An 819331-nucleotide genomic window follows, 5' to 3' on the forward strand; every position below is an offset into this window, starting at 1 on the left:
CCATTGTTTATAAGTTTGTAAGGTATTTTATTATAACATCCCAAAGAGACTAAGACAATATACTTTAGAACAGAAAAGGAAATATAAAATTTAAGGAAACATAGTATCTAAGAGTGACACAAAATTTGGGATTTTCATTAAAATACTCCTGCAAAATAAAGGTAGTAGAGAGAATATATCAGATAAGATAAACAAAATGTTGGCAAATGTTCAAGCAGGGTAATAAACATTTATTACAATTCTTTCCATATTTGCGTGCATTTGAAATTTTTTCATAATAAAAAGTTTTGTGGCCAGGCGTAGTGGCTCACGCCTATAATTCCAGCACTTTGGGAGGCCAAGGTGGGCAGATCACTTGAGGTCAGGAGTTTGAGAACACCCTGGCCAACATGGTGAAACCCCATCTCTACTATAAATACAAAAATCAGCTGGGCATGGTGGTGTGCACCTGTAGTCCCAGCTACTCTGGAGGCTGAGGCGGAAGAATCACTTGAACCAGGGAGGTGGAGGCTTCAGTGAACCAAGATCACACCACTGAACTCCAGCCTTGGCAATAAAGTGAGACCCTGTCTCACTTTCTATAATAAATATATATATACATAAAATATATAAAAATATGTCATATATTTATATATTTTAACTAATTATATATAATTATTTTATATATAACATATTTGCCACTAATAAAACAACACGAAGGAAAAGTGACCTCCTCAGGCATATTTACATAATATCTATTGTACAGAAAATGTATATATAATACAGATATAATATATACCTGGTATATATTATATAATACAGATATAATATATAGCTGGTATATATTATATAATACAGATATAATATATACCTGGTATATATTATATAATACAGATATAATATATTCCTTGTATATATTATATAATACAGATATAATATATACCTGGTATATATTATATAATACAGATATAATATATACCAGGTATATATTATATAATACAGATATAATATATACCTGGTATATATTATATAATACAGATATAATATATACCTTGTATATATTATATAATACAGATATAATATATACCTTGTATATATTATATAATACAGATATAATATATACCTTGTATATATTATATAATACAGATATAATATATACCTTGTATATATTATATAATACAGATATAATATATACCTTGTATATATTATATAATACAGATATAATATATACCTTGTATATACTATATAATACAGATATAATATATACATTGTACATATTATATAATACAGATATAATATATACATTGTATATATTATATAATACAGATATAATATATACATTGTATATATTATATGTAGTATATATTATGTATAACATATAATACATATATTATAATACATAATACATATATACATTTTATATATTGTACAGAAAATGTATATATAATACATATATAATATACACTTTGTATATATTATATATTATGTATGTATTACATATATGTATAATATATACATTGTATATATTATGTATATGTATAATATATACATTGTATATATTATATATTATGTATATATTATATATGTATTATATATACATTTTCTGTACAATATATAAAATGTATATATGAAATACATATACATATATAAAATATATACATATATAAAATGACTACATACAGTATAGTCATAGTGCTTAAATGAGAGGTAAGAAAGAACATATGAATACTTCGTCCTGCTAAGGGCATTTGTTGAAACAAGGAAGAGGCTATATGTTCCAAGAACTTATAATGCAACTATCCTATGGTCTTACCATATTATTAATAACTGCAGTTTGTATCACCTATAGGTTCCAGGATGCTAACAAGATAACCCATTGTCTCTAGAAAAGAAAAATCCCCATAATCTCACATTTAGCATTGCCATGTAATATTTAAGTGGGATATACTTATATTTTTAAAGTATTCATTTTCCAAAATTTAAATTTAATTGGGTGTTCTGTATTTTTGTTTGCTAAATCTGGCACCCCTACCTATATTCTATTATCCAACCAAAATTTGACATCATGGTCACAGGTTAATCCAAGTATATTTTCTGACTCAATTCATGTTGCTTCCTAGCTTCTCTCTCTCTCTCCTCTTCCTTCCCAATATATTTTCACTTTCCTTTTCTTTCCTGGTGTCTGTATCTTGTTAATTTCCTCCATACTAAATCTACTTAACTCACACAAATCAATGGAATATTTTCTCAAAATGATACCAGTTGGTAACAAACCTAGATTTAACACAAATAAGTAAAGTTGACAGCTCACTGATGTTGGCATTTTCTGAATAACTGCATATCTTTCCAGTACCAGAAACCCAAAAGTCAAGAATTTAGAAAGATTGAGGAAGAAAAGTAAATGAACAGAAAAGAGAGACCCAGTCCAGCCCTAAATCTTCTCACCTCTTGTCAGAGAGAGAAATATTTTTAGTTTAGCTGTTTACACCTTGAGAAGGGAATCTAGATAGTCATTTTTTAAAAAACAATTTTTATTTTGTAAAAGGGACATTAAAAAGAAGTCAGGAGAATCAAGAGTAAGAGATATTAATGTACAGAGCCCTTTTGCTAACATTTTATGAAAACAAAAGATTTCACAAGTGTTCTTAATTAGTCCTCAACCTCTGTAGGTGGTGGGTGGCATAACTTATTATCAGAGATTTACAAAGAGAGGAACATGCTCAGCAGGGTGAAGGGACTAAATGGAATTCTGATATTAAGGTTTAGAGTGTAGGAAAACTGAGCTTTGGTGCTAAGCATAGGACTCGGGCCTTATTGGACCTCTGTAATTACTGGAGCAGCTTGGTGTCAGGATGCATCAGCTGGGGATCTTTTGTTTGCAAGTCACGGAAACCATGAAAAACAAGGAATTTACTGGGTCTCACAATTGAAAAGTCCAGGAGTGACTTGCTCTAGGGGCTGAAACCATGTCACCAGGTCTTGGGTATTTTTCTCTCTGTCTCTCATCTGTAACATCCTCTGCACTGGCAGCTCTACCTACAGAACAGACTGCCTTTATGGTTTTCAGTTGATTACAAAAGCTCCAGCTTTGCATGCTTTCAAGTTCAAGGCCTGCAGGAAGTAAACAGACAAAAGAAAAGATCCCTTTCCCAAAAAAATCAGGTAAAGCCTCTTTGAGAAGCATTGGCTGCGCTTGAATTGTCACTCTGTTTCCTAATCAATTACTGAAGAAAGAGAAATGCAGTTGTCTGATTGGCTTAGCGCCCTGATCCAAGTATGAACCATCCCAAAGCATATGGCCTGAAACAGGGTAAACTCAAGTGACTCCTCAAACTCCTCTAGTGCACTTGCTTTGTAATCAAACTTTTGAGTTTTGAGAAGTGGCACAACCAACTGGAATTTCTTAGAGCACCAGAGTTCTAAGCTTCCTTCTAGCCTTTTCTTAGGTAGATCAACCTACCTCCTATATATGAGGAGAAAAATACTCTTTGGACTCCCTTCAGAAGAGTGAGTACCTGTGATATCAGTTCCCAGTCCTCAGAAAAATACTCAGAAATAAGCCAGCGTAAGAAGGCTAAAGGAAAGACTGGTGATATCAAGAAATAACACATCCAAAGTATACCATGAGCATTCTTCAAACCCAGGCTGCAATGTACTGCTGGGAGCCCTGACTGAGGACTCAGTTTCCTCTCTGCAATTCTGCTCTATAATGACTAGTTACACCAATGTGTGAATCCAATGATTGTATAGAAAATACAATTTTTTTAATCCATCCATGATCTGTGTCCCTCTTCTTCTGATTAAAAAAAAAATCCAACCTTTCCTTAGATAACTACCAACTCCCAATCTTAGTGGTTTGAATGAGGTAGGACCAACTCTCCTAGTCCAGAAATATGCAAAGACTGAAGGTCCAGCTAAATAGAGAATTTCATGGTCAATGCTACAATGACTGGTTCAGAAATAGGCCAGTGAGACTTCATCACAGGACTTTTGCTGGAACTATCCAGAAGAAAAACTTCCTTTTGTCCTAGGATTGCCAAGAGGACAGTGAGTAAACTTGACCAACTTGCCACCACATGTAGGGAATCTTCCTGAAAACAATCTTAACATAGAGAAAACAGATCCAAGAGGAGAGAAACAGATTCCTGATAACATGACTTGGGATAGATGGATCCAGCCATGTTTAAAGCCAATACAAAGCCTAGGTTTGTCAGTTAAGTTACTTTTTTTCTAAAACCAGTTTGAGTTGGGTTTCTCTCATGTGCGACGGAAAAAGACACAACCAGGGCCACTGTTAGCCTATTCACACCTACAAAAGAATTAGAAGAAGAAAAAAAAAGTCCTAGTCGGGTACAGCCCTGTGGGTTTAAGGCTCAGCAAATTGATGGAACATTTGTGCTATCAACCTGAAATAATCAAAAGGATCAGAATCCATTTTTAAAGAGTTTATTCAAGTGAAAAGCTGGTAATGGTCATCTGGTAAACACAGACTCTGGAGAAATGAGGTCAGTGCTCTGCAGTTAAAAGTTAGGGTTTTGCTTACACAGGAACAAAACAAAGAAATTTAACAGGGTTACATTTCTTATATGAGGCTGGTTTATGAGTTGCAACCATTGAATTAGTGACAGTTTGTTTTCTTTTCCATACAGCTTGTTTGTATTTCCTTTTCAATAAAATAAAAAAGTATACTTAACATTTTGTCTTAGACAATGTGATAACCATGAAGTATTTGTATGAGAGGTAAGAGGAAAGCTAATCTGTAATGAAGATCAACAGTTAGAGGGAAGGGGTCTGCCCTGGTGCCCTGTAGCTAGTCACAACATTTTACAAAACAAGATAGTTAAGGAAGAAGGCTAATCTATAATCGGAGAAACAAAGGTTAAAGCTGCCTGGGTTACAGCTGCCTATCATGTGACTCAGGCCCCATAATCACATTTCTCTAAGACTCAAAATAATTTAAAGTTCCAACAGTTTCGATTTTTATTTATTTTCACAGTCCTCATTAGAAAAACTTCCCTTTCCTCTAGGCACATGCAACCCCAACCAGGGTGTTCTATGGCTTACAGAGTGGGAGCTGGATTTTAGCCACTACTGACCCTCAGCTGGACAGCTTTGTGTAATGCTCTAACTGGATACATTTATGTGGCAGCTGGAGACTTGTTAGCATACAAAAAACTCAAACTTATTAACTCAAATTATTATCTTATTGACAAAGGCATTTGTTGTTAGGACATGTCACATTCACCAAGTTAAAAACAGGCAATAAGGGAATGACCAAATGTACCTGTTGTCAATCCCTACAGTAAGTACTCAATAAATGGCTGAATTTTATAATTAATATAAGTTCCTTTCAATATCAATTCAACCTAGATTAAGTACTGAAAAAGATTAAAAGGGCTATTTGTCTGGTGTAGAGTACAGAATACCTGGACAAAGACAAAGGTCAGCCTCTAGAATTTGCCAGAAATGGGCCAGCAAAGTGCAGCATCTTAATAACTGAGTGATACTGGCAGGAAGATTTCTCCAAAGACTAACTATGGTGTTTTGAAAATACGCCTGTAAATTATTTGACACTCATCCCTTCAAAAGGTGGGGACTAATTTCTGTCCCTTTGAGTGTAGACTACCCTTAATGACTTGATTCTAACAAATAAATTGTGACAGAAATCATGGTTTATGATTTCAGGGACTACATCCTAAAAAGCATGTCTTACTCTCTCTTCAATCACTCACTGTAGGGGAAGCTAGATGCCATGTCATGAGGACACTCAGGCAGTCCTATGGGGACATATCGATGGCAAAGAGCTGGGTCTTATTGACAATAGCCAGCATTAGCTTTTCAACCACATGAGTGAGCCACCCTGGAGGCAGTACATCCATCCCCAGCCATGTCTTCATCCCTTCGATAGCTTGACTGCAACCTCATGAGAGACCTCAAGCCACAATCACCTAGCAAAGCTGTTCCTGAATGTCAGATTCTCTGAAACTGTGAGATAATAAGTGTTTATTGCTGCTTTAAGCCAGTAAGTTTGGGGAGTAATTTTAATGCAGAAATACATCATTAATATACTGACTAAAGAGCAAGAGTCCAGCTACTAAGAGTAATGAAAGAGCCAGGCAGAACTCCAGCTCCAGAAGAAATGGGGCACTGAGCTAGGAATGAAGGCAGGAACTCCAGATAGAAATTGGGGTAAAGTCAAAGCAAGAACTACGCATTTGACTGAGTCCTAGAAGCAGAGGTTCTTCTATTTCTCCCATGCTGTAGAGCCCAGGGCAGTACTGAGCGTGAAAGTTGGGCTGGTAATGGGCAAATCCTGCTGCAGGAGTTGGAACTCAGTAGAAATATTGGCCTCCTGGTCCAGCTCCAGAAAGACTGAAGTCCCAGGAGATAAACTGCACCAAAATAAATTGGAGCAAGCACGCAGATACCAAGGAGCAAGCCAAAATCACATTATATGTCAGAACCAACATCTTAGAATGAAGCTAAAGATGAGCTATCAAAATCAGAGCTGGAGAGCAATGCATAGTTGAGACAAAACAAATAGTAAGAGCTCAGAATGAAAGCTAGAAGAGGGGGGAATCTGAATTAGGCAGGACTCCAGGAGCTGGCTATGCGAGGAGTGACTGGGTAGGTCTGGTTAAAGTTTCAAGATAGATCAGCGTTTCTCAAACTTTAATGTGCATCCAGTATCACCTGGAGGGCTTTTAAAAACACATCTTACTGGGCACCACGCCCAGAGTTTCTATTCAGCAGCTCTTGAGCAGAAACTGATCATTAGTATTTCTAACCGGTTCCAAGGTGATGCTGATTCTGCTAATCCACTTTGAGAAGTACTGAGCTAGATTATAGTAGGATTTGGGTAGAAAGGCTGGGATCATTCAGGGGTATGGGACCAAGTTTGTCACAACAGGAAGAATGTGTAAAGGAGGTATCTTTGAGCAGAGAACCATTCATGTCCCCTGAATCTAACTAGACATCTGTGTGTCTTGTCCCTACACCCCCCTTAATATTTCTTAGGCCCCACTCTCTGCTACTCCTTTCACCATTGAAAAAGACGTCACTGTAAAATAAGAATTGTTATCACTTACAAGGCAATTACTATGTGCCATGTACTCTATTGACATGTTATTTAGTAAAGGGAATATTATTATCCCCAATGTACAAATAAGAAGAATGCAAAGCTCAGTAAAGTTACTTAGCTGACCTCAGATCATTTCAGGGAGCTGGAATAAAACTGTAAAGACTTCCTAATTGTGTTACAGTGAAAGAAGTACAGTCCTTTGTAAGCAAAAGTCCAATTTGCCCCAGAATAAAACAATCCATAAGGTAGCAAAGTACCACATACTGAGCTTTAGTAGTCATTTATTTTCAAAGAGAGATGAGACAGAGATAGTAACTTGTTTAATGAAAGTTTGGATGCAATTCATTTTCTTTTAAAGTAGAATATTATCGAGAATCCTTTGATTTTTCTCTAAGGACCCATTCTACACCGCAATCTTCAAAAAACATTAAATAGAAGTCAGGGGAAATTTCCATATGGAGTATTTCTTTTCCATCATGTGTACAAATGATCCATCTGTGGCTTATTAATTTGTAATTCTGACCCATGGGACAAAGCTCAACTAGCTCTGTTTAGTGCTGGATCAATTACAGTTGGATAAAAAAGTTGGAAACAGTGGAAATATCCAATATGTTAATTTCATAAATTTTGTTAATTCATGATAAATATCATGTAGCATTTAAACCATATAGTTTAGAAAATTTTCAGAATATCTAATGTCATGAATAGGATATACTATTACATTTTAAAAGTCAGTTTATAACTCTTTTAAAAAAAATTATGTCTTTTGGCCCAGCATGGTAGCTCACACTTGTAATCTCAGCACTTTGGGAGGCCAAGGCAGGAAGATCACTCGAGCCCAGGAGTTCAAGACCAGCCTAGGCAACATGGCAAAACCTCGTCTCTACAAAACATACAAAAATTAGCCGGGTGTGGTGGCACACACCTGTGGTCCCAGCTACTCAGAGGCTGAGATGGGTGGATCACCTGAGCCTGGGGAGGTCAAGGCTGCACTATAAGCCATGATCATGCCACTGCACTCCAGCCTGGGTGACAGAGTGAGACTCTGTCTCAAAAAAAAAAAAAAAGAAGAAGAAGAAGGAGAAGGAGAAGGAGAAGAAAAATTTTATCTTAGATCTTAGGCTGATGTCTTGGTTTGGGTTCCCATAGATCCAAACCCCAAGTCAATAATTCAAGTGCAACTTTATTTGGGAGGTGACCCCAGAATATACTGGTAGAGAAAGTAAAATGGAAAGCAACCCATCAAGCTTGCATTATTATGCAAATTATACTGTGGGAAACCAGACTTAATTCCACTGAGGAACTCCAGGGCCCATCTAGAAGGTATCACAGCTCAGAGTTATCCCACAAAGGGTGTAAGGAATCTGGGTATTTAAACAACAATTTCTGTCAGTCATTGTTGGAGGTATGCTCCCACAGGCCATTAATTCTCTGGCACATTCAGCTTGCCATGAATGAGTGCAGAATAGGCTCTGGCTGCCAGAAAAACCCTTGGGAAAAGAGATGCAGAAACTGGCAGTTGGAATCCCGCCAGCGTGAAGTATTGTGGTAAATGCTAAGAGGAAAATTGGCAGAGCATCCACAGTGTCTGCTACACCTGAGTACCCCCAGAACCTAGAGCTTGAAGCTGAAGCTTATGTGCTATATTTTTTCAGAGAGTGCAATCCCTGGGAGCAGGAGTTAGGTAAAAGAAGGTGCAGCCAAAAAACAGGGTTAAGTTAGCTCAAGGTTGTATTTCCAAGCTGGCCATCACGTGATAACAAGCGCAACTGATTGCTTAATCTCATAAAGCTCCCTCTCAAGAGAGTGTATGATATACTGCATCCCGGGACAATCTGTCCCAAGGAGAAGAATTTACCCCTCAATGTTTGTATCTCATTGGTGAAAGGTTTTCCCCATGGTGCATTAACTCCTCAACCTTTCCAGATTCCGCATGTGGGACACCAAGTGGGTCTCATGGATTCACACACCTCAAATGCAAGAGGGAAGCCAAGAGTGGGAGGTGAGTGGCATCCAGTGCGGGCAGGAGGTAAAGGACAGTAGGGATTTTTGTCTGTGTGCAGTTTGTAGAGCCCACACATTTGGTTACTCACTGACAGCCAGGGAAGAATTGGTGGCCAAAGGCCTTAGAAATAGTCAAGGCCAAAAAGATTTGACATGCTGCTTAAGATAAGCCTGATACATATGTATTCCAATTTTTGTTAAATATTTACACACAAAAACAACCCACTCACATTCACGTGCCTGAACACAACTACAAATAAAAAAGACAACAGTTAAAATAAAAACAGTGATTTAGATCCAGTCAAATTGTATTTTTTCTACCTATATTCTTTGATGTATGTTTAAAGTTTTATACAATAAAGGTATTTTGATTTTATAGTGGGAAAAGATCACAAAATCACATGGACAGGTTTAGAAAGGAAGACAGAGCAGTAAACACTTTTTTTCAAAGTAAAAAAAAATGGTTAAAAAATGATTCTGTGTTTTACTTCATAGGCATAGACAAGGTAGTCTTCATTTCAAGGTTGAATCTTTCAAAAAATTGTTTAGAAAAACAAAAATAAGTTGCTTTTTAAATATGAGATGCCCAATTCTTGTCTCATAATAAATTACCATAGTTTCTAAATAATTTGAAATATATTTGTTTATACAGTCACATGCCACATAACAAAGTTTCCATCAACAACAGATTGCATGTATGTCAGTGGTCCCATACGATTATAATGGAATGAAAAATTCCTATTGCCTAGCGAAGTCATAGCCGTCATATCATTGTAGGGCAATGTATTACTTACACATGTGTGGAGATACTGGGATAAACAAACCTACTTTACTGCCAGTTATATAAAAGCACAGCACATACAATTATGTACAGTCCATAATACTTGATAATGACAAAGCGCTATGTTACTGGTGTACGTATTAACTATATTATACTTTTTATTGTTATTTTACTTATTTATTTATTTATTTTGAGACAGAGTCTCGCTCTCTCCCAGGCTGGAGAGCAGTGGCGTGATCTCGGCTCACTGCAAGCTCCGCCTCCCGGGTTCACGCCATTCTCCTGCCTCAGCCTCCGGAGTAGCTGGGACTAAAGGCGCCCGCCACCACGCCCGGCTAATTTTTTGTATTTTTAGTAGAGACGGGGTTTCACCGTGTTAGCCAGGATGGTCTTGATCTCCTGACCTCGTCATCCGCTCGCTTCAGCCTCCCAAAGTGCTGGGATTACAGGTGTGAGCCACCGCACCCGGCCTTTTTATTGTTATTTTAGAGTGTACTCCTACTTATATTAAAAGAAAAAAAAGTTTACTGTAAAATAGCCTCAGGCAGGTCCTTCAGGAGGAATTCCAGAAGAAGGCATTGTTATCACAAGAGATGACAGCTCCGTGCATGTTATTGCTCCTGAAGACTTTCCAGTGGGACAAGATGTGGAGGTAGAAAACAGTGATGTTGACAATCCTGACCCTGTGTAGGCCTAGGCTAATGTGCATGTTTGTATCTTAGTAACCAAAAAGTTTAAAATGTTAAAAAACAAACAAACAAATTGACTCTGTGTGGTGGCTCACACCTGTAATCCCAGCGCTTTGTGAGGCCAAGGCAGAAGGATCCCTTGAGCCAGTTCAAGACCAGCCTGGGCAACATAGTGAGACTCAGTCTCTATTTCTTTAAAATAAAAAAAATAAAAATTTAAAAATTGTAAAAATTTTTAAAAGCTTACAGGATAAGGATATAAAGAAAGAAAATATTTTCTACATCTGTACAATGTATTTGTGTTTTAGGCTAAGTATTATTACACAAGAGCCAAAAAGTTTAAAAAAAATTTTTAAAGTTTACAAAGTAAAAAAGTTACAGTAGCTAAAGTTAATTTATTATTAAAAAAATAAATTGTTAAAAATAAGTTTACTGTAGCCTAAGTATATAGTGTTTATAAAGTCTACAGTAGTGTACAGTAATGGCGTGGGCCTTCATATTCACTTACCACTCACTCAGTGACTTACCCAGAACAACTTCCAGTTCTGCAAACTCCATTCATGGTAAGTGCCCTATACAACAGTAGTATTTTAATCTTTTATATGGCATTTTTACTGTGTCTTTCCTATCTTAGGTATGCTTAGATACATGAATATTTACCATTGTGTTATAATTGCCTACAATGTTCAGTACAGTAACATGCTGTACAGGCTTGTAACCTAGGAGCAATAGGCTATCCCGTAGAACCTAGGTGTGTAGTAGGTTTGTGTAAGTACATTGCTATGATGTTTGCACAATGAATAAGTCACCTAACAACACATTTCTTAGAACCTAGCCCTGCCGTTAAGTGATGCATGACTGTATATCTTGTGAAAGAAAAATGAACTCTCAGGGACTCCAAACTCACTATGCCAAAGGGAAAAGTTAAGCTTGGGAACTGAGTCATGCAAAACTGTCTCCCATTTTGTTTCTAAATAGATAGCTCCAAAGACAGAAGTTCACATACCACCCTAGGAGGCCTCCCTTACAATTTGCTCAGAAGGAAATTCCTTGTGGGTCCCAAGATCTTTACCTTAAAACAGTGTTCTATGGAATTTTACCCTGACAATATAAATCAGTGTTGTCTGTATTTTCACAGGTACAGGACAAAGATAGGACTAGAAGTCATCCCTCTGCTCACCTGAGACAAATGCATATTTGACTGCTTCCTCCACTCTATCTTTACTTCATCTTATGTAAAAATTCATATTCACAGAGCAAGAGATGAATGCATAGTTGACTATTTCTCTACCCCCTCTTTTCACATGTAAAATGTGAATTCAGTGAACCCTGCACAAAGCCTCAGAGGAGTGCAAGCACTTGCCTCTTACCTACTCTCCTTCCCTTTTTCTGTCCTCCTTCCCCTACTGCCTGCTCTTTCCCCTTTAAATACTGAAGTCCCTAAATCCTCTTTGAAAACAGCACAGATCACAGATGTTACTGTGATTTTGTGTTCCTTTTGCCCAGGCACATCCTCAACCTTGGTGAAATAAACCTCTAAATTGATTGAGACTCACCTCAGTCATTTTCTATCCTCAGCAATTTTCAAGTATACAATACATTTTTATTAACTATAACCACGATGTTGTAGAATAGACCTGTTGAATTTTTCCTCCAGTCTAAGTGAAATTTTGTATGCTTTGACCAACATCTCCACAACCTACCCCACCAAACTGCTCTCAGCTTCTAGACACACACATTTTCTTTTTTTATTTTTTAACTTAATTTTTTGTTGTTGTTGTTGTTGTTTTTTGAGACAGAATCTTACTCTGTTGCCCAGGCTGGAGTGCAGTGGCATGATCTCAGCTCACTGCAACCTCTGCTTCGCCATGTTGGCCAGGCTGGTCTCAAACTCCTGAGCTCAAGTGATTGGCCCGCCTTGGCCTCCCAAAGTGCTGGGATTACAGGCATGAGCCACCGCACCCAGCCCTTAATTTTATTTTATTTTAAGTTCCAGGATACCTATGCAGGACATGCAGGTTTCTTACATACGTAAATGTGTGCCATCATTGTTTGCTGCAACTATCAACCCATCACCTGGGTATTAAGCCCCGTGTGCATTAGCTATTTATCTTGATGCTCTTCCTCCCCCTCGCCCTGACAGGCCCCATTGTGTGTTGTTCCCTTCCCTGCGACCATGTGTTCTCATTGTTCAGCTCCCACTTATGAGTGAGAACATGCAGTGCTTGGTTTTCTGTTCTTGTGTTAGTTTACAGAGGATAACAACTTCCAGCTCCCTCCATTCCCTGCAAAGGACATGATCTCATTCCTTTTTATGACTGCATACACTTTCAATACTAAGTCATAACACTCAAATGGAAGACCAGATTTCACTATAGTCTACTCTTACTGCAGACCCTTTTCTTGGTCTGGGATCCACTAAAACCTGACAGTCTTATGGGTTATTGTTATCTGGTAAATATACCAGAGAAGCACATCAAAATACATTGCCACCAAAATCCAAAGTGTCCCACCAAGCAATGGGCCTTGTTCTGTGTGGTGAGCAGTGTAAGGCATAGCTACATCTTTCACTTTAGAAGGCATATGCCGATATGCCCCAGATGCTGGACTCCTAAAAGTTTTTTCTGTTTGTTTGTTTTTTGTTTTGTTTTATTTGAGACAGAGTCTTGCTCTTGTCTCCCAGGCTGGAGTGCAGTGGCACCATCTCAGCTCACTGCAACCTCCGCCTCCCTGGTTCAAGCAATTCTCCTGCCTCAGCCTCCTGAGTAGCTGTAATTACAGGCGCCAGCCACCACGCCTGGCTAATTTTTGTACTTTTGGTAGAGACGGGGTTTCACATGTTGGCCAGGCTGGTCTCGAACTCCTGACCTCAGGTGATCTGCCCGCCTAGGCCTCCCAGAGTGCTGGGATTACAGGCGTGAGCCACCACACCCGGCCCTAAAAGTTTTACCAGTGTAGCAGAACCTTAAATCGTTGCAGCCTTATCTTCCACCCCTGATGTGATATGAAAAAAAATGGCACATTATCCTTGTGACAGCTTTTCTAAAAATTCACAACCCCAGTCTAATCATGACAAATCCAAAGTGAGGACATTCTGCAAAATATTTAACCAGGATTTTTTATAAATGTCAAGGTTAAAAGAAAAATGACAAAAACAAGAAAAGACTGAGAAACTGTCACAGTCTGAAGAAGACTGAGACATTACAAAGATAGCAACTAAATGCAACATGGTATCCTGGATTGAATCCTGGAGCAGAGAAAAAAAATAGCAGAAAAAATAAACTGGAGAAATCTGAATAGTCTGTCATTTGGTTAACAGTGTTGCACCATTGCATGCCTGTATCAAAATATCTCATGTAACCCATAAATATATACATCTAGTCTATACTGACACAAAGTAAAAATAAAACTAAATGGTGTTGGACCAGCATGTCTGTTTTATTTTATTATTACCTTTAATGGACATATAATAATTGTGATACAGTGTGATATCTTGATAAATGTATCCAGTGTATAATGATCATATTGGGGGTAATTAGCATATCCATCACCTCAAACATTTCATTTCATAGTTTTGATAAATATACCATGATTATGTAACATGTTAACATGTTACAAGGTAGGTAAAGGGTATACAAAACCTCTCTATTGCTATCTTAACAATTCTTCTGTAAATCTAAAATTTACAGAATTTATAAACTCTTCCATGAAATCTAAAATAAATTTTAAAACTTGAAGAAAGGGAGAGGAAAAAGTGCCTGGTTAATAAGATTGAATATACAGGAAAGAAGAGATAAAGACACATGTAAGAAAGCACACGTGTGTGTGTATGTGTCATGGTTTATGACTGGGTTTGTGTGTGCATATTAGAGGCAGGGTGAGTTTATGTGAGATGGTAGCTCTGCTATAAGGGAACTAGTGAGCCAAGGCACTTGCATGAACCTGAGAGTAAGTATCTGCTTAAATTTTGAGCCTTACGCACCTTGCTTGCCTTACCCTAGTCCAGGATTTTTAATGAAGCTGCCAAGAGGAGCAAAAGTATGTCATAGGGGGCACCTGGATTTGAACCAGGGACCTCTTGATCTGCAGTCAAATGCTCTACCACTGAGCTACACCCCCTTGATGCCAATAACCTTCAAAAAACCATTTATTCCATTTTTATGACCTGCAAAACACCTCATAAATACCTTTGGTGTCTAACATTCCTTTCGAATTTAAACTCATCCCCAGTTTCCTCCTAGCCGTACCATCTTTTGTTTTTCCCAGAGCATTTATACTCATTCTCTTCCCAGCACCTGAAGCTCAATGCTGTATCCTCAGTCTAATATTCCAGCTTTAAAAAAATACACCACCAGCTGCCCATAGATCTCTGGGCACGTCAATGAATGTTTTGAGCATTAGGGGCTACCAACAAGTATTGGACATGGAGGAGATCTGAAGTGGGAATCCACAAATTGACTTCAGATGTTCATGTTCAATTCTGAAATTATAGGCAAATATTATGTATTTGCACATATTGTATATTGTGCATATTTTTATCAGATTTTCAACAGGGACCTCATCCAGGACCAACTATCTCACTTCAGTGTAAAAAAAAAAAAAAAAAAACACCAAAAAGAAAAACAAAGCACCCTGAATGTTCCAAAGCCCAAAACTCAATTTTGAACACCTCTGATTCCTATTCCTTTGAGTTCCAATCTAAGAACTCAACCTCGTGCATCTCCAAGATTGAGCAAAAGATCAAGGAAATTTTTGTCATTGCAACAAATTTTCCCTGATGAGGTCTGTCAGCTGCCATGGGGCCAGGGAACAAGCAGCAGCCAGAGCTCCAGCTCACAAGCTGTCTGAGGGCCCCAGACACCCACTCCCAGCACCCGCCCAATCTGATGCCCAACAGGAGCCTCAGATTTCAAATCCAGTATACCCAAACCTAAGCTTATCATCTTCTTGTCCAAACCTGCCTCTCCATCTATTTTGCTTTGTTGTAATAATAATAGCTCACATATGTTGGGCATTTTCGATATGCCAGGCATGGTACTAAAAGTTCTACCAACAACCTCCATGTAATTGTTACAAAAATCCTATAAAATAGGCATGAGTAGTAGTATACAGGATGGAAACTGAGTCACAGATTGATTGGAATATCTAGCCCTAGGTCACACAGCTAGCAGGTGGTAGGGCCAGGATTCCAGCGTAGGCTCAGACTGTGTGAAGAGCCCAGCTGCTTAACCAGCTGAGCAGTCTCCTTCCTATCTTGGTTGGAGATGCCACCATCCTGTACTCGGTCATCTAGACCAAAACACTTAAGGCAACTCTAGGCTCCTCCCACCCTCTCCTCCCCAGTTCCAGTGAATCAGAAGACACTATTGATTTTATCTTTGACATTGCTCAAATCCATCTCCACCCCTGCACTGTCAGTGCCACCACCTCCTAAATACCCTCCCGGCCTCCACCCCCACATCCACCCTGTACTGCTTCCAGAGCAGCCTGTTGGAAAACTAAGTCCATCTAGATCACTGCCCTTTAAACGCCATCACAATAAACTTCAAGTCTCTTAGCACAACATGCAGTTCTTCTCTCTGATTTTTACCTGCCTCCTCAGCTTCAGCGTTATCTTTTGGCACTCTCCATATCACATTTTGTGCTCCAGCTGCCTCCATCTGCATCTACCTGGCTTCAGCTTCTGCTGCACTGTTTCCTCTGCCTGGAATTGCAACCATCCCTCTCCACAACCCCACCTCCATTCCACCCTCCATCTGTAAGATATTATTCATCTTTGAAACCCTGACTGGCCATCAGCTCCTCCAGACGCTTACCTTCACCTCCCCTCCTCTGAACAGATGTAATCGCTGCCTCTTCTGTGTTACTGCACCTATCGCAGCTAGGTACAGCTCATACACTCTATTTTCTTATTCTATATGCCTACACCCTGAATGAGGGCAGGGGCTAATGTCTTATTCACCACTGGGCTCACACTTTGCATGGTTCTGGTACATAGTAGGTGCCCAGTGTATGTTGTTCAGACTGATCTAAAAACAGAGCATTGCCTGTATTGTGGGTGGGAGTTACACCTGACTTCTGGCTCCATGCCTGGGTCCTGAATGAAGTTACCCAATGTGGGGGTATTTGGCTGTAGGAAATGAACAGGGGATGGAAGGTAATAGAAATCCTTAAGCTTTAAAGCAGAAAAATGCAGTTCCTTAAACTTCAGACCAGTTCTTGTTCACCTCCCTGAAAATGTTCTGTGGATAAAACCCTATTCCTTCGCTTTCCCCAGGGCAGTGCAAAGTATGGGCACAGTCACTAAGTCCCTGGTTTTCCTTGTGGCCAACAGGTTCTAAAACTCTATAGGCAATCACAGGACCGTGGGAACATTGCCTAGTAGGAGTTTGTCACAAAGATTTTAACATTAGGAGAGCAGTATGTGTAGTATACTTAAGTCAGTGAGAGTGTGTGCTCTGAGTTCAAATCCTGAATCTGCCCTTTATAGCTTTTTGACCTTGAGTGAATTACTAAGTATCTCCAAGTCTCAGCCTCCTCATGTAAAATGGAAATACAAGCAAACAAGTATGTGTCTTGTAAAACTGTGGTCAGAAATAGAGGAGAACCAATGTAAAGGGCCTAGACTTGCATGTACTAAGAATGCAAGCCAGGGACATTAGTTATTATTCAATCAGCCATGAGCCATAGAAGATAAGAAGTCAAAGTCAATCCATGTTCTTCTGAAACAAAAACACAAATGCACAGGGGGCACCTGGATTTGAACCAGGGACCTCTTGATCTGCAGTCAAATGCTCTACCCCTGAGCTATACCCCCATGCTGGTAAGCTTGCTTTTATAGTCTATCTCTCTCTCTCTCTCTCAACATTCTGGTTCTAAAAACCTCCAGTGACTCAGGGGAGCTATAATTAGAATGTTGTCTGAAGGAAGTCTGGGCATTACAAGCTTTAGAAGAGGTTTATTATGAAAAAAGACAGGACTCCTGAAAACTAAGTTCTCAGGAGCCAAGAAACTCTTCTTAGACTGGCCAGTACCCAGAGCCTTATTCCTGTCCACCATATCTCACAGAAGGCAAACCTCAATTCCAAGTAAAAATAATCAGATTCTCCACAAATGGCAACATCAATATAATGTGGATGACTGGATTCCTGTTGAGCTTCTCTTAGCTAAGGCTCCTAGCAACTGAGATTCTTATTCCTCTTCATGACTTCACAGAATTGAGCTCATAACTAGCACTCCAGATATTTGTTGCATTAAATTGACTCTGGAAAAATATATATATAAATAACAATTTGTGTGAGATAGCTTTTCCAAGCCACAACTGTAAGATGGTTTTAGTCACACAAAAACAGATGGTCAGTGAGTTACACTCTTGTGTAACATAACGTCCCTGAAATTTGGAATATTGCCAACTTTGAAAGGTTATTTGATGAAGAGAAACAACACTCTAGATGAGAGTCTCTTAATCAACCAAGTAAATAATTTATCCTGGTCCAGCCACCAAAGATTCATTTTCAACTTCTAAACACAACCACAGTTACAGCAACCTATATTTCCTGACCTCATAAACATCTCCTCTCACCCTAATAAATTGTGCAGGTGCTTCTTATGTAAATCTTACATGTTTGAGCCTATTGAGAAGTGTCTCTTCTGCCAATTTCCTAGGCCGCATACATTATTCAGGCATTTCCAAGGGATCCTACATTTGGGATGATCATTTTGTGTCAGAGTTTTGGTTGGTTGGGAGCATAGAAGAGGCTCCTCTACCTCAGGCTGGAACTGAGAGCTAAGAAAATAATTACAATGCATGCTTTGCTCATTGTTCTTTTCTCATGCTGGCCATCAGTGGGAGTTGAGATTTTAACAGTAGCAGACGTACTCTGTGCTTCATATCAAAGAACTCCAGTGCTGGAAGGGTTTTAGAGATCATTATTTCAACCACTTCTTTTGTACACTAAGAAACACAGGTTGAGAGAAGCCAAAGAGCCTTGCTTAAAATCACAAGCATGTCAGTGGCAGGATATGGACTGGGGTCCACTCTACTTAGAGCACATTAGAGGCAGGGTCCTTTGAAGGCTCCCACTGCCTGGAACAACACAAGTGTTCAAAAAATGCTTGTGGGATAAATATCAGGCTGTAGTTGTATACAGGGTGCCCAACCATCCTGGTTTACTGGAGAGTTACCCAGTTTTAGTACTAAATGTTCTACATCTCAGGAAAGCTTTCAGTTCCAGGAAATTCCTCAGAAAATTGGGTATTTTCTAAATGTTATCACCTACTTTTTCCATTGTCACAGTTTTTATCATTTCCACATACCTCCTATAGTAGTATTTACTTACTATTTGTCTTGAAATCAACTTACTGTTTTTTTTACTTAGCCTCATCCTGACCAAAAATATCCTTGAAATCATGCTAGTTGTATTTCTTTTTACTGTACATCAAAATACATAGACAACTATTAAAATATGTTAAAATCATATATAACATGTTCCATTTACAACTTGCCATTCATGCTTCTAAACATTTTACAAATACTAATTTATTTAATCTTCAAGACAATCCAATGAGGGAGGAAATATTATCATCTTTACCTTACAAATGAGAAAACTGAAGCACAGTGAAGTTAAATAACTTGCCCAAGGTCACACAGCTAGCCAACTTGTCCATATATCCCCAAAGTCATACTGGAAACCCTCAGTGGTCACCATAGTGTACTTATTAATTTAATATTTTAACCTGACTGGGCCACAGGGTGTCCAGATATTTGGTTAAACGTTATTCTGGGTATCTGTGAAGGTATTTCTGGATGAGATTAACATTTGAATTAGTAGACTGAGTAATGCAGATTGCCCTCCCTAATGTAGTTGGGCTTCCTCCAATCAAGTTGAGATCCAAATAGAGGAAAAATGCTGAGTGAGAGGGGACTTCTCTTGCCTGACTGCTTTGAGCTGGGACATCAGTCTTTTCCAGCCTCTGGACTCAAAATGAAACATCAGCTCTTCTTGGGTCTTGAGCCTGCTGGCTTTCAGCCTGAAACTATACCATCAGCAATCCTGGGTCTCCAGCTTGCTAACTAGAGATCTTGGGATTTCTCAGCCTCTATAATCATATGAGCCAATTCCTCGTAATAAATCTCTTTCCATATGTATATGTGTGTATGTGTGTGTGCAAGCATATACATATATGTATGTATGTGTGTATGTGTGTGTGTGTATATATATATCTGTGTGTGTGTGCATATATATATATCTGTGTGTGTGTGTGCGTATTTGGTTCTTTTTCTCTAGAGAACCCTGACTAATACACACAGGATACTCTGGGAAGAATAGTCAGGCCTGCACTAGTTTTGAGGATCCTGTCCGTATTTGTTGAGATTGTTTAAACCCCATAAGGCCCAGAACAGCACCTGCCGCAAGATAGGAGCTGAACTGATCTGCTCTTATATTCCTAACCTTCTGCTATCATGAGATCACATATATGAATTTGCTCTCAGTGCTCTCAAAACATAAGTAAAAGTAAAAGTTAATGTTTGTTTTAATTATAAGGTATATAAGCCAAATAATCTGGTCTGATTCCAAAGCGTAGCACTCAACGATTTTCATCAGAGCCACAAAAAAGGAGGGGATTTACAAAACAAAACATCTTGCAGAGATCTCAGAAAAATTGTGGCAATTATTCAAAATATGTTCAACCACAGGTTTCAGAAACTGAAACTTCCTAATATTTCTAGATTCCATAAAACTAATAATGGAAACTAGAATTTAAGTTTTTCAAAGCTTCTGCACAGCAAAGGAGACAATTAAAACATGAAAAGGCAACTTACAGAATGGGATAAAATATTTCCAAACCACGTATCTGACAAGGGGTTAATATCCAAAATATGTAAGAACTCATACAATTTAATAGAAAAAAAAACTAAATAGTCCAATTAAAAAGTGGGCAAAGGACATAAATAGACATTTTCTCAAAAATGACATACAAACAGTCATCAATTACATAAAAAAAGCTCTCAACATCATTAATCATCATAGAAATGCAAATCAAAATGAAATATCACTTCACACCTGTGATATACATATATATATGTATATATATACACATATGTATACACTTGGATTTTATTGGAAATGTGTGTATATATATATATATATAAGTATATATGTGTATGTGTGTATATATATGCATAATATATATACACATACATATATAAGTATATATGTGTATATATACACATATATACACACATACTTATATATACATATATAATATATATACACATACATATATACACACATATATACATATATACACATACACATATATATACACACATATACACAAACACAATGGAATATTATTCAGCTATAAAAAAGAAGGAAATCTTGTCATTTGTGATAACATGGGTGCAACTTGAGGGCATCATGCTAAGTGAAAAAGTTGGACAGAGAAAGAGAAATACTATATGATCTCACTTATGTGAGGAATCTAAAAAACAATCGAACTTGTAGTTGTGGAGTAGGATGGTGGTTGCTGGGTGCTTAGTGGTGGGAGAAATAGGGTGATGTTGGTCAAATGGTTAAAAACTTTCCATTATAACATGAATAAGTTCTTTGGATCTAATGTACAGCATTGTGTCTATAGGTAATAATAAATGCTGTATTGTATACTTGAAATTTGCTTAGAAAGTAAACCTTAAAGGTTCTCACCATTTTTAAAAATGGTAACTATGTAAGGTAATGGAAGTGTTAACTAACTTGATTGTAATAATCATTTCACAATGTATATGTATATAAAATTATAACATTGTATATCTTAAATATATACAATTTTATTTGTCAATTATACCTCAATGAAGCCAGGAAAAAAATTAAAATTCTCAGTAATCAGAAGGATTTTCCCCTTATATCAAGATATTGCTCTCAATTGAATTTTTTTCACTTTTTAATCCAAAGTTTACTCAACTGTAAAATGTGGATGTTACAATTAGAAGATCTACTAAATTATTTCTAATCCTGACAATTAATGACTCACAAATTCAGATGTTACCTTCTCATGGAGGACCGAGTCAGAAAGTACAAGGATGGCCAAATAATGGCAGAACAAAATGATTAAACTGTGTGAGAGTTTTCAAATACAATCCCACATTAAAAAGAAAATATGTTCTTACCATGGCCACAAGATTCACCCTCAACCTTACTACCTTAATTTTTCCCCATATTATTTTGCACAAAATATTTGTTCTTATAAATGCCTTTGTCCTATGAAAATATGATCAACATCCCTAATTATAAGTAAATGCAAATTGAAACCACAATGAGACATCACCTCACACCCGTTAGAATAACCACTATCAAAAGAACAAAATAACAAAGATTGTTAAGGATGTGGAGAAATTGAAACTCCTGTGTACTGTTGGTGAGAATGTGCAGTTATTATGGAAGATAACATGGAGGTTTCTCAAAAAATTAAAAATAAAATTACCATATGATCCAACAATTCCACTTGTAGGTATCATCCAAAGGAATTCAAAGCAGGATCTTTAGAGGTAGTTGCATATCTATGTTCATCGCAGCATTATTCACAGAGCCAAGAGGTGGAAGCCACCCAAATGTTCATCAACAGATTAATGAGTAAAGAAAATGTGGAGTATATTCACAATGGAATATTACTCAGCCTTTAAAAATAAGGAAATTCTATCCCATGCCTCATCATGGGTGAACTTCAAGTTATGCCAAGTGAAATAAGCCAGTTGCAGAAGGATAAATATTGTAGGAGTCTAACCATATGAAGTATCTTAAGCGTCAAAACCATAGAAACAGAAAGTAGAAATGTGGTTGCCAAGGGCTAGGGGGTTGGAGAGGCAAAAATTAATGTTTAGTTGGTATAGAGTTTCAGTTTTGCAAGACAAAAAGTTCTAGAACTGTGTTGCACAATGATGTGAATGTACTTAATGCTATTGAACTATATACTTAAAAATGGCTAATATGGTAAATTTAATGCTATATAATGTTTTACCACAATAAAGAAAAACCTATGGTCTAATATTAGAAAGAAATTGTGTAATGAAGTAAACCATCTCAAGAAAGCAGCTGCATGCCTATTGTGGAAATGACAAGCACAGGCACATGTTATCTCACTTGAGGGTAAGATACTCTGCAACCTCTAACTTAGTGAACAGATTGCGCCTGATTCACAGACCGAGACAAATTCTTCCTTTAACTCAATAGCAAACTCAAATGCCTCCCTCTGCCTGCAACAGGGCATACCACCACCTGGCATTCTTTGTTTCCCAGATAGTCATGGTGTCCTTTAGCCCTTTTCATTATTCACTTAACATCAAAACAAAATGCAGCTAATAATATTAGTCTATTTTTCTGGTCTTGGAGAAGTAGCATCTGAATTTAGGCCCTGTGCCCAGATTTCCCACTCTGTTGGCACTGTAGTCTAGGGAAGTCTTTCAAGTTTTTGTTAAGCCTTCAGCCAGGTGAGAGGTACATGTTAGTTTTATTTTATTTTTTTTAAAGGGAAAAAAAAAACAGAACGTCCCAGTCAAAGGGCACCAAACTAAATTGTCATGGGAAAATTGGCCAAATGATATATTTAGTCAATGCTTTGCAGTTTACCTCTCATAAGCCTTCAGGGGCTTTTATATATGCTTTATATATATGCTTTATATACACTCTATTATAGCCTGGAGGTCATACAATGTGCTATGTTTTACTCTAAAATTCACTCTCAAACTCATTCTCTCTCTCTTCTCTCTTCCACTTCCTCTTTCTTTCTCTCTCTCAACTTGATCCAGATTTTCCCAGGGTTCAAGTTATTTTCTAAATGAAACAAAAGCCCTTTTACAAGGTACATTCAAGCTGCTCAGATTACTTTGTTCTAGTCCAGCAGTTACAATTTCAGGTAGAGATGTGCCTTGTTTTATGAGAAAGATTTGTTCCTTAAAAGTTACTGTGTGACCACCATATCAGTGAGATCAGTGTGTCCCTCCATGAATGCTTCTGCTAATTTGTTTCATGAAATGTCTTTTTTTCTCATGTACTCTCCCTCTCTAAGCTTTCCTAAGAATTAAAAAAATAGCAAGCTTACCAACCCTTTGGCTAGTGCACTGAATATAAGATTATTGGGAGAATAAGGAGAGTAATTTAATTCATGGATGTGGTGGCTTATATGAAATCAACTTAGCTAAGCTGGAAATACATCTCCCGAAATTCCCTTCTCTGCATGGTTGTCTATCAGAGTTGCCCACAAGAAAATGTGCACATGTGAAGGTGGAAGTGAAGCAGCAGCATGTTTAAAATGAGATGGAGGTGTAGAAGCAGGTGCTGTTGCATTCTGCCCATAGTCACTGATCTTGTGGCTCACTTTGTCCATCAGGGCAGCTGCAAGCACGTAGTTCCTCCACCTCCTACTGGATCTTCTCTTTAGCTTCTCTGAATCCTGGGCCAAGTTTGTGAACAGCTTTGGGGTGAAATGAGTCAGCCATTCTGCAAATCCCAACATTGTTGGAGTTGGAGGGTTTGGAGGCATTGAGAGACTGATGTGGGTTCCAATTTATCCTTTCTCTCCCCCACTTCATATTGATCTTCCTTTCCAGACTGCTGGCCTTGCTGACTTCAGGCCCAGCACTAGACACAGGAGCAACAGACTTACCTATACACTCACCAAGGTCCCACAATTGCGTGAGATCTCATCCCTATAATAAATATTTTATATCACTTATATGGTTCTGCTTCTCTGATTGAATTCTAACTCCTTGGAAGTCAGAAAATGACATGCAAGACTGAAATTCTTTGATTTGACCAAATCCTACTTGTAATGGCTTTCACTTCACTGTATGGCTGAAGAGGAGAGTAGTGGCATCCAGACTTGACTTCTCACCTTCTCTGGAGCCTCACTGTGAGCAGAGACCAGGAGGACAACTTCTGGCCTCCCTCAGGGGTCTCTCTTCACAGTCTTACCCTTAACCCTGTCTCTACTCTGCTGTCTCCCTGTATTTACCACTGTCCAGCCATGAGCCTGCTGGTTCATGTGTGTTTAGAGCCACTTCATATCTAAAATCAGATCTGTGTATATCAAATCATATTTTTTTATTGCAAACATATAGTTTTTCCTTTCTCATTAAATTATTAATTAACAGTGGACTCTGAAAACTTCAGCTCTAAGAATTGCTCCTTTATGGGCTGGGCACGGTGGCTCACACCTATAATACCAGCACTTTGGGAGGCCGAAGTGGGCGGATCACCTGAGGTCGGGAGTTCAAGACCAGCCTGGCCAACATGGAGAAACACAATCTCTAGTAAAAATACAAAATTAGCCAGGTGTGGTGGTGCATGCCTGTAGTCCCAGCTACTTGGGAGGCTGAGGCAAGAGAATTGCTTGAACCCAGGAGGCGGAGGTTGCGGTGAGCCGAGATTGCACCATTGCACTCCAGCCCGGGCAACAAGAGTGAAACTCTGTCTCAAAAAAAAAAAAAAAAAGAATTGCTCCTTTATGGTGCAGAGGAAAGAACACTGGGCTATGAAGTCAACTTCAACTCTGATCAATCAGTATGACCTTTGGGCAAGCCCCTGAATCTCTCTGGATCCTCCAGCCTTCAGCTGCAGAGAGAAGAAGCTGGAGTTGATGATCTCTAAAGACTCCTCCAACTTCAAACATTCCATTCTAAATAAATGAGATGCTTTATCTTTAAAGAAGTTGGAAGTAAATATTTCCAGAAGCAAATACTTAGACTCTTATGCATATTCAAAGACATACCAAACATAGACACAGCTGTATGAAAGTATGTTCTGGAATGAAGCTTAGAGCACATTTAATATTCAGTCATTGTTACTAAATTAACCCTAAGTCTTAGCACACTTATTTATATAGTTTCTGATCCTTTATTTTTGTTTTGATAATCTTTTTAGATGTATACTGCCTCAATCCCACTTGGAAGTAAGCGAAATATATACCATAAGGAAATAATTAAAATATTCTAGCAGCTCTGCAGGAAAACTACCTCAATTTAAAACTCCTTCATGATATCACCTAGGAATAGCAAATTAATGTATTATATTAATGTTGCTGAAAGCAATTCAGCTCTCAAAGGGCCCGGATTTACTTCTAGGAAGTGAATTTGGCTCCAGAAAAAAAAAAACTAAGCATATTTTTTGTCAATTTGACCAAGCTCCCATGGACTGAAATAGTTTTAATCTTTTCCTTATAGGAAAACTCCCTTATTTATCTGGGTCCTCTACCCTACCTGAGCTAAAGAATACCTAAGCCCAGTCCCTCATTTTGTGTAAGGGGCCTGAGACATTAATGTCTGTCTACTCCCTACTATAAGAACCAGGTCCGTATGTTTCATTATCACCAGTCTCTATGCCCAGGGACTGCCAGATCCCTGCTCCAGAACCAAATCCAGGATCCAGAGCTCTGCTTCCTATGAACAAGTGAGCCAGGTACTAGCTTCCTCTCTTCTCAAATCTCCTAGCATTACCTATGGGTCCATTTCTCAAGGACAAGGAAGAGTAACTCAGAGCCTAGAGGGCAGAGATAAGAACCATGGGAGATCATTCTCAGATAATAAGTATAAGAGCAAAGTAAGCCCTAATAAAGGAATTAGCCACATGTGCCTTGGAGATTTCAGAATTGCTGTGAACCAGTGGCTGCTGTGTGCCTCCTACTTTCTCACTTTCTGAATGGGAGTATCTACTGCAGTTATCCTATTCCTGTTCCACCACTGTAGGACAGATCATCAGTCTCTTTAATTTACAGGTTTTCAGATTGAGAAGGATGGTACTCAGGAAGATGGACTTGAGGAACCACACTGCAGGAGCCTCAATTGCATGTGGACCTCGAGTCTGAGCCTGATTTAATAATGGAATGAGATTGTTCTAGAATCTTTGGTGGAGTGAATATATGTTGCATTTGGGAGGAAAGTAAACAATTGTGGTCATAGGACAGATTGTGTTTTAACATATGGCCCCAAATTTCTTTAATGTTTTTCTCATTGAAAAGTAATGTCCATGTTTCCTCCATTTGATTCTGGCCAGCGGCTTAGGACTTCTACACCAACAGGCTATGGCAAAAGTAATGCTGTGTGACTTCTGAGGCTAGGTCTGAAAAGGACGTGCAGCTTCTACCTCCTTCTCCTGGGATCCTAGCTCTTGGATCCCAGCCACCATGCTATGAGGAAGTCCAAGCTGCCACATGGAAAATCTGAACACCTGAGGCTGATGTCCCACTATCACCAGTCTCTATGTAGGTATTCAGACCAACAGCCCCAACTAAGGTCCAACAAGATGTGTGAGTGAACAAGTCTTTAGATCTTTCCAGCCCTAGCTGGAACTATCTGCCTGTATTTACCATCATTGCTGTACCTGTTGGGGGATTCTCCCATCTCATGCCTCAACCAGGATGAGAGATTGCAGTGCCCTTGGGTCCTGTTCCTTTTCTGTCTTGCTGACTATGCCTCACCACCATCAAACACACTAGGCTACACCCAAACCCTGTCCTTCCTCTCACCTGCTTTGATTTGCTATGATAAACTGCACTGCCTTATAGCTGAATCTCAAAATAGTACAAACACAGTGGTGCACAACATGACTATAATTAGGCAGTAAATAAGGAGAATGAAGTCATAGTCTAATACTTGACACTTGGCAATATAATCTGTTGAGATGAGCCTGAGACGTCTGATTTTTTTTTTTTTTTTGGCACCTAAATCTAAGCAAATTGCACTATGTCTCCATCTCCACATTGGTATAGTACAAGGACCAACGATCAATAGATGACAAGCTTTTACAAATCTCCAGCTTCACTTGGTAGAACCCCAAACCAGATACAATTGCCTCAGACCCCTCTGTAGGCAATCCAGGATTCCCTATCAGGAGGGAAGTGCAGCCAGCAACAACTTCCTGGTCAGTAGCTACCACTCCTCCCACACACTCAGTCTCCTTTGGACCTGAGATCTCAAGCCTTCAAAGAAGTGAGATGTTCTCCTTCTCCCAAAATGCCATCTGGCACACAGCCCCTAAGCCTCTGCTCTCTACTTCCTTCTGCCAGGCAATGCCATCAACGCTTTTCTTACTGAAAGGCCATGTGTTACACAGTACTACAATAATCCTCAAGATACTGAAAGTAATGCCAAGTGAAAGACCAAGGGGGTGGGTGGAGGGCTAATGGGCTGGACGAAATAGCCACTTGATTGCTAGTTCATACAAGATGTGGCAGCAACTCCTTTTCTGGCTGGAGATCTTGGATGTCACATCTTAGAATCAGGTGGCAAAGCATCTGTGAAGGGCAATGTGGCATCCCAGACAGTGGGTGGTGAGATCAGGAAGAAAAAATGGAAATCAACAGATGGTGGATCCTACAGCTGAGAACTGATTCTTCAATTTGACATGGTTGGCATAAACATTTTAAATGGAGCTTGGTAAAGATCAGGTTATTTTACCATTGACCAAGCTCTTGGCTTCTAAAAGGTCCTAAATTTTTGTTTCCTTTGCTTTCACGAGTGTTTATTTGCTTTCCAGGAACTTCAGGGAAAAAGGTTAAGTAATGGAGGGAGGAAAGAGGGAGGGGTTGGCAGATCAAACACAGGACTTAAAAGTCCTAGATCTAAACCTTGAAATCCCCAGATATTTTATGTTATAAAAAGATGTCCCACTTTCAGAATCCAGTTCTGTAAATAGTTTTCAGAAGTCGGGGGACTTGCAAAGATTTAATTTGCCTGACAAAAATTTTCATTGGCATTTTCTATATTTCCTAGCGCCACCCTCTATGATTTTTAATCCCTAAACATCTAAATTAATGTGGACATCTGCTTCTAGCAAATATAGTCAGAGCTGCCCTGCCACTGCCAATTTGCAATCATAAAACCATAGGAATAAAGGAAGAAGAAGTTAAACAGAACAACTCAGCCCAGCTTCCCGGAACTGGGGCCCTTTGTAACTTGCTCCCCTCCTCCTACCCCGTATCCTGCCCCCTCTCACCATGTCCCAATCTAATGTCATAATTCAACTGCCAAATATGCATAATAGGAAACATAAACCACAATCCTATTTGTTCTGTAATCATTCAAACATCACCAAGTTTTTGTCAGGACAGAAAATGAAAACTATGTGAATAAATACTGCATTCAAAGAACCTGTACACCGCCAGCCATTTAAGCCACAAGCTTATAATGAGGAGAATCTCACACTTTCTCGAAAGGGTGGCACTTTGCTCCTGGCCTGATGGTCATTATGTCTCCCGGACTTGGCTCCAGCTCCAGGCCAGCACTGTCCAGTGGAAATGGAATGTGGACTATGAATGCAAGCTACCTATGCCATTTTAAATTTCCTAGTAGCCACAGTCAAAGAGGAAAAAGAAACAGACTACATTAATCTTAATAATACTTTTTGGTTTTTTGTTTTTTTCAATTTGAGAGCAGGTACTGTTTATTAACTGGCTAGATTACAAAAAATAATTGTGGTAGGCATGTTTATTCTTCTAATAAGCCTGTTGATCTGGTCTTCCCTGTTGTCAGCATCTCCACCTTCTACAAAATTGGTGGTCTTTTTCTTCATTCTAACTTGTCGAGAGGATAATTTGAAGGGCCACAGGAAGTTATTTGCTTCTTTAAGCATTTTCCAACAGTATAGATCTCATGAATCAGATCCTCCATGCAGATGAGGCCATATTTACCAAGAGATCGAGCAATCAAAGTATTATCTGTTGGAGCAAGTAGCTTCTTATTCATTTTGCTATAACCACATTTGTAGATTAGTTTATTTACTGACTTCAGATTTGGGTATGCCCATGCAATATATGGTTCTACAAACCTCAGCACATTATTGAAGCCCTGCTGAGCTTCACAAAGTTTCTATTGAAGATTTGATGAAGGCAAAGAAGTTGCAACACCTTTCAGACCTTTGGGCTCACCCAATTGATAACCTCCGATCCTGATGACAAACGCCAATTTGGGTTCTGCAGATACATAGAAGTTGCCAGCTTTTCTTGCCATCCTCGATATTTGAATTTCAGTTCTGTACATCTGCATATATTCCTTGTGATAGTGCTTTGCTTTTTCATAGATAAGCTTCCTCCTTGCCTTTAGAAGCATCTTTTGGGCAAACTTATTTCTCAGGCGCTTGATCTTCAGCTCTGTGAAATTCCTTCACTTTTTCTTAAGGGTTTCTGGCACAGCAGGAACCTTCTTCTTCTCTTCAACACCCTCCATGGTTCCAGCCGGAAAAGAGAGTTAACAATACTTTTTAACCCGGTACATCCAAAATCATTTCAGCATATAACCTATTTGTAAAAAAACATCGAGACATCTTATAGTCTCTTTCACACAAATTCTTCAAAACCCAGTATTTACACAATTCAGACTAGTCCCATTTTAGGTCCTCAGTAGGTGGCTAGTGACTAGCTTAATAGATAGCACAGGTGTATGCAGATAAGGCTGTCCTTATTTATATGGAAAAGTATATTCCTTTCTAAAAGAAAATGCCCCTCCTGAGTTAGGCAACTGGAAATGGTAATTCCTTTTCCTTAAAGTAAGCTTACCAGATAAAACACAAAACACCTACTTGAATTTGAATTTCAGATAAATAACAAATTATTTTTAGTATGACTATGTCCTAGTATTGCATGGAACATACTTATGCTATAAAAATTACTCAATGTTTATCTGAAATTCAAATATAACTGGGCTTCCTGTATTTTTATTTGGTAAATCTAGCAACCTCACCTGAATTCAACTCAAGTAAGAAATGGAGGGGGAGGAATAAAATATGGCAGCTGCTGAAGGCAGCAGCAGATGATGGTGCACCAGGAAGTCAGAGGCAGGCCTGCCACGAGAGCCACTGTAAGAACCACCATCATTAAGGTTGAGTAATGGAAGCACCTGCCAGGAAGGCACACAGGCTGAGCAGCAGGTGTCACTGCCTCTCTGGAGCCTCTGCCTGTGCGCCTTGTTTTCTCTTTCTCTTTCCATGAATTTTACAAAGATATCTGCACATCCTGTAAGTATACACATTTTGCAAGACCTTGGTGTTAACATGGCATCTGCAGCTTTACAATTTGCTATGGATTTTCCATGCTAATAAAAATAAAATTTTTTAGGGGCCGGGCGCGGTGGCTCACGCCTGTAATCCCAGCACTTTGGGAGGCCAAGGTGGGCAGATCATGAGGTCAGGAGTTTGAGACCAGCCTGGCCAACATGGTCAAACCCCATCTCTACTAAAAAATTACAAAAATTAGCCAGGTGTGGTGGCACATGCCTGTAATCCCAGCTACTCGGGAGGCTGAAGCAGGCGAATTGCTTGAACCCAGGAGGCGGAGGTTGCAGTGAGCCAAGATGGCACCACTGCACTCCAGCCTGGGCAACAGAGCGAGACTCTGTCTCAAAAAAAAAAAAAGAAAAGAAAAGGAAAAAACATATATATTAATAAGAGCTCATGCCATGGGTGAAGAGATAGAAGTATTGAGTTTTGTCTATGCACTAGGTATTCTTTTGTGTGCTCCAAGTGAGAGGCGGGAGGCATGCCCAAAACATTTTCCTCAAATTCCTAAAAATTCCAAAACAGTAACCTGGTTAGAGCTAAGGGGCATAAGGATTACAGAACTTTTGAGAAAATGTTTTCTTCAGATGGCTAATGCTCTTGGCTAAGATCCAGACAGTCTGATGCAGTAGGTCAGGGGTGGGGCCTGAGAATTTGCCAATTTTAACAGTTTCCCAGGTGATGTTAATACTGCCGGTCCAGGAAACACGCTTTGAAAACCACTGTTTTAGATTATGAGAGTGTTTCCATGGGAATATAAATAGCACTTGTTGAGACTTTTTGTTTTGTTCTATAGTTAGATTTTCCTCAAACTGAAAACTCAGAGAAGATAAACTGCTTCAGCAGTGATCCTGTGGGCCAGTGGCTTCCTTCTCATCAGCCCTGAATTTCCCCAGTCTATCCATCTGCCTCAGCCTCCAGCCAATCCTATGCTGGGTCATGGGAGGGTGACCCTAGCCAAACCTCAAGGCTACCATCACCCAGAAAGTTTTTTGTCTAGCCAGCTCAGTGGTAGTTAGGAGACCCACTTGGTAGCAAGGTCTTTGGGTCCCCAGAATGACTAGGTAGTTACTTTCCTGTCCAGGAGGAGGGAGCTCAGACATATTGGTCCCAGGCAAATGAGGAAGATGGAACTTTGTATCAGGGCAATAACAATAAGCCGCCACGAGATTTTCAGCATTTACCAAAGGCACTCTTCTGTTTAACATTTTCTGACTCAATACCTTATCTCTAGGCACCTTCCATCAGCCTTCCTTTCCAGCAGGCTTCTGGGAGGGCACATTGTTCTCCTCCCTCTTTTATGGATTTCCTTCCTTAGAGTTCTCTCCAAGACTTCCCGTTCCCCAGGCCCCCCTTGCCTATGCCATCCATCCAATAAGGACCAAACACTACCCATTTAAGGACTTTATGACTAAATTAGAGTTATAAAGAATGCCCACATCAAACATAAGGAAGCCCTAGAGGTTCAAAACACCTTACCACATTCTCCTAGACTTTGTCTCTCTTCTACTCCAAGAAGCCCAGTTACCCTTTCTCCTCTCTTTTATCCCCAAGGATACAGAACATCAACCACATCAGCCATCTTGTGCCCTGCGTGCTGAGAGGAGCTTTTCTTCCATGAAGATCCCTTGATGCAGAGCCCTTCATTTTGGTAAGAAAGAAAGTTTAGGGCAGATCAATAATGGTGACCTAGGAGGATATTGAGCTTCCCCTTTATCTCGAGTGAGAAACATTCCTCAGAGGAACTTAAAAAGGATCTTTGAGAACTAATAGAGAGGCAGCATGCTGGCTACAACAAAGACCTGATTTTCACTAAGTGTCTGCTTAGAATTTCACCCAGAGCTGTGGCTAGACAAACCCTAGCCTTGTCCCCAATTTATAGAAATAAACAAATTATTGTTAATAAACCTATGTTGCAAATTAAATAAATCTTAAAGTGCAAGCAATTATTTCCCTCTTACTATTCTTAATGGGGTCAGCTCATTTCCACGTGTAATAGCCAATGTCTGGAATCCATTTACCATTTGCTTTAGATGAAAATTTCTCTGGAAATCAAAACTAATATTCACTTTGTATATTCCTTCTCTTCTTTTGGAAGGGAAGTGACCAGGAAGTCTTCATGTGTCCTGACTTCTTCTTTCCCATTTCATTGTTCTAATAAACTAGTATTTCTCCTACTGTGGTCAGTGGGGCCACTTTCATAAGAAATACCTGGGATGGTTGTTAAAAATGCAAATTATTGGCCTCATCCCAAACATACTCGAGTGGAGTGGGGACTTGCCCAGAAAATCTCTTCTAACAGCTCCTTAGGTAATTCTTATGTTCACTAAATTTTGAGAGCCACTGCAATAAGTACTGTTTATATTTACCCTACAAGTGTTTTAAAGGCACCAATGTCCCTAGAAGCCAGGGGTTTGACAAAACTACCCCCACTCTGGAGCTCCAGTTACTCTGCTGCTTTAATTATGGCCAAAAGCACAAATGTTATTCTAGGTGGGACTCAACATTGGGTCAAATAATGCTTCTTTGTTTTTTCCTGCTATACTTTGCCCTTTATTATTTCTTCCCTACTTCCCTGTCTTAGCATGCCATTATCCCCAATTCATTTCATACTTATTATTCATAATTCAATCTTCATACAATGACTTCTATGATTCTATGACACTGTGATTCTATGACATTAACTCAGCTGACATTTCTAATCCTGACAACCTAACTCATCCTCCAGGTTAACAACATCAGTGCTTGCAGTAAAGCTCACCCCTTTTCCTTAAGCCTGGAAACCACCTTGTTTATTCCTTTTTACAGTAGGCTGAGCTAAATTGATCCTTGTGAGTAAATCACCCTAGGTCTTCATTTCTCCAATTACATTGCCATATTGCCCTTTCCCACACAAACTTGAAATACCAAGTTCCACCTTCAAGGTAGAGATAGCTTATTAAGCCCTCCTTTGTACTGGCCACATACTATAAACACATTTCAATTATTATAACTATCTCACTGCAATGTAATATTTGTTTACCTCTTTGTTTCCCCTACTAGATCTAAACTACTCCTAGGCAGGCATTCAATTAATTACTCTGCTGTCTCCAATATTTAGCCTAGTATCTGGCACAAAGTGGGCATTTAATATTAACATTGAGCTATACTACTCTCAAACTTTTATGGGCAAAGATGCTATGTCATTTAATGCTGCCCCATAAAATGCTGACTTCTTATGCCACTATTTATTCTCATAAATATTATGACTATATATATGTAATACATGCAATAATGTTTACTATATACAGTGCATCTGAGCAATGAATTTAATATATGTTTTTCTTATGGCCAGACTGCTGGTAGTCTAAAGCAACACTGTCTCCTAGAGTTCTCATTAATGATGGTAATATTCTATGTCTACACTGTCCAGTATGGTAGCCACTACTTACATAGAGCTAATGAGCTCTTAAAATGTGTCTGAGGAAGTGAATTTTTAATATTATTTTATTTTGATTGATATCACTGTAAACAGCCACATGTGGCTATAATATTTTAATGCTGTCATCCAGAAAGTACTAATGAACTCAACTGTGCTTCCTTCACTGTGGACAGAGCCTGGAAATCTAGTGTTTGCTCAGCAGTGGTATTCCCGGAGAGGCAGCAGATGGGAACAGTCAGCTGAGGTACAGAGAAGAATTTTATCACTGACATCATTTAGAATTGCTGGTGCTCAGTGATAACAAAGCAGACAAATTTTTTGTCTTATTACTGTTTTTAAGCTGTTTACAATGTGCCCACTCATTGCCTGCACCCACAGGGGACTGCTCCCACCAATACCACCCTTGTTACACCACTATCTTTGGTCACTTTGTCTCTTCCTGCCCTCATGCCATGTTCCACTGAAGGTTTTTGACTCATGATGGATAACAAAAAGTTTGCAAGTAATTGTGCTGAAAGTGATTCAAAAGTGGCGAGGAAGATTATCACACTGAGTATTAAAACACAACTTTTAAAGCAGCTCAAGATGCCTTCAAAGAAACGGCAGGGAAAACAGGGTGCCTGTCAAAAGTAGTCAGGGCATTACCACTGCAGCTTGGGAAGAATGACCAAAATTGAGGGAATCATAGCCTAAAAAACTTTGGCCTGAGGCATCTCCTAACATTAGGAGATTTTAAAAGAATTCAAGGGCCAGACGTGGTGGCTCACACCTGTAATCCTAGCACTTTGGGAGGCCAAGGCAGGCAGATCACAAGGTCAGGAGTTCAAGACCAGCCTGGCCAAGATGGTGAAAACCTGTCTCTACTAAAAATACAAAAAAATTAGCTGGACATGGTGGCACATGCCTGTAATCCCAGCTACTCAGCAGGCTGAGGTAGGAGAATTGCTTGAACCCGGGAGGCGGAGGTTGCAGTGAGCCAACTCCAACTCCAGCCTGGGCAACAGAGTGAGACTCCATCTCAAAAAAAAAAAAAAGAAGAATTCAGGGTAGTTACAAGATCAATTACAGAAAAGCGCCTTCAGAGAGGTTATGTTCTGCTAACACCACCTCTTGCTCATTTTGCTCATTTGGTTGGTCTCCCAGTTCCAGGAAATCATCCCATGCCTAAACAAGGAATGCCTATACTTCTCTATCAACCAGCTACCTAAACCCTGAACACCGATCTGGAAATGATAAACTATAATAAATCCAATGTATAGAAGCAATGGATATTGCCGGCTGGGTGGAAATTCAGTAGTAATATGGGTCTCATCTTCTATAGCAGCCTGTGTGCTTACAAATTGGCCTAGAACATAAGGCACTTTTTAATGTATAAGTCTATTTGTTCCCATGCAAATAAATTCATTATATATTTAAGGGAGAAAAGCTTACAATATATCATGTGCAATATAATCCTGATGTGTATGTGTGTATGTATGTGTGGTAGCCACTAACTACATAGTGTATCTGTATATGTGGTACACATGGCACGTGTGTGAATATGTACTGTCTATACATAATCAGTGAACAAGATACAGAGGGTGGTAGAGAATGTAACCAAAAAGTAGCAGTCAGTATGTCCATATAGTAAAATAACAAGTAGTTTGTTCCCAAATTCTATAATAAATGCAATCAAATAAGAAATGTTCTTGAAAAGCATAGAGCAAATAAGAAAAATTGTTATTTTTAAATGTCAGTATATTCAAATCTGTTCGTTATCAAATATATCTTGTAGGTTACCACCTTATCTGACAGCTCTCAAATTCTCAGATTTAGGTACTAGTGTTTTGTTTGTCTGGCGTGATTTGGTTTCATTTGTAGAATTCACTCATATCTATCTGCCATGTACAGCTAAAAGTTGTTTGCCTTGGCCAGTATAAGGATTTATGCTCACTTTTATCCTAAACAGCTTTTGGTCAATAATCGTTTGCCTAATCATGTCAGTAAAGCCGTGGATTGGGTGCATTTCCTCTTTACACAACTGCTCAGGAATATTGCATTTTATTTAGGATGATCTGAAACCATGGTTCTCAAACCTTTTTGAATTCAAGGACAAGACAAACTCTCCATAGACACCTGCCTCATCTATTTCTGCTCATCACTTTTAGAAACTGGACACTTGGCATTGCTTTCAGGTAGACACCAATAAGGTAAAAAGTTTTAAGAAACCATGTATCAAATTGCATTATAATTTTATCCACCAAACCAAAACATAGATACTGTCATAATACTAAATGCGATAGAGAGCTGCCTAAGATGGCCAGCTCAATGAATCTTGGGCATCACCCACACACCACTGAAAATTCTGCTACTCTGGAGAGGGCCTGTGTTACAGGAGGGATGGATGGTAAGACCAGATACAGCCTATGCAGTAAATTGAGATCTAATGCAAACAAAAACAGACCTTTGAATTTTAAATTAGATATAAAGTTGTTTCACCATATGAGCAATTCTAAGGCAATTAGAAACGGAGGCTGCCTGGTCGGATGGTTGGACTCGCAGAACAAAATAACCTCGACAAACTAGAGCACTGAATGAGATAATCCTGGACATCTGGGTTGCGCTGCCAGCTCCTCCACTGATTGGCTGTTTGCTTTGGGCAAGCTAGTCTCTGTCTGCGCCTTCGCTTCCTTAGCTAAAATGTAGCCATTACTGCCTAACTTTCAGATTTGTTGTGAATATCAAATGAGTGTACGTGAAAGTAGATATATAAGTTATTATGTTCAATGTTTATATTTCTTCGTTCATTCTCACAGAATTTGGGAAGGGAGGACAATTGAACAGGTATGCTCTGTCAGCCATCTTGAACAGGCAGATTCATTGTTAATATTATTATCGACAGGTAAGAAAAAATTTTGTGAAAAATGAGAGCTACCTATTCAGGCTTTTCCCAAGATGTAAATTATAGCTTGAGAGTCTTTTGAATCACCTACTGATTTGCCACTGCTGATCTGCTCTAAGTGAGCCTTCTAAACGCAGTAAGGAATTGACTCTAGACATCTTCCTAAAGGAAGAGATCAGGGGAAGATGGGGTGATGGACAAATGGAGCAAATGAAGGGAGGGGGAAACTGAGGAACAGCTTATCTGCAGGATAAAAGTAGAAGATAACAAGGCTCGGGGCTCCTGAAGAGCCAGCCAAGAAGGGCAACCCAGACAACAGAGAAGGAAATCAGGACAAAAATGTCTTACTACTTTAGTATTTGGGTTAGCCCTTGTCTATTTCCCTGGAGAAATGAGCAGTACAAACCTTCAGTTTCTACTGAAATAAATATAACTGAATTTAAATGTTTAGGTTTAAAACCTTAATTTACTACTAAAATAAAAGCAATGACAAAAATCTTTGTTCTCAAAGCAGCAGAGACCTGAGGGGTGCTGTTCAGCTCCACCAAGAGGAAGTCAGAGACAAGAAGTGTCTCCTGGCATGCAGAAAGGGGTAAACAGGACACCAGCATGCAGTGTGGGAGAGAAAAGAGTGTGAGAGTAATCCAGATTCAAATCCAGACCGTGCCACTTCCACATTATGAGATCTGGGGGTAGATACTGAAATAATCCAAGTCTTCACTCTATCACTGGCAAAAAAAAAAAAAAAAAGCGGGGGGTGGGTAACGATGATAACACTGTTATGGGCTGAATTGTGTCCCCCCAAAAGTTCTTGTATTAAGGCCCTAACCCTCAGTACCTCTGAATGTGGCCTTTAAAGAGGTAATTAAGATGAAATGAGATCACTGAGGTGGGCCCTAATCTAATAGGACTGGTGTCCTTATAAGAAAAAGAGATTAGAACACAGAAACACATAGAGGGAAGACCATGTGAAGACAGATGGGGAAAATGGCCATTTACAAGCCATGGAGAAAGGACTTCAGAAGAAACCAATCCCGCCGATAGCTTGATCTTGAACTTCCAGCCTCCAGAACTGTGAAGAAATAAATTTCTGTTGCCAAAGCCACCCAGTCTGTGGTACTTTGTTATGGCAGACCCAGCACTTTAATATCAATACCAATGTTACAGAGTGTTTGTGAGGATTAAATGAGAAAATATTAAAAAGCAAGAGAAAATAGACACTAAGTGGTTATCTTTCCATCCCTTTCCTGGTTAAAATGGTGCTCAATCTGCAAGTTGGCTATTTGGCCAGAAGAGGGTCAAATCAACAAGGGACCATGAGACAACAAAAGTTCAACCCATGAGGCTCTGAACTCTAAAATCTATCATTGTTACAGATTCTGAGTAACCTAAGAAACACATTAGTGCAGAAACGATTTCATAAAAATATTATTTCCTACTTTCAGAAGTTATAATAGAATTTTTGTGACCCTCCAAACTGCTGGTTTTCTAAGGTCTCTCAAAAAAAAAGCTTATATATGCTATTTGTTTCTATAGATGACTACCTGACTGAGACATAAAAAAGTTCATATTTCTTTTTTTTTTTTTGAGACAAAGTCTTGCTCTGTTGCCCAGGCTGGAGTACAGTGGCGCGATCTCAGCTCACTGCAACCTCTGCCTCCCAGGTTCAAGTGATTCTCCTGCCTCAGCCTCCTGAGTAGCTGGGATTACAGACACACACCACCACACCTGGCTAATTTTTGTATTTTTAGTAGAGACAGGGTTTCACCATGTTGGGCAGGCTGGTCTCGAACTCCTGACCTCATGATCTGCCCCCACCTCGGCCTCCCAAAGTGCTGGGATTACAGGCGTGAGCCACCACACCTGGCTGAAAAGTTCATATTTCATACCTATACCCAACTCTGTGACTCCAAAAGTAGAAGCAAGCCCATCAACTGCCCACTGTTTGGTCCTTCGAAGTAACTGAGTAGCCAAGAGTCTCACTTCTTAGTTACTGTGCATCGTACTTAACGATTCAGCAGGTTTTCCTCTCCTAAAGGCCAGTTCCCATAGACGTCCAATAGATGGCACTAGGTGGCTACAAGAAATAAAGTTTCTTTAAGGAAAAAAAAGAAACAAAAAACAAAAACTTTGTACTATAGAAATTTTCATACAAATAACAAAACTAGAGAGAATATAATGAACTTCCATGTACCCATCAGCCAGTATCAGCAGTTATCAACAAGTGGCCAATCATGTTTACTTATCCTGCCCACTAGATTATTTTGAATCAAATCTCAGACATCTTAATGTCATCTATACATAATTTTTAATAATTTGATAAAAAGTAAGGGCAAGATGAGCACCTTGATCAGGCTATAATCTGTCAAAATTTTTATTTGTTTTTTTAAGTCTTGAAAGTTTAATTCACAAATAATTTTTTTAATGAGCAATTTATAGTGCTTCATTTCAGTGGCTCTTAAAGTACTGCAATTCATTATTTTTTCTTCCTCACCAAACACCCCCTTTTAACTCCCAGCCCTTGTTTCTTCCACCTCTACCATTTTCATATCCTCAGGCTCCTTAAGCGATCATAAAATAAAAACTTTACTTTTTTTTTTAACTGATTTTGTTTAGGCAACTTACAGTTTTGTCAAAGTTTTATTACATATAGTTTTCCTGTTGTTTATAATGAGGAGCGTTAAGAAACAGGTCAGTGAAACAATTATATTTCCAACTAAACTATAGATTTTGTTCATGGGAAGTTTTTAGGTGAGTCTTGTGTTTAAAAACAACAATAATGATAATTTTTCATCCTAAGGGCATTATGATGTACTCTCCATAATTAACTGGGTTCTGACTCAATTTCACATTCACCACAAACCCTGACCACACATTCAGGCTAGAGAAGCAGGGGCTATAAAACAGCAGACCTCAAAGAGCAGCATGGGGTGGGAAGAAACTGGACTTGGAGAAGATATGACTTGGGCCCTTGATCTGACCACCTATCACTACAGGACCTGGGACAAGTCACTTAGCCTCTCTATGCCTCAGTTTCCTCTTCTGCACTAAGGGAATAATAATACCTACTCAACTTATCTAACACAGTTATAGTAGAGATGGAGGGAGATGATTGTGAAAGCGCATTTCCATTCATAACATGCTGCACGCCCTCATGAAGTTAGGCAACATGGTGATGCAGAGCAGGGGTTCAGGTGTCAGACAGATCTGGATGTGAATCCTAGTGATGCGTGATCTTGGACATGTGGCTTTACCTTTATGAACCTGTTTCAAAACCTATAAAATAAGTATAATTACAGAACACGTGTCATGGAGTTATTTTACAGATTAAAAAACACCTGTAGGTAAAGCACTTAGCAGAGGGCTTGATGTATTTCTAGGATAAAGAACCTCAGAATTACAGAAGCCAAATGGACTTTGGAGAATGTTTCTTAAGAGAACCCTTTAGGGCTGCTCATTCAAGCTTATCTCTGTTTCCTGGCATCAAACTCACCCCCGAGCTTCCTTAAACTTAACTGGCTCCTTGGCCCAATGTGGCCTTCCTGGGGTCCTTTAGACCAGGCCTCACCTCCTTGATGGAGGTTTTAATTAGAGCTGTACTTCTGGAGCTAAAACAAAGACAAACTGAGCTCCTGGGATGAAGGTCAGGGAATTCATGTTCTTTCCTCAGCCTTCTTGTTATCCCATGGGTAACTTCATGCAGTCACGTCCAGATGTTGCTTAAGGAAAATGGCTATTGCTGCTGTGCCACAGACAGTGGTGAGTTATGATGCCAAAATGCAGTGACTCACTTGCTTCCTAATACCATTCACCTACATGCTGCTTTATCCATCTCTAGAGAGGCTACAGCTGCGTGACTAGGGGTTTCCCCAAGCAATTTGCCTCCTCAGTCTCAAGTGGGAGGAACGTGGGAAGAAGCAGATGCCTTAGAATAAGTCTGGTCTCCATTCTCACAAAAGTCTGTGGGATTCGCAGTAAGGGAATTAACATCAATCTGATCTTATTATCTCATCTGCCATTTTAAAATCAGCTTCCCACTCAAGTGTGATATTTTATACTGTTGATTCTCTTAAAATTGGGATCTTAACAAAGAAAAGCTTGCAACAGATGCATGACTACTGCTCAAATCATCGCTGAGGCACTTAGAGACCCAGAAAAGATCTTATGTTTGGCTTGCAGTGTTTCTAAGAGCAGTGGAATGAGGGAGGGTTTCTTTGCATATTTCCTGTGTAAACAAACTTACACCAGTAAACACAGCCACCTTCTCATCTTCTGTGACAGCAGCCAAAACTATTAGCCACAGCCAGGGCTTTTGATATTCATACAAAACCTAAATGTGACATGTAAACAGGAAGAGAGAGATATAGAGAGGTAATTACCCTCTTATAAGGAGAGGAAAGATGGAAAGGTGGTCACCAGGGATAGCATCTCTCTCCCACTCACAGAAGAAACCCTAGCATTTCCCAAACCTATCTGACCAAATGATTCAGTAAGTTAATAAATTACATAATAAATGACAAATGATACAGCATGTTAACACCGAGAGGGGACTCCTTGGTAAAAATAAATAAATAAATTCAAGAAATATTGGATTAAAGAAGTCACTTTACTGCAAGATTTATCAGAGTCTCTAGTATATGTGCCTTATAACACTCTAAGAAAGCCAAGTGTGTCTGAAGCATTTCCTAAATATATTTTACCATGAAACCCTTTACGTATAGATTATGTAAGAAATGGGGAAAAGTTCCCTAGACCTATATGGTTTGAAATCCTGTATGTTCAAAGGGTTGCATTATCCCACAGTAGGTAAAGATCCAAACATGGAAATAAGCAAACCTGTTTTAGGTGAAAGAGTTTGCATTCTGGATCTACTAATTGCTAGCTAAGTGCCTCTTGGCGCTTGTTCCTTTGAAACACACACTGTCATGAACTTGCCATCCCTCTCAGCCTCAAACTCCAGTTGCCATTAAAGGCAGTAGTCTATAACCATCTGTTATGGGTTGAATTGTGTCCCTCTAAATTCATGTGTAGAAGTACTAACCTTCAGTACCTAAGAATGTGACACTATTTGGAGACAGGGCCTTTACAGAGGAAATCAAGTAAAAATATAATTAGGGTGGGGTCTAAACCAATATGACTCTCCTCCTCATAAAAAAGGAAAATTTGAATACAGAGACATGCTTAGAGGAAAGACAATGTGAATTGAAAAAGAGAAGACGGCCATCTACAAGCCAAGGAGAGAGTTCCGGAACAGATCCTTCCCTCACAGTTCTCAGAAGGAACCAAACCTGTCGATAACTTGATCTTGGACTTCCAGCCTCCAGAATTGTGAAGACAATAAATTTCTGTTATTTAAGCCACCCAATGTGTGGCACTTTGTTACTGCAGCTCTAGCAAACTAATGTAGCATCTTTACAATCAGCTTTCACTGCATCTATTTATTCATCAAATACTTATTGAAAGCTTGCTAATTCCCAAGACTGTTCTGGGTGCTAGAAACACAATGGTGAACAACTACAGGCATCTTCCCTGCCATTATGGATCTTACAGTCTAACAAGGAACACAGATGTAAAATCAAATAATCACTTACGAATGTAAAATTACTAATAGTAAAAGAAAATAACTAAAAAGAGACAATGAGGATGCTAAATCATTCACATAAGCAGGTGCCTGACCTCATCTGGGGTGTCAAGAAAACTTCCTTGTGTCAATGACACATGAGCTGAGACTTGAAAGATTAGCAGGAATTGGTAAAGTGAAAGGAGGATGTGAAAAGTGTTCCCAGCAGAGGGAGCAGCACATTCAGGGATAAGAGGGGAAGCTGAAGTGGGTGAAAGGAAGGCAGGGGGATTGAAGTCATCAAGGCCACAGATCACCTCTCAAGCAAGTCCTTGCAATCCAATTTTAGAATGTAGAAATTTATCTTAAGACACCCTTTTATGACCTCAGATGAGTGAGCAATTCCATGTCTAAGTACATACCCAAGAGAATTGAAGACATAGGTTGGCATAAAAACATGTTTACAAATGTTCATAGCAACATTATTCATAAAAGACAAAAAGTAGAAAAAACCCAAATGTCCATCAACTGAGGAATGGATACACAAAATGTGGTGTCTCCATACAATGGATATTATCCAGCCATTAAAATGGATGGATTAATGATATATGCTACAACACGGATGAACTGTGAAAACATGATGTTAAATAAAAGAAGCCAGTGACAAAAGACCAACGTATTGTGTGGTTCCACTAATATTAAATGTCCAGAATAGACAAATCTATAAAAACAGAAAGTAAACTAGTGGTTACCAAGAACTGGGGGAAGGGGAAATAGAGAGTGATTGCTAACAAGTACAGTTTCTTCTGGTGATGATAAACTGTTTTCCATTCAGATAATGGTGATGTTTACGTAACTTTGTGCATACACTAAAAAGCACTGGATCGCATACTTTAAAACAGTCAATGTGGCTGGGTGCGGTGGCTCACGCCTGTAATCCCAGCACTTTGGGAAGCTGAGGCAGGTGGGTTACAAGGTCAGGAGTTCAAGACCAGCCTGGCCAACATAGTGAAACCCCCATCTCTACTAAAAATAACAAAAATTAGCCAGGCATGGTGGTGCGCACCTGTAGTCCCAGCTACTCGGGAGGCTGAGGCAGAAGAATCGCTTGGACCCGGAAGGCAGAGGTTGCAGTGAGCCGAGATTGCACCACTGCACTCCAGCCTGGGTGACAGAGCGAGACTCCATCTCAAAATAAATAAATAAATAAATAAATAAATAAATAAATAAATAAATGAGTGAATGTTATGCTGTGTGGAATATACCTCAATTTTAAAATGTATGAGAAGAAAGGACAAAGAGAAGCACTTCTTTTTTTGGCAGTATGGCAGACTGCATCCATTACCACTCCCACTGAAAACTAAATGATGCCACTAAAATATTCAAAATATCTTTTAAGTATATTGATAAGCTTGCAAGAAACCAAGGAATAGTTAGAGGCCAAAATAAAAACGAGAAGAAGTAAACTGAATATTAAAGTTGGCTCTTACCTTGAAGTCATTTGCCTGGTCAAGTTACTGATTTTCTGTTTCCATGGCCTCATAGAATATGGAGGACAGGTGACAAAACCCACAGCCCAAACAACATGGATGATCTTATAGCAAACACCTCTATCTAAAGCTAGGATTTCCCAAAGGTATCCAATTTGAGCATAAGGGTAGACAATTAAGGTTAAGCCATAAGAAATTGCCAATATTTGATTATTTTTGACTTATGAAAAACAATTTTCCATGGTTCAACCTACACTTAGCCCTCAGTGATCCCCCTATCCAAACTCCCAGAAATTGCAAGGAAAATTGCACTTTAAAACTTGGAAATGAGTAAAGAGGAAAATAATTCCCTTGAGGAATAAATGTTCACTCAGAATTACATGTTAAAGAAAGACATTTTTGAAAAACAGGAACAAGTAAAGACATTTTCAAATGCCTAACAGATGGACCAACAGATTCTCACTAAAGAAATTTGTAATGAATGTTCATCCTACAGAAGAAAAGTGATTCCAGATGAAAGAGCCAAGATGAAAAGAAATGTCACTATTATATTAACCAAAATAAAGCTAGTAGAGCTACATTATTGTCCATCAAGATAGACTTTTAGACAGAAAGAAAAACAAAAGATAAGATGGTCGGCACATATTTTAAAGAGATGCATTCTCCAGGAAGAAATACTGACTAAATTCTTTCTAATAAAATATTTTTCAAATGTATTAGCAAAGGTTGACAGAAAACAAGAGAAATGAAAAAATATATCATAATGACAGTTTTCAATACACCTATCTCTGTAATTGACAGATCAAGACAAAAATCAGTAAAGACATAGAAAATCTGAATAAATCATAAGAAGCTTGATCTATTGAGGACTAACTGACATACACAGAATACTACAACCAAAACACCCAATCTTTTCAAACACAGAGAGAATCGTTATGTACTGGACTGGAAATAAAGTCTCAAAAACTTCCCAGGAATTAGTGTCAGACACACTAGCTCAGATCACAATGTGGTTAAGTTAGAAATAAATACCAAACACACAAAACCGCTTATGTATGGAAATAAACATACATCTAAATACTTCATGGGTTATAGAAGAAATCTTAATAGGACTTACAATATATTCGGCAATGAATAATAATGGACTACCTCATTTTATAATTTATGAAATGCAGCTAAAATAGTACTTAAAAGGAAATATATAACCTTAAATATACCAATGAGAGGACGGGAGAGATTGAAATCAATAGCTAAGTCTCTCTGCTGATCACTTTCAGGGCACCCCTGTAGATCTATTAGTTGCCCTTCTGTCCATTGTTCTGTGCTTCCAAAAGGCTTACCTGTAAAGACTGCATCATCCCAGCTACTTTCCTGCTGACTTCCACTTGGGTTTACTCAATGGGTGACACTCACAGGACATAAGAGATTAGAAAGAGGGATAAGGATTTTTATATATCTGCTCCCTCCTTACTTAAAGCCATGGTTTTAGCAGAGGCCCAAGGTCGTGGCTTTTTTGAGCAGCCCCTTTATCAAAGGTCTGGAAAGAGTCTACCTTCCCCCTCACAACTGAGTAATGAGGCTTACTACTGTTGCTAGTTCTGGGTAACTCATCTCTTATTGGTTTCTTTAACCCTGACACATTTATGTAAATACTCTCCTCCTTACACTCTCTTAAGTCTTCCTTTGACTATGCCATCTATTTCTTGCCAGGACCTTGGCAGACAGAGCATCCCACTTAAGAAGTTAAGAAAAGAGAAACAGAATAAACCCAGCAAAAGTAGATGGAAGAAAAAATAAAGATAAGTAGAAATTAATGCAATATAAAGCACATATACAGTAGAGAGGACCAACAAAGACAAAAGTTGACAAACTATTTGCATGATTGAGCAAGGAAAAAAAATAATATTAAAAATGTAAAGGACATAGCTAAATATAATGTCGAGATTTAAAAGATACCGAGAGAATAGTATAATTTTATGCCAATAAATTTGAAAACAAAGAAATGAATAAATTTGTAGAAAAATATAATGCAATTTCAATTAAAAATCCAGAAGATACAACCCTATCAATGGGTGTCATGCATCCATCTCAGACAGGAATCCAGGAGTCAATTATTAAGTCAATTATTAAAGAATTTTGTGAGCTGATTGTTAAACTGTTGGTAGCTTGATGTTGGCCAGGGTGGGAGTATTCACACTACAAAAATAAGTGAACACTACAACAATTATAGAATTTGAGTCATTAGTTAAAAATCTGCCCACAAAAACTTCGGGCTTCAAGGGTTTAACCAGCAAGCTCTACGAAACATTCATTAAACAAGTAATTCTAGTCTTCTATAAACTCTTTCAGGTAAACAGAGAATCATTTGATGAGTTTAGCATAACTTTGATGTCCAATATGATGAAGTATGAATGAGAAAAGTCACAGGACACTCTTATTACTAACTAAGCAAAAAATGCTAAACACAAAGTAAAGCAAATCCAGTGATGTGTATAAAATATAACATGAATAAAATGGATTTTCCCAGAAATACTTTCATTAGAAGGCATAACACTAGAAAATCTTTTTTTATTTTTTATTTTTTTATTTATTTTTATTTTTATTTATTTTTTTTTTTTGAGACAGAGTCTTGCTCTGTCACCCAGGCTGGAGTGCAGTGGCATGATCTCGGCTCTGCCTCCGGGTTCATGCCATTCTCCTGCCTCAGCCTCCCGAGTAGCTGGGACCACAGGCGCCCACCACCACGCCCAGCTAATTTTTTGTATTTTTAGTAGAGACGGGGTTTCACCATGTTAGCCAGGATGGTCTTGATCTCCTGACCTCGTGATCTGCCCACCTCAGCCTCCCAAAGTGCTGGGATTACAGGCGTGAGCCACCGCGCCCAGTCTAGAAAATCTTTTAATTCTCCACTTAATACATTTATGAACTTATGTCATCATCTCAATAGATTAAAAAGAACCTCAATAATACTCATCATTTTAAAAAAGAAGAAAAACTCCTAACATATCGAGAATAGGGGAGAATTTCTTTAACCTAATAAAGAGTAACCCCCACAAATTCCCACCCCCAGCAAAAGAAAAAGAAAAAAATGTGGTAACACATTGAATGCATTTTTTGTAAAGTCAGAAACAACTCATGGGCACCCAATGACTTTCGCTACTTCTATGTAACATTGTCCTAAGGGTTTTAGCTGGCATTTTAAGGCATGGAAAAGAAATAACCTGTACAAAATAACAAGGCTTATTGCAAAATATAGCGTGGGAGAAGGTAGCTGTCACCATTCTCAAGGAGGAAGTTTAAACCCAATAACTATACCACAACAAAACTTGAAGGCAAAGAGAAAAGATTTATAGAGAAAGACCCAAGAAGCTAGAAAAAGTTTCCCTCCTTCTTCTTCCATAATGATTTTTCTGACAGGTGAAGCCACCGCCACCACCACCACCACCACCACCACCAGGGAATCATTAAGAGCCCTTAGATCTCACCAGGTACTATAGAATCTGGAAACACAGTGAGCAAGAAATCTCATTCCATCAGGCCCATTCTAGCCACCAGTAGCCATCCCAAGGTAAAGCAATTGCTCCTGCCCCCCTGGAATGATGAATCCCCTATTCTCTGCCCTCCTTGAATGGCTGGTGGTTTCAGCTATGAGTGTGGTGTACTGATGCTCAAAGTGTAGTCCAAGGACTGTTGTAGGTCTACTCTTTGTTACTGGTCGCTAACAAGAAAAGTGCAGAAATGAAGAGTAAGCAAACAGAACCTGTATAGCAACTTGACACAGTCATTTCACATCTGTTGAATCTAACGATAATTTTTTTAAATTCTGGCTTATATTTGCAAGTCTTTTTTCTCAATTTTATTTTTCTATTAATTTATTTTTAGTGTATTTTTTAAAATCATGAAGGGATTGAAAAATTTAAAACAAACAAAACAACCAAACAAAAAAAAAAACTGATCCCTCACCTGGGGCACTTTTAAAATTCTTAGTGCCCCGCCTAAACCCTACACCTACACCTATTGCATCAGAATATCTAGGGTGGCACCAGACATCAATATTTCTTTATAATCCAGGCTATTGTAGTTTGCAAACAGGGTGAAGCCTTCCTCTCCAAAGCATGCCTGTGGAGCAACAGCATTGGCATCACCCGGAGCTCATTAGAACTACAGAGACTCAGACCCCACCCAGACCTATGGAACCATAATTGCATTTCAACAAGAAGATTGTATGCCCACTCAAGTCTGAAAAGGTTAAATTTAGAGAATGATATCAGAGGTATTGGTCTGCTTTTCAAGGCCCCAAGAGCACAGAGATTTTTCTGGAGAGGGAGTGCGAAGTGGGTCATCACCAGCACTAATATTACCACAGGGACTTCCTAATTGACTATCCTTCCCACAGCTGGCAAGGTGACCTTTCCTAAACAAACCTGTTACTGCTCTCCTGGGGCCTACAAGATCAAGTCCAAACCCCTGACAGCACAGGATACTCACCACCCCTCACCCCATCCCCAACATTTTGTCCCCTTCTTATCTGCTCAACCTCCTTCACACACACTCACACACCACACTTTACATACACATCATACCCACTCACACACACCACACACACGCCATGCAAACACTCCATCCATACCACATATACTCTACATACACATCATATACACACATACCATACACACTGTCACACACACCGCATACACCACACACACCCACACATACCACACACACATATACATCACAGACACCATACCCACTCACACACAGAAACATATACCCCACACATACCACACACATGCTCATACATACACACCACACACACACTGCACATACACACCCCACACACTCCACATACATATCACACACCCTCACACTCACACACACACACACACACACTCTGGACACAACTCCATTCCTCTGCTAATTCCCCTATCTCTGCCTAAAATTCTACCCCCTCTCAATCCTCAATTAATGTCACCCTCTTGCCTACCTAAAGAACTCCTTCCCCTGGTGGCTCACAACTGTAATTCTAGCATTTGAGGAGGCAGACACATGAGAATCACTGGATCCCAAGTCTGAGACCAGCCTGGACAACATAGAAACTCCTCATCTCTGAAAAAAAAGAAAAATTAGGTGTTGTCCACCTGTAGTCTCAGATACTTGGGAGGCAGAGACAGGAGGATGGCGTGAGCCCAGGAGTTTGAGGCTGCAGTGAGCCATGATTGTGCCACTGCACTCTAATCTGGGCAACAGAGCGAGACCCTGTCTCAAATAAATAAATAAATAAAATGACTTTCCATACTTCAAGACACAAGTCAAATATCTCCTTCTCCATGAAACCTCCTAGAAAAGGCAGGCATTTCCTCCTCCAATTTCCCACAGCTTCTCCTACAACCATTCAAATATAGCTATGATTATAGAGTGGGAATTGTTTACATGTCTGTCTTGCTCATGGCTTTGTGCTCTCCCTACTACTTTCTCTCTATGGCACCTCACATCCACTTTGTAGCAAAAGGAATCAGAATTTTGTAAGAATCACCAGTCAAGGATCTAACTAGATCCCAATCTCTCCTCACAACTACATCACTGGTTCGTGGAATTTCCCCTTGAAGATGCACAATCAATTAACCATACTCGGGAAATATTTAATAAATGCTGCCTTGGGAATCCAAAGATGAAGACATTCACGCAGAGAATATCCTTCTGCAACATTTGACTATTCCATTCTCCATTCCCGCCCAGTAAGTACTTTAAAACAGTCACAATCCAATGAAAAGGTGAGATGACGGCACTCTTCACATTTTTTCACAAAGCTTTCAAGAGTAAAGATTAAAATACGTATAAACCACACCCATAAGATGATATTTTAAATACAGTTAATTCTCATTATTCATGGTAGTTATGTACTATAAATTCACCTGGAACTCTCATTTAGCAAATACTCAACCACTGCTCCTAAGGAAATACTAGGTAGGTTCCTGCAAGCCTTTGGTCACAACATCTTAATCACTGGGGGGAGTGGAGGGGCTACTTTTTATTAGGTTAAAGCGATTCCCATCTATTCTTGATGCGTTAGTTTTTCTTCTTTTTAAAAATGATGAATATTATTGGAGTTCTTTTTATCTATTGAGATCATGGCATAAGTTTCTTAAGGTGGAGAATTACACTAAAAGATTTTCTAATATTAAGCCATCCTTGCATTTCTGGGAAAAATCCATTTTGTTTATGTGACATTTTGTACACATCATTGAATTTCCTGATTTTTTGCGTAGCATTTTTGCTTCCATGTTAACAAGCAAGATTCTGCTATGATTTTTGTATTCATACTTTATCAGATTGGACATCAAAATTATGCTAAATTCATTAAATGAGTCTCTGTTTACATAAAATGGTGTCTAAGACTGGAATTACTTGTTTTACAAATGTTTGATAGAGCTTACTGGCTAAACCCTTGGAGCCTGTGACCACACTTGTTGGACAACTCAAGTTTTTACCCACTCTGAACATGTCCACAAATGACTGTGAAAGCATCACAACTGTTGATTTGGGAGTTACAAATAAATTTGTATCAAGTAAGTATATTCACAAATATGGAATCTGCAAATAGTAAAGATTGACTCTATCTAACAAGTGGTAGGGTAAGAGCATTAACAAACCAGAAGAGTTGCAAATCACATTATTTAAGATCCTAGGGACTCCTGATGTGCCAGGCAAGAATACCTTGATTGCAGACTGCTGAGTCATGTGGAGCTCTAGGGAGAGTCCAAAGGAAGAGCTGGGCAGCTGGGGTGGCATAGGGACAGCAGCTATTTACCAATCCATTAGGGAAGAATTGCAATATCTTGTATTCATCACTTTAACTAAACTGGCCCTTCCTGATACCAAAGTAATACCAGGCTGAGAAATTCCAAATTTCTCCTATTACTCATTATTTTGTAAATCTGTTTGACCCACTTACATTGGAAACTGTATTATCCCTCCTCCAGACAGAAAACCTAATTATATCTTAAGAAAGGGGAAATCTGACACTGAAATGATTTTAATAGCAATCTGTTGGTACTAGCAAACTGATTATATTTCATATGGTACCTCTCCCAGTCTTCATGGACAGGAGCAGAGTCTTCTCTGTAGAAACTGCAATGTTGTCCAAATTTGCAAAATGCCAATTCTAGATAATGACACTCAAGTGCTGAGGGAAGTGGAAGGAACAGCCTGTTACCTTCTACTTCAGTGCTTTGATGGCTGAAATGGGAGGAGTCATAGACTGGCTCTGGCTCAATGCCCTTCAAGGGATAATCTAGTCTAGAGCAGTGCTTTGCAAAATACAATGTGCTTACAAATCGCATGAGAATCTTGGTAAAGTGCAAATACTGATTTAGTAGGTTTGGACTGGGGCCTGAGACTTTACATTTCTAACAAGCTCCGAGCGACTGCTGCTGGTCCAGGGACCACACTATGCATATCAAGGGTCAAGACTGGAGTAGTGGTTCTCAGTCACACTTGGGCATGCATCAGAATTACAGAGAGAAAGCCTGTTAAAGCATAGATTGCTGCCCCAGAGTTTCAGATTCAGTAGCTCTGACTTGGGCCTAATAATTTGCCTTTTTAACAAATTCCCAATTGACAATAATGCTGGAAGTTTGGGGATGGCATGTTGAGAATTACTGATCTAGACTAGAAAGGCAAACCCTTAGAACCATGTTTCCTCCAGCATTTCCATAGACATAAAAATGCTAGCCTTTCATCATGTTGACAAAGAACTTATATTTCCATAAAAGATATAACTCTAATGATGAAGTTCCCAAGGACAGGGGCCACATCTTGTATTCATTTGATACAATATAAATATAGTAAGAGCAATTAATACAGTCTAGATTTATGGCAATTAAATAATGAATTTTACTATCTGATGTAACATTTTACCCTTTTAGTGCTGTCTCAACTGGTGCAAAGCTGATCACTAGCTGCCAACTCTTGCTCTTAATTCATTTTTACAAATTTCAAAGTCTCCCTCTTCTCTCTCCTTTTTTCCAAATGAAAAGCCCTAGAAAGAAAGCAACTGGGAGTCAGGGGGTTATGGCTCCTTTACTTTTTATCTCTTATGCCTAAAAAAGACCTGTCAAGTCAGGCACAGTGGCTCACGCCTGTAATCCCAGCACTTTGGGAGGCCAAAGCAGACAGATCACCTGAGGTCAGGAGTTCAAGACCAGCCTGACCAACGTGGAGAAACCCCGTTTCTATTAAAAATACAAAATTAGCCGGGCACGGTGGCACATGCCTTTAATCCCAGCTACTCGGGAGGCTGAGGCAGCAGAATTGCTTGAACCCAGGAGGCAGAGGTTGCAGTGAGCTGAAATCACACCATTGCACTCCAGCCTGGGCAACAAGAGTGAAACTCTGTCTCAAAAAAAAAAAAAAAAAAACTTGTCAAAGTGTAAGTGCTCAATAAATATCTGAGGAAAAGGAAGGAAGGAAAGAGTGAAAGAAGGAAGGGAGGGAGGAAAAAAGGGAGAGAGAGAAGAGAGAGAAAGAAAGAAGGGAAAAAAAGAGGGAGGAAACATAATACCCTTAGTTAAATTTGTAGTTTGCCATTGGCATGTCTTCAAAATGATTAAGCTGAATAGCTTTCTAAAGGCAGAATTTTGATTCATTTTAGTTGGGCCTCTATTCCAGATGAAGTCCTTCCAGCAATAAAAATTGAAATGATTTCTTAATAATAATGATAATAAGTTTTCTAATCCAAAGTGTTATGATACTGTTAGCTTATACAATGCAGTTGGCAACTAGGTCACCATGTATAAGCATTATCTATAACATTGTCTTCTAACTGATATATCAGCAGATTGATTTCTCCTGTAAAAAAAGATAGCAACTACCAACCAGAGACAATCACAGTCTATTTAACCAGCTAAATAATTAAAGGCCAGATGTTTGCCCACAGCAAGTCAACTGTCCCTTAACTAACATCTTCCAAGAACCAGTGAGGCTTGGCTGCCTGTCCTGGTGATGAGACCAAGGTCTACTTACGAGCATTTACAGGTGCCTACTACATGCTGGTGATTTCTGGGAGTCAGGAGGAAGATTAAAGGAGAATCAGGTGCAGCCTATAGCTGTAGTAGTTGGCAGTTTATCTAGAGAGATGATCAGGTAAATAAGTAACTGTATTATAAGAGAGGTAAGTACAAAGGCTATGGGATGGCAGAGATAGTGTCAAAATAACTCCTTGGGAGAGTCAGGAAAGACTTGGGAAAGGGTGACATTTATGCTGGCTGTAAAAGAAGATATAAAAGTGAACTTAGAGCTGAGAGTCAAGACACAGTGTTCTCTAAGCAGAGAACGGATATGCAGACATATTGCAAATACATTCTTAGAGAAAAACAAACATCATTAAACCAGTGAGGACAGGGAGTTATCCTGTATCTCAGCATTGAGCATCTGTCACCTGTGTTCACCCAGGCCGATACTTGTAGGTACAGTTTAATTCAGGGCTTGAGGACAACAGCAAACAATTCATTAAGAGTGACTATGGGGCCAGGCACAGTGGCTCACGCCTATAATCCCAGCACTTTGGGAGGTCAAAGTGGGCAAATCGCTTTCTATCTAAAAAAAAAAAAAAAAAAAAGAACAAAACAACAACAACAAAAAGAATGACTATGGCATGAGAACCATGTAGAGTTTACTGCACAGCTCCAGTAGCAGGCACACAGTTCCATATCTACTGAGATTGGTTTGGCATTAATTTCCATTTTCTCATCACCAAGGAACTGGTAAAAGTCTTAGCCACTGGAACTGTTACACCAGATTTCAAATCTTCTTTCACTGTTTATGATCTGCTGATCCACTCTTCTGAGTCTTATGCTGTTTTCATCCCAGTACAACCTGCCCTGTTTTCTTGGACCAGAACCTGTACTTTTAATACCTGTTTCAATGTATATTCCAGGGACACTTTCATAACGGAGACTTTGCCAATAGTTTTGCCATGAAGAATTCTCCTGCTTACTATGTGAATTGTTGGCCAGCAAATGGCTTCTCTTGCGGGGGTCCATCCTACAGACACTGACCCAATGACAGATGAATAACGTACACTGACACATATATTCTGCTTGTCAGTCTGGCTAAGGGTCCGGGCCCCTCACAGATACCAAGGAAGGTGCTGTAAAGAGTAGCAGCCGTGGCCCCGTTCAGCCAACAAAGCTCACATTTATTCAGTATGGATTAAATGACAAAGGTCTTGAGTAAACACTGTTAGAGGGTAATTGACCTGGTTGCCGATCCACCAGTAGACAGAAATTATGCACCCGTGGTTGATTAAAGGTTGGTCTTAGGACCACATGAGTAAACAAGCTATTTAGATAAACTACTCTATATTCCTATGTATCTACACCCTACGCTTTTAAGGGAGTTCAGCTGTCTTCAGCCAAACACTTTACACAAACCCCCAGGCCTTCTAAGAGGGTTTGTGTTTAATTCCTATAATTTCATCTTAAAATTTTTCCCACCAGCCTGACTGAACTCCCACATTCTCTCTTTGGTGACAAACCCTGCAGCTTTCTCTCCCTCTTTCTTATTTAAACATTTACTTTCCAGAGCAGCTGCCTGTTTGTTCTTAGTGATTAGCAGTCTCCTGTGGTGGAACAAGGAGAAAAGCATGGTATATCTTGAGGCTTTTTGGTGAAAGAAATACCTTCTTGAATGGATTTGAGCTGCAAATGGGTCCCCCTTGTGGTGAAGTTTCCCACTGGGAGAAAAAGAAACACATGGCCAGCCAGGCGCAGTGGCTCATACCTGTAATACCAGCACTTTGGGAGACTGAAGCAGGTGGATCACAAGGTCAGGAGTTCGAGACCAGCCTGGCCAACATGTTGAAACCCCCATCTCTACTAAAAATACAAAAATTAGCCAGGTGCAGTGGCAGGCACCTGTAATCCCAGATATTTGGCAGGCTGAGGCAGGAGAATCGCTTGAACCCAGGAGGTGGAGGTTGCAGTGAGCCAAGATCGTGCCACTGCACCCTAGCCTGAGCGACAGAACGAGACTCCATCTCAAACAAACAAACAAACAAACAAAAAACACACGGATTCACTCATTCAACAATATTTATGAAGCATCTGCTTATATGCCTGGCATTATCCCAGGTGTTAGGATATGGTGGTAAGCAAAACAGATTAAAAATTCCTTGCCTATCTGAACTATGTGATGCCTCTTTGTAATTTCATAGGAGCTCAAGCTTGCACCTTTAAACAATTCTGAGATGACCATCATGTAGGCTATACAAAGACATGAAGAAATATAAGAGCAGAATCATTCAACGAGCTGTGGAAAACCATGCCTGTTATTTCTGTGCTTCTCCCATCTAACACAAGTGCCTGGTGTAATTTTTATTTTATTCAATAAACATTTATTGAGTGCCTACAATTTATCAGGCAGTTATATTTCAGAACAATATTTTTCAAACTTTAACGGACATGTGAATCACTTGGAGATCTTGTTAAAAAGCAAATTTTGATTCATTTGATGCAAAAGTGGGGTTGGGGGTGGGGTGCAGGGGCTTAGATTTTGCATTTCTAACAACCTTCCAAGTGACGCCAATGTTGCTGGTTCATGCACCATACTTTGACACAATCACTTACATTCTGGTGGAAGACAGGTAAGTCAACAATTAGAGAATAGTAAGTTGAGGCCGGGTGTGGTGGCTCACGCCCGTAATCCCAACACTTCGGGAGGCCGAGGTGGGCTGATCACTTGAGGTCAGAATGTTTGAGACTCTGTCTCTACAAAAATACAAAATAAGCTGGGCGCAGTGGAGTGCGCCTGTAGTCCCAGCTACTCGGGAGGCTGAGGCAGAATTGCTTGAACCAGGAGGCAGAGGCAGAGGTTGCAGTGAGCTGAGATAGCACCACTGCACTCCAGCCTGGGCAACAGAGTGAGACTGTGTCTCAGAAAAAAAAAAAAAAAAAAAACAGAGAGAGAGGCCCGGCACGGTGGTTCACTCCTGTAATCCCAGAACTTTGGGAGGCCAAGGCGGGTGGTGGGGCATGAAGTCAGGAGATCGAGCCATGCTGGCTAATACAGTGAAACCCTGTCTCTACTAAAAATACAAAAAATTAGCCAGGCGTGATGGTGCATGCCTGTAATCCCAGCTACTCAGGAGGCTGAGGCAGGAGAATCACTTGAACCAGGGAGGCAAAGGTTGCAGTGAGCTGAGATTGCACCACTGCCCTCCAGCCTGGGGGACAGAGTGAGACTCCATCACAAAAAAAGAGAAAAAAAAAAGAAAGAGAGCGAGAATGGTAAACTGATATATAGAAAACACAGTGTAGCGGGAGAACAGAGGAGGACACAGAGTAAGAACTAAAGATGGGGACAATAGGATGAAACCGGTCTCCTGAAATACAACTCTGAGTCCAGTATGAAGGGTAAAGAGGGAGAGACTGAAGACATAAGCTAATACTCACACCAATAAGGATAACATTTATTATTTACATCATGCTAAGCATTGTGCAAAGTGCTTTATAGCCTAAAACTCATTGAATCCTCTCAATAGCCCTATGAGATAGGTAGCTATGGTAGACAGAATAATGTCCCCAAAGATGCTCATGTCCTAATCCCTGGAAACTGTCAATATGCAAAAGGAGAATTAAGGTTGTGTAGGAAATGAAGTTTACTTGTCATTTGATTTTAAACTAGGGAGAGTATCCCGGATTACCCAGATGGGCCCAGTGAAACCATAAGGCTCCTTACAGTGAAAGAGGGAAGCCGAAGAAGAGTCTGTGTTCGAGTGATGCCATGTGAGAAAGTTTCAACCAGCCACTGCTAGCTTTAAGGACAGAAAGGGGCCATGAACCAAGGAATACAGGCAGCCTCTAGAAATGGAAAAGCAAGCAAATGGCAGTTTCACCTAGAACCTCTAGAAGGAATGCAGCCCTACCAACACCTTAATTTTAGCCCAGTGAGACCTATTTTCGGCTCCTGACCTCTAGAACCATGAGATAATAAATTTGTGGGTTTTTTAATTTTTGATTTTTATAGGTACATAGTGGGTATGTATATTTATGGGATACATGAGACCAATACAGGCATACAATGTGTAATCATCACATCAGGGTAAATGGGGTATCCATCACCTCAAGCATTTATCATTTCTTTGTGTTACAAACATACCAATTACACTCTTTTAGTTTTGTTTTTTGTTTGTTTGTTTGTTTGTTTTTGAGATGGAGTCTTGCTCTGTTGCCCAGGCTGGAGTGCAGTGGTACGATCTCGGTTCACTGCAAGCTCTGCCTCTTGCCTCAGCCTCCTGAGTAGCTGTAATTACAGGTGTGCACCACCATGCCCGGCTAATTTTTGTATTTTTAGTAGAGATGGGGTCTCACGACATTGGCCAAGCTGGTCTCGAACTCCTGACCTCAGGTGATCCGCCCGCCTTGGACTCCCAAAGTGCTGGGATTACAGGTGTAAGCCACCATGCCCAGCTCTTTTAGTTATTTTTAAATGTACAATAAATTATTGTTGCCTGTAGTCACCCTTTTGTGCTCTCAAATACTAGATGTTATTCATTGAATTTGTATTGTTTTAAGCCACCAGAGTTGGGGTAATTTCTTATAACAGTCATTGGAAACTAATACAGTATTATTTAAAGATAAGGAAATGGATGCACAAAAGTTCATTAACTTACTAGTAAGTAGCTAGTTTGGGGTCTGAACTCTGGATTCATGTTAACTACACCTTAGTAGATTCTGGATCTAAGAAATAGGACTTGACAGGATTTGGTAACTATCTAATATGCAAGGATTCAGGAGATGAAGAAATCTAGAACACCACCAAGGTTTCTAGTTCAAACCACTGTTGGGGAAATGACACCACTCATTGATGAAAATATAAGAAATGAACGAGCAATTAGTAATTACGGGAGATGCTTAAAACATATTTGTATTTGAATTGCACACTCAAATCCAGATTCTGCCGGTAGTCAAGCTAAACTGTGGTAATTCTCTTAAGACATAATATCCTCAATCTGATCTTCTCTCTGGCTCCTCATTCAAGTTCAATAGATGCAGAGTTGGGATGAGGAGATGCAAAAAACACATGTGAGAGATATTGTCAAACAGGGTCAGCCTTTATCTTTCAAAAGAGGACATCTCTGTAGTGTGAGAATTATTATTCAATTGGCACTTCCCTTCAAAGTTATGAACTTACCTCAAGATCAACTTAGAAAATAGCTGCCTATCAAACATTCCTAATTCCCTCTGCTTCAACCCACAATACAATACAAAGATTTGAGGAACCTCCTTTGAGAGACACTTTTTAACTTTAAGTTCAGAGGGAAATGTCCGACCAGCTAATTTAGCTAAAACTCCCTGCCGGAGAAAGGCTCTGTTGTGTAAGCAGGCTTTGAAGTTTCAATGACTTGGGTTTCAATGTTGGTTCTGCTGCTTACTATCTGTGTGATCTTGGACAAGTTACTTAACCTCTCTGAGCCTTCTTTCCTCATTATTGTGAGGATTAAATGAGACACATATGTAAAATGCCTGGTACATGAAAGGCACTTAATCAACATTTTCTTTAAATTTTAAATCAGAAAAATATATGGTAAAACAGAAAGGAAAAAAATCTTAATGTATCATTACCTATTATGGGAAGTCACTTTAACACAGTACATTTTTATCACCTCTAAAATGTCCCTCAGTCTTCGCAGCTACTTAACAAGTAAAATGGAGATCTCTGACATCTACCATATAACTCAGCTGATTTATTACCCAGGTTCAAATTCCGAGCTTCCACGCTCTGCAGGGCCTGCTGGAATGACAACTTCACTTAATACACGAAGACCTGGGATCAAATTTCCCCCGCTCTTCTAGGGTCACTCAACCCAGTCAGCTCATCACGTGTAACCCATGTAAAAGCAGGCCCCCATGAAGTCCAGTCTCAAACCACAGTTGTACCAAAGAAACAAAGAACACCAGGAACACAAAATAGCAGAATCAAATATTTTCCTCTTTTCTAGATTATCTCCCCTCCACAAATACTCACAGCTATACTCTTCTCTCAGAAAGCCACACTTTACTCCCTTACTTTATTCAGGTCTCTGCTTAAGTGTCACCTGTTCAAAGACACCTCCCTGATATCTCTAAGCATCTTTTGTTTCTGTCCCTTTATCCTGTTTAATGTTTCTTCATAGAACTTGTTACTATCTAAAACTATATCATAGATTTATGTTTGAGTATTGTCTACTTCTTCCACTCTCATATAAGCTCTAGGAAGACAAGATCTTTTTCTGTTTTGTTATGATTCTTATCATCATGATTCACTGCTGTATACCCAGCACTTAAAACTGATCTAGGCACATAACACATGCCCAGTAAATTTTTGTTAGCTGAATATCAAAAGATCAGTGTTCTTATATTATGGATATGTAACTCAAGTAAAGGAACAAAGAACAAAGATGCTCCAGAAAGGACAGTGTTCTTTTAACTTGACTAGTGGAGCCAACATAGATTGACCTTATAAGGGTCTATTTGGGAACATGAGAAACACCCTCTCCAAATAACCTGCTTTGTTCTTTTCCAAAAGGCATACAACACAGATTATTGCTCAGAACAGTGAGTTCATACCAAGAGCAGAGGGAGTAGAGAGCAAACAATAGTTTATATGAAGGTAAGAAGTAAGTGGCTGGAACGAAGGTTGGTACAAAAGCTTATGGTCACGTGAGGAAAGTAATCTCAAGTTCTGGGGTAGCTTCACTTAAGAGGGACATAGTTTTTCAGAGAACAAGGGAAGAAGGCCTATGAAGCTCAGGGCAAGATGTACACACAGAACTAATTTCTCTCTTTTCTGCACACTCTGGGCACACACAAGTTAGGTAATTATTAGTTTATCTGATTTAAGTTGCCTCACTCAGAAATATTTCCCAAGAGTGAATGTGCTTTGTTTTTCTCTATATCACCAGCTTCTACTTCAGTGCCTAGTATTGTTGAGGCTCAGAAAACAAATGAAGGCCTCAGAATCAAAAGTTTTTTCTCTGATCTTCTCCTGACCTCCTGTCTCCCAGACCCATTCTGCCCGAAAGTGGGCCATAGAAATTATTTTTTCTTATTTTATTATTATTATACTTTAAGTTTTAGGGTACAGGTGCACAACGTGCAGGTTTGTCACATATGTATACATGTGCCATGTTGGTGTGCTGCACCCATTAAGTCATCATTTAGCATTAGATATATCCCCTAATGCTATCCCTCCCCCCTCCCCCCACCCCACAACAGGCCCCAGTGTGTGATGTTCCCCTTCCTGTGTCCATGTGTTCTCATTGTTCAGTTCCCACCTATGAGTGAGAACATGTGGTGTTTGATTTTTTGTCCTTGCGATAGTTTGCTGAGAATGATGGTTTCCAGCTTCATCCATGTCCCTACAAACGACATGAACTCATCATTTTTTATGGCTGCATAGTATTCCATGGTGTATATGTGCCACATTTTCTTAATCCAGTCTATCATTGATGGACATTTGGGTTGGTTCCAAGTCTTTGCTATTGTGAGTAGTGCCACAATAAATATACGTGTGCATGTGTCTTTATAGCAGCATGATTTATAATCCTTTGGGTATATACTCAGTAATGGAATGGCTGGGTCAAATGGTATTTCTAGTTCTAGATCCCTGAGGAATCACCACACTGACTTCCACAATGGTTGAACTAGCTTACAGTCCCACCAACAGTGTAAAAGTGTTCCTATTTCTCCACATCCTCTCCAGCACCTGTTGTTTCCTGACTTTTTAATGATTGACATTCTAACTGGTGTGAGATGGTATCTCACTGTGGTTTTTATTTGCATTTCTCTGATGGCCAGTGATGATGAGCATTTTCTCATGTGTTTTTTGACTGCATAAATGTCTTCTTTTGAGAAGTGTCTGTTCATATCCTTTGCCCACTTTTTGATGGGGTTGTTTGTTTTCTTCTTGTAAATTTGTTTGAGTTCATTGTAGATTCTGGTTATTAGCCCTTTGTTAGATAAGTAGGTTGCAAGAATTTTCTCCCATTCTGTAGGTTGCCTGTTCACTCTGATGGTAGTTTCTTTTGCTGTGCAGAAGCTCTTTAGTTTAACTAGATCCCATTTGTCAATTTTGGCTTTTGTTGACATTGCTTTTGATGTTTTAGACATGAAGTCCTTGCCCATGCCTATGTCCTGAATGGTAATGCCTAGGTTTTCTTCTAGGGTTTTTATGGTTTTAGGTCTAATGTTTAAGTCTTTAATCCATCTTGAATTAATGTTTGTATAAGGTGTAAGGAAGGGATCCAGTTTCAGCTTTCTACATATGGCTAGCCAGTTTTCCCAGCACCATTTATTAAATAGGGAATCCTTTCCCCATTGCTTGTTTTTCTCAGGTTTGTCAAAGATCAGATAGTTGTAGATATGCGGTGTTATTTCTGAGGGCTCTGTTCTGTTCCATTGGTCTATATCTCTGTTTTGGTACCAGTACCATGCTGTTTTAGTTACTGTAGCCTTGTAGTATAGTTTGAAGTCAGGTAGTGTGATGCATCCAGCTTTGTTCTTTTGGCTTAGGATTGGATTTACTTGGCAATGCAGGCTCTTTTTTGGTTCCATATGAACTTTAAAGTGGGCCATAGAAATTATTATCCCTCTTCCCCAAGGCGGTTCATAGAAACCAGAACCCCTTTTCCGCAATGCCAGCCATAAAACCTAAAAATATTACTCTAATTTTCTCTCTGTTTTTCTGTGTAAAAATTGGCCACATAGCCAGTCATGGTGGCATGCACCTGTAGTCCCAGCTACTCGGGAGGCTGAGGCAGGGGAATCATTTGAACCCGGAAGGTGGAGGTTGCAGTGAGCCAAGATCACACCACTGCACTCCAGCCTGGTGACAGAGCAAGGCTCCACCTAAAAAAAAAAAAAAAAACCCCGTCCATAGAGAAATTATCTGACTTGCCTTGTTTGACTACAGGTCATGTAACTGCCCAATGTGTTCACCTTGCCTGCTGCCTAGACAGAGCCCATTTATCAAGATTGGAATTACAGTGGAGAAAGAGTAATTCACACAGAGCCAGCTGTGCAGGAGACTGGAGTTTTATGATTATTCAAATAGGTCTCCCTGAGCATTCAGTGGATCAGAGTTTTTAAAGATAATTTGGTCGGCAGGGGGTTGCAAAGTGGGGAGTGCTGATTGGTCAGGTTGGAGATGGAATCCTAGAGGGTTGAAGTGAGTTTTTCTTGCTGTTTTCTGTTACTGGGTGGGATGGCAGAACTGGTTGAGCCAGGTCTGAGTGGTGTCAGCTGATCCAGCCAGTGCAGGGTCTGCAAAATATCTCCAGCATTGATCTTAGGTTTCACAATAGTGATGTTACCCCCAGGAGCAATTTGGGGAGGTTCAGACTCTTGGAGCCAGGTTGCATGACCGCTAAGTCAAACCATGAACTGAATTCCTTCCCAAAGTCAGTTCGGCCTATCCCCAGGAGTGAACAAGGACAGCTTAAAGGTTAGAAGCAAGATGGAGTCGGTTAGGTCTGATTTCTTTCTGTTGTAGAAAGTAAAAAGTTTCCTCTTCAAAGTTCCCCATCTTGTTAAAGAATAAATCATAAGTGTTAGAAATGGCAGTTTCTTGTAAAGACTAACTTTCTTCAAGCCTCCTTGCTTTGTGCTAATAACTCTTTGTTAAGCCCTATCCTATGTAACTGTTGGACATGCTCACAAGCATGTTCCAGCTCACAGTCTATGCCCCTTCCTTATTTGGAAATGTTATTGCTTCCTTAAACCTTTTGTAAGCAACTTCTTTGTTCTTCCTTGCACTTACCTATTTAGGAAAGTTTTAGGCTATTAGCAAATCGGGTATCAGTTTAAGATTGTGAGGTTCGGCCGGGCGCGGTGGCTCACGCCTGTAATCCCAGCACTTTGGGAGGCCGAGGCGGGTGGATCATGAGGTCAGGAGATCGAGACCATCCTGGCTAACAAGGTGAAACCCCGTCTCTACTAAAAATACAAAAAATTAGCCAGGCGCGGTGGCGGGCGCCTGTAGTCCCAGCTACTCGGGAGGCTGAGGCAGGAGAATGGCGTGAACCCGGGAAGCGGAGCTTGCAGTGAGCCGAGATTGCGCCACTGCAGTCCGCAGTCCGGCCTGGGCGACAGAGCGAGACTCCGTCTCAAAAAAAAAAAAAAAAAAAAAAAAAAAAAAAAAAAAAAAAGATTGTGAGGTTCAGCTCCAGCCAATGGATGCCGGACACAGCAGTAAGGACGATCCAAATGTACAAGGGATAAATATGTCCGCTTTTCCTTTGTTCAGGTGTGCTCTCACCATTGTTCCATCTGCGATTGAGCACCCTTTCTGCAGAAAGTAAAGATTGCCTTGCTGGGAGATCTTTTGTCTCTGTGCTGACTTTTCTTTGCCACACCAATTATTTCTAACAATTTTGGTATTTCTAACAACTGTCATAATTCCCTCAGTTATAATTTTGCATAGGTGGTTTTAGTCATAAGACCCCCATTGCAGAGAGGGGCCAGCCCCATAGCCAGAAGAAAGGACTGAATGCTCAGAGAGGCCAAGAAGAATCTAGGCAGACTTTGCTTGGTTTCCCACTCAGTCCATTAGCAGGAGATCTTACCCTTTTTGTCCAATCATAGCTCTACACAGCTGTCCATACTTTGTTGAACCTAAGCATAAAAATGGGCAATTTCCCCTTTATCTTTGGGTCTTCATTCTGTAGGCTCTTTTGTATAACGTTAAATAAATTTGTATGACCTTTCTCTGATTATCTGCCTTATTGTGAGTTGATTTTTCAATGAACTATCAGAGGGCCAAGCTCTTGATCCCGACAGTATATTTCAGATTTCATTAAATACTTGTTAAATAAATACATGATAGACAACAATGTTATTTGTCGATAATTAAAATACCAAGATATAAAATTGCCATTTCTTTAAACTTTTGGCTCACACATACCTTTTAGCAGAGATATAGCAGGATGGTTTAAAAAAAAGAAAGAAAGAAAAGAAAGAAATACCAGCTTTATATTCAGGAAATTCTGGCTTTTAATACTCTATATTAAAACCAAGATTCTGTTATGTAAGCCACCCGGTTTGTGTTACTTTGTTAGCGAAGCCCCAGGAAACTAATATAAAGGGCAAAATAGGGGAAGAGGGAGGGAGAGAAGAAAGACAGCAACATCAGCCTAGTAAATTGAGTCTCTCTGGAAGAAAAAAGAAAAAAGACAAACATTCACCTAAAGCTAATTTGTTATGGGTTTTTTTGTTTTTTGTTTTTGGTGTGGTGTTTTTTTTTGGATGGAGTTTCACTCTTGTTGCCCAGGCTGGAGTGCAACAGCGCAATCTCGGCTCACTGCAACCTCCGCCTCCCAGGTTCAAGCAATTCTCCTGTCTCAGCCTCCTTAGTAGCTGGGATTACAGGTGCCCACCACTACGCCCAGCTAATTTTTGGTATTTGTAGTAGAGACGGGGTTTCATCATGTTGGCCAGGCTGGTCTCAAACCCCTGACCTCAGGTGATCCACCTGTCTCGGCCTCCCAAAATGCTGGGATTACTGGCATGAGCCACTGTGCCAGGCCAATTTCTTATGTTAACATAGCCTCAAGTTTCCCAAAAAATAGTTAATACGTGTTCCTGATGTTTAAGTGTTTCTTTCCTGAGGAGGTAATAGATGAGAAACCTTTCCCTACAGTAGTGTTTAAGGGGGTCAGCATGGGTCTTCAGCAACATCACTTGTAGTACTTGCTTGAAATTCCCATTTCTGCTTCCACTGAACCTTCCAAATCTTGAGATTCCAGGAGCATGAATTTCTTACCAGCTCCCCAGGGGATTCTTTAAGAAAACCTCTAGCTAGCAGCCTTCTGCTCCCTCTGTTGTCCAAGTTATACGTTTGTAAGTTTTATTGGTTGGTTTTATGAGGAATATGTTCCTCCACATTCTACATTTTCCTTTGTGCTAAGAAAGGATCTAAAAACATCTGAAACTCTAACATTGTAATTGAAGCTGTGGATCAAACTGTAGAAATTATAAATTCATCTGGTTGTTTATTACATCTTAGTTCATTTTGTGTTGCTTAGAATACCTGAAACTGTGTATTTTATAAAGAAAAGGAATTTATTTTCTACAGATCAGGAGGCTAAGTCCAAGGTCGAGGGGTTGCATCTAGTGACAGCCTTCTTGCTGGGGACTTCTTTACAGAGTCCCGAGGCAGCACGGGATATCACATGGCAAAGGTGCTGAGCATGAGCTCAGGTCTCTCTTTCTCTTCTTATAAAGCCACCAGTTCCCCTCCCATGATAACATAATAATCCATTAACCCATTAGTCCATGGATGGATTATTCCATTCTTGAGGGAGAGTCCTCATGCAATCATGTCTTTTTTTGTTTTCTCTGAGACAGAGTTTTGCTCTTGTTGCCTAGGCTGGAGTGCAATGGTGCGATCTCGGCTCGGTGCAATCTCGGCTCACTGCAACCTCTGCTTCCCAGGTTCAAACGATTCTCCTGCCTCAGCCTCCCGAGTAGCTGAGATTACAGGCATGAACCATCTTACCCAGCTAATTTTGTATTTTTAGTAGAGATGGGGTTTCACCCTGTTGGTCAGGCTGGTCTTGAACTCCTGACCTCAGGTGATCCTCCCACCTCAGCCCCCCAAGGTGCTGGGATTACAGGTGTGAGCCACCACACCCAGAATTCAATCATGTCTTAAAGACCCCACCTCTCAATACTGTCACACTGGGGATTAAGTTTCAATGTGAGTTTTAAAGGGTACATTTAAACCATACCACTATGGGATGTAGGTTGTTTTGATGAGGGACAGTCTCAAAATGGGAGGAAGATTAGAATATATATATATATATATAATAATACAAAGAAAAGGCTTATCTATGTGTTAACCGGGGAAAGTTTGCCACTTTGGTAGGAGAAAAAAAATTATAAAAATGGTCACTATATCAAGATAAATGCCCCTGTCTACAATGAAGATTTAATTATTGTAAATTTTTATGCAGCATCTAAATCCATAAGTCAACAACTTCTAAAAATGTAATGAGAAATAGGTAAAAATTTAATTACAGTAAGACTGTAGCTTATCTTTGAAAATTAATAAAAATAAAAAAAGTGTCCTACAGCCAAAAAACTTTAAAACTCTCTCTGAATTTGTTTCAGAAAAAATTCAAATCAAGTAAAGTAAATAGATCCTTTTGTAGTTCATAACAGTGATTACTGGGTTTTCACGTTCATGTGTGAGATGTGCCTTTCTTTTTTTTTGTTTTTGTTTGTTTGTTTTTTGAGACAGAGTCTCGCTCCGTCTCCCAGGCTGGAGTGCAGTGGCGTGATCTCGGCTCTCTGCAACCTCCGCCTCCCGAGTTCAAGCATTTCTCTGCCTCAGCCTCCCAAGTAGCTGGGATTACAGGCACCCGCCACCATGCCTGGCTAATTTTTTGTATTTTTAGTAGAGACGGGGTTTCACCATCTTGGTCAGGCTGGTCTTGAACCCTTGACCTCGTGATCCACCCGCCCCGGCCTCTCAAAGTGCTGGGATTACAGGCGTGAGCCACCGTGCCCGGCAGCCTTTTTTAAACCTTTTTACCACATCCGCACATTACCCATCTGACATGGAAAAAGAAAAGAATTGTAAATAATTTAGAAAATAACAATAAAATCACAATGCATGAGAAACTATGGGAAACCTCAAAAACCATGAGAAAAAATTCATAACTTTAAACATTTTTAATATTAACCAATAAAGAGTTGAGGACTAAACTGATTTTTTTATCTTGCCCAAATTCCCATCTAAAGAGTCTGAGGAGTCATGCCCTATAAACCATAAGTTCTCATCAGATGGGTTTTATTTAACCCTATATATCGTGGCTTTCCAACCTGACTCTAGCATAACATTATGAGACAAGGAAGAAAATTGAAATATTTCACCCCAAAACATGTTTATTTGCCATATCTTGAAATGGCCCTGCAAAGCTGTCCTTTGTGGGGGAAAATTTGTGTCTGTAAAGAATCTCTGTTAACGTAACTAGATCTTTTTCTTCCAGGCCCTCCCAATCCTAGAGATTAACTAAAAGTTTAGCACCTTTTAAAGATCTGAATATGAAATATTTGCCATCTATTATCTCTAAGGGCAGCCACAATAAGACTTCAAAGGAACCTTGGCCTCCATAATCTTTTATCTTAACCCAAATATTTCCTTTCTGTCAGTCTCAGATCTTTAGACAAACTCAGCCAATTGTCAACCAGAAAATGTTTAAATTTACCTATAGCCTGGAATCCCACACCCCTGACTTTGAGTTGTATCATTTTTCTGGATCAAACCAATGTATTTCTAACATGTATTTGATTGATGTCTCATGCCCGCCTAAAATGTATAAAACCAAGCTGCACCCCAACCTTCTGAGGGCTGAGGGCTGTGTCACAGGTCATGATCACTCATATTTGGCTCAGAATAAATCTCTTCAAATATTTTATAGAGTTTGACTCTTTTTGTTGACAAAGCTTTTAAATTAAGCTTTTAAATCAAAACATTTTAGAAGAAGAAAGCTAAAGTAAACCAAAAGAAACATGAAAGATGAAAGTAAAAAACCATGAATTACAGAAAAAAAACAGAGAGACAGGACTAATAAATACATCTAAGAACTGAATCTTAGAAAAACAATGAAATAGGTAGCTTAACTGGCTAATATAATTTTTAAAAGGCAATACAAAATGAACACATTTAGAAGTGAGAAAAATATACATGCACATAAAGGGAATTTTAAAAGATTATAAAAACTGGATGAAATAGATTATTTTAATATAAATTACAAGTTTATACTAAATGTAAGTTAATTTACCAAAAATGACAGCAAAAGAGATGGACAAAACCAAGGACACAAAATACTACAAAGAAACTGAGAAAGTGATCAAATGGTTACCCTTTTAAAAACACTAAATTCAGACAATTTCACAGAGGGCTTCAATCAACTTCGGTCAAATCTACAAGGAACAAAGCTTGCCAGTGTTATTAAAATAGTTCCAAAGCATAAGGGAAAAAGGCTATTCAATCAGTATTTACAAAACCAGTATAACTTTGACACCAAAATCTGAAAATAATAACACAGAAAACTATAGACCAATATTTTATGAACACTATTTAAAAATCCAAAATAAAATAATGGAAAAAGAAAACATCTATTAAAAAAAATGCAAAATGATCAAGGATTCAATGAAGAAATTTAAAAATTCAACATATTAAAAGATCAAAGGAATGTCAACCTAAAGGAAAAAATTGAGGCCAACTTAACGTAAGTAGAGATTTTATTTGGACCAAGTTTGAAGACTGCAACTTGTGAACATAGATTTAAGTTGCCCTGAATATATGCTCTGATTAGCTACAGTTACAAGTAGGTTTCTAAAGAAAAAGAAGAAGCAGTTCCTAAGTTGCTTACCAAGTATTTTATATTAAAATCACATAAGCTACTGATAGGCTATACATTGTTCTTCATATCAAAAATTCCAGGAACATGAAAGTAATGGGTGAGGCAGGTAGTCAGGAACAAAATGCCTTCCTTTTTTTTTTTTTTCCCCCACTTTTTAAAAGGCAAGGTCTTGCTATATTGCCCAGGCTGGTCTCCAACTCCTGGGCTCAAGTGATCCTCTTCTGCCTCAGTCTCCAGAGTAGCTGAGACTATAGGCATACACCACCATGCTTGGCTAATTTAAAAAAAAAAAAATTTAGGAACAGGGTCTTGCTATGTTGCCCAGGCTGGCCTCCAAATCTTGGGCTCAATCAATCCTCCTGGCTTGACCTACCAAAGCGCCAGTATTATGGGCATGAGCTGATGTGCCCACCTCTGTACTCTTTATTTATCATCATACAAAATTAATACTTGAATACACACACAACTTCAAATCTCCTCCATCCCCCTCCCAGTTTTCAGCTCCCTTTCTTAGCTAATTTTTCCCAAAGAGTTCTTGGTGGTTACTACTTTTACATCTTCAGCTCCCACTCCTTTTTCAATCAGTTGTGATTGTACTTCCATCTCCACCACTCCACAGGCACTGTTCCCATCAGACTCAACACGACCTCATCTTGCCAAATCCAGTGGTCACTTCTCTGTCTCTGTCTTTCTTCAGCAAACACTCAGGGCTTTCAAAAAAGCTGACCACTTCCTCATTGAAATACTCTCTCCACCAAGCTTCTGCAACACTACACTCTCCTGTTTCCCTTCTAAGTTCTGCCTTCATGTTTTCAGGCCCCTCCTCCTCTGTTTCAGCTCTAAATACCAGAGGACCAGAGAGCTGTGTTCCTGTTCCTTTTCTTTGTAATTTTTAAGTCATGTTACCAAACCAAACCAGGGTCTGCTCACTCAGTGCAGTAAAGCCAAACATCTACACCAAGGTTTTGCAGCAGGGGGGAAAAGAAGGCATTTATCTGCAGGGCACCAAGCAAGGAGAATCAGGCAGCTCACACTGTAAGAGCCAACCTTCGCAATAGCTTACAAGCAAGAGTTTTTAAAAGCAGGGATAAATTTCAGGGAAGTAGAAGTTACAGGCAGAATTTTAAGGCATATGTGGAGGTTATATATTGATTTGGCCTAAAAAGACAGTATATATTGAAGCAGGAACTTACAGGTCATTGGTGGATTCGAGGATTTTCTGATTCGCAATTGGTTAAGGAAGGGAAACTTTGTCTAAAAACTTGGGATCAGCAGAAAGGAATGTTAGGTCTGGCCCATGGGTATGACGTCCTTTAGGCTCCTAAGGAAGAAGTTTAGAAAAAAGAACGGCAGTCAGAGTTCAGTTCTCAATCGCCCCTTATCTGAGGTCTACATGCCAGTGGATCCATTTGGCTGGGGTCTGTGTTTCTGAAAAGTAGCTCAGGGACATATGTTGAGATGTTGTCTTTAGTTTCTATAGGGAACCAAACATCTCAGGACTCTAACTACCTTGGCTATTGTTTTCAGCTACTATTATCTTCTTGCTTATCAAGTTGCTTATTTACTTCTCAGGGCTAGTGAGGCGGCTAGTTCACTGCCTAGAATTTCCCCGGAAGGAACTCAATATTTTCCTCTATTTCCATGCTTGGCAAGGGGGGGAGGGGGGCCCTAAGAGGGATCCCTGCTCCGTTTCTGTCATGTGACCTTAGACGAGCAACTTAATCTTTCTGAGCCTTAATTTCCTCAACTATAAAATGAGAGTTAATAATAGTACCTTTCTCATATAATTATATCAAAGTCAAAATAAACATGTAGAGATGAATCCATAAATTTAATATTTTATTTGGGAAGAAAGAATTGCAATTTGGGCCATACATACAGACCTGGTGGTCTTCGGGTATGTCCGAATAGCAAAGAACGGCTTAGCAGTTTTGAAACGAGAAAAGTTCCCTTATTCCCCTCGCAGGGCGTGTGACGGGGGTGTGGCGCGCTTCTTCAGTGCCCCGCTGCTCACACCTCTAGGGGGAGCATACAGACAGACGGTCGGGTTGTGAGGCTCCGACCCCATAGCAGTGTCTAGGGGTTAATGTTTACAGCTGAAGCCCCAGTGGGCCTGTGTTACAGGGTGCTCTTTCAGTTTAGCCGTCCGTAGGCGGCTTGTGCTAGTCAGCTCAATCAGACACCCTGCCTTATCGCAGGGACAGAGGGCTTTCTGTATCATGGGGTTTCTTGCCCTGGTGTACCAGAAGAATCAGATCACACGTAGGCTTGGAGAATGAGTGCAAGGTTTATTGAGTGGAAGTAGCTCTCAGTAGATGGGGGAGCCAGAAGGGAGATGGAATGGAAGGTTGCTTTCCCCTGGAGCCAGGCCGCCCAGCAGCGGGGCTTACCTTATACCGCCCTGGCCAAAGTCCGTGTCCTTCCGCGGGTTGATGGCCTGCCGCCCTGCTGGCCTACCGGCGTCTGTCAGTATGTTCTTAGGCCAGTGCGTTCCTCTCAACGGCTAGGTGCTTGTGTCTTTTTCCACTGCTGTGATCCTCTCAATGTCCAGCCGCTGGTGTGTCTGCCCACTAGGGTCTCAGGGTTTTTATAGGCACAGGATGGGGGGATGGGGGCATGGTGGGCCAGGGTGGTCTTGGGAAATGTAACATTTGGACCTGAAAACAAATGCCTGTCCTCACCTAGGTCCGTGGGCACAGGCCTGGGGGTGGAGCCCTCGCCAGGGACCCGCCCTTCTCCGCCCAGCACTTCCCTGCCCTATTCCGATATCAGTTTTATAAAAAAGGAGAAATGTTATGTATTCTTCTTTGAGAAAGTTCATTGGCATAAGAAAGAATTTAGGGAGTCAGAAAGCTTCAACTGGTGAATGGTGGCTGTGGGCACAATTAGTGCTAGCCTTTGCAGCACGTTATCTCAGAAGATGAGATAAAACTGGTTTCAGGTTACAACAAGCAGTTTGGGCTTGCAGAGAATTACATTCTTTCAGCAATGTTGTACCCTGCGTGCTTGTTCCCCCTGGCTTCTCAACTCTGTTTTAGTTGTGAGTGACAAGAATGACCCAATTCTTATGATCAACTTTCATGATTGTTATGAGAATTAAACGAATTAACACCTGTAAAGCATTTGAAACAGAACCAGCCAGGTAATGAGTCAGTGCTTCTCAAATTTTAAGGCATATTAGAATCACTTGTGGCTTTTAAAAATCTTGATATCCAGCCCATATACCATAGCAATTAAATTAAAATCTCCAAAAAATTCTCTAATAACTAATTAGGCACAGGGTTTTATTGTTGTTATTTTGTTTTGAGACAGGCTCTTGCCCTATCAGCCAGGCTGGAGTGCAGTGGCATTGTCAGAGGCCTTTGAACCAGAGCAACTCCATCTTGAAAAGGGGCTGGGTAAAATAAGGCTGAGACCTACTGGGCTGCGTTCCCAGGAGATTAGGCATTCTAAGTCACAGGATCAGATAAAAGGTTGGCACAAAGTACAGGTCACAAAGACATGTACATTAATTATATGCACTAACTATAATGCATTATCATGCTAAAAGATATGCCCAGCAGTGCCATGACAGTCTATAAATGCCATGGCAATTTCAAGAAGTTACCCTATATGGTCTAAAAAGGGGAGGAATTGTCAGTTCTAGGAATTGCCCACCCCTTTTCTGGAAAACTCATGAATAATTCGCCCCTCGTTTAGCATATAATCAATAAACATAAAAATCGGCAACCAGCAGCCCTTGGGGCTGCTGTGCCTATGGAGTAGCCATTCTTTTGCTTCTTTACTTTCTCAATAAACTTGTTTTCACTTTATGGATATGCCTCAAATTCTTGCGTGAGATCCAAGAACAGCACAATCATGGCTCACTGCAGCCATCTTGGGTTCAAGCCATCCTCCCACCTCAGCCTCCTGAGTAGCTGGGACTATAGATAGGGGAAAGTCACCACACCCAGCTACCTTTGTTTATTTTTTGTAGAGATGGGGCTTCCACCATGTTGCCCAGGCTGATCTTGAACTTCTGGGCTGAAGCTATCCTCACACCTCAGCCTTCCTAAGTGCTAACATTACAGGCATGAGCTACTGCACGCAGCCTATTTTTTTAATTCTAAGGTAACTTCAGTGTGAGGCTAAGGTTGAGAACCAGGATAGTAAGAGATATAAAAGTATGTCTTAAATGAATAAGATAAACCTGTGTCTCTCTGAAGCTTCATCATCTGTGTCTGACACTTTTGTTGCCATTCACCCAATTTCTGAAGCCCAATGCCTAGGAGTGCCCCTTGATTCTCCCGTTAGCCTTAAATAATGAGGACCAGAAAAATTAAGTATAGAGTTTATAGGAGTCCAAAGCTTGAGGATGGCCACATGGGGGCATAGATTCAAGTTGCCATAAATATACACCCTGATTAGTAGCAGTTACTAGTTGAAGTTTTAAGGAGTAAAAGAAGAGGCAGTTCCTAAGTTGTTTACCAAGAATTTACATTAAAATAACATAAGCTAATGATTGGCTATATATTGTTCTTTGTATCACAAAAACAGGAAGAAAATGGATGTAGCAGCTAGTCAAGAACAAAATACCTTTAAACAATTGTCCCAGACATAGCGGAGAAGGTGACTGAAGTCCCATACTCATGTTTCTCTGAGCCTGATAAATTCTGCATATCTCACATAGCTCAGACTGCTCTGAGCTATTTTCCTTTTTTCCTTTTCTCACCCTTCTCCCTCACATCTCATATCCAATACTAGTATGTATTTTTCTCGTCCATTCACTTCTTTTGACTTCCCCAAATCCACCCTGATCCAAGCTACAATCATCTGTTTCCTGGGCCACTACAGTAGCCTCCTGGCTGTTCTCATTCCCTTTTTTGCTTCTCCATAATTCATTCTTCACAAGCAGCCACAGAATTTTTAATGCATATCACTCCCCTGATTAGAACTCCCCATTTGGCTTCCCATTGCATTTTGAATAAATCCAAACTCCTCACCATGGCCTCAACAAGATCCTGGGTGATTCAACACCTTCCTACCTCTCTGACCTTGTCTGCTCCTGCCCTTTCCCATTTTTACAATTCTTCAGTCACTCTGGCCTTTTTTCTTTCCTCTGAGACCACAATCTCACTCCCTGCCTCAGGGTTTTTACACTTCCTGGGATGCTCTGATGGCTCTCCCCTTTCCTGCATTCAAGTCTCACCTCAAATGTCACCTCATAGAAACCCTCTCTGACCACTCATCTAAAGTATCCCCCACCTCAAGTCACTCACAGTCATGTCACCTTATTTTATTGTCTTCACTGTAGTTCTCACTGTTACAGGACCAATGGGTTTGTATGTCCGCTGTGCAGTATCAGACTGATAGGCTGAGACAACAGGGTTTGCAGCAGAGAAAGAGTTTAATGATTGCAGAGTGGTCAAGTGAAAAGATAGGAGGAGACTCAAATCCATCTCCCCAAGATGTTCTGCGCTGGGGTTTTTAAGGGGATCATGGAGGGCAAGGGCCTAGAAAATTGAGGTCATTAATTGGTCAGGTAAGCGTAATGAAATAATCAGGATGTGGAAATTGCATTCTTTGTTAAGTCAGCTTTTCATGGGGCCTCAGTGAGGTCCCTCAGACCAGTTGACATCAATAGTTTCACTGGTATGCAGGACCTGAAAGAATATCTCAAATGGAAAACAACATTTCACAATGTTTAAGTTGTTATCTACAGAACAGTTAAGTGGTGACAGGTCTGTGTGATTCTGGGGTAACAGGCAGTGAATAACTCTTAGTAGGCAGGTCAGAGAGTAAGCTGACCTCATGATTAATGGTGAATGTGCTGCGATCTTGCTTTATTTTTATTTCTCCCCCTCTTTTCTACTCTGATTAACTTTCTGAAGTCTATAGGGATGGTTTCATCATTATCTGAAATTATCCTGTTTATTTATTTGGTTACTCGTTTACTATCTCTCTCTGCTAAAATATATTTCATTTTAAAAAGAAACTTGTCTATTTTGTTCACTTCAGCATTGTAAGAACCTTGAACAGTGCCCGACACATATAGGCACTCCATAAATATTTTTTTGGATGAATGAATATGAGGCAATAGGCATGGAAATAAAAACCAGGTTTTTTCAACTGAAATTGAAGGAGAAGAGCTCTTTCTTCTTAGGTGAAGCTTAGAGCAGCCTTGGCCCTAGCTTCAATTGGAAAGATACATAGTTTACAAAATTGAAGCCAAACAGGGAGCAAAGAAGAATGGAATAGATGAACGTCAGTGGCAGTTTTATTCCAAGTTCCCACTGATCTTTTCCCTTTCTTTTGTTCAGTAACATGAAGCAAAAAATTATTTTCCTTGCCTAAAATGAATCAGATTAGATTAGATTTCTGTTACTTGCCTCCAAAGGAATCCTGAATACTATAGTGGACAACAGGCTTCAAAGAAAGTTCCAACATTGGAGGCTGAGAAGGGGACTCTGGTCAGGAGCCCATTACCTAGACTGAGACCCCACTGTTCCTCCCATCAATGCCAAGCCAAGAATATAAAAAATGCCCTTCACAGAAACAACCAGGGAGGTGTGATCCTCAGATATGCTTTCAAAAACAAACTTGCCCATAAATTCCAAGGAGAGCAGTTAGCTGACATCCTCCAGCTGCAGTGCCTTTGGGATCTACTCTAGTGTTTGACCTGAGGCCACATTCTTTTCTGGTAGCTCCAGATGACTAAGCATGGCAGGGGTACCAGGCCTGAACATTTTTTGCCCCACTCAAGATTCCTCTATTGCACTGGAGCCCCCATTTTGCAGGCTGTCTTTCTCTGGGTTGCACTAATCTGAGGCTCTCCGGACCCAATCCTCCTTCTTCCCACTCTCCTTTCCCAGTTATTGGACCTGCATTATAGTCTGAAGGCTTTCCCTCCCTACTCCTTTATCAGCCATTACTCCTACTAAATTGAGTGCCCTTCTAACTGTCTTGGCATTTGCTTTCTGGAGGAGCCAACCAGCACACTAACCAAGTGCAGGGCAAGGCCAACAGCTCTCATGCTGTCTAGGGGCTGGTGTGAGGAAGAAAGCATGAGATGCAGGTACAATGGAAGGAGGGGAGACTTCTGGAAGATCAATAATTTATGGGTCCACAGCAATAACTTGTTTGTGTCTATTGAAGGGAAAACAGAGAGAAGAAGCTGAAGAAGACCATTAATAGCAGCTATGATTGAAATAAAGCAGAGAGAAGAAACATCTCCCTGGGAACTTTCCTCCTCCTTTCTTGTTGGAATTTTGTATAGACCACCATAAATCAGATGTTTATGGCTCTGAATTCAAGCGCTTTACTTATAACATATTCCTTTAACTATGGCATTGATCCCTGTGATGCTGAAGGTACGTTCACATAGCTCTTCGCATTTCCTGAAAAAGGAGAGGGGAATTCTCTTTCATTATAACAGGATGTCCTCTCTGTCGATGGCCATAGACATTCCTTGTAGGAAGCTGTTTCAGAATGCTGAAGATTGACTTGTCCAGCAGTTACCTTCCCAGGTCCAATACATTGTGATCTTGTGCTGTTGGTGACATCCCCCAGCCTCCATATTTGTCTCCTTGGCTTCTGCTTCTAGATACCACTATTCCACTCTCTTGTAAACTTTCTAGCTTTGTTTGATAACATCAAAGGAATAAGGATTTTGGCTGGGTGCGGTGGTTCACACCTGTAATCCCAGCACTTTGGGAGGCCGAGGTGGGTGGATCACCTGAGGTCAGCAGTTCAAGAACAGCCTGGCCAACATGGTGAAAACCCATCTCTACTAAAAATACAAAAATTAGCCAGGCATGATGGTGGGTGCCTGTAATCCCAGCTACTCAGGAGGCTGAGACGGGAGAATCACTTGAACCCGGGAGGCAGAGGTTGCAGTGAGCCAAGATCATGCCATTGCACTCCAGCCTGGGTGACAGAGCGGAACTCCGTCTCAAAAATAAATAAATAAATAATAATAACGGTTTTGGAGTTAGCCAGACCTGAGTTTGTCTTCTTACACAGTGCTACTTAGCTATCTGCCTTTCAAGTATGTTATGAGGATTAGATGAAATACAACGTGCCATGAGACTGGCACATGCACAACATACAGTAGGCACTCCATAAATAGTGTCCTCTCTTCCTCTCTTTCTCTTCTAAGGCGAAACATCTGGTGTTCACTCTCTGACCTTGCCTTCATAATTGCCATTCCTTACCCTTTTGCTGAAGCTCTTGCACAACTTCCTCTGCCACCCACATCATCTCACAACCACACCCACAACTGGAGTTTTACAATTACCCATCTGTCTCTCAGTTAGGATGTCCCATATTCCTCCTCCTCCAAAACGAGGAAACTGTAGTAACAGCATAATTAACAATGTATTACTAATGTTATAGTAGATCCAGTGGTGGGCTGGAGCCAGTTTGTACTGGTTTACAATAACCAATTGTTAAACTTTCAGTAATTTTGCCAACTGGTTGTTAAATGCAGCCATTACTAAAAATTAAATGTTAAAATAAATTATATTTAAAATGAAGGTAAGAATACTCAAAACTCATCACTTACAAATTATTTTACTGCATTTTATTATTTATGCTCTTGAAGTTATTTTCACTTGTGTCTGCATAATGGGAATATTGTATAATGGTGTGCCCGTCTCTTTCCACCTCCATGTAAAGTCACATCATGTTGGTAGCTTCAAATCAGCCATAGTAGGAGTATTTTCACCATGGAAATTGAAAAATGCTGCAAATTATAGAAAATTATAACTTTTTTTCAGAGCCAGTTGTTAAACATTTACAACATAGCACTCAGTGGATCCTTTTGAATATGATCCAATAATAATAACAGCAACAGCAAAATAACCAATAATAGCTAAAGAAATGAGCTATTTTTTAAAGAAATTAATTACCATCAAGATATCCCCATCAAACCATTTGCAATTCCCTAGACACATCATGCTCCCTCATGCCTTCATGTCTTTTTCATTGATCTAAGTACCAGGTTAATAAATGATTAAATGAATGTTTCTCTTCTGAGCAACCGTATATTCTGTGCTTGTTTTGTTGGATTTATCTCATAATTGTTTATCTTTTCCTACAACATAGTATTCTCCTTGAGGCAGGGACTTTGTCTTTCAACCTTGGCATTCCCAAGGACTGCTCATAGTAGAAAATCAACAAATGTTTGTTGAATGAATAAAACATTTGAATCATTAGCTTATCTATAGCAATAGTTCTCAAACATTTAGTCTCAGGACCCCCTTATACCCTTAAAAATTATTGAGGATCCTTAACAGCTTTAGTTAATATGGGTTGTGTCTACTGATACTTACAATATTCAAAATTAAAACTGAAAAAATTTTAAAACACAAGAATACATAAGCACACATTCAATTTGTCATGAGAGTAATGATGTCATCACATCACATAGCTTCTGGGAAACTCCAGTGAATCTTCATGAGAGAATGAGAATAAAAAAGAAAATAATATTTTAGTGTTGGTGTGAAACGTTTTTTGTTTTGTTTTGTTTTGTTTTGTTTTTGAGATGGAGTCTCGCTCTGACGCCCAGGCTGGAGTGCAGTGGCACAATCTCGGCTCACCACCACCTCTGCCTCCCGGGCTCAAGTGACTCTTCTGCCTCAGCCTCCCCAGCAGCTGGGTCCACCGGCATGTGCCACTATGCCAAGCTAATTTTTGTATTTTTAACAGAGACAGGGTTTCACCATGTTGGTCAGGCTGGTGTCAAACTCCTGACTTCATGATCCACCTGCCTCAGCCTCCCAAAGTGCTGGGATTACAGGCATGAGCCACCACGCCTGGCCGGTGTGAAAATACTTTGACCCCACAAGCCCCCTGACTAGATCTCAGGAATTCCCTGAAGGAGTCTCAGGGGCCCTCTGAAGGGTCTCAGGACCCCCAAGCAACACATTGAAAATCACTGCCTTATAGTAATTCTTCAACTAAATAAACTAACTCAGAAAAAAACATTCCACAGAGTTAGGTACAATGGATTTGATGATTTAGGATTAAGCACAGTAACTCTGTCCCAGAGGGAACTTGGAGAAAGGTGGACTGGTAGTCATTTGATGTGAGTCATTGTTTTGTGGATTAAATAATTTTGTAAAGTGAAAACGTGGTACTAAGCACATTAATCAATTACATATTTTTGATAGACTTTCTATAGGCTGAGGTATTTTTTAAATCAAGTAATTGGCATATTTTAGCAACCGATATTTTGGGGTATATTTTATGACTCTTGACCTTACGCTGGAAGCAGCACTAACTTTAAAACTCTCCAGCTACAGAACCCTAGTCTCCTATCAGGCTTTCTGAGACTGAGAAGAAGTGGTCAATAAATAGTGATTCCTGTGGTTTCCTTTTGAATTAAAGACTTTTCTGATTGAAACATTCATGCAGCTTTATAATCTGGTGTGATTAGTCCATTCTCACACTGCTATAAATACCTGAAACTGGGTAATTTATAAAGAAAAGAGGTTTAATTGACTTACAGCTCCACAAGCTGTACAGGAAGTATGGCTGAGGATGTCTCAGGAAATTTGCAATCATGGCAGAAGGCAAAGAGGAAGCAGGCACATCTTACATGGTGGGAGTAGGAGAAAGAGAGTGAGGGGGAAGGTGCTACACACTTTTAAAACACCAGATCTCATGAGAACTCACTCATTATCATGAGAACAGCAACAGGGAAGTCCACCCTCAGTATCCAATCACCTCCCACCAGGCCCCTTCTCCAACATTGGTGATTACAATTCAGACATGAGATTTGAGCAGGGAAACAAGTAGAAACCATATCACTGGTCAAATCCACTAATGTCTGTACATTACCACAATAATTATTATTTAATTGTTTAATTTTAAACAGATGAGAAAAGAAAGCCACTACTTCATTTTCCAAAATAGGGAGTATAAAAATCTTTTTCTTTCCTGTATCTATATAATATCCAAAATTATGTTACAGAAGTATTTTTGCTTTTCTCATGCTAAGAATACCAGTTCTTTCTTCAACATTATTTCTAATAAGCAGTTTCAGATAAAGAGTATGAATGTCAGGTTGCTCAGTTTCCACTCTTGTCAACTCTATTAAGTTTATTATGTAAAAAAGAAGAATGAAATGAGATAAAATGGATATATTTAGGATGTTTCGGGATGCCAAAACATTACTACTTTTACTATGACATAACAGAGGATGCCTTAATGCCTTATCACAAAGCTTTTCCCATTAAGCATCACAAAGGGTTCTATTTTTTCTTACAGTAATTCCCCTTTGAGGATAATATATTGCCATACTTCCTAAAGGAGGGTATATTTATCTTAGATGATGTATTCAGCAAAGTGTGTGTGTGTGTGTGTGTGTGTGTGTGTGTGTGTGTGTTAGAGAGGTGGGGGTAACATAATCATGGAGTATGTACCCCATGATAAGTAATTTAAAATTTTATTTTTATTAAAATAAACACAGATATATCAAATAAAATGAAGACATTATGTTAATTTTCAGATCAAATATGGAATTAAAAAATGTCTCTCCTTCAGCAGATTAATTCTCCCAGAACACACACCAATTGACAGAAAACAGCAGGGAGTCTAGACTCAGCAGCCTTACTGAAGAAGACTTAGAAAATCACAAAGCTTTGAAAGTCACAGAACCAAGAGATAAAGATTGGCATGACTATTTATCCAAAGCAAGTCATCCAAGTGGGTAAAAGTGCCCATCCTTCTGGTAACAGGATAAACAGATAAACAGTATAGAGATATTACAAGGAAATCTCAAAACACATTGGGATATATATATCATAAAATTTTTTTATGTATACAATATATGTATATATATGTGTATATACATATATGCATATTTTGTTTGTTTTGTTCTGTTTTGTTGTAAATAAAGGAGTTGATAAGTAAGGATGCTCATACTAAAAATTTATTCATTCATTCAACAAATATTTATTGAGCCCCTACTACGTGCCAGGTATTTTTCTATGCAATGAGGACATAGCAGTAAATAAAACAAGTCCCTGCTTTCATGGAGTTTGCATTCTTATGGGGGAGACAATAAACAAGCAAACAATAAATATATAACATAATGTCTGATATTTAAAACATTATAACAAAAATAAAACAGGATGGTATTAAGGGAGGAGACCACCCCTCACGTTGTCTTATGCCCAATTTCTGCCTCGAAAGAAACAAGAAGTAAAAACTAAAAGGCAGAAATGAAATCCACAGGCAGAAAGCCCAGTGCCACACCCTGGGCCTGGTAGTTAAAGATTGACCCCAACCTAATTGATTATGTTATCTATAGATTACAGACATTGTATAGAGAAGCACTGTGAAAATCCCTATCCTGTTTTGTTCTGTTCTAATTACTGGTTCATGCAGCCCCCAGTCACGTACCCCCTGCTTGCTCAATCGATCCAGACCCTCTCACGTGGACCCCTTTAGAGTTGTGAGCCCTTAAAAGGGACAGGAATTGCTCACTTGGGGAGCTCAGTTGTTGAAGACGTGAGTCTTGCTGAAGCTCCCGGCCAAATAAAACCCTTTCTTCTTTATCTTGGTGTCTGAGGGGTTTTGTCTGCAGCTTGTCCTGCTACATTTCTTGGTTCCCTGACTGGGAAGCGAGGTGATTAACAGACAATCGAGGCAGCCCTTAGGCAGCTTAGGCCCGCCCTGTGGAGCATCCCTGCGGGGGACTCCGGCCAGCTTGAGCGACACGGATCCTGAGAGCACTCCCATGTAGGCAATTGCCCCAGTGGAATGCCTCGCCAGAGCAGTGCATGGCAGGCCCTTGTGGAGGATCAACACAGCGGCTGAACACCAGGAAGGACATGGCACTTGGAGTCTGGACATCTGAAACTTGGTAAGACTGGCCTTTGGAACTTGCCTGCTCCATTTGAGTAGAAGCGTGGCCTGATCACCCACGGCGTGCCTGTACCGGCACTTTGGTTTTTGTTTTTGACTTGACTTGGATTGCTTGATACTTTGGTTTTGGTTTTGACCTGGCTTGGATTTCTTGATACTCTGATTGTGGTTTTGATTCTGGTTTGGTGTAAACTGTAAAATTATGTTTGTGCGCTTTTTACCTGTTCTTTGTTTTGTGGTGTGCTTGTGGTATGAGCCTGGTGTTTTGTCTTGAAGAAGCATGGGTCAGGCACAAAGTAAGCCCACCCCACTAGGAACTATGTTGAAAATTTTCAAAAAAGGATTTAAGGGAGATTACGGTGTTACCATTGTAGCAGGACAAGCCGCAGACAAAACTCCTCAGACACTGAGTTAAAGAAGGAAGAGGCTTATTTGGCCGGGAGCATTGGCAAGACTCCTGTCTCAAGAGCTGAGCTCCCCAAGTGAGCAATTCCTGTCCCTTTTAAGGGCTCACAACTCTAAGGGGGTACATGTGAGAGGGTTGTGATCAATTCAGCAAGCAGGGGGTATGTGACTGGGGGCTTCATGCACCAGTAATCAGAACGAAACAGAATAGGACAGGGATTTTTACAATGCTCTTCCATACAATGTCTGGAATCTATAGATAACATAACCGGTTAGGTCAGGGGTCGATCTTTAACTACCAGGACCAGGGCGTGGTGCTGGGCTGTCTGCCTGTGGATTTCATTTCTGCCTTTTAGTTTTTACTTCTTCTTTCTTTGGAGGCAGAAATTGGGCATAAGACAATATGAGGGGTGGTCTCCTCCTTATTCCCCTGCTTTGAGACTCTCACTCATTTTATTAGTGGGAGTTCTCACTTTCATTTTTACTACCTATGCCTTCCTGCATGACAGATTGATAGTGATTTATGTAGCACACTTGTGCTGAAGCATTCTGGTGAACTAGAGTAGCGATGAAACCTTTTGCCATTTGAATGAGTACAGGTAGTAAACAAGGGATCAGTAAGCAGGTTCCTATTAGTACTATAATTTTTATTATAAGAGTTTTAAATCCTCCTAGTGCTGGGAATCATTTTTAAACATGGCCTCAGGGTCAAATCCGTGCCACACTTGTACAGGCACATGTGCCAGTTTAGTCATGTCTTTAACTATATCTTCAACTACTTGACCCTGATCATCTATGTGCAGGCAGCAATTGGTAAGGTTAAATTTTCTACAGACTTTCAGCTGCTAGCAAGTAGTTGGGAGTCCATCTATTTTGATAGATAGCATTTCTCATCTGAGTTTCTTGCTGGGCCAGAACAGTCAAGGTTTTACCGGTTTTATCAGTAATGATCTCCAAGACAGCTTGCAACTGTATGATTCGGTTGAGCATGTAAATGGGGGTCTGGTATCACCACGAGCCATCTTATGCCCAAGTGGTAGGCCCATAGTATTGTATAATTTTTTCAGGAGGCCGTTTATCATCTTTTTAATTATCTATGGCTATGCTTCACTTTTTGCTGGAAGCATAGAAAGGGAAGCCCAGGAGTTCGCCTGTTTTTACCGGCAGTAGGAAGGAAGATGGTTTAATAGTGCCAATAACACAACTACCTGTCCACTGGTCAGGCAGCTTAGCGTAGGCTCTATGTCCACATATCCAGTATAGCCCAGTGGGGGCTGTCCAGTCCCAGTGGGATTCTGGGTGGGCCTAAATGGTCTGCAACTTTGGAAATTTACTGAATGGATTTTTCTCTGGGTGGTTTGAACTCCACCACATAGTCTTCCTACAGGAAGGGTGAAGTCCTTCCCCACTCTTGCTATACAGTATTGTCTAATGATTGAGGCTTTTAGGACCTAGAAGTGATCAGGGTAATTATTTTGGGCCAGGAATTCATCAGGAACTGGGTCTGTAGGTACTAATTCTCGGGCTTCCTACGGCCATTGATCTCCTGTTACAGTTTCTCCACATACATAACATGAAGTGAGAGTGAGAAACTGGGCTACATGCTCAGCTAACTGCAAAAACAAATTTCTTATTTTTCCTGGAATTTCTGGTACTGGCACATTTAGTTTATCATAGAAGGTTTGAAATACTGGCTCAGGAGGGTGTTTATAAACTTTTTCTCAAACCACAATATTTACTTGAAGATCCAGTCCAGCTCCATCAATTTTTAGGGTTCCCCTTTTTTCTAGCGAGGATTAAGGGGGTTGGTTATTACTAGATCTAAGTGGTTACACTGACCGCTGGTACAGGAAGGGCCACTTTTCCCTTTCTGAAGGTGGACAGGATTTTTTTTATTTTTTTTATTCAAGTAGCCTAAATGACACAAGAGCAGTATCTACATTTATTTTCACACAGAACTAATTCATGATAAATGTACTTATTTTCTGCCATATAGCCTCTTTTCTAATTAACAGAACCACATCTTATTTTATTTTTTTTTTTTGTATTTTTAGTAGAGACAGGGTTTCACCGTGTTTTCATATCATTTTTTACTTATTATTATTAATGACAGCACAGGCATCAAACTTCAAGGTGATTTGTTTGGGCACCTCTTTTTTTTTCTGTTTTGGCTAACACTTTACTTGTATCATTTATGAGCCCCCACCAGTCTTCAGTTCTTAATCTTATTTTAAAAACTGTGGTCATCGGAGGCTCAGATGGGTCATAACACACATCAGGTTGGTCATTTCCCGGGCTACATACCTTGTATAGAATAACATTATACAAACAAGTTCTTTTTAGATTTCCAGCACACTTATAATAACCGTAAAATAATAGGACTGTAGCAACATTTTGTCCTATCTCAGTGACTTGATGTATACACTGGGAACAGCCCTCAGTCTGCAGAAGGTCAGTTGAAGTCCTTACTGTACAAGTCCAACTTTTAAGGAAAATGAGTCCCACAATGAGTTTTCTCATGCTTCGGCTGTGCGTGGACCAGTCAGCTTCCGGGTGTGACTGGAGCAGGGCTTGTCGTCTTCTTCAGAGTCACTTTGCAGGGGTTGGCGAAGCTACTGCCATCCATATACGGCTCCCAGTCTACTGATGTTTAAGGATGGTCTCAGAGGCTGGGCCCACTAGAATAAACTGAGTCCAATACCTCTACATAGTTATGTTCAACTGGGCTCTCTGATACCGGGAGCAAGGTGGCGAGGTTTAGGGTGTTGCAAACTTCAATGGTTATGTGGGGATTTTCACAGAGCAAGCTTTGGTATCTGTTAGTCTAGCATTCGTTAGCTAATGATGTCCTTTGGTATTTATTAAAGTCACCACAGCATGGGGGTACTTTATGTTTAGGTTTTGCTCAAGAGTTAGCTTATCTGCTTCTTGAGCTAACAGGGCCATTGTTGCCAGGGCCCTTAGACATGGGGGCCAGACTTTGGAAACCCCATCTAGTTGTTTTGAGAGATAGGCCACTGGCCTTGGCCAGGGCCCTACAGTCTAGGTTAAAACTCCAACTGCCATTTTTCTTTTTCTGACACATAGGGTATAAAGTGTTTTGTCAGGTCAGGTAGCCCCAGGGCTAGGGCTGACATGAGTTTTTCTTTTAACTCATGAAAAGCTTGTTGCTGTTGGTTTTAATAGATGTAGTTTGTCTAATCTACGTTTTTATTAACTGTCACCCACTAAAATATAGACTTAAATCCTGTAGCTATTTGATCTCAAGCTTTAAATTGATCTGGTATTCCTTGTGGGGCTCCAATTGCGTCTAAATAGATGTGAGAGTTGAAAGACCCATAAAGGGCTTCTCTTGCTTTAAGGTGTCTTATTTTTTCTCCCTCTGGTTGATAAAATGCCAGGGCAAAAGGGATAGCCAAATGGACTAAAGCACAAGTGCCACTCCAGTTATTCGGCAGAGTGCCCAGTAAAGGTCCACCACAATACCACCACACATCTGCTCAGGGCTGACTGATTGATAAGTTCTTGAAAATTCTTAAGCTCATCGCATCCCTTCAGGTTTCCAAGGAATGCTAAGTTTCCTCCCTGTCGTGAGAGACACGAAGTGAACTTAGTGTTGGGAGACGGAAGCTGGATGGCCCTTGGGGGCTGACCCGCAGGGTGCTGGACTTCGGGATATAGCAGAGAGAGCTTGGCATGACTTATTACTCCAGGCTATAGCATCCTGGAAAAGAGCTGCTGTGCAGCCTACGCCTGGTCGACTGGAGGACCACCTTAGTGGAAGGGGGACAATTTGGGCCTCTGGCCTGCCATGTGCACAAGCATAACAATTGCTTTTTGTTTAACATGCAGATGGAATATTTGATCCATTTTAACCAGGCATTTGCATCTTGGTATCCTATCTTTATTGCTAAAGTTTGTTTTAAGTCTTTAACTTCTATGATCCTCTAGTAAAATGAATGTATGATTTTAGGAAATTACAAAAACCAGTTGGGGCAGTCCATCCTTGCTCTTTAGTGGCCCACAGAACATTGGACCAACTATGGCATGAAAGCTCTACATCGGGGGGCAAGACTCCTGGTTGGCATTGGGGTCTTTATCGAAATCTCCCTGGAATAAATGGTCCTAGTTTACTAATGTCGAGTCTGAGGAGAGTCGGGATGGAAAGAAGTACTTTTGTGAAGTAGAAAACTGTCTTTGACTTGGCAAGTCTCCACAGGGTATAACAAGGCAAGCATTAAATGCAATAGTTGGAGGCAAAATTGACTTGGTTATATTAATAACCAGATGGTCAGCAATAGGACGAGGAATGAAGAAAGAGTAACAGAATAGACGAAAAGAGTTAAATTTTTTTAGCTTTAGTTTAGTAGGGTTTTCCCCTGGGACTATGGCCCACGACTCTGGAGGAGGTGGTGCTTTCTTGACTCGGGTGTGATGAGTCCATCCTTTTTTGCTGTACGAGCAGCAGTCTTGGTGGTTAGCAGCACAAGGTAGCGTCCTTCCTAGGCTGGCTCGAGTTTTTCTTCTTTCCACCCTTTGATGAGAACGTGATCTTCAGGCTGGTGCTGGTTTACTGGAAATTCTAGGGGCGGTACCTGTGCTAAAAGACTTTTAGTTTTGAGGGAAAGGAAAGTGGAAGATAAACCAAGTATATAATTTTTAAGAAATTGACCTTTTGTTTTAAATGTGGGGACCTTGGCAGTGGACTTTAAAGTCTTTGGTGCCTTTTTACTGAGAAATTTCTTTTAGCCCCTATTTTTATTAGTTTTTAAACCAAAGAAAGCCAAATACCATTTTACATTTAACAATGCTTTATGTATGATTTTTATACCAGATAAGCTAAATTTTACCGTTATATTAGTGTGTTATTAATGTTAAACCTAATTTTAATAAAACCTTGTAGACATATTTATCCAATTTTTAATGTTTGACCATAAGGTAAGATTTTATAGCCTCTTTTTAACCTTTTATAATTTTTGCTAAAGCGCAGGTTGGTGCTTTAAGAAAAACCTGCTATGCTTTTATTTTAATGTCCCGTTTACAGAAAAACTGGATAATACCTCTTTAACTTTAGCCAATGTTTACACACAGAATTTTCTTTCCATTAACATTTTAAAACTTGATTAAACCTTTAAAACAAAATATACATATTTTAACCTTTTAATGTCGGTAAAAATTTGTATTCTTATAATTATTTTACCAAAGGTATATTTCACTTTTCTTATACACCTTGCACATAAACTGTTATTTTTTTTTTTTTTTTTTTTAGTTTTACATTCAGGAGGCCTAGTTACTTTTACATTATACAACATTTCCTGCATAAATTCTTTTTTTATAACATTTTTCTCTTTCACAACTTTCGCAGACAATTCTCCAACATGCTTTAACTTTCAGACTTATTACAAATATTTCTTTCTTTAAACAACCAGTTAATTTATTTCAGGAGAAGACTTTACAATATAATACTCTTTTTATATAAATTCTGCCCCCCTTTTTTTTCCTTCTTTTTTTTTCTAACAGAACAGCCCCATACTTTAAGATTTTTGAGTTAGTAAGCTCCTTTTTCTTTTTTGATTTAGGATAGTTCTGAACTGAACTAATAAGGTGTGCTCACAATGAGGTTTCCTCTAAAAGTTATTTATTTATTTATTTATTTTTACTTTTTTTCTGTTAGCAAAGCAGTTGCTGCTACAGATTGAATGCATTTGGGCCATCCGCAGGTTACTGGGTTAAGAATTTTTGATAGGAAGGCCTCAGTGCTTTCGGGATATGCCCTTGTTTACACAGACAACAAAGTGGTATTGGAGCATTATAGGATTACAGAGAATACCTTCAATTATCAATTACAGGTTTTAAATTTACCTTGGCTTTTAAAGGAATAGGGTACACTGTTTTTTTTTCTTAACTACCTGTATATATCTCTCTTTCTCTCTCTCTTTGACTTTATCTCTCTCTCTTTGACTTTTCTTTGCCTCTGTCTCTTCCTCTCTCTCTTTTCTGTCTCTCTCTCTCTGCCTCGCTTATGCTGCAGTTCTCTCAACCACTGTGGAGAGATCCAAAACCAGCTGTAACCAAGCATCTATGTATGGGAACTGGTCTGGGTGCCCTGGCTTTACAGGTTACCTTGTGCCATACCTTTGAAACAAGGGACCTGTCCAGGCTTCCTTCTGATGGCCAACCCACCTCTAATGCTGGCCAGTCTATTTTACACAAAGTTTTAAGTTTTCCTGGTGTCATAGTACCCCATAGTCTCCCTTAAATCCTTTCTTGAAATTTTTCAACATAGTTCCTAGTAAGCTGGGCTTATTTGTGCCTGACCCATGCTTCTTTGAGACAAAACGCTACACTCACACCACACGCACACCACAAAACAAAGAACAGGTAAAAAGGGCACACACACAGTTTTGCAGTTTACACCAAATTAAAATCAAAACCAAAATCAGAGTATCCAGAAATCCAAGCCAGGTCACAACCAAAACCAAAGCATCAAGCAATCCAAGTCAAGTCAAAAACAAAAACCAAAGTGTCGGTACGGGCACACCATGGGTGATCAGGCCATGCTTCCACTCAAATGGAGTAGGCAAATTCCAAAGACCAATCCTGTCAAGCAATTCAAACCAAGTCAAAACCAAAACCAAAGTGCCGATAAAGGCATGCCATGCGTGATCAGGCCACACTTCCACTTAAATGGAGTGGGCAAGTTCCCAAGACCGGTCCTGTCAAGCAATTCAAACCAAGTCAAAACCAAAACCAAAATCAAACCGAAGTGCCGATAAAGGCACACCTTGGGTGATCAGGCCATGCTTCCACTCAAATGGAGTGGGCAAGTTCTCAAGACTAGTCTTACCAAATTTCAGATGTCCAGATTCCAAGTGCCCGTTCCATCCCGGTGTTCAGCCACTGCATTGATCCTCCATGGGGGTCTGCCGCGCGCTGCTCTGGCAAGACTTCCCACTGGGGCAAATGCCTATCTGGGAGTGCTCTCAGGATCTGCATCACTCGGGCTGATCGGAGTCCCCCATAGCGATGTTCCACAGGGCAGGCTTAAGCTGCCTAAGGAGCTGCCTCGACCATCCGCCAATCACCTCGCTTCCCGGTCAGAGAACCAAGAAATGTAGCAGGACGAGCTGCAGACAAAACTCCTCAGACACCGAGTTAAAGAAGGAAGAGGTTTATTTGGCTGGGAGCATCAGCAAGACTCCTGCCTCAAGAGCCAAGCTCCCCAAGTGAGCAATTCCTGTCCCTTTTAAGGGCTCACAACTCTAAGGGGGTCCACATGAGAGGGTCGTGATCAATTGAGCAAGCAGGGGTTACGTGACTGGGGGCTGCATGCACCAGTAACCAGAATGAAACAGAACAGGACAGGGACTTTTACAATGCTCTTCCATACAATGTCTGGAATCTATAGATAACATAACCGGTTAGGTCAGGGGTTGATCTTTAACTACCAGGCCCAGGGCGTGACACTGGGCTCTCTGCCTGTGGATTTCATTTCTGCCTTTTAGTTTTTACTTCTTCTTTCTTTGGAGGCAGAAATTGGGCATAAGGCAATATGAGGGGTGGTCTCCTCCCTTACTATGACACCAGGAAAACTTAGAACTTTGTGTGAAATAGACTGGCCAGCATTAGAGGTGGATTGGCCATCAGAAAGAAGGCTGGACAGGTCCCTTGTTTCAAAGGCGTGGCACAAGGTAACCTGTAAGCCAGGGCACCCAGACCAGTTCCCATACATAGACGCTTGGTTACAGCTGGTTTTAGACCAACCCCCTGCCACAGTGGTCTAACAGCAGCATAAGTGGCTGGCAGAGGCAAGGAAAGACCAGCAGAGAGAGAAAGAGGAAGAGACAGAGAGACAAAGAGGGAATCAAGGAAAGAGAGAAAGAGAGAGAGAAAGAGAGAGGCAGAGAGAGAGAGAAAGAGAGAGGCAGAGAGAGACAGAGAAAGAGAGAGGCAGAGAGAGAGAAAGAGACAGAGGCAAAAGGAAAGTCAAAGAGAAAAAGAGATAGAAAATCAAAGAAAGAAAGAAAGAGAGAGATATACAAGTAGTTAAGAAAAAAAAACAGTGTACCCTATTCCTTTAAAAGCCAAGGTAAATTTAAAACCTATAATTGATAATTAAAGGAATTCTCTGTAACCCTGTAACACTCCAATACCACTTTGTTGTCAGTGTAAACAAGGGTGTATCCCGAAAGCGCTGAGGCCTTCCTATCAAAAATCCTTAACCCAGTAACCCTTGGATGGCCCAAATGCATTCAATCTGTAGCAGCAACTGCTTTGCTAACAGAAAAAAGTAAAAAAAATAACTTTTAGAGGAAACCTCATTGTTAGCACACCTCACCAACTCAGAAGTATCCTAAGAAAAAAAAAAACGAGGATGACTTAACATTAACCACTGAAAATTCCCTTAACCCAGCAGGTTTCCTAACAGGGGATCTAAATCTTAATTACAACACAAAGGTCGGACCAGACCTAGGAGGAACTCCCTTCAGGACAGGATGATTGATGGTTCCTCCCAGGTAATTGAAGATTAAAAAAAAAAAAGCCACCTATATAAATTCTAAGTTAATTTGGACAAAACAAGGTCTTATTAATAGCAAAGGATAATTAAAACCCAAACTTACAAGGTTTTCAACAAAGGTAAAGTTTGCTAAAAGTTAACAGTGTACCATGTATTATAGTAACTTCTAATCTTGTGGCCTTAGACAATCTAGTCCACAGACATAAAAGAAATTTACTTTGGAAAACAATGGTTATCATCTTCAAAAAAAAAATGGGGAAAAAAAAGTAGGGGGGCAGAACTTATGTAAAAAGGATGTTATATGGTAAAATCTTGTCCTGAAATAAATTAATTGGTTGTTTAAAGAAAGAAATGTTTGTAATAAGTCAGAAAATTGAGGCATGTCAAAGAATTGTCTGTGAAAGTCATGAAAGAGAAAAAAACTTATAAAAAAAAATTTATGCAAGAAATGTTGTATAATTTAAAAGTAACTAGGCCTCCTGAATGTAAAACTGTTGAAAAAACAGTTTATGTGCAAGGTGTATAAGGAAAGCAAAATATACCTTTGGTAAAAGGATTATAAGGAAGCATAAGAATATAAATTTTTACCTACATTAAAAGGGTAAAAAAAATTTTGTTTTGAAGATTTAAGCAAGTTTTAAAACTTTAATTTTATATATATAAAAAAATTCTGTGTGTAAACATATTAGCTAAAGTTAAAGGGGTATCATCCAGTTTTTCTGTGAACTGGACATTAAAGTAAAAACACAACAGGTTTTTCTTAAAGCACTAACCTGCTCTTTAACAAAGATTATAAAAGGTTAAAAAGAGTCTATAAAAATCTTACCTCATGGTCCAACATTAAAAATTGAATAAATATGTACACAAAGTTTTATTAAAACTAAGTTTAACATTAATAGCACACCAATATAAAGGTGAAATTTAGCTTATCTGGTATAAAAATCATACAAGAAGCACTATTAAATATAAAATGGTGTTTGGCTTTCCTTGGTCTAAAAACTAATAAAAAATAGATGCTAAAGGAAATTTCTCAGCAGAAAGGCACCAAGGACTATCAAATCCATTGCTAATGTCCCCACATTTAAAACAAAAGGTCAGTTTCTTAGAAATTATATACTTGGTTTATCTTCCACTTTCCTTTCCCTCAAAACTAAAAGTCTTTTAGCACAGGTACCGCCCCTAGAATTTCCAGTAAACCAGCACCAGCCTGAAGATCACATTCTCATCAAAGGGAGGAAAGAAGAAAAACTCGAGCCAGCCTAGGAAGGAACCTACTTTGTGCTGCTAACTACCGAGACTGCTGTTCGTACAGCGGAAAAGGGATGAACTCATCACACCCGAGTCAAAGTGCCACCCCCTCCAGAGTCGTGGGCCATAGTCCCAGGGGAAAACCCTACCAAACTAAAGCTAAGAAAAATTTAACTCTTTCATCTCTTCTATTACTCTTCTTTCCTTGCTCTATTGTTGACCATCTGGTTATTAACATAACCAAGTCAATTTTGCCTCCAACTATTGCATTTAATGCTTGCCTTGTTATATCCTGTGGGGACTTGCCAAGTCAAAGACAGATCTCTACTTCAGAAAAGTACCTCTGTCCCTCCTGACTCTCCTCAGACTGGGCATTAGTAAATTAGGACGTTTTAATCTAGGGAAATTTTGATAAAGACTCCAGTGTCAACCAGGAGTTTGCTCCTCAACATAGAGCTTTTATGCCATAGTTGGTCCAACATTCTGTGGACCACTAAAGAGCAAGGATGGACTGCCCAAACCGGCTTTTGTAATTTCCCAAAATACATTCATTTTACTAGAGGATCATAGAAGTTAAAGACTTAAAACAAACTTTGGCAATTAAAACAGGATACCAAGATGCAAATGCCTGGTTGGAATGGATCAAATATTTCATCTGCACGTTAAACAAAAGCAATTGTTATGCTTGTGCGCGTGGCAGGCCAGAGGCCCAGATTGTCCCCTTTCCACTAAGGTGGTCCTCCAGTCAACCAGGCATGGGCTGCATAGTAGCTCTTTTCCAGGATTCTACAGCCTGGAGTAATAAGTCGTGCCAAGCTCTCTCTGCTATGTCCCAAAATCTGGCACCCTGTGGGTCAGCCGCTGAGGGCCATCCAGCCTCCGTCTCCCAACACTACGTTCATTTCGTGTCTCTCATGACAGGGAGGAAACTTAGCATTCCTTGGAGACCTGAAGGGATGCAGTGAGCTTAAAAAGTTTCAAGAGCTTATCAGTCAGTCAGCCCTTGTTCATCCCCGAGCGGATGTGTGGTGGTATTGTGGTGGACCTTTCCTGGGCACACTCTGCTGAATAACTGGAGTGGCACTTATACTTTAGTCCAATTGGCTATCCCTTTCACCCTGGCATTTCAAAAACCAGAGGGAGGAAAAATAAGACATCGTAAAGCGAGAGAGAAGCCCTTTATGGATCTTTTGACTCTCACGTCTATTTAGATGCAACTGGAGTCCCTCAGGGAATACCATATCAATTTAAAGCTTGAAATCAAATAGCTGCAGGATTTGAGTCAATATTTTGGTAGGTGACAGTTAATAAAAATGTAGATTGAATAAACTACATCTATTACAACCAACAGCAACAAGCTTTTCACAAGTTAAAAGAAAACCTCATGTCAGCCCCAGCCCTGGGGCTACCTTACCTGACAAAACACTTTACACTCTATGTGTCAAAAAGAGAAAAAAAATGGCAGTTAGAGTTTTAACCCAGACTATGGGGCCCTGGCCAAGGCCAGCGGCCTATCTCTCAAAACAACTAGACGGGGTTTCCAAAGGCTAGCCCCCATGTCTAAGGGCCCTGGCAGCAACGGCCTGTTAGCACAAGAAGCAAATAAACTAACCCTTAGGAAAACCTGAATATAAAGGCCCCCCATGCTGTAGTAACTTTAATGACTACCAAAGGACACCATTGGTTAACAAATGCTAGATTAACCAACTACCAAAGCTTGCTATGTGAAAATCCCCGCATAACCATTGAAGTTTGCAACACCCTAAACCTCGCCACCTTGCTCCTGGTATCAGAGAGCCCAGTTGAACATAACTGTCTAGAGGTGTTGGACTCAGTTTATTCTAGCAGGCCCAACCTCCGACACCATTCTTAAACATCAGTAGACTGTGAGCAGTACGTGGACGGGAGCAGCTTTGCCAACCCCTGCAAAGTGACTCTGAAGAAGATGACAAGCCCTGCTCCAGTCACACCCGGAAGCTGACTGGTCCACACATGGCCGAAGCATGAAAAAACTCATCGCGGGACTCATTTTCCTTAAAATTTGGACTTTTACAATAAGGACTTCAACTGACCTTCCTCAGACTGAGGACTGTTCCCAGTGTATACATCAAGTCACTGAGGTCGGACAAAAAAATTGCTACAGTCCTATTATTTTATGATTATTATAAGTGTACCAGGACTCTAAAAAAAAAAAAGAAACTTGTTTGTATAATGCTATTCTATGCAAGGTATGTAGCCCAGGAAATGACCAACCTGATGTGTGTTATGACCCATCTGAGCCTCCCATGACCACAGTTTTTGAAACAAGATTAAGGACTAAGAACTGGTGGGGGCTCATAAACGATACGAGTAAAGAGTTAGCCAAAACAAAAGAAAAAGGGGTGCCCAAACAAGTCACCTTGAAGTTTGATGCCTGTGCTGTCATTAATAGTAATAAGTTAGGAATAGGATGTGGTTCTCTTAATTAGGAAAGAGGCTATATGGCAGAAAATAAGTACATATGTCATGAATTAGAACTGTGTGGAAATGAATGTGGATACTGGTCTTGTGTCATTTAGGCTACTTGGATAAAAAATAAAAAGGATCCTGTCCACCTTCAGAAAGGGAAAAGTGGCCCTTCCTGTACCAGTGGTCAGTGTAACCCCTTAGAACTAGTAATAACCAACCCCCTTAATCCTCGCTGGAAAAAAGGGGAGCATGTAACCCTAGGAATCAATGGGGCTGGACTGGATCCTCAAGCAAATATTGTGGTTTGAGGAGAAGTTTATAAACACTCTCCAGAGCCAGTATTTCAAACCTTCTATGATAAACTAAATGTGCCAGTACCAGAAATTCCAGGAAAAACAAGAAATTTGTTTTTGCAATTAGCTAAGCACATAGCCCAGTCTCTCAATGTCACTTCATGTTATGTATGTAGAGGAACTGTAATGGGAGATCAATGGCCATGGGAAGCCCGAGAATTAGTACCTACAGACCCAGTCCCTGATGAATTCCCGGCCAAAAAGAATCACCCTGATAACTTCTAGGTCCTAAAAGCTTTAATCATTAGACAATACTGTATAGCAAGAGTAAGGAAGGACTTCACAATTCCTGTGGGAAGACTCAGCTGCTTTGGACAAAAACTGTATTATAATAATACTACAAAAATAGCCACCTAGTGGAGCTCAAACCACACTAAGAAAAATCCATTTAGTAAATTCCCAAAGTTGAAAACTGTGTGGACCCACCCGTTAGACAGCCCCCACTGGATTATACTGGATATGTGGGCATAGACCTTATGCCAAATTGCCCAACCAGTGGGCAGGTAGTTGTGTTATTGGCACTATTAAGCCATTTTTCTTCCTACTACACATAAAGACAGATGAACTCCTGGGCTTCCCTGTCTGTGTTTCCCTCAAAAAAGAAGCATAGCTATAAAAAATTAAAAAGATGATGAATGGCCTCCTGAGAGAATCATACAATATTATTGGCCTGGTACTTGGGCACAAGATGGCTCATGAACCCATATTTACATGCTCAACTGAATGATACGGTTACAAGCTGTCTTAGAAATAATCACTAATAAGACCGGCAGAGCCTTGACTATTCTGGCCTGGCAAGAAACTCAGATAAGAAATGCTATCTATCAAAATAAATTGGCTCTCAACTACTTGCTAGCAGCTGAAGGAAGGGTCTGCAGAAAATTTAACCTTACTAATTCCTGTCTACACATAGATGATTAAGGGCAAGTAGTTGAAGACATAGTTAGAAATATGACAAAACTGACACATGTGCCCATGCAAGTGTGGCATAGATTTGATCCTAGGGCCATGTTTGGAAAATGATTCCCAGCGCTAAAGAGATTTAAAACTCTTATAATAGGAGTTATAATAGTAATAGAAACCTTCTTACTGCTCCCTTGTTTGCTACATGCATTTCTTCAAATGAAAAAAAGCTTCATCACTACCTTAGTTCACCAAAGTGCTTCAGCACAAGTGTACTATATGAATCACTGTCATTCTGTCTTGCAAGAAGACACAGGTAGCAAAAATGAAAGTGAGAACTCCCACTATTGAGTGAGAGTTTCAAAGTGGGGGGAGTAAGGGAGGAGACCACCCCTCACATTGTCTTATACCCAATTTCTGCCTCCAAAGAAAGAAGAAGTAAAAACTAAAAGGCAGAAATGAAATCCACAGGCAGACATCCCGGCGCCAGGCCCTGGGCCTGGTAATTAAAGATTGACCCCTGACCTAACCGGTTATCTTATCTATAGATTATAGACATTGTATAGAAAAGCACTGTGAAAATCCCTGTCCTGTTCTGTTCCATTGTAATTACCAGTGCATGCAGCCCCCAGCCACATACCCCCTGCTTGCTCAATCGATCATGACCCTCTCACGCGGACCTTCTTAGAGTTGTGAGCCCTTAAAAGGGACAGGAATTGCTCACTCGGGGATCTCGGTTGTTGGAGACGTGAGTCTTGCCGAAGCTCCCAGCTGAATAAAGCCCTTTCTTCTTTAACTCGGTGTCTGAGGGGTTTTGTGTGCAGCTTGTCCTGCTGCAGTATGATAGAGATTGCTGGGGAAGCTGCTCTTTTAACTGGGGTGCTCAAGGAAAGCCATCCAAAGAGGTGAAGTGAGAGAATCAGCCCATCTGATGGAAGAGTGTTCCCTCAGAGGGAACAGTCAATGCAAAGTGCATCAAGTGGAAGCACATGTGGCTCGTTTGAGACATAAGGGATCAGTGTGGCTAGAATGGAGTAAGCAAAAGAAGCCTGATGGGAGGTGAGTTGAAGAGGTCATAGGAGCCAAATATAAGCAGAGCTTATATACCATGGAGGGCTTTGGATTTTATTCTAAGTGTGGTGGAATATGTTTAATAGGCCATTGACCTGGTTTGATTTAAGAAGTTCTTAAGGACAAACAGGACTTTCTAAATAGTTATTGTGTTTTCTTGTACTTTCATGCTACTACAAGAAGTTATCTGTTTAATATAAGACATATCAAACAAAAGCGGAGAGGGACAGGGTCAGAAACTGGAGCAGAAGATAGAAAAAGTTCTCTCTTCAATGGCTTAGAAGTTGGCCCATGTGAAGACAGGTGAACAGTGTTATGAAGCGAATTGCTTTCTAGGCCTACCTTCTATAACTCTGATACTCACTCAAATGAGAATTATCATGAAGTTAATGCTAGATATTTTACAATTTGTTTTCTGATTTTAATTAAAATATCTATTCATTATAAGACATTTGGAAAGTAGAGAAAAGTAGAAGAAAGAAAATGAAAACACATATAATCCCATCAACCCCCCAAAAAAATCACCATTAAAAATATTGGCCCATCTCTATTCTGTCTTTTCTTTGATACACATTTATACAAAATGAGATTACATCATATTTTTGTAAGTTCATTCTGTAAGCCTGTATTAAAGGTGAAATAGTAATAGGCCAATGTTTGCCTCCTGACTGTGAGAAAAGCAGCTTTGTTACACACATGAAGCATGAGGGGGCTAGCTCTATGCAAGTAATGACAGTCCGAGGAGTAGCTAGAGGTCAGCTCTGTTCAGTCTAAAAGACAAAAAGTCCTGAGTCCCATTCAGTCCTGAGTGCCTCAGTACAGTCAGCCAAAGCTGGATTCACCTCACCCAAGCCTGCATTTCCTCGTAGAGAGAATCAGAGAAAGTTAGATCATTTCATCTCAAAAGGAAAAAGTATGTTATCTCCAGCTTCCAATTCTTAGAGTCACGGCTGGGAATTAGTGTGAGGTGAGTGAGGCATTCTCCTTGGGCTCAACACTTAAGGTGTACCAAAAACCTATAATCAAAAGAAGGAATATTTTAATGCAAAATTTTGAAAAATAAAAATTAATGTTAAACAATCCATAATAAACAACATATCAAAATTTTATGTAATGACAGGATTGGTTTAATGATTTTTGCCTTTTGCCTTAGGCACCATTAAGTATTAGTGGGACATCATTCCTCATCTTACCTGAACCCACTGAATCAGAATTTCCAGGAGTGAGGCCCAGGAGAAGTCTGTTTTTTATTAAACTCTTTGGGTAATCCTTACACATGATAAATTTTATGAAGTCCTGGAAAGATGATCTCTGAAGTTTCTCTGTTGCCTTAGTTTGCATGTTCTGATGACTCAAACAGCCCTCTTGGAGGGGCCCAAGTAGCAAGGAATTGAAGGCAGCTTCTACGCAGCAGCCAGCAATTTAGGAACTGGGGCCCCCAAACAGCTTGCAAGGAACTGATTCCTGCCAACAACCACAGGAGCTGGGACAGGATCCCAGGCCTGGCTAACACCTTGATTGGAGCCTTGTGAAAAATCCTGAGCAAAAAGGCCTTTTACGTTATACTTAGACTCCTGATTCAGGAAAAAGGTAAGATAAGAAATGTGTGTTGTTTTAAGCCACTAAGTTTGTGTTCATTTGTTTCACAGCAATAGATAATTTTAATACTCTAAGTTTATATATATATATAAATTATATTTTATAATTAATATTAATTTTATTCAGTAATGTTTAAACTGGTTCAACCATGGACTCCATCAGTATTACAAGTAATAGATATGTGTTCATTTATTAAGGATATACTTCTATTGCCATGCTTATATTAAATATTGGAATATTTATTTTGTGGTAAATTATTTAGATAACAGCTTTATTGAAATATAATTCAGATGTCATAAAATTCATTCATTTAAAGTGTACAATTCAATAGTTTTTAGTATAGTCAGAGTTGTGCAAGTATCATTACAATCAATTTTAGACTATTTTTAGCAGCCCAAAAAGAGACCACATACCCCTCAGCCATCATCACCCTCCGCCTCCTTTCTCCGTGTCCTAAGCAATCTTTAAAAAATCTTAGGCTGTTTCCTAAGATCTTTCTATTCTGAACATTTAATACAAGTGGAATCATACAAATATGTGTTCTATTTTAGAAGGAATATCAACCTAATATTTTAAAGGTTCATCCATGTTGTAGCAGGTATCAGTACTTGGATCTTTTTTTAATGGCCAAATAATAGCCCATTTTAAAACAGTCCATTGTGAATAAATTTCCATTGTAAATCTTTTTTTTCTTTCTTAGGTAAAAAAATAAACAGAAATAAAAGTTTTAACACTTTCTTTACTTTTTAAAGTGTTAGACCATTGCATGAATCCCCTAGGTACACACACCTTAGTTGATGACATTCTTATGATACAGTCTTTGGTTTTATGGGGGATGTTTGTCTAAATACTAAACAATAAAATAGTTATTTTATGCCGAGGGCAAAAAGGCCCTCCACAAAATGATGGTTTGAGAAGAGGAGAACATTTATTCTAAAGCCATCTTATTAAATTTTGCCTCAAAGCAATTCACATTGTAACAGGGCTCTGATGCAGTCATTTGCATTTATATTGACAGTTGGTCAATCAGTATTATTGAGTACCCAATAGTTCATAAGGCCCTGAGAGTCAAATAATACAATTATGAAGGCCATAAGAAGCCAGACAGGTTAAACACAGTCTTCCTTGTGATGCTGGTGAACAGCCATATACTTACTGATGGATCTCACCTCCCAACTCAGACTCTTATGGTCAGAGGCATATTTAGTGCTTTCATAGGCTGTGATCTACTAAGGATCACAATTTTTTTCCTATAAGTGTTCATCATCATAGATTCTGTGTTACACTGCCCAAGGATTCATTGCTCCTAGCTCTTGGAAATTTGTTTGACATCACTCAGCTAGCAACCCCTTTGGGAATTATTTTGGCAGAAGAGAGTCACCTTTGCCTTATCCATGGTCATACTCCCTACCAGGGGCAGACTACGTCCAATGACTGGCTAATAAAAAAGGCCTGGCTCCTCACCTCAATTCAAGACAACCCTGAAAGGCCCTCCTATCTTCAGAACTTGTAACAGGGTCAGCTGACATCTTCAACAATATTGCATTACAAATCAACTTCTCCCTCTGCCCAACCTTGGTTATTTCTCTACCCACCACTGGAGTTAATCCTGAGTGCACTCCTTAATAAACTTCCTACATGCAAATATCTATCTGGGAGTCTGATTTTCAAAAATCCTAACCTGCTCCACTTATGGAACTTTCTAACTGTTCATTAGAACAGTTCATTTGAGGTTGAGCACTTGACATATAGAGAAAGAAGTACAACAAGAGAACACAAGTGATTCAGTCAGTAAGTCCTACTAATCATGGAAAATTATTGACACCCTAAACTCTTACATAAAGACTTCCCAGTGTTTTTTCAAATCTCACTTTTGATGTTACTATGATATGATTTGGCAGTGTCCCCACAAAAATCTCATCTTGAATTGTAACTCCCATAATCCCCACATGTCATGAAAGGTACCTGGTGGGAAGTAATTGAATCGTGGAGGAGGGCTTTTCCCATGCTATTCTTGTGACAGTGATTAAGTCTCATGAAATCTGATGGTTTTATAAAGGGCAGTTTCCCTGCACACACTCTCTTGCCTGCTGCCATGTAAGATGTGCCTTTGCTTCTCCTTCACCTTCCATCATGATTGTGAGGCCTCCCCAGCCATGTGGAACTTTGAGTCCATTAAATTTATTTTTCTTTATAAATTACCCAGTCTTAGGTATTTCTTCAAAGCAGTATGAACGTGGACTAATACATACTATATCCATATATTTATCCCAGATGACCCTTATGTCTTTGCAAAGACCTTATTGAGTTCAAAGTTCAAGGTGCCACAGAACATTCTAAAACAGGTTTCATCTGAGTTGAGGATCTTTTACACTCCATTTCATGGTGTTCAGGTTTTTCAAGACTCTACATTTATGACTTTGAATACTTCTTCTCCCCTTATAACTGAATGATCAAAGTGGAAGTGAGGATGATGATTGAGATAGAAGTATAAACCATTTAATTCAACTTGGATTAAGTTTGAGTTGAGATGTATTCAATTCAAGCAGGCTTTTTCTGGTTTTCAAAGAAAACTTTGTTGTTGTTGCCCTTCTCACTTGAAGAGCTAAAAGGACCCCACAGGCGGTACCACAGAAAAAATTAGGGTCTAGGTCAGAAAGAGGGTTTATCCAACCAGTGCAACATGGTATAGGTAGATTATAAAATCAGTCTTCATTATCAGGAAGGTCTAAGGCTATTGCTGAAATAGTTCCAAGCACCAGTCCAAGGGTGAGACAAGGAAGGAGATAGAACAAGGACCCAGGCAGATAGCTGAGAAAATAAGGCATTCAATAGAAGCAGACATCTGGCACAATTTAAGAAATGTGGTTCAGAAATTTGCCTGTGAATGGTACATAGGTGCTGGAGCTTCCTTTCTCAGATTGCCTGGTGCACACAGCAGGGATTAATGTATCAACTTCATGTATGCCCTGGACTGGAAAACCTCCCAATTTTTATTTCCTTTTTCTTGCACCCATTTCCTCAAAATCTTACTCATTAAAATTGACAGTGTAGACTGGCAGGTCGAGAATGTGATGGCAAAGAGAAAGTTGCAAGTTCCCTTGAATGGTTAATCCTAATCACACATGCATTTATTATTTGCACATTTTTTTTTTTTTTTGGAGGGGGGACAGAGTCTCACTCTATTGCCCAGGCTAGAGTGCAGTGGTGTGATCTCAGCTCACTGCAACCTCAGCCTCCCGGATTCAAGTGATTCTCCTGCCCCAGCCTCCCAGGTAGCTGGGATTACAGGCTCCCACCACCACACCTGGCTAATTTTTGTATTTTTAGTAGATATGGGGTTTCACCACATTGACCAGGCTGGTCTCGAACTCCTGATCTCAAGTGATCTGCCCACCTCAGCCTCCCAAAGTGGTGGGATTACAGGCGTGAGCCACCATGCCCAGCCTATTTGCGCATGTTTCCTACTGCCGGAAGAAGGAACAGTTCTCCCATATACCACATTCCAGGGCATCCTATGATCACATAAGAACACAATCCTCCTGCCACAGGTAAGCGCAATGTACCAGGAAACAGGTTGCGGGTAAACCATTGTTCTCCCTCTGCCATTATGATAGAAATATCATGACAGGCAGCTCTGCCCCCAAATCTTGCAAAATCTCAATGTGCACCTCAAGTTTGTATTGTTTTAGCCTATGATGGAACTGACAGGTTGGGGAAAATGGAAAGCAAAGTTCCATCAGTCTGGATCGCCTTTTGTAGTGTCCCCAGTGAGATCATAGCTGGAGAGGCAAGGATGTAACTCACTCAAAATTTAAGGCTTATGGCCAAAGTTGATGACTAATAATATAGAATTGTAGGTTTGGGCTTTTTGCTTTCTTAAAAAACTCTGTCAGGTTTGGAAAGGGACCTCCAATCTAATTTTGAGATACCACAGGTAATGTCCAATTGTCTTAAGGTGTGACTAAAATTTTTCTTTTGTTTGTTTTTTGTTGTTGTTTGTTTGTTTTGCTGTGTTTTGAGATGGAGTCTTGCTCTGTCACTCAGGCTGGAGTGCAGTGGCACAATCTCGGCTCACTGCAACCTCCACCTCCTGGGTTCAAGTGACTCTCCTGCCTCGCCTCCCAGGTAGCTGGGACTATAGGCATGTGCCACCACGCCAGGCTAATTTTTTTTTTTTGTATTTTTAGTAGAGATGGGGTTTCACCATGCTGGCCAGGCTGGTCTTAACTCCTGACCTCAAGTGATCTGCCCACCTCGGCCTCCCAAAGTGCTGGGATTACAGACATGAGCCACCACGCCCAGCCTAAAATTTTTCAAAATAAACTTGCTGTTACTTTTCTTCTTTAATTTAAAAATACCTCTATAGGCTACATGAGAGTTTTTGAAAAAGTAGCCATGTTTGGCATGGAAATAGGCCCCAAATATGTCAACACCTGTATTTCCTTCCAGATTTCAGTCCTATAACTTTGGACTCCCAACAGATTAAGAATCACTGGTCTAAGGTTTCTAAAGTCAGGGTAGATCCCTTTCCCAAGTGACAGCCACAAATCCAACGCTGTATCATACCCTATCTAAAGAAAAGATAAAAGTAAACTGGCTTGGCACAGTGGCTCATGCCTGTAATCTCAGCACTTTGGGAGGCCAAGGCAGGCGGATCATGCGGTTAGGAGTTGGAGACCAGCCTAACCAACATGGTGAAACCCCGTCTCTACTAAAAATACAAAAATTCGCCGGGTGTGGTGGTGCACGCCTGTAATCCCAGCTACTCAGGAAGACTGAAGCAGGAGAATTGCTTGAACCTGGGAGGCGGAGTTTGCAGTGAGCTGAGATTGTGCCACTGTGCTCCAGCCTGGATGACAGAGCAAGACTCTGTCTCAAAAAAAAAAAAACAAAAAACAAAGATAAAAGTAAACTGAAAACAAGGATAGAAATGTCTGCTAACATGCTCTGTGACCTTGATCAACAGCTTTCCCCGCTCTTGGCCTTGGTGTCCTAACTTAAATGGGGAAACTGTGATCTCTCTCAGCTCAAAATTTACATGACATTATTTACATACCAAACCTGCCCTACGCTTCCTGGAAACTTTACTACTTATGAGTGTGGCTCCTCCTTCCCTTTCAATCCCTTAATTAAATAGCTTCCCCTCTACAGGCTTTTGAAGTGGTAGCAGTTCCTCCTAACTCCTGCCAGAAACAGCTCTCCTCAACATGAGAGCTGCACCCCTCCTCCTGGCCAGGGCAGCAAGCCTTAGCCTTGGCTTCTTGTTTCTGCTTTTTTTCTGGCTAGACCGAAGTGTACTAGCCAAGGAGTTGAAGTTTGTGACTTTGGTAAGTAGACTTTTCTCATTGCTTTTTCCTTAAAACTGTGTTCCCAGCAAAGTCTGATAAGGCAAGCGTCAGGTTTCATCTTATCCTTGGATTGTTTCCCAGAGACCAGGCTCTGTTCAAACTCAGAAAGTGAATAATCAAGTTTTGCAAGTTCCTCTTAATGAAGACCTAACGTGTCCTAACAAAAATATTTTTTGGTCGCTGTTTTTTTAGGGGTTGCTTTTTATTTGCTTTTGCTGATGTTATTTATTTACTTACTTTACAACTGCCTTGAATTCAGATTCCTTTTGACAGCCACACCAGTCCAGAAGAAACCACAGCTGGCGCTGTTTATGTACCAAGAGCTGGCTTCATTCAATTTAATCATTATTTGTTTGCAAGCCAAAAAACAGTCATTTTCTGAATTAAGTAGTCCTTTCACCTTTGTTTATCAGGAAATTAGAACAACTATTTGTAAACAACCTTGAAGCATAAAAGTGAATCTAAATTTGGAATTTTAGGATGATTTTCTGATATATAGATTTAGTTGACGATTAAAATCATTGGCACATGTGACCAGTTATGAAAAAAGGTGGGGGGTGGCTGATGCATAATATCAAGAAAAGAAAATATACTGTTGACATTGTTTGAAAATAGATGGAAAGAGGGTTTGCAAAGTGAAGGGGATTCATCATGTTACCTAAGAGTCTGATTTTCTGTTTCTGTATCTTTTTTTCCTTCTGTTTCACTCTTTCTCTGCCTCTAAGCCTCTAAGCTGCTTCTTGCCTTTCCTCTCTCGTTTTCTTTCTCTTCCCTACATTTTTTTATTTGAGATAGTGAAAGTGGGCTGATAAGTAGGTAAATTTTCTTTCTGTCAAGAATACTCAAAAATTATTTTTATAATTTGAAGGAAAGTCACTGTTTCCTTAAAAATTAAAGTTCAGGCTTTTTTTTTTTTCAGCATGGGATATTCAAAGCTCTTTACTTTCTACAGAAAATATGATACCCATGTGCTTATTTGAATCATTATTCTTATAGTCCAGTAAATCCTTACTAGGTCATGAGTCAACAATGACAGAAAACCCAGTGAAACAAACTATCAATTTATTTACAAATGATTCACCAGCTGTCAGACTTCTGTGCAGAAAAAAAATATATAATACTGTGTGCCTTCTTTAGGGAAACCCATGTGAGCTAGGCTTGTACTTCTATCAGTAGTTTTCTTGCTAACATGTGCATGAGGCAAGTTTAGGGACTGTAGAAATTGTACTGCATCTGCCGTGCTTGTAATACTGTAAACCTGTGACAAGCTGGTTGAGTGGCAGTCCTCTGAGAAATCCAAGTTACTCCAAGCTCACTGTACATGATGTATTCCCTCCTCCATGTTTTACCCAAGTTAGCCCAGGCTAACTTCCTTTGACTACCAAATTGTTGTGGGTTTCCTATATTCAGGGACTGCAAGTTAATTCTTTCCTGAGGAAAGCCAAAATACAAAGCTAGCTCTCTTAGAACTAAAAAAATTAACAAATATTGCACAAAGCCAGTGTTAACTATTTTTTCCTACCATGATTTCCTTCCATTAATGGTAGATGAAGGGCCATTTAATACATCTTTCTTGGCCCTTATAAAACAACGTCCATCTAAGTACTTAAGCCAATAAACATCAGTTTCTTATTTTTATTGACTAAAGAGAATATTTGACTATAAGTGGTTAATTTATACAAATGAGATAACTCTTAGAAAATTATTAGGAGAACCAGAATTGTTTTAAAAGATGCCCATAACTAAAGTGGTAATATTAATGATAATAACCAATAGTCAATTGAGTGCTTACTGCAAGTACTTACTGCAATTGAGTGCTTACAAGGCACTGTTCTGAGTGTTCAATATGAATTGTATCACATAAGCCTGTCAACAATCCTCTAAAATAAGGTCGTTAAATAAAATATGGGATGACCATTTGAATTTGAACTTCAGATAAATAGCAAATAATTTTTTAGTCCCATGCAATATTTGGGCATCCTGTATGTTTATTTGCCAAATCTGGCAACCATTCTATAAAGTTTTGTAAAACTTATTATTCCTATTTTATAGATGAAGAAATTGAGGCACAAAAAGGTTAAGCATCTTGCCCATGGTCACACAGATGGAATGGTGGAGACAGAATTTGAACCCAGGCTCTCTGACCCCGGATGCCTTTCCCTTTATCACTAGACATGGTCTTTTCCTGCTGTGTGTATATAACCCAGCACATGGAGCTAGTCTGAGATCCCCCTGTAAGGTTTGCTGGATTAGCTTGACTCTGAATCAGCAGGTGGTTCCCTTGCTTTTCCTCTGTGATCCGAGAAAAATAAATCCTCCCCAATTCTGAAAAGCTGTTCTCAGCAGAAAGAGGAGGAAACTGTCCTTGGTTCTTGTTCTCGGACTAACTGAAGTGCCTGTGACCCATGAAATGCTAGTTTGACAAGTTGTTAACAGGTGTACATGGGGAAAAAATCAGTTTCAATAGTCAAGTTAGCTTTGGGAATAGAACTGGGTTAAACTGTGTTTAAAAGGTCTCTTTAATGCAGTAATCCTAAGTCTTTAACATGCTAATACGCACTGTGGCTTTCAAGGAAAGGATCTAGTGTTTTCCAAACTCTGTTTTCAAAATTTTGATTACAGCATTCACCTCCCTCTTTTTTTCCCCAATGTCCTGTAGAAAACACTGAGAGAACTGACATTTTTAACTTTATATGGAAAGAATCGTAAATATGGTGAATCTGGATGTCCTCATCAACCAGCTTCAAAGACTATCACCCATGCAATCTTGTTTCATCTGCATAGCCACTCATTTCCCACACACACCCACTTGAGTTTTTTAAGTTATTTCATGCACCATATCATCCAGAAATAGAAAAATGTCATTTTAAAGCATCCTGTCTCCCCTAACCCAGAGAAAACCCACAAGTTCAGCTGATCCAAGACAGAAAAATTCCATCTCATTTCACCGGTGTTAAGAAAGGAATGATGACTTACAAGGTATACACTCTTCTCATTCTTCATGGTTGACTTTCTTCATGCAGAATTCTTAATCAAGTAATATAATATTCTTGGGTTTTTTTTTTTTTTTTGAGACAGAGTCTTACTCTGTCGCCCAGGCTGGAGTGCAATGGCGTGATCTTGGCTCACTGCAACCTCCGTCTCCCAGGTTCAAGTGATTCTCCAGTCTCAGCCTCCCAAGTAGCTGGGATTACAGGCGTGTGCCACCATGCCTGGCTAGTTTTTGTATTTTTAATAGAGACTGGGTTTCACCACGTTGGCCAGGCTGGTCTTGAACTCTTGACCTCAGGTGATCCACCAGCCTTGGCCTCCCAAAGGGCTGAGATTACAGGCGTGAGCCACTGCGCCTGGCATAATATGATATTCTTGATGGAAGCAGCCTCCAAATTCTCAGCACATAATCTATATACTGGAATGGGTAACTTCCACATTATGGACATGAAGGACCTCCTAGCTACTAGGGAAGGTGGAGCTAGAGGATCACTTGAGCACAGCAGTGTGAGGCCACATTGAGCTAGGATCACACCATTGCACTCCAGCCTGGACAACAGGGAAAAACCCTGTCGCTTGGGTTGGCTTATAAAAAGAGGTACCAGAGGCTGGGTGCAGCAACTCACACCTGTAATCCCAGCACTTTGGAAAGCCGAAACAGAAGGATTGCTTGAGGCCAGGAGTGCAAGACTCCAGGCTGGTTAACATAGTAAGACCTCATCTCTGCAAAAAAGAAAAAAAAAAAAGATGGACCAGATAAAATTCCACTGAAAAGCAAAAATCAGGTCTCCTGCCTCAGTTCACAAACAACCTTACATACAATCTCTCTCCCTTGCTGTATGGCTCCTAATCACTGTATCCAAGGAACAGCCAAGCTGTCTGGAGACCACAGGTTTTTCAAAGACATTTGCCGGAAACAGCACCGTGCGCTGAGAGTTGGTACTGAGCCAGGCTCAGTTCAGTTTGCTTACATGAGCTTCTCCCCAGATTTATGCCAATGCATTTCACAAATTTTCAGGGTGCATTTGGCCAAGACATTTCAGCCAACCAGGTTATTCCTGTGGGTGCTTCTCAGTATCCTAAATGCAAAGGAATAATTAATTATTCCTCTCAGCCAAGGAAATAAAAGTAGGGAGAGATGATTAGAAATTAACAGAGGTATGTCTCGAAGGAGAGTGCTGTTTCCCATTGCTCAATAGGTAGTGCTCATTTGCCCTATATGCTGCAAATTATTGTCAGCAGGAAAGGAAGTATATATGTTAGCTAAGCTAAATGTCTGAATAATATAACAACAAAAATAATTATAACAAATATAATAATAAATCCCACATATCAAATGCATCCGGTGTGCTCGGTATTATACTGATGGCTTTACATATATTACACATTTAATTTTCATGATGCTCCTGGATGAGAAATAATGCTTTTGTGTTTTACACGAAAGGAAATTGAGGAAAGGAAAGGGAAATTGAGGCATGCAGAATGTTAAGTTAAATCATTTTCCCAAGGTCACCCAGCAGGACCTTGACAAAGCAGGAGTTTGAACCCAGGTCTAACCAACTGAAAACCCAGACCTTTTCTGATATATCACACATCTTCTACACAACATAATACACAGTTTTTACAGCTTCCCTTATTTGCAGGCCTCTGTGTTCGTCCCAGTCTCTGGATCAAAGTCTTATTAGACTTGTCCTGATTGCTTCACGGGGAGTACAGAACATATTCTCATGCTGATTCCTTTCAAGGTCAGCCAGCTTTCCTTCTAACCTCTGAAATGACACTCATTTACATTACTCAATTATTTCTGCCCAAACTATTTTATTTTTAATTTTCTTTACCAATGGATTTATTTCTTAGGTCCTAAAAGAAGAAAATAAAATAGACTTCTACTCATAGTTATCTTTGTGCATCACGAGATTTTCACAACTTAGAGTATACCCTAATAAAATAATAAGAAGAATTTAATGTCAGGAGATAAGGTTCCTTTTAGGACTTCCAGAATCACCCCAAAGTTTTATGATGTGTCTCCAATTCCAAACCTGAAAGGAGAACATGATGGTTTATGAGACTTCAATCCAGTCTGGAAGCAGACTCACTGTTCTAGAAGCAAAGGCACAAATGAATAGGATAGAGACTGCTACAATTTGAATGTTTGTCCCCTCCAAAACTCATGTTGAAACTTAATCCCAATGTAACAGCCTTAAGAGGTGGGGCCTTTAAGAGGTGATTGGGCCATGGGGGCTCTACTCTCCTGATGGATTAATGGATTAACAGATTAATGGATTAATAGGTTATCACAGAAGTGGGTGAGTTATCATGTCAGTGAGTCTATCATAAAAACCATTTTGGCTCTCAGTGTGCCCCTTCTTGTCCTGTCATGCCTTCTGCCATGTTATGACACAGCACAAGGCCCTCACCAGAAGCTGACTAGATGCAGCTGCCTGATCTTGGACTTCCTAACCTCTAGAATTGTGAGCAAAATAAACCTCTTTCCTTTATAAATTTCCCAGTCTCAGGTATTCTGTTAAAGCAACAGAAAATGGGCTAAGACAGAGGGGAAAGACAAGAAGATGAAAGAAAGGAAAAAAAAAAAGCACACATAGCACACCTTGCTGATAAATAAGGATGATGATCAAAAACCCTCATGAAATGAGAAGATTGGAAAGAAATCCATAATGTACCTGGAAGTACTAGACCCAATCCGAGATTCACCTGTTCATCAGAACAGGCCTTTTTTGCATATTACTATGTTCCAGGCACTGTTTTGGGGTTATAGCAGTGCTTGTGACAGCAAGGCTTCTGCTTTCAAGGAGTTTCTAGGGACAGGGAGGGAGCCAGATTTTTTTTAATTTTAGTAAAAACAAAAAATAAGAAAACATCAGGAATATTTATTTGAAATAAAACAGTGAGATAAGATAGAGATTGAGCAAGAATTATAATGATGGTCAAGGGATGTCTCTCTGTAAAGGTCAAATTTTCAGGACAGACCTCAAATTGATGAGTGGTGTGTATGCTGAGAGAAGACGCAGACTTGAGACATTCAAAGCAGACAGGACATCAAGAGCAAAGGCCCTGAGGCTTCAGCAAATTTAGTATATTGGATGTAACAGCAGGAGGGCCCATGTGGGTAAGCTGAGGACATCAAGGTGAGAATATCAAGGTGGGTAGGGACCAGATCAGGTAAGATCTTGTGAGCCCTTGTAAGGACCTTTAATTTATGCAAAGAGCAATAGAACATGATATAATATCTAAGAGTGATGAGGATATAAAAGAAACAAGACTAGCCACATACAAGTTGATAATTGTTGGAGACAGTGGTGGGCTCATGATAAAAATCTCCACTTTTAGGCTGGGCACAGTGGCTCACGCCTGTAATCCCAACACTTTGGGAGGCCAAGGCGAGTGGATCACCTGAGGTCGGGAGTTCGAGACCAGCCTGGCCAACATGGCGAAACCCCGTCTCTACTAAAAATACAAAAATTAGCCAGGCGTGGTGGCAGGTGCTTGTAATCCCAGCTACTTGGGAGGGTGAGGCAGGAAAATCACTTGAACCTGGGAGGCAGAGGTTGCAGTGAGCCAAGATCATGCCATTGCACTCCAGCCTGGGCAACAAGAGCAGGACTCCATCTCAAAAAAAAAAAAAAAAAAACTCCACTTTTGTATATCTTTACATTTTCCACTGGATATAGCCTCGACTGTACTCACCAGGTTCTCCACACCCTAAGCCACATGCCAGATTTGTTTAGCAGATTCAGTGGAGCAGGTTCATTCATGGGGGCACCAAACCAAAAGTCCTTTTAAAAACAGTTACCTATGATTTAAAAGTGTGAAGTGATTGTAGTATGATGGGGAAACAGTGGGCCAACTATCATGAGAATTAGGAGATCTGGACAGCTACATGATCTCTTTGATCATATAGTTTTCTTACTTGCTCAGTGCAGCAGTAGTGCCAACCTGTCCTCAGACGGGGATGTAATAATTAAAAGAGGTAGCAGGGGAAAATTCTACAAACCATGGAGGGTTGTGCAAATGTAAGGAATTATTATTTTTTTTTATTTTTATTTATTTATTTTGAGACGGAGTCTCACTCTGTCACCAGGCTGAAGTGCAGTGGCACGATCTCGGCTTACTGCAACCTCTGCCTCCCAGGTTCAAGTGATTCTCCTGCCTCAGTCTCCCGAGTAGCTGGGACTACAGGCATGCGCCACCACACCCAGCTAATTTTTGTATTTTTAGTAGAGATGGGGTTTCACCATGTTGGCCAGGATAGTCTTGATCTCCTGACCTCATGATCCGCCTGCCTCAGCCTCCCAAAGTGCTGGGATTATAGGCATGAGCCACTGTGCCTGGCCAGGAATTGTTATTATCTTGGATGTCTTTCTATTACAATTACCACTACTACTGCAAAAATCCTAATTGCTAATAAAGTATTTTTAGGTTTTTAAAGGATTTCATAGAGTATGATTGCTGGACTGAGCACAGAGGTAATAATTGGTAGAGCAGCAGTTAAGAAGATTGCTCTACCACAGAATTAAAAGAATGTCTTCGCATAGTCCAAGAACTCCAGCTGAATTTTGAAACTCCAAAAGCTCAAGGAACACCAGCTTCACATTTGCCTGCGGGAGGGGTGTGTGCACACATTTTGATTTCCAGCCCTGGAAGTGGAGAATGGTTTATTAAGTGTTTCTCCAGGACATCCCTTCCAAAGGGTTGACAGCATGTTTGAGCAACTACCTTGGAAACACTTAAAACCTACTGAAATGTAGGGGAGTACAATTATTTCTGAACTATGGGCCAGAGTGAGAAAGTTTGCCCAAGTCTCATGATTATGTTCCAGTTCTCTGCTCTTCAAAACACTCTGCTAAGGTGACCACACTTGTTTTTCTCTCTCAGGCCATTCTGTCATTTAGTTGCATAACCTCAGTTCTATTCTTTCAATAATATACATAGTTCACAGTGCCTTCGGGGTAGTTTCCGTATCAAGGTTTTGGTTTCTTCTGATACAAAACACACACACACACACACACACACCCCTTCCAATCCTAGAGGAAAAGAGTATACTAAGTAGAGTTAATAAAGAAGCGTTAGATCCCAGACCATTCAGATTTAGCTGGTGGGACTGTGAGGAGTGTGATCATACAGAAATGAACCTCTCACAGGTGGTTAAGTATGCTGGAGTTGGAGGCACAGCCTGTGTTTGAATATCAGCTCTACCACTTCTTACATGCTGTGTGAGTTTAGACAGGTCACTTAATTAAGCTAAACTTCCTCATTTGTGAAATGGAAATAATAATAGTAACTGCTTTGTGGAACTGATGAGAAGATTACATCTATGAGAAGCACTTAGCACAGTTTCCAGGACAAAGTGAGTGTTCAAAAAATGTTAAGGAGTTACCGTTGTGGTTATAGGTTGGTGGGAAGCAATGTAAATTATTTTATTACAATGTCTCTCACCTGACTTCTCTTTGGCTAACTCAGTGGCTCTCAACTTGGGGTGATTTTCTGCCCCTATGGCAGAAAATGTGCCTTTTTCAGTTGTCACAGCTGGGGAATGTTACTGGCATCCGGTGGGTAAAGGCTAGGGATGCTGCTAGACATTCTACAATGCACAGGACAACCCCCACAACAAAGAATTATCTAGCCCAAAATGTCAACAATGCTGAGGTTGAGAAGCCCTAGAAACTAAAACAGTGTGGGGTTTGTAATTTATTGAAACCATGTAACAACTTTAGTTATTCAAAGACACATTTACCTGGGATATAAAAACTCTAAAATGTACTTCAATTGTGGAAAGAGGCATCAATGATTAACCATAATCATTTCTGATCATGACCAAGTCACCCCTGAGACTAGTAACTGCAGGTGCTCACAAAAAAATATGCAGCTGTCCTTCCTGCCTTCAGGGGATCATTCATGAAAGTAATTTCTCACCTGACCAAAATGATCGCTTAACATTTATTGCATCATTGCCCCTGTTTCTGTAGACTACTCTACCGAAGTTTTAATTTGTCACTAGTTTAAAGGGCCAAAAGATCTGTTTTCTTCAGATATTAGAGACACAAACCAAGCATCTCCCACTTTCTTGGAATTCCTTCTCAAAAATGACTAAAGTCTGAGACTGTTTTCTTATTTAATGTCTATTGAATTCTGTTTTACAGAATTTCAAAAGAGCAGGTTCTTAGCTTACTTTTCAATGGAACATTTTAGCCAGGTAGTATAAGTACAGGTGCGGGTAACCTCAGATAAATCAAGGTGTTATGCAGCTGTCTCTATATTAAAAATATTTGCTGACATCAGTGTAGACTTCATCTTGTAGTTCTTCAGTGTTTTCTTTCCTTATCTTTTGCTCATAAGATGGCTTTGTGTTTGGTTTGATATTATACTGAGAAAGCATATTAGAATCAAAGCACCAAGATTTCAAAAGTCCAGACTACTCTTCCCAAAGAGAAATGTGCAATCACAATAGCATGACATGGGTACAAATATAGAAGTATGTTATTAAAGTATTGAGAATTAGCTTTCCTAACCTCCCCACCTGCAATCTTTTACTCCTAATCTCCAAAAAATGAACAAATCATTGGCTCAAAATGGTCACAAATTGTATGTGGTGTTAAAAATCTATTATTTTTATTGTATATAAAATGTTGCCAGGTGTGGTGGCTCATGCCTGTAATCCCAGCACTTTGGGAGGCCAAGGCAGGTGGATCACTAGGTCAGGAGTTCAAGACCAGCCTGGCCAACATGGTGAAACCCCATCTCTACTAAAAATACAAAGATTAGCTGGGTGTGGTGGCGTGTGCCTGTAATCCCAGCTTCTCGGGAGGCTGAGGCATGAGAATCACTTGAACCTGGGAGGCAGAGGCTACAGCGAGCCAAGATGGTGCCATTGCACTCCAGCCTAGATGACAGAGCAAGACTCAGTCTCGAAAAAAAAAAAAAAGTTATACTAGTTGGGCACGGTGGCTCACACCTGTAATCCCAGCACTTTGGAAGGCCGAGGCAAGTGGACCACCTGAGGTCAGGAGTTCAAGACCAGCCTGGCCAACATGGTGAAACTCCATCTCTACTAAAAATAAAAAAATTAGCTGGGCGTGGTGGCAAGCGCCTGTAGTCCCAGCTACTCAGGCGGCTGAGGCAGGAGAATTGCTTGAACCTGGGATTCGCCACTGCACTCCAGCCTGGGCAACAGAGCAAGACACTGTTTCAAAAAAAAAAAAGTTATACCACTATTACTGTAATCATTAAGGGAAGAATACTTCTCATCAGAGTTTGTCTGCAGTAAAGTACTCTTGTCAGCTTTGTGTTCCTTTCTGTCCTATCTTATGTACAAACCGATCTCCATTATGTGTCACCTGCCTTCTAATGGCTGATCATCTTGATTCTTACATTACCTGAAACACAGTGAAAGTGTTAGTGAACTTAGAATAGTGGTTCTTAACTAGAGATTTACCCAGGGAGATTTTTTAAATCCTGATGTCCTGGCCACATCCCAGACTAATTAAATAAAAATCACTAAGGTTGAAAGCCAGTCCTCAGAATCTTTTAAAACTCCTTACGTGATTACAATGGGAAGCCAAAGTTAAAACCAATGAGTTAGAAAAAAAAAAACTATTATAATGAGCAGAAGCAAAACACCCAAGTGACGTTTGTAACATCACTCTCTCACATCTACTTTCAGGTGTTTCGGCATGGAGACCGAAGTCCCATTGACACCTTTCCCACTGACCCCATAAAGGAATCCTCATGGCCACAAGGATTTGGCCAACTCACCCAGGTTGGTTGGACTTTTAGCTAAAGATTGTTGATGAAGCTGGGTGTGGTGGCTCACGCCTGTAATCCCAGCACTTTGGGAGGCCGAGGCAGGCGGATCAACTGAGGTCAGGAGTTCGAGACCAGCCTGGCCAACGTGGTGAAACCCTCTCTCTACTAAAAATACAAAAATTAGCCAGGATTGGTGGTGGGCACCTGTAATCCCAGCTACTCGGGAGTCTGAGGTAGGAGAATCGCTTGAACCTGGGAAGTGGAGGTTGCAGTGAGCCAAGATCGCACCATTGCACTCCAGCCTGGGCAACAAGAGTAAAACTCTATCTCAAAAAAAAAAAAAAAAAAAAAAAGATTCTTGATGAGTCTCAAGGGGAAATGTATATAGAATTGTCTGTTTTGATATTTTTTGCCCTTCTGGCTTTATTTAAATGTAAGAGATGTACATGAACAAAGACTATATGAGCTTAGAAATGCTGAAGAGAGCCAAGTGGTAATCATAAGCCAGGATTTGAATTTCTTAGGCTTCACATGAGAAAGTGAAAAATAGTCTTGTAATCAATAAGCTGAATCAACAGCATTGGGAAACATGATTCCCCAAAGTGCTGATATCAGAATATGATTTCTTGTCAGCTGGATATATTGGGATTTGACCTTCCTTATAAGTGGTCAGTTAAACACAGGGAGCCCTACTTTCTGAAGAGCATCTAAGGAGAAGGTGAACTGGGGAGCAAAGCCATCTTTAGTCACTGTTCCAAAGCCCTATTCCCTTTGCTTGTAAGATTGGATGACTCTTCTGTTTGGAGCCACAAGGCCAGGTGAATTGCTTCTGTCCTGATCTGTTTAAATATATTAATTAAGAAAATGTCACAGAATCTTTAGAGTAGAATGTCTCAAAAACTAATGGGTCTTAATCCTGCCAAAACATTGGGATTATCTGGAGAGGTTTAAAAAATATATTGATGTCTGCCTGGGAGGTTCTTATTTAATTGGTCTAGTATGTGTCCTGGGCATTGGGATTTTTAGAAGCTCCTTGGTGATCAGTTCACTCTAATGTGTAGCCGAGGCTGAGAATTTCTGCCCTGACTATATTTCATAGAGGAGAAAACTCAGGCAGGCTATTTGAGACCAGCATCTTCTGTCTCCCAGGTCAAAGCTCTTCTCACCATAGCCTACCCATCTTCTGTCCCTTTGAATGAAAGAGAGGCTACAAAAATTCAGATTTGCTTGTTAATACCTATGGCTCTGTATAGACTCCTGTTCTGTTGCTATGTTTTCCCATTAAGACCAAAAGATTCTTCTAGGCTGCAGGATCTGAGTTCTTCTTCTGAAGAACCTTGATTACCCATCAGATTCTATTAGGGCAGTATTTCTCAAGCTTCCATGTGCAAATGAATCACTTGGGAATCTTGTCAAAATGTAGATTCTAATTCAGCAGGTCTGATGTGGGACCTGCGATTCTGCATGTCTAACATACTCCCAAGGATGACAATGGCACTGGTACATGGACCACATTTGAAGTGACAAGGTTCTAGGGCTCAGATTCCTACCCTTGTCTAGGTACTTTTTTTTTTTTTTTTTTTTTTGAGATGGAGTCTCACTCTGTCCCCGCAGGCTGGAGTGCAGTGGCTCGATCTCAGCTCACTGCAGCCTCTGCCTCCCAGATTCAAGCAATTCTCGTGCCTCAGCCTCCCAAGTAGCTGGAACTACAGGAGAGCACCACCACGCCTGGCTAATTTTTTATATTTTTAGTAGAGATGGGGTTTCGCCATGTTGCCAAGGCTGGTCTCAAACTCCTGAGCTCAGGCAATCCACCCGCCTTGGCCTCCCAAAGTGCTAGAATTTCAGGCCTGAGCCACCACACCCAGCCTTGTCTAGGTACTTTAAATCTACATAATCATAAGATGATGGCTGTCTAGATCAGTGTCTAGGTACTTTTAATCTGCCTTGTCTAGGTATTTTTAATCTGCATAATCATAAGATGATGGCTGTCTAGATCAGTGGTTTTTAAAGTGTGGTCCCTGGACCAGCAGCATCACCATCACGTGGGAACTTCTCAGTAATGTAAATTCTTCACGCAATACCCAGTGAACCATAAACTTTGGAATTAAAGCCCAGAAGTCTGTGTTTTATTGAGTCCTCCAGGTGATTCTGTGCATGCTAAAGTGTGAAAATCACTGCTTCATACAGACGACTATTTAAAAAGTCAGCTGTAAGAACACAATTAGACCTAAAGTACCTGCTTCTCCGCTACTCAGGTCACGGTATATTATTCCTTTCCCACCTTGTCCCTATCGTAGATGGGAAGTGATTATAGTGGTGGTCAAGCAAATGACAAGTGTGACAAGCAAATGACAAGTGGGACCAAGCAGCAGCCACCGTAACAACCTCCTCTCTGGCTCCCAAAGCTCTAGTAAGGCTCTGGATTAAAGACAAACTTGAATGCTGCATTTCCAAAGCATGGTGCTCTACTACATGCATCTGAATCACTTGGGAGACTTGTTAAAATGCAGATGTCAGGGCCCCACTCAGGAACTAATGAGCTGGAATCTCTGATGGAGATGCTGAGGAATCTGCATTTCAACATGCACCGCTGGATAATTTTGTTTCTGATGCACGGTAATGGTTGTGGACCACTGAGCTAATGCAGTGCATCTCAGTGATTACTGTCCATCAGAAGCTTGTTAAAAAATATTCTTGAGCACCACCCCCAAAGGTTCTGGTTCAGTAGGTCAAGGGTGGGGCCCAAGAATTTGATTTCTATAATGCTTTTAAGTGAAGCCAATACAGACCACACTTAGAGTAACATGTTCTAATTTTTTTATGAACCAGGAATTAATAAACTGGGCAGATAGTAAAGCATTGCCCACAGAGGTTGAAAGAGACTTTCAGATTCATCGAGTCTAATCTCATCAGATGGTTGAGCTTCTTCCACAAAATCCCCACCAAGTGGGTCTCTTTGAATGCTCTACCAACAAGGATCCCACTACATCAGAGATGAACCATTTACTTAAATCAGATCAATCACCCAACTATCAACTAAGCACTTACTATGTGCAAGTCTCTATGTTAAGTGCTAATGAAGATAAATGAGTTTTCTCAGGGAGTCAGGGAACTGTAACTAAAGAGTACAGCTCTTTTGTTTTCACTTAAATATGTGTCATTATTGTGGAACTATTAAACCACACCATTGTTCATTCTACACACATAATGAAAAAAAAAATCAACAAATTTTTATGATAGTGTGATTCATAGAACTTACTTTCATTAATTTTTGCTTTTATTTTTTTCCCATAGCTGGGCATGGAGCAGCATTATGAACTTGGAGAGTATATAAGAAAGAGATATAGAAAATTCTTGAATGAGTCCTATAAACATGAACAGGCAAGTTGGGGAGCCAAGAGTGGGAACTTTGATCTTTGAAATAATTAAAATAATTCTGCATATATAAAAGTGCTTTGCCTGTTTTCCAAGGAACTTATACAAGTCAGAGGTCTTGTTTACAAATATATTCCTCTTTATGCAAATTTTTGTTCCAAAAAGTTTGTGAATATGAGTAATTTCAAGATTTTATGAACACCTGAATAAATACTTTGGCTTGACAAGTAGCCACTGCTTAATTGATCTCATTTGTCAATTCAACTATTGGCCAACCAGGTTGCTTTGTACCATGATCATAATATTGCTCATTCCTTAACAAGTATTATGATTCTGATGTTAGCACAATGTCTGTAATATTTCACTGTGGGTGTCCTTTCCTTTCTCTAATACCTTGGCAGCTCTGTAGAAAAAAACCTCATGCTCCCTTTACGTTCGCTTCTGCTTTGATTTTCCTACTCTAGGTTTATATTCGAAGCACAGACGTTGACCGGACTTTGATGAGTGCTATGACAAACCTGGCAGCCCTGTTTCCCCCAGAAGGTGTCAGCATCTGGAATCCTATCCTACTCTGGCAGCCCATCCCGGTGCACACAGTTCCTCTTTCTGAAGATCAGGTCAGTATACTGGGAAAACCAGGAGATTTCAGATGGACCTAGAATGAGGAAGGCAGGCTACTCAACAGTTGTGGATTTGGGAGTCTGGACACTCCTTGAGCTGTGCAGTTTTAATTCTTTCTTAAATAAAGATACAAAGGACAATTTAGGACATGGAAAACCCTAGCTAAGAGAGAGTAGGAACCAAATTTCTCTTTGGATCTGTATGATCCACTTTGTTTTGCCACTCTTGCAACTCTTGGCAATTTGCCCCCTCATCGTCATACACAGAGAGAGAGAGAGAGGGAGAGGGAGATAGACAAGTCCCCCAGTGTTCTGCCTTAATTCCCAGGCTTTTGGTGCCCCAAACAGGTTTCTCCACTCTCCAGATTATCCAAAGATATTTATACCACCAAACACTCCTCCACTCATGAAAATCCACATTCCTAGGTAGAGAAAAAAAGATTTGAGTGCATAATCATTGCCTAACATTTTATGTGAATCATTGTGTTACCTTTCATAACAACTCTGAATGGACAATATTCTTGCTCTCCTTTTATAGTGAGGGAAATAAGTGCTTGGAGAGGTTAAATAACAAACAAATTGGTCCAAAGCAACACTGCTGGCAAGCATCACTCTGGGATTAAAACTAGGCCTATTTCATTCCAGAGCAATTTTCTTCCCTATAAAATCATGATTCTCAGACTTAGCTGCATATTAGGATCACGTGGTTTTTTAAAAAAAATCCTGATGCCCAGGGCACTCTCCGTAAGAAATCGGAATGTCTGAGGGTGGACCCAGGCATCAGTGTTTGAAAAATAATCTCCCTCGATGATTCCAGTGGGGAGGCAAGTTTGAGAACCAGTACTATAAACTAAGCTGCCTGAATGGGGCTGTTTGAGAGAAACTCTCAAACGTGTTTACACAGGTTGGGACCGACCAAGCTTTCTTTAATCTTTTCAGAGGAATGGGTATTTTTAAAGTAGCAATAGATAAATCTAACTAATCTTCCAGGTGTGAAACTTAAGGCTATATGAAAGAAATAGTTTGGGACAAAGAATCCCTTCCTAATTTCCCTGCAGTCCCATCATAGGCATGACCATCGCATCTCTTTATGGCTGAAGCTTAGCCTGACTGCTGGACCCAGACTTTTGCCCAGTGACCTCTGGGGTAGGTTACTATCCTCTTTGTCCTGCCAGTACCCCTAGAAATTTGACTTAATTGCTGCATCTAGGGACTTAGGGATTTTTCCCAAATGCTGTGTAGAAAGTCACTGGAGTTAAATCTACTCCAACCATTTTTCTGCTGTTTCTTGAAAAGACAGGATGATTCATTTACATCTCTTTTCCTTCACAGAATCATGAGGGAAGTATTGTGATTACCAGTGTTAAGCATTTGTGAATATTTTATTCCAAAAAGAAAAAAAATCACTTTACCAGCCTTTTCTGCAGAGATAAAGACTGGAGGTCAGGTGCGGTGGCTCATGCCTGTAATCCCAGCACTTTGGAAGGCTGAGGCGGGCAGATCACCTGAGGTCAGGAGTTCGAGACCAGCCTGGCTAACATGGTGAAACCCCATTTCTACTAAAAATACAAATATTAGCTGGGCATGGTGGTGCACGCCTGTAATCCCAGCTACTCAGGAGGCTGAGGCAGGAGAATCACTTAAACCTGGGAGGTGGAGGTTGCAGTGAGCCAAGATCGCACCGTTGCACTCCAGCTTGGGCAACAAGAGCGAAATTCCGTCTCAAAAATAAATAAAAAACAAAACAAAACAAAGACTGGATAGCAGCACCAAAATTTAGCAAAATGTAGACCACAACAGCTATTTAACAATTAATCCTGAATGATAGTAATTAAGTTACACAGAAAGAGAATGCAGGTGCTAGTAGAAGAGGAGGAAAGAAACAGGGAGAGTGAGGGAGAGAAAGAGAGAAGCAAGGAACATTATCTACCTATGGCTTCCATCTATCTGATTCACTAAGGTCAAAAAAATTCTCTCATATCAACTAAGAAATCTAATGAAACCAATCAACACTAGCTTATTCCTAGCATTTAGCTGTGCTGAATGCTGTAGAGAAATAGGAGGCGAAGTTTTTCTAATTTATAGTTTGATGAAAGCAAATTAGCATGTGTGAAATGTGTAGAAGACATTATAAGATGGCGGGCAATAATTTCAAGTACAAGCCACATATGCTGGGTGAAGTCAGAGAATGAGACTTACGTGCAGTTACCACAGGGCCGTCGTTCAGGTCTTCATAAAGAGAGTGAGAACTTGAACCAGACCTCAGAGGAGAGGGAGGAAGGAGAGGAAGGCAGCACAAAAACACGACCATGAGTGAATATGTAGAATGCCAGTTCTTCTGTGCCCAGAGTTCATATTTAGAAAGAGAATGAAAATAAAATTGATTATATTGGACACAGATTAGATAATCCAAATTTAATAGCCAGGAGGAATCTTGAGTTGAAAGAAAGGCAGTGTGATGTTAGAAGGAGGGCTGAATTTGAAGTTGGAAAACCTACATCCAACTACCACTTCAGATATATGACCTTGAGTAACCTCCGTAAACCTCAGTTTCCTTTCTGTAACATGGGAAAATAGCACCCACCTAACTTCTTCTTAGGGATTTGTGAAAGTCAAGTTAGTTAAAAAATGGAAAACACCATAAACTGCAAAATTCTGGACAGATGTCTCGGTGATTATTCTGTTTATTTTCAGCCTGACTCAATTTGTGGATGAAAAAACTAACATCCAGAAAGTAATTAATTAAATTCCAGGCCTTTTAATGAACAGTCTTCTGCTTTTTCTCTTAACAATATAATTTCTCCTATGGAACAATTTGAAAGCCATGCATGCAAATTTAGACTAAAAGCAATGGACACAAAAGAAACCTGTATACATTCTTCGGTATTACGCACATGTGATGAGTGGTGCTTTTGGGCACTTGCCTGACAGTAGCTTGGACAGAAAAGACACTGGAGCCTCAGAGAATAACTATTGAAGCAATTCTGGAATTAAGAAATAAGGCCTGAAATGAGATGGTAAAAGATGTTAGAGGAAGAGAAGCAAGGTAAGACAAGGTGACACACAGAATCAGAAATGATGAACAGGAAGCAACTTTTAAAATAAATGTTTTCTGAGTAGCTACTAATATGCCAAGCCCTGTGCTGGGCATTGACATTGCAGCAGTGAACAAAACAGACACGATCCTGGCTCTCGTCAAGTTTATATTTTATAGGAAATAGATGATAAAGAAGTAAAATAAAATAATGTCAGATGGCGATGAGTTCCTGGAAAGAAATGAAACAGGTTAATATGATAGAGACTGGCCCAGGATGGCTAGAAGAGGGGTAGAAGTCAATGGGGGAGTGTTCAAGGCAGGAAACAGTTTTAGGCAGAGCTCCTAAGCCAGTGCCTTCCGGGACAGCAAGAAGGCCCAAAGTGTTGCTGGAGAGGAGTGACAAGGGACAGTAATAGGAAAAGAGGGCAGTGCAGTTCCTAGAGGCCAACTCATGCAAACTCTTGATGTAGTCTGTGTGGTGGTGAGTTTTGATTTTATTTTAGGTAAAATGGAAAGCCAATGAAGGTCATGAACCACAAAATGACATGATCTGATCGATACTTTAAAAAGATTCATGCTTAAAAAATAATAATAGGCCGGGCGCGGTGGCTCACGCCTGTAATCCCAGCACTTTGGGAGGCCAAGGCAGGTGGATCACGAGGTCAGGAGATCGAGACCATCCTGGCTAACACAGTGAAACCCCGTCTCTACTAAAAGTACAAAAAATTAGCCAGGCGTGGTGGCAGGCGCCTGTAGTCCCAGCTACTCAGGAGAGTGAGGAAGGAGAATGGCGTGAACCTGGGAAGCAGAGCTTGCAATGAGCCGAGATCGCGCCACTGCACTCCAGCCTGGGTGACAGAGCAAGACTCTGTCTCAAAACATAATAATAATAATAAAAGGTATTAGTGTAACTGCTGTGTGGAGAATGAATTAGGATGGCTGAAAGAGTGAACACTGATTTACCAAATAGGAAGTTCTCACAGTAGTTGAAACACAAGTTATGGTGGCTAGGACTGGGAGGGGACTATGAAGATAAAAAAAAGCGGTCTATTTTGAAATAGAAGGGGATATGTTTTGAAAATAGAGAAACAAAAGTGACTATGAAGTAGGTTGATAAATTCTGCCACTAGCAAAAGCAGAGAAAATTACAAAGAGGGAATGGTTAAAAATGAAGTTGAATTCATTTTAATATGATAGAGGCTGGGGAAGGATGGCTAGAAGAGAAGTAGAAGTCAGTTGGGGAGTGTTCAAGGCAGGGAACAGTTTTATGCAGAGATCCTAAGCCTATGCCTTCAGGGACAGCAAGAAGGCCCTTGTAACATGTACAAGTTTAGCCTTGTACATGTTAAATTTGAGGGAAAAAAAATGCAAATTAGTTATTTCTACCAAGGGCTAGAAATACAGGACTAGTCACAGATGGAAAGTAAGGGCAACAAAATAAACTTGAGAGCCACAAACCTGTGGGTTACAGTTAAAATTATAAAACACTGTCAAAATTTAATTAATTTTAGGAAGTTCACTTTGTCCTCACAACAGGTTTTTGAAGTATATTTTTCTAAGTATTTAATACGTACTCTTAACAGTCTGCAAATTTGCAAAACCTGAAGTTAATGAGTGGTTAATTGACTTAAGATTTTTTCCAGAATCAAATTCCTTTCTCCATACATACATGCGTTGGGGTGTGTGTGTGTGTGTGTGTGTGTGTGTGTGTGTGTACAGGTGTGCACCTACTGCAAGAAATGAAAGTGATTGGGAAGGAAGCAAGATAACAGTTATTCACGTGGAAGATCGAGAAGTGTAAATATTTACCACCAACAGCTCAGTTATATTATGGCAAGTTTATGAATGAAAAAAAAGGATTTTCAATTCTGAATACATATCCTACTATTTTAAGACCTATAGATCATTTGATTCTTTCTCCCCAATTTTGGAATTTCCACTCAGCTCAAAACACATTTGAATCTTTTATTAAGGTTGCTTTGAACCTAATGAGGCTTAAAATATTGCTGCAGCATATTTAGCAAAGTTTTTCTGACTCATAACAGTTTTATGATTTTTCTCTTATCCTCAGTTGCTATACCTGCCTTTCAGGAACTGCCCTCGTTTTCAAGAACTTGAGAGTGAGACTTTGAAATCAGAGGAATTCCAGAAGAGGCTGCACCCTTATAAGGTTAAAAGCTAGTTTTGTTTAGTGGTACTTGTTAGTTTGTTAGTGGTACTTGAGTGTGAGGGCCAAGACACAAGATGAAGCTTTGGCTTCTTAAAAAGATGGGACGAATGCATCTGTCAGTGGCTGGTTACAGCAATGGGTTAGAATATTTAATGAGGGAGGTCATCACTCCTGCTTCCCTTCCCCATACAGGGGTCACAAGCCAATAGACAAGCCAGTCCTTTTGAATCCTTTACTCATGGCCTTGAGAGGAACCAGGTGTGAGTAAATGGCTGGATGAGAATAAATATAAGTCTAAAATCACCTGCCTTATTCAGGCTAAGGGGCTGGGATTATTGTCTTCATATACAAAGGATAGTCTTTTTTTTTTGTTTCTATTTTGCAAAGTACCCATTTTCAGCACAATACAAAAGGTAGATATAATGCTGTGTACTTTTTAAAATAATCTTTTGAATATTATACATTCATACTGTCCAAAAATTAGAAAATATAAAAAGGAATACAGTGGAAGCCTCCATGACCCCACAGGTAACCACTAGCATTATTTTCTAGTAGTCTTTTATGTGTTTATTTTATGCAGTCTTTTATGTATTTTATGTAGTATTTTATGCAGTCTTCCAATTTCCTTATGCATATACAAACATAAAAATATATTCTGATAGTTTCTTCTTTTGTTACACGAAAATGGTATACTATTCATAGGGTTGGGCACCTTGGTTTTGTTTTGTTTTTTTTTTTCCATTTAAGAAAATATATTGGAAATATTTCTATATCTGTATGTAAAGAGTTTCCTCCTTTTCTTTCTTTTCCTTTTTTTTAACAAATGTGTAATATTTATATTTATGCCATAATTTATTTAACCAGCCCCTATTGATAGGAATATGGGTCATTTTTCAATCTTTCATTTTTACAAACAGCATGTATGAATAACTTGTGCATCTAAATAGTTTCACAAGAATACCTGTGGGATAATATCCTAGAAGTAGACATTCTGGGTTAATCTGAAATATTATTAATTTACCCTCCAAAGAGGTTTTACTACTTTCTACTTCTATCAGCACTGCATGCAAATGCCCATTTCTCCACAACTTTGCCAACAGTATGTGGACCACTCTGGGGATATTTGCCAATCTGGTAAGTGGAAAATAATATCACTAGAAGCATCCATCTCCTCTAAAATTAGGAATAAGACAAGGAAGCTCACTATTATAACTACTGTACAACATCGTGCTATAGTACTTTTCTTCTTGTGATGAGTGAGTTTGGGTATCTTCATCTAGTTAAATACCATTTTTTGGTTTGTTTTTTGATATTGTATTTCTTTTTTAACTTTTATTTTAAGTTCAGGGGTACAAATGCAGGTTTGTTATATAGGTAAACATGTGTCATGGGGGTTTGTTGTACAGATTATTTCATCACCCAGGTATAAAGCCTAGTACTCATTGGTTATTTTTCCTGACCCTTTGCCTCCTCCCACCCTTCACCTTCCAAGAGGCCCCAGTGTGTCTTCTTCCCCTCTATGTGTCCGTGTATTCTCATCAGTTAAATGCCATTTATATTTCCTTTTATATCAATATCCCTTGACTATTTTTCTTTTGGATGATTGATTTTCCTTTTGCTATAAGTTTTTAGAAGCTTTTTTCTATGTATTTTAACATTTCTGTCTGTGATATTTTGTGTGTGAAAAAAAACACACTCAATGTGTTTTTTCCTATTTTTCTCACTTGAAAACACCAATCAACACAGACAGAAGACTTCTGTGACCAAATATGGGGGATCTCTCTGCAAGAAAAGGCAGCCCGTTCTGCAGTAGACACCAGCTGGGTGGCCTCCAATTCAGTTTTGACACCATCTATTTGGAGATAGCATCAGATCCTACAGGTTGAGGGCTCAGGCCCCAAAACTGGCCACCCCCAACCCGCCACCTCAGACACAGATGAAAGTCCAGACCTCCAAACTTCTGACAGGCTGGCTTTAAGTTGGGGTTCCCACAACTTCCTCTTTGGGTTCGATCAGTTTGCAGGGGCAGCTCACAGAACTCAGGGAAACACAGTTATTGGTTATTACAAAGGATATTACAAAAGATATAAGGAAAAGGTCAAGGAGCTTGCCTGCCTTCTTCAGGACCACCACATTCCAGGAACCTCTAAGTGTTCAGCTCTCTGAAGGCTCTCTGAACCCTCTCCCTTTGGGCTTTTTATGGAGATTTCATTGCATAGGCATGATTGATTAAGCCACAGGCTATTGGCTATCAACTTAAATTTTAACTCCCTCCCCTCCCCAGAGGTTCTGAAGTAGGGCTGAAAGTCCCAACGCTCTAATCCCGGCCTTGGCTTTCTGGTGACCAACCCCCATCCTGAAGCTGGCCAGGGACTGCCAGCCATCAATCAATCATTAGCATGCAAAAAGACATACTTTGGAGACTCCAAGGATTTTAGGAATTCTATGGCAGAAAATGGAGATGAACACCAAATAGAAGGCCGGGCACAGTGGCTCACGCTTGTAATCCCAACACTTTGGGAGACCAAGGTGGGTGATCACCTGAGGTCAGGAGTTTGAGACCAGCCTGGCCAACTTAGTGAAACCCTGTCTCTACTAGAAACACAAAAAATTAGCCAGGCGTGGTGGCAGGCGCCTGTAATCCCAGCTACTCAGGAGGCTGAGGCAAGAGAATCACTTGAACCCAGGAGGCGGAGGTTGCAGTGAGCCGAGATGGCGCCACTGCATTCCAGCCTGGGCAACAAGAACGAAATTCCGTCTCAAAAAAAAAAAAAAAAGACCAAATATATATTTCACAATATCATAGATAATGAATGGCATTTTTAAAAAAAAGTTTGTCTATTAACTGCTTACCGTGTTCTTGCCATGTAGGTTCTGTATCAATGTATTCTTATATGGCTTCTATATTTTGAGTCATGTTTAGAAAAGCTTTCCCCACTCCTAGGTTATAAAGGAAGTCTGCAATGCTTTCTTCTAATTCCACTCTAGCTTCATTTCTCATTTATATATTGAATTCATTTACAGTTCATACTGGTAGAAGGTATCCTGTTTAAGTTTTTTCCTGGAAGATTATCTAATTGCTCCATCATTGTTTATTGAATAGTTCATTTTTTTCCTACTTATTGAAGCTATTATATATTAAAATTCCCATAGGTGTGGGGTCTATTTATGTAATTTTTATTCTGTTTAATTTTTTATTAGCCAAAACTTGGGTTTTAACTATTAAGACTTTATAATATGCTTTAATATCTAAAGGGCTAGTCATCCCTCATTGCTTTTTCTGAGTTTCCATGGCTATGTTTTAATTTTCTTTGTGAACTTCAGAGTCAGCTTGTCTAGTTCCAAAAGTATTTTTTAATTTTTAGTATTTTCATTAGGATCATATTAAATTTATTTAACTTAGGGAGAATTTGCAACTTTTCACTGTCAAATCTTCCTAAGAATATGGTACATGTTCCTACTTGTTTTATCTTAAAGATTATTTTAGGGTTTTCTTCATATATGTCTTTACATTTTTTGTTAAGTTTGTTTCAGGTTTACAGTATCTCCAGTTTTCAAAAATGTGTATCTCTGATTTCTTCCTTTTGCCTATTTGCACTGGCCACTACTTACAGTATAATGTTATGGGCAGTGTTGGTAGCGGGTATTCTTGTCTTATTTCTGATTTTAGAGGAGTTTTCCTAATAAGCATACAGGCTTTTGAACCAAAATAGACATATTTTTATGAAATTAAGGAAATATCCACCTTTCTTATTTTCTTGAGTGTATTTTTTTAAATCAATATTAGTTGTTTAATCTCCTGAATGATTGTTTTAACATTTTTTAATACAATCAAATTATTTTTCTCCTTGGATTAATTACAATGATTGATTACATTCATAGATTTACCAATGTTGAACAATCTTTATATTTCTCAAATCAAACCCATTTCCTTTTATGTGACATTGAATTACTTCCTGTTATTTTACTTACACCTTTTGCATTGATATTTACAAGTGGCATTGAACTAATAGTTTTATTTTGGGGGCAATCTTTGTCAGTATCAGTGTTACACTTAATTCATAAGAAGTTTTTGAAAGTTTTCTTTCATCTTCTATGCTCCAGAACAGTTAAAATAGCATTAGAATAATTTACTCTTGAAAAGCTTGGTAGAATTCCTCTATGACAGTCATCTGGCCCTGGAGCTTTTATGTTTGAGAAGATGGCAGTAGGAGCTCTTTAACAATAATTTCTATTATTTTATGAAAATCTATTGAGGTTAATATTGGCAAATTGTAGTTCCCTAGAAATTTCATCCATCAGACAGACAATATCTTCCAAAAAGGCTTCCCAGAAATGGCTGCCAATTTCAGCAGTCAGATAGCTGAACATTGGGTCTCATTATTGCGACATTCCAAGAAACATACAGAACCTAGCGAAAGATTTGCATTCCATCCAAGTTTTATATGTATAGCCAAAGACCAAGCCCTATTTGTGTTGCATGTTCCAGGATGCTTTGGCCTGAAATATGCTTTCCTTTCTCACCTGGGACATATTTACACATGAGTTATACTTTACCCACTTCTAAAAAGAATCTGAGGCAGTACACTTCAATCCAATTCCAGCACGAACCAGGAACATGTGGCAGTCAGCCAGCATCTATCTACATTTTAAATGTAATAATAAGGAATAATCAATTCGTGTTTGTAAAATTCTTTGGAATGACATTATCGTAACCAATATTACTGGTGCATTTTTCTGTGAAGAACAGCGGTTCTCAACAGGGGCGCATTTGCCTCACAAGGAACATTTGGCAATGTCGGGAGATATTCTGGGTTATACAAGTGGGAGATTAGGAATGCTACTGGCATCTAGTGGGCAGAGGCCAGGATACTGTGAAACATCCTATAATGCACAGGAGAGCTCCCTACAACAAACAATTGTCTGGCCCAAAATATCAATAATGCTGAAGCTGAGAAACCTGTGTAGGAATTTTTCTTTCTCTGTTTGTGTTTCAGGATTTTATAGCTACCTTGGGAAAACTTTCAGGATTACATGGCCAGGACCTTTTTGGAATTTGGAGTAAAGTCTACGACCCTTTATATTGTGAGGTAAAAGAAAAAAAAATCACAGGTTAACTTGCAATCTGATTTTATGATTTATGCTTATTTTGAAATAGATGAATATCTTTTCTTTCACTTCTTTATGAATGTATTACTTATACTTCTTTTGACATTGAAACGTAATTCACAACTTCCTTATATTAACTTGAAAATGCTGACTTCTCTTTTCTCTCTATTATTATTTATGTTTTCACCCTTTAGAAAATTACAAGCAAAATTGCTTTTCTTCTATGAGTTTCCACTTTAGTTTTTTCCCCCCTTGGATTCAGTAGGAGCTTATTTATTTTGCAGCCACTCAAAAATGCTGGGTTCCTGTCCTTGGTCTTAATGAAAAAACAATGTTGTTATAAAGAAAGAGGGGAAAATTACCTGATTTCCGAATGTAGAAATAAACAAGCAAAATATAAGCCAGGCTATTTATATTTGCTTAACAAGAAAGAACTTCTTTCTTGCTTTGCGATGCATTTGAAATACCGTTTGTGGCCAGATAAATTACGATTGCTTTTCAAGGTTACATGGTGTTTCTCACTCACCATGCTCCACCTTCTGGCCAAAAGGAGTACTCTCTGTTCCTGTTTTCCCAACTAGCTCACTAAATATGGGGCAAGATTCTGACCACCCACCTAATTCATATTGACTTCTAACTTTGAGGTCATCGTGAGAGTCTGGGGGGCAGCAATTACTTCCGTAGTTCTATCTTAATAACAGATGACACAGTTTGCCTCCATCCATCCTAAAGTTAATTGACCCAATCACATGCTACTTTCCCAGTATTTTCACTTAATCATCAGCAACTATTTCAGTGAAAATTCATTAGCATTGTAAAAGACTCTTCAGTGAAAACAAGAGCCCCCATTTTTGTTCCAGTCATAATTTTTTTTTCTTCCTTACTACAGTTTGATCTGAGCTATTCCAAAATGTGGTCATGTCATGTGATATTTTTTCCAAATCTCTCTCACTTATTTCCTCTGTAGGTCACTCCACTTTGGTCTCCTCTTTCACGAACTCACTTTCTCTCACTCTTAATCCTGCCTTTGAAACTGGGGGACTCCTAATCAACTCTTCCTAACGGGTAATAAATATTGGCACAAGGTCTCACCTGCCCTGCTTGTACTTAACCATTCATTTAACGCATATTTACCAAGTATCCACTGTGTGCAAGGTGCAGGCTTTCCTCAAGAGTCAGTGAACTACAGCCAGGTATGGTGGCTCCTGCCTGTAATCCCAGCACTTCTGGGAGGCTGAGATGGGAGGATCATTTGAGGCTAGAAGTTCAGGATGAGCCTGGGCAGCATAATGAGGCCCTACCTCTACAAAACACTTTTAAAAATTAGCCACGTGTGGCCAGGTGTAGTGGCTCATGCCTATAATCCCAGCACTTTGGGCTAAGGTGGGCGGATTGCCTGAGCTCAGGAGTTCGAGACCAGCCTGGCCAACATGGCGAAATTTCATCTCTACTAAAAATACAAAAATTAGGCGGGTGTGGTGGCGCATGCCTGTAATCCCAGCTACTCGGGAGGCTGAGGCAAGAGAATCGCTTGAACCCAGGAAGTGGAGGTTGCAGTGAGCTGAAATCGTGCCACTGCACTCCAGGCTGGATGACAGAGCAAGATTCTGTCTCAAAAAAAAAAAAAAAAAAAAGTGCCACGTGTGGTGGCATGCACCTATAGTCCCAACTACTCAGGAGGCTGAGGTAGGAGGATTGCTTGAGTCCTGGAGTTTGAGGTTACAGTGAGCTGTGATGGCCACTGCATTCCAGCCTTGGTGACAGAGCAAGACAATGTCTCTGAAAAAAAAAAAAGAAAAAAAAAGTCAGCAAACTAGACCTTGATGGGGGTAGGGGAGAATATATTACTGAAGGCTCCAGAAATATATTGCCTTTCCTAACTGGCCTCTCAGGCAGCCCATTCAGCTTTTAAGGAAATATCATTTAACTCTGTCAGGTTCATAGAAAGATTTCTAACCCTTTCATAAAGGAATGAGGTATTATTTCCCTACTGCACCCTTACTCTGCAAAATATGAGCCACCCACTGATCCAGAGTTAAACCAAAAGCTATGGACTGGGTAGGAATGGGTAAATTCATTTATATAAGCTTTTCTTCTGAAAGTCAATACCACTACTTATCACAATATGAAGTTCTTTTAGAAAGAAATGGCAGGACAAGAAAGTCTGGCCCTACTAGTTCTTGTGAGGTGAAAAAGGATAAGTCAACAAAGAGGACAGTCATATAAATACACATACATTTTTCTTCCTTTTTCTTTGCTACAGAGTGTTCACAATTTCACTTTACCCTCCTGGGCCACTGAGGACACCATGACTAAGTTGAGAGAATTGTCAGAATTGTCCCTCCTGTCCCTCTATGGAATTCACAAGCAGAAAGAGAAATCTAGGCTCCAAGGGGGTAAGTATTAAAAAATGAGAGGAGCATATTGGATTTGTGGTTGAATGATCCAGGTCTGAGTCATTCCCTCCACTAATCAACTGTGTGATCTCAGACAGTTCACTTAATCACTCTTGCACCAGCTTCCATTCTGCAAAATGGGGATATTAATGATACCTACTTCATAGACAGTGAGTATTAAAATGAATGTATGTATTCAAATGGCTTAGAGCAAACAGTACCTGGTACATAATACACTGTCAATAAATGTCATATGTTAGTATAATCATAACTATTACTCACTCAAGCCCTTAGTTTTCTATCTGGAAAATGAAAGCTAAAGCTAAATGATCCTTTCCATCCCCTCCAGATCAAAAATCAAGGATCTGTGTCTGAGCCACATGAAAATCAATTGTGTCTTGTGGCCTATATGATGAATTTTTCAAGTGGGAGGTATGACAAAAGTGGCCTGTTTTCCTGAAACCCTGAGTGGTAGTCATTGTGAAAGCCGATAAAATATATTTTTCAGGCTAATTGTTATATTTTTCAGACCAATTATGTGCTGTTAAAATATGTTGCAATTGACAAGTTTATAACACAGCTTGAAATTTTTCATTGACATTGAAAGCTGTTGAGATTTATTTATCAGTGATGCCTCTTCTTGGTTAGAACTGGCTCTTCGTAGCACAGGACACCCTGTCATATGAAGGCAGACCCAGGCAAGAGGATGCTGGATTCTTGTAATCAGGATAAGTGGATGGAAGAAAAAAGTCAGGACCAGCAAAGACAAGGACAGATGTTGGGGCTTATGAGAGAAACTGGATGGGCAGGCCAAGATACCAAATGAGGTGTCAGACTTAGATGTGGTTATCATAGGTATTAAAACTAGGGATAAAGAAGAAGAGAAAGTTCATCATGTCAGGTTGACGTAATGAGGAAAGTCCAAGCCACAGGAGATGGTCCAAGTCAGGCTGACACACATATTCAAGGCATTTTGAGATTAATACAATCACATCATGATTCCAGCCATTGACAGACACTATTCACCACAGCATCAGGACAAGTCCATCAAAATCCCAAGAGAATGCATAGAGGCAAAGCATATTAGGGCTGGACCAGACTGGGAGGTTGTTCACTGAGGCTACTTAACTAGGGAAAAAATTCAAATCACTGACCAGAAAAGGAATCAATTATAGCTAGAAAAGCAGGGCTGCACACCAGGTATAAAGAGTGAGGCAAGCTGTAACCAGGGGAATGAGGTATGAAACCAGGATGGTCAGGAGCAAATTCATGTGAGATGAATAAAGTAGGTTGGGGCAAAAAATTTAGGACAGTGGCCATTAACGACATGAGGTTGTTGTAGATCTGCTATTACAAAAATCCTGATTGCATGGCACAGAGACAGACTTGATAGAAATGTGCAAGTCCTTACTTCACATTAAACACATGAGCAACAAGATCCAGCCTTGAGGAAGGGAGAGTCTCCAGAGAGGAGTCTTAGATGGAAGCTGGAGTGTTGGAAAAAATTACCAGGCGGGATACAGACTGTGTCTATGGGCAGAACCCAGGAAGAAGCTCAATCTTAAGTGCTTAACAACAAAAGATGTAGAGGGTGCCTTGGAAGCCACATAAGCACTCAGCCTCATTTCTGGCCCACCAGGTGCCAGCAGTGTGACTCAGTTGCAAGCCCCATCAAATGGTGGAAGCGGGACTCTTGATTTATTTCCCCCAACCTAGTTATGGTGGATTCAGGCACCTAGTCCCTCACAACTCAAAGTGCAGTCTACTTTTCAGCATCGGCATCAACTACCACCTGGCTAGAAACACAGGCCCCACTCCCAAACGAGTTGAATCAGGATCTGCATTTGAATAAAATCCCAACATGCTTTATACCAGACAGGAGTTGACAGTAGTCTAATAGTAGATGTAGGGATGTGTATGTATGAATAAGAAATGGAGTTGCTCCACTTTCCTCATGTTTCCTCTTTTATTTCCCTTGCCTACTAGAAGATTACATTTGGGAGAAGCCACTTCCCCTCTCTGGATCTCTGTTTCACTACCTATGAGGAGATTAAACTAGACTGTCTATAAGAGTCCTTCTCTGAGTTGTTCTCTGATCTTGGATTCTAAAGGCTGGCACTTGTATGAAACCAGCTGTCCTGCTTTCTGGAAAAAGTCCAGCGCCATTGTTAAGCAGGAAAATTTCTCCTGTGTGGTTCTGCCAAAACAAAAGCTCAGACTATTATTCAGATCTGGCTGGGCAAGAGAGATTTGTCAACTACATGTTTATTGAATGATGAAACAGCTGCACACATTCCTGCACAGAAAACACACATTGTCTAGGTGACAAAGAGTAATGTGGACACATCAGGGCCATCTTCTGACCTTTGCTAGTTTTTTTGTTAGTTTGTTTTGTTTTTGTTTCTTTGTATTTTTTGTTTGTTTTTGTGTCTGTTTTTGAGACAGGGTCTCATTCTGTCCTCCAGGCTGGAGTGCAGCAGCATGATCACGGCTCACTGTAGCCTTGACCTCCCAGGCTCAAGCGATCCTCCCACCTCAGACTCCCAAGTAGCTGGGACTACAGTCATGCACCACCATGCCCAGCTAAATTTTTTTTAAATTTTTTGCAAAGACAGGGTCTCCTTATGTTGCCCAGGCTAGTCTTGAACTCCTGGGCTCAAGCGATCCTCCACCTTGGCCTCCCAAAGTTCTGGGATTATAGGCATGAACTACTGTGCCCAGTCTAGAATTTTTATTTCATCATTTAACTTCAGGGGTGACACTGTTCAGTAAGACACACACACATACACACACACACACACACACACACACACCAAAAAAATCCCTGGGGCAAATTTAGGATCATATGGCTGGTCATATCAGTGAAAAGAGAGCTCTTCTTGCTCTAGGCCAGAGGTTGGCAAACTACTGCCTGTATGCCTAATCCAGCCCACTACCTGGTTTTGTAAATAAAGTTTTATTGAAATACAGCCACACTCATTCATTTATGCATTGTCTATTGCTGCTTTCATGCTACCACCGCAGAGCTGAGTAGTTGCAACAGATTTTTTAACCCACAAAGCCTAAGACATTTACTCTCTGGACTTTTACAGAAAAGTTTGCCAACCTCTGCTGTAGACTAGAAATGAAGGAAGCAAAGTTTATGTCTTCAGGTCAATGATATTTTTGTCTAGTTTACGAAGATTTAATAAAGGATACAACAGATAACTTTGAAGCTAGCTTTCCACGATAGCATGTTCTAATGATTACAAATAAAGGTTTTGACACAGGACATGCTAGATTTAAAGCCCTCCTTCTCTGCTTGCAAGTTGTATAATCTAATCAAGTTTCTGAGCCTCTCCAAGCCTCAGTTTCCCCTATAAAACAGAATATTGATATGCCAGAGCCTGAGGATAATCATGATAGTCACCCCTAATCACTCCTGGGATAAGGGTGTAATCATACCAGAACCAAGAACTGATATATTCATGACCAAAACTGCAGCCTGACTAAAAGGCACTTGTTGACAAAGGGCAACTTGCTGATTTCAGGTGGCTGTCATGGCTCCCAAAAGCTTGGCCACAGAGTTTAGCACCAACATGGCATGTGAATCAAGCTAAAGTCCCTAATGCATTCCACAGGGCAACCCTCTCTGAGATGGAGGGATTTAGACCTGTTAGACATGTACATTCAGATTATCCTATTCATCCTCAAGGAATTTCCAGTATCTTATAGAAAGAGCAGATACCTACCTCCTTAATTAACCCTTTTTTATACTTACTGGTGTACAGACCTGTCTCTTCTTACTATTTTATGAGTTTTTGGAGGGCAGGGACCAGGTCTGATTCTCCTAGCACAGTATCTGGCGCATCATAGCTGCTCAGTGTGTGTTTGTTGAGTGGACTACAGAACCTGAGATTATAGTCAATCTGTTAATATCAATGCCCTGCTCATTACAACTCACACACACACACACCCTAACACACCCTACTGGTCATTCTCAGCCAAGAGAGCACATGATGCAGGGTAAAGAGACCAACAGAGACACCAGATAGTTACAGACATCTCTGAAGCAACATGTCCTTAAAACAGGATCTGTTTTGGCACCACAAGGTACCCCACAGCCCTCAGTGCCTAGAAATAGGATAAATACTGTAAGCTCTATATCTGTCTTTCACCACCTCAGGAGCAACAGCAGTTAGGTGTTCAGATGTGAAGTGTGAAGAGCAAAAGTTTCCTCTACTGAAGACAGACAGAAACTCAAATGAAAGCTAAAGATGCTGGCTGTCCCCCCAATAGTGACACCTAGGGTAACCTGGAGAAATGGTCCACAGAGAATAGTCCATGATCTGTACAAACATCCAGAGAGCTGCTTTCTCCCATGGCCTCCCACAGGTCTGACTGCCAGAGAGTAGAAGCAAGAGGGGTGAAAATAGAGGAGTACCTGCTGTGCTGTCATTTCAGGTCTGCTCTGGAGAAGAACATGGGCTAAGAATTATCTTTTATGATCTGAAAAAGCTGTCTGAAGTTCCTTCCAAGCTTATCAGCCTCCTAACCTGAGCTTTAACAAAACCCGGTATGGTAGAGTCCTAGTGTGCCAATCCAGCTTTCCTTACCTGGCTGTGTGAGTCACTTAATATCTTTGGACTTAAGATTCCTTACCTAAAAATGAGGGTTGAGACGTAGGATTCAGTTTAAAAAAAAAAAAGTATGTAAATCACATTACCTAGCACAGAGCAGATGCTCAATAAAATTAGATCTTTGCCCCTCTTCTTAAGTCATGGCAGGGAGAGTCCGCAACTATGAAGTGACAAAAAGCTAATGAACTAAAATAGAAGCTTATGTTTGGTTCAGTTTGGTTATTGATTCATCTTCTTTAAGGTGTCCTGGTCAATGAAATCCTCAATCACATGAAGAGAGCAACTCAGATACCAAGCTACAAAAAACTCATCATGTATTCTGCGGTAAGTATTTTCATCTTCATTTAACATATGTTTGTTCAAGTGTGTGATCTCTTGAAGCACAGGACCTCATCTTTTTTTAATCTTCATTTCCCCATCTCCTTGTACGTGGTAGGCACTTGCACAAAGCTTTTAGAATTAAATGCATCATTCTGTCCTTTAAGGGATTTATAATCTAAACTAACAAGAAGACAAACATAAACACTATACAAAATGGGATGGAAATACCATGCAGGCAAGTGCTATGGCACCTCAGAAAATCTAGCCATCCCTTCTGTTCCAAGAGGGTGGAGAAGAGAAGCAGAAAGGCTTCCTAGACAAGGCAGCACATCCAACACATCAAAATGAAAGGGGTTAGTAAGTGCTCCTCACTAGTGTGTAGGACAAATAAAGTAAATTATTAGGACAGAAGTGGAAGGCCAGGAATGTTGTGTCCAAAAAGTGGTACCAAATTAGTGGATGTTAACTGTGCTGCTCAATATGGAACCTAGTAGCCAGAAGTAGCTACTTACATTTAAATTAATTATGATTAAGTAGAATGAAAAATTAAGTCCCTCGGTTGTATTAGCCACATTTCAGGTGTTCAATAGCCATATATAGCCAGTGGCTACTGAATTGGAGAGCACAGATATACAACATCTCCATCATCATGGAAGGTTTTTTAGATAGCCCTGATATGGAGTGTCAGAAGTTTATGCTGGATGGCAGCTGAAGGGCCATGTTGTCCTGCTGCTTCTTTGTTTAATTGTAGAAAGAAGCAAGGAAGCAAGGGAGAACCCCCCTGTCAGTGTTTGCTCAGGGAAGGCAGGGCAGGAGTGACAGGATAGGAGCAGCATTTTGGAAATTAATTATTTTATAGAATAACTGGATGTTGGGAACAGGATATGGTGTAGAAAGCTTTTGTGATAGTCTAGAAAAATGGGGATATGGCCTAAAATTAGGGCAGCGGCAGGAGAGGAAAAGAAGTGAGCCAGGTTACAAGAAAAGCTGAGTGTGCATTCTCAGTGATGAATTGGAAGTGGGTGGAAGACAATGATGTGGAAGGTGAAGCCCCAGATGAAGTCAAGATTTCAGTTTTCAGTGGCAGGAAGGAGGTGGTCTTGGGCCAGGCAAATGTACTGATTAGGCAATGGGTTTGAAATGCCACAGGGGCATCCCAGCAGAAAACTTCAGATGGCAAAGAGAATAGAAGGAGGAAAGGGAAGAAGGACTGCAACTCAAAGTTGGAGCTACATTTGGGAGTAGAAAGAAAAGAGAGCAAGAGATCTTAGAAAAGGCTTTCATCTTGGAGAAGCCAGGGAGAGAAGAGTCTGAGACGCCAAGGAGAGACACAGTGTTTGGGGAAAATTCTGCAATTGTATTATACATTCAAATAGCTGCCCATGGAGTCTGGGATGAGCAGGGAAACAGGACATAGCATGCTGACTCCTTTCACTCACATCTCCATGACAAAAGGTTTCTCAGCTGTGGCTGGAGAAAGAAAGTCATGTTTTCATTCATGCAAGAAGGTGAAAGAGGTGACTGAAGATGCCAGGAAGTTTGTTTATTATCAGGAGCCCTAAATGGTATAGACTAGGGAAATAGGCCTGGGCAGGAGCAGAGTGCTTCCTGGAGAGAGATAGGCCTGAAATTAGTCATTTCTGCCAATTTTCGTAGTGTCTAATCTGATTTCTAGTTTTAACTTGTGGTGTGACTTCCAGCATGTCATATCCGTAGCTCCTTTTTTTTTTTCTCTATTAGATTACTTCTAACGCCTTTTGAATATGTGCACGCTGCCATACAGTTTAGGCAGCCAAATGTTATCCCAATTTTGCAGATATGGAAGTTGAGGACTGCCTAAGATTAGATAGCTAATCAGTGGCAGAAAGGGGGTTGAAAACCACTCCCCTATACCTTCCAGCCACTCTGGGGTAAACATTTAGCTTTACAATTATTTTAAATTGCATCCTATACTTCCTTGTATTTTATCTTCCCTAAACATTTAAACCTCATATATTCTTCCACAACTTTAAATCACAGATGATGCTAATCTATAGAAAAATATAATCTAGCATTAATGTGTTTCAAAATATTTCAAAAAGGCACAGCACTTAAGGAGGCTTGATTCAAATTTACTTTCTTCCATTTGGGGTTATATGACATTAAGCAAGTTGCTTAATTTCCCTGGGTCTCAATTTCTTCATCTTTTATTATTATTTTTAAAATTATTTTATTTTATCGAGATGGAGTCCCGCTCTGTCACCTTCTGAGTGCAGTGGCACGATCTTGGCTCACTGCAACCTCTGCCTCCCGGGTTCAAGCGATTCTCCTGCCTCAGCCTCCCAAGTAGCTGGATTTACAGGCCCATGCCACCACACCCAGCTTTTTTTTTTTTTTTTAGTAGGGATGGGGTTTCACCATGTTGGTCATGCTGGTCTCGAACTCCTGACCTCAAGTGATCCACCTGCCTCGGGCTCCCAAAGTGCTGGGATTACAGGCATGAGCTACCACGCCCAGCCAATTTCTTCATCTTTTAAATGAAAATAATGATACATATCTAAATCATACTGCCTAGCACACCGCTAATGCTCAACCAAAATCTTTCCTTCTCTACTTATTAAGTCATTGTGGGCGTATGGGAAATTTAATTGAATCAGAAGCCATCATGGTGCTGTACAAGTGCTTCATACCTATTGAATGTGAATCTGAACAGGCGATAAAATTGATTTCAATCTCTGTAGCATGACACTACTGTGAGTGGCCTACAGATGGCGCTAGATGTTTACAACGGACTCCTTCCTCCCTATGCTTCTTGCCACTTGACGGAATTGTACTTTGAGAAGGGGTAAGTGACTAAGTGCTTTTCAAAATCAGTATCACTGGACCTTGGGTTTCATTATTATTATTTTGGGTTAAGGGTTGTGTGCCTGTTTGTCTTTGATTTGGTTTTATATTCAGAGGGAAGAATGGTGGTAACAAGATCTTTGCTAGTCATGTCTCTTTTTTCTTTTTCATGAAGACTTTTACTGGAAAATAATATACACAGTAGATGAAAAAATTGGGAAATAGCCTATGTAACAGAAATTACATTTTTAAAAAAATTAAGGTATTCTAAGAAGTAGGCATGTATTGTATATATACTTGGCAAGAGAAAAATTTCTTGATGGTTATATAATAATATTTTTTCAATTAAAGAATTCAAACATATTCATTCAGCTTCTGATGATTCATATCCACAAGTCAAGATTCTTAAAGTACAATTTCTAACTGGTGTCTACCTCTGTGTGACCTGGTGTGGCCCTCCCCAGATGACCACAGCTTAGCTTGAACCCATTAGAAGGGTCAAAGTTAGCGTAGCCAAATGTCCCAGTTCACCAGAATTGACCCATGAAATCTGGTGTTCTCAGAACATGTGAATTTCATTGTTAAAACCAGAAATGTCCTGGAAAAACTGGGGAAGAATTGATTATCACACCAAGGTCATACCAAAAATATTTATCTGCTGTGACAACGACATTCTCATTGGGAGGAGAAGAAGGAGGTATTTGGAACAAGTCACCAGACTTCATGGGATATTATTAGTGAAATAAGAGCAAGGAAAGGGCTGAGTTAAGGCAGTGACCCCAGAGTTTGTTTTGGGATTAGTCAGGGAGATCTATTTTGCCCTTCCCTCAAGGCATTCACAATAGCTGCACACCAACCTGACTGTGCAGTTACATGGGGACCTGGCTCAAAAGAGCCCATGCTTGTTTTAATGATCTGCTGTGGCCATCTTTAAATTGTAATAATGTTTAAACAATGGGCCCTGTATTTCATCTTGCAAATTTTGTAGTCTTGGATGTAGCTTTCTGGCCCCTGAATTTGTAGAGTAAGAAAGTAACAGCACAGAGACTTCATTCTCAACCAATATCTTCACTGCTTACAAAGAAGTGAGTTCTGCACAGTTAGGGACAGGTAGATACATTCTTTATTGAACCTCTAACTGAGTGTCAGGCACAATGAACTAGAACTAAAATGTGGTCTTAGTTAACCTTGCTCTCAAATATCTAGAGTCAGCATGGAGAGGTAAGACCCACAAAATGGAGACTGGCCAAATAGAACAGAAAATGGGAATGAAACGACTAGAGACATAAAACCCTCTCTTAATAACAAGCCCGGCACAAGTCTGCCCATCAGAAGGCCAGCTCTGGGCACAGAGTTAATAAATCCAACCAAATTCCAGGATCAGCTTCAGGAGCAGGCACCATCTCCTTTGGGATAAGACAAGAGAAGCTACTGACTCTACTCGTACCTCCCTGTTCTCTGGTTTCTGGACCCCAGTGGTCCAGAGCTTGCTTTCTCAGTGCACAGAAGCATTTTCTCCCACTGAATTGCCTTGTTTTACGACCCTGAGTTAAATCTATATTACAAATCAAGTGTGGAGTATTTTTTCAACTGAAAGGCAGTGACATACAGAAAAAATTAACCAAGGGCCACGTAAAGGTCAAGTCCAATTTGTTGTTGTATTAGGATTTTTTTTATTGGCACTCCAGGGAAATATCAAAGGTGAAACGTGATTGCTTTTAAATTAGGATCAAGGAGGCTTCGAGTTAACGAATTCTGTCTAAGCCTGCTTATTAGGTGATCCTGACTGTGAAGTGATCTCACATTTTCTTATGAGAAGATACGGAGAGAGACAGAAAGAGAGAGTATTTTAGATTTTCAACCATCTTAAATACGTAAACTTTTCAGGTTGTAGAAAAGGTAGCTAAAAATATTCTTAAAAGATTTAATTTTGGGTTAGATACAGAGATTTAAAATCATAGACTATATAAAATAATTCATTAAGTTAATATTGCTTTGTTTCACTTTTACATTTTATAAAATGATTTTATCTAAACTCTTTGTACTCATCTTTGGCTTGTGTCTTCACCACTAAAGCCAATTTTGAGTCTTTTAAAATTGTTTCCCAGATATATTCACTAATAAAAGATAATTTTGTCTTCTATATAGATGAACCTCAGATTTTTGAAGTCTTAACCCAATGAAAATTAATTTCACACTTATCTAACAGTACAATGCAGGTGTACATTAATAGATGTGATTCACACGTGGTGATTCAGGCACCCAGGGTTCCCTCTTTGGACCTACGGTTTCAAGAGTGCTGTGCTCACTTGCAGGCAGCTTGTAGAAAGGAATGAAAGGGTGGAGGCAGCAACCCGCTTATCAACCACGTCAGCCTTTTAAAGGGGACACATATCATTTCTGCTCACTTTCTACTGGCTAAATTAGTGACTTGGTCCTACCTAGGTACAACGTAGTCTTGGCAATGTGGTCACTTCTGAGCCATAATTCAATTCTATGGAAAGAGAATAACAGAGTTTGATGGAGTATTGGTCATCTAGGCCATATCATCTTAAGACAGAAGATGCTGTTACTGAAAAAGTTATTCCAAGATATAAGTACCCATTCATAATACATATTAGGGAGGTTTTTGTAAGTTTTATAGACATCTTATTTTATTTTATCTTATTTTATTTTATTTTATTTTATTTTTATTTTATTTTATTTTATTTTTGAGATGGAGTCTCGCTCTGTTGCCCAGGCTAGAGTGTAGTGGCGTGATCTCGGCTAACTGCAACCTCCACCTCCCAGGTTCAAGTGATTCTCCCGCCCCAGCCTCCCAAATAGCTGGGACTATAGGCATGTGCCACCACACCCAGCTAATTTTTGTATTTTTAGTAGAGACGGGGTTTCACCGTGTTAGCCAGGATGGTCTCGATCTCCTGACCTCGTGATCCACCCGCCTCGACCTCCCAAAGTGCTGGGATTACAGGCGTGAGCCACTGCGCCCAGCCTTATAGACATAAGTGAATATTTGCTGTTACTATGTTTATATGGCTTTTTAAAGTGATGTTTTAAAAGGCTTGTTTATAATGACAACCAAAAGTAGCCATTGTAAGGTTACACCAAAAGAAGGATCTCTAAATCCTTCTTGAGTTCCCCTCCTGACTCCTTGATTAGCAAATGGCTTCCATAAGCAACTCACGCTGGTTTAACTCAGGTTAGTTTACACCATTGGACCTTCCCAAATAGTACATTGTTTTTTTGAGATAAAGCATTGAGAGAGCTCTCCTTAACGTGACACAATGGAAGGACTGGAACACATACCCACATCTTTGTTCTGAGGGATAATTTTCTGATAAAGTCTTGCTGTATATTCAAGCACATATGTTATATATTATTCAGTTCCATGTTTATAGCCTAGTTAAGGAGAGGGGAGATACATTCAGAAAGAGGACTGAAAGAAATACTCAAGTAGGAAAACAGAAAAAGAAAAAAAGGAGCAAATGAGAAGCCTAAAAAGAAGGGAGGAGGAGAAGGAAAACCCAACACCCCCACCTGCCTCCCACTTCTTATCCAAAGGCTCAAAGTCCCACCCAGCTCCCTGCAACCATCACTTCTCACCACCTCCTCTGATTTAGCATCCTGGTGCCTACCTCCTATGTCCCTGTTCATCTAACAAACCAGCCCTCCCATTTCCACCCTGCAAATCTCTCCCGCCTGCCCCAGTCTCCCCATTTACACACCTAAATTGGCTAAAATCTCCCCATAAGTTTTTCCATTAGTCCCTCAACTGGCATGTAATAGTCCAAGTGGAAAGAAATTCAGTGGCAGTTCAACAACACAGAACTAACAGAGCTCTCTCCTCTGCCTTTGTCTGCCAGGGAGTACTTTGTGGAGATGTACTATCGGAATGAGACGCAGCACGAGCCGTATCCCCTCATGCTACCTGGCTGCAGCCCCAGCTGTCCTCTGGAGAGGTTTGCTGAGCTGGTTGGCCCTGTGATCCCTCAAGACTGGTCCACGGAGTGTATGACCACAAACAGCCATCAAGGTACTGAAGACAGTACAGATTAGTGTGCACAGAGATCTCTGTAGAAGGAGTAGCTGCCCTTTCTCAGGGCAGATGATGCTTTGAGAACATACTTTGGCCATTACCCCCAGCTTTGAGGAAAATGGGCTTTGGATGATTATTTTATGTTTTAGGGACCCCCAACCTCAGGCAATTCCTACCTCTTCACCTGACCCTGCCCCCACTTGCCATAAAACTTAGCTAAGTTTTGTTTTGTTTTTCAGCGTTAATGTAAAGGGGCAGCAGTGCCAAAATATAATCAGAGATAAAGCTTAGGTCAAAGTTCATAGAGTTCCCATGAACTATATGACTGGCCACACAGGATCTTTTGTATTTAAGGATTCTGAGATTTTGCTTGAGCAGGATTAGATAAGGCTGTTCTTTAAATGTCTGAAATGGAACAGATTTCAAAAAAAAACCCCACAATCTAGGATGGGAACAAGGAAGGAAAGATGTGAATAGGCTGATGGGCAAAAAACCAATTTACCCATCAGTTCCAGCCTTCTCTCAAGGAGAGGCAAAGAAAGGAGATACAGTGGAGACATCTGGAAAGTTTTCTCCACTGGAAAACTGCTACTATCTGTTTTTATATTTCTGTTAAAATATATGAGGCTACAGAACTAAAAATTAAAACCTCTTTGTGTCCCTTGGTCCTGGAACATTTATGTTCCTTTTAAAGAAACAAAAATCAAACTTTACAGAAAGATTTGATGTATGTAATACATATAGCAGCTCTTGAAGTATATATATCATAGCAAATAAGTCATCTGATGAGAACAAGCTATTTGGGCACAACACATCAGGAAAGAGAGCACCACGTGATGGAGTTTCTCTAGAAGCTCCAGTGATAAGAGATGTTGACTCTAAAGTTGATTTAAGGCCAGGCATGGTGGTTTACGCCTATAATCCCAGCATTTTGGGAGTCCGAGGTGGGCAGATCACTTGAGCTCAGGAGGTCAAGATCAGCCTGGGCAACATGGTGAAACCTGGTCTCTACATAAAATACAAAAACTTAGATGGGCATGGTGGTGTGTGCCTATAGTCCCACTACTTGTGGGGCTAAGGCAGGAGGATCACTTGAGCCCCGGAGGTCGAGGCTACAGTGAGCCAAGAGTGCACTACTGTACTCCAGCCAGGGCAAGAGAGCGAGACCCTGTCTCAATAAATAAATAAATAAATAAATAAATAAATAAATAAATAAATAAAAACAAAGTTGATTAAGAAAGGAAGTATAGGCCAGGCACAGTGGCTCACACCTGTAATCCTTGCATTTTGGAAGGCTGAGGCAGGAGGATCACTTTAGGCCTGGTGTGTTCAAGACCAGCCTGGTCAACATAGTGAGACACTGTCTCTACCAAAAAAAGGAAGGAAGGGACACATATCAAACTGAAACAAAATTAGAAATGTAATTATGTTCTAAGTGCCTCCAAGTTCAAAACTTATTGGAATGTTGAGAGTGTGGTTACGAAATACGTTAGGAGGACAAAAGGAATGTGTAAGTCTTTAATGCCGATATCTTCAGAAAACCTAAGCAAACTTACAGGTCCTGCTGAAACTGCCCACTCTGCAAGAAGAAATCATGATATAGCTTTGCCATGTGGCAGATCTACATGTCTAGAGAACACTGTGCTCTATTACCATTATGGATAAAGATGAGATGGTTTCTAGAGATGGTTTCTACTGGCTGCCAGAATCTAGAGCAAAGCCATCCCCGCTCCTGGTTGGTCACAGAATGACTGACAAAGACATCGATTGATATGCTTCTTTGTGTTATTTCCCTCCCAAGTAAATGTTTGTCCTTGGGTCCATTTTCTATGCTTGTAACTGTCTTCTAGCAGTGAGCCAAATGTAAAATAGTGAATAAAGTCATTATTAGGAAGTTCAAAAGCATTGCTTTTATAATGAACTTAGAAAAACGTATGTGTGTGTGTTTAATTAGAATAAAATTCCTCTAGGCAGATTTCAGGAGCTCCCTTTGTGTTTGGGGTTTTTGTTTTAGTATAACAAGATGGAAAATATTAATATAAAGTAAAATGATTTGACTGGCTTAAATGAACATTTTACATTGAAAATATAGTTTGGACTTTACCACTTCAGATAAAGGTGAAGCTGTGGATGGCTCTGCCTCATCTATTTAAGATGGAATTTGCTAAGGAAACACCCTCAGGAAGTGCACAATATACTAGGGAAGTAAAGAGATACATACTGTACAACATGGAAAAACCAGGGCTATGTCTTATGACTACACAGATTACTGTGGGAACAAGAGTTATCCAGATTTGGAGTAGGGGAAGTAAGGAAGGTCAGGAAAGGCTTTCTGCAGAAGGTAGCAACTGTACCACGTAAAATCAGTTTGAGGCCAGGCGAGGTGGCTCAGGCCTGTAATCCCAGCACTTTGGGAGGCCAAGGTGGGCGGATCACAAGGTCAGGAGATTGAGACCATCCTGGCTAACACGGTGAAACCCCATCTCTACTAAAAATACAAAAAGCCGGGCATGGTGGCGGGCACCTGTAGTCCCAGCTACTCGGGAGGCTGAGGCAGGAGAATGGCGTGAACCCGGGAAGCGGAACTTGCAGTGAGCCGAGATCGCGCCACTGCACTCCAGCCTGGGCAACAGAGCGAGACTCTGTCTAAATAAATAAATAAATAAATAAATAAATTTGTTACCTTTTCCCCTGACCCTACTCTTGTCTATCTTGATGAGCAGCAATACCTGGTAACTTAGGAGTTATTTTTTACCCTACCCTCTCCTTCATTCTCCATAGTCTCTCACCTCCTCTTGTAAATCTACCTGTGGTATGTTTGCAGAATTCTTTCCCTCAAAACACAAATAACAATATGCAGGTAGAGTGAAATATGATTAAGCAGCAAAAAATGTTAATAGAAAGAAAAATGTAAGGGTTGATGTGCTGCAGCCCGCTCATACAGATCTCAAGAGTGGAATGTGTCCATCAGTTCCCAACTCTCAGTTCAACCACTTCACCTGGGCAGCTCCAATGTGGCAGGAGTATTTTCACCAAAGAAATTAAATGCTACAAATCCTACCACCACACCACTGGTTTGGGCTCATAGAAAGTTTGTTAAGAGTCTGTGACATGAGGTGGCCTCTAATACAGTGAGTTCAATATTTGAACTTCTGTAAAGAAAAGGATTAGATTTATTCAGTATGATCTTAAAGAGGGATGCTAGGGGCAGCAGGTAAAAATTTCAGGGAGACAGATTTTCGTTCAGTGTTGGGAAACTCCTGAGGTAAGAAGTGCCCATTAGGCTGGGTGGCCACTCACCTTAGAAGAGAGATACTACAGAGAAGGCTGAAACATGGAAGATTGTAGGGGTTGAGTGGCTCATTAGTTTGGCCACCAAATCTAGCAAATAAAAGTACAGGATGCCGAGATAAATTTGACAAAAGGCTGTAACTGCCAAGTTTTTGTAATTCATTGGAAAAAAAAAAAAAAACAATACAGGACACTTAGGATGTTCTGAAAAAGCCGATACAGGAAGCAGGACAAAATCATTAAATATAGGATATGTCCTATATATGCAAGATACTTTGCAACCCTACTCCTTAGAGTAGGGGTTTCCACCCATTAAATTCTATCCATAACTATAAGCAGTGTTTTTAGCTAGTGCCAGTAGGCTCACTTAACCAGATTCCAGATCGTATCAATTAAATTCACCAGAGTCTTTGCTGGAAAATTCACAAGTCTAAGGCCATAGCACATTGCTTGAAAATAATAAAATTTGTCAAACTGCTTCTTTAATTCCAACATTTTACTAACACATTCAGACTTTCTTCACTAGTGCTCTCCCACCCCCATCTCAATGTCCAACTCTAATTATTTCACAAGAAGGAGACTTACTAGTGAGAAGTCCCAGTTTTCTCTCATTATCTTTCTAAAGCTGAGAATCTACAGCACAAATACACATGCCCAAGATTCAACCTTGAGCTTCTTAAAGGCAGGATCCATACATGTTTCCTCTTTGAGTGTTCAGCCAGTAGACAACGCCTAGAACCTTGTGCCTTCAATCAATATTTGCTAACTGAATACATGTCCAGCCCTGCATACCTAGCATGGCTTCCTTGTGGCTGAGCTCAGAAGTCAGAAGCCTGGAACTCAGTTTATTTATAAATAAGAGAGAGAAGCTATGAATGAGCCTCAAAAGTGATTATACTGTAGAGACCCAATCATTGGCCATAAACACATTTCTATGTGCCAACATGTCTGTAGTATTTGACTTCTGTTTTCAGCATAGTTGTTTTGGCATTCTCATGTTCCTCCATTGCTATTAAAAGCCCTTGTTCAATGATATCCCTTGTTCAGTGATATCCCTTGTTCAATGATATCCCTTGTTCAATGATATCCAGCACCGCTCCTCCCTCAAAGATGAGGCCATCTGATTAAAATAACTGTTTCCTCATTCTTGTTGCCATTATCTTCAGTTTCTTGGAATATATCTCACCATTTGCTAAAGACATTGGCAACTTGCTTTGGTATGCTCCGATTCACTCCTCACTCCACTCCTGCCCTAAACCTAGGCAATTCTGACAGCTATAACGCTGACCTGTCCCATACACTGCTCACCATGCCAATACCTAAGCCTCTAGATCAAGTCAGTCACATGGTTTTTTCATTCTGATCTGTGAGTAGAGCTGAAGCAAGCAAAAGTCCAAGCCTATTGTCACCATTTCAAACGATGAATGTAGACATTTTATTCCATCCTCAACTGAGTCTCTCAGTGTTTCTTGGTAAATGTATTCACCCCTACTGAACACTTTTCCTACTCCCTGCAGGAAGGCCTGTTTGTCCCAAAAGTCTGACTCCATTTTGTTTTCTTTATTCTTATAAGCAAGATAATCTATTGATAAGTCCTTTAAGTTCTACTCTCACAATCTCAAAAATATCTCAGTAGCTTTAACCTTCCTTTGCTGCTGTCCCTCAGGAAACCACATTCCTCCCTGCATGGGCTGACCTCATTGTGAGTGTGAACCCATCTCCGCAGTCTCCTCAGGACCCCAGGGAATCTCTTGGCTAACTTCACTTTCTTCCTCTGCCCTGGCTCCTTCCCTTATACTACGAAAATGCCCAAATATCCTCTCATCAAAACACCATCAAGTGCTTATTCCACCTCACTCTCTTCAATCTCAATTTTCTTGAACTAATGATTCACATGTTCTTGTACTATTTTCTCACATCCATCTTATGCTTTAACTATTCTGTAAAATTATGTCCACCCTTCTGTCATCTCTTTTTTTTTTAACTTCTCTTTTGAAAGCCATCAGTGTCTAATTCAGTGGCCTTTCTTTCATTGTGAAGCAGCTATTAGTATCCCCAATTTACAGAGAAGAAAACTGAACCTCAGAGGATAACATGCCACAAGTAATAGGATCAGGATTCAAGCCTAACACTTTCCAACATCCTATTTCTACCATATCATACTCACTTTTCATTCCACTGTGTCTTGTGGACTACTTTCTTAGACCAATTTCCAAAAATAGGATTGGTGGGTCAAGATAAATGATTATTTAATAAGCAATAGATTTACTGAGTACCTCTTATGTACTCAATATTTTCCTATGTATCAAGCATTAAGCTTGCTGAGTAAACAGCAGCAGACAAGAAGACTGTCCCCATATGGCTTGCAGACCTTATGGAGAGGAGGGGTGGACGAGGAAATGAATAATTAAATCAGCCCTAACAGCAAAGTATGGTGAATTCTGCGATGAAGGGCATAAGGAGAAAACACAGCAGAGGCAATTAGCCTAATGGGTCAGAGAAGGCTTCTTGGAGGAGTGATGTTCAAACTGAAACCTGAAGGAGAAATGGTACTAAGCAGGTGAATGAAGGTGAGGAGAGAGGAGGATGTTACAGACAAAAGAGGAGAATGCATAAAGGCCAAGAGGCCAAAGGCAGCATAGAGCACTTTGGGAACTGGAAAAAGTCTAGTGAATGTGTGGAGAGCTGAGGCTGCAGAGGCAAGCACTAAGTGCTCCATAGGTCAAGTTGAGCTGTTGTGCTCATGGAAAGGTTTTAGGCAGAGGACAGATGCTGTAACTGGCTTCTTGTTTTAGGAAGACCCTTTTCAGTCATTACCTGTACGAGATCTCTTTGTATTAAGATACAATTAATCATGCTCTCTTTTCTCAGTGTCTAGGACAATGCTCTGGCAAACTCCTGAAATATTTTACAGTACAAAGGAGCATATCATTTAAAAATAAATAAATAAATAAATAAATAAATATCACAGGGAGAGAAAGCATACGCGCTCACCTGAGTCTTTTCTTTGTTTTCAGGTTCCTCATTCCACATTCAGTATTAGCCAGTATACCCAGGCCTCTGTCTTCTATGTCTACAATCCTTATTTCTACATCTAACTGTAGAATTCTTGACCTGTTTTGTCAAGCTGCCTACTGATAGTCTCTATCAGGATAATAACCTGTCTCAATCCCACACTGGAGACAAAATAAATTATCTTCTCTACTCCAAACCAATTCTTTTTTGTGGTCCCAATCTCAATTTATCTTCTCAATCACCCAAACAAGAAGCCATGAGATTGCCTTGACCACAGCTCCTCCCTTACCAGTATATGTAGCCTGTTACTAAAGCCTGTTAATTCTACTGCATCTCTTGAATTCCCTCCTCTTCGTTCCCAGGGCCACAATTGCGGTTCTAAGCCCTGAGTGTCATATTAAAGGTATTTTCAATAGTTCTCTATCAAGCCTAATGTATCTCCACCATCCTATCTTTTCCACAGTTTTTGTTTTTCTTAAACACAGAGTGGTTGGCCAGGCACGGTGGCTCATGCCTATAATCACAGCACTTTGGGAGGCCGAGGGGGTGAATCACCTGAGGTCAGGAGTTCGAGACCAGCCTGACCAACAAGGTGAAACCCCATCTCTATTAAAATACAAAAATTGGCCGGGCATGGTGGCAGGCACCTGTAGTCCCAGCCACTCAGGAGGCTGAGACAGGAGAATTGCTTGAACCCGGGAGGCGGAGGTTGCAGTGAACCGAGATCGTGCCACTGCACTCTAGCCTAGGCAATGAAGTGAAACTCCATCTCAAAAAATAAATAAATAAATAAAAATAAAATAAACACAGAGTGGGCTGTATCACTTCCATATGTAATAATTGCTGATGACTTCCATTTGCCCCACGTCAAACCAAGCACTCTAAAAACTGGCCCCTGGCCAGGCACAGTGGCTCATGCCTGTAATCCCAGCACCTTGAGAGTCCGAGGTGGGATAATCGCTTGAGCCCAAGAGTTTAGGACCTGCCTGGGTAACATAGTGAGGCTCTATCTCTACAAAAAATACAAAAAAATTAGCTGAGCATGGTGGCATGCATCTGTGGTCCCAGCTTCCCCCGGGAGGCTGAGGTGGGAGGATCACCCGGGCTTAGGAGGTTGAGGCTGCAGTGAGCAGTGATTGCACCACTGCACTCCAGCCTGAGCAATGCAGTGAGACCCTATCTCAAAAAACAAAAACAAAAACAAAAACAAACTGGCCCCCCATTTACACATGTGGTTTCACCTCCCTGAAGCCTGTATTCCAGTCATGTGTAACTCCTCATTATGTCCTAAACATGCCCTTGTGAAACTCTTTCTGTTTCATGGCAAAGTCTTACTCACCTTGCAGGTCAGCTCAATTCTTAGAAGACTTTCCAAACTCTTTCTCTTTCAAATAGAATACACTCTGCTGACTGCAACTTTCTCTTTGTTTCAATAGCATTTCTTTTGCACCTCCATTTTAGTAGTTATCACAGTATCTTGTAATTACCTTTCTGGTTCTCCTGCTAGACATTGAGCTCCTCGAGGGCAGAGATTATGGAACCTCAGCATCCAGTACAGCCTACCTGGTACATGTGTGCTCACCACATGTCTAGAAAGGAAAGAAGGAAGGATAAAGAGCAGAAAAGCATGTTCCATCAGACTGCTATGACAACACAGCCCATAAAAATAACTGAAAATAAATTTCTAAATACAGAGTCAGCCATGAAAATAGATTTTTAAGGATCACTACTATCTGCCTTCCTCATTTCCACTGAGTCCTTTCTTTCCCTCTTCAATTTCATTTAGTTGCCTTAAACTTATATTAAATCTATCTGCAGTTCTAATGAGACTGTCTCTCAGGGTATAACTTAAAACCACCTTTTCGTGATGCTAAGAAGCATCCTGGCATCATCAGAAAATACTGGACTAAGAGTTGGGAACTTATAAGTTCTAAGTCATTAAGTTTTTTCTACAAACATTTATTAGTACTCGTTATGTGCCAGATACTGTTCTCAGTGCTTGAGATACATTCATGAACAAAAAAGACAAAAGTTCCTGCCTTTGCAAAGCTTGTGTTCTACTAGAGGGAGAGAGGGATAGATAACAAATAATAAGCATAATAAGTGTTTTGGAAGATGAGGATCACAATGGCCAATTTGGGGTGAAGTGAAGGAGGATATACAAGATGCACTTTTAAATGGGAAGGTCTCATGGAGATGAGATTTAGGCAAAGAAAGCAAGGGATGTGTGGGAGAGCATTCAGGCCATGATAACAGGTATAGCAAAGTCACTAAGGCAGGACTGCTTGGCATGTTTGAAGAACAGCATAAGGATTATGAGGCCAGAAGTGAGTGAGTGAAGGGAGGGTGATAGGAGAGGAAATGTGAGGGGACTCATAGGAGACAGATGATGTGGATCCTCATAAACTATCATCATTAGAACTGTAGCTTTTATTCTGATTGAGATGAGCATTCATTGCAGACTTTGTTTTAAGGAGAGAAGTGGCATGATTTGACTTTAAGTCATTTGACTGCTGTGTTAAAAATGGATTGTGGTCCAGGCACGGTGGCTTATGACTGTAATCCCAGCACTTTGGGAGGTGCAGGTGGTGGTGGGTGGATCACCTGAAGTCAGGAGTTCATGGTCAGCCTGGTCAACATGGTGAAACCCTGTCTCTACTAAAAATACAAAAAAAAATTAGCCAGGCATTGTAGCGGGCACCTGTAATCCCAGCTACTGGGAGGCTGAGGCAGGAGAATCCCTTGAACCTGGAAGGCAGAGGTTGCAGTGAGCCGAGATGGTGCCACTGCACTCCAGCTTGGGCAACACAGCAAGACTCCATCTCCCAAAAAAAAAAAAGGATTGTGGCCTTGTGGCCAGGTGTGGTGGCTCACGTCTGTAATCCCAGGACTTTAGGAGGCTGAGGCAGATGGATCATTTGAGCTTAAGAGTTCAAGACCAGCCCGGGCAACATGACAAAACCCCATCTCTACAAATAATACAAAAATTAGCTAGGCATGGAGGTGCATGCCTGTATTCCCAGTTACTAGGGAGGGTGAGGTGAGAGGATCACTTGAGCCTGGGCAGTCGAGGCTGCATGAGCCAAGATCATGCCACTGCACTCCAGCTTGGGTGACAGAGTGAAACTCTGTCTCAAAAAAAAAAAAAAAATTACAAAGGAGAAAGGATAGATAGAAACAAGGGAACAAATAAGAGGCCATTATAGTGATCCTGGCAAAAGACGATGGTGGTTCAAAGCAGGGTGGTGGCAGAGAAGAAAAGAAGTCAGTGTTGGGATATATTTTTCAGTAAGACCAATAGGATTTCCTGATAGTGTAAGCTGTGAGAAAAATAAAGGAGTTAAAGAAGACTCCAAGAGTTTTATCCTAAGCCAACAGAAGAAGGGAGTTTCCATCAACTGAGAAGAGGGAAGGCTCTGGGAAGAGCAAATTTGGTGTGGGGAATGAGGATGGGGAGATCAAGAGTTCAGTTTTGGACTTGAGATTGAAATGCCTATTAGATATCTAAAGAAACATATCAAGTATACAATTGGATAAATGAGTCTTGCGCTTAAGATAGATGTCAGAGCTGGAGATTTATATTTGGAAGTAATTACTGAATAGATGGTTTTTAAAATCATGAGACTGATAAGATCCCAACCCCAATACAATTATCTGCTTAACCATAACCAGATTATCTAATTGCTCTGCTTCTTATTTTCCTCATTCTCTTAATGATAATGTCAGGTGAAATCAGTGATTTTCACCTGTCTTCTATGCTGCACTAGGGTTCTGTAGAAAGAGCTGATGGGATCAGAGGGATGTTTGCTCTCCTATTGCCTAAGCCAACAAGAAACCCTATATTTTTACAATGAAAAGACATACATTTAGAGATGGTACAAACTGGTATTTATGATGTGTATACTATAGTGGACTAGGGTGCGTGTATAGGAGAGTAACTTTCCAGATGAAATAATGAATTAGCATCTCATTACGAAATGGCCCCAAATATCTGCTTTTACTGGTCAGCTATCAAAAGAATATGTGTAAATAAAGGTACATATTAGAAATAGTACACAGTTATGCTAGAAATGTTTGCCATAGAGACAAAATGTGCACAAGATCTCCTCTTCAACAAATATTTACCTAAAAATCAAATTTAAAAATCGAAGGATTTCATTTCTTTTAGATCCAATTGATTGCAGTTGAGCATTCAGAATTTCCTTTGACCCTGAGACCATGGACAATTGGTAATATAACTGTAAAAAATGCATAAAGTTAGTGCTATAAGAGGACTTAGAAATACTTCAGCTAATTACCCTCCCTTTTCAGTGGGGAGCTGAATCTCAAGGGTCAAAGTTTATGCTGGAACTGGAACCTAGGTCATCTCCTGACTCCTAGTCCTGTGCTCTTCTTAGCACACACATAATGCTGATTTCAAGGCCTCTTTAGCAACTCCTCTGAAATTTGCAATTAAGGCAGAAAGCAACACTCACATGTGATCTTCCTATTTTCCTAATGCATTAATTTTACATTAATACTTTTCCTATTTTCCCACAGTTCTAAAGGTCATCTTTGCTGTTGCCTTTTGCCTGATATCTGCTGTCCTAATGGTACTACTGTTTATCCACATTCGCCGTGGACTCTGCTGGCAGAGAGAATCCTATGGGAACATCTGAACAGACAGCTGGATAAGCCAGGCCAACCTCCTGTGACACAGCATCTCTCAGTGGTGCCGCATCTAAAGGACAGGCTTTTGCCATGTGGGCATTGCCATCCTCACACCCTGCCTTTTGAATCTGCCCAGAGCAGGGTCTGAACTCACAGTGACCCACAGGCTGCTGCTGGATGAACACTCAGGCTACCTAGGTCTTCTCATAATGGAGTGGTAGTGCAGGCTGCTTGTTCAGCTAGAAAGAGGCTGTTATGCATAGGATGGTTGTATTCTCTGCCACAGTTGTCCGGAGAGAAATAAGAAGCCAAACTCCAATCAGCCTTTTACCTGCAAAGAGTGAAGGGTGAGAAGGTGGACAAAGACATAGATTAGAAAAATACTGGATATTGGGGGAAGTTAGACTAGAAGTATTATTATACAGGGTGATTCTTACGAAAGAAGACCCAATCATAAATTATAAATAAACTTTTTATTTAGCTATTAAGTAGGTTTAATACACATACATACACACATGCACATGCAAGCACACACACACACAACTGAAAAGAAATTTCTGCCCAGTGTTTGATAGCGGAAAGATTTCTGTTTGTGTGTCTGTATATTAACACACATACATACACATATCCATATTTAAAATGCCTACAGAAGAGGTATTTAATTCTCGAACTGTAATATCACCCACTTTATGTATGACTCAGGTCATCTGTTTACAATTTCTATAGTGGGGATTAACTGGAAAATACACATAGCCACTATCAGATACCTCCACTATCAGATCTGGATATTTTTAAAGTTTCCATTTTTATTGCATTTAAAATTGTAAGATCTTACTTTCGTAAGGGCTAGTCATAGCTCAACTGAGGGTTGACAGCCCACTGTCTCAGCCCTGCACTGGCTTTGGGCTCATGACTTAGAACAAGTTTTTTTTATATCTTTTTTTTTCCAGACACATTGTCTCACTCCGTCACCCAGGCTTGAGTATAGTGGCATGATCATAGCTCACTGCAACCTCTAACTCCTGGACTCAAGCAATCCTCCCACCTCAATCTCCCAAGTAGCTAGGACAACAGGTGCACACCATCACACCCAGCTAATTTTTTTATTTTTTGTAGAGACAGGATCTCGCTATGTTGCTCAGGATGGTCTTGAACTCCTAGCTTCAAGCAATCCTCCTACCTTGGCCTTCCAAAACACTGAGATTACAGGCATGAGCCATCACACCTGGCCTAGTTCTTTTATATCTTTTACCTTGGTCTCCTAACCTAAAAATGAAGAATCTGAATTAGATGAACATAGAAGTCACAGCTAGCTCTCATATACTGTGAATCATTTTTCATTTTATGCTCTAGATGAGTCATTGACCAAGCAAGCACTGTCAAGGATGGTAGTATTGTGGCAAGCTGAAAATTTATGCTAAACAATTTTAATCTGCCCTGAACCCCCAGCCATCCAGTTGGTGGGATATTCAATCTCACTCCTCAGTAGGGTTCTCTACCTCCTCAGGTCCCAGAGAATAGCTGGTGGGAGGAGTTGGAGAAGAGTCCTCTAGACCTCTGTCCATGCTGGTCTCTGTTAAGTTCACCATCCCTGCCCACATGGTCTTCTGACGGTAGGCAGGGGATATCTGTGCCATTGCTCCCAGGACTATATTCTTGGAGTCCACCAGCCTGAGACTGTGCAATCCTGGGGTGATACTTTTGCTCAGCACAGAATCACCCCCACCGCCTCCCAGAACCCGACTCCATCTGTTAGTCTCAGGAATCTTCCTCTCCCCTTGGGTCCCACAGCTTCTACCTGTTAAGTTTCATGCACTTACTTTCTACATAACTCTCACTGAGCCAAGGTTATTGCAAACAAAAGGCTAAGAAGGAGTTGTCTTCTCTTGCTTGGCAATGTCTGCTTCCTGATGGAATACAAAAACCACCTAGGTAAAAACAAAAACAAAAAACACAAGACGTGGCTACCTTCTTAGCTTGGGAAAGGGAAAAATATCTACAGCAGCAAGAATAAAGGACAAATTACTGCCTTGATAAAGTAGCCAGCCATATCAGTACATAAGCCATAATATCTTATGCTAATTCAACAAACATGGATGAGAAAACTATTACTTGCTAATCACTGACCTAGATGCTAAATTGTCCACCCCAATTGTGATTATTAATTGCTTGACTCTGACACCGACCTTATACAGGGTTGGTAGAATGTAAAAGTAAGAGCTTTCACAACACTTTTTCCATATCATCTTTTTTTTTTTTTTTTTTTTTTTTTTTGAGAGAAAGAGTCTTGCTCTGTCGCCCAGGCTGGAGTGCAGTGGCGTGATCTCAGCTCACTGCAACCTCTGGCTCCTGGGTTCAAGCAATTCTCCTGCCTCAGCCTCCTGAATAGCTGGGATCACAGGCCCGTGTCACTATGCCCAGCAAATTTTTGTATTTGTATCACAAGGGTTTGTGATAAAGGATTGATTTATTAATTACTATATTTTGCAAGAATTAACATTATTATCTTTAAAGCAAAATTAGAAATGCCTTTGATCTGGACACTCCCAAGTCTGGGTCTCTTCAGTAAACATTATTAATTTGTTCCTTTAACCATAAACATCTAGAGGCTAGGAATACCAAACTTTCTAGAAACACAGCCCAGCAAGTCCCAGCTTCATTTTGCTAGCCCTCACTCAAAATGGAGTTGCTCTGGTTCACACGTCTCTGACAGCAGGATTAAAAGATAATATGGGCCAGGTGTGGTGGCTTATGCCTGTAATCCCAACACTTTGGAGGCTGAGGTGGGCAGATCACCTGAGGCCAGGAGTTGGAGACCAGGCTGGCCAACATGGTGAAACCTCGTCTCTACTAAAAATACAAAAATTATCCAGGCATGGTGGCGCCCGCCTATAATGCCAGCTACTCAGGAGGTTGAAGCATGAGAATTGCTTGAATCCAGGAGGCAGAGGTTGCAGTGAGCCAAAGCTGTGCGGCTGCACTCCAGCCTGGGTGACAGAGTGAGATTCTGCCTCAAAAAAAAAAAGAAGACTGCAAGTAATCTGTATTCAAAACAAAAATAAATGCAGATAATACAATAATACAGAAGAGTATAAAATGCAAAGTGAAAGGTCTTCCTAACCAGTTTCAATCACTAGTGGCAATCCTGTCAACAATACCTGGTTTTATTTCTTCAAAGGAGAGGCATTAATTTTATAAAACATACTTTTATTTTCTGAAATTTTCACATCTTTCCCTTCTTTTACAACCCATGGTGTCCTCTTTCTTGTATTCTTTTTTTATTTCCCTGAAGCAATTTTTTTAAAAGATGCATGAACAGTAAGCATTCTGATCCTAACATCTAAACATGTCTACAGTGTGCCCTCACACTTACCTATTAGTTGGCTGGGTATATTCAGGTTGAAAATCTTTTTTTTTCTTTTTTTTTTTTATTATACTTTAAGTTTTAGGGTACATGTGCACACTGTGCAGGTTAGTTACATATGTATACATGTGCCATGCTGGTGCGCTGCACCCACTAACTCATCATCTAGCATTAGGTATATCTCCCAATGCTATCCCTCCCCGCTCCCCCCACCCCACAACAGTCCCCAGAGTGTGATATTCCCCTTCCTGTGTCCGTGTGATCTCATTGTTCAATTCCCACCTATGAGTGAGAATATGCGGTGCTTGGTTTTTTGTTCTTGCGATAGCTTACTGAGAATGATGCTTTCTAATTTCATCCCTGTCCCTACAAAGGACATGAACTCATCATTTTTTATGGCTGCATAGTATTCCATGGTGTATATGTGCCACATTTTCTTAATCCAATCTACCATTGTTGGGCATTTGGGTTGGTTCCAAGTCTTTGCTATTGTGAATAATGCCGCAATAAACATACAAGTGCATCTGTCTTTATAGCAGCATGATTTAGAGTTCTTTGGGTATATACCCAGTAATGGGATGGCTGGGTCAAATGGTATTTCTAGTTCTAGATCCCTGAAGAATCACCACACTGACTTCCACAATGGTTGAACTAGCTTACAGTCCCACCAACAGTGTAAAAGTGTTCCTATTTCTCCACATCCTCTCCAGCACCTGTTGTTTCCTGACTTTTTAATGATTGCCATTCTAACTGGTGTGAGATGGTATCTCATTGTGGTTTTGATTTGCATTTCTCTGATGGCCAGTGATGATGAGCATTTTTTCATGTGTTTTTTGGCTGCATAAATGTCTTCTTTTGAAAAGTGTCTGTTCATGTCCTTCACCCACTTTTTGATGGGGTTGTTTGTTTTTTTCTTGTAAAGCTGTTTGAGTTCATTGTAGATTCTGGATATTAGCCCTTTGTCAGATGAGTAGGTTGCGAAAATTTTCTCCCATTTTGTCGGTTGCCTGTTCACTCTGATGGTAGTTTCTTTTGCTGTGCAGAAGCTCTTTAGTTTAATTAGATCCCATTTGTCAATTTTGCCTTTTGTTGCCATTGCTTTTGGTGTTTTAGACATGAAGTCCTTGCCTGTGCCTATGTCCTGAATGGTAATGCCTAGGTTTTCTTCTAGGGTTTTTATGGTTTTAGGTCTAATGTTTAAGTCTTTAATCCATCTTGAATTGATTTTTGTATAAGGTGTAAGGAAGGGATCCAGTTTCAGCTTTCTACATATGGCTAGTCAGTTTTCCCAGCACCATTTATTAAATAGGGAATCCTTTCCCCATTGCTTGTTTTTGTCAGGTTTGTCAAAGATCAGATAGTTGTAGATATGCGGCTTTATTTCTGAGGGCTCTGTTCTGTTCCATTGATCTATATCTCTGTTTTGGTACCAGTACCATGCTGTTTTGGTTACTGTAGCCTTGTAGTATAGTTTGAAGTCAGGTAGTGTGATGCCTCCAGCTTTGTTCTTTTGGCTTAGGATTGACTTGGTGATGCGGGCTCTTTTTTGGTTCCATATGAACTTTAAAGTAGTTTTTTCCAATTCTGTGAAAAAAGGCATTGGTAGCTTGATGGGGATGGCATTGAATCTGTAAATTACCTTGGGCAGTATGGCCTTTTTCACGATATTGATTCTTCCTACCCATGAGCGTGGAATGTTCTTCCATTTGTTTGTATCCTCTTTTATTTCCTTGAGCAGTGGTTTGTAGTTCTCCCTGAAGAGGTCCTTCACATCCCTTGTAAGTTGGATTCCTAGGTATTTTATTCTCTTTGAAGCAATTGTGAATGGGAGTTCACTCATGATTTGGCTCTCTGTTTGTCTGTTGTTGGTGTATAAGAATGCTTGTGATTTTTGTACATTGGTTTTGTATCCTGAGACTTTGCTGAAGTTATTTATCAGCTTAAGGAGATTTTGGGCTGAGACAATGGGGTTTTCTAGATATACAATCATGTCATCTGCAAACAGGGACAATTTGACTTCCTCTTTTCCTAATTGAATACCCTTTATTTCCTTCTCCTACCTAATTGCCCTGGCCAGAACTTCCAACACTATGTTGAATAGGAGTGGTGAGAGAGGACATCCCTGTCTTGTGCCAGTTTTCAAAGGGAATGCTTCCAGTTTTTGCCCATTCAGTATGATATTGGCTGTGGGTTTGTCATAGATAGCTCTTATTACTTTGAAATACTTCCCATCAATACCTAATTTATTGAGAGTTTTTAGCATGAAGGGTTGTTGAATTTTGTCAAAGGCTTTTTCTGCATCTATTGAGATAATCATGTGGTTTTTGTCTTTGGCTCTGTTTATATGCTGGATTACATTTATTGATTTGCGTATATTGAACCAGCCTTGCATCCCAGGGATGAAGCCCACTTGATCATGGTGGATAAGCTTTTTGATGTGCTGCTGGATTCGTTTTGCCAGTATTTTATTGAGGATTTTTGGATCGATGTTCATCAAGGATATTGGTCTAAAATTCTCTTTTTTGGTTGTATCTCTGCCCGGCTTTGGTATCAGAATGATGCTGGCCTCATAAAATGAGTTAGGGAGGACTCCCTCTTTTTCTATTGATTGGAATAGTTTCAGAAGGAATGGTACCAGTTCCTCCTTGTACCTCTGGTAAAATTCGGCTGTGAATCCATCTGGCCTGGACTCTTTTTGGTTGGTAAACAATTGATTATTGCCACAATTTCAGATCCTGTTATTGGTCTATTCAGAGAGTCAACTTCTTCCTGGTTTAGTCTTGGGAGAGTGTATGTGTCAAGGAATTTATCCATTTCTGCTAGATTTTCTAGTTTATTTGCGTAGAGGTGTTTGCAGTATTCTCTGATGGTAGTTTGTATTTCTGTGGGATCGGTGGTGATATCCCCTTTATCATTTTTTATTGTGTCTATTTGATTCTTCTCTCTTTTCTTCTTTATTAGTCTTGCTAGTGGTCTATCAATTTTGTTGATCCTTTCAAAAAACCAGCTCCTGGATTCATTGATTTTTTGAAGGGTTTTTTGTGTCTCTATTTCCTTCAGTTCTGCTCTGATTTTAGTTATTTCTTGCCTTCTGCTAGCTTTTGAATGTGTTTGCTCTTGCTTTTCTAGTTCTTTTAATTGTGATGTTAGGGTGTCAATTTTGGATCTTTCCTGCTTTCTCTTGTGGGCATTTAGTGCTATAAATTTCCCTCTACACACTGCTTTGAATGCATCCCAGAGATTCTGGTATGTTGTGTCTTTGTTCTCGTTGGTTTCAAAGAACAACTTTATTTCTGCCTTTATTTCGTTATGTACCCAGTAGTCATTCAGGAGCAGGTTGTTCAGTTTCCATGTAGTTAAGTGGTTTGGAGTGAGTTTCTTAATCCTGAGGTCTAGTTTGATTGCACTGTGGTCTGAGAGACAGTTTGTTATAATTTCTGTTCTTTTACGTTTGCTTAGGAGTGCTTTACTTCCAACTATGTGGTCAATTTTGGAATAGGTGTGGTGTGGTGCTGAAAAAAATATATATTCTGTTGATTTGGGGTGGAGAGTTCTGTAGATGTCTATTAGGTCCACTTGGTGCAGAGCTGAGTTCAATTCCTGGGTATCCTTGTTGACTTTCTGTCTCGTTGATCTGTCTAATGTTGACAGTGGGGTGTTAAAGTCTCCCATTATTAATGTGTGGGAGTCTAAGTCTCTTTGTAGGTCACTCAGGACTTGCTTTATGAATCTGGGTGCTCCTGTATTGGGTGCATATATATTTAGGATAGTTAGCTCTTGTTGTTGAATTGATCCCTTTACCATTATGTAATGGCCTTCTTGGTCTCTTTTGATCTTTGTTGGTTTAAAGTCTGTTTTATCAGAGACTAGGATTGCAACCCCTGCCTTTTTTTGTTTTCCATTTGCTTGGTAGATCTTCCTCCATCCTTTTATTTTGAGCCTATGTGTGTCTCTGCACGTGAGATGGATTTCCTGAACACAGCACACTGATGGGTCTTGACTCTTTATCCAATTTGCCAGTCTGTGTCTTTTAATTGGAGCATTTAGTCCATTTACATTTAAAGTTAATATTGTTATGTGTGAATCTGATCCTGTCATTATGATGTTAGCTGGTGATTTTGCTCGTTAGTTGATGCAGTTTCTTCCTAGTCTCGATGGTCTTTACATTTTGGCATGATTTTGCAGCGGCTGGTACCGGTTGTTCCTTTCCATGTTTAGCACTTCCTTCAGGAGCTCTTTTAGGGCAGGCCTGGTGGTGACAAAATCTCTCAGCATTTGCTTGTCTGTAAAGTATTTTATTTCTCCTTCACTTATGAAGCTTAGTTTGGCTGGATATGAAATTCTGGGTTGAAAATTCTTTTCTTTAAGAATGTTGAATATTGGCCCCCACTCTCTTCTGGCTTGTAGGGTTTCTGCCGAGAGATCCGCTGTTAGTCTGATGGGCTTCCCTTTGAGGGTAACCCGACCTTTCTCTCTGGCTGCCCTTAACATTTTTTCCTTCATTTCAACTTTGGTGAATCTGACAATTATGTGTCTTGGAGTTGCTCTTCTCGAGGAGTATCTTTGTGGCGTTCTCTGTATTTCCTGAATCTGAATGTTGGCCTGCCTTGCTAGATTGGGGAAGTTCTCCTGGATAATATCCTGCAGAGTGTTTTCCAACTTGGTTCCATTCTCCCCATCACTTGCAGGTACACCAGTCAGACGTAGATTTGGTCTTTTCACATAGTCCCATATTTCTTGGAGTCTTTGCTCATTTCTTTTTATTCTTTTTTCTCTAAACTTCCCTTCTCACTTCATTTCATTCATTTCATCTTCCATTGCTGATACCCTTTCTTCCAGTTGATCGCATCAGCTCCTGAGGCTTCTGCATTCTTCACGTAGTTCTCGAGCCTTGGTTTTCAGCTCCATCAGCTCCTTTAAGCACTTCTCTGTATTGGTTATTCTAGTTATACATTCTTCTAAATTTTTTTCAAAGTTTTCAACTTCTTTGCCTTTGGTCTGAATGTCCTTCCGTAGCTCAGGGTAATTTGATCTTCTGAAGCCTTCTTCTCTCAGCTCGTCAAAGTCATTCTCCATCCAGCTTTGTTCCGTTGCTGGTGAGGAACTGCGTTCCTTTGGAGGAGGAGAGCCGCTCTGCTTTTTAGAGTTTCCAGTTTTTCTGTTCTGTTTTTTCCCCATCTTTGTGGTTTTATCTACTTTTGGTCTTTGATGATGGTGATGTACAGATGGGTTTTTGGTGTGGATGTCCTTTCTGTTTGTTAGTTTTCCTTCTAACAGACAGGACCCTCAGCTGCAGGTCTGTTGGAATACCCTGCCGTGTGAGGTGTCAGTGTGTCCCTGCTGGGGGGTGCCTCCCAGTTAGGCTGCTTGGGGGTCAGGGGTCAGGGACCCACTTGAGGAGGCAGTCTGCCCGTTCTCAGATCTCCAGCTGCGTGCTGGGAGAACCACTGCTCTCTTCAAAGCTGTCAGACAGGGACATTTAAGTCTGCAGAGGTTACTGCTGTCTTTTTGTTTGTCTGTGCCCTGGCCCCAGAGGTGGAGCCTACAGAGGCAGGCAGGCCTCCTTGAGCTGTGGTGGGCTCCACCCAGTTCGAGCTTCCCTGCTGCTTTGTTTACCTAAGCAAGCCTGGGCAATGGCGGGCGCCCCTCCCCCAGCCTCGCTGCCGCCTTGCAGTTTGATCTTAGACTGCTGTGCTAGCAATCAGCGAGACTCCGTGGGCGGGCGTAGGACCCTCCGAGCCAGGTGCGGGTTATAATCTCGTGGTGCGCCGTGTTTTAAGCCTGTCGGAAAAGCGCAGTATTCGGGTGGGAGTGACCCAATTTTCCAGGTGCGTCCGTCACCCCTTTCTTTGACTAGGAAAGGGAACTCCCTGACCCCTTGCGCTTCCCGAGTGAGGCCCTCGCCCTGCTTCGGTTCGCGCACGGTGCGCGCACCCACTGGCCTGCGCCCACTGTCTGGCACTCCCTAGGAGATGAACCCGGTACCTCAGATGGAAATGCAGAAATCACCCGTATTCTGCGTCGCTCACGCTGGGAGCTGTAGACGGGAGCTGTTCCTATTCGGCCATCTTGGCTCCTCCCCCTGAAAATCATTTTCTACCAAAACTTTGAAGGCGGTATTCTGCTGTCTTCCAGCATACAGGATTGCTGATGAGAAGTCTATCAGTCTGATTCTCATTCCAATGTAAGTAATCTGTTTTGCTTTTTCTAATTCTTTTAAGATATTCTCTTTAGCTTAGAGTTCTGAAATTTCACCAGGTTGTGTTTAGGCATGGGTATTTTGGGTTTTTGTTTGTTTTCTGTCTAATTCTGTATGGCTGATATGATTTTTTTCCATCTAAAGACACTTGTCTTTCTCCAACTAAGAAAAATTGTGTTCTGGAACTTGAATTTCTTGGGTCTATCCTCCATGCCTTGAGTTTTCTCTCATATTTTCCACCATTTATTTTATTTCTCTACATTCCAGTAAATTTCGTTTTCCAGAACATCAACTTGGTCGTCAGCAAATCCATTATTCCTGTTTTACTTACGAGTATTCTTTTCTTTGGTATTTACTGACTGTTCTTTTTTTCACCGTAGCTGTTTTTTGTTTGTCTGTTTTCAGAAATGGGGTCTCACTCTGTTGCCCCAGCTGGAGTGCAATGGCAGTATCACAGCTCACTGCAGCCTCAAACTCCTAGGCTCAAGGGATCCTCCTGCCTCAGCCTCCCAAACAGCTGAGATTACAGGCACATGCCACCACACCTGGCAGCCTCATTATTTTATCAGTGCAATCTCCTCTTGAAAATCTTTAAGGATACTAATAATTTTTTCAAGTTCTCCTCTGCTCCCTAAATTATCTGTTTTCTCTGGGCTCAGTTTTTTGGGTTTATTAATCTTGGACCTTGTGTTTAATGCTATGGTTTTTTTCTCAAATTCTTGTAAATCATAATCCACAAATGAAGAGCTTGGAGGATTAATAGAGATGGTTAGTGTTGGTTTTCGTTTTAGCCATGTATGTGTTTCCCCAAGAAAAGTTCTTCTTGAATAGCTGCTTTAAAATTCTCACATGCTAATTGCAATATCTTAGTCATTTCAAGACCAGTCTTTGTTGTCCTTTCCTATATGGGTTCTGTTTTTCTGTTTCCTTTTATGTAGACCAATTTTGGATTTTGTCTTAGACATTGGAATAATATATTGTAAAGACTCTGGATGCTATTCTATTATGTTCCTCTAAAAACTTTTTTTTAAAGCAGGCAGTTAAATTGGCTGAAAAACTGTAATGAGCAGTAACTCAAATCTCAGTCCAATTCTTTTAGTCTTCATTTAGGCTGCTTGGAATCTTCCCTGTGTATGGTTAGTTCAAAGTGTGGAGGTCAGCCACAGCATTTGGGCAGAATTTATATGCACAGTATGGGGTTCCCCTTCTTTGGCTTTCAATTTTGGGGAATTTCCTTCTCACTTTTCAGAGGTGATGAATGCCCCCAAACTCTGTCCTCTGGTATTTCAAGCCAGCAAGACGATGGATTTTTTTTTTACCTGGGTTTTTAGCCATCCACCCCCACCCTTTACCCCTGCATGACACAGATGAGCCTGCCCTCAGGCCAAAAGCCTTAAAAAAATAACAATAAACAAAAAAATTAAAAAAACTCACCTAGCGCCATTCCCTTTTTTCAAATGTTGACTCCTTGCCCCTTCTTTCAATTGCTTTCAACTACTTTCAACTAGCTGTATTCTATATTTTGCCCAAAGTGTACAGTTATCTGTGGAAGTGTTAGTCTAAAGGAGGCACAAGACCATTGTCTGAAGTGGATACTCTCACTTGATTGGAAAGAGCAGGTTTGAGGTTCCATATAAGGGCAGGAGTTACAGCAGCAGGTGCCCTGTAGCGTTTGTGAGCAGGGAAGTGGTATGGCAGCTGGGAACATATCAAAAAATAAAAGGAATTTACTCATGGCTGAGGTGAGTGTTTCTGTGTAAATATCTCCTGGGCAGAGTGATTGTAACCTTTTAAAATTTCCCTTCCACGTCTGTGATATGAGTCCCACAATGTCTGCTCTGCTTCCCCTTCAAGGCACAGCAGCCATACTAGGAGGCCTCCCCCTAAAACCGCACCCCCTTTCCACAGAGAGCACTCCTCCAGATTTTATCTTGAAGGAGGCCACCCTGTGTCTATGGAGGAAGGTGGGGGATGACCAGCTGATAGGGAATGCACCCTTTAATGCGTTACCCTGACAAGTATTCCATAGTTCCCTAATGTTGTATGGATGAGCCAAGTTCCTAGCTTCCCTACGGCTCCCTTGGGAAGAACCACATTCATCTCTAGTGACTTCAATTCCTCTGTTTTCACTTCTTCATTGGTTTGATCACATCTGCTTATCTTTGAAGAATTTCTCAAAATATCTGACCTGCTGATGTTCTCTCTAGCACTGTTATGATTTAATTCTTATTTTAACATCTTTTCTATTAATTCAGTAAAAGATTGGGAGAAAGGGAAGTTCAGTACAATAGGTCTTTTTACCCTAAATACGTGTTGTGCCAAACCCCTATTTACTCCAGTGGGGATGGCACCAGATTCAGGTAGAGACCCAGGATCGGCAAATGAGTCATGGAATTTTACTGGGGAAATTACATACAGGGGAGAGAGTTCAGTGGTGTTCGGCTGATCAGGAGAACTGCAACCATTTGCAAAAGGCATGCAGTTATATTTATATAGCATTTTCACTTAACCACCTCCCCCTAACAAGCCTTACCTGGCAAACCTCATTTAACCCAAAACAACAGGCCTTGATCCCCTGTATGGCCCACAATCCACAGGACGGGCTATGGGTTTAGATGTTTCTCATACATAAGGAATGAATCTCCATGTTGGCCACTCCCATATTCCTTAGCTCCAAACTCCAAGCACGCATTCAGGTGGGTCTGCCATACAGGGTCATTCTCAGGATATGCTTAAGTTAAGTTACTGCTATCAGGTACATCTACCATAAAACAGGAAACCTGAACTTGTTTTTCTAGCAAATGGGTCTATACTTGTGTCAAAGTTAAGAACACTAGCCAAGACATTCAGTGAAGGGAAGAAACCAGGCATAACACTATGTAAACAATTTAATTTAATCTCACAAACATGTATTAAGTACCTATTTTTAGCCTTCAGTAGGGTCCATAGTTTCCATCATATTTTTAAAAGGGAATCTTAAGAAAAATGCCATCGTTTGGTACAGGGAGTGCAGCACTGAATCACTTATAGCCTCTGCCCTTATGAGTGTCACAGCTAAGTAATTTAACTGAGGTTTTCGCTTTTCACTAGTTTATATTATTTTTCTTTCAGAGTTTGAGGATTTGGCCCTTCCTTTTAATAGTTACCCCCAAATTTTGCCCCTTAACCCCATATTTCTGGTTTTAAACCACAAGGTCTCCCCTCTTTCCAGTTAACTTTGCACAATATTCTTAAGACTTGTTTCTGGCCATTGTTCAAAAATACACATTGGGCAGATTCAATTTAGGCCCTCTATAATTACTTGTTTATTATCATAACTAATAAAATGGTTGGTGCTAACATAACAGCATTGCTCAGTTTAAAGCCAGAGTATTTTTCTTGTGAAGCCCCAATTTAAATTCATCGGTTACAGAAACTCTCCCAAAAGTATAACTAAAACAGCAATTCTCAAATTTGAGTGTGCATATGAATCTCCTAGGATGTGTGTTCAAGATTCAGATTCCCAGGTCTCAATCCCAGAAATTTTGATTCGGCATGCCTACAGTGGGTCCAGCAATCTGCCTTTTTACTAGGTATTACACATGATTCCATTGCAGGCAGTTCCTGACCTTGCTTTAACAAACCCTGCTTCAAGCTATGCAATAAATCTCCAGCTGCTTCCACAGTGGCTGAACTAAATTACATTCCCACCAATAGTGTATAAGCATTCCATTTTCCTTGCAGCCTCGCCAACATCTGTTATTTTCTGACTTTTTAATAATAGCCATTCTGACTGGTGTGGGAGGGTGTCTCATTATGGTTTTGATTTGCATTTCTCTGAGGATTAGTGAAATAACTAAAAATAGAACTACCATGCAACCCAGCAATCCCATGACTGGGTATACACCCAAAGGAAAAAAGCCATTCTACCAAAAGATACATGCACTCTCATGTTCATCATAGCACTATTCACAATAGGAAAGACATGGAATCTACCTAGTGTTACAGGATCCTTGGGGTGTTGTTTTTCTGGCTGGAAACCTCTGTGGCCAGTGGCACCTTCATCTGAGTTTTGCCTGGGCCCACTGGGCTCATTTTGCCCACTCGGCCTGGCAGGCTGTACTCAGCTCATGCTACCAGCCTGGGTCCCACACCTGTCAAGGGTGAGTCAGACGTGGAACGGTGAGGGCTGTGTGAGCACGCATGGGGTCTGGCCACTGCGCACAATCAGACATGCTGGATGCCGTAGCAGGGCGGGCAGCTCCAGGTGCCGGGACAGATGCTGGCTATCTGTGAGGCTACAGCAGGACCAGAAACACCGCAAGCAGCTTCTATGGCCGGCAATGGGGAACACAGTGGTGCCCAGAAGTTTGGAGACACCAGGAACTGCAGGACTCCCTCTTTGGGAGTCACAGCCCTGGCTCGGGGAACTCCCAGGTCTGGGATCCCCGAAGGGCCACAGCTCTTCTTTCCTTCTCTTTGCCTGCAACGTGGCGAGCAAGGGGCATGTCTCAGCCCTGTTTGTGTTACAGCTCTTTTAGCCTTACTATTCATGAGTCCTGAGACCAGGAAGAATGAGGTATGCAGACAAGTGGAGGGTGAGCAAGATGAAGAGGAGCTTTATTGAGCGATAGAACAGTTCAGGGGAGACTGCAGGGGGCAGCTCCTTTCCACAGGCAGTATGTCCCAGTGAAATGGCTCCATTGTCTGGGGTATGTACCCTGGTTCTTTGTCACAGTCAAGAAAGAATTCAGGACACAGACACACACGGGGAGTGGGCTCAGGAGTGGAAAGTTTAATAGAAAAAGAAGAGAAAGAGAAAAGGCTTCCTCATGCTGAGAAAGCAGGTTGCCCAAGAAAGGTTCTCTGATTTGGGGCGGAATGCAATCGATTTTGTACAGAAGCTTGAGGAAGCAGTGATTGATTTATGTAGGGCTTAGAGGATAGATTTGACCAGGTGTGCCATTTACATAGCCCATGAAAAAACTGACCCTCCCACCCTAGTCTTTTATTATGCAAATAGGGCCTCTACCTGGTGGTGGCCATCATGCCTGTACACGTGGTTTTACCTGGAAGTTGTCATGACACTGGCACACGTGGTGACAAGGAAAAGAGGGTGGGAGATGCCATATCGAATGTATCTGGCTTCCAGGTACAGCTGCCAGCATTTACATATAAAAGCTCCTAATTTGCATATCTATGCCTGACTCTTCAGGCTGCTTTCTGTTAGAGAAGAAACGGTTTGGGGCTGCTTTTTATTAAAGGAAAATTCCACTGAGAACTCTTTTACCCTTTCTAGCTGCCTAAAAACAATTTCTTAATAATTCCTGTGTTACCAATGAGTGTTCAGCTTCTAGGAAAGAGGGTAGCTCCTCTCTGCTAGGCAAGTTGTCCCAACAAGTATTCAGCTATCAGCAGAGGGTAGCTCCTTTCTGCAGCTGGTCACCCCAATGTCTGCTCAGGTCTGGCTGAGCCTGGGGCTTTTATGGGTCTCAGAAGGCAGGAAGTGCATGCTGATTGATCCATAGGTAGCCATGAGCAGGCCTGCAAAAGGTGCCATAAGTTCCCACTCCTGTCCATGGGATTGGCAGCCCAACCCCCAGCCTTCAGGCCCTCCCTAGCCTGAAGGTGGGGCCTCACTGGGGATCCACCCCATTCAGCCCAGGAACCTGTCTGCCTCCTGCTGCCATTCATGGTGCTCAGGCTGTAGCTGTCAAGGGGTGCCCATAGGCCAGTTCTGAGCTGCCCTCAGCACCCCATTGGCTTTCCTCCTATGCTCATCAGAGTCCAAAGTCCAGAGGGGGCCAAAGCAGCAGGGGCTGGCATGTCAGCACTGCTCCAAGTGTTTATACTCCCAGCCGGGCTGCAATAGCGCCCAGGCTTGGCCCCAACTTTGCTCCAAGATAGGAGCAGGTGCTGACAGCAGGGAGAAGCCAGGCAGCAGGAGCAAGCACTTCTGAGCCTGTGAGGATGGTGGGGGCTTCCTGGGCCCCCAGGAATTCAGGATGCCTGGGTCCACAGCTGTGGTTTGGATGGCTGCAGCTGCACAATTAGTGGAGGGGGGCATTCTGCCTGCTCCAGGGAGCAGGAGGCCCAGGTCTGCAGCCACGGTTTGAGCGGCTGTGGCCATGCTCAGGAGAATGGGTCTCCTGCCTCTTGCCTGCTCTGTGGAGCAGGAGGCTCAGTTCCACAGCCACAGCTTGGGTGGCTGCAGCTGTGCCTGGGAAGGTGGGGCCCCTGCCTGCTCACAGGCTGCGAGAGCACAGGGATGCTCAGATCTGCAGCCATGGCTTGGGCGTTTGCAGAGGCACCCAAGGAGCTCTCACCCCAACTCAGAAGGGGCAGGGCTCCCACTTGTCCCCAGCTCCCACCGGCTCCATGGAGCATGCAGCCTCAGCCACACCTTCCTCCTGCAGCTGGCATTATGGCAGCAGCCACTCCAGATGGCCTCCCACTACCATCACTAGGTGTCCATCAGTGGTGAATTGGATAAAGAAAATGCGGTATATATATATACCACAGAATACTATGCAGCCATAAAAAAGAATGAAATCATGTCTTTTGCAGCAACATGGATGCAGCTGGAAGCCATTAGCCTAAGCAAGTTAATGCAGGAACAGAAAACCAAATACCACATATTCTCACTTATAGTGGGAGCTAAGCATTGGATACACATGGACATAAAGATGGGAACAATAGACACTGAAGACTACTAGTTGGCAGTGGGAAAGCAGGGTGAGGGTTGAAAAACTACCTATTGGGTACTATGCTGACTACCTGGGTGATGGGATCATTTGTACCTCAAACCTCAGCATCCCAAACTATATCCATGTAACAAATGGATATAGACAGATATCCCATGAATCTAAATAAAAGTTGAAATTAAAAAAAAAAAACTATGCAATAACCCCTAGGGTGAGTAGAACATGCAGGTTTGTCCACTTAATCAAGATTCTGTGAAGTAACTCAGAGGTCTAAAACTACCTTAATTATGTAGGCATTAGGGTGTGCGTGTGTATGTGTGTGTGTGTTTTAGAAAAAGGAATAGTTAGAATGGCGATCATTAAAAAGTCAGGAAACAACAGGTGCTGGAGAGGATGTGGAGAAATAGGAACAGTTTTACACTGTTGGCAGGACTGTAAACTAGTTCAACCATTGTGGAAGTCAGTGTGGTGATTCCTCAGGGATCTAGAACTAGAAATCCCATTTGACCCAGCCATCCCATTACTGGGTATATACCCAAAGGATTATAAATCATGCTGCTATAAAGACACATGCACATGTATGTTTATTGCGGCACTATTCACAATAGCAAAGACCTGGAACCAACCCAAATGTCCAACAATGATAGACTGGATTAAGAAAATGTGGCACATATACACCATGGAATACTATGCAGCCATAAAAAGGATGAGCTCGTGTCCTTTGTAGGGACATGGATGAAGCTGGAAACCATCATTCTCAGCAAACTATCGCAAGGACAAAAAACCAAACACCGCATGTTCTCACTCACAGGTGGGAACTGAACAATGAGAACACATGGACACAGGAAGGGGAACATCGCACACTGGGGCCTGTTGTGGGGTGGGGGGAGGGAGGAGGGAGAGCATTAGGAGATATACCTAATGTTAAATGACGAGTTAATGGGTGCAGCAGCTCACCAACATGGCATATGTATACATATGTAACTAACCTGCACGTTGTGCACATGTACCCTAAAACTTAAAGTATAATAAAAAAAAAAGAAAAAGGAATAATAGAAGTTGGAAATGAGCTCAGATTTTTAAATGTAATCTTAATAAGTGTCACCTGAAGAGCCAAGGCACTCAAAGAATTAGGCGTGTTTTAAAATGGTGGTTTTGAGAACAAAGAGTGATGGCTACTCAAGAAGATCAACCATTACAATTATTGTTCCCAAAACTCATTTTATTATTAAATGAATAGTAGTATGGTTATTGTGATCATATTTGCCAAGCCCAAGCACGGAAAAATAAACTTTAAAAATCTATAGCAAATATAACAAATAGAAGCTTATGGCATACCATGGAAAATTTAAAGCCAAATTTTAATATGTGACCCTTTGTTGTTATAACATCTAAAGTTACTTGCCATCACCACTTCTCTCCTCCATCCCTCTTACAAAGGCTATACAAAGTAAATCATACTTGAAGTAAAGAAAATGAACGAGGGAAAATAAAACTTCTATACCACTCCTTCAATCTTTAAAAATGGATTTTTGTTTCTTTTTTTTCTTACCTTTTTTTGGTAGTATCTTTTCACATATATGTCTGATCCACCTATAATTAAATTTTAAAATTTTATAAAAGAGGGCTAAGTCTTTTAAATCAACTTTTTACCAAGTACCTTTATGTTAGAAGTAACTATTCTAGTGAAGTGACTAAAGGGGACACATACATAGAAAAGAGAAGAGGATAAACTAGTGGAGCCAAACAGCGTGAGTTCAAATCCCAGCTCTGCCACTTACTAGCCATATGATCCCAGGCAAGTTACTTAACTTCTCTATACTTCAGTTTCCTCATCTATCAAATGTGGATAATAATAGTACTTACCTCAAAAAATTGTGATGGAGGTCAGGAGATCGAGACCATCCTGGCCAACATGGTGAAACCCCGTCTCTACTAAAAATACAAAAAAAATTAGCTGGGCGTGGTGGCAGGTGCCTGTAATCCCAGCTACTTGGGAGGCTGAGGCAGGAGAATTGTTTGAACCCGGGAGTCGGAGGTTGCAGTGAGACAAGATCGCCACTGCACTCCAGCCTGGCGACAGAAGAGACCCCATCTCAAAAAAAAAAAAAAGAAAAAAAAATTGTGATGAAGAATAAAGGAGTTAATACTTAACAAATACCACGTAGGTGTTTGTTAAATGAAATAATGAATGAACAAAGGGAGAAATCTATCATTTCCAGCCAAAAACATCATTATTGTGAATTTTACGAAGTTAAAAGAAGCAAACATGAGACATCATTTTTCATTACCTCTCTGCCTACTCTTAAAAGTGTGGGGTTGTATTAGTCTGTTCTCACACTGCTATGAAGAAATACCTGAGGTTGAATGTGGCCGTGCATGGTCAGCATGCTGCGGTGCAGAGTGGGCCGGGAAAAGCGACACTGACGCTCTGGAACTTCTGCCCAGCGCGCTTTGTAAAATGAATGAAAATAAACCTGGTGACTCACAGAACCTTGAACAAGGTCCATTTTAACCCCTCTTGGACCAGTAATCTGGACCAGGAACATGGGCCACCCCAAGACCACTGCCCAGCTGGGCAGTGGGGAATAGTAGGTGGCTTGTGTTTTCTGTCGAAAAAAGGATGAGTGTCCTAATAAATATGGAGAAAAGAAAACTAAGGAGAAATGGAATCTCACCGTACATTATTATTCTTTGTTGATGTCAAGTGGAATTTGGCAGAGAGGTAAAGAAGGAGTTTGTGGTTTTCTATTAGAAGATACCAGGAAGGAAGTGAATAGAGTTTCTAAACTGAAATGCTGTCTTTGCAAGAAAAATGGTGCTTCAGTTGGATGTGTTGCACCCTAATGTAAACGAAGTTATTTCCCATGTGGACTTCAGAGAGAATGTATTTTCCAGTTTACTGGCAATTTCACATCATTTTGTTGGAACCATCGACCTGTTCAAATAATTACATCTAATAATTATAGAGACTCCTTACCATGCACCATTTGCTCAGAATTTATTGAGCCTATTCTAAGTTATAACATATTACAAAGTGCTTGTTGTAAGAACGCTTGGTTTCATAGAGACTGTTTACAGGTTCAAGCAATAAATGCAGGAGTGTTTTTCTTTAGGTGTACAATATGCAATAATAGTGACATCTTTCAGAAAGAGATGTTGAGAATGGGAATTCATATTCCTGAAAAAGATGCATCCTGAGAATTAGAGGAAAATGCTTATCAAGAGCTTCTGCAGCACTATGAGCATTGTGATGTTCAAAGATGTCATTGCAAAGAAGGGTGAGACTATAATGTACCTGATAGCAAATGGGAAATAAAGCGCTGTCAGTGTTGTGGTTCCAGTGACACACACTTAGCCTGCTCTTCACTACGGTCATGGGAACAAAATTGGGAGTTTTTGGAATGTAGGGGTATTATCTACAGTTCAGGAGTGTTCCAAAAAGCCAAAAACATGTATTATCCAACTCTAATAATGTGGGGATTACAGATTGTTGGAAGAGTCATCACCTAAATTACCCAGACAGTCACCTGTATTCCAGAGTAAAGATCTACTGAGGAAAGGCAGCAAATTTAGAAGGAATGTATCAACACTATTAATGAGTTAGGATTCCAAATTTAAAAAAAAACTACAAGATTATGTATCAACAAAGCCAATATCTGGAATCGTGCCTTAGATGGATTCAGAAATCAAAACTTTAATCCTTCATATGCAATTGAAGTAGCATACGTTATTGAAAATGATAATTTTGGAAGTGGACATCCTGGATCAAAGCAAGAATTTCTGAGTGTCTTAATGCAACATCTTGAGAACTCATCGTTGTTTGAAGGGTCCTTGTCAAAGAACTTATCTCTAAATTCTCAAGCTCTGAAAGGGAATCTTTACTATGAAGCTGGCAAAATGCTTGCCATTTATTTAGTTCATGGTGGTCCTTCACCTGGTTTCTTTTCTAAAACCTTGTTTAACTGCCTTGTTTATGGACCAAAAAATACCCAGCCAATTTTAGATGATGTTTCAGACTTTGTTGTGGCACAGATTATAATCAGGATAAATACTGCAACAACAAAACAATCAGGACAAATTACTGACTTAAAGTCAGTAATAAATGAATGCTATAACTACCCTGAGTTAATTGGATATCTCAGATTTATAACGACATTAAGTGATAAATATATGGTGGTAAAAGACATACTTGTCTACCATGTAATTCAGAGTCTAAGCACCCTTTGAAAGTTTTAAGTAGGGTCTGAAAACCTGGTGTTTTGGAGAAAATTCAGGCTTAACCAGAAGCATTTTGTAGCATCCTGTGTCGTAAACCTGAGAGTCTTTCTGCAAAAATCCTTAGTGATCTTTTTACAGTACACACATTACCTGATGTAAAAGCTTTGGGGTTTTGGAACAGTTACTCATAGGCTGTTGAAGATGGTAAATCTACAACAACAATGGAAGATATTATTATTTTTTTTTTTGAGATGGAGTCTCGCTCTGTCACCCAGGCTGAAGTGCAGTGGCAGGATCTCGGCTCACTGCAAGCTCTGCCTCCCAGGTTCACGCCATTCTCCTGCCTCAGCCTCCCGAGTAGCTGCGACTACAGGTGCCTGCCACCACGCCCGGCTAATTTTTTGTATTTTAGTAGAGACGGGGTTTCACCGTGTTAGCCAGGATGGTCTCGATCTCCTGACCTCGTGATCTGCCTGCCTCGGCCTCCCAAAGTGCTGGGATTACAGGCGTGAGCCACCGTGCCTGGCCAATATTCTTATTTTTGCGACTGGTTGCAGTTCCATTCCTCCAGCTGGATTTAAACCCACTCCTTCAATTGAGTGTTTGCATGTGGATTTTCCTGTTGGAAACAAGTGTGATAACTGTTTAGCAATTCCAATCACCAATACATATAAAGAGTTTCAAGAAAATATGGACTTTACCATAAGAAACACTCTAAGACTAGAAAAGGAAGAAAGTTCTCATTACATTGGACATTAAAATGTTTCCTTGAACAAAGAGAAGCTTCTTTAAAAGCTGCTATTGATAACTGTCTTTTGTTTCCCTAACCTTTTCATCATTACTTTGAACAAACTAGTTAGCTTCTTGGCCTAATAAAATTTATGATATGAACATAAAGGAATTTTACGGCCATTTAGGGTAAGAAAAATTTTTTTTTGTTAAAGCATACTAGTCAAAATAGGTGATAGTTTCTCATTTTCTTGATATACATACTTCATAAACCACAATATAAATACTCTCAAAATGGTTGTATGGATTTTATTTAGGTATGGTAGCATGGTATATAAAAGTAAAACCTGTTTTACCCACAATTTTTGTAAATTAGGATTACATATGGAATGCTACAATTTTTCTAGGTTTATTCAATTTTCAAATTATTCCTCATTTTATTTTAAAGCATTAAATAGAAAAGCTAATTGGTTAAATTTTGTAATGTAAATCAGAGGCATATATTCTGGGGTTTGTGTTACTATGCATGCTTTTCTAGGATGGCACCAAATTAGTTGTTTAAAATGTTTTTAGATTACTGATTTATATTAAGATGACCCACACTGCAGTTAGATTATGCCTAGTGGGAAGTATTATATGAAAAGCAGAATTAAGCTGGGCACAGTGGTATGTGCCTGTAATCCCAGTTATAAGGGAGGCTGAGGTGGGAGAATCGAGATGTTCAGCCAGCCTGGGCAATATAGCAAGACCTCATCTCAGAAAAAAAAAGCAGAATTGCACAAATTTTCTGGAATCTATGGACATTCCATGGGCTTAAACACTTTTGAGGTGGATAACATTTAGTTGAAAATACCTAAGAAAGTGTGTCTTCTTTAAAGCCTTGGCTTCAGTCATGGGAAATTTTTGTTGTTGTTGTTGTTGTTGTTTTTTCTGTATCCTATATTTGGTATTTTGTATGTCTGATCCATAATCATTTTAGGTATTTAAGTGATCTCTGTGGATTCGTAGGTTTGGCCATTTGACCATTATTTATTATCAAGATGGTTGTATGCTAAGGTAAGTTAGCACCATAGCATTACATAGCTATCTTCATTGCTCTTGAATGATATTTGTTATATAAACAATGTATAAAGTAAAAAGGATAGAATGAAAAACCTATTCCAATGTCTCCACTCAGAGATAAGTACTGTGTTTCTATGTATCCTTCTATAAACTCTTTACTTCTGTTTCCTTTATTTTTTAACTTTAATAATGCTACTAAAAGACAATACCTAAAAGTAACTGTATTAACTATGCACTAACAATGTGAAAATATATAGTCCCATAGTCATGTCCCCATATTTATACTCCCATAAAAGAAAAAATTGGAAAACAAAGTCTGATGTCCTTAATCCATTATCAGATTTAAATGATGTAATGGTTCAGTTTTCCAGGAAAGTAAATCATTATGATAGGTAAATCATTATGGGAAGTAAAATGTTTTAACCATATTTTTCTTAATATACAAAGCAGGTGTCAGCTGTTGTCATATTCTCACTCTTCTTAAGAAATATCATTAAATTACTGATAATTTTTTTTTTTTAGATGGAGTCTCGCTCTGTCATGCTGGAGTGTGGTGGCGCAATCTCGGTTCACTGCAAGCTCCGCCTCCTGGGTTCACGCCATTCTCCTGCCTCAGCCTCCCAAGTAGCTGGAACTACAGGCACCCGCCACCACGCCCAGCTAATTTTTTGTATTTTTAGTAGAGACGGGGTTTCACCATGTTAGCCAGGATGGTCTCAATCTCCTGACCTCGTGATCCACCCGCCTTGGCCTCCCAAAGTGCTGGGAGTACAGGCATGAGCCACCGCACCTGGCCAAATTATTGATATTTTTTAAGAAAAGTAACAGAATAGATTTGATAGAGATACTGTTTCTCTTAATACCAAAGGAAAACTAAAATAATAATCCCAGTGTACTTTTCTTTGTTCCCTCATGTTTTTTTCAATCTATACACTAACATACCTAGCAGCAAATTAAAGTTTTACTTCAACTCGAAATATTTAAGAGGCATTAAACAAGGCATTTCTTTGTCTTTGGTTGAATTCTTTTGGATTACCAATAGTAATTGAAGGATCAATTATCAAAGAGTTTGAATAGCTAATGTAAACCGCAAACTCACCATACAGTTTTTATTCCAAATGTGTTGATAAAAAGATACTTTGTTTCTTTATCCACTTTGTTTTTATAACACTTAAAAACCAATACAAATCAAAAAACCTAGTTAAAGCTATTTTCTGGTTTGTAGTTTTAATTAATTTCCCCTAGGGTAGAAATTAAAGCTGATAAGTCACACACACACACTTTGTTGGGGTGGGGGTGGCAGGTGGAGAGCACTGTACTTGGGTTAGCTACAATTAAAAACAGTATTTCAATTCCTCATTTTACTTATTTTATATGTAGACAGGGCCTTAGTGATAAGATGGTATAAATAATTTAGGATATTCGTGTTTTAAAGTGAAGCATAAATATTTTGCAAAATGTTTTCTAGTTTGAAGGATGTTCCATTATTAGGATTTTCAGATTAATCTGTATGGTCAAGGAATACCAGTGAAACCTGTAGGTTATTTATTTTCTGTAGTGTCATTTTGTCAATGGTTGGTATTATAATTGTTCTTTTCTTTCTTTTTTTTCTTTTTCTTTTTATTTTGAGATGGAGCGTCGCTGTGTTGCCAGACTGGAGTGCAGTGGCATGACCTTGGCTCACTGCAACCTCCACCTCCTGGGTTCAAGTGATTCTCCTGCCTCAGCCTCCCGAGTAGCTGGGACTACAGGTGTGCACCACCACATCCAGCTGATTTTTGTATTTTTTTTTTAGTAGAGACGGGGTTTCACCATGTTGGTCAGGATGGTCTCAATCTCTTGACCTTGTGATCTGCCTACCTCAGCCTCCCAAAGTGCTGGGATTACAGGCGTGAGCCACCATGCCTGGCCCCCTCTTTTCTTATTCATTTTATCACCAGTGCATAATTCTTACTGACATTAGATTTTAAAAAAGAATTATGCTGTAAATCTTTATAAATTGTATATATATTTCTTAAATATTGCAATTGTCTAAACGTTGTATATTTTAAGGCTGTTTTCTCTTGCTCTCAATGTTGAGGAAAACTATAAATTGACCTATAATGCATCTACTGCTAATGGTTTTGGTTAGTTTGATATTCATTGTTTTTAAACAGTTTCCAATATGGAAATTTTAACACCTTTTATACAGTTCTCTACTATTCAAGATAAAGATTCTTTAAAATATCTCACCAGAAACTTATAATTTTATACTTTGTAATATTTAGTTTCTATAATTTGAGGAAGGGACTTTTTCATTTGGATTAAGTAAAAAGCCTTTATTTGATTGCCAGCATGAGAATTCACCTTGGTTTCTATTTTATGCATTTGTAAATTTTTTCCCTAATTACATGGAAGCTATTGGAACTTTTGTATTCAATGCTAAATACTAAGTCAAAGGGAGTATAATAGGTAAGTTTTTTCAGTTACTGTGTCTTTAGCATTCAGTCATTATAAGAAAATGATCATAAGAAAATCATTATATTATAAACATGTAATTATTTCATATAATGATTATCATGTACTGCAATGTTACTTTTAAAATAAGCTATTAAACTAGTTTTTATGTTTCAACTAATGCAAAAAAAAATAAAGAAATATCTGAGACTGGCTAATTTATAAAGAAAAGAGGTTTAATTGACTCACAGTCCCACATGGCTGGGGAGGCCTCAGGAAACTTACAACCATGGCAGAATGCACCTCTTCATAGGGTGGTAGGAGAGAGAACGAGAGCTGAGTGAAGGGGGAAACCCCTTACAAAACCATCAGATCTTGTGAGAACTCACTCACTATCATGAGAACAGCATGAGGGGAACCTGCTGTTTGGATGGGGACACAGAGTCAAATCATATCAGGGGTTTTCTTCAATCTTCTTACACACATCTTGAAATGACAACTATTGTTAAAGTGATGGAAATTTCATTTGGTAGAACAACAGGCAGATATGTGATCTTATTAAAACTGTTACTATGATTGAGGATTTCTTTCTAAGGGAATACAACATTCTCAGCATTCTCCCCCAACAAAACAAAAGAAACAGATTTCAAAACAAGGTCAAATGTAATAGAGCGCTTAAAAAATAAAAACCATTAAAATTGTAAAGACAGATTCTACAGGAGAGCCAGATTAAGTTATTACCAATTTAATCTGAAAGTAGATATTGTAGAAAGAAAGAAACAAGGAAAGGGTTTGTTTTACAAAGATTTGTTATCTTATTAATAACAAAATAGAATAATGTCAAACAGAAAAAAATATTGAATGTAGGTGGCAGATATCTTTCCAACTCTCTTTAGTCTCTTGCTACATCTTAACTTCCTTATTATAAAAGTAAATTGCGTCTCCTCTGGGCCCAGTTTCAATGACCTCAATGAAGCTGACATGCAACATCTACAAAATTACACAGGTACATGGATGCCCTTTAGTAACTGGTTGACTTCAAGCAGGTCTGGCCATGAAGTCAGACTATGAAGCAAGTTTCCCAGGATGGAAAAACATGCATTCTCCCTCCCACAAGCCAAAAGAAAATAATGAATGGCCCCTTCTGAAAGGACACAAATCCTGGGTACAGTGGGCTAGAAATTTTTCCAAGTTACTTGAAGTCACTTAGTTTATCTCCTTTCTCCTTCCTACACAGATAATCTTCCTGGCCTCTTGAGAGCACCATTCAGTCCAGGGTATTCTTAATGCACAAAATTACCACTTTTGGTCTTCTGAAAGACTGACAGGGACAGACTGAGATGAGAAAAAAATGTATTTCCTGCTTAGGATGAAGTTCAAGACATTAAACATATATACACATAAAACAATTAGAGAAACCATACATAATGGTACAATCTAACGTTGAATGTTGTGGCACAGGCTTTAAGCATTATAGGATTTCTTCTTCCTGATGGTACAATTCAATTCAACATGCAGTTTTTTTGAATAATGTTTACCACTTGTATACATGAGTGTAACCATGACCACAAGATGAATTTTTTTTTTAAAAAAAGACCCAAACGCAGAACATTTTCAAGAAATTTCAGAACACTTTGGGCATGGAGAGCATTGTGAAAGATTCTAGAGGGGGACCACTATGTCCTACAAAGAAAAAAGAATGTAATTTCTTATTAGAATACCTAGATGCTATAACTTCAACTTTCTGAGAAAAATAATTATGGACCTAACATTCCACACTCAGTAAAAATATCAATCAAGTGAGAAAGTGAGAGGGAAAAATTGAGGTCACTTTCCAGCATGTAAAAATTCATCAAGTTGATTTATCATGCACCCTTTCAAGAAAATTACTTGAAGATGTTCTCCAGCCAGAACAAGAATTAAGTCCAAGAAACGTAAAAACTTGAGATCCCAGAACACTGACTCCAACCCAGGACTTGGGTGGAAAAAAACTCAGGATGACAGCTTGGCATCCAGCCCAGAGAGCAGCTGGTTCAGATTGTAATAAGAAGTCAGATGGTTCTGGGAAATCCGTCTTCAACAATTATATTACATCACTTATCAAAGATGGAATATGTTTAAGGCAGATACATCATCTTAGTGTTTGATGAAGGCATACAATAAAAAATAAAATAAGACACTTTGAAATCATAGGATAGTAAACAATGTTAACACAATCACAATAGAAATACTGTGCATTGATATTTTTGATTTTAGATTCAACCAATGAATAAAGCATGCAAGGATTAATTATGATTACAGAAGAGATGACCAAAGCTAACAAAAGTTGTTAGGATGGGAGAACAGTGCATACAGAAGAGTAGGGAAAGAAGTAGAGGGAAGGATAGGAGTCCTAATTTACTCATCTTACTAATAACAGCTAACATTGGGTACTTAACATTGTGCTCATTCAGAGATAAGCATGAATTAATTCAGCTAATCTCCCAAAATGAGAAAACTGAGGTGTATTAGTCAGGGTTCTCTTAGACGAACAGAACTAACAGGATATATATAAAGGGGAGTTTATTAAGTATTAGTTTACATGATTACAAGGTCCAACAATAGGCTATCTGCAATCTGAGGAGCAAGGAGAGACAGTCTCAAAAAAAAAAAAAACCACAAAAAACTCAGGTGAGCACTCACAGTACCTGGTTTTAACTTCATATCGCTGAAAGAGGCACTGAAGAGATAGAAAAATCAGGCCTGAGTCACTGAGGCCACCCCTCCCCCATCCTGGCAGTGGTAGGGAGTGGTGCAGAGAGCATCTCTGGGAATTTGGAGTGGAAGAACACAGCCACTGGGTGCTGTCCTGTTAGAGCAGAAAGGAAAACCAGACTAAACTCAGCTGACCCCTGCCTATAGAGGGAGCATTTAAACTAGCCCTAGCCAGAGAGGAATCATGGATCCCAGGGGTTTAAACTTGAGTTCCCATAAATTTTGCCACTGGGGGTTATAGTGCTGTCTGTCTCCAAGAAAACTTAAAAGGAAGTCTAGGCCATAAGGACTGCAACACTTAAGCAAGTCCTTGTGCTGAACTAGGCCCAGAGACAGTGGTCTGGGGGCATCATACCAACTGGGGCAGCCAATGGAGTGCTGGAATCACCTTTCCCCTAACCCCAAGCTGCACAGCTTGTGGCTCCCTTCCTTCCACTTGACTAGAGAAGAGGAAATAGTTGGGGAGACTTTATCTTGGGTCTTGGATACCAGCTCAACCACAGCAAGATAGGGCACTGGTTCTGGCCTTAGCTCCCAGATGACATTTCTAGATACACCTTGGGCCAAAAGGGAACCCACAATATTGAAGGAAAGGACCCAGTGCTGGCGGCATTCATCACCTGCTGACGGAAGAGCCCTTGGGCCCCAAATAACCAGCAGCAATACTCAGGTACTACATTGAGTGCCTTGGATGAACCTGTGAGAATTGCTGGCTTAAAAAAGGAAGAGGCGGACATTAAGAAAGTCAAATGAATAGTTGTGAATTTCAAGCTGGGCAAGGAGAAAAGAGGTGGAAAGGATGTGGAGCTGACACAAAGGGGAAGATGGACAGAACAGGCAGATCAGAGGTTTTTATGAGATTAAATGGAGTAAGAGCCAGAAGGACGAAAGGTTTGGTCAGTTACTGGAACTTTAGACTTCGATTTCTAAGATGGTTCAAACTCCCAATTACAAAGTGTAATGCAATGAATGGGTAACTGAATTGTGACAGGTGACAACATGCTAATAGCCCTCGCTCCCTCTCAGCGCCTCCTTGGCCTGGGCGTCTGCTCTGGCCACGCTGGAGGAGCCCTTCAGCCCACCGCTGCGCTGCAGAGGCCCCTCTATGGGGCTGGCCGAGGCCAGAGCCGGCTCCCTCTGCTTGCAGGGAGGTGTGGAGGGAGAGGCGTGGGCAGGAGCCGGGGCTGTGCGAGGCGCTCGCGGACTGGTGCAGGTTCTGGGTGGGCGCCAGCTAGGCAGGCCCCGCACTGGGCGCAGCCGGCCAGCGCCTGCTGGGCTTCATCCAGGGATGAGCTCCCTCTGGGCTGCCAGAGTGCTCCCGCTAGATGCGGCAAAGTCCCGCTGCAAGTGCCAGTGAAAGGTGAAGCCGGCTGGGCTTCTGGCACGGGTGGGTACTTGGAGAACTTTTCCATCTAGCTAAAGGATTGTAAATGCACCAATCAGCACTCTGTGTCTAGCTAAAGGTTTGTAAACGCACCAATCAGCACTCTGTGTCTAGCTAAAGGTTTGTAAATGCACCAATCAGTGCTCTGTGTCTAGCTAACCTGGTGGGGACTTGGAGAACTTTTCTGTCTAGCTAAAGGATTGTAAATGCACCAATCAGCGCTCTGTGTCTAGCTAAAGGTTTGTTAACACACCAATCAGCACTCTGTCAAAACGGACCAATCAGCACTCTGCAAAACGGACCAATCAGCTCTCTGTAAAATGGACCAATCCGTTCTCTGTAAAATGGACCAATCAGCAGGATGTGGGTGGGGCCAAATAGGGGAAGAAAAGCAGGCTACCCGGGCCAGCAGTGGAAACCGGCTTGGGTCTTCTACTATGTGGGAGGTTAGTTGTTTTGCTCTTTGCAATACGTCTTGCTGGTGCTCACTTCTTGGGTCCACACTACCGTTATGAGCTGTAACACTCACTGTGAAGGTCTGCAGCTTCACTCCTGAAGCCAGCGAGACCACAAACCCATCAGAAGGAAGAAACTCTGGACACATCTGAACATCTGAAGGAACAGACTCCGGACACCCTATCTTTAAGAACTGTAACACTCACAGGGTCCACAGCTTCATTCTTGAAGTCAGCGAGACCAAGAACCCACCAATTCTGGACACAATTGGAGTGAAAATAAAGTGATTGGAGGTGAATTCAAGCAATAATAACATCTTGGATGGAACAACTATTAGACCATTAAAAGTCTACAGGGTAATGGTAGCAACTGAGGAGCTTAAAGAACTAAGACCCAACAGCTGACATCATCAGAGAGGTCAGCAGATGACACAGTGAAGGCATTTCTAGCAAGGAAGACTTGTTTGGAGCAGAGTAGAAGTAAGGATCCTGAGCTTTGCAAGGTCATGACATCCAGGATTCAGAGCTGGAATTAAACTTCAAAATTTCAAATTTCTGGTAGTTAACAGATCTACTTACAACATCTATTTCATAAGGGTCTGTGACAATCCAGTTAGATGACATATATAAATAACCTAGTGCAGTGGTAGTTAGTATTATAATTAGTATAATTCACCTTGTTATGAACTCCTGTGAGTAGAGAGGAAACACATGTCGCTAATCACATCCCACATTTTCATTTGGGAGATAGGCTGTTGGAAAACAGACTAAGGGACCCACTGGATCACGCCACCATTCTGTGATTGGTCTGGATTCTAAAACCGGTTCCTTATTCCCAACACTGAATTTAATTCATTCTGAACAAGACAAGTTGCATTTGTTTTAAAAACTCCCTGAATGCATTTAGGTAAAGAGAAATAAATCTGCCTTGAGCTTCACATTGGCAAGAGAACATACCATTTTAAGAAATGAAACAAATAAAAGTGAATCTTTAAGTTTTAGGAAATATAGTATACTGCTATAAGATCGGAATATATAACTCAAAATTGTTTTATTGGTTAGTTTTACCACCTTAATACAAAATGTACTACTAGAAGCTTAAAAAGAGCATGTCTTTTGAATTTTAATGAATTTTAGTGAAATTTAATTACAGATTAAAGTTAGATAAATGGGTTGGTGGAATACAGGTCTAAATATTCATTATGTGTCCATTAATTAAACTGCTTATTATTAAATTAACTTGTTAATTTAATTTTTTGACGAATTACAATTAAAATTTTTTCATTTTGTGAAAGACCTAGTTCATGGTCCCAGCTGTATATGATACAAGTGAATACTAATTCATAGCTGAACAACTATCATTTACTCTTTAAAGCATAAGTGTATATTATTCAATGATGTATCTATGGAAGACTTTTATCTTAGACTCACTCAATAGCTATATTTTTGATGGAATAAGGCAGAGACCTGAGCAAAATTTGGTAACTGTGATTGAGGGAGTGGAGAATTTGGGCTCCTTTTCTTCATGAGCATTTTTTCTTCAACCTCTTGCTTTTCTTCAATGGCTTTTTGAAGGGAAAAGTCATTATTACTAGGAAAATCTCTTTTATATTACTCTTTAATTTTATTTTGAGTAAATTTGTGTGTGTGTATGAGTGTACATTCTCTAAATTTTAACACGTGTAGATTCCTGTTATCTACCACCATAATCAGGATGTAAAACAGTTCCATCACCCCCCAAAATATCCCTTGTGCTATTTCTTTTTGGTCACCACCTCCCCCTGCCCATAACTCCTGACAACCACTAATCTGTTCTCCATCTTTATAATTTTGTCTTTTCGAGGCAGTCATAAAAATAGAATCATGCAGTAGACTTTTCTAAGACCAAACCAAACAGAATCCCTAGGCTAGCAAATGGCTGATGTCACAAAATCATGCAATTTATAAAGATGCCATTTTTGGAAGTTTTACCGCCTTTTCTTACTATACTGCTTGAGTGCACCAGATACTGTTTTTCAATCTAGAAAGTACTAAGAACTCCAAAGACCCCCCACTCCACCCGCTTTCTCTCAACAGTCTTAATCACAGACAATTGTCAGTATCTGTAAGTACTACTTACATGTTAGCTTTCATCCTATAGGGCTGAGTCTGGGATGTTTTAGTCACTAAAACAGTATTTCTCAGAGCAGGGCCTCTCAAATGTCTCGTTACCATGAGGGGGTAACTTCAGTGGTATCAGTATACAGAACCTTCCCACTGTTCCAACATTTGTAAATATCCTTGTTATAGATCTTTTGCATGGTATAATCATTGTGACACAAGAAGCTGGGGCCCATAGTCTTTCCCAAATGTTTCTGAGGTTGCTCAGAGGGTTCAACCACTAGTTTGTGGGTATAGTCTGCCATCTACAGTCCACAGGTGGTCTTTGCATGCTTGCTTTCATGGCAGTTTAAAAATGTGATTTAAATGCAAATAATATGTTTTGGTGTCTTCTGTGAAAGAATGGAATAGTGCATCTGGATTTCTTATCAACAATCTGATGATCTGACTCCCTCCTTCAAAACATTATACCTAGCTAAAACTCTGTCCAAATTCCCTTAATATTGGGCCAGAATTTGGGTATCACTGATCTGAAGAAAAAAATATTGGGGAGTGAGTTATATCAGTCTAATTCTGGGGTAGCTTACATGGTTTGAGGTTCGTATGTTTAGTTTACACACTTCGAGTTTCAATTAAGGTTCCCAGCTGTTGGGGGAAAAAAACACTTTTCCTCATGCAGATTTAAATTCTGTGGTCAGAAATGCAGAAGGAAAGGTAGAACAAAAAGTAGTTCAAGTCTTTGCAATTTTATTTCTCTTTTCCTGAAACCTTCTGCCACCCATTTCTTCACCAGATTCTTTTATTATCAAGATTCAGGCCTCAACTCAAATGTCACCTTCTAGAGAGGCTTTCTCTGACCAAGTGAGTAAAGCGGCTACTCTGTCCTTCTCATCCCCATTACTTTCTAGCCCATTACCCTGATTTTATTTCTTCATATCACTTAGCACTAACTTAAACTGTCTGATTCAGTCATATTTCTATATATTTATTGTCTTTATCTCTTCCCCCTCACCCACTAGAGCAAGGGCCTTTTCTTGTTCACTACTACATCCCCAATACTTAGAACAGAGCCTGACCCATAATAAATGCTTTAAAAACATTGGTTGAAAAAAAATAAATAGATACAATAATTTGGTGACACTAGCCATCTAGTGATTTGGTTTGGTCTGGTTAGAAAAGTCTACAACATCATGAATGCTCACCTCAAGCAACTCCGAACTATGGGGAACTCCTGAAACCATAGCAGTGTACTGGGAAGAGTTTTCTGAGCAGCCCATCCTGGGAGTTTTGGAGAGCACTGTTTTAATTGCTGGAGGAAAATAGCTTTTAAAAGCAAATTTGAGATTGTGATTTGATAAAAAAAAATGTTCATGTAAGATTAAAAAACTTGGACTCTGATCCCTAGATTTAAGGGGAGCTCTAACAATAATTATCCCCAGAGTTCCAGTTTCACGTAAGAAGGAGTAAGCATGCTTCACACCTTTTCTCACACTGAATATAATTACAAACCCTGGACAGAAGGCAAGAACAAGTATTTGAAGACTCTGAAAAGTAAATAACAGCAGCCAAATTTTGTAGTACCATTAATCTAAATCCATACATATCAATCATAACATGAATGTAAATGATCCAAACATACTAATTTAAAAATAGGAATTTTCCCTAAGCTCATCAAGCAGTATACATTTTATATATACAAGTTATATGTAAAAACTTCTTTTATATGTCGGACCTCAAAAAAGTGAGATTTTTTTTTAAAAAAGAAATTGTCAAAATGGATTTTTAAAAACCGTGACTCAACTCTATGCTATTTACAAGAAACACAATTCAAATATAATACACATTGATTAAAAGTATGGGTGTGTGCCTGTAGTCCCAGCTACTCGAGAGCCTGAGGCAGGAGGATCACTTGAGTCCAGGAGTTCGAGGGTGCAGTAGGCTATGATCACACTACTATACTCCAGCTTGGACAACAGGGAGAAATTCCATCTCTTAAAAATAAATAAATAAGACTGAGACACGAGGATCTGGTGTTCCAACCCAGCAGGAAAATGCGGCCTTTGACTGAAGAGGAGACCCATGTCATGTTTGAGAAGATTGTGAAGTACATCAGGGAGAATCTTCAGCTGCTGCTGGACCGGCCTGACCGCACCTACTGTTTCTGGCTGCACAACGACCGGGTGGACTATGTGAGTGAGAAGATTGTGAAGCTGGATGCCAATATCTCCGGGGACAAGCTGGTGTCACTGGGGACCTGCTTCGGAAAAGTCACTAAGACCCACAAGTTTCGGTTCACGTCACAGCCCTGAATTACCTTGCACCTTATGCCGAGTATAAAGTGTGGATAAAGCGTGGTGCAGAGCAGTCCTTCCTCTATGGAAACCATGTGTTGAAATATAGTCTGGGTCGAATCACCGAAAATAGTTCTCAGTACCAGGGGAGTGGTGGTGTACTCCATGGCAGACATCCCTTTGGGTTTTGGGGTGGCAGCAAAATCTACACAAGACTGCAGAAAAGTAGACCCCATGGCGATTGTGGTACTTCATCAAGCAGACATTGGGGAATATGCACAGCATGAAGAGACGTTGACTTAAAACGAAGTCATTGCAAGGACAGCTGTGTGGAAGGGCCGAGTTTTGTTTCCTGTGTTTGTGTAGACTCCACCATCATGTTGAATTTTGTCAACACTATGGCCTCTTCAGGGACATCTTAGTTTACTGTACTCTCTATCACTGACAGATGCAGGCTGGATTCTTATTATATACAGAGATGGCTCAAAAATGGGGTTTCAGATCTTTGTGTTTGTGATGAAACAGAATACTCCGTTTCAAAAAAATTTAAATAAATAAATAAAGGATGGGAAAATACACATATTCTCAGTAGGAAAGCAAACATGTCTTCCATATGAAACAAGTATTACACCATTCATTTGTGTATTCATTCATCAAATATTTATTGAAAATATACTAGGTTCAAGACATGATGCTGAACATTTTTATCTAACTCATAATCTTAAAAGCCATATTTAAGAGTGAATTATGTCAGTCAGGGACCAGATGATAGTACCTGAATCACAGTAGATAGGTAGAAATTGTAAAAATAAATAAAGTAAACAAAAAAACCTATAGTCCAATACTTGAGATAGCTTTTGATCTATAAAGGCAAAATTTCCACATGTGCATCAAGATTGTCAGGCAAATTCATTAAGTGGAAATAAAATGGAGAGAGCAAAATCAGTTGAATAAAAGAAATAATTATATTCTTTATTGAGTTATACATCTTTCTTTTAAATAAGCATGTTTAACAAAATTGAGGTAGCAAATACAGTAATCAGTCCACCACTGTCACATGGAAAATAGTATTACAATTAGAAGAGAAGTTAAGATGAGGTTAGGAATCCTCATTGATAGGGAGTATTATGTGGATCTTCTATTCTGTTTTTGGTTAAATAGATATACTTTTCTTTAAAGTAGGGGTTTTGTTTGTTTGTTTGTTTGTTTTTTCCATTTCTACCCCTCCCAGTCTGATCCAGTTACCATCATCTGGGCTTCTGACTAATGCACTCTTAAATATGTCTTTTAAGATTATGAGTTACTATCTAAAAATGTGAAGAACTTATCATTATACCTTAAACTTAGTAGATTTTCAATAAATATTTGATGAACGAATGCATAAATGACATGATACTTGTTTGATATGAGATACATGTTTGCTTTCCTATTGGGACTTAGAGATTCCAGAAACATTAAGTTGGATATTCCTACAGTCCTAGGAGAATAATGGGAAACTTTCAAAGCACTTAGCATGTGTCAGAGACTATTCTAAGTGCTTCATAAATATTTACTGCTCTAGTCTTAACAAACATTTAAAAGCTATTATTCCTAGCCCTATTTTTAGATGAGGAAACTGAGGCACAAAGGGTTTTAATAACTTGCTTAAATTCTGCTTTCTTAAAGAACTACTAGTAAATGATAGACATGGGATTCAATGTCATGTAGTCTGGTTCCAAAGTTCCCACTCTAAACTGCTACTGAATTTGTATTCCAGTAGGTCTGCAAGTTGAATGTGCATCAGAATCACAATCAATCACATTCAACTTGTTAAAACAGATTTCTGGGCCCTATCCACAGAGACTCTGATTCAGTTGGTCCAGGGTAAATTCTGAGAATTTGCTGATCTAACAAGTTCCCAGGTGATGCTGATTCTTTTGGTCCAAGGTGCAGAAGTATACTTGAGAAGAAATCAAATTGCTACTGTGGACATTTCTTCTGTCTAATCCACTCTGGCTGAAAATAGAGGTTTCTGATCCTGACTGGACAGTACTCAAACTTCATATGCACACTGAGATGTGAGAGCCTAGTACATCTGGCTCTCAAACTAAAGTATGATTCCATATTCTTTCTCCCTACTGTTTGATCTTACAAGGTATTTTCTTTTTTGTGATAACAAAGTCATGCCTAGATTCTGATCGTTACCCCCAAATAAAATGATACTATTGATATGGTTTGGCTGTGTCCCCACCCAAACTCTCATGTTGAATTGTAATACCCATAATCTCCATAATCCCCACATGTCAAGGGAGTGACCAGGTAGAGGTAATTGAATTATGGGGACGGTTTCCTCCATGCTGTTCTCATGATAGTGAGTGAGCTGTCATGAGATCTGATGGTTTTATAAGTGTTTGGTAGCTCCTTCTGTGTTTATTCTCCTTCCTGCTGCCTTGTGAAGAAGGTGCCTTGCTTCCCCTTCACCTTCTGCCATGATTGTAAGTTTCCTGAGGCCAGCCATGCTAAACTGTGAATCAATTAAACCACTTTCCTTTTTAAATTACCCAGTTTTGGGCAGTTCTTTATAGCAGTGTGAAAATGGACTAATACAACTATGAAATGACCACTGAGACTTTCTGTTGATTTATTACTCACCCATTCAATTTTACCTAAGCTATGCAGCAACTAGAAAATGGTAAGATTCTGAAAAATATTTCTTACTGTTTTATTTTGTTCGAGATCAAAAATTTGGGTACTATAGAAAAGCACAGTGAAATTAAGAAACATTTTTTTGTAATGCCACCACAAAATGTTAATTGTGGTAGATTCCAATATAGTGCTTCTCATCAGTTTTTGATTCATGCTTTTTTGTAAAAAAAAAAAAATTAGACAAGTTATATTAAAGGACCTCAGCAAATAGTGTTTGAAAAGACTCACTGGAGATAAGGGTGAGCTTGCCTGAAGCCTCCCTGTGTTAGACTAAGACCCCTTTACAAATTGCGTCATTCAGGATATGACTGCGCCAAGAGGCCTGTTTCCAGAAGACACTGATCAACAAAAGCCCAAGCCTCCTTAATGTGACATTATTAATTTGCTGCTTGTTAGGGAGATAAGAATTATGCTGATCGTAATGAGTTATGCTTTCAGCCATGAAAAACTTCTCCTCTTCTCAGTGCTCAGATTATCTATCATTAGTCTGATCAAAAATTTTGGAGATATGCAGGTTCATACTAAGATGTGTCTAATGCCTGGATTGTTTTATTAATATAGGCACCCGAAGTGGGCTCTTGCTTTGCCTAATTTAGGATCTATAGTGATTAACTTTATCATCAAAATTCCATTTTGTGCAGTGACAAGTAGAAAGTACTGTACAAATTCTTCTGACATGCTGGTCAATATCAGCTTTGAACTATAAACCAGGACACTGCTCATGGCAGCATGAAGGTTACAAAGCAGTGAATCTTTTCCTTTCTAAATAGCCTGCTTTATAAAGAGAATAATTGTACTGAGCAGATAGCAATGTAGAACAGAGTAGGAAGAGAAGAGGGTCATCAGTGTAGGAAGTGAAGGGCTGGGAGGAAGACAATTATCTACTTTACTTTTTTATGTATTTTTATGAATTTTGGTTTTAAACCTTTACTATCAGAGAATTAACCAGTTCTCATTCTGGCTACTTAAGACTTTCTCATGCCAGAAAAGTGTGGAATAGGGAGAAACCCCCTCCTTCTTTTGTTTAGAAATATAAATGTCATATTGGTTTGTTTTCTTTATTCTTTTTATCAGCAGAGCCAGTGTGCTGCTATTGTTTGCTGGCCTAACAAAAATGAAATCAAGGCTTTCACTGAACAGTCTGCCAAATGTTGAATCAACAGCCCAGCTTCTGCAACAGCTTGCTTTAATGACCCTAGACAGCTTCTATTTGAATCATATACTGGGTCACAAGGAGGAAATAGGTATAACAGAAAGCAGGATGGGACAGAAACTAAATTAGAGCTTTAAAGGCTATTTGGGCTGCTGTCAAATCAGTTCCTCAGGGAAGCAGAATTATTTATTAGCTTCCTACTACATGCGTTTTGTAGTTATTTCATGTGCTATGGTAAAAATGGATGTTTTGTAAAAACTCCATCCTTCTAATAAAACAGTATATTCAACTAGTCTAAACAAATCCTTTTATGATCTTCAAAATTTATCTGGGAATTTTGATTTATTGATTCTTAAAACTGTGATGACCCTAACTGACTAGTGCAGTCAGAGTTTTTATGCAAATCAGATAAGCAGCTTCTCTTCAGAGGTTTGTTTGAGTCTCGGGAATTACATGGTTCACTCTGGCCCCTCAACAGGCAGAACTGAAATTTACCACTCACAGTCTGAGTTGCTAGAGACCTGAGTAAGATCTCAGGACTATGAGTTAATGGGAATGATCTGTAATAATGATTGTGGTATTCCTAGCTGGCCACTGGTGAACCAAGCAGAGGCAGTCAGACTTTCTTTTGGACAGCCAACTCACTACCCCATTCCACCTGCTTTGCCGCACTGGATTCACCATTTCCAGGAAACCTTCAGTGGAAGAAATATTCAAGAGCATATCCTGAAGGGAGGGCAACAAGGAATGTTTGGTTCCCCTTCTCAATGAGAACCACTCTAATAACCTAAAATTGTGTAATCGAAATGCCACTGAAGTTAGCAGACTCTTAAGAATGACATTAATTGGGTTGTTGTTGTAATAAATGTTGGCTGAGAGATGGCCTGACTACGTAGAAGGCCTCTTTAACTGTTGATGGCTGAATGCCTTTGGTTATTTTCTATACAAAAGTCTGCTTGAGTAAAGTTGGGTAGGGTGATAAAAGTGAAGCAAAATGAAAAAAAAATTAAAGCTGAAGAGGAAAATAAAGACAAGTATATTAAACATTTTTGGAGATAAAACTAGAAATCCCTTCCCATATTTTGTATAGGTCATCACCACTGCTAACTGCCCAGGTAGTAATAAATCCACCTGTTCCCTTCTTAAAATATTGAGAGAGTGTTCCCATTGTTGAGCTAGGTTTTTCCTTTTCTTAAGACATCTTTTACCAAATGGAAGAGGAAGTATGTGAGTTAAGGGGTAAAGCTAAGGGAAACAAAGGAAAGAGCCAATGGCTTCCAGGACCTGATTTCTTAATCTACCTGCTGTCATGTAGACTTGGACCTTGTGTTCATGTCAACTGGTTATGTAATAAGTTAACTCAAACACTAAGATACAGCCATTTTACTTAAAAAAAAAAACTATGAAAATCCCCTCTTTAATCCACCAACTTCAATGCTACACAGTTTAATTTTAGTTCATTTTAGATTATTTTGCAGTTTTACTTCCCCTTTGTCATTTATTTGCTTTCACTAGAAATAGACTATTTTATTTCCATTTCTTTTACTCCTAATTTAGCCTACAGATGAGCTAGAACTGAGGAAGGCTACAGATGTGGGCAAGTCATATTTTCTGTTATTTAAAATTTTGTACTCCTAGACGCGATGTTTTTGAGGAGATAGTTTATCTGTAGGACAGATTTTAATAAAAAGATAATATAGTATTATAAAAGTATATTTATAAGAATAAAACACAAGTTGTAAGCCATGTTATTCTGAGAAAATGCTCTATGAACCAAGTGTGAAAGAGTTGCACTGTCTTTCCTTCATTTGAAAATCTCTAATATAAGTTTTTAGTAGAATGATAACCAGAAGTGACTCCTGAATGACTAAGGAAAGAGGAAGTCATGGCTACTAGAGCGTACGTACTAAATGAAATGTAGTGATTTGCAGCATGGACTTTGAAATCCAACAGACCTGGTTTGAAAAGCACTACTGCTTTCTAGTGATATGACATGGGGAAAACTCAACAACCTCTCTAAAGTATTGGGTTTGTCATCTGTAAAATGGGGATAATAACAGTGTTTTCCTGTCTGTTATGAAAATAAAATGAGTTGATGCATTAAAGTCCTTAGTAGAGGGCCCAGCACAAAGTAGCTGTTCAATAAATGATATATATGAGATAGGATGATATATGACATATGACATTTCTTTAAAAATTTGCCCCAAATTAACCAGAACTTTGGATTAACTAGGATATCTTTTCCTTGGTTATATGAGATAGTATAGAAAACCTTAATAAGAAATAGTGTATTTTCTTGGAAAGTGTTCAATAAAAAGAATTTTCCACTTTCACTTGTTTCAGAGCTAAGGCACCGTGAAACCATTGTCTATTTGAATTTCTCACTGTGTGTCAAGGACATTTTTGCTAAACCTGGGTTTATGTTTTAGAATCAATTTGGTTGCTGACAGAGATTTAAATTCAAAAATAAATGCTATTTCATTTTCATATTTGGAAACAATCTTAAATTATATGTTTAACATATATAAATACAGAAATATCTTATGGCAAACATAGTTTTCTAATAGTTACATATTGCTATAGTCTGAGTGTTTGCAACCCCCCAAAATTTGTATGTTGAAATACTACCCTGCAAGGTGATAGTATTAGGAGGTTGGGCCTTTGGGAAGATTAATGCCTTTGTAAAAGAGGCCTGAGAGAAATCCCTTACCCCTTCCATGATATGAGGACACTGCTATACACCATCTACCAACCAGAAAGAGAGTTCACACCAAACACCAAATCTGCTAGCACCTTGGACTTCCCAGGCTCCAGAACTGGGAGAAATACATTCTGGGCTTTATTATTATTGTTGTTATTATTATTGAGACAGGGTCTCACTCTGTCACTCAGACTGGAGTGCAGTGGCACAGTCACAGCCCACTGCAGTGTCAATATCCCGGGCTCAAGTGATCCTCCTATCTCAGCTTCCTGAGTAGCTGGAACCACAGGGTTTTGTTTTGTTTTTTTTCCATGCCCAGCTTTTTTTTTTTTTTTTTTTTTGGTAGAGACAGGGTCTCACTATGTTGCCCAGGCTGGTCTCAAATTCCTTGACTCAAGTGATCTACTTGCCTCAGCCTCCCAAAGTGTTGGGATAACAGACATGAGCCACCGCACCCAATCGCCCGCAAATTCTGTTGTTTATAAGTTGTAAGTTTATGGTATTTTGTTATAGCAGCCCAAGTGAACTAACACATGGTTTTCCAGTAATCAATATTTACACACTGACATATAGGTTAAAGAAATACATATTAAAGAAAGTATATGTCTTCTCCGATTATACAGAAAAAAAAGGATAAGAAGGCAATTACATTTAATGATCTGGTATATTTTTAAAGAGTTCCTTAATCCAATCTATTCATATAATTTTTGAAAGACTCTGCTTTCAGATCATAAAGGGGAAGCTGATATAACTAAGCCTATAAATAAGACTACATGTTGGAAAATCCTTAGAGTGGAAATGATAATGAATCTCAGGAAAAATATAACTACAACATTTCTAAATAACTATTAACATATACATTTTTTCTCCAGTGGAAATTCTATTTATCACCTTTGTAATCCCCCTAAGACTATCTGTGACCTCCATATGTACGTATCTTTTCCCCCACCTACTGACAGTAATATAATAACCACTACACAGTTTATGTTCTAGTCATGACATAAAATCTTAAAATTCCCAGAGGAAGGACCAAAAGAAGATTTCAGTCAGTTTATTCCATTTACTCACAGCGTACCATTTGACTTAGAAATAAAAACAGCAGTCAGTGATTGCTCTTAGAGAATGCTGGGCCATGGAACCAACTGGATTTGGGTTCAAATTCTAACTCTGGCACTTACTTGACTTTGAGGCTTTGGACAAATCCCATTAGCTCTCTGAACGTTGGGGAGCATCTTCAACTGTACAGATGGGGTTAGCAACAGGTAGCAACAGGCTGTTCTAACAGAGCAGGGTGCGTGGTAAACTTTCAATGTCCAGCAAAGCCTTCTCTTATAACTCTCCTTTGATCTCTCAGGCCTATCTTCATTTCCTGTTATCATCATAGTTATATAAAGCCTCTTGTTCCATATTTTCACAGATTTTTTTTTAAATCTCTCCAATTCAGAGCTGGTTTTATATCGCTAGAGGTTCTCAATTCTATACTCATGAAATTAGTGAAGGAAACATAACAAAGTTCTAATTTCTCCACTGTGATTATTATTTTGATGCCTTTTATAAAACATTAGTTAGCAAATCCTTTTCAAGTTTATTTCATCTTGATGGTCCTTGCTTTCCTGGTGCCCTAAACGCTTACTTAATACAGTACTACTCCAAATATTGCATTATCTGCTTCTAGAATTACGGAGGAAGAAAACAAAGGGTATATAAGGAAGGGAGAAAGTTAACACTTACGGAGAATGAGTGGTGCTTACTAAATGATCCATAAACGTTATTTTCCTTCTGCCCTTCATTCTTGGTTTTTAAAATCTGGGAAAGTATTAATTCACTCCCTATTATTAAATAAAGAATTGGCACATTTAGACTATCTCCCTCTCCCTTATCCCATTTTTTAGAGTTTATGACTTTTATTTTTCTATTATATACATTTATAATATTAAATAATATTGGTTCATCAATATTAGATAGCATAGCATATCTTGATTCTTATATAATATCAAAACAACTGTTGTTGACATGAATTATTACCTTCATCTCATTGATAAAGAAATTGAGGCTCAAAAGTTAAGTGGCTAATAATGTAGAACTGGGATTTGAACATTTGTAAGGTAGAGAAAAAAATATATCCCCTAGTAAGTAAATACATTGTCAGAAGACAGTTATAAACCAGAAAAAAAATAATACCTTACTTGCTGTAACTAAACCTCTGTTTCTTTCTAGTATAGTATACTATTTTCTTTTTGCTCTACTTTACTTATTATTTAGGTAGTATTTAGAGATTCCAGTTGTGCTGTACTCTGGTGAAGAGATTCAAAGGAATACCAAACAAAATTGCACTTTGTTCTGTGAAGCTCATTAATGTGGCTATTTTTATTGGTAGCCTCTTACTATATTGTGCTGAAATAGTAATACTCTATTAATTTCTTTTTATTTGCATGAATAACACAGTGACACTCAATAGCCCAGCCCTTAAAAAATGTAACATCATTGAGTAATGAATTCAGAAATGAAGCAGATGCCCACAGACAAGCAGCTCTAGCCATCACAACTATGCTCTGGGCACAAAAAAAACGTAAAGGGTGGGGGAAAAAGGACACCTACTAGCTGAATCTGATAGCCCACACCAACAATATCTGCTTATGTTTCATCGGCCAGACTTATGTCATCTCTGATATGGTCAGCCGATCTGAGAGGAGGTTGACGATGTAGTACTTGTAGGTGGCACATTGCCACCTTCAACTTGTAGGGAAGAAGAGGAAAATGATATTGGGTAGGCAATAGTATTTACTCTGGAAATATACAGGGTTTCTAAAACTTAACATGTTCAAACCATACTTTTTTTAAAATTTTACTTTAAGTTCTGGGATACATGCGCTGATGGTTATAGACTTTTTTTAAAAAAACCTTTTTTAAACAAAATTTTAGTTTAAGTTCTGGGATACATGTGCTGAACGTGCAGGTTTGTTGCATAGGTATACATGTGCCATGGTGATTTGCTGCACCTATCAACCTGTCATCTAAGTTTTAAGCTCCGCATGTATTAGGTATTTGTCCTAATGCTCTCTCTCTCCTTTCCCCCGACCCCACAACAGGCCCCAGTGGGTGATGTTCCCCTCCGTGTCTATGTGTTCTCATTTTTCAACTCACACTTATGAGTGTGAACATGCGGTGTTTGGTTTTCTGTTCCTGTGTTAGTTTTCTGAGGATGATGGTTTCCAGCTTCATCCATGTCCCTGCAAAGGACATGAACTCATTCTTTGTTGTGGCTGCATAGTATTCCATGGTATATATGTGCCACATTTTCTTTATCCAGTCTATCATTGATGGGCATTTGGGTTGGTTCCAGGTCTTTCCTATTGTAAATAGTGCTGCAATAAACATATGTGAGCATGTGTCTCTATAGTAGTATGATGTATAATCCTTCAACTCTCAAAGTTTGTCTGACAGGCAGATTAGGAATAGACCCAAAGTAACTTTAACATTTGCAGTGACTAGTATATGTGAGTTTCTTCTATATTAGTAAGATTTTTTTCAAATTGGCTTTGTTAGTATGTGCTTTTTATTTTGGTTTACATTGATTTACTTTTTTTTTTCTCAGACTTCACTGTATAGATTTGAGAACCAATAACTTTACAAGCTAATTAGTTGAGCTTGAAATACTACTTCTTTTATGTTTTATTTTCCTTTACGCTAAGTAGGTGGCTGCCACCTCATTTACTGTTGCTCACAAAAAGAAAAAAAAATCATCTTTTCATTGACAAAATTAAGTTTTACATGGAAATAACAGTCATATCATCTTTATATGCTCAAAGCCAGCAATAATTTGGGTAATGAAGTTTTATGTTCTCAGATAGGCATAATATGAATAAGTTATTATCCAAGATTAATGAATAGATATCCTTTCCTTCTATGTGGTTGCAATGATCTTTAACAAAATTAGTGGGAAAAAAAAGCTTTTGTTGCACCTGATTAACTCACCTTGATTTAGGCGTGAATGAGTCATTGTCATTCTAAGAACTTCCTCATGGTCAAGTTTTGGATCACCATTTTTAAAATATATTGTGACTGTCGAAATTCCATGCATGTAAGACTTTTTTGCATTGTTAACATTCACAGATGAATTGAACAAGTCAACTCTGTGTTCTCCATAATAAATAAAATGAACTATTTAATGATGTCTCATGATAGGAGTATTCAAATATGGTTGTCAAGAATGAACACTTGAACTTTCCCCATTCTGCTAATAATACAGAATATCTGCTTATCTGACATTCTGTATTATTAGCATCTGGTTAGTCCTCTGATGATAACTACAGCAAACCTGTTTCATTTAAAAACGCAAGGACAAGGATTACATAAAGAAGCTGGAGACCCTGATATTAACTATAGTGTGTGCTCAGTAATGAACTGCTCTATATAAGTTATTATCTGTATTATCTTCATCTGGTTAGTCCTCTGATGATAAGAACTACAGCAAACCTGTTTCATTTAAAAACTCAAAGACAAGGATTACATAAACAAGCTGGAGACCCTGATATTAACTATAGTGTGTGCTCAGTAATGAAGTGCTCTACATAAGTTATGTAACTCCTGCAAATGTCTCTCAAGGTAGGTATCAATATCTGAAGTTTACAGAAGAGGGAACTAAGACTCAAAGAGGATAACGAACTTGCCTGTGAGTTTTTTAAACTACATTATATTTCCTTCAAGTGCTGATGACTAAAAATGTCTGAATATAATAATTTCATAGCAGATTGGAAATCTTGTTCACTTCAAAACCCTTTATGGAAAAAACCACATAAGGTTCTTGAGTTTTCTCAAATCTGATAATACAAGAAGTATTTGAATTAATTAGTAAGAACACCTGAATTAGAAAACCCTCAGCAGTGTATATATTGTAAAAGAGCAGTTGTGGTAAAATTTAATAAGGAAAAAGAACACAGGCCTTTTTCTTAACCAGTTAAAATTTCAATAATAGTTTAAAATTGTTAGACCACAGAATAAGTTATTTTCTTTTCCCTCCTCATCCATCTTTGAAAATATAATCAAATCTAGATAATTTCCTGTAATTAAATGAAAGCATGTTTTTGTTAATAAAATATTATAAATTCAAAATCCTTTATATATGAACATCATTATACTATTTAAAAAGATATTTTAATTCACATTAATAATAAAACTAGACTTCCTGGGGTAGGATTAAGTGAGCTGGGGAAGCCAGGCTATCAGTTACAAAAAAAAAAAATTGTGGATCCTATATATATATACAGATACATATGTATATATGTCAAGAAATTCTCATGTCATAATTTGTCATATGTTGTAAATAATTTCAATTATTTGAATTACAGTATAGAGAAACACAGAAAACTAAATACGTGTGGCCAGATAAATCTTGAGAAAAACCACTAAAGACAAACAACCAACCAATCACATAACAAATTAAAATGAAGTCCAGTAGAAGATTCTGTGGAAGCTTCAAGCTCACCAACTCGACGTAGTTGTTTTCTGACACTTACTGTTTGCTTGCACAAGATTTTCTAATAGCAGTATTGTCCAAGAGAAATACAATGGGAGCCATATATTTAATTTTACATTTACTAGTAGCTACATTCCTTAAAAGAAACAAGTGAAATTAATTTTAATAACATTTTATTTAACCAAATATACAGCCATAATATTATCATTTCCACATGTGACAAAGAGTCTTTGCTCAGCCAAATTTTAATCAGGCTTCTGAACCTTTCCTTAGGCCCCTCTGTGTGCTTCCTTGAAAAGTCTAGTCTGCAAAAGAACCTGGCTAAGTCAGTTTAGCCAAAATTCCCTCGATATGTGATCAGATTCCTCATCTTTCACCTTCCCCCAGAAGATGTCTAATCACTCTGGCCTGTCTTTAGCAAGAATCCTGTTACGTAGGTTTAGCCAGGATCCCCGCTCACCCCTGATGTTTTCTCTTAGTAATTTTCCATCCACTGACCCCCACACACTGTTCCTTGGAGATAAATGCATACTTGCCCGTGTCGTTTTCCGACCTGAGCCCCGTCTCTCTCCCTTACTGCAAGCCCCTGTTGCAGTGGCTCCTGTACCTATTGTAATGATCGTAAATAAACTGAATAAAATCTTTTTTGTGGGGAGCAGGGGGTACAGGGTCTTTCTCTGCTGCCCAGGCAGGAGTGCAGTGGCACAATTATAGCTCACTGTAACCTCGAACTCCTGGGCTCAAGAGATCCTCTCACCTCAGCCTCCTGAGTAACTAGCACTACAGGGGCATGCCCCCATGCCCAGATAATGCTTTTATTTTTATTATTTTGTAGCAATGGGGTCCCACTACATTGCATAGGCTGGTCTCAAACTCCTGGCCTCAAGTGATCCTCCTGACTTGGCCTCCCAAAGCCTTGGGATTACAGGTGTCAGCCATCATGCTCAGCCTATTACCAAGCTTTAACAAGTATCATTAAATAATACTTTTTTTTTTTTTGAGAGTTTCACTCTTGTTGCCCAGGCTGGAGTGCAGTGGCACCATCTCGGCTCACTGCAACCTCCCCCTCCCAGGTTCAAGTGATTCTCCTGCCTCAGCATCCCGAATAGCTGGGATTACAGGTATGCACCACCAGGCCCGCCTAATTTTTTTATATTTAGTAGAGACGGGGTTTCATCATGTTGGCCAAGCTGGTCTCAAACTCCTGACCTCAGGTGATCCACCCGCCTCAGCCTCCCAAAGTGCTGGGACTACAGGCGTGAGCCACCGTGCCCGGCCTAAATATTTTTTTCTTTTAACACGTGTAATCAATATAAAAATTGCTAATGCAACATTTTACATTTTTTTGTAACAATTTTAATTTTTATTCTGTGTTCAGTAGCCACATAGGGCTAGTGGCTACTGTACTGAAAACATAGTTCAAGCATTGTTGAGTGGTATGAGTTCTTAAGGATTTACTTTGGATCTGGGCATTGATATAATTAGGAAGGTCAATTTAGCAGCAATGGGAATTAGATAAGCAAGTGTTTGACATTCTTGTGGGCTCTCTAAAGTCTTAGATCACTCCAGCCTTGTATGCTAACTTTGGAGACTGATAAAGGCTATTGGTGCCTAAAAGGCTGTGAAATGTATTTTTTAAAAAGCTGTGAAATATTTTAAGTGTACATCACATAATTTAGATTGTAAATTTGATACATCTGCACTATGAAAGTGTCAGAAACGCTAGTGCAAACTTTAATTATGAATAAAAAGACAAATCCAGAAAAAGAAGTGTGCATTTGTCACTCTTAAAAAAGAGTTGGGTGGGGAAAGGATCCAACTGATTTAACCTAATAGGGAAAGAAGAGACAAGTCCTACTCTCCCTGACTCTTGTATTTTGTTGTGGCATTTTAAGAAGGATCCAATTGTATGGATCCAATTAAAAGCAACCAGTGGTTGTGAAAAGGCTTGAAACTACATCTTGTGAACAATGGTTGAAAGTACTTTGAATATGGTTTCTTAAAATGAGTATCTGTAGCAGGGGTAGTTAGAAGGATATGCACGGGAGAGGGAGTGGGAAAGGGTGATAAGCTGTACTGATAAGTGCTTAAATGAATGTCACATACAAGAAGAAAAGAGCAAGAAACAAAGACAAAATAACTACTCATAGAAGAGAGTGCAAGTTGGCTGAATACAAGGAAAATGGCTTATAAAAATGCAATGGAAAAAGATGTCTTGTGAGGCAATTTTGCACTACAGAGGATGGGGACAATTCATGATGCCTAAGGCTCCTCTCAACACGAGAATTGATTTTATTGGTCTCAAATATTGAACAGAGAGGCAGTGTGGAGGTTGAACAGTTCACTGGCCTTGATGTTACAGGCAGGCCCTGTGTCTTAATCTTGGCTCAACCTTTAGGAGTTAGGTCACCTTTAGCAAGTCTCCTGGACTCTCTGGGTCTGCTGCTTCTCTAAAATCGAAATAATATACCCCACATTTACTTTTGGGATTACTGGAAGGCTTTGTAACCACATAAACACGTTTCTGTTTCCATGGGATAAGCCAATAAGGCCCCTTAACACAGCCCTCCTGTTTCTTTTTCCTCCTCCTCCCTTCCTACTCTATTTCGGGTTCTGTCTTCCCACACCCAGCTATTCCTAGTACCTTCCCTTACATGCACCTTATCTTACTGCTGCATTACAGAAAAGTCTAAGGATAAACACAAATAGTCTTTTTCCGCCCTAAGGTAGGGCAAAGGGTTAATAGAATCAAGAGGTAAAGTCTGTAAAAACCATTTTTCCACATTTTTTCATCCTGCAATCGCTGTCTATAAAATGAGCCAACTTGCTGAAGGGGACGCCAAGAAATCACAATTTCAGGACTGCCATGAAGAATGAGTATTCAACTCCTTATCAGAGACCTTTAACCCTTATACAATAATGTATCCATGCAGGTCACCCTACACTGCCTCTACTCTGAAGTCTGCAGCAGAATCACTATTTTTTTTTTAATCACTAATTTTTAAACTGTGGTCTTTACGGCTCAGATCTGGGAGTGGACATTGACCTTTCTTATTTAAACCATTGCCCACAGATAACACATAATTTCTAGCCGAATCCTTTAGTCCCAATATCCCCTCTTTTCACTGCCCTGACTTCCCTCTCAGGTGAGGTTCAGGAAGATGGTTATCTAGAGGGCACAGGTTCTGGGTTCAAATTACTTGGGTGCAAACATGAAATCCACTACTCTGAGGCTGGGCCTCAACTTATCTGCAAAACGAGGATGATTCGTATCTCAGAGAGTTGAAGATTAAGCAGCTTTAAGTAAACTTCTAAACACTTGATCCGGACACAATAAATGGGGCTACCAGAACTATCTTTCCAGCATTCCCACCTGCAAATGCCTTAGGCGTCTCTGAGAATTTGGTCTCTGAGACCTTCCAGAGCATCCATAACTTAAACCCTGCTCTGCTGTCGTTCAGGACGTCTCAATAGTAAATGAACCTGCTGGCTCCCAATCCAGCCAAACCAGGAGATAGGCTGAGGCTTCAGACTGCCTCGCAGATGCTCCATGGCACTTGACGGCAAGAGCTAAAAAGAGGTGATTTAAAACAAGATTTCCTCGGACTTAAAGCTTAAGTACCGGGTTGCGACCCTACTCTCCGCAGGACATAAGCGGAGGGGCGCGGCCCTAAGGCACACGCCGGAGGGGCGTGGTCATGGGCACCCGCCGGAGGGGCGTGGTCATGGGCACCCGCGCGCGCCCAGGGGCGTGTCCTTTTCAGCACCCACCGAGGCGCCAGCCCCCTGACGCGCTGCGTGGAATCCAAATCCCACGGCCGGTGTCGTTACTCTGCGCATGTGTAGCTGCTGGGGGCTGGCCGGAGGAAAGCAGAATTTCAGGGAAAGAACGATCGGGACGGGGAGGACGGGGAGGGCGGGGCAGAAGACGGAAGAGTTGAAATCAGCTGACTGGGTCTCGTGACAGCCTGGGCGGTGGCGACGCAGGCGTATTAGAGCGCGCTCGCTCAAAGCCTGAGCGAAGATGGCGGCCTCCAGAGTGAAACTCTGAGAGGCAGAGGGAGGAGGCGGAGGGGGCGGGGAGGCAGCGCCGCGGCGGCACCAGGAACCCGCGGCAGCGGAGCTGCAGGGCCCCGGCGGGGGAAAGGGGAAGTGGTGAGGGTGAGGAGGCCGGAGGGCGCCTCATCCCACTCTGGAAGCTGAGCCGGCGGCGGGAGGAGCTAGGGCTGGAGCCTCTCCAGCCTCCCGCGAAGGTAAAGCCGACTCCGGGCACTGGGCTCTGGGGCTCTGCCTTACTCCCTTCCCACGCCGTGGGGACTTTGTGGGGCTCAGGGCAGGGAAAACGGGGTGGTCTTGGCTGCTGCAGCCTGCAGCTGCTAAGGAAGCAGATTACCCTTCCCCCAGGCTGCTGGTCTGGTTCCTTTCGTTGGACGCCCCCCCGGCTTTGAGTGACATTAGCTCAGGGCGCTGCCCTGTCCAGCCCCACCCCTTTTTTTTGCTTGTTTTATACCTAGTACGCTCCTCCACTCGCCTTAACATATCCTTACCCCACAGGCTCTTCATTCCCTTGTGGGTTCCGCCCTCGGGATTCCCTTCCAGTCTCCTAGTCTGAGCACCCTTCCTGCTGGATGCCGGCAACTCTTGTTTCCTTGGGTCAGCGACCCTCCTTCCGAACAAGTCCTGCAGACTGACTTTCTTTGCTTTGTTTCGTTTTGTTAGGAAATGAGCATCCGCGTCGTCTGTTCTCCAGTACTTTTTCTAAAATCATTTTCTCCCCTAAGGCTTTTCCTTCCTGCAAGGCAGCTTATTCACGTGGCCTTTCCTCCGCTGCTGTGATTTTATCTTTGAATGTGGCCTTTGGAGTGGGTAAAGTAGGACTTAGACGCTCAGTGAAGTGGCTGTTAATCACTTGATACTTAACTATGTTTAAGAGTGCCTTCCCTTAAATTTTCTCCTTTTGTAGCGTGTTCCGTTAACCACGTTTGTCTTAAGATTGTTTCCTGTGTCCGTTGCTTAGAGGGGGGAAAAAAGTAAAGATTTCACCCTAATGTGGCGGTGGTCTCCCAAAGTAATTATTTCTCATTTTCCCTCTGCTTTTCCCTTTTACGTTATTCTGATTTCCCTCAAAAAGGAGGTTCTGTACCTGATGCTGTTGCGTCCTCTATGAAGGGCTTTATAGTGTACAGTTATGTTGAGCCTTTTGTAATACAGTGTCTTGGGGAAAAAAGTAGAAGTTCAGAACCTGCCCCCAGTAATTCTTTCTTACTATATTTTCTTTCTCAGTTTATGGACTTGATAGGTTTCTAGGTTTGAAACTACTGCCTGCAGGGAAAATTACAGTGATAAGGTTTTATAATATATTACCAGTACTTTGAGTTTATGGGAGTATGAAACAGAATTTGCCTTAAAAAAATAAATTTATAGAAACCACTTGTCAGAAATTCGGTATCCAGAACACAGTTCTTTGATTTTTGGAAAGTACTTTATTGGCTTATCTATCATATAACGTAAAACCTTGTTCACATTTTGTGTAATGTGAAACGCTTTTTAAGCTACTATATCTCAGACTTGGCTTGTGCTGTTAGTATCACAATGCATTCAGGCAACACACGTCCTTGTGTAGAAATTATTACATTATACTCCTTGTTTGAAAACAGGAAGTAGAACATATTAAGGGAGGAAAAGAGGAGTCAGAGGATTATTAAGAAATAAGAATGTAAAGAACCTTAAGGCTAGAGTTCAGTTCATGGAAAATATCAGCATTTGTATTCCACTGAGAGGCAATGAATATTCCTCTTTTTCTAAAGTGGTAGTAATAAATAGTCTAAAATATATTAATGTTATATATTGTTAACAAGCTTAGTTGTAAACAAAATACTTAAGCTAAAAAATAAAATATTAATAAGTGAATGAATTGTTTGGAATAATTTAACTTTATCCACAAATAAATAGAAGATGGTTGCCTTGCCCAGGTGGACTGTAACAATACTGGCTTTATTAAATTTGTTAAAAGGTTGATAGTGGAGTCCGGTTCTCAATAGGTCCCAAATTAGGGTTGAAATTGAAAAGATGTGTTTTAACTAATTTGGCTTCATTCCTCAACCAGTTCTGTTTACACAGGTGAATATGAGGTTTCTGCTACACATACCTTTCCCCTGCTTCTGATTGAGGTACTTTAAATTAGTAATTGAAACAAGGCTGTGCAGATAAACTGCAGCACAAATTTGGTTGCTACAAATAGGTTTTGGCCTAAATGTTCACTGTAAAACATGGCAGTAGTTAAAGGGGAGTTATTAATATTTTGAAAGAGTTCCTTGAGTCAGTGTTTCTCAACTTTATTAGACCCAATAAAGGCTCCCTTTTTATAAAAAATAATTAGTAACACCTTCTTTGCTATCTTTAGTTTATAAATAATGTAACTACCTCTGGCTTTGGCCCTGAGACAAAAAAAGAAGCTTTGCTCTCACTTCTGCAACAAAAAAAGACCTACACTACAAATTCATGACTTTTTTGAAATCTATTAAAGAGCTGAGTCCACAGAGCAAAACCACTGGCTGAAAATTTGAGAGACAGTGCTTACAGAGAGTAGATGTCAATTTCTGTTTACCGTCTTCAGACACAACTGGACAAAAAGCATGATGAAAGCTGAATGCACAATCTTGCAAACTCTTATCCACAAACCTCCCTGGGTCTACTAGAAAAGACTGGAAAGAACCCTGGGTGAGTCTGCTGTGCAGATTGAGAGGGAGAGGAACAGCAACAGAACTTTTAAGAGGGTCAAGAAACTGCTGTGATTCTTCCCCTCTGCCTCTTCTATGGAAAAAAGCTTTAATCTCTGGGGAGAAGGGTATCTCTGTTGGCCCCATTGGTGAACATTCAGGGGGTAGATGAGAAGTGGGAGAGAATCTTATGCCTGGAGGAGGGGCCCTGAGCCCAAAACTGCAGTCGGGAGTGGTCAACAGAACCGAGAGTGCTGCCCTCCTGAGATTCAGGAACACAGTGTTTGACTTAGACTTAATCAGAACATCAGACTGTATCCCCCACCCCCAACCCCCTGCCACCAAGCTAAGAAGCTTTCAGTAACAAGTAACCCACAAAATACTACTAGGAAAGGAACAAGATTATGCAAAGAGGCACAACACAAAGAATCAAACAGGCATTGCTCTAGTAAACCATCGCCCACCAGAGAGACAAACTGTTCTGCAGATTCATGAAGGCTGTAATACACTGAGGATAACTATGGCAAAAACAAATCATAAACTAAGTCCAACTCCTAACCAGATTAACACAAACCCTTCACCAAAGGCCTCACAAAGAACAGGCGTGCTCATTTCCAGTCATAAAAATTACCTCAATCTCTACTCCTACACAACATGTCCAGCTTTTAACCAAAAATTATGAGGCCCATGAAAAAAACTCCCAAGAGAAAGAGCAGTCATCATTATACATTTTTTAAAAAGATAGGAGCTTAAAAAGAACTGTTTTGTACATGTTAAATACTATAATAATGACATTTTGCCTTGAAAAAGTTTGAGCAAACAATGCAGTGAGCATTGGATGGAGTTATAGTTTCTGAATTACTGTGAAGTAGTAGAAGGAAAAAAAGTTATAAGATGGAGTGGAAAATTAGTAACATATATGTGAATGTATGTGGTTCATTGACCACCTGAAGTGTGTGTGTGTATTTTGTGAATTCCTGCATGACTCAGTTGGGTACAATTTTCTGCGTTCACTTAGTGTTGGGACAGAATCACTATAAGCAAATGTGACATTTTCATTATGCTCAAATTGTTCAGTAATACACCAATCCTGTTAAAATTCACATGATCAAGAAAGCATTATAGCAGAATTGACTATATGCATTTCAATATGTAAATAGTTAAGTATGATTATACCAAAATACACAAAGGACGTGTCAGAGGCTTGTATCTTTACATGGAATCATTTTGAGATTTTTTTTGTGTGTGTGAGAGACAATCTTGCTCTGTCACCCAGGCTGGAGTGCAGTGGCACGATCTTGGCTCACTGCAACCTCTGCCTCAGCCTCCTGAGTAGCTGGGACTACAGGCGCTTGCCACCATGCTGGGCTGATTTTTTTTTTTTTCTGTATTTTTAGGAGACAGAGTTTCACCATGTTGCCCAGGCTGGTCTCGAACTCCTGACCTCAAGTGATCCACCCACCCAGGCCTCCCAAAGTGCTGGGATTACAGGTGTGAGCCACCATGCCTGGCCCATTTTGATTTTTGACAGAAATGTTGATGTCTACAGATTTGTCACATTGGTGACTCAAATACCACAATTGAGATTATTAGCATTGTCAGAAAAGAACAGGGTTAATAAAGTATAATCTCTTAATTTACATTGCAGCCACATTCCTGGAAAAATCTCTGTATATTAAACCCTGCAAAATGTACTTGGTGAGTTATATATAAAACAATTAGAGTCTGGGATTCATTCATTATAAATAGGTTTTTGCCTACATGACTAACCAACTAAGCATTTGGACTTCTGGACTTTTTTCTTTTTCCTTTTTTTTTTTCTTTTTTCAGACCTCACTCTGTTGCCCAGGCTGGAATGCAGTGACACGATCATAGCTCACTGTAGCCCTGATCTCCTGGGCTCAAGCGATCCTCCCACCTTAGCCTCCTTAGTATCTGGAGCCATAGGCACGCCATGCCCAGCTAACTTTTTTTTATTATTATTATTTTTAGTAGAGACGAGGTCTCACTATGTTGCCCAGGCTAGTCTCAAACTCCTGAGCTCAAGCAATCCTCCCACCTCAGCCTCTCAGAATGCTGGGATTACAGGTGTGAGCCACCATACCTGGCTCACTTGGACACTTGAAAGTCGTATGGTGTGGATGGTACTTATCTTTGGGACTGTAATGTATGTTGAATATCTAGTCTCATCCACTAAATGCTAGTAGTGCTCCCAGTCATAGTGCCTCAGATGGGATGGCATCCTAGCCCAACCATTACTTTAGTTCAAAATTTTAATCAGTGGTTTTCAACATATTTTTTCTGTTTCAGCAGTGTTCACATACCCAGCATATGCCAATTTATAACACTTCTTGTTATGTGGAGTGATTCTTAATCATAGGAACTCCTTTGAGAGTAACTGAGTTAGATTTCTTTGTAACAAATAGTTTAAACCAACATGGTTATGATCATCTTTGCTAATTTAAGATAGTTACCTGTGCAAAGGTACATTTAGGTGTGGTTCAGTCAATAAAACCATATAGCTTGCTAGTAATTCTTTTCAGATGCTCTTTATTCAATAGTCGACATATGGGAGTTTTACTTGTACTTTCATGGACTACTTGTGAAAAAGAGTGAGCTTTAAAGTCAGTGGAATTTTACAGTTTAAGCACTCAAGTTGCCCTTAGAAGAACACTGCCTAGTCACATATTTAGCACATGCCCAGTGGTAATATCTCTTTGCAATGGATTAATAAGAGTTTGATATTTTGATTATCAGATAGAAAACAAAACCCCTAAAGCAATCCAGAATTATTTTAGCTGGGTGCACAATAATCACACGTGTAATCCCAGCACTTGGAAGGCTGAGGCGGGAGGATCACTCGAGGCCAGGAGCTCCAACCTAGCTTGAGCAACCCCGTCTCATCAAAAAATGAAATAACTAGCTGGCTGTGGTGACGTGTGCTCGGGAGGCTGAGGCAGGAGGATTGCTTGAACCCAGGAGACTGAGATTACAGTGAGCTATGATTGTGTTGCTGCGTTTCAGTCTGGGTGACAAAGGAAGACCCTGTCTCTTAAAAAAAATTATTTCGACGCTTTGATTTTTGCCAGCTCTAGTTGCCACAACTTAATGGAAGGGTTGGTGAGGTTATGAATGGAGGAGATGTTCTCTAATATTTCATGTATTCTGTAATACATTTAAACGCTTATACATGGTGTTCTCACTTTTATTGTATTCCTTAGTCATCTAAGGCTATGGGGTTTCTCTCCTCAAACTTCTAGTCAAGCTACAGAATGTATTTTGAATGTTTATCAAATCTTAGAGCAGATAAGCCATTTTCCCCCCAAATCTTAGCACTAATGGGCTTAATTTTAAAAGTGAAACTTTGCTTTTTTAAGATAATTTGGTAGTGTTCTATAAACTGTAAAGCGCCACAGAAGAGGTAGGAATAATAGGGATATTTCAGAACTAAACTAGAAATGTATGTTTTTGCTATTTTGTATTGAGTGAAGGGGAAATTGTAGCAAATTAAACTTTTGTCTTTTAATAGTATAAAAAGAACAGTGTTTGGGTTTTCAGGATGCTTTCTGTAAAACTGTCTTCAAGTTGTATGTGTTAAAAGCTTAGGAAATTTAGTCCCGCATTATGCATTTACTGTAATGATAGGAAAAACAGCAACAAGTTAAAATATGGCTGCTAAAAATTTCTTTTGCCCATTTCAGGGCCTGTTTACCATAGTAGAGCATGATTATTAAGTGCCTTAATAAGCTGATAAGCTTAATAAGTTGATAAGCTGAAGACCTTACAGAAATAGTATAGTTTGTTCTTGCATAAGCCAGGTTATGCTTCAAAGATAAAATGAAATAGAAATTAGGTCTATAAAGTTACAATAATGTGTATAAACTAAAAATATGTAAATGATCAATAGCAATGATTTCAAAGCATTGCTTAAGTGAACATGTTTCTGGAAAGAAAGCTTTCAGGTGAGTATTTTAAGGCATTTTTAAGCTTTGGAAAGGGAAGGGTCATAGTAATACATCTTTCACAGAAAATTTGAATTTTTTTAACAACAGATAAACTTCTGTTTTGTCAGAAATACAAATTATTCCCCTCAGATGAAATGAGCATACATGTGATAGAAATAGAAGAGACAGGTCTCTTTTCAATACTTGATTTATACTGTTGAATAGAAGAGGTCAAAAAAAGTAACTGCTATGGTAAGTATGCTTGTCCCCTCCTCCCATTAAGTGTTTCTTCAGATTTAGGGGTTGCTTTTGAATTTTTCTTGCCCTGTATTTCATTAATATATACTCAGTTTGTAATAGAAAGGAATCAAGTTTTTAAAAACAATGGTGGAGATCTCATATTATTTCAGCTACCCTATGGTAGTGAAACTAGTTAAAAGTTGATTATGATGTGACAGTACAATCACTTCACTTTAAAATATCTGGGCAATTATTTGAAGATATGATTATCAGATGAAATTTGATATTACCGCTGGCTTTTTTTATTCTTCAACGACATCTATCTCTGGAGGTATCGGGTTCTTCAGTAAGTTAAGGAAGGCTAAGATGGTAGGTACTAAAATCTTTGTGATGTATTTATGGTTTGTTTTAAGATTCCTGTTGGTATCATACATATTACACATACTGATTTGTTGTTCATTTAGAAGAAAATGCTTTTACCTGTACTTGAGTCATATATTAAAATGAAGCTAAAATTTAAAAATAGGGTTAAAGTTCATATGGCAGTTTCCCCCATACACAGCACATTCTATCTAAACAGTTTAGTTGTAGCTATTTAATCTGGGTAAAAATGAACATTCTGTTAGCCATTCATATTTTTTACCATTTGTTTGAAACCAAACTAATCTAGTGCTATGATTTACTCAGATTTTGAATCCAGTTACAAACAAACCTAGATCCTCAAGAAGCCAATATAAGATATTCTATCTATTACTCTTATTAGTTATTTTTTCAAAGGGTTAGTCTTTCCATGGTTCTCCTTACTACCCCTCCCTTTTTGGTAAGATATAGCTGTAGGAAGTATTACGTTCATAAATTAGTTCCTATGATGTGAATGTCTGCTACATTTTAAGTGTGGTTTTGGAATGTAGCATTGTTTCTGTTGTAGGAGAGTTTGATCAGAAAAGGCAAACTCCACAATTTTCACCCAACATATTGTAAACATTTTCACCTACAGCCAGGTTGAAAGAACTTTACATTAGATACCCACATGCCCACCTAAAGGTTTTTACATTAACATTTTACTGTACTTGCTTTATCACAGATCTGTCCATCTTTCCATCAATCCATCTTATTTTTTATGCATTTCAAAACAAATTCACATTTTTAGTTATTGAGGGCAGAGCTAATGAAAGTAAGTTCCGTTCTTGCATTTTACAGACTCAAAATGGGAAAATCAGTAGCTTACCTGTTCTCTGCAAGTTGTCATATTTGTGTAAAAATTACTTCCAGTTGATGATGCTAAATACGTGCTTTAAACAGGTGACTAGCCTGATTAATGCCAATCCTTCTTTCACTAGTGTATTTTTTTCTAAGTGTATTCATTCATCCCTAGTTAAATGAGTGTTCTGCTTGTGTTTTTGCTTAACACAAGCCATGTGTATATACTTAATTTTGCTGTGTGTGTAAATTTTTTTGCTTATAGCTTGACCGTAATTGGCTTGAGTGTCTGTGGTGTTGAGTCCCTTCATCTTGCTTTTGTTCTTAGTGTCAACTTGATGTAGGCTTCTTCTCACTGGACTCCCAAATCCTGTGGTTTTCTGTCAAAATTATGTGTCTTCTAAAAGATCATTCTCATTTTAACCATAAATGATCTTAAATGGTTTGCCAGTATTACTGCCAGTAATAAATTAGAGAATGCAAGAATATTGTGTTGTTCGAAAGCATGATGCAGTAGTATTCATTGAGAGAGGTGAATCTAGCCAAAATGCCTGTGTTGCCCTGAATTTGACTTTTTAACCCATAGGACAGTTCTATAAAAAGAACAAACAGAAGTTTCTTTGGTGGTGTAATTTAGGATATAGCATGAAAACAAGTGAAGCTGACTCGCAAAAATTGGAGATGCTTTCAATGCAATTTAATTACAAAAGGCATGTAAATTTGATTTTTCCTCATCAGAAAGAATCATGGGTCTTTGAGAATTTGAAATATGGAACACAATTGCAGGAATGAAGGAGATGAAATTTAAGTGACGTTAGTTTGAGCAGATAAATTCCTGCTATTTCGAATAGCCTCTAAACAACTGGCAGAATGGCAAATGCTAGTGATACAGCTGCTACCAAGATCTCATTCAAGATCCCATTTAACTGTTTACATTTTTTAGTTGGACAGTTTGTGGTTGTTGATAGCATGTGCTTATATTTGACTGTTACTGATATTACCTGCTTGATACTTGAGCTTCTGATACTAGAAATTTTACAGATTTTTTTCATCATAAATAGTGGAAATCAATGGTTGCTTAAGAGTTTTTGCCTATAAGTGATGATTTTTTTGAATCACTTTTAGAGCTTATTAATGTACAGAGGAAATATTGACTGCAGATTAAATTTATTTTGTGAAGTTTTTTTTTTCTTGAAAGTTTCTCAAGCCATAGTTAATTTGTAGCCATCAAACATAAATTTAAAAATATTAGGTTGGATACATGTAAGGAAACAGTTCTAACAACTGAAATTTCAAATACCTAAGTGGGGAATATTAAAAATGTAGTAAATAAGATTGACTTGTAATAGTATTTTGTAGGAATAAAGTTGAAATAAAAGACAAGCTTAAGTGTTGGGTTATAGTTGACAAGATGATTTTTAAAAATTTCATCTATCCTGATTATCTTGGTGTTTATATATACATATGTGTGTGTGTGTGTGTGTGTGTGTGTGCACGTGTGTGTGTGTGTATATATATATATATTTTTTTTTTTTTTTTGAGACAGGGTCTGACTCTGTCTCCCAGGCTCGAGTGCAGTGGCAAGATGAGGGCTCGCTCACTGCAGCCTCAGCCTCCCAGGCTCAAGTGGTCCTCTGACCTCAGCCCCCCAAGTAGCTGGGACTATAGGCCTGTGCCATGACACCCAGCTAATTTTTTGTATTTTTAGTAGAGACAGGGTTTTGCCATGTTGCCTGGGCTGGTCTTGAACTCCTGGACTCAAGCGATCTGCCTGCATTGGCCTCCCAAAGTGCTGGGACTACAGGCGTGAGCCATCGCACCCGGCAATATTTTTTTCTTTTTAAAAACGTTTTATGGGAAACATAAATTGTAACAATAAAATAATAATGACAGTAACAATAATAAATGGCATCCTCATGTACATCATTCAGTTTAAGAAATATATATTGTTATAGTTATTTTTGAATGGTTAAGTAAAAGTGAATGCTGATTAAATCAATAGAACACTGTACTTTTGAAGGTGAACATTCTAGGTGATATCTATTGCATACTAGAGGGATTGAAATTAATAAAAGATTTAGAGAAAATCAAGTAATTTAATAGAATTTCCCCCCAAAATGCTGTATTAGGTACAAGAGCTGGTAAGTTCTTGAAAATAAGATATAGTAGAATTACCCAAAATAACTTCTTTTTTTGGGTTATCTCATTTAGTCCTCACCATAGCCCTTCGGGACAGTTATTCCTATTTTATAGACGTACTATAATTCAGATAAATTCAGAAACTTTTGTTCAAAGTCACGCAGCCAGTAAATGGCAGTTATAAAAATTCTCCAGCTTTATCTTGGTAATAAATAGATTATTAACATCATTTTAATGGAATGTTAATGTAGCCTGTTGTGCTAGTCTCTAGTTAACGTATAGCATGTGGAATGGCAGCTCTGTGATCAGTGCCCTAGGGAGGTATTCCAGGGTCTTCCCAGATTGAATGATTCCTGACTACTGTACTTGGAGGACCTCTAGACTTGTCTTCACTCATTTGCCAATTATTATCTTGAAATTATTCTACCTCTCACTTTGAATGATACATAGTTGGTACATTTTCTGATCTTTGTGCATTGCCATTACCTTCATTAGCGAGTTACGTGCGTGTCTAAAAGTATCTTCGTGGTCTAAAAGAGTTAATGCAGTTTCCAGACCACTTGCCATTCATTGGCTGAAATGACTTTATCAAACAATAGTTAAGATTTTACTGAGAATGTAAAATAGATTTACCTGAAAATGTGGATAGGCTAATATTACACTGCCGGGAAATAGATCTCAGCCTCAGATCTCATTTATCTGGTTATCTTATCTTTTTTTCATCTAAAATTTATATTTAAATAGAGATGGGGGTCTTGCCATGTTGCCCAGGCTGGTCTCAAACTTCTGGACTCAAGTGATCCTCCCACAGTAGCCTCCCAAAGTGCTAGGATTACAGGCATGAGACATGGTGCCTAGCCAATCTGGTTATTTTAAAAGCTCGATGTTGGTTAGAGTAATTGAACTCTCTTTAAAGAGTATCCTGAGATCATATATTGGTAACAAATTTTTGTCATTGTATGTTTGTTTTGAACACTTTGTCAAGAAATGTCCTACCTCCCCCCAGACGGAGTCCTGCTCTGTCAGCCCGGATGGAGCGCAGTGGTGCCATCTCGGCTCACTGCAACCTCTGCCTCCTGGATTCAAACAATTCTCCTGCCTCAGCCTCCCAAGTAGCTGGGATTACAGGCATTCTCCACCACGCCTGGCTAATTTTTGTATTTTTAGTAGAGACGGGGTTTCACCATGTTAGCCAGGCTGGTCTCAAACTCCTGACTTTGTAATTTGTCCACCTCGGCCTCCCAAAGTGCCAGGATTACAGGCGTGAGCTACGGCGCCCAGCCAAAAAATGTTTTTTAAGCTTATATAAAGAAGGAAATATTTTGAAAGTTTATTTATAGATGATAGAATATTTCAGCTTTGGAGACTTATTTTTATTTCTTTTGTCCTATGTTGAATATGGTAATTTGTTTTACTGCTTAAAATTGTAGATTTCAAAGTTATTTCTAACAAGTATCATCTGTCCAGATGAAGATAATAACCGAAACTAGTTCTGAATTATTCCAGGAATTTGCAGTCAAATGATACATCTGTAATTACATGGTCAGGGTGAAGTTTTTTTTTTTCCTTAAAGTTGAGGGAAGGTATTAAAGTTTAGGTTAAGAACCTAGGGTGTAGAAGTTAAGGAGGTTAGTCCAAAGTCTGGCCCAATCGCTTACCAGCTGTGTTACCTTAGAAAAGTGATTTATCAGTTTTCTTGTCAATAAAATGAGAGTCATACCTGTACTGCAGTGTTGTTATGGGGACAAAATGAAATAAATGCATGGTAAATGCATAGGCTGAACACCAACATGTGATGAGTATTCAATATAAGTTGTTTAATAATTTCAGGACATGTCATAAATTTTCAGATTAGAGTCACCTTGCTTCCCTACCTTTATTAAAGGCAGTCTTCAATGGAGTTTTAAAATGGAAAAGCATTATCCTGATTTCCATTTTGAGGTTAGGCAGATGGTAATATAGCATTGAATTATTCCACTATTTCTGGGGTTGACTTGGCTAGTTAGTGGGGTGTCTCTTCCCTCCCTTACCTCTCAGATATACCCTTACATAAATATAATGTAGTTGAAGACAGGCTTTTCAAATAGAGGAGCAATTTTCTTCCATAAAAAGCCCATTTTACTAGCCTTTTATTGGATGCAGAGTAAAACATCACTTGTTGCTTTCTTAAATATTAGAGACAGAAAATTATCAGGTGTGCAAATATTGGACATAGGAACTTGTACTGATGATATGAACTTCTGGAGAACTGAAGTACTACTACTTTCCTCCTACACTAGTTTTCTGTCAGCATTCTCATCTGCATCAGGAATACAATATTTATTCTAATAGGCCAGGTCATTGGTAGTTTACTTTTATCTTAATGTGTTATATCTTCTCATACTCCTTTTATCTGTCCTAAGGACTCTCTGGAGTCTGGTGCTTTCATCATCTTCAGGTTTATAGACCTTCAAAAGCCTTCTTGATGTAAAGTTATTTAATTCATGTCCCAAAAGGTCTGTTGGAGTTCTATAACCCCAAATCAGTGGTACCTATGAGGTCATTCTTTAGGTGTTTATTTTTTAAATTATTTAAAAAATTTATTTAATAATTCTTATATTTCTTTTGTTATTATGAGATTATTTTGTTCTTATTCCCCCCTATGGGTTTATTAGGGATCTTTATTCCTTCTGGGTCATGCCCCGTGTTTTTTATGGTTGTCGTTTTAAAATCTTTATTTTTCTCTGCCTTTCATTTTAATTTTTAGATCCTTAATTTTATCAACCAGTCTCCACTCAACACATTTTCTTGTTTCTCAGTTTTCCCAAGATAGGCCCTTGGTACAGAGTCAGTTATTCCAATATCTTAAGTTTAGACTAGGAATACAAACCCCATTCTTCAGTATCAGCCATTCACCTTTTCTATCTGCCTTTCTCTTCCCATTGTTCCACTCTTCAGTTATATAGGGGAAAAATATCCGTACACCTATATATCTCTCTCTCTCCCTTTTTTGGTGAGTCTTCAGAGATACTGCCCAGGTTTCTTTTCAGCAATATCATTTACTGCAAAAGATTCAGAAGGCAGGGATAATTCTTACTGGGTTTAATAAATCTTAGTTGGGTGCTTTGGTCATCCCAGGTATGAAATCCAGAAACAGACAAACAAAACACCATACCAACTGTCAGGACTACATTTAGCTGTCCCTATACTCACTAGCAGGAAGATGTTAGTTGACTGTAAGAAATTTCTTCTTTCTGGTAACAATAAAAGCTTCTTTAAACTTGGTGTTACTTGTGGTTCCTTTTGTTATTTTTCAAAGCATGAATTGCTGATGCCTTTCCAGAAGGTTTGACAAAACCCTATTTGGGAGTCCCTGTTAGAGCATCAGGTTTGAAGTAGATATCAGAATTGCCCATGTATTTGCTGAATTTTATTCCTTAACTCAAATACTTATTTTTGAGCACCTGTTTTGTATCAGGCACTCTTGTGGCCTCTGTAGAAACAATAGTGAGCTGAACAGACAAAACTACCTCTCTCTGGATATTCCAGTAGAATTAGGTGAATAATAAATTGCACATTAGAATGTGGAAAGTGCTATGGGGGAAAAACAAGAGTAAGAGGGAATAGGGTAGAATGAGGAGGAGGGTGGTTACAATTTAAGTAGAATGAGGAGAGGGTGGTTACAATTTAAAACAAGATGTTTAGGGTCGGCATCATTGGAAAGGTGACATTTGAACACAGATTTGAAGGAGATAGAGGTATAAGCCATATAAATATCCAGGGGGTGAGCGTTCTATGTATAGTACAAAGGCTCTCGATAATTGGTAATAACACAAAAACAAGCAGGACGAATGAAGACAGCAATTTCAAAATAAGGGTATCTTTTAAAAAATGTTTTTACCACTCAGGTATATACCTAAGAGAAATGAGTATGTATGTTCACACAAAAACTCATATATGCTTGTTCATAGTTGTATTATTCATAATAGCCAAAAGGTAGAAACAACACCCGTGTCCATCAATTGACGAATGGATAAAATAGGTATATCCATATACCAGAATATTACTTGGCAGTATGGACCAGCATAAGCAAACCCACAGTGACAAAGTAGATTAGTGGCTGCTAGGTGCTGAGGCTGAGGTATAATGGGGGGTGACCGCTAACAGAGTTTCTTACTGGGGTGATGCAAGTGTTCCGAAAATAGTGGTGATGGTTGCAGAACTCTAAATACACTAAAAATCACCAAATTGTATACTTTTTAAAAGAGTGAATTTGTGGTATGTGAATTATGTCTCAAGCCGTTATAAAAATTTTTTTTCTGAAAAGTTTTTTCTAATTATGTAAAAAATACTTGCTGACTTAGTATTCACAGTATAAAAAGATATAAAGCAAGCTTAAAGAATTCCAACTATTCAGTTTGTATTAGCACTTTGGTGTATTTTCTACAAATTTTTTTGTTTTTGTTTTGTTTTGTTTTTGTTTTTTTGGGGGGGGACAGAGTCTTGCTCTGTTACCCAGGCTGGAGTGCGGTGGTGCGATCTCGGCTCACTGCAACCTCCACCTCCCGGGTTCAAGAGATTCCCCTGCCTCAGCCTCCCGGGTAGCTGGGATTACAGGCGTCTGCCACCACGCCCGGCTGATTTTTTAGTATTTTTAGTAGAGATGGGGTTTCACCATGTTGGCCAGGCTGGTCTCTAACTCCTGACCTCAGGTGATCCACCTATGTCAGCCTCCCAAAATGCTAGGATTACAGGCATGAGCCACCGCTCCCGGCCTCTACAATATTTTTTAGAGTGCATTTCTAACTATTAAGGCAAGGGAGAAATAGCTAAGTCACAAAAGAAATAACCATATTTAACTTTTATTCAAAATGAAGTAAGTGATACAGTATTTTCAAAACCTATCAGTCTTTCATTAGCAGCCAGTTCCAACAATTTATCCTGTAAAATTAGCTAAGTTTACCTTTTTTAGATGAAATAAATGGATTCTGGATTTTATATACTAAGTTACAGTCAATGAATATTGTACATAATGTGGTTTCATTGCATGTGACTGTTAGGAGGCTGATTCCACGAGTGAGTCATCACACAGATTCAACAATCTTGATCTGTTCTATATCCTGTTCAACCAGAGGAGTGCATTAATCAAACCGCCATAGAAGTTTCTAAACACTTAATCTCAATTTCTTTACTTTCCTTGATGTGGCTTGGAAACAAACCATTTGCAACTATGCTTTGAGTGGCACTGTTCTGGAATATTCATAAAGTGGAATACCATATAGCCTTAAAAATAATTTTCTTATAGAATAATTACATGGGGAAAGGTTAACATTCTTTGCAAACAGGTTAAGCAGTACAAATGGCAATCTTGTTTAAATAAGGATTTTTCTAAATATAAAAAGGAAGGCTAAAATGATTATCTTCAGATACAAGGACGAATGATGATTTGCTTTCTGAACATTTTAGATTTCTTACTGTGGACCTATATCACTTTTATAATGAGGAAATTGTTCTATTTTTAGAAACAGAATCTCACTCTATCACTCAGGCTGGAGTACAGTGGCACAATCATAGCTCAGTGTAGCCTCATACTCCTGGGTTTAAGTGATCCTCCCACCTCAGCCTCAGAATAATACCACACTACTCAATAGTGTTATTCAGCCCTTCTCTTCTGAAAAGTAGCTAGGAGTGTAGGCATATGCTACCATGCCCTGTTAACTTTTATTTTTTGAGAGAGAACGTCTCACTATGTTGTCTAGGCTGGTCTCAAACTCCTGGTCTCAAGCGATCCTCCCACCTCAGCCTCAGAATGGCTGGGGTTATAGGCATGAGCCACTGTGCCAGCGAGAAAATTATTTTTAAATTGCCTTATTTATAGTAGGTCCCCTTTGAAGTGGTAGTGTCAGCAAAATGGCCAGCACTTAGTAGCTCACCAAAAAACTTTTGGAACTGGTTTGACTCTTGGAAAATGTGTTTAGGTATCCATTGTGTGCCATGGCATTATTTGGCAATGTCAGATTTAAAGCTTTATTTATTTGACATTTTAAAAATTCTGTACACTGGGGATGTTGATAGAGGTCATTTCTGGTCCTCAAGAAACACAGTCCAGTGTGGGAGAGAGTTGGACAATCACAATATGGTGCTAAAGGTTATGATAAAGAGTTGAATAGACCAGTCCCCGTCTTTAAAAACCTTATGGTCTTGACCGGGCGCTGTGGCTCACGCCTGTAATCCCAGCACTTTGGGAGGCCAAGGCGGGAGGATCATGAGGTCAGGAGATCGAGACCATCCTCGCTACGGTGAAATCCCGTCTCTACTAAAAATACAAAAAATTAGCTGGGCGTGGTGGCAGGCGTCTGTAGTCCCAGCTACTCTGGAGGCTGAGGAAGGAGAATGGCGTGAACGCGGGAGGCGGAGCTTGCAGTGAGCCGAGATCTCGCCACTGCACTCCAGCCTGGGCGACAGTGCGAGACTCCATCTCAAAAAAAAAAAACAAAAAACAAAAAAATTAGCCGGGCGTGGTGGCAGGAACCTGTAGTCCCAGCTACTTGGGAGGCTGACGCAGGAGAATGGCCTGAACCCAGGAGGCGGAGCTTGCAGTGAGCAAAGATCGTGCCACTGCACTCCAGCCTGGGCGACAGAGCGAGACTCATCTCAAAAAAAAAAAAAACAAAACCTTATGGTCTTGTAAAGGATATACGGCAGGCTGTGAAAGTGAGAGAGCGATCTTGCTACCTTTCTTAGGGGAATCTTGGAAAGATTAAAGATATATAACATGTACTAAGTGCCCTCATATTTTTATCTTCCAGGTTTGAGCACAAAATGAACATAATTAGGGAAAATAAGGATCTGGCATGTTTCTACACAACAAAACATTCATGGAGGGGGAAGTAAGTATTCTTGTTGGGTTTTTTTTTCTGTGCTTCTATAAAATATTTTAAACATTACTGTGTTTCATAATCTTGAATAATACTGCACAACTCAGGCTATACAGCCCTTCTCTTCTGAAAAACGTGCATATTATAAATGTAAATGCTACATGTATTTTTTTTTCTTTTGACATTTCCAGTTTTCAGTATCTTTCTTGGGAAGGAGTTTGGTAAGAATTAAAAGTGACAGTTAAAAGGAAAGTAAACCAGTTAATCCACGCTCTTGTATGCTATCAATTAATGATGAGGTTATATAGTAGTAGCAGAGTGTTAACCCTACATCTTTGTTACCCAGTGACTAACCTGTCTGTAGCCAACATTTTCATATCCGTTTGACTGTCGGAGAAAATATGCCATTCTAGTGAAGTCTAACCTTTTTTTAGGCCTGTAATGAAATTTAAAAATTGGGTTTAATATATTTTCTTTGGGAGGGAGTGATGGCATTTTTTAGTAGCTTCCTAGTCAGACCAAAATGTAAGTGCTTCTGTTTCCTGTCTGTAAGATGGTTGGTAATTCCTACCCTTCAGATTTTTGTAAGGATTAAATGAAGTGATATGGCATGTATGAAAGTTTTAAAATTATGCCTCAAATATATTGAGTATTCAGTGAATGGCATCTGTTGACCATTACAAAAGTTTAGTCTCTGGTCCCTTTGATCAGTAATAAGTAAAATGAGTGTGTCACACTTTTACAAATCAGTGACCACATTATTCTGAATCGTGCCACAAGGTAAAATGTGACACATGCACAAAGCCAGTAAGTGTTTCTTCTCTCAACTTTTCATTTTTTAGTCACTGGAGTGGTAACTTCTTAGGATGTGGTATACATCTGAGCTGTCTAGTATTTCTGGTTTGCATTAGCAAACTGCCTATAATTTTGGAAGATTTGAATATTTGATTTTGTTGTCTAATAGCTCAATTGTATGAACTCCTAAATTAGAATAGTTGTTACCCTTTAGAATACTTGTCTCTCATTTTTTTTCCCCCTAGTTAGTTTCAATGAGTGAAGTTAGGGAGAAAAGTGGCATATCCAGGGTAGTATGAGTCATTTTAGTTCTTTGAATCAACCTTAGAAAAGTATATCTTTAAATAATCCTTATTTTTTCCTCAAGTGGTAGATTACTTTGGTCATCATAATATGACTTCCGTTTTTAATATGATTATAACATACTGATACATTCTAAAGAACAAACTTACTGCAATGCTTTTCGATTTGTGAGCTTGTAAGTAACTGTGATCATCAAAATTTTTGGTAATGTTCTTAGAGTAGTGACTAAGACTTAACTATCCTCTTTTTTCCTCGTAATAATTCAGAGTACAACTGTTTGTGTGCTCTTAGCGTAATTCTTTTAGGCCTTGAGACTTGGTTTTGTTTTTATAACAGCTTTAAGGCATAACTTATATACCATAAAATTCACCCTTCTAAAGTATACAATTCAGCGGATTTTAGTGTATTCATAAAGTTGTAAACCATCATCACTGTTTTGAGAACACTTTCATCACCTCGCCTTCCCTGCAAAAAACTTCCTCTAAACACTGCGTTACAAATCAGCAGTTAACTCCCTTTTTCCCCCTCTTTTGGCAGGCGTTAATCTACTTCCTGTCTCTGGATTTGTCTATTTGGAACATCTTATATAAATAGAATGATACAAAATGCTGTATTTTCTGACTGACTTCTTCCATTAAGCATAATGTTTTCAAGGTCGTCTATATTATAGCATGTCAGTACTTCATTTCATTAATGTCATATAATCTGTTGTATGGATATACTACATTTTGTTTATCCATTCATCAACTGACAGACATTTGTGTTGTTCTTACTCTTTTACTATTATGAATAATGCCACTGTGAATGTTTCCATATTTCCAGTTGTTTTGTGTATATACCTAAGAGTGGAATTGGTGGGTTATGTGGTAACTCTGTTTAACTTTTTGATGAACAGCCAAACTGTTTTCCAAAGTAGCTGCAGCATTTTACATTTCCACCTTCAATGTCTGAGTCCCAAATGCTCCATATCCTTATCAACACTTATTGTCTTTTTTATTTTAGCCATCCTAGTGTAGGTACGAAGTAGCTTCTCATTGTAGTTTTGATTTCATTTCCCTAGTGATTCATGATGTTGGGTATCTTTTCTTGTGTTTGTAGGTCATTTGTGTATCTTCTTTGATGAAATAATCTATTGAAATCATTTATTCACTGTAACTAAAAAAATTTTTTTTATTTTACTTTTTTTTTTTTTTCTTTTTGAGACAGAGTCTCACTCTGTTGCCCAGGCTGGAGTGCTGATCTCGGCTCACTGCAACCTCTGCCTCATGGGTTCAAGCAATTCTCCTGCCTCAGTCTCCCGAGTAGCTGGGATTACAGGCACATGCCACCATGCCTAGCTAATTTTTGTATTTTTAGTAGAGACAGGGTTTCACCATGTTGGCCAGGCTGGTCTCAAACTCCTGACCTCAAGTAATCCGCCCGCCTCAGCCTCCCAAAGTACAGGGATTGCAGGTGTGAGCCACTGCGCTCAGCCAAGTCATTTATTCACTTTTAAATTAGGTTGTCTTATTACTGAATTGTGAGAGTTCTTTATATATTCTGAATAAAAGTTCCGTGTATATGATTTGCAAATATTTTCTCCAATTCTTCAGATTTTTTTACTTTCTTGATGGTATTGTTTGGAGCACAAAGCTTTTAATTTGATGAAATCCAATTTATCAATTGTTTCTTTTGCCATTTGTGCTTTTGGTAATCTAAAAAGCCATTACCTAACCCAAGCTAACAAAGATTTACTTCTTTGTTTTCTTCTAAGAGCTGTATAGCTTTAATTGCGTTAATTTTTGTATTTGGTGTGAAGTAGGGTTCTAAATTCATTCCTTTGCATGTGAATATCCAGTTGTGCCAGCATCATTTGTTGAAAAAACTGTTCTTTCCACTTGAATTGTTTCGACACCCTTGTCAAAAATCAGTTTACCATGACTGTTTAGTTTTTTCCTGGACTCATAATTCTGTTCTGTTGATCCTGTATGCCTAACCTTATGCCAGTACCATATTGTCTTGATTATTATAGCTTTGTGCTGTTTTGAAACTTAGAAATACGAGTCTCTGAATTTTATTTTTCAGTATTATTTTGGGTATTCCTGGTCTCTTGCATTTCCATATGAATTTTAGAGTCAGTTGTTAATTTTTTTTTAAAAGACAGCTGCCCGGCCTGACCAGCATGATGAAATCCTGTCTCTACCAAAAAGTACAAAAATTAGTTGGGCATGGCGGCGCTCCCCTTTAGTCCTACCTACTTGGGAAGCTGCAGTGGGAGAATTGCTTGAACCCTGGAGGCGGAGACTGCAGTGAACAGAGATCATGCCACTGTACTCCAGCCTGGGCGACAGAGTAAGACCGTGTCTCAAAAAAAAAAAAAAAAAAGGCAGCTGACAGTTTGGTAGGCATTACATTGAATCTGTAGATCCATTAGTGGAGTATTGCCATCTTAACAGCATTGTCTTCTGATTCATGAACATGTGTTTTCATTTATTTACATCTTTTAAAATTTCTTTCAACAGTGTTCTGTTGATTTCAGTGTATACACCTTGAATCTTAACTTCTCCCTGAAAGAGTTTACATTTTCCAGATGGTGATAGTTATCATTTCATTGGGTTATATACATTATTAAATGGCACTGAGACTTTTTATTATACTTACCTATTTTATATGGCCAATTCTAATCTAGGTTTAAAGTACTCATCAGCAGTGTTAATGTAAAAAATAAATGGCCAACATTAAAATTTTCTGTTGTTTCAGAATAGTTAATTGAACCTTGTCTCTAGAAACATGTCTACGTACAACAAATTTTTTGTGATTTTTGGGATTTAGGGCCTCAGTTTTAAGAGACTCCATGCCTATTTCCGTGTTGCTAACCTAGCCCCAGCATTTCAGAAAGATTTTATTGATTGTGGAAGTAAAGATGTATAAATATTTTTTCTTCTCTTCATATGTCAAAATTAAGATAACCTGTCCAGGTATTCCCCTTGAAGATATTTGTGTGACCCATTTCTGTTACCTTTGTAGTAGTTTTCATTATTACCTCACTTTATAGCTGCTGAATGCCTTTATTTAGGGTCTGTTGATCATCGGTATGGATGCCTTAGCTGGCAAAGTAGCTTCTTCTGCGCTTTTCATTTTTCCAACTTGTATAGACATAATTTAATTATATGTTTATTCTGGGAGGAGCAAGAAAAGGAGAGTAGATTCAGGGGGGAAAAGGCACTTTTCTTTCATGAAGGAGAAAAATTTCTGTTTTGGCCTAAGTAAGCCATTTCAGAGAGGAAGGAAAGTTCAGATGTTTCAGTTAAAGCAGAAGTGCAGATTCACTGTGGAAAAACTTCAGAGTGATATTCAAGGTACAGGTTCTCAATTTTTTCTGGATAAAAATTTATAAGTAAAATCTACCTGTGGATCACCTTAATATTGCATACATTAATTGTAGGAAATGCTGTGAATTTAGAGTATCATTTTGGTATCTAAACAGGATTTTCACCTCAATGCATTAGGATATGTAATGATCAGTCTATGAAATTTAATAACAGAAGCTCACTACATTCATAGTTTCTGTAATAACTGGATACAGGAAATTGAGAGAAGTGCTGAGACAAAGGGAAGCTAGTGAATTTCTAATACCTTTCTTATATGTAGGAATGGAGTTCTACAAGAGAAAAGATATCTTTTTCTTTTGCTGCCTGGCATTTACACACCTCACCCATCCTCATAACCTCCAGGAATACTGAGGGGTTTTTTTTGTTTTTTTTTTTTTCCCCTCGCTCTTGACCCTGCCAGTCTTTAAAACTCAGATGAGCTGTCCTTAATTCTTTTGTGTTTTCTTTGTCTAATTTTTTGTGACTATCATCAGGCAACCTGGGACTTGAACATCTCTTACCTAGAATTGCAAATTGGATCACATCTCCTTTATCGGAATCTTATGTTTTTCACAAAATGTTGTGTTGAAAGCTAGCTCCATCCGAGCTGGAAAAGATACAGACATTGCATCATGGAATTTAAGGCCTTAAAATATTACATTTCATGGGATGCCCTTTTATTTCTTCTAAAGCTCTTACTGAGCTTTTAGGACAGATATTTGCAGAGTATGTCCTATCCATTTCTTCTTTTTCTTTTCTGAGGAGTACAACTTTTTATCTGAATGAGCCCTCCTTGGTGAAACTGATGTTTCAAGTCAAGTTTCCACTACAGAGTATCCTGGCAATACAACCAGATGAACGATCAGTTTGCCCATTAATTTTGTTCTTTGTTTTGAATATGAATACACTAGAGCAGTCATGGGCTGGACGCAGTGGCTCACGACTATAATCCGAGCACTTTGGGAGGCCAAGGCTGGAGGATCACTTGAGGTCAGGAGTTCAAAATCAGCCTGGCCAACATTGTGAAATCCCATCTCTACTAAAAACACAAAAATTATCTGGTGTGGTGGCGCAGGCCTGTAGTTCCAGCTACTCAGGAGGCTGAGATGGGAGAATTGCTTGAACCCAGGAGGCGGAGGTTGCAGTGAGCTGAGATTACGCCGCTACACTCCATCTTGGGCAATGGAGCTAGATTCCATCTCAAAAAAAGCAGTTATGGCTACTTTAAAACATAAATGTACTAATTATAATTTGTTCAGTTATTCTACTGGAGTTTTGGGATTCCCCACTCTCCGTTAGTCAACTAGTGGAATAATAGCAATAGGAATAGCTAACATTTATTGACTGTTATACTCATTAGCCAGGCACATAAGTGCCAAGTACTTTACATGGATTATTTCTTTTCTCACATTGTGAAGTAGATATACAGTCATGTACTACATAACATTTCCATCAATGATGGACTGCATATATGATGATCCCATATGTTTAGATACACAGATATTTACCATTGTGTTACAGCTGCTTACAGTATTAGGTACAGTAACGTTGTACACTAGGAGCAATAAGCTATACCTTGTAGCCTAGGAGTGTAGTAGGCTATACTATCTAGGTTTGTGTAAGTACAAAACTAGTAATTTACATACAGAATTTTGGGAAGAAATCTGTGATAGTCACATAATGATGAAGTCACCTAATGACAGATTCTCAGAATTGATTCCCATTGTTAAGCAACGCATGACTGTATGTATTATCCATATCTTTCAGTCGAGGAAACCAAAGCTTAGAGAAGTTAAGGAAGTTATCAGAGAAAACACAGCTAGTGAGTAGTCCAGGCAATGTGGCTCGAGTTGGTGTGCTTAACCATTAAGCTGTAGTGCCTCCTTTACCAATGCTGACCATTAATCTCCTAAGAAATGTTGTAGGTCAGTTATCCTTAATTTCATTATTAGATGGACTCAAATTTTAGTTCAAGTTACTGGATTCTCAAGCTTTTAATGATAAAAGGAAAAATCCTGGGTTCCATGAGTATCCTAAAGGCTTCAAGAAATTGGTGGCCAAAACTTGTTTTAAAATGGCCAAGGGAACTAGGATATTCAGCCTAGGAAAAAGAATTCGAATGGAAGGTCTGACTGGCAGAAGAATTAGGTATGCTCTGTGTGCAGCTGAAAGACAGAACTTGGGCCAGCAGGTAAAATTTGTGGGGAAGTAGATGTTGGCTTACTTCTAGGGAACAGTTGTCAATATCTACAATACCGGGACATGAATAGAATTGCTTTCAGTTAAGATATGTTAGTTTCCTTGCATCAGCCAGTAGTGAACAATTATAACTAGACAACCTTGCCTACAGTATTATAAAGGTTTATGCTGTGTGTTATGAGATCTAGAGTGTGTAACATAAAAGCTGTCTTCTAACTTTGATTAGCTCTGTTTGGCTTCTTTGAAGCCTGTTGGCGTAGATTCTCCACTGAAGGGATTGAGGATCTTGAACTTTAAAAGTAATACAGGTACACAGAAATTTTCCGACGTCAAGAATTTGAGAACCATTATTTTATAGTAAACGTAAACTTTCTCAGTTTACAAAAATGTTGAATTTTCTCTATTATAATACTGAATTACATGGATTTTCTGTGCAGAAGAATATAATAGATGTTATGATGGCGACCAGTATTTTTGTAGTATCTCTGTTGACACTATTTTACATGCCTGATTGATAGAAGCTAGTTAAATATTCGAGTCAGAAATTAACTTTGAGACAGTGACAAGAATCTTAGCTCTTATTACTTTGAAGTTTATTTCAGATGTTTGAATTAGATAACTAGTAAAATGTTGGGAGGAAACTGAGTCTTTAAAGGACTCCTATTCACTGTCATATTATTGAACCCAGCACAGTGTCAGATACTCATTTAATCCATTATAGTACCTAATAGAGTATCTGACCTAACACATTGGTTTTTTTTTTTATTTTGCCTAAACATGTAAAAAAATCTTGTTATAAAATACCTTATGTAAAAAAAAATCATGCTATAAAATACCATATGTAAAAAAAAATCATGCTATAAAATGCCATATGTTAAAAAAAAAAAAAACATGTTTTAAAAAATTGTTGGTTTTTTTGTGTGTGTGTCTTTTTCAACATGGGGTCTGCCATCTTGCCCAGGCTGGTCTTGGGGCTCAAGTGATCCTCCCGCCTCGGCCTCTCGATGTGCTGAGATTACAGGCGTGAGCCACTGCACCCGGCCACAAAAATTGTTTAAAAGAGGAAAGCAGTATTCATAAGAACTAGAAAACTTAAGAATGCTGTAACATTTTTATTTTCAGGAATTAAAATAATTTAGAAGTGTTTTGATGTAAATTAATATGTTTAATCTGTCTGTTAAAAAATATAAGCATCACCTTATCAAATCCAAAACTTGATTACATCCCCAGCTTTTGCCTCAGTGGTTTTCCTGTTCAGATGATCTTATCTCCACCAATACTATCATCAGCACAACATTTTTTTTTCTTTTTCTTTGTCACCAATTGCAGGGGAGTAAAATGCCCCACAGATAAAGCAGTCGCCTCAAACACTTGTATTTCTTTAAGCAGCATTTGTTTCCTGATTCTAAATAACATTATACCTAATGGTAACATAAGTTATGTTTCTTAATAAGCTGTTGTATTACAATAAGCTTGTGAGTTGTGATAACTTAAGAAATGCCTACTTCTTGTAGGCATTTAATGATGTAAGTTTAGTGCCTGAATAAAAAGAAAACAGGTGCAGTAGGTAAAGTCAATATGAATATTAATTTTTCAGTTAGGGGGCAAAGGTCTTTTTTCTGATGTTATACTATGAATTTAAAAATTGGTGTAAAATTACTTGCTGTCTGACATTCTGCTTTAAAGGCAAGAGCAGGCTAATAGGTCATAGATTTGTATGTTGACATATTTTTGGATAGATTGTTTTATCTAGCTATTAAGCATTTATTGGGGTATCTACTGTAGTCAATGCTGGGTACTGTGGTAGGAGTTAGCCTCAAAGAAGAAGACTTGTGCCTCCCTGAATCCGTGGAGTCTTTGTCTCTTCTTTGACTTGGGACACTGTTGACTTAGTAAAAGATAAAAATCTTTTTTTTATTTTTTTTGAGACGGAGTCTCATCTAGGCTGGAATACAGTGGTATGATCTTGGCTCACTGCAGCCTCTGCCTCCTGGGTTCAAGCAATTCTCCTGCCTCAGCCTCCTGAGTAGCCGGGATTACAGGCACCCACCATCATGCCTGGCTAATTTTTGTATTTTTAGTAGAGATGGGTTTTTGCCATGTTGGCCAGGCTGGTCTCAAATTCCTGACCTCAAGTGATCCTCCTGCCTCGGCCTCCCAAAGTGCTGGGATTACAGGTGTGAGTCATTGTGCTTTGCTGGTAAAAATCTTTTAGCTGTAAATGTTGTGACTAATATTCTATACATGCGAGACATTTTAGATATTTTCATCTCTAAATCTGTTATCTAAGGGGGCTTTTTAGAAAATCATTGAAAGTTTAGCTTTGTTATCCAGGGAGGCTTTTTTGGTAATCTTTGGAAGTTCAAGCTTGCTTAAAAAGATGTCTTAAATGACATAGAAATATTTGCCCCATCCTTAAGCGGAAGTTCAACAGCCACTCTAAAAAGAGGAGCGGCATGGGGAGTACTTAAGGAAGGGAGTGCGGAGGGGAAGGGAGTTCTCTTAGGAATTTTCTTTTTTTAATAGCTTTCTTAGGATGGCTTAAAGATAGCTCCGTGTTTACTAGTTATGACAGTACTCTGCTGGGTCTAGCATGCATACAACTCCAGGATCCTTTTGCTGAGGGATCCAGAATGTGATCTCTCCAGTATGGTAGCCGCTAACTACATGTGGCTATTTATTTAACTTTAAATAAAATGTAAAATTCAGTTGCCTTAGCCACATTTCAAGTGCTCAATAGGTACACTTTGCTCATTGCTACCTTATTGCAGGGGCCCCCAAGCCCAGGTTTTTGGCCTCTTAAGAACTGGGCCCCACAGCAGGAGGTAGGCGGTGGGCAAGCGAGCCAGCATTACCGCCTGAGCTCCATCCACCTCCTGCACATGAGAGGGATCTAGGTTGTGTGCTCCTTATGAGAATCTAACTCATGCCTGACGATCTGAGGTGGAACAGTTTTATCCTGAAACCATCCCCCTGCCCTGTCCATGGAAAAATTGTCTTCCACAAAGCCAGTCCCTGGTGCTAAAAAGGTTGGGGACTAGTTCCTTATTGGACAGTGGAAATTTTGCCATGTCAGAAAGTCTTTCTTATTGGACAATGTAGGTCTAAAATATTGTCATCTCAAAGTTCTTTTGACAGTATGATCTAGATGACAGAATTATATGAGAAAGATATTAGAAGAGGCTTAGGTGTGGTGGTGAAGATTGGTGTAGGATTGAAAAGGATATTTTCTTAGCCAGTCTTCTAAGACTGTACATGGCACCAGCAGTTACATTTGGAACATTTCAGGCATTCTTTCACTTTTTGCTCACAGAATAAAATAAACAAATTCTGTAGTTTTATTTCAGGATTGTAAGGAGTTTCATGTTTGACTTTCAGGGTGATTTTGAAAAATAGTTTGTGAATTCACATCTCTTATCACACATTTGATTTCACTGTGCAGCTTTTAAGTCAAAGACTGAGCAAAATCTTATTTCTTTGTTTTAGTTCCTATTAATTGATTAAGCCTTTGAAGTTTTGAAACTTTTAAGCTCTTTAGATAGCTTGTTTACTTCACCAGTCCCCTAACCCTCACTCCACTTTAAAAAGAAGCAAATGACTGCTTTTTTGTTAGAGGGAAGTGCTATAATTCTTTAGTTTCTCACTCCACTTTAGACATGTAGAGTTAGGAAAAAAAACACAATGTAGCAATACTTTTGTATATGGATATGTGGTAAAGATTAATAAAATCTTATCATTTCCTTTTTACCTAAATGGAAATACTTTCTCATTTTTATAATATACTGATTTTAAAAAATAGACAAGAGAAAAATGAAAATGTGAAAGATCTCTCTTGATCTTAATGGGAATACTTTTATTGTATTACCTTTGAGTCTGATCATGGCTGTTTGTTTAAGTTATTAATGCCTTTTTAGCATACTAATAGTTCAAAGGAAGAAAACATGATTCTCTCCGTAGATGTCAAAAAGACATTTGATTTAACTTAAGCATTTTTGATAATTAAAAAAATCTCGTATTAAAATACAACTAGATATTTCAATAAATATAACAAATTATGTTAATAGATTTTTCTAATATTGAAGTGTTTACCTAATTGGTCACGGTGTATTACTATTTTAAAATGCGACTTGATTGTTACTGCTAATATTAGCTTTGAAAATAGATTGGTGGGTTTTTTTCTTATTGTATTGTCTTTTCAGATTTTAGTAGTATTAAAAAAATTGAGAAGCTGTTTTTACTCAGTTTTCGGCAACAATTTAAGGAGCATGGGAGTTACTTGGTCCTCAGGTTTCTTCTGTCTTGAAATCATTTGAGCCTGGTGCTTTTGGAGGATGTAATTCTTTGCAGCTTTCTTAAATTCTTCAATATAAGGGTTGATTTATTCTTATATTGAAGGGTTGATTTTCAAATTTGTCAGCATAGAGTTATATGCAGCATTTTAAAAAACTTTTGGTTGTGTGAAGTCTTTGTTTTCCTTAATTTTGTTTTATATATACTAATGTTTTATCCATTTTAATATTTTATTTCCAAAGAACTAATTATTTTGCTTTAAATAAGTTTTTCTAATTCAATTTCCTTTTATGATTATGAATTCCTTTCTCTTTTGAAGGATTACTGATACCCAAATGTTTTTTCTCCTTCAAATATGTTACTTGAAAGGAAATGAAGTGAGAAGTGAAAACTGCTTGTTTGTGGTGTAGGCTTCCTACTTCTATAAAATTGCAACACTGAGATGTAATAGGTAGTTGCTTAAGTAGAAACTATTAAGATTCCAGGATATGGCTGTGACTGACCAGTTGCCCCAGGCCATAGCTTTTCCTTCCTTTCCATATGGCTTTGTTGTAAGGGTATTTTGAAAGCATTGGTATGCAGTGTTTTTTTTTTTTAATAAAACTTTCCCATTTAGGATCTTTCAGCATCCTCAGCTGATGCTTTGCCAACTTAATTTATACTAACATCACACAAGATTGCTTGCATATAAATCATACTTTTCTACTTAGATATCTTAATAGTTCACAGTAAAATGAGTGGGTGGGTTTTAATAAAAATAACATTTTAGAATGTTTAAAAAGGTGAGAATATATAACTAAGCTATATTTAGTCACCATTAATCAACTAACACATTTCTATGTATTGAACTGTTTGTTTTGTGTTATATATATTTTCTTATAAAATATCTTTTTGTTTAAAACTAAATTTAAGCACTTGTTTTCCTTTGTAGGTATAAGCGTGTCTTTTCAGTTGGAACTCATGCGATTACTACATATAATCCCAATACCTTAGAAGTAACAAATCAGGTAATCCTGTTAGAAGCTGTTAGGTGTTTGTATGAACTCCCTTTGAATTTTAAAAGCCAGGCTGTGACCATTACCCTCCCTTAAATCAGTACTTGAAGATAGAAATGTCAAATCAGAAAGAGATTGATGTGCTTACATAATACTCTGATTTGGGGACCAAAAATAAATAATAAATAAACAGGAGGGGGAGAATATGCTTATTTCTAGGGCTCTCAAGGGTATAACTTGATGTTACTATTAGTTGTGGCCACCTCCTTTATGTAAAATTAGTAATTTAGTTCTCTATAATTTATAAAGGCTTATACTTTTTACTGTAACAAAAGCATATATAAGTCATGAGTCCAGTTAGTGTAAAATACTCGTCATGGGAGTAGGATTATGGGTTTATAAAGGCAAGAGTAACCTGAACATTTATAAGTAAACATATTCAAAGATATTCTGGCCTATTTTAATTCCAAATTAGGCATGTTTCACAAACTTTTTAACAAATTTTTAAGTAGTCATAAAATTTCACTTCCCAGTTCTTATCACTTTTTAATTTTAATTTCTTTGGATTAATGTCATCATTAAAATAGGAATACATATTGGATTTTTCTGACTAAAAACCTTTAAAAGAATTTTTTACAGAATTACTGTAAGACACAATTTCTAGACTCTATTTTATAAAATTTTGCTGATTTAATCAGTGATTATGAAATTAAAGTGACAAAAATAAGCATTACATTTTACTGTATTATAGTAGCACCAGTCAAAATTTTTTTTTTTTTAAGTGGCCTTATGGAGACATTTGCAGCATCAGCCCTGTTGGAAAAGGACAAGGAACGGAGTTCAACCTCACATTTCGTAAAGGCAGTGGAAAAAAGTCAGAAACTTTAAAATTTTCTACAGAGCACAGAACAGAACTTCTTACAGAAGCATTGGTAAGAAGATTCCATGTTCATAAATAAAATTTCTTTCTTCTCTTTTTAAAATGAAGTAGTTACATAGAAGTAGAGAAATTAATGTTCTCTGCCCCTGTACCCACTATGATTATTTTTTTCTTACTGACCTTTAACTTGACCCTGTGAAACGTTCACTTTTCTCTAACAGGCTGGAAAATCTTTTATATTTGCAAGTTTATTAGTTTTTTTTAATTGCATATGCAGGAGAAAGCATTGTATGTTTATCTTGTTCTTCAATAAGGTTTCATACTCTTTTTATTGAATATTCTTAAACTATAACTTGAATAACAGTTTTTAGTGTCCAGGTTACCAAGTCAGGATTTTACTTGCTTTGAGTAGAAGGGAGTGAGCCAAGTTTTCCTTACCAGTCTGTTGTCATAAACTGTGGTTATGTTTTCTCTTTCAGAGATTTAGAACTGATTTTTCAGAGGGAAAAATCACAGGAAGGGTAAATATTTAACATTTATTATGTATTTTTATTTGTTCAAATGTTGCCCTTTATTGTAGAAATCATTTCATAATCTGTGTGTTCCATTTGTAGCAAAGCTAAAGGGAAAAGAAACAAAATTGTAATGTCTCCTGATATCATGTTATGTAGTTTAACAGGAAACTCAAATATGAACAGTTAGATTTAAGAATGTTGATACTGGTAGATGGGGGGAAAAAAAGGCAAAAAAACCTTTGGAGCATTAAAAGCAACACTATAAGCATTCAGGTAGTCCTTATGCAGTATCCCAAACAGTAATACCAGAGAACGTCATACTGCTGATAGTGCATGTTGGAACATTCATTCATTGTTTGGTGTAGGAGTTTCTTATTTCAGAAATATTCAAGTTTTAAGATTTGAGCATACTGAAACTGTCTTCTTACATGTTCTTGGACTGGATCTGGCCTGTACTGAAGCTTGGCATGGTGCACTGACAGCTTTGGAGGAAGCTGTGGTGGCATATCAGAGTCGTCTTAACTTTCCCAGGCCTTTTCCAGTAATGTAACAGCAGCATTTAAACTAAATCAGAGACTTCTGGGAAAGAGGAACAGGAGTGTAACCTTTTTTCACTCTCTTGAGATATTAAATTTCTTCCCATTAGCAAGTATTACTTTTATAATGGAGAAAAATAATGCTTAAATTTATAGCACTGTTCAGAACCCTAGCTTCTGGCAAAAGGCAGGAACTGAATTCTGATATGCGGGCAGCACCATTCTCCTGTCTGTCTTAAGCCCTCATTCATAGAATATTTCTATGAATATTCTGCTACTTTTTTTAGCATCCCAGAAACCTCACTAATTTCAACTCTAGCAATTGGCTGGTTGCCCAGCAGCGTTTAAAAATAGTTTAATGGCAACTGGCGAGCTGCTTATTTCTTGTTCCTGATGAGCCATGGTCAAATTTTTATAAATCATAACTTGGTGTGCTTATTTTAATTATTCTATATTGTCAGGTGACGTACCTCATCTGTTTGGGAAACAACTGCTTTCAAAAGCATACTTAGAATTTTTATATAAGCTGTCTTTTGTACCAGTTAACTTCAGCCATTTAATACTTTTCAAAATCTTGTGGTAGAAACAGTACCTCTAGAAGATTGCCCAAAGGATAGTTTACCTGATTTTACATCAGGAGTAAGGGGCTCAAAGTGACACCTGTATTGTCCTAATAACAAGTTTAGATTCCACCCCAAATACTGTGCTGGCTAAACGGCACTCTTCTTGCCTAAGTTGAATTTGGCTCTAAGACCTCCATTTGCCCTAGATATACTTCTAAATCAGGGTTTCTCAAAAGTCCTTCTTGGTTGGCCCCTGCAATCCTGAGGGATAATGATGCTTCCATCAGCACATCTCATTAATGGCAGTTGTTTATGAGCTGGGAGGAATGGAGAATATCCTATATAGTGGTCTTGAGGCATGTAAACAAGTATAGTTTGGAAAGCTCCACAATTTTTGTGCCCTGCCTTCTCCCATTCCTGCAGCAGAGGTGTGGCATTGACTGATCTTTTGGTTCAGAATCAAGGTTCTGTATTCTTGGATTAGTGCAGGCCCCTTTGTCTGTCTGCATAATTACTTTTATGGAACTATGTGTGTGTTCGATGCATAGATCAGTAATGTTGAGGAGACTTGATGTCCTGTGAAAGTCATTGCTGACTTCAGTGTTGGGATATTAGTGGAGGTGTTCATTACTTAGTGCTTCACTCTCTTTTCTGAAAACCTAGAAGATAATTTCTTATTTCAGTATCAGAAATAGTTGTACTCCAGAGCAACCAATTGATTTTTACATTAAAAATTGTAATTGACCATGTATCCCACTTTATATTGATGGGTAGAAAACTGCGGTGTTTGGGTGGGGGAGAGGATACTCATTTCACATCTGAAACTTTGTTATCCTTATTTTCTCTTTGCTTCAGTTTTCTATTATTTTAAATTTATTTTCTTCTTCCGTATCGCATCATTTTGCTTAGCAGCCTTGATTAAACCTTTTTTCTTTTTAAAGACTGAAACTGGATAGTAAATGGATATTGACTATTCTAATAATTTCTGACACTCAGCTACTTTAATTTGTGAAGGAATATTATCTAAATGGAATTTTACTTGCTAATATGATCAAACATCTTGAAGATAACTTTCCAGTTGTGTGATTAGAAAAGCCTAAGGTCAAATACAGGCCTCAGCTTTTTTTTTTTGTATGTGGAAATAAAATATACATTAATATACTGAGGCGGTTCAGGTTGTTTAAATTGAATATTACAACTTCCCTGAAATGTGACTTAGCTCTTTTCATTATTGAACTTGGATTAAAAGAATCCATCAAAGAAAGTAGATCTTTTTTCCAGTAAAACTCTTTCAGAATACATTTCTATGTAGGATTTCCTCTTTTTTCTTTTTATAAATTTACATAGAGTGGCTTAAAATAGCTTCATAAAATATTGTAACCCAAACCCTTTGCTAATTAAAAAAGAATGTACTGTCTTCAGTTAGTGTGAACATTCTTAAACACCTCCAAATAGTTAAAATTAATCATAGTTTTAACAATTTGGATAGTAGCTCTAAATATTTACGATGACAGTTAGATTTTTGGTCGTTTCAATAGTGACTGTGATACATTAAATTTTATTTTATATGATTTTATTTTATGAACCTAAAAGTAATACTGATTCTGTCTTTAGAGATACAACTGCTATAAGCATCACTGGAGTGACTCAAGAAAACCTGTAATTTTGGAAGTAACTCCAGGAGGCTTTGACCAAATTAATCCTGCAACCAACAGAGTACTCTGTTCCTATGACTATAGAAATATTGAAGGATTTGTAGATCTCTCAGATTATCAAGGAGGATTTTGTATACTTTATGGAGGATTTAGTAGATTGGTAAGTACTATTTTAAAAAAAAAAAACACTTTAAAAGGGTCATGACCATTTGAAGGAAAGCAAAGCTTTTTATACTTCATTTTGAAATTTCACGTGAGTCCTCTGGAAGGAAGTATAATAGTCCAGGTTTTGGTATCAAAGATACCTGAGCTTGAATCCCAGTTTGCTGCTTTCCAAAATGAGGAGAGTGAGGATCTGGTGAGATAATTTATGTAAAATGCTTTACACACAATGGATGGCTTAGTACGGTAAACAGTGACTACAGTTGTTATTTTCATTGGTATTACTGTCTTACCAAAAAGTTTCTAAGCTTTCTTTGAAAAAGTAATTTAAGCCTGGCATGGCAGCTCACACCTATAATCCCAGCACTTAGGGAGGCAGAGTTAGGAGGATAGCTTGAGCCCAGGAGTTTGAGACCTGCCTGGCAACATAGTGAGACCTTGTTCTGCACAAAAAGGAAAAAAAAATGAAAAAAGTAATTTAAAATCACTTACTTTTTGAGAATCTTTCATCCTTTGCCTGGCTGTTTATAATCTGAAATCTGAGTATGCATTGAAACTTCAATCTGGAATTCATTGCGTGTTTTTGTTCTGAAATTCAGAATTATATATAAGTAAATTATGGGGTATAACAGAAGCTACTTAAGGTGCTGAGAACCCTGTTAATCAGTAATAGAAGCTGAAGTATATATAACTATTTTTTTTTAAGATACATCCTGCCTTTCTGTCTCAAAGATGTGCGGTAGAGAAAGTCTCCAAATGGAGAGACTCATTTGAACTTAATTGCAAAATTCCTTTCTCTTGAAAATTTTAATTCTTGTAGCTACCTTAGTGTTCCGGGAATGCTCCTTCAATTTTTAGTGTTTTGTAGATAAAATATCGTTCTGTTGGTAGCAGAGCCAAAGCAAGCGTTGAACTTTTACATATATAAGATAGTAGATGTTAGCAAAAGGGAAATAAACAATGATGGGGGCTAGATAATCTGATGTAGAAATATAGTTGGTTCTTCAGAGTTACAGGCCTTTTTCCATCTTAGATTTTACTCTTTCCCCACTTGATGGGTACCATCCTAGTTTCCCTCATCTAGGAACATACAGGTAAACCTCTGTGTGTTACCTCTGAGGCTTGACCCAAAAGATGAAGGCCCTTCTCCCAGCCCAAAGCCTGCTGTCTTAGTGCTATCCATAGACTGTCTCTTCCCTGGTCAGTGGTAATTTGGAATGTTTAACATCTTGTTGGTAAAGATACCTGATTACAAGAATATGGCCTGTCAGGCCTTAATAGGATAACTGTATCACAGTAATTCAACCAAGCCATAAAATGGAATAATAAGGTAAACGTTAAGGATGAAAATTGTTTCATACTCTTCTTATTGCCAACATTTTGTATTACTTGGGGGCAGCAAGAAGTTTTCATTTGAATTAATCCACTTTCTCACTGTAAGACACTAGCTAAAATGAATCAATTCACTATAAATATGGTACTATACCAGATTTATTCAACAAACCTTTATCTAATACCTTTTGCATCTATGGTGACTATAAAAAGCTGCTAGGAATAAAACCAGGTTCTTAAACACGATGTGATCCAGTGTTTCTCAGCAGGGGAGCTGTTGACATTCTGAGGAGGACAATTCTTTCTTGTGTGGGACACTCCTACTCTGCCCTTTACAGGACATTGAGCATTTCTGGCCTCTAGACACCAAATGCAAGTTCAGGTTGAGCATACCAAATCTGGAAGTTCAAAATGTTCCAAAATCGGAAACTTTTTGAGTGCCAACATGATGCTTAAAGGAAATGCTTGTTGGGGCATTTCAGATTTGGGATTTTCAGATTTGGGATGCTCAACTGGTAAGTGTAATGAAAATATTCCAAATGCTGAAAAACTCTGAAGTCTGAAATAGTTCTGATCCCAAGCATTTCAAATAACAGATACTCATCCTGTAGCCTGTTCCCTTACCTTTGTAAATAGAGCCCAGAAAGTTGGTTTGTAACATCGGTAGGCCAATGACTTGTAAACATTTAAACATTCTTCAGCATCATCTTGCAAAGAAGCCTACTGTGTAAAACAGATTAAATCAGAGCTGCGTTGTTTGAAACTGGGAATCCTGCCCACACAGTACCCATCACCCCCAGTGGCTTGGCTGGGGTTCCTTGGAGGCCCTTCTTGGAAGACCCAGCATGCTGTTTTGCACAAGGTGATGAGAACCAGAACCTGAGAAATTTTGAGATAATTGCCGTTCAGTGAGTTAGTTGCAAAGCTCTGTATCCCAGACTTTATTATTTTAATTTAGTAATAGTCTTTTCATTGAAACAACTGCTTATTTGCCTCTAATACCTACCTCTTTTTTCTCTAGAATTGCTACTTTAATACCTTTCCTATGAGTTGATTAGCTACAGACACATTTCAGTTGTTTCAACTCTGACTTTTTAAATTTCTAAATTTGTGCAGCATTTATTTGCGTCAGAGCAAAGAGAAGAGATTATTAAAAGTGCAATAGACCATGCTGGTAACTACATAGGTATTTCATTGCGGATCAGGAAAGAGCCTTTAGAATTCGAGCAATATTTGAATCTTCGCTTTGGAAAATACAGCACTGATGAATCCATCACATCTTTAGCAGAGTTTGTAGTCCAAAAAATATCACCTAGACATTCGGTAAGACCCATATGTTAAAAATGAAAATTTGTTCACCTGATTTTGACGTTTTAAAAAATAACTTCTTAATATGTCTCAATTTTATTTTTTGAAGGAGCCTGTTAAAAGAGTTCTAGCACTTACAGAAACATGTTTAGTAGAACGTGATCCGGCAACCTATAATATTGCAACATTGAAGCCTTTAGGAGAAGTAAGTTTCAGCATTGTTAGCTTAAATGAGATTTCTTTCTATTGATAAATTAGGATAATTTTCTTTCTATTTTAATGTTTACTCATGGCTAAAGAATATGGAATGGACAGAATCTGTATTTAACTCTTAACATATTTATATTAATTGATCATAGAACAATGATTATTACAAAAGTTATTTTCCAAGTATATAAAGAATGGAACTTATTACTCAACTGAAAATTTGAGATTTTAAAGTTTTAAACTCTTATATTGTAAACAAGTCACATCTTAAAATACTGACTTTTGTAAGCTAAGTGATGCATTTTATAATGAAATACTATAAAACTATAAACTTTTTTTTGTTGAAGCTATTTTTTGTTTTTTCATTAGGTATTTGCGTTGGTCTGTGACTCAGAAAATCCACAACTTTTTACCATTGAATTTATAAAAGGGCAAGTACGGAAATATTCTTCAACAGAGAGGTATTTTTTTTTTTTTAAGTTTTTGAAATCCTAGTTGTGCAAGGCAAAGTGCTTGGTCAACAAGGAAAACCAAAGATATGTAGTCTAGAAATTTAAAATCATTTAATTTGGGAAAAGACATTTTCTTGCATATTTAAAATGACCCTCCCATTTTCAATTTTTTTTTTTTTTTTTTTTTTTTTGAGACAGAGTCTCACTGTGTCACTCAGGCTGGAGTGCTATGGCGTGATCTTGGCTCACTGCAACCTCCATCTCCCGGGTTCAAGCAATTCTCCTGCCGCAGCCTCACAAGTAGCTGGGATTACAGGTGTGCGCCACCACGCCCAGCTAATTTTTTTCTTTTTTTCTTTTTTTGTATTTTTAGTAGAGATGGGGTTTCGCCGTCTTGGCCAGGCTGGTCTCGAACTCCTGACCTCAAGTGATCCGCCTGCCTTGACCTCCCAAAGTGCTGGGATTATAGGCATGAGCCACCACACCTGGCCTATAACTAGTGTTTTTATAGTATTTCCAGTAGTATAGTATGACCAATAGCTGTTTCTTGCCTTACAAAGCTTTCAGTCTAAGGTCAACAAGACTGAAATGTTAAGCAATGGTTATGTTTTTTTCCTGTCCTGAATTCAATGGAAAAGAACACCTTAAAAAAAAAAAGTATGGATGTTCTAATCAGAGGAAGGATCTTAACACTCTGTTTGTGAGATGCTTTATGTACGTTATCTTGCTTTGTCCTGACAGTAGCCGTAGGAAGAAGGTCCTCTTATTCCCAATAACACTTACATGCAGAAAGTAAAGCAACTTCTTTGTGACTTGGGGTTAAGAAAAGATTTCCCAGATGTAATACCAAAAACAATCTAGAAAAGAAGAAAAAAAGGTTGTTAGTTAGACTTCATTAAAATTTAGAACTTTGACACCATTTAGAAAAAGAAAAGACAGATCGCAGGGAGAAAATCTTTGCAAAGCATATAGCTAATAAAGGTTTTCTATCCAGAATATATACAGAACTCTTACAACTCAATACTGAAAAAAACCAAGCGACCCAATAGTAAATGGGCAAAAGATTGAAATAGACACCTCACTGGAAAAATATGAATGTTAATACATGAAAAGATCATGAATCTTTAGGAAATGAAAATGCAAACTACTACATATTCACTAACATGACTAACATCAAAAAGACTGCCAGTGGCAGGTGTTGGCGAGGATATGGAGAAAAGAACTCTCATACATTGCTGGTAAGAAGGTAAAATGATAAAACCAGTTTGAAAAACAGTTTGATAATTTCTTAAAAGATTAAACACATACTTATATGGTCTAGCAGTTCCACTTTTAGGTATCTATCCAAGAGAGATGAAAAGATGCCCACAGAGAGACTTGCACATGAATGTTCGTAATATCATTACTCATAGCCAAAAACAGAAGCAATCCATATCTAGATCAGCCAGTGAATAAACAGACAAAATGTTGCCTGTTCATACAATGGAATACTACTCAGCAATAAAAAAGGACTGACCTAATACATGCAACAACTTGGATGAATCTCAAAAGCCTATGTATGATAAGTAAAATAAGCAAGACACCTAAGACTACATATTCTATAATTCTGTTTTTATGAAGTTTCTTTAAAAAGCAAAACTATAGAGATAGATCAGTGGTTTCCTGGGGCTGGGGAGTGTTCTTTTGCAAATGGGCACAAGGAAATTTTTTGGAGTGATGAAAATATATCAGAACTGATGATGATTATACAGTTGTATAAATTTATTAAAAATTATCAAACTGTACGTTTTAATTGGATGACTTGTGATTTGTCAATTAGAACCGAGTAAAGCTGTTAAAAATAATTTTAAAGGGAGAGAAAGAGAAATTAAAATTAGTGTTTAAGTAACTTGTACAAGGTCATGTAGCAGCACGGTGAAGAGCTAGTATTAGAGCTCTTCCTAAAGCCCCACTGTTTGTGTTTCCCATTGTAACTGTAGTGTGTCCCTGAGCAGATTACCTGCTAAAGGGCCTATGCTTCATGCTAGATCAAAATTCCCCTTAATCATCAATGCTAAAACCTTTTTTTACTTTTAATCTTACTTAGAGATTCCTTATTAGCAAGTTTGCTGGATGGAGTAAGAGCCTCTGGTAATAGAGATGTTTGTGTAAAAATGACACCAACCCATAAAGGTCAGCGATGGGGGTTACTCAGCATGCCTGTTGATGAGGAAGTAGAGAGCCTTCACCTCAGGTTCTTAGCTACGCCTCCAAGTAAGTATTGATTTAAATGTAATTACATTTCCACTCATCTACTTAATTTAAGAATTAGGAATTCGTATCTTCTTTTTGAACCTCTTAATCTCTTTACAGATGGCAACTTTGCAGATGCTGTATTCAGGTTCAATGCTAATATTTCATACAGTGGAGTCCTACATGCAGTAACACAAGATGTAAGCTAAGTTTTATCATAATTGTTCATTGTTACTAACTTTTGGTATGGAAACTTTTTTGAAATACTCTTTCTTCACCTAGGGTCTCTTCTCAGAAAACAAAGAAAAACTGATCAATAATGCCATAACAGCATTACTGTCCCAAGAAGGGGATGTCGTTGCTTCAAATGCGGAACTTGAGAGTCAGTTCCAGGCTGTGAGGAGGCTTGTGGCATCCAAAGCTGGTTTCCTGGCTTTCACTCAGCTTCCAAAGTAAGTTGTCTTCTGAAACTTAACTTCTCTTAGAGAATTTGAACTACTCAAAATGGCAAATAATGAACGATTCACCTCCTTTTCCTTGACTAAACCAGATACCTTTTATAGGGTGATATGGTACTTTATTCATGAGAAATGAAAAAGGAAGGTGAGGGCAGCAGAAGCGGAATATTGGTCCCATACTCACCAGTAATATAACTGACTCTTGAATTTGAATGGGAAATTACATGCCTTTTAGTTTTAGTTAACCCTAAAAAATATTTTCCCTCTCAAAGAAAAAACTATTATGAAGACTGATAAATTTCAGAGGTGGAATTTAAAATACGTCATTGTTCCAGTAGTGCAATGGAAAGTTAATATGATCTATTTCAATAATATAACAATTTAAAATGTTCTGGTATTGCTAGTATATGCTTGTTTTTTGTTCCAAAAGGTTTCGCGAGCGTCTAGGGGTGAAGGTAGTAAAAGCACTCAAAAGAAGCAACAACGGAATAATCCATGCAGCAGTTGATATGCTTTGTGCCCTTATGTGTGTAAGTAGTAGTTTTCTTAAGGAAACTGGTTTTTCTTAAGTTGACTGGTGGTTTTGATTTCCACAGTCCCAGATTTTCATTGTACCAATAAGTTCTTGTTTCTGTTTCATAAATTGTTCTCATAGTTACTCAAACCTTTGTTTAGCATATCCTAAATACCAGGCAATGTGCTGTGTGCCAGAAATTCAAAGATCTTAAGACAGAAGTTCTTTTCTTCCTCACTTTGTTGACAGTCTGGTAAGGTAGGCATATCTGTACAAGGTAAGGTAGTAGGGGCCATAGGATCTTGAAAAGCAGCACTTTATTTTTGTTTGGTGATGAGGGGAAGATGAAAGATTCTCACCCAGTCTTTCTGGAAGATGTTACATTTGATCTGAATCTTGAAGGACAGGCAGGAATTTTCTAGCTCTGGAAAGGCCTTCCTGGGTGGGGAATAGCATATAAAAAGGCATGTTTGGAAAGCAACAAATAATTAAATATGGTTGGGTTATAAGGTATGGATGGGGGGTAATTAGGAGTTGCAGCTAGAGATGTATGCAGACAGTAATAAAAAACCTTCTGTATCAGGAGGGAGGAGCTAGATTTTTATCTTTTTGTAAGGAACACCTGAAGGATTTTTTTTAGCAAGAGAGCAGTAATGTGATCAGGTTTGAGTTTTTAAAAACCCACACTGGTAGTATGTGGAGAATAGAAGTAAAATTAGAGGCAGGTAGACCAAATTGTCACGTAAGAAATGAGTTGCTGAGCTAGGGTAGTCACAGGGCTAAAGAAGCAGCACACCTGAAAGCTGTTTGCGCAGTAAAGATCTAACTTAGTGGCAGCTTGTACAGAGGGAGAAACAATTGTTTAGTACAGTTTTGAAGTTTCTGATTATCTCAGTTTTGTGTGTAGTACCTGGGACTTTTCCTTATATAAAGTGTTTTAGGCAAGCTTAGTCGTACATAAACATAAGTAAATACTTCTGTAAAACCTTGCATTCCCAAAAGCAAATTAATTTTATTTACTGTTCCAAACAAGTAGTGAGATAACTAGAACTTAACAATGATATGGAGAGTTGCTTTATTCGAACAAAAGATGTTCCTATTACCCAGGAAATTCTAATGGTAGAGAGCTTTGTGTCAGGCTCCCCTATCAGGAAATTGCAAAGTTCTTAGGAGCTCTGTGTCAGGAACCAGGGTAAAAGACTGTTGCAACAAAAGATTCTGCTAGTGCCCCTGTCTGCAAGGGTTTTAGGTGCTCTATGTCAGGAGCCAAGGATGGAGACCAATGTATATATTTTTTAATATTTCATGTATTCTCCCTGCTCAGAATTCTTTCCCTGCTTATTCATTAAGAGCTCAAGTCAGCTTTTAAATGAAGCTTACCAAATATACACACCTACTATGTACCCACAACAATTAAAATAAAATTTTAAAAATAAATGGAGCTTTCTTATTCCTGAAGGTGGTAGTGATGTATCCCTCCCTGAAGTGAGATTACCCTTCATAAATATTACACTTGTCTTTCTTAGCAATTTCTTCTTTGAATTATTGCTATTTCTAAACATGATGTATTTTTCTCAATCTGTCAGCTTCCTGAGGATAATATTCATGTTTAATTTTAATTTTTATCCTTAACAGGCCTTGTCAAGCTGTTTAATAAATAATGATTAATTTTTTTCTGTGTTTCAGGTACTATTCTATGAATTTTTCATATATTATTCAGTCTTCCAATGAACTTTAGAAGTTATTACTGTTATATCTATTTTGTAGAGAAGGACTTAAGGCCCAAGTAACTTGTTCAAGGTCATGTAGCTAGTAAATGGCAGAGGAGGCTTCAAGCCCACTTTCTGGCTCCAAAGTTTATACAATTAACCATAGTAACATACAGTATTTGCTAAATGAGCAGAAACAAAAAGGAAGGAAATTCTGACACGTTTTGCAACATGGATGAACCTTGAGAACATGATGCTAGTGAAAGAAGTCAGTCACAAAAGGATAAATATTGTATGATTTTAATTATATGAGGTCAAATTCACAGAAAGTAGAATGGTGGTTGCCAGGGGCTTGGGAGGAAGGCAGAATGGGGAATTATTGTTTAATGATTACAGAGTTTCAGTTTGGGAAAATGAAAAAAGTTCTAGCGATGGGTGGTGGTGATGGTTGCCCAACAATGTGAATGCTTAATGCCACTGAACAGTGTAATTTAAAATGGTTAAGATGGTAACTTTTGTTATATGTAGTTTACCACAATAAAAAAAAGTAAGAAACAATGCTATGAAACAAACATTGAGCCCTCATTACATATTAGGTGTTGGCTTTGTATCTTACATGAATTATCTCATCTAAGCATCATAGTAATGTTACATAAATACTATTACTCCTACTTTACAGCTGAGGAAAATGAAACTTAGAGACTTATGTAAAGTAACTTACCTTGCGTAACGTCTCCCAGTTATTGTCAGTAGTAAAATTAGGATTGGAGCTCTACTCCTAACCATCACGCTGGAATGTTTTATACACTCAAAAGAAAATCACCCTGAGACAAGTATTTGTTGTTAATTTTAGTACATTTAAATGCTAAGTTTTATTTCAAATTTTAGTTATAAAATTCTGGGTGGGCAAATGTTTGCCTTTTAATAAGATCTGTGACTTTTGAGAGAGTACCTTTTGTATATGTTGAGTTAATTGTTGGGCAAATTATCTGTGAAGTCTGATCAAAATCATGGTAAATCGTCACTTCTGCCTGCTTATCACGAGTTTCCTTTTTGCCTTACACTTTAAAGGCAATGGTTTTTAATTCTTTCAATGTGTAATGAATACTGTTTATAAATGACTTTTGCGTGATGCTAGCACATGGGACTGCTTATGAATTATCACTGTTTTTTTTTTTTCATCAATAGCCCATGCATGATGACTATGACTTAAGACAAGAACAGTTGAACAAAGCTTCTCTTCTCTCGTCAAAGAAGTTTCTGGAAAACTTACTGGAGAAATTTAATTCCCATGTGGTAAGTTATAATTAAATTTGTCTTCATGGTAGATACCATACCATTATTGAAAGATATTCTAGAAGTGCCACGTGGATGATTTTTTTTTTTTTTATTGTAGCCCCCAGCTTTGGTCAGTATTGGTCACAGTTCAGCTTGGTCACTGATAATAAAATATTTTGTCTTAGGACTATATCCATTCACCTGGGAAGGATAGATGTCAAAGCCTTTAGATTTTCACAGGGATACTCCAAATTTTTGTTTTTTCTTTCTTTAAAAATATCATTAGGAAATAAACTGCTCTAAAAAAAATTAAGCCAAATCTTTGTTCCTCAGTCCCTGATAACAATTTTGGAGATGGGCATTCTATAGCATCTTGAAGGAACATAAGCAGATTGCCAGAGTTTTGCAAATATTGTCAAATATTATTTTTTGCAAATATTAACCTTTGTTATACACATTTGAGAAGTCTTGGTTATACTCTTGAAATTTGAATTTTAATTGTTCCTTTTGAGGTATGATGGATAATGGATTCACTATATGAGCAAAAGCAAGTACTAAAGAGTCATCCAACTTTGAACCTCATGTTGAGAAATTAAAGTCAATGTTGATGTCTGACATATAGAATAACAGAAAGGAACACATTATTGTTAAAATTTAACTGAAGGTCCCCATCTCTTAAGTCTTTAAGAGAATCTGTTGCATTGTTTCAGGATCATGGGACTGGTGCCCTAGTTATTAGTTCGCTCTTGGACTTCCTTACCTTTGCCCTCTGTGCTCCATATAGTGAGACAACTGAAGGGCAGCAGTTTGATATGCTCTTGGAGATGGTAGCATCCAATGGAAGAACCCTTTTTAAACTTTTTCAGGTGAGAGCTTGTATTTTTCTTGTCAGATAACAGTGAATTTAAGGGAACCGCTTTTAGGATCACTGTTTCTAAGATAACATTTGCATACTTCTATAGCAGAGGTGTCCAGTCGTTTGGCTTTCCTGGGCCACACTGAAAGAAGAGTTGTCTTGGGCCACACATAAAATACACTAACACTAACAATATCTGATGACCTAAAAGAAAAAAAAATTGCAAAAATGTTTTTAAGAAAGTTTAAGATTTGTGTTGGGCTACACTCAAAGCCATCCTGGGTTAGCTTTGAATAAATATAAGCATCCATGTAGGCTGCGGGTTGGACAAGCTTGATCTATAATATTGACGAATAAATGCACCTAGTACATTATCATATTGGTACATTTTGAGTGTACAGATTTCTTGGTGTTTCATGTAGAGTCCCATTGATGGGTGTTCACTGCTGTTTTGACACTCTGCCCATTTTCTATATCTTGCTTTTTTATTTTATTTTATTTTATTTATTTTTTGAGGTGAAGGTCTTGTTCTGTTGCCCAGACTGGAGTGCGGTGATGCAATCACAGCTCACTGCAGCCTCAGCCTCCCAGGCTCAAGTAATCTTCCCACCTCAGTTGCTGAGTAGCTGGGACCACAGGCACATGCTACCAAACCCGGCTAATTTATTTATTTGTTTTGTAGAGACGGGGTCTCCCTTTGTTGCCCAGGCTGTTCTCATGCCCCTGAGCTTAAGCGATCCTCCTGCCTCAGCCTCCCAAAGTGCTGGGATTACAAACATGACCCACCACACCTGGCCTCCATTTTAGTAGTGAAAAACTCATTTTTCTGTGGTAGGCCCAAAGTTCCCTTTTCTTTACAAATTCCCAAATGATAAAATGAGCTTTAGCAGGGCTCTTCATAAACACTGGAAAACATTTGTTATTTTATACAGTACTATAGTACTTATTAGATACATGTATGTATATATGATGTTTATATTTTTATTATTTTAGTATCATTGATATGTATCATTCAAATAATTATAATTATTCAAATAGATGCCTTCTGTTTCCTACTAATGTAAATTCTTTGTTTATGTGTCTGTATCTCTAAGGCTATATTGTAAAAATACCTAAAATATTTAACCAAACTGACTTTGAGATGTATCCTTTACTAATTTTGTGGCTTATACCTTGTGTAAAAATGTATACCCTTCTTAAGAGTAACAGCTAAATGTGTTGGAATAAAATTCTTTTTTATTTTTTGATACTTTTTCCCCCTCACTTTAAAGCATCCTTCCATGGCAATAATAAAAGGAGCTGGGTTGGTTATGAAGGCAATAATAGAGGTGAGAGAACAATTTTGAAATTTTAACCTTACTTGAATGTTGATAGGCTGTTTTAATTGAAGTTGACAATATTGCCTTTCAGTCTTTTTGGGAAATAAACATTTCTCTGGGTAAGAAAAGTAATTTTAAATCTTTATTATAAATTAGTTTTAAACTTGTTACAGAAATAATCCTCAATAATAAAAGTTTTAATTTCATAGTGAAGTTGTAGAGCAAATAAATCTGTTACTGCATTATTTGTTTATTTTACTTACTTAAAAGTTAGCATTCTATCTGTTGCTCTTTTTTGGAAGGATAATGTTGACAGTGTTGAAGTCTTGAGATACTGAGCTTGTATAGAAATCTATTGATGGAGTTAGTTCATACCAAAATGATACCAAGTAAGAAAGGCAACAAAAAGTTCTTGATAAAGCATATTTGTAATTGAGCTCTAGAGATTGGAGCATGATCTTGTCGAAGATACTGCTTCTTTAAGATAGTTGCTTTATGCTTCTATATTTTTTAAAAGGTTGTAGCTATGAATGTCTGTTGCATACTATGATGATTACAATGACATCAGTCTAAATGGCTTTTGAATTCTTGTATTTTGTTGTCATAGAAGCAATTTGAATACAATTGAAGAAAGTCTCCTTTTACCAAAAAATTCATTTATTGTGCATAAGTATAGCACACAATTAATCACAGAATTAGTATGCCCTTAAGTAGCTGTAAATATATATAGGCATTGAACTGAATGGAACATCAAAGTTTATTTGCATTTTTAGTGTGCATATACAGCCAAAGGCTAATTTTCTCCCTTTAGCTAATGGGTTCTTTGCTCAATGTTAGCTTCCAAAGTGCCCATCTTTTACAGAGCTTGCGATAGCCAAGCCTCTCCTTTTTGTTGGCAGCTATACACAGAGGGAGTGAACCTAGTTTTAATATTAAGTTTAGCAAAGCATAGTTTATGAGGTAAATTTGTCTGGAAACATCTCAACCTTATTCCAAAGGTTTAAAAATTACCTGTGCTACTACTCACCTATTTTTTTTTGGGTGATTAGAAGATGCATTTTAAAAACTTCTATTACATACTGAATGTTTTTTTCATTTAAATATGTAAAATTAGTTTTTTAAAGTTTGGATAGCTTGTCCTGGATTGCCACCTTAGGGATCATCTTACCCTTTTTCCAAAGGAAGGTGATAAAGAAATTGCTACAAAAATGCAGGAGCTTGCCCTAAGTGAAGGTGCCTTACCTCGACACTTGCATACTGCGATGTTTACAATAAGCTCAGATCAAAGGATGCTTACAAATAGGTAGGTGATTTAATTCAATTTGCTGCAATTTAACTTCCTGTCTAGAGAATTGATTCAGATGTTACATAAAACTAAATGTGTTTGTATTACACAAATAATACATTTTCTTTTGATCCACCTAGTTCTTTTCCTTTCCTTACAGAAGGATTTTGCCCAAGTGATCACTGTCCCTGCCTATGGAAAACCTGGAGGGAAACACTGTTTACTTTTTTTCCCCGACCTATTATCAGGCCCTGACACCATAGTCATGGGACCAATATGGAAAAGGGTACTTAAAAGCTTATGGAACTAGAACCACATGCTCAGGTCTTTTCTCCTTATATCCCTGTGACCATCTTGCATGCACATGACCCCATGGGAAAACCTCACATAGTTGATTTTTAAATATCTTTGGTCAAATACTCTACTTTAAAAACCACAGAAAACCTTACATATCCAGCCTAAGCTAGACTTAACCTAAATCTCTTGTAATTAAATGATTCCCTTTTTCCTGATAGTCATTCAAATATAAACACATAAATTTATTCACTTATTCCACACTACATGAATTCCAGCCCTTTTTAACCCTCTTTGTGGTTTCTAACATGTGACCCTTTCAGCTATCTTAAGCATACTATATTATGACTCATATTAGTAAAAACAGTATCATAAATAGTTTTAATTTTATTTTTTGACTTTTTAAATAATAGCATAAGTTGCTGAGTTAAACGTTTAGTTTGTTACAATACTGTACATTTTCTTTGTCATCTATGTGCAGTTATTATACATCATGGTATGCTGCCTTGCCAGGGATTTTTTTTTTACTGTTTATACTATTAGAAGAAACTACCTCCCTCACTTGTGTTAAGAACAAAACTAGTCTTAGAGGATAAAGATAATAAGGATGTTTTCCTAGTATTGTCTTATTAGCAGTGCTAGACACCATCTTTCATTAGAGACTATTGATAGCTTATTCCATTAACCCCTCCCCATGTTAAATGCTTGCTTGTTGTGTTTCTCTTCAGTATAGTTAACCAGTTAAATTCCCTACTGTGATCAATTAGTGTATTAGGGAAGCATTTTAATTTGGAGAAAATTCCAAAAGGTTAGTAATATTTGAATTACACTGTTAAAGATCTGTCAATGTATAATAGAAATATCACTCTATTTGCATTGCTTTATCTTTTACAAATTGCTGTTATAAAATGTTATCTCTTTTGTCCCTAACTAAAGCCTTTTTAGGAGTCACTGATATGATAACCTACCAAATGCCAGTGAAGGAAATTACAAGTTTAATTACTTCAATATGTTAGCTTTCAAATTGGCACAGGAATGAACAGTTTTAGTGGCGTTCACTTTCTGGTGACAAAGTATATTTTGGGTTTTGCAGTTAAATTTTGTTCTTCAGTAATGTAACATATATAAAACATATGTTTGTGGGTGGTTATTTGGATATTTCCCTCATAGGTTTCATGACCATTCTTATAGCTATGGTAATTGAATCCCCACCAAAGCACAGAAGGGTCACTGGTGGGTAAAATAGGGTTTCTACTTATGAGGAGCTTTCAGTTAAGGTGACAGGTGTTGAATGGGGATTAAAATTAGTAAATGACTAAACCATAGATTGAACTTGGATCTTAGATTTTTACTTTGAATTAAAATATACTTTTATAGCTTTTAAGTGAGATGAGTTGAATAATTTGCTATAAGTGGTTTAGGTCTTTGCCCAAACTCTAGAAGTGAAAATAATTTTCTCTCTGATCTTGCCAAAACGGTTATATTAGAACAGTTGTTGACTTCTGCTTGTTCAGAATTCCAAAAAATGCCAGGATGCCATTGTCACTATATTAGTAGGACTGGTTAAACAAATTAATTGTGTCATCAAATCTAATTGTTTTTGTTGTTTTTTTTCTTCCTTTAAGTGGGATAAAAACCTACTTTTTTCCTGTTCGGGTTTATTGAAAATGAGTGTATGTTTATTAGGAAAACATTTTAATTTTTAGAAAATTCCAAAATATTAGTAATATTTGAATTATAACTCTCCACATTAAATTTTTTAATAACTATTTTTAACATCGGAATGATTTTTTTACTGTAGCCGTATTTTTTATAATTATGTGATATTTTGTTCTTAAAAATTCCTTTCTGTTCTAGCTGAGATAAAGCAGCAAACCTTTCTCAACGTCTGCTTTTTTCAGACAGCTAAGTAGACATTTAGTGGGACTCTGGACAGCTGATAATGCAACTGCAACAAACTTGTTGAAACGCATTTTGGTAAGTCAGTTGAGAAATTAGGTTATATACTGCCTAATAAAATTTAATTGAACAAGTTATCTGTACTGTTAAAAGGGGATGGTTTGTTTTTTATTGAAAAGTTATTTATCATAGGAGTTACCGTAAAGTTTTACCCTCAATAGCTAAGCCACAGTATTAATTTATTTGGGTTTTTAAGGCTAAATTTTCTTTTTCACATTGTTTTGAAAATGGATTTTGTGTTTTTAGCCGCCAGGCTTGCTGGCATACTTGGAAAGCTCAGATCTCGTACCTGAGAAGGATGCTGATCGGATGCATGTTAGAGACAATGTGAAAATAGCAATGGTAAATATGACTGTCCCAAGTGTGCCTTTTTTAGGAGTAAGGGTACTGTTATATATATGTCTTTTTTTGAAACACGTTAAAAATTTTAGAAACAAAGAATTCATTGCATTGAATAGTATACTTAACTATTGATATCTTTATTGAGGTAAAATTTACATCCCATAATATTCATCTTTTTAAGGTATACAATTAAATAATTTGTGGTATATTTACAGAGTTGTGCAGCTATCACCACAAATTAATGTTATGAATAGTGGTCATTTTATTCTGTGTTTTGTTTCTCTAATTCAACTTATTGGTACGTTCTGGAGTACCAGTAAGTGTGTAAATATGGTATTTTGCACATATGAGATTGATAAATGTTGTTGGTAAAAACGGCCAACCATGAAAAAAGTTATAGGTAGGGTTTTTTTCCTTACAAGATCTATGTTAATTATAAGGTTGGGCCATCCATGGAAAAATTAAACATCTTTATGATACACTACTATAATAATTTCTTACGTGTATTCTTTTTCTGTCATCACTCCTTCTCTGTCTGCACCCAGCTCCCACTTGCATCTTGCCACCCCTCATAAAAGAATCATCTTGAAACCTAAGTAGAAAAGTTAGTTTCTTGGATAAAAAGTATAATTGTAGAAGTTTTCAGTTTGTTTCTTCACTGAACCATAACATCCAGCATTAACCTTATAAAATAGATAGAATGACTCAGCTTTACATAGAGTTTTAAAATAAATTTGCAAACAGGCATGTAATGGATTCCAACATTATTTTACAGGATCAGTATGGAAAATTTAATAAAGTTCCAGAGTGGCAAAGACTAGCTGGAAAAGCTGCTAAAGAAGTTGAAAAATTTGCCAAAGAAAAAGTGGATCTTGTATTGATGCACTGGAGGGATAGGATGGGCATTGCTCAAAAAGAGGTAAAAATAAAATTTGCTTCCAAATTCCTGGCACTTCTGTGTGTCCTAGTCTACTTTAGTTCCTGCTGTTCACAGAGATGGTATCGATACATTTCTTGCTGAATACCTGAAGCTTAAAAATGAATGGTACCTAATTTCTTTCTTTTTTATTTTATTTATTTATTTATTTTGAGACAGAGCCTTGCTCTGTTGCACAGGCTGGAGTGCAGTGGAGCGATCTCGTCTCACTGCAAGCTCCGCCTCCTGGGTTCACGCCATTCTCCTGCCTCAGCCTCCCGAGTAGCTGGGACTACAGGCACCCGCCACCACGCCCGGCTAATTTTTTGTATTTTTAGTAGAGATGGGGTTTCACCGTGTTAGCCAGGATGGTCTCAATCTCCTGACCTCGTGATCCGCCTGCCTCAGCCTCCCAAAGTGCTGGGATTACAGGCGTGAGCCACCGCACCCGGCCGAATGGTACCTAATTTCTAATTCATATTTTTGTATACATTTTCCTTAGTTCATAGTTTTATGAGTTGATGATTAGGTTTTTATTTTGGTATTTAATATAGAATTCCACTCTTAATTTTTCTTCCATTCCAGTTTTTGTTCTTTTTTATTCATATGTATTTATTTTCTTCCCTTCTTCTCTGGACTTTGTTTTGCACCTATAAAAATAAAGGTGCTCTTCCTGTTAGCCTTTTTATTCAGAACTAGCCAGACAAGTGTTTTGGAGATTAAGATTCACATTTTAAATTCAATTTATTGTGCGTACTTAAATTTTGTAATATTTGTTTCTCAAATCAAAGTTAGATCTAAAACAGTTTTAGTCTCATTCTTCAGCATGCAGTGTGTTCTACAGAACCTGATTCAGTAATGCATTCTTCTATCTATAATGGGTTTGGCAGTGGTTGAGTATGAATTGAGATGTCCTGTAGAAGCAATCTTGATCTCAGTTTTTGTTGATCACACATACATTGTTTCTCCTTAATCTTCTCCTTACTTATGGTAGCTATTGCCATATTCAAGGAAAATAACTTTAATATCTTTCTAAAACAAGTGGGTTTCTTATGGATTACCAGAATACGTAAGCATAGCAGAACAAATATTATAGTCTTGTGTATCTATCTGAAATTGGGATCAATGTTCAATTCTTTAGAGCTCCAGAATAATAGATTACTGCTAATTTATATAAGTGATATATTCAATATAAAGAATCATTAGGCTTTCAAGTGACTATGTAGTATAGTAAAGAGAATACTGAACTTTGAGTTGGTTAACTTCTGAGCCTAGTTTCATCACTTGTTAATCCAAGTTACGGTTTTTAGAACCTTACTTTCCTCTTTCATAAATCGGAATAACAATACCTCCCTTCTCTATCTTATAGGGTTTTTTTGATATACAAGCAAAATAATAGTAAAGGCACTATATACATATATGGTCAGGATAATACTGGTATAGCATTTGAACAGTTGAAAAATCTACAGATATGAATGATTTTCACAGTTATTAAAAATTACAAGCTCCTGGCTTCAGGTAGTTAAACCGATTTCTAAAATAACAGTTCTTTCAAGCTGTTGAATATAATTATCATACTGTAGATAAGTTTTTGGCATCAGACTTCATATGTAACATTTATCCAGCATAAGCATGAACACAAAGCTCTAGTCTTAGCTAAAACTATGGATAAAAATCTGCTATTTTAAAACAATTGAGAGGGAAAAGGATATTTTTAATATAAAAGTTTTACTGGTTTGTTGGTATCATTTACATGGGGTATTACTAAAGTTTTGAGCAAATAATGATGCCAGATAAATGTTGGTCAAGAAGATCTTTTGGTTAGCATCAATGGCTTATCCCCTTTCTGCGTGGGTACTATTTTTAACAGTAATTTCTTTAGGGAACAGCAAATAATCTTTGTGACTATTTTATTAATAGAAACACTAACATCAAAGTTTGGAATGATCTTATGCTGTAGTTAGAGTCTGAAAACTAATCATTGTCAAGATTAACTGGCGATTCTTGAAACAATCTGCATTTCTTATATAGTCAATGTTTATGAAGTCAGTTCCATTTGCAGCTGATGCTCTGTGCTGGATTAGTAGTAACCTTTGGCTAATGTATAAGGTTGCTTTTTCTTTGTTATTTTCAGTTAAGGGATTTGTTTAGCTAGTTAGAGCTGTTAGCCTGAGTCTCCAATTCAGTCACTTAGTTTATGGAGAGCTTTTTGTCCTTTTTCTGTATAGCATTTACATTTTTATTACTCTGGACTGCCAGCCTTTTGTCCTGGCGGGGAGGAGGGATTGAAGAAAGTACTTCTTAATTAGAAAGTTTAGGAAAAGATTTGTCATTAAACCAAATTTTGAATTATTTATATATTTTATTCAAGCCACTTTGCATTAGTTTTCATGATAGTGCACAGAATTAAAATTTGTAGGAAACATTTTCTTATATAACTTTTAGGGTTTATATTTGAAATAATATCTTTTAAAATTTATTTTACCTTTTTTCTTTCTATGTCGTCTAGTCTGGGGTTTTTTTGCACTTTAATGAAATTACAGACTTCCGTGTTTTAATCTATACCACTTTCTACTTTTTGTTTCTATCACAATGAGGATTAGAGTTTTCATATCTGATGTATATACATGGGTTTCATTTGGAGCAGAGATTCTTTTTTTTTTTTTTTTTTTTTTTTTTTTTAATTTATTTTTTTATTGATAATTCTTGGGTGTTTCTCACAGAGGGGGATTTGGCAGGGTCATGGGACAATAGTGGAGGGAAGGTCAGCAGATAAACAAGTGAACAAAGGTCTCTGGTTTTCCTAGGCAGAGGACCCTGCGGCCTTCCGCAGTGTTTGTGTCCCTGATTACTTGAGATTAGGGATTGGTGATGACTCTTAACGAGCATGCTGTCTTCAAGCATCTGTTTAACAAAGCACATCTTGCACCGCCCTTAATCCATTTAACCCTGAGTGGACACAGCACATGTTTCAGAGAGCACAGGGTTGGGGGTAAGGTCACAGATCAACAGGATCCCAAGGCAGAGGAATTTTTCTTAGTGCAGAACAAAATGAAAAGTCTCCCATGTCTACTTCTTTCTACACAGACACGGCAACCATCCGATTTCTCAATCTTTTCCCCACCTTTCCTGCCTTTCTATTCCACAAAGCCGCCATTGTCATCCTGGCCCGTTCTCAATGAGCTGTTGGGCACACCTCCCAGACGGGGTGGTGGCCGGGCAGAGGGGCTCCTCACTTCCCAGTAGGGGCGGCCGGGCAGAGGCGCCCCTCACCTCCCGGACGGGGCGGCTGGCCGGGCGGGGGGGCTGACCCCCCCACCTCCCTCCCGGACGGGGCGGCTGGCCGGGCGGGGGGCCGACACCCCCACCTCCCTCCCGGACGGGGCGGCTGGCCGGGCAGAGGGGCTCCTCACTTCCCAGTAGGGGCGGCCGGGCAGAGGCGCCCCTCACCTCCCAGACGGGGCGGCTGGCCGGGCGGAGGGCTGACCCCCCCACCTCCCTCCTGGACAGGGCGGCTGGCCAGGCGGGGGGCTGATCCCCCCACCTCCCTCCCGGACAGGGCGGCCGGCCGGGCGGGGGGCTGACCCCCCCACCTCCCTCCCGGACGGGGCGGCTGGCCGGGCAGAGGGGCTCCTCACTTCCCAGTAGGGGCGGCCGGGCAGAGGCGCCCCTCACCTCCCGGACGGGGCGGCTGGCCGGGCGGAGGGCTGACCCCCCCACCTCCCTCCCGGACGGGGCGGCTGGCCAGGCGGGGGGCTTACCCCCCCACCTCCCTCCCGGACGGGGCGGCTGGCCGGGTGGGGGGGCTGACCCCCCCATCTCCCTCCTGGACGGGGTGGCTGGCCCGGCTGAGGGGCTCCTCACTTCCCAGTAGGGGCGGCCGGGCAGAGGCACCCCTCACCTCCCGGACGGGGCGGCTGGCCGGGCGGGGGGCTGACCCCCCCACCTCCCTCCCGGATGGCACGGCTGGCCGGTCGGGGGGGCTGACCCCCCACCTCCCTCCCGGACGGGGCGGCTGGCCGGGCGGGGGGTTGACCCCCCCCCACCTCCCTCCCGGACGGGGTGGCTGCCGGGCGGAGATGCTCCTCACTTCCCAGATGGGGTGGCTGCCGGGCGGAGAGGCTCCTCACTTCTCAGACGGGGCAGCTGCCAGGCGGAGGGGCTCCTCACTTCTCAGACGGGGTGGTTGCCAGGCAGAGGGTCTCCTCACTTCTCAGACGGGGCGGCCGGGCAGAGACGCTCCTCACCTCCCAGATGGGGTCTCGGCCGGGCAGAGGCACTCCTCACATCCCAGATGGGGCGGCAGGGCAGAGGCGCTCCCCACATCTCAGACGATGGGCGGCCGGGCAGAGACGCTCCTCACTTCCTAGATGTGATGGCGGCTGGGAAGAGGCGCTCCTCACTTCCTAGATGGGATGGCGGCCGGGCGGAGACGCTCCTCACTTTCCAGACTGGGCAGCCAGGCAGAGGGGCTCCTCACATCCCAGACGATGGGCGGCCAGGCAGAGACGGTCATCACTTCCCAGACGGGGTGGCGGCCGGGCAGAGGCTGCAATCTCGGCACTTTGGGAGGCCAAGGCAGGCGGCTGGGAGGTGTAGGTTGTAGTGAGCCGAGATCACGCCACTGCACTCCAGCCTGGGCACCATTGAGCACTGAGTGAACGAGACTCCGTCTGCAATCCCGGCACCTCGGGAGGCTGAGGTTGGCGGGATCACTCGCGGTTAGGGGCTGGAGACCGGCCCGGCCAACACAGCGAAACCCCGTCTCCACCAAAACCAGTCAGGCGTGGCGGCGCGTGCCTGCAATGGCAGGCACTCGGCAGGCTGAGGCAGGAGAATCAGGCAGGGAGGTTGCAGTGAGCCGAGATGGCAGCAGTACAGTCCAGCTTCGGCTCCGCATGAGAGGGAGACCGTGGGGAGAGGGAGACAGAGGGAGAGGGCTGGAGCAGAGATTCTTAACCTCTGGTCCATGTACAGACTTTAAGAATTCTTGAAATCTTCTCTTCCAGTTGCAGCCTTAAGTATGTGCCTATCTCTGAAACAGGGGCCATAGCTTTCTTTGAATTCTCAAAGGGTTTATGACTGCCTAAAATTTGAGTCACAGGCTTAGAGAAGCAGGTGCACCTATTTTAGTCTTAAAGTAAAGATAATTTTGTATTGATGTGTAATAGATATAATTTAGCAGATCTAGGCTCATTCTCTTTTTATTTTCTTTAACTTTTTTTCCTTTTTACGATTAAATTCAGGACAAAAACAATATGGTGAGTGTAAGTTCCTGCTACGTGTGTGAAATGCATTAAGCTGCCTGGCATGTGGAGTCATCTTTGATATTCTCTGTTTAATAAATTCAAGTCTTAACTTCACATGTGTTTGAATGTAGACACATTTCTTCTCCATTAGCTATTTCAATTTGTACTTGCTCCTCTTGGCTTTGGTAGCACTTTAACAACCTGTAATCTTTTGCATTTATTGTTGTCCCAAGGCTTTTGTGTTAACTGCATGTAAATGTTTGAAACAAGTCACTGTTTTTGACTATTTTAAATTTTATTAATCACTGTAAACTTTAACAAAATTTGGTGTTGAAACAGCTTTAGGCTACATGGAAAATACTTGAGTAACTATAGAAATATATGCTGTCAAATTATTATATGTGATATAATTTAATATCCTGTATTTATATTCATGTTTTATAGATTTTATTTATTCCGTTAATTTTTGTTTCTGTCAAAATTTGATGAAAGAAATGTTTCTCATCACGTATAAATTGATGATCTTCTGACTAAGCCTATTTGGTAGCCCCAGATTGAGCACTATGAAGTTTTTTTCTGTTCCAGAATATAAATCAGAAGCCAGTGGTTCTTCGAAAGAGAAGACAAAGAATAAAAATAGAAGCAAATTGGGATCTCTTCTATTATAGGTAAACTTTAGGTCTCTTTTCCAATAAAGATTAAATTTAGTATTGCCATGAGAGGCATCATGACACGTTCTTCTTCCCTGAAACTGTTGCTTTATGCCACATGTATTTTTATGCCATCAAGTTCAGGAACTATAACTGTTAAGATTGGGGTGACTAGAGATGCTCCTAAAATTAAGGCTTTTCATAGAGTGATAGTCTGAGGAACTAAAATTACATTAAAGACTTTATTAAGGCTTAGAGATGCTTATTTTAAAAATACTTCATTACAGGCTTAGAAATAATTGCATACTTCCTAGATGGAAATGGAGTCTTAAAAGAGGCAGATGATAACATAAGACTTGTGAGAAGTGAGTGTCCAAGTTAGCTGATAGGAGGACCTTCCCTCCTATCAAATGTGGTAACCTCTTCCCTCTTTTTATCTACCAATCTCACCCTTACCCTGCACCCCCTTCCTGGACACACACATACACACACACAGGACAGGGAAACAGTCATTTTGGGGAGTTTGCAAAGCTTCTTTAAGATAACTCACAGTACTCACTCTGGAAACTGACATTTCAATTATACCTTGGCCAATAAAGAAAAATATGTCCTTTGAAAACTCCCCCACACTACTTTTAAAGTATACAGTATGTACATAGTATATCCTTAAGTATATGCCTTGGATTTCTCTCTCAGTTGTGTTGCGCCCCATAGAACTTCCTTGGAACTCTGAAATGAGACTTTCTAGGAGGATTGCAGACTTGAAAGTAAGCATATGTGAAACCCATTCATCCCCAGTTAGACTTGTGCCCAAATGTTTTACAATAATTACTCCAAGCATATGAGGAAGATACTTTGAAAATGCTCAGTCATAGCTTGGCAGTTTGCAGTATTCTTTCTTGGGTAGTCTGTAAAGTCCTAACATATATAGATTGTTGCTGATTCCATATGCTTTACCCAGAAGTCCAGCAGTTCTTATCTCCCCAACCTAAAGTTTTGTATCTGACAAGAGAATTGTGGTGTTTTTTTTTGTTTGTTTTTTGTTTTTTGAGATGGAGTCTCACCCTGTCGCCCAGGCTGGAGTGCAATGGCGTGATTTTGGCTCACTGCAACCTCTGCCTCCCGAGTTCAAGCGACTCTCCAGCCTCAGCCTCACAAGTAGCTTGGATTATAGGCATGTGCCACCATACCCAGCTAATTTTTTGTATTTTTAGTAGAGATGGGGTTTCACCATGTTGGCCAGGGTGATCTCGAACGCCTGACCTCATGATCCTCCTGCCTCGGCCTCCCAAAGTGCTGAGATTACAGGTGGGAGCCACTGCGCCTGGCCAGTAGAATTGTTTTCTGACTGAAATTTGTATTAGCAATAAACATTGAAGTTGAAATATCAGGTGTTTTTTTTTTTAATTCACACAGATTTGTTTCATAGTTTAGGTTCCTTTTTTTCCTCAACTTTTTATTATGAAAACTTTCAAACATACAAAAGGTAAAAGAATTTTGCAGTGAATATCTGTATACCTACCACCAAGATTCTGTCATTAATGTTTTACTCTACTTCCTTTACACAGATTTTATTTTCTTTACTTACATTTGCTAAAATCTATTCCCCCCCCCCCCTTTTTTTTTTTTTTTTTTGCTTATTATAAGGTCAGTAAGGGATATTTATAGATTTTTTAAAATGCTTAGTGCATCCTGCTATTTCCTCATTATATGTATGTCTAGGTTTGGTCAAGACCATGCCAGGTCAAACCTTATTTGGAATTTCAAAACACGAGAAGAACTGAAAGATACTCTTGAATCTGAAATGAGAGCATTTAATATTGACAGAGAACTTGGAAGTGCAAATGTGATCTCCTGGAACCACCATGAGTTTGAGGTAAAGTTTGATTTTTCCAGTATATTAATCTTAAAAAATAAAGCATGTACTATTTGGGGAGTGATTTTTTTTAAAAAAATTTGTAATTACATATCTGGTCTTTACCTTTCCCCCTTTAATGTTATGTAGGAAATACTGGAAAACTTTAATCTGTGTGTCAGACAAAAATAAAAAAATTTTGTTTAGTAACTTAGCTTTGTACCTGAGAATCATGTAAGAATTTTAATAAATTTGATTCTGTGCATTCCAAATCTATTCTTTCCTTTTTTCTTTTTTTTTCCATTTCTGGGACCTTTGAGTTCTTTTTTCATTGAAACATACCCTGTTTGCCTTGTTCCTTGTAACTTGTTTGATTTTTTTTTGTGTTAATTGATTCTGAATGTGACCATATTTTGCTGTTCTATTAAAATATTGATGTGAAGAGCAGGAGAAACAAGAAAGATGGTGGTAGTAGGTAATTTTATACGTGTGGGTGTATATATAGTTGAAGTATATTATAAACATATACAATTTAAACTATTATAGCTTTAAATTTGAACATGTGAGTGATCCTGCGGGCTTTGATCTTTAACCCAGTTGCATTTCCATATTCCATTTGGATATGCTCATTCTTTTCTTAGCAAAATGAAAAACTTGTCTTTACTTTGTTTTGGGAGTCCGTATTCTGCTAGATTTTCTCCTTTTTCACTGTCTACCACTTCTCAAGTCATCTTTACTCATTTTGCTTCATCTCGCTGACCACTAAATGTTGGCTGGCTCCAAAGTTTCAGTTCTTTGACCTCGTTCATTTTTATTCATTGCCTCAATGAAATCATTAAGTTTCATGGCTTTAAATATTTTTATTTTATTTTATTTTTTATTTTTCTGAGACACGACCTTGCTTTATTGCATAGGCTAGACTGCAGTGGTGCCATCTTTGCTCACTGCAGCCTCTGCCTCATTGGCTCAAGCAATCCTTCCACCTTCGCCTCCCCAGTAGGTGGGACCAGAGGCTTGCACCACCATGCCTAGCTAATTTTTGTATTTTTTATGGAGACGAGGTTTCACCATGTTGCCCAGTCTGGCTTTTTATTTGCTGATAGCTTCCAGATTTTTATCTCTTGCTTCGACTTTTAGCCCTAGACTTCATACTTCTATCTCATAATTGGATATCTGATAAGTATCTAGAACTTTTCTCCAAAATTGTGCTCTTGTTCTTCCCGAGCCTACTTCTCTTACAGTCTTTATGATCTTAGATAATGACTACTCCTTATTTTCTAGTGAAAACCCTTGACATTACCTTTTATATCAAGTTTTTTAGCAAATTCCATACAGTGCACCTTCAAAATTTATTTAGACCTTCTTGCTTTTAGATTGCAACAATGTCACTGCTTCTACTCTTGCCTCCCTGGAATCTGTTATCAACATTGGAGGGTTACCTTGTTAAATAGCAAGCACATCATTTCTGTGCTCAAACCCTTGGTGCTCTTGTGGTTTCCCATCTCAGTTAAAATCTGAGTCCTTAAAATGACTTAAAACCAGCATCTGTGTAACCCCCAATGCTAAGCATTGTTTCTTTTATCTCATATCCTACTCCTCCCTCTCTCACACTCTGTTCCAGCCAAATAGGCTTCTTAGAAAACACCAAATTCACATTCTTGCCTCAAGGTCGTCTTCTTTGGTGTTTCCTCTGCTTAGAATAAGGGTTTTCCACAGATAGCCTCATAACCTGTTTTCTCATCTTCAGATCTTTTGAATGTCGTTATCTGGGTGGGCCTTCCCTGGATACCTTGTTTAAAAATGCAGCCCCTTTTATACATACACACATATTTACATACACATTCTCTCTGCCTATCCCCATTTCCTGCTTTATTTTACTCTGTAGTACTTACTGTCACCCAACTATCAAATATATTTCACTTTTTTACAGGCTTCACCTGTGAGCCTAGAAACCTTTGTTTGTTCAACTGCTGCGTCTCCAGTGCCTGGAATAGTACATGGCACACAGTGTATGCTTAATAGAAATTGAATGAATTGAATGCTTAGACTTTATATAGAAAATGAAATGAAGATATATATTTGGTTTTATATAATTTATATTTTTAGAAATCTATTATTTTAGACTTCGGAAAAAGAATTCTGATCTGGGAATTCCTTTTTATAATTGCCTGAAATCTTTCCTTGAGACACACAGCCTGAGTGCAAGCATAGTGGTGGTGCCCCAACTCCTGATCTTTGACTTTGCCCTCATTTATCACCTCAATGTAGTAACATGGGGTGATTTGACATAGAAGGAATTCTTTACGAAAATGTAAAAGGTAGTTGATGTGTTGGTTTTAAGTCTGGCACATCACCAGGGATAGAGCTGTGGGATAGAGGGAAGACCTGAAGTAGTGTATGTGTGTTGAGCAAATCATGTGTGATGCAGGACCATCTACTCCTTGCTTTTTTACGGCAAACCCAGTAGGGAATAAAGCAGATTTTATTCCTCCTTTTTTAATTGACACCAGATAGTGCTGTGACAATTTTTATCAGCAGGTCTTACATTTATAAAATTGGTATGTAATTCTCAGCATTTAGCTAAAATAGTCATGTTAACAATATTGAATTAACAGGTATTTTAAGAAATAAGTTTTGAACAGAAAGAACTATAAGAAACAATTATTAGAAATTGCCAAAATCTATTGTAAACTAAAATAGTGTAATTTGCTTTTGTTTATGAAGGTTAAATATGAGTGCCTGGCAGAGGAAATTAAAATAGGAGACTATTACCTGAGATTACTATTGGAGGAAGATGAGAATGAAGAAAGTGGATCAATTAAGAGATCGTGAGCTACTCTGTATATCCTGTCGCATTTGTTTTCACTGTTGGTTTCATGGCTATTTCTATTGTGAACTTTTTTTTTTAAAATCTAGGTATGAATTTTTCAATGAGCTTTATCATCGCTTCTTGCTCACCCCAAAAGTAAACATGAAGTGTTTATGTTTACAAGCCCTTGCTATTGTTTATGGCAGATGTCACGAAGAAATAGGACCTTTTACAGATACCAGATATATCATTGGAATGTTAGAGAGGGTAAGGATATCATTTAAGGAAATTACTATTTGATAGTGTCACTAGGGTATGTGTTAAATTTTAAAAACTAAATTTAAATTCTGTTTGATCACATTATTACTGTAACTTTCTGCATTCATTTTTCTGTAATTTATACTTATTTAAATCTGAGTTAGATGAATAGGAAAATGAATAATGGGTTAGAATTTGTCCATGTCACTTTATGTGTTTCAGTTACTGTTTTCAAATGACTTTAGTTGACCTACTTGTCAGTCTTTAAGTATGGATGAGTTGGACAGGTGTATAAAAGAAATGGTGACTTGTAGAGTTGTATGTACCTTTGATTTTCCATTTTGGAAAAATCTTAATTGATGCTACCATACTAAATTTAGAAGTGTGAAGATAGTAAAAACCTTTTAAAACTACAATGCTACCCTTCCAAAAAAGAAACCTTGAGTTAGCACTCTACAAAAAATTTTATACAGTTTGTCAAATAAAAAAATTAGTGGACGTGGTGGCATGTACCTGGTGGTTCACCTGGAAGTGGGAGGATCACTTGAACCCAGGAGGTTGAGGCTGCAGTGAGCTGTGATCACACTCCAGCCTGGATGACAGAGCAAGACCTTGTCTCAAAAAAAATTTTTTTATTTTAAGAATTTGTCATTTAACATTTGAACATGGTGGAGGGGACAAATTAATCAATTCATCATGCAGCTCATTTGATTGCTGCCTGTTTGTTGCAGTGTATATGTTTTATACTTTCTTTTGTGTTTACATCCTTTTACTTCAAGTATCATTTGGACCAATTATTTCACTTACATTATTTCACTTACTTCAATTTTTACTTATCTCCTTAAAGCTATATATTAATCTGATGACTTTAAAATGTCTGCCTTTCTAGGGAGATTAGACAAGTTATATAAAGAATGTAATTTTCAGGATTCATTAAGGAATTGCAATAATTGACAGATTTCTATGATTTTTCTCCTTAATGTTTATAAAATGGCATTACTTCTTATGGGCTGTTGGTTTATTTTGTCTAGTAATAGTAATACCTTAATTTTTATTTCTATTCACTTCTGACCAGATTCTCATTTATTTCAATAGTGCACAGATAAACTTGAACGAGATAGGTTGATTCTCTTCCTTAACAAGTTGATCCTTAATAAGGTACAGTAGTTTCGCATACATACATTGTTATTTCCAAGTCATATAAGTATGTAAGATAAACTCACAGTTTGAGTTGATTATCCAGGGAGTGTTCTTTTCTGTCTTCTCCTTTTTAGACAGAAAGTTCTGTGTGCTCTAATCTCCTGGAGGGAGAGGTTTTTGTCAGTATTCCCTGTATAGTCTGTCTTAATATTGTGGGTGCAGAATGAATTAATGATAATAAAATTCTGAATGACGAATAATGGATGACTTTTAATACATTAAAATGATTTTTAATAATAAAAATTAGCTTATTTTTCTTTAGGGACTCTTTAGGGTTAAATTTTAAGTAAAATATATGCTTGACATAAAATGGAAAGTCTTTATCAGTGTACATTTTGTTGATAAAAAGTAATTGGAAGTTATAAGATTAGTCATTTTACTCTGTATTTTCTTTTTAAAGACATTTTAATAGGTTCATGCTCATTTCAAACAAGAGGAATTCACAGTTGTAATATATAACATTAATTCACAATTTATGTTGAAGTGTAAGCGGATTTTCATTTCTTAAAACTTTGATACTAATACCAATTTGCATAGTTTTATTCTTAAGTAATGCAAATGTTTTAAACTGAAGTGTAATTATAAGTACAAAGAAATTTTAATTGAAATTATAGTCTCTTAACTTCTAAGAAATTACCAGTTAAGTTTATGAAAACAAACTGGAACATTAAAAGATTTTTTAATATAGCAGACTTTATTTCTGATATAGAATAATCTGTTTATTAAAAAGACCTTGACAGAATAATTGTAAAACCAGAGGTTGTTTTTTCCTCAGAATATATTTAAGTAAAAATTCTTAAGTGATCTCTTTGTAATATAGTTTTGCCCTTTTAATCAATTGGAATTCAGGTTCCTTGAACACAAAATGCTGAAAAGACCAAGTAATACCAGTCGTATCACTTATTTCCAAGGACTCCAAACATTCTTTTCTTCGAGGACCTTGTAGGTGGTAGTACCTATTGGGAAAGGTACTATTGGGATAGGTTTTAGGTTATGAAAAATGTTTAGATTACGAAAAAAATGTTTTCCTCTTCCAGAAAAATGTTAAGGATCTCATGGATTCAAATGGAATAAGAATCCTTGTGGACTTGCTTACCCTTGCACATCTCCATGTAAGCCGAGCTACAGTACCACTGCAAGTACGTATCCTTGTTTACGTTTTACAAATTTAACGTTCTTTGAGTATAATTTTAGAGGCAAAAGAATCATAGAAATCTGAAAAGATGTGGTCACACACTTATTTTTCCAGTAATTACAGTAGTACTAGTTCTGAGATTTCACACAGAAGATGTGAAACCACTGTAAGAACGATCCAAAATGGACAGTAACGATTGAGTTTTATTTTGTCAATTAAAGTAACTGTATCTCTAATATGGCTTATCTTGAGGCAATGTGACTTTTAGGATATAAATTGAATTCATTAGATATGTAAATAGTACTTTTAACATTGGCAAGCAGTAAGAATATGCTTTGCCTTAAAGGAGTCTGGACACCTTCTTGATACCAGCCAAGAGGACTGATACTTAACTTATAGAAGAATCTATCCTTAGCTCATTTGATGTTTTTGGTGTTTTAATTTCCTGATGTAAGGAGATGTGTCATGTTAGATTTCGTGTGAATTGTGACCGAAAGTGCTATTTGAGTATTTAGTATATGATGTATTCTGTTATATACCATTACAACAGGTACTGTTCTGGTACACATACAATACATTAACTTTTTGAATCCCCCAACAGCCCTTGGAGGTGGTTACTATCCACATTTTATAGATGAGGAAACTAAGGAACACAGAGGCTATCTTGCCCAAGGTCACCTGATAAGTGGCAGAGCTAGAGTTAAGACCCAGAAGTCTATATGCTCATAACAACTTTGCTGTACCTCTCTATATGAGTCTAACTGAAAGCTGATAATTATGGCAGTATTTAAAAACATGTTATTTCATTCTCAAGGAAGGTGATTGTAAGAAAAAGAACAGGCCAGGCACAGTGGCTCACACTGGTAATCCCAGCACTTTGGGGGGCTGAGGCGGGAGGATCACTTGAACTCAGGAGTTCAAGACCAGCCTAAGCAAATTGGCAAAACCTGTCTTGACAAAAACAAAAAGCCAGATGTGGTGGCACACACCTGTAGTCCCAGCTACTTGAGGGGCTAAGGCAGGAGGATTGCATGAGCCTGGGAAGTCAAGGCTGCAGTGAGGCATTTTTGTGCCATTGCACTCCAGGCTAGGTAACAAAGTAAGACCCTGTCTCAAAAAAGAAAGACAAAGAACATAACCATGTTGTGATAAAATAACCCGACTACATAAAAATTTTAACCTAGATTCTTGTAAAACATTGATAGAGAACATTGTAAGAATTATTTGTAGTAAGGGTAATAGGTATTAAATTGAGACTATATAAAACCACTGAAAACTAACTTTGCTGTTAGCATTTTAATGCTTTGATCTCAGATACTTATTGGAACTCTTAGTTGGAGTGAGTTTTTCCCCCAAAATAACTTTAATATTTTGAGCATTGTTGCTTAAGATTAATGATACGTATCTATTTACATAACTATTTGCAATATTCTTTGCTACTAAAATCTTAGTGTCCTCGGTATTTATTAATGACCATGGGGAATGTAGATGTCACTGAATTTAGCTTAGATTGCTGAGTGTGAACTTAAGAAACCATTTACTTCAAATGTATATTAATAAGGAAATAGTTTTTTTGGACTGTTAGGTTAGGCATTTTGTCCTAAACTCTTAAATCTTAAAATAAGGTCACTTAAACTTTCAGGTTAACTTTTAAAGGGATATAAACCCCTCCAAAGTACTGCTGTGCAACTTTGTTTTACGACATCTGGTCTTTTAGATTTCTGCCTTGGAAAATAATTTAAATCTTTTTTAAACTTAGAGCAATGTAATTGAAGCTGCTCCAGATATGAAAAGAGAGAGTGAAAAGGAATGGTATTTTGGCAACGCAGACAAAGAAAGGAGTGGCCCGTATGGATTTCATGAGGTATGTATCTTGGAGATACTTTTGGTGAAGGTCTCAGCATTTCTTATGCCCTCCTGCTTAGCACTTACAGAGGCGTGGAATGTTTTAAAGCTGTCATTTAAATTCCTGTTATTAGCTCCAAGGGCCCTGCAACTCAGTTTCCACATGAAAAATGGAGAACCAAACATACATATAAAATTATGCCTTCAAACCTTGTTTAAAAGCTGTTGTTATGGAGATAGCACTCAGGTTTTTAGTGATTTTTATGTAATAATTTCTGGCTGGGTGTAGTGGCTTACACCTGTAATTCCGGCACTGTGGGAGGATCGCTTGAAGCCAGGAGTTCAAGACCAGCCTGGGCAACATAGCAAGAGACTATCTTTGTTAAAATAAAAAATAATTAGCTAAGCATGGTGGTGCATGCCTATAGTGTCAGCTACTTGAGAGGCTGAGGTGGGAGGATCGCTTGAGTCCAGGAGGTTGAGACTGCAGTAAGCCATGATCACACCACTGCAATCCAGCCTGGGCAATGAATAGCGAGACCCTATCTCCAAAAAAGAAAAAAAAAAAGCTATCTTAGTACTTACGTCAAACTATAATGTTTCTATATGGTATGAATAAGTAAGTTTTAATATGCAGTCTAAAATTCATTGAAAATTATTCAGTCCAAGAGCTAAGGACAGTTTTCCTCTTTATCTTGATACTTGATCCTGCCTCTGATCTTCAGCCTCCCAGGCTCATTTCGAATTGGGCAAAGATAGTTTTATGGAGGACCAACCATTCTGCTCTAGTATAATTTGATTATTTAGCACCCCACCTGTCATTTTTACTCTTTCCAGTATTCTTTATGCTCTGCAGGCTGGCCAGGTGGTGGGTTTTTTGGTTTTTTTTTGTATTAACCAAATTTGGGTTCCTAAAGGCCTGTCAACAAAACTTATTTTTTCTGAAATAGTGTACTTACATGTTTGTTTCATAATTTAGTATGTATTTACTATAAAGTAGAAAACACTAGTGAGGTTTTTCATTTTATTTTGTCTGTTTGTAATAATGCCTTCCATCCATTAGATGCAAGAATTGTGGACCAAAGGAATGTTAAATGCAAAAACCAGATGCTGGGCTCAAGGCATGGATGGATGGCGACCACTTCAGTCCATACCCCAGCTTAAGTGGTGTCTCTTAGCCAGTGGACAGGCTGTCCTGAATGAAACTGACCTTGCTACCCTTATATTGAACATGTTGATCACAATGTGTGGATATTTTCCAAGCAGGTAAAATGTAATTGAATGTTTCCATGGTTAATTGATATGCTTCCTTAGTAACAGCATAGAATCGGTCTGGTGTTTTAAAACAAAGATGTCCTATTTATGGCCTTGGAGGAATGCTGTTTTGACCTTTGGAATTTTTTGAAACAGATATAAAGAATTTGCAAATTATATTAATAAAGTTGCTAAAAAAGCAACTTTTTCTGGGAGATTTCAAATAATGTTACAAAACTGAGACTTACAATAGTAACAATTTTATAATTTATGTGAATTGGTGTTAATGTTTTGAATTACATACTGCAGTCCATAGACAGTGGTGAATGCCAGCTGTTGATCTGACACGCTAGCTATTTCTGCTATAGAAGGCAAGTGTAGGCCCACGTCTTGCCCCACTTGACCAGTGAAGGTGAGAATTTGTTCTCCAAGTCATAAGGATAACACTTGCATGTAACTTTTTAATCTTTATGAAATAATTACATATAAATCATTTTGATTCATTACTGTACTAAAGATATCTTGTGATGGAAATTACTGAGAAACTGTAACATTTTAAAACACTTGAAGTTTTCATGGTTCCAGTTGGACTCAAAATTATACAGTTAGTATTTAGAAATAAGGTAGCATTAAAATTAAAGCTATACTTGGAAAATACCAAACATAGTTAAATCAAGGTTTAAATTTATGTAACAAAGTTTGATAAGCCCTTTGGGGGAAAATACCCACTGACAGTGTGTTGAACAACACCAAGTTTAATCAATTAAATAATAAATAAGAGTCTTTGGCTCTTCTAGGGTACTGTTTTTCAAGGAAATCTTATGGAAGGAAATGAAGTCATATTAAGCAGCCAAATAGATTTAAACCAAAATACCTAATCATGTTCCCAGCTGTATGAGAGCTTAGTCTTCATTAACAAAAAAGTAAGGTAACCTGCTTCATGCCTAGTAGAATGTCGTATGCTCTGAACATACAAATTTTAACAAATATATTAAATGTTGACGTGAGAAAATGTTTTCTAGGGATCAAGACAATGCCATCATTCGGCCTCTACCCAAAGTGAAAAGACTGCTGTCAGATAGCACTTGCCTTCCCCATATTATTCAGGTGAGTTATGTAATCAAACTAGGAGCAATTTTAAGAATCATTTTCTCTGAATTTTATTATCAGTACCAGTCTTTGTTTTGTTGCAGTCTATTCCATTTTCAAAAAGCCTAAATAGGCCAGGTGTGGAGTCTCACACCTCCAATCCCAGCACTTTGGGAGGCTGAGGCGGGAGGGTTGCTTGAGTCAAGGAGTTCGAGACCACTTTGGTCAACATAGGAAGACCCCATCTCTACAAAAAATAAATAAATAAATAAAGTAAATGGCCGCCAGGCATGATGGCACATGTCTGTAGTCCCTGCCCCTTGGGAGGCTGAGGTGGGAGGATTGTTTGATCCCAGGAGTTTGAGGCTGCAGTGAGCTGTGATCATGCCACCGCACTCCAGCCTGGGCAACAGAGCAAGACCTTGTCTCAAAAAGAAAAGGAAAAGGCCTGTACTTTGAATTACATTCATTTCACTTAATTTTTTATTTTTTTTTATTTTTTTGAGACAGTCTTGCTCTGTTGCCCAGGCTGAAGTGCAGTGGCAGGATCTTGACCCAATCCAACCTTCGCCTCCCATGTTCAGATGATTCTCTTGGCTCAGCCTCCCGAGTAGCTGGGATTACAGGCATGTGCCACCACACCCAGCTACTTTGTTTGTATTTTTAGTAGAGCAGGGGTTTTGCCATGTTGACCAGGCTGTTCTCAAACTCCTGGCCTCAAATGATCCATCCACCTTGGCCTCCTAAAGTGCTGGGATTACAGGCATGAGCCACTGCACCCAGCTATTTCACTTACTCTTGAGTTGCTGAATATGCTGTGGAAGATTGAGCCTAAACATGAGAAGTTTCTAGATTCCAGAATTGTGCTAAGAGAGTTTTATTTATTACCTATTTTTAAAATCACACCACTTTAATATCTGAAAAGTGATTTATTCCAGTTTGTGGTGTATGTTGATGTTGTTAAGACTACTGGGAGGTACACCAGCAGGCCACAGGGGTGGACTTGGTGGTTCATATCTTAAGAAGTAATCACAGCAGTCTTACTAACTTCTGCCGTAGATTTTGACTATTCTTAGTTATGTTTTCATTGATACCAATGATTCAAAGCATTGAGTTGGTATTAATCTAGGATACACCAAAATATCTTTTTCTTTTGCATTATTCTGCTTTTTTGGAATTAAGCTATTTAAACTTCAGATTAACATTAAACCCAAATAAGTCAGGTCCTAGACATTTCAGGCAAATGTTTCTATTAAGTTGTATGCCAGTGACTTGTGCCATTTGTACCTTTCAGTTGTACATTGGTCTGCAGTGGGAAAGAAGAGTTAACTCAGTTTATATATTTTTACATTCACTTATTTACTACCTAAATGCTTATGTAAGTCATTGATGCTGAAAAAGACTTCTAAATACAGTAATGCCCTATCCTTTTTTTTTTTTTTTTTTTTTTTTTTTGCCAATTTCTGTTATTTAAGCATACTCACATTTTAACATTTCTTTGCTTTTCTTTTGTGGACATTTCCATTCGTATCCTTCAGTGAAAAAGCACTGCAATTATTGAGGGCTCTAAACTATTACCACATCCCCTTTCCTGTGGGGCCATGTGGCTGCATATGTGAGGTGATGCAAAGAGAGGAATTTTTTCTCCCTGATAGACCCTCTCAACATGTGGATAAAACACCACACCCAAAAGATCAACCGCTCCCATTTTTCTAAGTCTTACGAAACTGAAAGGAAAAAGTAAATACAAATGGCATTAAATTTCAGTCTAGGAAGGGATGATTAAAAAACTTTTAAGAAATGTGCTCAGCATAACATGAAGCTTGGGGGAGGGAGGCTTTCTTTTAATTAACCAAAAATTTTCAGTAATATCTGAACAAAGTGATTAAAGATACTTATATTGATAAATCTAGCTTCGAACAGTGTGTGACTCCTATTTTTTTATATTGAGTTCAAAAATTATTTTTAAGAAGTTATTTTTGTTTTTCTTTTAATTTTTTCTATTCTGGGAGACCTGAATCATGCCAAAGCACAGTTAGGTGGCTATAGTAGTTTCTGGGAATGTTATCTTCATCGGTTGGAAAGGGATATCTGTACTTCATTTGACTTTAAGAGCAGTCATCATTTTTACCATCTGATAGAGCTTCAGAATTTTTAGAGTAATCCAAAATACAGTGAGTAAACGTTCTAGGTTTTCTAGTATAGTGATAGTTTGAAATACTCTAGGTGTGTGTCTGTGTGTGTGCTGAATAAATGTTATAGGTTTTCTAGTATAGTGACAAATTGAAATACGGTGGGTAGTTGGGTGTGTGTGCGTGCTTGTGTGGGTGTTTGCCACTAATTTCCGTAATGTCAAGTCTTGAACTACTGCCATTAACACTAGGGAAAATTCTATATGACTGTATGTTTCCTTTTTAAAATATGTAATAGTATGAAACGCTTAATCTAAATTCCTTGTGGAATAGATAAGACACCAAAGCATAGAGAAATTTAAGTTATTTACTTAAAAGACCCATAGCTGTTTAGTCTCACATATGAGTATAGAACTTTGGCCTCCTAATCTGAGCTACTTACTCTCTTTATTGTAAATTAATTAATTAATTTTATTTATTTATTTTTTGAGATGGAGTTTTACTCTGTCGCCCAGGTTGGAGTGCAGTGGCTCAATCTCTGCTCACTGCAACCTCCGCCTCCCGGGTTTAAGCAATTCTCCTGCCTCAGCCTCCCGAGTAGCTGGGATTACAGGCACCTGCCACCATGCCCGGCTAATTTTTTGTACTTTTAGTAGAGACGGGGTTTCACCATGTTGGCCAGGCTGGTCTTGAACTCCTGACCTTGTGATCCGCCCACCTCAGGCCCCCAAAGTGCTGGGATTACAGGCGTGAGCCACCATGCCTGGCTGTAATTTTTTTTTTTTTTTTTTTTACTGGGAGCATTTGACCCCGAATTGAGGATTCATTGGAAGCAAGTGTTTTATAGAAAATTGGAACGACACCTTTATTAAGCTTCGTAGATAAAACTTATTAAATGTTTATCAAAAGTTTATTCATAGCAATTCTGTATGGTTTTTAATTAGCCCAGATTTATTAGAGTAATTCCAGAAATTCCCTTCAGTATTTCTAGCTCAAATTTCTAGAGGCCACATCTTTTGGTACTTCCTGGTAGCAGATGTACTACCTGATACTTGTTTACCCTCTTGCCTGTTACCTGCACTTCTGGATCTACCTTTTAGGCTGTTTTATTGATCATTATTTTCTGCTCTGCTCCTTGAGTTCTCAAGAAGCCTTCAGGGGATTCTTGTGTCAGCTCAGCTGAGTTGAAACAAACCGAGAAGTCTTTTTAGGAAGATTCTTGCACAAGAAGCAATGTTACCTGTAACATTATGACAAAACTAGCTTCAGGCATGTTTGGGCTTTTCTGAATACATTTTGATCAATTCTCAATTGATGTTCTGCATTAAATGTTGTAGAATGAATCATTTTTCAAATCTGTTGTGGGTCTGGTAGATGAGCTTACTGACTCCCATGGGTTTTTATTTTATAATTTACATAAGGAGCTATAACCTCAGCATATGAAATAAAAAACCTAAAGTGATGATGCAGGTTTTTTACAACCCAATAAAAACATTTTAATTTTTTTTCAGCTACTGCTGACCTTTGACCCTATCCTTGTTGAGAAGGTTGCTATTTTGTTATACCATATCATGCAAGATAACCCACAGTTACCCCGCCTTTATCTGAGTGGAGTATTTTTCTTTATCATGATGTACACAGGTTCCAATGTGCTTCCTGTTGCTCGGTAAGAACTTTAAGGGTAATCTATTTAAAAGTATTATTTGAATTTTATATGGACTGATTTAATTGAATTATTTGTGAGTACCTTATTGCTTTTATTAAAATTATAATTGTAAAGGCTATTTAAGTACATGTCTAAAGAGTTGGAAAGCAGAAGAATGGGGGAAAATTACTCAGAATTGTACCACTATTCCACATCTAGCATAAGAATGTATTATCTAGTATTTAAGTATGTATTTAATATAACTATATTCATATTGTACATGCAGTTTCACATTTTGCTTTCTTAAAGTTTAATAATTTTTTTATATTGTCACATAGCTTTAATATGACTACACTTTAAAAATCTTTCTAGTTCATTTAAGTTCTTGCCTTATTCAGAAATTAAATAATTTGGGAATATGGATTTATGTGAGTTGCCATTTGTGAGTTTTATTTAGCTATAAAAGATCTAGTCTTTAGAAAACTAAGGTTACAAAAACTAAATCGGTTTCTATATCTGATAGATAATTCATTTTTCTTTCTAGATTTTTGAAATACACACATACCAAACAGGCTTTCAAGTCAGAAGAGGTAAGCCAGGTTAATCCTCTGAATACTTAACCCTGGGTAAGCTGTTTTGGCACTATAAAGTTTCCTGAGCTGTGTATTATGTTTACTAGATTATAAGTACTTGAGGGTAGGTATTGTTTTATTCTGTTCTTACATTGTTTGTGGTACCTTGCACATATAAAGTCTAAGCTAATATTTTTAAAGGAAAATAAATGTTGCTGACTCATTAGACTTAATATTGAAATTGCAGCTATGAACTATAGCCTGACACCTCCATGAATATAAGTTGTTCTCTTTGTATAAAGTTTAGATTAGTGATTTTTGTAAATAATTCATTATGTACCTGAGTCTTACATCGTCAGCTAAGATTCAGGAAGACTTCAGCCTTTTTGTTCAGATCCCAAAGTGGCAGAAGTGCTAGGTTTCTTTTTTGAAGCTGCTCCATGTTTCATATGCTTTCATTTTACTGTGGGGTTAAGCTGGGAATTAAAAAAAAAAAAACTTATTTAGGTAGTTTTGACAATCTAAACTTAATGCCTACATTTTACAAAGAGATATTTATTGTTAAAATGAAACTGAAGGGTGTTTTGAAATATGTTCAGCTTTTCATGGAGCATGGATTTTTTTTTGGATCATATCAAGCAGAATAAGAAACCAAAACCAGACCACTGTTGAGAAGACTAACCAAGGAATGTTGCACCACCTTGACAATAGACACTAAATTATATGTTTTATAGAGCAGCCAATGAAGCCCTAGAAAGTAACCCATTTGTCTAATATTAAAGATGCCCATGGCAGCATAATTTCCACAGCTTTTTACAAATAGAAAATGAGAATATAAACAAGTTAAAAAAGTCTCTAATGATAGTACCTTCATGTAGTATTAGACATTTGGGCATTCTTTTTCTTCCTTTATTTCTGTGCCATTATGCATATTGTAATTTTTTCCAAATTTATTAGAAATGATTTGTATCATTTCAGCTAACAGTATTTTGAATAATTATAGCAAAACAGTGTTTATAGCACAAGTCTGGATGTATGAATTACCAAATAATAGTATTGAAGAATACAACTAGCAATTCTTTACCCAAAAGTTTAACAGATAGTGAATTTGTTACTCTTATTAGCAGAAAGCCTGAAAATATTCATCTTCTAATTTGTCTTTGCACCACATGATAAAACAATGTTTGGGTTTTTTCCCTCGTCTCTTTGTTTTATCCTAGAGAAGTAAAATGTCTTTAAATTTGCCTAGAAGGAAATAAGAAAAGCATTTATTTGTATAAATCCTAGCTAGCCCTTGGGATTTTATTTCCATTGAGTAAAGAAATGAGTTTAAAATTTAGTATGATCATTATCCTAACTCCATTTGGCCTGCCAGAGGATATGGACTTCGCAAAGCAGTTAATTATAATTACTTTAAGTAGAAATTCTCCATCTAAATCCTAGCTACATTTCATGAGGACAGGCTCTTAATGATCTTCTGAACTTATTTTTGAAAACAGAAGCAAGTACAGGTGGGACCTACAGCCAACAATATAATGCAGGATAATTGATGTAAATCTTCTTGGGATATTCCTTCTGTTATCCATTACTGTTACACATGGTCAAAGGCCAGTCGTCCTAAATAATATTGGCAGCTTGTGACACTTAAAGCTAAGACTGCTGCAGGGCCAGAGGCTGTTGGTTCTGCCTTAGAGCTCATGCCAAGCCAGTTTGTACCAGATACCTTCCAGTTCACATTTTGCTGTGTTTCCATCTACATTCCCAAAGCATAAAAGCAATTTGTTCCAATTGTGTTCTTTTCTTAAAGTGTTCTCTAACCATAAATCATTTATTAGAAAATTGAAAGTTAACTTTAGTGTTTTTGACTACCTTTTGTTTTGTTTTGTTTTGAAGACAAAAGGACAAGATATTTTTCAGAGAAGTATACTTGGGCACATTCTACCTGAAGCAATGGTTTGTTACTTAGAAAATTATGAACCTGAAAAGTTTTCTGAGATTTTTCTAGGAGAATTTGATACTCCAGAAGCAATCTGGAGCAGTGAAATGAGGTAAATAACCAGTTGACTGATTGATTTGTATTTTATAATTAAGTCTTTGCTGCTCGCCATCTGCTTTGACTTCTGTTAAAAGAAATGTTTTCACTAGGTTTATAATCTAAAATGACAGTAATCATTGATGCCAAATCAAATGATGGATTTTGATAAGGCCTTAAGGTTTTCTCTATTCTAATAAGATTTGACAAAATTGCTATTACCTTAATAGAGCTTTATATAATGGTAGGGCCTACCAACTGCTGGTACTTCTTAAATCAGTTTATAGAACTCGTAAGGTTTTAGGTAATGAACTGATAATATATATATAGGGAATTGGGGTAAAATCAAGACATACCTCTGGGTATCTGGAAGTAGGACTATACTCCCACTAATTAAAAGCTATGCCCACATAATTTGGATCGATGAATCAGAACAGAGATACCCGAAATTATTCTAGAATGTGGGCTCCCTTACCAACACCTTTTGTCCTTAATCTGGAGGTTAGCATTCCTAAGGTATGTCTTTGTTGGGGGGGAATGCCATAGGAGAAACCTGTGGAAACACAGAAAAAGGAAAGGCTCAGAAGCAGATAACAGTGCCCAGCCAGTTTCTGTTCAGAAAAGACTTGATACTTCATATTTCCAGTGTCAAGGCTATCTCTTTTTGGAGAACCCCTCAATTCCCTTAGCTAGATAGCATTAGATCTTCTATGTCAATTACTGACCCTCGTCAGACTGCACACACTCCATGCCACCTGCTTGTTATCATTTGACTTCTTGACCTATGGGCTTGGCATGTGTTAGCCAGCAATTTGAATATATTCTGTATGGCAGTCATATTTTTCATTGGGAAAAAATATATAAGAATATTAATAAATTAGCAACACAGTTCTTCTGTGTAATATTTTTCTCCTGAGATTGGCAAATATAAGGCCCCATCTAAAAGACGAATTGCTCTATGTGCTGATAAGTTTCTGCTTAGCTGAGGCCAGATCCTAGACTACAGTAAGTTAATTGAAATAAATACCATCTAGCGAGCTTCTTTGGATAATAGCCAGTTTCAGTTTCCTAGCTACACCCTCATGCATTCAGATGCTATACCATTTGCCCTTCTAATGGCTGATTTTTTAATAGGAAGGACTGGGATTATCAGCCCTTTTCTCTATGATCTTCTTTACAGATGAGTATCATAGATAAGTTTTTTCCATGTTTGTACAATAAAATGCCCAAAGTACCATATTTAAAAGCTCTCATTTTAGGATAATCATTGAGTTATTCTATAGATGATTCATGTAACTATCTTACATGATTATGTATCTCAACCTTCTCTTTAAAATAATACCTCATAAAGCTTGAATGGAGGTTTTTATGATTGTAGGCGCCTGATGATAGAGAAGATTGCTGCCCATCTCGCGGATTTCACACCTCGTCTTCAGAGTAACACAAGAGCACTTTATCAGTATTGCCCCATTCCTATAATCAACTATCCACAACTCGAAAATGAACTATTTTGTAATATTTATTACCTCAAACAACTGTGTGATACACTCCGGTTTCCAGATTGGCCAATTAAAGACCCGGTAAGTCAGCAGTTTAATTTGTGCCACCTTAAGCCATAAAAATAGCCTCTAAACACTTCTGGGTATTTTGTCCTCCTGCAGTAAGATGGTTAATAGCTTTCTTAAGTATTCCTTCTTAAGCACTAAGCACTGTGTGACTCTGAGTATAGTTTATTATATTTGGGTAGATCTCACACTGAAAGATAATTTTTTAAGGGAGTATTAAGAGTATTGCAATCTTGATCTTTTGTGGCAAAGACAAAACAAATTTCATGCAGATAACATAATTATATATATATAGTATTATATACTATAATACCTTGGTGGAAGCTTGTCTTTATAGCAGGTTGATTAAGCTCACAGATGTTGGAGTTAGCCAGTCTGGGATTGAGTTTCAGCTGGGCCATTAATATTTAATAACTCTTTAATATTCAGTACATTGCTTGATTTGTCTAAACTTCAGTTCTCATCTCTAAAATATTGGTAATAATAGCAGCTATCTGGTGGTGTTTATGAAGATTATTAAGAATTCACATAAGCATAATTCCTGGCACGCGTAAGAGGCAATGAGTGCGACCTGCTCATTGTAAAACAGTATATACACTGTTGGCCTGTCCAGAGTGCCCTTGGGACCCCCCTAACCTGAGTCTTTGTGTATCTGTGGGCACCTGTGCCCATGTTGTTCTGTTACTGTGGTGGAACTTATACCATTATTACCATCTAAAAGATTTCAGAATAATTGCCATTTATACTGCAAGTCACTGCCTCTTTACAATGCAGTGACCAAAAAAAGGCAGGTAGACTCTGGTACTTATTCAGGATTCAACATGAGATACTAGATACAGGCTTTTTAGTCAGACCTAGGTTTTAATCCAGCTCTACCACTAAACTGGGAAACATGCAGCTAGCTCTTAGAATCTCAGTGTTTTTATTTATTGATCAAATTTTAGACAAGAATTAAATTTGATAGTCTGTAAAGTACCTAGCTCCTTGGCACATAGGCAGGCAATAAATATTAGAGCTTTTTTTTTCCCATTTGCTAACCAGATTCCCTTGTGTTCTATCCGTTACATTTGTTTGAATGCTAGCATACCCATAATTATGTTAGATCACCTTGAGAAGCACACCACAATATACTGCTTGCTTTCTTACTACAGTGTATCATCTAATTTTGACGTTTTTCATGGTTTCTGGACACTTTAAAAATTAAAACTTTTAGGTTTTATCTTTCACCCGTAAAGATAACATGTAAAAAAAAATAAATCTTAATTCTTCCTGGGTTTAATTTGAAGCCTAATACATAACACAGATTGGCAGAGGATTTAAAAAATTTTTTAAATAGAGGAATATTGCCTTGTAACAAATACCTTGCTCTGCCCAACTATACAGCAGTGCTCAGGTGATTTTGGTTATTTGTATTTCAGAAAGCTGTTAATTGGACAGCTAAAAGTATCCATTTAAATAAATACAGCACAATAATTCTATAACTTAAAAATTATACTCTGAAATAGTTTTACTTTGATATAAATTTTAATCTTTTGTCTTTAAGGTTAAGCTTCTAAAAGATACCCTTGATGCCTGGAAGAAAGAAGTAGAAAAGAAGCCACCTATGATGTCAATAGATGATGCTTATGAAGTGCTTAATCTGCCTCAAGGACAGGGACCGTGAGTTGTTTTCAGTACAATAGCAAATGTCTGTCCCACCTTAAAGTACCAGTATCAAAGACTAAGTTATATTTAAATCAATCATTTTAAAATCTTTTGCCTATACTTTGATATATACACCTTGGGAATAACCATATGGAACTATATCTGTGTGACTTTCATTTATTGCAAACTTATTAGCCAAATTGTATCCTCCTCTTCTTGCTGGTACATTCATTTCTCTATTAATTGGAAAAATGTATGCAGAGTATCTGGCACCATATCTGACACATGGTAGCCATTCACATGTTCATTTTTCCTCTTCCTTTTGTAATTTGTATTATGCATGTGGAAGAGATTTGATAGCAATATGCCTAGGACACCAAATGACAGATTATGAAAGAATGCAGATTTATCTTGTTTATCAGTGAAGTTTTATAGTAGACTATGTTATGGAAAAATGGTTTGAAAACTTAAGTATAGACTAAAACTGTATATTTTGGCAAGACTGATATAATAACTTAGAATTATAGAATTTGAAATTGTCATTTTGGACATTTTGACAAGTTAGTGGATTTTTAAAAATATATTTTGTAGTTCTTCCAACTCAAATATAATTTTATAATTTGAAGTGAATGGGTAGGGAACTTTTAGGTTTTATCTTTCACCCATAAAAGTAACATGTTAAAAAAAAAAAATCTTAATTCTTTCTGGGTTTAATTTGAAGCCTAATATATAATCATATACAATTCTTGATATTAGATTCTTAAAATATCATTTTAGATGGTTTTGTAAATTATTTTTTCTTGTGCCTTACTATACTCATAAAACAATTTTCCTGTTTAACAGGCATGATGAGAGCAAGATTAGGAAAGCTTACTTCAGACTTGCACAAAAGTACCACCCTGATAAGAATCCAGAAGGGAGGGTATGTACTGCTGTTGGAATTCAGGCATTGGGCTTCCTCTTGCTCTATTATTATGTAGTTGGAGAAAAGTATATTACCTTCTGTGCCAGTATCTGCCTCATAATATATACTCAGTGTATGTTTAATAAACTTCTGGCCACATGCCCATAGTTTCTGCATGGATGATGCTCCCTCAGTTTACCAGACGAGTGGCCTTTATGACTAGCAACTTACAGGTTTTATTGTGTCTCCTTATCCATGTCTGTTTGAGAATTAACTCTAATGGGCAATCATAAGAATAATTGAAAATAAGGAATTCAGGGGAGCTTAATTCATTTGTAGGTTTTAGGTGATACCATTGCTATTCAGATTGCTTTGGGCAATTTATGTAATTTTTTCCAATGACATCCAATTTCATATCACTGTAACTGAAGAAACAGAAAATTTAGTTCAGATTTTAAATCATCATTCCCTGATGCCACCTCATCCAATGATGTTTCATAAACGATGAAATCACGTAAGAACCACCTAAACCAGGACTGATAGTCTATTGCTAGAAACTTGGAATAATTTCCACTGATTTCTGTTTTCACTGGAAACAGAACAGAGACAGTATTCCTGAATGAGAAGACATGACATTGAAAAGATCTGACTTTCATATGTTTAAGGTATTTTTAATAAAAACCCTAGGGGTTTTTTTGAGAACCTGATACTAATTCAAATTCATCTAGGAGAAAAAATAAGAATGGAAGAAATTTTGAAATCTTTTAAATTGCTAGACTTATCAGATATTAAAACACTTCATAAAGCTACAATAGTAAAACAATATGATACTGACACAAGAATCTACATATAGATAACTGAACATACAGTGTAACAGTTTAAGAGCATGGAGTTAGGAGTACCTCTTAGCTCTGCCACCAGTTGATTTTGTGTCCTTAACCAGGTTACTATCTCTAAGTTGCAGCATCCTCATGTAAAAAATGAGGATGATAATGGTACACACTTTACATGGCTGTTTGAGGATTAAGTGAGATTATGGCATTTAGCACAGTGCTTAATAAACAGTAGCTCATAATTTTTGTTATATAGACGCAAACTCTCTCTAGTATGTATGAGTTTAACATGATGTATTTAAGGATACATTTAATATTCTTATTTGAAGAATTTTCAGTAAATGGTATTGAGATCATTAGACAACTATTTGAAAAAAAAATTTCACCTTAACAGTATACCAGCTAGATTACAGTTGGAATGAATACCTTAATATAAACAATAAAATAATAGCTAAAGTTACTGATAAAATGCAAACCATATGTCTTGTTTAAGTTGAATTTTGCGACATTCCAAATTAACGTTAAATTATCTTCTGTTACATACAGGACATGTTTGAAAAAGTAAATAAAGCATATGAATTTTTATGTACCAAATCAGCAAAAATAGTGGATGGGCCAGATCCAGAGAATATAATTTTAATTCTAAAAACACAGAGCATCCTCTTCAACCGTCATAAAGAAGGTAAGATGTCTGTTCTCAGATTTTAATTTATCCTCCAGCTAACCTTATCACAGCTAACCCTATACCATATTACCTGTTTCTACAGCATATTTAATAGATTTAGAATTATTGTTTAAAAGATTCTTGGAATTATGTTTTAAATAAAGGAAAATGTAGTTTTCTAAAGAAGGGCCCAAATATTTGTTTTATATCTTTCCCTTCATAACTATGTTTTTCAGTATTTTGCATTTCTGACATCTTCGCTCTGTGGAGTTACTTGGTTAGTTTTTGTGTTTAGCCATTTAGTAGCAACGTGTTAAATGAGACAGAATGGAATCTGGAATTTAAAGATCATTTCATGTTTTCTTAAATGGCATATGAAAGCCTATCATAACTTTAAAAGCCTCTGAAGGTTAAAAACACCAAGAGCATTCAGATTTTTTAAAAGCAGTAGAAACTTTTCAAATGATGATATACTTCTCATACGTTCTATTTCCTATTGTAGCTCTCAGGACCCTCTAGTCCTGTGGGACAGTTTGAAGAACACTGGTATAGATGAAATAGGTGTAATTTCAGATTACAGGATTATCCAGTGTTTGTGGGGCCATTTGCAGTAGCCCTAACAGTAGCAGTCAGAAAGCCAGGAGTATGTTCAAAACATCCCCCTTTGTTGGGGATGAGGGGTTAGGTTCAATATGGCAGATGCCCAATGGCTTGGGAACTGAACTTGACTTACAGCACAAAGTGGGAGAGCCATTTGCTATGGTATGTTGGGAGAGAAGGAAGAGGACTTTCAGGATTTGAGATAAGCATGGAGAGTGTTGGGTAACTAAAGACAAGAGATGGTGTTGCAGTTTAAGTATTGGAGGGGACAACCTGAGGATCTAGCAGTTGGATTATTAAAGAGAGCAGTGATTAGTTGATTTACTTTTACATGAGTTTAACAGAATACGTTTATAATACATTTTAGATATATGGCTTTTACTAATCAGAATGAGTTTGGAAACCTTTTTCAAAACCCTTGGTTGTCTTTTAATGCTGATAACTAAATTATTAGCCACAAGATACAGTTATGGCCCATCCTGGTTTCTCTGTTATCAAGGTCATCTTTAACTTTTCCCAAGAGGGGTTTATACCCAAGAAGCTCTGAGGTGGAGGTCCTGATCTGACAGGACTTAGTTATTCACTGTTCTTTCTTATTACGTATGTGTCACTTTTTTTTTTTTTAAAGGAAAATTAGGACCTGTTCCAGGGGGCCTTTTTTTTAAAAGCCAGTTTAGAAATGAGTTTTAAGGCAGATTATTGGTCAGCCTCAAAAGTCAAAAAGATTTATGCTGATTTCAATTGGAATTATAGAGATACTTTTAAAGTCACAGCCAATTAATTTGCATCTCTTTGCCTAATAGGTTAGATTGAAAAAAGAAGATGGAAAGAACAGAGTAATTAGGCATGTAGGTTTACTAGCTTTCACTTTTAAATTTGGTTATTAAAACATGGAATTAACTAAATGTAGTTTAAAAGTTAACTTTCTGTTTTGTACTTCTAGTAAGAAATTGTATTATTTTCAAATTTAAGAAAATACTGGTAAAACTTTAAGATAACTGGTAAAATAGATACCAGTTATCTTTAAGATAACTGGTAAAATAGATACTGGTAAAATAGATAAACAAGGGCACTTGTTATCCAGAAAACTTAATATAAAATATTCAGTGTCATGTAAATGTCTTCTCAGTCTTTTTTCTTTATAAAGATGTGCATATAATTGATATTAATAGAATTTCTGGTGCATTTGCTGTACCTTGCGTTCTGTGATGAGGTGAAAAGTTACAAAGATCAGCATAGAAAGTAGGTATTCTGCAAAGGATCAAAACTATACACCAAGTGCAGTTAATTTACCAGAAAATGTTATTTTTCTAGTGGAAACATTTTAGAAAAATCAACCAAGTTTACTAGAAAGGAAGGATCCAAGGGATTTTATAGTAGGTTTAATTTCTTTTTTTATCAACTGGCATTAGGAGGCATTTAAGATGTTAAGATAAAATATTTTATCTTTTTTTTTACGTTTTATTTTATTTTATTTTTATTTTTTTTGAGACGGAGGCTTGCCCTGTCGCCCAGGCTGGAGTGCAGTGGTGCCATCTCCACTCACTGCAAGCTCCACCTCCCGGGTTCACACCTTTCTCCTGCCTCAGCCTCCCGAGTAGCTGGGACTACAGGTGCCTGCCACCACACCCGGCTAACTTTTTTGTGTTTTTAGTAGAGAAAGGGTTTCACTGTGTTAGCCAGGATGGTCTCAATCTCCTGACCTCGTGATCCACCCACCTTGGCCTCCCAAAGTGCTGGGATTACAGGCATGAGCCACCATGCCTGGCCCCATTTTTATTTTTTTAAGGCAACATATTCTTGAACATGGTATCAAAATTGAAACCACAACATAATCAATTTTGTTTTGTTTTTCTAACACTAACCATTGGTTATTTCAGATTTACAGCCTTATAAATATGCAGGATACCCCATGCTTATTCGGACTATAACAATGGAAACTTCAGATGACCTCCTTTTCTCAAAAGAATCACCATTGTTGCCTGCGGCTACAGAGCTAGCTTTCCATACTGTCAACTGTTCAGCCCTCAATGCTGAAGAGCTCAGAAGAGAGAATGGACTAGAGGTAATACGGAGTGACCTTTGTGCTTTTTAAGCCAGTTTACACACATTATATGACTCTTGGCAGTGAAGAATTCAGCAAGTACAAATGCAGATTCTTTAATTTATTTCAGCAGATAACACAATATTTTCCATATTCTTATACCAAATTAAAGGTAGAAATGGAGCTTTATTTCACAATGTGAGTTGGAAAGTATTGGGTTCAAAACCGATAATGGTAATATTGTTTACAAAGTAGCTTATTAGAAATGCTTAAAAGGAAACTTTTAGGAGTCCTTTGTTTACTATTTATTAACAAATGTTGATCAAACATTTATGTATCAAATATTTAACATTAAAGGGTTATTTATATTTTATTACTGCTAGAAAAGGCCTTTCAGACTTGAAGTCAAAATGGAGAGTTAATAGCTGACTTCTTCCTCTGCAGGTGTTACAAGAGGCATTTAGTCGCTGTGTGGCTGTCTTGACTCGTGCTAGTAAACCAAGTGACATGTCAGTACAGGTGAGGCTAAAACCTGTGGTTCCAAGAAAATTGCACTAGTTCAATGGTTCAGACTTTAACATATCTGAGAATCAACTGGAGGGCTCATTAAACTGTAGGTTGCTGAGCTCCACCCCACCCCAAGTTTCTGATTCAGTGAGTCTGGGGTGGTGGCCTGAGAGTATGTTTTTATAACAAGTTTCCAAGTGTCATTGATGCTGCTGGTCTGTGTATCACACTGTAAGAAACTGTACTAAAGCACTTGTGATCTGTTGGCTTACGTTTTCTTTCTTAGAGAATAGTTTATTGAACCCATATGTTTCCATTACCCAGCTTAATGCCATTCTTGTTTCACATATCTTCCATCCCTCACTCTCCTATCTCTAGTATTTTAATTGGCTTAACATTTAAGGTTGTAAGATAGGAAATTCATCAGGAGTTCATTAAGAGCTTTGTAGAGCGTGTCTTTCTATTTGACCTTTTGCTTATGCCAGCAAAATTCAGAATATAAAACGAGTACTGGCTGTTGAGTTCCATCCTCTATTTTGAAGTCCGTTGTGTAAACAGAATTGTGATATTCTGCTATGTTAATAAACTATACAAAATTACCTTAATCCAGAGGCCAGCAAACTTCTAAAATAAAGGTCCAGGGAGTAAATATATGAGTCTTTCAGGCTTCATACAGTCTCTGTTACATTTTCTTTTGTGACTTTTTTACAGCCCTTTAAAAATCTAAAAACCATTCTTAGCTCTTTGGCAGTACAAAGACCATGGTCAGTTTGGCCCATGGGTTGTAGTAGCTGTGGTTTGCCAACTACCCCAGCATTTATAGGAAATCTTAATGAGAAAGACTAGTGATCTAGTAAAGACATTCTGTTTAATTTTGGAACATTGTATATACCATTAAGCATTATTCACAAATTTCTGCTGGTTTGATTTCTATGTGTTAAATAAGGAATGCCTATGTGACTCTACTGGTTTTTTTGCTCTGTTGTGTTGTCTGCAGGTGTGTGGATACATAAGTAAATGCTACAGTGTGGCTGCTCAGTTTGAGGAATGCCGAGAGAAGATCACGGAAATGCCTAGCATCATCAAGGATCTCTGTCGGGTACTATATTTTGGCAAGGTAGGGTTAATCTTTAATGCTTTCTAGATACAGACAGCAAAGTGTCTTTTTGTCAACTAGCCAGTTCCTAATGTATAAGCACATTGTTTTCCCAAAGTTATTTGTAAGTAAAATTATTTGGATTTCTAAAAGCATTTTTCACAGAAGCCTTGCTGTAAATGGAGGCTTTGCTTCTAGGCTGGCCTACAAAGAAAAAGACTAAAGTGATACATCTAAAGGGAAGTGGGTTCCATCTGAACATTAGAATGAGTGGCAGGGAGAAAAGAGAAGCCTGTAATAAATAAGTCTTTTAAAAGCAAAAGGCCAGCCCGGTGTGGTGGCTCACGTCTGTAATCCTAGCACTTTGGCAAGCCGAGGTTGGCAGATCACTTGAGGTCAGGAGTTCAAGACCAGCCTGGCCAACACTGCAGAACCCTGTCTACAAAAAAATACAAAAATTAGCTGGGTATGATGGCATGCGCCTGTAATCCTAGGTATTCGGGAGGCTGAGTATTTGGCTGAAGAACAAGCAACTCCAGAAAATTCAACCATAAGGAAAAGTTTAGCTGGCATGCTGACACCCTATGTTTCTGTGGCTAGTGTGACTGAGATATATGCTTCAGAGGTAGCCTGTGCCACTACACTCCAGACTGGGCAAGAGAGTGAGACTCTGTCTCAAAAAAAAAAAAGAAAAAAAAACAGGGCCATGTAAAACCTGAAAACTAGAGAGTTCGGCACTGCTTGGTGGGAAAGGCTTTAGAGATCTGAGAACTTACTATTTCCTCCCAATCCAGACCTGCTGAGGAAGGTTGACTGTGGGTAGATGAGATAGATGACTGGGAGGGAGAGAGAAATGTCTTAAATAACTGGGCAGAGTGAGAATTGTCTTGAATAAAACAGGATCGAGATGCTGATCTAGTACTAAAGTATCAAGAAGTGAGGGAATTGATGAAAATATCTCCTCTACTATATCTACTTAATGTCCTTAGAAGTATTTGATTACAGAATAAAAAACTGACATAAATAAATCTTTTAACAACTGCACAAAATATGTCGTTACATTTAAGATCACTAGCGTGTAAGTTGCTATTGATGCCATGTCACTATTTTTAAAAATTAAAAATACAAGAAGTGAAACAGGAAACTATTCCCAAGTCTTCTGACATTAGCCTTAAAGGTAGTAATTCTGGTATCTCGTCATGAGGTCACTTTTAATTTTAGGCTTTAAAGGATGTAGGATTCAGATTTAAATTGGAATTGAAAATGTAAGAAGAGGTAAACATTTTACAAAATAACGTGGTTGGCTTGACATACATGCACAACCAGTTCCTCTTGGGAGCTTTTTTTTTTTTTTTTAACTCTGTAACAACTAATGCTCTCATTTTTATTCTCTCAGAGTATTCCCCGCGTAGCTGCTCTTGGGGTAGAATGTGTCAGTTCTTTTGCTGTGGATTTCTGGCTACAGACACACCTATTTCAGGCTGGAATTTTGTGGTATCTCCTTGGTTTTCTGTTTAATTATGACTACACACTAGAAGAGAGTGGCATTCAGAAAAGTGAAGAAACAAACCAGCAGGTAACTTTAACATTGCTTTAATATTGAATTTGAACCCAAACCTTAGGTTGGTGTTAAACTAATCCAAACCAAAGCTGCTATCCAGAGTCCCCAGAGATAAATTGTTTTTCAGGAAAATTAGGTTTTTTGCTTTTTAAACCTAATCACTTACTTACAAAACTTTTAGTTGTAATTGCTTATGCTTAAAGGATTCCAGGCAAGGGAATTTGCAATAGCATATACTGGACATAATTTAATAATTTCTTAATTACTCAGAGTCAACTTTATGATGGCAAAATTATGGTTGTGTAACACAGGACAATATAATGTTACCATCAGGCAGTTGAGGCTAGCTCCCCTAAACACTTGAGTACTTGTCTGATTTTTATAGATATTTTTCTGTCTCTTCTATGTGCTCTCATTTATTGCTCATATTGTAAATGTGTGCTTCTAGCAGGCAGGGCTGCCTACCTATCCCCTACTCCCCACATTACCACCAAATGTGCTTCTTCCAGTTGTCTGTGAGATATACTGCATTGGGTATAAGTTAGTACATAGATTCTCCTGGTCCTTCTTATAAATAAAAAACAAGCCCCAACACATAAACTTTCTGATGTTTACCTCAGTGGTAGGTACTCTTGTACCCTTTTGTTGGTTGACTTTTTACTCCTTAAATATGTTCCATATAGTGTGATTCTGTAAAATTATAGTATTACCTATGTAAGATAACAGATCTACTTTAACAACTTAATTTTTTTTATAACAGGAGGTAGCAAACAGCCTTGCCAAACTGAGTGTCCATGCTCTGAGTCGCCTTGGAGGGTATTTGGCTGAAGAACAAGCAACTCCAGAAAATCCAACCATAAGGAAAAGCTTAGCTGGCATGCTGACACCCTATGTTGCTAGAAAACTTGCTGTGGCTAGTGTGACTGAGGTATGTGCTTCACAGGTAGCCTGGGTTTTAATCAATAGTGCAAGATCCTTTAAGCAGTAAAGTAGTACAATAATATTGATCTAGGGAACCTAAAAATTAAGAACGTTCACATGTTTGTTCTCTCAAGCAAGAAATTCACTTTATAATGGATTGATGCTAATGATGTCAGTTCTACAAGTCCAGTTTTTGCAAGGGCAAATTAACTTTGTTTCTCAGCTGTGGAGCCTATCATAATTCTTACCAACCTTGAGTCACAAAGGGACAGGACGAGAGAGTGAAGTTGGAATGGTGTTTCACAATGGCAGACTACTGGGAGACAGGAGACCCAGAGTCTATTTCAAGCTATTTATTGTAAGCCATAGCTTATTCAGACACAGGGTTAAAATCCTGAAAGTAAATACATACATGCACATATACATGTATATGTATCTATGTACATACATAGATGCATTACAAAAATCAGTATGACATGATAGATCTCCCAACCTCTTTAACTTCTTTTGCAAGGATTATTGAGAAATAATCTGAGAATGTAGCACTAAAGAATTTGATAAACTATAGAAATCAGTTAAACAGGTTACTATTATCCTTTAATTATAAAAAAAAAAAGAGTACTAAAAGACATTAAAATAAATGAAGACACTAGATCCTATTTTTGGTATAACAAAATAAATGGATTGATAGATTTGTACCCATATGTTAACTGTAATTATTCCTGAATGGCATAATTATAGGCAGTTTTTCTTTTGTTTTCGCTAAGGATGAACTGTGACTTTTGTAAGTGAAAAAATCCTCAGGTTTCCAAAGTATTTTTACAACTTTTAAACAGGTTATTTGTTTTTAATCCAATGTGATTGAGTCCAATTTTCAGTGCTTGCCATGCTTTTCAGTTCCCATGTGTGAAAGGCAGGAGCTCTAGATGCTACTGGTTTTTTTTTTTTTTTTTAATTTTGTTTTTGTTTTTACTATTTTTCCTAAAACACTAGACGACCAGGGACCACTCCTGATGTTAGTTATTTTCCTGGACTTTTTGCTCACCAATGTGATACATTTTGCTGACTGAAAGCATTCTCTTCAGAAATGCCAACAAGTTTGGGATTAACCTTTATAGCCACCCCCACTAAAAATTTTTTATAGCATTTCAAAATTAAATGTTGGCATGAGCTCCAACTGGATTCAATAAAATGCTTAACTAGAAGTTAGCCTTTTGAAAACAAGGCTTGCATGTCTTTGTATAAGATGGAGGTCATAGTCCTCTGTTTTCCTATTAGCAGTAGACCTCTGTAAAAATAAAAGATTTTTATTCAGACATTTAAGGAATTGTGAAATATCTGTGTTTACATTTAAAATTGAGGAGAGCTCAACAATAGGAAAGCACACCAGATGCCTAAGCAGTCATAATCTATGCCTGCAGAAGGACTACACAGCCTTCAATATCAGGGTGTGGTCAGGAAAATCTGACTTTCTCCCCATAAATTTTATTTTCCTTCATACAGGTATGCTTCTTAAAGACTTAGGTTTTGTTTTCAAATACATGTACATAAAGGTATTATGTTGTGATTCTTTTCAAGCTTATAGTCACAGTGTGTTTATTAAGTACTTTCAAAATATTGAATTTCACCATGGCACAGCAGATTTTGAGAATGTTGAAGTCAGACTCAATTTCAAATCCTAGTTTCACCAGTTACCAGTTGTAAGATCTGGGACAAATAATTTAATGATTTGCAGTCTTAGTTTTTCTCAGCTGTAAAATGGATTATATCAATAAACTTGTTAGAATTATTGAGATACTTATTATTGAGGTCCATTATACTATAGGCAACTATTATAGTGTTTGGCCTATAATAGACATTTTTAATAAGTGATAATGTCAATAAGTTTTTTCACTAAATGTTATAAAACGGTAATATTGTCTCCTAGATTTTGAAGATGCTTAACAGCAACACAGAAAGTCCATATTTGATATGGAACAATTCTACAAGAGCAGAATTACTTGAATTTCTTGAATCCCAACAAGAAAACATGATTAAAAAAGTATGTTATTGTTTTATAAATTTCTTGGGTAATTTATTCTGATGGAATCTCTGGAAGTACAGCAGTATTGATTAGAACAGAAATCCACTACTTCTCACTTTAGTGTCAGTCAGTATGGCTTTCTGCCACCTAATATTTGGCCCATTTAAGAAGAGCATTGTGTTGTATGTAGTAATACATTAGGAATTTTTATTGTTGTTACCACTTATATACAGCTGTCTTCTATTTTAACCAGTTTTTGAACCCAGAAACCTTATTTTAGTTGTTCACTTCAGCCTCTTTTCGCTAGTAAGTGAAAGGTGCTTTCCAGTATCAAGACTGAACATTTTTTCTACCCTGCCACCTTTTAGTGGAGAAGCTATTACTGAGCCGTGAAAAAAAAACAAAAGGCAGTAGGATGGGCAATAAGGAGAAGACCTGGATAATCCATACACTAGATGGTTGAGTCTTGATGATTTTGAAGATAATTATGTGTGTGGCTTTGGAAATTAGAGTAACTATTACTGTAACATCTCAGTTATTTAGCGTTTTTGAGCTCATTCCATGTTAGTCATCTAGAACTCTTTATAGATAAAATTTTTGAGAATTGCAGAGCTAGGGAGAACGGGTCTTACATGTCTGTACATTATCTTTTTTTTTTTTTTTTTTTTTTTGAGATGGAATTTTGCTCTTGTTGGCTCAGGCTGGAGTGCAATGGCATGATCTCGGCTCGTCGCAACCTCCACCTCCTGGGTTCAAGTGATTCTCCTGCCTCAGCTTCTCGAGTAGCTGGGATTACAGGCATGCACCACCATGCCTGGCTAATTTTGTATTTTTAGTAGAGATGGGGTTTCTCCATGTTGGTCAGGCTGGTCTCGAACTCCTGACCTCAGGTGATCCGCCCGCCTCAGCCTCCCACAGTTCTGGGATTACAGGCCTGAGTCACCGCGCCCGGCCTTCTGTACATTATCTTTTACCAGAATAGACATAATAACATCTCTTTGTTTAGCATTTTATAATTTATTCTATACTTTTACATGTTATTTTAGTCCAATCTAAATTCGTTTTGGTTTCAGTCTTAATCTTCATGGGACTGTTTTTCTCCCATTCCTCCTCTATTTTTTAGCACTTTTGTTCAGTGTATTACTTTTTTTTTTTTTTTTTTTTTTTTTTTTTGAGATTGAGTCTCACTCTGTTGCCAGGCTGGAATGCAGTGGCATGATCTCGGCCCACTGCAGCCTCTGCCTCCCAGGTTCAAGTGATTCTCCTGCCTCAGCCTCCCAAGTAGCTGGGACTACAGGCATGTATCACCACGCCCAGCCACTTTTTGTATTTTTAGTAGAAACAGGGTTTCACCATGTTGGCCAAGATGGTCTCGATCTCTTGACCTCATGATCCACCCGCCTCGGCCTCCCTAAGTGCTGGGATTACAGGCATGAGCCACCGTGCCCGGCCTAGTGTATTACTTTTTAAAACCCAGTCCAAATATGCTCATTTCTCAGCTCTGTCATCCTACGTCTTACTAGGTCTGATGTCTGCTGAGTTGATTGAGAAGAATAAAGCGTCATACTTGCTTTATAAACTCTGGCTCTAAGACCTTTGTTAGCTGACCTCTGATCCTTTGAAATTTTAAAATGAGTTAATAATAGTAATATTTGGGATAAAAAATTATAATGTAATTGTATGCCTATTCCAAAGTCTTTTTAAGTGCTGTGACATGTATCACACCACATTTTTTCTCTAGAATATGCATAGATCTCTCAAGTTATTTATCTGTTAAGTTATTAAACTGAACATGGATAGATTTACATCTAACAGTCTATTTTTTCATCTTTTAAAAAGGGTGATTGTGACAAAACTTATGGATCAGAATTTGTCTACAGTGATCATGCCAAAGAACTTATTGTAGGGGAGATTTTTGTTAGGGTGTATAATGAAGTTCCTACTTTCCAACTGGAGGTAAGCTCTCTGCTTTTAATTTTACCTGATACCTTTGATCATTTGTTACTGAAAGTTACTAGTTTATTCACACTTTATAGAGGCACACTTCATTTTATTGCACTTTCTTTACTGTGCTGCTTTTTTTTTTTTAACAAATCAAAGGTTTTTGGCAACCCTGTGCCAAGCAAGCCTATTGGCACCATTTTTCCAATAGCATGTGTTCACTTCATGTCTCTGTGTCACATTTTGGTAATTCTCTCAATATTTCACACTTTTTCATTATCACATTATGGTGATCTGTGATCAGTGATGTTGCTCTTGCTAATTGTTTACATAAGATCGTGAAGTTCATCAATAGTGAACTTCATCAATAAATGTATGTGTTCTGATTGTTCCACCAACCAGTCATTCCTTGGTCTCCCTCTCCTCTGGCCTCCCTATTCCCTGAGTCAACAATATTGGAATTAGGCCAGTTAATAACCCTGCAACGGCCTCTAGGTGTTCAAGCGAAAGGAAGAGTCACAGGTCTCTCACTTTAAATTAAAAGCTAGAAATGATTAACCTTGATGAGGAAGGCTTGTCAGAAGGTTAAATAGGCCGAAAGCTATGCCTCTTGTGCCACACAGCCAAGTTGTGAGTGCAAAGGAAAAGTTCTTGAAGGAAATTAAAAGTGCTCCTCCAATGAATACATGAATGACAAGAAATTGAAACAGCCTTATTGCTGATATATGGAAAGTTTTAATGATTTGGATAGAAGATCAGACCAGCCACAACATTCCCATAAGACAAAGGCTAATTGAGAGCAAGGCTGTAACTCTCTTCAATTCTGTGAAGGCTGAGATAGAGGGTAAGGAAGCTGCAGAAGAAAAGTTTGAAGCTAGGGGGGATTGGCTCATGAGGTTTAAGGAAAAAAACTGTCTCCATAACCTAAAAGTGCAAGGTGAAGCAGCAAGTGCTGATGGAGAAGCTGCAGCAAATTACCCAGAAACTTAGCTAAGATAATTGAAGGTCACTACACTAAACAAGTTTCTAATGCCTTCTATTGGGAGAGCTTGCCATCTAGGATTTAGCTAGAGAGGAGCAATGTCTGGCTTCAAAGCTTCGAAGGACAAGTTGACTGTCTTGGTAGAGGCTTATGCAGCTGCTGACTTTTAAGTTGAAGCCAGTGCTCATTTACCCTTCTGAAAATCCTAGGAACTTTGAGAATGATAAATCTGTTCTCACTTATAGGTAGAGGCTAAACAGTGGGTACTTATGGACATAAAAGTGGCTATAATAGACACTGGAGACTACTAGAGGGAAGACGGGGGTGGTCAAGGTTGAAAAACTATTGGGTACTGTACTCAGTACCTGGGTGACAGTCATACCCCAAACTTCAGTATTCCAGGTAACAAGCCTGTACATGTACCCCCGAATCTAAAACAAAAGTTGAAATTATTTTTAAAAAATTATGCTAAATCTGCCTGTGCTCTATAAATGGAAGAACAAAGCCTATATGACAACACGTCTGTTTATGGCATGTTTTACCAAATATTTTAAGCCCACTGTGGAGACCTACTGCTCAGGAAAAAAAGAGCTTTCAAAATACTACTGCTCGTTGGCAATGCACCTGGTCACCCAAGAGCTCCGATGGAGATGTACAAGGAGATTAATGTTTTCATGCCTGCTAATACAGCATCCATTTTGCAGCCCATGGATCAAGGAGTAATTTCAACTTTTACATCTTGTTATTTAAAACATACATTTCAAACAGCTGTAGCTGCCATAGATAGTGATTCCTCTAATGGATGTGGGCAAAGCAAATTGAAAACCTTCTGGAAAGGATTCACCTTTCTAGATGCGTAAGAGCATTTGTGATTCATGGGAGGAGGTAAAAATATCAGTATTAACAGGAGCTTGGAAGAAATTGTTTCCAGCTCTCATGGATGACTTTGAGAAGTTCAAGATTCCAGTGGAGGAAGTCACTGCAGATGAGCTGGAACTAGCAAGAGAGCTAGAATTAGAAGTAGATCCTGAATATGTGACTCAATTGCTGCAATCTCATTATAAAACTTGAAGAGAAAAAGGGGTTGCTTCTTGTGGATAAGCAAAGAAAGTGGTTCTTGAGATGAAATCTTGTGAAGATGCTGTGAACATTGTTAAAATGACAAAAGATTTAGTATATTACATAAACTGAGTTGATAAAGCAGCAGCAGGGTTTGGGAAGATTGACTTCAATTTTGAAAGAAATTCTCCTGTGGATAAAATGTTGTCAAACAGATCACATGCTACAAAGAAATCTTTCATGAAAGGAAGAGTCAGCTGATAGAGCAGACTTCTTTGTTTTACTTTGGGAAGCCACCCCAACCTTCAGCAACCACCACCCTGATTAGTCAGCAGCTGTCAACATCAAGGTGACATTCCCACCAGCAAAAAGATTGACTTGCTGAAGGCTCAGATGATTGTTAGCATTTTTCAGTTAAGGTATGCACGTAGTTTTTTTTAGACATGATACTATTGTACACTTAATAGACCACAGTATAATGTAAAAATAACTTTTATATGCACTGGGAAACCAAAAAATTAGCTTTATTTTGGTGATCCAGAACTGAACCCACACTATCTCTGAGGTGTGCCTTTACACCGAAATAATACCAAATGCTTGTGATGGGGTGACCACTGACAGCTTGTGAGCCTCTTTATCTTGATTGTTGAAGAATTGAATTTTGTGAAGTTTATTCATAAGAAGTTGTTCCTTGCCCAGCTTTTTCTTATATTTTGTGCCTACTGCTATCCCACTGGGCCATGTTTATATGCCTTTAACTCACTAGTCCTTCATGGACGTACAAGGCCAGTTACATGCTCATTTCATCACAAGGGATATCAGACCACCAGACACAAGGCTTCCTCTGGCCAATATTAGGAGAAAATATAGGTTGAAAATAAAGATTTTTTTAGAAGATGACTGGAGTCACATCAGATCATCTTTTGTGATGATTCCTCATCACTTCCAGAAGCAGCTGAGGAGCTTCTTCTGAGTGCTTGGGGATCATATAGGGAGTTTTTGCTTTCATTTTTTGTTTTTTCTATTTAAAGACGGGTCTCACTGTCTTGCCCAGGCTGGTCTCAAACTCCTGGCCTCAAGCAGTCCTCCTGTCTCAGCCTCCCAAGTAACTGGGATTACAGGTTCAAGCCACTGCCCCTGGCTTGTAGGAGGTGGCAAAGAGGATTTGGTGGTTGATTTGTTTGTAAAAAGGAAAGAAGTGAGGCTTTGTTTTAGAGTTTACTCTTAGAGGAAAAATGTACTATGCCATAATGTATATCACGTATCACAGAGTAATATATATGTAAATAGCTATTAAGCAGAATGAGTTAAGTGACTTGTGACGTCCCTTTGAAAATTGTCCTTTGAATTTCTAAATTTTATATAACTTAATTATAAAAATATAACCAAATTTTAGAAGTTCTGTATCATACTATCTGTTACTTCGATTGATAAAGGGAGGAGGTATTCTAATCTCAGAATTGTTACACTAAGATACTAATGGGAGTATATCAGATCTCTGGAAGTTGAGAAATACTTTATAATGTTTCCTGCCCTCTACATCCCCCCTATAGTGCATAGGTGTATTCATGTGTATGTATAATTTAATCATGTTTTATTCACTTTCATAGCTTAAAGTTCTTTCTTTTGCTATGGAGTTATTTCTTAGGGCACCCATGTTGTTTAAATACTTGTCTGCATTGATTAGGTTCCAAAAGCATTTGCTGCAAGTCTCTTGGATTATATAGGCTCGCAGGCCCAATACTTGCACACATTCATGGCCATCACACACGCGGCAAAAGTGGAGTCAGAGCAACATGGAGATCGCTTACCGAGAGTAGAAATGGCTTTGGAGGCTCTGAGAAATGTCATAAAATACAATCCAGGTATGTGACTACACCTTTGATCAATAAGACTCGTATAATACAGGAGCCCTAAAAATTCCAATAATCAATTTTATCAGGGAAACTCAGGGAAAATTATACTTGGTTATAATGTATTAATATAACATTACAGGGAATTGACCCTGTAATAGTTTTACAATAAAAGTTAAGCTGGGGAGAGAGGTCAAGGCACTATGTTTAGAAAAATTCATGTCTTTATGAGAACATGTGTCTAAATGAGTTGAAAAGGCAGAATAGTTTGATAGTATAAAATTTCACATTGATGTCTTAAGTTAACATATCAAGTATAAGTGCTTGAATTAGATTTATTTAATAATAAGTGATCTAATTTTTGCCTCCTTTCTGGTCCCTAACCAGTGCCATGTGCATATGGGCACTGATGTTTTTCAAAAATTGCCTGAAGTTTTTGGTGTATAAAAATTGAAATAAAGATATGAGAGTTCCTACTCTTAATCATCTTTAAGAGGACATTTCCAAAAACATTACTCTAGCCTGACTCCAGGGAGATGGATGAGTGAAAATGTAACAGCTTCTCTCAACTCTAACTTAGATAATAAATATAGAACATAAACCTAAAATGATACAAATTCAATTTAAATTACTCGATCTTTTAAAATAACATTGAACATTACCTTTCAAGTACATTTTTACTCTTCTTAGTATGTATTAAAGTACTGTTAAAATTCTGACTTTTGGGTTATTGCCAAAAAGTTATTTAAATAAAATAACAGTAATTAAATATTGGGAAAATTACGCATTTACAAGATGTACATTGGGATGTTATTAAAGACAGTGTTATAAAATCTGAAGAAAACTTGTCTTTTATTTGGAGTTGTCAAAGTGTCGAATATTACTAGTGGTATGTTAGGTACAAAGAAATTGTAGCAGAGCAGACTATTGATTTGGAACTTGTAAAGAGTTGAAGAAAGGCCTGTGCAGAAATCCTTCTGATAATATCCATCAAGTTTATTAGAATTAACTCTCTCGTAATTTAGAAGTATGGTTTGTGTGTCATTGATGTATTTGACAGTTATTCCCTATCAATAAGTGGTTTGAAAATGAATTTAAAAGCAACATATTTATAGAATATTCTCAGACTCTTTAAGTTGAAGGAGTCTTACTGAGCTATCTTAAGAATCCTCAAAAGATAAGAAATTACACTGTATGTTTTACTACCATATAGAAGAGGAAGAATATGCTGAACAAAACGGAAGTAAATATATGGGATTAGGATTTGAGGTGGGTAGGAATGGAAATACCATTTCATTTTATGTATTTTCACAAGGAGTGCTTTGTATATTCATACCAGTTTGTTTGTATTATAGTTAAGTGGCAGAGTTCTAACCTAGTCTTATTTAAAAGCCAAATCATGTCAGAGTCTCCCAGAATATAATTAGGTTGAGGGGGGTAACCCTAAGGTCTAGAGGTAGAGTGAAATTACTACCTTACACTTTAGATTTTTGAGCTATATTTGGATTGTTTATTTGATAAAGGTCTTAGCCTGAGGGTTAGGGGTGGGGATGGGAATGAAAACAAAGTAAACCTAAAAAGCTCTAACACCTTACATTTTGCCTTTTAAGACTTATTGTTCCTTAGAGGTCCTCCACTTACTTCATGTCACAGATGTTTAGAACCAGTTATCAGAGACTTAAAATTGACAGTAAACAACAGTGTATATCGGTTTTCTGAAGTTAAATAATTTCAAACATCTCCTGGAAGTAAACCATTTTATTCTTATTCTCTAGGTTCTGAGAGTGAATGCATTGGGCACTTTAAGTTGATATTTTCTCTTCTCCGAGTTCATGGAGCTGGTCAAGTGCAGCAGTTGGCTTTAGAGGTAAAAGCGTTTTGTACTAAAGCGTGTTGCCTTTCCTACCACTTACCATGTGTAATTTGAGTCTCTATCAGTCATTGTCTGAAGTTGAAGTGTGCTTTTTTGTTGCATCATTTTGCCTATTAAGACACATCAATATTTTTTGAAATTTGAATTAACATGCTCAATTTGAAGAGTGAATATTGCACAATTGCACAATGTCGTTCTAAGTGGTTCTCTTTCTGTTATGCGTTAGGGCTTGGGATAGTGTTGTACAGTGTCAGGTATGAGTTAAGAATGGGCTTTACTGGGGAAGCTTAGAAGCCACACATCAGCAAGAAGATGATAGAGGGTTTCTGATTGCTGTGTTCCTATGGAGAGACATACTGAGGCCATATCTGTTGGCTACATACTGTGGGTTTGCATTTCAGAGGAGTGATCCTTGTCCCTCCCCCGCAGTTGAAACTCCCTTCTTACAAATCTAGTACAAGAGCTACCTTTTCTGTGAGGGTTACAGACAGACACCTGGGTATGCTGCTGTTATAGGAGTTGCCTAAAAAGGCCAACTGCCAGAACCCATGGGTCTTAAGAGTCCAAGAGAAGTTGGAGTCCCCTTGTTCAGGATATTGAAGCCACTGGTCCCATAGGATGCTGTTTAGATGTAGCCTTTTCTTCTGAGAGAAGCAAGAAGTCCCTAGTCACAAGTAGTTCTTTGCCCAGGCAACCGAGACTTCCCAGGATTATTTCTGAGATCTTGCTCTTTGTGACACACAGTTTATTGCAAAGAACACCAAATGCAACCCTGCAGTAACAGGTATATAGATGGTTTATGAATAATTTGTGTAACATGTTCTTAGATAACATTTTGGCTTAAAACAGATTTTTAATAGAATAAAAAAACTTTAAATTGGTCAAAGAGCTTAACAAGCAAGTTATTTAAATCGAAAAACATGTTTTCCTACTTAATTCCTTCAAGCATCTTGTAACTTTTTAAATAAACGTCATTAAATGTAGGATATGTTGCACTGAGACGCTGACCAATGATGTTTAGATGTATACTCTCAAAGATGTGAGTGGTCATCCTTTCTGAAAGAAAAACATACCTATTTCTTTATAATAGAAACATAACCCCAATCTATTGTGCAGGGTACTGAAGACATTTGCTTTTTTCCTCTAAAAGTAAGAGTCCCAGTAGTGAGAATCATTATTTTCCTAATCACCAGCCCCTATCCAAACTCTGTAATTGGAAAACACTATAGTATATACCTTAGTTCTGGAGCATGTATGGGTATAGGATTGAAGGCTTCTTAGAAACCTCAAGGTATTATTTCCAAAGAGATTAATAAAGGCAATCTTTTAAAATTAAACTCTTATCTAAAAACTAAATGTTTCATCCCCCAAACATTTGTCTCACTTGTACAGTCTATATGACCTAATTTGATTTAGGTTCAAAATTATTTCTGAAACTTTTACTATCCTGTTGATTAATTTTCAGGTTGTGAATATAGTGACATCTAACCAAGACTGTGTCAACAATATTGCTGAATCAATGGTTTTGTCCAGTTTATTGGCTCTTCTACATTCATTGCCATCAAGTATGTATACAGATGGAATTTTGGAAACCACAGCAAGATTAGCCCATGGAAAGGAGTTGTTGCATAGTTGATACAAAACCTCAAACAAATGTCATCTATGTTTAGTTTTAAAGTGTTATTTACACTAGATTTGTCTTCCTAATAATGTTTTACATACGTTACTGTCTTGCATTTCCTATGTCAAAAGTTGAAAGTTGGGGGTGAGAGAGGTCCAAAACCAAAGGAAAATAACCTGGGATTTTCAGTTTGTTGAGATCTACACATGGGTAATTGAGAATTAACTAATATTTCATGGTTTACTAAACATAAGTAATCTTGGATGATAGAAAACATGCTTAAGATACAGATGGCCTTGTATTCAGCTTAGTGTTCAAATCTGTGTACTTTGTCTTTTGCTGATTTGATATTAATAAGATAAAATACCAAGGTGGTTTAAAAAATATATCAACCTTATTTCCTGAACACAGCCTGCCCTAATCTATATAATTACCTAGTCTAATAGTTTATAGTTGTGCTAAAACCAACCCTGAGATTGCTTTTCAAAGGCAGGAATATTGAGTTTGTAGGCAATTACAATATAACTTCAAACTCAGCAATAACCAGAATACATTGCTTAGTTGGCTTTGCCAATCCCTTTGAAGTCACATTAATCTAGAATTCATGTCTGTCCACCTCCTTAAGAGAAGGAACCGTGTCGTTCATCTTATATACCAGTGGCTTGCTTATGTTTGGTGTTTATGTTTGGTAAATTGAGTTGAATTTCCATGGAAATTTTTTTTTTTCAATACATGATATGCTTGAAACAGGTCTTTAAAATGGCAGCTTTGTAAAGTCATTTGCAGATTGTTTTTATCATACCTGCAACCTTAGTTGGTTTTTCTTTTTTCTTGGTTTTCAGTAGCTTTGTGAGACTTCAAACAATGTAAAACTAAACTGGTTGGTGAAGTAAAGGATGTTATGGAACTCATAATTTTTAAAAGTGTAACTTTATACTTATATAGTCCAGTCAATATTTTAGTCTTACAGGGAAAATAGCTGGCATCCAGATATTTTAGCCTACTCTCTATCATTAAGACTTCAGACTAAATTATCTTACACTGTTTGCTAAGGTACATTGTTACTGTTCTTGTTGTTTTCATCTCAGCCTAATACTTTGCAGCCTCTACCTTATTTGCCAACACTTTATTCCTTTGGCAACCTGTCTGTCATTCCCATTTGACTCTAGAAGAGTTAAGTCCAGTAACCTATACTTGCATATAATATGGTAGTGACTGGGTGAGAGGCACACAGGCTTTGTCCAGAAGGATGCAATTATGTCTTAGAATGGAACCCGGTCTTACAACTGCTACTTCCTACTTTTTCCCTCAAGACAGTAGCACCAGGTAAAAATCTTAGATGCCTGATTAGAGTGTCCTCTGGGTGTCAGGAAATCAGATTTTTGGATGTGCAGTGCACAATGAGGTAGGAAGACAGGGTTTTATAGTGGTTATGAATATGGACTTTGGAGGCAGACCTGCATACAAAACTCAACTATACCACTTATTAGCTGTGAGACCTTGGGCCGGTTAAACTGGGCATCAGCTTCCTCACTCATAACATGGCCATGAAAATACCTGTCTCACTGGTTATTATGAGGATTAAATATGACATCCTGTGTAGAACATCTAGTTAAGTGCCTGGCACAGAGCTGGTGCCAAGTAAATATAAGCTAACCTGATGATGCATTCCTTGAAATGTCTTTTACTCTGCAGGTCGTCAGCTTGTTCTGGAAACTCTTTATGCTTTGACATCGAGTACAAAAATAATCAAAGAAGCAATGGCAAAGGGTAATGTATAGAGTGCTTTCTTAGCTAGTCATGTGCAATATAATGAAGCTTATTTTGAGCTGCATTTTACAGCCTGATAAACTAGAAGAATGCTTTGGAATGTTTACAGTTTTTAAAAACTACATTCAGTTGAAATATGGTTGAAAATGAATTCTGATTAGAAAAGTCAAATTCTTTATAAGCACTAATTATCTTTTTCCTTCATAGGTGCTTTGATCTATTTACTGGATATGTTCTGCAATTCAACACATCCACAGGTTCGAGCCCAAACAGCAGAACTTTTTGCCAAAATGACAGCAGATAAACTGATAGGTCCAAAGGTAGGCACAAAATAAGTTCTTGAAAGGAAATTAATTATTAAAGCATTGTTACTTTGATACTGATTTCAAGAAGTTTACTGAAATCTGAGATGGTGAGGATAAGGAAATGAGGTGATGTGAAAGTTGGAAAATTCACATTCCGGGAATTGTTCCTATGTATTACTGTTTGAGAAAACTAGAGTCAGGGCAGGCTGTACTGGAATTGAAAAGTCTTAAGAGAATGTTTGGATTAAGATACACTGTTCATCTCCCTCGAAGAGGGAACAAAAAGTATATCAAGACTATGACAGAAGATAGGTTAGACTTTCACACTACAAGGATTGGCCTGTGGAAATAACTAGTGAAGGAGATGGTGGTTTGTGTATTTTACATTCCACACCTGAATTATTAAGGACATGCCACCCTCAGCAGTGAATTCATATAGGGGCATGAGTGTAACAACACTTCTGGCTTCCAACTCTGCAGGGAGATCTTTTATTCCAAATCTGGAGATAACCGGATGATCTCTGGATCCATGGTCCAGTTTGGAGAGCAGGATACCTGTTAAAACAATAGTTCTGAATAGAATTTCATTCAGGTGCAAGTGGTATCAATGTCCCTTTATTTTGTTACTAAGTCAGTTTCACAAGTAGTACTCACTGAAGAGTCCTCTGTGCCTGCCCACAAAGCAGCCCCTTAGTCATAGGGAGAACATGAAATAAAGGCTCAGGAGTCCTACTTTCAGAGTTTGATTCAGTAGATCTAGGGTGGGGCCCAGGAGTCTCCATTCTTAACATGCTTCCAAAGTGATTCTTTTGAAGCCTATTCGGACTGATATTTAGGGATCATTATTCAAGCAAGTCCACAAAGGCACTTTGGGTAAGGAGGAGGCTAAGATCCCCTACCTCTATCTAAAGCCAGGGTGGCTTCCTTTGTACACATTGTGCCTCCATGTAAAGTTCAGTTTGAAAAAAAAAGTCCGAGGCTAATTAAACACTTTTTACATTAATAAAACAAATTGGATTCAGTTGTTTTCTTGCTCGATCTCTCAGTCTAGGTATTGAGAATCTGTCATAGGACCTGAAACAGTTTTACTTTAGTAATAAGTTAATAGTCTTCTGCAGGGTTGATGAGACAAGCAAGATTACATTTGGAAGCCTACAGGAGGGTCTATAAAATAGTTAATATTGAATTTCCTTAAAGCTAGAGCTAGGTAGCACATAACTGTAATATCTAATATTAGTTATTTTTTCTTTATTAATTTTTTTTATTTATTATTATACTTTAAGTTTTAGGATACATGTGCACAACGTGCAGGTTTGTTACATATGTATACATGTGCCATGTTGGCGTGCTGCACCCATTAACTCGTCAATAGTGTTTTAGACGCTTAAGTATGTACTGGAATTGACTGAGCTCTTTGGTTATATTTCTGACCTTTGAAATACGTGAGGGACAAATTTTATCAAGCTGACTGTTTTTACACTTAAACTTTCTGTATAGACAAAACACAAGTATCAACACCTTAATTGCAAGAGATTCTAGAACCGGGGTCGGTAAATTTTTTTGTTTTTGAGACAAGGTCTGGCTCTGTTGCCCAGGCTGAAAGTGCAGTGGTGCAATCTTAGCTCACTGCAGCCTCTGTCTCCCAGACTCAAGCCATCCTCCCATCTCAGCCTCCCAAGTAGCTGGCACTACAGGCACGCACCACCACACCTGGCTAATTTTTGTATTTTTTTGTAGAGGTGGAAAGGTTTGGCCATGTTGCCCAGGCTGGTCTCAAACTCCTGAGCTCATGTGATCCACCCGCCTTGGCCTCCAAAAGTGCTGGAATTGCAGGGTGAGCCAGTGTGTCTGGCCAAATTTTTTTTTCCTTTTTGGTAACAGTTTTCTTGAGATATTAATATCATTGACATACCATACAGTTCACACATATCTAGTGTACAATTCAGTGGTTTTTAGTATATTCACAGATTGAGCGATCATAATCAATTTTAGGTTTGACTTTCATCAACCCAAAAAGAAACCCTATTTCTATTAGCAGTCACTGTCCATTCTTCCTTTCCCCTAGCACCTGACAACCACTGATCTATTTCCTTCTGGATAGATTTGCCGAATGCTGGGCATTGTATATAAATGGAATCATACTATGTATGGTCTTTTGTGACTGGCTTCCGTTGTTTTCATCTATGTTGTAGCAAGTGTTAGTAAATTTATTTTTATTGCCAAATAGTATTCTGTGTTTTGGTATCCATTTATCTCAATGGACACATGGATTGTTTCTATTTTTTGGCTCTGCTAAATTACACTACTGTGAACATTTGTGTACAGGTTTTTGTGTGGACATGTGTTTTTGTTAGGAGTGAAATTTCTGGGTCATATGGTAACATTATGTTAAACCTTTTGAGGAATTGTCAGATTGTTTTCCAAAGTAGCTCTACCATTTTCCATTCCCCTAGCAATGTATTTATCATCTTCTTCTCTAACGCTTGTTATATCTTTTATTACAACCATCCTAGTAGGTATGATGTGTTACATCATGGTTTCGATCTGCATTTCCCTGGTGGCTAATGTTTTCATGTGCTTATTGGCCATTTGTACAACTTTTTAAGAGAAATGTTTATTTACATCCTTCACTAATTTTTAAATTGAGATTATTTATATTTTTATTATTGAGTTGTAATTGTTATGTTTTAGATACTAGTCCCTTATTATAGGTATGATTTTCAAGTATTTTTTCACATTTTCCTGATTGTTTCTCCACTTTCTTGGTGGTGCCCTTTGAAACACAAAAATTTTTAATTTTGAGGAGATCCAGTTTATTTTTTGTTTGGCTTGTTCTTTTTATGTCATATCTAAGAAACCATTGCCTAATCCAAGGTTACAAAGATTTATGGCTATGTTTTCTCCTCATTTTTATAGTATTAGCTCTTAGGTTTATGTTTTTGATCCATTTGAGTTAATTTTTATCCATGGTGTGAGATAGGGGTGGGCCAGTAAACTTTCTCTATGAAGGGCTTCACGCTGCTGATGAAGACATACCCAACACTGGGCAATTTACAAAAGAAAGAGGTTTATTGGACTTACATCTCCATGTGGCTGGGGAGGCCTCACAATCATGGTGGAAGGTGAAAGCCATGTCTCAAATGGCAGCAGATGCAAGAGGAGAGACTGTGCAGGGAAATCTCCCTTTTTAAAACCATCAGATCCCTTGAGACTTACTATCACGAGAACAGAATAGCACGAGAAAGACCTGCCCCTGTGATTCAGTTACCTCCCACCGCGTCCCTCCCACAACATGTGGAAATTCAAGATGACATTTGGGTGGTGACACAGCCAAACCATATCAAAGGACCATATAGTCAATATTCTATCCTTTGTGGGGCATGTGATCTCTGTTACAAATATTGAGCTCTTCTGTTGTGACAGGAAAATAGCCATGGACAGTAAATGAACAAATGGATGTGGCTGTGTTCAAACAAAACTTTATATACGAAAATAGATGGCAGGCCAGATGTGACCCCTTTTTTGCCAGCCCCTGTTCTAGGATAGCTGAGTAACCTGAACATAACTGGAGATTTATGGTCATGGTATTTGCCTTATGTAGGTTTTTTGCTCAAATGTTTAATAGTATACACACCAGTGAGTAATAAACTTATGTAGTTCTTAGCATTTGAAATGCTTTAAACATCCTGGTAAACTTTGCTTTAATACTGCTTTTTACAGATGATAGACTTGGGTCATTCATTAAATTGAATTAAATTAGAATACTAAACAAGCATTCTCAGAAATCCGATAGGAAGAGACTTTTGATTTTGTACAGCTGGTCAAATAATGTGCCTTTTTTAAAAGTATCAGATGACAGTAGGTTAGATTAAATAAATTTAGAAATGAAAGGACTCATGTTAAGACAGTTATCCTAAATACAATTAAAGTTTGCTTTCATATCAATTTGATAAGACTCATAAATATAGCTCTTAAATAAGACATTTGAAATTCACCCAACTGGTCAATAGATGATTTCTGTAGCAGTCACACACATACAGCTTATTACAAGTATATAGTTCACTTCTAAAAAAGGTTATTACTTAAAATTTAGTTTACTTGCCATAAAAATTTCAATTTTTGTTTCAAGCTGCAAAATATTTTAAAATAGGTTAGTTATTAGGAGTTCTTTTAAATACTAGTCTATAATGAAATCTGTTAAGACATATCAGATATTTCTGCCCTAAAATTTATGTAGAATGATTACAACAGTGATTCTTATGAGACAGCTAAGTATGTTTCAGAAGACAATTTTGTTAAAAACCTTAAACACAACAGTCATGTACAGTGACTCATGCCTGTAATCCCAGCTATTCAGGAGGCTGAGGCAGGAGGATTGCTTAAGGCCAGGAGTTCAAGACCAACCTGGGTGAGGTAGAGAGACCCCATCTCTTAAAAAGAAAAACAAAAAAAAAAGGTTAGAAGTTAGCCAAGCATGGTAGTGCACCTGTAATCTTAGCTACTCAGGAGGTTAAGGAGGGAGGATTACTTAAGCCCAGGAGTTCGAGGTTGCAGAGTGAGACCCTGTCCAAAAAAACAATAAGCAGTTGTATTAAAGGTGATGTAATTGGCCTGATATAGCAAGATGGCAGCATAACGTTCTGAGCAAAACTCTTGCTTTATGAATCACAGATCACTGACTTAATGAGTCTGGGTAACTTGTCTGTCTTTAGCTCCACAGTGAAAAAATTGAAATAAATGGCCTTTAAATCCCGCTCTAACTTTTAGGTGCTTCTTTGACATGTAATTTCTCTGGTCTTTGTGAGAATGAGCTACTAGGGGCAGATATACCACAGTGAGCAGGTCAAGCATTGTTCTTACACTCAGGGAGCTCATGACCAAGAAGAAGGACATACTTAATCACTTTGTCTACCTTCTCTTGTCCTCTGTAGAGTTTAATTATATTTCAGCACAATACTCTCATCATATTTAGGGAATATAGGAAGAAATAAGCCTGTGAAACCTCTTGTTGAGTTTACCTTGATGGTATTATTTAATATATAACAAATGCCCTTCCATGGGAACCCCAGGAGAAATTGCTTTTTTCCTCCAGAAACAGTTGGGTGTCTCTGAAGCAACTGACATGATTTTATTTTGTGGGTGTTCTGTTATGTAATTGAAATTTAGTTCATTGGCTGCTAGGAAATTCAGAGCTAAATTTGTAGTATATCTCTGGCAGTTATGGAGGTTTTATGTTTCTTTCGTGTGCTGACTTCATATTAGTCTTCATTTATTCAAGTATTTAAGCATCTGTTATGTGCCAGGGGCTGAGAATACAAGCAATGAGTAAGAAAGATTGGGCCTAGAGGGTTTCCGTAAGATAAGATTTGAGCCCAGAATTTGACACGGAGAAGAGATAAACGTGACGATCTGAAGGAAAAACACTTTCCCAACCCTCATTTTTCCCTTTGCCCCATGCCTCACATGAATTTTCATTTTGTCTGTATGTATGTGCTAGATGTATTTTTTAAAAGCTGCTTTTTAAATCCTTTCTGGAAAAAGACACAGTGTAACATAAAACATGCAGCAAAATAAATGCACTAGAAAATACTTGTAAGACAGAGGTAGAATGAGAAAAATTAGTTTGTGTGGGCAGGGGCTATAAAAGAGAGTTGGAAGGGACAAGCCTGGCTAAGGGCATTCTGCATATTGTAAGGCAAGACCTATGAGGTGTGCTCTGGGAACTTTACCATACTAGTGATACGGAGGCAGGGGGTGAAAATGAAACTTTTTTGGTCACCATGGCAGAACAGAGAAAATGAAACTTGATAGGTAAGTAGGTTCAGGTCGTACTGAGTCTTATTTAAAGGTACCTTTGCATAAACCGAGGATTATCTTTTTCACTCCAGAACTTTTAGGTAATGGTTATGGCCCACATAAGTCATAACACAAATTATGTTGATATTCTATCTTATTAGCAAAATACAAACAAAATATTGAGGTGTTTCCAATAGGTGTCTTTTTCATTCTCAAACTTCCTCGTATAGGTTCGAATTACGTTAATGAAATTTCTACCAAGCGTTTTCATGGATGCTATGAGAGACAATCCTGAAGCTGCTGTACATATTTTTGAAGGAACTCATGAAAATCCTGAGTTAATTTGGAATGATAATTCCAGAGATAAAGTGTCCACAACAGTTAGGGAAATGATGCTAGAGTAAGTAAAAACAAAGGTAATAATTTATAGCCTTTAAATAAAATCACTGGGAAGGGCAAACATTTCTTACTGTGCCCATCACCTCTAAAACTTATGCTAAAGGTTAATGAAAATGTATTTGTGACTGAAGTTTGGTATCCATCCCTTTTTTTCCCCAAGGCACTTTAAAAATCAGCAGGACAACCCTGAGGCAAACTGGAAGGTAAAATATACTTTTATTTTACATCTTATTTTCTGTTGATTTAGTTGTTTTCACTTTCTACTGAGTCAGTTTAATGCCGACCTATAACTACTTTGTCATCAAGACTCTTGGGTATTCCCCTGGAAAATAAGGCTTCAAACATAAAAATTGGAATACTTACTTTCGAAGTTAGTAAGGGCACCCTTTCTGAACTTTATTAAGAAAAAATAAAACTCATAATTTGATTATATTATGGCTGTTTGTGGACTGGTTAACATTATAAACAATTCTTTAATATGGTGTGCATTTCTAGCTTCAAGATTATTAAGTGACTTGACTGTGGTTCTTTCTCTATTTAAAGTTGCCTGAAGATTTTGCTGTGGTGTTTGGAGAAGCAGAGGGTGAACTTGCTGTTGGAGGAGTCTTCTTGAGGATCTTTATTGCACAACCAGCCTGGGTTCTAAGAAAGCCTAGAGAATTTCTTATTGCCCTGTTAGAAAAATTAACTGAGCTCCTAGAGAAGAACAATCCTCATGTAAGCTTCAGTCAAAAGCAAAACATTTCAAAGACTTGGCTAACTAGACTGATGGTGTTTCTCTTACAACCTTATTCACAAAGACCATGAATTAGGAATTGGCCAGCTCTTTCAATATAGCAGCCACATTTAAATTCACATATGCCCCTCGATCATTTTTTTGCCATGTTCAAAAGTGAAGCTCTTTAGTATGTTTATGAACCAAAGTTATAGAGATATCTATATTGAGAGGATGCTATTTCTAACAGTTACAGAAGCCTGAAAAGAAGGTTTTTACTGTCCATCTCTAATGAATATGTAATTTTAAGGAGAAACCTGTGTGTTCGGTGTTCCTCTGAGAGTGTGTTCTGTTTGGGCATGTGCTGCACTCTACTTTGTGTATATGGCAGGGATAACCCTAGTCAAAGAAATTGACAGAAGAGTAGTAACTATGTGGTTGAATCCTGTATCTGTGGCTGAGGCTGCCAGGAAAGCAGGAGTGAGTGAAAAGGTAACTTTGGTCTTGGGTTTGGCAAGCCAAATACCGTGATAGTATATAAGATTTTGTTTTTCAAAGTCTTTTTTGTTTTCAGAAGGTTTAAGATTTTGTTGAGATTGAAGACAGTTGACCTACATGATTGTTGTTTAAACAGGCTGGCTACAGAATAAGGTGATTAAGAGCCTGAGTGGTGTTATTTGATGGTTCCAGCCATACCACTGACCAGGTCTGTGACCTTGGGCAGTACCTCATGACTCTGCCTCAGTTGCTGCATTTATAGAATAGTCATAGCAGCTGCCTCTGAGGCAGAGGTTCTGATGAGTTAATACATATATAGAATGCTTAACATAATGTCTGGCACATTTCAAGTGCTTAGAAATTAGTTACTATCATTAGCTTAGTAAAACATATTTTTAAAACATGATTAGCTTGCTGAGTATTTACCAGTGCTACTTTCCATAGTCATATTCCTCCAATAGGATTTCTACTACATACATAGTTTGCTTGGAAAATGCAGTCCTCAAAAGCTAAAACTTAGGGAAAGCACATAGCAGTTTCCTCCTATATCACCTTTCTTTTTGGACACATTCCAATTTTAATGTTAATTTAAGATGCATTTTATTATGTTTCTGGATGTGTGCATCTAGTGGTATAAGCTGAAGGTCTTTCCAATCCGTTATCCACAATAGAAAGTGCTTTGTGGGAGCCAGACATGTTAAATAGTAGGATTTTTAATGAAACTGGGAAAAACATTTCACTAGTTCTGCATTCTTCTGGATTATTGTTCTGACACTAACATACCTGCAACATGGTCTAAAAATTTCTAGTAATATCATTTGGGACATGATCTCTTAAACCTGCAATAGAGGCTGGGCGCGGTGGCTCACGCCTGTAATACCAGCACTTTGGGAGGCCAAGGCGGGCGGATCACCTGAGGTCAGGAGTTCGAGACCAGCCTCAACATGGAGAAACCCCGTCTCTACTAAAAAAAATACAAAATTAGCCAGGCGTGGTGGTGCATGCCTGTAATCCCAGCTACTTGGGAGGCTGAGGCAGGAGAATTGCTTGAACCTGGGAGGCAGAGGTTGTGGTGAGCCGAGATCGCGCCATTGCACTCCAGCCTGGGCAACAAGAGCGAAACTCCGTCTCAAAAAAAACCTGCAATAGAAATTGGGTATACCTAACCGAGTAAAATCCTGCTTAGATTAAAATAGCATATTCTTAAAGTCCTTTAGATTCATGCCTTTTATGAAAGAAAATGGGAAGTTCGTTGTTCTCTTAGGATTAGTGAATCTGTTTTCAAGTATCAGCACTTAGAACTTTTGAATCCCTAGTTTTGAACACCAAATACATTACCTTGGATATTTAGGGCTGTATGAGTATTTTATAGTTGATTTATTTTTGTTTTACACCTGCAGGGAGAAACTCTGGAAACCTTGACAATGGCAACAGTGTGTCTCTTCAGCGCACAACCTCAGCTGGCAGATCAGGTCCCGCCATTGGGCCATCTTCCCAAAGTTATCCAGGCAATGAATCATAGGAACAATGCCATTCCTAAGAGTGCCATTCGGGTTATCCATGCCTTGTCTGAAAATGAGGTATTGATGAATACACTTAGTAGTTTATAAGCTCCAGAATTTATCTATGCTCCCTTCTTGACGGATATAAGTTGTAGTATTATATAAATCCCCTTTCTGCCATGTGTCTTTTTGCATACGAACCACATGGTATTTTATTAGTTCTGGGTTTATCAAAACTGGTATTTATCAAATCAGTTTTGATAAATACCAGTTTAGGTGATATAATTAATAGATTAAATTTGGTTCAATTCATTGTTAAACTGAAAGTAAGGGATTCTTTTTTTACTTATTTACTTATTTTGTTATGGTATTTACTATGTTATATAAATATTGCCAGTCTACAAGTAACCTTCTCTTTTGGGCACTTAGCTGTGTGTTCGAGCCATGGCATCTTTAGAGACCATTGGCCCACTGATGAATGGAATGAAAAAGCGAGCAGATACTGTTGGTCTAGCCTGTGAAGCAATTAATCGAATGTTTCAGAAGGAGCAGAGTGAATTAGTAGCACAAGTAAGTGACTTTCTAGATTTAGCACTATTTTAGGAAAGCAAACATACCAAGTAGATTTTTACCTATTTGGTACTGATTTGGTTTCCTTGACTTAAGGTTGGTGAGAGTTAACTTGTGAGTTTGTGTATAAACAATTTTATATTTTATATATACAAACACATACAGTAGTGTGTATAATACGTGTGTATATGTGTATGTATATATACATGGATGTTTGTGTATATATACACACACACAAAAATGGGGCCAGCTGCCAACAGTCTTACCAACTTGAGAGTACTTTTATGGTGTATAAAATTTACATTTTGGCTATCCATTGTGCAATTAGCTTAGTAGCTTGTTTAGCTTGATTTGTAAAATGTGCTTCATCCTCTTTGGAAAAATTCATTCGTTTATTTATTCCTTTGTTTCTTAAGTCATGTTTAAGAAACATGCCAAGATACTGCCTTTTTCAAAGAGACTATCCACCTAATGAAAACTGGACTTGGTGGATATCCATGTAGACAGATGTTGATGGAACAAAAAAGATGCAATAAATTTAAAAACTTACAAAAGCGATCTTTCTAAAATGTAACTCAAAGAACAAATACCACATGATCTGACTTGTAAGTGGAGTCTAAAACAATCAAACTTATGAAGCAGAGAGTAGAATAGTGATTACTAGAGGCTGGGGTTGGGGAGAATGGGAAAATGCTGGTCAAAAAGTACAGTTTCTGTTAGGAAGAATAAGGCTTTTAAGATCTATTGTGCATTATGTTGACTATAGCTAATAATACATTGTATATTTCAAAATTGGTAAGAGTAAATTTTAAATGTTTCCACAAAAAAATAAGTATTTGTAATGGTAGATATGCTAATTAGCTTGATTTATTCTGCATTGTATGCATGTGTCATAACATCACTTTATTTCCCATAAATACATACAATAAAAAATAATAAAGTATTTAAATAGAATTCTGAAATATAACTGAGCCATTCTTCATCTTAAAAACCATTCAGTGGTTTCTCATTACCTGCCAGATGACTAAGTGACATCTGGTATCCTTAGCCAGAATACAAGGCCCTGCATCTTTATTATCTGGGCTTCCCCTTCTCCCAGCCCCTCAGCCTTACCCACTGGACCCTCATTGAGGCAAGTAGAGCTGTTGGGTACATCTCAAGGAGATACTGGATGCTCTAAGGTTCAGACTTATGATTGGCTTGAGGAGTTTGATGTGTAGGAAAGAACATGAGCTGGTACTACCACTTGTTGGCTCTCTGACCTCAGACATGATATTTAACCTTAAAATGCTCAGATTTCTCATCTGTAAAATAAGGTTGTGACTATCTCACAAGGTTGTTATGAGAACAGTACCTGAAAAAAGAGGTGCATTCACTAAATGTCTTTTATTTCTTCCTATTCCCTCTGAGTTTCAAAATGGATAGTGAAAATTGTGACATTAGATTATTATTCAGCTTTTATTAGGCTGATATGAAATGTACGATGACCACAAAGATTGATGTTTGAAGAAAATATGAAAAAATACTAATGTATTTCAGAGATTGTTGCCTATTAATACAGTGTTACTAGGGCAGGCAGCCCAGTATAGGGGCTAAAAGCTCAGGTTCTATGTTTTCTGGCTCCAGATACATATTTTAATACTGCCCAGCTCTGTGATTATGAACATACTGTTTTACCCTCTGTGCATTAATTGAATAAAATAATTGATGTATAGCATTTAGAATGGTTAATGGACAGAATAAAATCTCATTAAATAAAAATGTCATTAGATACTTAAGCCTGTGTATGGCATTAAAATACGGTGCAACAGGCTGCCTTCCAGGTAGGTCCTGGGGGTAAAATTATTTCTTCAGTGGATGATTTGCATTTTTTCTGTGTGTTTATATATGCTTAATATTTCTTCTAGGCCCTGAAAGCAGATTTGGTTCCATACCTCTTAAAATTACTCGAAGGCATTGGCCTTGAAAACCTGGACAGCCCAGCAGCCACTAAGGCTCAGATTGTTAAAGCTCTCAAGGCAATGACTCGAAGTTTGCAGTATGGAGAACAGGTGAGTCTGCATAGAGTCAACTTTTGATATTCTAAAAGCCAGGGTCTTGGCCATGGATGGTCCACGTACCTGTGTTCAAGTTCCACTTACAGATATGGTTCTGTTGGTTGTAACTGGAGAAGATCCAGAGCCCAAGGATGGACTTGCATACCTGCCTCATAACTGATGAAAAAGCATAAACCATATACTCAATATTCAGGAGAATTCTTCTGGATAGTGATGGCATGTTGTACATTTCAGGAAGAAAAATGCTGGAAATCTTTAGCATGGAATATGCAGCATTTAGTGCTGCTTAAGATTAACTTTCAGCTCTAGGAGTTATTCATGGGTAGTGATAACCAAATTCATTAACCATCCCATAATGCTATTTTAAAAGATGTAGAACATCATTTTTGTTTTCATTTCCTTTCTTGCTGGTGCTTAAAAAGTGTTGGTTTTTTTTTTTCTTTGGTCGTGACTTTGTTTTTCCTATGTGTGTTAATGTATTTCAGCTGCACGTATTTGCTGACTTCAGGCCTGTTCAGTAATTTAATTTTCCTCATTGGTTTTATTTTTATTATTTCCTCTAAGGAGTTCCTCATTCAGTGTACTATATAGCCCCATCTACTAATGCTCATTTTTTTTTAATTGACGTGAAATTTACATAGCATAAAATTAACCATTTTATGGTGAATAGTTAAGTGGCATTTAGGACATTAACAGTGTTGTACAAACACCACCGTATCTAGTTCCAAAACATTTTCATCACCTCTGTACCCATTCAGCAGCTACTCTCCCTTTCTTCCTTCCCCCAACCTTTGGCACCCACCAATCTGTTTTCTGTCTCTGGATTTACCTCTTCTGCGTATTTCATATAAATATAATCATACATATGTGACCCTTTGTGTCTATCTTGTCATTTAGCATGTTTTTAAGCATCATCCATGTTACCAATGCTTCATTTTTATGTCTAAATATGTCATTGTACGTAAATGCTCCAATTTGTTTATCCATTCATCTATTGATGGACATTTGGGTTATTTCCCCTACTAATGTTCCATAGGTTTTAATTGACTTCAGCTACAGCTTCCCGGTAATGAATTTACTGGATTTGTATGTTTCAAGTAAAGAAACATTTTTCATACCATTGTCATTCTATCAATATGATCATTTAAATGATTTAAAATGATATTAGGCTGGGCGCGGTGGCTCACGCCTGTAATCCCAGCACTTTGGGAGGCCGAGGCGGGTGGATCACGAGGTCAGGAGATCAAGACCATCTTGGCTAACACGGTGAAACCCCGTCTCTACTAAAAATACAAAAAATTAGCCAGGCGTGGTGGCAGGCGCCTGTAGTCCCATCTACTCGGGAGGCTGAGGCAGGAGAATGGCGGGAACCCAGGAGGCGGAGCTTGCAGTAAGCCGAGATAGCGCCACTGCAGTCCAGCCTGGGTGAAAGAGCGAGACTCTGTCTCAAAAAAAAAAAAAAAAAGAGATATTAAAGAAGAGAGGCAGCACTTCTGCAGATATTAAAGAAGAGACTGCAGTATTGCTGCAGTCATTAACTGATGTGTTTTTAGAAGTATTTTCTTGGTTTTTGCCTATGAGTGTTCTAAATGCCAAGCAAAGGCTCTCCTGCGTACCACTTGCAGCAGTTGTCTTGTCTTTGACTTGCCTCAGGATTCCTGGTAATGAAATTAGCAAAGTAATCCTGACACCCACTTCCTACACCCAAGGGAGGGGAGGAAAGAGGTATAGTAGTTTCTAAATAGGAACTCCCCTACCAGCTTTACAACTAATCACTTCCACTACTGCTTCTTTCCCGGGTTGGAGCAGGTGCCCCCCTCCCTTGGACTCACATGGTCCCCTTGTATAACCCTACTTTAATTCTTACCACAAAATTATTTGACGCTGTCTTCCCTACTAGATTGTAAGCACTTCAGAGACAGTCTGTCTTTCTCATCTTTGTGTTCACTGTGCCTACCACATAAGAGGTGCTCAGTAAATACTAGATATGAACATTGATGTGCAAAAGCTATTCACTAAGGTGGTATTTCCTAAATGTTTTGTCACACAGAAATGTCTTTCATCTTAGTTTAGTGCATATTCCCACACATGTATTATTTATACTCATATATGTGTATGTATTTCAAGTATATACAAGTCCTCATTTTACTTCTGATACTCTGATGCTTTCTATATTGACCAATTTTGTTTTTTCAACAACACTCCTGATTGTTTCATAAACCTCTTTAGGTCACAGCTCATAATTTGAAACACTGCTTTAAGTTTTAGCTCAATTTGGCTGTACCTTCTCCCCAAACTCCTTCCTCAGGAATAGCTCATCAGCCCATACACTGTCAGCCATCTGTTACTGTCACAAGAAAATACTCTGCATAGGTATCTTCCTCCTTGAATTACATATAAGTCGGTAATTGTAGGTTCAAATAATAGAGTCCAGCTTCAGAGGGACGACTGACTTGAGGACTTCTTTGGGTCTGCCTTAATGAGATGTGTCTGGCATAGTGCCTGCTATGGAGTGTTTGATGAATGCTAGTTCTTGCTCCATATTTGGGTCTTTCCTCACTGGCCTTCTTCCTTGTTGCTTTGGAAGTTGGTTTTTCTTTTTGTCTTCCAACATCCAGTCCTTGATTTTATGTTCAAAGGGCTTGTTTTACTTTCCTAGGTGAATGAAATCCTGTGCCGTTCTTCAGTCTGGAGTGCCTTCAAAGATCAGAAACATGATTTGTTCATTTCTGAGTCACAAACAGCAGGATACCTCACAGGTAAGCCATACCTAATTGGTTATTGTAAGACACCTGGCAGAAGCCACTTGGACCTTCCTTTTGCCCTAAATAGACTTAAAATTGTGTTCAGAGTGTTTCTTAGGCTACCAGCTGACCTTTCTTGGAGGTGCTATGAGCATGTAGTAGACATATGGTCTTAGCTTTATATAGCATGCAAACTGTTGTTGTGTTGAATGGGTACTGACTAAAGCATGTATTTTGTTCAGTTTTGATCCAGTTAATTGGGTCATAGAATATATTTGGAGCATGTCTGTATTAAAGTATTTATCTTGTAAAGAGAAGGAATAAATATCTGCTGAGGAATATCAGTGTCAGAAACATGATTCATCATTCCATATCTGTCAGAATAACAGATTAAAACTCCAAATATGTATAATTGTATGTAAAAGATATTCTTGGCTGGGCGCGGTGGCTCACGCCTATAATCCCAGCACTTTGGGAAGCTGAGGCGGGTGAATCACGAGGTCAGGAGATCGAGACCATCCTGTCTAACACAGTGAAACCCCATCTCTACTAAAAATACAAAAAATTAGCCAGGCGTGGTGGCGGGCACCTGTAGTCCCATCTACTCGGGAGGCTGAGGCAGGAGAATGGTGGGAACCCGGGAGGCAGAGCATGCAGTGAGCCAAGATTGCGCCACTGCACTCCAGCCTGGGCGACAGAGCAAGACTCTGCCTCAAAAAAAAAAAAAAGATATTCTCCTAAGTTTCCAGTGATTTGTTTATGGTTTTGCTAAATATTTAGGGTGTGTCGTTTTATGGGGGTGGAATACATAGGTATCATGAATGAAAGGATGTTTTACTGCTTTGGTTTCAAAAGATACTATGTTTAAAACTCAGAACATTTGACACACTAATTGCATAATTTTAGAATAGTCATTTTCATATAGGCTTCAACATAAGTCAGACTCTTGCTGAATGCTAAAGAGGCAATATCTAGTCTGCTATAAAAGTTCTTAATTTGAAATTAACCTTAGGAATATGAGGCGGTTCTTGCTGTCTGCCTGAAATTGTAGTATATAAAAAGATGTCAGCCCTGCATTCTCTCCTAACCAAAGATGATAAACTAAGAGAAAAAATTATCACCCAGGGTTTCTAAGCCATTGTAATTGTTTTAATCTTGATTGCTAGTATAGAAGTTTATAAGATCATGAAGACTTTATCTTGAATATTCAAAATTAGAGGCTTTGGAGGAAATTTTACCTGGTTTTAATTTTAAACTTGGTGTGACACTTTTTTTTCTTCACCATAACCACTTTAATATTGACACTCCTAAAGTTGGAGCAGAGTCCTAAAATTTATAAACATGCAGTGCTTTGGCTGCAGGTCATGTCCTGTTCAGAACAGTGTCATAGGTTTTTATTTTAACTTTTCCATCCCCTGTCCCTCATATCTATGGAGAAAAATACCTAGACTGTGTTCTCAGTCTGTCCCATATCTCTCTTCAGATTTGGTGTTAAAATTATAGCTTCTAAGTAGGAGTTTGTTCTTATAGGCAGTATAAAAACTTTACCTCTTTAGCCTATGTCCAAAAGTTCACATACCACGTTTTCATGGCATTACATTCATTACTTTTTGTATAAGGATGGTATGATTGAAAAAAAAATCTGCCTTATTTTTATTTTATTATTTATTTTTTTGAGACAGTCTTGCTCTCTCACCCAGGCTGGAGTGCAGTGGTGCGACCTCAGCTCACTGCAACCTCTGCTCCCTGGATTCAAGTGATTCTCCTGCCTCAGCTTCCCAAGTAGCTGGCATTATAGGCTTGCACCACCACACCCAGCTAATTTTTGTAATTATTATTATTATTATTATTATTTTAGTAGAGACGGAATTTTGCCATGTTAGCTATGCTGGTCTCAAACTCCTGACCTCAGGTGATCCACCCACCTCGGCCTCCCAAAGTGCTGGGATTACAGGCGTGAGACACCACACCTGGCTTTTTTTTTTTTTTTTGCGACGGAGTCTGGCTCTGTCACCCAGGCTGGAGTGCAATGGTGCAATCTTGGCTCACTGCAACCTCTGCCTCCCAGGTTCAAGCCATTCTCCTGCCTCAGCTTCCCAAGTACTTGGGATGATAGGCATGTACCACCATGCCCAGCTAATTTTTGTATTTTTAGTAGAGGCTGGTCTCAAACTCCTGACTTCAGGTGATCTGCCCACTTCGGCTTCCCAAAGCATTGGGATTACAGGCGTGAGCCAGCATGCCCGCCCTCTTTTTTTTTTTTTTTTTTTTGAGACAGAGTCTTGGTCTGTTGCCCAGGCTGGAGTACTACAGCATGAGCTCAGCTCACCGCAACCTTTGCCTCCCGGGTTCAAACGATTCTCCTGCCTTAGCCTCACAAGTAGCTGAGATTACAGGTGTGCACCACCATTCCCAGCTAATTTTTGTATTTTTAGTAGAGACGGGGTTTTGCTGTGTTGGCCAGGCTGGTCTCGGACTCCTGACCTCAAATGATCCACCCGCCTCAAATGATCCACCCGCCTGGTACTCCCAAAGTCCTGGGATTACAGGTGTGAGCCACTGCACCTGGTCAGCCTTATTTTTCTTAACTAAGAGTAAATTGGCCCTGAAGAATAGTAATGTGTATATTATAAGCTTCTCTACAGGAAAGCCTCTTCTAATTCTTCTGTTCAGTCTTATCTATCATTCTTTGACTTAACTTGATGAAATAAAAAACATATGTCCTTGACTTACAGAGTGTGAACCAAAAGGTCTGTGGTTAGAATCCAGAAGAAATAGGGGTTTATCTTCAGAAACCTGGACTTCATTTGGTCCTCACCCCCATCCACATGCTTTAGTAACTATAGGGAAAAGGTATAGGCAGTAAAAAGCTTCTTGTCTGTGCCTTTCCTTTTACTTGGATCCATGCGGTGGCTTCTGAATGAGATATGAAAAGTGGCTGTGAAGGGGTTAGAAGAAGGTTAGGGAAAAAGAAAAGTTGGGGTATACAAATTTCTTCCCATCCCTGAGCCGGCTTAAGGGACAGCAAGTTCTGTACAGGTCTGGCCAAATGGGGAGATGGTATAAAACCCAACCAGGAAGGGGCATGGAGATAATGAGTCTTCCAGAAGGCCATTACTGAAGCCTGCAGACGTGTCCATGTAGAACAGTCTGGATAAGCTGTAAGCATTGTTGACCCCAGAATTGTGAAATTCTGAGCATGTTATCAATCTGGGATGCTCTTTTTTAGCGATGTCAGTTGCTGGAAATTTTTTCATCAGCTCTAGTCTGTCCTATTTGAAAGGACCAACTTGCCAGGTGCAATGGCTCATGTCTGTAATCCCAGCAATTTTGGAGGCCAAGGTGGGCGGACTGCTTGAGTCCAGGAGTTCCAGACCAGCGTGGGCAACACGGCAAGACCCCGTCTCTATAAAAAAATACAAAAATTTAGCCAGGCATGTTGGTGCATGCCTGTAGTCCCACCTACTCGGGAGGCTCTCTTGAGCCTAGGAGGTGGAGGTCACAGGTGAGCTGAGCTCTCACCACCACACTCCAGCCTGGGCAATAGAGCAAGACCTTGTCTCAAAAAAAATTAAGTTACATTAAAAATGAAAGAACTATTTCAAGAATTAAAGCTTCTAACTCTTGCTGTCTGCCTGAAATTGTAGTATATAAGATGTCAGCCCTACATCCTCTAACTACAGATGATGTAGGCAAATTAAGAGATAAATTAGGTAAATTTACTGCCAGTTGGATTGATGTGTGCTCATTGCTTGAGTTGCCAAATGTTTTTTGTGTTTGAGCTTTTCATTGATGTATTGTGTATCATGTGTTTGATAAAAGGGGCATGTAGTTCTAATAATGATAAAATCCCATGATGTGGAACTCCAGGAATTTATAGTGTTGTGTTGAATTGGAATTTCATTTAGTTAAAATGTGCCCCGTGCTACTCCCAAACTTCAGAAGATACAGATTGTACCCAGCCCCTCTGTAATCATTGAAATCAAGGTTGCTGTGACAACACACATCACCAACCCTTTCTTCTAACTGATATCTTTAGGTGAGTTTGGCAGGTTAGGTGGATTTTGTTTAGGACATGGGGAAAGACAAAGGAGTTAATTACTACTTCAAAGTAAGATAAAAATGACCAAAACTACGTTTTCTTCTCTCTGGCTGCTGAGTAAATGTCATTCAGTCACATGCCCAAGATTTGGGGTAAAAATTTTAAAGTCCTAGGTAGGATTACTCAATCTTGATAAATTTAAATGAGACTGCCTATTTCCATAGGTTCTCTAGCCTGGCATATTTTGTTTTATGATAAATGCTTATTTAAAGGTGCCTCAGTGGAATTTTTCCTGTGATGCAGATAAATTGTGGTTACTCATTATCCAGGGCCCTTGATCACTTAGCCATTTATTAGGTTCTAGAACAGCTTGGTGCTGATGGTCTCAGAGCCTCATAAAAAATAATTTCAGCAGTGAAAATCCTCAAATTACCTAACCTAGAAAATCAGTAGCAAAAGAAGGAACAACAGGAAAAGGAACAGAGGCCAGGGTGAAGATGCTTCTAGGAGCCAGAATTGGAGATGAACTTTTCACATATACATTTCATCGTGGTAGCCAATTCAGTTTTGTGGGATTCTCTGTAAATTTTCCATCTTTTCTCATTTCTCTGAAGTCCAGCAGCCTTGTGCAATCTTGCCACATGCCCATTCCTGGCAGCCCCTGCTCTTCCCATCTTTCTCTGAAGAACACAACTGCCCTATTCTGTGCAAATGACCAGGCAGCACCTTTTAGCCCCAAGAAACCAGACACATCCTCAAGGAGAGGCCAGGGTCCTGGGGAGAGCATCTCGGATTTCATTTGTAGAACTATCCGGGAATTGATTTTGATTTGCCTTTCCTAAAGAGGCAAATGATGGTACTAAAATTTGGTTTCTTCCTTCTAAGCCCATCATTTCACCATTTAGATTTTAGCTCAGAGGTTCCCACATTTTCTCAGTTCACAGTGCCCTTAATAGCTCAGTAATTTTTTCATCCGTCCCCAAGCCAAAAGAAATACCTAATAATTTAGTTTATGAAGTAATTGCAAGACAACTTGAAAGTAGTTGTTTGTATGGTGGTCAGCAGATGGCGCTGTGTTTCAAATTTAAAATACCCAGCAGTTAGCTGGATGATGTGGCAGGCAACTGTAGTCCACATGGACAGGCCGAATCCGCTACTCAGTAGGCTGGGGTGGGAAGATCACTTGAGCCTAGGAGTTCAAGGCCTGGATAGGGGAGTTGCTTGAGCCCAGGAGTTCAAGGCAACATAGTGAGACCCCCATCTGTTAAATACACACACACACAGAGGGGCAAAGGGAATAAATAAATATCCAGCAATGCCCCAGGGTGCCTCAGCACACAGTTTGAGAACTGCGTCATTAATCCACTTTCTAGATGCAGCATTCATGGTTTGGTCTTGTAACCTACTATTTTGATGGGAACCAAGTTGAGCCCACAATCAGAATTGCTCAGAAACTACACAGTCTGGAGTGTTTGAGGTCTTACTGTTAAGGGTTACATCTTTGATGACACCTACTGGATGGTTTTGCAGTAATCATGCTGCAGCCTAAAGTTCAGAGAATATGAGGGTGGTGGGAAATGATCACAGGGTGCTGCTGTAGCTCTGAACTGCGTTGTCAGAAGGGTTTGTTGACCTGGTGGCCTTTTTCCTGAGCAGACTGTGAAAGGCCTGGCATCCTGATTGGCTCAAGGCAGGAGTTGATAGATGCAGGCTCCCACAGTACCTTAAAAAGGAGAAATATTTTTTGTAAGTTCTACAAGTACAAGGTTTTTATAAGTACAGCGTTCCAAGTACCTGGGCACTCTGGTTGGCTTCAGTTACAGCTCACACAGGCTGAGTCATCTCTGCCTATGTATCTATACAAGCCATTTCACATCCATAGTACCAATACTTTTAAGGTCAAAAACAAGATGAATCTGAATGGTGGCCTTTTTGTCCTCCACCAATCCCTGTTTCTACCTTCATCAAACTACTCTGCTGTTTGCACTTCCTCACAACTTCCCTTGCTGCTTATATTTCTTTTTTCCCCTCAGGTGTCTCTCCTTCCCTTCTAACTGGCAGCAGCCCCCTTCACCTCAGGAGCGGGCTTTAGATCCGCTCTGCCAGGCAGCTTGCTAACTTCTGTGTAGCTCTCTGAAGCAGGTAGAGAAATGTTTTGCTAAATGCATGCCGCTCCCACTGCCTTTCTAGTCCTAACCCTCAATGTTCCTTAGTTGTTTGCCTTGTTTCCTACAATTTCAGCTAAAACTATTGCTCAGTATGCAGTATTATGCTACAGTGTCCCTTGCAAGTACTTGTTAGTTTGTGCAGTGCTTCTGAGATGTAATTAAATGTTTATGCAATGTTTAAAATAAACTCTAGAGGGCTAAAGCCATTAATATGCCCATAGGACACATCTCGATAAATGCTGGCATATATGGCATTTTCATGCAATAGAAACTGTTAGAATCAAGGGAGAAATATAAGACTAAAATATCAGTACCCTTTCACATAGCATTCTTGTTTTAACCTATGACAGATGGATGTCCAGAGCCTTTTCTTTTTCAGAGTCCTTGGTTTAGCAACCCTTGTTCGTTTGGTGTTACTTGTTATAATAGCATTTCTTTGCACCAAATGAAAATAGGTTAGTTTGAGTGTTGACAGAAGTGTTTATGTTGAATTTTGTCACATATGACTTTTGGATGAGCTGAGTGTAGAGTTTCTTTTGTCTGTCTGTTTCCATTTTTTCCATTCGACATAGTTCTTTTCAGTGCTCGGAATTTTTTGAAAGATTGAATTTCCCAAATGTAAGAAAGAAAATTTTATCCATATTTCCACACCAGTGTTACTGTCCAGCATACATTTTGAAATGATTTCTAGTCTATAGTGTAGGCAAACATGAAAATAGTACTATGTAGCTGTTTATTAAGGTATAGATGTAATTTAGGTAATTGAAATAGATGATTAGTTTTGTGTGATGGAGTGCCTGAGCAGGTTCTGACATTTTTATAAAGGTCAATGTTTTCACTTGACTGCTTTCTAGAGGTGTGTGTTTACCTTTCTCTCTTGCAGGACCTGGAGTTGCTGGCTACCTTACCGCAGGTACATCTACATCAGTCATGTCTAACCTGCCACCTCCTGTAGACCATGAGGCAGGCGACCTTGGCTATCAGACTTGAAATATTCACGAGAGACAATAAACGCTGAAAGGCCAGTGCCAAGTCCACATTCCTCCAGCTGATACGTTGAAGCAAACTCTTACTGCCTTTCTCCTGGTTTCATGACAGTGTTATTCCTTTTTCTATAAATATATTTTTAGGAAAAAAAGTCAGTGATCCTAATTGTATCACATTATAAGAAAGCACTCTGTGGATCAACATAAGTGGGTACACAAGAATTTTTTTTTTCTTGGTGTATGTAAGCACATTTGTTCCTTTATATCTGTTTACAAAACTGTGAATCAAAAAGACAAAACTTTCTTCCTAGTTTTTGTAATTTTTTTTTTGAACTAGCATGACTGTAGGGTTGAGCTACAGTCAACAAAAATTGGGCTAAGTCACTTTTCCCCAGGAAAGAATATTTCCCTCTCCTGCATCAAGTCTGCGTGGCCATCCTCCCCCCACCATCCAAGACTATTAGGTTTTGTCCCTGCACCCTTCACTGGCATCCTCAATCATTAACCTTCTGAAAGCTCACAGTACACATTAGTATGTATAACTGGCTTTACCAAATTGAATGAAAAGGAGCTTGTGCAAAAAAATTTAAAAATGGATGTCAAGATGTTATGTAAAAGATGAGTGTAATTGTGAAATGTTCTATACACTATCAAATATATAAAGCTTTCTATATTGAATGTACATTATACAGATCATTCATATGTGTACATAAAATTTTAAAAATAAAGGGAATTGACTGCTTTGTTAATGAGATATATTTGTTCTAGTTTAATCTTTCCGTTTGAAGACCTCATATATCTATCTTTATTTCTAAGACAGATGTAGTATTAAACAGACGTTATCTTACATTCGTAACTCTTCATATAGATGGCTGCATTAACATAATCTAATCATTCCTAACTTTAATATTTCAGCCACATCTAAGTTTCCAGACACAGCATCTCATTTATTTTTCATACAACATTCAGGAATGGGTCAGGCTGTTAATAATATGTGACATTAATTCTACTATTTTTAAGAAGAGAAAATTAAATAGCCAGAAGATTTTTCAAGTAACAAATCTCAGCACATAGATTTTCTAGTGTGACCACAAACTACAAGAAAATATAAACATGGAGAATATAAACAAACAGTTCTTAAAGAATGGGGAAATACCCACACTTCCAAGTTTCCTTTCAAAGCAAGAACCAAGTTTATTCCACAGTTGATGTGTAAGAACAGCCAAAATGGAAACTTACTCCTATTCCAAATCACTAATTCAAACTTCTGCATCAAGTTTATCATCTCTAACAGATTATAGAGTAATATGTTAATGGAAGTATTTTAATATGTAACTAGGGTTTTAGTTTCTAGACAATAGTTGGGTATAAAAATGTGTTCACTAAAAAATTATAACAGCTAAATTGGGATTAGGTATTTAGGAGAGCATAAATCAACATAGCAATGTTTTCTTTTAAATACTAAGAATATAAGTATTGTGAATACAATAGTTAAAGGCCCGTTAAATTAGTCTACGATCATTGATGTTTAGATGCCAACAATACTTAACCTTTATTGAATATTTACTGTCTGCTAAGTATTGCATAATCTCATTTAATCCTCAGAACGAACCTGTGGGCCAGTTAATCCTCAGAGCAAACCTGTTGGCCTGGTACTGATATAATTCCCATCTTCCAGGTGAAGAACATGAGGTTCAGATAAGTAAAGCAGCTTACTAAAAGTCACACAACTAGTAAGTAACAGAGTAAGAAATCAAAACTCTTATGTGACACTGAGGTCTGTATTCTGAGCCATAATATGAAGACAACAGCAATGTCAGGCAAGTGTCTGTGATGGGGAAAGCTGAGTTTTGATCTTTGAGGGTGGAGGCTTTATCTGAGATTTAAGCATGAAGTCGTTTGCCTCAGTCCTGAGTTATAAAAGACAGCTTGAGCAGGGTAACAGGAAAGTATATATAGGACACCTGGAGGGGTGGGGGTTGTCTGGTATGGCTGGGGGATAAGGGTCCAGAGAGAACCCAGCCTGAGACCCAGGGAGGAGCCAGCTGGACGGTGTCCTAAGTGCCAAGCTGACGCATTAACATCAAACCTAATAGTGATTCAGGAATGAGATCTGTATTTTAAAATAAACAGCAGTGTGGAATGATCACTTTGGTGCGTTTGTTGGGAGAGGGGCTGTTTAGAGGTAGCAAAACTCAGAGATACACTCTAGTAACCCACAGTCCATCTAAGGAGCAGTGCAGAGGCAGAACACTGGAAATGGGCAAGAGACCATGCCGGACCCTCGTCCGTCCACTGAGGATCATCACCAGATGCTCAGCTCAAGAATCCCTTTCAGTCTAGAACTTCTGTGATCCTTCTCATGCTTAAATTGTTCATTATATGATGAATATCGTGTAAATAAGCTTTATTAGGATTTTGAGAAGAGCACTGTGAAAAAAAAGTTGCAGATAAACTTTCTTGCAACCTACTCTGACTAGGAATTTCACCGCCTCCTTGAGTTTTTGGGAAGGCATGGCCCTCCTTTTACTGGCCAGTAGCAGTGTGACCAAGGAAGGCAGACTTCTTTGTTTCCTTATCTATAAGGTTCATTCTGAGCCCATTCCTCAAAGGGGTGTTATGAGAATTAAATAGGGGTGTTATAAGGCCAAAAAAATCAAATTCATTCCCCTTGCAATAAGATAAAAACCAGTGGTTATGAGGAATTGGATGTATGTGCTTTCTGTCCAATGAGTTATTAATTAGGTATTCTTTTAAAAGACTGAACTCCTTTTGCAATATGTAGTTGCATGGTCACATGTGTGCTCATGCCACTTTTGTGATGGGAGAGGGGAGGACAAGGACTTCGGGGAAGTTAGTCATTAGGGACTAAATGGTTGTATCTTCCCCCAAAATTCATAGGGTGAGACCCTAACCCCCAGTGGTATTTGGAGATGGGGCCTCAGGGAGGTAATTAATTAGTGTTAGATGAGGTCATGAAGGTAGTGCCCTCATAATGGGGATAATACCTTAGACACCAGAGAGCCTACCTGTACCCCCAAATTCCCCCACTACCTCCTTTCCCAACACCTGACATTCTGCACCAAGAGGTCACGTAAGCACACTGGGAGCCACGTACAAGCCAAGAGAAGAGGCCTCAGAATGAAAGCTAACTTGCTGGCACATTGATCTTAAACTTCCCAGCCTCCAGAACTGTGAGAAATAAATTTGTTGTTTAAGCCACCAGTCTATGGTATTTTGTTATGACAGTCCAAGCAGACTAATACATAGTGTTCGCTGGAGCACCAGTAGCAAGAAGAGAGTTTGCTCATAGATTGGTAGGACAAAGGGCTGGTTAGAGCCAGAGCCACCTCAGCCTTGATGGGACTTGGTATAAATTCAGCTCAAGCACCTTCAGAAACAACTGACAGCCTGTCCTGAAGCTGGGGAGGCAGACCCCTAAGGCTGGCCCACAGCACACACCAAAACTTGGAATGCCCACTAAGTTAGAACTAGGTGACTGCCTGGCTCCTGGGAGTGTTTCCAGTTTTTTGTTTGTTTGTTTTTGAGTACATGTTAAGTTTTGAGTATCCAAGTTATATCAGAAATCACGCCTGGATGCCCAAGGTGTTGATTCTAAATCAGAATCACTGCTGGATGCCCAAGATATTGATTCCATCCTCATATTAACCCCAAATGTTTGTGTGGATTTTGGTTGAATTCAGTGTTTAACTCATTAACTTGTGTCACCCAGTCTGTTTAAATTAGGGCAGGAGAATGGAAGTAAGGTATCTTGGAGCTGGTATGGACCGAGTTGGGGCCACCTGGGCTGTGGTTCTGGCCTCCACCAAGTGACCTTGGAGCTGTCACCAATAAGTGGGGGTCATTAATGTCTCCTTTGTGGGGATGTTCGGGAGATCAGGAATAATAGATGTAAACACCTAATAGGGTGTCAACCTTGTAGACAGGAGCGTCTAGGAATGAGGAGCTGGGCTTGGTGATGCTGTGTCAAGGAAGAACACTGGCTTGTCAGGCAGATTCTGCCCTGCTTAGGTTTCTGACATTGGGCGTTAATTTCATCTATAAAATGCCTGATCTGGTCAGGAAATCTTACTTTGGTAAGATGTTAAGAATCTGTTGAAATACGTGTAAAACCTTTATGCAAAAATGCCCAAAAGCGCATATTTTAAAAATATCCGAAAACTCAGTCCCATTCTCGCCCCAGTTAAAAACCTCAGAACTAGATCACTTCCCAGAATTATTGTTTCCCATAGATGATTTTTTGTGAAATAAATTATTTAACTCCTCTATTGTAGTGGAAACTTCAGGCATTTCTCCTGTCATCAATGCTTTCCCATTACTAGTTGTTACTACATGTGTTGTTTAATATGTTATTTAGCATTTAAAGCAAAGAACTTCACATCTGGATTATTGACCACTAATTTCTAAACTTAAGGAGTAAAAGGTGGGTGAGGTTACTGTGGGTTCCAGGGCCCCAAGAATACAGGAAATAGGGTGGCCAGTTTAAAACGTTTGTTTTGCCATCAAGCTTATGAAAGAAGATCTGTACATTTCCATCATTTTTACAAATCCCCAATTTAAGGAAATAACTTTGTAAGAGAAGAGAAAGACCCAGAGCTGTTCATGAAAACTCTGTTATTTACACAAATAAGAATGTTCGTGCTTAAATTTTTTAACATTGAAAAGGAATATGGTTTATAAGTTATGCAGTTATGTATGAAGAGTTTTCAGCTATTGTCCAATGGCAGTAGATAAAAAAAACCTAAGGTCTACAAAGAACATTGGCCTCATTCCCTGACCCCTAACCAATGTCTGTGAGCAGGAAAAGAGGAACCTCATGCCCTCAGTCTCTACTTCAGGGAAAAGTTTACGAAGATGTGGCTTGAGTCAATGAAAGAATGAGTCATTTGTCTTCAAAAGGAAAGGTCATATGGAAGTAATTCTACAAATATTTAGCTATGCATAAGTTCAGGAAAGTCATTTCACTTACTTAAGCTCAAACCTCAATCTCACATTTTAGTATTTTACACAACTCAAAATAGCCTTTCGTATGTATGTATCAGGTTTCCCAGCATTCCAAAGCAGGAAGTGGAACATTTTTCCCAGCTTTAAAGGTAAGAGCTGACCTGAGGACAATCCTGTCAGCCCTAAAATGATCAAGGTGAATTCAGAGTAAGCAAATCTAGAGTTTGGAGCAGAAAACTTTATCAACTGATACAACAGCTGGATGATAGCACACCCTTCCAGTGGCAGGGACTTGCCTAAAGCAACTGAGCATTGTGGAGAGCCTTTGAAGGCAGCCCTTAGTGTGAATGCTGACAGGTGTATGCCTCCAGGTATGACAGTAGAAGCAGAAAAGAGGCCAAAACAGGAAGAAAAAAAGGAAATTTTGGAGGACACTAGGAAGAAGAAAGCATTGGAAAAGAAAGCTGTATAACCATACCCTCAGAGATAAGCATTGCATCTACAAAACAGGATGCCACTTTGAAAAAAAATTTTTTTCCACAGAAAATCAGGTCTTAAAAATTTTTTAATAAAAATAGAAGAAAAACAATAGAAGACATTGACAGAGAAAGTTGAGGAAATCTTGTGAAGAAGCAGAGTAAGATGGAAAAGTAGACAAAAGAGACCCAGTTCAGGGAGCCCATTATCTAAAAAATTTAGATCCCAAAAGAAATACTAGTTTTGAAAAGGGGCTGAGAACAAAATAAAAAATTCAAGCACTTTCCCAGTAAGGAAGACTATGCCACTGAAGAGGCCAAAGGAACTTCTCCTTCACCCTCTGAAAGGTCTGCTGAAAAATCAACTTGCAAAATGCAGAATAATTGGAGAAAAGGCATACAAATTTATTTAATGAGTATACACAGGAGCCTTCAGAATGAAAGCCCAAAGATCCTGGGGAAATTGTTCACTTTGATGCTTAGGTTCAACAAAATATTGACAGCCATACTTTGATTGGCTGTGTTTATGATTGGACAAAAGGGTAAGATCAAATGCTAAGGGACTGCATGGGGAAACCCAGCAAGGTCTGTTTAGACTCTTCTTGGCCTATCCGAGCATGCAGTCCTTCCTTCTGGGTATGGGGCGGGTCTTTCTCTGGAATAGGGGTCCTCTGAGCTATAGTCCAACAAGGTAAGTCAGATCATTTCTTTGTGGCCAGTTTTTACATAGAAAGGTGGAGGGAAAGGGTAATAACTTTAGGTTTTATGGCTGGCTTTGGGGAAAAGAGGTTCTGGTTTCTGACCCACCTTGGGGAAGAGAGATTCTAGTTTCTGTGGCTAGCCTTGGGAGAGAATGGAACTGAGCGACAGGAAGGTAGGAGAAGGTCAGAAAAACTTCTGGTTCTGAGGCTGCTTCTGAGACCTTCATTCTGGGGTTTGTTTTATGAGTCCCAATGTCAGAGGTGTTTGAACCAGAGTGACTCCACCTTGAATAGGGGCTGGGTAATATAAGGCTGAGACCTGCTGGGCTGCACCCCCGGGAGGTTAGGCATTCTCAGGCACAGGATAAGACAGGAGGACAACAGGACTGGTATCACAGATACAGGTCATAAAGACCCTGCTAATAAACAGGATGTAGTAAAGAAGCCGCCAAAACCCACCAAAACCAAGATGGCAATGAAAGTGACCTCTGGTGGTCCTCACTGCTCATTATACACTATAATATATTAGCATCGCAAATCATTCCCACCAGCACCATGACAGTTTACAAATACCATGGCAACATCCAGAAGTTACCCTATATTGTCTAAAAAGGGAATTTTCTGGAAAACTCACGAATAATCCACCCCTTGTTTAGCGTATGATCAAGAAATAACTATAAAAATAGCTGGCCAGGCACGGTGGCTCATTCCTGTAATCCCAGTACTTTGGGAGGCAGAGGTGGGTGGATCACAAGGTCAGGAGTTCAAGACTAGCCTGGCCAAGATGGCAAAACCCCGTCTCTACTAAAAATACAAACAAAAAGTAGCTGGGCGTGGTGGTGTGCACCTGTAATCCCAGCTACTCAGGAGGCTAAGGCAGGAGCATCACTTGAACCTGGGCGGTAGAGGTTGCAGTGAGCCAAGATCATGCCACTGCACTCCAGCCTGGGCCACAGAGCAAGACTACGTCTCAAAAAAAAAAAAAAAAAAAAAATAGCCAACCAGCAGCCCTCAGGGCTACTCTGTCTATGGAGTAGCCATTCTTTTGTTTCTTCTCTAATAAACTAGCTTTCACTTTATGGATTTATCCTGAATTATTTCTTGTGTGAGATCCAAGAACCGTCTCTTGGGGTCTGGATCAGGACCTCTTTCCAGTAACACCAACGCCACCGAGTGCCAGCCCAATAAATGAAAGTCAACCCTTACAAATACACATAATTGTGAAATTTTACCATATGAAAACAAAAAGATCCTATAACCCTCCAGGGTGTGGCAGGAGAAGAGGGAACCATTTCTTAGAAAGGAACAAGAATAAGAATAGCACTGGATTGCTCAATAACACTGAAAGAAAACAAGGGAGTGATGCCTTCAAAAATCTCAACCCAGGGTTCTACATCCAGTGAAACTACTGATTGAGGGGACAGAATTAAGACAAGGTCTCAAATTTACCTCCCATTAATTCTTTTGTAAGAAGCTCCAGAAAGATGTTCTGTACTAAAGCAGGGGGTACCCAAAAAAGTGTGGGGGCCAAGATGTAAACTTGCCTGTCACCCTCTGAAGGTTCACTGAAAATCAGCTGACATAAGGCAGATGAATAGGAGAGAAAGCATACAAATTTATTAACGTGTACCTGTGGTCCCAGCTACTCGGGAAGCTGAGGTGGAGGATCACTTGAGCCTGCAGTTTGAGGCTGCAGTTTGAGCTATGATCATGCCACTCTACTCCAGCCTGGGCAACAGGCAAGAATTGGTCTAAAAGAAAAAAAAAAAAAAAAAACAGACTTTACAGGGTATGTCAAAGAAGTATATTTGGGGGTGAAATACTTTGGTTTTCTTCAAAAGAATGGTGGAATTCTTCAAATGATATTGAAAAGCCATTTCAAATTAAGACAACAGGTTGCAGCTAACTTAGACAACTACCCATCCAGACTTGAACAGGTTAGAGGCTCTGGGAACAAATTCTTCAAGAAGATGAAATTGATAGGCAATATATGTATTTGAACATATTGAGAGAAAAGAAATTGATGTATCTGGGAGAAGAGTTTGGAATAGCTGGGCAACAAAATAATCATAGCACATCTTCTAAACTGAGAAATCAATAGATGACTAGACTACATATGACAGTAATGTTTCATCAAGGTCAAATTCTCGTGTCATTATTGTTAGGTGACATACTATCTGCAGCTAACTCAGTTCAGAAACAGGAGAGAGAAAGCAAGTGTGAATCTAGATAAGGATATACAGGTGTTCACTATATTCTTCCTCTAACTGAAGATTTAAGTAAAATAAACCATTGAGAGGTGAGAGTATTATAACTGTATTATTTCAAGACATGGAAGTAGATCTCCATGCTTATCAGTTAGCTTAAATTGTTTTGTTTATTTATTTAATTTTGAGGTGGGGTCTCATTATGTTATGCAGACTAGGCTCAAGCAATTCTTCCACCTCAGCCTCCAGAGTAGCTGGGACTGTTACCAGAAAAGGGGTTTTGTCCCAGGGCCCAAGAGTGGGTTCTCAGATCTCGCATGGGAAAGAATTCAGGGCCAGTCACATAGTAAAGTTAAAATAGTTTATTAGAAACTACTCTGTGACAGAGTAGGGTGTCCTCAGAAAGCAAGACGAAGAATGCGCCTACCTTAACCCATTTATGCCTCAGGTTGCAATTTTTTGAATTTTTGCAATCAGACCTTGGTGATGACCTTGAGCAGTAGGATATAAATAACTCTCGCATGCTTAGCGTTCCAATAATGGAACATTAGGTATAAATGGATTTAAACAAGAATGCTTGCTTATATAGGAATATTAGGCCTATAGTGCAGTTTATTATAAAGGCTTGTGACAGGCTGTTAGTATGGTTATTCTCTTGTGTAACTTCTGATCTTGGCAAGAATTTATGAGTGTACTATTATCTTTAGAGGAAAACATATTTTTTAAACTAAGAATGCCTTTTTCCACTAACTTGTTTCCTCAACCATAAACATCTTGTGATTAAGAGTGCCTAACTTCCTGGGAATATAATGCATCAGGTCTTGCTTTATCCAGCCTTTATTCAAGATAGAGTCACTCTGGTTGGGATGCCTCTGACAGAGCTATAGGGGCCCAGCTATACTAAATGTTTTTAAGTCGTTGCTCATGGGAATGAGAAATTAGCATGTTGGGATGGTGAGAGGAAGAACCACTGATGATTTTCATAACTAGCTTTGGACAGTAATTTGATGGTTGAACTCTGAAATATATATCTTTGATTAAAAATAAAAACTAAACTATAAAAAAAATTAAGGAGAAATTAAAAATCAGTAAAACCGAAACAAAAATTAGCAGCTTTTGTACATGCAATGCAAACAATGTGTGGTAAATATAATAGAAAAAAAGGCAACATTAAATTGGTTAAAAAAAAATTCAGAAACAATTTTTTTTTAACCAATTGAATGTTGCCTTTCCAAAACTACCTATGGCCTGCCTCACCTCCATCCTGTGCCTATAAAGACCCCAGACTCAGTTGGTAGAGGAGAGAGAGGTGGCTTGATTTTAGTGAGGTGGCTTCACTTCAGTGAGGCAGCTTGACATCAGAGAGACAGCCTGACTTCAGAGAAGAGCTGGCCAGACTTTGGGGAAGAGATGCTGGATTTCAGGGGAAGACTACCTGCCCATCCCATCCCCTCTTCAGCTCCCCCTCTCTGCTGAGAGCCATTTCCATCTCTCTTAATAAAATTGTCTGCCTTCACCATCCTTCAAGTGTTCATGCAACTTCATTCTTCTTGGACACTGGACAAGAGCTTGGGACCCACCAAACTGCAGGGACCCACAAAAAGTCTGTCACACCAATGGAGGAAGTAGACTGCCAAGGTCAACAGGTTTATGTTGATCAGCCTGAGAACCAGCAGCCATGACCACATGTGTAAGCAGGCTGTGAAAGGAGCTCATTTGCTCCTCTGGGGGAAGGGGAGCTTACTTTTCCGCACAGGGACCATCCACATCTGATGAGCAGGCCATCCCTCCAGCCTTACGTCATGGCTGAGTTCCTTAACAGCAGAAAGTTCGTTTGGCCTTTTTGTGGACAGAGATGGGAGTTACAATGGTCTAAACTGAATGAAATGCAGCAAGTAAGCCCTTCCGGGACCATTTCCCCTGAAGCCAAAAACCTTATTATGAACAATTTTCCAGAGGGTAGCTTGGGAAAGAATAATGATTACCAGTTTGATTTTTTTTTTTTTTTTGAGACAGGATCTCACTCCTGTCACCTAGGCTGGAGTGCAGTGACGTGATCACAGCTCACTGCAGCCTTGACTTCCCAGGCTCAGGTGATCCTCCCACTGCAGCCTCCTGAGTAGCTGGGACTACAGGCATGTGCCACCACAACTGGCTAATTTTTTATATTTTTAGTAGATATAGGGTTTCACCATGTTGTCCAGGCTGGTCTTGAACTCCTGGGCTCAAGCAATCTGCCTGCCTCAGCCTCCTAAAGTGCTGGGATTACAGGTGTGAGCCACTGCACCCAGCCCGGTTTTGAATTTTATAAAAAATGTTTTCTCCATTTCCCATGACAAGTTCATTCTGAATCCCACTGAATTGGGAAGAGTCTTTGGCTCATAAATCAACTATGTAATCTCAAGAGATTTGAATTCACACACACTTCAATTCCTATGTATTGCTATGCATTGGAGACAACCTTTTTTGGCAGTCAGAAAACCTAAACACCTTGCACAAATACCAATTTTCCTTCAAATGATCTTTAGCAATATCTGTATTACAGGATCTTTGGTAAACTAGAAGCTCTTAGCAATTCCTTTTCATGCTAGGTTTGAATTTTATTTTTTTTGTTTAATACATGAGATGGACTAGAGTCAACTTTGCCCTTGCCGGTGGAGGGCAGCCACCCCATGCAAGGAGGCAAGGGGCCAACTGAGCTGTTAATACACAGCCGTCCATGGACAGCAGAACTAAAGGAGCATTGTTATACCCACTCTGGGGCCTCAAGGTCGCAGGCAGCCCCCTACAACCTGGGCACCGCTGCACGGAGCTTTCTCCCGCTGGTGTCTGGAGTGACCAGCTGGGTCCTGCACTCACTCACTTGCACCTGGTCTGGCTGTAGGCCCCACCTAGAGCTTGTTCCTAGGTCAGCGCCCGGAGTGGCCAGTCAGATCCTGCACTTGCTCACTCACATGATCCTTCCTGCAAGGGGTTGAGCATGGTGAGTGGAGTAAACGTTCACCCTTGTCACAAGTTCAATGAAGGGGCCGAGAAAAATTATGCACTATTGCCATGCCAGTGCTATGAGCATTGTACTTGACTCTCACATCTCTCTTACCACACTACTTCTAATTTACTGTATTCTATTACTTCTACATCTTCAATATCTCTAACAATCTATGTCTGGTACACCTACTGTCATGTGGGCCTCTAACATGTCTTCCATGGGTCAATGCAACAGGATCCTGACTGGTCTTCCTGCTTCTGATATAGGCTGAATCCAACCCCTTCTTCATGGAGTAGTATTTCTACTGCCCATCAGTGATTCCACTGCTCTTAGGACCAAGTCCAATGCCTCATCTTGGATTGTGAGGCCCTTTGTGATCTGGCCCCTTCTTTGTCTGGCATCATCTCTCCATAACAGGAAACAGTAACCTTTACCAATTGACATTAAGAAAGCCACAGGTTGTGTCTGAGTCTGTACTGTGTGGGCTAGTTTCCAAAATTATGATGAGTAATTTCAGTTTCAGGCCAGTCTTCCCTGACCTCAAAATATTTCCAGAAGGCCAGCTTCTCAGCCATTTGGGGCTGTGGGACTGGAGTTCCCAAATAAAGAGAAATGCCACCTATTGTATTTTCCTACTTCTTGCTTCTAGGCTCTTTTGTTGAAGTTGCTTCAGACTCATCATGCACACTGTCCTCAGTGGCAATGGCTCTTAAATAAAACAGAATTTGCCAGTGTTTCTCTTTTGTTTTCTATGTAAAAACCAGCTTATTTTCTCAAGGTTTTGTGGTTGACAAAAATCCTGCCCTATCTAGTAGGAAAGGGTGGGGTTATTAGATTAAGTAAGTTGTCAGTTGAATGAACTATCTGCTCCTTAGGACAAGGACACTAGGGACCTTGTCACCTGTGCATCCTCCACAGGCATCTGTAAGGACTCCTTGAATTGTTCAGAATTGCATGTGTTCTCTGTCTCCTCTGAAATTAATCTGGTGTTCTTTCAAGTCAAATTGATCTAGTGTTGTGTTGCTTCGACTAGATATAAATAAGAAATCCTATTGATTTGATACACTCTGAAGTGTTTGGAGAGCAAAGACACCACTGAACAGGAAGGAAGTATTTTAAGCCCCTCAGCCTACGTGCTCCACATCTGGGAAAATATTACACTGTGAGTGGCTGTTTCTTCCTCATTTCTTATCTTCTAGATGTTGTTTGTCTCAAACTTTGCCAGCAAAAGGAAAGTTAAAAATAGAATAAAGAAAATTCCCTTAGCATGTGAAGATCACAACATATTATGGATTTGCCCACTAAATTATTTATTCCTTTAAGATTAAATTAGTCCAGCTGTCTTAGAGGGCTGGAAGAAGACCTCTTGCAGAAAGGTTTCTACTGGATTTAGAATTTAGAATCTGACTTCAACCAGTGGAGGAGGTAAACTGCCAAGGTCAACAGATCTGTGTTGATCAGCCTGAGAACCAGCAGCCATGACCACATGTGAGAGCAGGCTGTGAAAGGAGCTCATTTGCTCCTCTCAAGAAGGGGAGGTTACTCTTCCACACAGGGGCCATCCACATCTGATGAGCGGGCTATCCCTCCATCCTTACATCATGGCTGAGTTCCTTAATAATAGAAAGTTTGTTTGGCATTTTGTGGACAGAGATGGGGATTATGATGGTCTAAACTGAATGAAATGCAGCAAGTAAGCCCTTTCAGGACCATTTCCCCCAAAGCCAAAAAGCGTATTCTGAACAATTTTCCAGAGGGTAGCTTGGGAAAGAATAATGATTACCATTTTGAATTTTTTCTTTTTTTTGGAGACAGGATCTCACTCTTTTTGCCCAGGCTGGAGTGCAGTGATGTGATCACATGTGGCTCACTGCAGCCTCGACTTCCAAGGCTCAGGTGATCCTCCCACCACAGCCTCCTGAGTAGGTGGGACTACAGGCATGTGTCACCACAACTGGCTAATTTTTTGTGTTTTTAACAGCTACGGGGTTTCACCATGTTGCACAGGCTGGTCTTGAACTCTTGGGCTCAAGCGATCTGCCTGTGTCAGCCTCCTGAAGTGCTGGGATTACAGCTGTGAGCCATTGTGCCCAGTCCAGTTTTGAATTTTATAAAAAATGTTTTCTCCATTTCTCACAACAAGATCATTCTGAATCCCACTGAGCTGGGAAGAGTCTTTGGCTCATAAATCAACTGTGTAATCTTAAGAGATTTGAGTTCACATACACTTCAATTCCTATGTATTGCTATATATTGGAGCCAACCTTTTTTGGCAGTCAGAAAACCTAACCAGCCTGCACAAATAACAATTTTCCCTCAGATTATCTTCATTTTTATTTATTTATTTATTTTTAGATGGAGTCTCACTCTGTTGCCGGGCTGGAGTGCAGTGGCACGATCTTGGCTCACTGCAACCTCCGCCTCCTGGGTTCAAACGATTCTCCTGCCTCAGCCTCCCGAGTAGCTGGGATTACAATATCACAGGATTGTTGGTAAACTAGAAACACTTAGCAATTCCTTTTCATGCTAGGTTTTTTCTTTCCTTAAATACAGGAGATGGACTACAGTCAACTTTTTCCTTCACCAAACAAGATATATAAAATCACTATTGTGAATGGAAAATAAATTTTGGGACCCCCAAATCACTAAGCCAAAAGGGAAAGTCAAGCTGAGACTTTTGCTTAGTGCAAACCTGCTTCCCATTCTATTCCTTAAAAAGATAGCTACTAAGACAAAAAAGCTATGTACCTCCCTCACAATTTGTCCACAGGAAAATTCCTTGTGGACAAAGGACAGACAGAATTCAAAGTCTTCCCTCTGCTCATTGAGATAAGTGCATATCTGATTGCTTACTTTGGAAAGGCTAACCAGAAACTCAAAAGAACGCAACCATTTGTTTCTTATCTATTTATAACCTGGAAGCCCCCTCCCCGCTTCAAGTTGTCCCACCTTTCCGGACTGAACCAATGTACATCTTACATATATTGATTGATATCTCATGTCCCCCTAAAATGTATAAAACCAAACTGTGCCCCAACCACCTTGGGCACATGTCGTCAGGACCTCCCGAGGCTGTGTCACAGGCATGTCCTTAACCTTGGCAAAAGACAAAACAAAACAAAACTTTCTAAATTGACTGAGACTTGTCTCAGGTATTTGGGGTTCACACTATGCTCCCTTAATTATCATAGTGGACAATTGTTTGGGGCTGCTCAGCATCCATCTCTATTTCTAATAATGTCCCAAGTCTTTTTCTCCCCACTGAGTGTGAGTTTGGTGAGAGGGTGACCTCTGAAACTGTGAGGACCAAGGGGCTACAGCTGAGTGGCCCAATACAGTAGCCACTAGCCACACATGACTACTGAGCACTGAAATCGGGCTAATGTGATTGAATTTTTTTAAAAAAATTATTTATTTTGAGAAAAAGTCTGGCTCTGTCACCCAGGCCAGAGTGCAGTGGCACTATCTCAGCTCACTGCAACCTCTGCCGCCTGGGCTCAGGTGATGCTCCCACTGCAGCCTCCTGAGTAGCTGGGACTATAGGCGTGCACAACCACACCCGGCTAATTTTTGTATTTTTTGTAGAGATGGGGTTTGGCCATGTTGCCCAGGCTGGTCTCAAATTCCTAGGCTCAGGTGATCCGCCCACCTCGGCCTCCCAAAGTGCCGGGATTATAGGCGTGAGCCACTGCACCTGGCCCTGAATTTTTCATTTAACTTTAAATGAATTAAATTTAAAAACTGAGTTTAGTTTTTTGAAAACTGTGAAGTATGTTTAGAACAAGTTGGGCATGTGAACCTACTTTTTTAACTGTACATTTTATGAAGCTTACTTATATACAGTTAACTTTTGGAAGATCAAGTATTTCCACTGAAACTTTAGCTTCCAAGTTGAAATGTGCTATAAAATATATTGGGATTTTGGGGAAAAAGTGTAAAATAGCTTACTGATAATTTTTCCTATATTGATTACATGTAGAAATGATAATATTTGGATATATTAGGTTAAATAAAATTAATTTCATGTGTTTTTAATGTGACACTGTAAAATTTTAAATTACATACATACCTTATATTTCTATTGGTAGCACTGGAAGCACTCTCCTCTTCCTGCACAGCACAGAGGGCAGGCCTGCAGACTGAGCTTTGTCAACCATGTGCACCTCAGAGCCAAAGCAAGGCAAGGGCAGAGAGATCTGGTGGACAAGGTCAGATGGAGATCACCAATGCAGGGGTGTCTCTCTCATCGGCCAGGTCAGGCTGCTCTGGTCCCAGCTGCAAAGACCTGCTTCCTTCTCTGCCTGTGTCTTGGCGGGATATTCCAGAATTCCGTAGTCTTCCCTTCCCACACTAATGCAACAGATTTCTTTTTGCTCACATTAGCCAGTCTTTTCCTAGTGTTTGCAGCCAAGAACGCTGACATAATCAAGACTTGTCAGGAAGCGAGGCTCTCTCTTCCCTGACCATCAATTCACTAGAATCCCAGGTGAACCTCGTTATTACTAAATAATCACCAGGGCTGGGGCTGAGGCAGCTGTAGCTATAGCAAGCTGCTCAGGTGATTCTGATGCTCAGCCAGGGTAAGAACCACTGCTTTAAGTTTTTTGTTTTTTGTTTTTTTTGAGACAGTCTCACTCTGTCACCCAGGCTAGAGTGCAGTGACGCAATCTCGGCTCACTGCAACCTCTGCCTCCTGGGTTCAAGTGATTCTCCTGCCTCAGTCTCCTGAGTAGCTGGGACTACAGGCGCCCGCCACTACACCGGCTAATTTTTGTATTTTTAGTAGAGACGGGGGTTTCGCCATGTTGGCTAGGCTGGTCTCAAACTCCTGACCTCAGGTGATCCACCCACTTTGGCCTCCCATAGTGCTGGGATTACAGGCATGAGCCACCGCACCCGGCCCTAAGTTTTCTTTTTAAGTGTCTGCATGGCAAGTGAGGGAACATGAGCCTATGCTACTACACTTCTCACATGGAGGTTAATCAAACATCCTGCGTTCCCTGCCCTTCTGCAGCTGGCATGCATTCACGCATTCAACAAATATTTATTGAGGACCTATTGTGCATGCTCCGGGCATTGCTCCAGCTTCTAGGGATGCGGCAGCGAGCAAAACAGACAAGAACCCTTCTCTGCTAAAACATACTTTCTAGCAGGGGGAGAGGAAGAGATAATATGCAAAAGAAAAGAGAAAAATACATAGTATGTCACACGATGAAAAGTTCTAAGAAGAAAACCAAAGCAGGGAAAAAGAGCGTTGTGTGTGTGTGTTGGGAGGGTATAGAAATTTAGATGGGATGGTTACAGAAGGAATCCCTGGGAGGTTACATTTGCAGGAAAGGAGCAAGCCTTGAGGACATGCAGTGGGGGGAGAGTTTTCTAGGCAAACAGAAAGGCAAGTGCAAAGACCCTGAAGTAGGAATATATCTGGGATACTGGAGGAACAGCAGAAGGCCAATGTGTTGTGTGGAGAGAGTAAGGAAACAGAGCAGTAGAAACTGAAGTCAGAGAGGTAAGGGTGCTGGAGGGAGGGGGTGTCTGCACCCACTTAAGAAAATGAGACAAAAGGCTCCTCATCGAGGTGATTAGCCATCAGATGAAGGAAGACTGGGGAAAATACCTTCTGGAGATCCTATCCAAGCAACTGCTCTCCATTTCACCTGTACTTATTTAGGGTGTCCTAGGAGTGATGCACCTCTCCAGGATAAACTGTTACACTTTACTTGGCCACATAATTTGGGGGTGAAGGTAAGGCAGAGAGAAACCCTTGTTTCACAGAGCTTATGCTAACTACACTCTCACACTAGAATGGGCGTGGGTTTTCTTCACAATAAACTCATAATCACCACAATGAGAAAGAGGTGCTGAAAAGAAAAAGAAATAAAAATATCACGGCAGGATCATAAATCCTAAGTGCTCTTTGTCTGTCTTGAATTAGGGAGGACACTTCCCAGAATCCTGCTTCTTTGGAAAATTGGAAAATTCCAACAATCACCAGAAGTGGTTTTGTTTCTTTTAGGCATCCTGACTTCCCTCTGTACCTAGAGCTGATCACAGCCCTCCAGCTGATTAGACTAGATTAGACATCAGGAGAAAAAAATGAAATGCGTATTTCCCTGGATTGTTAAATACTCATTAAACACCTGTTCCATCAACTGACTTGCCCAAACTGCTGTGCACCCCCACTGCCAGGACACTGATGTCCTTTCTCAGGCTTAGGTTTTCTCCAGCTACCCATAACCCCTTCTTGTTGTCCAGCCTCTGTGTTGACCGGCTGGGGCTCAGGCTTTGGCTCTGTTCTGTTGGCAGACCTATACATGAATGCTTTGCTCACTCACCGCTTGCTGTGCTGCAAACCAGGGATCAGGAGAGCATCCATGCACACTCATTCATTCATTCATATGCTTTGTGAGTGGCTACTGGATGTAAGGCATGGTTCTAGGGGCCAAGGAGACACCAGTACACACACACAAAAGTGAGAGAAGTGAACAGAGGAGGGAAAAATGGGCCTTGCACTTGAGAAGGCAGACCACAAATAAACATGAAATATGTCAGGTGATAAGTGCTGTGGGAAAACAAAGGCAGATAAGCAGGTGGAGAATAACAATGCACGTGGTGCTAATTTTTTTCTTTTGAGATGGAGTCTCGCTCTGTCACCCATGCTGAAGTGCAGTGGTGCAATCTTGGCTCACTGCAACCTCTGCCTCCTGGGTTCAAGCGGTTCTCCTGCCTCAGCCTCCTGAGCAGCTAGGATTACAGGCATCCACCACCATGCCCAGCTAATTTTTGTATTTTTAGTAGAGACGGGGTTTCACCATGTTGGCCAGGCTGATCTCGAACTCCTAACCTCAGGTCATCCACCTGCCTCGGCCTCCCAAAGTGTGGGATTACAGGCATGAGCCACCACGCCCAGTCATGGTGCTAGTTTCAAGCAATGGTCAAGAAAGGACATTTTAATAATGTGCCTTTTGACCTAGACATCTGGAAAACCTCAGTGTAGATCCTTTCAGGCAGAGAAAACAGTCTGAACCACGGCCCAGAGGCATGGCTGTGCTCGCATGTTGGAACAGCAGCCAGAAGGCTATGCTGGAGCGAGTGAGCCAGGGGGATGAGATCAGAGAAGTGTCAGAGGACAAGATCAGATGGAACCTCGTCAGCCAAAGCAAGGACTCTGAATTTATTCTAGGTGAGATGGAAGCCACCGCAGCATTTGAGGTCATCCTGGCTGCTGTGAGAATAGATTAGAATTCCAGTTAAGAGACTACTGGAGTAATCCAGGCAAAATAAATGGTGGAGTAAGACATGTGACAGACAAACAGCAGCCTGTCAACAGGAGGTCTTCCCCCCTCCCCTTTCCTCTGCTCCTTGGGGAGGGATCATCTAGTGTCAGAGAAAGGGAGGAGCCAAGCGGGGCTGCCTGGCTTGACTGAAATAAGACATTTTTCATAGCAGACATTTTCATAAATACACTGCACTTTATATCCTTTATTTAAGAATGTTACGAATTTAAAGCCCTTAGAAAGCCTAAGTAAAAAATGCCTGCCTTCTGAACTTCCCCGACACTGTGTTGTAGCTTCACTCAAGATCAAGGAGAAAAGCAGTTTTGGGCAAGCCCTGCCCAATGTATCCATTAAAGTATCTAAACTGCTTTTCACCTACTTTATTTCCCTTGGACAAAATGTGTGCATGCCCATGACACCTAAGTGAACCACAGTTGTATGGAAACAGCTGGGGTGATCAGGACCCACCCTGAAGAAGCTTTTATCAATAACCACAGGTTGATGAGGAAATCAGTCCTCCATAATCCGCTGAACTTTCTGTTGTGTGTTCTTATAGTTAAAAAGGTCAGTTACCAGAGACCCTTAACTAGCTCATCCCCTGGACAATCATAGCTACCCCCTGTGCACCCTAAATGTTTTGCTGGAGAAAGACCATGACCAGTCTAGGGAGCCTCATGGTGTCTTCCCTATCCGGCAGTCTCAAGGCCCCCTCCTCGAGGCTCTGTCGCTGACCGCCTGGCAATCTTGGAGGGGTTTTCATGGGTAGAGCCCTGGCTGGTGAGCTCTCTCCTCCCCGCTCCCTCCCTGCCATCTGATTATTAGAAAGGGCAGTTTCTCTCTTTAAAACCATGTGGTTTCAAGCACATGGCAAACCTAGCAGACTGTCCCAGATGAACGGCTGCCTAGTGACTCCCAGTGACAGCCTAAGGAGACAGAACCCTAGAAATGGCCACAATGCTGAGGAGTTTACCGTTGGTCCATTCTCTCACCAGGACTGGGGCCCTGATCCTGAAACTGATCTTCTCACTTTATCCTTTGGAGACTTTTTTCCTTTTCAAAACAATCCTTGGTGTTCTTTTTAACATAATTTTATCTGACTAAATTCAGGGAAGGGAGAGAGGTAAGTATAGATCATATGGAGTGACTTGCCTTAGGGATGGCCAGATACATGACAATAGATTAACTAAAACAAATCAGCAACCAATCCAGCCAGCTTTCCTCAGACAGAGAAACAAATTACAAAATTGTAAGGACCAGATATAGCCTTTAATTCCTAATGTTCAAAAACAATCCTGTCTTCTAAATCACAACTTTTCGAGTTACAAGATTTATCCACTTCAAATAAGGATACCTTTTATAAAGTACTTTCTTGTGGTTTTACAGATTTCAAGGTGCTTCTACGTGGCTTCAGCAATTCTCACAACAAACCCTCAGTGGGTCAGGGTCTTCTAAGATTAAAATGTTAACACCAATGCGTGTGAAGTACAGTGAAGTACAGTGAGGTTAAGGCTCAGTGGCAAACGTTAAAGAGGCCCACACAACACACCAGGGATCAGAGCCAGGTCAAATTCTTGCTCCCCACCTCCACCCCACCTCAAGAAGAAATTTATTTTTTGTTTTTATTTTTAGAAACAGTCTCACTCGGTCACCCAGGCTGGAGGCCATGTCACGATCACAGCTTACTGTAACCTCAAACTCCTAGACTCAAGCAATCCTCCTGCCTCAGCCTCCCAAGTAGCTAGGACTACAAGCATGTGCCACCACACTTGTTTCATTTTTAAATTTTTTGTAGCAATGGGGGTCTCGCTATGTTGCCCAGGCTGGTCCTGAACTCCTGGCCTCAAGGAGGCACTAGATTGAATGACAACAGCTACAGCATTTCTTACTGAACTTAACCCTGTGTGACCCTTGAAATAATAAAACCCACTGATCAAAATAGATGCTATAATCTTTACCACAAATGAATAATTAACCCTGTGCTCAAACTGCTACAAAAATATGAGATTCAAATGTTGGAGCCAATGAAGTTTGTATAAAGGAGAGTTTCTGCCAGTGGGATGTGGCAGTGCCACCCTCCTTATATCTTGGCTGTCAGTCTTTTGGCTTGGTCCCGCAGCTCCATTGTTGCGATTGCTGAAAGATGAACTTCGTCAGGTCCATCTGCTAAACGCAAAACTCGGGTTATAGCATACCTGAAAAAGCAAAAGAATCAGGGAACACAGGGAGTTATGGAAGAGGAACATGATACTTTGACATCAGTCACTCTGATTGTCAACCAAGACTATATTAATTCTTAAATTCCACCAAGGTCAGGGTAAGAAAAAGGGTACCAGGAAAATAAGCTAAAGGGCTTCTGCAATGCCATCTTAAAGTTTCCAACTTGGGAAAGTTAAATGCCAAAGTACAGTGGAGTTCATCTCATTCTTGGTTTGCTACAGTTTACTACATGTTGCTAGAACTTAGAACAGGCAGTGACTGGTATGATACTATATATTTAGTTCTTTCTTAAGGTTTAAAATTGATGAAGGATGAGACTCTATCTCCATTGTGATAGAGAAGGTGACACTGTAATTATGTGTGGAGATGGACAGATGGGGAATGGAGAATGTTCCTTTCTGCCTCCCAGTCATCAGGATCTATATATTAGATAGTCACTGACATGTCCTGCTACAAATTCAGCGAAACCCCATGCTGTATCTACAGCCCAGGAATCCTCAGTGGGACCCCTCAGTGTAAAAATTAACATAATGGAATGAAATGATTATTGTAATAATAAGAGCAACTATTTCTTGGTGTTGAGCTCTATATTAATGTATATCACTTCATTTAGCCTTCAATTACACTGAAAATAAACATAAGCAATTAATGTCAAGGCATCTGTAGATTTTTTACCTCCACGCCTATCAAACGTAGATGATTCTTAAATGACATCTACTCACATGTTAGCCAGAGGGTAATCCTGGGAAACACCAGCACCTCCGCACACCTGGATGGCCCAGTCAACGATTTTGCTGACAGCCCGTGGGGCAGCCACTTTGATCATTGCAATCTATATAAGCAAAATATGAAAAGAATGCTTCTTTCTTAGACTATACACAATGTGGCAAAACTGGGAAATGAAACAAGGAAACTTTCCCACATCCAAGTCACCACTAAAACAGGATCTTTAACAAAAGCCAACAAAGAGATCCTGCTGCAATGCCATATTTCAGTCAATACAGACCCTCTGGAAAGAGACACCTCTTCCAAATCACATTTTATCCATTTATTTCTAACTTGTCTTGTTTCCAAAAGGATTTCAGGCAGCTGATAAATCACACTCATCACCTTAGGGATCATAAAAATAGTCCAAGGGTCTTTGCGCTATTAATCAGGTTTCTTTTAGCAGTTTTATGGGCTTTTAGAATTAAATGATTATGTCTTTATTTCATATAATCCAGAAACATAAGAAAGCAAAGGATGAGAGGTCTCTTTCATGAAACATTTACTATGTAGCAGTATCATGCTGTGCATTTTTTGTTTTGTTATTTGAGACAGGCTCTCACTCTGTCACCCAGAATAGAGTGGAGTGGCTATTCCCAGGTGTGATCATAGCTCACTACTGCTGCCTCAGAATCCTGGGCTCAAGCAATCCCCCTGCCTCAGCCTCCCTGGGACTACAGGTACAAGTTACCATGTCGGCTAATTTTTTTTTTAAGAGACAGGGTCTCACTATGTTGCCCAGGCTGGTCTCGAATCCCTGGCCTCAAACAATTCTCCCACCTCCACTTCCCAAGTAGCTTGGATTACAGGCGAGAGCCACTGTACGTGGCTTCTGCACATTCTATGTACATCATCTTGGTTACTCTTCACAACAACCCTAGGCCTTAGGCAGAAAAGTTAAGTACTTTGCCCGTGATCACAAGGCTAGAAGAAAGTGGCAGAGTGGGTGCAGTTCCAGGGCTGTGTAAAGCCTATGATTTCCCCCATTCCTTGTTGCTGTATCTTAAGAATGCTGAAGATATTCTCCCTCCTGAAAATCATTCCCTAAAGCACTTGCTAGGAGACTAGCAAGTGACAGGCATTTATAATTTATAACCCAAAATCACATGGGGGCTTCCAATATTCTGAGTGCCATCAAGATGCCATGAAAACTGAAATGTCCAACAGGTGAGAGAACTGGAGAAGGCTCAGCAGTTGGTGGTCTGAGGGGAGAAGGTAGCCTCACCTCTTTCTTAGCGCCAGCACTGCCCAGAGTGTCCATGCTGTGAGCAGCTTTCAGAGTCAACAAGCGGATCTTCTCAATGGCAATGCGGCTTTCAGCAATCCAGTGAGCCACAACCTCCTATAGGGGAGGAAAAGGCAGCAAAAGAAGGAGGAGCTAAGCTGGTATCTGATGTCCACGTGTAACACAGTCTTATAGTTTGGTGAAAACACTCTCTAAGCCAGAGATTGTTCACAAGCTTTACTCTATGTATTTTTAAATGGAAGAGTTAATTCATTTGATATACACCAGCCTAACCACATACTTGTGGAATGCTTACAGTTAAAATTGAAATATTTTAGAAAGAAATTTTATTTTCCCAGAAAAATCATTTATTTTGGATATCTTAATGTCTAAGGTAAAGATGGCTGAACTGAGCAACTGCCTTACCGCCAAACCACTCAAAGGCCCTCCTGAATGCTAATTGCCTGCTGTCATGGAAACTTGGCTAAATGTATGGTAGTGAAGCTGCTTACAGGTAAACTAGAAAATTCTCAGCACAATTTCAGTGTGGGGACAGTTCAGCAGCAATTTGCTGTGTTGTTATTGTTATTTATTCATTAAAAATGACCTTTTCTTTAGTAGACAGTTGAATTATAATACATGTATAGATTGGAATAACCACAGTCAAGAACACAGAACAGTTCCATCTCCCACAGAACTCCCTGGTGCTGCCCCTTTTTAGTCACAGGCTCCTCTCACTCCTAACTTCTGGCAACCATTGATAGGTTCTCCATCACTATAGTTTTGCCTTTTCCAGAATGTCATGTAAATAGAATCATATAGCATGTATTGTTTTGAGACCAACTTCTTTCATTCAGTTTAATGCCTTTGAGTTTCATCCAAATTGTTCTGTGTATTGACTGTTCATTCCTTTTTATTGCTGAGTAGTATTCCATTGTAAGTATGTATCAGTTGGTTTATCCATTTGCCTGTTGAAGGACATTTCGGTTGTTGCCAGTTTTTAAATTTTATTTATTTATTTTTTGAGACAGACTGGCTCTGTCGCCCAGGCTGGAGTGCAGTGGCGCCATCTCAGATCACTGCAACCTCCACCTTCTGGGTTCAAGCGATTCTCCTGCCTCAGCCTCTGAGTAGCTGGGACTACAGGCGCCCATCACCATGCCTGGCTAATTTTTGTATTTTTTAGTAGAGACAGGGTTTCACCATATTGGCCAGGCTGGTCTTGAACTCCTGACCTTGTGATCTGCCTGCCTCGGCCTCCCAAAGTGCTGGGATTACAGGCGTGAGCCATCGCGAGATTATTCATAGAGTTTCTGTGTATTTGTATACGGGTTTTTGTGTGGACATGTTTTCATTTTTTAAAGCAGATAGCAGGAGTAGAATTGTTGGGTCAGTGGTAAATGTTTATTAAGAAGCTGACAGTTTTCTAGAGTGGTTGTACATTTTGCATTCCTACTAGCAGTGTATGAGAGTTCCAGTTGCTCCTCAAACCATCAGCACTTAGTATCATATTTTATTTTAGTCATTTTAAGTGTGCAGAGATATCATGGTTTTAATTTGCATTTCTGTAATGGCTACTGCTGTTGATCCCCTTCAATGTACTGATTTGCCATCTCTATACCTCTTTGGTGATATGTCTGTTAAAGTCTTTTGTCCATTTTTTAATTGGGTTGTTTTCTTACTATTTGATTTAGAGAGTCCTTCATATATTCAGGACGCTAGTCATTTGCCACATGAGAAATCTGTCAATTCTTTCTTTTATGAGCCTTGCTTTTGGTGCATGTTTAGGAACATTTTACCTAATCCCAGAAAATGATTTTTCCACTATGTTTTCTTCTAAAAGTTTACAGCTTTACCTTTTACATTTAGATCTATGATCCATTTAGAGTTAAAATTTTGTGTGAGGTGTGTGGTTTAGATCAAGGGTCCCTCTTTTGCCTATCTATGTCCAATTGCTGCAACACCATTTACTGTAAAGATGTAACCTTTTCCATTGAACTGCCTTTGCACCTATGTAAAAAATTAATTGGCCTATATTTCTATGAATCTATTCCTGGACTCTCTCTTCTGCTCCAAAGATCTACATGCCTTTTGCTCACTGATTACTGTAGTTTAGAGTAAGTCTTAAGATTAGGTAGTGTGATTCACTGAGCTTTCTTCTTTTTCAAATTGTTTTGGCTACTTTAGTGTTTTTGTATTTCCATATAAATTTTAGGATCAGTCTGTCTTTATCTACAAAATTGTCCTTTTGGGACTGTGATTGGAACTGCCTTAAGTCTGCAGATCAATTTGAGGATGGTTAACATCTTTAATCTGTTAGTCTTCTAATCTACATATTTACTTAGGTCTCCTTTGATTTATTATATCACTTTTTTCTACTTTTTAGTGCATGTGGATATTGTACGTGTTTTGGTAGAGTAGTACTTAAAAAAAACTGTTGTAAATGGTATTTTAAAACTTTCAGTTCCCCCATTGTTCATTGCTTGTATATAAAAATAAAATTGTTACGTACTGACCTTGTATCCTGTGACTTTGCTAAACTCACTTATTAGTTCTGGGAGGGTTGTTTCGTTTTGTTTGATACGTTCCTTAGGATTTTCTATACAATCACATTGTCATCTACAAGCAGGCCCAGTTTTACTTCTTTTTTCCCCCAACTACATGCACTTTTTTTCTCTTGTTTTACTGCACTGCCTAGGAATTCTTCTATGATCATAAATTGGAATAGTGAGGGTGAACATTCTTGCCTCATTTCCAGTTTTGGGGGAAAAGCATTTAGTCTTTCATCATTAAGTATGATGTTAGATTTTTAAAAATACTCTCTATAAAGTTGAGTAAATTCCTTTGTATTCCCAGTTTGCTGAAAGTTTCTATCATAAACAGATGCTGAATTTTGTCAAATGCCAAAGCATCAATTGATATGATCATGTGATTTTTTTAATGTTCATGCAGTTTTTGCTGTTAGTTTGGCAGATTATAATAATTTATTTTTAATTATCGAGTTATAGACATGAATCAGGCTTGCATTTGTGGGATAAACCCTACTTGATTATGCTGTATGATTATTTTTACATACTGCCAGATTCTATTCGGTAATACTTTGCTGGTGGTTTTTGCATCTATATTGGTCTATGGTTTGTTCTTGTCTGGTTTTGGATTAGGATGATTCTGGCCTCATAAAATGAGTTGACAAGTGTTTCCTCCTTCTCTATTTCTGGAATAGATATGTAAAATTGGTGTTACTTCTTCTCTAACTGTTTAGTAGAATTTACCAGTAATACCATCTGGGCCTGAAGATTTCTTTTTTCAGCAGCTTTTTAACTTTGAATTCAACTTCTAACAATAGTTGTAGAACTATTCAGGTTATCTACTTCATCTTCGGTGAGTTTTGATAGTTCATGGGATTTGAGGAATTGGTCTACTTCATCTAAATTGTTAACTTTATGTGCTTTGTACACATACTAGAGCGTGTGGGTCCCAAGTCCTAGATCTGGAATGGAGGAGACTCTACTTCAGCCTTGGCTCCAGACCCCATTCTCCAATCCATGTTTTCCCAGAGAGCTCTGCATTGTGGCTTACAGACAGCCTACACAGACTAAGAAAATAAGTATGTCTGATATCCTCTGCTTCTAACAAGGATGGAATCGATATATTTTTCTCTATTCCTTCTGTTAAGTACAACTAATAACCCTGGGCATTATCTATAAAACAAACATAAGAAGACTCTGAAAGGTAGAGAAAAGGCAGACTATTTAGGGACTTCAGGTCCAAAAGAATAACCTAGTGGTGTGTTTCCTAGGTTTTCTTTTTGCCTCATATATCTCAGCTGCTGAGGTTCTTCCCGGCAGCTGAAGAATCTAGTAACCTGGAAATGTCAGTGAGCACAGACCAAAACAAAACAAAAACATAAAGCACCCCAACAAAAGTATAATCTCTCTAACCAAAGGATCAGGAAAGATGCAGCCTAGCAAGCCAAAAATCTTTTAGAGAATAACCACTTTACTCCAGCCAAACACCACAGAAAAAACATTGGCCCCCACCACTCCTCACACCAGCAAAGGCAGGATGGGGAGCGTAGGCTTCCACCCTGGCAAGCACTGTAATGAGGTGCCCCAGCTCCCCTGCCAGGAAGGTATCAGACAGTGCCAAGTAAAAACCTGAGGCTTTCCTCCCCACTGGCCAGTAATAAGTCCCCCCAACCCATCTTATGGGTTGTTAGTGCAGTCCAAATGGGATGCCTGGACTTTCATCCCACCTGGCAGTATGAGGGCATCATCCTCTTCAGGTACTGATGGAAGCTGGGAGGGGAACCTGGACTTCTCTCTCTGCCTAGCAGTAATGAGGTGATGCCACTCCTTTCTCTGACAGAATGGTGTCAAAGAAAGCCAAGAAGGTTTAAAAAGGTCCAGAGTCTCACAGTATAAAACTGTTCAGGTTTCAATTTTATAAATCACCCATAATACCAAAAACCTGGAACAATTCAAAATTAATTTTTAAAAAATAAAGAGACACCGTGATATAGTTTGGATGCTTGTCTCCTCCAAATCGCATATTGAAACATGAAGGTGGAACCTAGTGGGAGGGTCATGGGGGAATATCCCTCATAAATGGTTTTATGCCTTCTCTTCAGTAATGAGTTCACATGAGATCTGATTGTTTAAAAGAGTCTGGGATGTCCCCCCTTATCTCTCGTTCCCTCTGTTGCCACGTGATGTGCTGGCTCCCCCTTTACCTTCCACTATGATTGTAAGCTTCCTGAGGTCTCCCCAGAAATAGACATTGGCATTAGGCTTGTACAGCCTGCAGAACCATGGGCCAAACAAAACCTCTTTTCTTTATAAATCACCCAGTCTCAGGTATTCCTTAATAGCACTATAAAATGGACTAACACACCCAGATAACAGAGATGTTAGAATTTCTGACAAAATTTTAAAGCAGCCATGATAAAAATGCTTCAGTGAGCAGTTACAAACACAGCTGAAGCAATTGAAAAAATAGAAAGCCTCAGCAAAGAAATAGAAGATGTAAAGAAAAACCAAATGGGTATTTTATAAGTAAAAAATATAACAGTTCAAATAAAAAGCTCAGTAAATGGGTTCCACAGCAGAACAGAGGGGACAGAGGAAAAAAATCAGTGAACTGGAAGATAGGACAATAGAAACAGCCCACCCTAAACCAAAGAGAGAAAACAAACTCAAAAAAACAAAAAAAAAAAGAACAGCATCATAGGAACATGTGGAATTATAACAAAAGATTTACCATTCACATCACCAGATTCCAGGAAGAAGAGAAAGAGTAAGGCTGAAAAAGTTTGAAGAAACAATGGTTGAAAACATCCCAAATTTGGCAAGAGACCTAAACCTGAAGATTCAAGAAGCTGGGTGAATCCCAAGCAGGATAAATCCTAGAAATCCATACCAACACACATCATGATTAAGTTTCTGAAAAAATAGACATAAAAAAATCTTGAAAGCACCAGAGAAAAATGACACCTTACCTATAGCAGGGATATATATATGTCAGAAGGAAGCAGCACAATATTTTTCTAGTGCTGAAAGAAAAGAAACTTATATCCAGTGGGGATATCTTCCAGGAATAAAGAAGAAATAAGACATTCTTAGAAGAAGCAAAACAGAATTTGTCACTTTTAGACCCTAAAGGAAATGTTAAAGGAAGTTCTCTAAATGGAAAGAAAAAGATAAAAGAAGAAACCTTGGAAAATCAGGAAAGAAGAAAGAACACAATAAGCAAAAATACAGCTAATAAAATTCGTTTGCTTTCTTCTCTAAAATTTTCTAAAGTATATTTGATGGTGGAGGCAAAAATTATAACCCTGATGTTGTTCTAAATGTATTTAGAGAAAATAATTAAGACAATTATATTGTTTATTTATTTAGAGACAGAGTCTCACTCTATCTCCCAGGCTGGAGTGCAGTGGCGTGATCTCAGCTCACTGCAACCTCCGCCTCCTGGGTTTAAGCAATTCTTGTGCCTCAGCCTCCCGAATAGCTGGGGTTACAGGCACACGCCACCATACCCGGCTAATTTTTGTATTTTTAGTAGAAACAGGGTTTCACCATGTTGGCCAGGCTGGTCTCAAACTCCTGACCTCAAATGATCCACCCGCCATGGCCTCCCAAAGTGTGGGATTACAGGTGTGAACTACTGCGCCAGGCCCAAGACAATTATATTATAAATGGGAGAAGTTAAAGGAACTTAAAGGAAGGTAAAATGTCTATACTTGACTCAAACTGGTAAAATGATGACACCAATAGACTTTAATAAGATCTAGAGAGAAAGGTAACTAGATAGATAGATAAACATGTATATATAATACCTAGAACAACCACCAAAACAGCTATACAAAGAGACACTCGAGAAACACTATAAATAAATCAAAATGTAGTTCTAAAAATGTTAAATTAACCCACAGGAATGCAGGAAAAGGAAAACAGAAAAACAATAACCAGAGAGAACAAACAGAAAACAAAAATAAAATATCCGATTTAAGCCCTAACATATCAGTTATTATAAAGACAAAGATTGATAAAGTGGATTAAAAATATGACCAAACTATATGTTATTTAGAAGAAATGTATATCAAATATAATGATATAGGGCCAGGTATGGTGGCATCCACAACAGGACATCTACAAAAATGCTATAGCTAACATTATACCTAACATTCCCCTAAGACAGAGAACAAGATAAGAATGTCAGTTCTCACCTCTCTTATTCAACATAGTATTGGAAGTTCTAGCCAGTGCAATAAGACAAAGGAAGGAGACAAAAAGCATGTATATCATAAAAGAATAAATAAAACTGTTCCTTATTTACAGATGACATGATTATCTATGTAAAATCCCAAGCAATCTACAAAAAACTCCTAGAACTAATAAGTGAGTTCAGCGAGGCCACAGGGTATGAGATAAACATACAACATGGTGAAACCCTGTCTCTACTAAAAATACAAAAAAATTAGCCAGGTGTGGTGGCAGGCACCTGAATCCTAGCTACTTGGGAGGCTGAGGCTGGAGAATCGCTTGAACCCAGGAGGCGGAGACCGCAGTGAGCCAAGATCATGCAATTACACTCCAGCCTGGGCAACAACAGTGAAACTTCATCTCAAAAAAACAAAACAAAAAAACTATACTTCCATATACTAGTAATAGACCCTGAAATTAAAAACACAATACTTATTATAATTGCTCAAAACTGAAATACTTATGTATAGGACTTGTATGCTGAAAACTACACACAGATGAGATGATGTGTGTAGATGATGAAAGAAACCAAGGAAAAGCTAAATAAATGGAGAGATATACCAGGTTCACAGAATAGAAAACTCCACATAGTAAAGATATCAATTTTTCTTAATGTTTGCAGATATAGACAAGATTATTTTTAAATTATATGCAAAGGCAAAGGAACCAGAATAGCTGAAACACTTTTGAAAGAGAAGTCTAAACTGAGAGGAATCAGCCTAGCTTATTTGAAGACTGACTATGTAACCACAGTAATCAAGACTGTGCAGTGTTGGCAGAGACTGACGCATAGATAATTAAGACAGAAGAGACAACCCATATATAAACCCACACAAATAATGTCTGACTGATTTTTGAGAAAGGCACAAAAACAATTCAATGGAGGAAACATAGCTTTTTCAAAAAACGTTGCTGAAGCAATTGGACATCCACAGGCAAAAAAAAAAAAAAAAAAAAAAAAAAGAAGCTTGACCTAAGTTTCATACAAAAGTTAACTCAAAATGTAAGCAGACACAAATGTAAAATGTGAAACTTTTAGTGACACATTATGGGAGAAAATCTTCAGAATATAGGATTCGGCAGAGTTATTAGACTTGACACCAAAAGCATGACCCACATAAGCAAAAATTGACAAATTAGAGTTCATTAAAATTAAACACTTTTGTTCTGTGAACGACCCTGTTAAGAGGATGAAAAGACAAGATACAGAGTAGGAGAAAATATTTACAAACTACATATCTGACAGGATAGTATCTAGAATATATAAAGAACTCTCAAAATTCAAAGTAAAAAAAAAGTGATCTAGGACATGGACACAGGACATGAACCAAAGAGGACATAAGATGGCAAATAAGCACATGAAAAGATGCTCAACATGATTCACCAACAGGGCAACTGAGATTAAAGCCACAATGAGATATCACTACAAACCCATCAGAATGGCTAAAATTAAAAAGTAGTGACAACACCATATGCTGGAGGGGATGTGGAGAAACTGAATCACTCATACACAGTTAGTGAGAATCAAAAATAGAAAAGCTCAGCAGTTTCCAAAAAAAACTAAACATGCAACTACCACATGACACAGTAATTGCACTCGTGGGCATTTATCTCTGAGAAACGAAAAATTATATTTACACAAAAGCCTACACAAATGTTTACAGCAATTTTATTTGCAATAACCCAAACCTGGAAACAACCCAGATGTCCCTCAACAGGTAAAAACAGTTAAACAAACTGTAGTATATCCAGACTAAGGAATACTACTGAACAATAAAAATGAACCAACTACTGATAAACACAACCTAGATAAATCTCCGAGAAATTATGTTGAGTGAAAACAGCCAGTGTCAAATGTTTTCATATTGTATGACTCCATTCTTGGAATGACAAAATTGTAAAATGAAGAACAGATTAGTGGTTGCCAGGAGTTAATGAGAAGGTTGGGGTGGAAGCAAAGTAAATGTGGCTATAAAAGGGCAACATGAAGGATCCTTGTAGTGAATGGAATGCTCTGTATTCTGACTATATTCATGACAACATCCTGGTCCTGATACTATATTCTAGTTTTGCAAGATGTTACCATTGGGGAAACTGGGCAAAGGATTCAAGAGATCTATATGTTATTTCTTATACCTGTATGTGAAACTGTAATTATCTCAAAGTGAAAAGTTGAATTTAAAAATTGGTACTTGCTTCTTGTTTAGCTTAGAAAACATTCTGTGAGTTTTCCCAATTTGTCAGAACTTGTAAGAGAAGCAGGGAGGTAAGTGGAAAAATATGAAAATCAAACCTCACCATAAGTCCCACAGGCAAGCAAACATTCAGAATTCTGCAATGAAACCCAGGAGGCATACAAAACGTGTCCAGCAGGCTCTAAGGAGTTTTTTGGTTTCCAATTCTAAACACAGAATTGAGTTGGTCCAAGTGTTGTGGGTTACTGTTAAGCTAAACACAGAATTGGTTTCCAATTCTAAACACAGAATTGGTGTTTACAATGGAGAAAAATGTTCATCAAGATGAGTTAAACCAGCAGACAATTACGGTGCTTTGATTCGAGCCATATTAACCTTCCATACCTGTGTTTTCCAGATTATATTTACATTTTATTTTATTTTTTTTCTGATGGTAATCATATCTTTTTTATTTACTTTTAACTTTTAAATTCGGGATACATGTGCAAGTTTGTTATATAGATAAACTCGTGCCATGGGGGTTTATTATACAGATTATTTCGTCACTCAGGTATTAATCCTAGTACCCATTAGTTATTTTTCCCGACCCTCTCCCTCCTCCCACCTTCCACCCTCTGGTAGGCTACCATGTCTGTTATTTCCCTTTATGTGTCCATGTGTTCTCATCATTTAGCTCCCACTTATAAGTGACAAAATGTGGTATTTAGTTTTCTGTTCCTGCGTTAGTTGGCTAAGGATAATGACCTCCAGCTCTATCCATGTTCCCACAAAAGAAATCAACTTATTCTTTTTACGGCTGCATAATGTTCCATGGTGTTTCTGTACCACATTTTCTTTATCCAGTCTATCATTGATGAGCATTTAGGTTGATTCCATGTCTTCACTATTATGAATAGTGCTGTACTGAACATACACACGCATGTGTCTTTAACGTAGAATGACTTATATACCTTTGCGTATATATCCAGTAATGGAATTGCTGGGTCAAATGGTATTTCTGTTTTAAGTTCTTTGAGGAATCCTCACACTGTTTTCCACAATGGCTGAACTCCCACCAACAGTGTATAAGCCTTCCTTTTTCTCCACAACCTCACCAGCCCAGCATCTGTTATTTTTTAATAACAGCCATTCTGACTAGTGTTAGATAGTATCTCACTGTGGCTTTTTTTTTATTTGTATTTCTCTAATGATCAGTGATTTTTAGCTTTTTTTCACATGCCTGTTGGCCACATGTCTGTCTTCTTTTCAAAAGAGTCTGTTCATGTCTTTGGCCTACTTTTTAACGGTTTTTTTTTTTTTTTGTAAATTTGTTTAAGTTCCTTATAGATGTTGGATGTTAGACTTTTGTCAGATGCAAATAGTTTGCTAAATTTTCTCCAATTCTGTAGGTTGCCTATTTACTCTGTTGATAGTTTCTTTTGCCGTGCAGAAGCTCGTTAGTTTAATTAGATTGCATTGATCAATTTTTGCTTTTTTTGTAATGGCTTTTGGCATCTTCATCATGAAATCTTTGCCCATTCCTATGTCCAGAATGGCATTGCGTAGGTTGTCTTCCAGGGTTTTTATAGTTTTGGGTTTTACAGTTAAGTCTTTGATCCTCAACAAAATACTGGAAAACAGAATCCAGCAACACATCAAAAGGCTTATCCACCATGATCCAGTAGGCTATATCCTTGGGATGTAAGGTTGGTTCAACATTTGCAAATCAATAAATCTGATTCATCACATAGAACTAAAGACAAAAACCACTTGATCATCTCAATAGATGCAGAAAAGGCTTTCAATAAAATTCAACACCTCTGCTAAACTTTTCTGTTAAAAACTCTCAATAAACTAGGTATTCGAGGAACATACCTCAAAATAATAAGAGCCATCTATGACAAAACCACAGCAAACATCATACTGAATGGGCAAACACTGGAAGCATTCCCCTTGAAAACTGGCACAAGACAAGGATGTCCTCTCTCACCACTCCTATTCAACACAGTATTGGAAGTCCTGGGCAGACCAATCAGGCAAGAGAAATAAATAAAGTGCATCAAAACAGGAAGACAGAAAGTCAAACTATCCCTGTTTGCAGAAGACATTATTCTATATCTAGAAAACCCCAGTCTCAGCCCTAAAGCTTCTTAAGCTGATAAACAACTTCAGCGAAGTCTCAGGATACAAAATCAACAAACAAAAATCACTAGCACTCCCCGAGAGCCAAATCGGGAATGCAATCCCATTCACAGTTGCCACAAAAAGAATAAAATACCTAGGAATAGAGCTAACCAGGGAGGTAAAAAATCTTTACAAGGAGAACTACAAAACAGTGCTCAAAGAAATCAGAGATGACATAAACAAATGGAAAAACATTCCATGCTCATGGATATGAAGAATCAATATCATTAAAATGACTATACTGCCTGGGGCAATTTATAGATTTAATGCTATTCCTATCAAGCTACCAATGACACTCTTCAAAGAACTAGGAAAAACTATTTTAAAATTTATATGGAACCAAGAAAGAGCCCAAATAGCCAAGGCACTCCTAAACAAAAAGAACAAAGCTGGAGGCATAATGTTACTTGACTTCAAACTATACTACAAGGCTACAGTAACCAAAACAGCATGGTACTGTTACAAAAACAGGTACATAGACCAATGTAACAGAGAGCCCAGAAATGGGGCCACATACCTACAACCATCTGATCATTGACAAAGGTGACAAAAACAAGCAATGGAGAAAGGACTCCCTTATTCAATAAATGGTGCTGGGATAACTTGCTAGCCATCTGCAGGGGATTGAAACTGCGCACCTTCCTTACATCTTAGCCATTTTTTTGACGTTTAATTGTCCTTTTATTTTCCTTTCTTTTCTTCTTTATTATTTTAAGTTCCGGGATACAAGTGCAAAATGTGTAGGTTTGTTACATAGGTATACAGGTGCCATGGTGGTTTGCTACACTTATCTACACGTCATCTAGGTTGTAAGCCCTGCATGCATTAGCTATTTGTCCTAATGCTCTCCCTCTCCTTGCCCCCACCCTCCAACTGGCCCCGGTGTGTGTTGTTCCCCTCCCCATGTCCATGTGTTCTTATTGTTCATCTCCCCACTTATGAGTGAGAACATGCACACCTTGGCCATTTTTATGCTTGGTCATGTTTGCCCTTCAACAGGGGATATTTGATTAGAGTTTCCCTAAAGCGGTGATGTTCAACATGATAGCTACTAACCATATGTGGCTAATGAGCATTTGAAACATACCTAGTCTGAACTGAGATGTACTATAAGTATAAAATATGCACCCCATATTGAAGAATAAATATTAAAATATAAAGTATCTCATTAATAATTTTTATATTGATTTCATGTTGAAATAGTATTTTTGATATATTGGGTTAAATAAAATATATTATTAAAATTAATTCCATCTTTTTCTTTTCACTTTTTAAAAATGTTGCTATTAGAACATTTAAAATAACATTTAAGGTTCATAGTATATTTCTTTTGGATGGCACTGCCCTAGAGGTTGAAACATGGCTCTGAATTAATTTCAAACAAGTTGCTGGTGGTGAATAAATATTTTTTGATGGCTGTAAAACAGGATAATTACAACTTTATAACTTCATGAACAGACTTAGAAGACATTTACTTCTCAGCTTTAGAATAAAGGAGGTATTCTCAGTTGGGTCTCTATAGACCCTAGATTTGCTGAAAAGCATTAAATGGGTAGAAACTAGGTGCTCTAGGGAACTGCCAAATATATTTCCTAAGACAGAACTGGGATGGAGAATTTTTTGCGTTACAGCCTGGAGTAAATTAGAAGGCAGCTGGAAGGAGCCTCCAAATTCAAAGAAATGAAATGTTCCTTTCACAAATTAAAATAAAAAAGCTGGCCCAGATTTTTGCTTATGACATGCTCACACATCTTTTTGTTTCTGCCAGATCACGTTATTTGTGCCAGATGTGAAAAGTTTCCAGTGAAAACAGGCATATTTGTTAAAAAGCCAGGCTTGCTCTGCATGACACATTAACTTTAAAAGGTGGAAGGGAAATTTTTTACTAATGCAGTATTAAAACACCACTCAGGAAAGCAGCACTTGCACAGAGGGCTTTTGTGCATTCGCGATGCTTGTTTGTCGACTTTACTGTGTCCTCCCTTCACCCTGCTCCAGAGTTTGCATGCAAGCTTGACAAAAGGGTAAGAAGTAATGGTTGGTGCCCTGAGCACCTCTTCATCCTTCTTCAACAGCATCAGAGGCTGTATCCAGGGCCCCAGAGGGTCACACTTTCTCACCTCCTCCCACAGTGCCCAGCCAACAGCTGAACTTTGCTGTATACTAAAAACTTGCCTTCGCTGTATACTAAAAGGGCTCCTGACAAATTATTCCCAGGTGTAGTGTCATAAAGCGGGCTGTAGCTTTTCAGTTAAAAAACTATACAAATAAATCATATAATGCTGAATAATACTTTACAAAAAGCAAACATAGATTATAATAATTTAAGGTAAAAAATACATACTGCAAATTTCATAAGATGGTCAAAAATGTATAAGGAGACCGACATACTAAAATATACATGTGCAGCAAACACAAATACAATTCCATCACCACAGATTTGACCTAACACTAACATGTTAGCAATAATAAAGAGTGAACATTTAATAATAGTTTTTCTTGCCTTCTTAAAACTTAGAAGGGAGATGATGTGGATATCCTACTTCTCTGTAGAAGACTTTTTAAGGAAGTCTGAAATAATACCTTCTATTTCATCTCAATACATATTTCCTAATTTTTTTTCTTTTTCTGGAGACAGAGTCTCGCTCTGTCGCCAGGCTGGAGTGCAGTGGCACGATCTTGGCTGAACGCAACCTCTGTCTCCCGGGTTCAAGCAATACTCCTGCCTCAGCCTCCCCAGTAGCTGGGACTACAGGTGCACATCGCCATGCCTGGTTAATTTTTTTTGTTTTTTTTTGTATTTTAGTAGAGACGGGGTTTCACCATGTTGCCCAGGCTGGTCTTGAACTCCTGAGCTCAGGCAACCCACCCGCCTCGGTCTCCCAAAGTGCTGGGATTACAGGTGTGAGCCACTGCGCCTGGCCATATTTCCTAATTTTTATTATATGGGCCACATGTAACTATGTTTACAGTGATTTGTAACAACAGACTCAGTAGTATATAATTTACAGATGATAATTCAAAAAGTCATGAATATCTCACAAAATGTTGGTCCCATTTCTACTTGTGTTTCTCCAGTGACAGAATTCAAGTCCTCCTGAAGAAGCTGATTCCACTTTTAGGTTTATTAGCATGTTTCTCCTTTCCCTGAGTTTTGGGCTGTTTTCCTGTAACTTTACACTTATGTGTCCTAATTCCTTCTAGGAAACCAATGGACAAGGCAAATCCTTCTTCCTTATGACAGCTCCTTCATGTCCACAGGGAGCTCTAATGTTCCAGGTTCTCTAAAGAACAAGAATCTGAGAAAGTTGAAGGAACTGTCTACACTCTTGTGTGCAGAGGTGTTGAAGCATTTTAGGAACTATTTAATTTTTCATAAAGATAAATACCTCTCATTAGACTATATTTAAATACAGACATAAATATGCCTTATTGAAAAGAATCACCCGGTTCATGTAGAGAAAGTCTGTCTCTCACAAGTAATGTTTTTGTTCAATGTTAGTGTAGTGCACCGGGCTACAATAAATTCAAATAAGTAATCGTCCTCACATGTGCATACAACTTCTTCTTGAAAGCTATCCTTTGTGTTGCCCGCTCACACATGATCTGCAAAGCGCGTTCCGCCAAACCTACTGTTCTCATACAGTGGTGGATTCTGCCAGGTCCAAGGCGGCCTTGGGAAATTTCAAATCCCCTACCTTCACCTGGGAAGAAAGGGGAAAAAAAGGGGGAATGTGAAAATGGCCTAGCCCATTCCTTTTGTTATTTATACAAATCCTGGGAAAGAGATGAGCTGCCCTTAATAAAAATGGCTTTCTAGTGAAAAAAAGTCAGTTCTATAATAAGGTTCACTATGAATTCATGGGAATTTTGATTTCTATGTTTTTAAAACCACCACCATTAAACATTTCAAATTTCAGAACTGTCTCTTAAGTATGTACTATGCATAAGCTATTTTATTAATGCTGCAATAGATACAAAGTTGGAATAACACATAGTCCCTGTACTAGGAGTTTAGAATCCAGAAGAGTGGGTAAGGGTAAGAGATACAGAGAGAAACAAAGGCAAAGGAAGAAGAGATTTTCTGTTCATCATTATAACCTCAGGGCCTGGCAGGTATCAGGGGCCTGGTGAATGGATGGGATGAACACAAAAACATTCCTGGAAGAGGTGGTATTCTAGATGTTCTTTGAAAGGGATATAGTATTCTAATAAGCAAGAGGATGGCATACAGTGTTCAAAGTTATTTATGCTTCTAACTTATATCTAATACTTGAATTCATAAAGTACTGAGGTTTTCTTAAAACAAATAGAGGCCTACAGATCATGTTCTAGGAGAAAGTGTATTGCTCTGAATTATATAATTTTCATATTATCTTTTCAATTGATGTGATATAGAAAACCACATCCAACACTTAAATAAAACCTCACCATTCCATGTAAGAAAATCCGCCAAACAGAAAACTTTCCCTTGACAAATGGAGTAAACAAGAAGGGAAAGTATTAGGTTGGTGCAAAAGTAATTGCGGCTTTTGCCAAAAACTGCAATTACCTTGGTGCAAAAGTAATTGCAGTTCAAAAACCGCAATAACTTTTGCACGAACCTAATATCTAAATCAAGGTAGACTTCAGGTCTAAATCTGGAAAGACTTATCTTTTCCAGATTTAGAGCTGAAATATTAATGTACAATACTGAAGAATCATTTCCAAATTCAACTCACCTAGTATTAGATTTGTGGCAGGAACTCGCACTTGATTAAAATGGATCTCAAAATGTCCTCCATGAAAATTATCTATAAAATAGAAAATAAAATTTAGAGCAAAAGGAGTTGACTAAAAAAGAGTCACATATTCTTAATCTGCTGAAATATAATTACTTGAAGAAAATAGGATTTCAAAGATCCATATGGCATGAACATTCTGAGGTAAGCCTCAGCCCTGAACCCCAGGACCCAGCAGCCCAGAAAACTCATCAACTGTTCAAGAAGAGAAACCCTTTGATCCAGATGTTTTCTAATTCATTCTCTGAAGTACAATTTCAGAGAGCTAGGAAAAAGGAAGACCAGGCTCCATAGATCCAGCCAGAGTATTTTATTTGTTTTATTATTGCTGCTTCTTTGAAATATTTTACATATGGGGTTCCAAACAATTTGCATGGAAAAAAGTTTCAATGTTTCAAAAATTAAAAATGAGTAATGTAATCCATGTTTCTTATTTTATCATTGTGGAAACCAACGCCTAAAGATGACAGGGGCCTGCTTGAGGGGAAAGAGCAGGCTTGGCATTAGTGATGATACAGAAACTAGACCTTCAGGTAGGTTTACTCCCAGTCTAGACTTGTTCCACTGTGTGTTCGTCTCTTGAAAATACTGGCATTTGAAACACTGAGGCCAGGAACACGTTCACATTTTATCTTTGCATCACCCCTTCTCCCTGCCAAGTTTTAGAGATAATCTCATGCTAACTCTACACCCTTTTCCTGTCAGAGGAGACAATAATCAGCCTTCTCCACACTGTTTCTTTTGGCCCTGGACACAGGGAGTTGGAGAGGTGCTAGTAAAGTTTTCATACTGAATAATCAAATGTAGCCTCTGCAATGGAAATTATTTGCAGCTCAACTATATTATAAACGCATTTTTGGTATCTTTGCGGCCGTTTCGCTGCAACCCAACAATTTCCTACATGCAATTTTCTCCAGCAAGCTTGCTCATCCCATCTTGCCACCTATGCTTACCCTGTGGGTATACTCTACAGCTGCATCTTAACTGATAAGTGATTCTATAAAACTGCAAGTCTTATATCTGCCACTTGAACATATTCATTAGTCATATTCAATGATAAAAAGAAAGCCAGGGGCTGGGCCCGGTGGCTCATACCTATAATCCCAGCACTTTGGGAGGCCGAGGAGGGTGGATTACCTGAGGTCAGGAGTTCGAGACCAGCCTGGCCAACATGGTGAAAGCCCGTCTCTACTAAAAATACAAAAATTAGCTGGGCATGGTGGCTAAGCAAATACTTGCTGAGAGGGTGATCTTAGCAAATATTTATTGTACACAATGAACACGTGCCACAGTAGGTGGCAGGAAACAAATGGATCTTTGCTTCTTAGAAGTCCCACCCAAGGGCAGAGGAAGGAAAATTTTGCACTCAAATAAGTCAAAAACTCATTGCTTTTTAACAGTTCTTGTAAGTTGATTGATTAAGAGGGCTAAAATTGGAGATAAAAATAATTTTATTGTGGATTATCTGTGCATTAATCCATTTTTATGAATGACAGAGAAAAGACTGGTAGTGTTGCTCTTCCTTAAATACAATCTGCCCTTTCCCAAAAAGGCAGAATTTATATTCTATAAATTCTATAATTTATATAATTATAAATTACATAAATGCTATACTATTTCTTTTTATTGGCTCTACTCTGAACTCCACCAGCATTTATATTAAGACAGTTGTCACAGACAAAGGAATATCTAAGAATCTATCTTATGCATTAAAATGCTATTGCCTTCAATGTTACTGCATATTCTAGCCTTCCTGCTTGCTAATGCATGGTCATATTTATTGGATACCTACCTGTGTAGCCAAAAACTGACAAAGGCCTTATTATTTTTACTCCAGGTGTGTTCATGGGAACAAGAATCATGCTGTGCTGTTTGTGTCTAGTCAAAAGAAAAATTGTATTAGAAAAAGTTTGCTAAGAAGAAAAATAAAACAGATAATAAGCAGAATCACAATTGTCTTTTTGATGTTTTCATGTAGTCATGTAAGCAGTGATGACTGGAATGGGAACTGTGTAAAAGACGTACACCAACATAGTCTGATGCAGGCTGTGATCTGGAACAGAAACAATGATTTGAAAATAAATGAGTTGTTTGATTGAAGCTTCTCACTGCTCAACAATGGTAACTGGGAACTTATATATATAATTAAACATTTCAAGATTATTGCCTTTGATCTAAACATCTAATCACTTCATTACACAGGTCTGAAAAAATTTGTCTGATAATTTAATCCAAACAGCTTTGATAATTTAGCAACACTTTCTAATACTGAAAATTCCACAGCGAAGAATGTTCAGCAATACTCCCTATAATGTTTTCCAAAAACACCTGTTAGAAAATACTTGTGAAATACAAATATATGACATTTACTCTCATATCTTACATTATGATTTGTGAGTCCAAACAGTGAATTTTAAGTAAATTACCTAGATAGGAGGAAGACTGGCTCATTCCTACACAGGTTTCTCAATCAGAATTGTTTAATTACCTGGAGAGAGAAGTATTTTGAGTTCTTCCCAAAACAATTGCAATTTTGCACTTGGGATTCCCAGCTCCTAAAACCAAGGGGAACACAAGCAGATTATAAAAGGAAATTTCTAGTTTGACATTTCACCTTGAAGGTTCTAATCCTTCCCACTTTACCTATGTCAGAAAACAAATAGAGAGAACATTCCTGATTCATTAAGATAATAATTCTTTTGTAACACTCTATATCATCCAAGAAAAATGATTAGGCAAGGCCAAGAATGGACCCCATCAATGAAAGCTGCTACACAAAAATAACCAGAAGTCAAAGCAGCATGAAAGAACTGCCACCTCTCCCATTTACACCATTTCAGACATCAGCATGCTAGAAAAGCTGAGAAATTTTATATGTCTAATATAATATTTTATATGTCAACGTATATGAGGCTGTGATCCCACTTTCAATAAGCCTGGTTCTTTTATTAATTTCTTAAGGGTCAAATTTTAAAAATATTTTTTCATTTTAATGCAAAATTTTATTTTATCACAGTTCAGGGGTCTGTGGCAATTGCCTACAAGGGTCTTTTTGCAAAAATTACTTTTAATGTTTACTAGTAAGTCTAGTCCCTTGGGAAAACTACCATTTGACTAGATTTTCAATTACAAGGCTGCACACAACTGGATCAGATTAAGTTAAACACATCTGTACAAAGTCTCAAACAAATGATCGGATTCTTTTTTCTGATTTATTATAAAAAGAGGTTTGAGGAGATTTGAAATCATATAAAGATTTAATGAGAAATGTTAGGAATGATGTCAAATAGTTGAATAATATTATAAAATTCCAGGAGTTAAAAGGATAAACTCCATGGAACATATTAAAGGACATTGCAGGAATGTAATCAGTAAAGTTCAGACTGTGGGAAATCTATAAGACAACTAATCCAGTTTCTTCAACAATTAAATTGCAATAAAAAGAAAAAAGAGAGATAGAGAAGTAGCTTGTAAGATCAAAAGAGAGAGACCTAAAAGGCGTATCAACCAACAGCAATTTTTAGACCTTACTTAGATCCTAATTCAATCAAACAAAATAAAAAGTATTAATGGTAATTATTAAGCAATTAGAAATGTGAATAGTTATTGGAAATGTCATGATATTAAGTAATTTTAGGTGTGCTAATGGTATTGTGGTTACATTTTTTAAAGAGCCCTTACAGAGACACATACTAAAATATTTGGGAAAGAAATGACATGATGTCTGAGATTTATTTCAAAATATTATGGGAAGAAGATGGGCAGAAGTTAATAACAGATGAAACCTCAACCAGCTACCCTTTCTTTTCTCTTAAGTGTGAATAGAAAACCAAGAATCTGTAGTATGTAAAAAGAACCTGCAATATTAAAGAGAATGACTGGCCAAAAATGTAAGAGACACTTAGAGCCAAAACATGAAGTCTAACATCAGAGTAAAAGGAGTCAAATAAAGAGAAAACAGAGAAAAACAGAGGGAATAATTTATTGAAGAAATGAGCAGAAGAACATTTTCTAGAACTGAAGAAAAACATCTTCAGATTGAAAAAGCCATTGACTAGCAAGAAGAATCTATTAGATAAATGCTTGTGACATTTCAAAACATCAACAAAGAAGAGGAAATCTTAAAAGGTTTCAGAGAGAATAAAACAAGCCAACTAAAAGGACCGAGGATTAGTCTGGCATCAGACTTCTCAACAACCACCAGGGATGCTAGATGAAAATGAATAGTTCAACTTAGAATTTTATACTTGTCCAAACTATCAATTTATGTAATGGAAGAATAAATACATATTCAGATATGTAAGATCTCAGAGAATTTAACTATTATGTACTTTTTCTCAAAAAATTAAGAATATACTCGAGCAAAATAAGGGAGTAAGTCAAGAGAAAGGAAGTCTTAGAATCCAAAAGATAATGGATCCCAGGAAAGTATTATCTGAAAATCCCAGAATAATTGCATCAAAGTATGCCTAAAGGGTAATCAGTCCAGATTGGAAAATAAATACTAAAGTCTTCAAGAGAGAAGTCTCCAGGAAAGAAAGTCAATAGAAGTAAAGGTGCAATCTAGAGATGTGTGTATATGTAAGGGGAAGGAGATATTATAAAAGCAAATAATGCAAATAAAGAGACATGGCAATTAGAAACTCCAGGAAAATAATGTTGAAATGCACAAGTGAACTGTGGTCCAAATATAAAATAATGTGACATGAATTTAATATATAGTATATGAGAAAAGCATTCTAATTGACCTTGATTCTAGAAACAGTCCTCAGAATGGCCCAGGTGATTTTATATTGCATCAGTTACAGAAGGACACAAAATCTAACACACTACTTAGGCCAGCATCAAACAATATTTACATGGTCCTCTAAGATAAGTGCTATGTATTGGTTTTCAAAGTTTACAGTTATCCTGTAGTCAACTACAGTTGTGGCTGCAAGACAGAATATAAATATTAGTAATCCTGAAAATGTGAAAGTATAAGCTGTAGCTGATACAAGTTACAATAAGAAAGGGAGGGATAAAGAGTGTAGAAAGGGTTAAGAGTATACATATTCTTATATTAAAGTAGAGCTTGAATAGAATCTGTGAAATGAGGATGCAGAGAACTTTAACAATTATTTGAGGTTTAAAAAATAAAAAAACAACAAAAAACAATGTAATAAGATAAATACGTTAAGAAAGAGCAGAGAGAGTTATGAGACAAATGAGTGAAATTGTCATTATTCAAATTGGAGAGCCAATGGATACTGTCTAAAATGAATAAATTAAGAAAGAGAAAAAATATTTTATCTACAATTATAATGGAAACCAGAGAACTACAAACAGAAACTGTTAAAAAAAAAAAAGAGTTTTCTGTAGGGCATGATGTTTGGATGTGGAGACATGGGAAACAATGCTCTCAGATATTTTTTCCTTTGTTACTACTTCTAACTGGGTAATAATGACTTTAAAAACATTAAAGAAAAAAACCCATCTTGTAAACAAATCTGTGGATTCCCAAGTAGGAGACTGAGAGGCTTGTTGAGTGAACTACAATGTTTTATTTTTCTTTCTGAATTTGCTTTTAATCTGAATATCTAATCTGAGGGCTGTGGAGGAGTCATTTCCCCACTTCTATGTAATACATAACTCCAGAAATCCTACATGCACACTCTCTGACAAAATGCTAAAACTGATTTAAAAAAAAAACACCTAAAATAGATATTATCTGAGAAAGGGAGGGAAGGAGAGGAAGGCAGTGTGCCTAAAATGGGTGACTCTGTTCACCTCCAGGCTGGTGGTAGAATAAGGAGACACCTTAAACCGACTTAGAACTTGAATTGTAAGCCTGCTTTCTCCATAGTCACAGCCTCAGAGTTGTAAGAACATGCAATCATATATGCATATAAATGATTTTATATACGACTAAAAAGGAAGAGAGAGGACTCTTAACTAACTGGGACAGAAAATTTTTTAACAACATGCATTACATCGATGTTCATCAGGGATATTGGTCTAAAATTCTGTTTTTTTGTTGTGTCTCTGCCAGGCTTTGGTATCAGGATGATGCTGGCCTCATAAAATGAGTTAGGGAGGATTCCCTCTTTTTCTATTGATTGGAATAGTTTCAGGAGGAATGGTACCAGCTCCTCCTTGTACCTCTGGTAGAATTCAGCTGTGAATCCATCTAGTCCTGGACTTTTTTTCACTGGTAAGCTATTAATTATTGCCTCAATTTCAGACCCTGTTATTGGTCTATTCAGAGATTCAACTTCTTCCTCGTTTAGTCTTGGGAGGGTGTATGCGTCGAGGAATTTATCTATTTCTTCTAGATTTTCTAGTTTATTTGCATAGAGGTGTTTATAGTATTCTCTGATGGTAGTTTGTATTTCTGTGGGATCGGTGGTGATATCCCCTTTATCATTTTTTATTGCATCTATTTGATTCTTCTCTCTTTTCTTCTTTATTAGTCTGCTAGAGGTCTATCAATTTTGTTGATCTTTTCAAAAAACCAGCTCCTGGATTCACTGATTTTTTGAAGGGTTTTTTGTGTCTCTATTTCCTTCAGTTCTGCTCTGATCTTAGCTATTTCTTGCCTTCTGCTAGCTTTTGAATGTGTTTGCTCTTGCTTCTCTAGTTCTTTTAATTGTGATGTTAGGGTATCAATTTTAGGTCTTTCCTGCTTTCTCTTGTGGGCATTTAGTGCCATAAATTTCCCTCTACACACTGCTTTGAATGTGTCCCAGAGATTCTGGTATGTTGTGTCTTTGTTCTCGTTGGTTTCAAAGAACATCTTTATTTCTGCCTTCATTTCGTTATGTACCTAGTAGTCATTCAGGAGCAGGTTGTTCAGTTTCCATGTAGTTGAGCAGTTTGGAGTGGTTTTCTTAATCCTGAGTTCTAGCTTGATTGCACTGTGGTCTGAGAGACAGTTTGATATAATTTCTGTTCTTTTACATTTGCTGAATTTGCTGAGAAGTGCTTTACTTCCAACTATGTGGTCAATTTTGGAATAGGTGTGGTGTGGTGCTGAAAAGAATGTATATTCTGTTGATTTGGGGTGGAGAGTTCTGTAGATGTCTACTAGGTCCGCTTGGTGCAGAACTGAGTTCAATTCCTGGATATCCTTGTTAACTTTCTGTCCCGTTGATCTGTCTAACGTTGACAGTGGGGTGTTAAAGTCTCCCATTATTATTGTGTGGGAGTCTAAGTCTCTTTGTAGGTCTCTAAGGTCTTGCTTTATAAATCTGGGTGCTCCTATATCGGGTGCATATATATTTAGGATAGTTAGTTCTTCTTGTTGAATTGATCCCTTCACCATTATGTAATGGCCTTCTTTGTCTCTTTTGATCTTTGTTGGTTTAAAGTCTGTTTTATCAGAGACTAGGATTGCAACCCCTGCCTTTTTTTGTTTTCCACTTGCTTGGTAGACTTTCCTCCAGCCCTTTATTTTGAGCCTATGTGTGTCTCTGCACGTGAGATGGGTTTCCTGAATACAGTACACTGATGGGTCTTGACTCTTTTTCCAATTTGCCAGTCTGTGTCTTTCAATTGGAGCATTTAGCCCATTTACATTTAAGGTTAATATTTTTATGTGTGAATTTGATCCTGTCATTATGATGTTAGCTGGTTATTTTGCTCATTGGTTGATGCAGTTTCTTCCTAGCCTCGATGGTCTTTACAGTTTGGCATGTTTTTGCAGTGGCTGGTACCACTTTTTCCTTTCAGAGCCAAATCATGAGTGAACTCCCATTCACAATTCCTTCAAAGAGAATAAAATACTTAGGAATCCAACTTACAAGGGACGTGAAGGACCTATTCAAGGAGAACTACAAACCACTGCTCAATGAAATAAAAGAGGATACAAACAAATGGAAGAACATTCTATGCTCATGGGTAGGAAGAATCAATATTATGAAAATGGCCATACTGCCCAAGGTAATTTATAGATTGAATGCCATCCCCATCAAGCTACCAATGACTTTCTTCACAGAATTGGAAAAAACTACTTTAAAGTTCATATGGAACCAAAACAGAGCCTGCATTGCCAAGTCAATCCTAAGCCAAAAGAACAAAGCTGTAGGCATCACGCTACCTGACTTCAAACTATACTACAAGGCTACAGTAACCAAACAGCATGGTACTGGTACCAAAACAGAGATATAGACCAATGGAACAGAACAGAGCCCTCAGAAATAATGCCGCATATGTACAACTATCTGATCTTTGACAAACCTGACAAAAACAAGAAATGGGGAAAGGATTCCCTATTTAATAAATGGTGCTGGGAAAACTGGGTAGCCATATGTAGAAAGCTGAAACTTGATCCCTTCCTTACACCTTATACAAAAATTAATTCAAGATGGATTAAAGACTTACGTGTTAGACCTAAAACCATAAAAACCCTAGAAGAAAACCTAGGCAATACCATTCAGGACATAGGTATGGGCAAGGACTTCATGTCTAAAACACCAAAAGCAATGTCAACAAAAGACAAAATTGACTTCAATTAATTAAACTAAAAAGCTTCTGCACAGCAAAAGAAACTACCATCAGAGTGAACAGGCAACCTACAGAATGGGAGAAAATTTTTGCCATCTACTCATCTGACAAAGGGCTAATATCCAGAATCTACAATGAACTCAAACAAATTTACAAGAAAAAAACAAACAACCCCATCAAAAAGTGGGCAAAGGATATGAATAGACACTTCTCAAAAGAAGACATTTATGCAGCCAAAAGACACATGAAAAAATGCTCATCATCACTGGCTATCAGAGAAATGCAAATCGAAACCACAATGAGATACCATCTCACACCAGTTAGAATGGCAATCATTAAAAAGTCAGGAAACAACAGGTGCTGGAGAGGATGTGGAGAAACAGGAACACTTTTACACTGTTGGTGGGACTGTAAACTAGTTCAACCATTGTGGAAGTCAGTGTGGTGATTCCTCAGGGATCTAGAACTAGAAATACCATTTGACCCAGCCATCCCATTACTGGGTATATACCCAAAGGATTATAAATCATGCTGCTATAAAGACACATGCACACGTATGTTTATTGTGGCACTATTCACAATAGCAAAGACTTGGAACCAACCCAAATGTCCAATAATGATAGACTGGATTAAGAAAATGTGGCACATATACACCATGGAATAGTACACAGCCATAAAAAATGATGAGTTCATGTCCTTTGTAGGGACATGGATGAAGCTGGAAACCATCATTTTCAGCAAACTATCGCAAGGACAAAAAAGCAAACACCGCATGTTCTCACTCATAGGTGGGAATTGAACAATGAGAACACATGGACACAGGAAGGGGAACATCACACACCAGAGCCTGTTGTGGGGTGGGGGGAGGCAGGAGAGATAGCATTAGGAGATATACCTAATGTTAAATGACGAGTTAATGGGTGCAGCACACCAACATGGCACATGTATACATATGTAACAAACCTAGACGTTGTGCACATGTACCCTAAAACTTAAAGTGTAATAAAAAAAAAACCACATGCATTAAATTGACCAAGAGATGTCCCACTGCAATCAGATACCAAATATGTTGGGCAAAATTATCTGTCCCATTTTTCCCCCAAATACATGACTTATTGTCTATATTACATCTGAGAGAGAAAAACCATTTTCTCTACCCTTCTGGGCATTTGCTCCATCATCTTATTAGATAAAATAAGAAACTATTATACTGAAAATAAATTTTCACTAAAAGAAAAATACAAGCATTTTCATAAATACAAGTTAAAAAATGTAATGTTTTTCAAGTAGAACATTTTATCATGCATCAAAAAGTCTATAATAGGCTGGGCACAGTGGCTCACGCCTGTAATCCCAACACTTTGGGAAGCTGAGGTGGGCGGATCACCTGAGGCCAGGAGTTCGAGACCAGCCTGGCCAACATGGCGAAACCCCGTCTCTACTAAAAATACAAAAAATTAGCCAGGCATGGTGGTGGGCGCCTGTAATCCCAGCTACTTGGCAGGCTGAGGCAGGAGAATTGCCTGAACCCGGGAGGCAGAGGCTGCAGTGAGTGAGCTGAGATTGCGCCATTGCACTCCAGCCTGGGCAACAAGAGCAAAACTCTGTCTCAAAAAAGAACAAAAAAACAAAACTCTGGTACGTGCACTGACATTAGACAACAAAGACCCTTAATTCAGGTTAAACACATTTATTTTATATCAATCAAAAATAATTAGCAGTTTTAGAATTTTTAGTTTATTCTTTTTTCAAATGCAAATCTCTCCCTCTTGCCTCTTCTGGAACTCTAATCACACATATTTTAGAGTCCCTAGGATTGTTCATTTCTTTACATCTTTTCTTCATATTGGGTAATTTCTGTTGTCTATCTTCAAGTTCGTTCATTCTTTCCTCTGTTATCTCCATTATGTTATTAAGCCCAGTCAGTGAATTTCTTTTCAGATATTTTACCTTTAAGTTCTGATATTCCTACCTGGTTATTTTTTATGTTTTCTATTTCTCTTCTGATATTTCTTAATGTTTTATTTTTCTTGACCTCAATGAGCACATTTATAATAGCTGCCTTAAGTCCTTGTCTGATGATTCCAACATTTGAATCATTTGGGTGTTGGCCTTCCCCCTTGAAAATGGGTCATGTTTTCCTTATTCTTCATTGGTTGAGCAATTTTAGATTGTATTCCGGACATTGTGATTTTTTTGTTTTGAAACTCTGGATTCTGTCATATTCCTCCACAGAATGTTGATGGTTTTGTTTTGACAGGCAATTAACTTAGGTAGAGTAAAACTGCAGAGTCTATCACAATTCAGGTGGATGGGAAATCAAATTTCAGCGTAGTTCTTATTATTTAGCTGCAAGGTGCTTTGAGTTTGCCCTGCGCATTACTTTCATTCAGGAGTTAGCCAGAGACCCAAGCAAAGTTTCCACATGAAAGCTGGAGCTCCCCTTTTCTGGCTTTTTCCTTTCCAGGAATACCCACCTCATTTCCCAGCAGTGATGGTTGCCCTAGACACTCTCCTCTGGTTCCTCAGGACACAGAGATCTGAGTTTTCTAAAGAAGCTTTAGCTTTCCTGTTCCACACTGTTTCCTCAGGCTAAAGTCTAAAAATGAAAAACTCACCCTGTGCCCATCTCACTTTCCAAATTTTGACTCCCCTACAAAATCAGCTTGCCTTTGTTCACTTCCCTGAGAATTTCAGGCAGGCAGGTATGTATGTATGTATGTATGTATGTATGTATGCATGTAGGTATTTTGTAGCTTTTTAGCTGTTATCTGTGGGAAGGTTCATCTTAAGCACTTACTCCACCAGACTAGCGTAGAACTCCCCCAGAGTTCTTACCTTTAAACTTTGCCAAAAATCAGGTCTTCACTTACCCAGTGTTATAATTTCTTATACATTCATTAATATTTGAATACAAATATACATTTTTATTCATGACAAATATATGAGTTTTATTTATCAGCTGAAGTTTGAGAAATGCAATGCTCACTTCAAAATGATCACATAAGCAGAACTAGAAATCTTAGCTCTAAAATTTCAAAACCAATAAAACCAAGAGCTTAAAATTCTAATCTCCTCCATTATTCCATACTATAAATAACATACGTAAAATATAGTTAAGATTGAAATGCAACGGCTTTAAAACTGTTGCTTATAATTTAGATTCCTTCAAATTTAATGGAATCTTGTTTTAATCAGTTCAGAAAGGACCATCCTCATTTGTACTAATGAGAAAAGATCCCCCATTCACATATTTCAAAGTTAAGTTTTAAAAATCTTAAATGTCATATTCTTCACAGTAACTCTATTTGGCTTTCCTAATTTATCCAAACGTCTAAATTTTCAAATTGTTTATCATTGTTTATATTTACAGAAATATGTCCTTTTGATTTTATAGATGCTAACAGGTAAAGAAACTGCTATGGTCTGAATGTATATGTCACCCCCTAGAAGTCATGTTTTGGAATCCTAACCCCCAAGCTGATTTTATGTGGAGATGAAGCCTTTGGTCCGAAAGGCGGTGATTAAGTGATTAAAATGCAATTAGTGTATTTATCAAAGAGGCCTGAGAGAGCTTGGTCACCTTTTTCACTATATGAGGACAGAACAAGAAGGTGCCATCTATGAACCAGAATGCAGGCCCTCACCAGGCACCAACTCTATTGGTGCCTTGTTCTTAGACTTTTCAGCCTCTAGAACCATGAGAAATACATTTTTGTTGTTTAGAAGTTACCTAATTAATGGTGTTGTGTAATAGTGGCCTGAATGGACTATGACAAAATTCCACTAATCTGAGGACCAACCCAAAGAACATTAGGATGATTTAATGGCAGATGACAATACTTACCTTTCATTGTGGATCTTACCTAAATGACTTATCTGGAAATGCTCAGTTGGGGTAATCTTTTATCCCTGGCTATGCAATAATATGCAATCATGCTTTGATTCTTAGTTAGAAATTATAGAGGAAGAATCATTTACAGAGCGTTCACTTCTAATTTTTCAACTGGATATTTTTCTACTTGGGACTATCTTTGAGGTTTTAGTTGTAGGAAGCCTTGGCCAGTGCCTCTCTAGATGCCTACAGGCTGAAGGATCAACGCTACTTGCCCCACATAATGCATTGTGTGGGCATACTCCATGGTGGGCATACTTCTGAAAATCAGATTAGGACATAACAACATGATTTGAGGTTCATTTTCATTAGAAATATTTTCTTTAAAAAAAGCAAACTTTTATTTTAGGTTTGGGGGGTAAATGTGAAGGTTTGTTACATAGGTGAACTTGTGTCATTAGGGTTTGTTGCACAGATTATTTCACCACCCAGGTATTAAGCCCAGTACCCAATTGTTATCTTTTCTGCTCCTTTCCCTCCTCCCACCCTCCACCCTCAAGCAGACCTCTGTGTCTGTTGTTTCCTTGTTTGCGTTCGTAAGTTCTCATCATTTAGTTCCCACTTATAAGTGAGAACATGCGGTATTTGTTCTTGTGCTAATTTGCTAAGGATAATAGCCTCCAGCTCCATCCATGTTCCTGCAAAAGACATGATCTCATTCTTTTTAATGACTGCATAGTATTCCATGGTGTATATGTACCACATATTCTTTATCCAATCTGTCATTGATGGGCATTTAGGTTGATTCCATTGTGAGTAGTGCTGCAATGAACATTCACATGCATATGTCTTTATGGTAGAATAATTTCTGTTCCTTTGGGTATATACCCAGTAATGGGATTGCTGGGTTGAATGGTAGTTCTGGGTTTTTTGTTTTTGTTTTTGGATTTTTTTGAGACAGTCTCACTCTGTTGCCAAGGCTGGAGTAGAGTGGCGCGATCTCAGCTCACTGCAATCTCCCTGCTCCCAGGTTCAAGTGATTCTCGTGCCTTGGCCTCCTGAGTAGCTGGGATTACAGGCATGGCCACCATGCTTGGCTAATTTTTGTATTTTGGGGTTTTGCCATGTTGGCCAGGCTGGTCTCAAACTCCTCGCCTCAAGTGATCCTCCCGCCTTAGCCCCCCAAAGTGCTGGGATTACAGGCATGATCCACCGTGCCCGGCCAGTAGTTCTGTATTTAGCTCTCTGGGGAATCTCCATACTGCTTTCCACAATGGTTGAACTAATTCACACTCCCACCAACAGTGTATTAAGTGTTCCTTTTTTTCTACAACCTCACCCGCATCTGTTATTTTTTGACTTTTTAATAATAGCCATCCTGACTGGCGTGAGATGGTATCTCATTGTGATTTTGATTTGCATTTCTCTAATGATCAGTGATATTGAGGTTTCTTTCATATTTTGTTGGCTGCATATATATCTTCCTTTGAAAAGTTTCTGTTCATGTCATTCGCCCACTTTTTAATGAGATTGTTTTTCTCTTGTAAATTTGTTCAAGTTCCTTATAGATGCTGGATATTGGACCTTTGTCAGATACATAGTTTGCAAATATTTTCTTCCATTCTGTAGGTTGTCTGCTCACTCTGCTGATAGTTTCTTTTGCTATGCAGAAGCTCTTAAGTTTAATTAGATCTCACTTGTCAATTTTTGCTTTTGCTGTGATTGCCTTTGGTGTCTTTGTCATGTACCCTTTGCCCACCCCTATGTCTAGGACAGTATTGCCTAGGTCATCTTCCAGGGTTTTTATAGTTTTGGGTTTTACATTTAAGTCTCTAATTCATTTTGAATTAACTTTTGTATATGGTGTAAGGTACGGGTCCAGCTTCAATCTTCTGCATATGGCTAGCCAGTTATCCCAGCACTATCTATAGAATAGGGAGTCTTTTCCCCACTGCTTGTTTTTGTCAGCCTTGTCAAAGATCAGATGGTCATAGGTGAGCAGCCTTATTTCTGGGCTCTATTCTGTTCCATTGGTCTATGTGCCCATTTTCAGAGATATTTTTCTTTCTCTACTTTCCATTCTGGCAATCAAGAACATCTGGGTAAATCTTTCAAGGTTTCACTGATGCTAGCTATCCAGCATCAGTGAGCTGAAGTAAAATCTTCTAATTCCTTTGAACCCTGGTCTAAAGCCCTCTTTTTCGAATATTCAGAATATATAATTTTGTATCTAATATTTCCCAATATTACTTCTTACCTCATTCTTTCTATCATTTAAAAATGTTGGCCGGGCATGATGACTCATATCTGTAATCCCAGAATTTTGGGAGGCTGAAGTGGCAGGATCGCTTGAGCTCAAGAGTTTGAAACCAGCCCGGGCAACCTAGCGACACCTCGTCTATACAAAAAAATTTAAAAATTCACCAAGCACGGTGCAGCACATCTGTAGTCCCAGCTACTCGGGATGTTGAGATGGCAGGACTGCTTGAGCCCCGGGAAGTCAAGGTTGCAGTGAGCCGTGATCATGCCACTGCATTCTAGCCTAGGCAATAGAGTGAGATTTTGTCTCCAAACAAAGCAAAGAAACAAAAATGTTGCCACAGCCTTATATAAATGCCCAATAGATTTCCGATACCAGGTAAATTTTGAAGAAACTCAAGAAGTAAGGCAAATAATTCTTTGATTCTGTCTTCCTCAATCTTATATGGAGAACAATTAATATTCTAAAAAATACAATTTTTAAGTTGGATGTCTGTTGTCATCATGAAGTAGAGGAAGTAAGGGTGAATACATAGTTTGTAGAATTTGAAATATTTGTATTTAACAATGATGTTTCAGAAAAATGAGAAAAACCCTTCCCAAAGATATCATCTCCCCTTAGCTACAAGCAGAATTTGGCAAGTGCAGCAGTTGAAACAACCTTCTTTTATAGAGAGTTTTGCTTGTTTGTGTCATTTTAGTTAATGAACAAGATACCCAATGTCATAAATAAAATATATTAGAGGAAATCTGAATAGAACAGAGAACATTTAAACATATATGCTGTGTCACAGGCCTTCATGAATGAAAACAGATGGCTTAGATAAAGTAATTTTGTTTTTAATCCAGACACTGTGGTATTTCAAGGCTGTTCAAGTGCCAGGATTAAGTCAGGCTAAAAATTACATCTCCCTGATGTTAGTTGATGATTTTTAATTTCTTAGGCTTTTACCCACAAAATCATTTTCTAACAAAAGGAGAGATGATAGGTGGATAAAAAAACATGACCTTTGAGTATAGTGTGGTTTGTAACAATTAAGAAAGTGATGTAAACAATTACATACTATGAAGCATAGATAGCCATCCACAAATTCTCAAGGCCGTTTCTTCTACCAACATAGAATTTCTGAGGTAGAACACCTGAACTTCATTTGGTTTTAGCTTTAATACTAACAATTCAAATTGGAGTAAGTACTATTTTACAATAAAATTTCCCTTATATGAAAAAAGATGTTCATTGTACAATCCCACAGTTAAAGAAAAAAAATCCCATGTGTTCTCTTAGAGTGTGTGTTATTTTTAACAGGGAAATCTTCAAAATTCACTGAATCCATCTCTAGGTTTACATCTAAATAATAAGAATTAAGTAATAATGTTACAAGCTGCTGCTATTACTGTTGTTACTATAGAAAATGGTTAGATCAAAATAAATCCCAAATAGAGCAGAGTTGAAAATTAAAAAAAACCAAGACATAAAAAAACTAGAAGAAAAATAATATAATATTTATTAAATCTCTGGGTGAGAAAGGATTTTAAAACTTAAAAATGATAAATGAAATCAAAATCAGACAAAGATCAATTGGTTTGTCTATATAAAACTGCTGTACATTAGAAAATAAAATTTAAAAGCAAAAAAAAATTGGGGGGGAATGTTTCAACATTTATGACAAAATGTATGCAATACTTAGCTCCCTAAATTATAAAGAACACCTAAAAATCAGTATACAGATGGGCAAAGAACACAATTGCAAAAAGAGGAAATAAGAATAATAAAAGAGATTTTTAAAATTGCTTAACTTTACCACTAATCAAATAAACGTGGAGTACAGCAATAATGAAAACATTCAAAAGCAGTTTATTATCCAGTATTCCACACATGCCTGGCAAGGGTAGGTAAGGGGTGCTGAATTTGTTACAAGTCATTTAGAAAGCAAAGTGGTAGTAAAACAACACATTCTATTGACAATATTTTAGAAAAACAGACATTTCTATACATTATTGGTAGAGAACAAAGTAATACCATCCCTATGGAATACAATTTGGCAATATTCATCAAAATTACAGATTCATCCCAGCACTTTTGTTGGCCAGGATGGGTGGATTGTTTGAGTCTAGGAGTTGGAGGCCAGGCTGGGCAACATAGCAAAATGACAGTACAAGAGGAGGGATGAGAAGAGGGTGTGGGGAGAGAGATTCTTCAAGAACAAGGGACATTGCTATGTTAGGGAGGTTAAGAGTAGGAGCCAATTTATGGTAAGCAGCAAAATGGAATCATAGTCAGTTCTAAGGAATATGAGAAGTAGAAGAGAGCTAAAGAAGCATCAAGTAAGTACTTTGAAAAGTTGCCTAAGGTGAGTGATGCTTCTGCCTACCCTCTAAGCTACATGATTATTTCACGTATTTTGTCAAATTTCCCTATTACCACTGTCTCTCCTAGTTCTATCAGGAGAAAAGGGAAAATACAGGAAAAGGCCAGCCAGTCAGCTAGTTTCACCATGATTCATACACTATGATTTATACACAGCATTCATACACACGCTACCAGAGGAAGCTGCTCAATCCTGAGATCCCCTATGCCTCAAGGGCTTTGTATGTGTCTGAATTAGCAAAAACAATGTGTAAATTCAAAAGATGTAAAGATTATAGCATTACAACCGATTTGCAATAAAGGAATCCCATTTACAAAAAAGCTTATGGTTGTTGGGGGTGGGGTAAATAAAGGAAAGGGATAGATACTTTTGAATCTATAAAAGAGTATCAAGATTCTATAATAGATGGCATCATAAAATAAAGAGATATAAGAGATAAGATGATAAAATAGACTAAAGATCTGAATTTAGAACTCCAGCTCCATTGCTAAACTTTATGTCTGTGGAGGATAAGTTACTTAAATATCAGTTGATTGATTCATGAATTTAATCATTATTCATTAAGCTGGTACCATGAGTAAGGTACCAAGCCAAATGCTGAGGATACAGCAGGGTATAAGATAGCTATGGAAGATAGAAAATTTAAATAAGTACCAACAATACAGTGAAAAGACTGGTATATCTGATCTAATCTGAAAGAGTTATGGAAGGCTTCCTGGATTAATGTTAAGGTCAGACCTAAATCTGAATTGTAAATAGGAGTTAGGGAACTAAAATAGGGTGGGAAGAGTGCTCTAGACAGGAATAATAGTACTTGCAAATGCCTAAAAGTCAGTATTGTGTATCATATAGAAAGATCAAAGAGATTATTATCTGATAATTATGGAGGCTGCAGTTGCAGACCAGTTGTTAGATAATAATCAAAATGGACAGTAGAATGTTTTTATTAATTCAAAATATTTTTGAGTAGTCATTATGTGTCAGGTATTATTCTTGGTACTCGGGATATATCAATGAACAAAGCAAACAAAAGTCCCTGTTCTGATGAAGCTTATGTTCTAATACAGGGTGAAAGACAAATTACAGCAATCACAGCATAAATGATATGGTGCATTAGAACATGTTAAGTGCTATGGGTCTGGTGGACTGGGAGTCCAGATGGATGAGGGTTATTTTAAGTAGAGTAGTGAAGAATTGCCTCAGTGAGCTGGTGGTGATTGGGCAAAGACTTGAAAGAGAAGAGGAAGTGAGCTTTGCAATTACTAAGACAGAGCACATTCCAGCAGACAGAAGAGCCAGCACAAAAGCCCTGATAGGATTGTGACTGGTATGCTCTCAAACAGCAAGAAGCTGGGTATGGCAGAACAAGTAGGCAAAGGGGTGAGTAGTGTGAAATGAGGTCAGAGAGACAATGAGGGATGGAGGCAGACCTTGTGGGATCTTGTAGACTACTATGAGAGTTCATGATGAAGCAATTGCAATAGAAGCAAAAATTGACAAATGGGACCTAATTAAACTGAAGAGCTTCTGCACAGCAAAAGAAACTATCAACAGAGTAAAGAGACAACTTACAGAATGGGAGAAAATCTTTGCAAACTATGCATCTGACAAAGGTCTAATATCCAGCATCTATAAGAAATTTAAATTTACAATTAAAAACAACCCTATTAAAAAGTGGGCAAAGGATGTGAACAGACAGTTCTCAAAAGAAGACATACATACCGCCAACAATCATATGAAAAAAAGCTAAACATCACTGATCATTAGAGAAATGCAAATCAAAATCACAATGAGATACCATCTCACACCAGTCAAAATGGCTATTATTAAAAACTCAAAAAATTACAGCTGCTGGTGAGGTTGTGAAGAAAAAGGAGCACTTACAAACTGTTGGTGGGAGTGTAGAAAACAGTGTGGCAATTCCTCAAAGACCTAAAGACAGAAATATCATTCGAGCCAACAATTCCATTACTGGGTATATACCCAAAGGAATATAAATTATTCTATTATAAAGACACATGCATGCATATGTCCATTGCAGCACTATGCACAATAGCAAAGACATGGAATCAACCTAAATATTTGCCCATCAATGATAGACTGGACAAAGAAAATGTGGTACATATACAGCATGGAATACTATGTAGCCATAAAAAAGAATGAGATCATGTTCTTTGCAGGCACGTGGATGGAGCTGGAGACCATTATCCTTAGCAAACTAACAAAGGGACAGAAAGCTAAATACTGCATGTTCTCACTTATAAGTGGGAGCTAAGATGAGAACACATGGACACATGGAGGGAAACACACTGGGGCCTATCAAAGGGTAGAGGGTGGTAGAGAAAGAGGATCAGGAAAAATAACTAATGGGTACTAGGCTCAATACCTGGGTGATAAAATAATCTGCACAACAAACCCCCATGATACATGTTTACCTGTGTAACAAACTTGCATGTGTACCCCTGAACTTAAAAGTTTTTTTTTAAAAAAGAGAAAAATAGAAAAAATGGCATGGGTCTGAAATAATTTCTGCAGGTGGAGACTGAGCCTGGCCTTGCATGAAAAAATAGATAACTGCCATGCAAATTTGAGGAAAGCCAAGTTCAAATAGACCATGAGGGCCAAATCAGCATAAATTTCTCTTCTTTCTCTAACTTACTTGTGTGGAAATGTGGAAAAAATAAACAGCCTCCCAGACTGAAGGATTTTGAAGGTTCATATTCTAGCTTTGGGAAAAAAGGTAACAAGAAAGCAAGAGAGTTTAAAGCCATGGGAAAATACTCTGGGACAAGGATAGAGAAAGTACAGTGAAGCCAGGAAGACTCTAGTAGTTTAAATAAATATTAAATGATGTGGCATAAAAATGTTAAATTCTATTGCAAATACCTAATGATTACTTATAATTTAATCTTTGATAATTTAGTCTTCAAAAAGATATTTTCCTTGGTTAAAATCATATTTGCTTTCTTCCTTAGGCAAAATAACTTTAGAGAGTATTTCTCTAGATGCTACCTACAAGTGCTGCCTAGATGCCCTCAGGTGGATTCTCCTTCTGGTTCAGCAGTCAGTAGCTCAGCTGCAGGCACTTTCTTGTCCCCTTTGACTAAGTGGAAACTATGAAAGGTCTATAGTTTTTGAAAAAAGATGGATTTTCTCAAATTTGTAACCTAAACCACTTAAGAAGTTGAATTTAACTTCACAGATGGTTTTACAGGAAATAAAATATCAAGTGCTCACAAGGTTAAATTTCAGGAAAGCCTTCTTGGATACAAGATAAAGGCGGGGTGTAAAGTGAAAACAAAAGTAGCTGGAGTTAGGTCATTTGATTTTATACTCTGTACTCAAGACTGCTCCTCTCTGCCGACTACAACAGGTTGGTACTTTATTTCTTTTCTTATTCTGACTTGAATATTTTTTTAAGCCCAAAGATCTTGTATATTTACTTATATAGATGGAGTCTTGATGCATAAAAGTTTAAATGCTTACTTGTAAAAAAAAAAAAAAGGGTTACTTGAAAATAGCTGTACAGTTTAACCTTAAATGAAAATCTTAATATAGCAAGAAGAAAATACGATTTTAAATGCCATTACTTGTCGGTAAAACTTTGTTAAGGAGAAAATAGGTTTTATTATACCACTTTTTTTCACTTTCTTTTACAAGTACTGATTTTTTTTTTATTCTCATGGTAATTATAAAGACACTTAAAAGCGTGTCTATATATCTGCCGGAAGGATCATTTCTGCAAATAATTCCATTTCTACTCTTTTTTACTCACATTTTTAGTAAGATTAATTCTTACTTAAAAATTCCCTTCCTTAATATATTATAATATTTGGCCATATTATTTCTTATCATCAGGTTCAAGATTTTCTGATGAAAGAGAAAGGAAGAACAAGGTTCATACTGTGTTAATAATTAATGCATAAGAACATGAAGACCAGAGTAGTCTTCCAGATTGGAACTTTTTAAGTAACTTTAATGATAAAAAGAGTCATTTAAAAAAGTTGGCACCCGGTTTTTACATAATGAAAGCAATTCTTCTATGTGGTGTCTTTCTTCAGAGCCTTCTTTTCTTTGCTATATTCATTCAAAAAAAGTTAGCAAACATAAGAACATTTCTTTTGAAAATGTACTATAAGTTGGCACACTGTTTTAAAAATAATATTTTCATTATTGATTCTATAAGAATATTTGAGATACTTCAGAGGACAAAAAGAACCCAAGGAAAATAGAAAGGATAAGAAAAAGGAAAACAAAATTCAGCACTATAATAAAAACACTGAAAGTCATTATTTTATACATTCCAAAACTTACGAATTCTGTGCAAGCTTATCTTAATACTACGGGGTGCTAGTAGCCAACATAGTGCAATAACAATGTTGACATAGAAGATTTCTGGCATACTATCTATCCATTCTAGAGTAACAGCTTTATACCTGTTGGCAAAAGCTTTAATTTGACAAATATTTACTGAGAAGCTACTTTGTGCCAGGCACATTAACAAGATTTTATTTACAAACACAAATCAAATAGGTCATGCTTTGAGGAACTTAAAACCTAGAGGAACAAGGTAGTATGGGAAACGCATCCTTTCCACAGAATGGATCAGTTCTCTGAGGGGTATGTAGAGATTGCTAATACATCAGGAAAGTCTTCTGGGGAGGTCGCATCCGCGTTTATTGAGTAGGAATTGGCCCTTCCAGGGAAGGGCAGGAAATTGTATGGTAGATAAAGGAACAGAATGAGCAATGATGTAGACAGATGCTGCTGCATGGTGGGTGCCAGCCCACTGCTGAGAAATTAGTCCTATCACTGTCTCTAGTGTGGACACAGAGTAGGGAGAGGTGGCAGGAGCCATGGATGGCACCACATTATGAAGGGAGCCTTGGGTGTTATGCTAAGGAGCTTGGATTGTGGCTTTCAGGTGAAGAGATGTGTCTTCCAGATGAGGAACAAAACAGAGGAGAGGTAGATTGGCAATTTAGAGATCAAATACTCTGGTGGAAGTAAGAAAAACGTTTTTGAAAAGGAGGTATTGAGGAGGAGTAACAACAGGCTATCAGTTAGAAAGATACTGCTTGGCCAGGTGCAGTGGCTCATGCCTGTTACTCCAACTCTTTGCGAGGCCAAGGCAGGTAGATTGCTTGAGCCCAGGAGTTTGAGACCAGCCTTGGCAACCTGGCAAAACCCCGTCTCTATCAAAAATACAAAAAGTTATACAGACTCATAACCTGGTCAATAAATAAATAAATAAATGGATTAAAATTTAAAAATAGGCTGGGCTCGGTGGCTCACGCCTGTAATCCCAGCACTTTGGGAGGCCGAGGCAGGTGGATCACGAGGTCAGGAGTGCGAGAACAGTCTGGCCAACATAGTGAAACCCCATCTCTACTAAAAATAGAAAAAATTAGCCAGGCATGGTGGTGTGTACCTGTAATCCCAGCTACTTGGGAGGCTGAGGCAGGAGAATCGCATGAACCCGGGAGGCGGAGGTTGCAGTGAGCCGAGATTGTCCACTGCATTCCAGCCTGGGCAACAGAATGAGACTCCATCTCAAAAAAAAAATTAAATATTAAATATTAAAAAAGAAAGATATTGCAGTAGGCTAGGTGAGAAACATAATAGCTGAATTGTGCAAATGTGTGGAAGAGTGCAGATTAAGAGGAGAAGACAGATTCAAGACCTACTTGGAAGGCAGAATCAGAACTTGGGAACTGATTGGGAAGCAGGGATGAAGGTAAGAGAGAAGACAAGAATGAAGCAGGCTTACAGCTTAGATGATTAGAAGATAGTGGTGCTACTAAAAAACAGTATACAATAAGCAAGTAGTGACCAGTTTTGGAGGGAAGTTGGCTAAAGGAGATCTTGTTTTATAAAAGGCAACTAGTGAAATTTAGTGCAAATGCTGAGAGAATTTATTTAACTTATTTAAATTAAATTTATAAATAACATCAAAATAAAAAATAAATTTAATTTAAATAAACCAAGTAATTTGCTATTTTCGTTTTTATTCAATTTGTTGTAGATATACTTTTACGATTCACAAAATTATGTATGTAAAGATTATAACACTATTTATTCTTTTTAGTTAAAATCTAATTAAATTTTCATATTTTAAAAATCATTTTTACATAAAAGTCTTCACTTTTATTTAGGATTTAATGATTAAGAAAATTCTCCAGGGCATTATGTTTATTGTCCTGTTCAAATCCAAGCTCTTTCACACAGAATTGTACAAGCAAAGTTTGAGTAACTAATCTTGGGGTCATATTCCAATGTGGCTCCCATTAAAGCATTTCAAAGAGTGCTAGATTCAGGCTCACATATGTTACAGCAACAGGCTATACTCTAGGGAAAGAACAAAACAGCTTGATAAAAACTGTTTCCTTTTAAGCATATTTAGACAAATATCTATCCTGTATTCTCTTTGCCATCTAGATTGGAGCCATGGCTTTGGAACAGAACCAGTCAACAGATTATTATTATGAGGAAAATGAAATGAATGGCACTTATGACTACAGTCAATATGAACTGATCTGTATCAAAGAAGATGTCAGAGAATTTGCAAAAGTTTTCCTCCCTGTATTCCTCACAATAGTTTTCGTCATTGGACTTGCAGGCAATTCCATGGTAGTGGCAATTTATGCCTATTACAAGAAACAGAGAACCAAAACAGATGTGTACATCCTGAATTTGGCTGTAGCAGATTTACTCCTTCTATTCACTCTGCCTTTTTGGGCTGTTAATGCAGTTCATGGGTGGGTTTTAGGGAAAATAATGTGCAAAATAACTTCAGCCTTGTACACACTAAACTTTGTCTCTGGAATGCAGTTTCTGGCTTGTATCAGCATAGACAGATATGTGGCAGTAACTAAAGTCCCCAGCCAATCAGGAGTGGGAAAACCATGCTGGATCATCTGTTTCTGTGTCTGGATGGCTGCCATCTTGCTGAGCATACCCCAGCTGGTTTTTTATACAGTAAATGACAATGCTAGGTGCATTCCCATTTTCCCCCGCTACCTAGGAACATCAATGAAAGCATTGATTCAAATGCTAGAGATCTGCATTGGATTTGTAGTACCCTTTCTTATTATGGGGGTGTGCTACTTTATCACAGCAAGGACACTCATGAAGATGCCAAACATTAAAATATCTCGACCCCTAAAAGTTCTGCTCACAGTCGTTATAGTTTTCATTGTCACTCAACTGCCTTATAACATTGTCAAGTTCTGCCGAGCCATAGACATCATCTACTCCCTGATCACCAGCTGCAACATGAGCAAACGCATGGACATCGCCATCCAAGTCACAGAAAGCATCGCACTCTTTCACAGCTGCCTCAACCCAATCCTTTATGTTTTTATGGGAGCATCTTTCAAAAACTACGTTATGAAAGTGGCCAAGAAATATGGGTCCTGGAGAAGACAGAGACAAAGTGTGGAGGAGTTTCCTTTTGATTCTGAGGGTCCTACAGAGCCAACCAGTACTTTTAGCATTTAAAGGTAAAACTGCTCTGCCTTTTGCTTGGATACATATGAATGATGCTTTCCCCTCAAATAAAACATCTGCATTATTCTGAAACTCAAATCTCAGACGCCGTGGTTGCAACTTATAATAAAGAATGGGTTGGGGGAAGGGGGAGAAATAAAAGCCAAGAAGAGGAAACAAGATAATAAATGTACAAAACATGAAAATTAAAATGAACAATATAGGAAAATAATTGTAACAGGCATAAGTGAATAACACTCTGCTGTAACGAAGAAGAGCTTTGTGGTGATAATTTTGTATCTTGGTTGCAGTGGTGCTTATACAAATCTACACAAGTGATAAAATGACACAGAACTATATACACACATTGTACCAATTTCAATTTCCTGGTTTTGACATTATAGTATAATTATGTAAGATGGAACCATTGGGGAAAACTGGGTGAAGGGTACCCAGGACCACTCTGTACCATCTTTGTAACTTCCTGTGAATTTATAATAATTTCAAAATAAAACAAGTTAAAAAAAAACCCACTATGCTATAAGTTAGGCCATCTAAAACAGATTATTAAAGAGGTTCATGTTAAAAGGCATTTATAATTATTTTTAATTATCTAAGTTTTAATACAAGAACGATTTCCCTGCATAATTTTAGTACTTGAATAAGTATGCAGCAGAACTCCAACTATCTTTTTTCCTGTTTTTTTTAAATTTGTAAGTAATTTTATAAAATCCACCTCCTCCAAAAAAGCAATAAAAAAAAAACAAACTATAATAAGCTTTTCTGATTCTTTTCAAAACATTCCTGGTAAGTTCCTAAAGACATAATTTGCTTCTATGATGTCAACTTTCTTACTAATAACTGGTTATCATGACAAATGTTAGGTTTATCATATATAGTCTAGGTGTAATCCTCAGACTATCATTTTCATCTGGGTTCCAATTTCTTAACTTCCTAAAGAATTCATCTGTTTATACAAGTCTACCACTGCCGATTGACTAAAAAATACATTATCCCATGCATAAAATGTCCTATTTTCATTTAAACACTTTATTTTTGAGTAATAAAAATATGTACCACAATAAATTATTGTTAATTAACATGTACAGCTTATCTTTTTTAAAAAAATTTGCTGTAAATTATTATAATCCATGTAATATGCTCCTACTAAAATTAAATTTTGCTAGCAATTACATTGGTCAAAAATAGTATGCACTAATGAATTTTATCTCTAAAACTACAAAAAATGACATGTTTTCTGCTCTTAAACATCACCTAACCAACATATGTTATTTTAAAATTACTTTTTCTTTCAACCACTATTTCTAAGTTTGAAAATGCTTTCACATGCAGAATTAATTAATTATTTTTTCATTTTTTTGAGACAGAGTTTCGCTCTTGTTGCCCAGGGTGAAGTACAGTGGTGCCATCTCAGCGCATGTCAACTTCCGCCACCCGGGGTCAAGCAAATCTCCTGCCTCAGCCTCCTGAGTAGTTGGGATTACAGGTGCCTGTCACCACACCTGGCTAATTTTTGTATTTTTAGTAGAGACAGGGCTTCACCATGTTGGCCAGGTTGGTCTTGAACTCCTGGCCTCAGGTGATCCACCTGCCTCAGCCTCCCAAAGTGCTGGGATTACAGGTGTTAGCCACCGCACCTGGCCTACACATGCAGAATTTAAAGAATTATGATCATGAAACTGATCACTATGTATCATAGCAATATTCTAGCATAGCATCTGGAACAAAGGATCAGTGTGTTAGGTGAAAAAATTAGGCTGAACACTCACCACTGCTCCACCATTTTTTGCCGTTAATTACATAGCTATCTTCATCTCGTTGGATGCTGCATTCAATATTCGTGGCATCACTTGAAGCTACATCAGGTTCTATAAATAAACAAAAGCTGAATTTACAGGCAGGCAGATATCATCAGTAGACTTAGATAAGGATATGAAAACTTTAAAAACAAAGACATCTTTATCTTTTTCAATGTCCTTTCACTCCCCATTCCACCCTGCTTTTCCCATAACCTACACACAGTATTCAATAAACGTGCACTGAAAGAATGAGTGAATGAATGAAGTATACTGAACATTGGGGATCAGTATTTTGAACTGTATTTTTGGCTTCCTCACTGATATATGATTTGGGATACAACCCAGTCCTTTCTCCAATCAGCAAATGTAGATAAAAGTATTGTTTTCTACTTCTCACAATGGAGATATGTACTAAATATTGATTGGCAAGACAGATTCCCCCCATATAGTTTACTGTCTTAAGCAATTTCTAATGTGCCTTGCAAATTCCATCAGGAATGCCTTCACTGATTTATATACTTTGCATTCTTTAAAGCCTGTTCAACACTTAAGGTCTTCAGAAAGTTCTCCATGGGACACCCTTAGACAACTGCTTTATTGCATGGCACTTCAGAACTGTCTAGCTCTCAATCATAGCAATCTGCACTTGCTAATATGACACCCCTTTAAATGAGTCCTTCAGATATCCCATGTGTTCTGTTTCTAAAACTTAAGACTTATTTTTTTTCTTTTTTAGAAAGAGGGCTGTGTATTCTACTTATTTTGTAAACCCCACCTAGTGCTTTGTAGACAATACATCCTACTGTAGGTATTCAATAAATGCCTATTACTGATTTAAACGGAGATCAGTTCTGCTATTATAGTAGTCCCCTGTTATCTGTAGTTTTGCTGTCTGAGGTTTCAGTTATGAGGCCAACTGCATTCCAAAAATATTAAGTGAAAAATTCCAGAAGTAAACAATTTGTAATTTTTAAATAGTGTACCATTCTGAGTATTGTTATAATTGTTCTATTTTATTATTAGTTATTATTAATGTCTTACTATGCCTAATTTAGAGATTAAACTGTATCATAGGTACATATGTATAAGAAAAAACATAGTCTAAATAGCATTCAGGACTATCCCAGTTTTCAGACACCCACTGGGAGTCTTAGAACGTATCCCCTTCAGATAAAAGAGGAGTACTGTATAAATGTATGCTATGTTATACAAAACAATAAAATCTGGCCATTATTGAAAGCACTTAAAAATTATGGACAAGCAAAATTTGGTATAATTCTAAACTAAATCACAAAACAATGATTTTTTTCTATTGAAGAGTTCTTAATGCTTTCTATGTACAAATGATATTAAATCTGTTTTTATTGACATGTTCCTTTATTTTCCCACATGATTATAATTTGAGCCATATGTCCAGTACTGGTGAAATTTCTATTTTTCTGGGTTTATGGAAGAGTTGAATATTTTATAAGTATCAATATAAAATTATCACAAAGATAGATATTTCATACATAAGGGCAAAGAAGATCTTAAATATTCATATATAGCAATTTTAGTAATGACATCAAAAAATTGTGAAACTAAGTTTACTCTGCTACTAATGCTATAGCAGGCTACTAGAGAACATCATCTGATATTCTAACAAAGGAGAGGATCATATTTTTCTGAACATTTGAAAATGCCAAAATTTAATAACAGGCTCAAAATAAACATACTCACATTTTTGGCCAATGGCAAATTTGACTGAAACACAGAACCACATCCTGTATTTCTTCAGCTCATCCATAATAACTCCGGGACGACTGACTACACAAGGAGAGAATGGTGATTGGCATTTACCTGTCATACAGAAGCAAGAGGTAATGTTCCCTTGAAGAAGAGGCTCAAGCCACTGTTTCTTCTGTTCCTCACTTCCATACAGGTGCAGAACCTCCATATTCCCTGTGTCTACACATAAAGAAGGAGTATTTGTTTTGCATTTGAAAATTTATCAGTATGAAATCCACAACTTTATGTAGAGAGTATAGAAATGCATCTTTTTAAAGCAAATGTTTGCTAACAAAAATATTTTGAAATATATAGTAAATATAATTTATACTGACAGCATGTCATAAATATTTACAAGTACAGGGCATTTGGTGCATATTTATTCAACTTGTTCTGAATCACAGACTCTTCTTCAGTTCATCCCAATGAAGAATGGCACTAATGACATCTAACTCAATTAGAACTGAAGGAAAAAATTTACTGGCCTAAACCTTGCCTGCTGTATTGCAAATATGCCCTGCTAGAAGTGATTGCAATGCTCCCGGAGAACAATTAACATTGCATGTCCTACTGAGACTCCAGCCCTTAATTTTATCTGCTGTTCCTCAAACACACCCTGTGCTTTCTAATTTCCACATATATGCTTGGGCCAGGCTTTTTCTCAAGTGAAATTCTCCCTGTCCTTCACAAGTAAATTCCTGCGTATGAGCCACCTCCTCTGCAAAGAATCTCTGATTACCCAGTCAGTGACACCTCCTTCCTCTGAACTTACATAACAATTATTTCTATTTACCTCTAACATTGCTCTTACTTTTATGTACCCCATACTACCTAGAAAATACTTGATAATTCTCAAGGATGCTAAAGACAGAATCCCTGCCCTGGAAAGAAAATGGCAGTAGATAACTTCAAAGACCCTCTCTGACCCTTGGAGGGTATTGTTTATAGTACATGATGCACTGCAGTATTGCCCTTGGCTAACAAAGAATTCTTCATGACTGCCATGGAGTAAAATTTTCTAGATGGCTTCCTCTGATTTTCCATTCCTGTCAAATTTCTTAAAATACTGTCTAAAACCTTTCCCTTGAGTGTTGATTATTCAGAAGATTTTGAGAAAACAATTTTCATATCAACATTTACAATGACTTTAAGGTTAGTTACTGAAATGCTTATGAAAATTGAGTTGTGTAAGTTAAACTTCTCAAGATGTCTGCACTCTGTTCAGGCACTCCTAACAGAGCCAACATTACATCAACATTAACAAAATTCCTTGTAGATTAACACAGCTTAACATTCTTTTTGACTGAGGGAGAAAATAAGTCCTGAGTTATAATTCATGAAGCTCATTGTTTGTTTTCTTTGCCTGTTTTAAATTCACTGTTACTTGTTATAGTACAAATAAGGTAAATATTGAATTCAAAATTTCCAAAAATTATCAGTTTCTTCCGAAAAGCTCACAAAGTTATCATTTACAGGTTGGAAAAAAAAACTTGGATAAACTACACCAACAAGAAAAATGATTTCCCATTAAAAAATATCAGACCAGCTCTCTAGATTCCTCCTCTCTGGGCAGGGCATCTCTAAAAGAAAGGCAGTAGCCCCAGTCAGGGGCTTATAGACGAAACTCCCATCTCCCTGGGACAGAGGACCTGCGGGAAGGGGTGGCTGTGGGCGCGGCTTCAGCAGACTTCAACATTCCTGCCTGCCGGCACTGAAGGGAGCAGCGGATCTCCCAGCACAGTGCTTGAGCTCTGCTAAGGGACAGACTGCCTCCTCAAGTGGGTCCCTGACCCCCGTGCCTTCTGACAGGGAGACACCTCCCAACAGGGGTCAACATACACCTCAAACAGGACAGCTCTGGATGGTGTGTGGTGGGTGCACCTCAGGGATGAAACTTCCAGAGGAAGGAACAGGCAGCAATCTTTGCTGTTCTGCAGCCTCCACTTGTGATATCCGGGCAAACAGGGTTGGGAGTGGACCTCCAGCAAACTCCAGCAGACCTGCAGCAGAGGGGCCGGACTCAGAAGGAAAACTAACAAACAGGAATAGCATGAACAACAGAAAGGACACCTACACAAAAACTCCATCTGAAGGTCACCAACATCAAAGACCAAAGGTAGAAAAATCCACGAAGATGAGGAAAAACCAGTGCAAAAAGGCTGAAAATTCCAAAAACCAGAATGCCTCTTCTCTCCAAAGGATCACAACCCCTCGCCAGCAAGGGAACAAAACTGGATGGAGAATGAGTTTGACGAATTGACAGAAGTAGGCTTCAGAAGGTGAGTAATAACAAACTCCTCTGAGCTAAAGAAGCATGTTCTAACCCAATGCAAGGAACCTAAGAACCTTGACAAAAGGTTAGAGGAATTGCTAACTAGAATAACCAGTTTAGAGAAGACCATAAATGACCTGATAGAGCTGCAAAACACAGCACGAGAACTTCGTGAAGTATACACAAGTATCAATAGCTGAATCAATCAAGTGAAAGAAAGGATATCAGAGACTGAAGATCAACTTAATGAAATAAAGCATGAAGACAAGATTAGAGAAAAAAGAATGAAAAGGAATGAACAAAGCCTCCAAAAAATATGGGATGATGTGAAAAGACCAAACCTAGGTTTGACTGGTGTACCTGAAAATGATGGGGAGAATGGAACCAAGTTGGAAAACACTCCTCAGGATATTATCCAGGAGAACTTCCCCAACCTAGAAAGAGAGGCCAACATTCAAATTCAGGAAATAAGGAGAACACCACAAAGATACTCCTCAAGAAGAGCAACCCCAAGACACATAATCGTCAGATTCACCAAGGTTGAAATGAAAGAAAAAATGTGAGGGGCAGCCAGAGAGGTCAGGTTACCCACAAAAGGAAGCCCATCAGACTAACAGTAGATTTCTCTGCAGAAACCCTACAAACCAGAAGAGAGTGGGGGCCAATATTCAACATTCTTAAAGAAAAGAAATTTCCAACCCAGAATTTCATATCCAGCCAAACTAAGCTTCATAAGCGAAGGAAAAATAAAATCCTTTACAGACAAACAAATGCTGGGAGACATTTTGTCACCACCAGGCCTGTCTTACAACAGCTCCTGAAGGAGGCACTAAACATGCAAAGCAAAAACTGGTACTAGCCACTGCAAAAACATACCAAATTGTAAAGACCATCGACACTATAAAGAAACTGCATCAACTAACAGGCAAAATAACCAGCTAGCATCATAATGACAGGATCAAATTCACATATAACAATATTAACCTTAAATGTAAATGGGTTAAATGCCCCAATTTAAAGACACACACTGGCAAATTGGATAAACAGTCAAGACCCATTGGTGTGCTGTATTCAGGAGACCCATCTCACGTGCACAGACACACATAGGCTCAAAATAAAGGGATGGAGGAAGATTTACCAAGAAAATGGAAAGCAAAACAAAAACAAACAAACAAAAAAGCAGGGGTTGCAATCCTAGTTTCTAATAAAACAGACTTTAAACCAACAAAGATAAAAAAAAGACAAAGAAGGACATTACATAATGGTAAAGGGATCAATGCAACAAGAAGAGCTAACTATCCTAAATATATATGCACCCAAAACAGGAGCACCTAGATTCATAAAGCAAATTCTTAGAGACTACAAAGAGACTTAGACTCCCACACAATAATAGTGGGAGACTTTAACACCCCATTGTCAATATCAGACAGGTCGACGAGACAGAAAATTAACAAGGATATTCAGGACTTGAACTCAGCTCTGGACCAAGCAGACCTAGTAGTCATCTACAGACTCTCCACCCCAAACTGACAGAATATACATCCTTCTCAGCACCACATTGCACTTATTCTAAAATTGACCACATAATTGGATGTAAAACACTCCTCAGAAAATGCAAAAGAATTGAAATCATAACAAAAAGACTCTCAGACCACAGTGCAATCAAATTAGAACTCAGGATTAAGAAACTCACTCAAAACCGCACATCTATATGATAACTGAACAACCTGCTCCTGAATGACTACTGGGTAAATAATGAAATTAAGGCAGAAATAAATAAGTTATTTGAAACCAATAAGAACAAAGACACAATGTACCAGAATCTCTGGGACACAACTAAAGCAGTATTTAGAGGGAAATTTTTAGCACTAAATGCCCACAGGAGAAAGCGGGAAAGATGTAAAATTGACACGCTAACATCACAATTAAAAGAACTAGAGAAGCAAGCCAAACAAATTCAAAAGCTAGCAGAAGACAAGAAATAACCAAGATCAGAGCAGAACTGAAGGAGATAGGGACAAGAAAAACCCTTCAAAAAATAAATGAATCCAGGAGCTGTTTTTTTGAAAAGGTTAACTAAATACACCACTAGCCAGACTAATAAAGAAAAGAGAAGAATCAAATAGACACAATAAAAAATGATAAAGGGGATATCAACACTGATCCCACAGAAATACAAACTACCATCAGAGAATACTATAAACACCCTATGCAAATAAACTAGAAAATCTAGAAGAAATGGATAAACTCCTGGACACATATACCCTCCCAAGATTAAACCAAAAAGAAGTCAAATCCCTGAATAGACCAATAACAAGGTCTGAAACTGAGGCAGTAATTAATAGCCCACCAACCCAAAAAAGCCCAGGACCAGATGGTTTCACAGTCGAATTCTACCAGAGGTACAAAGAGGAGCTGGTACCCTTCCTTCTGAAACTATTCCAAATAGAAAAAGAGGGACTCCTTCCTAACTCGTTTTATGAGGCCAGCATCATCCTGATACCAAAACCTGGTGGAGACACAACAAAAAAAGAAAATTTCAGGCCAATATACCTGATGAACATCGAAGTGAAAATCCTCAATAAAATACTGGCAAACCAAATCCAGCAACACATCAAAAAGCTTATCCACCACAATCAAGTTGGCTTCATCCCTGGGATGCAAGGCTGGTTCAACATATGCAAACCAATCGATGTAATCCATCACATAAACAGAACCAATGACAAAAACCACATGATTATCTCAATAGATGCAGAAAAGGCCTCTGATAAAATTAAACACCCCTTCATGCAAAAACTCAATAAACTCGGTATTGATAGAACGTATCTCAAAATAATAAGAGCTATTTATGACAAACCCACAGCCAATATCATACTGAATGGACCAAAGCTGGAAGCACTCCCTTTGAAACTGGGACACATTCAAAGCAGTATGTAGAGGGAAATTTATAGCACTAAATGCCCACAAGAGAAAGCAGGAAAGATCTAAAATTGACACCCTAACATCACAATTAAAAGAACTAGAGAAGAGCAAACACATTCAAAAGCTAGCAGAAGGCAAGAAATAACTAAGATCAGAGCAGAACTGAAGGAAATACAGACACAAAAAACCCTTCAAAAAACCAACGAATCCAGGAGCTGGTTTTTTGAAAAGATCAACAAAATTGATAGACCGCTAGCAAGATTAATAAAGAAGAAAAGAGAGAAGAATCAAATAGAAGCAATAAAAAATGACAAAGGGGATATCACCACCGATCCCACAGAAATACAAACTACCATCAGAGAATACTATGAACACCTCTATGCAAATAAACTAGAAAATCTAGAAGAAATGGATAAATTCCTAGACACATACACCCTCCCAAGACTAAACCAGGAAGAAGTTGAATCTCTGAATAGACCAATAACAGGCTCTGAAATTGAGGCAATAATTAATAACCTACCAACCAAAAAAAGTCCAGGACCAGATGGATTCACAGCTGAATTCTACCAGAGGTAGAAGAAGGAGCTGGTACCATTCCTTCTGAAACTATTCCTATTCATGGAAAAAGAGGGAATCCTCCCTAACTCATTTTATGAGGCCAGCATCATCCTGATACCAAAGCCTGGCAGAGACACAATAAAAAAAGAGAATTTTAGACCAATATCCTTGATTAACATTGATGCAAAAATCCTCAATAAAATACTGGCAAACGGAATCCAGCAGCACATCAAAAAGCTTATCCACCATGATCAAGTGGGCTTCATCCCTGGGATGCAAGGCTGGTTCAACATACGCAAATCAGTAAACGTAATCCAGCATATAAACAGAACCAAAAACAAAAACCACATTATTATCTCAAGAGATGCAGAAAAGGCTTTAGACAAAATTCAACAACGCTTCATGCTAAAAACTCTCAATAAATTAGGTATCAATGGGACGTATCTCAAAATAATAAGAGCTATCTATGACAAATCCACAGCCAACATCAAACTGAATGGACAAAAACTGGAAGCATCCCCCTTGAAAACTGGCACAAGATAGGGATGCCCTCTCTCACCACTCCTATTCAACACAGTGTTGGAAGTTCTGGCCAGGGCAATCAAGCAGGAGAAGGAAATAAAGGGCATTCAATTAGGAAAAGAGGAAGTCAAATTGTTCCTGTTTGCAGATGACATGAGTATATATCTAGAAAACCCCATCGTCTCAGCCCAAAATCTCCTTAAGCTGATAAGCCGCTTCAGCAAAGTCTCAGGATACAAAATCAATGTGCAAAAATCACAAGCATTCATATACACCAATAACAGAGAAACAGAGAGCCAAATCATCAGTGAACTCCCATTCACAATTGCTTCAAAGAGAATAAAATACCTAGGAATCCAACTTACAAGGGATGTGAAGGACCTCTTCAAGGAGAACTACAAACCACTGCTCAATGAAATAAAAGAGGATACAAAGAAATGGAAGAACATTCCATGCTCTTGGGTAGGAAGAATCAATATAGTGAAAATGGCCATACAGCCCAAGGTAATTTATAGATTCAATGCCATCCCCATCAAGCTACCAATGACTTTCTTCACAGAATTGGAAAAAACTACTTTAAAGTTCAAATGGAACCAAAAAAGAGCCTGCATCGCCAAGTCAATCCTAAGCCAAAAGAACAAAGCTGGAGGCATCACGCTACCTGACTTCAAACTACACTACAAGGCTACAGTAACCAAAACAGCATGGTACTGGTACTAAAACAGAGATACAGACCAATGGAACAGAACAGAGCCCTCAGAAATAATGCCGCATATCTACAACTATCTGATCTTTGATAAACCTGACAAAAACAAGAAATGGGGAAAGGATTCCCTATTTAATAAATGGTGCTGGGAAAACTGGCTAGCCATATGTAGAAAGCTGAAACTGGATCCCTTCTTTACACCTTATACAAAAATTAATTCAAGATGGATTAAAGACTTACATGTTAGACCTAAAACCATAAAAACCCTAGAAGAAAACCTAGGCAATACCATTCAGGACATAGGTATGGGCAAGGACTTCATGTCTAAAACATCAAAAGCAATGGCAACAAAAGACAAAATTGACAAATGGGATCTAATTAAACTAAAGAGCTTCTGCACAGCAAAAGAAACTACCATCAGAGTGAACAGGCAACCTACAGAATGGGAGAAAATTATTGCAACCTACTCATCTGACAAAGGGCTAATATCCAGAATCTACAATGAACTCAAACAAATTTACAAGAAAAAAACAAACAACCCCATCAACAAGTGGGTGAACGATATGAACAGACACTTCTCAAAAGAAGACATTTATGCAGCCAAAAAACACATGAAAAAGCACTCATCATCACTGGCTATCAGAGAAATGCAAATCAAAACCACAATGAGATACCATCTCACACCAGTTAGAATGGCAATCATTAAAAAGTCAGGAAACAACAGGTGCTGGAGAGGATGTGGAGAAATAGGAACACTTTTACACTGTTGGTGGGACTGTAAACTAGTTCAACCATTGTGGAAGTCAGTATGGCGATTCCTCAGGGATCTAGAACTAGAAATTCCATTTGACCCAGCCATCCCATTACTGGGTATATACCCAAAGGATTATAAATCATGCTGCTATAAAGGCACATGCACACGTATGTTTATTGTGGCACTATTCACAACAGCAAAGACTTGGAACCAACCCAAATGTCCAACAATGATAGACTGGATTAAGAAAATGTGGCGCATATACACCATGGAATACTATGCAGCCATAAAAAATAATGAGTTCATGTCCTTTGTAGGGACATGGATAAAGCTGGAAACCATCATTCTCAGCAAACTATCGCAAGGACAAAAAACCAAACACTGCATGTTCTCACTCATAGGTGGGAATTGAACAATGAGAACACATGGACACAGGAAGGGGAACATCACACTCTGGGGACTGTTGTGGGGTGGGGGAAGGGGGGAGGGATAGCATTAGGAGAGATACCTAATGCTAAATGACGAGTTAATGGGTGCAGCACACCAACATGGCACATGTATACATATGTAATAAACCTGCACGTTGTAGACATGTACCCTAAAACTTTAAGTATAATAATAATAAAAATAACTAAATAAAAATAATATTCTAAAACAAAACAAACAAACAAAAAAAGAAAACCAGCACAAGACAAAGATGCCCTCTCTCACCACTCCTATTCAACATAGTATTGGAAGTTCTGGCCAGGGCAATCAGGCAACAGAAAGAAATGAAGGGTATTCAGATAGGAAGAGAGGAAGTCAAATTGTCACTGTTTGCAGATGACATGATAGTATATTTAGAAAACCCCATCATTGGCCGGGTGCAGTGGCTCACGCCTGTAATCCCAGCACTTTGGGATGCCAAGGTGGATGGATCACCTGAGGTCAGGAGCTTGAGACCAGCCTGGTCAGCATGGTGAAACCACATCTCTACTAAAAGTACAAAAATTAGTCGGGCATGGTGGCAGGCTCCTGTGATCCCAGCTACTCAGTAGGCTGAGGCAGGAGAATTGCTTGGGCCTGGGAGGCGGAGGTTGCAGTGAGCCAAGATTGCACCACTGCTCTCCAGCTTGGGCGAGACGAGTGAGACTCCATCTCAAAAAAGAAAGAAAAAAGAAAACCCCATCATCTCAGCCCAAAATCTCCTTAAGCTGATAAGCAACTTCAGCAAAGTCTCAGGATACAAAATCAATGTGCAAAAATCACAAGCATTCCTATACACCAATAATAGACAAACAGAGAGCCAAATCTTGAGTGAACTCCCATTCACAATTGCTACAAAGAGAATAAAATACCTAAGAATCCAACTTATAAGGGATGTGAAGGACCTCTTCAAGGAGAACTACAAACCACTGCTCAAGGAAATAAGACAGGACACAACCAAATGGAAAAACATTCCATGCTCATGGATAGGAAGAATCAATATCATGAAAATGGCCATACTGCCCAAAGTAATTTATAGATTCAATGCCATCCCCATCAAGCTACCATTGACTTTCTTCACAGAATTAGAAAAAAAGTACTTTAAATTTCATATGGAACCAGAAAAGAGCCCATATAGTCAAGACAATCCTAAGCAAAAAGAACAAAGCTGGAGGCATCATGCTACCTGACTTCAAACTATACTACGAGGCTACAGTAACAAAAACAGCATGGTACTGGTACCGAAATAGATATATAGACCAATGGAACAGAACAGAGGCCTCAGAAATAACGCCACACATCTACAACCATCTGATCTTGGACAAACCTGACACAAACAAGCAATGTGGGAAGGATTTCCTATTTAATAAATGGTGTTGGGAAAACTGGCTAGCCATATGCAGAAAGCTGAAACTGGATGCCTTCTTTACACCTTATGCAAAAATTAACTCAAGATGGATTAAAGACTTAAACGTAAGACCTAAAATGACAAAAGCCCTAGAAGAAAACCTAGGCAATACCATTCAGGACATAGGCATGGGCAAAGACTTCATGACTAAAACACCAAAAGCAATGGCAACAAAAGCCAAAATAGACAAATAGGATCTAATTAAACTAAAAAGCTTCTGCACAGCAAAAGAAACTATCACCAGAGTGAACAGGCCACCTACAGAATGGGAGAAAAATTTTGCACTTCATCCATCTGACAAAGGGCTAATATCCAGAATCTACAAAGAACTTAGACAAATTTAGAAGAAAAAACAAAGAACCCCATCAAAAAGTGGGCAAAGTATATGAACAGACACTTCTCGAAAGAAGACATTTCTGTGCCCAACAAACATATGAAAAAAAGCTCATCATCACTGGTCATTAGAGAAACACAAATCAAAACCACAATGAGATACCATCTCACGCCAGTTAGAATGGTGATCATCAAAAAGTCAGGAAACAATAGATGCTGGAGAGGATGTGGAGAAATAGGAAAGCTTTTACACTGTTGGTGGGAGTGTAAATTAGTTCAACCATTGTGGAAGACAGTATGGTGATTCCTCAAGGATCTAGAACCAGAAATACCATTTGACCCACCAATCCCATTACTGGATATATACCGAAAGGATTATAAATCATTCTACTATAAAGACACATGCACATGTATGTTTATTGCAGCACTATTCACAATAGCAAAGACTTGGACCCAATCCAAATGCCCATCAATGACAGACTGGATAAAGAAAATGTGACACATACACACCATGGAATACTATGCAGCCATAAAAAAGGGATGAGTTCCTGTTCTTTGCAGGGACATGGATGAAGCTGGAAACCATCATTCTCAGCAAACTAATACAGGAGCAGAAAACCAAACACTGCATATTCTCACTCATAAGTAGGAGCTGAACAATGAAAACACATGGACACAGGGAGGGGAACATCACATATCAGCGCCTGTCGCAAGGTGAGGGGTTAGGGGAGAGATAGCATTAAGAGAAATACCTAATGTAGATGACAGCAAACCACCATGGCATGTGTATACCTACGTAACAAACCTTCACGTTCTGCACACGTATCCCAGAACTTAAAGTATATAAAACAAATACCAGCCCAAAGGCCCCCAAATTTTCCAGTAATAGCTTTAGAATTAAAGTTGCTATTTTCAACATTCCAATATACAATATTGTATGACTTATTGAAGGGGGGAAAAAGGGCAAACTGGAAGACTACATATGTTTCCCATATGTTTTATAACTATTTGGGAAATGATCTGGGTGGCTTGAGTAGAAATTCATCTTTTATACTTAAGAAACCTCTCGAAGTATTTACTCAACATCAATTATACTGCCTTCTTCATCTGCTTTGGAAATGATCCAAAATGCAATGCTTGAGGCCTTCGTGGTACCTTCACCACAAAGAGAAAACGCCTAGTTTTCTATTTATAGTTGTACACAACTTGTTTGCTTAGAAGAGTTGCTCATCATTTCTTAGAGCAAATCTCTGTCCAATTTTAAAATTTCAGCAATTTAGTTATCTCATTTAGGCAGTACAGCTGATGGACTCATGAAATTTTAATGCTAGAGAAAAATCCATGACCATCTAGTGAAAAGTGAGTTCACAGGTCAAATGATAAAATAGTGGCAGAGCTGAATCTGCAAGAGAAGTCTTTGGTAGGATTATTTTTCATATTATGATCCATTAGTGCATCATGAAATCAACTTAATGGAATATAGCTAGCATTCTCTAAAAAATGAAATAGAACAAAATAGAATGCATTAGATTAGACTCAGTGGAAAATATCCAAATGCACTTGCATGTAGTAAGAGAAACTCTTGTTTTGTGAAACTTTTGTTTCAATAATATCCATCCATCCATCCATCCATTCATTCTGAACATATACATACACCTATATATTCTACAAATTGGGTCACAATATAAAATATATTTCTTACTATGAGTAGCAATCAAAAATGTTTTAAACAAAAAGACTACCCATTCAGTTCCCTTTCCACAAAATCATGCTACCTTTGTAGAATGATGTAATAGCCTTACACAGTTGAGATGAAATCTTTAGAAGCTCTGTGAATAGACTTTAATTTTACAGTAGCTTATTATTGGATTACAATGTAGTACAGCAGTAATTTGATAAATCAGTGTTTGGAAAAGAGATAATCATTTCAGGGACAAGTTCAACCATTATCAGAAATCTACAAACTATTTTAATGATGCCAAAGCAATGAGACAAAGTCCAGTGTGGAAAATCCAGACTGCGTTTTGTCTCAGGAGTCCAGTACTGTCTCATATACCTCTTTCTGGTAGCCTGCATTAACTTGTTTTTGGTAGAGCTTTAGCACCAGGGCCATGCATAAACACAAAAGGCAATACTGAGGCCTATCTTGTGCAGGGATGGGCCTGCCATTGGATATTGTCCCATAATCATCCTACTACAAATCAAGTGCTAGTCCTTGACTGGTAGCATTAGGATAATCAGAGTAATTTGAAAAAAAATATTCCCAGGGTCTACCCTAGATATACTGAATCAGAATCTCTAGGGATGGAGGCTGGGAATCTAGATTTTTCAAAGGTTCCTTAGGTGGTTCTTCTGCAAATCCAGTTTTGAAGATACCTCCTATAGACTACGTTCCAGGTTTACTCCTTTCATTTTACTTTTTAAAAAATTGGCCTCCTTCCTTCATCTTTTCAATTTGATTTCACCTCAAAATCCTTGGAGGCATCCTTGACTCTTCCATTAATACCCCATATCCAATGAGGATATCCTCATGGCTCTGCCTTTAAAATATATTTAGAATCTTGCTACTTATCATCCACTACACTACTACCACCCCAGTCTAAACCACCATTATCTCTCACCAGGATTATTGCCACTGACTCTCTGCTTCCCTCTTACCCTACTTTGGTCAATTCTCAACATAGCAGTCAAGGTGATCCTTTCAAAACTGAAGTTACAACTTATCACTAATCTGCACAAAATTCCCATTGGCTCATCCTTTCAATGAAGGTATAAGCCCCTCTTATTTGCCCTATGAAGCTCAAAATATGAGGCCCTTGCCTCTCTGATCTCTTCTCCTACTATTATTTTCCTGGCCACACTGGCCTCTCTGGTTATTACTGGAATACATCAATCACACTCTTGCCTTTTCTGTTCCATCTACTATAAAAACTCTTTCCCCATATAACAGCATGACTAACTCAAGAAATCACCTTATATAAGTTATTACCAAATGTCATTTTCTCAGTGAGGCCTATCCTGACCATTCTATTTAAAAATGTAACCCATATTCCCTGTACTTCAAATTTCAGAGCTCCTCTATTCTGCTGTTTTTTTCCAAAGCACTTTTCATCTTCAAACTTATTACGTAAGTTTGAAGTTTACTTATTATAATTATTATTTATTTTTGTATCCTTGTATGTCAATTAGATCCTTGAAAGAAGGCATCTTTGCGTATTTTATTCACTGATATATCATTGTGAGAACATAGAACACTGCTCGGGACATAGTAGGTAATCAGTAAATAATTGGTAAATGAATGGTTTATTCATTTGGTGAATGAATAGTGAGGCTAACCAAAAGATTTGAAACTCTCTATCCATTCCAACTAGTAATAGAAATATCCAATTCCCATGGATCCATGATCCATGATCCTTACACGACCAATCCCTTTGGTGGCTAATTTTTTTCACCAATACTCTTAATTGTAATGATATTTAACAAAAGAATAGTCCAATGAAAATTTCAAATCCATTTCTTATATTTAAATCAAAGTAACTGAAAAGTAAAATTATAGCTAAATTCATAAGTCAATAACTTTGTATAAAAACACATTCTTATCATATATAGAAATTTTAAACACTGATCAAAATATTAGAAAAAATTATGTTTTCAATTAATGTAGTAACCTGGTGCTTGGCAGTTAAAGACATCTGGAGCAAAAAAGCATTTTCCTGTTTCTTCAGCAATCAAGGCATAGTCCACGTGGCTGAGTCCGCTGACAGCTGGCAAAAACAAGTTCCAGAGACCCTCGACTTTGGCCATTTCCTGTCAAGGTGATGAACATGCCAGAGTGACCATAATTTACCAGGACTCACAGTAGTTTATTTCTTTTTTTAAATATTGGTATTTATGATCTTTGAAATTTAAAAACACTTATGGAGTTATTTATTTTACTGTATTCTCCAGTGAGCAAAACCAAGTTCTTATTAATTCATTATAAATCAACAGTTTAACCATTAATAACATGTCTTTTCCTCCAAGCTTCCTTGGATTTGGCTGAAAAATTAAGTTTGCTACTTGAGAACTTCTTCTGGAATCAGAACTATTACAAAATCTCCCACATTTGAGTATGATATGCCAAATATACTACTTTGTGCATTTTAATTTCTTACATGAATTGATGTTAAGATTTGAAAAACATGAAATTTGGATTAATTCTATGTGGGACAAATGCCCTGCCTTGACTTCAGTCTCAATTCAGTGATGGCTAATAATGAATAGTTTTAATCATATTTTTTCCTTTGAACAGTTGTAAGAGGTTGTCTTCATTACTACCATATATAGAACACTACCTAGCCTAATTTGTATGTTATAGATTCTATTTATTAACTTTCTTTTTTTAAAGGTTATTATTGATATAATTTTCTTCTACATATATAACAATAGCAACAACAAAACTAAGGTCTAGGATCTCAAAAAACACTTGCATATGAATTTTCTAGCGTTAAAGATTTTCTTACCTTGAGTTTATCAATCACTAAAGGTTTTCCCCACTTGTCCACTGAATTTTCATTTTGAACATAGAACTCAGTTACCTCCTTAAAGTAATAAAAGAAAAAAATTTCACTAGCTAAAGTTAATACAAAGTAAACAATGTCATAAACTGCTAATATCTAAAATAAACATTTTTAGGTGAAGATGCTTTTTCAGCTATTATTAAACCAGACACAGAAGCATAAAACATTCTAAAGGTTTGCTGATCACAAAATCATGCTGCCACAATATTAGATAGTAGGCTACTAAAATCTTATACCAAGATTTGAGTGTTTCATTTCTAGCAATATGACAAACTAGATAGTCATAGAAACTGCTCAACTAAAAATGTTGGGTAAAATATTAAAAATAGTTTTAAAATACATTTATTAATACATAGCTGTGCTGGAAGGAAAATGAGAAAATTCCTTGGAGGCCAGAAACAAAAAAGCCTGACTCTTCAAGTGTGAGCACACATTGCAGCCAAGTTTGTCCAGGGCATATAGGCTGATCTATGTTAGCCCTGTTACACCCTAGGTTTTAATGGGCCACATAGGCAGGAGTCAGACATAGTCAAATGCCCCAAACATGGCAAGAGGGAGGATCAAAGATCAGCTCTTTCCTCCACCAAAGCTAGGCTGCTTGATGGGTAAAACCTAAGTGGAAGAAAATTTAAAAAGCAAAAACAAACAAACAGAAAACCCACCCCTCAGAGGTAGACCATGGGAATACAGGCCTTTATATAGGTCTTAGCTCTGGCTGGAATAGACAAAATAAACATTCTAACTGAAGTCTGTTTTCACCCAAGTTTGGGACTGAATTCACAGACTTATGGGGCATTAAACTTTAAGCCAAAATTTAAGTTTACAGTGTTTCTGGTGACAGTGCCTGCTAATACCTGGCAGATGCGAAAACAAATCCTATCTGTAGGAAAGAGCTTTAAACAAAGCCTTAAATAACTTTCACAGATAAAATTCCAGAACATGAGTTCAAAATAAAAAACTATTTATCACTCAAGGAAACAAGCCACCATTAGTAAGAGTTAGCAAAAACAATCATTCACCAAGATGGAATTGCACTTCCCAAAGACTATAAATAGAGTAATGATCAGTCACAGGACATAAACTATTTGTGTTTAATAGATTTCAAGAATAAAGGAAGAAATTAAAAGTATAACAAAGGACTATCAAAAGTGACCAGGCACATTTGAAAAAGAATTGAATAAAATCTAAGGAAAGGAAAACCATAGAGATGAAACTTAAAAACTCTATGGCAGTGATTCCCAAATTTTGGTGGCTCTCAGAATCTCCTGGGGAACTTGATAAAAATATGGGGGCCTAAGCTTTGTCCTACTTCAATGAACCTGCACTTCTGTGTCCTTTACTAGCTTAAGCAATTCTCACACACTCCAAAATTTGAAAACAGTTACTCTGTGGATGTTGAAAAATAGATTAGATAACAGCTGAAAAAACAAATCATAAATTGGAAGAAAGACCTGAAGAAATTACTCAGAATGATGCACAGAAACTCAAAAGAAGGCAAATATGAGTGGTAAAGGAATATAATGAATTCAAAAAGAAGTTCTAACACAAGTCTAATTGGAGTCCCAGACATAAAGAATAAAGAGAGAGGCAATATTTGGAAAAATTACTCTTAAAAGTTTTCGGAACTGATAAGACAGCAATCCTCAAATTCGGAAAGCCAATGAAGCCAGAGCATAGTAAAACTACAGAACATTAAAGAGAAAGAAAAGCTCTTAGAAAGAGGAGGTTGCCTCCTTAGCGCAGTAGGGCAGTGCATCAGTCTCATAATCTGAAAAAGAGAAAGAAGAGGGGAAAAAAGAAAGATTACTGATAATTAAACAACAGTTAAGATTGAGAGCTGACTTCTCAAAGCAACAAATGAAGCCAGAAATCACTGGGATAATAGCTTCAATTGCTGAGAGAAAATAACTGTCATTGTAAAATTCTATATGCAATGAAACTATCTTTCACGAACTAGGGCAAAATAAAGGTATTAACAATAAGTAAAGTCATTGCCACCTCTCCCCAGCAAGAAAAAAGGAAAACAACAACAAAAAAGATAAACAAAGGAAAGGGAAAAGTTTACTCGCACATTCACACTAAAGGAACTTGACCTAGAAGAAACATCTGAGTTGCAAGAAGGAATAGTAAATAAATAAAATGATAAATAGGTAGGTAAACTTAAAATTTGAAACTATAATCCCAGCATTTTGGGAGGCCAAGGTGGGCAGATTACTTGAGGTCAGAAATTTGACACTAGCCTGGCCTACCTGTCTTTACCAAATGAAACATAATGAAACCCTGTCTTTACCAAAATACACAAAAATTAGCTGAGTGTGGTGGCACATGGCTATAGTCCCAGCTACTCAGGAGGCTGAGGCGGGAGAATCACTTGAACCCAGGAAGCAGAGGTTGCAGTGAGCCGAGATTGCCCCACCCCACTGCAGCCTGGGTGACAGAATGAGACTCTGTCTCAAAAAAAAAAAAAAAAAAGCCACATAAAACAATAACAATCACTAATTTGTACAACTAAAAGAATATAGAACAAAAATATTGGAGTATAACAGCATTTTCCAATATTTTGCTATTATAGTATCTCTGTATGTTTCTACACTTAGGCTAGTGGTATTACTTACAAACATTGTCAAAACTCTTAACCCATATTATCAAATTATTTTCCAAATCATTCTATCAATTTACACTCATATAACAATGTACTAAAATGTTCCTTTCATTGAAGCATGGCTAGTCTAGAGTATTGCAGTATTTAATGAAAACCTCAAGAAGGCAAAGGTCTGCTCTTTCAAAGGCACCAGGATGAACAGCCCTTCTCATTTCTGTCAGGAAGTCCGTTAAATTGGAAGATTTCCTGTTTGGGGTTGTTTATTATTTCCATCCCTCATATTGCCTTGGAAATATTCAATGCTACTGTGTTTGATAAGAAATATATTATGCAGTACATTTCTCATTTTCTAATCTCTGACCACCTTTTCTCATCTCTGACCACAGTTTGAAGAAATTAAATTATGCCAGTGTTTATATAATTTTAAAATTTGTATTATTTAATACTTTGAGTTCTAAATTTTATCCATTTAGATATCTGCAAAGTTTATTTGTGGCACGGTAGGACTCAAAATTAAATAAAATTCCTCATTATAAAGAACCCTTCTTTGGTTCTTAAAGTAAGAAAAGTAATTTATTAGTTAATAGCCAAAAGCAGAAACTATGCTTGGTGCCTGGTCAATCTTCCCAAAATATCACCTGTAGCATACTGCGTCCTCACTCACTGACAGAGATACTAATTTTGAGTATGTTGGTTGGTTCAGCATCTTAAATCTGAGCCTACAAATAATTTTGCAAAATGTTTTTCATTTTAAACTGAAGTCTACTAGAAAGAAGCAACAGTTCATCCTTAGTATATTAGACTCAGCAGGAAAGTATGATTAATGTTACCATTATGTTAAAAGTGTGTTCTCACTGTGTTATGTTGCTAGTTCCTGTTTTACATGCTATTTTTAGGATTTCTTACCCATTTTAAATTGGCTTAAACTGGCTTTTAATATTTTCCAATTGGAAGAATTGGCTTTTAATATTTTCATAGATAAGGGTTATGCTCTCACTTTATAATATTCAAGGAGTTTCAAAAGGTCATTAGAATAGTTTAAATGAAGCTTATGTTTTCTCACTATAGAAAATTTGAAAATATCTAAAAATATAAAGAAAAAGTCATGAAGCGTCTCAGTGGTTAAAGACAAGTGCTGTTAAAGTATTGTATTATATGATACAACCTATTTTCTAGAAATGACTGTTTTGGTTTTTGTAAGCTTAGTTATAATAATGTTGGATAGAATCTTATATAGATTTTTCCCTCTTTGATTTTGAAAAAGCTATTTACTTTTCTCCAAATATAATCTCCAAATAACATCCTCTAACATGTTACACAGAGATTTGTATTGTTCACTATCATTCTACAGGATAAAACGTTTTTATAGATGTTGGTACAGTACGATTTTTTTTTTCAATTTTTTTAAAAGAAGAAAAAGCTCACATTATCAGATATGGTTATGTCTCAGATTTAAAGGATCTTCAAAGACAAATGATTGTGGCTTTTCTGGTCACACAAAACATTGGCAATCTTCCCTTTAAAGCTATAGGCTGCTTTTTTATTTATCTTAAAGCACTTCTTTTTATTGCAAATTTTTTGTACATATTTCAATAGCTGCATGACACAAAGTTCAGCAGAGTATCACAACCCAACCTGTGACACCTCTTCTGTGCTGCAGTTTCTCTTATATGCTTATTCACATTTACCAATGAAAGAACAAGCCTGCCTGGTTTCCTCTGCCAATTCTGGCCTCTCCTCTGAATGATGGGCTGATTGCAAGTACTAGCATGCTATCAGATAGGCTTCATTTTAGAGAAAGTAGGTAGGAATCAGGCAGTAATCAGGGAGGACAGACAACCTGGGATTTCTGCCCAATCCCCACCACCCCCCACCACCCTCCCCCACCCCCGAAAAAAGAAAAGTTGTTCAGGTGCAGGTGCTCACACCTGTAATCCCAGCGCTCTGGGAGGCTGAGGTGGGAGGATTGCTTGAAGCCAGTAGTTCTGGGCAACAGAGTGAGACCAGGTCTCTACAAAAAAATGTAAAATTTAGCCCGGTATGGTGGCATATTCCTGTAATCCCAGCTACTCAGGAGGCTGAGTTGGGTGGTTTGCTTGAGCCCTGGAGTTTGAGGCTGCAGTGAGATAGCATCACATCACACACTCTAGCTTGGAGACACAGCAAGACCCTGTCTCTTGAAGGAAAAAAAAAAAAAAGGCCGGGCGTGGTGGCTCACACCTGTAATCCCAGCACTTTGGGAGGCTGAGGTGCGCGGATCACGAGGTCAGGAGTTCGAGACCAGCCTGGCCAATATGGTGAAACTCCATCCCTACTAAAAATACAAAAATTAGCCAGGCTTGGTGGCAGGCACCTGTAGTCCCAGCTACTTGGGAGGCTGAGGCAGAAGAATCGCTTGAACCCAGGAGGCGGAGGTTGCAGTGGGCCGAGATGGTGCCACTGCACTCCAGCCTGGGCAACAGAGCAAGACTCCATTAAAAAAAAAAAGCCAAAACATGGAGGACCCTCCTCTAGGGCACTAAATCTCATGTTGAAGCCCTGGCTTCTTTGAAACAGATCATTTGCTTTTTTGTCGTTGTTGAGACAGGGTCTCACTGTTGCCCAGGCTGGAGTGCAGTGGCGCAATCTCGGCTCCCTGCAACCTCTGCCTCCCAGGTTCAAGCAATCCTCCCACCTCAGCCTCCCGAGTAGCTGGGACTATAGGTGTGCAGCACGCCGGGCTAATTTTTGTATTTTTAGTAGAGATTGGGTTTATGCCATGTTGCCCAGGCTGGTCTCAAACTCCTGGGCTCAAGCCATCCACCAACCTCGCCCTCCCACAGTGCCGGGATTACAGGCTTGAGCCAGCACACTGGTCCATTTGCATTTTTTGGAGTGCTGTTGCAGCCTTCTGCCTGGGGGCAAACACCATTGCTATAACAGGTTATAAGAGACCAACCGAAGCAGTCGTCCACCTGCAGGTAATTCTTAAATCAAACATCTTGATTTCTTTTCCTCTTCTCATTTTTGCTTTCTATATAAGCCAATCACAGTGGACTCCACTGTGGGAAAATGGTTACCACTTGTGCTACAGACTTCTTTCAAACTTCTTCTGAGATATGGCTTCTATTGTTAGATTATTCTAGGGGCTAATCCATTCTGCTTTCCAAATCTAATTTCCATTCTCTTTTCAAAACCTTAATTCCTCTGATATGTCCCTCTTCTGTTTTCAAGCTTATACCAATTTATTCCATTTTATAAAAAAACTTATTATTTATTAAATTGGATTTTATTTGAGGGAGGGGAGGACAATGTTGAATTCACACTGCTATCTTAACCTAAAAGTGTTGCATTCCCTTTTTAATACTCAAGAGTTCACAGTTTTAAAAATCAGAATTGAACAAACACTAACTAGATCAGAAAATATTCAAGATACTTCAGTCACTAAACACATGTGAGAGGTGACTATTTTAGAAAGAATTTCCTCACTTTAAGTAGTATTTTTTAAAGAAATTATACCCTATTCTGTGAGCAAAGTTAATCTCAAGCCAGATATTTACTAAAAATATAATAATTATTTATATAATTCAAGCAACAGCACAAACTGTCCTACAAACACATATCAGCTCTGAACATTTCTGTTAAAAGGATTTTGGTCTCTTTCAGTTCCCTATTTGATTTTACCAGGCTAGCTGTAGACCTCTCAGAATCATAGATGATTAAAATGAGAATGTGTTATATATTTAGTCATACCTACTCACATTGTAGAGGAAAAAACTGAGGCCACGCAAGACCATCTAACACAAGGCCACCAAACTTGTGACAGGGATAGACTAGAATAAAGCCATTAGCATTTCTACACCAGTGTTCTACCCACATATAAACAGCCTGCCCCAACTCCCTTACATATTTTTGTAAAAGCTTTTATCTTTTCTTCACAACATTTATCATCTCTTATTTAGTGTCTTCCTTTCCTGCTAAAGTCTAAGCTTCACATGAGCATAAGCCCTGTATGTCTTATTATCTATTTACATTCTGTAGCTTTCCAGGTGCCTAAGCATCATCAAGTACCCAATAATTATTTGGTAACTGAATGAATGAATGTTCCATATTGCCTCTCTACTCTCAGTGAACTTATTGAAACTTAATGCCTTAAAATAGTAGCTTATAGGAAGAGGGGTGGTAGTATCTGTGAACAGCTTGAAATGATATGTAAAATTCTCTAGGTGTGTCCATCTTGTATAGTCTACACTTCTCATTAAATTCTCAAAGGGGTCCATATTTACAAAAAAAAAAAAGCTGAAACTTACTGCCTTAGGACAAGGCCCCCAAAGTAGTGTTTTACTCTAACATAGTTAGGCTCCCAATGTTAAAACTACTAATTCTCTTTGGCTTAATTTTAATGCCACAGACTTATCTGTGCATTCCCTTTGTTCTATCGTGGCTTAGTTCTAAGGTGAGAAGAAGAATCTAGGTAAGGATTGACTAAAGAAAATGACACCATGCTTCTCCTATAAGCAGAAATAACAAAAGTATTCATTGATAGTCCTTTAGCAGAAATACATTCTGCTTATATAATACTCACCTTTTCAGCTGGAAGAATGTGTTGTTTCATGAAATGCTTCACCTTAATAAGAACTTCCTGACCTTTCCGAGTCTGTACAAACAACTGTCCAGTAGTATCAATCTGTGGTAGTACAGTACTGAAAGTTCTTTGCCAAAAGAAAAAAGGAAAAAAAGGTTACAAAGATGTCCAAAGATCATTATTACATATTTCTAATATAATGTGAAGTTTCCTCAGCTACCCAAAAAACATCCCCCAGAAGGAGTAGCTGTATTTTATATTTTAAAAAAGTCTTCCATATTATGGACTGAATGCAGAATCACTTCCATTTTAAACATTTAACTTTAATGCTTAAAGCACTATTTGGGGAAAACATATAGGCCTGGCATCACCTCAAGCAATGTTAGTGATAGATGCAGGAGGCACAGGGTCTTGTCTGGACATGCCCACAATGGACTGGGGGCCTGCCTGCACACTGGGGGAATGGGGTGGAGCCACCGGGAATTCGCGCCTTATGCAAGGGGAGGAGCCTGGCCTCTTTAGCTCAAGTGTGGTAGCCTGGTATTCAATGTGTGAGGTGGGCGCCTGTTGGCAGGACCCCCCCTTTCTTTGCTGAGAGCTTTCTTTTCGCTTAATAAATCGGCCCTCCTCATCCTTTAATGTGTCTGTGTGCCTAATTTTTCCTGTGAGACGAGAACCTGGATTTTAGCTGAACTAAGGAGCAAAAAATCCCGCTTCATTAGTTTTGAATCTTTATTGAAGTCACCCGTCAGAATCTCCAGAAGAAAAAGCAAAGAAGTTGAATTGAACACAAATAATCATTATTCTTACTATTAATATATGCCTCACAAATATAGCTGCTGAATATTAGATCTGTAGAACAGAAAACCAAACACTGCATGCTCTCACTCGTAAGCGGGAGTTGAACAAACCACCATGGCACATACATACCTATGTAACAAACCTGCAGGCTCTGCACATTTATCCCGGAACTTAAAATAAATTAAAATAAAATAAAGAAGACCTGTAAAGGTCATTATGAAGCACAACAGAATCAATTGTTATGGTGTAGAGAGAACAAATACCCATCTATAAGATAAATTGGAAAAAAGCAATTGTCCTAACATTATGCCATGGGTACTTGTGGGTTAAGCAGAATTTCTGGGACAGCATCACACATGCATCTGGTAAGCAATGGGAATGAAACTGGCAAAGTGTGTTCGATGCCTGAAAAAGTGCTCTGCTGATGAAGACATGGGTTTCAAAGATGCTTATGAAATGTCTGAATATAACTTCATGAAATGTAACAGTGGAAAAGAACAATATTTCTAAATTAATAAATCATCTTATATAATGCATTTTTAAAATTAGATATATGTAAGTGACTTAAATATTAGAAAGAAACACTTGAGAGTTTTATCTATATCCTTAAACATTTACACAATCAAGTGGCACAAAAATACTTTTAAACCTAAATACGGAGATTTTCTTTATATTTTAGGTCAATTTGTTTTTAGGCATAGAAGAGATTTACCAAAAATCTATTGTGATTGGCAGCAGCAATCCTGGTGTATGCAATAAAAATAATCCCTACTCCCCTAAAGTGTATAACCTTCACATACCCAATAAAGGCTCTAATTTGAGTTAGCCAAGGAATCTGTTTTCCTTACCGTTTGGAGAGTTGTAGTCCAGTTTCTGCCAGAGGTTGCACAATATTGGCAAATAAAAAGCTATCCTCAGATGAATTATTTCCCAGAAGATATCTGCTATATACTCCCTATAAATAAACATAGAACAATTAAAATTCATTGAAAACCGTCCTTCAACAATCCAATCAATCTTTCCAGTTTCTCAGTTATATGTGACATTATACTCACAGGGTATGAAGACGTAAAACAGACTATCGACGATATTAATGTACATGCAGGGGTAATTACACCCTTCTAAAGAGTCATACTCATATCATACAGTTCACATACTCTCATCCTAACATAATTCTAATTTATAATCAAATCAAACTTGCAAATGATCTCAGCAGTTACCAAAGATACCAAGTCTGCAAGTTATTTCACCTCTAAAGATCACTACCCTCCTTCATAATGGGGGAAAATCTAAAGAAACAAAAATAAGATTTAAAAAACTATAAAATCAAAAGGAAGACAATGAGACGATCTCTAAGAACATTTTATCTCATTTTTGGGTCCCTAATGCAGGTAAAACTGTCTCTTTCAAACAGTGTTAGTTGAATGCTAATCAGTGTTTCTTTGATAATTCTCCATTTCTGTACTTTCAACATAATAAACTCCTTCCTCTTCCCTAAAAACAAACATCACTGTGTCTTCTTTATATAATTCCTTATATAATAAAACACTGTAATAAATAAAACACTGTAATAGTTCTTCCATCATATTCAATTTTATATTTCCAATTAGATTGGAATGTTTATGACCATCTCCAAAGCTACTACATGTACAGTATATATAGTTTATGTTGTACATTATTTTTTTGAGATGGAGCCTCACTCTGTCGCCCAGGCTGGAGTGCAGTGGCATGATCTCAGCTCAGTGCAACCTCCACCTCCCAGGTTCAAGCAATTCTCCTGCCTCAGCCTCCTGAGTAGCTGGGACTACAGGCCCACATGCCGCCACACCTGGCTAATTTTTTATTTTTAGTAGATACGGGGTTTCACCATGTTGGCCAGGCTGGTCTCGAACTCCTGACCTCAGGTGATCCACCCACCTCGGCCTCCCAAAGTGCTGGGATTACAGGCGTGAGCCACCGTGCCTGGCCTATGTTGTACATTTTAATGTCAATCATAATCCATGTCAAACTTTTATTGGAAATGAAAAGCCATTTCAAATTTAAAGCCTATTTGGTATCTTATTTGTGGAAACTGTCAAACACAGAGACATACCCATTTTGAGAAACCCATTCTTTTAACATGATTAACTCAGGGTACAAGATGAGATGTAACACAACTATTTCAGTTGTTCATGGATAGCATGAACTCTGAGGACAGAAAATAAATTATCATAATTTTCCTTAATCCTTCTTTTCCCATTATTTTTCACTTCTAAACTTATTTACCTGTTTTTCTTCTAAACCCTAGCCCCTTGCTATTGATGAAGCATCTCAATTTCTTAAATCTCCAAGATTCAAAGTGCCTGAAAACTGGATTAGTATAAAGAAGAAGCCATTTGTTTAGATTACAATGTAATTAGAAAAAAACCCTAAATTTATGCTCTATTATCTTTCAAAATTAATCACACAAATATGACGATGAAAATAAAAAAATCTTACTCATCTACTTACTCAAAAACATTTTAAGAGGTTACTGTATACTAGATACTGTGCTAGCCTCTGGGAAGTATAAAGATAATTCTTCCCTCATCATCAACCCTAACTAATAAATGGTTTCATAGTCTGAGGCAGAGATCATCAAAAGATTTTAGCTTTTTCTCACACTGGATATTCAGGAAATGACTAATCCTTACTAATCCTTTTTAACATTATGTCATTCTTCCTCCATCCATCTTGTAAGTTTATTATACAAAAAACTGATAATACATTTTGCTACTCAAATTTTTTCCTTGCCAAATTCCTATTCTGTAAATTCTGGATTTATATTTTACCTATGTCTGATACCTGTCATTATGATAAGCCAAATGATCTAAGGATAAAGAATATAAAACCCGGAAGACTGGAAAACATTGTCAACAGTACACTGGTAAATAATGGCGAAACACACGTTTAAAACAATTAATTACCTGTGCTATTCCAGCCATCTTAAAATATGAAAGGGCAAGAAAGAAATTCCAGTTAGGAAGAATAGAATTAATTCCCCTGCAGCGGCAATATATTGAAATCAGTTCTTCCATTGATGGTATCCCTATAAAAACAGCATGTAATATAAACTTTAATTAAAATGTCGTGGTGAATATTTCAAAATGTTATGAGACTGAGACGCATATGTAAAACGGAATGTAATAACCATTAGCCCTTACAACAAAACATGTTCTAAATCTTGATTTCCAAAAGATTATTATATACAAAGGATTATATTTGGTCGTAAATTACTAAAAGTGGCATGCTAAGTTCAGAAAATTTAACGAAGAAAATGAAATAGGCCAGTCACGATGGCTCATGCCTATAATCCTAGCACTTTGCGGGGGCCGAGGATCACTTGACAGCAGGAGCTTAAAACTAGCCTGGGTAACATAGTGAGACACCATCTCTACAAAAAATAAAAAAATTAGCTGGGCATGGTGGTGTGTGCCTGTAGTCCTAGCTACTCAGAAGGCTGAAGTGGGAGAATCACTTGAGCCCAGGAGTTCAAGGTTTCAGTGAGCTATGATTGTGGCACTGTACTCCAGCCCGGGTGACAGAGCAAGACCTTGCATCTAAAAAACACCAACATGGCCCATGTATACATGTGTAAAAAACGTGCACGTTGTGCACATGTACCCTAAAACTTAAAGTATAATAAAAATAAATTAAAAAAAAGAATTATCTTCAACAAAAAAATAAAATAAAAATAAAAATCATAATAAAATAGAAATGTTTAAGAAACAAAAACTATTATCTAAAATTGCAAGATTTATATTTTAATTATGAAAGTAATAAAGACAGTTTTATATTAATAGCAATTTAGACAACATTATGTTTTTATACCTGAGTTTTCACTATAAGAACCTTGATTTATCATTGGAACTGTCCTTGGCCAAAAGTAGAACAGGGAAAAATGAGCTAAGTCTGACAAAGGATGACCAATGGTTGACAGCTCCCAATCCAGCACTGCTATAACTCGACACTGTAATTAAAAATAAAGAGGTCTGTAACACATTAAAACTTAAAACAAGTATAATAAAGAAATAAATAACATTGAACACATTCAAAATCATGTTTTCCATCAAAAGTCAATTTCAGGTCTTTACCCACAGTGGCATATCTCATTTATAAAATAGCCAATTAGCCTTGATTATATAGAGCTAAGTCCTCTGGTTCCATCGCTGGCCATCAGTCCTTCTCATTTTACTTTACACAGCCTTAATATCTCTGCTAATGAGCAGATGCAAAAGCAGTTAAAACTTCTCAACTGGAAGTAATTGTGATAAAAAGGAATTATAGTGAATTACTTATATTTTAATAATCCATGTTATGCATCATTAAACATTTACTTTAGTAATTAATCTAACTGTATAACAAATGTACTACTCCATCCATGGTACTTTTAAAAGTTATTTCATGTTGTAGATACAAAGCATAATTGTTATAAAAGATACTGTTAGTTTTATAAATATAAAATCCACCATTATATAGCAACATAAAACAATCATGTAATGTGGAACCAATAAAACAGAAAGCTTCCCTCATTCTACCTTGTAACAGTATGTATCAAGGGAATATATATATATGTATTTTTTTTTTTTTTTGAGACGGAGTCTCGCTCTGTCTCCCAGGCTGGAGTGCAGTGGCGCGATCTCTGCTCACTGCAAGCTCCGCCTCCCGGGTTCACACCATTCTCCTGCCTCAGCCTCCCGAATAGCTGGGACTACAGGTGCTCGCCACCACGCCCGGCTAATTTTTTTTGTATTTTTACTAGAGACAGGGTTTCACCATGTTCGCCAGGATGGTCTCGACCTCCTGACCTCATGATCCGCCCGCCTTGGCCGCCCAAAGGGAATATATATCTTCATATTAAGAATACAGGACATTCTTTTGTTCATTTCTTATGTTCATTTGGCTGTACATATGGCCAAAAAATCAATTTGTAGAATAGTATATAGCGTATGATCCAATTTATGCTTAAAGAAAAAGATTATAGTTTGAAGTCAGGTAGCATGATGCCTCCAGCTTTGTTCTTTTGGCTTAGAATTGACTTGGCAATGCGGGCTCTTTCTTGGTTCCATATGAACTTTAAAGCAGTTTTTTCCAATTCTGTGAAGAAAGTCATTGGTAGCTTGATGGGGATGGCATTGAATCTATAAATTACCTTGGGCAGTATGGCCATTTTCACAATATTGATTCTTCCTATCCATGAGCATGGAATGTTCTTCCATTTGTTTGTGTCCTCTTTTATTTCATTGAGCAGTGGTTTGTAGTTCTCCTTGAAGAGATCCTTCACATCCCTTGTAAGTTGGATTCCTAGGTATTTTATTCTCTTTGAAGCAATTGTGAATGGGAGTTCACTCATGATTTGGCTCTCTGTCTGTTATTGGTATATATGAATGCTTGTGATTTTTGCACATTGATTTTGTATCCTGAGACTTTGCTGAAGTTGCTTATCAGCTTAAGGAGATTTTGGGCTGAGACGACAGCGTTTTCTAGATATACAGTCATGTCATCTGCAAACAGGGACAATTTGACTTCCTCTTTTCCTAATTGAATACCCTTTATTTCTTTCTCCTGCCTGATTGCCTGGCCAGAACTTCCAACACTATGTTGAATAGGAGTGGTGAGAGAGGGCATCCCTATCTTGTGCCAGTTTTCAAAGTGAATGCTTCCAGTTTTTGTCCATTCAGTATGATATTGGCTGTGGGTTTGTCATAGATAGCTCTTATTATTTTGAGATACGTCCCATCGATACCTAATTTATTGAGAGTTTTTAGCATGAAGGGTTGTTGAATTTTGTCTAAAGCCTTTTCTGCATCTCTTGAGATAATCATGTGGTTTTTGTCTTTGGTTCTGTTTCTATGCTGGATTATGTTTACTGATTTGCGTATGTTGAACCAGCCTTGCATCCCAGGGATGAAGCCCACTTGGTCATGGTGGATAAGCTTTTTGATGTGCTGCTGGATTCCGTTTGCCAGTATTTTATTGAGGATTTTTGCATCGATGTTCATTAGGGATATTGGTCTAAAATTCTCTTTTTTTGTTGTGTCTCTGCCAGGCTTTGGTATCAGGATGATGCTGGCCTCATAAAATGAGTTAGGGAGGATTCCCTCTTTTTGTATTGATTGGAATAGTTTCAGAAGGAATGGTACCAGCTCCTACAAGGCTACAGTAACCAAAACAGCATGGTACTGGTACTAAAACAGAGTAATAGACCAATGGAACAGAACAGAGCCCTCGGAAATAATACCACACATCTACAACTATCTGATCTCTGACAAACCTGACAAAAACAAGAAATGGGGAAAGGATTCCCTATTTAATAAATGGTGCTGGGAAAACTGGCTAGCCATATGTAGAAAGCTGAAACTGGATCCCTTCCTTACACCTTATACAAAAATTAATTCAAGATGGATTAAAGACTTACATGTTAGACCTAAAACCATAAAAACCCTAGAAGAAAACCTAGGCAATACCATTCAGGACATAGGCATGGGCAAGGACTTCATGTCTAAAACACCAAAAGCAATGGCAACAAAAGCCAAAATTGACAAATAGGATCTAATTAAACTAAAGAGCTTCTGCACAGCAAAAGAAACTACCATCAGAGTGAACAGGCAACCTACAAAATGGGAGAACATGTGCAATCTACCTATCTGACAAAGGGCTAATATCCAGAATCTACAATGAACTCAAACAAATTTACAAGAAAAAAACAAACAACCCCATCAACAAGTGGGTGAACGATATGAACAGACACTTCTCAAAAGAAGACATTTATGCAGCCAAAAGACACATGAAAAAATGCTCATCATCACTGGCTATCAGAGAAATGCAAATCAAAACCACAGTGAGATACCATCTCACACCAGTTAGAATGGCGATCATTAAAAAGTCAGGAAACAACAGGTGCTGGAGAGGATGTGGAGAAATAGGAACACTTTTACACTGTTGGTGGGACTGTAAACTAGTTCAACCATTGTGGAAGTCAGTGTGGCGATTCCTCAGGGATCTAGAACTAGAAATACCATTTGACCCAGCCATCCCATTACTGGGTATATACCCAAAGGAGTATAAATCATGCTGCTATAAAGACACATGCACACGTATGTTTATTGCGGCACTACTCACAATAGCAAAGACTCGGAACCAACCCAAATATCCAATAATGATAGACTGGATTAAGAAAATGTGGCACATATACACTATGGAATACTATGCAGCCATAAAAAATGATGAGTTCATGTCTTTGCAGGGACATGGATGAAGCTGGAAACCATCATTTTCAGCAAACTATCGCAAGGACAAAAAACCAAACACCACATGTTCTCACTCATAGGTGGGAATTGAACAATGAGAACACTTGGACACAGGAAGGGGAACATCACACACTGGGGCCTGTTGTGGGGTGGGGGGGTGGGGAGGGATAGCATTAGGAGAGATACCTAATGCTAAATGACGAGTTAATGGGTGCAGCACACCAACATGGCACATGTATACATACGTAACAAACCTGCACGCTGTGCACATGTACCCTAGAACTTAAAGTACAATAAAAAATAAATATATATAAAATAAAAATAATAAAAAAATAAAAAAATAAAGAAAAAGATTATAAATGAATACTCAAAGTTGAAAAGGTATTGCACCAAACTAACAGAAATGGCTGTGGTTACTTTAAGGGATTAAGGCAGGATGGATGAGGTCCAGAGAGGGGAACCTTCACTGGAGGGTTCTATATATAGGAGTGATATGACATGATCTGTATTTTAAGAGGGTCACTCTGGCTACTATGATTTCAATATACTATGGGGGGTGGGCAGTGAGGCAGCTGCAGCAATACTCTAGGCAAGTTATCCAAGCTACATAAAACTGCAGACCCCATTTGGGTAATATGAGTTACTGGGTTTCATGCCTCCATATAACTGTGTGTGCTTGCACTCCCTTGCTCCTCTGGCAAACTTACACACATTCTTGTAGCTTTGTGTGGAAATATGGGCTTTGGAATCAGACAGGCCTGTATTCAGACCCTAGCTCTACCATTTGCTGGCTGTATAACTCTGGACAAGTTAGTTAACCTCTCTAATCCTCAATTTTCTCAGCCATAATATACACCTCTTACACAGGGTTAGTTTGAAGATTAAATGGGCGGGTAGCACATATAGTTCATGTATGAGTTTCTAGCAAAGAACCTGGCACACAACAGATGGCCAATATGTATTTATTTGATGAATATGTTCAGAGCTTGGCATATATAGCAAGGCAATCAAAACTTTGCCATTGTTACTGTGGAAAAAAATTGATCACTCCTTTCTCTATGACTTTATAAGAGCTTTTATTGTGGTTATATTATACTATAAATTTATAATATTATAAGTATTATAAATTACTATACTAGCTAGATTTGTGAAACTACTGAAGAGGATGGATGCATTTTTCTCTTACATCATTCTATTTGTTATCTATGCTTTTAACATCCAAAGTAAAGATGAGGCACTTACTTATGCTATAAATGATTACTTTTCTTTTTTAATACAATTGGGAAACTTCTCTGGAGTTACTTTTCAGAATATCTGAACCATTTTTGGGGTAAAAACACAAAGCTATAAAACAACAGCCAGTGAGAAAAGCTGATGGCTCATCAAATTGCATAAATTAGTGCAAATTAATTAGCAATAGCTAATTAGAGTCCTGTTGATGCCTGTTTGTGTTGAGAGTTATTAAAAGCTCAACATAACTTTTAGTGGTTGATCTGGACATTTACTAGTTCGTCTTACTGCTGCTAGGGAACTTATTAGTAAAATTATTTTTGATAGTTTTTCTGAAACCTCAGCTCAACAGAAAGCTTTTAGTTTTTTAAATTATCTTCTTTATAAAGAGATTCATTTTATGTATACTTTTTACACCATTGAATTTTATTAATATGTATGTGTATTGGCATTCGAAACAAACAAAAAATACATACAATCCAACAGAACAAACAGTAGATGAAGAAGGCAGGGAAGAAAATAATAGAATTTGTAATGAAAAGATGAAGCTAGGAGTAAGGTTATTACACATAATTGAATGTGATAGGACATGCATAGTTGTTAGTGTGGGTAGTAAAATTTGCTTTGAATTTTATAGCGGGTAAAATAAAGTGTGAAGCATGGTCAGTCACAATCTTTATAGTGTATGCAGGTCAAAAACAAACCAGCTGCTCAAGAGGGACAAATTTTCTTGGCAATGAGGCTAAAGAAAAATATCACCCATCAATCTGCATACAGGTGATATTGTGTAGCGGACGAAAATGTCTTCAACAATATAAAGAGAACTTTGAGGGGCATGGTGTAATTCCTAGAAAGCAGGCTATGCTGGAAAATGACTGAAAGGACAAAGATGAGTTAGGTAGAAGACAAGACCACATGCTGAGAGTGGGAACCGAGATGGGACAAGAAATGTGAGAGTTTGAGAAGAAGGGAAAAGATTTAGAAAAGCCATTTTTTAAATGTCACAGGTTTTACTAAGAGATGAAGTTACAGCCTAGATAAAATCATGTGGCATAAAAATGTCCCAGATCCAATTAACCTTACTTCACGACTTTATTCTGCAGCAAAAATATGAGGATTCAAGTTTAGGGCTAGAAACTGGTTAAAGTCAAGGGGTGATGGACATCCCCTGTAGGGTTATTAGAAAAAATAAAAAGTAAAATAATAATAATAATGATGATATAAAGTCAGGGTGGGAAGATTCTAGAATAATAAGTAACCTAAGGTCAGGACACTTTATAATTCTTACATTACTTGCATACATCTATAGTCAAAAAATTATTAATGAAATTGATACTAAAGGTAGTTTTTGAGATGACTGATTATGACCATGTGGCTTATGTAGGATAAGAAGTCAAGTGAAGTCATGAAGGGCTTATGGATTCTAAATTAACAGCAATCAAATTTGCAGTGTCTCAGGGAAGATGCAGAGAAATAAAAGAACAGAAGGTAAAGAGGGTGAGGTCAAAAATAAGGGGTTTCAATTTCTAGATCACTGAAGTTGACAAGTTCCAATGGATGTTTCTAATTAAATATATTTTTCAAGTTGAAATGACAATATGCAGATTTTACATTAAACTCCAAGATCTTAAACATTTCTCTACTGGTAAAATTTATATTTGGAAAATCAACATTTTCCAGGAAAACTGGATTTCTTTTCAACATTGCAGTGAGCCTATTGTGCTACTGAAATACTTGCCCAAACATGCTTTAAATACTTTGTAAATAAGTAACAGAAAATAATTTCGTTTTGCCATATCCTGTAGTTTCCTTTACTGGCTTACTCCACACATTCCTGGAAGGTTTGTCATTTAAAATTGTTTATTCTTCTTTCTTAATTGTTGTGTTTTCTGATGACAAAAATTAAACATGCTGTTGTTTTAAAAATAAAAACCAAAAAACATCAAACCCTAAACATTACAGAAATGTACAATTATGTCTCCTATAATTCTATCCCCTACAACCACTGTTTAGGTTTTCGTACATATTATGAAGCATTTACTTATACCCTAATATTTTTCTGAAGAAGCTTGACAAGTAGTCTAAGAAAAGTCAGAGAGAAAAATGAAGGGGAAAAAATGGAAAAATGAGGGTACCTGAAATAAACTGAGCATCATTGATGTGCCAGGTACCAGCTAGTTGCTCCACATTGACTGTTTCATTTTAGCTGCCCAGCAACTCAGAATTTTTTTTTTCAATTTTAAAAGGTACACAATGTCAATTTCCTGGCTTTGATAATGTACCATAGTTGTATAATATCCATTTTGCAGAATTTGGATGATGGATACACAGGACTTCTCTGTACTATAACACTGTTACAACTTTTTTGGGGACTCTAATTATTTCAAAACAAAAAGTTAAAATAAAAATAGAGGCACAGAGAGAGATTGAATAACATGCTTTAAGTTCACACTGCTAGGGAATGAAAGTTAAGCATAAATTTATGAGATGGAAATAGTTGCTAGTGAATAATTAACTAAAATTAATCCCTTCAACATAGATTCATCAGAATCATATAAGCACCTGCAATATAAAGATGAATAAGATACAGTCATTGTTTTAAAGGAACTCCAAGTCTAGTGGGTTCTAATTTGTTATCTACTATAGAGACTCAATATTATGTAGACTCGACTAAAATATTAATTAAATGACACAGATCAAATACAGGCCAGATCCTGCTATGTTTTCAGGCATATGCTTTTATAATTATCTAGATTATAAATTAGCATATTTAATTTTTCTAATCTCAGGGTAGATAATTAACAAGGTTAGAATTCAGAATTCATCAGTGCCACTAGCTCTTCCTGCCCTAAAACATCTTAGCATTCTAAGAAACTAATGAACCCAGAAAATCCTCCTCTCAGAAGCAGGATTCATTCCTACTATACTGTAATCCTAGGCCTCATTGTAGGTGCTCAGTGGAGGATTACAGCTTTCATTTGTTTATACTCTTTATAAAGAATACAGTATGCACATTTACATTGAGCAAGGTTATATTAATCTCATGTAATTCTTTTGAAGCCTCAAGAAGCTTTTGGAATTCTCTATTCTCAGAGTTTATAATAAACAAATAATAAATTCTTCATGAGATAGGGCTAAAAACCCCAAAGAAGTATAAATGAACCAGAAAAAACAGCAAGAACATGGATAAGCTAAATATTGTAACTAGTAGATGAAAACTTATTTGAAGAAAACAGCATCATGCATGTAAAATTCCCAAATCCTTTTAAGCAGTAAACCAGATACCACTTGGGATTAGAACCAGTCTCAAAGGTAGGCAGCTAACTTATGCTGGAAAATCTGCAGGACTCCTTTCTAAAAATTTTGAGTGGTGACGACAGTCCTGAGCTGTAGGGGAACAGGGAGTGGGTTGGGCTCCCTCAGTGCTCTGGGGGGAGCATTTACTTAGTACTGTGTCACAAAACAGACCTACTCAATTAATTGTAAACATAGCTAACTGTACCTCTTTAGGGTGGAAAACTATGTTATCTAGTCTGAAATCTCCATGAATCAAATTCTCTTCATTGTCATTATCGGGCAAGTTCTTCATTAGCCACTCCGATAGCTGTTGCATGGCAGGGATGTCCTGATGAGCTGCAGCTTGATATTGCTTTGTCCAGGTTGATACCTAAAGACATATAAATAAGAAAAATGGTAAAGCTGAAACTGGAATGTAGGATCTAGCAATTCTAAAATTAAAACAAAATTCAAATGCTGTTTTACTCCTAAATACTTAAGACCCATGCTGGTGATACTCCTGTCATCCTAAAACACTCAAATCAGCCTAAACCTTAAACATTTAAGTCTCTTTTCCATATAGTTCCATTTTACTTACCTAGTTTTTTATCAAGAGAAAAATACTGGCCTAGGGATCAAGAGATATGGGTTCTAGTCTTTATTCAGCAACTACTTTGTAGAAGAAAAAAAAAGAATGCATACAAACACACACACGCACACACACACTCTCTCTCACACACACACACACACACACAAATATATAGGCATAGATAATCTCTGGAAAGGGTCACGAGAAATAAGTAACCCCTGAAAAAGGGAATATGGGGACTAGAAGAAAAAAGAAGACATTTACTTTTTTTTTTTTTGAGACAGAGTCTCGCTCTGTTGCCCAGGCTGGAGTGCTACCTCCACCTCCCAGGTTCAAGTGATTCTCCTGCCTCAGCCTCCTAAGTAGCTGGGATTACAGATGCATACCACCACACCCAGCTAATTTTTGTATTTTTAGTAGAGACGGAGTTTCACCATATTGGTCAAGCTGGTCTCGAACTCCTGACTTCGTGATCCGCCTGCCTTGGCCTTCCAAAGTCCTGGGATTACAAGCTTCAGCCACCGCGCCCAGCCTACTTTTCATTTTAATACTCTTTCTTATTACCCACAGAATTTTCTAAATATTTTACAGGTATGAATAGTGTAAAGATCTTCTATTGTTCTTAGAATTGAATGCAAACAAATCAACTTACTCGTAAAGTCCTCCAACAGGTGGGACCATATTGTTTATTTGCTTTTTTATCTCCATTTCCCGAGGTATCTTTGCTCAACTTAGTGCAATAGAGCAAAGACCTTTACTTGGTCTTATCTAGTCATATCAACCTGGGTTTAAATTATATCTAAGCCACTTACTTGTGTATTACTTGATTGATGCAAGCCTCCCTTTCTTCATCTGCAAAATGGGAGTAATAATACCTATATCTTAGAGTTGTTGTAAAGATCAAAAAAGAGAGGCCGACAACTCACTCTGCCATGTAGGACCTAGCATATAGTGAGTACACTCTAAACTTTAGTTCCCTTTTCTCTTCCTTAACCCCCACAAAATGATATGCTTACAAAGGAAAGCAGCCCCATATATATCTAGTATTGCTTTCCTTTAATTTAAAATGATCTCCATCACTCCAAATTTTATCTTTCCTTAAATACTCATTATAAGATATCTCTCCCAGGAAGCTTTCTCTATATAAGCAAGGGCATCCCAACTTCCACCCTTTGAATCATGGTGAGTATCAAACAATTTACCACTAGATTTTACACTCTTTTATACCATTTTCAGGTTTCGTGAATGACATGCATGTACAGGTCTCTCAAAAATGACCATAAGTTCCTGTGGGGAAGAACCTATTGTATATTTTTCTTGATATTTAACACAGTACTCAGCAGGTATTAAACACACAGTCAAGCTTAATAAATGTCTGCTAGTCCAATTGAGAAAGAAAAAACTGTAAGCCGGGCATGGTGGCTCACGCCTGTAATTCCAGCACTTTGGGAGGCTGAGGCGGGCGGATCACGAGGTCAGGAGATTGAGACCATCCTGGCTAACACGGTGAAACCCCATGTCTACTAAAAATACAAAAAAATTAGCAGGGCGTGATGGCGGGAGCCTGTAGTCCCAGCTGCTCGGGAGGCTGAGGTAGGAGAATGGCGTGAACCTGGGAGGTGGAGCTTGCAGTGAGCAGAGATTGCACCACTGCACTCCAGCCTGGGCAACAGAGGGAGACTCTGTCTCAAAATGATGATGATGATGAAGAAGAAGAAGAAGAAGAAGAAGAAGAAGAAGAAGAAGAAGAGGAGGAAGAAGAGGAGGAAGAAGAGGAGGAAGAAGAGGAAGAAGAGGAGGAAGAAGAGGAGGAAGAAGAGGAAGAGGAAGAGGAAGAGGAAGAGGAAGAAGAAGAAGAAGAAGAAGAAGAAGAAGAAAAAACTGTATAGTTAAAAGTATTGGAAAATTAAGAGTCTAAAACAGAAGATTTTGCTGAACAAAACCTAATATAAAAACATAAGATAATTTTATACTAAAAACTAGTCATTCTGAAGGACAATGTTAAAAGTCATGGCCAAGCTTCAGAAAACTATACAATAATAGCTTTTTTTGTTGACTAATAAGGTATATTATTTACAAGAACTTGAAAAAAATAGCTATTAATGTGGATGCATTACCTGTCTTTTGCAGTACCCAGCACCTATACCATATCCTTCCAGCTGCAGTGACTGTATATTCAAGGAATGTAACTGAGCCAATGTTTCTACCGTGGCCACATATATGGCTGAACGTTCTGCTGGGCTAAGTCCAGGAATTGTTAAATCACGGAAGATTCGACCCTATGGAAGTGATTACAACAGATTATTTAAATGTGTATAATCAATACTTTGTCGAATATACTAGAAAAACATTCATTTGTGAAACATATTTAATATTAGAGTATACATGCCAAAGGGAAAATAAAAGGATATGCCAAGATGAATATAAACATCAAAACTACTCTCAACTATTTTACAGAAAAAATTTAAAACACATTTTGAATTTATTGTTCTTAATGGCTTGACCTATGTGGAGTCTGTTTTCCCTGCTACCTTATGGACAATTTGGTTATTGCCATTACAGATAGCTCTTTACTGACACCTAGAGGAAAATTTAAGAATAAGTCAATACCCCCTAATTACTAAATTTGTTTCTTGTCTATTCCATCCCTCCCTTTGTAAGTGCTCAAATTTGAACAAAATTGTAAACCTTTGCAATGCAATCTAATTACCTAAAATGTTAAATAACAAACTATATCATTTATTAAGTATCATAATAAAACATCTTAATTAACTTCATAATTAAAAGTAAAAGCAACAAAATAAGATTAAGTGTTAATTTACCTGCACATGTTCCATTACGTAAAATTCTGTTCCAATGACAGAAGTATCACTGCAGTACAGTATAGGCTTGGGAACGGGGAATCCAATTGAAAACAAGGCTTTCTGGACTTTAAATTCTCTATCAATCTAAATAGGATGATGAATCATTAAAAATCAGAGAAACTGATTTAATTGTAATTAAATTTAATAACTACTTATGAGCTAATCTTAAGGCTAGAAAACAACTGTAAAACAGTATCAACACAAACTCCAGAGGATAATAGTAATAACTTCCCTAATAGTAATCTTGGTGTAATCACTATGATTATAAATTAGACCACTACTAAAAAATGTAATTTAATTAGGATAAGAAGATGAGCACCTGCATGAGACTTAATCCTGGCTCTGATAATGTGAAGGCAATAGTTACTGTTCACAATATTTCACATATTTTATCATAAAACATCCCTTTTTCCACAGCAGTTCCCTGGCTGGCTGCTCGCTCTTTCATGTCTTCCAAGGAAGCTCAGGTAAGTCTCTATTCTAGCACTCTGCCACAGTCAGCTACAAAGAGCTGGGGGTGAGAGGTGAGTGGTGGTGGAAGGAAAAGTACCTGCTCCTTCTGGAGAGCAAGGGAGGCATGTGTTTCCAGGGCAGGGGCATGGGGATCTTTCCTGGCACTCAGGACTGCTGTGGAGCTCAAGATAACTAGCAGGAAAGTAGGCAGCTAGAAGCAAACTGGAGCCTAAATAAGACAGTGAGGAAAAAATGGCTTCCTTAATTAGGACAGATGCACAGGCTATCACTCAGGACCCAAGGGCAGAGCTGTTGATGCAGGCCAAGTAAGGATGGCTTATCTACATGTAGTCACCTGGCCCCAGACTCAGGCAATGGTGACTGACCATTCTAAGGAGGGGAAGCTATGCAGCTCATTTTGACATCAGGAAGTAAAGCAGGGGCTGTGGCAATAACTGGAAGAGGAAAGTAACGAAACCCATGTTCAAGGTGAGAGCAGCCAGCAGTACCAAGGGCTGTGGAAAGAAGTGTTAACCACTCAGGTGTTGGGAAACGAGGGGGAGGGGGTAAGGGGGAGAGGGCAAAAGGGTTAGAGAAGCAAAAAGTGGATCACAGAGCTGGAGCATTGCTTTTTTCAATGCAGAGTTGAGAAAACAGAAGGGAGTTGAAACAGAGTACTCCAGATCCTTGGCAGCTGTACTTGGGCTGAGAGCATTATGCCCTGTTCTGGTGTGTTCAGGTGGGATGTTATCAAGAAAAGAGACAAATAAAACTGTTTATTGGGGCACGGGTGGGGATTTTCCTTCAGCCATACTATATCGATATTTAATAAAAGTTACCCAACTTTTTTTTATCTTAAGCATCCAACTTACTTCATGTTTCTGGGAATATGATATGGGACCAAGAAAGTCCCATAGAATCTACATTCTCTATTACTGTGGTATTAAGCCTACCCCACAATTGTCCTTCCCCAGTGACCTGGGCCTGGGAAGCACCTGCTGTACATGATTACGGCTATACCCTAAATACGCACAGTGCTTTTAATGTTCCCCAGTGCTTTGATTTCTGTCCCCTCCTGTTCTCTGAAAATCCATAGATAATACCTGTTTTCTCAAGACAGAAAAACCTAGTTTTCAACAAAAATCTTTTAGAATTCTCACTGTCTAATATTTAGAGAGTACTATAAAATACTTATTCAAATCTTTCTTTTTATCACCAAAAGATTAGAGGATTGTCATAGCAAATATATTAAAATAATTCTGAGTAGATACTATTACATATAATAATTTAAATATATAACAAAACAAAATATCTACAGATGAGTAGCACTGAAAATATTCATTGGCTGATTTTACTTCTAGCAAACAACGTAGAGGAAAATCAAATACACAAAAGAACTGGGTGTTGTTCAAGATTAATAGCCTAAAGATAGACTTACATTTCAACCTCAAATAATTTTTTAAAACAAAAAAAGATATAATTCAAGGGAAATTTTCATTAGAAATAAAATATATTTTATATTATTTGGCAATCATAAGATGCCTTTTAAAAGTAAATTGGCTTTGTGTGTATTAAAAGCATTTATTTGTCACCAAAGAATTTATCATTACATTTGTATACTATACCTGATGTGCTTTAGGAAGAAGTGAACCTGGTGGTTTTTTCCTGAGCACATATGTTTGAAAGCCCTTCTGGAGATAAAAGGTTGGATTGGACTTTCCTGCTCTAGATAAAAGTAAAAAAAAAAAAGGTCAATTACAAAGATATGTTTTCCGTCATCCCCAAATCCTACTGAAATGTCAGAAGAAACAAATGAAAATAAATTCATCTCAATGCTGGAAAATCAAGAGGGGTGCTATCAGCAGCTCACAACATGAATTTCTAGATGATATTAAAGCAGATGGCAACATACTGGCAGCTGGAGAATCTGTGACTCACAGAGGTAGAAGAGAGGACCCCACTTCCTGACTGCAAATCCTAAGTTTTATCAGGAGTACCTGTAGAACAATGACTGATCTAAGTAAACTTGTAGAACAATGACTGATCTAAGTAAATAAACAATCTGAGAAGAGATTGTTAGTTATCAGTCAGAAAATGAATTAAAAGATGCAGGAACAGCTGGCTTAATGCCCCCTCATCTGCCTTTAGAGAGATAACCCTCATAAGTGTCAACAAGGCTAGTGCGTGAGTTGAGCTCTCTACAATGGGAGTTCTGAGAAGTGAGGTCCCACAGTGAGCATCTGGCCCAGGGAAGTGCAATGCTGGCCCAACTAACTCACAGACACCAGGGCATTGACTTTCCCTGCCAGATGAACAGAAATTCTCACCTAAACTAAGGATAGACACTTCAGCTACCAAAACTATTCAGTCTATTCCTTCACTTATAATATGGGCATTTAAGAATCGCCCAACTTTTGAAGAATCCAACTGTATAAAGGAGAGATCCTAAATTAAATAAACAGAAGAATCAATCCTTAAGGTAATAGGTAATAGGAGAAAGTAGAAAAAAAAATCTTTGGAGCTTCTTCCCAGGACTCCAACCTCCATCAGGAAAAAACAAGCATGAGCCTAGATTGAGTCTGGCAGCAGCCCCAGTGTCTATGTCTTCTATAAATCAGACCCATCCTCCCTGGCAATCATATCAAGGAGCACTGGTTTTGGTACCATCTAATCCTGAGTGAGTGCCTTTTACCATAGGAAGGTAGAGATAATCACCAGTGGTCAGGAAATAGGACCACCACAGGCTATGCTGTCTTTATTGATATAGAACAATTTATCTTTGATGCTGCAAACCATCAATTGCAACGAATCTTTTTTTTTTTTTTTTTGAGACGGAGTCTCGCTCTGTCGCCCAGGCTGGAGTGGCGCGATCTCGGCTCACTGCAAGCTCTGCCTCCCGGGTTCACACCATTCTCCTGCCTCAGCCTCCGCAGTAGCTGGGACTACAGGCGCCCGCCACCGCACCCGGCTAATTTTTTGTATTTTTAGTAGAGACGGGGTTTCACCGTGGTCTCGATCTCTTGACCTCGTGATCCGCCCGCCTGGGCCTCCCAAAGTGCTGGGATTACAGGAGTGAGCCACCGCGTCTGGCAACAACGAATCTCACAAACACATTTTTTAAAAAATGCCAAACATCTGATTGGATGCATTTTTGATGAGGCTTGTGATCCGCCTGCCTGGGCCTCCCAAAGTGCTGGGATTACAGGCGTGAGCCATCACGTCTGGCAACAATGAATCTTACAAACACATTTTTTAAAAAATGCCAAACATCTGATTGGATGCATTTTTGATGAGGCAGTTCTCTAGTCTTATATAAAGCACTGGTCTTTCATGATAGTAAATGACCCAAATGAAATACAAAGAAAAAACTAAAAGCTTCTTGTTGAAGATAGAGTGACCCAGCAAGTCTGCTTCTACATATATATCCAAGAGAACTGAACACATAAAATTAACACAAAAACTTGTACATGAATGTTCACAGCAGTACAATTCACAACAGCCAAAAATTAGAAACAGCTCAAATATCCGTCTGCAGACAAAAGGATAAACAAAATGTGGTATATCTATACAATGGATTATTGTTTGGCAATATACAGGAATAAAATGCCGATCCATGCTACAACATGGATGAATCTTGAAAATATTATGTTAAGTGAAAGAAGCTAGTCACAAAAGACTACATATTATGTGATTCCATGTCTATGAAATGTCCAGGATAGGGAAATCCATAGTGACAGAAAGTAGATTAGTAGCAGCCAGGGATGGGGGAGGAAAAAATTGGGAACTATGAGGTTTCTTTGGGGGCGATGGAAATGTTTTAGAACTAGATAGTGGTGATGGTTGTATAACATTGTGAATATATGGAAAACAACTGACTTGTACACTTTAAAACGGTTAAATTTTTAAATGTTACGTTACATGAATTTCTCAAAAACAAACAAAAACAATTAAAAGTTTCTCTTTTGAGGAAGTATCTAAAGTGGTTATAACAAAGACAAAAAAAAATTGCAGAAGCCCATTTGCATGGGAGGATCATTGTCAACACTGTCAATACAGTACTTGCTAAATTTAACTACTCCAACCATCAGGCCTCCAAATAGCCTAGAACCATTGATGGTCTCAATATAAGAATCATCATTGAACCAATAGTCAGAACTATTGGTTAGTTCTTGGACAAGATATTTGGTGCTGAGAGAAATGTGTTGATCTATAACCTAAGAGATGGTACTTTTGATGTGTCTAACCTCCATTAACAAATAGAAAATCTTTGCATGTAAGTGTGCAGCCATGGACACTTACTTGGTTAGAGAAGACTTTAAACAGACAATCTCACGAGACCCTACTAAGCCATCCATAGCATTGGTTCCCTTAGAAGCATAAACAGACAGGAAAAACAGGATGCTGGCATGGCAGCATCAGATGAGTTTCTTCAGCAGACCCCTTGCAGCAGTCCAGGGTTTACTCCATGCCCCCATTCCCCCTTGGTGACAGCTCAGGTGAGAGGGAATGAGATCAGGAAATGGGTGAGTATGGGTACCACCTTGATTTAGAAGTCTTAGTCTATTTAGGCTGGTAGTCTATTCAGACTGCTATTATGAAATACCATAGACTGGGTAGCTTATAAACAACAGATATTTATTTCTCACATTTTTGGGGCCTGGGAAGTCAAAAATCAAGGCACCAGCAGATTCAGTGTCTGGTGAGGACCCACTTTCTTATAGATGGCACATTCTTGCTCTTTCCTCACATGGTGGAAGGGGCAAGGCAGTTCTTTGGGGTCTCTTTTATAACACTAATCCCATTCTTGAGGTCACTGTACTCATGATCTAATCATCTCCCAAAGACCCCCCACCTCTTAATATCATTACCTTAGGAGTAAGGATTTCAACATATGAATTTTTGAGGGACACAAACATTTAGATCATAGTAAAGCCTCATGCCCTACAGAAGCCATTATCTGTAGTAGCAGTCTTTTGGCACCAGCTTCCAGGGCCCTAGCAAAGGACATAACTAGTTGAAAGAACCCTCTACACTTAGGGAAGCCCAAAGCTATGCCTTTCCACCAGATACTTAAACAGTTCATTTACAGACCTTCCAGTTCAGATGCAGTTTACTAATTAGATGTTATTTTTACCATAAGCAATGTTGCCTGGAAACACATCTGATATGCCACCTTTACCAAGTTTTCAGAATTACAGAGCTAGAAAATTAAATAAATTTATCCATAGAGCAGGAGAAAAGATTTTTAACCCTTTATTTATATCACGGTTAACAAGTCTCAGACTCATGGCATCATCCTAGAGGGTGCATCTACCTGCATCTCTAAGCTTTAGAAACTCAGAAATTCCTATAGGAATTTTTTAACAGAAAGGAACTGGAAAAAAAAAAAAGCATAGGCCCTGATAAGGGAATCAGTTGTGTTTGTGGATATCCAGGAAGCCACTTATCCCTTGTGCAGAGATTTGAAAATATTTAGGATTTGCTGCTTTTTAATTTTACTCCTTTTCCTTTGGTGGAAATCATGACTAGTGGAATCATGACTATTCTGACCAAGTGCGTTTAATAAAACCACTGAACAGACTCAGACCTTCACTAACTATCTACTCTGACAACCAGTTTGGTTTGTGTAGGGAAAAGAGAGATCAGACTGTTACTGTGTCTATGTAGAAAGGGAAGACAAAAGAAACTCCATTTTGACCTGTACCCTGAACAATTGCTTTGCCTTGAGATGCTGTTAATCTGTAACTTTGCCCCAATCTTGAGCTCACAGAAACATGTGTTGTATGGAATCAAGGTTTAAGGGATCTAGGGCTGTGCAAGATGTGCCTTGTTAACAAAATGTTTACAGGCAGGCAGTATGCTTGGTAAAAGTCATCACCATTCTCCAGTCTCGATAAACCAGGGGCACAATGCACTGCGGAAAGCCGCAGGGACCTCTGCCCTGGAAAGCCAGGTATTGTCCAAGGTTTCTCCCCATGTGATAGTCTGAAATATGGCCCCGTGAGATGGGAAAGACCTGACCGTCCCCCAGCCCGACACCCGTAGGGGGTCTGTGCTGAGGAGGATTAGTAAAAGAGGAAAGCCTCTTGCAGTGGAGATACAGGAAGGCCACTGTCTCCTGCCTGCCCCTGGGAACTGAATGTCTCGGTATAAAACCCAATTGTACATTTGTTTAATTCTGGGATAGGAGAAAAGCCACCCTGTGGTGGGAGGTGAGACATGTTGGCAGCAATGCTGCTCTGTTACTCTTTACTCTACTGAGATGTTTGGGTGGAGAAAAGCATAAATCTGGCCTACGTGCACATCTAGGCATAGTACCTTCCCTTGAACTTATTTGTGACACAGATTCCTTTGCTCACATGTTTTCTTGCTGACCTTCTCCCCACTATCACCCTGCTGTCCTGCCACATTGCTCTTGCTGAGACAGTGAAAACAGTAATTAATAAATACTGAGGGAACTCAGAGACTGGTGCTGGTGAAGGTCCTCCGTATGCTGAGCGCCGGTCCCCTGGGCCCACTTTTCTTTCTATATACTTTGTCTCTGTGTCTTATTTCTTTTCTCAGTCTCTTGTCCAGACTGACTAGAAATACCCACAGGTGTGGAGGGGCTGGCCCCCTTCAGGTTTGCTCATTAAGGTTTACAAAATTGAGTGAGCAATGATGAAGGATAACAACCAGCCCGGCAAATTTGAACTCACGGGCATTCCTCCTAAACCCTTTGGATTTCCACAAATTTAAATAACTTTTTATATTGATGCCAACAGCATCTCAAATGTGTTTGCTGTTGATAAGAGATCAGGAAAAAAGAAGATTAAAAGACAAATGACCCAGTGTTTGCCCATGGAAACACTGAGTATTTGGTCCAAGAGGCATAGAAGTACAAAGCTGGAAAACGAGAAACAAAGAGACAGAGTTTCTTGTAAGAAGTTGCTCAGATCCTATGTATTCAATAGGCCACAGTGAAAAATGAGAGACGGCAAAGCAGAATCAAAGATGAAGTCAAACACAAGACTCCTGACAAGTGCAATGGAGTCATCAATGACTGGTCAAGAATCTCATTACTGAGAAGGAAGAATTTAACATCAGCCAAAAGAGCTGGAGAGGGTAAAAACCCTGCCGTTATCACAGTGTAACAGAGCTAGCACCATGCTAGGTGCTTTGCTAGGGACTTCCCTAGAAGTGGTTGCCCATCCTCTAGAGGTGTGTCTTCTGGAACCATGACTACAGAAACAGAATAAGGCAACCAAAACTCAACATGAAGTTTGAACATGAACACACAGTCATGAAATCCTACTCTGATTTGTAGGAAGTCAGTTTAGTGACAGTTTTTTTAAAAAATCATACTTGGGCTGCTATTTCATATATTATTAGACATTTTGAATATCTGAATATACACAGGGTAAGGAAATACAGTTGCACTTTATCCACATGATAAATAGGTAGAAAGTACAATTCATGATAGAGGACAAAGGCTTTTAAAGTTGGCATCACTAAAAAAATAAGAAAAACAGTGAGTCCAGACTACTTAACTTAGTGTAAGACTGTCCCTCCCCAGCCCCAATACATACCTACAACTTCCCATTTCCTATCACTGACAGCACTACTACCTTGAGACCACCGGAACTGGTTTCATTGTGTTCTTTATCCCTCTTTATATCATCAATACCAGAAGTCCCAAATTCCCCTTTTATACTTGTTTACTGCATTGTAATTCCCATAAGGCTCTGCACATTCCCTATTTTCTCCCACATCTTCTCCACCCCCTCAACTCCTGATATCCTTCCACTGTGCCCCTGGAACTCACAGTCTTTCACAATTCCATACAGCTTCAATATCTTCTCTGAATAGACCCTTCACCTCCTTGCTCTAACTAAAACCTGAATATTCCATGAGGATCCTGTTTCCTTTGTAGGCTTCTTAAGTGGTAGATGTTTTTCCCACATCAGTCTTCTAGTAAGCCTGGATGGAGTCTGTATCCTTCCTGAAACTCATTGCTACTTCCAGACTCTTTGCTCTCCCTCCTGTGTAAATTCTTCCCTCAGCTTTGAATCTCAGGCCATGAGACTCTGCCACCCTCTACCCCTTTTTCTTGCAGTCACCTACTAACTCTCAGATCATTTCTCCTCATTTCTTAAGGATCTTGGCATAATTCACTATTACTCTCATTAACACTACTCCTGTCTTAATTACTGATTTCAAAATCTACACAGATGTCCCTTTTAACATTTAGGCCCATCAGTTCCTTGAATTTTCTCCACCAGTGATATTTTCCTTGACACTATCTCAGCCAGTAATTCTAGGAGTTACACCCTACACTTTAGCAATATCAACAGTAAAAGCACTGAATAATCCTAGTTTCTAAACATTTCTACCTCTAACCTCCTACCTTTCCACTCACTCCTGCTAGTGCCTCAATTCCAACAATCCTTCAATCAATACTTGACCTACCATCCATTGATCATACTGCCATTCACCTCATATCCCCCGACCATATCCTTTGCCCAAGACTGTGGGAGCCCACCTCTTGCATCACTGTGACCTGGATGTGAACATGGAGTCAAAGGATATCATTTTAGAACTTTAAGACTGTCCCACTGGATTTTGGACTTGCATGGGGCCTGTAGCCCCTTTTATTTTGGACAATTTCTCTCATTTGGAACAGGTATATTTACCTAATGCCTGTACCCCCATTGTATCTAGGAAGTAACTAGCTTGCTTTTGATTTTACAGGCTCATAGGCAGAAGGGACTTACCTTGTCTCAGATGAGACTTTGGACGGTGGACTTTTGAGTTAATGCTGAAATAAGACTTTGGGGGACTGTCAGAAGGCATGATTCATTTTAAAATATGAGGACATGACGTTTGGGAAGGGTCAGGGGTGGAATGATATGGTTTGGCTGTGTCCCCACCCAAATCTTATCTTGAATTGTAGCTCCCATAATTCCCAATTCCCATGTATCATGGGTGAGACCTGGTAGGAGGTAATTGAATAATGGCAGTGGGTCTTTCCTGTGCTGTTCTCATGATGGTGAATAAGTCTCATGAGATCTGATGGTTTTATAATGGAGAGTTCCCCTGTACACATTCTCTCTTGCCTGACTTCATGTAAGACATCCCTTTGCTTTTCCTTTGTCTTCTGCCATGATTGTGAGGACTCCCCAGCCATGTGGAACTGTGAGTCCATTAAACCTCTTTCCTTTATAAATTACCCAGTCTCGGGTATGTCTTTATTAGCAATATGAGAACAGACTAATAAATCTTTCCTTAACTAGGTTAAATTTGATAGCAAATCATATAACCACTACCTTGAATACACCTTCAGTATACTTCACTTGCCCTTTCCTCACTTCATGGTGTTTGCTTGGCAAAACTCCCATCCATGTTAAATCCATTTTTTTTTTGCTTACACTGATATAACTGGCCATAGCTGAAGAAAGACACATACAGTCATAATTACTGTTTTAGGTTAGGTTCCCAATAAACAGATCATGAGAAAAAAAATTATATACAAGTGACTTATTAAGGAAATGTTTGGGGAACTAATAAGAAATTTGGGGAAGCAGGTCAAGAAAGGGGAGAAAGCTAAGCAAAGGTGTGATCTAAGACAAAGTCCCTTAGAGGGTAGCTTCAGCCTGATCTCACCAGTGTGTAGGTGGGGGTAAAGGTAATGGGGGAACTCTGCCGTGTCAAAGTTCAAAACATGTCTCTGAAGCAAGGATAATGAAAATTTCATACTTCTGAATCACTATTGGTTAAGGTCCACCTCAGGTACTACAACAGTAAGAGCAAAGGGTGCTCCAATAGCCTGAGGGCAGTTTACCAAAAAAAGAGGCATAGATGCTGTTTATTGGAAGCAAAAACCAACAAAGGCAGGACATGTACAGCAACACTAGAAAGGGATCCAAGAGGATCTGGACAAAGCATTAGTAATATCTACTGAAATATCTATTCTTGCTTCAAATTCATGACCTCAGCAAACCTCAAAGTGAACCACATCTGGCAATCATATTTCCTTAGCTCATTTATTCTCCCATTCTCTTGGATGGCTGTTTCATAATTCTCTCTCCTCAAACCTCAAACACTTTCTTCTCCATCTTCATTCTCAGCTAATTAATTACCTAGGTTCCTATTTCAACGAGCAAATAGGAGCAATCAGATGAGAACTTCCACAAGCTTACACTACTGTATCTACTGCATACAATAATCTGTACACATATATTCTGTCTTCCCTCCAAAGTCTGCAGAAGGACGTGCACATTTCTATCTAAGGGCAACCCCTTCTCTTGCATATTAGAGTCCTGCCTTCTTAAGGACTTCTTTCCAGGCCTCTCTCCTACACAAAATTTTCTCTTCTAGATTACTGTCATCAGCATACAAATATGATGTTATTTTTTAAAAAGCTTTCTCTTGACCTCACTTCCCCCCTACTTAAAACATTTCTATTTCCTTTCGTAGAAAAACTCCTCAAGAGATTACACGTCCTCCTCCTATCTTCTTAAACCCATTTCAATCAAGCTTTCATTCCCTTCTTTCCATTAATACTACTTTTTCAAGATCACTAATACAAACCATGGTTTTCCCCCACCTCTTTGGCCACTTCTTCTAAGACTCCTTTGTAGGTTTCTCTTAATTTGCTAACTTCTTAATATTGGGGTGCCTTGGACTCAGTCTCCAAACCTCCTTTTTATGTGAACTATTTTCTAAGTAAGACCTTCGATCTTATGTCTTTAAATATCTTCTTTTTGTCGATGGCTCTCAAATTTATATGTCTAGTCCAGATCTCTGCCCCGACCTCAAGACATAACCAACTGCTTACTATACATATCTACTTGGATGTCTAAAAGGCATCTTGAAACTTAACACTCCAAAACTGAGTTCCTCAAATTTCCCCCTCAAATCTGCTTTTCTATAGTCACCTACATTTCAGTTCACAATAACCCTATTCTTTCAGTTACCAAGGCAGAAATGAAATAATCTTCGTCTCTTCCTTTCCTAGCCCACATTTAATCAGTTAGTAAACCCTTCAAAATACAGTCATGCATTGCTTAATGACAGGGATGTGTTCTGGAAAATATGTTGTTAAGTGATTTTTGTCACGTGTAAACATCCTAGAGTGCACTTACACAAACCTAGATGGTATAGCCTATTATGCACTGATATATAATTATGTTTTATGATCATAAATGTCTCATAATGGAGTCACTTATGACAAGTGACTCAGCTTACAGTGAAATCACTGACCACTCAGAGTAGTAAGCATATGTGTGGTGGACTGAGGTGATAAGATAGCATCTGCTGTGGCCAGGCATCCCTGACACCTGACAAGAAAGTAAAGCCAAAAGTCAGCTGAAGATAATGGCCATGGAGATGTCTGTGGAGAGCCGTAAAAGCCAATCATGGCTGAGATGCCTGCAGAATCTCTGCCCATGAGAACTCTGAGGCCTCCTTTCCTTTGGCTGTGGTAAGCCCTCTGGGAAAAGAGCAGCTACCCACCACCAGGTCAGTGGGCATTCTGAGGAAAACCAAACCTGGTTTTCTCAGTCAGTGTGCTGGTCTCCCAGAATACTTGCTGTGTTTCCCTTCTCTATTAATGCCTATGTGTGTTGGATAGAGTTACATGATTGTTGTGTAGAAGCCACACAATAAATCGTGAATTCCTAAGCATTTAATTGGCACTGATTCGTTGTGAAACTTCTCAGCTGGTTGGAGTTAGCATAAATAGGCTGATTTGAACCCGATAGGACACACCTGAGCTCTGTGGTACAGCCTGCTGCTCCTAGGCTATAAACCTGTGCAGCATGTGACTGTACTGAATACTGCAGGCAATTAATTGTAACAAAATGATAAGCATTTGTGTATCTAAACACATTTAAACATAGAAAAGGTACAGTAAAAACACAGTATTATAATCTAATGGGACCACTGCCGTATATGCAGCCCGTCATTGACCAAAACGTCATTATGCAGCATGTGACTATATACTTACACTATGACCACTTCTTACCCATTCTACACTCCCACTCTGGTCTATGCCACTGATATCTCCCTGCTGGAACACTGTAATACATTGGTGTCCTTGCTTCTGCCCTTGGCCCCTTCAGTCAACTCTCAACACAAGAAGCAGAGATTCTGTTTTTTTTGTTGTTGTTGTTTGTTTGTTTGTTTAAAGATTACTTCCCTCCTCTGCTCAAGCATGTTTTAAGTCTCTCTCCATCTCAATTCAAAGTAAAAGCCAAAGTCTCTTTATTGCCTGACAGGGTCCCTGTTGCCCTTGCTTACACTACTTCAGGCATTTGGGCTGTGTTTCCTCAACACACTGGGCACACATCCCTTCCAGGGCCTTTGCATTAGCAGTCCCCTCTGTCTGGAACACTCTTTTCCTGGATATTTACATGGCTCACATTTTCATCCCCCTTCAAGTCTTTGCTGAATGCCGTGTGCTCGAGGAAATCTTCCTGCCCCACACCCAAACATTTCCTATTCTCTTTTCCTCCATGTTACATATCAACTTCTACATTGTAAAGTTCAGAAGCTGATTTTCCTGTCTGTCTTCTACAAATACAATGGAAGTTCCAGGGAGGCAAGATTATTGTTACATCCTCAGTGGTTGATACAGTGCCAGATACATATTAGGCACTCAGCTGCAAATCACAAGTTTTGTTGTATCAAGCTATATAATACTTTCATTATTGATTAATTCTAAATATTTTATCTTTCCAATAAGATTTAATTTTTGCAAATTTTAAAAGTAAATCTTGCAGATAAAAAGAGTATTTATGAAATTGGTAAGGCATGAGGAATAGTAATGCCACAAACACCATTTTCACTACCCGGAGAAAATTACTGTCTTTGAAACCCTGTATGTCCTTCCCCTTGAGTGACTACCATTCTGAATTTTATATTTATCATTCCCTTGAAGTTTATCTCTGTATATAATATACTGTTAATTTCTTCACGTTTTTCATTCTGTGTTATGTACAGCTGTAGCTGAATCATTTTCACTGTTGTATGCTACTCCATTATGTGAATATACTGCAATTTATTCATCCATTCTGTATCTATAGACATTGTGTTGTTTCCTGGATTTTTGCTATTACAAACAGTACAATGAACATCTTTGTAGATTGTCCCCTTATACTGTAGTACAAGAAAAGTCTCAGGAGTATGTATCTATGAGTAGAACTGCTAGGTCATAGGTCATGTGTATCTTCCCAACTTCATTTTTACAAGATCATGTTGAGTTATTTTTCAATAGCAGCTATACTAATTCACACCCCTATATGAGTCCCTGTTGCCCCATATCCTGATGCTTGATATTGTCAGATTTTTTTTTTTTTTGAGACGGAGTCTGCCTCTGACTCACCCAGACTGGAGTGCAGTGCTGTGATCTCAGCTCACTAAAGCCTCTGCCTCCCAGGTTCAAGCAATTCTCCTGCCTCAGCCTCCCGAGTAGCTGGGATTTACAGGTACCCACCACCACACCCAGCTAATTTCGTATTTTTAGTAGAGACGGGGTTTCACCATGTTGGCCAGGCTGGTCTCGAACTCGACCTCTGGTGATCCACCTGCTTCAGCCTCCCAAAGTGCTGGGATTACAGGCATGAGCCACTGCACCCAGTCTATTGTCAGATTTTTTAAAAGTCAATTTGGTGGTGTGAAATGGTTTCTCATTGTGTTGTTTTTTTTTTTTTAATTTGCATTTCCCTTATTACTACAGTATAATAAAGTTGAGCATCATCAAGTTTTCGCCCATTTTTCTGGTGAGCTATTATAGTTATATTCTGAATATTTTAACCATTATATGCACTGAAAATATTTTCTTCTGTCTTTTCACTTTAAGTCTTTTAATGAAAATTTATCAGTCATTTCCTTTGTGGTTTCTGCTGTTGTCTTTAAAATATTTTCTTCTCTAAAGTCAAAAATATAACTTACACATCTTCCAAACATTTATAGTTTAACATTCAGTTCTTTTATCTACCTGGAACTGTGTGAGATAAAGAGTCTAATTTCTATTTCTTCATACAGATAACAATTATTCCAGTATAACTTCTTGAAAAGTTCTTCTTTTCCCCCCACTGACTCTCAGTGCCAACATTGTCACTTATCAAACTTCTATAAATATGTGGGTCTTTCTGTGAACTCTCTGTTCTATTTTATTGGTCTGTCTATCTCTGTGCTAATATCATACCATCTTAACTCAAATTTCCCACCTTGTGGTTCTTTAAAAATGTTTCTGCTATCCTTAGCCCTTCGCTCTTACACATAAAATTTAGGAGCACTTTTTCAAATTAGAGAAAAAAATTAGGATTTTGATTGTCATTGCTTTGAATCAATAGATCAACTGGAAGAAAAAAGTTTGCAATATTGAATATTCCTATTCAACAACATGGCATCTCTCAATTTTTAAAATTCTTTTTAAGGTCCTAATAAAAGTTTTATCATTTCTCTACAAAGGTATTGCACATCTTTTACTTAGGTAATTTATATTTTTGATGCTCCTGTAAGTTTTTGAAAATTACATTTTAACTGTTGCTAAAGTAGAGAAATGCAGTTGATTTCTGTACACTGAACTTTGATAGTCTTTTACTGTCTATGTAGATTATTGGCTCTTTAATCCATGAATCACTTAATTTATAAACATGTATTTGTTAGCTATCTTCTGTTAAACTTTTGGTATTAAAAAAACACATATTCCTTTTTTTTTTTTTTTTTTTTGAGTCTCACTCTGTCACCTAGGCTGGAGCATGGTGGTGCAATCTTGGCTCACTGCAACCTCCCTCTCCTGGTTCAAGCGATTCTCCTGCCTCAGCATCCCAAGTAGCTGGGACTACAGGCACGTGCCACCACGCCCGGCTAATTTTTGTATCTTTAGTAGAGATGGGGGTTTCACCATGTTGGCCAGGCTGGTCTTGAACTCCTGACCTCAAGTGATCCACGTGCCTCGGCCTCCCAAAGTGCTGGGATTACAAGTGTGAGTCACTGCACCTGGCCAAAACACACATTTTCAAAATATAAAGATTGATTCTTTTGAGTTTCTGAGACTTCCTTCATGGCCTATGTGTTTTCAATTTTTATAAACTTTTTCATGTGTCCTAGAAATGAATGTGTGTTCTCTGTGGGATCCAGAGTTCCATATATATTTATTAAACCAAGCTTATACAACATTTCTGGAAGCAATTTTTATACCACAACTAATTTACAACTAATTTCATTTTTTGAACACGGTTATGGTTTAACATTCAGCTTGGTTCAGAATTAAGTATCTTTCAGTTATGTACCTCTTCAACACTCCTACAATATGAACGTTACTATCTCCTTTTTGCCAAAGCAGGACTAGATGTTCAAAGGGTAACTTGTCCAAATTCCACAGCAATTGAAATAGTTGAAATTTGAACTTTGATCTGTTTCAGTTTGTTACAACACAAGGCTTCTAGCCTAGAAATCTCAGCTATTCTTTATTCCACCTTTCCCTTCATCTTCCAATATCTATTGGGACATGGGACCTTTAAATTCTACACCCTAAAATGTTCCCTGATCCATCTCATTTATTATTATTTTCATTTTCACCAAAATCAGTAGTCAAAGAATATAAATGCTAGTGATAAAATACCACTAGCACACTATGTTGTTGCAATTTTTACGCCCTTTCACCTATATTACGGTATTTCATTTCATTAATAAGACTAATCAAAATAGGTATTACAACTTAGGAAACTAGTTCTCAGAGTGTTTATGTAACATATTTAAACTCCCAGACAGCAAGTGACAGATCCAGTTTTCTGAATGATAGGACTCTTTCTGTAGCCCTGTATTAGTAACAATGTTATTTTTAGAATAAAGTTTTAAGAATGTATTATCTATTGTAAAACATCAGACTAAAGCCAGATTCCCGGTGGGGAACGCTACTCTCAGGATCCTCTCACTCAGTTCCATTACCTCACTTCAAAAAACCTGAGGCCCAAAGTGGTGCTGTGACCTCCTAAGTGGAAAAGCTAGTACTCGAATTCGGATCCTCCATCTGGTGTCATTAACTCAGCCTCCCGGAATACGGCCAATCAAACGGAATTACACCAGCTTCTCAGAAAAAGATCTAATGGCTGTATCACAAAAGAAGGCATCTATTTCTCAGAATTTGTAGCCTTAATTGCCTTGGTGAATCCTCAAGGGACATAAATCCATCCTTTAACAAAGATTCCTTTGGATAGTAGAATGGTGAACGTTATTGCGCTTCCATTACCGCCCTCCAATTGGGAAGCCCCCAGCATCGAATTCGGAGGGCCGGCAATAGCAGCTCATGCCTGTAGGGTGCGTCCACTGACTGCAGGAAAAGCAATCAGGGTGGGAGAAACTTAGGAAACCACCCAGGGCCAAAGGAAGGAAAACTCAATGTACAAATTTTTTTCCGCTGGAGGCAAAGGCTGACATCCATACCTGTACTGGGCAATGGTCAGCGTAGCCTCACGTTCGGCCCCAAAGCCAGACAAGTGCTGGTTTAGGTAGGCCTCCAGGGACTTGCTGTCGAACTTGTGCTGGGGCAGCACTTCGGCCAAATCGGACTCGCCAGTAGCACCTGGCTTCATGATCACCCCCGCAGGCCACAGCAACGCGGCATCCACAGGTCTCGAGTGCCGAAGTCCTTCAGGATTGGGGCAACGTCCCCTCTAGAGCATGGGCCGAGGCCGGGGTGGGGTCTGGCTCCAGCCAACCGCACACAGCCTACGCGCCGTTGCTGAGCAACGCTTGCCCGCTGAATCCCGAGGTTTTAGCTCTAGTCAAGTGCCAAAAGAGCCCAATGTGTGTTCGGGTTTCAATTCTCCAGTCAGCGTCAGAGTTGGAGGCCTCAATTTTAAAGAAGGCAAAGCCATGGTCATCGTTGCGGGTAAGGAACAACGCAGAAGCCTCTTCCACCCCCAAATTTAATGCAACAGCAGGCGGAAGACCTGCAGGGTCCCGTTCAGAAAAAGGGCCGTCAGACTGTCGAGCCTAAGAATAAAAAGACCCTGTTTCTCTTAGATACCCGGTTAGCAAGGCAACATCGCTGGCCTCCTGCCCTGGACACTTATCACCCCGGTGCTGCTGCGGCCGGGTTTAGCCGGCCCAGCGAGGAAGGAAGCCGAAAGAGCCAGGTTTTTGATGAGGGGGAGCGATGTCTGCGACGCACCGGAAGCGGCTCCGAGGAAGGCCTGTGGGAGTCTCGGAGACGTGTCTGTCTGTGAGGCGCTGGGTGCACGTCCCCAGGGCTCTGGGCTAGGAAGGCAGCGGCGAGGTGCCTCCCCACGTACCCCTCGCGGGCCCAGCCGAGCAACGTGGGGCGAAGGCGGCGGCGAAGGCCCGGGCTGGGAGCGTTGGCGGCCGGAGTCCCAGCCATGGCGGAGTCTGTGGAGCGCCTGCAGCAGCGGGTCCAGGAGCTGGAGCGGGAACTTGCCCAGGAGAGGAGTCTGCAGGTCCCGAGGAGCGGCGACGGAGGGGGCGGCCGGGTCCGCATCGAGAAGATGAGCTCAGAGGTGGTGGATTCGAATCCCTACAGGTAACCTGCGTCGCCGGTCGGAGGCAGGCGCGGGGGACGAGGTCAGGCTCCGTGAGGTCAGAAGTGAGGCGCTTCCCACGTCCCGCTCATGGGGACGCCCGCCACCCTTTTCTTGGTCTGCGAATCCTGTTCCCAAATGGGCAAGGCCACATCTTAGTACTGATCGGAAGATATTCTTTCTCTTTTTTAAAAACCTCCAGTGAGTCAGCCATATGGTGCTGCTCCTGTGCCTGCTGAGGACGTGTGTCCAGTTTCCTATCACCCTTGCCTCTTAATTAGTCCGCCTCGCTGTGTATAAGACTGATAGTAAGAACTTTCAGAAGATGAGATCAAATATTAAACCTGCTAAGGTAAACTTTGAGTTTCATTAAAGGCTTATCAATGCATCTTAAATGGGGTCGGGGCGGGGGAGAGCGGGGTTAGCTCTATTCTGAGATATTCGGGTGCTCCTTAACATCTCAAACCATTCGACATTACCAAGACTGCCCAGGCCTCTCTTTTCTTCTTTCCTAACAAAGCTTATCAATTCAGCAGATGGAATATAGTGCAATGGTTAAGGGTAAGGACTCTACCGCCAGACTGATTGCAATTCAAATCTAACTACTCTCTTCGTAACTGCCTAACCTTTGGCAAGTTGTGAAACTTTCCGCTTCAGCTTCTCACCTGTACAATGAAGATAATAGTAATATCTATCTCTGTCATAGTTGTGGGGATTGAAAAAATCAGTATGTATAAAGGTCTTAGAGTAGCGCTTGTACATGGCAAGCCTTATACAAGATTTTATTGCTAGGTGCATTTAGTAGCAAGCAGTTATTGAGCTTTCACTGTGTAAGCACTTTACATGCATTGTCTCCTCCCACCAAAACCCTATGAGATTGCTACTATTTTACCCCCATTATATAAGTGAGAAAATTGAGGCTTAGAGAGCCACCTCAGGTTCATGCCTTGGTAGTAAATAATAAGGCCTGTCTTGCATTAGATTTGTCTTAATGTAAAATTCTCATGAACCGTCTCCCCAGTAAAAACAATTAAGTCGTGTAGCTAAAAATTGTATAGTGTTAAAGTAGATAAGGAAGATTTTATTGTTGCTTTTTTCCTTTAAAGAGCATAACAGTTTTGATTTTTAAAAAAGGTTTTAGTTTGTGATATATAAAGCCGCAGTAGAAGTCTTAGGGTGCACTGTTTTAACTGTGTTGCCAAATATGAACGGTTAATGGTCCAGAATTTTTAGAGATTAAATAAGCATGAACTGACATCTCTAATCAGAATAAGTGGAAACTATTTGACATTTTTAAAACATTTTAAAATTTTACAAATGAAGACTTTGAAATTTTCCCTCCAGAATGAAAAGCAGAGGAATATGGGTCATGAATTTAAGTTGTCTTTCAGACATTATTTAATATGAGATGATCCCTTGACATTGTAATTATAACAAAACTTTCAGAACTCAAGTCTAAATATGTAGTATTTTCTATCTGATTTGCACCATTGACTTTATTAAAATTGCTATACAGGAGATGGCAGTTTGATACCCAAAGCTGTTCACTGATATATGGAATTTTAATAAAGTTCAGCTTTAATTTTTTGAATTGTTCATACAGCAAATATTTACTGAGTACATTTTTGTCTCCAGTCCTCCTTGACAATATTATTTACTTTGTATTGAGTACTTATTGTGTGCAGACACTGTGAATATAAAGTAGACATGGTCTTTTCCCTCTAGAGCTTACCAGATGAGTGTGAGATAAATAGAAAAGTAAACATGCCATTGCAGTACAGGTGATAAGAATTATGATAAAGTACAGTGTTATTATTGATAAAGTACAGGTTATTGAATTATGATAAAGTACAAAAGGTTATAGGAAAGGGATATGTATGTGTTCAACACCATTTTAATTGCTTCAAGAGATACAAAAGAAATATAAAGCACCTGACTTTTGCTTCAGTTTGAGAGACTACATGGAGGTGGGATATTAAAAAACACAAGTAACCGTAAAATTATGTGTTATGGAATATAGTTATAAGCATGTGGAAAAATTGGAGAGGCTTTGAGATTAGAAAACCTGGTATCAAATCCTGGCTCAGAAACCCAGCTCAGAATACCACTTGCCAGTTAGCTGATTTTGGGCAGTTGATTAACCCAAACCGTTTCCCTCATCTGTAAAAGGGGGTTGCCATCCATGCTTCTCAGATTATTTAAAGATTGAAGGGAGCATCAAGGTAAGGATAGCAAATTCCTGTGATGGATCTGCCATCACTTTCTACCCAACCTCACTAAAGTGACAGTAAAGGAATTTTTTAAAAGAAACTCCCATTGAAAATATAAAGGGTTCGTATTAATAACTGATAGGGAGGGGTGGGTCCCTGTACTTGATTATAGTAACAATTTGGAAACTAGAGAAGGGATGGGTGAAGGTAACTGATTTAATAGATTCAGAGAAGTTTAATCTTAAGCTCGCAACCCAGTTTATTGCAAGAATCCCCCAAAAGGCTCAGGAATAGGCACAGGTACTTGCAGAACTTCAGGTAGGGCTAAAAAAAACTTTCAGTTGAAAATCTGTTGAAGAAACAAAAGCCCCAGATCCCCTACTCCACTGTGGGTAACTGGGCAAACACTCCTTCCCTACCAGAAGAGGAGAGTAGAGATTTCTTCATTAGAAAGAGTAAAATAGAAGATTTCCAAGAATAATTGGGGCAGGTCTTTGTACCTGAAGGAAGGGGTAAACTGATTGTTTACATGCTGAATGCTGTGACTGAATGTAAACTAAATGCTTACATACTGAGTGTCGAGACTCCCAGCCTTGCTTCTTCACTTCCAACAGCTGATCGTGGGGTTGGAACTCCAACTCAGGTTGGAGTTTGAAAGATTATTCTCTAGGGAATCTGATAGAGCCAAGAGGAAAGACTGAAAGACACTGACATTGTGGGTTTCTCAACTAAATAGTCTGGCCAGATGACCCTACAGTGAAGTCCAAAGTCAAACAGTTATTGCCTATATTGTTACCTTTATTAGTGTCCCACACTTAAATATGAACAGAACAAAGGATGAAAGAAACTTCTAACATGAAAGAAATAAAAATAGCAACTTGGATAGACTATGTAAGATAAACACATCCCCCTAAATTATCATTAGTATCCTTAGATGAGAGAAGATATGGTACAAATGATACAGGAACAAGGTGCAAAGTATTTAGATGATCAGGAATTCTTGCAAATGGAGATGGTAATAGAAATGAAAATCTTAATAGAAGTGTTGGAAAATAAAGTTGAAAGAAATCATCCAGAGAATAGAGCAGAAAACTAAAATAGTAGATAACTGGAGAAAGAAGATAAAGGACAAATCCAGATGGTTCAACTTCCAAATAATAGGAGTTCCAGATAGTCCAGGAAAAACAAACCAAACAAGGAAGTAACCAGATTCTTCAAGGACATTTCCCAGAACTGAAAATGTGAGTTTTCATTTTGAAAGAGTCCACTAAAAACTCAGCACAAGGGATGAGAACAGATTCACATTAAGGCACACTGTGAAATTTTACAAGCTAGGAGACACTGGAGCAATACCTTAAAATGTTGAAAGACAATTCTAACTTTAGACTTCTTTACCAAGTTAAACTATCGATTAAGAGTATATGTGTAGCTTCCCACAATTATATGCCCTTTGCTTTGTCATTTTTATAAAGAATATAATTTTGATAAGGAACATTTTCAGAAATGAAAGTTCTCAAAATTTACCTTTGCCGTACCCTTTGCAAAACTACTGGAAGATGTTCTTCTAACCACAGCAAGAGAGTAAGTTTAAAAATAATTGATGACAGTGTTTTAAACTGTCATGTGCATCAGAATTACTGGAGGGCTTGTTAAAGCAAATTGTTGGACTCCACATTCAAGATTTCTGATTCAGTGGGTGATTATAGGGTAGGGCCTAAGAAATTGCATTTCTATTAAATTCTCAGGTGGTCCTGTTGTTGATCCATAGACACTTTAGAACTAGTGAGCTATAGCATACAGGAAACAGTGGATTAATACAGAATAAAGAAATTAAGAGACTTTGTAGTATAATGATGAAGGAAGAGCCTAGGAAGGGAGCTGTATGTGCAGTAAGTCTAGAGACAATCATGTCAGATTCTAGGAGATACATCTTTAAGAAGATGAAATTGATAGAATACCTCATGAATATGAATGTATCTAGAGGAACTTTAGATAACTAGTGGAAAGTTGGCGGTTGAATTTGTGAAAATACATAGGAAATTAAGCATCAGGAGAAACATACTTATTAACTTCAGGGTTGGGAGTTAGAGGAAAGGGTAAGTTTTAATATATTGCATGGCCCAGTTGTGAAGAGTTAACATCTAACCAAGATGACTATCTAACAATATTGGGAAGTTGGTGGGATGGAAGATGTCTGCGTGCAGTGGGGATGAATGCTAAGAGCAAAATCTGATTCACGTAATTGACTAAAACTGAAAAGAAATAACAATGTTAGCATGTTGTTTAGGAATATGATGGTAATGGACTTAAAAGTGAGGGAGAGGAAAATGGGGGTGGAGGCTGAATTTCCTAACAAGCCTGGTGGAACTATTTGACTCCTTAAAGTGAAGATGAATGGGAATTAACCATAGACTTAAACTGCAGATTACCAGTAACTAGTTAAAGCACCTCTTAGAGTCTTTGGCATACAGTAGGTGCTTACTAAAAGTATACATCATCTATTGTGGGCAGAGGCAACAAGAGAATGGAATTCCAGCCATGAATTTACTCTGATGATGGAGATCTGAGTGTTAAAACATTAAATATTTACATATTCTACCAAAGCATAGAAAAATGTTGAAATTTAACTTTGACCCTTAACATTTAAGTAGTAGTCGCAATCTTGGCTGCAAATCAGAATACATAGCTTTTAAAAACCAATCTTGTTTCATATGCTACACTTGGGAGAGTTTTTTTAAACGGTGCCTGGGTAATTTAGTTTCATCTGGTAAAAACCAGCCTGTAAGCATCCTCCTCTTTGAAACGATTAGTAATGATTATATTTTGGTGTTTATTTTCTGTGATGATGTATGTCTATTTGTATTACTAATACCTAAAAGACTGTAAGCTTTAAAACATATTTTTCTTTGTTTTAAGCCGCTTGATGGCATTGAAACGAATGGGAATTGTAAGCGACTATGAGGTATGATAAACCCTTTCCAAGTTTTTGTAAGATTAATTCAGTAAATTAAAATAACTTCTGGTGACATATTTGATGAAGAGCTATTAACCAACATATACTATTTTATATTTCACAGAAAATCCGTACCTTTGCCGTAGCAATAGTAGGTGTTGGTGGAGTAGGTAGTGTGACTGCTGAAATGCTGACAAGATGTGGCATTGGTAAGGTAAAAACATTTCTCTTTGCCTGTCATATAGGGAACTACTCACTCCTGGAGTAAATCAGGTACAAGTTAGGATTTTTTTTCTTTACCAGTGGCTTATTGACTTGCAGTGTATTAATCTAGATTGTTCTTTCTACTCGGGTTGAGACATATCCCCACCCAAACAAAAGGTGATATTAGACAAAGATTGTCTAATTGTGTTTAGAAACGTTTTTGTTTGAAGTAATATGCAAACAATTTGGACTTAGGTGTTTTAGATATAGAAACTTAGGAAACAAGGCTGTTAATTTGATAAAGTGTGTGAAACACTGAAACATCTAACAAATATTTTATTAAACATATACCAGGCAGAATAGAAAACATGTACCTTTCCTACTCTTGATTTTGAACTAGAGAATGCTCTGGATGGATTTTTAAAAATTGGTACTCTTTTACTTTTTTCTAAAATTCATTTAGATTATGGGTTAGAAAGAAGTAACTTTCTTGTACCAGAATTCAGTCTACCAATCTTAGATTTATAAAGCCAGAGTCTATGATGTTAGATACATAATGGTTGAATGAATAAGCTTTCCACAATTATATATCCTTTAATTTGTTGTTCTGGTAAAGGAAGCATTCTCCCACAGTTTACCAATGCTTTCTAATATGTTGGTCTACCCCAAATTCTTAAAAGAAGGTGATTTCAAAATTGGCACTCACTTATCAATATAGAAATAACACCACCAAAATACTAAAAATATTTATTGAAATTTTAATACCTTTCAAAAGATTTACAAAACCTGGACAAAAATTGCTTATAGCTGACTTAAGCACCCTGACTGCTTGACCAGGGATAATAGAGATTATTGAGATTAGTGGCTCTCAAGTTTGAGTATGTTATCACAATTAGTTGGAAGCCTTATTAAAGCACAGATTAACAGATCCTACTCTGGTGGTTTTGATTTTTATAGGTGTCAGGTGGACTTCATAATTGACATTGCTAACAAGCTCCCAGGTGATCCTGATGCTGATGTTGCTAGGATTACACCAGTAAGAACCACTGGATCCTTGCTCTACTCCAAGTCTAGTCCCTGAAGTAGTAACATCAGTATCAGCTCTCAATACCTACCTCAGACATACTGAATCAGAATGTGTATTTTAACACAATCCCCAAATGATTCATTTGCATATTAAAGTTGGAGAAGTGCTCTTGCATCTCTAACAAGCTTCAGGTGATGCTAATGCAGCTAGACCACGCCATTTTGAGTAGCAAAGAGGTAGAACAGTAGTTATATATTGCTGTAGTTAGAATCACCTGGGAAGTTTTAAAAAATTCTGGTGTCCAGACTGCACCCCATAATAAGTGTCTCTGGGGATGAGGCACAAACATCTGTATTTTTAAAAATTCTCCAAGTGATTCCAGTGTGCCCTCAAGTTTGTAAACTGAGAATCTACACAGGTAAGTTTCAGGAAGTCTTTCTTTAATTTGTAAAACAGATAAATACGAAGTGAATTAATGAGGTTAAATAGGAAAGTAGAAGATGTTAGGAAACCCAGAGTCCATTTCTTATCCCTGAAAGCCTTTGGATCTCTTTAAAGTATCTGGGGTGCCTTGGATCACCAGATCTATATTCGCTGCTTTATTTTAGAGATGAAGATACAGGCCTAAAAAGTGAAAGTGATTTACCCACAATCAGAGCTAATTAGTGGCAGAGTTACAGCTCAGACCTTCTGTTCCCAAGTTTAATGTTTCCCGCAACTTATGTATAAACAAGCTATGAGGCAGAAACTCATTTAATACTTGGCCTGACCTAATAAATATTGATGAGCTTAAAGAAACTATGTTTTGGAGACTCTTACGTAGGATTAGAAAATTTTGGAGAGTGTGAGATCTTTTCTAGTATTAAGGGCTATCTAGGTGTTATGGGTTAGGTTAATTTTTTTTCTTTTTAGTTTTTTATTGAAAAGAAAATCCCATTTTTGTTTTTATTGTTTAGTGTGCTGAGAATTGTATTAAAGAGTCACAGAATTTCATATGAAGAAGGGACAGGAAGTCCTTGGCTCTAGCCTGTTCTTACTGATAAGAAATGTGATCTAATGGCCATTTTAGTGTGTGTGTGTGTGTGTGTGTGTGTGTGTGTGTGTGTGACAAATGCTTTTTGAAACAGGCTTAAGTGTATAGCAGGAAACAACAATTAACTGGTTTGTAATTCTATTTGGAATAATGTTTTAGCCATGTCACTGGTATATATTTTGTCATATACACAAAAGGAGTCAGGTTATACTATATTTTAAGTTACAGCACTTGTTTTCATCTTATTTAAAGATTTCATTTATCCAATGGATTCCTGGCTTTTAGCAAAAAAATGGAAATGAAGTAGGATTTTGCCACAGATTTAAAAAATGGAATGAAAGGGAATTAATCTTAATTTCTGAGTAAATTATTTAGAGAGGCAGCACAGCATTGTGGTTGAGGTGCAGATGCTGGATTGAGAATGCTTGAATTTGAATCCCATTTTCACTTCATATTAGATGAGTGGCCTTTGGACAAGTGTTGTAGTTGCCTCATTTTAAAAATAAGGATAATAGTACCTACATGCCTCACATGAGCATTCAATGAATTAATATATGGCACCTAGTGTTGTAGAGTTAGCTAATATTATTATCAAACTGCTAAACTAATTAAATGTAAAGCTCTCTAATTTATTTTTTGATATGTTTAGTTTTTTGGTATGTTTTTCATCAGAATACCACTATTTTCATTTTAGTTGCTACTCTTTGATTATGACAAGGTGGAACTAGCCAATATGAATAGACTTTTCTTCCAACCTCATCAAGCAGGATTAAGTAAAGTTCAAGCAGCAGAACATACTCTGAGGTAAATGGAATAGCAATCAAGTACCATATTCAGTGAAATCTTACTTTATGTATTTGATATGAGTTAATATAAATGAATCTTAATTTTTCTCTATAAAATGCAGTTTTCACTTGTACAAAGAATTCTCTTACCTGTTGGACATGGGTTGGCAAACTTTTTATGTATAGGTTAGATAATAAATATTTTAGTCTTTGAGGGCCAGATATTCTGTTGGAACTGTTAGTTGCAGTTTGATAGCAGCTGTAGGCAAAACAAACATGAATGAGCATGTCTGTGCTCCAAGAAAATTCTATTTTTGGACTCTGAAATTTGAATTTCATACAATTTTTAATTTTTTTAATTAAAAAATAAAATTTTTTTGAGACAGTCTCACTCTGTCACCCAGATTGGAGTGTAGTGACACAATCTCGGCTCACTGCACCTCCGCCTCCCGGGCTCAAGCTATCTTCGCATCTCAGCCTCCTGAGTAGCTAGGACTACAGGCACGTGCCACCATGCCTGGCTAATGTTTTGCATTTTTAGCAGAGATGGGGTTTTGCCACATTGCCCAGGCTGGTCTCAAACTCTTGGGACTCAAGCCATCTGCCCACCTAGCCCTCCCAAAGTGCTAGCATTGCAGGCATGAGTCACTGTTCCTGGCTGATAAAATTTTTATAGTCATAAATGTTCTTTTGATTTCTTTTCCCAACCACTTAAAAATGAAAAAAAATTCTTAGTCTGAAGGCTGCACAAAAACAGGTGGTGGGCCAGATTTGGCCCATGGGCCACAGTTCACCAATCCCTGCTTTAGGAATTTCCTTTGTGGCCCCAAATTTGTTAACTGAGTAAGGAAGTGAGGCTGAGTTGTAGGTAGTTACTGGACATGGTTAAGTCTTAATTCCCAACACTTAGATTGATTGGGGTGGGAACAGTTTTGTAATCTTTATGACAAAAATGAACCTAGTCCTTGAAGTGTGAGATAAAAGAGACAGAAAAGGACTTTGGGTTTTCTTTGAATAGCTTGAATTCGCTTCTCTAAGGTATGTTAAATGCCCTTTAGCTCTTTCATCTCTTTTCCTCACAGTTTTTTCTTACTACAGCTACTAGTAGTAGTCTTTTTAAAAACATTTTTTTAGAGACAGGGTCTCACTCTGTCCCCCAGGTTGGGGTGCAGTGGGTGCGATGATAGCTCGCTGTAGCCTTGAACTCCTGGACTCAAGTAATCCTCCCACCACAGCCTCTTGAAATGCTAGGATTACAGGCTTATAATCATTCCCTTTTTCCTTCTTAGGAACATTAATCCTGATGTTCTTTTTGAAGTACACAACTATAATATAACCACAGTGGAAAACTTTCAACATTTCATGGATAGAATAAGGTAAAATTTTAATTTATGAATATTTTGTATAATGTCCAGCTCAAGTATTAGAAAATTATTAGAAAAATCTATGGATTAATCCAATGAATGGAAGATTGATATATATTTTTCCATTTTTTTAGTACAGCAATTTTTGTGTAATTTTTATGTATTAGAATATCATTTAAAGGTATATATTGTCCAAAAACAATTAAAAATAAAAAGCAAACAAGCAAAAAACCCCTGTAAGTTACAATATAAGAAGAGAATGTCAACTTTAAGTTCTGTGTTCTAGATTATATTTCTGTCTGAAAATGGTTTTCTTCAGAGACTGTCAGACCACCACTGAAATAATGAGTTGCATTCAATTAGCTTTTATTACATTTGTAATGAAGCATGAATAAAAATGTGAAAGCTGGTAGTGAAAAAATAACTGTTGTGAACATACTTTATACTTCCTTCACCCTTGTAGTTCTTGTAAAATAAGTAATACTACAATGATACTGTAGTATCATTGATGTTATATTCATAAGTTACTCAATACTTGATATATATGATATCTTTAATATTACATATTTATTATGTAATAATTATAGTCAAACATTTAATGAAAGAATAAGTGTTGGACTGAACAAGTAAGTATAATGTATTAGAGTGTATTTTGTGTCCTGATGTTTTTCAAACTTATTTTCTTTGACTAGTAATGGTGGGTTAGAAGAAGGAAAACCTGTTGATCTAGTTCTTAGCTGTGTGGACAATTTTGAAGCTCGAATGACAATAAATACAGTGAGTATTCCTGCTGTGCAAGATATATTCATGGATTTATCTGTTTTCCTGTATATTCTATCAGTATATAATCCCCATCCTAAAAACAGTTCTGAATGTAAACCCTTTTCTGTGTTTTATTTGTAATGTTCTCTTAGCCTACTCTTAAAATCTATTCTAATAGCTGTGGGACCTAGACTGTCTAGCCTTGCTGCTGTGACATGTGTTACAGTATCCTACTCTTTTTGCTGGTAAACTATAAAACAGCAAATACCTCTGATGTATAATTCTTAAATTAGTATCTTATAATCTTGGTCAGCATTAGTTTTAGCTTTTGTTATTTTATAAATGTATAAATATGTATAAATTGCCTGAAAACCTGGTTTCTCAAAAAAAAATTATTTTCCTTTTGAATATTGTTTTTAACTTTTCAGATGATATTTTGGCATTTTTTTTGTTCCTGCAATGATTTTAGAAAAGTGAAATTTCACATTAATTTGACAAGAAATCCAATAAACTTTGATTCAATTTAATAATATTTACTGACTGCGTCTTGAATACTGTCACTCTACTCTTTAAATAGAGTATGGTAATTACCAAGGAATTCCATTATCTTACAACTTGCCTCATTTGTTCTGAAAATTAATTTTAAAAGACCTTGGTAATCCATTCAGTTAAAAGAATTTATTGTAAATTACTTCTTGCTCTTTTATTTTTTTTCCTTATGTTTTCACCCATTTCTACTAAGGCTTGTAATGAACTTGGACAAACATGGATGGAATCTGGGGTCAGTGAAAATGCAGTTTCAGGGCATATACAGCTTATAATTCCTGGAGAATCTGCTTGTTTTGCGGTATGCATTATTCTTTTTGGAATATTCTTCACTGTTAGATACTTGAGTTCTTAGGGGCATTGAAAATGTATTACAATTCAAAGAAAAAGCAAACTTGGATGGAATACTATTTGGAACATCTCATACTTTTTCTCTTTTTTTTTGAAATGTGTTTTATTTTTCATGTAGTGTGCTCCACCACTTGTAGTTGCTGCAAATATTGATGAAAAGACTCTGAAACGAGAAGGTGTTTGTGCAGCCAGTCTTCCTACCACTATGGGTGTGGTTGCTGGGATCTTAGTACAAAACGTGTTAAAGTAAGTCAGGGCTAATTTTTCTGAATAGTCTTGTATGCTTTCAGTAAACATAAATATATTTCACAAAGCATTTCAGAAACTGAAATTACAAGCTAAGTATATAATTTAGTTACTTTAAACTTAAATGTAGTTTTAAATGTTTTATATATGTATATGTGCAAATTCTATTTTATATATGTATGTCTACTTTTCATATATATTGCTATATTAAATATTACATATAATACATGTGTGCATATTCATACGTGAATATATGTGAATGTCAGTTACTCCCTGCATTTGGAATAGCTTTTATTAAATGATACAATGGTAGTGGCATATTTATTTATGAAACATTAACTGAATGATTTAAATCTTTGCAAGTCTGTCCAGTGGATGGAGACTTAAACACACTTGTTTCTACTATCTTGATTTAAGTCTTACCAAAAATAAACCAATGTGACTAAACAGTAATTATTGTTAATGTAATTAAACATTAGTGTTACTGTAAATTTTACATTTACATAAAATGTTAACATTTATATTAGTGTTAATATAAAACACATTAACAGTACTTAAAAAAGATTCTTGAAATCTGCTTTTAGATACCTCTGCTATCCAAAAACAAATATCCAGCAACTGTACTATCTAAACTGTAGCTAAAAAGAAGGAAAAAGATTTCTTTGCTGCTGAAATTTATGTCACAGTTTATGAATCAACTCATACTTTATTAAAAGCAGAGCCCCTTTAGGTGTTCTCTAATTCAGGCTATTTATTTTCCCTCATTTTACAACTTTAATAAGCTTAGTTGTATTCCCTAAGCCTCCAATATAATAAGAACAAACTGCAACAAGACACAAGGAGGTACCAATCAATAAGAAGTGTCAGTTGCGAGCAAAGAAATTGAAAAAAGCATACATATAAACTCTCAAAGTAATGGTCTAGGGCTATTTCATATAAGAGCAAATAGCCTGTTTAGACAGTAGTAGGCCCTGTCTAAACAAAACATTTTATAGTATGATACAAAAAAGGAGAAAAGAATCATGGCTAACAAAGTATTCCCTTAAGGATGTGTCCTATTTAGCTAGCCCCTCTATTGATGGTCATTTAGGCTACTTAATTCTTTTCTTTTTTATTAACAATGCTATAGGCTACATCTTGTATATATCTTTGAATACTAGATTGATCACTCTTCTTTTTGTTTTTTTGGAGACAAGGTCTCACTGTGTTGCCCAAGCTGAAGTTCAGTGGCTCAGTCATGGCTCACTGCAGCCTCAACCTCCTGAGCTCAAGTGATCCTCCCACCTCAGCCTTCCAAGTAGTTGGAAGTACGAGTGTATGCCACAATGCCTGGCTAATTTTTGTATTTTTTGTAGAGACAAGGTTTCACCATGTTGCTCAGGCTGTTCTTGAACTCCTGAGCTCAAGTAATCTGCCCACCTCAGCCTCCCAAAGTGTTGGGATTACAGGCGTGAGCCACTGTGCCCAGCCTAGAGTTTTCTATAGTACTTTTTTTTTTTTTTTTAAACAGGGTTTCACTCTGTCACCCAGGCTGGAGTGCAGAGGCACAAAGGCACAATCTCGGCTAACTGCAGTCTTCCAGGTTCAAGTGATCCTCCTACCTCAGCCTCCCAGGTAGCTGTGACTACAAGCACCCACCACCACGCCCAGCTAATGTTTTTGTATTTTTTGTAGAAACAAAGTCTCCTTGTTTTCCAGGCTGGTCTTGAACTCCTGGGCTCGAGCAGTCTGCCCATATCGACCTTCTAAAGTGCTAGGAGTTACAGGCATGAGCCACTGCACACGGCCTATAGTACACATTTTTTAAAGTAGAATTTCTGAATTTACGAAATATTTACTAAATTTCTCCTGCAAAAGGATTATACATTTGTATCATAGTTTAGGAGTACCTGGTTCACCCATACCTTTGATAACTTTGAGTATCATCAAACTCTGTAATCTGTCATTCTGGTGGGTAAAAAACAGGCATTTAATTTTTCTTTTTATTTGTGAAAAAGGTTGAACACTTACATTCTTCTGTGAATTATCTGCTAATAGTTGTTGCTCTTTTTTGTCTTGTATATTAAGAATGTGTATTTGCAAATATTTTTGTCATTTATCTTTTTTATGTGATTTTCTCTGTATAGAAGCTTTTATTATGTTAGTGCAAAGGTAATTGTGGATTTTGCCATTACTTTTAACAAAAACTGCAATTACTTTTGCGCCAACCTAATAAAAGACATCAGATTGGCCGGGTGCAGTGGCTCACGCCTGTAATCCCAACAATTTGGGAGGCCAAGGCAGGCGGATTGCTTGAGCCCAGGAATTTGAGACCAGCTTGGGCAACATGGCAAAGCCCCATCTTTACAAAAAAAAAATACAAAAATTAGCCAAGCGTGGTGGTGCTTGCCTGTAGTCGCAGCTACTTGGGAGGCTGAGATGGGATTGCTTGAGCCTGGGAGGGCGAGGCTACAGTGAGCCATGATCACGCCACCTTACTCCAGCCTGGGCAACAGAGTAAAAAGTATCAGATTTGACTGGGAAGAGGGCAGGAGGGAGCTGGAGGCACATGGGATGCTGAAAATGTTCTGTATCTTGATCTGGTGATGGTTACATGAAAGGCTCATACAAAATTTTATTGAGCTATACATTTAAGATTGTGCATTTTATAGTAAGTTACATACAAAATGTTAAAATTAAGTAGCTTTCTTAATTATCTCAGGGATTTAAAAAATACACTTCTCCCACATTTTAGCTTCTCTGAAATCAGCATGCTTCTTGAAGTTGTTGACGTGTAATTGTTTAGCTGCCAGCATTTTATCTTTATTAGAGGTTCAAAAAAATAGTGTGTTCTACAGTTGATGAAATGGAGTAATCTTTTCTTTCCTTCATTCAATAAACACTGAAGTATCTACTATGAGCCAGGCACTGTAAATAAGATAAAATTTCTGTTTTCTGGATGCAGATTTCTGTTTTCTGGTTAAAAAAAATATATAATTACCTATTTCAACGTTATTTTTAAAAAATTTAGGTGTTCTAGTATTTTTCATGTTTTAAATTTCTTTATTTAAGTCTATTTTGATTTTTCTAGGTTTCTGTTAAATTTTGGTACTGTTAGTTTTTACCTTGGATACAATGCAATGCAGGATTTTTTTCCTACTATGTCCATGAAGCCAAATCCTCAGTGTGATGACAGAAATTGCAGGAAGCAGCAGGAGGAATATAAGGTATATGACAATCTGTTAGAATGCATGAGGGATCATATTGAATAGGACAATACATAAACAGATTTGGAATACAAGATAAATGGTTAATTTATTCACCATACTTCAAAAATGAATGTTCTTTCTTGCTTTTGGTAAGATAAAAAGCCTGTCTGAATTCTTGATTAATGCTTTAGAGAACTGAGAATGAGTAAGAACACTTTGATGCTGTTTGATTTCTACAGAAAAAGGTAGCAGCACTGCCTAAACAAGAGGTTATACAAGAAGAGGAAGAGATAATCCATGAAGATAATGAATGGGGTAGGTATTCTTTTATAAATTGAAATGGCAGTATAAAACAAAACCTTTTATGGTAGCAAATCTAATAAGATTATACAAATTGAATAATTATTGCTTATTAAATTCCTTAAAAACTGACATAGGATCAAATTTACAGGTATTGAGCTGGTATCTGAGGTTTCAGAAGAGGAACTGAAAAATTTTTCAGGTCCAGTTCCAGACTTACCTGAAGGAATTACAGTGGCATACACAATTCCAAAAAAGGTACTTCAAAAATATGATTTACCCATATGTAAATATCATATAAAATATTTATCATCTTCATTCTAATTTGTAATGCCAATGAAGTATTTCCTGTTTTAGATATTTTATGCTATAGGCATTAAGATGTGAGAGAGAGGTATGCAGTGTTAATATGCAAATATTTATAGCTTAAACTTTTAAAACATAGAATAAAATGGTTTTGTTCACTCATTAATGAACCAAGTATAGTAGATTTTGATTAAATGAAGATCTCATTTTTGTTTATCGGTAGTTTTAGCTACGATGTCGTTTAAAAAGCTAGAGCTGTCAAGAATATTGAAATTACTGCCTTGTAAATCAAAAGACTGGTGAGGAATGTAAAAGACTCTGTCTTTCTTCTAAAAATTAGAAGATAGTTGTTAAAGAAAATTTACTTTATAACCTTGTTGAGCATGGTCAAAACTTGCTGATTATATATTCCTAAGCATCAAGAATTCTATATGGTTCTTTTTTCACTGTATTTCCCTTATTTGTCAATAGCAAGAAGATTCTGTCACTGAGTTAACAGTGGAAGATTCTGGTGAAAGCTTGGAAGACCTCATGGCCAAAATGAAGAATATGTAGATAATGGACTGGGATATATTGTATTTCTCATGTTAAAGCCTCTTCCCTTGAAATTAAAAAAAAATTTTAACTGATAAAACTTAGGGCAACATTAATTAATGTATATTCTTACCTGAATTGTTATACTTTTTGAAAATCCTGTGACTTGCCTGTTTCTCCCCGCTCCAACGAAATCATTAACTCTCCTAAAATGTGTTTCATTCTAGTAAGAAAACCTCAAAGGATATTGTAGGATATAAATCTTACTTGAAAACATAGCTGTTGAAATGTTTTGGCCTTTTGGAGTGGGGGAAGGACAAATCTGATCCTGTAATCTTTTTCTTTCCAGTAATCCCTTGTGTCTGTTGCATGAGGACATGGACAATAAAGTAGTATATGATCCTCAGATACAGGGAGAAGGACAAGGCATACAGCTTATTGATTAGAGCTGGCAAGCATCTGCTCATTATGTTTGGAATTGCTTTCTATAAGAAAATTGCCCACTACTACTAACTTGATCAACAATGAATTCAAAATAGTTAACCTATGAAATAACATCCTCTCAAATGTTTGCTGATGAAGTACAAGTTGAAATGTAGTTATTGGAAAAGTCTGTAACCTGTGGATCATATATATTCAAAGTGAGACAAAGGCAAATAAAAAGCAGCTATTTTCATGAATAGACAAAGTTGATTTCAGGAAGTATAAATTATATTCTGCACCGAACAAGGAACAGAAATTATTGCATCTGTGGAACATATATCTGGAGTTACTATACTTTACTGAAGAGCAAGGCATAAATTTAGACTAAAATCCATCCAGATTACACTCATTCTTTAGGCTACTCCTGGATACTTCATTTAAATTTGATTTTCGAGGTAGTGAGATGTCGGCAAGGTTTGTCCTGTATATTAGGAATAAAGGAAAAGTTCTAAACTGCCTCTGCAATGACTTGTAGTCAGTGGAAGAGTATCACTTTCCCCTGATCATGACCACTAAACTGTAAATTGATATAAATTAGTTTTCTCTCGAGTTACACCCAAGTAATGAAGACTTAAGAGAACCTTGGTTGAAATAAATTTCCAATAGTTTGGAGACTCATAAATACCATGCAGGTGTAACCACTGCCAATAGGCTGTTTCTATGCTTATTTCCTATTTTGATTTTTACTTTGAAGATAGGAATATCTAAATTATATCTCTAGGGAGAAAATGTTGTAAAAAATTAAAAGTACATCCCTGATTGTAAAATAAAGTTCAAAAAACTGATTTCAGAAAGTCTCAACTACCAAATGTTTTCAATATATTAGTTTTGAGATGCTAGGATTATACTGTGATTCTTATGTTTATAGTAAAGTCTGGAAAGCAGAAGGATAGTTTTTTTAGCCTGGAAACTTATTTATGTTGCCTTGGTGAGTCTTCTATCATTTTTTAAAAATTTAGCTTATTGAACTGTAAAATAGCTTTTCTAGTATGAGAGATGTTTTGAATTTAAAAAATGAAATGCAGTTTTTCAAAAATAAATTTCCTTTGGAAATTCTTGCATATCAATTTAGTAAGGTTTTATAAAATTTTACAATTTGATAAAGTATCACATCTAGAATTCACTGTCTTCTTTTATCTGCTCTCAAGTTGGCATTGCATCACTGCCTGTGTCTTACACTGCACCAAATGTTACCTAATTGACCTAACTTTTTTTGTCTAATATCTTTCATTAAAAACAATTGGATTATTTAACCAGAAAAAAAATCTGGTAATAGAGATGTTGCTATCCTAGAATACTCTCTTGACAGTCTGTATGCCATGAAAACTTGCATAAGAAGGCAGCTGATTACGAAAAATTAATCATCATTGAATTTAGTATTACTAAACTCATAGCATTTGTCCAGATTTGTAAACACTATTGATTCTAATGTGAAAGATGGAAAAGCAGTCCCAGAATTGGCTTAGCACAGAGACTCTAAATGATAGTAAAACAACATATTCAACTTTAATTCCTGTCTTATTGTTAATGGGAAGTTAGTTATGGTTCTACTTAAATGTTGTAGAGAAAATAAGTATTACTAGTTTCTTCTCATAAAAATACTCCCTGGATACGTACACTGAACAACACAAAAAACGTAATGGCCACTTAAGAATATTTATTTATTTATTTATTTTTTTGAGACAGAGTCTCACTCTGTTGCCCAGGCTGGAGTGCAGTGGCACGATCTCAGCTCACCACATCCTCCGCCTCCCAGGTTCAAGCGATTCTCCTGCCTCAGCCTCCCAAGTAGCTGGGATTACAGGTGCCCGCCACCACGCATGGCTAATTTTTGTATTTTTAGTAGAGGCGAGGTTTCACCATGTTGGCCAGGCTGGTCTTGAACTCCTGACCTCAGGTGATCCACCCATCTTGGCCTCCCAAAGTGCTGGGATTATAGGTGTGAGCCACCACGCCCAGCCAAGAATATTTACTAAAGGAAGCTTTGACCCCTGCATCACATTTTTTTCATATTTCCCTTTCTGTAATCTCAGCACTTTGGGAGGCTGAGGTGGGTAGGTCAAGAGGTCAGGAGTTCGAGACCAGCCTGACCAACATGGCAAAACCCCGTCTCTACTAAAAATACAAAAATTAGCCGGGCGTGGTGGTGCGTGACTGTAATCCCAGCTACTTAGGAGGCTGAGGCAGGAGAATCGCTTGAACCTGGGAGGCAGAGGTTGCAGTGAGCTGAGATAGTGCCACTGCACTCCAGTCTGGAAAACAGAGTGAGACTCTGTCTCAAAAAAAAAGGTATTGATGAATAAAAATTATAACTAGAATAAGTACTCTAACAATTCAGATTTATAATTGAGTTGTCTGAAAGCTACCTTTTTCATTGTGAAAGTGCATATTAATGTGAAGAAAATATTCCTATTTGAGAACTTCAAATATGCATACACAAAGATGTTCCAGCTATTTTTATCTTCTTAAGTATGCATTCTACATGAGAACGTTTGGGTTGGTAGTAAAATAAATAGTAATATCAAAATAGTTTATTATGTTTAAATTTCATTCTTTTGGAATACATAATTTTGAGTGATCATGTCTCCAACTACAGTTATTCAGGCACAAATTTTGGAGGTACAAAGAATAAATAATATTCTTAAGGTAGTTTTTCCTTTTATCAGGGTTCTTCTAGAGTACTGGTCTCATTATTTTCTAAAGCAGTTTTTCTAAGGTGATAAACCGAACACATTACTTGCTATGTATTAAATGACTTGTACCACTAAATAATCAAATTCTAAGCTCTAACAGCTTAATTCTAAAATCATTGTCTGGTATATTTGTGTTTTCAATTACTTTGTGTCTTTCACAGCTGCCAAACCCAGAAAGGTATGTTATGGTTATAGTTTATCTTCTATTTTTCCCTCTTGAACTACTCCCAAAGGAGGAAGAAGGATGCTCATTATATACTGCCTCATTTCTTTTTAAATTACCACTATAGTGCCGTAGAGTTATACCACTGCTTCTCATACTTATGTGCACATTAGTCACCTTGGGATCTAGCTAAAATACAGATTCATTCAGTAGGTTTGGGGAGAGGCCTGAGAGTCTGAATTTTTAATAAGCTGCCAGGTGGTGGTGACAATGATTTGTGGACTACCCTGTGAATAGTAACTCGGCCTTAAGAGAACATTAACCAAAACCTTAAGCTGAGCAAACTACTGAGCAGCAAGTATTGACAACATTTCAAGGTTTTGTTTTTTGTTTTGTTTTGTTTTGAGATGGAGTCTCACTCGGGCTGGAGTGCAGTGGTGTGATCTCGGCTCACTGCAACCTCCGCCTCCCGGGTTCGAGTGATTCTCCTGCCTCAGCTTCCCAAGTAGCTGGGACTACAGGTGTGTGCCACCACGCCCAGCTAGTTTTTTGTATTTTTCAATAGAGATGGGGTTTCACCGTGTTAGCCAGGATGGTCTTGATCTCCTGACCTTATGATCCTCCCGCCTTGGCCTCTCAAAGTGCTAGGATTACAGGCATGAGACACCGCGCCCGGTCCATTTCAAGTTCTAAAAAAAGTTCAACGTATTTCTTTAAAAATCATGCAAAACAGCCCTCTTGTATAAACTAGAGTGGGGAAAAAAGAACTTGAAATTGCACTTTTATTTTAAAACAGTGAAGTGTGGCTATTACATATTTCACTTTTACAATCAATACATGTTAGGATCTTACAAGTATTAAATTGATGATTTTATTATATATAAATACACAAATGGTCCAAAACAATATCTAAAATGTTGCAATATTTATAAAATCCATAAAAATATTTAATTTTCAGTATGAAAATGGCATACTAATTTGAGTTTGAGGTAAATGAAGAGACAGATTTAGGCCATCTAAGAAGGAAGATAAAGGAGAATGTCATATCTATATTTTGGGAAAAGTCAAAGAATGCTAAAGAGCTTGACCTGTTACTGCATTAATGACTTCAGACATTATGCAGATACATATACTATATAGTAATAAATAATACACAATGTAGACAGAACAGAAAGCAGAGGGACTGGACCAATCTGCTCAAGGAAAAGGTAAAGAATTTTTTAAAGTGCAGCAATCAGGGATTCTTGTGACTAATGTGTTTCACTGAAGACAATTTGAATCGTTCATAAACATTAACCCTTTAATCCTTGAAACTTTCCTTTGAGGTAGAGAATTGGGCCAGACTACTGCTGAAAAGCAAGAGGAATGGCAAGGCTAAAGTAGCTCTTGAGAGCTCAAAAGAATCATGGAATTCTTTTTTTTTTTTTTTTTTTTTTTGAGACAGAGTCTCACCCTGTTGCCCAGGGTGGAATGAACTGGCACAATCTCAGCTCATAGCAACCTCCACTTGCTGAGTTCAAGCGATTCTCATGCCTCAGCCTCCTGAGTAGCTAGGATTACAGGCATGCGCCACCAGGTCCAGCTAATTTTTTTTTGTATTTTTAGTAGAGACAGGGTTTCACCATGTTGGCCAGGCTGGTCTCCAACTCCTGGCCTCAAGTGATCCTCCTGCATCACCCTCCCAAAGTGGTGGGATTACAGGCATGAGCCACCATGCCTGGCCAAGATTCATGGAATTTTTGAACTCCTTGTCTTAACTACTCTGCCAGCTCTTGTTGAACAAAGACCAATCCGCTCTTCATGATTTGCTCCTCATGTCTTCTTATAATTCTAATGTGTCTACATCCTTGGATACCATATAATAGGAAAATTCTTTTAAACAACTAAAACAGACATAATCACAATTCCAACTTAATGTAATCCAATACAACTTCATACAAATAGCAGTTAAATCACACGTAGTAAAATTTCGTACAACATTTTTTTAAAGTTTCAAATTCAAATGTTCCAAATGTTTAATTATTTTGTCTTAAGGTACATTTGCAAAGAATTCTAACTGCTGCTATTACCTTTGTCCTTGCTGAAGGAAAACATTAGGAGAATGAGCTGTTTTTAAGCTAAACGTGTCTCCACTTGATGAATGGCGTGAAGGAGCTTTTCCACCCAAGAGTGATGTTTCTGCTTCTTTTATTTCCATTGCCCTTTTGTATAATTCAGCAGCTTTTTCAAAATCTCCTCCTTCATAGCTTTGAGAGAGAAAACAAAAACTCTTAAAATGAGAATATAACCTCTTACCAATTCAAAATGACCTTATGGGATACAGAAAAAGAAGCTGTAAATATTTGCCCATTTCCCCTCTTTTTCCAGTGTATTCACTCAAGCAGACCAGTAAAACAACACCCAAACTCTTCTCCTTTCTACCAGTATCAGTATTTTTGTGTCTCATATGGATATCATTAAAACCATGTTGTAATAGAGGCAGTGAAATTGCTAAGCAAAGTTAGGTATTCTCTGCATCCTGAGAAAAATACAAATGAGCAAGCAAAAGTCAACATATACTTAATGGCAACTTCACTCTGGGGACAGCAAATTACCCATATTACTCCCAGAGCCAGATGTAGTATAAACCATCCTTCACTGTTTGCCATGATGCATACATATGCTCCTCTGCAAAATAGATCATGCAGGCTTCATTTCATTTCTGGATACTACTTCAGTACTTCTTGAAGTCAGTCAGCAAAAAACAACCCCTCCCCACTCTAAGAAAAAACATTCAGTAATACATATTTTGTGCTATTCTAAGACAAAGCTACTTCGAATAAAAGAGGCTGTATAAGGAAAGTGAAAAAAATTCTTACCTAAGCACAGCTAAATTTTTCAGTGTTTCTCCAACTCGAGGATGCATCCGACCCAGGCTATCTTCATAAATCTTTAATGCTCTTTCATATAATGGCAAAGCTTCAACGTGTTTTTTCTTATTAAAAAAAATGATAATGCTCATGCACACTGGGTTTCTGAAATTAATGTATTCTAGACTAAGCTAACCTACTTTGATTAGTACTTTAAAATGTTAATATCCTCCTAAAAGATGGGAATAAACAGATTAACTTATGAATAATCATAGGAGAAGCAGTATAATAGAAAGTCAGATACTTAAGATTTAGACCTGGCTTGGTAACCATTTGACCATAATCCAATACTGTAAGCACAAACCTGTTCCTTTATTGCCCAATGGCTCCCCCACCTGATTCTCACCCATCATAATCAAATGCCACAGGCTTAAATACTTAAATAAATATTATATGGAGGGATGTAGGGTATCTCCAGAATTTTAGAAACTAAGCCTATGCTCTGAACTAACAGTGTTTTACACTAAGAGGAAGGGACCTTCATACAAGTCTAACTTCAATAGTTTCTCAAGTACTAAAGGAAGTATTAGAAATATCCTTAAATTGTCTTTCATTCTATTTAGTGTTCCCTATCTAATTCATGTTTACCTATGTTTTATACCATAAAATCATTCACTGATACAACGTTAAAATATGGGAACTTACCATTTGGCTATAAAGAACAGCTAAGTTCACCAAGGCAGTAGCTACACTAGGGTGCTTTGGGCCAAAAGATTTCTGTCGAATTTCAACAGCCAATTCATACAAAGGTACAGCTTTGTCAAGTTTCCCCTAAAAAACAAGAGTTAAATCTAACAAAAATATAAGGCAATAAATACTATCTTATCAGAGCTTTTTCCATAAGTAAAATTTCATATTAAAGGGTAATTTTGAGGGAAAAAAATCTCAGAAGCATTTCCTATCAGCTTAATGATTAAGTTTATAGATAACTGAAAATTTAAAGCTACACTGTATAGAAAAGCATTTTTGATAATTCAGAAAACCCTTTAGGATCATCCACTATTACTGTTTCTAGTGTAGTAAAAACATATCAGCTGAAGTAGATTTACTATTGCACATAATTTGGAGACTGCATCAAAATAAAAAGCTCATTTCTTGCCAAATCCCTTCCAGATTTTTCTAACTACTTCACTTCACCTGAAAGTTGGGCAGAAATAGCAGCAATGTACCCTTCTTACTAAAACAACTTTGGTGTCAGGATGACCAGTAATGGACCCACAAAGTCTAAAGACAGTCTACAAAGCTCTGTAACTATGCTAAATGAAAGCAGGCTTCCCTGGAATTTTTTCTTTTTTGAGAACAGCTATAAAAATCCCAAATATCACTCAGTATAGAACCCTATGGCAAACAATGGTTACATTTAATTACAGGCAAAGCCAAGAAAGAACGAAATAAAAATGTTCATTTAATCAACTACAAAGACATCTCCTGATTTCTTATGTTTATGTTGCTTTACACAGCAAACTTAATATTGGTGGAATTTTAGAACTTCTGAAATGTAAAATAAGTTTGAATTAGAATGCTAATAAATGCATTTGTACTTGGAATGTATTTAACAAAACAAACCCAGCATATTAATTTACTAGTATATTATTTCAGAATCAAGAATCAATGTAACCAGTTCAGTATAAAATAATTATTTTTAAATGTTCTGCTCAGTTACTTGTTAAAAGTTAAATCATGATTTTTAAAGCTCATATAAACTAACCTGTCCCTCATAAAGACAAATTATTTTGCTGATAGTAGTTATGGCTTAACTGATATGTTATAAAACATGTAAGAATGTCAAAGCTTACTTACCATTTTCTTATACAAGATGGCAAGATGCTTCACCGTATATGCCAAAGAAGGGTGATCAGGAGCTAATGCACGTCTCCGAATATCTAAAGCTCTTTCATAAAGTTCTTCTGCTTTATCATACTGTTTCTTTTCATTGCATAGAGCTGCCAGATTATTCAAAGACTGAGCACAGTCAGGGTGATCTGGTCCTAGAACTCGCTCCCTCATTTCTAAGGAACGCTTCAGAAACTGGTCAGCTGTTCTGTGAACACAATCCCAAAATGGCTTAAACTATCTATTTTCTAGAGTTTGGAATCCTGACCCCTAAATTAAGTGGAGAACTGACTCATCTTTATTCTTAGATTCTAGTTAAAATAAGAGATTCAGCTCAAAATCTTACTTTCCCCCTCTTCCCCACCCCTATCTCTTCCTGCCCTTTTCCTGACAGTTTGAGGGCCTAAAATGTGTGGATGATTGCCTCAATTCTCCACTTCTGAAAGAAAAACTGATAGATATTTTCCAAAACAAACTTTTATACTTTAAAAATTATTAGACCTAGGTCCAATAAAAGATTTTTGTATTCACTCTTCCTCCCTTTGGAGTTAGTACTAAATAATTTTTATTTCTTTATTTTGTTTTTTTGTATGTGTGCGTGTGTGTAACCTTGAACTCCTAGGCTCAAGTGATCCTCCCACCTTAGCCTCTCAAGTAGCTGGGTCTACAGGTGTGTACCACCATGTCTGGCTAATTTATTAATTTTTTTTGTAGAGACAGGGTCTCACTATGTTGCCCAGGCTGGTCTTGAATTCCTGGCTTCAAGTGATCCTAATGCCTCAGCCTCCTAAAGCTCTGGGATTACAGGCATGAGCTATCATGCCCAGCCAGTACTAAATAATTTTTAACAAAAGAATAAATCATTATTTTTTATATAAGTTTCTGTAAGTGGGCTACAGATTTATTATACTTTTCTGACATCCAAAGTTTCAAATTTGTTATATTTTTCTGATATATGAAGTCCAAAAATACTTTTTATAACATATAAATATAAATGTCATTTTGAATCCTTTTGCCCAAATAAACTGACAAAACTAGAAACCGTCTACATTATTTACCATTAGTCCCAAGCTGCTGCTTCTGTGAGATCTTATGCACAATATCTACACAAACTCACTTTTCATAAATATATAAAATACACCAGGGAAGCTACAGAATAACTTTTCAGTTAAGAAACAATGTGGGCCAGGCGTGGTGGCTCACGCCTGTAATCCTAGCACTTTGGGAAGCCAAGGCGGGCAGATCACGAGGTCAGGAGATCGAGACCATCCTGGCTAACACAGTGAAACCCTGTCTCTACTAAAAATGCAAAAAATTAGTCGGGCGTGGTGGCATGCGCCTGTAGTCCCAGTTACTCAGGAGGCTGAGGCAGGAGAATAGCTTGAATGGGAGGTGGAGGTTGCAGTGAGCCGAGATCACACCACTGCACTCCAGCCTGGGCAACAGAGCGAGACTCCGTCTCAAAAAAAAAAAAAAGAGTGTGAAAAGAAACACAGTAGAGAAAATGCCATGGTCTTTAGGTATGTGTATGCTCATTATATAACATCATACATGAAATTTTGCGTGGTTTTTATCATTTTTTTTCTAGCTTTAGACTTGACAAAAATGTAAAACAGCATTGCATCAAAGAGAAAATGGTTAATTATTTTCATTATTAACCCCATGGTACTCACTCCAGGTTATTTTGAAGATAGTAGAGAACACCCAGTTCATTGAGGGTCCGAGCATTATCAGGTGTGTCCTTACCTAATGTAAGCTCTTCTAACTGTAAAGCCCGTCTACGTAAAAGGGCAAATCCGTACTGCAGCAAACATGAAAAATGAAAAGCAATCACTAAGTAGGTGCAATCCTTGATTCTGAAACAATATATGAGGGTCCTAAAAAATCTTCCTTTTTTCCCATTTAATCTAGATAACTATTATTTTAAGCATCACACTAAATTAACTTGATGATTACAAATACAAATATTTCCACATGGCAACACATTCTAAAATTCATTAAAAACTATTTCATGAAAATGATTATATTTTAGAAAGTAAACTATATCTCAAAGTGCTTCAAGAAATAATAGAATATAATTAATTTGCAGATATTTATCAACCCCATAGGTAAACACATAAACATCAGGTCCATAAAAATGCACACAGCATTTTAAATTAAAGAAATATGCTACATTTAGATTTTATCAGCAACTTAAAAAAATTAAAATAACTTTTATTGTGTATTTGAGGGGAAGGCTTTCTTCACATTTGAACATAACACAAAATGTTAACTAAATTTATTTTATTCCTTTTTCCAACCCTTTAAAGAACTGAGGTAGCTTTAAATTCCGTCTTTCAAAATCTAACCTTCAAATGAATTTAGAGTTCCACTTTTTAAAGTCTAAATTGTACTTCTCAGTAATATGATATTTTAACACATAAATAAGAAAATGTTAAGTAGTTCTCTTCTAAAAAACTAGAAGATTTTAAAATCTAAAGCTCTTAAACATGTGGGGTGTATGCATTTATGATGCTCTTTTCCTCTTACGTTCAAAACACAACACAAAAGAAATCTCTCCTTACCAAGTTGCCTTTTTTCTTTATAGCTTTCTGATGAATTTTAAAGGATTTTTTCCTAAAATGTTCAGCTTGTTCATATCTTAAAAAAAAATTACAGTAAGTCAAACAAAAGAAACATATTCAAAGTATACTTCAGTGAAATGAAAGCACTCTTTTCATAGTGTAAAGTCTTTTTGGGCTATTAAATACAGCATTTTTTCTAGAAATGATAGTCATGACATTAAGAATCTCTAAAAACCCTTTCATAAAACAAAATATGACAAAACACTAAGATATCTTAGTCTATCATGGATGTTTTTCTAATAAAAAGTTCTGTTCAATTAAAAAAATTTTGACAAAACAAAGCAAGTCTAGTCCTTTAAGTAGCTGACATCTGATCATCTTTAACTAATTTAACTCATCCTAAGTCTCTGAAGGGCAACCTAACTAAATGAAAAGTCAAAATTTCAGTTTTCTATAGCACACTAATAATTTTTAATTAACAACTTTTTCTGCACAGGCTAATTTCTGGTCAAGTTTAAATGTGAAATTCACACAAAATTTGTACGAAGCAATACTTCTATAAGTTAAAAAATTCCATTATGTATCACTTATGATAGAGCAAAAGAAATAATTTTTAATAGAGGAAGAGATGCCATTCATTGGGTGCCTGATAGATAAGAAAGACTTTTTATTATACCAGAGATTGGCTTTTTCTATAACGGGCTAGAGAGTTAATATTTTAGGCTTTGTGGGCCGTGTGCTTTCTGTTCCAAGTGAGGAACTCCGCCACTGAAGCACAGAAGCAACCATGGATAATATATACATGAAAAAAATTTGGCTGTGTTCCCTTTAAACCTTATTTACACAACTGGACTTGGCCTATGGGCAATGGTTTGCTGGCCCCATAAAGGTTGAACATCCCTAATCTGAAAACCCAAATTCTGAAATGCTCCAAAATCAGAAGCTTTTTGAGTGCTGTCATGATGCCACAAGTGGAAAATTCTGCACCTGACCTCAAGTGATGGGTCAACTCAAGCCACAGTCAAAACTGTGTTTTATGCACAAATTAAAACTAGTACACAAAATTACTTTCAGGCTATGTGTATAAGGTGTATATGAAAAATACATTTCATGTTTAGACTTGGGTCCCATCCCCAAGATATCTCATTATATATATGCAAATATTCTGAAATCTGAACAAATCCAAAATCCTGAACATTTCTGGTTCCACATTTGGATAAAGGATACTAAACCTATATTAGTAAAGCACTCAAAGTTAGTCAGTGAATGAGCCAGGATTCAAACCCAAGACTATATGACTCGAAAGTCCATGTTCTATCCTTCATGCATCTTCAAACAGAGATGAATCTTATAGTTCTCATTTTCTCTGTTTACCACATGAAGACTAGGCACAGGGTAAGGAAAAGTACACAGTGATAAAACAAAGCTTACCCTATAAGTACACTAAAACTGTAATCCCCCTGCATAAAATCAGGTATTACTGATCTAAAAAATCTTACTTATTTTGTTTCTGGTACAAAGTTGCAAGTGCTTCAAGTTCACGAGCAGTATATGGATGGTCCGCACCATAAGCATTTTCTGAGATTTCCAACGCCTGTTTATACAGTTGTTCTGCATTGCCAAACTTCTTCCACTGCACGTATACACTTGCTAGTTGGTGGAGGGACTGGGCTACTCTTGGGTGATCGGGATCTAAAGCTGTTTCTCGAATCTCTAAAGACCTCTGCAAAGGTACTATGGCCTGGGGGGAAAAGGGGTGAAAGGCCAGTTAAAGTGAGTGAAATGCTGCAAGATCTGTCATCTGATTAAATATTAAGGATTATAGCACAACAAATGAAAACCACATTAACATCTTGGAAAAAGAGAAGAGTGAACACAAAAATCCCACCTGTCTCTGGCTTGCCATTGATCTGCTGAGCTTACCTGACTGAGAAGGCCTAGATCCTTGAGAAATCGCCCCAAGGTTTCATAAAGATCAGCTAAGCAACTCATGTTGTCCTCGCCTTCGCAGTTTTTCTCATACTGCTTCAATGAATCGAAGTATTCTGTTGCCATTGCACTTTTGTCTTTGCCAACAAACTGCCAATAACTCAGCAACTCAGCAAAGTGTCCCCTGTTTCAACAAATAACAGTACTTTAATGAAAAACACACTTTAAAATCCATTACAGAATCAAAACTCCAGAATTAATATCAAGTTATTGACAATTTATTAGTAGGCGAGTACTGTGTAATGAGGTAAGACTCAGACCACTCACTATCTGAATTCCACCACTATCCTAGCTATGTAATCTTGAGCAGGTTATCTGACCTCTTAGACCTCATCACCTTCATCTGCAGAAATGGAGACACTACCTGCCTCAGCTGGTACTGTAGGGGGATTATGGCACACAGTAAGTACTCCACGGTGTTGGCTGTTATCCTTAATACCATCATGGCTACTTACCAATGGGAATCTATCTGAATCCTTTTTACACATTTCACAATATGGAGCCAACCACTGAGTTCACTCCCAAAATTATTTTAAGTATGGAAATTCAAAGAGAAGAAACTAATAAAAAATAAACTGTCACAGAGTATCTACTTTGTATTTTCATCAAGAAATTGAATGACAAAAGTAAGCTTATTCATCTGTAGGCGATCTTAAGTAGTATGGGGCTGGTAAACTAAAAAATATCTGATTTCAAAGGAATCATGAAAAATTGGAATGGAGATCAGAAATAAGAGATGCAACAAATTTGAGAGAGTTTATGTAGGAGCAAAATAAATTATGATACTTATTGTATAAGAAATGTCTAAATCTCTAAGTAAGGCAGAAAAAAACCCTCATGAAGCTTAGTAGGTTAGACAGTTGCCTCATAAAAAGGTAGTTCTGCCACTGACAAACTATAACATATCAAAAGAGACAAACAGAATACATTTTTGAATTAGGGTAATTCTTTCTTTAAATTCAACACCAGACATAGAAAGTAAACAAACAAACAAAAACAAATAAATTCAACACCAGACAGATTCTACTTGGACCCGAGTCTGGTTTGAAGGCTACGCTTTCAGATATCTGAAGGCCCAAAGAAGCAGACATTACGAACCACCTCTCTGAGTGGTTTAAATTTAGACATGCTTAAATGTAAGCATAAGATAAAAAGTTGAACCGAAATCATTCCAGCTCTGATTTCATAAAGCAGCAGTACTCTATGTTTTCCTCTTGGGAAAAGCAGATCTAATAGAGATTTGTAAATTGTCTCAAGATTTCTCCTACACTATTTGTATTTCAGATACTTAGACTAATTTTTAAATTAAAAATACCATTTTTTCTTTGTTAAACTGAACAACTTTAAATCTCTCTTTCTGGGGAAAGATGTTCTATAATGTTTCTTACCTTTTATAAAGGTTTTGAGACACAAAGAGATTAAGAAGGCAATCATGCAGCTTCTGTTTACTTCCCTGCTGCTGAAAAAGCCACGGGAGTTCATCTGCACTTCTCCAAGTCACTCTGTCCTGACTATCAAAAGAGAGGAGACAATATTCAATATCTTCCTACAATGAGACTGCTTCAAAAAGGCTTCAGGCAAATGTCAAAGGAAGAAAAATATTTAACATATATCTCTGATTCTTTAAGTATAATTTAATACTAAAAAAGTTAGGTCAAAATCAGAGACTTTACCAATCTAAGAAAATAAATTCAGTGATATGCAGAACCATCAACCAAACTCTAAAAGTATTTTCCTAAAATTGAACTATTTAAAAAAACACTCAATGGACCCGTATATACACATACAGATACATGGACACAAACTATTGGAATAAAATAAAAATAATAAAATGATCCTACATTGATTTTCCTTGTTTAAACTTTTAGCATAATATTAAAAGACAAAATCATCTTTTGCTCTTTTGACATTAACAGAATAGGGAGAGGATTTAATCTTTTTTGTAATAATTAAGTTTTTGTACTTTAAGTTGTAAGCTAAGAAACAGAAATAAGGACACAAAGGTAGTGTGTTGCAGAAGTTACAGAAGAACAACAGGAACATTTACAATACCTTAGCTGCAAGGTGAAATAGTTGATTAGCTTTTGCCTGTATGAAGAAGTAACAGTGGGGCCTTCCAGGTACTCCAATCTCACTGTTTCCCAAGCCTAGGGAGAAAAAGAAGAAATACTGAGTTCTATTTCACGTAAGTCACTGTACATCTAACAAGAGATTTGCAAAAAAGAATTTATAATTATTCCTATTTTATAGCTGTATAATAGAAATGTCACTTAAATGTTTTTAAATTTAGGACATATTTATTTGATAAACTGTTACTAGAATAAAAATTTCTGTACTAATATTTATAAGCTCAAAACACAATTTAATTCAAACTTTAGTTAATACATTAAAAATCTCAGAAGTGTGGAATGAAAAGTTACTAAAAAGAATAAATTATATTCAAACAATACACAATAAAGAAAGGAAAAAGGCTGTGAAATTGCAAACATTTCACATCTACAAATATGATACAGCATACTCAAATGTAAGACTTCATTTACAATTGTATATATATATAAATCAACCATGGCATTGCAGATGATAGGAATTATTTTAGCCAAAACTTCCTAAAGATTTACTTCTATGTGCTAAACATCTTTCTAGTACCTCACAAGGACCAAGAACGACCTCAATTAATTTGCTTCACAACCCCTTTCATAAACTGCCAAAGTCCGCCTGGGGCTTAGATCTTGCCCAAGTTTAGATAGGCATTAATCCATGAAAAGGAGGCTGACTGGCTTACAGAGTCCAAACTCTTAATACATATACAGTCATGTGCACATAACAATGTTTTGGTCAACAACAAACTGCATACATGATGATGATCCTATAAAATTATAATGAAGCTGCCCTATACAGGCATACCGTTTTAAAACTTTCATACCACATTTTTACTGTAACTTTTCTGTATTTAGATACACAAATACTTACAGTTACACACAGTATTCAGTACAGTAATATGCTGTGCAGGTTTGTAGCCTGGGAGCAATAGGCCATACCATATAGCCTCCATGTGTGGTAGGCTGTACCATCTAGATTTGTGTAAGTACGCTCTACAATGCTCACACAATGATACAATCACCTAATGATGTGTTTCTCAGAACATATCCCCATTGTTAAGCAATGCATGACTGTATAATAATACCGCAATTCAATGAAACATAATTGAAAAAGACTTTTTTTCTCTTCAAGAAATAAACTACCTTTAAGAAACTTTTTTTGATCTTTTGTGTCTGACTTATTTTTTAATTTTAAAAATTGTATTGTGGTAAGACCACTTAACGTGAGATCTACCCTCTTAATAAATTTTTAAGTGTACTACAGTATTGTTAACTATAGGGACAATGTTGTATAGCAGATCTTTAGAATTTATTCCTTTGGCAGAAATAATCTTGCCACTGCACTCCAGCCTGGGTGACAGAGAAGACCCTGTTTCTTAAATAAATAAATAAAAAGATGCCTAAAATAACATTACCTGCAGATGTTGAAACCTAAGCAAGCCACATCCATAAGTCAACAAACACATTTTGTATAAACTGTGAATAAGGGAGGTCAAGAAAGTCCAGGACATCTCAGGATAGAGTTCCATCAGTTCTGATTCACTCACACCATTGTGACTAACATTGACAAGGCAGAGGATCTAGGTAGAAAAACAAATTAACAGTAATCATAAAGCACCTGTATAAGTAACTAACGGCCATTAAAAGTTCCATAATTCTTTTAAGGCTATTTCTTTTTACCAAAACTTATAATTCAAATGATTTAATAAATCAAGAAACAGATTTATTAAAACACACTGTCCAAAAGACATTAATGAAGATTAAGATAGTGTATATATAAAATCTAGCACACCAAAGATAACACTCTTACAGAAAAAAGTACAGTGAAAATTAAAACTGCATAAAATGTATTATTATAATTAATGGCAGAATTCCAATTCCAGGAAGACAGTGGAAGAAAATAGCCCTCCTATTATAAACACGTATGAATATCAGACACATTTCTAAAAGCACAGTTTTTAGATAAATAAAGGGAAATCCTCCAACTGCCAAAAATGAATAGGAAATTGAAGTCAGAGTGTAAAGGGCTGGAACTGCTGGCTATGGGGGCAGTGGAGCTAGAGGACAGGCAGCATCCCCCAGTAAGAGCTCAGGTTTTCACAGCCACAGTGGGATGGAAGGTGAGCCCTTAAGCTGTGTGAGGCAAGGAGGTAGAATTAGATTTCTTGTCAACACCAGGATCTTTGAAGGGCTTTGAAGGACCTTCACCCTCAGTGAAGGGGTGCATGAGAAAAACATTAGCCCACAGACGTGGAGAGAATACGAGGAAGCTTGTGGGCTTGGAGTGGGCTGAGAAGTCCAAACCCTGGGAACCACCAAGCTGAAAAGTTAACATAAAAATAGATCCAGGTTCGGCAGGGCGCAGTGGCTCACGCCTGTAATTCCAGCACTTTGGGAGGCCAAAGTGGGCAGATCACGAGGCCAGGAGATCGAGACCATCCTGGCTATCACGGTGAAACCCCATCTCTACTAAAAATACAAAAAATAAGCTGGGCGTGGTCGTGGGTGCCTGTAGTCCCAGCTACTCGGGAGGCCGAGGCAGGAGAATTGCTTGAACCCGGGAGGCGGAGCTTGCAGTGAGCCGAGATCGCGCCACCGCACTCTAGCCTGGGCGACAAGGCGAGACTCTGTCTCGGGAAAAAAAAAAAAAAAATGAGGTTGCTAGATATATATTTTCAAAAACCAAAATTGAATACATCAACAAAAAACTACAATGTTATTTTAATTACATAGCACTTAATTCTAAAAATATATATATGGAAAATTAGACAAGGCAATTGTGAAGGATAATAATAAAAGGAGGTTTACCCAAGTAACTACCAAAGCTTACTTTAAAGTTCTAACAACTAAGCAGTATGGTACTGGCAAATAATAGGCAAAATCAGAACAGAAGAGCCTAGAAACAGACCCACATTTATTTGTGAGCTTGATATTTGTCAGTTGGCATTGCAAATGAGCAGAAGAGATGTATTATTTAGTAAAAAGAACAATTAATTATCCATATGACAGAGGATTAAAAAATAGAATCCTTCCTCACACAATAAACAAAAAGATATCAACAAGAGTTAAGGACTTCACACACGAAGAAAAAACTATAAAACTTTTTGAAGGAAATTATGTGTGTGTGTGTGTGTGTGTGTTTACACACACACACACATATATATATGAAACAAAGCTTTGTATAATGAATGAAACATAATGAATGATACCATACAGTTAAAAGACAAGAAACAAACAGGAAAAAGACATTTATTTGCAAATTTTCTAATAAAGGATTTGTTTTCAGTATGCAGAACATTTAAGACACCTACAGATCGATAAGGAAAAGACAAATGACCCAATTAAAAAATGGGTAAAGACCTGAACCAGCAATTCAGAAAAAAAGGATAGCCAATAACATGAAAAGATGATAAATCTCAATGATAATCAGGTAAACACAAATTTCCACAAGCACACTATGGCTATCAGCATTCCTGCATATGCCTGAAACATATTTAAGCACAAATTTTAAAAGAATTGTTATTTATTTCCATTCACACACACACAAAGCAAACTAACATTCCTTTTTATAAGTTTATTACATTCTACCTGCTTCATTAGCTCTTTATCCACATCATTTGCCATGGACTCCCGGATAGAGTGCAGAACAAGTCTATATAATGAAAGAGTATCTTGACACTGGAAACACTGATGAAGGATTTTATCTAAATTGCCTGCTCTCCCAGCACTGTTGGAATCGAGAAGAGATTTAATTTCTTACAGATTGCCAACATCTGTGAAAATTTTGAGATCGATTAAAAACAACGTGAACTCTATTTTTTGTACTGCAACCAATAACAAATTCAATAAAACATGATAAAGGAAAGTGGTAGTTTTATGGGGCTGCTAGAGTCATTGGGTTTATTTTACTATATATAATTTAATTCAGTGCAATAAACATGCTGAAATCTATTATTTGTTAAGCAATTACTATGCATTATGGAACATAAAAATGAGTCAGACACGGTTCTTATTATCCAGAAGCATGCCACCTACATACAGGAAGCAGGGAAACGATGATAAGTATTGTTAGTTAGCCATGCAAATTAAATTTGTGTGGAGCCAGAATTTTGAAAACACAAGGCTAAAGAAAATCATTAAATAGGGGGGTATGTTTTAAAAGATTACACAATATTTACCAGTTTTTAAAAATAATATAAAGATGTACAAAGAGAAAAAACAAAGGGTCCATAGTCTCTTTAAAATAGGTACTTTCAAAAATAAAAACAGTAAAATACTTTCAATGAACATTATTAAATGTATGAAAAATTACTCACACTCTTGAATCATACTCATTGTATCACTGATGTTCACAGAGGCCAGATGTGTTGCTACAACTAACAGTGGAAAAGGACAGTGGAAATATCACAGGCAGGCTGGGTACAGTGGCTCACATGCTGTAATCCCAGCACTTTGGGAGGCTAAGCAGGTGGATTGCTTGAGCCCAGGAGTTCAAGACCAGCCTGGCAATCATGGCAAAACCCCGCTTATACTAAAAATACAAAAATAAGCCAGGCATGGTGGTGTGCTCTTGTAGTCCCAGCTACTCAAGAGGCTGAGGTGGGAGGATCGCTTGAGTCTGGGAGGCAGAAGTTACAGTGAGCCGAGATCAAGCCTCTGCTCTCCAGCCTGGGCAACAGAGAGTGAGACACTGTCTCAAAAACAAAAACAAAGATGAAATATCATGGGCAATGTAAAGTTTCAGAAGATTTTTTTATTTCAAATTTGGTTCTCAAGATGAGAACATGGAATAAAGAGACAAGAAGTACTAGATTCGGTGTCTGGAAATATGTGTGCTAGAATTGCCATCTATTGCAATGAATAACAAAAAATGTATTAATCTTTTTTTTTTTTACCTCAGATTGAGAAAAGACAAAGTAGAGTGATGCTATACTGAAGAAGAAATAAAAGTAGTAAAACATTCTAACGGTTGAGAATAGATAGAATAGGGTAAAGCTATACTGAGGAAATAAAAGTAGTGATACTCTAATGCTTATCTAAAGGCAGATTACTAATGGATATCTAAAATAGAACTATTTTTATAATTAAAAAGTTTATCAGGACTTGAGAACAGAGACAATTAAAAATTCATATCCATATATCTACCTCCTGATATTCAAAGATACCTGAAATAATATTGTAACCCTCAGTTGTTTCCTTCACTTTCCCAAAGCTAGGGGCCACAAATGAGGGTGAGGATGGCTTTCTTTTGCAACCTCCAATAGGGAACAGATTAGTGTGAAGAAAATTAGACAAATCTATCAAGTTCTGACAATCATGGACAGTAGGCACCTGTAAGCCATGTTCTCACAAATGTTAGTATCACTATTCAAATAAAATCTGAGTGGCTCAACAGACTGGTGTAGTGATCAGTTCTCAGTTTTGCAGGGTGAGAAAGGGTCTGCAGCAAACACAAAACATGCAGAAGATCATGTAAAATAATCACCACTCACCGCGCGATCATTTTGCCGAAAAGGGTGACATAAAGGGCATTGCAGGTTGTAGCAGAACGACAGTGTCGTTCTAGCTTCTTCTCCTGCACCAGTTTACCAAGAAAAACAAAACAGAAATACAAAAACCACCCTGGAATTAAGCGGTCTTTACTACCCAGCCATCAACAAGTACCCCGACAGAAATAACACTATTGCTGCCATCCGTGACATCACAACATGCAGTGGTGGCTCCTCGGCTGTGGGCAGCCTTCCAACTGCAGACCACAGATATGGCCAGTATGAAAATGCTCTTTTGCTTTTAAAATACCTGCTTAATATTATATACTAAAGTCAACCTTAAGACCAAAATCTTTTTATTGCTTCTTTTCTACCTGTCATTAGTTTAAGAGGCAATACATTTACCAAAGTAATTACTAAACTCCAGTTTTCCTTATAACAGATCCCCTATATTGAATTTTAAGTCTCACATAAGATGTTTCATAGGAAAGATGAGAGAGTAAAAGATTGCATCAAAATGAAAAATACACACCTGCTCTTTACTCAATTTAATGTCTACAGAGTGGCATTCTGCAATTATAATAGATTTTGCATCTTTTGGACTTAAGGGATCAAGATGAAGTGTAGGCCACAACCTTTTATGTAAAGAAAAGAAAAATGAAATTTTAATAATACAACAAGAACTGTAATTACCCATAACACAATTTAAAATCCACCACAGGAATTAACACTTTATACTGCTTTTGTAAAATAAGCAAAACTAATGTCTATTAATCATATTAAGTAATTAATATATCTTATTCTAATATGTGTATCATTACTTTGAGCAATGAATCACAACAAACAGTGTTATAAAATAAACAGTATATACATTAGATAGTTACATGGTAAAACATTTCTAGTTCTATGTTCCATACTATCAGTAAAACTAAGCATAGGTATGAGTATCTATGAGGAGTGGCATCAGACACAATTATTGTCCACAAGCACTTGTAATGCAACTGAAATTTAACTATTACAATATACATTCTTGATATGGTACTGAAAATTGCATTTGTGGGGGAGTGAAAAAACTTACTCTTTTTATGTATAAAGTACACATAGACACATATATCTATATACACAAGCTGATATACAATATGTGTGTGGTATTAAAATTTCTTGGGGGAGGCAATTACAAATAAAATGTCTAAAATGGCTCCTTATAGGAGCAAAAACAGGTTGAGAAACACTGCTCCATGGGATCCAATTGCTCTACTTTTTTTTTTTTTTGAGGCAGAGTCTCGTACTGTTGCCTAGGCTGGTGTGCAGTAGTGCCATCTCGGCTCACTGCAACCTCTGCCTCCCAGGTTCAAGTGATTCTCCTGTCTCAGCCTCCCAAGTAGCTAGGATTACAGGCGCCCACCACCACGCCTGGCTAATTTTTTATATTTCTAGTAGAGGCGGGGTTTCACTGTTGGCCAGGCTGGTCTTGAACTCCTGACCTCCCGATCCACCCGCCTCGGCCTCCCAAAGTGTTGGGATTACAGGCATGAGCCACTGCGCCCAGCCATTTGTTTGTTTTTTGAGATGGGAGTTTCACTCTTGTCGTCCAGGCTGCAGTGCAGTGGTGCAATCTCAGCTCACTACAACCTCCACCTCCTGGGTTCAAGCGATTCTTCTGCCTTAGCCTCCCGAGTAGATGGGATTACAAGCACCCGCCACCATGCCTGGCTAATTTTTGTATTTTTGGTAGAGATGGGTTTCACCATGTTGGCCAGGTTGGTCTTGAACTCCTGACCTCAGGTGATCCACCCGCCCTGGCCTCCCGAAGTGCTGGGATTACAGATGTGAGCTACCATGCCCGGCCACTCTACTACTTTTTAAAGAACCATTAAAGTGAGCTTGCATTTCAAAATAACAGGTGTCTATTATTCCCAGCCCGGCCCTTTCTCTATTTTCCTCATCTATAAATTTAACTGCCTACTAGACATCGTTACGTGGAGCTACTCAAACTAACCATGATTAAAAACTAAACTCATCACCTTTTCCCCACAACCTGCCTGTCCTTTGTGTTTCCTATTTCAGTTCATGAAGCTACATTAATTAATTTCTCAAGTCAGAAACTCCAGAATCATCCTGGCTCTTTCTTTTCCCTTGCATCCCAGATCTATCTAACCTCCCCCCAAATCCCTTTTTTTTTGGAGACAGGGTCTCCCTCTGTCACCCAGGCTGAAGTGCAGTGGCATGATCTCTGCTCACTGCAACCTCTGCCTCCCAGGTTCAAGCGATTCTCCTGCCTCAGCCTTCCAAGTAGCTGGGATTACAGGCATGCGCCACCATGCCCAGCTAATTTTTGTATTTTTTGTAGAGACAGGGTTTCACCATGTTGGCCAGGCTGGTCTCAAACTGCTGGCCTCAAGTGATCCACCCGCCTTGGCATCCCAAAGTGCTGGGATTACAGGTTCACACCATCTATACAATTCTATAGATTGTATTTTTTTTTCATAAATTCACCCACTTCTCCCCATCCTCACTGCAAGTTACATAAAAAATGTGAAAACCATAAATGCATATTAAAAATCTTTCCTTGTTTGTACTTAAAACATTTCATGTACTCTGAAAGAACTAAAGTTGGCATCGTACCTCCATGCTGGAGGGCATGTTTCTACATTCACAGAAACAATTACTCTTACATTCACTGGCAGTGGATCTATCAGCCATTTCATGTGTTTTTCAACTTGCTTAAAAATATAAAAACAAAATTCAATCTATTAATCAAAATATTTCAAAACAATCCAATAATAGCTCCCCAAATAAAATGAAATTCTCATTAAGTTTATCTTATTAAGGATAAAAATCTTATTTTGGGGTGATTTATTTTAGAATTTTAAAAGAACAAGTAGCAAAACATTATTATCACCAATCTGAACTCTGGACACGTCAGGAAATGTCAAGGCCCTAAAAATATGTCAGAACGAATAGTCTTTGTTAATTGTGTAAATTCAGTTGGTCTTTCTTAATAAGATATTAGTGTCTGTGGGCATACGATATATTTTTTTAATCCATGTTACCTCCCTAGAAATAAAGCAGAAATATAAAAAATAACATCATATTTTCTTCTCACAAACATATAAATGCCTGCTCTAGCTATTACTGAATTTACATCTCTTTCTGAGCATATCAATAGGTAACAAATGGAAAACGGTACCTGAACTTGATCTATAGAATCAATAACGATGATGATGCTGCCTTGATGACGAGCAGAGAGTTTTTCCAGCCAACGTGGAAATTCTTCCAGAAGCTTAGCAGGATCCAGTGTCAGAGCAGAGACTGACCAAGAGTGCTGCATCAACTACAAGATAAGAACACACACAAACTGAAGTAGTTACACGTAGTTACTGAAGTAGTTACAGAGCTGGGGGAAATATTTCTATTCTTACTTTTTTATAAACCAAAATCAAGTCACCAAGAGGACCCGATTGTATCGAATATTATTTTTAACCTTATATAAAACCAAAACAGGTGGATAATACTGAAAATTGGTTTACCAGTAGGTACTTATTAGTCCCAACAATTTCTGAATCTAAATAAAATTCTGTAATTCCAAAAGATGGGATACTATACCTTTAGAGTTAGTCGTTTAATAATCAAGGAGGACTCTGAGCTGGTTGACATGGGCCTTCCCACAAAATGGGAAAGAATCAGTGTGTTGGGGGAATTCTTCTGTTGTAATTGAATCCTGAAAGAAAAAGACAGAACTTTTATAAAACCGATAAAGTTCCTTGACTGTCAATAAAAAAAGAATTCACAATGCAGTAAACATCAAATGTTGCCTAACTGAGCAATCAGGTGGTCAGTTACTTTTAAATAAATATGGAGATTTCTGTTTTTACTCCACTTTTAGATCCTTCTAAATAATCTTTTAAAAAATTGTAGATTCATTTTAATTACAAATAGATGTTAATTAACAGAAACCAAAGTACTTTACATATGAGGGTAAGGTATTAGTAAAACAAGCATTAACTTTTAATTAAAAATTCCTACTAGAGGAAAATTTGTTAGATACAAAAATATTATTTTCCAAACATAACTTTAAATAAAAGGGTAATAAAAAGGAGACAACTACATATGCTAACCCTTCAATATAAATAATTATGAAAGAAAGAAAATATTTTTACTGCTTGTTTTTAAATAACATAATGAAATAATAAAGTTTATTAGCTTATATGAACCTTAGTCCATAATTTGAAGAACTAGATTGCATTCATGGTGAAGATTATCCTTAATTTTGATGTTCTGTAGAATGTATTTCACTCTAACTAGTATGCTTTTGTCGTTTCAAATATTTAAAGTATCAATGAAACTTTTAAATAAAGGCAATAATTACAAATAAAGGCACATTACAATCCACTTAATAACATGTGTTATATGACATATCACATATGATCACTTCCTTACAAAGCACTCCCATAGCTGTTACTTATGTGATTTATATACATAATCATAAATGTTCATGCTTCCTATTCCTTTCTCATTCTGTGTCTTCTCTCTAACATCCAAATTCTATGCATTTCAGGGCATGAACCTATTGTTTTATTCCTTTTTACTTTGTTAATGTTTAGTGTAGGCCGCGCAGGAAGGCAGGCATGCAATACATTTTGTTGAATAGATTCAGTAATTCAAACAATGACAACAATAATTTAATTGCACTGCATCATACCACTTTGATAAAAGAAGAGACTTCCCAGAACCTGGTCCTCCAGACACGAGAAGAGGTGGAATCGGGGCTGGTGCTGCCACTAGATCATTAAGGCGTTGGTAATACTAGAAAAAAAAATGAATTTACATTGTAAGGAAGCACATGCCTCTGAGACTACTGAAGAGTCAACTTCTGATTATTCTTTGAAAATACTGGAGAAAAGCTGTGTGAGAAAATGAAATCTATTTTTAGTGACAGCACCCTCATAATTGCCTACTTTTATGGCTGGCAAAAACATGACTGAACTAGTAAACTAAGAATGGGCCTCAAATGGCTGGGCGCGGTGGCTCACGCCTGTAATCCCAGCACTTTGGGAGGCTGAGGCGGGTGGATCATGAGGTCAGGAGATCGAGAACATCCTGGCTAACACGGTGAAATCCTGTCTCTACTAAAAATACAAAAACAAAATTAGCCGAGCGTGGTGGCGGGCGCCTGTAGTCCCAGCTACTCAGGAGGCTGAGGCAAGAGAATGGCGTGAACCCGGGAGGTGGAGCTTGCAGTGAGCCGAGACAGTGCCACCGCACTCCAGCCTGGGCGACAGAGCAAGACTCCGTCTCAAAACAAACAAACAAACAAACAAACAAAAAATGGGCCCCAATTTCTTCTACATGTAGTATTGCTGTAAATTAATGGGTAAAGGACAACATTTCAGGTCCCTGTGGGGTTTTGCAACACTCAAATGTTTGCAGAATGTTTCAGGGAGCTCACTGTAGCCCCCAAATCACAGAAAATACTGCAGAAGACCTTGAAGGTACTAGCAGACCACCTAGATCTCCTGGTCAGAGGAATAAACACCTGTCCTGGGAATCACCTCAGTTTCTGGGGGTGAGAAAAGGTCCAAATAACAGCAGGTTTTGTCTGGGGACTTGGAGTCTCCCAATCTGCTCAAGACAATCAGGTTAGCCTAGGCTGCCTGAGATCTTTTTGAAACTAAGTGAGTTCAGTGTAAAGTCCAAGAATTCCTATTTCCCAAGTTTTCCCCAGAAACTCAAAACTGGTTCAAAGCTAAAAAGGACACACTCAAAAACCAAAATATCTTAGTACTTATTAAGGAGTTTCAAAAATTATCTTGAGACTTGACTTTTTCTTCAGTGTACCAGTGGTCTAAATGATAGCTGATGAGGAATTTAAAAAAGTGTATAGTAAGTAGTTTGCAGCCAGCTTTAGGCTTGCTTTAGAATAACACAATTCTCCAGCAACTATAATGAATTACTTGGTATAGTTTTTCAATCAATTTTTCTACTTGTTATATTTAATTAACAAGCAGAAAAATTATATCTCTAAAGAATATATTCCCCAGGAACTCAAATAATTCAAATAGAAATGATACTTCTGAAGGAGAAAAGAAAGTCTTGATTTACTACCTCATAAGTCCTAACAACTTAGTTCATGGTCCCACAGAAAGCCCATTTATAGGATCCATGCTTCCCAGGTTAAGACCCATGGCTATAAAAGAAAAACCATAGGATCTGGAGCCAGAAAAGAACGAGGTTCAACTCCCAGATCTGCAATCTACTCACTGTGTACTCTTAGGCAAACCCTAATCTGAACCTCAGTTTCTTTATTTATAAAATAACAATAGCAATACTTCTCATAAAATAACGACTAACATTTATCATGGGCCAGGTACTGTGCTAAGCACTTTATGTGCATTATCTGATTTAATCCTTGCAACAAGTACCTATGAGGTAGGTACTATTAGTTATTCTCATTTTACAGCCAAGAAAGTCAAAGTTTAGAGTGGCCAAGTAACTTGAAGAAATCTAGTTAGTAAATGATGGAACCAGGACATTAACGGACAGTCTAAATTCAAAAAGTTCTGTAAAAATACAACTGTTAATATTAGCTACTATAGTATTCTTTAAAATATTAGTTCTTACATTAATTTTTAACTATTATATTTTTTTAACTTGCACATAGATTTCATTGTATATTTCAAGTTCTGATAATTTGTTTAGATATTTAAGGATGTTGATAAGACTGATAAAGAAGGACTTATCTGCCTATTTCATGAACTACTATGCTTTGTTTTCTGAATGTAATATTTTGATTCAAGAATTGGAAGAACAGAGAGACTTACTATTCTTTTTTTTCTTTTCTTTCTTTCTTTCTTTTTTTTTTTTTTTTTAAAGACAGGGTCTTGCTCTGTTACCCAGGCTGGAGGGCAGGGGTGTGGTCATGGCTCACTGCAGCCCTGACCTCCTGTGCTCAATTGATCCTCCCACCTCAGCCTCCCAAGTAGCTGGGATTACAGGTGCATACCACCATGCCTGGTAAACTTTTGTATTTTTTGTAAAAACAAGGTTTTGCCATGTTGCTCAGGCTAGTTTCAAACTCCTGGGCTTAAAGCAATCTGCTTGTCTCAGCCTCCCAAAGTGTTGAGATTACATGCGTGAGCCACTGCACCTGGCCTCAGCCTTACTATCCTTATCAAGTTTCCTAGCTATCCTAATCCTGGTCTGAGTGAGTTGCAGATGGTAGCATAATAAACATGTGGTTGATAAATTCTAGTCCATAACTAAAAATGTTCGGTCTTTATAAGCACATTTGAATCTCACATATCTTTCTTATGACACAAACCTAAGCACATCTCAACATGGATAATCAAGCCATGAGATTAGACAACTAATATAATCATAAACCTTAACTATATTTAGATGAAAATACAATCATAATACAGCCTTTAAGTGGTGACAGATCTTTGTTGCAATAATACTCCAAGCACTTACTTTCTCAAATCCCAACTCATGGGCTGAATTAGAAGCCTGCTGAAAAGTTTCCATTTGCTCTTGTTCATCATGTATGTCCCACAGAACATCACCAAAATCATCTTCTTCTGGAATGGAATCCTCACTGCCCAAATCCTTAGTCTCCAAGTCTGTGTTCTCAAAACCCAGTATGTCCTAAACACAAAGAACAACCACACAAAAATGAATGAAGAAAATAAAGATCTTACAGCGGGGTCACCCAGGCCCAAAGTGGGCTTCACCTACTTTTGGGAGGGCAAGTTCAAACATACAGCCTTTGTATAATACCTACAAGAATAAACTGATAACTACAAAAAAATCACTAATTTAAAAACAAAGAAATAAAAATATTAAAATAATAGAAATGAATACCTCTTTTTATAAAAATAAAATTAAAGGAATATTTGAATCCCATGGAATTTGTTTTCTGAAAAATGTTACACAACATTTTGGTTGTATCTGGCTGGTGAATAGTTATAAAGTACTAATGGCTAGGAAATATGCTATAAGAATTGAATTACTAAGATGTGATTTCTTGATCTCAAGTATCTCTGTGGTCATATTCAGTTTTTATATTAGGTTACTGAAAATATGTTATCCTTCAAGCACTAATGATGGTAAGTACATTCACTTTCACTTGCTGCCATTCATTCTGCTCAATTAATTTATCTTGGTCCTAAAATTTGCAAGATTGTGAAGCTCAAATTTGATAAAGACAATCTTTATACTAGAGAGCACCATACAAAATGTGTTGCCAGAGGTCATATCATTTTGGGGCTCACTCTTTTTCTCTAATAATAAATCTTCAAGCTTCCTACTTCTCAAATAGGGTTTTTGGTTGGCTGGGGGAGGTGTCAGAAGGTGTGGGCAACCACAGGCTAAACATGGTACATCTTCCCACTGCGCCCATTCTGTTTGAGGGAGAGGGGAATAATAAATAATCACTATTACTATTTTTTTCTAATATATAATTTAAAATTTTTTTATATTAAACACAAACATAGACATAATATCAGGCAGAATATATAACTCACATAAATTTTCAAGATAGCACATGAAACTTCATAGAGACTTCCAGCTCAAGGCCCCTCCCTGGTCCATGTTCTCACCCCCCTGGAGGCATGCTTTCATCCCCCTCTTCTGTTAGGGATAACATGGGGGGAAAACCTGAGAGAGACTTTCCTAATATATAAAAATTCAAAATTCACAGAGGAGCCTCCCTATTGAATAAAATGAACACTTTCTCTTAAATAGTTTTTGGCTAGCACTTTTGTAATATGTTTTACACTTAGGTATTGAAGCATCAAATAGTCCTCTGAGATAGATGAGAGATAAAGATATTAATACATGGTCCTAGTAATACTAAGAACATACCACAGGATGGACTCCCAACAGAAACAACAGCGCCTTCCTCAGGTACTGTGTTCAAAAAGACAAGCAAGTGGTTTTCTCTGGAAAAATCAATTTCATAGAAAGTGATCTTAAAATATTTTAGATGAAAACTTACAGAGAATGCATATTTACCTGTTTAATAATCTTTTCTACACAAATATAAGTTTTATATACTCCTTCTGCAGGATCTCCTGAGTGATCAATGATCTAGATAAAAATCATTTAAGAACAATGAGAAAAACCATAATATCAGAAGGAAGTGGTGGTAAATACTTTTATACTGCTTATGTGACAGGAACTATTCTAAATATTTAACACATATTAGCTAATTTATCTTCACAACAACCTTAGGAGGGAGATACTATTATTATCCCCATTTTATAGAAGAGTAAACTGAGGCAAAGTAAGTAACTTGTCCAAGGTCACACAAGGGATTTAGTGTGAAAAATGGAGCAATAAAACAAGAAGTAGGCCAGGCGCGGTGGCTCATGCCTGTAATCCCAGCACTTTGGGAGGTCGAGGTGGGCGGTTCACGAAGTCAGGAGATCAAGACCATCCTGGCTAACATGGTGAAACCCCATCTCTACTAAAAATACAAAAAATTAGCCGGGCGTGGTGGCCGGTGCCTGTAGTGCCAGCTACTCAGGAGGTTGAGGCAAGAGAATGGCGTGAACCCGGGAGGCGGAGCTTGGAGTGAGCTGAGATCGCTCTACTGCACTCCAGCCTGGAAGACAGAGTAAGACTCTGTCTCAAAAAAAAAAACAAAAAACAAAAAAAAAACCAAGAAGTATACATTTTTTTTTTGCTCTGTCTCCAAATTTTCTCTTATGTATTTCCATACCACTCAACATATTTACCCTTCAAAATGCATCAAAATCCAATTTTATGTCAATAAAGCTATAATTCTATAAAAGACAAAAGCAAAATAGTATACTATGTAGTCTCACTGAGCTGGCTGAAAGAAGAATGCCCAATCTGTAAGAACATGTCTACTACTACTACTAATATTTGATACAATTAGAATAAGGCAATGATTTTACAATACATACCAAGTGAACAAGCATGGAGATTTACCCTACATTTACATTTATAATCATGGCAGAGAGATCTTATTTCACTCCTATTTTATAAAATAAACTCATCCTTCCAGCATACTAAATTTTTTAAAGTAAAGGTTATAGAATAAATAGAATAAAAAAGATAAATTAATATCTTTTTTGTGGGACGTAGTGGACTAGGCTGATACTACAATAATTAAAACAAAGAATGAAATGGCTCTGGAAATTATAATAAAAATGCACTTCCTTTTTGTCTTAGTCTCTTTAGTTTTATGTGTCATGCTGCTCTCAAGCTATCTTTTCAATACTAAATGATGGAAAGAAAAATGCTTGTATTCATATTTGATTTTATTTCTTGGCTGGGCACAGGGAAGTGAAAACTCTGTAAAAATCCTAGAGTTGTTTTCAATTGTATTATTCACATTAACTACAGACATTTACCAAGTTGCCTCCGTGTACAGTAATAAAAAGCCTGTAATATGTATTCTAAAAATTATCCCAACATGCATCTAGGAATGATCAAATTTCTCTCATCCCATCATCAGCTTTTTGCTTTCCCCAATGCTCTTAGGAAAAGTCACTATAAAAAGTCTCCTCCTGCAGCGTGGACAACATAATAAGTCCCCATCTCTATAAAAATTTTAACAAAGTAGCCAGGCATGGTGGCCTGTGCCTGTAGTCCCAGCTACTCAAGACACTGAGGTGGGAGGACTGCTCGATCTCTGAGTCCAGGAGTTTGAGGCTTCAGTGAGATATGAACAAGCTACCACACTCCAGCCTGGGTGACAGAGTGAGACTCTGTCTCTTAAAAAAAAAAGTCTCCTCCTGACACTAATCCTTGGTCAGTAGACAGAAGAACTCTGTGCTTGGGAGAAAAGCACAAAATACCATCTGATCATACAGATCATACTCTTGCTAGCCACACACTGCGATTTATTTCTCTCTCTTTTCTCACAACCCACAACCAATCTGTTAAGAAATCCTATTGGCTCTACTGTCAAAATTTACTCAGAATCCTACCACTTCTCATCATTTCCTCTACCACCACCCTGCTTGGAGTCACCAGCATCTCTCACCTGTATGATGGCAATGGCTCTCAGACTCTGCACACTACCCCTGAATGACCACCTATTCTCAACATGGCAGCCAGAAAGATCACTGTCAGATGATCACGCCAGCCCTCATTCTGTTGCTTATAGTCCTGCAGTGGCTCCCAATCTCACTCCAAGTGAAAAGCTAATATCCTCAAAATGGCCTCCGAGGTTCTTCACAATCAATGAGGCCCCCTCTCCTCCTACTCCCCTCACTTATCTGTTCCAGCCACACTGGTTTCTCTCCCCTCCCCAGATATGCCAGGCTTATGCCCACCTCATGGCCTTTGCTCCAGTTTTTCCCTCAGCTAAGTGTGTTTTTCAAAAATGCCTATGAATTTTACCTTGGCTTTGCTGGTCTTGTTTAGATTAGAAACTTGATCAATCAATTGCTGGACAGAGTCAGAACTGACTTTTCCATCTTCCAAACGATGAAAGATTAATCGAGGTTTTCCTTCAGGGTTTTTCAGAAAAGCTTCTTCACAGTCTTCCAATAAAAGGCTAGATTGGAAATCAGCATTTTGTGTGCTATACTGCATTGTGGCAGCAAGCAGTTAGTTAATCAACCTAAGTGCCAATAATGGAGTTTTACTACAGTGACAAGTGGCCAGAAAAGGTCCAACTGCACAACAAGTGAAGCTTTCCAAAAATGGATGTGTTATGGCTCTCTTCCAGTTTGGTCTTAAAATATAATACATTCATTAGCCAACAGTGAGCATAAATATAATAAATTATGCATTAAATTGTAAAGCACATAAAACTTTATTTTTTAAACCTAAAAAAGATCTCAAAAATACTCTTAAACTTGGCTCAAAATAATGGACTAGACTCATGAGACTTTGAAAATAGATGGCAAACAAAATTCCATTTAAAAATGTATAATTTCCATGTTAACACAAGTAGGCAGGAGGTCATGCGTGGGTAGGTACACAGGCACCATCCAGGGCAACAGCCAGGCTCCTGCACTGCTTTTCCAGGAGTTCTTTTTAATGCCTTTAATTTGACCCGCCTCCCTTCATGGCTGAATCACAGGAGAAATCTCTTACAATGAAACATAGGAGCTAAAATATGGCATGTCCAGGAGAGGCCTTTATTCCAGATAAAGGTTTCAAAATGAGGAATTCTTTGCTCTTGATTGGCCCTCCTTCATTATGTCAGCACCCTTCTTGGGCAGACCAGGCTCACTAAGAATTCTTGAACCTATGTAGAAGGAGAGGTGCTTCTCTGTTTGGATGGCAGCCCCAAAGTTTTGAGAGTTTTCTCTTTCCCAGTTCTTTCAGACTTTTCTCATCTAATAAATGACCCTAATCCTTATACCCAATATATACTACAGGAAAGATCTGGAGACAGATTGGAAGAGGTTGGGTGACTGAGGTGAAGGTAAAAAAAATCCCAAAAAACAACTTTGTTATAGGGAACCAAAATTATATTTTTAATGAAAATTCTAGAAAAAAAAGTCCTAGAACTAATAATCTGCTGAGGTCTTCTCTCTCCCTCCCTTCTTTCTTTCTCTCCCTTTTTTTTTTTTTTTTTTTTTTTTTTTTGAGACAGGGTCTCACTCTGTCACCCAGCCTGGTGTGCAGTGGTGCAATCACAGCTCACCGCAGCTTTAACCTCCTGGGCTCAAGCGATCCTCCCACCTCAGCCTACCGAGTAGCTAGGCCCACAGGCACACGCCACCACACCCAGCTAATTTTTGTATTTTTTGTAGAGATGGGGTTTCACCATGTTGCCCAGGCAAGTCTTGAATTCCTGGGCTCAAGTGATCCTCTCACCTTGGCCTCCCAAAGTGCTGGGATTATAGGCATGAGCCACTGAGTGCAGCCCACATCTACTGGGGTTTTCTACACAACAAAGGACACTGCGACCAATTCCCCTTTCTAGAAAGCATTAAATGAAAGTTGTCTAGGGAAACAAATGTTTTTGTGGGGGGTGTGTGTGTGTGTATGTGTAGAAGGGCGATATTGTATGATTCAGAATCTGCAAATTAGACTACTAGCCCAAAATATTAAAAATTAAGAAACATTCTGTTGTATATTTCTGCGCCAATCCATTCTACCCAAACCACAGAAGTTTTCTATATTAAAATCACTCTGGCCATGTTCTATCGAATTTTGGAATTTCAATGATTCATCTGTCAGTGCTTTGTGGGAAAAGTCTGTGGCCCATTAGAAGACCAAACAATGGGCTTGCTGTTCAGGCACACGTCCATATTTCAAGGCATTCCCTACAAAACTGACCCATGGGGCTCAGATAAAATGGTATGATCTCTGGTATTTTATTCAAATAATCTGGTGGAACGGAAGCAGATGCTACAGATGAAACAACGAGTCATGAGGTGATAATTGCTGAAGTTAGATAGTATAACAGGCCAGCTAATATGTTGATAAGTTGCACTTTAGGATCCCTTCAGAAAGTAGCCTGAGCAGACAAAAATGTAGGGGAGGAGCTGCAAGAGAAGATGTAGCTTTGTGGGGCTGGAGGAGTTAAAACAGTAAAGCTGAGGCATAATGAAGAAAGTTCAAGTATAGAACAAACAAGGGCTTCCACTTGCCTAAATTCTATAACGAAACTCTATAGGTGATCTGGTAAAAAAAAAAAAAAAGCTGAATGAAACCAATAATAGGGCCTAAGAAGTCCTGAAAGGTGACTGAATTACTATTTAGGCACGGAAGCCTCCCCATCCCTTGAGAAAGACTGATGATGCCCTGAGGAAAACCAGTCACAGTCGCCCCTCTGTGCTGCTGTGCAAAGGGAGAGGCACCTCTCCTTCTACGTAGGTTCAAGCTTTCTTAGTGAGTCTGGTCTGCCCAACAAGGGTGCTGATGTAATGAAAGAGGGCCAATCATGAGCAAAGAATTCCTCATTTTTAAACCTTTATCTGGAATATTCCTACTCAGCCAGCCTCTCCCGGACTCACCCTATTTCAGTTCCCATTCTTCGTTGTAGGAGATTTCTCCCGGGATTTTTCTCCTTCCATGAAGTGAGGCTGGTCAAATTAAAGGCATTAAAGAAGAACCCCTGGAAAAGCAGTGCAGGAGCCTGGCCGTTTCCCTCTAATGCACCTTCTCCAGTCAGTAACACCGAGAGGCACAGTGCCTGTGCACCTCACTAAGCATGACTTCCTGCCTACCTTCCCAGCCTACAACTAAGTATGTTGTTAGCATAGCTTGCTCCAAATCCAATCATTTCATACATCAAAACCATACATTTTGAGCTTCATAATTTCTTATAAGAGGCCTGAATAGTGTGAGAAGCCAGTGAACACTATCTTCAAATAACTCTGTGGATACCATCTGCACACAGGGAATAATTATTGACAGGAAAGTGTTTCCCCATGGAGCTTCCAAGCTGCTCAGGAGAGGCTTTTCTAGATTCATCTTTTGGGAAGGATGGGGTAGTCATCAGGGTAGGCGAAGGAAAAATCTGAAACAAAGGCTCCAACAGCCCTTGTTTGTGGTGTGGAGCCCATCCCCACTGCCATACCTCTTGACAGGCATGAAAGAAACAAATAATAAAATAATAAGCAACTGGAATAAGAAAAGTTTAAGTAAAATAAAGCCAAAGTAGAGACTAAAATTATTAAATTTAAGAAATTAAAATCCTCATTTCTTTAATAAGAATAAAATTTTTAAAAATGTACAATATAAAATTTTACTAAAAGGGGATAAACTGAAATCTAAGCAAAAGTAATAAAATATGAAATAAATGGGGAGGAAAACATTAAGAAGAGTTTAAAATTGGAAAAGAAAAATAAATGTTAAAGTGTAAGAATAATGTATACAATGTTTTATTAAAAAGTAAGGTTTTTGTTTGTTTGTTTTTGAGACAGGGTCATACTCTGTCACCCAGAAAGTTTCTTTAATGTAAAGAAAAAACAAAATGGTTTTATGGATCAAAGATAAGAATTAGAAAAAATAATGTAACAACAAATAACATATTACCAAGTAAGATAAAAAAACTACTCAATCATTAAGTAATAAGATAAGATATATCCTTAATAAATATAAAAACAGGGAAAGAAAAGGGAAGGGGTGGATAGCAATGAAACCCTACTGAAGGCAATCAAGTTGAAGAACTCCTTAAACATATTCTGGATGAAGGCTCATTGACCAGGTAGTTCCCTGTTCACCCGGCCACTAGGCAAAGTCTTAAGGGTCTACAATGGGTTATGCTACAGGGAAACTGGTGAAACTTAAGGCCTTACATATATCTATACACAGTTAAAGTCAGAGTTGGTCCACAATTAAAAAAGCAAAATGCTTTGGAAAGGTTAAATTTAGACAGTAAATCTAGAAAGAAAAATTAGCCTCTTATTAAACTTATTTTGTCCTTTATCTCTATATCTAACTGGTGAAAAAAAATCTTTACTTGCAGACAAGATTCATTAGCATGATTATATTCACATTATAAGAACATTGTTCACTTTACTGGGTCTATTTAAATAGTAAGCTCCTCAAAAAATGTAAATTATGATTCAACACCTACACAAGTGATCAAGTACATGAACTTTATATGTAAAATACATAGTTCAAATACCTCTCAGTTTGTATCCAAAGAAAGAAAAGAATGAAGGTTAATGTTGATTATTGAAATTAGGGGTTATCAACTTTTTCTGTAAAAGGCCAGATAGTAAACAACTCAGGTTTTGTAGGACACATGGTTTCTGTTGTAAAGATTCAACTTTGCTATTATAGTATGAAGGCAGCTGTAGAAAATACACGAATGGGCCAGGTGTGTTGGCCTACGCCTGTAATCCCAGCACTTTGGGAGGCCAAGGCAGGGGGATCACAAGGTTAGGAGATTGAGACCATCCTGGCTAGCACAGTGAAACCCCATCTCTACCAAAAATACAAAAAATTAGCCAGGCGTGGTGGTGGGCGCCTATAGTCCCAGCTACTCAGGAGGCTGAGGCAGGAGAATGGTGTGAACCTGGGAGGTGGAGCTTGCAGTGAGCCGAGATTGCGCCACTGCACTCCAGCCTGGACGACAGAGCAAGACTCTGTCTCAAAAAAAAAAGAAAAAAAAATTTATATATATATGAATGAATGAATGTGGCTGTGTTCCAATAAAACTTTATTTACAAAAGCAAACTCCTGGCTAGATTTGGCCCTTGGGCTATATTTGCCAAACTCTGATTAAAATAAGCTAAAAATTAAGGTGTTGATCATATGACCTATGAAACAAGTCTAACAGCTTAAAACTTTTAATTATTTTATTTAAGTGTGAAACAGTTGTAGAATTTATTGAATTTCATGGATTTTTTTATTATAAGGATGCAATAAAATTTATCTTTGAAGCTTATTTGGCAAACTCAATTCTATTTACAGTTTACTGCTTATAATAAATTACATTTTTTTTCAGCTTACCTTGGTAATGTTAAGTGAATAAATAAAATAACTAAAGAACTTTTCTCAATTTCCCATTTTCTTACAGTGAGGTATTGATTTTCAACATCTATTGGAAAATAAACAGCATGGAAAAAATATCCCATTGTCTCGCACATTCTCTTAAGTTTAGGTGAATAGTCCTAAAAACAAATGAAAACATACAAAAGTTTAATGTATTTAACTAAAGATCAAGTGAGATTCATACTACTTAAAATAAAAAGCACGCTTTAAAACAGGTTATACTGGATATCTTTTCATATAAAATTTTAAAAATAATCACATTTTAAAGAAAATCTTAAAAAGGCAAGTTTCTCTCAAATACAAATAATAATAGCTTAGCAACTTGGCCTTTTTCTAGCTCAGAAAATGACTTATTTCATAGTAAAGCTAGAACAACAGGAGACAGTATTAGGCTATTTTGCTTTGGTATTTGTTTCTTTTTGTTATTATTACTATGAACAATCTGTTTTATTGTCATAAAGAGTGCAAAATATAGATCCATAAATCTGTATAGTAAAAAACATCCACGATGATATATCAGAACGCTAAAGCAGAGCGATATAAGTTAAAAACACATAAATCTATAATTAAGTTAGTAAGTAATGATGACTATTATTATGAAAGAAATCAGTAATGCCCTCAAAATGTCGTTGGGAATAACATTTTCAATTACTGGATGGAAGCTTTGGGCTTTAAAATATTTTATCTTTTTACTAAAATTGAATAATATCACAAAGGAAAGCTAAATGAATTTGGTAATCAACAACAGGGAAGATGTTAATATAGCAGGTATAGCATGTGACACACAGATTCTATAAAATTCCCTTGGAACACTGGTAGGCAAGCTTTTTATATAAAGGGTTAGATAGCAAATATGTCTACAAAAATAATAATAGCTTTACAACTTGGCTGCTTTAGCAGGGATCTTTGTGGCTTATTTGGTTTCTATCACAATTTACTCTGCCATTGAATTGGTGTTGTAGTGCTGCCATGGATGATACGTAAACGAATGAGTGCAGCAATGTTCTAATAAAACTTGATAGACACTAAGATTTGTATTTCATATAATTTCCACATGTCATAAAATATTATTCTCCTTTTGATTTTTTTCTACCACTTAAAATGTGAAAACCAATCTTATCTCTGGGCCATTTAAAACAGGCAGCAGGCCAGATTTCACCAACTGGCTATAGTGACCCTTGCCTTAGAATAACTCCAACGGCTGCCTTGGAAAATTTAAACCACAGTAAGGAGAAAATTTTACTACCTGAGACAGACTCAAGGATAGAGCTGGAAGAGAGAGTAACTAAAGTAGACACAATCAACAAGAGTCTTAAACATTGTGGAGAATATGCAATGAAAAATTCACTAAACAAGCCTAGGCAACACAATGAGTCACTTTCTCTGCAAAAAAAAAAAATAAATAAATTAAATTAGCCGTATGTGGTGGTGTGTACCTGTAGTCCTAGCTGTTCTGGAGGACTGAGTGGGAAGATTGCTTGAGCTCACGAGTTTTAGGCTACAGTGAGCTATGACTGTGCCACTGCCCTCCAGCCCAGGCAACAGAGCAAGACACTGTCTCAAAACAAGCAAACAAACACACAAACAAAAAAAAGTCCAGAAAGTTCCAACACCTTAGTTTGACATTTAAAACTAACTAAAACGAGTTAAAACCTTCTTTTTCTGTCTTAGCTCCTGTCCTAGGAAAGTTAATTCCAGAAAGTAAAAATAAATAAATAAACTCTCAATTCACCACCTTTCTTTACATATAATATTGAACAATATTTTCTCTTAAGAAAAGCCCAAGACGCTTCCTGTTCTTTAAGACATATAATCTAGTAGGAAACTATTTGGTTGAGATACAGTAGTATCAGAAACAGAATATAATATTAACTTATATTTTAAATTGGTTGATACAGAATTTATAAATATCCTCACCTTAAGGAAAAGATCCATCTCAGGCTGGGTTTCATCTGTATAAATGAGGTAACATCTGACAGTGTTACTCCACAGAGAATGTGAAAACAGAGGAGTAACTTGTAATAAACTAGCTACAGCAATATCCCAGTCATCTGAAAATAAAATTTCTCAAGTTCATGAAAAAATTACCAGAACACATTTGATCATTCTAAAAAAGTTTTAAAAACATAACAGGCATCATAGAATGGAATCTGATCTTACATGTTAATACTGCCATACCTTCTAGAGTAATATATTCAAAGGCAATTAGTTTTCTAAACTCAAATTCTATCCTAGGACTTGAAGCAATGAATGTCACCAGTGGTCTTCCCTGAGGCACCAGTGGTTCCAGTCAAGTGTCATGAAAAAATTTTACATGAGTTACTCAATTAGTTGGTTACCTGAAGTTAGCCTACATTCCCAAGAGGATTTATAGCTTTACTTTCTTATTATTCTTGAAATATATTGAGTTAAAAGAATGTTCAAGAATGGCATAAAATGAAAAGTAGCCTTATGCTAACTATATTTAGTGAGAGTAAAAATTTAACACATATTTGGCTAGTTCAAAAAGCACAATTTTAAAAATGATTTTCATTTTGCTGATAGAGAAATAATTGTAGGGTTTTAAGGAAAAAGAGTAGAACTACTTATAACTTCTTAGGTCTGCACTGATATTGAAATTCTGAACAGATCTTAGAGCTATTCTGGACACTATGTTATATAAAAATAAGGAAAATATTCTTTTGGATATGAATACAGTTGTCCCTTGGTATCAATGGAGGATTGGTACCAGCACTTCCCCTCACATACCAAATCCACAGATGCTCAGGTCCCTTACATAAAATCATGTGGTGTTTGCATATAAATTACGCACATCCTCCCATATTCTTTAAATCAAGCTTCTCCAATCTGTGGCCCAGGATGGCTTTGCAGCCCAACACAACATTGTAAGACTTCTTATCAATTTTTTTTAGCTCATCAACTATCATTAGTGTTAGTATATTTTATTTGTGGCCAAAGACAATTCTTCTTTCAATGTGGGCCAGGGAAGCTAAAAGATTGGATACCCCTGCTTTAAATAATCTCTAGTTATTTACAATACCTCATGCAATGTAAATACTATATAAATAGTTGTTATACTGTATTGTTTCTTATTTCTATTTTTATTGTTGCATTGTTATTTTCATTGTTATTTTTCCAAATATTTTTGATCAGTGGTTGAGTGGATCTGTGGATATAGAAGGAAAACTGTACTATATTACCTAATAGAGCTTTTTGGTATTATCTCCATAACCTGCTCTAATCTTCAACACTATCAAAGAAGCAGAGGGAAAGATTAAAACCTACTGTTTTTCAATTAATCTACATTAGATTTGCTGCTCAACTAAAACACCAGAGAATTCAGACCATAACACAGTTACTAGAACCTGGCTGGCCAGGTTGGCAGGAGTACCATCTGATCACCATATGAATTATGCAACCTCATCCTTCCTTGTTAGTTACAGCCCCACTGTATGATGGTTTGTCAATGGAAAGCACTAGGAACACAAATTTCATGCTTTGCTAATGGTATTAATAGTTCCAGCACAAGATTATAAAACATGAACAGTCACTACCACTAGGCAAGTAATTGACAAACAGCATGTATTACCTCTATTAACATTTGCAAAGGGTCCTTCCACATCTATAGAACTATGGGCAAACTCAGGGCCTCTGAAGGACTGCTGAAGCTGGATCATGCTTCCTATGGAAGGTTCACTTCCCAAGGCTCCGCCAGTCCAATATTCACATTGGGTTCCAGCAGCTGTTCAGCAAGAGATTTTTATCTTGTGAAAGCCAACTTATTGAATGTTCAAAAACTCATCACATATACCGAACAGGATTGCTGATTTTAAAAAATATGAAAATATTACAAATATTCAAATGATTTTGAAAATACTTTGCCATCGACTTTTGGCAAAGTTCAAAGATACTGATTAACATAATTCTGGTTATCATCTCAAATTCAAAGAGAGGATTAAAAAGAGAAAGATGAAAATAAACAAGAATACAATAAAAAAGAAATCATAATAAGAAGGAAGTTAAAAACATTTTACAAAAAAAAATTCTAAAAAACATTTCCAACTGTACAGCTTAGACACCAGTTAAAATCTGAAGGAAAAAACCTCAAAGGCAGACTGTTACTAACACACATAAATATAAAAATATTCATAATTTATTAGGACATAAACTCTTTGCAGCAGGAAGTACCTCCTTCTCAACCTCCTAGAGCAACAAAATTAATGTCTGAATCAATAGCTACTTATGAACATGATGATTTTCTAATCAATTATATTTGTCAGAATATCTACATCCTTGATAACCTTAAGTAAATGGTTATTTGAGCTAAATCTCTGGCAAAACTGAGCTTACTATTTGTAGCTCTTTGAATCTCACATGGGTGACATTCCCCCTCAAGTGTTCCTTCTTCATGTTTAAAACAAAAATGAAAAAAGACCTAGAAAGGAATTTGTTTCTAACTTGCCAAGACAATTACAATAGTTTTGAAACACTGTACATTTGAGTATGTCAATACTGAAATAATCACTAAGACTTGTGTTGGGGTATAAAAGAGCATTTTCTCAGCTACTCTTGGCCATTAAGAATCTTTTTTTTTTTTTTTTTTTTTTTTTGAGATGAGTCTGGCTCTGTTGCCACACTGGAGTGCGGTGGCGCGATCTTGGCTCACTGCAACCTCCACCTCCTGGGTTCAAGTGATTTTCCTGCCTCAGCCTCCCGAGTAGCTGGGACTACAGGCACGCACCACCATGCCCAGCTAATTTTTGTATTTAGTAGAGACGGGGTTTCACCATGTTGGCCAGGATGGTCTTGATCTTTTGACCTCGTGATCCGCCCGCCTTGGCCTCCCAAAGTGCTGGTATTACAGGCATAAGCCACCGTGCCCGGCCTTCATTTTTTTTCCTTAAAAGTTAGCAATAAAAATTCCAGGATGTTGGTCAGATTCCAATGATACTACAATGAAAATTAAGAAGGAACTGTCAGTTACCATATTTTACTCCAAAATGCATCCATTTGTGAGAATATACTTACAGTTCATTACAAATGGGAGAGTGACTACATTTTTCCACTGCATTTTAAAATAGAATATTTTTCTTTTTTCAGTATCAATCACACTTTAACATTTTCTTAGAATATGTAAACCCTTTCACTCTGTGATTTCAAGCTTTTATTTCCAGAAAACATGTTTCATTTGTTTAATTATAAAACAAATACTTTTTGAATAGTTCACAAGGCTATACTGGAAACCACTCAGTGAACTATAAGGCAAGTATTCTAAATGATAGTTGCAAAGAATACATCATTATGTAAAGAAATAACATTGCAGAGACTAGTAACTCCAATATCCATTCTCCTCTTCTTTCTTCAGTAACAGAACACTACATTTTAGTTGGACACATGTCTGCCTGGCTGCTGATTACACTATCCAGTCTTCCCAGTTATAGTTCTGACTAATGGGATTTGAGAAGTGATCTTAGGTTGTACCTTCTGGGAAAGGAACGTGTTCTCCCCTTCCTTCTTTCCCTTGGCTAAAATGCAGATGTGCTGGTGGGAGCTGGGGTAGATATCTTAGACTAGAGAGTAAAAGTTATGGGTTAGGGTTGGCAGAGTGACAAGGTAGAAGGAACTTCAGTCCCCAAATTCATACACTTCGTGGAGAAGAGGTGTCTTAGCAGCTGACAGAGAGAACACACGACACTATTTGCAACAGTAGTTAAAGCAATAACCTAATATAGATAAGTAAAAGAAATCTAGCAGAATTCAAAGTTGGCTCTACATGTCATTACAGCCATGTTGAAAGCTCAAAATATAAATAGGATATACACTTACCAGTGACATCTGTACAGTTGTCATCTGAATCAGACTCCCCAGGATCAAATACTTGGATACCCTGAGCCTGTAGCCTCTGAAGTTTGCTCTCCAACTCCCTCTTGGCCCTCAGTAAGTCCTGAATTTCATTTTCTTTGGTCTCCCTAAAAATCTTTAAAAAGAATAATTTTAATGTTGAAAGCTTTTTCATAATCAAAAAGTTGTGTCATCAACTTTAAGGGAAAAATATTTCATTCATAAAACCAATATTCATTTGGTCCTCGATTTCCTCTTTCATAGGGTGAATGTCCTAGTACCTTTACCTTACTGTTTTGCAACTGGAAGCCACTGGAATTCCAGCAGGATGCGTGTCTGTGGTGTGGGTCTGTCATGTGCACTGCATGATGTTTAGGAAATTTGTCTCTCTCCCACTAAATACCAATAATACAACATCCCTAAACATTTCCAAATGCTTTTCCCCATATGGAAACGCTTTCCTTTTTTTCGAAATTACTATTAAAATGTTCACTTTCATACGTTTTTCTTTGAAATGATCTCAAGTTTACCACGTCCAACTCAAAAATGTGAAAGTGCTCTACACTAATTCTTACAACTTTCCTGAATCCTACATGACTTACTTCTATTTATTCATCGCATTATATATTATATATACTTTTAGAATATACTATTTTATTCTATGTTGCTTTGGGGGTAAAAATGTAAGGAATTTACCTTGAATTGCCTTTTAACTTTATCTCTGTCATGTTCAAATGTTGCTGCTCTCTCCATTGCTTGGTATTTCGCTTCTAAAGCACTTTCTTTTTCTCGAAGTATCTTCTGATACGTTTTTTGAAGTGCCTAGAATAATTTACCTTGTTATTTCCTAACAAAAATAGTCTTGCTCCTCAATTTTACATTCTTATATATATACATATATATATATATATGTTACGTATCTTAGAATTTTAAGTCTACTTATTATTTTACCAATTATCAGGAACTTCATGTTGCCATTTTATTCAAAACATGATGGAAAAAAACCGCAACCATGCTTGAACTACCACAAATAAAGACCAACATTAAGCTTTCAATGGAAATTAACTTTTTTTGAAACACTGCATCAGCTCTTAAACTTCCTTATGCCTTTTCCATCTTTGTGATAGTAAAAATTACATTTTGTAAGGCTTAACTTGAAGGATAAGTAGTTCTAAGAGACTGTGTGCCTGTTGGCACTATGTCTTATTCATCTCACCATCCCTTGAGCACTTCACAGTGCCTGGTACACTGCAAGTCTCCAGTAAATGTCTGACACAATGAATGAAATAAATATGGATAAGTTTTTTCATGCCTCGATATGTGAGAAAGGAACCAGTATGTTTCACAGGGAATCAGGATTGGTGACATGAGTGACTGTGACACTTGCCAACCCTTATTGCACTCCGCCCTGTTTGGTTTGGCCTTTTCTACCCCCACCTCACAGTTGTTTCCAACGTGCGGTGTCTGTTGGGCAGTGGCTTGGATACATTGAATCAGATATTTGAAATGCACTAGTCCATTTTATACATGCAAGTGCATTAAGGTTGCCCAGTAGGAAAACTGATAAGACAACAGATAAACTGCTACACGGACTTCTTCCCAGACAACGACAATAATTACACAACAGCTAATGAGGGAGTTTAAAAACAAAAACAACAACAACAACAACAACAAAACCTGACTAGAAGAATGTCTAGTCTTGAAGACAGGAGGCTTTTTTTCTTTTAGAAAAATCAGTCTGAGGTATTTATTTCACCCCGACTGTAACGACTCCGGGAACTCTTAGGCTGCCTATAAGTCTCTCCCACAGTAAAGAGTACACAAACGACACAACAACGACCAGAGGGGCCCCAAACTGAGGGCAAAAAGTTTTAGAGATTCGTTCACAGAAAAGCAACCTCTTGCTTTATACTATTTTTTTTTTTTTGATACGGAGTCTCGCTCTGTCACCCAAGCTGGAGTGCAATGGTGCAATCTCGGCTCACTGCAACCTCCGCCTCCCGGGTTCAAGCAATTCTCTTGCCTCAGCCTCCTGAGTAGCTGGGATTACAGGCGCGTGCCACCATGCCCGGCTAATTTTTGTATTTTTAGTAGAGACGGGGTTTCACCATGTTGGCCAGGCTGATCTCGAACTCCTGACCTCAGGTGATCCGTCCGCCTAGGCCTCGAAAAGTGTTGGGATTACAGGCGTGAGCCACCACGCCCGGCTGCTTTACATACTATTTTATTGAATTATAATGGACCTGCTACATGGAGGGCATGCAATAATTGCTTTTAGCGTAAATTAATCAAATGGACTAGGGAAATTTGACTACATCTAGAGAAGGTTTTCAACCATGGTGAGATCAGGAGGCTTCCAGAAATTTTCATGTCAAGACCATTAAAATGCAAGAGCGATGAAACTTTACAAAGAAACCGACACTTGAGCCCCACTTTGGAGACCCACTTAAAATTTTTATGGTGGGGAGGGGGGTGAAACTCCTAGGAAGAGTTTGCTGAGTTGCTTCAACAGATGTCACCAGCCTTCTGAGGGGGTGGGCGCGGGGGCGGCAGTGGAGCTGGAGATTGGCATTTGCCTCCTCAGGACACTTTCCGGCTAATTTCTTCTAGGTGCCTCAATGAATAAACCAGAAATAGAAAAGCGGGGACCAGGCGCGGTGGCTCACTCCTGTAATCCCAGAACTTTAGGAGGCCGAGGCGGGAGGATCATTGAGCCCAGGAGTTCCAGGTTGCAGTGAGCCGCGATCGTGCCACCGCAGCGAGACCCTGTCTCCAAAAAAAGAGACAGAAAAAGGGGAGGGTTAAGGAATCATTTCAGACTCGAAGAGAATATGGCCTCTCAAATTAAAATGGGCAGTTTCCGCCGAACTTTCAAAGCCGCTTGGTTTGGAGAGGGAGCAGGACGGCCGTGCTTCCCAAGGGTCTCCCGGCGTCGCGGCCCAGCCCGGCGTTACCTGCAGTTCGGCCCGCAGCCGCTTGTTCTCCGTGTCCAGCTTGGCCTCGCGGCGGCCCATGGACAACAACTCCTGGTTCTTGCTGACGCGAAAGATCTCGTACTCCTTCCTGAGCCGCTCGTACTCGGCCGCCGCGTACTCCAGCTCTGGCACCGACGAGCCAGTGGACTTGAAGCTGGCCCCCAGCAGCCCGCCCGCGCCCACCCCGCGGGGCAGCGACCCGGGCCCGGCCCCTGCTGCCGCCCCCGCGCCTCGGCGGAACGAGTTGCGCAGCAGGCGGGCCTTGGGCTTCACCTCCACCGGGATCTCGCAGGCCTCGCCGCCGCCCGCCCCGTACGTGTCCTCGATCACTTCCCCGCCCGCGGGGCTCACGAGCGACGAGGCGGTCCCCATGGCGTCCGTTGCCGCTACTACCTAGTGAGTACCAGCAGGACTGGGCAGCGGAACGGAACGGGACGGGGTGGGGCAGAGGAACGGAACGGGACGGGGCGGGGCAGAGGAACGGAACGGGACGGGGCGGGCCAGCGGGATGGAGCGGGGCCGGAGAGCAGGACTGGGCGGAGCAGCGGGACGGGGCGGAGCAGCGGAACGGGGCGAGGCGGGGGAGCGGGATGGGGCGGGGAAACAGGAGGGGCGGGGCAGCAGAACTGGGCGGGGCGGGGGTGCAGGACGGGGCGGGGGAGCAGGACGGGGCGGGGCAGCGGAACGGGGCGGGGCGGGGCCGGAGAGCCGGACGAGGCGAGGCAGCGGAACGGGGCGGGGAGGGAGAGCGGAAGGGGGTGGGGCAACTGGAGGGGCGGGGCAGCGGAACGGGACGGGGCAGCGGAACTGGGGGGATGGGCGAGGGGGACGGGGCGGGGCAGCAGGGCTAGGCGGGACAACAAGAGGGGCCGGGCAAGTGGGGCGGGGCATGTGGGCGGGGCAGGGCAAACGGGGGTGGGTCGAGAAAGCACACAGGGCCAGGCGGGCTAGCAAGAAGGGCGGGGCTAGCAGGAAGGATGGGGGGAGTGGCGACTGTGCAGGACCAGCAGTGGACCGGACGCTGGTGGAGGGGTGCTCCGAACGCTGGTGGAGTGGTGCTCCGACATAGGGCTTCTCTCCGTTGTCTCCGCCCGGCTCGAGGCTCCCTGGCGGGCGTGCCTCACAGGGAGCACAGGCCTGGGTCCCAGCTGCTCTACAAACGCTGCAGCTATTTCTTTCGCTGCCGCCGTGCCTGACCGGAAACTCCTTTCTGGAAGCAGTTGGGAAATCTGAAAAATTTATGGAGTGCCTGCTATGTGCTTCCCGCGATATCTCTCTCTCAGTATGCATGTAGATAGAATGACCAGCAAGGAATAATGCCAGCAAAGAAAGAGCTTTTAGATTTTACAGTCTGAAACCACCAGGGACAATCCTTAGACAAGGTTAAGTTTTTTAACTCATTGCGGCATGGGACATTGGAGACCGCACACCAGTCTCTCCTTCATTCCCTCCATCAAAGTGGCTAGTCATCTCTTCTCTTACCCTTTAGATTTTCTTCAGGAAGTAGTCATACTAGGCCTTTGCATTCTTCAAAATCCAGAGTGTATATACTAATTTCTTCAGGTGGTCTCCTGAGATAAAGGGAAATATTTCCACCATCACAGTACCTTAAGAACTTTCTACCTTTTCAAATCCGTTCTGATTTCTAACTTCAAATTTTTGAATTCTCCATGTGGATCAGGGGTTTAAGGATCATCCACTAGGTTTCTGACTAAACCCTTTGAACATTTTTGCATCTTAGTACCTCCTTTGGAATGGGCCTCAGCTGAACACTTCCATAACTATGCTTGAGTAAGAAGATAAAATAGCCATCACCCATTCTCTCCAACAAATAACCAAACTCACTATGCTAACTTCCTACAGCTTGGGGAGTACATTCAGATTCTACAGTCTGGAACTGAGTGCTCTGAAGCATGCATCTCTCCTTTCCCCACGTCATTTCTATCCAGTGACATGCCTCTAATCCACATTTCTCCACCCTACTTGCGTACTGATCTTAGATTACTATTGGTCAATGCCAAAGTGACCAAATTTCTTAATCCTAAAAAATGACATTATTTCTTCCTGGCTAACACGGTGAAACCCCGTCTCTACTAAAAATACAAAAAAATTAGCCAGGCGTGGTGGCAGGCGCCTGTAGTCCCAGCTACTCGGGAGGCTGAGGCAGCAGAATGGCGTGAACCTGGGAGGCGAAGCTTGCAGCCGAGATGGCGCCACTGCACTCCAGCCTGGGCGACAGAGCGAGACTACGTCTTTAAAAAAAAAAAAAAGACATTATTTCTAACCTCATAACCTGTTTTTCTTCATGCTGAATTTAACCCACGTACTTCAGTCTGCATTTTGAAAGAATAACTTTTAATACAGAAATATAGTGAGAATAAAATATTTGGCAGGTGGCTTATAACTTACTAAAGATGGCCACATTTTTTTTTAATAGTCCTCCCATAGAAAAGACAGCTAAGACAGCTACACAATTTGTGGGACCCAGTGAAAAATGAATATGTAATGCCCCTTATTCAAAAATTATAAATATTTTCAAGATGGCTACAGCAGAGCATTAAGCCAAGTATGGGGCCCTTTTGAGTTTTGGGCCCTGCGTTACTGCACATGGGGTTGCATGGCCATGAAGCAAGCCTGTATATGACTCCTCACTTTGAACCTGAGTGAACTCTGACCGCTTGGACCAGTGGAATGTGGCAGAAATGACACTGTGCCAGTTTCCAAGCCCAGGTCTTGAGAGAATGGCGACTTCCACTTCTTGTGTCTTGGAACACTCGGGAGTGTTGAGCCACCATGTAAAGACTTACTAACCTGAGACTGCCCAAATTAAGAGGTCATATGTAGGCATTCCAGGTGACAGTCTCAGCTGGGCCCAGCTTTCCAACCAGAGTACCAAGACATGTAAAATGAAGCCATCTTGGACTCTTCAGACTAGTGCATTCACTACTTAGAAATTAAGTGACTTCTGTATACACTACAGGGGAGAAAATCACCCAGCCAACCTCTGCCCACATTTCTGGCCCACAAAATCATGAGATATAATAAAATTACTGTTGGTTTGAGCCATTACATTTTGGTAATTTGTCTTTTCACCTGGAATAAGAAAAAATGTCTCTACATTTGATCGGGCAGCCTATAAATTGATAAACAATGCTACTGTCTTTTTTTTTTTTTTGAGACGGAGTCTCGCTCTCTCGCCCAGGCTGGAGTGCAGTGGCACGATCTCGGCTCCCTGCAACTTCTGCCTCCTGGGTTCAAGCGATTCTTCTGCCTCAGCCTCCCGAGTAGCTGGGATTACAGGCGTGCACCACCACCCCCGGCTAATTTTTTTGTATTTTTAGTAGAGACGGGGTTTCACCATCTTGGCCAGGCTGGTCTTGAACTCCTCACCTCATGATCCACCCACCTTGGCCTCCCAAAGTCCTGGATTAGAGGCCTGAGCCACCGCACCCGGCCTGCCATTTTTTTTTAAATGGGATTGGTAGAATAAATATCATTTGGGTAGAGTAGTGTGTATTTGGTCTTCAGACTATGAATCTCACAATCACTTGGGACATTTGGTAAAAATTTGGGGACCTTGACAATTTTGCATGTTTAGTTACTTCCCAGGTGATGCTTATGTACTTTAGGATCTCAGAACACTGAGACTGCATAAAAATTGTGGCTAGGGATGATCTAATTCCTCGCTACTCAAAGCATGGTCCTCAGGCAGTAGCATCAACATCACCCTGAAGCTTGTTAATCAGATTCTCACATGCTATCACTGACCTCCTGAATCACAATTTGCAGATTAAAAAGATCTCCCAGGTGATGTGAATATAGATTAAAATTTGAGAAGCACTACTGTAGAAAAATGGTTCTTAACCTTGGCTGCACATTACCATCACCTGGAGAACTTAAAAAAATAAAGACTGCTGCCTGGGCCTCACCCTAGACCAATTAGATCAGAATTTCCAGGAGTTGAGGTCTGAACATCATTAATTTTTTAAAGCTCCCCAGCGGATTTTAATCAGTAGTCAAGGTTAAAAACCAATGGTTTCACCTCGGCCATCTCATTATTGCCAACATGTGTGTGATCCCCATTGGTAACCATCTCAGTATCTGTTTACATGTATACAGATTCCTCTGTGACCTTTCTTCGCAGTTCATCATAGTGAAGGCAAATGTAATTTTGACTATATCGATAGTATTGTGCTTCAACTTTAGAGATAGACATGGCATCACAAATGGTCATAATGTCCTGATAAAATTTATCACTTTGGAATAAATGACCTGTATAATTGGAAATGCTTCATTGAGTAACAGTCTTTGAAGACAAAGGAACTCTGCAAAAGGAAGGGATTCTAGCTCTCACCAAAATTGCCAACCTTCTCCCAGGCTGTTTAGTCCTGCTCAGTTCTACCAAGTGAACTCTGACTTCTAAAGTCTCCTACTACAAAGTCTGTAAGTATGACCCTAATTTTAGGAACTAATTAACAATAGGGGAAAACTGTGATCAAGCAGCTGTGATTTAACATTTCTACCATTAGGGGTCAGTGTAACTCAGGAAAAAAATAATTTGGCTGTATGTATTAAAAAGGATCACCTTGTGAAGACGACAGTCTGGGTGTTGCCTTCATTAACAGTCATCTACACTGCCTTACTTAGTTCCCATCACAAGTAATAACATGACTCTGGAAATTATTATGAAACAGACAAGAGTAGGATCAGCAAGCTTTTTCTATAAAGGACCAAATAGTAAATATTTCAGTCTTTAGTCTCTGTCACATTACTCAATTCTACCATTATAGCACAAAAGCAGCCCCACACCATACACAAACAAATGGCGTGTCTGCATTCCAGTAAAACTTTATTTTAAAAAACTGGTGACTGGTTGAATTTAGCTCACAGGTTTGCTGACCCCTGAACTGGAGGAGTGGTTCTCAAACCTGGATAATTACCTGGGGAGCTTGTTAAAAATGTAGAGCCATGGACCCCACATCAAGTCCACCGAATCCAAATGTTTTTAAGTAGAGCTCACATATCTGAATTTTTTAAAGTTATCTTTTGATTTAGAAGCAAATACTAATTTAGGAACCATTAGGACAAAATAAAGTTAACTTTACCTCTTAGGAAACCGTAAAGTCCACCTTGTTACAATGTTTTTAGTATCTGAATAACTATCCATGGTATAAAAGATATAAATGTGAAGCTTAGGCTTAGATAATCTCTATAACTACTCTGAAAGTACATCAATGAAAGGCTCATTCCTCTGTAAATGTTTGTATTAAGGCCCTAGTGTTCAGATTATTTTGGCCAGAGAACAACCCAGCCTGTCCTAACAGACAGAGGGGCATACTGAATTAAATTGAACAAGGAAGGAGAAGACATTGATGAAAACAGTAAAGGAGAAGGAAAAGCGATAAGAGAAATGCTGGAGTGCTGTGTAGTATCTCCTAAAAAAATGTCCCAAATGTTCAATAAGTTTACAAATTCTGAAAAACTTGCTGTGACCTATTTTTTTTTTCAGGAATTGGTGAAGAAGAGGAGTTTAGTGCCAAGGTGGGTGCAAGAGTGAAACAAAGGCAACACATCCACATGCACTGGACAGGGAAATGGGGTAAGAATATTTTAAATATGGGGTATCCATTCTTTTATGAAGTATGTGTTCTAACGATAGTGTTTCCCTGGGCTGTTTCCCCTTGGGCTAATCAAATATATGGATATATAGAAGGCCATGCTTTAAGAAGAGCTGCAATGGGTTTTGTTAAGAATACCATAGCCAATATGTTTACCTGTGGTCCTGTATAAAGCATACTGCACATTTGGGATATTTGTTTAACAAATAAAGGGGTTCTATTTCTCCATAACAGCCTCTAGGATGAAAGAAGCCATTTATTTCTTATTTGCTGAGAAATGTCCCTTTGTTTCTCAAATTCAAGGCTATTCTCCGACCTCTCTCCGCCTCTGCCTCATGTTCATCTGTGAAGTTGAATATAATCTTAAATTCTTCTATGGAGCCATCTATCCCAAACCTAGTAACCAGCACCCACTTCAGGTTGTCATTAGTGACTATTATTTTTTCTTACACTCAATGCCCACATGCCAGGATGAAGATGAGGCGCCATATTCAATTAGCTCCTATGAAGGAGAGATGAAGTCTTCACTACTGTATACATTTGAGATGTGCCTTTTCTGACATAAATCAGCCACAGAGAAAAGAGTCAGCTGACATTTGTAGTTGCAAGGGGAAAAAAAATCTCTTCACAAGTAATGTATGAATAAAAGTGGCTGATTGTAACTGTAAGAGCTTAAAACAGCCCGGCGTGCTGGCTCATGCCTGTAATCCCAGAATTTTGGGAGGCCAAGGCAGGTGGATTGCTTGAGCCAGGAGTTTGAGACCAGACTGGGGAACACGGTGAAACCCACTGTCTACAAAAAATAAAAAAAATAGCCAGGCGTGGTGATGCACACCTGTAGTCCCAACTACTCGGGAGGCTGAGGTGGGAGGGTTGCTTAAGCCTGGGAGGTGGAGGCTGCAGTGAGCCAGGATCGTGCCACTGTACTCCAGTGAGAGTACAGTGAGAGTGAGACCCTGTCTCAAAAAAAAAAAAAAAAAAAAAAAAGATTTTATCTTTTAGATAAGATTTACTTACAGTTACAAAATTTTATTAATTCTCATCATAATTAAGGGGAGTTTATATGTGAGTTATAACCCCAATTTAGAAAGAAGTTGTGTTCCAGCATTCCAGCGATTAATTTAAAAATCTGATATTTAGTATTTGAAGCATATTTCCTCAAGAAACAGCGTTAGACAAGGTGGCTATTGGTTCAGCTTAGCACACAGCTGAATGCTGTTTATGCTAAATGCAGACTAAACAACTCAAATGCCACTGTAATATGTAGTCTTTGGAAATACGCTTTCAACATATTAACTCAGATTATCCAGGAACACATCTATCCTTGGGCACTGTGAAGAAGACACTTAAGGCCACAGGTCAAAGTGTGCACATTTCACTGGTCTGAGACAGTTGTTCCAGTAGGGAGGAGACCAGGAAAAGGAGATAGGGAACGAGTTGTTATATGGTTGCCATAGCTTAGATTCTGGCAAAATGTTGTGCAAGTTATTTGGCTTCTTGCACTTTAGTCTCCTCATCTGAAAACGGAGATAATAGTAGTTCACTTTATAGCAGTTGTAGACATCCAAATGAATAAACTAGTTTTGATTATGTTTTGTTTCCCAGGGATCCAGAAAATGCACTATTTCATTTAAACTCTCTTTTCTAAGTAACTTAGTAGGGAGACCCTAAACATTTTTTTGGCAAGCCTGACATGTATATTTCATTCTTTGAAGGCTGTTTTGATTGATATCCAGCAAAACTAGGGCCTCTCTGTGACAGAAATCACTGGCATATCTGCATCCTTAAATACATATGACTACCATTGTCCTAAAAAATAGTGTTTCTTCACTGTTTTCTGGCTATTACATTTTGAACCCGAGTCAAATCAGTCGATGGAGATGGTTATATTCTGATGGTTATATGTCTGTTACATTCTGACGCCAAAAGGCAAAAAGCACCAGACTTCCTTATAAAAATTATTTTATTTTTTAAGATGACAAATAAAAATTGTATATATTTTTGGAATACAACATGATGTTTTGATACATGTATATTTTGTGGAATGGCTAAATCAAGCTATTTAACATATGTATTACTTCACATACTTTCTATGGTGAGAATGCTTAAAGTTTCTCTTAGCAATTTTCAAGTACACAATATATTGTTATTAACTGTAGTCACCACGTTGTATGATGGATCTCTTGAGCTTACTCCTCCTGTTTAACTGAAACTTTGTATTCTTTGACAAACATCCTCCAGCCCCCCCTCACCACCAGCCTCTGGTAACCACCACCATTCTACTCTCTGCTTCTGTGAGTCCTCTTTTAAATTCCACATGTAAGTGAGATCATATGGCATTTGTCTTTCTGTGTCTGGCTTATTTCACTTAGTGTAATGTCCTCCAGTTTCATTTATGTTGTTGCAAATGGCAGGATTTTCTTCTTTAAAGGCTGAATACTGTCCCATTGGAGATATATATATATATTAAATTTTCTGTATCCATGCATTTGTTAATGGACACTTAAGTTGATTCTATATCTTGGCCATTGCGAATAATTTTGCAATGAACATGGAAGTGTAGATATCTCTTCAACACACTGATTTCATTTCTTTTAGGTATATACCCCTTGGTGGGATGGCTGGATCATCCAATGGTAGTTAAGTTTTTAGTTTTTTGAGGAACCTCCGTATTGTTTCCATAATGGTTGTACTAATTCCTACAAACAGTGTGCAAAGGTTTCCTTTTCTCCACATCCTTGCCAACACTTATCTTTCATCTTTTTTTTTTTTTTATAATAACCAGTCTAACAGGTGTAAGGTGTGATAAGCTACAACATTTGACAGTTTAACATTTGACTGTAACATTTGACAGTTTAAAAGTAAACAGGCTTCCAAATTAACCCACCTTGGGAAGGTCTTATAATTCATGGTGACATCCTGTCCCTCAGTAATGAACCTTATGAGTTCCTCTAATTGTTAATGTACTAATAAAGACATACCCTACTGACACTGAAAAGGATGCTGATTTGTTTTCAAATTACAAAGTTTTACTGGTTGTCTTGTACATAGACATTTTAGCCTATATGTTGCAATCTGTATCCAATTATTGTAACTTTTATATTGTACTCGCCAATGAAAAAGGACAACTCCTATGAGTAGTCCCCCTCCCTTCTCCTAAATTTTCCTACAAAAGCCTTCTAACTTGTAACGGACTCTGGAACCCTCCCAATTTTGTTGGTGTGTCTTCCTGGGTTGATCCTCACATTTGGCTTCCAAAGTAACTTTATCAAATTATTTCTGCCTTAAGAACCTTAATTTCAGTCAACATTCTGTTATAATCAGCAGGATTCCAGAGCAACTTCCCTGGATCATCCAATGTGGCTTTTGACCATTATGCATGTACCAGTAATGAACCTATTGTGTTCCCAAATTTAAATGCTCCTGCTGGGTGCTACAGATGGGTTCCTCCTGGAACCCTCACATCTTGGCTGAAGTTCTGGTTTATTGAAGCTAGTTTCCTCCCTGGCCAGGAGGTACAATGACTCTTTCAGCACAAGAGTTACTGCTACCAATTCAAGGGAAGGGTTTTATTGGGAATTTTAGGGCAGAATAAAATAGGAGCTCAGTGAATTGTTTCCCTGGAGGCTAGGTGAGACAATCTTTCCTTAGTTTTCTCCTTCTCAATCACATGAGGGCACTCTTGCTCCAAAGATGAGACATTTACTCCCTCTGGCCAAACTGTTCACTTTTTGCTCAGCTTGTAGGCTTTAGAAGGACTGATCATCTCTTGCCCCGAGCATCCCGACCCTTCTTTGGAGGTGACTTGGGAGTCCAAGACACATAAGAACTCTTTTCAGCCCATTGTATGAAATCCCCAGAGGAAAGATTCATAGTCAGCACACCTGACCCCTTATAGAGCTTGTCTTGCTCAAAGCAGCCAGGAAAATGCATCCAGACTGAAGGTATACCACCTCTGTTGACACTAGCTGGTTTCATGTTGTTTTACTTGCAAGTACTTGGATAAGTGGACCCATCTAACCCAGGATGGTCATCAGCAGCAGTGGCCAAAATGGGGATGTTTTGAAAATGCCTAAAATAATTTATCTGTGCACACAAATGGAAAAAGTTGGTTTTGGAGCCAGATTGAATGGGAGACTTACTTCCAACAGCACCTAGAAGCTTCTAAAAGAAATTCTTTGAAAAAAAAAAATGCCTCCATTCAAGAGGTAAACAAAAGGATATTTAAAACCATTCAAACCATTGTACATTAGTTGAAAAATACTTAGAAGGCTCTCTCCCTTTCTTCCCCATGGCTCCTCCTTGTCTACCCCTGTTCTTTCATCTTCTCTCTTATATGAACTCATTCCCTTCTGCTTGTTCCTTGGGCTCCCATACATCTCTTAGGCAGAGATTTTTGGAATTTCACAATGGACTCATTTACTTCTTTCAAGGGAGTTAAAATGTATTTAAATTTAAAACAGAAGGAGCAAATGGAACAACTGCAGAATGAGAATGAAACTACTGAGATTCTAAAAATACAGATCCAACAAGTTTTTTCTAAAGTGGTACTAATGATCAACACATTTTATGGTTTATTGCTAGCTTTGCCAAACCATTTGTGGTCTTCCATATACATTAGTAAAATACATACAGCCACCTCCATTAAAGTGGAAGTAAACCTGATTAAACCTTTTACCAAATATCAGATAATACTCTTTAAATGTGCTGCTAGACCTCACAGTCCCTTGCAGATATAAAACTTCACTGGCCTTTTAGAAAACTTAAATTATGTCTCTGTGCCTTGAGATGTAAATTTACTGTACTCGGTAAGATCTTCAGCCATGGAAGACAGATTAACTTGTTGTATTTACAGAGGCACAATTTAATTCAACTGTTCTTTTAAGCTGGTGAGTTTTACCTGACTCATGAATAAAATTTTAAAAGCAAAGCTATAAAATCTTTATTTGCATCTGTTTGTATTTTTATATGTACATGTACACATGTCTGTATTTGTATATTGTTTACATGGTACCAAATTGGTTTATAAATAAATAAGCACTCATCAATTAGTAAGCCAAAATACTTTGTAAATTCATATCACTTGAATAGATCTTTTAGCATGTAAGACTAGTTTAATAAGAACAACCATCTTCTGAGTTTTTGGCAAAATATCCATAAATTTAACTTTAAGCTTCTTACTTAAGTGAATATCTGATATTCACAGACTATAAACGTGGTTAGCAGTAAAATAACTTGAAATGTTGACTAGCTTTGTCTAATATTTCAGTTTTCATAAATATTCTAGGTAAGCTGTTAAAAATAAATAAATTAGATAACTGTCAATGAGATACACCTCTAGAGGAACTTTTCATGTAATTTGAAATCTTAAAGCTATGTTAAATTAAATAATAGATACTATTAAATGTCTGGGTCATTTCCAATTAAGGTAAACATATTATAAGAAAACATGTTTCTAAAGATTATAAAATGGTTTTCATTTATAAGACACTGATATGTGACAAGCAAAGATTCTTGTTGTCGAGGTTGTCACTAAAATGTAAGGTTACTGAGAGTTAAAAGTTCTAATTAATATTTATATATAATTTTATATATAGAATGTGCCAAAAATAAGATGTGTTTTTGATAAGAAAAAATTATAAGAAGTGTTCTTTATTATAAAAATTATTATAAAAATGTGTTCTTTATTGAGAAAGAAAAAATAATTTTGTCTAATTTGTAGGTTACTTAAAGGTTGTTTCAAAATATGGACTTAGGAAGGAGAAAGAAACAAGATTAAAAAGGAACAAGTAACTAGGAGAGAAAAATATGAAGAAGGTTATGGATATGAAGATGCATTTTTGGTAAGGAAGGTTAAAAAGAAAAGAGAATAATTTTGTATGAGAAAGAATCTCATATGATAAAGTTTTGTCCTAATGTAAAATGACTGGTTATTTAAGAAAGAGGAAATACAGGACAAAGCAGAAAGTCCAAGCGTGTTTTCAATGGTCTGCCTATGTCATGATAAGGTTCGTGAAAAGAGAATTTATGAAAACAATTTTGTGTGTGATTAAGTTGGCTATAATTCTAAAGAAATTATTTCTAAGTTTTCTAAAGATTAAGCTTTGACATTGAAAATATGCTAGAACAAAACTAAAAAAATGTGGTCCCCTGTATTATAACAAGGTTTTTGTAAAGTATTCATTTTCTTTTAATAAAATTGCAAAAGATTTTTATTTTAAAATTCTAAAATCCATTTCTTTTTGAAACTTCCTTTTATCAAGATAATTTCTGTGTTGTCCTTACTTGGTTTTGGTTTCTTTAAAAGGATTAAGGGTTTTACATCCATGTAACTTTCTTTATTGCTTTTGAAGTCTTTTGATTACCACTCTGGTTAAATGAATAAGTATTAATTAACAGTGACTGGCGATTCTGTTTTCATCAAATGCTTGGAACTTTTGACATCTTTGACAAACTTCCCCCAAATCAACTCCTAAAGTAGGCTGTTTCCCCTAAAATTAACTTTAGGGTTTTCTAGTTAGACCTCTGGAGAACCTCAAAGAATATGTCTTGTAGAGATATTAAATTATTAGGCTTATTTGGTAAATTGTATGAGAAACATTGTCAAATGATAAATGGTACTAGATCTTCTTTCAGTTATATTTATGGGCATGTTATTGATATAAATATCCCCAGAATTATATAAATTTATAAAAATCTAATGTTATGAGTCATAATTTTGACTATATTAAATCTTTTCCAAAGTTATATTTGTATGGATGTATTATTAATAGGAATATTGTAGAGATTACATGAAATTTATAAAAGTCTGGAAATCATGATGTGATGCTGTCAGTCATGATTCTGTTTTTTGTTTTAAAATGCCACATATAATAGAAACAACTAAATTTCTTTGTCTTCCACTAGATTTTAAACATGACTATTTTAAGTTTTTGTTATCCACAGTTATTATTTTGAATTCTTTACTAAAAGCATTTACAATGAGCTATAGTCCAAAATTGCTTTTCATGGAAAAGACTCTAACAACTACTCTTGAACACAGATTTCTGATAATGTTAAGATCAATGTATTAGGTAAAAACTTCCATAACTCTACTAATAAACTGATGGATTCATGAAGACAGCAAACCCAACACAAAGCAAAACAAGAATTACATGAAACTAAACTGATAGAGGACTAAAATGATTTTTATGACTGTTTGAAACATTGCTGATTCTTTCCATACTTGTTTTCCAGTCAAGAATTTTTTTTTCATTTGAGCTATTTATATCTTACAGCAATTGGTTAAAGTATACTTTTGTGAGCAAAATTGAAAGATTTACCTTTTTCTCTCTACCTAAATTCTCCAGAGAGTTTGGAAACTATTCCTAAGTGTTCTTATTTTATGGCAATATATTTATTTGCATAAGTTTGATTCAATTCTGTTTTCTTTTGTATTAAGTCACATTGGAAACATTGGTTATTTTACCAAGGCTTTGACTATAATGTCATATTTTCAAATATGACAAGACTGCTTTGAGGGATTGAAATTGACTTTGTAAAGCCAATAGACTTGGAAAAGACTGGCCTGGTACCTTGTCTACATAGTTTCTTTACGGAGTTCCTGACCTTGCAGTAATTAAAGAATGTCACTTTCTGACAGGCCCAGGAACCTCCAGATATTTTGGGCACCTCAAGAAGAGAGAAATTCACCCATTTCATACAGGTATTATAGGCACAGTCTGATGGTGAATCCTTGGCTTGGCTCCCTAGCCTGAAGGAGTTGTTAAAAGTCTAATCTAAAAGCCCTTATGAAAACGTTCCAGCAAAGTCAACTTAAAAGAGCCTATATGGCTGATCACTATTTTTGTTGTACTTTACGCAAATAATTAGGCCAATTATGATAAGACAAAAACTTATATTGCGAACAAAATTGGTCTCATTATTTGTCTTTGGTAAAAAAGGAGGACTGGAGAGAGAGTAATTATGTTTCAGAAGAAAATTATAGTATACCTGCTTTTTGATTCTAGACTTGCCCATTGTTTTTGATTTATTTTTATTACTATTTGCCTACAATTTGGACTGAATATTAGATTCCTTGAGATCAACAGCTAATGTCTCCCAGTGACTGGAGATGATTCTTTATTCAGGAAACTAACATGTAGCCTGTCTCATGACCTGCCTGATGTTGCTAGTAATTTTGCCTGCCTGTGATAACAAAGTTATTTCCTCTTGCTGAGGGACATGACTTCCTAGGAATGGGCCTTCCCAGTGCTGAGAAATAAAGAATGTCTGTCACTCTAACTTAAGCAGAGATTGAGTATCAATGTTTCCATGGGAAGATTTTTGATCAAAAAGGGAAATAACCTACAGGTCACATTTGACAGTTCACTTTAAAAGTAAACAGGCTTCCAAATTAACCCACCTTGGGAAGGTCTTGTGATTCATGCTGACAACCTGTCCCTTAGTGATGAATCTTATCATGAGTTCCTCAAATTGTTAATGTATTGATTAAGGCATAGCTTACTGACACTGAAAAGGACACTGATTTTATTTCTAAATCATAAAGTATTACTGATTGTCTTGCATATAGACATTTCAGCCTGTACATTGCAATCTGTATCTAGATTGCAACCTCTGTTTTATAATCTCCAATTAAAAACTATGGGGAGTCCCCCTCCCTTCTCCTAAATTTTCCTATAAAACCTTCCAACTTGTAATAGACTCTAGAACCCTCCCCAATTTTTTGGTATGTCTTCCTAGTCCAGTCCTCACATCTAGCTTCCAATGCAATACTTGGAATGCAGAAATAATTTGTCAAATTATTTTTGCCTCAACAGCCTCAGTTTTGGTTGACATGTGATATCTCACTATGGTTTTATTATTATGCAAATTATATAATTTGCATTTCCCTAATGATTAGTGATGTTGAGCATTTTAAAAATATACTGTTGGCTATTTGTATGTCTTTCTGAGATATGCCTATTCAGTGTGACTTTTGGTAAGTTCTTTTACCCGTTTGAGCCTTGCTTTTGTTAGTTTTTTTCCCCCTTGCTCATTTTAAAATCAGGTTATTTGTTTTCTTGCTATTGAGTTGTTTGAATTCCTTATATGTTGGATATTAAGCCCTTATCAGATGTACAGTTTGCAAATGTTTCTCCCATTTCATCGGTTGTCTCTTCACTCTGTTGTTTTGTTTTGTTTTCGTTTTTATTGTTTTGTCATGCAGAAGATTTTTAATTTGATATAATTCCATTTGTCTGCTCTGCATTTGTTGCCTGTGCATTTGGGTTCATATCCAAAAATTATTGCCCAAACCAATGTCATAGCATTTCCCCCTATGCTTTCTTCTAGCAGTTTTATAGTTTTAGGTCTTATGTTTAAGTCTTTAATTCACTTTGGGTTGATTTTTTTTATATGGGTCCCATAAAATAAGGTCCCATTCATTCTTTCTGCAGGTGGGTATCCAGTTTTCCCAACACTATCAACTAAACTGTCCTTTCCCTATTGTGTGCACTTGGCACTTTTGTCAAAAATTAATTTATCATAAATGTATGAAGTTTTTTCTGGGCTCTCATTTCTGTTCTATTGGTTTATATGTCTGCTTTTATGCTACTACTATGCTGTTTTGACTACTATAGCTTTGTAGTAGATTTTGAAATCAGGGTCATGCCTTTAGCTTTGTTTGTTTTACTCAAGATTGTTTTAGCTATTTGGGTTATTTTGTGGTTCCATATATATTTTAGAGTATTTTTTCTGTTTCTGTGAGAAGTATCATTGGCATTTTGATAGGGATTACATTGCATCTGTAGATTACTTTGGGTAGTATGGACATTTTATCAATATTAGTCTTCTAATCCATAAACATGAGATATCATTTCATTTATGTACATATTCTTCAATTGATTTTACCAGCATCTGTGTTGCCTCCCACACATCAGTTTATTAGATGATAACAGACTCACAAACTAAATTGAACCAAAACAAAAGAAGACCCACAAAAAGAAATGCTGCCCTGAAAATGGAAGGAAGGGTTGTTATTCATGGTGGGGAAAGTATAACCAGCATATATGATTTAAGTTTTAATGAAGCATTAACTGTTAGCACAAAATGATAGGATATAGCACATAGGGAATAGTTTGCTTAATCACTTTTCATTATCTATAACTAATGTTTTCTCCACTGTATTAGTCTGTTCTTGCACTGCTATAAATAAATACCAGAGACTTATAAAGAAAAGAGGTTTAATTGGCTCACAGTTTCACAGGCTGTGCAGGAAGCATGGCTAGGCAGGCCTCAGGAAACTCCTCAGAAGGGGAAGGAGAAGCAGGCACATCTTACATGGCCAGAGCAGAAGGAAGAGAGAGAGCGGGGAGGTACTACACACTTTTAAACAACCAGACAGCTAGATCTTGTGAAAACTCTATCATGACAACAGCTCTAGGGGGATGGTGCTACACCATTAGAAACCGCCCTGATGGTCCAATCACCTCCCACAAGGCCTCGCATCCATCGGGATTACATTTCAACATGAGATTTGGGCAGGGACACAAATCCAAACCATATCAGGAGTCTCCTCAAAACTATGTCCTCTGCTTTTCTTCCAGTGTATTTGGGTTTTGAGTGGCTCTAGTCTCAGCTGTGAGCTCAGCTCCTGTCTACACAAGTGACATTTGAATCCATCTTTTCACCTTTGAACTTATCACCTCTGTCCATTTTTTACATTGCCATTTTTCAAATACACTTCTTCCACTGGACATTCATTTACAACTCAAATTATACCCAGTGAAAGCCTGTCTTCTACTCTTTCCTAGGGAAGGGTAGCCACAGCCTTTTCCCTTACACCATTTAGTCTCCAAATCAGGCAATTTATAAGTCCCATTTGTGACTTAGCAATAGTCTCTTACCAACTCCACCAAGCCAGTTAATGCAAATTTACTTGATTCCCTGAGTCACTAGAAGGAGTTCCTAGAGATTCAAGTTCACTGCCCTTGCCTCACGTATACCTTATGCAAGTTAATTTTGATCCTTGGTGGTTATCCACAATTTCTCTTTAGGAAAGTTTAAAAATACCACCAAAAAGAAACTTCAGATTCATTTAAAATCTATTCTTGCATTTTCTCCTATATGTACCTTTATTGCTTAAAATTGTTCAATTTTTTAAGAAGATTTTAGATTATTATGTCATCTTTTCCCTCTGTGCAGTTTTAGAACCACAGTAATATTGCCCAGAATATTGGAGCTATGTTTTCACCATAGTACATTCCCTAGCGTTGGACTTTTCTAGTTAATCCCTGAGATTTTCCAAAGCTTTTACATAGTGGAAGGGAATAAAGGAGGCAGTGAGACAAAGCAAGGTTTGAATCCCAGTTCTGCTATTTTCTAGCAGGGTGACTTTTGATAAATTCCTTTACTCCTCTGAGCCTTGCTTTTGTCTGTTAGTTTCTTTCCCTCTTAACTATAAAATGAAGTTGGTAATGTGTGCCTCATAGACTGGCTTTAAGAATTAAATGAGGTAACACAGTGGTGGCTCTACCTAGCAGGATCCCCAACAGTGGCTCAGTGAGTGCTAGCTCCTTTCTCCCTCACTTCTCATCCCATTCCACCCCCTTGCATCCAGGAGCTAAGTAGAACCAATTTCCTGAGAGTTAACGGGTTAAAGTTCAGATGGAAGTAGAGTCTGACATTATATGCATTATTAATAAAAATCGACAAACATATGTTTTTCACTTCCATGTAGTTCTCTTATAGGAAAACCTTAGCTATGTAAAATACCACCCCAAACCCATAAGTGGAAAAAGAGAAAAGTAATTTTGGTAAAATTCTAAACACTTTCCATGTCCAGCATTCATCTAACTCACAGGAGAGGATCCATGAAGATCCTATGCTCTATTGTGTTGGACCTTGGCTTTCAAATTTATAATAGATTAGAAAAGACTGGACAAAGTGGAAACATTGGCAGTAGTGAAAACTACAGCTGTGGCCTGAAGTCGAGAAAGGAAGCTGGAAAACCACAAAAATTAGATAGGATAATTTTCTTTAAAAAAGAAGTAGTTTAGCACCTTTAGCAGTTCTGCAGTCCCTGAGAACATTATAGGCTAGTATAACGATCAATGTTCATAATAATGGTCCTTAATTGTCAGTAAAATATATATTATGTGGTTTGTAGTTGATGTAAGTATATTGGCAAGTGTATAATAATTTATAAAAACTTCTCTGCTAAGTAGCTAATATGTTGTCTTAAAAAAGATGTTGGTGACCCTTCATCAGAGAAACTTCTATTATCTTGAAACTTCAGTATTTGGAACATCTGTGATAAGTCAGTTACTTTCACTAATGCCAATGTGTGTGTGGTGAGGGGTTGGGTGTGGGTGGGGTGTGTACATACAAATAAATAAAAAGATTTGTTATGATATAGTTAAGTAAAAACATCCCCTTTCAACTCTACATCGGGAGAGTCAGTTACCAAAGGTATAAAAATTCTTAATTCTAGTATGGTTTCACAGAACATTGCTACAGTGAAGTCTCAGAAGATAAAACCACATCTATCAAATACTATTTCCCTGGGTTAGGAACAAACATCCTTTGAGTAAATAACAGCCTTCTTCACCTGAAGAAATAAAACTTCGCACTTCCCATCATCACCTAAAAAAGGTGATTTTTGTCATTCTCCCTCTGCATTAAATTATCCTGAATGTTTCAGCTTCTTAAAGTAAATTGGCTTCCCCAGAACTAGCTGTGTTTTTGAAATTATGTTTCTTTCCTTAGAAATAATTTCCATATATTATTGAGCTCTACTACAAAGTTTCTATCCTGGGTAATTTTTCTTCTGCAACTTTGTGGATTTAAATATAATAGTTACATAGGCCACATATATATTGACAATATTTATTATAAATTCTTGTGACTTAAGTTTTAATTTTTTCCTCATTTTTTTTCAAAACAAACCAAAGGCCTATATCCAACAGATGCTGAAGTTTTACTTCCATTTAAAAGGAATATATATATATAGCATATAAATATATATTTTATATTAAAAGAAATATAAATATATATTGCATATGAATATATACTTTGTGTATAAATATATAGATAATAAATATATGTATGTGTAAATATATATGTTTATTATGTATATTACCTTTACATAATAGTATACATATATATATCTTGCCTTTATTTGGATTAATCAAGTATTTTTAAATGTTATTTCATTTGTCCATATTAGCTTGTTACATATTTATGTATTAATCTTCTAGTAGTTATTCTAAACATTTCCACATATATCCTTGGTTATTCAGTTTATCATTATTTAGAACTTTTAGTATTTCATGGATAATGCAAGAATTTAAAAACTGAAACTTCATTTACCCCATTTTCAATTTTTATGCTTTTGTTGTCAAGTATCTTCTTTCTCTATTTTAAGTTTTATCAAACATAACTGTTTTTATATAGTGAGCATTTGTTCATATTGATGTCCTTTCACCGTTTCTGCTGCTCTTCATTCCGTGCTGCTTTCCTCTGCTTCCATTTGGGGCCATTTTCTTTTTCTGTTTCTGTTTCTTTTTTTTTTTTTAATTATACTTTAAGTTCTAGGGTACATGTGCACAACGTGCAGGTTTGTTACATAGGTATACATGTGCCATGTTGGTCTGTTGCACCCATCAACTCATCATTTACATTAGATATTTCTCCTAATGCTATCCCTCCTCCAGCCCCCCACCCACAGACAGGCCTGGGTGTGTGATGTTCCCCGCCCTGTGTCCAAGTGTTCTCATTGTTCAGTTCCCACCTATGAGTGAGAACATGCTGTGTTTGATTTTCTGTCCTTGTCATAGTTTGCTGAGAATGATGGTTTCCAGCTTCATTCACATCCCTGCAAAGGACATGAACTCATCCTTTTTTATGGCTGCATAGTATTCCATGGTGTATATGTGCCACAATTTCTTAATCGAGTCTATCATTGATGGACATTTGGGTTGGTTCCAAGTCCTTCCTATTGTGAATAGTGCCACAATAAACTTATGTGTGCATGTGTCTTTATAGTAGCATGATTTATAATCCTTTGGGTATATACCCAGTAATGGGATCACTGGGTCAAATGGTATTTCTAGTTCTAGAACCTTGAGGAATTGCCACACTGTCTTCCACAGTGGTTGAACTAGTTTACACTCCCACCAACAGTGTAAAAATGTTCCTATTTCTCCACATCCTCTCCAGCATCTGTTGTTTCCTGACTTTTTAATGATTGCCATTCTGACTGGTGTGAGATGATATCTCTTGTGGTTTTGATTTGCATTTCTCTGATGACCAGTGATGATGAGCATTTTTTCTTGTGTCTGTTGGCTGCATAAATGTCTTCTTTTGAGAGGTGTCTGTTCATTTCCTTTGCCAACTTTTCGATGGGGTTGTTTGTTTTTTTCTTGTACGTTTGTTTAAGTTCTTTGTAGATTCTGGATATTAGCCCTTTGTCAGATGGGTAGATTGCAAAAATTTTCTCCCATTCTGTAAGTTGCCTGTTCACTCCGATGGGAGTTTCTTTTGCCATGCAGAAGCTCTTTAGTTTAATTAGATCCCATTTGTCAATTTTGGCTTTTGTTGCCATTGCTTTTGGTGTTTTAGTCATGAAGTCCTTGCCCATGCCTATGTCCTGAATGGCATTGCCTAGGTTTTCTTCTAGGGTTTTTATGGTTTTAGGTCTAACATTTAAGTCTTTAATCCATCTTGAATTAATTTTTGTGTAAGGTGTAAGGAAGGGATCCAGTTTCAGCTTTCTACATATGGCTAGCCAGTTTTCCCAGCACCATTTATTAAAGAGGGAATCCTTTCCCCATTTCTTGTTTTTGTCAGGTTTGTCAAAGATCAGATGGTTGTAGATGTGTGGTGTTATTTCTGAGGCCTCTGTTCTGTTCCATTGGTCTATATCTCTGTTTTGGCACCAGTACCATGCTGCTTTGGTTACTGTAGCCTTAAAGTATAGTTTGAAGTCAGGTAGCATGATGCCTCCAGCTTTGTTCTTTTCGCTTAGGATTGTCTTGGCAATGTGGGCTCTTTTTTGGTTCCATATGAACTTCAAAGTAGTTTTCTCCAATTCTGTGAAGAAAGTCATTGGTAGCTTGATGGGGATGGCATTGAATCTATAAATTACCTTGGGCAGTGTGGCCATTTTCATGACGTTGTTTCTTCCTGTCCATGAGCATAGAATGTTCTTCCATTTGTTTGTGTCCTCTTTTATTTCGTTGAGCAGTGGTTTGTAGTTCTCCTTGAAGAGGTCCTTCACATCCCTTGTAAGTTGGATTCCTAGGTATTTTATTCTGTTTGTAGCAATTGTGAATGGGAGTTCACTCATGAGTTGGCTCGCTGTCTGTTATTGGGGTATAAGAATGCTTGTGTTTTTTGCACATTGATTTTGTATCCTGAGACTTTGCTGAAGTTGCTTATCAGCTTAAGGAGATTTTGGGCTGAGACGATGGGGTTTTCTAAATATACAATCATGTCATCTGCAAACAGGGACGATTTGACTTCCTCTTTTCCTAATTGAATACCCTTTATTTTTGTCTCTTGCCTAATTGCCCTGGCCAGAACTTCCAACACTTTATTGAATTGGAGTGGTGAGAGATGGCATCCTTGTCTTGTGCCAGTTTTCAAAGGGAATGCTTCCAGTTTTTGCCCATTCAGTATGATATTGGCTGTGGGTTTGTCATAAATAGCTCTTATTATTTTGAGATACGTTCCATCAATACCTAGTTTATTGAGAGTTTTTAGCATGAAGGGGTGTTGAATTTTGTCGAAGGCTTTTTCTGCATCTATTGAGATAATCATGTGGTTTTCGTCATTGGTACTGTTTATGTGATGGATTATGTTGATTGATTTGTATATATTCAACCAGCCTTGCATCCCAGGGATGAAGCCCACTTCACTTGATCATGGTGGATAAGTTTTTTGATGTGCTGCTGGATTCAGTTTGCCAGTATTTTATTGAGGATTTTCATATCTATGTTCATCAGGGATATTGGTCTAAAATTCTCTTTTTTTGTTGTGTCTCTACCAGGCTTTGGTATCAGGATGATGCTGTCCTCATAAAATGAGTTAGGGAGGATTCCCTCTTTTTCTATTGTTTGGAATAGTTTCAGAAGGAATGGTACCAGCTCCTCTTTGTACCTCTGGTAGAATTTGGCTCTGAATCCGTCTGGTCCTGGACTTCTTTTGGTTGGTAAGCTATTAATTATTGCCTCAACTTCAGAGCCTGTTATTGGTCTATTCAGAGATTCAACTTCTTCCTGGTTTAGTCTTGAGAGGGTGTATGTGTCCAGGAATTTATCCATTTCTTCTAGATTTTCTAGTTTATTTGCGTAGAGGTGTTTGTAGTATTCTCTGATGGTAGTTTGTATTTCTGTGGGATCGGTGGTGATATCCCCTTTATCATTTTTTATTGCATCTATTTGATTCTTCTCTCTTTTCTTCTTTATTAGTCTTGCTAGTGGTCTATCAATTTTGTTGATCTTTTCAAAAAACCAGCTCCTGGATGTATTGATTTTTTTGAAGGGTTTTTTGTGTCTCTATCTCCCTCAGTTCTGCTCTGATCTTAGTTATTTCTTGTCTTCTGCTAGCTTTTGAATTTGTTTGCTCTTGCTTCTCTAGTTCTTTTAATTGTGATGTTAGGGTGTCAATTTTAGATCTTTCCTACACTTTCTCTTGTGGGCATTTAGTGCTATAAATTTCCCTCTACACACAGCTTTAAATGTGTCCCAGAGATTCTGGTACGTTGTGTCTTTGTTCTCATTGGTTTCAAAGAACATTTTTATTTCTGCCTTCATTTCGTTATTTACGCAGTAGTCATTTAGGAGCAGGTTGTTCTATTTCCGTGTAGTTGTGTGGTTTTGAGTGAGTTTCTTAATCCTGAGTTCTAATTTGATTGCACTGTGGTCTGAGAAACAGTTTGTTGTGATTTCTGTTCTTTTACATTTGCTGAGGAGTGCTTTACTTCCAATTATGTGGTCAGTTTTAGAATAAGTGTGATGTGGTGCTGAGAAGAATGTATATTCTGTTGATTTGGGGTGGAGAGTTCTGTAGATATCTATTAGATCCACTTGGTGCAGAGCTGAGTTCAAGTCCTGGATATCCTTGTTAACCTTCTGTCTCATTGATCTGTCTAATATTGACCATGGGGTGTTAAAGTCTCCCACTATTATTGTGTGGGAGTCTAAGTCCTTTTGTAGGTCTCTAAGGACTTGCTTTATGAATCTGGGTGCTACTGTATTGGGTGCATATATATTTACGATAGTTAGCTCTTGTTTTGAATTGATCCCTTTACCATTTTGTAATGGCCTTCTTTGTCTCTTTTGATCTTTGTTGGTTTAAAGTCTGTTTTATCAGAAACTAGGATTGCAACCCTTGCCTTTTTTTGTTTTCCATTTGCTTGGTAGATGTTCCTCCATCCCTTTATTTTGAGCCTATGTGTGTCTCTGCATGTGAGATGGGTCTTCTGAATACAGCACACTGATGGGTCTTGACTCTTTATCCCATTTGCCAGTCTGTGTCTTTTAATTGGGGACATTTAGCCCACTTACATTTAAGGTTAATATTGTTATGGGTGAATTTGATCCTGTCATTATGATGTTAGCTGGTCATTTTGCCCATTAATTGATGCAGTTTCTTCATAGCATTAATGGTCTTCACAATTTGTCATGTTTTTGCAGTGGCTGGTACCAGTTGTTTCTTTCCATGTTTAGTGCTTCCTTCACGATCTCTTGTAAGGCAGGCCTGGTGGTGACAAGATCTCTTGGCATTTGCTTGTCTGTAAAGGATTTTATTTTCTTCTTCACTTATGAAGCTTAGTTTGGCTGGATATGAGATTCTGGGTTGAACATTCTTTTCTTTAAGAATGTTAAATATTGGCCCCTACTCTCTTCTGGCTTGTAAGGTTTCTGCTGAGAGATCCGCTGTTAGTCTGATGGGCTTCCCTTTGTGGGTAATCCAAACTTTCTCTCTGGCTACCCTTAGCATTTTTTCCTTCATTTCCACCTTGGTGAATCTGACAATTATGTGTCTCGGGGTTGCTCTTCTCAAGGAGTATCTTTGTGGTGCTCTCTGTATTTCCGGAATTTCAATCTTGGCCTGCCTTGCTAGATTGGGGAAGTTCTCCCGGATAATATCCTGCAGAGTGTTTTCCAACTTGGTTCCATTCTCCCCGTCACTTTCAGGTACACCAATCGAATGTAGATTTGGTCTTTTCACATAGTCCCATATTTCTTGGAGGCTTTGTTCATTTCTTTTTACTCTTTTTTCTTTAAACTTGTCTTCTCACTTCATTTCATTAATTTGATCTTCAATCACTGACATCCTTTCTTCCACTTGATCAAATTGGGTATTGAAGCTTGTGCATGCATCACGAAGTTCTTGTGCCACGGTTTTCTGCTCCATCAGGTCATTTAAGGCCTTCTCTACACTGTTTATTCTAGTTAGACATTTGTCTAACCTTTTTTCAAGGTTTTTAGCTTCCTTGTGATGGGTTAGAACATGCTCCTTTAGCTCAGAGAAGTTTGTTATTACCAACCTTCTGAAGCCTACTTCTGTCAACTCGTCAAAGGCATTCTCCGTCCAGTTTTGTTCCGTTGCTGGCAAGGAGCTGTGATCCTTTGGAGGAGAAGAGGTGCTCTGGTTTTTAGAATTTTCAGCTTTTCTGCTCTGGTTTCTCCCCATCTTTGTGGTTTTATCTACCTTTGGTCTTTGATGTTGGTGACCTACAGATGGCGTTTTGTTGTAGAAAACCTTTTTGTTGATGTTGGTGCTATTCCTTTCTGTTTGTTAGTTTTCCTTCTAACAGTCAGGTCCCTCAGCTGCAGGTCTGTTGGAGTTTGCTCGAGGTCCACTCCAGACCCTGTTTGTCTGGGTATCACCAGCAGAGGCTGCAGAATAGCAAAGATTGCAGAACAGCAAATATTGCTGCCTGATCCTTGGAAGCTTCGTCCCAGAGGGGCACCTGCCTGTATGAGGTGTCTGTCAGCTCCTACTGGGAGGTGTCTCCCAGTTAGGCTACACGGGCGTCATGGATCCACTTGAGGAGGCAGTCTGTCTATTCTCAGAGCTCAAACGCCGTGCTGGGAGAATGACTGATCTCTTCAGAGCTGTCAGGCAGGGACGTTTAAGTCTGCAGAAGTTTCTGCTACCTTTTGTTCAGGTATGCCCTGCTCACAGAGGTGGGGTCTATAGAGGCAGTAGGCCTTGCTGAGCTGAGGTGGGCTCTGCCCAGTTTGAGCTTCCTGGCCACTTTGTTTACCTACTCAACCCTCAGCAATGGCAGATGCCCCTCCCCCCGCCAGGCCGCTGCCTCGCAGGTCGATCTCAGACTGCTGCACTAGCAGTGAGCGAGGCTCTGTGGGCGTGGGACCTGCCAAGCCAGGCATGGGAAAGAATTTCCTGGTCTGCCGGTTGCTAAGACCATGGGAGAAGTGCAGTATTTGGGCAAGAGTGTCCCGTTTTTCCAGGTACAGCCTGTCACTGCTTCCCTTGGCTAGGAAAGGGAAATCCCCTGACCCCTTGCACTTCCCAGGTGAGGTGATGCCCTGCCCTGCTTCAGCTCACCCTCCATAGGCTGAACCCACTGTCCAACCAGTCCCAATGAGATGAACCAGGTACCTCAGTTGGAATTGCAAAAATCACCTGTCTTCCTCGTCGATCACGCTGGGAGCTGCAGACCATAGTTGTTCCTATTCAGCCATCTTGGAACAGAACTTTTGGGCCATTTTTTATTTACCCAAAAAACTCTCTTAGTATTTTATTTTAGCCCAAGTCTGCTAGGAACAAATTCTCTCCATTTTTGTTTGTCTTTAAACATTTTTATTTCACCCTTTGAAGGTTATTTTTGCTAAATATCAAATTCTAAGCTGTCAGTTTTATCTTTCAGCATTTTTTTTTTTTTGAGACAGAGTCTCACTCTGTCACCCAGGGTGGAGTGCAATGGCTTGGTCTTGGCTCACTGCAACCTCCACCTCCCGGGTTCAAGCAATTCTCCTTCCTCAGCTTCCCAAGTAGCTGGAATTACAGGTGCCTGTCACCAAGCCCAGGCAATTTTTGTATTTTTAATAGAGATGGAGTTTCACCATGTTGGCCAGGCTGGTCTCAAACTCCTGACCTCAGGTGATCCACCCCTCTTGGCCTCCCAAAGTGCTGGGATTACAGGTGTGAGCCACTGTACCCAGCCTCTTTCAGCATTTTAAACATGTCATTCCATTGATTCCATAGCTTTCATTGCTTATATTTAATAGTTAACTATAAGCCTCATTGTGGTGCCCTTGAAGATAATGTTCCCCTTTTTCTTCTGTTCCTTTTTAAATTTTTTTCTTTATCTTTCATTTTCAGCAATTTGACTATGTTTTTTTGCATCCTGTTTGGGATTTTAGAGTTTTTTTTTTAGCCTAAAGCTCAATGTTTTAGGTTGATCATTTTTGCATATTCTCAGCCAATTGCTCTTTAAATATTGTTTTTGCCCAATTTTCTCTCTCCTTCTATTCTGATTCTTTGGTTAAATGTATGTTTGACCTTTTCACTGTATTGTATATGTCTCTTATCTTCTGAAAACAGATAAGAGAATGGAAAATAATTTTCCATTCTTTTGTTCTCACTGTATTTCAGTCTGGAAGTTTTATACTGAAATATTCAGTTTCATTAGTAGTCATTTGAGTTTGATTTGTCTTTAGAATAATCTATTGAATTCTTAAATGTATATATTTATTTAGCTATATTTGCTTTTTTATACTTAATTTAATTGCTTGAAATAGAGTCGTGTTTTTTCATAAAATTCTTCATATAGTCATCTATTTTCTCAACCCTATAACTATTCTAGAAATTTCACTAGACCAAAAGACTTTAGTAGAAAACAAATCTGCTGAAAGATGACTGTTGTCCTGGCCTATTGAATCCTATCTCTACAAGTAGTAACAATTAACACAAGATATAAAGGCAAAACATCTTGAGAATTACATGCAGCAAAAGAGAGGGTGACCTGCATACATGACATAAAAATGGTTATAGAATTTAAATGCTGAATAAGATTTTGGTGATTGTGTGAGCTAAACTCACCATAGTGCTTAGTATCTTGCACCTAATGAATACTCAATAAATCTAAGTAATGAATTTATTTTCTAGGTGAATAAATTAAGCCCAGTAGGTGACCTGCACAAGACGCATAATGTGACCAGCCCAAGACGCATAATGTGACCCGAACTAAGATGGAGCTCAATGTAGAAAAATGTCACACACAATTTTCATCTCTACAAAGTATCTTTGATATTGACACATTCATTTTTCTTTGCTTATTTGACTTTGCTTTCTTTGCTTATTTGACACTTTATTTTTTAAAATTTTAAATATACAAATTAAATAGAATCATTACAAATATAAAGTAGATAGAATAATGAATCTCCATGTACATATCACCCAAGTTTAAAATTGTTCAACATTCAAACAGTTATTTCAACCAGTTATTTTTTTCGTCTATTCTAATACCCATTCTCCAACCCTCCATTTATTATTCTTTAATAAAATTTTCAAGGTAGAATTTATAATCATGGAAAATACAAATCTTAACCGTACAATATTGGCAAATGGATCTACTTATGTAACTGTACTGTTACAGACTAAATGGTGTCCCTCCATAATTCATATACTGAATTCTTAACTCCCAATGTGACTATATTTGGAGACAGGGTCTATAAGGAGGTAATAATGGTTAAGTGAAGTCATAGGATGGGGCCTTAATCTGATAGGGCTCATGTTCTTATCAGGAGAGGAAGAGATGCCGGAGATCTCTCTTTCTGTGCATGCACAAAGAAGAGATCATGTCAGCATATGGTGTGACGGCAGTGCCTACACGCCAAGGTAAGAGGCCTCAGATTGATACCTGCCATGGCTGTACCTTGATCTTGGACTTTCCAACCTCCAAAACTGTGAGAAATAATCCACCCAGTATTTTGCTATTTTGTAAAGCAGCCTGAGCTGACTAATATATGCACACTAGCATGATAGGAAGCATAGCAATCTACCCAGGAAATTCTCTTGTGTCTCTTTCCAGTCAATTTCTAATGCTCTTCTTCCCACCCTTGAGGCAGCCACTGTTCGTTTTTCCCCCCTTATATTAGTTTTGCCTATTTTAGAAATTCATATAGATGAAATAATTCAGTATGTTGTCTTTTTTGTTTCTTTCATTCAGTATTCTGTCTGTAAGACTTACCTGTGCTATGACTCCTTTTCATTGTTCCATAGTATTCCATCGTGTGAGTATAATTGATCTATTCTCATGTTGTAGACATTTGAGTTGATTCCAGCTTTTGTGACTATAACTGCTATGAACATTCTTGTACAAGACTTTTTGTGGGCATGAGTTATGACTTCTCTTGGATAAATGCCTAGAAGTGAAATTGCTGGGTCAAAGACTACAAATATGTTTCACCCATTCTAGTGAATGTGTAGTGGTATCTCATTGGAATTATAGCTTAAATATCCCTGATGACTAATAATGTGGAACACTTTTTTAATGTGCTTATTGGTCATTTGTATATTTTTTTCTGTGAAGTGTCTGCTGTGCCTTTACTTATTTGGAATTGCTTACTAAGTTGTAATTCATTATATGTTCTGCATGTAGACATATAATTTGTGATATTTTCTGTATGTCTGTGGCTTGCCTATTCCTAAGAAGAGGAAAATAGCAGAAGAGAAGATAGCATTTAGAAGAATACACAAGCCACAGACATACAGAAAAATATATGCTATCTTTTGATGAACACAAATTTTAAATTTTAATGAAATCTAATTCATCAAATTTTTTTTCCTACGGTTATCACTTACTGCATTCTGCCTAAGAAATCTTTGCCTACCTCACATTATGAAAACACTATTCTTGATTTTCTTTGAAAGGCTTTATGGTTTTAGTTTTTACGTTTAGGCCTATGATCTATGTTAATATTAACATACTTGAAATCACATTGTGTATATAGCTTTGTAATATTCTCCCACCTCCAACACTATTTCATCAATCTTTTCACATGTCATTGAAGATACTTCATAAATAATATTAGGAGTTGTGTGACTTTCTATGCTATAGATGTGCTGTAATTTATTTAATGGTTCCTTTATTTTTGGACATTTAGGTTATTCTCCCTCTGCTGTTATACTTGTAATAAAAATCTGTTTTTGCATATGTATGTGCATTTTGGATTATTTCTTTTGGGTGCATTCCTAGAAGGGGAATTGCTGGGCCAAACAGTATGGAACACCTTTAAGTCTCTTAATACATATTATTTCCCTAGATGCTTTCCAGAAGAGAATATGATCATTTAAATTCCCACCAGCAGCATATGAAAATGGCTATCTCATCATATTCTCTCATTGAGTACTATCCCTCTTTCAAATCTTTTCTCCTTTGGTACACTAAAGAAGGTATTTCTTGCAGTGTCAGTTTGTATTTCTTTTATCATTAATGAGTTTGGACTTTTAAAATAGATTCATTAAATTTGTTTTCCTAATTTTTGAATAGCCAGTTCATATGCTATGCTCACTTATCTATTATTTTTTCAACAGGGGTCCTATCTTTTATTTCCTATGAGTTCCAGAAATTTATTTACTAAGTATATTAGCCACTTGTCTTATTTTATACTCATATTATTCTTAGTTTTTGCTTATGATTTTTGGTTATGATTTTTGATGATGTTAGTGGTCCCACTCAAAATTTTTGTCAGTACTATAAAGACATTTGGAAATATATCAGTAGGAAAATTTCAGAGACAGGAAAAGCTAGCAATAGTGAGCTAAGCATAATGCCTTTTACCAGGATGGTAGAGTCAGAATTTTCATCTTTGGCCTGCTCAGCAATTACTGTGTTCAAGAACGGGTCCCATGTTTATCTTCTGCCTGTTTCCCCATGTATAAAATACAGATACATATTAAAATTTTATGAGACTCCTAGATGATGTCAGTATAATTAAATGCAAAGTATGCCTATAAGCTATTTTAGCATACATGTTATGTGGAAAGTACAGAACCATTTTCTTTCCTTTTATATATTTGTAGGAGATAAAAATGTAATAAAATGCATACATTATTATACTTTTATGGTAAAACTAAATTTATTATATTAAAAACACAATTCCCTAAAAGAAAAGATATTATTATTGAAAACAGATGTAATTGTATTGAATGTAATACCCTGGGAAAATTAAACAAGAAAGACACCTTAATTAATGAAAAGGATTCATTCTAAATATACCCTTTCTTTATCAGACACAGCTATGCTTTCTGAAACCTCACCCCTCTTGTTAGTTAATAGCAGAATTCACAAATGTTCTTTATGAATTTAAAGTGTTTTACTTATATCATGTTGCTTTCTTTGGATTATGAAATCATAGATTCCTTATAGACCTGGAAGATTTGAAGACCTTCTTGTCTAGTTTTATAGTTCTGAGAACTGAGGCCCAAGAAATTTCAGTATTTTCTCAAAAACTAGTTATTTACAGCTCGCGGTGGCTCATGTCTGCAATCCCAGCACTTTGGGTGGCTGAGGTGGGTGGATCACGAGGTCAAGAGATTGAGACCATCCTGGCCAACATGGTGAAACCCCGTCTCTACTAAAAATACAAAAATCAGCTGGATATGGTGGTGCGTGCCTGTAGTCCCAGCTATTCCGGAGGCTGAGAGAGGAGAATCCCTTGAACTTGGGAGGCGGAGGTTGCAGTGAGCTGAGATCACGCCACTTCACTCCAGCCTGGTGACAGAGCGAGACTCCGTCTCAAAATCAATCAACCAAACTAACTAACTAACTAGTTATTTCCAAAAAACGAATGCTAGGGCCCAGACCAGAACCTGAAATCTCTTGCTCTCTACTCTGGAGTTCTTCCATAGCTCCCACACTGAGTAAAGGAAGTTAGTAAGTAAATTCAAAGCACAGCTACCTCAAAAATGAAAAACAGAACACTTCAAAATGTGTACTTTTTAGCATAAGATCCATTATCCAAGAGCCTAATGCTTTCTTGTTCTAACACAATGATTTGATTGTGTTTCCAATATACAGGTAATAGGAGAGTAGTATCCAAACTCTAGCATGTGGAAAATTGTGTGTTCAAAAAGAGGTATAAATTATGGCTTTTAGATAGTATATTTGTCATTTACCTATAGAGTGGCTTCTGTTTTACAAGACTTTCTACCAGATGTCACAGGGCAAAACTTTTGGAGGTATTTTCCATTTGCTACTTAATAAAAAATATATGTATACATCTGAAGCCCTCTTTTAAATTTACTTCAAAGGAAAAAATATCTGCTGCAAAGACTCTTCAGATTATTTATGAAAAATGAATTGTCATTTCATCTTAGAACAAGGTAAACAAAGCCATATAAAGCATTGCTCAGAACTGTCAGAGATGCATACAGCTTTTAAATCAGAAGGGAGACTTACTGCTGCATTTTAAGCCAGTGCTTTGTTATGCCACACTATGTAAGTAATTGAAATGATGAATGAAAAACACAACGTTCTAGCATATATAGTGATAAACATGCTATCAACACTCTTGTTAACTACCGCAGAGCATGACAAATGAAACTGATCCACTGACCTTTGTGAAATAAACTACTATCTGTAGGCTGTGTGGAAAGCTTGTTAGATGGACTGTTGTTTGGACAACATATAGTTTTAGTAGCTATCAATAAAAAAGGACTCAATTAAATGCTATTAATTTAGTGACTTCCCCTGAAAACATGTTTCATCCACATAAAAGTATCTCTATAGACTTATTGGAAGATAAGAGAGTCTAAAGCTTTTTGAGAATCTTTCTGAAAATTTATCAGGAAATAAGATATTGAGTGCAGAATTGTTGAGGAACAGTCAATATATTTAACTGTATTTAACTCAGTGAGCCCAGCTTAGCAAAGCTGCTTGGTTTTTCTTTCTTTCTTTCTTTCTTTTTTTCTTGTCACACACTCTTATGGGATATTAAAGTGTTCTAATTAAATTATCATTGAGTAAACTACAGTATCAGTACTGGCAGTCATCTTTTCCATTTTCTTAAATTAAGTGTTTATTGTTTGTTCTTTGAAAACTTAGGCCAATGAATATTTGCATAGATGGCATAAATGAATTGGTGTAGGCTTTCCACTCTAAGCCCATTTCGAAGGTGAATAAGCTCAGCTGTGGAGGGAGAGTATCTTCAAGTTCCTTAGCAGGTTGAAAGGGTAAATGGCAGAAGGCACAATATCTAGAATTCAGTTGCTGGCACCAAGTCCAGAGTTCTCTCTATGACCCAATGTTAAGAATGAGTTTCATCTATAGAAGCACTGGGCAAAAGTAAAACTTGGTGTTTTCATTTTGTCACATTTTTCTTAATGGAAATAGGAACAGATATGTTAAATAACTAAATTTACCAAACAGTTCTTTTTTGGGAGTTAATTCAGCAGGAAACCTCTTATAGTTTCCCCTTTCTAGGTCAAGAGAAAAACATTCTAACAACACTAGGGGATTTTGAAGTACATATCATATCTCCCAAAAGAGAATTATGCAATCAGAAAAATGATTGCTTAACTTATGATTAAAGAAATGCAGACTACATTATGACAGCCTAGTGCATTGCCAGTCTAGCTTTGACATTAACTTGACATGTGTCTCAGTCCAGTGAGTTGATCCCACAGAATTATTTTTTTGCCCTATGTTTTATGATGCTTACAGAAAAGAATGATGTTGGCTGCACCAAGAGCAGCATGAAGGGTCTTCACTGTGCAGAGCAGTAGCATGGAGTGGGGACACATACCCTCTGCAGGGATAAAGATAGTTCCTGACGAATATCAAAATAAGGTGACCACTCTATGGTAATTACCTGGCAAATTCTGCCCCCAAACGGAACATTTTGTTAAATTAGAGAAGACAACATTTCCTAACATGAGACTGTTTAAGAATTTAACCTCAACTCTAATGGGAAATAGAAGCACAAACAGAATGACAGTGGTCACCTAGAGTGGCAACTATCACCCAGTGTTCTGAGGATTATGTCTATTCAGATTGAACTTTAGATTTGCACTTGTAAACATTCAGCAACCAGGAAAGGCTATTCCATTGGAACCAACACTAACCATTCCCAGAACATTAATCAAAGACCACCAAGTCAGCCGGGCGCGGTGGCTCACGCCTGTAATCCCAGCACTTTGTTTTATTGACTAATGTTTTATTGAACCCAGGTTATTATAGTTAATGGACAAAATTTTAACCCTTTTAAGCCCTAATATTTTATCAGAATTATAAAAAGGATGATAAAATGGGAACAGAAATAGAATCTGATTCACAAAGTAGTAGTGGGTGGTAGGAGACAATATCCATGAAGCAAGTGTCCATCACAGTGGTTGACATGCACTAAGTCCTCAATAAAGAGTTCTGTTAGTATTATTAACAATATGTTAAAGCTGTGAGGATGAGTGTGTGTGCATATGTGTGTGTGTATGTGTTTTGCCTATATAAGCTTGTCTGTTTATTTTTCAATAATTTAGGTGCTTTGAAACAAAACCTTTTGAAGTTTTCTAAAAACACCTAATGAACAGATTTCATTATAACAAACAAATAAGCAAACATTGCCTTTAGAACTGAAGTAGTATGGATGTATATTATAAATATTTATTGTAGATTATTTGAAAATTATATATTAAATCTGAGAACTTTGATAGAAGAGGGTTTTGGTCTGAAACATATAAATAGAGGTGAATTAAAGCAAACAGAACCTATGATCCTTCACTTATACTATCATTTATGAGTGATTATTGTGGAAACTTTTAAATTAATTTCTTCTCTGGCAGAAAATACATATAGATATTACATTTCATTAAAAAATCTTTTCTAACAATGATTCTTCTCTGTTATCTCACTAATAAGGTCTTTAAAGTATCTTTTTCATTTCTAGCCTATAATGATAAAAACTATCATGAGAAATTTTTCTTCATTGTCCTAGGTTTCAAAAAAATTATACTTTACATATCTCAAAAATTTCCTGTCATTAAAATTGCACTTGTATTATAGGGGGAAAATTCTCATTTCATCAATGAGCCCTAAAAATGCTGATTGGGCAGTGCCTAAAGCCTTATGTCCTGATTGAATTATAACCTGGCACCTCACTCTGCTGCAGTCAAATCTTAGGGTGTTCACCAAACAATTTCTGGGCAAAGGGAGCAATTCAGGACAAAATAAGCCATGTTTTAAATTTATTCCTAGTCATGTGTAAGAGGGACCAGAAGCAGGAAGGTGGAGTTCCCTGGCTGTCTTTCTGGCTTCTTTCTGTGCCATTCATTCATTTAATTTTCAACAATGCTTGGCCTGTTTGCTATCTTCTGAGAGCTAGGGGTCCACTGGTGAGCAAAATCAGATGCTCAACTTATACTCATGGAATTTAGAGAGTTTAGGAGGAATGTGAATAGTAATAAAAACAAATTATGAGTATCAGTGTAAAATTGCAACTGTGAGAAGAGCTGCACAGGAGAGATTACTGGTACCTGGCCAGAGACATTAGGAAAGGCTCTCTGGGGGAGATACTGTTTGACCTAAAGTCTGAAAGGATGAGATGGAATTCCTTAACAGAAAGACCTTTTAGCAAGATGGGATTTAGTGACAGCAGAGAACCAAAAGAAGGATGCAATGGCCAGAACAGATTGCTGAGGGGCAGTGTGGAACTAGAAGAAGCTGGAGATGTGAGCAGGAGCCAGAGAATTCTGGCCTTCATACACCATGGTAAGGAGTTCCCTCTTTATCCCCAAAGCCATGAGAGGCCTTTAAAGGGCTTCGAGTAGTGGTATGTAGTGGTTTGACATGGTCAGATTTGCATTTTGGAAAGATGCCCACTCTGGCTGCAAGGCTGAAACAGATTGTAGGGAGCGATGGTGGTTGGGGAGAGATTAGTTAGGGGGTTACTTTGGAATCCACATGAACCAGGGGAGTGGCCTAAAGTAGCATCGTGGTGGAGGTGGAGAGTAATGGTTATATTTAAGAAAGTTCAGTTTGGAGAGTGGGGGAGAGGGGGCCAGGAGTGAGGCCTAGTTTTCTGGATATGAGACTGGAGAAATGGGGATACCATTTGTTGAGTTAGGAAGCAATGGAGGTGGAAGACCTGGTTTTCAGTAAATGATCATCAATTTTTGTTTCTAATACATTGAGTTTGTAGTTTCTTTGAGGCTCCTGAGGGGAACTGTCAAGGAAGTTTTTGGGTATTGGGGGTCTATTTAGGGATCCCCTGCACTCTGGGCCACGGCTATGCCTGGCCTTTTGGGGGACATTTAAATTTCCCTCACAAACTTTGGAATCTATGTTGGGTTTAGATTTTGGAGGTGAATTCTTTGGCACCAGCCTGTGCTAAATTTCCTCTTAGAAGTTCCAACAGCCCCTAAGGGTCCTGTTGGAACAGAACTCCTCACTCCTCTCCACACACAGCTGCCTTGAACTTCTACCCCATGTCTAGTATCTCCTTAAGTCTTCTTTGAGCTACAGGGAGAGATGACTCCTGGAAATTGCATCCTCAACGCTGGTCAATTTCTTTCCATCTTATCTAGTCTGTTTGAACCATATTCACCAGCAGGCTGTTAGGTCTGGTTCTGTTTATCGATTTGCCTGTGGATCTGTGCTTAGTTGTTTGATGAGGGGCCTTTAATGGTAACCTCTTCTTCCAAGGGCATTATCAGTTTCCTGTTGCTTCTCGGCTGCCTCCAGCTTATACTTCTCATTTCATTTTATTTCAGCTGGAGCTACTTATTAAATGTCATGAAAACTTCCTGCTTATCAGTAGGAGTTTCTGCAGTTCTCAGCTATAGGTAGACCTGAGAATATTGACAAGTGTTGAGCTTACTCATATCACTAGGTTCTGTTTGATAGTTTGTCTCTTAGATAACTACTTCAAAGCAAATTTCTAGAATCCTGTACTTTCAATTTTATAACAAAAAAAATGCTCAGCAAATACAGTAACGACAAATCATTTCCTCTCAAAAGAGCAAGATCATTTTCAGTATATAGATGTCTATTTTTTAACATTGATTGACTCTTTCATATACTTTTTAATTTATTTGACAAATATTTCTTAGGCCCATCTCATGGGTTGAATTAGAAGGAAGAATTCCTTCTATTTCCTTCTATGTCTTTCACTTAGAAATTGACCAAGGACATTTCTGCCGTCCAATTAATCCAGGGAAAAATTAATGGTTCAAATGCTCCTGGCAGCAATAAAGTTAACTAATTTTTACCCAACTTCTCAAAAACTTAATGCTCAAAAAAAAAGAAAGAAAGAAAAAAAAGCCCTTATTCACTTGTTAGAAACACTTTGCTGATTTATTTCTCAACATCCCACTTCTGGTATATTAAAAATACTGACTGGAATGTTTATAAACCTGTAAGCTTCATTCACAATTCTGTGTGAATCTACCTTGTCATAAGATTTTTATTTTTGTCTACTTTAAGTTTAGGCTGCAGAGATAACTTGGCTCACTGTGTCATCTTTTAATTATCATAGATATGTCTACGATAGATAATTTAATTAAAACACCTTGAATATATCTGCAAAAATAAAATGAGATATTTCTCGATGTTTTCCAATTATCACCCTGTGAATTTTACAAGAAAGAAGGAGTGTTATATTCAAAGTGGCTCACACCTCTAATCCTAGCAATTTGGCAGGCTGAGGTGGGTGGATTGCTTGAGCCCAGGAGTTTGAGACTAGCCTGGGCAACATAGTGAAACCTTGTCTCCAGAAAAAATGCAAAAATTAATTGAGCATGGTGGCATGCACCCTTAATCCCAGCTACTCAGGAGGCTGAGGTAGGAGGATCACATGGGCCAGGGAGGTGGAGGTGGCAGCGACCAGTGATTGTGCCACTGCACTCCAGCCTGGGCAACAGAACAAGACCCTGTATCAAAAATCAAACAAAACAAAAAAACAAACAATAACTCAACCTCAACAAATGGATATATGAAGAAACTGAGTCATAGAGCAGTGAAATTTCTATCAAAGATTATTCAATGGTGTGGCTACAGAAACTGATAAAACCTTTAGTAGGAAATGAAACACTGCAAATGGATGCAGCTACCTACAGTCAACCTCCATGATCTCCTCCCTGATGATTCTATAATTATTTTTCCTCATTTTGAGTTTTTATCACACACTAAATCACGGTCATTCTTATGTTGTTTATTTTTGTTTAAATGTTGTTTATAATTGTTTAAAATTATTTTTTATCTATGCGTGGTTTTGGACATAGATTGTGGCTGCTAGGGAGCAAGGACTACAACTTTTGTTTATTTTTTATCTCAGTGTATGGGGTTCAGAGATAAGCATGTGCTTAGGGGGCAGTGGATGTTTAGTTGGTTATAATTCTGTGTTTTGTATTTTGTACTGTTTGGAGTGGAAAGCTCCTGATATAACTCTGTTGATTGATGGTCAGTAAAGTAACCCAAGACCAAAGAGGTCTTCTGTCTGAGTCTCTCATCCTGCCATATCTGCAGGAAGGTACTATAGTAGGAAGAGAAGAAAAAGCATGCTTTAGGATAAACTTTTGAAAAACTTAGGTGTCAGAACTTAACAATGGTCTTCCAACTTCAAATTCCATATGTTGTCTACCTGTTCCTTAAAAAACACAGGCTGGGCATTTGGGATATAGGGTCAAATTCCCAAATATCCTGGGAGTGTGTATTATGTACAGAAATATTTTCTAACATTAAAATCAAGAAATGGGAAAACAACTAAAATGCTTTTACAGTGGTTTACAAATTTAAAAAGATAATTGAATATTATAATATTTCAATAGCGAAAGTGATTAAAAAAATTCAAAATCCTGATTAAAAAAAAATCCTTGCCATTGTGGAAATACTCGATTTTTATTTCTTCAGTCAAGTACTTCAGTTTGTATTCCAGTTTATGAGCAGCCAGTTGTTGAAATATTAGTGCCTAGTCAAGGTCAAACATCTCACAGAAGGAACATTATTCTAAAATGCAACACTTCTGTGCAACTGGAGTGTGTATTTCATGAGCAGAATCCATTTGATTGGATTCTCTCATATTCACAAAACCCAGACTCATCTTGAATTGATAGCAAGAATGCTCTCTAACAACTATGGAATCATCTATGATCCACTTCTTTAGATATTACCTCATTTGGCCCTTGGTTGGGTAGAAGAGTCATTATTATTAACATGCATGTTTGAAAGTGAGGATCCCAAAGCCATTGTCAAACAAATTATTGTTCAAGGCACAAGTTCATAAGAGTATTGGAGGGTCATTTAATCAAATGCTTATCATGTGTCAGAATGATCAACTGGCATTAGGTTTTTTATATATTAGATAATGTATAAAAATTATATTTTATATATAAGATAAAGTATATGGGTTAAGAACATGGGTTGTGGTTTCAAATCCCTGTGTGATCTCTACTAATTCTATGACTTTGGGCAAATATAAAAACTTTTAAATATGAAGAAAATAATATCACTTACTTCCTAGAAAATTGAATCAGTTAAGGGATATACGGCTCTTAGCACCTATTTGCCCTCAATAAATAAAGCTCTCAGTAATCTAACCTAAACCACCCCCCCATACACCTTACCACAAACAACAACCCTTTGAGTAGAGCTGTTTTAATCTTCTTTCTTTATAATCACTCCTTGGCTAATCTCATCCAGTCTTATGGGTCCGAATATTGTTTATTCATTGATGGTTTCCGAATGTATATCTCCAATCTGGACCTCTTCCCTGAACTTGTATATCTAACTGCCTACTTGACACCTTCTTCTGTATGACTAATAGGCATCTAAAATGTAACATATCTAGAAATGAGTTCCTGATGTTCTCCTTCATCCAGCAGCTCCTGCAACCTTCCTGCTCCTAGGTCACGGCAATGCCACGCTTCCAGTCACTCAGGCCAGAAACATTGGTGTTCTTGACATCTCTTTACACTGCCTACTTCTCTCTTACACTCAACATTGGGTCTAGAAGTAAAATCTGTTGGTTCTACTTGCAAAATATGTTATCACTGAGTAACATACTATACATCATACAGTTTTTTTTTTCTTTTTTTTTCCATCTTTTTTTTTATTATACTTTAAGTTTTAGGGTACATGTGCACATTGTGCAGGTTAGTTACATATGTATACATGTGGCATGCTAGTGCACTGCACCCACTAACTCGTCATCTAGCATTAGGTATATCTCCCAATGCTATCCCTCCCCCCTCCCCCCACCCCACAACGGTCCCCAGAGTGTGATATTCCCCTTCCTGTGTCCATGTGATCTCATTGTTCAATTCCCACCTATGAGTGAGAATATGCGGTGCTTGGTTTTTTGTTCTTGCGATAGTTTACTGAGAATGATGTTTTCCAATTTCATCCATGTCCCTACAAAGGACATGAACTCATCATTTTTTATGGCTGCATAGTATTCCATGGTGTATGTGTGCCACAATTTCTTAATCCAGTCTATCATTGTTGGACATTTGGGTTGGTTCCAAGTCTTTGCTATTGTGAATAATGCCGCAATAAACATACGTGTGCATGTGTCTTTATAGCAGCATGATTTATAGTCCTTTGGGTATATACCCAGTAATGGGATGGCTGGGTCAAATGGTATTTCTAGTTCTAGATCCCTGAGGAATCGCCACACTGACTTCCACAATGGTTGAACTAGTTTACAGTCCCATCAACAGTGTAAAAGTGTTCCTATTTCTCCACATCCTCTCCAGCACCTGTTGTTTCCTGACCTTTTAATGATTGCCATTCTAACTGGTGTGAGATGGTATCTCATTGTGGTTTTGATTTGCATTTCTCTGATGGCCAGTGATGATGAGCATTTCTTCATGTGTTTTTTGGCTGCATAAATGTCTTCTTTTGAGAAGTGTCTGTTCATGTCCTTCGCCCACTTTTTGATGGGGTTGTTTGTTTTTTCTTGTAAATTTGTTTGACTTCATCGTAGATTCTGGATATTAGCCCTTTGTCAGATGAGTAGATTGTGAAAATTTTCTCCCATTTTGTAGGTTGCCTGTTCACTCTGATGGTAGTTTCTTTTGCTGTGCAGAAGCTCTTTAGTTTAATTAGATCCCATTTGTCAATTTTGTCTTTTGTTGCCATTGCTTTTGGTGTTTTAGACATGAAGTCCTTGCCCATGCCCATGTCCTGAATGGTAATGCCTAGGTTTTCTTCTAGGGTTTTTATGGTTTTAGGTCTAACGTTTAAGTCTTTAATCCATCTTGAATTGATTTTTGTATAAGGTGTAAGGAACGGATCCAGTTTCAGCTTTCTACATATGGCTAGCCAGTTTTCCCAGCACCATTTATTAAATAGGGAATCCTTTCCCCATTGCTTGTTTTTGTCAGGTTTGTCAAAGATCAGATAGTTGTAGATATGCGGCGTTATCTCTGAGGGCTCTGTTCTGTTCCATTGATCTATATCTGTGTTTTGGTACCAGTACCATGCTGTTTTGGTTACTGTAGCCTTGTAGTATAGTTTGAAGTCAGGTAGTGTGATGCCTCCAGCTTTGTTCTTTTGGCTTAGGATTGACTTGGCGATGCGGGCTCTTTTTTGGTTCCATATGAACTTTAAAGTAGTTTTTTCCAATTCTGTGAAGAAAGTCATTGGTAGCTTGATGGGGATGGCATTGAATCTGTAAATTACCTTGGGCAGTATGGCCATTTTCACGATATTGATTCTTCCTACCCATGATCATGGAATGTTCTTCCATTTGTTTGTATCCTCTTTTATTTCCTTGAGCAGTGGTTTATAGTTCTCCTTGAAGAGGTCCTTCACATCCCTTGTAAGTTGGATTCCTAGATATTTTATTCTCTTTGAAGCAATTGTGAATGGGAGTTCACTCATGATTTGGCTCTCTGTTTGTCTGTTGCTGGTGTATAAGAATGTACATTGATTTTGTATCCTGAGACTTTGCTGAAGTTGCTTATCAGCTTAAGGAGATTTTGGGCTGAGACGAGGGGGTTTTCTAGATAAACAATCATGACGTCTGCAAACAGGGACAATTTGACTTCCTCTTTTCCTAATTGAATACCCTTTATTTCCTTCTCCTGCCTAATTGCCCTGGCCAGAACATCCAACACTATGTTGAATAGGAGTGGTGAGAGAGGGCATCCCTGTCTTGTGCCAGTTTTCAAAGGGAATGCTTCCAGTTTTTGCCCATTCAGTATGATATTGGCTGTGGGTTTGTCATAGATAGCTCTTATTATTTTGAAATACATCCCATCAAAACCTAATTTATTAAGAGTTTTTAGCATGAAGGGTTGTTGCATTTTGTCAAAGGCTTTTTCTGCATCTATTGAGATAATCATGTGGTTTTTGTCTTTGGCTCTGTTTATATGCTGGGTTACATTTATTGATTTGCGTATATTGAACCAGCCTTGCATCCCAGGGATGAAGCTCACTTGATCATGGTGGATAAGCTTTTTGATGTGCTGCTGGGTTCGTTTTGCCAGTATTTTATTGAGGATTTTTGCATCAATGTTCATGAAGGATAGTGGTCTAAAATTCTCTTTTTTGGTTGTGTCTCTGCCCGGCTTTGGTATCAGAATGATGCTGGCCTCATAAAATGAGTTAGGGAGGATTCCCTCTTTTTCTATTGATTGGAATAGTTTCAGAAGGAATGGTACCAGTTCCTCCTTGTACCTCTGGTAGAATTCAGCTGTGAATCCATCTGGTCCTGGACTCTTTTTGGTTTGTAAGCTATTGATTATTGCCACAATTTCAGATCCTGTTATTGGTCTATTCAGAGATTCAACTTCTTCCTAGTTTAGTCTTGGGAGAGTGTATGTGTCGAGGAATGTATCCATTTCTTCTAGATTTTCTAGTTTATTTGCGTAGAGGTGTTTGTAGTATTCTCTGATGGTAGTTTGTATTTCTGTGGGATCGGTGGTGATATCCCCTTTATCATTTTTTATTGCATCTATTAGATTCTTCTCTCTTTTTTTCTTTATTAGTCTTGCTAGCGGTCTATCAATTTTGTTGATCCTTTCAAAAAACCAGCTCCTGGATTCATTAATTTTTTGAAGGGTTTTTTGTGTCTCTATTTCCTTCAGTTCTGCTCTGATTTTAGTTATTTCTTGCCTTCTGCTAGCTTTTGAATGTGTTTGCTCTTGCTTGTCTAGTTCTTTTAATTGTGATGTTAGGGTGTCAATTTTGGATCTTTCCTGCTTTCTCTTGTGGGCATTTAGTGCTATAAATTTCCCTCTACACACTGCTTTGAATGCGTCCCAGAGATTCTGGTATGTTGTGTCTTTGTTCTCATTGGTTTCAAAGAACATCTTTATTTCTGCCTTCATTTCGTTATGTACCCAGTAGTCATTCAGGAGCAGGTTGTTCAGTTTCCACGTAGTTGAGCGGTTTTGAGTGAGATTCTTAATCTTGAGTTCTAGTTTGATTGCACTGTGGTCTGAGAGATAGTTTGTTATAATTTCTGTTCTTTTACATTGGCTGAGGAGAGCTTTACTTCCAAGTATGTGGTCAATTTTGGAATAGGTGTGGTGTGGTGCTGAAAAAAGTGTATATTCTGTTGATTTGGGGTGGAGAGTTCTGTAGATGTCTATTAGGTCTGCTTGGTGCAGAGCTGAGTTCAATTCCTGGGTATCCTTGTTAACTTCTGTCTCATTGATATGTCTAATGTTGACAGTGGGGTTTTAAAGTCTCCCATTATTAATGTGTGGGAGTCTAAGTCTCTTTGTAGGTCAGTCAGGACTTGCTTTATGAATCTGGGTGCTCCTGTATTGGGTGCATATATATTTAGGATAGTTAGCTCTTCTTGTTGAATTGATCCCTTTACCATTATGTAATGCCCTTATTGGTCTCTTTTGATCTTTGTTGGTTTAATGTCTGTTTTATCAGAGACTAGTATTGCAACCCCTGCCATTTTTTGTTTTCCATTTGCTTGGTAGATCTTCCTCCATCCTTTTATTTTGAGCCTATGCATGTCTCTGCACGTGAGATGGGTTTCCTGAATACAGCACCCTAATGGGTCTTGACTCTTTATCCAATTTGCCAGTCTGTGTCTTTTAATTGGAGCATTTAGTCCATTTACATTTAAAGTTAATATTGTTATGTGTGAATTTGATCCTGTCATTATGATGTTAGCTGGTTATTTTGCTCGTTAGTTGATGCAGTTTCTTCCTAGTCTCGATGGTCTTTACATTTTGGCATGATTTTGCAGCGGCTGGTACCGAATCCTTTCCATGTTTAGTGCTTCCTTCAGGAACTCTTTTAGGGCAGGCCTGGTGGTGACAAAATCTCTCAGCATTTGCTTGTCTGTAAAGTATTTTATTTTTCCTTCGCTTATGAAGCTTAGTTTGGCTGGATATGAAATTCTGGGTTGAAAATTCTTTTCTTTAAGAATGTTGAATATTGGCCCCCACTCTCTTCTGGCTTGTAGTGTTTCTGCCGAGAGATCCGCTGTTAGTCTGATGGGCTTCCCTTTGAGGGTAACCTGACCTTTCTCTCTGGCTGCCCTTAACATTTTTTCCTTCATTTCAACTTTGGTGAATCTGACAATTATGTGTCTTGGAGTTGCTCTTCTCGAGGAGTATCTTTGTGGCGTTCTCTGTATTTCCTGAATCTGAACGTTGGCCTGCCTTGCTAGATTGGGGAAGTTCTCCTGGATAATATCCTGCAGAGTGTTTTCCAACTTGGTTCCATTCTCCCCATCACTTGCAGGTACACCAATCAGACGTAGATTTGGTCTTTTCACATAGTCCCATATTTCTTGGAGGCTTTGCTCATTTCTTTTTATTCTTTTTTCTCTAAACTTCCCTTCTCGCTTCATTTCATCTTCCATCACTGATACCCTTTCTTCCAGTTGATTGCATCAGCTCCTGAGACTTCTGCATTCTTCACGTAGTTCTCGAGCCTTGGTTTTCAGCTCCATCAGCTCCTCTGAGCACTTCTCTGTATTGGTTATTCTAGTTATACATTCTTCTAAATTTTTTTCAAAGTTTTCAACTTCTTTGCCTTTGGTTTGAATGTCCTCCTGTAGCTCAGAGTAATTTGATCGTCTGAAGACTTCTCTCAGCTTGTCAAAGTCATTCTCCATCCAGCTTTGTTCCGTTGCTGGTGAGGAACTGCGTTCCTTTGGAGGAGGAGAGGCGCTCTGCGTTTTAGAGTTTCCAGTTTTTCTGTTCTGTTTTTTCCCCATCTTTGTGGTTTTATCTACTTTTGGTCTTTGATGATGGTGATGTACAGATGGGTTTTTGGTGTGGATGTCCTTTCTGTTTGTTAGTTTTCCTTCTAACAGACAGGACCCTCAGCTGCAGGTCTGTTGGAATACCCTGCCGTGTGAGGTGTCAGTGTGCTCCTGCTGGGGGGTGCCTCCCAGTTAGGCTGCTCGGGGGTCAGGGGTCAGGGACCCACTTGAGGAGGCAGTCTGCCCGTTCTCAGATCTCCAGCTGCGTGCTGGGAGAACCACTGCTCTCTTCAAAGCTGTCAGACAGGGACATTTAAGTCTGCAGAAGTTACTGCTGTCTTTTTGTTTGTCTGTGCCCTGCCCCCAGAGGTGGAGCCTATAGAGGCAGGCAGGCCTCCTTGAGCTGTGGTGGGCTCTGCCCAGTTCGAGCTTCCAGGCTGCTTTGTTTACCTAATCAAGCCTGGGCAATGGCGGGTGCCCCTCCCCCAGCCTCTCTGCCGCCTTGCAGTTTGATCTCAGACTGCTGTGCTAGCAATCAGCGAGACTCCGTGGGCGTAGGACCCTCCAAGCCAGGTGTGGGATATAATCTCGTGGTGCGCCGTTTTTTAAGCCCGTCGGAAAAGCGCAGTATTCGGGTGGGAGTGACCCGATTTTCCAGGTGCCCTCTGTCACCCCTTTCTTTCACTGGGAAAGGGAACTCCCTGACCCCTTGCGCTTCCCAAGTGAGGCAATGCCTCGCCCTGCTTCGGCTCGTGCACGGTGCGTGCACCCACTGACCTGCGCCCACTGTCAGGCACTCCCTAGTGAGATGAACCTGGTACCTCAGATGGAAATGCGGAAATCACTGTCTTCTGCGTCGCTCACGCTGGGAGCTGTAGACCGGAGCTTTTCCTATTCGGCCATCTTGGCTCCTCCCAGCATACTGTTTTGTCTTATTTATTGTCTGCTCCCTGTTAGAAGGTAAGCTTCATGAGAGTAAATATTTCTTTCTTTTTTTTAACTTTTATTTTAAGTTCAGGGATATATATGCAGGTTAGTTGCATAGGTAAACTTGTGTCATGGGGATATTTTTTGTACAGATTATTTCATCACCCAAGTATTAAGTTTAGTACCTAAGAGTTGTTTTTCCTGATCTTCCTCCTCCTCCCAACCTCGTCCTCTGATAGGCCCCAGTGTATATTGTTCTGCTTTATATGTCTGTGTGTTCTCAGCATTTAGTTCCCATTTACAAGTGAGAACATGTGGTATTTGGTTTTCTGTTCCTCCATTAGTTTGTTAAGGATAATAGCCTCCAGCTCCACCCATGTCCCTGCAAAGAACATGATCTCATTCTTTTTATGGCTGCATAGTATTCCATGGTGTATATGTACCACATTTTCTTTATCCAGTCTGTCATTGATGGGCATTTAGGTTGATTCCATGTCTTTGCTATTGTGCATAGTGCTGCAATGAACATATGCATGCATGTGTCTTTATAATAGAATGATTTATATTCCTTTGTGTATATATCAGTAATGGGATTGCTGGTTCAAATGGTATTTCTGTTTTTAGATCTTTGAGAAATCACCACACTGTCTTCCACAGTGGTTAAACTAATTTACACTCCCACCAACAGTGTATAAGTGTTCCTTTTTCTCCACAACCTCATCAGCATGTTGTTTTTTGACTTTTTATTAATAGCCATTCTGACGGGTGTGAGAAGGTATCTCATTGTGGTGTTTTTTTGTTTTTTTTTTTTTCCTGAGATGGAGTCTCACTCTGTTGCCCAGACTGTGCAGTGGCACCATGATGGCTCACTGCAACCTTCACTTCCCAGGTTCAAGTGATTCTCCTGCCTCAGCCTCCAGAGTAGCTGGGACTACAGAGAGTAGTCCAATTTTTGTATTTTTAGTAGAGACGGGGTTTTGCCATGTTGGTTAGGCTGGTCTTGAACTCCTGACTTCAGGTGATCTGCCCACCTTGGCCTCCCAAAGTGCTGGGATTACAGGCATGAGCCACTGTGCCTGGCCTCATTGTGGTTTTGATTTGCATTTCTCTAATGATCAGTGATATTGAGCTTTTTTTCATATGATTATTGACCACATGTATGTCTTCTTTTGAAAAGTGTCTGTTCATGTCCTTTCTCCACTTTTTAATGGGGTTGTTTGTGTTTTTTTTTTTCCTGTATATTTGTTTAAGTTCCTTATAGATCCTGGATATTAGACGTTTGTCAAATCTATAGTTTGCAAAAATTTTCTTTCATTATGTAGGTTGTCTGTTCACGTTGTTGTAGTTTCTTTTGCTGTGCAGAAACTCTTTAGTTTAATTATATCCCATTGTCAATTTTTGCTTTTCTTGCAATTGCTTTTGGCATCTTAGTCATGAAATCTTTGACTATGCCTATGTCTTGAATGGTATTGCCTAGGTTGTCTTCCAGGGTTTTTAAAGTTTTGCATTTTATGTTTAAGTCTTTCATCTATCTTGAGTTAATTTTTGTGTGTGGTGTAAGGAGGGGGTCCGGTTTCAATCATATTTGCATATTACTAGCAGGTTATCCCAGCGCTATTTATTGAATAGGGAATCCTTTCCCTATTGCTTGTTTTTGTCAGGTTTGTTGAAGATTCAGATCATTGTAGGTGTGCAGTCTTATTTCTGGGTTATGTATGCTATTCCATTAGTCTATGTGTCTATTTTTGTACCAATACCATGCTATTTTGGTTACTGTAGCCTTGTAGTATAGTTTGAAGTAGGGTAGCGTGATGCCTTCAGCTTTATTCTTTTTGCTCAGAATTGCCTTGGCTATTTGAGCTCTTTTTTGGTTCCATATGCATTTTAAAATAGTTTTTTTCTAGTTCTGTGAAGAATATCAATGGTAGTTAAATAGGAATAGCATTGAATCTATAAATTGTTTGGGGCAGTATGGTCATTTTCACAATATTGATTCTTTCTACCCATGAGCATGGAATGTTTTTCCATTCATGTATCATCTCTCATTCCTTTGATCAGTGTTTTATAGTTCTCCTTTTAGAGATCTTTCACCTCTGTAGTTAGCTGTATTCCTAGCTATTTTATTCTTTTTGTGACAATTTTGAATGGGAATTCATTCCTGATTTGGTTCCCAGCTTGAGTGTTGTTGGTATATTAGGACTGCTAGTGATTTTTGCACATTGATTTTGTATCCTGAGACTGCTGACATTGCTTATCAGCTTAAGAAGTTTCTGGGCTGCAACTGTGGGGTTTTCTAGAGGTAGGATCATGTCTTCTGCAAACAAGGATAGTTTGACATCCTCTCTTCCTGTGTGTGTGGCCTTTGAGAGTAAATAATTTCATAAGCTTTATATACTAATTCATAGTGCTTAAAACAGTCCCTCATACATAACAAGTTCTCAATAAATATATGTTGAATGAATGAATAAAAAATAAAGTTATTTAATAGATGAAGAAACATAGACTCAGAGGAGTTGTGTAACTTGCCCAAGTACAGGAGCAGGTAAGCAATGGCTTCTATGTTTATGTGACTCCAAAGCCCACATTTATCAATACTATACATTTTGTCCAGGTTAATTTCTGGATCTTGACCATAGCTTGGATGTGTCATGAAGCACATATTAATATAATGATGTCTTAGCACATCCTCAAGAAATAAATATTTCTTATAACAATATCAGTCAATGTTCTAAAAATATGTTTTTCAAGGGCAGGTGCTCACTGGCCAGAGTGCAGAGAAGAACAGGAAGGTTGAGAGGGCTGAGAAAGGGACTTCTGATCTTGCCAGAGTGCCCAGATTTCTGAGAAGGAGGCATGTATTGCTCAGGCTGCGAAGGCACCCCTTCTCTTCTTCATGCTCTTCCTATTTTCCTCTTTGCTTGTGTCCATTTTGTCTTTCCATTTTTCCCACCTCCCTTCTTATCCTTTCCTTCTCTCTTGAGCTTTGTCTCTATCCTCTTGCCCCAAACTGCTCTCTTTTCTCTTTATTTTGTGAGAAGCTCCCTCCCCCTATATATGAACATCAGGGCTGCCCAGTGTGGCTCATATAATATGTGAAACTTGGCCCTTGAATCCCTGAAATTTCACATGAGAAAATCATCTTAAATGAATGTTAAGAGACCTTAGGATAGGCAAAGATTTTATAAAGAGGTCATAAAAGCAAAGGTTGATAAATTAGGCTTCATTAAAATTAGAAATTCTGATCACTAAAAAACATTAAAGAAATTGAAAATGCATGCCACAGACTAGGAAAATATATTTGCCATACATATATCTAACAAAGGGTTTATATCCAGAATATGTAAAATATCCTACAAATCAATAATAAAGAACGCAACTCAATTAAAAATGAACAAACCTTGAACAGACACTTCACAAAAGAATATATCCAGAAGGCCAATAAGTACATGAAAATGCTCTCAACATATTTTTTTTTGTCAGGGAAATGTAATGAGATCCCACTACACATCCACTAGAATGACTAAAATTAAAAAACCTTCAATACCAAGTATTGGCAAAGACACGGAGTCACTGAAACTGTCTTACATTGGTGGTAGGTGTATAAATTGATACAACCACTTTGGAAAGCTAAGCATAAGTCTATCCTATGACCCAACAATCCCATCCCTAGTTTGAAAAAAATGAGAACATATGTTCACTAAAGACATGTACAAGAATGTCCACAGTAGCTATATTTATAGCAGAAAAAATTGGAAATAATCCTTATATCTATCAACAGAATGGATAAATAAATGTGGTATATCCACACAATATAACACCACACTGCAATAAGAATAAGCTATACCTATGTATAACAACACTAATGAATCTCATAGACATACGTTGATCAAGAGAAACCCGACACAACAGTGTGCACACATACTCTATAATCCATTATATGATGTTCGAAAAAGGCAAAAGTAATCAATGCAGACAGATGTCAGAATAGTGGTGACCTCTGCTGTCTAGAATGGGGCACAGAGGGGCCTTTTTTGATACTGAAAATGTTTTAAGTCTTAATCTGGGTGGTGTTACACAGGGATATATGAGTGTGAGAAATTGTCAATCTACATACTTTTTTTTAAACATAATTTACTGTATGTATGTTACACCTAAACTTAAAAATAACTTGTCTTTGGATGGTATTTACTATCCAAAGATTTATACATAAGTATTCAGCCTCTAGCCATAATAACCCCAAACTAGAAATTACCCAAATGTGAGTCAGCAAGTGAATGGATAAGCAAACTATTGTACATCTGTACAAAGAACTATTACTTAGCAAGAAAAAGGACTAAACTTTGAAAATGTGGCAGCATAAATGAATCACAAAATCATTATGCTAAGTGAAAAAAGCCAGACATAAAAGATGACACACTATATGATTCCATTTACGTAAAGTTAAGAAAATGTCAAGTAATTTATAGTGACAGGAAGCAGATCAGTGACTGGTTGCCTGGGGTCCAAGGAGGAGGGAGGGGGGAACTGAAAAAAGGCTTGAGAGAATTGTATGTCGGGGGGTGATAAAAATGCTCTGTATTTTGATTGCCTCAGTTGTTTCCCAGGTGTATACATGTCAAAATGCATTAAACTGTACCTTTTGAAGAGATGCAGTTTATTTTCCATGAATTATATCTCAATAAAGCTGGTGAAAATACATATCAAACTAAGAATACTCAAAGTCTTGAGCTTGACCAAAGAGGCCCAGAGAGCACTAGCTCAATAAACTTCAGTTTCCTTCCTAAGACTCCACACCCCAAATAAAATTCAAGTTTCCCTGAGAAGGACATGTGTAAAGGAGAGGAATGGTCCCACTTGCTTTGTTTTGAAGAATGTGGGTTGGGAGTAGAGAGCAAAAATGGATGGGAGAGGAAGACAGGTATCAGTCAGGGTCAGAAGACAGACACCACACCAGTCACTTCAACTACTGTGAACTATGTAATTGAAAAAGCACAAAAGAGAACACAGAGGAGTCAGGGATGTAGCTACTGCGGGATGCAGCTACCTTCATGAAGGTTGGGGAACAGAGGGGAGAGGTTAGAATAATTAAAACTTAGAAACTCAGAGTCTGGTCTTGGGGCCTGAGACCCACACCCCTGACGAGGAGGCCCAGGCTGGCTGGTGCTGGTGTCTCTGAAGGGGCAATGAGGTAGTTTCTCAAGTGTCAGAGAGACTGCAAATTGGATTCTGCTGCTGCTATAGAAAGAAGCTGCTAATGCTGGGGTGAAGAGACATTGCTGGGTGACACTAACAGGAAGAAGAGGCAAACAGGCAAAAGCACATCCTTTCTCCTTCCACCAGCCTTGCTATCTTCCTCCAGTGTCCCCACTGGTAGAGTCCAACAGCTGGGAAACCAAAATGCAGCTTGCAAAGTTCCAGGTCCAGCATCATAAAGTGTAGTATAAAAAGGGGCAACGGGCAGTTTGGAGTTGAGATTGGGCCTCAGACTATTTTGGGTTTAACTCTTGGCTTTGCCTTTTACTCATTGTGGAACCTTGAGCAAGTTACTCAACCTCCCTGGGCCTCAGATCTACAAGAGTAAAACAAAGGTAACATTCCCTTCTAAGTTTATGTTAGTGAGCCTTCAATAAATGGACTCTACTATTTCATTTCTTTGTTTATGTAGCACAAGCTCCCCTCCTCCCCCACCAATGTTCTTTCCTAAATTCTTTCCCAGCATTGTGGCCCAAATTACCTCACCCTTGGGATGGCTCTTCTCTGAGGGGCTTGCCAGTTTCCTCATGAGGAGCCACCAATGGTTTGAGATTCTGAGAACTAGCATGTGGTGGAGTTAGACTGTGGTCTGTGGTGTATCACTTGGATTTCAATCCTGGGGAAGCAGTGAATTAAGCAGCTGGCTTGTGATGCTTTTCTCTCCTTGTACCAGGAGGATACTCCTGGGAGCAAAGAAAGCAAATGGCTGAATGTAATCTTCTTATAAACATGCTTATAATTGACCTTCTGGAAAATAAACTAATGAGATTTGCTAGGAGGAGAGTCCATTTTAGCAGGAATGACCCTGGATTAGAATTGCTTATGGAAAACTAAAGTAGAATCTATGGATTTATAAGGCCTGGCTTCCTGGACAATTTCGTTTAAATCTTATAATGATCTGGGCATAAAATGGAGATGATTTATAACCCCAAGTCTCCCTACTGTATCAAGTAATCTACCAATCTCTTTAGAGACCCTGTCATTGCTCTGGGCCAGAGAATGCATGTCTGTCCCAGAGAGGATGACCTGGGAACCACACTCCATGTACTGGGTCTCTCCCTGCTTCACCTGGGACTCTTGATTAGTCAAGGTTCTCCAGAGAAACAGAACCAATGAAGAGACTTACATACAGATTTATTTTAAGAACTGTCTCATGCCATTATGGAGGCGGGCAATGACAAGTCCCAAGATTTGCAGTCAACAAGCTGGAAATACAGGAGGGCCAATGGGGTAGTTCCAGTCCAAATGCTAGCAGGCTTGGGATCCAGAAAGAGCCAATGTTTCAGAGTTTGAAGACAAGAAAGACCTGATGTCCCAGTTCAAGGCAGTCAGGCCAGAGGAATTCCTTCTTATTCAGAGGAGGGTCAGCCTTTTGTTCTATTCAGGCTTTCCACTGACTTGTGGAGGCCCAGCCACATTAGGAAGAGCAATCTGCTTTATTTAGTCTACTGATTTAAACGTTAACCTCATCCAGAAACACCTTCACAGACACCCCTAGAATAATGCTTGGCCAAATGTCTGGGCACCCTGTGACTCAGTCAAGTTGACTCATAAAGTTAACCATCACAGCCTCTTAATTACTGTGTCCTTACCATTCTTAGTAAATCTTGATACTGAGTAACAGAGAAACCCAAACTAACTCAGAGTTTTTAACATGGCCAGCCATGCTTTTTCAGTGAACAAAGTATTCTTGAGCCCAAATTAAAAGGGGCTCTAGAGGCGCTTTACAGTGTGTATCAGACACATTGGAGTTTTAATTCACTAAATAATATTTGTATTTCTGGAGTCTAAATCATATGTTTCTCTGGCTATTGTAAGTTTTCCTTCTCCAAAAGAATAAGAGTAAAGTGAACACTTAACTTTCTTTAAAAAATAAGGGTTCTGGTCTCAGCTTTGCCACAAATGGACTGTGTGACCTTGGGTACAACCTTCAACCTTTCGGAACCTCAGTATCTTCATCTGCACAATGGCAGCAGTAGGGTGGCGGGTGTGATTATAATGCCTGAGTTGACATGAAAATCAAATGAGAGATGTAGGAAAATGCCAAATAAATTGTACAAAAGTACAAAATTATATTTCTGTCAGAGGTGTCATCTTTTCTGTCTACAGCTATACATTCAAATAGAATGTCCCCATGATTAAAAAAACAACTTTCCATATCGTCCAGTGCTTTTACTAACAATGCCTAAACATGTAGTAAAAGTATGAATTCTCTCACTTATACTGATACTTACAGATCTCCAATTCATGTTTTCTAAAACATATTTTTATTGAGGTTTATTCCTCATAAAGTGAAATGTACAAGTCTTAAGTAAACAGTTCAATCACTTTTGACAAATGCGTATACCTGTGTAACCCATATCACTATCAAGATATTGAAGATCTCTGTCACCTGAGAAAGTTCCCTGTGCCCTTCTAGACCATCGCTCCCTTCAGAAATAACCATTGATCTGGTTACTATTGCTTTGTATTAGTTTGGTCTGTTCTAGAAATTTGTATTCTCTTGTGTTTAGCTTCTTTCATTCAGCATGTTTTGGAAATTTAATCATATTGTTGTGGATATAAGTAACATTAGAATTTTTTTTGAAGATTCCATTGTATAAATATGCCATAATTTCTTTATCCATAGTACTGTTGATGACCATTTGTATTATTTCTAGTTTTTAACTATCAAGAAAAAAACTAAGAACAGTCTTATGCAAGTCATTGTAAAAGCTTCTGTTTTCCTTTCTTCTAGAAAAATACATAGGACTGGAATTGCTGGGTCATAGTGTAGATGATGCACATTTAACTTTTAAAGAAACTGCCAGTTTCCGAAAGTGTATGAGGGATTCCATATCCTTGCCAACATTTGGTGTTGTCAGATAGTTTTCAATGTAGCCATGGGTATGTTCATGATATCACTGATTCTTTCTTTTCTTTTCTTTTCTTTTTTTTTTTAACATTTTCATGGATTCTTAATCTGGTATCTATAGAACACTCTTGGGGTATGTTTGTGAAATTATATGCAAAAATTTATGGTTGCTTACCTTTTGAGTGTATGTGGATAGAGTCTATAATTTTCAGCTTCTTAATGCAGTCCCTCATCCCTTCAAGTGTTTACATTTATACAAAGGGCAGTCTCTAAATGTGTGATTTCTGGTCGGTCCGATAGCATAGGCCATAATAAAATATCAGGAATCAACTATTTATGCTCTGACATCTTATAGATTTTGTTTTACTGTAAAATGCAGTTAAGTAACACAAATTCTCACTAGCTCTTGATGTCTAAAAATACTATTTGGCCCAGATTTCTAGAATGTCCTCATGCATCCACAGCCCTTTCTATAATGAAAATCATCTCCTCTGGCCCTGTGTTATTAGAAAAGGAAATTTACATTTCTGATTTGATTAAAGAAAAATCAGTCATGGTGACTTTCACAGTGAATGTCTTTTGGCCTACCTGAAGCTCGGGCAAATGAAACAGGTAGGTGTAATTGCTGCAGACATTTGGCGTGCTCTATAAGGCTCAATTTATGATTGTGATTAGCCTCATCATTGTAGACTTTGAGAAATTTGCTTCCTAGATTGTTGTTTATTTTCATGTGCATAATTTAGCGAAGGTTTTCAAAGCATCATTTTTATGTGTGTGAACTTAAAAATTAGTGAGCTTCAGAAAGGATAAAGTTTCCTTTTGCAAACCCTCATATTCAGTTTAAAAATTCACACTGAATGAATTCAAGGATTAAAGAAAGAATTGAAAAATGTTTGCTCATTCTGTGGATGTCCTGTTTATGCCCAATTCATCATGTGCCATTAACTGACAATGGTCACTTCCAGTATAAAAATTTTTAAAAAGCCAGCTTCTAGCATTCATCTTAGTAAATGTCTTTCTAGAATATGTATTTTTTTATTTTTAATTTTTGTGATTACATAGGTATATATATTTATGGGGTACATGAGATATTTTGGTACAGACATGCAATGCGTAATAACCACATCATGAAAAAATTAGGTATCTATTCCCTCAAGCATTTATCCTTTGTGCTACAAACAATCTAATTACACTCCTTTAGTTATTTTAAAAGGTGCAATTAAAATATTATTGACTATAGGCCCCCTGTTGTGTCTCACTTATTTGTGGGATCTAAAAATCAAAACAATTGAACTCATGGAGATCGAGAATAGAAGGATGGTTACCAGAGGCTGGGAAGGGTAGTGGGGGGTGGGAGAGAGGTGGGAGTGGTTAATGAGTAAGAAAAAAAAAAAAAAAAAAAAGCCAGGCACAGTGGCTCTTGCCTGGGAGGCCAAGGTGGGCGGATCACTCGAACTCAGGATTTTGAGACCAGCTTGGGTGACTCAGTGAAACCTCGTCTCTACCAAAAATACAAAAATTAGCCAGGAGTGGTGGCACATGCCTGTAATCCCAGCTTCTTGGGAGGCTGAGGCACGGGAATCGCTTGAACCTGGGAGGTAGAGGTTACAGTGAGCTGAGATCGCGCCACTGCACTCCAGCCTGGGTGACAGAGTGAGACTCTGTCTAAAAAAAAAAAAGAAGAGCGAATAAGACCTAGAAATGTCTTCTGTTAGGAGTTTGGGTTTGAATAACAGCAACATAGAATTATGTGTTGGCCGTCTATACTGCATCCAAATTGCTTGAGTATTAAAATAATGAATGAGATACAGTAGGATGGCACTATCATTCCAGACTACTATAGTTGTCAAGGCATTAGTTCAGTATCTCATTGATTGTCACTGGATATGATGAGAGGAGAGGTGGTGCAGGGGAGAAAGTTCAGATATACTGTTGTTTCTTTGTAACAGCTTTATTGAGATCTAATTTACATACCATACAGCTCACCCATTTTTAGCATAATTTAATGATTTTCAGTATATTTGCAAAATTGTGCGACTGTCACCACAATTAATTTCAGAATATTTTCAGCATCTCAAAAGAAACCTATACCCTTTAGCAATCACACCCCTCCTCCACTTCCCCAAAGTGTTTCCAGCCCTAGGTAACCAGGAAACTACTTTCTGTGTCTATGGATTTGCCTCTTCTGGACACTTCATAAATATGGAATCATAAAATATGTAGTTTTTGTGACTGTCTTCTCTCAATTAGTACATTTTGGAGGTTCATCCATATTGTAATGTGTATTCATATATCATTCTTTTTATTATTGAAGAATGTTCTATTGTATGGGTAAGACCACATTTTATTTACCCATTCATCATTGATAGATGTTTGTATTGTTTCCACGTTTTAGCTGCTGTGAATAGTGTTGCTATGAACATTTGTGTAGAACTTTTTTAACTTAATGTTTTCAATTCTCTTGGGTATACATCTAGAAGTAGAACTGTTGGGTTATGTAGAACGTCTATGTTTAACTGAGGAATTGCTAAACTGTTTTCTAAGCAGCTGCATAATTTTACAATCCCACTAGCTATGTATTGGGATTCTGAGTTCTTCCCACATCCTCCACAACACGTGTTATTGTCAGTCTTTTTTATTTTAGTCATTCTAAGGGGTATGAAGTGGTATCTCGTTGTGGTTTTGAATGGCATTTATCTGATGATAATAATGTTGAGCATCTTTAAAATTTTTTTTTAATTTTTAAATTTTTTTGTGGGTACATAGTGGGTGTATATATTTATGGGGTACATGAGATGTTTTGATACAGGCATGCAATGTGAAATAAGCATGTCATGAAGAATGGAGTATCCATCCCCTCAAGTATTTATCCTTCGAGTTACAAACAATCCAGTTACATTCATTATTTTTAAAATGTACAATTGTTATTGCTGACCATAGTCACTTTATTGTGCTTATCAAATAGTAGACCTTATTCATTCTTTCTAACTCTTTTTTGTACCCATTAATCATCGCTAGCTCTCCTCTAGCCCCCAGTACCGTTCCCAGGCTCTGGTAACCATCCTTCTTCTCTGTCTGTCTGTTGAGCATCTTTTCATATGGTTATTTTCCATTTGTATATTATCTTATTTGGATAAATGTCTACTCAGATCTTTTACTCATTTTTTAATTGCCCTTTCTCTTATTGAGTTATAAGAGATTTTTGATATGCTTTTAAGTAGTAGCATGAAGTGGAAACAAATGGTAATATGGTCGTCTCCAAAATGATAATAATATACATATTGATTGAGATGCTTGGAATCACAGAACTTAGAGCTGAAAGTCACCATAGAGATCTCCAAGGCAAAGTCCTATTTTCATAGATGAGGAAACAAATTATGATGAAGATTAAATGACCTCCTAAGAAGTTACAGCCAGGAGGTCAAAGAACCAAGACTCAAACCCATGTGTTCTTATGCAGAATCCACTACTTTAGCTGATAGACTTCATTGCCTGAAAATGCAGCAAGATGCTCTGTGCTGCCAAGAATTCTTAGATCTTTGTTTGCCTCTTGTCTTTAAAGATGAGTACAACATTCCTACTTATTGCTGTGGCTTATACCAGGTTTCTGTTTTGGCCAGGACTAATGGATAATGAGTTACAGTGTACTTCTCAAGCTTGAGAGTGCATCAAAATCACCTGGTGAGCTTGAGAAAACACGATTGTGCCCAGCATACATGATATGTAATATCATGCTAAAAATGGACATAAATATATTTTAAAAACTGTATATGATGCATGAGTGCCATTGGCAAAGGTTGAATAATGTGTAGCACTTATTACATGACCCCAAATAAACATTTATTGAATGGAAATTGAAAAACATGATTTAATATATAACCTTAAAACCATGGTTCTGAAACTTTAGCATGCATGAAAATTATGCACAACTTATTAACACACGTATTGCTGAGCCCCACCCCCAGAGTTTCTGATTTAGTAGATCTGGGGAGGGATCCAATAATTTGCATTTCTAATAAGTTTTCAGGTGACATTGATACCTGCTGGTCTGGGAACCACACTATGAGAACCACTGCACTACAGGAAAGAAAACATTTCAGTGCCTGGGGCAGCAATAATGTGGTAGAGGGCAGACCTAAATTATGATATAATGCCATATGTAAGTGAAAAATCTTTTCAGATGTCCTTAAATAATCTCAGTCTTTTTCAGTGTACACTTTGGAATACATTACTTGCTTTTTTTCTCATACTAGCTTGAAAGGGAGAAAGAACAAAAATGCCAGTACTTTTGATTTTCCTAAACACAAATTGCAAAATTTTATACCATCCAAATCTATAATAATTGTACATATACAGAGGGCCCTTGATTTATGATTTTTTTACTTTACCATGGTGCTGAAAGCAATATGCATTCAGTAGAAACTGTATTTCACGTGCCTACACAAGCATTCTGTTTTTCACTTTCAGTACAGTATTCAATAAATTACATGATATATTCAACACTTTATCATGAAATAGGCTTTGTGTTAGATGATTTTGCCCAACTGTAAGCTAATGGGAGTGTTCTGATAACATTTAACATAGGCTAGGCTAAGCTATCATGTTCAGCAGGTTAGACATATTAAATATATTTTCAACTTACGGTATTTTCAACTTATGAAGGATTTATCAGGCTGTAACCCCATCATAAGCTGAGGAAAATTTGCATGTGAAGGCAGTTGACGAGGATATTTGGTTTTACTTGTTACATAGAATGATTGCTTGCTTTAAAACAAGGCAGGAAAAAGATGCTGTTATGATGCAGCTGGAAAGCAGACCAAATTTCTTGGAAGAGTGAAGTCATGGGTAGGATGCTTAGAGTACTAAACACTGATCCTTGCATACCATAGGTCCTCTGTTACATGTTTGTTGAATGGATGAATGCTTTATCTGCCATGGGTTTTACATCAGCTCAATCATGACAACGTACAAGTTGAAGAACATGGCTGATAGATTTTAGCTACACTTTTTGGATTTCCATATCAAGATGAGGAGCACATGCATTTCATTAAGGCTTTCTGAGTTCCTGTGCATTTTTTCTCCTGGGAGTTCTAAACCAATATCTGTCCTTAGCTATTAGGTCTTAGGTGAATCAAAAATATTTAAAAATGAATGCCACACATCTGGCACAAGTTATGCTATTAAATTATTCCTGAATTCTAAGATGAAACATTTGGAAGTTATATAATGAATCAACTTAGATTCAGTATGTTTTAAGTCTTCAGCATATTGTTTTAGTTGAACCTAGTTTAAGAAGTAAGGAAATTTTTGTGAATAATTTTAAAAAAGGTGTTTATCATAAAAGATGATAATAGATCCAAGGTTGAATTATCTATATAAAATTTGGAGAATTTTCATGATGTCAAGACACCAAGGCCATATTTCCAAAACCAGGATGCAAATTATTATTATTATTAATTATTTGCCCTTTTCTAAAATGGTAAAATGTATGGGTACTTAACTGGCTGATTGCCTATTGACTCAAGTGAGTGGAAAAGTGCATGAGCTTTGAAGTCAAAGCTGTATTCATATGCTAGCTTTGTTACTTCCAGGCTGGTTGACTATAGCAGACTCTGTGATATGTTGCTCTGATCTCTATTCAGGACTGAAGAACTTACTTCCCCCCAGGTGCTACAATTGCTTCAGACTTCATCCAACTGGCTGACATGAGAGCGTAAAATTCCAGTCCCCTCATCCCAACTCAGAACATCTCTTAAGGGTCATGACAGCTCTAGGGCTCTCTATCAGATAAGCTGAGGCCTTATTGGAACCACACTGAAGCCCAGCTTCTCCCTCTGCCTGTCCTGCCTCTTGCTCTTCCCCTCCAGATGCTGAGCCTGAGAATATTCCCTAACAAATTTTCTGATCACAAATCTCCATCTCAAAGTCTGCTTCCAAGAAACCCAATGTGCAGCAGTGATCTTGTATGTCATTTAACTTCTTTGTTCCTAAAAAATTTCCTGTAACAATGTTTGTCTCATTTAAGGTTTATATCAGAATTAAATTAAATAACATGCTTGAATGTCCCCCAGCACAATGCTGGACACAGAATAGATGCCCAATAATGGAAAATTCCTTTCCAGTCCCCAGCTAGGTTTTCTTCCTGTTTCTAATTAAGTCAAAATTTCCCAGACTGCACACCTCGTGCAACCACAAATAACATATAATATCTGGGATTTGAGAGACTTTGAATCCTTTCAGTTGGTTTGCCCAGTCTCAGGCAAAACAGGTCTATTCTGGGACAAGTTATAAAGAAAGATAGCTCACAAAATATTGCTACATAGCTGCATAGGCCAGGCAATGGTTCCCAATGGCTGCTTCTGCAGTAGGTTTTCTCTGACTGCCAAGAAAATGGATGAAAAGCATTTTTAAAAATTAATGACTTCGTGTGTGATTTAAATCTTCAGCTTGAGAGTACATAACCCTGCTTTTAGAGTCCGTTTTAAAAAATATATTACTATTTTCTCCTCAAAAATACCACGTAGCAACCAAACACTGCATGTTCTCATAAGTGGGAGTTGAACAATGAGAACACATGGACACAGGGAGGGGAACAGCACATACAGGGGCCAGTGGCGGGGGGTGAGGGGCAAGGGGAGGGAGAGCATTAGGACAAATAGCTAATACATGTGGGGCTTAAAACCTAGAATGATGTGTTGATAGGTGCAGCAAACCACTATGGCACATGTATACCTATGTAACAAACCTGCATGTTCTGCACTTGTATTCTGGAACTTAAAGTAAAATTAAAAAAAATCACATAGCAAGAGCATACTACAGAGCTTCACTGTGCAACCTATTGGATCATATGGTAAGCATGGCCAATGGTGCTATTTATATGGTATAGTACAGTTCCTTAAAATTTGGAAAGTCTATAATCCACATGTCACTAAAGGGGTTTAACCCAGTTAAGGGCTCTAGGAATGACTGTAATTCACTTTGACAAATATTTTTTAAGAATAATTCTGTGTTAGGTTCTGGAGATGTTCAGATGAATGAGACATGGTCTTCTGTCTTCAGAAACTCATCTTCTGCTTCTTGAAGGTGCTGGCTATATGGACTTTTTTGTCTGTAAGAAGGGGATCAGAAATAAAATGTCAAGTTTTTTTAAACCCATAATGGAAATTTATGTAATAGTGAGAGAGTAGCTAACATAAATTGCTCACGACCCCCACAATGTCCATTCTCTCCTTCTTCCTTTTAGTAATAGACCACATCTTCCATAACTTTAACTGAGCATATGGCCATCCAGATAGAGACTAAATTTCTCTTGTTGCTAGATATGGCCACATGACCACATTCTGGCCAATGGTACATAAGCAGCAGGATGTTTGTGGTTCCTGGGTTATGTCTTTAAAAGGAAGCTCTTGCCACCACTGTCTCTTTCCTCTATGCTGCTGGTTGGAAGTCAACCTATCCACAAATGAAAGCTACAGATTGAGAATGTAGAGGAAGCTGTAAGTCCTGAATTGTCCATTATCTCTGGAATATTACATAAGAAATATATTTCTATCTTATTTAAACCCCTCTATTTTAGGTGTTCTTTGTTATAGCAGCTTAATCTGTGCCCTGGCTAATATATGTATTATCTTATTTCATCTTCATAATTGTCAAGTGAAATACTTGTTGGTATTGCCACTTATAGATGAAGATACTGATTCAGAGATTAATTTCCTCAAATTCATTTAGCTAGTAAGTGAGAAGGCTGAAATTCAAGTCCAGGTAATCTGGATTCAAGTCTAATCTTTTCTTCAAATGAATTCTTTTTTTCTTTTGTGACAAAGTCTCGCTGTGTCACCCAGGCTAGAGTGCAGTAGCGCAATCTCAGCTCACTTTACCCTCCGCCTCCCCAGTTGAAGCCATTCTCATGTCTCAGCCTCCTGAGTAGCTGGGATTACAGGCATATGCCACCACACCCAGCCAATTTTTGTATTTTTAGTAGAGACGGGGTTTCACCATGTTGGTCAGGCTGGTCTCGATCTCCTGGCCTCAAGTGATCTGCCCGCCTTGGCCTCCCGAAGTGCTGGGATTACAGGTGTGAGCCACCAAGCCCAGCCAGAGCCACCACACCTGGCCCAAATGGATTCTTTTCAGGAGAAAACTAAAACATTTTCTAGTCTATAAAGTGAAAGGCCGTGGAGACATGACCAAAATTTATAAAATCAAGTAAGGATAGTTCGAACAGGTCTTGTTTATCAAATCTTGTGTATTAGAACTGGGACCCTTCTTTGAAGGTCAAAACCAAAATAATTAAAGTTAGTAGGAAGAGAAATTGTCCTATTTTGCATAGAAAGTCAACCGAGAGAAATCGCCACCTTAAGAAGAAGTGAAGACAAAGTATAAATTGGCTGAAGATTTAGGTCATTTATTCAAAATAGACTCAGATTAGGGAGGTTTTGGGGGTGTTTGAGTACATCACTAACTTACAATTTTAAGTTTTAAAGAATTCTGCCTTCTTCACAAAGTTCCCCTTGGGGGTCTATCTTAGCCAGGAATCTCAGATGGACTAGCTGGCACAGAATGGCATTCCTTAAATTCTTATGCTAGTGCTAACACAGCATACCAAGCTGTGAGCAGCTATGTTGCCAACAACTTACAATGAGGAAGAGGCAGACCATATGCTCAGATGTGTCCTCTATAAATGTCCTTAAATTCACAGTGATGAACAAGCAGGTGCCTAATAACCATATTTTTCAATTATGTCACAGTTTGAGTTTTGGAAGAGCATAAAGTCATCCTATATCCACAACAGAAGACTACAGATTGTCTTTGAGTTGGTTGCTTTTGGAAGTTGCCATTGTACCTTCAGAATGAAAGAGTGACACAAGTTCTTTGCCTTTGAGTAGTATCATCCTCCCTTATGTATGGTCTAAAGTGAGCTGCTTTCTTTCCTTTTCTTCCAACCAGTGTGTTCTAGTGCAACTTACACCACTCCCTCCTGATTCCAGACACCTGTCCATCATTTCCCTCTTACCCTGCTTCTCTCTACATATGCTAAAGGAAGAAGTGTTTTGCTAAATCAGTAGTTTCCAAACATTAACATGCATCAGAATCACCTGGGGGTTAGTGCTGGGCTCCACTCTCAGAGTTTCTGATTTAGTAGGTATAGGGTAGGGACTGAGAATTTGCCGTTCTAACAAGTTCCCAGCTGATGCTGAGGCTGTTAGTCCTGGACAACATTGGGAATTAATATTATATACATATATATGTATATAATACACACACACACTCATCTCTTTTTAAAATTTTTATTTTAAAAATTTTCACTTTTTTTATTTTTATTTTTCGAGACGGAGTCTCACTCTGTCGCCAAGGCTGGAGTGCAGTGGCCCCGTGTCGGCTCACTGCAACCTCCGTCTCCTGGGTTCAAGCAATTCTCCTGCCTCAGCCTCCCTAGTAGCTGGGATTACAGGCACCCACCACCATGCCCAGCTAGTTTTTATATTTTTAGTAGAGATGGGATTTCACCGTGTCATATACATGCAGGTTTGTTAAAAAGGTATGTTGCGTGGTGCTGAGGTTTGGGCTTCTACAGTGAACATATACCAGAAAGTGAACATATACTCACCAGGAAGTTTTTTAGCCCTTGTTTCCCTCCCTCCCTCCCTCCCTCCTTTTGGAGTTCCCAGTGTCTATTGCTCCTGTCTTTATGTCCCTGTGAACCCAAGATTTAGCACCCACTTATAAGTGAGAACATGCAATATTTGGTTTTCTGTTTCTCCATTGGTTGTCTTAGCATAATGGCTGCCAGCTGCATCCATGTTGCTGCAAAGGACATGAATGTATTCTTTTTTTAAGCCTGCATAGTATCCCATGGTGTACACGTACCACATTTTCTTTATGCAATCCACCCTTGATGGGCACCTAGGTTGATTCCATGTCTTTGCTATTATAAACAGTGCTGTGATGAACATACAAGTGCATGCATCTTTTTGGTGGAACAATTTATTTTCCTTGGGGTATATATCTAGTAATAGCATTGCTGAGTCAACTGGTAGTTCTATTTTTAGTTCTTTGAGAAATTTCCAAACTGCTTCCTGTAGAGGCTAAACTAATTTGCATTCCCACCAAGAGTGTATAGACATTCCCTTTTCTGATAACTTCACCAGCATCTGTTATTTTTTATTTTTTTAAGGCAGATAGTTCATATTTATTCTGCTTTTACAGGCCAAGGAATATTTATTTAATAAATGAATAAATGATATTGCATGCAGTCATTTGAGATTACTCAAAAGGGGTACATATCAACAATAAAGAATAATGGTAATGAACCTTCCCTAATTTTTATAAATATTTCAGTTATGGCGATAAAAATAGTTTCAGGTTCCAGGCAATCTCTGCCCATACTTTTTAAAAAATAACGTTTATTTTAAGTTCAAGGGTACATGTACAAGTTTGTTATATAGGTAAACTTGTGTCATGGGGATTTGTTGTACAGATTATTTCATCACTCAGGTATTAAGCCTAGTACCCATTAGTTATTTCCCCTTCTACCACCCTCTACCCTCTGATAGGCCCCAGTGTGTGTTGTTCCCCTCTGTATGTCCATGTGTTCTTATCATTTAGCTCCGGCTTATAAGTAAGAACATGAGCTATTTGGTTTTCTGTTCCTGTGTTAGTTGGCTAAGGATAATGGCCTCTGGCTTCATCCATGTTCCTGCAAAGGAGATGACCTCATTCTTTTTTATGGCCAGCACGTGTTATTTTTTGACTTTTTAATAATAGCCATTCTGACTGGTATGAGATAATATCTCATTGTGGTTTTGATTTGCATGTCTGATGATTAGTGATGTTCAGCAGGTTTTCATATGCTTGTTGGCTGCTTATGTCTTCTTTTGAAAACTGTCTGTTCACGTCCTTTGCTCACTGTTTAAGAGTTGTTTGGTTTTTTTTTGTTGATTCCACTAAGTACCTTATAGATTCTGGATATTGGTCCTTTGTTGGATGCCTAGTTTGCAAAACTTTTTCCTATTCTGAAGGTTTTCTGTTTGCTCTATTGAGAGTTTCTTTTGCTGTGCAGAAGTGCTTCAGTTTAATTAAGTCCTATTTATGATTTTGTTGCATTTGCTTTTGGGGTCTTCATCATAAATTATTTGCCTAGGCCAATGTCTATAAGAGCATTTCCTAGGTTTTCTTCTAGAATTTTTATTTTTATAGTTTGAGGTTTTAGGAATTTAGAATTTTTATAGTTCAAGGTTTTAAATTTAATCTGTAGTCCAGCTTGAGTCAATTTTTGTACATGGTGAGAGGTAGGGGTCCAGTTTAATTCTTCTGCATATATAGTTAGTCAGTTTTTCCAGCACCATTCATTGAATAAGATGTTCTTTCCCCTTGTTTATTTTTGTGGACTTTTTTGAAGGTGAATTGGTTGTAGGTGTGTGGCTTTATTTCAGGGGTCTCTATTGTGTTCCATTTGTTTATGTATCTATTTTTGTAGCAGTATCAGGCTGTTTTGGTTACTGTAGCCTTGTCGTACAGTTTGAAGTCAGGTAATATGATGCCTCCAGCTTTGTTCTTTTGCTTAGGATTGATTTGGCTGTTCGGGCTCTTTTTTGGTTCCATATGGATTTCAGCACAGTTTTTTCTAGTTCTGTAAGAAATGACGTTGGAAATGTAGCAGAAATAGCATTGAATCTGTAGATGGCTTTCAGCATTATGGACATTTTAACGATGTTTTTTCTTCCAACCCATGAACATGGAATGCTTTTCCATTTGCTTGTGTCATCTATGATTTCTTTCAGCAGTGTTTTGTAGTTCTCTTTGTAGAGATCTTTCACCTTCTTGCTTGGTTAGGTATATTCCTAGGTATTTCATTTTTTTGGACTATTGTAAATGGGATTGCGTTCTTGATTTGGTTCTCAGATTGAATGTTATTGGTGTATACAATTGGTAGTCCTAGCTCCTCAGGAAGCTGAGGTTGGAAGATCACTTGAGCCCAGGAGATGGCTGCAATGAACTAGGATCATGCCAGTGCACTCCAGCCTGAGCTACAGAGTGAGATCTTGTCAGAAAGAAAGAAGGAACGAAGGAAAGAAAGACAGAAAGAAAGAAAGAAAGAAAGAAAGAAAGAAAGAAAGAAAGAAAGAAAAAGAAATGCCACTTTTTTTGTGTGTTGATTTTGTATCCTGAGACTTTGCTGAAGTTGTTTATCTTGTCTAGGAATCTTTTGGCAGAATCTTTAGGGTTTTCTAGGTATAGAATGTTATCAGCAAAGAGATAATTTGACTTCCTCTTGTTCTATTTGGATGCCCTTTACTTATATGTCTCTTGAGTGCTCTGGCTAGGACTTTCAGTACTGTGTTGAATACGAGTGGTGAAAGTGACATTGTCTTTTTTTTTTTTTTTTTTTTTTTTGAGATGGAACCTCACTCTGTTGCCCAGTCTGGAGTATAGTGGTGCCATGTCGGCTCACTGCAACCTCTGCCTCCCAGGCTCAAGCAATTCTTGTGCCTCAGCCTCCCGAGTAGTTGGGACCACAGATGCGCACCACCACAGCCTGCTAATTTTTGTGTTTTCTGTAGAGATGAGGTGTCACCATGTTGGCCAGGATGGTACTGAACTCCTGACCCCAAGTGATCTGCCTGCCTCAGCCTCCCAAAGTGACATTCTTGTCTTGTTCCAGCTTTTTAACCTTCAGTATGGGATGTTGGCTATGGGTTTGTCATAGATGGCTGTTATTATTTTGAGGTGTATTCCTTTGATGTCCAGTTCATTGAGGGTTTTTATCATGAAGGGATTTTGGATTTTATTGAATGCTTTTTCTGTGTCAATTGAGATGATCATATGGGTTTTGTTTTTAAACTGATCTCTTTTTGCTCACTGCAAGAGTTGCTGTACAAAATCCCCTCTCCTCTCTTTGTGAGACTGTTAATTTCCTTAGGTCTCACCCTTCTTTATATTCTTGGAGTTTGGCACTGTGCCTGACCAAGTGGACATCTCACAAATGTTTGTTGATTCCCTGTTGCTATGGACTGAATGTTTGTGTCTCCCCCAAGTTCATATGTTGAAATCTAATCCCCAGTGTGACAGTATTTGCAGATGGGGCCTTTGAGAGCTAATTAGATCATGAGGGTGGAACCCTGAGGAGTGGAATTAGTTCCCTTATAAGAAAGCTAGCTCACCCTCTTTTCTCCACATGATTTTACAAGGAGAAGCAACCTTGGAAGAGGGCCCTCACTAGCCACCAAATCAGCTGGCACCCTGATCTCAGACTTCCAGTCTGCAAAACTCCGAGAAATAAAAAGTTGTTGTTCAAGCCACTCAGTCTATCATATTTTGTTATGGCACTCCAAGCTGACAAAGACAACTGTGTAGTCCTTCTCTACTTCTATCCTCTTATAAATAAGGGCTTATCTCCTTTCAGCAAAAAATTCTATTGCACAAAGCATTCTTTAAGATGCAGAATTGTTCATAACCCCAGTGAATTTCGTTGAAATATGAGGAGTTAGACACTATTTCCAATTTATTGTGCATAGTCCACTCTGGTTTTTTATATGCTTGGAAGACTAAGCTAATTATCTTTTGGTTGCTGGCAACTTCTCAATAAGATATCTGTCAAGTGTAATACTATCACAAGGCATTTGGCAACATAAGGAAGAGCAAATTATGTAAGAAGGATAAATATTTTCCTCCCTGGGATAAGGAAAGAGTGTGAGGAGAAGAAAATCACATTAGTAGTTTAAATGTTCTTTTCTCATGAGAACATTTAAGAACAATAATGTTGGTTTATACCAGTTAACACTGAGTTCCCAGAGATGATGCAATTCTGTTTCAATGTAGCCTTTCCTCTGACAGCTCAAAGCTTGGCTTAGTCCCAGAACCATTTTCTAGCCTGATGTGACTCCTCAGTTCAGCTCTGAAGAGAAGAGGCTTTCAAAGGTTTTTCATCTTGCATTATGTTTTTAGAAGTTTCGTGTCAAGGTGTCTAGAGGCCCTCATATACCAGATTCTTTAAATAATATTCTTTTGAGTTAATTGCCTTGGAAAATACAGCCAGCCATTAGAATAGGAATATGATATCTTAGTCTATAACAAATGCACCCCATAAATATATACACCTACTGTGTACCCACACAGTCATAGATGGCTGTTATTATTTTGAGGTGTGTATCTGTTCCCCCAAAACTCATATGTTGAAACCCTATCCACAATGTTATGGTATTAGGAGGTAGGGCCTTTGGGAGGTAATTTAAATTAGAAGAGGTCTATGGGGGCTGGGCGCTGTGGCTCACACCTGTAATCCCAGCACTTTGGGAGGCCGAGCGGGTGGATCACAAGGTCAGGAGATCGAGACCATCCTGGCTAACACTGTGAAACCCCGTCTCTACTAAAAATACAAAAAATTAGCCGGGCGTGGTGGCAGGCGCCTGTAGTCCCAGCTACTAGAGAGGCTGAGGCAGGAGAATGGCATGAACCCGGGAGGCAGAGCTTGCAGTGAGCTGAGATCGTGCCACTGCACTCCAGCCTGGGCAACATAGCGAGACTCTGTCTCAAAAAAAAAAGAGGTCTATGGGACTAATGCCCTTATAGGAGTCATTAGAGAGCTTGCTGCTTACTGCTCTCTGCTCTCCACCATAAAAGGATACAGCAAGGATCAGCAGTCTGCAACCCTGAAAAAGGAGCTCACCAGAGTTCCACCATGCTGGCACCCTGGTCTCAGGCATCTAATCTCAGAACTGTGAGAAATAAATTTCTGTTGTTCATTAGCCACCCAGTCTATGGTAGTGTGTGTGTGTGTGTGTGTGTGTGTGTGTGTGTGTGTTTAACTTTAAAAATCTTGTACATGCTTTATTTGTGTTTTTTAATTTTTTAATCATCTTGAAAATGGGAGGATCGCTTACTGTAAAGTGAGTGCCTTATAACCATTGCTGCCTTATTCTAAAAGATAAATCACTATGGATTGCATACAGCTTCAAATAAGAAAAAAAATTTGTAACAGTACATTATAATTTTTATAGGACATTGTTATGGACTGATAACAGATACAGTAAGACAGCTAGCTGAAAGAGGCATAATCCTAGCATCTACTATTATTTAGATAGAATCTATCTATCTATCTATCTATCTATCTATCTATCTGTCATTTTTCTTGAAACAGGGTCTCACTCTGTCACCCATGCTGGAGTACAGTAGCACAATCATGGCTCACTGCAGCCTCGACCTCCCAGGGCTCAAGCGATCCTCCCATCTCAGACGCCTGAGTAGCTGGGAGTACAGGCACATGCCACCATGCCTGGCTAGAATCTGTATACTTTAGAAGCTTTTAGTTCTGGTACGGAGGTGGCAAATAAATGACTTGTCAGACTGTACCCATCTGACATTGCCCTGCTGAGCCCCAAAGCATCTTTGGAATCCTCCATACAGCACGAGACTACATTGGTAGGAGCCTTGACTCAGGAGTCAGGACAGAGCTGGGTTTGAGTAACTACTGTAGTTACGAGAGATATGATCTTGGACAGGGTGCTAATCTCTAAGCCTTAGTGTTAGTAAACAAGGGCAGTTGTACCCATCTCACAGGGCTCTCATAAGCTTAAATGGGAGAACACATACACCTTCCTTAGCACAGGACTCTGGTACAAGCAGCTCTATAATATTAGCTCTTCTTTCTCTTGCTATTGTTATTAATAACTAACAAGATTTGGCAAAAGATAAAATTATTAGAGAACCACTTCCTCCCCCATAGTGCTTAGATCCTGTCTGGGGAAAGTCCTAATTTATTAGGTTTCAAAGTTGCTAGCTAATCAGCCTCTATCCCTTCTGGTACAACATATTTGAGTGAGTACACGGTCACCCACCCAATTGGGCTACAGCTTTCTGACTCAAGCCCAGCTTTCCCCGTAACCTCTATCTCCTCCAGACTTTTCTGCTCAAATGGTGCTGATTCTGACATAGGGGAAGGTACTGTTACTGTTGTTTGCTGCATCCTCTCAACAGATAATGGGTTGAACATTGTCGAACACAACTTATTACCTTCTCCCGTCTTGTAGTAGAGTTTAAGGATATTGCATGCAAGAGCTGCTATTCCATTCAACTTCTCAAGCAGATCTTAAACACATTCATTTTTCCCATATACATGCTGCCTTCCCTCTAAGTTCATACACCATTCTATCTTGCCTGGAACTCTAAAATAGCCTCACAAAATGAGCTCTCTCCTCCCACTTTTGCTTCTGTTCCAACCAGTTGTCATCTTGGCCAGTTTGATTTTTTTTTTAAAGCAATCCTGACCATAATCCATGCTTAGAATTCCTCAATGCACCTCTAGACTCTTGTAATAAAATACAAACTCAAGAACACTGCCTACATGGCCCTGTATGAACTTGCCTCTCCCCATCTCTCCATTCCCACCACATACACCTCTCCTCCCCTCTTTATATGTCATAGCTATTGCTGGCATCTTTCAGATCTTCAAATAAGCCTACCTCCTTCCTTTCTCAGGGGGCTTTGCACATGCTGCTCCTTTTTCCTAAAATGTCCTTGCCCCAACTCTTAACCTGCTTGAGTCTGATTCCCTTTTTAGGTTTCAATTCAACTGTTGCTTCCTCAGAAAACTCTTCACTCACCAACGCAAAGATAAATTGTATCCCAAATGTTATTCTCTTTACACTATTTGTAATTTTGCTCTATAGAGCTTAGCATGATTTGTAATTCTATATGAACTCTACATTTACTTGTTTACCGTTTCTCTCTCCTTCTATATTGTATAACGCTTGTGTGTGTAATCACTCTTTCAAAGTAAAAATCTTAACCAGATTCTGTTTAGCCTCACAAGCAGGACCTTTCCCTTCCTTGCCATCACAATGCCAGGGTAGATTGTGAGAGTCCCATCCTCCTTTTGTGGGGTGGGTACGTACTGTGTCCTGGTATTTTACAAATGGGGTACCTGTCTTCATGAGGTAAGTTGGTTGAGGTATGAACTAAGTCTAGGGACAGGAAAGTGTTACTTGAGCTGGGTGGTTGCTGGGAATATTTGTTAGCATAGGCTAAAATTTCTGTAACACACTACAACATTTTAGTGGCTTAACACCATAAAAGTTCACTTCTGCTCAAGTAAGAGTCCAATGCAGGTATGTGTGATCAGGGTGGCTACCTTGTGTCATTTTCTTCCAAGCAGGGACTCAGGGACACAAGCTTTTTCTACCTTTTGGTTTTGCTGTCCCCTAGGGATTTAGAGCCTGTCATCTCTACCTGGCAGAACAGGAAAGAGGGAGCATGGAGGGAGCATAGACAAAACAGGAAGAAGTGTGTATCACTTCTATCCACATTCCATTGGCCAGAACTCACTGGTTCACAATAGGGTTTCATCTAATAGCAAGGGAGGCTGGGAAATATAGTCTAACTCTATGCCCAGGAAGAAGAGGCAGGCATGGATTTTGGATGCCCAGGGAAAGAACGATTGGTATAGGCCCAGGTGTGGGTGATAAGCGGTGATCCCTATGTCTTGGCAAATCCACCCTTTGCTACCATGAGGTTCCTGGTTCCACAGCTCTCCTCACTATGGTCCTTGACAGAGACACATCTTATGCTCATCCATTGTCCCTTTCAGGTCTGGATTGCTCCCTTCTGTCCTCCCTGGTCTTTCTAGAGTAATTCCCCATCTCTTCCATTCAACGCACACTATTTTTTTTTTTTTCGTTTAGTGGGGTATTTGTGTGAGGTGAAGCCCTGCTCATGGTAACATTTTTGTGTAGCCTAATATCACTTCTATTCCCCTAACACAGAAGAAGTCTTGTCTTTTTTCTCTGCTCATTGCCTCAAGGGAGAAATATAATAACATTGGTTGATATTTCAAAAACATTGCCCCACAGCAAATATAAATTCAATGAGGATAGAGACCATATCTGTATGTTCACCACAATGTCCCCAACATCTACCAAATGGGCTCAAATATTTATGAATAAATAAATGCATAAATAAGTACATGAATGTTGTAAGAAGTGGCACTACTGACAGATACCACTTGCATCCTGATTCTTCGTACCTTCTCAGACCTTCCTTCTCAAACGGGTGTGAGCAGTGCTCTTAATGGCCCTGGAAGGAGACTGGAGGGAGCTATAGTTATGGGGCCCTGACTCTGCAGGCTTGACATTTTGTCTGTAACTTCACACACACACATATTACACATACACTTGGAAAGAAAAATAATCCAAGAAAATAGGATAAGGAACGATAACAAAGGAAAAAAGAATAAAAACCCTTAGCTCCTGGCACATAGGAGTCCTGTAAATGTTTATTGAATGAGAGACAAGAAGAAATACCCAGTTTCTTCTATGCAAGGACTGAAATGGGCAATTCATGGACATGAATTGAATTCTAATAGTCTTTCCTTGAAAATTTATTAAAGAGAGCTAGACTGTATCCTGATCATAATGTCACTCTTGTTCTTTAGCAATAGACTAGGTTTATTTTTCTAGCTGGTCTCTCTGACTCTCACAGACTGCGTACGTGCTGCAGAATGCTGGGGGAAAATTAACTCTCATGACTGGGAGAGGCAGAGTCAGGAGTCACTGAGATGGTTCCCATCCAACGTGGAGAAGGAAAGCAATGTGGCTTAAGATGGATTCATTATCACTGGTGGAAGAAGTGATTTTTTAGGGTGGAGGAAGAATTTAATGAAAAGCTTCTTTGGGGGGATAACTTCTCATCAATTTTTGTGGCAGATGCTGCAGGTTGGCACTCTCACCTCTCATATGAAACCCTTTTCTTTCTAACCTCTGTCATTTTGTAGGCTGAAAAACAAAAGTACTCACTTTCCTAGCCTCTCCTGTAGCCAAAGGAGGTCATCTGACACAATTTTGGACAAGGAGACGTAAGTTACCCCTCCCCTATTTTTCCTTTTTTTCCTACCTTAAATTGATAAGATAGCAGCCGTAGCTGCCTGAATTCATCCATTTGCATTGCTATAGAGGAATACCCGAGACTGTGTACTCTATGGAGAAAAAAGTTTTATTTTGGCTCATGGTTCTGCAGGATGTACAAGAAGTGTGGTGCCAGCATCAGTACCTGCTCTGGGTCAGGGCTTCAGGAAGTTTACAATCATGGTGGAAGGTGAAGGAAGAGCAGGCAGTGTTACATGGCAAGAGGGGGAGCAAGGGGTGGGTGAAGGCACCACACTCTGTTAAACAACCAGATCTCATGTGAACTCAGAGGGAGAACTCACTCATTACCATAAGGAGGGCATGAAGACATTCATCAGGAATCTGCCCCCATAACCAAAACACCTCCCACCATGTCCCAACTCCAACATTGGAGGTCATATTCAACAGGAGACTTGGAGGGAACAAATTTCCAATCCATATCACTGCCATTTTGTGACTATGAGAGAGAGGCCAAAAGACCCACAGAGAAGTGGACCCTGACATTATTGAAGCACTGAACCAATGCTAGCAGACACCTGACTTCAGATTTCTCTTATGCAAGGAAACATAAAGCCCTCTTTGTTTAAGGCATTGAAATGAAGGATTCTGTTACTTGCAGCCCAAGTATTTCTAACAGCTCTTCTTTTAAAAATTTTCCATTTCCCACTTAAAATAAATATACCAGCTATATGTAGTAAATATGAAAAAATTCTCACCAAGATTAAAACAAGATTTTAAAAGACAGAATTGCGGAGTAGGGAACATAATTTTGAAAAAGAAGAAAGTTGGAGGACTCACACTGTCTGATTTTAAGACTTATTCTTAAACTAAGCATTTATAAAGTCTTTACAAATCAAAACATTGTTATTGGTAAAAGGACAGATACACAGATGAATGGAACACAATACAAAGCCCCAATGATATGGAATTGCAAAGGAGTCATCACTCTGGAGCATTTCTGCAGAGGAAATATCGAACCACCCAAATTACCTCTTCTACTTAAAGTATCAAGTCAGCTCAATTCCCAGGGAGCTTTTCTTAACCTGAGATAAATTCTAATCCTAATGAATATGTTTAAAGGTAAATTCTGTGTTAGCCTTGCCTTGAATAGGCTACATTTCTCCACTTTCAGGTCTTCTTTCTATTCACCCCTATCTCCCTGCCGCTTTAGGAAAATTCCTCTGCCTCCATGTGAGCTAGTCCTGGTGCTGTCAATTCTCAGTATACCTCTAGTCTGGAGCAGCTACAAGGATTGTTTTTTCCAGTGTGCCCAATGCCCTTCTCCTGCCTTTACTAATTTTGTTTTCTTATAGACACATCATCCATCCTCTCCCTCAGTTGTTTTTGGCTTCATAGTCTCCTTCTTTCTGATTCCTTTCCCTAAACTATGAATCAGATCATGCCATCCCCTTGCTTAAAAATGACAGTGGATGCTCCTTTCCGGGGTTTGTTCCTTCAACCCAGCAAAGGCCTCATGGGCTTCACCTTATGAGTCTCCTGTCAGGACCACTCTGCCCTCACATCTCAGCATGTCCAGCCCTGTCTGGACATTAAGATCTCCACCGGGCATGGTGGCTCATGCCTGTAATCCTAGCACTTTGGGAGGCTGAGGCAGGCAGATCACCTGAGGTAAGGGGTTCGAGACCAGCCTGGCCAACATGGCGAAACCCTGTCTCTACTAAAAATACAAAAATTAGCCAGGTGTGATGGCACATGCCTGTAATCCCAGCTACTCGGGAGGCTGAGGCAGGAGAATTGCTTGAACCCAGGAGGCAGAGGTTGCGGTGAGCCAAGATCTTACCACTGCACTCCAGCCTGGGCAGCAGAGTGAGACTCCATCTCAAAAAAAAAAAAAAAAAAAAAAAGGATCTCCAGCCAGAGGACATCTCCTCAAGCAGGTCTTCCTGACTGCTCTTCCCCTACATTCTGCCTTACTTCACCCAGTTTTTTTTTTACCTATTTTTAATGATCTTGTTCATTAACTTCTTTGCTCTCTTATTCGTTATCTCCATTTGCTTAAAGCTCCATGGGAACAAAATTCTTTTTTCTTTTTTTATTATTATACTTTAAGTTTTAGGGTACACGTGCACAATGTGCAGGTTAGTTACATATGTATATATGTGCCATGTTGGTGTGCTGCACCCATTAACTCGTCATTTAGCATTAGGTATATCTCCTAATGCTATCCCTCCCCCCTCCCCCCACCCCACAACAGTCCCCAGAGTGTGATGTTCCCCTTCCTGTGTCCATGTGTTCTCATTGTTCAATTCCCATCTATGAGTGAGAACATGTGGTGTTTGGTTTTTTGTCCTTGCGATAGTTTGCTGAGAATGATGATTTCCAATTTCATCCGTGTCCCTACAAAGGACATGAACTCATCATTTTTTATGGCTGCATAGTATTCCATGGTGTATATGTGCCACATTTTCTTAATCCAGTCTATCTTTGTTGGACATTTGTGTTGGTTCCAAGTCTTTGCTATTGTGAATAGTGGCGCAATAAACATACGTGTGCATGTGTCTTTATAGCAGCATGATTTATAGTCCTTTGGGTATATACCCAGTAACGGGATGGCTGGGTCAAATGGTATTTCTAGTTCTAGATCCCTGAGGAATCGCCACCCTAACTTCCACAATGGTTGAACTAGTTTACAGTCCCACCAACAGTGTAAAAGTGTTCCTGTTTCTCCACATCCTCTCCAGCACCTGTTGTTTCCTGACTTTTTAATGATCGCCATTCTAACTGGTGTGAGATGGTATCTCATTGTGGTTTTGATTTGCATTTCTCTGATGTCCAGTGATGATGAGCATTTTTTCATGTGTCTTTTGGCTGCATAAATGTCTTCTTTTGAGAAGTGTCTGTTCATATCCTTTGCCCACTTTTTGATGGGGTCGTTTGTTTTTTTCTTGTAAATTTGTTTGAGTTCATTGTAGATTCTGGATATTAGCCCTTTGTCAGATGAGTAGATTGTGAAAATTTTCTCCCATTTTGTAGGTTGCCTGTTCACTCTGATGGTAGTTTCTTTTGCTGTGTAGAAGCTCTTTAGTTTAATTAGATCCCATTTGTCAATTTTGGCTTTTGTTGCCATTGCTTTTGGTGTTTTAGACATGAAGTCCTTGCCCATGCCTATGTCCTGAATGGTATTGCCGAGGTTTTCTTCTAGGGTTTTTATGGTTTTAGGTCTAACATTTAAGTCTTTAATCAATCTTGAATTAATTTTTGTATAAGGTGTAAGGAAGGGATCCAGTTTCAGCTTTCTACATATGGCTAGCCAGTTTTCCCAGCACCATTTATTAAATAGGGAATCCTTTCCCCATTGCTTGTTTTTGTCAGGTTTGTCAAAGATCAGATAGTTGTAGATATGCGGCGTTATTTCTGAGGGCTCTGTTCTGTTCCAGCGATCTATATCTCTGTTTTGGTACCAGTACCATGCTGTTTTGGTTACTGTAACCTTGTAGTGTAGTTTGAAGTCAGGTAGCGTGATGCCTCCAGCTTTGTTCTTTTGGCTTAGGATTGACTTGGCGATGTGGGCTCTTTTTTGGTTCCATATGAACTTTAAAGTAGTTTTTTCCAATTCTGTGAAGAAAGGCATTGGTAGCTTGATGGGGATGGCATTGAATCTATAAATTACCTTGGGCAGTATGGCCATTTTCACTATATTGATTCTTCCTACCCATGAGCATGGAATGTTCTTCCATTTGTTTGTATCCGTTTTTATTTCAGTGAGCAGTGGTTTGTAGTTCTCCTTGAGGAGTTCCTTCACGTCCCTTGTAAGTTGGATTCCTAAGTATTTTATTCTCTTTGAAGCAATTGTGAATGGGAGTTCACTCATGATTTGGCTCTCTGTTTGTCTGTTATTGGTGTATAAGAATGCTTGTGATTTTTGTACATTGATTTTGTATGCTGAGACTTTGCTGAAGTTGCTTATCAGCTGAAGGAGATTTTGGGCTGAGACAGTGGGGTTTTCTAGATATACAATCATGTCATCTGCAAACAGGGACAATTTGACTTCCTCTTTTCCTAATCGAATACCCTTTATTTCCTTCTCCTGCCTAATTGCCCTGGCCAGAACTTCCAACACTATGTTGAATAGGAGTGGTGAGAGAGGGCATCCCTACCAAGGAAATGGAAAACAAAAAAAGGCAGGGGTTGCAACACTAGTCTCTGATAAAACAGACTTTAAACCAACAAAGATCAAAAGAGACCAAGAAGGCCATTACATAATGGTAAGGGGATCAATTCAACAAGAAAAGCTAACTATCCTAAATGTATATGCACCCAATACAGGAGCACCCAGATTCATAAAGCAAGTCCTGAGTGACCTACAAAGAGAGACTCCCACACAATAATAATGGGAGACTTTAACACCCCACTGTCAACATTAGACAGATCAATGAGACAGAAAGTTAACAAGGATACCCAGGAATTGAACTCAGCTCTGCACCAAGCGGACCTAATAGACATCTACCGAACTCTCCACCCCAAATCAACAGAATATACATTTTTTTCAGCACCACACCACACCTATTCCAAAATTGACCACATACTTGGAAGTAAAGCCCTCCTCAGCAAATGTGAAAGAACAGAAATTATAACAAACTGTCTCTCAGACCACAGTGCAATCAAACAAGAACTCAGGATTAAGAAACTCACTCCAAACCGGTCAACTACATGGAAACTGAACAACCTGCTCCTGAATGACTACTGGGTACATAACGAAATGAAGGCAGAAATAAAGATGTTCTTTGAAACCAACGAGAACCAAGACACAACATACCAGAATCTCTGGGACACATTCAAAGCAGTGTGTAGAGGGAGATTTATAGCACTAAATGCCCACAAGAGAAAGCAGGAAAGATCCAAAATTGACATCCTAACATCACAATTAAAAGAACTAGAAAAGCAAGAGCAAACACATTCAAAAGCTAGCAGAAGGCAAGAAATAACTAAAATCAGAGCAGAACTGAAGGAAATAGAGACAAAAAAAAACTCTTGAAAAAATTAATGAATCCAGGAGCTGGTTTTTTGAAAGGATCAACAAAATTGATAGACCACTAGCAAGACTAATAAAGAAAAAAAGAGAGAAGAATCAAATAGACGCAATAAAAAATGATAAAGGGGATATCACCACCTATCCCACAGAAATACAAACTACCATCAGAGAATACTACAAACACCTCTATGCAAATAAACTGCAAAATCTAGAAGAAATGGATAAATTCCTTGACACATACACTCTCCCAAGACTAAACCAGGAAGAAATTGAATCTCCGAATAGACCAATAACAGGAGCTGAAATTGTGGCAATAATCAATAGCTTACCAACCAAAAAGAGTCCAGGACCAGATGGATTCACAGCCGAATTCTACCAGAGGTACAAGGAAGAACTGGTACCATTCCTTCTGAAACTATTCCAATCAGTAGAAAAAGAGGGAATCCTCCCTAACTCATTTTATGAGGCCAGCATCATCCTGATACCAAAGCCGGGCAGAGACACAACCAAAAAAGAGAATTTTAGACCAATATCCTTGATGAACATTGATGCAAAAATCCTCAATAAAATACTGGCAAACCGAATCCAGCAGCACATCAAAAAGCTTATCCACCATGATCAAGTGGGCTTCATCCCTGGGATGCAAGGCTGGTTCAATGTATGCAAATCAATAAATGTAATCCAGCATATAAACAGAACCAAAGACAAAAACCACATGATTATCTCAATAGATGCAGAAAAGGCCTTTGACAAAATTCAACAACGCTTCATGCTAAAAACTCTCAATAAATTAGGTATTGATGGGACGTATCTCAAAATAATAAGAGCTATCTATGACAAACCCACAGCCAATATCATACTGAATGTGCAAAAACTGGAAGCATTCCCTTTGAAAACTGGCACAAAATTCTTATCTGTTAAAAGTGGACATGTGTCTTTGGCCCATGAGAAAATGAGTTTACCTGGGGGGAAAGATCCATAAGTAGGGTGTCCCTGTTTTCCCAGAACAGTCCAGGTTATTTCCATGTAATTATTAACAGCATTCCTTTTCTTGATCAAATGAGCACCAGCTGATTAATGCATTACATGGTCACCTTGCCTATGTGGTAGAGGAACCCATCCATGAGTAAAGGCCTGGCCATGTGATTGACTGGTACCATTCAAGGCATGGTGAGGGGTTCATCGTGGTGGGGCAGTGGGGGCACTGGTGGTGGAGCGATAGGGCAGGTGGCGCAGTAAGAGAGACTGGATTGGGCTAAATGAAGAGTCTGTGTGCCCTGCCAAGCAGAATTATGACTATGCTTGTTTAAGTGCTCCCCTTGCATGCTTATGAAAGGACTGTTCATTATGCTTTGCTTTAGAGAGATTTTGGAACTGGGTTTTCCCAGCTGAAATATTTGTTTTGTATGTTAAAACAATAAGATCCTCTATTTAACTTTAAATTTACATTAATTAAAATTAATTACAATTTAAACATTCAGTTTCTTTGTTGCAGTAGCCACATGTATGGCTAGTAGCCACTGTATCGAACAGTGCAGTTATAAAATTTTTCCATCATCACAGAAAGTTCAACTGGACAGCACTGCTCTAGGCTGTTGCAGATTAATGAGACTAAGGAGGCTTGATAACTAAAGGCAATGTGTCATCCTGGATTGAGTCCTGGACCACAAAAAAAGGACATCAGTAGGACATTTGGTGAAATTTAAATAAGGTCTGTAATAATACTATTGAATCAGTTCTTATTCGATAATTGTACTATAGTATGGAAGATGTACATATTTGGGGCCAAACTTGTTATTATCTTGCAACTTTTTCATAAGTCTGAAGTTATTTCAAAACGAAAAGTTAAAAAAATGTATACATACACATTTATTTCTCTAAAAGCATGTGTACCACCTGTTAGGTAGGACAGTGAGAATACTTAGACCAGTGCTTCTCAAATTTGAACAGGCATACAAATCATCTGAAGATCTTTTTAAAATGCAGGTTCTAGTTTAGTAGTTCTGGGGTGGCTCTTGAGAGTCTACATTTTTTTCTTTCTTTTTTTCTTTTTAAAGACAGAGTCTTGCTCTGTCATTCAGGCTGGAGTGCATTGGCACAATCATAACACACTGCAGCCTAGAAATCCTGGGCTCAAGCAATCCTCCTGCTTCATCCTTTCATGTAGCTGGGATTACAGGCATGTGCCACTACATCTGACTAATTTTTTAATTTTTTTGTAGAGTCAGGGTCTTGCTATGTTGCTCAGGCTGGTCTCAAACTCCTGGACTCAAGCGCTGCTCTCCTACCTGAGCCTCCGAGTTGCTGCTCAGATTTTGCTTTTTGATCAGGTGATGCCTGTTTTGCTATCCAAGGAACATAGCTTGAATAGCAAGGTTTTAAAGAACTGTGAAAATTGTGATTCTTATATATATAAACCCAATGGTAAGGCTGCTAACATTGGAATGTTATTCATAAAGGCAGTAGTTGACCTTATTATTTGGATTGGTCATGTTCCATGAATAGAGTGGAAATGTGATTGCTGGTATGCTGAAACAGTATCTTCTCATTAACTATTAGATCCTGGTAGTTATGTTTTGCTGTTTAGTTTCGGTTTTGTGCACTCACAAGGGAAAGAAAAAATCAAGAAATCTCATGGTTCGATTTCAGCATGCATCAACTGATTTTCTTATTTATGGAAGTCTAACTGTAACATAAAACATTCCAATGTACAGGTGTTGAGGTTTTTGAATAGCTTCCATTTATAGCTTGGGTCTAACTCTTCTCGCCTAAGGGGAGGCGAGCTGGAGGACTGGTAGATAAATATATATTACATAAATCTTTGTGTGCTCCCCACACAAGATGGTTACTTTTGGGTTTTCCAGATTATTCAAGTGTTTTATTTTTCCCCTTTGGGGTTTATACCACAGATGAGAACAGGGTGAGTTGCCCTTCTCAGAGACTTATTCCAGTATCAAGCCTACTTTTTCTTTCCTCATATTTTCAAGCCTTTCTTTTGTCCTTCAAATATAAAACTTACATAATGACTCTAACATTGGAAGTTTTACATGGATTTCATTTTGCTGCTGATTTTATTTCTGGTCCTCTCTCCTGGTACCTTGTTTCCTTGGTTGTTTTATGGTTTTAAAAATTTATTTATTTATACCGTTTATTTTTCTTGATCTGTGAAAATTTTTTTGAGGCCTAGGATGAAGATGAGTTCCTCCAGAAAGAAAGTTTATCTGCCTTTATTAAATTCCTTGGTGATACTACTGCTCTGGAACTACTGTGAATTATCAGCTTACAAGTTTCGGAATTTTGTTGTAAATTCCTGTAAGGGATGGTTCATGATTATGAATGCTCATGTGGGACATTTTTCTCCTTCCTCCCACCATCAAGGTTTGAGTCTGGGCAATTTTCTTTAAAGCCTCCTTTAAAAGAAACTAGGGGTTAGGTTTATTTCTAGTTTACCCTTATATTGAAAATGCAGCCCTTTGGAGACTTGCTCAGTGGAGGTGGGGGTTGGGAGTCATGTTAGACTTTCAAGACCTAGACTTTGTTATCTGTTCTCAGAGACCTGAGAGGCTAGGAACACTGATGTTCAAGTTCACCCAGTATACAGCAACTGGCATCAGAGTGAAACCCCTTCCACTGCTCTCATTACTCTCTTGGCTCCTTATTCATTTAGGGATTTTTTTTTTTTTTTTTTTTTTTTTGCCTAAGTAAGTTTATGAATTAACCAAATATAATGGCTTTACCTTCAACATGCAGGCTTTCAAAAATCTATCACTTTGGGTCCAAATTTTGGCTCTGGGATTTCAAAACTAGGCTTTCAAGATGAGGAATGCCTTTCTTTTGGCCTCTTGTCTTTGGTGCAAAGCAGTTGCAATTCTCCTTCTGTAATCGGTGCTCTTCACGACCATACCTCCCTGAAACAAAGAAGGGCTTAGCTTCAATATATATTTGTTTTAAACCTGGAAGCAGATGTAGGGTAAACAAACAAACTGTAAGCGATAGAAACATTAGTTAATGTAAAATTATTTATTTGCTATAAAGATATATTTGACTATTTCTGGTATTTCAGCATAGGGATTACTGATAATTTATTTAACTAATCTCTTATTATTGAGCATTTTAATTCTTCCCATTTTTTCCCTGCTATCCGTGTTGCAACAGTGAACATTCTTGTACATTTATTTTGTATATACGTGCAACATTTCATCAGGATAAATGTCTACAAGTAAAATTGCTGGGTCGGATGGTATGTCCATTTACAATGCTGATGTTTATTGGTTAGGGCAATATTAAACAGTAATGATCATCTTTTACTAAAGCAAGCATGTGTTTCCGCATCAATTTCAGCGTAACGCCCTTGTATTTTGCACACACAATTCTGCCCTCTATCAGAAAGACTTTTAGATTAGATATCCAACTGTATAATTATCTTTTGTATTCCCAGATTTCACTTTAACAATCTTTTTTTTTTTTTTTTTTGAGACAGAGTCTCGCTCTGTCGCCCAGGCTGGAGTGCAGTGGCACAATCTACGCTCACTGCTCACTGCAAGCTCCGCCTCCCAGGTTCACGCCATTCTCCTGCCTCAGCCTCCCGAGTAGCTGGGACTGCAGGCGCCCACCACCACGCCCAGCTAATTTTTTTGTATTTTTAGTAGAGACGGGGTTTCACCATGTTAGCCAGGATGGTCTCCATCTCCTGACCTCGTGATCCGCCCACCTCGGCCTCCCAGAATGCTGAGATTACAGGCATGAGCCACCGCGCCTGGCCTTTAACAATCTTTAATAACTGTACTTAGAGGAATTCATGGATTGTTAGCAGTGATACAACTTCTGTGTAAATTTTAAGCTATTTAATGATCCTAGATGGATTCTCAGTTTGCACTTCTCATTTTTTTAGACAGGAGTACCAGTGACTACAAACTTATGGATAGAGTTATGTGTTAACTCTGAATTAAAGTCAGTCTTTAAGTGCTGTTTTGAATCATACACTAAAATCATAGCATATTAGAGTTCTAAGGGTTCTTATAGGTCTGTAACCAGAGTGCCGCAGTTTATAGTTTGGAATGCAAATAAGGCACTGCTCAGGAGAGGTCCCAAAGTGCAACACGTGAGCCTCACATGCCAAATGAACAGGAAACTGCTTTTCTTTGGGAGCCCCCTCCCCTGATATTCCTAGGGCCAGTTCTGGCCACTTCCATTTCAAATCCTGATGTCTCAACTCAGACACCAGGAGTGTCTCTGATGCCCCACAAGAAGCTGGTGGCTCCAGAGGAAGCTGCTTGTGTAGACCCTGCCTTGGACGACTGTTCTTTTCTAGGGAGCCAGAGAGAAGATCCCCAGCCTTTGGTTAAGTTCAGCCAGGAGAGGGCTCCTGTGAGACCTGGCCTGGCCTCCCATCATTAGATTCAATTCACTCACATAGCCACTTCTCTAGGACTCAAATCTGCCATCTGATTCTCGGGTTGGGTCTAGACCCAGTGTGCACTGTCTTACAGCTCCCAAAGCACATTCCTTTTCAAACGCCTAAGTCTGCAGAGGCTGGACTGGTGATCCTATGTTTTCTCTTTGGTAAGGGCTTATCTTAGGATCTCGTGGCCCTTTCCTGACTCCAGGCCTTGCTCAGGGCCACCCCTAGTCCACCCTGACTAGTTTTAATTTTAGAGACAAAGTGTAGGGGTCTTGATCCCTTCCTCTAGGAGAGTCTTGGGCTCCAAATGCAAATTTGACTACTCCCCTTCTCACCCCAGCAATCTTCAGGCTCTACATCTCAGCATTTTCTTTCTTTCTCACACAGAGATATGAAATTCCATTTTACCCAGCCATCCTACTGGAGAGCATTTAAGTCCAGTGCCCTCATTTTAAAAATGAGGAAACCAAAGCACAGAAAAGTTACTTACCTAAGATGACACACTTGGTCACAATAGATCAGAGGCAAGAATTCTTGTTGTCTAAATCATAATATAGGACTCTGTTATTTCCACTGAAATGTTTCTGTTTTGTGAGTTTTTTTCCAGTGAATTTTGAAATCCTGAGCCACATTCTGTCTCACATTCCTGGCCACATTCCACACTGCCCAGCTGAAATATGCTCAAACTTGCTGGGTGCTTTTATGATTTACCTAGTGGTGATTTCCAGAGTCAAAGCCAAACCACTCATTAAAAGCAGCCACTATTTTGGAAAGCCCACATGATTGTTCCCCTTCATTAGAATGAATAATCAAGAGCTAGCACTGAGCATATTTGTTGCCCTAGAATGTGCTTTGCTGCCTCTCTGTGACCCAGAGAATCTAGAAAATACTTATGCTGCAGCCCAGCATTTGAGGTATGTTTCCCTTCCCATAGTTCCCATGGACTCTCCATTGGGTCAAACCTTTTGGAGGTATTTCTGATTCTATTTCATCCTGAACATTTGCCACTTGATGAGCAGTGTAGGGAAGAAACTGGAAAACAGAGAGTAAAGAAATCTATCTGAAAAGTGGTCTCAATACCCTGGGTCTTGGTTCTTCACCCCTGGGGCTGTCATCCTTACCTGTGGCATGGAGTTCTCAGCATATGCCTATTCCTCAGGCTGATAGCTAGTTTTGGGTGGGGAATGCAGTTTGAGAAGGTACTAGTCTGGAGGGAGGGGGTGTAGGAGGAGAGTTCATATTTAAAATTCCTTCTCTTGAGGAATTCAATTTCAAAAAGCCCAGAGTTCTGCTATATATTGGCAGAATACAATTAGTTGGCTTGGCTAATGTTGGGTCAGGACTGCCCTTTTAACAGAACACCGTTCTCCAAAGACAGCCTTTAGCATTCTTTGACAAAGATCTTTAAGGAAATCACTTTCATCTTGATTTTTTTTATTAGTTAACATGCAGCGAAAACTTAACCGTTGGTTTACATCTGTAGATTCTACTAAAAATTCAATCTGTTATCCACATCAGATCACATGTCTCTAAGAGAGAGGTTCTTTGCCCTGGCTGCACATTGAATCACCTGGGGAACTTAAAAAACTTCCAACGTCCTGGCCACACCTCAGAGCAATTAAATCAGACCCTCTGGAAATGGGACCCAAGCATCAGTACTTTTTCATTATTTGTTGTTAATTTTTGTAGGGATGGGCTCTTGCTATGTTGCCCAGGCTGATCTCAAACTCCTGACCTCAAGTGATCCTCCTGCCTCAGCCTCCCAAAGTGCTGGGATTACAAGCATGAGCCACCAAACCCAGCCGGCATTCTGGAGTCCAAGTTGAGAACCACTGCCTAAAAGTTGCTACCTGAAGGCTATAATTTGCCTGAATGCTACACTCTAAGCTTTGCGAGGGCAGAAACTGGTTTGTTTACTCTCACTCATCCTCAATGCCTGTGATACCTCCTGACCCATAGTTGGAGTTTAACGAATATTTATTCATTAAATGAATTAATGCTTGTTCAGAATTTCATTAAGATGTAGATAAAGAAATGCTCTGCCTTTTGCCTGGGAGTGATGTTGGAAATCCTTAATCACTTATACGGCCATGACACTTGATCAGAGTGTTAGAGGCCTCTATGTGCCCTGAAACCTTAAATTATAGGATCATGGGAGGTTTAGTGTCCTGGTGGAGGGGCATCATTGGCCAGAACTGTTGGGACACTTTGGGGAGATCAGCACAATAGCTATTTACCAACTGGAATGAAAGCATTTTAATATTTTAACAATAGGTCCAGCTGTACACAGCGGTGGGAGAGCAGGCTACCATGGTTTACGTTTTGATCCTTCTGCTGTTAACAGGGGATTTCCTAGTCTGAAAGGCTATATGTGTTATAGCTATATGTGTTCTGTTGCTGTCTTACCTCTCAGACTTCACCTTATATCACTCCCCTGACCCTCTTCTCGGCAACACTGGCCTTCTCTGTGTTTCTTCAACACGGCTAAGCTCCTTCTTGCCTTAGGGCCTTTGCTCTTGCTATTCAGTCTGCTGGATTATTTGCCCAATGGGAGGAGCTTCAAAGTCATGTTACAAAGGGCATAGATTCAAAGAAGGGATGGCAGTAGCCATTTCTGTTACTCTACCACGTGGCCCCTTCATGTAAATGCTCAGCATCTCAGATTTCTTCTTCATCCCTCTTTTCCTCTCCAAAATGCTACTTGGGTATAATAAAGAAAAAATGTCACTTGTGTGGCATGATAGTCTCAGAGACAAAAAAAGTGTCCCTTCAGTTTCTCTTGGATCGTCTCTGGTCTTAGCTAGAGAGTGCTTGGTCCCAGCTGCCACTTGCACTTGAGCTTCAGGCTCCATCCCTGGGTGTTCTGTTCATGTTTGGTGCTGATAGTTACGGCTGTTGAAACTTGGATTAGTTATTTTTGTCTTGACTGGGCCTAGATAACTAGGACTCATATCCTTCTCCTTGGCATTGCAGACACTAGAAGCTTTTGCATTTAGGTTTATAATTCAGCTAATGTTCATATTTTTCTTTCTTTTTTTTTTTTTATTATACTCTAAGTTTTAGGGTACATGTGCACATTGTGCAGGTTAGTTACATATGTATACATGTGCCATGCTGGTGCGCTGCACCCACTAATGTGTCATCTAGCATTAGGTATATCTCCCAATGCTATCCCTCCCCCCTCCCCCGACCCCACCACAGTCCCCAGAGTGTGATATTCCCCTTCCTGTGTCCATGTGATCTCATTGTTCAATTCCCACCTATGAGTGAGAATATGCGGTGTTTGGTTTTTTGTTCTTGCGATAGTTTACTGAGAATGATGGTTTCCAATTTCATCCATGTCCCTACAAAGGATATGAACTCATCATTTTTTATGGCTGCATAGTATTCCATGGTGTATATGTGCCACATTTTCTTAATCCAGTCTATCATTGTTGGACATTTGAGTTGGTTCCAAGTCTTTGCTATTGTGAATAGTGCCACAATAAACATACGTGTGCATGTGTCTTTATAGCAGCATGATTTATACTCATTTGGGTATATACCCAGTAATGGGATGGCTGGGTCAAATGGTATTTCTAGTTCTAGATCCCTGAGGAATCGCCACACTGACTTCCACAATGGTTGAACTAGTTTACAGTCCCACCAACAGTGTAAAAGTGTTCCTATTTCTCCGCAGCCTCTCCAGCACCTGTTGTTTCCTGACTTTTTAATGATTGCCATTCTAACTGGTGTGAGATGATATCTCATAGTGGTTTTGATTTGCATTTCTCTGATGGCCAGTGATGATGAGCATTTCTTCATGTGTTTTTTGGCTGCATAAATGTCTTCTTTTGAGAAGTGTCTGTTCATGTCCTTCGCCCACTTTTTGATGGGGTTGTTTGTTTTTTTCTTGTAAATTTGTTTGAGTTCATTGTAGATTCTGGATATTAGCCCTTTGTCAGATGAGTAGGTTGCGAAAATTTTCTCCCATGTTGTAGGTTGCCTGTTCACTCTGATGGTAGTTTCTTTTGCTGTGCAGAAGCTCTTTAGTTTAATTAGATCCCATTTGTCAATTTTGTCTTTTGTTGCCATTGCTTTTGGTGTTTTGGACATGAAGTCCTTGCCCACGCCTATGTCCTGAATGGTAATGCCTAGGTTTTCTTCTAGGGTTTTTATGGTTTTAGGTTTAACGTTTAAATCTTTAATCCATCTTGAATTGATTTTTGTATAAGGTGTAAGGAAGGGATCCAGTTTCAGCTTTCTACATATGGCTAGCCAGTTTTCCCAGCACCATTTATTAAATAGGGAATCCTTTCCCCATTGCTTGTTTTTGTCAGGTTTGTCAAAGATCAGATAGTTGTAGATATGCGGCATTATTTCTGAGGGCTCTGTTCTGTTCCATTGATCTATATCTGTGTTTTGGTACCAGTACCATGCTGTTTTGGTTACTGTAGCCTTGTAGTATAGTTTGAAGTCAGGTAGTGTGATGCCTCCAGCTTTGTTCTTTTGGCTTAGGATTGACTTGGCAATGCGGGCTCTTTTTTGGTTCCATATGAACTTTAAAGTAGTTTTTTCCAATTCTGTGAAGAAAGTCATTGGTAGCTTGATGGGGATGGCATTGAATCTGTAAATTACCTTGGGCAGTATGGCCATTTTCACGATATTGATTCTTCCTACCCATGAGCATGGAATGTTCTTCCATTTGTTTGTGTCCTCTTTTATTTCCTTGAGCAGTGGTTTGTAGTTCTCCTTGAAGAGGTCCTTCACATCCCTTGTAAGTTGGATTCCTAGGTATTTTATTCTCTTTGAAGCAATTGTGAATGGGAGTTCACCCATGATTTGGCTCTCTGTTTGTCTGTTGTTGGTGTATAAGAATGCTTGTGATTTTTGTACATTGATTTTGTATCCTGAGACTTTGCTGAAGTTGCTTATCAGCTTAAGGAGATTTTGGGCTGAGACGAGGGGGTTTTCTAGATAAACAATCATGACGTCTGCAAACAGGGACAATTTGACTTCCTCTTTTCCTAATTGAATACCCTTTATTTCCTTCTCCTGCCTGATTGCCCTGGCCAGAACTTCCAACACTATGTTGAATAGGAGCGGTGAGAGAGGGCATCCCTGTCTTGTGCCAGTTTTCAAAGGGAATGCTTCCAGTTTTTGCCCATTCAGTATGATATTGGCTGTGGGTTTGTCATAGATAGCTCTTATTATTTTGAAATACGTCCCATCAATACCTAATTTATTGAGAGTTTTTAGCATGAAGGGTTGTTGAATTTTGTCAAAGGCTTTTTCTGCATCTATTGAGATAATCATGTGGTTTTTGTCTTTGGCTCTGTTTATATGCTGGATTACATTTATTGATTTGCGTATATTGAACCAGCCTTGCATCCCAGGGATGAAGCCCACTTGATCATGGTGGATAAGCTTTTTGATGTGCTGCTGGATTCGGTTTGCCAGTATTTTATTGAGGATTTTTGCATCAATGTTCATCAAGGATATTGGTCTAAAATTCTCTTTTTTGGTTGTGTCTCTGCCCGGCTTTGGTATCAGAATGATGCTGGCCTCATAAAATGAGTTAGGGAGGATTCCCTCTTTTTCTATTGATTGGAATAGTTTCAGAAGGAATGGTACCAGTTCCTCCTTGTACCTCTGGTAGAATTCGGCTGTGAATCCATCTGGTCCTGGACTCTTTTTGGTTGGTAAACTATTGATTATTGCCACAATTTCAGAGCCTGTTATTGGTCTATTCAGAGATTCAACTTCTTCCTGGTTTAGTCTTGGGAGAGTGTATGTGTCGAGGAATGTATCCATTTCTTCTAGATTTTCTAGTTTATTTGCGTAGAGGTGTTTGTAGTATTCTCTGATGGTAGTTTGTATTTCTGTGGGATCGGTGGCTAGCAAGACTAATAAAGAAAAAAAGAGAGAAGAATCAAATAGACACAATAAAAAATGATAAAGGGGATGTTCATATTTTTCAAACTACTTATTCAGATTTACCAGCATTGAATTACCTTAACTTCCTTGTTCAAAATCAATTGAATATAATAAATGTGTGGTCTATTTCTGGACTCTCAAATCTGTTCCATTAATCTATTTTTGTATCTACCAATACCACACTGTCTTGATTGCTGTACCTTTATAATAAGTTTTGAAATCAGGCAGGATGAGGTTACAACATTATTCTTTTTACTGCTTTTACTTAGGTCTTCTTTAATTTCTGTCAGCAATGTTTTATACATTTTGGTATATATGTCTTTGCTGAATTTATTCCATACATATATATTTAATTATATATAGATACACAATCACATTTTAGTGCTACTATAAGTGCCAGATTTTGTGGCTAAATATATGTAACACAAGACTTATCATTTTCACCATTTTAAGTGTACAGTTCAGTGGAATGAAGTGCATTTACATTTTTGTGCAACCCTCACCCACACCCCATCTCCAGAACGTTTTTTTTCCTAAGCTGAAACTGTACCATGAAACACAAACTTCCCAATTCTTCAACCCTGGCAACTACCATTTTACTTTCTTTCTCTATGATTTTGACTATTATAAGACCTCATTTAAGAGGAATCATACAGCATTTGTTCTTTTGTGGCTGGCATATTCTACTTAGCATGGTGTCTTTAGGGTTCATCCATGTTATAGAATGTGTCAGAATTTCTTTTTTTTTTTTTTTTTTTTTTTTTGAGATGGAGTCTCGCTCTGTTGCCCAGGCTGGAGTGCAGTGGCATGATCTTGACTCACTGCAAACTCTGTCTCCTGGGTTCAAGCAATTCTCCTATCTCAGCCTCCTGAGTAGCTGGGATCACAGGCATCCGCCACCACCCCTAGCTAATTTTTGCATTTTTTAGTAGAGACGGGGTTTCACCACATTGGCCAGGCTAGTCTTGAACTCCTGACCTCAGATGATCTGCCTGCCTTGCCTCCCAAAGTGTTGGGATTATGGGCATGAGCCACTGCGCCCAGCCAGGATTTCTTTTTTTTTAAGGCTGAATAATATTCCATTGTATGTATATACCATATTTTGTTTATCCTTTCATCTATTGATGGATGCAACAATATTGAATTACCATCTATTGATGGAAGTAACACGAGTTGCTTCCACCTTTTGGCTATTGTGAATAATGCTTCTATGAACACAAATGTACAAATATATGCTCGAGTCCTTGCTTTCGATTCTTTCAGATATATACTTTAAATGTGTGTATGTGTGTGTGTGTGGTAGGGGAAGGAGTGTCACAATCCTGTTGGCTGGGGACCTGGATAGAACAAAAACAGAGAAAAGATAAATTGGTCTCTGTCATCCTGGAGCTAGGATATACTCTTCTCTTGCTTTTGGACATCAGAACTCCAGGCTTATCCAGCTTTTGGATTCCAGTATTTACACCAGTGGCCCCCCAGTTTCTCAGGCTTTTAGGCTTGCATTGAGCCATACTAATGGCATCCCAGGGTCTCCAGCTTGTAGATAGCCTGTTATGGGACTTCTCAGCCTTCAGAATTGTGTGTGCCAATTCTCCTAATAAACTCCTCTTTATCTATCTATCTATCTATCTATCTATCTATCTATCTATCTGTCTATCTATCTATCTGTCATCTATCCATCCATCTACCTATTTATCTATCCATCCTATTTGTTGTGTGTCTCTGGAGAACCTTGACTAATTCAAACTTCAATTTACATCCCTGTAGCAGCCACTCTCTATTAGATATCATTGGGTCTTTCCCCAGACATGTGCAGCCTAGCCTTCAACCAATAACCCAAGGAAGACCCACACGGACTTTCCCCTACCTACTTCACAGCCAGTCAACTTTATTCTCTCTAATGCCCTTTGTTCTCTCTGATGCTCTCAGCTTACATTTCATCTCCTTGCATTGTGGTCAGAAAAATGCTGCCAAGCAAAGAGCCAGGGTGAATATGGGTTAAAGCTTACAAATCTTAGGGGTTTCCTTTTGCCAAGGAGTGTATATATATATATATATATATATATATATATATATATAATAATATATGTAATATAAATATATATGATAATATAAATATATGTATGTATCAAGGACCCATATTTTTGTTATCTTTTCCTTCTGCCATTTTCCTATGTGTTATGTTTTCAACCTTAGTTTGTTGTCTCATGGTTGCAAGGTGGCTGCCACTGCTCCAGACATCACATCCTCACATAGGTGTTTTCTAGGCAGTAAGAAGGAATAGGTCTCTTTTCCATTTATGATTTTATCAGGGGGAAAAGCCATATCCAAAGTCCTTCCAGAAGACTTCACTTAATGTTTCTTTGGCCAGAAATGAGACTCTCCCAAATCAATCACTAGCAAAGGGCAATGGGTTCTTTTCTTTTCTTTTCTTTTCCTTTTCTTTTCTTTTCTTTTCTTTTCTTTTCTTTTCTTTTCTTTTCTTTTCTTTTCTTTTCTTTCCTTTTCTTTCCTCTCCTCTCCTCTGCTCTTCTTTTCTTTTCTTTTCTTTCTTTCTCTTGCTTGCTTGTCATGGTGTCACCCTGTCCCTAGGCTGAAGGGCAGTGGTGTGATCATAGCTCACTGCAACCTCAAACTCCTAGGGTCAAGCGATCCTCCCATCTCAGCCTCCCTAGTAGCTAGGACTACAGGTATACACTACCACACCTAACTAATATTTTTTAAATTCTTTTTAGAGACAGAGTCTCACTGTGCTGCCCAGGATGATGTTGAACTTCTGGCCTCAAGCAGTCCTCCTGCCTCAGCCTTCCAAAGAGCTGGGATTACAGGCATAAACCACTGTGCCTGCCCTGGCTGGGCAATGGATTTTAGAGGCCAATAATGATTCAACTTTTGAGATAAGGTGAAAGGCCCTTATCTTTCTGAGATAAGATGTCTTTAAAGTAAGGTGAATTTTGTTGTTCATTTTGCTATCTGAACAAGATTAAGAATTTATAAACTAATAAAGAAGAAAAAATGGTTGTTAAAATAGCAACCAACAGTGATTGAATAGTAAGGCTTCTCAACCCAAATTTGGAAATTTGTGAAGCTCATATTATAAATAAATTAATAGAATAACATGTTACCTTTGACATCTTATTTCACCTATCCATCCTGCTCATGGCAGCCAAACTTATCTTCCTGAAATACAGTTTTGACCATGCTAGAACTTTGCTCAAAAACTTTGCTGGCTGCCTATCACTACAAAACAGTCTCCAAAGCATGGCATGCAGTGCCTTTGGGATCTGTCTCCACGTTACCTTTTTAGTATTATCTTTTAGTGTAATCCCTCTCTGCCCTTGTCACACAACATTTGCCCTTCCTCTGACATGCTGTGCATTCCTGTGTCTGTTATTGCTGGCAATGCCTTTGCTCTCCTTATTTATTCCTCAATCCACCATTCTTTGGAGACCCAGCTGAAATGCCACCTCTTCCATGATGCCATTCACAATATTTCCAATTGCAACTGATCTCTATTATCTCTGTTCTCCTATTGTACCTACCATGCTCCATTGTAGGATATTTAGTGGCAAATGTATTTCGATTCCGTTTTACTCAGTTGTGTATCCTTACATTGCCTTCTAGAGGGATGGCAGATACACAGCACAGAAGCCACAAATCCCTATTTGTGAGCCCATGGAAGATATTACTATATGATTACAATATGATTTTCTACTAAGCCTAAATGTACATCAAGGCATCTCAGGACATTATTAATTGATTAACAACTGCTTCTGGCAGTTATTACTAGTGGATTACATGAAATCCACATTCTATCTCTAGCTACATTTATGGCCTTGTTCATAATCAAAGCTTAATGCTTTGGTTAGTTGAAGTGAATTTCACTACATAGATTCCATGATTGGTTTCCACCAATGACTACATTTATTTGGGAGATGGTAGAAATCTAGAGGATTATAATGCTATAGCATTACAGCATGTGGCGGAGCAAACCACATGGAAGAAATGCGCTAGTAAGAGAAATAAGTTCTTGCCAAAGGGAGGCCAGACTGTCAGACCTTTTTAGTTTTTTTTTTTTTCCTTAAGAAACCCACCAGGAAACCTTGTTATTTTCTTGGTTCAAAATCCAAGAATTAGATAAAGGTATACATCAACTTTGTAGGCTATGCTCTGGGAATCTCATGGGTCAAGGGAAGGAGTAAGAGTGTTTCTGAATGTCACAATCCATTTTATTATGGGCAAACTTTTATCAGACATGGCTGTAAGATCCCCCTTCGGAAACAGCAGGTATCTACAACAAATAAGATTTTTTAAACCATGCAGACATAAGTCTAATGTTCAGAAGTCAGTTTGGGAAATGGCAGAATAAGCAGGGCTTTTTAAAAAAAAGATTAGGTCAGTTTTGAATGTTTATCTATTTTTTTGAACCTATTGTAAGGCTGCACTGTCCAATATAGTAGCTGTCACATGCAGGTAAATTTAAATTAATTAAAATTAAATAAAATTTAAAATTTAGTTCCTCAGTCACAGGAGGCACATTTCAAGTGCTCAACTCCACATGTGGTTAGCAGCTACTGTATTGGACAGAGCAGATACTGAACATTTCCATGATCACAGAAAGGTCTAGTGGGCAGCACTGTTCTAAGGTCTCCTATAAAAGACTTGAACTCCTGTGAAATGTAGTTTAGGGTTTTTGCAGAAGTTTTGGTTCTATGCACCAATTAGATTCTTCAGTATTACCATTAATTATATTATGTAACTTTCAATGAAAGTTATACCCAAATCAATGCTTTTCTCTTTAGAGGTCTTTCTGTTTATAGTCTCATTCGAGATAAATATCAAGAAAGTTTTTACAGTTAGAAGCCTGTGTGGTAAGCAAGATTCTGTTATTTATTTTTTGTTGTTTCTTTATGGTGGTTAATGTCTTACCTGATCCATAGAGTTGCTTTTTGCAACCCTCTGCATGCTAAGTTGGCTATGTACTGTTTGGTTGTGTGAATGTAAATTGCCTAGGATTTTGCCTTACTAAGGAAGATACAGAGAATTCAATAATTAAATAAAAGGACTATTGGGAAATAATGTGCCATAAGGCTCCTAACTATTCTGGAATACTTTTATTCTTGCTTCTCTCTCTTAAATAAAAACTACTGTCTATAGAGAGATGCATTAAAAATAGGCCACATACAATATGGTTAAAGCTTCCATGTTAGTTTTAAATGGAGTTCATTTGAAATGAGTTAATCTAGGTTATGGTGGTTATTCAATATAAAGTTCATTCTTTGTTACAATTCAAAGCCATATGTTTACTTCATTTATTCCTGTAAAGATAAGATTAATTTTTTTTTTATTTAAGCAAGGTCAAATATGAATATAAAGAAATGTGTTGGGGCTTAGGAGTCAAAATCTCATTTTTCTTTCTACCCCTATGGTTCTGTAGATTATTAACTTTCCTTGTAATTTCCTATTAAGGTACCTCTTTGAATAAAGTCTAGATGGGCTACTTAGGATTCATATATTCTCTTTATCCACATGACACTGACGCTGAAAACTTGGTATATATTTGTAACAAATGAACCAAAATCTTCCCTTTTCAGCTTTATCATTGTCATGACAAGTCCTTTTCAGAGACAGCTGTATTGAGGTGGTAAATCACGTGGCTGAGTTTGATTCCCAGCTCCATCACTCCCGGTTGTATGGAACATAAAAGTTACTTAATGTTGTGTACTTCACTTCATCTCAAAGATGAGTTTGATTTCCAAACCTCCATCATCATAATAAATAGTGATATTATTTTTCAGTTGGGTTCCAAGTCTAAAATTCATTTTTCTTTCTGACTTAAACTTGTAAATTTTAAATGCAATTTATGTACAGTGAAACACAGATCTTAAGTATACAGTCTGATGAATTTTGACAAATGCATACACTATCAAGATATAGGAGATTTCTTAAAACCCACTATCAAGATATAGGAGATTTCTATCTCACCAGTACGTTCCTTTCACCTTTTCCCAACCAGTCCCCAAAACATCCACATGAGGCAATCACTATTTTGATTTTATGACTATAGCTTACTTTTATCTGTTGTGGAATTTCATGTAAATGGAATCATACAGCATGTATTCTTTTGTATAAGACTTTTCCCATTTTCTACTAATTATTTTGTTTTACTTTCTACTATAATGTTCCTTCCATTTACATTTTATGTAGAATAGCTGTCTTTAACACATTGAAAAATCATGGGTAGAGAGGTTAATTTTAAAAGTCTAAAAGAATGGCTTGGTGTTTAGGAAATGGCTTTGTAATTCTTAGCTACATGACCATGTGAGTTTCAGCAAGTTACTTAAACTCTCTGAACCACACATCACTTTAAAGTGATTGTTATATTTACCTCACAAGTATTTTTTATTAGCATGAAATAAAATCATGTATATGAAGTAACCCCACTTGAGGGCACTAAAAAATTGTCAATTCCCTCCTCTTTTAGGCCAATAAATCTTACAGTAGTAACCAACCTGTCGTTTGTCCATTTGTGACTGAGCACGTATCCAACAATTACAAAGAACGTATGACTATCGGTGCTTAGTAGGCTCAAGTCAAGGTTTTTCTCTTATACAATTACAGTTTATATTTATTTACCCTTTATTTCTGTGTATTAGCTCACTTAATCTTCATTGCATTTCCTATGAAAAATAGCTAGCATTATCTTTATTTTACAGATAAGGAAACCAAAACTCAACGTGGCTAGCTTGTCCAGAATCTCCCAAAAAGTTAGTAGATGATGAAGCCAGACTGGCACCAAAGCTTGCACTTTTAATGAGGCAATGATGAATCAATCCCCTGAGGTAGAGACAAGGGTGACCAAAGACCCTCAAGTTTGCTGCCACTGCTCTGCACCCAGGAGAATTTCCAGTACAACTTGGGGAACCAGGAACAGGCTGGACAGATGTGTGCATTCTCCAAAGCTCTCCATATGTTTTCTGTTGCCTGCTCAGGTAGTGCTTGGCTGTGAATTGACTATGGTCCAATGGCTCCTTTGTTGTTCCCTTACTCATGAAAAGGTCTGTGCTGTTTTGGCCATTTATATATGCCAGAGACTATTCTGGGCACTGGAAATATAGCAATATGCAAAATAGACCAAAAAATTCCGGCTCTAATGGAAGTTACATTCTAAATGGGGAAGATGGACAATAAGTGAATGAACAAACAGGTCCGTTTACTTATTTAATGTTGGGGACAATAAGTACTTTGGAGAAAAATAATATAGGGAAGAGGAACCTGCAGTGACAGAACATGGTATTTATTCGTCTAAATTGGGTGGTGAGGGAAGGCCTTAATTAATTTGGGGAAATTATAAGGTAAAGGACATGAGGAATGAGCCACACAGATGTGGAGCGGATTGGGAGAGGGTGTGTTCCTGGCAGAGAGAAGAGCAAGTCCAAAAGCACTACGTCAAGAGGCATCTTATAGGAATAGTCAGGAAACCAGTGACCCTAGTGCACAGTGAGCCGGGGAAGAAGAATAAGTGGGGCGTGAGAGGGGCCAATCATGGAGGGCCTTATTTGACATTTAAAACAATTTGGCTTTTATTATAAGTGAGATGCAAAGCCATTAAAGAATTCTGAGCAGAGAAAGCACATTAATTTGACTCATATTTTTAAAAGGATCGTTCTGGCTTCGGGGTTGAGAATGGACCATAGGAAGGCAAGGCTGGAAGCAGGGAGACCAGGTAGGAGGCTGTTGCAGTAACATAGGCAAAAGATCGTGTTGGTTTAGACCAGATTAGTATTAGAAGAGGTCATGGGAGGTGGTTGGATTCTAGATATGACTTGAGGCTCCAGCCAATAGGATTTGTTGACAGATGGGTTGTGGTTTGTGAAAGAGTGACCAAGATGTCGGGGGTTTTGTCCTGAGTCAGTGGGATGGAATCACTATCAACTGAGATGGGGAAGGCAGGGGGAGGAACAGGTCTGGGAAGGAACAACAGGATCCATTTTTGGACAAGTTGATAGGAGATGCCTGTTAGACATAAAGTGGAGATGTTGGGTAGGTGGATGAATATATGAGTCTAGTGTCTGGAACAAAGTCTGGGCTGAAGATGCAAATTTGAGGAATTGTCAGAAAAGAGAGATTCAAAGCTAAAGGCTAGATAAGCATACCTAGAGTGGGGGTGTGTTGACAGAAAAGGGAAGTCTAGTTAGAGTCTCTTTGGAACTGATAAAATGTAAGTTAAAATAAAAACTGTCACTCAGGTTTTCACAAAAGTTATTGGAGAGCTTTTATTCTTACTACCATTTAATATTTTCATTATATTTCTAGCTTATTACTCACTCACTCTTTTCCTTACTAAACAGGTTCTTATCATTTTATCTTTAGGATGAAAACTAGCCCTGCAGGCCACTTGTTCCAGATCTCTCACAGATTATTGGGCACTGAAGTTATAGTTGATCTCTTTTTGAAAGTACTCTCCACTCTTCAACTCTTTGTAGGTTAAGAGGAAGCCAAGGAGGCACAAAAACAAATATTTCCTTTGGACTCTAGGGCTTTATCAATGTGAGGAACAGAGTTTATTTCAAAAAACTTCTGCGCTCTTGTGAAAAGTAAAGAGAAGAAACATTTTGACTGTTTTGTTAATCTGTGACCTTGAGAACTGCCTTCATTTTATAACTGGAGAAGCAAAATCCTATTTTGTTGAGTGAATGAACAGAAATTATCTTCCCACTATCCTAGATGCAATCATATAATTTTCAGGTTGTTTGAAAAAGTCACCCTAAGAGTCATATAAAGATGAAACGAGAGATGAAATACCCGGAAATGTTTTGTTCCAGTTACTGTGGCTGCATAACAAATCACCCTAAAATTTAATGGAATAAAACATTTATTATACTCTGTAATTCTGTGGGTAATGAATTTGGAATGGGCGCAGCATGAATGGCTTGTCCTGCTCCACAATGCCTGGTCATCAGATGGAAGACAGGAGGGCTATGCGCTAGAATCATCTGAAGGTTCACTCACTCACTCGACCAGCAGCTGCTTCTAGGTGCCAAATGGAGCCACAGTTCCTCTCCACGTGGGCTTCTCATGTGGTCTCTCTGCATGGACTAGTTTGGACTAGTTTGTCACCATGCTGCGAGTTAGTCCAAAGGTGAGTGTGCCCTAAAGGGTTAGTTTCAAGGGTGAGTGCCGTAAAGGAGAGCCAGTGGGGCACTGTGTGCTTTGTATGGCCTAACTTCAGAAGTCATACAGCATCGCTTCTGCTGTCCTCAATTGGTAGGGGCAGTCTCAAGCTCACCCAGGTTCAGTGGAAGCAATAAAGGTTCCACATTTCAGTGGCACGAGCGTCAACCACATTGGAAGCAGAGCATGTAGATGGGATATACAGATTGGTGCAGCCATCTTTGCAAAAATACAATCTGCCAAAGATTTAGTGACTATCATGAGCATAAACTGTTAGATTTGCAGTCTTTTGCCTGGAAAGTAGAGAGGAGATAAACACCTCTGAGAGACTGGGTGAGGTAAGAACTTTTACATTGATTTTAGAAATATCCTTTTTACATTTTTTTAAAAATTTTTGGATTCCTATTCTGCAGACCATGAAAATGCTGCTTTGCAAAAGGTCTGTCTGTATCTCAGGTTCGCTGTTTCATTAGGACAGCATTTGTACAGAGTGTTGCTATATGACAAGCTTCTCACAAGGGCACAAGGAAGTGACATATTGTGGAGATGCAAACAATTACTGAAAGCCCTTGAGAGTGTGCAGGTATCACCCACAGGAGAGCAGAGAGAAGCTCTCCTATAAAGCTGACCCCCTCCCTGATCAAATACTAGTGAATTCTACCATATCCTTTGCTTAACATCTACCGATTTCCCTCAAGGCATGTGCAAAGAGAATCAGACTAAATCATACCCTTTATCTCTGTAGATTGAGATCTAGGGAAACAAGCTTGTCTTTTTCCACATACAAAGTCAGTGCCATGGACCCATTTTTAGAAGTGATGGGTGGTTTGGTCTCTGTTAGATGACAAGCTGAAAAGATTCAGAATTTCTAGATAAAGACTGAGAGAAAAATGATTGACATTATTGGTGTTATAAAGGTTCAGGACAAAGTGAACACAAATATGTGAATAAAATTTGGGGAATTATTAATATTTGACATGATTTCTAATTCCCAAGTAGTGAATATGCTATGAGTGGAAACATCGGGGTGATGTTTCTGGCTTTGCCCATATACAGTCCCATCAGAGGAAATTCTAGGCTCCCTACTAACCCTCTTGAACAAGATGACACCAAGCAGGAAGAAACCTTTTTAAAAATAAAGAGTGCCTAGGTCATAAAATATTAATGTTGATCTCAATGCATAATGCTGTTCAAATGGGCCAGAGTTTTGCAGTTTTCAAAGTATCATACAGCTAAGGCAGAGCTTTATTGATTTTTATATGATTTTTATGTGATTTTTATCAGCCTCTGTATATTGGAACCTTAGAACGTTGGACTATCAAGTTCCTACAAGTGTTGGGATTTGGCTGTTTGAGTGGTTGCAGGGGCAGAGGCATCCAAGGTCAAGGTGGGTGCTATGAGAGCATTGTAGGGTCCAGGCTGACTTGATAAAGGCTGGGAAGTATTTGGGGGTCAGGGAAAGTGAGAGAACCAAGGATAGAGAAGTTAGTTTTCCTAGGAATGGATCACCTCATGGAGGCACTGTTGAAAAGATCTGGAAGGAAAGTAGCAGTGGGAGGTTGGATTAGGGATGAGCAAGTCCAGACCAGTTCCAAGATAAGTTTAGAAAAAAAAAGAAAAGGAAAGGAAAAGGAAAAAGATGACCTGGGTCAGAGGTGGAGAACTTACATTTTGATTGCTGGGAGATCATGTGAATTTTGTGTAACTCAAACTCTCAAACAGAATAATAATTTATGTAGTAGGGTAAGTCTCTGGCTTATGTGGTAGAGGCTTTTAGTGCTTACCCTATCCTGTTCACTTCTCTTCTCAGCTCAGGGGAGGTTACTCTTGCCCTTCCATCTTTTGTTTGGATGGAGTCATGTAACTAGTCTGGCCCCTGGGTTGTGGGCAAAAGTGATGTGTGAACCAAAGTATTTATGGTGTTATGTGTTGGTGTTATGACCCACCACTCTTTTTCCTCTGCTATCAGAAGCTGAGATATTCTAGATGACAGAGACTCCAATAGTCCGGGTGCTAGAGCGAGGACAATATGGAGCAGAGAGTCCCCACCCATAGACCTGCTGATGTGAGATACACATCTTCTATGGGCAAGAAATAACATATTGTATTGAGCTGCTGAGATTTTGACACAGTTTATGACCTCAGCATAACTTATTCTGAAAGACACAATTCAGATGTGCATGTATTATACTATTATTTTCTATAATTTATTTCACTTGGCCATCAAGTCTGCATCTCATTAGAGGCTGGCCAGGGAACTTAAAATGTGCCAATTGATGGTAACAGTCTCATTTTATATGCATATTCAAGCTCTCAGAGTTTCTTCCCTGGACAACACAGTATCTCGACATAGAGGGCAGCTAATTTATCCTTGTGGCAGACGGGAGAAGAGGGCTTTATGCTCTTGCTGTTCCCTGGATACCCTCCTGGCTTCAACTGCAGAAGTTGATGGCTAGGACTGCTGCTGATTCAGTTCTATCTAGGTTCTCCTAGGCCTTGCTAGGAGAACAGGTCCTCTCCTAGGTCCTCAGCTCTCAAGTCCCACCTAAGCCTTATCCAGTATCCTTGCCCAGGATGTCCACTCCATGGCCCATGTCCACCCCATGGAGTTACTTTTTCAGCCTGGTAATCTTTACTCTCAGCTACAATTTTTGTGCCCCTCATTGGCCTGTGGGCATGTCTGAATCCTGTTTTTATTACCTTCTCTCTATCTTGCATTTCTCTCCTTTCATCGTCCACTCCTGCTGCCTGAGCTAAGGAGCAGAGGGGTGGGAGCACTGGCCCCTTATGAGACCAAGCAAACCCTTCCTCCTACATTCTTTCCTTCTCAATCTTTTTTCCCCTCCAGATAGGGTATGACCTGCCCTCTCTGTTGGGGATACCCCCTAAGGCATTCCCTTCTTCCTGTTCATCTGCAGACATCTTTGTTCTAGGTGGCTCTGCCTCCTTTCCCAAGGCATTAAGCCTCATGGCTTAGTTTTAATAGTGAATATGATTAATGAGGACAATTTTTTTAAAACTTGAGGTTAACTTTTTAAGATAATTACATTAGCATTTATAAAGTACTTTCTCCATGGAAATTCTGCCTACTAGCCTGACATTATTGGCATTTGCTGCCCACTTGGCAGTGAATCTTGTGGCTTCCAGTGTGTGGTCAGCCTGTTGAGGAATGTGGACTCACCTGGGGTAGACGCTCATGGTTCAAGTTGGTGAGTCAACTAGGAGAGCTTTTGGATCACTATATATAAAATATTTGTCTGCAGTGAAATAAGCCAAGAGTTTAGCCTCAAATTCCCATGGGAATCCTATGGGAAATATAATCCTTTCTCTTAGGTCTGCCAGTTGCCTTGTTTTCCTGAACACCATAGCCCAGTTTCCTCTAGGGGCTCATTCACAGAGAGTCATGGCTTATGCCAAGACTAGCAAGGATCAAATGAATAAATGCAAAGATGTACAATTTTTTAAACTTTCTTTTGGTCACATCTTTGTTCTTTATATTGAGGCTTTGAGTGGATTTTGTCTTAAGACAAATTCTCCTTTTTGTATAGGGTACATTGTCTAATTTTGTACCTCTCTTATGGGGTATGCACATAAATATGAGGTCCATGGATCATTTTAAGCCAAACCCATGGGAGTCTTGCTGCTTTTAAGCCTTGAGGATGGTTTGACCTGGAGACTATTAGTTGCTTTTCATGCAAAATAATAATTACTCGAGCTTTTAAATTCTGTTTTTAGTTTGCTGCTGAATATTTTTTAGCCATGTGTGATCTTGTATTTGTTGAACCCAAGATACTCTTTCAAGTCCCCACCAAACAATCAAATTATATTTCAGAAATATGCCATCTGTCTTTGTCACTCTCAGATGCTGAAAGCTTGTGCTAGATGAGAGCTGCTACATTTTTCTCTGGTGGCAGGGATGATACAGAGAAAACTATTCTTCCCTCTTTAGTTAACACAGTGATGATGGGTGCATGTTTGCGAGCAGAGGTATGGCATTTTTGACATAAGATAAATTCCTAACAGCTGTCTTGAAATGAATCTCTTGATTCATTTCAACCTTATTTGTTTATATTGAACAACTTTGTCTATTTCTCAGGTTTACTTCTTAACCAAGCTACTTTTATGACTACTAGTTCTTGCAGAACTGAATCTGCTTCATGCAGGTACAATTAGACTGAGACTTGTTATGCACTCATGCCATGGCCATATACCTCTAGTTTCACGCCTTATGGCTTGCTGGTGCCACAGACATGGAATTCTGCTCCATAATTACAGATATTCAAATTTCTAAAACTTTAGGGGAGTAAATCCTTGAGTGGGAGAAAGGAGGAGACAGATAAATCCTTCCCTCTTTTGTCCCCAGGATGGACGCTTCTGAGATGCAGGTCACCAGACTCTGGCACATCCTGGTAGACCAAGCACTGGCTGCTCATAGTAGTGGCCAACTCAGTAATACATCCCTGTATCAGCTTTGCCTTCTTCCTATTTTGCTTTCCCTGTCCTGTACACTTGCTTCCTGGGAAGCATATTCCAAAATAAACTATCTGGAAGGAAGTTTTTGCCTCAGGCTCTGCTTTGGGGGAATCCAGGCTAAGATAGAATTCTTCCTCATAAAATAGGAGCTAGCATTTTCTCTTGTTTCATATCATTTCTTACTAAAGTGTACCAATAGAGAGTCAAACATAAAGAGAAGCTTTTCTCAGTTTGGTGAAGGTGTGCGTGTGTATGTATATATCTGAGCATATAACTGCATTACAAAGCTAGTTCTAGTAATTATTTAGTTATCCACATAAAAAGACAGACAGATTACCTAAAAATAATGTATTTTTGATATTGAGATACACCCACTCCCATATTTACTGACAGTCAAAACTCTTCTCTTCTATTCCTAGCTCCAAGTTTCTTCCAACTTGATACTTCTTTTATAACCTAGAATCCTGTGGTATGATGGTGGGGAAGAGATCTTGGGAAGTCCACAAAGCAAATAAACTAGTTTAAGAGTTAAATTGTAATTATCTGCTGCTTGACATAATTCACATTTTATTCCCATCAAATAATTAAGGATTGATTGAATTGATAATGATGATATAATATGATTTCTTTTTACTTTAAAAACCTGTTCAGTTTGAAACATTGTCAAAATGGCTATCAGGAGAATTTAGGGGGTTAAAAGAGAAGGGGGTTAGAAAAACACCTTCTTAAGTGAAGCTGGCCCCCCTCCAAATTCTAGTGTCTCATGATCATGGAGAGGAATTCTGATGACCATTTCCATAATCAATGTCTTGAGGAGGAATTTATTTTTTAGCCCGGGAAGATAGGATCCTATCAGAATCTCAAAGGTATGAGAATGTTACAAGAGAGCTTTGGAAAAGGGGTGTCCCTAAAATTTGGCCACCCATCAGGGATGCAGAAATTGGGTTTCAACTCATTTGATAGCATGCTTCAAATTATTTTTATCCTATTATTGCTCCTTTCTTTGTAACCAGTAGATACCATGTGGATTCTGGCTTCTTTATCCTTTTGCAAGCACAGGCAAAAATTAGAGAAAACTCGGAATTACCCCTTTTCTTGTGGTTGCGTTATATGAGTAATTATCCATCATGAAATCCCTTCAACCTTCTGTTCAGTTTTGATCACTTTATTTCCTTTGGTGAATCATAAGAACCATGATTGCACATATGTTCTTTTTTAAATCTTTAATTAATACTCCAGTTGGATAAAGAATTTGAGAAATTGATTACCTTAATTTGAACTATTTTGGTTGCAAATGATAGAAAGCCAAGTAACAGTGGTTGGAGCAGAGATGCTGTGGTGTCTCAAAGATCTCAAGAGCAGAAGTGGGGCTGGGCTGCCAATGTTCAGCAGACCTCTGACTTCACCTTTTGCCTTTCTGTGTCTTTATCTTTATTTTGTACTTCATTTCTTTCTTTCTCACTCTCTCAACTGGCATACTCTGCTCACATGGGAAGGAAACATGGCTGTTAACAGAACCTATCTGAGTTTTTCATTTATAATTTCAGTCACCTGGGAAGAGATTGACCTTCCTTGTTTTCAATGGCCAAATCCCTGGTGAAGGACCCTAAGTGGTCAGCTTGGATACTATGCTTACCCTAGAACCAATCTGCTAGCCAGGACAGGTCATGGGAGGTGATTGGCCTACATATCTTCTCCTGGACCAATTAACTGAAGCCAGGGACACTTTGTGCAAGATGATTAGTCTAGAGTTTACCATCTTGATAGAGTGGGGCAGAGGATGGGAAGGGGTGATTTCCAGAAGAAAGTAGTGGAGGAGTACAGGTGGCTGTATGTAGTTTAGCAAAAATAGTTCATTACATTGATCTGAAGGAATTAGAATCTTATAGTCCATAAGGTAAATTTTACATAAAATATCACATGCCTCTGGTGCTGTGAGTTCCTTTAGAAAAAGTGTTTTTTTTTCTTTCGATTTACTAATTTATTTTTTATTTCCATAGGTTTTTGGGGAACAGGTGGTGTTTGGTTACGTGAATAAGTTCTTCAGTGGTGATTTCTGAGATTTTGGTGCACCCATCACCCGAGGAATTGCCTGCTGCTTGAGATACACTGTACCCAGTCTGTAGGCTTTTATCCCTCACCCCCTCTTACCCTTTTCCCCAAGCCCGCAAAGTCCATTATATCATTCTTATGCCTTTGCATCCTCATAGCTTAGCTCCAACTTATAAGTGAGAAGATACGATGTTTGGTTTTCCATTCCTGAGTTACTTCACTTAGAATAATGGTCTCCAACTCCATCCAGGTTGCTGTGAATGCCATTATTTCATTCCTTTTTATGGCTGAATAGTACTCCATGGTATGTGTGTGTGTGTGTGTGTGTGTGTGTGTGTATGTGTGTATATATATGTGTGTGTGTGTGTATATGTGTGTGTGTGTGTGTGTGTGTGTATATCTCACAATTCCTTTATCCACTCATTGATTGATGGGAATTTGGGCTGGTTCCATATTTTTGCAGTTGCAAATTGTGTTGCTATAAACGTGTGTGTGCAAGTATCTTTTTCGTACAATGACTTCTTTTCCTTTGAGTAGATACCCAGCAGTGGGATTGCTGCATCAAATGGTAGTTCTACTTTTAGTTCATTAAGGAATCTCCACACTGTTTTCCACAGCGGTTGTACTAGTTTACATTCCCAGCAGTGTGAAAGTGTTCCCCTTTCACTGCATTGCTGCCAACATCTATTTTTTTTTTTTTTTTTACCTTTCGATTATGGCCATTCTTAAAGGAGTGAGGTGGTATCGCATTGTGGTTTTGATTTGCATTTCCCTGATCATTAGTGATGTTGAGCATTTTTCCATATGCTTGTTGGCCATTTGTATATCTTCTTTTGAGAATTGTCTATTCGTGTCCTTAGCCCATTTTTTGATGGGATTTTTTTTTTCTTGGTAATTTGTTTGGGTTCCCTGTAGAGTCTGGATATTAGTCCTTTGTCGGATATATAGATTGTGAAGATTTTCTCTCACTCTGTGGGTTGTCTGTTTACTCTGCTGATTGTTTCTTTTGCTTTTTAGAGACATTTTAGTTTAAGTCCCATCTATTTATCATTGTTTTTGTTGCATTTACTTTGGGGTTCTTGGTCATGAAGTTTTTGCCTAAGCCAATGTCTAGAAGGGTTTTTTTGATGTTCTAGAATTTTTATGGTTTCAAGTCATTCTTCACAGAACTAGAAAAGACAATCCTAAAATTCATATGGAACCAAAAAAGAGCCCACATAGCCAAAGTGAAAAGAACAAACCTGGAGGCATCATATTAACTGACTTCAAACTATGCTATAAGTCCATAGTCACCGAAACAGCATGGTGACTATAGTATAAAAATAGGCACATAAACCAATGGAACAGAATAGAGGACCCAGAAATAAAGCCAAATACTTACAGCTAACTGATCTTTGATAAAGCAAACAAAAACATAAAGTGAGGAAAGGACACCCTATTCAACAAATGGTGCTAGGATAGTTGGCAAGCCACATGAAGAAGAATGAATCTGGATCGTTTTCTCTCACCTTATACAAAAGTCAACTCGAGATGGATTAAGGACTTAAATCTAATAGTGGTGTTTTAAAATATTAATATCTAGTTCCTGATTATGTCATGGATAAAGGTGATATAACAATTCAGTAAAAACATCCAGTGGTATTAGAAGTATGTGAATGTTGCAATGTTGATAGCAATGAAAATGAAACATCAAATCATTGTAATTTGGTTTCATTTGCTCAGCTACTAAAATGCCTTTTCAATTAAATGTGTATTTATTTTTATTTGCTATTAATTATGCAAATAATAAGTGATTAAGCAGCCATACTCTGGAAATATTTTGCTTGGTTTGATATTTTTAACTTTGCCATGTACTGGCTGTACAGCCTTGGAAAAATTACATGTGTCCCAAATTGCTTATCTGTAATTGGGATAATAATTTTGTCTTCTCAGTAAGGTTATTGTGAGATAAAATTAGGTAATACAAGTAAAGTGCTTAGAATAGTGCCCAAAATGTAGTCAGTATTCAATAAATGTTAGCTATTGTTATTATTAGTATACTTGTTGGGCATTATGACTTTCAAGATTATAAATGAACGGTAAAAAATGAACTTTCTTATATACCTTTTAACATTTCACTGAAATGCTCACTTAAAATAGGCTCTTTGTGAAAAGTTTGTAAGTTCCATCACATAAAAATACAAAGTCAAGGTTACTGGTCATGCTTTGAAGACCTAAGCCACAGTCTGCTCTAGGTATTCATTAAAACTTTTCCCAAATGTTCTATTTCACAGATGTTCCAGCACTCTTTCCTTCAGAGCACGTAGTAGGATTTTATTTTCTACACCTTCCATGGTAAGTGTGGCTGTGTGACTTGCTTTGGCCAATGATTCATAATATATCTGGATAGAGTCAAAGTATGTTTTGCCACATTCTCTTTTCCTCTACTATGACAACTGACCACCTCTAAGATCAGCCTTCTCCAGTAGCCTGAATCTCTCACTGAGAATGACAACTCACAATGGCTTTGAGGCATGATCAGCAAAGAAATTTTTTGTGTTTTAAATCACCGAGATTTTGCTATCTTCAATTCCAGTGGATCTAAGGCCCTTCAAATAAGGCCTCTAAAAAGAGGGTATCTTCAGGCATTGAGTGTGGCTAGGCTGGTTCTTTTTTGACTACATACAAGAATGAACATCTGTATAATTAGGTTATCAGTTTCAAAGAACATTACTAAGAGCAAACGTTCGAATGCAGGATAAAAACACCCACATTTTGTGTAACAATGCTGTTATTATTTAAAACTCTGGCATCAATTTAAAATTTATATTAAAGTAATAAATTTCTAACCCATCCTCATAGAAGCAGATCTCATTTTTAAGGCTGCCATCTCCTTTTGCCTTGTAAGGCCCATATACACATCATTCCAACACTTCCTAATGCTGTATTGATAAACTATCTTTCATTGTCCTGTCTAGTTTTAATTATCCATTAAAACCATCTCTTTCTCTTCTCTAATTTATGACACCTAATTTTCTCTATCCAGGAATTTCTATCCAGAAATTCCTTCAGGTTAAGTCATTTTTTAATTTCTTTTACCCATCTTAAAACTTAAGTACAGTTTATTTGTTCCTTGAAAAGAATGTTTTCTGTAATCTCTGGGCAAGGAATGAGTATCCAGTTGGGTTAAGGACCAGTTTCGAACTTGTGGAAATTTGATTTTATTGCAGATAGAGTTTTGCTGTACCATTTCCTCTGCTTCCAGTTGGCCAACAGAATCTTTTTAGTTTTTTTCCTCTGAAATGCTTCTTAAATCCACTCACACTTTTGCATCCCATGGACAGCACCATAGATCAGGTTCTCCTTATCTCTTGCTCATAAATTTCAAGCTACCCTACTGGTTTCCCTGGAACTATTCTCTCATCTACCATCAGAATTACCATTCTGGAAACCAAATTCTAGAAGCTCACTGTCTGCCCAGGGAATTAAATGAACGCTTCAGCATTTATAGTCCCTCTTCCATCTTATATTTTCTCCGCCACCTCGCAGGCTCCCATATCCACAATCCTGTAATGACACACTCTCGCCATTTGCTGCAAATATAGCTCTTCTAGTCCCTGATGCTCTCACCATGAGCTAAAGTATCTTTCTATTCTATCTTGTAATGGTTTGCTGGGGCTGCAATACTAAATACCACAGATGGGAGGCTTAAGCAACAGAAATTTATTTTCCCACAGTCCTGGAAGCTAGAAGTCTAAGATCTAGGTGCCAGCCAAGTTGGCTTCCTCTGCAGCTCCTTTCCTTGGCTCACAAATGACGGCCCTCTCGCTGCCTCTTCACATGGTCGTCACTCTGTGCACGCGCACCCTGGCATGTCGTTTGAGTGTCCTAACCTTCTCTTCTTATAAAGACACCAGTTTGATTGGATTAGGGCCCACCCTATGGGCCTTGTTTTAACTTAATCACCTCTTTATTGGCCCTATCTTCAAATACTGTCATATTTTGAGGTACTGGGGTTAGGGCTTCAACACAGGACTTTGGTGGAAGGAAACAATTCAGCCTATAATATAACCCATTTTCCAACTATTTATCCTTCAATATCTACTTTCCTGGGAAGCTTTCCTTGACTCCTCTAATTACTGACTCCTCGGTGCTCCCATAGCCCTTGGCACTTACCTCTGTTGTCACACTAACTGTACAGTATTGTAATAACTGATGTCACAGATTGGTAAATTTTTTCTTAAAGGGCCAGGTGGTAGATATTTTAGGCTTTACAAGCCAAACAGTCACTGTCATCACATTGCAGCAAAAGGAGTGCAGAGAGTTCTATATGTTCTCGGGTGACCGTATATGGGGGCATCACAAGCCCACAGTAGAGGACTTGTTCTTGGAATTTTACCCTAAGGATGGTAAACTGCATGAAAACATCTTTTGCTATGTATTCATTTACTTCTCATGAAAATCTAGTGCAGCTTAGGGAGTGACAGGACAAATACATTTTGCTACCAGATGCCATTTGGCCACCCATGCCATGGTTTAAGGAGCTGGGTGTTAATAGCAACTCAGATAGCTGTGGGATCCAGAGAAGGTCATTTAATCTCTTGGGAAAATTTTCTTTTTTCCTTTTTTTTTTTTTTTTTTTTTTTGAGGCAGGGTCTTGCTGTATTGCCCATGCTGGAGTGCAGTGGTGCTATCATGGCTCACTGAAGCCTTGACTTCTTGGGCTCAAGGGATTCTTCCCACTGCAGCCTCCCAAGTAGCTGGGACTACAGGTGTGCACCACCACACATGGCTAATTTTTGTATTTTTCTATAGAGACCAGGTTTCACCCTGTTGCTCAGGCTGGCCTTAAACTCCTGGGCTCAGGGGATCCTCCCACCTAGGCCTTCCAAAGTGTCGGGATTGCAGGTGTGAGCCACCATACCCAGCTTGCCTGGGACAAATTTCTAATTAAAAAAATAAATAGTTGGACTGAAAGCATTTTCAATGAAAGACCAATTGGCATTGAAGCAGGACAATTCTTTCACATGTAAGACTATCCTGCACATTGCAGGAAATTTTAAGTCTCTAGCTTCTGACCGGTAGCACCTCCTGGCCTTTATGGCAACCCAAAACATCCCCAAATATTTCCAAACAATCTGAGTTTTGAACACCTTGGATAATCTCAAAATCTCTTCAAATTCTGGAATTTTATGGCTTATATATATATTTTGACAGTTAAATATATGGCAAATGCCTCTTTGTCTGAAATCTATGCTAATTAGAAAGCTCAGATAACCAGTTTGTTTTGTACGTATTGTGGGGGTAGATATTGTATATTCTGACTCTTTGTATTTTGAGAAAGCAAGTAAGTCAATAATTTGTGTTAATTCTGAAATGTTGCATATAAGGCACATCATTGGGATTTAACCCAATCTTTAATCCTTTTGCAACTTACAAAATGGTAGCCATTGGCCACATATGACTATTTAAATTTAAATTCAGATTACCTAAAATTAAGTAAAATTAAGAATTCAGTATCCCAGTCATACCTGTCACATTTTACTATACATGTGGCTCATTGCTATCATATTGAAGAGTATAGATATAGGGTACTTCTTCCCACACAGAAAGCTCTAATAATGTGGTTTCTACTGTCCTAGTTTAACCAGTTATAACTGACTCAAGCTATGTCATGCAACATTTTATTTTACTCAGTTCATTTTTAATACTGAAAATCTCATTATATTCTAATTAGCTGCAATCCAGACATGAAAACTTTGCAAGAAGGCTGAACATTTACTATAATTCATAAAATATACATTTGGCAATTAAGATATTTTAAATTTTTATAGGATGATCAGAATCTAGAAGAACTGACAGCCCAGATTTTTATATATGGAGGCCTAATAAGACATGATTATCTATTTTGAAGAGCCTTGCAACCACAGGCATTTCCACAGTCAGCCCTTCTCATACAAGTTTGGAGCCATTAGAGACAGAAAAAGTCACTCTGATTTGGCACAAGTCTTTTGACTGTGTGAGTTCACCTGCTGAAGGAGGCCTGCTTGCTGCCTCATGTTAGAATTAAACACTCTGGGGACTGTTGTGGGGTGGGGGGAGGGGGGAGGGATAGCATTGGGAGATATACCTAATGCTAGATGATGAGTTAGTGGGTGCAGCACACCAGCATGGCACATGTATACGTATGTAACTAACCTGCACAATGTGCACATGTACCCTAAAACTTAAAGTATAATAATAATAAAAAAAAAAAGAGTTTGTCTGGAGGGGGCCTGTTTCACTTTTTTGCCTCGCTGGAACCTCACATGTCTCCATCCTGTCCCAGAATGCAGGAATAGAGCTTGAAGTCTCAGAATGAATGAGGCAAGTGTAAGATCACAGGTAGGTTGATGAGTCCCTCATAACCACATGTGCTATGTTTTAATTAGTGGAGCTTTTCTTATCTCCATGGCTGTATTTTAATTGCCTGTGAGGCAGCCTGGCTTCCTAGATGAAGGCTCACACAGCCCCTTGGAGACCCAACAATGATTTATTGGTGCTTATCCAAAAGTTCCAGATGGCTTCCTGTTATGGCAGCTTTAACTCAACTCACAGTTACAGGTAAGAGACCTATAGGTGACAGCCAAGCTGATTGTCAGGCCCTTTTACCAATCTCTAACTGTGAGAATCCATTCCTCTTTGGAGAACCCTTCAAATGGGTAAATAACCTCTTGTATTGTGCAGTCCTAATAACTAGCACTGATGACATATTTACCTGGCAGTAGGCACTGGGCTAAGATTTTTACATATATATTTCACTTATTCCCCCCAACTAGATAAGGAGTGTTTTATTACTAGCTTTGATCTCAGAGACATTACATAACCTACTGAAAGCCATAAAGTAAGGAAGATATAGGGCTGAGATTTGAACCCAGGCAATCTCACTCCATTGTGTGTGTGTGTGTGTGTCACATATGACTCCATTAAATGTTTGACATACTTTTCTATTTCATCTTCTTTACAGTCCTATGCAGTAGAAAAAGGCCCAACATAAAGCCAAAGAAAGAGTCAAGGACCCCAACATAGACAAGTTAAATTTCAAAACCCCTCAACAAACTGACTTTCTCGTCCTCAGACAAAATCATGCCTACAACATGACGTGACAAATATGAGAGGAGAGGACAGACCTGGAGAGGAAAAGACTACCTGCCTATGTGACAGACCCCTTCCAATTAGGCTATACTTTCCATCAAGAATTACTCTGGTAACCTCAAAAAAGAGGCAGTTATTCTGTTTTTTTTTTTTTCTTTCTGAGACATAGTCTTGCTCTGTCGCTCAGGCTGGAGTACAGTGGTGCGCTCTTGGCTCATTGCAACCTCTGCCTCCCAGGTTCTAGCAATTCTCCTGCCTCAGCCTCCTGAGTAGCTGGGATTACAGGTACGTGCCACCATGCTCAGCTAATTTTTTTTATTTTTAGTAGAGATGGGGTTTCACCATGTTGTCCAGGCTGTTCTTGAACTCCTGACCTCAAGTGATTCTCCCACCTTGGCCTCCCAAAGTGCTAGGATTACAGGCATGAGCCACCATGCCTGGCCCAAGGGGCAGTCATTCTAAAGCTACATTTGGGGGCAAAGAAAAATGAAGGATCTCACGGAAATCTACCCAGTGGGTTTGGGCCTCCTGGACCCAGGAGGTGGAGAGGGGTTTGGGATCTGGGAAAGTTCAAGGCGTTTCAGGAATCCACTCTTTGGGTTCCTCCATTATCAGGATCAGCTTCTCAGTACATCTGCTTCTCTCTGAGATGCCAACATCTGCCTCATGCCACCCTCTGCCTTATTCCCCTATTTCCAATGCCACTGATGAAAGAAAAGATTGGATTGGCTCTGCAATATCCATCATCTCCATTTGGGCAGAACCCCTCCTGCCCAAACCAAAGGCAGATGATTGGCTGCCTTTGTGTCCGGCGCCCACCCAAGGCCCAATCACCTGTAGCTCATGGGGCAGGGCAGGATAAGGATGGGTGGGACATAAGAAATTGAAAATCTTTGCCCCCTAGATTAAACCTCCTGCAGAGCTGTTTCCCACCGAATGGGCTGGGGATTTATGGGCATTGAAACTCATGTATCATTTACAGAGAAAAAGTACTGCAATTTTACATAAATAAGATTAAAATTCACTCCTGTCTAGTGGCTGTTTACATTTTGGGAGGTGATTTCTCAATTTTCTCCTGGTTACATAGCTCTTTCCATAGCAAGTCAACCCAAAGTACTCCCCATACCCTTGCAAATCAGATTTAGATACAATTCCTATGTATTCTGTATGTTAAAAATGTTTTCACTAGGAAATTTCTCTGACTCAAAGTCACCCTAAAACAGGATGCCCAGCTTCTGAAGGTCTCATCTGGGATTTTGATTGAGGGTTTCAGGCCTTAAATTTTAATTTTTTAGTATGTTCTTTGACATATAACCATTCTCACATAAATTCTGAGAGTTAATGTTTTCTGCTGGTGTATACCCTACCTAGTGGTTCTCAGCTCTAGCTACACAGCAGAATCATCCAGGGAACTTTTAAAAAATACTTCAGCCAGCAACGTACCCGAAAATTCTGACTTAATTGTTCTGGGAAGGCCTGAGCACGTTTAAAAAGCTCCCTGGGCGATATTAATGCAAAGCCAGCATTCATAACCACAGTTCTCAAAGTGTGGTCCTCAACCAGCAGCATTGGGATCATCTGGAAACTTGTTAGAAATGTAAATTTTGGAGCCTCATCTGAGACCTGCTGATTTAAAAACTGTGGTGGTGGGCCCAGCTATTTGTGCTTTAACGAGCCCACAGGGAGATTCTGATGCATGCTGAAGTTTCAGAATCACTGGTCTACAATGAGCTGTTTAATTTATTTTACCTCTTCCGAGAACCAAATCTCAAACTTTTGAACTAAACCTCTTGGAGGTGGCCTCTTGAGTCACATTTGTCATGCAGCTTAACTGACTTCCTTAGAGCTGCATTGGGCTGTCTTATTGCTTAGCAGAAGGTTAATTGTTTTGATAATTTTGGCAATCTTCAGCTCGTTTATTTATGATTATTAATTACCAAAATAAAACAGCTAGTTATTCCCCCTCAGTGGGCTCCCTTTATTATTTCTTTTTTAACATGATTGTTTTACTAATTGTTTCAGACAATCATTTTTCTCCCTGCACCTGTTCCATGACATGATAAATTGGCCAGGTATTAAGTGGCTGCTGGTTCTATTTTCAGCTGCCATGATAAAATTTTCACGTTTTGGGGGAGTAAAGGCTCAACTATTCACCAATATTTTTGAAGCTAAATATTTTTACAAACATGTAAAGTATAATGTGTTTGCCATAAAAGTAAACACATATTTTAATCTATCTCAGTAGAAACCTAGTACAGGGTATCATAGAGGATCTAAAATCCAGGATGCAATGCAGTCATTGTCACTGTATTGTAATTGTCTGTTTATGAGTCTGTCCCCTGCTAAATGCTGGGCCTCTGAACTGGTGGTTTATATCTTATTCTTTTCTGGCTGATAGAGTGGCTGGTTTATAGTAAACACTGAATACATGTATGGGGGAATTAATAAACCAAAAAAGGAATGATGACATCATGCAACACCGGCTGGTCGAATCTAGGGCATCATATTTATTTTTTCTGGGGGCCATTCTATAAAACACTTAATGGTGACATAATTCAAAGGTAAAAATCAGGCTGGGGCATTAGAATTCTTTGGGTAAGGTAAGAGAATCTGGGGGAGGAAAGGGGAATGCTGCATGGGTTTGGAGCTGCTCCTTTGTTGGAATGCAGTGGATTTTCCCTCTCCCCTGTGGAAGAGTGGGAAGGCTTGATGCTCTCCTGCCAGTGAGTGGGTTAAGAGCATGGCTTGGGGTGTCAGTGCATGCACAGTTATTATAGTGATTGAGAAGGCATTAACATGCTTTGGTGGGAAGGCAAAGTTCTTCTATCTCTGGGGTCTAAGATATCTGTGGTGGGTGGTGTGGGGGAGAGCTGGGGGAATGGTAGTCCATTTGAGCATATTTCCCCAAAGAGGCAAATTGACAATAGGTTATTTAAAGTTGTATGTTTAACACCATAATGAGAAATCCCTGGAGCAAGTAAATTATAGAGAAAGTTCTAAAAGGTGGCACCTTGTGTCAGCCACCCCCACCAAGTCAGCCTCTGGCTTCACTGTGACTGGGGTGGGGTGTGGAAAGAGAAGTGGTTGTGGAGCTAGGCAGAGGATTAGAATGGAAGCTGTCTGAAAACAGCAGGTCACCTCTGGAGAAAGCCTTATGCTGGGGACCTTATACTGGGGAAGGGGGATTGGAGCATCTGATTCTGGGATGGATAAGATGGCCCTTCTGGTAGCTCTCAAACCTCATAGGACATAGGAGAGTCTATGAGGCAGTGTAAATTAATAAGGAACATTAAGCTTGTGAAGGTCTCAGAACAAAACTTTCTTCCTCTGTGACCCAGGCATGGACACCATTTGGCAAGATGGTATGTGAAAGGCAAAGGACTTTGAGATGAGGGAAGCACAAAAAGAACTATTTCTGCCCATTTTTAGCCCAGGAAAACAATAACCTGTTTCTTTGATGAATGATTTGTATTTGCTGGTTTCCAGATTAGTCAATTTTTTCATGTCTTGCTCTTCCTTCATACCTCCTCCGCCTCTACCAGCCCTTAGACCATATACTTCTATTCCATCTCCCCTCACCATTCAATTTGTCTCCCATTTCCAGTCCACTTGTACCAGATTAGCTATCAATAATCTATTAATATATGAAAATATAGCTGTATTTTGCATCCACACTGGGACTGTTAGCACACACATGCATTTTCTTAACAGCCAAAACATGAAGAGTTTCTGGTTATTATGAACATACACAGAACAATTGGCCATTAGAAGCCTCCTTCCAGTTCTTCCTGTGAACCAGGACCTTTGCTATTCCTCAGGACCTTTGTTATTCCCCTATCTGGAATATTATTCCCCTCCCTTTTCACTGAGCTAAAACCAACTCATTCTTCAGTTTTGTGAAAGGAAAATAAATCTTGGGATCCCAAAATCACTAAACTAAAGGGAAAAGTCAAGCTGGGCACTGGGTCACTCAAACCTCCCTCCCCTTTTGGTTCCTAAATAAGATGGCTACAAGATGAAAAGCTACACTCTTCCCCCATATTTTGCCCAAAAGGAAATTCCTAATGAGCTCCAAAGATCTTTACCCTAAGGTTTTTCTGTTTAAATTTCACCATGGTAATGTAAATTGATAGCTTATCTTTTTTTTTTTTTTTTTTTTTTTTGAGACGGAGTCTCGCTCTGTTGCACAGGCTGGAGTGCAGTGGCGCGATCTCGGCTCACTGCAAGCTCCGCCTCCCGGGTTCACACCATTCTCCTGCCTCAGCCTCCCGAGTAGCTGGGACTAAAGGCGCCCGCTACCACGCCCGGCTAATTTTTTTTGTATTTTTAGTAGAGACGAGGTTTCACCGTGTTAGCCAGGATGGTCTCGATCTCCTGACCTCGTGATCCGCCCGCCTCGGCCTCCCAAAGTGCTGGGATTACAGGCGTGAGCCACCGTGCCCGACCTTGATAGCTTATCTTTACAGGTGCAGTTGTCCCCTGCCCACCAGACATAAAAGCATATCTGATTGTTCCCTTGTCCCATTTTGTCTATGTTATCTTATGTATAAATGCAGATTCCCTGCATTTTTCCTCTGTCCCATTTGTCTATGTCATCTTATTGTAAAATAATGCAGATTCACTGAGCCAGACAAAGGCATGAATAACTATTTTTCCTAACGCCCCTCTTATATGAAAATTGTGTACTTCTCAATATCCCGCCCTTTCCCCTTTAAATTTGGAGCCCTCAAAATCATCTTAGGAGTAAGGCATAGGTGAACATCCTTAACTTTGGCAAGTAAAGCTCCTAAAGTGATTGATACTTGTCTCATCATTTTTCTTGATTGACAGTTTTAAGTTCAAATGTAGTAACTGCAATACTAGAGCAAAATGACAACGCTAATATTTCAGTATTTGTTTCAAGTTTTAACACCACTATTTTATTTTTCAAAAAGTGCTAGCACGGCATAATGGTTAAGAGCATGAGCTCTGGAACCAGACTGCCTCACTTTGATTCTCAGCTCTATCATTTACTACTATGTGACCTTGGGCAAGTTGCTTAACCTCTCTGAGCTTCAACCTCCCCATCTGTAAGTGGAGATAATACTGATACCCACCTCATAGGGGTGCTGTGAGCATCAAACAAGTAATATGTGTTGTAACAACTCATTTGATTAAAAATAGAAACTTAATGTTTAATACATTTCAAATGCAAACATATTTAAACCTATTACTAAATGAAATGAAAATATTAATTTATAAAAAGTCATTAAACATACATTATTCTGCTATAAATTATTTGAAGATACAATTAATAGAAATAAAATATTATTAAAAATTGATGCTGAATAAAAATGAGTAAAACTTGATTAGTAATAAAAAACTGAATGTATAATAATTTTTGATCTTTTCAAAAAGCTGTGGTATTAACAAACCAAAAATGACAATGGTCATTACCAAAGCTCCAGAGTACTTTCTGCAAAAATATCCAGCTGTTGGAAGCTCTGGTTTGTGAATGGTGAGAAGACATTTAAAACTAATACCATATCCTTCTTTCTGATTCTTCTATTTTCAAATAATTCCACCTCTTCATTATTAACTTTGAGAAGATATTTTGAACATTCCCCAGGAAGGAACAACAGAATTTCTATCCCTGGCAGAATTAAAAAAAAATTATACTGAGCTAGAGTTTTGTTCAGAGAAAGGATTTCTGGTTTGTTTTGTGATCCTTACTTTTCTCATGTATAGGTGAAGATTCTAATGCAGAGTTATCTGTAAATGTGGAATCTGCTGCCTTTTCATTCCAATTTTTCAGAATGTGTTTGTCCCCTGTCATTTCCTCTTTTTCTTGAGCAGACTGTGGCCCTTGGGTCAAATCCAGCCTGCTGCCTGTTTCTTTAAATAAAGTTTTATTGAAACAATCACACTCACTCATTTATGTATTGTCTATGGCTGCCTTTGCAATGCGATGGCACAGCTGAGTAGTTGCAACAAAGATTATGTGGCCCACAAGCCTAAAATATTTACTCTTTAATCCTTTACAGAAAAAGTTTGCTAATTATTAGCTCTCTATACCTTTCCTTCAAAATCCTAATACAATTTGTAATTATCTGTCATGTGATTATTTTATTAATGTTAATCTCTCACACTATTCTTTAAGCTCCATGAGGGTAAAACCATGTCTATTATTTTCACTATTATATTCCCAGAACCTAAAATAATGTTGGCATATAGGTATTCAATGTATGTTTGTTAATTAAATAATTAGATTATCTAAAATGGTAACTTTGGAGCAAATAGTACCTCTGGGGTAAATCTGCATTTCAGTTTAAACTTGTGAGGTATAATGGTAAAGTCCAGGTGGCATAATACACAAAGTGCTCAGCATAATGCTTACAAACTAGAATGGGCTGAATAAATGACACCTTTTATTAATTGAGATCCTCCAAATCTCCTGTTTAAACCATTGTGGTGGCTTTGCCATCAGGGAACAGCCTTATAAATGCATGAAAATATTAGGAAGAACATTCACTCTAGAGAACACATTTAGCAAGCACCTACTTTGTGCCTGGTGAATCCACTTTTCTTATTTCATGGCTTCTGAGTCTTACCAGTCTGTCTAATGTCTATAAGACCTTGCTAATCATGTATCTTCCAGAAAAGAAGATCAGTGGAGAAGTCAGCAGCCTTGCCAAGGCATGTGTCAGTTCTTCATGTATTTGCTTGTTAACCAGGACCGTGCATTGGAATTGCCTGGAGAACTATTTACAAACACTGGGGTCTGGACTTCATCCTCAAAGATTCTGGTCTGATTGGTCTAGGGTAGTATTTTTAAGCTTCTCGGGTTATTCTAACATGCAGCCAGGTGTGAGATTGTCAGTTTTATCAGTTAGGAGGTACGTGGCGGGGCCCAGTGGCTCACATGTGTAATCCTATCACTTTGGGAGGCCAAGACAGGGCACAGTGGTTTGCATCTATAATCTCAGCACTTTGGAAGGCTGAGACAGGGGGTCACTAGAGATCGGGAGTTCAAGACCAGCCTGACCAACAGAGCAAGACCCCCATCTCTACCAAAATAATAATAATAATAATAATAATAATAATAATAATAATAATTATTATTATTATTTAGCCATGCATGGTGGCACACTCCTGTAGTCTCACGACTTGGGAGGCTGAGGCAGGAGGATCGTTTGAGTCCAGGAGTTAAATACCACAGTGAGCTGTGATTGCACCACTGTACTCCAGCCTGGGCAACAGAGTGAGATTCTGTCTTTAAAAAAACAAAAACAAAGAAACAAAAAGAGGTACTCCATGAATATGTGATCTGAGAGACTGAAGATACAGACAATGGCTAGACCACACAGATATGACAATACAACTTTGACCCACAACCTCTGTAGCAACTGGCCTAGAAGGAAACTTTCCTATTTTTGTCCCCACTTTTCCAACTTAGGACCAGCAGAGAAAGTCAAGTATGTTCCCCAAGCAAATCATAGAAGATGTCCCACTTCTAGTTAGCCCACCTCTAGTATCTCCATGCTAACAACCTCCAATCAGGACACACGTGAAGCCTTCCATTCTTTTCACAATAAAGCCTTTCTATTCCCCTGCCTGCCTTTGAAACTCTGCCCAAAACAAGTGACAGTGGCTGACTCCCTTGTTATACCAAACTGAATAAATAGCCTCTTTCTTTTCATTTGGGTGGTTTTAGTCTATTTCCACAGTGCCACTGTTCTTGTTACTGTACAATTGCACATATAAATAACATACTTCTTCAGCATCTCTTAAAACAAGCAGAATCAAATAACAGAGACCTACTGGGATTAGCCTAGGTAAAAGCCCGATCAAATATAAGGATTCGAGGGTGTCTCAGACAACCCAAGAGCAGGGTACAGTTGAGTCTCAGGAATCCAGAAAAGGAAGGTTGTAGGGAACCAGAACATTTTCTCTCTTTGTCTCATGTCTCCATTTTTCTCCATGCATCTGCTCCATTTTTTCTTGGTATAGACCACCTGTCTCTATTTTTCAGCACACATGACACAATAGTCACAGCCAGCAGCTCCCAGGTTTGCATACATTTCCTCAATTAAAGACAGGAGAGCTAGACCAACTGGAATCTCCTACTTGCAATTCCAAATCCCTAAGGAAGGATCTGCCTGGCCCATGATGGAGGGGTTCCTTTTCCTGATACCCCTCTACTATGTGGATTGCTAGGAGGAGGTCAGTTCCCACAGGAAACAGGAAAGGTGGCTGAGGAGCACACATTAGTAATAAAACTTTAATAATAAAAAAGCCATGTAATTTAAATTCTAAACTTGTACCAAACCTAGTGATTTTTGTCTCTTCTGGTGAAGCTTACCTTGTATAACTTGTAGCTGCATCTCCACTTTCAGGTATCTTGGGATCATTTTAACATTTTTAAGAAAAATTGTCCTTGAGACCATGATGCCTCATGGGACCCTTAAGTATACCTCTCTACTTTATAAGCTTAGCCCATAGCCATGTGACAGCTGCATCCATGTCCCCACCATCTCCCAGTGTCCTGTAGAAGTACACTTCACCTATTACTGATGAGGGGCACCCATGCCCAAACAACTGCTATAGTCCTTGCTATCCTTTTTTGGGGGACCTTTGATCTTCTTGCCCAGAAGACCTAGAGTTAGGACTGCTATCTTGAGCACCCTAACTTCCTATTGTATTTATCTCCACTCATCCAAAGTGATGTTGTTGTCCCTCACTCCACCAATCCACAGGAACACAGAGACAGCAAGGAGGTACTAGGGATAGAGGAAGAGAGAATTTCTTGAAGTGGAATTACCTCAGAGCCATCCATTTCTAATTAACTCAGACACTAAATTCTGGGCAACACAAGGAGGCAATTAAGCATAAGTGTATGCCATTTGCTTTGTAGGTGAATATAAATTGCATAGGCTAGAGGTTTAAGACATTGTGCTCAAGCCAAAACTAGGGCATACTGTGCTTCTCCCAACAAATCACATACATAAGTACAGAGGAGCCACAGGATTAAGTCTGGAATTTATATTTTCAAAGGAAGCTTTGAGAAAAACACTGCTTCAAACATTCCAGCCACTATCACCATGGAGCTCTGCACCAAGTCTTGATATCAAAGAATTACTGAAGACCTGACACATACGCCATTATGCAAATAACATATTCTTACTGTTTTCAACTGTGAAGTTCAATTAATGTTTTATTATGTGAAGTCAAACAGGCGCCTACTCTTAAACTTCTAGCTTTAAACAAGTAGCAATATTGTCAGTCTGTTTTGATGTCTGCTCATCTCTAAGCAGAGAGAAAAGGAACAAAGATAACTGGGAGTTTTGTGTTATGTAACTGCAGAGTTCACTGTCTCTTTGCCCTTTTCAAGGTCTTGGGTACTATCTGATCTGACATTTCTCAAGCTAGATATTTGAGAATAGCTTCTGAAAGATCATCTTTCTCTTTCATTTTCCCCCCTCCTGGAATATTTTACATGAGTTTGCAATGCACCTCACCCTTCAATGGAAAGGATTCATGAGGCCCTTAGCGCCAGAGGACATTGTGACCTAGCTAGGAGGGATTGTGTTTCCACTCCCCTGCTTACTAATGATACAGGCTGTAGCAAGACACAGATATATATTTATTATACTTTAAGTTCTAGGGTACATGTGCACAATGTGCAGGTTTGTTAAATAGGTATACATGTGCCATGTTGGTGTGCTGGACCCATGAACTCATCATTTACATTAGGTATTTCTCCTAATGCTAGCCCTCCCCCAGTCCCCCATCCCACGACAGGCCCCGGGGTGTGATGTTCCCCACCTTGAAGACACAGATATTTTTGAACCCTGATTTCATCATCAGTCAAATGGGAATAATAATAATAATAATAATAAAAGTATGTTCTGCCCACCTCATAGGGAATCAAATGATAATCAAAAGAGATGCCAACATGGACATTCTAATTTATGGGGCACCTACTGTATGCCATGTATTCTGACAGGGCCTTAGTGTGAAACGATGGAGCAAAGATAGACATGGTCTATTTCCATATGGGCTTACTTGAGTCTACTGGGAAAATTAGATTTCAAGTTTTAAAATCCACACAACAAATGTAAACTTTAACTGTGACAAATGCTCCAAGGCAGAGGTACATGGTGCTATGAGAGACTGTATTAGGGAGATCTGATTTAGGTTTGAGGTCAGAGAAGGCTTCCCCGGTGGTAGTGATGATTGAGCTATAACCTGAAGGGAAAAATAGAAGTTGGCTAGGGGAAGAGAGAGGGGAGCACCTTCCAGGTAGCGGGAATAAGACGTACAAAAGCCCCATAAAGAAGAGACCCATAATGAATACAAGGAATTGAAAGACATGCAAAAGGAACATTGGCACCTTGCCCTGCCACCATATAATTAAGTGTACACGTTGCATACACAGTCGGGGGGAAAATAAAAGCAACTTTGCATCTGAGTGACCATGAAAATCAGAAATAACTGTCTAATCCCCATTCCTCAAATGAATTGAGCCTCTTCTTGAAAGTTAAAAACAATTTTATCCCTCATTTTATCTTTGATATCTTCAGATATATAATGATCCTTGTAGATATGATAATCAAGTGAGAAATTTCTAGGTTTTGAGCAATGAAAATAATTGTCAGACTGATTATAACTCTAAATACCTGCTTTTCATCCTGTTCCATTCTTCTGGAGGTTGAACGGTCTTGCAAGCATTGCAAGGAACATTTCTTACTACTTAAACCTCCCTCTGAGTGCTAGTGTGGCAGGAACTGTCCAAGGTAAAGTTAGAGAGATTTAGTTTGGGCCAGCTCACAGAGTCCTGTGAGCCACTTTCAGAAATCTTATCTTTACGTTAGAAAGCCACTGGGGGTGGTGGGAACATGATCTTTTGCATTTTGAGACCACCATCCTGCTATGGCGTGAAAGTGAATTACAGAGGAAAAGAGCAAGTGCAGCTCAGCCAGTTAGGAGGCCACTGCAATAACCAAGTTGAAAGAAGATGGAAGCTTATTTTAGGGTGGTGATGGTGATGGTAAAATGGAGAGAAGAAAATGGAACTGAAAGGCATTTGGGTAATAAAATGAACAGGACTTTATTCTGGCCTGAACACTAATTGGATAGTGAAGCTATACCCTAAGCTGGGAAGCACTGGAAGAGGAATGGCTCGGGCCCTTGTAAAGTCCTAGATGCATGTAAAGTGTGATTCTCACTATCCAGGGATTGGGGAATTCCTAGGGACAGAGTGCTGTCATACTCCCTTCCAAACCACATGGTGCAGTCCTAGCATTCCCAAATCTCCGTGTGTAACCCATTAAACCCTCTGGTGAAATGCAAGGAATTCACTCCTTTGTCAAAGCCACTATTGTGTCTCCTTGGAGATCTCATTTAAATACATTTATAGGGAGAGACAAGACATTAAGAATCTGTTAATCACTCTTTATGTTTACATGACACCTTAAAATTCATAAGATGTTTTACCACAGCAATACTCAAAGTGTAGCCCCCAGAAGCAGCTTCAGCATCACCTGGGAGCTTGTAAGAAATGCAGATGCTCAGAATATCCAAGACCGAATGAGTCAGAAACTTGGTGTGTGTCATGTGGGGGTGGGGAGGGGGTGTATCTGAAACCTGTGTTTTGACAAATTCTCCAGGCGATGCTGATACACACTCAAGTTTGAGAAGCATTGCTTACATATAATATCTCTTCAATGTTTAACAATTGTGGTAGGTAGAAATTATTATCATCCCTTTTTCACTAAAATAGAACTGAGCCTCTGAGAAGTTAAGTGATTTGCTTAAACACCCAGTTGGTGATAGCAGAAGTGTAAATCCAGTCCAAGAATCCAGGATCTCCTGGATCTACATTTAGTTCCCATCCAGTCTTTTCAGTTAAAAATGAATGCAGGGATCTGAGGAGACAGGTTTGTATGTTTGATGGGGACTGAGGGTGCAAAGGTGAATTTGGAAGAGATGAAAGGATTTCCTTTCATCCTAATTTGTACCCAGTAATAAGCTGCCAGATTATATTATTCTGCCTGGGGTGGGCCTCAGGAGGGAGCAGTAGTGCACTAGTGCTGGCTGGTAACAGTTTAGGAAGAGCCAATAATGCACATCTCTTCCAAACTGGGTTTAGTGATGTCATGTTGTAGGTTAAAATGGACCAGGGTGGGAGTATTTACATTACAGAAATGGCAAATGCTACAAATTAGGGCTTACCAACCCTGCTCCCTAGAGATGGTTATTAAATATTTACCGGCACACCACTGGGTGGACACCAGAGGATCTCAGAGACAATATCATAAAATAGGAAACGTAGGGATACCGAGGTATGACAGGTTCACTGTGATGAAGGTAAAGTGTTGCCAGTTATAATTATGAACTAGATGTTTCTCTTGTGGATTAAGGTAACTGGCAACAAATAAACCCATCTTAAATCGTATACTTCTAGCTGAGCTAGCAAAGTCAAGATAAGAAACACTGAATACGTATGTTTGAGACAAAATTAAAAAACATTTTAAAAGGGGTTTCTAGTCTCCACTAAATATAAAAAACAAGTGAGCAGGCTCTTCATAATAAAGAGCACGTCTTCACCATTTTTCCTAACATCTCTGGAAATGGCTCTTCAGAACCCTCGAACAAAATGATAACAGATGCCATCAGCAAGACCTACAGACTCTGGAAAGAAAGGAAGTTTTACCAAAATCAAGTTCATGTTATATTTTAGTAAACGTTGAATAAAATTCTATGAATTTTTCTGTACACCCAAGAATGAGAAAGTATAATTATGTGAAACATGGATTCATGCTGGGAGGCTTGTTTAAAATAGAATCTATCTTAACTAAAATTTGAATACATTTTGGTTTAGAAGCTAAGAATGAAGACTTTTGACTTTGGGGGCATTTAACTCCTAATATTATAGAGCTTAGCTACTAAAACCAATCATAGAATCACCTAGAATGTCTCTGGCCTAGTGATTCTCAACTGTGGATACACACTGGAGTCACCTGGGGAGCTTTTAAAAATCCTGATTTCCAGGTGGCCCCCCAAAAGCAGTTAAATCAGAGTCTCTGGGAGTGGGACACAGGCAGCAGTGTTTGTAAAAGCATTCCAGGTGATCCCAAGTACATGATTCCAATTGCAGCTAAGGTCAAGAACCCCAGTCCTGGAACAAATAGAGAACCCCTACCCCTTATTTTACAGACAAAAGGCCTGAAGCCCAAAGAACTTTAATAACTGGCCCAGAGTCACTCAGCTAGTTGCTAGCTAGTTTATCATTGTGAACATTGTCAGAATCAAAATGGAGTCACTAATGTTAAGAAAATCCTGACAGGCCTGGCATGGTGGCTCACACCTGTGGTCCCAGCACTTTGGGACGCCAAGGTGGGAGGATCACTTGAGACCAGGAGTTCAAGACCAGCCTGGTCAATATAGCAAGACCACCATCTCTCCAAAAAATTAATTACCTGGAAGTGGTGGCAAGCATCTGTAGTCTCAGCTACTCAGGGGGCTGAGAGGGGAGGATCACTTGAGCCCAGGAGGTCGAGGCTGCAGTGAGCTATGATCATGTCACTGCACTCCAGCCTAAGAGATAGAATGAAACCCTATTTCAAAAAAAAAAAAGAGGGAAGGGAGGAAGAATACCCTGATAAATAGAGCTGAGGAAAGCTATGAGGAGAGGGTTTTGATGCTTGTATGCCTGATAACAGAAGCTATCACAAAAGACTGCAAAAACCACAGCCTTGCACAAAGTCCATTGCAAACTTTCACAAAAAGTACCTCTTGTATTAGTTGAGGTTCTCCAGAGGGACAGAACTAATGCCATATGTGTGTGTGTGTGTGTGTGTGTGTGTGTGTGTGTATATATATATTAATTTATTAAGCATTAAATCACAAGACCACCAGGTCCCATTATACACAACAGGCTGTCTGCAGGCTGAAGAGCAAGGAGAGCCAGTCTGAGTTCCAAAGCTGCAGAACTTGGAGTCTGATGTTCGAGGGCAGGAAGCATCCGGCACGGGAGAAAGATGTAGGCTGGGAGGCTAGGCTAGTCTCTCTTTTCGCATTTTTCTGCCTGCTTATATTCTAGCCACAATGGCAGCTGATTAGATGGTGCCACCCAAATTAAGAGTGGGTCTACCTTTCCCAGCTCACTGACTCGAATGTTAATCTCCTTTGGCAACAACCTCACCAACACACCCAGGATCAATAGTTTGTATCCTTTAATCCAATCAAGTTGACAGTATTAGCCATCATACCTCTACAAGGACATCTGCCCAGCAACTGCCTGTCTAACCTTGGACTGGAATCACCATTGTTATTGAACTTTGCAGTCAAGGATAATTATTTCAAAACAACAATGTAACCTTACTCAGTTTTTCCTTTAAAAACCTTTGTTTTACCTCCCTGAGTATGCACATAGTTTGATATGACATGCATATTCCCATTGCAATGTTTTATTCCCAAATACTTGCCTTTTCTTTTAGAGAGCCCCTCTCCGTTATTTAGGTTAACATCATCAATCAGTTAGCAATTATCGTTTGCTCAGTACTGTGGTAGGTGCCTTTGAATTTAAAGGGAAGACCAGTGGAGTGGACTGTGGAGCTCTGTTTTCATAATTCCCACAAGCACTTTTGTCCTGGTGAAATCATTTTAAATCAGTAGTGACTTCAGATTCCCACTTCACCACGCAACCTCCTACCCCCAGGTTTTTCCAATTACTCTAATAGCACTCTGTAATTTGTTTTCATAGCATGTGTCACAGTTTGTAATTGTATATTTATGTATAACATTACTATATTAATTAATCCCACTAGTCTATAAACTCCATGAGGACATGGATTGTGTCTGGATTTTACCCACAATTCATTCCTTTAGTCAACAAATATTTACTCGGAGTGCCTACCCTGGGTCAGGCTCTGTTCTAAGAACTAGTATAGTGCCTGGCACAGAGTAGTCACTTAATAAATGTTTCTGTCAGTCACAAAAAGGCAGGAAGAGAAGGGGTATGTGGAAACATGAAGAGGCACCCCTTTATGTTAGAACAGTGGTTTCCAGAGTGGTCTGCAGACAAGCAACATCAGCATCACTTGGGAATGTGTTAGTAATGCAAATTCTCAGGCCCCACTCCAGACTGACTTAATCACGCCCGTGGTGATTCTGATGAATGCTAAGGTTTGAGAACCACTGCAGTCAAGTTGGCGGAACTGGGAGCTGATTATATGCTTCTGATTTTATTTTGGCATCAGTTAAGAAATGCCACCTTTGATCTTCCCACCAGCTGCCTCTTTGCTTGTCCTTCTTCCAAGGCCTTCCACCTGTCCCCAGGAAATCAAAGAGCTTGAAGGAACCACTCAGATTTTGACCCATAAGGATAGCTCTTTCATCAAATTGTGGTCTATATCTTCAAAAAAGATGGGAATGTAAAGTAGACTGGATGTAAGGCTGAAACAGAAGGTTTCATTTGGCACTATTTAACAAAACTCTTGAGAATATCCTTTTTAAATGAGTTGGCTGTGTTAGGAACCAGACATTCACAGCCTCATAAATCAGGAATGGGAGTGTTGGCTGCATATAAAGTTTGGTATCACCTTGTCCTGCTGTACATGCCTTGCCAACTCCAGCCCTTAGCAATTCCCATTTGCTTCAGTTTCTTCCTCATTACGACTGCCAAGATTTCTGAAGAAAGTGTCAAAGCCTTGCTAGTTTGATCCACTCCCAAGTCACTCCATCCAGCTTTGACGAGGTTCTCCTGGCGCTGCTGCTCATCAATCACCCTTTCCTTCTCTCTTCTTCACTCTCGACCAGCCACTTTCCACTCTTTTTACCAGCAACCCCTCTCTGACTTCTCACTCTCAGTAGTGACCTTACCACTCCTCTTAGAATGTCAGAGTCCAACACGATCTCTCAGCTTTCTTCTCTCCACCTCATTTTTCTGTATTTTAACTTTTTCCTTTTTTCCTTATTTTTCATTTCATTTACAAGTGATTTACTAAGAACTCTTTATTTGCCAAGCACCGTCCATAATCCTGCCTTCAGGGTGCATTCAAGGAAAGCTAATAATAAACATACAAATATTTAATAAGACAGGATAATTATAAATTGTGACAAGAGCCACAAAGGAAAGCCAAGTCTAGGCCGGGAATGGGGGATAGGAGAGAGAGAGAGAGAGAGAGAGATAGACTTCCTAGGGCTTTCCTCCTCCCTGTGCACATTCTGATTCCAGCTTGGTTTGCTTCCACTGATTTAATTACCATCACATCTCTCTCTCTTACTCCAAATCCTGTCCTGCTACCTACAAGTAGAATTGACTCTGCCCCATTGTAAAACATGTCTCCATGATTCTAGGATGGGTTGGTTTTCGTTTCCACCGCTTTCTTGAAACTCTACCTTCCATTAGACTTGTCGCTAAAGTCTAAATCCAGTGGCCTAGTACTCTCCATTCTTGTCCTGCATATAGGGATATCCACGTTCCTTCTGATTTAAACCCATTCCTTCCCTGACTTCTGTAAGGTGGAGCCAATCTTGTTCTTGAATCTACCCAAATGTGCTTCTCTCTTTGTTTTGCTCTCTTCTACACTGATATATCCACCTCCTTCAGGAAATCATTTTTTATTTTTTCAGCCGGAAGTGACCAGGCCCTCCTCTGATACCTTACAGCGCTCCTCTTTAACAGGTGATAGCACTTACTGGTCCTTTTGTGGCTCTCTCATTCTCCTTCCTAGGGTTGCAAAATGCCTAAGAGCAAGAACTGTGAATGAAGCATTTTTAAAATTCTACCACCGAGGGTTTTTTTTTCTTAATTTTTTTTAACTTTTTGTATTTCAATAGGTTTTTGTGGAACAAGTGGTGTTTGGTTACATGAATAAGTTCTTTACTGGTGATTTCTGAGCTTTTGGTGCACCCATCACCCAAGCAGTGTACACTGTACCCAGTGTATAGTCTTTTATCCCTCACCACCCCCACTCTTTCCGCCAAGTCCCCAAAACCCAATGTATCATTCTTATTCCTTTGTGTCCTTATAGCTTAGCTCCCACATAAGAGCAGGAATATACGATGTTTGGTTTTCCATTCCTGAATTACTTAACTTAGAATAATAGTCTCCAATTCCACCCAGGTTGCTGTGAATGCCATTATTTCATTCCTTTTTATGGCTGAGTAGTATTTCATGGTATATTAATACCACATTTTCTTTATCCACTCATAAATTGATGGGCATTTGGGCTGATTCCATATTTTTGAAATTGTAAATTGTGCTGCTATAAACATGTGTGTGCAAGTATATTTTTCATATAAAGATTTCTTTTCCTCTGGGTAGATACCTAGTAGTGGGATTGCTGGATCAAATTGTAGATCTACTTTTAGTTTTTAAAGGAATCTCCACACAGTTTTCCATAGTAGTTGTACCAGTTTACATTCCCACCAACAGTGTAAGTGTTCCCATTTCACTGCATCCCCACCAACATCTATTATTGTTTGATTTTTTGACTTATGGCCATTCTTGCAGGAGTAAAGTGGTATCACATTGTGGTTGTGATCTGCATTTCTCTGATCATTAGTGATGTTGAGCATTTTTCCATATGCTTGTTGGTCATTTGTCTATTTTCTTTTGAGAATTGTCTATTCATGTCCTTCGTTCACTTTTTGATGGGATTTGTTTGTTTCTTGCTGATTTGAGTTCTTTGTAGATTCCGGATATTAGTCCTTTGTTAGACATGTAGTTTGTCAAGATTTTCTCACACTCTGTGAGTTGTCTGTTAACTCTGCTAATTATTTATTTTGCTGTGCAGAAGCTTTTTAGTTTAATCAAGTCCCATCTATTGTTTTTGTTGCATTTGCTTTTGGGTTCTTGGTCATAAAGCCTTTGTCTAAGCCAATGTCTAGAAGGGTTTTTCCAATGTTATCTTCTAGAATCTTTATGGTTTCGGGTCTTAGATTTAAGTCTTTGATCAATCTTGAGTTGATTTTTATATAAGGTGAGAGATGAAGATCCAGTTTCATTCTTCTACATGTGTCTAGCCAATTACCCCAGCCTCATTTGTTGAATAGAGTGTCCTTCCCCCACTTTATGTTTTGTTTGCTTTGTCACAGATCAGTTGGCTGTAAGTATTTGGCTTTATTTCTGTGTCCTCTATTTTGTTCCATTGGTCTATGTGCCTATTTTTTATATCAGTACCATGCTGTTTTGGTGACTGTGACCTTATAGTATAGTTTGAAGTCAAATAATGTGATGCTTCCAGATTTGTTCTTTTTGCTTAGTCTTGCCTTGGCTATGTGGGCACTTTTTTGGCTTCATATGTATTTTAGGATTGTGTTTTCTAGTTTTGTGAAGAATGATGGTGGTATTTTGATGGGATTGCATTGAATTTGTAGATTACATTCGGCACTATGGTCATTTTCACAATATTGATTCTACCCATCCATGAGCATGGGCTGTGTTTCTCTTCATTTGTGTTATCTATGATTTCTTTCAGCAATGTTTTGTAGTTTTCCTTGCAGAGTTCTTTCACGTCCTTGGTTAGGTATATTCCAACCTATTTTTTTTTGGAGCTATTATGAAAAGGATTGAGTTCTTGATTTGATTCTCGCTTGGTCGCTGTTGGTATATGGCAGAGCTACTGATTTGTGTACATTAATTTTGTATCATGAAACTTTGCTGAGTTCATTTACAAATTCTAGATGCTTTTTGGATGAGTCTTCAGGGTTTTCTAGGTATACAATCATATCATCAGTAAACAGTGACAGTTTGTCTCCCTCTTTACTGACTTGGATGCCCTTTATTTCTTTCTTTTGTCTGATTGCTCTGGCTAGGACTTCCAGTACTACGTTGAATAGAAGTGGCATCTTTGTCTTGTTCCAGTTCTCCCAGTGAATGTTTTCAACTTTTTCCTGTTAAGTGTAATGCTGGCTGTGGGTTTGTTGTAGATGGCTTTTTTTACTTTAAGATATGTCCCTTCTATGCTGATTTTGCTGAGGGTTTTAATCATAAAGGGATGCTGGATTTTGTCAAATGCTTTTTCTGTGTCTATTGAGATTATGTGATTTTTGTTTTTAATTGTGTTTATGTAGTGTATCACATTTATTGACTTATGCATATTAAACCATCCCTGCATCCCTGGTATGAAACCCACTTGATCATGGTGGATTATCTTTTTGATATGCTGCTAGATTCGGTTTGCTAGTATTTCGTTGAGGATTTTTGCACCTATGTTCATCAGGGATATTTGTCTGTAGTTTTCTTTTTTTGTTATGTCCTTTCCTGGTTCTGGAATTAGGGTGATACTGGCTTCATAGAATGATTTAGGGAGGAGTCCCTGTTTCTCTATCTTTCAGAATAGTGTCAATAGAATTGGTACCAATTCTTTGAATGTCTGATAGAAAGCTATGACCTATCTGTCTGATCCTGGATATTTTTTGTTGTCAATTTTTTAAAATTACCATTTCAAACTTGTTGCTGGTTATTTATCTGCTCAGAGATTCTATATCTTCCTGGTTTAATCTAGGAGAATTGTATATTTCCAGGAATTTATCCATCTCCTCTAGGTTTTCTAGTTTATGCGTGTAAAGGTGTTCATAGTAGCCTTGAATAATCTTTTGTATTTCTGTGGTATCAGTTGTAATATCTCCCATTTCATTTCTAATTGAGCTTATTTGGATTTTCTCTCTTATTTTCTTGGTTAATCTCACTAATGGTCTATCAATTTTATTTATCTTCTCAAAGAACCAGCTTTTTGTTTCATTTAAATCTTTTGTACTTTTTTTGTTTCAATTTCATTTAGTTCTGCTCTGATCTTCATTACTTCTTTTTTTCTGCTGGGTTTGGGTTTGGTTTGTTCTTGTTTCTCCAGTTCTGAGAAGTGTGACCTTAGATCGTCTATTTGTGCTCTTTCAGACTGTTTGATGCAGGCATTTAATGCTATGAACTTTCCTCTTAGCACCACTTTTGCGTATCCCAGAGGTTTTGATAGGTTGCGTCACTATTATTGTCAGTTCAAAGATTTTTTTAATTTCCATTTTGATTTCACTGTTGACCCAATGATTCAGGAAGAGGTTATTTAATTTCCATGTATTTGCATGGTTTTGAGGGTTCCTTTTGTAGTTGATTTCCAGTCTTATTCCACTGTTTTCTGAAAGAGTACTTGATATAGTTTCAATTTTCTTAAATTTACTGAGTCTTGTTTTGTGGCCTATCATATGGTCTGTCTTGGAGAATGTTCCATGTGCTGATGGATAGAATGTATATTCTGCAGTTGTTGGGTAGAATGTTCTGTAAATATCTGTAAGTCTATTTGTTGTAGAATATAGTTTAAGTCCATTGTTTCTTCACTGACTTTCTGTCTTGATGACTTGTCTAGTGCTGTCAGTGGAGTATTGAAACCCACCACTATTATTGTGGTGGTGTCTGTCTTCTTTCTTAGGTCTATATAATTGTTTTATAAATTTGAGAGCTCCAGTGTTAGGTGCATATACATGTAGAATTGTGATGCTTTCCTGTTGGACTAGTCCTTTTATCATTATATAATGTCCCTCTTTGTCTTTTTTATGTGCTGTTGTTTAAAGTTTGTTTTGTCTGATATAAGAATAGTTACTCCTGCTCATTTTTGGTGTTCATTTGCATGGGATATCTTTTTCCATCCCTTTACCTTAAGTTGATGTGAGTCCTTCTGTGTTAGGTGAGTCTCCTAAAGACAGCAGAAACTTGGTTGGTGAATTCTTATGCATTCTGCCATTCTGTATCTTTTAAGTGGAGCATTTAGCCCATTATGTTAGTATTGAGATGTGAGGTACAATTCTATTCATCGTGCTATTTGTTGCCTGAATACCTTGGGTTTTTTTTCATTGTGTTATTGTTATATAGGCCTGTGAGGTTTATGCTTTAAGAAAGCTCTATTTTGGTATATTTTGAGGATTTGTTTCAAGATTTAGAGATCCTTTTAGCAGTTCTTGTAGTTCTGGCTTGGTAGTGGCGAATTCTCTCAGCATTTGTTTGTCTGGAAAGATTGTATCTTTCCTTCATTTATTAAGCTTAGTTGCACTGAATACAAAATTCTTGGCTGATAATTGTTTTGTTTAAGGAGGCTAAAAATAGGACCCCCAATCCCTTCTAGCTTGTGGAGTTTCTGCTGAGAAATCTTCTATAAATCTGATAGGCTTTCCTTTATAGGTAACCTGATGCTTTTGCCTCACAGCTCTTAAGATTCTTTCCTTCGTCTTTACTTTAGGTAACCTGATGACTATGTGCCTACGTGATGATCTTTTTGCAATGAATTTCCCAGCTGTTCTTTGAACTTCTTGTATTTGAATGTGTAGATCTCTAGCAAGGCCAGGGAAGGTTTCCTCAATTATTCTCTCAACTATGTTTCCAAACTTTTGGATTTCTCTTCTTCTTTGGGAACACTAATTATTCTTAGGTTTGGACATTTAACGTAGTCCCTAACTTCTTGCAGGCTTTGTTCATTTTTTAAAATTCTTCTTTCTTTGTCTTTGATGGATTGGGTTAATTCGAAAGCCTTGTATTCTGTGTCTGAAGTTCTTTCTTCTGCTTGTTCGATTCTATTGCTGAGACTTTTCACTGTATTTTGTATTTCCCTAAGTGTGTCCTTGATTTCCAGAAGTTGTGATTGTTTTTTATTTATGCTATTTATTTCACTGAAGAATTTTTCTTTCATATTCTGTATCATGTTTTTGATTTCTTTAAGTTGGACTTCACCTTTCTCTGGTGCCTCCTTGATTAGCTTAATAATTGATCTTCTGAATTATTTTTGTGGCAATTCAGAGATTTTGTCTTGGTTTGGATCCATTGCTGGTGAGCTGGTATGATCTTTTGCAGGTGTTGAAGAACCTTGTTTTCTCATATTAACAGAATTGTTTTTCTGGCTCCTTGTCATTTGGGTCGCCTATGTCAGAGGGAAGATCTGGGATACAAGGGCTGCTGTTCAGATTCTTGTGTCTCATGGCTGCTCCCTTGATGTGGTGTTCTCCCCCTTCCACTAGGAATGGAGCTTCCTGAGAGCTGAACTGTAGTGATTGTTTTTGTTCTTTTGGGTCTAGCCACCCAGCGGAACTATGGGGCTCCAGGCTAGTACTGAGAAGTGTCTGCAAAGAGTCCTGTTATGTGATCCATCTTCAGGTCTTGCAGCCGTGGATACCAGGACCTGCTCTGGTGGAGGTAGTGGGGGAGGGAAGTGGACTCTGTGAGAGTCCTTGGTTGTGTTTTTGTTTAGTACACTGGTTTTGTGTTTGTTGGCCTCCAGCCAGGAGGTGGCACTTTCAAGAGCACATCAGCTGCGGTGCTATAGGGAGGATGCGAACTTGCCCTGGGGATACCTGATCAAGGGTTCAGGTTTCTCAGGCAGTGGGCAGGGCCATAGAGCTCTCAAGAGATTACGACCTTTGTCTTCGGCTACCAGGGCAGGTAGAGAAAGACCTCCAGGTAGGGGCAGGAATAGGTGTGTCTGAGCTCAGCTTCTCCTTGGGTGGGTCTTGCTGCAGCTGCTGTGGGCAATGGGGCTGTGGTTCCCAGTCCAGTGGAGTTATATTCCCAGGGGGATTATGGCTGCCTCTGCTGAGTCATACAGGTTGCCAGGGAAGTAGGGGAAAGCCAGCAGTCACAGGCCTCACCCTGCTCCCACACAGCCTACAGTCCTAAAGTTTGGTCTTACTCTCACCGAGCCCCCACAACAGCACCAAGTCTATTTGCAGGCAGCCAGTGACCAGGGCTGAGAACTTGCCCCAGACCATGAGCCTCCCCATTGAGAAAGCAAGCCGACTAAGAGGTTTTCGGCATCTCAGGGAACCCATAGAAGTGATCCAGTTCTTCAAAGGGTCTGTGGATTCTCTCGGCTTTCCTGGTATGTTCCTGTGGTAGTTTTTGGGACAAAAGTTCACAATGTGAGTCTCCACATGCTGCTCTGTCCAAGTGGGGAGGTGCAAGCTAGTCTTGCCTCTTATCTGCCACTTTAATCCTCTGTCTACCACAGAGTTTTGCCATTGGAGGCACTCAATAGCTGTTTGAAATGGATTACTGTTAGCTTAGCAGTGGTAATTAGTAGATATTCTTAAGTAATATCTTAAAATATTTCTTAATTAATTTGATGCATTTGTGCATTTCATCGATTTCAAGGCCTAGACATTGGGAATTAGATGTCTCAGCTGAGGATGAAATTGATTCTTATTCCAGAAATAAAAGTGAGGCCCTGGTGCCCATGAGCAGAATCCGTGTGCTACCATAGCAACACACAGCACTGCTTTGTCTTAGTCAATATAAATTAACCTTTTAAAAAATATGACTGTAAAGGGTTATATTATATATGTTAAGTATATAATTAAATTTTTGCTCTGTAATGTCCCTCATTTCCACCATTATGACTTTCTAGAATACATCCCCATTCCTTCTCTGTTACTTACTCGTCCCTTTGTGCCTTGTTGGACCACATCTGACATGTTAATAGATGTATCTTTGCACAGTTAAATGCTAAATAATGTGCTATGGATGTGTGCATGTTGTCAGGGTCTGCAGGAGGAGAGAATTTGAGAACTTGCTCAGAAACCTTTGTGGCAGAAAGTTGGATTCAGCTAGACTGAGAGTGAGATAAGAGGCCCACCAGGAGGCACAAGGGGGATGGACCAGGGCAGTTGGCAGGATGAGCATTGAGTAAGGTGAACCAAAATGCTGGCATCAGGTTTGTTCATAATCTCTGAACCCTACTGGGTTTTACTTCAGTATATGAAGACCCAATCCACAAATCATTAAGAACTGGACAGAAAAAAAAATTATACTGATTTTTTTTAAGTTAACAAGTTTCAAAATGTTGGTAGCTTTCCAAGTTCCGTCCCACAAAACCCAATTCTCGGGGCTGGCAGGCTAGTGGTGAGACTGTGGCTGTGCCAGGGGAGTCAGTTGAATGATGGAGATCCTGAGTCTGATCCACTCCAAGAGAGATCTCAGCTGGGTCTCATCTGTTGCCATTTGGAATATTAAATAGTTCGCCAAGGATAGAAACTAAATCTGTGCCAGAATGTATAGAGAGTCAGAATGGCCCATGCTTCTACACCTCCGTCCTCCCCACTCAGTTCTTCTCCAAGTCATTCTTTAATTCCAAGGCCAAGGATGGGAACCACAGGAGAGAGGACATGAAAATAAATACAATGGGGGAAAAAGAAAACAAACAGCAGCAGCAGAGAATGACGACGAGGAGGAGAGAAAAAATGAGAAGTAGGAAGAGGATGAGTTTGTCGTGCTCATCTGGCAAATATGTAATCTGATTTTAACTTCTAGCCATGGTGAGCGATCCCAGGGGAGCACAGAGTGGACCCAGCTGGGATCTCTCTTGGAGTGGATCAGACTGATAATCTCCAACAACCAACTCATTCCTGGATAAGGAAGAAGAGAGTGTCACCTACTTCAGTGTGATTTCAACCCCACCTCTACATCTTAAAGACATTGTATTATTTCAGCAGTAATGCCACTGTTCATTAGTCCCACTGATGTTTTCATTCCTCATTTCATCTTTTTCTTAGCAGCATTCCATTAATCCTTCATTTTAGAGACACTCTCTTCCTTTGGCTGGACAGAAAAAAACATTTCTACTGATTTTTTAAAACATAACAAGTTTCAAAATGTTGGTAGCTTTCCAAGTTCCACCCCACAAAACCCAATTCTTTGGCGGGCTGGTGGTGAGACTGTGACTGTGCCAGGGGAGTCAGTTGAATGATGGAGATCCTTAGTCTTATCCACTCCTAGAGAGATCTCAGCTGGGTCTCTGCCCATGAGCAGAATCTGTGTTCTTGGGACACAGATTTCCCAAGAGACCATTATTTCATGAGACTTTCATGAGACCATTCTCAGATTAGCATCCAAGATGAAGTGGCATTATCCTGCATAGTGTCCAGCATTGTACATTTGATTAGGAGGGAGTAAATGAGATTGAGCACTGGGAGCAATAGTAGAAGGACACCCAATAGCCCAAAGTTGGAAGGAGCACAAGTGTTCATTGATGGAAGAATGGATAAACAGAATGTGGTCTAAACATACCATGAAGTATTATCCAGCCTTAAAAGGGGAGGAAGTTCTGACAGATGCTGCAACATGGATGAACCTTGAGGATATTATGCAAGTGAAGTAAACCAGGCAGAGAAGGATAAATGCTGTATGATTCTACTCATATGAGGTACCTAGAGTAGTCAAACTGATAGAGAAAGTAGAATGGTGGCTGCCAGGAGCTGTGGGGATGGGAAGATGGGAAGTTCATGAGACCATTCTCACCTTGTTTTGTCCTACTACTCTTTTGAAAAAAAACCTTTTTTTCTTGTTAAATTCTAGTAAAATACACAAAATAAAAATTTGCTATCTTAACCATGTTTAAATATGCAGTTAGTAGTGTAAAATACATTCACATTGTTGTGCAAACCATCACCACCATCCATCACTAGAACTCTTTTCATCTTGCAGATCTGAAACTCTGTACGCATTAAACAACTTCCCATCTTCCCATCCCCACAGTTCCTAACAGCCACCATTCTACTTTCTCTCTCTATCAGTTTGACTACTCTAGGTACCTCATATGAGTAGAATCATACAGCATTTATCCTTCTCTGCCTGGCTTACTTCACTTGCATAATGTCCTCAAGGTTCATCCATGTTGTAGCATGTGTCAGAACTTCCTCCCCTTTTAAGTTTGGAGAATATTTCATGGTATGTTTAGACCACATTCTGTTTATCCATTCTTCCATCAATGAACACTTGTGCTCCTTCCAACTTTGGGCTATTGGGTGTCCTTCTACTATTGCTCCCAGTGCTCAATCTCATTTACTCCCTTCTAAACAAATGTACAACACTGGACACTACACAGGATAATGCCACTTCATGTTGGATGCTAATCTGCCATGTTGACTTCTGACTAACCCCAGGCCCAGGAATGTCTCTAAGATTTTGACTTTATTTACTGTTGCTTGTGTAAGCCAAGACAACCTTGATGTTATCATAAATATGTACTTACCTAAGTCCTGTCTTTTGGCAAATTATGGGCTATGAGGCACATAGCGTTCTTGCCTTTCCCTGAGGGGTTAATTTCAGTGATCCTACACATTACTTCTGAAGCACATATGCTCTTCTTATATGGCATGTAAGCCCTGGGTCTAGGGGGTAACAGTGCAAAGATCTACCTGTCGTGCTGCTACATGCTTCTAAATTTGCTAATAAATCACCTTCCACTGACCAAAAAAACACATTTTTCTCTCTAATCAGTATGACAATGATGGTGAGTAAAGATATAGGGCAAAAAAACGATAACATCTTATGAGTACAAAACAACTGTCAAATGTCATCCAAGGAAATCTTTTAAAAAGTGTTCTTTTTCTAACTGTAAATTCATAAATTATTGTTGTACATGTTTATGGGGCACAAAGTGAAGTTATGACTTATGAATACAATATGGAATAATTACATCAAGCTAATTAACATACATCACTTCAAATACTGATTAGATAGGAGAAATAAGTTTGTTTTCTTTGAGATATATTGCACACTATGCAACATATAGTAAATAATAATGCAATATAGTAAATAATAATGTATTATACCTTCCAAGGAGGTCTTTATTTCATCTTACTATTTCAAAATAGGCGAAGATCAGATCTTAGAAATCCCAAATTCAACATCTTAGATGCCAGGTAGAGAAAAATAGATATTCTTCACCTTTTCCATGATTACTCATGTTTATAAAGGTCTATTGTTTGAAGGCCAATTTAACAGAGTCATCTACTCTCAGTAAGTGGGGAAAGACAGGATTACAGAGAGACCTTCAAATATATGTCTCATTATGCATGATCATTCTCACTGTGGAGCAAATAGGCAAAGTGTGTCAGACTTGAAATTTTCTGAAGTCATTTCTAATTCTATGCTAATATTAGACCTCAGTATGATTAATAATATAACTCATCAGTTGTAGCCACTTGATAATTATTCTCATTAGGCTTATGTATAACACCATTTTTTTTCTCCATGAGAAACCCAAGTCCTTTTACAAATTTTCATTTGCCAAGTAGACAACATTCCTCACACTCTGTGAGCAAGACAAGTGCAAATTGCATTGAGTCTAGAAAGAAAGATGCTCATTTTTATTTAATATTTTTAGTTCCCACCTGTTCTCAGATGTATTTTTACTTCACTCTTTGGTAGTCTCCCTTGTTGGATGCTGTTTCCCACTCAATTCTTTTGGATTTCTGGTTGGAGTAGCTTTCTGTAGCTCTCAAAGTTTAAACTGAAAACTCATCTATTTTAACATCTAAAGTGATAGACTCTACCACCCCCTGCCTCCACCACCAATCTCATGTCTTGCGACACTCAACAATTAGACTGTGAACACTTCAAGGACTGGGATGAAGGCTGATCTGCATTTGTATTTCCGGGGTTGAGCTCAAATCCTAGCAATTGGACATACTTGGTAAGTGATGTTTGAACAAAAGAATAAATGTATGGATGACCATTCCATTATAGTCTACCTCACTAGCCATTTATGAGGTCCATGGAGGAAGTATAGGGATAAGATGCTGGGGATATGATTAGAGGAAGGCAAGGAAGATATCTGTAAAGATGTTGATGATGAAAATGCTTGATTGCATTTATGTTGGAAAATAGGAATAAAATATATATCATAGATAGACCTTACATAATGTTTTTGTTGGGAACTATCACATCTCAGGAGAGTCTTTAGTAGCTTGTGTGATCCTACCTATCTCTCCTTAAAAGATTTGTCTCTCCACTCATAGGATTAGGTTATTCCAGTCCCTGAAGTTCTGTCTGTGAGAAAAAGAAGACAGGAGAGTCCAGACACACCAACAGGTTGGTAAAAACAAAATTAACACAATTGAGCATCCTTTTATGTGTCAGAATGTTTACATACACATTGTCATCTAATCTTAATAACCCAATAAGGTTAATATAATCCTTATTTTAAGGTGAGAAAATGTAGGCTCAGATAGATTGTTACAGGGAAGCTTTGATGGGAACTAGGAAAGCTTTTTTCAATTCGCTATCAAAGTGCTGGAGTCTGGTGCTAGAGTCTGGTGTAACCTCTTTGGTCAGTTTTCCTGTTCCTTAATACTGTTAAGCACCATAGTGAGCCTGTGTGTGTGTGTGTGTGTTGTGTGTGCATATGTGTATGTGTGTGTGTATGTTGAGTGTACAGTTGTATGACTTGGAAATTTTAATTTTAAAATTATCATTGATAAAATTGACTTTCTTCTCACATGGGGTTACAAGTCTATGAATTTTAACAAATGTGTACTTTCATGTTACCCCCCACCATAATCAAGATGCAGAACAGTTCCATCACCCTAAAGAATTCCTTGTGCTATCACCTTGTAATTACACCCTCCCCCATCTCTATTCCATCATCTGTTTTCCATCACTATAATTTTATGTTTTTGATAATGTCCTATAAATAGGCTCCTATGGTATATATCATCTTTTGAGATTGGCTTCATTTACTTGACATAATGCCTTTGAGATCCATCCAAGTTGTGTATCAAAAGTTTATTCCTTTTCATTGCTGATTTTATTGTATAGGTGTATAGAATTGTATAGGATTTGTATAGGATTTCATTGTATGGAGGTACAGCAGTTTGTTTATTCATTTGCCTATTTGTGGTAGACAGATTAATAGCCCCCTAAAGATGTGTACATCCTTTTCCCCAGAACCTGTGAATATATTATGTTATATGGCAAGAGGGAATTAAGGTTATAGATGAAAATAAGATTGCTAATCATCTGACCTTAACATGCAGAATTATTATGTATTAGCCAGGTGGGCCAATGTAATCATAAGAGTTCTTAAATGGAGAAGAGTAAGGCAGAAGGGTCATAACCAAAGAAACGGCATTGTCAGAAACACTTAACTGGCCACTGCTGACTTTGAAAGTGGAAGGGGGCCATGAGCCAAAGAATGAAGGCAGCCTCTACATACTAGAAAAAGCAAGAAAATTGGTTCCTCCTTAGAGTCTCCAGAGAGAAATGCAATCCTGACAAAACCTTGATTTTAGTCCAGTGAGACCCATTTCTGCCTTCTGACCCGCTACACTATAAGATAATAAGTGTATGTTATTTCAAGCTACTAAATTTGTGGTAATTTGTTACAGCAGAAATAGGAACTAGTATACTATTGAAGGTCATTAGGTTATTTTCAGTTTGGGGCAATTATAAATAGAGCTTCTAAAAACAATTATGTATAGGTTTTTGTGTGAACATAAAATTTCATTTCTTTTTTTTTTTGAGATGGAGTCTTACTCTGTCGCCTAGGCTGGAGTGCAGTGGCATGATCTTGGCTCACTGCAAGCTCCACCTCCCGGGTTCACGCCATTCTCCTGCCTCAGCCTCCCGAGTAGCTGGGACTACAGGTGCCCACCACCATGCCTGGCTGATTTTTTTTGTATTTTTAATAGAGACGGGGTTTCACCGTGTTAGCTAGGATGGTCTCGATCTCCTGACCCCGTGATCTGCCCACCTCGGCCTCCCAAAGTGCTAGGATTACAGGTGTGAGCCACTGCACCCGGCCAAAATTTCATTTCTTTAGGGAAAACATGGAGGAGTGGGATTGCTAGCTCATATGGTAAACGTATGTTTAATTTTGTAAGAAATTGCTAAGAGTGTTTCCAGGGTGCTGCTATTATTTTACATTCCAGTAAGATATGAGAGTTCTGGTTGCTTTCCAATCCTCATCAAGTAGTATCAGGATTATTTATTTTAGTCAATTAAGTAGTTGTGTAGTAGTTTTAATTTGCATTTCCCTCATGGCTAATGATGTTGAACATCTTTTCATGTTCCTGTCTGCCAACTTTATATCCTCTTTAGAGAAGTATAAGTCCTTTGCCCATTTTAATAATTGGGTTGTTTGTTTTCCTATTGCTGAGTTTTTGAGTGTTCTTTACGTATTCTGAATACAAGTCTTTTGTCAGATATATGAATTTCTTTAGCACTTTTGTCAGTAATCAAATGGCAATTTTTATAAGGGTCTGGTTTCTGGACTTTCTCATAGATGTGTTCCATTGATCTATATTTCTGTCCCTTTGTCAATACCATACTGTGTTGATTACTATAGCTTTCTAGTAAGTTGAAATTGGGTAGTATGAGTCCTCCAACTTTATTCTTCTTTATCAATATATTTTTAGCTATTCTACTTCCTTTTCATTTTCTTTATCATATAAAATTTAAAATCTATTGGTACATATCTACAAAAACATCCTGCTTTTCATCAGTATTATTAAATCTAATGATAATTTTTAGGGAGAATTGACATCTTTACTATATTATCTCTCTCCATTTATTTAGATATTCTTTAAGTTCTTATATTAACATTTTTTAGTTTTCAGCATATAAATACTGTACATGTCTTGTTATAGTTCTATTTTTTTAAGTTATTATAAATGGTATTTTTTTACCTTTTAGTTTCTGGTTGTACATTACATTGTTAACATATAGAAATACACTTGTATTGTGTGTGTTGGCTTTATACACTGCAACCTTGCTAAACTCATTCATTAGTTCTAGGGGCTTTTTGTAGATTTTGTGAGATTTTCTTTTTTTTATTATTATACTTTAAGTTCTAGGGTATATGTGCACAACGTGCAGGTAGCATTAGGAGATTTTGTGAGGTTTTCTACATAGATAATGTTTTCTGTGAATAGAGTTTTACTTCTTTTTAAATAACCTGTGTACCTTTTATTTATTTTCCTTGCCTTATTGCACTGGCTAAGATTTTCAGTACAATGTTGAATAGAAGTGGTGAAAGTGAACATTCTTGCCTTGATCCCAATATTAGAAGAAAAGTATTACATCTTCCACCTTTAGGTGTAATGTTAGTTGTAGGATTTATAAGTGCCTTTTGTCAGGCCGAGGAAGCACCATTGTATTCTTAGTTTGCTGGCATTTTTGTCATGAATGGATGTTATATTTTTTCAAATGTTTTTCTGCATCTGTTGATATGATCAGGTAGCTTTTCTTATTTTATACATTTACTGTGGTAGATTACATTGATTGATTGATTGATTTTCAGATATTGAATCCACCCCTGGCTTCTTGAGATAAATCCCTTTTGGTCTTTGTGTAGTAATCTTATTATATGTTATTGGATCAATTTGCTAATATTTTGTTGAGGATTTTTGTGTCTATATTCACAGGGGATGTTGGTCTGCAGTTCACTCTCTCTTGGTGTCTTTGGTTTTGGTATCAAGGTAATTCTGGCCTTGTAAAGTGAATTGTAAAAGATTGCCTCCTTGTCTATTTTCTGAATGAGATTATGTTGAATTGCTGATATGTTTTTGTAAGATGTTTGCTAGAATTTACCAGTAAAACCATTTGGACACCGAGATTTATTTTTCCAAATGTTCAAAAATATCTTTAAATTATCATACAGTAAAACTGACTTATTTTCTTTTGGAGTACAGTTCTATGAACTTTAAAAATATGTATGAATTTGTTCTTTTTTAGGAATGTTTTAAAATATAAATTCAATTTCTTTAGTATTATAGTTATGGGGCTCTGCAGGTTATCTGTTGTGTTCTGGGTGAGTTTTGGTAGTTTGTGGGTTTTGAGGAATTAGTCCATTCTGCTATTGAGTCTATCCCATGGGGTTTTTATATTGGTTATTACTTATTTTAGTTATATGATTTCCATTTGGTTCTTCTTTGCCATGTACTTGTCACTAGGTTGCCTGGGGACTAGGGTGAGAGAGAATAGAAGGAAAGAAAATAACTGGGGGCTTTACCCTGTTCTCTCTGTGCTTTAGGATATCTCTTTTCTGCTCTTTGTCCCTAAATTAGAGAGATTCTCATGGATCTCTCTCTGTCTGCATCACAGGGCTCACTTTTGTGTTTCAGGCTTCAATGAGTTCAGGCCAGATGATACCAGAGGGGAAAAATGATAAACTCACCACCAGCCAATTTGGTATTATTTTGAATTCTGGTATTCTTTCTTAATATAGCTACAGATATTCACTTTTCAGAGACCTTGGATACCTGTGCCATGCAGTTTATCTAGGTTTTATTGTATCTAGTGGGAGAGAAGGGTTGGCATGTGTTTACACCATCTTACCTGGAACCAGAACTCTGGACATCTGTTTTTGTCACCCAGAATTTTCTTCCTCCTTGCAATGGCCCTTCAACTTTCCCTCGACAAAATCTCTTTTTACCTTTCATCCAGGGTACTTCCAGAAGAGTTGGTCCCACTTATGACTCAGAATGGAGGAAGTATTTCAGGCTGAAAACAATCCACTCAATGCATTTTCTTGAACAAATTGATTTAATAGTGAACATAAGACTCACTTAGAGCCAATGAGAGAGAACAAGATTCTGCTGAAAATTTAGAGCACTATCACTGGTTCTTCACATCTAGATTTAGACCTAGAAACCGTTAGTCCCAGAAGTTACTGGTAGCTATCTTGGGACTATGGAGAAGAGGATTCCCTGAAAGGCAACAACACAGGAAAGGAAGAGCAGAGAAGAGGAAGGAGAGAGAAACCAAATTCTGGTATCATTTAGGCTTTGGATCAAATGCAATCTGAAGCCAGTTAGGTCTCTCCCCAAACTATCCAGTGACTTGTGCCAATATATTCCATTTAACTTACTGCACTGTGAGTTGAGTTTTCTGACCCTTACAATGGAAACATTCCTCCTTTATCAGTTCTGTCATTCTGTATTTCCTCACATATTGAAAAATTATAATTAGTTATAATCTGTATCTTCTCTAAAATATTTTGCCTTTGCCTTTTCCTACGTATCTAGACAATTTTGTTTTTCATCTGTCCATTTAATGTGATGAGATATCGATAAAGCCAGACTTTTCTAGAAACCTCTCTATGATTGAAAATAGGTGTGAGGTATTACCAAATCCCAATAGCTAACAAAAAGACATTTTATCTGATGGCTTCTCCACTGTTCCTGATGAAATGTGAAGAGTTGTTATGAAATGGAAGGTGGGGAGATGTTGAAACAGAGATGAATATATAAAGTTGCAATAAAACCCTGTAAATTTTGATTAAACTATATCCATTTGAGGTAGCCCAGAGACATTTATAACTTTTCTCTCATGAAGAGGTAGGCCTCATGGCATCATAAAGTCTAAGATTCTGCAAAATCTGACTGATATCTCTTATCTATATGTTAGCCTGGAGCCCAAAGGACATTGAACCCTCTTGGGAAGAATGTGGTAACAAAGTGCTCAATATCATGTGATATAATAAAATGGCTCTTGTTTGAAGCCACAAGTTTTGGGGGTAGTTTATTACACAGCAGTAAGTAACTGAAACACAAACTCTATTATGTCTCCAAGAGTTGCTATGCTATGTCATTGCCAGAATCTCTTTACTTTGTGGATCTTTCCAGATTCTAGACTTCTAACTTCTTCCTTCAGCCTATTTTCCACAGTTAATTGACATATTTTATTTTTTAAAAAGTACAATTCACATATATCTTGAAAAAAATGATAGTTACTATAATCTACTTAAAATAGACAATTCAGCTCTTGGGAAAGTGGCCACTGTAGGCTTAGCAGTGGTTGGGATAGGAAAGGCTGCTCTTGGGTTTGCTTATGCAAAGTTTGAAAAGGTGGCTTATTATTTTCTCAGTCAGTATTTGACTGGATCAGGAAATGTCTAATCTTAGAAAGAAATCCTGATGTACTATATTTTAAGGTTGCCTGGTTCTGGAGTCTATAATAACAGAGTCCTGACCTATGGGCCTGATGAACTGCCTCATGAATACCCCACCAGGGATAAATGGCACATACATATATACAAGAAGAATGGGAACTAATTCTCTCAGAAAGAACTTTTTTTTATAAGCCTAAACTAGAGAAAACTGCCCATATAACTCAAGTAATCTCTCTTGGAAACTAGTAAACTAACATAATATTTTGAGAACGCCTAAAATTGCAATAGTTGACCCATAAGTCTTTAGGGGTTTAGGGACCGCTTTGGTCCCCAGGAGTGTCCACAAAGATCTCCTCACAATATGCAGTCTACCTAGACAATGCTTCACCACTGAGGCCCTAGATCTCTACTCCATGTTTCTCCTATTAAAGTATATCTTCTTTGTGTTCCATTCGCTCTCAGCTGGTCTACTAGAACACTTTCCGATGTGTGAACCTCTTCTAAGAATGAACTGTTGACTTTTGAATGTATGAGATTAGACCATACCAGTAGACACAATGCAACTAGTTAGCTCAATTATTGCAGAGTCTCATGATCAGCCTTGATTGAGTGTTTGATAAATCTTAATGATAAGCAGTAGTGTCATGCAAAGACCAACTGAATTCTCAGACTTTTTTGACATCCAGCAAGAAACAAGATATTTGGTAAAATTGTGTAGTTGGAGGAATGTCATGACTCTGATCTTGGCAAGTGTCTGTGACTTATCATTTCTCTTAGGAACTAAGCAGGGATATTTAAAAATATATCACCTATTGTTAATTTCTGACTCTAACACATTTTCACTGTAGAAAATTGGGACATACAAGAAGGAATAAAGAAGAAAATAAAAACTAGCCATATTTCTACTACCCAGATATAATCACTGTTAACCTTTTGTTTCATTTCAGCTAAATAAAGTATAAAAATATTTTACAAAACATTTAGATAATTGTGTATACATATGTGTATATGTTTTTATATATGTATACATACACACATACATATTATTGGGTGTGTGTGTGCGTGCATGCGTGTGTGTGTGCACATATGTATAGTTTTGTTTCTAAGCAGGAAATTTTCAAAGGACTAGTTAAACTTTTGTCCTACTTCTTCTGTCTGAAAGTAGATTACGTCAACAAATGAGATTAAACTCTTCCTGATTTGTCTTGCCTTCCAGTGGGAGAATGTTATTTTTAAACCAGAAAGCAACTGGGATACTTAAATAATGATAACAACAACAAACAAGAAGGTCAATCTTCAGACCTTCATATAAGCTCCACCGTATCTCTGGATGCATACAAATTACTCAAGGGCTGTGGTCATGTTTAAAAAACGATTTAAGGTTTATGACCAGCCTGGGCAAAATAGTAAAACTCTGTCTCTACAGAAAATTTTTTAAAACATTAGCCAGGCATGGTGGTGCATGCCTGTAGTCCTAGCTACTAGGGAGGCTGAGGCAGGAGGATTGCTTGAGCCCATGAGTGCCTGGAGACAGAGCAAGACCCCATCTCTAAAAAAATAATAACAACAATTTAAGCAACAATTTCTTCTCTGGGAGCATTTAAAAATTGGTTGGGAAGAATGATTCACACATTTAAAAATTGGTTGAGAAGAATGATTCACACATATTGAGCAATTTGAGAGTAGTAGAAGATGGTTTATGTTTAGGTGGTGAAGAGATGTGAGGTTCAATGACCACAAGTATTTCAAGGGTTCCTGGAGAAAGTGGAGTTTGAGATAAGCTTTGGGTTATAGATACAAAAGAAAAAGGGAGGGACTTTTTCCACTTCTTTAACTGCAGCATGGACAAATGCTTGGGAGCAGGAATAAGCTTGACATTGGAAAAGGCGTGGCTCTAAGCATATGAGCTAGAGTCAGGCAGACATAGGTCTGAGTCTGTCTCTGCTACTTGTTAGACTGATGGCCTTGGCACTTCTCTCTATCCTTTCCTAGGCCTCCGATTCTTTATCTCAAAGTAGGGGAAAGTAGCATCTGCCTCAATGGACTATTTTGAATATTGAGTGGGAAATGTGTATAAAGTGCTTAGCACAGTACTTTATGCATGTGATTGTTAATACTGAATGTCAACTTGACTGGATTGAAGGATACAAAGTATTGATTCCAGGTGTGTCTGTGAGGGTGTTGCCAAAGGAGATTAACTGTTTGAGTCAGTGGGCTGGGAAAAGGTGCCTACTCTTACTCTGGGTGGGCACAATCTAATCAGCTGCTAGCATGGCTAGAATATAAGCAAGCAGAAAAATGGGAAAAGTGAGACTGGCCTAGCCTCCCAGCCTACATGGGCTAGTAATGGAAGGCCCGTGTGTATATATATATATATATATATATTCCATTAGTTCTGTCCCTCTAGAGAACCCTAATACAATACTCTCTCTATATATATGTACATTCCATTAGTTTTGTCCCTCTAGAGAACCCTAACTAATACAATGTATAAGAAGCATTAAAAAACTACTGACCAATAATGGTGATAAATAATCATCAAAAATGGCAACTGGTTCATGAGGTGACCTAGAAATGTGGCAATCTATGAGACGCTAGTAGCTTGGTATTCCAGGAAAAGCTTCTAGAATTCAAAAACAGGAAGTAATAAAGATTTCAGACAGAAGGCCACGCCTCATATATATCCAGTGTTTCAATCATGTTACACATAGGTCTCAAATCTGTTCACCTGCTCAGGAAGGCTCTGAGGTGTTCTGCTGATGGGAAACCATCTGGAGTCTTTCAGGGGAAGGCTGCCCGCACCCATTTTCTGTTGGTCTAGTGCAAGGATTGACAGATTTTGTTCTTTTTTTCTGTGAAGGACCAGACAGTAAATATTTTAGGTTTTGTGGGCCATACAGTCTGTGTTACAGCTCCTCAATCCTGACATTGTAGTGTGAAAGCAATAGACAATATATAAGTGCCTGGGTGTGGTTATGTTCCAGTAAAACTTTATTTATAAAACCAGGTGGCAGATTTGCCCTTATGGGCTATACTTTGCCCACTCCTGGTCTAGAGTTTAACTCTCAGAAGACAATCTGAATTTTTAGTAGGTATGAATTTGTTCCGCAACACCTAGATTCAAAATACATCATAATATTTTCTTTTTATTTTTTAAAATTAAAATTTCAAATTTAAAAATTTAAATTATAAAACAATTCAAACATCTTTACATTTTTCTAAATAAAAATTATTCTTGCTTGGGCCATACTCCCCATGGATGGTTACAAATTCAACTTAGTAACGTTTTCAGGACAAACCCCTACTCTCCCTGGGGTCATATTGATAACCTATAGCATTTACATGACTGTAGGGGAGGAATGAGGACTTGACTCTCTTCTTGGTGGTCACCTTTGTTACTGTTACCTGAAATCCATGACTGCTTCTTCCACGATGCTCTAACATAGGACTCTTCTTGCAGACTGAAGCTCTGTCATGTCTCTTTTCGTGTTAGGCACTTAGTGCCCCGGACCCAAGGACATCCCTCAACCATCCTCCCTCTGAGGTATGGGTTTATCTGCCATTTGTAGGAATCCCCTAAGCTACCCTTTCTGTTATCAGAGAACCTCCCTCTGGTGGTTGTGCCATCCTTTCTTCTGTTTCACCTAACTCAAAGCACCAGGCTTCAACCATTCCCTTCTGGGACAATGCACTTCCATTTTCCTCATAAGAAGCATCTGATTTCCATCAGGTGGGGTTGGAGGTGGTAAAGGTGATGGTAAGAAAGGCTCAAACTTCTTAGAAACACAATAGTTTGGTGAAGTGGGAATTGGAGAGAGGGTTGCTTCCTTCTGCCCTAATGAATTAACAAGAACAATGTAAAGCAAAACAAAACAAACACAAGCCACCAGTTAGGTTTTTCTCTGAACTCCCAGGTCTTGGGAGGGGTATCTCATTGTGGTTTCCAAGTCCTGGCAATGTCCAGAATTGGACTATATGCCAAGGAAATGCCACAGAGGCTTTCAGAAAACTGTCAGTTTTGTTGGAGAAAGGGAGCTCACACACAAGGCAGACTCTTTCACCAAGTGTTTCAGGGGAAGGAGTTGTTAGACCTGTGATTAAGGCATAGTCCCAATTCTCAAAGAACTTATAACAAGACATGCACCCAAGACAGTCAAAAGGCCGTACAGTTCAGTGGGTATGTGATTGAATGGGGAGAGACAGCTATGTCTGCCCTGAACTTGGAAAGCTATTCTAAAAACCACCCCGGAAGGGAAATGTGGTTCCTACAGCTGTTCTCAAATTGCCACTTTGCTCTGATGACCTCTTTATGATCTAGAGACAATCTGCCTGAGAGACTTTGCATGTTTTTCACTGAGTAATGTGACAGGTGCTACCACAGTCTGAAAGGACAGAACAGCAGCTGACAAAGGGGCAAAGAATCCGTGGCTAGGCTTGGCTTTGTCTATTTGATACGTGTTTTATTTGTGGTGGGGGCTGAGGGAGGGGGTGAGGTTGGTCAAGGGATACATTTCCATTAGATAGAAAGAATTGAGAGATCTATTGTACAACATGGTGACTACAGTTAGTAACAATGTATTGTATTCTTGAAAATTGTGAAGAGAGTAGATTTTAAGTGTCCTCACCAACAAAAAAAAAGTTATGTGACTTCACATAAGTAATTCACATATGTATTACTTAATACATATGTTAATTAGCTCAATGTAGCCATTCCACAGTATTTACATATTTCAAAGCAACATGTTGTACATAAATATATACAATTTTTATTTGCCAATTTAAAAATTAATTAAGTTTTAAAAAGAGAAAATATATATGATTTTGTTTCATCTCAGCAAGTCCTCTGAGATGCCTGCAAGCCATAAGATGAAAAAGACCCTGTCTGGGCACGGTGGCTCACACCTGTAACCCCAGCACTTTGGGAGGCTGAGGCGGGTGGATCAGCTGAGGTCAGGATTTCAAGACCAGCCTGGCCAACATGGCGAAACACTGTCTCTGTTAAAAGTACAAAAGCTAGCTGGGCAGGGTGGCATGCGTCTGTAATCCCAGCTACTTGGGAGGCTGAGGCAGGAGAATCACTTGAACCCAGGAGGCAGAGGTTGCAGTGAGCCGAGATAGCGCCCCTGCACTCCAGCCTGGGCAACAGAGCAAGACTCCATCTCAAAAAAACAAAAAACAAAAAACCAAAAAACCCAAGAGCCCTGCAGGGAGGCAAACATCTTGTTCCTTTTGATACGTGGTATAATACTCCCCAACTTATTAGCTATGTGATTTTGGGCAAGTTAATTAATATCACTGTACCTCTGCTGAAAAAAAAAAGTATAAAAAGATTCCTCCTTCACAGAGTTGCTCAATTATTAAATTAGTTAATACATATAAATGCACTTAAGAGTATTTCCTAGTACATAATAATTGTTTGATAAATACCAACTATTATTATTCTGGCCTTTTCCTTCTCAAATGTATTTCTAAAGAATAAACAACCTGTAATAGGATTGCAGGCCAGCCTCTAATAAATGAAACACTAATGAATAGATGAGGCAACCCTTAAAAACTTAAAGGAGGTAATTCTAAGACGTGTTGAAAATAGTGTTGTCTTACACAGCAAGTACGAAGCATATGGAACTTACTATCCCAGGACCTGTCTAAGCCAAAAATGTAAATAGGCTCAAGGAGAGGTGAAGTAATATTCTGAGTGGTAGGACTTAAAGTGAGGACATGCCAAACTTCTGAGGGCACAGAAAGCAGCTGCTGTTTCTGTTTTACCCCCCTGGTGCCAGTGTTAGAGAGAGCAGGCTGAATTAAACATGAGCTGGTCTTTAGCAGAAATCTGTTTGGGTAGAGCTTAAAGAAGTGGGTGCTTTGATGGCTGACGCTTTCTAGAACTCATAGCTGGAGGTCTTTGACCTCTTCATTGTGGGTTAAATCCGACACATACCTGCCCAGGGACAGTGTTCAGTAATTTTTTTTTTAATTTCATTTTTTAAATTCAAAAATCATAATTGTGCAGATTCATGGAATATACAGTGACATTTTCATACATATATTGTGGAGTGATCAGATTAGGATAATTAGCCTACGTATCATCTCAAACATTTCTCATTTCTCTGTGTTGGGAACATTCAATATCCTCCTTCTAGCTGTTTGAAACTATATAGTATTGTTAACTGTAGCTATCCTACAGTGCTACAAAACACTAGAACTTAATCCTTTTATCTAGCTGTAGTTTTGTATCTTTTAACAGAATCTAAGGTTTTGCTGAGTAAAAGAGATTTCCAAACTCTTGGACCCATCTTGACCCCAAGGTAGTGAAAGGAGCCATTTTTCAGGAGTTTGGATGGTGGCAGCAATGTTTTTGATGGTCTGGCCCACAGCCATACTAATTCTTCTGCTGACATGGCCCTGAGTTGTGAGTTCGTTTGGGTATCAGGGCAAGTATTCCCAGGGCTTGCTTCATGATTGGTCTAAGCAACTGTGTTCATCTCATTCCCCTTTCCAGTAATTGGTTTAGTCATAGTTACATGACCCAATTCTGGCCATGGGGACATGAGGAATTCAACAGGGAAGCTTTTAGAAAAGATTTTTTTCTCTCAGGTTTAAAAATAAAAAAATACATGTAAGAAGTTGTTTTAGTCCTTCCTACTTTCAATACTATCATGTGAGGATGTGATTCACAGAACTACTACAGCTTTCTTGTGAACATGAGGGAAACTAAGAAGTTCAGCCAGAGTCCTGACATTGGTGAGCTACGGAGACAGCTTTAGGTCAGTATTCTTCCGGGCTTTGTATGTGAGATTGCTAATTAGCCCTATTGTTTAAGGCAACTTTAATTAGGTATTCTGCTACTTGCAGTCAAAAGCATCCTAACTGATGTGATTAGTATGTGTGTTTTGTTCACCACCAATGCCTAGCACAGGGCCTGACATATGGCTAGAAGCTCAATAATTGTTTTTTGAATTAGTGAATGATAGCACTGTTCAATCTTACTGCTGGGTCTACTCTGGCTATGTTCTGGCTCTGGTAGAGCAATTCCAGATAGGTCCCAGGAGGCTATCTGAGCCTGAGTAACCTGCCTGGAGTCTCAGCACTTGGCTGCTGGGTCTTTTTTTGTTCTTGACAGGTTTTCCAGGGTTGGAATTATGCCCCTGGCCAGTGGTGACTGATAGTTCTCCCTGAGACCAACCTCTGCCCAGACTGTGAAAGGACAACTTGCATATCTTCTGTTGCTGAGTTCCTTCTGGAGAGAAACTACGGTTACCTTCTGTTGAGCTGCCTCGCCATAGATCTCCTGCCTCGATTGCCAGGTTTGTCTGTTCGCATACCTCTGGAAACTGTATTTCTCCTGTTTGCCTGAAGAGCCCGGCCCCCGATCTGTATCTTGTCCAGGACTGTAAGTGCTCACTGCTCCTGGAAGGTGTGATTTGTTCCCAGCACCCAAACCCTGGTCTGGTTTGGTCTATCACAGACTTCCTGAGCTCTGGAAGGAAGGCTTTCCTCCTGATATACTCAGAAGCCATTTCTGTCTTATTATCATCATCTGACAGAGTTTGGTCTGAAGCTAATGAACAATGACAACAATTGCTTCTTCTGCAGGCTAGGAAGCCTCACCTGCAATTGTGAAATGTCAAGCAGAAGTTGAGGTAAAAGAGGAACAAGAAAATTTTCTTCTGCCCATTGTACACTTCTAAGATTAAAGAAAGAGTCTAAAGCTTTTTGAAACCTCTGTACAAGGACATTTCAACCTCATTGTTTACAAAATCAAAGAAAGTAAACTAATTTTCATTCCTCAGATTCTTGAGAATTAGAAATGGTGAAGTTTTTTGGTAAATATGGCCAGCCAAAAAGGAAGTCTACTCAAATGCCCACTACGAGTAGAATGGTAATTCAGCTGTGGTGTATTTGTCCAATAGAACACTGCCTCAGTGAGAGTGAATAGTCTCCAAACACATGGATAAGTTTCAAAATATAATACGGAGTTAAAGAAATCAGATGCATACACAGTGTATGATTCAATTTATTTAAAGTTCAAAACAGGTAAATTTAATGCGTGGTATTAAAAATCAGGATGGTGGCTACCCTTGTGGCAATGGGGGCTGCCAGAAGGGAACAGAAGATGGGCTTTTGAGATTCTGGTCATGTTCTACTTTTTGATCTGGGAGCTGGTTACACATGGTTAGTTTGCAAAAATTCAATAAGCTGTCCACGTATAATATGAGCACTTCTCTCTCTCTCTCTCTCTCTCTCTCTCTCTCTCTCTCTCTATATATATATATATATATATATATATGTGTGTGTGTGTGTGTGTGTGTGTATATGTTATACTTCAATTAAAAGTTAAAAATAATTACATGGCCATGGAAACAAGCCTTGGATCAGAAACAAGCAAAGATTCACAGAATCCTAGTGCCAAAAATGAGCTCCCTCATTTTACAGAGGGGAATACTAAGTGGTCAGGAAGTCCAGTGAGTCACCCAAAGTCACACTAATGAGCCAGTGGTCAAGCCAGACATGGAGCCCGTGTCTGATTCTAGCCCAGGGCTCTTTCATTGATTGGGCATAAAGGAAGTTGGATTGTGGCAAAAAATTTAGTGATGTTTCCTTCTGTGCATCTTTTTTCCTTTTTGTTGGATTTACTTGAGATACAGAGTTTTGGGGAAATGTTTAGGCATAGTTACTTCTAACAAACACTTTTGTTGCTTAATGGGTATATGGAAAACAACACAGATAGACAGGGTCAGAGGTTGCATAGTGTCCTACTCTCAGAAGAGCCCTAACCTTGCTTTAATGCTCTGCCATCACCATCTTGAAAGTCTTACTAATTTTTAAGCAATGGGCCTGGAACTTTTCATTTTGCACTGAATTCTATAGATTATGTGGCCAGTCCTACAAATAAATGCTGCATTGTTTAATGAAGAAGGTATGCAAGTCAAATACTTGTACTCAAATCTATTTTAAATGAGCAAGGAGAATTTGTTATTTAAAGGTAAATTCTATACAACAATAAATCAGTTTTATACAAGGAATAATCCCCCAATTTATTTATTTTGCCACTAAATTTCAGTACCACCAGTTGACTCAAGACAAGAGATCACATGAAAAGTGAAATAATAAATAAGAATCCTGGAATAGTAGAATTTAAGAACTAAAAAAGGATCCTAGGGATAATCTCATCCATCCTCTATTTTGCAGATGGAGAAAATGAAGTCTAAAGCAAGGGGGTGATTTGCAAAGAAATTGACCATGTAGATAGAAACTAGTGAACCTTGATCTATATAGTCCAATATCTGAAGACACAGTGATACTTGAAAATTTCTGGCCAAGTTTCTGGAGCACTTTTTTTGCCATCCCAGAAAAAGCCACCTAGGCAGGACAAAACATTAAACTTTGCTTAATGCAGAATCATTTGCTGGAAAGAAAGCATACAGGGAAATTGATTATATTTTGTGTAAAATAATTACCTTAATGTAGCCTCTGCCATATACAATGTTCACTTGTAAGCAGAAATGGCTGTCAGAATGGCTCTGCCTCAAACACAGTTTGTTAGCATCAACTTGATCCAACTCGGTATCTTCCAGATGCAGATACTGGCATCAGACAAAGACTCTGGCATGTATCTGAGGCCCTGAGCGTCCATCTCAATTCACCTCTGTTTGTCTTCACTGAATAGATTTAGGCGACTGGGTCATGGCTATGTTCTGCTTTAGAGCAACGGCATTTCTGCAGCCAGAAAAACAAAAGAATGAATTAAAGTGTTTAAGTAGCTAATATGGGTCAGAAGTTCTGCTGGGTGACACAGATGCAAGGACATACCTCTGTTTCCAAGGAGTCCACAGCATGGCTGGGGAGGCAGACACAGTTGCAATTCAAGACGATGAGTATACAGCATAGATATGCAAAGGGTAGTGGGCTAGTGGGGCTACCTCGTGGAGCATGGCAGGAAAATGGAGAGCAAAGAAGGGCTTCATGCAAGAAATGAGTCTTAAAGGATATGTAGAAGTTAACCTGATGAAGGGCCCAGAAAGGAGATGACATGGCAAGTGGGGCAAAGAACTCCAGGGGAGAGTATGAATAAAGCCAGCAAAGGGTTTTCAACAAGAAGTTATTGGTGCTTCAGGATGATTACTGTGGACAATGGCTACAGGAAGGTGGAGGGAAGGATGACAGGCAGTGGTCCAGGTAAACAAAGGTGGGAGTCTGAGCTACGATGCCTGTCACCCCTTCTCAGAGAAATAGTCTGGAAACAGTGAGGAGGTAAAATTATGAGGGCTTAGTCATCTCTAGGTGTGGAGGCTAAGAGAAAAGACCAAGAGGCTCTATTTTGTTGCCTGGGTGATGTCGATATAGTAGTTTGGCTGACACAAGCGTTGAAGGAGGATAAGATTTAAAGAGAAGATTGAGGAATTCTTGGAGATGCTGAGTTTCAAGTGCCTATCAACCATTTAGGTGGATAATTTTCACCATTTCAAGCAGAAGCATTGAAATTTTTCTTATTTGCCTGAATATATGTTTGTGATAGTCAAATGAGTTCAAAGCTCACATGTGAATATAATATGCAATATTACACATCTTCATTTCAAGTGAGCATGCATATCATTAGGTATTCATTTTTAAACCATGTCTAGATATAAGAGAGTAGGGAAGTTAGAACACAATTATATTGCTAGAAGGAGCCGTAATAATCATATTCTACATAAAGCAATTTGAGCTCCCTGAGGCTAAGTGACTCTCCCAAGGTTTCCAGCTATTAAATGGAAGAGTTGAGACTCCAACCCAGTTCGCTATCCCCTCCCACTTTCTGCTTCATCAAGGTATTGAAGATGGCTGCAATTTACAGTCTAAAGTGTGCTATAGTGTGTTTACCATGCTAACCTCCCATTTGAAAAGAGAGCTTTGAAAAACTTCCTGTCTCCATTTTTGCTTCTCACCTAATCACAGATTTATTTATTCCCTCAACTTCAGGTCTCAACTTTATCCCCTGCTTGTTTTAAAGTTTCTTTGAGAAGTGCCTTTGAGAAAGTCCTCATGAGCTGGCGTTGATTCCATGGTTTCCAGTGAAGTGGGAAGCTCACTGAGCACCATCACTCATTGTGGTCTGTTTGCCTTCATTTACTCTCAGAGTGGGCAGAGTCTTGAATAGCTAGAAGCACAGGGAAAGGCAAAGCAGCAAAACACTGGGTCAGGTTTTCCTCCCAATCATACTTTTCAGAGAGAGAGAAACATGATCAGAATCCAAGACAAGCAGGTGTTCAGCATCTACTAAGAGGGCTTTTGAAGCAACTTTAAGGAATAGTTTTTAAATAGTTCTGCCTGGGCCTTCAAATCACCTCCCATCCTAAATTTTAAGAAGCAAAATTATTATGTCACTGCAAATGTGACGATTATTAGAGACAAGGCTTCAATTTACATCAAATGTATGTATTTCGAGGGTGCCTTATACCACCCATGTGTACAGCAGAGTTGTACCCAAATTATAGAAATCAGCACAGAAAATTTCTTTCTAAAATTATTATAGATTTATAGTAGAATTATTGCATGATGGGGCAAGTTTCTCTGTCCCTGGACCATCATTGCCTTGCTCTATACTTTCTCCTGATGGGGGAGGGAATTTTAAGCATGTCGAATCTAAGTTATACTTTGAGAAGTCAATATTGGCAAGAGGGAATTAGTCTGTCTTATTGCTCCACTTTGAAGAATGTAAAACCATGGGCAATAGTATTTGGCATCATGGCGACTACGGAGATTGAAGTAGGTGCCCTGGGCTGGGAGCAGGGGAATAGGAAGAAGCGGGGAAATTCATGGAAGGTAGGTAGCTTCCAGACCCATGAGCACAGACTTTGGTACCAAAGGTGAACTGTTAAAATATTTTGCCACCCTCTGCATTCTGAGTGTGTCCCAGATTTGTCTTAAGCAAGACTGGGTATTCTCTGGTGAAGAGCTGTGCTTTCGCACCCTCCCATGCCATGCAGCAGGGTTCCATTTGCTCTTGTGACATGTCGGTAAGGCCCATGGATGTTGAGTCTTTGGTCAGGAATGCAAAATAAATAATAAGAATTACACACTATTCTTCTTTTTTAATTCATGTCTTTTTTTTATTATTATTATACTTTTAAGTTTTAGGGTACATGTGCACAATGTGCAGGTTAGTTACATATGTATACATGTGCCATGCTGGTGTGCTGCACCCATTAACTCATCATTTAGCATTAGGTATATCTCCTAATGCTATCCCTCCCCGCTTCCCCCACCCCACAACAGTCCCCAGAATGTGATGTTCCCCTTCCTGTGTCCATGTGTTCTCATTGTTCAATTCCCACCTATGAGTGAGAACATGCAGTGTTTGGTTTTTTGTCCTTGCGATAGTTTATTAAGAATGATGATTTCCAATTTCATCCTTGTCCCTACAAAGGACATGAACTCATCACTTTTTATGGCTGCATAGTATTCCATATGTATATGTGCCACATTTTCTTAATCCAGTCTATCATTGTTGGACATTTGGGTTGGTTCCAAGTCTTTGCTATTGTGAATAGTGCTGCAATAAACATACACACACTATTCTTTTTTGACCATCTACTCTGTGCTGAACACCATCCTAGGTATGTAGCTTGACCAACATCTCAAAGCCAGGACAGTGGTACCTAGACAAGAACCCAGGACATAGGGTACTATTTCAGAGCTCTTTCCACTGTACTATATTGCCTAGTGTTTGTGGTCAAGTATGGGGCTGTGTGTGCACATAGGGATGGAAAACTGTTGAGATCCCAAAGAATGAATCTTAGATGGTGAAGTTCCAGCCATATGATAAGAGTGGGATTTCGTCTGTTTCTCTGCAAATAGTGCCAATAGAAATGCTACCCTGCCTAGGTTAAGGATGTGTTATAGAATGTGGTTGTTAGGAAGGCTTAAGACAATAAATGGTAAAGAATCTGGCACAGTGCCTGGCACACAGAGGTAATTAATTAATAAATGAAAGTATGATTTCTAGAGGGCCTCACGCTGCGTATTTGAAGTACTCCTTCCTATTGTGGTGCCTCTGGAAAGCCATAAAACATAGTAATTATAGCTTATACTTATAGCATAGTACATAGAACTTATAGCTCATCTTCCTTGGGTAGCCTGGGGATGCCCTGGGTTTGGAGGCCTCTCCATGAAGGGATTTTTGGCTGGTTCTGCCAGGCCCAAAGAGTTCATCTTGTAGGTCCTGTCCAATGTTTCTCAGTCATAGGTTCTGTTTTTCACTAATGATACTTCCACCCAAGACCTGGAACAGAAAGCTTACTTCCAAATGCTACTTTTTAGATCCAGATTACAGATGGAGCAGAGTTTTTCTGACCCTGACATTGTGCAGAGATCTGTTCTGGCTGCTTGCCTGCCTATGTCACTCTGCTTCCTGCTTAGGCATCAAAACCTCAGACCTTAACAGGCAACTAAGACTTATGCCTGGAGGGCTTCACAGCTCTAACTCCCACCTGCTATACTATCTAAAGACTCCTTTGTTTCTGATTCCTGGGAATTTCCCTTTCTTGTTTGCATGTGTATTAAAGAAAAACTGCTAAGCTCTGAGCATTCAGCCCATTTATTGAATGACCCCAGGCCCACTGGAAATTCACTCAACCAGTTGTGGACTTCTTTGAAACCAGATTTCCTTTTATTACAGAAAAGGAAAGGAAGAATTTACATTCTGCCTCATGGGCCAACCGGAGACCTGAACTCAGAATCTTGCCTTCTGGGTGTATGTCCTTCTTTTTGCCATATCCAGGTTCTTTCCATTTCTGCTTGGAGAGACCTGCTGAAACCACACTTGAGGGAGGCAATGTGGCTCTCCCTGACCAGGTACAGAATAAATCCAGCTTTGTCTCAGACCATGTTTGGTGGTCTGTTGTTACTGTCCAACACAAATCTATTTTTAATTTTAAAAAAATATGAACAAATATAGTTATATATATAACTATATAAAAAGCTATAACTATATCTATCTATCTATACACACACACCAGCCTTTTTGTTTTTTTGGAGCAGTCTATTTGTTTATTTGGGGATGGGGGTGGCTTATACGTCTTTAAGTCTGTCACCTTGTCTAGAGGTCTGAATAACTTCAGCATTTGCAATGTGGCTCACATTGTAATAACTCCACAAAGGTCCTCAAGGTCAGGAGAGTGTGGACAAACACAAATGAATAAGGAGGGAACACTAAAAGTGTTTTTCCTTGATGTAGAAAGGCTCTCAGTGCCCAGGCCAAGGGCACAGCTTTGCTCTTCAACCCAAAGTTGCAGAGGCAGAAGGGCCACTTTCTGTGTAGTCAGGAATCTGGGTTCCTACCATCAGCAGCCATATGGGTTTGGGAACATTCGTCAGCTAGAGAACTCACTGAGATGGAAAAAGAAACTTTTCACAGGACAGCCCAAAATATTTCTTGAACTTATGGAAAACTGGTAGTGACTTTCTCCATGTGCCAACTGCTGACATGCATTTTTGTTTAAAGATATACCAGGTAGAAAAATAGTGAAATGTTTCAAGGAATACCTCAGCTGATGAGTGTTGGCTGTTCTGGGGGCTCACAGAGAGCAGTGTAGGGATTGAGGTATAATTTTTGATGTAGAAGAAAAGATTTGGAACAGTACTGACACACAGTAGGCATGACATAAACTTAGCTATCATTATCATGTACAGTAGAATGATAAAATCCCACAGGTTGGTTTAGCTGAGGCACTGATAGCAGTAGGTGTCAAGTACTCTCACATTCCAACGTGAGTCACTAAACCAGCTAGAACATCCATGTAGACCATCCATGTTGCAAAGGGAGTGGCTGGAGCCTGGTTCTGCCAGAGTCAGGGAGGTTGAAGATTAAGTGAGGGAGAACAAGTATTTCTTTAGAGAGAGTTGTCAGAGGTCCATGGAGTTTCCACTTTCCAGGGAATAGAAGTATTTCTCCATCACTGTGAACCAAATGAGAAGGATATGTCAAGCAAGCTACCCAGAGAGCTTACCCTGCATCTTCTCGAATTTAGGGATATGAGGACAGGTGCCTGATACACATCTGGAAAAATCTATAGGTGGGAGGCTGTAGCTAAAGAGACCAGAGCTGAAAAATAGAGGCATAGGGAGGGAGGTCACTTTTTGGGGGGAAGGTGGGAGGCAAAGATATGGAACCCATGGAAGGGATCTTGCTGTCAGTTGTCTTGAAAAGGACACTTCCCAAGAGATCATCCTTTCTGGGGTGAGGTGACCTGGGCAGAGAGAAAGCTGGAGTACTGCTACATGCAGAAACTGAGGGTGGAACGGGAACCAGAAATGGCTGTCAGGGAGGGACAATATCACACCAGGGAATTACAGTTGAAGCCATCTCCCATCTACCCCCGTGTGTGTGTTGTGTGTTGTATGTGTGTGGTGTGTGTCGTATGTGCATGTGTGGTGTGTTTGTGTGGTGTGTGTGGGGTGTGGTGTGTGGTAGTAGTGGGTGCGTGGTGTGTGTGTGTGGTATGTGTGTGGTGTGGTGTGTGCGTGTGGTGTGTAGTGTGGTGTGTGTGGTGTGTGCATGTGTGGTGTGTGTATGGTGTGGGGGTGTGTGTGTGTGGTGTGTGGTGTGTGTGGTGTGGTGTGGTGTGTGTGTAGTGTGTGGTGTGTGTGTGGTGTGTGTGTGTGGTGTGTGTGTGGTGTGTGTATGGTGTGTGTGTGTGGTGTGTGTGATGTGTGGTGTGTAGTGTGTGTGTGGTGTGTGATGTGTGTGTGTGGTGTGTGTGTAGTGTGTGGTGTGTGTGTGATGTGTGTGTAGTGTGTGGCATGTGTGTAGTGTGTGGTGTGTGTTTGTGTGCTGTGTGTGTGTGCTATGTGTGTGGTGTGTGTGTGTGGTGTGTGTAGTGTGTGTGTGTGCATGTGTGTGCGTGTGTGTGTGTGTGTGTGTGTGTTGGCAGTGTCTCTAAGGAATTTACAACTCAGAGGCAAAAGATTTAGCATTTATCATTTGGCTATCCCTCCTACCAGGGGGCATCAGTACCAGACTCCAATTGTACCCATCAGGAAACGTCTTTTCTGCTCCTTTTCTAGCTTCATCTTACTCCCTGGGGACCCCTGGAGCAGCACTGTGGGTGGAGGTAGGAAGACTATAAGATATAGAGAAATAATGGTGAAGCCAATGCTATCCCCACTCTGTTCCACACGGCAGGATTTCAAGCCTGCTTTAGACCTAATGGAGGAGAAGTTTTAAATTAGATGAGAGTTTAAAGTCCACAAAATGGGATTCCAGGGGCAGTTATGAAAGAAATTAGTTTATAGTTATTGCACTTTATCAAGTTCAATGGTCTTAAGTCAGTTCTAGCAGCAGAGCCTGAGATAGGTATTCAAGTGCACAGTATTGAGAGAGTGCTTAATGCTCTCAGGAGAAACTTGAAGGAGAGGGAGTGAACCAGGATAGGGCTGGGGAAGAGGCTAGGCAAAGATGTGGTCTCAGGTAAAGACTCATCTTGGTCTGATCCACGAGGGACTGTGAAGCATAAATAACACCACAAAGATGTCCCACTTTGTCAGTCTGTTGGGGTGAGGTGGGGATGGAGAGTAACCTCCCCAGTGAGTTAGCTCCCATCAGCCATGGGCAATCCTTCAGACAGGGGGCAAGCTTTGAACTATTAACAGTGAACACTCAAAGCAGCTGAGAGATGGGTGCTCCAGCCCAGTAAAAGGGACCTAGATGGGCACCAACAGTGACTATTACAGCACTTTATTTCAAAGCCCATTCCATAGCCTTTTCTTTTCAAGAACTTTAGCAGTCCCCTTGAAATGTTTTTATGTGCAGTTGACACCTACAGTAGAGTCTTAGTCTTGGGAAATGCTCTGTCAAAATATGTGTTGAGGAAGAGAAAGTTCCCCTGCCCAAATTGTGCCACCGCATTGGGCCTGATGTGTAATAGCACACTTCTTTTTGGAATTTGGTGTGTTCATTACAATAATCGTAATGTAACATAGCACACACTTAAGATTTCCTCTTTCCTAGAATAAAAAACTATGTGAACTAAAATCTTATGCACCCCTAACACTGTGAGGTGCAATACAAGGGCACAAATGGAGGCTGCCTGCATACCCTATATCCAGTTACCTAAAAGGTAAAAACCATGCCAACAAACTGATAGATAAAATAAGTTGTATCCCACTACATTTATATATATATATATATATATATATATATATATATATATATATGCCTTCATAACAACCTGGTCAAGTTTGAGTTCATAATTTTCAGATTCCTTAAAATTTCATATTAAAATAATATGGCAGAGGAGAGAGGGCCCCAGCCTGTGGCTCACTGACACTGTACTTCCTATCCCTGCTTCCATTTTGTCCTGTGAGCACAAGCATATTAGACTGCTTGGAATGCCATGACAAAATGCCATAAACAGGGTGGCTTAAAAAGAGAACTTTATTGTCTCACATATAAATGACTATTGTCACTGTAAGCCACTAAGTTTTATGGTGATTTTTTAATGCAGAATTAGATAACTAATAAAGGAGAGAAGTACAACAGAAGGGCCATCCCAGAACCCTCTAAAATGTGGGGCCTAGGACAGGGGCTACTTTTGCTTGGAGCTAAAGGCAGTGCTGACTATAGGATATCAATTTTGTTTCTTTAGGGACCTGGGGATTTCCTAGGGAAGGGTGGGTTTATTTACACAAAAGAAAAAGCAAAACCAGACAAAGACACAACAAAAAAAGAAAACTAAAGGCCAATGTATCTGATGAACATTGATGCAAAAATCCTCAACAAAATACTAGCAAACTGAATTCAACAACACATTAAAAAGATTATTCTTCATGACCGAGTGGAATTCATCCCACATATGCGAATCAATAAATGTGACACATCTTATCAACAGAATGATGGACAAAAATCATATGATCATTTCAATGATGCTGAAAAGGCATTTGATAAAATTCAACATCCTTTCGTGATAAAAACTCTCAAAAAACTGGATATAGAAGGAACAGACCTCAACATGATAAAAAAAATTCATGTGCAATAAACCTACGGCTAGCATCATACTGAACAGTGAAAAACTGAAAGCCTTTCCTCTAAGATCTGGAACACAACAAGGGTGCCCACTTTCACCATTTTTATTCAACATAGTACTAGAAGTCTTAGCCAGAGCAATAGCAATTAGACAACAGAAAAAATAATAAAAGGGCATCCAAATTGGAAAGGAAGAAGTCAAATTATCCTTGTTTGCAGATGATATGATCTTATATTTAGAAAAACCTAAGGACTGCATCAAAAACTATTATAACTGATAAATAAATTCAGTGAAATTGCAGGATACAAAATCAACTTACAAAGATCAATAGTATTTCTATATGCCAATAATGATCAATCTGAAAAAGAAACTGAGAAAGTAATCCCAAATTTAGCTACAAATAAAATAAAATCCCTAGGAATAAACTTAATCAAAGAAGTAAAGATCTCTACAATGAAAACCATAAAACATTGATGAAAGGAATTAAAGAGGACATAGAAAAAATAAAAAGATATTCCCTGTTCATGAACTGGAAGAATCAATATTGTTAAAATGTACATACTACCCAAAGCAATCTACAGATTCAAGGAAATCCCTATCAAAATACCCATGATATTCTTCACAGAAATAGAAAAAATAATCCTAAAATTTCTATGGAACCACAGAATACCCAGAATAGCCAAACCTATCCTAAGCAAAAAGAACAAAGTTGAAGGAATCACCTTACCTGACTTCTATTATACCCAGAGCTAGAGTAACCAAAACAGCATGGTGCTAGCATGAAAACAGACATAGAGACCAATGGAACAAAATAGAGAACCCAGGAATAGATCCATGCATTTACAATCAACTCATTTTTTATAAAGGTGCCAAGAACATACATTGGGAAAAGGACAGTCTTTTCAATAAATGGTGCTGGGAAAACTGAGTATCTGTATGCAGAAGAATGAAACTAGACCCCATCTCCCACCATTTACAGAAATCAAATACAGATGGATTAGAGACTTAAATCTAAGACCTTAAACTATGAAACTACTACAAGAGAACATTGGAGAAACTCTCTGGAACATTGGACTTGGCAAAAATTTCTTGAGTAATGACCCACAAGCACAGGCAACCAAAGCAAAAATGGACAAATGGGATCACATCAAGTTAAAAAGCTTCTGCACAGCAAAGGAAACAAAGTGAAGAGAGAACCCACAGAATGAGAGAAAATATTTATAACCTACCCGTCTGATAGGGGATTAATAATCAGAATATATAAGCAGCTCAAACAAGAGGAAAAAACAAATAATCCAGTCCAAAAAATGGGCAAAAGACACTTTGGGAAAATGAGGCGGGTGGATCACGAGGTCGGGAGATTGAGACCATCCTGGCTAACATGATGAAACCCCGTCTCTACTAAAAATACAAAAAATTAGCTGGGCGTGGTGGTGGGCACCTGTAGTCCCAGCTACTCGGGAGGCTGAGGCAGGAGAATGGCGTGAACCCGGGAGGCAGAGCTTGCAGTGAGCCGAGATCGCACCACTGCACTCCAGCCTGGGCAAAAAAAGGCAAAAGATTTGAACAGACGTTTCTCAAAAGAAGACATACAAATGGCCAATAAGGATATGAAAAAGTTATCAACATCACTAATCATCAGAGAAATGCAAACCAAAGCCACTATGAGATATCATCTCACCATAGTTAAAATGGCTTGTATCCAAAAGGCAGGCAATAATGAATGCTGGCAAGGATGTGGGGAAAGGGGAACCCTCATACACTGTTGGTTGGAATGTAAGCCACTGTGGAGAACCGTTTGGATGTTCTCTAAAAAACTAAAAATAGAACTACCATGTGATCCAGCAATCCCATTGCTAGGTATAAACCCCCCGAAATAAAATCAGTATATTGAAGAGATATCTACACTCCCACGTTTATTGCAGCACTATTCACAATAGCCAAGATTTGGAATCAATCTAAGTGTCCATCAACAGAAGAATGGATAAAGAAAATGTGGTGTGTGTGTGTGTGTGGGTGTGTGTTATGTATATATATATATATGAAATATTATTCGGCCATAGAAAGAGTGAAAGCTTGTCATTTACAACAACATTCATGGAACTGGAGGACATTATGTTAAGTGAAATAAGCCAGGCACCAAAAGACATATATCACATATTCTCACTCATATGTGGGAACTAAAAAATACATTGAACTCATAGAGAGTAGAATAATGGTTACCAGAGGTTAGGAAGGGCAGTGGGAAGAGGGGGATAATGAGGGCATGGTTAATGGGCACAAAAATACAGTTATAGAAGGAATAAGATCTAGTGTTTGATAGTATAATGGGGTAACTATAGTTAAAAACAATTTATTGTATATTTCAAAATAACTAAATGAGTGAAATTGGAATGTTTCTATCACACAGAAATGATACATTCTTGAGGTGGTGGATACCCCAATTACCTTGATTTGACCATTATGCATTGTATGTTTGTATCAAAATATCACATGTACCCCATAAATATGTACAACTAATAGATATCCATAATAATAATAATTTTTTAAAAAAAGGAACTTAAAGCACTCATTAGGGTGTTTGAGATCAGGAGACTTTTCTTACCAAAACTATAACAAAAGAGCCTTTTATCTAGAGTACACAAATAAACTAAAATGTAATGAGACATTTATTTGCTTGTTTGTATAAATACACCAAAATATACGCATTGGAATAGTCAAAGCGGAAGGCAATTTACTTAAGCCAGTGATGCTGTCGGTTGGTTTTCAAAAATGCCTGTGAAACTTCTCTTTCGGAATCACCCATGAAGCTGGATTATGAGCTCCCATGAAACCAGACTCATCACTCAAACTAAGACTTGGTTTGTGACCCCAGACAGCGTTTCCCAGCATGATCACCCAACCTACTCAGCAGACTGCTCCAAATGGCTTAGAACTGTTTTCAAAACTCACATCCTCCCTGTGAGGATACATGCTGTCAGAATTATCTTTCTAAAACACATCTCAGATCATGTGCTTCACTAGCTCTCAGTTGCATAGATAATTAAGCCTCAACTTCTCAGCCTGATTTTCAAAACTTTATTATACAACCCCCACTCAGCCTTCCAGTTCTGTCATCGACCAGCAGTCTCCTATGAACACACGATGCCCTCTCTAGTTACCAATGAAAGGTACCATTTACTGAGCTTTTATTATGTGCCCCACACTGCACTAAAAGCTTTAAACAATATCTCATTTTATCCTTATAGGATTTTGTAGGATAAATATTATCTCTATAGTACAAATAATAAAACAATGATTGCTAGCTGTTTTTATAGTGCTTACAATGTGCTAAGGTATTGTTCTATAGAAATATGTGTGCCACATATGTAATTTTACGTTTTTCATAGCCACATTAAAAAGTAAAAAGAAACAAGTGAAGCTGATTTTAATAAAATATTTTGTCAAGGAGCATGTAATTAACATAAAAAATCATTAATGAGATATTTCACATTTTCTTCCCTTTTTTTTGGCACTAAGTCATTAAAATTGGTGTGTATTTTACACCTATAACATATCTCAATTTGGATGCTAAACTTTCACTGGAAATATTTGAATTCCAATGAAATCAACACAATAAATACTGTGTTTATATTTTTAAAAATGCACGGTAAAAAAAAAAGTAGATTACACACCCAAGTTGTTACAAACATATTGGGAAGAATCAAGTAACAAAAAGTCATTTCCTTTTCTATTCTCATCCAAATTGTTAAAAATTCCTTGGATTTAACATTTTAGATTTCACTTTCAATCAATTAAAAGAGTTAAAATTTTAGTTTCTAATGTTGCACTAGCCACATTTCAAGCCTCAGTAGCCACATGTGGCTGTGGCTGCCATGCTGGACAGCACAGCTCTAAGCACTTTACTACTATGAGGTAGGTGCTGTTATTATCTTCACTTTATTCTCAGCAAACTAACAAAAGAACAGAAAACCAAGCACCACATGTTCTCACCGCATTGTTCAAGTGGGAGTTGAACAATGAGAACATATGGACACAGGAATGGGAACATCACACATCGGGGCTTGTCGGCAGGGGTGGGGGGCTAGGCGAGGGACACCGTTAGGCGAAATACCTAATGTAGATGATGGGTTGATGGGTGCAGCAAACCACCATGGCACATATACATCTATGTAACAAACCTACACGTTCTGCACATGTATCCCAGAACTTAAAATATAATTTAAAAAAAAGGAAAGAAAAGAAAAGAAAAAATAAAATGGAGGCACAGAAAGTCGTAACTTGCATTAGTGCACTCAGCTGACGGACTGAATGGTTTCATTTGTCAGAATGCTTTCATTTGCTCAGAATGGTTAATTTGTCCAAGGTGACTTTGCTAATAAGGGTTAGAGCCAGGAGTTGAACTCAGGATTAAGTTCGTAGCCTAAGTTTTTGCCATGGTGCTCATTGCTCTACACATTTAATTGCTCGCTATTATCCTAAAATCCTTAATTGATGCTGGTCTTTTTTGTCAGACTGTTACCTCTGTCTGTATTGCCTTGCAAGTTCCATTTTAAGTATCATTCATTCACCCATTTATTCACTCAGTAAGTTAATTGCTTTTTCCAGCAAATACTGTTAGCCATTTTTCAAATATCCGCCACATAGACAATAGCCGTGAACAAAACAAGGCAGACCCGGCCTCTGCCCACACAGAACTTTTAGTTTAACAGCACTTCTCAAACTTAAATCTCCAGACCCTATAACACTCTAAACATTGTTGAGGACCCCCAAGAGCTTCTGGCTATGTAGGTTATAGCTATTAATATTTATTGTAATAGAAATTAAAACTAGGACATTTTAAAAACATTTATTTATCCATTCATTTAAAGATAACATAATATGGCCGGGTGTGGTGGTTCACACCCATAATCCCAGCACTTTGGGAGGCTGAGGCAGGCGGATCACTTGAGGCCAGGAGTTTGAAACCAGCCTGACCAACATGGTGAAACCCCATCTTTACTAAAAAACACAAAAATTAGCCAGGCGTGGTGGCACGCACCTGTAATCCCAGCTACTCGGGAGGCTGAGGCAGGAGAACCACTTGAATTCGGTAGGCAGAGGTTGCAGTGAGCTGAGATAGTGCCACTGCACTCCAGCCTGGGTGACAGAGTGAGACTCTGTCTCAAAAAAAATAAATAAATTTAAAAAAGGAACATAGCATAATAAACCCATTATATGTAAACACAAAGAGTGTATGATTATGAAAATATAACTATATTTTCCAAGACAAAAATTAATTAGGAGAGTGGCATTGTTTTCCAACTTTGCTAATCTCTTTAATGTGTGACTTAATAAAAGACAGCTGGATTCTCATCTCTGCTTCTGTCTTTAATCTGTTGCAATATGTTGATTTGGTTGAAATGTATAAGGAAAATCTGGCCTCAACCAGATATGTAATTGGAAGAGAGAGCAGTGGTCTTAACCCATTTATGCTGGAGGTTGCAAATTTTTGAATTGCAGACATGTATGAAAAATCAGACCTTGGTGATGACCCTGAGCAGTAGGATATAAATAACTGCCACATGCTTAGCGTTCCAATAATGGAACACTAGGCATAAATGGGTTAATAGGCTCTTAACTGTGAAAATTGTTTTTTTGCTGCTATTCTGAAACTCAACAAGTGATTGTTTATTAAAGTTTAGCTACAATATGGAATCTGAAACCATATCAATTTCATATATTAAAGTTACATTAAAATTCATTAGTCTACCTTGCACATTCAATGAATTTTATTATTATTACTATTATTTTGAGATGGAGTCTCGCTCTGTCACCCAGGCTGGAGTGTAATGGCGTGATCTTGGCTCACTGTAACCTCCGCCTCCTGGGTTCAAGCGATTCTCCTGCCTCAGCCTCCCGAGTAGCCAGGATTACAGGCATGAGCCACCACGCCCGGGCCTCAGTGGATTTTATATATGCTTTGGTAACAACATGCATTGTTCATTTGGAAAACATTGATTCACTGAGTTATACAGCTCTTTCAAATGTTGACACATTTCATTATTTATTTAAGAATCACATTCACAGCTGGGCACGGTGGCTCATGCCTGTAATCCCAGCACTTTGGGAGGCCGAGGTGGGCGGATCACGAGGTCAGGAGATCGAGACCATCCTGGCTAACACGGTGAAACCCTGTCTCTACTAAAAACACAAAAAATTAGCTGGACATGGTGGCACGCACCTGTAGTCCCAGCTACTTGGGAGGCTGAGGCAGAAGAATCGCTTGAACCTGGGAGGTGGAGGTTGCAATGAGCCGAGATTGCGCCACTGCACTCCGGCCTGGGTGACAGAGCAAGACTCCATCTCAAAAAAAAAAAGAAAAAAAGAATCACATTCACTAATATCAGCACTGATCAAATCAGAAAAATCTTCAAGTATCAGGAGGCTGTCAAGCTTGTACAGGCAGGTACAATTTTTCCGAAATTCCGATTTTTATTTGAATGCTCAAATTTTACCATTGGCAACATATACTGTGAGTTGTTTTTCTTGAAGTAACAGGCTCATTTTGTTCATTTTTGAGAAAATATCTGCCAAATAGTCAAGTCTGAACAATCGTAGTTTGTCTGATGTTCTTTCAAGTAAAAATGGTGCTCCTTGAGGGAAGCATCTAGCTCAGCTCACAAGCCAAACAGTCATCAAGAGCTTTTCCCTGAGAGGACCATTGGGTTTCAATGAGCAGCAAAAATGCTTAATGCATACATTCCCATTCTGTCAAGCAGAATATTAAACAGATACATATTCAAGGGCAGTAATTTAACAAAATTAATCATTTTTAGTGCTTAATCAAGGGCATTCTTAAGTAAAACTAGCATTTTTTCTCATAGTGAATAAGAATACAATGACTAATGGTAAGTTTATTGCCACTGTCTGTTTTTGCTAATGCACCAGCAGTATTTTTACCCACCATTGCTTTGTACCATCAGTGAAAATATCAATCCAGTGAACAAGGTAAATAACATTTTAATATTATCATGAAACTAGTTTTGACCTCATGAATCCCTTGAAATGATCTCAGGATCCCAGGAATCTAAGTACCACACTTTCAAGACCAGTGGTCTAGAAGGAAAAATAATTGGACAAGTACATGGGTAAGCTTGTTCACTCCAAGGGGTCAAGGAAGTCCTCATGGATAAAGTGATATTTAAGGTTAGACCAGAAATATATGTATCAGTGACCCAAGTGAACAAAGGGCAGGGTAGGGAAGGGGAGTGTCAGGCAGACATAGAGGTGTGTCTGTAAAAGCTGGAAAAGAGAGGCAGGCTGCAGGAGCTATAAGAGGCTCATTTGGCTGGGACTTGAAATGTCAGAAGGAGAGCAGTTAATGATGAGGCCAGAGAGATGGCAGGGCCAGCCAGCAAACAGTCTTGCAAATACATTGAGGGCATCACATCACCTCTGTTTACTCCTGAAAATATTTAACCTGAATCTAATCATGAGGAGACAGCCAGACAAATCCAATTTGAGGACATTTTGCCAAATAATCTGACTGGACTCTTAAAAAATGTCAAGGTATCAAAAGACAGAAAAAGTCTGGGAAACTGTTCTAAATTAAAGGAGACTACGGGAGACAGGACATCTAAAAGCATTACATAATTCTTTATTGGATCTTGGATTTAAAAAAAAACACTGTCTTAGTCCATTTAAGCTATAACAAAGCACCTTAGACTGGGTAACTTATAAACAACCCAAATTTATTGCTCACAGTTCTGGAGGCAGGGAGGTCCAATATTAAGGTGCCAGCAGATTGATGTCTGGTGAAGCCTTGCTCTCTGTTTTATTGATGGTACCTTTTGTGTTCTCACGTGATGAGGGACAAGGCAGTTCCTTTCAACCTCTTTTGTAAGAGCACGAATCCCAGTCATGGAGGCTCTACCCTCTTGACTTAATTACCTCCTAAAGGCCCCACCTCTTAATACTACCACATTGACAATTAATTTCAACATATGAATTTAGGGGACATATTCAGACCATAACACCCAACAACAACACCACCAATAACTATGAAGGACATTGTTTTGGGACAATTAGGGAAATTTGAATATGGACTACATATTAGATAATGCATATATCAAGGTTACATTTTCTAAATGTGTGGTTGCATTTTGGTTATATAGGAGAATGCCTTTGTTCTAGGGGGATAAATGCTGAAGTATTTAGGGATGAAGTATGACGTCTGTAAATAGTTTAACTCTCAAATATTCATCAAAAACTGTATGTACATACAGAAACAGAGAGGACAATAAGACAAATGTAGCAGAATGTTAACAATTGATGAAATTTGATGAAAGCCCTAAGGCATTAACTTTACTACTCTTGCAAATCGTCAGTAGGTTTGAAAATTTTTCAAAATAAAATGTGGGAATATAATGAATTTGGGCTTTATTTTAGAATCAAAAGAAGCTATGGAAAGATGGTAGCCAATAATCAGGATTTGTAAATAAGGGATCAAAACCAGATTCAAACAGGAAAGTTACTAACTTGTGATCAGACATGATGGATGATGCTGGTCCCCAGATTTCAGAATCCAGATCCCCTCAGGTCCTACCACTCTGCTCCCAACTTTTCTCTCATTCCTGTTTCTCTGTAACACTTGGCCTCATTCTTTCTAATTACAGACAAGAGTCCTCTGCCAGGGAACAGTGGCCTCAGGCGAGTCTGAGATTGCTTTTTTACTGTCTCTGAACCCTACCTCCACTAACAGATTCTATTTGAGGTTAACCAATTGCCAAGAAAGAAAGCATTCTCAATGGTCCTGGGGGGGTCCATAGGTTGCCCTTTGACCAATCACTGAGGTCACTGATGTGAGCGACAATAATTGCTTCTCTCTGGTCCTGCACTTGCCCCGTGAATCAGTTTCTCCTCTGAGAAGCAGATGCCAAGGAAGGATTAGATTTACAAGAAATGTATTGGGGGAAATGTTAGGAAAGGATAGACTGGAAGGGAGCTGGAGTAGGCAGGGAGAGCCTTCAGACTGTGATGCAGGCTTGACATTTGGGAAAGAAGAGAGGAAAGGAAGGACTAAGTAGGAAGAGCCTCAGGCCACAGCACAGATCTAAGAAAGTCTTGTCTGGGCTAATGGCGAGTGCCCACAAAATGACGGTCCATTGGAAAAGCACTACATCAGGTAGGAATGTCCTACTTCTAGACCCCCACCATGCTCATTGGCTGGGAGCAGCTTTGGGGAAGCATGGTCTTGATATAAACACCATGGTCCATCCCAAGATGCAGCATCTGGGGCCTGTAAATTGACTATACCACCACTCCTCCAGTAGATATTTGAATTGCACTCAGAAGGAGATTTGAATTGCACACTTCACAGTTGCCACACTCTGTGGGTTAGAAAGGGAATGGATACCGGGTATATATCCAAGTCAAAAGAAATCATTTTACCAAAAAGGTAAATGTACTCGATTGTTCATTGCAACACTGTTCACAGTAGCAAAGACAGGGAATCAATATAAGTGCCCATCAGTGGTGGACTAAATAAAGAAAATGTGCTACATATATACCATGGAACACTATGCAGCCATAAAAGGAATGAAATCATGTGCTTTACTGCAGCATGGGTGTAGTTGGAGGCCATTATACTAAGTGAATTAGTACAGGAACAGGAAACCAAATACTACGTGTTCTTACATATAAGTGGGAGCTAAACATTGAGTACACATGGACATAAAGATGAAAACAGTAGACACTGGGGACTACTGGTGGGGAGGATCGAAAGGGAGACCAGGGTTGAAAAACCACCTATTGGGTACTATTGTCACTACTTGGGTGATGGAATCATTTGTACACCAAACCTCAGTGACGTGCAATGTACCCATGTAACAAACCTGCACATGTACCCCCTGAAACTAAAATAAAAGTTGAAAAAAAACAAAGGGAATGGGGAAAATGTAAGAAGAGATGTTGGACAAGAAAAAGCTTGAAAGTGTATTTGTCCTGGAGGGAAAGAATCCTGCCTTTTCTTTGACTTTCAGTCTTCAGTTCTTTGAATCATTATATTCTTACACAGTAATAGATGTATAATAATTAAATTTATATTCTGGAGATGATCACAAAATAAGAGGTATAAAAGATTTTATTTAATAATTGTAATGTAGCTTAGTCTAGCTGGAGTGATTCCTTTGAAGGTAAAAATGCATTTGATGTGTTTCTGGTGTGTTAAAGATTTGCTTGTCTTAGTACCCTAACTTCCTATGTTTTCTTTTTCCTTTTCCTTTTTTTTTTTTTCCGAGATGGAGTTTTGCTCTTGTTGTCCAGGCTAGAGTACAATGGCTCGATCTTAGCTCACTGCAACCTCTACCTCTCGTATGTTTATTGCAGCACTAATCACAATAGCAAAGACTTGGAACCAACCCAAATGTCCATCAACGATAGACTGGATTAAGAAAATGTGGCACATATACACCATGGAATACTATGCAGGCATAAAAAGGATGAGTTCATCTCCTTTGTAGCGACATGGATGAAGCTGGAAACCATCATTCTTAGCAAACTATCGCAAGGACAGAAAACCAAACACCACATGTTCTCACTCATAAGTGGGAATTGAACAATGAGAACACTTGGACACAGGATGGGGAACATCACATGCCAGGGCCTGTGGTGGGGTGGGGGGATGGGGAGGGATAGCATTAGGAAAAATACCTAATGTAAATAACGAGTTAATGGGTGCAGCAAACCAACATGGCACATGTATACCTATGTAACAAACCTGCACGTTGTGCACATGTACCCTAGAACTTAAAGCATTAAAAAAAAAAGTCAAAATAGTGGGGAGGAGGGGGAGGAGTGAGTGGGAGGGAGTGGCTGGATTAGGAGTGGCTCCTGTGCGCAGGCAGTGACCTAGTTTTAAATCTGGATTATGGTCACATGGGTGTATTCACCTTGTGAAATTTCATTGAATTTTACATGTATGTAAAATTATTTAGGCACTTTTCTGCATGTACACTTGAATCTTTCAAAGTCTATTAAAATTATGGATCAGGAGTAATTAGGATTGTGGAGTCACCATGGAGTTTGAGAAATTAGTCTTTACATAATTGCTCAGAATTGACATGGTGGATAGTTTTCGGCCCAGCTGTGGGACAATAGAGACTTTTTCAGCATAAAGCATGTATCAGCTGTGGGACTATACAGGAGTTAATGGCAGAGCCACTGGCATTTTAAAGATGTGCTTCATGTTAAAACCCTTTTCATGTACGTTCATTCACATGAGTTCCACACAACAACCCTGAGAGTAGCAATTGCCATCACAGCAATCTCCAGGTAAGAAAACCAATACTCAGAAAATCAAGTGATTTATTTAATGTGTCTTAGCTAGTAAGCAGTGGATTCAGAGTTAAAGCCCAGGGAAGTTGGCCCCAAAGCTTGTGTTGGCTCATCTTCCCCACCCTGCCTCCAGATATTTTAGTAATTGGCAACTTCCCCTCACTCACATAATATTGTATCTAGGTAGCACGGTTCTGGTAATTATCTATACATTTCTATCATAGGGAAAAAATTCTATAATTTTCTTGGTGCTTACTCTGTTTACCAATTAGATTTGTCTTTATTGTTTTAATTTTTAACTCGGTACTTTTTTTAGAATTAGTACATTAAAGAGTTATTTTTATTTAGGCTTTTACATTATAAAAGAAGTATAACAACATCGTGGTGGCTCACACCTGTAATCCAGCACTTTGGGAGGCTGAGGTGGATGGATCATTTGAGGCCAGGAGTTCAAGACCAGCCTGGCCAACATGGTGAAAACCCATCTATAAGCCGGGTGTGGTGGCACATGCCTGTAATCCTGGCTACTAGGGAGGCTGAGGTAGGAGAATCACGTGAACTCAGGAGGCGGAGATTGCAGTGAGCCGAGATCGTGCCACTGCACTCCAGCCTGGGCAACAGAGCAAGACTCTATCTCAAAAAAAAAAAAAAAAAAAAAAAGGAAGCATAATGACATTAAAGGAAATTGAGAAATTAAGAAGTCATCCACAATCTTGCCATCCTAATCCAATCACTATTTACATACTTTTTCTTGTTTTTATGAAATTCCTTTTTTAAGCCCTTTTGTTGAGGAATGATTGACATACAAAAAGCTGTACATATGTACATATTTAATATGTAGAGCTTGACTTTGGAGGTAGGCCAATTACTACTTAAATTGTAGTATTCCTTTTAAATCTTTTCTCATACGTTTATTTTTTTCTACTTTTTGCACTTAAGAATACATATCCTAGAGTTTTAACAGTATTTAAGGCTACATTTTTAGAAATTCTTTTTTGTATCGAGAGTAAACATTCTTGTTATTAAAAAAATTGCAAACTGAAAAAATATGAAGAAAAAATAAAAACTATCTTAATTGCACGACTGAGCAAGAACTAGTACTAATCATTTATCAGGTTTCATTTGAACACATAGACACAGGGAGGGGAACAACAGACACTGGGGCCTGTTGGGAGGTGGAGAAGGAGGGAGAGCATCAGGACAAATAGCTAATGTATGCTGGGCTTAACACCTAGGTGATGGGTTGATAGCTGCAGGAAACCACCATGGCACATGTTTATCTGTGTAACAAACCTGCACATCCTTCACAAGCACCCCAGAACTTAAAATAAAATAAAATTTTTATAAAATGTACTGGGTTTCTTTCCATTGCTTGTTTTCTAGGGATATGAAATATTCATTTAGAAATTGGAATCACACTATATATACAAAATTGCATTCTACTTTTTTCTCACTTACCATATTCTTCCAGGCCATCAAATATTCTTTGAAACCATAATGTTAATGCCACATAACAAATATTGGATTAAAATATTTAAAAGGAAAACAATAGGGAAAACAATTCCCCATACAACATTTTTATTTTTAATATCCTCTTCTATTTTATGAACATATAAGAATATAGTTTTTGATGTAATTTTTTTTTTTTTTTTTTTTTTTTGAGACGGAGTCTCTGTCGCCCAGGCTGGAGTGCATTGATGCAATCTCGGCTCACTGCGAGCTCCGCCTCCTGCCTCAGCCTCCTGAGTAGCTGGGACTATACAGGTGCCCGCCACCAGGCCCGGCTAATATTTTGTATTTTTAATAGAGACGGGGTTTCACCGTGTTAGCCAGGATGGTCTCCATCTCCCGACCTCGTGATCCGCCCGCCTCGGCCTCCCGAGATGTAATTTTAAAGACTGCAAGTCTTTTAAGAGCAGGAGGTACTTGGAATAAAGTACAGGATCTAGCCTTGAATCAAAATGAGACCTCACCAGGGGTGCTGCCAAGCGGGGGACGGCCTATCAAAATGTTTAGATTGTGTATAACTATTATTTCTGGGTTAAAGAAAATAGAAACTGGTATTTAATATTTATTTATAAAAATAAAGGGAGCTTTACATTATTAGGGCAAAATAGTCTATGGGTAATGATGTCAAATGAAGCTATATATTTGAATATACCACAATATCTTCAGCCTTGCATATGTACCCACTGGCCTACTTGCCAGAAATTTGTCCACCACCAAGTTTCTTTGTGGCATTCCCATGATCTTCTCTGTGCTATGAGTCCTGGAACCAGCCTAGTCACAGGATTGCCATTGGCAATAGTAGAGTTCTGCTAGCTGCCATCATCACTCCCTCCACCGTAACTGCTTTAGGATTCATCCAGGTTCTGGGTCAAGGACAGAAAGAAGAGGAATTCCCTTTCTTTCCCACTCCAAAGACTGTCAAGTTTCTTCCTTCGAGCTTCGCTGGATCCCGGGATTATTAACAGGTGAAACAACCATTCTCTTTAAAGAAATCCTTACTCCTTTTACTAGGAAGAGATCGTATTGTCTTGGCCCCAAGAAGGCAATAGCAAATTAGTTCAGTCTTGGCCAGTGTCCCATGGTCTGATTCATTCTTTCTTATCCAGGATTTTTGGAGCGACAGATGCCTCATAAATATAAATAGGTCAACTTGATCTCACCTAAAATAAAAATGTGTTGGAAAAATCAAAATGTGTTGGAACAAAGAACCACAGTTTGTGTTCCAATCAGATTCAGGCTGCCCATTTGGGAATACTGAAAAAAAGAGGGAGACAAAAATTATAAAATAAGATTACACACAGTGTCCAAGTAACAAGTTCTGTGCCTGTTTCCACTTCTTTAAGTCCATTGTAATGAGGAACGCCCTCTGACTTGAAAGCAAAGATTCAACTAAAATAACTGGCTATCCTGTCATTTTCCAAACAGGTATGTTCATCAGATGCTTTAGAGGATTAGGGTTCAGCTTTGTGGCTATTTATTTCAGCCCTGGATGATGCAGACAAGTGCTCATAAATATGAAGAACCTGGAGGCTGTGTTGTGCCTTCAGTCCCACATTTAGCAAATTATGGATGTTCTACATGTTGTGTAATAGTTATATATTCCTGATTTAAAACTGCATCTTGTTGATGGAACTAATGGAAATAAATACACGACTACTTTTTAAAGCTTACACATTATTTTTGACACTGTGGGTATATATAAAGTTATTGTTTACATTGTAGATATACATGAAGTATACCCTGTGGGTGTATGTTTCTGTCTAAAATTCACTGAGAATCTCCTGTCTTCTAAGACTGTCCTGTTCTTTGCCATGTTTGCCTGAGAATGAAGAAAAGAAACTTTATGGGAATGAACCCTTAAGAATAGAGAGAACACTATGCTTGCCTTCAACTACTCAGGACATTTTTTAATTCTTCCCCCAGTGTTCCCTTCTCTGAACATTCCTCACTCTCAATATTTATAAGACCCTGAAATCCACTGTTTCCTTGATACAGGCTAGAATTATGTGCTCTGTGAATGTCTGTACAGCAGGAGAGGAAGGAGAGCCAGAGGAAAACACAGGGAATGCTAATAAAGAGTCTCATGGTGGTAAAATAAAATTGTTCCACTGACATTTACATGGTAATACAAAGGAGAAGCCTGTTCAGTCATGTTTTATAGTCATAGAGCCTAATTTAACTTAAAAAAGAGTAGCATCATTGCCAAAAGCCACATGCTTATATATATAAAAATTGATATATAAATAAACTTGATATATTTATAAACTTGACATACATATTATATATAAAAATATATATATATTTATATAGTATATGTACTCTATATAAAGTTAACACTGTTATATGCATATATCAAGTTATATATATCAAGATTAAATGTAATCTTGATATATATCAAGTTGACATGGTTTGGCTGTGACCCCACCCAAATCTCATCTTGAATTGCAGTTCCCATAATCCCCATGTGCCATGGGAGGGACCTGGTGGGAAGTGATTGGAACATGGAGGTAGTTCCCCCCATGCTGTTCTCATATTAGTAAGTGAGTCCTCATGAGATCTGATGGTTTTATAAGCATCTGGCATTTCCTTTGCTGGCACTCAATCTCTCTCCTGCCACCCTGTGAAGAGGTGCTTTCCACCATGATTGTAAGTTTCCTGAGGCCTCCCAAGTCGTGTGGAACTGTGAGTCAATTAAACCTCTTTTCCTTATAAATTATCAAGTCTCAGGTGTTTCTTTATAGCAGCGTGAGAATGGGCTAATACACAAGTTTATATTTTCATCAAATATATGAATATGTATTTATATACGTACTTGATAATATATACATATGTGTGTAGTATACATACATTTATGTGTGTATATATTATATATTATTATAATTATATATATATATATACTTGATATATGTATTCTCAAGTGAAAAAGAATACATAATTTCACTTTTTCTAGGTCAAATGTAATTTCTGATTATAATCCTGCTGGGCCCCCCTGCAAGTTATCTTCAGGAAAGAAGCTCAGTAAATTTGGAGTCTGGTTGAATTTCAAATTTGATTTTAAGTTCATTTATATTTGGAGATGCTGTGTTGTTTTCCTTCTCTAATTTCAAATAGAACAGCAACCGTGGACTGAAACTCTTGGTGTAAATAACAAGGAAGTTCTAACAATGAAGCTTTCCTGTTAAAGAGCAAGAATATTCCCATCTTTGAAGAGAATATAAATTATTTCAGAGTAATACAGTGGGTAATGCCTGTTCTCAATAGGTAAATCAATTGCCAAGGCCCTGAGTTGAAAGTTTTCTTGAGATAAAGAACCAAGCCTTTGAAATATCTGTCCTGGATATCAATTAGGTTAGAAGTCCAATCTCCCATCCCCACTTCTGAGAACTGCCTCCTGTATAATGAACATAGTGGCACAGCCAAGGCTGATTAGATTGGGGCACCTGATCTAAACAGGAAGTTGGAGCTGAGACTAAGAGCAAGCAAGATTAAGGGTGGTGAAACTAGTAACATGCCAACTTAGACATCATTAGCAGTGGCTGTTAAACTATGGTGTTACAAAACAGAAGAAGCTTGGAAACAGAATGGTAAAGAATTTCAAGGCTCTATCAGGCATTCTAGGATAGTCTCTGGTCCTAATTTGATCCTGAATCCAGCTACATTTTGCCTTTGGGTTTCCTGGTGGCCACTGTCATCTTTATAATGAACTCAGTTTTCAGCCAAAGTTAAATCCATCAAGCTTCTGTTACTTTCAACCAGAACCAGGAGAAACCCTAGACAATACTTTTAGAAATTAACTTTTATAATTATTTACTTAAAGCTAAAACTGTTCCTGTTTTAAATCCTAAATTCAGAGTAGCCCGATATGAGTATTTTTATGAATTTTGAGGTTTTAAAAAGATGGTAGAGAATTTTCAAAACACATCATTTTGTTATTTTGATTCTGTATGTTCCTTTACAGAAGAATTTTAAAAACAAGTCAAAAATAGAGAAGAAAACTTAATGCCTTTTCCTAAAGACTAATTGGTAATTCAGGACATGTATTTTTAGGGAAGAGTTTACATTTCTGAGTCTTTCCTAATGGTGGATTTGACCATTCCCTCCTTGTGTATCAAAGCATATTGCTTTATGACTATTATAAATGTATCATGTTGTATAGTAATTAGTTATTAATCTTTGAAATTCATTACCACTTGACTCTCTGCTACACATTAGGAATACGAGGGTGAGAAAGCTACAGGATCAGTCCTCAAGGGAAGACAAACAGGCATAACATGTCAGGTGGGACTTTGTCTCTGCCTCAATGGTTGACAAGTGCCTGCATATTCAAGAGAAGGCAAGGAATTGCTAAGAAGCAACTAAGTCAATTCTGTGACTCTAAGCTCTTCATACAAATTCAGTCTATAAAAGAGAAGCTTCTTTTTTTGGATAGAGCAAGATGGTGGAATAGAAAGCTCTCCCTTGCAAGGACACCAAGTTAACAACCGTCCACACTGAAAAAAACAACTTCATAAGAACTAAAAATCAGGTAAGCACACATAGTACCCGGTTTTAACTTTGTATCACTGAAAGAGACACTGAAGATGTAGGAAAAACAGGCTTGAATCACCAGTGCCCCCCTCCTCTACCCCCAGCAGCAGCAGGATGGTGCGAAGAGCATCTCTGGGCACTGGGGAAGGGAGAACACATCAATTGTGAGTTATTGAGCCCAGTGCTGTCCTCTCAGAGCAGAAAGAAAAACTGGACCAAACTCAGCTGATGCCCATCCACAGAGGAGGCATTTAAATCAACCCTAGCCAGAGGGGAATCGCAGATCCCAGCTGTCAGAACTCAAGTGCCTGCAAACCTCACCACTGAGGGCTATAGTACTCCGTGACTCCAAATAAATTTGAAAGGCAGTCTAGGCCATAAACACAGCAACTCTTAGGCAAGACCTAGTGCTGAACTAGGCCCAGAGACAGTGGACTAGGGAGGCATACAACATACCAAGACACAAGCTGGGGCAGCCAAGGGAGTGCTGGCACCACCCCTCCCCTAACCCCAGGCTGCACAGCTGGCGGCTCCAAAGAGACCCCTTCTTTCCACTTGAGGAGAGGATGGGGAAAAGTGAGGAGGACTTTGTCTTGCATCTTGGATACCAGCTAAGCTACAGCAAGACAGGGCAATGGTCAGAGTCATGAGGCCCCCATTCCAGGCCTTAGCTCCCAGATGACATTTCTAGACACACCCTGGACCAGAAAGGAACCCACTGCCTTGAAGGAAAGGACTCAGACCTACCAGAATTCATCACCTGCTAACTGAAGATCCCTTGGACCCTGAATAACCAGCAGTGATACCTAAGTTCTACCAAGGCCCTTGATGAGCCTCTGAGACTTGCTAGCTTAGGTGAGACTCAGCCCAAAACCAGCTGTGGTGGCTACAGGGCAAAACTCTTTCAGCTTGAGGAAAGCAGAGAGAAAAGTAAAGGGGACTTCATCTTACACCTTGGGTACCAGCATGGCCACCATGGAGCAGAGCACCAAGCAGGCTCTTGGGGCTCTGATTCCAGGACTTGACTCTTGGACAGCATTTCTGAACCTATCCTGGGCCAGTGGGGAGCCCATTGCCCTGAAGGGTGAGTTCCAGGTCAGGAAGCATTCACCACAAGCTTACATGAGAGCCCTTGGGCCTTAAGGGAACATCTCTGGTAGTCTGGCAGTACTGGGGTGGCAGTGGCCATGGGCTCGTCTGCCTTTGGAAAAGGAGGGAAGAGTGGGAAGGACTGTGTCTTGTGGTTTGAGTGTTAGCTCAGCTGCAATGCAATAGAGCACCAAGTAGTAAGGTTTTTGACTTCAGTCCCTGACTCCTGGACACCTTCGGACCCACACAAGGACTGGGGGACCTCGCTGCCCAAAAGGGAATGACACAAACCTGGCTGCCTTTGCCACCTGCTGATTGTAGAGCCCCAGGGCCTTAAGCAAACATAGGCAGTAGCCAGGGACTGGTTATAGCAGGCCTTGGGCGAGACCTAGTGCTGTGCTGGCTTCAGGTCTAACCCAATGCACTCATAGTGCTGGTGGCCACCGGGGTTCTTGTGTCACTCCACCCCCAGCTACAGGTGGCTCAGAATAGTTTTAGATGGTTCTGTTTGTTTGGGAGAAAGTGAGGGAAGAGAGCAAGAGTCTCTGCTTGATAATCTAGATAATTCTCCAAGATCTTGTCCAAGACCATCAAGGTGTCCATTCATCAAGAATGAATAAGACCTACTATTTGATAGCACAATAGGGTGACTATAGTCAATAATAACTGAATCGTACATTTTAAAATAACTTAAAGAGTATAATCGGATTGTTTGTAACTCATAGGATAAATGCTTGAGACGATGGATAACCCATTCTCCCTTACATGCTTATTTCGCATCTCATGTACCCCTAAATATATGCACCAACTACATACACATGAAAATAAAAAATTTAAAAAAGAAAAATCTACTGTCCAATCAGTAAAAAAAAAAAAAAATAAAAGAGAAGCCTCATTTAAAAAAAAAGAATTTATTTGAAGTTAATTCTTAGGAGTAGAGAGTTTTATGGTGATTCTCCTTCTTGCCCCATAAGGGACAAATACCCACTGACCCTTCAATACAAATTAGAGCTGCGAGGTTCTAGGAGTACAATAAGTGGTGCCCCTGGGCTTCAACTGTATGGAAATTGTTGTAATTCTCATCTGGAGACTGGTGGAGAATACAGCAATGGCCTGAAAAAGAGATGGTTGTAATAGAAATGGCCTATACTTCCGGAGTTTGCTGGATTAAAAATACAAAAATTTACTGATGGGACAGGTGGACTCTATAGAAAGGTAGCCAACTAGTGTCATCCAGTTTGAGAGGACTGATCCTCAGGGTAAGGGAACTCTGGGAGTATTCTGCTGAAATGCAGAAGCTAAGGAGTGAAGAGGTTTATAGCAGAGCGAACGTCCAGTCAGTCGATGATCCCCAGGAGGATCACCCAAGAATCCACAAATCTACCCTATGAGAGAGAAGGCATTTAGGTCAGGGCATTTGTCCATCAAAAGAGACCCACAAGCAGCCTCAGTTAAATAAAAAGATCTTTGCTCCTACCTATTCTTTTCATTCCTCTTGCTGACCCCAGGCCTAGAGGTACCATATGCAGACACTGAGAATTAGATAAATGATGGGAAAGTTGGTATTAGATTGGATGCCACTTCTTAATATCTGAAGATGTGATTGTTCTTTAATATCTGAGGCTATTAAAAGCAATGAGATGTGTCCTACATGTTACTAGGAAGAAGGAATGGGGGATCTGCCAGTATTTGAAAACATTGGTGGAGAAATCAAAACCAAATTCAATGGCTCCATAGACCAGTCAAACAAATAAACAGATAATTATAACAGTATGGGGTGCCATAGGGAAAACATGGGGGGTACCTGATGGGGTCTGATAACGTTTGGATTTGTGTCCCTGCCCAAATCTCATGTCCAATTGTAATCCACAATGTTGGGGGAGGGGCCTTGTAGGAGGTGATTGGATCATGGGGGCAGATTTCCCCCTTGCTGTTCTCGTGATAGTGAGTGAGTTCTCATGAGATCGGATTGTTTAAAAGTGTGTAGCACCTCCCCATTCACTCTCTTCCTCCTGCTGCAGCATGTAAGATGTGACTGCTTCCCCTTTGCCTTGCACCTTGCAGTGCAAGGTCATGAAATATAGGTTATGCTAAGGAGTATTCTTGGAATCTATGGGAATCTAGAAAGAGTTTTAAGCAGGGAAGTAACATTTTAGAAAGGTCACTTTCTGCTGCTGTGTTCTTAAGAGGCCTGGGGTTGGGTCAAACTTGTTAAGAACATTTAACAATAGTCAAGGTCAGGGGTGTTGGTAGTTTGAACTAAGTTAATGGCAGTGAGGATGAGGAGAAAGTGGCAGATATCTAGCTCTTCAGGAAGTATCACCCAAAAAAACTGGTGATCAACTGAAGGACAGGATAGTTAAAGGGAATGGTTAAGGATGCATGTTTCCTTGTTTCTAGCTTAGTCAACCAGATTTATTCAATCACCCAGTAAATGTATTTCCTGATATATTACCATATAATTTATGGATATGATCTGATAAATAATGTGGGTTTTCATAATTATAGTTTCCGGTTAGGCCTTAGTTTCAAGGATGGCAAATTCAAACTAAACCATAGAAATTGTCAAGCCCAACTAAAACCTATTAAAGTTGCCTGGTGTTGCAGTATAGGTCCACCATGGTTGACTTGCTGATGATATGATTTGTCTCCCTGCCAAAAGTACGGTGCCAGCTATTGTTCTGAAGCTGACTTTTCTCAGCAACATAAGTGGCTTCATGTAGAGTCAGGAGTGTATCAATGGGTAGTGCATGGGTTATAGCCCCCTGCCCCTCATCTTATAAACCCAGTTTGCTGCCTACAATGTGCCAATAGATCCACAGTTTCTAATCACAGGCATTTCTCTCTTCTGGATGTGAATGGTACATATTTGAGATTAAAAGTTCTTATGAGCTCGTTTCCAAATAGAGTATTTTTAAAAGACAGTTCAGTCTTGTATGGTCCACTCAGCAAAATAAGCAATCAAATCATTAGCTATAATCTGCATGTACACACTATTGGCAAATGCTGACCATAGGCTCAGATCGACAGAAAGATGTGTAGACACCTTGAAGAAGCTGGGTTTTAGCTGAGTTTTGTTTTGTTTGTTTGTTTGTTTGAGATGGAGTCTCTCTCTGTCACCCAGGATGGAGTGCAGTGGCGTGATCTTGGCTCACTGCAACCTCTGTCTCCCGGGTTCAAATGATTCTCCTACCTCAGCCTCCCAAATGGCTGGGATTACAGATGCCCGCCACCACGCCTGGCTAATTTTTTATATTTTTAGTAGAGATGGGGTTTTACCGTATTAGCCAGGATGGTCTAGATCTCCTGACCTCGTGATCCACCGGCCTCTGCCTCCCAAAGTGCTGGGATTACAGGTGTGAGCCACCGTGCCTGGCCTTAGCTGAGTTTTGAAGGCTATAATTGACATCTATTGATGGGTGAATCATATAATCTAAGAGCTAGAAGGGGTGTTAGAAACCTTCTATGTAAGCCCTCATTTTGCCATCAAGGAAAAGGTGACCTGTATGACTCATTAAACGTCAAGGGTACTAGTAACACGGGAGTAACAATATAAACTCACAAATTGCAAAAACATATTTTGATGTCATAACTTTATATAACACAATAAATAATACCACTTTATTAATGTGATCCTGGTTGATTATAAGATTTTTCTGGCTTGCGTTTATGCAGATCATTTTAGCGACCTCATTTATAATTGATAGAATTGAAAGTGTCATTGGTCACTCTTGGCAAATGCAAGATTGCAAATAATTTGTGATATTTTTAATTTTGAGATGGATATTCTGTTAATGTAACTGTTACTCAAGGTATTAAGAGATTTTTATAGGCTGTGACAACATTGGGATACATTTCTGATAATTTATTTCAAAATATATATATTTTAGTATATGCAGAAATTATGATTCTCATAGGACAATTTTTCTAAAAAGATTTAACTCTTCATACAAATCAGTTTTATCTAAGTCTGAATTTAAGTATAAATTTATACAATGGCATTTTAGTGTTTCCTGACATTTTCTGTAACTTGTGGAAGCCAAAAGTGGCTTCATGATTTGTACATAATTCAAAATTCTTGTTTATACATTCTGTCACTGTACATTCAATTACAAGAAAATAATAATTTTAAAAATGTCTTCCTCATTAACAATTGGCTCACTTGCTGCTTCATATAAAAACAATGATCTTTTTCATCTAATATAACAGTCTTTCATATTTATATCTAAGCCTGTGGATACTTGTTTTCCAATGTTGCTGCAGTTTGCATAACAAGAGATTCTAAATTCTTTGAAGTTGAATAACTCCATGATATGCTTTATTGCAATGCCCGTTTTTGTATGTTTTTATTTTGTAATAATTTATTGACAAAGTTTACTGCCTGAGTGCTAGCAGTTCCTGTCCTGATACTTGAACTGGAGAATTCACGTTTGCATAGCTGATGCGATGATGGGCTCTGGCGACAGACAGGCAAGCTGTTCTCCCACTGTTGGTCCTAACCCAGCCCCCATGCAGCACCCCTCCTCTCTGCTGGAGTCATGGCCACTGCCACCACCTGCAGTTTTTGTGGCACCACCAACAACCCAGGCCTGGCCTCCTCTTCGGGGCATCACAGCACTCCAGACTACTGCGGGCACACATGCAGGCACTGGGCCGCCTGCCAGCTGGTCTGTGCTCATGTTGGCTGCACTCATGGACTTGACCGGCTGCTGGCTGTGCTCATGGACTTGACCCTGCACATGCCCACGAAGACACCTGGGCATGTGCGCGTTCCATCGTCCCACTGGATTTCACTTACAAAATACAAGTTTAAAGGTCAAATACTGGCCGGGTGCGGTGGCTCACGCTTGTAATCCTAGCACTTTGGGAGGCTGAGGCGGGCGGATCACGAGGTCAGGCGATAGAGACCATCCTGGTTAACACAGTGAAACCCCGTCTCTACTAAAAATACAAAAAACTAGCAGGGTGTGGTGGCGGGCGCCTGTAGTCCCAGCTACTCGGGAGGCTGAGGCAGGAGAAAGGCGTGAACCCGGGAGGCGGAGCTTGCAGTGAGCCGAGATTGCGCCACTGCACTCCAGCCTGGGCGACAGAGCGAGACTCCATATCAAAATAATAAAATAAAATAAAATAAAATAAAATAAAATAAAAAATAAAATAAAATAAAGGTCAAATACTTAAATTCTAAATGGTGACAGCAGAGCATGAAGCCAAGCACAGGCCCCTTCAAAGAGCTGCCGCTACACAGGTTGCATTCCCATAAAGCTGCCCTGCCCACAGCAAAGATCGATCCAGTCCAAATTGTCAGTAGCACTGAGGTTGAGAACCTTACTGTAGATTAGTTTTGTCTGACTTAGAATTTCATGTAAATGGAAACTGTCTGTTCAGAGCTCTTCTTTTTATTTAAGTCAGATTTGTTGAGGTATAACTTATACACAGTAAAATCCATCCCTTTGAATGCACATATCTATGAGTTTTGACAAACATATGGAGTTTGATCACCAACACCACCCAATAAAGATGTGGAACACTTCCATCACCTCCCAAAATTGCTGTCATTTGAGGTTAGAGTTTAAGGGACAGAGACCTGTTTGAGAAAGATGAATTCAGATTAATGCAGGAATCCACAGCATGCTGTGGAAACGGCTTGATTTAGGAGTTAATAAAAATGAAGATGACCAAACTAGTGATATCTGACCTGCCAAAGGGGATATCTGTTAATAGCAAGAAGAAATTTATGAGGAATGAATCAAGAAATTTTAAAATACAGGGCCATTGTGTATTTTGAATATTCTAGCTATTTAAGGGTCTAAAGTTTTCTGAAATTTTACAGTTGTATTTCATTTAGAATTATATTGGGGCTATTGAATTTACTTCTGATTGTTACCTCTGAAATTACTGCCTTCTGTGTAAAACAGCATGGAGAGAGGACCAATATAGACAGAACACACACACACACACTTTGTGCCATACCCTAAGGCAGGTGGGGACACCTTATCATAGAAGAGTCTGTCATAGGCACCCCGTTTGCTTCAACCTGGAAGAATTTCTCAAGGTGTTACAGATTGATTTGTTGCCTTGATTAGTTTAAATGCTCACAAGTGCATTTTAAAAAGAAGACAACCTAGCTGCAAAAAGAAGAGAGAAATATCATAACTCTATAATACAAGAGAAATAAATCAATGTAGGGAATACATTTGGGACAGCAGCTTCAACAGTCGATTGCACAAAATGGCAGGTAGCAAAAGTGAGCCACAAATGCCCAGACCATTTTTTTCTATTATTATGTTGTGTAGGCCAACTGAATGGAGTCCTAATTTTATACAACTGAAACTGAGGACTCTTACTGTCCAGGCAGCGTAATCAGAGTAGATCAAAACATTTTACGTGGGTTCCCTGCAAATTCCCAGAATTGAATATACCCAAGAAAATACAAGCTTTGTGTCTATATGTACATGCAAAGCCATATCCCCAATCTATGTTTCAAATAGACATTTTGTATACTTCTATGGAGGGTTTATGAGGTGGCATGTGAATAAAAATTAAATATGCATGTGTTTTGGTTTTATGGACTCTAAACTTGATTAAATAATTAAGCATTAGCTTATTGCACATTATGTTGTCCTTCTGTTTTTCTGTTCTACGATGCTTCAATTTGATTGCCAACTGGCAAGAAGCAACTTTTTTTTTTTTTTTTTTTTTAAGACAGGTTCTCTCTCTGTTGCCCAGGCTGGAGTGCAAAGGCTTGATCGATCATGGCTCACTGCAGCCTCGACCTCCCAAAAGCAGGTGATCCTCCCACCTCAGCCTCCCAAGGTACCTGGGACTGCAGGCACACACCACAAAGCCTGACTAATTTTTAAAATATTTTTGCAGAGATGGGGTCTCATTGTGTTTCTCAGGCTGGTCTCAAACTCCTGGGATCAAGCAATCTTCCTATCTCAGCCTCCCAAAGTGCTGGGATTATAGGTGTGAGCCACTGGGCCCAAGCAAGAAGCAATTTTCAATGGAGAGAAGGTTTGCTTCTAGATATGATGGAGAGTTATCATAAGGAAGAAAATTGCAGAAGAAAAGGAAGACAACAGGGGGCTTGTGGCTTGGGAGGAAAGAAAAAGAATGTGTCTGGAAGCAGGGCGAGTGTGGATAAATGTTCATCCATGATGATAGGCAGAGACAAATAATAATAACATCAGAAATATTTTTTGGATGTTACCTTGTAAAAGACTGAATTGAAGTAGAATTTAATTTGATATTAAACTTCAAGTGGCCTCATATTTTTCTTCAAAAGCATACATATATTTGGTTTCTGAAAGTAACTGAGATACAATCTCCCAATTCCCCCTTCCCCTTTGTAATCCATCGGCTGTGAATCATGCCTGGGGGGCTCTCAGAAGGCCTTCACCAAGTAATGATGTGTCAACTTCAACTCGGGTTTTTATGGCAGATTTTATGAAGAAGAAAAAATAACTGTTATTATTAAACTGAGAGTGACTAGCATTATCACTGACATGTTTCTTGAAATGCAAACACTGCCACCATTTTAACACATGTACATTTTGTCTATGGTTCTTTTGTCTTGGTATGCTAAGGATTGCTTGTCTTTATAACTTATTCTAGTTCAGGTAAATTGAGAGAGTGTGATGCAGTCTCAGTCTAAGGGAGATGGCACACCAGGCCACACTAGGGTCTAATCTCTTATTGAATATTCTATTAATCCCATATATATAGATAAGAAGAGTAGAAAGAAAATAGGAAATTAGGAAAGAAAAAAAGATATATAGAGAACACCTGTTATGTATGGTCGATGCAACCAAAGTTGCCCTCAGAATCAATGCAGGGCCATCCACCCACACTATATGTATTGGCATGAGTGAGAGCAGAACGAGCGACTGCCCTTGTGTGTCTAGAAGGTTTGGAGATACCCAAAATACCAATCAGTTATCCGGCAGTCATCTCAAGTTGACAAAAGTGCAAAGTGATGGATATTTTTTAGCAGAAATTACTTTTGTTGTATATTCTGTTTTGGAGAAACACAGAGTGAACAGAAAGGAGAGTAACAGGCAGATATTGTCAGGGCACATGGAAGCACCATTCAAGAAGAAGCAGAGCCTGACGGATCACAAGGCTTTGTTGAAAAGAGGAGGTTTTCTTGGCTAAGTGGCTCTGAGTTGTGCCGCTTCCAGAGCAAGCTTACACCCACAGTGAGTGTGGTAAATGTAAAGATGTGCCACACGGCCCCTTCAGGGTCAAGCCTTTCCCAGGGTAAGCGATGCTCAGTGACCCAGTGAAGCAGGAGTATGAAGGCCTGGTGATCTCAGTCCGACACTGGACAACAATGATGGATAGGACTTGTCCGGAGCTCCCTACTGGGTGGGCCAAGTCTTTGATAGGTCTGTCCTGCCTTATAATTCAACTTCTCCCGCTGCCCCTTCCTGATCCCTCCCCCTTCCATCATAGTTTTGATTCCTAATAAACATAGTGTACTCCTAATTGTTTCAGCATCTGCTTCCAGAGAATCCAACCTACAACAGTGAGTAAGTGTCTTAAACTTCTTTACCGGAGAGACATCTCTCGAGACATCTCAATATTTGAGACACCTGTTATTATTTGAACTGCCTCTCAAATGACACCCTTTGTTCTCATTTCATGCTCACAATCAATCTTCCACTATTTGATTTACATGTGGTTTGGCTAATACAAAATGTGCTGATCAGGCCATCTTAAATATGTAGCTCACCTGACTGTTGTATTTTTCATTATAAATTAGTAAACTAGCCATTTGATAGGCGCAATCTCTGCAAACCTTATTAAAATGGGATATGTACTCATTTTCAGAGTGCCTAAAAATTCAGTGTCCTGGGCCTATAAGATTCAGGACCAAAGTCTGACCATGACAAGTCAATGTCACAGTCATGGATCCCTGCTATTTTGTCTGTCCGACATCCCATCCTCTGATGAACTCCTGCCTTCCATTATTTGGGATTCTTTTGGCTCTCAGTCACCAACACCACCACAACAGGAGTAGGCCTGTGCCCCAATCTTGACCTTAATTCTTCTGGGAATTTGAATTTCCAGTGGAGATACAGGCAGAAGGCAGTTGCAGCTGAGTCATATAATGGCAGTGATGAAGAAATTGTCCTTAGATTCCTGGTACCGCATTTCCTAAAACCATCCTAGTTCCTGTAATTTCCAAACTGTGTTTTTTTTCAGCTCTCATTTCAATTCGTAAACTATCACATCAGTCTTCCAATAAACCCTTTTGCTTCTCAAGTTAGTCAATGTATTTGTCAGGTCTAACTAGGAAAACAGAAACTGCTTTTGTGTTTTTGTACCAGATGCAGGGGTTTATAAATGGGTGATGAAAGATCTGTGAAGCCAACCTCACGCTGTGAAACAACCTAGAGATCAGCCATAGCAGGAAGCTACTGTCACCCTTAGGCTGGAGGGATAAAGGGAAAAAGTGGTGTTATCAGAATTAGGAGGCCAGAGTTGCCTGGAAGAAGTTGAAACCACAGTAGACCTATCTGGCAGAAACTAGAGCAATAAAAGAGACTTAGCTGCAGCAGGAGAAGCTGCTGGAGACAGAGAGGGAGAGAAGAAATACTGTGGCATCTCCCTTCTTCTTGCCTGCCACACTCCCACCAGTGCCTCTCATTAGATAAAGCCAGGTGACGTGGAAGCCGGGCTGACCAGATCAGCCTGATTGTGTTACAGAGTCCAGAGCCAGTACTGTCATGATGTGTTTCGGTCACCTCCCATGAAAAACCCTAACTGATAATAGCCACTGGGGGGCCTTCTGGTACAGGTACCTTGTATTCTTTAAATGATCATTTGTACTATGAATTGTACACCTTATTGTAATGGCAATTATATGAACCAAGCATTGTGCCAGGAACTGTTTACATTCCTTCTTATAAAGTAAATCTAAATATCCAATATAAATTCATGTAGCTCCATGGCATTGGCATTAAGACAGGCTATTTTGGAATCATATCCATTCAAGACTTTTCACATACTACACAATAAAAGATGAGTTTAACCCTATTCTTTTAATATCTCTAAACTGATCATGTAGTGCCATGTGAATAAGAAATAAAACCTAGTTAATTGTGTTCTAGGGAATGGAGAATAAAGAGCCAATTGTCAAAACTTCAAGGAATGCAGTTGTTTACTGTATTTTACAGGGTAAAAACAAGTATAGCTGGAAAGTTACTGTATGTACAATCAATTTGCTAATAGTACATTTTTAAAATGTCTATTACTCCTTACAAATCCCTCTAATGACTTAGATTTCTATTTTTATTGTTGCTGTTTTACCTCTAATGCATGTTTCTTTTGTGATTTCATGAAATGAAGCTGTCTCATTGTAGGTTATGGGGTTATTTATCTTTGTAAATATCCAGCAGAAAAATCATACCTTTTATGGAAAAAATATTTTTAGAGATTGTTCCAAAGCAAGTTGCCTATGAAGTTTTTCTCCCTGGCCTCTTGGCATCATAAGGATACAATTTTTAAAACTGCTAAGGCTACAGATTTTCAATTTTATTCTTCCCTATGGAAAATTACAGAAGAAAACAGATGCTTTAAAAAGAAAAATAAGCCTACCTACTACATTTGATTTGTGGAGAAAAAAAATAGAATAAATCATTTAATGGTAATAGGAATTTTAAAAGTGCTCTAAAGGAAGCTGGGTTCAAATGTCAACTCTGACTCAAAGCTGTCTCTTAAAATGCATATAATTTAGGGTGACATGGCAAAACCTCCACACTCCACTGAGAATTAAATAAACATGGTTGTTGCTAATAATTTATAAGAAGTAATAAGATTTAGCTTGGACACAATGAAAGAAATTACTTAAAGGCCAACCAAGCCAAATGGCTGTAGTTTAGTTTAGTGCACCTAAAAATTCCAACAACCAGTACCTCCACACACACGTGATTCCAACTTTACCAAAAGAAAGTCTGAGAAGAGGTTAGTTCAAGTTCCATAGATTTCTACTTCTGGTTTACAGACATAGGATTATGGAAGAGGGAGCAAATAAATGTTGACTTGACAGTGCACAGGATTAAGGTCTTTCTTTAAAGTTGTGGTGACTCTAGATGTACTACAAATCAAAGTTAGAAAAGGCTGCATGGCTGAAAAATCTAAGACTAAATACATCTCTGTTTTGGTACAAGTACCATGCTGTTTTGGTTACTGTAGCCTTGTAGTATAGTTTGAAGTTGGGTAGCGTGATGCCTCCAGCTTTGTTCTTTTGGCTTAGGATTGACTTGGTATAAGGTGTAAGGAAGGGATCCAGTTTCAGCTTTCTACATATGGCTAGCCAGTTTTCCCAGCACCATTTATTAAATAGGGAATCCTTTCCCCATTGCTTGTTTTTGTCAGGTTTGTCAAAGATCAGATAGTTGTAGATATGCAGCATTATTTCTGAGGGCTCTGTTCTGTTCCATTGGTCTAAGAAAGCTGAAACTGGATCCCTTCCTTACACCTTATACAAAAATTAATTCAAGATGGATTAAAGACTTACATGTTAGACCTAAAACCATAAAAACCCTAGAAGAAAACCTAGGCAATACCATTCAGGACATAGGCATGGGCAAGGACTTCATGTCTAAAACACCAAAAGCAATGGTAACAAAAGCCAAAATTGACAAATGGGATCTAATTAAACTAAAGAGCTTCTGCACAGCAAAAGAAACCACCATCAGAGTGAACAGGCAACCTACAGAATGGGAGAAAATTTTTGCAACCTACCCATCTGACAAAGGGCTAATATCCAGAATCTACAATGAACTCAAACAAATTTACAAGAAAAAAACAAACAACCCCATCAAAAAGTGGGTGAAGGATATGAACAAATACTTCTCAAAAGAAGACATTTATGCAGCCAAAAAACACATGAAAAAATGCTCATCATCACTGGACATCAGAGAAATGCAAATCAAAACCACAATGAGATACCATCTCACACCAGTTAGAATGCCGATCATTAAAAAGTCAGGAAACGACAGGTGCTGGAGAGGATGTGGAGAAACAGGAACACTTTTACACTGTTGGTGGGACTGTAAACTAGTTCAACCATTGTGGAAGTCAGTGTGGCGATTCCTCAGGGATCTGGAACTAGAAATACCATTTGACCCAGCCATTGCATTACTGGGTATATACCTAAAGGATTATAAATCGTGCTGCTATAAAGACACATGCATACGTATGTTTATTGCAGCTCTATTCACAATAGCAAAGACTTGGAACCAACCCAAATGTCCAACAATGATAGACTGGATTAAGAAAATGTGGCACATATACACCATGGAATACTATGCAGCCATAAAAATGATGAGTTCATGTCCTTTGTAGGGACATAGATGAAGCTGGAACCCATCATTCTCAGCAAACTATTGCAAGGACAAAAAACCAAACACCACATGTTCTCACTCATAGGTGGGAATTGAACAATGAGAGCACTTGGACACAGGAAGGGGAACATCACACACTGGGGACTGTTGTGGGGTGGGGGGAGGGGGGAGGGATAGCATTAGGAGATATACCTAATGCTAAATGACGAGTTAATGGGTTCAGCACACCAACATGGCACATGTATACATATGTAACTAACCCGCACGTTGTGCACATGTACCCTAAAACTTAAAGTATAATAATAATAATAATAATAATAATAATAATAATAATAATAAAAAGACTAAATACAGATCCTGAGGTAATAATATTCCAGGGGTTTGTCAAGTCAGTCACAAAGGTCCATTTTCCAAAGTAACAGACTGCAAGAGATAAGAGTTTCAAGAAGATAAAGGTACTTTATCCCTCCCATGCATTAAAACATTGCTGTCATTCATTTCACTTCTTCATATGTTATAATCGCCAAATCCATTGTTATTATTATAACTTCAAACAACTGTATTCATTAGACCAACTAATAATGAGAAAAATAAAATATGCTATTTTACCTTGATTTATTCCTTCTTCAATAGTCTTCCCTTATTCATGTAAATCTGAATTTTTGACCTATATCATTTTTCTTCTTTGTGAAGCACTTTCAACATTTCTTGCAGGGCAGGTACCTTGCAATGAATTCTCTCGGTTTTTATTTGTCAGAGGGTCTAGGTTTCTTCCCTTTTAAAAGAAAATTTCACTGGATAGAATTCTAGACTCTTAGCTTTTTTCTTTCAACACTTTATTCCACTCCATTATTTTCTTGCTTGCATGGTTTCTAACAAGAAGTCCACTGTAATCCTTAACCTTGTTCTTCTACAGGTAAGATGTTACCATGCCCACCTCCCCCGACTTGGCTTCCTTAAAGATTTTTGGATTTCCACAGCTTGAATATGATATGCCTAGAAGTAGATTTTTTGGCATTTATCCTACTTTGTGTTCTCTGAGCTTTCTGGATTTGTGGTTTGGTGTCTGGGGAATTTTGGAAAGTTCCCCAGGCATTTGTTACTTTAAATATTTCTTCTGTTCCACTTTCCCTTTCTTCTTCTTCTGTTATTCCTATGACACATACATTACATCTTTTGAAATCATCCCACAGTTCTTGGATATTGTGTTTCATTTTAAAATTATTTTTTCCTCTTTGCATTTCAGTTTGGCAACTTTCTATTGCTGTATCTTCAAGCTTGATGATTCTTTCCTTGGTCATGTCTAGATTGCTGATGAGCCCATCAAAGCCCTTCTTCATTTCTGTCACAGTGTTTTTTATCTCTAACATTTCTTTTTGATTCTTTCTTAAATATTTCATTTCTTTGCTTACATTACCCATCTGTCTTGCATGTTGTCTACTTTTTTCATTAGCATCCTTAACATATTAATCATAGATATTTTAAAATTTCTATCTGGTAATTCCAAAGTCTGTGTCACATCTGAGTCTGGTTCTGAATCTTGCTTTGTTTCCTCAGACTCTACTTTTTATTTTTTAATTTATTATTATTATGCTTATTAGCATTCCTTGCATTTTTGTTGGTTTGCTATGTGATGTTGAATTTGTATTGTTATTGTATATGGTGCATCAAATAATAGAACCTGAGGTGAACAGACCTGTAGTGTAAGGTTTTATGTTAATCTGGCTAAAAGTCAGGCTGTGCTTAGTGCTTGCTCTCCCTGTGGGTTATGGAGGCTTCAAATTCCTGTAGTGTCCTTATTTTTGTCTCCCCTGTTGTCTTTAGATTTCTCTAAGACTTGCTTCTTGAATATACTCTGCACCTTGCAGCTCTGTCAATGGTAAACCACTGTTATTTTACTGGAGTCCTATTGATTTGACAGTAAGATGTCTGGGAGGGGAAGCACTCTATAGTGTTATGATGAAATACACAGCAGTCTTTTAGGGGACCTGTTTTTCGGAGCTGTGACCTTCACACATGCACTCTGGGCTGTGACATCACCTTTAGGTGAGACGGGAAAGCTAGGAGGTACTAGAGATACATAACTGCCCTTCCTCCCAGATGAGGTAAGGCTCTGATAAAATCCTTTCCCACTGAAAGGGCTTTGTTATAGAGAATGCTCTAGGTATATTTCTAAATGGTTACTTTTCCCTTTCCTCTGCCAGAGACATAACACGATTTTCCTTAGATCCACCATGAAAACCTGATGAGGTGCCTAGAGGTAAAACCCACAAAAGTGTGGAGACCTCTAAAACTGCGGCCCCCCCAGATGTTGCTCACTTTCAGCTATTCCACACTCAGCCTCCAGCAGTTCATAAAAATTACCAGTTACAGTGTCGCTAGCAGTTCCTGCCCTAGAACCTGATGTTCCAGGTTAGCTGATCTCAGTGGCAATTCTCTGTCCGCCTGTCTGTCCAAATTTCAGTGTGGCAGTGTGTCTTGCAACTTCAGGTCTCTGATGAGTACAAGAAAAGTCACTGATTTCCAGTTTATTCAGCATTTTTTTTCTATGATAAAGATGAGATAACTTCCAAGCTCTTTACATGTCAGACCTGAGAGTGGAAGCCCTTTCAGCAATTATTTTTACCAGCCTGGCCAACATGATGAAACCCCATCTATACTGAAAAATACAAAAAATAGATGGGCATGGTGGTGGGTGCCTGTAATCCCAGCTCCTCAGGAGGCTGAGGCAGGAAAATCGCTTGAACCAGGGAGGCAGGGGTTGCAGTGAACAGAGATCTCGCCATTGCACTCCAGCCTGGGCGACAAGAGCGAAACTCCATTTCAAAAAAGAAAAAAAAATGTATAGGTAAAAGAGAATCTCACCTCCTCCTTTTCACTCCCTTCCTTATATCAGGGCGATAATTATCATCAGAATTGTGGTCCAGGATTCATTGTCATCCAAAGTGGTGTTTGTTCTATCTATCCATCCATACTTTTAGACTTTTATGCTTATGTATTCTCTATGAACAGTTCTATCAGTTACCTTTCGATGTGTAGCAGCAAATCACCTCCAAACTTGGTGGCTCAAAGCAACAAACATATTATTTCTCATAATTCTGTAGCTCTGGTGAGTAGTTCTTCTTTCTGGTCTAGGAACTAGATCTCTACCTTGGTTTCACAAATATGTCTGGCAGTTGGCTCAATGTCAGTCAGGATGACAGGAATGACTTGACCAAGTGTCTCGCATCGTCCAACAGAATGGATGAGGCTTATTCACTCATTCACACTGTTGTGCTCACCAGAGTTCCCAAGAGAAGCAAGATTAAAGTGGTGTCCAAGCACTTTTTAAGTCTCTGCCATGTTGTTTGCTATGATACCATTAGCCAAAGCAAGTCATGCAACTTCTTGTGGGAGGGGCCTTTCCATAGGGACAGATGCAGGAAGGGGAAATTTATGTCCATTTTGGGAGAAAATCTACCTAAATATATTAGAGTATCACATTGCGTTTCTAGAATATTACATATACAGCGGCATAAGTCCATTTCTTTTAACAACTTGCTTTTGTCACTCAAAACTCTCCTTGTGCTTTAGTCATGTCGACAAATAGATCTAATTTATTCATTTTAACTGTTGTAGAATATTTCACTGTGTTATACGATGGTATAAATATATGATGGTATATTTGTCTACTCCTCAATTTACATTTACATTTACATTGTTCTCAGTTTTTATTTTTCATAAACTACAAAAATGCTGCAATGAACAGCCTTGTAAATTTTCTCGAGTGTGTGTGTGTGTGTGTGTGTGTGTGTGTGTGTGTGTGTATGTGATTTTCTCTAAAGGGTGGTTACATCCACTGACATTTTTACCTTTGTTGTGAGGGACTGTCCTGTGCATTGTAGATGGTTAATAGCATCCCTCGACAACCCACAGAATGGGAGAAAATATTTGCAAACTATGCATCTGACAAAGGACTAGTATCCAGAATCCACAAGGAACTCAAATAAATCAGCAAGAAAAAAACAAACAATCCCATCTAAAAGTGGACTAAGGGCATGAATAGACATTTCTCAAAAGAAGGTGTACAAACAGCCAACAAACATGAAAAAATGCTCAACATCACTAACCGTCAGGGAAATGCAAATTAAAAACACAGTGAGATACCTGTAAGAATGGCCATAATTAAAAAGTAGAAAAAAAATAGATATTAGTGTGGATGTGGTGAAAAGGGAATGCTTTTACACTGTTGGTAGGAATATAAATTAGTACAACCTCTTTGGAAAACAGTGTGGCAATTCCTTAAAGAACTAAAACTAGATCTACCATTTGAACCAGCAATCCCACCACTCTGTATCTACCCAGAGGAAAAGAAGTCATTATACGAAAAAGATACTTGAGCACAGATGTTTATAGCAGCACAATTCACAATTGCAAAGATACAGAACCAACCTAAGTGCCCATCGACCAACGAGTAAATAAAGAAAATGTGGTATACATACACCATGGGATACTACTCAGTCATAAAGGAACAAAATATTGTCTTTTGCAGCAACTTGGATAAAGCTGGAGGCCATTATTCTAAGTAACTCAGGAATGGAAAACCAAATATCGTGTGTTCTCACTTACAAGTGGGGGCTAAGCTATGACGATGTGAAGACATCCAGAGTGAAATAATAGATTTCGGAGACTCGGAAGGGGAGGGTGGGAGGGGAGAGAGGGATTAAAAAAAAACTACATATTGAGCACAATGTACGCAATTTGGGTGATGAATGTACTAAAATGTCAGAACTCACCACTACAGAGTTCATCCACATAACCAAAAATCACTCGTACCCCAAAAGCTATTACTTTTTTAGATTTACTCACTTGTCTGCCAATTTCTTTGCTCTGCATCTTTTCTTGCATTCTAATTCTTCTTTTTTACATTTTTTAAGAAACTCTCAGCAAGCAGTTTTTGCCCTTAGTATTAAGTGCTAGTTTACTTAGATATAGAATTCCAGTCTAACAATTATTTTCTCTCTTAGAGAAATCCAATGTTAGTCTACCTGTTTCTTCACAGGTAACTTCTCTTCTCTCAGTGATTGTTTTTAAGAATTTCATCTTTGATGTCCTGCCATTTTACTGAGACACATCTAGGTGGCATTTATTTATATTTTAAACTTACTCTTCTCCAGGCATTGAATGTGTCCTCATTCTGAGAACCCAGGTCTTTCTTCAATTATAAAATATTATCGGTTATAGTTTCTTCTAATGTTACATCTTTCATTTCTCTCTGGGGGCCTTATTTTATAGGTATATGTTGGATCTTCTCATTCTATTTACCATGTCTGTTAACCTGTCTGTTGCTGTTTGTCTTTTTTGTTTTGAGGTATGAAACACGTACAGCGAAGTGAACTAAGTCCGCAAACTGAACACATAGAGCTTGAAAACCTGCATGTTTACATATACATATACACATCCATGTAGCCACAACCCATACTGAGATACAGAATATTACCAGCAGCACAGAAGTCTCCCTGGTGTCCTTTTTCAAGCAGTATTACCTTTTGTCTCCAGAGGTAATCATTCCTCTTACTTCCATCACCTTGATTAGTTTTGCCTGTTCTTGAATTTCACATAATTATACATACAGTATGTACTCCTTTCAGTCTAGCTTCAACATACTCTAATATTCATTCATTCTTTTAACTTCTTTTATGTTTTCATATTTTTTTCTCTCTATTCTACATTCTGCGTAATTTCCTCAGACTTATTTCCAGTTTGCTATTTTTTCCAGCTTGTCTTGTTTGCTATTAAACTTATCTAATATATATTTCATTTCGATGATTCCATTTTTCATTTCTGTCAATTCTGTTTTATTTTCAAGTTGACCTCTTATTTTTATCCTTGGGTCATGTCATGTTATATGTTAAAATTTTGTCTTATTGAATCATTTCAAGAATACTTTTTCTATAGTCTCTTTTAGCTTGCAATTATTTGAGTTCATGGGGAGTGAATTCTCTCTGTGGCTTCTACTATGATGGAGAAATGGCATGGTACGTCTACTATGATAGAGACTCTGGCAGATAATCATCTCTTGTAGATTAATAATTGTTTATTTTGAACCATTTTATGTACCCATCCTCCGTGAAATTTCTTAATATCCTAGGTTCATTAAATGTCTATATAAAATAGTTCTTTTCTGCATCTGTTTCTGCTAGAGAAGGACACAGATTTCACTGGCCCCAAAACATATTTTACGTTAATTTCTGTACTTGGGACTTCTACACTTCACGAGAAGTATATATTTACTTTCTCTAACTATTGTTTAGCATAGACGTGTGATTTTGATTGCTCAAGCAAAACAATAATTTTACCCTAAAACACAGGTAGACAGCAGGTTTACCTGGGCTGAAGAGCATAGTATTTATAGATCCCCTTATATAGAGATATATGCAGTCCTAACTCCCCACCTCATCCAGAGCCCAGTCACATCTCCTGTCCCAAGTGAGTGTGAAAATCCAACTTTTGAACACTAAGACCTGGGTCTCATGCCTCTCTGTTTATAGAAATTGTAGAATTAACTTTATTGCGAACTTTGCTTTGTATTGTTTCGTATCATTGGAAATTCCAGCTCAGTTGGGCCCCTACATGACTGCAGCCCCAGCTGACACCATGATGCAAAGGAATCCAAAAAAAGTGTGATTTATAATAAGTGCTGGTTGTTTTTTTAAGCTTCTATTGTTACACAGCAAAGATAACTTGGATAACTAAATTACTTCTGTCATCTCCATGCTTTCTGTAAGGTCTGGTTAAAGGTTGCCATCAAGATGCTGTCATCTGTGGAAAGAATTGAGAGAAGGATATTGCCACCTTCCCTTGCACTTGCAGGGAGGAAGTATAGAGGAGCGCAGAAAGAGGAATGCCCACAAAATGTGACCCACAAAGGGATGGACAGAGATATATGTGAAGAGCAGACAGCAGTTCACATCCAGATGGCTGGCCAGTGTAATTCCTGAGAATTCCCAAAAGTACCCAGGAAGGGGAATCTGACAAAGACTAGATGTATAACATCACTGAGTTGAGGACTTGAGCTGTAGTGATGTGTGCATTAAAAATGTGACCTTACAGAGCCCAGTGGAGACCGAAGAAAAGGAGTACCATCCAGAAGATAGTGCTGGTTCATTCAGCTAAACATAAATGGAGCCAAAATCAGTAGAAAACCAAGGGCCCAGGGCATTAATTCCAAGACTGTGAGTGTATGGGTTTTGTTTCTTTGTTTGTTTGTTTGTTTTGTGTGTGTGTGTGTGTGTGTGTGTGTATGTATACATGCATATATATGTGTTAGGTTTCTGGAAAGACAGAATGGTAACATTCACTATTAAACCTGCAGAAAGGAGAAACAAGATAAGCTTTAAATATATATATATTAGATGTGGCAGCTAGATTTATTTATTCCTGTATGAATAGTTGGGCTAGATGGGTAAGATCCCTTTCTGTCCTGAAATTATTTGATTCTAATGCTTTCATGTATCACTGTCTTTTCGATTCACATTGTAGAGCTCTTCTCTGTTTTATACTGTTCTCTGTTTAAGAGGAAATAAGAATGTCACTATGTACTGAAGACAGTGTAACCCACTGGCTTTTATCAGCTTAATATTCTCTACCCTAACTCAGATAACGTTAGTATATGTGTACCTGCACTTCCTTCCCATCGGCCCATGCAAAGTGCCTGAATACATAAGTAAATAGATAATTCCCCAATTAACCTAGGTTTTGCATATGAATAATAGTGTTTTTGGAACAAGGAATATGATCATGACAGATATTAATATAACTTTATGTCTACAGACCCACTACATAATGATGACTAACACTTTTTGGGTACTGCACGAAACAGTCACTGCTCTAAGTACTTTTAAATATTAGTAATTTAATCCTCAACAAACCGTAAGGAGTATACTATTACTATTTTCATTTTATAAATGAGAAAACTAAAAAGCCAGAGGTTAATTTACCTGACGAAGGCTCAGATTTTTCAAATGTCAGTGTTGGTGCAGATTGGGTTCTCCAGCAAACACATCGAGAGATGGATATTAGTGTGTAGAGTTTCCTTAGAAGGTCTCTCAGGATAAACATGTGTAGAAGGGAAGAGAAAGAAGTGGCATTGAACAGGAAGAGAACTTACACTGAATGCAGTAATAACAATATCCTTCATCAATACCCTGGGAATTCTGAAGCTGAAGTGACCCTTCAGAGTAGTTCCAGGTAGGGTGAGGGGACTAGGACTTCTACGTAGACAGTCATGTGATGAATACTGCCCTTGGAGAAGGGGACATGACTTTGGTGAAGCGGCTCTCTCCAGACAAGTGTACTTTCTAGAAAAGAGCAGCCACTAGGAGATTTAGTTTCTCAGTTCTGAAGGAGAAACTGGGCAGTGCATCCAGCATTATTATATATGTGCCTATGAATTACTCAAGGATCTTCTTAAAGTGCAGATTCTGATTCAGTGGGTCTGGGCTATGGCTGAGCTTTGGGATTTCTAATAAACTTCCAGGCAATGCCAATGTTGCTGGTTTATGGTAGCAAGGTTGTGGTCATGTAGCTTAAATGCTACAAAGCCAAGAGTAGAACCTAGCCTGTCTGATTATGACTCTGTGGTATTATCACCCTGCTGCACTGCCTCTTCAAGAAATCCTCTGCTAAAATTTTAATTCCAGGGAACTAACTTGATAGATGCCAGACTGACTGGCTTTAGAGCATTTTCAGGTCTCCTGGCCTACAGCTTTAATGGACATGCTACTCCGAGCATTTGTTTATGACAAATATTTTTTGCTTAGCTCAACTTTCGTCAGGCTTCTGAAACTTTTCTTAGACTCGTCTATGCACTTTCTTGTAAAATCCAGTTTTAGCAAAGAACACTGCTAAGTCAGTTTAGCAAGAACCCCTACCCTTCATATCTGATCACCCTCAATATCTGATCAGGTTCCTCATCCTCTACCATCCCCCTCGGGTAATACACTAGCCTGTCTTCAGCAAGAATCCTGTTAGATCTGTTTAACCAGAATCCCCCTTACCCATGATGTTTCCTCTTCGTAATTTTTCATCTGCTGACTGCCACACTTCTCCTTGGCTATAAATTCCTGCTTGGTTGTGCCGTATTCAGAGTTGAGATCAATCTTTCTCTCCCTCACTCTAAAACCCCATTGCAGTGCTCCCTACACCCATCATGAAGTTTCAGAATAAAGTATTTCTTACAAGTGTCTTGTTTTAACAAGTATCATTGATTTTTTTCTTTAACGCCCATTGCTATATCTTATAATTGCTGACTTTCTTAGTTTTCCCTCCATTTCCAATAAGGCAAAAATATATATTTTTTAAAAGCCCGTCAGTTCCACAACAAAGTGCTGCTGATCCAATCAATCTCAAGCAACTTTGACACCATCCTACTACTCAGTGTTAAGGAGTTTGCAAAGTCTTAGTTATGTTTTCATCCAGGAAGTTCTTTTCAGCTAGGCTGACAGTTATTTTTCTTTTTGACCTTTAAGCAAGCATATAGAACATGACAATGACCTTAGCTACTCGGTATTCATAATTTGTGGCACACATTGGCTATTATTATTTTTATCAGAAAATTACCATTTTTCTATTTAAAGAACTTATTGTATTCTCAGGTATAATTTTATTATGTACTAGAGCCAATTCCCACCCCCCCTCCCCCCGCAAAGGAGCTTATCTTCAGTTTCGTAATGAGAATCAGTAAGAGAACTGGATTTGACATCCAGGTTCATTTATACTCGATTTTTTAGAAGCAACTCTATTCTATGAAGTCAAACCTATACTAAGAATTTCCCAGGTTACAATATACTATTAATTACATTATGATACTTTTCTTACTGTGTATGTCCCACAAGCACAGAAGGAAGAAGATAAAATGCTATGCAATTTTAAAATGTCTATACAAAGGACAAATGTGAGAATCAGTAACATATGTGTGTCAACTCTTGCTTTAAATTCTTGTAAAAAAAACTACAGTCTAATTCTTTTACTTTTTATTATTTTAGAACAAGTGTATAGGATGCGTATATATTCACACAGACTGTATATATGCATACACATATATACATATATATATTTCTATATAGAGATTAGGTAACAGAGATACAGAAAAGAAAATGACCTACTTGGAGACATTTATTGGATTGTAGAAAATAAAATCTTGAACTGAGCAACATTCTGGTTAAGAAAACTCTTCTAGCTCAGTCTGTTCCCTAGGCAACAGAAGTCTGTGTTTAAAAAAAAGCACTTGGAGTAGTTATGGTTTCAGAGGTATTCTTCATTCAGGAGATTCATAAGGGAAAATCTTTCCATTCTGTTCAAATACTGCATCTGTAATGGGGACTTTATAAGAATTGGGGTCAGCAGATAGTGTAGCTGGGCTTCTAGAATGATGGTTCTCAAAGTGTAGCCCCTGGACCAGCAGCAATAGTAGCAGTAGCAGCAGTAGCAGCACATGGGAACTTGTTAGAAATGTGAATTCCATGTCTCTATCCTAAATCTGCTGAATTAGAAACTGGAGCAAGGAGTAAGAGAGAAAGGAGGCAGCAATCTGTTTCGCAAATCCTCCAAGTGGTTCTGAAGCCCACAGGAGTTTGAGAACCACAGTGGTTATAATACATTTTAGGTCTGTTTAGAACCGCTTCTGTTTCAGAGTAATTTTCTATACACGTAAATAGATACACATGTATGGACACAAAATTTTTGAAATATTAGTTAGAAGAAACTTGTACTAAGACAGTTGTATCAGAAACAACTTTCTTACTAAAAAGAATTGGATTAGGATAGTCTCTGACATTCCTTTTAATGCCCTTTTCTATGTCTAAACTATAACAGTTCCAAGTTGCATGGGAAGCCTCAGCAGTGAAGACACCACCATTGAATTTAATTTCAAGCAATATTGAGAAGGGCGGTCACAGCAAGAGATATCTTTCAGGAGGAAAAAGACCTCTTTATGGGAAATGACTATCATTGGATTGTTAAAGGAACCATCCTATTGAGGTGGAGATAGAGTTTGCAATGCTCACTCTTCCTGTTGCTTAGAGAGAAGGTCAGGGAAGATAAGAACTGTGAACAGGAAAGGAGTCACTATCTTTATTTTGTTTCTGGCCTTTCTTCCTTTTGCTAGTTGATATTGGCAAGATGGCTATAAACCAGTAATCACCGGTTGAGAAGAAAAGACTAAATCCTTGCTTTCAAAACTATAGAAGAAATAATCTAGGATGTTCATAATCCATGGCTAAGAAGTTGGAAAGTTCTGATAATATGCTCATCTAAAATATTGCAGCTATCCATCCTAGCCCTAGAAACAGCTAAATACAAGCTAGCCAGGTAAAGAAGAAAGTAAAATCTACTGAGATATGGAGATGAAAGTGAAGCTGGATTAAGCTTTAATTTATATCTTAGGGCTTAATGTAACAAGAACTACATAGTTTTTAAAAACTACTTTTCAATTAACATATTGTACTGTATTAAACACTGATATGCAAAATCTATATTTAAATATTTTACTTTTTTTTTTTTTTTGAGACGGAGTCTTGCTCTGTTGCCCAGGCTGGAGCGCAGCGGCGCTATCTCGGCTCACTGCAAGCTCCGCCTTCTGGGTTCACGCCTTTCTCCTGCCTCAGCCTCCCGAGTAGCTGGGACTACAGGTGCCCGCCACCACACCCGGCTAATTTTTTGTATATTTAGTAGAGACAGGGTTTCACCATGTTAGCCAGGATGGTCTCCATCTCCTGACCTCGTGATCCGCCCACCTTGGCCTCCCAAAGTGCTGGGATTACAGGCGTGAGCCACTGTGCCCGGCCATATTTTACTTTTAAAGTCAGTAGAATACGTATCAACAAAAAATTATAAGCCCTAATAAATTTACTAATATCCCAATTTAACTCTAAAACTGTAATAAAGACATAAATAAACAATGTGTTGCAGATGTATTTTAAAATAACAACACTAATTTATGGGACACATTATGTTGAGAGTAACTATTGTGGCATTAATAGTGTGGATTTTAAATTCAAGTCCAGTTCTAAACTTAATTTAAAAATTTTTAATGTTTTACTTAAATATAGTGTTTTTCAAGTGGTTTTATGTATTTGTTCTAATAATTATATACTTTTAAAACTATAATGAATGGGGAAATTATTGAGCTATCACTCAGTAACGACATGTAGCCCCTAATTTATATGTTCCCAAAATATGATTTCATGTAATTCTGACAATCCTCTGTGGTCACACCATTATAATCTTCACTTTGTACGTTGTTAAGGAATTTAGTCAAGTTCACCCGGCTAGTAAATAGTGGAGGCAAGATTTGATGCTGATCTGTCTGACTCCAAACACTGCTCTTAATCTCTGTGCTTGTTCGCCTCAATCGATCATATCTGTGATTTAAGGCGGGTAGTTGACCATGCAACCCACAAATACATTGTCCCCTTGTAGTCTATATTCTAGCTGCAAGTCTAGTTCTTTGTTGGGGTTAACATATCTTTTTAAAGTTGACTATATGTTTCATATATCCAGAAATAAAGGTGTCAGAAAAAAGAATAAAAATAAAGTTTAAAATTATTTCTATTTTTAAAATTAACTTATTTTATAACCAATTAAGGCAAATTTTATATATTGTATAAATCACTCATTTCAAAAAGTGTACATTTCAATCATTTTAAAAATAAATTTATCAAGTTGCACAACCATTGCAATACATCAGTTTTAAAACATTTCCATTACTTCAGTGAGATCCTCATGCCCATTACTTTTAATTCTCCTCACCACCCACCCCGCTCAGGCACCAGTAATCTGATTTCAGTCTTTATAGATTTGCCTTTTCTGGAAATTTCATTTCAACAGAATCATATAACATGTGGTCTCTTGTATCTGGCTTCTTTCACATAACATAATGTTTTTAAAATTCATCCATATCATAGCATGTGTCTGTAGCCCATTCCATTTAATTGCTGGATAGTATTCTATTGTATGAATCTACCCCATTTTCTCTGTCCATTTACTGGTTGATTCTTGCTTGTATAGCTGATCATTTACAGGCTTAATTTTTTGTGTTTTTATAATCTTGACTCTTTTTTTGCCATCAATTAGTCATGAAAATGGTGAATCAGATATTCAGAGTTCTGATTCTTTAATTTGCTTCTGGGAGACAGTCTTGTCAAGGCTTGGGACTGTTTCAAAAAACTGTAATTAAAAGAAGCTTACATCAAGACCAGGTACTAGACAAATGGACTTGAACATAGAAATCGACCTTTTTAAACGTCATTTGAGAAGAGGTGGGGAAGGCTGATAGCAAGGTAGATTAATACCTCAAACTCTCCCTGAACACTCTTTCTTCTTAAATGAGCAGAAGGAAACCAAATGTGACATCGGGATGGTTGTTTCATCATGTTAAAAAAAAAAAAAACAATGTTTTTTTTTAGTAACTTGTTTTTGCAAATTTTAATATTTGAGGGTTTAATACACTTTACTAAGAATAATTCCATTATCCTTTTTTCTTGCTTTTTTCCCCTTATTACAAAAGTAATGGATTTTAATTTGGGAAAAATTATAAAACATAGAAGAGCAAAAAAAAAAAAAAAACAAGATGAAGAATAGCCTTTTGTTGACCTGCTTTCTTGATGACACAGGAGAAAAGACCCTTGAGTCACCATTTTATTAAAGAATATACTACACATTAGCTTTCTCCTTTTGGTTTGAGCATAACATATAGATTTCTAAAAACTCAAGCCAAGAATGAACTCATGTTAAATAAAGAAATGAATATATTTTTCTTAGGGAAGCTAAGACCTCCTGAGAGTTTTCAACCAATTTCTAGTTTATGGTTTTCTTTTTCTCTATCTTAGGGACTATTGATGACAGAAAAAATTTAGTAAACCTCTTAAATTTTATTTGTGCTCATCTTCAAAAACTGATTTTGAAATTACATTGAATTACATAGACTAGAATTCGTCTATTATTGGTTCATTTGAAAAACACACATGTTCCCTCTGGTAGAATAGAGCTACCTTCCTGACACGTTTTCAATTATTTCCAGGGTTGAAAATGCTGCGCTTCTGGGAGAATGTGATGACATGCATGAAAGCACCCAAGACAGAGTCCTCAGCACCTACTAAGTGCTGAGCACATATCAAGTGCTGATAGTAGGCACATCACATTCAACTGTTGCTTATACTGCTGATGGCTTTTCCCTTGTGCTATTGTGGCTGAAAAGACTTACGCAGGAATCACAACTCATCCACTCTCTCTTTCCATTGCATGCTCTTTAAACCTCTACTAGTTTACAGACCTTCAAAGGACAGAAATGACATATTTTTAACAGTAGATTAAGAGGAAGTGCTTTAATAAGAAGATAGCTGTTACACTGTGAGAATTGCTCAAGAAGTACATTTACAAGATAAATGTATTGCTCATGTGGTTCTGTCTGCTTGAAGGCTATTTATGAATTACCAGGTGGCTCCAGCTAGATATTCCATAGCACTACATGACTACAAATAAACAAAAATTGTCTCTGTGTTCATTGCTCTATCCCCAGAACTTAAAATCATTCCTGCTATGGTGGGAACATGTCTTTTCATTTTCTTTCTTGGTTAATGGACTCACCACCAAAGTCATCTTTGACTTCATCTTCTCCCTCACCCTCACCCTCGTATCCAATTGGTCACTGCGTTCATCAAATCTGCCTGCAATATGTCTGGAGAATTATTCCCTCATCCCTAGTCTTACTGTCCAAGAATAAATATACTCATTTTGTTGACAATATTTGGAATTCATCTCAGGACTGGGGGGCATGGGCATGTCCAGGATGTCCAGGGAAACAGTAGAAAGAATAAGACAGAAAGTCCCTAGAAGCTGGATCTCTAACTTACTAATGTCTCCTGTGTAATGAAATGGAGCCCACGCCTGCCAAAGAATTTGTGAAACCATCAAGGACAGACTGTCTTGATCAGCTTTCCCTGAAGTATCATAGAACTCCAATTCTTCAGGATAGAATATGTATCAGGAAAAAAGGCACACAGGAAAAATAAGCTTGTGGAATTTGGGGTTAGACAAAATTAAGTCAAGGATTTCATATAGTTTTTTATTTGCTTTTGTTGTACTGTGAAACTGTAAGGGTCAGTGATGGTACACAAATTTCTTAAACTTACTTGACAATACAGTCCCTTTCCCCAGACTCAGCTAAGAAGGCCTAGCAGGGAGAGAGCATGGCCTAGTCAAAGCACTAAGAGGACTGGGTGTGCTGCCTCACACCTGTAATCCCAGCATTTTGGAAGGCTGAGGGAGGAGGATTGTTTGAGCCCAGAAGTATGAGACTAACCTGGGCAATACAGTGAGACCCCCATCTCTACAAAAATTTTTTAAAAATAAAAATAATAAAAAATAGAGAATAAGGCACTAAAATAAGTTCAGTATGTTAGAGGATAGATTACAGAGATTAGTCTGAACACAGAAGTGCTGCTGAGCGGGAGGCCAAGTCAGATCCTTTGAAGCCTTTAAAATGTGTTGTAAAATTTATCCTCATGTCAAGAAGAAGCCGCTGAGAAATCAGGCTGAGCAACCCTCAAATAGCGCAGCTTTTGGAGAAAGAGAAAATCACATTTGGGAAGGAAGTGATGGAGACCATCAATGCTGTAAAAAAGTAGATAAGCCAGATGCACTGGCATGTGCCTATAGTCCCAGCTACTAGGGAGACTGAGGCAGGAGGATCACTTTATCCCAGAAGTTCAGGACCAGCTGGGCAACATAATGAGGCCCCATCTCAAAGTAAAAAAAAGTAGATGAGCAGACAGAGAGCAACTAAAGACACTACATTTTATTTCATCATCCGTGAAACTTATATCATTGATTATGTCATAATTCTATTATAATCAATACCATTATATCATAATCAATATTTTACTCTACAAGGAATTTATATGGAAAAGTGACAAGAAGTTGTTTATATTTTTGTAATAATTATTTTGCATCGCAATAAAATCAATATCTTAAAAAGTCATATAAATTACTTTTTGAACAATCCTTGTAGAGTATAAATATTTATGTTTAGAATCAATATGCTGCTATACAACAGTATTCCACTTAGAGTTTTTTAAATGTGAGAATTGGTGTTGTCTATTTTGAGACTATAAATTAAGTGACCATTGCTGACTTTAGAAATGTTTCTTTCTTTATAGAAAATAAATCTCTTCAATCATCAAAATATCCCTGATGCTTTTATGATTAATTAATTTGGGAGAGGAGGATAGCAAAGAAACGCTAAGCTTAGAGGTCAATGAAGATTAGTGAGAAATTGATACAACATATCACTAAGTGACAACAATGGAAGAAAACAGACTTAATTGAACAATTCTTTTCTATGCACTATTTTCAGGAACATATCTGTTCTATAAAGAGGAATACATTTGTTGCATAGGTGTTTATGTTATTTTAAATAAACTCTCAATAACATCACTTTGAATAAAATGTAGCCTCCTGACTAAATACCTCACAGCAGCATGGTTTCCAATGACAGTCAAGGGTATTTAAATGCTTCCACTCATACTCCACCTTGTCATAAGATATCTGATACGGTTTGGCTCTGTGTCCCCACCCAAATCTCATCTTGTAGACTCTCACGTGTTGTGGGAGGGACCTGGTGGGAGATGATTGAATCATGGGGATGGTTCTTTCCCATGCAGTTCTCGTGACAGTGAATGAGTCTCACAAGATCTGATGGTTTTAAAAATGGGAATTTCTCTGAACAAGCTTTTTTTCCCTGCCACCATCCACCTAAGATGTGACTTGCTCCTCCTTGCCTTCCACCATGATTGTGAGGCTTCCGCAGCCACTTGAAACTATTAAGTTCAATTAAACCTCTTTCTTTTGTAAATTGCCCAGTCTTGGGTATGTTTTTATCAGCAGCATGAAAATGTACTAATATAATGTCCCTTTCTTGGTTTTGCTTGTCCTTTAATATTGAATTACCTTATCTTCCTTCTTCTCATGCTCTACCCAAGGTGAATCAGTTCATGGGTCCCATCTGTCTTCAGAGGGGGCTTTTTGACTTTTGCAATTGATTTACCTGGTTACCCTGTAACCTCACCTCTCCGATGGGCTCCAGAAAAGTTAGAATTTTGTAGATTATCCATCTTTTTCTTAATGTTAGTGTGACAATGACACTTTCTGTCAGCTTTCTATATTCCAAGAAGATGTGAGGGCTCTGTGGTTTTTGCATTAATATGCTTTGTATTATGGCCAGTGCAAACATTCAATGCATGTAACCAAGAGAGGTTTCAGAAAACAAAGCTTAGCCTCTATTTTTCTACTCTGTTCTATTCATTTACTTTTATTTTCTATTATGTGCTATTCTGTGTCATTTTAAAATGCTGCTTATGACCCACTAAATTGATTTCACAATCCACTAATTAGGTCATGAACTACAGTTTTTAAAACCTTGGTCTGATAGAGGAGGCAGATGTATAAATGTATCATCACAATGTAATGTGTTAATTTCTACAATAGAGTATGTACTTTACTGATATACATATTATATAAACAGGATTCTTATTTGAAAACAGTAGAGCCCAACTTCGACTAACTTAAGCAGCAAAATGATTTAGTAGAGTATGTATCACCCAACTCACATATTCAATAGAAAAATTAAATAACCTGCTTTTAAAATGTGAAGGATCCAGTAGAGGCCAAGTAGCTGAGAGTATGTTCAAGTCCACACCACAAGAACGTGCTTGTTATGAACATTGTTGCTGGCAAAGTTTGCCCATCTTAATGGCCGAACTTTTGCCACTGCCATTGTCGCCACTATAAATAATTTCTGAAGAGTCCCTGCATGTTTGTGTCAATTTAAAGTCCTGAGTGGGAGTGTCAGCTTGGCTGAGTCTAGGTCCCCTACCTGCTCTCTACTTTCCACAGGTGGGTGGGGGGAATATTTAATTCCCTGGGCTTCCATGAGGGAAAATTTACCTCAAAATGAAAAGATGGCCAAAACATGTCCACCACTCTGTATACTATAGTTACTAATATTCTTTTTTAAAAAATAAAATTCTATTATTTCCATTGCTTTAATTACTACTTATATATACATGCTTGACTCCTGAACTTATGTCTCCAATCCATTTTTTTTTCTCTCTGAGCTCCAGGTCTGAAATACACAACTGACATCCCCATTTAGGTCTCAGGAGCTTCTCCAATTTAATCATGTCTCAACAGATCCATGAGTGACCTCATAATCTTTCCCACAGCACTTCCACATTTGGTATCCTGATGACTAGCACTTCTATCCGTCTATTCACACAAGCCAGAATTTTGAAGTTATTCTTCAAAATAAGAATGAATAAGAGGAAATTAGGAAGAGTTTCTTCCCTCACCATATATCTGATTTATCAATTATTATTGATTTCATTTCTCAAGTGTCTCTGAAATCTACTTGCCTCTCTTCTTCTCCGACATCACCTTCCATATCCAGACTACCAGATTCTCACCAACTACCAGGCTAATTCATCACCTACACCTGTTCTAGCTCCTCTCTTCTACATTCACACATAAATCTTTTTAAAACACAAATCTGACCATGTCATTCTCATTGCTTAAAAATCATTCCATGGCTTATAGGAACCCTTGATTGGAATAAGAGAAATCTTTTCTATTATACAGATTTTATTATAGACTCCATTATATAGTTCCAAAACAGAGGAATTCAGAAGGAAAATGTGCATCTAAGATATGGCAACCCTTTGAGCAAATAGCTAGTTGCAGTGTGATGATGTTTTTTCAGTATTTTTTGTAGAGAGTAGAGTGGGAGAGTCTCCCAGAACATGGATCACCAATGTATTCAACTCTCCCATGTAATTAAAATGACTTTACTCATGATAAATCTCTTTGAGTTACCCACGTGTATGAATTTAATATTTTGATTCTCAAAGTTGTAGGCTTGTTTATAAGTTCCACGAAGTCAGGGACAGTCTGTTTTATTCACCCAGTTGGTAGGGAGGCAGAGTCTGTTAGCAAAAGGCGAAGAGAAGGAAGGCGTTCTGGGTAGAGAAAGTTAATTTGGCAGTGTGGATGTGTGCCGAACATAGGTCTCCAATAACACAATCCCTTCAATAATTCCTTGAGGCAGTTTTGGGATGTGTTATTTTAACTAATCTGGAATTTCATCCCCCAAAATTCCCTTTCCTGTATGACTCTAGGTTAGGGTTGGCCACAAGAGATATTTGCATGAGATTCGGAAAGTGAAGAAGCAAGGTCAGTGTAGGTCACCACCTACCACTGCTGCTTGCACACATCGTCACTAATCTGCTGTCTCACCTTGTTGGTGTGGGGCCACAGCCAGCCCTTAGCTCCTCCAGCTTCGCAAGATCTCCTTCAGTTCCTCCAAGTCCCAAGCCAGGTGCATATGCCGCAATGTAGCAAAAAGTGTTAGCATTTTCTGCAGATCACCTGTGTCATCAAAGTTGGAGGTGGTAAGGAACTGATGCGGATTCCAGTTTTTTTCCTCTCTCTCCTGCTTTATATCCAGCTTTGCTTCCCTACTATTAGCTCCACTGACCTGCTGACACTTCAGGCCCACCAACAGATGCAGGGGCAACAAACCTTTCATAGACTTTTTACCAGACCTCACAACTGTGTAAGATCAAATTCCTATAATAAATCACTTACTCCACATCATTAATAGTAGTCTGCTTCCCTGATGGGACCCTGACTGACATATTCCTACATAGCATTTCACCTAGAACTCTTTTAAATAATTCACTTTACTGGATGATTCTATCCAGAGACAAATGCCAATGCATTGCCCTCACAAGAGGCCAGTTCCAGAGGTGAGATCATATTTAAAGCAGTACCCCAGGCGTTCCCAGCCCCTGGGCCATGAACAAGTACTGGTCCATGGCCCATTAGGAACCAGGCCACACAGCAGGATGTGAGCAAGTATTACCACCTGAGCTCTGCCTCTTGTCAGATCAGCGGCAGCATTAGATTCTCACAGGAGCACAAACCCTGTTGTGAACTGCACATGTGAGAGATCTAGGTTGTGCGCTCCTTATGAGAATCTAACTGGTGCCTGATGATCTGAGGTGGAACAGTTTCACCCTGAAGCCATCCCACCCCCAACCCCATCCTTGGAAAAACTGTCTTCCATGAAACTGGTCCCTAGTGCCAAAAAATTCGGGGACCACTGTAGTACAGTATAGCTGTAGCTAAGAGCATGGTCTCAAATGTCAAGGAGATCCGGGTTTAAATTCAAGATCAGCTATTTCCATGGTGAACCTGGGTCTCTCCCTTAACTTCTATGAGGCTTAGTTCTTTCATTAGTAAATAGAGACAATAACACTATTAGGGTTCTCCAGAGAAAAAGAACATATGTGTATATGAGATATATATATATATATATATATATATATATATATATATATATATTATATATATATGTGATATATATGAGATATCTATGTCCTTATGTATGATATGTGTATATATGCATATATAATTGTGATATGTAAACATATAGTTTATATATGACTATTTATATAATTATAAATATAGATGATTTATCATAATAAATAAATAATATATAACACATATGATTTATTATAAAGAACTGGCTGACATGATTATGGGGGCTGAAAAGTTCCACAATCATCTGTCTGAAGCTGGAGATGCAGTCCAGATGAAGATGGAGAACCAGTTGTGTAATTCCATCCAAGTCAGAAGGCCTGAGAACCAGAAGAGCCAATAGTGTAAGTTCCAGTCTGAATGCAGAAGACTGATGTCCCAGCTTGAAAACAGTCAGGCAGAGAGAATGAATTCTCTCTTACCTCACTTTTTATTCTATTCAGGCCTCTATCAGATTGAATGAGGCCTGCTCACATTGGGGAGGGCAATCTGCATTACTCAGTCTACCAGTTCAAATGTTAGTCTCATCCAGAAACACCCTCACAGATACCCAGAATAATATTTAACCAACTATCTAAGGCACTGCCTGTCCCAGTCAAGTTGACACATAAAATTAACCATCACAGACACCTACCTCACAACATTGTTGTAAGCTTTGAATAAACACAAGATACATTAAGCACCTAGAATTGTAAGGGGAACAAAGTAAATTAATAAATTGTGACTATTATAAAAGAAGAAACATATCAATGTAATAAAGGGATATTTTCTTTTGTAAGGAGTAAAGGGATATTTTCTTTTGTTGGGTAATGAACTAGAATCATTGGCTGAGTTTTCCACTAATGTATCTCTTTTCTTTTTCTTTTTCTTTTCTTTTCTTTTGAGACAGAGTCTCACTCTGTCACCCAGGCTGCAGTGCAGTGGTGTGATCTCAGCTTACTGCAACCTCCGCCTCCCTAGTTCAAGCAATTCTCCTGCCTCAGCCTCCTGAGTAGCTGGAATTACAGGTGCGTGCCACCGCACCAGGCTAATTTTTGTATTTTTAGTAGAAACGGGTTTCACCATGTTGGTCAGGCTGGTCTTGAACTCCTGACCTCGTGATCCACCTGCCTCAGCCTCCCAAAGTGCTGGGATTACAGGCATGAGCCACTGCACCTAGCCTAAGGTATCTCTTTAAAGAATATCCTTATATATTTTTTGAATAACGTAAGAGTCAAGTGATTTTTCCTTAGCCTTCATTATCATATAAGAATGAGCTCTATGATGACACACAGTAGAGAAGGGGATGTGAAAACCACAGACCAGAGGAGGTGGAGAGCTAAAGGACCTGTTTCCAGCTGGCAATACACATGGTTGATGAAATGGAACCAACACTGGTAAGAATGGACACAAGTTCTTATCCTGTCACGTGACAGATGAGGCTTGGAACCCCACTTCAGGAAAGATGCTTGCCTCTGCGCTATTTCATTCAGTGAGCTCAATGAGGAAAATTTTCCACATGCTTGGCATTTTCTTTTTTTGTATCTTGTTTGTAGAATGCTGTCTGCCCTTATCCAAGCTGCTGATTGCTTATTAAAGGCGTAAGGAGGAGCAGAGCTCTCCCTGTGGGGGCACCAGCCCAACCCTCAGAGAGTTCTCATCAGCCCAAGGAGGAAGATGCTCTACAACAATGCAATGCCCTGACATTTGGTTGAAGGACATTTGTGGTTCTGTAGAATACCCGAGGGTACTATTGTGCTGCAGAGAGATACGAGTGGTTTTCTTCCGACAAAGGGAGAAGAGAGGATTTCAGGCCAAGTTTAGGCTTTGGTACAAACTAATTAAAAAGCAACCACAAAGAAGAGAGGAAAGAATCCTAATCAATGTGACTCTGAGGAATTTATCCTTTTTAATTGCGTTGCAATGTGGCTGGTTCTGTAGAAGAAAATAATGCTTCATACTTCACTATCATGAAATTTTAACACATACTTATGTGCATTTTTATGAAGAAAGTCATTTTTAATAATATATTTTAAGGATAGAATTAAATAACGGCTCTGACTCCAAAATTCAATAGCCTTAGGTTACCATAAGAAAGATAATAAAATATTCATTTCTTTGTAATTAGTATGAGTTAGAGGTAAAATGAGAAAAAAGTCCTATAGCTTTGAAGTACTGGTTTGAGAAAGATGTTCTCTACAAAAGTGGGAGACTAAATGGCACTGTGTTTAATAAAGACCAGAAGTTCATAAAACATGGCTACTTCACTAATCTGCTTTCCAAACTTCAATTTGTCTGTAGGCAAATACGGCCATTAGTGGCCACCCTTTTTAATCACATATTTTACTACATATGCTCTCTGTTTATTTTAGATTTCACATAGCCTACAGTTCAAAGGCAGAAGTTCTTTGAAAGCTAACCTATATTATCCTTCTCCCACAAAAGTGTTTGAAATTATGGCTCTGTTATTTACATCCACCATGAAGATAAAGTTCTTTATCTTTTCTGAGTTATGAGCCCCTTTGAAAATTTGATAAAAGACATAGATATCATCTCTAGAATAAAAAGCCCCTGCACAATTTGAAGATACACCCTAAATTTGCATGTAATACCCAGGAGTTCAAGGACTCCTTAAAGCACGTCTTTGGACTCCAGCTTGAGAGCCACTGATTGAGAGGGTGGATGGTTATTTCCAACTTGGCATGGATACAGGAAGTTTAGTGGAGATTTGAGATAAGAAATAAATTAAATGACTTTTTGAGTATTTTAGATTTAAATATTCACAGGCTAGTTTAAAAATAAATTTCCAGAATACTGAACATACCCATGTCCAAATATAATTTTAAAAGGATCATTTCTTGATACCATATTTCTAAAGAGCAAATTGGTAATATATATTAAGTGACTTAACAATCTTCATTGATTTTGACTCAGCCATTATAATTTCAGAAATCTGCTCTAAGGAAATATTCAGAGATGTGAACAAAGACATATGTCTAAGTAAGTTTGTCACACTATTATTATTAGAACAAGAACTTGAAAACAACTTAGATGTTTAGGAGGGGAAAAGCAACAGGTAAATAAATTAATTTCATCTGTGTAATAAATTATTTACAGCTGTCAAAAATTTGTGTTTTTATAAGAATATTTAATGGCATGGGCAACTACTTAAAATCTAATGTCAAGTTAAAATGGATAGAAATGATTTCTATTATCTAAATGAGGAAATTAAAAATTAATGAGAGTGGGTTTTAAAACTCTATGTGTGTGGGAATGGTGTTCATTAATTGAAGAAACCAATAATCATTTTATGCCTACTACGTGCTAGGTACTATTCTCTGCATATATCAAAGTAACATGTATTATTAGAAAAAAATAAAACAAACATAAAACCCATATGTTTGATCTATAATAGCCATATGATACTTGGAATTTCTCTCACACTGATTTCCTGTGTATGTTTTATTTTTTCACTATGATGCAACCTCTTGTAGGTAAAGGATTCCATTTAATTCACATTTATTGGGTATTTCTTTGAGTTGGGTGCTGTTGTAGGTGCTGAACTTGTCCACCATTTTAAAAGTTCTCAGCAATATTCAAAGTCTTGTAGAGTGCTTTCTAAATTCTTGTTGAATTAAATTCTAATGACAAAGAAATACATTTGGGTATTAACAAAATGAGATGAATCCTAAATCTTCCTTTCAGTAATTGTGAGACAGTAGATACCTTACTTTTATAAGCATGTTTCTTTAAAAAAAAAAAAAAAAACCAAACAACAAAACCCAAGTAGCTAATATTACCTACCTTAAAGTGCTGACGACAGAATTAAAGTTTTGCATATGTCTTTCATAGTATTAAGCAAATAGTTGACCTTAATGAGTGTTTCTTTTCCATTCTTTATCTATAGATTGAATCATATAAAACTAGTGATATTCAGTCATTTTTTTACCTACAAAAGTGGCAGTTTTGTATGCTCAATCTAATAATTAATAATTAACTATAATATACAGCAGAACCCCTGATAAATTATATGAAAAAGTATAGCTGTGGATTGGAGCTGATATAATTACAATGAATTAATTCAACAAAATTCTGAGAATTAAAGATATTGCTTAATTTTAACCTGTGTAACAGTCATATTAGTCATGTTTTAAAATTAAAAGAGCAATGAAATCTAGGAGACATGAACAACTGAGGGCTGGGGGAGGGCTTATTAACTAAAATTGGAATCCCAAATGTCCTATAAGAAAAGTCAGACTTATTTGACCACATGAATCTTTTTAAAAATCATATTAAAAATAGAATAAACAATGTTTATTTATTGATTAATTGATTAATTTCCTTTCTTTTATCACTAGAATATGTGTCCGAGAGAAGATATTTTTGTGTAATTTTTTACTGTTGAATCCTCAGTACATAGAAAAATGTCTGATACATAGTAGGTATAATTACAAAAAATTACTATAAACGAAGTCAACCAACAGATAATAGATGTGGGACAAATGTTTGCAACAAGGGAACATATTAATATTTCTAAGGCAAAAGGGTTAGGAAAGTTAACAAGAAAGAGACATACAACTCAACAGGAAAATGGGAGAACCCAAATGTCCGAGGAACATATGAAAATATTATCAAACTAATTCATTGCATTACCACTTAAGACTGGCAAAAGTGGAAAAGGATGACAACCTCTGTTGTTGACAGCGATACTGGGGAAAGGGTACTATCATAGGAGGCTGGTGAGAAGGTAAATTGCCTTTGGTGTTGTTGGAATGCAATCTGTTGTTATTTGTCAAAATTTAAAATGCATATATATTTTGACTCACAAATACTTCTTTTAGGTATCTGTCCCATAGAAATGAAAGCACAAGGATATTTAGGACAGCATTATTTTATGGGTACAAAAGAAAACAAGTAGAAACAGTATGATTGCCCATCAATAGGAGAGTCATTGAATAAATTACAACATATTGCAATATAAAGTGTTACACAGTTGTTAGAAAGAGTTATTGTCGAGTAAGAAAAAGCAAGATTTAAAAATATGTGTATGTTCAAATTTTTGCAAGATAATGACAAAACCTCTCTATGTGTATACTTATATTCATATATACATTATAAATATGTATATACAATATGTATAGTGGTTTTTTTATGAATACAAGCATAAAAATATGAAAGTATATACAGTAAGTTGTTAGTATGGATAACTTTTGTGTCTATGAGGAAAGAATATAGATTGAGAGGGAGGTATATGGGAAAGGAAAAGCTAAACCAAAATACAATACTGCAATAAAAAATTGTATGTATGATATGATCACACTTATTGAATTTATGTAAAATTATATGCAAGTATATGTATGTGTAAATATTTTAGAAGAAAAAAATTACAAACAGAACAAGAAAAGGGAGTTTTGCTGAGCCACAGCCATTTCAGTGCAGCCTACATGTCTTGGTGCGGCCATAAAAAAAACACTATAATACAGCATTGGAAATGGGAAATAATATAAGGGCAGACTGCCAAGCCCATTCTGAGGCGGGATGGAGAGGGATGCAATTCCACCGTTAGATAAATCAAAATGAGTTAAGTAAACCCAAGGAACTTGCTCCTAGAAACCATAAAAAAGTCAACAGGGAATTATTAGTAGAAAAAAATGCAAGTAGAAAATAATAAAAACCACCACTGTGAAGCACATTTGTTAGAAGCTGAATTCAAGCCTCTAGTTGACCTTCATAACAAAGAAGCCCTAAAGAGAAGCAGAAGACTTGAACTATAGTGTGTAAGATATAGTTCTGATCTGATAGTATCAGATGTCTAAGTTATGCTCAAGCTCTGAAAGTCCTTGATTCTAGAATGCAATGGGGATGATCAAACATTCATTATTCATACAATCATGAATTTTGGAGCCAGACAGGCCTTGAAGGATATATCCAGTAGTAGGTCCAAAAGGTTGGTTTTTTTTTTTAACATTTTTAAAATGATTTTTGTTGCATTTTATTTATTTCTTTTTAATTTTTGATTGACAAATAATTAGATGTATGTATTATCAGGGTACATGTGATATATTGATGCATTCATATAATCAAATCAGAATAATTGGAATATCTATCACCTTATATATTTATCTTCTCTTTCTGCTAGGAATGTTCAAATTATTCTCTTCTAGCTATTTTGAACTGTACAATCAGTTAATGTTAACCATGGTCACCCTACTGATCTATGAAACACCAGATCTTATTTCTTCTATCTAAGCATATATTTGTACCCATTAATCAAACTCTCTTCATCACCCTCTCCCTCTTATGCTTTCCGGCTTCTGGTAACCACCAATCTACTCTCTATTGTCATGAGATCCATTTTTTCAAGTTCCCACATATGAGTAAGAACATGTGATATTTGTCTTTCTGTGCTTGGCTTATTTCACTTAACATAATGACCTCCAGTTCCATCCATGATGCTGGAAATGTTTATTGCATTTTAAAAACACATAAAAACTTACCATTTTAACAATTTGTAAGTGTAATTTAGTGGCATTAAGTACTGAGTTAAGAATATGAGCTATATTCCTGTGTCAAAGAATTTTTAAAAATTGGTCCATTGGGGGAAACTAGATGAAGGTACACAGGACCTCTTTGTATTATCTTTGCAACTTCCTGTAAATTAATAATTATTCCCAAATTACTTTTTTTTTCAAATGGGCTTCCTGTGTGTTCTTTAGGGGCTTCCTTGCAGGTACAGGAGAAGCTGCATGAGCAGAATTCCAGGTATGCTCTCTACCATGCACCTTCGCTGAGAGTAGCTCCACTTTATCTCTTTCACACGTTGCGCTTCTATATGAGATTTTTGAAAGTTCATGTTAAGAAATGTTCCCATTACAAAAAACAGTTTTGAAGCTACTACTCATTCTGTCCATTTATTTTACTGATTATGAGAGATGAATTTAGTTTTCCAAGGTTAATAAGCTAATAAATGGCAGGGCTAGGACACGAATTCAGATCTTTTGACTTTAAGTCTAGTTCTTTCTTTACTATACCATACTGTTTCTATTGAAATAAAAAGATTTTTGTTTTCATTCCTGACTCTGTCACCATTGATTATAACTTAAAATGAACATCTTCTGATAGCAACACAGGTAATGTGCACATTATAGACATGGAGGAGTTAAGAATAGACCTGAAAACTCAGAAACTTAGGATTTCAAATTCCAACATCTTCATGTTTGTAACCTTGATCAAATAAATGTGTGTGCATATGCCTTAGTCTCCTGGAAGGATATGCAATGAAAGATAATATACCTGGCCTGGGTCTCAGAAATTTAAGAGAAAAGTAAACAAATCTCTGCATTTCAATTCAATTCAATGTTCAATTTCAATTCAGCAAATATTTAGTAAGTGTCTACTAAGTGCCAGAAACTATGTTAGACACTGGAAATGCAATGGTAAAGAGAAAATGACATGGTCTTTGCTCTCATGAGCTTACTACCTGTGAGGTTAAAATATAGTCATTAACCCAATAAGAAAACCTAATGAATATATATTTCAAAGTGAATTAAAGAAGAAAGAGAAAGAAAAAGAAACATCACAAGAGAAAGTGACCTAAAATTGGTCAAGGCAAGCTTCCCTGAAGAAGTCATGTTTGAACTGAATCTATAGAATGAGTAAGTGTTAATTGGACATGTTTGTGGATAGCTATTGGTAAATAAAATGATAGTTTAAATAGTTCCTTAGGGAAGCTTTATTGAAAAGATAACTTTTGTTGAGAATATAGTATCATTTAGGGTCAGCAAATATACCACCTTTCTGCTGTCATGCTCACCATCCTTCAAGCATAGCAGACATCACTGATCAATTACAACACACTTTCTGGTAAATCCTGATGTAGCTATTCAATAGAGGTTCCAGGTAGCCCTTGCCTATCAATCAAAACTGGCACTGAAAATGAAATGAATTTGCCATCTTGGGTGTAGTAAAAAGATCTCTGGCCTCAAATTTTAAAGTCCTGAGTTGTAGCTGTATGAATTTAATAATATAAGGAGACTGGCCAACATTCACGGAGTTTGTCTCAGTCCTCAAAGTAGGTGACAACAAATACTGCTGCTTTTCCTGTAAACTACATGAAAAGGTCCTGTGGGGTGAGACTTCTTTGTGTTCTACTACTCAATTACGGACAGAAAGGTAAGCTCAGAAAACATGTCTTTCAGCAGCATCAAAATTTGTGAATTTGCCTGAGGATTATACACATATTTTGCTGAGACTTGCAAAACTGAAACTAAGAAGAATGCAAGTACAGAAGGTATAAACTTTAAGCCAGAAGGGCTGATATTAAAATTTTACAGTCACATCAAATCCACATATCTTAAAATTTGTGAGGGTTCCCACCTCCATAGGTTACAGAGCCACAGCAATGTTCTCTGAGCAATGAAGAATCAATTATACCAAAAACTCTGGTTGATTTGGAACATGGCTTCTTTCTAGAACTTCTGCTCATTTTGTATTTAAAAATACATATTAGTGTCATTTTTATATTTTTTTCTAACCTGTACTTTCTATAAGAACATGTGCATGCCACCTGAAGTTTTGCCAGTCATAATACTCTAGCAGCTGGCAAAGGATTACTGGCTTTCAAAAGTTTTTTCTTTCTTAATTTTTCATCTCAACACATGATAATACCTTGCCCAAATAATCTGAGGGCATATTTTGTACAGTTGCAGAAAATATTTGGATTTCTAAGTTTGTTGCACCTCTTTCAAGTAATTTTCTAACTTTGCTTGATGTTTCCTGAATATAAAGATCCTCTCTTGCACCAGCATTTGCAGAAATAAATTCCTCAGATTTGTGTCTTTAATGTTAACTATTTTATACTGTTTTGGAGAAGTTTCTGCACAGTTTTGTGTACATCTTGCAATAATAAAAATTTCAATGTCCAAAAAAACCCACTGACCATTATACAATTGCAAAATATGTCTTGGATATCCCGTGCTCTGTTTAGAATCATGTGGTATGCTGCATCACTCAATACACTCACTATCAACAGCACAGTGCTGGTAAGATGAACTGTGGACTCCAGAGTGAACCTACCTTAACTTTGTCTAATTAAAAAACAGACACTTTATTCTGGATGAAATTTTCATGCTCTTGATTTCCACAATATTATGATAAATAATTGGCATTATGCTAGTAATAATGATTGCCTTTAGCATTTGATTACATATCTTACCCAACTACATATTTTTTCACTGCAGTCTTTCATATCAGTGCCAAATTATGAGAGCTACAGAGGATATTTCAATTTAATAAGTGGGAAGGATGCTAATTTTAATTCTACTATGTAAGTGTGTTGGCAAATGAGTCAAAATGGCACAAGTAACCATGGATGCTGGCACAACTTCTTTTACTCCAAAGAAAAATGAAGGCTGTATCTTCTCTTTAGCTATTGCCATTTTCATCTCACTCTCCTCCCTCAAGCTCTCAGTTTGAGAGGTTTAAGAAGAGTCGCAGGCGAAAGTTGTATGGTGGTGCTCACCACTGTTTAAGATGAGAATATGGTATCCCTAATATCCTTTTGGGTGCATGTATGAAGAATGCCACGACACAGTGGCAAAGCAGAGCTACTCTTGTGGCCTAAACACTTGAGAAGCTGTGTTTGCATAGCTGTGTGTGTTGGGGGGGTGGCGGGGGGATGTAGGTGTGTGGTGCTCCATGATCTGATTGCTCCTGCTCCACCTACCCCTGCCTGTTAGGGTTTGCCATTTTGTTGCAATTTCCTACATAGTTTTCTCTTTTTCTTTGTTCATTGCTATTACCTTCTCATTGACTCCTGGAGTGTTCTCAGCTTTCTATGATACAGTATTGAAATGCAAACCTGTGCATTTGAAACCCCAAACAGCTGTGGACCTGTGAAGAGCAGTCCTTCAGAGTCCCTACAGATTTTTTAAAGTAAACTCTCCAACTTCTCCTACATGTATACATTTATTTCATATATATTCAGAATATATATGAAATATTATTCTGGTCCCCAGGGAGAAGCTGTAGCTCCCTAGACTCCACAGGAAGCTGTTCTGCCCACTGTTGGGACTACATGGAATCTCCAGGAACTTTCCTCTGGGTGGTCAGTAGGATTTGAATGTTTGGAATCAGTGTCTTCAGAAAGTGTGACTTTAACCAAGAGACCAGATAGTTTGGGTTTTTGCTTGTCCGTTTGTTTCTGTTATACTTAGATCTTGCCCTAAGGTGTTATGCATATTTTTGTCTCTCTCACCTTCACCTCTAATTATCACTTTGTCTCTCTCAATCAGCAACACAACTGTGGACTCTTTCATGTGTTGCATTTCCCAGCATGACCTAGCATTTCATATAACTGAGCTGAACCTCCTGTGCAAGACTTTATTTTTTTTATTTTTTATTTTTTTTTTTATTATACTCTAAGTTTTAGGGTACATGTGCACATTGTGCAGGTTAGTTACATATGTATACATGTGCCATGCTGGTGCGCTGCACCCACTAATGTGTCATCTAGCATTAGGTATATCTCCCAATGCTATCCCTCCCCCCTCCCCCGACCCCACCACAGTCCCCAGAGTGTGATATTCCCCTTCCTGTGTCCATGTGATCTCATTGTTCAATTCCCACCTATGAGTGAGAATATGCGGTGTTTGGTTTTTTGTTCTTGCGATAGTTTACTGAGAATGATGGTTTCCAATTTCATCCATGTCCCTACAAAGCATATGAACTCATCATTTTTTATGGCTGCATAGTATTCCATGGTGTATATGTGCCACATTTTCTTAATCCAGTCTATCATTGTTGGACATTTGAGTTGGTTCCAAGTCTTTGCTATTGTGAATAGTGCCGCAATAAACATACGTGTGCATGTGTCTTTATAGCAGCATGATTTATACTCATTTGGGTATATACCCAGTAATGGGATGGCTGGGTCAAATGGTATTTCTAGTTCTAGATCCCTGAGGAATCGCCACACTGATTTCCACAATGGTTGAACTAGTTTACAGTCCCACCAACAGTGTAAAAGTGTTCCTATTTCTCCACATCCTCTCCAGCACCTGTTGTTTCCTGACTTTTTAATGATTGCCATTCTAACTGGTGTGAGATGATATCTCATAGTGGTTTTGATTTGCATTTCTCTGATGGCCAGTGATGATGAGCATTTCTTCATGTGTTTTTTGGCTGCATAAATGTCTTCTTTTGAGAAGTGTCTGTTCATGTCCTTCGCCCACTTTTTGATGGGGTTGTTTGTTTTTTTCTTGTAAATTTGTTTGAGTTCATTGTAGATTCTGGATATTAGCCCTTTGTCAGATGAGTAGGTTGCGAAAATTTTCTCCCATGTTGTAGGTTGCCTGTTCACTCTGATGGTAGTTTCTTTTGCTGTGCAGAAGCTCTTTAGTTTAATTAGATCCCATTTGTCAATTTTGTCTTTTGTTGCCATTGCTTTTGGTGTTTTGGACATGAAGTCCTTGCCCACGCCTATGTCCTGAATGGTAATGCCTAGGTTTTCTTCTAGGGTTTTTATGGTTTTAGGTTTAACGTTTAAATCTTTAATCCATCTTGAATTGATTTTTGTATAAGGTGTAAGGAAGGGATCCAGTTTCAGCTTTCTACATATGGCTAGCCAGTATTCCCAGCACCATTTATTAAATAGGGAATCCTTTCCCCATTGCTTGTTTTTCTCAGGTTTGTCAAAGATCAGATAGTTGTAGATATGCGGCATTATTTCTGAGGGCTCTGTTCTGTTCCATTGATCTATATCTGTGTTTTGGTACCAGTACCATGCTGTTTTGGTTACTGTAGCCTTGTAGTATAGTTTGAAGTCAGGTAGTGTGATGCCTCCAGCTTTGTTCTTTTGGCTTAGGATTGACTTGGCAATGCGGGCTCTTTTTTGATTCCATATGAACTTTAAAGTAGTTTTTTCCAATTCTGTGAAGAAAGTCATTGGTAGCTTGATGGGGATGGCATTGAATCCGTAAATTACCTTGGGCACTATGGCCATTTTCACGATATTGATTCTTCCTACCCATGAGCATGGAATGTTCTTCCATTTGTTTGTGTCCTCTTTTATTTCCTTGAGCAGTGGTTTGTAGTTCTCCTTGAGGAGGTCCTTCACATCCCTTGTAAGTTGAATTCCTAGGTATTTTATTCTCTTTGAAGCAATTGTGAATGGGAGTTCACCCATGATTTGGCTCTCTGTTTGTCTGTTGTTGGTGTATAAGAATGCTTGTGATTTTTGTACATTGATTTTGTATCCTGAGACTTTGCTGAAGTTGCTTATCAGCTTAAGGAGATTTTGGGCTGAGACGATGGGGTTTTCTAGATAAACAATCATGTCGTCTGCAAACAGGGACAATTTGACTTCCTCTTTTCCTAATTGAATACCCTTTATTTCCTTCTCCTGCCTGATTGCCCTGGCCAGAACTTCCAACACTATGTTGAATAGGACCGGTGAGAGAGGGCATCCCTGTCTTGTGCCAGTTTTCAAAGGGAATGCTTCCAGTTTTTGCCCATTCAGTATGATATTGGCTGTGGGTTTGTCATAGATAGCTCTTATTATTTTGAAATACGTCCCATCAATACCTAATTTATTGAGAGTTTTTAGCATGAAGGGTTGTTGAATTTTGTCAAAGGCTTTTTCTGCATCTATTGAGATAATCATGTGGTTTTTGTCTTTGGCTCTGTTTATATGCTGGATTACATTTATTGATTTGCGTATATTGAACCAGCCTTGCATCCCAGGGATGAAGCCCACTTGATCATGGTGGATAAGCTTTTTGATGTGCTGCTGGATTCGGTTTGCCAGTATTTTATTGAGGATTTTTGCATCAATGTTCATCAAGGATATTGGTCTAAAATTCTCTTTTTTGGTTGTGTCTCTGCCCGGCTTTGGTATCAGAATGATGCTGGCCTCATAAAATGAGTTAGGGAGGATTCCCTCTTTTTCTACTGATTGGAATAGTTTCAGAAGGAATGGTACCAGTTCCTCCTTGTACCTCTGGTAGAATTCGGCTGTGAATCCATCTGGTCCTGGACTCTTTTTGGTTGGTAAACTATTGATTATTGCCACAATTTCAGAGCCTGTTATTGGTCTATTCAGAGATTCAACTTCTTCCTGGTTTAGTCTTGGGAGAGTGTATGTGTCGAGGAATGTATCCATTTCTTCTAGATTTTCTAGTTTATTTGCGTAGAGGTGTTTGTAGTATTCTCTGATGGTAGTTTGTATTTCTGTGGGATCGGTGGTGATATCCCCTTTATCATTTTTTATTGTGTCTATTTGATTCTTCTCTCTTTTTTTCTTTATTAGTCTTGCTAGCGGTCTATCAATTTTGTTGATCCTTTCAAAAAACCAGCTCCTGGATTCATTGATTTTTTGAAGGGTTTTTTGTGTCTCTATTTCCTTCAGTTCTGCTCTGATTTTAGTTATTTCTTGCCTTCTGCTAGCTTTTGAATGTGTTTGCTCTTGCTTTTCTAGTTCTTTTAATTGTGATGTTAGGGTGTCAATTTTGGATCTTTCCTGCTTTCTCTTGTAGGCATTTAGTGCTATAAATTTCCCTCTACACACTGCTTTGAATGCGTCCCAGAGATTCTGGTATGTGGTGTCATTGTTCTCGTTGGTTTCAAAGAACATCTTTATTTCTGCCTTCATTTCCTTATGTACCCAGTAGTCATTCAGGAGCAGGTTGTTCAGTTTCCATGTAGTTGAGCGGCTTTGAGTGAGATTCTTAATCCTGAGTTCTAGTTTGATTGCACTGTGGTCTGAGAGATAGTTTGTTATAATTTCTGTTCTTTTACATTTGCTGAGGAGAGCTTTACTTCCCACTATGTGGTCAATTTTGGAATAGGTGTGGTGTGGTGCTGAAAAAAATGTATATTCTGTTGATTTGGGGTGGAGAGTTCTGTAGATGTCTATTAGGTCTGCTTGGTGCAGAGCTGAGTTCAATTCCTGGGTATCCTTGTTGACTTTCTGTCTCGTTGATCTGTCTAATGTTGACAGTGGGGTGTTAAAGTCTCCCATTATTAATGTGTGGGAGTCTAAGTCTCTTTGTAGGTCACTGAGGACTTGCTTTATGAATCTGGGTGCTCCTGTATTGGGTGCATAAATATTTAGGATAGTTAGCTCCTCTTGTTGAATTGATCCCTTTACCATTATGTAATGGCCTTCTTTGTCTCTTTTGATCTTTGTTGGTTTAAAGTCTGTTTTATCAGAGACTAGGATTGCAACCCCTGCCTTTTTTTGTTTTCCATTTGCTTGGTAGATCTTCCTCCATCCTTTTATTTTGAGCCTATGTGTGTCTCTGCATGTGAGATGGGTTTCCTGAATACAGCACACTGATGGGTCTTGACTCTTTATCCAACTTGCCAGTCTGTGTCTTTTAATTGCAGAATTTAGTCCATTTATATTTAAAGTTAATATTGTTATGTGTGAATTTGATCCTGTCATTATGATGTTAGCTGGTGATTTTGCTCATTAGTTGATGCAGTTTCTTCCTAGTCTCGATGGTCTTTACATTTTGGCATGATTTTGCAGCGGCTGGTACCGGTTGTTCCTTTCCATGTTTAGCGCTTCCTTCAGGAGCTCTTTTAGGGCAGGCCTGGTGGTGACAAAATCTCTCCGCATTTGCTTGTCTATAAAGTATTTTATTTTTCCTTCACTTATGAAGCTTAGTTTGGCTGGATATGAAATTCTGGGTTGAAAATTCTTTTCTTTAAGAATGTTGAATATTGGCCCCCACTCTCTTCTGGCTTGTAGGGTTTCTGCCGAGAGATCCGCTGTTAGTCTGATGGGCTTTCCTTTGAGGGTAACCCGACCTTTCTCTCTGGCTGCCCTTAACATTTTCTCCTTCATTTCAACTTTGGTGAATCTGACAATTATGTGTCTTGGAGTTGCTCTTCTCGAGGAGTATCTTTGTGGCGTTCTCTGTATTTCCTGAATCTGAACGTTGGCCTGCCTTGCTAGATTGGGGAAGTTCTCCTGGATAATATCCTGCAGAGTGTTTTCCAACTTGGTTCCATTCTCCACATCACTTTCAGGTACACCAATCAGACGTAGATTTGGTCTTTTCACATAGTCCCATATTTCTTGGAGGCTTTGCTCATTTCTTTTTATTCTTTTTTCTCTAAACTTCCCTTCTCGCTTCATTTCATTCATTTCATCTTCCATTGCTGATACCCTTTCTTCCAGTTGATCGCATCAGCTCCTGAGGCTTCTGCATTCTTCACGTAGTTCTCGAGCCTTGGTTTTCAGCTCCATCAGCTCCTTTAAGCACTTCTCTGTATTGGTTATTCTAGTTATACATTCTTCTAAATTTTTTTCAAAGTTTTCAATTTCTTTGCCTTTGGTTTGAATGTCCTCCCGTAGCTCAGAGTAATTTGATCGTCTGAAGCCTTCTTCTCTCAGCTCGTCAAAATCATTCTCCATCCAGCTTTGTTCTGTTGCTGGTGAGGAACTGCGTTCCTTTGGAGGAGGAGAGGCGCTCTGCGTTTTAGAGTTTCCAGTTTTTCTGTTCTGTTTTTTCCCCATCTTTGTGGTTTTATCTACTTTTGGTCTTTGATGATGGTGATGTACAGATGGGTTTTCGGTGTAGATGTCCTTTCTGGTTGTTAGTTTTCCTTCTAACAGACAGGACCCTCAGCTGCAGGTCTGTTGGAATACCCTGCCGTGTGAGGTGTCAGTGTGCTCCTGCTGGGGGGTGCCTCCCAGTTAGGCTGCTCGGGGGTCAGGGGTCAGGGACCCACTTGAGGAGGCAGTCTGCCCGTTCTCAGATCTCCAGCTGCGTGCTGGGAGAACCACTGCTCTCTTCAAAGCTGTCAGACAGGGACACTTAAGTCTGCAGAGGTTACTGCTGTCTTTTTGTTTGTCTGTGCCCTGCCCCCAGAGGTGGAGCCTACAGAGGCAGGCAGGCCTCCTTGAGCTGTGGTGGGCTCCACCCAGTTCGAGCTTCCCGGCTGCTTTGTTTACCTAAGCAAGCCTGGGCAATGGCGGGCGCCCCTCCCCCAGCCTCGTTGCCGCCTTGCAGTTTGATCTCAGACTGCTGTGCTAGCAATCAGCGAGATTCCGTGGGCGTAGGACCCTCTGAGCCAGGTGTGGGATATAGTCTCGTGGTGCGCCGTTTCTTAAGCCGGTCTGAAAAGCGCAATATTCGGGTGGGAGTGACCCGATTTTCCAGGTGCGTCCGTCACCCCTTTCTTTGACTCAGAAAGGGAACTCCCTGACCCCTTGCGCTTCCCAGGTGAGGCAATGCCTCGCCCTGCTTCGGCTCGCGCACGGTGCGCACACACACTGGCCTGCGCCCACTGTCTGGCACTCCCTAGTGAGATGAACCCGGTACCTCAGATGGAAATGCGGAAATCACCCGTCTTCTGCGTCGCTCACGCTGGGAGCTGTAGACCGGAGCTGTTCCTATTCGGCCATCTTGGCTCCTCCCAAGACTTTAATTTTAACACACTTTTGTGAAAATATTGAAAAGTTTGGTTCCTGTTTCTTCTCATTGTCTCAAGGGCTAAATGTATTTAAAATTTTTCCCTGGTGGCTTAGAATCACCTTTATGACCCAGCCATGGTATCCCTGTGTGGCTGTCTGCAGCCCCTCATGCTGCCTTTAAAACATGAATCTCCGAGAAGCTGGAGGGCTCACAGTACATGCTCATGAAGGAGCATGGGTCCAGGAGTCAGAGAGCCTCCTCTTGTCTATAAATTATGTCTTCTTGGTGGGGATTCAGGGAACCAAGAAGAAAACCTCCCAGGAGAGCCAGGAGAGGCTGTGATAGCACAGAAACGTGTGACCCTCTAAGACCAAGTTGCTAGGGTTGGAGAGTAAAAGAAGGAGTGGGGAAAAGGTGCCAGGCTCTTTCTGATATTTCTTCTTCTTGTCCCCTTTTTATCTCTTCCTCCTTTCTAGAACCTTCTGAAAGGCATGCTTGGTACCTGTTTCCAGTCCTGGGGGCCAGATTCTACTCCTAGCTTCTGTTTTGCCATGACCTTATTGACACCCCCTTCCTCTTCCTCATCTCTCATCTCCTGGGTTCTCCTTCTGCAAAGCTGGGTGGGCGGGGTTGGGTCCAAGCCAGCCAAATACAAGGCTGCTGAATGCCACTTAGTTATATACAGGATAAACATTTTCAGATTTCACAGAAGAGTATTGTCACTTTATAAATTTTAAAGAAGGGGAAGCTACATCTATAAACCAATAAGAAAAATTCCCCAACTTTTAGTGGGCTAACCTATAGGAATCCATTTTATCAATAAAATATGTCCTTTTTAAACTGCATGTTACTATCTACTAGTACTTTGTAAAATCAGTGCATTGAACTAAAAATTTTTAAATAATAGAACAGAAAATATCAGAGTGCCTTACACATAGTAAGAGAAGGTAATGTTGCATGAAAAGTTTGATTCAGTTAAATATATACAAAAGAATGGGTATATGTATGAGGTTACTAGGTTAAATGTATTGCTGACTGTAGGTGGTGGGCAAAATATTTGAGAATTACTGAATCCTAACAATTGCACCTGGCAGTAAACTTGGACACTCATATGGGCCTCCTTTGGTCCTGGGAAGGTATCTGAAATGCTAGGGTCAACGTGCCCTCCTGATATTGCTGAAGAACCAGGTGGCTCTTTGAGCTCATGGGTGAAGTCCTGCACCTCTTCCAGGAAAATACTCACCTAAGACTTTAGATATGTCTACAGGTCAACTTGGGGTTTTTCCTTCATTTTGCTTGGTAAATTAAGTAATGGGAGAAATTAGCAATCTTCTTTTGAAGACGAATGGATCCACCTATATAATCTCCCTTTTCTGTAAATGTGGCTGTGGGATCTAAATGTAGCTTCTTCTGGTCTTAGGAGGGCCATCAATGGCCATCTGTCTCTAACTTGGGCCATGTTACAGCTTCAGTGAAAGAGAATAACCTTGAGATAGTTACTTTTATGTGTCAACTTGACAGGCCATAGGATACCCAAATGGAACATTGCTTCTGGGTATACCTGTGAGGGTGTTTCTGGATGAAATTAGGATTTGAATCCATGGACTCAGCAAAGTAGATTGCCCTCCCCCAATGTGGGTGGGCATCATCTAATCCATTAAGGGCCTGAATAGAACAAAAGGCAGAGGAAGGAGGAATTTGCCCCCTGTTCATCTCCTCTCATATTCTCCAGCCCTCAAGCTGGGATTTATACCATTTCCTCCCCTGGTTCTCAGGCCTTTGAACTGGGACTAAATTACACAATCAGCTTTCCTAGGTCTCCAGCTTACAGATGGCGGATCATGGGACTTCTTAGCCTCCATAGCTGCATGAGTCAATTCCTTATAATAAACCTCTCTATATATTGGATATAGATAAAAATAAACACTGATATCTCCTACTGCCTCTGTTTCTTTGGAGAACCCTGACTAATACAGGCCTCAAAAAGCCTGTTTTTGATGCTGTTGGCTGGTGTGGTTAAATTTGGCCAAAAAAGCTCAGAAATATCTGTCATGTACTCATCATGGGGAGAGGCACCACCACCTCAGAGCTAGTATGTATAGTCTTTTCAAATGCGAGCTCTACATGTCCTCATAGTCAGGCTAAAAAAAATTTACTGAGAATTACTGAGAATTATAGATACAACATCTGAACTTGTCTCCTTGGGCCTATGGATACCTATCCCAGGTACAATGGGTCATCTTCCATCAAGAACCTGTTGGCATTCAGGTTCTCAAGATGACCTCCACCTGACATTCCAGCAAGCATACAGAATTCTTCACTGGGTGCACACAGTGAACATTTAGAATATTTTACATGTTCCAAAATCCAATGTAAGCTACACTTTAGTTATTAGGCTGATAGATTTTTAGAACTTTACTGTTCAAGTTGCCTCAGTGTAATAATCTGGGGGTCAAATCATTTGATTCTGCAATATGCACAAAGACTATATTTGTGTTTTCTATACATGAAGATAGACTTTGGCATGCAAGCCAAAGATTCCTGCCTACTTTGATTTTTGTGACTGTGCCTCCATAGAAGCAAATGGCCAGGGAAGCACAAACCATCAAGCTCAGACCTATGTGAGACCAAGCCACACACTGATCCAGGTTACCAGGAAAAAAATTCAGAAAGCAACTAACAGTAGGAATATTATGATCAATTGGTTTAAGAGGTAAGACCTGGTTTGCAGGTTTCTGCAAGCAGCACCTACATAGACCAGGACCACATTTTGAGTGTTTAATAACTTGGAGTTATTGGCATTCTTATTTCCCTTTGTTATTCTCATCATCCCTACATAGATCCCTACATACATCACTATGGGTGCATGTTTTTTGTTATAAGAGATAACTATGAGCATGGATGGTTCAATATAAAATCTTGCCCATTTAAAAACTAAATATGGTTAGCCCTCCATATCTGTGGGTTACTTTCGTGGGTTCTGCATATATGAGTTCAACCAATCATGGATTGGAAATATTAGAAAAAAATTACATCTCTACCAAACACGTACAGACTTTTTTTGTTATTATTCCCTTAAAATACAGTATAACAACTATTTACATAGCACTTACATTATATTATGTATTAGAAGTAACCTAGAGATGATTTAAAGTATATGGAAGGATATGCATATGTTGCATGCAAATTCTACAACATTTTGTATAAGGGACTTGAGCATCCATAGATTTTGCTATCCCTGGGGGGGTCCTGGAAACAATCCTCAACAGATAACAAGGGAAGACAATAGTTCAGTCTGTGCTTCGTACAATTGAGTCGTCAATTCATTGTTTAAAAATTTACAGTGTATATTACCTCAAGAAGAAGGAATGGTGTTATAAATGGGACTCAGTTATTTAAGCCCTCCTAGGTCCATCTTCTGACCCTAAGGCCCTGAGTGACTTGGATCCTCCAGTGGACATTCAGCAAATTTACTATGTCAGAGAATAGGTTTGTATCTCAGTGAGCTGACTGTATTTTAGAAGATTTTTAGGAGCAGGTTTTCTCACAATCTTTTTAATAAAACATTCCAGCAATAGCTTTATTTATTTCTCTCCTTCCCACATGCTCAGACCTCTTGAAAGAATGGTTCCTCCATTCACAACTTAATTTTTCACCTTCTGTATTGGTTAGTGCAGAAGTTAAGTAAGCTGCTGTGACAAAGAGATCCAAAAATACAGAGGCTTACATCATTTAGAACTTCTTTCTTATCATGCAGCATTCCACAGGTGAGTGGAGCAGCCTTGCCAGGCAACTATGGTCCATTCAGGAACACAGGTTTCTTTTACCCTGGGTCTCCACCGTGACCTAGAGTATTGCCCTCATCTGAGTTGGGGATGACTCCAAGGATTTGACCTGAATAACTGGAAAAATGGAGTTGCCATTAGCTGAAATGGAAAGAGGGCAGAGAAGAACTGACTTTTAGTCATGTAAATTTGAGATGCCCATGCTATGTTCAAGTTGAAATATAAGTAAGTAGTTGGATAAACAGCTGGGTGTTCAAAGGAGAGGTCCAGGCTCTCGAAATGATTTAAGGAGTCATTAGTTACAGGCCTTGATGAGATCAATGAGGGAATGAACGTGTATTAAGAAAGAGAAAAGAACCAAGGACTGAGCGCTGGGTCATTCAAAAATGTGGAGGTTGTGAACATGAAATCAGCCAGAGGATGAAAAGGAATGATAAATAAGGTAAAGGAAAATCAAGAGAGGTTGATATTCTCAGTGCCAAGAGAAAAGCATGTGTCAAGGAGGAGGGGAAACTCAATTCAAATGCTGCTATGAGCCAAGTAAGGTGAGGACTGAGATACAACAATTGTTCAGTAAACTTGAGGGATCCCCGAGCAAAATGGCCAAACAAGAACAGCTCCAGTCTGTAGCTCCCAGTGACACCAATGCAGAAGGTAGGTTATTTCTGCATTTCCAACTGAGGTACCTGATTCATCTCACTGGGACTGGTTAGACAGTGGGTGCAGCCCATGGAGGGTGAGCAGAAGCAGGGTGGGGCGTCACCTCACCCGGGAAGCACAAGGGGTGAGGAAGTCCCTCCCCTAGCCGAGGGAAGCCCTTAGGGACTGTGCCATGAGGGACAGAGCTATCTGGCCCACATACTATGCTTTTCCCATGGTCTTTGCAGCCCACAGACCAGGAGATTCCCTCAGATGCCTACACCACCAGGGTCCTGGGTTTCAAGCACAAAACTGGGCGGTTGTTTGGGCAGACACCGAGCTAGCTGCAGGAGGTGTTTCCCCGCGCCGCCCCCCCCGCCCCTGCCCCGTGTGCCTGGAATATCAGTGAGACTGAACCGTTCACTGCCTTGGAAAGGGGGCTGAAGCCAGGGAGCCAAGTGGTCTATCTCAGTGGATCCCACGCCCACAGAGCCTAGGAAGCTAAGATCCACTGGCTTGAAATTCTCTCTGCCAGCACAGCAGTCTAAAGTCGACCTGGGACAATGGAGCTTGGTACTGGGAGGGGCTTCCACCATCACTGAGGCTTGAGTAGGCGATTTTCCCCTCACTGTGTAGACAAAGCCACCTGGAAGTTCGGACTGGGAGGAGCCCAAAGCATCTCAGCAAAGCCTCTGTAGCCAGACTGTCTCTCTAGATTCCTCCTCTCTGGGCAGGGCATCTCTGAAAGAAAGACAGCAGCCCCAGTCAGGGGCTTATAGATAAAACTTCCATCTCTCTGGGACAGAGCACCTGGGGGAAGGGGCAGCTGTGATGCAGCTCTAGGGGTCTTTAGACGCTGGCTCTAAAGAGAGTAGCAGATCTCCCAGCACAGTGCTCGAGCTCTGCTAAGGGACAGACTGCCTCCTCAAGTGGGTCCTTTACCCCTGTGCCTCCTGATGGGGAGACACCTCCCAGCAAGGATCATCAGACACCTCATACAAGAGAACTCCACCTGGCATCTGGTGGGTGTCCCTCTGGGATGAAGTTTCCAGAGGAAGGAGCAGGCAGCAACCTTTGCTGCTCTGCAGCCTCCACTGGTGACACTCAGGCAAACAGGGTCTGGTGGACCCCCAGCAAACTCCAGCAGACCTGCAGAAGAGGGGCCTGAGTGTTAGAAGGAAAACTAACAAATAGAAAGCAATAACATCAACATCAACAAAAAGGATAACCACGCAAAAATTCCATCCTAAGGTCACCAACAGCAAAGAACAAAGGTAGAAAAATCCAAGAAGATGAGGAAAAACCAGCACAAAAGGGCTCAAAATTCCAAAGCCAAGAATACCTCTTCTTCTCCAAAGGATCACAACTCCTTGCCAGCAAGGGAATAAAACTGGTTGGAGAATTCACTGGATGGAGTTTCACGAATTGACAGAAATAGGCTTTAGAAGGTGGGTATAAACAAACTCATCCAAGCTAAAGGAGCATGTTCTAACCCAATGCAAGGAAGCTAAAAATCTTGGTAAAAGGTTAGAGGAGTTGTTAACTGGAATAACCAGTTTATAGAAGAGCATAAATGACCTAATGGAGCTGAAAAACACAGCATGAGAACTTCGTGAAGCATATACAAGTATCAATAGCTGAATAGATCAAGCAGAAGAAAGGATATCAAGGATTGAAGATCAACTTAATGAAATAAAGCATGAAGACAAGATTAGAGAAAAAAGAATGAAAAGGAATGAACAAAGCCTCTAAGAAATATGGGACTATGTGAAAAGACCAAGCCTACATTTGATTGGTGTACCTGAAAATGACAGGTAGAATGGAACCAAGTTGGAAAACACTCTTCAGGATATTATCCAGAGGAACTTCCCCAACCTAGCAAGAGAGGCCAACATTCAAATTCAGGAAATACAGAGAACATCACAAAGATATTCCTCGAGAAGAGCAGGCCAAAGACACATAATTGTCAGATCCACCAAGGTTGAAATGAAGGAAAAAATGTTAAGGGCAGCCAGAGAGAAAGGTCAGGTTACCCACAAAGGGAAGCCCATCAGAATAACAGTGGATCTGTCTGCAGAAACACTACAAGCCAGAAGGCAGTGGGGGCCAATATTCAACATTCTCAAAGAAAAGAATTTCAACCCAGAATTTCATATTCAGCCAAACTAAGCTTCATAAGTGAAGGAGAAATAAAATCCTTTATAGACAAGCAAATGCTGAGGGATTTTGTCACTACCAGGCCTGCCTTACAAGAGCTCCTGAAGGAAGCACTAACTATGGAAAGGAAAAACCAGTACCAGCCACTGCAAAAACAAACCAAAATGTAAAGACCATTGACGCTATGAAGAAACTGCATCAACTAATGGGCAAAATAACCAGCTAACATCATAATGATAGGATCAAATTCACACATAACAATATTTACCTTAAATATAAATGGGCTAAATGCCCCAATTAAATGACACAGACTGGAAAATTGGATAAAGACTCAAGACACATCAGTGTGCTGTATTCAGGAGACCCACCTCATGTGCAAAGACACACATAGGCTCAAAATAAAGGGATGGAGGAAGATTTACCAAGCAAATGGAAAGCAAAGAAAAAGCAGGAGTTGCAATCCTAGTCTCTGAAAAAACAGACTTTTAACCAACAAAGATCAAAAGAGATAAAGAAGGCCATTACATAATCGTAAAAGGATCAATCCAACAAGAAGAGCTAACTATCCTAAATATATATGCAACCAATACAAGAGCACCCAGATTCATAGAGCAAGTTCTTAGAGACCTACAAAGAGATTTAGACTCCAACACAATAATAGTGGGAGATTTTAACACCCCACTGTCAATATTAGACAGATCAATGAGACAGAAAATTAACAAGGATATTCAGGACTTGAACTCAGCACTGGACCAAGCAGACCTAACAGACATCTACAGGACTCTCCACCCCAAATCAACAGAATATACATTCTTCTCAGCACTACATCACACTTATTCTAAAATTGACCACATAATTGGAAGTAAAACACTCTTCAGCAAATGCAAAAGAACAGAAATCATAACAAACAGTCTCTCAGACCACAGTGCAATCAAATTAGAGCTCAGGATTAAGAAACTAACTCAAAACTGCACAACTACATGGAAACTGAACAACCTGCTCCTGAGTGACTACTGGGTAAATAACAAAATGAAGGCAGAAGTAAAGATGTTCTTTGCAACCAATGAGAACGAAGACACAATGTACCAGAATCTCTGGGACACAGCTAAAGCAGTCTTTAGAGAGAAATTTACACAGCTAAATGCCCACAGAAGAAAGCAGGAAAGATCTAAAATCAACACCTTAACATCACAACTAAAAGAACTAGAGAAGCAAGAGCAAAGAAATTCAAAAGCTAGCAGAAGACAAGAAATAACTAAGATCAGAGCAGAACTGAAAGAGATAGAGACAAGAAAACCCCTTCAAAAAATCAATGAATCCAGGAGATGACTTTTTGAAAAGATTAACAAAATAGATCACTAGCCAGGCTAATAAAGAAGAAAAGAGAGAAGAATCAAATAGACACAATAAAAATGATAAAAGGGATATCAATACTGATCCCACGGAAATACAAACTACCATCAGAAAATACTACAAACACCTCTGTGCAAATAAACTAGAAAATCAAGAAGAAATGGATAAATTCCTGGACACACAGACCCTCCTAAGACTAAACCAGGAAGAAGTCGAATCCCAGAATAGACCAATAACAAGTTCTGAAATTGAGGCAGTAATTAATAGCTTACCAACCAAAAAAAGCCCAGGACCAGAAGGATTCACAGCCAAATTCTACCAGAGGTAAAAAGAGAAGCTGGTACCATTCCTTCTGAAACTATTCCAAATAGCAGAAAAGGAGGGACTCCTCCCTAACTCATTTTATGAAGCCAGCATCATCCTGTAACCAAAACCTGGCAGAGACACAACAAAAAAAGAAAAATCTATATCGTGAAAATGGCCATACTGCCCAAAGTAATGTATAGATTCAATGCTATCCCCACTAAACTACCATTGACTTTCTTCACAGAATTAGGAAAAACTACTACAAATTTCATATGGAACCAAAAAAAAGCCCGCATAGCCAAGACTATCCTAAGCAAAAAGTATAAAGCTGGAAGCATCACACTACCAGACTTCAAAGCATACTACAAGGCTACAGTAACCAAAACAGCATGTTACTGGTAACAAAACAGATACATAGACCAATGGAACAGAAAAGAGGCCTCAGAAATAACGCCACACATCTACAACCATCTGATCTTTGACAAACCTAACAAAAGCAAGCAATGGGGAAATGATTCCCTGTTTAATAAATGGTGTTGAGAAAACTGGCTATCCATATGCAAAAAACTGAAACTGGACCCCTTCCTTATACCTTATACAAAAATTAACTCAAGATGGATTAAAGACTTAAATGTTAGACCTAAAACCATAAAAACCCTAGAAGAAAACTTAGGCAATACCATTCAGGACATAGGCATGGGCAAGGACTTCATGACTAAAAAACCAAAAGCAATTGCAACAAAAGCCAAAATTGACAAATGGGATCTAATTAAACTAAAGAGCTTCTGCACAGCAAAAGAAACTGCCTTCAGAGTGAACAGGCAACCTACAGAATGAGAGAAAATTTTTGCAATCTATCCATCTGACAAAGGGCTAATATCCAGAATCTACAAGGAACTTAAACAAATTTACAGGAAAAAACAAACAAACAATCCCTTCAAAAAGTGGGCAAAGGATATGAATAGACACTTTTCAAAAGAAGATATTTATATGGCCAACAAACATAAAAAAAAGCTCATCATCACTGGTCATTAGAGAAATGCAAATCAAAACCACAATGAGATACTGTTTCATGCCAGTTAGAATGGCAATCATTAAAAAGTCAGGAAGCAATAGGTGCTGGAGAGGATGTGGAGAAATAGGAACCCTTTTACACTGTTGGTGGGAGGGTAAATTAGTTCAACTATTGTAGAAGACAATGTGGTGATTCCTCAAGGATCTAGAACCAGAAATACCATTTGACCCAACAATCCCATTACTGGGTATATATTCCAAAGGATTATAAATCATTCTACTATAAAGATACATGCACACATATATTTATTGCAGCACTATTCACAATAGCAAAGACTTGGAACCAACCCAAATGCCCATCAATGATAGAATGGATAGAAAGTGTGGCACATATACTCCGTGGAATACCATGCAGCCATAAAAAAGGATGAGTTCTTGTCCTTTGCAGGGCCATGAATGATGCTGTAAACCATCATTCTCAACAAACTAACACAGGAACAGAAAACCAAACACCACATGTTCTCACTCATAGGTGGGAGTTGAACAATGAGAACATATGGGCACAGGGAGGGGAACATCACACACTGGGGCCTGTCAGGGGGTTAGGGGCAAGGAGAGGGATAACATTAGGAGAAATACCTAGTGTAGATGACGGGTTGATGGGTGGAGCAAACCACCATGTCACATGTATACCTATGTAACAAACCTGCACGTTCTGCCCATGTTTCCCAGAACTTGAAGTAAAATGGAAGAAAATGTTCAGTAACCTGTACTGTAAACACATGTGCTGTCATCCAGGCTTTGTTGTCCCATTGATAGAGCACAGGCAGAATAGATTTAGCACAGTTCTCAAGGGCCTTAGGGTTTTCAGAATGGTAAATGAGCATTTGCTTCCACTCAAAGTCAGCAGCTGCATTAGCTCCTAAGAAGAGAGTCAGCTTGCCCTTTGAAGCTTCAAAGCCAGACATTGACTTCTTTCTAGCTATGAAAGTACAGGATGACATCTTCTTCCAATAGAAGGCACTTTGGCAACATGGAAAATCTGTTTAGTGTAGCCATATTCATCAATTATGTTAACTAGATCTTCTGGATAACTTACTGCAGCTTCACATCTGCACTTGCTGCTTCACTTTGCACTTTTATGTTACAGAGACTTCTTTCTTTAAACTTATTAACCAACTCCTGCTAGCTTCAAACTGTCCTCTGCAGCTTCCTCACCTCTCTCAGCTTCCTAGAATTGAAGAGAGTTACGACCTTGCTCTGGATTATGATTTGGCTTAAAGAAATACAGTTACTGGTTTCATCTTTTATCCAGACCACTAAAACTTTCTCCCTCTTTTATCCAGACCACTAAAACTTTCTCCCTATCAGCAATAAGGCTGTTTTCCTTTATCATGTGTGTGCTCACTTGAGTGACACTTTTAATTTTCTTTAATAATTTTTTCTTTGCATTCACAACTTTACTAGCTGTTTAGTGCAAGAGGATTAGCTTTTGGCCCATCTTGGTTTTTGACATGCCTTCCTCACTAAGCTTCATTATTTCTAGTTTTTGATTTAAAGTGAGATTTGTGCAGCTCTTCCTTTCACTTGAATACTTAGAGGCCAATGTAGGGTTATTAATTGGCCTCGTTTCCATATTGTAGTGCCTCAGGTGATAGGGAGACCCAAGGAGAGGGAGATAGATGGGGGAATGTCTGGCTGGTGGAGCAGTCCGAATAGGCAGAACATTTATTCATTAAATGTGCTGTCTTATCTCGTTGTGGTTGGTGGTGCCCAAAACAATGATAATAGTAACATCAAAGATCACTGATCACAAATGACCAAAACAGGTATAATAATAATGAGAAAGTTAGAAATATTTTGAGAATTCCCAACATGTAACACAGAGACCCAAAGTGAGCACATGCTGTTGGAATAATGGCAGCAATAGACTTGCTTCATGCAGCATTGCCAAGAACCTCCAATTTGCAAACAATGCAGTATCTGCAAAGCACAATAAAGTGAAGTGCAGTAAAAAGAGGTATGCCTATTTTTTTTCATTCTTTGATTCAAGGAATCTTGAAAACATACAATGTGTCCTACATGTACAACATATTCCTTTAGGTAGATAACAAATAAAAAGACAATTTATAAATTAAGCCGCATGCCTTAGATTCAATCCTGGAAACAATACTGTTTCTCTCCAAAGGTCCCTCTACTCACTCCTTCACAATCTGTTCCCTCCACCTACTAGACATACCGGCTGCCTTGGTGACCAGCCCATGGCAAGGGAAAGACCCAAAAATAAAACTAAAGGATAAAACACTCAGAAAAGACACAAATTAATAAGATATTTGGCTAAGTATTAAACAGGGGAAAATGCACAAAACTCTTGGAGTAAGTGTGCTGCAATGAACATTCTCTCCAGTTCCATGGGTCAGAGGATAACTGTCAAGAGGATTCATTGCAACAAGTGTGCATAAGTGCCTAGGTATTCACTTCTGGTGATTTCACTTTAATGAAGTGGAACAATGACATAAATTAGTCAAATCAGCTTTAAAATTGCTACATGTGCTGATGTTTGTATTAAAACGATCATGCTTATCTGAACACATGTAAGAATAACATTGTGGGCCTGTGGCCAGAAGGGTGCCAGGGAGGACATCAAAATCCAGCAGAGAAAACCCACAAGGCAAAAGATAAAGGCTTGGATGTTCATCACTTGCTGGTATTAGACAGGCTGCTTTGAGGTAAATAGGTCACCAATTAAGGGGACAAAAGCCTCTGGTTCTGGAAAAAGCTCAGTCACTAGCTATGTGAACTAGGGTATGTTGTTTTTCCTTTCTGGAGTTCAATGACGGAGTTGGACAAGACAACCTTTGAGACCTCTTCTGCCACTTACATCTCACAACTAGTCTCCCAAACTTAAAAAAAAAAAAATCATTTAGTTGATAATTAGGGAGTGAGTGCCTTTCCAGTCCCATTGTCAGTTTTGACCCAGATGCATGCATTACTAAAGGTGTCGATGATTTTATCTTTGTAAAACACTTTCTTAAAGAAAGCCATACACTTATTAACCTTACAGATTTGGAAGCCTATTAACAGAGGGGCATTTGCTCTCTCTAACCTACACACTCAGAATGATTTGTCTCCCATATGCCTGGCCAGGGCAAGATTGTTGCTAGGAAGTTAAACATCCTGTTACTCAGCACCAAAAAAAGGAAGATAGCAGATGTGCGAGATCAGCTGGGTGGCAGAGATCTAACATTGACAACACTCCTAATGTGTGCAAGCGTGCAGTTTCCTTTTGCCCTTTATGATTTCTTACCCATCCTCCAAATTGATTTTTGGCATGCTTTGTGGATAAATGTTGTTGAATTTCTGTGCTGGCCTCTATACCCATTGTCAGGACTGCATACAACACAATGGAATCATGCTTTTAAAAAAAAACTTTATTGTTAGAATTCACACAAAACCACTTCAGCACATCATTCTATGGTAGAAAATAAGAGTCTAAGTGAATGTTTGTGTACATATACACAAACACACATATTACGTTAGGATATATATTTATAGACTCATTTATTTTTCTCTTTAGAGATAATTTGGAAACTGATTATTAGAAAAACAAAATGTCACCTTCTAGGTACAATACCTTTTAATCAAGCACAATAGCAATTTTTCACATTGTATAGCCTTTAACAGTCTACAAAGAGCTTGCCATATATTACATGTGTCACCTCTGCAATAAACTGGTGTTATTTGTAGACCAGAAACCAAATATTAGAGTAGTTAATTTGGGCCTGCTGGTCTTGACACAACTCTTCCCTCCAGATTCTTTATGCTAACAACATAAATTTCAGGACCCAAAAGATAAGGATAGAGATTGATCAATAGGTTTTCCTGTCAAATGGCCAGAAATCACCCACATAGCTTCCAAGTTTGTCTGTGTGTGGCTTTTTCCAATTATCTAAACAGTTTTTAACTGCAGACCTGTGTTTCTCCTCAAAGACAAGGAGGGGCATGGGGGACAGTGTGACAGGACTATTGTCAGTATGTATCTGGCCAGACCCCTCCTAAGAAGTGAAAGCCCCCATCCCTTTCCTTGCTTCACTAGGAACAGACACGTTGAATCCCTGGGGACATCCAGTCACTACTCTCTTAAGTCCCTCAGGACATGGAAGGGTGGGTTTCTTCCTGTTCTTGCATAGAAACATAAAGAGCAGGAAAGCATGATATCTAAACAAAAAAAGGCCATTTCATTGGAGATTTATAGATGATACTTAGTGTTCTTTCTTTCAGCAGATATGTAGCCTATCTTGTGGGAACAAGCACATACATGGATCTACATGTCCTTCCTAGATGACAGTCACAGTCTGCTAATTTATCTCCTGTCCGAGGAGGGAAAAAATGACCATATGATGGTGTGGATCTCAGGACCCAGGTAGGGAACTTTCCTCCAAGTTCTCAAAGACAGAGATTCATTCCTCCAGATTCACACATTGACGAGTAGTAAAGTTGGAATTTGAATCCTGACTTATTGACTCTGAGTTTAACTCCCTCATACATTCATAAACCATAATTATAAAATTTACTAGGCCAATTTTTAGACAACTGGCACCCTGTGGCACCATTTGAATTCTGGATGTAACCAGAATGAAGGTGAGCTCAACCTCTAGACTCCCCAGTTAAATAAGCCGACACCTTGCCTTCTTTGCTTGAGCTCCTTTAACTTTGGCTTTTCATTACTCCATAAATTTTCCTAATGCTACATGAGCCTTCCAATTCTGCAAACAAGCAGGTGCCTATAAAGTAATAGTAATTAACATGTACTGATAGTGAACTATGTGCCAAGTGCTGTGCTGAATGCTTTGCATATGTATTCATTTGCCCTCAGAATAATGAGGCAGATGTTGTTATTGTCCTCGTTTTCAAGATGAAGAAACTGAGGCACAGAGGAGTTAGTATATTCCCCAAGATCATGTGTCTAGTAAGGTCAGATCCAAGATTCAAACCCTGGCAGTGAGATGCCACAGTCCCCACTCAAAACTGCATTGCCATACGGACGCCTTTATTTGTGTGTACATGTGTGTCTTAACTGTGGTGTTAAGAGGTAGATGATGAAGAAGCTGAAGCTTCTAGCTTGTCAGTCATTTTCTGCAGAGCAGACTCTGATCTCAGGATGCCCAGCCACGGAGCATGCTGAGAACCCCTTCCAGGGAGAAGTTGTGAGTTGAGACTAAGCCACTGGACCAAGGATCATAGCAAGGGAGCTTGGGGACTTTGGGAAAGTGGTGAATCATAGCATCTGTCATCGAACAGGAAGTCTAAGTGAAATAAGAGAAGGATTTCTGAGGAAGCAGAATCTAGCCCAGGGAAGGCAAAGAGGATTAAATTGACAGGTGTGTCATCCAGGCCTCCTTGCCCCCACTGCATTCTCCATGTATACCTTTAATCTAAGCAGTATTTATGGCTAAGTGTAATTTGTTTTATAGAGTTAGTCTTCTATTTTTGGGCACTTAGGATGTTTCCTTTTTTTTTTTTTTTTTTTTACTATTATTAGCAATGCCACAAAGAACATATTTCAGAAATGTCCCAATTATTTTCTAAGTCTCACTTCCTTGGAGAGGACTTATTGAGTGAGAGGTATACACATCTTAGTTCTTGGCACATACTGCCAGATTGTCTTTCTGAAACCTTTTCAGGTAACTAACTCCACCACTATGCAAATACATGTTTTGTGTATTTTTGCAGTGTTTATCAGCTTTTTTTAATCTTTGAAAACAATACATGAAAGCATACCTCATTTTATTTTTTCTTTTCCACTATGCAAATACATGTTTTGTGTACTTTTGCAGTGCTTATCAGCCTTTTTAATCTTTGAAAATAATATATGAAAACATACCTCATTTTATTATTTTTTTCTTTTTCTTTGGGTTATTAAACCTGGTAGATACTTCATTTTAATTTGTGCTTTTTTTGTGCTAGTGAGATTGTTCCTATATTGGCATTTGGGCCATTGGATATTTAAAATTTTTTCTCTTATTTTCCAGCAATAAATATGTTAGACTATATTTCGATTGCAAGTAACAGAAACCCAACAAACTCAAGATTTATTGGACCTGGAGGTGTACCTGCTTTTGGGCAAGTCTAGAAGCAGGATTTCAAATTGTATAATCACATGATAGATAGATTAGATAGATAGATAGATAGATAGATAGATAGATAGATAGACAGACAGACAGACAATCTTTCTTTCTCTCATCTCTTTTCTTAAGCTTTCCTCACTGTATTAATCCATTTTCCATTATCCACTGCTGATAAAGACATACCCAAGACTCCGCAATTTACAAAAGAAAGAGATTTAATGGACTCACAGTTCCACATTGCTGGGGAGGCCTCACAATCATGGCAGAAGGCGAAAGGCGTGTCTCACATGGTGGCAGACAAGAGAAGACAATGACAGCCAAGTGAAAGGAGTTTCTCCTTATAAAACCATCAGATCCCATGAAACTTATTCCCTACCACAAGAACATTATGGGGAAACTGTCCCCACGATTCAATTATTTCCCACTGGGTCCCTCCCACAACGTGAGGGAATTATGGGAGCTACAATTCAAGATGAGATTTCAGTGCGGACACAGCCAAACCATATCACTCTTGTAGCTGCAAAAGTGACTCTAGGCTTACATTATCCTTGCAGCTAGTAATTCCAGAAAGAAAAGGTGGGAGGCTGATGGTGTTCCTTTTATTTTATAGCATATGCAATAGCTTACAGCAACTGAAAAATATGGACTCATTGGGAACATGCCAATGCCTGGATTAATCAGTGTGTCCAAGGGGTGAGGTGTTCTAATTTTTCATATGCCCCTTCTTGAGGTAGTAAAAGGAATTGTCCCAAAGGAAAATTATGCAAATGAGAAGGAAGGTTACTAGGCTGGCAAAACAAAAGATGACCACTAAATTATTCTTCTCTATTTAAAGATGAAGTGCTCATTTTTGTTATTGATTTGGAAAGCTTGTTACATATTAAGAATATTAAAATTTGAACCATATTTTATAAATTGTGTATGTTTATTCACAATTTGACACTTGTCCTTTTACTTTGTTTCTGGTATATTTTTTTCCTTACAGAAATTTAAAATTTTTATGTAAGCCCCACAGTTCAGTGAGCTTTCTCAGAGCTGCCATTCCTCACCCATCTCTCACGTCTCAGGGTCACTCATCACTTCACCCTACAGGGCAGAACAGTTAAGTACGTTAAAGCTTTGGTTCCTTACCTACCTCAAAGAGATTTTCTGGCATTGATCAATTTCTTCATCTAAAAAGTGAGTAACAACAGTATCATAAGGGTATACAGTTATATAGCAGAATATTATTTTGTTTTTGGAAATGCATGCTATAAGTGTCAGGATGTCTATGGTTTATTTTGAACTTGTTTGAAATGGTTCATCTAAAAAATTAAATAATGAGAGCAAGGTGGATAGGGTAAATGGATTAAAACAGAAACAAGGTTGAATGTAGGTGGTGAGTAAATGAACTAATATTTCTACTTTTCCATTTTTTTTTAAGAGACAAGGGTTCTATCACCCAGGCTGGAGTGCAATGGTATGATCATAGTTCACTGCAGTCTTGACCTCCTAGGCTCAAGCAATCCTCCTGCCTCAGCCTCCTGAGTACACTTTTCCTTATTTTAACATTTTCTTTTCTATTTGAAAAGATTTTTTTTAAGAGAGCAAGATGAAGGAGCACCGGACAGTTGTGGAGCAAGTGCATCATTTACTGTACCTGTCTTCCTCTCTTTCAGCTCCACTGATGGTCTACCCCAGGAGCCATGTGGGGGGTTGTGTTCTAGATACATATGGAGTACGCGCTTCAGAAACTCTGCAGAAATTGCTGCTGAATGTGGATTTTTTTTTTTTTGGAGTAGGGAGAAGGTGTTGGTGCCATGGAGAGTCTGTGAACCTCCTCAAAGCCTTACTTCCAGGTTATCCTTAGAAAGCTGTGCAAGGTGGTGGTCATGCCTCATGATGACCTGAGCTTGGACTTTGACTTCTACAGTTTCAGAATCATGTTTTTCACAAGTCTCAATTTTGTTCAGAACATTTAGGTAAAACAAGAGCCAGCTTTTTATTAAAAAGAAAAACAGTTTGTCCTAAAGCTTACTAACATTAATTCAGAAAAAAGCATGAATTCCTTGGCAGGGTTATCCCTTTTCAAAAGGAGTATGAAAAACTGTAGTCATCTTTGAAGAATACTAGCCCAGAGGAAGAACCATCATAAATCTGGACCCTGGAGGAAAACTGTGAAAAGTTTAAGGATGAAATAACTCCTAAGAATAAGACTTGAATGAAGAAAGCTCTAAACACAAAGAGCAAGCATAGTTAGTGCTGAAATTATAGGAATGATTCATTCACCAGAAGATGAATCAAGAGTTGCTATATCATGAGCAGCTTTTCCAACAGAACATCAAGCCCAGAGCCAATTCCAATGTGGTCCCTCACCAAGTGGATTTTCTTTATTATTATTATTATTATACTTTAAGTTTTAGGGTACATGTGCACAATGTGCAGGTTTGTTACATATGTATACATGTGCCACGTTGGTGTGCTGCACCCATTAACTCATCATTTAGCATTAGGTATATCTCCTAATGCTATCCTTCCCCCCTCCCCCCACCCCACAACAGTCCCCAATGTGTGATGTTCCCCTTCCTGTGTCCATGTGTTCTCATTGTTCAATTCCCACCTGTGAGTGAGAACATGCGGTGTTTGGTTTTTTGTCCTTGCGATAGTTTGCTGAGAATGATGGTTTCCAGCTTCATCCATGTCCCTACAAAGGACATGAACTCATCCTTTTTTATGGCTGCATAGTATTCCATGGTGTATATGTGCCACATTTTCTTAATCCAGTCTATCATTGTTGGACATTTGGGTTGGTTCCAAGTCTTTGCTGTTGTGAATAGTGCCGCAATAAACATACATGTGCATGTGTCTTTATGGCAGCATGATTTATAATCCTTTGGGTATATACCCAGTAATGGGATGGCTGGGTCAAATGGTATTTCTAGTTCTAGATCCCTGAGGAATTGCCACACCGACTTCCACAATGGTTGAACCAGTTTACAGTCCCACCAACAGTGTAAAAGTGTTCCTGTTTCTCCACATCCTCTCCAGCACCTGTTGTTTCCTGACTTTTTAATGATCAGCATTCTAACTGGTGTGAGATGGTATCTCATTGTGGTTTAGATTTGCATTTCTCTGATGGCCAGTGATGATGAGCATTTTTTCATGTGTCTTTTAGCTGCATAAATGTCTTCTTTTGAGAAGTGTCTGTTCATATCCTTCGCTCACTTTTTGATGGGGTTGTTTGTTTGAAAACAGAACTGTCCTCTCCCCTCCCCTCAGGTATCATCTGTGTTACCACGCTACCAGATTATGCTCAGCCATCTCTTTCTCCATTCTGAATTCATTGTTGCTGGTGAGTCCAAGGGGCAATTTCTGCAAAGAGGACCTTATTCTCCTTCTCTTTATACCTCTTCTCCTCTAAATTCAACCCCACCTCTACCCCCACCAGCTTCACACCCTTAGAATAGAAAAGAAATTGATTGCGATTAATCTTCAAACAAGCCAAATAGTGCACTTCTAGAACCATACTGAGCAACTTGAGGCCTCCTTTTGTCTCTTAAAAAAAAGTTTTGGAATTACTTATATTTTATTATTATTTTAAGAAACTGCTGCTACCGAGGAGACAATCCTTTTGCCCCAACTGAAGTTTGATGGGACTATAATTCTCAATGTTTTAAAAATAGTATTACATACAACTTATGAGTAATATTTTCAATTATTTTCTCCTTTAGTTAATATAAAGACTATTTTTAATGTTTAATTATCATCATTATAACCTGGACAATAATAGCAGTAATATATATGTAGTTCAGATATGGGTGTTGTTTTAAACTTCAAAGGGAGTTTTTGTTTACCTAGCGCTGTACTTCCTATAGTTGTAAAGCAAATGTAAAAGCTTATTATCTAAATGAATAGTGATTAGTGATTGGCCTCCAAGAGATATCTGCACTCCCAAGTTCACAATAGCCATATGGAAACAATCTAAATGTCCATTGATGGATGAGTAGGTAAACAAAATGTAAAATAGGTATAGATATACATAAGATATACAATGCAATATTATCCAGCCTTAAAAAAGGAAGTCAGCCATATGTGACAACATAGATGAACCTGGAGGACATTAAGCTAAATGAAACGAGCCAGTCACGAACGACAAAGACCACACGATTTTACTTATATGAGGTATCTAAAATAGCCAAACTCATAGAAATGGGCTGGAGAATGGTGGTTGCTAGGGGATGGGGGAGGGGGGAGTGGGGTGTGGCTGTTCATTAGGTATAAAGCTTCAGTTATACAAGATGAATAAGTGCTAGAGATCTTCTGTGTAACATTGTACCTATAATTAATGATAATATATTGTGATCAAATTTATCAAATTTAATGCATGTTTTTAAACTGTTATACTTAGAAACTTCTACCTCTACATTTTAAAATCTTTTCTGTAAATTGTGTCCTAGAGCATTTATAATTTTGTGTTTTAATCCATACTGAAGTTTTTTTGTGTGTTAGTTCAGCTAACTGCTGTAACAAATAAACCCCCCAACCTCAGTGGTTCAACAAATTAAAAGTGTACTTATTACTCACATCATAAACCAATGCAGATGTTAGCTGGGCAGCCTTCTGCATGAACCTACGAGAACCCAGACTTCTTCCATCTTGAGTCTATGAACTCCTTTAAGTCAATGAAGTCTATGGATCACATCCATAGACAAAGCAAACAGTAATGGAGTCTGGAAATTTCAAGAGAGAAAGAAAACAGGCTTTGGGGAACACAGAGAAGTACCTGTCATAGTTATGCATAATGTTTTGTAAAATGAGAAGTAGGGATCTTCCTCACTTGAAATTTTGGGGCCTTGTAGCATAAGTCATTTCCCATTTCTTCGATTATCGTCAATTATTTCAATTGTATATATTTACCTTTTATTGTAGGTCTTACAGGAACAGACCTGGAGAATGTTGCTAGCAGCCTATGTTACTTCATCATCCTCTCTGGATTGCAAAGTTTTTAGACTGGATCTTAAGTTGTGCCATCATTCCATTTATGGAGGTACTATGGAGGAGGCACTATGGAGGAGGCAATGTGGTTTTCAGGCTATGTAGTAGCTGAGGAAAAAGAAGGATGCCTTTGTTGAGTCATGTCCATGACAGCCAGGATGAGGTTTGCTTATGCCAATGGAACATGATAACATCTCCCTTCTCAATTTACAGAACTCAGAATTCTCAGTAATGCACAATTTCTTTCATAATCTGGCTCCAGCCTATTTTTCTGGTTTTGCAGTTGGAGATAGCATTATGATCATTATGCTTATTTTACCTTTGTGAAAGCCAAGCTCTTGAATAATTTACCCTTGATTATTCAGCAAGTTTTGGAAACAGCCAGCACCAGAATTAAAATCTCCCATATCTTATAAGTCTACTGTGCTTTTCACCACCAACAACCTGGATTCTGCATGGGAAGCTTGTCTCTATATATCTCAACTCACTGTTTCTGAACACTTGAGAAATAGTGCATCAGCAGTAGCAGATACTGAGACTAGGGAGTGGGGCCTGTTACTCTTCTCCTTTCCTCTGAGTGACTCCTGATTCGAGGAAAGAGGTGGATGAACATGTACAAAATTCCTTCCTCTCCACTTCTTTCATTAGATTGTGTCAGTGATGGCAATGACCAGGTGAACATGAAAGTCCGCCTGTAAAATCTGTAACTCTTTATTTTATTTTTTATTTTTGAGACAGGGCCTCGCTCTGAGACAAGTGTCCAGCCTCTCCACACAGGCTCGAGTGCAGTGAGGTGAACAGAGTTCACTGTAGTTTCGATCTCTTGTGCTCAAGGGATCCTCCCACTTTAGCCTCTCAAGTAAGTGGTACTACATGGTGCACCAGGCCTGGCTAATTTTTTATTTTTTGTAGAGATGGGGTCTCACTATGTTTCCCAGGCTGGTTTTGAACTCCTGGGCTCAAGCAATACTCCTACCTCGGCCTCTCAAAGAGCTGGGATTACAGGCCTGAGTCCCTGCAGCCAGCCAAAATCTGTAATTCTGTACATCAAAAGTACAGTGGGAAGTCTCATTATCATATCAGTGAACATGAGATGCTTAGTCCCTCTATTCCTCCATCTTATCACCAACTTTCTATATAGTCTTGGGAAAATGGATACAGAAGTGGAATGTGTTATACTCAGGAACCACGTGAATGACATCCCAGTTGAGAACATGGTGTCTTCTGTGGAGCGGCATCTGTGCATGATTACAAATAGTCCGGAACTTCTAGGAATGAGTAAGGCTGAGCTGAAGGGTTTATGCGATGCCTCCACCCTTATGCCCCTTAGAAATTATAGAAATGTTCCTGTCCAATCATTTGAAAAAGGAGGAACACATGGAAGTCTAAGAAATACATTGTACGTTTGTAGTCCTTCTGGGAATCTCAACTAATTCTGGATAAAAATTAAATATCAACCCAGATGTTATATGGGTAAGTATAAGAAGCCAGGCATGAGAAATGAAGCAGAGAAGTAGTGACATGTCCAAAGCCAGATAAAAATTGAATTCCTGAGTCCTTTTTTGCTCTTGTATTATTTTCATCAAAACCAGAAACCTCACAACTTTATGTCTCCTCTCTAGTAAATAAAATCAGCTTGGGGAAAAAAATGCCCTCAGAATGGAGAGTTTCCACATTGTTTCTGACTCCAGCACATATTCCTTGTGATTTTTTTAAACCTTCTCAGGTGAGAAAGGAAATGGTTTGGGGCCAGTAAGGGTTGCTGACATTCCAGTGTTGTTCTTTCAGGGACTTACATTTAGCAACTAAGGGTCTTAAAACTCCTTCCAGGCAGAAGTCTGTTGGGTTCTGGTCGGTGAAATCTTCGACCTGCCAAAGGACGATGCTAAGGAGAAATGACACAGAGGCACATGCGGGTCAGCAGTCTGGGGCCTCACGAGGCGTGCGTCACCAGCAACTTACACTAATTTTAGGAATTTCAGCCTTCTAACTGTTGTTCCACATATGATAGCCATCTCTTTGTCTGCATATTCCTCTGATATGAATTAGAAGTCTCAAATAAAATTCATTTTCTTTTGCACTTACTGCTTTTCTGATGCTGATGCTGGGGAAAAACAAAAACAATGTTGCTCAGACTCATGTTTAATAATTCCCTTAAAAGAGAGGTCAAGGAAGCTTTTCTGGGAAGTTCCTTGAGAGCCAACTTGAGGGCTGATTTATCTGTCCTGGGTGGTGCCAGGAATGCAAAGGCTGCTCAGTTAAGTTTTGTGGAGTTGTTCCTATTCCAGAATATCTGTAACGGGAATAGCGACCCCCATCTGTCCAAAGTGGCTTGGATATCATTCAACAGATAGACAGTTTAACTCAATGATCACAGACCCCACCCATTTATGTATTTACTTTTTTTCTGTACCAACCAGCACCTCCGATTCTAAGAAATGTCACAGTATAGTGGAGAAATAGTGAACTTTTGAGCCAGAAAATTGGAGTTTGAATCCTGAAATTACCACCCATTATCAGTGGGAGATTAGGAGAATTACTTAATTTTTCTGAACTCCCCTTTTTCATTGTAGAGTTGCTAGAAGAAAGAAGTGACTGAATGTACAGTGTATAGATAGTAGGGGTTTCATAAATTATATTTTCTCCCCACTCTCCATCCCAAAGTATAGAAGTGCTAAATAACAATGTCAGAGGTGGCAGTCCATGTAAGTGGTGGGGTAAACAATATCCAGTTGATTTAATTTACACATGTATCATTTACTCACTCATTCATTGAACGCACATTGAGTGCTGTCTTGGTTTTGTTATGAGAGATGAGAATCAGAGATGAGTAAGACTTGGACTCTGATACTCCACTTCCACTCCTAATCCTGGAGAAAGTGAGGGGCAGATGCCTCTCAGTGATGCAGTGAGCCAAACTCAGAAGCATTAATGATCAGTAGATTCAAAGCCAAAGTAGGACTGAAATGCTGGGGTTATCTGTGCTGGTCAGCATCCTTAGGGCCAGCCCTGGGCTCCAGGCCCCTTGGTCTCCTGGTGATGACACAGGACCACTATTTTGCTGACTGACACACAAACGGTTCCTAAAATGAAATTGGGTCCACACTGACTTGGCTTACTGAGTAGACTGTGGAAATAGCTGACACTTCCTTCTTTTGCACATCTCTTTCCAAAAACTTTTGAGGGTGGATAAGATGACCCCAGACTAACACTGGTGGAGGCCTGCTGGGTCTGCACAAAACATTTGTCTTTTTTGGCAGGCTGGAATTCAGTGGAAGAAGTTGTGTGTGTAGTGCATATGTTTGCCTGTGACATGGCACACATTTACTTTTGCGTGAACTCACAGAAAAAATGTGTATGTCCTTTTACTCTGGATGTTGTCATTGATAGCATTTTAAAACTGTTTTTAGTGTTACAACTTTGGCTTCAGGACAATTAAAATGTATGAAGAAGTAAATAATATAATGAATCATTTATAAATGAAAAGCTTTCAGGATAAGGACAGAAGGAGTTATTGAATGCTAACTTATCTACTGATTTCTTTTCTTCATTATGTCTTGATCCTCAATGCAACTGTACATGGTAGGTATGATGATCTTCATTTTCATTTTACATGTAAATAACACTTGGATTTGCCCAGGGTCATGCAGCTAGTAAATGGCAAACCCAGGTCTAAATGGTTCTGAAGCCTGCAAGCTACACAGTGCTTTCTGCCGTGACACCAGTACTGTACAATACAAATTAAATATGTGTATACTATACATGATGAAATTTAGAATATGAATATATACAAAGTGCCAAAGAAATCCAACCCTGGAAACAAATTATTCTCCTAGGGAGGCCATAAAATGCTTCACAAGTCAATCATTTCATTTTAGGGTTCAGAAAATGAAGCTCAGAGAGTTGTGACTTGCCCAAGGTGGCAGAGTAGCAAAGTTAAGACAGAACCAAATGCTTGAGTAGTGCCTTTCCTACTAAACAAGAACATGCCATCTCATTATGCCCCAAAGTGTTAGGGCTCCGTAGCAACTACAGATAATTTATAGGATAACTGAAATGTAAAAAGGCCACAGCTTAGCTGTTCTGGGAAGAAACTGGATCCCAAGCCATTCATTTACCCAACGACTAGTTGCTCCCAAATGGCAAAACCCAGACCTTGGATCAAGTGCCAGATTAGAAGTGAAATGCGGTCATGAGTGGATGATGCTCAAAAAGAGTTCCTTTGTTTCCAACTCCAAGACCAGGGTGAAGAAGTTTGAGATGCAGGTGGAATGACAGCATGAGGGATGTTGAGAGATGGTAGACAGGTGCTGTATGCTAATCCAAATGCCTTTGAAACCAAGCCAATAGTCCTATAGAAGGTTGCCTTTTTTTTTTCCTTTTTTCCTTTTTTTTTTTTTTTTTTGAGATGGAGTCTCACTCTGTCACCCAGGCTGGAGTGCAGTGGCACAATCTTGGCTCACTGCAACCTCCGCCTCCCAGGCTCAAGCGATTCTTCTGCCTCAGCCTCCCAAGTAGCTGGGGCTACAGGTGCTTGCCACCACACCCAGCTAATTTTTTTGTGTTTTTAGTAGAGACAGGGTTTCACCATATTGCCCAGGCTGGTCTCAAACTCCTGACCTAATGATCTGCCCACCTCTGCCTCCCAAAGTGCTGGGACTACAGGCGTGAGCCACTGTGCCCAGCCAGACAGTTGCTTTTTGATAAACATAAAAATTGACGCTTCTGGTCTTAAAGCTTGAAACTTACATTTGTTTCATCTGAGTTCCTTCCTCAGGAAAGGATCCCCAGACCTCTCAAAAAGTATCAAAGAACTGAAACACACTGGATCATTGCATTGAGACAATGAAATTCCAGGCCCCTCATTCTTAATGATTGCTTCCTCAGGCTCCCAAGTTTCTGTTTTCTTATACATAGTTAATATTTCTTCCCAGAGTTACATCACATAAACCTATAATTTTAGTCAGTTAAGGAGATGGATTTGAGACTGAGCTCCCATCTCCTTGGCTGCAGCACCTAATTAAAGCCTTCTTCCTTGGCAACATTCATCGCCTCAGTGATTGGCTTTCTGTGTGGTGAGCAGCAAAACCTAGACTGAACCCCTGGTGTTTTGACAACACTTTCTGGATAATCTGATATGCCTGAGTGTTGCAGTTATCTGTCAATGCATAACAAAGCTATTATAAACTTTTGTGGCATAAAAACAACTTTAAAAAAGTGATCATGGATTTTGGGGTTCAGGAATTCAGACAAGGCATAGCAGGAGTGATTTGTCTCTGATCTATAATGCCTGAAGCCTCAGTTGGGACAATTCTAAAGGTTAAACATGTCTGTTGCCACATGACGTCTCCACTGGCTAACTTGGGCTTCCTAATATCCTGGAAGTCTCTTCTTACATGGAGGCTCTGGGTTCCAAAAGACTAAGGCAGAAACTGCCAGTCCTTTTACAAGCTAGTCCCAGATCATATTTACCATAAAGTATTTGTCACAACTGTCATGGACCATCCCAGAATTAAGGGGAGGGTAGATAGACCCCAGCCTTCAATGGGAGGGGTGTCAAAGAATTTGGGGCTCTTCTTAATCCACTACATTATGCCATGCGACGGGAGCATGAAGAAGACCATCTCTATCCTATTCACTGTAATAACAAAAACCCGGGTTTGGCAAGTCCAGGAAGAGGAAATAATAGGAACATCAAGACCTCATATGTGGAGAAATTTGGGAAAGCCCAAGACAATTAAGAGGTGGAAAAGGAAGTAAGACAAGTTGTAGCTTTGAGGATATAGCGGAGAGAGGACTGGTTTGAAAATCTGCACAGCTAACTTTCTTGATTTGGGGTAGCCCCTTTAGAGGCAAGAGTGTCCATTTTTGTGAAATGGGGTTGATCCTGCCTATCTCATTAGGTTGTTGTAAAGATTAGAAAAGATGGTATTTAAAGGTGAGCCCCCTGAAGCAAACCGTGAAATCAGAATGTGCATGGAAATTATTTATTAAGATATGTTATCAGGAAAAAACAGTAGAGGAATGAGAAATTGAGACAGGTAGGGATTGAAAGCCAAGCAAGGGTAGGGTATTAAGCCAAGTCTCATAGAGATTAACTTTGTTTCAACCCCATAGGGTTTCTCAGGAAAAGGGTGCAGACAACAACACAGAGAAGGAACAAGAGAGCTCCGTACCTATCCCCCATGAGTGTTTATATTCCCACACCTGTAAGTCATTAAAGTCTGCCCCACATTTGTGTAAATTCCCAGGCACTTTCAGTTCCCCTTTGTAGCCAGAAATGCAGCCTCCAGTAGCCTGAGGGCAGCCCTTCAACAAAAGGGATGCCGTTTTAAAAAGTAAAACCTATATAAGAACTCTGTGTGCAGAAAACACTAAAAGGATTGAGCAAAATACCATAGCAAAGTTATGATGGTACATACAAATTGCTCAACAGTGTGTGGGCTCTGCTACCCCCTCAAGAAATAGTAATAATTCTTGCTTTTTCTGATGTTGTTATTGGTGAGTAATATAAATTACTTTATATTCCTCCAAATTCTGAAGGAAAGGATACACTGACGGATAAAGAAAAATACAGTTTCCTTCAAATATTTCAGAGGCATGTGAACCAGAGCAACTCCATCTTGAATGGGGCTAGGTAAGATGAGGCTGAGACCTGCTCAGCTGCATTCCCAGATGATTAAGGCATTCTAAGTCACAGGATGAGACATGAGGTCAGCACAAAATACAGGTCATAAAAACCTTGCTGATAAAACAGGTTGCAGTAAAGAAGCCAACTCTAGAACCCATCAAAACCAGGATGGCCACAAGAGTGACCTCGGGTCATCCTCACTACTACATTCCCACCAGCACCATAACAGTTTACAAATGCCATGGCAACATCAGGAAGTTACCCTATATGGTCTAAAAAAGGGAGGCGTGAATAATCCACCCCTTGTTTAACATATCATCAAGAAATAACTATAAAAATGGGCAAACAGCAGCCCTCAGGTCTGCTCTATGGAGTAGCCATTCTTTTATTCCTTTACTTTCTTAATAAACTTGTTTTCACTTTACTCTAAGGACTCGCCCAGAATTCTTTCTTGCGCGAGATTCAAGAACCCTCTCTTGGGGTCTGGATTGGGACCCCTTTCCTGTAACAAATCCAGGGCTCTTTTTAGTATTGTTAAAGTTTTAACTATCTTTATATTATCTGCCTCACATCACCGTTTGGATGGAAAGAAAGCTACCTTTCAAAATTCAAAGGCAGGGATAAGAGAACAGCCTCTCCTTTATTCATCTCCTCTACCAGCCCAAAATACTTGTCAGTGGAGTATATGTCAGCCAAGCTGGCTCTACTCAGCCTGAATTGCCTCTGCAGTTTAATTATTACCCTCTAGCTATGGAAGAGGGAGAATTGGCTCCAGCATCTGATCTCTCACTGGAATTACTCAGATCTCTCTGATGGCACTCACTGTCCAGCATTTATTTTGGCCCAGTCATGAATATTTCATTAACATAAAGCCAGTGTGTTCAAACAATCCCAGTCTCTTTTTCTCTTTGAAACACCTTCAGAGCCTTGGCCCAAATTTACCTGGCAGAGAAATTTCCTCGGCATAGCTGCTGCTTGTGGTTCTCAGCCTTACCTAAGATAAATCTCTAAATTCTCCTTGTTCCATGGGTTTCATAAAGCATGGTGCTATGAACTGAACACTGTACCCCCATCAAAAAAAGGGAGGACATATTGAAGTCTGAATCCCCAGTGCCTCAGAATGTGACCTAATTTGGAAATAGGGTCTTTGTAGAAGTAATCTAGTTAAAATAAGGTTATTGGGATGCCCTCTAGTCTTGTATGACTGATGTCCTTATATAAAGGGGAAACCTGGAAGACACATACACAAAGGGGTAAGATATGTGGTGACACACAAAAAGCATGCTAGGCAGAGAACGGAGTCATGCATCTATTAATACAAGCAACTCTGAGGATTGCTGAGAACTGCCAGAAGCTCAGAAGAGGCAAGGAAAGACTTTTTCCCTAGAGTTACTCTGCTGTCACCTTTTGGATGTCTAGCCTTCAGAACAATGAGACAACAAAATTCTCTTGTTTTAAATCGCTCAGTTTGTGGTACTTTGTTGGGGTAGCCCATAAGGACCCTTGCAAGCTGCTTCCCAAGTTCTCTGGACCTCGGCATCCTCATTTGGAAAATATGGAGAACAGATTTAATAGAAATAAATCTTCTCCAAAGATGCCCATAACAATGCTTCCTATCCCACATGATTTTCTTCAATTGATCATATTGTTATTCATTAAGTCCTCCCCTTAAATATGAGTAAGCTTGTGACTCAGTTGTAACCAAGAGAATGAAGTGGAAGTGGCACTGCATAACTTCTGAGGCTAGGACATAACAGCTCCCAGACTATCATCACTTGCTGTGGAGTCCTGAGCCCCCACATAAGAAGCCTGAATCTTCTGAGGCTGCCATGTTGGGAGGAAGCCCAAGTCACATGGAGAGGCCACAGGTAAGTAGTCCAGTCAATAGCCCCTACCTGTGGTCCCAGTAGATAGTCAGCATCAATCACCAGATATGTCTGTGAAGATGACTCCAGATTACTTTAGCTCCCACCCATGAAGTCTCCCCCACCCATAGAATCTTCCTAGCGCAGACTCCAGACATCCTCAAGCAAAGCCATTTCTACCGTTTGCTTCATAAATTCCTGGCCCACATAACTCATGAACTTGACAAAACAGTTGTTGTTGGTATGCCACCAAGTCTGGGAATAATTAGCTATGCAGAAATAATAACTGGACCATCAACTCTCCAAGATCTTACTGAATAGAGAATCAGAACTGGTCTAGAATATTCTGCATAGGGTATGAAGAGATTCTGGGGAGACCAGGTTTGCCTTTGAAGGCCCTGGGAGAGGCCCCATTTTCTCACTCTTCACCTCTCCAATTGCCAGAGTTTATAGCCAATACTAGAATAACTGCAAGCTTTTCTCACACCTTCAGTCAAGTCTCAGAGCACCTCCACAAAGCTGGTGCAACTCTACTTTTCACAAGCATTTTTTAGGATCTCTTAGTCCAAATTCTATTTAATCCACAAATTAGCGGCAACTTTCAGTATAGTTGGGCTTCGTCAGTGTTCCATCCTACTCCCTTATAAACACTACCCTTTCATTCACTTCGGATCAAATTCATTCGACAAAATTATTGCACACAAAGTATGTACATCAATTGTGCCAGGCTTTGGGGAACATGAGGAAGGTATACAGAGATTAATCAGCCCTTGATCTAGCTTTTAAAGGAATTTATATTTGAATCAGAGTTAAGGCATAACCAAAAAACTTTGATTCACAGTAGAAAGTGATGTGTGCCATAAAAGAAAGCAGGCAAAGTGCTGAGAGTGCTGTACAGAGAGAAGTACTCCCTGGCGTGGTGTGCCAGCTACTAAGTTATTGCCTCTTAGCTCCAACCCACCCATCCACACTCCACTTGCTAATGCTGAGACTGGGACTCTGCAAACTTCATTTCTGCTTTTCAACTGCTCCCTTGTAGGCTCTGCCAATAGTGGGCACTAGAGACTGACTGCAAGATTGGAAAAGGAAAAAGGGATTTGCTTCCCTGGTTTGCTTTCTGTTCCTGTGAGCATTGCCCTAGCAAGGCTTCTTTGCCTTGGTAGTGACAATTTGACAATGGTAGTTTATTCCTGTAGCAGCAGCTGAATCCAGTTTGCAGTCTCTCCAACATCACAGAACCAGCCTCATTGATACCTCTCAGAGATACCTGCACCAACTTGTGCCCATTCCTCAGAGCTCTGGAGCCCAGCTGACAGGATTCTCCCCTAAGTCTCTACATTTTAATAATTCCAACCTTTTCCCTTTGTTCCCTCAGCCCTAGGGGTGTTAGCTGCCTCCCACATTTGCTATGTTCTTGAAACCTTAGTATTCCCTTTTTACTCTTTCAGTTACCTAGTTAACAATTCTGTATATTAAATTCTCTGTTCAAAATAACTAGTGTGATGTTGGCAAGAATGTGGAGAAATTGGATCCTTTTGCACTGTTGGTGGGAATGTAAAATGGCAGCCACTGTGGAAAACAGTATGATGATTCCTCAAAAAACTAAAAATAGAGTTATCATATGATCTAGCAATTCCACTTCTGGGTGTATAGCCAAAAGAATTGAAAGAGGGGATCTCAAAGAGATATTGATAGCAGCCATATTGATAGCAGCACTATTCACAATAGCCAAGAGGTAGACGCTACCCAAGCATCCATTAATAGACAAATAGATAAACAAAACGTGGTATGTACCTACGGTGGGATATTAATTGGCCTTAAAAAGGGAGGAAATTCTGACAAATGCTACAACATGGATGAAGCTTCAGGACATTATGCTATGAAATAAGCTAGTCACAAAAAGACAAATACTGCATGTTTCCACTTATAGGAATCTAGAATAGTCAAACTCAGAGACAGAAAGTAGAATGGTGGTTTCTAGAGGCTGAGGCATGGGAAAATGGAAGGTTGTTGTTTAATAGGTATATATTTCAGCTTTGCAAGTGAAAAAGTTCTGCAGATTAGTTGTGCAACAATGTGAATAGACTCAATATTACTGAACCATATGCTTAAAATGATTAAAATGGTAAATTTTATGTGTATTTTACCACAATTAAAAGAAAATCTGGCATGAATTCTATCTTTTGAGTGGACCTTGAATAGTGTGGCAATTAAAGAAATTTTAGTATTAGTCTTGGTAAAGGTGGGTGGGGAGGAAGACAATAATGAAATAAACAACTTAGATCTTAGTGGCTTCACAAAATAAAAAGTTAGCTGTCTGATCCTGCCACAGTCAATGTGGCCAGAAGGACAGTTTGCTCCTAGGGTCATTCAGGGACTCAGCTTTGCATGAGCTCACCACCTTCAACACATGGCCTCTAAGGTTACCACAGAAGGAACACTGCCCAGAGGATTTATGGGCTAGGCTGGATATGCAGACATCATATTTGCCAGATTTTCCACTGGCCAGAACTTAGTCACATGACCCAAATTTAGCTGTACAGGAAGTTGGGAAGTTTTCCTGAGAGCTCAGGTGAAAAATAAAATGAGTTGGGTGAGCATACAGCATTGTTACTACAACTTTAATGAAGGAGAGTGGTATTTAGGCTGAGCCTTGAAAAATGAGTCATGTCCTATCTTCATCTCCGTATTTCTTGCCTTTACTGAAGAGCCTAACATAGTTTCCTGATCTAAGCATCTCTTGGATGATGGATGGATGAATCAAAACATGGTTTTCTATAACCACCAAACTACAAAGTGTCTAGAGAAAGAGAACCAGTATATTCTATGTCTAGCAGAACTATTGTCTGGTGTCTTATTTTAGGTCCTGAGAATATATGATAAAGCTGATTGCCACCACTCAGTACAGTTTTCTTTTCTTTTCTTTTTGAGATGGAGTCTCGCTCTGTCGCCCAGGCTGGAGCACGGTGGTGCAATCTCAGCTCACTGCAAGCTCCACCTCCTGGGTTCACGCCATTCTCCTGCCTCAGCCTCCTGAGTAGCTGGGACTACAGGCAACCACCACCACGCCCAGCTAATTTTTTGTATTTTTAGTAGAGACGGGGTTTCACCGTGTTAGCCAGGATGGTCTCAATCTCTTGACCTCGTGATCCACCCGCCTTGGCCTCCCAAAGTGCTGGGATTACAGGCGCGAGCCACTGCGCCCGGCCGATTTTTTTCTTTCAGCATTAGGAACTAGACACAAAGAAGTTGGTGAGTGGCTTGCTTCCACAGTTCAGTGAGAAAATGAATGGCTTTTATGGCTTAGCCTAAATAGCCTAATATCACTTCTATTACTTGTATTGATCAAAGCCAAGAATGATGACCCCAAAATGTGACAGATTCTGGTAGACAATGTTGAGATCACACATGAAGTCCTTTGCTTCTCATATTGATGTGAATCCTTGGTCCCTCCCAGTTTCTGGCACAAGTGCTAGATATGTGGAGAGCAGGTCATGCCTATCTTGAGACACGCCTAAGCTTGACTGACTCATTGAGCCTGTGGAAGATTGCCCATGTATGAAGGCATTTGTCCTTTTCCTTCTTTCTTTCTTTTTTATTGGCTTGTTTGAGGAGATATTAATAAAAATAAAACCAATAAAAGGAAAATGACTGTAATTAATGCTAATAAAGGGTAGAACCAGATTGCTGAGTGCATCTGTTCAATCTGGCTTTTTGAGTAGTTAGCAAGGGGTTTATTACTGGTAAGTGGGAGATAGTGAACCAGGGCTATTTCCTACTTCTAATGCACTTACACATGGATAATAATGGCATAATTTCTGTGCCTAGACTTTGGACAGCTGCCCAGTAGGTTTTCTATGATGATGTAATCAGGTTTACCCCTACTTGGAGTCTGTGTTTTAGTTATCTATTGCCGTGTAACAAACATGCTAAACTTAATGACTTAAACCAGAAACATTTTGTTATGCTAATAGATTCTCTGGGTGCTAAATTCAGAAGGGCATGATGGAATTGCTTGTCTTTTCTCCCTGATGTCTGAGGACTTAGCTAAGATGACTTAAATGGCTCAGGGCTAGAATAATCTGGAAGCTTCTTTACTCTCATGCTTGCTGCTTGGGCTGGAATCACACAAAAGCTGGACTCAACTGAGACTATCAAGTGGAGTACCTATACCTTGACCTGTCATTTTGCTTGGATTTTCTACAGCATGAAATCCAGGTTATGAGAAAGAGGCAGGCCTTCCAAAGACTGAGAAGAAAATGAGTGGCCTTTATGGCTTAGCCTCAGAGGTCACCTAATATGACTGCTATTACTCTACTGGTGTAAACAGTCATAAGCTCACTTGGATCACATTGAGCACAAGGAGAGGAGACGTAGACCCTCAAGATGAGTGGTGTAGCAAAGGATTTCCAGCTGATTTTTTTTTTAAACCACCACACTTAGATTTGCTCATGTTTATGGTAACCAAATTCTCTTGATCCTAACTTCAAAATGTATCCCAAATCCAACCACTTCTCACTACCTCCATTGTCATCACACTGGTCCCAAGATTTTTCCCTCTAATTATCGCAATAACTGTTAACAAGAATCCTTGCTTTCACCTCACCTCCCCCAAAACTATTTTCAACAAAGCTGCAAAAGTGATACTATTTAGTCATTGGTCATATCATGCCATTCTTTGGCTCAAACCCTCAATCACTCCCCATTGTTCTCAGAGGAGAAGAAGAAGTTCTTCTGGTGGTAAACAAGTCTCTGTACAATCCGGCTCCCTGTCACCTCTCTTCCCTCCTTTCCTACTGCTCTCCCCATTGCCCCCTCTCTAATAGCCAAACTGGCCTCTTTGCTGTTCGTAGAACACATTGAGCATCGCCCCACCTCAGGGCCTTTGCATTTGCTGTTCCCTCTGCCTAGAATGCTTTTCTCCCAGATATCTGCGTGGTTTAGTTTACTCCTTCACTTCCTTCAGGAATTGAATTATATGCCACCTCAGTGCGACCTTTGCTCACCTATTTCAAAAGAATGCCTCACCTCACCATAACCCCTAGCATTCACTCCTCTGCTTTGTTTTTTCCATAACACCAATCATCACCTAACACACAATGTGTTTTCTTATTTGTCTTATTTCTTGACTGTCTACCCTATTGGAATGTAAGCTGCATGAGGACAAGGATGTTTGTCCCTTTTACCCACTGTTGTTGTTTTTTCAACATCTCTACTTGACACATAATAGATACTCGACAGATATTTGGTAAGTGAATGAAGTTTAAATTAATGAGAGAGTAAGTGCATGAAAGAGAAAGGTAAACTCTGACAAACTGCTCAAAAACTGTTCTGATATGGTAAAATATTTCAAAGAGACTCATAAAGGGAAAGGGTTCTACTCCATTGAGAAAGTATGAGTGGTCTGCTTTCCTTTCATAGGATAATGGCCCAGCTTAACATAAGTTACTGTAGTTGTTTTTTCTCCTCCTCCTTAGAAATACATGTTGGAAGAGTGTTATGGAGGCATTGTTGTATAGCAGAGAGAGAGACATAGACCTGAACTTCCATTTACCAGTTGTACGATCAAAGGTAACCCAATTCGTCTCCCTGGGTCACAGATTTCTCTTTTATAAATTGAGAGAAATTGTATTTGAACTAGACAATCTATCTCTAAGGTCCATTCCAGCCCTGAAATTTAATTATTTATGTCTGTTCACCAGCTCATTTGCCATTGAATTCCAGTGCTAATCTAAGGATGGCATTCCATGAGCTGGGAATAAAGAAAAGAAATCAGGAAGAGAGAGAAGTAACCCTGAGCAAAATAAAACATGTAGAGCACAAAAGTGTTTCAGAAAGGGAATAGTATTGGGGATAACATTCTAACCTTTGATGGAATCATAATATTGATTACCCTTTGGGGAGCATTGATATAATTGGGAGGTGGCATGAAGGATGTTTCCAGGGTACTGGAAATGCTACTTTTAAAAAATCTCAGTTGTGGTTATATGGGTGTGTTCTTCTGTGAACTTCCATATGTTCTTTAGATACACTTTTCTATGTGTTTGTTATACTTAAATTTGAAAGTTTACTGAGAAATTTCAACTGAGAGCAGAACACACAGACACACAGACACACACACACGCACACACACACACACACACGGAAAAAGCCTTTTCTGTTGATATTTATTAAGGAGAAGAATTTTGACATTATACCTGACTAATGATCTGAATAAAAATGAGAGATTTTAAAAGATGATTTAAGTGGGAAGAATTGGCACGGGGAGTTCTCAGTTCAGTTCTCACTGGACAAAATTATGATGACAAGCCTCACAGTGGTTAAAATGTGATGCAGAGGAGCTCTTGCTCCTAAATATGGACTCTTCTTCTCTTCTTGACTTTCCTAAGATTCCTCAACTCTTGTCTATGCAGGGGGCTGTACCTGGGATGCTCCTAGAATTCCCACTAAACCACTGGACTCATCCTTGTTCTAATCACTCACAACATTATTTCCAATCCAACCCTGGAGGTGCTTTCACTGTCTATTTCTGTGACTCTTTTGATCTGTCAAAAGCCTTTACGACGCTAAAAGGCCATTTGAAAAGCAAGGGAGAGAGATGTACAAATGATCATCCAGGAGTGAGGCTGCAGGCCTTTCAGAAGAAGTCCCACAAGTTGAAAATTACAGCTAGTCTTTTGAATCAATTGTCCGGGTAGGATTTGGTGACTAAGAGTGAGGTGTTTGAAGAAGGTGGTTTTGTTTCCCACTGTGGCACTCTGAAAAAATTGTTTTAAGCTCAGGTCTGACATTCTGCACCTCACTTATTATCCCTAGCAGAACAAAATTCTTTTTGCCAAGTTTCAAGGTAAAGAAGCTAATTGCAGTAGTTCCCCCCGCCTTTCTTTAATTATTGAAACCTGGGGGAAGCACTGTAGTTGGTCTGCTTTATGAAAAGAAAAAGTATTCTTCCATACGCAAATTCATTAATGTTGTTTCATAAGATGGCTCACCCTAATTTTCACGGCTTATCTTTGGTGCTCCTCTCTTTAAGATTTATGTTGATTAGATGTTGTAACAGTTATCTACTGCTGCATAACAAAACGCCCAGAAAGTAATAAACAAAAACAATAACAATCATTCATTTTGTTCACAAATCTGAAATTTGGGCAGAGCTTGGCAGGGATGGCTCACCTCTGCCTTATGTAACATCAGCTGGGGCATCTTGATGGGGGACTAAATGGCACCCTTTCAAGATGACCCACTCATATGACAGGCAAGTTCATGCTGTCTGTCAGGCGGGATTTCAACCAGGACTGTGGGTCAGGGAACTCAGTTCCTCTCCACATGTATCCTCCAGGAGCTTCTTGAGCTTTGCTCTTCAGATTTCAAGAGAGAATGTCTCAAAAGAATAAGATAGAAGATCATGACATTTTTATGGTCTAGCTTTGGAAGTCAGAATGTCACTTCTGCCATAATCTATTGGTTGAAGTAGTCAAAGGCCTACCCAGATTAAAAGAGGAGACACAGACCCCATTTCTTCAAAAAGTAATGTCAAGTTCTAAATGAGCCTATAGGATGGAGGTTATTGTTGCAGCCATTTTGGAAAATACAGCCTGCCACAGATGTCAAAACAGTGGCTAACATTCACCAGAACAAATGTGTGTGTGTATGTGTGTGTGTGAGAAGAATAGCCTGGAGAAGAGCTGTTGGTTACCTCTCCTCATATATTCATGAAAGAATGTCCATACCCATCATCAGAAGAAGGAAATATCCAAGGATTTCCTTCTGATCTCTCACTCTATACTCCCTTGTCCTTTTCTCCCAAGGAATGAAGTAGGGCTAATTGCTGGTGCTACTGCATTGAAACTCAGACGGGGCTGAGTTTTTCTCCCTTGCAAGAAAGCCTGAGGAAAAATCTATACAATGGGTAGTTAGAAATTGTCCTTTTTGTGTTCCTGTGGAGACAAGACTGAGTGAAGTCTGAGTCATCAGGTTCACCATCTTTCAAATTCTCCACTGGGTGGGTAAGTTAGGGTTCTGTGTATCCCTATATCAGAAGGAGGGAGGGACAGATGAGAGGACCTGCCATGTTCTTTAATCCAAACTTACGAGTAATAAGGCAGCTATTATTCCATGCCTCAGTTGGTTCCTTGCTGTTATTTATCAACTAATTAAGAACCCAGATCACAGGGAGGGTATAATTAGCATCCCTAAACTCTCAATATATGTATAACTAAAGTTCAATCCATGGCTCAAAATTATTTTCTTATATAAAGGCAATGGAGTTTGAAATAGGCTAAGGCAAATTCTGTACTGCTTGAGCTTGGTGTTGAAAAAGCAGGACGGCATATTAGACAGAGTAGCTCAGGGCTGGGCGTGGTGGCTCACACCTGTAATCCCAGCACTTTGGGAGGCTGAGATGGGAGGATCACAAGGTCAGGAGATTGAGACCATCCTGGCTAACACGGTGACACCCCATCTTCACTAAAAATACAAAAAAAAATTAGCTGGGCGTGGTGGCAGGTGCCTGTAGTCCCAGCTACTCAGGAGGCTGAGGCAGGCGAATGGCATGAACCTGGGAGGTGGAGCTTGCAGTGAGCTGAGATCGTGCCACTGCACTCCAGCCTGGGCGACAGAGCAAGACTCCATCTCAAAAATAAAATAAAAAAAATAAAATAAAATAAAATAAAAAAAGAAAGAGTAACTCAGGGTTTATCTGGAGATCTTGAGGAAATTAGTCAGTTTGAGCCTCTCTCCTAGCCCCATCCCGTCTATTGACAAGGAGACCTCAGGGACCTCCAAGGCACTGAATAATAATTGCCTTATTACTCATAAGGTTGAATTAAAGAACATGGCAAATCCTCATCTCTCCCTCCTCCTTTCTGATCTAGGGATCCACAGAACCCAAAGTTACTCATCCAGATATTGGTGGAGAATTTGGAAGATGGTGCTGCCACTGCTTCCCAGGTATCTCAACAAGCTTCCTGAGCTGGATGTCCAGGGTACTAGCTCCATCTGTCCTTAGGCAATATGTTGTCCTGATCCACAGTCCAGGATTGAAGCACCCAGGGAATTCAGCCTGACACTCTGTTTCCCTTTTATCTGGGATATTGGGCATCAAAGATTTTTCCTAATTTTCCCACTGAGGTTGTTGCCCTTGGAGGAAGCCTGCTCTATACCTAATTGGCATTCATTCAGGCAGTCACTCATCATTCTGTATTGAGTGCCCACTTTTCCAGGCACTGTGCTGTATACTGGCTAAAGGGTTGGGAGTAAAACTGATCTAGTCCTTGGTATCATACAACTTAAAAATCAAATGGGAGAAGCAGACTATAAACCATAAACAGACCCCCAAGCCTAAATAATATGTAATTGCAAATTGTGGTAAGTACTTTAAAAGAACTAAACAGGGTAGAGAGGTAAGATAGAGATGAGGTATCAACTAAGATAGGCCTAGCATTTTGTCTTATTCTAGCTTACATTTTTGGAGAACTTTATTCCTACTTTCCTCATGCCCAATACTGAATAATAATAATAATAACAATAGTACTACTAATGATAACAATTCTTAACACTTATATAGCACTGACCATGCTATATAAGGCACTTTTGTAAGTGGTTTTCATGTGTTACCTCATTTAACATGGTATTGGTTAATGGCCTGGATTGCACTAGAACTTAAGATCTGCTGTTAGCTGTTACCTAACTGTCTTGCCCTTCTTTCCCCAACTTCACACACACAAATCCACCAAGCCCCATCAGCTTCTCCTTGCAACCTGACCCCTATTTAGATGAGGAGTTGAGCAGCATTTTGGTTTGGTCTACAGTTATGATTGCTGACCTCGTCTTAGGACTCTGCTTCGGCCTCTGTGTGTCCTGCACAATTCCCTCACTCCCTGCTGTCTCCTTGCTTGGAGTTCCCAGCATAGTGCATGGATGCAGCATTGATCAATCCTATCAGGAAACCAATCTTATCAATATCCAGCTGGAAGGAAAAATACCCATTACAAAGATATGGAAAATAAAATTCAGTCTGGAGATTTCAAAATCACACAGAAGAGATAAGCTTGGCCATGCTAGTTTTTCTAACATAGTTTTAGCAGCTGAATCTTTTTGTAAATAAAATATTATTTGGAGATCTTAGTATATAAGACAGTTAAAGACTCATGAAGGATCTAAGACTACCTTTCTCACCTTTAGGGGACCCAAGTCAGCTCTATGGAACTGTATAATTATATAGAATTCAATTTTAAACACTGCATTGAGCAATAAGAAGCAACTGTGGGCAATTAAATAGAGAATTGACATTTTTTAAAGCATAGTTTTAGGAAACAAGTTTTGCAGTAATATACAGGAATAGTTAAGAGAGGAAAAATGGAGTTGAGATTCTAGCAGATTGTTGCTGATCTTTTAATTTGAGATGATAATAATGCTTTTAATTTGTATAGTATGTTCAAAATATAAACTTATGTACATTATTTCATTCATCCTCACATCACTGCCATGTGATATGTGAGGGGACTGACATGACCTTCATTATATATTTGAGGATTACTTATTCATAAGAACCATGTAACAATAGGTAAACTAAGAAATATAGTTCAGATTGTAAGATAAGATCCTTCTCTTCTTTGCAAGGTATTAGCTTTCAGGCATGGACCTGAGGAAATGGACACAGGACAGATGTCTTTCAATAAAGAAAATGGAATTGATTCAGAGCAGTGTTTTCTGAGAGGTGTTCTTGGGATGTTTATAGGTATATTCATGGGTGTTATGTGAAGGGACTGGAACCATTCTCAGATGTGGCTGGGAAACACCAGGTTTAACTTTATTGTTATTGTTGTGGTTTTTTAAACTTTATTTTAGGCTCGGATGTACATGCGTGGTTTGTTGTATAAGTAAACTCATGTCATGTGGGTTTGTTGTACAGATTATTTCATCACCCAGTTATTAAGCCTAGTCCTCATTAGTTTTTTTTTTCTGATCCTCTCCCTCCTCCACCTTCTATGTCCCCCCGTTTATGTCCTTGTTTTCTCATCATTTAGCTCTCGCTTATAAGGGAGAACATGTGGTATTTGGTTTTCTGTTCCTGCTTTAGTTTGCTAAGCATAATGGCCTCCAACTCCGTCCATGTTCCTGCAAAGGACATGATCTCATTCTTCTGTATGGCTGCATAGCATTCCATGGTGTATATGTACCACATTTTCTTTATCCAGTCTACCATTGATGGGCATCTAGGTTGATTCCATGTCTTTACTATTGTGAATAGTGCTGTAATGAACATAGGCATGCATGTATCTTTATGGTATCATAGAAAGATTTCTATTCCTTTGGGTATATACTCAGTAATGGGATTGCTAGGTCGAGTGGTAGTTCTGTTTTGAGTTCTTTGAGGAATCACCACACTGCTTTCCACATATTATTTTTTAACCTAGTGCTATGTATAAGTTTAACAAAGCTAATGAGCATTAACCGTTTCTAACTGAGCATATAACATAAAGAATCTCCCATACTTTTTTGACGTAGGACTCTGTCTTCAGGGGCAGCTCTCAGAATTTGGTGAAGCTCAATAAGATGAATTTTGCTTGGTCATTGTTGCACCTACTCACCTCTGCCACTGTAACATGAAATAGAGAATAGGTTAAAAAAGCAAGCATGACTGTGTTCCAATAAAACCTTAGGAACATTGAAATTTAAATTTCATATAATTTTCATGTGTCTGAAAATATTCCTGTTTTGATTGTTTTCCAACCTTTTTAAAGTGTAAAATTTATTCTTAGTTCTTGGCTGTACAAAAACAGCCAGCAGGTTGGATTATAGATTTTAGGGCACTCTGTAGGAAGGGACTGGCCTCAGGGTGGGAGGAATGCACAGATAGACACGAGGTCAAAGACATCTGTGGTTTGGGAAAGAGCAGGGATAGCGGTGAAGGCTGACTTTACTGCGCTCAGAATTCAGCCCAGGGCTGGGCACTGCGGTAAAGTGTAATTTTGTGAGAACTTTAGTTTATCTCAGCTTGTTATATGTAGCTGGGCCACTTACCTGTGGCAGCAAGGTTTGGGGTAAACTCACAACATTACTGTCAGGCAAACAATGCCCCAAACAGCAGTTGCAAGACGGCTCATTGACTCTTGTCTGAAGAAACTTTGTCAACCCTCACTTGCTGTCTTTCTCCTTGATAAATGCTAATCTCTCCTATCAAATTCCCTTCTAGACACCAGGCAGGTATTTTGACTTTCTCTTAAGGATCTTTGGGTTATTGCACTGTAAATACCATTCATTTATCTCAAGGCAATGTTTGAAACAAAATAAGTTCTCTGTTAGCCATAATTTCCATCCCTTCTAACAGAATGGGTACAAAAACTAGGAAATACTTGAATTAACAAGTATTTCCACACTCTCATCATTTTCCCACCTATGCTTCATTTGCCAAAGTACAGGCTTGATAGGGTTGAGGATGAGAAACGCAGAGAAACATTTCACCCCTGAACTTACTTCCATCTCTACCCAAAGACAAATAGTTTAAATGGTATTTTCCCCAAAAGTTCAGTAGTCATTTGAGCTTTTTAAACGTCTTTTCTTCTGATTTCAAAAGCAACACATATTCGTGGGAAAGATTTTGAAAGAGATAGCGAAGGGAAGAAAAAAATCTCCTTAACCCACCATGAGGAAATAATAGCAACTTATATGTTGCTTGTCTTTAAGGTATTTTAATGTACAGCTAATAAAAATTAGCTCAATTTGTGCATACTGCTTCAAAACAGAAATTTTTTTCACTAAATGTAGTGATTTTCCAGTGATAGGTTAAATGCAATTTGGCCTTAATTGATAATCCCCAAAGTTCGTTCCACAGAACACTATTTCTGTGGGTAGCTAACAGGCATTTGGAAAAAATGAGAGGAGAGTTATGGTCAAATACATGTGGGAAATGTGAAATGCTGGGTTAGATACAGTTAAACAGGCTTCTTTGTCTCAAGGGTTCTAAGGGGTTACCTTTAATATGTATCTTTAGACATTTAATATCTTTAATATGTATGAAGATAATATATATGAAGATACTATACATATCTTCATATGATAGTATCACTATTGTATCATACATACATGATATAAAGATATATATAGTATCTTCAATATGCTGATGGGTATTATAAATCCTCAGAATAAAGACTAGAGTGCTTAGTGTTTCCCAACTCGTTGAACCACAAAATTCTTCTCTCCTCTAAGAATCTCATAAAACTTTTGATCCACCACACACCCTGGGAGACACAAGCCAAAATCATTAGGACCTGAAATTGAAACTTTGCATTTCTTATGGACCTTTAAGATACAAATTTCCCATTTCTGAAGAACTTTTTAAAGTTTTGCTGCAAATGTATTGCTTGGAAGAAATATAACTGAACTTCCTTGTAGTTACATTTAATATTGTTTTACTTTAATCAGAATAATTCAACTAATGACATTTAACTCTAAGGAAAACAGTGGTATTATATTATTGGTTGAAAATAGATGGTCCACTGGGGAAAAATATCCAATGTGAACATTCTTTGATAGTAGAGTAAGATTTTAATATTTTTCAATAAAACTTAACACTGTTTAGCTCCTTCAGCAAAAGGCTTATTCTGTACACAAGAATGTCCTTGAGAGTCTACAGTGAGAATACTCTTTCCGTATGATGAACTCCAATCTCAGACTTGCTGCTTAATCATTGGTGGTGCATAGTGGGCCATGGTGCAACATAATTTAATTTTCATTTTGTCTGGAACTGCCTCAAAGTCTTAGCTTCACAGGTATATACTTGGAGTTAGTTTTATATAATATCATGGCACCTTTGGGCAAATAGTGGACAGAACAAACTTCAGTAGGCTGGCCATTCATAGCCCCATTCTGAGACACTTCTTCCAAGTCAAAGGTGGTTAAAGCCAATTAGTTCTGGGAGGATAATCTGACCCTGAGAGAGTCTATCTATAGGGAATAGTGATCACCTGAAACAATAAAATCTAGAGAGCTAGACTATGATTCAGAGAGTCAGTGAGCTGATGATAAGAGTGGACCCAGAGAGCAAAATAGAGGTAGAGAGAATGGCAGTCACACAAGTAGGTATAGTCCTAAGGTAAAATACAGGAACCCATGTTTGGGGCCTTTCTGACCTTCAGGGCCCCAGGCCATGAGTCCCATTGCCATGTTGCCAGGAGGCCTGGCTGTGCACTTTTCCTGAGTGAGGCTGGTCAGTGGTTGAGATTCTTGTTTTGCTTTTTTCCCCAGGTATTTTCATGATGAGCTCACCTTAAGCAATACTGAATAAGACTTTCTTCAAAATGAGAAGAGTACAGCTCACACAGGTAGAAAACACAGCTGGAAAAATGGTGACTGACTTTCCTTCTTACTGCTGCCTTAATAAAACACCTGTTTCATATATCCAGGAGGGAAAGGGGATGCTTCCTGATTTCTGTGTCTCATCAGCTGGACGTACCTCGGGAATTACTCTAGAGCTTCAGATTTTTAGCCTAAAGGTTGTTATAGGTGGATGGGCTTCAGCGTATCTGTGAATCCTCTAATAATGTAGGCAATTTTTTTGCCTATGTACATTTTTCAGGGTGAGCTATCATTTAAAACTTTCTCCAGACCCTCAAAGATGCCTGACTCAAAAACAGTTATAGATAGAAAGGAAAATTTAGGCCTGTTTGTTTTTGATCCATGTGCTTTTTCTATAGATCAAATATCTTGACTTTCTATACTAAAGTGTTAGGTTTTTTTTTTTTTTTTGGTAATTTCTCTGAATCCATTTTGCGTAACTAAGTTTTATTTCCTTTGGATCCCCCACAGCTTGACACTACTACTTTTATCTTAAAAGACAGGGAGTAGAAGTGTCTCTGTTTCTATTTGATGCATAAATAAATAGCACAGAAAAAAATGTTCAGAGAGTCAAAATCTTATTTAAAGTTGTAAAGTGACATATTTTTCTGGCCTCATAATGTCTCATGCCAAGGCTTTCAAGTTGAAAGTACATCCATTTACAAAACCATCCACATCTCTCTGCTTGTCCTATCTATCTCCTCCCCTCTTTCTCTCTTGCTCTCTCTCAGACTCACCAAATATAATTCGCAATTCCAGGGTGTTTATAAAGAAAAGGGGACAGCTAATGTAGTCACTTTAATAATGTATTAAAAAATGAGAATCCTTGAAAATGCCAAAAGAAAAAAAACCAGCAGAAGGTAAAAAGCAAAACTATCTCTTGATAGTGTTGAAATCTACGCATAAGGAGAGGGGAGACAGCTAGTGAAGTCATGTTTAAAAATGAATACAAGAATGAATTTCTGTGAAGATGCCAAAACCACACAAGCTGAAAAATAAAACTTTCTCTCAAGAATGTGTTAAAATCTACCCATAACAGTAGACATTTTTAACTGAAATAAAATTTTGTTTGGCCTTGAATAATGAATCCATATGCTGAGGCAGCAAAGCAGGTTAAGAAGGTTATGACCCTAATTTACTAATGAGGAAATCGAAACATGAATCAGGGCTGCCTGGGGAAACTCAGTAAGATGGCAGCCCTGGATGGTCTAGGAGTGTTCCTCTCTCAGGCCTATGGCTAGATCAATGACCCCTGCTGTCTTCATGCTGGTGTCCATCAGAGGGAGTTCCGATAGTAATGGAGGAAGTGATTTGAAATGAATCTATCTAAAAGGAAAAGAGCACATAGGAGCGTTCATAGTCTCACAGGTTGGTCCTTGTTATAATCTAGATATGTAAATCTTTAGAAAGCTTTCAAGTGATGGCTTCAAAGATTATATTTCTCTTCATTTTTTACAAGATTTTCATGTTCTAATTCTTGCCTATTAACCTTTGTTTGAAAAAAGCATCACTTGGTTTAGATAACAGGAGTAAATAGATAATTTCAAGGAGGATTTAAAAAGTAGGCAATGGTACAACTTTAAAACACACTCCCATAGATAAACAATGATGAATTTATTCTTAAATTCCCTTGACAATATGTGAGTCAAAAATAATTCTGTCAAGAAACCCAAAATACCTTATTCCCATTTTTCCTCCTTTTAAAAAATTTTGAAATGTTAACAAATATACTGAAATGTGCATAAAACATCAATTTACAACTTAACAAATTGTAGGAAAATGGATTCATGTTCTCCATTCAGGTCAAGCAAGACAAGCCTCTTTTGTGCCCCTCGTTATCATAAGCTCTTCTTTCTTTGAGGAAACGTACCATTCTTACTGTTATGCCATTCACATCTTTGCTAGTCTTTATTGTTTCACTACCTAAGTATGCATTACTAAACAATGTAGTTCAATTCATGTTATTTGAAATCATGCAATATACTCTGGCATGTCTGAATTTAACATTTTTACTCAATATTATGTCTTTAAGATTCAACTGCAGTTTGTGAGTTTTCATTATCGTGTGGTATTCCATTGTGAAACTATATCACAGTTTGTTTATCCAGTGTTCAGTTCATGGACATTGGGTTGTTTCCAGTTAGAGGCTATTACAAAGAATGCTTCAATGAACATTCCTATACAAGTCTTTTGGTGCACTTAAGTATGTGTTTCTGTAAAGTATGTACCTAAGAATGGAAAAACTGGTTCATTAATGTATGTGTATCTTCAGCTTTATTAAACACTGCCAAACTTCTTCCAAAGTAGCTATACCATGCTTAGGCCTTTCTATTTTTAATTATTATAATGGTGTACCCAAATCATGTGGTTAAGGACTGCACCTGGTTTTCCTGGCAAGAATAGGTTGGCAAATTGGTTTGGAAACTACTCTGTCTGCCAACTCTTGTTTCCCTTGATTAACTTACCCCTAGAGATACACTACTTCAGACATATCTCTTCCCTTTGCCCTGATAATAGTCATCTTTGTTTTTATATCAACCTGTGACCTGTTTCAATATAGCTATATGCAAGTTGCAATTACGGAACTTAGAAAGGCAATATCGGGAAAATAATTTGCATTGGACATAATTTCCCTTGGGTTTAAAGCATCTATATTAAGCTTCTATGATGTGTAGTACAATCTGGTTTATTTTATTTTTTATTTTTAAGGCTATTTAAGTGATGCCAATGTAACAGAATGACTTAACACAGTTAAATGCCAAACTGGGATTTAAAATACCAATGTTTTCTTCTTTAAAGTTGGATCCCTTCAGGATATTATGAAGATGCAAGCATCTTCATGGCAGTCTGTCACCTTGTGGCTCCAGAACTTGAAAGCTCATCATGTTCATGGATCAGCACCATTTATACTTATTAATATTTTTAGTGTCTGCCTTATAAATCAGGCACAAAATGCAGGGCTTTTAAAAATAGCCTTCTAAATCTTTTCAGGCTTGATACACTCTGCTAAAATGAGTTGTTGATATCAGCATCTCCTTTCCTCTTGCTGGCTTGTCTCTGAATAATGGCTACACCTGTGTTTGATTCAGGACCATCAAAGGTCTCCAAAGATTTAACTGTTACTGGCCTGTGCTTCTGCAATACCCTCACAATAACCATCATTTCATTATTCTATCCAAGTATAGGCTCCAATAATTCACAACTAGGAGCCAGGGTCCTGCGGCTAAATTTTGGTCCAGCTTACCTAAGTACTAGGCAGTAAGGAGATCTCACATTAAAAGAAGTAAATATTTACTTGCTCAAAGTAAAGTTTAAGACAGTCTGGTTGATGTCTATTGTGACAATTGCATAGTATTAAAAGTTTGGGGGAATACACAGACACCAATGTATTTTGTGAGTTGGTCATTGCTATGGTTTAGATGTTTGTCCCCTCAAAAACTCATGTTAAAATTTAATTGCCATTGTAATAGAGCTAAGAAGCGGGAGCTTTAAGAGGTGATTAGGCCACGAGGGCTCCATTCTCATGGGTGGGATTAATGCTATTATAAAAGGATGAGTCTGCCCCCTCTTTGCCTCTTTGTCCTTCCACCTTCCACCACGTGAGGAGAAAACCTTTCTTTCTTCTGGAAGACACAGCATTCAAGGCACTATCTTGGAGTCAGAATCACCAAACCTGCCAGCACCTTGATATTGGACTTCCCAGTCTCCAGAACTGTAAGCCAAGAAATTTCTGTTCATTATAAATTGCCCAGTCTGTGGTATCCTTTTATAGCAGCACAAAATGGACTAAGGCAGTCAGTCATTTTGTATTTATATAATATAAATGATACAGTCCCCAACCTTAGGGAGATTGAAATTCAATTCAGGAGATTATATACATACATATGGAATTATACACATACATATAAATTATATACATACATATGGATATAACTAAAGAGTAAGTGATAGGGTATACAGCACAGTATAACAAGTATAACAAGACTTTAGGAGTTTAGAGAATAACCAAGTCCACAAAGTCAGGGACTAAAGTAAGAACTGGCAGAGGGTTTGAAGGAAGTTGGACAGGAAGAAAAAGAGCAGGGTCAGGAAAAACACTCATGAAACACAATGACGGCATATAAGAATGGCAGAGAGACTGGTCTGACATGGCTGGGTCATGTTTGGGAGCTAGGTGAAATGATGCTGGCTACCTAGGTATGGAGATTCACCCATGGAGAGTTTTTTGTTTTTTGGTTTTTTTTTTTTTTGCTTGTGCAGAATCATCCCAATCTTTTTTTTATATATTTTATTTTTTAATTTTTTTTTATTATACTTTAAGTTTTAGGGAACGTGTGCACAATGTGCAGGTTAGTTACATATGTATACATGTGCCATGCTGGTGCGTTGCACCCACTAACTCATCATCTAGCATTAGTATATCTCCCAATGCTATCCCTCCCCCGCCACCCCACCCCACAACAGTCCCCAGAGTGTGATGTTCCCCTTCCTGTGTCCATGTGTTCTCATTGTTCAATTCCCACCTATGAGTGAGAATATATGGTGTTTGGTTTTTTGTTCTTGCGATAGTTTACTGAGAATGATGATTTCCAATTTCATCCATGTCCCTACAAAGGACATGAACTCATCATTTTTTATGGCTGCATAGTATTCCATGGTGTATATGTGCCACATTTTCTTAATCCAGTCTATCATTGTTGGACATTTGGGTTGGTTCCAAGTCTTTGCTATTGTGAATAATGCCGCAATAAACATACGTGTGCATGTGTCTTTATAGCAGCATGATTTATAGTCCTTTGGGTATATACCCACTAATGGGATGGCTGGGTCAAATGGTATCTCTAGTTGTAGATCCCTGAGGAATCGCCACACTGACTTCCACAATGGTTGAACTAGTTTACAGTCCCACCAACAGTGTAAAAGCATTCCTATTTCTCCACATCCTCTCCAGCACCTGTTGTTTCCTGACTTTTTAATGATTGCCATTCTAACTGGTGTGAGATGATATCTCATTGTGGTTTTGATTTGCATTTCTCTGATGGCCAGTGATGGTGAGCATTTTTTCATGTGTTTTTTGGCTGCATAAATGTCTTCTTTTGAGAAGTGTCTGTTCATGTCCTTCGCCCACTTTTTGATGGGGTTGTTTGTTTTTTTCTTGTAAATTTGTTTGAGTTCATTGTAGATTCTGGATATTAGCCCTTTGTCAGATGAGTAGGTTGCGAAGATTTTCTCCCATTTTGTGGGTTGCCTGTTCACTCTGACAGTAGTTTCTTTTGCTGTGCAGAAGCTCTTTAGTTTAATTAGATTCCATTTGTCAATTTTGGCTTTTGTTGCCATTGCTTTTGGTGTTTTAGACATGAAGTCCTTGCCCATGCCTATGTCCTGAATGGTAATGCCTAGGTTTTCTTCTAGGGTTTTTATGGTTTTAGGTCTAAAGTTTAAGTCTTTAATCCATCTTGAATTGATTTTTGTATAAGGTGTAAGGGAGGAATCCAGTTTCAGCTTTCTACATATGGCTAGCCAGTTTTCCCAGCATCATTTATTAAATAGGGAATCCTTTCCCCATTGCTTGTTTTTGTCAGGTTTGTCAAAGATCAGATGGTTGTAGATATACAGCGTTATTTCTGAGGGCTCTGTTCTGTTCCATTGATCTATATCTCTGTTTTGGTACCAGTACCATGCTGTTTTGGTTACTGTAGCCTTGTAGTATAGTTTGAAGTCAGACAGCATGATGCCTCCAGCTTTGTTCTTTTGGCTTACGATTGACTTGGCGATGCGGGCTCTTTTTTGGTTCCATATGAACTTTAAAGTAGTTTTTTCCAATTCTGTGAAGAAAGTCATTGGTAGCTTGATGGGGATGGCATTGAATCTGTAAATGCACTATGGCCATTTTCACAATATTGATTCTTCCTATCCATGAGCATGGAATGTTCTTCCATTTGTTTGTATCCTCTTTTATTTCATTGAGCAGTGGTTTGTAGTTCTCCTTGAAGAGGTCCTTCACTTCCCTTGTAAGGTGGATTCCTAGGTATTTTATTCTCTTTGAAGCAATTGTGAATGGGAGTTCACTCATGATTTATATCTCTGTTTGTCTGTTATTGGTGTATAAGAATGCTTGTGATTTTTGTACATTGATTTTGTATCCTGAGACTTTGCTGAAGTTGCTTATCAGCTTAAGGAGATTTTGGGCTGAGACAATGGGGTTTTCTAGATATACAATCATGTCGTCTGCAAACAGGGACAATTTGACTTCCTCTTTTCCTAATTGAATACCCTTTATTTCCTTCTCCTGCCTAATTGCCCTGGCCAGAACTTCCAACACTATGTTGAATAGGAGTGGTGAGAGAGGGCATCCCTGTCTTGTGCCAGTTTTCAAAGGGAACGCTTCCAGTTTTTGCCCATTCAGTATGATATTGGCTGTGGGTTTGTCATAGATAGCTCTTATTATTTTGAGATACGTCACATCAATACCTAATTTATTGAGAGTTTTCAGCATGAAGGGTTGTTGAATTTTGTCAAAGGCCTTTTCTGCATCTATTGAGATAATCATGTGGTTTTTGTCTTTGGTTCTGTTTATATGCTGGATTACATTTATTGACTTGCATATATTGAACCAGCCTTGCATCCCAGGGATGAAGCCCACTTGATCATGGTGAATAAGCTTTTTGATGTGCTGCTGGATTCGGTTTGCCAGTATTTTATTGAGGATTTTTGCATCAATGTTCATCAAGGATATTGGTCTAAAATTCTCTTTTTTGGTTGTGTCTCTGCCCAGCTTTGGTATCAGGATGATGCTGTCCTCACAAAATGAGTTAGGGAGGATTCCCTCTTTTTCTATTGATTGGAATAGTTTCAGAAGGAATGGTACCAGTTCCTCCTTGTACCTCTGGTAGAATTCGGCTGTGAATCCATCTGGTCCTGGACTCTTTTTGGTTGGTAAGCTATTGATTATTGCCACAGTTTCAGCTCCTGTTATTGGTCTATTCAGAGATTCAACTTCTTCCTGGTTTAGTCTTGGGAGAGTGTGTGTGTCGAGGAATTTATCCATTTCTTCTAGATTTTCTAGTTTATTTGTGTAGAGGTGTTTGTAGTAATCTCTGATGGTAGTTTGTATTTCTGTGGGATCGGTGGTGATATCCCCTTTATCATTTTTTATTGCATCTATTTGATTCTTCTCTCTTTTTTTCTTTATTAGTCTTGCTAGCGGTCTATCAATTTTGTTGATCCTTTCAAAAAACCAGCTCCTGGATTCATTAATTTTTTGAAGGGTTTTTTGTGTCTCTATTTCCTTCAGTTCTGCTCTGATTTTAGTTATTTCTTGCCTTCTGCTAGCTTTTGAATGTGTTTGCTCTTGTTTTTCTAGTACTTTTAATTGTGATGCTAGGGTGTCAATTTTGGATCTTTCCTGCTTTCTCTTGTGGGCATTTCGTGCTATAAATTTCCCTCTACACACTGCTTTGAATGTGTCCCAGAGATTCTGGTATGTTGTGTCTTTGTTCTCGTTGGTTTCAAAGAACATCTTTATTTCTGCCTTCATTTCCTTATGTACCCAGTAGTCATTCAGGAGCAGGTTGTTCAGTTTCCATGTAGTTGAGTGGTTTTGAGTGAGTTTCTTAATCCTGAGTTCTAGTTTGATTGCACTGTGGTCTGAGAGACAGTTTGTTATAATTTCTGTTCTTTTACATTTGCTGAGGAGAGCTTTACTTCCATGTATGTGGTCAATTTTGGAATAGGTGTGGTGTGGTGCTGAAAAAAATGTATATTCTGTTGATTTGGGGTGGAGAGTTCGGTAGATGTCTATTAGGTCCGCTTGGTGCAGAGCTGAGTTCAATTCCTGGGTATCCTTGTTAACTTTCTGTCTCGTTGATCTGTCTAATGTTGACAGTGGGGTGTTAAAGTCTCCCATTATTAATGTGTGGGAGTCTAAGTCTCTTTGTAGGTCACTCAGGACTTGCTTTATGAATCTGGGTGCTCCTGTATTGGGTGCATATATATTTAGGATAGTTAGCTCTTCTTGTTGAATTGATCCCTTTACCATTATGTAATGGCCTTCTTGGTCTCTTTTGATCTTTGTTGGTTTAAAGTCTGTTTTATCAGAGACTAGGATTGCAACCCCTGCCTTTTTTTGTTTTCCATTTGCTTGGTAGATCTTCCTCCATCCTTTTATTTTGAACCTATGTGTCTCTGCATGTGAGATGGGTTTCCTGAATACAGCACACTGATGGGTCTTGACTCTTTATGCAATGTGCCAGTCTGTGCCTTTTAATTGGAGCATTTAGTCCATTTGCATTTAAAGTTAATATTGTTATGTGAGAGTTTGATCCTGTCATTATGATGTTAGCTGGTTATTTTGCTCGTTAGTTGATGCAGTTTCTTCCTAGTCTCGATGGTCTGTACATTTTGGCATGATTTTGCAGCGGCTGGTACCGGTTGTTCCTTTCCATGTTTAGCGCTTCCTTCAGGAGCTCTTTTAGAGCAGGTCTGGTGGTGACAAAATCTCTCAGCATTTGCTTGTCTGTAAAGTATTTTATTTCTCCTTCACTTATGAAGCTTAGTTTGGCTGGATATGAAATTCTGGGTTGAAAATTCTTTTCTTTAAGAATGTTGAATATTGGCCCCCACTCTCTTCTGGCTTGTAGAGTTTCTGCCAAGAGATCTGCTGTTAGTCTGATGGGCTTCCCTTTGTGGGTAACCCAACCTTTCTCTCTGGCTGCCCTTAACATTTTTTCCTTTGTTTCAATTTGGTGAATCTGACAATTATGTGTCTTGGAGTTGCTCTTCTCAAGGAGTATCTTTGTGGCGTTCTCTGTATTTCCTGAATCTGAATGTTGGCCTGCCTTGCTAGATTGGGGAAGTTCTCCTGGATAATATCCTGCAGAGTGTTTTCCAACTTGGTTCCATTCTCCCCGTCACTTTCAGGTACACCAATCAGACACAGATTTGGTCTTTTCACATAGTCCCATATTTCTTGGAGGCTTTGTTCATTTCTTTTTATTCTTTTTTCTCTAAACTTCCCTTCTCGCTTCATTTCATTCATTTCATCTTCCATCACTGATACCCTTTCTTCCAGTTGATCGCATTGGCTCCTGAGGCTTCTGCATTCTTCACGTAGTTCTGGAGCCTTGGCTTTCAGCTCCATCAGCATCTTTAAGCACTTCTCTGTATTGGTTATTCTAGTTATACATTCGTCTAAATTTTTTTCAAAGTTTTTAACTTCTTTGCCTTTGGTTTGAATTTCCTCCTGTAGCTCGTTGGTTGATCGTCTGAAGCCTTCTTCTCTCAACTCGTCAAAGTCATTCTCCGTCCAGCTTTGTTCCAATGCTGGTGAGGAACTGCGTTCCTTTGGAGGAGGAGAGGTGCTCTGCTTTTTAGAGTTTCTAGTTTTTCTGCTCTGTTTCTTCCCCATCTTTGTGGTTTTATCTACTTTTGGTCTTTGATGATGGTGATGTACAGATGGGTTTTTGGTGTGGATGTCTTTTCTGTTTGTTAGTTTTCCTTCTAACAGACAGGACCCTCAGCTGCAGGTCTGTTGGAGTTTGCTAGAGGTCCACTCCAGACCCTGTTTGCCTGGGTATCAGCAGCGGTGTTTGCAAGACAGCAGTTTTTCGTGAACCGCGAATGCTGCTGTCTGATCGTTCCTCTGGAAGTTTTGTCTCAGAGGAGTACCGGGCTGTGTGAAGTGTTAGTCTGCCCCTACTGGGGGGTGCCTCCCAGTTAGGCTGCTCAGGGGTCAGGGGTCAGGGACCCACTTGAGGAGGCAGTCTGCCCGTTCTCAGATCTCCAGCTGCGTGCTGGGAGAACCACTGCTCTCTTCAAAGCTGTCAGACAGGGACATTTAAGTCTGCAGAGGTTACTGCTGTCTTTTTGTTTGTCTGTGCCCTGCCCCCAGAGGTGGAGCCTACAGAGGCAGGCAGGCCTCCTTGAGCTGTGGTGGGCTCCACCCAGTTCGAGCTTCCTGGCTGCTTTGTTTACCTAAGCAAGCCTGGGCAATGGCGGGTGCCCCTCCCCCAGCCTCACTGCTGCTTTGCAGTTTGATCTCAGACTGCTGTGCTAGCAATCAGCGAGACTCCGTGGGCGTAGGACCCTCTGAGCCAGGTGTGGGATATAATCTCCTGGTGCACCGATTTTTAAGTCCATTGGGAAAGCGCAGTATTCGGGTGGGAGTGACCCAATTTTCCAGGTGCCGTCTGTCACCCCTTTCTTTGACTAGGAAAGGGAACTCCCTGACCCCTTGCACTTTCCGAGTGCGGCAATGCCTTGCCTTGCTTCGGCTCGTGCATGGTGCACTGCACCCACTGACCTGCACCCACTGTCTGGCACTCCCTAGTGAGATGAAGCCAGTACCTCAGATGGAAATGCAGAAATTACCTGTCTTCTGCATCGCTCACGCTGGGAGCTGTAGACCAGACCTGTTCCTATTCGACCATCTTGGCTCCTCCCCCCATGGAGGGTTTTGTATATCAGATAGAGAAGTGGCACAGAGATACTATTGAGCATTCTTTTTGTAGTTTTGTTTTTTGGGTTTTTTTTTTTTGCATATAGTAACATGTTTTTTAAAAATTTTTATTTTAAATGACAAAATTGCATATATTCATGATGTGAAAGATGATGTTTTAAAATGTGTGCACACTGCGAAATGGGTAAATGAAGCTAATTAACATATGCATCACCTCATATACTTACAATTTGTTGTTCTGAGTAAACACAAAATCTACTCCCTTAGCAATTTTCAAGAATACTATAGATTGTTTTTAACTATAGTCACGTCGTTGTACAATAGACCTCTTAAACTTAATTCTCTTGTCTAACTGAAATTTTGTGCCTTTTCACCATCTCCCCAACTACTCCGTTGATCCACTCTGCTGCCACAGTCCTAGGTAATCACCATTCTATTCTCTGCTTCTATGAGTTTACCTTTTAAAGATTTCCCATAAAAGTGAGATCATTCAATATTTATCTTTCTGTGCCTACCTTATTTCACTTAACATAATATCCTCCAGGTCTGTCCATGTTGTTGCAAGTGGAAGAATTTTCTCCTTTTTTAAAGGCAGGATAGTATTCTGCTATGTATATATACCACAATTTCTTTATCCATTCATCCATTGATGGACACTTAGGTTGATTGTATATCTTGGCCTTTATAAATAATGCTGCAATGAACATAGGAGTACAGCAGTCTCTTCAGCATGTTGATTTCATTTACTTTGGGTATATACCCAGTAGTGGGATTGCTGAATCATATGGCCCACTGAGCATAATGACAGAATAATAATAGGAGTGACTTCTTGAAAGATTAACACATCACAATTAATATCAGAGGGCAGACAGGCAAGGGGGACTATTCTGGCCTCATTGAGAGAATTAGTTAAGGACTTCTGTTGCCACATTCACTTGAGCAGATGGTGCATTGTGATGTAAGTTACATCCAGTAAGGCTGTGCAGGTACAACATGAAAGTTGTTTTGCTTGTGGACAGAGACAATTGGGTGAATAAAGAATCATCTTATCTGCCATGGAAATCATAGCTTGATTTTTATAAAATACCCCCCAAAATCAATAAAACTATATATGTACATTAGTATTTAAACTATATATCCACTAACATGAACATCTTAAAAGTATGTTGTTGTATTATGTCCACACAAACACTTGTACAAGAATGCCTATAGTAGCATTATTCACAATAGCTCAAGACTAGAAAATACCCAAAAGTCATCATGAGGTGGATGGACAACAAGCTGGAATGCATCCATAAAGTGGAATAATACTTTGCAACAAAAAGGTATGAAATGCTGATAGATACCACAACCTGGATATATTTCACAGACGTTCTACTGAGCAACAGAAGCCATACAAAAAGAGTACATGCTGTATGATCTCATTTATCTAAAAGTAAAATGCATACTAATCCATAGAGACAGAAAGCAGATCAGAAGCTGCCTGGATGCCAAGGATAGAAGGAGGGACTGCACAGGGGAGAGAGGAAACTTTTAGGAGTGACAAAAATTTATTTATCTTAATTGTGGTGGCTTCAAAAGTGTACACAGCTGAAGAAAGCTCACTAAATTGTACATCTTAAATCTGTGCAGCTTACTGTACATAAATCATACCACAATAAATTCAATTAATGAGAGAAACTAAAATTCCAAAAATTCTCTTTCAAAAATTATATTGTTATAGTTTACTTATTAATTAATGGTAACATTATAGTTTTTAGTCCTTCAATGTATTCTTAAAAGGTTTCTATGTTCTAATTATTGCCTATTAACAACTTTTGCATGAAAATGTAATCAACTTCATTAGAGAATGGGAGAAAATAGAGATTAGTATGAACCTGGAAATCAAAAGCAATTGAATTATAAAAATTAAAAAATTATTTTCAGATTCACATTACCTGATTTCGTGTTTTAAAATGCAAATACAGTCAGAAACCATGAACCAGAAAGTTATTGTGATTATCTGATCTTTTCCTGATATCATAGAAAATTCAAATTGAATCAATAAACTAGATCATTTCCCCAGCTAGCTTTTTGCCTATTAGATTTTGCTGAGTCAGCATAAAAATCCATCATGGTTTAGCTCCAGCAAATGAAATGACAACTTGCGACACACTTGTCACAGGAACCAGAGAAACTGAAGAATGACAGGCAAACCTTAAAGAGCCTCCTCCATAGAGGGTGGCAGTGGCTTTCCTTCTTTATGATATTTTCCTTTTTGCCACTGGAGGATGAGCCAACAGTCATAAGCTCAACAGGAAGAGGCTCTTATACCTTTGATAATAAAGAGATTAATCACCATTCTGCTAGTGACTTTCTTTGGTTTGGGCATATAAGTTATTAATTTGTAAAGTGTGAGTTTCTCATTTCTTACTGAAATGTTGGCTACACAGATCGGGACACAGCAGAGCAGAGGAGAAAGAAGATGGTGGCTGAGAAACAGGGCTGCCATTTCACCATCATGAATATGTCAGACTCTTGTTTGGAGAAAAAAGCAGCTTGGAAAATGTGCTTTTATACATTCAGCTGGTACCATCCAGCACTGGAGCACCTTATACCTCTTAAATGTACTATTTGTAGCATCCATTATAATGCATTTAAAGCAGTGGTTCTCAACCTTGGCTGCATTTGTAAATCACCTCGGGAGCTTTTTAAAAATATCAAGGCCAGGCCCTACCCTCAGAGATTCTGCCTTAATTGGTCTGGGATAAGGTTCAGGCAAAAGTATTTTTAAAATATACTCCAGGTGTTTTAAATATGCAGCCAGGATGGAGAACTACTGATTTAGAGGCAGGATGGCTGCTTTTTATGTGTTTTAAATAAATGCAATATATAGAATTTTTTATAGTTCACATTAATTCAAAAAGACTTTGAAATGGGTTCCAAAAATTTATTCAATCCAAAGAATTTTTTAAACTTGAAAATTCTAATTAAATAAATGAAAATTAAAACAAGAGTGAGATGTCATTTTTCCCCATTGGTAACAATTTTAAAAATTGGGCCAGGCGCGGTGGCTCACGCCTGTAATCCCAGCACTTTGGGAGGGTGAGGCAGGCAGATCATGAGATCAGGAGATGGAGACCACGGTGAAACCCCATCTCTACTAAAAATACAAAAAATTAGCCGGGCACAGTGGCAGGTGCCTGTAGTCCCAGCTACTCGGGAGGCTGAGGCAGGAGAATGGCTTGAACCCAGGAGGCGGAGCTTGCAGTGAGCTGAGATCATGCCACTGCACTCCAGCCTGGGCAACAGAGCGAGACTCTGTCTCAAAATAAAATTGATTATATCCAGTGATAATGAGAATATGTGGAAATGATAATGCTGATACAATACACATAGATGTGAAAATTGGTACCAGTTTCTTACAGGGCAATTTAGCAATATCTATCAAGTATGGTATGTATTGGTCTAGCAATTTCATTGCTAGGAATTTACATGCAAATTTTCACCAAAATATAGGTTAAGGAATTAAGGTTTGGATCTGTGTCCCTGCCCAAATCTCCTGTCAAATTGTAATCCTCAGTGTTGGAGGTGGGACCTGGTGGGAAGTGATTGGATCATGGGAGTGGTTTATCATGAATGGTTTAGCCCCATCTCCCTTGGTGGTGTTGCAATAGCAAGTTCCTCTGACGTCTGTTTGTTTAAATGTATGTGGCACCTTACCCCTCTCTTGCTCCTACTCTGGCCATGTAAGATGCACCTGCTTTTCCTTTGCTTTCTTCCATGATTATAAGTTTCCTGAGGCCTCCCCAGAAGCAGAAGTTGCTCTGCTTCCTGTACACCTGTGGAGCCATGAGCCAATTAAACCTCTTTTCTTTATAAATTATCCAGTCTCAGGGGTTTCTTTTTAGCAGTGCAAGAATGAACTAATATAGAAAATTGGTACCAAGGAATGGGGCATTGCAATAAAGATACCTGAAAATGTGGAAGAAGCTTTGGAATTGGGTAATGGACAGAAATTGGAAGAGAGTGGAGGGCTCAGAAGAAGACAGGAATATAAAGGAAAATTTAGAACTTAGAGACTTGTTAAATGATTGTGACTGAAATAATGATAGTAATATGAACAATGAAGGTCAGGTTGAGGAGGTCTCAGATGGAAATGAGGAACTTATCGGGAGCTGAAGCAAAGGTCACATTTGTTATGCATTAGCGAAGTACTTGGAGGCATGGTGCCCCTGTACTAAGGATCTGTGGAACTTTGAATGTGAGAGTGATGATTTAGGGTATCTGGTGGAAGAAATTTCTAAGCAGCAAAGCCTTTAAAGTGACCTGGCTGCTTCTAACAATCTATTCTCATATGTGTGAGTAAAAAAATGATCTAAAACTAAAACTTACATTTAAAGGGGAAGCAGAGTGAAAGTTTGGAAAATTTGCAGCCTGGCCATGCATTAGAAAAGATAAACCTATTTTTGGCCGGGAGCAGTGGCTCATGACTGTAATTCCAGCACTTTGGGAGGCCAAAGTGGGCGGATCATGAGGTCAGGAGCTCGAGACCATCCTGGCTAACACGGTGAAACCCCATCTCTACTAAAAATACAAAAAATTAGCTGGGCTTGGTGGTAGGCAACGGTAGTCCCAGCTACTCAGGAGGCTGAGGCAGGAGAATGGTGTGAACCCGGGAGGCAGAGCTTGCATTGAGCGGAGACCACACCACTGCACTCCAGCCTGGACCACAGAGTGAGACTCCGTCTCAAAAAAAAAAAAAAAGAAAAGATAAATCTATTTTCTGGGGAGGAAGTCAAGCTGAGTGCAGAAAGCTTCATAAGTAAAGAGGACCCCAATGTTATTAGCCAAGACAATAGGGAAAAGGCCTCAAAGGCATTTCACAGACTTTTGTGGCAGCCCCTCCCATCACAGGCCCAGAGACCTAGGAGGGAAGAATGGTTTCCTGTGTGTATTAGTTCATTTTCACACTGCTGATAAAGACATACCTGAAACTGGGAATAAAAAGAGGTTTAATTGAAATTACATTTCCACATGGCTGGGGAGGCCTCAGAATCATGGCAGGAGGCAAAAGGCACTTCTTACATGGTGGTGGCAAGAAAAAAATGAGGAGGAAGCAAAAGCAGAAACCTCTGATGAACTCATCAGATCTCATGAGACTTATTCACTATCACAAGAATAGCACAGGAAAGACCAACCCCCATGATTTAATTACCTCCCCCTGGGTCCCTCCAACAAATGGGAATTCTGGGAGATACAATTCAAGTTGAGATTTGGGTAGGGACATAGCCAAACCATATCATTCCACCCCCGGTCCCTCCAAATCTCATGTTCTCACATTTCAAAACCAATCATGCCTTCCCAACAGTGCCCCAAAGTCTTAACTCAATTAAGCATTAATCCAATTAATTCAGCATTAATCCAAAAGTCCACAGTCCAAAGTCTCATCTGAGATAAGGCAAGTCCCTTCCACCTGTGAGCCTGTAAAATCAAAAGCAAGCTAGTTACTTCCTAGATACAATGGGGTACAGGTATTGGGTAAATACAGCCATTCCTTATGGGAGAAATTGGCCAAAACAAAGGGGTTACAGGGCCTATCCAAGTCCAAAATCCAGCAGGGTAGTCACATTTTAAAGCTCCAAAATGATCTCCTTTGACTCCAGGTCTCACATCCAGGTCACACTGATGCAAGAGGTGGGTACCCATGGTCTTGGACAGCTCCGCCCCTGTGTCTTTGCAGGGTACAGCCTCCCTCTTGGCTGCTTTCATGGGCTGGTGTTGTGTCTGCAGCTTTTCCAGGTACACGGTGCAAGCTGTCAGTGGATCTACCATTCTGGGGTCTGGAAAATGGTGGCCCTCTTCTCACAGCTCCACTAGGAAGTGCCCCAGTAGGGACTCTGTGAGGGTGCTCCGATCCCACATTTTCCTTCAGCACTGCCCTAGCAGAGGTTCTCCATGAGGGCCCTGCCTCTGCCACAAACTTTTGCCTGGGCATTCAGGCTTTTCCATACATCTTCTGAAATCTAGGCAGAGGTTTCCAAACCTCAATTTTTGAATTCTGTGCATAAGCAGGCACAGCAGCACATGGAAGCTGCCAAGGCTTGGGGCTCCCACCCTCTGAAGCCACAGCTTGAGCTCTGTGTTGGCCCCTTTCATCCACAGCTAGAGTGGCTGGGACACAGGGCACCAAGTCCCTAGGCTGCACATAGCAGGGGCACCCTGGGCCTGGCCCATGAAACCACTTTTTCCTCCTGGGCCTCCAGGCCTGTGATGGGAGGGGCTGCCATGAAGGTCTCTGACATGGTCTGGAGACATTTTCCTCATGGTCTTGGGGATTAACATTAGGCTTCTTGCTACTTACGCACATTCTGGCAGCCAGTTTGAATTTCTTCTGAAAAAAATGGTTTTTTTCCCACTGCATCACCAGGCTGCAAATTTTCTGAACTTTAATGCTCTGTTTCCCTTTTAAAACATAATGCTTTTAACAGCACCCAAGTTGCCTTTTGAATGCTTTGCTGCTTAGAAATTTCTTCCCCCAGATACCCTAAATCATCTCTCTCAAGTTCAAAGTTCTACAAATCTCTAGGGCAGGAACAAAATGCCGCTAGTCTCTTTGCTAAAACATAATAAGAGTCACCTTTGCTCCAGTTCCCAACAGGTCCCTCATCTCCATCTGAGACCACCTCAGCCTGAACCTTATTGTTCATATCACTATCAGCATTTTTGCCAAAGCCATTCAACAAGTCTCTAGGACGTTCCAAACTTTCCCACATTTTTCTGTCTTCTTCTGAGTCCCCCAAATTGTTCCAACCTCTGCCTGTTACCCAGTTCCAAAGTCACTTCCACATTTTTGGGCCCATTTTTGGGTATATTTTCAGCAGTGCCCGACTCTACTGGTACCAATTTTACGGTATTAGTTCATTTTCATGCTGCTGATAAAGGCAAACCCGAAACTGGGAATAAAAAGAGGTTTAATTGGACTTACAGTTCCGTATGGCTGGGGAGGCTTCAGAATCATGGCAGCAGGCAAAAGGCACTTCTTACATGGTGGTGGCAAGAAAAAAAATGAGGAGGAAGCAAAAGTGGAAACCCTTGATAAACCCATCAGATCTCATGAGACTTACTATCACAAAAATAGCATGGGAAAGACCAGCCCCCATGATTCCATTTCATCCTCCTGGGTCCCTCCCACAACAAGTAGGGATTCTGGGAGATACAATTCAAGTTAAGATTTGGGTGGTGGGGACACAGCCAAACCATATCACTTGGCCAGGCCCAGGACCCTGCTGATCTGTGCAGCCACAGAACACTTCACCCTGCATCCCAGCTGCTCCAGCTCCAGCCATGGTTCAAAGGGGCCCAGGTACACCCAATATCCCAGCTGCTCCAGCTCTAGCTGCTTCAAAAGGTGCAAGCATAAACCTTGGTGGCTTACAGTGTTAAACCTGTGGGCACTCAGAGTGCAATACTTGAGGCTTGGGAGCCTCCACCTGAATGTCAGAGGTTGTATAGAAAAGTCTAGATATATAGGCAGGAGCCTGTTGCAAGGGTGGAGCCCTCATGGGGAACCTCTACTAGGGAAGTGCAGAGGGGAAATGAGGGGTTGCAGCCACCACACAAAGTCCCCACTGGGGCACTGCCTAGTGGAGCTGTGAGAAGAGGGCCACTGTCCTCTAGACCCCAGAATGGTAGATCCATTGACAGCTTGCATCCTACACCTGGAAAAGCCACAAGTACTCATCATCAACCCATGAGAGCAGCCACAGGGTTTGCACCCTGCAAAGAGAGAGGGGTGGAGCTGCCCAAGTCCTTGGGAGCCCACCTTTTGCATCAGTGTGCCTTGGATGTAAGACATGGAGTCAAAGGAGACTATTTTGGAGCTTTAAAATCTAACGACTGAGGCGGGAGCAGTGGCTCACACCTGTAATCCCAGCACTTTGGGAGGCCGAGGCAGGTGGATCACAAGGTCAGGAGTTTGAGACCAGCCTGGCCAGCATGGTGAAACCCTGTCTCTACTAAAAATACAAAAAATTAGCTGGGCATGGTGGCACGTGCCTATAGTCCCAGCTACTCAGGAGGCTGAGGCAGGAGAATTGCTTGAACCCAGCAGGCGGAGGTTGCAGACTGCACTCCAGACTGGGTGACAGAGCAAGACTCTGTCTCAAAACAAACAAAAAAAATTAATGACTGCCCTGCTGAGTTTCAGACTTGCATGCAGTCTGTAGCCCCCTTTTTTGGCCAATTTCTCCTTTTTGGAATGGGAGTATTTACCCAATGCCTATACCCCCATTGTATCTTGGATGTAACTAACTTGCTTTTATTTTACAGGCTCATAGGCAAAAGGTACTAGCCTTGTCTCGGATGAGACTTTAGACTTAAAGCTTTTGAGTTAATGCTGGAACTCAAATTGAGTTAACCAAATCTCAACTTGAATTATATCTCCCAGAATTCCCACTTGTCATATGAGGGACACAGGGGGAGGTAAATGAATCATGGGGGTTAGTTTTTCCTGTGCTATTCTCGTGATAGTGAATAAGTCTCATGAGATCTGATGGGTTTATCAAGGGTTTCTGCTTTTGCTTCCTCCTCATTTTTTTTTCTTGCCAACATCATGTAAGAAGTGCCTTTCGTCTCCTGACTTTAAGGGACTGTTGGGAATGCATGATTGTATTTTGAAATGTGAGAAGAACATGAGATTTGGGAGGGGCCAGGTGTGGAATAATATGGTTTCAATCTGTGTCCCTGCCCAAATGTCATGTTGAATTGTAATCCCCCATGTTGGAAGGTGGAGCCTGGTGAGAGGTGATTGCATCATGGGAGTGGTTTATCATGAATGGTTTAGCCCCATCCCCCTTGGTGGTGATGTTGCAATAGTGAGTTCTTGTGAGATCTGGTTGTTTAAAGGTGTGTGGCACCTCCCCACCACCCTTGCCTCTGCTCTGGCTACATAAGATATATCGGCTTTCCCTTCACCTTCCATCATGATTGGAAGCTTCCTAAGGCCTCACTGGAAGCAGAAGCCACTATGCTTCCTGTACAGCCTGCGGAACTGTGAGCCGATTAAGCCTCTTTCTTATATATTATCCAGTCTCAAGCATTTCTTTATGCCAGCGTGAAAACAGATTAATACAAGGAATATTCATTGAAAATTTTTTATAATAGTGAAAAAATGGAGAAAATGAAAGGATTCACTGTTCAGGAGACCAGTTAAGTAAATTGTGTTGCATTAATAAGGTAGAATACTATGGAGACCTTTTTAAAATAAGTGCCTTCTATATATTCTGACAGAAAAAATCTCTAAGATATATTATTAGTTGAAAAGAAAAAGAAACAAGGTACAGAAAATTATGTAGAATATGATCTCTTTATGTAAATTTAAATAAATATACAGTTGACCCTTGAAGAACACAGCTTTGGACTGTGCAGGTCCATTTATGCATGGATTATCTTCTGCTTCTGCCACCCCTAAGACAGCAAGACCAACCTCTCCTCTTCTTCCTGCTCTTCAGCCTATTCAATATAAAGATGATAAAGATGAATACCTTTATGATGATCCACTTCCACTTAATGAACAGTAAGCATATTTCCTCTTCCTTATGACTTTCTAAATAATGTTTTCTTTTTATTATTTTTAAAAATATTATTTGTTAAATTTTTGAGTGTACATAGTAGTTGTATATATTTATGGAGGACATGAAACATTTTGATACAGGCATGCAATGTAAAATAATCGCACCATGGAGAATGGAATATCCATCCCCTCAACTATTTATCCTTTGAATTACAAACAATCCAATTACATTCTTTAAGTTATTTTTACACTATACTATTAAGTTATTATTGACTATAGTCACCCTATTGTGATATCAAATAGTAGGTGTTATTCATGCATTTTTTTGTGCCCAATAACTCTCCTCTACCTCCCCACAACCCCCGCTCTACAATTCTCAGCCTCTCGTAACCATCCTTCTACCCTCTATGTTCATGAGTTTCATCGTTTTTTATTTTTAGATCCTACAAATAAGTGAGAACATGTGATGTTTGTCTTTCTGTGCCTGGCTTATTTCACTTAACATAATGATCTCCAGTTCCACCCATGTTATCGTGAGTGACTGGATCTCATTCTTCTTTTATGGCTGAATAGTACTTTATTATGTACATGTATCACATTTTCTTTATCCGTTCATCTGTTGATGGACACTTAGGTTGCTTCTGAATCTTAGCTATTGTAAACAGTGCTGCAACAAAGAGAGTTGTGCAGATATCTCTTCAATGTACTTGATTTCCTTTCTTTTGGGTACATACTCAGTAGTGGGATTAATAATATTTTCTTATCTCTCGCTGACTTTATTGTAAGAATATAGTATATAATACATCTAACATACAAAATATGTGTTAGGAGACTGTTTATTATTATTGGGAAGGCTTCCAGTCAACAATAGGATATTAGTAGTTATAATTTGAAGGAGTCAAAATTTATACATAAGTTTTCTAATGCACAGGGGTCAGCACCCCAACCCCTGCATTGTTCAAGGGTCAACTGTATTCTCAATGTTAGCAAGTCTACTTCTGCAGTTAGCAGAGATAGCCTCAGTAATTATTCAACAAGATTTTACACTATATTTGCAAATCATCAAATGTCAAACAATTGTGGTTTTCAGACTACTATATGCTTTGGAGGTCTTTTACCCTATTATAAAAATTATACTGAGATAGCAAATGTAATGATTTAGAACATCATTATGATCTCTAACTATGGGGTTAGGAAGTTCTTTACCCTTTAAATTGTAATTTAATTTTAAGTAAATGTTCACGGAATTATGTTTTTTTCCTGGAAGGAAATGTGGTTGTCTTTGGGAAAATGGATGTTAGAAGAGTTGAGAAACTCTTATTTTTCTTTTGTACCTTTCTGTAGAGTTTTAATTATACATATCCTGGAGTTATCTGGGTAGTAAGATAATGTTCCATTTTTTCTTTATAATATAAACTTTTTAAAGTGAGGGAACTGGGAATAAAGATTTTTAAAAAGTCAAAAAATAAGATGAAAGTGTAGTAAATTTGAAATACAAAAGGAATGTCTGAAAGTCTATGAAACTGCTGAAGATGGGCCACAAATTTGGCTCTGATTTCTCTAGCAGCCAATAACATAAGGAAACACCATCACATATGTAATTCATTATATCTGTAAGATAAAAATGCATTTGTAGGGAAAGCCAAACAATTCATGAAACCTGAGTGTAATTTCTTTGGTAGATCCTCAAATGAGACCACTACATCTGATACAGGGAAAAATACCCAGAGTTACCCATAAAAATGTCAAGAATTTTGATTTATTTTATGATCTATTTTACAGATAAAAATAACCAGAGAAGAATAATCAGATAAGAAAACAACATCAGAAGGCTCAATTTCTGGCCCTTTCTGCTGAGATAATAGTGTTCTTAGCTACAGCAAATGATCCCTTTTCAGCTAACGTTGCTGCTGATCACAGACATCATAAACTGGATTGGCAATGCTAAGCTGTGGTGCCAGACTTCCTCCTCTTGCTGTTATCTTAAGCTAGACACCCTCACTTCCCAGAAAATGGATCTCTCTTGTTCTCATAAAAATCAGTCTCCTGTACTGTATTTGACTAGTGAGGTCATGGGCAAGTGACTGCTGTAGCTGCAAAAAATATTGGGAAAAGGGAACAGGTCTCATAACATGGTATGTTTGTCCCAGCATGTGGACAAAATATTCTCAAGATACACATTAGCCAGGAAAAGGTCAAACACCCACCCACCAAGATTCCAAAGCAGAGCCAGGATGAGGGTCCAGACCCAGGTTCTAATCCATCCAACACCATCCAACACTCAGGATCTACGTTCATGCTTCACATTTTACCTCTTGCTTTGCTGGCAGGAAGTTAGACTTACACTTTGCCTTAACTCTAATATTCTGTCATTTCTAACACAGATCATACAATTAATAGGGATTTTGAAGACACTTTCTTCCTGCAGTCTTAGATGCTGACAGGCCTTTAAACAAAGAAACACTGAAGTTAAAATCCAACGCATAATAAAATCTGGAAACAGCCCAAATACCTTTCAACCGGGAAACAGGCAAAAGCTATGGTACAACGGGTTGTCGGAAACTGCAACTTTCAGAAAAATGACACATAACGAAAACCAATTTTACCATATGCTAATTGATATAAACAAGAGTGAAGCTCCTACAGTATATTTCTGGTCACAAAAACATCATCAAACTTTTGAATAAGGACCAAAACACTTCCAATATTAGGCATTGAAATAATTGTGAACTATAATACATTAAGAAAAATTAGGGAGGCTGAGGCAGGAGAATGGCATGAACCCGGGACTTGGAGCTTGCAGTGAGCCAAGATCATGCCACTGCACTCCAGCCTGGGCGACAGAGCGAGACTCTGTCAAAACAAAAAAAAAGAAAAAAGAAAAAAAGAGAAATTAATAAAAGCAAATAAGATCATCCTTTACTGGCTCATTCCAGTTCGAGTCATGGATGGCTAGAGCCTATTACAGCAGCACAGGGTGAAAGATGGGAACCAGCCCTGGACAGGATGTCATTCCTTTGCAGGGCACACTCACACATGCTCCCAGCCTCACTTGGACTGGGACGATTTAGGTATGTCAACGAACCTAAGATGGACAGCTTTGGGAAGTGGGAGGAAAGTGGAGTACCCAGAGGAAACCTACACAGACATGGGGAGAAAATGCAAACTCCACACAGGTAGTGGAGGAATCAATATTTTTATTTTCATCAATGTTATAATGAAACAATGTTATTTGCAGACTTGCTGCATACAGTGGAATATAGTAATGAACTACTAATGCATGCATCAACATAGAAGCACCCCAAAAACATAACGCTGAGTGAAAAAAACCAGGCTCAAAAGGCTGCATACTGTATGAACTCATTTATATAACATACTCAAAAAGGCAAACTTATACGGACAGAAAAGAGATCAATGGTTGCCAGGGGCTGAAGGTAGGGAAGGAGTTTGACTACAATGGGGCACAGAGTAATTTTGGGGATGAAAGAATTATTCTATATCTTGGTTGTGGTAGTGGTGACATGATCATAAACATTGTCAAAACTTTCAGAACTGTACACCTAAAAGGGTGAATTGTACTGCATGTAAATTATACCTCAGTTTTTTTAAATGGAAAAATTCAATTCAATGAATAATACCTACATTTTATTTAGTCAACAAATATTTATTGATCACTTACTATGTGCCAGACACTCTTAAATGGTCATATATTTAAGCAAACTAATCCCAATGTATATAATGCATTGGAAATAATCTAAATTACTCTATGGATTCCTTAAACTTGATTTACAGCCAAAAATTCTGCATGAAGAACTTTAGTAGTGATGGGAAATGGCGGCACGTAGTTTTTTTCACCCATAACTGACAAATTACTGAAGTTTGGTGTGAAGACATATTGCAACCAATGGATTTGACACTCCCCAAGTACTGATTTAGAAAATCATTTTTAGGTGCTAATTGGCTGTGTGAAACTCACATTTTGGTGCAAGAAAGCTCAGAATTTCTGGTAGAAAGAACTAGGGAAGGCAGACGATGCAGGAGGGAGGTCAGGGCAGCCTGGAGTAGTGAGATGGGGAAAGTAGAGCACTGGCCTGAGGTCAAGAGATCTTCCTAGTCCTGCTCTTGGCTTGGTCGAGGTCACTTTGCCTTTCAGGGATTCAGTTTACTCAACCATTAAATGAATGAACTGGAAAGGTGGAAACAGCACTGACTGCACAATGCAGAGCTCTTCCGCTAGTAACGTGTGTGACCTTGATTAGTCAGTTGGCCTCTCTGGGCTTTCGTTTCTTACCATACCAAATGAGAGATTTAATGGTTGCATTAAAGATATTGATGCCATTGAACTGTATAGAAATGGCTAAAATGGTAAATTTTATGTTATTTACATTTTACCAAAATAAAAAATTTAATGAAAAAGATTTAGACAAAATGGATTTGGGGGTAATGTAGTTTGATTTTTTTCTCTTACTCTTGAGACAAAGTCCAAATTCCTTAACAAAGCCACCCATAGAGTGGCTGGGAAAATATTTTTGGTGGGGCCTCTGTCTATAGAAACAGTTTGAGCCACCCCAAACCAGCATGTCAACATCATTCCAGTGGCCCAATCTCATGAGATTATATGCAAAAAATACTGCATCTGCCAGCAGGAGCAATCTGCGTGCCAGACTACCATTCTAGGAACAAGGCCTCGTCCTGCAGCCCTAAGAAAACCCCATAGTATGAGTCCCAGAGCTCCTTGGGTCATCTGCTCAACCCCACATATGAGGTAGATTAGAGAGTACTCTGGGGAGAGAAATAGAGGTTCCATGCAAATCCCAGTCTGAGCTCTGGGTGCCCTGCCCAAATGGCACTGCCATAGCCAAATGGTCTGAAACATTGGAGGGAAACTTAGGAAATTTTGAGGAAGGCTCTCCGAAGCACAGGTTCCCCTGAGGCATGGGCCCAGCAGGGAGGATGTAGGAACTTGCCCATGCTCAAGGGTGGCACTTCTTGAATTAGTTTATAAACCTTGTCTGATTTGTCTCAAATGTGCCCAGGAACTTCCCACCCTTGGACTATGGCATTCAGGTATGGTTTCTCTATTCAGAACACGTGTTTCTCTCATTGCCTCAACACTCATTACTCCATTTGCTTAACTAATCCTTGTTCATCTGGGAAGTCTCAGCTTAGAAAACAATTCCTTCCAGAAGACTTCTCTGCCCCTGAGTTCTTGTTTATGAGCCTGATAGGCTACATTTAAAGACGAATCTAGAATCTTGGAATCTGTTTTCTCTTTCCCAGATCAATTCAACAGAATATTCAAAATAAAAGATAAAATCCCTCTGGAGTAGAATAAAAATTCTAAATCGGTTTCCTCCTTTCTAGAGGCTGGAGAGGAATGTATAATTCTACATTCTGAGTTCTCGAAGGAGAGGTGTGCATACAGAAGAGGAAATGTTGATATTAGCCACTGACCAAGCTATCTTAAGCCTGCTCCTTGTGGTCTTATGCAACTTTTATTTGTTCATTAATTTATTCATTCATCCATCCTTTCAATCATTCAACAAACATTTATGACTCTCTATTGTATTCTAGGCAATAAATTAGATCTGGAAGTAAAAAAGTCAAATAAGATGTGATTCCTTCAAAATGCTCATGGTCTACTGGGCATAACTCACTCTGAGATGTAGTTAATGGTGGTATGCCAGAGACTATTGGAGAAACCTGCACATGTGGCTGGAAGCTTTCCTGAAAATTTGCCATGGTACAATGAGTGCATCATTTATAAGCACATGAATTCAGAAAACTGTTGTTAGGAGAGCATGATGCTTCAAGGGTTAGACCATTCCTTTGCACTGGGAACAGAAGGGAGCACAAAAAAGAATTCCACTTTCTTACGTTAGCTCATGAGACTGTTTCTATGCTTGCTATTTTGTAGTATCTCCTATAAGAGAACAGAATCCCAAATGAAAAGCAAAGAATTCTAATTGGAGGTTCTCACCGTCAAGCTCCATGAATGAACGAGACACTTAAGAAAAATAGTGACAAGGCCAGGACTACAGGTCTTGAGTGTAGACAAACCTCTCAATCTGCCCCTCCAAAAACTGTGGGTGAGAGAGGGAGTATGGTGGTCTCCCTCCTTTGAAACAGCTCAATAGTTAAAGAAGAGAAACTTCACTCACATAGGTGCTAAGCAAACAGTGTGAGTGATTTCTAAGATTAAGAGGTATTGCTTAATAATACTTCTGACTAATGCCTAACTCTACAATTGACTTTGGACTGTCAAAGAAAAGAGTTTATTCTCATATTTGCTCCAAATTTCCCTAAAAGAAGAATTCTAAAGCATTTGTTCTATGACTGATATTTCTACTTCTGTCCCCATATAAAATAACCAAGATAAGTTAACAAGCTGCCCTATGCCTGGGAATGAACAGCTTTTTGAGTCATTACTCCTTTTAGAATGGGATGAGGCCAGGCGTGGTGGCTCAAGCCTGTAATCCCAGCACTTTGGGAGGCCGAGGCAGGTGGATCACCTGAGGTCGGGAGTTCGAGACCAGCCTGACCAACACGGAAAAACCCCATCTTTACTAAAAATAAAAAATTAGCTGGGCATAGTGGCACATGCCTGTAATCCCAGCTACTCAGGAGGCTGAGGCAGGATAATGGCTTGAACCCAGGAGGTGGAGGTTGTGGTGAGCCGAGATCACACCACTGCACTCCAGCCTGGGTGACAGAGTGAGACTCTGTCTCAAAAAAAAAAAAAGAAAGTGATGAGAGCTATGACCTTCCTCTCCTGAAAAATGTCCATACACACAGTTTTCTACACAATCTTGGTGGATTCAGAGACCCATTAAGGTACATGAAACCTATCCATGTACCCTAGGAGAATCTGTGCTCCAGTAAATATTAAAAATGTAATTTGTTGTAAGAAATTATTTAGCTTTAGCTGAATCAATTAATTAGTTTCCAGAAATATTGGACAGCCGTTCTCAGACTAGAGGTTGGTGGAAAAGTTCCAAGGCAGTGGTTGATGTTAATAGCTATAGAAATGGGCACAATGGCAGTATATAACCCTGTGACAGTGTGAACATTATTCCTTCTGGTTAGGGTGGCCAGAAAAAATAAAGGATACCCAGAGAAATTTGAAATTCAGATGAACAACAAGTAAATTTTAGTATCATTATGTCCTATGCAATTTGTAGAAGTATATTTGGGATATATTGGCATTATTTGTTATTTGTCTAAAACTCAAATTTAGGGCTGGCATGGTGGCTCATGCCTATAATCTCAGCACTTTGGGAGGCCAAGATGGGACAATCGCTTGGGCCCAGGAGTTCAAGTACAGCCTGGGCAAACACAGCAAGATCCCATGTCTACAAAAATTTGAAAATTAGCGAGGTGTCGTGGTGCATACCTGTAGTCCCAGCTACTGGGAAGGCTGAGGTGGGAGAATCGCATAAGCCTAATGAGTTGAGGCTGCACTGAGCCATGATCACGCCACTGCCTTCCAGCCTAAGTGACAGAGTGAGACCCTGGCCCAGAACAAAATAAAAGTAGATGAAATTCAAATTTAACTGGGCATCCTGCATTTTGATTAGCTAAATCTGGCAACTGTACTCCCAGCCAATTCTACTTTAGCAGGATTCCCCACCTTTGACTTGTTATACTTCTGTTCTCTTTGTGATCCTTTTGACAAAGGTCTTTCTTCTCCTTTATCTCTAGATGTATCTTAGTTTGATCCAGCACAGATGAAGATCTAATAATAATTATTTATCATCACTGATTTTCAACATCACAGAAATAGTGAAATCCTGTGTGTCTGTATATGTACATGGATGTGAGAGAGAAAGGGCAAAGGAGAGAAGTCACTCAGAAGTTTAAAAATTATTATTTTGAGATAAACATGACTATTAGAAAATGAAGTCTGAACACCAGTGACTGCAGAGGAGGTAGTAGTACAACTAATACAAAATTTAAGTTAAAGTGACTCCTGAAAACAAAATAGAAAAAAAATCCTTGAGGTTTATAGAGCCACTAACTCCTTGCCAAAGAGAGTTAACTCTTTTTGAAAATCAGATGGTTTGGGAGAACTGCTAGTTGCTAATGCCATACACATTTCTTCTTTTTCTTTAAAAATTCTAAATGCTGATTTTGGTCAAGGCAGCAATGTTTCTGGCTGAAATACACATTTCCCATCATCTCTTGCAGCTAGAGCAGCCATCTGACAATCTCTGGCCAATGAGACATAAGTAGAAGATTGCTGAACATTTCTGGGTAACAGTTGCTTTCCTGATACAGGCGCTCCTTCTTGTTCCTGTCTAGAGTGCAGAAATAAGGCTGGGGGTGGAAGTGATCTTGAGATCATGAATCATCCATTAGCATGAAAGCCACATGCTAATAATGCAGATCAGGAAGGCAGAAGGAGTCTGAGACATGGACAGCTGTGCTGGGCACTGTGCTATGCTGCCTGATCCTTCTTCAGGAACCCACCACTAATCTCCACCACTGGGTCTGTTGATAGCTGGTGTCCCTCTGCTATGAGCCCTCTCTGAGAATTGCCCTCAGCTGAAGACAGACACCCTACTCCAGGTCATGCCCCTTCCTGGCAGGCAGCCCACATCCAGTGACTAGTTGATGAAGAGTATAGATGCCTGCCACCTTGGTCCAACACTGAAAGATTCTGAAGGACAAGCTTCACAGCTCCCTGCAGGTTTCACTGAGGTCTTGTGACCATACCACAGCCCAAATTCTTCCTCTTATACAATCCTGCTGCCTGCCCTTACCCTACAGGTTGTTGATCCCAGGTGATCTCCCCAGTAAACTTCATACATGCAGTTTCCATGACAAAGTCTGCTTTCTAGGGAAACTTGACTTGCAACGACAACCTTGCACAGCCACTATACCAGCCTACCTCCTGATTTCTTGCTACATGAGAAGATTAAAATAAATTTTAGATAAGCTACAGAGCTGGATTTCTCATATATCTAGTCCAAAGCAATGTCTGTATAATACAGAGGGGTATTTTATATCATGAACTGTGAGTTTAAAAGTCTGAATTAAGGATTGATTCACAAGACTTAACATGGGTTGCTGAGGGCAAATGTGATATAAGTGAAACTTTTAGGTTGACAAGGAAAATACTAATTCCCATCTGATTCCTGCTTTGGAATATGAAGATACAGAAAAACCATTCCCTAAAGCTGCAAGAAAGGGCAGGTCCTTGACATTTCTCACTGAAAGGGTAATGATGAAGTACAGTAAGACTTGGCTAGATTGAAACACAGATATTGGCTCTACCAAGGCTGGAAGCCCTCTTCAATGAATAGATGAAGGCGCATGAGAGTTGGTTGGCGTGACCCAGAGTAAGCAACTCCAGCACTGAGGATTTAATGTTCAAATGTTAATTTGTGTTGCTATTGTCAGACTCCTCAGACATCATTAGTTCTAGAACATCTTAATGACTAGAGATGTTGAATCAAGAGTACTTCATCATTGGTACCCTCCCAAAAAGTCAACCCCACAAAATGAAAAAGCAAATAAAAAAAAAACTTGAAATGAATCAAATGCAAATACGGAAACAAATAGTTTCCTTTTCTTCCCGGTGAATGGAAAAGGTGGTTAAGTACATCCTTGATTATCATAAAATTTGAAGAAAATGAATTCTAGGTGAAATTAATAGTGAATTCAGATCTCTTGAGACTACAGAACACCTGAAACTAGTACTCTGCCTAGTGTCTCAGATGCATCACACCTACGTTGTTTAAGGTGAAGTCCAGCAAATGTGAAATCAGGTAAATAATAAGGAAGTCCTGAAGGCTTAATCAATCTCCACCCATGACCATTGCATCATTACTGGTAGATTATTGCCTTCTTTTTCTGGGTTTTAAAATGAATACAATTGACTCTTCAAATAAGACAGTCATTGACATGAAAATGAGAAATGTGTACTTGTTCCGTATAGCTTTTGACTTCAATGATATTTCCCAAAGTAATTTAAATCTAATGACTTCTCAAACATTTGCTTGTCTTGAGACTAGGGCAATGACAGGAAAAGTACATCTGTCATATCATGAAAGTCCTAGAAAAAGTAGTAATTCAAGTTTTAATTTGTGTACCTGGAATTTTTAGCTATATTTTCTTTCACGTGTTTGCTTAATATAGACCTGCACTATATTGAAAATGGCCACATTTGGCACAGTGACTACAGTCCTTCAATTCATTATGGTTATATAATTAACAGTATAAGTCACATTATACTCAGGCCAATATATTGATCCAGAGACCTCCAAGGATCTTTCAAGGGCAGAGAGAAAGGAGATTGCTGAAAAGTTAGATATTTGTGGAATCTCTTAGGTCTAGTGTTCCAAAGCATGGGGCATCTTCCCTCCTTAGGATGCGTGACTTCCTTTTTTGCTTAGTAATAGAATCCAGATTTTATTAATACCAACAAGGTACTCTCTCCACAAAAAAACAAAAACAAAAACAAAAAAACTATACTTCTTGGTTTCCCTTGTACTCAGCAATGATCACGTGATGCAGTTCTAAGGAGGAGTTTGGGAGATTTTAGGATGGGGAATTGACCCTTTTAGCCAAGGGCTGTATCTGATTTGCAGATGTGTTTCGGTTGGCCCAAAGACTTAAAAAACAAACAAACAAACAAAAAAACTGGATAAATTCCCATAAAAAGTCCAGGTTTCTAGATTTCTGAAAAAATCATGAGATATGAGAGATTTTGCATTCTTACGTTGTAGCAACAAGCTGAAACTCACTAACAACACAGTTCCTGCTTCTTTGTATTGTCCTATTTTCTTTTCTTTTTTTTTTTTTAAGATGAAATTTTGCTCCTGTCGCCCATGCTGGAGCGCAGTAGCGTGATCTCAGCTCACTGCAACCTCTGCCTCCCGGGTTCACGCAATTCTCCTGCCTCAGCCTCCCCAGTAGCTGGGATTACAGGCATGTGCCACCACATTGGGCTAATTTTTGTATTTTTAGTAGAGACGGGGTTTCACCACGTTGGCCAGGCTGGTCTCGAACTCCTGACCTCAGGTGATCCGCCCACCTCAGCCTCCCAAAGTGCTGGGATTATGGGCGTGAGCCACCACTTCCAGCTTCTACGTATTGTCTTATCCTAGCCTGCTTCACTTTTTTGCTTCGCCTGCTTCACTCCATAAGCATTTGTATTGCAAACCCTACCTTAAACCATAATCTGTGTCTCTCTCACTCTTTTTTCGTTTACTGTATCATATGTCATGTTTTATCTGTCAGTGATTCAGCCCTGGATGACAGAAGGGTTCTCAAACTCACACAGTTATCAGGGCTGCATAAATTACCATTCCCAGAAGGCTCTCAAAGCTAGAGCACGTGTGAGTAAATGGATAGATTATTGTTCATTAACTTTAATTTTTTTTTGTTACTGGTGCTAAATTTGGATCACAGGTCATATTTCAAGGTGAGGTGGGCAACATGAAGTCTAAAGGTCTTATATTGCTCATCTGGTCTTGAGGGTTAGAACTGAGCCCAGTGTAGTGGCTCATGCCTGTAATCCCAGCACTTTGGGAAGCCAAGGTGGGAGGATTACTTGAGCCCAGGAGTTCGAGACCAGGCTTGGCGACATAGTGAGACCCTGTCTCTAAAAAAATAAAAAAATTAGCTGGGTATGGAGTCATGTACCTGTAGTCCTAGCTACTCAGGAAGCTAAGGCAGATCACTAGAGCCTAGGAGCTTGAGGCTGCAGTGAGCTATGATCACGTCACTGCACTCCAGGCTGGATGACAGAGCAAGACCCTATTTCAATTTTTTAAAAAAGGAAAAGGTCAGAACTGTGTTATGAGGCAAAACTCAAGGAGTGTTTACTACATTATTTTGTCAAAGGCAGCACTAGGGGGGCATGTAATGAGGAGATAGGTTGTCCTCACTTTTATGTTATAGGCTAATTCACTTTTTCATTCTAAGCAGTTTATCATTTTATCATTATCTACTTGACAAAATATATTTTCATTATCTTTATTTTCCTCATTCACATTGTTCTTGAAGATTATGAGTGCCACAAAGTATTCCCACTGAATAAAATAGTACTTGCTTCATAAACTTCCCTAAGTTGAGTTTTAAAGGATCCCACTACCCTAGCTGTGCATTCTAGGGTTTCAGAATTGGGCCATTAGTCTACCTGTAATGTTCATGATCTTAGAAAATTATATTGTCCCACTTCTTAACTTTTACCATCCTGAAATGAGAAAACCTACCACCTCCTTTTATTATAGGGTAGCCTCTGTCCAATGGAACTCTTACTTTCCATCAGCCTAGATGCCCTTCCCGGCACTTTTTCCAGGGCTGCTGTAGCTTTTTTGAATTTCAATAACCAGAGATACACACAGTTTTATTGCAGAAATCTTTATTTCTTTTGAATGATATTCAACATCTGGCTGACCATTTGAGCTGTGGTGCCATAGTGGAGTAGCATCCTGGAATGACTCCAGTCCCTCCTTTGGTCATAACCAATCATACAAAACAATTCCTTTTGTGCATAGATTTTTGATTATTTATTAATTTTTAATATTATTAGTTTGTCATTTAAACACTGTATCACTGACACAGTATAGTGATTCTAAAGTGCACTTCTCATGTAAAAGCATTAGCAGTATCTAGAAACTTGTTAAAAATGTACATTCTCAGCCCTCACCCCAGATCTACTTAATCAGAAACCCTATGGGTAGGGTCCAAGAATTTGGTTTTTGATGTAGGTGATTCTGGTACACACTCAAGTTTGAAACCCACTGACATAGTGTTTTGTAAATGAATAAGATGTAGTGACAGAAAAATTCATAGAAAGGAAAGTTTTTACTTAGAATTACAAAAAAAATGGAATGTAAAGGAATGGAACATCAAGAATATCTTATATTGCCTTTTGTTTGTTTGGATATATGGCTATTGATCCAATCACTGGCAATTTGTGCAAGGGGTCAGTTGCTCACATTTGAAATTATGCTATCTAGGTTTGATGCTCTAAGTAAAATTAGCAAGGGGAAAGAAATAAATGTGAGAATGGAGAAGTAATTTAATATGAGAAGAAATGTAAATATTTATACATGCATGTATTCGCAGAAAGAGGAAAGAGCCCCCAAAGGAAAAGAAATGTAACAGAATATTAATGATAGGCCCCATTAATAGGTAAGGATAATTCTCCAGTTCAAAGGGAAATCAGCAGAGATGCCAGCAGAAGTAGTGGGTGGCTTCTGAGAAACAGTGCTCTTATTCATTTAACAAGTGACTACTGAGCACCTACTCTGCACCAGACATTATTCTAAGGGCCAGGATACAATGATGGACAAGACAGAACTTAGTCTAGTGGAGGTCATAAACTGTTGAACAGCCAATGGCAATACAGTGTGATGGAAGCCACATTAGGGGAGGAGCAAGGTAGCCGTCGAAGCTCAGAGGAGAGATGCTGGATGCTGAACCGAGACTTGGGAGATGGGAATCTTGGTAATGGTCATTACCATGATTAGAGTAGAGAAATACTGTAGAAGAAAACTGGAAGAAATTAGTAAAGTACTTCTCTGGGGCTCATTTCTAATTATATCTCTGAGGTGGGAAGCATTAGTCTCAGTTTGGGTTTTTAATAGAAAATGTGTGTGTGATGAGGCCATACAACAGAGGGGAGTGATCTTGGGCTGTGGAAATCTGAATTCCTGGCAGAAGCACAGGACTGGGTCTAGATCCCACTTTGAAACTAAATTTCTAATCTTAGGATTAGCACAAGCAATCATAACACTGGGGAGAGAGATCTAGCTAAAAGAAAATATATTTTTTTTAATCTTTGAAACCAGAAAACCTGAATACTCTTTCTAATTTGGGGTTTTAATCGAACATGTGTGTGTGATGAGGCCATAATACAGAGGGGAGTGATCTTGGGCTATGGAAATCCAAATTCCTGGCAGAAGCACAGAACTGGGTCTAGATCCCGCTTTGAAACTAAATTTCTAATCTTAGGAAGCACGGGCAATCATAACACTGAGGAGAGGGATCTAGCTAAAAGAAAATACGTATTTTTTAAATCTTTGAAAACAGAAAACCTGAATGTTCTTTCTAATGCAATGGCTTTTGGTACTTTGAGATTCTCTTAGGATGAATTCTTAAGCATCAATAGCTATAAGAACATATTAGGGCCATGTTTTGGGACCCCTTGTTAGCAGAAACTTTCATCAGTGGGCCGTTATTGATATAGCTGGAGATGGCAGATGGAATTCCAACAGACAGAAAAGCACAAAAAAGAAAAAATAAAGGGGGAGGGGAAGACAGCTTGGATTTTATTTTAATTTTTTGGTTTTGGTATTTTTATTTATTTACTAAAAAATATTTTAAAGCAGGTAACAGTTATTGAATGTTATTATGTGTCAGGCTTTCGGTTTGTTTTAAACCTGTAACTTTAAGTGTAATTGGTCAGTAAATTCACAAGTGACAGTTAATGTCAAGAGAGATAAGAAGAAACAGAAAGAACGTGGCCACATACAATTTTTATCAGGTCCAGTCAAATATCCATTTCATTAAGTCAATTTAATTTCAAGTTTGGTAAAGTCATAGAGCCTGTAATGGAAGCTAAAAATCATTGGATATTTAAACAAAAATAATCTTTGAAATTTTTTTTCAGGCCCCTCGGAACCCCTTCATATGAATGGGGAACAGCTACACATTTGTGATACAAATCATTCATTTGAGCCAGCAGGTTCCCCATCTCTCACTTCTGATGGCTTGTCCATATGGATTTTGTTCAGCCTTGCAAAGTATCCTCAATCACTAAAGTAATTCTAACTAGTGCATCTTTGGGGATATCATAGAAAAGAAAGTCTCTATATCATCTTTTCAATATCTTAATTTGGGGCAAATAATTCAGCCTGTGAAACATGCCCTTTTCCATTCTTGAGCAAATCCTTTATCTCACCAAGATCAAAGTATTCCACTTATTCTTTGAGTGACTTCCTTCCTCTGGCATGTTAAAATTAATCTGTTTTATTGGTTTTGGAGACATTTGCAAGGTGCTTTAAAAGTTTTTTTGTAGTTATTATTCTCCTTCTTTATAATTGATTGGGTTTCTTTCTTCTCTTCACATGAACTACCGTTTTGCAGGGAAATGCCCTCTTTTCTCTGATAATTTATATGGCTCTAATAGTTCTCTTTTTAGTTCCTACCTCTAATGGTTGTTATTTTTATTCCTTGGTATATGCTTTTCGTGGAAAGCAAACAACAATAACAACAAGGTATTTAGGCTTTTCTTGTGGGTTATTGACTTTTTAAAGTTTTTTATTTCAAATGTCTCCTAAATAGAGACTATATTTATCATATTTCCCTTTAAAAAATCTAAAGTGTGTGCAATTTGTTTCATGGTTTTCCCCTGTCCCATGAGGATGTAGAATTTAATTACTGTATTAGTTGTTACTTAGTGGTTCACCCAACACAATCTCTTGGGTCCATTTCTGATCCTGTTTAGGATGAAAGTTCCCTCCATTCCTTTCCTTGTGGGATTTAGAAAGCAGTTCTCAGTTTATTGACATCTATTCCCATTGTCTCTCGCACCTCTCCTTCTGACTGAACAGTTGGCTGCTCTGTGTTTGGATAATTAAAGCCTTTCATTATTATTATCTGGACAAATTTTTTTTTTTTTGCTTTCCCAATTCCATTTAGAATTTTCTGTCATCATTCCTCTTGGGTAATCTATAATATACATTTTTTCTGCATGGAGAAGTTGTAACTTGAATTGTTTTAACATAAAAACGTTATTAAAAGTTATAACACAAATGGATCCTGTGAAGTTCATTCAACAGATACTTTTTGAGTGCTGGCTGTGTACCAGTTCTAGACCCTGGGAATAAGCAGGGATAAGAATAGAAGTTCATATGCTTATATTGTAAAGAGAGCAGGGTAGGGAGACAACAAAGAAATAATTCATCAGATGTTGATGAGAGGTAAGAAGAAAAAAGTAGGATAATAATTTAGAGCAGCCCTTTTCCACCAGTTCTACCAGAGAATTAAACTCTAATGCCCTAAGGCACACTTTGTATAGAATGAATTAACTTCTCTCCTATGCAAATAGAATGATACCAACTGTGTACTTTGGGAGACTAAAGAAAGCACTCTTTGAAACCATTTTCTACAGGGCTTAATTTTCTCAAGGAACCCTAAGTTGAGAAAGGCTTGAGTTAGAGAGTAACAGTTGTGGGAGGGAATGCTACTTTGGATCATTTGACCAGGGAAAGCCTCTCTGACAAGGAATCCTCAGAGCAGAGACCTAAATTTAGCAAGTGAGGGAGGGTCCTGAAGAAGCAACAGCTGCAAGGTGGTGGTGGTGAAGGACAAAGTATTACAGCCAGATACAAGAGTGAGTTTGGTATATCTGAGAAGTAGTTAAGAAGGCCAAGGTGGCCAGAGCTGTGTTATCATGGGGCAGAGAAGTGGGGATAAGATCAGAGAAGTGAATAGTGAGGGGTAGAAATTGTGTGGAAAACATACCAGAGACATTTCAACTCAAGCTAATTAAACAGATTGACTGGGCTCCAGCTATGGGTCATAGCTTGGGGAGTTTCAAAGTTGAATGAATCATGGTCTCTGTCCTCATGCATCTTACAATATAGAGTATACAACATAACTTAGACTAAGAAAATACAATGTGATAAATGCTACATCTTAATAATAAGCAAAGGGGTGACCATAAGCTGAGTTTTCCCAGGAGTAGACCCTGAGCCAAGTATTCAAGAATAGGTGATTTATAAAGAAATAACATCCAGGAGGACTCATAAGAGTCAAGTAGGGATGGGATATCAAGCAAGAGACAGCCTGGCCATGCAGGGAGCTCTGTAGTATAAATGACACCTTAGAGATTGTCACACTTTGAAGGAAAGAAGCTGGGTTTTTGCATGTACACCTGTTAATCATTGCTAATGGTGGTATACTCTCTTAGGCATGTTTGGTTCTTCATACAGGTGAAGTGGTGCCAGGTAGTTCTCTGAAGAACTCAGCCAAGGGAGCAGAGGCTCAGAAATGGGTGCACAGAGTCGTTAAAAGGGACCCAGGGAGATCTTGGTGGGGCATCAGTGGGCCACCAGAGAGCTCACAGAGCTTCTCAGCCTGAAGGGTGGTGCTTAAAGGATAGGCAGAGGATATTAAACTTTTCCTAGGTGAAAACCATGCCTATCTGCTTGATCCTGTAGCCTCAGCACCTAGTCTGGCTCATACTCACCATAGAGAATACTAGAAGCGTTTCTGAACGGGAATGAATGCATGCATGAAAGACATCCCAGGCCCAGCAATTAGTCATGATAATTACATCTTTGTAGAAATGCTAAGATCCTCTGCATAAGAATTGCAAGCTGATGAGAATAGAGTTCAGAAATTCAGGAGGCATAGCCATGAAATGGTATGTAACCGTGAATCTGAGCAAGTGAGAAGTAATGCATTTAAGGAACAAAAAGTCCAAACTACTTAGAGTATGATGTGTTTTATTTAAAAATTATACATAAGAAAATCAGTAAAAATAATCTCTAAGTTTCCAAGAAAATACTTAGGTATGTGAGCCGCTAGTTTTTTATGACTTGTTTTGGACTGAGAGAAACCTTTTATCATAAGAACTTGCTTAAATGTGAATAAGAATTGTCACACATGAGGGGCATTACGATGAGCTCTAAGTCAGAGTCATGTCAGGAACCATGATGGCAAGGAGGTTCTCCCTGGGTGCCCATTCTGATTGGTTGAAGAGGGATGCCAATAACAATGTGTTGATGAGTATGAAGCTACATTCAGGTTTAGGAGAATAATATTAATAATACCTATCATTTATTTAGCATTGCCTACATGCAAATACTTCTTTAGCACTTTGTATTATTTAATTAGCTCATTAACAACTATAAGACAGTGTAGTGGCTCATGCCTATAATCCCAACACTTCGGGAGGCCAAAGTGGGTGGACTGTTTGAGGCCAGGAGTTCAAGACCAGCCTGGCCAACATGGCAAAACCCCATCTCTACTAAAAAATTATAAAAATTAGCTGCGCATGGTGGCGCGCACATGTAATACAAGCTACTCGGGAGGCTGAGGCAGGAGAATCTCCTGAACCCAGAGAAGGAGGTTGCAATGAGCCGAGATAGCACCACTGTACTCCAGCCTGGGCAACAGAGTAAGACTCTGCCTCAAAAATAAACAAATGAAAACAACTAAAAGACACAAGTATAATAGTCCCCCTTTAACTGCGTTTTTGCTTTCCTTGGTTTCAGTTACCCTAGGTATAGCACAATGAGACATTTGGAGAAAAAGACCACATTCACATAACTTCTTATTTCTGTGTATTGTTACAATTGTTCTATCTTATTATTGTTGTTAATCTTTTGCTGTACCTAATATACAAATTAAACTTTATCACAGGTGTGTATGTGTAGGAAAAAAAAGTCATATACATATATAGGATTTGGTACTATCTGGGGTTTCAGGCATCCACTGGGGTTTGTAGAACCTACTCCCTGAAGATGAGGAGGGACCACTCTACTTGTATTGCCATTATTTCCATTTTACAGGTGAGATAACTTTGTGAATCGTTTATCCAGTATCTTCCAGGGGCCAAATTGTCTGGGTTTACACAGCTGGAGGAGCTGGGATTT

At 38.7% G+C, this 819331-nt stretch overlaps 6 protein-coding genes, 5 long non-coding RNA genes, 2 other non-coding genes and 5 pseudogenes across 30 annotated transcripts, besides 27 other annotated features; 11 read left to right on the forward strand and 7 right to left on the reverse strand.

Moving 5' to 3' along the window:
* Positions 1-14581: 14581 nt before the first annotated feature.
* TRC-GCA6-1 (tRNA-Cys (anticodon GCA) 6-1) lies at positions 14582-14653 on the reverse strand. Its single transcript has one exon. It is a non-coding gene; the product is annotated as a tRNA-Cys (tRNA).
* Positions 14654-17279: 2626 nt separating this feature from the next.
* On the reverse strand, positions 17280-17351 carry TRC-GCA9-1 (tRNA-Cys (anticodon GCA) 9-1). The gene has a single exon. It is a non-coding gene; the product is annotated as a tRNA-Cys (tRNA).
* On the reverse strand, positions 28940-29768 carry RPL7P16 (ribosomal protein L7 pseudogene 16; annotated as a pseudogene).
* On the forward strand, positions 66100-66175 carry LOC124906374 (uncharacterized; annotated as a pseudogene).
* ACP3 (acid phosphatase 3) lies at positions 102889-153784 on the forward strand. 5 transcript variants are annotated; one of them, NM_001134194.2, is made up of 11 exons: positions 102889-103058; positions 113749-113844; positions 117129-117215; positions 117674-117826; positions 122938-123036; positions 128034-128126; positions 130409-130541; positions 135402-135484; positions 138202-138305; positions 142168-142337; positions 153186-153784. In NM_001134194.2, the coding sequence occupies exons 1-11, from the start codon at positions 102939-102941 to the stop codon at positions 153302-153304; spliced, it is 1257 nt and encodes a 418-aa protein (NP_001127666.1). In that variant the 5' UTR covers positions 102889-102938; the 3' UTR covers positions 153305-153784. The 5 variants fall into 5 exon arrangements, with proteins under 5 accessions (NP_001127666.1, XP_011511248.1, XP_011511249.1 ...); XM_011512946.2 differs by lacking the exon at positions 153186-153784 and adding an exon at positions 148649-148689; XM_011512947.3 differs by lacking the exon at positions 122938-123036.
* Positions 162271-176531, forward strand: LOC124909435 (uncharacterized). The gene is made up of 2 exons (XR_007096093.1): positions 162271-162844; positions 176077-176531. It is a non-coding gene; the product is annotated as an uncharacterized LOC124909435 (long non-coding RNA).
* Positions 166475-167253: an enhancer, noted in NCBI's record as "NANOG-H3K27ac-H3K4me1 hESC enhancer chr3:132099837-132100615 (GRCh37/hg19 assembly coordinates)". NCBI's record gives its function as "activates a minimal SCP1, AML or CMV promoter by ChIP-STARR-seq in naive H9 embryonic stem cells {active_cell/tissue: H9 hESC(naive)}" and the evidence as "EXISTENCE:reporter gene assay evidence [ECO:0000049][PMID:30033119]".
* Positions 167254-168031: an enhancer, noted in NCBI's record as "OCT4-NANOG-H3K27ac-H3K4me1 hESC enhancer chr3:132100616-132101393 (GRCh37/hg19 assembly coordinates)". NCBI's record gives its function as "activates a minimal SCP1, AML or CMV promoter by ChIP-STARR-seq in naive H9 embryonic stem cells {active_cell/tissue: H9 hESC(naive)}" and the evidence as "EXISTENCE:reporter gene assay evidence [ECO:0000049][PMID:30033119]".
* Positions 168032-168810: an enhancer, noted in NCBI's record as "OCT4-NANOG-H3K27ac-H3K4me1 hESC enhancer chr3:132101394-132102172 (GRCh37/hg19 assembly coordinates)". NCBI's record gives its function as "activates a minimal SCP1, AML or CMV promoter by ChIP-STARR-seq in naive H9 embryonic stem cells {active_cell/tissue: H9 hESC(naive)}" and the evidence as "EXISTENCE:reporter gene assay evidence [ECO:0000049][PMID:30033119]".
* Positions 168207-168501: a silencer, noted in NCBI's record as "tiled region #8682; K562 Repressive non-DNase unmatched - State 24:Quies". NCBI's record gives its function as "represses a minimal TATA promoter and a strong SV40 promoter by Sharpr-MPRA in K562 cells {active_cell/tissue: K562}" and the evidence as "EXISTENCE:reporter gene assay evidence [ECO:0000049][PMID:27701403]".
* G2E3P1 (G2E3 pseudogene 1) lies at positions 172141-174819 on the forward strand (annotated as a pseudogene).
* Positions 186699-187472, forward strand: NIP7P2 (NIP7 pseudogene 2; annotated as a pseudogene).
* Positions 202674-202773: a silencer, noted in NCBI's record as "silent region_14740". NCBI's record gives its function as "represses an Ori minimal core promoter by ATAC-STARR-seq in GM12878 lymphoblastoid cells {active_cell/tissue: GM12878}" and the evidence as "EXISTENCE:reporter gene assay evidence [ECO:0000049][PMID:35858748]".
* On the forward strand, positions 202984-324514 carry DNAJC13 (DnaJ heat shock protein family (Hsp40) member C13). Of its 4 annotated transcripts, none has more exons than NM_001329126.2 (57): positions 202984-203242; positions 220020-220100; positions 231957-232032; positions 232803-232952; positions 233380-233421; positions 236129-236329; positions 238780-238986; positions 239081-239176; positions 239548-239639; positions 241717-241883; positions 241983-242062; positions 242145-242314; positions 242751-242850; positions 245732-245839; positions 246532-246687; positions 247949-248005; positions 249178-249299; positions 251477-251552; positions 251781-251876; positions 252652-252795; positions 258039-258053; positions 258627-258709; positions 260414-260567; positions 263271-263374; positions 263463-263622; positions 264709-264771; positions 265851-265952; positions 267708-267812; positions 268857-269059; positions 270070-270154; positions 273780-273934; positions 274458-274503; positions 276379-276533; positions 277896-278097; positions 279626-279741; positions 280570-280648; positions 282010-282145; positions 284608-284792; positions 285216-285290; positions 286276-286395; positions 287771-287950; positions 288696-288863; positions 290784-290897; positions 292719-292835; positions 296549-296726; positions 298490-298581; positions 300053-300152; positions 301904-301978; positions 302186-302298; positions 308310-308479; positions 308639-308681; positions 309022-309195; positions 311092-311271; positions 311623-311763; positions 313671-313814; positions 316480-316579; positions 323658-324514. In NM_001329126.2, the coding sequence occupies exons 2-57, from the start codon at positions 220033-220035 to the stop codon at positions 323762-323764; spliced, it is 6747 nt and encodes a 2248-aa protein (NP_001316055.1). In that variant the 5' UTR covers positions 202984-203242; positions 220020-220032; the 3' UTR covers positions 323765-324514. The 4 variants fall into 4 exon arrangements, with proteins under 4 accessions (NP_001316055.1, NP_056083.3, XP_047303775.1 ...); XM_047447819.1 differs by having other exon boundaries at positions 203179-207199; NM_015268.4 differs by lacking the exon at positions 258039-258053.
* Positions 203054-203193: a silencer, noted in NCBI's record as "silent region_14741". NCBI's record gives its function as "represses an Ori minimal core promoter by ATAC-STARR-seq in GM12878 lymphoblastoid cells {active_cell/tissue: GM12878}" and the evidence as "EXISTENCE:reporter gene assay evidence [ECO:0000049][PMID:35858748]".
* Positions 203224-203373: an enhancer, noted in NCBI's record as "active region_20537". NCBI's record gives its function as "activates an Ori minimal core promoter by ATAC-STARR-seq in GM12878 lymphoblastoid cells {active_cell/tissue: GM12878}" and the evidence as "EXISTENCE:reporter gene assay evidence [ECO:0000049][PMID:35858748]".
* Positions 203224-203848: a biological region, named in NCBI's record as "H3K27ac hESC enhancer GRCh37_chr3:132136675-132137210".
* Positions 203313-203848: an enhancer, noted in NCBI's record as "H3K27ac hESC enhancer chr3:132136675-132137210 (GRCh37/hg19 assembly coordinates)". NCBI's record gives its function as "activates a minimal SCP1, AML or CMV promoter by ChIP-STARR-seq in primed H9 embryonic stem cells {active_cell/tissue: H9 hESC(primed)}" and the evidence as "EXISTENCE:reporter gene assay evidence [ECO:0000049][PMID:30033119]".
* Positions 257521-258048: an enhancer, noted in NCBI's record as "H3K27ac-H3K4me1 hESC enhancer chr3:132190883-132191410 (GRCh37/hg19 assembly coordinates)". NCBI's record gives its function as "activates a minimal SCP1, AML or CMV promoter by ChIP-STARR-seq in naive H9 embryonic stem cells {active_cell/tissue: H9 hESC(naive)}" and the evidence as "EXISTENCE:reporter gene assay evidence [ECO:0000049][PMID:30033119]".
* LOC124909436 (uncharacterized) lies at positions 331621-339138 on the forward strand. The gene is made up of 2 exons (XR_007096094.1): positions 331621-336260; positions 337454-339138. It is a non-coding gene; the product is annotated as an uncharacterized LOC124909436 (long non-coding RNA).
* On the reverse strand, positions 343620-507941 carry NPHP3-ACAD11 (NPHP3-ACAD11 readthrough (NMD candidate)). The gene is made up of 45 exons (NR_037804.1): positions 507445-507941; positions 505187-505312; positions 504476-504626; positions 502239-502391; positions 500567-500700; positions 498608-498768; positions 493583-493739; positions 491222-491296; positions 489680-489853; positions 486912-487015; positions 485816-485930; positions 485400-485543; positions 482742-482844; positions 482213-482295; positions 480309-480447; positions 478136-478300; positions 476674-476768; positions 476010-476132; positions 474556-474745; positions 474132-474373; positions 472633-472708; positions 471742-471869; positions 470036-470276; positions 468881-469006; positions 468185-468300; positions 467396-467572; positions 430279-430373; positions 428159-428284; positions 427454-427615; positions 424974-425138; positions 416823-416961; positions 415919-416040; positions 413822-413928; positions 412173-412299; positions 406614-406774; positions 404950-405027; positions 404116-404254; positions 390580-390687; positions 388711-388809; positions 364278-365040; positions 362426-362497; positions 361254-361408; positions 346583-346699; positions 345315-345424; positions 343620-344567 (listed from the first exon to the last, which is right to left on the reverse strand). It is a non-coding gene; the product is annotated as an NPHP3-ACAD11 readthrough (NMD candidate) (long non-coding RNA).
* Positions 343623-445291, reverse strand: ACAD11 (acyl-CoA dehydrogenase family member 11). Of its 4 annotated transcripts, NM_032169.5 has the most exons (20): positions 445085-445291; positions 430279-430378; positions 428159-428284; positions 427454-427615; positions 424974-425138; positions 416823-416961; positions 415919-416040; positions 413822-413928; positions 412173-412299; positions 404950-405027; positions 404116-404254; positions 390580-390687; positions 388711-388809; positions 364974-365040; positions 364278-364363; positions 362426-362497; positions 361254-361408; positions 346583-346699; positions 345315-345424; positions 343623-344567 (listed from the first exon to the last, which is right to left on the reverse strand). In NM_032169.5, the coding sequence occupies exons 1-20, from the start codon at positions 445231-445233 to the stop codon at positions 344453-344455; spliced, it is 2343 nt and encodes a 780-aa protein (NP_115545.3). In that variant the 5' UTR covers positions 445234-445291; the 3' UTR covers positions 343623-344452. The 4 variants fall into 4 exon arrangements, 1 of the variants encoding a protein (NP_115545.3); NR_132426.2 differs by having other exon boundaries at positions 364278-365040; NR_132428.2 differs by lacking the exons at positions 404116-404254; positions 404950-405027.
* On the forward strand, positions 382752-388126 carry ACKR4 (atypical chemokine receptor 4). Of its 2 annotated transcripts, NM_016557.4 has the most exons (2): positions 382752-382805; positions 385871-388126. In NM_016557.4, exon 2 carries the CDS (start codon positions 385880-385882, stop codon positions 386930-386932), a length of 1053 nt encoding a protein of 350 aa, NP_057641.1. In that variant the 5' UTR covers positions 382752-382805; positions 385871-385879; the 3' UTR covers positions 386933-388126. The 2 variants fall into 2 exon arrangements, with proteins under 2 accessions (NP_057641.1, NP_848540.1); NM_178445.2 differs by lacking the exon at positions 382752-382805 and having other exon boundaries at positions 385619-388126.
* Positions 403640-404839: an enhancer, noted in NCBI's record as "BRD4-independent group 4 enhancer chr3:132337002-132338201 (GRCh37/hg19 assembly coordinates)". NCBI's record gives its function as "activates an origin of replication core promoter dependent on BRD2, P300/CBP, MED14 and CDK7 cofactors, and independent of BRD4, by STARR-seq in HCT116 cells {active_cell/tissue: HCT116}" and the evidence as "EXISTENCE:reporter gene assay evidence [ECO:0000049][PMID:35650434]".
* Positions 411192-411241: a silencer, noted in NCBI's record as "silent region_14742". NCBI's record gives its function as "represses an Ori minimal core promoter by ATAC-STARR-seq in GM12878 lymphoblastoid cells {active_cell/tissue: GM12878}" and the evidence as "EXISTENCE:reporter gene assay evidence [ECO:0000049][PMID:35858748]".
* Positions 412157-412658: an enhancer, noted in NCBI's record as "H3K4me1 hESC enhancer chr3:132345519-132346020 (GRCh37/hg19 assembly coordinates)". NCBI's record gives its function as "activates a minimal SCP1, AML or CMV promoter by ChIP-STARR-seq in naive H9 embryonic stem cells {active_cell/tissue: H9 hESC(naive)}" and the evidence as "EXISTENCE:reporter gene assay evidence [ECO:0000049][PMID:30033119]".
* Positions 412659-413158: an enhancer, noted in NCBI's record as "H3K4me1 hESC enhancer chr3:132346021-132346520 (GRCh37/hg19 assembly coordinates)". NCBI's record gives its function as "activates a minimal SCP1, AML or CMV promoter by ChIP-STARR-seq in naive H9 embryonic stem cells {active_cell/tissue: H9 hESC(naive)}" and the evidence as "EXISTENCE:reporter gene assay evidence [ECO:0000049][PMID:30033119]".
* Positions 415396-416595: an enhancer, noted in NCBI's record as "P300/CBP strongly-dependent group 1 enhancer chr3:132348758-132349957 (GRCh37/hg19 assembly coordinates)". NCBI's record gives its function as "activates an origin of replication core promoter dependent on BRD2, BRD4, P300/CBP, MED14 and CDK7 cofactors, with strong dependence on P300/CBP, by STARR-seq in HCT116 cells {active_cell/tissue: HCT116}" and the evidence as "EXISTENCE:reporter gene assay evidence [ECO:0000049][PMID:35650434]".
* Positions 426742-426932: a silencer, noted in NCBI's record as "fragment chr3:132360104-132360294 (GRCh37/hg19 assembly coordinates)". NCBI's record gives its function as "represses an EF-1alpha promoter that drives an FKBP-Casp9 reporter gene in an ReSE screen in HepG2 liver carcinoma cells {active_cell/tissue: HepG2}" and the evidence as "EXISTENCE:reporter gene assay evidence [ECO:0000049][PMID:32094911]".
* Positions 432603-435876, forward strand: HSPA8P19 (heat shock protein family A (Hsp70) member pseudogene 19; annotated as a pseudogene).
* On the forward strand, positions 439912-465276 carry UBA5 (ubiquitin like modifier activating enzyme 5). 6 transcript variants are annotated; one of them, NM_198329.4, is made up of 12 exons: positions 439912-440152; positions 451305-451350; positions 451466-451555; positions 454300-454409; positions 455680-455766; positions 456447-456531; positions 457259-457363; positions 457532-457659; positions 460730-460865; positions 461087-461162; positions 461299-461405; positions 461925-465276. In NM_198329.4, exons 2-12 carry the CDS (start codon positions 451312-451314, stop codon positions 462006-462008), a joined length of 1047 nt encoding a protein of 348 aa, NP_938143.1. In that variant the 5' UTR covers positions 439912-440152; positions 451305-451311; the 3' UTR covers positions 462009-465276. The 6 variants fall into 6 exon arrangements, 5 of the variants coding, with proteins under 5 accessions (NP_938143.1, NP_001308168.1, NP_001307139.1 ...); NM_001320210.2 differs by lacking the exon at positions 439912-440152 and adding an exon at positions 445811-446530; NM_024818.6 differs by lacking the exon at positions 439912-440152 and adding an exon at positions 445811-446180.
* Positions 445593-446131: an enhancer, noted in NCBI's record as "H3K27ac hESC enhancer chr3:132378955-132379493 (GRCh37/hg19 assembly coordinates)". NCBI's record gives its function as "activates a minimal SCP1, AML or CMV promoter by ChIP-STARR-seq in primed H9 embryonic stem cells {active_cell/tissue: H9 hESC(primed)}" and the evidence as "EXISTENCE:reporter gene assay evidence [ECO:0000049][PMID:30033119]".
* Positions 445667-445756: an enhancer, noted in NCBI's record as "active region_20538". NCBI's record gives its function as "activates an Ori minimal core promoter by ATAC-STARR-seq in GM12878 lymphoblastoid cells {active_cell/tissue: GM12878}" and the evidence as "EXISTENCE:reporter gene assay evidence [ECO:0000049][PMID:35858748]".
* Positions 446127-446406: an enhancer, noted in NCBI's record as "active region_20539". NCBI's record gives its function as "activates an Ori minimal core promoter by ATAC-STARR-seq in GM12878 lymphoblastoid cells {active_cell/tissue: GM12878}" and the evidence as "EXISTENCE:reporter gene assay evidence [ECO:0000049][PMID:35858748]".
* On the reverse strand, positions 466091-507891 carry NPHP3 (nephrocystin 3). Its single transcript, NM_153240.5, has 27 exons — positions 507445-507891; positions 505187-505312; positions 504476-504626; positions 502239-502391; positions 500567-500700; positions 498608-498768; positions 493583-493739; positions 491222-491296; positions 489680-489853; positions 486912-487015; positions 485816-485930; positions 485400-485543; positions 484835-484932; positions 482742-482844; positions 482213-482295; positions 480309-480447; positions 478136-478300; positions 476674-476768; positions 476010-476132; positions 474556-474745; positions 474132-474373; positions 472633-472708; positions 471742-471869; positions 470036-470276; positions 468881-469006; positions 468185-468300; positions 466091-467572 (listed from the first exon to the last, which is right to left on the reverse strand). The coding sequence occupies exons 1-27, from the start codon at positions 507835-507837 to the stop codon at positions 467392-467394; spliced, it is 3993 nt and encodes a 1330-aa protein (NP_694972.3). The 5' UTR covers positions 507838-507891; the 3' UTR covers positions 466091-467391.
* Positions 478511-479012: an enhancer, noted in NCBI's record as "H3K27ac hESC enhancer chr3:132411873-132412374 (GRCh37/hg19 assembly coordinates)". NCBI's record gives its function as "activates a minimal SCP1, AML or CMV promoter by ChIP-STARR-seq in naive H9 embryonic stem cells {active_cell/tissue: H9 hESC(naive)}" and the evidence as "EXISTENCE:reporter gene assay evidence [ECO:0000049][PMID:30033119]".
* Positions 479013-479512: an enhancer, noted in NCBI's record as "H3K27ac hESC enhancer chr3:132412375-132412874 (GRCh37/hg19 assembly coordinates)". NCBI's record gives its function as "activates a minimal SCP1, AML or CMV promoter by ChIP-STARR-seq in primed H9 embryonic stem cells {active_cell/tissue: H9 hESC(primed)}" and the evidence as "EXISTENCE:reporter gene assay evidence [ECO:0000049][PMID:30033119]".
* NPHP3-AS1 (NPHP3 antisense RNA 1) lies at positions 507232-659693 on the forward strand. Of its 2 annotated transcripts, NR_002811.2 has the most exons (11): positions 507232-507861; positions 512975-513064; positions 518806-518926; positions 579016-579096; positions 585702-585849; positions 598191-598357; positions 602172-602447; positions 603829-604597; positions 613428-613488; positions 646030-646102; positions 659023-659693. It is a non-coding gene; the product is annotated as an NPHP3 antisense RNA 1 (long non-coding RNA). The 2 variants fall into 2 exon arrangements; NR_152743.1 differs by lacking the exons at positions 579016-579096; positions 585702-585849; positions 598191-598357; ... (3 more) ...; positions 646030-646102; positions 659023-659693 and adding exons at positions 511843-511908; positions 534210-536259.
* Positions 507548-507797: a silencer, noted in NCBI's record as "silent region_14743". NCBI's record gives its function as "represses an Ori minimal core promoter by ATAC-STARR-seq in GM12878 lymphoblastoid cells {active_cell/tissue: GM12878}" and the evidence as "EXISTENCE:reporter gene assay evidence [ECO:0000049][PMID:35858748]".
* Positions 507898-508407: a silencer, noted in NCBI's record as "silent region_14744". NCBI's record gives its function as "represses an Ori minimal core promoter by ATAC-STARR-seq in GM12878 lymphoblastoid cells {active_cell/tissue: GM12878}" and the evidence as "EXISTENCE:reporter gene assay evidence [ECO:0000049][PMID:35858748]".
* Positions 508648-508837: an enhancer, noted in NCBI's record as "active region_20540". NCBI's record gives its function as "activates an Ori minimal core promoter by ATAC-STARR-seq in GM12878 lymphoblastoid cells {active_cell/tissue: GM12878}" and the evidence as "EXISTENCE:reporter gene assay evidence [ECO:0000049][PMID:35858748]".
* Positions 562188-590197, reverse strand: LOC105374115 (uncharacterized). Its single transcript, XR_924500.3, has 3 exons — positions 590030-590197; positions 587876-588046; positions 562188-567360 (listed from the first exon to the last, which is right to left on the reverse strand). It is a non-coding gene; the product is annotated as an uncharacterized LOC105374115 (long non-coding RNA).
* Positions 651007-651176: an enhancer, noted in NCBI's record as "experimental_64751 CRE fragment used in MPRA reporter constructs". NCBI's record gives its function as "activates a minimal promoter by MPRAs in K562 erythroleukemia cells, with activity observed for both the introgressed and non-introgressed 3:132584454 variant alleles {active_cell/tissue: K562}" and the evidence as "EXISTENCE:reporter gene assay evidence [ECO:0000049][PMID:34662402]".
* Positions 665171-665707: an enhancer, noted in NCBI's record as "NANOG hESC enhancer chr3:132598533-132599069 (GRCh37/hg19 assembly coordinates)". NCBI's record gives its function as "activates a minimal SCP1, AML or CMV promoter by ChIP-STARR-seq in naive H9 embryonic stem cells {active_cell/tissue: H9 hESC(naive)}" and the evidence as "EXISTENCE:reporter gene assay evidence [ECO:0000049][PMID:30033119]".
* Positions 802594-802794: a silencer, noted in NCBI's record as "peak4836 fragment used in MPRA reporter construct". NCBI's record gives its function as "represses an SCP1 promoter by STARR-seq MPRAs in K562 erythroleukemia cells {active_cell/tissue: K562}" and the evidence as "EXISTENCE:reporter gene assay evidence [ECO:0000049][PMID:32103011]".

Source organism: Homo sapiens, chromosome 3 (assembly GCF_000001405.40).
Source record: "Homo sapiens chromosome 3, GRCh38.p14 Primary Assembly".
NCBI lineage: Eukaryota > Metazoa > Chordata > Mammalia > Primates > Hominidae > Homo > Homo sapiens.

Bases quoted from the DNA above. Each gene is read 5' to 3' on its own strand.
- ACP3 (NM_001134194.2), top strand. From the start codon at position 102,939: ATGAGAGCTGCACCCCTCCTCCTGGCCAGGGCAGCAAGCCTTAGCCTT. The intron at 128,127-130,408 runs GTAAAAGAAAAA...TCTTTGCTACAG, and splicing joins ACGACCCTTTATATTGTGAG to AGTGTTCACAATTTCACTTT. The intron at 130,542-135,401 runs GTAAGTATTAAA...ATCTTCTTTAAG, and splicing joins GAAATCTAGGCTCCAAGGGG to GTGTCCTGGTCAATGAAATC.
- DNAJC13 (NM_001329126.2), top strand. From the start codon at position 220,033: ATGAACATAATTAGGGAAAATAAGGATCTGGCATGTTTCTACACAACA. The intron at 239,640-241,716 runs GTATTTTTTTTT...AATCTTACTTAG, and splicing joins AAATATTCTTCAACAGAGAG to AGATTCCTTATTAGCAAGTT. The intron at 282,146-284,607 runs GTAAGATGTCTG...TGGTTATTTCAG, and splicing joins CTTCAACCGTCATAAAGAAG to ATTTACAGCCTTATAAATAT.
- ACKR4 (NM_016557.4), top strand. From the start codon at position 385,880: ATGGCTTTGGAACAGAACCAGTCAACAGATTATTATTATGAGGAAAAT.
- ACAD11 (NM_032169.5), bottom strand. From the start codon at position 445,233: ATGAAGCCAGGTGCTACTGGCGAGTCCGATTTGGCCGAAGTGCTGCCC. The intron at 412,300-413,821 runs GTAAGGAAAACA...CTTTTGGCAAAG, and splicing joins GGACTACAACTCTCCAAACG to AACTTTCAGTACTGTACTAC. The intron at 361,409-362,425 runs GTGAGTTGAATT...CTTTCTTCCCAG, and splicing joins TGCCACAAATCTAATACTAG to GTGAAGGTAGGGGATTTGAA.
- UBA5 (NM_024818.6), top strand. From the start codon at position 446,020: ATGGCGGAGTCTGTGGAGCGCCTGCAGCAGCGGGTCCAGGAGCTGGAG. The intron at 456,532-457,258 runs GTGAGTATTCCT...ATTTCTACTAAG, and splicing joins CTCGAATGACAATAAATACA to GCTTGTAATGAACTTGGACA. The intron at 461,406-461,924 runs GTACTTCAAAAA...ATTTGTCAATAG, and splicing joins CATACACAATTCCAAAAAAG to CAAGAAGATTCTGTCACTGA.
- NPHP3 (NM_153240.5), bottom strand. From the start codon at position 507,837: ATGGGGACCGCCTCGTCGCTCGTGAGCCCCGCGGGCGGGGAAGTGATC. The intron at 485,544-485,815 runs GTATAGTATCCC...CTTATCTTGTAG, and splicing joins TTAAACGACTAACTCTAAAG to TTGATGCAGCACTCTTGGTC. The intron at 476,769-478,135 runs GTAATGTTATTT...TTTTCTCCCTAG, and splicing joins TTAGGTTTCAACATCTGCAG to GCTTGGGAAACAGTGAGATT.